This window comes from Rhinolophus sinicus, linkage group LG10, assembly GCF_036562045.2.
Source record: "Rhinolophus sinicus isolate RSC01 linkage group LG10, ASM3656204v1, whole genome shotgun sequence".
Classification (NCBI taxonomy): Eukaryota; Metazoa; Chordata; class Mammalia; order Chiroptera; family Rhinolophidae; genus Rhinolophus; species Rhinolophus sinicus.
Window position 1 is genome coordinate 47,556,730 of NC_133759.1, and position 1,098,779 is coordinate 48,655,508.

Below are 1,098,779 nucleotides of genomic sequence, written 5' to 3' on the forward strand. Positions count from 1 at the left end.
GAATCTTTCATAGCTTTTGTAAGGGCAAAAAGGAAGCTTTCTTTTCCTTTAACCTAGTGATGTAACTTAGGATGTGGGACACAGGGAACTCCAGGTCCTCAATAGATGCGAGGGCATCAGTAAGGGTTTCCATACCTGAAACCTCATTTCTTAGCAAACTGCTCAGGCCGAGGAAGTTATGGTGTAAAACCAGTAAGAAGAGAGCCACAGCCAGGGCCAGGATGACGAGGTTCACTGAAACAGAGGGGAGAAGCCTGCGTTACACTTCTGCACCTTTCGAGCAGGAATAAAAACAACGTAACTTGTAGAAAGAGCATACCTTTACGGAATGACATCTTTTTCTTCTGTCTTACATAAATATTAGTTATTCACCCTACAAAACAAAAACAAGCCCCCAACGTCAGTAGGCACATGAGAATGACCATCAAAATGCCTAACACTTTTATTCAGGTAGAACCAAGAAATGCATACTTTCTCCCAGAAACTCATTTTGAATGAACAATTTCCAAGAAACCAATTTGGGATCTGAATTTTTTTATGGTAGCAATAATAAAATACTTCTAAATAACTTGGAAAAATAGATAGCCTTGTATATTAAACGTCATTAGATGAAAAGCAAAAGAAATTCTCCCAAGAGGAAGGAATACGTGGAAATGTTTTCTGAATTTCTACTTAAAATTCCTTGTTAGACAAGGACTCAGTCGTTTATAATCAAGTAACCCGAGGTCAGCTTCACTGGTACCAAACATCCCTGTTCTGAGTTGTATCCCATTCACCATTAGTTGGAATTAAAGGGGGAGGGGGGGAAGAATATTTTCCACATTCATTTAAAACTATAGCAGGAAAAAAAAACTATAGCAGAGAAACACAATTACAAAAATTTACAAAATCCAATCTTGTTATCAAAAGTTTAGAGTGCTGTTCTCAAAAAATTATAATCTGCTAAGAAAAAAAAAGAAAGAAAGCTTCTTTCCAGGGAGGGTTTCATCTCTATTGGTTAATTACCCATCTCTTAAGAAAGTCACGTCTAATACTGTCACTCTGCCTGTGGCTTATGCTCCCCAGCTCATCTGATACCTTCACTTTCCAAACAAATAATTCAATGGAAACAAAATTGTAGGTAGAACTAAATTAAACGATTAGATTTCTCTAACAACCTCTGGGGAATGTTTCCTTAAAAACAGATTTTAAACAACCATAATATTGTGATCCTACATTCGAGACATTTATCCTTTTCTGCTTCATCTTCTTCCATGGGAGTACCAAACACAAAAGGCTATTAATTTTACAAAGCATTTTCAAATACAGCATATTTTTAAAATCAAAGTAACTTTGAATTAATTTCATCTTAAGTAAAGTGTCTGCATATCAGGCACTTGATTTCTCAAGGCCTTTGAAAAGAGGAGAAATACATCACAGGCAAGATTACAAATTTGGGAGAAAATAATTCAGACTACCAAAGAACAACAAAATATTCTCCTTCTCTTTCTCTTTTTCTCTCTCTCTCCCTCTCTCTGCCCCCGGACCCCTTTTCCTTCTAAAGCAGTATACATAAAGCACATTATACCAGTGAACTTCCTGTCTAAAGAATACACATCACTATATAATCTAAGCCATGTGCTTCTATCACATTGTGGTCTGAGCCTTACCAATAGAAGCTAGAAGACTGGGAGCTGCTCAGACAAAGCTCTAACATCTGCCTGCTTGGAGCCAACTTCCAGTGAGACTGGAGAAAACCATCTCAGTCAAATAAATCTCATTTAGTTAATGGTACAATGGACAGAGTTTTAGTTCAACAATGTCCAGTTACTTACAGGTAGTACATGCATCTAGAGGCACTTGTATTTGTGCTATTCTGTTTAGCTAGACACAAGAAAAACACACAATCCAAGCAGGTGTTTGATGTACGTACTTCAGTAGATTAGCATGGCAGAAACCACTTGTTCCTAAAACTCTTCCAGTCATCTATATGCAAATGTCAGTTATTATGGAGTATGTCTGAACCACAGCTCCTTTCCTTGCGCTATTCCTGGTAATGGACTCGTTGATTTGCTTAGAATTTGCAAAACAAAATTGCATGTAGACCCTGGGATATCTAATAGTGACTTATACTTTTAGAGTATAAGAGTACACAACAGTGTACAATTTGATCAGCAATATTCAAATTGTTCACTATGAAAATTAGTATTTTTTATTTAGAAACTTTAAAAGCTTCACCTTCCCAATTCACTCACAAAACCCATTCACACATTCATCCAGGGCAGGTATACCTAGAAACATGGGTGAAGAAACCCTCGGGGGAAAGACATTTTTTTTAACTTGTTAACTGCATTAGTTCCCACATTCTCAGAAGCTGTACTCACCTTTTCTGCTTTTCCCCATTACTGTGTACATGAAAGGCCATTCCACTGATGCTTTGCAACCTATCCTATAATTGTTTCCTTGGGGCACCATCAGCACTCTCCCTGTGCTGGATCACACCCATCAGCATATTATCATGCTCCAGTAACTTCCAGTTAACTTAAAAAAGACACTACTCCCCCACCCCAGTTGACGCACAAATCTATTTCTCTGCATCCCCTCTAAAAGCTTGAAGGATTTAACTCTCTAGCTCCACTTCCTCTCGTTCTCTTTAGCCTCCAACCAGACTTCTGTCCCTATTGCTCCATTCAAACTGGTCTTGTCGAAGTCACCAAATACCAAGGTCATTTTTCTGTCCTCCTCTTATCCACCCCTCAGAGGCCATCATGGAAGTTCACCATTCCCCCTCTTCATGAAATCATCTTATTTGTTTCATTTCTTCTCTGATTAGTATGTCAGCTCTATGAGAACAATGACCTCAATGTAAGTGTTTACGGATGTATCTATCCTCTTTACCTAAAACCAATGGTAGTAGGCATGTGACATTTGTTGAATGATCTTGTCAGCTCAGAAAAGAGAACACAATCTTTGATGATAATCATGAAAACAAATTTCTACATGAGGGTATGGATTCCAATGGAGAGCTTTCTCAAATGGAGCCTGACAGGCAATTTCCTTTTCCCATCATCTCTTCATAGCTCAAATACCGTAAAGTCTCTATAACTGCCACTCTGTTAAGTACATTCAGAGGACTAACACAGTGGGGACATGTCTGTTTCTACATTCAAAAAAATACGTTTAGTATCTTCCAGTCTGAAGGTGGAAAGGCACTAAGGATATTCATCCACTCTCTCCTACCTCTTCACCTGACTAGCTCCTACTTGGCTTTCAAGAGAAGGGAGCCTCCCCCCAAAACCTACCTTCAACTGCACCTCCCCTGATTTCCCACATCTCTGGGACTTCTATCTCTGAGTAAATCCAGCTGTCATACACCTCTGGGGTTATGTGGCTGTCTCCCTTGACACACTCTGGGCTCTAGGAAGGCAAAAGCCTGGTGTTGGTGACAACCCTATCCTCGGCCCACTGCCTGGCACAAAAAAGGATGCCGTGAATGTTTGCCAACTGCATGAATGAGGGTGGCAGCCACACACCAACCTGCCCTGGAAGTGCCTAGAATCCCACCGTCTGTGACCATTACGTTCAACACAGCATAGAGACTAGAGAGCCAGCTGGGACGCACAGGCCCGGGCTCCCCAAAACGGTTTCTCTCCGAAACATGGGCAACCTCGCTTAGCTCAGAGTAACGCGGGTGGGGTTGGGGGGAAACGAAGTGTTTCAGACAGACACCGGCCTTGAGAAAGAGGCAGAGCGAACCCTTGGCTGGGCTCTACCGGCAGGGCCCACTGAAGCCGGCGAACATGCTGGTAGGCCAACTGGAGACTCCGGGGTGGGAGCTCTTTCCAAACGGATGCAAGGAACGGTCAAGAACCGGGTCCCCTCTCCGAGGGGCTTCCCTTTCTTTTGAGGATAGGCTTGGGGTAATTCCCTGTAAATTCTAGGGGTCAATAGGACCCCGTTACGCTTAGGGGTGATAGGGAGTGTGACGTTCCGAGGCTTCCCCCCAGGCCGAGAGACTATGGGTTTGGGTTCGGGCAAGCGGTTAGCCTCGGACGCTCCCTACGGCCGCCCTTACCTGCAGCGGGAGGAGGAGGAGGAGGAGGAAGAAGAGGAGGAGGAGCCGCCGCCTGCGCCCCGTCCCACCCCGCCAGCTCAGCTCCCACGCCGCAGGGCCCGGGGCCCAGTCCGCCGCCGGGCCGCCCGCGTTCCCTGTACTCCGGACCGAACCCGCTCACCCGCTAGCTCCCAGGCGGCCGTTCAGGCCCGCAAACCCAAGCCCGCCCGCAGAACCGACAGCAAGAGCATCAAGCCAAGCAGGCGCCGCGGGGCAGCCCCACTGCTGGGGCCCTCGCCGAGATAAGCCCGTCGCCATGGAGACGGGGCGCGCGCAGGCGGCCGTTAGGCCGCAGAGGCTCAGTCCAGGACAGTTTGGGGGGCCGGGGCCGCGGCTCCCAGCACCCAACAGCACCGACGGCGAACCCTTCACGGGTACGCGATGCCTCGACTCGGCCGCCACGGTCATCACCTCAGCCATCGCGGGCAGTGCGGCGGCCTCCAGCCGGCTCCGACAGCGCAGGGCGGCTAGCCAAGGCGCGGGGCGGGGCTTCGGGCCGCCCGGGTCTGTTTGAGACTTCCGCTTCCGGGGCTGCGGCCATCGCACTGCCGGGCTCGGCGGGCACTTGTGGCTGTACCCGGCACAAGACCTCATCCCCCACGGTCCCTGAGTCGCGGCCGCCCTCGCTTCGCTGTCCCCTTCCAGCACTCCGCTGCCCGCCTCCTCGGCTAGTCATGCTGCAGCAACTGAGCTCGCTGCCCACACAAATGGTGAGGGTGCGGCCCACCTCGGCCCCAAGGTCCTCGCACGCTCCTCGCCAGTCTGGCAGCTTCGCAGCTCTGGTCCGAGACCCACCCGCTGCATCGCTGTTCCTGGCCGGGACGGCTACCTTACACTCTCTTCCCCGAATCGTGCTTCCTGGGTTCCCTCCTTTCTTCCTCCGCGGGGATATCCCTGTCCGTGCTTCGTTAAGAGTGCTTCAGTTCCCCCGGGAAACCCAGCATTTCATTCCTTGCCAAGTCCCTGGGGGAGTCCGTGATGCTGGGGACGCCCTGTGCTAAAGCTGTGAGGCCAAAGCAGGAATTGTATAACATCTCTTCGGTGGTAGAACCAATTCCTGCTTTGCTCTTCACCTCTAGGATTACAAGGGCCAGAAGCTAGCTGAACAGATGTTTCAGGGAATTATTCTTTTCTCAGCAGTAAGTATTGGTTTTGCATAACGTTTTCTTTTGTTCTTCTCCCCCCAACCCCCAGTCTGACTGTATTCAATATATTTTGTCTCTAGATAGTTGGATTTATCTATGGGTACGTGGCGGAACAGTTCGGGTGGACTGTCTATATAGTTATGGCTGGATTTGCTTTTTCGTGTTTGGTAAGAAATTTGTGGGGGCCTGGATGTTAGTGACAACTTGGGTTTTCTGAATTGGGTTGGTTTGGGCGGACCTATTAGTGAGAACCGGCACCAACTTTTCCCTCATCCTTTTCCATCGACGTTTCCCGTTGCTATCAATGGAAAACTAGAATGCCAAATAGTGTCAGATGAGGGACCGAAGCTGCATAAAAGGATACAGCTCATTTATTTTGGCAGCTGCTTCAAGCAATAATCTTAAAGTCAAAGCTAGCAGGAATTTCTACGGTCTTCACATTGCTCCCTCCTCACCTTTCTTTTAGCTCTTAGAACCATTTGTATAAAGGGTGAAGCATGTTCCCATCACTCAAAGTATTTGCAGAGGAGAGGGCACAGTTTTCATAGGAATGTCAGTTTTGTTGTTTTTATCTTTAGGAGTCATTTGTGAACTGGGCATTATAGAATGCTCTTCAATGACTATTAATTGATGCATTTTCTGTGTTCTGGCCCAGCTGACACTTCCTCCATGGCCCATTTATCGTCGGCACCCCCTCAAGTGGTTACCTGTTCAAGACTCAGGCACAGAAGACAAGAAACCAGGGGAAAGAAGAATTAAGAGGCATGCTAAAAATAATTGATTGGGGTTTTCATAATTCAGGTTTACTCTTGCACCTGCTTTTGTTTCGTGTGAGATGAGCTAAATATTTACACCCAAAACATGAGCTAAAACCACCTATGCTCTTACGGTACAGCTGTGTGTAGATTTTGTTCTCTTCATATTTCACTTCTAACTCAGTTGGGCTTTCATTTATACATACTTTAGCTCTTTTCTTCATAATCTTCCTCTGAAATGGAGAACAGAAAACAAGTATGCAAAGTTTTTTTCAGGTCTATAAAAATAAGGAATATATGCCTCATAAAGCACAGTACAATTTAATTGTCAAAGTTTTATAATTATTAAATTGTTTTAATATTTTCAATTAAAACTCATAGTGCAAGTCTGTGGCTAAAGAGTCTTTTGTTCATTGTTCTGCAAGCAGAAATACTAGTAAAAGCCAGTGTTAGAAGTTTGTGGTTCTGAAAGGCAGCACCATTTCTATTTTCTGTAGTTCCAAGTTCCTAATATAATTCTTTCTTAACAACAGCAACCACTGAATGAAAAAATACACTGTTGTGAATTTGTGGTAAAGTAATATTTTAGTACCACTAACATAAGGCTGTTGTTAAGCAGAAAACAGTTAATTATATTTTACCTGAGGTGGACCAAAGTGAAAATTTGAGAAGCTGTAAATTTCTTTTAAATTTTCTAGAGGGCCGAAGAGAAAATATTCTAATGGTCTTGTGTGAGGGATGGGAGTGGGAGGATTATTACAGATAATATTCTGTTTCTCAATACCAGGGTATAGGACTTCCAAATTACGAGTTTAAAAAAAAAAGGAGTAAAGACCTTAATACAGCAAAAGTCAGGAAAGGTTTAACAAAATAAGTAAGAAAAATTAAGAAGGCAGAAATAAGACCAAGTATATCAATAAGTATAATAAATGTGATTTAAAAGTTAGGAGCGGGTCCAGCCCGGTGGCTCAGGTGGTTGGAGCTCCGTGCTCCTAACTCCAAAGGCTGCCAGTTCGATTTCCACATGGGCCAGTGGGCTCTCAACCACAAGGTTGCTGGTTCGACTCCCGCAAGGGATGGTGGGCAGCGCCCCCTTGCAACTAACAACGGCAACTGGACCTGGAGCTGAGCTGCGCCCTCCACAACTAACATTGAAAGAACAACAACTTAACTTGGAAAAAACCCTGGAAATACACACTGTTCCCCAATAAAGTCCTGTTCCCCTTCCCCAATAAAATCTTTTAAAAAAAATAAAAGAAGCTCCCAACTAGGGTTAAAAATTCAAATTACTTCATGTTCACAAATGATACCCAAAGGTCAAAAACAGGACAAGGATAATATGAGGCAGGTGCAAGCAGAAAGGAGGGATAATAGTGAAAATTATTAGTCAGATACTTAATATCAGAAAGCACTAAATGGGGGCAAAGAAGGGCATTTCATAGGTGCCAAGATGTCACTGTTGTGAATCATGCATTGAATAAGACACGAAATACGTAAAGCAAAGAATGTTAGCGATAGAAGTTTAGCAAAGCTACATTGGTAGGAGACCAACATTCTACCTTTCAGATTTTGACAGATCAAATGGACAGGCGATTGGTAACTGTGTTTCCCTGAAAATAAGACCTAGCCGGACCATCAGCTCTAATGCGTCTTTTGGAGCAAAAATTAATATAAGACCCAGTCTTACATAAGACTTGGTATAATATTATTATATGACCTGGACTTACATTAAAATAAGACCAGGTCTTAACATTTTTGCTCCAAAAGATACATTAGAGCTGATGGTCCGGCTAGGTCTTATTTTTGGGGAAACACGGTAAGAACTTTTGTACATGTTCCCTGTACAGGGGTACCTCGGTTTTCGAACGTCCCCGCTGACGAACATTTCGGTTTATGAACACCGTAAATTTTATGGATCTATGGTATCATTAAATTCATGCTAAATTTGCAATTTTAGGGGTTGATTTTAAAGGTTTGGAACGGATTAATCGATTTTGCATTACTTTCTATGGGAAAACCCCGCCTCATTTTTCGAATGTTTCAGAACTCGAAACGGTCTTCTAGAATGGATTATGTTCAAAAACCGAGGTACCACTGTACTGGAATATTTTCCCTCAGATATATACGACTTGTTCATTCCTTTCAAATCTCTACCCAGATGCCACTATAATGAAACATTTCCTATACCCTATCAAAATAAAGTGGTATGCCCTATCATTCTATATCCATTTAGCATGCTTTATTTTTCATGACATTTAGTATATCTCACAGTAGGTATTTGTTAATTGTCCTCTGTAGAATGTAAGCTCCATGGGAACAGGCACTTTGTTTTGCTCACTGCTGTTTGCCCAGTACCTACAAAGTATGTGACGTATTGTAGGTGTTTAGTATTTACTGAGTGAATGATACAGAGCTGCACTGTCCAATATGGTGCTACTAGTCACATGTTTACTTATATTTAATTAAAATAAAAAAATTCGAGTTCCTCAAACTAGCCACATTTCAAGGGCTATGTATGACTGGTGGCTAATATATAAGAGTACAGATACAGAACATTTCCATCACAGAATCTATTGATCAGGTCATTAATAGGCTTGAATAATATTTAATAGACAAGTGATTCTGTGCATAACATAATTAACCTTTATTGAATGCCCATATTATTGGCTATTCCAATAATGGGTCATGTACTGAGCCACAGGGAAAAACAATTCTAAGAAACAGTTTGTGCAACAACACTGCAATGTCGCTGGAGCAAGGAGAGAATTTCCCTGGCTTTCTAAATATATGGAAATTAAGAAACTTATAAAAAAAAATCGAAACCAGAATTATTGACTTCAGAAACTAAAGTTAAAAAGAGTATCATATCAAAGTCTGAAATATGGCCAAAAGTATCTTAAATTTATAGTCTTAAAAATATGTTTTATAATTAAATACAAGAAATGATTAGGTGTTCAAGAAAAAAACCACAAAATAACCAAGATAGTAGGATAAAAACTGAATGAATATTTAAACAAAAATATATAGAATGGGAATAATAAAGTATGAGAGATTTTTTAATTCTAAGAATATGTACAACTTTATATCAACAAATTAGGAAACTTAAGTAAAATAAATGACTTTCCAGAAAGATGTAGAGTTCTGAAACATGCAAGAAATGGTGAATAAGTAGCTCAGGAAGACCAACAGTTTGCCAAAGATTTGCCCTCAACTGGGCACTAGGACTCGACGATTTTGTAGTTGAGTTCTAACAGACGCTTCAAAGTAAACATAAGAGGTCTTAGGAACCAAGCTATGAGCCTTATAAGGGCAGGAAGTATTGTTGTATTCACTATATCCCCAGAACCTGGCACACAAAATAAATAAAGGTCTGTTAAATGACTGGAAAGGGAACATTTCATTAGAGTATTTTATGTGTGTGTGTATTTTCAAAGAAGACATTTTTAATGATAAAAAACTAAAAGCATTTCTGGAGCAGAATTCATTTGTAGAGTCCCTTCAATACAGAAGTGAAAATTTAATAATCAAGACTTTTATTTTATAAAAACTATTGCCCAAGTGGGCATTACCCCTTATTAAACAACTAATAAAATATACATAAGCATACATTTAAAACATGGGAAGACAACCAATATCTTGATATATAAGAAGCCAAACTTCAGGAGACAAATATGTCCAACATAACTAAAAGGAGCTGGATTCCACTGGACTCCATTTACAGATTACTTAACTGTAAAAAGAATTAGTGTTTAAGAAACGTTTTCACTGATGGAAAAATAAATCTAAAAAGCCAGCATGTAAAAACATTGATTTACAAAGCCAAAATAGCTCTTAATTTCAATTCTTGAATACCCTAAATGAGGTGTATCTTAACATGAAAATAAAATGTTAAATGCCCATCAGTATGTAAAGAAGGAATTCAATAGCTCAAGTATTAGATACAACTTTACATTCTTTGAATCTACTCCCAGAATTGTGACTTGACTTTAAAAAAAATAATTTATTAACTACTACCTAAGGTTATTAACAATGACAAATAGTATCAGTGGGCATACTATGTCATTTATTTCTCCTAGTGCTTTTATCACTATAGTATACTATAAAACTTCCAATCCAATATTATTTGGCTCTGTATTCAAGCTAATTAGTACCTTAAAAAAATAAAGTTCTAGATATAAAGTGGGTGGTTTAAGGCTCAGTAAACAGTAACCAAACAAAGTCTTAGATTTTTCCTCTTCAAGAGAATAAGATAGCGCCAAAGGTTTTTTTCTTTCGTTAACTTGCTTCATGTTACTCTGTTCTGTTTTTTTTCCAGTAAAAAAACCGAAAGGAGTTAAAAGGATGGTGAAGGGCGTCCTGTCCTCATTATAGGTTTGTTTCTGTGTAAGCCAAAAGCTTTTGAATATAGGTCTTTAGTTCTGGCAGCAGATAAGAATAAATTCTCAAAAATTCACATTTTCTTCAAAAAATTTCAACTGGCGAGCTTTTATACTGTAACTTGTATACTTTTCACCCATGTGCTCCCGCAAATGTACCTATTTGGAAAACATAAAAAGGAAATCAGTATGTAGTAGACAAAATATTTCTGTAATCTTAGAAGAAGGGTTTTTCTAAGCATGATACCAAAGGTGGAAAACCATATGGGAACATATTAATAGTTATGTTTACATAAAAATTTGAACTTCAAGATACAAAAAGTCATACGAAATTAAAGAGCAAATAAACTAGGGAAAATATTTCTAAAATACATACCAAAGAATTAATACCATTAATATATAAAGAACTCTTAGAATCAATAAAACAATAATACTAGAATATTAGAATTGATAAAAAAACAAAATCAGTCCCACAGACTATTCAGTAACGGTATTTACAAAATAATGCAAATGACCATTAATATAGAAAATTCAATCTGACTAGAAACAAAAACATTTACTATGTGACACTCAATGTATGTGGGTTGAAAGAAAAGCCTGCAACTAACACCTAATAATGTGTTTAACAAATGTCATGCACCTCCTGATACAATGCACTGAGAAGGACACGACATCACTTCTAAGGTATTCCTGCCCAAAATGCATAATCTGAATCTATTCATGAAGCCAGACAAATCCAAACCAAGGGGCATTTTATAAAACACTGTGCCCATACTCTTCAAAAATGTTAAGGTCATGAAAAACAAAGACTGAGTAACTTCCAGATTAAGGGATATATAACAAATAAATATAAAATGTAATCCTAATTGGTTGCACATTTGGCACGACAGCATGAGGAGCTCTGCAGACCCGTCCTTAGTGAAACAGGAATTATTTTATAAACCAACCATTTTAAAGTCTCTGGAAATGGTCCTAAAGACATACAGCAAATAAAGACATTTTTTCAAGAAAATCTAAAATTCAAGAACAGTGAGAGTCTGTGGTATTTAAACTAAGATCAACTGCCTCCCTCCCCACTCCCAGGCTCAGACAAAAATGACACCAGACTGGTGAAGCCAACAAAACAGGTGATTTCAACAAAATTAAAATGTTTTATGCTGTAAACAATGCCACTAAAAAGTGAAAAAACAACCACAGAATAGGACAATTTTTTGTAAATCATCTATCTGATAAAGGACTTCTATCCAGAATATATAAAGAACTCATACAAGTCAACAATAAAAAAGATAAATAATTTTAAAACGTGTAAAAGATCAAAATAGACATGTCTCCAAAAAAGATACACAATGGCCAATAGGCACATGAAAGATGTTCCACATTCATTACCCATTAGGGAAAAGCAAATCAAAACCATAATGAGAAATCACTGCCCACCCACTAGGATGGCTATAATAAAAATAAAGACAATAACAAGTGTTGACAAGGACGTGAAAAAATAAGAACCCTCACCCATCACTGGTGGGAATGTAAAATTGTGCAGCCACTTTGGAAGATAGTCTGGCCATTCTTCAAAATGTTAAACATAGACTTTCCATATAATTCAGCAATTTCCACCTCTAGGTACACACCCAAGAAAAATGAAAATATATGTCCACACAAAAACTTGTACATAAATATTCATAGCAGCATTATTCATAATAGCAAAAAAGGGGAAACAATCTAAATTTCCATCAGCTGATGAACAGATAAACAAAATGTGGTATAGCCATACAATGGGCTGTTATTTGGCCATATAAAGGAATGAAGCAGGTGATACATGCTACAACACGGATGAATCTTGAAAACATTACGCTTAGTGAAGGAAGCTAATCACAAAAGACCACATATTTTGTATGATTCCATTTAAATGAAATATCCAGAATAGGCAAATCTACAGAGACAGAAATATTAGTGTTTGCTTAAGGATGGGGGGCTTCAGGAATAATGAGGGACTGCCAATGGGTTCACGGTTCCTTTAGGAGGTAATTAAACATTCTAACATTAATTGTGGTGATAGTGGTACAACTATAAACGTACTGAAAACCACTGAACTATACACATTAAATGGGTAAAATGTATAGCATGTTAATTATATTTCAAAAGGCTGTTAAAAATATTCGATAGCATAAGCAGCTGACACAGCTAATAGGACACTCACCTCTCTCTCCAATTCATCCTCCTCTTCCAAAAGATCATACACCTGCTCTAAAAGCTGAATTCCCAGGCCCTGTATTACATCAGCTCTCAAGACTTCAACTATTCTTCTGATCTTTTCAGAACCTGGTATGATAACTAAAAAGCAATAACAAAGGCATGAAAAAATAAACACTTCACCACTGCAGCAAGAAGAATGCAGTGTTTAAAAAAAAAATCTTGTCATGTTAAAATTCTTTTCACTTTGACAAGAGTCTAGTTTAATGACTTCATATATTTTTAATGACCAAAAATGTATACAGGCATACCTCAGAGATATTGCAGGTTTGAGTCTACCTCAATAAGGTGAGTCACATGAATTTTTTGGTTTCCCAGTGCATATAAAAGTTATGTTTATACTATACTATAGTCTAATAAGTGTGCAATAGCATTATATATTTTTAATTAATTAATTTTCACTTACAATTGACAGTCAATATATATTAGTTTTAGATGTACAGCATAGTGATTAGACATTTATAGCATTACGTTTTAAAAAACAATGTATATACTTTAGTTAAAAAATACTTTATTGCTAAAATATGCTAGCCATCATCTAAGCACATTGGAAAAATGGAGCCAATAGATTTGTTCAATGCAGGGTTGCCACAAACCTTCAATTTGTAAAAATTTCATGCAACTTCTCAGTAACGCAACTTACATAAAACAAGATACACCTTTCATGGATATATCCAAGAGAAAAAATAAAAAGACAAAAAGAAATTGTAAGCATTAGCTCCTTGGTTTGACACATTTCTCCAATAAACATATGCTCTCCAGTTTGCTGTAAAAGAATAAACTGATCACCTAAGGGTAGCTTTTTAAAATGGAGGTCTTCTGTCTCTTCTGCAACTTTCCCATGAAGTATCAGCGTGTCCCGATACTTTCGATGAAGTTTAAATTCTGACACTGGATCTGGCACTGGGGGATCTTCACAGCTCTCTTTAGAGTCCAATTTTAGGGTCTGAGTCATCAATTGTACCAAATCAGTCATTTCATTTGTATGACCTTTCCTGGAAAAAAAAAAAAACAATTTCCCTTGTTAGACAGACCCTTCCACAGATAACAAGCATAAACTTTGGACAAAACACAAAAATCAGCTATGTGAAGGCAATGGAGAATATACAAAATCTGCAAGCATATTCTGGAGGAGAATCAACACCTTTTAGCCTAAGAGCAGGCCATAGGCAGCTATAAAGTACAACAGAAAACTCACAGTCTTTCTGGCCTGCAGAACCAAAGGACACAGTTCGAGACAACCACTACCATTAGAAAATGAGAGGAATACTGGAAAGGAGAGAGCCAGAAAGAGGAAGTCCAAGATTCTATGTATAAATTCTGCCCACTATTTCTAAGTTACTTAATTACATCCAAGTACAAAGCTAAGGATATTTAAAGAAATATAAAAATACCAGCCCCTAATGAGAGAATATTGACAATGTCTAGAATCCAGTCAAAAATACCAAACATGCGAAGATGCAGGAAAATAGCATACCTTTGTAAAGAGAAAAAAAGCAGGTAATAGAGACAGATCCCGAAGTGATGCAAGTGATATAATTAATGGATAAGGACATTAAAGCTATCATAATAATAATTATAAAGTTACTATAAATACATTCCATATGCCCAAAGTAGAGAAAAGCATTAAACATTAAAGAGAGGCATGGGAGACAAAAAAGACCCAAGTTGAACTCCTAGAAATGAAAAGTGCAAGTTAAATACATGAAATATGATTAACAATTAGACACTGCAGAAGATATAAGTGAATTCAAAGATATAACAATAGAATCTATGAAAAATAAAACAGAGAAAAAAGTCTAAAAAAATGAACACCATCAATGAGATGTGAAACACCTTTAAACAATTAATATATATATTATTAGAATCCTGAAGGAGGCAGGAGGAGGTCCAAAAAAATATTTGAAGAAATAATGGCCAAAAAATTTCCAAATCTGATGAAAACTATAAGCCCACAGATATAAGAAGACATTCATAAGAATGCTGAATGAAAATCAGATGTGTTCATTAGAAGAGATATTTTTAGACCTAGCATATACCAAAAAGCATTTATAATGTTATCAGTAACAATACTACAGGTCTGAATACTACTATAAACATACATTTAGGATGAATTCAAACAGAAACAGTTTATGAAGGGAGACAGAAAAATAAGAACTTACCCTTCCCTGGAATCCCCATCTGATTTATCTGTTGAACTTGTAGAAGAACTTAACTCCTCCTCAGAGAAACAGTGGGTGAGTTTCTTTTCCTATTAATGTTTGAAAAAACAAAATTCCACATGACATGACAACACAACCGGAATGCTACACATGAAACTGTCTTAAACGCAATGTCTAGATATAATGTGCACCTAGGACCAATTTAACAGGAGAAACTAATGGATATAAAAATTGAAGTTACTTTACCCAATGATGTCCCAGTTCACCCATGAAGTTCACAAGTGAAGCCTGAGGAACATCAAGGTGAAGTCTTTCAAGGCCCTGGAAAGGCTGAGCTATGAAGAAATTTCCTTTCCAGAGGAGAGTGGACAAACAGTTCTGGTGTTCCAACTCCTAAGCAGAGGGTTGGTACCATAAGGAATAGTGGTGTTTTAAACTAGATAGAATGCCACCTAAATAAAAGCAACCTTAGTTTGCTCATATGTGAGACTCTGTTAGGGTAACTTGATATAATTACACACAAATCTTACACCTTTGGAAAATGGAGAGGACCTTCTTAATTAGTGAAATGACTAAATCATAGAATACTGTTAAAGAAACAAATCTTCATTTCTTTCAAGGGCAGGGAGTTTCTATTTTTTAAAATAATAATTTGCTCTTAGAAATGTCAGTAACTGGAATACATGGTTGGAAACCTTGCAATTACCCATTTAGCCACCAGATGGTGCCCCTACATCATCCCTAGCTAAGAAGGTAAGGGATTTCGGCACAAACAGAAAACTGAGAAAACTGAGCACATGAGACTAAAATCTGCCCAGGTAGGTGGGTACATTGGTAATACAGCAGAATAAGCAAAGTGTTGCCTAGTGGAAGCCCTTTGGAAGTCTTAATGAAGCAAACACAATCCTTTTAATTATTATTGATCAGTTGTTTTTTTTTCTTATCAAGAGTGAAAAAGTGTAACTTAAGTCAGCGTTGTCCCAGAAATAAATGGAGCTGGCATTTATGAGGTTTCCTGTATTAGGCTTGCCAGATGTAGATATGTCCACCTTTTCGCTTAGAACTAAGTAATGTACCTGAGCAAAGCTTCGGCCAGAAGACAACCATCGGGCAGGGGTGGGCTGGCCTTCCTCTTGTGGCTTTCCTGGCCCTGCTGCACTCAGAGAAGCTCTCCTCATTGAAGGGTCTGAAAAAGTGACCACCCCCAGTGGTTGTTTGTGGTGGGCTGGCCTCAACAGAAAAGGGCTTTGCACTGGGTATGGAAGATACCCCAGCAAGGGCTGGCTAAGAAGTAACTCGGAGAGCATATTAATTATCACTCTGGTATCTGACACTTTAGTTCAAAGCTTGGCTCTAGGTCTTCCAGCTCTGTGATCTTGGGCAGGATACTTAACCTCTCTGAGCCTCAGTTTCCTCAGCTGCAAAATGGGGATAATGCTGCCTGCCTTTGACAGTAAATATGAAACGAGATAAGGCCCTTAACATGCTTACCATAATGCATGAGACATAGCTAGCATTCAATGAACGGAAACTGCTAGTGCTGTCTTTAGATAATAGTAATAGGAACGATCACAGCCCTCAGCCCTGGGCAGCATCATTCTTCTGGCTTCCTCTCTCTGTTCCTGAGAAGACAGCACTTCTTTGACCATCAAACTCTGAACATGGACACAAACTAAACACCCATTTTCTTGTCTGAAGTCTCCCAAGAGTTATTGACACTCAAAGCCCTCTTGCTCTCTTCTTAATATTCTCTTCCCCTGATAATACAAGTTCCAGATCCAACAGCCTATGCTGATTTGTTTTTAAAGGCTAGACTAAGAAATTTCTAAATTTCTTCCACATCAGTCTCCCAAATGTATTATTGATGCTTAAAAATTCTTAGCACCTCACAATCAGAACCAATGCTTACATACATGAGGGATACTAACAACCTCCAATAGATGAAGGAAACAGAACAACTTTACCTGAGGGGAGTATCTCTTCCTGTGACTGCTTTAGTCGCCTCCTCTCTCTTGCTGATAAAGGTCGATCCTTTTGAAGAAAGTCAGAGTTATTTCCACTTCTACTCACTATTCTTGTAACACCTACAATGCATGATGAGTCATCCAGCACTAGAGGAAAAGGCCTTGCACAGACTTTTAAAGGAGTGTCCGTTTGAAACCAGTCTGCAACAGGGTCACAACTACTAGCAAGGACTGATCACAGCCCTCATTTCTGGGAAGTACTGTACTCATTTTTAAAAGGGCAATTAGGGAATTTTGCATTTTCTCCATTCAGAATCTGCTTGGTCTCCTTAGTTAACCACAAGTGACCATCTCTGGTACTATAGAATCTGTTCGTTTCAATCAACGCTTCTGCTGAGAATCACAAATTTATCCCTTCCAGTGTTTGGCAAAAAGCAGGGCTAAAATATTTTAATATAAAACATCACAACATATGCAGGATTTTATAATAAAAAAAAACTCTATAAGAAGGTTTAAAAAAATCCAACATAACTCCCCACAAACCTTTGATGATGACATCTCACTGCTCCTCAAACTGCTCATGCACCCAGTGACCATTCTACTTTGGTTTTCAGGATTCTTTTGGGTTGATGTGACATCCACTTTTCCAACAGTGGGAAGAGAAGGCAAAAGGTGAGGAGGAGCCTCTTGGAACTTAGATAATTAAAAAGGGAGGAGATGATCAGTTTTATATGATAATAACCCACCTCCAAAGTTCTCCCATCAGTATGTCTCCTAGGTATTTGACTGTGATTTACTCTCAAAAACTTCAAAACACTGCATTTTTGGGGAAAGAAACTCTGCCAAAAGTGAATGACCATCTAAGAAGCTTATGAGAGGGTGCCTGTGAAAGCTACTTCAAGAAATGAGGTGTAAAAAAAAAATTAAAAAATAAATGAGGTGTAATATCTCAAAGAAAAAAAGAAATGAGGTATCAACATGATTTTATGCAGAAGATGAAGGAGAAACTTTTCTTCCATATAACAAGAAGGATCAGAGATTTACCGTTATCCTATTTCTCTAACTCTCCAAATGATCCCCATCTCTGCTGAGGAAAATAAAATTCTTACTTTGCTTCCAACTCACTGACATTTGAAAACTAATATTTAGCATCTTGCCATCATCACCCTTCTCATGTTCCTTGGATTTCTTGTGTGCCTTTTTGGCAACTGTTAATCATTCTAAATAGAAATTGAGATTCCTAAAGTCCACTTCCCAAGCAACAGCACAATGAGTTAGTTCAAAGAGGTCTCAGCCAACCTGTTTCTCTTCCCCACTGTGCTCAGTCTGCTCTCTTTTCTTCTGCCGTCTCTGTCGAGATAGGGAAGGCTCAGACCCAGATCGCTGTGGCTGTAAACATGGGTGGATTCTGTCCTCTTTTTCTGTAATACATTCACCAGCAACTTCATCCTTACAAAAAACAAAACAAAGAAAAAAACAAAATAATGATATAGCCTTTTGAATTTCTAAATGGTCGAACCCTCCATACCTACTTTTAAAATTCAAAATGAAAATGAGAAGGAGGAGTTGTCTTTCTCAAAATACATGCGTATTTGCAGTGGTGACAGGCAAAGACAAATGCTAACATCAGTTATTCATATGTTCTGGCTTTTTATCTTTTCCCAAATTAGGAAAAATATTTTAATTAAATTATTCATATTGTTATTAACCTGAAACTACTGATATTTGATTTAGTTTTTTTTAAAAAAATACCTTTTCATAACTTTTAATAGGTTTTCTATTCCAGAAAAATAAATATTTTAAATGAAATCCAATTTGATATATACATACTTCCAAGAAAAACATCAGTAATTTGGGTGCATCATGAAAAATGCTTTTTAAAGCAACATGAAAAGAGCACTGAGTTTGGAGTTAGATGGCGTTATATCTGAGAAACTTAATCTTCCTGAACCTCAGTTTATTTGTCTATAAACAGGTATAAGGCTTCACACATTTGTATGACTATTGGAGGATTAGTGAAGATGGTGCACTAAAGTACTTAGGACTATCTCTAGCACATATTAGATACTAGATATATTAGATGCTTAAAAATAACAGAGCTATTACTACCGTGTTTCCCCAAAAATAAGACCTAGCCAGACAATCAGCTCTAATGTGACTTTTGGAGGATTAATATTAATATAAGACCTGGTCTTATTTTACTATAAGACCTGGTATAATATATAATATAATATAATATAATATAATATAATATAATATAATATAATATAATATAATATGTAATATAATATAATACCCGGTCTTATTTTACTATAATATAAGACCCGGTCTTTAATATAATATAATGTAATGTAATATAATATAATAACCATTCTTATTTTACTATAAGACCCAGTCTTATAGTAAAATAAGAACGGTTATTAATTTTTGCTCCAAAAGATGCATTACAGCTGATTGTCCAGCTAGATCTTATTTTCGGGGAAACAGGGTAGCAGTAGTAATAATAAAATAAATTACCTATTAAGTTATAAAGATCACCAAGGATGTAGTATTTGATTGGGATAGCTGGTTTTAGAAACTAATTCATACCAAACATTAAAATAAAATAGATTCTTAAATTTTTGAAACAATTTTTAACTATTAGAATATCTAGGTTTTCAAGTAGATGGACACTGGTAATTGAATATGATTCAATCAACAATTTTTACCAAGAGCCCACTATGTGGTACATTTTACTAAGAAAAAAAGAACAATGTGATATTAATACAAGGTGAAATTGTTTCTAAGAGCCATTATCATTAAGACACTATCATCTGTCATTTAGATCCTCTGGCAAACACAAAACAATGACTCCCATAGGTAAGATAATTTGTTAAATTTATTCTTTCAAGAGTACACCTAACATTATATATAAAATGTAGCAAATGATTAAATTTTATAATATTATCACATAATAAGCAAGCTGAGCAAGAAGACCAAAATAATAAACAATGATTGATATAATTCTGAAGAGTGAAGTACATGTTTCTCTTCTGGTAATAAGCATATAGGCTGCTTAAAATGAAGCTTATACAAGTACAAGAGTGACAGAACAAATGACTCAGGGGATTTCTCCATGAAATCCAATTGTGCTGAAAAAAGTTCTTCCACTTTTAAAAACAATAACAACATAAAAAGAGGAACTGCTAGACATAAAATTCTATCAAACAAAAAAGCTGCTCTAAAAGTCTGATGTAATAAATGAATCTGACCAGGAACAAGATAAGGATGTTTACTCTCAGCACTTCTATCCAACATGTACTAGAGGTTCTAACCAGGGTGATTAGGCAAGAAAAATAAATAAAGATTGGAAAGGAAGAAGGAAAACTACCTCTATTCATAGATGACAGGATCTTATATTCAGAAAATCCTAAGGAGTCCAGTAAAAAAAATTGTTAGAACCAATAAATGAGCTCAGCAAGGCTGTAGGATATAAGATCAATATATAAAAATCAACTGTATTTCTATACACAAGCAATGAACACTATGAAAATGAAATTAAGAACACAATTCCATTTACAATAGTATCAAAAGGAATAAAATACTTAAAATTTCACAAAAGAAGTACAAGACTTGTACACTAAACACAATGAAATATCATTATAAGAAATTAAAGAAGACATAAATAAATTGAAAGACACCCTATGTTCATGGGTTGGAAGACATATTAAGATAGCAATATTCTGCAAATGATCTACAGATTCAATGCAATCCTTATCAAATCGCAGTTCCCCCCTTTTTTTCCCCAGAAATTGGCAGGCTGATATTAAAATTCATAGGGAAATTCAAAGGATCCAAAATAGCCAAAACATTGAAAAATAAGAATATAGATGGAAGACAAACTTCCCCATTTCAAAACTTACTACAAAACTACAATAATTAAGACAGTGTCTTACTGACATAAGGATAGACATATAAATCAGTGGGACAGAATTGAGAGTCTAGAAATAAACCATTATATATATGGTCTACTGATTTTTAACCAAGAGTGACAAGACAATTCAATGGGGGAAAGAATAATTTTTTAATAAATGGTCCTGGGATAACTGAATATTCACATACAAAAGAGTGAAGTCTTCACACCATACACAAAAATTAACTCAAAGTGAATCATAGACCTAAATATCAGAACTAAAACTATAAACTCTTAGAATACAACACAGGAGTAAATCTTCAAGCAACAACAACAAAAAATTGGATTTCATCAAAAGTAAAAACTTTTGTGCTTGAAAGGACACCATCAAGAAAGTAAAAGACAATCCACAGAATGAGAGACAATAATTTCAAACCTTTTATCTGATAAGAGACTGACATCTAGAATAAAGAATTCTTCCAACTCAACAATAAAGAGATAAACCAACTAAAAAATGGGCATAGCATCTGAACAGATATTTCTCCAAAGTAAGTACACCAAAGGCCAACAAGCACATGAAAAGATGCTCAGCATTGTTCATCAGTCATTAGGGAAATGCAAATCAAAATCACAATAAGATACCACTTCACACTTACTAGGATAGCTAGAATTTAGAAAAAACAGAAAACAAGAAGTGTTGGTGAAGATGTGGAGAAATTGCAACTCATATATTGCTGGTGGGAAGTAAAACATTGTAGTTGCTTTGGAAAACAATTCAAAAAGTTAAACAGAGTTACCATATGACCCAGCAATTTCACTCCCAGGTATATACCTTACAGAACTGAAAACATGTCCACACAAAAATTTGTACAAGATATTCACAGCACCATTATCCATAGTAGCCAAAAAGTGAAAACAACCCAAATGTTCATCAACTGATTAATGGATAAATAAAATATGGTATATACATACAGTAAAATTTATTTGGCAATAAACAGAAATGAAATACCGGTACATGCTACAACATGCATAAACCTTGAAAACATTATGCTAAGTAAGAGAAGCCATACACAAAAGGCCATATATTGTACGATTCTACTTGTATGAAATGCTCAGAATAGGCAAATCCATATAGACAATTGGGTGCTGGCAGCTAGGAGCAAGGAGAAATAGAGAGAGACATTGAGGTGATGTAAATGTTCTGGAATTAGACAGTAGTGATGATTGCAGAACTTTGTGAATATGCTAAAAACCACCGATTCAGTACTTTAAAAATTAAAAAATGGAAAAAATTAAAGAAGTGAATTTGATAGCCAAAGCAGAACAAATATAGTTTTATCTATAAGGTACTAAGATTCCAGTGTTCAGAGAACACTTAAGACTATATATTGGTTTCAATCCAATGACTTAAAATGACAAGAGCATTATACATGCATTTCTCCACAAAAACAAAACTTCATTAAAAACATTCAAATATAAACATATAAAATAGTTTTACTATGTTTATATAAAGTATGATGTTAAATAAAACATGCAATATATCAAATTCAAATATATATACAGCATAGATTATAAAATATAATCAATATACCTATTAAATATATTTTAAAATATTTTACACATAAAAAAGTAAAGTTAATCAAATGTTCTGGCTTTCTCTCCAATCCTCAGTTATTACCATTCTGTGTCTAATTTAGGCTTCTTTCCAAGTTCAAGTAGAAGATAGCCATTAAATTTGCTCAGAATAGTCTCTCAGTATCAAAATTTTGTTCCTTTCCTTTTCTTCTCTTCTTCCTTCCCCTTTGGTTCCAACACATAAATATTTTTTTATTCCTGAACTTAAGAAATCAAGATCAATCCACTAACTTTTCAAAAGCAAGAAGGAATGTGACACTATCTGTTGGAACTATCCATCAATTGGAGGACTAAGGAAGAGTGATACAGAAATAGGAAAAAACATACAAACAGTATGCTTCCATCAAGTACCCCATGCCAGGGCAAGAAGGGATCTAAATCCCTCAGGTCTCATCCTTTGGTTTCTATTATGTTTAAACTGGTACACAGAACAGCTGATTTTCCTAAAACAACAACTAGAGCACAACCAAACAACACAACCAACACCTTTATAACTGCAATTTCCAGTCTTCTCTCTGAAACCAGTACCTCATGCATATCACTCACCTGGTCCTTTGGCTTTTGGTCTTTGTTCAGGGACTGCAGAGTCTTCACTGGGTCATTCCTTTCCCCAGTGACATCATCAGAGGACCCTATAGGAATTAGGTTTCCAGGTCGAGTGCTGGACTTAGTGTTGTCCTGTAGCCTCTCTTTCACTTGAGAAATATTGCATTTACCTTCTAGCTCCTTAGAGTCAGCTAAGTGTCTTGGCTCATTTTCTTGAGTTAAGCCACCACTCAAGTCCCCTTCTGTAGGTAAGATGTCAATATTCACTCTACTGATTGTGGCTAGTGATTCTGTGGTGCTGCTCATGTCTGGTTTACAGGGGTGGCCTTTCAGATTTGCAGGTGTCTTCAAGGGGCCGATGACTATGTGTTTCTCTTGGGATAAACCTTTGTCTTTATCCTGAGTGAAAACATGCTTCCAAGTTATTACAGCACTCCTCACACAATATACAAATTTTAACTCAAAAGAGAACAAAATTTTAACTCAGAAAGTTAAAACATAGAATTACCATATGACCCGGAAATCCCACTCCTACCCCAAAGAGCTGAAATTTGGGACTTAAACAGATACTTGTGCACCAATGTTTATAGCAGCATTATTCACAATGGCCAAAAAGTGGAAACCACCCAAATGTTTATTAGCAGATAAATGAATAAAACAAATTGCGGTATACATAGTGGGACATATAAAGCCATAGAAAGGAATGAAGTTCTGAAACATGCTACAAGTATTATATAGTTCCACTTATATAAGATGCCTAGAACAGTCAAATTCATAGAGATGAAAGTAGATCAGAGGTTACCAAGGCTGGGAGTAGGAAAAATGGAGAGTTGTTGCTCAATGGGTACAGAGTTTTTGTTTGGAATGATCAAAGGGTTTTGGAAGATAGAGCTGATGGTTGTGCAACACTTAATATAATTAAGGTCACTAAACTGTACACTTAAAAATGATTCAAAATGGCAAATTTTATGTTATATCTTACCATAATAAAAAAAATTTAAAAGTGGGCCAACAACCTAAATATAAGAGCTAAAATTATAAAACTCCGAGAAGAAAACACAGGCATACATCGTCATGACTTTGGATTTGGCAAGCAATTCTTAGATGTGGCACCAAAAGCACAAAAAAAGAGATAAACTGGGTTTCATCAAAATCAAAAACTTTTGTGCATAAAAGGACATTAGCAAGAAAATGAAAAAATAACCTACAGAATGAGACGAAATGTTTGTAAATCATAAGGGCCTAATATTCAGAATACAGAAAGAACTCTTAGAACTCAATGACAAAAAACAAATTTTGTTTTAAATTGGCAAAGGATTAGTAGACATTTTTCAAGGAAGGCATACAAATGGCCAATAATTTTGTGAAAAGATGCTCTGTCATTAGTCATTAGGGAAATGCAAATCAAAACTACAATGAGATACCATTTCACATCCCCTAGGATGGCTAAAATCAGAAAAACAGAAATAACGAGAGTTGGCAAGGTTATGAAACTTGGAACTCTCGTGGACTGCTAGTAATGTAAAATAGTCTAACTGGTATGGAAAACAGTGTGGTGGTTCCTCAAAAAGTTAAAGATAGAATTACCATATGACCCAGCAATTCCACTCCTAGGTATACACCCCAAAGAATTGAGAACAGGTACTCAAACAAATACTTGTATATATATGATCACAGCAATAGCCAAAAGGTGAGAATAAGCCAAGGTCCACCAAAGAATGAATGCATAAACAAAGTATAGTATATACATACAATGGGATATTATGCATATATAAAAATAAGTGAAGTATTGATACATGCTACATGGATGAACCTCAAAAACATTATGCTAAGTGAAAGAAGCCAAGACATAAAAGGTCACATACTCTTTGATTCCATTTATATGAAATATCTAGAATAGGAAAAACCATAGAGACAGAAACACATCGGTGGTTCCCAGGGGCTGGATGGGAATGAGGATGACTACCTAAGGGGTATGGGGTTTCCTCTTGGGGTGACGTAAAAATGTTTTGGAACGAGATAGAGGATGGTTGCACAACACTGTATATGTACTAAATGCAATTAATTATTCACTTTAAAATGGTTAACTTTACGTTATATAAATTTCACCTCAATAAAAAAATTTGTTAGAATAAAGTTATTATAGCACTGACTTCTTGGGCAGTTTGGATAAAGTGGGCTAAATGAATCACCCTCACCTGTACTTTCTTTATAATACCATTTAATTACACAACAGAATCTCCAGTAAAGCCTAACTAAGCATTTCACATAAAATAACTTGCTCTTTTTTATTCAGGTGCCTGTGAACATGGCAGACATTCAGACTGAGCGTGCCTACCAAAAGCAGCCAACCATCTTTCAAAATAAGAAGAGGGTCCTGCTTGGAGAAACTGGCAAAGAGAAGCTTTCGCGGTACTACAAGAACATTGGTCTGGGCTTTAAGACACCCAAGGAGGCCACTGAGGGCACCTACATTGACAAGAAATGCCCGTTTACTGGTAATGTCTCCATCCGAGGGCACATCCTATCTGGCGTAGTGACCAAGATGAAGATGCAGAGGGCCACTGTCATCCGCCGAAACTACCTCCACTACATTCGAAAGTACAACCGCTTTGAGAAGCGTCACAGGAACATGTCTGTGCACCTATCCCCCTGCTTCAGAGATGTCCAGATTGGTGACATTGTCACAGTGGGTGAGCACCAGCCCCTGAGCAAGACTGAGCACTTTAACGTGCTCAAGGTCACCAAGGCTGCAGGCACCAAGAAGCAATTCCAGAAATTCTGAGACTGGATACCTGCTCATTCCACTGAACAAAATAAAGTTATTTTCTCAGTAAAAAAAAAAAAAAAAAAAAATCACTTGCATAGATAGCCTATTATTTTAATAGTTTCTAAAACACGTACTCTTTAAAAAGAAACAGGGGCGGCCAGATGGCTCAGTTGGTTAGAGTGCAAGCTCTTACCAACAGGGTTGCTAGTTCAATTCCCACATGGGCCAGTAAGCTGCACCCTCCACAACTAGATTGAAGACAACGAGCTGCCACTGAGCTTCCAGAGGGGCGGCCGGATGGCTCAGCTGGTTACAGCGCGAGCTCTCAACAACAAGGTTGCCGGTTCAATTCCCACATGGTATGGTGGGTTGTGCCCCCTACAACTAAAGATTGAAAATGGCAACCGGACTTGGAGCTGAGCTGCGCCCTCCACAACTAGAGTGAAGGACAACGATCTGGAACTGATGGGCACTGGAGAAACACACTGTTCCCCAATAAAAACTTTTTAAAAAATTATTTAAAAAAAAAAGAAAGAAACGTACCATTACATATGTCTTGGAGCCCTGAGAAGAGTGTGGTTGAGGGGGAACTACTTCATGACTTGATTCAGCCTTTTCAGAAACCGTGGAAGCAATGGGCTTGGATTTAGGGTCACCATTTTTAATATTATTTTTGGAGGTTTTTCTTTATGAGGAAGAAAAGAAGAAAAAGTTATTATCAATATAGTAAAGATTAAAGGTGTATATACATACGAGGAAATGTGTGTATGCATTACAGTCCCTTATAAAACTACTCAATTTGTAGAGAACAGTCTTCTAAAAACCAGGGGTACTCCACAGAACACTTGACCAGTACTATTCAAAAACAATCAAGGTCATGAAACATAAAGAAAATGAAAACTGTCACAGACCCAAGTTCACTAAGGAGACATGAGGACTAAATGTAATATAATCTTCTAGACTGGATCCTGGAACAGAAAAAGTGTATTAGTGGAAAAACTGGGAAAAGCCGAATAAGTCTGGAGTTTAGTCAACAGTACGGTGCTGATGTTGGGTTCTCAGTACGAACAAATGTACCATTGTAATACAAGCTGTTAATGATAGGAGACACTGGGTGGTGGGCATGCAGCAAGTCTCTGCACTATCTCTGTAACTTTTCTGTAAGTACAAAATCATTCCGAAATAAAAAAATCTCTCAGAAATTGCCTCACATACTACAGAAGTACCAGCATAATTTTCATCTTCAAGTTTCACATGTTTTTAATACTACCACAACTGCTTTGCCACGTTCGAGAGTAAAAATGATTGGCATACTCAGCCTTGACTTGCACAGTAAATGTATGCAGAAATAATATCCCCAACTGTTTTAGTGTGACGTTTCTACAACTGGGCTAAACCTCTGGAAAAGTAAAAGGAAGCATAAAGACCAGCACTGCAGATGGAATGCCAAAGGTCTGTTTGGTGGGAAATTATAGACAAATAAACAAAAAGATGGTCTTTCTTTATCCCCTGGGGCCTTTCTAGCATTGCCTCCCAAATTTAACCTGTCACGAGGCAGAAATTGTGAAGGTCTTGTCCAGCCCTAAGTCTTAGCTCCTGAAGAGCTGTTTAGTGAAGGCAGGACCTACAAGCCCAAGAAATAAATTATTTTTCTCTTGAGAAAAATTATTTTCTCGTGAGAAGTTATGAGTAAAGAAGGAACTTTACGAAAGCTCTCAGAAATTTCCGCACTATATTTTAGATGTGACTATTGTCTCACATAGTAAATAATGTATTATAATAGGTTTCTTAGATAATCTCTCATTTTAACATGGTTTCTAAAACATGTCTCTTTACAAGACAAATTCTGTATGTCTTAGAACCCCCTGAGGAAGGGTAAAATGGTTCTCTAAATTTCTGACTTTAGCAATTAAACAAATCTTACCACGATTACCACATAATCATGCAATTTAATTTTATGTTTAAAAGAAACTCACCATAAATTCTTGCACATGAAAATTATAGAAGCCACCCTCTTTTATTCCATCTATATAGCCCAGCTATTTGCAAGGGAAATATCTTACGCCTTTGTGGCCTCCAAAAACAAGGAGATTTGGCGCTTTATGTAAGGCTGCCTCAGGATGCTCCTCACAGAGGGTCTTTCTTCAGGCCTTTTGCTCAGCATTGTTCTTATCAGTTCTGCCAGCTCTGGGCTATAATCTTTCGGCATTGGTGGCAGCTACAAAGAGAAATAATACTGCAATTATGACTAATGGTATTGTAAAGTAAATGAAGGTAAAAGTTTTCTAATATTTATTTTAAGTCCTTATACACATAAGCACAAAATAACCACTGTACTGATTGGTCTACAGAAAGTGTACTGGTGTCCTGGTTATACTAGCAGGCTGTAAGATTATAAAACTATATCCTTCAAACCAACAATCCCATTTGAGGACTCTCTCCTTCAGAAATAAGGGAATGAGTACCGAAAGATTTACGTACTGGGATAGTCACTGCAGTATCGTGCTTGCGGTAGTAAACAACTGGAAACAGTTGAACAACTGACAACTTCAATGTCCATAATGGACTTGTGGAATAGACTATGGTACATCCTTCTAATAAAATACTAGGCAGCCTCTTATAAAATGAGTACAGGTACTACCCTGGAAAGATGTCCCTCAGATATTAAGTCAAAAAATCAAGTTGTGTACCAATGTGTACAATCTGCTTCCATTTCAGTTACTTTTTTAAAGTATCTGTGTGTATAGGGTGCTAGAGTTATGTCTGTATAATACAGGGAAAGGGAAGAAGGCCATGCATCAATTGTTAGCAATGGTTATCTCCAGAGGATAAAAATGGATAAGAGAGGAAAATTTCTTTCCTTTTTTTTAAAAAGATTTTATTGGGGAAGGGGAACAGGACTTTACTGGGGAACAGTGTGTACTTTCAGGACTTTTTTTTTTTTCTTTCTGAGTCAAGTTGTTGTCCTTGCAATCTTAGTTGTGGAGGGTGCCATTCAGCTTCAAGCTGTTGTCCTTTCAGTCTTAGTTGTGGAGGGCGCAGCTCAGCTCCTCAGCTCCAGGTCCAGTTGCCGTTGCTAGTTGCAGGGGGCGCAGCCCACCATCCCTTGCGGGAGTCAAACCAGCAAACTTGTGGTTGAGAGGACGCGCTCCAACCAACTGAGCCATCTGGGAGCTCAGCGGCAGCTCAGCTCAAGGTGCCATGTTCAATCTTTAGTTGCAGGGGGCTCTGACCACCATCCCTTACGGGACTCGAGGAATCGAACTGGCAACCTTGTGGTTGAGAGCTCACGCTCCAACCATCTGAGCCATCCGGGAGGCAGCTCAGCTCAAGGTGCCATGTTCAATCTTAGTTGCAGGGGGCGGAGCCCACCATCCCTTGCGGGACTCGAGAAGTTGAACTGGCAACCTTGTGGTTGAGAGCCCACTGGCCCATGTGGGAATCGAACCGGCAGCCTTCAGAGTTAGGAGCACAGAGCTCCAACTGCCTGAGCCACCGGGCCGACCCCTCTCTCCTTTCTTGTTTGATTCTTTAACTAATAGAATTATGGGCAAATTTTACTTTTTCTTTTTCAATATTTCTCAAATTAAAAAATTAAATGAAAGATCCCTGGTCAGAATGGCAGAGTAAATAAATACTGTGCTTGCCTCCTCTCACAACCACATCAAAATTACAACTAAACTACAGAACAATCATCGTTGAGAATTGCCTGGAGTCTAACTGAACAGAAGTCCCATATTAAGGATATACAGCACAAGCCACCTCAAGACTGGTAGGAGGGGCAGACGTGGAATGGGCTAGTCCCACACACATGTGTGTGACTGTTAAAAATTGGGAAGGATATCTCAGCTGTGGAGATCCCCCCACACAGCCCCGGAGGAGCAAGTGGGTCCCAGCCACACACCAGGCTCCCCAGCCTAGGGTTCCAGTGCTGGGGAGAAAAGTCCCCATAACTTTTGGCTGTAAAAACCAGTGGAGATCGTGGCTGGGTGAGACAGAAGGCAGCTGCAGTCCTAGGCACTCTTCTGAAAGGGCCTGTGCATGGACTTACTCGTTGATGGACTCACTTACTCTGAGCGCCAGTGATGGGGCAATAGCTAGAAAGGTATGAGGGACATACGGCAAGTACTGAGTTGTCTGGTTTCAGGGCAAGGGCTAGACTGGCAGCTTTCTTCCAGACAGAAGTGCTACAAGAATCCATTGTTTCTCTGTTGAGCCCTCCCCAGCCCGGCATGGAAACACAGTCAGCTGCCATATCTGAATCACCATCAACCTGGCTAACACCATTCATCCACATCGCCCTGGTGATTCCCTGAGACCCCACCCCACCCAACTTCTGGACACACTCAAGCCTCTTCCAGTGGCTTTTCCATACAAACGCCTATCTTGACTCATGCTGTGGAGTTTCCTAAAATCTCTCAAAGGTTCACAAAAGCCCAACAAGCAATGGAGGGTTGTGTGCAACTGCTCCAGCTTCCTGACCAAAAGGAACAAGCAGACTTATAACACCAAGACCAATAATCTGAAGGCCCACAACTCCTTCTGCTACAATGGGCTGATTCACTGCAAGATGGTGGGTGTGGAGCCAGCAGCCAATGGCAAAGGTGTCGTGGTTGTCATTAAGCAGAGATCAAGCCAGCGAAAGCCAGCCACCTTCTATGTGTGGACCACCATCAACGAGAATGCCCGGACCACCTTCAGCAGCATCTGGCACATGATCCACAAGAACAAATACTGCCTGGACTTGCACATGGCCACCATCTGCAGAGCCAGTGCCATCCTGTGTAGCCAGAAGTCTGTGACGTTGATGAGGAAGTGGGCTCACCCCACCAACAGCTCCTGAGCACCTCCACCACAAAGCAATAAAGCATAAAGTGTCAGCTGACTTTCTCCAAAAAAGAAAAAAAAGAAAAGAAACATGTCCTAAATTAAAGAACAGAACAAATCTCCAAAAAAAGAACTAAACAAAATAGAGACAAGCAATCTATCCAATGCAGGGTTCAAAACACTGGTTATAAGGATACTCAATGATCTCCGTGGGAACTTCAACAAAGAGATAGGAAACATAAAAATAGAGATAGGAAACATAAAAAAAGAACCAGTCAGAAATAAAGAATACAATAACTGAAATGAAGAATACATTAGAGAGAATCAAGAGTAGTTTTGATGAAGCAGAGAACTGAATCAATGATTTAGAAGGTAGCAGAACACACCTAATCAGAACTGCAAAAAGAACACCAAAAAATAAGGATAGTTTAAGGGGCCTCTGGGACAATATCAAGCCTACCAATATTTTCATCTTAGGTGTACAGAAGGAGAAGATAGAAAGCAAGCAACTGAAAATCTATTTAAAGAAATAATAATGGAAAACTTCCCTAACCTGGAGAAAGAAAGAGATATACAGGCTCAGGAAGCACAGAGAGTCCCAAACAAGATAAACCCAAAGAGGCCCACACTAAGACACATCATAATTAAAATGCCAAAGATTAAAGACAAAGAAAGAATCTTAAAGCAGTGAGAGAAAAGCAGTTAGTTACCTACAAGGGAGCTCTCATAAGACTGTCAGCTGATTTCTCAACAGAAACTTTGCAGGTCAGAAGGGATTGCCACAAAATATTCAAAGTGATGAAACGCAAGGACCTATAACCAAGATTATTCTACCCAACAAAGCTATCATTTAGAATCAAAAGAGACAGAAAGAACTTCCCAGACAAGAAAAAGCTAAAGGAGTTCATTCACCACCAAACCATTACTAAAAGGAATCTTAAAGGGACTTAAGACAAAAAAAAAGATAAAAGATAAAAAATATGAATAATAAAATGGCAATAACTACATATCTATCAATAATTACCTTAAATGTAAATGGATTAAATGCTCCAATCAAAAGACACAGGAGGGCTGAATGGATAAGAACACAAGACCCTTACATATGCTGCCTACAAGAGACTCACTTCAGATCAAAAGACACACACAGACCGAAAGTGAAGGGAAGAAAAAAGATATTTTATGAAAATAGAAATGGAAAAAAAATAGCTAGGGTAGCAATACTTATACCAAACAAAATAAATATTCAAACAAAGGCTATAACAAAAACAAAGAAAGACCCAGTAATCCCACTTCCTGGTATTTATCTGAAGAAACCCAAAACGATAATTCAAGGAGAAGTGGGCATCCATACATTCATTATACCATTGTTTACAATTGCCATGATGTGGAGGCAGCCTGGATGCCCATCGATGGATGAATGGATAAAGAGGAGGGGGTACATATATACAGTGGAATATTGCTTGGCCATGGAACACAATGGGTTCTTGCCATCTGCAGCAGCAGATAACCAGGAGAATATTATGCTGAGTGGAATATGTCAGATAGAGAAAGACATATGCAAAGTGATTTTGCTTATATGTGGAATCTACAGAACAAAATAAACAAACAGAACAGAAACAAACTCATAGATACAGAGAACATTTTGATGGTTGCCAGATGGGAAGGGGTCTGGGGGGTTGGGGAGGGTGAAAAAGGGGACGGGATTAAGAAGTACAAACTGGTTGTTACAAAGTAGTCGTGGGGTTGTAAAGTAAAGCATAGAGAATATAGTCAATAATATAGTAATAACTATGTATAGTGCCAGGTGGGTACTAGACTAGTTAGGGGGATTACATTTTAAGTTATATAAATGTCTAACCACTATGCTACACACCTGAAATTAATATAAAATAATAATGAATTTCAACTATAATTGAAAAATTAAAAAAGGGGGGTTAAGGTGAAGGGAATAAGAGGTCCAAATTTTGAGGTATAAAACAATTAAGTCATGTACAGCATAGGGAATATATAGTCAATAATATTGTGATAGTGTGGTACGGTGTCAGATGGTTGCTGGACTTATCCTGTGATCACTGCTTTAGGTACATAAGTGTTGAATAACCATGTTGTACCCCTGAAACTAATATAATAATGTATGTTAGCTATATTTTAATAAAACTTTTTTACAAAATTTAAATGAGCCTTGGTGCGATAATAAAATCAGTGGGTAATTTATAGCCTTAAATTTAATGTTATGTGGAAGCTTGACACTGCAGAAAGCAACTAGCCTCATGGAACTAATATATAAAGTTGGTCACTTTGGCATCTGTATCATACACAATGCTTTCTGCAATTCTTAACTGGTTACTGGTGACGGTGACGATTATCAAAGGAGCAACAAGTTCAAAGAGAGTGGACTCATTTTAAATGGGGCGCATTTAACTATAAGTGGCGTAGAAGAAGCTATCCATAGTATCTCAGGGTACCTGCAAGTCCTATGGCTACAGGTCGTGGATTTCAACAAGCCAATTTCTCAGAGCCATTAAGCCACTTTTACAAATTCATACTAAGAAATGATCCATTCTTTCTCCTCTAGTTCAACCTTCCCCACGGAAAGGACCCACAATTCTTAACTATCCACCCAACATCAATGATTACTCACTTTTGCCAGTACCTACTTACAAAGCTGTATTAAATTAACCTTGCTCCAAATATTAAACACAATTAGTTCCAGAATATACTTTACCTTTCCTTCAATAATCCGATAAACTAAAGAATTCATGTCTTTTGCATTGAAAGCATGCTTCAGGGTGGCCATTTCATAAACACAGCATCCCAGAGCCCAAACATCAGACTAGAAAAGAAAAATAGTAAATGGTTATATGTCAGGATGCCTTATTTATATTTTTCCTCTTAAAAAAAGAAAAGACATTTTCCTTAAACCAATTCACAGAGAATTCTTTGACTTTCAGTATTCTGATGGGCTTTGAAATTATGAATACTGTCCTAGAGACAAGGTAAGCTGGTATACACAGCCCAATCCTACCTTATAGTTATAGGGTTTGTTTGAGAACAATTCAGGGCTCATGTAATAGGGTGTGCCAATGAGAGTGCTAGCCATATCACAGTGGTTCTCTAACACTCGGGCAATTCCTAGGTCACCCACTTTGATGATGTTTGTTCTTGTTAGGAAGACATTTTGAGTTTTCAGATCTCGGTGAAGGATGTGTTTTTCATGCAAATACTGAAAAGAGAAATAAAATTTCATTAAGGTGAATGTACTTATCTACTTATTTATTCCTGACTTCTTACATGTCGTCAATAATTGCATGAGTTAAAGAGCCTTAGTTACCTATCTATCAAAATACTGTTATTTTACAGTCTCTAAATAAAAAGTATAATTTACAACTTTCCAAAGTAAAAAAAAGTTCAATGCATTAATTTGCCCAGTAGCATTCACAATTGTTTCCTGGCGCCTTGACTATTATACCGTTTATTGTTATATGCATCCAGTTAAAAAAAAAACACATGCTTACAAACTCCCACTGAAGGTAGAAAAACAACTTATACAAGGTCAGATGCAATTTCCTCTCAGACTCATAAAATCTGCAGCTTTAAATATTTTCAAATATAACAGGACCACTTTTATTTAGAGAGAGTATCTTAGAATTTAAACGACAAGATCAATTAATACTGGAGAAATCTGCCCAGTTCCAGAGTGGTATTTCATAAACAGTCTCACTTTTGAATATGTGTATATTAAAACACAAACATGTTTTGCATTTCCACTCACTCTGCCACAGAGTTAAAGCCCAAATCCCCACAGTTTAGACATATTAATTAGCCCAACCACCTTTCAGTATGACACAGCTGACCAGCTGGTAACAAACATGGTCATTCCTTGCTCTTTGTCAACTCAGGGCACTTAAAATGGACTTTGCTATAAATATTAAATGAATAGAGCACTGGCTTCCCCTCCAATTAGACATGAAATCCATGCCTACTTCAATATGGATATCACTCATTCAGAAACATTCCAACGCTGCAACACGAGCAACTGGGTCCACTTCAAAAAACATACATTTTTTTGCATGTACGCATTTGGGGAAGAATTTTCCTAAAATACACCTGTTATCCCCGTCCCCTTGAAGCAAGTGGGATGCTGTGAGTCTGGACAGTACCTGCAGAGCCATGGCGATCTGAACAAACCACTCCACTACCTGACTCTCAGGCAGAAGCTGCCCTTTCTGCTCCTTAAGCTTTCGGTACAGATCACCTCCTTCACAGAAGCCCATGACGATGTATAGCAGACCGTCCCCTCCCTCCCATGACTCCTTGTAGGTGACAATATTGGGGTGCTTCAGCTGAGACAACAGCTGGGCTTCCTGTTCAGCAGCTCGCCGCTCTCGGCTGGAGGCATTTCGGAGGTTCAATTTTTTGATAACATACTACAAAGAAAACACGTGTGTTTACAATGTGCAAATAAACATACAACTTTATAGGTTCAGAAGCATTTAAGGGTTCTCCTGAATGTCCTTAAAACCAATCTTCTGGAGCCTGTCCAACAACCTAGTCATTTTGTTATTCACAAAGCACAAAATTGAGAAAAACATTTGCTATCACTAACAGTACTTTTTACGTTAGACTTACAGCAGGCTGCGGTCACAAAAAATTTTTGCAGATAGAATGGGTCCATTGGTTGCATTAGATACTCAAGGGGATCGATAGCCCAATAACATTATAAATCACTGATCCTCAACATACAAAATTATTCCCACTTAAAAAAAATCAATATTCTCTAGCACTTAAAACATTGCCCTCAATCAATTGAAAGATCATACAATTCGTTATTCAACAAACACATACATAAATGTGCTTTGTAAAATGTAAACTACTGCTCAAATGTGAGGGGCTATTATTACAGCTAGACCCCACCCTCGACTCAAAAAATCCAGTGACCATCTCTCCCTCTTTGTCTACTGAATCAATTTCTTACGCCTGAGCTTTTGTTCCAGGCAGAGCAACCATCGCCTGAGACAAGGCAGAATAGGCGAGAGGGACTTATACTTAGGTGGACATCTCTAAGCTTCTCTGGGGCAGTTCTGTTGTCTTGGTATAATTATTAATAGTGTCTCCTTTCAGTTTCAAAATTGTCCCAGATTGTACAATATGGTCACCCTACTTATAAACCACAATAAAGAATTGGCTTGTTATCCTGAGGGTAATGGGATAAAGTGCTTTAAGCAAATGCGTGACATTAGATGTAAGTTTAAAACAATCACCAAGACTGCAATGAAAGTGATGGATTGGAGAAGAGCAAGTCATGTGGCAGGGAAGACCAATGAGAGGCCTTGACAATAGTTTACAATGATGTCCTGGATTGGGGTGGTACTAGTGGAGATGGAGAAGAGGTCTGTTGTCTCAGTGGACAGATGAATGGGGGTGGGGAGGAGTGGGGAGTCAAGAATGACTCCCTGGTGTCCAGCTTGGGCAACTGGCTGGTTGGTGGTGCTATTCACTGAAATGTGGATCATGAGAGAAGGTGTGGTAGGAAGGTGACGAGTTGAGTTTTAAGTGAGTCAGGTCAGACATATGGGGCCTGTCAGTCAAGGAGTAACGCTTGCCAGGCACTGTGCTAGGTCCTGGGAATGCATGATCTCACAGGGTTGTGGAGAGTGGGGGAAAGTGCACAGATGGACACCAATTAATTCCAAAGGAGAACTACAGGGTGTTTGCTCGGAGTGCATATTACAGAAAGGTATGCCCTAGTCTTCGTGGTATGGGACATTTGCCCTGAGGGCGTGCCATCCGAGGTGAGTTCCCTTCAGACCACCCCTGGGGCCTAACCTTTGGATGGTGCCCTCGGGGAACCCCTGCGTGCCCCCCGCCCCCTGTAGGGCCCAACTTCGCAGACCTGCCTGCCGTCCCGCCGGTGTCTCACGAGCGTCACCTCCCCGTAGCTGCCCCTGCCCACGACACGCAGGTAGCAGTAGGCGGCCAAGGGCATTTTCCCGGCGCCGGCCCACAGTCGGGATGCGGCGGAAGCGGCAGTAGCGGAAGGCAGGGCAGCAGGCCACGGCGGGAGGCCCCGCTCATGCCCGAAAGGCTGCGGTGCCCGCGGCTGCGAAGGCAGCCCGGCCCCGGCGCGAACGCGCAGGCCGAGCCCACAGCGACACCGCTGCCATAGCGATCCCAGCCAGCACAGCCACGCGCATGCGCCGGCGGCCTGGGCGGATCCACAGAGCGGAGGTACCAATTGGCCAGAGCGGCTCCGCCTTCCCCGGAGGACCCGCCATAGAGCCGAGGCGCCAGGCAGCCAGAGCGACTCCGCCGGGCCCTGCGCGGACCCTCTATCTCATCTCCACCGCCGGGGACTTCCGGGTTGCCAGCGACAATAAACTCCAGGAAGCTTCTGCTTATTGAGCACTTGTTCTAAGCACGCTACAAGTGTTGTTCATACATTGTACAAATATTTATTGGCCGCCTACTATGTGCCAGGCCGACAGAGTCCCAGCCCTCCTGGAGCTCACATTCTAATGGGGGTGGATGGTGGTGACAGACTCTAGTAACATTTCTTCCCCTTTGTCACATGTCTATCTATGCATTCAGCAATCCATCTTATTTTTTATTCATGTCAAAGTAAAGTGGCTATAGCAGTATACTTCACGCCTAAGCACTTAACTTTATGTATTGAGAAGTGCAAAGAACTCTCATAAGGACTCCATCCTCCTGCACCAAGTGACTTGACCAAACTGGCATGGCTTCTAACACCTTAAGGCAGTGTCCCTAGGAAGACCCCAGCCCCCCTTAAAAGACCTGCCCCTGAAAGTTCAGAGCTGCCAAAGAATTGATTGTTTGTTACAGCCAACACCTACCTCCGTTTCCTAGAGCATTTACTAAAAAAAAAAAAAAAAAAAGCTTAAACTATAAAGCCTTCCTGTGTCCCTTTGAGGGGATAGCTATATATCTTCTACAACCAAGGAGTGTCTCTCAAGGACCTGAAATTCATGCCTTTGAAATGTAAGATTTCTTTTGTCCACATCCAAGAACGAATTTTTGCCCAGTTGGGGGCAATATGGCTCCTGCTGAGAATGCATCACATGGAGCATACTATTTCCCTGGAAAGTGAATTCATGCCCCTTCTCAGTTAATCCCCAGCTCCCTCCCAGAACCAAGTACATTAATTTATTTAATCCCGACATCGACCCCGTGAGGCTGGTACTATTATCATCCTTATTTTACAGTTAAGGAAACTCAAAACAGTATTCTTGAAGACTCAGGGCTTGCTCCCTCATAAACCTCCCTGTAGTCCCTTGGCCTCACCTGCCCCCAAGAAAGCTTCCTGGAAAATGACTCAAATTCCCTAGATGCTTTTCTCAGTCTTTATCCATCCCTCTTCCTCTCAGCAGGCTTTGTCCCTCTGGGGAATCCTCATTACTTGGTTTCTAGAACTTTCTTGGTTCTCTTGCTACTCCTGTCCACTCCTGTTTTCTTTTGACTTCTCATGCTCCCCTCAGCCTTGAGGCTTCCCAACGTTCTGTGCTCTGCCCTTTGCTTTTTACCTCCCCCAGCTTGCTGTTTGTCAAACCTATCACTCATTCCACAGATATTTCATGTGTGCTATCTGTTGCCCCACCGTGGAAGCACAAAGTGAACAAAACAAAGTTCTGGCCCTGTGGGGCTTACAGTCAAAGAGGGAGTTGGCTATTAATCAATGAAGCATACTAACAAGTTATCTTTGCTGTGCAGAAAGGTCACTGGGCACAGCCTAGGCACCCAGGGGAGGTTGCCCCAAGCAATCATTGCTTGGGCTTAAGTTTGAAGGAAAACCCTTACAGGCAGAAGGAGCCTCATATGCTAAGGCCCAATGGACTTGTTTCGTGACTCCACCTCCACATCTCAGTGTGAACTTCCTGAGCACTGAGCTGGGTCTGCCTGCTTTAACACCTCAAACTCAGCAGTTGGCATGGGGTGGCACCCAGCAGGTGTGAATGGATGGGAGTTGATAAATGAATGAGTGGGAAAATACCCACCTACATGTATCTGGGAAAAGTCTCTATGGTTGAAGCTGAGAGACCTAGATGGGTCATGGCTGGATGAGACGGAGAGGTCAGCAAGAGACAGACCACTCAGGACCTAGATGTGTGTTAGACAGGGAAAGGCCTAGAGCACATTGGCCTTTTTAAATGAGGACTCTGATTGCTGCCAGAGAATAGTCTGTGGGAATAGAGTGGATGTGGGGGAAGCAGCCATCTAGGTAAGAGCTGATGGTGGCTTAGACTCAGTGGTTCCTGGGGATTTGGAGAGAAGTAAATGGATTAGAAATATATTTTGAAGGTTGGAGGTGGGGGTAAGGGTGGGTGGTCTAGGGTAGAGAGGTATCCAGGATGCCACCCAGCTTTCTGGCTTGGATGCCTGAATGGATGGTGGTGGCCTTCATTGGGGTAGACAACAAGAGGGCGAGAACCAGTGCTGGTGATGGGGACTAGGAGGGGGAGAGAAAGGTCATGAATTCAGTTTGGACATGTCAGATTGAGGGGCTCTGAGAAAATCAAGCAGGCAGCTGGCTGTGTGGGGGGAGTTGAGGGCAGGTCTGGGCCTATGTGCTGTCCTGTTGCACCAGCAGCACAGCCACCCACTCAGGCCCCCAGCTTCCATCCTCAGCAACCTCAGCTGCTTTCTGTCCACCCATCTCCTCACCTACCACATCCACAGGGTGAGTCCACCTGTCCTCTGACATGGGAACAATAAATAACAGTATCCATCTCTTGAGGGTAGTTGTGAGCAATAAATGAATTAGGACACAAAAGATGCTGAGAAGTGGGCCACTAGTCACTGTTGGCTCTCTTCATACTCTCTCTCCTTCCCAGGTCACACAAACATGGCTTCCCAGACTTGGTCCATGAAAAGTCCAGGCTAGCTATCTCCCAACAGCCTAGTCTTGATCTTGCCACACCCCTGCTCAAAAAGTATTTCCCACCCAAAAGAGTGGCCACTTTCAGAGTCCTGCACTAGCTGGTCTCAAACCACTTCCCACCCTCCTTCCCCACCCTCTCCATCAGTTTCTTCTCCCATCACACAGACATCTGCACCTTCCCCAAGCATGCTTTTCTCTCTCTCCCCTTCCCACTTCCCTGTTCCTGAGTTCTCTGTTTCCCAGGCACTTCCTCCAGGAGCCTTCTCCTAAGCCCTGTGGGAGATGAACTCCACACCTTCCAGATTTCTACAGCTCCTTTACGTTCCTCTTTAGCTTCTGACCACTCCTGGGATTCACTGGGTTTCCTTCGACTTGTCTGACCCCTTTTCCTGGGCATCAGCTCACGGAACACAGTGGGGCATTCAAGTTTCATCACTGTGGTGTCCCAATGCCTGGCTGGCACTGTGCCCAACCCACCATGGGGCTCGGTCCATACCAGTGTGGGAAAACAGCCGCATATGCACAGGTTCATGTTGATCCAGCTCATCTTTCACAAAGGCCAGAAAACAGGGCAGGAGGTCATCTGGCCTAGGGACAATAAACCCTTTCCCAGAAGCTGCTCTGTGAGACAAAGTCCACGACAAGCAAACAGAAATCAAAGAGGCCTCTGGGCCCCCTCACTGTATCAGGGTCACAGCAGTACATTGTACCCAGGGCCATGGAGTGGATCGACCAGGGACCACATCTGCCCAGTGTGCTGTGGCTTATGGGGGACAGGGAGGGTTTGGGCATACAGATTAAAAAATTGCAGGTACAAGAGTGGTCTCTTGGGTCATTGACTCTGCTTCTCCTTTCTTCCTGATATGTGATCAGCTTAGCTTGGGAGTCTGAAAGATCTGGGTTTGCAAACCTTCTCTGTCAATTGCTGGCCCCTTGCATCAGAGCTAGGGGCTGAGCCCCAGGAGGACACAGAAGCCTCTCACAGGCTCAGATGCCACCATCCCAGGAACATCCAGGGACACCATGAGGATAAAATTAGACAATATAGAAATTAGAGCAATGCATGGCACATAATCAGCCCTCTATTACGAAAAGGTAGCTTTCATTTTCATCTGCACTTTACATGCCAGGCATCCCTGCGCAGGTGGAGGAACCATGGGGCTACTTCTGTTCTTCTTTCCAAGGTCTAGAGAGATAAAGCAACTGTCCCAAAGCATGGGTCACCCATTATGTATCCCCAGGACCGCCCAGACTGCCTCTGGCAGAACTACTATCAGAAACAGGGCATGGGCAGACACTTCCTAGGCCACATTGTCTCCCTCCCTGGCCAAAGTGTGACTGTCTGAAAAGTATGTTGATACTTAAAGAATTTTGCAAGTAACACTTAACAGAGTTTAGAAATCCACTTTTAACTATGGCTTCTTGACATACGTCACCATATCACTGGGATTGCCCTGTGCCAGACCAGGGATGGCATAAGCAGCCGGGGTCTTCACAATTCCCATTGGTTGTGTGTAGTTCTAGACAGGGGGGCACAGTCTGAGTCTGGTCAGGAGTTTATATACCTGGGAATCCCCCCAGGGATAAAGCTTTCACTGTCAATTTTTGATTCCCCAAACTGTAATATTTGCCTTTATCTTGTCTAATGTTTAATCCATGTTTATCCAACACTTTATTGATTAATGGTCTGAGTTAAGTGACAAGGCAGAGGGAGCCTTGAGACCATGGACGGTGCCATGCGGCTACGGTTGCTGCTGTGCGTGTCCCTCCTCACCCTCCAGGCCATGCCTGCCCGGGGTTCACCCAAAAGGCCCAAAGGCAACGAGGTATGTGGGTAAACCCTCAGGGCAGAAACCAACAGCTGGGCCTGGATGGGGCCCTGAAGGGACACAGACCCTCACCCCAGGGGCTGGGGCCACCCTCACTCACCTTGACCAGCTCTGACTGGCGAGGTGAGGCCAAGGGGAAGAAGCTACGAGCTGCGTCCCATTCCTATCCCTTAACAAACAGTCACACTTACATTGACCCTGGTTTGTTTTACAGAAGCGACAGGCTGTGGACACAGTGAGTGAGAGTCTCCGCAAAGGAGTCTGTGGTGGGCTATTAGTACAGCCTTGGTTTTCCTGCCCCCTGGGGGTGTGCCCCTCTGTTACTATCCTGGGCAGAGGGACTCCCGTGTCCTGGAAATGGGGGCTCCCCCACCCTGACTGCACGGTCTTGGGCAGAGAGAACGAAAGGGTCTCCCTGGGAGGTCTGTTCTGTTCTTCAGGTGCCCTTGTGTCCGTCAGAACCGGGTGCTGAGCCCCAATATGACATGAGGTCTCTCACTGGCTCAGAGGCCCCCAGCCAAGGCCCCAGCGCCCTCACATCTCACTGTCAATGGTGTGATCATCCGGAGTTTGAAAGTCAACTGCAAAGTCACCTCACGCTTCGCCCACTACGTCATCACCAGCCAAGTGGCCAACACTGCTGACACAGCGAAGGAAGTGGCCTTTGACGTGGAGATCCCCAAGACGGCTTTCATCAGCGACTTTGCCATGTGTGTGTCCTTGACAAGGGGTCCCTGAGGAACTCTGTGGACTGTGGGAGGCCCACAGGAGACACCCTCCCATGAGTGCTCACTGGACAGGGCCTTCTCAGGGGCTGGGCTGGGAGCACCTTTAGTAAGAAGGACCCGTGTGGTCAGGAAGGGGAACCTCCCCTGAGTACTTCTTCCCCCTGCAGCACAGCAAATGGAAAAGCATTCATCGGGGACATAAAGGACAAAGTGACTGCGTGGAAACAGTACCGGAAAGCAGCCATCTCAGGAGAGAATGCTGGCCTTGTCAGGTGAGTCCTGTGCTCTGCAGGCCCAGTCTCTGAGGCTTCTGTCCCCAGCCAGGACAAATCTGATGACTGCGAGGTAGCCATAGGTGGAGAGCAGCCCCAGGTTAAGGGGAAGTGAGCAAAGTGCCCAAACCCAAACGCCAGCACAGGTGCACTGGACAAGGCTGGTGCTGACTGGCCCATCTGCCAGACCAGCCATCAGGGCAAGTGGGGCCCTGTCCTTTGGCCCTGACCCTGACCAGCTAGTTAAGACAGGGAAAGGGTTAAGGACACCTGGGAGCAGTACTAAAATAAGAGAAATTGATTCTGAGACCCATGCTTTAGGTGACAAGGAACCACATGTCACCATTTGTATGTCTTGTTGCCTCTGGTGGCATGTCCAGGGCCTCGGGGAGAACGATGGAGCAGTTCACTATCCGCCTCATCATTGGTCCCCGGAGCAAGGTCATGTTCCGGCTGACCTACGAGGAGGTGCTGAAGCGAATACTTACGCAGTACAACATTGTCATCAAGGTCAAGCCCAGGCAGCTGGTGCAGCATTTTGAGGTAGATTGAAGGTGACTGCACACCCAGGGGTGTGTTCTCAGGAGAAGGGCTCCTGCCTCTCCCTTGCTGTGGTTCCAAGCATTGGCTTGGTACCCATCGTGTGCCATCCCGGGCCTGAGCACACAGGGAAGGGACTGACTCCTCAGGGTGGGCTCCAATGGGCTCTCTGTGGGCAGGGAGCTCCCTGAACCCTCCAACCTCCTTCTCTTCTCTGAGCATCAGCTTGCTCATCTGTTAAATGGGGGTTTCTGTGTGTCCCAGGACTGCCCCAAGGATTGATTACAAGAGATACCGAAAGTCCAGGTAGCTTGTAAACCAGAAAGTCCTGGGCAGCTTAAGGACTCTGGCACCTCAGTGATGGCCAAGTTGAGGGGTACAGGCATCCGTATCTTCATTTGGCCAATATTTTTGGAGTTCCTATGGCTTGCCAGGCCCTTTGCTGAGGGCTGAGTGAGTGCTGCACACAGTAGGCGGTCAGGACACATGTGGGCTCTTGGCTGAGACTTGATGACGGCCCAAATGTGAGCCTTAGAGCAGGAATCGCTTCAATGATGCAGATCGACGTGGACATCTTTGAGCCCCAGGGGATCAGCAAGCTGGATGCTGAGATGTCCTTCCTCTCCAAGGAACAGGCAACCAAACTTATCAAGAAGTCATTCTCAGGCAAAGAGGTGCGTGGGATGGCTGGGGTGCTGGGAGGCCCTCTGAGAGTTCTCAATCTGGCTCAATCCTTATGGAGTGTCCAAGCTTGGCATGGGAACCAGGCAGGGGCTGCAGGCTTCCCTACGGGTGAGAGAGGCAGGCGATTCATGGTTGATATCCCAGGGGTATTTGGCACTCCTGGTTCTCAGAGCAACTTAGCAAAAGCCTAATGCTGAGGTTGGGGAAGGCGCTCACACTGGCTGCGTGGTCTGGGGTGAGCTGCTGGCTTTCTTGAACCTCAATTTCTCACACCTATGGGAAGCATATGAGCAAAGGCCATATGCTATTGAAGTTAGGATTCCAAACTCCAGGGTGCTTGGAAACATGTTAAGTTTGGAAAGGCCTTTGGCCTACCCAGCCACTTGCCACTTATCACGGGCCACCCATTTACTGGAATCCCAGAAGCGCACTGCTTGCTCCCTCCCCAGGCCCTGGAAGAGTTTGGCATATGGGTGGGTGATACCCAGCTAGTGCCCTGCTTCCTAACTCACCCTTAATTGGAGCTAGGAGCAAACCCTTTAGTGCTCACCTAGCTTTGGGAGTGACTCCATCACAATTCATTTAAAAGAAATGTTTCTTACAGTTTTGGAATGGTTCCTTTTAAACAAAATATGACACCCCCAAGTGTTAGCAAACATGCTTGCGTTCAGTAGCAGACCAAGGGGATGGTTCTTCGTCTTCCTATCAATTCTTTTCAAGTTTCTTTTTCTTTTTTTATAAGCATGTCTTACTTTTATAACAAACAAAAACTAAAACAGTCTTTAAAGAAAATTTGGAAAGTACAGAAGTATAGAAAAGTACCGAGTAAAACCCACGCCTCATTTCCCTGAGCACCCACACCAGGTCAGTGCGTACTTCAGCTCCCACTCTGGGACTTTCCTTCCAGCCTCTGCTCTTTATCCAGGTGGGTTCTGTTTTCCAGCACAGTGTGGTTGTCTTGCTTTTTTACTCCACAGTTTGAGTTGACAGATGTTCTCATATTGCTATTATTTTGTTTTCATTTTGTACCCGAAGTGGTGATGCTTATTGTACCATGTTTCCCCAAAAATAACACGGTACGATATTAACCATTAATATAAGACCAGGGGTCTTATATTAATTTTTGCTCCAAAAGATGCATTAGGGCTTATGTTCAAGGGGTGTCATCCTGAAAAATCATGCTAGGGTTTATTTTCTGGTTAAGTCTTATTTTCGGGGAAACACGGTAGAAAATCCCAGTGATTCAGAAGCATATAAGCAAAGAAACAGGTCTTCTCTCCTACCACCTACAACCGTGTACTCTCAGCAGCTGTGTGAGGGGCCCACCTGACTCATTTCTGTGCCTGTGCAACACACACACACACACTCACACACACACCCCTTATGTCGTCTTTGCAAATATCCTACTTACAGCTACACAACCCAGTAATGAATGCCTCATGTCTTTGATGGTTCCAGGGTCATGTGCTTTTCCGCCCTACCGTGGGTCAGCAGCAATCCTGTCCCACATGCTCCACTACCTTGCTGAATGGGGACTTCAAGGTGACCTATGATGTCAAACGCGAAAAGCCCTGTGACCTCCTGGTGAGCTGGAAGCTTCAGGCCCAAGACCCCAAGGATGGGCGGGGGTGCTTGTGAGAGTCCTCGCTCGTTCTTTTGTATTTCAGGTCTCCGGTAACCACTTTGCCCACTTCTTTGCACCCAAAAACTTAACTCATCTAAACAAGAACCTGGTTTTTGTGATTGACGTCAGCACCTCCATGGAAGGCCAGAAAGTGAAGCAGGTAAACCGTGCCTTTAACAGTTCACCTAACGGAAGCTCCTTCGGTCCCATCACCCACACAGTATTGGTTTGCCACCAGAGCCTGGGTTTGGGATTTCTCCCTCTTCCTCATCCACCCCCAGGGCCCTGCAGGAACCCCTCTCCTGGCACCGCCTGGCCAGCCCCTCCTGCTTGTCCGCCATGTCCCTCTGCCCTGTGGAGCTCTGAAATGGGTATCTGGAGCTGACAGAAGGCGCTGTCCTGGGGCTCTGCCTCTCCACTGACTGTCCTGTCTGTCCTTACAGACCAAGGAGGCGCTCCTTAAAATCCTGGGGGACATGCGGCCAGGGGACTACTTTGACCTGGTCCTCTTTGGGACTGAAGTGCAATCGTGGAGGGGCTCGCTGGTGCAGGCATCTACCGCCAATGTGCTAGCGGCTCAGGACTTCATTCGGCGCTTCTCCCTGGCTGGGGGTAAGGGCGGGCATCTCGGGCCACCTTGCTGCTGCCTCTGTCCTCTCAGAATGAAGGCATACATGGGTCTGCTTTCTCTCCTCTGCAGCCACGAACATGAATGGAGGTTTGCTACGGGGAATTGAGATCTTAAACAAAGCTCGGGAAAGTGTCCCAGGAGTCAGCAACCATGCCCCAATTCTCATCATGTTGACAGATGGCGAGCCCACAGAGGGTAAGCACCTGGAGGGATACCTCAGAAGGTACTCTTCTCTTCATTCCTGAAGGCATTCAAGCTGCACTTGGAAACCTAACCACTGGGGGAGGGAGGTGAAAGGTTTAGGATGAAGGCAAGCACTGATCTAAAAACAGCGTTTAGACTGTAACGTCTGCATGGGCTCCAAGGCATACTTCTGTCCTGAGCTGGGGAATTGGGGACGTTTCTGCCTGCCAAGGAGGATGGGCAGGATTCTTGGTTGAGTTTAATGAACTAGGTATTCAGCACTGTCTGTGTGCCAAGCACAGGACTAGGGACCAAGAAGAGATACCAAGAGAACAAGACATGTCTATCCTTAAGGAGGCCAGGGCCCATGAGAGAGGCAGACGCAGGAGCAGAAGCTCTGTTGGGTACCCGGAAAGAAAAGGGTGCCAGGAGGCTGCAGGACCACGGACAAGGGGCACCTCGCCCAGGAAAGGTCCCAGAAATCTTCCTGGAGGAGGTGACCCATGAGTTCAGTCTCGAAGGAGGAGAGGAAAAGCAGGAAGAGATCCCTGGCAGAGGGGGTAGCTTGAGCCTGCACGTGCAGCATAGGTGAAACAAGGGTGGACAGGTCAGCAGGGCCTTGCAAGCCACAGCAAGGAGCCATGGGAGGCTTTAGAGCAGAATCAGATCTGCTTGTGCTGGACCCGTATGCATGGGCAAGGCTTATGAGAGGTTAGCAACTGTTGCAATGCCTCCTGCGGGCCCAGGTGAGCCAGCAGGAGGCATTGCCTCAAGATGTAGGTGGGGCCTGGAGATGGACTAAGACGGGAGGCGTGGCTCCCAGGGAGTGTGCCTCAGAACACCCCCCCACCCCCACCCCCGTGCTCCACGTGCCCTTGAGCTGGGATTCAGTCACTGCCTGGGTATGTGGCTACAGGAGTGACGGACTATTACCAAATCCTCAAGAACGTCCGCAATGCCATCGGGGGCAAGTTCCCGCTCTACAACTTGGGCTTTGGCCATGATGTGAACTTGAACTTCCTGGAAATCATGTCCATGGAGAACAATGGACGGGCCCAGAGAATCTACCAGGACCATGATGCCACCCAGCAGCTGCAGGTCTCCTCCTCGCCCACCCTACCCTGCCCCCCAGTGCACCACCCACAACAGCCCATGAGACGCCCTGCCTTCACAGCCATTTGCCCATCAGCCTAGAGTAGCAGATAAAGCTTTGGCATGGGCTCGAGTTAGCTGTATGACCTCAAGCCAGTTACTTAACATTTCTGAGCCTATGATTCTTTCTATAAAGTGTGGATCCCAACACCCCACTTTGTGAGTGGGTTTCCCATTGGGGGCCCTGGGCGACCTATCAGTTCTGAGGCCACACCCCCCATCCCTGCAGGGTTTCTATGACCAGGTAGCCAACCCCCTGCTGGTGGACGTGGAGTTGCAATACCCCCAGGACATAGTCTCGGCCCTGACCCAGCACAGCCATAAACAGCACTACGCGGGCTCGGAAATCGTGGTGGCCGGGCGCATTGCTGACAACAAACGGAGCAACTTCAAGGCTGACGTGCAGGCCCGTGGGGTAAATTGTGGGCTGAGGACAGTGCAGAGGCTGGGTAGCACCCAGAGGCTCCAAACCCACACTGTCCCCCACCCCTGCCTCCCCCAGGGGGCCTCTCTTTCCCCCAGAAGAGTGCCCCCACCACTGCACGTGCCACACACACACCCCAGGCCTGAATATTCCTACACGCAGATATCCCAGGCTGGAATGGGGTCAACGTGGCCTTGATTAGTTGTAGTCCCTTGGCCCAAAACGGGCCGCGTGCTACCTCTCCCATCATTCCCTCAAGGCATGAGAGAGCAAGAGGCCAGCCTCTTCTTTCTCACTTGACAAGCATTTCCTGAGCACCTACTGTGCACCTGGCTTTGAGCCAGTGTGGCATGTGTGTGCATGTACACACTGGGAGGCAGGGTGTGTGACACCCGGACCCTGCCCTGCTGGGTGTGGACTCGAGCCCCACAGGGTGGTTGAGGGTGCAGAACTCAGGCTTTGAGTGGGGAGAGCTGAGCTGGACCCCAGCTCCACTCTGACCAGCTGGGTGACCTTCAGCAAATGGGTCCAGCTCCTTAGGCCTCAGTTTCCTTTTCTATATCACAGGGGTAACACTGCATTGGAGAGTTGTGTGGAGTAAATGGCATAATCCACATAATTTGCTTTCACAGTGTCTGGTACATGGGACGCCCTTAGGAAATGGTGCCCCCTTGTTGTGGCTGGGGAGATAAGGCACAGCCATGTACTGTGGCAGGTTGAATGGCTCAGCCCGCCAGGGTCATGGTGGGTGTTTGGAGGAGCAGGGCGTGGTGGAAACAGCGACATAGCTGAAACAAATGGGTGCTTGTTGGCATCCCTCAGAGACAGCAATTCCACGAGGGCAGGGCCTGGTTGTGGGGCGAGGTCCTGGGATGCCCGGGGCCTAGGCCAGCTTGGCTCACGGAGGATGCTTAGCAAGCTTTTGTGGAAAGAATGGATGAATGAGGATGAGGAGAGCAGGCTTAGGAAAGGGGGGTTTGCTAAGAAGGAAGCTGCAGAGACCGGACAAGAGTGGGTCCTCTTGGAGCCTCAAGCACCAGCCAGCAGTTGTGTTCCTAATGGCTCACCACCTCTCTCTATCACAACCCTCAGGAGAGACAAGAATTCAAGATAACCTGCCTGGTTGATGAAGAAGAGATGAAGAAACTGCTCCAAGAGCGGGGCCACATGCTGGAGAACCATGTCGAACGCCTCTGGGCCTACCTCACCATCCAGGAGCTGCTGGCCAAGAGGTATGACCCCTGCAGCTGCCTGGTGGGCACCCTCCACCCAAAGGCCTTTGGACTGACAAGGTGAACAGAGAAGAGGCGGTTCTGGGCCTTTGAGGTTGTGAGCAGGTCAGATTTACTGCCCTTCTGCTTTGCTCACTGAGTTAATATCAACCAGTTAGTCAATAGTGTGGGCAGAGTCCCAGGGGCCACAGGCAGCCCCCTCTTTGTCCCCACTGAGCTGCTGCAGAGGAGGCTGTCCTTTACTGTGGGGCTGCCGTGCCCAGACACACTCATTTAATCCTCACAACGTGCAGGGGAAACTTCCTCATTATCCCCACTGAGCAGATGAGCAAGCAAACTGAGCCTCAGAGGGGAGAGCACGTGCACAGAATCTCATAGCTGTTACGTTCTCTGTGCATTTCCGAGGCACAGCCCCCAGCCATGTCAAGTGTCCAGGTTTTCCGTGTAGGAGGTCTTTAAATCATGAGGTCCTTGAAGAACAGCCACTGAATGGGGACACTGCAGGTGCTCAGTACCTGTTTGGTGAATGAGTGAGTGAACAAATGACTGAAAGGATGAGGGACTGCAAGTCCATTGCCCAAGCTGCAGGGCTGGGAGCAGGTGTCTGTCTCATAGGATGAAGATGGAGGGGGAGGAGAAAGCCAAGCTGTCGGCCAAGATCCTGGAGATGTCACTGGCCTATCAGTTCGTGACCCCTCTAACCTCCATGACCATGAGGGGCATGGTGGACGAGGACGGCCTGGAGCCCATCATTGACAAGCCAGAGGAGGGTACGGGCCCTGCAGAAGGGGAGGCTGTGGGCCTTGGGGAGGATTCTGAAGGCCAAAAGTCTCTTGGGCTTTAATTCTCTTCCCTTTCTCTCCCTTCCAGGTTCTCTGCCCTTGGGTGAGTTTTAAAATCATATTGGTTTTCTCAAGGGGTTTCCGGTGGCAGGGCAAGTGGCATTTGCTCCAGCGACCAGGCACACAGTTCCCCACCCCCACAGTTCCCTGCCTCCAGCCCTTCAGGGTTTCTTCTTCCCCAAAATGCCCTTGCCCACTTCACCACAGTCTAGGAGCTCCCTCTTGTGTGCATGGGGACCCTTGCACAGCCAGAACCCACTCCCTCCCGGCCGCCCGCCTGCCTCTATTGGGGCCCTTGTGTGAGCGTGTGTCTGTGAGGAGACCTGGGACCCTGGGGAGAGTTGATTGGCTTCGGGGCCCTGGGTGCACTTGGGGAATGAGGTGTACGTGGGGTGGCAACCGTGACACTGTCCTCTATTGTTGTCCTGTACAGAGATGCTGGGACCGAGAAGGTGTAAGTGGCAGCCATTTGATGATGCAGATCTATACCTCTCTCCTCCAGATGTTACAGTCTCTAGGCTGTCCCTTCAGTCCTGAGCAAAGCCCCTAGGTTATGCCTGATGAGGAAACAACAGCCCAAGGCTTCCTTCCTCTGCTCCAGCTCTCCTCAAGGCCTCTCACTGGGAACCCTCAGACAGTACCCCTGATGTGGGCCTGGCCTCCCCCACCCTTATGCCACCAGCCCCACCTGGTCCCCATGGAAGGAAGCAGAGAGGGTCAGCCCAAACTTCTCTTCCCATCGCCTGAGAGTCATCAAGGGCTCTGTGTCCACTCCTGCTCCTGTGGCCTCAGGGGTGGGAAGGGTCTCGGAAAAAGAGCCAGCAGCTTCAGGGAAGTCCAGCTGCCTTCCTTCTAAATACCATTCACTCTCACCGGTCAGCATTTGTGCTGCCAGCTGAGCAGCAGCCTTCTCCAACTGACCCCGGTGCCCAGAAGTTGCCAATCATAGTAACTGGTGGTGAGTCCTCGGGAGGGTCTGAGGGACACCCCTGCCTGCTGGAACCCTTGCCCGCGGCTGGCTCCATTTGCTCAATACCCAACCTAATGAACTCCATGCTGTGCCCCCAGTGGACACTGACCCCCACTTCATCATCCATGTGCCCCAGAAGGAGGACACCTTGTGCTTCAACATCAATGAAGAACCTGGGGTGGTCCTGAGCCTGGTGCAGGATCCCAACACAGGTATGGTGACATCCACCCTCTGCCAGACAGGTCAGGGCTGGGCGCCTCTGCTCTCAACACTCAGCTGTGGACAGGACAGTAGCCATGGCCTCCGCTTTCTACACTTAGTGTACCTATCACCTGGCTCACCTCAACTTGCCTCCTTCTCGCCCCATCTACCTGTCTGGGCCCTACACAGGGCCTGCTTCATGGGCAGGTGACCTAGGCAGGCACTCAGGACCCAAGATTTAGAAGGGCCCCAGGCTCGGTTTAATGCTCTCTTCTTGCTGTCTTGAAATTCTGTACAATTTTTAAACATGGGGCCTCTCATTTTCCTGTATGCAGCCATCCTGCTGACTTTTCCCTTAGCATGGGTGAGAGAGCCTTGGAGCCCATCTCCCCCGCAGTGCTCGGGTGATGGGAATGACTCCCTCTATCTCTCAGTCACTTCTCCCATCCTCCCAGTCCAGTGGGTCCATCTGTAAATGTTTGCTGAGCACCAACCAGGGCCCAGGGACTCAGTGGGAACTGAGACAAAGTCCCTGCTTTCCCGGAGTTTAGGGAAAGGAGACCAACATGTGAACAAATTCTTAGATGACAATTTCAAAGCATGAGAACTGCTGTGTTAGGATAGTGACGAGGGTGAGGGGGCTTTCTGGCTGCTCAGGTCAGAGGAGTCCTCTCTGAAGAGGCCTCACAAATGTGTCTGCAGCACCTACTGTGATCTGCCCCTGGGTCAGGGACTGGGGCCACAGACAAGGGACAGGCCAAGTCCTGTAAGACCTCCTTCAGGGCCCAGACCAGAGAGCTAAGTACTGGATAGTTAGTGTGGAGTGGGGAGGGGAAGGAGGTAGTGTGTGTGCAGCCGGTACCAATCCTAAAGGTTCCCCTCGGGAGGTAAGACCCTCAAAAATGGCGTGGCAGGGGTGGGGTGTGGGGATCTCCCAGAAAGGGGGCATGAGCTAAGGCAGGCTGGGTGAGGGTCTCACAAGAGCTGGCCCCTCCCTGACCTGGATGGCTCCTCGCCTCACTGCAGGTTTCTCAGTGAATGGGCAGCTCATTGGCAACAAGGCCAGGAGCCCCGGGCAGCATGAGGGCACGTACTTCGGGCGGCTGGGGATCGCAAACCCTGTGACGGGCTTTCAGCTGGAAGTGACTCCACAGAACATCACGCTGAACCCTGGCTCAGGAGGGCCCGTGTTCTCCTGGAGAGACCAGGCTTCCCTGCGGCAGGACGAGTAATGGGGCTGGGCCTGGGGCCTGGGCAGGGAGGCAGGGGACCAAGGCAGAAGCCCCAGAGCTGGCTCTGCTGCCTGCGCCTGCCAGGCCCTCGTTGTCCCCTGAGCTGTGTCAGTGAATGACATTCACGTGGCTTCTATGTAGGCCGTGCAGACATGTAGACCCTGTGGAACCCCCGCCCCCATTTCCTTTGGTTTCTGGACGTGTGTTCTGGACCCAGCTGCCTAGATGCCTATGCTCCCATGGCATCTTCACCCTGCAGTCCACACCCATCTCTACCACATGACACCGGCCCATCCCCTCAGGCTCAGCACAAAGGCCACCTCTTCTGTGAAGTCCTCCTAGTCTCTTTCTCTGCTGAATGTCTCTGGGCTTCTCTTTCAACACCTGTCTTAGTATGCCTTGTCCCATGTTTGCTCCTTCATTCACTCCTGCATTCATTCAACAAATTCTGCTGAGCACCAGAGCCTAATGCCAGGCAGCAGAGCTATAGGAAGATGTAGGCAGAGTCTGGTGTGGAGGACATAGGCGATGAGCAGGAGTCAAAGAACAGACTCTGATATTAGACAGGCTGGAGGCCAAGCTGTGTGACCTTAGGCAAGTTATTTAACCTCTCTGAGCCTTAGTCCTCATAGGAGCAGAGTGATACTTGAATGATGCAGTTCACATGGAGGGCTTGGCCTAGGGACTAGCACATTGTAAGGGCCCCATATACAATAGCAACATGTGGGAAGAAGTGTGGAACAGGTAACACACAACCATCTGGGGGTGAGGGTGGGGGTCGTCATAAGAGCTGGGTCCCAGGACAAGTGTGGTGGAATGGAGAGGGTACAGTGCAGCCACACCTGTCCTCATGGCCACCTGGCCCTGCAGGGTGGTGGTGACCATCAACAGGAAGAGGAACCTGGTGGTATCCGTGGAGGACGGGGGCACCTTCGAGGTCGTCCTGCATCGAGTGTGGAAGGGGAGTGCCATCCCCCAGGACTTCCTGGGCTTCTACGTGCTGGATAGTCACAGGATGTCGGCGCGGACACACGGGCTGCTGGGTACGGCTGATGAGGCAGGCAGAGCTGTGGGCTGCGGGGGGTGAAGCCAGTGGACTGGTCAGCTCTGCAGCTGGGTGTCAGGACAGCCCTCCTCCAACACGGCCTCCAAGGCTCAGCACTCCAAAGAGAGCTTGTGCGGTGAGGGTCTGGTCCCTCTAAAAGGCTGTGATCAAACACACAGTGAAACTAAAGTGTAGGTAAGCCTGGGAGTGATAGGGGAGAGGCCCAGTGAACAGACACAAAGGTTAGTGTGCTCCCAGAGACCTCCAGGGTGGGATGGGTCATCAGCCACACTGCTTCTCCTTGTGGCTTTGCTGTAGACTCTGCTCTCTATGGGCCCCTACCCATCAAACTTCTCTCCCAGCCAGATTCATCTGGAATTGGTCCAAAAAGATACAACCATCTGACACTGCATCCGCTTCTCTATAGCAGGTGAACTAAAAGAGTGGGTTTGATACCAAAATTTATCAGAGTCAAGCCCTTAAAACAAACAAAGGGCAAACAACAACAAAAACAAAAAATAGTGCAAGCAACTCTCTAAACTTCCAGTGAGCACCCACTGAGTGCAAAGCAAGTCTCCCTGACGATAACTGCTGCTTCCCATGTGCTTTTCCAGGACAATTCTTTCACCCTTTTGATTATAAAGTGTCTGACCTCCGCCCGGGCTCGGGCCCCACAAAGACAGATGCCACAATGGTGGTGAAGAACCACCAGCTGACGGTCACCAGGTGGGTGGGCTGCCCTGCCGGCATCTCTGGCCTTGCTGTTGCCATTGTTTGTCCAGGCCTTCCTCCAGGTGTCACATGGGTGGGGTAGGCTCCCTGGGAAGCCCTGCTGGCTCCAAAAGGTGGCCCCAGCTGACTTCTCTCTCCCCAGAGGCTTGCAAAAAGACTACAGCAATGACCCCCGGCATGGGACCGAGGTGACCTGCTGGTTCGTCCACAACAACGGGGCCGGGCTGATCGATGGCATTCACACCGACTATATTGTCCCTGACATCTTCTGATCCCCTGCCAGCACACCTGTCCTGCCTTGGAACCATGGCAGAGGAGGAGGACAGCATCCTGACCTGGGGCCCAGACCACACCTCCGCATCCAACCTGGTCCTGTGTCAAAGCACCGATGACTTTCATTAAAGAGAGGCTATGCCCAGCCCAGCCTGGCTGCTCTTTGGGAGGGTGGATGGCAGGGAGACAACCCAAGATGCTGCCCCTCAGAAGGGCTCAGGAGTCACAGCAGACCTGGAGGCCTGGAGGAATCCCACACCAATTCACCCCACCGCACCCTGTGCTGCCACTGCCTGGCTCCATGCCTCCTGAATGCCCTGAGTGTCCTCCACACAGAGCTCTCCCCACAGGTCCAGGGACCAAATGACACTCTGGCAGCAAGTGCAGGAATGACCAGCAACAGCAACAGCCATAGCTAACACTGCTTCTTGTAGCCAGGCACTGTTCTAAGTACGTTAGTTGAATTAACTAAATATATGCTCCCAGCAGCCGTAGGGGAAACTTTTATCAGGCCCATTTACAGCTTAGAAAACTGAGGTTAGGTGATTTGTCCAACATCACTCATCTGGTAAATGGCAGAGCTGGGATTTGAACACATGCTGTGTGGCATCAGCATCTGTGTGCTTAACTACCCCCATGTAAATATTCCACTCAGGCTGTGTGGCTGATGGCCAAAGCCAGCTGGGATTTAATGTCAGATATTCCAAAGTATGGCTTAAAATGAATGTATGAAAGAAACATGTAATACCTATATATGGACTTGGGGTCCTGAAGAAGCCCTACCAGGAGCTGGAGGTTATATCCACTCGGGTAAGAGTCTCAGGAGGCAGTTCCCAGGTCCCCACCCTCAGCTCAATGTCCCAGCTGGGAGTTTATTTCCCAAAGATAGATAGCCACTGCTCAGAAGCTGTGATTTCAGGAGCCAGAATGGCAGCCCACCTGGTGGCTCCTTACATTGATTCCTGAAATACCCCAACAGGGTTTCTTCCTTTCCTTGGCTTTGCCTCAGGTCCAGATAAGTGCAATGTCACAGGGTGCAGGGAGGTGAAACTACACTTTGGGGAGCTGCTGGCCCTTCAGGTGAAAGTTGATGGGCCTCCACCCACTTCTTTCCAAAGGGTTTCTGCTTGTTCTCTGCTGGCTTCTGTTCAGTTCCCACTCCAAACAAGGCCCATGAGCGCCCAGATCAATAACACAAATGCTGAGCTGCATGGCTGCCCCAGGGCCTGGGGGACACAGAGCTCTCAGTGGCAGGCTGGGGGGCGGTCAGTAGGGTCTCAGAGACCAACCTGTTGTCTGGAGTAGCCTGGCCTCTCAAGGGAGAGCTGTGGGCTGCCGGCTGGATGGTCACTCTGAGCAAGGTCACTCTGAGCCCATTTCAGGACTCATTTTTCCCTCCTGTATAGAGAGAAAATGGGGTGAACATGAAGATTTCTTAGATTCCATTTAATTCTAAATTCTGCATGATGACTCTGGCTCCCTCCAAGTCCCCAGGTGTCCCTCAGGGGCCTCTTGAGCAGCCTTAGAATTCTTATTTCAAGTTGTCCCTCTTATAAAATTCCAAGTATTTGGAGATGAGGCAGTTTCTCACTGCCTCTTTGTTCCTAGCAGTCAGTTCTCTCTGTACATCTCACAGTCAGGTGCAGAGCTTTCAGCCACGGCCATGACAGAATCCATACATTAGCTTCCTCACCAACTCCACTGAGTAGTGGCTGATTCAGAGGTCACTTTGCTCAGAAGGGCATGGGTATGGCAGGTACATGGTTACCACTCTGGGAGGTTCAGGGGCTGGCAGGGTCCTGGTGGGACCCAGGAGTTCCCAGTCCTGAGGAGAAGGGGACCAGACCCTGCCGCTGCAGCTCCCATTGTCCTGGAGGCCAGCCCTCCAGCCTCACTGGAGACTTTTGGAGAATGACTCTTTAAGAGGTCGAGGCTGCTGAGTCCTTGGCCAGGCCTTGGGAATGCAAGGATGAATGTGACATGGCCTGGCCCTGCAGAAGTCTGGAGTCTAGAAGTGGTTTGCACAGTCGTGAATGTGCAAACTTCAACACTGGGTAACGATGGAGCAGGGCTACCTGTGGTGAGCTAGGGGATGAAAGAGGAAGGAGGGTACTGGAGCTGGCAGAGATGAGAGATGCAAGGTGCAGAGAAGGGGAGGGCACGCCAGTGGGAAGAGAGGAAATTCAGAAAAGCAAGTTGGAGCCAGATTGCAGAGAGAGCTGGATCACAGGACTTGGGGTTTGTCCTTTCCCTGGGGCCACGAGATCCATAGAAGGATAATGAGCAAGGGCTTCAGCCATGGAGGTCAGAGCCTTAAGAGTGATGGATCTGGTTCTGTGCCCTGGCTGCCTGGAGAAGGGGGTGGCTGCGATCCAGAGGCCATGTCAGTGGTGTGGGGAAGAGGCAATGATGCTGAACGATGCCATTTGCTTTAAATGTGACTCCACATCCTGTCACTATCGCCCCCACCCAGGGAGTCCCAGGGCTCCTTTGCCAGCACAGTTTCTGCTCTCTCCATGTCCCCCAGCCACTGGGAGTAAAGTCCCAACACTGTTGACAATACCCACTGGGCCCCCTTGGTCCAGGCAGATCCAAGTCCCGTTATTCCACCCACGCCCCAGCTTCCCAGACAGCCTCCGCCCCTGATCCTCCCACCCTGCACTGCAGGTCACTGACCCAACTGGTCAGCTGGCTCATATAAAGACAGCAAGTCAGGCCTGCGTGCTCAGTGATGGCGTCTGTTCAATGGCCCTGCATCATCTTGGCCCTGCTCTCCGGCTTGGTGGTCCCTGGCTTTCCAAGAAGTCCCTCCCGGCTGCTTGAGGTAAATCTGTCCCCTATTCACCATCCGGGTCGTCACACCAGCAGAGGTACCAGCCTGGGCGGTCCTCTACAGGGTGAGGGGGAGGGAGAGGGTTGGGCAGTAGTGAGCTGCAGGGGACAGGGCTGGGTGTTAGGAGAACTGGGCTCCAAAGCTGCCATCTAACCCTGAGCAAGGCTCTTAAATCTCCCTGCACCTCTGCTTCCCCACCTGTGAAATGGGTGATATATCAGGAAATGCTCACCTCACTGAAAACCTATGAAGGTCCACGTCTGAGTAAAGGGCAGAAGCCTCTAAGAAGGGCTGAGCTGAGCCCTGTGGGGTGCAGTGGTGGCGAGGTGTTCTGAGAGGAGGCCTCAGGGGCCTGGAGTGCAGGGTAAGGCAGAGTGAGTCGGGGTATGTGGGGCAGGGAGGGTACCCAGAGTTGCTCCCCTGGGTAGTCTGGAGACCTGCCCTCCAGACCTTAGTTTCCCCTTCCTACTCTGGCATGTGGCTCCGGGTGGGTCCTATGTCCAAAGGCCCCTCAAGGTGTGGGGGTCACCCTGGCCTCACTCTGGCCCCGACTAAGTGGCCTTTGCCTCAGCCTGACCTCTATGTTTGTCTTTGTTTTTGCAGAAACGGAGCCTCCCGGAAGGGGTGAGGACTTTCACCAGGGATGGGGCAGGGTGGGGTAGAGCAGGATGGAGACGGTTGCACAACCGCAGGTCCCTCACAGCTGGCAAACAGCTCACGGTCCCCTGCCCTGGCAGACTCCCATGCGACTCAAGATGCCCGGGAAAAAGTGCCCTAGAACCATGCCCCTCGGAACCTCACCAGATGCCACTCAGGACGACAGCCATTCCACCAGGCCTTCCTTCCACAAACACCAGGCACTTGCCAGTACCAAGCTGGGCTGGGGACACACGTGAATGGTCCCATCACACCCTCATGAAGCATCTTTATATATCCATATTTAAGCCAGACATCTCCCTAGAGCCTCCCTTGGTCCACCCCCACCCCATGGGAAAGAGGGTATCGAGGGCATGAAGGCCCGCCCCACACACCCCTTCGACACAGGAAATGAGTACCTATTTGGGAGACAGAATCGGGAAATTACCAAACGACACAACTGGGTAGAGTGCGTGAATGTGATCATTCTAAGTGGAGGTGTGAAAGGTGAGCAGGACAGGCCGCTGACCCTGGTGGGTCCTGGCTTGGCTGGAGCAGGTGGAGTGGAGGAGGTAGAGCCTGCCTGGAGGCTCTCAGAGCCATGGGAACACTACCCTGAGGGTGATGGGGAGTATGGGAAGGCTTTAGTGGGAGGGAGGCAGGGTCAGATTTGGGGTTTTACAAAATGTCACTGGCTACAGCTGCATGGAAAGATTACAGGGTTAAGGAGGCAGAGCAGGGTCCCCTCCCCCCCTTCCTCTGCTCCCTCCCGCCTCCCGCTCCTCTTGGCATAACATGAAGTTCCTTTTCATGGTTTAAAACTCCGCTCCCTAAATGACTTCTTGCTGCTGAGCAACGAGGTAGGCTGAGCTCAGGAACTTGTGGGCCCAGTGAACAGGGAGAAACAAAGGCCTGCATCAGACAAAGCCCCTACCCCCCAAGAAACCCCTGATCTCCTAGGGGAGAGAGGTGCTCAGAAAGGTCGGCACATGCCCGAAGGCAGAAGGACTGCCCAGGTGCCCACCATCAGAACCGTGGTGGGCGCCTGGATATGGGGATGGAGGACTCCACCCAGGCTTCCAACACGGGTGACTGGGACAGTGGAGGGGTCACTTACCAGGCAGGGGCTTTGGAATCTGGAAAGGGACCTTGGGAGGGGAATGGCCAGGTGGCAGACCTGGCTTCCCAGTGGCACAGCTGGCAGGTCAGCACTGTTATCTCCACTCCCACTTCTGCTTCCACAGGCTGATGACATTGAGATCCATAGCACCAAGATCAGCTGCAAGGTGACCTCCCGCTTTGCTCACAATGTCGTCACCACGAAGGCCATCAACCGGGCAAACACCGCCAAGGAGGTTTCCTTTGATGTAGAGCTTCCCAAGACAGCCTTCATCACCAACTTCACCTTGTGGGTGTCCTCATGGCTGCTGGCTCTGGGCTGGGTTGGGGGGCGGAGTCTGGCCCAGCTTGAGCCCCGCCCAACTTCCTTTCCCTGCAGGACCATCGACGGTGTTACCTACCCTGGGAATGTCAAGGAGAAGGAAGTCGCCAAGAAGCAATATGAAAAGGCTGTGTCCCAGGGCAAGACCGCTGGCTTGGTCAAGTGAGTATGGACCCCAGGCTTTGGGGAGAACATCTGGGCTTCAAAGGATGCGAAAACAATTATAGCAGCAATGGTTATTATTGTTGTTATTACTATGATTATTGCAAAATGTGCCTGTAATTCTCACTATATTCTCCCATTTTCAACTGAGGCTTAGAGTGGGACAGTGTCTTCCCCAAGGGGCTGGGACTCGAATCCAAGGCCTGGGACTTGAGGGGCTGTGCCGTCTGTGGGGGCAGACATTGTCTTGCACCCCCATTCAGGGCTTCCGGGAGGAAGCTGGAGAAATTCACAGTCTCGGTCAACGTAGCTGCGGGCAGCAGGGTCACCTTTGAGCTCACCTATGAGGAGCTGCTGAAGAGACACAAGGGCCAGTATGAGATGTACCTCAAGGTCCAGCCCAAGCAACTGGTGGAGCACTTTGAGGTAATGAAGCGCCCCTGCAGCTCCCGCTGAAACTGTGGACGAGGGTGTGAGCTGGGGGAAGGTCACTGGGGCAGAGCCCAGAGCAGGGGCCAGAACGCAGAAGTCCAGGCCCCACCACTCGGCTGAGGAAGCTTGGGAGAGTTACAGTGGTTCTGGCCACAGCACCTGGGCCAAGGGAAGGGGGCTGGGCTGGACTCACTGCCATCCTTAGGTGCTGGGCCCTTGGGACAACATGACAAAGCGTCTCTGGAGAGCTTATAACTGGTTATGTGGGTATTTTACCCACGTCAGAGCTGAAAGCCAAAGGAAACTCTTTGGTGGTGGAATTTGGACACCATTTATGGGAGAGATGTGGGGTCAGAGTACCACTGACAGCCCTTTTGGTCATTTTCTTGGTGAGAGACACCAGGTGTGGCCATCACAGAGCTGTCGCTGGACCATGGCTGCTGGCTCTGGACCCGGGAGGGGAGTTTGGCAAACTCTGGTCCCTGCACTGACCCATCTCCTTCCCTCGGCCTGTCCTGGATGCTGGCCTCTGCACCACTGAGTGACACCTCCTTACCTTTGGACATTTCAGATCGAGGCAGACATCTTTGAGCCCCAGGGCATCAGTACACTGGACGCTAAGGCCTCGTTCATCACCAATGACGTCCTGGGCAGTGCCCTCACCAAGTCTTTCTCGGGGAAAAAGGTGGTGTAGATGCCTCTCAGGCCTGGGGGGCAGGGGCAGGAACACAGACCCTAGCAGGACCACACTGAGCCCCAGGGCTTGGCTGATGCAAGTGTGTGTGTGTATGTGTATGAGGGGCAGGGGGATAAATCTGCAACCATCACTGCCTCCCTGGCCACCTGGGTCAGGAGTGAGGATGCTGAAGGCAGAGGGCTGCTTGCTGGTGATGACCCACCAGAGAAACTGGGGTGTCAACTGTACGGGAGGGACAGGGGAACCATTTAAAAAGCCGGGTCTCATTCTACCTAAGCAGGGCAGGTTACTTACTGTCCCTGCTTTACAGATAAGGAGATTGAGGCCAGAGGGACCATTTAGATCTACTGACTCTACACTGAGGAGCAGAAGATGAAAGGGAACTTCCTTCTTGGTGCTGGTGGTTGGCTCTAATCCCCAAAGCCCCCAGCTATTCCACGGTCTTGCTGGTTGTGGGCAGTGGATGCATAAATGTTTACATGGACAGCAAACCTCAGTTAATCAGGGCTTCCAGTGTGGTCCGGTCCGAGGAGCACACTCAGAGGGCTGCTGGCTTCTGCAGGGCCACGCCCCTGCCCTGGACCCTCTCCCACTTCCCTGCTCTGCTTCCTTCCCCAACCCCTCCTCTTGGCACCAACACATGCACTACCACCCAACATGAAGTTCCCTTTCATAGTGCAAAACTCCCCTCCCTGACTTCTCAGTGCTAAGTGCCAAGTAGGCTGAGCTACAGGACTTGTGGGGCCCACTGAACAGGGACAGAGAAAGGCTGAATCAGACAATGCCCTTGCCCTTCAGGGCACCCTGATCTCCCCGGGGAGAGAGGTATTCAGAAAGGCCCGTGTAAGCCAGATGGTGGCAGGACTGCCCAGGTGCCCACCTCCGGGCTCCTCCCTATGAGGGCAGCTCCTGGCTCACCACGACATCCCCTGGCCTGAGGTCTGCAACAGGCAGGCCCTGGCCAAGCTAAGCAAGTCCCTTAATCTCCCTCCCTCAGGGCCATGTGTCTTTCAAGCCCAGCTTGGATCAACAGCGTTCATGCCCTACCTGTTCAGACTCCCTCATCAACGGAGAGTTCACCATCACCTACGACGTGAACAGAGAGTCTCCAGCCAACGTGCAGGTACCTCCCAACTGGCTCCATCAGGCTGTGATTCCCAATCAAGGTGGAGTAAGGGCTGGTGTGGGAGGGGCTACAATTGCCCAGTGTTGTCACCCTAGAGCCTCAGCCCAAGGCCAAGTTTCCTGCAGAGCATGGGCATGGCAGGCAGCCCAGAGCCTGTGTGGCCTCCCCTGGAGGGTGGAAACAGACATCTTCTTGGGCTGCGAAGTCTGCTTCTATTTGTAAGAGTAACCAACGTGAGGTTGCTAAAAGGATACGGGCCTCCAGTCTCTCTTGCCCCTTTCCAGGTCGTCAATGGCTACTTTGTGCACTTCTTTGCACCTCAAGGCCTTCCCGTGGTGCCTAAGAACATAGTCTTCGTGATTGACGTCAGCGGCTCCATGCAGGGTCGGAAAATGGAGCAGGTACTCTCCTCCTCTGTGCAAGTCGGGGTGACGGATGCGAGGGGGAGAGAGATTTTTTTTTTTTAAGTGGACAGAGCTGATACTTCCAGGGAAAGAGGAGGGTGGGGAAAGGATTTTAAAAATGGCACAAAGCATCTGCCACCTTTTTTTGCAGACAGCATAGGCCCCACCACCCACAGGGCTGGGAAGACACAGGGCTGTCTGCTGCTCCCTCTCCCAGCTTCTTGACTGTTTGTCTTTCTCTTTCCCAGACAAAGGATGCCCTCCTCAAAATCTTGGATGATGTGAAAGAGGATGACTTCCTGAATTTCATCCTGTTCAGTGGAGATGTGACCACTTGGAAAGAGAATTTAGTTCAAGCGACACCTGAGAACATCCAGGAGGCCAGAGTGTTTGTGAGGAATATTCAAGTTCAAGGAAGTAAGAACAGAGGGGAGAGCAGGGGCTCCCACTGTTCCCTCTGTGCCTGTGCAGCCTGTTTCCCTCTTCCTTGGGGCACAGACTGCTGGCCCAGGCCCTGCAGACCCTGCCTGGGGTAGAGGCGGGAGTTGGGGTATGGGGGTCCTTAGGCTTGATATCAGGGTGTTTTCTCTGTGGTTTAGGAAAACCCAGTTTCTGTTTCCAAGCCATGATCCTAGTGCCCCACAAATCCCACCAAGATCAGGCAACAGAGAACCCATATCGCTGGCTGTTTCTTATGAAAAATCACAAATGATGTCTTTACTGCCGTTCTCCTCCCAGTGAGGTGCTGGGTGTGCATCTGACTGTTTTCCAAATTGCTTTTACAGTCACCATGTGCTCCTATCCTTCCGGCAACCCTGAGAGTTCAGTCTTTGTATCCCCTTTTGAAAGACTGAATCGTTCATTCTTCACTCACTAGTCAGTATTGAGCAAGTCCCACTGCGTCCCGGGGCACATGAGCAGGGCCTGCTGTCCCAACCTCCTTCATCCCGGCCCCTGCCGGCCCCCTCCCACGGTGCTGTCTGTCTGTGTGCCAGTGACCAACATCAACGACGGGCTGCTGAGAGGCATCAGCATGCTGAACAAAGCCCGGGAGGAGCACAGAGTCCCGGAGAGGAGCACCTCCATCGTCATCATGCTGACCGACGGGGATGCCAACGTTGGTGAGGCGGCGCCCGTGCTGACGCAGCGCCGGAGTGCCCGGCTGCCGCTCCGGGCTCTGTAGCCTGTTTGCTGCAAGACCTTGGGCAGCTCTCCCCAGGGACCCCACAGCCTGTGAGCCCCAGGGGCAGGGCCCTGCCTCCCCCTGCCAGGGCTCCCCACCCTCTGCCACCACAAGGGCTCGTGGCCATGAGCTCTGCTCGTGCAGGAGTCAAATCTCTTCAGACAGAGCTGCTCCAGACAGGTGTCAGGGCTGTGGCTAGAGTGTGACCACCGCTTTCTCCTGCAGGTGAAAGCAGCCCCCCCAAAATCCAGGAGAATGTACGGAACGCCATTGGGGGCAAGTTCCCCTTATATAACCTGGGCTTTGGGAACAACCTGAATTATAACTTCCTGGAAAGCATGGCCCTGGAGAATCATGGGTTTGCCCGGCGCATTTATGAGGATTCTGATGCCAACTTGCAGTTGCAGGTATGCCTTGTCTTGCATGCCTCCAGGGATGACGAGCTCACTCCTTCCTCAGGAAGCTGTTCCATCGTGTGACAATTTCACTTATTAGAAAGAATTTATTTTCCTCTAAGGTTGAAATCTACATCTGGTTAGTTCTTTCCCATCACTAACGGTTCTGATTTTGTCCTCAGACTACACAGAACACACCTGCTTCCTTCATAGGATTGCCAGATCAAATAAAGGACATCGGTTAAATAGGAATTTCTGATTAAAAAAACTAGTAATTTTTTACTATAAGAATGACCTAAATATTGCATAGGACACTGAATTAGTTTGCTAGGGCTGCCATAACAAAGTGCTACGAACTGAGTGGCTTAAACAACAGACATTGACTGTCCCCCAGTTCTGGAGGCTCGAAGTCCAAGATCAAGGTGCTGACTGGCGTGGTTCCTTCTGAGGGTTGTGAAGGAAGCCTCTTTCAGGCCTCTCTCCTTTGCTTGTAGATGGCCGTCTTCTCCCCGTTTCCTCACATCATCTTCCCTGTGTGTCTGTCTCTGGGTCCAAATTTCCCCTTTTCATAAGGACACCAGTCATATTGGATTGGGGCCCACCCCAATGACCTCACTTTAATTTGGTGACCTCTGTAAAGACCCTACCCCCAAATTTGGTCATACCTTGAGGTACTGAGGGTAAGGAATTTCACCTAAGTATTTTAGGGTACACAATTCATCCCATAACAGACGTACTTATAATAAAAATGAACTTCTTGTTTACCTGACATTCTAATTTAGCGACATGTCCTGTCTTTTCATTTGCTAAATCAGGCAACCCCACTCTTCCCATCACAGGTGTGTGTTCTAATGTGTTTCCACCTCTGCCGTGGACCTCCTGTGCCTTCATTCCCGGCTGTTCCCCCCCATATCTCCTTTTCTAGTCAGACTTCCCTTCTCTCCTTCTTCCTTTCATTCAAACAAACATTGCTTGAGAACTCTCTATGTGCCAAGATTCTGTCCTTACCTCTTTTATTCTTCCGAGTCTCTGCCTAGGGGGACAGGGAGGGCTCCCACATACTGAAGGGCACAGACAGGCAGGGACGTGTAGCAGTGGAGACCAGGACCCAGGCCTGGCCCAGCCTGCGGGACTCATCAACCTTTGGAAGTGTCAGTGGGAGCGCACCCACTCTGTCCTCTCCATGCCCACCTGCCCTGGTGGCCTGAGATGACCAGGGCACTCATTTGGACTCCAGGGCTTCTATGAGGAGGTGGCCAACCCGCTGCTGACAGGTGTGGAGGTGGAATACCCCGAGAATGCCATCTTGGACCTCACCCAGAACGCTTACAAGCACTTCTATGATGGCTCTGAGATCGTGGTGGCCGGGCGTCTGGTGGATGAGGACATGAACAACTTTAAGGCAGATGTGAAGGGTCATGGGGTAAGCGGGCCAGCGTCTGGATGTATGCGGGCGTGTGGGGTAGGCACCGACGGGGCTCTGGCCACCTGGCGGATGGTCCAGCAGTGCAGCCCTGAACCGGGCCCACGGGCTCCAGGCCTGCAGCCCTCAAGCCTCGCATATTCTCCTACCCCTGCCCAGGCCGTCAACGACCTGACCTTCACAGAGGAGGTGGACATGAAGGAGATGGAAAAGGCCCTGAAGGAGCAGGACTACATTTTTGGGAACTACATCGAGCGGCTCTGGGCCTATCTCACCATTGAGCAGCTGCTGGAGAAACGGTGACCCTGGCCCACCCCTCACACAGCTGGGTCCCATCCCAGGCTCCTGGCACTGCCCCAAAACCTCCCTGTGCTGGCTCTGCTCTGGGGGTTGCCCAAGAGGAGCAAGTCTAGGCCACACCCCGGGAAGTGCACCCACGCACACCCCCAGCTGCCCTGCCCAGTTTTCCACCAAGCCCTTCCGAATGTTTTTCCAGGGGCGGAGCCCAGTCTGACATTTGGGGGCAGTGATGATGAGGCTGAACACAACTGAAGGCTGGTCATACCTCAGCCCCACAGGGCAGAGGCTGGGCCCATTTGAGAGGACCACATCAGCCTTCTTTTAGATGGAATTAGCCCCTGCTGCAGGGTCTGGCATGTGCTGGGTACTCGTCATGAGTGATTGTTGTAGTAGCCATTTGAAGCCCCTTATATTTTATACATAGAGAAACTGAGGCTCCCTCAGAGAGGAAGCACATCCAATCCATCTGTCCCAGGGAGCCGGTGAACCAGTTTTTTCTGAGTGCTAATGGGCTCCCGCCTGGGGAAAGGGGACCTGAACTGCCTCTGGGGCTCTGGGCCTGGTGCTGGGAGTCAGAGCAGCAAAGTAGGCAGGGAGCTGTTCTCCAGGCTGACCTCCTGCCCTGCCGCTCCTCACAGCAAGAACGCCCAGGGTGACGAGAAGGAGAACCTCACAGCCCAGGCCCTAGACTTGTCCCTCAAGTACCACTTTGTTACTCCTCTGACCTCCATGGTGGTGACCAAGCCTGAGGACAATAAGAACCAGATGGCCATTGCTGACAAACCTGGGGAAGGTGGGCACAGAGAGTGGAGGCCTTCCTCCAACACCTGGGCCTCGGGCACCCAGAAGAGGGGTGGGCCACGCTGGGGATACTCAAACCTATGAAAGAGAAGCAAGTCCAGGGAAATTGGCCAGGCACTGGGGAGGGCATTATGGAGGGAGTAAAGCTGCCTGCATATACAGTGGGGTGTGGGGTGCATAGGATCCTCTGAGTCTCTAAAGGGATATGAATATAGGGGCCCTCTGCCCAGGGTCATTTCCAACAAAGGAACATAGACTGCAACATGGAAAGAGTAAGCACTTCCAGCCTTTAAGTTAGGCCTGGAGCATTCTCCTAGGGACTTTGACAGGAAAAAGACCTGAGAGCTGGAGGCTGGGACCCTGAGTATCCCTGCAACTGGGCTTGGGGTGGGGTTTGGGGGTTGGCATTGGGAGGCATGGGAGGCAAAGAGCTGGTCCAGACCAGGCCTCTGGCCTCCAGGAGCTCCTGGTTCCAGGGGTATCCAGTGGGAGTATAGCTGGCTGCTAGGAGGCCATTAGCCTAGGGCTGGCTGGACAGGCAGCAAGCTGGTCACATCAGTCCTGCCACCAGCAGTCTGTGGCTTCTAACACATTTTCCCTCTTCCTCCCTCACAGGGCCTGCGGAAACAGGTGAGCTTCAGTCAGCAGCTGGGAGGGTGTCCCAGGAAGGCGTCAAGAGAGAAACAGGGTCACCTTGACAATTGCACTGGGGATGCCCAGACTAGGAAGGGCCCCGCAGGACACCTGGGCTCAGGTTTCGGCTCTGCTGTCAACTCATGAGCAACCCTGGGCCAAGCCGTGCCCCTCTCTGAGCCTCATGGTCCTTGTTGCTTGGATGGGGGTGGCTTCCCCTGCCCAAGGAGGGAAAACCAATATGAGAATATTCTGTGACTTGCAAAATGAGCAGTTTCCCATATCAGACACTTACCCTCGAGGGAGTGCTCTTAAGTTCCCATTTTACTGTGAGAAGACAGCCACAGAGGTTATGTATTTGCTTCAGGGCTCAGTCAGCAGGTGGCCAAGCCAGGATTTCGGCCCAGGCAGCCTGTTTCCAGTGCCTGAGCAGGAATTCACAGCACTCTATACTATTAGGCTGGTGCAAAAGTAATTGCAGTTCAAAAAGTTAAAAATAACTGCAATAACCACAATTACTTTTGCACCAACTTAATACCACCAGCCCTAGAAAGAAGTTCCCTGGGCATGCCCCCATCTCTACAGCCTAAACCCAAGGGTCACTTTCCTACCCTCTGTCAGGGTTGGGGTTTCACTGGGAACCAGTAGCCCCAAGACAGGCAGAAGGCATGGGGTTGGGGCAGAGGGAACCCTAGACCCCTCTCATGACTGCCCTTTGGCTTCTTTTTTCAGTGATCCCCTCCATGGCTTACCTGAGTGAGTATATGCTACTGCCGCTGCCCCCGGCCCACTGGCCAGATCACGGCCCTGTGCGGTTCCCCACTGGAGTCTCTTCTGAATCGGCTCTCTGGGACAGGCGGATGGTTGGATCCTGAGGAGATAGGGGGCGTACGTTGAGAACATTAAGGAGCAGGAAGGGGAGGAACAAGAACCAAACTCTAAACAGGCCTGCTTGTTTAGCTGTTTAGCTCAGCCCTCTCTCCCTTTGCGTCCACAGACAGCTACCAGGCTCCTGCAAACCCCTACTACTATGGTGAGTTCCCCGGCTGCTCCCAGGGCGAGGCTCAGGGCCCAGGGCCTCCTACCTCTCTAGGAGGAGCCTATCCCCCAGGGGCCAGGAGGCGAGGGGAGGCTCCTGGAACAACGAGAGGTTCTGGGAGCCAGCCCCTTCTCTGATGTGCCCTCAGTGGACGGAGACCCCCACTTCATCATCCAAGTCGCGGAGAAAGATGACGCCATCTGCTTCAACATTGACGAGGAACCAGGCACAGTGCTGCGCCTCATTCAGGACCCTGTTACAGGTGGGGGCCATGAGCTCTTCCTGCGAAGGCCTGGAGCCCCCAGGGAAGGCCCACGGACCAGGCCCTCACTCAGCCTGACCATAACACACCCATCTTCATATGCAGATTACATCCTAGAGGGGGCTGTCTGGAACCATGGGCTCACCACGTCCCCCAAGGGCCAGTGTGTTGGTGCAATGGTTAGAGTTAAGGGTGGCCTGGCCCTGAGGGCAGATCACAGCCTATATCTGGGGAATAGTTTTTCTCTACTATAGTATTTACAACACTCCCTGGCCCAGGTAAGGGGAAGACCTACAATGTGGGCCCTTAGCCACCAGGGTGTCTAGGAACAAGTAGGGTTAGCTCTGAATTTCTGGTCTCTACTGGGGGCCCCAGTCTGCTACTTCTCAGCACGTCTGGCTAAGGGGGCAGGCACATCCTTACAGGCCAACTGGATGCAGAAGGTCTAGCTGGTCTCTCACTGCTCCGTGCCTCTGGCAGGCTTCACAGTCAATGGGCAGATCATCGGTGACAAGACAGGAAGCCCTAACTCCGAGACCAGAAAGACTTACTTTGGCAAACTGGGCATTGCCAACACTCAGATGGACTTCCGGATTGAGGTAACGCCGGAGAAGATTACTCTGTGGAATGGGGCTGCAAAGAGCACTTTCAGCTGGCTGGACACAGTCAAGGTCACGCAGGATGGGTAAGGACCTTCTACTGGATCTCTGAGGAGTGCTACAGTCTGGGGATCTAAGGAGGGCTGAGCAATTTGGAAAAATCTCAGGACAGAAGATCCATACAGTTCACAGGAGAAACTGGTGGCCTTGGCGTTCAGCCCCTGCCTTCCCAGGGAAGGTGACCATGGTGGACCCCACCTAACCTCTGGTGCCCCTGTCAGAAGCAGAATTGGTAGCTGGACAGTTCATAGGGCTGCCCTTGAAGGAAAGACTGCGTGGACGAAAGCATTAGTGGGACCTGGCAATCTGATCATAAAAATAATCCTATTTGTATCTTCTCAAAGTACTCAGCTTCTCCTATGTCTTTAGATGGCTCAGAGCCTGGTAGGCAGGGCATAAGTTTTACTCACACTGAGGCTCAGAGAGGAAATTCACACAGGAAGCCAGTGGCTGAGCTGGGGCTCGATCCCAGGCCTCCAGATTCCCAGGACAGCCCCCTTTCCTGCTTACAGAGGAGCAAGGATCCACTCAGGGAGGGCATAGTCAGCACGCACGAGGTGTCTTTTCTCCGTCACTCCTGAGACCGTCTCTGGAGTCTGTGTGCTCTCAGGTGCCATGCACAAGCAAGGCCCTGCCAAGCTGCCCTTGATTCAGGTGCCACTGGGCTCCTTGCTGCCTTCTTCTCTCCTAGGCTGTCCGTGATGATCAACAGGAGGAAGAACATGGTGGTCACCTTTGGAGACGGGATTACTTTTGTGGTTGTCCTGCACCAGGTGTGGAAGAAACACCCCGTCCACCAGGACTTCCTGGGCTTCTATGTGGTGGACAGTCACCGGATGTCAGCACAGACACATGGGCTGCTGGGTACGGAATGTTCAAGCTTTAGGCTGTTTTCATGGCAGAAGGGGAAATCCATGTGAAAGGCCGTCCTAGTCACCGCGGACCCAGCACACAGTACCCCATTCAGCCTTTGCCTTAACCCTGGAAGGCCAGTGGCTCTGTCATCTAGGGTGATGGCAGGGTCTGACAGTGAATATTTTTATTCCCAGGACAATTCTTCCACCCCTTTGACTTTCAAGTGTCTGACATCCACCCAGGATCCGACCCCACAAAGCCACAAGCCACAATGGTGGTGAAGAACCATCGGCTGACAGTCACCAGGTGAGGGGACTCCTCTGATGGCCCCATCCTGCCCAGTAACAAGCCAGGAGGAAAGAACTCTCTCCCATGCACATCGGCCCAGCAGGCTCTTGTCTTTTGTGGGGACCCTCATTTCCCTCTGTTATTTTGGCCCCCTCTAGACCCTTCCTAATCAGGTAAAGGCCAAACTTGGCTCTCTAGAAGGAGTAATTATGCAATTTCATTCTTGACCAAAGAGTTCTGGACTCCTAGAATTGGCAACTTCACACCCTCTTTCAACCTTGGGTCCATGAGCACAGCAGCCATCTTGCCTATCCTGTCTATCACAGCATCTCTCTCCTTTCTCCAGGGGCTCCCAGAAAGACTACAGGAAGGATGTCAGCATCGGCACAAAAGTGGCCTGCTGGTTCGTCCACAATAATGGCCAAGGGCTGATTGACGGTGTCCACAGTGACTACATCGTCCCTGACCTGTTCTGAGTAGACATACCAGCTCCTGCTGAGATGGCTGGTTCAGCTCACCTGACACCTGGAACGGGGGCACAGAGCGGGACCTAAGGGAGGGCTGCGATAATAAAGGCCAAGGTGGAAGCCAGACCGCCGCCAGCCTCTGCATGCCTCTCTGAGCCCCTGCTCCAGGGCACACTAGCTGGGACCCCAGGTAGCTCAAAGGAGGGACTGGATGCAAGGGAGGCAACTTCCTGAAATGCAACTGAAAGACAGGGTTGTTTGGGGTGGCACTTTGGGGAGTCAAATGTATGATAATGAGGGAAGGAAAAAAATCAAGAATTGACTCTGGAGCAAAGAGGCTCTGAGAAGTTGGGAAGGGCTGAGTGTATTTCAGAGTCCAAGAGGGTCATGAGAAGAGTCAGTGGTCCTGGCTCAAGAGCTCCTACCAGGACCTTCAGGCCTGAAGATCCCTCTATGACTCAGAAGCAGAGGGTGCTCCAGGGCAGACACAGCCTGCAGCTAATTGTGGATGTCACTCATCCCTCCATCCCTCCAATCATCCGGTCATCCACCCACCCGCCCACTATCCACCCATCCATCCACCAACCATTCATCCATTCAGCAGATAAACCTAACATTCTGGGCCAGGATATGGGGCACACAGCTTAAACTACGTCCTGTTTTCATGGGTGTCTCAAGTTTACCTTCAGCTGGGCTGGAGATCCCGGGGATCCTCCAATCACACCCCATGGTGACCACCTGCTCCACCCTAAGTCCTCGGGGTGGGTCCGACAGGTTCCTGGAGACGGAGCTCTGAGAGCCTCTCCCACCTGGACAATCGCAACTGGCCCTTTGTGGGTCTCCCACTTCCAGGGGGAGCTTCCAGAACAGAATTGTTCATCCCTCCCTGCATAAAACCCTATAAATGACATCTCCCACCCTTTGCTCTTGGGACAAAGACAAAAATCCTTCCCATGGCTTCTCAACTTCATCAACCCCACACACAAGGCCCTTTCCCTCTTTCTGGATTCCAGACACACTGACTACTTCCAGTTCTGCAAACGTAACCCCTCCTGTCCCAGAATCCTTTGCCTCTGCTGCTCTCTCTGCCTGAGGGGCTGAGTGCATGCCGGGGAGAGGGTACCCCATTGAAGGAAACAGTGGGCAGCTCTGCTCGATGTCACGGCAAGAGACACAACAAGGCTAGAGAAGGTTGGAGTCCGATTGGGAAGGGTCACGAACGCCAGTAGGGGTGGGATCTGGCCGTGGGTCACGAGGACGTGCTCTGAACTCAGTGCACAAAACCCTGGCTCTCGGCCTGGTGACCTGTCCTCCTGGTCCACTGGGCTGACCCCAATCATGCCACTTCCAGGAAGCCTTACCCGATATTCCCCAGGTTGGGCAAGACGACTCCTTGTGGCACCTGGTCATTCTCTGGGTGGCAGCTGTCACAAAGGCACTGTGTCTGTCACGATGCCCAATGTACCCACCCCTCACGGGCCAGGGCTGGGAAGTGAAGCACATGGCCCTACTTCCAATTGTTCACAGAGGACACCCGTCCTGCTGCCTGGGCCAGAAAGTCCCCCGTGACCCCTGTGCTGTTGTACAAATTCCATAGCCCAGCCCAGGTAGTGGTGTCCAGGACGGGGGAGGCACCCCTCTCTCATCTCGGTACTCGAGGTAGCCCCACAACAAGTATGACAGAGCCCCCAAGGCTGCTCCCTTGTCTCACAGCAACTCAGCCTCAGCCAGCCAGGCTTGATGGAGGCAGCAGCGCAGGAAAGAGTGTGCCCATATGTTTGGCAAGCCTGCAGCTGGAGCCCCCTCCCACTAGCTTCTCCTCTGACCCTTTCAGAAAGACTCACTCAGTAAACGCCCTGTAGAGTCCAAAAGCTGGGGAAAGAATCACTGATGATCTGATTTGCTTCCTGTTAGCAAGCAAATGAGCTCATTTTCTGCTTTACCCTGGCTGCCAGGAAGTTCAGAGCCAAGCTTTGTGCTGCTGCAGCTTCCCCTACCTTGCTGTCATTGATTTAACTCTCCTCCTGCTTGACTTTTTCCCTCTTATTCTCATTCTCATGGTTTTTGGTTTTATTCTTTATGCTTTTTATTTGTAAGCCAAAGACTTGTGTCATTTTTTTTTTAAGAAGAACCATGTTTCCCCCAAAATAACACCCAGTTGGACCATCAGTTCTAATGCGTTTTTTGGAGCAAAAAAATGGTCTTATTTTAATATAAGACCAGGTCTTGTGATACGATATGATATGATATGATATATAATATAATATACTATAATGTAATATAATGTAATACCAGGTCTTATATTAATTTTTGCTCCAAAAGACACATTACAGCTGATGGTCCGGCTAGTTCTTATTTTCAGGGAAACACAGTAGGTGGAGTAATTATATGTGTTTTTATTTTTATTTTTAAAAAGATTTTATTGGGGATGGGGAACAGGACTTTATTGGGGAACAGTGTGTACTTCCAGGACTGTTTACAAGTCAAGTTGTTGTCCTTTCAATCTTAGTTGTGGAGGGCGCAGCTCAGCTCCAGGTCCAGTTGCCGTTGTTAGTTGCCGTTGTTAGTTGCCGTTGTTAGTTGCCGTTGTTAGTTGCCGTTGTTAGTTGCAGGGGGCGGAGCCCACCATCCCTTGTGGGAGTTGAACCAGCAACCTTGTGGTTGAGAGCCTACTGGCCCATGTGGGAATCGAACCGGCAGCCTTTGGTGTTAGGAGCACGGAGCTCCAACCGCCTGAGCCACTGGGCCGGCCCAATTATATGTGTTTTTAAAGTATGCTTTTCTTGTGCAGGAATTGGTGGAATCTTTGGGATGCCTAACCCTGGGGCATGGATAGGAGAGGAGACACTCAACAGCCCAGGATTTAGAGTTGGGGGCCTGGGTCACCACCAGGAGACTGGGCTCTTGGGAATAGACACGTGCTTCCCTCCTGGGACAGGGGCCTCATCTCTGCCTCCTTTGTCTTCCAGTTTTAGCTTCTTTACAGGCTGGAGAGCAGACAGGCCTGTTCCTGAGCACAGGTGTGAAAACAAACTGTCATGCAAATCCCATTGCAAAGGGGACCAAAAGGTTGCTGAGAATGGGGAGCTGGCCTACAAAGAACTTCTACCCAGTTCACTCTCTGTTAGCATCAAAGCTGGTTTTCACGGACCGAGACTGAACCTTTGCTCCCAGAGAATGTTCTCTTGCCCTAGGTCCCCAGCTGAGGGCTGGAGTGACAATTTAAATGGGTGATTTAATCTCTCTAAATCTTAGTTTCCCTCCTTGTAAATCAAAGGGACTGAAAGTTCTCCATGGTCCTACTGGCTACAAGTGGAGTATTCTAGTGTTACACAGAGCTAAGTGTCTAAGATGCGATTCTGAGACCCTGGGACTGGCCTGATGGAATCAGAGACGCCCACTCCTTGGGCTGACACCACCTTTCTTTATTTGTAATGAGTGGAACTCCTCTCCCCATCACAGTCCAGGCTCCACAGGATGACAGCCATCTGTACACACTGGGGTTGCACGGCGGGTGGAGTGGGCATAACTCCTCACGTGAGAACTACAGCTCCACAGACCAGCAGGAAATCTCTGTTCCCGGGGCCTCCTCTTGGTAGTCCAGCTTGAGCTCTCTGGGGTGGATAGATGTACAGACAGACAGGTGGTCAGCAAATCTCAAGTGTGGTGGGAAGAGAGGGAGAGAACTGGGGACAGGAACATGGAGGGTAGAGTTTCGGGGCCCCTTAGGACTCCCTGTAGCACAGGCCGACAAGGCCCGCTCACCCAGGGGAACTCAGTTGTGTGTGTTCTCCAGGGTCCAGGGCTTTGAGAGTTCAGGGAGAGTTTCCTATTGTCCTCAACTTACCCTAGTGATCTCTGGGCTGGTGTGTTTTCTGTGGGTCTGAGTTGACCGTCCTTTGTGGGGTCACTGAGAGCTGGGTCAAACATGTCTAAGGCGTCAACCTTTCACCTGGCTATCTCTAGTTCCCCATAAGGACAGGGGAGTGGTGGCCCCCAAAGACCAGCTCTCAGCCTCCCAGCCCCCACTCCTGGCCAGGCTCAGGGGTCTGTTTGCGCTGAGTCACCTGGTGGCAGAGTGGTCAAGCCCCTGAACCCTCAGTGTTCGCTTGCTGTCATCTGCTGCTGCTGGGGGCGCCCAGAGTATGTCCTGGTAAAACTGGCCTGGGAGACAAAGGGCGAGTCAGCCAAGGATACAGACAGGAGGCTGGGAGACATACAGAAGAGCAGGGCACTGCCTATTTGAAGGCAGAGGTGGCTTCTGAGGACGCCAAGCCTGGGGCCCTGGGCAGCATACCAAGGGTCCCGCTGACATGGCTGGAGAAGCGGTCAGTGTCCCGCAGAAGGAGCCGGAGTCCCTGCCCAGGGCCATCCCAGAACAGCAGGCCAATGGTCACTCTGTCTGGGTTGCTGAGCAGCAGGAGTCCTGCTTTGTCCATGGTCATCTTGAGGCTGTGGAGAAATCCAGGGTCCTGAGAGGACGGCAGGCGTGGAGACGCCTGCAGGGGGCCTTGGCAGCAAAGGTGGGAGTGGGTGGGCGCTGGCCTCTTGTCCTCAGGAATTCCTGCTGTGGCCTTAGCTGGGAAGTCCATGACATAGTCTGGGTTTCAGATTGCTCACTAGTAAGCTGGGACCAAAGTTAATCTAATGATACCTGGTAATCCCAGCACTTATGAAACAAAACAATGGTTCCTTTCCTTCTGGTTTTCTTAGATTTGATTTCTCATGAATTCTTTTCATATGATTCAAGGGGGTATCTAATAGGTTTACTCCGTCCCTTTTGCTTTTATGGCTAGTGCTTTCTTTTGATTAGTGTTTAATTGTGTGTTTTAATTTCTAGAAGGGCAAGTGTCTTCTTATTCTATCCCCTTCTTTTCACTTCAAATAATCTTTGAAATTCTTGCCGTTTGGTTTTCTGAGGAATGTTAGGTCCTTCGAGCATGTTGAATAAGACCGTGATGTTATTCTGAGGTTATTTTAAATGGACTTACACTAAACTTGTGCTGCCTTGAGTTTGACCGTAGGAGGTGTGGTCTGTTTTTCTTCACACGTATCTTCTGTAGCTCATGAAAGGATGTGGACTCTGTGTCACTACGATTAGTAGGAATTCTTTATTCCATCGTCTGGTGTGTATGTCCAAGGCATAAAAATGCTATCGATCTTTGTGTATTTATCAGATAACAAGAAACTTGAAGATCTTTTATGAAATTGGGAGGTTTTCAGGTGAGCCTCTCTAATTTGCTAGGTGTTCACTCATTTGTCAAGTGGAAACCAGTCTCTGCTGAGGGGCTCAGTGAGAGGGAACAGATAAGGTTCTTTGTACTCAGCACCGGCTGGGAAACAGGGCAATGCTCAAACAGGGCCGGGGTCCTTGGCCTCTCTCCCAGGCCCCTTGTAACTTCCAGAGCTGGAGAGCTGTCTCTGGAAGGCTCTATGGGGCAGCAGCCCCTCCCAGAAGAGGTCAACATCCCTCTCCATTACCCACCAGCTGCCCAGTGTTTGAGGCCAGATAGACTCGTCTGTCCTCATCAGAGCTTCAAGAGCATGCGCAGGACAGTGCCCTCCAACTTCTCACTATTGTCCTCATTATCTCAGCACGTGGAGAGCTGCCCTCCAGCGTGCCCAGCGGGCACCACTCCTTCTAATGATCAGAGTGCTCCCCAGCCACGTTCCCTCATTGGGTCTCCCTTTAGCTTCTAATTCAGGGCTGGGGTGATTATCCCCCGTTACGAATGAGAAAACTGAGGCTCAGAGGGGCTAAGCATCCTCCCCAGAGTCACACAGGATTAGCAGCAGAGCTAGTTCCAAACCACACTGTCTCCCTGCACTGGAGAATGACCTGGGTTAGGTGTGAGGGCAGCCAGGCCCCCAAGGCAACCCCCTGGGGCCCCCCAGAGCAGGACGGGTATGGTGCAGGGCTGTCCGCACCTCTGCTCATCTTGCGGGTACAGCCCACTACAGAGGACACATGCCCAGCCCAGGCACTCCCCCCCACCCCCCACACCAGTGGCCTCAGGCAACCTGTCAGCGCTGTCACCAGCTAAGAGGTCACTGCTGCTCCCCAGCCTGACGCTCACCCGGGCATCACCGAGAAGAGCGTTTCCTTCCACTTGTACACAGAGCTTCTTCGGTTCCGAGTCACTACCACGTACTCAGGGGACGCGCGGACTTGCAGCTGGAGGTTCTTGAAGGTCACCTCGATCCATGAGAACTGGGCCTTCTCCATCTCATACTGGCCAGTCACCTCAACCCCTGAGGGCCAGGAGCAGAGCGGTCAGAGCAATGGCCCCAGCTGGGCATTGGCCTGAGCAGGTCTTCCCTGATTACGTCCCCCAGAACCGTCCTTCACCAAGCCCCTCCTCAGTGCCCCTTCCCCAGGATTCCCTCACACTGGAGCATGGTTTCCACAACCTTTCCACTCATCCTTTGGCTCCACATGGCTATGGAAGGGCCCCCAAATCCTCCGTGATTGCCACCTTCAGATGAGCCCTCTGAGAAGGGGGATCTTTGTCTGAAGTCAGCTGCCATTTCTAGAGCCGCTGTCGTGGGCCTGGGCCTGAGCTAGGTGCCATGGCCAAGAGCGAGGTGGAAAATCGCTGGTCCCCACCTTCAGGGAGCAAACAGACTGGGCCTGGCTTGCTGAAGTGGGAGACCGTGCTGGGGTGAGCATCCCGAGTGCTGGATCCCCGTGTCTGCCCTGACACCTTCACTCACCCAGTAAGACCCTTCTGGGGGTTGGCGGACAGGTCTGGCCAGCGCACCTCCCTCCTCCTACCACTCGCCTCCTCCATAATCTCTGTAGTCCCATGAGTATCTTTCGGGGCTCTGGCTTCTGCCTGGTGGACCCCCACTATCTGCCAGGTCCCTGTCACTCCCGTGTGACCCTGTGCAGCCTCCCTGGCCCTCAGACAGCCCTTGCTTTCTCCTCTGGGCTCATCTCCACGTCACTCTGGCACTGACTACGGGCCACTGTCTTATCTGCACCCAGGTATGTCTCCCCACCCCTGAAGCAAGGCAGTGCCTGGAGGCAAGCCCACATCTTTCACCCTGGAGTGCCAGGCCCTCCACACCTGAATATGTGGTGCCCAGTGAAAGGTCTGTGGGGCGGTGTATGGGTGCAAGTGTCAGCGCTCAGGGGCGTGACCATGCTGTGACACAGGACAGGCTCCATGGGCAGGTCACCCACTGTTGCCTACAGGGTGGTTGGTTGGGGGTGAGCAGGGTCTGGGTCTCTGAATGGCTGGCTGGAGGTGCACTTCTCACCTTGGTCAGGGTCTGAGAGCAGGTTCATTGGCCCCTGAGAGTGCTTGATGTCCACACAGAGCCGGTCCACGCTCTGCCCGGGCAGCGGCAGGATGACAGGAGGAGCCTGGATGGGGGCTGGGACGGCAGGTGAGCTTCCTGGGGCAGGGAGAGCAGACTGGAGGGCAAGGATGGGGAGGAGGGCTGAGGGGGGCTGGCTGCTTACCTAGGGGTGGGGCTGTCGTGGTTGTTTCTGAAAGAAGAAAAAGTCTGGGTTCAGGCAGCCCCTTCCCAGGGGATGTTGAAGGATGGAGTAGTGACGGGTGTGGCCAGGGCTCCTTCTCCCCTTCAACATTGAGAAACCCACACGACAGGTTCCTAGAGCTCCCTGGGGGCTCTCCCATCCCCGGGTCTCCCTGCTATAGGGGCGCAGTCTACTGCAGGGGCTCTGGTCTGGCTACCTCTGATTCCTAAATCCATGTCATGAAACCGTCCATCGGGACCTGGGCGGGCGGAAAACTCCAAATCAGGCACTGGGCAGAATCAGCCAGAAACAGAAAGGGAGAAGGCAGTCAGGATTCAGGGCAATCAGCACGCCCTCTCGCCATCACTGCACCCCCTGCCACACATACACCTAACCTAGGAGACCCTGCACGAAGACATTTTTCAAGCAGAAGAGCACTCTATTAGGAAAAAACACTGAGGAGACAGGCGCCAGCCTGGCTCTGCGGCTGTGTCTAAGTCCCGATTTGGAGATCAGAAACAGCTTGCGAGACCACGGCTGGCTTTGGGAATGGAGAAGGCCTTCCCTTTCTAAAAGGTTTCATCCTGAGCTAGCCTTCAGAGTGTGATGAATCTGATTCAGTGAAAATAAAGGACACATTACTTTAATGTCATGCCCCACAGAAACGCTCCTGTGTCTGTGCCCACCTCTGTGCTTGGTGCTTCCTCATCCAACTCTACGGGCAGGTTTAATTATCACCTTGGGTTAACAAGACGCTCTGAGGTCAGAAAGTGGCTTACTTGGGAAGTTTGACAGCCTCAGATCTGACGTCGTATCGTAGAGAAGAGGAGAATGATGATGATGAGGAGGAGGATGAAGAGGTCCGGGTGCTCCCAATTTCGGGAAGAATCCAGCAACTCCAGCTTTAGAAAAGTCGACACCTGCTCTTCTTTTGAGCAGTGTCATGGGTCCCCCCAGGCCTCTGAGACCCACTTGAGGAATGCTATACGGAGAGGGCAAATGGCTCCCCTCCCCACAACTGCCATTCTTAGAGCCTCTCGCCCCAGGGCCAGGAGAAATTCCAAGCTGAAACAATGGACCCTTCTTGAACTCCTCTCTGCTGGGATATTGGCCACCCCTTTCCCAGCAATGCTCTTTACGTTACCTTGTCCTCTGAAGCCTCCTCTGGTAGCGAACAAAGGGTCTGCAGAGTTGCCTGTTAATCAGACACACACGAACTTGAGTCCCAGCCCTGTTACCAGCCAGGAGAGCCAAGCAAGTCATTGCCCCTACAGCCGGGGCAGAGTCTAGTCTGTGGCCAGGGTCAAGGTTGTCAATCTGCCCTCCCCTCCTTCGCCTCCTTTGCTACCTTTTATTCTGAACCTTCTGTTTCCTATGGACTGAGATCTGAAGATACCACGACCTGGAAATCAGAGAAGCCTAAGTGTACATCCAGCCAGATGGGAATTGTGTCCCTAGGGCCCAGGACAGCCAATATCTGAATGAACAGGTGACAAAACATTGTGTGCTTGGGCAGACAACTCCCCCTCCTGGCAGCAGGACTGAGATGGAGAGGCCCTTGTCAGCAACCTTGTGGGACTGGTGTCCTAGGCCCTGTGCCAGCCAACTGTCACCCAGGCCAGTCTTTAAAGGTATTAGGCCCTTACCTGCGGCAAGGATCATGTGTCTGTCTTCTGGATAAAACAAAAGAGAGAAAGAAAGAGACAGAGACACATGGTTGGAGTGGTTTTGATAAGCCTGCAGTTCTTATATGTAACCTTGCTTCCCAACCCCAGCACTACACAGGTGCAGTGAACTTGGGGAGAGGAAGTGTTGGGAGATCTGGTCTCAGTTTCCACATCAACGAAATGGGATGCATCACCTGGGGATCCTGAGAGTCTGAGTGGCAGGGTTAGCATCTTGGTCGGGAACTGGGAGAACACTGGGTTAAAACTCTGCCACCATGGAGGCTGGGACCCACTCTCACACCCACCATTTTCCACAGGCTTCTCAGCAACTTGAGACTCTTCTTGGCCCTCAGGTTTGGTGACTACCATGGATGTGAGGGGGGTGACAAAGCTGTAGTTGAGTGACAAGCCCAGAGCTCGAGCTTCAAGGGCCTGTTTTTCAGCATCTGACGCGGAAACTCTGCAGGTTGAGAAGCATCAGAGGCTCAGCAGGTCCCTGGGGGCCCAGTTCGATTCGCCCTCTCTTCCAGACCCGTGTGTGTGTGTGTGTGTGTGTGTGTGTGTGTGTGTGTGTGTGTGGTGGGGGGGGGAGCAGATTCCTGCTGGGAGAGTCTGGAGCTCAGACAGGATACCACGACTCTCTCCATGCCACATGCCAACTGTGCCTGCCCCACCAGTGAGGAGCTCGGGGAGGCCCTGAGGCTGAGTGTGGCTGCCCCAGTGGGCCCTCGAGGGCACGGGACTCACATTTGCTCCAGCAGTTGCTGGATGGTCAGGTACGCCCAGAGTCTCTCCATGAAGCCATGGAAGATGTACTTGGGGCTCTGGAACTCCTTCTCCTGCTCCGCCACCCCGGCCTCCGTTTGGAAGGTGATGTTCTGCATGAGCTGGAAAGACAGGAGCAGTGAGGGCTGACGCCCACACCGGGCCTGGCAACTCCGAGCACGTCCATGATAACCCTGGTAGGAGCTGGGAAGGTCCCATACACTGGCTGTGAGTAGAGTGGGGGATAGGGAGGAGGTTTAGCGGTGCGAGGGGCTCAGTCTCAGAGCCCCCAAGGACGAGAAGGAGGTGGAGAGAAAAGGTAGAAACTAACCCAGGTGGAACACAGCAGGCACGGAGCCAGGAGCTCGGATCACATGGAGTCTTTGGGAGAAAGGGAAATGCGGATGGAATCTGAGCCCCAGGCTGTAGAAACAGCAGCACGAAGGACACGCAAGTGCAGTGGAGCAAGTGGGGTCCCCAGACACAGCCCACCCCACCTAAAAGATGGAGACTCTGAGGACAGAGAGGGAAGCGCGTTCCTCAGCAGTCAGTGGCAGAGCTGAGAAGAGAATTCAGGTGTCATGTCCCTGCTTGGATTTGGGGCCCCAACAAACTGCCCCTGCCCACGTTGCTGCCCTCTGCTGGGCACTGTGCAGTGTGACAGAGCAGCCTGTACCCACCTTCTGGGTGGACTGCTGCACCCTTCCCGGGGGGGGGGGGGGGGGGGGTTATGGTCCCGGGCTGGCCTGGCCAGCAGCCTGGGAAGTGGGTGCAGGGGCAGAGGAACCCCAGTCTTCTCTCGTCACAAATCCCACAACAACCAAAGACCTTTTCTGTGTGGATCAGATCCTGCCTCCCTTGCTGAAACCACCCTCCTCAGTCTCTCACCCAGAGCCGGGCCTCCCAAAGCTTTGTCCCACTCAGGTCACCTGCAGAAATTTTGCCCTATCCACAGGTACAGCTAGCTGTTTGATGGTTTTCCTTAAATGAACTTTCCTTAAATGAACTTTAAGTAGACTAACACTCTTCACTCAGCCTTGATCCATGCCAAAATACCTATGAAACCTTAGGTTTGGGATTTGAGTTATATTTTTCAGAAGACATATTAAAATAAATACATAACTACTAAAACAAAGACATGTTTGTTTGTGAATTACTCTGCGTCCCCTTGGGTTCTGCACTTTGGGGACTCCTGGCCTCCAGGATAATACCAGCAGTGAACATGTATGGAGTATTTACACCAAGCCAGACGTTAATCCCCACAGCAGCCTTACAGGGCGGGTAAGGTGACCGATTCTTGTTTTTACACAGGAGGAAACTGAGGCACAGCGAGATCAGGTGACTTCCCCAGGCCTCACTCCCAGAAGGTAGCAGAGTGTTGAAGCTAAGCAAGCGCCACTCGGCATGCACTGCCCACCGTGACACATTGTGACACTTGGCTACTTCTTCCAAGCTTGGCCCTGGGCCCCTCACAGCCACCTGCCTTGCCCACCTGCCGTTCTCCCTACACATCCTGCCCACCTGCCATGAAAGCCTGAACATTCTTCCATCACTCCACCATCTGGCCTCTGCCACCTCCCGCTCAGCCCGTTGTCTCAGCTCCAGTAGGCCTTCCCTGAACCCCAGGCCAGGCTGGGGCTCCTGGTGCTGTTCCTCCGAGTCCCCGGGCTTATCCAGTCAGGAACACCCCAGCCTGCAGCTCCTTATTTGTGTGATGCTTCAGTTTCTCTTTGTGGAATGAGAGGGCCCCCTGTGGCACAGAGGCAGGGAGGGCTGGGCCAGGACAGGGCACCACGTAGTGAGCCGAGCTCCTGACCCAGCTGCAGTGGGGCCCAGGGCAGCTTGCCTGCCCTGCTTGGACCTCAGTCTGATGATCTGTGAAGTGGGGGCAGCCCTCCCTGCCCGAGTGCATCCTCAGAGGGCTGGCATGAGGACAGGAGGGGATGCCAAGCGCCTGGCCCCTCAGGCACAGCAGCCCAGACTGGCCACTGAGTGCTCACCCCATGTCAACACAGCACGGGTGCTCCCCGGAGAGTCACGACATCATCTCATTGAATCCCCATCATGAGCCCATGCAGTAGGGACCAATGTCATCCACAAGTGGCAAGGGGCACTGTGTCACTTGCTCATGGTCAATCGGCTGGAGTGTGGCAAAGCTGGGGTTTGAACCCAGCCCCTGTGAATGCCTGCTCCAGCTGCCCTTCCTCTCCAGGACGGCTGGCCACACTCACCAGCTGCCCTTCCTCTCCAGGACGGCTGGCCACACTCACCAGCTGCCCTTCTCTCAAGGACGGCTGGCCACACTCACCAGCTGCCCGCTCACTTTGGCTGAGAGCACATCAGGGCTCTGGTCCCGAAGCTTCCCGGCCACCACCATCTCAGAGCCCTTGAAGAGCAGGTGGAAGTTGTCCTGCGTGACCTCCTCCACGGCGTTGCTTGGGTACTCGAAGGCCACCGCTGTCAGCAGTGGGTTGGCCACCTCCTGGTAGAAGTCCTGCAGGGTGGGGGGTGTCACGCGGGCTGGGCGGGGGTCTTCCCAACTCTTTGAGCCACCCCTCGCTCAGGCAGCCCACGGGGCAGGCTGGCACCTGGAGCTGCACGGCGGAGTCCGAATCCTCGTAGATGCGCCGAGCCAGGCCACCGTTGTCCAGTGCCAGCTTTTCCAAGAAGGCGTAGCTGACGTCAAAGCCAAAGCCCAGGCAGAAGAGACTATACTGGCCGCCTATGGCATCCTGCACATTCTTCTGGATATTCTTAGGGTTGGTCTCCCCTGGACCCAGCGGTTTGGGAATGGGGAGAGAAAACAGTGATTTGCTCAAGGGATATTTCTGGAATCTCAGAGCCAGACGGACCTTAGGGACCGCCCTCCCTGCCCCAGGTCCCACAGCAAGCCAGGGTCACTCTGGGCAGTGTGCCCAGGAATTGCTGGCAGTGCACTTACCCACGGTGGGGTCACCATCGGTGAGGAGGATGATAAGGGAGACGCTCCCAACGGGCAGCTGCTCCTTCCGGTTGGCTTCGTCCAGCAGCTGCACGGCCATCAGCATCGCACTGTTGATGTTGGTCCCTGAGACGCACACATTCTCAGGATGGCTCCCAGGCAGGGCTCAGTGCCCGGGAACCCTCCACCCTGCAGGGCTGCAGAGGCACTCACCTCCTCGGGCTTGGATGTCGGAAGCATAGCTCCTGGCCTTCTCCACGTTCTCTGCTGAAGCTGGCATCAGTGATGGCATCCACTGGGTTGCTACCCCACTGAAGCTGACTAGGTTGAACTGGTCTTTGGGGCTGAGGTCATCTAGGATCTTGATTAGGGCTTCCCGGGTCTGGTCAGGGGAAGGAAAGATGAAGTGGGTGTCTTAATGGGGCCTCACTGGGGGCTCCTGGGCCTGCATCTGGAGTGGGGACATGGTAGATATTCTAGGGGCGGGACTTGCCCCGTACTCTGACCAACCTCGGCCCCTGGAAGCCCCCTACCCAGGAAGATGGAGAAGGGAGGGTCTGCCTGCTGGGCCAGAGCAGATGGTGTGAGGCGTCTGCTGGTGTGACCCACCTGCTGGATTTTCTTGCCCTGCATGGAGCCACTCTTATCAATGACGAAGATCACATTCTTGGGTATCGTGGGCAGGCCCTCGGGGGCAAAGTAGTGCACAAAGTAGCCATTCTCGATCTATGACCAAAGTGAGATGCACCACAGGTGATGAGAGCTGCAGCCCTGCCCTGCCCCCAGGGTCTCTTCATTCCAGCCCCTCTACCTCTGTCCAGCCCCTCTACCTCTAACCTCCCTAAATCCCCGCCATCTTTTGTTTCAGACTTCCCTGCTCATGCGTGCCCCACTAGAACCCTACACACTCTTTACCTCCTGTTTGTTAGAGCATTTGGGTCAGCTTATACTAAAAGGTAAAGACTTAATAAACTTAAATCAATCAAAAGAATGAAGACTCTAAAAACAAGATCCATCAAAAGAATAAAGGGGAAGTACAATGAAGCCAGCACAGAAGCTACTGCAATTGAGCATAAAACTGAGCTATGAGTTTCCTGGCAGCCAAGGCAATGAGGGAAACCCTGCAGGTTTAGCAGAGATGAAACATTTTTGCCTCTGAAAGGAAATTCTTTCGGGGACAACGTAACTAAACTGATTGTTTTCTGTCTGTGCTGTCCTGGTGCACATTGATAAGTAGGAGCAGTTACTTTGCCTTTTCTTCTAGAATACCCAGGCTTAGGTTCTTGAGATGGATGGATTTCCGGGTTGCCCTGCTCTCGCCCAGAGCCCACGCACCTGAATGGACCCCCCAGAGAGCGTCCGGTTCACATCATAGCGCACGATGAAGTTTCCATCCACGACTGTGTCCTCTTGCTCTGGAGACTTCTGCTGCTGGGAGAGCGTCGGCTTGAATCGGATGTGAGCCTGAAGAAACGACAAGGCTGAAGTTGGGAGGAGCAGCAAGGCCATGCCAACAAGCCCCTCATTCCATCTGAAAGGAGAATTCCAGGTGCAACCTTGGATCAAATCCTAGGGAACTTTCTCTCTGGCTGAACTATCAGATAACTGTCTCCATACATGGGCGGGGGGGTGAGCATGGAGCTGTGCAAGCAGAGGCTGGGGTCAGGATCTGTTCAATCCAGGTATTTTCTTCTCTCCCCCTGGTCGTGGGACCCTCACCTCAGTGTGCTTTCCAAGTCCCTTTCCCCTGATGTCAGGGTTCAAACCAGGAGGACCCTGTTCTCCTTTAGGCCTTGCACTCCCCGGCTGCCAAATGACAGCATGGGCACAGACCTCAGAAGTCCATCCAGCTTAGCGATCCTGCCCCACTGTCCCACTCTCTGGAAATCCAGGCTCACAGGGCGGGCCTGAAGCCAGGCCCCCTTGGTATCCTCGCCCGCTGACCATGGCAGACCTACCTTGGTCTCGTTCTGTGAGGTGGTGAGGGCGCTTGCCAGTTCGTTGGTCAGGAAGGTGCTCTCTGTCTCCAGAAAGCGGATGCCCTGAGGCTCGAAGATGTGAATGTCCATCTGGAGGCAAGAATTGGGTCACTGGGTTAGCCAGGAGCCAGGCCTGGGCCTCCTAGGAGGCAGAGGGGAAGGAGAGGCCGTCCTCTACAAAGCAGGGGTCATCTAGGAGGCCTCCTGGGAGGGGACAGCACCAGGTACCTGCAGGTGCTTGACTAGCTGCTGGGGCCGGACTCGCAGCAGCAACTCATACAGTCCCAGATGCCGCTTGAGCAACTCCTCGTACACCAGCTCAAAGGTGACCTTGGCAGCGGGGGCCACACTCACTGACACCTGGAACTGCTCCAGTTTTCTCCCGGTGGCCCTGGGGGAGGAGGGCATCAGGTTTGCCCCTCCAGACCAGGGCTAAAGGGCTGAAGGTAGGGGCACCGTGCCCCCCCGTGCAGGGCCTCCCCCCCCCGGGGCTCACTTGACGAGGCCAGCGCTCTCTCCCCTGGCCACGGCGTCAGCGTACTGCTCCTGGGCTGCAGCCTTATCCCTGATGTTCCCTGGGTAGGTCACTCCGTCGATGATCCTGAGGCAGAAGGCGAGTGCTGCTGAGAGCCTGGTGGGGCAGCCACTCCAACCCCACCTCCTCCTGGGAACCTCTCCTTAGAGTGACTCCTACCTTCGCCAGAGCCCATTCCTATTTATCATGCACCTACTGGGTACAAGACTCTGCAGGACACTGGGTAAGGGCAGGGAGCCTCTGCAAGGTACGCCAGGACTCCATCTACCCTGAGGCATGCACACTGTAAGCGAACAGGCAGGGGAGGGAGGGTGCAGAGGAGGCAGGGCTAAGCTAAGTCCCGGCCTCTCTTCTCCCTTCCAGTCTGGCCCCACATTCCAGTTACCCCTTCCACCTCATAGACTGTTCCCAGAGGAACCGGTCAATGACCAGTGAGAGCTTTCTGAGCCGTGTTCGCACCCAGCCCTCTGTCCAGGCAGACTGAGAGAAGGGAGAGGCCAGGCTTCCAGGCCAGTGGGAGACACAGGCTGCAAGGCTCTGAACTCTCTCCCCCATGGCTGTCTCCACTTCCCACCAACACAGGGCAGGACACTCTACAGGGAAGGTGGCCTCTGGGAAAGCGGGTTTTGGACAACTGTTGGACGGGGCTCCTAGGGGCACCTATACAATCCTAGTGGCCATTCTTTGGGACTGAGAAAACTGCCTCGGCTGTTTCCTGAAGGAAAAAGATGACCCTAGAACCTCCACGTGGGGTGAATAGGGATGTGGCAAGCAAACATAAGCCTGCCCCCTCTGGGGGTGTTGTGGAAGGGTGGGCGTTTGCAGGGGTAAGTGGGGGAGAGGGCAGCCAGGATGTCAGGACCAAGTGTTCCTTCTTCCCACCGTCCTGAGCTTCCGGCTCATAATCTAACCCTGGGCTTGGGATGGGGCTGGTGCGGGGCTGCAGGGCTCCAAGTCCCAGAGGCCCAGCCAGGTCAGGGAGGAGGGCACCCTGCCCCCACGTCCCTATTTCATGCAGCAACAGGATCTGAGTCCAGAGAGTGATGCAAGTCCTGGGCTCTCAGCAGATGTGCTGGGCCTGGAACCTTGCAATCTGGCAGGCTTGGCATCCATGTGGGGGGCTGAGTGCAGCCTGCAAAACCCATGCTGTGAGATACGCAGCACAGACCTGACTCCGGGGTCAGGAGACGTAGGAACTGCTGGAGGGGCATGGGCAAGGCTAGAGGGAGGAGGCAACCACAAGGAACCAGCCCCCATGCAGCTTTTTAGAGGGCCCAGGGGGCCCTGGGGACCCTGCCTGAGAGACACTCGCTCTCTGCTTTACCCATCACCCTCCCTGAGTTTCTGGGATCCGCCTCTCTCTGGCATGTCAATCACTGCTTCTCCTGTGGGGCCAGGGACGGACAGAGAGTTCTCTTGCGTTTACCAAACATTGCAAAACTGAGTTGGGGAAGAGTACGGGAGGATAGTAGAGGACAACGTGAGTATCATCACCAGCTCACAGAGTCCACAGACACCCCAGGGGCCTCCCAGTGTGGCCTCTGACCCAGAGCAGAACCGCCCTTTCTGTGGTATCCCAGTTGGGGGTGGGGGGCTAGCCTGGCTTCGAACTTCCAGTGACAAGGAGGTTCCCCTCCTCATGGCATCATTCCATGTGGGGTAGCCCGGGGATTAGGACGTTTTCTGTATTCTGAGCTGGAATCTGCCCTTTGGTGTCTCCCTCCTGCCTGCGATTGGCTTCAGGCTGCCCCAAATCTGTACTCCTCAAAGGCAAAGACACAAAGATGCCGTGCTTTTCCACCTGCTACCTGGACAGTACTTAGGGATCACGGAAGGACAGACGGAGGGAGGGATAGAGGGAGAGAGGAAGGGAAAGAAGGGAGGGAGGGGCAGAGGGATAGAGGGATGGAGAGAGAGAGGGATGAAGGGAAGAGGAATGGAGGGAAGGAGGGCTAGCGAGCTGGATGGAGGGATGGAACCACCTGAGAATGCACGAGGTTCCTGGGTAAAGCTCTGGTTCCCTGTATTGCCCACAGGTGGAGCAGACACACCTTCCATCAGGAAGTGGGTGTTCACAGTGCAGCGTTGGGAGGAGGGAGGAGGGGGAGGGCAGGAAGGCACCTACATGGAGAAGTTGGTGATGAAGGCTTTCTTGGGCAGCTCCATCTGGAAGGTGACCTCCTGCAGAGTATCTGCTCTGTTGACCACCCGGCTGGTGATGACCGTGTGGGCAAATCGGGATGAGACCTTGGAGTCCACCGTGAGGCTGTAGATGTCGATGTCATTCTGGACCAGTGAAGGAGGCGGGGTGGGATTGTTTCAATGCCCATCCAGCTTGGGACATCACTCTTCAAGAGTGGGTCCCGACCTAGGTCCCACACCAAGCCCTGACTCCCAACCCCGACTGAACCGTCCAGGCCCAGGCTAAACCCCAGGAGGCCTGTCACATGTGAACCGTCCTCTCGAATAAGAGGCAGCCGTGTTCTTCATTCCCCACCTTACAGCGCCACACTGGGCAGGGGTCCAGGCTGCCAAGCACACGGCAGGTGGTGGAACCTGGGAGGGCATCTCGTTTGTCCTGGCCCTGGCAGGATCAGGAAGCTTATGGTCTTAGCTCTGCCCAGTGAAAGGGCAGCAAACAAGTCCTCTGATTTCTGGCAACCTTGGCCTCTGCAGAAATCAGGGAGAACAGCTCCTGCCAGTCTCCCGCCAGGAGCCTACAGGAGCTGGGAAAATCTGGAGGTAATGGGGGTCAGGTCTCTAAGAACTGGGAATCTTCTTTGCCCCCTTTCTGTAGCCATCGATTCTCCCCAGTTGCCCTGCCTATCCCCATGGGTCACTGACCCAGGCATATGCTCTGCACCCCAGGTCTAAGGTCCCCATGCCCACACACACGGAGCCTTACACATGTCCTGTATACGGCACTCTTGTGTACATACCAGCTCTATTCAGCTGCACACACGGCTTAGCACAGAGGTGGGTGACTGGCCAGTGGCTTGTATATATATGTGAGTGTCTGCTTTATGCTAGGCGCCGTACTGAGCACTTTATAGTATTACAGATTTCACCGTCACAACAAACCTCCGAAGAGGTTCTATTATTACTGTTTTACAGATGAGGGAAGTGAGACAGAGAAAGCATAATAACTTCCTCAAGGTCACTCAGCCAGGGAGAGGTAGAGCTGGGCTCACAAAGCCCATCCACACCCACCCACACCCACTGCTGGCCTCCAGGGGCAACTTGCTAAGCTGCATTTCCTCACCTGCAATATGGGAATGGGCTCAGCCCTTCTGTAAAATGGGACAGTGTCCACAAAGCCCTCGGGGCAGTGCCTGCTGGATCAGCACGGCTTCTTTTGCATACACACTGATCCATGCTCCCTTGTACTTACACGCTTGCACACACACAGGCTCTCCTCTACTTCAATCATTCATTCACCAGCTCACACCATTCAGACTCAGGTGCCCATGGTACCCATTACCTTTTGGGCAGTGGTGGTCTGGAGGACAGCCAGCAGCGAGAGCAGGACCAGCATGATGCCACAGGTAGGGGCTAGGGCTGGAGTATTCATTTTGGCTCCAGTGTCTGCTTCTGAAGCTGAGAGAAAGTGGGGAATGAATTAGTAACTTGCTCACTGCCCCGCCCCCTGCGGGGGCAGTTTCTGAGAAATTGGGAGCTACAGGCCAAAAATTGCAGTGGTGTCAGATAAGCGGGCAAACTGCAAATGTCCCATGGACCTTGGCTGGGGACAGGAACATGTACAGTAAGTCCTCAATGTCATCATTGCTAGGTTCTTGGAAATGCAACCTTAAGTGAAATGACATAAGCCTGGTCGGACAATTAAGTTTGCGAACTTTCCACTGTGTAAGAGCATGGTGGAAAGTTTGTGAACTTAACTGTCCAACATTTTACCCTAGGCTAATTGATATAAATGAGTTTAGTTCCTACAGCATATTTCTGATCACAAAAACATCACCAAACTTCTAAATAAAAACGCAAAACACTTCTAATATTAAACATTGAAATAAACGTGAGCTATACACACATTTAAGAAAGATGAATAAAAACAAGGAAGATGATGCTTTTCCAACCCACTTATTTCAGTTCAGGGTTGCGGGTGGCCAAAGCCTCTCCCGACAGCTCAGGGCACAAAGCAGGACCCCACCCCAGACAGGCCGCCCTTGCATCGCAGGGCCACTCACACACACCCATACTTACTCAGGCTGGAGCAATGTATGCACACAGGCCAGTTCACCCCATGTGCACATCTTTGGCAAGTGAGAGGAAATCGGAGTACCTGGAGAAAACCCACACAGACATGGGGAGAACGTGCGAACTCCACACAGACAGTGGCCCCTGCTGGGAATTGAATTTTTTCCCTCATCAACATTATGACCGAACAAGATTGAATGAAACGACATTATTCGAGGACCTGCTATACTGAGGAAAGGCAGGCTCAGATGGCAGTCAGGTATTGGCGTCGTTTCTGAAAGGTCTAGAACCTTCCCAGGTCACTACCACCCCTCACACCAGTTGCTCCAACAAGCTCCCTAGGACTGGGAGTTACAACAGTGAGCCAGCCCCACTTTCCATTAGCTCAGTCGGGGGGCAAACAGAGGGATGGCTGGGAAGAGGAAGGCTTGGGGGCAGCTTCTGGGAGGAAAGAGACAGCAGGTTAGGCCAGTGTGACTGGGCAAGATCTGATGGGGCCAAGGCAGGATGGAGCCATCTTATTTCTGGGGTGAGAGAGGCTGGGCCCAGGGCCCCCCTTCTCTCTTGGGGTCCCAGGCTGCTGTTCAGGCCCCTTTAATGTAGCCAGGACTCTTGGTTCAACTCCAGCAAGGCCGCCAACACCAGACCTGCACTTTGGCAATACAAACCAAGCCATAAAAATGTCCCCACGCTGTGGCCCAGAGGCCTCCCTCAGGGGATTTACTGAGAGGAAAGCAAGGGACAGAAGAGGAAGGACAGAGCTCCCGAGGGGGCCAGTTCAGGGTGGTGGTGCACACTCAGGGGGCCGACGTGGATGAGTCAGGCCCAGGAGCCCGTGAATCACAGCTTGAGGGAAAGGGCCAACGGCTAACCCATCAGCACACCAAGGCAGAGCCCTTGTCAAGAGCATCCATGGGGCGGTGACCCCAGGGCCTAAGGTAGGGTTATCGATGACTTTGTTCAATTCTCCTTTAATAAAGTTGAAGTGTCGCTTTTGTAACAAATAGCAATAAAGTGAATAAATAGGGGATCTGGACACAGCTGGTATTTGTGTCCCTGGTAGCTGTGGGAAAACCCAGCTCCTGAGTCAGTGGCCACAGATGGGGTAAAGATGTTTCAGAAAAATGCAGCCAGGTGCCAAATCCTGGTTTGGGGAAGGAGGACTTGGGGGCACTAGTTATGGGGGGAGGGACAGCCATTTGGGGCCCACTCGAGGTCCCGAGGCAGTGACTGGCTTGCAGAGGGCTGGGAACGGGTCTCCTCCATTAGCCCTGCCTTGGTCCCCACAAGTAGCATGTGGCCCTGGGGGAGGCATCATGGACTTGGGCGCTGTGTCTGTGGCTGCAGTAATGCAGTAAAAGTTCCTTCTCCGAGACACTCCAGCCAGAAGGCTCAGGTCTGTGCGCAGCTCCACTGCTCGCCCTCTGGCTGATATAACTGGGATCACACAGGGGAACGTACCCTGTCAGCAATCTGGGGGAAGAGCCTCCCCAAGGAGCCCACTGAGCAGGCCCAGGCCCTGTCCCCACAGGTCCGCTCCCTTGGGGCACAGAGCGTGGGCCCAGCCTGGAATAGCTATGTAAGCAGGCCAAGTTGGCCGGGAACATGGGAAAAGCTGAGCAGCCAGATCCACCTGCCCGGGGGACAGGCTGGGCTTCCCTGTAGGCACAGCCCCGAGCCAGGCACTGTGAGCCCAGCCCCCACTGTGGTCTTGCTGTCACAGCTGGACAGGCCTCTGTAGTGCCCAGAGGCTAACAGCTGTATGCACACAGGGGACAGTGAGGCCTGAAGAAGGAAGATCTCACATGAGCCGAGCACCCGGTGTTTCCCTGGCTCAGGGGATCTGTGGGAGTGGCAATGGGGACATTCACCCTGAGCTCAGGAAACACACTGCCACTGGCCAGAAGGAGCGTCAATCGAGGGATTCAAGCTGGCGAGGAGGCAGTACAAGCAAGGGGATGGGGGCGGGGAAGGGGCTGTGAGATCCCTGGCTCCTGCAGAGCCGTGGGGTCCTAGGAAGCATCTTGAGGACTTCTGCAGAAGGCAGGGGAGGGACAGCCTCACGCTCCCATGTGCTTCACTCTGAGCAGCGTCACTGTGGCCTGCTTTATGCAGCAGGCTCCCGCTCTACTCCCTTGTCATACACAAGGAGAAACTGAGCTTTAGAAGAGAAATGGTCTGAAGTCACACAGAGGGTCAGTGCCAGGTCTCCACGTCCAAGGCTCTGTCTAGTATGCAGCCGTGGCCGTAACAGTACGTGCATTATCCTCTGAGACCCTCCCAAAAGCCATGAAGGGTACAGAACATGTGCCACACTCGCAACCTGCCCTCCCCTCCACTTAGGGGTCATGACCAGTGACCAACCAACACCCTCCAAATGCTGGGGCCACTTGGGCATCCTCTTTATTGGTGTTTCCCAGGTTCTGGTGCAGAGGTCCTGGGCTGAGGGGCCAGGGCTGTGGGGGAGGGGTGGCAGTCCCAGGGGTGACAGGTAAGCGGGTGAGTTCAGGCATAAAAAAGTTCTTGGGAAAGACTCCTGCGTCAGTGTTGGCCGTGGCGAGGGGAGTGGCGTGCACTTCTCAGCCAAAGACACTCTTGGCGGGATCGGCTTTGGGCTTGTCAAACACAGTCTCACTGCCAGTCCGGGTCCGGCTGAACACAGACGGGGCGGTGGTGCCAGCTTGCTCTGCAGAGAGGATGGGAAGGAGGTGTGCTTAGGGGCTCAGCCCGGCTTCCCAAGGAGGGAAGGCCCTTTTTGTGCAGAGCAATCCCGAGCCCGGGAGCTCTAGACTCTTAGAAAGGACCCATGGGACCCCCCATGCAGCACCCACCCCCTCCTATTGACACACAGGTGCACCGCCCACCGCCATCACCCCCAAAATACTCACCACACTCCCGCATGACCTGGTACGTCTTGGACTTGATCTCCTGGTTCTTGCTCAGGTTCCCTCGGGCCCCCTTCAAATCCTCCTCCTTCACAGGGGGGCGCTTCTTCTTGATGGGGGCTTCCTGAGTGCCAGCCTTGGAGAGCCCAGACTGTCATCTTACAACCTGAGGCCTGGAGGCTGAGACCCCTTTCTTGCTTCCTGAACTCAAGCCAATTCAAGGCCCATTCCTCTTCCAGCAAGCCTTTCCAACTATACTTCATCTGCCCGCCTTCCCCCCCAACCCCCCCACTTTGAGTTTCTCTGCCCTTCTCCACAGGTTGGGAGCTCTGCGGCTGTGGCCGCTGTAGCCTCACACCATCTGCCTGCCTGGCCAAGCTCAGGTCTGGGCACAATAGACAGAGGGGAAAGGGAATGGCTTTCAAGCTGAATTCCAAGGCTTTTGGTGAATTCCAAGACCTGCTAACCTGTGGCAGGGGTTCCCTTAAGGATTGCCAGTGTCCCCCCAAATTACCAGTATTTGCCTTGTGCGTTTTGGGGTGGGACTGGGATAGACGAATCAAATTGCCCATGAAGTCAGTCTAAAGTCAGCCTCCACCATGGAGCAGGCAGCAAAGATAACTGTCTGCTTAGCAGGCTGGTCTGTCTGTCCCCCCAGGGCTGGAATCAATCCCCAGACTCAGTGCCTCCTCACCCCTCAGTCCCAGCTGCCCTTGAGTCTGAGGCCTGCCCTCCCCTCAGCCCTGGGGGCAGGTACAAGGACTCCCTGGTCCATGAAGGAACACACTGCACCTCTGTACAGACACCTGGGCATCGGGTAGTACACCAACAGATTCAGCCTCACGTGTGTACACACACACACACACACCCACAAACATGCCCAACTCCACACACCAAGTCACACAGCGTCCTCACACACAAAGGCACACAGAGACCTGGAAGGACCACACATATTTTCCTATCCCTTCTAACCATGGCGTACCACCAAACTAGCTAAACAGGGATTCTCTCAGGATAAGCTGGGCCAGGATCTCTCCTACCTGAGCCCCAGCCTCCCAGGGGCTACAGAGCTGCCTGTGTTTATGCCCAGAACTCAGCGCAAGACACAGCTGCCGGGGATGAGTGTCCAGTTCCCCACCCTCCCAGCCCCCACACCCACTGCACCGACTGCCTGTGCTGGGCCCTCCTACCTGGGACATGGTGGGTGCTGTACGAGGGCTGCTCCGAAGGCCTCTCAGGCAGGCAGTAGCTGTGGGAGAGATGTGAGCAGTGCCCAGCCCTCTGGAACTTATATAGTCCGCTTGCCTGTCCTGGGAAGTCACTCCCCCTGCTCCGACAGGCTCCCCGATGATTCAGGACCACACAGCCACTGGCTTCAGAGTTTATTCTCAGAGATGAGAGGGGCGCGCTGAGCACAGCTGCCCGGGAGGCTGCAGCCTGGTGACAGCAGACAGCTGGGGAGACCCTGTACCCTCGGGAACAGCTGCTCTGTTTTCCAGCGGGAGGTGCTGGGACTGGCAGCGACGTCCCAGCTTGTTTATGAATGTAGGTCCTGGAATGTGTGGCAGCAGGAGCTGTCCGCCTGCGACAATCCATCCCAGTGTGGGGTGTCCCTGAGGAAGGGAGGGCTTGAGCCAGGCTGGACCTCTTTGAACTTGCTTTCTTCCTCTCTACGCCTTCCCTGGATTCCAGAGAGACTTTCCCTCCCTGCACGGCAGCTGAGTGGATGCTTCCTGCGTCTGCCTCTCATGAGCTCTGCTCAATGAGAGCTCACTGGGCCCTCACAGTGGACTCAGCACAGGTGGACTCGGCCAGGGGAAGCCCGGGGAACTCTGCACCTATGGTCTTGTTCATGGCCCCCATCCTTTGTCGGGCAAAGGGATGAAAAAGGTGGGGTAAGGCACTCAGGAAGGACCAGGAGGAAATCGTGCTTTGTGGAAAGGGTGAGCTGAGGGCAGGAAACACTGAGCCTCTGAGTGAGATGAGGTTCGAAAGGCGCCTGGCCTGAGGACATTTAGACTGATGAAAGAGGGTAGGCGAGAGTGAAGCCCATTCTAGGTATTGAGCTGTGAGAGAGAAACAGGCCCAAGGGCTCCCCTGAAGGTCACTGAGTTCTCCTCTGCTAGCTGCTAATACCCCCATCCTTGAAGGGAAGACCCCCGGGGCACATGGTAGGACTCTAAGCCTGGGCTGGGTATGGGGAGTGGACGTGGATCGGAGGCCAGGGCTTCCCCACTGGGTCAGACACACCCAAGCTCCTTGTCAGTGTGTGATGGAGATAATTTTTATGCCTGAAGGCCCCAGGCAGATGGAACCTAACTGGGCACTGACATTTGTTTATCCTGAATGCCACTCCACTGCTGTCATACCTCAGCCCCCCCCAACCCCCCCACACCCACCCCGCGCCTGGTCCTGACCCTAGGAGGCCAATGCGAGGACTGCCAGGCTCCATCTGAGACAAGTGCTGACATGAGGAATGCCTTCCGACAGCCATGGGCATAAACCCAGGACTCCGAATAGGGGCCAGAGGCACGGAGGGCAGGCCCGGCTTGAGAGCCCAGCTCCCTGGGTGAGCGCTTCGGCACTGCCCCCACAGCCGGCTCTGCCCAGGGAGGCACGTGCCTTCCAATACTGTGGCTTCAGGGGCAAGGATACGTATGTTCAGTCATCACGGCACCGCTCACTCCTCCGGGAGGCAGAGAAGCTTTTACTCATATGAACAGGGAAGTGGAAATGGCAAGAGTATGTTTGGTATTTTTCCTCAGCAAATTTTGGTTCCTGCATCTACTAGGAGGCGATGTAAGGTTCATTCTCACTGTTTCCTAGGGAGAACCTTTCAACCCACTGGGGAAATTTCCTTGACCCCACTAAGCTGTTTCAACTCCAGAGAATACACAGCCAACAACCACAAAGTAATGGTTTCTTTTTTTAAAAAAACCGTAATAAGATGTCAAACTTTATTGTAAACCATTTTACAATGTAAGTACATCGTCTTCCCTTTCATTTCAAGAATGTGTTTCTGTGAATTGTAACGCCACACATTAAGCAGCCTCACTAGGCAGACAGTGGAAGCAGGCCATGGTTTGCTCACATAGGTCTGACTTCCAACAAACTTCATGAAAAGAAATCAAATTAACCCAATTCACCCACCCACCCAGGAGCTCGAGGAGCTGACAACAGTTGGACCAGAAGTCCCTCACCGAGAGCAAAGCCCTTCAGAGCTACCAGTTTCACAGGGTAAAACAGAGAGCTCTCCCCTCCTAGTTGGAAGCCTGTGAAACTCCTAGAGCCAGCCCTGCACACCACAGGTACGTGCTCTGGCCCATGGGAAGCTCCCAGTGCCACCTGTGTTGGCTGGGCTGCAAAAAGGCCAGTGAATTGCAGTCTTCAGGGCAGAGTGGGCTGCCAACCAGATGCTGCCTCTTCAGACGGACTCTGGGTGGCAGCCTATAGGCCTACACCGCCTGGGGAAAGATACAGCTTGGATTTCCCTTCAGAGGCATGACAGGTCAACATTAACCCAGGACTTCTTGCTGCCAGGAAGGGGCACAAGTTAAAGCTGGAGGCAGGAGGCCACCAGTGTGCCCAAGGGCTAACTGATAGACCACAGACCTTCATCTCGTAGGTCTTCGGGCTGAGTGGACCAAGAAGTCACTGCTACCCGGGATCTCACCAGCATCCTTCCTTGCTATTGTCAACATCCCACTGACAACAAAAGGACATAAGGGCCACAGCGATCTCTTCCAGATATGACAGTTATACCTCATCAGGTTATTTCCATTAGTTACAAGAAACTTATTCATGACCTTGACTTACAAGTTTTCGTCACGAGTGGCTGGGCCAAGGTTCAGATTTATACAAATGAGATGGACAGTGCATAAAATCCGTCGGTGTCCCATGGTTTCTCAAGCACAGTGATACTTGCCATATAGCTGAGTGAAGAGCTGCACCTTGTAAGGCACCTTGGAGCAGGTGGTGAGGGAATTCGCCTGGGGAGGGAGGACAGCTTGGGAGCAAGCCCTGACACAGCTCTCTGCATCCATTCTCTCGGAACAGTGTTCCACAGAAAAAACCCCCGTGATGGCAGGAGGCACTCCCAGCGAATACAAAGCATGCACACATGTGTGAGTGCATGTACACAGGACGATGGTGAGGCCAAACACGTGAGGCTATGCTGTCCAGGCCCACACAGCGCAAGGCTCTCTACGGTTAGATACCATCTCCTAGTTAGCCAGCTACACAGCTGTAGCTCAGAGACTGAAGCCCTTACTGAAAATCAGGATACAGGGAGAAACCACCACTTCCTCGCTACCTCTGTCCTCCAAATGCACTGCCCAGTAGGGGCCGGGACGAGCCTCGAGATGAGCAGGTCACCTGAGAGCTATGTAACCCAGTGTCCATCTGTCACAGACTGTGGCTCCTCTACTCCCTGTCTCCCGTGTGGAAACATCAGGAGCTCAAGACTGAAAGTGAAGCTCTGATTCTGAGCTCAGGAAGGTACAGGAAACAGCTGTGGACACAGGTTGTTCAAATCAAACTGAAACAGGAGGGAAAATTAAGGAGAGTCAGCAATGCCACGAGGGGGTGATGTCTAACAGAATGACGTCAGTCCTGGTCTTCCCAAATGCCGGTTCTCTAGTAGGGAGACACCCACTAACACAGCTAAGAGGTGACGGGGGTGGGGGTGAGGGTGGGGGGAAGGGCACGAAATGAGAGCAGAAGGGATGTGAGCATGGAGATAAGACTCCAATCTCACACAGGCATCGCCCATAGATGCCCACACTGGCAGAACTACCTCTTACTGTAGTTATAGGTCCTGGCTCCTCTCGGCTCTCTAGCTTCTGGACTCCTAGAGAAGATGGGCTGAGAAGGCCTCCCCAAGGCTTGTCCCCCATGTCCCAGGGGGCTGTATGAGGCAGAGGATAGCCTCAGGATGCCTGGTTTAACAGTTTGGCTCACGTACCACAATTCAGACCCAATCTGCTTAAGTGAAACACGTTTTTCTGTAAGACTGAAAAGAAAGTTCTGGGTGGTGTGGCCTCCCTTGCACCCGTCTCACTCACTTCCAGTTCACACCTTAGCAGTGTGGTATTCTGTTCCTAACGTTCTATGGCTGCTTCTGGCTATGACAAAACACTGGGCTGCCCCCCTTGCTGCTGCCACTGCAGGGCAAGTACCCAGGTCAACCCATTCCAATGCGAGTCAGCAGATTCCCAAAGCCATAGTGGCCTGTGCCCAGACTGTGTGGGTGCCACTCCCCAAGGAGGGGACACCGCTTAGAAACACCTCATCCTGCCTGTGGATACAGAGAGCGAGCTCTCTCACCTTGACCTGTCTCACCGCAGGCACCCCACAGCACATGAAAAACAGGATCATTTGGTCAGGCAGGCATTCTCCAGACTCTTGTGCAAAATAAGTGGATGAGATAACAGGCCTGGGGCAGCCTGATCTGGAGCTGGGTCCAGAGGCTGGTTCTGAAGGCTGCACCAATGGGAGAGGAAGGAGGCTGAGACGACATTTTAAACTTCAAACATGGAGGCTCTGCAGAGAGGCAGGGAACAAACAGGAGCAGCCTCACAGTCTCCATTTCTTGGGACACAGAGACCTCTTAGCCTCCTTTCTTGGTTACAGGTAACTAAGACCTGTGATCTGCCAGCAGTAATGCCAGGAGCTGGTGGGCCCTAGGCCTGCACTGGGGCCTGGGATCCATGTTTGGACCAGCTGCCTCCTGCTCAGGCCTGACCTTTACAGAACCACTGGGTTTGTGGATTTCACACAAGGGCCCATCTCCCTTCCTACTGGCTTCACTGCCTACTCTTACCATTCCAAATAAAAAACTCCTGACTTTTTCCTCCCACCAGTTCACATCCCACGAAAGGCAAATAAACCCATTTCTTTGGGGATTAAAAACAGTTTTTAAATACAACAGTATGAAAATATAACTTAAAAATATAAAAGTCAACAGCATACGGAAGACTTAAAAATCTATGTTTTGCCCATTAGTCCCATAGGAAATTAACACATACTCAAAAAACATTAACACTGTGACAGCTCATAAAACTGGCTTTAGAAATCAATAGTTATAAAAGCCATTTCGAGTAAGAAAGCACTGCAGTTCCAACTTCGTCAATGAGTGACTTTTAGCCCCAAACATGTTATGTCTTCACTCTCCAAGCTTTGGGGAAAGCCTCGACCCACAGTTTGGGTGTGCAAGAGTGTTTTCCTCAATGCCACCCAGCCAGACACAGGATAGGGCTTCTGGGCCCCTCACAACGCCATCGGGACAACAAGAAACAAACAAACGCCTTGCTTGCATATTTGGTCAGTGTTTGTAGTGCAACTGAGTGGGGACCTCCAACTGCCACGGCTCCCTCAGCACTGGCTCGTCCTGCCTCTCTCAAGTCCCAGCAGTCTGGGAGTGGACAGAGACAGCAAGAGGATGGAGGTAGAAGAGGAGGGGCAGAGAGAGGAGGGAAGGAATGATGCGGCAGAGCAACTGTCTGCTGACGCAGCAGCAGGCTGGGCCCCACCCGACCCCTGGCCCGGGAACGTCATACAGGCAGCCCGAATCGGTGCTTCTTCTTCTTCACAGGCTTCAGGGGGGTCAGTCTGTGGAGGTCCTCCTCCACGTCGGACTCCTCCATCTCGTCATCGGCCGAGATCAGGATCTGAGGCAATGGAGAGGCGTGGCCCTGAGTCACCACCAGCAGTGCCAGCCCCTCCAGGAGGCCTGCTCTCATCTTCCCTTAGAAGTGCGACGGGGAAGCCCCCTTTACAGGATGACACAAGCTGGTCCACCCCAACCCTATCCATGGGCTCCTGAAACCAGTGCTGAGTCAACATGCCCTCCCCTCTGCTAATGCTCCCACTTCTCCACCCAACCTCGAGCTGGGACCGAATCCCAGTTAGAGCAGACTCAGCAGGGACCTGCGGCCTAAGGTCATCCTGGCAAAAAAGACCAAGCTTAACAAATGGAGTGCCAGGCCCTTGAAACTGCCTCAAATATAGCAAAATGAAAAGTCCCTTTCAAAAGGAAAAGAAAACATTTGTAGGGCACACACAATGCAGAGGGATTTCAGAGTTTTGAACCAACTTTGTAACTTCTGAAGACAAATAGGAGTCCCTTGCTTTTGTGAGCCCCTGGAACGACTTGGCCATGCAGCCAGGGCACCTGGGGCATCCACACTCATTCGCTGCCCACCTGCTTGGCTCCTCAGACCTCTGAGAACCAGGGCAGGACTGGACAGCCCCGGTCCGGATGGAGAGGCCCAAAAGGCATCCGTGCAGGGGAAACTCATTCTACTCCAGATCAGGGCAGCCTCACCACCACGCCCTGGAGCACTCCCTTGCAGGGCTTCTTGCCTCCAATCTCGGCTCCCTGATCAAACACTCTCTCTGGCTCTCTACCACTTGTATAAACATGTCCCAGTTCCTCAGCCTAGATCACAAAGCACTTTGCCCATCTAACTCAGACTTTTGCTTCTAGCTTATTTCTTATCATCCCATCCTGTCCTCTGGAAGACATGCTGATCTGGCCATAATGAATTTCACAGGATTCCCCAAATGCCAAACCACGTGACCACGACTGCCCGTGAGTGGCTGCTTGTGCCTGTAATGCTGTTTGTCATCCACTTAATGTTCACCGAGCTCTCACAACACAACAGGCCGGTGCCAGATTCCAGGGCTCACCCTCTATCCCGCCATCTCCTCAGCTTTCAAACCACCCTCCAGGACGCCCCAGAAGTTAGAGCCTGTCCCAGCGTCCTCACAGGTTTCTGTTAACGCCTCAATCTCAGAACTTAGAGCAGACTGTCATGAGGAACTTCAGGCATTCGCCTTCACCTCACCCACAAGTCTGAAGGCCTCTTGGGGAAGACACTCAGCCGTTTCTGTAGCCCCTGTGCAGCGCAGGGCTCGGCACACCACGGGGCTGAACAAGGGCTCTCAGAAGGCGGCCCCGCCTCACCTGCAGCACGCAGAGGTGTGGCGTGAGTGCTGCTGGCTGCCCGGGACACACGATCTGGCCTCCATGCCCATTTATGACCAGCAATCTCCCTCAAGTCCAAACCTTTAACTTAGGAAACTTGAAAGTAAGAGGATAGGTTTGCCCTGATGGTCTGGTTACCCCTCCACTGCAGAAGTTCCCAGCTGGTTCAGCCAACACTTCCCTTGCTTAGTAGTGGTGAGCCGGGATTCAAACACCTTAATGCTTAAAGGTCAACGGTCAGGCCCATGAAAGTCCTTGCCAGCTTCCCTGGAACAAGGCAGCTCCATCCTGTCCTGTATTTCTCCACTGGTGGAGGGAATGTGGAGGGAGTCCACCCCCCACAGGTAATCTACCTGCCTGTCCTGGAATGGCCCACGGGACAGCAGACATGAATCCCGGCTAGATGGGACCCGCCAGCCTCTTCCCCCTCCCTCGGGCTGGTGTGAGACACGGTACCAGAGACTCCCTCAGGTGAGCAGCACGCGGGCTTGGCCCTACCTCAGACTCGGACTCCTCATGGGACGCGGCCCTTCGGTAGCGGACCTTGCTCCCATTCCTCGGGTCCTGGTTGGCTCCCCTTTCTTCCAGTTTAGCTTTCGTCCTGCCCTTTCTCATGAGGAAATTGTCCACTACCCAAAACATCAAAGACTGTGGGGAGGAAAAGTACAGATTACTCTGGGATAAGCCATTTGTGAAAGCAAAGCACAGCAGCCCCTACCCCCAGCCTTCCCACCCCATTCCAGATTACAACATCCTGAACTAGGGAAAGAAAATCCTCATCCAGTCCCCCTGCTATCGCTCAGAAGCTTAAAAAGAGATCCTCGTCTCTATTTCCTTTGATTTTTTATCAGAAAAAATCATGCCCTATTTACCCCAAGGGTTTTGTGGTGGAACCGATGGGGACAGCCTGCCTTGGGCCTTGCCCCAGCTGTTGGCAGAGCGGGGCCTGGAACCAAGGTCTCCAGGCTCCTGGTCTGGCTCCATCCTGGGCTGAGCGGTCGGCCAGCACACTCTGCCACGTCTATCAGCCCCAGGTTCCTTTATTGTTTCTTCTTGTATTTCCTAACTTCTAGACAGGGTGCTTGTAAGTTTCTCTTGGAGCTGCACAGTCAGGAATACACGGCGAGGGGTGAATTCCTAATAATGCTGATCTAGAAGTTGCTGTTACACAAGGGGTGGGACTCCTTGGCAGGAGGTCTCCTGGGAGAAAGGGCAAGACAAAGTTCCCAGGACCCTCCATCTTTTGCAGAGGCCCTAGAGCAGGGGTCTGCCTGGTGAGGAAGCAATCCTGCCATTTCCAGGTCTGGGGTGGCAATGGGAGGGGGTGAATGCGCACACAGAGGAACCTGGGGGCTATAAGGTGTTTTCTCTGTCAGACTCAGAACTCTGAACAGGAACACTGGAAAGCAAGGAGCAAATGGGTAAACATGCAACACGGCACTGACATTGACAAAGAAGGGGACGATCAGCATGACGATGGCGAGTTTCAGGTCTGGGTTTTCAATGGGATTCAATAGGGCCACCTGTAAAGAGAAGCAGACTCAGTGAGGTGGGGGAAGAGCACAGAGAAACCGCTTGGGGTGGGGCAGGGAAAACCACCCATGAGGCCCGGAGACAGGAGCTTAGCTCAGACACACACCCAGAGCCCTGAGAACAGCACCTCACACCCAGGGATATAGTCCTAGGTGTGACGGCCAACGAGAGCCCCCCTTAAAGACCACTTGGAGCCGTTAGTGATTTAGCGGCTTTCCCTGTGGTGTGGACTTGGGGAGTGAGGCTGGTGGACGCTCGTTGCAGATCCCAGCAATGAGGCACCAAGCCACTTTCTATCAGAAATCCTGCACCTCAGGGATCTCCTGAAGGACAACAGTTCTGAAAAGCCCTGGCTTAATTTCTTAAAAAGTAAAACTCAGCCACAAATAAAACCAAAGAATGGCCAAGCTATTTATTTCCAAAGGCTCTTTGGCTGATTTAATGTGGGCATGTAGGGAAATGGGCAGTGGAGGCATATCTGAACGGTCCTGGGGCAGAGGGCAAGGGCCAAGGGAACCATGTGTGACCAGCCACTGCCTGGGGCACCTGAAGGCTCAGTTAAACCACTGGCCAAGAGAGGTACATTAGCACCATGTTTCCCCGAAAATAAGACCGGGTCTTATATTAATTTTTGCTCCAAAAGACGCATTAGGGCTTCTGTTCAGGGGATGTCCTCTGAAAAATCATGCTAGGGCTTCTTTTCCGGTTAGGTCTTATTTTCGGGGAAACACAGTAAGACATATGCAAATGTACAGAACACCTGCCTTACATTTACAGTGGTGAGGCCTGAAGACTAACGTCAGACAGTAAGCAACACGAGGGCAGGGGCTGTATTTTCATTGGCTTTATATATTCCATTGGCTTAATCTAGAGCAGACGTTTGTGTAACTGACGTGGATGGATGCTACATAAAAAAAAAATGACCAGTCACTGCTTTTGACAGGTAGCCAATAACTGCCATATCAGACCAAATCCAGGGTGTATTCATGGGGTTTTGAAAAAAAAGAAACAACAGATTTGGTTTTCCAGTAAAGTTGAGGCAGGAAGGTGGTGAGGGGAGGAAGTACTATCCTGCTTAGCATCTCAAGGAGCTGCTACAGAACAGACAAGAGACAAACCTTTTTCCACTGAAGTATTAGGAGGACGATGAAGACAACAGTTTTTTCAAAAATCATGATCACTATGTACAGAGCACACTGCCCGACCCAGGCTCCGCACTGCAGAGGGTCTCCTGCAGGGAGAGGGGACGCTGAGTCACATGCAGCCCAGGACAGGGGTGGCAGCCGGGTGAGGCCCTGCCCCACTCCCCACAGCTCCCGGAGCCCTCACACCCCCACCCCACACCCCTGGCTCTAGAGCTACTTAATGAGCCCCCAGGGCACCAAGAATCACCTCAGCACAACATACAAATGTGGGTGATTGAAACAGAATCAGAGAATTCCTAATTTGGAGATACCAGAGTAGCTTTTCCTTCAAGAGATTCTAAGATATAATTAAAAAGCACTAAAGTTACTCAGGACCCATTGCTGGAGGTTAGAAGAGCTAGTTCTTTTCGTCCGCTGGCAGCACAAGCTGTGTTAAGCAAGACTGCTATTATTATCCACTGTTGATTTTTCCATTGACTGTGGTGCTCTCTACCCTCTCCTCCCCCCATGGGCAGGCCAAGGCTTTTGAATTATGGAGGCAGCAAACAACCCCCTTGTTCATCTTCCCCTCCTATCCCCACTCCCCCGGTGTTCCTGCTGCCCTTAGCCCCGAAAGCAGAAATCTGACTTTGGAGGAATTCAGCGTCTGTCTAGATGGGGCACCCCAAAATACCTTGGGCTGGGGACAGGAAGAAAAGAGAAGCCCTCAAGGCAAGGAGTGATGGGCTGTGCCTCAGGGCTGTGACAAAGGTCCATCTGCAATCCCATCAGTCACTACGCTTGAGAAATGGAGGAACCCAACAGTTCACGTTGTGGGACACTCAGGCTGTCAAGTGTCTCGAGAATGTTTCAAAAGGGACCTGGGGAAGGGTGAAGGCTCAGCCCTTCCAGGGGACAAAATATATCCTCAGGGACAGGCAGGACCCATGCACGAGCCTCTGGGGAGCGATACATGCCTCCCCAATTGGACACCCAGGAGAACGGGGTTGGTGGGGGGAGACCAGGGGCCTGCTCTGGAAGCTGTGCCAGGGCTGCCTGACCACAGCTGGCCAGAAGAGGGTCTGGAGAGTTACATTTCAGGGGAGGCAAAGGCTCCAAGCCAGGCTGAGAAGAGAATGGCCCAGAGAGAAATCTCCAGCTTTGATTCTACAGTTTTTGAAGCAATCTCTGTCTGGGCACCAGTGCCGGAGGCCCCCAGCCCTGCCCGAGCCTGCCAATTGTACACGATGGAAGCGCAGTGAATACCTTCATGCAATTGTAATGGACACAACACCAGGCCATTCCCTTTTCTGGAAAACCTCAGGAGAAGCATGCAGAAAGACATCACTGCCTCTCCTGAGGTCATCCTATCTACTTTCACTTCTGGGATAAAACACATTTGAGCCAAAAAGCCATTTCAGAAGCACAATCTCTCCTAGTTAGACTTTCAATGGAGTTTTGTAATCCTTTCAGTAAACTACCTGACCTTACTGAGAAAAATTCTCAAAAACAACAGATCAAAGTATTTGTTTAAAACTGTCCAGTAAGATTGGGGACAGTCAGGCAGAAAGCACTAGTGGGAAATATCTCTGAACTGGGACAAGTGTGTTTAAAAGTCAACAGAACAAGTGGCAACACTTATTTAAATACTGTTCATAGTGTGTTTACTCCATGTGCTCTTAGGCTTTAAGTGATGTCAAAAGAGGAAAATGTTTTCTTCCCATATGCCTGCCCCTCACGCTGCTGAGTTTCAGAGCCAAAACTTAGCTGCAGCTGCCTCTTTTTTCATTTAGATGCTTTAATAAGTTAAAAAATATGGTGAAAAAAGAAAAGAATCATGTGTAACGCCATCTCACACATCATTTTCTCCTGCGTATCCAGAGCACACAAAGCAACAGTCAGAACGAGCACATGTGTTGGTTTTTCTGATTTGTTCCATTTGAGAGTCTTTCTAACGTTTCCCTGGTCTCGTCTTTCAAAGACAGACAAACCAGGCATCCTTGCTGTGTCCTGCTTTTTACCACACTGGACCCCATCAGGTATGTGGGTGTTTTGTTTTGTTGAAGTATTTCCTTCAACAACAGGATAAATCACAGGAATTTATCTATATCTAGAGAGGCTTCCGGAAGGGACCATTAGGACAGAGACGGGCAGCAAAGCCCACAAACCACTGGTGCCCATGGGACACAGACCTTGTTTTCAGGACTTCTTCATGGCAGAAGGGCAGCGTGGTCATCAAACTGCAGATACCATGTGTCACCTGGATCCTGTCTTGCCCCTCAGGGCTGTGTGGCATTCTCCAAGTCCCATGTTCTTGTTAGCAAGTTCACCTTTTCTTCTAGAGACCATGGAAGCACCTAGCGAACAAGCCCCTCTTCTTCATTTACCTGAGAAGGGAGCTATGGAGCCTCCATGGAATTATTCCCTCACGTGGACGGGCCAGTTAACAGGTGTGGTAGGTAGAATACTGGCCCCACAGAGATGCCACGTCTTAATCCCCAGAACCTGTAAATATGTTAGGTAACATGGCACAGGGGAATTAGGCTGCAAATGGAATTAAGGTGGCTAGTCAGCTGCCTCTAAGACAGGCTGCGTGCCCTGGAGTATCCAAGGCAAGGCCCAATGTCATCGTAAGGGCACGTCGAAGTGGGAGGAGGTGGCAGAAAGTCAGAACAATATGAGGTGAACGGAACTCGACCTGCTGTTGCTGGCTCTGAAGATGGAGGGCCACAAGCCAAGGAATGTGGGCAGCCTGTAGAAGCTGGAAAAGGCCAGGAAATGGATTTTGCTCTTAGAAACTCCAGAAGGAACCAGTCCTGCTGACACCTTGATTTTAGTCCAAGAGACCCATGTTGGATTTCTGAGCTACAGAACTATAAGACAATATAGTCTGTGCTGTTTTAAGCCACTAATTTTGTGGTAATTTGTTATAGCAGCAATAGAAAACAGTAGAAATTGACAGAAATAGAAATTGGGTAACTGAGGACATACACGATCTTTCTTTCTCAGCCTGGGGCGAGAAGACTTGAGATGGTCCTTGATAAAGGGCAGCTGCACTTGGAGACACCCTAGTTTGAAGACTCAGTTCCCAAAGGCAGTGCTGACCCAAGGGCAGAGGCGGAGACAGGCCAACTAGGTAGAGGAGGGCGGCATGGAAGCAAGAGGTTCAAACAACCTGCCTTCTTCCTTTCAATCTACTCTTGGGGACGCAGAGAAAACATGCCAGGAGCAGGTGTATCAGGACCAGACCTCATCTCCATTCCCATGTCACTGAGTGGCTATGGGTGAATCTCCACCCATATGGGTAACTGGCTATGGGTGGATCTCCCGTGGCACTGACCATTTACAGTTGAGAGCCCTGCCTTCTAGAAGGGACTTTAACAGCAAAGAAGTAGTCATAAGCACTGTTCTTAGAGGTGATGTGAGGATTAGGTACCCAGTGTGGCAGCATAAACCCCCGACCCCACCCTGGCTGTGTACTGGCTATGTGGGCTGCCGGCATCACTCAACCCAGCTGCTGATACCCTTAACCCTGGGCCCTAAATCCCGGGGGTGGAACAAGGCCTGAAGAAGGCACCTGACCAACAGTCCTGCTGAGACACATCCAGCCTATCCTATAAGTGAGGACAGTGCTGCTTTGGTCCGTGTGCGCTGTGGTCCATTTCCATCCTCCAAGCTGAGGAGTTTTACTTGGAGCTTCTCAGAAGCCTTCCTTGGAGCCACGGGAGCACATGCTGTGTGTCAGCCACTATCTTAACTTAGTGACTCATTGGGCATCAAGTAACGGGGCTAAGAAAAGCCCTCCCCTGAGCTCATCTCCCCTCAATGGAGACAAACAATTACTAAGATTTCTAGAAATACCCCAGGCACTCACAGCCAGCTCCACGAATCGGCTCCCTTTGTAAATGTCAGTCCCTTGTGAGTCTTCAGTCATACAGGAGTGAGCAGCCCTCTGACCCAGGAAAGGAGAGTGGGATGCAGAACGCCACCTGTATTCCCTCCCTCTGGACGCGTGTGACCCTTTCGTGGCAAAGGTCCCCGCTGAGAACAGGAGCTCCTGCCTCCTGATTGCAGGGCCAGCTGTGAAGGTGGGAGAGCGCTCTGTTACCCCTTAACCCTGGGTCCTAAATCCCGGAGGTAGAGCAAGGCCTGAGGAAGCCACCTCTCACTAGCAGCCTATTAAGATCACATCCAGCCGTTTCTGAGGGGAGTACAGAGTAAAAGGCACTGCTCTGTGCTCAGAACCAGCATGGAGGCGGCTTCCTACCAACTATATCCCGCGGGGTCTGATGAGATGCGATGGGGCTCAATGCCAGGCCGGCATCCGTAGGTCACTTGTTTTAAGCTGTGTCTCTGAGTGAGAACGGAGCTGGTGTCCTTGGTGACTGTATGTGCCAGATGCTGGGCAGCTGGGCCAGCCCACAATCAGGGGATGGAGGCAACTTGGTCCCAGTGGGGACACACCCTCCAGTCCTGACCTTGTGAGCCCCAGTGGTGGAAAAGCCCAGTGACAGGACAAGCACAGACATGCAGCAGAAAGAGGAGCAGCTCCCTACTGAGCATCTCCCAAACCAAGAGCCACCCCCATCTCTCTAATGAGGTGGGCAGGTGCTGTGAGCTCGGAGGGCAGCTTGGCAGAGGGCTTTACGGCTCTGTAGGTGGGGTCACCAGTGCCCTCTAGTGGAAGAGGCAAACGTTGTACTCCTTCTGCATCTAGGGTGTCTCCTGGATCCTGCCACCAAAGAGGGAGCCTAAGCAGGGAAGCGCACCCACATGCCACAGACATACAGACATGGGGCACTCCAACACTGGCAAGAGGAGGGTGCTCTGGCCCCAGAACCAGCCTCTCCACCACAGAAGAGACAGCCACCAGCTCCTCTCCAAATCCACTGGCTGGAGCAGAGCCCCCGCTAGGCGGCCCCCTTCATGCCTGGTCTGTGCCCCTGGTGTGTTACCATATTCGCCAAAGCGCAGCGACTCCCACTGCTGCCACTCCACCAGGACGCTGACCGCACGCACGCCCACGTAGATGAGCAGCATGCCCACAGTGGCGTCCAGCAGGAAGTTGATGAGGTACCTGTGCGGGGAGGGAACAGTGGCACCATCAGGAAGCAGCACCAGGGAGCAAGAGCCCGGCCCTGCGGCTTCCCAGGGCCAAGGTCAAGGCTGGTGACCCAGAACTTCGGCCTTTTTCGGGGGCGGGGGCGGGGGGAGCCTTCAATGTGCCTGTGCAAGAGGCTGAGGGCTCACTTCTGGGAGCCCCAGTGAAGCCTCCCTATGCAGTGTGTGGACCCTTCAGGCGTGGAACAGCTTGAGGGAGGCGTGGAAGAGCGACAAAGGCTTGAAAGACCACAAGTGTTCCTGCCAAACGCAGACTGGACAGAGTGCCTGGAAGCAGCCAAGGAAGTCAACAGGAAAACACAACTTATTGATTAAAACAAATCTGCTCAATGACTGTTTCCTCCCTGACAGTCCGGCCCCACCAACGCCCGAGTCAGTGCCACTGCACAGAGCAGCTCAGGAAATGGCCTCAGGGGTATTTTTAGACCAAAGAGGGCAGCGCCACGTGGCCCTCGCTCATCCCCGTGCTTCCAAACCTGCCATGTAGATGAGTGCAAGGAAATATTTCTAAAAAGGAAGTTTTACTTCCCATGGAAAAGGCAGGATGATGGAGGAAGGAAGGAGGCGGGACAGAGGAGCGTGTCTACCTTGCCCACGTGTTCTTGTCAAGTCTGTTTCTGTCTGTCTGACAGACACCTTTTCCCTTGCCAAGGGACGGTCCCTTGCCCACTGGCCCTCCCTCAAGGACCTGTATCCAGACCTCTTGCTGGGTACCTGTAGAGAGGCCTGGCTCTCTAGACAGCAGGAAACACGCAGTCAGGTTCTAGGCCACTGGGATGCCACAGGGCTCGGAAACCCCCAGAGAAGCTCCAGGTACCACAGACCAACTGCAATGCTTCCGAGTTACTGAGGCTTGAGTCCTTTAAAGATGACTCAGCCACCACCCCAAGGCCTGGACGACATTCACAGCCCTCTGAGATCAGAGGGTACACACACTGCTCTGTGCTCAGGACCCTGCCGGCGCCCTGCAGAGGTGAGAAAACCAGAGGGAGCGGCAGCATTTTCTCCTGCCTGCCCTTCCGCTTTAACATCACAAGGGGTCACTCTCAGACCAGACATGGAAGGAATAGTGACTACTTCCACGGCAATTTCTTCAAACTCACACACAGCTGCGCTCTGGCCCTGCGCTATGCCGCTCTCAGATGCTTACATCTAACTGGTTTCAAGTGGTTCTCACACGTGAGACCCATCCTGAAAATAGCAAGAACACCTGATACACATACAGGCACACTTCGTCTTACTGTGTTTCACTTTACTGCGCTTCATAGATGTTGCATTTTTTTTTTTTTTTTTTACAAATTGAAGGCAAGACCCTCTACCAGCAAAAAGATTACCACTCACTTTATTGTGTACTTGCTTTACTGCGGTGGTCTGGAACTGAACCCACAGTATCTCTGAGGTACGCCTGAACATACATTAGTTCATTCATTCCCTCACCCAAGTTACTTGAGTCTACAGTGTTCCAGGTCTTGGGAACAGGCAGAAAGCACTATACTCTGAACCCAGCACAGGTGAGAGCGGCAGACAGCACAGTTTTATGTGGGCCACAGAGCCAGACTGGCTGGGTTCAAGTCCTAGCTCCATCACTTTTGAGCTCTGTGAACTTGATTAACAACTCTCTGCCTTAGTTCCCCGACTGTAAAACGAAGATAATCAAAGTGTCGATATTGCAGGGCTGTTATGAGGATCAAATGAGTCAATATATGTAAACACTACCTACCACACTGCAAATGCCACACCAACGCACTCTTAGAATCATAGCCCCTCAGTCACGGAGCCCTGGGTGTCACAAAAGCTTAACTCCCATCCAAGCAGCATCCTCAGCACAGGGAACCCGAGGCCACAGGAAGCAGCTTGTCCCTGTTTGTTTCTCCTCTCTCTGAGCTGAAACTGTCCAGGTTTGTAGACGCCCAAGATACCCCAGGTCTAGCCCAACCCTACCCCATCTGTAAAAAGTCACAGGGTGCAGCCTGGAATAAATCCCAGTACAGCACCTGCTCTTCCACAAGTTTCCCAAGTTTTAACGACAATATCCTCCAACTGAACTATTAACATCTTCATTGATAAATGCCCTATGGTTCCCCGTGGCGCTTACACTCATCATCTCAGGACACCCTCACGGTGACCCGGGGATCTGGTAGGAGACACAGGACAGATGAGGAAACTGAGGCTCAGGAAAGTCTCACCACGTCCCACAGTCCGGCCTCTCAGCCAAGTGCTCTCTTCACCACCCCAAGCTCCATCTTGGGCCTTTTCTCCTCCAGGCTGAGCACCTGAGATTGGTCACCCTTCTCCGTCTTGGCTGTGATGCAGTCTGTCAATGTCCCCCTTTAAAGTTGTATCATCTTTTTGCTGATGGGCAAGGGAGGCACCGTAAGGGACAGTGATATGGCCACAGCTGCGCCAGGAGTTAGGTTTCCTTGCCCCAGTGCCTCTGGCATATGTGGCTGACTCTCAGATGATCTCAGCCAACGACAGCAAGATGATTAGCAGAGGAGCCATGAGCTTGCTGCTAGGCTCAAGGATTGCAACGACAAAGCCCTTCCCTGACTGTTTTCCCTAGGGAGGACCACCTTCCCAGTCCCGTGCTTTGAGACTACACCCAAACAGATCACAACCTATCCAGGCCTTAAGGAAAGACCCTGGGAAGGAACACTTCACAACTTCCTTCTAGAAATCTGGGCCTGACTAAATCTCAAAACTGTACAGTGTCACCAAAAAAGAGAAGCTGAAAAGAATCTTCCAGTCCAAATGATCTTAAATACACAAGGAACCTCTTGGTAAGGGAGTCACCAGCCCTCCAGGCAGAGGGCAGCATGACAAAGGCACAGAAGCAGGAGACAGCAGGTAGGGTTGGGAGCCACGAGGAGTAGCCCAGGATGGCTGGAGCACCAAGTCGGAGCCCGGAAGGTAGGAGATGGAGCCAGCACTAGGCAGGTGAGCCCCCTTTTCCCCTCCAGCTGCTAAGGAGGCACCAGGCCGGGGCTGTCTATACAAGCAGGACAGCGTATCATGGCCCAAGTGGGATTTCAGGCAGATGGCTCTGGGCTGTGTGGAAAGCACACTGTATTGTCAAGGACAAACAACCCATGGTCTTCAGGTCAAAGAGGTCAACGAAGGTTAACAACGGCTTTGGTCCTGAGTGGCTGACACCACAGAGAAGCCCTGTGTGTCCTGTTCCAGCACAGAGACACCCCTTTGGGGAACTGTGCTTCCATGCCAGGGGCTGCCTGGAAACTGGGAGACTTGGGGTACTAGGAAGCCAAGAAACAGAATTCAGATTGATTGGCAGGAATCCAGCGCACAATGTCACCAGGCAAAGCCCTAACATTCAACTAATAGGTGTGTGTCTGAGCTCACAGGCAGCACACACAGGATGACCTCTCAGAGGTCACAGAGGGCACAGGCGAGCCGCCCTCTCCCCCAGCTAGAGGGAACATGACTGGCTGCAGAAAGCAAGGCCAGCCGGCATTTTAAGTGGAGGGGCGGGTAATGTTTATACTCAAATACAGGCCACTTACAGTGAACAAGGGTCCTCTTCGGTGAGATCTGCTAGGTATACATTTGCGAAGTGGATGAAGAGCATTCCTATGGCTTGTTTGGAAGTGTCTAAAAACCTGTACAAAATAGGACCAGCACTTGTTATCACTCCGACAAGAGGGTAATATCCAATCCGGGGAAAATGCTAAGGCTGAAGTAGGAGAAAAGCCACTGGGAGACCCCAACTTCTAATTACGAGTCACCTCTTCCTGGGGCATCAGTACTAACTCAGGGTTGGTGCTTCAGCTGCCTTTCAAAACCTTCAATAACAGTGCATGGAAATTCCTAAAAGGCCACCGATGAATAACACATATTTAAATACATTAAACACATATTTAAAATAGGTGTCTTTACTTTTACATGTTTTGTTACTTCAGAATGAAATGCTGGATCACAACTTTGCGATGAAGTCCAAGTTGTCTCCTTTCTTAGCGAGCTCCCACTCAGCCTCACTGAGGCAGCGAATGACGTGCGAGTAAGGACACTTGCACACAGCTAGTCCTGCAGGTGAAACCCCCAACAACTTTCCGCTGCTGCCATTTCAACACTGGGCTAGATCAGGGATAGGCAACCTTTTCTGTAAAGGGTCCAAGAGTAAATATTTTAGGCTTTGTGGGCCATTGTCCTCCATAGCAATTACGTACTCTGCCATTGTAGCCTCAAAGCAGACATCGGCACTACTGTTCCTGTAACACTTTATCTATGAAAACAGACAGTGGGCCAGATTGGGCCTGCGGGCTACAGTCTGCCAACCCCTGGGCTACTTGAGGAGAATTTCAAAAAAGGAAACAACAAAGTTGTTCGTCTTTGGGACACCCTGTGCTGTCCCTCCCCCCTAGTCCACAGGGCAGGAGCAAGGTGGAGATGACGTGGGGCCTTTAGTCGCTTCTCTGCCACAAACACCTGGAGACTACTGTGGTTTGTGGCTGGGGAACCTTTGAACTGAGGCCATCTCTCTCGGCCCCCCAGGCTGGGCATCCAGAATGGGCTGGGCCACTGAACGGGGGTGATAAAGGGGCACACAGAAGTGCATGGAACTTCAGCCATGGGATCTCAGGACTAGAACAGACCTTAGAGATGATCCAGACCAACCCTGTGACCGAGGCTTGAAAATCAGTTCCTAAAATTACGGCAAAGTAGGAGTTACCAAAGGGCAGTGTGTGTAAACACAGCACCCCAACTCTCCTCCCTAGGTACCCCCAGCCCAAGCTGGATACTCAAATTTGAGAAACCAATTGGGGGGAAACAAAAATAATTATCAACATCCAGAACTAAGGCATTGGAGATCAATCAAGTATGTACTGAACCTTTTATAGGGGTCTTTACCACACTGATTTATCAGTTTTCTCTGAAGGAGAAAAATGCCTATTTTGTTAGGATAGGTGGCAGTCTGAGACAGCCCGAAAAAGGTAAGTTTCTTGTGGCATCATGCTGTCCTGAAGAGCTGGCTGTCTCCTTCCACGTGATTTAGTTTTCTAAGTTTGTCTATAGAAGCTATGTCTGAAGCTTTACTACCATTTTTTATGAAGGAAAAACTGCCCCCACAGCGTCATCCTAGAACCAAGAAAAACTAGTTTTGGGGAGAGGAACATTTACATGGTATATATGACAAATCTCCAAATTTAGATTATTTTTTGCTTATGCATACAGACTATAGAATCCAAGGATTTAACATAATCTAACAACAGAGAGACATAACTGAAGGAGCCGGTGGCACAGATTGGTATCTGTATTATCTTCCCTCTTCTAAAACTGGACAGCAGAGTGTGACAGACTCAAGGTAGGGCTCAACAGTTACCGGGAGGAATCGGAGTGCTTTCATTATACACAGTTCCTGATGACTAATTCAGTTAAGGGAGTCCAACACTTAGTTATGTGTAATTGCTCACATTCCATCCCTCCATCCCCCCCCCCCCAAAAAAAAAAAAAAACACCCTGAAAATGGTCAAAAACATTCTAGGCATGAGTTAATATTTAAATACCTACCATATCCTCCATGGACGTCTTTCATGCTTTGGTTCTCTGAAGCGTTTGACTGAAAGAAAAGACAGACATTCAGTAGCTTTCCACAGCAATAACAAAGCAAAATGCAAATAATAAGTTGGGTTATCAGTACACTCAGTGCTTATCATGCCAAATTAAGGTACTTGCTCTTTTAATATGTGACAATGTACGATGAGCCGTGAAGGTCACAGAGGCCCGGTATTGCTACCAACCAGCACAGATTCTTCAGAACTGGACACTAGGAAGAATGACTCCTCACACTGTGGTAAATTGTACTTTCTTCTTCTTTGTGACAAGGCTCTCTCAGATATGGAATGGAAACCACAAAGTGGAATGTAGCTACTTCTAACTTCAGGATATGTTCTACCCAATGAAAAATCCATCCACCCACCCATACACCCAAAGGTTCGCTGAGGGCCTGCTCCCACCTAGGCACTGAAGAGACAAAGGCAGTAGTCTGTCAGGAAGGCAGACATATAGCCATGTGTGCAGCAAGTGCTAGAGAAGAGGTAAGTCTGAGGCAGAGTGAAGGGTTGGGGGAAGGATGACCAGCCCTGCCTGCTTGGAGGAAGGGTGCTAGTCAGCAGGGGCTTCAGCAGTGAGAGGTGGCCAAGCCATGTCCTGAAGGCTGGGGAGGAGTTTAGCAAATGGGTAAGGGAGGGGAGAGAGGTACATTCTGGACAGAGCACACACCACGAACTCATAGGCACAGGGACATAATGTAGCAGAGTGTGTTTGGCATAATTTGATTTGGATTTGATACAGCAGGTACCAAGGCAGACAAACTGAGCAGGGGCCACATGAGGGAGGGTCTTGAATGCCAAGCTAAGAAGTCTGGACTGAATCCTGTAGAGAAGAAAAAGCCAGGGAAGATGCTAAGCCGAGTGGAAGACATGCCAGGAAGTGTGTTTTAGAAAGCAGTTCTGAATCAGGCAGAGGGTGGATTTCTGGGGGCAGAGAGGACAGAGGAAGGACACTGGCTATGTCACAGCCCCAGGCAGTGGTACTGTCCCAGCTACAGCACAGCCAGCAGGGTGGGGTGCTCTCTCAACAACAGCCTGACTGACCTCAGACGGCAAAGGACTCCCCAGATTGACACCTTCACCTCTGGTCTACAGACACAACCGTTTTGAACAGAAGTAAACATAAAGTTTCTAAGAGTCCTGCCCTCCAGTGAAGCTCCAGGCAGACTATTTCCACAAGGATTCTATCTACTAAAACAAACACGGAAAGTGCCACATGTGTGATGTTTCCCACACAACAGTACTGAGGAAGGAACAGAGAGGGACGCAAGCCCACGGAGGAGGCCGCATTACCACTGGTAGCAGGCAAGGGCCAACTTCTGGCAGAGCCCTAATCTGCCAAAGAGGGTGCAGGCAGAGGAGACGGGAGACAGGGAGGGAGAAAACGGTGCCTGAATCAATACACCCACCTTCTCTAAATGAATACACGCAGTCCACAGTTTGCAAAGCAAGGACAGTCTGTATACAGAAATGAAGTCTAGTGTTTAGACAGACAGTTTGATGGAGACCAAAAAGCAGGTGAAATTGTAAGGTGGCCTGTCATTCTGTTGACATATCATAGATCCAAAACATCAACGACACTAAAGAATCCAGAGTTGAGGGCAAGAGGTTCTGCTCGCCCGATTGGCTCTTGAAGGCAGGAGGCCACCTTCTCATGAGCACCCAAGTCTTGCCGAGGGGCTGAGGACTCAGAAAGGAGATACGGAGGAAACTGGGCCAGGACAAAACCATCTGGAGGGAAGCCCCTAGTCAGGGCTGGAGCCACGACGCTCCTTTGTTCTTTTGCTTCAGCGGAATCTGTCTCCATCAGTATAAAATAAGGACATCACAACATACCGCAAGGAGAACTTCCTCATTCATAGAAGGTATGTGCCGAAGCATCAGAATGGCTGCAATTTACTTTCAAAAGATTTAGGAGAAAAATCATATATGACGTAGTATAATTACATAATAAACACGCTATTATAAATGGTATAATTCTAATGCATTATTATTATAAATAATAAATACAACAAATATAATTATATAATACATCCATTACTTATATTAATATGATATGTACTGTATAAAAAGACGCAAACGTGGTGTCATGGGCCAAACTGTGTCTCCCCTCCCAATTCTTATGTTGAAGTCCTAACCCTCAGTACCTCAGAATGTGACTATCTGAAGACAGGACCTTAAAAGAGGTAATTAAGGTAAAATGAGGTCATACGGGTGGGCCCTAATCCAACATGACTGGTATCCTTATAAGAAAAGGAGATTAGGACACTCACATAGACCGAGGGGGTGACCATGTGAGGACACAGTGAGGTGGTGGCCGTCTGCAAGCCAAGGAGAGAGGCCTTGGAAGAAACCAAACCTGCCGACACCTTGACCTGAGACTTGCAGCCTCCAGAACCGTGAGAAAATAAATTTCTGTTGTTTAAGCCACTCATTTTGCAGTATTTTGTTATGGCGACCCTAGCAAACTAATGCATGTGGCAACAGAGTAACAGGTGAACTCAGATGAAGGATAGTCGGGGATTCATTAAATTATTATTTCTATTTTCCTGTAGGTTTAACACTTTGAAATAAAAAGTTGGGAGGAAAACATACTCTAGAAGAATGAACCAATGCAACCATTCAGAGGTCGTTTGGTAATATCTATCAAAATTTTACATGACCGTGCCCCTTTAGCCTGCAATGCACTGCCAGATACGGGTTCTACAGGTAGTACCATAACATGTGCCAAGATGTATAGGGATAGTCACTGGACTATTGTTGTAACAAAAACCCAGAAAGCATCCAATGCCTGTCAAGATGGAGTTGGGTGTATACATCATGGTACAATGCAACATTAGGCGGTTACTGAAAACAAGGTAGATCTGTATGGATTAATACGGAAAGACTTCCAAATTTTATTAATTACAGAATAACATGTCCATGATTCTGTTCACAGCCATTTTAAGATATATCTGTATCTATATCTATATCTATCTATCTATCTATCTATCTATCTATCTATCTATCTATATCCAAAAAAATGTATACACATTTTAAGGAAAAAACTATTAAAGTTGTAATACTCAGTATATACCAATAACAAGAGATGAATACGAGTGATGTGTACACATTTTTTTGGCACCCCCGGTGTATATGCTGGGATTATTTTATGCATGTGTTTTTTTCCTAGAGGGATAGTGACTATTAACCAGGGCTACCTTTCATGAAAGGATTACAGGTCACGAGAGCAGACTTTTTATATCATTCTGAATGGTTTACAACATTCTTCCATATTCACATTGCTTTTATTTCAAAAATTTAAAAATAAAAGACAAACCTGTCAGAGACTTGCGCTAACGCAGAAAAGCGGACGTGGGAGAAGCGGTGCAAGTCAGAGTTGGGCTCTGGGACAAGGAAGGGAGAAGAGGGTGTGTGCCTGCCGGCCCGCTAGGGAGCAGCCTCACACAGAGCAGCGCCTCCGACGGTTCGGATGGATGCAGGCTCTGCTCAAGAGCAGAGGGGTGGCCCCTGCTCTCCACCTCCCATCTCCTTTCCCAAGAATATTTCAGAGTCTAAAATCTTTTTTATTTTAATCAAGGAAGAAGAAAACATTAAGGGAGGTACTCCACATCTAATCTGCCAGGAAAACAACAGAAAAGTTCATCCGGCCAGTCATGTCTGAGGGGCCTGCTGTCGGACAGGCCATTTGGCAGGAGATGAAAGACCAAATCCTCATCTTCCTTACATTCTAGCGGGGGAAGGGACGGGAGTAAACCTGTAGCATGCAAGACTGTGACAAGTGACACTAGGCAAGGAAGGCGAGAGGAGGGCTGAGGAGTGGGGTTTGTAACTGTAGGTGACGTCCAGAAGGTGAACAAGGAGGAGGGAAAGGGCGCGGCGCTGTCAGGCAGAGGCTGAGGCAGCGAATGGCAGGGAGTGCAGGACATGAGGTGAGACCTCCCCGGCCTTGTGGCCCAGGGTGAGGGCTCCACCTTTGCTTACAGTGAACAGACTCACTCTAGCTGTGCTGCGAGTGGCCTGAAGGGGCAATGGTGGCAACAGTGAGACCAGTTAGAGACCATCACACTAACCCAGGGCGAAACAACGGTGGCTTGGCCAGGGGTGGTAGCAGAAGTTGACAAGAAGTTGGATCCTGGTCGCATCTTAAACACTAAACTGACAGGACTTGCTGATAGTGTGGATGTGGGTGAGAGAGAAAGAGAAGGCAAGCCTGATTACTCCAGAGGTGAGAATTTACAATGTTCCATTGCATTCCTGGTTTTGTTTTGGTGGTGGTGGTGGTGGTGGTATTAAGTTGGGGAGACACAAGATTTCTCTGCAGGGAAGAAATGAGGAGCTGCCTCTGAATTCCTCCTGGACTGCGAGCAGCTACCCAGTCCCATGGAAACAAGCCCATTCTCGGGGGTCTGGCAGCTGCTCCCCTAGAAGCCACAAACAAAAAGGCTCACAGAGAGTTGCGCAGGCATAGCCTTAGGACAAGTGATCTTTTCTCAATGAATGGAGCTTCTATAGGATGGAAAGAACTGAGATGGAGCGAGGCCAAAGCTAAGCGTGATCTTCTAACATTGCCACCACACGTCCCCGGAGGCAGGAGGGCTGGTGGAGGAACAACAGGCAACCTCAAGTATAGGTCAGGTCTCAGACAGGGCGTCAGCAGAGCTGGAATCCAATGCTGATGGAGCAGTGCCTGAAAGAAGCCCAAGTGGGAAAAGGAAGGAGAGTGGGGGATTGAGAATGGGGACAGAGCAGGGGCCTGTGGGGACGTGCAACACACCGGCCTCGTTTCACTGCTTTAGTGACGCTCTGCGCCATTGCCTCCACACCGGGTGGGCTCCTACGCAGGCTCTCTCCCTTTATGTACACGCGTCCTGAAGACAGGCATGGGGTCCTGTCACTCCTGAAAAGGTGTAGTGGCCAAAAGCCAGACACACAGAGTCCTGCCTCTGCTACTACCAAGCTATGTGACTTTGTATAAAAAAAGAGGGGCTGGGGATGTGCTTGACCTACCAGGCTGGCGTCAGGATTAAATGAAGTAAACAGGTGAAGGGGCAAACAGAACCTATGCTCAGGAGAGGGAACCACATTCTGCGTCCCTGCCCAGGACCCTGGCTTCCCGCTCCTCTCTGCGCCCATTCTCCCCCGTCCTAGGCTGAGGCACTCCATCCCCATCTCCAGTCTCCAAGAAGCGTGTGACCTTGGGTCTGTCAGCTGCAGCCTGACTCTCCACTCCAGCCTCCTTCCTCCTATCGCTGCGGGCAGCTCAGGGGCCGGAATGCTACGAGGGTCCTAGGATCCTCCTGGGCTGCCCCCGAGGCTCTGAGGACTCCTCTTCTGGAAGAGGTGAATATAGAGAGGGTATAAAATACATTCTCTTGGTTAGTGTTTGTATGGTATCTTTTAAAATCCCTTTTCTTTCAACTTTATATTTGAGATGGTTCTATCATAAGCAGCACATAAGTGAGTCCCCCCCCCAAAATCTGGTTGGCAATTGTAGGGGGTTAAATGGTGGTTCCCCCGAAAGATATGTCCAAATCTTGACCCTCCCCAATACCTGTGAATGAGACCTTATTTGGAAAAGTGGTCTTTACAGATATAATTAAAGATCTTGAGAAGAGATCATCCTGGATTAACCAGGACAGCCCTAATCTAATTAATAACTATCCTTAGGAGAGAAGAGTAGAAGACACCAGGGGAAAGGAGAAAGCCTTATGAAGACAGAGACAGAGGCTGGACAAGCCGGGGAATCCCTGACGTGGAGAGACGAGGAAGCCCTCTCCCCTAGAGCTGCTGGAAGGAGCGTGGCCCTACCAACACCTCGATTCTGGATTTCCAAAGCTGTAAAGAATCAATTTCTGTTAAGTCACGAAGTTTGTGATTATTTGTTATGACATCCCTATAAAACTAGTAAGGCAATTTTTTTCTTTTCCTTAAAAAAAAAATTCACAGAGTATAAAACATACTTGGTGAAAAGTCTCCCTTCCCTCTGAAATCCCAAGAAAGCATCACCTGATTATCATTTGTGGACCCAGGGCCTCCTTCAAGTCTTTCTTTTATCTTTTCAATCATAAATCATTGTAAGTTTGGAAACTAGAGAAACAGGAAAGTTATCTAGAATGTCACCTTCTGAATACAACCTAGATCACTGGTAGTTCTATCACTGTAGTCCTGGTCCCAAATCTCCTGGCCTGCACTTCCCATGTGGGACCAGGGCAAAGCTAGCCCCCCTGAGCTCTCTAGCCCCTGGGCTGTCAGCCTCCATCATCCCCAAATGCCGGCGCTGAGAGGTGAGCCCAGAAGAGCGGTGAGCGGAACAACCTGGGCAGAGTGGCTGGGCATTCACTCCAGGGCTAGCACAGCCCATGGCAGGCAGGTCGAGCCCTGCTGCCTCACCCCATCAGGGCAGGACGTATGGATGTGCTCAGGAAGGACTGGCTGGAAAGAGCGCTCAAGACTCTGATGGCTCAGAAAAATCACTGGTGGAAAAGGGCTGGTTTTTGTCAAGAGCCTTCACTTCACACTGTCTTAGCTGCTCTTAGCTGATGATAGGAGACACACCATGAAATCAAGTGGGGAACGCTGCAGAATTTCTTCTATAATCAGAGTGAGGAAAAAAGTCTATGACATGTCATCAATTCATGAAACACCATGAAATGAGACACCCTGTCATCACACTCCAATCCAGTGAGAAAAGCAGGGTGTGTGCTGCTGCCCACAGGAGCTGGCTGCCTGGGCGCCGGCCGTAGCATGCAGAATTCAGCTAAGGGTGCCTGGCCCTCTGATTAACCACGTCAGGACTGGTGAAGACTGGAGGTGCTTAGGACTCGAGCCCCTTTGCATCACTCCCCTGGTGCTGCTCCTTCCCACTGCAGGCTTCCCAGGCTCCCGTGCCAGCCCCTCCCTCGGACCTGTCCACTCAGGACAGAGGCCTCGGCCTGGATCTCTCTCAGTCCCTGAGCAACCTTCCAGACCTACCTGTCCCGAGTCCTGATCCCTTCCACTCTTCCACTGGGAGCAATTCGACCAACTACTGCCGCCTCCCGAGGTTAGTGACTCATGGTAGCTTCACACACTCAAAATCAAAACGTTTTGTAATTTTGGCACCAAAAAAAGGTTGACGAAAAAGCTATCTTTGAAGAGAGACCTTTTTAACAACGCTCAAAATTGCACCGAGTGAGTGACTGCCATTCTACCCTTTTGATCACAACTCACATTTCTCCTGGGCAGAGAGAAGACCGAGTCAGCTGGGTCCAGTCAGAGCACAACAAGGCTGGATCTGCTCACTACAATCAACAAGTCCCCCCACATGCACACAAACAGCTGCACATATGACTGGGAAGTGCAGCGCCTGCACAGGACTGGGGTCCACTCACATCTCCTGCCCCACCTTAGCCTTTTCCTGGGGCAGGGAAGGCAGAGGGATGGTTTCGCAGGCCACCTGCAACGACTTTTCCACAAACCATCCCGCTCAGAGTTACATTATATTTTACATAATGAGACTATTGTTTGTCCATTCGTCCGTCCATCCATCTGTCTGGCCATCCATCCATCCATCCTCCACACAGTTGTTGTTGGAGGTCTCAAAATATAAATAAAACTGTCACCCTTCACTCCACTTTAACTCCCATGACACATAAATTTGTCAAAAGTCAAACTTTACACTTAAGATCTGTGCATTTTACTTTACGTAAATGATACCTCTATAAAAAATGTGAAAACAATAAAACAAACAGAACCCTCCCATGCCTTTCCACAGCAGTTAGAACACAATGCAGGCTCCTTCCCATGGCCGAGGTACCACGTGACTGAGGCCTGTGCCTACTTCTCTGACCTTACGCCCTCTGGCCAGTGCTGCACTTTCTCTCTGGAACTCTCCTCCCAGCTGGCCAGGTGGTGGCTCCTCTTTTTCATTCTTGTCTCAGCTCCCAGGTCACCTCCTCGGAAGCCTCTCTAGAGCACCTCACCTATAGGTTTGCACATCCTGCCTGGCCCCATTCCTCAATGGCATTCCCCTGTTTAATGCCATTGCGGAATGGCATAACCCCTCTCATGTCAGAAATTCTTATGTGTTTTCTTACTACTGTCTTTTTTCTCTTCACTGGAATGTACAGAACTTCTGTTCTGTATTCCTAGCGCCTAGAGAGTGCCTGCTCTTAACAAGTAGCTAAACAATATTTGTTGAAGAAAGGAAGTCATTCAGTCTGTCACTTAAGATGTATTTATTGAGTACGGCCCAGGTATTTATTGTTAATTCAGTCAGTTTCATGAATCTGTACAATGGGTTCTACCAGAAGCTTAGTTTGCAAGCCATTATTGCTGCAACAGGACTAAAATTGCTCAGCTCTTGCTTTGGTTTTGGAGAAAGTAATTTGCCAGCAAGATTGTCAGAGGGCAACTACATGCAACCTTTCTCCCTCTTAACTAACCACTAGGCAGGTGGACGGGCCTATCAAGGTCGCTCTCCCTCACCACATCGGGTCTTAGATGCAAGAACCAGACAATATGGGTTTGCAGTCAGTTTAAGTGCTCAAGACCATTTTTTCGTAAATACTTGGCTATTTCTGAACCAGAGGAAGCCACGGTTCTAAGTTAGCCAGCTGTAATTCTACGTGGAGATTTTGCTAAAGTCAGAGAGGAGCAAGAAAAAAAGCTAAAGTGTCTAGCAAATAAATACGCTTAGCTCTCTAAACACGGGGCCTCCGTAGAACCACAGCTCCCCCAGGAGCAGGCAGCAGTGCCATCTGCTAAGGGTGATGACAGCGGGGGTGAGGGGCATTGTCACTGTGGGAGTGTCCCACCGGGCCGGTTTGATGGCTAACACACACACAAGATGTGCTGCCTCAATCATGTAGATTTAAAAAATGCAAGTTAGTAATTTTTCTTGCCCTAGCAAAGATGAAAACATTGGGTGAGGACATTAGGAAATGGGCACTTTTAAACTGCTGGTGGGAAAGTAACCGGTACAACCCTGTGACCCCAGTCTCAGGGCCCCCCAGGTAAAAGGGGCGCATTAAGCTGGTGTCGGGTGGTCAGTGAACAGCGCCTCTGGGACCCAGGGACGCCGCTGGAGGTAGGACAAGTGAGGCCACCAAGAGGCAGAGCTTGACCTAAGAAACCAGAAGGAGCTGGAGAACTGTGAGTACTCCTGATGAGCGCGTGACTGTGGGTGGAAATTCATGGACACTGACGGAAGCCCCAAGTACAAACGGGCTGTCCTGGAAGACCCCACCCTGCAAGTGGCCCTGGGCAGCCGGAGACCCTCTAGGTCTGGGGAACTCACAGTGACAGGCTCCATCTACTCCTGCTCTGTGTCGCCACTGCATGGCTAACCCATATTCCCTGGCCAAGGAAATGTAGGAATTTCATTTCATCTCACAGTGGACGGGGATGTGTGGGTTTTTCCCCTATCAACCTATATATCACTTGCAAAGTTTCAGCAGGAATTGTGGCACTATCTATCTCTCATGATGTTAAATGTTTATACATGGTGACTCAGAAACTCCATCTCTAGGATTTTCTTCTATAGTTGCACTTATACAAGTGCCCAGAAGTCTGTAAACAAAGAGTATATTGCAGCACTATCTATAAGAATGCAAGGTTTAAAAACCACCTAAATGTCCATCGATAGGAAAGGGGTTAAATGTAAGTTATCACACAACGGAATTCAACTGTTAAAAAGTTAGGTAGAGATGGCACACCTGCAACGCGTGAATTTTACGGTTTGTAAATTACGTCTCAATAAAGTTGTTTAAAAAGTGAGGTAAATCTATCTGTATTGATATGAAAAAAAATGCCCATGTTAAAAGAGAAAAAAAGCAAGTCACCAAAATAGTAATGTGACATGTGGACGTATTTTTAAAAATGATATATATACACACAGAAATTTGGAGACATACATAATAAACTGTTAGCCATGGTTAGCTCTCTAGCGAATGGAATTATAGGGAACTTTCACTTTTTATGCTATTTCCATGTTCCAGTTGTTTACAAAGAGCATGTGTTACTTTTTGTAGTAAGAAAAAAAGGTCTGAAAAAGATTATCTGGGGAAAAAGCTTCTGCTGCAAATAATTAAAAAATGACAAAATTACAATTTAATTAGGTAATTAATAGCCTTCCTCAAACCTAACTCGTTTAGAAATTTTCCTTCTGAGAGACAAGATTCCAGCAGGCAAAACTCACTAAGGATGTCGCTTCAGCTCACCTAGTCCACACTCCTTCCTGCACTATTTGTTATCTCTGGTGGACAACGCGACCCATCGTGCTGCCGTCGGCCAGCCCGGGGGCTCCCCTCACACCTGATGCTACAAGGCATAAGTTAAAATAAAACACTTATTGCATATGTTCGCATTTTGTAGGGTTCCCCAGTTTTCCTGCCTTTTAAAACAACCAAGCAACAACCAATCCTGACTGCGGGATAAGAGGCCCTTGACTGTAAAAAGTGAAAAGGACTACTCATCACCGCAACCTCACGGCTTATCAAACAGAAACAGGCACGGCCCGAGTTTGCGTTTCTCAGAGGTAAAATCTGCAGCCCCTGGCCCACCCACCACGGAAGATGATCCCCAGCTCAGGCAGCACAAAAACTTGTCTCGCCACCGCTTCCTCTGGTCAGAGGAAACACCCACGAGCCCCGGTGCACAGTGATGAGCTGCAAATCGCAGGACGGATTTTCATCCTTGTAACCCGAGGCTCCGACATGATTCCAGCTACTTAGTGTGATTCAAACTCAGCAGAGAACAGAACATATAGTGGGTATAGGAAGGACTCTTGTCTTCACACCTCGAACCTGGAAAGAAAGGGTGGAGATCCAGCTGTATATCCGACTACCAAGAGTTAAACACAAGCCAAACGACTGAACACAAAACTGTCAACTCACTTAACTGGGTCAATCAACTCCAAGAATTTCACTAGGAGAAAAACACCCAATGTTCTGTGTTTCATTTATAAAGGTGGCTCTACTTGCCCTCTGACCTTCTGCAGGTCTGTACTTCAAGTGCCATTCCCTGGCAGTGGTGAAGGGGCCACCAGCCACCCACCGCCCCCATCTGGCAGCCCTTGTGAACACTTTGGGAAACAGTGTGAGGGAGACTGGCCAAAGACAGGTTCACACCCAAAAGGCTTCACTTCCTCTACTATCTAAACCCAATATGCATGACTACTCACCTGAGTTCCTAGAAGGATTTCTGAGAAATCCTAATCAGATAAATCATCAGCAGCAGCAGGAGAACTGAAGGCTCTAGGCCAGGGGTGTCCAAACTGCGGTCTACAGGCCAACTGCGGCCCATGATCCATTGTTAATTGGCCCGCAGCAAATTCAAAAAATATATTTAGTTTACTTAAATAAACCAGGAGAGGCAATACGTACTTCACCTCGAGTGAGTGGCCCAGCTGTTTGGGTCTTTTACTGCATATGGCCCTTGGTGAAAAACATTGAAAAAACTTTGGACACCCCTGCTCTAGGCACTCAAGATAAATCCACTCAATCAACCCGGGGGCAGGGGGTAGTTTCTTCCCAGTTTCCAGATGAAGCAACTGATGCGCAGTGCAGTTAAGGAACTTGCCAAAGTCCCACAGGCAGCAGGTGATAGGCAGTTAGGACTAGAACCCAGGCCACTGCTGACCCTCACCCTCCAATAAATAAGTTCCAGCACCGGGACTGATGAAACTTGGCCTCTTGGTACAAAACGTAAAGCTCATGAAACACAAACCTCTATGTGCAATCCAAAAGCATTATCAAAAGTCAAGAATAGCCTCAAAAGATAATTAGCTCAGAAAATTAAATATATATAGATAGAAAAACAATATTACCCAAAGCAATATACAGGTTTAATCCAATCCCCACCAAAATCCCAATGTCATTTTTTCAAGAAACAGAACAAAAAAAATCATCAGATCTGTACAGAATCACAAAAAAACAAACAAACAAAGAAAAACCACCCGAACTGCCAAAGAAATTCAAAGAAAAAAGAATAAGGCTGGAGGAACCACATTCCCTGATTTCAGCTTGTACTACAAAGTGACAGTAATCAAAACAGCATGGTACTGGCAGAAAACAGACACACAGACCAATGGAATAGAACTGAAGACACAGAAATAAACCCACATACTCAGGCACAGATAATTTTCGACAAAGGAGCCAAAAACATACAATGAAAAAAAAGTCCCCTTCAATAAATGGTGCTGGGATAACTGGAAAGCCACATGCAAAACAATAAAACTGGACTGCTATCTGTCACCATGTACCAAAATGAACTCAAAGTGGATCAAAGACCTAAACATAAGACCTGAAACAATAAACTGCATAGAAGAAAGCACAGGTACTAAACATATGGACCTTGGGTTCAAAGAGCATTTTATGAATTTGACTCCAAAGGCAATGGAAGTAAAAGCTAAAATAAATGAATGAGACTATATCAAACTAAACAGCTTCTGCACAGCAAAAGGAACCATCAACAAAACAAAGAGGCAACCAATCGAATGGGAGAAGATATTTGCAAACAACACCTGCGATAAGGGGCTAGTATCCAAAATATATAAAGAACTCGTACAACTCAACAACAAACAAAACAAACAATCCAATTGAAAAACAAGCGGAGGATCTGAACAGACACTTCTCCCCAGAGGACATACAAATGGCCAACAGGTATATGAAAAAACGCTCAACTTCAATAGCTATTAGGGAAATGCAAATCAAAACCACCATGAGATACCACCTCACACCTGTTAGAATGGCTATCATCAACAAGACAAATAATAACAAATATTGGAGAGGCTGTGGAGAAAAAGGATCCCTCATGCACTGCTTGGAGGAATGTAAATTGGTACAGCCACTAAGGAAAACAGTATGGAGGTTCCTCAAAAAATTAAGAATAGAATTACCGTATGACCCAGCAATCCCTCTCCTGGGTATCTACCCAAAAAAATCTGAAAACATTTATCTGTAAAGATACATATACCCTGATGTTCACTGCAACGTTCATGACATGAAAACAACTAAAGTGTCCTTCAATAGATTATTGGATAAAGAAGATGTAGTACATACACACAATGGAATATTACTCAGCCATAAGATGAAATAGTGCCATTTGCGACAACGTGGATGGATCTTGAGATTATTATACTAAGCGAAATAAGTCAGAAAAAGTCAAGAATCATGTGACTTCACGCATATGTGGGATATAAAACTGAAAGCAACAAAGTATCAAAACGAACAAACAAAGAAACAAAAAACTCAGAGACACAGACAAGTTTAATGGTTACCAGAGGGTAAGGGGGAGGTGGGGGGTGGTAGAAGACGGAACAGGGGGTCAAATACATGGTGACAGAAGAACTGACTCCGGGTGGTGAACACACCATGCAATATATAGATGATTACTATAGAAATGTATACTTGAAATCTTACTAAATAATTTTACTAACCAATCCTACCCCAATAAATTTAATACATAATTAAAATAGAATAATAAATTAAAAAAAGAGAAAATTCAAGAACTTTATTTTATACTGAAAGTAGCTAGTAGTGAGGATAGATACAATACATGCGTGGCCCAAAATTTCAAGGCTTGTGGTAAGAGGTCAATTCAAATGTTAATACAGGTTCAAACTGAGAATATTTGGCCGCTGACGCTCATCAGAACAGGGAAGAGGTCACACTGGCCGAGGCTATCCCAGGTCTCCTCTGAGAAGCCCTGCCTGCGACTCCTGCCACCACTCAGCCTCCCTGAGTACAGCTCAGGCTCTTGGGCCACCCTGCACCTGCGTCAGGCCAGGCCAAGCAGCTGGGAGCCGGGAGGAGGAAAGCCCACACAAGAGTGCAATATCATTCCAGTCTCACCATCTCCCACTGGCTGCCGCTCCAGGCTCTGTGCTCTTGGGCTGTCGTGGCACAGTTCGTTAGGGAGGTTGCTTCATAGGAGGGAAGAGTTCCCTTTCTCATGACATAGTCTAGAACACTCCCTGGACAAACCAATGAGCATCAGTAAATGTGTTGTGGGGGGGCGGCAAAGATAAAGTAGCTAGGCTGGGTGGTGGTGGGAAAGAACAGAGGCCTCAGAGGCGGACACAATTTTCAGGCAAGCCCTTCAATCCCTCCAGTTCCACTTGTACATAGTCGTGGATTAAGTTACCTGTATTTTTCTAATTCTAATAATCGATGATACGGTGTGAACTGTCCTACCTCTCCAGTGAGCCAAGGTGGGTCTCAACTCGCTTCCATTTACTCAGCACCCACCATGCACCAGGCTAAGTACCTTATCTTTTTAATTCTCATACTGACCTATTTAGACAGGTAATCACCTCTCTCATTTTAAGGACAAGAAATAATCTGAGGAATAGAGTCCCTTGGATGAAGTCACACAGCACTGGAAAAATGTGGCATGGTGGTGACGAGAGGCTAGGGCTCAAACTCAGACAGTTTGATGCGGAGCCCGTGCACTTGACCACTGGGCAATACCACCACTGTTCCCTGGCCCGGGAGCCCTCCGTTTGGATGACACTTATCTGCCAGGTTGGCCTTGAAACCAAGGGTCCTTATGATGTTGATTAAATTTAGTTTTAAATCCTAGCTCTAGAAATCATTCTCTCTCTCTCTCTCTCTCTCCACACACACACACACACACACACCCTCAGAGACCCAGCCTTTCCCCCAGATAATCAGCAATCCCTGAGGCAGCAGAAGACGGTAATACTGGACCTGGACCTCTGGCAGACTAAAGATAACACCTTGACCTAAGTTATGTCAATTCCCCAGCCCTAAGGTGGAAAAACCGTCTGGCTCTTTTTCCATGAGACCAGACAGAACTCTGGAAAAGACCTCAGAACTGTCAAGACCTGAAGAAATGATTCATTACCTTTACCTTACCTCCGACCAATCAGCTCCCAACATGACCCACAGTGTCCTGTGATTTTGCCTTATATAACCTGTAACCTACACGCCATCGGGGAGCCAGGTCTTTGAGTGCTAGCTCGCCTGTGTCTCCGGGCTTGGCGCCATTTCCTTAAATAAACCTCTACTTTCTTTGCTGCAAACTCCTGTTCATGTCTCCATTGGCTTTGATGTGTGCAGGCAAAACGAACCCTTTAAGTTCAATAACAGCCTGAGAGCCTCCCGAAATCCACTTTTGTACTGAAAGCACCGGACAGAAACATTTCCACTGATGTTCCAAGGGCACATACCTAAAACCAAGAGAAACTGGCTTGTTACAACGCTACATAAAGAGGTCCAAAGTTGGGGTCCAAAGGACGAGTGCCCTGGTGTTTCAGAAGGCCTCATTTAACCTTCTCAGCAGACAAGAGCCAATGTGGCATTGTACCTTCCGAGGGAGCTGATGGGACAGCCAACCGCATGGTGACGGCCAGTCTTTAGAGTACCAAGCATTTATCCAGCAGAATACTCTTCCTTTGGGAATACATTGTAGCTTCACCTATGAATTTTATTGATGAAGTGAATTAATAAGCACGCTTAGAAGAAAAATTAATAGAAGATTAGCTCTTCTCTTGATACCAGAGTTATAAAACAACATTTCAGACCTTTCCCCTAACTTCTCATTCCAGTGAAGTTGGCACCCAGTGTCTTCTCTTTTCAAACAATACAAGTTGTGTAACCAACCAGAATCTGAGCAGAAGAGAAGCAACAGCGTTCATTTCCTCAGTCCCAAAACCTGGGAATCAGGAGGCAGGACAGCAAAGGAAGCCTTAACTTTACAGTAATAACCTGACCCCAAAGAGGCTTGAGACCTTAAGTGAAGAACTCATCAGCCACCTATGAGATAAAATACCTGAGGTCCCTAGCCGGCAATGGGAAGCCCCTCCAGAATGGTCTGAGGGGTATTTCAGGCACCTTCGGGTTCTTCTCACATCTATTTTCACCTCTTCTTCACTTAGAAACAGGAGTATTGGTGAGAGGAAGAAGTGATAAATGAGAAACGTGAACACCGGTACAGGTGAGAGACACTAAATAAACCACGACCCTCAGGGCTGGGCGCACGAGGCTGTCCTGGAAAGGGTTCCTGGACTCCCAGTGCTCACGTCGTTCATCTACCTGTGGGGCTCACTCCAGTTTTCCTGCCGTGAAGGCACTGGGGACACCATCGTGTGGCATGGCGGTCAGGGGAAGCACTACCACGTTTTTCTGCAGCCTTGTCCTATTACGCAGCATGTAGAGTGGCCTTGGGGAAGAAGGCTAGGCAGACAGCTTGGTTGAAGAGCAAGTTGAAAGGGAGGTCTGCCTCCATCTCTTTCCTTGAGGATTACAATCCACAGCTATAGGTAGAGAGGGGACGCGCCTGAGCATCTTGGGTTTGGGAGCAGGGCTTGCTCGGTGATGCTTTGGGATTATCTCACAATTGTGTTCTCTTTAGTTCCAGCCTTAACCCTGGGAATCAGCGTGCCCTGGCTTTGCCAGTTCTCATTTGAGACAGGCCCGCCTATGCCAGCTCCTGATGAAAAAGGCCAGGCAAAATTCACAAGACCCTGGCAACAAAGGAGGTGTAACACGGCCCAGGGAGGACCCGCCGATGTTCCCAGGGAGCCTGCTTCCTTTGGGCTTCTTCGTCCACCAAGCTACTTTCAGGAGACTTACCTAAGCATCTTACCACACCTGATGCTGTGCAACAGGAGCCAGAGGCTGCACCACTGATGTGGGGAGGCAAGTACAGAACCCAAAGAAAGCAAAGTTAAAGCACTGTCAGGAAATGACCAAACAAACTGACATGAGAATCAGGAGAGTAGAGATTATGCCTAAGTCCACTCTCGGGGCAAGGGAATGTACTCTTTAGGAAGGTGGCTAGGGAGAGACTTACGAAATGCTCAGGGCAGAGAACAAAGACTCTACACAAAGACGATATACAACAAAGCTCTATACTGTATGCAAGCTAAAACTTTAGCGTTTCCTCTCCCTTAGCACTGAGAGATGAGCTCTATGGCCTGCTGGTATCTTTTAAAAGGGGGAGGTGGGGGAAGAAGATCCATTAACTGCCTCCTTACAAAAACGGTATCGAGAAGGCTGAAAATGTATAAAAAGTCACCATGTACAGAATGAACGGGCTCCCTTTCAATTATTAGCTTGTTTGACGCCCACACGTAACTCAGTCTCCTTATACAACAACTTAGTCTGAAATTTATCTTGTTCAACAATCCAGTGTGGATTGCAGAAACTCTGATTTCCTACCAGTTAAAACACAAGCAGTGAGCAACCAGGCTGGCTTTCCAAGGGCAAAGCAAATATAGGAATATAACAAACTGCTTCTCTGAGGCCCTTAAGGCAGAAGCAGCAGCCAAATGCCATCAGGGGTGAGATGTTCACTGGCATCTCTGAGCCAGTTTCTACCACCTTCGAGAGCTCAGGCGGAATAGTGACGCTATCTATACCCCACTCTGTGGGGTTCTAGCAGCCCTATTTACCAAATGAAATCCGGTCAATAAGCTCTCACTTGTCTACCCAGTATGTCGATACACCTGAACCGACCTTCTGTGGCCTCTGAGTGTATGAGCCTGGAACATTGTTAGTTACTGGTTCAAGGAATCTGTCTTCCTGAACAGACTGCAGATTCTCGGAGAACAGGGATCAAGTCTCCTAACTTTTCTGGCACTCGCCTTCGCGGTGTTAGTTATGTACCACTATGTAACAAATCACTCCACAATTTAGTGGCTTACAACAATAAATACAGAAGGTGCCAAAAAATGTATACACATTTTAAGAAAGGAAAACTGTATTAAAATTGTAATACTCAACATATACTGATAACAAAAGATGAGTACAAGTCACGTTTGACTTCTGCAATTAGAAGAGGTGCTCAAAACCATCAGCGCCCAGTCACTTCTGATTATGGCAAACTACTGCTTGAGCAACGTTGACCAAAGTGTCCATTTGTGTGCATTTTTTTGGCACCCCCGGTATTTATTATCGGCTTAGCTGGGTAATTCTGGCTCATGGTCTCTTGTAAAGTTATAAACTACAAACCACCGGAGGCCCTGACTGGGCCTGGAAGATCCCCTGCTGAGAAGGTTCGCAGACATGGCTGCCGGCAGGAGTCCACCGCTCCTCAGCACGCGAGTCTCTCCACAGGACTGCCGAGTGTCCTGAAAACATGGCAGCTGGCTTTTCCCAGAGCAAGGGATCCAAGAGGGAGCAAACAAGAGAGCAGACACGAGACAAAGCTGCAGTCTTTTTAATAACTTACTCTGAGAAGTGACATACCATTACTTCTGCCACATAGACCAACCCTGATCCACTGTGGGAAAGGACTACATAGGGTGTGAATATCAGGAGTGGGGTCACTAGGGTCCATCATGGAGGTTGGCGGCCATATTTGCCATTTTAAGTGTTCAGGAAATTTTTACTGAACATGAATGGATGGCCTTTCAAGGGGGAACTTGAAGCTATTGCTTTCCTTTTCAACTCAATCTTAGCTGACAGTCTCATGCTCTCTGCTGACCTAGCCCTCCACAGTAGGGAAAAAGAGCAAAAAGCACTAGAAGCGTCACCAGTACGTCTGTCCATCCCTACAGGAGCTTTCCCTTCCCCAATTCTACTTCAACAACGAAAAAGGCATTTTAAGCTAAATTCAGTTTCTCACTCACCCAAACAAAGGGTGTCCTACCAGTACAATGAGGTCTATTGTCAAGGGCAGAATGGACCCAAATGACGCACAGAGGCGTATCACGAACTGCGCAGGGCCTGCCACTATAGCATGCATCAACAGAGCAGAGGAGGGGGGCGGAACTGACAATAAAGAGGAGGTACTGAGAACATGACATTTCCCAGCATGGCCTCCAGGAGCCCAAAGCCACACTGCTGCACTGCTTTTTGTTAAGATGGTGGCAGTAATTTTTAAAGTTTAAGAAAGCCACTCAATTTCTCTCCAACTTACATAATTTGCTACCATCAAACTTAACTCTTGACATTATAACGAAGGATGACAAAACTTGAAAAGGGCCCAGAAGATGAGCTGGTATGGCAGTATATAAGGACTGAAGCCCCTTGCTTTGAGTAAGGATCAAAGTGCCTTCACCCATTTTTTCCCTGCCTTCATTTATGAAAGATATTTCACACTGGATATAGAATCCTAGACTGACAAGTTTTTACTTTCAGCACTTTCAAGATGTTGTTCCATTGTCTTCTGGCTTGATCTGATGAGAAATCTGTATTAGTTCTTGTGTTTATTTCCCTGTAAATAATATCTTTTTTCCTTGCATTTCTTTTACAATTTTCTTTTTTATCATTGCTTTCCAGCAATTAGATTATGTCGCTTAGTGTGATTTTATTTGTGTTTATCCTACTTGGAATTTATTAAGCTTCTTGGTTCTCTGTGTTTATAGTTTTCATCAACTTTGGAAAATGTTCAGCCATTGGTCTTCAAACATGTTTCCTGCCCTTTTTTCTCCCATATCTTCTAGAAATCCAATTACATGTTGGACTGTTGCTATTTTCCCATGGACCATTGAGACTCTGTTCAGTTTTTCTTGCTCTTCTCACTGCTTCAATTTGAGGCTTCTGTTGTTGTATTTTCAAGCTTGCTAATCTATTTTTTCGTAGAGACTTCTTTTCTGTTAAGACCATCCAGTGAATTTTTCAGAAACTGTATTTTCGGTTATAGGTATTCTATTTTTATAGACATTCACTTTTATACCTTCCATTGGGCTCCTCATTATGCTCCAGTTTTTCTTTAAAACCTTCAGCATAGTTATTGTCACTGTTGTAAAGTCCTTTTCTGGTGATTCTATCATCTCTGTAATTTCTCAGTCTATTTATATTCATTGACTTTTCCCGATTGTAGGTCACAATTTCCTGCTTCTTCACAGTCTAGTAATTTTTTATTAGAAGCTATACATTATGATTGCTACATTGTTAAGTATTTGGATTTTATTGTCTTCCTATATAAAGAGTATTGAAGTTTGTTTGCGTAAGCAGTTAAGTTTGTAGAACAGCTTGGTCAGTTCAGGGTTTTCTTCCTTTTCTCTTTAAATCAATTTTGAGGCATAATTTGCATACCAAAAATGCACCCATATTAAACATACAATTCACTGAATTTTGAGAAATGTGTATACTGATGTAACCCTCACTACAATCAAGATACAGCAATTTGCATCACCTCAAAAAGTTTTCTTATGTCCCTTTGCAGTTAGTCCCAAGGCTACTACCTCAAGGCAACCACTAATCTACTTTCACTAGATTAGATTTCAAGTTTCTAAAATGTCACATAAATGGAATAATATAGTATGTATTCTTTTTACCTGGATTCTTTTTTTTAAATTGTCTTTTTTTTTTTTTTTTTTAGATTTTTTAAAATTAAAACACAGCTAACATACAATGTTATATTAGTTTCAGGGGTACATCATAGTTATTCAAAAGTACCCACCTGACACTATACAGTGTTATTGCCACCTTATTGATTTTATTCCCTTTGCTAAAGAAGTGATCACCATGATCAGTCCAGCAACCAGCTGACCCTGTACCACGCTATCTGCCAACTTTTCCCCCCACTTTTTAAATTTTCCAATTAGAGTTGATATACACTATTATTTTATATTAGTTTCAGGTGTATAGATAGTGGTTATTTATATAATTTAGGAAGTGATCCCCCTGACTAGTACCACCTGGCACTATACATAGTTATTACCATATTATTGATTATATTCCCTATACTTTACATCCCCATGACTATTTTGTAACTACCGATTTGTATTTCTTAATCCCTTCACCTTTTTCACCCTGTCCCCAACCCCATTCCCATCTATCACCCTGATAAATCTAGTACCCATCTGGCACCATACATAGTTATTACAACGTTATTGACTCTATTCCTTATGCAATATCCTACATCCCATGACTACTGTGTAACAATCAATTTGTACTTCTTAATCCCTTCCCCTTTTCACCCACCTGTAATGCCCCCTCCCATTATCTGGATTCTTTTGCTCAGCATAGTCAACATTATCATATGTATCAGTTCATTCCTTTTTTGTTGCAGACATGTATTCAATTGTACGGATATAACACAATTTATTTATCCATTCATCTGTTGACAGACATTTGGTTTGTTTCTAGCTTGGGGCAATTATGAATAAAGTTGCTATGAATATTCATATACAATTCCTTTTGTGGCCATATGTTTTCTTTTATCTTAAGTAAATATCTAGAGATGAAATTGCTGGGTTGTTCAGCACACGTACTTTTCTTTGCAAGAAACTTTCAAACTGTTTTCCATAGTGGTTGTACCATTTTACATTTCTGCTAGCAATTTATAAGAGTTTCAAATTTCACATTCTCTACAGCTCTTGGTATTGTCAATTTTTTAAATTTTAGCCATTCTTGTGGGCACACAGAAGTATCTAATCATTATTTAATTTGCATTTCCCTGACGACTAATGGTATTGAACATTTTTTCATGTGCTTATCGGCCATTTGTATATCTTCAGAGAAATGTCTATGAAGATGAAGATCCTTTGCCTATGCTTAAATTGCATTGTTTGTCTTTTTATTGAGCTGCAAGAATTCTTTACATATTCTGGATACAAGCACTTGGTCAGATACCATATTCCAAATATTTTTTCCCAGGCTGTGGCTGGAACACCTTTTCATTTTTCTTTACAGTATGTTTTGAAGGTCAGAAATGCTTAATTTAGATGAAGTCCAATTTATCTTTCCTTTTTTAATGGTTCAAGCTTTTTGTGTCCTAAGAAATCTTTGTCTATCCCAAAGTCACAAAGCTTTTATCCGTTTTCTTCTGAAAGTGCTCACTTCTACATTTAGCTCTCTGAGGTACTTCTCCTTAATTTTTGTGTGTGGTATCAAGGCTTGTTATTTAAGCTGTGCGCCCTTCCCTCTGGGGTGAGATGAGGCATGATTCTTTTGAGGTATCTACTGAATGCCTCTGGTGTTCAACAGTCTCTTACTCTAACTGGAAAGAAAAACATCTACCAGTCCTAGAAAGAGTTCAGCTTATAGCTTCCCAGCAGCTGTTCTTTGCTTTGCCTCATAAGTTTTACCCTATGCACGTGCAGATTAATGTTTAGAAAAAGACTTGAGGAGACCCCTAAAAGCAGATGTCTAGAGCCTTTCTTCTATGTAGCTCTTTTTTATCCATATTGTCCCTGAAAATTGCCACTGCCTTGGTTGGCCTCCTCAACTTTTGTCTTCTCAACTCAGCAAGGCTGCTGGGCTCTGCTTGGGCTCCTCCTCACCGCTCTGAGATCTGGAAATTGTCTCCAGCAGAAAGTTAGGGGGAGGACCACAGGGCTCACCTCATTACTTTCTTTCCCTCAGGCATCACTATCCTAAGCTGCCTGTTGTCCAATATCTGCAAATAGCTGTTTTATGTATTTTGGTCTATTTTATGGCTGCTTACAGAAGAAGGACAAGTTCTATACTGGTGACTCCTTTATTGACAAAAGCCTCTTCATCCACGCTGGCATAGGCTCCAATGTTAAATTTATCCATATCGGAAAGATTCCTCTGACTTCAATGACAAGCCCTACTGGATTCCAATCTCAAAATGGAAAGCCTGTGGCTTTTTCCCGGTCCACTTAATCGTGCCTAGAAAAATGATGGCAATGATGCTCTCAGTGAAAAGCCAAGCAGATGAGGGGCAGTGGGAACCAAATGGTATTGAAGAACTTCCTACGCAGGGGAGACAGAAAGCCCAGAGGTTAGAGAAGCCGGGTCCCTGTGTCATGAATGGCGCACGGACACTGCACACAGCAGGCAGACAGAGCTGTGGGAGTCCCAGCAGTACAGTGAGACCCACCAGGGTTGAATTCCAGTGTTCCACTTAGTGGCTGCCACAACCTTACATAGTTTCTGTGGCTCAGTTTCCCCAGGTACAAAATCGGATAATCTGAGTGCCCACTTCATGTGGCTAATGTGAGACATAAGAGTTAACATATGCAAGGCGCTTACATGACTGGAAACATAATTAGCACTGTATAAATGTGCCTCAGTATTGTCACCAGATCAAAAACTGGCCAAAGCACCTTCAACCAAAGTACCTTCAGAGCCTGTAGCTCTGACCTCCCAACCAGGGGAGGCCTTACAAAGAAGACTAAAAACAGATCGTACATTTACATGGTCTCAAAATATCTCCTCACAAGTTAACTTATTACAACGGGAAAAACTGTAACTTCACCTTGGAGAGACCTGGAGGAACCAACTTACCCAAGTCATCAAAGAGAACCTTAGTGAAACAGGGTAAGTCAAGATCAGGGGCCTCTGGTTCTGACATATTAAGGAGGTCACAACACCACTTATGCAGCATTCCTGCCCCAAACACATAACCTGAATGTAATCACAAGAAAACGTCAGACAAACTCAATCTGGGACATAGTACCAAATCATTAGCCTGTACTCTTCAAAAGCAAAAAGGCTAAGAAAGGAACTGTTCCAGACTAAAGGAGACTAAAGAGATGTGGCACCAGAATGCAAAGTATGACTCTGGACCAGGAAAAAATAGCAGTGAAGGCAGTATTTAGGCAACTGATGAAATCTGAATCTGGAGCATGGATCGATAACATTATTAACGTGACACTTCCTGAGTTTTGATAGTTGTACTGTTGTTACAAAAGAGAACACCTGTGCCCTTAGAAAATGCACGCTGAACTATTTAGTGATTAGAAAAGTGAAAGATCAGTCTGCTCGCATCTCCTAAGTCTCACTGTTTTCTTTATGGTACTTTCCGGTAGGGACCAAACTGCCACCTTGGGCTTCCGCACCCAGCAGAGCACCAGGACGTGCCAGCACCAGCTGGCAGGCAAGCAAACCAGGCCCAATGAGAGGCAGAGCTACACCGAGACCTAACCTGCACAGTCCAGACTGAGTCCTACAGACTTCAAAGGAGAACAGTATGGGCTAAGGTCATTACGGAGTTTCCTGGAAGATGGGGAGGAGGCAGGAACGGGTTTGGCAGGTGCAGGGGCTGGGAGAAGAGCAGCCCTGTGGCATCAGGCTGCACTCCAGTGCCTGATAACACGGCCATTCTCCTTGGCCCAGGCTACAGGGCAGTGACTGCAGTGTCCATGGCACAGAAAGCGCTCAGAAAAGGAGGACGGGGCAGGAGCAGGTCCAGGAGTCTGGCTGTTGGGCAAGATGCCAGGATGCCACCTCAGTCCCAGGCAAAGAAGGATCCACTACATCACACTACTGGCAGCTACGGCCAGTGGGCACAGGACTGCGAAACTCCCTCGTAGGATTCAGTGGTCCACATGCTATGAACACCTCAGACAGCACTGTCCCTCATGCTTCCCATCACCGCAAACTACAGCCCGAAAGTTACAAACAGTAGATGCTCCTCACGGGGAGGACCCCATGAGATGCGAAAGCGATGTGATAAAACTGCTTTAAAAGAAAGGTTCTTAAAGAAATAATCCAAATGGAGCATGAGGTAAATGCAGAGCCTGACTTGCCACCCAATAATTTAATCCACCATCCTTTCTAAGCGCACGCTGTGTAAGGACAGCTCTCTGGACCCCCCTCCAAGCACACTGCCTCCCTTTCTGAAAGCCTCTGCCTGCATGCTCTCCAGCCCCCAGCACTGCCAGCCATGCGAGGTCTCCTCAGCGCTCACCACCCAGTGTTCAGAGCCCCGCGCACCTCTTCTACCTCCAGTGTTGTGCGCTCAGGGCTTCCTCGGGGACACTTTCCATCTCCTGGCAGAATCCCTCATCCCTCTCCCTCTCTCCGTAAGTGTGTTTCAACTGCCCCAGTCCTCTTCACACTGCCAGCATACCCACAGCCCACACCTCCAGGACAGGGGATGGGTCTCAGCTCTTTTTTGTCAAGGCAGCACCCAGCACCAGGCTTGGCACCCAGGGTCTTACCAAACCTCGACAATCCACTGTCCTCATCCTTCACAGCAACACGCTGACCTTCTAATCTGTTCTGTTAGAGCTCGTCTGAGAGTCTGCTGACTAATCCACAAACTGAATAAATGTAGTTCTCAACGGGGCGATTCTGATCCCCAGGAGACATTTGGCAATGTCTGGAGATATTTTGGTCACAAGGGGAAGTGGGGTGGGGAGGAGTGGGGGTGGTGCAGAGCTACTGGTATCCAATGGGTAGAAGCCAGGTTTGCTGCTAAACACCCTACAATGCATAGGACAGCACCCCCCACCCCACACACACAATAAGGAATTATCTGGTCCAAAGTGTCAATAGTTGGAAATGCCAAGTTGAAAAATCCTGAGCTGGATGGATAACTTCCTAGTAGTGGAATAACCTAAAGGAGACTCACAGATCACTTCTACACATATATGAAGAACAGGGTGACTCTTAAGGGTTACCCCTGACTCTTAATATTAACTATTCTCCTTACAGTCATATAGCACCAAAAAGAAATTCTGTGAAAACCTGCAGGTAACCTGAAACCACACTGGGCCCTGGAAATCCCACATCACCAACTGCTGAGTGGACTCATGTACTCTACTCCCTCCATCCCTGCTGCTCTAGGAGAGGCTCTGCCTCTTGGACACTGGACCAGTCCCAGGGGAGGATTGCCACCCCTGCACAGTCAAGGGAAACCTTCACAAAGGCCCAGGCCAGAAAAGCAAACCTAACATGTAACTCATACAGGCACTAAATGATTGGCGAGTCATGTCAAATGTATATTTTTCATGCTATCAATAGCCAGAAAACAATCTGAAGCTCCAGATAATACTTTGTACATAAAAAATAAGTATTAAGAAAGAAAATTGCCATATGACCCAGCAATCCCTCTCCTGGGTATCTACCCAAAAAATCTGAAAACATTTAGAGATAAAGACACGTGTGCTCCAATGTTCATTGCAGCTTTGTTTATGGTGGCCAAGACATGGAAACAACCAAAATGCCCTTCGACAGATGAATGGATAAAGAAGTTGTGGTATATATACACAATGGAATACTATTCGGCGGTAAGAAAAGATGATATAGGAACATTTGTGACAACATGGATGGATCTTGAGAGTGTAATGCTGAGCGAAACAAGTCAGACAGAAAAAGCAGAGAACCATGTGATTTCACTGATATGTGGTATATAAACCAAAAGCAACAAAAGAACAAGACAAACAAATGAGAAACAGAAACTCATAGACACAGACGATGGTTTGGTGGTTGCCAGAGGGTAAGGGGGGTGGGGGGTGGGAGATGAGGGTAAGGGGGATCGAATATATGGTGATGGAAGGAGAACTGACTCTGGGTGATGAACACACAATGGGATTTATAGATGATGTAATCCAGAATTGTACACCTGAAATCTATGTAATTTTACTAACAATTATCACCCCAATAAATTTAATAAAATAAAATTTAAAAAAAAAAGAAAGAAAATCAGAATTATTCAAAGAGGAAAAAATGAGATGAAGTAGCCAAGGCTACAGAGTTATCGGAGAGTACACTGTGTAAACGAGCGGTGAAAAAGGCAGGCCGAGAAGGGGAAGTGGCTAAGGGTGTTTGGAGTTTACATTTCAGCTCTGTACCTACTAACCAGGACTCTGAGCGGGACACTTCTGCTCATTGGCCCTGTTTATAAAATGAAAGCAACTCCTCCTTCCAGGATCGTATGAAGTACATCACGGGCTGAGCACCAGAGCAGCTGCAGGAGAGAAGCCGATGCAGTGGCCAGCCCCCCACCTGCTACCACATACCACAGCACCTGGGGCCGATGAAGCCAGAAACGCAGACGCAGCCCTGTAAGTGGGCTGCCCCCGTCCACCCACTGCCCTCTCATGGCCCATGGGAGGCTCTGTCGGTGAAAACACAAGAACACATTAGGAGAAGAAAGGAGGTTACTACATATATACTAACACCACCTGGTTTGGGGACATGGTAATTTGGAATTCACAATCACCATGACGGTTGGGTTAAAGGTTTTTACTACTATGCAGTCTATGAAAAGAGGTCTAAAGGTAAAGGTGCTGTGCAAACAAGATGGAAAGGGAAATGTTTAACCTAATTCAGAAAACAAGTTCCTCAAGCACTTGTGAAATGTTCTTCAACAGGACTTATGAATGCAAATATTTTAATAACAATGCAGATGGTGACATCACCTCCAACCCCCTCCCCGCCCCCCCCTTACAGAGAGCATAACAAGTGCCTGACACTCATCCAACTTCCCCACAGACATTCTTTCTAATCCCCACGTTCCCAGAAAAAGTATCATCCCCATCTTGCTGGGGAGGAAACTGAAGCTTTGAGAAACACGTAGGTTGCCCAAGGGCACCACACGGCAGGAGCAGAAATGGAAGCCAGGTTGACTGGTTCCAGAGCCAGGGATCTGCTATTTTTAACCACGTGTAAAACTTCCAAAACGACTTCATCTTCATGAAAACAGTATATGAATTGCAAGGGATTTTAAACAGATCATTAAAACAGTAGAAGCTTGATAGGCCCCTATAGGGCAACACTTGACAGACAGACATTTAAAAGGCTAAAAAATGCATTTCATTAAATTATTCTACAATTCAGATTGTCCCCTAATTCAGACAACTCTCTCTCTTGCCTTGATTTTATTCCAAGTTAATGAAGTTTTACGACAAATAAAGGAGTAGATCACCATTATGAATAAATGCTATGAGGTAAATCAGCTTTAGAAAACTTGCAGTTTCTAAGAATAAAGACACCTAACCAGCCCCCATGCTAATGTTGGCCATTCCCCTTTCCTCCATGGGCATAGTACCAGCCTGGGTCAGAAAAAGGGATGTTCTCTCTTTGCCTTGGCTGGCATTCTGGAGGGAGGAAAGGAAATTGACATTTATGAGCATGTGGGGTGCCAGACCCAGAGATGGGCGCCTTCACTCAAGAGCTCCAGCTCCAATTCAGCCATCACTAGGTTTCATTATTTTACCAGGACGAGGTGGTCACTGAGTGAAAATTTACCGGGGAACAGGACATTCACAGGATCTCAACATATCACCACCACAGAGAGAACTTATTAACTGTGAAGGAGAAATGTACCTTTATAACGGAGAGATCTGGAGACCTCCCCACTCTGCCCAATAATCGGCCCTATTATCACTAACAGTGGGGCTGCCTGCTGGCACGTGCGTCCTGGTGTGACGGCATATGAAGCACACAGCACTGCTTAGGGATTGTTCTCGCTGTAAAAAAGTTATCCAAATCTAATAGCTCCTGCAGACCAAACGCAGGAAACACAGGGGTCAGCAAAACAGAGCAAACATCACTAGGAAACACCCGACAACTCCAAAATATGAGACACTGTACATGACAACCGGTGAGGACTCTTCAAAAAGACGTCATTTAAAAAAAAGGTGTGTGTGTGTGTGTGTGTAGTGTGTGCAGGGGGAGATTCTTCTACAGTAAAAGTGACTTAAAAACATAACCAAATGCAATGTGTGGACCTTGACTGGACTATAGTTCTTCAAAACTCGAGTTCTTAGAGACCTGTGACACTACGGATGTGGCCTGGATAGTGGATGACGTTGTGGAGTTATTTATTTATTTTCTTAATAGGTGTGATCATGAAACTGTGGGTATGAGTACACGGTCCTTATTCTTAGGAGACTCAACTGCAGTTTTTAGGGGTAACGTGGTGGGTATGATGTTGGCTGCAACGTACCTTCAAATGGCTCAGCCAAAACAAAGCATAAAGAGATAAAGTGAATGTGGCAAAATGTGAACAATTTCTGAATCTGGGTGGAGGGCAGAGAGTTGTTCACTCTATTATTGTTATCTTTTCCATATGTTTCACATTTTTTAAAATAAACATTGGGGTACGGTGGGAAGAAGTGATTCCAGGAGACTGTCCTGACCTGAGTATGTCTGTACGGAACACACCGGGAGGCCAGTTCACCATGCGACAAAACACCAGGGACTCTTATTGGAGATTAAGATTTCAAAGCTGGGTGGACTGGTCTGTGATGTCACTTTGGGCCTCAGGAAAAAAGCTATCATTTCTCAATGCCAGAGCGTTTCTGTAAAACACTGACACCTTCTCCCAGCTGGCTAGTCCCCATATCTGTAACATGAAAATAGGCAGGTTGATGTATCCAAACTCCCAAAATGCTTGTTTTTGTGAGAAACCAATTCTGTCTCCACTTCAGCTCAGAACTCTGTGCACAGCGAAGGCGGCAGGAGTTTGCTTTGCATTTCCATGTCCTGAGAGTAAAAACCCCCAAATGCTAACACACTCATTGGCCGGTACTGACTCTGGCTGACAGCAGGAGCAGTTTGCTGAGCTCCAGGACTGCTCAGCTCTATTTGGCTGTGACTCTAGCAAGTCACAGACTAGAGATAAAGCCACCAAAACAAGAGGAACTATCAGGCAGGCAGATCAGGACAAAGCCCCCCTCGTTTAAAGCATTTCTTTCTATTCAGACACCCAATTTCGGTGACATCCCAGAAAACCCTGAGTGAGAAGTCCCTTCAGAAGCTTGCCCCTGAGTTTGTTCAGCTTTCCTCGCTGGACCCTCTGGAATGCTTACCAACTTAACAAGGTGATGCTGACCCTGGGACATGCCCGCAGGCAGTGGCTCGTAACAGTCTTGTAATACGTTCAGGTAGCTTGAAGAATCAGCCTCATGTATCACCTGGCACAGACTCTCAGCTGCCTGGACGGAGACTGTCTGAAAAGCCCCCATAGGGTGAGCCAAGTGCCTGGATGAGAAATCCTTGTGAGAATCAAAATTCTCCCCCGAGACATTAATACATTTGAGAAGTCTTCCTCTAGGACAAAAACCTCCCGGGTGAAAAACACAGCGAGTTGTTAAACGGAGAAAATAAAGTGATTTTCTGGATAGAAAAAGAAACATAATAAAGACAGTGGGCTGAGGACGCACTGAAATTGGGTATGTAAAGTAATGAAATCTACCTCACAGCCTGTCTGGCAGAGAAGTGGGTCCATCTCACAGAACAGAGCTGGTCCAACAGGAAAACGGAAGAGTACCTTCCCTCAGCTGGGGGAAGTGTCAGAGAAGAGAGGCCCTGAGCCCACTGCCTACAGGGATGAAAGCAGATTGAAGGGAAAAGACTGTGATCCCAGAGAGGATAGGGACTGTTAGCTTAAACCGCAGGAGCGACCACTGGTATTTAAAATATGCTTGAAGAAGATAATGACGGAACTAATGAAGGATGGAGTAGTCTCATCTTAACAAACAAGACCTCCCGGGGCGGCTAGATGGCTCAGCTGGTTAGAGCGCGAGCTCTCAACAACAAGGTTGCCGGTTCAATTCCCTCCATGGGATGGTGGCTGCGCCCCCTGCAACTAAAGATTGAAAACGGCAACTGGACTTGGAGCTGAGCTGCACCCTCCACAACTAGGTTAAAGGACAACGACTTGGAGCTGATGGGCCCTGGAGAAACACACTGTCTTCCAATATTCCCCACTAAATTTATTTAAAAAAAAACAAAAAACCAAACCAGACCTCCCGCAGGGGCTGCACAGTGGACCCTCTTCTCACGGGAGCCTGGCACTTGTGACAGCAGTTCTGCCAGACTGAGGACACTGAAAGCCCAGACAAAGCCAAACCTCACAGATGTACTTTCTTGAGACCACCTTCACCCCAGTTTGTTTTCCCCAGTAAAGTCATTCCAAATGTAAACCAGCACCTCGATTTCCTCCCCTTCCCAGCAGTGCAAAATGGAAAACCCCCACAGTTCTGTTTCAACAGAACCAAGTTTAAGAGCTAAGCAAGGAACTTCCCTGAATGGGTCCCAGTCAGTGGGATTCTCCTTGGCCTGCTACCTGCTTCTAAGTGGGGGACTAAGGCTCTCATTCTTATCTCCATTTCTGTGTCCAGGGCAGACAGTTCTAGCCTTTCCATCTCTTCTCCCCATCACTCCATTCATCATTGTCCCAAGACCTACGACCCCTCTCCACAAGCTCCCTCCATGTCTGACCTTACACCGAGCAAGAGCCCACTTTCTAGTCGGATCTTTACATGAAGTACCAACCACAGTGGGAGCTGCACATGTGCTCACACTGAAGATGAGGTACAGAAGTGAGCGTGCGCCTGAAGACGCGCAGGGCCAGTGCCGTCACTCTGAACATTCAACCAGGCACATTTCTCAGCTGCCAGCCACTCTGCCCCCTCACGATCATATTTCCCTCTCTGAATCCTAAGTATCAAACCCTAGGGAGTAAGTCAGGCCATCAGCATCAATCAAACCCACGAAAATAGCCAGAGCGAGGCTAAGAACTCTTAGGAAACAAAAACGAAGACTGCACTTCCTTCAGAGAGAAAGGAAGGCCATCTGGAGGAGAGAAGTGGGAAGGGAGGGAAGTCCCACACACCGTGTCTTGAAAACACATAGTTCATGCACCCGAGTCAGCAGCTGATTTTGGCTAAGTAGTCACAAATTACTACTGTGGGAACAAGTGGGTATTTGTTCTTCAGGGAACCTATACAGTCGCGCACTTGTTGCAAGACTTATCAAGGCCAGGCAACCAGAAGAAAGTGGTCCAAGAACAGCCTCTTCAGGGTTACCTGCATCCTGGAGGAATTCACCCAAATAAGGCCCGTTTTACAAACAAGCAAAGCTGCAACTCCAGCACCTGGACCCCTACAAAACATACACACACTGCTGCAGGATCCTTCCCCTGTGCCAAGGCGAGTACCTTCTGCAGGAACTTCCCACTCTGCCCATGTGAGCACAGTGGGGAAGTCCTGAGAACAAGTCATTTTGGAATTAACTCCTCTGTAGACAATCATAACCCTCCCCTCCCCCAAAATGCAATCACAGGGGCACTCCTAGGTCTACAAGCCAACTGAAGCTTTTGTTAAACAAAGAAAGGAGGCGGACTAAGAAAAACTCATAACCTTCCACCTCACGCACACATAACAACAGGGTGGAACTTCTGGTTTTCCAGAAGGGCCATCTGGGGCTTTCTTCTCCGTCATGCAACTCTCCAGGAAGGGTCCCTGGTGACTTAGCAAAGGGATTTGGGGACCTCCCGGACCCTCTGGGCCTCCTTCGCCATTAAGCCACTAAGTTGCCCAAGTCTCATGGAAAGGAAGGAAATTTGAAATATAAATAATAAAAGTGGGCTGGGAGAGGGAACCGCCAGGAGAAGCTTGAGAGACAACTTAATTAGGAAAGCTTGGGACAGAGACGGAACAGGTGTTCAGGAAGACAGGAAAGAGGAAATGTGCAGAAAAAGGTGGGTGGGTCCTGTTCCGACCAAAACAGAAAATAAAACAGGGAGAAGGTGCCCGGGTGGGAGAAGATGTAGGGAGAGGGCAGTACTGGGAACGGAACGCATGGCCTAACAATCCAGGTACCGCAGAGTAGCGGCATTTAAATGCGAACGCGAGATAGTAAATCTTTGAGAAGTGTAGGTACAGAAAACAGCTCAGCATCAAACTGGGGATTTAGGGATGCGCGTTCAAAGGGCGGAGGGCAGGCTAAGAAGAGCCTCTAAGAGACGGTAATGACCCCAGGCTGAAAGTGGGGTAGCCTTAATTCGCGATGACAAGGTGGGAGGGGAGCGAGTTTTAGGCGGGTATCTCGGAAATGGTGTGTGCGTGTTGTAGGAGAGGAGCAGGGCTGACCCGTGGCTAGAGGGGCTCAGGAACCTGCGTCGGGGTCCGAAGCTCCCTTAGTCTGGGAATGCCCAGCCTGAGCTCGCGGGACGAAGGCACCTCCGCCAAAGGACCGTGGTCCTCAGGCATGAGGGTCCCTGAGACGGGGCCTGGCCACGCGACTCGTGATGCAGGGCCTCAGGAGGGGCAGGGGTCTCGGACTCACGCATCAAAGTGCTGAAGGCCACGACGCCGAGCAGCCCCTGCAGGAAGATGCCAAAACTGTGCATGAGCGCGCCGCTCTCGCAGCGGCCCGCCCCGGACGCGACGGTGGAGGGCGGCCCGCCCGGCAGTCCGCGGCTCGCGTTCCCAGCGGGGCCCTGCATGGCGGGCCTGGCGGAGCGACGCGGGGCGCCGCGGACCGCACGGCCTCGCTGCCTGCGGGCGCCGCGCCACGGACCCGGGAGCCCGGAGCCGGGAACCCGGAGTCCAAGCCGGGAGCCGGTACCTCCACCCCGCGGCCCCCACGGCGCTGCGCGTAACCCGACGTCTGAGATTGCAGCGCCTGATTGGCCCTTCCCGGCGCGGGGGCGGGCCTCTGCCGCTCCTGCAACCCCCCCATCCAGGGGCGGGGCTCCGGCCGGGCGAGGGGGTGGGGTTGTGGGTCCCAACTACAGGTAAGACAGGCCCGCTGAGCCCTGTGAGCAGACCGGAGAGCGGAGATCTGACAGCGATCCCTGGGACCCCGAACTTGAGGGCAGGAGCAGGGACAGTCTGTGACTAAATTCTTTTACCCAACAAGATAAATCCCTCATACGCTGCAGAATTTATTAGAAATACGCCTGATTCTACCCTCAGATTCCAATTCAGTAGTTCTGAGACAGGGCTGAATAACCTGCATTTTCAGCAAGCAGTCCGGATTATTCTGAAGCAGATGGTTGAGGAAAACAATCCAAGACTCTACACATAGGCATAAACTTTCCACTCCATACATTCAGCGTCCTCTTTTCCTTTTTAGTACCAATATCCTGACCAGAGTCTATCTTAGCGTCCCAATCAGGCCCTAATCAACATCTTTCTTCGCTAAATGGAATTTAAATGATCATTTCAATCTAATCGCCTTCACTTAGAAATATACAAGGTTTATATCGAAAATATGTGAATATATCTGTATCTTTATTTGAACGTGATTCAAAAAAGCAAGTCAACTTGTTGATATTTGCGTCCCAACGCCTCCCTCCACACATGTATATTTACTCCCACCTAACCCTGACTCCTGGGAACCTTTTTACCTCTAGGAGGGTCTCTAGTCTCTCATCTACCCTACCAAGGCCCCTCTGGCTTCTCCCCAGACACCTCTTGATGGTGCTCTAGAGTCTCTGACCTTCCTGCTGCACCCACTTAATGCCAGTGTACACATAGTGTATTCCAGTAGACAAAGGGCTACATTTGTGGGGCAATAAATACCCTATCTGGGAAATTTAAAAGATAGCCACTGAGATATTCCAATTACATAAAAGGGTTAAATGCTATACAAAAGGTTTCTTGGTTAATTGGGGTATTAACTTGATTATCCAGACAACAAAAATGCTATTGGCTCCCTAGAGCCAATTCTCCAGCCCTTCTCTTAAAATTCACTTTCACACCTGTGCCTTTTTACACAGCATTTTTGCCGCATGGGATACTATTCCCTTTTCCCTGCTCCATGAACTGCTACTCATGTTTCAAAGCAAGCCTGACCACCCCTCCACACTGCGCCGCCACATTACCTTGTGTGTACTGTTCCACTAGAACTTTTCAGACTGTTAAGATGGACGGCAGTACACAGGCCTCTCACACCTGAGCGTGAGCCTCCTGAGCGCAACAACTGGTTTTTATTTAACGCTGAAGCCAACACGGTGCCTGGCACAGAGAACATGCAACAAAATGCTTTTTAAACTGAATTTTAATTTATAAAATTTAAAACTCTCCACAAGTATTGACGATGGGAACATACAGAAAATCAGGTGAAGAAAATAAATAGGTAAGGGAAATTTGCATTAGTCTTTAAAAAGGTCTCGCATGGGGATGCTCAACAGTTACAGTCCATGTTCAGACAGAACCCAACAAGATGTGTACTTAAAGCAGAAGAGACTGTGGTTGGGCATAAGGGGACTATTAATTGCTGGAAGACACAGACAGATCAAGAAAAAATTGCACATCGAGCTGAAAAATGAAGTTTTTGACAGAGCACTGCTCTGCACATCCAGATGCGGAAGAGCACTGCTCTGCACATCCAGATGCGGAGGAATCCTTAAGCCCATTTCTGCTGTTACAACAGCAAACATAGTGGAACAAGCAGCAGTCTTCAGAGGTCAGGAGCGGAGTCCCTCCAATGTCGGCAGCAAAGTCACCATGGGGACATTCTGCCCGCCCTACCTTTCCTGAACTGCAATAAAACAGTACCTAAATGTGGAGAGGGGAAAAAAAAGAATCAGACAGCAGGAGAGGGGAGAGAATTCTGGAAAGGTTCCTTTTTATTAAAGTAAGAAGGAATTTTCTCCTCCATTCACAGATAATTCACTGAGGCCCCACTGCAAGTTTTTTGAAGGATTTATTCCAGCCAAGATGCCTTCTTGCTGTCAAATGAAGTTAAACACAGCTTAAGACCTGTTTTAATTTTCTCACAATCACCTAAAACTGCCATAATATACAAGTTTATATACACTCTTATTTACAAAAAAAAAAAAAAAAAAAAACAAAAAAAAAACCCACGCAAAATATTCATCCAAAATAGTTACTTTTTAATCCCTTGAAATATCATCAAACTTGGTGGAAGTTTTTTTAATAGGTATTCTTGTGCATATTTCTCCTTAAGTATACTTTATCCTCAATGCATAACTTTTAAAATTAAGAGAAAAACAGCAAGCAGGAAGGATACAATGCAATATGCATTTCATTTTGTTCCAAAAACAAGCAGCTTAAAAAAAAAAAAAAAAAAAGGACAACATACGTTAAACAAAGTGCATCAGTTCCAATGAGTTAGTATTAGAAAGAGGCCCAAGGACAGTGCTGGAACCAGCCAGAAATCCCACCCTGGCAGGCCTCTGATTGTCGTTAGAAAATACTCAACCCAAAAAACGAAGAAAGGGAAAGAAACGAGCACTTTAAAATCTCAAGAGAAACACACAAACTATACTTCCCTAGAGACTTCTTGCAAAACCACCCTCAATCATCTGCTTTGGGACTTGATTTGCCCCCAAAGCCTACTCTTATCCTTTCAACATTGTTTGCCATCTCGATTCTGCCAAGCTAGGCATGCAGTTAGACTGAAAAAACCACGTAGAAGCCCTTAGGACTGAGCTCCCACAGACCTGAGAATAGGCACTCCCCCATCAGCAATGGTGGCTTCATTTCTCATCAGTATCATCCTTTGTCTCCCATGGCTCAGGACTGCACTTTACTGCTGGTGTTGAAGACTTGTCCGGCAAGGCTGTGGCTTCCCTTTTAAAACAGTCCTTTATGATGGGCCATAGCACCAGGACAGACCCAAAAGGTGTATTGTCAGAAAAGATGTAAGGGGAAGGAGTTTTAGGCCCACCTCTCCATTCCCCCACCCCCCACTCCTGGTTTTGCTGGTTCTTGTGGAAATTATAAGACTTCTGCAACATCGCAACCAAAAAAAATAAATCTCCAGTGTACTTCACACCTTCTGTACCTTTACCCCTAAGGCAACCCTCAGAAACAAAACTACCTGTGCGGTCTGGAACAAGCACTGAGGAAACTCCAAGAGAGCAGGTTTGGAACCAGACCCCTTCAGACTGTGCTTTGAGTTTAGAACTCTTTTGCCCAAACTCCAAGTCCACAGATGGCTTATTTGGATAAATTCAAATTTCCAAAGTATGCACATTCTCACACAATGGGTGAGAATCATCAAAATTCATTAGCAAAACATTGTAAAGTGAATAAAGGAAGAATTATAATTGCATGAATAGAACTGATTTCTTTTTGGTTGTGCAGGAGGCTTTGTCCTACAGTTTCTGAGTCTGCACCATGAACACGACACGTGGTTCCTCACAGTGGACCCAGGATCAGACATTCAAATTTTAAAAGGGGGTACCCTGTCCCCACCAAGATTTATACTTCATTTGTTAGTGACAGCTTCTCCTTCGTCTTCATAAAGCCAACCATTAACACAGAGCACTTTTGAACTTACACACACGAAACATCCCCAATATACAGGACCAGAGTTCAAACCCAGTGTGTGTTTCCACTATTGAGGCTAAGCTCCTAAGAACTCTCTCAGAGCTTCTGTGGGCATCAATCAAATCAGTAAATGATGTCTTAAATGTAACAGTCTTTGGTGAGAGGTGCCAAGTAACAGTAAGTGCCTGTGAGTTTTCCTAACGTCCCCATCTAGATCAATCTTACCTACTGTTAACAATTCCCTGACGTTCTCTGTATTCCCTAGAATGGTTTTTTTGGTTTGAGACAGAGGAATGATTCTGAGTCCTATGCTACCTAAAGCCTCCTAAAGCTTTTAATCTGTATTGAGATACCACATTAGTGACTGAACTGGTACAAGAGAGTGAGTAAAATGTATTCAAGTTCTTGGGAAGCTTTGGTCCTTTTTCTTACATTGAGAATAATTTTACTTTGAGGAGAAGAGGCATATAAAAGCCAAATTATGAGCTGGTTTTCTATGTTTGCCTCTATCATATTCTATAAATAGAGGGTGCCAAAAAAATGTACACACATTTTAAGAAAGGGAAACTGTATTAAAATTGTAATACTCAATATATACCACTAACAAAAGACGACTACAAGTCACGTTTGACTTCTGCAATTACAAGAGGTGCTCAAAGTGGTTACCATCAGCGTCCAGACACTTCTGATTACGGCGAACTACTGCTTGAGCAGCGTTGACCAAAGTGGCCACTTGTATACATTTTTGGCACCCCTGTATTTATCAAGAAGCCCATCTTTTCCCGAGATTGGTCACTATCCTTCCTTGACTTCATAAATCTGTAATGTAGATGCTAGAAGCCACCTACATTGCTAACGAAAGGCAGATATGGTAAAAGCCCCCATTAATGCATTCCCTGCATTAGCCACTTCAACTCTGCTTCAATTGAGAAGGATGAAGATAGTTTACAAAGGAAAACAGCATAGTTCCCAGAAGCCAACAAAATAGTCAAATTGTCACAGCAAATCTTTGTGTGCAGTGAAAGGTTTCCCTAATCCATTAACACAGCAGTAATAGGTTAATACTGGTCAGCCAACTTCAAGGTCCAAAAGGGTGATACAGTCCATTCATCTGTTTCCAAGCTGTCAATTCAGGATCAAAAATGGATCATGGAAAACTTTCTGACTTCAGGCAGGCTGTAGGGCCAGCTGCAGGTAAAATTCAGACAAATGCAGTGCTCCACAATGCACGTCTCATAAATTTAAGAGATTGGTACCTTTAAAAAACAAAGTTCAGAGGGCGGCTGGTTGGCTCAGTTGGTTAGAGCGCAGTGCTCGTAATACCCAGGTCGCTGGTTTGATTCCCACATGGGCCAGTGAGCTGCGCCCTCCACAACTAGATTGAAAACAACTATTTGACTTGGAGCTGAGCTGTGCCCTCCACAACTAGATTGAAAACAATGACTTGACTAGAAGCTTATGGGTCCTGGAAAAAGACACTGTTTCCCAATATTCCACAATAATAAAAAAAGTTTAGCACCTATGTGCAATATACAAACATTTTGCCCCAACATGGTGAGCTAGTAACAGGCTTAAAATCTGGTTCAGAATCATAGGAATCAGACTGTCAGTGCTGTTTTCAGCCCAGCCCCGCAGCTTGATGAGGCAAATGGAGTCTAAATTTTACACTCAAAAAACAACAACAACAACAACAACAAAAACAATGCCTGGCATCAAATTCCCAAACAAGTATTCTTATGTGATATCTGGGAGTGGGGGCTGGCAGCTGCCTGATAAACTCTATCTCAGTATGAGAAGGCCCCGATTCTTCTATCTGAGTCTATCCAGACCAGAGACTACTTAGCGCCATTTGTTTAATCTTTTAGGCACTTTCACCCTTTACTTGTGAAGGGAGGTGTTCTAAATTCTATGGTTTCTAGAGAAGTCAAAAGAGAGGCAATATAATATATTCATTGTTGCATTTGGTAAATTCCCTCTTATAGAAAATAAATCTCATTTTCCTAAATAAGACAACAATGTTCATTAATTCCAGACATTTTTTTATTCCATTGACCTTGAAGGAACCCTCTTTGCCTTGGTGCCTTGCATGCTGAGCTCTCAGGAACTTTTATTATCCAAGATACATACCCCTCTAACGTCTATCTGCTTAATGCTAATTGTTCCCACGCATCTTATATATGCTTCTCTTCTATGGGCATAGAATTAATCAAATTTTTAAAAATTGAGTCCCTGGATAAGTTCAAACATATTATCTTTTACTTAAATGAAGCTTCTTTCCAGTTATATCTGGCAGTAGCCTAAGCAAAGAGTTGATGTTTCAATGGTTTGGCTGGAGGACCTGAGTTAAGGTGGTTCATAATTACCCAAGGAAAAGAGGATCCAGACTACAGGGTATTTGTCAATGTCCATAAAAACAGGTGGGGGTGAGGGGACAAAAAGGAAAAAAGTCACCATCAGTTTACACTTGAAATAATATTACCTTATATTTATATAGCTGTCTAGAATTTACCCAGTTTGCAGTTTTAAAACATTTTCAAATCTTGAAGAGGAAGGATTCTATTATAAATTTGCAGGTGACTAAGATAATTAAAAAAAATACACTCAGCAAAGCAAATCACTTAAAAGAAGCCATCTATGCATCTTTCCTCATCCCTCAAGGCTGGAATAGCACAGCATATGCTATTCTGTAATAGCTAGCAGCACAAGCCTAAGTGAAAATCACCTGTTGTTTCATGTCAACTTGAGCTGGGTCAAAAGAAACACCTAAAAGAAAACCGAATTACTGAGTGGGAATGCTCAGACTGTAGATTACATTCAATTTAAAGGTTTAACCAACGAAAACTACAAACATGACTAGGCAAAGTGGTTTTCAGAATCCCTAACCACCTCTTAATCTTTATCCAGCCACTGAGGACACAGTTACAGAAACTCCATGCTCTGCCTCAACTCCCAAACACGTTTTCTCCATTGTGGTTCTACACTACCTACCTGGAGACACTGAGAAAGAAAGGAAAATGGACTTAACTGTGAGTCCAAGTAACACCTCCTGATTTTTACCCAAAGTGAGGACTCTAGAGATGAAACAGTTAGACAAACAAATGTAAACACAAACTAAAAGCCACTGAAGCCCCTCTGAAAAACTAATGGGGAGAGAGCAACTAAACTGAAACACCAACAATCTTTGAGATACTTCTTAAAACAGGTAGCCCAAGCTGGGTCAAGATGGAAAATGATGACAGTAGTACTTAGATCAGGTAGGTCAGTTAAGGAATTGGTGTAAGTGCTCACACAATGTTTTTAAGAAAGATAACAGTGTTTTTTCCCCTCCAACTTCTGTCATAGTTTTAGTGTTCATGTAGCTTAAAAATGGCATCATACAGAAAAACCTCATACATGGCTGTAAGCTCAATTATCAACAGAGGTAGTAAACAAAGGAACTCTTAAGAATAGATTTTGAACTGGATCAAAGTGTGACTGTACATTCAAAACCCTAGAGCCATGTCATCATCCCCAAAATGAACTGTTTTAATTTAAAAAGCTCAAAAACACAATGATAAGAAGCACTGATGTGCCTTAGGCACAGTCCCAAATCCGCACTGACTTAAAGCTATGTCCTCTCTTTCCAAGAAAGAGAAAGCAGAGAACAAAGTTCATTCTACAATGGGAAGGGACAGAACAAAAAGAAAACAAAAAGGGTGCTTTCCAGCAGTCTAGATCATTCTTCGTTTTTTGGCCATGCCACTGGAAATGTTTATTCTTCTGATATCATCAGTCTTTTCTTCACAACCTTTATTTTGTAAAAACTGCAATCTGCTGAACAAGAGATGCCCACATTTCCACTGGCAGGAGAGCCACTTCTGTGCAGTTTTTGCTTCCTCCGTGTGGGTCCTCCTTCCCTGAAAGTGCAAAGAGAGCAAGCCTACACCTGCAGGGCCCAGAGCCCCAGGACGGTTTCAGCTCCATATGTAGAGCAGGCGAAGGATTTGCTGCATTTGTGCTTCATAGATACAGCTCACTTTGGTTGCCGTCCTCAGTTGGCAAACTGCTCATAAAAAGCAAACTTGATCCTCTCTATGTGATGGCAAAGCTTGATGGCAGGGCCCAATTTTAAGTCCATGCACTCTTGAACAGTGGGAAGGGTGAGGAGCAACAAGGCCTGCCCGTCGATTTCCTGTTAAAGCACAAAATGCAGATGATCTCTGAAGTGCACATGAATGGCAGCTGGATCACGACAGTCCCCACTAACGTTGGCTTTGTCAAAATCAGAATCCCTGTGCTTTTCTTCCATTACTTTCCCCCTTTGAGTATCACATATTTCCTTTTAAATGCCTCTCATTGTCCTCCATACTAACTAATTTTCAGAATTAATAACAGAGTTTTACCAAGGGTAAGAATCCATTCTACAGTTTCTAATCTGCAGAAATTCAGTAAACTAGCCTTGTAGTCGATCAAATGTGCCAAAAGAAACATCTTTTTAGAGGACTCTTTCTAAATCTGAAAGAAAATACTAACTATAAACTTCAATGTTTCCTACTCTGTTAACATTCATAAAAGTCTATAAGCTCTTCAAAGATGTTCAGTTTTGAATCTCCCCAAGTATCAAAACAAAATTTATTTCAATGATTATTTTTGCCACAGATATTTGTTTCAGAAAAACCTGCCTTAAAATTGATCATGACTTTAGAGCCTAATGTTAAGTATTTTTTTAAAACAGGTAAATCGTTATTTTGGAAAAGAGGAGGACAATTCAGCATGGTTCACTTGATTTTAAGCCATTTAAATATTTGGGGGATGGAAACAAATTCTTAGGAAAAATGGGAATGCAATGGTAACCTGCTTCAACTATAGGGGAAGTCAGATAAGTAACTGTTTGACATATTTGTGTTCCTAAAAAGGGAACTAAAATAATTTTTTTCTTTTGCATAGAAATATTCTTCCTAAGACTTACAAATAAACTGCGATTGCTACATCCACAGTCCTTTGCTAAAGACACATATTACTGAAAAGGAAAGATCTTGGTGATTACCTGGTCTAGGAATATTCTTGCTAATGGAGCACAGTCCGTGGATCTGATGAACCGCACGACATCTGCCACGCTCCACTTCAGGGGGTTACTGTCCAGGTGAAGCCTTTCAGCAACTTCGATCCTTAGTTCCTTCATTCCCCACAACAAAATCAAACCAAATGGTCTATGAGCTATTTTATTCCAAAAAAGTCACTCTATATAAATTCATAACCCCTCTAGGCAGCATTTAAAGTGGTTTTATGACATGATTTCTCCAGCAAGGATGGCCAAGGCCCATACATACTAGGTACTCAGGGAATGGTTGTCTTATAATAAGAAATATCAATGGGGAAGAATTTATGTCATAGTTTCAGCAGAAATAATTTGGACAATTTAACAGAGGAAAAATCGTTTTTAAATCTCTCATTTGTTCCTTGGTCTATTTCAACTCACTCTCCGTTAGGGTGCTAAAGTGAATGGGATGATATTTCCAATGAGAGAAGGCTTAAATTATCAGGAGAAATCATTTATTGCTTCTGTTCATAGATTGTATTTAAAAAGCAACCCAGTTTTAAAACACTAACTGCCATTCTTTAGTGCGTAGATATGTTATATAACATGCATATAGATATATGTTAAATATACTAAACAAATGGCTTAACCAGAATCAAAAGGATACTTATTTCTATAAAATCATACATTTTTATAAAATCATACATATTTTAGAAAATATTAAAAAGGCAGTTTTCCCTAAACTAAATGACAGTCTACAAAACTCACAATGAAACATTCTTTAAATTAAAACAAGCAGCCACTCTGAGACCTTCCTCCTGATAAGTAGTTGACCTCCAAACAATCCTTGAAACACAAGTAAATCACGAATTAGGAATCATTTAAAAAGAGATCCAGGAAATTCAACTGAAGCCTGTATTAAAATAAGTGGAATGCCAACAGCATTAACAATTAGATTCTAGAGGGAAATGAGAGAGAGCGAGAGAGCGAGAGAGAGAGAGAGAGAGAGAGAGAGAGAGAGAGAGAGAAAGTGTATTTTTTAAATGGGTACCTTTGGTGAAGGAGGTTTATTCTCATCATCTGAAAAGGAAAACGTGCGAAGCTCTCTCTTTCTCCTCTGTCTGTCTGGAGGCAGCGACGTGGATATCTCACTTTGGGTGGGAGAGGAGGAGCATGACTTTTTCTCTGACATTTCTGACTCTTCCTGTAGTTCGTCCTGCTGCTCAGACGTACTGTCTTCACTTAGGGAATCGTCATCTCCTTCATCGGGGTCATCCTCATCTTCACCCCCACTTCCCTAGAGGAAAAGGAGAGGTCTCATTGAAACTCAGGACAAACCAGTCTGGGGCCACAAAACTATCTTCTACTGGCCAGAGATGTAAATTAGAACACCTGCAGGCATTATTTCTGTGTCTGTATTTTAAAGCAGTGATCTCTTGGCTTCTAGACATTATAGGCACATCAGGTCTCGTACCTGGGGAGAGCCTGCCGGGGTATTATCAACAGATGCAGAAGAGCGCTTCTTCTTATGAACGAAAACATTTTTCCGCCTCTTTCTCCTCTTACTGGCTTTTTTCAGAGCACACGCTAAGTTACTATGCCCACCAGGTGGCCTCCCAATTCTTTTACTTTTCTTCTTTCCATAGTAGTGTGCTAAATGTGAATGATAAAGAAAAACGAAATAATTTCATTATTTTTGTGCACCTCAAACTACAAGAGATTCTATTATTAGCACAGAAGAAAACAGGTGCACTGTACTTGATTCAAGTTTAAATTACGGACAGTGGCATAATCTTAATTGTACAGACTTCAAATATACCGTTTGATTGTACTGACAATGGCATAAACCTGAATCACCCTTCCACATCAGAACACAGAATATCTCCCTCCACCCAGAAGGTCCCTAGTGTCCTTTCCTAGTCACTCCTCTTCATCCGAAGCAGCCCTTATTCCATTTTTCATCACTATGGGTTAGTTTTGCCTCATTTATGGAACCATGCAGTAGGTACTTTATGTGCAAGGCTTCTTCCACTCAGCATGCTTTTGGCTTCATCTTTGCTGTTGTATGCTTAAGTGGCTCATTCCGTCGCATTGGTGAATAGCACGCCACGGTATGACTATGCCAGTTTATCCGTTCTCCTGTTGATGGGCACCTGGGCTGTTGACAGGTTTGGGCCATTATTAAGTTGCAATGAACATTCTTATACCAGGCTTTTAGGGGGCATATTTTCATTTTCCTTTGATAAATATCTAGGAAGGGAACTGCCAGTTCATATAATAGATGTATGATTAACTTTTAAAGAAACTCAGTTTCCCAAAAGAGTTGTATAATTTTACACTCCCACTAGCAATGTATGAAAAATGTAGGTGCCCTACGCCTTTGCCAGCATGTGAGATTGTCAGTCTTTTTCATTTTAGCCAATATAGTAATTTTTCATTGTACTTTCAATTTGCATTTCCTGGTTCTTCCTGTGCCACTGGGGTTGTCGCCATGGTGAAGCTGAGCAAAGAGGCCAACAGGCTGCAGCAGCTCTTCCAGGAAAGCCAGTTTGCCCTTCACTGGGGCTTTATTCCTCTCATGATTTACCTGGGATTTAAGAGGGGTGCAGATCTTGGAATGCCTGAACCAACTGTTCTGAGCTTTCTTTGGGGATAAAGGACTATTTAGTCATCTGGATTTGGAAGCAATCTAATCAGTGGACAGTAATATGGAAGGTGTGCGCTCTGGCTGGGCTAAGAGATGGGACATGGTTCAGACATTCACCAACTGAATGGCACAGGACTCTTCTCACATGCATCTGCGCCACTCACGTTCATACTGGAACCTCTCCTGACTTAGTCATGAATAGACTGTATCAAAGTAAGTGTTTTCAGCAATGTTAAAAAGAATTTGCATTTCCCTGATGACTAATGATATTGAGCACGTTTCCATGTGCTTATTGGCCATTTGCATATCTTGTCCTGTGAACTGTTGGAAAAGTTCACATCTCTCATCAAGTCTTACTCATTTTTTATTTCATTTTTTTATTGAAACATATAATTTACATAGCATAAAATTCATCATTTAAAGTGTACACATTCAGGGGTTTTTAGTATACTCACTGTGTTGTACAACCATCACCACTATCTAATTCCAGAACATCTTGTTCCTCTTTTTGTTTTTTTAAATTGAGGTAACAGTCACATAACATACAATTAACCATTTAACAATGGAAGACTCAGTGGTATTTTGTGTATTCACAATATTATACAATTAACAGCTTTCTCTATTTGCAAAACAACTTTTTTTATTGAGTTGTAAGAGTTTTTAATATATTCTGGAGATGTTCTTTGTTAGATATATATATTTAGACTATTTTCTCCAAGACTGTACCCTGTCTTTTCCTTTTTATAAATGGTGTTAAGAGATGTTTTCAATTTTGATATTTACTCATTTTTTTCCTTTATGTTAGTGCGTTCTGTGTCCTCTCCAAGAAAGCTTTGCCTACCCCAAGACCTTCAGGATATCCTCCCTATTTTCTTCTAGAAGCTATATAGGTTTAGCTTTTACATTAAGTCTATGATATATCTTGAATTACTTTTCATATTTAGTGAGGTAGGAGCAAAGGAGTTTTGTTTTTATTTTTTCAATTTGAATATCCAATTGCATCAGTGCAATTTATTGAAAGAATTTTCATTTCCCATTAAATTTGTCATCTTTATTGAAAATCATTTAACTACACAAGTTTGGCTCTATTTCTGGACCCTCTATTTGGTCCCATTATTCTATCTGACTATTCTCTCATCAATACCCAACTCTTGATTACTATAGCTTTGTGGCAAAACTTGAAGTCAGACAAAGTCCTCCAACTTTCTTCTTTTTCAGGAATATTTTGGCTCTTCTAGATCCTTTGCATTTTCATACAAATTTTAGAATATAGAGATAATTCCAAAAATGAAACATATACACATTCTAGTTCTGAGTTATAAAGTAGTATCAAAATATAATGTAATTTTTTTGCAAAAAATGAATTCTAAAGGATATGCATTCATTTGCTATCACTCACATTGCTAATTGGAAAAAATTATAGACTCTTTCCTAACATCTAAGCTAATTTCAACTATATCACTGTGAAAAATAAATTCCGACAAAAAGCATTATAAAGTCCACATATCTTCCAAAGGCTCAAAGTGGTGTAGTTATATATACACTTATATGAATAGTATATTTCACTTACCTACTAATAATTGCAACTTTGTTTTGGCAATTTGCTAAACTAAGAATCTAACACAATAATAAGCTAAGACAATTCCTGCCCTTAAGGAGTTTACAATCCAATAAATATAAATAGAAACAAGGTTAGACTCTCATGATTTTGTGATTTGAAAGCTCATCATGCTAAATGTGGACCTTCAACAGCAACATCAGCAGCATCTGGGAACTTTCTGGAAATGTAGACACTTGGGCCCCAGATCTGACGAATCACAACCTCCATTTAATAGGATCCTCAGATGATTTGCATGCATATAAAGTTTAAGAGGCACAGAATTAGAGCTCCCTAAAAGCAATCTTCAAACTTAACAAGGGAAAATCCTCCTCTGTATTAATTTTCCCAAGTGACAATTTTGTGTTTGGATAATAATGGCTTGGCAAAGTTCTATATTGGAAATTTCATCCTGTATGACTTGTTTTTTGTTGCAGTTTCACACCAGAGGAGATGAGCAATGAGAAGGAATAGGGGACTGGTGTTGTTATGACAATTCACAGTGAGGTCCACAACTACCCCCGCCTACTATTTGCACCTCTCAACCAAGGTGGCTCCTTTGCTGGCTCCCAGACACTGAGCATGTTCCTGCCTCAGACCTGGAGTGTACTCTCGTGGAGCCCTATCCAGAACATTTTTACCCCATGTCTGCACAGCTGGCTTCTGGCTTCCTTCAGGAAGCCTACCCTGACTACCTGACTGTGAAGAGCACCCCACCTCTTAGACTTCCTCACTCTCCTATTTTGCTTGCTCATCTTGCCTCATTTGTATCTACAGTACTTATCTCTCTCCACTTGTTCACTTGTTTACTACCTGTCTCCCACATTAAAATGTAAACTCAGTGAGGACAGGAATTTTTTTCTTTACTATTATATTCCAGTACTACAATAGTGGCAGCACACAGTACACACATAATAAATACTTGCAGATTGTATGAATGAATGGTGTATCCTAAGAGATGCAATACCTAATTTATATACATGTTATATACAAAAGTTGGCAAAATCTGGCCCATGACCTGTTTTGGTACGGCCCTCAAGCTAAGAATGGTTTTAGATTTTTTAAAGTATTTTTTAAAAAGTGAAAATAAAACAAAACAAAAAAGAATATGCAACAGAGATCACATGACCCACTGCCAAAGACATTTATTATCTGGACCTTCACAGAAGTAGTTTGCATACTTCTGCTATATGTGATTGTCTGCAAAATAAAAACTTTCCAGGATATAAAGTATGGTCAGCTGCTATAGTGAACAAATTTGAAAAAGATGACTCACTATATTTGGTCTTTGTAAGTACAGAGCAGTTCTCAGAACATTTATCCAGAACCATCCGTGGACCGAAAAGGTTGGGACAGCACTCCAGTTTGATACAGGTCTGTCGACAGAATTCAGTCACCCGATCTGCTGTTTTCACTATCTCAACAGTAGCCCGGTAGCTCTTCCCTTTGTATCTGCCATTGGAAGACATCAGATACCAAGTTTATTGGACTAATGATTACCCAGAGGAAAATCAAGTATATTAACAGACCTAAAAAATATTTTTGCCTGTTAGAATATTCTATATCTTTTATATTTTGAGGATTCTAAAAACAATATAGAGTTCATATATTTTGTACTTAAATCAAATCTATAATCTCGTAAGCTATGACAACTAAAATAAGGTTCCTGTTTTCTGTTCCTAAGTTTAAGGTTTTCAAACAGCAACTTCTACACTAACTACTAAAAGGAAAGTGACTTTCATTAAGTCTTTCTTTACCCTAGGCAGTGATCCTCCGCGTGTGGTCCGAAGACCAATATAACCTGCCAACTAGTACCCATCCTTGACAAGATCAGGTCAGAAAACAAGAGTAAATGTTCATAAACTGTCACGGCAATTTGAAAAAGTAATTTTATGTCTCTTAAATCTTAATTTAAAAACTGTTCTTATATTTTATGCCTTTTAAATTTCCTATTTCTTGTAATTCATTTTTACCATATCTTATAAAGGTATTGGAAACTTAAAAAAGAAAACAAACTAGGTATTTCAGCACCAACACTGAAGAAGCACTGCCTGAGGAAACATAAGTGTTCTATTATTACCCATGGAAGAACTGATTCTGTGATTTGCTGAGGATGAATATGCATCAGGGGCAGAGGAGCCTACTCACTTGGCTTTTAGGACTTCCCCACATCCATGCCACACAGAGTCTTTGTCCAGCTGCAGCTCCCGAAGGACACGGCTGGGTTTATAGGCTGCGTTGATAAGTAAAGTGAGGACCTACGCTCCATGTTTAAAGCACAAACAGGAGTTGGGAAGGAGAAAAACAGACCATTAGAACCTTGCTATCCCCTAGCACATCATTTAGGAGATTAATTCTAGTCATATTAATTAACAAATGTTAACAAAATAATACTACTGAAATCTGACAGCTGACCAAAGTTGCAAATAAGAGAGTAACCAGGCCCTCTTAAATATTCAAAACATTATTGTCAGATCGAAATAGGCACCACTAGTTTAAAATTACTCTAGCATATGCTTCCAAATCCTCTCCCAGTCACAGTACATGCAGAGAACTGTATTTGTTTGGGACACTGTGTAGACAGCTGAGTCTTCTTGTGGCTGCAAGAGTCTGGCCCAGAAGCTCCAGCCTCCCCAGACCCTGCCTTGCCAGCCTAGGGGCTGAAAAGTTCAGTACTCCTCACATCTGTTACTTGCAGTGTGGCACCCTGGCTGGGAAGCTCGGCAGGTCCAGCAGATGTGTAGCTTTCTCACGGTCCTTGGTTACAGCCTCTCGGTCACAGACTGACTGTTCTCAAATTCAATGAGGAATCTAAGAATAGTCCGTCTATGCTCTATTCACAGTTCTCATGTGGTCTCTGATAGAAGACCTTTCTACACTGATGGAGATGAGCCTGTTATATAGAGAACTGCTTAGGTGAATGTTCCCTGGGGGGCAGAAATAATTATGTGCCCAGTTCATTATCCAACATGATTCAAGTTAATCACTTCTGATAAAACCTAGAGTTGTCACATCAATGGCATGCAGACAGATCCTTGTATGAGTAAGTCTACGAGACTGCTGTGAAATTCTTTTGCTCTAGGCCAGAACCTTACCTCTCTGAGGACCAGAACACAGTTTCCGGGTCCTACACACTGAGGCAGCTCAGCGATTCTTCCTTTGTTAAGATATGGCCCTGAGAAGCAACGGTGGTTGAAGTATATCTTTGGACAGCAATATTTTCCATTAATCATAACTGGGAAATGAGGAGAAACAAATAATCAGAACAGAGTCATTTTCCACTCCATTTCCAAAGTTGGAGTACCTGGGGGGTGAGGGTGGGGGTGGGAAACAAGCATACCTACCATCACATAAAGTTAGGAATTACATCTTTTGAAGCTTAACACGTTGTCTGAGAATGCCCTTGAAATACTCACATAAACTCTATTATAAAGCTTATCACTCTGCTGAAATCAAAAGATGTCCTGAATTACGTGAAAATTAACTCCTGACTTAATGTGACACTGTTCCAGAGCCTTATACTTCTATAAATAAAGTGGAGGACTTACTTCAAGAACTTATGATGATTCCTGACAACTATTTAAATAGTCTATTTTGGAATATTTCTAGGGAATGATAATATTATCCAGAACTACAGTTTATCTCCTGAAACCACCAAACCACAATGATGGTAGCCTTCGATGGTGTGACAGCCCTCCCATTTCTGGGATTCCTTGGAGAGCTGAAAACATGTTGTGATCACATCTCTAAATTCTTTGAGTACTGTGGGGTATAACTGGGCCTAGAGACCCCTCTCCAACTGCTTTTCTGTATAAATACTGTACTCCAACATAGGGGTTTTTTTAAACCCCTTCACATAGCGGTTGGCAATCTAGCTACTGAATGTAACAAATTCACAGATACTAAAACATTTCGTATTCATATCAAGCAGGGAGAAAGTCTTCTGATGGATACTGCCCTGTTAATCCAACATTAAGTGAAGGAGATGTGTGTGTACACTGCCCACTGCTGATAGGACCTGAAGTACATAATGTTTACTCTATTAAGAATGTACTCTTAGCACAGTGGTTAAGCATGTTGGCACCCACTTCTCTATTTGAACTGTACCACCCAGATCGCCCTCTTAAGGCACTTACGTTCCCTGCTGTTGGCAATGTTGGCAGTTTATAGCTCTCAGTTGTAAGTCCATCCTGGAATTACCCTCAGCCCAGGAGTGCCCTCAGTAGGAGAGCCACCCTACTGAAGGTCCCACCCTTTGTGAGGTGGAGGGAGCAGCAGCCTACTTCCAGGAACGACCAATGAAAGAGTACAAGGGTGTGGACACCACACCTCAATTAGGGATGACTCTGAGTAGCTATGCCAGTTCCAAGGCTCCCTGGAAGAAACTTCTGTTACAATTGCACTATGGCTCAACTTTTCCCTCTGCCCAGTCCTGTTTCCTTTACCCCTCCCAGGAGCTGTTCCCAAAAGCACTCCCCAATGAGACTCCTACATATAAATATCAGTCTCAGTTCTGTTTCCAAGGTAACGTGACCTATTACAAAACCCAAACCAAAAAGAACATGGCTGTGGTCATACGGGAGGTATTAATGTCTTAATTCTTTAGTTTCAGTAGGTATTAGAATGGCCAGTAATACATCAAAAATAAGGAGTTATACAGTCTTGATCCTCTATACGTAAGTGACATAATGAAAATACACTGGGTAGAAGAGACTAAAATGCAGGTTTTGAATTTGAGAAAGATTTAAGTTCCATTTCTGACCCTTCTACTCGTAAGCTGTGTGACCTCTCTAAGCTTTGGTTTCTTTTCTTTTCTAGGCATTTACTAAATACCATTGAAATGCCTAACCTGTGATAGAATACACACAGCCAAGATGCTAAGCATTATACAACCAGCAAAGGGGGCCCAGGTAGTTCCAGGAAAGAGATCGCTGGACAAAAGGCTTGGGCCTCCAGAAAGGATCCTTGTCTCCCTTATCAGGCAGTGACTCTGGGACAATCTGTTTTTCCAGCAGTTTATTTTTTAAATTGTGAAATATACATAGGGTGCCAAAAAATGCATACACATTTTTTAAAAAGGAAAAAACTGTATTAAAATTGTAAAAATAGATACTGATAACAAAAGATGAATATAAGTCATTGTATACATTTTTTGGCATCCCCCAGTATATACGAAGTATGTATATAATAAAAAGGGTGTAAAGAAGAATAAACATCTACCGCTCAACCACCCCCACCTAAGAAAGAGCTGCCTGGAAAGCGCCAGGTTCTTTTATTCCCCCTTCTTCCATCCCTACCCCACTCCACGCGACCCCACTCCACCCCACCACACCCCCAGTTCAAGCCGTTGTTTCTCAGTCTTAGTTGTGTAAGACATAGCTCCCTGGCTCATGCTGGTATCATGAGCCTTGTGCTCCCCTGCCCCAGCTCAGGCAGCCGGCGGCCACCGGCCGCTCATGGCAGCATGTGGCAGCCCATGGCAGCCCGTGGTAGCCCGTGGCAGCCCAGCTCCAGGCAGAGGTGTTGTTTACAATCTTAGCTGTAGAGGACGCAGCTCACTGGCCCATATGGGAATCGAACTGGCAACCTCGGTGCTAGGAGTATGGCGCTCCAACCACCTGGGCCACCGGGGCTGCCCCAGGTTCTTTACCTAAACTAGGGGATAATATTGACTTCCAGAGATTTTGCCACCCAGTAAGTGATCAGTAAAGAATAGCTACAATTATTACAAATGCACAGAGGTATCAGCTTAAAGATAATTATTAAACTAAACTTATTACTAAACTTAGACAATTATAACTCTTTAAAATCACAATTAAGAGACCCCTCTATAAAGCTACATCCTATAAGTCAAATGTATTGTTTTAAGTTATTTTTAGATATAGTCCATTAAAGAAAACTACAGGTCCTCTTTTCCCTAAGATTGCATGAACTTATACCTGAGTCTGTGGAGTTCAGCTCCTGATTCTTCAGGCCCTCATGGACAGTCCTTGAGGATGGTATTCTGGGTCAAGAAAATGCAACAACATAGTGAGATAATCCTTAAAGCAAGTAAAGTGTGAGGGTTAGTTTCCTTCAAATCTAAGAAGAAAGCAAATACAGCAGATTGCAAAGTCTGTAACAGAAGGTCCTTCCTTAATCATACTTTCTTTTTCCTTTTTTTTTTTTTTTTTAAGGAGGGCGCATCTCACAGTGGCTAATGCAGGGACTGAACCGGCAACCCTGGTGTTATTAGCACCACGCTCTAACCAACTGAGCTAACCGGCCACCCCTACTTTTTTTTTTTTAAACAATTGTTTTTAAAACTATGTACACAGTCTAAGGAGCCAACAATATGTAGACAGTGCTGTGCTATTGCATGTTCAAATGAACTTTCATTCAAGTGAGCAATAACTATAGAATTTCTTCTGGGATTCTTAAACCACAAGTAGACTTCTTTTTTTTTATAGTCAAAGAAAGAAACATTTCTTATATAGGATCAGTTTTCTTCTTCCATCAGTTTCAAAATTAAAGACACAGTATATCATATAAAAAAGAGAATCACTCTCTTTCCAGCAATCACTGTAAAAGGCTAATTTATCTTCTTAGAATACTTCCTGACTAAAACTTTGGATCACTCTTGACAACACAGACAAGGTAAAATCCAAGGCCAGACTTTTGTCATTACTATCTCATTTTGCTACCTGGTAGAGAACTCTGTGGCCTTTCTCACTACTTCTATTATCAGCTTCATTACTCACACAGCCACAAAAGCAGCTACAAATTATACAGAATTGCTATAAACTGAATTGTGTCCCCTTAAAACTCATATGTCCCCCAACATGACTGTGGTTGGAGATAAGGGCTTTTAGGAGGTAAATAAGGGTTGAGCTCTAATCCAGTAGGATTGGTGGGCTTATAAGAAGAAGAAAGATCTTCCAATGTTTAAAAGAACACATGTACACACACAGAAACCCTTATATTTTTAAGGCACCACTAATCAATTGCTTCTCAAACACTACGTATGAAGATATGCTACAAAGGGTTTCCTGATGGGTATTCCTTTCAGTGTGCCTCTTTTTTTTCTTAGAGTTGTCTTCTAGCTGAAGTTTTTTTTTCACTGTGACAAATCATATCCTAATTTACAATTTTTGCTCTCCCTTAACAAATCCCAGCATAGAGACTCTATTTCCTCTTTTATTCAAATGCCTTCAGGCTCTAACAGCCAAAGAAAACTCAATTTGGGGAACATCTTGAGAATGCATTTTACCCTTTTGTATATAATGCCATTTTAGGAAATGCGTATACTGTAAGAAGTATGTAAACTATCAAAAGCAGAATTAAACGATTATGCTTCCATGTGAGAAAATAAATATAAGGAGATATACTCTCTTAAATAGTTATTTCTTTTTCTAGATATTTTAACTTTCAAATGTCAACCATTCAAACATACTATTATATTACTTACTGTTTTTCTGGCTGAACCACTGCAATCTTCCTTTGTTTGTGTACTATAAGAAGAAAACAAAAATATAAATGTCAAGAAATATTAATAGAAATAAGTTACATACATATATACACACACACACACACACACACACACACACACACACATATATATATATATATATATATATATATAAAGATAATAGCATATTTAACCCTGGTCATAACTAACAAGTACTATAAATAAGTGCTGATATGTCTGAAAACTAGACTAAAGCACATTTTCTGGCTAGGAGTCTTTAAACAAAGACCAAAAATAATATTTTCAAGGCTCTCTGGGTCAGTAAACTCCTATAAATATTTTCTAAGCAGAAACAGATATTCAAAAGAAAAAGTGGTTTTGACATGGGTACCAACACATTCTATAAAGAAAGCACTGTCTTTTCAACAAATGGTGCTGGGGAAACTGAATATCCACATTAATGAAACTAGATCTTTATCTTACATCATATACAAAAAGTAACTCAAAATGGATCAAAAACCTAAAATTAAGAGCTAAAACTATAAAACTCTTAGAAGAAAACATAGGGGAAAATCTTCATGACATTGGATTTGGTAATGATTTCTTGCTTATGACACCAAAAGCACAGGCAACCAAAGAAAAAATAAACTACACTACATCAAAATAAAAACTTTTGTGGATCAAAGGACACTATCAAGAGAGGTAAAGGCAACCCACAGAATGGAAAAAAATTATCTGCAAATCATACATATGATAAGGAATTAACACCTAGAATATGTAACAAAATCCTACAACTCAACAAGGACAAAAAAAAAATTTAAAAACGGGCAAATGACTTGAATAGACATTTCTCTAAGAAGATATACTAATGGCCAATAAATGCAAATCAAGACCACAGTAAGATACAACCCCACACACACCCAGATTACTATTATAAAAAACAAATGAAAACCCCAGAAAATAGTAAGTGTTGGGCAGAATGTGAAGAAAGTGGAACCTTCATACATTGCTGGTGGGGAGGTAAAATGGTGCAGCTGTTTTGGAAAACAGCCTAGCAGTGTTAAACATAGTTATAAAAAAACCTGTACACAAATGTTCACAGCAGCATTATTCATAACAGCTAAATGGAAACAATCCAAATGTCTATCAACTGATGCATGGAAAAACAAAACGTACTATACCTATACAATGGAATATTATTCAGAAATATAAAGGAATGAAGTATTGATACATACTACAACAATAAATAAACTCTGAAAACATTATGCTAAGTAAAAGCAGTCACAAAGACCACATATTGTATGATTCCATTTATAAGAAATGTCCAGAACAGGCAAATCTATAGAGATGGAAATTAGATTATTGTTGCCTGGGACTGGAGGTCAGGAGGTAAAGAGGTGACTGATTGCTAAGGAGTACGGGTTTCTTCTGAGATGATGAAATGTTCTCATATTGACTCTGATGTTAGTTCCACAACTCTGAATATACTAAAAACCACTGAAATGTATACAGTAAGTCCTCAACACTGTAGATAGGCTCTGCAACTTTAAGTGAAACAATGTATAATGAAACCAATTTTACCACAGGAATACTAATATAAACAAGAGTTAAAAGTTCCTATGATAGCTCATGAATATTATAATGAAACAGCATTGAACAAATTGATGTTATTTGAGAACCTGCTGTACTTTAACAAAGCAAATTTTATGTTATATAAATGGTATCTAAATAAAACTTTTTAAAAGGGCATTGGATGTCACTTTGAACATTAGGTTACAGAAATACTCTGGCTTGCATCTTGCTCAACCTCTCTTACTTTCTCACTTGCTGGCTGATGGAAGCCAACTGTCCTATGAAGAGGCCTACGTGGCAAGAAATTGAGGGAAGCCTCCAACCAATAGCCAGCAAGGAATGGAGGCCCTCAGTCCAACAGCCCAAGAGGAAATGTACTGTTGCCAACAATCATCTGCGTAAACTTGGGAGCAGATCCTCCCCCAGTTGGGCCTTGAAATGACTAGGGTGCTGGCTGACAGCTTGATCACAGCCTTGTGAGAGACTCAGAGCCAGAGGACCCGGCTAAGTTGTGCCTGGATTCTCAACCCACAGAAACTGTAAGATAATAAATGTTTGCTGTGAAAAATAATTTCCTATGCAGAATAGATAACCAGAACATCACTTTGTTTTTCTCTGAAATATCCCGATTCAGGCTAATTGTCAGCTGTCACACAACAGATTATTGAACAATCAACCCGCTGACCCAGAAATAGATGACAAGTACCTCGTGCTCGGCGAGGAGCACTGAGGGGATGGCCATTGGTTTCACACCAGCCCAGAGGAAATATATCCATGGATTCCACACTCACAATACATTCAGGTATGGGCTTCTTAGAACCTGTTTAAATTAAAAAAAAAAAAAATTTTAGACCATTAAATAGCCTTCTTCATAAACTACTTCATAGATAATCATGTCTACTGTTGTAGTAACACAAAGTCTCTTGAACAAGTTCCTTTTACACAGAAGCCATAACTTATTTACGTGTGACAAACAGTAAGAAAAAAAGTAAACTTTCTCCCATGCATAACTGTATAAAGACCAAAATGGATAGTAAACATACAGTGTGACCCTTTAGTTAGGGAACAGCAAATAAGCAACTGGAAGTACCAGTAGTATCATTCAGATGGTTGACAATATCATAGTCAACTCCATGAAATAACTGGAAAACAAAGACAAAAGTGACAGTTCTACTCAATGAGAACATCAGTTGTAATACTTGGGGACAAGCCAAAAGGTAGACTAGTGAATTTAAATCAGGAAGTGAAGTAGGCAAGTTGTTCAACAGGGGCTGCACAAACATCTATATTTAATACTGTCTTTGACATCTGTATTAAATGCCAATTCTACAAACTGGAAACAGTAGGTACTGAGTCTATTTGGCAGCTGAATAAAAATGAAACCCAGGGCATACAACAGTAACTGCAGCACTGAGTACTCACACAGTGCTTTCTGTACACAAAGCTGTCCAATTGTTGAATATTACACTTTCAGTATAATGTGTCTTTTTTATTTTACATATTTTTTTGGTTCTAATGGTTAGGGGCAACCAAAATATTATCTCTGAAATAGCTAGTTATTAATGCTCATATTTTGGTCACATCAAAATATATGCTATTTGACTTAATTATTTCCCCTTCAAGAAAATAGGGGACTCTGTACTGAAGGCTTTTTATTCACATTCATTTCCTAAAATTTGGAAGTCAAGGACAGGAAAATAAATTTTTAGCTTAGAATCTTGCATTATAAATTAGAAGACTCTGAACAAGACCCCTATTCAGCTACTCGATGAAGTTTAGCAAGTCCCATTACAGGGGTGGGCAGGAAAGGCAAAGAAGAGTGGCCTCAGGAAGGCTTCTCCGGGGCCCTGGCACTTACCCTCCAGCTGGAGCCACAGGTAAGAGCCCCTCACTGCAGTAATGGTAGCAATGCATACTTCTTCGGGGAGAAGAGGGTTCACTGCCTCTAGCTTCATGTTCTCCTTAAATTCATGCTCAGAAATTGTCTAGAAAATAAATGAATCAAATCCAAATACATACTAAGTATACCTCATGTGTTCATCTGAGACACCTTTTTCAAGTAATATTTAATCCTAGAGTAACACTTTAAGGCTATACATTTATTTTGCTTTATTTCTTAATGAACCAAAGGAAAAATGTCTGTCTCTCTTGATGTTATAGGCAGTCTGTGAAGTCAGATATCCCTGCACACAGGTAGCAATCTGTGTGACCTACCTTCTGTGTACCTTTCAAGCTGTGTAACTTCTTTTTGCCTCAGTTTCACCATCCATCAGCTGACACTGAGAACACCTATCTCACTGGGTTATTATGAGGTTTCAATAAAATTAAGTACCTAAGGCTCTGTGTTCTGAACCAAATGGCTCTTCAACCACTGCTGGTTTTGCTTCCCCACCCATACAGGGTCCTGTCATACAATAAACTGCCTGGTTCCTATTTCTATGTGTATCATAAAAGGCAGTCAGGATAAATAATGCTTATTAACAAGAGAAAGGGGTCATTTAAAATATATTTTTAAAATTTGCACCTTCTGGGTCAAAATAAAGAACTGACTTTCTGTATTTCATTGTTCTCTCTTCCGAAAACTCACTAAAAATATATTGTGTTTTTTTAAAGACATAAACGTACTAGGGTGGATATAATGGGAGAGGAGAAATTTTATAAGCTAAACGTGAGAATAGCGTTTAGAACTTAGCTGATTAAAGAAATGTGAATCCAGGCTGGCAGTGAAGAAAGCTAAGAACTGGCAGCACCGAGTACTAGACAATAAGAAGTGGAAAATAAATAGTCAAAATAAAAAGATTTGTTGAAAACATTTAAGAAGCACTTAGGTTATGCTGTTGGTTCCTTCACTTCACATCCAGGGCAACTTTCCCTGCCTCTCCCCTACAGAAGATGAGATTTGTCTTCCAGAGAGGTTAACACACAAGATCCCTGGGCAGCAGGACACAGGAACAGCTGAGGGCATGTATGCAGTGCCCCAAACAGGGGTTTGCAGGTGGAATGTGAGAGGTCCAGCCCTTGCCTCTATTCTCCAAGCAAGCGACTGGAAGAGACTTCTTGTAGTAACGTAAGCCCATAAAGAAACACATCAAGATATGGATTTAGTTGTCCCCAACAAATGACCACCCAGATTCTACCCGATAGAGAAGTTCACGGTTGACAAGCCCCACCAACATACTCAGAACTTCCAATTAGCTTCTTCTTTTAGTCTCCCATTCTTAAATATAAGCAAACAATCAAGAATTACCAGACATCTTAAGATGTGAAAGTTAGAGACAAAAACAGACAAAAAAAGCAACTTGGAGAAAACCGATTATGCAAGAAAACTTCCAAAAGGCAGGGGTAATTAATATCTGCTACGTGATAAGAAAAACTATTACATCCTTAATACAGAATAATATGTTATTAAAAGCAAATATTCAGAGTATAGTAATAGTCCTGGAAAATCAAAAACGTGATATTAAAAATCAAAAGAAAGGTTGAAAGATAAAGTTCAGGAAACCTTCCAGCAAGCAAAGCCAAAAGACTAAGAAACAGGAAACAGGACAAAAAAGATAAGAAAAGCAGAGGTCTGATCCAAATAAAATTCATACAAATAAAATTCTAGAAAAAGAGAAGAGAGAAAATAGAAGGAAGGAAATCCAAGAAGAGATTCAAGAGAACGTCCTAGCACAGATAGACATGAGTGTCCCCAGAGAATGTGCTCACTGAGAACACAGTATGTGGACATGCCACAGCGCCTCACTGTGAAACCTGGTGAGAAAGAGATTCTATAACCCTCCAGAAAGGGAGTAAAAGGCAGATCGTCTACTCAAGGTCAAGAATAAGAATGGCTTTCAACTTCTGGACAGCAACATTGGAAGACAGAAAACAACTGAGTAGTGTCAATTCTCAAGTAAAATAACCTCTGACCAAAAATTCCACATTGAGCCAAATAATCAAGTTAGTAGAATGAAGACATTTTCAAATATGCAAAGTCTACAAAATGTACCTCCTTTGCATCCCATTTCAGAAAGCTACTGAGACAGGCTCCATCAAAACGAGGGAGGAAACCAAGTCAAGAAAGAGGAGACCATGAGATACACAAAACAGGTACACCAAAAAACAAACAAACAAACAAACAAAAACAGATATAAAATAATCCCAAATCTTAAGAAAGGGGGGAGTCAATTTCTTCGGTGCAGTGAAGAGCAGGTTCTAGGATTAAAACTACACAGTAAGCCTAGAGAGCAGCCCACCGAGGGAGAGAGAGAACGGCAGTTGCTAAGAAGGATGTCTGTAAGAAAATATTAGAAATGACAGATTTCCTACATCAGGGTTATCTGAGTGGCCATGGATGTGAGGAAAAGAAAACATGACTAGAGAACATATTGCAGTTTAACCTTTCTACCCTAAAATACAAAATAAATAAATAAATAAATAAATAAATAAATAAATAAATAAATAAATAACTTTAACTAGGAAAAAAAATACACAGGTCTAGTTGGACCAAAGAGACTTCTGGGAAATGCTACAGGGAGGCTATTTGAGTCTTTAGCCCTAGACAAGGGACTATGACCCAGGCACAGGGGCAATGGTGCTTGTGTTCTGCACAATCATCTCACTCAGGGCCCATTTCCCAGGTAGATGGAGCCAAAGCAACACGTGCTAACTGCAGAACTTGAGACACCTGCAGAAGTGATTAGTTGCATAAGGAATCTGCATTCATATTGTTTCAAAGTATCAAAGTTGTCATTCTACTGAAAATCATAGGGTATATGTTAAATGTAATTTATGTAAGAAAAGACTCAAGGGAACAGTAGTTGACAATCTATACTCAAAGGAAAAGCCTTACAAAATGATTAGCAAATGAATGCATATTTATACATCTTAAATTAAAATAGACTGTTTCATCAAAAGATGATTCCTTGATTTATCTGACTTTCAATTAACCCACTAATTATCTGTCTGACAGTCAGATAAGGGAACTTCTGCATATATTATTCACATCTCTCCCACCTCTCAAATAAATTCAATTTCATAAAGGTGTGTGGGGGGATGACAGATTTCCTAATGTGACTGCCTTTGTGGAAATAGACATGAAAGCCTACTGGGCTGCCGGTTAGCTCAGTTGGTTAGAGCACGTTGCTACTAACACCAGGTTGCTGGTTTGATCCCCGCATGAGCCACTTTGAGCTGCGCCCTCCTTTAAAAAAAAAAAAAAAAGGCTATTGGAAGATGTGGGAAGAACCAGCAATAAAACAAAGAAATCTTACCATTTGCAACAACATGGATGGACCTAGAGAACATTATGTTAAGTGAAATAAGTCAGAAAGAGAAAGACAAATACCATATGATCTCACTTATATGCAGAATCTAAAGAAAAGAATAAGTGAATGAACTAATCAGAGACAGTTTTGGAAACATGGAGGAAAAACAGAGGGTTGCTAGAGGGGCGGGGGGGTGGGGATAAGGGGAAGGTGAGAGGTTTTGAAAAATAGTCGGTAACCACAAGATGGTCATGGGGGTTTGAAAATTAATTTGGGGAACCTACAGAGGGATAGTGGATGGGGGAGGGGGGTTCACACAGTGTGAGGGATATAAATGATAAACGTCTAAGTTTTGCTTTGTCTTGTGCACCTGAAACTAATAAAAATAAATAAATAAAAATAAAAAAGACAAACTGAAAAAAAAAAAATCCATACTCAGTAATCATTAAACTGTGAAAAAAAAAAAAAGAAAGAAAATTAAGCTATCAAAAACAGGCAATGATTAACTTGAGGACAAATAAAAAAAGGAAACAATTGTAAAATACTACAGTGCTCAGCTGTGAATAATAACCCAATTCAGATTTAACCCAAAATTGTAATATAACTTTAATAGAAAGAAGAGGTTGGGGTAAGAGAGAGAAGAAAAGTAATATAAAATAGCTAAATACTCATTTACCATAATGTAGAACCAACAGACATGTTCACAATTAATGACTCAAAAGATAGCGTATTATTTTGAAAATAAGGAGTATAACTATCAGAACAACAGAAGACTAGGAAGTGAATACTTGTGGGAAGGGAGACTGTGGAAAAGGGTACGACAGGGAACTGTTGTCTTATGTCCTGACTTTTTACTGCTGTTTCACTTGTAAACCATGTGCATGCATTATTTTAATAGAAGTATTTTTAAGTAAGTTTAACAATTTTCCTCCACTTAATATTTAAACCTTTTTTCATATTATTAAACCATTAAAAATAATTGTGAACTAAAACTTTAAATTCATATGATTTCAGCTAATAAAAAATAAAATTGACACACTTTACTAAGCAAATTAACAAATTAACTTCTGCAGTGAATGAATTTTTTCCTTGAACCATTTTATTACAATCAACAAGAAGCTTATTTGGGTTGAGTGAGGATTGACTTCAGAGTAATACTCATGGGAAGCACAGGCGACAGCCCTGAATAGTGGCCATGGGGCGGGGGCTTCTCACCGGCGGGAAGCACCTCTGGGGAGCAGCTTCAGCACCACACTGTTTGAGGTAGTCAGCCCAATCAAAGTCCTGGCCTGGGTAGCCTAGGGAAGGACAAAAGAACCATGATTCATACTACACATGCCTGCCTTGCTTCACCGCACCGTCAGGTATCCACCACTTCTAATTTCGCTCATATGAGGACTATGATCATTTTAGAGAGGGGAAAAACACCTTATAAATCCAAAGCATTGTTAATTTTATAAAACAGAGCAAATGTGGTCAAACTATATAACAAGACAATAAAATTCCTTGGCTAAATTTTAAAACTTTCACGTTTCAAACGATGCATGTATTTTGAGCAATATTTTATATGATTATTTGCTGGCAATTGACCAAAAGAATTTAAGACAGTTATGACTGGATTTAATTTGTACCAATAAATCCAATCTTATTATGAATACTATTATGACTTAGGCTCTAAAAGAAAAGAGACAGCAAATAATCTTCAGTACTATTTAACCAGTGAAAACTTTTTTCTTTCTTTCATAAAGCTATTTCCTTAAACATATCTTAGTTCCTACAGATACAACATTCTCGGCACTGTTGTCAGATTCGTGTTCTACAGAATCTCAGTGCTCTTATAACTTGAATCATAAATTCATTTCAGAAAAATGTTGAGCTTAAATCCCCTCTTAAATCTACCAAGGATCTTGGTAAAAGCCTGTATATCTGTGTGCGAGGAGCTGGACTGGGCCTGTTGCGTCTGACCTGCTCTCTGCTCTGCAGAGCTCAGTGTTTCACGGGCACCAAGTGGCTTACTCAAGACTATGCCATCCTACAGCCAAACAGCCCCTGCAATCACCTCTTCTGCCCAACTGAGATTGGCATCATGCTCTCCCTCTGCCTCTACCTCAATTCCTCACAGTAAATTATCTGACATTTTCAATTACATAATCTGCTACTTTCCTTTATTTACAAACAATTAGGTCATCTATGACAATGCTGAAAGCTCCAGTATCTTTAATAATTGTTTTTTTCTTTTCACACAAAGGCAACAGGCAGGATAAAGAACTTGGGATATCCAGAGCCTTCCTGCAAAACAAGACCTTCCTCCTGTAGATGTGTCCCCCACCACCATCACCATCAGGCAGGCTCTTCCTACTCTCTGTTCACTGATGGAGAAAAACATGTGAGACTCTGTTACTCTTTTTCCTTATTTGCTCCTTGAAAAAACTGTGTCATACTCACTTGTCTCCCCAGAGACAAGCCCAATGCCTGGCTCATAAGCAAATATTTCATAAATGTTTGTTGGATGAATGAAGGCTGAATGGAAGGCAAAGGTTCTGAGTTTGTGACTCCTGCTAACACAAAACAGCACTTTCAGCCCCGATTCCAGCAGTCACCATTTGAAAGTAAAACTGTGCTTTACCAAAAGGCTACTAACAAAGGATACATAGACTACCAATCAAATAATCTGGTTTTCTGATATAAAAATCAGATAAACCCTGACATTCCAAATACTCCAATTTAAAAAATATTAAAAATTTCAGTCAAGCTCAACTAAGTCATATTTATGAGCCTTGACTAACGGGTCAAAGGCTGTATTTTGCAAAGTTACAAACATCAGAAAAAGAGCTGCTACTTTCCTACCTTAGCCTTTCTGTATCCTACTCTTGACCACAAACCTCTCTCTGGAGTCCAAAAAGTATCCCTCCAAGATGAGTCCCAGAAACCTAAAAATCACCAAAAATCTACCTCCTGTTTCTGGCTCTAAGGTCCCTTCTCATAAGCCAGCTCCCAACACTCACTGTACATCCTACTCCCACCCCTCTGTGACCTCCCAACAGATACCAGAGGGAATGAACTAAGGAACCTGCATGGAACCAGGCTGTTATGAGGATACATTTGTCAAGGTAGATAGATCAAACATACTTTACTTAATAGCTTAGCTTAATTTATAACTTTCAAATTTGTAAATATATGGAACCTAGGCCTTCATTTACACTTGTCTTAGGTCCCCAAAATGTTAAGCATGGGCTGGGGCATGAGGAGAAAGAGGGACAAAATGCCCAGGTGATGCCATCTAATGAATCTCATTTCAAAGGTAAGTTCCCAGTGAACAACGCACTATACGAATGCATACCAGGAGGGGGGCTGATGTGTAAACCATTCTTCAGACTCCACTGCGCAGGGAAAATGCCAGGACTGTCAGCATGACACACAAAAGATCGCCTCGCACGTCTCTCCGGTCTCAAGTCATCCATTTCTACCAGAAAGTACCTCTCATCGAAAACCTGTGTACAATTTAACAGGTGAAACAGACGAATGGTTTGATGGGTGTGTGTGTGTGTGTGTGAGTGTGTATACATACAATTCATACCATTTAACATATAAAACAGACAAATGGTTTTATGTGTGTGTGTGTGTCTGTGTACATACAATTTAACAGATAAAATAGATGAATGGTTTTATGGGTGCGTGTGTGGGTATGTATGTGTGTACACACATATATATGTCATTTCCTTGGCATAGCCAAACATGTTACAAAAGTTCACAGCTACAATGGGTATTAATAATAATACCATGCACTCAATAAATATTATCTCTGTGTCAGGCACTGTCTTTCAAGGCTTTTAAAGTATTAATTCAATTTTAATCTTCCTAACAATCTAATGAGGTTGGTACCATTATCAACCGTATTTTATAGATAAAGAAACTAAATTTTAAAAGAGGTTAAATAACTTGCCCAATGTTATGCAGCCAGGAAGCGGCAGAATCTGGATTCAAATCCAAGTGTTTTGGCTCCAAACAAAATTTAGTTTAGGCTTAATGAAGAGTCAAGTATACCACTACATTAAGATTTTCAGATCCTAGTCTAGTTTTAAATGTCAAAGAAAAGGTTTTATGTGCCTCCTCTGGCTCCTTCCCCCCGCCACTGCCCTTCATACTCCAGATAGGGCCGTCTTACGCCGCTGTAGGATCAGAACTCCTCCTTATTCTAAGAATAATCTTCTTCCAAGACAAGGAAAATTTATATCTTAACGGGTCAGACAATTCAGCATCCAAGCAACTATTCCTCTAGTCATACTTGATTTTTGGCTCCACTTTCAGTCAATGGGCTTTTAACTGAAATCCTTTACCTTACGCTTCAGTTCTAGTAACTAAGTAACTGGGCCTTGACAACCTGCCCAGTTCTTGTGGTTACTCCTAACAAGAGCAGTACTATTGTCAGTCTTCCAAAAGATTAAAATCTGAATCTGAATCCATGGCTAGAGCAATTCTACTGTCAGATTTCGTGACCCTAATCACCTGCTCGGCACACACCTCCTCACCTCAAGAAGCCTTTCACCTGGCCGGACACTGATGACACTGCCTGCCTCCATACTGTTCAGATATCATGGCCCACCTGCTGGTGAAACCTCCTCTACTCATGTACAGCTAGGTCTGCCCCCAAAACATGCCCCCCATTACTATGGTGTTCAGGCTTTGGTTGGCTGGGGAGACCAAGATCAGAAGAATGAATGGAGAACTGGACCATACAAATTCAAAATGTGCACAGAAGTAATTCTAGCCTCACAGCTTAGGAGAAAACAATGGGTTGGATTAGTAGAGCCTGAAGTTCAAAATACTATCGATTTCTTAATCCAGTCAGCCTGAGAGGAATTCTTATCAAGAGAGTTGCCCCTGTTTTACCTTAACAACTGTAGCAGGAAAGATCCCAAAAGGAGACCAGGGGTCCACAGCTTCTAATTTCATATTTACAGAGAATGAATGTGTGCCAGTCACTTGTTTGTCCTGAAATGCAAACACCAAGAGGAAATAAAAATATAGTATTTTCACATTAATTTTATACTTATATATAGCTGAATAATACTCTAATTAAAATAATGCTTCTGGTAAATAACCTAATCCTGTAATTTTCTTCCCTGGAAAAAAATTATTGAGGAATAAAACCTCAGGAAGCACTCCTACTCTCTACATTTGGAATACAAGGGCCAACGGAGGAAAACCAAGTTTATGTGATAACAAGTCAGGGCTATGTATCACGTTTCCCCGAAAACAGGACCCAACCGGAAAATAAGCCCTAGCATGATTTTTCAGGATGACATCCCCCGAACATAAGCCCTAATGTGTCTTTTGGAGTGAAAATTAATATAAAACCCAGTCTTATTTTCGGGGAAACACGATAGTTAAGACTGCAAACACTTTAAGAGAATTGTGGGAGAAAACCTGGACTACTTTTAGAAGAAGAAAAGGATGACCATCACTCTAGCCTTCAAACTGCTCCCCTCCTGCAGAGGCCACAACACTCTCACTGACTCCAGGGGTTATTTTATGCTTTGCACCTCCTGCAAATTGCTTTACTTGTTTTTGTTTTTACCTTAAATAAGTAAGATGGTAATGGCTCTTCCTCCTCCTCTTTGACTTTGGCCAAGATCTCTTGCCACTCAGCCTCATTTTTCAGATGTCTGATGGCTTTAATAAAACAAAACAAGATGCTTTAAATGATGGCAGAACTGACACACTTTATAACTATTCTGAAAGCATTCACATAAACAAAACAGTCACTTTCCACTGGGAAAAGAAAAAGCCCACTTATACCATCTTCACTCAAAGAACCTGCGCCTTAACTTCAGTACTTGTCTCCTCCGTTCAGAGTCTGAGTAGTTAAGCATGGGAAAAAAAACTTATACTGCGAGCAGAAGGATTGCTGTAATCAAAAACTAACATAAAACAACATCCAAACTGGGGCACGTAATAATAAATGCAAACTGATTTAACCAGTAACTCTAGTTTTAATATTATTGGAATTTCTTTTAATCGACAATTTACTTTGAACCCAAGACTTGTCTTCTCCTGTACCTTTATGAATGTTACCTAGGGAATTTTTCTTTAATTTTGGTAAGAAGTCAGTATGAGTTGGGGCAGAAGTCTATGAGGTACATATATTAATATGTGCAGCAAATTATAAACGCAATAAAACCAAAAGAAAAATAGGCATTTAACAACTCCATATACATTTTTGCAATATCTCTATTATGCAAAGTAACAAAGGGTTTTGTAATACACAAAATAATGCATTTTTCAGTCTCATAGATATTAATAAAAATAATAACAATAATGTAATAGTTAAAAGAAAAATGTTGTATTATTCTTCACCTAATGGGGGCTGAAGTTCATATCCCTGTTGAGCTGCCCAACCAACATGATGAAGAAACGGATGCAAGTAATACAACCAATGTTCAAAATTGTCAGAACTTTCAAGTCCTTCATAACGCAGTTTCAGCCTTCCCCCAATGTTTTCGACTACAGTAACAATCCAAGTGCTTAAAGAGTCCTGGAAAGCTTGACATTCTAGCCTGGAACCTGGAGCAATGAGATCTAAAGGATTCTTCCCATTACGGAGCTGTAGGTAAAAAAAAAAAAGTGAAATGATTAAATATAAGACTTAACATGATATTTTAAAAAGTCAAGTTTTAAATGATCTCAAACTAGCCTTTACATTTTTACCCAAAGTCAGTGACACTGAATTGCCTACTATCACACAAAATACTACAGTATAATTTATAGGTGATATAAAAATGTTTGTCTTAAAGAAAATCTACCTATAATGCAATAAAACTATCCTAACAGATCTCTATCTCTAGGACTGTGTTATATAGTTTCATCTAGTAAGAAGTTTTAAAATATCATTGTAAAAGCAAATATGATCATTATTAAAGAAAAAATCAAATCAAACATGATTATAAAGTCAAAATCCCCCACAATCCCACCGCCAAGAAAGAAATACAATAAACACTTTAGCATACACTCTGAGACTGGGTTTTTTACACACAAGTCAACATCCACACCTCTCTCTCTCATATTTTTTTGAAAAATAGGAGCACTGTATACTGTTTTTCAATTTGTCACTTAATATATCAGAGCTCTCTTTCTATTGTAGCACATATAAATCTTCCTCATTCTTTTAAACTGTTTTATTGATATTCTTGATTTATTGATTATTACAATGGGCAGTAATTTATCCACTTATCTACTGATGGCATTTCAGTTTCTGATTTTTCACTCATTTCACAACAATGTTCTTATGAACACAGTAGGCATCTTGATTACAATGATGGGAGGGGGGAGTTTAATTTTCACTCTGTAGATATATATTAAAAGCTATAATAAAGAATAAAAAGGGATCCTGATTCCAACATCATCACTTAACCATTTCTTAATTTTTTTTCCTAATAAGAACTGCTCTGTGACACCTACATATTCATATATATGCAAAAGAACACGAACAAATAGAGGAACACGTTCACAGCTAAAGATTAGGATGGCAGAATCAAGGTCAATGTGGAGTAGGATATTTATTAATTCATTTGTTCATGATTCATTCATTAATTCAAATTTCACTGAGTGTTTAGTATGTGCCAAGCCCTGACTAAACAGAATACAATGAGTCTAAAACATAAAGATCAGCTTGAAATAAGAGTGTTCACCAATCAAGTTTTACAGGCAAATATAAGCAGATCAGAGAATTAAATATAAAAGCTAAAACTATAAAACATTTAGAAGAAAATATAGGAGTATGTCTTCATGACCTTGAGTTAAGCAAAGCCTTCTTGGATATGACATCAAAAGCACAAGCAACTAATTCAGAACACTACAGCAAGCCACAGCGTGCAACCTCAGAGGGTAAGTTTAAACCTCCCAAAACCCTTGCCTATGTCTGTAGTAATAATGCTTATTTGCCTTGGGGTAATAAAGGAGTAACCAATTTTAAGATTCCTTGGACAGGAAGTAAGTATCACTAAGGATTAGAAGGGTTTCCACTGATTCTGCAAGTAGCATGACTCACGCCGTCGAGCAGCGGGACAGGAGGACTGCACGCTCCTGTCAGGCTCTGCCGCAGGAACGCTTCCCAGTCGGACACCTTATCTCTGATGCCTGGGTCAGGGGATAAAAGGAGTGGTTACTCGTGTCAGCCCCGGAACACAGAGAAACTCAACTCAACTCAACAGAATACAGTGAAAATGGTTTAGAGATGCACTTGTGATTTTAGTATCTAACAGTCCAACATATTGCTTCCTTGAAAGCTTAAAACAAAAATCCTCCTCTAGATAGAACTACCGTATTTCCTCAAAAATAAGATCAAACCAAAAAATAAGCCCTAGCATGATTTTTCAGGACGACATCCCCTGAACATAAGCCCTAGTGTGTCTTTTGGAGCAAAACTTTATAAGACCCGGTCTTATTTTCGGGGAAACACAGGACTTCCTGGTTAGTTAAATAAGAGTTATATGCAAAACAAAGAGAATAATAGGTCCAACTCCCTGTTGCTATAATTTATCTAAGAGGTACCTACTTTATTTTTTATTATGGGAATTTTCAAATATATATGTAGAGAAAAATAGTATAATGTATCCTCATGTACCCTTGCTTTAACAACTGTCGCTTCATGGTCAATTTTTCCATGTAGACCAGGAGCTGTTAGCAAACTATAACCTGTGGGCTAAATCCAGCCTATCTGTTTTTGTAAATAAAGTTTTATTGGAACATAGCCATGCCTGTTTACATACTGTTTGTGGGTACTTTCATACTACAAAGGTAGAGTTGGGCAGCTGTTCCAGGGACCACATGGCCCTGTAAAGTCTAAAATATTTACTATATCTGGTCTTTTACAGATACTTTGCCAACATCTCATCTATACCCTCACACACTCCACACCCCACCCAACCATAGATTATTTAGAAGCCAATTCCTGATATCATATGATTTCATCCAATGTAATCTCAGTATATATTTCTAAAACAAAATAATTTTTTACATAACTACACCTTAAAAATTAACAATGATTCCTTAACATCAAATATCTTAGTCCATGTTAAAATTTCTCCAAATATCTCATAAATGGTTTTTTTCAATTTGCTCAATCAAATCAAGATGCAAATGAGACCCATTTATCACAAATGGTTGATATATCGCCTAAAACTCCTTTAATCTGTATGTTCCTTATCTTCCCTCAGCCTACATTCTCTTTTTCTTGTAGCATATTTGTTGAGAGACTCAGCCTTTTGTCCTCTATGTAGTTTTCCTCAGTCTGGTTTTACTGGCTGCCTCCCGGTAACCAGTGTTTCACTGACCTCAATATTTTCTATAAATCAGTATTTAGAGCTAGAGGGTTGATCAAATTCAGGTTTGACTCTTGGGGAAAAGAGGAGCAAGACTACTTCATAAGTGGAATTGCAATCCTATCAAGAGGCACATGCAGTCTGGTTGTCTCTCCTTTTGTGATGTAGCTTTTAATGGTCACTACACAGATACAATCATTCATTAAGGGCTAAAAATGGTAATTTTCTATCATCCCTTGTTCATTTACTAACCAAAATACTTCTACAAAGAAAAATTTCTCTTCTTCAACTATTTGATTACTACCCTAAGGTATAGATCAGAAAGAGAGGCAGGATATATGCTTAATTCTCTTTATTCTTTCCCCGTATTTACTAGCCTTCAAAATTATCAGCTGGTTCCCTAGCATTCTCCAAAAGCAACCAATGACAGTTTTGTTTAAAAATTTCATTATGGAATTACAGACTAAGTCACACATGGTATGTTTCAGGCCACTGCAGTTCTTGTCGTATTGATGGTCAAACTGTCCCATCTTTAACCAGAGGGAGTCTCTTCAGGTTGGCTCCTCAGTCCTTTTGACATGACCCTAGTAAATAGTCACTGATATCTTTTTCACATGGTATAAAAGGATGTATCAAGCTCATCTTGTACATTTCCTACTCCGGTCCAGGAATTGGCTATGTCTCCAAGGAGCCCTAATTTGTTTTGGTGTAAATGGTATTTAGAGATCATAATTAGAGTGCTGAGGGTGCTCATTGTTACAGAGTTTGTGTTCCTCGGCCTTATCAGTGTCTAGAACTAATAAATATCTTCTTTTTATATTTTAAGATAAATCACATAAGGAGTTCATATTGACACTTTCAATACAAATTCATGAAGACAGCATTTTTACTTAACTTTATTCATCTAAGCTGTGTCCTTTCTCTCATACTGAAAATTCTATTTCTCAATTACACATTTAATTATTAATTTCCTTTATCTCACAATACACACATAATTATTCCAAAATAACATCAACTCTACCATCAACAATGATTAATAAAAACACTATACATTTTTTTTGCAATTTTTTTTGTACTAGGGATATATGTTCAAATTATTGTATAAAAAGCCACTGACCCTGGGTGGTAAACACACAATATGATATATAGATGTACTGCCGAAGTGTACACCTGAAACCTATGTACCTTTACTAATAATTGTCACCCCAATAAACTTTAATTAAAAAAAAAAAGTCACTGAAATGGTTCATCTCTGGGTAGTTAGTTCACAAGCTCCATTCATAGTTACATTTCTTTGATTATGCTTTTGTTTTTTAGGAAACGCTTTTTAAAACTTCATTTTGTTTTACAGCTATATAACATATTTACATTGTTCAAAATTCAACTCTAGCTTCTATCCATGTCCCCTTCATTCTATTCCCTTCTTTCCCCACAGGTGACTTTTTAAACTGATTCACTTTTACTTAAAAAAAAAAAAAATGTTTATTTATGTTAAAAAATAAAGTTCATGCACACACATTCATTTTGAGAAAATTGGCCTGCACCTTTAAAAAATGTCAGCGTCATGAAAGACAAAGAAAGACTGAGGAATTTTTCCACATTAAAAGAATCTTACAAGACATGACAACTGAATGCAAAATACGAACTAGGATTTTATTTTACTATAAAAAACATTTCACTGAATAAGGTTTATAGATTAAATAATAGTATATCACAGTTAATTTCCTGATTTTGTTATTTTACTGTGCTCATGAATGTCCTTGTTTTTAGGAGTACATTAAAATACTTAGGAGAAAAGGGTATTATATGTACAACTGACTCTCAAATGGTTCATTAAAAAAACGTGTGTGTGTGTGTGTGTGTGTGTGTGTGTGTGTGTGTAAGAGAGGCAGGGAGGAAAAAGGGAGGGTTGGAAGGGGGAAGGTTAAAGTAAAATGTCAACATTTAGGAAAACTTGGCAAAAAGTCTCCAAGAATTTTCTATACTATTTTTGCAACTTTTATGCATATCTGAAATTATATCAAAATAAGAAGTTGAAAGAAAAACATTTAAGGTCTGGTATTTTCTTAAATCTGCAGTCTCTCGCCCCTTTCTCTACCTTTATATGAGCCTTCTCTTTCTTTTGTCCTATTGTCTCTGTCCTGCTGAATATGGATTCCACCCCCAAAGGGGCTCTTTCCTGAAAGAAAGCTTCAGTCGGTTCATTTTAAGAGTTTATAGGTTCCAGATCGCTTGTGGATGAGAGGAGAAAGGACAATAAAGTCAAAACGAGAATCAACCTGGCCCAACATACTTTAAGATAAACAGAAATACATGTCTCAAATTCAGAGAGCCTCACAGTCTTACAGGATTTTAAGCAACTGATGTTTGTTCCCTGTGTCATAAAAACCTGAGGCTTTATGGAGCACAGAAAATAATTTTTAAAAATAGGACATGTGCATTATTCCTTATAAATATTTTCCTTCAAAACACTAACTTCCAAAAGTTAGGAAAACCTATGTGTGTGGGAGACTGAAAACCTCAAGATTGTGGATAGCCCTGATTTTCCTATTGCAATATCCTATTATGTCTTGATAGGCAGTATTTTATTACCTTCTGGGGCTTTGAGGGTCTTCTTATTCTGCTCACACCACCCAATGGGGTAGAGGTCAGCCTTCCTGATGTCACACCAGAAGTCCGCTCGGCGGTCCTCCCCGTAGCCATCGTAACGGAGGAGGAGTAACTGCTCGCAGGTGGTAATGATGGTTGCAACCCAGTAAGTTTCAGGATCTGTCTTCACAACCACCTCCAGTTTCATCCCAGGAGCAAATCCATTTTGCAAACGTGTGTCCACCTGAACAGGGAAATGTTATCAATCACCAGACAGGTAGCTCAAATGAGTATTTCTTTGGCAGACATTCTTTTTTAAGACTTACAATTCTGAAACACTAAATGCAATAAAATCTTCTCAAGGGAAACCGGAGAAATTCCAATTCTAACTCATAGGAGTGATCCAAACAAAACAGGGAATAGCAATACTGCTCTGCTCTGTTCCATCTGACTCGGAAGAAATTTTAATAGAACTCAATATTTTCACCAAAGCAGTCTATTATGATCAGAAAATGTTTTCTATTAAGTATATAAATCGCTAAATGTTCAACATTTTAACAGCTTTCAACACATTAAGTTTTCAAGAGTGATTTCTAGATCATTCAAAAGAAAATTTATGAAACTAGAAAAGGTAAAGGACAAAAATAAGCTATAATAATAAATTAGTATAATATTACCATATGCACGGAGCCACACCTCTCAGTCTCCCTGAAACAGTCTGTTTACACCTGTTGTCTTTGAATAATAATTAATAATGTCCCTTTTGTCTCTCAAAAGTGTCCTAATTTACATGACAAATTATATAATCACAAAGGTATGGGTTAGCAATTCTGGAACTACTGTATGTGTATACTAAGAATAAATAAATAAACATGTTGTTGATAATGAAAGGTTTCTCATTGTAGGAAAAAGAAGTAAAAACAAGGAAGGGGAAGAAGAGAATGAATCTGTGGTGCTGAATTGGAATCAAGGTATCAGAATGAGGTCATGATTACAGACAGATACAGAAAAAAGTATAGATGTGTATATATGTATATGTTAATGTATAAGTATTTCCTAGCTCTGTGAATTGACAGGAACTATAAGTAATGATACTCAGTAGCAATAGCAAATATAGTGTCCAAATCTTGATTTCTAAATAAATAAGAACGGCTCCATGGAGAAAAAACTGAATCCAATTCTGAGGCAGGGAAAACACACTAAGAGTCTGGAGTATCTTGTGATGCCAGAAAGTAAGGAAATGCTCCAAAAATGATGGAGACGTTTGGAAAAGACATGGGAGTCAACTAGAAGTATCTCCCAATGGTCACATGTGGGACAATTTGCGCAATAAGATAAATAATAAGAGTAATGAATCATAATCCATAGATTTAAATAGATATCCATGAGTCCATACTGTTAAAAATAATTGAGAGAGATGAGGGGACAGTTCTTCCTTAGAGTAGAAGACCAATTAACAAAAATTGAAAAAAGTGAAGGAAATAGAAAACCACCCTTAGACAACCACAGAAATAAACCTGCAGGCAGGACTCACGGGTCAGTGCTAACATGACTCCAATGACTATGGTATTTGCATCATCCCAAAGGTTCTCCTTGCAAGATTCTTACTAATTGCAAAGGGGAAAACAGTAACATTACAATGAAGAAATCTGGCAGAAACCACACTAATTGATCAAAGTTAATTAGTTAATAATACCACCAGTCTGAAAACATCAATATCATACACCCTTGATATACAATAAAAGCACAAAATCATTTTTACGTTTTTTGCCAAGTCTGCATAAACCCAAGCTAATCATCAGAAAAACTAAATCCAAATTGAAGAATATTCTACAAACTAACCAAAAAGTAATACGCTCTTCAAAAGTGTCAAGACCGTGAAAGACAAAGAAAGAATGAGGAACTCTCAGACACTGGAGGAGACTATGGAGACCTGACCACTAAAAGCAATGTGGCAATCACAACTATAGGAAAGTGAGGGGAATCCTGGAAAGGAGGGAGCCAGGGAGGGAAAGTCCTGCATTCCGTGTAAAAATTGCTCCTCTTTCTAATCTCTATACCCTGTTGTACTCCTCAAAGGTAATCATTACCCTGAATGCATTTATGGTTTAATATTGCCTGTGTTTTCACACTTGGTTAATAAAATTATGCATCATGAATGTTTTTCTTTGTGCAGTTTCTCTTATGCAACATTGCTTATGAGATTCATAAATGCTGTTGCATGTAACAGTAGTTTCTTTCCATTGCTATATAGTATTATATTATACAAATATGCCACAATTTATCCTTTCTAATACTACTAATAATAGGCATTTTGAGTACTTCCCAGTTTTGGAAGGCTATAAATAATACTGCCATGATTATATGAGTATTTTTGTATGTCTCTTGGTGCATACATACATGGATTTCTATAACAGTCAAACTGGTTTCCAAAGTGGTTACACCAATTTACTCTCCCAGTAGCCAAAATCCTTTTGCTCCAGCATTCTAACCAACACTTTAGTATTTTCTTTTTCATTTTACCCATTTTAGAAGGTGTGTAATATATAACATCATGATTTAAATTTGCATTTTCTGATTAATGAAGTTGAGAACCTTTATATTTATTAACTATTTAGATTTCTTCTTTTGGGAAATGTCTAAGTTTCTTGCCAATGTTTTATTGAGTCTATATTTTCGGTATCAGTCCTTTGTCAGTTACTTGTTAAAAACATTTTCTAACTTTCTTGATGGTGTTAAGGAACATAAGTTCATAATTCTAATAGAAGTCTGATTTATCAATGTTTCTCCTTTTAAAAATTAGTGCTTTTTCTGTATTTTTAAGCAAATGTCCCCCTGTTCCTAAAGGTCAGAAAAAATATTGTACTATATTATTTTCTACAAGCCTTTCATATTTAGGACTAGTATCCACCTTAAATTAATCTCTAGATATGATATTAGGGAGGGGTCAGGTTTTGTTTGAAAATGCATATACAATTTTCCCACCACCTTTCATCACCACTGTAAATTGCCACCTTTGTTATAAATTAAGTGTCCCTACAAAAGTGGATCTGTTTCTGATTTGTATATCCTTAGAGTAGCATTACAACTGCCTCAATTAAGTTTGATATCTAGTACATCAAGTCTTCTCATTTTATCTTATTCTTTAGTTGTGTCTGGCTATCCTTGCTCCTTTATATTCCACATGAACTATAGAATCAGCTTGCCAATTTCTACCTAGAAAAAAAATTTTTTGTTTGTTTGTTATTTGACTTAGGTTGCAGTAAATCTACCAATCTATTTAGAGAAAATTGACATCTTTACAATAGTGAGTCTTCCATTACATAAACAAGGTACAGTCCTTCATTTTAACATATATCAATGACAGTGTGAAATTTCTTTGCAAATTTTTATTACATTTATTCCTAGCCATTTTATGTTTTTATACTATTATAAATCACATCTTTCAGTTTCAATTTTTGTTTGTTGCTGGTATATAGAACTAGATTTTTTAATGCTACCTTGTATCTAATAATCTTGCTGAAATTACTCATTAACATACCTGCAAATTATGTTATTCATCTGCAAACAGTATTTTTTTCCTTCCTTCCTAATCTTTATACATTTTATTGTTCTTCTTACCTAATTGTATTGGCTAGAACCTCCAGCACAATATCAAACAGAAGTCATGTTAGCCATCATCTTTGTCTTGCTCCATATTAAAAGGAAAGCATGCATCATATTACCATTAATAAAATTTCCTGTAGCTTTTTTATAGATATCCTTTATCAAGCTAAGAAAATCCCCACCTATAGTTTGCTAAGAGTTTTACCATGGTAGGTGTGGAACTTTATCAAAAATTTTTCTTTACGTATTGAGATGATGTGATTTTTCTCCCTTATTCTGCTACTGCGGTGAATTATGCTAATTTTCAAATGTTAAACCACTTTGCATTCCTAGAAAAAATACACTCGTTATTAATATATCATCTTTTCTAAATATAGCTACATGCAGTTTGCTATTATTTTGTATGCAAGTATTTATGCATCAGTATTCATGAGTGACACTATTCTGCAACTTTCCTTTCCTAAAATATTCATATTAGGTTTAATATTAAAATTATGATGATCTCTAAACAAATTGGTACCCTACAATCAAAAATGGATAGAACAACCAGACAGAAAAGAAACTGAGGACTTGAACATAACAATAAACCAATTAGACCTGACAGACATTGACAGAATACTCAACAACAGCAGAATACACATTCTCAAGTGCACACGGAACATTCTCTAGAACAGACCATAATGTTCGGCCAAAACACCAGTCTCAAATTTTAAAAGACTGAAATCATATTAAGTGTCTTTTCTGATCACACTGCAATTAACCTGGAATGCAATAACAGAACGAAAACTAGGAAATTCAAATATATAAAAATTAAGCACACTCTTAACCAATACAGTAGTCCCTTCTTATCCACGGGGACTATGCTCCAACACCCCCAGTGGATGCCTGAAACCGCTGATAGTACCAAACCCGATACTATGTTTTTTCCTATACACATATACCTATGATAAAGTTTAATTTACAAATTAGGCATAGTAAAAAATTAACAATAATAAAAAAGAACAACTATAAAAATCTACTGTAATAAAAGTTGTATGAATGTGGCATTATTAAGTAAAATAAAAGTTACTTGAACACAAGCACTGCAATACTGTGATAGTCAATCTGATAACAAGCATGGCTACCAAGTGACTAATGGGCAGGAAACATATACTGCTGGAGAAAGGGATGGTTCATGTCCTGGGCAGGATGAAATGGAATGGTGCAGGATGGCAATGGCACAAGATTTTATCACCCTGCCCAGAATGGCGTGCAATTTAAAACTTATGAATTATGTTTCTGGAATTTTCAGTTTAATGTTTTAGGACCACAGTTGATTACAGGTAACTAAAACCATGGAAAGTGAAACCACAGATACGAGGGAACTACTGTAGGTCAAAGAAGAGATCACAAGGGAATCTAGAAAATACCTTGAGACAAATAAAAATTTATCAAAATTTAGGAGAGGCACTGATAGTGGTAAAAGGGAAATTTATAGCTACAAATGATTATATTAAAAAAGAAACATCTCAAATTGAAACAGAGGGCATTCAAAAACAGGAAAAAAAAAAAAAAGCAGATAAATAGAAACTCTAAGAAACAATCAACAGGAAAAGCTAGAAACCAGAAACGTAAGAGACTGTGTTCAGACAAGGAAACAATCAGTGAGGTAGAAAAAAAATGTCAATAAAAACTTACAAAACTGGAAAGGAATAAAAAAGATGAAACAATACCAAAGAACAATGGAACAATTACAAAAGGTGTAACATGTGTAATGGGAATACTAGGCGAAGAGAAAAAGGAATAAAAGAAAAATTCGAAGCAATAATAACTGAGATTTCCCAAAATCAGTGTTAGATACCAAATCACAGATCCAAGAAGCCCAGAGATCAAGCAGGATAAAAACAACAACAAAAAATTTATACCTAGGCATATCATATTCAAATGGAACAAAATACACACACACACACACACACACATATAAAGAAAACAAAGAAAAAACAACACTCTATCTATACAGAAGCAAACATAAAAATTATATCAGACTTCTCTTCAGAAACCACATGAGCAAGAAGAGAGTGGAGTAAAATATTTAAATTACAGAAAGAAAAAAGCTACTAACTTAGAATTTTGCATCCAGCGAAATCAATAAAGACTTTCTCATACAAATAAAAATTGAAGGATTCTATCATCAGTAGACCTGCCTTGCAAGAAGTGTTAAATTCTTCAGAAATAATGAAAATGATATAGGTCAGAAACTCAAATGTACATAAATAAAGGAAGAGGATTAGAAAAGGAATAAATGTACATTAAGATTTTTCTTATCCTTAATTTATCTAATAGACAACAGGTAGTTCAAAATAATAATAGCAACTAGGTATTTGGTGATTGTAGCTTATGTACTCGTATAAGTGAAATGAACGACAGCAATGCTATAAGGGATGGGAGTAATTGGGAACACTCTTTTATGAGGTACTGGCACTACTCATGAAGTGGTATTGTATTACTTGAAAGGGGACTTAAATTAGTTGTAAATGTATGCATATACTGCAAACTCAAGGGCAACCACTACAAAAAGTTTAAAAAAAGAAGTACAACTGACCCTTGAACAACACAGGTTTCAACTGCATGGGCCCACTTAGTATATGCAGATATTTTTCACCTAATACTGTATTTTTTTTTTAATTGGGGAATCCTGGGGAACAGTGTGTTTTTCCAGGATGTCAAATTGTTGTTTTTCAATCTAGTTGTGGGAGGCGCAGCTCAGCTCCAAGTCAAGTCATTGTTTTCAATCTAGTTGTGGAGGGTGCAGCTCACTGGCCCATGTGGGACTCAAACCGGTGACCTTGGTGTTATGAGCACCTCACTGTAACCACTGGAGCAAACCGGCCACCCACCAGCAGCCCAGCTCCAAGCTCAAGCAGTTGCTTTTCACTGGCCCATGTGGGACTCAAACCGGCGACCTTGGTGTTATGAACACCTCACTGTAACCACTGGAGCAAACCGGCCACCCATCAGCAGCCCAGCTCCAAGCTCAAGCAGTTGCTTTTCACTGGTCCATGTGGGACTCAAACCAGCGACCTTGGTGTTATGAGCACTGCGCTCTAACCACTGAACAAACCAGCTGCCCACTGGTGGCTCAACTCCAAGATCAAGCCGTTGTTTTCCATCCATTTATGGAGAGCGCAGCTCACGGGCCCATGTAGGAATCAAACCGGCAAGCTTGTTAAGAGCTTGCGCTCTAACCAACTGAGCCATCCGGCTGCCCATGATTTTCTTAATAACATTTTCTTTTCTCTAGCTTACTTTATTGTAAGAATACAGTATATAATACATATAGCACATAAAATATGTGTTAATAGACTGCTTATGTTATTGGTAAGGCTTCTGGTCAACATTAGGCTATTAGCAGTTAAGTTTTTAGGGAGTCAAAAGTTACATGCAGATTTTCAACTGTGCAGAGGGTCAGTGCCTGCACAGTTCAAAGGTCAACTATATAATGATATGCTAAGAGCATTGTGCGAAGTGAAATAAGCCAGATATGAAAGAGATAAATATTGTATGATACCACTTGTGTGATATAGGTTAATAATTCATAAAAACAGAAAATATAATAGGGGTTTCTAGGGGCTAGAGAAAGGAGAAAGTGGGGAGCTATTGTTTTACGGATACAGGATTTCTGTTTGAGATAAAAAAAACCAAACCTCTGGAAATGGAGAGTGGTAGTGGTTGTACAACACTGAAGAAGTACTTAATGCCACTGAATTGTACACTTAAAATTGTTAAAATGGTAACTTTTATGTATATTTTAACACAATATTTTTTAATTCACTGGTCGCTGAAGTGTTTTCAATATGTATCTTTAATTAACTGTAGTCTACTTACAAATACACCACTTCATGTGTTGCATAAAGATCTTAGAACCATATACTCCCAAATCCTTCCTCCCATTCCTTTGTGCTATTGTAGGGTTAGCTATAAACACACAATATATTGCTACCATTTTTGTTTCAGGTATCTTTTAGACATAGTAAAAATAAGAAAAACAAACTTTGTACCTATTTACATTTATGCGATTTCAATTGTTCTTTATTTCTCTGTGTAGATCTAAGTTTCTGCCTTACATCAAATTCCTTCTGCCTTAAAAACTTCCTTTAATATTTTTTCGCAGGTAATGAATTCTCTCAATTTTTGTTTTCCTAAGTCTTTATTTCTACTTTACTTTTGGAGTAAGTTTCTGCTTGGTATAGAATTCTGGGTTGACAAGTTTACTTATTTCAACACTTTAAAGATCTTACTCCATTGTCTTCTGGTTTGGATAGTTTCTGAAAAGAATTTTGTTGTAATTCTGTATTCTGTATTTGTTCCTCTCTATGTAATGAGTCTATTTTCCTCTGGTTGCCGTCAAGATTCTCTCTTTCTATTTGGTTTTCAGTAGTTTGTTTATCATGTGTTTGAATGGGTTTAGTTTGTTGTTTATTATTTATTCTGTTTTGCATTCCCTAAGCTTCTTCAATCTGTGGTATGGTATCTTTCTTTGCTTTAGAAAATTGTTTGCCATTATCTCTTCAAATATCTCTTCCTCACTTTCTCTCCTTTCTCCTTTTGAGATTCCAATTATACATACATTAGACTTTTTTATATTGTCCACAGCTGTTCGGTGTGTGATCTGGTTTCTTCCCACTCTTTTTTCTCTTTGCGTTTCACTCTGAGCAATTTCTGTTGACTTATCTTCAAGTATACTGATTCTTTCCTCATCTGTGTCAAGTCTAATAATGAGCTTGTAAAAGGCATTCCTCATTTGTTACTAAGTTTTTAATTTTCTATGATTCCTATTTTATTCTTTCTAATAGTTTCCATCTCTGTGAAATCCCTTTTGTGTTCATACATGTCATACACCTTTTTTGTTAGAGCCTTTAACTTACTGATCATGGTTATTTAAAATTCTGTCTGACAGTTCTATCATCTGGTTCATATGAGTCTAGTTCTGTTGAGTGCTTTGTCTCTTGACAGTTTGCTGTTTTTTTTCCCTTGCTTCTTTATGTGTCCCATAATATTTGGTTGAAAGCTAGACAACCTGCATAGAACAGTCGAGACTGAGGCAAATAGTACTTATGCCTGGAATAAGCATGTTTGTTCCTACGCCTTAAGTTTGAGGGAGAAAGTTAAGTCAATCTAGTTAGGAGTAAAGCTGGGTTGGGGTTTTGCTGTCACTAGAGTTATTCACAGTGCACCACAGGCTTCCAATTCCAGCAGTTTTTTTCTGGTATATAGGGTGCAGGCTCATTTGCCAGAGGGTTTTTTCCCTTAATCTTTGCTGCTTCACGCTCAGATTTAGGTCTTCTCTTCATGACTGCATCTCACAGACCATTATCCATACTCTTACCTCTCTCCCACAGATAAACCTGTTACCCAATATTTCTAACTAGTGGTCGGAGACAGGCAGGAAAAGGCATTCTCACAGATTCAGCCTCAGTTTTAGGTTCTGAGTTTCTGGGTCTTGGGGGGTGAGAACTTCTCAGATATCCTACCCCTCCCCCAACAGCAGGGAACCTCTAATGCTTCAGTATGTATATTTACCCATCTCCCAAAGACAGAGGGCTTTTATTTCTTCTGTTCTAGTTCCAGGCTGCAAAGGATCTTCACCAGTACCCCGGGGTTAATAGAGTTTGTATCCCTTTCCCTAGCAGCTTGAAGCTTTTGTTCTAGAAGATCCTGGTAAAGCTTAGTACCTTTCCCATCATGGGTACTCTTCTGTCCATCAGACATGTACAGTACGGAAGGCTTTTTCACTACCTTAGACTCGTCCTCCTTGCAAATGTGGTTTATTTCTAATTCTTTCCTCACTCCTTTATTCCAAACTGTGTCCTATAAAACTCTTGCCTGTGGCTTGTACATCCACCTCCATTGGAGATCTGAGTTGTATCAGCTTTGCCTGCAATCTTCTAGCCATGGGCATCCCTTCTCAGCATCTTCCTACACCCATTCTTGATTTTCAGTATATTTGGCAGCGCTTCTCATATACTGATTGAGGCTTACAAATATTTCCTAATTTGACAGTGAGAGAATATGCATTTATTTTTCATTCTCCTTGTTGCTTTGTCAAATAGAAGATGGAATCTGACTCTGGAAAGTGACACTTTTTTTAGACCAGAATTTTGATCAGAAATTTGTCCTCTATTTGCATTTTAGTATAAATAAGCTTGTGTAAATATAAGGTCTGACTATTAAATTCACGAACTCATTCTAGAAAAAGTGCTACATATCTCATTGCTGAATATCACTATGGTCACCTTCGAAGTACTCCACTTGGGAAGCTAGGCACTGACACCAGCGCCTAGTCCACCTTTCAAAGCAATTCTGGAACTCTTTTTCTGGAATGGCCATCAGAGCTGTCATCGTATTACCCTTGATGTCCTGAATGACATCAAAATGTCTTCCTTTCAATATTTCCTTTATCTTCGGGTACAGAAAGAAGTCACTGGGGGCCAGATCAGATGAGTAGGAAGGGTGTTCCAAAACAGTTTTTTGTTTACTGGCTAAAAACTCCCTCACAGACAGTGCCGTGTGAGCTGCTGCATTGTCGTGATGCAAGAGCCATGAATTGTTGGCGAAAAGTTCAGGTCGTCTAACTTTTTCACGCAGCCTTTTCAGCACTTCCAAACAGCAAACTTGGTTAGCTGTTTGTCCAGTTGGTACAAATTCATGTGAGTAATCCCTCTGATATCAAAAAAAGGTTAGCAACATTGTTGCAACAAGGTTGCGAACTTAATTCTCATACCTCGTACATATCAGATTAGTAATAACATTGAAAACAAGAATTCAAAGGTATTACAGACTCACTAACAGACTTGCCATGTTAAAACAGTATTGAAAACAATTACAAAAGATTAGCCAAAGCAATACAAAATAAAATTCTTATCTAAAACATGTAAGGCTCAGCACTTCAACTGAAGAAATAAATGAACAAAGAAATAATCAAAAAGGACAACTGTTATGACTGAATTTTTACTTGATGACAAACTGAAAGCACTAGCACTCTTTAGCTTATAAAAAACACCTACAAGAAGAATCCAACTTCACAAAATCATAGACAATATGATTTTGAGTGTCTTTGCAAATCCTAAAACAAAGGAATGATGTCCTATTGAACATTCACATAGACTGAATTGTGTTCCCCCAAAATTCGTCTGTTGAAATCCTAACTCCCAATATGACAATATTTGGAGACAGAACATTTACGGAAACAGTAAAGGTTAAATGAGGCCATAAGGCCGTAAGAGTGGAGCCATGATTCAACAGGATTAGTGTCCTTATAAGAAGAAACACCAGAGAGCCTGCTTTCTCACATTCTGTCACTTGAGGATACAGCAAGAAGGCAGCCATCTGCAAATCAGGAAGAGAGCCCTCACCAGAAACTGACCATGCTGGCACCCTGATCTGACTTCCAATCTCCAATACTGTAGAAAAATAAGCTTCAGTTGTTTAAGCCACCCAGTCTATGTTATTTTGTTATGCTGTACAGGCCACTACTATGACCCACTGTATGACATTACTTATGTTTATGTTCAGTTTGATATGAAAGCAAATGTTACTGAAATTACTTTCAATGAGCAAACCATCAGTCACAAAATGTTATAATGTAAAGTGAAAGAAAATAAATCATTTTCTTCAATTTATTAGGTTTTTTGACAAAAATAAAGGAATATTCATGACCAGTCAAAAAGACAATTCCTGCATTAAGTGGCAGAAAATGCACAAAACCAAAAATAATTTTAAGACTATGTCAAGTTTTCTTAATGAGGGTAGCAGGGGGAGGGAAAAGCAAAAAACACTGAAATTCTTTCAAGTGTCCCAACTTGAAATAACTCTAAACTCTCTAATGATAGTACAATCAGTCAAAGGAAACAGATATAAACAGTAAAGCAAATACAATTACTGCTTACATGTTTAAAAGATCCATAGGGAACTGCTGTGGACCCTGTCTCTTCTAGATAATCTTCCCAGCTTAATTCCACTTCTTCCACACCAGATCCAGCATCTAGAATTAAAAACAAAACAAAAACTGGTGAACCCCAAGTAAAGAAAACTCAAGGTACAAAAACATAAACTTGGTAATAAACCTAACTTACAATTTACTTCATAACAAGTTAATTGGTTTTACTTCACTGATTATCAATGAATTTCAAGAGCAAAGATGTGTGACATGCTGTCTCCTGTTGGGATCCATCTGGGATTCACCCAAATGTATCAGACAAAACTGGTTAGAGTGTAACTATTACAATCACTTTAGATTATATTTAGTATCTAATACCAAATATTTGAGATACTTAACAGGCATTTCAAACTTGAATTTTCAGTCTGATTCTTCCTTAATATTCTACTCTCCAACTGAGTAAAAGATACCACTAGTTGGTATTTTGGCTCAATCCAAAAAATGTGGGATTATCCTTGCTTTCCTCCCTTTCTTTCACATCTTACTTCCAAACCATCAGAATATGTTCTAGGTACCACCCTTAAAACATATCCCAAATCTAATCATTTCCTACCATTTCTATTGCTATGTCTCTAGCCCAAGGCCTAACCATGACACTGCTCACCTTTTAAACACATTTATAATAAAATCTAAACTCTTTGGGAGACTGCAAGGCCCTACATGACTTGACACTCTGGCTACCTACCCGGCCACTTCATTCTCAAACAGCCTCTTGTTTGGTCACTGCACTCAAGTGGCACTGAGTGTCTTCCCCTTTTTCTCTAATCATGCTTTCTTTCCTCAAAACCTCTGCCTTTGCTATTTCCTCAGCTCAGAGATTCATTCCCCAGTGCCACTCACAGCTTCACTGCATTCCAGTTCTACTCAATTGTTGTCTCTCCAGAGAAGCCTTCTCCCAGTCAGCCCCCATCTAAACTAGAAACCCCCAGGCTCTGCTTCCGTTATCTGCAAGGCATTCAATTCCATTTGACAGTGTACCACGTATCTTTTTCTCTTCTCTATTAGTAAACTCTATGAAGACAGAAACTTTGTTTTGGTCACTCCTATATCTCTGTCACAGCAGAGACTCAATAAACTTTTTATTGAATGAGCAAAGATTCAAACATTCCATAATCTAATAATCACAATTCACATTAGCTCCCTAAGAGCAGGGTTTTGTTCACTGATATATCCCCACTGCCCAAAACAATGCCTGGCACTAGCAAGTTTGCAATAAATAGTTGCTGAATAAGTACATCCTAGGGGATCCCATGCTTCACACAAACACAAGGAGGCAAACACAAGGATGCTCACACCAAAGTACTGTCTGTACGGGCAACAGACAGAAACAATCGGTAGGAGAAGAGATCAATGACGGCAATCCTACAATGGAGTACTACTATATAGCAGTTGAAATGAATGAACTAATTATTTACATAGGTAAATCTCAAAAGAACACATCAAGTAAAAAGGGAAGGAACAGAATGATAAACACAAGGATACAATTTAGGCTTCAAAACAAAACTTTACAGTATAATGTTTATAAATACATGCATACTAGTAAGAGTATAAAAACAAGGATGGGAAGAATACACATCAATTTCAACAGTGCTATGTTTGTGGATGGAGAGAAGAAAACAGGATTAGGAGGGGAGCACAAAAGAAGGTTAAACTGTATCATAATTTTTTTAAAAAAAATGAAAACAATACATGCAAACGTGTTGAACATCATTTGGGAAATGCAAATCAAAACCACAATGAGCTCCCACCTCACACCCAGAGGATGACTGTGATAAAAAAAAAAAAAAAAAAAAAAAGCCAAAAATAAATGTTAGCACGGACGTAAGAAATTTGAATCTTTGTGCACTGCTGGTCTGGGAACGTAAAATGGTACAGCCACAGTGGAAAACTATATGATGGTTCCTCAAACAATTAAAAATACAATTACCATATGATCCACCAATTTCACTTCTGGGTATATACCCAAAGAACTGAAGGCAGAGGCTCAAACAGATATTTGTACACAAATGTTCATAGCAGCAATATTCACAATAGCCAAAAGGTGGAAGCAACCCAAGTGTACATTGACAAATGAATAGATTAAACAAAATGTGGTACATTCATACAGTGGAGTATTATTCAGCCTTTAAAAAGAAGGAAATTCTGGCACATATTACAACATGGATGAACCTTGAGGACATCATGCTAAGTGAAATAAGCCACTCACAAAAGGACAAATACTGTATGATTCCACTCATAAGAGGTAGCTAGAGCAGTTAAATTCATAGAGACAGAAAGTAGAATGGTGGTTTCCAAGAACTGTGGGGAGAGGGGGATGGGAGCTAGTGTCTAATGGGTACAGAGCTTCAGTTTGGGAACACGGAAGAAGTTCTAGAGATGGACTGTGGTGATGGCTGCACAACAGTGTGAATGTACTTAATGCCACTGAACAGTACACTTTAAAAAAAATGGTCAAAATGGTAAACTTTGTATAATGGATATTTTACCACAGTAAAAAAATGGAAACAAGTATTAGACAATATTAACATTAATTCTTTATGATAGGTATGTGGGTATTTTTATATTGCTTTTTGTATGTATTTGCAATGTATGTATTTGAAATTTTTCATTAGAAATACAAGCCAACAAAGACTGCCTTGGGAGCCTCATAGAAGCATGGGCCAGTGGAAAGTCCATTTCCTTACTGAAACGTGACAGGGCTGGACAGTCACGGTTCTTAACAAGGACCCTAGGCCCAGACACAGCATGAGAATTTAAAAATAAGAAATAAACAACAATAAAAATAATAAATTAATGGACTAAAATCTCTAATATATTAAAAACTACTAAAAAACTGAGAAAAAACAAGACTAATATCTGATAGAAAAATGAGCAAAATACAGGAAGAGGATTTCAAAAAGAAAATGCTCCTTAAACATACAGAAAGATGTGCAAATTTACTCATTTGAAGGGAAATGCAAATTAAAACAACAGTGAGATACCAGATGAGAAAAAATTCCAAAGTTTGACAACATACTCTATAGTGAGGCCGTAAGTGAAGAAGGTAAAGATTAATGACATAACCCTGGTGAAAATAAAGTTGACAATATCTAGCAAAATTACATATGTATTTACCTTTTGATCCAGCAATCCCACTTCTAGGAATTTATCCCAAAGATATGCTGGCAAAAATACAAAAAGACATATATACGAAGCTATTGATTGCAGCACTACTTGTAATACCAACACTGGAAACACCCAGTGTCCATCCATCAATAAGGAACTGGAGGAATAATCTATGGTTTATATATCCAGTACTATACAGTTGTAGAAAGGAATAAAAACAATTTCTATATACTGATGTGGAATAACCTCCAGTATATATTAAATGAAACTATAAACACAGAGCAGTTTTTACTGTATCTCTACTTTTTGTGTAAGGTGAGAGAGGTATGAATATAAATATATATATATATGTACATACACATGTTTATTTTTTAAATGAATAATAGAAGAATAAACATAATAAAATTAGTTAGTATATGGAGAAGAAGAAAAGGATTAATAGCATCAGGTTGAAAGTGGGAATGTTGTTATATATAATTTTGACTTTATAACTATGTAGATACTTTATACAATTTAGAAAAATATTGAAATCAAAAGAAAAACATTTCTAAAACTTGAAAATGCTCTGAAACAAATATGCCTAACTGTTGGTAGAAAAACCACAGGAAATCAGGATTCCTATAAATCATATTAAAATACAGTATTTTGACTGCAAACCTGAGTGGAATATATTTAAAGACAAAAACCATAAAATATCTTAAACTACACACTGTTGTCTTATTGATATTTGGAATTTGGTATTGTTATTTTGAAAAAGTTATAGAAGTATTATAGGGTAAAAGTCAATAAGTAATGATATGAACATCATTACAAAAAAACACATTTCCAAAAGAAAAGACACAAGCATAAAATCAAAGTAATAAAAATCCTGTAATTTTAAACTAAAGTTATAAATATCAGATGAAGCCATCTGATTATCTTCATTCTTCAAAATATTGTGTATTTTCTAACTATGTCTATGGGATAAGGCCTAAAAGAACTGACAACCTAGTATCAATGAGCATTCCAGCACCAGACTGTGGTCTCTAAATATCATAGCCACTTAAAAGGAAAAAAAAAAAAAAAAAAAAGCTCCTTAGAGATATGGCAGATTGTAAATTTAGATGCCTGGGAATCTTACTACACCAAAAAGCTAGGACTAGAACTATCAAAGACACATGACATTACATCAAAAGAACACAGGAACCAAAGTGAAAGAACTCTCATTGCTCTAAAAGGGGGCAATTGGATCATCAAGTGAATTATAATACCAATGGATTCAAACTCAACACATACGTATATATATTAAACCCATGAGTTAACAATAACATTTAAAACAAGAAAATAAATCAACTTGCTAAATAGCAGAGTGAGTACATCAGTGTACCCAATCTCCCAGAAAAGCAGCAAAAATATTGGCTAAACAATGAAAATCAATCATTTCAAAGTTCTGAAATTAACTGAAGGCACAGAACAAACTGGAAAGCATCTACTCAAGATAAGCTACTGAACCACAGTTACAGCAGCAGAGTTGGAGCTATTCCCATCCCCTTGCCCCTCCTCAGCTCGAAATAGAAATTTTTGAAATGAAAATACAATAACTAAAAGAAAACTCCATAGATAAGCTCCACAGTAGAATGGGGAGGACAGAGGAAAGAACCACTAAAATTAAAGACAGAACAAGAGAAAACACCCAATCTAAACAACAGAGAAAACACTGAATAAAACAAATGAAAAGATCCTCATAAAGCTGTGGGACAACAACAAAAGACCTAACTTTAGTGTCATCAGAGTTCTAAAAGAGAAAGAACATGGCTGAAAAAGTATTTGAAGAAATAATGGGTGAAAAATTTCCAAATTTGGCAAGAATCTAAGAAAACCCCAAACAAGATAAACCCATGAAAATCTGTGCAAAGATAGAGTGAAGTCAAACTTCTGAAAACTAAAGGCAAAGAAAATATTTTGAAAGCATCGAGAAAAAAATACCTCTCTTAAGGGAGGTGGGAGGAGACAGGATTCCAATGACAGCAGATTTCTCATCAGAAACCACTGAGGCCACAAGGCATAGTCTTTTTCAGTAGATCAAAAAAAAACAACTTTCAACCCAGAGTTCTATATCCAGCAAAAATATCTTTCAATAATAAATGGGGAAATCAAACCATACGGTGGTATAATAGCTATGTATGATGTCAGAGGGGTGGTAGACTTCGAGGAGTTATCACTTTGTGAGGGGTGTAAATCACCTGAAACTAATTAAAAATATATATAAATAAATAAAAAGATGAAGGGAAACCAAGAAATTTTATCACCAGCAGACCTATTCTAAAAAGATGTCTAAAAGGAATTCTATAAACAGAAATGAAATGACAGAAGAAGGGCATCTTGGAAAATCAGGAAGGAGTAATGGACAATGGAAAGAGTAAAAATATTTTAAAATATAATACATTTTCCTTCTCCTCTTGAGTTTTCTACATTAGTTTGACAAAGCAAAAATTTTAATATCTGATGTGGCATGTAGTCTAAGTATGTAGAAGAAATATTTATGACAATTGCATTATAAATAAGAGAAGGTAAAGAGATATAAAAGTACATAAAGTTTCTATACTTCGTTCAAACTAATAAAATGATGATACCAGCATACTGTGATAAATTATGTACTTATATTGTAATACCTAGAGCAACCATTAAAAAGCTATACAAAGAGATACACTCAAAAACACTATAGACAAATCAAAATGGAAGTCTGAAAACTGGAAGGAAGAGGGGGAAAAAGAAACAAAAAATTAAAGAAAACAAATGAACAAAAACAGCAGACTTGAGCCATAACTTGTCAATAATTACATTAAATTTAAATGGTCTAAATACACAATTATATGACTGAATTTTTTAAAATGACTATATGCCATTATAAGAAGATTACTTCAAATATAACGACATGGTTAGGTTGAAAGTGCAAGAATGAAAAAGATATACTATGTAAACATTAATCAGAAAAAAGCAGAAACAGGTAAATCCATAGAGATAGAAAGTAGATTAATGAAATGGTTGCCAGAGGTTGGATGGAACAAGAAATGATTGCTAATGGTTTCCTTTTGGGGGTGATGAAAATGTTCTAGAATTGGATTGTAGTGATGGTCACACAACTTTGTGACTATACTAAAAACCACTGAATTGTTGAGGTATTTTCTTTGAGATACAGTTCACATACCATAAAATTCACTTTAAAGGGTGAATTTTATGGTATGTGAACTGTATCTCAAAGAAAACACCTCGATAAAGTTGTTTTTTAAAAACCTCAATAGTAAAAAAAAATCATTAATTAAAAACAAACAATATAATTAATAAATGAGCCAAAGACATGACGACACTGTGTTAAAGAGGATACGAGGATGGCAAATAAGCACATGTTCTATATCATTAGCCATTAGGGAAATGCAAATTAAGACCAGGATAAGCTGTTGTTACATGCCTATCATAATGACTTAAGTAAAAAAATAGTGACAATACCAAAAGGTGGTAAGGATGTGAATTGCTGATGAGAATGTAAAATGGTACAGGCTACCTAGAAAGTAGTTTGGCATTACTAAACATATGATCCAACAATTGTGTTCCTGGGCATTGTTCCCAGAAAAGTGAAATTTTACAAGGTCTGATCAAACAATACAGTGAATGTTTAAATAAAACAAAAAAACTTATTACAGTAAAAGATACATTGCCATTAATCCCCCTCAAAATACTCCCCTCGCTTCGAACACACTTATCCCATCATTCTTGCCACTTTCTGAAGCAGTTCTGGAAGTCCTCTTTTGTGAGTGTCTATATTTGCACTATCACGGCTGCCTCAACGTCCTGAATTGATTTAAAACATTTACCTTTCATGGTCATTTTGACTTTGGGGAAGAACCAGAAGTCATACGGTGCCAGATCTGGTGAATAGGTGGATGAGGACAGTAATGTTTTTATTTGACAGAAATTGCCGTACCAGAAGCGATGTGTGACATGGAGCCTTTCCGTTGTGATCACAAATGTGGTGAATGCTGCTGCCAAGTTCCCTCCAACAGAAAGGCAGGGATCCTTCAATACAGGAAGCGTTGTGTGACAAGTTTCAACTTGTTTGGTGCAGTCAGTCGAGTGTGAGCTACGGTTGAGAGAAGGTGTGTTTTAAAGTGTGCCGTAAATCATCTTCCATCATGACAATGCTCCGTGTCACACACTGCTTCTGGTACACGGCAATTTCTGTCAAATAAAAACATTACAGTGTGTCCTCATCCACCTTACTCACCAGATCTGGGACCATGCAATTTCTTCCCAAAGTCAAAAGGATTTAGGACATTGAGGCAGCCATTACAGCACACTGAAGACACTCAAGAAAGAGGACTTCCAGAACTGCTTCAGAAAGTGGCAAGAACGATGGGATAAGTGTGTTTGAAATGAGGGGGAGTATTTTGAGCAGGATTAATAGCAATGTGTCTTTTACAGTAATAAATTTTTTTATTTCAACATTCACTGTATTGTTTGATCGCACCTCATATGTATACAATGGCTCACAGCAGCTTTAGCCAAAAACTGGAAGCAACCAAATGTACTACAATAGATGAATGGTTAACCAAACTGTAATACATCCATTGTCTGCTACTCAGCAATAAAAGGGAGTAACTATTGATATATGTAAGAATTTGGATGGATATCAAGGGCATTATTTTGAGTGAAAAAAGTCAATCTCAGAAAGTCACATCCTATGTATTCTATGTACATGATTCTATGTAATCATACACATATGATTCTATGTATGTAACATTCTTGAGATGATAATATTAGGGAGATGAGGAACATACCTGGTGTTAGGGAAGGTTGGGGGAAAGAGAATAGGTTTTAACTATGAAGGGGTAGTACAGAGGAGCTCTTTGGGGAAGTTCTGTATCTTGACTGAGGTGGTGGTTACAGGAATCTATACGTGATAAAATCACATAGAACATACACTTTATACGTATGCCAATAGCTTCTATACTGTACTATACTTATATGAGATATAACTAATTGTAGAAACTGGTGAAAGCTACTTGGGGCCTGTCAGTACTATCTTTACAACTTCCTATAAATCTATTACTTCAAAAGTAACTATCAAAATTAAATTTTTGTTTTTTAAAAAAGAAGCCTTCATAAAGTTATTTACTTTCTCAGTAAACACTGAGTACCCCCAAGTGCCAGGTTGTCTGCCAGGTAACTCATATTTTCAAAGAGCTTCCTATTTAGTGTTAGAAAGACAAGTCAGACAGTGTAACACACATAGGTAATATAATTCTGCCCTCTAAAGAATGAATTCTGCTCGCAAAAACCAATACCTGCATCAAGCTGCTGCTCCCCGTTCATTTCCACAGCACATGGACTATCTCCTCTCCACACAAAGGACAGGCCTTACAGTTCTGTTATGATCTGAAGATTACTTGCAGGTCTCAAGCATCTGTCAGTGGGCATCCAAGGGTTCAGATGAAAGTGCTGAAAAATCAAAAGGAACACATAAATAGCTCAAAGTCCAAGCATGTTTTCTCATTCATAAGCCATGGCACTACAGTGTGCTGAGAGGGCAGATAAAACAAAAACATAATGGCAGAATAGATGGGATTAGTGAAAAAACTCACACTTTATCTAAATTTGAAGATTGGGCTGAGTGTTTGTGTGTGTGTGTGTGTGTGTGTGTGTATATGTGTATGTGAGAGAGAAAGAGAGAAGTATATATCAAGATCTTGATATCTACAAATCACAAGAAATCAACATGTATATGAATCATTACCTTTTAAACTTTTGATTATAGTACTTAGAACCCTGATTCCAATCCAATAAAACTCTAATTCGTAATGAATTCCTGGGGGGGGGGGCCGGTGGTAATTACCTTTCAATGCTCTGTCTTACCCAATGAATAAAATTCAGGATATAGTATATTACTTTGTCTAGTTTTCCATTCAATTTATCTAAAATATTATGCAGAACAAACAGTATCAATTATATTAGTCTACAATTATTATATTAGTCTACACTTATAAAGAGAACCCCTGCAAAATACGCTCTGAACTTATTTATTCTTTTTTTAAAAACTGCTTTACTGGGATATAATTCACATACAAAAAGTTACCATTTTAAGTGTACAGTTCAATAACTTTTAGTAAATTTTCAGAGTTGTGTAACCATCACTGTAATCCCATTTTAGAATATTTCCATTACCCTGAAACTTCATTCCCACTTGTAGTTGCTCCCCATTCTATCCCTAGCCTCAGGCAACCACTAATCTGCTTTCTGTCTCTAGAGATTTTGCCTTTGTTGGACATTTCACATAAATGGAATCACACAATATGTGGCCTTTTGCTTCTGGCTTCTTTCACTTAGTGTGTGTGTGTGTGTGTGTGTGTGTGTGTGTGTGTTTTGAAGTTCACACAAGTTGTTGCAGCATTGATGAATCTATTTATTCTTGCTTTACATACGTAAAACAATCTAAGATATTGCCTTTGTATGTATAAAGAGTAAATGAAAGGGGGAAAAGGAGCTGTTACAGGAAGGCATGACGTAAACTAACTCTAACCACAAGGGCAACAACACAGAAAATGGTAAGAGTGGAATAGGTGCTACTCAACAGCCACAGCTGTAGGGGGTGACAGTCCACAGGATCAAGCAACTCTATTACCTTTGAAAAAGATTCTGAGTATGTATTAGAGCCCCAGTAATCAATCTCATAAAAGAACTTTAAACATTAAGAAAAACTTAGTTTAATTTTTTTAATTAAAGTTTATTGGGGTGACAAGTGTTAGTAAAGTTACACAGATTTCAGGTGAACAATTCTGTATTATAATATATCTATAAATTATAATATATCTATAAATCGCATTGTGTGTTCCCTACCCCGAGTCAGTTCTCCTTCCATCACCATATATTGGATCCCCTTTACCCTCATCCACAACCCGCCCCCCTTACCCTCTGGTAACCACTAAACTATTGTCTATGAGTTTTTGTTTCTCATTTGTTTGTCTTGTTCTTTTGTTGTTTTGGGTTTATATACCACATATCAGTGAAATCATATGGTTCTCTGCTTTTTCTGTCTGACTTATTTCGCTTAGCACTATAATCTCAAGAGCCATCCATGTTGCCCCAAATGGTCCTATTTCATCTTTTCTTACTGCCGAATAGTATTCCTTAGTTTAAATTTTGATAACTCTGCAATCTTATACAGACCATATTATGTCAATTTTTTAATCTGTAAAGTAAGTATAAGAACTTTTTCAGATTTTAAAATTCCATTTCATAACGAGCATAGAGAAAGTCTTAATAACTATTAAAATTATGAATATCCTATTTGAGATAATTGCTACTTATCCCCATCATATCATACAACATAAGGACTGAAACCCATAGTTTCTGATAGGAACACTAAATAGAAACTTGGTAGTAAGATTTAAATCCCCTAAATATGCTCTCTTCTCTCAGTTTACTTTTCTACCCCAAGCCCAAAACATTCAAATTTTACTATTCCACCTACCAATTAATTCACCCTCCATATTTAGCAAACACCAGCTCATGACCACCCACTATTCTATGGGATAAGGGTAAGGTGAGACATGGTTCCTGCTTGTTTTCAACCGGGGGCAGACTAATGAAGCCAACAATTTAAAATACTTACATAGTAAAACATAACGGCAGACCTACCCTAAACTGAGAGGTTACTGACAGACAGCGTCCCTGAAAAAAATGGTACGTAAGCTGAGACTAAAGGGGAAATAGCAGTCAGGCAAAAGGGGGAGAAGGGATGGAATACTCCAGGCACAGGGAACAGCACATACAAAGGCTCTAAGGTGGGAAGAACGGAGAGAAAGCCCTTGTGGCTGGAGCAAGAGAACCAATAGGGTAAGCGGCACACAATAAAACTGGACAGCAAGAGAAGGAACAGCAGCAGCTAATAGTTACTCGGGATGTACTATATGCTCAGTACGGTCCTAAACACTTAAACATATTAAAACCCTTTCAACGTGACAGTAGAATATAGTTGAATGAACAGCTCTATATTTTTTTGTGTTTTTCAAGAATGAATAACAATAGGAAATTTTTCTACATAAAAATAATGTCATTATATACAAAGCAGCTCAAATTGTTATTAAATGTGTAAAAGAGTCAAAATATCAACTTTTTGTTTTTTGTGCATTTCTGACTCATTTTGAAACCAAACTTGAAATCAACTAACGCAGTGAGAGTTAACCCATTTAATACTCCCAACAACTCCACAAAGTGCGGTTGTCACGAGGAAGCAGGCACAGCACAGGTGCTTGACCTGGCAGCGTTCCACAGCTAGGAAGGAGCGGAACCAGGCTTCAAATCGAGCAAAATGTCCATATTCCATGTTCCCAAACACTATATTATACTGTCTTTCAATAGGAAGAAATCAAAGGTGGGTTTTGTTTATTTTTAAGCAAGGAAAGGAAATGATCAAATCTGTTTGTTTTTTTTAAAAAAGAAACCATAAAGGAATGACAGCAAAGAGAACATAAAGGCATAAAACGTCCCCATGGCAAAAGACCCCATAAATAAAATTCAAAGATAACAGAGGAGATCTTAAAAGTTTTCATCACAAGAAAACAATATTTTTGTTAACTATGTATAGTAACAGATGTTAACTAGACTTATTGTAGTGATCACCTAGCAATGTACACAAATATCAAATTATGTTGTACACTGAAAACTAATGTAATATGTTAATTATCCTTCCATAAATATAAATAAATAAAGACAAATGAGATGGGTGAAAATAGCAAAACATAAAATAATGGGTTAATTTCCATATATGAGCTCATATAATTCGATAAGAAAATTGGGCAAAATATGTAATTAATCCACATTAAAAAGTCAGAGTTAGTACTTATAAAAATGTGCTCAATCTCATTGCTAGTAAGGAAAATAACAAATTTTAAATACATACTATTTTTTTACCTTTCAGGTTTGTGAAAATTTTAAAACTATCTGGTGGTGGCAAGGAAGGTGGATAAATGGAAGAACCTGAGATTATAGATTGGTGGCACCTTTTTGAAGAGGAACTTAATGATAAATAATTTAACCTTTAAATTTTTAAAACTCTCAGAGCAGTAATTCTACTATTAAGAATCTTTCATCTAAAACAAATGTGTGGAAGGCTTCCTAACCAATGATGTTTGCCACAGTATTATCTATAATAGTGAGAAAGCAGAAACAACCTATATATCAACCAAATGGGAATGAGACAGCCACATACGTTATGATACACCCATACTAGGAAACATCCTATGATTAGAAGAATTTAGGTGGGTCCATAGAAACACATGGGAATATTGTCTATATTGCTGAGTGAATAAAGCAAGTAAAGGACAACATTATTCATGTTAACTTTTAAAAATCCTGTGTCCATTGTTTACTTGGCTATGTGACTTTTTAACAACTGACTTATTTGTGCTAATGGCATCATCTGTAAAAGGGGGATAAAAGTACTGTACCTACCTCACAGGATGCTATGAGGATAAGTGAGATGATCCATGAAGCGCACTTACCATAGAGCTGGCTACATAGTAAATGCTGAGGAAATGGTAACTGTTGTGCATTGTTGACAGATTCAAGTTCCTATGGCACTAACTTAGTGCATCATCTCTGTATGACGTCCTTACACTTCATCATGGGTTTGATATAACAAAGCTAGTGCTAAATAAATATCTGTAGGTTCACTAGGCTTTGAAGATGTCATCCCCTGCTAATGTTCATAAACTCTCGGAGGATGCCAGCACATTTTGTGCAGAGCCACATAACACAAATAATAATAATAATAATAATAATAACTAATAGCAACAAATTAATCTTGAAAGCCAAAAAGACAAGAGTTGGGAAATGTGTAAGTCTTATGTAGCTGAAAGCTAATGCTGTGATATTTTTTCAATTTTACACCACCACTTAGATTTTAACCAATGAACAATCAGTTCATCATCTTAAAAAGATCATGAGAAATGAACTGATGAAGCCTCTGGCAGTGGAACATCTGTTAGAGCTCTCTCTTTATTGCTAGTCTGCTTTTTATGCAGTGAGGGAGGAAAAAAACAGTAAAATATCCAGGAGCTTTGGATATGGAAATTTAATTTACTTTTCATTTATTTCCTTTTATTTCATTTATTTCCTATTCATATTAAATTGTTTTACTGTCTTTATCGTTGATTTTAGTATTATAAATACCTCTTGTGGTGACCAGACTACATCAAGAGTTATTTATTTAAATAAGGTCTCATGAACTAACTGATCTGGATCTGGCTCATCTTATTTAGAATATTTTAGCAAACTAAATAGATGCCTAGACATTTATAGGGGGTTCTAATAAAATATACTAAAGCCAGTATGAGCCATACTAAAATTTGAAACACTTCTAAGAAACAGAAAATTTAAAAAGCAAAGCTAAGTGTACAAAACAAGTTTTGATGTCAAACACACACACACACACACACACACACACACACACACGAAAATGGAACCCAAGCAGAATAAAACTAAATTGAATTCACTATTTCATTTTTAGTGATATATCAATATAAAATAAAACAATCACGGAATACATTTTAACCGATCTTTTAAAAGGTCTAAAAGTCAATGAAATAACGCACACCAACACAATGCCTTCCCCCCCCCATCTTCTTTACTTTACACACGCACTCCCCACTGTAAGCTATACTACTTGGCTTCATGTTAATGTACTTCGTTTCTAAAGCTAAAATGAAACACTGAGTAAGAGTGTTTATTATACAGAAAAGTTACAATAATGCAAGAAAGGTTTCTGTAGGATGGATTCTCAGCCAAATTATTGAACATTTCTGACACAACTTGTAAAGCACTTAGGAAGAAGGACAGGAACTCAGTGTGGCTCTAAAGAAATATGTATCCAGTATGTATGGTGATTGCAACAAAATACTTTAATTCAATAAATATTTACCTGGCAGTTAAAAGGAAAATTCTCACTGAAGTGTTTGAATTTGCACTCCTACACCTCTACTCAACAGATGGAAGTCCAATGATAACTTCAAGTATGCTGCTAAATATGGTAAATGCAAACAATTCAGCAAATCAGATGCTCCATTTTTGGCAGATGTGCAAAGTTAGCCCTGTCCTTGACAGTAAATGGCTAGTTGTAGAGTCACTACATTTTTTTGTTCCCCAACAGGTATAGACTTCTGTTGGCCTTTCACTCTCTGTAAGTCAATCATCACTCCGTGACCCTCTACACATCCTATCTGACAGGCTATCTAAATTAAATGTTTTGCTTCTATTTGTCAAATATCAAAGTAACTTGATTATTAGGGGTAGAAATCTAGTGTTTCATTAAGCTGTTTGTTACTGTTGTTTTCAACCCACCACTACATGTCTAACTAAAGAGATTAAAAAAATAAAGTCTGATAAAGCCATTCTTAGCTACTAAGATTGACAGATCTTAGCCACTTATATCATCTAAATTAAATCTCATCTTTGACCCTAATTTTACATTTTCATGATTATGTAAACCCAACACAGGGCATACCATGTTTCCCTGAAAATAAGACCTAACCAGACAATCAGCTCTAATGCGTCTTTTGGAGAAAAAATTAATATAAGACCCGGTCTTATTTTATTATAATATAGAACTGGGTCTAATATAGTATAGTATAACATAATATAATACAATGCAATACAATACAATATAATATATAATACCGGGTCTTATATTAGTTTTTGCTCCAAAAGACGCATTAGAGCTGATTGTCCAACTAGGTCTTATTTTTGGGGAAACACAGTATCTATCTCAGTTGAACAAATCAGTACTAATGATTTATAAAACCAATACAGTTTTGGGGAGGATGGGTGGCTCAGTTGGTTCGAGTGCGAGCTCTGGGCAACGGGGCTGCTGGTTCGATTCCCACATGGGCCAGCGAGCTGCGCCCTCCGCAACTACAATGAAGTCAATGAGCTGCCGCTCGGCTCCCAGGTCACCAGATGGCTCAGCTGGTTGGAGCGTGGACTCTCAACCACAAGGTTGCCGGTTGGACTCCTGGACTCCTGCAAGGGATGGTGGGCTATGCCCTCTGCAACTAGCAATGGCAACTGGACCTGGAGCTGAGCTGTGCCCTCCACAACTAAGACTGAAAGGACAACAACTTGACTTGGATAAGTCCCGGAAGTACACACTGTTCCCCAATAAAGTCCTGTTCCCCTTCCCCAACAATAAAAAAAAATAAAGATTTAAACACCATCCAGAACTCAAGAATACCCTACATTTTTTAAAAGGTGCTCAACATCACTAATTATCAGAGAAATGCAAATCAAAACCACAATAGAATAGCTCGCATCTGTTAGAATGGCTATTACGAAAAAGACAAGAGATAACAAGTGTGCTCGGATGTGCTCTTGTGCACTGTTGGAGGTAAACTGGTGCAGCCACTATGGAAAACAGTATGGAGGTTCCTCAAAATATTGAAAATGGAACTACCATATAATCCAGCAATTCCACTTCTGGGTATTTATCCAAAGGAAACAAAGTCATTAACTCAAAAAGATATCCACACCTCCATGTTCACTGCAGCATTATTTACAATAGCCAAGATATGGAAACAACCTAACTGTTCATCAATGGATGAATGGATAAAGAAAATGCACCACACACACACACACACACACCATAAAAAAAAAGAAAAGCCCGCCATTTGTGACAACATGGATGAACCTTGAAGGCATTATGCTAAGTGAAATAAGCCAAACAGAGAAAGACAAATGCCATATGATCTCACTTATATGTAGACTCTGAATAAAACAAAAATCAACAACCCAAACTCATAGACACAGAGAACAGACCGGTGGTTGCCAGAGATGAGGGTGAGGGATGGGCAGAACAGGTGACGGTATCAGAAGGTTCCAGTCCTGCAGATGTAATGCACAGCATCGTGACTAGTTAACAGTACTGTACTGCATTCTTGAAAGCCACCAGGAATAAATCTTAAAAGTTCTCAACACAAGGATGTTAACTAAACTTATTGTGGTAATCATTTTGCAATATAGACATGTATCAAATCATTATGTAGTACACCTTGGGCTAATGCAATGATATATGTCAATAATATCTCAATTTTTTAAAAGCCAAATTATGAGGCATATTTTAAAAGGGTTATTTTGCACTAAGAATGAGAACTTTTAAGTAAAATATGGCACAAGCATACAATGTAAATACTACATAACCATTAAAAACTGAGAAATGTTTTTCTTCCCAATCAAAATCCCAAGAGTATTTTATTCACCTTGATGAGCTAATTTTAAAATGCATCTAAAAGATAAAATATACAATCCAGTTATATTTTTGCAAAAGATGGTATGAAGCTAGTTCCTTCTATCAAAATATTAAAATAGTGTGGTCTTCATATAAGAAAAGACAAACACATCAAAAAAGTGGAAGGAGGTTGAAAAATAGATCCATTTATATGAAGGTATAATTTGTAATAAAATGACATCCCATATCAATTGTGAAAGCAGGAACAAACAAATAGTGTATAAGAACTGGCTATCCATTCTGAAAGAACAAAATCCTTACTTCATGCTGCCACAAAAATAAATTCTAGGTGAATTGAAAGAAAAAAAACAAACATGAAAAACAAGACTCCAAACAAATGAAAAGAAAACATTAGAGAATATAATTATAACCATAACCTTGGGAAAGCATAGACTTATTTAAACAAGGAACCCATAAAATAGATACACTTGACTACATAAACATTAAAAAACTTCTGATTGGCAAAAAGACACCATAAACAACTTTAAGAGCCAAGCTGTAGACTAGAAGAAAATTATTTCCAGCATATACAAAGGGTGCAAAAAATGTATACACATTTTAAGGAAGGGAAAAACTATTAAAATTGTAGTACTCAATATATACCGATAACAAAAGATGAATACAAGTCACGTTTGACCTCTGCAATTACAAGAGGTGCTCAAAGTGGTTACCATCAGCATCCAGACACTTCTGATTACGCCGAACACTGTTTGGTGGACTTCTGTGGTGAGCTGTAAACTGCTCCAACACCACAGCAGAAGCAGCAGGACTTGTTGCTGTGCGAGGCCTCCCGGGTCTTCCCTTGTGCACATCACACACGGTACCATGCATCTCAGACTTATCATGAACGCATGCAATTGTTAGGAGTGTTGGAGGTTCTGTTGCATACTCACGCCTCCATTGTCGTACTTCAACGACATTCTTGAAGTTCAAATACCACTTCAAAATGGTCTCGCGCTCCTCAAACGACAATCGTGCTTCCATCATTTTCTCTGACTGTCCTGCCTGTCGCATGGTGATGCTAGCCTCATTTGATTAACATCATCTTTTGAGCAAATGTCATACTACACATTGCTACTGTAATTCAATTCAACTTTGAAAAGTACTACATAGATAACATCTCTTAAAATATGTATACATTTTTTTGACACCCCCAGTATAACAAAGGATTAATAGCCATAATCAGAGAAAGCATCTATAAGTCAATAAAGAAAAAATATCAAACCTAATAGGGGGAAAAAAAAGTATGAACATGAATTTTAAGAAATGCAAATGACCAATAAGCATATGATAGTATGTTCAACGCCAACGGATACAATTATTTTTCAATCAGATTGGCAAAAATAAAAGATTAACAACATCAAATATGGGTGAAGTTATAGAGAAATGGATGCTGTCATTACCAGTTGAAGAATAAATTTTATTCTGTCAAAAAATTTTACTTGCATTCTCTACAACCCAGGAATTCCATTTCCAATCTCTATTTCAGAAAAATACCAAAAGAAAATAAAGAAATAAGTAGCATAACAATTTCAAAGGAAGAGATTAAATTGTTCTCACTTCCAGGGCACACACAGAGAAACATCCCCATGTAAACAAAGCCCAAGAGCCTAAATGTGAGCCTGAACAATGTCTGTACTAGGGAAAAATCGAAAACCTCAATATCAATCAATAAATTATGCCACATCCATTAGATGAAAGTTAAAAAGAATGAGACAGTTTAATGGGTACAGATTTTAGATGTAAATAAAGACAAAAAAAGTTTACATATTTTAAAAAAGGAAAAAACTGTACTAAAATTGTAATACTCAATATATACCGATAACAAAAGATGAATACAAGTCATGTGTATACATTTCTTTGGCCACTCCAGTATATGTGTGCATAAAATATACTCAAACATAGACAAAACTACATATTTCTGTATTTCTATAGGTACACATATATATGTGCAGATAGATACCTTTAAAATGGTCTAGAAGAATATATCCAAATCACTACCAGAAGAGTGAAATTCCAGGACAAGGTAAAAGGGAGTTTGCTTTATCTGCATTGGATAAACTTTTATGATGAGAATGTATTCATATGTGGACTTCTGTGATTTAAATTTTCATTTTAAGAAAAAGCATTTATTGACACAGAAAGTTATTCATTCATTCTTAACAAATATTTACCAGAAACCTACTATCTGTCAGGCCTACCAAAATATTAGAGGTATATCAGTGAACAAAACTGGCCAAAATCTCTGCCTTCATGAAGCTTACATTTTAGTGGGATAGAGAAAAAGTACAGAACTTCTAAAAGTGGTAAGTGACAGTACAGGGCAAGGATGATGGCTTGGGTTGAAAGTTTAATAGGGTGAAGAGGGAGAGGCTTCACTGAGTAGGTAACATTTGGACAAAGACTTGAAAGAGATATGGAAGGCGAGAACATGCCCGGCAGAGGGAAAAGCCAGCACAAAGGCCCTAAAGTGAGAACATGTGAGCTGTGTTCTAAGAATAGCAAGGAGGTCAGGGGAGAAGAGGCCACATAAGCAAGCAAGGGAGAGAAAGTAGGAGATGAGGCAAGAGAGATGCCTACCTCACACTGCTTGCGACATTCTGAGGCCCCTTAGTGAGCACCCCCACACCTACAGCCCTTAAGGAACTATGATAATTACCCAGCTACCCTACTCCTCTAGCAGTGATAAAACATAAAGACAATGCTGGTGGGAATGTAAAATGGTGCGATTACTTTGGAAAACAATCTAGCAGTTCCTCAAACAGTTAAACATAGTTACCATATGACCCAGCAATCCCACTCCTTGAAACATACCCAAGAGAAATGTAAACATATGTCCACACGAAAACGAGTACATGAATGGTCACAGCAGCATTATTCGTAATAGCCCAAAGGTAGAAACAACCCCAATATCCATCAACTGATAAATGGATAAATAAAATGTGGTGTATCAAATACATGGAATATTATGCTGCAATAAAAAGAAACGAAGTACTGATACATGGTACAACTTAGATAACCTTGAAAGCAATATGCCAAGTCAAAGAAGTCAAACACAAAAGGCCACATATTGTATGATTCCATTTATATGATATGCCCAGAATGGGGAAATTTATAGAGACAGAGGGTAGATTGGTGTGGCTGCCAATGGCTAGTCTAAGGAATGCCTACTAATGTATTACAGGGTTTCTTTCGGGGGTGTTCAAACATTCTAAAATTAGATTGTCATGGCAGCTGTACAACTCTGAATGAAAACCACAGAACTGTACACTTCAAATAGATGAATTTTATGGTATGTGAAATATATCTTTATAAAGCTGCAATAAAATAAAGGCATTTATATTAAGGACACACCTGTGCTTTTAAAATAACATTATTTCCATTTTCAAATACAGAAGCCAAAGACAAAAAAGAGAGAAGAAACCTGGGTTACCACTACAATACACAACAGAACAAGAAAAAATTTAGCTATTCTTGGCTTGTGTTGGTTAAGGTAATGCTATGCTTTAGCAGATAAATTCCAAATTTCAATTGTTTAATCCAACAGATATAATCAAGAATGGGTCATATGACTATAATTTGGACATCTGGTTAAGGGTAGTATAAAATTCCCAGACACTTGATCAAATTTACATTAAACAACAAGGGAATCTGGCAATGGGACACATTAATACTTAAAAGGGATCACTGAGAGACCAGATACTAATACAGTTTAACTGTAAGAGCTCAGCTAGACAGACTAAATACAACATTGAAATGAAGGCCTTCAAATGTTTTTTGAGGTTCTTAGCTCAAGGTTAAGAAACTGACCACAAACCAAAAAGATCCAGAAACTCAAATCAGGCCTAAAAAATTACTTCATTGTCTTTACCTTCCAAATAGCTACCTATGTGCTCATCTCATATAGGCAGCCCCCCAAAAAGGAAGACCACTGGAAGAGGAAGTAGGGAGGTGGTGCATATTGGTTTAATATGACTTCAAATCCACCTGTGTATGACTTAAGTGAAGTTTGTTAATCCACTTGCTTATGACCAAAACAAAAGTTGCTTTTATAAGTTGTTTTGATATAAGAATGAAGTAAGTTGTGTCAGGATGTCATCATGTCATCTGTTGTCATTGATAAGCAGTCAGGAGCTCAGCTACTAGGGACTTATCGATAAGAACATATAGAGAAGCAACTATGGCCAGGGGACATTCGTGAGGACCATTCTAGAGTTTCTGTCTGGGCATGGCAACACCTTGCTGACCTAAAGAGCTTTCAGAAGACCTTGAGACACTTGCTCCTCTGCAGCCAAGGCAACTCTCTGGTTGGCAGTGGTGCTAATCTGTGCGATGGTCCCTGGAGTGATAACCCTTGGAAAGCCCAGCCAGTCTACCAACACTGGCATCTTCATTCCCTAGCAGCAGTGCTCTAGCAACAAGGGACTTTTATTTTGCACTAGCTGAACATCAACTTTTGGTTGGTCAAGCCGTCTCTCCAGGGTGCTTACTCACATAAAGAAGTACAGTATTAATTTGGACTTTATTCATCTTCCCTTGCCTAGAACAATAGTGTGATTAATCTGTCATTTGTTTGGAATATGTTATTTCTTTATTGGCTTATTAAGAGATATTATCCTGTATGTTACTGGCTTGTGAAATTATTATATTTCCCACAGCAAACCTCTGCTAAATATAAATTGCCAGCAAAGACTGAATCAGTCTTTGAGCATAACTTTCCACTTCCCCCAAACAAAACAAAACAGAAGGTGTGAAAACTTCCTGATAACTATACGAGTATTAGAAATCAGAAAGGCAGGTCAATTAAAGGAGATACCAAGTGCACACACACGCCAGGAATAAAAGACACAGAGGGGACCAAAACAAACCTCTGTTTGATAGTCCACATTTTTTTCTCCCTCTAAATTCTTAGTTGTCTTAGATGTGATATTATATTTGCAAATTCTCTGGCACATGAACTGATGGAAGTAACATAAAAGCCAATTATATTTCATTAAAAGCAGACTTCTCTTGAAGAGAATGAAAAATCCACTGAAGTGAATAAATTTAACTAAATTTGTTCTACCCAAAGTTTAGCACAGTAAATATCTTGAAAAAGATCACTCAGCAAAACCAGCAGAAGTGCCTAGAAGAGAACTCAGGTCTTTGACTTTCTGCTTTTATCTTCATTAGTTGGGCAAATGTTTCTCCAAATAGTGAAAAACAACAAAACTCACATGATGGGGAATAGCAAATAGTGAGATAATTGACTAAACTAATCGTAAAAGTTAAGACCCAGCTTAGATTCCTCAGGCCACCATTTACTAGATCAGTTTCCTTATCTGTTAAGTAGGGAATATACATATGGTAAAGGGCTGTTGTGAAGATTAGATAATTTACATAAAATATAGCACCATACAAACAACAAGTACCTAATAAATCCTATTCATTAGAATATTAGAAGTATGTCTCAAACCCTCCCATTCCCACACAACTATGTCTTCCCAGCTAAGGAAATCAGGGGTCATAAATTCTAGAGGCTACTACTAAACCTACACTACAACTTTCAAAAGTACAGGAAGTTTAATAAAAAATTTTAAATGGTTAACTTAGCCCCCTAAAGGGGAGAAAATCAAGGTGTATGAATGATGATTACCTTATCAAAAGTAACTGGCCAGTAACTAGTAAGAAAGCCTGTGGCCCCAGGAGCCAAACCTGGTAGGTTTGAGTCCCAGGTGCACAGCCTAGCTGGCTTACTGTGCGGCCTTGGGCAAATTACATAAGCAACTTATGCCTCAGTGTCTTCATCTGTAAAATGGAGATGTTAGCCGAAAGTTACTCATCAAGTTACTTGATTATTCAATCAATTAATGCATGTAAAAGTTTATAGCCCAGAGAATATCGCTATTATTATTTTAACAAGCCTCTTACTAGAATATACTTATTGTTTCAAAGGTGATTCCCAGCCTATAAGCAGTTGAAATTCCCTCTTTATTTTTCTTACCAAATATCCTTCTAACCCTTCCTAAGCATATAAAGTACACATTTTTAAAGTTAAAGTACATTTCTTTATTAATTTTTTGATGGAATGGAATGACATTGAGTTTAGAGAACAGGCAAAAGGCTAAAAAAAAAAAAAAAATCAGTGTCACAAACAGCCATCATCAAAATCCACAGAATCAGGAGGAAAGCATATAAACAAAGCCTTTGCACCAAGGGAGCAAGAGGCTTCTGCCTCCCCTCAGCCACGCAGAACAGAGACAGTGGAGGGCAGGCTGTAGTGATTAATGTGTCCAGCTCCTGGGAGGCCGTCTCCTGTCAATCATTCACAAAACTTTAACTCCCATTCTTTCTCCTCACAGCTTTCAACAAAGAAGGTGATTTTAAGGCAGGAAGCTTTGAGGTTTTGCTGTTTTGTTTTGTTACATTAAGCACACAGGTATTTTTAAAAGCTTTATGTCAGACTTTAAAGACTTGGATATAATCACATGTGCTATATAATTAATTCACTGGAATTTTTTAAAAGAATTTAAGGCCCAAAAAGAAGAAGATTATCAGCTGTTAACGTCCTGGACCTTTGGATGGGCTGCTACCCCCCAAAACCACTATACACATGCTCAGATAAAACCCAGTCCCTCAGGAACCCAGGGCAATGCTGCTGCCCCCTGGGGCATCCCTGGGGCAACAGCGAGATGGCCACCGGCTGCTGCAAAACACTGGGCCACCAGCCCACGTCCACAATCTAAGCAGCACGCTGAACATTTAATAACAATGACACAAGGAACGAGCATATGTTATTAAACACACACACACACACACACACACACACACACACACACACACACACACACCCCCTCTTCAGTACCTTTTAAAATAAGTGCTTCCAGGAAAGGAGTAAAACCTCTGCTTATTACTAGAGGTATGTTGCAATACATGCTAAATCTGTAAATAATTCAGTGCAAAAAGTTAAATATGTATAAGAAAAAAAGCCTAAATTATGCTAACTAATTAGGAATCTAATTAAACTCATATGCAAGATGTAAAACCAAAACCATAACTGGCAGAACAAGTCTACTTAATCTGTTATTCTAGAGCTCAGCAGGATGCCTGGCAGCCCTTTGTTTGGTCAGTATTAAAACTTAGTTGCAGCTTTTTATTTGCTTTTGTAGATTTCAATACCCTCATTTATTACTATATACAGTAAATATCCTCTGAAAACTAGAAGTGCCTACGTTAAATACACAGGAATTCTTGGTTAAATCTCCATACCTTTTAAACACCTAAAAAAACCCTGATGCCTCCTCTTCCACTTTTCTATTCTTTCCCTAAAAACTGCTTTTTCTTACCATTAATTATTTAAGTAAACTTAAATACAACACAAAGGTTGCCAATTTTGTAAGATTAGCACTTACCAATTCCACTTTCTAGTGTGCAGTACAAAATTATCTACATAATTTTCAATCCTTTATAATACTGACTATGCTATATTAGTTTTCATGTGTGTTTTTTTAAATCACTTTTACAAAATATAAAACTTTCAGTCTTGGACATAACTATAATTGAAACAGAGAGGTGCCTTAAATCATCAAAACAAGCTGACACGAATTCAAAGCTTTCTTATTTGCAAATTAACAAAAGGTAGGCTTTGGGGCAAGTAACTGGTTATTAATGTCTCAGAGGGAAAAAATTTCCAGCACCTTCTATGAAAACTGGTCTGACTTACATTCCAAAAGCTGTGTCTTTTAGGATGGAGGTGGGTAGAGAAAACAAAGGTTATTTTAATTGTATTTAAGCTGTTCAGAAAATAAATGAGATAGTTGGTCAAAATAGCCACTCACCAAGATAACAACTCTAAATCATTAACATGTTTTTCTTCAGTATTTCTCAAAGGATGTGATACTATAAATATAGTATTATTCTCTATTAAAGTATAAAAAAGAGAACTCGACTCAGTTGTTTAAATTCATTCAATTCCTCCAAAATGATAATGTAAAGATTATCACAAGCTTAGCCACATCTAGTTTGGAATTTCATGGCTTACAGTCAGATGACAGGACACAGTCAGTCCTTGCTAACCTGGGAACCCAAACCCAATGCTTGAAGATGCCTAATGTCAAATCTATCAAAACGTCATAAGTTTACTACATATTCCTCTCAAAACAACCTTTTAAGAAAAAAAAAACCTCAATAAGCCATTCAAACACCAGAATACTACTCTTGCCTGAATCTTGAACAAAATGTCAAACAAACTGAGACTGCCAAGTAGACTTCAAAGAAAAAGTCTTGTCAAATTGTCAAGAAAGGGAGTGAAAGTTTTTCAGACTTTTAACAAACACTATGGTGAGAACTAAACATCACGGATTTTTGGCCTTGGGAATTTAGACATTAGCATACTTTGTAAAACAAGTGAATCAATCTAATAAATAAACATTACTGTGGGGTTGCCATTGCAATTGTGGAGGGATATTGCACACTCCAGCCACTGGTGTTCAGGAGTTCAAGCCACCAACTTAATCATTACGACTGGGGAAAACGACAAGGATCCAGTTTATTGGGATCCCTATTACCAAGGTTAAAAAGACTCAATTGTGGGCCGGCCCAGTGGCTCAAGCGGTGAGAGCTCCGTGCTCCTTACTCCAAAGGCTTCCGGTTCGATTCCCACATGGGCCAGTGGGCTCTCAACCACAAGGTTGCCAGTTCGATTCCTCGAGTCCAGCAAGGGATGGTACCACATGCAACTAAGATTGAACATGGCACCTTGAGCTGAGCTGCCGCTGAGCTCCGAGATGGCTCAGTTGGTTGGAGCACATCCTCTCAACCACAAGGTTGCTGGTTCGACTCCCGCAAGGGATGGTGGGCTGTGCCCCCTGCAACTAGCAACAGCAACTGGACCTGGAGCTGGGCTGCACCCTCCACAACTAGGATTGAAAGGACAACAACTTGACTTGGAAAACTTGGAAAAAAAAAAAAAGACTCAATTGTAAGACAGATCTGAACTTGAGGTGCACTCAAGGCCACACATAAGCACCACATATATGCGTATACCTTCATATACGTGTATATATCTCTTTTGGGGTGAAGATTAATCTGAGTTGGGTACTAGAAGCTGGCTATCTTGGCAGGATTTCACGAGGTATATTGAGGTTATAAATGTAGAAGTGGAAAGCTGAATGGAAATGACAAGGGCCTGAAAAGGAAAGGAGCCCATTTCTCAAATGACCTAGGTTGGTTGCAGTTTGGTTTGTGATTTTTTAACTTTCCAGATTTCCAAGTGTGAGCTCTGCCTTTCAAAAAACAAAACAAAAAACAAAGACCAGAAAAGAAAAATTTACCCATTGTTTCATAAAAGAAGAGCACCTTTCAGAAGGAAAAACTAAAGGAAATCACAGGTCCATCAGTACACCCTACAACATGAAGGGAAAAATAAGTGAGTACACATTTCCAAGCAGAATTAAATTCTTCCTCTTTGAAATTACCACAGCATTTTGTGGGACCTTCTAGAAGGGCACTCTGACCTACCTGTGCCTCTGGGCCTGGCCATGCCTTACTCTTTCTCTATGATTTGGCTCCGTGCCTGACAGCAGTAAACATGCAACTTACGTCTGCTGAATGAAATTAATTGGAGGTAATTTGGTCATCTGTTTGGATAGAATTTGAGCCTCAACTCTCAATACTTCTCATAATCATCCTTTAATTTAAAAGACTGCCAAGAAACTAAAATAGTTATTGAAAAGTATCCCAACTCTGAAAATCTGATGCCTTACTAGTTTAAAAACACAAAGAATTTTAAAATATCACATAAGGAAAATAAAGAGACCCAAAAAATTTTTTTCTGAACAAAAGGCTTAACATTTATAAACTCCAAATATAAACCCATTAAGAACCTGTGGTTTTTGCACTTCAATCCATAGGCTAATAGACATGTATAATTATAGGATTTGTGGGGAGTTTTTATTTGTAGCATAACTATTGCATCTAATACATTATATTACACATGAAAGTCCATTTTAAAACAGATTCCTTTAAAATCTGACCTATTATACATCTGCTACACTATTTAAATGCCTGCTACATTCACAGTGGTTCCTTACAGAACACATGATCTTTATGTGTTGACACTAAATTTCCACACATTCAAGGACTAATTCTAGGCTGGTCAATTAGATACAAACCGTCTCCACCGCTGGCCCCATCCACTAGCTCTGACCATTATAGGCACCTGCCACATACAGCTCCTATTAGGAGGTACATCGACTTACAAAACACTACAAAGTTATTGTGACATTAGATTGGTGTTTAAAACAGATGCCCTGACAGCAAAAAAAGAAAAAAATTCATCCTATTTGGGAAGAATTCTGAAAAGAGTTAACAACTAAAATACAAAAAAAAAAAAAAAAATGAGAAGAAACAAAGCAAAAAGCTCAAGAGAATTTATGTCAACTTTATAAGTTTTCTTAGTTACACTTAAGACCAAGGAAAGAATAGAAAACCTTTCACAACAAAAAAAGCAGCATAAGAGACAGTAGCAACACAAATCAAAGCTGATAAAAAAGGCAAATAATTACTATATTCTCATTACAAAATACTATGCTATGAAAAAATGAAGTTGAGATTGCAATTTGCTCTTACAATAGTCCCCACAAGGGATCTGTTCCAAGACCCCCACTGGGTGCCTGAAACTGCAGGAAGTACTGAACCCTACATGCACCATGTTTTTTTCCCTATACATACTACCTATGATAAAGTCTAATTTATAAATTTAATTTATATATTAAAATATTAACAATAAGTAACAATAAAATGGAGCAATTATACACTATAATAAAAGTAATATGAATGTGGTGTCTGTACAATACCTTACTGTACTGTACTCACCTTTTCACTTAGAGGAAGCACTTTAAGCTTCTCTTTGGCATTATCTGAATTGCCAGCATCACTACCCTTGCACTACGGGGACATTATTAAGTAACATAAGGGTGATTTGAACATAACTACTGCAATACCGCAACAATTGATCTGATAACTGAGGCTGCTACTAAATGACTAACGGGAGGGTAGCATACATGGCATGGATACACCAGACAAAGGGATGTTTCCCGCAGGATGAAGCCGGATGGTGTGAGAGTTCATCATGCTACTCAGAATGGCACGCAATTTAAAACTTATGAATTGTTTGTTTCTGGATTTTCCATTTAATATTTTTGGACTGCAGTTGACCATGGGTAACAAACTGCGGAAAGCAAAACCGTGGGTAAGGGGGGACTACTGTATGTGTGTCAGAAAGGAAAGAATAGATGAAATAAACCAGCCACATGTTGATAATTGTGAAAACCAAGTAACAGGATTTTCTGTTTTTGTGTATGTTTGAATTTTGTGATACTAAATAGTAAACCATAAAATAAAAGTATAGTAATAAATCAGCCTTCTCAGAGGTTTCAAAGAAGCAGTAGCATCATTGTTTTAATCACAAAAATTAAAAGGCTGCATGGTAACTGGCATCATGATATTCATGGACACTATTACTGTGTTGAAGGAACTGCTGCATTTGAAGTTATAGACATAATATGGGACTTTAACACAAAAAGAACATCATCAACTGGTAGATCTCACTTGGTTACTGAAACGTAAAATTATGGTTCCTCCTGTTTTATGTTTTCATAGCATATTTTCCCTTCATAGCACTCAGGATCACTCCCCCCCCCCCTTTTAAGAGTAAAATGCTTTTAATGACTAGTTTCATTCTGATTTTCATTTTTAACTATGGTAGAAAATCAAGTAGCAGATTCCTGAGAATCTGAGACACAACTTCTTTATCATCCGTGTGCAGAAGAGAAATGCTGGGTCTTGTCTTAAGCCCCTCTAGCCTTTGGCAGCACCATCACTCACTCACATCAGCCTGGGCATCCAACCTGACCCCAGCAAATACACACACTTGCTGAGCTGTAGCAGTCCATCCCTGGAGCCAAAACGGGTCAAAGGGAGGGACAAAAGGTGTCACACTGTCTCAGTTTGAAACCTCCTTCTTGACAACAGTGTACTCACCGTGCAAAGGTGTTCATCTTTGCTGAGAGAAAGAGCAGTTAAGTCAGATGTGCTGTAACGTTTAACAAAATGCAAAATTGGTACAGAGTAATAATTTTTTTTCAGTGTAAATTCAGTTTGTGTTTTAGAAAAGACAAGATTTTTTGTTTTGGGAGTTGGGTTGAATGTAGTCAGGTCACTTTTCTTATTACCATCCGCCCCCGCCCCCCCCCGCCCCCAAAGAACTTAGTGAACACTACATAAATATGGGCAATATCAACACAAATTAAATATGGTCTCTGCACTTTGAGAGCAGTGTAATGCCAGTTGGGAAATCTGACAGCAACATAAGAAGGTAGAAGATGATGACCAAATGCTCTGGATGGAGTGTACACATGACGGGAGTAAAATGAAGGAAGGAGGACTCACTTTAACCAGTCCAGAATGAGGATGTCACTTTGAAAAACAGAGAAGATGAAGATAATTCCAGGCAGAAGGATAAGAGCAACAGGAAGTGCAAGGTGTGTTTCAGACACAGAGATCTGACCAACATGGTTTGGGTTGAGAGCTTCAAGACAAGAAACAAGACAAGTCTGGAAAGCTAGGTTGGGCTAACCTGGAGCCTTATTTATCAAAGGTTTGAATTTCAACCCACAGGAAATATGGAAACAAAGATTTCTGAACAGGATTAAGTGACATGCAAGTAAGTGGTAATGTACATACAGAGACGGGCAGCGGTATTCAGGACGGAGCGGGGAGGAAGAGCCTGGAAGCTAGTTCAGGGGATGCTTACGTTAGTACCTCTAAACATTAGACCAGAAATACCAGCAGATGGAGTGACAGCAAATACATACTTCATTTGTATTATATGTCTACAGTTTACAAAAGATTTTCACTTAAATTATCTCCTTTTACCCTCAGAACAATTTGTAAAGTAGAACATTTGTTACATTTCACAAGTAAGGAACTGCTGCTCAGGCATTACCTTTCATGACTGTTTGCCATTCGCGTTACGTTGTACGACTACTTGACTCTTAACCACTACACTGTAAGCTCCATGAAGGTATGTAGGGACCGTGTTCATTCTTGTTTGCCCTGGTGTCCCAGCTGCCTTGCAAAGAGCCCTGCTCGGTGCCTGACTCTGGTAGATATTCATTAAACATGTGATAGATGAGGGACAAATGAAGAGCACATTTCCTCTTCCACTCTTGTTCCAATGATACTGAAATGCTTTTTCAACCAAAAATGTTTTTATTTTGTTATGCTTTGTTGTAAATGATTGCTGACAATGGAAGAGCTTTTACAATTACAATACCTCTTTTTGGCACGTCCTAGACAAGACCTCTTTTTTCCCCTAGGTAGGAGAAAGGAAAAATGCACAAAAAGGAACATCAGCTTCTCTGCCACCTTCACAGTATTATCAGAAAGTTACTCTAAGTGATACACTAAGGATACAAAAAAGATTAACATTTGATAATTTTTTTAAATGTTCAACTTCCTTGCAAAATGGAACAGACACGTACTAAGATAAATAACCACGCAGGTGAGCACTTATAGTGCTGAAGGTGAGAAACCCTGGCCTAGAACACTTGCGTCAGGAAGCAAGAAAATGTTTTGAAGAATAATGGAGACATAGCAAAAGGACATTGGCCGAATCTGGGACAATCTATACATCAATAAAAATAATAAAAGTTAATAAGATTAGAGCTAATTGAATAAAACAGGAAACTAGGAGTCCATAATGATATAAATTAATAAATCTAAAGTTTGATGAGGAATGAGATAGTTTCAAAATACTTATTCACAAAATACTAATTAATCACAAATGGAAAAAGAGTAAATTATCAATGAAGAAGATTGGCAGATGTCATCTGCAGCAGCTGCTCATCAGAAATAGGACAAACTGAAATTTATGCCACCTGATAGGATCCAATGACACAGCATCATTTCTGTGATATTCCTGCCAAAGATGTATAATCTGAATTTAACCTTGAGACATCAGACAAACCCCAATTAAGGGGCATTCTACAAAATAACAGGCCTGTAATCTCCAAACACATCAAGACCATCAAAACCATGAAAATCAAGGTTGAAGAATACAACTAAATACAAAGCATGATTATGAACTGGGTACTTTTGCTCTTACCAAAAAAAGGGATGGGGAGGACTTTATTGGTCAAACTTGAATGGAGTCTGAGGAGTATTAATTGGTAATAATGTGTCAATATTAATGTCCTGATTTTGATGGTTGTATTGTACTTACGTAGGAGAATGGCCTTACCGTAGGAAATACACACTAGGCTATTCCAGAGTGGTGGAGCATCAAACAGACAACTTATTGCCAAAGGTTCTGAGGGGAAAAAAAGTTTTATCTACTGCACTTACAACTTTTCTGTTTTTTCTGTTTCAAAAACTTTTTAATTTTATAAATGCTTAGATCTCTTCAAAACGAAAGTAATAAATACAATCTTAATATAAACATATGTATTCTTTCCAACAAGAGTGTTCTCTTTGTAGGAAGAATATTAAATGAGTCTAGCATTTGATCACTAGGGAGGTAGTGTGAAACAGTATTGCATAACAAAAAAATAAAGTGAAAAACAGGCTTTGTGCATAGTAACCTTGACTTCAAATGCCAGTTCATCACATACAAATTCATGACCTTGGAAGATTTTTCATTTTTCTGGGTCTCAATATCCTTATCTATAAAGTGGAAAACCCATCTTTCCCACAGAGTGGTTCTGAGGATGAAATAAGATGGTATGTTTGAGAATGCCTTCCAGATTATAAGCACTCAAAACTAATTGTCTCCCACTGCTAAGCAATCTAGTTACAGCTTGCATCTAGTTAATAAGTTTACATCTTAGTAAGCCTAAGAAGTAGGCTTCCTAAAGTCAAACTTTCCTGGTTAAAAGGATGTGAAAGCTCTTTACTCTGATCCCCTTTGCTTTGCAGATACGGAAATGAGACCCTGGACTTATGCAAAGCAAAGGCAAACCATCTCCCATCACAGAGAAACCAGCGTTGGTCTGGAGCTCCAGGCTCTTGGACAAGCTCTCCTTGCTTCACAGAACTTCTGAAGTAAGCATTAGAATGATTTTACACGTGAGGAAACCGAGGCTCAAACAAGATTAAAAAACTTAGAATTCAGGCCTCTCTGACTCCAAAATTCATGAATTTCCTACTAAGTGTTATCTCTATCAATTCCAAATGTGAATAAGAAAGACAATACACATGTATGTTTAAAGGGTTTTTCTGTACCCTGGTCACTCAAGAAGTTATTCCCTCACGTCCACAGTTCCCAAAATGTTATCACTGTAAAACAGAATCCATTTAACCCCTACGGCTTTGTGCATCAGCATACTTAGCTGTTTACAATAATCTTGTCCACTCTCCTATCCCAAACCTGTTTACTGAAAATCAGCAACAGTGCTAAATAATATAAATTTCTTAACATATCTTCCTTCCTTAAGCTGTTTCTCTTATTCCTACTGTTTAGAGCAATTCTTGACCTGTAATCCTAGAGTCCATGAAGAGAACTCAGGGGTCCATGAATTTGAATGAAAGTTTTTACATCTGTTTTCACTAACCTCAAATAGAAATTAAAGGTTTCCTTCAAATATGAGTATAGGCAACAAATCACAGCAGCACTACCAGTAACTTTGTCACCACAAAAGAACAGATATTTTCATATCAGATTACAGATGATACATGATACAGACATACAGAGAGAGATATCTAAATAGACAGATAGATGGAACTGAGTTCCTTTTTAATCCTATGTATTTTCTTTATTTAAAACCATTAAGGTGAGAACAGGTCTACACACATACCAACAGCTCTAGCATACCAAAGGGATACATAAATACCAAAAAGCTTAAGAACCCTTGGTTTTGAACAACAAAATTGTTAATCTGCTGAGAATTTGAGAGAATAGAGAAAAAAATGTTTGGTTTTTAAATACATGAATCACACATTCAATAAATATGTACTTGGTTCCTATACTGTGCTCTCCTATGTAGCAGCTACAAAGATAAAACATTATCCCTTTCCTCAAACTAGTAGGAGACAAAAGCAAGTAACAAGGTAGACTGTCCTAGGAGGAGAAGGAAGGAAAGAAACAAACTGTGAACTGAAACAATGAAGAGATTCTCTCCTTTTCACCAAACACACACCTTTGGGTAATGGGAGAAGAACAGGAAAACGATTCTAGCACTTAGTTGCTCCTGCATGCGGGAACTCAGGGGGTACAGGTAGCTCTTCAAGGCCTAGACCAGGGTGGGCATAGAGGGACAGACATAAAGGGGGAGCGGCTGGGCAGTGACTGGACACTACTGCCAAGCCAGGGGAAAGTAGCTCCTGGGTCCTGATTTAACCCTTTGTAGAGCTAGGAAGCCTTTTCTATTCCAAAGATGCTTTTGTGAAAGGAAATTACATAAGAAATTTTCTTAATTTTCTTTACATAATGTAGATGGGAAAATGCACAAGGGAGTAAGTGGAGCCATATTTCAAAGCAAGATGACATTCACTTAATTTGTACAAAACGTATGTTTAATGACATTTCATTTATAGTATAGTATTGGTTTTACAGTAGCTGACTAAGAAAGTGGCAAATGAACCTCTCTATATACAGAACTTAACTTATGAAACAAAATGTTTAAGTAATTTGCTCAAAGCTTTCCCCACTGAATTTAAACTCCACAATATTTGTTATATCAACAAAACAACACCAGGTAAAAGATAAAACCACCCTAAGAAAAGACCACAAACCTTATAAACATCAATTTTGTATTTTTGTCTTTAGAACTGTCTTCCAATATTTACCAAAACAATTAGAAACCCACTTTATAATGTTTTCTTGACCATTCCCCCAATTACCTCCATCCACCGCTGAGCACTTCTTTTGTTCCTGCCACTGCCCAAGGGACAGCTGAGCATGAAACAAAGCTCAGTCTTGCCCTAAAGGATTTTACGGTTAGGGATAGAACCATTGGGGGAATTTTTGAAATGCAGGCATTAGAACATTAGCTGTACAGAGGAGGAAGAGTTAACCATGAGTCAGGATAGCTGCAAACAGCTTCACCAAAAGCAAAGCATGAACTTCATCCTGAAGAATGGACAAAACCTTGGAAAGAGTGGAAGACATTTCAGGCCGGGAAAGCAGCATGCAACAGGCAGCAAGGCGGGCATCAGCTGTGTGTGTATTAGGGTAGGTGCGGATGCTTTCATGTAAGGTGGCAGGAGAGATCAAGCTGCCGGTACACAGCATAACAAGACCACACAGAAGAGTGTACATACCACGCGAAAGTTATATAACACTACACAAAAGACACCAAACAGGAAAGATCTGGAATATACTACGTTTTGAAGTTTATCTGTCAGCTGACCCATACACAGTTAAAGGACAGTTAGGACTAGAGGCAAATCAGCAGGAAGGTGCTGGACTAGCCCAGGGATGAAAGGCTGAGGGTTTGGTTGAAAGACAAAGCAGCAGCAATCAGAATGGTTAGGAAAGTCTGAACCTAAGAGACATTTCAAAGTAGAAAGTAATAGAAAAATCAGATATGACTCTAAATTCTATCATGTGAAAGGCTAAATAGTTAAGAACTGAGGTGTGGGAGTGGGAAGCATGGCAAAGACTGGGACATTCCGTTGTGACTTATATGGATTCTGGGGTTAAGAGTGAGCCATTCAAGTGAGGAGTCCCAGAAGCAGCTGAAAACGAGGCTGCTGTCAGATGACAAAATATAAGATCAGCTGAGCTGTAGATTTACAAGTCCACCTGCAGGTAGCTACGTATCAGAAAAACCCAATGAGAAATTAATAGAGAACAAAGAAAAGGGGTGACAAGGGAGAAAGGAATTTAACACTTTTGCCAGCCACTAGGAGAGTCACTTTGTATACATTAGAGAAGAAATCCAGAGGTAGGAAGCCAAGGAACTTCCTCTCACAAAGAGCGCACCATCAACAAACCAAATACGAAAGGAAGTGCAGAGGAGAATGAAGACTGAGAAAAGGGCACTGGACTTGCCAATGCAAAGGTGACTGGCCACCTGTGGGACAGCTTTCCAGCTGTGTGGCAGGAGCAGAGGCCGTGCTGCGAGCGGCTGAGCAGAGAATGGGGAGACACAGAGTGAACGCACTGAGAGGTAAGTAGATGCAGATGCAGATACAGATGCAGATAGAGAGAGAGAGAGAGAAATAGGTATAGATGTAGACATGTAAATATGTAGATATGCATATATATATAGATATAAATATAGATATCTATCTATAGATTATATATATATTTAGATATCTGGGCAGCAAATGAACAGGATTTAAAGGCCACTTTAAAAAGGCAGCAATGTCACGCAGTTTTCATCTTTTTTTCTTTTTTTTTTAATAATTAGGAAAACACTGACAAATAAACCCAAACATCTAAGGTTAGGGCTCATACTTCATATTATTCAAGGTGCTAGAAATAAAGGAAAACGACATTTTAGTTTTTGCAGGCTCAATTCCATGACCAACAGATAGAGTTCAGTTATAAATGTAACAAATTAACATATATTGATTAAAGCATATTCTACCTGCTTTACAGTTGAAAAGCTAACGTTTCTCAAAACTGAGTTGTTAAAGAGACTAACGAAAATACAGATTGCTATGCTATAAAAAAAATTACGAATATTTCATACTACCTTTCCCAAATCCTAAACCATGTTTTTATAAATAAAACATCTGAGAGACCAATAACGATTATCTATTAATTGTACTGCTACAGGATTTGATTATAATGTTGGCAAAAACACTCACTGGTTCAATGGAAAACATTTTTCCATCTGCATCCAGTGCTGAGCCTTAAATGGAGATAGTCCAGCCCATTCATAAAACTTGCTAAGTTATATAACTTGTGCTTTAGTTTGTACTCAAAATAATAAAAGTAGGCATTCTTCAATCCTTTGCATGAAGAGTAAACTCTTTAACAGATAAACCTAGCATGGGCAGAATGCGACAACATGAGTACAACTCTTAGTGGTACATGTGGCTGAGTTGTTCAAAGCTGACCAGAGGCAAGCATTCTGCTAAATTCATGTTTCTATCCACTACTGCTTCAGAAATTTCTTAACACTGAATACAATGCAGGAACTATGACACCAGATAAAAGAACTCCAGACAACAGGTTCCTTATGGATCCTTAAATTCATTCAAAATGTAGCAGACATTTACTATACTTACTGAGTCATTAACTCAGGACGCAAACCTCACTTGTTACAAAGCATGACCTGACACCATCTTACCACATATAAAAAAAGAGCAGTTTTCTCAGGTAAGGATATATTAGTGATTTTCAATAGAAGGATAGAAACTAAAATGTTGAATTTATGATCATTTTCCTCTGCCTTTTATCAGAAACATTCTTAACAAATTACTATTGCAAAAAAAGGACATTTTGCTTTAGAATATAATCATGACTCCTAAAAATCTCCTGTAAAGAATTTTTAATTACTTATACCTTGAAGTAGCAGAAGAATCTAGAATTGATTAAAAAAACAAACAAACAAAAAACAGTGTAACTCCTAAGAATTAAGAATGACTCAAAATTGCATCAATTCTGTCACATTCTAGCAAATTATACTACATTTACTTTTGTTTTTTTCTTTCACCAAAATGCTCTCATAATTTTGTTACTATTAGATAATAATCAGTTAATTAGTAGCTTTAATTACTTCAAGAGGAAACATGGCTTACTTATGAAGGATCGTTTTTGTTTTTTTTTGCTGGAGGTCAGGGAGGAAGAGAGCTGACACTTGAACGCTCAGTATGCCAGGCACTGTGCGATATGCTACCTCATCCACTCCTATGAAATATTCCTATTTTAAAGGTCAGGAAATGAGGAGATAAAGAAGTTATTTAACTTGCCCAAGGTTACACAACTAGTAAATGACAGCCCAATCCAAAATATAAGTTCTTTTTCCATCATACCAAACTGCAATTTCAAAACAAAATCTTCACATGCAAACTTTTTCCAAAATGGATTTCCTCATCTTCTATACATTTTCTCCTAGACATTTTACTACACATTTTGAAGCTTCAATTCAGGAAATAAGACAGACCATTTCTTAGAAAGTTTTTAAAATTACCACCTAATCAGCTAACAATAAATAGGAAATATATCTAACAGCTGTCACTGGTAATAGGAATTCCTTTGTTAAAAAACTCTAGGGAACAATAACACATCTAGTCTACCTTATAATTTTATAGCTATTTTACAACACTCTTTATTCCCACATCACAAAATCAGATTTCCTAGTCCTGGTAGGACTGTCCTAGGCTCTCTCAGGACAGGACTTTTGAGTAGAGAGAAAGGCCCTCAATGAGTGTTGATGTAGTGAATGAATAAAGACACAGCTAGCATAAACTTCAATACAACAGAGATAAATTATGAAGCTGGAGGACCCCCAAAATGAAAGCGGAAAGCAACTTCACATCAGCAAAAGTCATTTTAAAAAGCCAAAATAATCTCTGAATAATATAAAAAAAAATAACAGACCTCCACACACTCACTTCCTACAATCAGATTGTTAAATATGTGCATATCTCCTGAATGTGTAATGGCTGTGTTTTAATGTCTAATTCCCGAATTAAAACCACAAGAATGGCCTCAATAAAAGAGAGAAAGACAAAGAATAACAAGTGTTGGCAAAAAGTGGGAAAACCAGGAACCCTCATACATTGCTGATGGTAGATGTAAAATGGTGCAACCGCTTTGGAAAACAGTTTGGCAGTTTTTTCAAAAAGTTAAACATAGTCTAACCACTGTTCTGTACACCTGAAACTAACACAAAATAATACTTAGTATCAACTGTAACTGGAAAAATAATTTTTAAAATAAACACAGTTACCATATGACCCAGCAATTCTACCCCTTGGTACATAACCAATAAAAATGAAAATATCACACAGTAAAACTTGTACACAAATGTCCATAATCACATTATTTATAACAGCCCAAAAATGACAACAACCCAAATGTCCATCAAATGATAAATGGATAAATAAAATGTGATATATCCAGACAGTAGAATATTATCTAGCAATAGAAATGAAACACTGATACATGCTACAACATGGACAAACCTCAAAAACTTTATCCTACTAAGTTAAAGAAGCAAATCACGAAAGATCACATATCTCCTTGATGCAAAATGTCCAGAATAGGCCATCAAGAGAGACAGAAAGTGGGTTAGTGGTTACCTTGGGCTGAGGAGGCAGGGGGCGGAGGGATAGGGCGTTAACAGCTGACGGGGACAAAGTTTCTTTTTGGAATAATGAAAATGTTCTAAAATTAAGACTACGATGGTTGCACAACTCAGTAAATATACTAAAAACCACTGAATTGTATACTGTAAGTAGATGAGCTTTATGATATGCAAATCATTTCAATAAAGCTCTTTAAAGAAATAAGAGAAAAAAATAAGCCTACAATTTTTTTTTTTTAATTTTTTGCCTCAAATGGCAAGGTATGCAGTGGGGAAGACTTAATTCATCAAAAACAATTGTTAAAAAAAACTGTTTTTCTTTTATTTAGACTGCTATCTTTTTAGAACCCTACTTTTAGTTTTAAAAGAGAATATGGGCTTTCTAAGACCCGGAACAGACATTAATAAACTAAAGGACAAAGGAAGAAAAATCATTAGAACTTTAAGTTCACACTCCTAACTCCACATGGGAGCAGATAACTTGCTCACAAGCGGTAACACCCAGGGCCCCTCCGAACTCTATAACCTTTGGGTAACAGCCCTGACCACCACGCCAGCCTAGGGCCACAGGCATGTCAGGCTCGCTGAGGTCAGGATAAGCATATCTCCAACTTCTAAAACAATGTCCAACTTTCCTGGGAGGGCTGTACCATCCCACACCCCACCTGAAGTGAAGAGAGGTCCCGCGCTCCACATACTCGCTTGCTACAATGAGATTTTTTTGACTTTTGCAAATCGAGTGAGTGTGTAATGGTATCTCACTGTGTTCTAATTTGTATTTCTCCAATTAAAGTGAGGTTGAACACCTTTTCTTATGTTCACTGACCACTGGATTTCCTCTTTTGGGAAATGCCTGCTCCAGTCATTTTTACTAATTGATTTGAAAGAGCTCTTTATATATTCTGACAGTTACATGTAATTAAAATTTATTTTCCTCTGTGGTTCATTTTTTCATCCTTTTTATGGTGTCTGTTGATAATGGCTTTAATTTTAATGTAGTCATATTCATCAATATTTTTCTTTTGATTAGTGTTTTGCATCTGGTTTTGAAGAAATTCTTCCTCACCCTGAAGTCACAAAGATCTCTTCTGTTATCACCTAAAAGTTTTCTAATTATGCCTTTTAAATTCAGTTCTTTAATCCATCTGATATAAGGAAAAGCTCCAATTTCATTTTTTTTCCCTGACATGGAAAACTAATTATTGGGAACTAGATCTGACTCCAATATCTAGCTAGACTCAACCACCAAACAAAATACGAAACTAATGAGGTCCTCCTTTGTTGAGGATCTACTATGCCAGATAGTATGTTGAATATTTTGTATGTATACAAATATACAATAACTCTGTACATAATTAATATTCCCATCTTACAGATAAAGAAATTGAGGCTAAGAAATATGCCCAAGGTGTTAAAAGATAACGATGGGATCCATAGCTGTCTAATCTAATGCCCATGTTCTTTCTACCATACCACATTGTTTTATGTAAAAATTTGATCTCTGGATAAAAGAGGAAACATTTTCATTTTGAGGATGCTGCAATCACTTTACTCTCAAGTTCTACTAATATAGTGATGCTTACTCATCAACAGGTATTTATTGAGTGCCTATTACTTGCCAGGTATTGTTCCATGTTCTGATGATCAAGTGGTGAAGAAAAGAAAGTCCCTCTCCTCTTGGGGACTTACAGTCTAAACTGATCACAAATAGTCTCCCAGGTCCCTTCTACATGATTCAGTCTTACACACTTAATAAAACCTTCCTCAAAGAGCAGAATGAAAGGACTGCAACATGAATTACAGCAACTTAGAGAAACAGCAACTTGGAGAAATTCCAGCATTCATGCTGAGAGAACCTCACAAAATAAAGCATCCCCATGTCTTTCCTTCTGCATCTTAAACTTTTCGCTTTTCAAAAAATATTTCAAAAGTAATTACCTTAACAAAATGTGACTTCTTGTAAGCCCCTGTAAACATCCTGTGCTATTTCTAAACTCCTTTCCTTCTCTCCTTAAAAAGATGCACTTCAATGTACAATAAGTAGTAATAAACTTCTGCTTTAAATACACCAATCTTACGAAGCTTACTCCCTGAGCTCTAGACACGTGTCCAACTACTCGTTTGGAATCTCCATTTTAACATTGCACAGCCAACCAAAACTGAACTCTAATTTGCTTCCAAACCCAACTCTCCCCAGACTTCCACATCTCAGTACTACATAACCAGAGCCAAGCCAAAAACTTAGAAACTATCACTGACGGCTCCCTCACCCTCACCTGTCCATTAGCAAATACTATTGAGTCTACTGTCACTGTATATCGTGAAATCAATCACTTCTCTCCATTTTCACTGCCCTCATCCTAATCCAAACCACCCGGACTATTAGCCTCCCAACTGCCTCCCTTTCACACTTGAAAGTCCATTCTCCACCAAACAGCTAGATATCTTTTTAAAAGGCAAAGCAGATCTTGTCACATCCTATGTAAAACCTTTGACTGGCTTCCTAAATAATAAACTCCAAATTCCTTACGAGAGTCCACAAAGCTGTGCAAAGTCTGGTCCCTACTTACCATTCCATCTTCTTTTCATTCACACTCCCTTTACTGGTTCCTAATTCAGCACAAACTCGCTCCTACCTCAGGGCCTTTGCAAGCGCTATCCCCTTGCCCAACGTGCTCTTCATGCAGCTGTTTCTCATCCTTCATGTCTTAGTCTGAAACTCACCAGCTTATAAAGGTTTTTTCTAATCACCCTATTGGGGATGTCCCCATCTTATTCTTTCACATACCACTCAGTCTACCTGTCAAATACTTACACAAATACTAGATTCTATTTATTTCCTTACTGGTTTATCTTCCTCCTTTACTACAATATAAGCTTCTGTCTTGTTTAGGTTTATATGCAGTGCCAACAAATATTTGTTGAATAAGTGGCAGAAAAAAGAAACACAAATGGAGGATGGAGAAAGAAGAAAGAAAACATTTCCAATCTACATCTAGGTTTCTACCAGCGTCTTGTAAGACAGATTTGTCCATACTATAAGTGAAACTAGAGGTTCCCCATGGGCTAAGTTGAGCCTAACAGTTATATTCTATATATAACTTAACCTATTTGTTAAGTGCAGCTCTAGCAGCAATCTGTTTATTTTACTCAGTGCCATTCTATTGAAAGATCAAATTCAATTATTGCTTCTCTATAACTAGTCTTGTGTGTTACTATGCACACCTAAATATGCCAATGTAAATTAGGAGAAAAATCTGCTTAAGACATAATGCCAAGAGGAGGAAAAGATAATATAAAATACAAATGATTTATGCCTAAATTCATTAGAAAATGCCCCTAAAGTAGGAAAATGTAATGCAGGATGATCGGTAAATAGGGATACATGGTATTATTATCTCTTTGTATATGTTTAAAATTTCCCATAATAAAAAGTTCAATACATAAAAGTAAATGACTCTAAGAAGTCAAAAGTAAATAAGTATCTCTAAGTCATAGAAATTCTCCTGGCTCAAGTGTACTCTGTTGCCATTTGGAGATTTAAGTGAGTTGATAATTTCTAAGGGTGTTTTCGTAAGACATCAGCTTCTTGGGAGCATCTGAGGACACAGGAAGGCGAGACCATCCTCCCACCTGCTCTGTGTCACCACCTTCCAGCCCCAGCACAATCAGCCCAGCACCTCTCTATGAGTCTCCAATAACCACAGCTCAAACACAGAGCAACTCCAGGGAAAGAATAAAATCACTGAAAGGGGAAATAGTGGACACATGCAGAAGGGGAAAATAAATGCTTTTTTGCTTAAATTCAAATACAACATTTTTCTCCTAGACTTTTGATGAGGTAATATTTCCCTTTAAAGTGGCACTTCAGATTCAGAAAGGGACTTACAGAAGACGGACGGCAAACATACTAAAGGCCAGCATTCCTGCCTAACACAGTCCGTCCTCTTAAGGATTCCTGCTCTGCAGCATTAAATAAAATGTTATGCCTGTCGGTGGTAAAAATGCAAATATCAAGTCCTCAATTATTCGGCTGCACAAAGAACAGAAGAATCTAAGCTGTTCTGGCAATTGTTAACTTTTTTACTACAGAAATACTTTGGTCTATGGGAAAACAAAAACAATAGAAGTTTATTTTTAGTTTGGATTGAAGAAAATAATTTTTTAATTCCTATTAAGAAATTAAGGGACTGCAGCAAGGTACGACTTTAAAAAACCAATTATATCCTTACAAGTCAATCAATAAACATAATGAGATGGATCCACACCAGCATGTGAAAAATCATGTATGTTTACAAGTCGCACAGGATCATCCTTAAATAAAAATAATTAGTGACAGAAATCCAAAACAACCTGATGAATGAAATAAGCTAGCACGTGAACATAAATTGCTTAATTCATCTAAAACATAGTAAGTTACTCTCTGAAGACTTTTTTTTTTTAATTAAAAACCCCTACAATTTCAATTTTTGAGGAAAAAAGGATGTGAATTTCATAAAAAATAAATTATGGTAGAACTGGAAATCTGTAAATGTAATCATTGCATAGGATTTCATTTTGTCTTTCTTTTTGAGGGTGAGGGGGTGGGTGGAGGAGGTACTTGGTCTATCAATGACAGAATTCACATCCAAGAAACCCACACTCAACCTAAATCCCTGAGCCAATCTTAACTGGGGCTTAGGGAGGTGGGGAAAAGGGCAAGGGACACAGAGGTCCCACCCATTCTTACTATTTCCACTATTGCCTCTCTCCACATCTAGAGAGAGAAAAAATGTTGCCATCCCTGATCAAAAATAAGCTTATCAGTGATAGATTCATATCATAAATACTGACGAACACTGAATATGAATGTAGTTAGCGAGAAAGTATATTTAGACTTCGGTGTCCTTGTTCACAAAGTCAGAAGAGAAAGAAAGGGAGGAGAGGAGCAAGGAGATCCTGAGATCCTGGCAGTGCCTCCTGGGGGAGTGGGGAACAAAGCTTGACTTGAGTAGCAAAGGGAGGAGCACTTAGTCAGAGGTGCCACAAACACAAGCCTGTCACATCTGAGACCTGCAAATGACAGCAGGGCTCTGAGTAATGACTGTGTAATCAGATTAGGGGAGGCCAGTATGATCCTTCAGGTGACAGAGATCTAATCTGGGACACAATTGGGCCAACACACAGATTCACTGAAGTCACGGAAATGAGCAATTAATCACACTAAGAGATCACGGCCACGGTGAAGATCATGTTTCCTGTCATGTTCCATTTCTAGACTGAGTTCAGTTTTGTGGTTCAACACATGGATGTGAGTAGGCTAAGCTGGGATTTAATTCTTAGCTTTCTAATGTTTCACTCACAATCTTAAGATCTTACCCTGTGCTATTAATTTGGAATCACAGCCCAAACTACTGAATTTAGTTCGTCCTACATCTAAGTTTATCTCCACACATGAATTGAATAAATACCACCTGTGCTGGATAGTTTCTGTTGCTACTTCGCCCCACACATACCCCCCTAGACTCTCCCTGAATCATCAGGCCTGAAATCTACATTCCCACACACCCCTTGTCAGCTGTGCTCCCATCAGGCTCTGGCAGCAGCACTGGCAGGAATACAGGTTCCTCCTCGGTGGCAGTGACCTCCTGCTGGAGGGAGCAGCAAGGGGGACAAATGGAGGGATGTGGGCTTTGGATAATGGTTTTAATTTTGTTCCTTTCGTATCCAATTCCTAGAATTGGACCTTTTGACTGAAGCACCTAGGGTGGTTTCCTGACTAGACACTGACTAATAGCCCACCAAATTCAGAATTTATATAATCCACAGACTAAGACAGGGACCTATGCTATGAAACATTCATTCAACAATTTCTTACTGAGCACCTACTACAGGCCAGTCCCTGTTCTAGGTGCTGGAGGTTTAGTTGGAAAGAACACAGACAAAAATCCCTATCCTCAAAGACCTTATGTTCTAGTGGAGGAGAGAGACAATGCACAGGACAGATAAGTAAAATACACAGTGTGAGATAATAAATGCTAAGGAGAGGGCCGGCCCGGTGGCTCAGGCGCTTGGAGCTCCATGCTCCTAACTCCAAAGGCTGCCGGTTCGATTCCCACATGGGCCACGGGGCTCTCAACCACAAGGTTGCTAGTTCGACTCCTCAAGTCCCACAATGGATGGTGGGCTCCGCCCCCTGCAACTAAGATGGAACACGGCACCTTGAGCTGAGCTGCCGCTGAGCTCCCGGATGGCTCAGTTGGTTGAAGCGCGTCCTCTCAACCACAAGGTTGCAGCAACTAGCAACGGCAACTGGACCTGGAGCTGAGCTGAGCTGCGCCCTCCACAACTAAGACTGAAAGGACAACAACTTGACTTGGAAAAAAAGTCCTGGAAGTACACACTCTTCCCCAATAAAGTCCTGTTCCCCTTCCTCAATAAATAACAAAACAAAACAAAACAAAAAATACTTTAAATAAATAAATAAATAAATGCTAAGGAGAAAAAAAAATAAGCAGGGGCAGGGATATGAAATGTTGGAGGAGGGTTGAAGTTTTAAATACACCACAGGTCACTGAGGTGATTTCTGGAAAAAGACCCCAAGGAAGTGAAGGAGCTAGTCATGCACATATCATAGGAAGAGCATCCCAGGCAGAGGGAACAATATGTGCGAAGGCCCTAAGGAGGAAGCCCCACTAGCATGTGAAAGAACCGCAGGAATCCTATGTGGCCAGAACAGGTAACAAGGAGGAAGGCTGGGAGTGGGGAGCGAGGCCATGGGAGACTGTGGGACACAATAAAGGCTTCAGCTATAGCAGCAGACTCTGAGCAGAGGAGTAACACTCATCTAACTTACCTGTTAACAGGATCCCTGGGTCAAGGGTAGACTAATGGGGGCCAGGTCAGCAGAACGGGAATCAGGAGGCTACTGCAATCATCTAAATGAGACCGGGTGACAGCTCGGTCACAGTGAGGACACAGAGTAACTTCTGAATATTTATTTTGAACTCCTAAATGATCCTTAAAAAGTCAGGGGCTGGTCCCTGAATCTTGTTGGAACTCATACTAATAGAAATTTCTATAGGATTCCTACCAGGTGAGAATATAATGCCTTTAGCCAAAGAATATTTAATAATTGCAAATTAACATGCTGCAGTAGTCAATATAGGGAAAAACGAATGTATAACATGCCAGGTTTACAAAAATTTTAATATTTTATAGAAATATTAAGGAAATAGTATAGAAATATACAAGCATCTATAAATTCAGTTTTTATTTAATTGTTCAAATCAGGGATAGAGTATTACCTTATTAACTATTTCTAAGTAGACAATCTTATGTAAATTTTCTAGAGTAAAGAGCAATTTTAAAACTAGAAAGAATCTGGAAGTCCCATTCCCTTCATTTTTGGACCAAGGTAATAAAGTCCAGATATAAATGAAGCTAGTCCCTTCTTCAAGCATCAAAACATTTTAAAGTTGATGGAAGCATTTCTAAAATATATTTTTACTTCCTTATCTTCTTAAGATGGAGAGTCTTGAACATACTAAGTTTTCCTCTCGAAGGAACCCTCATGTTCAGCCCAGATGTAATGCTGGGCCTCTAACTGCTGCTGCTGCTATGCAACCTAACAGTCTCTACTCATCTCCCTCCCAGTTGACGGCGCCTGATCAACAGAAGGTTGGAAAATACCACAGGGAAGAATCACACATAAACGAAAGTGAGACTGGGTAAGTACCAAAGAATAAAAAAGATCAGCTTTGAAACAGGGGCTCTATAACAACTATTTCCAGGACTTGGAAACCTCGCTTTTTCAAGGTGTCGGACTGTGCTCTGAAGGGCTAAGACTGCCCCCCCAAGTGGATGGCTGCCAAGGTGATGTATGTGCAGTCCTTCAGAAAAAGGTGTACCCCCAAATGCAGTTCAGCACTTGGGAGAAAGCGTGCAATTTAAAATAAATTAACTTCCTGACCATTACACTACATACATCACTACATTAAAAAGCAAATTGTCAAGGGTAATATGCACATGTCAAACAACAACTTCAAAGTATAAATAGAAAAGTAATAAGCTGTAATAAAAGGGCACTTCATTTCTTCTAAAACCTCCTACTCCACCACCAAAATTCTCCAGCAGGCTGACATGAACTCAATTTTCTGGTCCCTTTCCTACCATTCTACCAAAACTAGCTTATTTTTTAAATTAGTAATGAAAAGAAAGAAGTTTAAGGTGAATCTGTATTGGAAAGCGAAAATTCACAAAAAAACAAAATTATAAATCAAAAAATAGCAAATGACATATATAACAAGCTCTCAGCATAATACCCTCCCCTCAGCAATTAAAGAGCAAATAAGGGAGCTGAACAGGTAATACCGAAGCAAAAACTTGGGACCCATTTAAGATACACTATAATTCTTGCCAAGCTGCAGGCTCATGACACAAGGTAACAGTTTCCCCTCCATCCCGTGCCCTGACTGCTGCTCACTCCAGGTCCAGGAGGGTCCCTGTGGGGCTGCCTCCAGTTTCAAGTATCACAGCACGGGGATCACTGTAGCCAGCTAGTTCTGGGCTTCCTCCACTGCTCTCAAAGAGGAAGAGTGGGCAGGAACCTCACCAAAGTTAAGCAGCTTTAGGAGGAAGCAGCACTAAAGACAAAGGCTTGGAAAGGGATTTGAAGGAAAAGTTCAGGGTTAGTTTTTATTTTACACTGGGCCTTTTCTCCATTAAAAACAAATATTTTAGCTTATTAGAAATTCTTACACTAACAATATATGAATAAGTATTCACAGACCACTTATTCCCTAACATTTACTCCCACAAAAATTATTTCTCAAAACAGCACCTTACAGAGAGGTTAGCCCCTTCCCACACCCGTCAAAATATCTTCCATAGTAGGCACTTTGTACCTTCTGACAGCACTTAAACACAAGCTGTTCTGTATCATGTCTCATTCCAGTACTGCAAGCTTCTCCAGGGCAGGGAACTTACTCAATTCTGCATTCCCTAAACCCTTGGCACCACTGCTTCCCCTCACACTTATTTAGCATTTACTAAATGAATTTCTATGGTATCGGGTCATGGTGACTCCAATTCACTAATGAGAAAAAAATACAACTTTCCAACACAGCAATTTCATTCCTGCCTCCAGGGAGGGGTACTGTCATTTTCACAGGAGAAGGAAATTCAGTGCCTGACATCTGCTTTGAGGCCAGTACTTCTGACTATTCTTAGTATGCACACTAGCCAAGCAGGAGTGCCCTTTTCACTAAGAATGAACAGAAGAATCTGAGAGGTTGTGAAAGCAAAGTCCCTGTGTAAATTTATTAGGCGTTATCCACCGGTAATTTGCTTGATCGTCAGTCTTCTTCAAATCCTCTGGTCAAAACATGCCTTTAAGCCACGGTTTCTTTTACCTGTTCTTTAAACACTAGATGGCCCAACTTGCGAGGCTGTCCTTTTATTCAAAAAGCCTTTCACAATATAAAGAACTTGACTAACCCTAATCGCCTGCTGATTTCTATACAGCACCCCCCTTTTATCTATAAGGTATATGTTCCAAGACCCCCAGTGGATGCCTGAAACCACAGATAGTACCGAACTCTACATACACTATGTTTTTATCTGTACATACATAACTTTTCATTTAAAGGAAGCGCTTTATAGCTTCTCTTTGGCATTCTCCAAGCTGCCAGCATCATTACTCTTGCACTTTGGAGCCATTAAGAGTTACTTGAACATTACTAAGGGTTACTTCTGGGACCAAAATAAGGGTTATTTGAAAATTCGCACTGAGATACCATGAGTTGATGTGACAGCCAAGATAGCTATTAAGTGACTATTGGGCTGGCAGCATATATAACGTGGATAACCTCGACGAAGGGATGAATCATTTCCCAGGCAGGACAAAGCAAGACGGTGCGAAGATTTCATCCCGCAAATTAGTCAGTGCACAATTTAAAACTTATGAATTATTTCTGGAATTTTCCATTTAATATTTTCAGACCACGGTTGACTACAGGTAACTGAAACCGCGGAAAGCAAAACCACAGATAAGGAGGGACTACTACACTTTTTTTTCTCGGATAACTTCTTGAAGGAAGTTAATGTGATACTGTTTCTTTGCCATAATTCCAACTCTACAAGTCTGTAAATTGCAACTTTTTGTTTCTAGACCAACAAAGAACTTGAGACTTACTGAAGAGTCCAAATTTCCTAAGCTCTCCCCAGCTAAAACTCAGTTCAGTAAAAAACTAGAGTACTTTTTCCCCCATAGCTTCAAAATTTACAAAACTTCTCCATTTCTAAGCAGGACTGGCTCGTGGAAGGGGGGCAGAGATTGTAGACAAAGCCCAAGCCCATCCAACTCTCTTCTACCTGTACAGATGCCTCACCCCATCTCGGACCCCCAGGTCCTCATCCAGATATGCCCATCATCAGTGTTCTCACCATGGTAACAGCACTGATTCAGTAACAGTGGATCCACTGGATTCGATTCTAAAGCTCAACCTGTGGCTCATGCACCTGTGAACAACAGGCTCTCATCAGTCACACCAGAGCAAGAGAGAACCAGACTGCTGATTGCCTCTTTGTAATTACTACCACGAAAAGTAAAGCAAATGACGATGCCCTTCAATTTGATTTTTACTAATGAAAATGTATTTGTCAAAGATCTAAAGATATGCAGTTATCTTGGAAAAGTGATGTTATAAATTAATATAAAGAAAATGAAGTTGAGGAAAGGAATTTTGCTAACCTAAAACATTAATCAAAATAGACACTCCAAGTAGCAAAATATGACAAAAGACTGATTTCTCATTTTAAAAAATTTCTAAACGTTCAGAACTAAACTATAACACTGTACAAACATCTCTGGAGTTAGAAAAACATATTTCCTAGCTCAATCACAGGCTGGTTGTTTATTCAGACCTCCATTTGACATACATGTATTTGCCATACATGTATTTGCCACGCACTATCCTCAGTACCAGGGACGCCATGCTGGTTACGAGAGACCCAATTCCTGTCTTCATGGAGTTACAGCGGTAAATAGAAGGAACAACGCATTAGTGTACTGTCTGGTTCTCCCACAAGGAACAATAACGAAAAACATCCCTCGAGGAGGTTTTAATATTCTCTACAGTATGGCTTCAAAGCATTTTATAATAAATTAAAATTTGAAAATTAATATATTAAGATGAATTAAAAGATAATTTTATATAGAGATAAGCACATGAAGAAAACCAAACAGTAATGAGTGCCTGGGGAGTAGAGGTAAAGATGTGTAGGGAAGGCTTCATCACTGGCCTGAACCCTCTATGATGAAAGGAACTGGGTAGAACAAAACTTGGCGCACTTCGAGGGACAGAAAAAACATACTGATGGGTTTCAGGACAGACAGAAAAGTGAGGTGGGCAGGAAGAAATCACAAAGGGCATTTCATTACAGGTCACAAAAGGAGTTTTTGGATTTTATTCTAATTACTATGGAAAGCCACTGGCAGGCTCTAAGCCTGGGAGTGACAAGATGGGATCTGATTAAACATAACAGTTTCTCATTTAGAACACAATACATTTTCAAGTAGAAATAAAGTTATAAGTGGTGGTGCTGTAGTATTGCTTCTGTGCCTTCATTCAGCTACAATTTATCTACTGTCTACTTACTGTCTGCAAGGTTGTCTGTAAAGTACTGATGAGGAATAAAACAGGGTCTCTGACCTTGAGCTCACAGTCTGGTAGAGATGAGAAACATTAAACAAATAATTACAATTGTAATATTTATAAGAGTGGAATATGTAGAGTGCCCAGGACAAAAGGTAGTTAATCCTGCCTGTGGTGTCCAGGAAGGAAGACTTCACAGAAGACATGAGTTGTATAGAACAGGCAGGGATCTTAGTGCATTCCTCTAAATACAACATCCAAACCTCCTGAGGAACACAAGAAAATTTATGGACTACCAAAGACACTTTTAAAGTATTTATGTACGATTATTAAGGTGGAATGGGGGGTGTGGGGGGGCAGGGGGAACGAGTTAACATAAAACTTGCAACTGCAATTTCACAGGTATTGGTGAAATAATGTTTTTTAATTAAATTTTATTGGGGTGACAATTGTTAGTAAAGTTATATAGGTTTCAGGTGTACAATTCTGTAATACATCATCTATATATCACATTGTATGTTCACCTCCCAGAGTCAGTTCTCCTTCCATCAGAAATAAGGCTTATTAAGAACTTCAATTATTAGGTTTTCCTACAACAATGAAATGCAATAGTCTAAATGTCACTTTAACAAGTGGGTCTGTGACTCTGTTCATGTGTGTCTGTTTGTGTGTTATCCATTATGAATTGGGGTTAAAACTTCAAATATATCAAAACTTCAAACATAGAGATTTTGAAAAAATTCCAAATACTCTTCACTAGATTCAAAAATTGTTAAAAATTTCCTTATTTGCTTTACCTTTCTATGAATGCGCATGTCATTTGAAAAGTGTTGAAGACATCACAATACCTCACCTCACAACTCTTCAACTTGCATCTCCCAAGAATAAGAGCATTCTCCTACATAATCACAATGCCATTATCACACCTAAAAGAAAAAAAAATCAACAATTCTTTAATATCACCTATTATCAGGTACATTTTTAAAAATTTTTAGTACAAAGGGCTTTGCTGAGAACCTTACAGAAGGAATGTATTTTAATAAACTGATTAGATTTATTACTTGTATTTCATTATTTTTACCATTTTTTAATTCAATTTATTTAAACTAAAAACAAAAACAAATCACCCATTTCTTCCCACCTACATCCCCCACTTCTGGCAACCACCAACCTGTTCTCTGTATCTATGAGCTTGGCTGTTTTTCGGGTTTTTTTTTTTTTTTTTTTTTTAAGATTCTACATATAAGTGAGATCATACAGTGTATGTCTTTCTCTAGCTGACTTATTTCACTTGGCAGAATGCCCTCGAGATCCATCCGTGTTGTCACAAACAGCAAGATTTCGTTCTTATCTATGGCTGAATAATATTCCACTGGAGACATATACTACGAGCTCTTTCTTGATTCATCCACTGATGAACACTTAAGTTGTTTCCATATTTTGGCTACTGAAAATAATGCTGCAATGAACATGGGGGTGCAGGTATCTTTTCAAGTTAGTGTTTTCGTTTCCTTCAGATAAATACCCAGAAGTGCAACTGCTGGAGCATATGATAGCTGTTTTTAATTCTTTGAGAAACTTCCACACTGACTTCCATAGTGGCTGCACCAATTTACATCCCCACCAACAGTGCACAAGGGTTCCCTTTTTTTCACATCCTAACCAACACTTGTTAGTTCTTGTCTTTTTGATGACAGTTATTCTGACAGGTGTGAGGTGATAGCTCATTGTGTTTTTTATTCGCATTTCCCTGATGGTTAGCGATCTTGATCATCTTTTCACATACCTGTAGGCCATCCTTATGGCTTCCTTGGAAAAATGTCTATGAAGATCATCTGCCCATTTTTAAATCAGATTATTTGGGGTCATTTGTGTGTGTGTGATTGAGTTCTATGAGTTCTTTATACAGTTTGGATATTAGTCCCTTATCAGATATACGATTTGCAGATATTTTCTCCCATTCAGTAGGTTGCCTTTTCATTCTTTTGGTAGTTTCCTTTGCTATGCAGGAGCTTTTTAATTTGATATAGTCCTACTTGTTTATTTTGGCTTTTGTTGCTTTTGCTTTTGATATCAGAATAAAAAAAAAATCATTGCCTAAACTGATTAATTTATTATTAATTGCATTTCATTATTTTTATTTTTAAAATGTAATAATACTTTATAAAATTTAAGTTAAAAGTCAGATTTTTCAAAGTTAATTTTTAAAATATTAAAATAATTGTAATCAAACATGGCAAAAAGTATGCAAGTAGTACATGCCCAAGTGATATTTTGGGAACACTGCATTAGTGGAAGGACACTCTAGGAAGAGGGACAGCCACAGGAAAGGATTTACAGAGGCGTGTGGTCTCGGCGCTGGAGTGAGGGCACATGTTGGGGGAGATGAGCTGGGTATGTGACTGGAGAGGAGCTCTTCGAGGATTCTGTGCGCCTTCCTCAGGAGTTTGGATTTTACCCTGCTAGTAGTGGGATTCTTTATGTGATAAAATCAAGTTTGTTTTTTAAAAATCTATCTGGTCACAGTATGTTGGAAGGACTGAAGAGGAGAAGAGATGGGGGACAATTGGAGGCAACAGAACAAGGTTTATATTTTTCATTGCAAATATATAACATTTTAGTTATATCATGGGTTGAATAAACCTGCTATACTGGTAAATGAACAAAACAAAAACAGTAAATCCTAACTAAGTTTATCTAGAATATTCATGTTGTGGAAATGCAGCATTAAAGAGAGAAAGATAAAGTCAGTAGAGACATAAATTTTGAAAGGAATCCTTGAGCACTTTAAAGCATTTAATAGAGCTGGCTCTTTTTAATGCCCAGTTTCACTTTCTATAGTGGCTTTCCTTTTCCTTGGCAGGATTTATCACTGGTACTAACATTATGTTTATCAGTCACAATAAAAATAAATATTTCCAAAGAAAACCAATGGGGAAGGGGTGGGGCACGACCATGCAAAGTGCCCGCAGGGCACTGACAGCAACTCCAGGGAGCTCCATTTGGAGTCCAAGGGGAAGGTTGTAAGGAGCCTTGGGTGGTCTACCTGGCAGGACAGGATGCTGGCCCTTCACTCCTCTTCCACCAGGAGAACTCTAGTTTTATTTATTTTACATATTGGGCTTCTTAGAAAGATTCCATTTGAAGAAAGAGTTCCACAGTTTCAAAATATTTGAAAGCCAAGGAGTCAGAACTGCACGTTCTTAAGTTAAGAAGTTGGTAATTCAAGAATATGATTGCGAGTTCCAGGGGAAAGCTGCCAGGGGACAAAACAAACACCATCACTGAGGAGGAATGTAAAGAAAGAGATCCAGGCAGATAGGCCTACTAGAGGAATAGCAGCTTTAGGGTAAAGGGTTGTTAGGGACCTGCAGATTTTGAGGGGCCAGTGAGGCATCCAAAGTGGACAGGTTCAAACAGCAGAGAACATAAGCATCTGAAGTTCAGCAGAAAGGTGTAGGAGGGCAGCAGGGCTAGGTGAAGTCTAAATATGGATGAGCCCACGGAGAGAGATGTAAAGAGAAATAAGAGAGGGTTTGAAAGGTCACAGAAAGCAAAAAGAAGGACCGTGTGGAGCTATCGAGGGCCACTTCAAGAGGAGACCCTGAATTTGGGGTAGTCTGTGTCCAGGAGCAGAGAGAGCACAGGCTGGACTGGTTGGGGGTGGTGTTCTACAGAGGAGAGGCCAAAGAAGGGCAAGAGGGCCAGAGTAAAGGGTATTGGCCAGGAAGCAAACGAAAGATTAGACAATGGTTCCGGCTTGAGGGGCTGGAACTCTGAGAGGAAAAGGAGGTCACAAGGAGGTCAAGGATGAGACAGGGAAAATCCAGCACCAGAACCTAAGATTTCACTAGTAGAGATGTTCTGGAAAGAGCTTCTTTCAGATAAAGTTAATAGGAAGCCAAAATCAGGGTAAAGGTCAATGGCTGAGGAAGGAGGACAGGGACCAGTGTCTTCAGATCCCTGTTGTGTCTCAGGCCCTGGGTGCAGCTATAGGAGCCCAGGAGCTCTCCTCAAGCACTCACTGCACAGACGGGAGACCCACTCAAAAAGGGGAGGCCAGGAGCGCCCTCTGTTTCCCTTGTCACAGCCACTATTCCCAACGGGGTCTGGCAACAGAGTCATTTAAAGCTTCTCTCGGTTTATACCCAGGAGCCCCCCTGTGCCCTAAAAGTAAACCAGGTATAGTTAATGCCTAGGGAAGATCTAAGTGTACTTCCCAGTATGTACAGTGTTGCTTGTATTAACAACAATAAAAACTATGTATACTTTAAATGCAAACATAACTCATGATTGAGGACTGGAAAACCAACTTTTAAAGCGAAACACAACAAAAATAATAAGTATTAATTACGTTAAGAGGTCAAGAGGCTCAGATGCCATAAATGACCATAACAACAAAACACCCAGTTTTTCACATTTCTAACTTTAGCTACTAGATAGACCAGCTACTGCTACCCATTTTGCTCAATAAAAATGAAAAAACCAAAAGGAAACCATATTCCTGGAAAGAACACCAACCTATCAGTTTGTTTTTTTTAAAAAAGGAAAGGATGTCTGTTACAACAATTTACTTAGAATTTCCGTATTTTACAAATTAACAAACTCAACTTTTCAAAATATTTGTCAATTCAGGAGTATAATGATAATAATAAGGATAGAATGATGTAAAACAAGGTCTCACTGGTACTCTGAGGACAGCATATTGCATAAGAAACATATTTTCAGAAAAGCCTTACTAACTCTAGAGAACAATTAACCACTCTGATTTTCTTAAGAACTAATCAGTAATTTAAGGCCCACACAAATCAGGCCTGCTTCATGACACTGTCACTTCTTCAAGGGTTTCAAGATAGTCAAAAGCACCGTAATCAAGATGGAAGCAGGGAGGTGCGCAAGAGGTACTCTAAGGTGTCTACACTAATACAGGTAATTAGAAATAACAGTAAGAGAAAATAATGAAAGAACTTAACCTCTTAAGCCATTCTCAAAGTGATTAACTGCTCAATTCATAATCCTTAATTTTGTCAAACGTGCCTTCTCTCCATCTATGACTGGACATCCATATTTCACAAATAGAGTTAAAGTAATATAATAAATCTAAAATATAAAGCATTAGTTGTATGGTATCATTATTATATTATTATGTAGGCTACTCAGCCTCTTTAAATACTCACTAGTTTTCCATTAACACAGAAAAGAGAGTGAAATACAGCAAAACCTCTACTAACCGGAACAGCTGGGGAATGAGTCATTGAATAATCATGCCTCTCAGATAGCTGAAGGCTTATTTACAATTCTGAACACACACACTTTTTTGGTTAACTGTCCTGGATAGAGTGACCATCAGTGATTATACAGTAAGATGGTATCCCAAGACCCACAAGACTCTCTGTCCCTATCCAAAAGAGATCAGACTGTAAAGACCTTTGCTTTTACACTTTCCCTGTCTTCCACCCTGTGGTCATATTCTGCTTCCATCTCTCTCGTTCCAATAACCAAGTGTGTCGAAACCGCATCTAAGGAAAGGTAGCTGGTCCTCACAGCTCTGCCGGCTGCCTACAGAGCTCTTCCAAGGGAGATGAATGAGTCCCAGTGTACAGGGTGCTGTGACCTCATTTTACCAGCTGTGGAAATCTTTTTAAAAATGTATTTCCTCAAAAGGAAATTCTGACACACATGCTATAACATGGATGAACCGTGAGGACATTATGCTAAGTGAAATAAGCCACTCACAAGAAGACAAATACTGTATGATTCTTATACGAGGTAGACAGAGCAGTCAAATTCATAAGAGTCATAAAGTAGAACGGTGCTTGCCAGGGGCTGGGGAGAGAGGTGAATGGGGAGTTACCGTCAATAGATACGGAATTTCAGTTCGGGAAGATGAAAGAAAAAGTTCTGAAAATGGATAGTGGTGACAACTGCACAATATTGTGAACATACTTAATGCCACTGAATTGTACACTTTATAATGGTAAATTTTATGTTATGTATATTTTGCCACACCTAAAAAAATTTTTAATTTTAAAAATAATGAAAAGTTACTTCCTCATTATTCACTATGTTCTAGACAGGCAGTATGTTAAGTGTGTCTGTGCTATCATCATCTAATCACTCCAAGGTTATTTTATAATGACACAAGTAAAAATGAGCCAAAATGGTTTCTTGTAATTATGATTCCAAATTACCATATACTATTTTTAACATGGAAAATGCATGTTTTATAGGAACTGATCCACAAGAAAGAACACTAGCAAAAACTCGGGAGACAAGCAAGGACCCTAGTCTGGGTAGCAAATTAAAGAGAAAAAAAATGAAAAACTGTGGTAATTCACTAGTAGTCTTACCACTCAGCATATATTACATAGCAGCCATCTCAAACACTTTTCTTAAAACTATTCAGGATTGTGAAAAACTGAAGCCCTTCGCTCTACGTTCAGGAACACGACAGGGCTGTCCCCTATCACCTCTGCTTTTCAACATAGTGTTGGAAGTCCTTGCCAGAGCAATCAGGCAAGAGAAACAAATAAAAGGCATCCAAATTGGGAAGGAAGAAGTTAAATTATCACTCTTTGCAGATGACATGATGCTATATATAGAAAACCCTAAAGACTCCACCAAAAAGCTATTAGAAACAATCAACGAATGCAGTAAAGTTGCTGGCTACAAAATCAACGTACAAAAGTCCATTGCTTTCCTATATACTAACAATGAAATCTCAGAAAAAGAAATACAAAAAACAACTCCTTTTCCAATTGCAGCAAAAAGAATAAAATACCTAGGAATAACCTTAACCAAGGATGGGAAGGACCTATATGCTGAAAACTATAAGACATTTTTGAAAGAAATTGAAGAAGACACAAAGAAATGGAAAGACATTCCGTGCTCATGGACTGGAAGAATCAACATAGTTAAAATGGCCATATTACCCAAAGCAATATATAGATTTAATGCAATCCCCATCAAAATCCCAGTGGCATTTTTTAAAGAAATACAACAAAAAATCATCAGATTTGTTTGGAACCACAAAAGACCCCGAATAGCCAAAGCAATCCTAAGAAAAAAGAACAATGCTGGAGGCATCACACTCCCTAACTTTAGCTTGTACTACAGGGCTACAATAATCAAAACGGCATGGTATTGGCAGAAAAACAGACACATAGACCAATGGAATAGAATTGAGAACCCAGAAATAAAACCACATAAATATGGACAGATAATTTTTGACAAAGAAGCTAAAAACATACAATGGAGGAAAGACAGCCTCTTCAATAAATGGTGCTGGGAGAATTGGATAGCCACATGCAAAAGAATGAAACTGGACTGCTATCTGTCACCATGTACCAAAATTAATTCAAAATGGATCAAAGACTTAAGCATAAGACCTGACACAATAAACTGCATAGAAGAAAGCATAGGTACTAAACTTACAGACTTGGGTTCAAAGAGCATTTTATGAATTTGACTCCAAAGGCAAGGGAAGTAAAAACTAAAATAAACGAATGGGACTATATGAAACTTAAAAGCTTCTGCACGGCAAAAGAAACCATCGACAAAATAAAGAGGAAACCAACTGAATGGGAGAAGATTTTGCAAACAGTTCCTCCGACAAGGGGCTAATATCCAAAATATACAAGGAACTCATGAAACTTAACAACAAAAAAACAAACAACCCAATTGAAAAATGGGCAGAGGACCTGAAGAGACATTTCTCCAAAGAGGACATACACATGGCAAATAGACATATGAAAAAATGCTCAACATCACTAATCATCAGAGAAATGCAAATCAAAACCACAATGAGGTATCACCTCACCCCAGTCAGAATGGCTATCATCAACAAGACAAATTGTAACACGTGTTGGAGAGGCTGTGGAGAAAAAGGAACCCTCATACACTGTTGGTGGGAATGCAGACTGGTGCAGCCGTTATGGAAGGCAGTGTGGAGGTTCCTCAGAAAATTACGAATATAATTACCATATGAACCAGCAATCCCTCTCCTGGGTATCCACCCAAATAATCTGAAAACATTTATACATAAAGACATATGTGCTCCAATGTTCATTGCATCTTTGTTTACAGTGGCCAAGACATGGAAACAACAAAATGTCCTTCGATAGATGAATGGATAAAGAAGTTGTGGTATATATACGCAATGGAATACTATTTGGCGGTAAGAAAAGATGATATAGGAACATTTGTGACAACATGGATGGATCTTGAGAGTATGATGCTAAGCGAAATAAGTCAGACAGAAAAAGCAGAGAACCATATGATTTTACTGATATGTGGTATATAAACCACAAAACAACAAAAGAACAAGACAAACAAACAAGAAACAAAAACTCATAGACACAGACAATAGTTTAATGGTTACCAGAGGGTAACGGGGGTGGGGGGTGGGAGATGAGGGTAAGGGGGATCAAATATATGGTGATGGAAGGAGAACTGACTCTGGGTGGTAAACACACAATGGGATTTATAGATGATGTAATACAGAATTGTACACCTGAAATCTATGTAATTTTACTAACAATTGTCACCCCAATAAATAAATAAAAAACTATTCAGGGTAAAAAAAAAATTAATAATAATTTGGAATTCTAATCAAAGTGCTTGTTGACAGACACTTTAAATTGAATTACAGCAGGAGAAACTCTTGAGGTATTTTAATAACTGCTAAATTTCTCAGTCCATCTCATGTTGTCATTCCAAATACGTGACTGTCTTGCACCTCCAAGTGACAACAAACCACCTTCCATCTTTCATCTAAGACTCTCCAAATGTCATCTCAAACCAGAACCAACTTTCCTAGACCAACCAGATACTCTCAACTACCCTATGCGCCCCGAATCAGTCCTGTAATTAACCTCTCTCTAGATTAAGCAAAAGCATCCAAAGGAACCTGCATGCAGCACAGACAGAAATGCCACCGTATCGCCTCTTCATGTACAGCCAAGTGCGTGGCTCTGAAGCTACACAGCTATCAGACCACAAAGTTCAGAAGGGATTTAACATAATCATTTAGCACAATATATAGATTAGATTGCTTGTTTTTCAATTATGTCCTTGAGTGATCATCTAAAGATAAAGAGAGCTGAATAAGGTTATAAACATCTTCTTGAATAAAAGAAACTAGAAAATAATTGTATAGTAATCTTCAGGTACCTCTGAGTTACATATAGCCAAAGGTTTACAATCAAATTTGCTAAAACTTCTGTAGTGAAGTCATAATTGTTCTATTAATAACTTATCTTTGTTCTTATCCTCTCTCCCACTTTTGTAAAGTTTAAAAATGAACTTGCAACAACCTGACCACATCCTTTCTATTTTAAATCATTTTCCAATGGGGCTAGTACCACTTGAAGCAGCATACAGTCATATCAAAATCCCACTCCCCAAAGTCTAATGGTTCAAAATCTCCCAGGTTACCAAAATCCCCAGAGACTTTCATCCAATTTAACGACTATGTATAAGGAAAAATATTTTTTTCAATTATAAAACGTCACAGTCAGATAACAAATGTAATTTACTGAAAGAAAAATTTCCTGCCATAACAAAGAGGTACCATTTACTGATTACATGTTCCTTTATTTTCACTTAAATTATCCTGAAATATTGGCTACCCGCCAAATAATTACAGAAAGTAAAGTTTCAGGAAATTGTAAGACAGAAAATTTTTAATATAAAAACATTTAGCATTCAAATTACCTACCTACAGAATTGTCTTCTGCTTTTTGGATTGTATCCATTTATTTAATGTGAACATAACATGACATCATCAAAAAAACCAATGAAGTTTAGAAAGTTCACCTTTTCTACAGACTTCAGAGTCAAACAATATCTGCTTCTACACCATCATTCTATAGCTAAGTCCAGTCTAGTTACCACTGTTAAAACAAAAATACCCTACAGAAGCAGCAAGATTATGGATAGGCAAAGTATTTTGAAAGAGAAAAATCAGAGTTTACAAGGAAACAAATACCAAAAGAGGAAATTCTCTTTTATATGTATTTTGTTTCTCATTGTACATCTCTTTAGTTGCATTCATAAATTTTTAATCTGTTTTAAATTAAATACCTAATAACGCAAAAACTAAGAAATCTACAAAGAGCCACATACAAAACAAGGAGGATCAATAACTCAATAATCAATTACTCTCTTGAATCTTGGGGTAGAATGACCAAATTCAGTTTAGTTGTTAGCCAGTTGGCTAGCTAACTTAGTCACAGAAAAACAAAATTATGTCACAAAAAGAAAATCTTTGAACTTTGTGGACTATGCCCCGTACATTCCTACTACAGGCCTTACACTGTTCCCAATTTTCACAGATATCCTCACAGTGAAAAACACACAGCCTCTAACACCTCTCCTTCAGCAGCAGAACAAGAAAAGGTACAAGAATGTTTTTTAAAAAGGATAAGAAAATTGTTGAAGTACTTGCTTCAGTGGAGAATATAAAAAACCTAACTTCCTAGAGATCTAATACAAAAAGCTATCTTTATTATGTTGAATTTTTTTTTAAATTACACCTGACAATTTAGTTACCTTTTGTTTTTGCTTTCATTGCTAGAGTTTTAATTATGTCAAAAGCCAACTGAATATCCTGCATATATAAATCAAGTTAATTGCTGTCATTTAAAAGGTTGTTGAAAGCTTTATACCCACATTCTTTAATTCACTGAACTTTTAAAAAATCAATTTTCATTCAATTTTCTCAGCAAATTCCTGGCTTTAAGGAACTGATTCACCTACTGACACCTAAACTCTGACTTGTTGGGAAAGTTCATGTCAGCAAATATAATACCTGTATTCCAAAAATGGGAAGTAATAGATTAATACTGGGCCTGTGACCACAAGGCCTCCCCAGAAGGACAGGTTCAAACCTGCAAAATACTGCCTCAGCTAAAAAGTGACCTCTGATTAAGAAGTCTCCAGGGTCAGAATTTTGTTATTCTAGATAGTGAAAACTATAACAATTGTTATAAAAGTATTTAGGGTCACAGAGCAATGACTGTAACTCCAGGTTTATACACCTGTTGTCCTTCAGCTTAATTATTAATATTGGCCCCTTTCACCCTCAAAAGGGTCCTGTTTTGAAGCAATCCTGATCAGTAATGATAGGAGTCAAAACAGTGGTGCCTTGTGGAGGCAGGAAGCGTTTACTTAATGGGAGGAATATAAAGGGAGCCCCTTGGGAAGCTGAAAATGTTCTATACCTTGATCTGAGTGTGGTTATCAGGACACACACACACGTAAAAAGTCGTTGAACTGTATTCTTAAAGCTCTTATTGCAAAGTAGACCTCAATAAAAAAAACTTAAGATAATTTTAAAAACACTAAAAAATATTTTTAAATGTCTTACGCAGGTAATGACATAAAATATAAAATCATCCTAGCTATAGCTACCAAGATGTTTTTCCTAAATGTATTTTAATAAAGATGCATACTGTGAATCCTTTTAGGTAGGACCTTTCAAATGTGATTTTTTTAATGTTTCATTTTAAAAAGTCGCCAAGTTTTAGAACCAAAGCACACAGAAAGATGATCCATTCAATCCTCTAATTTTGCAAATAAGTAAAACCAAACCTATTAAGGGTAAGAGACTACCCATAATAATGTGGCTAGTAAATGACAACGGTAGTAACAGAACTGTTTCCTGATCTTGGGCCACTCCCGTTTCCACCAGGCCGTTACTTTTCTGACATTGTAAACAAATGTGAACTCTGAATCTACCTGTGGCCTAGAATGATTCAACATACCCCTCAAACCACGGGGCCAAAAGGCCCCAAAGAGCACACACGAAGACACACTCATCTTCCTCCTCTCAAGACAGCTGGCAAATGAAAATTACATTTTCATGCATTTTACTTCCGATGCAATAAAGTAAATATAACACCTTAAAAATACAGTTTAAAGAGAAGACAATGCAGGGATTGACAAAATCCATCTTGTTTCCTTTCACATTTCTTTGATGTTTACTTGGTTATCAAACTATGTCACTGCTAAGTAGGACTCACGAAACATGACGTGGGACGGGTCACCAGCACTGCTTTGAGTGGCCTGCAGAGAATAACCCCCACTAAACAAAAACCCGGTCTCTGGCAGGAGTGACCTACCCCCAACTCCCAGCAACTCACAAGCCCTGTAGGTGACCCGTGTTTTACAGCTTAGTTTTAGACCGCAGCGAACAGTTGACATCTTGTGAAAAACTTAACATACATCCTTTCCGCGGGAATTTGTTCTCAGAAGGCGTTTCTGCCCCCTTCAGAGCAGGCCTTGCTTCTCAGAACACTCTGTTCGCCTCTCCCCAGGCTCCTCTCGATGTCCAAAACCAGACTTCGAGAACAGAAATCGAAACGGTCACGGACTCCCAAGTGGCAGCTCGGGGCCCGGCGAGCCCCAGAACGCTCGCACGCAGCCCGGGAAGGCCCGGCGCACTCCACCACGCTGGCCCGAAGCAACCGGTTGCGGCAGCCGCTAGACGCTCCGCCACCGCGCAGCGGCCACCTCGGCCCTCCGAAGTTCGGACCAGCGCGCCCCCGGACGCTGCTGCGGGTTCGCGCCCCGGCCCCAGAGCGAGCCCGGGGGGCGGGTCCGCGGGGGCTCGGCGGGCGGGAGCTCGGGACGCGCCGGGAGGGGCGCGCAGCAGCGGGCCCAGCGCTCCGGGAACTTGGGAGCTTGCCGGTGCCGCCGTCCGGCCACTTTCCTTTCACGCCCGCGAGACTCGCGCGCCGCGCTGTCCGCCTGGGGCTGCTGGCCGCCGCAGCCGCTCGCCGCCGCGGCGAGGCGCCCAGGCGCGCTCCTGCAGCCCGGCCGGCCGGCGCGCGGGCCGCGCGAGGCCGCGCGCGGGCGCCGCGCTCCCCCCCCCCCGCCCCCGCCCCCAACGTGCCGCCGCCGCCCGTTGGCGCCTCAGCCTGCGCGCCCGCTGCCCTTCGGCTCCCGGCGGTTTTTCGTTGGCAAAGTTGCGCGGCCGCGTCGAGCGGGGCACCGCGCGGTCCCCCGCCCCAGCGCCGCCGCCGCCCCTTCAGGCCGCGGCGCGGGAAGGCCCAGCCGGCAGCCCCGCTTTTTTACCTGCCGGGAGTTTTCGCGCGCGCGCTCCTCAATCGCTCGCTTTTCCCTCTCTCGCGCTCGTTTTCTTTCTTTCTTTCCTTCTTTTCGCTCCCTTGCACGGGCGCTTTTTTCGCTCGCGCCGCCTGCGCTCGCCCGCTCGCGCCCTCCTTCCTGCTGGGCTCGGCGGAGCGGGGCGGCAGGCAGCTCTCCCCGCCCCCCTCCACCCGCGCTCCGGCGGAGGCGGCGGCGGCGGCGCTCCGCGCTCCGACTCATTCCAATATGGCACGGGCTCAGGGCGCATGCGCCCGCGCCCCCCCCCACCCCATCCGCGCTCCTCCCGGCAGCCCGCGCCCCTCGCGCCGCGCGCGTGGCGCCCCCCGGCCCGGCCTCCCCAACCCGCCCTCGAGCCGTCCCTCCCAGCTGGGGCCTCGCTGGTTGCGAGGCATCCGCTGACTGAGGTGCTGGGGGTCCAGCACCGCCAGCCACCCCCGCCCCTCGTGGCACGAGCCCACAACTTGCCGCGGACACCCCCAAGGCCGTAGCGCAGGGCACGCGGCGGCGCCTCGGGCCCAGACGGCGCTGCGGCCCCGCGCTGACGTGCCCCGACTGGCAGACGCGCCCCCAGGGACCCTGCGCCCACCCCGTCCCTACTCCGACCTACGAGGGAAGGGCCCGCGCACCTCACTTCGGGTTGTGGACGGAGCCCAGGGAACCCAGTGGCGTCTTCGTGTCGGTCCTGGCGTCTGGGCCCGGGCAAAGCTCGCCGCTGGTTTCCGCACGTGACCGCCTCTGGCAAGATGGCATTAGCAAAGGAACGGACGGAGCGGCGGCGGGATCCCAGATGGGCGCGTGTCTCTGTTAGAGAGAGCTGCGTCCACCCGCTTGGCCCACGTCGGGGAATCTGGCGCGTCCTTTGAGACCTAAATTGGCACCCAAGTGCCCCCTGTCTGCGAAGTCAGACTCCGGCCCCGCTGGCGCACCCGATGTCTCCAGGCTTCCGCAGGAGGCGTCCTGTAAATCCGAGTTTTCCTGTCGCTCGGGGCCCCAGTGAGGGGGCACAAGACGGCTGCCGAATTCCGGCAGGAGAGCCGGGGCCGGGGGTCGGGACAGAAGCTCGAAGGTGGCTGCAACAGGCCCCGAAACGGGCGGTTATGTTCCCTGAGCTCGCCCTCTACCCAGCGAGCGCAGGTGCCGGTGGGACACCCCCCTCCCCACCTGCTCTGGAAATTTCCCTCCAGTAGGGAGCCCCCGCGCCTCTGAGACCCAGGAGAGTGCTGATGGCTTCTGGCTTTCAGGAAGGAGGAGGCGCCCCCACCGCAAGGAGGTCTGTGGTTCCAGATGCGGGCTCAGGCCACTTCCCACTGACCTCACCACTGCCCTGGGAAATACTACCGCACTTTACAAACTTGCTCAAAATCACGCTGCTGGCTGGATTTGAATCCAGATTTTTTTAAAAAAATTTGCCACCACTGAAAAGACAATATGACAACCAGAGAGAAAGAAAAATGTAAAAAAATGTAGCCATAGCTACGGAGTGCAACTTTTCACGCAGTAAAACCTCCCTCCTTATATACATGTTTTTACATAGTTGCTACTACACATTCTCATTTGTTTGCTACTCACATTTTTCTTTTGTTCACGTGATTCATTTTTGAGGGGTGCGGGTATCCTCATCCTTTCAGTTTCCTAATAGGGCATATTTGGGTTCTTTACAATTATTTGCTAATATAGCCTTTAATTGCCCACTTGGGACAAATTCCTGGCAGCCACACATCTAGGTGGAAGGATAAGGAACGGCAGAGTGGTCTTGCTCCACAGTGCGGAAGGACTTTTCCCAAAGAGTTGGGCCACTCATTCTGCCACCTCCCAGGAACAAGTGTAAGAAGCTTAATATACATTTGTAAGCATTGGGTACCATCTCTTTTTTTCTTCTAATTTAGTAATGTCTATTGGTAGTTCAAGATTACTTTAGCATCTCTTAGACGTCTTTAAAAATGAATGTTTTTCCATGCATTTACCACCTGTATTCCTCTTTCTGTGAATAATGTGTACATATTCATCCATCTGTTGGGGACTTGAACCTCTTCTGACTTTGAGTAAGCATTATTTATATGATAAATACTATTCTTGTATCATCAATGATGCAAATATTTCCCAGCCCAGTGTTCTTTTTTGCTTTAATGTTTAATGTGTCATTATAGTCCTTTGTGATTATTTTTATTGCTTCAATGCTGACAAAGTGAGCTTTCTTCTACCCATCTGATAGTTTATTTTCTGCTAGCTTTCTACAATATCATTTTATAGTTTATATTTTGATGATTATCTTTCCCAAGTTTATTTTGCTGTGTGAAGTAAAATATGGGTTTAACTCACCACCACCATCACCAGTTTTTATTGCTTATGCAGTCATCATTTATTAAATAATTCTTCCCTTAGCCTTTGTTTAGTAAAATCTACTTTTATGCTAAGCTTTTGATGTTGGTTGATCTATCTGTGGTGTTTTTTTTTTGTTTTTTTTTTACATTCAATATTATTTTATATTAGTTTCAGGTTACAGCATAGTGGTTAGGCATTAATATAATTTATGAAGTGATCCCCCGATAAGTCTAGTACCCCCCTGGCACTATACATAGTTATTACAATATTATTGACTATATTCCCTATGCTGTACTTTACAGCTCTGTGACTATTTTATAACTACCAATTTGTACTTCTTAATCCCTTCACCTTTTTCACCCATCCACCCAAACCCCCTTCCATCTGGCAACCATCAGTTTGTTCTCTGTATCTATGAGTCTGTTTGTTTTGTTCATTTATTTTGCTCTGTAGATTCCACATGTAAGTGAAATCTTATGGCATTTGTTTGTCTCTGGCTTATTTCACTCAGCATAATACCCTCTAGGTCCATCCATGTTGTTGCAAAGGGCAAGATTTCATTCATTTTCATGGCCAAGTAATATTCCATTGTATATATGTAGCACATCTTTATCTGATCGTCTATTGAGGGGCACTTAGGTTGCTTCCATATCCCATATCTCAGGTTGATCTATTTCTGAAGTCTCCATTTCCTTTCATAAGCCTCAGTTTAAGCAGATCAAATATTCTATATTTCATTTTCCCAGCCAGGACATGTGCTATCTTTCAATTTATCCAAATATTTTAGAATTGAGACATCTTGACTCCAGCCTCTCTCCATTGTTCACCTTTGTGACCTGAGGAAGAGGAAGAACAGAGAGCCACAGGGAACAAGTGAAAAACGATCACTTGAGAGTCTTCTTGTGATGGGCCTTGTGTGGGTGTGAGTGTGTGTACACATGCACAAAATCTTTTTAGCCCTTGCAACATCCTTCAGGGTAATTATGCCATTCTCTAGAGACAGAGAACAAGCTGGGAGCTTCCAGGTCACCCTTAGAGAGGCAGAGCTAGGTCACAGACCAGGAATGCCAGCTCCTTCATCGACTATGCTGCTTGGAAATTCAGGATGGGAGTTATTCACAGAAGAGGCAGCCCCTAGAGGAGCATGGAGAAAACTGACTTTGGTCATGGCCACCCGTTCTTAAAAGGCTGCCAGCGTTTCCTGTTGCATTTTGAATAAAACCAGAAAACTTATTCTGGCATGAGATCGGCCCCGCTCACCCTCCAAACTCACCCTGTTACCACTCACCTGCCTCGTTTACTGCAGTTCAGCTTCACCTGTCTCCTTTCCATCCATAAGTGTACCAAGGTCCTCCCTACCGCAGGGCCCTTGCACACACTGTGCCTACTGCCTGGCACCCTATCCATCCCACCTTCATATAGTTGGTATCCTCTCACTGTTCCAGTATCTGTTTAACAAGGTGGTCTCCTCAGAGAGCCCTCCCTGTCCACCCCATCGAAACAGGACCTCTCTCTCTCTCCCTTCGTTGTTTCCTTCACAATTGTATTTAAAATTCATATCTGTGTGTGTTACTTGTTTGGGTTCTGTTACCCTTTCAAACCCCACAGACAGACATCAGTCCCCCTGAGGGCAGAGATGTGGCTGTCTCATTCACTAAGAGGCTGGCCCTTTTCCTGACAGGCAGTGGGTAGATGAGAGGGTGGGTATTGGGTCAGTTAGTGGCATCCACAACCAGAGGTTGGCATACCCATGAGGCACCCTGGCCATTCCCATTTCTGCCTCCACTTTTTATTGGCTCTGTGGAGTAAGGGTTATAACTCCCTCTCCTCACCACCAAGAGGTCAGTGTTTGAGCATCCCATGTGAATCCCCGATCCTCTTAAGCCTTGCCTGCTGTTTCCACGCAGGCCTGTTCTCTGAATGAGAACACAAGGGCCAGGCCTGGACTCTGAGGACCGGTAGAGCCTTTAGCCAGAGCACGGGGCTGTTTTCAACCCAAGATGATCTTAAGATCTGCAGCGTGCCAGGCCCTACTGTGAGCAATTAGTGGCCCTTTTGCCACTGACCAGCCAGCTCCCTTCAATCAGCTCAAGTGAGGTGAGTCATATGATTCCCTATGGCTGATCATCCAAGTAATCAAGTGATCACCACCAAAGAGTCACTGCTCACACCATGCCACTCTCCACTGAGGGCCGGTCCACTCTGCAGGCCCTCCTTCCCTCGGGGTACTGGCCACTGCCACATGTCTCCCAAACACCTGCCCTGATCCACCTTCATAACTTTCCTCCTGCAATTCTCCCCACCAGGCATCCCTCTCTTCTGTGCTGTGTTGTAAGGGAAAAAGTGAACATTGAGGCAGACAGCTTGGGGTCAAGTCCAGATTTAGTCATTGCTTCTTTATGAGAACTTTATAGGACCCTTCCCCTCTCTGGGCCTCAGTTTTCTCATCTCTGTAAAATGGACATGAAGCCATCTATCTTGCCTCAAAATCCAAGGACATAATGTTTATAAGCACTGTTTGCAAACTGTAAAGCGCAACAGAATTTTGAGAAATAATTGGCCTTGCCCCAAAGCCACCTCCTCCAGGAGGCCTCCCAAGAGCTCTCCACTTCCTTTTTAGTCTACTTAAGGCACTTAGCTTGTTTTTCCCCAGTCACCTACCTTGGGGAAGGCATATGCATCGGGACCCCATTTCCATTCTTGAATGCTACAAGCCCAGGGCTATGCCCCATTCATTCCCAAGAAGCCATCTCTGCCTCCACAGCACTCTTTTCTCGATTCATGGAGGAAAAAAACGAATTAATCGGCAGAGTGTTCTCAATTTTATATTACTGGGCCATGCCTTTTTAAACCTTTTTGCACCTTCAACTTCTTATCTGCTGACAAGAGCTCTCAGGCACCACACAGGTGACCAAGGACACTCAACTCAGCAACGCAGGGGAAACAGAGCTGTAGGGTTCTCTTTGGGGTGGTGAAATGTTCTAAAATTAGATACGGTGATGGTTGCATAACTTCGTAATATACTAAATACCACAAAATTGTACACTTTAAAAGGGTGAATTTTTATGGTGTGTGAATATCTCCATTAAAAAACTGTATGAGAAAAGAAAAGTCTATAGAGACTGGTACAAGAACACAAACTTATAGCCCTTGGTCAAATGTGGCTCATATTGGACTTTGCTTGACCAGCACAATGAGGGTTTTTACAACACTCTTTTTGAAGGTATAATTTGCATACAATAAAATGCACCCATTTTATAAGTGTACAGTTCTCTAAGTGCCAACAGAGGTAACTACCACCACAATCAAGATACAAAGCTTTCCTTCAGCCCAGAAAGTTCCTCCCATTCCCTTCCAGTGCCTGCCCACAGGCAACCACTGATCTGGTTTTTATCTCTATAGATTAGTTTTGTCTGTTTTTTTAAAATTCATCATAGAGTAATACTCTTCTATGTCTGTGTTTGAAATTCATCCACATTGTTCCATGCATCTGAAGATTATTTCTTTTTTTCTTTTCTTTAATGTTTGACCACTCCTTTATTTCAGGTTAAAAAATATTACTTTGATCACACAGAATGCCCAAGGAATAGAGATTCAGCAGCTCTGTATTCTACTGGTCTTCAAAATATTGTACCCACATCCGTGAAGTTTTGAGCATATGCCCTCCGATATGTTTATGTATGTCTAAATCATATTATTTTATACATATATTCTAGAAAAAATTACAGGCATTATAAAACATGCACAAAGTATAGAAATTTGAAAAGGAAGACTTAAAGATGAGATAAACTATTTTAAAATAAATTTTATTTTATTCATTAAAGGAGTATGATCACTTTGCCCTTCACAAAGTATTATGTTAAATGATTATTGTTAAATGATATTAAATTACAACATTAAAATATTAATAATATTGTTAAAGGAATGTGATTGAAAATACTTCTTTTTAAAAATTACTGAAATATAATTGAAATACAATAAATTACACATGTTTAAACTATACAATCTTTATATACAATCTTTGACAAAGATTTGATATATGAATATACCCTTGAAACCATCACCACCACAATAAAGAAAACAATTATTTTCATCATCCCAGAAAGTTTCTTCATGTTTTTTTGCAATCCATCCCTCCCTCTGCCACCAGGCCAGGCAACACTGGTCTGATTTTTGTCACTACAAGTTAGTTTGCATTTTCCAGAATTTTATATAAATGCAATTATATAGTATGTTCTCTTTTTTGATTGTCTCTTCTCATGCCGCATAATGATTTTGAGATTCTTCCATGTTGTTACATGCAGCAGTAGCTCGCTTCTTTTCCTTGTTGGGTAGTGTTCCATTGTATGGATGTCCCACAATTGTTTATCCATTCCCTTGTTGATGGGCATTTGGGTTGTTGTTTCCACTTTGGGGCTATTATGAATAACACTGATATGAGCATTCATATACAAATCTTTCTGTGAACATGGGTTTTCATTCCTTTTAATTAATATATATATGTTAAATATTAAACATAATATATTAATAATATACATGTATATGTTATATTATTGTATGAAATTGTATGAATAATATAACATATGTATGTATGAAAATGTAATATATAATAAAATGTAATATGTAAATGAAGCATGAAATATATGTAATATGAAATTTTAAATGTATATGAAAATATAATAAAATGTAACTAATATAACATGTATTAAGATGTACATGAATACATATAATAAATCCCCCATCAACAGTGATACACATTAAAAAGTATATATATACATACATGTATACATGCACACACTCACATATATATGTAAATATATGAATACACACACACTTTTATTTAATGTATATGCCTTTGATAGGCATTTAGTTCCTATTCGCTGGGGGCCTCTACCTACCTGCTCTGGACACCACATTGTAAAGAAGCAGTCCCCCAGGCTTCACCCCCAGAGAAGCCAGATTCCAAGAGCTGGAGGAGGTTTTGGAACCTCCAAGGTTGGGGTTCCAGGTTGTGTTCAGGCTGAGATTGGTCGGGGTTGAGGGACTGGCATTTAGAGCCAGGGCACCGAGGCTTGCTGTGCTGGCCAAGGGCTCCTGTTTCTGGCTGCTTGCAGCCTAGGAGCCAGGAAGGAGTAGGGAAGAGGGCCAGCTCAGGCATAGAACATTCTTCAAGCCCATTATGACCCTCCTGGAGGGTTAGGGGTGGGAAATTCATGAAGAGGGCTGAGCATCAGCCCCTTGGAAGGGAGGTGACAGGGCAAGCCCACCCAGAGAGGAAAGGGTAAAAGGAGATATGAGCATGGACCCTCTCAGTTTCTCCCACAAGCCACCTGCTGGGCTTGGACAAGCACAGCCTGCATCCCTCTGATGCTCCCGAGTCCTGTCTCCACACCCTGCCTGCTTGCCATGATGGGAGACCACAGTCCCTTCCTGTCCCATGCCATCCATCCCACCCCCTGCTTCTCCCCATGCTGTCATTTTTCCTTTTTCATTAAGGTGTAGCTTACATACAATAACTGTCAGGATATTGGTGTGAATCTATACATCATTAACAAGGATATTTAATATGTTTGTTTGATCCCTGTTATAGCAACAGGGCAGCTTAATCTCCCTGATGAAAAAGAGCCTCACAGATACCTGTCTGGCCTTACAGCCAAATGCATGGTGCCACCTCTGGGCCCCCAATGTGGTTACCACATGTCAGCACTGGGTGAATTTGGGAAAAAAGAAATTTCTGCATAGTACAGACAAAATCAGGGCAAATGTCAATGGAACTTGCTTTCCCCAGTAGCTTTGTACAAAATGAAGTGTGGTCAATTGAATCCTAATTTTCTCATTACTTACTTTATAATTGCTGAGATGTATGATCTTCATTTCTATTGGGTCTTGCTCCTAAAGCCTCCAGTTTCCATTCTCCACTGTCTTTATCCAGTCATTCTGTCAGGTCTGGAGTACAAAACTTGAGGCAGCCACTTAATTTCCTGGTATCAATTACTTTATCCTCAAAATTCGGCTAGTAACATGTGGGCTGTTAAAATCAGAGCACTGCATTCGAAGCTATCTAGAAGTTCTTTCCACTCTAAGATTTGGGATTGAGCTATGAACACACTGCTGAATATTTCAGAGAAGGAGTCTGCTAGCGTTTTCCCGAGCGGCAGAGCCAGACTCAATCATTCATCCATCCTTCTTCTCATTGATGCCTGCTGTATGCCTGTCCCAGGGACTGGGTCTCACAGACAGGACTGTGACATGGCCCACCCAGAGGGGCTCCCAGCTGAGTGAAGCCCTCCGTAGGGTTGGTTTGATTAAAGGGGGGCATAGAAAGGGCCTCTGTCCAAGGGAGGAGGCCTGATTTCCTCTCCTGAGCTGGGAGCAGGAAACCTGAGTCATAGCCCAGCTGAGCTTATAACTATGGGGCAGAGTCCTCCTCTCCTGGGGCCTTGCTCTTCCTTTCTGTGCATTGGGGACTTTGAGAGGCTTTACAGACCTTCCCAGAGCCTTTGTACTGGGTCATGTGCTAGATCCAGCATGGTGGCCAGAGAGCAGCTGCTAGGGACAAACACCCTTTGTAGGTTGGGGCAGGGCTCTCTGCAGACAGCAAATGTCTTGTCTGCCATTCCTGGCAGGATCCCAGCACCCAGGGGACTGTATAAAAGGCACATATGTAAGGCCTGAGTAGTAGATGGTGCTCACCAAGTGTGGGTTTCCTTCTCCCCTGCTAGCTCCCCGATGGCGTGACCCACATTAGCCACACCCCTCCTTGCAATAGGACTTCAGGTTCCTGGACGATGCCTGCCACTCAAGCAGCCAGGTCCACCTTTAGATAGGGCAATGGGTATGCCCTTTGAGGCAATGAAGGGTCTGGAACAGAGGGACCTCCAGGGATGGGAACAACAGAATTCACATACATTGCTATTGGCAGCTTCTTATTAAGGTAAACACACACTTACTCTGTGATCCAGCTTCTCCACTCTTAGGTGTTTACTCAAGAGAAAAAAATACACATCCCACACACAGACTTGCACAAGAATATTCATTGCAGCTTTATTCATAATAGCCAAAAAGTAGAAACAACCCCAATACCCAGAAGAACAGATAAATAAAGAGTAGGCTATCCATACAGTAGGGTACTACTCAGTGATAAAAAGGAATGTACAAACATTACACACAACATGGGTGAATCTAGAAGCCAGTCACAAAACAAGAACACACTGTATGATGACATTTACTTGACGTCCTGAGACAGCAAAACTCATCTCTGATGACAGAGGTCAGAACCATGGTTACTTCTGGGGTAGGAGATTTTGACTGAGAAGGGACATGAGGGAATTTTCTGGGGTGACAAACCTTGTTTGGGGTCATGGTTACATGGATGTCCATTTGTGTGAAAGTCATTGAGTTGTACCGTCACAATCATGGCACTTTACTAAATGTGAGCTATTCCTCAATAGGAAAAATAAGGCTCCAGGGTGAGCTCCAAAATGAGGAGTAGGCAGGGCCGGGGCAGCTGCAGAGGGAAGCATGCGTGGCCTATGCCTGCACGTTAGCGCTCCCTTCATCCAACCATCCTGCAGGACCCTGGCTGGGAATTGGCCCCCCGGTTCTCGTATCAGTGACAACCGAATGTCTAGTCCACTGGCTGGTGAATGAGGTCATAGACATATAAGTAGCAGTTTGTATCATGGTGACTTTGGAGGCTTTACCGCAAGTGTGCCAGCAGATCACAGCCTGACAGGCCATGTCACGCCCTCGAGTGAGCTGGACCACCTGTCACCACGGGACCCTGGGCTGTTCTGAGGCCCCAGGACTACATGGCTGAGGTGGGGCATGAGGGTCAGCTGCAAGCAACCTTGCTGGGGGGAGTGGCTCAGCCCAACCCTCTCCTGAGGGGCAGCCCTGGTGCAGGAGGTGACAGGCCTTGACCTTAATAGAACTCAGCCACTGTACCCAATATGGACTTACCTCGACTCTGTTTGTTCTTGCCCTGTCTCCTCCCCAAGTTCAGCCTGTCCACTCCTGCCTGCATCCAAGCACCAGCCTTTTCTCAGACTACTCCATATCTGTTACGTTCTGAGCACTGGTTCTGTAGGAGAAATTACTCCAATGGACCCACACCCACACCTGTGCCAAGACATGGTTGTCCACATGTGGAAACGCAGCACACATGTACACACACATCCCAGGAGGACGCACAGCAACGGGCATGGACTTACAGCTGTGCAATTTCTGATTAGTGATTGCTCGTGGCCCACTTCACATGTGTGCGGCACTGCATCAGATAGTCTGTCCAGGCGTGGACTCATTCAGTTCTCACCACAGCCCTGTATTCTGATGATGAAACAGCTCAGAGAAAAGTCACCTGCCCATGAGCTGTTCACCCAGACATTTTCCAACATAAGACCCAAAGTGCTGCAGCCAGGCAGAAAGCCCAGTCCTGTGCCTGCTCCTGTACCCCTCCCTACCCCCACTTTCCCAGGTGGGGACTTCTTTGGTCAAAGGGAAGGGAGCCCAGGGCCTCCCAAAGTTGTCTTTTTTGAAAGCCCATTTCCATCATCAACTGGGTTTGCCCTCTATTTCCTTGGAACGTTGGTGCCTACTGGCCAGAAAACCCTCAGTGCAATTTGTGGAAGGACAGGGAAGGGGGACAGTGAGCTCAGGGAGGGCCAGGAGACACATCTGAAACAGGTCCAGGAGAGCCGCAAAACTCAACACTTCAGCCTCTCCAGAAACTGGCCTGGCAGATTCTGGAATCTGCCACTGAGCTCCCAGGACCTGGGACTAAATTTCCACCTGCCCAAAGCACCCACCTGCCCATCCCCTTTTAATCTCCTGTCCCAGATCCTTCTACACCCATTTTATGGAGTCAGAAAGTAGAATCAGAGAGAGACTAGGATTTGCTTCTTCCAGAGTCAGAGGTCCTGGAAAAGTCAACCTTTTCCAAGAGGGTCACTTTGGGGAAGTTCCCTCCTAATCACATTTAGCCCAAACAGGGCCTGGGACAGCCACACCTTCAGCCAGCCCTGCTGACTACATGGGGGCAGGGTGTAGTCCAGGTCTAGCCTGGAGGAGAGGGCCCAGCAGGCAGCTGACCTCAATCTCTAGGGTCTCTCGGGCGTGGGGAAGGAGCTGGGCTCAGGAGATGGCAGCTCTGCTTCAGAAGAGGCCTCACCAGTCAGCTCCTGCCTCTGTCCACACGAAGACCTTTGGGAGGGACCAAGTCCCTCCCACCTCTGTAATATGGGCACTGGGATTGGGCAGAGGTCAGGCCCTTGGGTGATCTTCCCAGCTCTGCCCCTGCCCCTCCATGTGACCTGAGTGTGGGAGGTGTCTCCTTACTTCCTTAATTCAGACAGGAGAGCAGGTATGAACCCCAGGCCCCAGTGAGATCCTCAGCATGAGCTGGGGGGCGGGTATTAAAGATGAGCAAGACCCAGCTTCCCTCCCTGAGGAGACCACTGCCAATGGGGAGACCAGCCATGCCCCAACTCACAGTGGCTCAGGGGCAAGAGCGGGGGGTGAGCATCAGAAGCGGAGAGAAGACAGAGGAATCCCAAAGTGTGAGTGTGTGTGAAAGGAGCCAAGTCTCAACCAGTGGGAGGGATGGAAATTTAGTGGGGAGAGACTAAAGAATTTTGAAAGGCTTGGGGAGGGGAGGGGAACAGAGAGGAAGGAAGGGACATGCAGAAGGAAAGAATTGAGTGTGCAAAGGTCTGAAGGAGGGAATACGGGCAAGCGTGGGAAATCATGAGCAGTTCCTTTGGCTGGAGTGTGGGAGATGAGACTGGAAAGGGTTTGGGGCTTTGATCACAAAGGGCCCTGATGCCAGGAATGGTGATAATACTGACACTGACAGGACCAAGGGCTCACTCCTGCGACGCATTTCCATAGCAATGGCATGAAGTGAGGACTAGCAGCCCCACTTACGGCCATAACACAGAGGTTCTGAGAGGCAGTGGATCAGTGCTGGAGCCCAGCCGTCAGTCCTTGCCCTCCCCTGACAGGTCACTGGCCTGGATTGTAATCTGTGGCCCCTTTCTGACCTCAGTCCTAGCCTCAGCCCACAGTTCAGAAAGACAAGGAAAGATTTGCTTTACCTGACTGGATACACACTCGTCTTCCCTTGAGGGACGGAGTGTGGACACCCTCCCTAAAGAGCTGGCACTTCCCCTCAGTTTCCCCTCCTCCCTCAGGTCCCCCGCCTCCTTTCACTTGGGGCAGCGACAGGGGTGTGCAGAGGCAAAGCACCTTTTGTATCAACACCTAGATCAAGTTCTCAACTCCTGTGGTGCCCCCCCCCCACCCATGGGCACTGTCACAGCCTGATGACAGAGGCTAGCAAGGGGGCAGCATAGTATGGGCGTGAGGGGAGGCCCCACCAGGCCTGGGCAGAAGCACGTCCCCACTCCGCAGCTGAGGCTCTCCCTGTCCCCTGTCGTGCTTGTGTTGGCATCCTCTGTGAGTGCCCTCATCCTGGGCATGGTCAGGCCTCCCTCTTAGTGGACTCAGACCCTGTCACCCCAGGACCACCCAGAGCCTCAGCTTGGGGGGCTCACGTCTGGAAGCAGGGCCTTCAGGGCTCAAAAGTGCTCAGAGATTAAGATTCCTGGGTGGCATTGTTGGGACCAGCCTCAGATTCCGCCCCTGTGAAATGGGCTTGTTCCTGTGCAGCAGGCACCAGAGAAAGTAGAAGAGAAGAGCCAGTGGGCTCCCCTGAGGCCCACGAGCCAAGAGGAGAGACCCAGCTGCCTGTGGCCACTAGAGGGCAGAACCCTCTCGTGTGTTTCCTCCAGAGAGCTGGTGAGCAGTAAGCTGGTGAGCAAGGAGGACGGTATGAGGTGGTATCTCGTTGTGGTTTTGATCTGCGTTTCCCTGATGATTAGTGACATTGAGCATCTTTTTATGTACTTGTTGGCCATTCGTAGGTCTTCTGTGGAGAAATGTCTATTCCAGTCTTCTGCTCATTTTTTAATTAGATTGTTTGCTTTTGGCGATTGAGTTACACGAGTTACTTAAATATTTTGGATGTTAACCCCTTATCAGACATATGGTTTGCAAATATTTTCTCCCATTCCATAGGTTGCTTTTTCATTTTGTTGATTCATCTTTTATTATTTAGTGATAATTTTTATTTTCTCTTCTATAAAGAGTCTCTTTAGATCCTTTGTCCATTTTCCGACTGTTTTAATCTATTTTTCGTATTGGTTTATAGCAATTATTTATGTATCCTGGATTTTACTTCTTTGTTGTCTGTGTGGCAAATATTTTTTCTAGTCTTCCACTTGTATTTTAACTTTGTTTATGTATCACCTGTCACATAGACATATACTTTCTTTCTAGAATGCAAGCCTGTCATTTGTCATTTCCTCACTAAAATTCTTTGCTGTATTAGATTTGCTGTATTAGGCAGAGACACCCCCATCGCTGCCCCAAGAGAAAGGAGGTGGGGGAGGAGGGGAAACTGAGGGGAAGTCCCAGCTCTTTAGGGAGGGCGTCCACAACCCCTGTCCCTCAAGGGAAGACCAGTGTGTACCCAGTCAGGTAAAGCAAATCTTTCCTTGTCTTTACTGAGCTGTGGGCTGAGGTTCCGCGAGGGGCTCAGGAGCCCCCCAGCCCCTCCCTGCCTCGTTTGTCAGGCCCTGAGCCCTTCTTCCCTTCATTCCCAGAGTCTGAAACTGTGAAAAGCTGTGGCTTTGTGCCAGACCTGAGGATTCAGCATGAACAACGGGGGCCTGCTTGGCCCTGGGGGCAGCTGGCACCCGGGGTAGGAGGTGGCCAGTGACAGCACAAGCCCTCTGAAGAGAAGGACTTAGTGCACCCAGTACTCAGAGGGAGACCCCGAGGCTCTGGGAAAGGGCCTGTCCCAGCATCACTCTAGGTCCCGACAAGGACACCAGAGCTCCAGGCCCACCCGCACACATGCACACACTTCCTGCTCCCAGTTAGCACTAATTGGACCACTGGGAGAAACTACAGACTGTATAGCGAAAGCAGTCAGCTCTGAAGAGTCCTGGGGAGGCAGCCCCGTCAGTGGCCACGTAAGTCAGGCTCTGGGGGATGGGCCCTGGGGTCCCTATCTCTCTGAGGGGGGATCAAGTGACAGGGCCACATCTGCCAGGGACGCCAATGGTCCCTCTAGGAGAGCTGCCCCAGGGCCAGGGGAGAAGCTGGGGGATGGGGAGCCTGACAAACACCCCCCTCGCAGCCTGGCATCTGAGGCCTTGCCACCAGCTCCTCACCCACCCTGGCCTCTCTCATTCCCTCTGCTCTCAATCCTCACTCTCCATGTCACCATTTATTCATTCTTTTATTCACTCATTTGTTCATGCATAAGTGTCCGTGGACCCCTCCCATGGCCAGGCTCTGGGTCCACAGAGATGGACGGACGTGCCGTTGGTCAGCAGGGCCTTGGAGGCCAACTGAGGAGCTAGGACCTCATCCTAGGGGCACTGGATGGTCAAAAGCAGAGCAGTGACAAGGCAGGTCTGAGGGTGGGAGAGCTTGTTGGTGCTTAACTCCTCCACTTGGGCAGCCGAGGTTGGCACAGACCTGGGGGGCAACTCATTGGGCTGGCTCCATTTAATTCTTGGCTGGGAGAAGGGAGCCAGGTAGACAGCGTGGTATGCTTGTGAGTGGAAGGATCGGCCCCACACCCTCCTCCGTGCGGCTTTGGTTGGCACTCTGGGTGAGACTCTGTGTCCCTGGATCCTTCCGACTAGACTCAGAAGATATGCCAGGCTGTGCCCATGTCCATGACCAGGCTTGTGGGCATAAACCCCAACAGGAAGGCCTAGGACTGGGGACAGGAGGAGCAGTGGGCATCCAGTCCAAGCTGCTCCGGGGTGGCGCTGGCCCTGGGGGGAAGGAGGAACTGGCCCTCAGCAAGGGGCTGACGCTGGAGCACGCATGCCTGAGCATCCTGGGCTGCGGGCCCCCTGAGTGAGAGCCCTCAGCCAGCCAGCCCTCGTGGCTCATGCCCTTGGCCCTAAGGGAGGGTGGTGGGAAGAATGCAGGTGTGTCCAGCCTGCCACCCCAAACCCCAGAACATCCCCACCAGAGAGACAAGGCTTGGTTCTGCTTCACTCCCTCCCCTACCTTAGAGACTAACATGGTCCTAGGCAATTTGGTGTTGCTATGACAACCACACACTTTCTTCTTCCCTACTTAGCAGATTGAATCTGAGTTGCAGATTAAATCCTGGTGAAAGCATGTTGCCGCTTGGAGAGATCTATGCATCTTCCATTTCCCAAGTGCCTCTGACGCCCACTCCTTGTTTCTTGGTGGCTAAAGCAGGGGAGATGTGCCCTGCCTCACTTTATGAGCCTTTGGGATGGTTCTGGCCAATGGCAGAACTCCCCTGGGGTCTGGCCTCCTGCCTGCAAGAACACATGCAGGCCAACACTCTAGCATGCAGCCTCTGAAGTGAGCTGGATGGTGGTCTTCAGAGGCCCCAAACAATGCACAGCCCTCTTCAGTGTGAAGCACAGGGGTTTCCGGCAAGGCCCTGGACTCAGGAGGCTTGCTCTACCCTTTTATGAGTGTGTGCTGCCCTTAGGGAGTTGCCTGTGTATGAACTGGGTGACTGGGCCTTCAGGCCCTGGGACTCCCAGAACCACATCAACCTCCACACTTTCCCCAGAACTGACCTTAGCCAACTCTGACCAGCAAAGAAGAGTCGCCTCCAGTGCAGAGCTCACTGAGAGTGGTGGCAGATGAAGGAGACCTGAGGTGGTGGTGAAGAGTGGCCCTTTCTGTGATGAGGGGGTTACGGGTGGCCCTGGGAGGCACTCGTCAGCCTGGCAGGTGGGTGGGTGCTGGTTTAGCATGTTTAAGGGGTGGTAGCCATGGGGTGGTCAGAGAAAAGTATGGATTCGGCTGTTGGGCAGATTTGTGGCCCAGCTCGTTCTCAGATCTGCCCAGGATACGGATGGAAATGGGCATAAATGGACTTACCAGGAAGGGTCACTCAGGGTGGGCAGGGAGACCTGCCTTTGCACTCTGCAATCAGGGCTGGAGGCTTCTGCACTGTGTGCAATCTACTGCAGGTGTGAAAACCACCATGTGGTCCTGTTTACACGGCTGCTGCCCCCTGGGCTGCAGCATCCTCCGGCGAGGGGCTGGTCCCTGACCATTGCGGCATCTCCTGGGCTAAGCCCCACATCTCCACCCTGATCTGACTACCTTTACAACATTGGGAAAATTTCGTTACCCTCTCTGAGCCTCAGTATTTTTGCTCCGGGAAAGGGAGGGTGCCAATGAAGGGGACAGTGAGAGTTGAACAGGAGGATGAGGGCCTCCTGGGTCAACGTCTCCAGGGAAAATACAGAACCCACGATACCTGCTGGAGTTAGTCATGTTGAAAAGAGCTCTATGGTATTTACGATTTTGTAGGGGAGAGCATAAAGTAAAAAACAAAAAAAAAGCAAATGAAAAAATATGCGATAATAGCTGAGGAAAAACAACGAATTGTAGCAGTGAAGAAATAGGATACTACTACTTGGTTTAGCAGAGAACAATGTTTATATCGTTTTAAACATGTCAACACTGAAGATCAATCTTATCAACACCCCAAATCATGACATTGGGAGGATGGGGAGAGAAGCGTGTGGAGAGCTGGCTATCAGAACTCATTTTTCCATACTAGGAGGTGAATATTCAAAAGCGGAAAATAATCACAAAATAGCAATATAAAAAAATTTATTTAGAAATATGAAGGGAAATGGAAGAAGAAATGTCCTAAAGAACTAACAGTCTTGGGCCAAGGAGGGTGGGGAGCAGAGCCTGCAGTTTTTGGGTTATCAGTCGTGTAGTATTGTTCAACTTAAAAAACTACATACATGTCTTATTTTGATCAAAATAAAAATTGAAAATAAAAACAGGTAGGGTTTAGATGGAGAGCAGGCTGAGTCTTGAGAGGTGGAGTAAATTGTCCAGGGTCTCAGGGTCGGGAGACAGCTTAGGCAGGATCCACGCTTGGGTCCGCTGCCCAAAGGTGCGGGAGCTTGTAGTGACGTCGTCAAGAGCATGGACTCCATCTATGGGCTGGCGCCCATGAAGGCTACAAAAATGGGCCTTGAGCTTAAGAGGCTGCACCCCATTCCTCTGGGCAGGGAAACAAGGCCAGAGCCACTTGCGCATGGTGGCCACATCACCCTGAGAAGGAGCAGGAGCAGAGGGCAGAGACTCCCGCGTGGGTTGTCCCACTTCCTTTCTGTTTACTGGTGGCTTTTAGTCCATGTTCCCCATCCGACCCAGCTGGTTAATGAGATTCTCTACGAGGACGGCTGGAGCATCAGTGACTTTACTGACACTTCTCGGGAAGCAATTCTTTGTGACAGACACACACTCTTCAGGCTGAGCCTGCCGCTCCCTTCTATCTGTGGCTGAGGAGGTGGCGTGAGCCTGTAGGGTCAGGTCTTTGTGGTTGGCGTGTACTCACAGGGGCATCAAGGCCACTGTTCCTCCTGCAATGGGAAAGAGCGCCATTGAGGGACCATGTGACGCGTTGCCATGATATCACGACTAATGCTATTGCCTGGGTGCCTGGCATTATGCAAAGCCCTTTTCAGATGAAGAGCCCAAGCAAAAGGAGAGGTTGAGCCACTGGCCAGCATGTCTTGAGTCTAGGACTCCAGGCTGGCTGGTCGTTAAAAACAGAGTGACCCATGCAGACTTCTTTCCATCCTGGGCTCCCTGAAGGGCAAGGTTGGGGCTGAGCGGCAGTAACCTGTTCTCATACCGCAGGTGTGTTCTCAGGGTTGATCAGCACGTCCCATACTCAGGGGCCTCTGTCAGGATATTCACTACCATGTAGTTTACAACGTAGCAAGAAACCGGAGACGACTTTGAATGGCACACCATGTAGTAAAAAGAACATGCAGAGGGCAGTACAGGCAGAGCAAGACATGTGCACTACATGTAAAGTGAAAAGAGACCATGGGCAAGATGTGGCATTGCAGTAATTGTCTGCAGGCACTGGCTGTCCCAGGATAATTTATAATTTAATATTAAGACACACGTCAAATACATAATACTATCAGGAGATAAGATCATTTGTTATCAGGAAAAATAACACATGGGGCTTGTTATGCAGGGTGACATGAGGGGTCTCTGCTCCCGCTCCCCATATAAGAACATAGGACATGATGAGGCCCAAAAGGAACACCCACGGAGCCATAGATAGGGGAGTCATACCACTATAGTCTCGCTGGCGGCTGGGTTGGAGACACAGGAAGCAGGAGCCACACGATCTGTAACCTGCCGTCCACTTCTCTCTGCCAAGCAACCCTACTTGCTAGCTGCAACCCACTCTTGCTAGCCCATCCACCATCTTCTTGCTAGCCACGGCAGTTATATTAGTGGAGAATGGCTCACTGGTTACAGCTGACAACCAACTGGCCACAGCTGATGGCCATGCAATCACAGTTGATGGCCATTTACTACCTGAGCCAGCACCTTTCCACATGAGGCCAAGAGCCTGGAAACTGCTCTCTGGGGCTCTGTCCCCACAGAGCTATTTTAGACTCCATGATAACTTCTGCTCTGGTCTAGCTCCCCTGCCTGAATAGGAGCCCCAGGCTCAGCCTCAGAGCACACAGGCTCGTGGCACGCCTCTCTCCACTCCAGCCTCAAACCTGCGGCACAGTGACTTATCCTTGGCCCCCACGATGGCCCTGGGGCAACAGTGGGCAGGGATTAGAACCTTTTGTAGATGGACAAGTGATAAAGCCACCCCCAGGATCTCATGAAGAGACAAAGGTGGGGCTGGAATTCGAATGTGATTCCCAGGCTCTCGAGCTCTGTCGATTACCTACACCAACAGCTGGTCCCAAGGCCAAAACGTCATCTCCCAAGCTCTGAAGGCCACCAGAGTCCTGGCTGAGGTGGGGGCAGTGGCGCACAGAGGCTGATGAGAGTGGGAGAGGCCTGGAGTGGCGGGTGTGCGGATCAGAACCGGGCACACCCAGGTCAGGAGCAGCAGGAGGAAGAGGAACAAGAGGAAGGCCTGATGTGTGGGCTCCCACCACTCAGATCGGACACAGACACCAAACGTCAACGGCCAACTCCTACCCCAAGGATTAGTGTCAGGCCCAGCCGTGTCTGATGTCTTCCTACTGTCCGTGAATCCTAACCATGGGCAGAGGCTACTTCTCTTCTTAGCAAAACTCCACCCTGAACACTGCACCCTCTGGTCACCCTAAGTTCTGGCCTTTGCCTTCCTCCCAGCTGCTTCTGAAATGAGAAAGCCAGTAATCAGAACCTGGCCTCCTTCATCTCAGCCCAGAGAAGGGAAAACAGCAAACAAAAACAGTTTGCAGAAGTTAAGTCGGAGAGGCTAAGTGCAGAGACAGTGGCTGTTTGTCCTTTTTTAGGGGGAGACTGAAGCACTCAAAAGTGTCCAGATCAGTTTTGATGAGTGGGTGCAAGGTGAGGACACCGGTAAATTGGTGAGTGAGTCTGTGCGGGGGTGCAGAAGTGTCCTTGTGGCCCACCATGGCCCAGGCCGAAAGCTGAAGCCTTGCCCACGGCCTCCCGCCCGCATGGTGGGACCCACTCAGGCCCTCTGTTTTCTTCAGAAGCTGCCTACAGCCGCTGGCCCTCCTTGGACAAAGCCACATTCTTTTCCATCACCAGGGGCTTTTTTTCTTTCTGCTTTAATCTAAGGCTGCCAAGAAACCGAAACAATCAGCTGAGGCAATTTCTGAAATCGCTGAAAATCATGTTAACAAGCTTCTGATGCATTCCCTCTTGCTCTGGGGAGCCTCTCAGGCTGAGCCTAGAAGAGAGCATTTGCCAGAAGATGCAGCTTTGCTTCCCCAGGCCTGGCCAAGGAGTTTTGCCAAGATTCTGGAGGCTGTGGGCAGCTCTGCAGCGTCTCCCTGACCATGTCCTCACCTCTGGATAAACTGGGCTGAAAAGGTGCTTTCATTTCTTCTTCGCCTGAAGCTTTGCCTTCAAGGAACGGGGGGGGGGAAAAAGGTTGCTACAGAAGGGAAAAAAGACTCTCAACCACACACACAGTTTCTGTGGACCGGGATTAGGTTGGTGGGGAGGAGGGAGCAGGTAGGGGTGAAACAAATACTCCTCTCTCTTTGGCAGATTTATAATTCCACTCAAGAGCAAATACTGGGCTGGCATGAGGCACCCTTTGCTCAGTGCTTTACCTACACCCCCTCATTTATTCCTTGCCACACCCTATGCGGCAAGTGTTCTTATGCCCATTTTCAGATGAGTAAACTGAGGCTCTAAGGGATTAACTACCTTGCTCAAGGTCACGCAACTTAAAGTGGGGCTGGATCTGAGTTCTGCCTCCAAGCCCTTTCTCAAGGGAGAAGGCAAGTGAGGCGGCTGGAAGAAGGGACAGGAGTATGATGAGGCTAGAGCAGCCGGGGAGGTAAGGAATAAAGACAACTGAGGGTAACAGGTGAGGTGTGAGAGTTGCAGGGCGGACAGCAGGTGGTGCTGTGTGAGGGCACCGTTGGAACCAGCCCAGGCAGAAGCTGAGGAAAAAGAATTGAGGAACTGTATTTACCAAAGCCATGTGTTCTGGGTTCAGTGCCTTCAGTGGGTGACAAGGCTAAAGGAGAAGTAGTTAAATCACGAGTATTTGTAATGTCCTCGCTTCTCTCCTTTACTAGCTCAGCCATAAACAGGCTTTTGAATCGGGTCAGTAGGGGTGCGGATGGGGAGAACAGAGCCTGGGAATGGAGGTGGGGTGGAGAATGTCAGAAGACTGGCTGAGGAATGGGGAGCAGAAGAGAAAGCAAGCAGGGAGGTGACAAACGGGATGTTTAGGAAGCCTTGCTATGGGTTGTGTTTTCCAAGGCTTTCAAAGCCAAATTTGCTTGTCCCACCTCTAGTCTCCTTTCATCCTCCCTGGACCATGCAAGGTCGGTTAGAGACAGATGAGGAAACTAAGGCACAGAGAGATGAGATCTCCTGCTTCTGGTTACAAGGTAAGGAAGTGGCCTAAGAGGCCCACAGTGAGCTGCCTTCCCACTCTCGTGGTGCCACTTGGGGGGCTGTGGAGTACAAAGAACTTTTTCTTTGTGATGCAACATAATTTTTTGACCAGATTTATTTGTCTCAAATATTTCTTATTCCTGCTAGTGATAATGCCTGTACAAAACAATTACATTAATTTTTTAAAGATGGGATGAAGATTGAGGCAGGGGAGAAACTGCAGGAGAAAATGAGTCACAGAAGGTCAAGGAGAAGATTTAAAAGATTCAAATTCTGTGGATTTCAAACTTTCAAAATTTTTGTAAAGAACCCCTCTTTCAAGCAAAGTCTTAAACTAACCCCTAAATTTCAAAACAGGTAAAAATGGCACTATTGCAGTTAGAGTAGGAGCAGGGTGGCGCTTCCGTCCTCTCGGGGACACAGTGTTAATTTCACACCACAGATCAAGTCCGGCCCCTTGTTGAATCAAGGAGGAAGGAACCTGGAGTAAAGTGGGGGGAGGTCAAGAATCAGGTAGACCGGGGGTTGATCCCAGTTCTGCCACTTTCTTCCTAGCTGTGTGGCTCAGAGCAAATCAAGTCATTTCACTGTGCCTCAGTTTCCTCACCTGTAACATATAAACAACAGATGGGGCTGCGGTGAAGATTTAACAGTTAACACATGTCAAGTGTGTCATTACATAGGACCTGGCACATGCTCAGTGCTCCATAATTGGTAGAGTGAGAAAGACTTGTTCAAGGTCACCCAGTGAGTTAGAAAAGGGCAGCTAGGCTGGGGCATAACCAATGGCATATCTGCACCATGTGCCATTTAGAAAATGAAACCGGGCAGGCTGGGAGGCTCAGGTGGTTGGAGCGCGGAGCTCCACCGGTTCGATTCCCACATGGGCCGGTGAGCTGCGCCCTCTATGGCTAAGATTGTGAACAACAGCTCTCCGTGGAGCTGGGCTGTGGTGAGCAGCGGGAGGTTGGCGTAAGCTGCTGAGTGCTGCTGTGGGCTACAGTGCGCTGCCATGAGAAACGGTGCCCATAGTGAGCGGCACGCAGCTGGCGAGAGCTGTGGTGAGCTCCTGCGAGTGGCCGACGGGCAGCCTGGGGGAGCTCAAGGCTCATTATAGCAGCCTGGGCCAGGGAGCTGAGTCTTACACAACCAGATTGAGAAACAACGGCTTGAACCGGAGTGGGAAGAAGGGGGGCGGGGAGGAAAGAAAACGAAACTCTGCTCATGTACTTTAAAAGGCAGACATGGACGTGAGTGGATTTCCCATTGATGGTGCAGATGGAAGAAACACTGCGGGCAGGACACCTCTGGGGCTTTTACCCAGCGCCTGGCTCTCGGCCCTGTATTTGCAGGTTTGCTGCAGGAGCGCTGAGAGGAGGCGAGGACAAGTCGCCAGTGTGCTTGGGCATCGTGCCATCAGCCCCGCTGGCGAGCTGGAGCTCCACATGATTTCACTCACCGTTACAAAAGGAAAAGGTCCAAGTAACTCTGTCCCTTCTAATGCCCCCCACAGCCTGACATCTGCACACCTGCTACATTCTCTCATCCTTGGAGAGATGCCACGTAGGGATCTCACAAGCCACTGTGAGGAAGAAAGGAATCTTCAGCTCTAGTTCAGAAACATAAAATGCACTGAGCTAATCTGGTTAGTTCATAAAATTGTTGTGTTAATGCCCTAGGGGAAACAAAAGGGAAAGCTATTTTAGCAACATTCCCTAGTTTGGTTGGGATTATGTGTGGAGAGAAATATTCTTTTTTTCCTCCTGGTCTTTATGGTTCTCCCTGCAGGGCCCATGCTGTGTGCTACCAGATGACCGTGTGCTCCGAGACTAGAGACGCTGGGGTTTTCGACACACACCACTGAAAGGACTGAGCCTCCTAAGTCACCCTCTTGGGGGTTCTCATAATTCTCCTGGGAACAGGCGGGAACCAAAAGTCCTTCTCCAAGAGGCCCTGTGGTACCCCTTAAGCCATTGGCCCTGCTATCACTCTTGGTGATTTTGCAAAGGAGGCAGGGAGGAGGAGGTGAGCTGGGAAGAAAACCAGTGCTGCCCAGTGAATCACGCCTTCAGTGAAGATTCCCCCTTCTCTCCCACCCAACATCACTACGTGGAAGCCACGTACTATTAGTTCCACATAATCGAAAAGTGTGTCAGGCTCTCCCCAACAAGAACCGGAAACATGCTTCTCAGTTGTCACCTCCAATGTGACGAATGTAGTCGTGTCTTAATTAATCACTGCTCACTGACTGTGCTGACAGAATCAGAGCCCCGTACCAAGACCCAAATTTGTGACAGGGTGGTGCAGATGAGATTAAAGGACCTGGGAGTGCCAGTTTTTTGGGTTGCTTTTCACTGAGCACTGTGAACCCAGATGGCGTCCGCCAATTGCATTTTCAGGACAGGGCAACGCTGTGACAGAAGTCAGCAGGGTCAGGTCCTGGATGAGCCAGGCCACCCTGCCCAGCCCCTCCCCAGAGGGAGCTGAATGAGCCAGCAGGCTCATCTGACCCAAAGGCAGACCCACTGGCTCACTTATGACCCCTGGCCCAAGGTAGCTGTCCGATAAAGATCACCATTTCTCCTTCAGGGGCTTTACATTCAGAACAGAGCTTAACGCTGAGAGGAAGGACAGATTGGGGGCTAAAGACAAAAGGTGGTGAAAAAGAATGTCTCATCAGTGGAAAAAGCTGGGCCTGTACTCTGAGAACAGCATCTGGTTCTGGGAACTCCTCCTCTCACTGCCCACCAGCCTGCCCACCAGCTGCCTGGGCCCCAGGAAAGGGGAGAATCACCCCAGCAGAAAGCCACGAGGAGTCGGAAGGTCCAGGAGCTGCCCCAGCGCCCGGGTACCAGCCAGCCTCACAGTGAGGCAGCCTCACAGGCCCAATCCCTGCTTCCCCAGCTCCCAGGCCCTTTATTCACTTGGTCAGTGTCCAGGGCCCTTCAGCTCGTCAGGAATCTACAGAAATGACTGAGATGGAAACAAAATTTGGCTCCAAAGTACAAACAAAGCTTCAAAACTGATGTTTTAAATGTCTATCGAACATAACATCATGCAAGTTAGCCAGGCACAACTCTTGTATTCTCACGTGATCGGTATGTCCAATGTGGGGTACAGTGTACTGACATAGGCTGGACAAGCTGTGGGGAGCAGTCTCCAAAAGCAAGTGTGCTGGAGCCTGCAGGCTGGGACAGAGCTCCAGGGGCACCTGCTCCGCTGAGGACCTAGCTTGTGAAGAGAAAAGACCTATTCTCTCCATCTCACCTCTAGCACTTTCCATTCAAGCCGTGCTGCCCAAGGATGGAGAAGTTGCAGACAAAGAATCAACTGCTCTTTGGGACTGGGGTACCCAGCAACTTCTGCTAACTCATCTGGAGGATAATTAAGAAGTTTTATAAGACTTCCTTCATTAGGCTCCTAAAGGAGGCTGAACTACATTAGGAACCCATTTTTCCTATTTTACTTTGATATGCCTAGCCGGTCTGGTTAAAAATGAATGGCACTAAATAATGAGATGGATTATGCCACAGTAATTGGGGTCGGATTGATGATGCAAATCAATGAGTCTTCCCCCCAAATTCTTCAAGTAAAATATATTTTCTGTTACCCTTAAAAGTTAATTAGCAAATGAAATAGTTACAGCATTAGGGCTAATTCACCCAGGTACAGTAAGTAATAGTAAAACAAATCATTTTCCATCTGCATCTGATTGGCTCAGAAGTCTCACTTCTAAATTAACTACCTGAGTCTCAGTCCCTTCCTGGAGACTCATAGAATAGTCAGCAAATGAAGTGATATTTCACATTAAAATTCTTGTTCAGTTGCTCTGTCCAGTTCTGTTTACTGTCTTCAAGAAATTTCTACAGGATCCCTGACGATTAGGCCTTAGCTCTTCTTTCCAAAACTGGTCCTTTCCAACAAGCTCCACAAGACTCCTGGTTTCTGGTTTGCCTTCCCGAAGGCTTCCTTGGGGTCACTGAGAACCTTGAGCTACCTAAGCCCGGGGTTCAGCTCTCAAAGTTTCTCTAGACTGAACTCCTGGTGGGAGATCCCCTCACTTTGTCATCGATGCCAAAGGCTCACCCGCTCTGCTTCTGGCCTGGCCTCCCCTAGGAGCAGGGGTTTGCAGGTATGTGAAAGGGCTCCCCAGCCTCTTTCCCTACTCTAGTCCCCTCCCAGGCCCACTCCATTTTCAATCATGGCTTGTCCGAGACTGGGCCAGGGATCATATTCTCCCAGGTTTCCCCCATAACTGAATTCTATCCATCCCAAAGGCCACCCCGCAGCACTCAGAGCAACTGCCTTCTGGGGCCTGCACAGCCTCTCACCCGACCGCCTTCTCCTTCAGGACCTGGATGCTCTCAGCTCCTATCTCCTCAATACCCAAAGCTTCTCAGGAAAGAATCCTGATGAGGTCATTTTACATCTTAGTGTGAGTGAGTCAAGGAGTCCTTCTCTGGGGGAATGGAAATTCCAGCACCAATTAAGAAAAATATTAAGGGTCGATGGGTACCCTAGGCTCCTAAAAATTACGTTGCCTAAAATCATACACTTGCCCTTCCTGCCAAGTATTAGTCCTGATCCATCAAAGAATGGCTGCTTAATTTTAAAACGTGACCAATACAAAGACCAGGCCAGAGAGAAGACAGGAGAGAGACAATCGTACAATCAACAAAGGGAAACACTGCTTCGGGAGAGAAAGGAAGAGTAGTGAATAAACTGCCAGATCTTTCAGTAGAAGGCTCCATCACAGAGGCCGGGAAAGCATCACCGCTTTCAGTCAGGAATCACAGTCCTTGCAAGGAGAAATGTTCTGATGCGGAAAAAAATGGTTCACATACTCAAAGCTATTTGCGCACCTTCGTTTTGAAATTTAAGACACCCCCCCCCCCTTTTTGGAAAGAGGAAGGGTATGAAAGAAAGATCTGAAGATGTAAAGAAAACCATTTATTCATTTTAAAATCAGGAATTGGCATGCAATTAGCAACTTGAATACATGATTAAAGAAACAAGACAGGAGGAAGTGCCCCGTTGGAATGAGGCCGGTAAGTGGCTGGGAGGGGGACAGAGACCCCGCACCTGCAGAACTAGGAATCTAAGCAGCACAGCAGCATCCCCTCGCTGAGCGATCTGACAGGCCCAATCTGAAGACACCAACACACGTGTGGTCAGAGCAGCACAGAAAGAGGGAATACTGTTACTCTCACCACCAAAGGCTTCTTCGTTTCAAAAAAGGATATGCTTTAGACTGGTTTCCATGGAGAAGTAACTTCACTATATTTTAAGTGGTACTTCAAGGCAAAAGTGTGACTCCCTCCAAAAGTTGTTTTTGGGTAAAGGCAGACTACGCAGGGATGAGAGATGAGAGGACAAGCACTCGCTGTCACGGGAGGGCAGAGCAGAAACCTCGGAGGTCCTGCTCAAGAGCTGGGAAGCCAGCCATCTGCTCAGGCCCCAGCAGCTCTCTTCCCGGGCAGAGAGGGGCCGCCGTGAACATGTTGCCAACTGGTCCTGGGCCCTGATGCTGATGAGGATGGTGCGAGTGCCAACCTTGGTTTGCCAAAAACAGCTGATCCCAGGGCTCAGCCCCCAGAGACACAGATTCCAAAGGTCTGGAGTGGGTCCTGGGAACCCAGTTACAGTGCAATCCAGGGGATTCTGAGGTAGGTAGTTCAAGGACCATGCTTTGAGTCTGGGGTCAAGTGGGCATGGATTGGGTGACAAGGTCCTAGGGGACGGAGGGGTGGTCAGTGGCAGCAGGCCCAAAAGCCCATTTCCACACACTCAGGAGCAAAAAAGTACATGGGAAGGAGGGCTGCCTTCCGTGTGTGCCGCTTACCAGCTCTTCTGAGCTAGCCTGACCCTACCTTACAAAAGCATAACCAAGACCATGCTTTTGGAGGGCCTCTGATTGCTCAGTGACACCTTATGTTTAGCTACTTTTCCTCTAATTGGTGCAAAGCATTCTTCCTTTGAATAGTTAACAAGGGCCCTAGACTCAGTGTGCTGCTCGTCTTGGTTCTTGGCCCCTGGGCTATGGCTCCGGGCCAGTGGATCCACGTACATGCATCTCAGCCAAGCCACTGCCTGATACAAGTTGTCCTGACTGGCACAGGTGAACTGCTCTCTTAATATAAATATAGAAAGTTTGGGGACATTGGGGCCAGATGATAACTACTATCATTCAGGATACATTTGTGCATGTGGTTCCAAAAGTCAATCATATGCAAATGAAGTTAATACATTAATGTAAGAAGCAAAATGCTTTGCTGTCGAGGACCAATGCTCAGCAATCTCACCTGCTGGGTGCAGGGTGTAGGGTGCAGGGAGGTGAGTCTTAGCGGGAGGCCCAGACCCCCAGGCCTGCCACTCTTGTCCTGGGGCTGGAATTCAGTGATGGAAGTAATGCGTCAGTGGGAAGGTCTTGACTCAGTGATACTTGCCACATGGCATTTACCCTATTTTATTCTGAGGAAATAAAGATACATCTATTTAACTTTAGTTGGCATCTGTGCAATCTCCACATGAGAAGTTACAGCCAGCTGCAAAACAGCGTTGCCTTCAGCAGACAAGGGAGCTCTCATTAGATCCCAGTCTCCTTCAAAACCCCCCATTTCCTGTGGCCAGGCTAGGGTCTTGAGCCAGCTTGCCCCTACTCTGGGAAGGCAGCATGTGTTGGCCTGGGGGACAACGCAGTGAAGATGAGACGTCACCCCTTAGTTAACTTTGGGAAATGTGACCACAAAGACTTCGTGTTTTCATTTCTTGGATTTTTTATTGAGTAACGTCTTTATTCCTCTAACAACTCAGACCACAGTGTTGACATGGGAAAAGCCCTAATTCCAGGGCCATCTATGTTCTTGTTTGGTGCCTAAAAGCAGCTCTCCTTCCTTTTTTTATAGAATAAGTCAAATATTCCTATGAAGAGTAAAATGACTACCTCTTTTTCTGGGCCAGATGATTATTAATTATTAACATCCAAGATATAGTTTGCTGGAGCATCATATCCAAGAGGAATTAATATATTAATCAAAAGAATTATGCTGATTAGAACAAAATGGTGAAAAAAATAATTATATCTATTTTAAAAGACCTTTTTGCTCCCTTAAAAATGAAATACCTTTTTCCTGGTTGAGACTTCAAATGCATGGTGTTTGGTCTGTTGGTTTTCTCGGACATCTCACCTCCTGGGTTGGTCTCATTCTACTGCAGACCCCTCTGCAGGGCTCTTCTGCACAGGAAATGTGTTCCTCCCACAAAACCACTGTAAGCTGGTCCAGGCACACAGGTGCCAGTGAATTCCCTAAGGTCACGTCATTTTGCCAGTGAGTCTGGGCACACCTAACTGAGTCCTAAGAAAGTGGATCAGCTTGGTCTCAGTGAGGAATGCTGTCCCGAGAGTCGCTCCCAAGCAGAAGGCCCCGACAGCAACATGTGCCAGCCTGGCTGGCCAGCCCTGCTCACAGCAGAGGAACACCTGCAGAAAGAAACCATTGTCACTGCCCCGGCCACCCCCGCCCCCATCTGTACCTCCTTCCTCTAGGGTAAGCCAGGGAAAGCAGGGCCTCTATTGTTCCAGCTTTGAGTCAGATGAAAGGCATGACAACCCAGTGGGGTCTATTCCATCCCCGCTGGTAACATGGTCTGGTTATATCTATCATAAGACGCTGTCCTAGAGGCTTAGGGGAAGGGAGAAGAGGAGGCAAGTACTTGTCCAGCTGCGTTAGGCAGAGCGGGAAGGGGAAGCCTACGGTGAGGGACAGCGGGCAGCCCACTGAAGCATGTGGTGTGAAGACGGCAGGGAGTCTCACCTCTGAAACAGCAGTAATCCCCCCACTGAGGACAAATGCTCCAAGGAGGACTGGCGACAGGTACAGGCCGGCCAGGGGCCTGTAGGGGCTGTTTCTGTAGTAGCGGTGGATGAAGCAAAGGCTCTGTGTGATCCGAATGCCCATGTTAAAGCAGTTGGCCACGATGAAGCCCACGCTGCCACACCAACGGGTCAGGAGGTAGGATAACACCAGGAATGAAGACGACAAGGCCAGCATTGTGAGATTGTACCTGGGGAGAGGGCAGCAAGCAATGCAGGGCAGTGGGTGCCTTGTCCCAACACAAGACTGCTGTGAAAAAAAAGTGGCTGTGAACATAAAGGCACAGAGAGCACCTCCGAGTTCCCATAATCCAGCTGGTTTTCACAACACTGAATGCTATATAGATAACATGGAAATGTCCCCCTCACCCCTGAATAGAGGAGTAAGAAAATGAGCAACTCAGAATATTTGTGGTTTTTAAGGATAATAATTGGTTAGTTTAAGTGAAACTTTGTGATCAAAACACATAAAAGTCCCTTTCAGCCCAAGTTTTCAAAGTGAGGCACGAGAATAGGACACAGCTAATAATTATATACGAATGCAAACTCTGTGGCAGGCACTGTGAGAGGTGCTGGCAACAAATATCTATCGCCCTTGCCCAGTGGAGTTTACATTCATTTTATAGACAAGGAAACTGGGTACAGAGAGCCAAGTAGTTTGCCTAAGGAGTGAGTCAGCACTCCCACCTGACCCCTGGCTCCTAACCTTTAGCACCTCACACCACTTCCCTTGGAAAATGCAGAAGCCCCGTAACCTTGGCCAGTGGACCTCACTCAAAGCAAATGAATGACCGGTCTCCAAAACAAAATGTAAACAGGGAGTAAGGCCTGGATCACCTTCAGTGCTTTCCAGACTCTCACTACACATCCTTCCTTCTCTCTCTACATCTCTAGAGCTCTTTAGAGTCCATGATTAGATGGACTGTACCGCTCCTTTAACGTCTTTGATTTCAAAGCAGCATGCCAGTCAGTTACCGTCAGTTCTCAGCAAGGGAAATGGAGTCACGGCAAAGGTAAAATAGCCTCCAAGAGGCATGTGGTAGAGTCATGAACAAAATTCTCCAGCATCTGGCTTCCTAGTGCACAGCAGGCATTCTAAGTACACAGTTGATGAGGGAATCAAACCCAGTAGGTTCGCCCCTCCCCCCAAGCTGTGTCTGCTGGGTTAGGAAACCTCAGAGGCCACCAGTCAGGCTCCACACATGAGGGATGGTAAGAAATCCACTGTGTCCTCCAAGTGCCCAGGTACTGGTCACCTGGCTGCCCAAGTAAGCCCAAGGTGCTACGGAAACATACTTTGTCAGAATGGGTGGTAAGAATACCACCCCCAACACACACACGACTATACTCCCAAGGGGAGGTGTGCTTTTCATCGACTTCCAAAGAGGGGGTTTGTTTGCTTCTTAGTTGAGAGAGGTCTCTTTTAATGAGCAATGGAAGTACCTGAGCTTGCACCTTCACGGGGGAAGTTTCTTCACTACTAATCAATGATCAGAGTGGCCAACGTCATAACAAGTCACTGGGTGGGGCCCATGATAGACCAGCACTCTGACCTCTTTTCCAAAAGAAGCAGAGATGCATATCTGGTGTTTTTTTCTTTCCAGAAACTATCTCAGGAAGGTCTACACCAATCCTTGAACTTGAAGCCATAGAGTCACAAACTTTCAAAGTCATCCTCACCCAACTCCAAGTAAAATGTCAACAGTGAATGAAACCAATGGCTAATTCAAGCAGGGACAATTCAACAGTGTGGCTTCTTTGGTGTGGCCATTTGGGAGGAGCTGTTGATGATGATGGGGGTCCACTGTTTTTCACTAGAATAGCACTCTGAAGCTGTCGAACTTTCCAGAACTCACAAACATATAGCCTTAAAGGCAAAATCCAAGAAAAAAATGAGAATTTTAAAGATGCAATTACAACACCACTTTTTAAATCAATGTAAAATTAGTGACAATAATGACCATTCTATGAGGTTTGGTTAACATAAATAGTAAATGATTTTTGAATGCTTATTTTCCCATCACCCTAAGAAGACGCTGGTTTAGAATCATGCTTATCAGAAGATGGACGGTCAAAGCTGTTGACTGCAGCAACCAGTGTCCCCCAGTAGGTGCTGGTTGAATACAGCCCTAGCGCAGCCTCCACAGCCATGGAACGGATGGCACCAGCCTGTTACGTACACTGTGAAAAGACTGCATTCACCCTTCATTCAATAGTCATGGAGTCCCACTCTAAGCCGGCCACTCAGAGTCAACAAATCATACAAAGAAGCTGTCAATCTTGGGCCTTTGCATCACTGTCCCCTCTGTCTGGAAGGCTCTGCCCCATCTTTGCATAGCAGACTCTTCTTGGTCATTCAGGCTTCAGCTTAAATGCAACCTCCTCAGAGGGGCCTCCAAAGTAAAAGGGCCCCCACTCTCACCACATAACCCTGTTTTAGTTCTCTGGGCAGCACAATCTTTTTTTATTTATTTACTTGCTTGCTATCTGTTTCTCGGACTGTCAGCTCCAGGAGAGCAGGGATCTCATCCGTCTTACCCACTGCTGTATTCCTGGAGCTTAAAACAATGCCTGTTAGACTAGATGCTCAAAAAGCATTTGTCAAATGAACAAAAGAAAGTGAGATATCCTTAAAAAATAGAATGGGGCATAATGAAAACCTTCAATGGGGCATAATGAAAACCTATCCATCATATTCTGCGTACATTATGAGGTCATTAACAAAAAAGCAACTTACAATTCAAAGGACGTCCCAATATTGCACATCCAACCAAACGCCCTGTTTTTAATTAGAAAAACACTAATTAACCTGAAGCTGGTTAAGTAAAAGCCCATGATTTTATCAATATTTTTTAAAATTCAGAATCTGAAACATCCAATGTAAATCAATCATAACACTTAAGCTGCCCAATTCTATTATAAAAATCCTTACTAGACTTTCATGTCTGGTTAAATTCAGAGTGAAAAAAATGCCTGTGGTCTGTGATGAGCTCAGAAGCTCCTTGTGCTCAGACCAGGGCCAGGGGGGTGGGGCCAGGGCCTGCTATGTTTAATACATATCTTGTTTTTTAAAAAAATACACATCTTAAGATTACACTTAAAGTCACTTTTACTCTTAAGGGAAGTGAGCTACTTCAGATGAGAACTACATTAGAAAGCACTCTGCTCTCTTTTCTCTATATTGACTGCTAATACCATGAAAATAATTTTCCAGATGTTTATATACTGTCCAAATCCCATTACAACTCACTTATAAGTTGTTTCGTTTGGTTTAATGCAATTTAAGAAGCCAGGCTCGATCGATATTTCCTCATGATTTAGTTGTAACATATATTTTTTAACATTTTAAGCAGGTATAGTGTTGATTCTTCCCCTCAACACTAATGCTGAAATTACTGTAACAAAATTCTCTTCAAAGAGATAGATTTCTGGTCCAGAGCTCTTTCCACTATGCCTCAGTGCCTCATTTAGTATGTGTTAAGTGCATTTAAAAATTATTTCATATTACAAGCACCTTTCAAATAAAAACATAGTGTTTTCAAAATTAAACTTAAATAGAACTTTCCATTCATGGAAAAAGGGAGCGGATGGATTCAAAGCAGTTTTATAGCTATAAATTTAACTATCTGAAGTAAACACCATGTCTAGACCACAGTTTGAAACCATGTGTTGTGACCTAAAACGAGGCTGGAAAATCAATTCAGTAGGTCATAATATGGCAGTTTAAAAAATGAAATGGAACGGAATAAAAAACCATCAATGTGGGGCAGCCAGTTAGCTCAATTGGTTGGAGCACGGTGCTCTTAAGAACAAGGTTGCCAGTTCAATCCCCGCATGGGCCACTGTGAGCTGCGCCCTCCACAACTAGATTGAAACTGGACTTGGAGCTTATGGATCCTGGCAAAACACACTAAAAAAAAAAAAAAAAAAAAAAAACAGAAAAAAATCCATCAGTGTGTCCTGAGCATAACTGGGGTACTTACTGCTTCATGAAAGCAGAAAGTTTCAGTCATATCCACCCCAACATGTACTGGGCCACAGTGTCAATGTGAAAGCTGGTTTGGGCCAGCGGTTCCTAAGACTCAATTATTATAAGAAATCTCCTGGGGCTGTGTAATAGAAGATTCTTTGTCTGAGGCCCCTGCAGTTCTAGCTCAGTTGGTCTGGGAGGAGTCTAGAACTTCCTAGGGGAATCTGATCGGTCTGGGTTGTGACTACCGCTCTCCACTCTAGTTCTAAACTATGGTGCAGCAAACAAAGTCACCAAGCTTCTTTGTGAGACAGTCTGAAACGGGAAGAAGAGAGAGGCTGCTCTGGTGAGAGGAAGGGGTCCCCAACTGTGTGGACGACCCTTTCCCTGGGCCTCTGAGGGTATTCAGCAGCCCTCGAGGCATCACAGAGGCAGCAGGGACACCCCAGAGGGACCCAGGCCTCAAGGAGGAAAGGGATAACGAGGGCCACAGGCCCACTACCTACACCCACTGCGCCTATGCTCTCTTCTCCCCTATTCCTTTTATCCTTCTCCTCAAACTCACCCTGTAGTGACCTCGTAAGATACTACCTTGCTACTTTTGGCATTTGGGACACAAAAAATGAGTGATCTTGGGTGTGAGTCTCCTAACCAGCAGTTCATGTTAGGATCACTGAGGAGCTTTTAAAACACACACACAGGGTCAGGGGCCTGCTGATTCTGTTGGTGTGGCAGGAGACAGTGGTGGAAGTCGGTGGGCAGGAACCTGCCTTTCTAACGAGCTCCTTGGGGCGATTTTAACTCATAACCAGAGGCTCTGATCTGGAGTTAATGGATGGGAAAAAATTGTGGCAAAAGGTGTATATGCCTTCTTCTGAGGAGAGAGAGATGTCACAGATCCCTAAGATTTTCAAAGACCTAAAAATCAGATTCTCAGGAGTTGGACTCTGCATCTTGAAGAAGCTCCTTAGGAGCCCACTGAGCACTGAGTAAGGGGGTGGAGGAGAGGGGCTTGTCTCATGCCTGTCTCTGCAAACCTGGACTAACATAACCGTTCGGGGTCCAGATTTCTTCCTGCACAAAAGGAGGTGAAGAACAACTGCTGCCCCCCAGCCCTGCCGTGGGGAGGACTCACTGAATGTGCCTGTGCCATGTCGGGCCCGGAGAAGCAGTGGTCTAGGTGCTACCGCTAAAAGTGCCTTCTATAAAGGCGTGTCCAGGACGAAAAGAAAGAAGATTGGCAAGTTACTTCACTTTGGCTAAAGGCCAGGATTACAGACGTGTCTTTAAGGTTGCTTACCTGTCGACCTGTTCTTTGCTCATGGCAGCAAATGTGAAGCATTCGGTTACTCCATTGATGGCGAGCAGGAGGACATAGAGACAATAGGAACGTAGTAAAACAGGACCTATAAGGAAACAACCAATGAGACACCAGAGCCCACTCGGGAGGCCCACATCCAGCCTCAGGTTGGCTGGGTGGTCAGAGAACACCAGAACTGGTCACGAACTCTGCTGGTATCATCAGTGGGCACACACATGCTCAAGCCTACAGTCTTAATTATCCGGAAGGACTCCCAGCATTCCCATAGCACTCACTAAAATAAACAGCTAAGAACAAAAGGACAATTATGAATAAATGTACAGATCTCTTGCATATTAAGAGAACCTCAGTTAAAAAGGTCCTAACGAAAAGACCTTGGAGAGAAGCCCAAGCTCAGGAGCAGCTGGAAGCTACAGAAGCAGAACACCCACAAATCTGCAGGGAGAATTGGAGCCCATAGTGTTATTTTCTTTTATAACAAAGTAATGTGATTCTACAGCTAACTAAGAAGCTTTGGCGAAATCTGCTAACAAAAGATCAGAAGCCTTAAAAATGGGATTGATCCCGTCTTTTAAGAGGGCCATTATCAAGAGGCAGCCAAGCAACTGCAAATAAAATAAACATATACCCAACCTACGACCCAGCAATTCTACTCCTAGGTATACCTCCAACAGAAATAAAAGCACATATTCACAAAAACACTTGTACATAAAGGTCCATAGCAGTTTTACTCATAATAGCCCAAAGTGACGTTAACAGGAGAAAGGATAAACAAACTACGGGCTGTCCATACAAAGAAATACCCAGCAATCAAAGAGAAAGAAACTACTGATTCATGGAAAAACATAGATGAATCTCAAAAACTTTATATTGAGGGAAAGAAGCCAAACACACAAAAAAAATTAAAAAAAAAAAATTTTAAAGCCTAACACAAATGTGTCCATGTTGCAATATTTCATTTATATGAAATTCTTTCTAGAAGGAATACTAACCTATGACAGAAATCAGAACAATGGTTACCTCCGAGGTGAAGGGGGATAGTTGACTGGAAAGGGTCCTGAGAGAACTTTCTGGAGTAATGGAATATTTTATATGTTAATCTGAATGGTGGTAACATGGTTGTCATTTATTTGTCAATATTCATCAAACTGTACATTCAAGAGTATAGCATTTTACTTTATGTAAATTAGACCTCAATAAAGCAGAAACCTAAAAAGAAAAGGTGTGTGTGGGGGTGGGGGGGAGGTGGAATTGAAGTTCTAGAGTCTCAGAATCTGGAACTTATTCATAGTTTACAAAAGCTGCTTAATATGAAAGATCCCTGTGCCGTGGGGACCGTAAACAGTTTTATGGAAGTCAAAAATTACAAAAGGAATACAGGGCAGCCCTGATGCCCAACCCACAACTATTTTCCATGGCTCTCTCTTGGGTTCCACATTTTATCATGTCTTGTTGCACTTCATTCCCCAAGCTGCTGCAGAAAGTAGCCTGGCCCCCACAGCAGCTGAGGGACAACTCCAACAGAAGAGGCAGGGACCTAGTTCTTCCCTGGGATAGCTCAAGGCTATGCTCAGCATGCTTCTTGCTTCTCTCCATCCTCTTCTCTCTGGCAGACAGACATTGGGCTCTTTTCGTAACATGCGACTCTCACTTGGTAACTGAAAGCTAATGGCATGTGTGGCTCCATCTGCAGGTGGACAGTGAACTGCTTTGCGACATGGAGAACACAAATTCTTGCAAAACACAGTCATTCAAGTAGAAGGGCTTTGAATCAATTCTGGGGAAAGGTTGAACTGGGAAATTCGTGAATGGAACTATGGATTGAAATTGAGGGGTATTATAGGTCGAATTACAGCCCTCACCCCACACAAAAAAAAGTATGTTGAAGTCCTATCCCCAGTATCTTAGAATATGACCTCATTTGGAAATAGAGTCTTTCGAAAGAGAATAAAGTTAAAATGAGGTCATTAGGCTGGGCCCTAATCCATTATGACTGGTGTCCTTATAAAAAGGGGAAATTGGAACACAGAGAGAAGATGGTGTGAGCCACATACAGGGAGAAGACGGCCACGTGACTGGAGTAATGCACCTATAAGCCAAGGACAGTTGACAAACACTAGAAGCGAGAAGAGGCAAGGGAGGATTCCTCCTCTAGAGCGATCAGAGAGAGCGCAGCCCTGCTGACACCGTGATTTTGAACTTCTGGCCTCCAGAATTGTGAGACAATAAATTTCCGTTGTTTTAAGCCATCCAGTTTGTGGTACATTGTTACTGCAGCCCTAGGCAGTCAATAGAAGGGGCTAGAGAAGAAAAAAACAGATTTTAAAAAGGGCAAAAGAGAAGCACCTAAGAGATAAATGTGAAAAATCTCAGGGAAGTTCGTCAAATGTTTGTGTTTTCCTTGGTTGGAAAAGCTAGGAATGAGGAAGATTTCTGAGAATAGTCTCCAGACTATTACAAAGCCCCTGATTACGTACAGTGCTAATCCCAAACACTGCAAAGCAAAACCAGTGCCCCACATGGAAGCCTGTCTGTGCTGTGTCCTAGTCCCACACTTGGAGATGGCAGCACAGAGGATGGCAGGTCTAAGAGGCCAATTCAGGTCACAGGCGAGGGCAAAGGGCAACCGAGGACATCAGTGTTGCAAGTTCCACTTTCAAAACTACGGTGGTTAGACTGAGCCACGGAAAGTTGCAATCTTTTCTGATTAATTCAGGAAGACTTTCTGGGAAAAGGTCAGTTTTGTGATTTAAGTGACCCAAAAATACTGTGTGGCAGGGAGAGCAGCAGTGTTAATATTTTCTGGCACCGAAAAGGCATTCAGATACGCATCTTCGGCTCCAAGAGTCAGCAGTAGGGCAAGGAGATGAGGGTCCCATAGAGACGAGGGCAGAAAAGCCAGTAGGCACCCTAGGGAGACCCACTGACCCTATCAAAAGCCACGATGGGCTTTACGGAGAGTTGGAAGTTGGTCAAAATGAGAGGTAGCTACAATGAGGAGACAAATGCTAGAAGACCCTGCTCGGACAGTGACACGGATGCAGCCCTGGGCCAGACAAGAGATGACGATGGTCCGAAAGACCCTCAGGGGTGCACCAACATTCTCCTCACATACTAAGAAACCAGACCATTCTCAAGATTCTACTCTCTCTGTAGATGATACTGAGAGAATCTCTTTTTGAGTCTAAAGTTATTAATGACTCTGACATAAACCATTAAGAGACAGAATTTATTGCTTTAGAAATAAACTAACACTGACCCTTGTAATTAATAAATCCATTACCAGTGCTCAAAACTGGCACCAGCATCTTACTGGAGTAAAAGGACTACACAATTACAGTCATTTGTTTATATGTATCTTCTAAGATTAACTACTCCAGCAGGTGAACATTATATTGATGGGACAGCCCTCTCCTCATGGCAGCATCGTGTGACTGCATTACATTAAAGGCTGTTCCTTGGTGATTAGCTTTGTAAAGGGGCAGAGCTGCTGGGAAATTGCTGAGTCCCCAGTCTCTGCACGCTGACTCACTAATGGCTTCCTACTGAGGCCTCCCTGCAGTCGTCTGATAGAAATGTTCTTCTCACAGCACCAGCCCCACGAGCTGCAAACCACGTCACTGATTTCATAGCAGGTGTTCCTCCAAACTTAATGACCTTCGCTCTAGAGTGGAAACGTGGCTCTTCTCCTAATACCAAAGTGTGGGCCCATTACAGTGGAAACTAAAGCATGCCAGGGAACTTGTAAAATGGCAACTGACAAAGCTCATTACATTGAGATGGGGCAGCGGAAGGAAGTCTTCAGGGTTCTTGCCTAGTGACCTGAGGAATTAAAAACACCTTTGCTAAACCCCAGATGAAACACTGCAAATGGACTGCCAGCCTGCGGCCCAGCACGTTTGGAAATTGGTGACATCCCCGGGGCTGAGCAAGTGCTGTGAGACACTAGGGCCTGGGGAGCAGGTGTTTCAAAGCTGGACACATTCAATACTTCTCTCCTTCGAAAACCGAGTTGCTGGATTATATGTACCATTTTGTTTGCTGAGATCACTTTTATTCTCTGCAAATGGCTCTGGGTTATCTTTCAGAGGCTTTTATACATCAGGCTGTGAGACATATGTGATATTTACTATCTTCAGATGTGTTCAGTACCCAGTGGAGGTTCATTAGAGAGTGCTCTCTGCCTCCCTCCCTCACCCCAGAGGGAGCCCAGAGAAGTGCTTGTAAAAACACAGTTTAGGCCTGAGAAGAAAGCCAAGGATTCATGACAACTTCTCCAAGTAAGGTTGGGAAACTAATCGACCTGGTACCAAAGCCCCCGACTGCACCCTGAGCTGGTTCTGACCTCGTGTGAGGAGAACAACTGCACACAGCTCCAGACACTGACAACTTTCCCTACATGACCCAGATACTAACTGTGTGCACATAAGTTCTTGAATTTCATAAAACTCTATTGCTTTTCAGAAATGAGAACAAATCTGGCAAAACTCTGGTGCATACCTGATCCTGAGCTAAGCATGGCTCCTCCATAGATATCCAAAGCCAGCTGAGAATAGGCAAAGCCAAAAAAGGTGATGGTCAGGCCAGCCAGCAGGGCCAGCTTGAGCAGGGACTCCAAAACCGCAGCGGCCACAGCAACGTCCTCCTGGTGCCGGGGGAGGGAAGGAAGTCAGATGAATCATGAGTTCAAGAAAAACTTCCCTCTGGCCTTCCCTCTTTGCTGTTCTACAGATCACTCTTCCAACTGGTGAGGGGCATCACTGCTCTTCTGTAGCCTGTGTTTGTTTCTGTCAATTAGCAAAAGAAGGAAAAAAGACAACGTATGCTTCCCTCGGTAGTGCAGGGAAGGTTTCGTTTTTAACTCACTTAGGATAAATTATTTCAAAAGTTGTTTAGGAAACACTCACTTTCCCCTTTGATATTTATTCTTAAATGGATAGCAAATTTTCACATTTTTAGCTAGGTTGGCCAGTGTGCTTCTCCTGACAAACATCTCCAAATCCTGAGGTTCCTGTCAATGTACACTTAGGAAAATGTTCCTAAAATCAAACTGAGAACCAGATTATCTCATTTTGAGATACTGTGCATAAGCTATATTTTGCAAAATGTCTTCTAAGACTTGTAAGAGGCCAGCTTAGCTTGCTTTTCATTCTGAAATAAGCCAAACATTTTCAATGGTTTTAGAAAAAAAGTTGTGACAACCAAATAGTCCTGGATTAAAATCTCTTCTGTATTTTATTTACCAACGACACTCTACAGTCCTGAAGAAGCTCAAACAACTGCTGTGGTGAGAGAAACTGAATGACCGGCCCTTTCCCCACCAGCCTCTAGGTCAGCCTTGCCCCAGTCTCCACATCTCTAGGCTCACCTTTGCTTCTTACACCTAAGACCAGACCAAGGGAAGGGGTCTGCGGGACACTGGGACAACCATCGAGAGTTCTTAGAGAGCTGAGTCACAAATAAGGTCACAACGAAGGACAAAGGGTGAGAAGAAAGGGTCAGCCAGTGAGAAAGGGAGGCCGTGAAGGAAGTGAGCTCAGGGTCCTGCCATTATTCAGAATGTGACAGAAGAATGAAATCTAGAGGAAAACTTCAGATCAGATAGAAGGGAAACAGACTGTTCCGCATTACTATTTATCTTGCAATTAGAGAGAGAATCACTTGAGACAGTGACATAAAAACCAAGAGTACCTGCTTCTGAAGTGTGGCATCCTTTTCTCTCTCCAGCACCTTTGCAAAGAATATATAAAAACTCTCCTCTACCGGCTGGAAAATTAATCGGGCCACAAGGGAGCCAAGATTATTCACTGTATCATATACACCTACGAAACAAAAAGGAAGAAACAACAATCCTACTAGTTTTCCTATTTGAATTTTCACAGCACTATTCAATTTTTTTTCTAATTTAATTTTTTAAACGAAACTTTTCAGAAACTTTTAGATAACTAGAGACTCACATGTAGTTGTAAAATATAATAGAGACTAAAATATAATAGAAACTTTTAGATAACTATAGACTCACAATGTAGTTGTGAAATATAATAGAGACCTGCGCTCCCTCTGCCCAGTTTCCCTGAATACTCACGTCCTGCAAACCTGTGGTACAATGTCACAACTCCGATACTGACATTTACACTGTCAAGATACATAACACCTCCTTCACCAGCACTTTTTGATAAAAGTCATTAATGCTAAGTTGATTTTTTTTCTATTTGCATGTCCACTACTTTGGGGTTATATTAAAAAATAAGTATGAAAAAAATATTGAAACCTATCTAGCCACACAAACATGGGGCGAATCTTTGTGACTGTGATGGCGAGCTGCCTTTTCTCTTCTCTTACCACCTCCCCACCCCCAAAATGAGCACCAGCGCACTGCAGAAAACCAAGTAAGGGCAGGGGATCTCAACAGACAACTGCCACCCAAGTCATATGCGAGGGGAGAGTCGTACACTGTATATATTTATAAAGGCCTATAATTTTCAATCTTCAGGATTCATTTTTTTTACAGTCTTCATTTTTTTATAATCTTCAGGTTCATTTTTCATTAAATGTATCAAACTGCAGAGAAAAATATCAGCAAGTATCTAATAGTATTCACCTTTAATTAAAACACTAGAGTTTCACCTTACCCTGATCGCCAAAATTTAACACGTTCAAGAATGTCATCACATATCGCTCGCCTACAAATAGAAAAGCAAAATTATTAGCGTTTCAAATATACCTTATTTTTTTGTTTCCTTTTCTCTTATCATCTATCAAATTTTCTAATTGGCGAATATTCTCAATGGAGAAAAATTAGATAATCATTTAAAGATAGTTCCTTGTCCTAATGTTGATTTCAAATAATCTCAAAATCGTAACAATTTGGAAAGTGCTAGAGGATGTACTGATAGCAAATCTCCCAACCAGTTAAAGACAAAACAAATCAAAATTAATAAAACCAGTCTAATATGTTTTTAAGAAGTATGGGGAGAATACTAAAATATTAATAAAGAAAATGATAGTCCCAAGTTTTAAGGGAGGTCAGATAATCTGAATGTGAATTCTGTGACATGAAAGGTCCATGGTTATGCGCACAGACTCATCGAAAATTTCCTCTCCAGCTGGAGAAAGCTCCAAGGAGGCTGGCAAGGCTCTGGAACCCAAGTACATGATTCAAATCTAAGACAGTCTAATGAATTCAAGGTGAAGACACCAGCCCAGAGCCCCAGCCCCCACACCCAGCTTCCATGAACTTTCCTATTATCTGTGAATGGAAAGCATTGACCACTATGGAGATAGAGCACTGAACAGTGCCCACAGCCCTAAAGAGCACAGTCTCACCTCCTAGCAACTTGTGCAAAAAGGAAAGCAACATTAAGAGAGTAGAAGTAGTGATCGTCTCTAAGTCTCTCTGGTCCTTGCCTCCTGCAATCTCCCAGCCACCGCATCTGCGGCAGGGACCTCTGTGGGTCCTCTCAGGCACTGGCCCACATGGCTGCACTCACTCCCATCTGCATCTCTGCACTGCTCCTATCCGTCCTCACTGCTAACAGCTCCAGCGTTGGCAAATCCAGTTCCTAAGTCAACTCCTGCCTTCACACCTTTGAATGGCTCTTTAGCGTTTGCAAAAAGTCCAGGCTCCTTAATTCTGTGTTTGAGGCCTTTTATAAACTGTTCCCAAGCTATCTTTTTGGCCCCCAACCTCCTCCCCTCCTCCCACCATCACATGGTCACCCTGTGCTACACCAGGTTTTAGCCCCTCCAGGTAGGTGCTGAGTCAGACTTTCTCAGCACCTAGAATCGCTTTTCCACAGGGAACGCCCTGTGTTCTGGCACAATAGGCCTCTCCTTCCTAAACTCTGTAAGCTCCCTGAGGGCAGGAACCACCTCTCAGTCATCTCTATGTCCCTGGCTTCTAGAAGAGCTCCAGGAAACGAGAGGGCACTCAAAAGATGTCTGGTGAATGAGCTCACGTTTCCAAGTATAACCCTCACAGCCCCACAGCCCTGTATCAGAGTTAACCACACAAATGTCTGTGTCTTTGATGAGAGAATGAGCTCCTTGAGGCCTATTACTCATTCATCTGTGTATTCTCAGCACTTGGCACGCAGTGTTTGGGAAATGCAGGGGCAGAAGGTAACAGCATATACATTTTTGCTATTACAAGGAATGATTTAAACATTTTTAGAGCTGCAGTTTTTAGATAAAAAGAATATGGGGGTCCTTGTCAAGCCATTTCCTTATTTCACAGCCACAGAGATGGGGGCCCTGAGACATTTCAAACGGCCCTCTGCCAGTCAGGCCAGGATGGTCCAACTGCGGAGCAACGAGCAATGGGCACCACTTTCAGGCCTAGCTCAGGAGGGTGTGACTAACACCCTGCTGCTGCAAACGCATGTCTAGCCACTGCGACACAGACAACCGACTTAGGGCCATTGCGTGGACTAGATCCATTCTTCAACTCATTTAAGCTGCTCTTAAAACTCTGGGAAGAGAAAAGGTGCTTACAAGCAACTGTTCTTTCCAAAACTCTAACAATAAGGTGAACTATCACAATACACCGTTTCACTACAGTTACCTTTCTTTATTAGCAAATACTTGCTGAATACCTATCATGTGCCAGGCCCAGCAGGGTGCTGGGGAGACAGTGGTGAACAGCACACTCCCTGCTCTCAAGAAACATAATTAAGGGGGCAGTCGGATGGCTCAGTTGGTTAGCGCACGAGCTCTGAACAACAAGTTTGCCGGTTCGATTCCCACATGGGCCAATGAGCTGCGCCCTCCACAACTACATTAAAGGACAACGACTTGGAGTTGATGGGCCCTGGAGAAACACTCTGTTCCCCAATATTCCCCCAATAAAACTTATTTAAAAAAAGCATAATTAAGACACCTCCTCTCAGTTCTCTGAAGACTTCTGACCTTTACTTCCCCCAGAAGTTCTGTGAACAGTTTCACTTTTGTAATGACAATGTTATAGACTCAGGCTAGAAGCACACATTCTCAAAGCTCAGCTGCTGCCTGGTCCTGCCCCTTAACTCACAGGGGAAGTGAGGTTATGGGGAGTTACTTTCCTTGGGAAGTATAAGTAGCAAAAAAGATAGATGGCAAAAAAGAAAAACAAGATAAGAATAATGTATTAAAATGTTAAAATTATAGGGAAGTTTTTTTCTATTTTCCAAAATTTTTGTAATGCTGTTATATGATTTTATAATTAAAAGAAAAATTTTAAAAAGCTTTAGAACTATGTTTAGTAATAGATATATAGATGTAGAGACATGTGAAATTTATATAGAGAAACTACTACCTCCAGCAGTTTATAACTGCCTCATATCTCATTCTTTGAACAAAAGCTGGGTATAAATAAATCAATACACAAACACAGAAAAATTAGATTTACTTTCAGCTCCTTGCTGGCCCTCTGAATCGAGAACTCTGTCACTGATAAACTGCAAAGCTTTAAGAAGTTGGAAGGCTGACCAAACTATCACACAGGTGACTCTTACTGTTTAAGAAAATAAAATGATGAAAACCTGGTTCTTAAAGAAGTTCAAAAAAAGAAGTATATAAAAAGTTAGGCTAGGATAACGAGATTACAGATAGTTTTGTTTTCCAATTTTTCCTGTAATTGATACAATATTTTATAATATGCTGATTTGAATGATAACATGCAGTTTGGAGTTAGACTTGGATTCACATTAAGTTGTTCCCCAATACTGTAGGACCCTGCAGAAGTGATGCAACTTCATGGACCCTCGGTTTCCTCATCCATAAGAAATAATGACAGTATCTTTCTTAGAAGGCTGTGGAGAGATTGAAATTAAACAACTGAAATGTCAAACTAAATAAATGTTAGTTTCTCTCTCCTTGTATAGGAAGCTCCTGTTTCTGAGGTTCCCCTCCCAGGCCCTGTAAACAGCAAGTAGTCTGGATGGAGCTGAGCAGCAGTTCTGTGGAATCCCCTTTCTTATACGATGGTTTTCTAACTGCTTACAGTGATCTTTGACTTACCTTCTGTCAAAATCTGTTTCAAAAAAGACTGTTTGAAAAAACTCCAAGTCAATTTAGCCTCTGTCCAATTTACAAAAGCCTAAAAGAGAAAACAAAACAAACAAAATTCCAGGCACTGACAGTCTAAGAGTAGAATAATGCTACATGAGAGGAAAACTGACTTTAGTTCCTAAATCCCAACGTGGACGGTTCCCACTACTTTTTCATTTAATGCTAAGCACACAGAGACATCCAACAAATACTGGTGAAGAATTTACAATCCTAAACACAAAGTTTCTAGGTGGAACTGCCTCCCTATAAAGGGCCTGCTCAAGATTTGTTAACGAGACCCCTAAAGAACAGTGCTGTCCCCTTGCTGCTGTCCAGATAGTAAGCTGACCTCATCTAACACATACAGCTCACAGTCAGTTCTTTCCTTGAAAACTGTCTGAAGCATGCCAAGCTGCAGAACAAATTCTGCTCCATATACTCCACATCTTAATGCTACATTTAGCCATCCAGGATCCCTTTACACAAAATATATGAGTTTTGCTTGTATATTTCAAAAGAAAGCCAGGCTTCCCAGGTCAGTTAAACCACTAAGAATTGGTATGACAGAGGAAAGAAAAAAACCAAAAACAAAGCTTCTGACATGGCTCTTCCAAAACTCCGGGGTGGGGGGAGGGCACCAAACTGCCCATTTCCTAAAGGCAAGATAAGTAAGGAAGCAAATTCTTAGGAAGGGCAGAGGTCAACCTGTAAGAGACAGGCAGCCTCAAAGCCAGAGAGCTGACCACAAAAAGGAGAATTGGGGCAGCTAACCAGACATGACTTCTTTTTTTTCTACCTCCCTCTACTTCCCTCTGGGGGCCCTTCCTCTAACAGGAAGGCATCCTGGATCCCAAAATGTTCAGTTGTGGTGTTAGGTTCTTAATCTCAGGGTTCCTGCATTTTAAAAAGTTCTTATTAACTCAAAGTGATGACTTTTGAAAGGTAGGATTTCAGGGGGGGCTCTTTGGGGAAAAAGGGGTGAATCACAAAGGCCAAGGCCACTCCACCTCTCCAAAAGGTCAGTTTCAGCTACGGAAGTTGGCCCAAGGGCAGGCCTGGAACCTGTTCCAATCACATGGGCCCCTGTTCTTGGCCCAAAGGCCATCTGTATAGAGCAATGCTATCCAGTAGAAATATAATGCAGGCCACATATATAATTTTACATTTTCTAGCAGCTACGGTGAACAGTGAAACAGGTAAAATTAATTTTAATATATTTAACCCAAAATCTTATCATCTAAACATATAAAGAAATATTTGAGGCATTTCACATTATGTTTTTCATAGCAAGTCTTTGAAATCCAGTGTGTGTTTTGCACTTAAACAGCTCATCTCAATTCCAAATACTCTACGGCCACATGTGGCTGGTGACTACCATTTAGGACACTCCCAAGTCTAGTGTAATCCGTGAAAAGCAGGGTCATTTCCAGGCCTCAAATCTCATCCCTTGGACTCAGAGCCTTTCTTCCAGACACGGAGGACAGGCCTGAATCCTCCCAAACTACACTTCCTTCAGAGCATTACTGAACTTGGACCAGATGCCAGGGGTAGCTCTAGTTGCTAAATCTTCCCCAGTGAGAAGGAAACTGGCCATCTCCTTTCCCCAGAACAAAGAGCATCAGGCTACCTCCCACCACCAGGGGGCACTGTGGACCACGTCATGATTGGGATGCTGCTCCTGCCCAGGGATCTGTCTCACTTTTCCCCCACTCCAATGCCAGGTCCTCCTCTGCGAGGGGGAGGGGAGGAGTTCTGCACGGCACCACCTGTACTTTTTAAAGGAAATGAACAGTTCCAGCTGGCCCAGGAGCTCTTCTGAAGCCGACTTGCTGGTAGGTTGTGAATAGGTTTGGGAAGATGACTGAGCTCTAAAAAAAAAGTCCTTTAGGAGAGTGACATCATGTCTCTGATCTGATACCTCATACTTGAGCATGTCTTTCTCCTAATGCCTTCCATTTAAATGGACCCATAGTCCAGAAGAAATGGCCACATCACTTATTATGTCCAAAATGTTCATTAAAGACAGAGAGGCACAAGTCCAATCAGAGATTGGGTTTCTTCTCAGAGGCATCTGATAAGTGGTAGAAAAGCAGCAGCACATTGTTTGGGGCTTTTACCACTCTGTTCAGAATAGATGTATCACTTAGAACAGTCAGAAGAGGCCTGTTCCACAAGGAGTAGGTTGGTACTGCTGAGCTGGATCCACAGGCTGTGAATTTCTCTGGAATCCCCTGACCAACAAGCCATTCCACTGCCTTGCTGTACTGATGGAGAAACTGATGCGAGGATGGTAAAAGGTGACGGGCAGTGCCTCCAGGGAAGGTCTGGAGTCAGAACTCTGGGGCACACTGTGCTTTAGCCTGAGTCACTCTCCCACTTCCCAAACTCTTCCGACTCAGCGTGGTCCAACCAGCTGCATCCTTACCACACTGACAAGAGTCCCCTGCCCTCCATTGCCTCTAAACCCCACAAGCATTCCTGTCTCTCCCTCTTGCTCCAGCGCTATGGACTCTGCCCTGGCTTTGTCCATGCTCCCATTTCCACCCACCCTCCCACTGTCATCATCACTTCTCATCGGCCACTGCCTTCTTGTGAGCTTTTTCACTTCCAACCTTTTCTCTAACCCATCTTTCTCATGGTGGTTTCGGGTTTTGAAGTCTAGCTCAGAGACTCGGTCTCAAACTACAGCTCCCAACTTCTAAGTATTAATACAAAGGCCATGGGCAAGATATTTAACTTTGCTAAGCCTCAGTTTTCTCATCTGCAAAATGGGCTAAGAAGTCCTAGCTGCTGGAGCTGGTATGAGGACTGGATGAGAGAAAACAAGACACTCAGTAAGCCTGTAACAGATGGTAAGATCATCCACACAGGACATTAGACCATGGCACTGTTCAAAACCTTTCACTAGGTTCCAGGGCATTGAGGCCACCACTACCTGGTCCTCGCCCGCAGGCTATAACCTCTTTCCACCATTTGCTTTCTCTCCCCTCCCCAACTGTGCAGCCATCGTACATACCCCAGTCATCTCTGCGATCCCAATTCCAACACAGTGATGGGCATATAATAGGCCCTGAGCAAACGTTCCTTCCTGCAGCCACAAAGGCATAATTCCCCACCCATGTGTCAAGGCCCAGCTCAAAAGCAGCTTCCTCCATGAAGCCTTCCTTGATGCTCCCCGATGGAACTCATCAGTCCATTCTCTGTGCTGTTGTGTTGTTAACACTACACACACACACTGTTTTGCAGTGCAGTTAGCTGAGTACACATCTTATCTCCCCACCACACTGAGAGTTCTGAGGGCAGGGACCCCACTCAGGGTCCTGGAACCCCAGCTGGAACAGGGCTAAACACAGAATATTGCTCAATACTTGCGTGCTATATTAAATTCCTCAGCTTTACTTAAATATTAGCAGATCCCTCATAGTAAAGCACTCAGAAGTGTCAAGAATATAAAAGATACAAAGATATGATTATTTAAGTGGTCATTATTTTAAGGCTAAGTATTTTTAAAGAAGATAGAATTCTATAAGAATAGGAAATAAACCCCCCAATTTGGTCAGATTGATTTGGGGTGTAACTGTTTGACCAGTTTCATCTGAGAGAGCACCCAGGGCAGACTGCTGCTCAGAGAGTCAGGTTGGGCATGTTGGCGGTGGTAGGTTATCCACTGCATTCATTTCTCTTTTAAAAAAAATAAACTTGAATAACGAATTGTTCTATCTGGAACTTCCCAATCTTTAAGTAAGTAAATAATTACTTGGGATAATATGTCAATTCCTTTTGGAAGACTACATAGCATAGAGGTTAAACACACAAACTGAGATTAGTCCTTAGACAGAAGTTTGAGAAATGGGTTCAGCTATGTGATTCTGGGTCAGTCACTTAATACTTCTGAACCTCAGTTTTCTCATCTGTAAACTGAAAACAATCTATTTATCTCATAGGGTACTATGAGGATTAAACACAAAAGTCCATGTGAAGTGCTTAGCATAGCGTCAGGTGGAGAGTAAGCATGCAGTCAATGGTCGTTACTATAAATGGCCCTTTGCCAAAGTTGAAATACTTTCACAGAACTCCTTAAATCCTTAGAGGGGACTTCCAGTTCATGCAGACTAACAACTTCACCTTAAACATGAGGACCCTGAGGTCTGGAGAGGGTTCTGCAGGCTTCACATCCACACCTACTGCCCCCCAAATGCACAGGAAGCCCCTGAGGCCCAGCAATCACTTTCTTGCACGTCTGTATCCCGGACAGCACCCCGAATGAAGCAGTGCTCTGCCTGTCAGCAGGAAAGGTGCCACTGTGTGTGACAGGTGCACCACATCCTTCTCACGGTCAGGCTTCTGTCCCGACAGTGCGAGCTCCTTTCGGCACAGACTGCCAGATGAACCGCTGAGCTCTCTCACCAGGGCTGTCAGTGTTTGCCTTGCTGGGACGTTTCCGTGGAGCTATTCCTGCTCTCAGAGCATCAGCGTGATGGTGGTGACGGTCTCAGCCGTCACTATGGACACCAGTTAGGCTAGGCCACGGTGTTAAAGCACAGGACATGCCCCATCTTATCTGGTTCTCACAACCACATTAGGAGGGAGGGACTCTTATTATCCCCATTTGAAGATGAGGAAATGAAGCTCAGAGTTCTGAGCCCATCACAGGGTTAAATACACACGTGACAGACTTTTTACATTACCCTCTCCCTCCTTGCCTGTATTAAGGGTCCAAATGTGCCTTTCTAGAATACCGCTGGGGTGCAGAGGCCGACTGGCTCAGGCCGGTAGAGGGAGGCCATGGGCAGCACTCAGGGAAGGGGACTTTCCCACACTCCCAGTCCCTCTGTGTGGGCAGGTGACAGAAGCTCTAGGCAAGAGAAGCAATCCCGACTCCTAATCCTCTAAGCCTGCAGATGAGGCACCGTGATATCCCGACATCATCGTGTTGATTTAGGCTAAAGGTAAGACCTAGTTGATCAGAATGGAGGACTCTTATCTAACAACTCAGAACGTATCTGGCTTTGTTACATAATATCTGATTTTGCTTGAAAAGCTGTAGAGTAGGATTCCATATGTTCTGAGCCTAAAGTCTCACATATTTTACAGCTTTTTAAAGTAATCACAAAAGAGTCCAGTCACAGCCTTCCCTCCACTAAGTGCACCACACCGAGCAGGCAAACAAGTGCGGGCAAAGGGAAAGTAGGTCAGCCCAGCATGGAGCAGTGCACGAAGCCGGGGAGGGGACACAGTGGGATATCACCTGTGCCACTCCAGGGCCACAGACGGCAGCACCGACCCCACAAGAGTCAGGAAATAAAAGCCAAGTGGGCTGAGAGCGGAAGGGCTGAGGAGAAAAAGATTATGCCTCACTCCCACATGTCAGCATCTAGACTCCTCAGTGGTCTATTATACGTGGGAAAGTGGGTCGCCTGAGGGAGGCCGGACACTAGATGCAGGAACTATGCAGGATTCATCCCTGCTTTGTCAGCACCCTGGAATGTCTGTGCCGGAGGTCAATCCTGGGCAAAACCAAGACTCACAGCAGAACAGAGAGAGGGAAGCACGGTGGTTTCAGCCTGTATTATGCTGGGTTCAAGCCACTCCAGGCTCCTGCCCTCGCTCTAACCCTCACCTTGGGCAGGTACGTAGTCACTAAGCCTCAGATCTTCAACCCTAAAATACAAACAATAGTGTCAGCCTCCCAGAGGTGTTATAAGCCTTAAATAGTGCCTTGTAAAGTACTCAGCATAGGGTCTAGCACAGTGGTTCCCAACTGGGGGCAACTCTGTCCCCCAGGGGATATCTGGCAGCGTTACAAGAGACAAAATGCATTACTTACTCCACTTCTCGGTTGTTATAACTGGGGGGTGGCAGCTACTGGCATCTAGTCAGTAAAAATTGAGATGCTGCTAAACGTCCCAGAATGCACAGGGCAGCCCCCACAACAAAGAATTATCCAGCCCCATATGTCAATAGTGCCAAGGTTTAGAAACCCTGGCCAAGCACATAGCAAGCACTCGATAAATAGGAGCTATCAAATTATCTTTACTATTATAATAATAAACAATCAAGTTGTAGTTTCTTTCCCTGAAGGATGAACCAGCATCTGTGATTAAAATAAGAGACAAAATGCATTACTTACTCCACTTCTCGGAATATTGGGTAACAGATCTGTCATTCTAGAGACAGGAAGAGTGTGTTTGATTGATTCTGGGGAACCCAGTAACTTCTTGAAATAAATAACATAGCAGAGCACCAGAACTGCAGTATAGAAAAGCTGAAAAAGAAAATAATAGGTTTAAGTTACACTGTTTTAATATAGGCATAATTAAGATATGCCTATAAGTGTGACCTCAAAAGCCGATCAAGAAATAGAACTTAATTAACGAATTAACTGCACCTTCTATAGAGCAATGCCTCACCCTCTGGAAAACAGCACTGTTCACTAAGCCCCAGCCCCACTGCAGCATCTCTGGGGGAGGTGTTCCAAACACTGCACCTGACTGAGAGAACAGAAGTTCTTCGGGGCAAGCAAAACATAATTTCCACGGCAGACATCCACTGGTGCACCTTCCACATGTTCTCAAGACTCCCATTTGGCCAAAGGAAGAGTTCTCCCGCCTAGCCAGCACATGAGGACTCGTGTGTCCTGGCTGTGCTAAGATCCAGGGACATGCTGGCGTCTGGGACTGGGAATTTTCCATAAACCCGGGAAACCTGTGACATGATGATTACAAAGCAGAGCTGAGCTGCTGGCTCTCTCCTCTGCCGAGTGCCATGGGCAGGGCAAGAACTACTACAGGATGGGGGAGGGAAAGGTGGAATGATAAGAGGGCCCCCACTCTCCACCCATCTGGGACAAAAGGATGGCTTTTAGCCAGGAGCAGCAGCCTGGAGTTTTGTTTGCAGGTCGGGGAGGAGTATTCAAAGAGCCCCTTTTCACAAGCACGCTCTCCCCTGAGAATAGCAGTGCACACTAGCTCAACAAGGAACGGGCTCTCCAGGCTGCGCTTTCAATCTGGAAACACCAAGGCTGCTCTGCAGGAAAGGCACAGAGCAAGGAGAAAGGAATCTCAGTTTAGCAGGTCTAGGCTCCCCTGCTCTATAAGCCTATCTCATCCAGGCCTGAGGACAAAGCCCACCGTCCACCATTTTTCTTTTTTTTTTTTCCAGTTTTATTGAGAATAATTGACATACATCACTGAACAACTTTAAGGCATATAGCATGTTGGTCAGATTTATACACATTGCAAAAGTTACACAAAGGGCTCAGCTAGCATCCATCTTCTCATATAGACACAATAAAAAGAAAAAATAAGGAAAAAAATTTTCTCCTTGGTGATGAGAACTCCTAAAATTTACTATCTTAATAAACTTTCCTATAAAAAATAAGTAACTTTCCTATATATCATACAGCAGTGTTAGCTATAGTCATCATGTTGTATGTTACATCCCTAATACTTATCTATCTGATAACTGGAAGTTTGTACTTTTTGACCACTTTCCTCCAATTTCTCCTCCCCAGCTCCTTCTTTCATGCCTCGAGCCCTTTAAGACACAAGCGGCACTGCTGTGAGCCACACTACCTGCTGCCAACATCCTGTGAGAAGTACCCTTTCTCCAGCTCCTTTCCACACCTCTTCATCTTCCCACTCACCAGAGCCTGGAGAAACAGTAACAACCTAATGGGCAGTCTTCACGGAGCATATCCTAACTACATGATCCCTCTCCCTTTTCCTAATTGAGGAAAAATCCATGTAACATAACACTGACTGTTTTAACCATTTTAAAACATACAATTTGGTGGCTTTTAGTACATTCACAATGTTGTGCAACCATCACTATATAATTCCAGAACATTTCCATCACTCCAAAAGGAAATTCTGTACCCATTAAGGAGTCACTTTCCATTCCCCCATCTCCTGGCAACCACTAATCTGCATTCTGTCTCTCTGGACTTTACATATTAATGGAATCATATGTAATCATAATTCTATCATTCGTGTCCGACTTTTTTTTCCACTTAGTATGTTTTCAAGGTGCTGTAACATGTTATCAGTGCTATAACATGTATCAGTATTTCATTTTTATGGCTGAACAATATTCCATTGTATGGATACATCACATTTTGCTTATCCATTCATCAGTGGGACATTTTGGTTGTTTCCACCTTTTGTCTATTGTGAATAGTGTTGCTATGAACATCCATGTACAAATTGTTTGAACACCTATTTCCAATTATTTTGGGTATACATCTAGGAGTGGACTTGCTGGGTAATTAGGCAGTTTGTATTTAGTTTTTTGAGGAACTGCCAAACTGTTTTCCACAGCAGCTCTACTATTTTACATTCCCACCAGCAATGTATGAGGGTTCCAATTTCTTCATATCCTCTCCAACACGTTATTTTCTGGGTTTTTGATAATAGCCATCCTAATGGGTGTAAAGTGGTATCTCACTGTGCTTTTGATTTACATTTGCCTAATGACTAATGATATTGAGCATCTTCTCATGGGCTTATTGGCCATTTATTTGTATGCTTTCTTTGAAGAAATGTCTATTCAAGTCCTTCACTCACTTTTGGGTTGGTTTGTCTTTTTGTTGCTGAATTGTAAGAATTCTTTATATTCCGGAGATGCCAAAAAAATGTTTCTAAGTGGACACTTTGGTCGGCGTTGCTCAAGCAGTAGTTCACCCTATCAGCAGTGTCTGGATGCTGATGGTAACCACTTTAAGTACCTTCTGTAATTGCAGAAGTCAAACGGGACTTGTATTCATCTTTTGATATTGGTATATATTGAATATTACAATTTCAATACCGTTTTTTTCTTTCTTAAAATATGTATACATTTTTTTGGCACCCTCTGTATTCTGGAGTGACCCTTTTATTTGACATTTGAATCCATGGGGTGAGGGGTTATTTGAGGAGGAACCTGGAGGTGAGCTGGACAGAGGGGAATCCCAGGGCCTTGGGTGTGGCTCGCCTGTTAATATGAGGTGTTGTTGGTCTCAGACCTCTAACACAGACACTGACAGAGAAGAGCTCTCAGAAGTCTTATGATAAGGAGGCAAATAAACCCAAAACTGGACATATGACCTTATATGACCTATCCTAGGTGGGAGCCATGATAATCAGAAAGTCACAATGCAAGAGCCTTTCCCAAGAGTTGGCCAATAACTGTGTGTCTCCATGACCCTCCTGTCCTATTGGGGAAAACACATTAAAAGTATGATGAATGCTGAGAACTATAGATCCAGATCTAACAAAACATGGCAAAAATAATTACAAATTACTTCTCTAAAATATGCAACTGTTTGCAAATTGCCTTTAGGAGGCAATTCTCATTGTTATTCTATTAATTTTAAATCTAGGTCTTCTGTGTTTCAAAAAAATATCTGTAGCTTTTGCCTAGGACATGGGAAAGATTTTCATATAAGTCACTACTAAAAATTTTAACTTATCTTCCTACGCATACATCAGGGGAAAATTACAAACTGCTTTGTACTATAAGATGTTCTGATAACTACCTGATCTTTGGTTTCATTTTTAAAATTAGCACCTGTACTCTAGTTATATTTTTATTAGAACGACAAATATGAACCAGAACTATAAAATGGTAAGATAGAAATGAAGCCAAAACTGCTAAAACTGAAAATGTACTTGCTAAGATTTGATTCATGCCTTCGAATTACGTGAGATTTCAAAGTTTAAAACAGGCTTGGCAGAGTTTCCTGCTATTCTGAAAACAATTGATTGAAATCCAGGGAAAATATGCAATTTGATTCCCACCCTATCCCTCACTACTTTTTTTCTCCTTCATAAGAGTCAGACAGTCAAAGATCAGTTTCATACTGCTTGCACACAGAACGTCTAAAAGAGTTTTTATGTTTGACAATGAGGCTCAGTGTGTGGCCCTCACCAGGTCCCTGAGGACACCGGTGGTGTCAGTGCATGTAGCAGGATGAACATGGCAGCCAGGGGAGCAGGGTCAAGACCATCTTTCTAGAGTTTCCAGCCTTCCTCACGTGCATGAGTTCTGCAAATGCAAACCATGCAGTAACGGGAACAAGAAGGAAAAAACCAGATGGAAAAAGAGATTATACAAAAGTTAAAAGCCAAACTATTACCTGGGCTGAAGAGAAAATGTACAGTCCCCAGTGAGGCAACCACAGCACGAGGAAAGCTATCAGGACACTCTTGAGGATTACCGACAGGCTCTCAGCAATCACCTGCAAACACGTGGTAAAGGGTGCACTTTACAACCATTATTAAAAATTATGCAAAAGCATTATTAAAAACTATAAATAAAGATGCAAAGGAATGACAAATAGAAAATCTGGAATAATGGTTACTCTGGCAGTGGTGGGGGGGCATGTGGCTGGACATAAATAATACTGGTTATGTTCTACTCGGTTTGGTGGAAGGCTCATGGATATTATCATGCTTTAAGATTTACATGTATGTATATTCTTTTGTACATATCAAGTTATGTATTTTAAAAGATAAATAAAAAAGTTAATGTTAGTGTACAACTAAAAATAGAATCACTAGAAAAATCTGAAAAACCTTGACAGTCCTCTTAAATTCTTATTTAAACAATAACTTCCCGCTGAGCAAACCTGCTTTCTCATTAATAGCAGAAGTAAACTTTAGCCCAGCCCATCTGTCAAATTTCAAGTGAATGAACGAAACTGACCATGTTACGTTTTTCCAAAAACCTTTTTAGATGCAAGTCTGAAAAAAATCATTCTCTCCTACAAAGGCATTTTTTAAAAACACTCCTTCCCTCATGCTTTGCATTTCCCATTCACAGCAGAAGGCATACTGACCTTGAGCTTGACAAACATGTGTGCTTGTGCCAACACCCAGAAGGGCTCTCCCACAAGTTCCACAACAGCTGAGAGGCCAAACAGCACCACTCCCATTCCATAATGGGGGACAACATTAGGATCAGGCACTTCCAGCAACTGTAACCAGACCCAGCCCAGGAACAAGGCCCAAAGCACACCCAGGGGGACCCTAGAAATGGGAAAAAGAATGTTTGATATGCTAACAATAAAAATGAATATATGTATATGTTAAAACAGTAACACTGAACAGAAAGGAGATACAATTATGATCATAAAAATAGCCAACGCTTATTAGGGCACTTACTATGTGCCAGTCACTATGACTGACCCCCTTTTATCTCACTGACACTTCACAATAATCCTGGCATGATCCCCATTTAAATGATGAGAAAACGAAAGCTGACAGGCACTAGGTAATTTGGCCAAGGTCATGAATAGCGCTACTCAAGAGCAGAAGTAGGACCCAATCCATATCTAATGCCAGCCTACACTCCTATCCACTGTGTTACACTGACTCGATAAGCAAAATTCCCAGAAAGTATGTGCCTGCTGTTTGCACTTAGAATGACTAAAAGACAGTACACAGCTTGTACTTACACCCAAATGACCAATAGTCCAGTGCACAGTATCCCTTCACATGTGCACCGTGGAGCATTTAAATACAGCTGGGTAGTTAACAGTCATTCCTCTAATAAAATGAAAACCTACCAGCCCTTATGACAGTCATTTCCATGAGGTGATAAGGAGTTATGCAAGGGCAGCATTGGGAAACAACCTCAACCACCAGCCTTCCCTGCAGGGATCTAACTGCAGAAAAGCTATTACAATTTTTAGCTGGTGTACTTGGTTTTCCAGAATATTCTAAAAGGTTCAGAACTGAAATCAACATAAAATTAAAGAAAGATATAATGAAATCCCTAAAAGGCTTTCAAAAAATACTAAGACTAAGCAGTCGTTAAAAGCTCAGAAAATACCACAGGGGGGAAAGGTTAGAAATAAAAAAGATGGTACAGGCCCAGTGTGGCTCAGAGTGGGGATTAGGAACAGTAGAAACAACCTCCCAAAGGGTAGAAATAGGGCTAGAAATCTGGCCCAGAAACCCCCATCTAGAGCCTCTTCCCGGAGAGAAAACAGCCAAGAAGCTCTTTCCACATAGATGCTCTCCCTTACCCGTCCCAACGCCAAGTTCCCAGAAAACCACCACAAAACCAAAGCTGGAGACAATTCAGCTTTAGGCAAGTGCTGCTGTTGAACTTTTGTTACACTTGCCTTTGTGAAAACGTCTCCTGACAAGCACAACTCACGTTAGCCACAGAAGGTTGAGGGTCTGGCTCCAGTCTCGCTGGGCGCCCCCACTCAGGCATGCTCTACGGAAGGCCTCTCTGGCCAGGAAGGTGGTGGTGGAGTAAAGCAATGTTAACCTATAAAGGAAAAACAGAAATCAGTAAGGTCTCTAACTTTTTCATAGAGAAAATTTTGGAGATTTTTCCAGCAACGGAGGAAAAAGTCTTGGTCAGAAATCACTGGTGGGGATGTAGAGGGCATTGAGTTCTTATAGAACCCCTCACTAGTCCGATCCATTTGGATTAAAGGGTTAGGAACCAAACAAGATACTTGAGTGTGAGCCTACAGAGAGTTATGCCTAGGATAGAAATTGCCACAGTGGCCCCCAAGCCTGCAGGCTCTGTGGCTATAGGCAGAGAAGAGGCTCTGACCATAAGGAAAAGAAAAGGATAAGATATGACCCCACACAGCAAGGGACCTCTAGGTCACCCTGAGCCTGGTGACCCAAGGGCCCGTGTGAGAGAAGCTGAGGCTCTACTGAGTGGAGGCAATGGCCGAAAGAATCTCAGGACAGGCAGAAAGGCTGGCAGCCATTACAGGCTGCTGCAACCCAGGGCAGCAAGGCTTGCCTCTGTACCTCCTAGATGGGCAGCACCTAGGCAGACCCTCCTGCACCTTCGTGAGGAGTAGCTGAGGTTTCCCTTCCTCAACAGGCTGAGGCCCTAATGAAGCCAGAGTTGGGGTGGCCCAGGACTAAGCTTTCTGAGGTTGTCCAAGGATTATCCTGCTATCCAACATTGCAGATGAGGAGACTGAACCACAAGCTAAGCAGGGGCTGGGCCAGACAAGGGCTATCAAAGCAGGGACCTGTCAATGTAGAGGAGACTAGATGAGTAGAGGCCCAAGCTGCTTTCAAGTCTGAGCACCTAAGAGGATTTGGCCCTCTTCCTTCCTGCTTTTAAAACAGTATTTCTCCAAGTATGGTCCCTACTTCAGAATCACCCAAGGAGCCTGTCAAAATGCAGGTTCCTGAGTCCTTCCTCAGCCCTACCTAGGGCCAAGCTCCCCAGATGATTCCTTTGCCCATCAATGTTTGAGAGCCTTCACTAAGCTCGGAGGACAGAGCCAAGAGAATATGTTTGGCAGGTATTAGACAAGAAATGCGATCTGGAACACACTGTCTTATTTATCAGGACATGAAGATACACCTGAGAAGCGGAGCTATTCTGAGCACTCACATCACTTCATATACTTGTGTGTCACTTGTGAATACAGATTATATGTGGGTGTCCTTGAACACACAAGAAGAGAGTAGAAGAAACAAACTGAGTCTAAAAGACAAAGCAAGTCAGCTGAGAGCCTCCGGGGAACGAATGACAGGACTCAAGCCCTCATCCCAGCTACCATTTTCCAATTACAAAATTCATGGAGGGAACGAAGGTAGCTATTCCGGCCCTGCAAGTACAACGCACATCCCCATGCACGGGAGAGCTCTGCTTCCTTTGCTGTCAGCAGGGCAAGAACAGAGAATTATACCTGAGATGTGGTTTGCAGTGAATTACTCCCACTCCTCTCCTGGGTTCTAAGAACAGGCAAACTAGAACAGCTGGCAGAGAAATGGGCATGTGGAGGCTGCTAATGGAAAACGCTCCCTGGGCCCATTAAAAGCAACATTGCCTGTTCATTCCCCCACTCCAGCATGCTCCTCCTCAGCCCGCTGCTAAAACACTCTGGATTCTAGTAAAGGTACATGCTTCTAAAATCCGAGAGCAACACACAGACACTGAGTTTAAAGAAAACCTTACTAGGGATGTGAGATGTGGACAGCGCCAAGGCACATCCTTTCTTACCTGACATTCACTATGCCAACGATTTCCTTTGACAGGAAGCGAAGAATAAATGCATTCAAGACAAAGGTGATCAAGCGAAACAACACCTACAGAAAAAGAGGAAAACTACATAAGAATAAATTATGTTGGGAGTGTTTGACTTTGCTGAAATGAAAATACTGCAGCTGCTCTTCCTAATGTAGTAACATACAACAGCTCTGCCATAGACACTCTATCTAAAATGCTAAACCTGTCTGCATTTCTTCCAAAATGTCATTCCTTGGGGCCTCTTGCAACGCCTGGGCAATGGTCAAAGAACACATTAGTAAACCCTAATTTGCTGATGAGAAGAGGGAGGCAGTGACAGATTCAGGGAATTTCTCTGGTTTTAAAGTCAGGCACTCCGGAAGTCAGAAAGAGAATTTTAGTGCTTCACGTTGCCCCTCCCTCCAGCCTGTTTAGAAATAGCGCACACTCAGCGAGTGGGAGGCTGCAGGGTACAGCACACTCACTAGGAATCATGGGGGCTAATTTCTGTCTCTTCTCTGCCTAGTAATATCTGGGGATTCTGATAATGACATTTAATCCCTTTGAACTTCAGTTTTGTCAATTAGAAAACAGAAAAAGCTGTGTTTATTTACTGAATATTTGCTACTTTCCAGAGAGGAGTTGAAATGCCTTTTAAATGGGAACTGCAATAAGATAATATAAAACGGAGGGTGGGGGGAGACAGAGTCCACCTACTATTGCCATTTGAAAGGACTATATTCTGAGACTTTCAAACCTGTCAATTCAAGAAAACCACCATAGCAAAGAATTCTTCTCATGAGACACAGAACAACAGGTTGCAATTAAATGGGGTTGTTAAGTGGGGATGCTGGCTGGAGTGCAAGCCCCACTTAGGGAGAGTGACTCTCCCTCTGCATCCTGGCAGTGACAGAGGTGTAACTCAAGTGTACTCGAAAGCAAATGACAAATCACTTCTATGTCAAGCACTCTCAAAGTTACCCATGAACAGCTGCAATCTGGAAGAGTCAATCAAAAAATGCCGATGAACCACTAAGGTCTGAAAAATTTCCGGGGAAAGATGTGACCAGGGTCAGTGCAGTGTAACACTGTCCCTGAGGTGTCACAGAGCAACAAGTTCTCCAAAGCCAAGAGATCACAATCATCACCCCTTTGGAGTCAAAAGTGACCTTGTGACCTTCTGAAAGTCTGTTGAAAGCTCTGTATCTCTCCTTAGAAACATGCAGGTACATACACACACACAAACCAAATTCTGTACTCAATTTTAGAGGTTTGAAGCCAATTCATAGAGCCATTAATGGAAAACACATTCAACTGGGTCTCAACTCACCATTTAACTGTTAGCCCCATCATCCTCTAATGTTCATAAGCCTCAATTTCCTCCTCTGTCAGATGAGGCTGCCTATCTCATAGGGTTGATAACAAGGATCAAACAAGATTGTTTATCAGTCAAAGCATTTTTGAAAAATGCTTACAAATGAAAGGCATTAATGCTTTCACCATGGCTGGCTCAAAGAGAGAATAAACTCTTAAATTCTTACGGATTACAATGCAACTGCAAAGCTACTACAAGAGTCTGCATTATAATTTGAGAAAGCATACTAGACTGAATTAACACACTCAAAAAACCTAAACATTATAGGTATTTTTAAAAAACCACATACATATATTTATGTTAACTTTAAAGTCCAAGTTATCCTTGACTAAGAAATTTAATGTTTCAGGCTTCTCCCTATCTCCTAATTGGCTTGAATAAAAGTTTGAGCTAATGAAGCTCTGAGATTGGTCATGCTGCCCAGTGTTTGCTCCACATAGGAAGACAAAGACAGACAACTAAATCCTCGAACTTCTTGCAACAATGTTGCTACCCTTTTTTGATATCAGAGGGGTATCATTCATTAAGAATTTGTACCAACTGGACAAACAGTTAACCAAGTTCACTATTTGGAAGTACTGAAAAGGCTGTGTGAAAAAGTTAGACAACCTGAACTTTTTGCCAACGATTCATGGCTCTTGCATCACGACAATGCACCAGCTCACACGGCACTGTATGTGAGGGAGTTTTTAGCCAGTAAACAAATAACTGTATTGGAACACCCTCCCTACTCACCTGATCTTGCCCCCAATGATTTCTTTCTTTACCCAAAGATACAGGAAATATTGAAAGGAAGACATTTTGATGACATTCAGGACATCAAGGGTAATACGACAGCTCTGATGGCCATTCCAGAAAAAGAGTTCCAGAATTGCTTTGAAGGGTAGACTAGGTGCTGGTGTCAGTGCATAGCTTCCCAAGGGGGAGTACTTCGAAGGTGACCATGGTGATATTCAGCAATGAGGTATGGGGCACTTTTTCTAGGATGAGTTCTCGAACTTAATTGTCCGACCTCACGGTGGCCCTTATTAACAACAGTTTTCACTTAACTTTGTACAGCAATTTAGTTTAAAAAAAAACCTCATTCACATCTGTTAATTATTTAACCCTTAAAAGCAATCATGTAAATGTACATGAAGCAAGTTAAGACTCAGAGCAAAGTGAGTTACCCAATGTCATACAGCAAGCAAATGACACAGCTTGACCTTACAGGAAGGCCACCTGACTTTTAGTCCTGTCCATTTTCTGCTATGAGTTTTCTTTTTATGAAGCCAGTCTAGGTGGTATCATCAAAGGCTGAACAATCAACACTGTGGATAGAGCAGTGAATGCAAAAGTTATTTATGTTGTGAAATAGAAAATAAAACAACCTAGGTAAACTTAGGACTCACCTAATTTAGGGTTAGGTAATTAAGTAATTAGGGTTAGCTAATGTTTATTAAGGACGTATCTTGTGCAAGGCACTCTTCTACATGCTTTATGTAGATTACCTCATTTCATCCCTATAATGACCACTTAAAAAACTCTAATGATCATAATAAAAAACAGTTAACATTTATTAAGTACTTATAATGTGCCAAGCACATAAAAAGCATTTCATCTATTTTCCTTAATGACACCATCAGGTTGCATTATTGTTCTCATCTAAGATGAGGAAAATTATGCTTCCAGAAGTCAAGAGATTTTCCAAGGATAAGCATCTAGCAAGTGACAAGGCCCAAACTTGAACCCAAGTTCACCTGGTTCTTCTCCTAACCTCCATGTGAAACGCTGCCTCTCTAAAATGTGGAGGAAGGTGGATTCAGGACTTTTGTAAGGAAGAATTGAATGGCTCGAGAGTGAGACATAGAGAAACTGAGCTACTTGGTTTAGAATGACCAGATCCAAGGGTTAAGAGAATGTTTAGATATCATTAGACCAACTGTCAAGTACCATATCTGACAAATGATGAAAATTAAAGCCAAAAGGGGGAAGTACCTGACCCAAGGTCACAACCAGAAGGAAGGCACAGCCAACATTTACTAAGTGTATACTAAGAGCCAGGTACCATGTTAAGTGCAATTATCTAAATAACCCCAATGTAGCCTAACAGCAACCCTATGAGCTAAGTAGTACTATTATTAAGCCCGTTTATTCCATGAGGAGCTGAGGCTTAGCAGAAGTCACTCGTCCTGGGTCATGCAGCAAGAACATGGCAGGACCAGGATTTCAATTCAGGTCTGCCTGAGCCCAGGTCTCTGTTCTTAGCTATGCCATGCTGTCTCTCTGAATTCAGTGGGAGTCAGAGAGTTTGAGGAATGTGTTTAAGGGTAAGGGGTGGGGCATGGAGAAAAGGAACCCCTTGCCTTAAAATAATATATCAGATTCTAGAGCACCACAGGCGCCCTGACACCTGATCTAACTCTCTCCTACTGCCATATGGGAACGATAATTCTCAAAAGGAAGTGGCTTGTTTGCAATCTCCCAACCAGGATTGAACCCAGGCTCCCAACTCCGGGCCCAGGTGCCCGACTCCGGCGCCACCGCCTCCTGTAGAACCCCTCGGTGGAGGTATCCACACTGACAGCGTCTGCCCCATGCGGGATCCCCGCGAACCCCAGCTGCGGGGCGGCCTGGGGCGGGCCGAGAAGAGAGTACCTGCAGGAGCAGACCGGAGGAGGCCAGCCGCGCCGCCTGGCCCAGTACCTCCCGGCTGCCCATAGACTCCGCGACCCAGCTGGGTCACCAGGAAACGCCGCCGCCAGACGGCTTCGTCGCGAGAAGATAGCGTCACGGAGCAGCGCGCTCGCTGATTGGTGATTTGGGGACGGGAGGCGGGGCACGAGAAGTCATGGTCCTTTAAGCGGGCCGAGTTGTGACACGTAGGTGTTCCTGCGCCATGTTTCCTCTACCTTCTTGTATAGTTTGTTCTTTTTCTTGTGCCTCTGCCTACCTGTCCCAAAGAAGAGAAATAGTGACCGGTACGAAAAACGTTGAAGTAGCCAAAACCCCTTCTTTGAGACTCTCAGCCTACCACCCTCAAAATACTAACTTCCCTGACTTCATTAATAAGGTGCTTGCCATTAGGCCTTTGCCTACAAAATCGCATCCACAACCCCCCAAATTGGGCTGGCCAGGTATTGACCTAACTTGACAGAGAAAGAACTGAGGACCAGAAGTTAAATACAGCCTTTTAACATGAGTGGTTTTGTGTAATGCTGAGACTTGAGCCCAGTTGTCATAGATGAGTAAGGTGAGACTTGCAGATGTGAAGTGACCTGTTCATATCTACACATCTTGTACCTGAGTGGAGCAGATCCCAGGCTCCTGATGGGAAACTTCTCTTGCCTGCATGCTACCAGTTGTGAGGACAAAGCAGAAGAATGGACAGGAAGTGCTTTGTAAAATGTAAAGCACCCAACACACCCAGTCAGCTGTTCTTATTATCTGCTATGCAGATCTGCTTTGCAGAATCTTCCCGAATCTCTTAGGCCTTTTGTGATTTGACTCCAACCTACCTTCTCCAACACCTTTTTTATACAATCACTGTCCTTTCCCAGCACATTCTAGGCTCTAGCCGTTCAGAGCCCTTACCATTCCTCAATAGGCTCTGTCTCTTTGGGCTTTGCTCCTGCTGCCCTCTCTGGCCAAAGTACCTTCCCTGATGGCACATCCACCTGTACACCCACCCTCACTGTCATGAGTACCACAGTCAGCTCCTGCTGTGGTCTGAATGCTTATGTCTTCCCAAAATTCATATGTTGAAGCTCTAATCCCCAGTGTGTTGGTATTTGAAGGTAGGGCCTTTGGGAGGTAATTATATTATGAGAGTGGAGCCCTCAATGATTGGGGTTAGTGCCCTTATAAGAAGAGAAAAAAGAGAGATGAACTCTCTCCACCATGTGAGGGTGGCAACAAGAAGACAGCCCTCTTCAAACCAGGAAGAGGACTTTTACCAGAAACTGAATTAGCCAGCACTTTATCTTAGAATCCCCAGCCTCCAGAACTGCAAGAAATAAGTTCCTGTTGCTTAAGCCACCCAGTCTGTGGTATTCTGCTACAACTGCCTGCACAAACCAAGACTGCACCGGTATAGTACTTTGTAACCCTTTATAGCTCTTAGCACAGTCTGCTTTGCATTGAAGAGACTAAAATAGGTGACTGTCTAAACAGCTTATGAGCTCCAAGAAGGCAGGAGTGAAGCCCATCTAGCTTTGCTTCGTGTGATAGTGGCAGAGAAAGTTCCTAAGACTCCCATAAATTCCTCCTGACCTGTTACTGCTGCTACTGTTGCTGGAAACAAATGATGGGGCTCAAGAACTAGATACTCCCCTACCCCCACCTTGCCAGATTAATCAAGCTCTGTCTTGCGGTGGAGGTTCAGAATATGAGCTTTTGACTATCAGAAACCTCATTCATTACTAACCTGGTGACCTCAGTACGCTTAACTATTAAATAGGGGCTATTATCTGTCCTGTGAGGGTAATCATAAGGGTTAAAGCAGACAAAAGTCTGGCCCTTGAGGAGTTTAAATTCTAGTGGAAGGGAGACTGAAAAAAAATCCTAGCAAACAAACAATAAAATGTCACATAGTGATAAGTGCTATGAAAGAATGAAACCAGAGAAGGTAATAGGGACTCTTGGAGGGGGACAGAGGGGTGCTGTTCTGAAAGGCAGAGCCAACTGGGCGCCCACCTGGGTGAGAAATGTATCTCGAGAGGAGAGCAAAGCATTCAGCCTCAGGGCTTAGATGCCCAAGGCCGTGGACCTTGGGCTGGCAGGTGAGGTAGGCTCTTGCTTCCTTTATCCCCAGCCAAGCAACTGCCTCTTCCACAGTTCATACCTGGAGCAGAACCAGCCAAGAGCTTTTCATGTACATACACTCCTAACCCTGGGCATCCAGGTGAGCTGGTCTGGGAGAGACAAGGGGATCATTTCACTGGGGACAAGGAAGCCAAAAGGAAATGCTCCAAGCTAAGTACAGAGGGCATCGCCTCCCGGAGTCCAGGGTACAGACACTGAAGGGCTCCTGAGCAAGGAGTCATGGGTCTTTTTCTCTCATTTTGAAAGTTAGTATTTAGCAAGGAGAGACTGAGAAGGCACTTTATGCCCAGAACCCTGCTGGGTGCTGGGGTGGGCAGGAGAGGAGGAATTGTGACAGAGTCAGCGAGCACTGACCAATGACTCTATGTCAGACACCTGTCTGAGCACTGTATTTCTTCATCCTCTCAAGAGCCCATGAGGTAAGTATTGCAGATAAGGAAACTGAGGCACAAAGATGTTATGTAACTCACCCAAGGCCATTCAGCTAGGGAGTGGTCAAGCTGGTATTTGAACCCAGTTGCTTTTTGACTCCAAATGCTAAAAGAGTGATGTTCCTGCCCTCAAAAAGCTTCTGGTCCTGAGGGAACCCTAAGAGTTCCCATTTCTAAACCACAGAGAATATATGTGGCACTTAAGGGAGTGGACTCTGGGAGGGCTGCAGTGGCTGAGTTGCAGTGGGTGTGGAGGCTTCCTCCGCCCCCTTGCCGAGCCTCTCCAAAGGCCTTGCCTCTGTGGCGGGATTGGCACCAACAGGGCATGGCACACTCCACAGTCTTTGTGTGGAGGCCCAAGTTCAGGACTGGTGAGCCGTAGCCCACTGGTTGTGGGCTGCTCTGAATAGCCTGCAAACTAAGAATAGTTTTTCCATTTTTATATGGTTGGGGGAAAAGTCAAAAGAAGACTATTTCATGACACATGAAAATTCTATGAAATTCAAATTTCAGTAAATTTGAAATTCAAATTTCAAATTTCAATAAAGTTTTATCAGAACCTAGCCACATCTACCCATTTGTTTATATACTGTCTACAAGTACTGTCTTGCCACAATATCAGAGTAATGTAGCCCCCAAAGCTGAAAATATTTATTAATGGCCTTTTACAGAAAACGTTTTCCAATCATCATGATCACCATTGAGCCCCAGTACCTGACACGCAGTAGACACTTCAATATTGAATGACTAAATGCATGGATAAATGAATAATGAAGGACTGGGAAAGGAAGAAAAACAAATAAGAAGGGCCGTTTCCTGGGGGTCACCTGGTTCGGGGAGCAAGTGATCCTGGGAGAAAACCAGACCGTAACTGGTGGTCACTGAAGGACCTGTTTCTCCAGGCTTCCCCCCTCCCTCCTACCTTTGTGCCAGGTGGCTTCCTTGCCAAGGAAAACTGACCTGAGCTGGCTATTTTATTACAAAGCTGGAGGGAGTGCCAGGGCTGACACCAAGCCATTTAGGCTCCCAGGGCAGCGGGGCAGGGAGGGAGGCTGCCAGCAGACCAGGAGGCAGTGTGGAAGCAATGGCAAGCAGGGCGTTGGACCTCAGCTGGCTGGAGGCAGGAGAGCTGGGCACAGTCCCGTACACCAGCTACTAGGTGGCGGGGCATATTGGGGGAGGGTCCCACCCTGCCAAGTCTGCCCACCTGGAGGACCTTTAACAGGGTCCCTCCCTGTGAGAGAACCTCAAGGCTCTGCCCACTCAGAAGTTGCTGGGCATGAGAACATGGCTGTGCTTATAGTCCACGTTTGTTGAGCTTGCATAGACACTTCACTTACCTGATTTCATTTTACTCCAATAGCTGGCCCACGAGGTCTGCACTATTATTATCCCCATTTTACAGACCAGGAAACTGAGGCTCAGTGAGGTTAAAGGACTTGCCTAAGGGCTAATAAATGGTGGTGCCAGAATTTCTGCTGGGTAGTGTGACTGTCAGACCCTTAACCAGGACTGAACCAGAGTGTTCATTGGTAATGCTGATTCCTTGGCTCCACCTCAGCAGTTCTGATTCAGGAAGGCTGGGCTGGGCCTAGGAATCTACATTAACCCATACCTTGGGGGGGTTCTAATACCTGGACCAAGATATGAAAAGCACTGCCTGAGGGCAGATCTTCAGGCACATTGGAAAATCTGCCTCCTTCTGTGGGCTGGAAGAGTCTGCGTAAAGCAGGCAAAGTAAGTCCTGAGGTCTGCCCCCAGGCCTGTTTAGCCTGCAAGGGGTCTTGTTTTCAGGATTGGGGTGTGGATCAGCGGTCAGGGCAGCAGGGGCTGGAGGCAGGGCCTGTGTGACGGCCTTATGGAAGTTCTGTGGCAGGAAGGGTGTACCGTGCAGCCCTCGGGTCCCAGGGTTTGTCCATGGGTCGGGGGTGAGGAACCACAGGGGCCTGGCTTTGCTGACTCCTCTGGGCATTGATTTGTGCAGAGCCATGAGAGTAAGCTGCAATCCCCTCCCATCAGCCTGGTTCATTTCACTGCAGCCTCTATTCTAGAGCCACCATCCTGTGCTGGGCAGAGGATGAGCAAATGAGCCACACCACTGCCCCCTCAGAGCTTGGGGTCCCTCTCAGAGAGAACATGAGAGTGATACCAGGACAACTGAGGTGGAGAAAAATGGTTAAGGGGAATTCAGGGGTGGGGGACAGATTTTTCTGGCTGGGGCATTAGGGGAGCTTTCCTGAAGGGGCTGTTTTTGAGTCACACATTGAAGGGCAGAAGGCTTGGCCAAACAGAAGGACACGCCGGGCAGAAAGAACAGAGAAGGGAACTTGCTGAGCCTGTTGGAGGCCCCAAGAATTGGCTTTGACTACCCTGGAGTGCAGAAGTTCTTCCATCTGTCCGTGGCCAGTGCCAGGCTGGTGGAGTGGCCCTGAAAAGAACAGCAAGTTCATGGACGTGGACATGTGTGTGTGAATGAATACAAATTCAGGAACATGTGTTCACATGCATGGGGAAAGTGAGTGTGCATTTGCACATGTGTGCAGGCCTGTTTGCCAGGGTCTGCCTTCAGATTTATAAAGTCTATGGATGGGTGCCTGTGTACATGCATGTGCGTGGATACGTGCTTGTGAGTTCATTTGTATGGATGGGAAAGTGGAGATGTCAAATCGCATGCAAAGCATGCAATGTGTGAACATGTAGGGGTATGAAGGTGTGCATCCATGCAAGTACACAGATATGTGTGCTGCTCTGGGCGTCAGCCTTCAGGCTTTCTGATTCTGGGTCCATGGCCCCCATAGTGTAATAATGGTTGATATTGTAGTGTCAGGCCTCCACTTTCCATGCATCACCTTAATTATTAATAATTCTCTCCTCAGTCTTATGAGGTGGGTTTATAATACTTATATAATAATCTTATGAGTTATTATCCCCATTTTACAGATGAAGAAACTTAGGCTCAGAAAAGTAAAGTGACTTGCTCAAGGTTAATAAGGAGCAGAGCTGGGACTGAGCCCAGCTGTCAGACCTCAGAAGCCCCCCTTTACCATGTCCCACAAGCTGCTTCTTCTCAGCAATTCAAAAAGCTCCTGGTGAAGAAATGCACACTCACGGCTGGCCTGGACCTCGCACTGACACCCAGAGCTTCTCACATGCTAGAGAGGAAGGGACTCTCCTTGGGGCCTGGCTCTCAGGATCCAAGGCTACACATGTGGAAAGGTCACACAGAAGTGAAATGGAGCAGCCCTCGTTTATCCAAAACCCCAAAGAATTTGGGCCAGAGCCCACAGAGGCCTCTAGCCTGAGCACATGTGGTGCTTCCTGCCTTTGGAACAGCAGCCCTGCATGGAGAATTGCCCCAGACTCTCCTGGGCCAGCTTCTTGATCCCAGCCTGGGGACCAGAGTGGAGCTGGGAACAGAGCAGGTCCTCGCTGGGCGCTGACAGCCCGTTAGCTGCTGCAGCACCACCAACTTGCATTCCTGTCTTTCTTCTTCTTTTTTTTTTTTCTTTTTAAAATTTATTGGGGTGACAATTGTTAGTAAAATTACATAGATTTCAAGTGCACAATTCTGTAATACATCATCTATAAATCCCATTGTGTGTTCACCACCCAGAGTCAGTTCTCCTTCCATCACCATATATTTGATCCCCCTTACCCTCATCTCCCTGTCTTTCTTCTTTCATTGAGAGCTCAAGTGTCATGTAAAAAAGTCAAAACAAACAATGATGATCACAACCGCAACAACAAAACGGGTCTCATGGAATTATTTTCCTCAGCATTTAGAGATGGACTGATCTAAGTTCAAATGCCTTTTGGAATCTGATGTCTTTTGCATCTGGATTTTTTCGCTTAGCATAATGTTTTTGAGAGTCATCCATGTCGTGGCATGTATTATATAGTCCTTTTTATGATTAAAGAGTGTTTCGTTTTATGGGTCTACCACATTGTGTTCATCGGTTGATGGACATTTGAGTTGTTTCCATTTTTTGGGTCACTATGAATAATGCTGCTAGAACATTTGAGTACAGATTTTTGTGTGGACGTATGTTTTCAACTCTCTCGGGTATGTACCTAAGAGTGGGATGGCTGGGTCTTGTGGTAACTCTCTGGTAAATCATTTGAGGAATTGCCAGTGTTTTCACAGTAGCTGCACCATTTTGCACTCCCACCAGCATGGTATGAGGGTTCCAATTTCTCCACATCCTCTCCAATAGTAATCATTGTCCATATGTTTTATCATAACCATCTTAGTGGGTATGAAATGATATCTCATTGTGGTTTTGACTTATTTCCCTAATGACTAATGATGCTGATGCTGAACATCTTTTCATGTGCTTATTGACCATTTGTATATCTTTTTGGTGGCATGGCTATTCAAATCCTTTGCCCATTTAAAAATTCTTTTATTTTAGCCAACATTTACTGAGCACCTACTGACATACTGAGGGATGGGGAGTTGGCACACAGAGCCAGGGACTGTGCTTGAGACATGAAGGCTTGCCCTCCTCTGCCTCCCTGGGCTGTTACACAGGAGCATGTGTGTGAAGGAAGAGACCCTGCTCCAAAAGGGGACAAGGCACAGACTGAATAAGGGCCTCAGGATTCAGAGGCTCTGTCTGTACAATGCAGCCTCTCAGGGGCCTGCCCTGCCTATTGGCTGCCCTGCCACACCTGACACAATTGGAATCAATATCTGGCAGCCAGAAGCTGACTGGGCATGGCAGCCACCCAGGTCATCAACCAGGCAGATACCCCCTAGATAAGCACCCTCAGAGAGTCCCAATTTAAACCTGCCCCCCAACCAGGGCCAGCCACACAGTCCCTAGTCATCTCCAGGCAGCTTTGGAGGGTGAGTGCTGGAGACAGTGAGGCTGCTGGGGCTTGAGCAACAGGGAGACAGAAGGACCCTGCCCTACCCCAACTGCTGTGTGTCTTATGCATGTTCCTTGACCTCTCTGAACCTCAGTTCTCTTATCTGTGAAATGGGAGAGTAATAGTAAAATGTCTTGAGGTGGTTATAAAGCTGAAATGTAATGATGCATACAGAGGACCTTATACAGGTTGGAGCAGAGGAAACGTTCACCAAATATGATTCATATTTTTTTTTTTTTTTGTCATCTGAAAACTGAGAGGGACAGGATGATCTATAAAGGACTGACTCCCTTATAGAAAAGAAAGGTGATAGGAGCAGGGCATCCTTAGGTCAGGTGAAAGGAGCAAAGAGGGGTGCCAGAATCCTTCAGCTCCAGCTACCTTTATGTGGAGCAGCCACCCTGAGTTCAGGGTTACCCAAAAAGGACTTCAGAGACAGCATCCCTGGCTTGAGCAACTAGACCATCCCAGGAAGCCCTCTGGCCTCTGTGGCTCTCCCGTCACCATCCTGGCTTTGCTTCAGCCCTCCCAGCTCATGTCACAGCGGCCAGGAGCCTTCTCACTGATGTGCCGAGCTCATGGCTGAGGGGAAATATGTTTCCAGATAGGGTGAAAATAGATCCTTCTCCAAATATGCTCATCGTGGCGAAGCAAAATAAATAGAACCAAAAGGGAAAAGACAGCAGGGAACAGCCATCAGATGAGGCCAGCCCTGGGCGGTTCTGGAGGGACAAGCTGCTGGATAGGCGGGGGTTGGGCTTGTGCAACAGAAGGGTGTGTGTGAATGTGTGTGTGAGTGTGTGCATATGTGTGTGACTGAATGAGTTTATGCATGAGTGAGCATGAGTGACAATAAATGTGTACATGTGTATGAGTGTCAGGTATAAATGTGTGAGTGACTATGTGTGAGTGTGAGTATATGCCTGTATGAGTGTGTGTGAGCATGTGTATGAGAGACTGTGTAGCACCCATGTGTGAGCATGAGTGGTGCAAGTGAGTGCATGTATGACAGTGTGCAAATGAGTGTGTAAGCATATATGAGTGTGTTCATTCGAGTGTGTACGTGTGAATGTGTGAGTAAGCATCTGTGTCAGAGTGGGTATGAGTGTGAGTGTATCTAAGAATCTATGAGTACATATATTTGCGAGTGTTCACCTATATTGTGTGATGTATGCATGTGAGCAAATGTACACGAGTGTGTACATAAAGGTGTAATAGTGTGTGTGTGTGCAGATTGCATGTGTGAGTGCACACATGAGTGTGTGTGAGATTGTGTGTGTGTGAATGTGTGTGTACACATGCTCCTGTGCCAGGGGTGCTGTAAGTCATGTGCTGTGAGAGACAGCCCCAAGGGAAGGGAGAATTCTCTGGGCTTAGTCACTCATGGCCCAGACAGCCAATGCAAGAACATATTTCAAAATAGACCGAGTTGCATTTGTCATGGTGACTTCCTGCTACCTGGTGGCTGAGGAGGCTTCTGATTGTCACAGGGTAGCAGAGACGTCTCAGAGGCATAGAATGTTGGAACTTAGAAGAGTCTTGGAGCTCCTCTCCCCAAAGACTTCAGGATACCTATGGGGAGACTCAGACCCAGGATCACACAACTGCTGAGGGCAGAAATGGGTTTGGAACTCAGGCTTTCTGAATCTCTGTCCAGTATTGTTCTTGTACGTCTCACAAAGATACACCTTCTGCCTCCCTGGTGATTCTTTCAGCACATGTTTGCCGAGTACCTATAAGTGTTAGGCACCAAACTCGGTACTGAGACACAAACAAGGACCTTGCCTCAAAGAACGTTCCTCTCAGTATGGAGAGGTAGACTGTAAGCCAATAACCAAGTTGCTAAGATAATTCCAGGTCCTGTTAAGTGCCTTGAAGTCAGGAAGGCAAGGTGATGTGATCTGGAGGCGTACTTCAAAATGGCGGTCAGGGAGGGCCTCTGCAGAGTGGCCGGGGCTGAGGCCAGGTTAGGAGAACCAGCTCCTCATACCTGGGTGTCCAGACCTATTTCTTAATTGACCTTGTAGGGGCAGGTGGAGCTGTCAGAGTGTCACAGGTCATGAAGCCTCAGCCTCTCCCCTAATCCAATTCTGACAGGAAGTGATGGAGAAAACCCTGCTTCCCGTGGGGACTACAGGAAACCTTTCTCAGGGAAGGCCAAATTGGGAAGATGCTGGGGCCTTCGGGAACCCTCACCCACCACTCATGCCCTGAAGCTCTGGTCCAACCCTCACAAAAATAATAGTTACTGTTAAATAACAGTAACTCCTGATGTTAGTTAGGCACTTAGCACGTACCAGGCACATACCAGGCGCTTCAGGTGTATAATTGCATTTAACCTCTTCAACATACCTTAGGAAATGGGCACTGATGTCACTCCCATTTTATAGGTGAGGAAAGGGAGGACCTGTTGAAGTAAATTGCACAAGGTCATACCAACAGGAAGGGACAGAAGTTCCAATTACAGCCAGGTCTTTGTGACCCCAAAGGCCACAGCCGCTGAGGACCCCAGCCCTCCTGCCTGCCTGACCTTCACATCTCACTGATATGGGAGCTACTAGCTGTCCTGGTCCCCAGGGAACACCCTGCCTGCCCTAGGAGCTCCTACTGACTCAAGCCTCGTGACCTGCCATGTAGCCCAGCATTATACCGTCATTTGCAAGGCCGTGCAAGGCCAATATCATTGTCCTAATAGCCCCTACTGTGTGCCAGGAACACTGGCACCTTTACATGTGTGACCACAGTCTTCACAAGAACTCTTCAAGGTCAGGATTATGTATCTCATCTTACAGCTGAGAAGATAAAGAGACTGGCTCAAGGTCAGGCAACTGTAGAACGGGGGTGGGTAACCTGACCCCAGAGCCTGATAGCTCCCATGCCTTCCCACAGGGTGCTGGTGAAGAGCTCAGCCTGCTTCAAGATCAGTGACTCCCTCCCACCACCAGCCTTGACCTATGCAGAGTTCAAGTTCACGCCTCAGTAATGCTGCAAATGACAGAAAATCCCCAAGCTCTGTGGTCACTGAAACACTTGAAACACTTAATGTTGAAATGGTGAATGCCAACAGTTCTCCACATCTATACCTCAGAGCTGTGAGGGAAGAAATGTAAAATAATACAGCTCCGTCTTACTGTAGGGACCCTGGGCAAGTGACTTAACCCTTTAGGGCCTCGAGTTTCCCATCTGTAAAATGGGGTTATATAATATTGTAATACCCACCTCACATGTTTGGGATTAGGTAAAAGAGGTTTTGATTTAAGAAAGATTTGTAGGTCACTTGGTTGATTGAGCATTGGCCTCAAGACTCTGAGGGGCTGGTGCTATTTGGAGTCTAGATGGTGGGGTGGAGATTTCAACTTCTCGGGTTTTCAGGGACTTGCCCGTAGGGCCTCAGTTCTCAGTTCTCTTCCCAGATCCCTTGTGTTTGGGCCCAGCAGGGCCTAGCTCTCCCTCTGGACACTGTAGGGGGAATGCACACACCCCAGCCTCTTCAGTGCACAATCTCAGCAGAAGAAACAGTAGGTTTTCCAGCTGTGCGCCCCATAGCTGCAGCCCAGGAAGGGAAGTGTATGCTCAATGGGGAAGTTGCTGCTGCAAACACCCAGCTGAGAAACATGGTGGGGGAAATCCACCAGGCTGCTGGGCTCTGGGAAGGAGGATCTCCAGGGGTGGCACATGTATACCACTCCCTCCTTCTTTGTCCCTTTAGCCTGGGAGGGGGGTGGGCTTCCTGCTGGTGCTACTCTCTGGGCTGCCTTTCCATTCTCTATATAGCCTCTCCACTTTTCTATTACCTGTGTAATGCATTTCCTAGATTCAATTCCCTCTACTTTAAATACCTTCCTTTTTGAAATACCTTCTTTTCCCCTCTATTTTAAATTCTTCTTTTTTCCTGTTGGACTCTGAAGTCCAGAGAGGTGAGTCCACTTGTCCAGGATCAAAGGGCTTGCCTGTGACACCCATCCTCTACTCCCTCAGCCTCTTTTCCCTAGGGTGAGATCTGCCTTCCTCACCCTAGTTTTGTGCCAGCTTCCCTCTGCTTCTGTGGAAGGCTGTCTGGGAATACAGTACTTAAGGAACCTCTTCAGTTGATTCTCACTAAAGTATTACTGACTGAAACTTGGGTCATCCAGAAGAAGCTAGAACCATTGCGTCTGTCCAGGGGGATCTGAGGCCACAGAGGAGGTACAACCAAAGCTGGAAACATTGCCTAAGTTGTCTCTCTTTTCTCCCTCCACCTTCTCCCACAGGCTAAACCAAGTCACAGAGAAGTGTGGGGAATGCAGCCTGAAAAGGTTGGTCTCTCTTTCATAATCAAAGATCAGAACAAGGGGAAAGGTGAGGAATGCTTCAAAGCAAACAGGCCCAGGATGGCTACCCTGATGTGTACCTTGACAGGTGGTCAGACACATGGTCCCTGAGGATACTTCTCTCTGAAAGTCCACAGATCTGTAGCTCTTAGAGCAAGGGCAGTGATTTCCCTGGGTTCTGGTCCCAATTCTGATCCTGTGTGGCTTTATGATCCCTCCTCTCTCTGGCCTTAATGTGCCCATCTGCTCAATGGAAAGGTTGGTCAGGCTGGTCCAGGAGGGCCCTGGAAGAAGACCCTGGATGTGGGCTGTTTTCTCATCCACGTCAAAGCCATAATTCTCCCAAAGCTCCTCTCAGGAATCTGCTGACCTCACCATCCCTGCCCATTGAATGTCCTGTCCATCCTGCTGTCCCAGGCTGGAGGGACCCAGTCCTCTGTCCACTTTTCCCTTTAGTCTAATCTTCATGAGCTTAAGAGCCCATCAGCCATGGGCCCAGACTTCCCACTCCCCAGACCAGGAGTGATTCCAGCTGTTGGGGCCTCCACCTTCTGCTTGGCTGAGGGCCATTCCTCCTCGGAAGGATCGGGGGCACCACCTGGTCTCGTCGTAAGTCCGCTTGAGCCCTTACCCCACCTCCCTCCCTCCCTTTGTCCAGGGCTGTTCCTTTCTTCTTTTCCAGAAACAGACAGGAAACTGGGTCAGTTTCTGGAAAGATTACAAGAAAGATTTCTAGAAAGACTCCGAGAGAGTATGACTAACCTCCCTCCCATGGAGACTGAGGTCAGGCCCTTCTAAGGTTTCTTGGCTCTCAACCTGAGCAGGTTAAAACGCACCCACTTCCCACATAAAACACTTTTGAATCACTTTGTAAGAGCTGAGGTGTGCTACAGTCGATAGAGTGTCTTAATTTTATACTTTGCAGACATTGAATGAAACATGTAGGAATTTCAAGCTCCCTGTCATTGAGCTCACTCACACCCTGTGCGGTCTCATCTCAATCTGCTCCTCAAAACACTGTATTACTGTTACCCCATTTCACAGGGGAGAAAATGGGGTGGAGGGGGTTCAGCACCTTGTCTCAGACTACATAGCCAGTGAGCACTGGGTCTGCCTCTCCCCATAGCCTGGCCCTCTCTCACCCTGGATTCCTGGCTCTGTCCTGGACTCTGGGGCGGGGCCTCCAGGCCATTGGGCTCACGCCTCATTAGAGGAGCTCAGAGCTGCCAAAGGGCCTGGCCTACTGGACCAGAGCCCTCCTCCTGGCCCAGTTAGGTGCTTGGCGCCAGTGCCCTGGGACTCCTCCCAGGGGTGAGCTGCAGGGCACATGTTTTACCTGCCAGGAGCCCGGAGGTAGGAAAGCAAACACCATAAATCATCAGGAAGCCTGTGTAAATATTTTATAACTGGGACAGTAAATAATGCAACTCCCTGGACAGACCCGACCCAGTTTATTTGTCCCACATCCAGCACCTAGGCCAGTCTGTCTGGGTCCCTCTCCTGCCTTGTACTTTTAAAACAAATGCTGAGGCCCTGTGCTGTGCACTTTCATATACATCACCTTCCCTGTAGAGCCTTTGCTCAGGCTGCTTCCTCTGCCTGGAATGCCTTTTTTCCCTAAGCCTGGCTAATTTATCCTCCTCCTCTGAGGGTCACTTCTTCCAAGAAGCCTTCTTTGATTTCTTGGATGGGGTTAGGTGTTTTCTAGCTCTCGCAGTGCCTGGGTTTCCTGCATCTGGGCTCTCTGCTCACGTTGTGTGGCCATTTCCTGGTGACTTGTCTGCTCTCCCTTTGACTGTCAGCTCCTAGAGAGTAATCATACCCCTGGAGCTGAGTGCAGAGCTTATCATATAGTAGGTGGTCAATAATGTTGAAGGATGCAATAAATTATCTTGTCTAATCCTTAATTACTTAAGGAGTAAATAATTAATTAATCCTCTGTGAGGCAGGTGTTCTCGTGTATTACCGTTATCCTTATTTTATAGACAAAAACAACTGTCTGTAAGACAGTACTGGGATTAATCTCCCTCCTGTCTGATTCTGACTCTAACGCTTTCTCAATAACCCATTTGAGAACATGCTTCGTTCTTCTGCTCAAGCTTCTTGAGTCAGGGACCCTCTGTTTCTGCTCAGGGAGGCCCTTGATCCCTGACATAGGCTCTAGCACCCAACAGATGCTAATCCATGTGTTTAAATGGCTGCAAAAGGCAAGGCTGAGGCCAGGATCTTGTCCTCAACCCGGGAAGGTATGCACAGTGAGCACCTTGGAAGCAGGAGGCTGGGAAAAGGGACCTATGATCCCTGGGCCCTAGAGCAAGACATGTGTCTTGGGAGGGTCTCAGGTCCCAGGTGGAAGCAGCTGTGGAAGGTGCTCGAATGCAGCAACTCAGATGCCTTTCATTCAAAGGCACGGTGCCACTTTGGGGCCACGTCCCTAACCGGGCCATTGCAGCCTCCCAGGAACCTGAGACACGAAGACAGACGATCCTGTCTGCCTTCTCCCCATCCTGTGTCAGGCGCTGAGAACAAGGACAAAGAAATCAGGGCAGAGACAGTGTGAGGTGAGACAGGACAAAGACAGCTTTGCACAGGAAGCCCTGGACTGACCCTGGCCTCTGTCCTCTGCAGGAGGTGGGCTGCAGAAGGGAGCATAACTGGGTTTCAACTTATGTGTCAATTCCAGCTGGTTGCCAGTGGCTCCCTGGAGCTGTGTTGAGAAGAATTTTGAGCTGTATCCCTCCAGGCTCAGCAGGAAGTGCTATGATCAGTTAGCAACATCTGCCATATGCACAGAGGTGGGCATAGTAGCCCACCTCTGAATTTACCACCCTCTCCTTTCACCTCTTCTCGGCTCTCAGCACAGAGTAGAGACTAAAGGAAGGTTGGCGGGTTCTTTGTTCATTACTAACCAGGTCAGTGCCGAAGTCAGTTGGAGTTGCCATTTATAGAGATGAAAAATATGAACACATCGTCTCTTTAGTATGGTATCTGCAAGAGCTAGAAAGGGAATTGGGAGAAGAGAATGGGAGAGAACGACAGACAGCAAGTGAGAAGTGAAATACCCATAAGAACCTCCTGGCAGTATGGACTGAGACCCTGAGCCCAGGGACAAGGGCAGTCACAGTTCTGCCCTCACCAGTCAGCAGGAACCAAGATCTTTCCAAGGCAAATTCCACAGATAAATCTTGGCAAGGGCCCAGGCGGTAGGGCCTTGTGGGCACAAGCCTTCTATGCCCAGCAGACTCAGACATCCTCCCTGGGCCCAGGGCAGTGCGAGCACAGAGGAGCCCTGGGTGGAGCTCCTATGGAGCCCCCGCCTCACACAGCTTCTATGGGGGGAGAGTCTTGTGAGGGTCAGAGCAGGCAGGGACAGGCGAGATGCTCCCTCGGGGCTGAGAAAATCTAGGCAGGCCACAGGGGAGGTGGCAGAGCTGGGAGGCCCCACTGTGAGGCAGCCAGACAATATCTCTCCCCAGTCTCTCCCTGCCCCTTGGACACCCACCTGGGGAGGCCACACAGGTAGGATCTGCGCAAACATTCACAATTAGGGGACCAGCATCCAGAAAGGGAGTCCTGTCCTTTCCCTGCCAGTTGCCGACACCTCATACCCATCACTTGTCTGACTCTACCCAGGCCAGCTACCAATTGTTCTACCCTTGCTTCTGTGGCTTTAGGGTCAGCCTGGCCGAGTGGCTGTGAACACTGGCCTGGAATTCATAGTAGTCTAAGGTATAAGGCTCAGTTTGTCTACTTCCCAGCCATGTGACAATGGGCATGTCATTTAGCTCCCCATAGGGTGACTGATGGTACCCACACTGTTAGGGCTTTTTTGGAAGCTTGTGAGTTAATGAAGCTCGGGGCCTGTTAGGTAGTGAGTGCTTGATTATGAGGGGGCTGGAATTACTGTCCTTATTATGATTCTAATCTGAGACCAAGTTCATGCTCTCTACATCCTCTGTCGAGTCCAGATTTCACCCAGACTCCCAAGGGACCCCTTCTAAGATTGGTAGGCAAATAGGATGCTGGAGGGCCCTGGAGCTGGGGATTTGAGATGCTCTGATCCTGAAGGCTTGGGGCAGAGCAAGATGGGGAGGGCAGCAGCTTCCTGCAGCCGTGTGGACCCTGGACCTCCCGAGCTCTGGGCTGTGGGCAGATCTGGCCATCTCAGGCCACTTATAATTACCTTCCGGCAGAGCTCTGTGGCACTGGGCGGAGGCAGCAATTGTAGGTTTTATTTTGATACCCAGACAGTACCCTTGGGCAGCCCCACACCAGCTGGCCACTGTCAGCCATGGATGAAGGTTGAGTTCTTTAGGAAGGAGGCCCTGCCCAGGAAGTTGACCTCTGCCAGGCCTCGGGGGCAGAGGCTCCTCTGGGGAACCTGGGCAGCCAGGAGAACCAATGGGGAGCACTCCAGAGCCTCTTGGACACAGCATGGAGCCAGAGTGTGAAGAAGGCAGGAGGACCCAGGAGACCCAAAGTGGGCTCTCTATCCCTGTCTACCTCCCCTCTGTCTCCCTTCCCTCCTCCCCTCAGCTACCTAGGCCTTGATCTTATATGGGAAAATGCTGGCATGACTTCCATTGTGGTGGCTTGGAGCAAGGGTTCCTCAGCGGCAGACCCTGAGCCTGAGCCACCTCTGGAGGCCATGCAGCCTTGCATTCTCAAACCTGCCCCTCCTCTCACCCTCGCAGTGCACTTGTACACTCGTGCTGTCCCACCCTGCTGCCGCCACTCCAGGCCTCTCACACACAGGAATGTACGCAATACACATCCTTGCTCACTCATTCACGTCAGGGTGATCACGGCCAGGGTGATGAGGAAGGAAGTGATGGTTATTTCCCACCCCAAACTCCCTAATCCTGAAGCAGCTAGAAGGGGGTACTCCAGGAGTCAGTCTCCAGATCGGGGAGAGAATCCTGTATGCAACTGTGTGCTTACGACACGCTCAGGCATTAGCGCAGGTGGGTCTGCCCCCCACTGCTAATCCCGATTTGGGCACAGCCCCACCTACTGCATCTGATTCCCCAGAGCAGAGCTAGGTGTCTCTGGATCCCCAGTGAGCTTCCAGGGCAGTGTCTGCCAGTGCCACAATGCAGTGCAGTGCAGGAGGCCCAGGCCAACCCCAGCCCACTTGACCCTCATGGAGCAGGCTCTCCCCAGACTTCGTTGCCAAGTGAAGGCCCAGGGTGCTGGGGAAGCCAATACATGTATAGTTGGCAAATGTTGTTGAACTTTGTGTCTGGGCACAGGGATGCCACCATGGGAAAGCCTTCTTTACTGAGTGCCTACAGGGTAACTGGCCCTCACAGGGTGGGGGCCATGTGTATGGTGGCACAGGGATTGATCAGGAGAGAACATGGCCCTTAAGGGGGTAACACTACAGCTAGGGAAGGAAGAAAGACCCACAGAGTCTAAGGCTCAAGCCTACAGGCTCCAAGAAAATCACAGAGCTATGGCACCAGAGAGCCCAGAGATCCAGTGGCAGAAGTTCCAGAATCTACAGTGAGGAAAAGGAAGGGTCTTTAAAGGGGTCCAGGAGCCCCCCTGCACTTACCCACACTCTCACCCATGAGTCTGCTGGCCATAGTCCCAGCAGACTCATGCAGCGCATCATTAAGGGCTGAACCACCAAGCTCACAGAGCAAAGATCAGAAGGGCAAAGATGAGTGAAGTCGCCCTGGACTCACGCCCATGTATACCCTTGTGCTCCCGGAGCAGGCTGTAATCAGCCCTGGCCACAGCCTTGGAGCAGGAAGTTGGGCATGTGGGCAGGTGGAGATGTCTAGTTCTGCATCTCTACCCCTGCACTGCCTGCCCTATTGGCCCCAGGAGACCCAGGCAGCATTCATATGAATCATAAAGGCCGTGCCTTCATTTATCCATTCATTTAAAGGTGCTTGTGGCAGTTATTCCTGCCTCCAGGCCTCTGCCCTTGCTGTTTCCTCTGCCTAGAATGCCTATTCTCCTGATCTTTTCCCCTCCAGTCTCTGCCTGGAAAAAAACCCTTTACAAGGCTTCAAACCCCCTTTCCTACCTTCATCACAGGTCCAAATGCAGGCCCAGGCCTTTGCATGACATCCAAGTCCACTGAGACTGTGAATCCCCCGCTAGTCTCTGGGGTCCCCTGTGTACCCCATGCCTTGGCCCCACAGGCTTACCTTCGCCTTCCCTAGAATTGGTCTTGGACATAGTGCGTTTATTAGCTCTGAATCTTTGCTTTGGCTGTTCCTTCTGCGTGGAGTACCTTCTCCGCCTTCCTACCACTACCCAAGAAGGACTTCCTTCTTGTCCTTCCAGCCCAATCCAGGGGCACCGATGCAGTGGAAGCGTGCTTCCTCAGCTCTAGGACGGGGCTAAGCACACAGTAGGTGCTGGTTAAATGATTGCAGGGCTGAAAGAACAATGAATTCATTTCTATTCTTGGCTCTGTGGGAGTCTTTTGCTGGTAACCTGGGCAAGTCACTTTGCCTCTTGGGACCTTAGTCTCCCACCTATACAATGGGGAATTAGGTGAGATGGTTTGAACCTTAGATTTTACACAGAGGGCTTCAGGCCATGTAAGTTTCCTTGTCCCACCCCAAAACACAACTTGATGATAACAAGGTTAAATCATATAACAGACATAGCAGCAATTTATTGAGAGCTCATTCTGATTCAGGCACTGTGCTAGACATTCTTCTTGTCTGCATTCCCTGAGCCTCTGAGGGGCTACAAATAGCCCATTTATAGACAAGGAAGTTGAAGCCAGAGAGGGGAGATGACTTGCCCAAGGTCACACAGCTGAGTGGTTGAGCTCCCTGCAAGAAGGCCAGCCCCCAATGACCCCTGACCTCAGGCCAAGGCCTCTGACATTGGCCACTGTTGCCCAACACAACCCGTAAAAATCGGCTCTTTCACTAATGTTTGCTCCTGACTCAGGTGGCTCAGGCTCAGGGGCCCAGGCTATCCTGCAGGCCGGGAACCCCATAGGCATGTGTAAGGCAAGACGGGGCCCTGGAGGGCAAGCACCCAGGCATGTGGCAGTAGGGAGGCTCCCCTCCAGTATCCTTGTCAGGCAGAGGAAAACAGGTGCCTGGTCTCGCAAATCATGCTGGACTCTAACCCCTCCTCTGGTAGGTACACAGGCAAAATCCAGACTGCCATCTGGGCCTGGCCCAAGCAGGGCTGGCAAAACATCTGCCCCTGTTCTGTTTTTCTCAGTTATCCTGGCCACGGCCCTGTCAGAAGTGAGTGTCAGGCAGCCAAGCCAACCCCCACCAAGGCATCCATCCTTTGTCTCGGGAAAGATCCAGGGGACCCTCTATAGGACATGTGGACAAGCCAGGCCCTGGGCTCCTGCCTCAATCTCCAAAGATTTGTGTGGCCTCAGTCAGGGCTCCACCTGAGCCTCAGTTTCCTAATCTGTGAGATAAGATCAGAATACCTGTTCTATCCAGATACAGGCAATTAGACAGCAACTGGGGAGGGGGGGGGCTCTCCATGGTACCTGGGGGAGGCTCCTAGCTAGGAGGTAAAGAGAAGAGTGTGTCTAGGTGTCAATGTAGGACCTAATCCCTGCACCCATTAGAGCGACCCACTCCCATCAGATCCAGATACCTGGGAAGGAGGGACAGATGGGATAAGGAAGGCAGTAATCCTCTTCCTCGCCCTTAGTCAGTCAATCCTTGTGACCAGAGAGAGTTGGGTCTCATCATTTTTCCATCCTGTTTCAGAGAACCTGAGCTACCTGCCTGAGGTCACACAGCCAGTGAGACTGAGTTGGGAGGGGAATCCTGCAATCTGGGGCCCAGGCTTAATCACTAGATGCCCTTCTTTTGAAGCTATCAGGTCTTTCTCTTAACCTGGAGGCTGTGATCTCACACAGACCTGGGGGCCTGGTCCTTCCACCTGAGCTGCTGAGTGGCCTTGGGCAGTAGCCTTGCATCTCTGAGCCTCAGGGTTTTTTTTCACCTATTAATTGAGGTTGCCTTTACTTTGCAGGTTGCCCTCAGCATTAAACGAGAGGCTCAGCCTGTCCCTGGCAGGAACCAGTATCATCTTAGTGATAACTTAATATATACCATCCTGTTACCTCCCTTGTGTAGCTGGAGCCGTCGAAACCCAGAGGGGCAGGGTCCTGCTAGGATCCTGCAGCAAGTCAGAAGCATGGCAGGGTGAGACCCCAGCCTCGTGGTGCTGACCCAGGCATCTCCTCAGGCATGTCTGTTGGGGGCTTGTGTAAGCAACTCTGCCACAGCCCCTACCCCTGACACTCACTGGTATGCAGTTAGGCCCAGTCCAGCCCAGTGGTTAGGACTTCTCCAGCAGCTTCACCTCATGACTCCCTCACGTCAGACGAGTCCCAGGATACTGGGCCTATCCTCAGCTGCTAGGGTTCCTTTCAAGCCAGGGCTCAGCTAGGGGACCTGGATCAATGGGGGAGCCCAAGGGAACAGGAACTCAAGCCCGGTAAGTCCTAGGGGAGATAGATTTGGGGGACAGTTGGTGGTACCAGCTCCAGGCGAGGCCCTACAGGCAGGTGGAACAGGGCTACAGGAGGCATCCTGAGGCCCCCCTGGTTGTCCCCTGCCCTTACTTCTCCCTGGTCACCCTGGGTGTTTTTTTTCAGAGACCTAGAGGCTGAGGTGGGGTATTGGGCTGGGGCTTGGCAGCTGGACAGGGATGGGTGAGGAGGCAGAAGGGCCATCCCCCAAATTCTGGGCCTGGGTGGTATTGTTTCCCAGGGATAGAGGACACACTCTGCCCTGGGGTCTACCTAACCTGGTACAAGGGGTGAGGGAAGACTTCCTGGAGGAGGTGGTAACTAAGCTAGGACCCACCTGAAGACTGAGGAGTTAGCTAGGCGTGATGTTCCAAGCAAAGAGAACAGCATGTGCACAGGCTCAGATGTGAGAAATTGCAGGATATTGTCTGGTAGGAACTGAAAGATGTTCCTCTTCCTGGAGCTGGGGGACTGGCAGGTCAGGGGCTAAGCCACACTGGGCCTCATGGCTGTCTCCGGACTTTATCCTGAGAGACCCAGCTTCAGGGCTGGGAGTGACTAGTCCTTGACACTTTAGAGGATTGTGTGGCTGCTGTGAGGAGAAAGAATTGTTAGGGGTGGGGAGATGGAGTCCTGAGTAGACGAGACTGCAGATGGCCAGACAAGAGACACCAGTGGCCCAGGCCAGGGTGGTAGCAGTGGGGACAAACGAATGAAGTCAGAATGGGGGTACTGAAGCACCAAAGGGACAAAGACCTGTACAAGCTTCCAGCGTCCTGGGGCCTGCCTGGCGTGGTGACCATTATGTATGTGGGAGGTTGAACATGGCAGACAGGGCAGAAGGCTGCCCAGTGCAGGCTCACTTGGACCAGTCCAGGGGCTGGGAATTCTTTCTCCCCTCCACCCCACTCTTGGAACAAAGCTTCTGCCTGAGGGAAGTAAAGTTCATTTTTCTTCCTTCATGCTGTGGCTGTGCCTTGCATACTCACACCACAACCCCCACACTGGCTGTGGTTGGGCAGCTATCCACCTTCTTGAAAACCTGAGAGTGGTGGAGGCTTCCTTGGGGGCTTCTCCTCTAGATATCAGTGAGGAGGGGGCTTGAGGAACAGGAGGGAAAACTGGGCCTTTCTACCACCCCCTTCACTCCCACCAACCCCCCTCCACACCCACACGCATATATACCAGCTGACACCTTGGTATACACACAAGCGCCCAAAGTCAGATTCCACAGAATGCTCCCATTGCAGCCCCTACAGCCTAGCACTCAAACCCACTCACACCTCCCCCAAGTTCCTTCTTCAGCCTTCTAGCTTTCACTCCAGAGAGATGCCCCCAAGGGTAGGAGTGGCCCACACACAAGGAGCTACCCCTCTATCACAGAGAACAGATGAGAATGGTTGCACTGCAACACAGTGGAGCTACAGCAGACATTGGATGAAATTTCCAGGCTTCCAGCTTATGAAACCTGAGGCAGAGTTGAAAGTCTAGTTCATTTTTGCAAAGTCCCCAAGCAGGGTCCCAAATCTCTGCCATACCTGGAAGCTCCTGTGATCAGTTTCAGTGCCTACCCTGGGGAAGCCTCATGCAGCTAGATTCAGCTGGCCTGAGTCCTCCCCCCACTGGCCTAGAGTGGGGGTGTAAAGTACCCCACATGTGGCCACCTGAGGGCTTAGATTGTGTACACCAGTGCTTGACCCAAATGCTACCGTCTATCCAGAAATTCCAGCCTTCTTCCTCTCCTCCCTCCATTGCCTTGGCACGACTACCCACAGGCCTTGAGGGGCTGGCCTGGGAACTGGCTGTGTTTCTGGCCCCAAGTGCTCACTATTCCTGCTCTCCAGATCTGCCCAGAAGACTGGCTGTCTGCCTAGCCACTGTGGCTGTCTCGGCCACAGCCTGTGCCTGCAGAAGCCTGTGGGCAGAGGCAGGGCCCAGGCGTGTGAAGGTGGTGAGGTGGGCAGTAGCCTGAGGGTGAGACTTGGCTCCCTGGGGAGACTCCTCCCCTTCCAACTTCTGCCTCTGCCCACCGCAGAATGCTGGGCATTGGGGATGAGGCGTATCTCTGGCCAGGCAGTTCACAGTCTGGGTGAGATGGACATGAACAGCCCAGCTGCCTGTTTCTAGTGCTGGATACAGGGCTTGGCCCAACGCACCCAACATTTCAATCCATCCTCAAAGGAGCCCCAAAGTGTGGGGATTCTACAGAGGAGGAAACTGAGGATCAGAGAGGGCTGGCACTTGCTGAAGATCACACAGCCAGTTAGTGTGGAGGCTGCCAGCGAGGTCTTGCCACTCTGGAGCCTCTGTACCATGTGGTTAGTGCCTCAGGAGAGGCCCTGGACAGTGTGAGTTGAAGTGGGGAGAGCTCAGAAGAAGCAGAGAGCCCCTTGGTTAGGAGCAAGGACCTGGGAGCCTCTGTTGAGGAGGACCTCTGGCCTGGGGCCTTGTTGGCTGGCTAAGAGCTTTATGGAAAGGCATTCCAGGAGCAAACCTCAGCCTGAGTAGTGGCAGGGACCTTGATGAGCAGTGTGTGTGGGAATGGGAGGTGGGTTGGCAGGGGGGGTCCTGGTGCTCTAGAACCTCTCATACCCCTGGGGCATCTGGGACAGAGGGTACTGGCTATGCAGGAACCTTGGTCAGGCTCTGCTGGTCCAACTGGCCCAACCACTTCTCTCGGGGCACTGCCCACTGCCCCTGCTCACAGCCCTGCCAAGAGTTGTTGGCAAACCCTGGGTGAAGTCTAGGTCAGGAGCCTAGGATCCCTCCATTCCAGTCTCAAGACAAAATGATTCAGGGGTCCTGAACCCCACACTGCCTTGCCACCTCCTCACAGCCACCTGCTTCAGAAAGCATGCCCTAAGTGTGCCATCCGACAGAAGAATTTCTAAGATACATCGACAGTGTGAAGAGGTGTGTCTGGAAAGATGAAATTATCTGTACAATTATAGGAGATTCTGCTTTCCTCTGTAAACTTGTCTTTATTTTCCTTATTTGTTCTGTTTTTCCTCAGAACAGCTAATGTGGGTCATCACTTGTCTAGGTGTCTGTGACTCTCCCTCTTCGTCTCTCATCCCTCATTTGGCCCCGTCCTCACAGTCTTCTCAGCGGTTCCCAGCTAGGGGACAGGCTGCTGTGCCTTGGACAACACACACCCAGAACCTCGGTGGCGCCATCCATGAAACGGGCGTGCTCAATTCTCCCCGACATTCCTGGAGGGAGTCTGCGGCGAGGAGGGGCGAGGAGTAGGCGTCGCCTGGCGCCCCAGCCGAGGCACCAGCGCCAGGGAAGCCTCCAGGTGGCTGTCCGACCCTTGAATAGAGCCGGGTCTTTTATAGCCCGGCCTGCATCACGTGGGTGGGCGGGGCCTCCGCTCCTAGCTGAGACGGCGTCGCTGGGCGGGGCGGGGCCCAGGGTCTGCTGTACCACTGCGCAGAGGACTGGCCTGCGGGGGCGGGCATGGGTGTGTTGAGCAAAGGTGGGCGCTGGTGCGCTGTCTTCTTCCCCGCCCTCCCCGCATCGAGGAGCCACCCTCCAGCTCAGCCACTTGTCCCCCTGCACCAGTTCCCATGAGCCAAGCTGGGTTGGGTGAGCTGCCAGCTCTGGAGGAAGACGGAGGCAAGCAAAGGCGAGATGGAGAAGGGGCTGCTGAGGCCCGCCGCCCTCCCCGCCCTGTGGGTGACTGAACCCCTCGGCTCACAGGTGTCAGACCGAGTGTGAGACCTGGCAGATCAGAGCAGAGGGGGTGCTGTTTCGTGGGGAATCCCTTGAGTCTGTGTGCGTCAGGATAGCTGTCGCTCCGTGACTGCCCCTTGGCACACCACCAACGCCCAAACTGCCTCTCCTTCAAACCTCTTTGCAGGACAGCGGGTTAGGCGAGCCAGAACAGAGGACTCAGACGGGCAGGGGCGGTGCGGTGGCCAGTGTAGGACTGGGGCAGTCTGGGGGCTGCACACTTCTGTGGGAGCCCCAGGAAAGATCTGTGCCCTGCACTCACAGAAAGCACCTTCCCTTTGTCTACCCCAAGTATTTCTCAAGCTTCACTCAAACACAAATGTACCCAGGACAGAACTTGGGTAGGACCAACTCTTTGGCAGTTACACCAACATAGATTGAGCCTTGCACCAGAGCTTCATGAGCTCGATCTCTTCCATCCTCTCAACAAACCCTCAGGACAACACAGTAGTACGTCGGTTTTTTAATGTCTCCGTTGAACATTTCGGTTTACGAAGGCCATAAACCCGGAAGTAAATGCTTCGGTTTTGAAACACGCCTCAGAAGTCGTACATGTCATGCAGCTTCTGCAGAGTGCAAGATCCTGAAGCCTAGCTGTCGGCTGTTTTCGAACATTTCAGAACTCGAACGTTCTTCCAGAACGGATTATGTTCGAAAACCGAGGTACCACTGTATTACTACTATTATCTCCAACCCACAGATGAGGAAGGTGAGGCACAGTTAAGTCACAGGTCCACAGCAGAGCCGGGATGTGAACCTGGACCCTGCAGCCCCTTGGCCTGGCATTTCCCTACCATGTGGCACTGCCCCCAAGGCCACTGCCCTCATTTGCCCCCTATCCAGTGCCCAAAGCCGAAATCCTTGCTTGTGACCATCTTGGTGGCCTGAGGCATGGCCACTGACTGGTTGGACCATGTCCCAAGTGCCCTTCTCACCTGCTCTATCCCCAATGGGACCTTCCAAGGCTCTGCTACCCCAGCAGTTGTTCAGGCACACCATCCCTGCTGACCTACGCCTCCTGCTCCAAAAACATGAGTTCTCTCTCCCTTGGCCAGGCCAGTGCTCTGTGTGTGATGGGGATGGTGCTGGCAGCCAAAGCTTCAGGGACAAGGATGGTAATACAGAGAAGCACAAACAGAGAGTAAGAGGCAGAGAGGCCAGGACAAGGACCAACTCTACACAGGGATCAAGTGGGGGAACCCTATCCTGCCCATAGTCGGGTGGCCCCAGCGATAGAAGGAGGTCCAGGCCTTTTCCAGGTTGCTTGGCTGAATCTGGAACTACTTGTAGAGGGGCTTGGTGCGGGGGAGGCCCGCAGGTTCATGGCTCTGGGTGGAGTAGGGGTTACAGGGATCAGGTTGGCCCTCCTCTGAACAAACCCTCCAGGGAGCCCCAGAGGAACAGCTCTGGGTGGATGCTGGGGTAGGAGTCTGAACACTACCCAGTGCTACCCCTGATGGGCCCATTTCCTTGGCAGCAAACCTGGAGGAGGAGAAAGGGAAAGTACCACTTCTGGGTGGCTGCTATGGGCCCAGCCCTACTTGGAGATTTATGCCCCGTGTCACAAGAGGCTATCGAGGGCTCTTCCAAGGCTGACAGCCTGTGACTCAGCAAAGTGACCATACCTGACCAATGTGAGCTGAGCCCTTACTGGGTGTCCACACATATGGTCTCACCTCACCTTTTACTCAACCCCTGATATGGGTCTGTCACCAGTCCCTTTCACAGTTGAGGACTCAAGATCAAAGAGGTGTTGTCACCTGCTCAAGATCATACAATTAGCATGCTGTCACACAGCTAAGGCTTGCTCCCAGGCCTCAGCGGGCCCTTCTAAGGTTGGGTCCAGGTAGGTTATTGGGGCACCGAGGCAAGTTTATCTGGATCCTGCACTGGCCCACCCAGTGTGGCACCCAAGAGCAGTTCCAGCATGCAGAGTGGCTCCAGCTGAGCTTGGCCTGGATTCCTGGACCCCACAAATGCCTGTTCTCCCTGGGACTGTTGGTCCCACAGTGTGATTCTGGAGGGAAGCCCACCTGCATCCCTCCTCTGCTCTCATCATAGTGTGGGCTCTGTAATCCTGAGGGCCAGGAAAGTGCTACCTGGTGTCTAATTTAAATCGTTCTTGCTCCTGTAACACCAGCCCCACTGTAAAGCAGTGGTTCTGAACAAGGGGTGATTTTTGGCGCCGAGGGGTATTTGGCAGTATCTGGAGACATTTTTACCTGTCACAACTTGAGGATGTGCTACTGGCATCTAGTGCAGAGGCCAAGGATGCAGCTAAACATCCTACGATGCACAGGACGGTTCCCACAACATACAGTTATCTGGCCCGAAAGTCAGTAATGCTGAGATTGAGAACTCCTGAACTAAAACACGGGTTTTGGAGCCAGTTGGAATTCTGCCTTTGCCATTTACTAGCTGTGTAACCTTCACCAAGGGGCTTTATCTCTCTTTGAAAGACTCAATTTGCCCATCACCAAAAGTGGCACTCACTAATAGTGGCCCTCATCTTAAAGGGTCTCGAGGACCAAACAGATTCACACATTCAGTATCCAGCAAAGGGCCTGGCACCAGGGAAGCTCCGTCAGTAATAGCCATTATTCTTACTTTCCATTTTCCAAGGTGAACCTAAGGTGTGGGAATAAAAGTCTGGTGGCAGAACCTGGAGCTCCCCATAGGTCAGCCCTCCCCTTCAGTGGTCTCTGGCACTGGGTCAGCCTATTGTTGATGTTGTGGGAGAGGCTGGGTTGGCCACTGGATCTAGAGGGAGGAGCCAGAAAGGAAACTTGATCCCAGGTGGGCAAAAGTCACCCAGAGTCACCTTGACTCACCTTTTTCTCCAGCCCAAGCCCTGGGAAGTCATGGGATGGGGCGGGGAGACCAGGACACAAAACACGCTAATGAATACACAGGAATACAGTTCCTTAGCTCAGGGAAGTGCCATGGATTCACAGCTGGGCTCAGGGAGAGTAGCATTTGAGTGATCACAACCCAGACAGGTAGAGATATGGGGGTGGGTGGGAAATGGCATCTTGGCCCAGGGAACAGCATGTTCAAAGGTCTGGTTGTGAGGTAAGGCACAATGCCTATTTCCCAAATGACAGTCCAGTGTGGTGAGAGCAGTCCAGCTTGGTGGAAAGAGCCCACCTAGGTCCTCCCTCCCAGGTGTAGGGCACCAGGGCCCCCCTCTCTCTGTGGTGGGAAGAGTCATTGCAGTTTTTCTCTTTACAGTCCAGACACTTCCCTTTGCCTCCGCCTGCACACACTTTAAAAAGAATTTCAGGATCCACCTCTCCCACGGTTCTCAACATCCCCATCCCCCATTCACACAACCCTGTAAGGGACCCATCTTACCCAACCCAGGGTCTTCCCACCTAAACAATGCGACAGCCCTTCTGCCCCATCCAGCCCCCTCCTTTCTCCTGCCCCTCTGCCCTATGATCCCCCCAGGAGCCCAATCCGTTGTAATAGCTGCCACCACCTGCTCCTTGAGAAGACTAAAGTCAGCTCAGTCCTCCTCAGGATTGCCCCACCCCCACCCCGATTTTCATCCCTTACTCTTCAGCTGGGAAGAGCAGTCTGGACTCTCCTCATCCCCTCTAGCGGTTTCCGCAGGAGGCCTGAGACCCGAAACCCTCTTCTATGCCTCGGAAAGTGGCATTTCTTTGGAGTACAAAGCCAGCGGCTTGATTTTCTGAGTTTTGGAGGCAGAGCGAATGGACTCCCTGGACCCCACTCCGTCTCCAGACTTCAGCCCAGGGAATACTCAGTGAATGAATGAATACACGAACGAATGAATGAGTTATGCCTGACAGCCAAGTTCCAAGTCTGGAAAGGAAGCTTAGGCGCCTGCCAGGGGCGATGGAGAGCTCTGGAAAGCCCGGCCGGGAGAGCGGACCACTGGGGGGTCGGGGTAGGGATCGCTCTCAGAAGCGTCTGACCAGCAGCAGACCAGCTAGAGCCTCCCGCCCTGGAGTCTTCCCAGCTCGTCTAGGGGCAGGGCCGGGACCAGCCGGCCTGGCGGCGGGCACCGAGCCCCGCCGCGTCTGCACTCCAGTCAACAGGAAGAGAAAGAGAGAGGCCTGGCGTGACTGGCCAGCAGGCTGGTGGGGAGTCCCGGGCGTGGGCGCCGGGATCTGGGGAACCCCCGCGGGCGCCTCCCGGCTTGCGTGTTTCGGGGTGGGGGCGGAGGTAACGCCCCCTCCGTCGGGCCTCAGCGTCCTCTGTAAAATGCGGCCCCCTCTAAGGGCTGGTACGTGAGCTGATGGGGGACGGGGGTCGAGGTGTGAGAGGAGGGCAGAGAGGCCCAGACACTGAGTGACTCGAGCAGAGGCAGAGATGCTGGACTCCGGCTCCCAGCGCGCGGAGGCGGGGCCTTCGAGGGGCAGGCCCTGATCCGGGGGCGGGCCGGGGCCGGCACCTGGGTGAGGTCGCCCCGCCCCGCCCCCTTGCACTTCCGTGTGCAGCGGCGCGGGAGGCGGCGGCCCTGGGATCCCGGAGCGACCCCCGGCACCCGCCGGTCGCGCTGAGGCGGGGACGGTACTTCACCCGCCGCCGGGCCCGTCCGGGTCTGGCCCCACCAAGACCCACGTCTGAGCGCACGCCCAGGAGCCGCGCCGGGAACCGGACCCCAGCTGCCGCGACCCCTGGCGCCTGGCCCTGCGCCTGGAGGTGAGTGAGGGCCGGGTCCAAACGTGGGATCCGAGCTACCCCGAGGGCGCGCTGCCCCTCCCTTCCCCCTCCCCTCTCTGGTTCCCGTTTCCGAAACTGAGAAACTGATCCGCCGCCAGCGAAAGTGTCGCCGCGCCCCGGGACCCGCCGGTGCCTCCGTACCCCCGTCTGTCTGTCCCTCGGTTCAACGGTAGGGGCCGAGGCCCTCTTGTCCGTCTGCTTCCAGCCCCTCTACCCGCCTGTGTCCCCATCTCCTTCGAAAGTCCACCCGTCCCTCCCGAATCTCTGGGGCCCTCTGTCCGTCCATCTGTCCCCACCCCCTCCCCCCGTCCGCCTCTCCCTGATCTCTGTCAGTCCTTCACCCTTCGCTTGCCCCTTCGCCCCACCCCCATCCCCCGCCGCCCCCTAGATCTCGTCCTCCGGGAGCCGCGCCCCCGGCCAGCGCTCGCCGCCCCTAGCCTGTCCCGCCACCTCTCCTTTTCTACAGCGCGGCCCAAACCAGGCGGTCCGCCGGGCCTCGCCTCCCGGCCCTGGATCCCAGCCCCGCCCGCGCGGTGCCTCCTCCTCGCTCTATCTCCTTTCAGTCTCTGTGTCTCTCGGTCTGTCTCTCCATCTGTCTCCCGGCTGGGCGTGGCTCGTCTCCATCACCCTCCCCTTCCCGTCTCGCCCTTTAGCTCCTTTGAGCCCCCTACCCTGGTGGCCTGTTCAAGGACTTGTGTGCCCCAGACCCCTCCGCAATCCAGACACCACGCCTTTGGGGCCCCAGACCGGTGAGGGGAGACGGTGGAGGAAAGCGGGGTGAAGAAGGAGGTGGGCACCTTCAGAAGTGCCCCACTTTCCCACCTCCCCCACTGAGTCCCCCACTTAAACCTGATCAGAAGGATTTGCTGTGAGTGGAGGGTTGACCCCCTTCTCCTCTGGCCCCTGCCCTGTATGTATGGATCCTGTCTTCGTGAGCTGAGTTGCTTGTATGTCTAAGCGTGTAGGTATGTTGTGTGTCTGTGTCGGCTTGGGTGTCCTTTGTCATTGTGTTTGGAGCTTGCCCCTGTGAGTCCTTTTTCCTTTTTCTCATGTGTGATTTGCCTCTATGTTTGTGTGTGTGTGTGTGTGTGTGTGTGTGTGTGTGTGTATCTGTTTGGGTGTTCTGAAGCTCTGTGTGCCCTTTGCAACTATGTGTGTACATCCCTGTGTGTTTGGAGGGTCCTATGTTGCACTGGGTGTGTTGTGGTGACCCACTGGCCCATGAGTATATTCAAGCTGTTAATTGTGGGAGCCCCTGGTATTAGGGTTCTAGCCCACCAGGTTCACGTGTGTGTCTTTATCAGTGTGTGTGTGTGTGTGTGTGTGCGCGCGCACGCACGCACATGCACACACACTCACATGTTCTTCCTCTCCCTCTGCTACTGAGCCGCTGTGATCAGGCTGACCAAGTCACCAAGAGAGGGGACTGTTCCATCAGGTTTCCTTGTTCCTGCTGTGAACTGAGTTGGGGTGTGGTGGACAGGCCAGCAGAGGGCAGCTGTGAAGAGAGTGAGTGTGAGTGTGTGTGTGTGTGTGTGTGTGTGTGTGTGTGTGTGTGATGTGGAGGTGTTAGGACAGCTATACCTGGCTGTAGGGTGTTGTAAGGGATCTGGTGTGTGACAGGACTGGGGCAGGGGGCGAGACGTGGTGTGGGCCTGTGACTGGTGGGACACTCACAGTCTGACTGTATGAAACTGTGAGTGTGTGCTACGGGAGTAACTGTGCTTGTGGGGAACTGAGAGTGCTTGGGCGTGGGTGTCAGGAGCAAGAGGGGATGAAACAAGGTGTGTGGTGCCTGTGCCCTGGGGTGACAGTGCTGGGAGGAAAGGTGAGAGCCCCAGTGTGTGGGTGTGCACGCATCATGCTCTAGCCCTGCCCTGGCTCCTGGGGAATGTGGGGAGACCTTCATTTCTCACCTTCCTCTACCCCCCAAGTTGCCAGGCACCAGAGGACAAGTCTTGGGGTTTGTAGTGTTGTGACCAAGACCTTGGACTCTGAACCCAGAGAAGACCTGGGCTTAAAAGAGCAAGAGACCAGAGCTAGGCCTCTCTAAATCTCTTGCCTTATCTGCAGAATGGAGAGAGTTGATGACTAGAGGTCCTGTGTCAAAGGTTCTTTAGCACAGCCTTAGCCCATAGTGAGAGCTCAGCACATGCTAAGTCTTATTTGGTGACCACCTCCCCCCCAACTGTATGGTCCCTATTCTCCTGGGAGCTGGGGCTAATAAAAGCCCAGATAGTCCCCCAACCCAGTTTCCTCCCGGGGAATCTGTCTGTTGTCTGCCTCCCATCCCTTTGACCAGGCTGCTTGTGGGAGGGAAGACGACTGACAGAAACCCTCCCAGCATCCAGCCCTGTTCATCCCACATGACACCCCTCCCCCCAGTCTCAGCAGCAGTGGTGGGGAGAGCGGTGAGGGGTGATTTGGAGCTGTGACTGCAGGGCACTGACACCGTTTAGCTGGCACAGCTAATTGGAGTTTAAATTAAAATTAGAAGTAACTTAAAGTACAGACAAAAAGATAAAGCCTGAGGATGTCTTGGTCCCCAGGGAATGGTGATGGGAATCTTCAGCTGGAGGAGGGGCTCACATCTGAAGAGGGGCATGTTTTGTGGAGGCCTGGCATGCAGAAAAAGTGCTCAGGTCTTTCAACCAGGACACCCAGGGCACCTTGCTGCCTTTGCTATTCCTTCCTTCCAGGAGCTCCGTGGGCCTCAGTTTCTTTTAGCTGTATAATGGGCACAACAGTAATGTGAGAATCACTTCTACTAGAAGATGCAAAACAAGGAACAAAAAAGTATCACTATTCACTTGGCACTCCCAGTAGGAATCCAGCACAGGAACTGGCATGTCACATTATTGGAGCCTGGAAACCACCTGGGAAGGTGTATTCTCCCCATTTTAAGATGAGACAAACTTGAGGAATTGCCCCAGGCCACAAGGCAATGGTACCTGATTGCACCCTAGGTCTCCTAAGCCCACAGGACAATCTTTTGTAGACAGGAGGATTAGGAATAGCTTTCTTCTGTGTCTGTAGCTTGGAAGGGTTCTGAGGGCTGAGACAGTATTCCAGCCCCTAGCATGGAGTGGATCTATAGCCAGTGCCCTGGAAAAGCTGGGCCCAACACCCCATTTCACAGAAGAGAAAGCCAAGTTCAAAGACGCCTAAGGTCAGTCAGATGAGGCTGAGCCCGGCCTGTGTAAGTCATGCTGGGGCTGAATGATGAGGAGAGCCTGTTTGGTGATGCCTCCTGCTCAGCTGTTTTCTCTTGTTCCTGCAGATCTGTTGGGAACTGACTCAGGTGAGGGTTGCAGGTCTATTTCCTCTGGTGATTGTTATGTGGTGGCGGTGGCAGCAGGAGCCAGGACTAAAGGCAAGGGGGAGCCAGGAGCCCCGAGTAAAACTAGGTCCTCTTAGACAGATGGCCAGTGGACAGGGTAGACTTCCTCTCTGGGCTCCTCCCCTTCCATCCTGGGACTCAGTTGTGGGTGGGGACAGTGCACCGACTCCTCCATCTAGGCATGGGGCCTGGGTGCCCAGAGAGGGGTGCAGTTTGTCCTGAGTATGAGTGCGTCCTGCCTGGAACTGGCATCTGGCCCAGGAAAAACTTTGGCCTTGGAGCTTAGAAGCCTGGGGCCCACCAGTGGTTTTGGGCGAGGAGTGGTGACACTTTGCTGGTCAGAGAGAGAAGGTGGTGTGTGAGCCAAAGGTTGAGAGTGGATATCTCAGCTTTTCAGGTTTCTGTTCTCTGCCTCAGGCTATCCTCATCATCACACAGGGAAACTGAGGTTTGTGCTGGGCCCTACAGTGGGTTGGATACCGAGCTAGGAATGCAACGAAATCTTCCAGCTCTTGGCATTACTGAGCTCCCTTACAGACCCCCGTTCCCCCATTTCCCCAGCCTCTCTGGAGCCAGAGGAGGGACTCTAAATCCCCCTCCCCAGCCCCCAGATTCAGGGTGAACTGGGCTGAGTCCCTAAGGAATGTTGGGGAAGGCTAGTCTCTGAGGCCCCTCATAAAGCTAGAAATTCCTTCCTTTGGGGCCAGCCTTTCCTCCTCCAGCCCCCATTGCGATGAACGCAGCCTGGGGTTACCCATTGCATGTCCAGAGCCCAGTGAGCAGGATTCAGGGGGGATGGCAGGGGATGCTGAGGGTCTTTGGGACCAGATAGAGACAGCGGGGAGGGATGGCAAAGGTCTTTTCTCCAGGAGTCCTCCCTGATCAACTCCCGACTTGCAGCCCTTACTGACTTTCAAGCATCTACAGGTCTTGGGGGTGATTAGACAAGTGGGCCTAATTGGGGCAGAGGGGTGCAGGAAGGCAAGGCCCTCACTCCTAGGGTGAGGGTGAGAGTTGGGGATGAACAAACGCAGGGTATCCATTGGGTCTTCTGTTATTCAATCTCCCGCAAATCTGGTGGGGAGGAGATGATGTGCCCTTGGCTGGCTGAGGTCAGGGGCCCATCCCCTCCCAGCACTGAGCCGCATTCCCTAAGAGGTTCCATTAATTAGCCTTGGAGCCAGCCCCCTTTCAGTTCTCAAGCGTCACCTACTTGGCCGCATAGACATATATACTGTGCTCTCACGGGGATACAGAAACTGAGGCAACACTCGGCACCCATGGTCACAGACCCGTGAGTGTGTACACATGCTCATGTGCACACACCTACACAGGTGTTCGTATGCACTCACCCACAGGCACGCCCAAACATGCACGTAGGTGCTCACCAGTCATCCTTGTACTCAGACGCCTGCCCACATACACCACACTCTGCCCACTTTGGGTCAGGAAGGGGGCCGTCCTTGGTCAGGGTCACAGCCCAGCCTGTGTCTGGCACTGAGAGTGAGGTTTGAGGTGTAGCTGTGACCACAGGTGCTCAAGGGGGCTGGGCCACACTGGGAGGTGGGCTCTGCCCAGGCACTCACTGGCTAGCCTGCCCACCTGGCCTTGGCCCCCAGGATGACCAGGGCTTGGCTTTGAAATGGGGAGCATGGGTGGGGGGAGGGGCCATGTCAGCTGTGCTGGCACCGGTTATGGCTGCTGCCACAGAGAAGGAAGTGGGCTGCCTGTGGTCATGGGCCAAGGTGCTCCCAGGCGAGTGGGGATCCTGTCAGCTCTTCAGTCCCCACACAGTGTCTATGCCTGGTAGAAATGGTGTTGCTGGGCTCTGAGGACTGGAAGGCAGAAAGGGTACTTCTCCTGGGTCATCTGTGTACTTTCCAAGGCCTAGGCCCAGGGGAGAGGCCCGTCCATCCGAGGTGTTTCCGGAGGCTCACTTCCTCTGGGCTGCCCAGGAAGTGGTTTCAGAATGGGACTGACCAGCCCTCTGTCTGTGGCTTGCCCCGCCCTGGCCTTGCCTGTGAGGGGAGCAGTGTTTGGCCAGTGGATTAGGCCGACTGGCCAGGCCTGGATGGAGACTCAGGGAGAGGGTCTGAGGCCATGAAGTTCCCTCCCAGGCCCCACAATCCCTGCTCCTCCTTTGCTCCAGGCCTGTAAGCTAAGGCTTAGAGCATTAGCTCTGGCCGGCATGGCCCCTTGCATATGAGTGGCCATGGCTGGGCTGCATCTCTGGGATGAGGCAGCTCCAAGCCACTGTCTGAATGAACCTGGGCAAGTGGCTTTGAGGTCCAGTGCCTGTTTCCCCCTCTGACAAATGAGACAATGATAGCATCCACCTATATTGGGTTGTGCCAGAAACAACAGAAAATGTATGCAAAGTAGCTAGCACTGGGCCTGACACATTGTTAGTGTTTAAGGAGTAGCAACTGTAGTTATGTAAATCACTTAGCACCCGGCTCATGGTAACTGTTCAAAAAACAGCAAGTGGTACCGATGATGGGGTTATTATGTCTGATGGCCCCGGCATTGGCCCAGTGTCACAGGGCCAGATGGCTGCAGAGCCTGGCTGAGAAGCCAGGTCTCTGGTTCCCTCATCCCCCCTTGAGTCTCCCTCCACAGGCAATTTTGCAGGGTGGGGAGGGTTCCGTGGGTTCAATAGGTTCCATGTCCTCTGAGGAGAGGAGGTCCAGGGTGGAGCAGCTGTGCCCACTCAGCGCCCAGCCCCTTCCTGCTCTTCTCCCCCTCACTCCCTTTCAAAGGGAGAAAAATAGATCTCATGACAAATAGAAGGGAAAGGCAGTCTGCAGCTGCCTGCTGCCCCCTCAGGCCTCCCCCGAGCCCCTTCCCGTGCTCTGGCCCCCCACAGGACATTGGGCTTGGAGCAGCTGAGGCTGGTGATGAGGGGTGGATAGTGAGCCATCCTGCCAGCCTGCCTTACCCTTCAGACCCCTGGAGTCAGCCTTTGGGCTGGGGCTGATGAAGGCTGGAGGAGTGGTGGGAGCTAGAAATGCCCCCTACACACACATCTTTGACAAATGGCAGCTGATGGCAGGTACCTGCCTGTCCCAGGGACATGCAGAAGGTCAGTGAGGGTTGAGCTGAGCTTTGGCCTTTGCTATCCGGAGCCAAGAGGCTTGGAGCCTCGGGTGTTAGCATGGTAAAGATGGTGGGGTAGTTGGCAGGGGCCAGGAGGCTGAAGGGCTAGAGATTGGCAGGGGCCTGGGCCAAGAGGGTGAATAAGGGCATCCTGAAGGTTTAGGAGCAAGGCCTCTGCAGGCAGTAGACAGACTTGGGTTCAAATTCTTTCTGGACATTTACTGGCGGTGTACTCTTAAGCCAGGGACTGGACTGATTTGAGCCTCAGTTGCCTCATCTGTGAAATGGGCAGATCAGGGAGTGTCCATCTGAGACCTGAATAAGAAGAAGGAACCAGTGTGTATTTTGAGGAAGGGGCCCAGGAGATAGAACAGCAAGCGCAGAAGCTCCTAAGCAGGATGGGACTTGGTTGTTCAGGGAACTAAAAGGGGTCCTTGTGGCAAGGGCAGAGGAGTGAGGGAGGACAGTGGCTTGAGGAGGTCAGGGAGCTAATGGGAGCTGGTTGGGTGAGGCAGGCCAGGGAGAGGTGTCTGGGCTTATCAGGGCAAACAGGCAACACTGGGGGCTTGGGCAGGGAGTGATGAGATCTGCTTTATTGTTTTAAGAGTCCCACCTAGTCCTGGGGCAGAGGGACGCAGGGGCTGGAGCAGAGGATGGAGAGCAGTGAGCAGGCAGGTGCAGCGCTGGGGAAGATGACGGTGCCAGCAAGGGGGTAACAGACTGAAGAGAAGAGGGGACTTCAGGACAGACCACAGAGGCAGAAATGATAGTGTTGCTGGGTGGGGAGGAGGGGGGAGGACAAGGACCCCCAGTCTCTGGTCTGAACAACGGGGCAGGCACTGGTGCTGCTAGGAGATGGAGGCGCTGGACTGGGAGAACATCAGCTGGTCTGTTTTGGATGTGTTGGTGCACCTCTAGAGTGTGATGAGGTTGGGGAGGCAGGTGGGTTCCAGAGGGTCTGGGCTGAAAGTGACCTGAGAGTTCAAGGTAGCATGCACAGAGCAGAATGGAGAGGGTTCTGTGGGCCTTTGTTGGGAAGTTTGAGAGGCTCTGGGTACAGGTCCAGGATGGCTGTCCCTCGAAGGTTCCTGCCAAGGTGCCCAGGAGGGCAGGTTTGTGGTGGCTGAACTGCTGTTTTCACAACAGCCCCGGAAGCTTTGGATCATGTCTACGGCTGTGTTGGGTAAACAGGTGCAGTGGAGCAGCCAGTTGCCAAGGCCCGAGACCGGATCAGATGTCTGCTTGGTATGGGCTGTGGGTTCTGGGGGCGGGTGGGCGTGGCTGGAGACAGGAGGAAGATTGTAGGGTCTTCTAGTATCAGGGCTGGAGAAAGCTTAGACGTGTCTATTGTCAAGACGGGACTAGGCCCTGAGAAGGATAACGGCTGACCTGGAGTCTGCCGGTGGACTCAGGCTGTCTTTGCCCAGGCCTGTCTCTTCCCAGAGCAGCAGACCAGAGCAGGGCACTGCAGGGCTGAGTGGAAATGGGCAGTGGGGTGGATTGGGAGAGGGCCGGGTTATAAGGATGACAGTGGTGATAACGCTGATGGTGACAGCTGCCTCAGCGCCAGGAGCTGCACTCAGCACAACCTCCTCGGCAAGCAAGACCAGTCCCTTTTACATATGACGCTGCAGCACTGTGGCCAAGCTTGCAGGGCACGCAGGGAAGACGCGATCTGAGCTAGACCTGTCCAGCCCACACCTAGGCCCTCTCTCCAGTTCCTCTGTTCATTGCCTGCCGTGGGATGCACGCTACAGCCCTGCCTCTCCCCGGCTTTCTCCTGATCCCTGAAGTGAAGAGGCTTCATCTGGGCCCTTTCCCCTTGTGGGGATGGATGGATGGCAAAAGTGGCCTTAGGTGGCCATCTCACCTTTCCCCAAAGATGATTGTCCACCATCAGGAAAATCATGGGAACTCTAGGAGATGACCGCAGTGGGTGCACGGAGAGAAAGAAGAGCTGAGGAGCAGACGTGGGGCCCACCTCTGTGGGGGCTGTGGAGGAGCCGTTCCCACCCCCAGTCACATGCACAGGCCCTTGCACCCCTGGAGGCCAGATGGGCATGGCCGGTGTGAGAGCCAGAGGGTCCCTCTCCGCTTTTGAAGGGGGCTGCCCCACTGAGTTTGTGGCTTCGGGTGAACTGCTCCACCTCTCTGTGGCAGTTTCTGCCTAGTCAGTCTGGAGCTCCATGGAGGTCATGTGTGGGGAGCCTGACGTAGTTGTCCCACCCTCACAGGTGCCAGCCCTCTGCTTGTGTGTGCCAGGCCTGTGACTGCCACCTGTGACCCCCGGCCTCATCGTCAGCCTCCGTTGACTTCCCGTCAGGCAGGCGGGCAGAGGAGGCCTGCCCAGCTGTGAGCCTGACCTGGCTGCTCCTTCCCTGGCGCACTTTGGACTTTGCTCTGGGCCAGGAGGGACTTTTTCCACATCCCTCAGTTGGGAGGCATAGCCCGCCTGGCACTCAGATGCCCTTCCCTCCACCTCATCTCCCCAGCCCTTGTGCCTGAGGGTCTGCCGTAGACCCTCGTCAGGCGTGTGTGGGTTCTTCCTGGCTTGTGTGTGTGTATTTTGTGCCCATGTGTACATTATGTGCTGTGTCACTCTGTGTGTACATGGATCTCTGCTGGTGAATGCACAGGGGTGTTAATGTCCTCTGTGGTCTGCGTGGGCCTGTTGTGGGATGTCTGTCGACACGTGAGAGCCAGTGAATGAGGGGGTGTTTCTCAGTGTGGGTGTCACTGAGTTGTCATAGGAGTGTGTGTGTGCCTGTGGCCACAGCTGTCTGTGTGTGTGTCCCCAACTGCAAGCAGGGCTCCCCATGTGTAACTGTGGGTTGGTGGGTGTGCCGTGGGTGCACGTGTGTGGTTATTCTGGGAGAGGCCCTCACGTACCCCCCGGCCTCTCACAGAGGCCCCTTGTCCTCAGTCCTGCCATGAAGGGGCCTTTGTCTTTCCCTCAGGTACTCGGCTTCCTCTCTCTGGCTGAGCCAAGGGCTTCCCCAATCCTAGGGCTAACTGAGTGACTCGAGGCCTGTGCCTGGTGTGAGCTATGCCCCCAAGGAGGTCCTACTCCCCACACCTGCTGGCAGGGCTGGGTGTGAGCCGATGCCAGCCAGGGTCCCAAGTCTTGCTTCTCAGACCCTTCCAGACCCTCTGGCTGGGTGGGCCCATAACACCTCTGCTCATCCCTCAAACTGAAGCCCTCCTGGCCCCCCAGCCAACAGACTCTCCGGGCCTCAGCTCCTGTCACTCTTTTCCTTCTGCTCACTGCCTGAGCGAGTCATAGCCTCCTCTGCAATTACATATTTACGTGACTGCCCCCACCATACTGTGAGTTGCATGGGCTTGGGGTGTCTTGTCACTGTGAGGCCTGCTTGCTGGGCCTGAGGAGGTCTGGGGGTGACCTGGGGCTGGGCCGGGCGTTTGGAACCTGCAGCCCCCAACCTGTCATGTGCAGATGTCACATGCATGTGTTTCCTGGGAAGAGGGCCCAGGTCTTTCTTTGATTCCTAAGGTATTGTTACCCCTTTCACAATTGCGGAAGTTTTAATCATACTGCTCATCTCACCGCTGATTACCATCTGATTCCAGGGGTCTGGGCTGAACCAAGCAGTGGACATTTTGAATATCCCCTGGACAGTCAGGTGTGTGGCCAGGGCTGAGAAGGCTGAGCTAGAGGCAGACATGGCCCAGACAACAGGCCCAAGTCCTCAGCAGGAGCAGGACCCCAGACACCTGCACCGGGTACCTGAGGGAGGGCATGGGGTCGGGGAACAGCTGGCTTCCTGGCGAGTGGGGGAGGATCCCCCAGGTCTGACCTTTAGAACTGTATGGAAGGTACATAGGAATGGAGGAGGACAGTCTGGCTGAGGGAACTGCGTATGCAAAAACAGGGAGACTTACCAGAGGGTAAGGGGGGAGGGGGATGGGTGATGAGGGTAAGGGGGATCAAATATATGGTGATGGAAGGAGAACTGACTCTGGGTGGTGAACACACAATGGGATTTATAGATGATGTAATACAGAATTGTATACCTGAAATCTATGTAATTTTACTAACAATTGTCACCCCAATAAATTTAAAAAATAAATTATAAAAAAACAAAACAAAATAGGGAGACTTGAAAGTGGACATTTAGGAGTATTCACAGAATAGCCAAAGGTGAGAGTTGAGATGGAGCACAGGCCAGGGCCAGGCTGAGGCGTGGGCTTTCTCCAAGGGCTGTGGGAGCCCAGGAAGTTCCAAGCTGTGGGAAGAATGAATGGGGAGGGGCCAGGAGTGGTAACAGATGGGAGAGGTCCCTAGGGAAAGGGAAGATAGTCGAGGCAGTGGTTGGTGTGTGGGGGGGTGAGGGCGAGAAGGAGCTAGTTCTGGGGAGGAGCAGGTGTGGGGAGGGAGTTGCCCCCGTTCTGGGACATGACCATGACCTCAGACCACAGCTGCTGCTCCTCCCAGGACAGGGCTAGGGACGTGGTGGCTAGGCCCTGGTGGGGGCCCTGGGAGGGTCTTGCTAGCCCTTCCCTTCCCCTGCCTCCTGCTCTTCTTGCTGAGCCGATTTCCTGGGTTGTGAAACTCCTGTGGCCTCCTTAACTTGCTTCCGTCTGGGAAGGCTGCCTGGGGAGGCCAGCCTCCTAGCCAAGCTGCTACCCGCCTACCTGCCCAGCCCAGCAGCTTCCACCACACCCAGCCCCCTTGCCCTGTTGCAACTCTGCCAGGGACAGTCCTGCTTCCTCCTGCTCATCACACTCCCTGTCGATCTCCTTCCCTCCCACTGCCTGGGCCTCATGTGCCTCCTCCCTCCTTCACTCATCCTTCAAGGCCTATGTGGGCTGGACCTTGGCAGGGTCCAGGCAGGAGCTGCATCTCAAGGAGGGCCTGGGCCAACACCACCCCCACCCAGTCTTGACGGGGCCGGTGGTGCCTTCCATAGGCGGGCAGCCGGGGCTGCGCCAAGGTGTGTGAGGAGAGGGTTGCATGGGAGCAGCGTCCTCTGCTCCTCAGGGGTCTGTTTAAGGGAGCAGAAACCTGACCCACCAGAGGCCTCAGCTGATCTCTACTTACCCTTGCTTTCCTGGACCTCAGCCTGCCACCTCCTGATTTCGGGTACACTTTGTGAAGGAGCCTCCCACCACATTCCCGTACGCTCCAAGAGCCTGGCCACGGCCTTTCGTTTCAGGTCCCACTTTGCTCCTCTGTCCAGTGGGCATGCCCCTGTGGCCTGTGAGACAGAATCAAATGCCAGGGAAGTGCTGGAGTGGAGGCAACAGGCCGGCTCTGCAGACCAAGGGGCCCTCGTCGTCCTCACTTTCCCCCTCTGTACAAAAATATGGGCACATCAGTCTCTGAAAGGCTGAAATTTTGGCTTGCTGAGTTTTATTTTTCACCTTCAACAAAATTATTATCAAACTTAATGTGGTTGTAGAAAAATTAGAAAATGTATTCCTGTTCCTGGTGGTACCCTCCTCACGTCATGTTCCCCACCCTGCCTCCTTTGCTGGGACACACTCACGTGCACACATGTGGCTGTGCAACATGCATACTTGTCCTCTGTGTCCCAAGAGCTCCAACCAGTGCGGTCACGCTGATCAGCTCGAGGGCAGCCTTGCCCACTGCCCTGGACTGGCTGGGAACAGGTTGCCATCGCCCTGAGGAGATGACATGCCTGCTCTGTCCTGGCCCAGCACTACCTTTCCTTCCCTCTGGGCTGCTCATCTAGGGCAGGGTGGGGAGCAGGCCTAGTGGGCCCTCACCCCCTGGGGCTGGAATCCAGTGCGGCCAAGCCTTGCTCAGGTTTTGAGAACTGGAGGCTGGCCCAAGCGGCTGGGACAGGACGGAAGGCAGCAGCTCCTCGGTGTATAGAAGGGGTGTGGTCCTCAAGGGCAGGGCAGGGCCAGTCTAGACGCGTCAAGCACAGGGTACCGTCTCCTGGTGTCCTCACCTCCCTATTTGTCCTCAGGAGAGTGTCGTCTGTGCTGCTCCTGGCACACTTATTTCTACTTCTGCCCCCTCTTTCCCTTCATCTCTTCTTCCTGACATGGTGCACTGGAAAGTTTGTGGGCTGAAACGTCAGGCAGGCCTGGATTGAAATCCTTCCACCACCTACGGGCTGTGTGATCTTGGGCAAGTCACTTAGCCTTCCTGAGCCTGTTTCTTCATCAGTAAAATACTCATCTCCTGGACTTGCATAGGGATAAAGTATGTTAATGCCCTTACAAGGCTAGTCTGGTGTGTTGTTGGCATCAGAGAAGGATGGTCCTTCTTGTAAGTGGGGGCTCTGGGATTCACACCCAGACCTTTCGATTCCAAGTCCAGTGCTCTCTGCGTCATTGGGCTGCCTCCACTGTGTGCTCCAGAAGCAGGAGGACAGAGACTAGGAGCCCACAGCTGGCTGGGAAAGGCCTGGCTGGCCTCAGCCGGCTTCAAGGAGCTGGTCCCTACGGAGCCCTGTGTGGGGTCAAGTCCCTGCCACCCCTATGGTGATGGGGCTGAGACAGTGGCCTTCCTCTGGGGCCTGTGGGCCTGGGCCTATTTGCATGGGGCTATAAATAGTCGGCACACCTTGCTTTTCTGCCGTTTCTGTACCCTGTGGCCTTCCCACCGGTGTTCAGACCCTCTGCGACGTAGGTGGGTGACTGGTGCCACTGTGAAGGGCATACTCAGTGTGCAGGGGCCCAAAACCTCTCTCAGAGTCACACGGTGATGGGGGAAGATGCCAGCTCATGGTGTCTGTCTCCTTCCTGGGGTCCCAGCAGTGCAACTGGGGTGGAGGAGGTGGTAGAACCTGGCAGGACCCATGCTCTAGTTTTAGTCTTAGGAAGTTGGCACTAGGTGACCTAACCCTAGGGTTACTGCCAAGGAGCCCCAGGAGGTCTCCCTCCTTGTGGCACTGTGGCCTGGCAGTGCAGGTTTGGGGTCAGGGCCTGCTGTGGTTGTGGTTTTCCCTCCTGTGGCTTCTAGCTAACTGTGAACAGCAGCTGCTCTGAGTGACTGCAGAGAGCTGGAGGGTAGGCCTAATGGGCCGCCTGCCGGGCTGGGTTGTGCCTCACCCTTCTGGGGCTTCTCTCACACCCTCCACTCACCCCTCCTCCATGCAGCCCTGGGGCAGTCCCCATGCCACCTGGAGGCAGGGGAGGTCATAGCTGGGCCCCAAGGGGAGGCGGTGGGGAGGAGGAGCTGCCAGCAGGTGTTTGCCGTGCCCACAGCTTCAGGATGAGCAGCTCCGTGGGACTTGGTTCCCTATCTGAGAGGTGGGCCCAGTTATCAGGACTGTCATCCTGGGCTGATGGGAAGGTGGAATGGATGCTGTGGGGAATGTGAGTGTACTTCGGAAACTGGGAAGGAACGTGCAAAGGTGAGAGATGGGTGCTGCAAGCAAGAAGGGGTGATAGCATTAGAAAGAGCCCACCCCGGGGCCTGTGGGGTTGATGTTGGCTCTCGTCCCTACACAAGTTCTCATCATGACAACCCTACACCAAGGACCATTCCTCATCTGGAAGGTGGGAGGGTGGGGCTGAGACTCCGAGAGGCCAAGTGCCCTGCACAGAGTTGCACAGCCAAGGCAGCATTGGTATCAGGGTCTTGTACCCAGGCAGCTTGACCGTCATCATTTGGCCACCTGAGGCTGCCCTGACCCAGTCTCCCCTGGGAGCCAAGCCCCTGCGGCACAACTACTTCTCTTATCCCTGTCCACCTGCCCATTCAACCCTCATCCTCTGAGACACTCAGAAAGCCTGTCATTTCCCCACCTGGAGATCTCGAGGTTATCTTGTCAGGAAGCATGGGGCTGAGCCATGTCTGCTGGGCTCAGGCCCTGGGAGTGGACGCAGACGTGTGGCAAGTTTGTGCTGTGCAGTGGCCCCCCCACCCCCCAGTCATTCTGGATCCCCAGGGAGCATGATCTGGATGCTGCACACCTTGGACCCCCAGGCCAGGCAGGGTGACGGGAAAGGGCATGATGTCTTCTTGGCCTGGGAGTTTGGGACACTCACCCAGACTCCTACACCCACTCCCAGCCAGGCCCGTGCAACTCGCTCTTCACTTCAACATTACCTGAGTGCCTACCACGTGTCACCCACTCACATGTCCTTGCAGACACACATCTCCACAGCTGCGCTGTCACCTACATGCAGCCTCACACACCACCTCGCACACTCACGCATGCTCCAGCCCACAGCTGGCTCTCCCTCCCTTCTACCGAGAGGTCATGGCGCCTGGCCTGGCTGGGCTCAGGCTGAAGGCTTTGGGGCCTGATCTCAGACACGAGTTCGCACACCCACTGTCACTCCCTCTGAGTAGGAGCCAGGCCTAGGCAGGGGACATGGTGGTGTCTGCCCCTCCTGTCCTCTGCTCTCTGCTCTGGCTGCTGGCCTCAGGACTGGCCAGGCCCCCGGGCTGGGATGCAGTCTGAGGTCAGTTTCCTGTGAGCTCATCTGGGCTGAGAGCTCCCAGCAGACCTGGTTGCGGCTCTGGCTGCCTGTGGGGGAGCCAGGGAGCCATCCCAGGGCTGGGTAGCTGCTGCATGTGCTCTCGTCCATGTGTGTGGGTCGGGGTGCATGTCTGAGTGTGCTTCTCTGCTGGCCTATGCTCCGCATGGAGTACAAGTGCATAGTTACGTGCAATAGATGAGTGAGAGTTCCTTCAGCCGAGGTTGTGCAGGACCCTTCTGTGTGGGGCCCAGGCCTGGAGCCAGTGTTCGAGTAGGTGTATGAGTGTGCCGGCGTGGGCTTGCACATGTGAGCTTCCTCCACGAATGGCAGCCCACAGACCCTTGGCGTCACTGCCTGTAGTGACCCCTCCATTTGAAGAATGGTGAGGAATGGAGGAATGTGGGACCAACGTGTGGTTTCAAAAAGCAAACTCAGCATTACATGGAACATTAAAATAGTTTTATATTTGGAAACAAGTTTGTTTGAAAGAGCTGGCAACCTTCTGGGTAGGCGAGAGTCCCCTGACCCCAAGGGGCTCGGGTTCAGAAGGGTCAGGCCACTGATGTGGGCGGACCCTGCACTGCCCTGGCCTCTGAATGAAGGGGGTGCTTCATTAGTGGAATCCCAGCTTTAGGTTCTGGCGTGGCCTCAGGGTGTCAGTTTTCCTGTCTGAAAAGTAGGGGTGGTCCTCTTGGCCCTGCTTGTCTGTCTGGGTAGTTAGGAGCAAAATATTTTGAAAACCAAGAAGGGCTGAGTGGGTAAGGTGTGGGGAGGAAGAGGCACTCTCCTGCCCATCTTGGGCAGCACATGCTGGGTACCTGGCACTTAGTAGGTGTGCACAGTTGGATATTAGAGGCATTGAATGACTCTCCAAAGGAATGGAGTCACAGACCCAAAGGTCCACAGGATCCACATAGGTTTTGGAGAGGAGTGAAAAGGAGTCCCTGCCTGGAGTAGACTGGCAGGGGTGGCCGACCAAGGGAGCAGTGCCAGCCAACTCTTGCCTGATGTCCCATCTTCTAGTTTTACCAGGGATGCCACAAATCTAGACTTACATAAAACGTCTCAATTTTAACATTGGCAACTAGGATTAGTGCATTTTAAGAACTGTGTAGGCCAGACTCAATGCTGTGAGAGCCTGCGGGGAGCGGATACCTGACCCCTCCCAGGGCTGTTCTGCTGGCCTGCCCTGCTGCCTCGCCTCAGCCTTTCTGTCCACACAACCCCCCTGCAGGCTCCATCATGGCACCGTTCCTGCGCATTGCCTTCAACTCCTACGAGCTGGGCTCCCTGCAGGCCGCGGATGAGGCAAACCCGCCCTTCTGTGCCGTGAAGATGAAGGAGGCGCTCAGCACAGGTAGGCCTGGAGGCTGGACCCCGGAGAAGGGGCAGCAGCACTCGGGAGTCGGCACAGCGGGAGGTCCTGGCGGGGTCCAGGCCTTGTTCCCCCAGAACCACTGAGGGACACTACTTTTCCTCATCCTCATCTCCCTGCCCCTCCCCGCTGTGGGTGCAGGACAGCAGAGGCCACCACGTGCCTATAGGGCCTCCAGCACTGGCTGCGTGGAGCCCTCACTAGAGCTTGGGGCTTCTGGCTCCTTCCTCATGGGTGGTTTCACCGAACAGCTTCCCCGTGTCCATCTACTATGCCAGGCCCTATGCTGGGCACTTAGGACACTGCTGTGTCCCAGAGCTGGTCCTGCCTTCGTGGGGTTCACAGTCAGGTGGGGGAGCCAGACAATAAGTCCTGTGACTGGGAAGCTGAGAGGAGGCACCCTCCCAGGCTGAGAGGTTTGGGGTGTCTTCCTGGAAGAGGCGAACATCTCACGGCATTCCTTCTCGCTTCTGCCCTCATCCGGTGAACCCTGGCTCATCCTTTAGGTCTCAGCTGAACTGTCCCTTCCTCCAGGAAGCCTTCCCAAACCTTAAGCTGGGGCAGGCCCCCTGACATGGGTGGGTCTAGAACCACCTGCCTTGCCTGCTTCAATTTCATTACAGCCATGATGTAACATTTACTTGAGGGAAGAACTGGTTCATGTCTCTACCTGGGACTCAAGCTCTCGGAGGGCAGACACCAAGTTCAACTTTTCTTTCTGCCATGTTCCTTGCCTCCAGTACAGGGGGCTGGCATGTGGGAGCGCTCAGCCGTGTTTACTGAGTGAAAGCATAGGGAAGGGGACATGTAAGTGGGGCTAGAGGAAGACGGTCACAGAAAGATGGAAGAGCAGGAGCAAAGGCCGGGAGGTGGGACCTGGCAGGTCGCCCAAGACGAACTGCCAACAGTTCTGTGTTCCGGAGCGCGCTGTGTTGAGATGAGGCTGGTGAGGTGAGCAGGGCACAGTCGTGCTGGCTGAGGAGTAGAGACTCCGTCCCAAGGACACTAGGAAGCCATGGTGGGCCCTCGGGGAGAAAGAGCCAGGCAGATGCTCTCAGGGCTGAAGGCTGTGGGACGTCCGGGAAGGGAGGGACAGAGGGGCCCTCACCTGATCTGGCCAGCTTGGCCTCTTTTGCAGAGCGTGGGAAAACGCTGGTGCAGAAGAAGCCCACCATGTACCCGGAGTGGAAGTCCACGTTTGATGCCCACATATACGAGGGCCGCGTCATCCAGATTGTGCTGATGCGGGCAGCTGAGGAGCCGATGTCCGAGGTGACAGTGGGCGTGTCAGTGCTGGCCGAGCGCTGCAAGAAGAACAATGGCAAGGCCGAGTTCTGGGTGAGGGGCACTGAGCTGCGGTTGTGCACGCGTGTGCGTGTGTGTGTGTGCGTGTGTGTGTGTTGAGTGAGGATGGCTGAGTGCAGCTTTGCAGCCGACATAGCCTGAGTTTGAATCCGGGCTCTGCGATTTATCAAATCCCCAACTTCTCTGAGCCCGTTTCCAAATCTGTAAAAAGGAAAAGCTGTTAAAGACCCTACCTCAGGTCAGCTGTTCAGATGAAATGAGCAGCTAGATGTAAAGGGCTAATTGTAGAACTGGACACAGGATAGGTGCTAAAGAAAGCCATCCTTGTTACTGTGACTACTGTTTTCCCTTTTAATTTTGTAAAGGCAAGACGTACACGTAGTAAAACATTTCAAACTGAATGTAAGGGTGTGTCCTGCCTAACCACAGACACCAGGCCCCTTTCTCAGAGGCACCCATTGTTCCCAGTTCTGTTTAGAATCTGTGCAGGTATTCTAGGCCCAGGCAGGCGTTGGGGAACAGCATTATCATCTCTAGCATCCAGGAGGTAGATGAAGGGAAGGCTGATGGCCCACCACTCACCTGCCAAACCGCATGTGGCCATGTGGCCCTTGTGGCCACAGATGCCAGCGCTGGCAGAGAGTCCCCCACCCCTGCAGCTAAGATATCCCCACTGAAAAAGACCCTGTGGCCATCGGGGACTCTGGTCATCCTCCAGGGAGGGCTGAAGGGTTTGGGCTAAGAGTGAAGTTGACCCAGGGCTGGACCAACTGTCGGCCAGTCAGGCAGAGACACTTGCTGAGCTCTCTGTCCTCTGCCCCAAGGGACATTGTTAATCAAAGGTGAGGGTCCTGCCCTCAGAATCAGCCAGTCTGTGTGAAGAGACGACATGTAGAACCCCTGACACAGAGAGGACCAGCATGAATGAGTATGTGTGTGTCTGTGTTGCATGTTCAGGGGGACAGGGGCCCTCCATTCTAAGATCCTTGTTAAGGGGGCAGCAGGGTTGAGGGTGGGGAGTTTCCCTTCCCACTCTGTTCCCGGGCCATGGGGCCAGGCTGGGTGTGGGCTGGATCCTTTCACTTCCCCAAATGTAATAATACCCCTAAGTAGGAGGTTGTGGGCGGGGCTCAGGGGCGGGGCCCTGGCCTTCCCACACCAGGCAGACAGGTGTCTGGCTAGGTTGCCAGGACTCCCTTGGCCTTGGGGGACCAACCATGGGGGCAGGTTCTGAGTCTGGCTTGGCCTGGGCCCTCATTGACCCCCTCCACCCTCACCCCTGCAGCTGGACCTCCAACCCCAGGCCAAGTTGTTGATGTCTGTACAGTATTTCCTGGAAGACGGAGGTAAGACCCTCCCCACCTGGGCTAGGGACGTAGGTTCAGAGGCCAGAGCCAGGGTAGAGGTTTAGAAAAGCAGCCCCCATCAATCAGCGATCTGTCCAGGGCCACCCTGGGAGGGACTGCAGGAGTGTTGCCCCCCCTGCGGCTGCAGCTGACCTCACCACTCCGCGGTCCCCAGATTGTAAGCAGTCTCTTCGGGTTGAAGACGAGGCCAAGTTCCCAACAATGATCCGCCGTGGAGCCATCAAACAGGCCAAAATTCACTACATTAAGAACCACGAGTTTATCGCCACCTTCTTTAGGCAGCCCACCTTCTGTTCTGTGTGCAAAGATTTTGTTTGGTAAGGGCTGGCTGTGCCCATTGGGGGTGGGGTGGGGGTAGGGAGGGCCACACTCAGTGCTTCCCCACACTCACCCTGCCTGGGGATTTGCCTTTCAGGGGTCTCAACAAGCAAGGCTACAAATGCAGGCGTAAGTGTCTCTACAATCTGGTTTGTACTTACGTGTGTACATGTGTGCCTGCCAGTGCCTGCGTGTGTTCACAGGAGAGCCGGTGTCCCTGTGTTGGGACTGCATGTCTAGACCAAGACTCTATGTGCTTGAGTGTGTGCACGTGAGATTTTCCACGTCACAGTGCATGTGTATATGATAGCTGCGCTTAGAGAGTGCTGCAGCTGACTTGCTCCAGCTCATGGAAGCCAGTTCTGCATGTCTCTTCCCAACTCTGCATTCAGTGACATCACATTGGTAGCCTACAATAGGCCACCAGGGAGTATTTACCCGGAAATCAGCGGTGCTACACATCAGGGCTCTTTTCTCCCAGAGAGGCTGTCACACCTTGACTGGACCGTCCCTGGCTGCCTGTGTGCTTCTGTTAGATATGTGTGCACGCGTATGAGCACATCTGTCCCCATAAGGGTACATGCACCAGGCAGTGTGGGCCGGCCCTATGAGCACAGGCTCTGGAGTCAGACTACCTGGGTTTGAATCCCAGCTCTACCACTTCCTAGCTGTAGGGCCTAAGGCAAAGTTACTTAACCTCTCTGTGCCTCAGTTTCCTTATCTAAAACAGGGATAATAGAGTCATTGTGGAGGTCAAATGGGATAAAATATATAAGCTGTTTCTAGGTGTGCCTGGCACATGTAAACATCCTATATAAGAAGACTTGTCGTTATTACACATGCTGTGTATGTATGTCCAGGTGTCTCTGAGTTAGGGTGTATCTGTGTGTGCATGTGTGTGAGAGAGAGTTTAGGAGCTGTTTGCTGTCCTGGGGCGTAGAAGGGGGGCTCCCCTGACTCCATTTCTCACTGCAACACCCACGCCCCTCACTTCTGTCCCCCACCCTGCCCCAATCTCTGAGCGTTTCCTAATCTCTGAGATCCACCAGATTGGCCTGTCCTCCCTGTCCCATCCTTTCTAGGCCCCTCCTTCAGGGGCTGGCCAGAGGAGAGAAAACTCAAGCTCTGAGGGTGTGGGTGGCTGGGAGAATGGTGCCTTTGTGGAGGGGCTGGACTGGGCCAGCTCACCGATTCTGCCCCCCTGCTGCCTTCCCATCCCCCTCCTGGCCTGCGCCTCCTCAAGAATGCAACGCTGCCATCCACAAGAAATGCATCGACAAGATCATCGGCCGGTGCACCGGCACAGCCACCAACAGCCGGGACACCTTAGTGAGGCTGGGCCAGGGCAGGGCCCTGGGGTGTGGGGGGCTCGGCCAGCTGGGCGGGATTCGGGCTCGCCCTCCCCTTCCCCCGTGTTTCTTAGTCCTTCCTTGGACCTCTGGATTTCCCAGTTCCCAGGGGAGCCCTGTTCACATCTTGCCCTGCATGGGGTTGGGGGAGAGCTAGGGGTTAAGGAAGGGGCTAGAGCTGATATGTGACTCTTGACCTGTGACCTTCTCCCACCCCAGTTCCAGAAAGAACGTTTCAACATTGACATGCCGCACCGGTTCAAGGTGTACAACTACATGAGCCCCACCTTCTGTGACCACTGTGGCAGCCTGCTCTGGGGGCTGGTGAAGCAGGGATTGAAGTGTGAAGGTGCGTGGTACCTACCTCCGGGCTGGGGCCGAGGGGGGGTTCCCAGCTGTGCCTACCTGCCCAGACCTCATAAACGCGTGCTGCCTGTGCCCCCTTGCTGGGGGATTTCACGTGGGGTGGCCTTGGTGACCCCTCCCTACTGGCCCAACTGGCTCTACTATGAACGTGCACCATAAGTGCCAGAAGAAGGTTGCCAACCTCTGCGGCATCAACCAGAAGCTCTTGGCCGAGGCGTTGAACCAAGTCAGCCAGGTGGGTAGCACCGTGGGAACCCCAGACAGAGGGTGGCAGGGTCGGGGGGTAATCAGGGCTCATACCCACTCCTGGGGAACCACAATGGTGGGGGGTGCTTTATACCCAAGACTCTACTTCTGGACGATTTAGTTCAAGAATTAGGCAGCAGAGGGTGGTGGGCTTATTCTCATGAGAAATTAGTTTTCAAGCAGTTCTTTACTTGAGGGTTGAACCTGGGGGCCTCAAGGTTGGAACACTGGGAATTAAAAGCCTTGTGGGTATGTTTTGTGTATGTGTTGGGTGTGGGTGGGGCTTGAGGGATGCCACAAAACCTGAAGGTAAAATTCTAGAACCAATCACAAGTGAAGGCAACATAAACAAAAATATATTGAGTAAGTGATTGGGAAGGTGGAATCCAGTTTACAAAACTTTTGTTTATAATCACTGCTTTGCAGTCCACCGAGGCGTCCCTGTGCTGCTGGAAGAGTGGGAGGGGGGTCAGGGGGGGTAGCGGGCTTTGCTCCTGCTGTCCCCCACTGGTATCAAGGGTGGAGTTATGGATGGTGGGGGTCCGCCCTCTGGGCTGGGAGTTCCAACCATTGTATGCCCACCTGTGCCCCCAACCACCACACCCTCCTGCAGAGATCCAGCCGGAAGTCAGACACAGAGTCTGCAGAGCCTGTTGGGATCTACCAGCATTTCGAGAAGAAGCCAGGAGTCTCTGGAGATGATGCCCCAGGTAAAGCTGGGCCCATTGCCCCCAGGAAAGTTCCCACGCCCCACTAGGGCCCAGGACAGGGTCTGGCCTCCCTCTGCTATCAAGTGACACCTGAGAGGAGGCACCACCATAGGGAAGCAGCCCCTTCCTCTCTGAGGCCCTTACCCCAGCCAACCCCTGGCCCCAGGGGAGGAGACTCGGCAGCCAGAGACCTGAGTCTGAAATGCCATCTCTCTAGCAGACAATGGCACTTACGGCAAGATCTGGGAGGGCAGCACCAGGTGCAACATTGAGAACTTCATCTTCCACAAGGTCCTGGGCAAAGGCAGCTTTGGGAAGGTAAGGAGCCACATAGCCCTGGGGCAGCCCAAGGGACCCAGACCCAGCAGCTCAGTGGCACCTGCTTCTCACCCTACCTGGCTTCTTCCTGGTTGGGTGGCGCTGTGGTGCCCAGGCCTCTCCTGCTCAGCATTGCCGTCCACCGGTCAGGTGCTGCTTGCCGAGCTGAAGGGCAAAAAGGAGTTCTTCGCTATCAAGGCCCTCAAGAAGGATGTGGTTCTGATTGATGATGACGTGGAGTGCACCATGGTGGAGAAGCGGGTGCTGGCGCTCGCCTGGGAGAATCCCTTTCTCACCCACCTCTTCTGCACCTTCCAGACCAAGGTGCTTGACCCTCCCACTGTCATTGCCCCTGGAGCTGCAGCCCCCCACACCCCACGCAGGGCCATGTCTCCTACCCAGACCACTTCAGGCAGTGCTGTCCCCCTCCTCATACTCCCGAGGGTGGCGCCATGTCTCCTCCCCTCACATCCCCCAGGGCAGAGTTGTCCCCCACTTCGGTGGCCTTCAGCAAGGGAGCCTCCCACCCATTTCTGTGCCTCTGCTAACCCCCCTCCCCACCCCAGGACCACCTGTTCTTCGTGATGGAGTTCCTCAACGGGGGGGACCTGATGTATCACATCCAGGACAAAGGCCGCTTCGAGCTGTACCGCGCCACGTACGTGAAGGCCCTGTTGGGGGAAGAGCCCACTGCCGGGCTGCCCTCCAGTCCTTCTTCCTTTCCCCGGACAAGCCAGCCTGGGCTAGAGCTGAGGTTGGAGAGACTTGGGGTAGCCGGGCTGCCCCCACTGTATGGAGAACCTGGGCAGTGGGTGAGCTCTGGCTGGCAGCACAGCACGGCCATGTGGGGCCTGTCCCTTCCCTGGGTCTCAGCCAGTGCAGCCTCACAGATGGTGATCCTGCACGACACAGGACGCTGGCGTGTGACCTCCAGTCTGGCGTGCACCCCACCCCACACTCTGTGTGTGTGGTCATATGTGTATCAATATAAATGCATACACTCTTAGGACAGAATTGTCTTATTTGGAGCTCTTCCTTCATCAGTTTCTTTTCTGCCTTGGCTGCCAGCCCCCACTTGCCTGATAAAAGATGTGCTTGATCAGGCCCAGGTTGTCCATGGAGTTATTTGCAGCATTTCCTGCCCCAGGGGGTAGGGATGAGGGACCAGGGAGAAGCAAGGGCTGGCGAGCAGAAATTCCAGAACACTTTGTCTCTCTGTCTCTCTTATATCCAGGTTTTATGCAGCTGAGATAGTCTGTGGACTACAGTTTCTACACAGCAAAGGGATCATTTACAGGTACAGGGATTGGGGTTTGGGGTTTACGGGAGCTTTTAGGAGGAGAAGTTCCTACTGCATCATATCCTCTGAAATGCTCTGAGTGGGGCCCGGCCCAGCTGTGGCCCCGTCTCCATTTGGAATCGGTTTTGGTTGGGTATTTGCCTAAACCTCCTACTTCATTGCTAGAATTCCTTGTGGCCCCTCAGCTGAGGCTGGCATGGGTCCAGGGACTGGGAACTCACTGCCCATACTTGGTGACCTTGGCTGGAGAGCAGCACTGACTGGTACAGTGTCTCCCTTCCTCAGAGCCATCAGTCTCGCTCTGAAGCCCCATCTGAGCAATCTAAGCCTCCACCAGTAGGGACTGGCTTCTATAAATTCTCTCCCAATAAATGACGGTCCCATCCTACAGTAGATTAGTATGCACCCATCAAAAAGGCTGGAGCCACGCTCTGTGTCCTGAAGTCGGATGATGCCAAGAAAGTGGAAAACCAACTCAGGGCGACAATGTGTATTGAATACTAGGGTTCAGGTTTTAAAAGGTGAGGGTAAGAGACGTAGTGTAACGTGCTTGTCTGTGCCTAGACTCACTCTCGGGAGGGTCTGGCAACTGAGGTTAGTGGAAGGTAGACTTCATTCGTGCTGTTTGTCATGCTGTTTGTGATCACATGTATAAGTTATCTATTTAACTAACCAGCTACATAAAAATACACATGGTCCTTGCCCTTCTGGAGGCAGACAAACTTGAGCTCAGGGCCACCGCTGACTGTCTAGGTGACCCTGGGCAAGTGACATCACCTCTCTGAGCCTCGTTTGGAGCTTCAGAAAGTAGGACGGACATGTGTCCAGTGTGTAGCACCAAGTGGGTGCCTTGCAGGAAGCATCTGTGTTAGTACCTCTTTCCCTTCTGCTTCCTTTTTTCTTCCTCATTCCCTCGTCCCCTTGGGGAGAGTCCTAGGCCTGCAGAGCTGAAAATGAGAACGTGGGGGCGGGGGGCAAGAGGAGAATTGGCTCTCATGACCCCCTCCTGCCCTCCCCTCAGGGACCTCAAGCTGGATAACGTGATGCTGGACCGGGAGGGCCACATTAAGATTGCCGACTTCGGGATGTGCAAGGAGAACATCCTGGCGGAGAAGCAGGCCAGCACCTTCTGTGGCACCCCTGACTACATCGCCCCCGAGGTGAGCTGGCACCCGCCCGGTCACCACCCTAGTCAGACATCATGTCTCGGCGGGGTAGAGCCAGGAAGGTTTCCCTGAAACAGTGATGTCCACGCCACAGCAGGAGGGTGAGGAGGCCTGGCCAGGGCGCGTGCTCTGGGCCTTCTCAGCGCCAACACCTCTTCTCCTGCCCCAGATCCTGCAGGGCCAGAAGTACTCGTTCTCTGTGGACTGGTGGTCCTTCGGAGTCCTTCTCTACGAGATGCTCATTGGTCAGTCCCCCTTCCATGGTGACGACGAGGACGAACTCTTCGAGTCTATCCGTGTAGACACACCGCATTACCCCCGCTGGATCACCAAGGAGTCCAAGGACATCCTGGAGAAGGTGGGAGGCCCCGTTAGGCTGACTGGGGCAGGGGCCGGTACACGTGGGGTCACAGGAATGCCAGAAGCCTCCAAGTCTGGAATGGCAGCCTCACTGATGGTCCAGTCCTAATACGTTGGGGGTATTGTTCCCTTGACACGTTCGCAGGCGCTCCTGTCTGTGTGTAGCCTGCACTGAATTGGCCTGGCATGTGATTATGAGCTTAGGTCAAGAGACAGACAAGCCTGAGGCTCAACACTGAGTCTGTCTACTTATCTGCAAAATGGAGGCTAGGAAAGAACCTGCCTCACAAAAGTTGTTGAGAAGAAAACATAAGTGTATGTTGCTCAGGTCTATGTCAGACAGAGAGCAAACCCTCAGTAAACAGCCACTGCCTTTCCTCACGAGTCCTTGCAGTCCCCGCCCACAGGCTGTTGTCTCTAGGGGACCCGGGAGCACAGCAGGCCAGAGAAGATCCATCCCCTCAGCCCAGAGGCCCTGAGCTATACCACTGGGCTAGGCCACGCCTGCCTGGGTACCTTGGATCTGCTTGGGGGTTTGCTGAGGCTCCAATTTCCTACAGCCCTCGGGTGCTAACCGGGGCCCCTGCTGGGTTGCAGCTGCTTGAAAGAGATCCAACCAAGAGGCTGGGAGTGACTGGGAATATCAAAACCCACCCCTTCTTCAAGACCATTAACTGGACGCTGCTGGAGAAACGTCAGGTGGAGCCACCCTTCAAGCCCAAAGTGGTATGTGATCCAACTCCAGTAGGCCACGCACTCGATGCTGTCCCTGCTGCCTTCTGGGGTGGGCACCCCCTTCTTTGCCCTTCCTCTCTTGTGCATCATTTACATGCTTTCCTCCTCTCCTTTCTCCTGGCAAACCTGCTTCCCTGACCTCCCTGGTACATTCAGTCACAGCCTCTACTCTGATATTCTTACCCTCTCTCTCCTCACTCAGTCATTCAACAAACACTGGGAACTGTGGGTCCAGCCAGCCTTTAACATACGTTCTTTAGTGCCCGCTATATGCAGGGGACTGTGCTTTGGGAATCACTTCCTCCCTCCATACATCCAATCCATTTTCCAATAAATATTGGAAATGCTGAGTGCCTGTTGGGTGCAGAGCTCTGTGCTGAGCTGCTCGGCAAAGGGGGAGGCCCAGTCCCAGAGATGGAGGAGCCCACGGAGAGATAAGAAACTTGAACACAGATGACCATTCATGATATAACACAACAGCATGAAAGATGTCACAAGACCACACATGATCAGTTGTTATTGGGCAGGTCTCAGCAGGAGCCCAGAATGCATAGCACTGGGTGGGTCTGAGAGGAAGTGGGACATGGGCAGGGCTGGGGGCCACTGGGAGGCGGTCCGGGTAGAGGAGGGATGGTTCACACTAAGGCCCAGAATCCACAGAGGCCTCCAAGGAGCCAGCAGGAGAGCAGAGGTAGGTTGGGGCCAAAATTCGAAGCACCCCAAACACCTCAGAAGTTGGACTCTGTGGCCCTTCTCTGATCACAGTTCCTCCCACTCCTTTTCTCTCCTCTGCTTCCCCTCCTCCGACAGGACATGCTGTCTCCCTGGGCAGCCTGTGTGATGTGCCCCACGATTATGCCTGGAGGTTGCAGAGCATTTTCCCTGCTCCAGGGACCTCCTGGGCTGGGCACGTCACTGCCAGGCCAGGCCAGTGCAGGAAAATTATGCAGCCTGCCTGGAGTATTTTGCTTATGATAGAAAGAGGGATAGATTGATGTGTCTGCACTAAGAAACACAAGGTGGGAGTGCTGATCAACAGCCCGTTAGTGGGAAGTGGTGGGGCCTGTGGCGAGTGACCCAAGGGGCCGTCAGTACCAGGAGAGGACTTGCCAGGATATGGGTCCAAGGCTGCTCTGCTCTGCCTGTTTCCAAAAGAAACCAAAAATCTGGGGGTTTATGTCAAATTGCCCGATATAAAAATGTTGGCTCAAATTCCATTAAAACCCGCTGCTAGTCAAAATGATTGTACTTGCCAGCTCAGCTTTGCCAGAGGGCCACCAGCCTGAGATCTCTATTACCATCTCACTGTATTCTCAGAAGCAGTGCTGGCACATTTCCTGTGAACAACCCGGTAGTAAGTAGTTTAGGCTTTGAAGGCCTCCCGGTCTTAAAGCAGCCATAAATGATATGTCAATGAATGGGTGTGGTCATGTACTAATAAAACTTTATTTATGAACACTGAAATGTGAATTTCATGTAACTGTCATGTCATGACATACTCTCCTTTTGATTTTTTTCTTAAACATTTAAAAACGTAAAAGCCATTCTTAGCTTGTGGGACTTACAAAAACAAGCAGTGGGTGGGGTTTGGCCCATGGACTGTAGTTTGCCAGAACCCTGCTCAGGGCCTGCCCACCTCTCCTTAAGCAGACCGAGAGCTCCCTGCTGGCTTCTTTCATCCCCCTTGGGGAAACGGCATCTGCCTTCCTGCTGGGCTCCTCTCAGGCTATTGGGAGAGATTCCTTTTTCTGTTCTTAAGGACAGCTCTGGCCTGGCCCAGCCCCAAAGTGATTCTGAGGTGTTTAGAAGGCCACCGCTTGGGTCCCGCTCACCTACCCCTGCCCTCTGCCCACAGAAATCCCCTGGAGACTACAGCAACTTTGACCAGGAGTTCCTGAGTGAGAAGGCACGCCTCTCCTACAGTGACAAGAACCTCATCGACTCCATGGACCAGACAGCATTTGCTGGCTTCTCCTTCGTGAATCCCAAATTTGAGAGGCTCCTGGAGAAGTGAGGTTCCCAGATATGCCCCCCAACTCGTCCCAGCCAAGGAGCACCCACCCCCAGCCCAGGGAGAGCAGGCTTGCCCCCCTCCCCCGCATTGTCACCTGCCCGCCCCCCACAATAAGCAACAGTGTGACTGTGGTGATTTCTGCTGCTGCCCCACCTCCTCCCCAACGAGGGGCCTTGGCTCCTGTCTGGCTGGTCTCTTAATGGTACTTCCTCTGTGAACTGTGTGAATTTGCTTTTCCTCTGCCCTCAGAGGGAAACTGTAAATCCTGTGTTTCATTACTTGAATGTAGTTATCTATTGAAAAAATATATATATATATATGCATATATATAATAGGCTGTACATATTGCTCAGTAGAGAAAAAACATGGACAGGTAATGTGTTGATCTTTTAAAAAATTATATATATATATATATATATATATATATATATATATATATATATATATATATGAGCATAAGCTGTTTGAACCACCGGGTTCTTTTATTTGTATGTCTAAATAAACACCAAATGGTACTGACTTGGCCATCGGGATGTGTTTGTCCCAGGAAGCTGGTGGCTGCTGCTCCCACTTTTGGCAGCTGTGTCCTGGAAGCTAACTGAGCTGTTAGCTGCAGACACAGACCCTTGTGTTTTCATGCAAATGTGTTTGTATTTATGGGTTTCCTCTGACTCTAGGGCCCAGGGCCTAAAGCAGAAGGTTTTTCTGGGTGGCTTAAACCGAGCCCCAGATGTCTCTGTGGGGAGATGGGAGGAGGTGGGACCAGCTGCAGTCTGTCTCAGGAGAGTGAGGCACCATTCTGCAAGAGCAGAAAGGTGAAGAGCCTGGCCGGAAAGCATGAGTGAAGGCCTAGAGGCTGGCCCAGACTGGAATGAAAGACAGGGAAGAAAAAGTTAATACATCTCAGGCTTCAGGCAGATCTGGATTCAAACTGCAGAGTGGCCAAGAGACATAGGCATGGCACTTAATCATTTTAAGCCTCAGTTTCCTCATCTGTAAAATGGGGACAAGGCAAGGCGATGATAGATTTAATTCTACATGTCATTACTATTTATGCCCCAAAGGAGTCTGTGTCTGAGTTCTAGAATCTATTTCTCTACCTGGGGAAGGAAAGGGGAGCAGGGCAGAAAGGTGAGAAAATGCCAAGTGGTTGGGTCGAGGTTGGCGGCCATGTTCCAGTGTGCCTGTTGTCCAGTAAAGAACGTGGCTCCAAGGTGGTGGCCAATGTCCCCCAAGCGTGCAGCTCTCCCTCCCACCACCTCAATGTCTCCTTCTCTCCCACTTCCTATTTCTTCCTCTCTGCCTCTCTCCCTTCTGCTTCCTTTTTCTGTCTCTGGGGCACAGGCCTTGAGGCAGGGCCCGCCTTCCAGCCCCTCTGGTCCAGCCCCCAGCCCTTTGTCCTTAGATGTGGGTGAGGTGCCCCCAGCGCCTGATTGGCTGCTCCTGGCAGCCAAGCAGCTGACTTCCAGCAAGTTCATTTTTCTGGGCTGAGGTACAAGTTTCCATAGCTGGAGAGGAGCAGGATGGGGCTGGTGCTGGCCAGGGGAGGGGGCTGAGGGGGCCCGAACTCTCCCCTGAGAGACCAAATGTCTCCCTCTGCTCTCCACCCACCATCCTGTCAGGGAACACTTGTTGAATCCCGGCTCTTCACAGAGCAGTGCAAACCCTGAAGTGGGGCTTTGTCTCTTGGGATCAGTCAGGGAAGACAGCATGGCCTGGGCTGTGCTGGGGCTGTGAAAGCCCCAAGGTGGTGCGTGGGGACTCCTGTTCCCTGCCTATGCTGCAACACGCACAGGCCCCAAGGAACCTCCCACACCCCAGTGCTGTCCAGAGTAGGTTTAGAACAAAAATATGGTTGGTGTTTGAATTCAGAGCCTCTTGTCATCCTCTGGCCGCGCCAAGGCAGAGGTTTGCACCCAGAGCCCCAGTTTCCTACTGTACGGAATGGGGAAATTAATAGTTTATCAGCCAGAGGTTGGGGGGAAGAACATGGTACCTGGCATCAGGAGACTGGGGTTTGAATTCCACTGTTACGTACACACTGTGGAACCTCCATGAGTTTCTTCATATTCCTCAGTTCCCTCATCTGTAAAATGGGATCATTAATCCCTGCTGCCTTGTGGAGCTCCTGGCTCTGGGGAACCCCTTAAGGGCTGATGCTGGTACGCCAGTATGCCAGGCAAGCCCAGGAAAGGACAGAAGCTGGGCTTGAGGGGCCCACTTCAAGCAGCCTTGGATGGGGAAGTAGCTGTCGGCAACGCTGCCAAACTGTCTGGGAGGCTGTGCAGCTCCAGGCGTTTCCAGAGTTGGGTAAGCGCCAGGCCTGACCCATTGGCCTCAGGAAATGCCTCTCCTGGCTGGGCCCAGAGCCACACTTTCACTGGGACCTAGGAGTCCGGAAGCAGGCATGCTACCCCACCCTACCTGCCAAGAAGGTGTGCGAAAAGAGCACTGAGCTTGGCCCCCACTGGAGGGCCAGCGGGAGTAACACACCCCACCTGAAATGTATGCCAGGTTTTGTGCTTAGGGCTGAGCCAGAGTTACACAGAAGCCGGCAGCAGGGAGGGGGGCGGGGGAAGGGGGGGACGGGGACGGGGGTGGGGGGGTGGGGGGTGGGACGGAGTATGGGCTCTGTCAGATGGCCCTGGGTTCAAATCCTGTATGTCCCTAGTTGTATGACCTCAGTGAGTGACGACCTCCTGGAACTTCAATGTCCTTTTCTACAAAATAGGGATAACAACGCTGGTGATTGCGGACGAGGATCTCTATAAGCACATCCCATGGGCTCACGCCACAGTAGATGCTTAGTAAACAGCATCCATTATGATACTTTCTCCTCAATGGGATGAAACACGGCAGGATGGTGGGCTTGCCAGCTGCACATTTGAATCCTGGGTCTTCTGACTGGACTGCAGGAGGGCAACTTGGCAGTTTTGATTAAAACCTAAAATGCACCCACCCCATGCCCAGCAATCCCCCTTCTCAGGCACAGCTACCCAAAGGAATCTCCACAGGCCCAGGAGTCCCACTGCATGGATTAATTGGGAAAAACCAGCAGCAAGCAGAACACCCAGCAGTTGGAGAGCTGGTTAAATACTTTTCTGACGTGGGAAGTGGGAAGGGCCAAGATCAAAAAGAGCGAGTGAGAGAACCAAAGGTTCAGAGTGACTTTGCCCTGTGCTTCCATGTGCCAGCTTGTGAAGGCACCCAAAGGTCTAGGAGCTCAGGGTGGGGATACAGAGGTGGAGAACCACAAATCCTTTAAAGCAGTGACTCTCAAATTCAGTGTGCAACACATACTGGTTAGACGTGCTTTGTGCCAAATTCTAACCAGCAGGTCTCAGCCCTCACTGTACATTGGAACCCCATGCCTGTGCTCCCCAGGACCAATAAAATGGTGATCTCTGGAGGGAACCCAGGCATCACTATTTTTAAAGCTCCCGGGAGGGTCCCACCTGCGCCACGATTGGAAACCCGCTGGGTGAGACCTGGGAATCCACTGCATTTTTTCTAGTAGCCCAGGTGAAGCCAGGAAATGCTGCTCTGAACAGGTCACACCCTGGAAGGCAAAGTCACCGCCCAAGCCCAGTGTTGGGCAGGATCCGACGCCAGAGGACCCCTGCTGGACCGCCCACCACTAGTCAGATTGGTGAGTGGGGTGGGAGGCCGCCGCCCGGGCCGGGCTGCAGCGCCCTCTGGTGGTCGGCTGGCGCAGACCCGGGAGGACCCGCTTTGTGCTAGGTGCTGTGCTGGGTTCTTAACCCATCTGGTGTCATTAGTCCCTGGGGAAATGTTCATGCAAGGAATTGCTGGAGGACCATTTGGCAGAGACCCAGAGACACGAAGGTTACACATCTAGACAGCTCCCCTAACATTTAAGAGGCTCTCTTGGCTAGTCCATATCTCAACCCCATTCTCTGGCATTCATCCCAATATTATAATCACATTTCCTCAATTTATTCGTTATCAAAGTGTGCTTAACTGATATGAGCTGGGAAGTCCCTGTTTTCTGCAGGTTTAAATGGCAGGAAATAACGGGTGTGCAGCGTTTGCCAGGGCGGGAGGTGCTAGTGGGCTTCAGGACTTCCCACTAATGCTCTTGGCCTCATTCCAGCAGGCTGGGCGTTCGCACTTCTGCAGCCCACCGTGCACTTGCCTCCTCCTCGCCCCCCTCCAAGCTGGATGAGACCTTTGGCTCCCTCCTGCACCTTGATTGTGCCCCCGCGGTGACCTCAGAATGCCCTGGGTGAGGCTGGAGAGCTGGTTTTGGTTCCTCTGAATCCTGACCTCTCTCCCAGGCACCTTCTTATCTCCTTGGGGCCAGGGAGGGGGAAATGCACAAAACACAGAACCTGGTAGCAAGGAAGGGGAAGAGGGACAAAGAAAGGGTCCCAAAACTGTGAGCCAGGCCTGAGTCAGTGTGGCCCAGGTTAGGCCCGACCTGTGAGGTTTGGGGCACTGGGGCCCTCACTCCCTGGGTCTTCATATGATTGAATTCAACCCTCGCCAGCTGTGGCCTCAGTGATTTAAGTCTTTCGAACTTTAATATTGGTTCTCAAATCGGGCTCCTAGGTGGCCTTAGAAGACCCTCTTCTCCTTTCTTTCCCTGCTGTGAAATGCATACTCTGAGGGCCCTCACATTTGCTGCTTAGCCCACATTAAGGATTGTACAAAGCCCAGAGCCTTTCTGGGAAGGCATTTTTCCTTTTCTTCTGAGAGGGGATTTTACCTTGCTATTGGTTTCTCCTGTGGTGTAGACACAGGCACTGTGGGTAGAGCAGCAGTGTTGGGCTCTCTTCCTGACTTCATGCATTCCCTCACGGCACAGGTGCCTGCCTGCTTTGTTCCAGGAGCTTGACGGGCATCACTTGTTCGTCACCCAACGGGCATGACCAAGCACTCACTGTGTGTGGCTCAAGAGCTCATGACAGTGACACGCTGGATCCAGCACTGTACTTGACACTTCCCCTGCATCACTGACAGCAATTAAATCTTCACAACAACCCCACTAGGAAACGACTGTTAGTCTTCTCATTTTACAAATCAGCAAACTGCTCTGAGAGGTTAAGGAATTTGTCCAGTGGCTCTGCATTTGGGGCTCCACTGTGTTGCTTCCTGCAGCTGAGCACAGTCTCCCACAGTCTCTTGGGCTTGCTCAGGAGCTATCAGGGAGAGCACATGGGTCTCCTGTCCTTTGTCATGCAGGGTCTCAGCTCCCCGCTCCCCTCCACAGGACAAAAAGGAACACCCACGGAGCTATAGATAGGGCAGTCATACCACTATATTCTCGCAGGCGGCTGGGTTGGAGACACAGGAAGCAGGAGCCACAGAATCTGCAAGCCACACTCCGCCGCTTGCCAGCCCAGCCACCATCTTCTTGCTAGCCCCCATTTTCTGCTAGTGTAGCCACAGCAGTTATATTAGTGGCCAATCGCTCACTGGTTACAGCTGACGGCCAACTAGCCACAGCTGATGGCCATCCAATCACAGTTGATGGCCATTTACTACCCAAGTGAGCACCTCTCCACGCGAGGCCGAGAGCCTGAAAATTGAACTCTTGGCTCTGTCCCCACACTCCACCCTTACAGGGTCTTGTCTCACAATCTACATGACAAGCGTCTTCCGCAAAGGGCCCTGTGTGACGAGCCTGGAGGTGAATGCACTATCCTGGACACAGCCAGGCTCTGGGCACAGCCAGGGTTTCTCAGGCCACCACCAATCTAGGGCACAGCCAGACTTCCTGGGCTTCTTAGGGTACCACCAGTCTCCCTGGATACAGCCAGTGCCTCTCAGCGCACTGCCACTCTCTCTGGGCACAGCCAGACTTCCTGGGCACAGCCAGGGTTCTCAGGGCACCGTGCTAGAACAATAGTGGCTCACAGTCAAGGTGCTTACATATTCTCGATGGCGGCTGGTCGAGACACAGGAAACAAACATCCACCGGTTCCACTGCATGGTGGTACGTTCCCAAACAAACAGTCAAGCGGTCTATCAAACCAGGGTTGGAAGGCAATTCCCCATAGTCCAGTCATTTGCCAGGGCTCCAAGTCCTCCCCAACCTGGGGGTGGGGGTGACCTTTACCTCACCCGCATCTCCCGCGGAGGACTCAGCAAGCGTTTCCTCCTGAGACTACAAGTCCCGCATCCGGGCTGCCTCAGCAAGCACTTCCCAGCCCACAGGGCCGCAACGACCTTCGCTTTCTCCGGCCTGTGCTGGTTGGGGAAACTTCCACGTCTTCCCACCCCTCCACGGGGGTCCAGCTCTCCTGCAGCTGCTCCTCCTGGTCTTCCTGAGACTGAGTGTCCACATGCACAAACTGCTCCTCTGCCCTTCAGAGAGCTTTGGCCGGCACCGTACCCTGCTTGCTGCGCCATGTGTCGTGCGGGAGACCCTGCTCGCTGCGCCATGTGTCATGCAGGATGGCATGCGGGGTCTCAGCTCCCACTCCCCACATAAGAACACAGGACATGGTGAGGCCAAAAAGGAACACCCATGGAGCCATAGATAGGGGAGTCATACCACTATATTCTCACTGGCGGCTGGGTTGGAGAAACGAAACAGGAGCCACACAATTCTCAACCCTCATTGCGCCTTCTTGCTAGCCCCCATTTTCTGCTAGCGTAGCCACAGCAGTTATATTAGTGGCCAATGGCTCACTGGTTGCAGCTGACGGCCAACTAGCCACAGCTGATGGCCATCCAATCACAGTTGATGGCCATTTACTACCTGAGCCAGCACCTTTCTATATGAGGCCGAGAGCCTGGAAACTGCTTTCTGGGGCTCTGTCCCCACACAGGGACAGCAGAGGACAGCTAGGACGAGGTGCAGGCAGGCTGATTTGGAGCTGGAAGGACTCTTGGAAATTATGGATCTCCAGTAGGGATGTCCATGGATCACAGTGGAAAACTGATGCTCGAGAGACGGAGGGGCTAGGCCATGGTCACAAAGGAAGGCTTTTGGAGGGAGCAGCCAGGTGTGTCCCCAACCTTCTCCCTTTTATAGGGTAGAAACCTGGTTCCTCCTCCTGTCTGCAAACTCACACTGAGCCCAGCACACTGGGCGGTTAGTAAATATTGATGGATGAGCAAAGGTGAGTGAGTGAACAGGAAGTGCCCTCTGAGAGCTTACTACATCCCCGGCACAGCCCTCACCTCACTCTGCTCCCCTCCCCCTGCTCTGGTATGGGGAGGGGGCAAAGGTAAAGAGTAGGTACAAGCAGGGATGGCTCCCAGTCCCGCCTTGGGGCATGAGCAGCAGCAGATGACCAAAGCCCACGACCTCAGTAGTCCGTGTCCACCAGCTGACAGGTGGTGGAGGCCCACAGCCCCAGCTGAGGGTTGGGACCCAGTTCAAGAGCAAGGCAGCTGTGGCTGGCCACAGCCCATTAGAAATTGGCCATCAATAGAGTATTGGCAAGGCCTCTCCCAACCACTTCCTGTGTTTTAAATCATGAGTTCAGAAACAGTTAAGCCAATAAGACACACTTTACAAAATGCTTGCGTTGAATTAAAAATAGATCTTGTTAGCTTAATTGTCCTTGGCTGTTTGGAAACGAGGTGTAGTTTAAAAAAAAAAAAAAAAGATTGTTTTTAACCCCTAGCTCGGGTTTGTTATAGCTGGATATCTAATGCCCCCATGTATACTGGACTTATTTATACTCAGCCTAGTATGTGCCAAGGGTGGCAGTTCTCATGGCCGAACAGCAGGATACAGGCTTGGAGACGGACCTGGGCCTACAGCTGCCTGTCCTGTCCCCAGCTGCTACTCAGCCTGTCTGAGCCTCGGTTCCCTCACCTGTAGCTCGTGCATGATAATACCTGCTTTATAGGGTTGTTCTGACGCCGATGTGTGGCAAACTCTTCGTGCAGTAGTTACTCAGAAAATCTAAGATTATTATTCTTACCCTTAACTTCATGAACATTTTATATGTCTTCATGCATATTTGCCTTAACAATGCTGTAAGTATAAGGCATGGCTGGGCCCAGGCTAGGAGTGTCCAAGCATCCTGTAGAAAGGGGACACGATTTTCCTGGGATGGGAGTGAAGTGAAGAGCCCTGGATTGTGAGTCAGGAGTGGGTTCCAGACCTGGCAGCAGGGCCCTTGCTCCCTCCCTCTATGTGGGCTTTGGGCCATCAGACAGCTCGACAGCAAGAAAATGAGTGTCTAAAGCTGATATGAATGGCAAGGGGTTTTAAATTGTGAAAAAGAACATTAGAATGTCAAATGTCCCAGTTATTGGCACAAATTAAAACCAAATGATATGAAAGGCAATAATTACCACTGTCATGAAATTCTGTTGAAAGTTGTGGCAGCAGCAGAAAGAGCAACTGATGAATGGAATGTGGCCCCTTCTCTGCCCCCTCTTGTTTGATCTTACAGCCCACACTGAAATCTCTCCCTCGACCCTCATGACCTTTCACTGCATGTTCCAGAGGTAGAGCTGCAGACCTGCCGCAGGCCCGCAAATGTATCCCTTACTGGTAGCACCAGGGAGCAGATATGCTGGCTGGGCTGATGTTTCTTGAGCAATTGCTAAGGTCAGATCCTGCGCTGCAGGCTTTTCTAGTAAATTTGTGGCCATGACCCTGAAATGAAGGCTGTACTTCTTAATTCAATCTGTGAGCATTTAGTGAGCACTAATTGCATGTCAGGGACTCTGCAGGAGGTTGAGAAACTGGTACAAACGAGGAACAGGTCTCATGGTCTCAGGGGGATCTGTAAACAGACAATTACAGTGCAGGGGATGGTGGGTGCACAGAGGAGGTGCTGGCTCTTCCTGGGAGGGCAGCAGGGACCAAGGCCTCCTGGAAGAGGAGATGGCTAATCCTGACATCCAAACAATGAGGAGAAACCATCATCAGACCTGCAACACTTTTGAAGTACAATATCAAGCATAGCTTCGAGGCAAAGCAGTGGGGCCCTCTTAGCAAGGGCAGGAATGTAAATTGGCCCCCTTTTCCCTGGAAGACAATTTGGCACCCTTTGGGAGTGCTGAAAACCCAGTGTTTTCACTGCTGGAGAACATTGAGAGTGGCACACATGACAACGTTCATTGCAGTGTTTGTAAAGTGCAAAGTTGGAAAAAACCCGAATGTCTTCAGAGTAGATCAAGAGCTGGAGGTGAATTCCTGTAGCGGGAGGCTGGTTCACCCACTTTCACTGTGGGAGAGAGCTCCCTGCTTTAACACCAATAAAATCTCAAAGCCACGTGAAGGGGGAGAGCATAATGCAGAAGGACATGTGCGGGTGAGGGGTGGGGATGAAACAGTGCAGAGCAGAGCAGTTCGGATGGAGCTCAGGGATGCAAACGTCAGGGAATGGCACAGACCGGCAGGGGTGACAACTTCCTGCCAGGACACTGGTTACCGCTGGGGGTCCACAGGGTAGCTGATGGGCTTGACTTTCATCTGTGATGTTTTGTCTCTTTTTAAAAATCTGGGAGAGATTTCAGTGTGGGCTGTAAGATCAAGCAAGAGGGGGCAGAGAAAGGGCCACACTCCATTCGTCAGTTGCTCTTTCTGCTGCTGCCACAACTTTCAACAGAATTTCGTGACAGTGGTAATTATTGCCTTTCATATCATGTGTGTCTTTTTAAAAAGCACATAAGGAAAATCATTAGAGGTTCGTAGGGCTTGAGGGAGGGTCTGTGGATGCTTATTTTAATCTGCTTTATAAAAACATTTCATGTTTTAAAAAGTGGGGTTTTTTTTGTTTTTTTTTTAAATTTTATTTTATTAAATTTATTGGGGTGACAATTGTTAGTAAAATTACATAGATTTCAGGTGTACAATTCTGTATTACATCATCTATAAATCCCATTGTGTGTTCATCACCCAGAGTCAGTTCTCCTTCCATCACCATATATTTGATACCCTTTACCCTCATCTCCCACCCCCAACCCCCCGCCCCCCTTACCCTCTGGCAACCACTAAACTATTGTCTGTGTCTATGAGTTTCTGTTTCTCATTTGTTTGTCTTGTTCTTTTGTTGTAAAAAGTGGTTTTTTGAAGAACACTAAGGTATTCTGTCTCTTGACCTGACTGCTGGGTACCCAGGCACCCCTTTAAAATGGTTTGTTACACTGCCCATTTGTTCTATGTACTTTTCTTTATGAAGGTGACATTTCATAGTTTTTAAATTTTAAATGGAATGAGTGGGTGGTAGGCTGGGGTCAGGGAAGCAGTGCCAGGCTTAGGAACCAGGGGGAGCCAAAGCCTGGGAGCCAAGCAGAGCCCTGGGAGTCCAGGACCAAGGATGGTGGTCCCCTGAACGTCACGCCTGTGTGGGGTCGTGCCCCCCAACACACACACACATCTGGCACCTCGGGGCTAGGCCTGACCCAGTCTCTGGCCTTCGTGGGGCTGTGTTCCCACCACCACCACCACCACCACCACACACACACACACACACACACACACACACACACCTGGCACCCTGAGGTTAGGCCTGACCCAGTCTCTGGCCTTCGTGGGGCTGTGTTCCCACCACCACACACACACACACACACACACACACACACACACACACACACACACACACACACACACCTGGCACCCCGGGGTTAGGCCTGACCCAGTTTCTGGCCTTTGTGAGGCTGGATGGGCACCAGTGGGAGCTGAGAGGAATGGGTAATGAAGTGCTTTCACCAGCTTCTGGTGCGGTAGGAGGTAGTTGTGTGGCCTGCAGGTGGGGGTTATTATGAGCCTGGCATTTCTCGTTGTAGGCGGCAGGGGCAGCTGTGCTAATGGGGGAACTTGCAGTCCTGGTAGTGGCCGCGTGACAACCTGACACGCGGGCCAGGGGGAGAGAGCAGAGCCACCCTGGGCCCAGGCGCAGAGAAGCAGCTGCCTTCATGAGGTTGGTTGGCTTTTCTGGGGCTTTTGGAAGATTGGGGGAGGCACAGCATGGGCAAGGCTGATGGGAAAGTTCCGTTTTGCTGGGGAAGCTGCAAATCAGCTGTGCAGGCTCAGAAAAGGAGGGGCCCCCGACATCAGGGGGAAGGCTGAGTGATTTAGCTGACAAGTAATCTTATTAAGAAAACTCTTAGACATAAAGAAAAGCACAGAGATTGATTTTGCCCCAGACTAAGAAATAAATCATTAGCGATAAAATTACTGCCCTTTATACCCCACTCCCCAACACACACTCCTCATTTCCTCTGCGTTCTTCCAGAGAGAAGCACCTGCTTTTAGTGCGTGGAACGCTGTTCTCTGGAATTGCAAAGGCAGGCAAGTAACTTCCAGAGGCATCCCTGAATGTATCTAGAGAATTGTTTCTCATGTTTTGAAGCTTCGTGTAAACAGTCATCTTGGCTGAGAGGATTCTTTTGCCACCAGATTTCTTCCTGGCATGCTTTTGAAATCCTTGGAGTTCAAGTGCCTTTCTTTTCTTTTTCACCCATTTAAAGTGTACAATTCAATGGTTTTTAGTATATTCATAGAGTTGTGCGACCATTGCCACAATTTTAGAACTGTTTCATCACCCAAAAGAGAAACCTCACGCTCTACCCATCATCCCCTAAATCTCCCATAGCCTCAGCTCTAGGCAACCACTAATCTGCTTTCTGACTGTATACATTTGCCTATTCAGGACATTTTAAATAAATAGAATCATACAATATGTAGTCTTTTGTGACTGGTGAAGGCATTCTTTTTCATGATTGTATTAGGTTGATGCAAAAGTAATTGTGGTTTTTGCAATTATTTTTAATCTTTTAAACTGCAATTACTTTTGCACCAACCTAATATGATATTCAGTCACATAAACATATCACAATTTATTGACCCAAATGAATGGTGTGGAATCCTGCTTTCAGCCAAGCTGAAGTAAAAGGGACTGTATTTAGTTTCCTGCCTGAGAAAACTAAAAAAAACAAGATAAAATCGATAAGACAACAGTTCTGAAGATGCTGGGTATCAGGTGACAAAGGGCAGTATTCTCTGAGATGAGAAACTAAGGAGGTGACCCCTATGATTGCACCAGCTTTACTGCCTGGAGACTCCAGGCTGAGACACAGGGAGGGGAACCCAGATGGTGTCTAGTGGACTCCCCAAGTTGAAAAGACAAAGTTGTGAGAGTCCAGGAAGCCCAGTTCGCTAGATCCACAATGCGGCCTATTGGAGATGAGAGAGCTGCAGAAAGGAAAAAGCTTAGAGGTCTGCAGAGGCTCCTCGTCGAGTACTCAGCTGAGGAATCATTAGTGCATGTGTATAAGGAAACATCCCAAAGTGGGGAAAGAACCATCTGAATGGATGAGCAGCAACAATCTTCAGAACTTACACAGGGTTGGGAACGGTGCCTGTTCCCAGCAGCCAGACTGGAAAACCTCATAATTCAGAGTCCTCAGGCCAGGGGGTGCTGCATTCTAGAATAAAGCTCAAGAATATTTATGGGAATACAAAAAATATCCAGCACCCAATCAGGCAAAATTCATAATGTCTGGTATCCAATCAAAAATGACCAGGTACGAAAAGAAACTGGAGAAATATCAATCAATTGAAACTGACCCAGAACCAACATTAGTATTATTAGAACTATTAGAATTAGCACACAAAGACATAAAACAGTTATTATAACTGTATTCCATGTGTTCAAAAGTCAAGTAGAGGATGACTAAGTGGAGCACAGGCGTTTTAGGGCAGTGAAACTATCCTATATCATACAGAATATATAATTCTGTACCTTCTAGGGGTATATAATGATGGATACATGTCATTATACGTTTGTCCAAACCCACAGAATGTACAACACCAGGAGTCGACCCTAATGTAAACTATGGGCTTTGGGTGATAATGATGCGTCAGTGTAGGTTCCTCAGTTGTGACAAATGTACCCTCTGGTGATGACTGGTAATGGGGGGGGTGTTATGCATGTGTGGGGGCAGGGGGAACATGGGAACTCTACCTTCCACTCAGTTTTGCTGTGAACCGAAAACTGCTCTAAAAAATAGAGCCCATTTTTAAAAAAAAGTTAAGCAGAGATATGAAGATCTAAAAAAAATCCCAATCACGCTTCTAGAGATGCAAACTATGATGTCTGACATGAAAAATATGCTGGATGGGATTAACAGTAGATTAGACATTGCAGATAAAAACATTAGTAAACTTGAAGACATACCGTGTTTCCCCGAAAATAAGACCTAGCTGTACCATCAGCTCTAATGCATCTTTTGGAGCAAAAATTAATGTAAGACCCGGTCTTATTTTACTACAATATAAGACCGGGTATAATATAATGTAATGTAATATAATATAATATAATATAATATAATATAATATAATTTAATTTAATACCGGGTCTTATATTAATTTTTGCTCCAAAAGACGCATTAGAGCTGATGGTCCAGTAGGTCTTATTTTAAGGGAAACATGGTAGCAATACATGGTATTCAAAATGAAACCCAGAGGGAAAATAAATTTTTTTTTTAAATGAACAGAGCACCAGTGAGTTGTAGTACAAGCAGTCTAATACATATGTAAGCGGAATGTCTGAAGAAGAAGGGGATGATGGTACAGAAAAAATACTGGAAGAAAAAATGTCAGAAAATTTCCAGATTTGAGGAAATCTACAAATCTATAGTATAGATCCAAGATGCTCAATGAGCCCCAAACACAATACACACAAGGAAAACTACACCAAAGCATATCCTAAATAAATTGCTAAAAAAAAAAAAAAAAATGGATAAAGAGAAAACCTTTAAAGAACCAAAGAAAAATATGTTACAGACAGAGGAACGAAAAATAAGGATGACAACATCTTCCTGTTTTGAAGCAATGCAAGTGACCCAATGGGGGCAAATCTTTAAAATACCATATTTTGCTGTGTATAATGCACACATTTTTGCCCAAATTTGTCAGGGAAACATAAGGATGTACATTATACATGGGTAGTACTAATTCTGTATGTATATAAATGTTTTTAATTCTTTTATTTATGCTTATGAGTTAAAAGTGTAATCTAGCAATCAATAACTATATTTGTAAGCAAAATACTACCCAGGAATACAATAATCGGTTTTGTTGAACTTATGACGAACTTGCAACAATGAAAAGTTCTTGGCCTTCTATGATGGGTAAATATTGTAAATTGGTTACCAGTACATAAAATTTCTTGTACCTTGTATCTGTTCTTGTGTTTTTGTAATTATTTGTTACATAAAATTTCTTGTACCATATGTTAAAAAATAAATGCTAAAATTCTTTTATAATACAAAAAACAAGTATCTAAATATAAACAAATAAAAATTTGAATTAAAATGAAAAGTTTTTTCCCTGAAAATTTGGGCCAAAAACGTGGGTGCACATTATACATGGGAGTGCATTAAACACGGCAAAATACGGTACTGAAAGAAAAAACACACAGTTAATCTAGAATTCTATGGCCAATGGTGTCATAGAGAGTTTTTCAGACATCCAAAGCTGAAATAAGTCATCTCCAGCATCTATAGAAAATGTTAAAGAAAGTCCTTCAGGAAGAAGGAAAATTATTCTAGATGGAAACGTGAATCTATCCTAAGAAACAAAGAACAACTGTTACCTATCTGGTATTGCAAAAGCAGGCACGTAACTTCCAGAGGTCACGTGATTTTAACATTCCATTATAAAAGTAAATGTCCGTGCATCTTCTACCCGGTATCATGGCTGCCCTCAGACCACTCGTGAAGCCCAAGATGGTCAAAAAGAGGACCAAGAACTTTATCCGGCACCAGTCAGACCGATATGTCAAAAGTAAGTGTAACTGTTGGAAACTCAGCGGCGTTGATAACAGGGTGTGCAGAAGATTCAAGGGCCAGATCGTGATGCCCACCGTTGGCTGTGGAAGTAACAAGAAAACAAAGCACATGCTGCCCAGTGGCTTTCGGAAGTTCCTGGTCCACAATGTCAAGGAGTTGGAAGTGCTGCTGATGGGCAACACATCTTACTGTACTGAGATTGCTCACAACGTCTCCTGAAAGAATGAACCGCAAAGCCATTGTAGAAAGAGCAGCCCAGCTGGCCATCAGAGTCATCAATCCCAATGCCCGGCTGCACAGTGAAGAAAATGAATAGACAGCTTGTGTGCAAACTGTGTTTTAATAAAACCATAAAATTCTTCCAAAACAAACAAACAAAAAGTAAATGTCATGACAGTTATAGGGGTGGGCACATGGCAGGAAAACTGTTTCTGTGTAGATAATGAAATACAGGAAATTTTCAGCAATGCATCTGTGCAAGGAACGTTCTCAACCACCAAAATGAAGTATTCTCAGGTAGGTGTATTATTTTGCTACTTGCTTCTCAATTACCCACTTGGTTGGACAGCCATTCATGTGGCATGTGCCCCATACGAAACACTGCACCTGGCTATGTGGAGAAAATCAAGATGCACCAGAAAGTTACCTGGGTTTGAAGGATTTCACAATCTCGAACAAATCACCACACTAGAAGGTAATAGATACAATTGCCTTATGAGAGAAAGAAACACAAAGGAGGGAGATTGAGATTTAAGGAAAGCCATTTCCTAGGTCACCCTCCAAAGCTTGAGGATTTAGAAATATTTAGTGAAGGAAGGCTCCATCTTATTTGTGGTTTGTTGGTGACTTCTGATTCGAATATTAAATTTCTGATTCAAATATTTAAATTTCTCCTTTTGCTTCTCTCCCTCCACTTCTGTTACTCTACTGTGTTTGAAACTGGAGAGAGAGGGAGAGGGAACACAGAACACGGGCACTGGGATTTGAAGCAGCAGCCTGGAGGGAGGTCATTTACTCCACCGAGGTGTCTACATGAACTCTCTCCAGGAGTAGCTGGTGAGACGGTGCGTGGCCTTGGAAATTATGACTGCATGTTGGGCTGCATGCAGATTTCTCACATGTGTGGGGGAGGAGAACAGAAAGACTGCATTTTGGTTTGGGAGGCCTTAAGGAACCAGCGGAAAGTCTGATTCATTTTGTACTTCAAGTAGTCGAGGAGTTTATTTCCTTTCGGTTTGCTCTTGGTTTAGAAAACTCTTTTTTGAGAATTTTAGCCTGTCTTGTCTTGACTCAGGAAAGCCACAGAAAGGTGGTGTTTTGGGCCTGGGACTTGATATATGTGGGGATCTGTCATTCTGTTCCACACCTACGTTTGGGAAATCACTGGCCTGGCGGACATGAATTAGGGCTGGTTAGTCTTTGAATTCCTCTTTGCACAGGACCTGGGCAGTGAAAAGCATTTCATAAAATATTGGAGAAAGAAAAAGAAAAGTTCCTCTTCTGGCAAAAGTAAAAATGGAAGTCTTTTCTGGCACAGTTAGGGCCTAAATTGATGAAGTTAGCATTCAAGGTCACATCATCCCACCCCCTACACGTGCCCTCTAGTCAAACTAGATGTGTGCTGTTGCCCCAGTAGGCTGTGCCCTCCTCCTGGAGGCCCTTGCCCACTGCCCAGGCACAAGCAGCTCACTCAGTCAAAACGCAGTCTACACCCAAAGACTTGGCTTATACACCATCTCTTCCCAGTCTCTTCTAATCCCCTCCCCCGCTGCTACCATCAAGCTCTTTCTTCCTCCTCTTTGGTCCCCATTTCCTTCCTATTGCCAAACTGACTTGTGTTTTCCTCTGCCCTAAATATTCAAGCACCAACCCAGACTGGGGAGGGATAGGAGGCAGAAGAGGAAGTGGGAGAGACAGAGAAGGAACTGAGAGAAGCTGGGTCAGGGCCTGTAGAGCAAGAGGCAGTCGGTTTGAGGTGAAACTAGAGGGGGGCAGGTGAGCCCATTCAGGGCCTCAGTAGAGGCTGGGCTTAATCCAGTGAGAGTCACGGGGGAGGGGATATGTTTGAACAGGAGAGTGCTTGTGTCAGGTTCTAGAAGGTTCCTTTGGGCTGCTGTGTAGAGAATGATCTGGGGGAGGGGCAGAGGCCAAGAGGCAGCTGCAGGCCATTAACTATTGCTCTGTGCAGGAAGAGATGATGGGGGTCTGGACCAGGATGAAGGCAGACAGTGGCACGTTTGGGATCATTTAGGAAATAAAGTCAATGGGACCTGGAGTTATTGGGAGAGAGCCCTGTCCAGTCTCTCACGGGGGTATTGCCTGGAAGGTTCCTCTTTCTCCCCATATGTATCTTGCAATTTTGGTGTTGTGTGACCACCAGGAATCACTGCTGTAGCCCAGGGTCTCTGCTGCATGAGTCCACCCCTCCCCAGCCCTACAGGTAGGAGTGCAAGGTCCTCTCCCACATGGGCCACTGCTTATTGCAAAAGGATGCAACTTGGGGATGAGGGAGAGACTGGCTAGTTGTTGAGGTCTATGTCCCTGAGATCAGCGAAAATGAAATTTTTGGTGGGGTCTAAACATATAACGTACACTTATAATAGGTGAATTTAAAATACAACAGCTGTTGGGATGCCCGGTTAGCTCAGTTGGTTAGAGCGTGGTGCTGGTAGCACCAAGGTTGCCGGTTCGATCCCTGCATGGGCCACTGTGAGCTGTGCCTCCTTTAAAACAAAATAAAACAAAGCGAAAAACAACACAGCTGTTAAAAAGCATCCTGGGGGTGGCCGGTTAGCTCAGTTCGTTAGAGCACGGTGCTCTTAACAATAAGGTTGACGGTTCAATCCCCACATGGGCCACTGTGAGCTGTGCTCTCCACAACTAGATTGAAACTACTTGACTTGGAGCTGATGGGTCCTGGAAAAACACACTTAAAATAAGTAAAAGTTTAAAAAAAAGAAAAAAAAAAGGGCATCCTGAGCTGCTGCAGGTACAGCCGGCGCTTGCCAGTATTGAAGTCACACAGAGCCCAGTGCTAAACTCCACTAGCCCTACGAGGTGCCCTTGCCTATGACTTGCTAGGCATTGCAACGGTCTTCTGAGCCTTCATCTCCCTGGCACTGTGCCGACATCACTACATCTCTTATTTCATTCTCACGGCAGCCTCATGACGTGCCTGTCAGTCTCATTCAACAGGTGAGGAAACTGAGGCCTGGGGAGATGACTCTCCCAATGGCACAGAATGAGAGCAGGGGAGGGGGGGATCAGAACCCACATGTTACTCCACAGTGTTTTGGTCTGTGAAGCTTTGTGAGGTTCCTCCAGCCCTGCCTGTCCCTGGTCAGACTCAGCTGTCTGCAGCCTCCCTTGAGGGGCTGAGAAATGACCAGGGCACCCACACCCCCACCGTACCCATAGCCACGTCACATGTACAGTTGTGTGGCAGTGTGAAGAAAAGTGGTCTCTGGCCTCCCTCTCTGCCAGCTAGGACGGGGGGGGGGGGGCTTCTTCAGTAGCGGGAAAGCTTGTCCTGAAGCTATGGTGGGGCTCAGCTGACCTGCAGCCGTGACCCTCCTCAGGCTACATTGACACCCTCTCAGCTGCTTAAACCATGAGGCCTGGCCAAGCCTTTCTGGCTGAGAGGTCCGGCCGTGGACCTGGCTTCTCATCTTCCCTGGCCGGGGGCTGAGGGAGAAATGACAGGTTCCTCAGACTCCCAGAAGGGACCAGCTGACCATCTTCTAGCCCATTTTGCACCAAGTACATTCTGCACCAAGTCATCTCAGCAAAGTAACAGGAGGCAGTTTTAGGGGCTCACCATAACCTCTGGATCCCTAAACGTCCATTTCCTGTGTTCTTGCTGTCCCAGAACTGGGTCTGGGGACAGGCTCAGGGACCTTGGTATAGTATTGCCAGCCCCCTACCCCATCCTGCCCAAGCTCCAAGCACCTGCCCGCCCCGGCTTTATCTTCTCCTCCACAAGCTGTGGTCGTGAGAGGCTGGCAGGCTGGGGTGAAGACAGCCGCCTCTCCTGATGGGTTAGCCAGGGCTGCTGCGGTCCGGGGGTCCATGGCTACCCCGTGGAGATAGGCCCAGTGGGCCCACCTCAGTCTTCCTGCAGGCCTGGGCCTGTACTCACAATTCGGGTGTTCTTGTCCCACCACTTGCTTCTAGAAACTTCCTTGTGTGAGCCTGTAGGCTCCAAGGATTACAGGTGACTTTGGTGACAGACCTATAGGATCTGAAGTCCTTCCACACCCCCCATGGTCATTGTCCTATAGGATTCAGGGCCCTTCTCCAGGGGGCCTGCTGCATAACCCCTTCTCCCGGAGGCCCCAAGAGCAATAGGGTGCAGAGACTGGGATCTCTGGAGTAACAGAGACCCGAGTTCCAATCCCACCTCTGCCCCTTACTGTGCTGCCCCTTACTGGTGTGTCCTCCGAGCCTCAGTTCTAGCTCACCTGTAACATGGGGATAACCCTGTTATTAGGACTAAGATGTGTATACATAAAGCACTGGCTTGCAGGTGTTCGGTAATGTCATCTTTACCTCCCACTCCTGCTGCTCACTGTTCCCTGCAGGCTGCAACCCAGTCCTGACAACAGCCCCTCCCCACTCCTGTCTCAGCTCCAAATGGGGGGAGACGGGACAGGCGAAGTGTTCCAGGCATTGCAGTACCAGGGAAGACCACCAGGTGGCACCCACCCCAGCAACCTGGTCCCAGGCCTCCTGCTTCAGACCTTTGTGGATTTCCTTACTTTTTTTTAAATTAGGGAATATTGTCTCTCTCCAGGGTCCATCAGCTCCAAGTGGTTGTCCCTCAATCTAGTTGTGGAGGGCGCAGCTCACTGGCCCATGTGGCAATCTAACTGGCAACTCTGTTGTTCAGAGTTCGCACTCTAACCAACTGAGCCATCCGGCCACCCCGATTTCCTTACTCTTTTCTGGTTTACTGCTGTTATTTTGGATTTCAGTCATGCGCAGCTTAAGGAAAGGGTGCATTCTAAGAAATGCATCCTTAGATGACTTCATCGTTGTGAGAACATCGTAGGGGGCATAATTGTGTCAGGACCCAGAGCTCTGGCTGAGAACTGTCTCCCTTATCCTACCCCAGTTGTCCATGTAGGAGAGACGGCTCGCCTGCTCCCCTTCCACCCCAGGTAGACTTGCTCCCGCAGGCCCTGGTGTCTACAGGCTCCCGGGGGCCGCTCAGAACCCCAAGTCTAGTTCAACAGTCACTGCCAGCTACTGCTTGCAGGCTGAGGAGCTCTGGCCCAGAGGTGGAGAATGGCTAAGCCAGCCCAGGTCTCCTCCCCTGCTCTGCCTCCTCCCTCGGGAACTGTGAGTTGAATGCAGGCACACAGCCCCTGGTACAGCCAAACCTGGATAAGTAGCTAAGTGGGCATTGGTTTGCTATCTGTGGGTTTGACTGGTTCATTCTGTCCCGATTGTCAGGTGGACAAGCAGACACATCTGCAATGTGTCTCGTCCTCCCCAAGGGCTCTGAGGATTTCCTGGGGACCCCACCACTGGCCAGGGGCAGCCAGCCCGCTTTCCTGGGCATTAGTTTGTCCTAGGCCAGTACAAAGGTCTCTGCAGGTCGCCATAAACACAGCTAACTCTCACTGCGCCCAGGCAGCAGGGGGAGAAATAAACTGTCGCCATGTAGCGAGGGAACAACAGCAGGTAGAGGCTGGAGCTGGGTTCTGCACTGCTAAGTGTGACACCAAAAGCTTCTGGGCCAGCTGTCAGAGGCAGAGTCCCAGGCTCAAGAAGCAAGGCCCAGGGACCTGCATTTTAACAAGTAGAGGGGAGGGAGTGCTGTACACTCAGGTTTGAGGATCCCTGGTATGTGGTGCAGGGTGGCAGCTGAACCTTCCTGTTTAAACTACCACTTGTAGCTCTGATGCCAACCTGAGGGTCACCTTCTTCCCTAGGACATGAGCTGCCCTGTACCCTCTGAGTCTCTGAGATTTAAGAGGACATGGCAAGCAGTGGGGACAATAAGCAAATGCAGCACCTCCCACCCTGGGAGATGTCTGACTGCAGAGTCTTGGGGGCGGTGAGGAGGCCGAGGGGCCCTGGACAGCTCCTGGCAGCGCCCAGCCTCCCTGGGGCCGGCGGCGGAGATGTGGGCTGCAGCCTGAGCTGAAGGTAGAGTGTAGCCCACTGTCGCCTAGCAGAGCTCGGGAGGCAGCAGCAGTTGAGGCGATAGGCAGATGCTGGGCCCGGGGGAGGGGACTTCAGGGGACTTTGGGACACCCAGGTCCTGACCCAGAGCCAAAGGCGCTAACCCCCTCCCTCCCACTCCCTCCACCCTTCTTCCCCAGAACCAGCACCGGCTGCATCCACAAAGAAAAATCACTTCAGGGCCCATTTCATTTTTTCTCAAAACATATATTTACTACTCTTTTCAGTACATCTTTGAGCACCTCTGCCAGGATCTCTCCGGAATGTGTAGACCCCTATCCCGCACCTCAGCCTCCCTAGGCCTTGGTGACGAGGCCCCTCACAGCTTGTGCAATGGCGTCCTTGTCAATGCCAAACATCTTCAGCAGTTCAGCTGGCTTCCCGCTTCTTGGTACCTGGCCAACAGCCAGGCGGGTGACAGTGATGCCAGGCTCTCCCACTACTGCAGAGGACACTGCCTCACCTATGCCACCTGGGCAAAGGAAAGGAGGTGAGTCAAGTGATTTAGTCTCAGCAGTGGGTGTCCCCTGGCCCTTTGCCAGTCTCCAAGTTTATTTCCTAACCCAAGGATGGCAGAAATGGCACACATACCACCCCTTCCCCACAAGTATAGCCACAGCAGGCATCACTAATCAATCACCATACTTTATTTTTTTCATGAGCACAAATGTGGCCTCTGAATCGTATTTAACACCATCCTCTGGGCAACTGTCATCAGTGGACTAGCCCCTGCGTTTGCCCGGAGTCTAGGCCCCTCTCCTCTCCTGTGAGAAGGTGGTGTGTGGTTATAGAGGGCCGTTTTGTGAATTCTGTTGCTTTCTCAGTTCGATTCTCAACAATAGCCTTAACTTTGAGGTCACAAGCCACATTTCCCACTCTTAGCATGAGATCGGAATCCCCACTGGCTTCCTGGGGGGCAGGGGCTGCATGAAGCAATTGCAGCACCTGAGAGTTCGCTGGGTCCCGGGCCCAGCCAGACGCCTAATACGCAAGTCCCAGCTGCTCCAAGGGACACGTCTGGGTTTCTGGGCCATAACTGCCATTGTGGGGCTGGGATACAGAAGGGACATCCAGCCCGATGCCCCCGGGCCCTCCCCTGACCACCTGGTTCTCTGGCCCAGGCCCTGTTACCTTCATAGTAGTGGTCCTCCACCGTGAGGATCCGGCCCTTGGTGGCACGGGCACTGTCCAGAATGAGTTTCCGGTCCAGGGGCTTGATAGTGAAAGGGTCCAACACTCGAATGTTGATCTTCTCTGAGGGGAGAAGATGCGGAGGCATAGTTGAGGGGAATGGGCTGGGTGCTGTGGGTCTGCCCTTTGGTGGCCGTTGACGGGTCCCCAGGGAGGGGCCAGCCTGGGGTGTCCTGAGAGCTGTCACGCAGCTCAAAGCTCAGTCTGCAGCCTGTCCCTGTCCTGGGGAGGACCAGCTGTCCCCTTGTTTCCACTAATGAGCTCGTGCTTGCCAATCCCCAAGTGCTTGCCCCCTTCCTCTGCTTCTCTGTGGTGCCCATGTCTTCTGGCACTCTGCACCCACCCATCTCCTCCCAGGAGCCCTCCGTGGCCTGTTCTAGGAGCACCTGGTCTTACGGTAGAGAGAGGAACGCCCGTCTCTCTTCCCTCACGCCCTGGGCCAGAGGATCTCTCGGCCTTCAGACTGTCACACAACACTGAGCGCCATGTGTGGGCCTCAGTGGCTTCCCTTCATCCTCCCCGAAGGGGAAGCCAGAGGGACAGCTCCAGGTGTCTGATCTAAGCCACATGTTCGTGGAGTGATGGGGAGGGAAGCTGTGGCCATAGGCAAGCACAAGGGTGTCAGGCCAGGTGACGACCCAGCAGAATGATCAGAAGGACAAGTCCAACTCTGCCACACCTGCTCCACACCCTCTCCCGATTTACACCCTAGCTTCTCCCGCCCATCTTTCTTCTGCTGTGGCCTCTCTCCAGCTCCTCAGCTCTGTACATGCCATTCCTTTTGCCTGGGCCTCTTCACTTCCCCCTGTGCTTATCAGTCCCATGCACATCTGAGGTCGTTTTCCTAAGGACGTTCACGTCCGCCCTCCTTTCTGCTCAGCATAGCTGCGACATGCCATCTACTGTGACTACATTGCAGGGAGGGCTCATGCCTACCTTCCACAACAGTATCGGCAGTGAACATTTGTGAGCTCGCAATAATGACGCCAGCATTTACTGAATCCCTAGGACAGCCCCATGCAGAATGTGACAGTCCATTTTATGGATGGGGAAACTGTGGCACGGTGATGCTGAATAACTCAAGTAGTGCCCAGCTCAGTGGCGATTCGACCCTATCAGCAGGCACCCAGGGCTTCTGATCTGACCAGCAGACTGGGGCACCTCAACTCTAGGGCCATGGAGAAGGGACTGTGGCCACTGCAGCCCCAGAACTTAGTATCACAGGAAGTGCTCCAAGGGTGGCTTTTATCAATATCATCATTTCATTAGATGAAATCCTTTCCCACCCCCAAGACCTAGGAGGCAGTCAGCGCCGAAACTGTTTGGGTCCCTCCCTCCTTACCTTTTTTCAGCAGGTCAGCAGCAGCCAAGGCCTCGTGAAGGGTCACTCCGGCCCCGATCACCGTCACCTGGTCATCCTTGCTCTTCAGGACCACCTGGGGTGACGCAAGGGGCCAGTGAGGCTCAGAGACTGGTGGCCTGGGTTGGCCCTGACTTCAGGCTCACTCTGTGTGGTGTCACGGGGGCAGGAAGCACACTGACCTTGGCTTGTCCGACTTGGAAATCCTCGTTGCTGTTATAGATGATGGCGTTTTCCGGGCGGCTGGTGCGGATGAAGCAGATGCCCTGGAACAGAACAGAAAAACTGAGGGTTATGGGATGTGACACATCCAACCTCAGAGAGCAGTCTTTCGGGAAAGGCATCACTTCCCACTTGCAAACCTCCTCCACCCTACTGTCCCCATGGAGGTGTCTGTATTCACCTCATGCTGGCTGCTCCTCGAGCAGGAAAAAGGATTCTTATCCTCTGCAGTGCACATTTCTCTAAACACTCTTCCTGAGTGAGTGTCCCAATGGCATTGCCAACCCTAAGCCCCACTTTTCCATCAGAGAGATTGGCCTGCAAGTGGGGCCGCTCACACAGAGTGCACCGGCATGCCCCTGGCCCTGAGGATGAGGAACGGGAACCACAGGGCAATCTGATCTATGGCAGCACGGCTCTTCGGTCAGGACCACGTTGCTCAGCTCATATCTTAGTGAATCCAAGTCAAGGAGGTGAGATAGGCATACTGCCAGGATTCTTAGTGGAGCAAGTGCGATGCTCAATTAGCAATGTCTGCCACGAGGCAGGAAGGGTGGTGTGCATTTCATTGTTCCTAGTGTAACTTCTACAAGCCACAAACACCAGGGACAAGGTCAGGAGACACTACTCTGAAGCATTAAGTGGCCAGCTCTATGCCTGCATGCTGGCCTCCCCGCCTGTCCCAGGGAAGAGCTAGTTATTAGCAGAAAAAAGAACAGCCATGTGACCAACCTTCGTATTGGCTGCTAATTCCACCGCCTTCTCTGTAGCCACCCCATCGCTTGGGTAAAAGACAGTTGACATGGGAATTGATCGAAACATGGCCAGATCTTCCAGCGCCATCTGTGAGGGTCCATCTTCCCCTGGGGTGTGGGAAAGGATGGGTAGAAGCAAGACTCTATGTGTGGAATGGAATCCTGGCCCCACCGGGTCCAGAAATCCAGGGAAGTGACAGGTATAAGCACCTTGGCCCCGGTTCAACTCACCAATGGACACGCCGCAGTGGGAGCCGCAGAGGTTGATGTTGCTCTCAGAGATGGCCGCCATGCGAATCTGGTCGAAAGCCCGCGTGTAGAAAGCTGCAAAAGTGCTGCAGAAGGGTACGGTCCTGTTGCGTGTGGCACAGCCCAGGGCAATGACACGGTCGCTAGCGTGGCCCAGCTTGGCCAGGGCCTGCCCGTAGGCCTTGCGGGTAGCGATCTGTGGAGAGGAGAGTAGGAAGGCATATGTGAGGTCTGGCCTGGAGCCCGGCACACCGTCTGGTGGACTACATCTTTTAGGGAGGAAGATAAAAGCTGGGGCAGAAAAGGAAACCCAACAACACAACCCTGTGGAAACTTAAGGTTGTAAGGTTGCCACTGAGAACTTCTACAATGAACCTGGGAGTCCCTACAGGCCCTTGTCCCCGGGATAGCCGCGGGCCATCTGAGCTGCAAAAGATGTCCTAACACCCCCAATTTCCCCTCCTGTGACAGAGGTCTGTAAACTCACCCCACTCTGCACAGAAATACAGAGAGCCTGGGAATCAGAAAGCCCATGGACAGGTTCAGCCAGGGGAGGGCCCTGGAGCAGGGCAGGCCTGCTAACCTCTACCAGGCCAGACACGGAGCTTAGGCCGAGGCCCTGATGAACCAAGGCTGGGGACTCAGGAGTCATGGGCTTTGATCCCAGAGCTGCCAGGAGCTTGCTGTGTGACTATGCCCTCTGAGCTTCTGCAGGCAATTAATTCCAGAGCGGGCTGTCTCCATCAGGGAACTGGCAGGAACAAAACCTTAGGGCTCCTCCTCACCCTGAACCAATCCATCTCTTGCCTTTCCCAGCCTTCCAGAGTCACATCTCGCCCCGGCCTCAGGGAGCCAGACAGCCAGAGCCACCCCACCCAGCTCGTCCAGAAAAGGGAGGCCTGACTCTACCTTGTCCCCGATTTTGTAGCTGGGAGGCGTGGGCATGCGGATGTTGGTGATGTCCACCGAGGGGGCGTCCTCCTGCGGGGGAGTCGCCAGGATCTTCTTTTTGCTCTGGATTTGGCTGTGGATTTCCTGGATGACCTGATCAGCCATGTTTTTGGGGAGGGGCTTCCCATGCCAAGATTCTTTATCTTCTATCCCTGTAGGTCCAACATAGGAGGACAGAGGGCCAGGTAAGATGGAAGCTCCGAGAGGGTGAGGAAGCTACTCCAGGGAGCCTGGCCCACCATCCCATCAAGGGCAGGCCAGGGCGAAGGGAGGGGTGGGATTGCCACAGTCAAGCCGAGCCCTGCACTGGGTACCATGGGGGTGGGGAAAGGAGGGGCGTGGTGACCAGGACTCCACACGCCTGGCCCCCACTGAATACCGTGTTTCCCCGAAAATAAGACCTAACTGGACAATCAGCTCTAATGTGTCTTTTGGAGCAAAAATTAATACAAGACCCGGTCTTATATTACATAAGAGCGGGTCTAACAGTACAATAAGACCAGGTCTTACATTAATTTTTGCTCTAAAAGACGCATTAGAGCTGATTGTCTGGCTAGGTCTTATTTTCGGGGAAACACGGCAGACACTTAATCCTCCAGCAGCTCACAGCCAGAGTGGGGAGGGGAGCAGGCATGAGCAGATCGCCCCGCCCCATTCTCTTCTGTGTTTTGCTCCCCAGCCTGAGCCTGCAGAGGGGACTGCTATAGCAATCACAGTGTGTTAAACAGATTGGAATCCTGGCCGTAAGAGGGAAAGCTGAGACCTAGCACAGCGCGAGCACTGCCCAGGTACCTGATGCCACAGAGTGGGCCCCCCCCACCACATGGCGCCTTGCTGTGCAGAGACGCGCAAGGCTTAATGACCCTCTCCTCCAAGGTCACCTCAGCTTGGGCAGAGTCAAGGAATGACCCTTCTAGGCAGCACCCAGCAGCCTTGTAGACCCCCAAAAACTCCCAGAAGCAGCGAGCTTTCCAGATCCTGCCTGGTGGGGACACCTGAGGGGTGTGTCAGGCAGCAGCACTGGGGCCGTGACAACATCCCAGAGGCCTCCATGTCCATCCCTCCCAGGAGGCTCCCACAGCCGGCACCTCCTCCTAGATGGCAATGAATGTCTTCAGTGACCCCGAGTCTACACAGGCAGAGGGAGCCATGACCCCTGGGCAAGCAGGGGGACAGCCAGGACACGCGCCACAGTGAAGCCGACCTAGTGCCACAGACTCCATGTCCCTGGGAAGGTGTCCCATTTGAGCCCCATTTTCCCATCTTTAAAATGGGCGAGGGGCGGAGGCCAGCCCAGCCTCAAGGTCCGGAGCCCACACCTGCATGCTAGGGAGCAACATGCTGGCACCACTCATGCCTAGCTCAGGAACCTTCTTCCAGACCCTCCCAGGCTCTCCACCCACACAGGACACCTCTGTGAAGTACTTTTCTAGTTAGCTTGAGAGGTGTCCCGCTCCCTCACCTCGAGAGAAAACCCCAGGTCTTTCTGGGTTCTCCAGGGGCTCTCTGTCAGCCCTTCAGCTCAGGGCAGATGACTGGAGCCGTCAAGCCTGCTCTGTAGATGCCAGCCAGGGAGGGGCTGTGCAGGACGTTCCCACACCAGTGTCCTCTCTGCACCCACAGGCCCTCCCCAAGCCCCTCCTCTCCTTCCTACACAGGCCCTTCAGCCACGGCCAGCCTGAGCAGGTTCGAGTCCTGGCTCAGCCACACTGACAGCGGAGTCACCTCAGGGAGCACAGTCTCCTGCTCCCCCTTCCCCAGCGCAGGTGCACTTGTTACGGCAGCAAAGGGCTGCTGCTTCCCCAGACACAAGACCTCAGAGACGTGCCTCCCCTGTTGAAACCCCCACCCTCGCAGTGAGGCCCAGGGCTCAGCCCCGGGCCCAGCCCCAGGGGTGGCAGTGGGGAAGGAGGCTCCTGCTTACGGACCGGAGATCCCTCGGCCCTTGAAGGTCTTGGCAATGATGGCTGTTGGCTGGTGCTTGGCCTGGCCGAAGGCCTTGCACAGCTCCTCCACACTGTGTCCGTCCACGATGATGGAGTGCCAGCTGGGGACAGAGAGCAGGGAGTGAGGGGCGAGGGCCAGGTGCCCGAGGACCCTGAATGGGGTCCCCAGGGAAAGCCTGTCCTCGTTCCACTGCACAACTGCAACTGGAAAAGAGCTGGAGGAGTCGGGAAATCTAAAGAAACATTCCTGTTTCCAATCTAGGTTTATTTTCCCTTTTCACATTATTTTACTTTCTCTTGTTTGCTTTGAACAGATTTTCCTCCTCTCTCCTCAATAATTCAAAGCTTAGTCCATTTATTGCCTCTTTTGTTCCCAACCTATTCATTTCCTACTGAAAGCTGCTTTTGGGATGACGCACTAGGTTTGGAATCTGCTATCAGATTCTTGATGAATTTTTTTGGCCCAATTTTTATTTAGGGGACACATCTAATCACTCCACAGATGCTGGATGTGGTTGCTAGAAACTTTAAAATGAGCCACGTTGTCAAATATCTAGGGGAAGGAGAGGAACCAGGGCAGGGCGACGGTTCTCTTTAAGGCAATCCCTTTGAGACTCTTTACGGCATATTAATAATGAAAATAGCAGCTATCACACACCGAGTGCACACTCTGTGTAGGTACTGGGCCAAGCACTACACACATTAACCCATGTCAGTCTCACCACACACACCCGCCCAGGTGGTAGGGACGCTGTTGCCACCCCCATTTTACAGATTACGTAAACTGAGACACTGAAGGTAGAGTAACCTTGCCCAAGGTCACGAAGCAAGTTAGTGATAGAGCCAGGACGTAAGAAATCTGGCTTCAGAGCCATAAGGTTACAGACACAGGCCTGGCTGCCAGGGTTATACTGAAGTCCCCAGCCTGATGTGGCCTTGGCCAGGCCCTTCAGGCACTTCGGAGCTCAGTTTCCTCTTCTGCCCAACAGGGAATACTTGCTTTCTTCACTTCCTCCCTCTACCAGGTCAGTCTGCGTAATTGGTACTGCAAGTCCACCTCGACCTTCCCCGTCACTGATTCGTCTGCAAAGGGCCCTCAGAGGCCCGCATGTCCTTCCTTGGCCCAGAGTCCTCCAGTGTCCTCAGCTGACGCTGAGCCTAGGACCTGGCTGCAGAGCACCTGGTACTTGGGGGAGGGGAGGGACATTGAAGTGAGGGTCCCTCTGGCGGATACCCACCCAGATGGACCTCCATGCTGCTTTGCAACGTGACTGAATTCACAACTTTTCAAAGTCCATGGAAGTCTGAAAACTATTTCTTCCATTTCACTAGGAGAGGGGGACTGTTGCTGTTCAACACGCTGACTGGGGCCGGGCACAGGAAACTAATGTTCAAACCCCTACGTGTCCCTTAGCCTCGCAGAGCAAGCCTGGTTCATACTGCGCACCTCCTCCCCCTCCCTCACCCAAGAACAAAGGACGTGTGAGAGAATGTTGTGTGGGAGCTCTGACAACTAGCGTGTCACACAACCACACAAACAATGGCGCTCACTCAGAACTGGGCCTTGGACTGCAAAACATGAGGTGGCCTGGGCGCCACTTTAAATCCAAACGCCCAAAGTCTGAAATTGTGAGTCAAGCCCTGAAAAACTGAGACTCATCAGCCCCTGGCTTCAGCCTCCACACGTGCAAACCTTCTAGCACAAATGGCTCCCGAGCTGTGCGGGTGCTCAGGCCGCAGCCGCCCACATACCCAAATGCCTCGCAGCGCTTCTGGTAGACGTCCAGCTGGTGCTGCAGCGGGGTGGGTTCACTCTGGCCCAGGCGGTTGATGTCAAGAATGGCGACGAGGTTGTCCAGCTTGTAAATGCCAGCGAAGGCCATGGCTTCCCACACAGAGCCCTCCGACAGCTCTCCGTCTCCCAGCATGCAATAGACTCGGTAGCTGCAGATGGGGGTGGGTATGAGACAGGTGCCTCTCACCTGAGACAGTGCTCCTGGCCTGTCCCTCCCGAGGAGCTTGCCCTCTGAGTAAAGGAGCAGCTACACAGGACGTGCAGTGGTACTGTCTGCTCTCTAATCCCCACCCCAAGTCCACACTGTGAGGAACTGGCTGTGAGGGAGCTGTCAGGAGCTCCAGAAAGTACTGGCTGCCACGAAACAGAGATCCAAAGTGACAGCTGCCTGGTCGTAAGGCCCAGAGAATGGGGGGTTGTCAGGGCATGAGGAAAATGATCGTTCATCGGGACTCACTACTCAGGAGGGTGGGGGTGGGGGTGGGGTAAACTCCCCACTGTAGGGGAGCACCCATTTCTCTCCACAGACCAGGAGTGCTGGGGAAGCCCTGGGACTTGCTGCGTGGGACAGAGGGGAAGGGGACCTTTCTGCTCAAAGGAGCTGAGCTGGGCAGGCCGTGACAGCACCAGGCAGCACCCTAGAAGGAGAGACCTCAGGTGAGGAATGAGCACTAATGAGGGGACTCAAGGACCAGGCTCATGGCGGGGACATGTGCCTCACAGGATGGGCTCTCCCCAAGGCTCCAAGGCTGGTTCTTGCCTAAGACTGCAGCTGGGCCTGGGCTTTCTCCATCCTAGAGGCCTTCTCCCGCCCTCAACACGGCAACTGTGATTGTTTCAAAGGCAGTGTGATGTGGGAAAAAGAGCAACGAACTTGGGACAAGTTACCCAATAAGAAGAACCTTCCCTTGCCCCGGGGAAGGGCGAACCCAAGGGGTGAGGCTAGAGGCAAGGAGACCAGTTTAGGGACTCTGACACCCCCACACACACTCCCATCCCCCCAGCACTCCCCAGATGTGAGTGGATGGCTGAGGGGCAGAGGTCACAGACATAGAAACAAGAACCCCACGCATGGGCTGCATGTGGCATTTAGGGGCTCCTAGGGCTCTGGCAGGGTGCTGGGCCCTGGGCTAGGTAACCCTCTGGGGGGTGTTAAGTGCAGTTGTTAATCCCAAAACACACAGACATGGAAACAGGCTCACAGGTCAAGGAACTTTTCTGAAGGTCATGCAGCTGGGGAGTAGCTGAGCAGGGATGCAAAGGGAGCCAGAGAAGGGATGGGGACAGAAACCACGGCACTGTCAGCATGACTCAGCACCTCACCAGGCCAGCAAGTCAAGGAGGGCTCCACCACCCTTCCCTTCTGTGGCCACCAGCAGGCCAGGCCACTGGTGTCCTGGCCAGGAGCAGAAGGTCCCAGGGCCCCACTAACAGACGCTTCCCGAAGCTAATCCTGCAGGTGCAAGGGGGCCCAGAGACCCCGGAGGGGAGTGGGTCTAGCACAGAAGTTCCTGGAAGTCACCAGCCCAATGGGGAGGAGACTGAGGCCTGTAGGGAATCAACTTGCCCAGAAAGGGATTCCAGGGAAGCAGACTGGCTACTTTCCCAACCCCACACCAACTTCCAAGGGAGCTGGACTGGCCTTCTCAGGCTACCAGGCTCAGGCCAGGAGGGCATCCTGGGGTCCTGGGGAGACACTGGAGAGGCTCGTAACGAGGGGGCCCCACAGAAGCCGGGGCCTACCCTGAGGCTCCGAGTTATCATAAAGGGAAGGAACCCTACACAGAAGGCCAGTGTTTGTTGCAGAGGTGTTTGGAAACCGCCTCAAATGTCCAACTGCAGAGGACTGCCTGCACGGGTTTCAGCAGATCCATAAAACGGAACTCATGCAATCCTGACAACTAGCCCATGACATTTACAAGGTGAGAAAAATGTTCTAAAAGGCAGAATGTAAAAGTATAAGGATTACACATTTCTAAATTTCTTCTCACGATAATATGAAGGAAATATGATACATTGAGATTTAAATGGGGGGATGGTTAAGAATAAAGAAAATGTTCATGTTTTTTAATGCTTTTCTGTACTTTTCAAATGAGTAGGTATTTCATAATGGGAAAAAAACAGTTAAGAGAAATGAAGAGCCAATTTGATGCATGCTCCATGTTGGTGGACAGGAGATGTGCCTGGAGGCTGGGTCTGCTCTATCAGGACCTTCCTCTTGGATCCTGGCAGGACCTGATAATTCCCTTGACGCCCCTGCCACTCTGCCCACCCCAGGTACAGTCCCAGGCCCTGAGCCTTAGCCAACCTTGGCAGCTGGGAACCCAGTTAAACCCCTTCTCCCTACACTGGCTTATTCCATTATGTTAGGGTCAGCAAATGACCCTTTGCAGGGAATTATTTCAAGCAACTGTAAGGACTAATTAACTCACATCTCCAGTTCTGTGCCAAATAAGATCCTCTTAAACACACATCCCATTCTGTGCGCGTTTCTTCACTTCATGGAGCATCACCCTGGGTATAGCTGAGCCTGGCCCCAAAGCCCAGCCAGGGACTGAAGACAAACTCTGTGCTGCCAGGTGACACTGGCCTGAGGGGCTCTGGGATGCCTCACGGCGCCAGCCTACCTCCTGGACAGCAGTCTCAGGAGCCCCTTCCCCTGCACATAGTAGGTGCTCATTGCGGTGTATAGCTTCTAGTCAGGCTCCCTGCAGCTATCTGTCCTCAGTGGGGCTGTAGTCACCACCATACCCCCATGACTACCCTGGCCGTGGCCCTTCTCTGTCAGTGGGGTGGACTGGGGACATTGGGGAAGCCACCTCTGCGGGCCATAGGGCACTGGGGAAGCCACCACTGCACAGCTGGACCCTTCCCGCCACCTGTAGGCCCGGCTCCATTGGCCCCTCCTCTAGGAAGCTTCCTCCCCACAGAGCTTCCCAAACCTCCTGTGCTTCCCTCAGGCCCCCCAGAGCAGCCTGGAGACTGAATATAGACTCCGGATGCAAGCCCTGGGTTCAAGTCCTACCTCCCACCACTAGGCAAGCATCTTAGCGCAGTTTCCCCATTTGTGGGAGGGGTAACTGTACTCATGCCGCCACTTAGCCCAAAGAGGGCTTATCAAGGTGAAAGCCTATAAAGCCCTGAGAACCACGTATAGGGCCCCAAAGGGCAAAGGCATGAAGAAACCACGTAGCAAGTGCTTTCCTTAAAGCTTGCAGCTAACGCTCCTGCCCTCTCCCCAGCAGAGACCTGTCTGCAGGCCAAATGGGGCCATAGTAGACAGCCTTGTGGTTGAAATCTGCCTCAGGGGGTTCTTCTCCAAACCACCTGGCGCTGGAGCAGCAAATCTCTACGATCAGGTCAATTTCTCCAATGTTTGTTTCTTCCCTGGTTGGTAGGTGGGGCTCAGGGATGCCCAGAATCCTCCAGAACACACACTCTTCCTTTCCCAAGACAAAGGCAAGCAGCTCAGCCTAGATTTGTGGCACTTAGTCTGACACCAGTGGGTGGAGCCTGCTGAGACTTCTGGGTCCAAGAACCAGGCTTGGGGGTGACACAGGAACTCGTCAGCCAAAGCACTCTGGCCAAAGAGCATCTGGTCAGGAGCATGGGCTCTGGGTTCAAACCTGGCCCTGCCAGACACTACCAAGGGGCTCTGGGCAGTTCCCTTCACTTTTCTGAGCCTATTTCCTTATCTGAAAAGGGAACTGGCCATGGTACCAGCCTCAGGCCACACATGCACATATGTACTGTTAACTCAGCTCCTACTCAGGCAAGAGGATGTGCCTGGGGGCAGTGATTAAGGCTGAACCCCTCCCTCCAAACTCCAGGTGGGGGTGAGGAGTGGGAGTGTTACCTGGCTTTGTCGAAGTATTTGCCTGTGTAGGCCATCCCGCAAGCGGCCCCAAGGCCCTGGCCCAGGGAGCCAGTGGCCACATCGGTGAAAGCTTGTTTCTGTCATAACAGAGGACCACAGTTACTCACAGAGGAGAGAAGGAAGCAGCTCACCTCCCAGGATCCAGGACTCGAGGGCCGGCCTCATCCCCACTCAGACATAGCAGTACAGGCTGGGCCCCCGGGCAGCCTCCACCCAGAGTGTGACTTCTCACTCTCATGTGGCAGTAACTGTAGGTGTGGTTCAACTCCCAGCTCTGCCCACCAAGGAGCTGTGTGACCTCAGGCCGGGGGCTGAACCGCTTTGGGCCTCAGTTCCCTCATCTGTAAAGGGAGCCCACATCATCTACCTCACACAGTGGCCGGGAGAATTCATGACAAAACTGACAGATCGTTTGGCCCTAGTGGGTACCCAGATGGGGGAGGGTGTGTGTGTTTCCATGGCAACCCATGAACTCCAAACACCTGCTGGGATCAGCACCCTGAGGAGCAAACTGGACCTCTCCCCTGGAGCGTCACCAGTATCCTGCGACCCCTTACTGACACCCTGGTAAATGTCTTCTCCTGAGCTGTGTGTCTATGGCCAGGGAGGCCCCGCGGGGAAGGGAAGCTGGGTGTTTGGTGGTTGGGGAGAGGCTGTGTCCGCAGCTGACTCAGCATCTTGGGCTGGTGCCTCGAAAGGCTTGCCCTTCAGCACCAGCTTGGGGTGAAGAGAGCGAGCCCCCCAGACACCCACCTCTTCCTTGCTTACTTCAATGCCCTTTTCCACCATGAGCACCCTTGGCTTCTCAAAGGGCACCCCTGCAGCCCCTTCCAGCACGTCTTGGGACACAGGAAGTGGAGGCGGAGCCTGTGCGGCTCCTAGAGGAGCACTTACCGGGACAGGATGCCCGTCCAAGTCGGAGCTGATCTTCCGCAAGTTCAGCAGCTCCGCCTCAGGGAGGAAGCCAGCTTCAGCCCAGACCGCATACAGGATGGGAGCGGCGTGGCCCTGCCAAGGGATGGACATGGACGGAGAGGTCAGACAGGGAGCCGACACTAGCGGGCTCTTCCCATCACACACTGAAACCTGGGGCCTGGCCAAGCCTCTGGCCAAGTATCCATTTCAGAGGAGGAAGCCAGTAAAGGCCACTTTCTTCCTTTCATGCTTCTCCAGCCTGCAGTGCTCATAGCCAAGGCCAAGCGGGCCCTAGGACAGGTGCAGAGGGAGCACAGCTGTGAAGCCGGCTGAAGCCAAAACCCCAGCAGGCAGCTGGCCCCCATAATCCCTGGTTTGTGGCATGCGAATGTCTTGGACAGACTTCTAAGCTCTCACGCCTGCCTGGAAAGACCAGAGGCCATGGAGCCAGGCCTGGGTACAGGTGGATTTCAGGGGTTCGTAACATGGTTTGTGGCTGTGATTCTCGTGTGCGAGGGGCAGGGCAGGATGCCCCATCCCAAGCCCCGCTGCAATGCACTACCACTCCCGAGGGAGCAAGCTACGGCCTGGGGTGTTGGCAGAGCACAAAGACAGGCGTAGAAAGCGACAAAGCTGTGCCCAGACCTGGACTGGAGTCCTGCACGTCAGACCAAACAGGCACAACACCTGGCAGATCACCGCTGCTGTCCCCTATTAATCTGCTCATTGATTCCCTCACAGGTTCAATTTACCAGCTGGGTCAGCACAGAGCAAGACACTGAGGGAGGGGCTGGGCCTGGCAGGTGGAGAAGGAGCCTGGGGGAGAAGGGTGGGCCAGGCCTGGACTTACACCGGGGGGTGGGTCCCCTTGGAGGTGGCTTACTGCCAGCACCTTCTCACCTGTCCAGGGCCCGCATGACCCCGGCCCCAGGTGAAGGGTGGAAGGCTGGGTTCCTACCTTGGAGAGCACAAAGCGGTCATTGTGAGGGTTGCGGGGGTCCTGGGACTTGTAGCGCATGGTGTGGAAAAAGAGGACAGCCATGATCTCCGCGGCGCTGCAGCATGACGTGGGGTGGCTGTGGCCCGAGAGAGAGACAGACATGCATTATGGTCCTGGACCCCTGACCTACATGACCTACAGGGCTCACCCCAGCCCATGCACAGGGCCCTGGGGGTGGGGGGGGTGTCTCAAGCAGTCAGAGAGACATGTGCTCCTGCTTCCTGGGAGGGTTACATGGATCTCAAGGAAGACACTGCTGGTGGCATGGGGGGTTGTACCCTCCCAGGGACCAACCGTCCAGACCCTTAGAGTCACACAGCTGAAAAATTCTGCTGCTGGACTAGAGTAAGGAAGGAGGGCCGCTGAGACTGCACAGCGGCACCCAGTGCAAGGCAGCACTGCACCTAGCGGGTGGCTGGTGCCAGGTGGAGCCCAGCTCCGGGCTGGGGGCTCCCAGCAGGAACTACAAGGAGTCAGCAGCTGAGGAGCGGTGGCCTCTGTGACTGACCAGGGAGCTACATCCCGGTGGGACCACCAAGGACTCTGACTATTTGTGAGGGGCGCCCTGCCCGCCCAGGCCCCAGGGGAGCTGGTCCTGAGGCCATGGGCAGGGGGTAAGGGACCGAGGCTCATGGAATCACCACAAACCTCCCAGCCTTGTGGGGCTGTTAGTCTGAAAACGTGGGCTTCAGGCTGCCCAACAGCATCATTAGGCTACGTGGCCGCTTTTTAAAGGGGCATTTTGAGGGCTAGTGTAACCACTAGAAACCATACTTTTGCGCAGAATTTAAAAGGCAAAACACACAATCTCATCTTCTACGAAGGCTATAATCACGAAAAGATAAAAATCCCTTTTGCCTATGACAAGGGCTGAGGTGGGGCTGACCAAAGCCAAGAGCTTGCGCTTCTAGCCCCGCAGTGGTGGGGTCAAGGGGCCCCTGTTTCTAGTCTCCTGCATTCTATTAACTGCAGTTATTTGAATGGCTACTGGGCAAAAGTATTAATAATACAAAGCACAAGCATTACATCCTAGAGATGAGACTTGTTCAGGTCTCTTAGGACCCACTTGACTAATCCAGGCCCTGCCCCCGGGAATAGACTGGAGGTTGGGGTTCCTGCTGGGACATGCTGTAATTCCTGCCTGACGTGGCCTGAGCCCTCTGGCCCAGTTTTCTTACGATGTCAGCCTCAGGGAATGTGCCTCCCTGCCACCCCTCCATGCAGCTCAGCGCAGCTCTCTGATGCTGCTCTTTTAGGGCCCTTCACGCTAAAACATGCCCAACGCCAAACCCAAGGGCACATGCAACACCTGGAGTTCCCACGCCTCCCCCCCCCCACCGGGTTAGGGGTAAGTCACTCCCAGCACAGACACATTAGTAGAGAAATCCAGAACTGTCCATGCTGGTTTAGTAACCCCATTCCCAGCACACAACCATCTTATACTTAACCATTTCTACGAGCTCCTGGTCATGGGGAAAAGACACTAGACCTGAAAGAGGGAGGTGAGGAAATGTAAACGAGAAACTTTCTCTGCTTGAGGGACCCAAGTGCCCTGTCCCCAGAGCCAAACTTTAGCTGGAGGACATCCAGTCCACACCAGTTAGGTCGACCTCCTGCCCTTCCTGCTTCCAAGGGCAGCCCCGCCCCTGAGGAATCTTGTTTCAAAAGTCTTGACCCTGTAGCGAGAGGAATGGGGGGAAATGCTGCTCTGAGGAAAAAGGAAGGTGCAGGGGCTCTGCCTGCCCTGTCTACCTTGTGAACCTAGGGTGACATTCCCACCTGGCTACCGCAAAGGGGCATGACAGATAAATGGCACGGCACCAGCACATTCTGCATGTGGTAGAAGCGTGCCCAGGCCCAGCGTGGATGTGGAGGGAGGGAGCTCGGCCACCAAGAGACACCAGAAGTTGAAAATTAGTTGATTTTAACTCTTCCTTTCTAGGCCCATGAGGGGTGAGCCTGCAATATTTTATCCCTTCCAAAGCCTGCATCCAGCCACACTGCTGGAACTGTCTCCACACTCACCAAGGAAAAACATACAGGTCCTTAGGGGCCAGGTACCCACTTTCAGGGATCTCCCTCTGCAAAGTTTCCCAGGTGGCGATATAGCTGTGTGACTTGTGCAAGTGTTTCACCTCCCTGAGGCTCAGCTTCTCACTTGTATGTAAACTGGGATGCTATGTGGGGGGTTCCAAGAGTCCCAATGAGATAATGCATTCGAAAAGCCCAGGTCACCATCAGCCACCATTTGCTGGAGGACCAGACGCCTAACCTGTCAGTGCCGACACCTCCTCATCTGTGGTCTGGGGCTGTGACATCCCCCACCCAACCCCGACCACAGGGGATGGAATGAAGAAACGAGCCAAGGTCCACAAAAGGGAAGTGACTTGCCCAAAGTCATACAGTCTGCCATCAGAAGAGCTGGGACAAAAGTAAAATGCTATGAGAAACTGATGAATAGATAAACAATATGTAAATCCATACAACAGAATATTCAGCAAGTAAAAGAAATGAAGTACTGATTCATGCTAGACATGGGTGACCTTCCAAACATTATGCTAAGTGAAAGAAGCCAGACCCCAAAGATCTCATTCTGCATGATTCCATTTACACGAAATGTCAGAAGAGTTAAATTTATAGAGACAGAGAAGAGATTAGTGGTTGCCTGGGGGCTGGGAGTAGAGGTGGAAATGGACAGCAAATGAGCACAACAAGGGGTCATTTCGGGGTGATGAAGCGTCCTTAAAATTCTATATGGTAGATTCATTAAAACTTATTGTAAATCATTGTTAATTTACTAAAAGCCACTGAACCGTACACTTAAAATGTCATGATTTGCAAATTACACCTCAACAGAGTTAGTCAAGATCTGTTTTTAAAAGGAAGACAAAGGTGCTGAGAGCCCAGCAGAGGAAGTTCTAGAGTGTGCACAGCCCCTGCCCAGCTGTGAAGCCCTGAGGTGCAATGCCTTCTGAACAAGATGCCCAACACAGTGCAGCCAGCTCAGCCAGACCCACCTGCTGGTGGCAGCACTCCAGCCCCACAAGCCCACCCCTCAGAGTGGACTCCGCCTCACAGTTCAGGCCAAGAGTAGAGTCCGCCAAAGGACCCAGCTCTGGACAGGTCGTGCCCTCAGAGCATTCCAGCACGCAGGGCAAATGGCTCTGGTCTGTGGCAATGAGGGAGCTCCTGATTTTGAAGGACCAGGTTCAAGTGACAAAGGGCAGCCTAAAGAAGCCGAGTCCAGGGAGCAGAGCTGCTTCAGAACCAGAGTCGTCAGCTCACAGGACGCCACGAGCACGTCTCAGCCAGACCCTACGCAGGGGATTGCACCTAGTTTCCAGCTTCAAGAAACACAAACTGAGTCAGTCCAGGGAAGTCAGGTGTCTTCACACCCGGTTGGGAAACGCTGCCGCTGGGGCAATCTCAACGGGCTTCGCTCTTGCCTCAGTCAGGGCCGAGAAGCAGGCCCTGGGCGTGGTTTTCTGCCCAGAGAGGCCAGACCTGAAGGGGCCCTCTGGGCACTCAGCCAAAACATCCTGGAATGCCAGAGCTGGGGACAGGGACACACTTCCAGCCACTTCAAAGTCACATGGACCACCAGGATGTGAAACCTGCAACAGCAGGGGGTAGGACCCCAGAGCTTGCTCACTCTGCTCCCCCGTCACACTCCTGAGGGACCTAGTTTAGAAACAACTATCTATGAATTTCTTCTTTAAAGATGGGAAACCAAGGCCCTGGGTGGGGAGGGCCTTTCTGCCAAGGGCACAGCTGCTCTGAACGGAGCCCGGCTTCACTAGATTCCTGTGCCCTTGTGCCCACTAGCCAGACCCGGCTAGACATTGGCTCCCAAGTATCCTCTCCAACGCTGTGGGTCAGAGCCCTGGGGACATGTTAAAAGCACAGTCTGCGCTTCCCCAATTTAGGCCTAATTCTGTCCTCAGATGACACTTAGCACTGTTTGGATAAGGCCACAGTCTAGCCCTGGTCAGTGAGAACTACGAAACCAGGACCACCAGCCTCAGCAGCAAAGCCCCTTCTCGGTAAGGCCAGTGGGTTTCCTTTATTTAAAACCTGGATGAGCTGGACCCTTGCCATAGTTCTCTCCGCACGTGGAAGGAGATGACCCCGGAGACGCTCTGGCCACTGTGGGTGCTGCCTCCACAAAGAGCCCTCTGTCCCTCAGCTCCCCTGACACAGAAGCCAGTGTCCTTACTCCCTGGGGCCTGGTGAGGTCCACTGACAAGGGGTCAGCGATGGCAAAGGAATGGGAAAGCTACTGAGAAATCAGGACCCCATGGAATTCTGAACCCGACAGCCTGTGTCCTCAATGAAACAATGTGTGAGTCCAGCAGGGGTGGGTGAGTGACAATGAAAAGATTTGATCTAGGTGCTGTTTCACCACCAGGGATGTAAGCTCGCCCAGAAAGGGGGCACCTTGACAGATGGTCACTTTGGCTGTGACTGCTGCCCAGACTGGGCCAAGGAGTCAGGACTCAGTCTTCACTTGATGGAACTCACCCACTGTGGTGAGGAAACAGGGAGCCTCAAAACAAACATCCAGGGACCGGAACCCTGCCCTGAACTCAAGTCTTCCAAAACTAGTTTTGCGCACACATATAGCTCTTGGCACACACCTTTCAAAGTCTCTTGTGACAGGGATTGCATAGCAGGGTTACTTCCTCCTGAAAAATAAATTTTCTCTAAGTGTTTCTTTCCTGTATCTTTTACACACTCACAAACATGCAGAAATCACTATATTTTACACTGTTTCTTTTCGCAAATGGACACTTGGAGTTCAGTGAGTTCCTCCTAAGACATCACAAAGTAAACCCGGTGTAAAGCCTCAGTTGCTATATACTCATACAGTATTTTCCCCGTAGGAATCAGTTTAACTAGGCAGTAAAGACCCAGGAGACCCATTGGACACACCCGCCCTCTGGGATCTCCCAACAGCTGTACATGTTTCATTTCTCTCCAAGTGCCTTCAAGCTGACTGACACCTGCCATCACTGCACCTGATCTCCCCATTTCCAATTTCTCTCCATTCTCGTATCTGCCCAAGAAGTCTTTCTGAAAACGCAAGAAGCCCCGCACTGGGCAGCATGGAACCACCACCAACGACCAGCGTGGGCAAGTCACTTAATGCACTAAGCTTAGCTTCCTCATCTATAAAATATGTATGTATTAACATCTATCTCCTAGGGTTTTTCTCAGAATGCATGAGAATACTAGCAACAAAGGATGCTGTGTCACACCAGAGATACCTATTTGGCTCAGTAACCCTGTAACTGTCCGCAGGTCTCACCTGGCCCTACAAGATGCTCAGAGGTATAACACCACTTAGTTGGGTAACTGCTGTCCCTCCAGCTAGACCCCCAAGAGCCTGGCTAGATAGCAGCTCCTAGCACACAGTAGGGCTCAACAAGGCCCTGCAGGGCGAGTCACCCCCAGAAATGGTCAAAGGAAGGGGACCTGTAGTACTCAAGAATCATTACAGGGTGTGCAGACCTCCTGTGTGTCAGGCTGGGGAAGGGAGCATGGCAAGTAAGCTGGGTCCCTGCCAGGACAGGGGCCCCCACACAATGAGTAGGACTGATACAAACCCAATAGAGATAAGAGGTCCAAAGTGTGCATGGGGGTGGGGTGGAAGGGAAAAGGCCTGCCAAGAGAGGTCTAATCCCTTCTGAGCACTGGATGTCTTAAAGGCACAAAGGGTTAGAACATACCCACCCTGGAGGTAAAAAAAAAAATTTTACTTAGTAATACAGACCGTATATACTTGTCCGGAAGCTAGCATCTTGTCTTTTTTCTAAGCACACAGCTTGGTTGGGAAGGTTCTTGGAAATCACCCCCCACCCAGCCCCCAAATTCATTTCATGAACCCAACGTATTCCTGTTTGTGCAGCCTCATGCGGGCTCTAAGGGAGAGGCTTGCATCCTTGAAACAGCCCAGTGAGTAGGAGCTACCATTGTTCTCATTTCAGAGCAGGACAGACTCTGACCTTAACTACCCCGCCGGTGGCCTCCAGTTGTATGGTGGCCCCTGTGATTATCATTGTCCCGGCCACCAGTCGTCTTCAAGGGAGGCTTCTGGGGATCAGCATCAGCCTTTCTCCACCTTCTCGGCCAGAGGGCTGGCCCCAAAAGATTATTGGGAGATGGGTGCCCCAGCCTCTGACCTGGGGAAAGTGCACCTGGCTGCTGGCCCTGCCCGCAGGACTGCATTCCTACTGCTGGAGCCGTGGGGCTTGGTCCTCGGATCTCTCAGCCTTCCAAGTATCCGCTCTCTAACCCCTCCCCCCACCTCCGGCCCCAGGTCAGATCTAAGACCTCCCTTTCGCACCGGGGCCAGGGTTCTGTATCCACGTGGCTGCCTTCCTCCGCACTCCCCCCACCCCACTCCCTAGCTCGGAGTCCCAGCAATCCCCGGCGGCAAACTCGGACTCCAACCCAAGGGTGGCACGAATGTGGGATGGCACAAGGGAGGGGCAGTGTAAGGTGGGGAGAAGGCCAGGCCGAGTCTCCCGGCAAGATGAGGAGTTAAAACAGGCGCTTTCAAGTTGGGCAGTTTGGGTTCAAATTCCAGCTCTCGCCGTGAGTGACCTTGGGCAACTGACTTAAACTCGGAGCCTCGGTTTCCCCACACAGGGCGTGGACAGGGTCCAGAGGGCCGCGCGTGTAGGGTGCACGGTACAGGGTCTGGCTCCGCACGAGCGCAATACTGGTGGCCTTTCCCTCAGGGCCGCAGATGGGCTGCACGGTTTGCGAGCCGCGTCTTCCGCACTTTAGCGCAGCCGGAATCTTACTACTAGAGCAGAGACGGCCTGGGGCGCACAAGGCGCCGAGGCCAACAGGGCGGAAGCCCGGCCGAGACGGCGCGGCGCAGCGGAAGGCGGCTTGGGCCCGGGCCCTGCGATGCGCGCGCCTCCGCCACCTGACCCGTCCCTCGCCGCCACTCCCGTGGTGGCACCGTGCTGCACCACAGGTAGCCGGCGTGCTGGCGGCGACCGCGGCCTCCGAATCGGCTCCCCCACCCCAGCCTGAGCTCTGCCGGGGCCGGCGCCCCTCCCCAGGTCCGCGCTCACCCAGAGCCGGCCGCCGTGGTGGCCTGGATGGAACTGATGCGCAGGCGGTTGGCGGTGTCCTTCAGGGCTTGCAGCTTCTGCTGGTCAGGCTTATGGTAGCCCTCCATAGCGCGGCCGGCGAGCAGGGGGCTGGAGGACGCGGAGACACAGAAGTAAGGTGGTGGCTCCGGCAAAAACCGGCAGTGGCCGAGGCCCGGTACCGCGCGGGGGCGCGTTAAGACTCCCGGGCCCGCCCGTGGAGGCGGGGCGACCGCATCACCCCAGGCCGCCGCGCGGCTGACAGCCCCGCCCCGCCCCGCCCCGCCCCCTTGCCCTGGGCGGCGGGTTCTCTAGTCTTTCCGCGCTGATCAGGAAACTGAGGCAGCCGCTAAGTCCGGCGTCTCGGGGACCAGCCGGATGCTGTTCACCTGCCCAAACTCCCCTTGCTTTCCTTTCCCTCCCCCAACATTTGCCGGCAGCTACGGACTGCCATGCTACTGTGTGTCAGGCAGCACTGCCCCGCGGTAACTACCAAACACACAAATAAAAATAATTACTCCAGGTTCTAGGCTTGGCTCAGAGTTTGCCTTTTGACTTGCACCTTCACTGCAGACTGGTCTGTCTCCTTCCTCCGCCAAGGTCCTGGGTGGAATTGAGAGGGGAGGCTTCATTGGAATTCCATTTTACAGATGAGCAAATTGAGACTGGCAAGGTCAACAAGGTCACAGGGCTGGTGAGTGTGGGGCTCTGTCCTAGCAGACCAGCCCCATCCTCAAGCCCCAGCTCCAAGAGAGCGCCCACCTCTGTTGTTAACAGACTTCCTTGTCCCCCAGGGGGATGGGAGTCCCCAGAGTGGGGGTACCATCATCAAAGTGACTGTCTACAGAATCCACCCACCCTACATGCCCCATGAGGTCAATGCCACTTACCATATCTTCCACAGGTGGAAGCTCCATGTTAAAAAGGAGAGATAAAGGCAGGCCTCTGCAACTGGTGGCTGAGCAGGGGCCTGCACCAGAGCTGTCTGATGCTGAGCCCCTGAGAGAACTGTGGGAGGCACCAGTCGCCAGGTGCTGCCTGTGTCCACTTGGTGTCCTTTGCAGAGCCCACATTCAGAGCTCTGGGTCATGTGGGACGATGGACTGGATGTGAGTGAGTCCCCCACATCACCCCCAAGTGTTCCTTGGCTGCTCCTCTGCTGGCCTGGCTCCCACATACCAGCCTGAGACCCTCAAGCACTTGGCTCCTGCTGGCTCAGTCCACAGAAGCCTGCCCACCTGAGGCTGGCCCGCAGTTAGCCAGCACTGCAGACTGGATAGAGTGAGGTAACCCTGGGGTATGCCAGCTCTGTCCTCAGGCTGCTCAAGGGGTGATAAAAGGACACACCGTTGAAACCATTTGGAAGCTCTGTGCCTTGCAACTCTGGCCTTTAGAGCAGTGGCCTCATATTACAAACCCTAATTTCCCCACCTGCCCAATGGGACTAATCCTTGATCCCCTATACCCACCCTGGTCACTGATGGTGGCATGGGATTCACTGGATCTAGGGATCCCATAGTGATGGAAAGAAAATGCCCCTCCATCTAGAGACCCCTGATTCTAGCTTCTTCTCGTCTCGGGGTTCCAGGTGAGTGAGACCCAATTCACCCTGGGCTTCAGCTACATTTCAGGAGCTCTTGGCCTTCGCCAAGGTCAGCTTCAGAACCAGAATCCTGGGCTGGCTGGAGGTATTGTCAACACCCTATTCGTCCAAGGCACTACTCCTGTCCCCAGGTCTTGAGTCTTTATTCAGCCACATGCTCCTTATAAATCACATGTCACTTGGGAAGGAGACCTCGGGTCCTGCTGGCCACAGCTTTCTGCCTGGCTTCAAACTGCCATCTTGCTACTCTGCTCCCCTTCCCCCATCCTTTTTCAGCCTCCCTGAGAGAGAGCCTCTCTCTCCATGGCTGCCAGAGAGAACCCCTATTCCTGCCTAGCTAACCCCCCATTGATCTCCCTCCACCCTAGAATATCAGGCCCCTCCATGGTAGCATGCTCTATCCCTCCTCCCCCAACCTCTTTCCCATTTCTCTCTATTTATGTCTACTCCCTCAACCCCATTCCAGCCACACGGGCCTTCTTGCTTTCCTTGAAAAACACTAAGCTCGCTTTGCCTAGAGGCTTTTGCACAGGCTGTTCCCTGTGCCAGTAAGGCCCTTCTTGAAATCTTCACACCGCCTGGATCTAGTGGAAGAAAAAGAGGTGCTGCAATAAATCCTAGATTCCTAACTGGGAAGGTCATGGAGGGTAGTCACGCCCCATGCCTATAATTTCTTTAGTGAAAGGTTTTTGAACAAGCCCTGTCCATTGTTCTTATGCGTCTAGGCTAACACACCTTTGAAATGCCAGAAGTAATACCCCTCGAAGGGATAACCACCCTCAAGAGAGCGCATAATCTTAACTATCCTGTAATCCAATCCCTGCTTTGCTTTTTCCCAATTTAATGTAATCTTCCTTAAATTCTCCCACCTAGGGCACAGGGCAGAGCCAAGGTCCAGTTCCTCCTGCTGCTCAGCCCTGGGCACCCAGCCGGACCCTCAGATGTGAAGGTCCCCACAATGCTCATGCCCTTAGACTGGGAAGTCTGTGCCTGGGAAATGGTCCTGAGGGAAGTTCCACCAGCAAAATGTCTATGACAGCAGAGGACAGGGCCTGGTGGGGGCCTGAGCAGTAATTTTACCTGATCAGCGTGATGACCAAACCTCCTGAGAAATGATCTTACTCTTGGGGATGAAATTAGATGGGCCTGTGGGGAAATGTAATTCCTTAATGGTCCCAAAGACCAGACATGACAGTCTCCTAGCTGACTAGGTCACAAGAGCTGCCTGAGCAGTTAGTAAATACACAGATCCCTGGGTACCACACTTAACCTTCTGAATCAGAATTTTTGGGGTGAAGCCTAGGACTCTGCATTTCTCAGGCAATTCTGTTGTGGGTGCTGAGAACTCTCCAGGGAAAAATACTGGGGAGAGAGACCCTTAGGACTTGAGTTCAATAACTTGCTGTGTGTCCCACAGGGCTGAGTGCGCTGCGGCAGGTAAAGCACTGAAAGCCCCGTGTGGGGTGGGAAGATGTGATACACTGTTAATGGAGTAAAAGCAAGGGATGAAACAGCAGGTAGTGTGATCCTGTTTCTGTCAAAAATAAATAAAAGCAGGTGTGTGCACGTGTGTTTGCCAGAGTATGTGCGTGTTTATCAGTTTGCATGGGCAAAGCAGCAAGGCTGCAGGGACACACTCCAAGCTGTGGGGGACTTTAGATGGTGGGACTGAGGGGGACTTTTAATTTCTATTTTACACGTTTCTCTTTTGTTGGAATTTAATGCCAGTGAACAGTGTTGACTTTTATAATTCAAAAAAAAAGCAAAACAAAATTCTATCTTGAAAAAAATACTGCTGAGATTGGGGGATGGGGTGCATTTTTATGCATGCATTTTCTTCTCTTGATTTCTGGTGGTTATGTTAAGCTACCCCTGTGTTTCATAAGCCAGGCTACTGACCTGGATGTGTTTGGGTTGGGAGTAAACCCTTAGGTGGTGGGTGCTCGTGGGTGGGGTCTCCTCCTGCTCTTGCTTTGCTGTCCGCAAGAAACTCAGGGCAGAGCTATCCTGCTGTGCTCCTTCACGTCCCTGGAGCGGCCCCATGAGGCATGAATGGCCCTGAGCAGCTGTGTTCCTAACTGACAGTGCTGGGCATTGCTTTGGCAGGGCCAGCCTACGTGTGTGCCCTTGGGGCAGGCTTGGGCTGGGTGCTGGGGGCCCCAAGCCAGTACAGGGCTTGCACTGGAGCCAACATGCCAGTCTGGGTTCTCAGGGCACTTTCCTTCACTCAGATCCAGGGCTTACAGCCTGCAGGGTCTGGGATGACTCCTGTGCGAGGGTGTCTCCAGCCTTGTGCCCACTTTTGACCACTCTATATGGACTTGTAGGTTGGTTAATTGAGTTTTCTTTTTTTTTTTAAGGAGGGCACAGCTCATAGTGGCCCATGCGGGGACCGAACAGCAACCTTGGTGTTATTAGCACCATGCTCTAAACAACTGAGCTAACTGGCCACCTCTGATTAATTGAGTTTTAATAAGTCCATCTCTCCTCTCAATGCCCAAAATTTCCTTCAGGAGGCATTTTTCAGGAAATGCTTCTTTTGACAATGTTACAGCAGCCTCCCATTGGCTGAGCTATTACTGGGCTAGAAGGAATCTTTTCTTCCTCCTCCTGTAATAGTAGAGTAGGATCACTTCCTGTCAGAGATGCAAGGTATGTCTCTTCCTGTTGGGCTCAGCACTGTGCCTGAAAGTTCTCTCTTCTAGCCTCCTGACTACATCTTAAATGAAGTTTCTGTTTATTAACTTTCACAGTACTTTATTCCTTTGTATGAATGATAATTTTCCATTGTATAGATATCCCATATTTTGCTTATCCATTTATGGGTTGATGGACATTTGGGTTTTTTCCATTTTTTTTTTTTTACTGTAATGAATAATGCTGCTCTGAATGTTGATATAAAAACTGTGTATGGATATTTGTTTCTGGTTCTATTGGGTATATACCTAGGAGTGGAATTGTTGGACCATATGGCAATTCCATGTTTAACTATTTGAGGAACCATCAAACTGTTTTTCAAAGTGGCTACACTATTTTACAATTTTAACAGTAATGGATGATGGTTCCAATTTCTCCACATCCTTTTCAATACTTGTTATCATCTGTCTTTTAAATTTTAACCATCATAGTAGTTGCAAAGTGGTGTCTCATGGTGGTTTTGTCATTTACTAGTTAAAAAAAAAATTATGTAAGTAACACATGTTCCTTGTAGAAAATTTGGAAATTTAGCAAAAATATTGTGATGGTTCATTTTGTGTCAATTCTGCTGTGTTAGAGTCCCCAGTTATTCAATGAAACACTAACCTAGGTTAGTTGCTGTGAAGATATCTTGCAGATGTGGTTGAAGTTGTAAGCAGATTTTTTTTTTTAATTTTTATTGGGGAATATTGGGGAACAGTGTGTTTTTCCAGGACCCATCAGCTCCAAGTCAAGTCGTTGTTTTCAATCTAGTTGTGGAGGGCACAGCTCACTGGCCCATGTGAGAATCGAACAGGCGACCTTGGTGTTATGAGCATTGAGCTCTAACCAACTGAGTGCACTGGCCACCCTGTAATCAAATTTTAAGTGAAAGAGATTATCCTGGATATCCTGGGTGGACCTGATTCAATTGGTTGAAAGACGGAAGAAAAGCAATTCCACCTGTGCTGAGAGCCCAGCCTGCCCTTCCCAGCTCCCGCAATGGAGCAAGCGAATTCCTTGCAACAAATCTCTTAATGTAGATCTTTGATAGATTCTACCTCTCTGGTTGGATCCTGGCTGATACACACACAAAGGAGAAAACGTCAATCCCCTATAGCCCTGCCATTCAGAGATCACCATGGACGACTTTCTGGTGGTCTCCTTCCAGTCTTTTTTTCTCCCTTTCTATCTCCCTTTCTATTCAACATAAATATATTAAATAGAGTCATGAGCTCTCTGCACGTCTCGCTTTTGATTACATCGCTGTGTATCTTAAACCCTTTCCCACAGAGTGTATATGCTTTTCTCCCTCAGGATTATTACTGGTGCAGAGGAAGGTCAACCGCTGTCTCCCTTTGGCTGGACATTTGCACTGCCTTTGAGTTTATACTGTAACAAATAATACTTGTGCTTCCACTCCAGCCAGCACTGTGCTTCCAGGAGAGAGGGCTTTTTTCGGGTTGATGCTGTGTGTCCTTGGCCAATCCCACGACCTGACTGGGTGGTTGATGCTTTGAGTCATCCCAGGCCTGGGGCTGGAGAGCCCTGGTGCTCCTGAAAGGTAAGCACCCGTATGGAGCCCAGCCAAGTTCTGCCAGGCCTGATTTCCTTGTGCATAAAGGAAAGGTGCCTAGTCATTGTAGCTTGCAATTTGAGTAGTGGAGCCTGGGCACCTCCCTGGGCGGTGACCAGGGAGCCGCCTCAACAGCCCGTAAGCTCCTTTCCAGGGGCTCTGTGCCAGGTTGGGCTAGGGCAGTGCTGTTGACAGGGCACTTTTAGGGCAGTTGGGCCCCACCTTGCAAGGGCTGGAGGATGGGGTGGGGAGAGATCTTCACCCTTGTTTTGTTTCTTGTAGCTCCTTTGTTTCCCTGAGCAAGCCAGGCAGGTAGAGGTGGCTATTTTGTTCCTGTGAATGCACGTGTTTGTTTTATTGTGGGAGATGAATGGAGTGAATTTTCTCCTGGGTGGTTTTTTTTTTTTAATTTTTATTGGGGAATATTGGGGAGCCGTGTGTTTTTCCAGGACCCATCAGCTCCAAATCAAGTCGTTGTTTTTTTTTTTTTTCTTTCAATCTAGTATGGAGGGCACAGCTCACTGGCCCATGTGGGAATCAAACCGGCAACCTGGGTGTTGTGAGCACTGCTCTCTAACAAACTGAGCCAACTGGCCACCCCTTCAGGGTGGTTGTTGAATAGCTGAAGTGAATGGTTACTGAGAGTAGGGGTAAAGCACTCTGGAGAAAGGCATGTGGAGGGGTTGTTTCACTGTCCGAGCTACAGCTCCTCTTGGGAAACACAAAGCCATTAATGGTGCCTCCCTCACACAGCTGGGTGGGAGGGTTAGTGAGGAGACACAGAAAGCCCCAAACCCAGGTTAGTTGCCTTCCAAGCACAATGGCTTTTACTATCTCTCTCCCCTCCCCTGTCCCCGGGATTAGCAAGGGCATCCAGCTGGCCTCCCGTTCTGGTGACTCAGACGAGGCCTCGGGAAAGCACTGCTCTGTGCTACTGTGTAAGACAGACAAGTACTGCTGCTGGTGTCATCCAGTCAGGACAGGAAAATGGTTTTCCATTATCGTCCCTTTGATTCACTCATCCGTTCATTTGTTCCTTCCATTTACTGAGGCCTATGTGCCAATGCTATGTGAGATGCTGGGGAAGGAAGACGATCCTGTCTCTGTTCTTGGTTCTGAGGAGGTGACAGGTCAGTCACAGGCTGGCAGGGGCTATGTGCACATGTTTCACTGTCCTGTGATCTGTGCGAAAGCATTACCTGCTGTGGCTGCAGATCAGGGAAGGCTCCAAGGAGGAGGTGACCACAGACCTCAGTATTGAAATAATGGTATTTCCTGCAACAAAACTGTACTGGTGCCAAGTTGGCATGGGTAAGGGGGATTGAGACAATAAACCCATTTCAAATAAAAAAAAATTGAATTGGAAAGCAGTCACGGCTATGGAGGGGAAAAGCAGGCTGGGTCTACACCCACCTCCTGTCCTGGACCTCAGTTTCCTTGCTTGGCAGGATGCCTCTGAGCCTCCCTCCCCTCCTCTGGCCTAGGCCTGAGAAAGCCCTCTGAGAGCCACATCTGTGAGGGGTAATGGGGAATAATCACAATAGGCAAAGCCGTCCCTTATCTGATCAATTGCCCATCAAGGGGAGCAATGCTGCTGTCATTTCAAAATGCTCCTCAAAATTTTCCAGGGACCCAGAGTCTTTCTCCACATTCCACAAGCCCAGAGGGAGGTGGCATGGACAACTCTTGCCTCTGCCTCGCTCTAGCTGGGTGAAATTGGACTGATTGCTTTAGGCAAATCACTCAATCGCCAGTTTCCTCATCTGAACAATGAGGTAACAGCTTGTGGAGTAGGTGAAATTCACTCTATTTCTCAAATAGTGACATGCACCTACCTCTGCTCTGTGCCACACTGTGGGTACAAAGCAGCTCAAGCTGTCCTGGTTCTCCACATGGGTGTGGAAGTGTGTGTGTGCATGTGTGCTCACGTGTGTACATGTGGTGTCAAGCATGGTTTCTGGGACAGAATAGCTGTCACCCTCCGCCCCAAGGGTCAGATGAAGACTAACAAGTAGCATCTGCGTGTGTCTCCTCCCACCTGCCAGCACACAGGCCCCTCATTGAAGGACTCCAAAGTCCTCTGGGAGCATTAATTAATAACCTTGCTTCTTGGGCTGAGTGCAAACAGCTCTTCAGTCTCCTTTTGGGAAGGAGCCCAGGTGAGTCAGGGCATTGAATGCTGAGAGCCAGGGCTGCGGGTGATGGAGGCGTGGGGGAAGCTGCCTCCCTGGACAGGCCCTTTATGGGACAGCAGCCATTGTTTGGATAGGGTGGGGACAAGTGTCAGAGTGAAGAGCAGGGCTTCTGTATGGGGTCATTTTGAGAATTTGTGTAGTCATGCCAAGTGTTTATATACTTAATATAGAGCATGTTATTATAAAATTCTATCACACCTTTGCACAATGGCAGTATCGTAGCCAATGAGGTTTACCCGAGGCGCGATTATTGCTAATAAAATTCTATCACGATTAGAGTATTATTTTAAAATTGTGTGTATAGGCAGAGGTCACATGCTCTCTGAATTCCAGGTCAGGACAGTAAAAGTGGAATTACAAAATATTTAAAAAGGGGGCAAGGTGTCCACTGGGGTGGAGTCCCCTGGTGCAGACCGTAATTGGTAAATGGGGGCCACTATTGCCTCACATACCACTGTTGGAATCCCCTTTCCCATTGGGGGTCTGGTAGGTGCAGGGTCAAACCGAAATCAGGGACCCTCTCAGTGCTAGCAGGGCAGCGAAAGGATGTTAGCCAGCTCTATTTAGGGGAAAGACCCCTCCCTGCCTGGGAGAGGCAATCTCTGGGGGACGGGACACATCAGAGATGGAAACAACAAAATGGAGCTTGGGTAGCAAATGTAGGGGTTGAGGTGTTGTGCTTGCTTCAGAAGGCACGGCATTGTTGAGATTCCATAGAAAATGGGGGTGGTTTGCTTAGGGTGCCTTCTAGAGCTTTGCCAGGGCTCAGGCAGCACCAGACCCATCTTTCTGCAGTGAGGGGGACCTGGTAAGACTATGTTGGACTGTGCCCGCTTTCCTGGCTCCACATTCTGGGGCCCTTTTCAGACTGATGGACTGACATCAGTCCAACCACAGCCAGTGTCTCTGCCACTTCCCAGGATGACAGGAAGTTGGGGTCATGTGTGGCCCTTTCCCTCCACCACTCAGGGGTGTGGAGAAGGTTTAACGAGAATGCATAGAAAGCATGCAGCACATGACAAATGTCAGTTATGATTACTTGTGGAATTCCACTGCAAATTTATTCAAAGTCATCTGAAAGAAATGTTTGTCGAACATGATGTGACTCAAAATGACTTTGAATTCCCTCCTTTCAAGCCATTCTACTTCTGTTGGTTACATGAAACCTCTAACTAGTCATCGTTACTTCTAGCTAAGTTACCTGGCGAACCTGAAGGGATATGGGCTCACTTGGGGCTTGGTGCTTGATGCTTCGGCCCGTGTTTCGACAGCACAGGTTCACCGTGGGTTGTCTGTGTGTGTGGCAGTTGCCTTCTCCATTTAGCAAACGCTGAGAGGTTTAGAACCTAGAACTGATCGCACCCTTTCAGAAACCAGTCAGGCCTCTTCACATTGCACGTAACAGATAACTCATTATGCACTGAAAGGTGGAAATGTAGACTGAGCTTCAGGGTTTGACTGTTTCTGCGCTTCCAGGACCTGGCTTCATCTGAAGGTGGCTTCCCTCACAGTGACCACCAGCGGTCCAATTTCTAGCTTATCTCGTAGGAGACTGGCTGGTTCTTGATACCGTGTTTCCCCGAAAATAAGACCTAGCGGACCATCAGCTCTAATGCGTCTTTTGGAGCAAAAATTAATATAAGAACCGGTCTTATTTTACTGCCATATAAGACCGGGTCTCAAATATTAATTTTTGCTCCAAAAGATGCATTAGAGCTGATGGTCTGGCTAGGTCTTGTTTTCGGGGAAACACGGTAGTTCTCTGAGACAAACACTACTTCCCAGAAACCTCAATAATCTCATTCACATTCTCCTGACTTAAAGATCAGGCTTTTAGCAACATCTAATCTATGAACCAGGATCCCTAAACAGTGAGTGAAAACATCAATAGAAACAACTCAGAAACCTAAAACCCCATCCTCTACAGCTTATTCAGTACCCACTAACCTTAGTTTTTCACCAAATTCCAGGTAACCTAGTTACCTCGTTTCCTAGATCAGGACAGATGAAAAGCAGCAGGTGAGCAGACCACTCTAGCTTTTAATAAATAGTGGTAACAAGTGACCTAAGAAACTATAAAAAGCAATCTAGAATAATTTATCATGGAGGCAATGGATTCAAAAAAGGAATTCTAGACCAGCTCTCTGGTCTGCTTGACTTCAGGTGCTTGGCCCACCACGGGCTTAATAAGCAACCTTTGGCACAGACCTCAGTCACTCTCAGCTGCAACTTCCTTCGCCCTAAAACGGGTTATTGTGAAGATCAAGAAAAGCAATCCTGGAGTGTTGAATGAGCACGCGGCATTAATGATGGCCGGTGTGTGTATACATAGAAATGGTCCTAAAATAAGAGTTAGCATAGCCTCTACGAAAGCAGGTGGGTGTAGCAAACATTTCAGGGAGAATTTTGTTTGGAAACATACTAAAACGTTAATTATGAGGAAGACACATGATTCACCCTTTTTTCAAGCTTTCTCTAGTTCCCATAATGATCACATTTTACTGTCCTTTCTTTCCTTCCTTATCATTCTAGATGCCTGGCACATGACAGCTCAATACACGTGAATTTAGTGAATTTTGGAAATGACCCAGAGTATAAGGTCCCCTATAACTAGTGTTTTGGCCATCACTAAAACTGTGCCCTCCACCTGGGGAAACCGTAAAGGAGGAAATGCAGTTCTTTTGATGTCCACTCCTGTTAGGCTTCGGACCTAAAACTCTGTGTGGCCTGCGACTCAGCTGGAACAGGTTGAAAACAGGTAGACAAGCGTTTTCTCTGCTGGTTTTGTTCTCTCAACCCACCCCATCTCACCAGGATGAGGCTCTGGCAACGTGGAGCCACTCCTTTAAAATCTACAAATTACATAAAAACACAATTAAAACTTAGTAGGTGCTAAAACTTGGTTTTGAACTTTTATTAAAAAAATATATTTGCAAACATATAAAATTTAGGATGAAAAATGCTCATTTGAAAACATGTAATAACTTAATATTTGCAAACATACGCAGATGGTATAAAATTCATACCATTAAAAATGTTAACAATGCAGTATTGCGCTCATGGAACAAAAATCTTGCTGTAATTCCAGAGCTTCTCATCCCCACATTTCAGGGAGCTGAGAATCTGGTACACTGAAAGTCACGAGAGCCACATGGCCAAAGCAGTAATACAGAATAAAAAACCTTTCAGAATACATTTTAAAAACACGTTTAAGAAATCACACAGATAAAAGGGAAACACAGTTTTGCATTTTCCCCACTCAAAGTGAAACATATTGCATCTTAGCGTTTCAAATGAAGATATCAAATCAAATACGAAACTGAGTGAAAACATTGCACACACCTCTCCTGCCGAATTTGCGGAAAAAAAAAACAGGCTCCGTGAGGCCCCAGTCCACTCAGGGAAATGGTCTCAAGCACAGCTTTTAAAAAGCCCAGTATAAATTGCTTTACTTGGTACAGATCTTAAAATTTTAGACACCTGAGCACTACTGGTTCCAGAAGGTACTTTGAATACAACAGAAAAAAACCAGATAAGAAACACGTGCTCAGCAGCAAATGTGCAGCAAGAATGCAGGACACACGTCCCTGTGACTCTCTGTCTTCGCTCACGTGGACTGGGCCCACTCGTGCCTGTGCCACCTCTCACTCCTCTGTGTTTCCACATTTTGCCCAGTTACAATATGATGGCTGATTTTGTTTTTCTTTAAAGCAGTTAGGCACCTTCAATTTCATGTTGCATTATTAGTAATACAATGGCAGTTATGGCCTCTACTACCAAAACGAGAATATTTCAAACTACATTCTTTGGGGAGGAGAGTAATAAAGCTGCATGGCTTAAAAATATTTACCTAGTAGAGTATCTGATGGGGTTTAAAATTTTTACAAGGAAAAAACGCAGAAAAGGAACAAAGACTTGACATGCAAAATTGGGTCAGACATATCCTAAACTAAGCCTGTGCATCCTCTGGTAGAGAAGGATCCAGGTCAACTTGGGCTCTTAAACCACCACTAGGACAGTGGTCCCAAAGCCTTCGAAGGTAAGCTGTGGACACTCGCATGCAGATAGCATGAAACGCTTCTTCTGAAAACTTAGGATTCAAAGTCACGCTTTACAAATCTCGGGAGAGATGCACAGTGAGGAGGAGCCTTTGCCTTAAAGGAACAGGCCGTTCGGGAGGTGCAGGAGTCCTTTCAGACATCACATTAACCACAACAGAAGGGCAGTGCCACCCTCGGGTTGGGGGTGGGCGCACAGATAGACAGGGTGGCCTAAACGCAGGTCACCTGGAGTTCTGCAAAACCTAGGAAGAAGCATCTCTGTTTTGGTGTCCATTTCGATTCAACTAAGGTTTAAAATGAAGGATCCATAAAGACACTGCAGCAATGCAAACATGCAACATAAGCTAGCATGAGGTTCTGGTTAGTGAGCCTGAACGAGGAGTAAGGCAACTGAACTGTGACTTCGGGGCCAGGGTCATCCAACTGCAACTACCCAGGCTCGGCCTTGGCTTGATTTTATTCTAGAGACTCATTCTGGCCTGAGCTTCCTGGTAATCATAACGGTGAACCTCTGGCTTCTGAATTTTCAATAAATGCTTTGAATATATAAATTTGGGAGTTGAAACAGGCTTACCCTTTTCAAGTCTCCATAAATTGGGCACTTAAAAGTTTATTTTTCACATTAAGGAAACTTTATCACAGATTCTCTTTACCATCTATCATATTCATTCCTTTGGATTAAAGGGTGAAAATTAGCAGATTTGATTATAGACCCTCTTTAGGATATTCTCTCTGAACTCCCTCATAATATCATACATACTCAAATCATCATTTCAATTCAAGTGTCTATTATAACAAGAATCCCTTGATTCTTCTGTTTACCAAAGCCCACTGAGACTCGATTTGGGGTGTGATAAAACCTGCGGGTGCAACTGTTTTCTGAGAACAGTCATGGCTCCCTGGGCACCATCTCCTGGGGTCAGTAACACTCCTATCTTACTCTAACTTTCTCTTTTCTGGTGATGCATGATTGATTCATTTTGGGTTGCTGAATTTACATACTACCTTTGAAAACAAACTATTCCTGATTGAGTATGAGAATTTATAAGCTTCCCCGACTTCTGCACAATTCACAAGTAACTAGGTAGGTAGCAATAGAAGACACTAAATTGAGAAGCAGAAAAGTTGCCCAGGAAGCATGTATAGAGTAATAAAAAAGCCAATCAAACAAAGCATTCTTTATGCTAAAAAAATCTAAGATTAAACTAAAACAAGTATGTAATTCACAAGTGATTTTCTAAAATCTCAGTTAGAAAAAAATCTATGGACTTATGATTGAGTTACCATTAAAGCTTAAATGATTGTTCCCGAGGAACCATCACATCTGTCAGCATTATTCACAGCTAATCCTTATATGCTAGCTGGTTGAGCCATTTGGGTTTTCACCCAATCATTAAATAGTGCTCAGAAAAGTAAGCAGTGCATCTTAATTGGTTAAATACTACAAAATGACCTGTATCGTAGAAATGAAGACACTTTCATTCAAAGAATTATCTTAAAATTACTATTGCTGAAATAAATCAAAATCTACATTAAAATATTACTAATCACCATTACATGCCATAAAAGAATAAATATAAATCATGGCAGATTAATAGCAGCATAACAAAGCATCTTTACATATTATCACACTTTGGGCTGCAAAAGTACTCGCAGCCTAGGAATACATTGGTAAAGTTCTGAATTTCACTTTGTTTTTTACTCCATATTCTACAATAAAGTAAGGGCAGTGTGAATAACAGCTCCCTTTTCTGCATAGTTTTAAAACTATTCTCAGTAGACTGAGGAATGGAACCAGAATGGCTTTGTCGGATTGGTCCACTGGTCCTTTTGTCAGAGTTAAGGAAAACAACCAACGACTTCTAACTGTGTTTACACAGAAAAGGGAAATAAGGCGAAACATAACATTTTTAAAACCACTGGACAATTTAACTTAAAGCGAAATTTCTGATAGAATTTGAGCGTTACTAGCCCCAGCCTTTGTGTCAAAGGTATAACATGCCTCCTCGCACACCACCACAGGGCCTGACAGGGTCCTAATTCAAATGGTATCACCATCTTGGGAGCCTGTTGCTGGCAGCACTGGGGACACTTAAAAACAAAATACAAGTAAGAAATTTTCAGAACTTTAAAGGCCCTAATGAGGTGTTCATATAAAATATAATTCACTTGAACAAATCAGTCCTAATTTGCCAACTTAAACTCTGATCTATAAAACTCAAAGCTACTGCACACAGAGCTCTGCTCGCTTCAGAACAGGACTATCGCCTAATGCTCAGTTTCTAGGGGGGAGGGGAGGCAGAAAGGATAAGAGCTGGGCTGGACTCTGACTGCTGCAAGGCTGGTGACACGTCCTCCCTTTAAGACCTTGAAAGTGAAAGCAGCTAAAAAATCAGATTCCTTATTTCACATACTTGCTTACAGCTGATACAAACACCCACACAACATAACATAACGCTTTTTTTCCCCCCCCAAAACAAAGGTCTGCTGGTGATGCTTCACAGTGAAACCTCAATTATCACTGAGAACGTCACTTGGAAAACATTCTTAAGGAATGAGTCTCTTTCTCATAGGCTCAATTTCAGGATTCTCCAAACTCAATGTTCTGTTTAGAACTTTCCATGATGAGGACTATTTGTTTGTGAGGCTGACATTCTGTGCTCAGAATGGTTTCTGCTCCAGTCATAGGTTGTGGTTGTCTTTGTTCTTGGTCAGAACCTGCAAGTAGACTTCATGAAGTGTACTGAGGAAGCCGGAGTCATTCTGGAAGAGATGGTAACATCAGTCACTGCATCAGAACTTACGTCCTTGGTAACAGCTTAGGAAAAAGGCCATATAAATGCTTTGTAAAACTACCCAAAGAACCCCACCTCCCAGAAACAACCATGATTAACATTTTGGAATTCACTCAGATATTTTTCCAGCACGAGTGTATGCTCAGGAAGAAACACTAGTCCTGGCTCACCCTGAATTTACTTTATGAACTAATTTCTAAAAAGAACTTACAATTTTTTTTTTAAATTAAAGAACGAAAATTCAAAGACTAAACTGATATTCTACATACCTTTATTAGATGTATTAACGTATCTTGGAGCTGAGACTTGCTGAGAATAATGGAAGGCTTTCGCTGACTTTCTGATGTTCCAACGGTTAGAGGAGAAGGGGAGCTTGCTTTCCTCTCAGGGTCTGTGGACCTTGTAACTGTCTGCTGGAAAACACTTGGGGACAGCAGGACTGAAGACACGGCTGTGGTTGTTGCAGTAACCAGTGGGGGGCCTGCAACCTGCAGGGGAACAATGCTCATTTTGTACCAAGTGCAGAAGCCAGCAGCCAGGCCCAAAGTAGGAAAACCTGATAACCTGATAAGCAGTAGGAGACTGGAGCACAGAGTCCAACGCTAACTATTTGGGGTTCAGATAAACGTTCAGCAGAAGCACTTGAGCATTTTAAGTCTGGTTAGGAAGCTTGTTAGCTAAAGGATGACAAGCCCATTTCTGTGGTAAGAATGCCCTACAGTGGTTATAGGAAGCCAAGTCCGATCATCATAGAAGGGGAATATGATAAAAATTATTGTGCATAGTATGTACAATAAGAACAATTCTACAATGAATTAAAAATGTAAAGTTTTTATATGGGTGGCAGGGAAATGACTGGAAGAGGGCACGAAGGAACTTTCTGGGGTGATGGAAATGTTACATATCTTGGATAGCTACTCAAGGGACATATGTGTATGGAAAACTCATAAAAATCTGATTTTATCATATGTAAATTTTACTTAAATAAAAAGAGAATGAAAAGAATCCAATTATATGAAGCATTCGTTTCTTTTGTAGTGTTCAATATATTTACTATACCACTGAAGGTATCAAAGACACACTTTCTTAAAAATAAAACTAACATCTACCTCCTTCCCCCATTTAGATGTGCTTCTAGGCTAATGGCTATCAGAACACACAAACCAGTAATAATCAGTATTTTTAATAAATCTCACATTTTATACAATCCACAGACAATCTCCTATCTGTCACCTTCCTCATTTACAAATAGCAAAGATCCTGCCATAGTTTTACGGGTGTAGTTTTGGTGTCTGGGCCATATGGCTTCTTTTTTGGTGCAAGCAGGCTGAGAACTGCCGATCACCATGTAGCAGGACAAACTACAGAGAAGACTGGTTCACAAGACCAGTCAGAAGTTGGCTTTAGTTTAAATTTTAGGAAATGAAAAAATTACGTGTGCATTCAAAGGCTGTAGGTGATGGAGGGTGGGGACAAGTTTTTATAAACGGGGCAGGAGACAAGGAAGGGACAGAACGTGCTGGCCTGGGAGGCTTGCTGTCAGGCAGTGAGAGCACTGCAGCAGGGCGGACGCTTCCCTCTGTTAACCGGAACATCACAGCCCTTTCAGGCCAAAGAGTATTTCCGATTCCGAGAAGCAGGCTGGCCCGCTCTCACAGTCACGCCCTCACAAGCACAGAGTGAGTTCCTGCGCTGAGGCTGCTGCTGCCCTCGTATGCACAGTCGGGGAAGAAATCCATATAGAGAGATGACTCAAGGTCTACAGAGGTCATGGCAATGAACTCTGTCTGGGGGATCAGGGGGGAGCCAGCCCTAGGAGAGGGTACATCTAAACTTTTCACTCAAGTAACAGTTTTATTTTACACCCAGCAGAACTTAAACACTATGTGTTCTTCAGAAAAAGGGCGTTCTTACCGTGATGGCACTAGGTAACACCTTAGGCTGGGCAAAGACTTCAGGATCCTGGTTTTGCTGCATAGACTGCAATGTTTAAAAAAAAAAGATGAACAGATGTTGCAAGTTTCAATTAAGATTTCCTAGTTACAGGGGAAAAAACTAGGTAACCAGTAAGGAATAGTTCAGACATTAACCAGTTCCTAGATTCCGAAAGGAAGAGGCTGACAGAAACGTGTGACGATGCAGCTGGTGACTCGACTGCAGGATGACAGCTTCGGAATAGACGCTGACCCCGTTTAGTTCCTCTGAGAAGAGAAGTGTGTGCAAAGCCTTTAAGTGCCTCTAGGAAGAAGCTGAAACCCTGTGTCCTATAAGAGCTGGGGACAGCCCACGCCTATTTTTGCTGTTGCGTCTGCACAGATGCAAGATCCTGGTAGTATACCTCTTAACAAGGCGATTTAAACTTTGGACAGGTGGCAATAAGCAGTCTTCATCCAGAGTGACACACATGCTAAATTTTGTCCTCATTTATTGAGAGAGAAAGAACTTCTTGTTGTAGAGCAAAATACATTAGAACTCTGTGAAACCCTGGTCCTAAAATCCGATACTGTCATGTAAATGAACATGTACACATATGCAAGCTTCCTTGAAAGGTGGCATGCCAGACAGCAGGGTGCTGTCCCAGAGGTCAACCTCTGGAGGGGTGGCATTCAAGACTGGTGGCTGCAGAGCAACAGGAACAGGGGCAGCAGGCACATTTTAGGGGCATATACTTAAACAGAACACTCTCTCCTCATACTGCAGACAACCTCAGCAGAAATGGCCCTAAATGACAACTTAAAGAAGTAACCAAAATACAGTTCTTCTTTCTATACAAGATTTCAAAGGAATGAAACAAAATATCCTGTTAACTTAAGAAATAATATACAATTATTATGATAAGATCTTCTATACAATATTATTTGGTACAATGTTAAGATTGGGGGTTAATAATAAGGGCATGAGACTGAAATGCTGAAAAAGCAACCAATACATTTTAGAGTAGAAAGTTCTACCGCCTTTCAGTTCAGTGATCTTGCAATTCACCAACTGCATAAATTACTGAGGGACAAACTTCTTCAGCCCCTATAATCAATTTCCCACCAAGTGCCACTAATCACACTTCTTAATAAATCCACTTGTCCACACTCCCAAATTCAGGCCCCCATCAGCTCAAGCATGGGTGATAGCCACTGCTTCCTTCCTAATGTGTCATCCTACTTCTGTCTTCTCCTTTCCCAGCAAGCCACCCTCTGCTCAAAGCACGTGAAAGATTCCCTATGGCTCTGACGACAAACCTGTAACTCCATAACACAATTTACAGTACCTGCTTCCCCGCAAGTTTCTTTCCACAGTAGATCCAGTCACAGTACAGTTCAGCAAGTGCCTTCTCATCTCCAGGCCTCTGCATGTGCTAGTCTTGCCTCAAACACGTTTTCAACCTTGTCTGGCTAACTTCTAAGTCTTCAGATCTCAGCTGAACATGAGTTTCACCAGGAAGATTTATTTGACCTCATACCTCCAAACCTGGCATGCTCATAGGGCACCCTAGTGTGCCTGGCACAAGGCAGGAGGCACTCAATGAGTACAGAGGACGTTACAAATGGAACAGAGTTGGGGATCATTTGGATCTGAGTCAAATAAACTCAGTCTGGGACGATCAGGCAAAAGCAAGCAAAAACCCTAAAATGCATACCCTCATAGGAAAATAAAAATACTGTTTCTTAGCTTTCTCAGCTGAAATAATTTTGGGAAGTGGAATTGAGTTACACCACCATTTGCCAATTACTTGGTTGTTCACTACAGGACTTCTGACCTCCCCTTTCTTCTAGCCCCTGACGTACTCAACCATTGTTTCTTTAAAAAACTACTCTGTCTTGTGTCAATTAAAGTCAGTCCTTGCAGTTCTGTCCCACTCAATTATAGCCACCCCCCTGCCAGTACCTGAAGGGGAGCAAGCACCATGTTGCTCAGGGTGGTGGAGGCTCTCGCTGCTGCTGTCTTAGGGGGAGGCTCTATAAAGCTCTCAGGCGTGGCCAGCTGGCCGGCTGCTGGAGAAAAGCTGGGTGCCACTGCACCTTTCCCAAGCGACTGTGTCTGTATTTGGTCATGCTGTGGGGTCAACTTGAGTTTCTGGAGAAGCTCAACGCCCGGGAGGGATGTCCCAGCGGTGCCTGTCATGCTCAGTGGGGTCCTGAAGGGGCTCTGGCTGGCGGTCAGACTGGCGTGGCTCAGCTCAGGGACTGGCTGATTCAGGAGTGGAGATCTTTGTCTAGGTGTGGTCTTCACCGCCTGCATCATGGTGCTGTTTCGGGGCAAGCTGGGGGGAACCTGTACAGTAGGAGCTTCTGCTGGTAAAGTGGGACTGAGCCCAGGGCGCAGCGGGATTGCATAGCTTGGGGCCTGCTTTTCACTGGACTGTGTGATGGAGGCAGGCGTGATCAGCACCGGGGTGGTGGCTTCAGGCTGAACTGAGTGGTGGGCAGCAGGATGGACACCCAGGTTTTCTGACTGCGGGGCCCCTCCTGAATGCTCAAAGGAAAATGGTAGGAATGAGCTGGGCTCTTTCTGGGAGGCATCTCCTGGCAGCTTCTCCACTTCTTCTGAATCCAGACCCACGACTGCTGGCTGTTCCTTTGGCAAAGAGGTTCCAAATAATTCTTCCACTGTCAGATGTTTGTGTCCAGATGGAGCAGACTGAAAAACAAATCAAGCCACACAATGAAAGAAATCTCCTGCAAACCAATGTAACTAAACTTCTCTTCCATCAAATTTCTTTGCCAAAATTGTTTGCAGGATGGATGGATGGATGGAGTCTGAAAAGAAGGAAATGGAACAAACTGAAGATGTACTAGTGATTACGGCCAAGGTGCGTACATTTAGTCTCCCCAAGTTGGTGGACAGAAATTAGTAACAAAGTTCAAATTTTAGGGACTCCAGGTGATAGTATTAGAATTCAGTTTTTGCCTACGCAAATGAATATCAGATGAGGGGGCAATTACGTTATTACAAAATAAATTGTGCCAGTAACACATGTAGGAAAATAACACTCAGGAGGACAGTGGGACCAAATGCTGATCAAGTAATCCTACCTTTATTTGTACTGTTCTTGATAAAAAGCTGGGCACTGAACTTTGAGGACTGGGTCTCAGATACCAGAAAATAAATGTAACTTTTTTTTTTTTTTAAATGGCAGGCCATTCCTCCTTCCTACTCCCAAATCCCAGAATCCTTAGCAAAAAGCAAAGCATTTAAGCCTGAAAATATTAAATTTACATATATTTTACTGATCTGGCTTACTGATACCATTGCAATGATTTAAAGGAGAAATAGTCATGCTTTCCACTCGTGAGCTTTCTTGTTCGTCCACACAATATTGCCTATTCATTTAACCTTTATTTACTGAGTACCCACAGGATGTCAGGTCCTGCCCTGACCTGGGCCCCGAGGGATACAGCAGGAAGTAACAAAAATGCCCTCCCTGACAGGGTTTACTTTCTAGTGGGAGACAAACCTAAGTACTTTGAAAACATAGGCAGCCTCAATTTATGGTTTTATTCCTAAAGTGTATGGACTACTTAGTTGTTTAGATACATGTTTATATGAAAAGAAATAATTCACTGAAGCATGATTTTCAGGACCTCAGAAAGTCTACAAAGTCCATCAAATACATTGCATCTGAAGTATAATCAGGATAGTACTAAGTTATGATCACATTTATACAGGAAAATGAGCTCAGTTTTTCCCAGGCAAATGTTTGATTCACCCATCTGATAAATAATTATCGAGTATGCCCGCTGTCAGGGGCATTGTGCTGTGATAGGTGGGTGTGGGGAAGAGAGGAGGGAGGGCGCTTACTGGCAGCGGGCTCTTAAGGGCAGAGGCACCGGGATTCCCTTGGCCAAGGAGAGATGAGGGGAGAGGAGGCCGGCACCGAGGACGGTTTACACGTGAGGGACAGGCAGTAAGGGAGTGCCACAGTGTATTGCTGCGCTGGTGAGGACGGCATCGTTTGCGGGTGAGAGGTGGCAGCACAGAGGTGAGGTGAACGTTGGCGGTGCGAAATAACGTGCGAAGGCAGAAGCCTCCTCCAGTTGTAAAAAACTGATTTCACACCAAACTCTTTTCTCTTAGAAAATATTCAACAGAGACCTCTATGACTATTTAAAAGCTATCATATCTTGGCAAATCAATGTGACACGAGGTTTGTTTAAGTGAAGGAATTCTCATATGGCAAATTTAGGCCCCACTAATAATGCCGTAGTGAGACTAACCAGATTATTCTGTCATAATGCTTTCTAGTACTTTAAGTGATCTTCCAGATTCAGAATCTCACTTCAAATATAAGGCAAGCACTAACATCTAATTATAAACTGCAGATGTAAAAAACCGCAAAAGATTTTATATGGTTTCATTTCCTCCTATTTTTACTTCTGAAAAATAACTGTAGAGCTTAGAGTCTGAAGTCAAAGATATCTAGGTTCAATTCCCAGCTGTTAACTGGGAAAATGGTATAATCTTTCTGTTTAGTTTCCTCACATGAAAAACGGGGGCAATTGTGGTAATTATCTCATAGAGCTGCTGTGAAAATTAAATTCTCAATATAATGTCTGGTGCCCAACAAGCATTAAGTAAGTGGAAGTTGGCTATTATTATCATCATATGAACACCATATAGTTTTAAAAGCAATCATGATAAATCTGTGTTTGGATATATTTTAAGAAACACAAATAATATTAAAAATTATACATACACCCATGTCACACACCCATAATGCAAAGTAACAAAACCACCTGATGGGATATCGAGGCTGTGCTATTAGAAACCACCTTGATGTTCCCTGACCCTAGGAGTCATTAGAGACACAGCTGTTTGTCTAAAATTCACTGGTAACATTTCAAATTCATTCAATATAGTAATTCAAAACGGACAATGAATTCTCTTTGGGGACAGATTTCTCTTTCTCTCTGTCTAGGCTGCACAGGAGAAAGCATTTCCCAAGCTGAACACTGATTTATTCACTTTTGGATCCCTGTCGTCGTAAAGGTCTACTGATGAGCATAGAGATAATCCCCCACCCCGATTTCTAAAAATTATGGTAAAATATACATAAAAATTACCATTTTAACCATATTTACATGTAAGACGCAGTGGTATTCAGTACATTCATAATGTTGTATAACTACCACTACTATTTCTAGAAATTTTTTGTCAACCAAAACAGAAACTATGTATACATTAAATAATAGCTCCCCATCTTTTCTCCTCTCCCCACCCACCCACCCACCCACCCACCCATAGTCCCTGGTAGTCTCAATTCTGCTTTCTATTTCTATGAATTTGCCTATTCTAGGTACCTCGTATAAGTTCAATCATATAATACTTGTCCTTTTATGACTGGCTTATTTCACTTAGCATGTTTTCAAGATTCATCCATGTTGTAGCATGTGTCAGAATTTTATTCCTTTTTAAGGCTGAATAACATTCCACTGTATGCAGATTACCACATCTCGTTTATCTATTTATCTAATTGACACTTAGTTGTTTCTGCCTTTTGGCTATTGTGAATAATGCTGCTATGAACATTACGGTAAAAGTATTTGTTTTAGTCCTTGCTTTCAATTCTTTTGGGTATATGTCCAGGAATAGAACTGCTAGATCATATGGTAATTCTACATTTAACTTTTTGAGGAACTGCCATACTGTTTTCCACAGCTGTTGCACCATTTTACATTTCTACTAGCAATGCAAGAGAGTTCCAATTTCTCCATATTCTTGCCAATACTTGTTGGCCATTTGTATATCTTATTTGGAGAAATATCTATTCAAGTCTTTTGCCCGTTTTTGAGTTGGGTTAATTCCGTTTCATACACATGATGTTTAGAACAAAATGATCAAGATAGCTTGGCAAAGAAAGTACTGGAAAATGACACTAATTTTTATTCATTAATGCAAATTTTATAAATTTTAACCATCACATTCTGTTTTATATATATGTATGTGTACATATGTACACACACACACACACACACACACACACACAGGAAACATTTAAATATAACTGCTTTAAAAAATGCAGACCACATGGGGCCATTTTGCAGAAACTTAAAGAGTCCTCCCAGACAAGAATACTATTTTTAAGTTATAAGAAAAGGAGCAATCAAACAATAGGACATGGAGTGGCCTCACCATGAAATACACCTTAGGCTTCAAGAATGGCAGGATCCAGGTAGCAATTTTTATCTGTGTAGAACATCAATCAACTTTTGAACAATTAAAATTACCTGCATTTATATTTGGAATGTTTCCATACTTACAGTTAGAAATAGGTATTTCTAATGGTTTAAAATCTACTTCGTATTAAAAATGAAACCATATGGTGGAACCCTGAACCTGGATGCAGAAGCACAGAAAGTTTCCCGATTTCTCAATGCTGCCTCCCTACAACTCTGCCAGGCCAGAAACGATTCTTGTACATTCTCTGGAATAGAGTGTGTGGTAAAGCCTTAGGGCTTCAGAGGTATCTACCACAGGAAGGAATAAATGAAATTGTGATAGCAACGAGTTAATTCCCTGATTATTACTGACAGTTCACAGATGCCCCAATACAACAATGGAACCAGACTCTAATCTAGTTCTGACAATACAGGCCACATTTGTACCCTTATGCCACCACACTGAGACGTCAACTAAGCAGATTATAGGTCACCTAACCAGCTGAATGGTGAGACGGACCTCTGGAAAACTGAGGTACAGCTAAGGCTTAAATAACTAACAGGTGGCTACAGGTCAAAATGTACCAACTTTTGGAAATATGTAACTGGCTGAAGCAGTCACAAGAGGTTGAATAAGTAGAGCACACATCTCCATAAAAGCTCCCCAAAGCTTTACAGTCTCGGCATCTGAAAGGACCTTACAACTGGTTACATTCCTCTAGTAGTTGGACTTATTTATTCATGGAGTCATCTTCCATCATCCACAGAAAAGGTGAAATTTTATTCTTCCTTCATGTCCAAATATGCTTAAAGTTTGGATCCTGAATTTTATAACGCTTCACCTAAATCGAGTGTTAGTCTGACCATTTCCCTTGGGAAACAGAATTCAGTGAGCAACAGCATATATTGCGCACAACAAAATTCTAATATACTGCTTCAGGTTTTACAGTGTTCCTTCCTCACCCCACAGCTTTGCTGTTTAGAAAATTTATTTGTCTTTGGACCTATTATGTCCATGTCAGATTTCCTACCTGGTCAGTGCATTGAGCACACTATAAAGGTACGCATTATTCTTAACCATAGGAATAAAAAAGAATACAAAACAAACTAGGGAAATAGTCCCAAGGGAATTCTAATATGTGAATTACGAAACTGAAATGGAATTCAATATTATTAAGCCTTGACAGCATTATTTGCTCTTCAGCACTAGATGGCAGTGTTACTAAACAAATGTACTATCTGTATGTAGGGACTAATTATGGATTGAAGCTAATTTTAGTTAATCACATGGCTTCTGACAATATTCAGATCTCAGTATTTTATAAAATTTTGTCATTTTGGTCTATAAAATGGCATTTTAAATGTCTGTGAGAAATGAAGGAATAATATCAGCACTACTCACAATAGAGGGCACAATTCTCTGAATGCTCACCACATCACTTCTGTGCGTCACAGATCCATCACTAGTGCTTTTGTTGAAAGGCTGAGCACCTATGGTTTGTCACACTCTTTGATCTTTTTTCCCCCCAAGTTTATTGGGCTGACAATTGTTAGTAAAATTACATAGCTTTCAGGTGTACAATTCTGTATTACATCATCTATAAATCCCATTGTGTGTTCACCACCCAGAGTCAGTTCTCCTTCCATCACCATATATTTGGTCCCCCTTACCCTTGTCTCCCACCCCCCTACCCCCTTACCCTCTGGTAACCACTGAACTATTGTCTGTGTCTATGAGTTTTTACTCTTTGATCTTTTGTTGGACAGTGCTTTATGGTTCTGCAGGTATTTTTGGGGGTCCAATTCTTCATTTGGGTCTCACAATAACTCTGTGAGTTAGACAATGTAAGACCCCATAGTTCAGAAAGAAATGGGAAGCGACTAGCCCACTGAACACTCACGGCTGATAAACCAGACCAGAAGGAATCTAGCGACCCTGCTCCTTCCTTCACTGCCTCTCTCAACATACATTTTTTAAAAATTAAATTTTACATAGCACCACTTATGTTTGTCCTTCAGGATCCTAAATGCAAATATAGTAAAAATGGAGCATAAGAACGTAGTATACAAAATCTGGCTTAATTATAATCTAAATACCTAAAAACAATATGGACCTATTGCTGATGGGAAGGTAAAATGGTACAGCCTCTTTGGCAAACAGCATGGCAGTTTCTTATAAAACTAAAACATATCATTATCAAGTGACCCAACATTTGCACTCCTGGGCATTTCCCCCAGAGAAACAGAAATTTATGTACAAACATCTGCACATAAATACTCATAGAAGCTTTATTTGTATTACCCCCAAACTAAAGCCCCAGATGTCCTTCAACAAGTGAATGGTTACAAGTGTTACCACTACTCAGCAATGAAAGGGAACAAACTATTCATACACATAACAATGAATCTCTGGGAATTATACTGAGTAAAGAAAGACAATCTCAAAAAGTTACATATGGTATGATACCATTTATATAACATTCTTAAAAAGACAACATTATAGAACTGGAGACAGATAAGTGGTTGTTGGGGGGGGGGGGGGAGCCTGAAAGGTACGACAGGGAAGTCAGCGTGGTAATAAAAGGGAAACACACAGGATCCTTGTGGCAATGGAAGTCTTCTGCATCTTGACTGTGTCAGTGGATACAAAGCTATATACCTGAGATAAAATTGCACAGAACTAAATACATACACACAAATGAATATGAATAACATTGAGGAAATGTGAACTGGATGGGTAGATTGTGTCAATATCCTGGTTGTGATACTGTATTGTATTTTGCAAGCTGTTACCAATGAGGAAATAGGTAAAGGGTACTAAGATCTTTCTGTATATTTCTTACAACTGCATGTGAACCTATAATTATCTGAAAACAAAAAGTTCAATTAAAAAACTATGGGCTTTACTTGGTAACTGTTCATTCATCAAGCTATCAGTTATAAAGAAAACTCATTCAGTCAACAAATACCGTGTTTCCCTGAAAATAAGACCTACCTGGACAATCAGGTCTAATGCGTCTTTTGGAGCAAAAATGAATACAAGACCTGGTATTATATTAATTATATTATATTATAGTAAAATAAGACTGGGTCTTATATTCAGTTTTGCTCCAAAAGATGCATTAGAGCTGATTGTCTGGCTAGGTCTTATTTTCGGGGAAACACGGTATTTACAATGCTAGATGCTGAGAATACAGCTATGAACAAGGCAGACAAAACTGCCTGCCCTCCAGAAGTTTGCATTTTGGTGGGGAGGAAACACAATGTATCGATAAGAAAACCACAAACCATGTTAGCTGGGCAGAAGGCTTAGGGAGAAAAGAAAGCACAGTAGGACAGGGGTAGAGAAGTGTTATTTAAAACAGGGTGGTCATGAAGGCCTCACCTCTATGGAGGATACGAGACCTGAAGGAAGAAAGGGAGCAAGCCACATATGGGAGGAAAGTATTCTAGGCCAAGGGAACAAGTGCAAAGGCCTGTCCCAAGGCAGGAGCAAGTCTGCCACGTTTGTGGAAAGGCTAAGGAGCCAGTGAGGCTGGGGAAAACAGACCAAGGCAGAGAAGTAGAAGATGAGACCAGGGGTAGGGGGCCAGGTAGGGCCTTGTGGGCCACTGCCATGACCTTGGTTTTTATTTGTGTTAGATGGGACACCACTGGAGAGTTTTAAGCAGAGGAATGCCATGATCTAACTTATGTTTTACCAAGATTACTCTGACTTCTGAGTTAAGAACAGGCAAAGGAGTGGCAAGGGGAAAAGCTGGAAATCAGGAGGCTATTACAAATCCAGATGAAAGACAGTTACATGGACCAGGGGAAAAAAACATGAGTGGATGTCATTATTTTGCTACCCATGTGTACCTTGACAGATACATGACAAATCAAACTTGTCCTGCATTAAAATCCTTACAAAATGTTACTCTGTGTTTGCTTATCTTGGACAAAGCCAGGGCTTCAGCTGTACAAACCTTATCTTGGGACCCGGACGGCGTCTCTTCTAGAGTCTCGGTGCTTCCCAGATTGGAGAGCTGAGTACTTGGCTGTAACCCAGGGCTGGAGATATTTGAGTCACCCATCTGATTCTTAAATTAAAAGGAAAAGTACATCACGTGAAAAGGTTTGCTGTGTATTATTTGGCTTACAAGACAGCATCTGAGGTTATCAGAAATGCTACTTTAAAAACCAACCAAAAAAACCGCTAAAATGTTTTTCTTTGGACCCTCATGTAAGTAACTTACACAATAAAACTTCTAACAAGTTGAGCACTTGATTTTAGACAGTACTGTTAGCAACAATTGTTATTTTAATAACCCTTTTAAGGAAAAGTCAATAGAATTACTTTATCACATATTCTTTTCTGTTAAAAATATTTTTCCCTACACTTTTATTGGGAAATAATTGACATACACATACATGATATATAAGTTTAAGGCATATAACACAATGGTTTGATTTACATACATAATTGTGAAATTACAATACGTTCAGCTTCTCATATAGCTACAATAAAAAGGAAAGAAAAATGGTCTTTTTTTATTTTATTTTTTAAGTTAACATATAGTAAAATTAACCTTTTTGGGGTATACGGATCTATCTGTGCACCCATCACCGTAATCAGGATAGAAAATGGCTCTATCACCCTAAAACTCCCCTGTGCTGCCTCACTGCAGTCATGTCCTCCCCTCCATTCCTGAAAACTAGTGATGGTTTCTGTCACTACAGTTTTGTCTTTTTGAGAATGTTGTACAAAACGGAATGCTGGCTTCTTTCACTTAGCATAACGCCTTTGAGATTCATCTAAGCTGCTGTGTGGTACTGATGTTCCTTCCTTCTTACTGCTGAGTAGTGTTCCACTGCATGACCGCATTACAGTTTGTTAACCATTCACCCATAGGAAGACATCTGTGTTGTTTCCAGTTTTTGGTGATTATGAATACAACTTCTATAAACGAATATATCATGTACAGGTTTTCTGTGTGGACAAAACCTTCATTTCTCTAGAGTAAATACCCAGGAATGGTATTCCTGGGTCATATAGTGAAAATATTTTTCTTCTAAATTTTTACAGTCTTATGTTTTCCGTTTAGCTCTCTGATCCATTTTGAGCTGATTTTTGTGTAAGGTTGTTACATTTAGGTTGGGATTCTTTTTTTTTCTTTCTGTTTTTTGAATATGGATGGCCAAAACCATTTGTTGAAATTACATATATTCTTAAAAATTAAACTAAATTTTAGATCTCTAAATATCACAATCACAGATAATGAAAGTCACAAAATGTTTTAAAACTGTCAACACGTATAGAACACTAAAAGTGAAAATACTTTTGTTCTTAGAAAGAATACTAAAAACAAATGATCACTAGATGGAGACAGAATTATGACTTTTTAGAAACTTAAGCTCTATTTGGGCTATCTGATCCAGCATCTGGTAAGCACTATTCATGTCAAAATGGACCAAAACCTGTTTAGAGCACTCAAGGGTAAAATAAAAGGCCCAAACTGCAGTCTGGAGACAGATTCATTTTCTTGATACTATACTATAAATACATGTGCTTAGCATAGGAGAAGGTACCTGAATGTTAAATGAACGAACGATACGCACTTTCTCTATTCAAATGCCTTAATGCTTGTATTATTTCAGAACACTATTAACATCGTGCTACCCATTTAGATAGAGGTAAAGTAGTGTGTGAAAGCCTATGAAACATCTTCTCTTCTAACCTACTTCTTTGTATAGTATCACCATCAATCTGTATCAACACATTATGGAGAATGCTTGGAATTGAATTGTATTAGAGAAAATATAACTCAAAACACTGTTCGTAACAAATTCTGAAAAGAGAGGTATAAAATGTTCTGGAACATTTTCAAAATTGGGAGTTTTCACATAAAAACCCCAGTTTGTCATTTTCAGAGAGAAGCTGGATGATTTGGTAACAACTGGCTGGAGCCGAGTTGCAACTGCCCCTCTGACACAGTGACAGGCTGTCTGTATCCATTGCACCCTGACCCGCTGTAGGCACTACCATGGCCCACATGGTTTTGGAGGCATCTGAGTCTGCAATACTTAATACTTAATTCAGCTACGAGACGGGGCTGCATTTTAAAAGGTCTCCAGAACTTCAAATACTTTTTTATATGTGTGCAAGGCCATTCTTGTAAGGTTTCGTCTGATTTTGTTTGTTAATGAGCTTCCAGTACTTGTAAGGATCGGGGGAAATGGACAATCACAGACAAACTTCCTGAAGGGAAATTTTATAATATCTGGTAAAAATCTTAAAAATGTCAAAATCCTTTTATCTATCATTCTATTTAAAGTAACTTATCTTAAGAGAAAATGCTGTACATGATGACTTAGCTACAAGGATATATTCTGAGTTCTTAATAGAAAGAATCAGAAAAATCTAGAGTTTTGTTTATACAAGGCACAAAAGGAAACATACTCATACACAGCTATTAATATCACAACTGTTAAAAAAAATTTTTTTTCATCCTACCAAATGAAATCTCCTTGTGTAGTTACTGTTATAAAAAGATATTGTTCTTTGGGGAAAAACAGGTTACAGAAGAGTTAATAAAAACTGCTTTTAAAACTAGTTAATAAAACTACTGTACACAAATATACCACACACACTGGTACATATTTATATATATTTCTGGAAGGATATATAACAAGGCATCAGCAGTAATATTTTTAGGTGGCGGAATTATGTTCTTTTTTTTTTATTGTAATTTTTAAATATAAAGTTTTCTATATTTAATATGTATTGCTTTCATAATGAGAAAAATAATGGTGCTCGTATTTTTAAGAACCCAAAAAGTCTGCGTTTAACAACATTTTTTTGCAAATAAACTAAAACAAAACAAAACAATAATAAGACCCTATCAAAATCCAGGATTACATCCCATGGCTAAAAGCAACTCAGAAGGGGCCTATGTAAAGGACTGTGGTTTCAGCTATCTTTGTTCACATTAAAAAATAGGAAAGTTGGATAAAACTAACTATAAAACTGGGGGAGAAAATGTTTATTAGAGTTTTTATGTACAGTCTCTATTGTAAACCCCTCACTCAAAAGTCTGGAATTTCATTCATTGTATTACATATCCTGGAAAGAGGAGATTTAGCATTGGGATTAAATCCCATCATTGAGGCCTAGCTTCCCCCCTGCCCCGGACTCTGTCAATCTCCCAAGTCTCTACCTTGAATACAGATAAACAAAGGAGCCACCTGGAGCCATGCGGCAACTGAGGAGGCCCATTCAAACACTAAGATAGGAAGTCATGGGTCACTGCTACTACCAACTTCATTTGGTTAGACTTGGCTGCCAAGTGCAGACCAGAAATAAAACTGTTGTTTAAGGAAGCTCAACCCATTTACGGACAGTTTTCAAACACAGAAAGAATACATTATAAAGTAAATACCAAAGATTTAACTAAATTCCTGAAGGTTAGTTTTCATCTAAGCATAGAAAACATTTTTATTCTATACCATAGAAGAATTTTCTTTACAACAGTAATTACTGTGTTCTCCATATTCTTATTTTTTTGCAATGTGTATGAACTAGAAATTATGTCCGATTTTGAGATTGCCCACTTGACCGAGAGTTCCTTTATAGCTTTGTGCACAGAAACCAGTCTTTAGTTCCTTCTTTCATTTTGTGGCCATTCCACCTCCTGGAGTGTGTGCTCTAGTGTGCAGCTTCTACACTTTGTCTCGTGTGATACCTGGATCTCGTCATCACTAGGAACAGGTGACAGAATCATGGACTTATTAGTTACCTGTTATCAGAACACAGAAAGGCCTCTATAAAAACAGAACAAGATACATATGTAGATCTCATTAAGGATGAGAGGGAATTTTGGGAATATACGATAATCTAAAAATTCAGAAAATGATTCTTGAAATTTATTCTCATCGTTTCTTAATAATTAATGAATTTATTACAGAGGAGACTGTTTTCCTTGTATTAATTTTTACAGGTCCCTAAATTCCTCCTAATTCTCTATGAGACTATGAGACACTGAGGAATTTGGTACAACTTGAAACTTCTCACGGGCTCTCCTGTGCACTTTTCTACCCAGGAAGTGGGACTTCCTTTGGTGTTTGAAAGTAGAAGGTTTATTGTAGTTTATGGTGAATATGACTATTTTTAGTCAGAGGAAACTACTTTCCAGAATGCTGTTTCAAAAGTTTGTTCCTTGAACTTTAGATTCTTAAAGGGTAGCATGTGAAAAATGGTCCTGTCGTCAAATCAATCTGGGAATTGGTTACTGTTTTCCTTATTCCGTGGGACTTCTCAGAGCCTTGAGCACTAAGCACGGGGGAGGAGGAGCTACGCTAACAGTGACTTTGACCAACTGGAACCTGTTTTCTCAAGGATCACCTGTTAACAACCCAGAGGCTAGTGTTAGAGTAGCACTGCATGGGAAACACGGTCTTAGAGAGTGTGGTTCACACCTTGCTCCTTGATCTTTCTGTAAGGTGAGGATTAAACAAGAAACAAAAGATGTACTTAACTCAGTGTTAGTAAAGATTAAGGGGATCATTTCATTTCTGCTGAAACAAAGTGCAGCAGTGGAAACCTTAGTCTCACTCCAATGAAGTGTGGGCTTTGAAATGCTGACGTCAAGTGCAAAGCCAGGACAGTTCCAAAGCTACAAGAGTTGAGGACCACTCAGGAAATGTCCACTGCTTGGCATACAGTGAACCGTTCACAAGTATGCACTGAATAAACTAATGAATGTTCACAGCTTCCATTTTATTCAACTTTGGGGAGAAAATGTTATCAGTTAACATAAACTAAAATACAAAACAGAAAGGACAAAGTGAATTCTAGAAAAGCCTCTCATTTGGGTAAGATTCCAAATGATGCTTAATGAAGGCTGTGCAATTACCACCAATTACAGACTGTAAATATACCCTTTAGTATTACAGGGTGCATATTATCAGAATACTTCTCAAAGACTACATAAATTCCTAAGACCTAACAGAGACTGCAGAAGGTGAAGAAGAGGCATGAAGCTTTTCCATAACTACCTGTTGCAGGCTAACTTTTGCACATCAAAACCATTTTCTCCTATAATAATTTGACAGGAATAGAAAAAGAGCATTTCCAATTTTCATGCCAAGCTAAGGACTCTATAGTAAGAAAATTTCTTTCCTTATTGTTTAGGCTTAAAACTGTAAAGGATGTGATCTTCTTAAAGCAATTATTTCAGCTGGCGCTGAAGGGGACGTCCCCGTCCACAAGCCCCTGAAGGTCTCCCCCCTGTGGCCCTCCGGGTCAGCACGCAGCCTCACCCTTTCATACTCATCCTTGGCTCTGCTCAGCATCTCCAGAATGTCGATGGGCCTGTGGTCATTGCAGCCATTGGCCTGGCTGGGACTCTGCTTATCCCGGGCAGCTTGCTGGGACCGCCGTGTCTCTTCCTCTACCACCCTAGGGGCGGAGAACCAGATTTTAGAAAAACCTGTTTAGATACAGTCTGACCCAAGAACTCTCTTGGTGTCCATTTTCCAAGGATAAAGGGAAAATGTCACATGATAACACTGTCCTCACAATACAGAACAGAGACTTGGTTACCTCACCCGGGGAATATGTGACTAACTTACCACCTTATTAACAACTGTGCCAACCAATGTATTTCACTGTTAGAAGGACAAAAATACAGAATTCCATTCTAGAGTTGGTGGAAGTAGGTACATTAAAAACTTGACTAAATTCTCTCTTTTTTGAAGTATCTCAAAGTCAGTCAAACTAACTGGTAAAGTAAATTTGAAAATGGACAATTACACCAAGTCAAAGGAAGCCTGCATAGCTGAACAACCCACTATGGAAAGTTTGTCATGACACTGGGCTGGCAGGAGAAAGATTGATTAGCTTCTTGAAACTAGAGGTCTTGGTGAATCTTCAAAAGTGAATGATGGCATCACAAGCAAACAAAAGGTTTCCCTTATTCTCCCCTTAAAAAGCACTAAGTAGGTAACTGAGGTGAGGTGATTGTGGCATGCTCTTTATTTTTATTGGTGCTGCTTAAGCTAATTCTGTACTTGAAGATACATACAGCAAGCAAAGTTGAGGGTTAAGAATGTCACTGATAGGGTTAGGGTATTTAAGTCTATCTGTGGGGTTTCATTTCTTAAGAATACCCTCTCTCCCACACATAAAGGTCTGAAGCAAAATGTCAGGAACTGAAAGCTAGGTGGTGAGCACCTGGATATTTTATTGTTTCTTATACTGTTCTTCAAACTTGGAATAAAAATGAAAAATCTTGGGGCCGGCCCGGTGGCTCAGGCGGTTGGAGCCCCATGCTCCTAGCTCAGAAGGCTGCTGGTTTGATTCCCACATGGGCCAGTGCGCTCTCAACCACAAGGTTGCCGGTTCAACTCCTCAAGTCCTGCAAGGGATGATGGGCTCCGCCCCCTGCAACTAAGATTGAACACAGCACCTTGAGCTGAGCTGCCGCTGAGCTCCCGGATGGCTCAGTTGGTTGGAGCGCATCCTCTCAACCACAAGGTTGCCGGTTGGACTCCGCAAGGGATGGTGCGCTGTGCCCCCTGCAACTAGAAAACGGCAACTGGACCTGGAGCTGAGCTGCGCCCTTCACAACTAAGACTGAAAGGACAACAGCTTGAAGCTGAACGGCACCCTCCACAACTAAGATTGAAAGGACAACAACTTGACTTGGAAAAAAGGCCTGGAAGTACACACTGTTCCCCAATAAAATCCTGTTCCCAGTCCCCAATTAAAAAAAAAAAAAATCTTAAAAAGGCAACTAATTTTTTTTTCATTTTAAGAGTTACACAGGTTTCATTCCCAAGTGTAGTGAACATGCCTACCTGCCACGAGATGTCACGGGCACAGTCACAACTTGATCATTGTATTAATTGAGAATTTTTATGACAGTGATGATGACAGGCAGTAAAACAATTCAGCAGTAAAAGGTTTGTTTTTATGGAATTAGAGAAATAGGACAATAATAGGCCCCTCAGTGTCAGTTCATTGCTTTGAAATAGCCTGCCCAGGAATTCTCGTTAGTGTGTTTGGGATGACTCTTTTTTTGAAAACATTGGGTTAAACAATGTTTAACAGATTTTTTTTTTTTTCAAACAGCAGAATCATTCTGAGTTTTTAACATGTTAAAATTTATTATCAATCTCCAAGAAAAGAGGGCTTATACATTTTCCCAAATTTATTTGGCCATAGAATCTTTTCCTGAGGCAGGATTCCTGTTTGGAAAATGCTGCTTTAAGGTAATGATGTCAGTTCTTTAGATTATCTAGAGTTTTATAGCTCTTAACAGGATTATTTCTAAAATGAAGGTAGAACCACAGACATTATCATAGACTGAAAGAAGACTGACATGTGATATGAATAAATATTGTTTCTTTTATATCCATACTGGTAATCATCTCTTGGAAAAGAAGTACTATATTAGCATAACTGAGAGGCCTGTTTCAAAGGATAAAAAGACTGGAGAGACATATGTGCACTGGTTATTTCCTGATGGTGGATACAAGCAATTTTACTTTTTTGTACTTTTATTTTCCATAATTAACAGGCACTCCTTTAATAGTCAGAAGAAAAGGACTATTTAAAATGACATTATTATTTAATACTCAGTTATAGGCCACACCAGCCTCAAACCATCTTTATTGAGGACTCTGGTACAGTCCATTTCTACCTACCTCCTGCCATGCTGCCTGGCTTGCTCATGCTGGTATTTACCTCTCCCCTGACCTGGACTGGATCTGTGATTTTGGTTCAAAAGAAGTACATTTCTAATAATCACCACTGTTCACCGTGGTCCAGGACACCTTATAAAGCTCACCACTGCTGAAAGCAGCAGTTGTCAGGTGGCGTGGAAGGGGCCCTCACACGAATGAGAACTGGACCTAAAGCCTCTTCCAATTCAAACTCTGTGAGGAGCACCGTTGCTTCTTGCCCTCTCAAATCCTCAAATATGCCCTTCAGACTACCTGTAAGATCACGAATAAAGCTCACTTCCACAAGTTCTCCAAATTTTATAGTCTAGGTAGGCAAACACTGAAACGAGCTTTATTGTTCAACGGTTTCTGGCAGACTGATTTCCTCTTTAGGAGTCAACACTTTTCAAGTTTAGTGGATTTTCAACTTTGCCCCTGACCAAAGAGAATTTCAAATTTAATACAGTAGGTCTAGAAGTTTACTTGCTCTCCTACATAGCTTCTCTTTTTATAAACATCTTTTGGAATAAATCAATTTTTTACTTGGAGAATTTTTATTACATTGCAGCTGTCAAAACAGTGATGGGAAGAACTAAATTAGATAGAATGGGCCCTGACAGGCACATTTACATAGACACATACGTAATATGCTAAAAAGAATTTTACCTGTATTTCTGGTTAGCAGACGTGACATTCTGAAATATGTAGCAAATAGAGGCTGTATAAGCAAAGTTAGAGCAAAGAAAGATCAAGTAGTCTTTTTATCTTTGGTGTCCAGTATGCCATTTATCACAAAGTTAACGTTAACATATAAGGTATTCCCTTCAGCCATAAATAGGCCAGACACTTGAAAACTCACTATCAACAGTTTCATGAGGACATTCTCTAATTGCTTTCAATACCTCCCCGGCTTCAAGTAAAAACAAAGCTTAAGCAAATGCCCCTCTTTTGGGAATTTCTAGTGAAAGAATCCTGTACGCTCTTCTTTTCCCACTCTGTTTCCTATTTCTACTTCCTCATCCTATTTTTGGGTTCAATACAATATTTTCAGGTAGGTCGTTAGTCTTCAGTTTCATTTACCATCTGAAGTTTTGCATATTAGGGGCACCATTTGCACTGACAGAGAAAAAAAGTTCAAAATGGTTTCCTGCGAATAGCTGTTAGAGCTAAAAAGGCCAGATTCTCTCACTCAGGCCCCAAAGCTCTCAATCTGCAGGAGAAAGTGTATATACAGTGAGCTTGGAACAACATGGGACTTACGGGTGCTAATCCCCCAGGAAGTTGAAAGTCTGCATATACCTTTTGACTCCCCCAAACTTGACTACTAATAGTTTATTGTTGGCCGGAAGCCTTACCGATAACATAAACAGTTGATTGACACATATTTTGTACGTTGGAAGACCAGAGAAAAGAAAATGTTATTAAAATCATAAGGAAAATACATTTACAGTACTGAAGTATTCATTGAAAAAAATCCACGCACAAGTGGACCCGTGCAGTACAAACCTGTGTCACTCAACTGTATTAATATATTCCCAAGTTCAGATACTTGTTGCCTTTGCCACCACTTTTAAAAACTACAAAAAAGCAGTCATCAGATAAATGGCTTTGTAGAAAAGCAATTTTTATCTTTTTTTTTTTTTCTCACAGAAAAGGTGTTTTAAACAGAGAGTGTGGTTCTAGAGAGCCCAAACACATTTTCAAATATGAGTGACACAACTTTGTAAGGAACCATGTCCTCAGGGGTGCACCCAGAAATAAACATGGCCTGCACTAGGAGCTCACAGCCAGAGCAAGCAGAGCAGAGGGTTGATAAACATCCCATCAGGACACATTAGCAGTCCTGGATTAAAGCCTTAGCCATGTGTGCTTCTTCTAAAGTGCAAACATACCTGGAACTGAGGTTTTGGGGTTATTTACATTTTTATAAGAATTAGTTTTCTGCCAAACATGGAGATACAAACTTTGCAGAAGAGCAAAGGGAATCTTGATCTGACAGAGGGGAAGAGAGGTCCACATTTCTGAGGCAGAGCAGGCAAAAACTGAAAAGGAAATGTAAGTGTACCAGAATACACTACGCACTGCAGCGTTCTGCCCACAGCTCTGGACCACCTCAAGCCCCTCTAGCACCAGTGTCTTGGGCTCCCAGAATCCAGACTGGCAGTACCAGCAATACAGATAGGCCACAGGAGGGGCGGCTTCTGCCGGCTCGCTTAAGAAAAGACAATGAGGCACGCTTTGGGACATTATGTCAATGAAAATTATTTTCCAAATTCCAAGATTCTGACTTATAAAAAAATCTCCTGGAACACAATCCATTAATGGATCGGGGACTACTAAACCTAGAATCTGTGTCAAAAATAGCATGGATGTGTGTAGGGAGTTCTCTACTGGCTGCTGAACACAGGACCACTTGTTAGAGAGCAAATCTGGACAGAACCGAAATCAGATCCACTGATGGTGGTTAGGTGGCTCCCTGCTCATAGATGACATCCTCAGGAGCTCTGCGGTTTGACAGCACTAAGCACATGTTTAACAGTAAGGTTCTGGTTAAATTACAATCTGATTGCAGAACTGGATTCAATGCACGCATTAGAAATACTACAGGGGACTATTTAATGTGCTGGAAAAATGCTGTTGACATGAAAAGTAGGATGTATAGTATGATCCTGTTTTTTTAAGAAACAATCGAACACATCAACCTAATGTACTATAAAAACAACTAATATGTAACCTAAAGAAAAAGACCGGAAGGAAACAGACTAAGATGCTAACAGACCCTGGGAGTGGTAGTAGGATTATAAGTAACTTTAGCTTTCTTTAGGCTTTCCTGCCTTTTCCATTTTTTTTTTTAACAATAAACAGGAAATTAGGGGGGAAATACATGAGTTAGTACACTCTAGTAACAAAGAGAAGACATACAATCATTTTTCATCTCTCATATATCATTAATGAAATAAATCTACGGAGTAATACAAATACTTACTGGGCCATGAGTCTGGCTATGCGATGACAGTCATTCTTGTCATAAAACCAGATACTGTATATTGACACTTGAAAAACAAAGGAAAAAAAAGATGAGGGGAAAGGAGGTTTCAACATATATGTAAATATATTATTACCATGGAATGTCACAGAGTTTATCATCAGACTCTCAAATTGTTAACAGTACCTTTTAAGAAAAAAAAATGCCTTTGCCCAAAAATGTTTTATAAAATTATTAACAGAATTAGATAAAATATTCAGATGAAAACTGCAGAAACAGTTGGTTTTAGACATTACCAGATGCCACTAGCCTAAGATGCTGCTAATTATAAGATGAACCACTATTTTACGTATTATCAAGAAAGAAAAATGATTCCAATTAAATTAAGGATCCCTGGTGCCCTTTTAGAGCCACATCCACCTCCTGTGGTCCCCCTCCCTGGTCTCAGACCTCTGGCAAACACACTAATCTGTTCTCTATTTCTATAATGTTGTAATTTCAAGATAGAATCAAACAGTATGCAACACTCCGAGATTGGCTTTTCTGACTCAACATAACTCTTTCAATATTCATCCAAGTTGTTGCTTGTATCAATAGCTCATTCCCCTTTTTTTGCCGAGTAGTATTTCATGGTAGACATGAAATATATACCAGCTTGTTTAACCATTTATCTCTTGAAGGACATCTGGAATGTTTCCAGGTTTGGTTATTATGAATAAGCTGTTATAAATGCTCGTGTACAAGTTTTTGTGTGAACCTAAGTTTTAATTTCTTTGGCCTAAATGCCCAAAATACAGTTACTGAGTCACGGCAGTTGCATGTTTAATTTAATAAGAAACTATTAAACTGCTTCGCAGAATGGTTGTGCTATTTTATATTCCTACTAGCAATATATGAGCGATTCAGTTTCTCTGCATCCTTGCCAGCATTTGTTGTTCTCACTATTTTTAACTTCATCCATTCTGATAGGTGTACAACGGTATCTCACTATGGTTTATATTTACACTTCCCTAATAGCTAATGATGTTGAACATATTTTCATGTGCTTCTTTATCATCTATATATTGTATCCTCTTTAGTCAAATGTCTATTTATGTCTTTTGCCTCTTTTAACTGGATTTTTTTTTAAACTGTTGAGTTTTAGAGTTCTTCATATATTTAAGATACTAGTCCTTTGTCAGGTATGTTTTGAAAGTGTTTTCTCCCTGTCTGTAGCTTGATTTTTCATTCTCTTAATAAGGTCTTTCCAGAGCAAAAGTGTTTTTTCTTAAATGTTGACCAGGTCCAATTTACCAATTTTTCCTTTTATGGATCATGCTTTTGGTGTCAAGTCCGAGAATTCTTTGCTGACCCCTAATTCCAAAATTTTCTCCCTTTTTTCCCCTAAAAGGTTTATAGTTTTACATTTAAGTTGGTGACCCATTTTGGGTCAATTTTTGTATAAAAAGGTTTCAAGGGTTTTTTTTTGGTCCAAATGTTCCAACATAATTTGTTGAAAACACTCTCCTCTCTCTATTGAGGAATCTTCTGTACCTCTGTCAAATACCAGTTGGGCATATTTGTATGGTTCTATTTCTGGATTCTCTATTCTGTCCCATTTATTTATGTTTATTCCTCTAACAATACCCCACTGTCTTGATTACCACAGCTATATAGTAGGCCTTCATATTGGGTTGAATAATTCCTCCCATTTTATGCTTCTTTTTCAAGATTGTTTTAGCTTCTAGGGCCTGTGCCTTTCTATATAAATTTTACAATAAGTTTGTCTATTCCTACAAAAAACCTTGCTGGGATTTTTGATAGGAAGTGCTTTAAACCTATAGATCAATTTGGGAAGAGTTGACATTTTTACTATGTCAAGTCCTTCAATACATGAATACGGTGTCTCTGTCCATTTATTTAGATCTTCTTTGATTTCTTTCACCAGTAATTTTCAGCACACAGATCCTGTACATATTTTGGTAAGTTTATACCTAAGTATTTAATTTTCTTTGTAGAGATTATAAACGGCATTATTTTAAATTTGGGCTTCCACAAGTTCATCGTATGTAGAAATGTGACTGATTTTTTTGTGTTGATCTTGTATCTTCAGACCTTACTAAACTCACTGTTTAGTTCCAAGAATGTATACGTAGACAATCAGGTCATCTGTGAATAGGGACACTTATTTCTTCTTTTCCATTCTATAGATCTCCTGTTTTTCCCTCCTTGCCTTATTGCAGTGCTAGAACTTCTAGTGCTATGCAGAATAACAGTGATGACAGTGGACATCCTTGCCTTGTTCTTGATCTTAGAGGAAAAACTTTCAGCCTTTCATCATAAATATATTAGCTGTAAGTTTGTTGTAGATGCTCTCAATGAGACAGTTCTAGTTCTAACTTGAGAGTTTTTATCATGAATGGACATTGGATTTTGTCAAACAATTTTTTTGTGTGTCAAAAAACACAAAATATGATCACATTATATTTCTTCTATTTTTTCTTTAGCCTGTTGACATGGATTACATTGATTGATTTTCAATATTGAACCAGCTTTGCATATCTGAAATAAAGCCCATCTGGGCATTTTTTTGTGTTTCTGCATACTGTTGGATTTGCTAATATTTGGTTGAAGATTTTTTCATTTAAGTTCATGAGAGAGAATGGTTTGTAGTTTCCATTTCTTTCTTTGTCTTGTTTGGGTATCAGGCCTTATAAAATTGGTTGAGAAGTGCTTCCTCTTTTTTTTTTTTTTCTGGAAGAAACTATAAAATTAGTGTTAATTCTTTGAATTCTCTAGTAAAACCATCTGGGCCTGGAGATTTGTTTTTTCAGAAGCTTTTCAATTGTGAATTCAATTTCTTTAATGGGTATAGAACTATTCGTGTAATCTATTTTATCTTGGTTGAGTTTTATAGATTGTGGTTTTCAAGGAATTGGCCCATTTCTTCTAAGTTGTCAAGTTTATGAGTGTAAAGTTGTTCATAGCATTCTCCTATTACTCTTTTGATGTCTGGAGGATCTGTAGTGATGTCCACTACTTCATTCCTGATACTGGTAATTAGTTTCTTCTTTTTGTTAGTCTTGCTGTGGTTTATTATTTTCATTGACTTTTTTCAAAGACCTAAAGGTTTATCAATTTTATTGACTTTTTTCAAAGAACCAGCTTTTTGTTTCATTGATTTTTTCCTCTATTTTCAATTCCACCAATTTCTGCTGTCACCTTTATTCTTCCTTACTTCCGTATGCTTTGAGTTAATTTTGCTTTTCTGTTTCTAATTTCTTGAGGTGGGAATTTAGTAGGCTCTCAGCCAGCATTGCTTGAAGGGGAGGGAAGAATTTCCCATGACTAGGCCACCAGGTGTGCCTCTGATGGGGAAAGAAGCCTCTGACCTTTACAGATGAAGACTGCTTCCCAGGCCAGGCTGTGATGTGACTCCTCCTGTGACCCTACCTTTCCTTCATGGAAGGGAGGAAAAGCACCTCGCTGGTGGCCACTTATGGTCTGTCAGTAGGGCTTCTCATCCTTTCTGCCAGTTTCGCTGGATTCATCTGGTACTGTTGGCAGAAGTCCCACTTGATCTAGCGGAAGAATGAGCCTACATGGGCCACACTGTGTTAACCAGGTTGGAAGCTGAGAAACACCAGGTGTGGGTCCCCTTATTCTGCGAGTGGGAGGGTTGTAACACACCCTGCTGCTGTGCTGTTCTGTTAGCTCTGGATCCTACAACGATCGTCTTCCTCTTTCTACCCTTCAGAGTTCCTCTGACTGTCTCCTGTGTTATTTCTGGGTTTTGTAGTTGTTCTTAACAGGGAGAAACAAGGAGAAACAAGTCTATGCCATTTTGTTTGGATCAGAAGTATCATTATGCACTTTTATGGCTGGAAAACTGAGGCTCATGGAAAGAGTAAGTGACTTATTAACAAATCAGAGAAAAATATTCTCAGAACTAGAACTCAGATCTTCTCATTCCTAGGCCAATAATCTTGCCACTACACATCTATTGCTTCATTAGTTTAAGTAACATAAATTTTTAAAGAAACAAAAAGTTAATGAGCTTCAATTATGCTTGAAGATTAAAGCAACACATAAAAGAAGCATAAATTACTGAGTAATTTAAAAATTATACACTAAAAGGATGACAGAATATAGTAAACATAAATGCTAGTACAAGAAACTAACTAAATTAAAAATCCCCCCGCCCTTTTCAAGTGTGTTTTTCCAGGACCCATTGGCTCCAAGTGAAGTAGTTGTTTCAATCTAGTTGTGGAGGGCACAGCTCACAGTGGCCCATGTGGGGACTGAACCAGCAACCTTGTTGTTAAGAGCACTGTGCTCCAACCAACTGAGCCAACCAGCCGCCCCCAAATCCCTTTTTAATAGCTATTATTTGAACTCTATAAAAATAGTACCTATATATTAATTTAGAAAGCCATTATTAATAAAAGCTATTTTAATGGCGAATTCTTTTGTTTTACCGTGAATTAAGATAATTATACTTCTATAAAAGACTTCATGGCCAATCACAATTTTAAAAATTCCCTTTTCAATTAAAATAAAAACTTAATTGGATTTTTCTATTGTCATTGTAGAGTGAATTAAAACATTATTGATATACACAGTGAGTGAATGGCTTCATTTTCATGAATCAAGAGCATGAACAGGAATTTTTTCCTACCCCGTTCACAAGGGGGCTTCTCTGGCAGGAAACCCTCCAGCTACCCTAAAACTCTCCCAAACTGTCAGACTCAAGCCTGGCCACCTGTCTTGCAGATGACTGACTGCACTACGATGAGACAGCAGAGGGTTTTGTTTTCAGCCTGCTGTGAATAGTTTCCATGTTTGGAACCCATTTTCATAGTCTTTCTAGTTTACAGAACTTCAAAACACTACCGATGCTTCAACAGAAGCAATGTCCAAGGAATAGCAACTAATCCTGGAATATTTTGCGTGATCTAAGTCAACAGATTCATGTAGCTTTGACATCCCAACGGACGAGCACAGAAGCAGCCTTGTTACAGAGGACTTACTTATTAAGTATTATCTACTGCAGTCTTAGCTATGTTCTTAGCAGCTAAAGATTGCTCCAACATAGAGTAAATCAGATTAGGCTTTGAAAAGACTACACATATGGCAATTACACACACCTACCTTTCTCTAAATATGCCTCTTCCAACCTTGGCCACAGAACACCCAAAACACAAAAGTTCAAATACAAACGATCCTGGTTTTCCTCTAATGCACACACCCATACAACTTATGGTGATGAGAAAAAGTTTATGATATGCATCGGGCTCAGGGAGGAACCCACATTTTTTTTGGCTAACCAGAGGCATTTAAGTACGTTTTCATAGGGAGTTGTAAACCAAACTCTAAGGAAAGAATTCAGTATTCTTTCAGTATTACCAAAATAAGTCAGAGTGTCAATTTATTACGACAGATCTTCACTTAGGGCCCCCCTTTTTCCTTTGAAGAAATACACTAAAATTTAGAAATAAGACACATACCTTCTGTTCTTGTACATTATCAAGTAAACTACCAAAAAAGAGCCAAATGCTTTCAAAGGCACGTCTGCAGAAGAAATAAAGATAAGAAAGCCATAATGATAGCTTAATGGGTAAAGGATAACAGTCACACTCGATTCTGCCAAAAGCAGACCTGTAGAGGTTCAGACACGCATCCAAGAATCAGCTCTGTCTGCCAACATATCAAATGCTCAGTGCATGCAATTGGCAAGAAGGCCCAAAGACCTGCCACTAAGCCTGTCACTGTCACTGGTGAGGAAAGACAGACAAGTTCCCCAGATAGCTAAAACTGCGGAGGACCTTGTCTCTAAACCAAAGCTAAGTATTCATCCCTCAAGAGAACTTACGCTATCAGCAATTCACTTCCTGAAACAACCTAAAATGATTTTCCTTGATTAACTATACCACAGAGGATGTAGGGATTTGGCAACACAGTATTACTTGGCTTTGGCAAATAATGATGGCATCCTGTATTATAAACGGCTTTTCTCAAGATGGAAGCAAACTATTTAATTATTGGAAACCCACTATATACCATAGCTGTTAATAACTATCCCAAGTAAGTCACGCTGTATAGGCAAGTCACTGAAGAGTAAGGGAGTGTGACAGGACATTTAACTGTCTTTAGGTTGTACTTCCATGAAAAATAACAAGATGCAGAAAAGAATATTCAAAATTAAATGTTTCCTTTTCTTTTCAAATGACAGTCCTTTTCTTCTGAAAGTGTAAAACAGAAGACTGACAAAGATTAAAGGTATTTAGATTACTTAATATTGAGAAATTCTAAAAAGCTGGGGGGTAAAAGTTTTCCATTTCCCCAGAGAACCTGTTTGAAGATCCAGTAGCCTATTTTGATGTGATGTGATGCTTCACTCTGCTTCTCACTTGGAGTGGTATATGGCATACATGAGATCAAGAAAATTCAAATTAATTTGGAGCCTTTGTAAAATCCCTTGAGATTTCTAGAGATTTTGCGAAATGTCACAAAAACAGAGCTGGGAATCACTCTCCAGTACATGTCTTTTTGATTCATTTATTATTTAGATCTGACCTACTTTCTAAAAGGATTTAAGGAGGCTGGAGATTTTCTCAGTGTGGTGCCAAGCAGAAAAGGGGGTTTGATAAAAGCTTTCTGGTAATGGTGTTCAGAGTTATAAATTTTCTAAAGATAATACTGACAAAGATCCCCTATACCAGGAAACAAAAACAAGAAAATGGGCTCTGAACATAGTCAAAAACATTTTCTCTAGACATAAGGAAGACCCTTCTGATTATAAAAATAATATAAGAATGGAATAGATTACATAACCACAAGCCTGTCTTGGCAAGTGAAAAAGCAAATGCCTCTGCCTTGACAGATCATTTCAAATAAGAAAAAAACCTGGTGGCACCACATCAACATCAAAAAGTTGGGAAAGGGAGAAGAGAAAGGCTCTGAGGTAGGTGGGTGTAAGTATACACACTTAGACAGAAAGAAGGGTATGGACTCAAAGACTGACCTACCTGGGATATTTTTTTTTTTTTCCTTTTAAAAGAAGTTCAATAATTTATTTTTATTTAAAAAATTTTTTTTAAAACTACAGTTGGTATCATAGTATATTATATTAATTAATTTCAGGTGTACAATATGATTTGACATTTATATACCTTACAATGTGATCAATACAATGAGTGTAGTAATCATCTGTCACCGTGCAAACTTATCACCTACCTGGGATTTTGACAGGAGATTGTGCTAGGTGGCAAACAGGCACGCGAGGAAATGCCATTTATCTATAAGTAAGGCTGGTAGATATGATTCAATTACCTCAGCAGCTTACTCCTTTTGACCAAAAGAACACACATCTTAAAACATCACTGAACATTAACATGGTAGAGATAGAGCCCACTTCTAAAAATTTAAATTATAAATATCTATTTATAGAAAACTGACTAAAAGACCTGGGCCAGGTAATTTTAAAATGCTATTCTGCAAGCTCTTTTGGTTTATGATTTTAAAATTTGGCACCCACTCTAAATTAAATCAAGACTGAAACTATTTACCAGCAATACTGCTTCCACGGTCTGTCAACATCATCTTAGTTTAGGATCCAGACACATGGAATGACCACTGAACTTTTTTAGGGATCACGAAAATAAACCCAAGAATATCACAACTGATTATTCTTCTTTATAAACTTTTTATTCTTAAATGATAGGCAAGCCCAAATAAAACAGTGAATCACACGAGGGTTTATCTCTACTGTTAAGATTTATTGCTATTATTGCCACACACTACTCCCCACACACTATCACAGAAATTCCCCTAAGTGTGTGCTGCAAGTGACAATGGGTGTGACAAAATGTAGGACCTGTCCAACCCCCACTGGTCATCTATTCACCCCGGTGACCCACACAAATACTGTCATTTTTATGTGTCATAAAGGACAATAAAGGGTGGGAAATAAGGCCCTTGGCTTCCATGAAGTTGAATTCCTGTTTTCTGGGCTTCCCAAAATCTACATTAGGGGCTTTGGAAAATAGGTCAGATAACGGTGTAAGAAACGGGGAACTTCTTTTCTCTCCTTTCCCTAACCTCTCCTACATATTTTTCTGTCAATTTACTAAGAGATCTTCCAAACCAGGGTTGTAAGGCAAATGCCCACAGGGGTGTAAGAAACCCCAGGATTCAGTGGGATCAGTGAGGCCGTGGCGGGCAGCTCCCCCCAGAGCTCTGGCTGACTATTAGTGCTGGCAGAAATGCGGGTACTGAGTGAACACACGCCATTATCTCACAAGAATGGTAGAAATCCACGTGTGTGTGTGTAAAATATCCTAATTCTTAAATGCTTATCCTCTGTCTTTCTTTCAGTAAAAAGAAACAGCTGAGAATGCCTGGAAGCAGTGACTTTGTGAGGAGCTCAGCTCTGCCTGGATTCTCCGGGTACTGAACTTGAACAGCTCAGTCTGGAGGTTTATTCGGCTTGCAAATAAAGATCTGGCTTCAAATCTTCTTGGACTAGTGGTTACTCTGTGTTTCTATTTTTACTTCCACAATGAACTTCACTATGTAAACACAAGGTGAAAACCTATACACATACATATTACTAAGAACACATTTCTGCCCTTAGCTACTAGTAATTATTGCTTTCCTTTACTGAGTTCCCAAAAGAGAAAACATTACGTAATTATTTGCGAGAGATAAATGGTGCATGCATGGTTCACTTTTAAAATCTTTTACACTTAAGGTAACACCACAATAACAAAAAAAAAATTAAAATTGTTTTTTACTTGACATCACTAGCTTATGGGGAAAAAGCCAGTAATTAGCTAGACATAATGAAAAGAACCTGCTTTGTAAATTCGAAAATATTCAAGGACTCACAAAGTTAAGAAGAAGATACCTGGCAGAGAGTCTCCACTAGAATATGAAGCAGTGGCCTACAACAGATATAAAGTAATAGATTTCTGAAATGTCTCATCTAACAGTGTCCCTGGGTCAGCCTTGGAGTCTAAGTCACTTTATGTTTTCATGGTGTTTTTACCTCTTCAATCTACAAATGTGGCAACAGCAGGGCTCTTTCCTTATCTTGGTTCAGAAGGCCAGACTAATGCAGTTGCCACAGACAGATCCTTTCTCCTTCACCGATTACAGAATCATACCCACCACAGCAGGGCTGCTGCTGATGGCGGAAAGACTGAATATTCAGCCTTTCTTCAGGCTAAGTAAGAAACACCGAATTTAAAGATCACAAAGAATGACCTGTGGAACTTTTAAAATTGTTTATAAATTCTGCGTGCAGTTTGGAGGTAGAATTCACATTTTTTGACTTGACAAATTATAAACTTTTTTTGCAAGGAAATATCCTGCACTGTGCTTTAAAGTCTGAAGATTAACGCCAAGTGCCAACAGCCACCTACCACCTCTACTGTTCTGAATCTTGCCCTTGAACTGAGAAAGGACAAACAGAGACCAAAAAAAAGAAAGAATAAAGAACACGCTACAGTATTTCCTCTACTAAAACTTTCCATTTGGCAGCTGCATTTTCAACACTATGGAAATGAATCTCCCTGCTTTTTCTAGTGACCTAATTTTAATTAAAAATGCTCTGTATCAAGAGACTGATGCCCGATATAAAGGAAAAGTTGTAAGTGAAGCAGAAACGAAGGGGTACTTCTCACAGGCTTTTGGAGGTAAGTTCTTAAAAATATTAAATAGCACTAATATTTTTATTTTCAATTGTTCTTGTTATGGAATTTTTTTATTTTATTTTTTTTGCTAAGCAGGTTATGGAGCAACAAATTTTGTTCATTTTTCCCAAAGTACTTTTGAATTACAGAAAACATTTTGAAATGTGAAAAATGGCATTTAGTGGGAGATCCAGGCCTTAAGGTGTTGGGTGGAGGAAACATGAAGAGTTGTCTTTGTCTCTCTAGAGGATCAGATTTTCACTATTACTAGCCTAATCGTTCAGATTTACAACTGATACAAATCACAGACTTTAAATAATTAATTTTTACCATTAATTACAGGGTTGTTTTAGAAATAAATAAGCATAGCACTGGGATTAATATAGTAGCATATTTCATTAAGAACCTTGACTCTTACCAGAAAGTCAGAGTTCTGACACTAAAAGTTCTCACCCAATTTAATGACCTCTGCTTATCATTTCCTTAGAAAATACAATAGAACCCAAGGACTAAGAAAATAAAATTATTTGTAAATACACAATAGTGTTAATCACAATGGCATATAGCACTTACTTGGTAAAGTGCTTGGCAAAGGACAGATATTCAATAAATATCACTGAATTAAGGTGTGCATCTGAATTAAATAATCACCTTGTTGTTTAAAAACAAAGTAAAAGACAATACCGAAATAGTTTTTGCAAAAGAAAATCATTACGTGCTAGAATCAATTTTGCAGTGCTTAATGGTACCACAAAACTTTATGTGAACATTTTCAGTTAACCAGGTTATACTGTTGTAACAAAGAGAAGAACCGGTTTTGCTTGCTTTTACTTTTTTGTTGATTCAAATACCAAATTTTGGATTAAAAAAAATAGTTCAGAACCCACCTTACAAAATATTCTTGCGGCATTTCATAATTAAGTCACAAGTAAGCATATACTATACACAAAAACAGATTCCAGGTTACCACTTTCCCCTCTGAGATGTGCGTGAGGGAGTAGAAATCAAAGGACCCCTGACACTGGTCTTGGGGAAAAGCACCTTTTAAGAGAAACATACTTAGTGAGGTAGGTTGCTTATAGCAGGTGCTCGCCAAATCCTTACTGAAGGAACAGTGAATAACAGAAGCATGATTTCCAAAGTGGCCTGTGAAGATTAAGTTTCCTGTGATAAGATCAGAAATGTATAGATCTCATATTTGCGTTTTCAGAAGCTGGTCTCTATATGGAGAACTAACTGTCCTAGTACCATTTCCTGAATAGAACATTTCCTCTCAGCAGTTTCTTTTGATGTGATTGATGGGAGAGATTTAAAATTACTGACCCAATTATTTTATTGTGAGTCCATTCGAATGTATTTATTCCTGAGTAAGTTTTATTACACCATATTTTTTCCAGGAAACTGTCTGCACAGTCTAAGTTTTAAACTTTTAGGCAAAAAGTTCTTTATAGTGGTTTCTGGTTTTTAAAAAAATGTGTTCTCAACCTTCAGTTGCAATATATACATAATACATAATTTCTAATATTGCCTATTATGTCTCCTCTTACTCCTTTTGTTGTTGGATCAGTTATGTTATAGGGAGAGTTTTATGATAATTTTGTGGATTTGTTCTATTCCAATTTCTACTTTCTGCAATTAATTTCTATTCATCTGTATTTTCCTTCAATTTAACTCAGATTTCTCTTTTTCCTAAGTTCTTAGATTAGGTGGCCTACATGTGGTAATTTTTATAAAATTTTAATATGTACTTGAAAAAAATACAAATTTTCAAATTTCTGGAAGCGGGGTTCTTTATATGTTCATTAGCTCAAGCTTGACTATATTGTTTAAGTATCCGACAACCTTAATGAAATGTCTGCTTTGTCAATTACTGAGGTGGCCTGTTAAAGTCTCCCACTATAATTACGGATTTTTAACATTCTATGTATATCTGACATATACTAGGTACAAACCACTTTGGAATTGTTTTATCTCTAGATAATTTACTCCTTTTATCATTGTGTGGTAGCTTTTATCCCTGATGATGTTTTTCTACCTTAGAACCTATCATGTCTGATTAACAAAGCTACATCATCCCTGTTTGGTTGGTTAATAGTTGCCTGATATATTTCATTCTATCCCAACTTTCAACCTTTCTAGGTTTTCCAGTTTTAAGTTTTTTGAAAACAGCATTATTGGCATATTGTGTCTTTAGCCAATCTCAGTATCTGTCTTTTAACTGGCAGGTTTAGTTCACTTAACATTTGTTTTAAATACTGATTTATTTATGTCTGCCATTTTATTTTGGGCTTTCTATTTCCCATGGTTTCTATTTACTTTTTTCCAATCCTGGTTCGTACTGGTTTAAAAGTTAGGACATCCTATTTTTGTTCTGCAATGGTTTCCCTGAATCTTTTGAACACGCATAGCTTAATTGAAAAGTCTATGGTGAATCAGTTTCTCTTCTCAGTTTTGGGATGCTTTAGGTGTGAAGAACTTCTGTGTCATTGCTGTCTAGTATTTTTGCTTTACCTTTTTAATACCGCTTCTCAAACTAGTCATTTCATTGTTTTATACAGTCAATATTTATTTTGATTTCCCTCCTTTTCTTTGCTCATTATTGTTTCTTAAAACTCAGTTGTACGAGGCACATTTCAAATGTTCAATAGCCACATGTGGCTAGAGGCTACTTTATTGGACAGTGCTGCTTCAAAAGCGCATACAGCAAGGGGCTGTTGGAGACAAAAAGTCCTATTTTTGTTGAGAAAGTCTTTATTTTGTTCTCTTGAATTACTGAATTGTTGGCTGTTCTTTCCTCAGTACTCTGAAATTTTATTCTACACTCAGTAGCCGCAACTAAGTATGTTGTTGTTGGTCCAGCTGGTGCTCTTTGCAAGCAATCAAACAGCGTTTGGTTGTTGCTGTCTCTTTGCTTTTGATGATTTACCATAATGTGTTCAGGTGTGTATTTGTTTCTATTTATTATGTTTGGGGACTTATTCTACTGCTAAATCTGAGAATTATCTGGGAAATTCTCAGTCATAATCATAATCTCTTCAAAAAACTGCCTCTCTCTAAATCTATTTTATCATTCTGAAATTCTTTTCTGTCATATGTTAGACTTTCCAGTTTTATCCTCTGTCATATTTTTCATTTCTTTCCTATTCTGGGATGCATTCTGGATACTTTCCTCAGATGTTTCTTCCAGTTTCCCAATATACTTTCCAGTTGCTGAGTCCAGGTAGAGAGTTTATTTCAATAATTAAAAATTTAACTTCTAGAAGTTCTGCTTGGTTATTTTTCATACCTGTCATTTTATTTTATAATCTATACCTGGCTAACCCTTCCGTTGTTTTGTATACTACCTTCACTGACTATGAATTATTTCCTTGTACAGTTAGTACTTTTGGACTTATTACTGAGGCTTGTCACTGAGATCCTGGGGTAATTTGGGTTAAGGATGTCTGGCAAAAGTTCAGGATTGATTTTAAGTTAATTTTTTGGCCTGGGTAAGAAATTATACCAAACGAATGGTAGAACTTGAACTCCAAATATGAATGAGGGAAGGCTCCCGGTTATCATTTTAGGGGAGACATCTTCCCTCTAACTCACAGCCCGGAGTGAGACAGATTGGCTTGCCTGTCATTTCCCTCGGTTGCTGGATCTGTATCTTTCTAATTTATTAATATGTAACTCCGTAGGGGACCTGGCTGTATGCTGGTATGTGTGTCTCAGCTTCAACTATGCATCTCATGAAGGTTCAAGTTTTTGTCTTCGGATCCCACGTGAATATAATAGAGTCCTTACATTAAGGAGAGCTCCCCATCCCCAAAACCCCTAACAGCGGCAGCCAGTGTCAACTCACAAGCTTTCCACTGTAGCTTTTGGTCTTCACTTTGATGCTGGCCCACCACAATGTCCGCTATTCCCTTTTGGACTAAACTATTCATTTAATATTTTATATGGCATTTCTAAATGTTTGTAGGAAGATTTTCGGTCATGATATTGCTGGATAGAAGGTGAAGGATATTTTCCTTGACATACCTATGTCATAGAACTCCTAGAAGTTCAGAGTCTACAAAGAACAGTTTAATAATCCAGTTTGTAAAGTGGATTCTATTTACAAATGAAAAGAGAAGATCAGCAGATTGGTGGTAATGCATACATTTACACAGCAAAAGAATTATGTTTTGTCAACTAATCACAGATAAAATTAATGCTCTTATTAATGTTTTTTAAGGAGACTAAAACATTACATTAATACAAAGTTTTAGCCAGGAGGGTACTATGTATTCCAGTATTCTGACAAAAATGAACACCATGCAGATGGGTACTCGACTTATCGGAGTGATCACTGTGTAAGTTATATAAATGTTTAATCACTATGTTATACACCTGAAACTAATACAATATTGTATGTCAACTATAATTTTAAAATTATTTAAAAAAAACGAACACCATAACCTACTGATCAGAATTGCTTACACTGAGTTTTAAAAAATTTGTACCCTCTAAGATTTCCCATTTTAACATATATATTTTTTCAACTTGTTATACCTCCGGCTGCCTGATAATGTCCCTACATCTGCAAATAATATCTGTAAAGATAAACAGAGTCCCTAGTTTGTCACGGTGCTAGTCAGAAAGGATGGGAAGAAGCATCACGCTGTGGGCTTTGGGTGGGAGAAAACCTGGTGAACATCAAAGTCCTTATGACTCACTAAGATCATGTGGCTTAAGTCCAAGATAGAGACACTCTATAATGTTTTATATTTGTAAGTGTTTGACAAGATATCTTCACATACATGATGCCCTTTTACCGTAAGACAAGCAGGTCCCATCAATGGTTTAAGTGATTTAGCCAATGTTACAGTCAGTAAAATGGACTGGAACAGAATTCTTGTCTGCAAAGTGAATTCCATGCCAAGAGTGTCATCGTGGCAAAGCCACCCTCAGGGGTATCTTCTGCAGCCTTTCTATCTAGAAATCATTTATAAATTTTAAAAAGGAATGACTAAATGGCAGGCATAGAAATCTAACCCAAAGCTTCCCAAGTGCTTGTTCGATTCAGGTATGGCACAACCAAAGGGTGTGTTTGAGCATGGAGTCATGCTTTAGACCGGAAACGTTCAATATGGTAGTCACCAGCATCATGTGACTATTTAAATGCAAACTGATTCAATTAAATAAACTAAAAGAAAGAAATTTCCTTGGTTGCAATAGTCACATTTCAAGTGCTCAACAGTCACATGTGGCTGGTGGCTGCTATGTATGGGACAGTATGAATACAGAACATTTCCATCATCAGAGATCTGTGGGACAACTATGCTCTGGAATGGGGATAGACAAAGCGATTTTACTGTTGCAGCGGAGGAGGAAGAACAACGACTTTGAAGCTCAGCAGATCTAGATTTAAATTCTGGTTATAACCTTTGCGACTCGAGCCAGTTTATTACCTTCTCTGGCACTTCTGTTTCCTCATCCGTAAGTCGGAAATCAGAAATAAGGTGCTGGGAATATCACTTCTGCTCAGTAACTACAGAATCTGCAGTCTCTCCAACCTTCACTGCAGCCCCACTGGGGTCCTGTGGCTGCCAAAGGCCCTTGCACAGTATATAGAAATATACTCCTTCCGAAAGAGTCAAGAAATCACCAAATCTAAGCCTTTGGCTAGAGTAAGCATTTTCTCTATAAGATTTTACCTTTTCTTGGGGGTGGGGGAAGAAATAAGTATTTTGTATAAATAAAAAATAATAAAACAAAATAAACAATTTAGAACTGAAAAAAGTTATAGTTCAATTTTCTATTGTAATAACTCTAAAACCTGATTTGAGTGAAAGAAGCTGGATCTGAAGGTTTAACTTGAGTAAAATGGGTCAGGTGTCTTGGTGGTATTTCCCACAAGAAAATGACAGAAGAGCAGCTACAGAATCAGGTATAATTACCTATATACACAATCAGACACTAATTAACTTTTTATTTAAAGAACAAACCCCTAAACAACTCAATAGCGTGCTGACCTGACAAGACTGCTTTCTACTCTTAAGACGAGACAGACTAAACATATCATTTCTCAAGAAAGGCCTTAACACTTCCAGAATCATTTTATGCTGTCTTGTTACTTCTCCCCGATATGGCTATTCCTTTAACTATTTTCTCCAAGCTCTTCTTCTAGACTGTTTCTAATATAACCATAGTGTTGCACTTGACCTCTTTGGGCCTTCCTCTGTCTGAAAACAAGCTGACGTGCTCTTGCATTTCTAATTAGCAATATCAGAAACTTTAAGGCCCGTAGGAGGTGATTCAGAGCCTCCATTAACCAGGGAATGGAATGACCTGGTTAAGTGAGTTTTCTGTTTCACCAAGAAAACCTTTGTTTCAACCTCTTGTTGGAAATCTCTTGAAAATAATATGTTAGTATACTTTTCTACTCAAGAATATTCTAATTAAGATAATAAACACTCCTGATGATTTAAAGTCTCACCATTACAATCAATTAACCTATGCTACTACAGTGGGGTTAAAGTTGTAGAATGCTGACATTTTTATGCTGACCCCAGATTACACTCAAATTATGTGCTAAATTTTCACAAACTAAAACGTTAGCTTGTTTTCCTATAATTTGCTTTTTCTTCTATACATGGAATACAGAACTATTTCCAGGTAATTGAGGCTCTGATTAAATTTTGGTTAATTATGGTTCGATTATGTTTGTGTTATGTTGCACTTTCAACTTTCTAAGAAACTTTACTTGTGAAAGAAATACAGTATGATTCACTTCAGGCTTTTGTTAAATGGTAATTACATCTATGGGCCTCTGATAATTTTCTCTACTATTTTAATTATGAAAACTTTTCTTAGAATCAATACCTACATTAAGTTTCCAGGTAGGAAAGAGCACAGTTAAGCCAATTTCTCTTAAAAAAAAAAAAATTGAATCTGTGTTCCTTTGCAGAATTTCCCCTTTAACAGGACGTTCAGCACACAGAAAACAGCCACCTGAATAATTCTACTGTTAACATTAGTTTAAATAAATCCATCTGAACTCACAGATATTAAAGAGCATTTCCAATATGTCCACAGAAATGAAAATCTCTGAGAGGTACTCATCTGGACAAATAGTTTACTGAAACGTCAAGAGACAGATTCTATTTCACTCTGATACTTAAAAGTGAGCTAGGGAGAAGAATTTGGGGCTTCTAGCTTCAAAACAGACCTTGGCATTTTTCATTCAGGGAATTAAAAGATGCATATTTCTAGTAGCTTTTTGTATTTTATACTTAAGACATTCCTTCAATACTAGTTACCTCCTAGTGAAGTGAAATTCCAACAGTCACTTTTACTATTTAAGTCAGAAGCAACATTTCTCTCCAGTAATGTCCTTAGATGAGTTACAGCAGCCTTCGGTCCTCACTCATACCTTCACTACCCATATCAAAATACAGGAACCAAATACCGAATATGTTTTAGTACATTACATCTTGAAAGGGCCGCTCTAGCTTTGCTGACGGCAGCCAGACATTCTTAGAGTCTGTAAAATGCCTGAAAGGACCCTACACTAAGCAGCAGGAAAAAAGTTATCCTCACTCTCCAATGGAGTAGCTGCCACTCAACTCTGAGTCTCAGTTGACTTAAATGCCTGCTTACCCCACATAAGTTATTGTGCCATGAACACTAAAGTACAGTATCTCTTCGCCCAGTGCTTTACCTAACAGACACTCAACAGGTGGAAAAATACCACTACGAGGGCAAAGATAATACTTTCTTGTGGACAGAAATATCAGTGTCTGTCCGCATCCTGTCTCTCTCAAACTAAGTCCTGTCTCAGGGGCATGGGCAGCCAATAACTGTCACAAGAAAACAAAGGGTGAAATGTACCTTCATAAAACAAACAACAGGAATATAATGTAATGCTATTATGGAATAATATAGTTAACTAAAATAATATAAGTTACTGTATACAAAAGTGTGTTTCAATTTTAGAAGCCCAATTTAAAAGATTTGCTCTCACTGAGAGACTCATTTATAACTGTAAGAGTATAGACCGAAATTTTTTTGTAACTCCAAAAATAATGTGCAGATAGAAACTAAGTCGATTTTAATTGTAAATATATGAACTGTAATAAAACAGATATACTCACAGCTTGCATTTCTATATAGAAGAAATGGTTCATGGAGCTGAAATTCCAAATCTTTATTCACTGGTTCAACTAGATTGTGCATATTCAATCGATTCACAATGGTAAAACCATGGTAAGGAGAAGCTGACCTTAGAGTTAATAGAAGAAAAAAATCTGTAGTTACTGTTTGCAGAAATGTTATTTCTTTATTTCCACTTCAAAAAGTACATTATTGCATTACACATATTATTAGCACTTAAAAGTGTAAACAAAAAATTTAAGTCCAATAACCCTTCTCCTCTCAGAAGCTTCCAAGAACTCAGTCCCTTAGCAAAAAGGCCCAAGTCCTTGTTAAGGCCACAGGCTTTAGCTGATGCCCCCTCACCCCCTTCATCTTACCTCCTACACATCCTCCCTTGCTCCTCCTGCTCCAGCCACACTGAGAGCATCTTGCCACTCTCTACAGACACGCTTCCACCTAAATAGCTCTGCCCAGAATCTAGTTACCTCATTTCGCACAAGCCTTTGTTCAAATGTCATTTTCTCAATGAGGTCTACCTGAGAACTCCTCTTTTTAATGCTCCCAACCTGCTCCCAAGTTCAATACCGCTAACCCTCCTCTTTCTTTTTCCATACTCTTTACTTATTAGTTTTTATACTTACTGTCTTTCTCCACTAGAATTTAAGCTCCATGCAAATCGGGTTTTGCCTTTTTCCCCCAGATGCATCCCAAGATAGACACATGGATGTTTAATAAACATTTGCTCAATAAAAATGTAATTTATCTTAAATATGATACAGGATTGGTTATAATGACCGTCTGTCACTACAATAATGATTTTTCCTGCACCCAATATATCTTTCCATAGTTCTCTTGAGTTAGAGAGAAAATGCTCAAATCCTACAATAAGAATTGTCCTTGGTTCCCGTATCAGGATGGTTTAGTACATGATCCTTTAGACATTCTTCACATGTATGTAACACTCCTTTTTTTTATAAGAGTTTATTGGAGCCAAAATGAGTACATATGCCAGGAAGCAATATTGCAAATGCTCCCCTGTAACATGTTCGTCTGTGTACATGGGAGAGATTTTATAATCCTGTTCTACAGATTAGGAAATAAACTCAGAATGATTAAAGCCTGTGTCTACACAAATAACACAACTAGGATTTAGCTTTAGGTTTTCTGACCCCTAAATCCACGTTTCTTTTATGCTAAGGTCTCTGCAAAGTGATATTCAGACATCGTGATATACCTTTATCCAAAGTATATAAAATGTTCTCACATTTCCTAATTAGAGTTTCTTTGATCTCCTTTTATTAGAATCAAGACCTAACAAGCGTTCATAAATTTTATTAAGTCAAGTCACTCGCTACACTAAATTTCACATTTTCTATAATTAGTGGATCTGTACTATAACAATAAGGCCAGGAAAGTACTTTCCAAGTATTACAGATACCAAAGTTCTAACAACAGTTGAAAAGTCTCTAGTGATTTATAATGTTATGAAGAACAATGAAGGAGGTGAAGGGATAAAGGCATCCCCCCCCCAAATTTAGAGAATATTTGACAAATTCTTATTAACATCAATGGAGAAAGGCAATCATTAAAAGGTAACGCACAATACAAAAAATAAAATAAAAATAAACTAAAAAAAAAGGAAAAGAACCAGATGTCAGTAATAATTCCTGTTGAGTCCCTAAGCTTTAGAAACCAAGGAAAGGAACGTGCCCCAGTCAGAGCAAGACTTAAAAGGGATCCAGGAAAATAAGGAACTCGTGACTATCATATCCTGCAGCTCCTAGGGGCCACACAACTTGCAATTAGCAAACCAATCATGTTTTAAGATAATTAATTCTCAGAAAAATTGAAAATAAAAAAATGTGCAATTATGCAGGCTTTCTAAAGGAATCTCAAACTAAAAATACACATTATTAAAGACAATGTACACAAACCAGAACTTTTGGGGGAGGGTAGGAAAGGGAACAGAACCAGAGTCATAGAAGATAACCTCTCATTTCATAACCATAGGAACAGTGGGACTGACCTTTCAACTATATTGTTTTATAGAGTAGTCCATGTATTATATTTTTCTCAACTATGTATCTTCTTTTCTTTTTTTAAAAATATGGTTTGAAAGGAGGAAGGCATCTGTTTTAGACTCATTCATTAACAGAAAATGTTTTCTATTTCAAGATGGCTCTGCTATGTTCCTAAGTAAGTTCTCGTTCTGTCTATCAGGAATCACAAGAAAGCTCACAGAGGATGCTTGGTTAGGAGCTCAGCCAGGATGAAAGAATACCTGAAGGGTCAAGCTGGAAGGTTCCAAAGACAAATGTACAATAGGGCTGAACCACTTCACATGACATTGTCACCATTAGATTAAAATATATATATATATATATATAAAAAATTTCTTATAGAAAGCTTACCTTCGATATACAAATAAGGTCCCTTCTATATCAGTCTTCTCCTACAATAGACAATGAGTCAATTAGTTTCTCCCCCCCATAATCCAACCCCAAATATTTCCAAAAGAGAAGAAATACTTCATGTTTAAGAACAATTTATTTACACGGGACATGAAGTAGTACAGCATAGGAAATATAGTCAATAATATTATAATAACTATGTATGGTGCCAGGTGTGTACTAGACTTATCAGGGGGATCACTTTGTAAACTACATAAATGTCGGACCACTATGCTGTAAACCTGAAACTAATATAAAATAATACTAAATGTCAACTGTACTTGAAAAAAATAAGGCCAGCTCAATGCTGTTTCCAAAACAAAACAAAACAAAACAGAAAAGATCAACTTATTTATTCTAAAATTAATCACTTTTGAACAGGTCAAGTAAGTCTCTCTCACCACAACTACTGTTACCAGATTTTTTGGTATGCTTTCCATGCTATTGATGCATATTAATGTACATGCAATGTTCAATCCAGCAACATGCCTGTATCTGCAGCATTTTTCTTTTACAAATTTTAAAGGAGAAAAACCTAGACTTAGCTTTCACTTTTTAAAGCAAAAACGTTTTAGCCAGATTTTTAATTTTTAAAAAAATAAATTTTATTGGGGAATATTGGGGAACAGTGTGTTTCTCCAGGGTCCATCGGCTCCAAGTCTTTGCCCTTCAATCTAGTTGTGGAGGGCGCAGCTCAGCTCCAAGTCGGGTTGCTGTTTTCAATCTTTAATTGAACCGGCAACCTTGTTGTTGTGAGCTGGTGCTCTAACCAACTGAGCAATCCAGCCGCCCCTCCGGAAGCTCAGCGGCAGCTCATTGTCTTCAATCTAGTTGTGGAGGGTGCAGCTCACTGGCCCATGTGGGAATCGAACCGGCAGCCCTGTTGCCCAGAGCTTGGGCTCTCACCAACTGAGCCATACGGCCTCCCAGATTTTTAAATTTTAAAGCAAGATCCTTGGTTCAGCAATTTCTTCACTTGTAAAGTTTCTCAATTTTAGTAGGGGAAAAAAAGGAAATTTTATCGTATGGGATACTTTGTTTCATCATTGGGGGATTTGGGTATACCTTCACTGAGTATCAAATGTGGTCAGCTAAGAATTACTGTCAAACACAACTAGTTTGTTATTTTTAGAACTTTGTTGAAGCATTATGAATACTGAAACAATACTCTGGCTTAATGTAATTATTGTAGGTTTTACAAACAATTAAAAAAAACTTTTTAGCTTAAAGTGAAATGTTTTGATTAAGAAAGTACAACTCACAACCTTCTTTAATTTGCTGTGACAAGAGTGTATTTAGGTCTTAAATATAGTGACAATATCTTAAAAAACAAAAACAAATAACCATATTAGTCTGCATTTCAGTCCAGATAGGGCCCAAATATTTTAATGTAATCAACAAATTGTTAGAAAACTTTATCAAATTGAATTTGTTGGGATAAAAAATTAAAAAAAAATTATCTTGATTTCTTCTAGGAGTATTGCCCTAGTTTATGTATCATCATGGAACTTTTCCTTCCTAAGGATTCAGAGGCTTTTTCTTGACTTTCAGTTTTGTTAAGTTATTAGTATAAGAAATTGGTAATCAACTGTCTCACAGTGAAAGAAAACATGCCCAAACGAAACACTGTGCAGTCACAACTCACTGTAAAATAACAGAGAAAAGATTTTAGTTATGCTCTATGTGCCATAATCCAAATGAACAAACAATGGCAGCTTATTTTTCAATTTAGGTTATTATGGCTTGTATTTCTATTTTTAAAGAACTCCACAATTAACATTCCAAAAAATTCAAAGTCTGTGAAAAATTAGAAAAACTGGTTAGTAAATCAATCCTTGCCCCAAGTCTTCAACATTTGTCTGCAATCCATATTTCACAAATTTGTGTGTAGATCAAGAAAAGAAAAACGATTCAGAACAATTCAAACTAAGGCAATGTCTAAAACGGCTACACTTAAAAAAAAAAAGAAATCTGTAATTTTGTTCTTTGTGGCTTCTCATACCTCTTCCAGGAGATCAAGGAAAGAAGAATATAAAGCAAGATATTTTGACAACTGTTTTCATCTGAATTAAAAATGCCAAATGATTTTCACAAAGTTACTGTATAAATATAACTTATATCTGTATTATGTTGTAAAGGACATACTATGATGATCATCTTTCAGAGTTTTGTTAGTATAAGAATTTTGTTTCTTACTGAAAAGTGAACATCAATAGTTTATGAATTCACTCCATCAAATATTTACTGATTATTTTCTAAGTGTAAATATAAAGCCTATAGCCGAATGAGCTAATTAAGAGTCAATCACTAGAAAACAGGAAATTGTGTTTTGAAATAACGAACGAAGCTTCAAACGGGTCAACAAATCAGTTCAGTGAACAGATTGTAACTTTTCGGATCCCCTCCCGTGCAAAAGAAAGCTTAAAAGTATTTAGTCTGATGTGAGACTTTGGAGGTGACCATCACCAGCAGCATAAGTGGAATGAGACACATTTACAGGGTCTCTTTTCCAAAGGTTTCAAGGGAATCCAACTAATGTGAGAGCCCTTTTTCTAAGTGCCTTGAATTCTTTCCCAAAACTCTGGAAATACAGTGTAGTTCGATAAAAGACGGACTTATCCCCACTTCGTCTTTTCCAAGAATTGAAACTAATTGGATCTCAAGCTTTAAGTCCAAATGACTTGTGCGAAAGGGGCTCTTATTTACGTGTTTGGGGAGGGGGGAAGGAGGAACGTTTACTTTATAGATTATGTATATGTAATTTAATTAATGACCCTCAAACCCTCCATCTTTCAGGCATCTTTCTGACCCCACCGGTCTCATATCCTCTAACACACCTGCGAAGAAGGCAGGTCGCCCACATCCCCGGACCCGACCCCAAGGGGAGACTGACCCTCCTCCAATCCTCCCCTCTATCGGCTTTTCCCCCGGATGTTTTGGGCCTACTTCTCTAGCACCTCTCTCCCAATCCCGTGCCCCCAACACCCTTCAGGCGCCGGCCAGGCTCTCCTCCAGCCCCTGGAGGCGTCTACGCCGCCTTGGCCTCCAGCATCGCCCCCAGCCCAGGGTGGTCCGCGCGGCCCCTTTAAGAGGCGGCAGCCCGGAGGGCGACCTCAGTGTCCTAGCGGCACTCACCCACTGGTTGGCCTTGGGACAGAAGGTGTATAGAGCGACCTGACCAGTAAGGTCTGCGATGCTGGTGATGTAGGGGTCGTGCTGCTTCAGGGCCGCTAAGCTCATCTCCTGCCCAGCTCGACTCAGCGACTCCATCTTGATTTCCGGAGCCGAGCCCCTCTGAGGGGGCGGAGTCGCGGACAGGAAGGTGCCTTCGAGGCAAAATTCCCCCAGTGCGTCAGGGCCTGCAACTTCCGCCTCTCCGCTGGGCCTTGCAGCGGAGCGCTACGTTAGCTATTATGCTCCGCTGCGTTCATCCCCCGGGCACCAGGTTCCGGCGTCGTTGGGTCCTAGGTCCCCAGCCATCTGTCTCCGCGTACACCTGGCAGGCGGGTGTCCAGGCGCTTCCTTTCCGCGGACTAAACTGTCCCGACGTCCGGAACAAGGTTGCCCGCCAGTTTTCTCCGAGCTCCTGCCGGACGAAGCTGGAGACTGACGCGGGCCTGCTTCGGCTGGCTCATGGGAAGGGCCCGGGGCGGTAGAACGAAAACCTCGTCGTGGCAATGCGAGGCTCCCCGGGCCGTTTGGAAAGCACAGAGAAGCGGGGAGGTAGGAGGGAGAGACCCAGAAACTTACCCCAGATCTAAGATCCCACCTGATCACTACCGTTAGCAATTTGGTATTTTTCTGAAAGAAAATTTTGGAAAAAGCCAAACTAATAATCATGTAACTGCACAGGAGTGTCTTGCTATCCATTTTTGCTCCTTATTTTCCACGTCTGAATCCCAGGTAAATCTTTACATCCAGTCTTGGGAAGAGCCTGGGAAGGCTTGAGTTTGTCGTGCATCATTTAAAGCTTTAAAAAAATAGCTCATTCTTTTAGTAAACATTTCTTGGACATTTTAAGGCATTTTAAAGAGCTAGGTACTAGCTAGAGAAGAACAAGGTGTAGGGACGTGTAGGGAGCTCTGTGTCCCCCCCTTAAAAATTTTTTTTAAATCGAAAAAATACTCCAATGGAATAATTTTTCGAAATGAAAACCCCCCATAACATATGTATTGTTTATGATTTTACATCCCAGGATGATTTCTTAATGGAAAGAGGATTCATGTCTTACATTCTTTTCAGAATCACATAAGAAGCATGTACACAAATGCAAACAAGGAAACAGGTATTATTCATTAAGCAAGTATTTATTGAACTCCTAACTACATATGAACTGGTAACCCTTTGGAAGCCTCAAAGACTGCTTAAGACAACTACTTGGCTCTGGGAGAAACCCCAAGCAGTAGGACAATACAAGGAAATTGGGACAATGTTAGAGATGGTTCTCTTGAACCTAGAGGATGGAACCACCGACTCCATCTGATCAAGAAAGTCTAGGAAGGCTTCATGGAGGAGGTGATGTTTGAATTAGTGCTTCAGGAATGAGTAGTAGCTCCTTTCATTTCACAATCCAATGGTGAGGTAGAGAAAGTGTGGTCATCCTCATTGGACAGATGATTTAATTGAAGCCTGGTGGGGAAATCACTGGCTTAAAGATCCACATGAGTCAGGGGATCTGGTATAAGAATCCTGGGACTCCTCCCTTCTACCCCACAGTCCTTTTCTCTACAGCATGGCTGCCTTTCTTCCTCCTGAAGACACAGCTGTATACCTACTTTCAGACAAACATTTGAACAATCTGTACCCTAATTAAAACAACAACAACATCCATTTATGATTAAAACACTTAATAAAATAGATATAGAAGGAAAATACCTTAACATAATAAAGGCCATATATGACAAGCCCTCAGCTAATATCATAATTAATGGTGAAAAACTGAAGCCCTTTGCTCTATGTTCAGGAACACGACAGGGCTGTCCCCTATCACCTCTGCTTTTCAACATAGTATTGGAAGTCCTTGCCAGAGCAATCAGGCAAGAGAAACAAATAAAAGGCATCCAAATTGGGAAGGAAGAAGTTAAATTATCACTCTTTGCAGATGACATGATGCCATATATAGAAAACCCTAAAGACTCCACGAAAAAGCTATTAGAAACAACGAATACAGTAATGTTGCTGGCTATAAAATCAACGTACAAAAGTCCATTGCATTCCTATATACAAACAGTGAAATCTCAGAAAAAGAAATACAAAAAACAATTCCTTTTGCAATTGCAGCAAAAAGAATAAAATACCTAGGAATAAACTTAACCAAGGATGTGAAGGACCCATATGCTGAAAACTATAAGACATTTTTGAAAGAAATTGAAGAAGACACAAAGAAATGGAAAGACATTCTATGCCCATGGATTGGAAGAATCAACATAGTTAAAATGGCCATATTACCCAAAGCAATATACAGATTTAATGCAGTCTCCATCAAAATCCCAATGGACTTTTTAAAAAAGAAATATAACAAAAAATCATCAGATTTGTTTGGAACCACAAAAGACCCCGAATAGCCAAAGCAATCTTAAGAAAAAAGAACAATACTGGAGGTAGCACACTCCCTGACTTTAGCTTGTACTACAGGGCTACAATAATCAAAACAGCATGGTATTGGCAGAAAAACAGACACATAGACCAATGGAATAGAATTGAGAACCCAGAAATAAAACCACATAAATACGGACAGATAATTTTTGACAAAGAATCTAAAAACATACAATGGAGAAAAGACAGCCTCTTCAATAAATGGTGCTGGGAGAATTGGATAGCCACGTGCAAAAGAGTGAAACTGGACAGCTATCTGTCACCATGTACCAAAATTAATTCAAAATGGATCAAAGACTTAAGCATAAGACCTGACACAATAAACTGCACAGAAGAAAACATAGGTACTAAACTTATGGACCTTGGGTTCAAAGAGCATTTTATGAATTTGACTCCAAAGACAAGGGAAGTAAAAGCTAAAATAAATGAATGGGACTATATGAAACTTAAAAGCTTCTGCACGGCAAAAGAAACCATTGACAAAATAAAGAGGCAACCAACTGAATGGGAGAAGATTTTTGCAAACAGTGCCTCTGATAAGGGGCTAATACCCAAAATATACAAGGAACTCATGAAACTCAACAACAAAAAAACAACCCAATTGAAAAATGGGCAGATGACCTGAAGAGACATTTCTCCAAAGAGGACATACAAATGGCAAATAGACATATGAAAAAATGCTCAACATCACTAATCGTCAGAGAAATGCAAATAAAAACCACAATGAGATATCACCTCACCCCAGTCAGAATGGCTATCATCAACAAGACAAATAGTAACAAGTGTTGGAGAGGCTGTGGAGAAAAAGGAACCCTCATACACTGTTGGTGGGAATGCAGACTGGTGCAGCCGTTATGGAAGGCAGTGTGGAGGTTCCTCAAAAAATTATGAATAGAATTACCATATGACCCAGCAATCCCTCTCCTGGGTATCTACCCAAAAAATCTGAAAACATTTATACATAAAGACAAGTGTGCTCCAGTGTTCATTGCAGCTTTATTTACAGTGGTCAAGATATGGAAACAACCAAAATGTCCTTCGCTAGATGAATGGATAAAGATGTTGTGGTATATATACACAATAGAATACTATTCGGTGGTAAGAAAAGATGATATAGGAACATTTGTGACAACATGGATGGATCTTGAGAGCATAATGCTAAGTGAAATAAGTCAGAAAAAGCAGAGAACCATATGATTTCACTGATATGTGGTATATAACCCAAGAACAACAAAAAAACAAGACAGACAAATGAGAAACAGAAACTCATAGACACAGACAATAGTTTAGTGGTTACCAGAGGGTAGGGGGGTGGGGGGTCGGAGATGAGGGTAAGGGGGATCAAATATATGGTGATGGAAGGAGAACTGACTCTGGGTGGTGAACACACAATGGGATTTGTATATGATGTAATACAGAATTGTACACCTGAAATCTATGTAATTTTACTAACAATTGTCACCCCAATAAATTTAAAAATAAATGAATAAATAAATAAATAAACAAAAACAAACAAACAAAAACAAAAAAACCCATACAGTATAGGTACTTTTTGAATAGGTACAAAATTCAAAGGTGCACCTGAAACTGAATTTGGTTTTTTCTTTCTAAAAATTATTATTTTTTTATTGAGGTATAATTGACATATATTAGTTTCAGGTGTACAATATAATGATTTGATATTTGTATATATTGCAAAATGATCACCATGATAGTCCGGATAACATCGGTCACTATAATAGTTACAGTTTTTTTTCTCATGATGAGAACTTTTAAGATCCACTCTCCTAGCTACATTCAAATATGCAATACAGTATTATTAACTATAGTCACCATACTGTACATTACATCCCTGACTTATTCATTAGTTGTTTTTTTGTACATAGATTTCCTAAGATAATGTAAGACATCTTTTATTTATTATTTTTGATTGAGCGGGGCTAGACTAATGAAGAACACCAAGCTATTTTAGAGAGTTTTCATATTCAGAATAGAAAATCCCTTCAAAATGCACGTTTCCGTGCCCCAAAACATGTTAATGTCTTTAATGCCCTATATAGCTCATAAAATTTTTAAAGAGAATGTGATAATTTGGAATTTGAAAATCATCGTCGCTTACTATGAGGTCTGATTTTGCCTTACATTTGTCAATCAAACGTTAAGTCATTTCTTTTTATTTATTTATTTATTTGTTTGTTTATTTGTTTGTTTATTTATTTATTGGGGAACAGTATGTTTTTCCAGGACCATCAACTCCAAGTCAAGTTGTTTTCAATCTAGTTGTGGAGGCCTCAGCTCACTGGCCCACAACTGGGCCCATGTGGGAATCGAACCTGTGACCTTGGTGTTGTGAGCACTGCGCTCTAACCAACTGAGCCAACTGGCCACCCTGTTAAGTCATTTCTTGTGTCTTGCAGGTAATAGGCTCTGAGAGAGCAGAGATTCACCTTAGTCTATCAGGTCCCCAGTACCTAGCACAGCCCCTGGCAGAGTAGACTCAGTGTTAGTGAATGAATGTCCTTTTAAAACCCAGCACCTTTAAGAACATAGAAGAGACTAAAAAGAGGTGGGTGCCTGGGATCAGAGGTGGGAAGGAGTCTTAACTCTGCACTGGAAAACCTTTGGTCACTTTTGACTTGTGTTTCATGTCAATTATTTTTTTTAAAATACAAATAATTTAACATATGAAAAGGTAAACTTCAATCATCCAAACCCCACATCTCTCTGACGGGGTGGCTTTGTAAAAAAAGAAAACTTTCCATTTAAAATCATGGAGTCTAAGGTAGAACGCTAGAATCCTAGTCAGAAGGTCAGTGTTTTAGTTCCAAATCTGCCAGCTGTGTAACTTTGTCAGTCACAGACTTCTCATTTCTCCAGTGTAAAATCCAAAGTCCTTGCCAGGGCCTGGGAGACATTCCTCTGTCCGGCCTCCTGTTGCCTTTCCATCTCCATTTTTCCATGAATTGCGCTTTCAGTTATTCCACCCTAGGCTTCCTAGCCTCCAACCTCCTTGCTATTCCCATACATACCCCAAATGAGTCATGCCTCAGGGTGTTTGTACTTGTTATTCTCCTTTCTGGAACATTCTTCTCTCTGATATTGCTGATATCCTGTGGTCCCTTTCCTCACTTTCTCATCAACATAAGAATGTCCAAACCTGTAGAGAATTTTTGTAAGAGTTTACTCAAGCCAAACTGACGACATGCTGGGAAGCAACATCTTAAATGCTCTGGAGAATGACAGTTTTGCAGTTTCTTTTATACATTTAGAATTAAGGAGGGGATGGAAAAAAGCTTACAAGAAGGTGGGAGAAAGCAAGTTACAGAATACCGTGTTTTCCCGAAATTAAGATCTAACCAGACCATCAGCTCTAATGCGTCTTTTGGAACAAAACTTAATATAAGACCCGGTCTTACTTAGAATAGGATAGAATAGAATAGAATAGAATACTGGGTAGTATATTAATTTTTGCTCCAAAAATGCGTTAGAGCTGATGGTCCAGCTAGGTCTTATTTTTTGGGAAACACAGTAGTTAACAAAATTAAGTGCTCCCTTGAAGGGTCGGGGGGGAAAAGAAGATTACTTCTGGCATTTCAAAGGTGTGTTAACGCAGATGCACAAGAACAATGGACAGGGCTGGCTTGAAAACTTTTTACTAAAGAAGTTACAGGCCTGGGGCGTGACTACGCACACTGACCTGCCCAGTTAGAAATTTATGATCAGATCACTCAGGTTACTTTCGGTTAGATTTATTACAGCACCTCTTTTTCGTCCACATTCTTCATAGCACTTATCTACAAGTTGCAATTTTTAAATTTACTTACGTTTTGTCTGTCTTGTCAGTTCAATGCAGTATGAACCGTGTCTGTCTTGTTTACCATCACATTCTTAGTGCCTGGCTGGAGGCAAGATCTAATACCTGTTTGTTGGATTAATTGGAATGTTACGATGTTTTTTTTTCTTTATTGCATAAACCTGAGAGAAGGGATGGTTGTTTCAACTTCACATCTAACAAAGCATTTGTTTGTTATAAGTGCTAAACAAGTAATAATGCCTGATTTGCTCATATTAATATATTTTGATTCTTAGGCTCTATGCCTCCTGAAGCAAATACAGTTTTAATATAGTCCAGAACAATCATTCAGCACGTTTTCAACCTTGTAGATTTCCCCATGTTTAGTTTTTCTCCGTCCCCATCTCCCTTCTCTTCCTCTTTTCCCTCTCCCTCTCTGATTTTAAAGATCTTTCTAGAAGTATCTGCTTATTACTGTTTGTCATTTTAGGCAGAGAAACCAAGCTAGCTAATTTTCCCAAGGTCATATAATGATTCATTTGCTGAGTTGGGATTAGCATCTTCTAGCCTTGGCTTCCAGGTAGATCATGTATCTTGCTGCCATTCTGCCTGGCACACTCTTAAATTACACCGACCGCACGTGAGTGAAACTGGCTATTCTAGTGCTGCTGTCTCACTACTGATATTTGTTTTACATGATCGACATCCAAAAGGTTGTGGACGTACCATAAAATCCATTACCTGGTCCTTAGCAGATGCTTAGGATGGTAGTTCTTTTCTTCAGTTTCTCTAGAAAGGTCTCAGACCTCTGTATTTAAAATGTTACTTTATGGAAGTATTTTAAAAGGTGCTAGATGTTTTCTAGAATCACATGTATGATTGTGAACTAGTTTAGTCTGTCACTTCTGGTGCAGAAGTACTAATGCTTTCAATCAGGAAGAAATAAATAGCTGTTCCATTTGGAGTAATGTAACTAGAATAAAAGAATGTGGGATTAGGACACCATTTAGTTTATCCCTTTATTGCCAGGAAAGATTGCATTTAACATAGAGTTCTTGATAATGCTCTTTGGTGGAAAGTTCTATGTTTTTTACTGTTATTTAACCCAATGTAATTTTTCAAATTAACAATAGCATAGCAATGGCATAAACAATAGTATATTCAACTGACACACTGCTTACCCGTGGAACTCAAATGCTTCATCGGTATACATATTCACAAACTCAATATTGGTGTATGGATGTAGATAATAGTTACCCATTTGTAAATGAAGGAGCCCAGAGGTACAAGGTTAGTTGCCTTGCCAATAGCGGAAATTGTTTGCTGTTCACCAGCAGTCCTTTAATATGTTTCCATCGTCTTAGGCACACAGCTAGGCTTCCCAAGCTCCTTTGGGTTATGTTACCAAATTGAACAAGAGTTCATCTGCCCATGTGCACAAACTGAAAGCAATGTATCAGCAGGAGTTTACAGTGGAGAAAAGAACTAGTTCATTAAGATTGGCGCCAATCTGGAGAACATGTGAGCTCATGCTCCAAAATCCCCGACTCTCCAATGGCTCACAGACAAGAGGCTTCATAGAGCAAAAATCATAAGTCATCATGAGTAAGAGGTTTGGGGTTGTGAAACTGATTGGTCAAGAGTGAGGTATGGGCAGTGAATCCTGATTTCAGGCCTTGAGGTCAGCTTCTGGAGCCCCTCAGCTTGGTTTCAGGGTGTCATTCTGCTTTAGGGCTCAGGGCTGAAACACAACTTAGGACATGATGTTTATCTTTAGCTTAAACCCATACCTGTGACCAATAGTCAGGGCATGGCCATTGTTTCTTGCTGCCTCAGGAGTTAATCAATGTAAGGGAAAGGGCTGAGGCTTGTAGGGCACGCTGTGAAGAAACTAAATTGAGTGCTGGGGCTACATGTTAAATCCACATCATGTGTTAAGTCAAGACCCTCGGTTTCAGGTATGGCTCTATAACCCAATTCTGGCCAGTGGAATATTAGCAGAAACGCTAGGTGCCTTCTCCAGGCCAAGGTTTATAGGAGCCCTTTGCCCCTCGACACTTTCTTTCCCCCTTCTGCTGGGTGGGTGCAGGCAGCTGAGAGGCCAGGAGCAATGGCAGAGCCACACGATGGAAAGCACTGGGACCTCGAATCACCACACAGAGGAGAGCTGCCAGCTGACCAGGGCACCATTCTCAGCAGACGGACGTGAATGAGAGGTGGACTGTGTCAGGTTTGAGGGAGTACGTATTTTGGAGTCTTTCTGTTACCTCAGTCCAGCCTATCCCAACTAATTACACTGCTCCAGATTGTTTAGAAAGTCAGCAGTAAAAGCCGAGTCTCCTGAAGTAGAATTAAAATTAGGCATGTGATTTACCAGAACACTGCTTAGTGCTTTGACAATAAGTCAAGATTTTAAAAGAACTTCAGCCAGAGCTTTGCATTTACAATCAGTTCTAGGCAAACAAATTTGCAGAGTCACAAAGTGGCTAAAGACCAAACATATTTTTGCCTACGCCAGTAGGCAATTGATTTTGTGATTGCATCATAAGGTAACCTGCTGAGCCAAAATGGGAGGCTGTCATTCAAAATGCACTTTTCCATAAACATTTCCACGTACACGCTCAGACTTTTTAAAATTCTGCCTGTTTTTTACCCCCGGCTTATTAAAATACAAGTTATTTCTTAAGCCAACACAACAAGGAGAGTTTGAGTAAAGGAATCTACCTGCTGCGTCAATTCTGAAACCTGAAAGCTTCTTGGTTGACTACAGATTAATATGAAAACATAAGAAGTGCTGATAACAGAACCTATACACTCTGTTTCTGAATTCTTTTCTGTAGCTTCCCAGGTTCAGTTCTTACATTATCATTATTCATTTACTAACATTTATTTATCTGGGAAAATGAACATCATAATCATTTTTACGTCATAATGCATTTAATTCATTTAATGACTTTTAGTTTTCCTGAACCTGAAATTTGATTGTTCAGTGGCTAGGGCATAGTAATAAGTTGTTGAACTCCAATGAATTGAATTTGCACAGAACTATCCTTAAGAATGAATTATTTATTGTCATTGTACCTTCCACTGTGAGGTAAAAACATACGTAAGTTTATGCTTTTTGTTTTTTTGGTTTACATATTGTCTTAATTTGGGTCTTCAACATGTGGTCTACTTGAGGCAAAACTGACAAAATTCATGGGGAGTCTTTCTTGTGTAAACCACTCATTATATAATTTGTGGAATAATAAAGGTGGTCCACATATATATAGTTTGTTATTTTGGTAAACTTGAATTCATTTATCCTGAAAGCTCATTTATGAGGAAATTCTATTCTTTTCCCCTCCTACTCTATTGTACTTATAACAGAAATTGATGTAGAACAGGATACATTCAAAATCACTCTGAATTACTGATATATTATAATTGAATGGAGATTAACCATCACACTATGAAAACCCATTCACTCATCTGTATGTTGCCTGCAGCCTTGAATTTAAGGAGTATTACCTGCTCTGAACCTTGAAGGAGATCTTACTATTCATTATCTAAAGAGAAGAGTATAAATTACACTTTGCCATTCAAACGACATTAACCCAAAGATAATAGAATAACCATTTCGCAATAAAATTGCACTAATTGCACAATAAAATTATTGCCCTTACTGTGATAAAAGAGGTTGAACTAGGTCAGGAGCAGTCCTTTTTACATTGCTCAAGAACACTCGAAGGATTAAAAATTTATGGATTACCTCCTAGAAACAATGATCTGGTACAGAAATGTAATAAAACACCCGCTCTCCTATATCTTCCTAAGCTGCTCTGTGCCATTTCATTTTGTGATTGTGTTAGCGTGACAACTTTCCAAAGCTCTAGAAACGGTCTTTTGGTGAAGATGAAGATTTTCAAACCAAAAGATATTTCATTGAAAATCCAGAGGCAGATGGTGTAGAAAGGTAATGTTAAAATGTGAACCAAATAGAGTCTCATTTTGTATGTTCTGTATATTTATAATTTTATTTTACTTAGATTGCTGGTAAGTACAAGCAAAAAAAAAAAAAAGAAAGAAAAAGATAGGTATTAAAAATGTCATATGACATAAATGTCTCTCTGGATAAAATTATATGAAAATATTATATAGTTGTTTTTCTGTGAAATCTTCCAGCAGCAAAATCTGGCAAAGTTACTTCTTAAAAAAGCTACATCTAGTTTTGAAAAGTTATTTTTAATGTTTATTTAACCTTTCAGATGCTTCTTAGTCTTTGTTGTTGCTTTTACAAAGTATTTTAAAAGTGTGTTTGTATAATGATTAATACCGGAAAACAATCGAAGGGGGACTGTTGGTGATAGATATAACTGAGTTTTGAGGAATTTGGGGGGAAGTTGGAGCTTTTGATTTGTAAATGTCTAAAACTCATGTATTTTCTAAGTATTGATAGATGCTTTCATATAGAAAAATTTTTATTTTCTTATTCAGCAACCCCTTTCCTATTTTTGTTTTCCAATGAACGGTGGCCTTTTATTTTTCAATAATGAAAAACCTGAGGATATACACAGTTTCAAACTTTCCATTTGTGTGTTTTTGAGCTAAATTGCCTTGTGGTTTAGTAATGGAAATATGATTACTCAGGTGAAACATTACCGTACGGGCATTTTCTGCTTTCTACAGTTTCCTGCATTTAAAGGATTGTACTGAAAACAGGCTTTGGAGGAAAAAAGGTCCATCCACAATCTATATAATGGAATATGTGTGAATAAAAAATCTCAAATTCTTTAGTCAGTGAATTCCTGAGGATTGTGGTATATCATCTATAGGAAACAGCCAAGAGATCTATTGAAAGACATATCACACGAAAGAAGCTGTGTAGCTTGCTATTGCTAGAAATACATCAGCTGAACCAAACTGACAGGTAATCTTAATGTCATATTTTGGCGTGTCTTCGCAGAATAAGCAAGAAATCTTTTCTTTCCCTCAACAAAGTCAACTGATTTTTAAAGTTTCGAATAGCATAGATCTTTCCTGATGTAAGCTAGAAAGGTCTTTTTAAAAAGTAAAATTGACTATAAAAATGGAGTAGTTTTTTTGGATTTTTATCCTGGAGACTGGTAGTGTAAAATAGGTTTCAGAGGCAAAGCCAATGAGTTTATATCATTCTTCTTAGGTCTGGCAGAGGGTAAATGTACTAACACTGGGAAACAAAAGAGAACTGACCTTTATGAAAGTGTGGACTAGGCCTATATCTATTAGACCTATTAGTATTTCATTAGCTCTATTAGTGTTGGATCTATTAGTAGTTCACAGGACTGAGCAGAGCAAAGCAAACTGCTGACTGTGTGATCTCATGGTGGCCATGCCTTCTGCTTTATGGTCACCTGTTCTCCAAGATGCAGATGGGGACAAAATATCATTTTAAAAGCTGAGAAAAAAACACAGACCTTGCTTTCTTTTCATCTACCTAGCTTTTAAATTCAGTTTTATTTAAAACCATCACCATCAGATATATGTATACTAAAACACTTTACTTTTAACTTTAAACCAAAAACATAAACAACAAACCTTTGAGGACTCAGTAGCATTTCTTCCAATAGATATTCAGGCAGTTCAATTTTGTGTAGAATAAATTGATCGAATAATCTTTGCTGGACATTTCCATGGTAAGAACACTGATAAAGTACATCTAAGCTCTGTTAAGATGACATAGCACCACATTTCTGGTGCTTTGGTTTTTTTTTTTGCATGCTCATTTTATTTTTTTAAAAGACTTTTGTTAAAAATATAGTTAGCATACAATATTACGTTAGTTTCAGGTGTACACCATAGTTACCTAACATTTATATACCTAAAGAAGTGATCACCATGGTAAGACCAGCAACTAAATAACACCATACCACGCGATCACAATATTATTGACTATATTCCTTATGCTGTACTTTACATCCCCATGATGTATTTATTATATATCTGGAAATTTGGATCACTTATTGCTCTTCACCCTCCCCCCCTTTTCCCCTTTTTAATTTTTCAGTTACAGTTGACATTCAATATTATTTTATATTAATTTCAGCTGTACGGCATATGGTTAGACATTTATATATTTTAAGAAGTGATCCCCTGACAAGTCTATGCATAGTTATTACCATATTATTGACTCTATTCCCAATGCTTTACATCCCCACGATTATTTTGTAACTACCAATTTGTACTTCTTAATCCCGTCCTCTTTTTCATCCGCTCCCTCAACCCTCCTCCCATCAGGCAGCCATCAAAATGTTCTCCATATCTATGAGTCTGTTTCTGTTTTGTTTATTTTGTTATTTAGATTCCACATATAAGCAAAATCACATCGCATCTGTCTTTCTCTATTTGACATACTCCACTCAGCACAATACCCTCCAGGTCCATTCATGTCACCGCAGATGGCAAGAACCCATTCCCTTCCCTGGCTGAGCAATATTTCACTTAATATATGTACCACTTCCTCTTTTTTTTTTTTTAAATTTATTTTAAAAATTTATTGGGGTGACAAATTTTTTTTAAATATATCTTTTTATTTTTAATTTACTTTTTAAATTTATTGGGGTACTTCCTCTTTATTCTTCTATCGACAGACACCCAGGCTGCCTCATCTGGGCTATTGTAAACAATGCTGCAATGAATATATGGAAGCACATGTTCCCTTCAAGTATCATTTTGGGTTTCTTCGGATAAATACCGGGAAGTGGGATTACTGGGTCCTTCTTTGTCTCTTGTTATAGCCTTTGTTTTAAAGTCTCTTTTGTTTGGTATAAGTATTGCAACCCCAGTTTTTCTGTTTTGTTTTGTTTTCATTTTCATGAAATAACTTTTTCTATCCCTTTTTCAGTCTGTGTGTGCCTTTCAATCTGAAGTGAGTTTCTCGTAGGCTGCATATGTAAGGGTTTTGTTTTCTTATCCAGTCAGCCACCCTATGTTTTTGATCAGAGCACTTAATTCACTTACATTGAAAGTAATTGTTGATAGATGTGTAATTATTGCCATTTTATTATTTACATTTTTTATCTTTTTTTTTTCATCTTAAAGATGTACCTCTAACATTCCCTGTAATACTGGTTTGGTGGTGATGAATTCCTTTAGCTTTTTCTTGTCTGGGAAGCTCTTTTATCTGTCCTTAGATTTTAAATGATAGCCTTGCAGGGTAGAGTACCCTTGGTTGTAGGTCCTTGTTTTTCATCACTTTGAATATTTTGTGCCAATCCCTTCTGACTGCAAAGTTTCTGTTGAGAAATCAGCTGACAGTCTTAATGGAACTCCCTTGAACCATAAGGTTCAGCTGCTGATAAAACCTCCTGCTGCAGGCAAGTTGGGTGAGGCAGGATCCCAAGTGAGTCAGCAGGGTGGAGCTCACCAGACCAATCAAATTCAGATTTGGCCTGTGGGGCAGGCTCAACATGCAGAAGGTGGTGCCCGCCTGCCAGGAGAAGGAACCCACACAGGGAAAATGGGGACTGTCCCTCTAGTCCTCACTCCTAAGTTACACAATTCAGTCTCTCCCCATATGTCTCTGACTCCCCCCAGTCAACGTCCCTCCACCGGAGCCCAGGGTGAGTGCCTGCATGGGCCCTTTAAGAGAATGTCTGGGTTCCCCACAGCCTTCCAGCCCACCCCCACAGTCGGAATTCCCACTGTTTTTCACAGCCAGAAGTTGTGGGGGCTCCTCTTCCCAGCCCCAGTACTCTGGGCTGTGGAGCCTGGTGTGCGGGGCTGGGGTCCCTCACTCCTTCATGGGGAACCTCTGTGGTTGAGATATCCCTGTTTTCAACCGCCACACGTGGGTGTGGGACCAGCCCATTTCTCATCTTCGCCTCCCTACCAGTCTTGATGTGGCTTTTTCTTTATATCCTTAGTTGTAAAACTTCTGTTTAGCTAGACTGCAGATGGTTCTCTGGATTGATTGTTCTATAATTTAGTTGTAATTTTGATGTGTTCATGGGATGAGGCAATCACAGCATTTATCTACTCTACCATCTTGGGTCTCCTTTCTACTTTGATTTTTTAATATACTCCTTGCTGTGGGGGAGGAAAATGTTTCCCTCAATTCTCTAGGGTTCATGGCTGGGTCTGAAAATTAAACTGACAAAGTTTAACAGGAGAAAAACATATAAGTTTATTTAATATAAGTTTTATGTGACACAAGAGCCTTTGTGAGAAAATTAAGACCCAAAGGAACAGTTAAACATGAGTGTTTTTATGTTAGGTTTGATGAAGAATGGGAAGTCATGGAAAGATATGATTGGACAGAGTATGACCTAAGTATAGTTAACTGTGGGGATGCAGCAGGGTCTGTTTATTCTAATTCCTCTCAGTGTCCCTTTGTCTTCTGAGATAAAGAAGCTCCTTTCACTAAATATAGAAAGGGCACCCATATGAGGGTTTTATGACCTGCTTCAGAGGAATGTCAGAAAGTCCTTTCTGCACATTGCATTTCTCAAGTTCCTTCAGCTTAAAATATTCAATGTGCCAAGGTAGCATATTTTGGGGTAGCATGTCCTGAACTCCATCACTGCTATAGAAATATTTATCACTTATGAGTACATCAAACATCCATACATATTATCTTCTTTAATACTCAACCCAGGACAGGACAAGGATGTTTATCTTTGTTTTCTTCAGGGGAAAATGGGCATTTCAATAAATGAAGTAACAGAGCTTGCCTCCATAGAGGTAGATCTCGTACCCACGACCACAGTGCCCATCCCACAAAACCACCCTGTCTCATTATACTGGGACTCATCTGGGATCTCAACCCTTTGGCATCCAAAGAATCATGTAGCAAAACGGATAAAAAATGCTAATGTACCAACGGTGGTCTAGAGGGACATTCCTAGGTAATATGTATTTTACCTAAGCTACACTACCAGCAGCTTTCATGGTGGATGATTCAGGAAGGTATGAAAGATGGTTTTATGCTAGTAAGATAATGATTATCTGGGTTATGAAGCAAGAAAGGAAAAACACAAATTCTGGTGCCCATAAAATATTTTTAGGTAGCATAAAAACCTTGGGAACTATTTTTGGAAGACACTCATAGTTGACTTAACTCTTAATTTTGTGACTGAACTCTCTCTGCCTTGGAGTTGGCCACAAGCTTCCTTGTTTCTTGCTCCTTTACTGCCAAACAACTCACTACATTCACTCCCTCAGGACTGGACTTTGGAAAATCTGTTCCTGGCTTCCCCTCCTTCTCTATAGGTGGGACAAACAAGGCCATGATGATATGATGCAATCTATGATACTCCAGCTATAATAGAGTCAATTCTGAATATCGGGCTGGTGATCCAATCTGTGGAATGTTCAGGATCTTTACTTTTTCTTTTTGTAACTTTTGAAAAAATTGAGATATAATTGATACATAATATTATGTTAGTGTCAGGTATGCAACATAATGATTTCATATTTGTATATATTATGAAATTATTACCACAGTAAGTCTAGTTGCCACACAGAGTTACAATTTTTTTTCTTATAGTGAGAACTTTTAAGATTGATTCTCTTAGCAACTTTCAAATATACTATACAATGTTATAAACTATAGTCAACATGCAGTACATTATATCTCCATGACTTATTTATTTTATAACTGGAAGTTTTGACCACCTTCACCTGTTTCACTCACCTCCCACCCTCTCCCTACCTCTGGCAACCACCAATCTGCTCCCTGTCTCTATCTATGAGTTCATTTTCTTTAGATTCCACATGTAAGTGAGATCATACAGTATTTGTCTTTTTCTGTCTGACTTATTTTATTTTACATAATGCCCACAAGTTCCATCTGTGTTGTTGCAAATCACAAGATTTCCTTCCTTTTTATGGCTGAATTTTATTTCATTGTATTTCTATACCACATTTTCTTTATCCATTCATCCATTGATAGATACTTAGGTTGCTTCCTTTATTATTTTCTTCCTTAGCATTTCTCTGCTTATTAGAGTTTCCATCAGGTAGTTAGGAATTGGGAATGGAATTGGGAAACTAACAACATAAGGCAGTATATGGTACCGTTAGCCAGGGCTGAGTTCCAGGTGAAAGGTACTCAGAGAAGCCATTATGGAGGAGGCAGAACTGAATTGAACATTGTTGAAGGATAGGGTTAGGATAGGCTGAGAGGCTAAGAGAAGATGCCCATTCCTTTTTCTATATATTTTGTTACAGAGAAAAGCTGTATGGATTTTCTTTGGGGTTACATTCTTAAGTAATATTTCTTGGAACATTCTTGGAAAGAATATTCTCCTTTCCTCGCGTTTGCTGATATGCTAATGCTGTATCTCACCAATAGCTTTAAGACTCCCACCATCTGAGCATTCTAAATCAGAAAGTCAAACAAGAAGTATAATTTTGGCTCCACCACTTGATGGCTGGTATCTCAGGAGAACTTGTTTAACTTCTCTGGATCTGTTTTCTCATCTGAAAAAATAAGGTTAACAATACCTACCTCCCAGGCTTGTAGAAATTGGGAACTTACCCACATTGAGAAAATGTGGGAACATTAACTAACAGTGCCTCACATATAGTAAAGGCTCAGTGAAAAACAGGATTCTATTCCCTCCTCATAGGTCATAAATTATAGATTCGTTTTATGAGTGGGGGACAATCAGCCTGACTCCTGGCAGCCTGTGAAGAATGTGGTACCTCTGCTGAAATACTTGTCTCTGGAATCTGGGTCAGACTTCTTGGAAACCCAACCTGACCTCTCGCTGGTAGCCACCCAAAGACCCTCTTCCCTTTTTGAGAAATGGACGGTGGTACCACAGTTTATACTTCCCGGTCCATTGCCATCCACAGCCCTCAAGAGCCCTGGGACACATACTAGCTGTCAAGAGATTAAAAGACAGCAGAATTTAGTACTGAAAAGTGCTGAGGCCAGGCATATATGTTAAAAACTAAGGACATTTGTTAGCCAAGGGCAAAAGCATACTGCTAGGTAATCAGAAATTTCCCAGTGAGCTAGTCCAACAGAGAACGACAGTAATTTTTCTTGCATATATTTCCCTGGGTGGCTTTCTCTATAATCCTAGAGCAGTGCAATCAGATGGGGCAGACACGCTGGTTAAACCTGCTCTTTACTAGCAGATAGAGAGGGAGACGTGACCTCTGTGCTCTATTAATTAAAATATCTTACTGGGAAAGTGGCCATGATGAGGGGAGAATCTAGTTTTGGAGATGGTTCTAAGCCTGGACATTGAAGAAAAGGGGAGATTGCATAATCACAGGCCTTTTAGCAAGCTAAATAACATCCCTTTAAAAGCAAAATGTAATTTCAGAGTGAATCAGGTACACACCTATCAGTCCTTATGCTCCAGGGTTGCTGTTTAATAATAATAACAAGAATGGTAACAAAAGACAAATATTTCGTCAGAGAAACAAATCCAAGGCAAAAATCCCCCCAAACCCCAAAAGGTAAAACCATTTGTTTTACCATTTGCTACTAACACTGGAAGGGAAGGACTTTTGTGGCTCTGAGGAATTGCTTCTACTGGGTAATCATCTCCTGTGGAGCAAAGTCACCATCTTCCAGTCCACAGGGGGCCCTCTGTTCTCTAGTTCTTGCTTGAACACTCAGTGAGTCAGGAGAGAGGGGCTACATTCACGCTGAAGAAAGAGTCTGTTCTTTGGGAGATGAGGTTAGGGTTGGTGTTGGGAACAGAGCCTTGGAGAGACTCTTGGAGGTGAGAAGATGATGTTATTGATACTATCCTCTTCCTCCTTTTCTCAGCTTATCATTAAATAGTGTAAAAACTGGGTCACTTTTTTGAACTATTTGAAAATAAGCTTTTAATGTTTTTAGGCAGCTGACTAAATTCTTGTTCAGAATGGGCTTTGGACGGGAAAGTTGGATAGTCACCTGGTAGAAAAGTGAAGTGAAAGGTTTTAACTATGTGAAGAAAAGATTGCAGCAGTCCTTTGTTTAATGATGGTGTTAAATGCAGACTGCATGTCAATGAGGACCCCAGCCTGGGAAAGGGACTGTCCTAAGACGGCTCAGAAAAGGAAACCCTGATTAGAGTAGAGAATTGTAAGGTGGCAAAAGAAAGGATTTTCTTTAGGGAGCATTTTTGCCTGTCCAAAAGCCAAGGGATAAACTTTCTCTGCCCCTGAGGTTCATTATATTTCTGAAGTTCATGATTAATTGACATTGTGATGAATCCTCTATCCCCTTGACCCCTCTCCTCCACATCCATACCCTGGATTTTGTTTTGTTTGGTTTTGTTTTCAGTGTAAGTAAAGACTGAGCATCAAGTTATCACTGTATAATTGAGGTCAAATTTTAATTTCAATATCTTTTTTTTGAATGACTTTTTTCAATGGAAATTTAAATTTAATTTCAGTTGTTTTAAAAACATTGAAAACAAAATACTTCAGGGTTTTGAAATTGCCTGTTAGTTGCACTTATAGTGAGATAACTCTAAACCAGTCAGGCTGAGAAGATTTGGCATATATATTAAAAATTAGAGTGAATTAAAAGCATGTAATACCACTGATTAAAATGTTGTAGATACACCTGGGTGTAGCAAAATCAGGAGATGAAATCGTGATGGAAATGGTTTTTTCTTTTTTCTTGTTTGGATCTTTTTTTTGTTTAAATTAAAGTTTATTGGGGCAACAATTGTTAGTAAAGTTACATAGATTTCAGGTGTACAATTCTGTAATACATTATCTATATCTCACATTGTGTGTTCACCACCCAGAGTCAGTTCTCTTTCCATCATCGTATATTAGACCCCATTTACCTTCTTCTAGCGCCCTGTTCCCTCTTCCTCCTGTACCTTCTGGTAACCCCTAAACTATTGTCTACGTCTATGAGTTTTTGTTCTTTCAGTTGTTTGTCTTGTTCTTTTGTTGTTTTCAGTTTATATACCACATATTAGTGAAATCATATGGTTCTCTACTTTTTCTGACTTATTTCGCTTAGCATTGTAATCTCAAGATCCATCCATGTTGTCACAAATGGTCCTATTTCATCTTTTCTTACCACTGAATAGTATTCCATTGTGTATATATAACACAACTTCTTTTTCCATTCATCTATAGAAGGACACTTTGGTTGTTTCCATGTCTTGGCCACTGTAAACAAAGCTGCAATGAACACTGGAGCACACTTGTCTTTATGGATAAATGTTTTCAGATTTTTTGGGTAGATACCCAGGAGAGGGATTGCTGGGTCATATGGTAATTCTATTCTTAATTTTTGAGGAACCTCCACGCTGCCTTCCATAGCAGCTGTACAAATCTGCATTCCCACCAACAGTGTATGAGGGTTCCTTTTTCTCCACAGCCTCTCCAACACTTGTTACTATTTGTCTTGTTGATGATAGCCATTGTGACTGGGGTGAGGTGATATCTCATTGTGGTTTTTATTTGCATTTCCCTGATGATTAGTGATGTTGAACATTTTTTCATATGTCTATTATGGCAATGGTTTTTAACCTGGGACCTGTGGATGGCCTTTAGAAATTGCGTGGATGCCCTGGGATTAAAAAGCAAAATTTTGTGTGTTTCCGCTTTTGTCTCAGGGGAGGATTGTGGCTTTTGCCAGATTCTCAAAAGGGACCCTGTCCTCCCCAAAGATCAAGAACCCCCAACAACTGAAAATGCTAAGTACATTGGACTAAATTTTAAAAAATTGATAAAAAGAAACTTTTCTGGGCATCTATACTTTATCTTTCCACAGGCTTAGAATGTTGTAGGTATTATAGGATATACAACTTAACATTCTATTAAGAATTTTGAATCTCAATGCAATGGTTATAGAAGTCATTTCACAAATAGAGAAGTTAGATTAAAAAAGAGATACTTTGTCCTAGGGTGTGGGATGGTCTTAATAATTCAAACAAAAAATTTCCTGAGAACTGGTGGGCTCTAAGGATGGAAGCCATGGTGCTGTTGGCGGAAAATGTCACCTAAATGCCACTGGGAGGCGCTGTGGCACAGGGAGTAGAAGGAACCCAGCATCTATTATAATATTACTCAGCTTCCAACTCCCAGGAGACCTTGGACAGGTCATTTAATCCGACTCCAGGTCGGTTTTGATATCTGCAAAATGAGATTTGTTCTCGATGTGTTTCAATGAGACAAAGATATGATAAACAGCAATGCACTTTTTAAAAAGTGTGTGGTTGCAATTCAAATAAATATGTTGATAAAGATTGCCGCGATATTAAGTATAAAGAATGAGGTGCAGAATAGCAGTTACAGTATGATGCTTTCTGTGTATGAATTTTTATTCAAACACGCACATGCCGATAATATATGGGGTTATTTTTTTTACTAGAAAAAGGAACAAAACACTGGTTATTGTTAGGGAGTAGAACTAGGAGTGGGGACGCAGGCTTCTATTTTTCATTTTATTACTTCCATTAAAAATGTTAATGGGGGTGGGTTGGTGGAGGGGGAGGGGGGGTGTCGGTTAGCTCAGTTGGTTAGAGCGCGATGCTCTAACACCAGGGTTGCCAGTTGGATCCTCGCATGGGCCACTGTGAGCTGTGCTCTCCACAACTAGGTTGAAACAACTACTTGATTTGGAGCTGATGGGTCCTGGAAAAACACACTTAAAATACATTTTAAAAAGTTAAAAAGAAAGTTAACAGGGATATCTGGGCAGTGGGATTATAGGATGATTTTGTTTTTATTATTTCCTTTTAACAACTAAAAGTAATTGTTTAAATAAAAATAAAAGATACTTGGGAAAGGGTGCTGTGTAATTGTTAGGTGGGATTATTATGAATGAAGAATAATCATGGCTGATTTCAGGCCTGATCATAGAAAAGAGAGAGTTTTCAGGAAAATTCTTCTCAAGAATGAGGAAGTACGCCAACTTCACTTCTGCCGCTCCCTTAGAGAGAACAAATTCGGAGACAGTTTTATTCTTTAAGAAACCTATGTCCCTGGCATAATGTGGCTGTAAAAATTGTGCTGGAATTATTTGCAGGTAACTGCCTAATGCCTGCACTTGAACATCATTCCAGCAACTGTCCCCTCTCCCAAATGTTTTTGTTTTCTATTAGATTGTGTTTTCATCAGAATACAAACCTCTAATGTCTGCCCTTTTCAGAAAACCCTCCATTGACCTGCCCCATTTCTCTGCTTCCCTTTACTGGCTTCTGTAAAGAGTAGTACTTGTCTGTACTTGTTCTCTCCAGGTCCTCCCCTCCCATTCTCTATTTCAACGTTTTTTTTTGTTTTGTTTTGTTTTTGATGATGAGTTTTAAACTGATATAACAGTAGAGAGAATAGTAGAACGAACCACCAGATACTTCTCACCCAGCTCTCACAATGCTCAATCATGGCTAATTTTCTTTCACCTATATCTTTGTACTTCTCCTTTTTCATATTTTGAAGCAAATTTCACACCATATCACTTCATCTGTAAATATTTCAGTGTGTATTACTAAAAGATAAGAACCCTTGTGCCATAACCAATACCTTAAAAAATAATTAATTTAAAAAATATAATTAAATATCCAGTTGGTCTTGAAATTTCCAATTATTTCATCTATGTCATATTTTTTTCTAACAGTGTTTGAAACAGGATTCAAATAATGTCCATTTGTTGCATTTGTTCTCTCTCTCTCTCTCCCCTTCTCTCCCTTATCTCTCTCCATCTTTCCCTCACTTGTAATTTGTGTATTGAGGAAACCATGAGGCTTATCCTTCAGAGTTTTTCATAGTTTGGATTTTGTCAATTGAATCCCTGTTGTGTAGAGTCACATGCTTCTTTATCCTCTGTATTTCCTAAAAATTGGTAGCTGAATCTATTAATAGAGGGTTGATCAGATACAGGCTAGATTTTGGGGTGTGGGGCCAGGACTACTTTAAAGGTGGTGGTACATTCTTCTCCCAGGACACCTACAAAGTCTGTTTCTCTTTTTGAGATGCTAGTAGCTGTTGATGATCAATGCTTATTTCCATGAATTCATTAGGGTTCCAAAATGGTGAGATTTGAATTTTATCATTCCTTTTCCCTTTAGTAGCTGGAATACCTTTTCAAAGAGCAATTTACCCCCATCTACTATTTGGATACCTAATGGTACAATTTATACAGAAAGGCAGGATAAATTCTTGAGTATTTTGTTTATTAGTCTCAAAATAATGAGTTGGTTCCCTAGCATGTCCAAATCTGAATTTGGGTTCTTTTTGATTTTTTTTTAAGTATCATTATGAGCTCACGTATTTAAACATATTAGATGTGTTTTAATCCATTGCAGTTGTTAACCATATCAATACTCAGATTTTCCCATTCCCACTGTCTCTTAAACTCAATTTAGTAACACCCACCACTCTCGTTAATGTCACCATTAGCCTCCATGTCACAAAATCCAATAATCAATTCTGAATTTTCATTAAAAAAGTTTTTTAATTGATATATAATTCACACACCATGATATTCATTGTTCTTTTTGTGTTTTTTTTTAAATTTTATTTTATTAAATTTATTGGGGTGACAATTGTTAGTAAAATTACATAGATTTCTATTCGGCAGTAAGAAAAGATGATATAGGAACATTTGTGACAACATGGATGGATCTTGAGAGAGTAATGCTGAGCGAAACAAGTCAGACAGTAAAAGCAGAGAACCATGTGATTTCACTGATATGTAATATTCATTGTTTTAAAGTATACAATTCAGTGGGGTTTTTAGTCTATTCACAGACTTATACAGTCATCCCCACTCTCTAATTCTACATTTTCATCACCTCCCAAAAAGAAACCTCATACCCATTAGCAGTTACTCCCCATTTCTCCCTCCCCCAGCTTCTGGTAACCACTAATCTACTTTCTGTCTCTATGGATTCGTGTATTCTGGGCATTTTATATAAATGGAATTGTATAATACATGGCCTTTTGCAATTGGCTTCTTTTACTTAACATAATGTTTTCAAGGTTCATCCATGTTGTAGCATGAATTACCGAGTCCTCATCCATCAGGGGCATTTGATGCTATTTATCACTTTTCTTTGTTCTTTTGACTTTTGGAGCACCTTCTCGCTTATGTTCCTCCTGCTTCGCTGGCTGCTTCTCTCATTCTTCTCAGATGCTTCCTCCTTATCTATTTATTTTTATTTTTTCCTCCTTATCTTTCAGTCCTCTTAATGTTGGTGAGCTCCAGGGCTCAGACCTCAGACCTCTTCCTTTTTTTTTACACTCATGTCCCAGGGGCCCTTATCCAGTCTCATGGGTTTTCATTCCATATATATGTCATCAACTCCTACATTGTATCCCCAGCCCAGAACTTTCTTCTGGATTCCAGAGCTATATCTTCATTCTTCTTGAATGTCTAATATGCACTGCAAAAGCAGCATGTCCAAAATGACCTCCTGAGACCCCACACCCTCCTGCCTTTCAATGCGGTCCTCCCGCAGCCTTCCCGCTAGTCGCTCAGACCAAAAACCTTGTCGTCCTCCTTGACTCTATTTTTCTCACCCCCACATCACATCTATCAGCAAATCCTGCTGCCCTTTCCTTCACAATACATCCAGAATCCAGTTTCTTCTCATAACCTTCATAGCTAAGCCCCCTTGTCTAAGCCCCACTTGCCTCTTGTTGGATAATTGCAATAAACCCCTGACTGGTGGGGGTCCCTGCCGTCACCCTCTCTGCAGAATATTCTTAGCAGCTTGAGAAATCATTTGAGAACATAAGTCAGATCATATGTCTCTTCTGCTTAAAATTGTTCAATGGATCCCTGTATTGGTCAGAATAAAAGCCAAAGTTTTTACAGTGTCTTAGAAACCCCACGTTTTGAGCCCTCCCCTCCCCCATCACTCTCACCTCCTACTGCTCTCTACCTTGATTTCCACACTGGCTTTCTCACTGTTCCTTACATACAACACACATGTTCTCATCTCAAGGCCTTTTTGCATTTACTGTTCTTTCTGCCTAGAATGCTCTTCCTCCAGGTATCTCAATTCCTCCTCTTTCAGTTCTGTGTTTATATGTCACCTAATCAATGAAGCCCACACTGACCATGCTGTTTAAATAGCAACTTGCACCCCACCCTTTCCTCACATTCCCTATGTCACTTTTTCCATTTTTCTTTTTTCCAAAGCACTTACCTACCAATACATACATACACACATAAGTATATGCATCCACATGTGCACACATTTTTCACCTGTGCATACATGTATGCACACATGTACACCTACTTGTTTACTTGATTGTGCATTGCCTGTCTTCTTCACTAGAATGTAAGCTGTATGTGTGCAGGAACTTAATTTTGTTCTCTGCTGTACTTCCAGCACCTAGAATAGCGCCTCGTTCATCATAAGCTCTTCATATATTTTCATTGAATGAGTGAAAGAACTGTCTAAATACTTCTTTCTCCCTCAGAGGCAAGTGGCAAGAGCAGAAATTTTAAAGCATTATTTTGGTTGCCTTCTGCTTGATGTGAAATGGTAGGGGCCTTCTGTTTTCTTTTCCAAACTTAGGATGGTCAGGGATGACACAGTACCTCTGAGTTCTGGGCTCACACTGATTCCTACTGGACATTTAGTCAGCGTATTTGCCCCTTTGATCTCCCACAGCATCCTTGGGGAGCTCCCTGGGGGCCCAGCACAGAGCCTTCTTCCGTCCAGATGTTTGGATGCTTGGTTTTTGGATAGAGATGCCAAACAAGAAAGGAAGATTATTTTTCAGGCTAGGGATTACATACAAAAGCCAAATGTGATAGAAGTGTCACCCCAAAGGTTAGCACACACAAATAGCTTGAAAACTGGCTTGAACAATTCTGCTTGCTACAAATAGAGATGAAACTAAATTTTAAACAATTAGACTTTCAGAATCAGAAAGGCAATTCCCTCCCTCCCTCCCTTTCTCTTTCCCTCTTTCTTTCTTTCCTTCCTTCCTTCCTTCCTTTTCCTTGTTTCCTTCCTTCCTTCCTCAAAAAGGGCCAGAGAAATGAGGCAAATCTCCAGGGTCACATAGTTAGTGACAGAGTCAGATCCCAAACTCAGGTTTTCTAATTCTCACTCTTTGGAATACATTATGCTGTCCCAGTAAACAAGAAAATAGAAAAGTACTTGATTAAATATCTTGAGGAAGTTAACTGCTTAGCTCTCAAAAAGCTCAGTGCCAGTGGACAAGTAGCTAGAGTATCACCCAAGAGATAGAAAAAGAAACATTTTTGGTCTCTAACCACTCTAAAATTTCCTGTTCATCTCTCTCATCCTGTAGATTTCTCCCACGGCTATTTATCTTTAGCTCAAATCATTATCTGCTCACTTGCTTGCATAGAGCTTATATTCTTCTATGGGAAAGAGGGAACAGAGGGTCCCAAGGAAAATGTGTTATTTTAAAAATTATTACAAAGCAATTTTAATGTACATTAAACATGATAAATTAATAACAGTTGACATTTGTTGAACATATTATGTGTGACAAACACTATTATTATGTTTCATACATTGTCATATCTAATCCTCATAAACTATGAGGTACTATTATCATCCCCATATTATAGAGGCAAGAACTCAGTGCTAGTGGACAAGTAGCTAGAGTAACTGGAGATTAGATATGACAATGTATGAAACATAATAATAGTGGAGATTAGGCTTGGAGATTAGGTAACTGGGATTGGTTTATTTTCAGTCTTAAAATATATTTTTAATATTATATCAATAGACAGCTCGTTTGCTACTCATATGCCCTTTGTCTCTCTGTGGGTTAGTGGATACGGGATTCTATCAGTCTACACAAATTTTTTAGTTTTTCTTCACATTAACGTTTATAATGGTAGGACAGTATATTATATTTATATAGATTTGGGTATATATATGTATCACATATATAATTGGAACACTCATTCTTTTTTCTTTTTTTAAAATTTATTTTCAATTGCAGTTGGCATTAAATAATATTTTATATTAATTTCAGCTGTACAGCACAGTGGTTAGACATTTATATAATTTATGAAGTGATCCCCCCGATTAGTTTAGTACCCACCTGGCACTACACGTAGTTATTACACTATTATTGACTATATTCCCTGTACTGTACTTTACATCCCCATGACTATTTTGTAACTATCAATTTGTACTTCTCAATCCCTTTACCTTTTTCACTCAGCCTCTCAATCCCCCTCCCATCCAGCAACCATCAGTTTGTTCTCTGTATTAATGAGTCTGCTTCTGTTTTGTTTGTTTATTTTGTTCTTTAAATTCCACATACAAGTGAAATCATATGGTATTTGTCTTTCTTATTTCACTTAGCATCATACCCTCTAGGTCCATTCATGTTGTTGCAAATGGTAATATTTCATTCTTTTTTATGGCCAAGTAATATTCCATTGTATATATGTACAACATCCTCTTTATCTAATTCTATTGATAGACACTTATGTTGCTTCCATATCTTGGCTATAGTAAATAATGCTGCAATGAACATAGGGGTGCATATACGTTTTTGTATCAGTGTTTTGGGTTTCTTCAGACAAATACCCAGAAGGAAAATTGCTGAGTCATAAGGTAGTTCTACTTTTACTTGTTTTGAGGAACCTTAGTACTGTTTTCCATAGTGGCTGCACCAATTTGCAATTCCACCAACAGTGCACAAGGGTTCCCTTTTCTTCATATCCTTGCCAACCCTTGTTGTTTGTTGATTTATTGATTATAGCCATTCTGACAGGTGTGAGGTGACATCTCGCTGTGCATTTCTCTGATGATTAGTGGAACACTCATTCTTAATCAGGACACACTGATTTTCCAAAGCAGCTCCTTATACATGTTGAATCTAAGATTTTACTCCAGTGACTACATTCTGAACTGTTGTGCTACAGAAGATAAAACAAAAATATAGGTTTGTTTTTCTTTTTAATGTTTTTGTAACCCTTATAATAAGAGAGCTTTGGCATGATAGTTGTCTTACATAAATCAAAACGTGATTTAATAAAATGGTATTCTACAAGCTATAAAACTCTTAGCAGGAAATATGGGGTAAATCTTCATGATGGTGAAGTAGGCAATGGTTTCTTAAATATGACATCAAAAGCATAAGCAACAAAAGAAAAAATAGATAAATTGAACTTTTTCAAAATTAAATGCTTCTGTGCATCAAAGGACACCATCAAGAAAGTGAGAAGACAACCCACAGGATGGGAGGAAACATCTGCAAATCTTACATGTGATAAGAGTCTAATATCTAGAATATATAAAGAAACTTTAGAATCCAATAATAAAAGGACATACAATCCAATTTAAAAATTAACAAAGGATTTGAATAGACATTTCTCCAAAGTAGATATACAAATGGCCAATAAGAACACGAAAAGATGCTCAACATCATTAGCCATTAGAGAAATAAGTCAAAACCACAATGAGATATCATTTCATACCCACTAGGGTGGCTATAATAATAATTTAAAAAATGGAAACTAAGTGTTGGTGACGATGTGGAGAAATGAGAACCATCATACATTACTGGTAGGGATGTAAAATGCTGCAGCCACTTTGGAAGTTTCTCGAAATATTAGAGTTACTATGTGACCAGGCAATTCCATTTCCAGATATATGCCCAAGAGAATTGAAAGCTATGTTGTCATATGACAGCAAGTACACAAAAACCATACGTGGATGCTCATATCAGCCTTGTTAATAGCTAAGAGGCAACAACTCAAATGTCCATCAACTGATCAGTGGATAAACAAAGTATGGCGAATCCATGTATTGCAATAGTATTCAGCCATAATAAGGAATGGAATACTGGTCCATGCTACAATAGGGATGAACCTTGAAAACATTATGCTAAGGGACAGAAGCCAGACAGAAATGATTCTGTCTAGATTGTATGATTTTATTTTGGTGAAATATCCAGAATAGGAAATTCTGTATAGACTGAAAGTACATTGGTGGTTGCCAGGGGATGGGGGAGTGGGGGAATTAGGAGTAACTGTTAACAGGGAAGGGGTTTCTCTTTGGTGTGATTGAAATGTTCTGTCCTTAGTGATGCTGATTGTATAAGTCTGTGAATATGCCACTGAATTCTACATGTAGTGGTTAAAATGGTGGATTGTATCTCAATTAAAAAATGGCATTTTACAGGCCCTAAGTGATACATATATTTGAATCATCTTATTTGAATTAAGTTTCTGTGCTCTTTATTGCAAGCAAGCTTTGCTTCTTTTTATATTCTGTTAGGGTTTGATTTTGAGGCAATGCCAGTTTGGGACTGGGCATGTGATTTCTGAGTTCTATTGGGACCTGAACTGTGATTGTTTGCCTAAGCTCCCGCCCAGCTAATTTTATAGTTCCACCTACAGAAGGTAGGGAGGAAACCTGGTCATCACCAAGACTGTGTATACCTCATGGCAAAATATTTGATGAATTTAATAAAGAAATCAAGCTGGAACAATGGACTCTTAGAAGTTAGGATTATGGTTGCCTTTGCTGGAGAGAGGGGATGATGCTTTATGACTTGGAAGGAAACACAAGGGAGGTTTCTGCGGTGCTAGGGATGTTCTTGTTTTAAAATCTGGATCCTGTTGCATGGGTGTGTTCAATTTGTGAAAATTCATCCGGTGGTACGCTTACGATATGTGCATCGTTCTGTGTGCTTGTTATGCTTCAATAACAAGTAAACAATTCAGTTCAGCCTCCACATATGTGTGTATGATGTCAACAAACTGCTGTGATTGCATGGAGACCAGAATTCACTGAACTCACCTGCTGCCTTAGAGATGACAGCCAGCCATGGCCACTCTAAAGGTTTCTGTCTCAGTACATTGCAGGTGCTCTCTGAGCGCTGCATCACAGCCCCGTCGCTGAGGCAGCGAGTACTTCCTCACCATCTCCTAACAATTGTTTTCCAGAGCAAGGTCATGGCTAACCTATGGCTCCTGTGCATTGGGGCTGCTGGAATGTGGCCCCCTGGATGAGATGATGCTCTGAGTCGGGGATAGCGCTGCCAGGCAGGTGTGCCCCACTCCCTACTCTGTCATCAATGTCAGACACCTGGAAGCTACCTACTATGATGTTAGCTTTTTCCACCTATACCCAGAAACATGCTTGTGGGCACTCCACCTGACCTTCTAGTGGTTCCCATATCTAAAATATTTGGTGCTGATGTACTTTGGCATCCAGATGTTTTGGATTTTAGAAAGGTGATACGTTGTACATGCTGTATGTAATATTGCCAACACGGCCTTGGGCAGCCCTCGGTAATCAGACAATGAAGTATATTTACACTAAGTAGGGTGAAGACTACAAATGGTGTCACGTCAGTTCAGGCCAGGGCGTGCTGTCAAATGAGTTTGCATCCAACTTCAAAAAGTGTTCTGGTTTTCAGAGTTTTGGGGTTTGGAATTGCTCGTGAGAGAACATGGATCTATATCAGTCAATGTTGCCATTGAGTGAATGAGTCTCAGGCCTTTCTTGATAGAGGTTTTAAAGGATGGAGGTGCTGAGTGGGAAAGGGAGTGGGGGGAAGAGTCAGATAGGCAGGAATGCCACAATGTGCTAGGCTGAGGCAGTGTGCCGGGTCAGTGCCTGTAGGGGGAAGAGCGGCGAGAAGGTAACCTTGCGGAGGTGGGACAGGGATGCCTGGTGCAGCACAATCCTTTCTGGGATTCTGCTCCTCTGTGGCTCCTGCTGAGCTGTCAATGCTTGTTAACATTTCATCGATTCCTGTAGCATATTAGGGACTTCTTGGAGCATTCAGCCATAGCCAAGTCCATAATGTAAACATTTCTGGAGACTAATATTTATCTAAATTAAGTTAATTATGAGGATGAGAAAGCTGACTTAGACATGTGTTTTGAGGAGATTAGAGTTGAATTCCCTCAACAAGGAGCTGGGAAGCCTTTCCTGGAAAATGGATTTGCCGTCATTCCTGCTCATCGTTCAACACGATGTCAGTTCACTGTGGGAACGGCTTCTAAATGTCTCCAGGATCATCTATAGGGATTGAAGGGGGAATAAACAGACAAATCTCACATCACATTGGGAAGGTGTCCCCCTGGGACCCCAGACATGTTAAGTTTGGTATAAACTACCATGTTTCCCTGAAAATCAGGCCTAGCCGGACCATCAGCTCTAATGCGTCTTTTGGAGCAAAAAATTAATATAAGACCCGGTCTTATTTTACTATAATATAAGACCGGGTAATATATAATATAATATAATATAATATAATATAATATAATATAATATAATATAATATAATAATATAATATAATAATATAATACTGGGGCTTATATTAATTTTTGCTCCAAAAGACACATTAGAGCTGATTGTCCGGCTAGGTCTTATTTTCGGGGAAACAGGGTATTTGAAAGGAACAGTAAAGAAAGTGACGGTATGGGGTTGTTTATGTGTGTCTGCAAGACAAAGATGGTAGCCATGGTGGGGGTTGTTTGTAAGATGATTCTATTTGTAGTTGGTGTGGTTCAAGATTATTATAGAGTGTTATGGGGGCACAGAGGAGAGGTATCTAAATCAGCCTGTGGTAGAAGTGGGGCTCAGGGAAAATTTATAGGAAAAGATGCTTTGAATTGATTCTTTTTCTTGTTGCTTATTATTATTAAAAACTTAAGTAAAATGCTCAGGTTATAATATAGTTCAGTGAACTTTGACAAATGAATACATCCATGTAAATACCACCCCAGTCAAGATATAAATCATTTTAATCATCACAGAAAGTTCCTCTGTGATTCTTTCCAGCCAGTGCCCTACCACCACCCATAACCCCAGAAACACCTGGATGAACTGCCTTTGGTCTAGGTATTTACAATAGGAAGAAGGGGAGGAAAGGCAATTCCATGGAGGGAACAATGTGCAAATGCAAGAACATTGGAGAAATTGTGACATACAAAAGGGACCTCCAGTTCTCTGGTATTATCATATCTCTGGGGCTGAGAGCATGTCCTCTCTGTTGGATGAAAGTTTGACAGAGGTGAGGCTAGGAGCCAGGTCACCAAAGGATGTGAAGTCAAGAAACTTGACTTTCATCCTATAAGACAAAGGGGGCATAGAAGGGTTTCAGGCAAGTATTGGTACTGATATTAAGACCAGTGTACTTAAGGATTTTTTTCTAATTTAAAAATGCAAAAAAAAATTAAAAATCTTTTTGTTGTAGTAAAATAAACACAGCAGAAAATTTACCATTTGAATCTTTTATAAGTGCACAGTTCGGTGGTATTAAACGCATAGATATTGTCGTACAGTTATTACCATCATCCATCCCTAGAACTCTTTTTATCTTACAAAACTGAAACTCTACCCATTAAACCATACTTGCCCATTCCTGCCTGCCTCCAGCCCCTGGCAACCACCGTTCCACGTTCAGTCTGTATGTTTTTGACTACTTTAGATATCTCACATCAGTGGAACCAGGCAGTATTTGCCTTTTTGTGGCTGGTTTATTTCACTCAGTGTAATGTCCTCAAGATCCATCCATGTTGTAGCATATGTCAAAATTTCCTTCCTATTTAAGGCTGAATCCTTTGTATGCATATACACACATTTTGCTTATCCATTCATCTGTCAATGGACACTTGGCTTACTGCCATGTGTTAGCTATTGTGAATAATGCTGCCATTACCTTGGGTATACAAACACTCTGCTTTCAGTTCTTTTGGGTATATACCTAGAAGTGAAATGGCTGGATTATATGGTAATTCTATGTTTCATTTTTTGAAGAACCACCAAAAGTTCACAAGTGTTCCATTTTTCCACATCACAAATACTTGGTGTTTTCTTGTCCTTTTTTTTTTGATAGTAGTCACCCTAATGGGTGTGAAGTGGTATCCCACTGTAGTTTTGATTTGCATTTCCCTAATGATTAAGACCTTAATTTTAAAGAGATCACTCTGGCAGCAGTGTGGTTGGGGAAATGGAAGGGGACACAGAGTAGAAGCAGAGCAATCCTGTTAGGACTGATTACAGTAATCTAGAACTGATGGAAGCCTGAGTTAAGACAGTGGGTGGTGAAAACGGAGAAAGGAAATGGATGGGAGAGGAGTTAAGGAGCTAGACTCTCTCATACTTGGTGATAAATTAGAGGTTGAAGGAAAGGGAAAACTTTACAAACTAAGGCAGCTACAAAGCAGTAAGTACATGGTATTTTCTTCAATAACACCGGATTTTGTGCCTCCCCAGATTTCAAGGTTTTGCTTACTCAAAGTAACCAGCTATTTAGTGTAAAACATTAGGACTCAGACCCCTGGCTCCCAGACCAGGTGGGGAAACGTTTTTTTCTAATGTAATTTTAGAACCCCTTAAATGTCTCAGAAATGGGCCAATTGTTATGCTTAACAAATAAATCTCGGGTTCTTTTCCTTAAGGAGTGACTGGTATATTCAATGTATGATTTTTTAATAACAGTTTTATTAAGATATGATTCACATACTATGCAAGTCACCCATTTAAAGTGTATAATTTAATGGTTTTAATATACAAGTATGTACAGATTGTGCAGCCATCACAATATGAAAATGTTTTTTATCACCCTCCAAAAAACCCTGTACCCATTAGCAGTCACTCCCTAATTCTCTCCCCATCCCCATCACTAGGCAATGACTAATTTACTTTCTGTTTCTATAGAGTTGCCTATTCTGGAATGTTCACATAAATGGCATCATACAATATGTGGTCTTTTGTAACTGGCTTCTTTCACTTAGCATAAAGTTTTCAAGGTCCATCCATACTGTAGCTTGTATTTGTACTTTCTTTTTATTACTGAATAATACTCGGTTGTATGGATATATCAAATTTTGTTTGTCAATTCATCAGTTAATGCACATTTGGGTTGTTTCCACTTTTTGGCTAGTATGAATAATGCTGCTATGAACACTTGTGTACAAATCAATCTATGATTTTAAATGGGAATGGCTACCTTATGGGGTTGTTGGAAGAATAAAGCAAAAAGATTCAGTAAGGCATCAAATACAGTGCTTGGTATACAATAAGTGCAAAATAAATGGTGATTCAATATGATGGGGACAGTGACCATAGTGGGAATATATTTTTGGAGCTGGTGGTGATTGTTGATAGCCCCCAAACATTTTTTTTCTTTCCTTTTGTCCTATTCTATGGCACCACTTCCATCTTTCCCTTTTAGTATCTTCTTATTTTTCTGTATTTCTTTCTTTTTCCTCCCCAACTCATATATTAACATTATCAGGGAGTCTTCTATGTGTTGCTTAGTGCCTGGTAGCCTGAGGACAGGGCCACAGCCTTTGTTACTCTTTGGGAAGTAACGTGACTAAGCCTAGGGAGCAAGTAGGGCAGTGTACAGCAAATTATTGCTGAGAAGAGTCTATAAGGATTTTTCTGGACTTTAGAGGCTTATTAGGCAAGAACTAATGGAAGGTTTTTAACCATAATTATCCAAAACTAACAATTTCCTTTTTTATGTGGAAATGCTCAGAGATTTTTGTCCTTTAATCAAAGGAGTGCTTGGGTATTTTGTTAATACTGCTACGCAAGATAGTTATTTTTACAGACATTTATCTTAATATTAAATAAATTATTTTTATCAGTCCAAAGGAAATAGAAAATAACTGTGGAGACAAGTTGCATTTTGAAGTTCAAGTGTTTAAACCATTTTGAGGGCAAAGTTTTATTTTATTGGTAGGAAATTGTTAAATTTATTCCTCTGTAAAATACAGTGATCTGTCCTTTTGTGTGAAGGGAGACAAATATCTAATTCAATAAAATGTTGCTTGACATCAAATAATTGATCAAATATTTCAATGAAGACAGTTTTATGCTCGGTGTTGGTGTTGTATGGTGTCTGCATTTGAAAATCCCTTTCATATTAATTTAGTATGCTATTGATGTCTCTCTTTGATTCACATAAAGGAACAAAGATGATTCTTTTCTGTAGGGAGGACCTCAAAAGGAGAAGCTGAACTGACACGGCAGAAGAAATGAAAATTCATTAAGCATTTTTGAAAGTGGGGTCAAGATGGTGGAGTAGATAACCACTGTGCTTACCTTCTCTCACTACCACATCAATTACAACTAAACTATAGAACAACCATCACTGAGAATAGCCTGAAGTCTAGCTGAACTGAAGTCCTACAACTATGGACATACAGAAGAAGTCACCTTGAGAATGGAAGGAGGGGCAGAGACAAGGAATAGGCTGTTCCCACACCCGCGTGTGACCATTAAAAATCAGGAGGGATATCTTGGCTGTAGAGGTCACCTCCAGAGGAGAGAGAGGTTCCAGCCCCTCACCAAGCTCTCCAGCCCAGGGTTCCAGAGCCAGGGAGAAAAGTTTCCATAACTTCTGGCTGTGAAAAAAGTGAAAATTGTGGCTGAGTGACATAGGGTGGCTGCAGTCCCATGTTTTCCTCTCTTAAAGAGCCAGCGCTCAGACTTGCTCACTGACAGACTCACTCACTCTGAGCTCCAGTGCTGGGGCAGCAGCTTGAAAGGTGCCAGGGACGTATGGGGAGGAACTGAGTTGTCTAGCTTCAGGGCAAGGGCTGGAGGGGCAGCCTTCTCTTGCAGGGAGGAGCTGGCAGAAGCCATTGTTTCTTTGTTGAGCCCTCCCCAATCCCTACATGCAGAGGCAGGCTGAGGCCATATCTGAGTCTCCATCAAACTGGCTATCACCTTTCATCTGCATGTCCCTAGTGATTCCTTGACACCATGCCCCACCCAACTTTCCAGCACACCCAGGCCGCTTCCACTGGGTTTTCTGTACAAACAACCTGTCTTAGCTCATGCTGCGGACTTTCCTAAAATCTCTCCAAGGGTCACAAAACCCAGACAAGCAACATCTGGCTTTGGCATGTCGTGTACCTCTCACTGAGCACCCCTAAGCCCAGAACTAGTGACAGCCAACCTTGGTTTGCATATTGGCCTCTCAAGTCACCTTCAAGCCCCGTGCAGGTAGTAGCCATCTGCAGATCACTTTGTGGCTCATTCCAGGTGGCCTGGGCAAGGCACAGGCTGTGGCTGAACTTGGCCTGCAGCGAGTCACCTTCCAGGAGGCCCCAGGGCTGGCATGCCTGGTGGCTAGCTTTAGACCAAGATGGAGCATCATCCATCTGCCTCCAAGGATGACACACCCAAAGGGAAGACTGGGCAGGCACCAGAGCCCTGATAAAGCACATCCTGCTCCTTATGGTCAGCCCCTGCACAATAACTCCTCCACCGTAGTCATGGCCAGTCCTCAAAGCCAATCAGCCTGAGAACCAATCTGTCCAATTGATGAGCCAACAACAATCAAGGCTCAACTATAGTGCGAGGGCACACACAGCCAACACAAGGGACACATCTGGAGCACCCGGCTCTGGTGGCCATGGAGACTGAACCACTGGGTCTCACAGTACACCAAAGGCTACTCTACTAAGACAAGGATGTGTAGCAGCCCTACCTAATATATAGAACACAACAAACATAGGAAGGCATCCAAAATGGGGAGACAAAGAAACGTGTTCCAAATAAAAAAACAGAACAGAGCTCCAGGAAGAAAAACAAACAAAATGGAGACAAGGGATCTACCAGATGTAGAGTTCAAAACAGTGGTTTTAAAGATGCTCAGTGATCTCAGGGAGAACTTCAACAAAGAGATAGAAAACATAAAAATGGAGCTAGAGGGGCCGGCCTGGTGGCTCAGGCGGTTAGAGCTCCATGCTCCTAACTCCGAAGGTTGCCAGTTCGATTCCCACATGGGCCAGTAGGCTCTCAACCACAAGGTTGCCAGTTCAACTCCTCGACTCCTGCAAGGGATGGTGGGCTCCGCCCCCTGGAACTAAGATTGAACACGGCATCTTGAGCTGAGCTGCCTCTGGAATGACTCAGTTGGTTGGAGCAGGGGCTCTCAACCACAAGGTTGCCGGTTCGATTCCTCGACTCCTGAAAGGGATGGTGGGCAGCGCCCCCTGCAACTGAAATTGAACACGGCACCTGAGCTGAGCTGCCGCTAAGCTCTCGGATGGCTCAGTTGGTTGTAGCGTGTCCTCTCAACCACAAGGTTGCCAGTTCGACTCTCTCAAGGGATGGTGGGCTGTGCCCCCTGCAACTAGAAAACGGCAACTGGACCTGGAGCTGAGCTGCGCCCTCCACAACTAAGACTGAAAGGACAACAACTTGAAGCTGAATGGCACCCTCCACAACTAAGATTGAAAAGACAACAACTTGACTTGAAAGAAAAAAAGTCCTGGAAGTACACACTGTTCCCCCAATAAAGTCCTGTTCCCCTTCCCCAATAAAAAAAAAAAAAAATGGAGATAGAAAACATAACAAAGAACCAGTCAGAAATAAGAATACAATAACTGAAATGAAGAATACATTAGAGAGAACCAATAATAGAGTAAATGAAGCAGATGATTGAAGCAGTAATTTAAAAGATAAGGTAGCAGAAAAACACACATTCAGAACAGCAAAAAGAAAAATAAATCCAAAGAAATGAGGATAGTTTAAAGAGTCTCTGGGACAACATCAAGCATACCAACATTTACATCAATGGGGTACCTGAAATAGAAGAGAGAGAGCAAGGAGTTGAAAACCTATTTGAAGAAATAATGACAGAAAACTTCCTTAATCTGATGAAGTAAGTATACATACAAGCCCAGGAAGCACAGAGAGTCCCAAACAAGATGACCCCAAAGAGGCCCACACCAAGACACATCATAATTCAAATGCCAAAGGTTAAAAACAAAGAGAGAATCTTAAAAGCAGCAAGAGAAAAGCAGTTAGTTAGAAAAGCAGGAGCTCTGATAAGGCTGTCAGCTGATTTCTCAACAGAAACTTTGTAGGCCAGAAGGGATTGGCACAAAATATTCAGTCATTAAAAACAAGGACCTACAACCAAGATTCTACCCAGCAAAGCTATCATTTAGAATATGACAGAAAAAGAGCTTCCCAGGCAAGAAAAAGCTAAGGAAGTTCATCACCACCAGACCAGTATTATGAAGAATCTTACAGGGACTTCTTTAAGATGAAAAAAAAAAGATAAAAAAATACCAATAATAAAATAGCAATAACTACATACTTATCAACAGTTACTTTAAATGTAAATGGATTAAACGCTCCAATCAAAAGGCAGGGTGGTTGAATAGATAAGAAAACAATCCCTTACATATGCTGTCTGCAAGAAGCTCACTTCAGATTGAAAGACACACACAGACTGAAAATAAAGTCATGGGAAAAAGGTATTTCATGAAACTGGAAACAAACAAACATACAAAAAAGAAAAAAAAAAAGAAAAAAAATCTGAGGTAGCAATACTTATACCAGACAAAATAGACTTTAAAACAAAGGCTACAATAAGAGACAAAGAAGGACCCAGTAATCCCACTTCTAGGTATTTATTTGAAGAAACCCAAAACGTTACCTGGAGAGGATGAGTGCATCCATATTTTCATTACAGCATTGTCTACAATGACCAAGATGTGGAGGCAGTATGGGTGTCCATCAATGGATGAATGGATAAAGAGTAAGTGATACATGTATACAATGGAATATTGCTCAGCCAGGGAAGGGAATATGTTCTTGCCAAGTGCGGTGACATGAATGCACCTGGAGGATATTGTGCTGAGTGGAGTATGTCAGACAGAGAAAGACAGATGCAATGTGACTTCGCTTATATGTGGAATCTGAAAAACAAAATAAACATGGGGTGGCCGGTTAGCTCAATTGGTTAGAGTGTGGTGCTAATAACACCAAGGTTGCAGGTTTGATTCCCGCATGGACCACTGTGAGCTGTGCCCTCCTTAAAAAAAAAAAAAAAAAGAACAAAATAAACAAACAAAACAGAAACAAACATAGATACAGAGAATATCTTGGTGGTTGCCAGATGGGAGGGGGGTTGGGGATGAATGAAAAAGGGGAAGGGATTAAGAAGTACAAAGTGGTAGTTACACAGTAGTCATGGGGATGTAGGGTATAGCATAAGGATTATAGTCAATATATTGTAATAACTACATATGGTGTCAGATGGGTACTAGATTTATTGGGGTGATAGATGGGAGGGGGATTGGAGAGGAGGGTGAAAAGGTGAAGGGATTAAAAAGTACAAAGTGGTAGTTACAAAATAATCATGTGGATATAAAGCATAGGGAATATAGTCAATAATATGGTAATAACTATGTATAGACGTGTCAGGGGATCACTTTTTAAATTGTATAAATGTCTAACCATATGCTGTATAGCTGAAATTAATATAAAATAATATTGAATGTCAATAAATAAATAGAAACATTAAAAAAAAGAAAAAGAAAGTGTGCTAAGTGGGTGAACTTTCTTCTGGCTAAATTGATAGGTTACTTACTTTTGAAGTGTGAAAGGGAAAAACAGTTACCTGAAAGAAACTCTGATCTCTGGAGCTAGCATGGCATGTCTTTGGGATTTTTCATTCTCTTACTGACTGCTTGGTTTTGTGAACTGCTTCTCTTTACTCTTCTCCAAAGAAAACACAAGAATGCAAATTCGTTTTTAAAATTAAGTTGTTTTTCATGTTTCAAAAAGCGAACTTGTGTTAGTAACCATTCTCTGGGCCTCATTGTTTTTATGCAAAAATTAAGGGAGTATAGACAATGAAAGCATGCCAGAAAGATATGCTGGAAAACAGTTAAATACAGTAATACACTATTTCAAAAGAAGTAAAAGGCATTAAGAAAATGATAAAAAACATAAAAGAACATCATTCATCAGAATTAGAAAAACTTACTAATGAGATAACAGAATTTGAGAAAGAAGTAGAAATAAAAGGAACAAAAAATAATTTTGGAAAATACTACTATATCAGAAGGAACAACAAAACAGACAGAAGGCAAAAAAAAAAAAAATAATAATAATTTAAAAATCAGAAAGAAATGAAGAGAGAAATAAAAAGGACTTGAGAGAAGTGACAAATACAGACTATAAGAAAGGTCCAGAATATGGCTAGTAGGAGGCCCTGGAGAGGAAGAAACCAAAGAACGAGAACAGAACAAGTGCTAAAGCTGAAAGCCAAGAAAACTTTCCTGAAATATTTCCTGGAATGTTTTGCACTAGAGGTTGGAAGAGCACACCATTTCCCTAAGGAAACCGACCCAGAACTACCAACACCAGGACATTTTCTAGGACAATTTCTGGACTTTAGAGAACAGTGAAAAATATCTTTGAGCACTTAAGGCACAAATAGCATGTGACTTATGAAAAAAAAAGAAATACATTGTTATCAGACTTTTGACAGCAAAGATTTATGCCAGAAGAAAATGGGGTAACATTCTTAAGATACACAAGGAAAGAAAATGTGAACAAAAAGTTTTATATCCAGTAAATTTACACAAATTGTGATCAATATGCAGGAACTTGGGGAATATTGTTCTCATGGGTCTTTATTAAAGTGTCTACTAGAGATCAAGTCCACCACAAAGATTAGAGAAACATTGACACAGGAACTGGTGGTAACATGAAATATATGGTGCTCGTAGAGCTAAGACTTAATGAGGGTTAAAAGAGGGAGCTTATAACATGTAAAGGTTATACGATCTGTCAACATAGATCTAGTACAACCATTAAAAAAGAAGAGAGAATACGATTAGCTTAAGGAAAAAAGATTAACTGTTTTCTCTAATAATAATTTGTGGTGGTAGTATTATTACTGTCATTCTGAGATTGTTGTACAATTATTATAGGTTAGAGCAAATGATGGCATATTCTATCATCCCCTGGGAGCTTGGGAACGAGGATTCTCAGTATGGAAGAAAGGAAATGCAGTCCTCTAGTAACAATCCTCCAGTGCCCAGATTGTGGTCTTGAAATACTATGTTCCATGAAAAGAAATGAGGGTTTCTTGGAGAAATGCCTGATTCTAGGTCTGGAGTAGGAAATATACAAGATGAACTGGACCATTTTTGACCTACCACAAGGCAGCGAGGCTATCAAAGACCATTAGAGTGGTGGACAAAAGGCTCAGGGGTCATCTTGAAGAGGCTCCCACAGGTCAAAAGTGAAACAATTTGAACCTTAATGAGGATATTGTTTAAATATGTTTAAATCCATGATTTCATAATAATAACTAAAAAAACCCCTAACTGGTCATCTTCTGAGGATAACAGATAACTTCATTAGTGTGAAAACTGTGTGACTGAAAACCAAGAATTGACTTTCTTTTGCCTTTCCTTTATACACTGTGCAAGTGGGTAACCAAATAGTAGATGAAGGGAAACATCTCTTTCTAAAATTATTCCACCCAATAAATAAAAATAATGAGATAAAATATCACCATCTTAATTATCTCAAATGAATTAACGAACCTAGGCATTCAGCACAAATAACTGTCCACATTAAAAAAAGTGAAAAGCAGACGTTATGTATCTCCAGGTGAAAGAACACACTACCACTTCATCTTGCCAAAGGCATAGAATGAGTCTCATCCATCCTCTGTATCTAGTGGCTGATTAGCAGGAAATACAGAGGGTAGAGGAACTTGCTGACCTGCACTGTGACTAAGCAGCCATCACAGTCTAGACTGCAGGAAACTTCAAAGGTGAAACAGCCTCAGTCCTTCAACAGATACATTGTTAGGGAAAGAAAGGGACAGGAGGGGATATACCACGTTAAAAAAAGGGAGCAAACTAAACTACTGTGCACACCTGGGTGATAAAACCATACAATAACACAAGAAAGTGATTATATTTTAGAGGGAGAGAGGAAGGCTGTGATTAGTATGGAGAATAGTTCATCAAGTGTTTTATCATTAACATATTACTATACTTGCTTTATCACATATGTAGCCAACTATCTATTCATCCATCCATTTTATTTTTGGATGCATTTCAAAGTAAATTACAGATACTTGTATACTTCCCCTTAAGTACTGTAATACAATTAACTAAAGTTCAATATTTACTTACAGTTTTTACGTAAAATTTACATAAAATAAAACAAAAGTTGAAGCGTAACTTCACTGAGTTTTGATAAATGCATAAGCCCTGTAACTCAAATTCCTATCAAGGTATACATTGTTACCCTGGAATGTCCCTCATGTTCTTTCCAATTCTCTAAAATCTCAATGTATTTTTCCTCAAATAATCAAATTCAAGAATGAAATTGATTTCCTTTTGAGTGAAATGAAAAAAAGTTTTTGCATGCTTTACATCCTCTCTACGCCCCTGACATTGCCAATTTTTGTAGATATACTCCAGGATTATTGTTAATAGTAGCACTGAGAGGCAGTAGAGAATGGTAGTTAAGATTCTGGAGCCAGGCTGCCTGAGTTTGAATCTCACCTCTGTCCCTCATCAACAGTGTGATATTGCTTACTTAATTCCTCTGCCTCAGTTTCCTCCTTTGAAAGATGGAGATAATAATACCTTCATCAAAGGGTGGTTGTGAGGATTAAGTGAGGTAATACGTGCAAAGCACTTACAACAGTATGCCACACATAGTAAACAAGATATAATTACTTGCTTTTATTGTTATTAAATTACCATTTTACATTGTGTATTATTTCTTTCAAGAACTATTTGGACAATTGCCTTCAGATTTAAAATTACATTAACGTAAATTATATTAACAAGAATTATTTAGACTTAACTAGATTTGAGGGTCGATTAGAGGCATCCAATGACTTAACTATGGGTCATCCATGTAATCTAGAGCCATTTGTTCTAGTATCCTCCAGAGACCATGCATTTAACATAGATCCCATGTGGCCTGGAGGAAGCCACGTACCTTCCTTTTCTCTTTAGTTTCCTCTGCTATGAGATGTGAGGAATACCATAGATTCATATAGGAGATTCATCAGACTCATTGCAGGAACTGCTTGGTTGTACATTAGATTACTCATGTGAAAACCTGTGGAGGTCTCCTGGAAATCAATACTCTATAAATGCCCAGGATTGTTGCCACTTATCATTCTCCAAGTGAGTTGGTCCTTTTCATTACCCAGGCACATGAACTTTAGCAGCTGGGGTCAGCCTGCAGATGACCCGTTACTGGTGTCTGCATTTCTCTTCTTCCTTGAGTCATCCTTCCCACGGATTCCCCCATCTCCACCACCATCTCCCAGCCATTTCTCCTGTTTGATATGGTCAGCAGCCGTTACCACCGGTCCAGCCCACCCAGGACTCTTACAGGGCTGGATCTCCCTTTTCTCTGTGAGACAGCAGGACGACTTATACCATTTCTTTGAAATAGTTAGCTTTACAGCTATGGAATTTAGCAAAGTCATTTGGAATTCTGTTTGATTTTTATCTTGTGCATGTTTACTCCAATGTGATCAGACTCTGAGGTTTACTGACAGAACGTGCAGCAGATACTTTATTCCATCAAATGGATTTCTTGATAAAGTTAAAATAACTCATTTTCGAGGCTCCTTAATCTCTCCTTTCTCTCTGACAAGAGACTCTACCTTTAAAGTAGAAAAACACATCAAAGCTGTCAATATTTACTGTCTTATTAAGTCAGAGTGAATATTAACTTTTATTTTATAGTCCATATGTTCTCTGCATATATGATAAAGACCTATCAAAATCATGTTAAAATTTTCAAAGATTCAGTAGAATCTTATACACACTTGACATTAAATTTTAAGAATGTTTAATGTATGAAAATACGAATTCATAGTAATTCTAGCAAACTGGAAGAAAACAAGCCTAAGAAGGGGCTCCAAAATACATCTATGATCTTCTTCAATCGACAGAAACTCCAGTTAAGTCATCTCTGCAGAAGGTTTACACTTGTCCCTCCCTCTCTGTTGTTTCTCTCCTGATAGTCTGCCCTTTGTCTCTACTGGGCTCCTTATTATTGTCTATACCCAGGAGACACTCCAGGTTATATTCTCACGGCTGACCATGCTATACAATAAAGAAGCAGCTATATTGTCAGGTATGCCTCTTTATCTTCCACTTGCATGAGCTCACACATCACAGACATGTATGTTTCTTACAGGCAAGGGTATCTTATCCTTAGAGATAAACAGAAAACTAACCTTACCTCCTATCTCCCATCTGGTCTGTGAAATTCTGGGTGTTTATGTTCTCATTGTCACCTCTAGATCTAACTTACTGTTCCTCTGAACTCTAGATTTCAGCCGAATCTCACCTATCGGGTCTCTTTCCTTGATGTTTGCCTAGACATGGAACACAACACCTTTGCTTTGTACGTCTCAAAATGCCACGCACAAAAAGCATTGTGTGTAACAGTTTTAGAACCACACGGTAAACATTTTAAAAACGTAGTTATCAGAGACTCCTATCATTCATCCACACTTCTCCACGGGTGTCCCCTCCTTCCTGTCACATTGCTCTGCTCTTATCTCTGCCACTTCTCTTTTCTTACTTTTCCACCCAATCTTATCACCAAGTTTCTCTTTATTTCTTGGACAGAGGAGTTTAGCTATCTCTCGGTTTCCCAGTTTTCTTTCAAGTCATGACTGAAGCCTCACTTTTGGGCACCCAAATCAATTATATTGCTATGCAAAGTCCATGTTTCTGGAGAGAATTGTGTCACTTTCTTCAGGTCAGAAGAGATTACAGTCACAAATATTTTTAAATAGTAATGTTTATTTTTTCCCCTCTACCACTTAACATAGCAGCCAGAAGTTGACTAAGATTGTGTTGTAATTTTGCTAGCAACTGATTTTTTCTTAGTTGATTCTCTTTTTTCAATTCTAAAGTGAAGCACTGTAGAAGGCCTTGTTTCTACCTTACGGCAATCAGAATTGACAATCTGAAAACACTAGATTGACTTTATGGCGTTATTGCTTTTTATTATACATAGTGCGTCTGTGGAGATTTTTCTGCATATAACCTAATCACTTCTTTATATAATTGAGTGGTAATATCTTGATTTAATAATACAAATTTATTAAAATTGATTTGGGCTGCTGGTTCTGGAACAAGATGGAGTATATGCAGTTTTCCCTGATTCTTTCCTCTAAACATAAATAAACACACTCGGAATTATTGAACAGACAATGATAAAGGGACTCTGAGAGCGAGAAAGAAGCAGCAGACTGGTAGGAAACCGTAGGATGCAAGGAATGACACCGTGGTGAGTTTCCTGGGTTTTCTATTTGTCTCCCATACACCCTTGGCCTGGCTGCCAGAGATGCTTGCGATCTGGAACCACCAACAAGCATAAATAAAAGAACCCAAGAAAAGCCTGCTCTCTCTTGTCAAAGGACCAGGAGAGGGAAGCCCAACAGAGACCCAGTGGGGAGCTACAACCCATTTTACATCCCAGACCAGTAGGCAGTCCTGTCTGTTGGCAACAGTGGCACCAGAATCCCAGGCCATCTGGCACTGGCAGGCAGTCTGATATGAACACAGCGTCAGGAGCAATAAAGCCTGTGTGTCCCTGCCCTCTACCTAGTGGCACAAGGAGACCCAAACCCAGTGGTTTCTGCTCTGCCCCCTCCTTCTAGAAGGACACCCAATGACAGCACGTGGCCGAAGGAAGTGCCTTCTGCCCCTGCAGACTGCACCAGCAGGAATTGTGCAGGAATCCTACGCAGCACAGGAAGAACAAATGGCACTGCGTTAGCATTGTAAGGGCTCTCAAACTAAACTGTCACTGGAACTAAAGCCCACAAAGTAGGCCAGAACTTACAGGCTAAACCTAAACAGAGTCACAGTCTGATAAAAGAGGTTCTTGTAACAGGTTTAAATGGGATCAAGAGTCTCCTAACATTATAACCAAAATATCCAGTGATAAAAGAAATCACTCATCATACCATGAACCAGGAAAACCACAATTTGAATGAGAAAAGACAATCAACTGATGCCAGTATTCTGATGAATCAGACATTGGAATTTATGACCTGGATTTTAAAGCAACCATCCTAAAAATGCTTCGACAATGAATTACAGATTCTCTCGAAATGAGTGAAAAGATAGAAAATGTCAGCAAAGAAAAAACTTACAAAAAAAGAACCAAGTGGAAATCACAGAATTGAAAAATCCAATAATTGAAATAACTCACTGAATATACTTAATAATGGAATGGAAATAACCGAGGATAGAATCAGTGAACGTGAAGACAGAGCAATAGAATCTATTCAATCTGAACAACAGAAAGAAAATAGACCGAAAAGAAATGAACAGAGTTTCAGAGATCTGTGGGACATGGATGGAAGAGCAAACATTTGTATTATCAGAGTCCTAGAAGGAGGGGAGGAAATCGACGGTGCTGAAAGAGTATTATTATTATTATTATTATTATTATTTTTAAAGATTTTATTGGGGAAGGGGAACAGGACTTTATTGGGGAACAGTGTGTACTTCCAGGCTTTTTTCCAAGTCAAGTTGTTGTCCTTTCAATCTTAGTTGTGGAGGGCGCAGCTCAGCTCCAGGTCCAGTTGCTGTTTTCTAGTTGCAGGGGGCGCAGCCCAGCATACCTTGCGGGAGTCGAACCAGCAACCTTGTGGTTGAGAGGATGCCCTCCAACCAACTGAGCCATCTGGGAGCTCAGCAGCAGCTCAGCTCAAGGTGCCGTGTTCAATCTTAGTTGCAGGGGGCAGAGCCCACCATCCCTTGCGGGACTCAAGGAGTTGAACCGGCAACCTTGTGGTTGAGAGCCCATAGCCCATGTGGGAATCGAACCGGCAGCCTTCGGAGTTAGGAGCCCGGAGCTCCAACGGCCTGAGCCACCGGGCCGGCCCCATTGTTATTTTTTTATACACCCACATAACCACCACCCAGATCTATTTTTTTAAAAATTGGAGGACAGTGTGTTTCTCCAGGGCCCATCAACTCCAGTCATTGTGCTTCAATCTGGTTGTGGAGGGTGCAGCTCAGCTCCAAGTCCAGTCACCATTTTCAATCTTTAGTTGTAGGGGACGCAGCCCACCATCCCATGCGGGAATTGAACCGGCAACCCTGTTGTTGAGAGCTCGTGCTCTAGCTGAGCCATCTGGCCGCCCCAAGAATATTATTAATAGAAGAAAAGATGGTTGAAAACTTCCTAAATTTAGTAAAAGACTTAAACTTACATATTCAAGAAGTGAGTTAACCCCAAATAGGATAAACAAAGAAATCTATACCAACTTCTGAAATCTACCAACTTAAAAAAATTATTTAAGTATAGTTGCCTTATAATAGATTAGTTTCAGAGGCACAACACAGTGATTTAACATTTATAATCCTTACGTTATGATCACCACAATAAGTCTAGTAACCGTCTGTCACCCTACAAAGTTATTATAATATCGATTATTGGCCCTGTGCCATACATTACATACCCACGACTTTATTATTATTATTATTATTATTATTATTATTATTATTTCTTGAGGTTTGTACCTCTTATTTTCCTATAGCCTTTCACTCATTCCTCCAACCCCTCCCCTCTGGCAACAATAAGTTTGTTTTATGTACCTATGAGTCTGTTTCTGTTTTGTTTTATTTGCTTGTTTCTTTTGCTTTTTCAGATTCCACATATATGTGAAATCATGTGGTATTTGTCTTTCTCTGACTTATTTCACTTGGTATAATATCTTTTAGCTCCATCCATATTGTCACAAATGGCAAGATGAAATCTACCAGCTTCTGGAAACCAAAAAAGAACAAAATCTTAAAAATATCCAAAGAGAAGTAACACATTACCTATAGAAGAACACCAATTTAAATGACAGCAGATTTCTCTTCTGAAACCATGGGGTCCTGGGTGAAGTGGCTCAGCATTTTTCAGGTGCTGAGAGAAAAGAATTGCCAACCCCAAATCCTATATTCTGACAGATTTTCCTTCAGGAATGAGGGGGAAATAATGACATTCTCAAACAAAGGAAAATTAAAAAGAATTTGTTGCTAGCAAACCTACCTTTAAAGAAAGCTCTACAAACACACACAACAAATAATAACAGAAGGAGGCTGGGACCTTCAGAAAGGACAGAAAAAACAATGGAATGGGTAAAAATATATGTAAACAAAATATGTTATAACATCATCTGATGTGGTGCCCAATATATGTAGAGGAAATACCTAATATTTAAAAATGGGGAGAATAAAGCAACCTAAATGAAAGTAAGTTTTCTACATGTCACTTGACTTGAAAACGTTAACACCAGGAGGCTGTGATAAGTTTTGTGTGTGTGTGTGTGTGTGTGTGTGTGTGTGTAGTAATACCTAAAGCAACAAACAAAAAACTATAAAATGATACACTAAAAACATTATAAACAAAAAAAATGGAACTCTAAAATATTTACCCAAAAGAATTGAATAAATGCCCCAAAGAATTGAAAGCAGGGACTCGAACAGATAGATATTTGTACACCAATGTTCACAGCAGCATTATTCACAATAGACAAAGGTGAGAACACTGCAAGTGTCCATCAATGACTGCATGGATAAAAAATGTGGTATCTGCATACAATGGAATATTATTCAGCCATTAAAAAGGAAGGAAATTCTGACACATACTACGACATGGATGAAACTTGAAGACATGCTAAGTGATATAAGTCAAACACAAAAGAACAAGTATTGTATGATTCTACTTATATGAGGTATGTAGAATAGTCGAGTTCATAGAGACAGAAAGTAGAACAGTGCTTACCGGGGGTTGGGAGAAGGGGGAAAATTGGAGGTTATTGCTTAATGGTGACAGAGGGGTTTTTTTTGAGCAATGAAAGGGTTTTGGAAATAGATAGTGGTGATGGTTGTGCAAGATAATGAATGTAATTAATATTAATGCCACTGAATTATGCACTTAAAATGATAAAAATGGCAATATATATATATATATATATATATATATATATATATATATATATATATATATATCTCACAATAAAAAGAATGTAGTTGGAATATGCAGACCCTATATAGCCCACTGGCAGGAGTTGGTAAGGGGGAAGAAACAGATTAGTCATTACTGTCCTTTACTGGCCTGTAGTAGAGGTTCTGTACTCAGGTAGGTCTCCTGAGCAGCCTGTGTTTAACGGGACCTTAAACAATTAAGAAAAGGCAGGGAAAGAAAAGCTGCTTTCTGAACTGTCAGACTGGAGGATTTTTAAGTCGAACTTCAGTTCTCAGCCGCCAAGTCGGCTGAACCTGTTGTAAGCTGGTGAGTGGGGAGAGCTCTGCATCACTTCTTTTCCCTCCTGTGTTTTTCAGGTACAAATCTGATTATCAGCTGTGGAGTGATAAAGTAGATGTACTGATCTAGGAAAGAGAGAAAGAGCTCAGTGTGTTCAGCCAGGGCTGCTGGAACCCCTCACGTTGACCTTATCTGACTCCAATCCCTTTGTGCTCATTCATTTAGTAAGTCGATGTCCTTGAGCTATCTGCCATCTCAGTAAAGTGAGGTGTTCAGTGTTCACTTCACCAGGGGGTCAGTGTGTCAAACCCTAGGTGACTGGGGACACTGGAGAAGTGGTCTAACACAGGAAGTGCATTCCTTCACCCAGACCCAGATTCCCAGCGCCCCTTAGATTGCACAAAGAAGGCTATTTTGATGGACTTTTGAGCTGAATTATCCCTGACGTTCAGCTGGTGAAAGATTAATTTGACCTTAGCCAAATAAAAAAAACAGGAGAACATTAACATAACTTGTGAGGCATCAAATATACCATTTTCAAGAACAAGATCCCTTATATATAAACATTATGCACATGTTTATGTTGAACTATTAAATGTGTTAGTTATGTACTTAGACATTATGTATGGTTTTAATATATCCGAGTGTGTTGAATCCCATGCAATTTGTACCAAAGAAAACATTTAATATTATGCATTGCTAGCTGGGAGATCACTCATTCATTCATTAAGCCTCTAATCTGTCAGTATGTGCAAGGTTCTCTGCTATGCCTTGAATCCAGATCTGAAAGCACTCTCCCTCTCATCTCATCCTTACTGCTATCAGGATGTCAGAAACGGGACTAACCTGGGAGGCCTTGGCAGGATGCCTTACACTGCACAAAAGCTGCTTGCTGTTCTCGAGCAAAGTCTAAGATTGCTTTACTGACCTCCCAGGAATTTAGAGAACAAAGTAACAAGATGTTGGTGTTTCGTATTTGATGTTCTTTAAATTATATCAGTAAAGGGTTTTAATAATTTTCCACATCACCAAGCATTTTCTCTTAAACGTCCCTTGAAAGCAGATGGGCTTTATCTTCTGCCATAGAGTGGAACCTGAGATACCGATATGAATTGGCTTGCTCAAATTATCAACAGAATTGGAGATCCCAGGTGCCGAGAAGAAGGCATCTCATTCATTCTTCAAGGACCTGACCGTCTCCTCTCTTGTGAGAAGCCTTCCTTCATCTCCCGGTCACTCCTGTTCTCTCCTACCTCTTTCCCACAGAACCAACTCTCCATGCTCTTGTGTCACACTGGTTTGTACTGTCTCATTTCCACTAGATGTAGGCTCTGGGAGTGTGTAACACATAGTGGCCTCCTATGGCAATGCTTTTCTACCAGTTTGCTCTCTTCCCCCTTCCAAAATGTATCTGTGCTTTTTTATGTCTCATCTTGTGAGGGAGAGTGACTTTCCCAAAACACATTTTGTTGATATTAAGATTAGGATTGGCTGTTCTTGGGACAAAGACTCCTGTTTGTGTCCTGTAACCTAAAGAAGCAATTCTCCTTTTGCAGAGGCCTTGAAACACTTGAGAGAAAGACAGAGAATTAATGTCTAGCAAGAAAACATGGTTTTCTTTTAAAATATTTATTATAAAAATCTGATACATACCTAAATATGTGTATATGTAAACACACAAACGTGCATGTAAATTATGAAGTTTCATAATAAAATGAATACCAACGAAGCTGATACACAACTTAATAACAAAACATAACGAATACTGTTGAAACTATCTTTGAATGTCTCCTTAATTTTATTCCTCTGCTTCCCAATCTCCTCCACAGTGAACCACTGTCCTGAATTTTGTGTTTATCGTTTCCTTACTCTTCTTTATAATACATTTCACAAAACAATGCATTGTTCAGTTTTACATTTTTGAACAGCATTTTTTTTGTATCTTAATTTCTTTTTATTCAGCATTTTATTTTTTAGATTTAAATGTTGTGGGTAGTTGTACTGTAATTAATTTGTCACTGCTGTGTCATATTCCATTATGTGAATATTCTGCAGTGGTTTTAACTTAACCATACTCTTGTTGAGGGACACTTTCGTTATTTCCAGGTTTTACTAATACTGCTGCTAGAACATTCTTGTCAATGTCTCTTGGTGACCAAGAGTTTCTCTAAGGTATTTGGCATTCTTGGTTTGATTTACTCTGAAATCTAGTTCTTGCCATTCCGCTGATCTGCTTTGTACTGGAGGAGGCTGACTCCTGCCGGCTGTGTGTTTCAGGCTTTTCTGTCAGCTGGGTTTAGCAAGTGGAAGGTATTGTGGGGAGATTGAAGTTCACAAGGAAGAGAGAAGCCACGTGTTTCTCCCCTTTTCTGGAAGTGACAGTGGCTGAGTCTTCTCTCGGCTCTAGGTTCTGGACAGACCACTGTGGTCCTAGCTTCTGCCAGGTGACTGGTGTCCACGTGTTTCTATAACATTGCTCTCTTCCTTTATCCCTCTGCCTAGGAGGCATCAAGCTTTTCCTGTAAAGGACAAGAGAGTAAATATTTTAGGCTTTGCAGATCATACAGTCTCTGTTGGAATTACTCAACTCTGTGAATGGTGTGGCTGTGTTCCAGTAAGACTTTATTTCCAAAAGCTGGAAAACAATTATATGAGACTGATAATTGTTCTACAAATTCCTGGGGCTCAGTTCACTTTTCTTGAGTTCTGTTCTTTTCTCTTTTTAAGCTTGGATTACTTTTATTGATCTGTCTTCAAGTTTGCTAATATTTTCTTCTTGTATCAAGCCTATCCAGTGAACTTTTCATTTCAGTTATTGTTCTCTTCAATTCTACAGTTTCCATTTGGATCTTTAAAACAATTTTGTTCTATTGACGAGATTTCCCATCTGTTCACTCAGTAAGACCATCCTGGAACATACTCATAGCTGCTTAACCTTGTCTGCTAAATCCAACATCTGTGCCATCTCAGGGTCACATTCTCCAGTTTCTTCGCATGTCTAATACTTTTGAATTGCATCGTGGAAATTGTTGCTGATACTGGATTTCGTTATCTTCATCTGCAGAGTGATTTTTTGTTCCACCAGGTAGTTCAATTACTGGGGGGTCACCTTGAATTGTGCAGAATTAGTTTTATGCTTTGTTAGGATAGATTTCTGCAAAGCCCATATCACGGCAAGCCCACTCCCAACCCCTTGACCTCGGCAGGGCTCGAATTCCAAAACTATGTCTCCCCCACAGATCTTGTCAGGCCACTGAGCTACCTTTTTCTTGTTATTGTTTATATATTCTAGATACAAATCCTTTGTTCCTCAGATGTGTTGCAAATACATCCTCTCAGATTATGGCTTGCCTTTTCATTTTCTTTATGATATCTTTGAGTATAGGAGTTATTAATTTTAATGTAGTAAAATTTTTCAATTTTTTTGAAGATTAGCACTTTCCCCATATTCTTTAGGACATTTTTCCCTATTCCAAAGCCATAAAGATAATCTCTTCTAAAAATTTCAGTTTGTCTTTCCCAGTTAAATATTTAAAGCATCTGGAATTGATTTTTATACCTGGTGTGAGGTAGGAATCCAATTTAATTTTTCCATGTGGATAATCAGGGATCTCAGCACCGTTCAGAGTCCATCTTTTCCCCCCGTGAGATAGTGTCACTTTGAGATATACTACATGTCTACACCTGCATGTCAGTGTTTCCAGTTGTCTTTATTCTGTTCCACTGGTCGCTTTGTTAATCTGAGTGCCCATAAACATTGCCTTAATTATTATAATTTTATAAGTATTGATAGCTGGTGAAAAAGTCTCCACATATTATTGTTCCCTGTCAGGAGTGTTTTGGCTATACTTTGATCTTTGCTCTTCCATAAGTATTGCTCTTCCATAAGCTTGTCAAATTCCTGTTTATTAGAGATCTATCACGTTTCTAAGCTAAAGAAGAGTAGTTAGAATATGTGACATGGTTTTTGTTTATAATGAGCTTACGTTCAAATAGCAGAAAGGACTAACAGACATGACCAGTGAATAGCATATGATGGCATGTAAAGCGCAGAATTGTGTGGAATATATTAGACATATAGAAGACACCCAGACGACAGTTGGATACAGAAGGTAGAAGAAATCAGAGCTATCTCAGAAGGGCTGGTAGGCCTTGAAGGGTGAGATGAAGAGGAGAAGGAGGAAGAAGAGAGTTATGCTCAGAGGTGACAGAAATAAAACTTACCTGAGTGTTAATGCATCCAGTTTGCAAACTGCTTCCACATATATTATCACATTTCATCTACAAAGAATACTATTGGGTAGGACGGGTAATATTCTTATTTTAGATGACACGGGTAAAGTGATTTGCCTAAGAATCCCATTTGTAAATGCTAGGCTGGAACTTCAAACCAGATCTTCTGCTTCTAGTCCAGAAGTCTCTCGATTGCAGCCCCTTATCTCTCCATATGTAAGAATGTTTCCTGAAGAAAGCCAGGACGCCTGGAACTGAGGTCTGTGTTATGCACATGCCTTCCACTTACCCAGAGCAGGTCAGAAATCAGGCCACGCTGCTTAATCTGAGGCCCTGTGTAAGGTTTTTAGCCTCTAGGCTCACTCAGCTAGGGGCCTGAAGAGGAGATCCGGAGGAGCAAATACAATGACAGGGCAGATAAGAATCACACGGTCTCAAAAAGATCTTGCATACCTCTTAGGAAATTAAATTTAATACAGAATCAGCTGTGTTCATACTGTGGCTCTATTATAACAGGCTTGTTGTTTTCCCTGAAAAAAAAAATAGCACAAAGTAATTATGTATTTTTATCAGACAAAATTTGAAGTTACCATAATTTGCTCTGAGCTTACATTTGGCGCGACGTCATTTTGAGTGCAGAACTAGTCCTCCAGTGCAAACCAGCGGAAGCCGATAAAGTTGATGCTCATTTCCAGCCATTTCCCTTTCTTCATCCATCCCCAGCCCTTCAATTGTTCAGTCCATCTGGTATCCAGTACCCTCTTGATGACTCTCCCTCACTTCTAAGTAACACCAGTGTTCACGGGCGAAAGTAAACTGATTCATGCTAGGGTAAACTGATTTATGGTAAGTTATTTTGCTATCTTTCAGGAGCATCTTTATTTAATGGGAGCAAAGCTTGAAGTGCCGTGGTGGGCTTTCTGGGAGTCACCGCTGTTGGGTGGGAGAGGGGGGCACAGTCAGAGAAAGAAAATTTTACTTTTAGTCCATCACCTTGTATCTGAAATCACACCAAACCAGCAAGCATTTATTGAATTCTTACAAAATGCAAATCGGCAAACTTTTACTGAATGCCAATAATATGTCTCATTGTGGGAAATATGATTTAATCTCAAGAAATTTAGGGGCTATTAGAGATGATGTAAATTGGGAATTCTTAATAGGGGTCTGTAGGTATTCCATGCACTACTGAAATCTATGCAATATTTGATATATATGTGTATTTTGTGGGGAGGGGAGAGTCCAGAACGTTCATCAAAATCTCAAAGGAGCTTGTAGTCTCACCCCCCCCTCCAAATTACTGGCAAGTGTTCTCTATGCTGTCTGCTTATAGACTCCGGGACGATGGTGGGATAGGCTCATTTCCTTCTCAAATAATTATGTCACGGTCAAGATTTAGAATCACTACTCAAGGCTTGTTCCAGGTTTGTCTTTCCTGTTTCACGTTAGGTTGGGAAGCAGACTCTACAACCGAGATTAGTATTCATGAAGTTTATTAGGCAGTGCCTTTTGGATTTAACACTCTTAAAAGGGAAGGGAAGAAAGCAGGATTGGACAGAGGGAGAGGATGAGCTTTGATGCCATCTCAGAGGATGCCACAGCTGATCACACAGGGAATTCTGAAGCTGGTGTCCTGAGCTGAGGCGAGGAGAGTGGCCTTTACATTTCATATTGAACAGTCACTGGATGCGGACTGCCCCAGGAAGAAAATGTGACCTTTGGTGAGGTGGCTATCTTCATCTAAGGCAGTCTCAGGGGCAGGGGTGGTGTGGGGACTGGCAGCTGAGGGCATTCTGCTGGGAGTCTGCTCAGCAGTGTAATTCCTTTCCTTTCAGGGTTCACAAGAGTCTAGCCCTGTGATGCCCAGATCCACTTTTTTGTGTGTGTGTAGGTTCCGGGAGAAGCTCCTCCAGGATTGCCATCGGCCTGTCCTTCTGAGTACACTGATTTTCCTGACGTGGAGTAAATCTTTTCAGGCTTTATCTCCCACCCTCTGGAGAGCAGATGTCTCAACAAGTCCTCCAGTGTACTTGTCCATCTGGTTCCTATTAGCATAATCACCGTCGATATAGAGAATCAGTGTGATACTCTGTGGGGTTTCCAGCCAGGCCACCAGGTTAATATGGCTCTGGGGCAAGACTGTGCGTGTATACTGTAGATAAGACTATAAATGCAGACTATTTGTTATGAATGAATATGAACTGTTTTAAATCATGTTTTCTTTGAGAGACAGAAAAGAATGCAGTTTCCAGATTACACCACATACCTGAGGCCACCTTAATCTGCTCTGCCAAAGACAGCACATCTGGCACAGCAGCTGCATTTGGGAATACGCTTGGTTGAATTGGCAGTAGTCTACTTTCTTCCTCCAGAATTTGTCTCTTTTTTTTTGCTGGAGCCAGACTGGTGAATTAAATGAAGACGTGATGGGCACCATCCTCTCTGCATCCTTTAGATCTTTAAGGGAGGCACTAATTTTTGCCATTTCCCCTGGATGCAATACAGATTTGGATTTACTATCTTGGCTTGTTTGTAAGCCAAGGGGTGGGGGTCAGTTTCAGATGTTTTCGCTGGGCTTTCCCTATTATGAGAGCTCTTACCCCACAGGCCAGGGAACTGATATGGAAGTTCTACCAAATACTGTTATGCGCTTCCAGTTGCACATTTGAGGATCAGAGACATGACTGCTATGTGGGTTGCTGACCCAGTGGACTTCCTGTGAATAGGACCCATGTGAACCCACTGTAATGGAGGAGGGATGCAAGGCAGTGGCGGATGGACTTGGTACTGTTTTAGGTCTCTGGAAATTAGTGTCAATCCGGACCCTATGCCCAACTTTCCTTCTGGGTAGTCCCCTTTCCTCATGCGTAGTTACCTGAGTAATGGCTATAGGTCCATTTGGGGAGGAAACATGGGGAAACACTGCCATATACACTTGCGGTGATGTTATAGGATCCTTCCACTTGGGAGTCTGGCTTCTCCTTCAGGCAATTATTTCTGCGTCTAAAAAGTGGCTCAGGTTCAGAAACTGGGCAAGGGACCATGACATTTTACTGGGGCAATAGCCCTCAACTTCCTGAGTGTCCATCCTTGATGTCTTTTGATTTTTATAGTTTGCGTTATACCCTGTTGGCTTCCCACTTATTTTCTCCCTAAGGATCCTGTGTTCTATTAATCGTCTCCACAACTCTGTCTCAGGCCTCCTGGCTGCCCCTCCGACCTTGCTACTCACTGTGATAATTACATCCTCCCGTCCTCTGACAGTTATGCATTACCACCTGGACTCTTTAGGGTGAGGGCAGTATCAGATGGTGAGGGTAGGTCCCATCCTCATTGCTATAATGAGTTCACGGTTGTAATGGCAGCTGTACCATCAGCCCTGGCCCACAGAAGGCAGCCACATTGAACTTGTTAGCTTTGGTAAGTGGTGCCTCCTTTGGTGGGTTTTCTGGCCTTGCATGATATATCCATGCTAGTACCTCCCACCCTGGCCATTTAATCCTTCTTCCATCATCTGCCACAGCAGTTCTGGTGTTTCTACTTCACTTAGTGTGGTTCATTACCTTTTCTATGTTTCTAGGAGTCATCCTAGTAATGTGTTTGCACCATCTCCTGGGATCCTTGCCAGGGTGTGATATCATGTATCCTAAGGGAATGCTCCCAAAACGATCAGTTCTCCATTATTCAACCTTATGTCCTGCCCTCCTTGATGGACCACCCTCAGGACAAGGCCAGGTGTACCCTCTTCACTCTTGCTGCTGCATGCTGGCCTGGTCCTGAAGCTCCTCTGTGGCGTGGTCTCCTTTCTCCCTACCAGGAGAGAGGGCCAGATCCCCTTCTCACTTCCCTACTAGCTTGTCTAAATGTAAAGAGATTTATTATTTACGATTACACAGCGGGGTTATGTGTGACTGAAACCTCATTATTGGCCTAGTGGCCGGAAGTGAAGGTGAGGGTGAATCATCTGTCGTTTTGCTGAAGCCTCTGCATCATCTTCAAGCAAGAGGGGAGTAGAGCCTCTCACAGGGAGGTGTGGGCCACTTCTGCAGGCTCAGACATTTTGGGGGAAACATAGAGATTTAACGTTTTCAGGTGGGTCAACCCAGAAGCCTCCATCCCATGTGTCATGGTCCCGTTCTTCCTGAACCAGGACTCTGTCCTTGGCTTAACAAATCCGTGCTGGTGAGGTATTTACTCTACTTGGAGCTGAGCTGCTCTTATTATTAAGTCCTAGGAATGATCAGCCTTTTCTGCCCTCCCAGTAGAGATGAAGAGAGCCTCTTCATATGTCATGAAAGAGGCCATCTGCCTTTCACACTTAGCTTTTAATTGATGATTAATCACTCTCATTATTTCATTATCTTTTCCCACAGTGTCAATTTTGTTTAGCAATAGTCATTTAATTTCATTATCCTCATTGTTACTATTTCGCCTATGTTTCTTCAATGCACGATACATCATGCTAGCCAAGGCTTTCTTCCCCCCCGTGTATCGTCCCCGTTCACCACAGGTAAACATTTTAACACTTTTACTGCTATCTTCTGCTGCCTACTATCGTATAGTCCCACCAGTGGTGGGATCCTCGTTGCTAACTCGGTAATCCAGCTCCAAAATACCCAAACTCATGTCTGTGTTTTCAGACTACACCTGGTACACCAGTTGAAGATTAGCATGCAAGAGACTTATTAGGAGTTGCTCTTAAAATCGAAACCTGTGGAAGAGAAGGAAAGTTGAACTGCGATGTCGTCTCGGTGAAAGCTCCAGCCGACTCCAGAGGGAGTTCAGAAGCTGAGGCGTCATGACCCTTCAGGATTGTCCCGAGCTGGGACAAAGGGATTTAATCTTTAAACCTCCATGTCAAAGAGTATTGGGTGCAGGATGCCCTGATAAGGGGCCATGACCTTGGCAGTGTGCTGTCTTCCGCGTGTAGGGGTGATTTGTGTAGGGGTGACAGCTGAGAGCTTTTTTCTGACAGCATTCCTAGGAGCTGAAGTGACTTTCATCCCTGGGGGGAGCAGGGTGGAAGCTCAGTATTCAATACAGTCACTCATTATGATTCCTAAAATTTTGATTGTGACATTTCCTGACCTCATCTGCCTTTGTTAAGGACCTAGATATGATTGTCTTAAAAGTAAAGAGTAAATAGTAAACTTGACGACAAAGTGTTCTTTGAGGTTAGGCAAGTTAAGTGAGAAGAGCAGGATCTGACCCTGTTTCTTGAGGAAACCTTTCCTTCTCTGTAAACTAGAATGCCAATCCCTGCCCTGCTTGCCTTCTGGGGATTGAGGATCTCATCAGCCGTTAGGCAATGTATTTGAAAGTAATCTTTGGTTTTAAAGCTTCAGCCAATCTAGTGTGGTTTCCTGTGCACAGTAGGACCTGTTACAAGTGATAGATGGTAGACGGATCCCCCTTTTCCCAAGTTTTCCTACACTTGAAAACTTCATTTCACTGGAAGTCCTTTCAGAGAGCTAAACACTTGAGAAAGAAAGCACAGTAAGTTGCTATTGCTTATTCACACTCAGATGTGAAGAAAGGGGTCTCAGGAAGGAGCTACAGTAGTCCCCTTTATCCACAGTTTCACATTCTGTAGTTTCATTTACCCATGGTCAACCATAGTCCAAAAATATTTAATGAAAAATTCCAGAAATTAGCAATCCATAAGTTTTAAACTGCACGCCATTCTGAGTAGCACGATGAAATCTCACACTGTCCCATGCAGTCCTGCCTAGGATGTGAATCATCCTTTGTCCAGAATATCCCCTCGGTATGTGCTCTGTCCCCATTCGTCACTTAGTGGCCATCTGGGTCATCAGACTGTTCTCAGAGGGAGAGAGAGGAAGAGACCCCATTAATATAACTTTTATTACAGTATATTGTTATAATTATTCATTTTATTATTAGTTATTGTTGTTAATCTCTTACCATGATTAATGTATAAGTTAAACTTTATCATAGGTATGTATGTATTGGAAAAAACACAGTATATATAGGGTTCGGTACTATCCGTGGTTTCAGGCATCTACTGGGGGTCTTGGAGTGTATCCCCCATGGATAAGAGGGGACTATTATATGTGAGAGTCTTGAAAATATACTCACCAGCCCTGGCCCTACGGAGACACTTGCATCACTGGCTAGGTGAGCTAGGATGAGTGGGCTGTCACTCACTGGTTTGTTCTGGTGGGAAGCTTGGAGCGCTCCTATAGCAATGAAGGGGCTTGCCTATTTTTCTCATTAGATTCTAAATCACCTATGTTTTTGTTCAAGTCTACTGAATTCCACGGAAACCCTGAGTCCCTCTGTGGTTTCCAAATCCTAACACTACCAGGATTAACACTGCTCACTGTCTATTCGGTAGAAATTGAGTGGATAAAGAGAACTGATAAAATGCAGTTTTGAAATTTACCTCATTCATCATTTCTAGTGTTTTCGATTACAGTTAGTGCACTCCACTCAATCACCCCTCAACTCCTGGCAGGAGGTAACAATGACACCTATTTTTGGCAGAGTGGATAATGATAAAAATTCTGCATCCGCAAAGCTCCTGTTCTCAATGTTATTCTTTGCTCACAGAGCCCATCAAAAGGCAGCCTAGTTTGAGTCCATGGAGAAGTAGACTCCAAGATGGCATTGGACATGCAAGAGATGTCTTGGGGCAGGGAGCAGGAGAAGGCAGGCACGGTGATGCAGGTCGGAGAGTTGAGGACGGAGGAAGGGAAGGAAGCAGGATTTGGTGAGAAGAGTCTTGGGCGGCAGCACAGTTCCAAAACAGCTTCAGCCAGGCCAACATGGAGTCCTCAAACTGGTTACACATTGGAGGAGCCCCATGTCTTGCTGGGATGAACCTAACTTAATCTCTCCACTGAGCTTAATCATTGGCTGGGGCTACTGGTTTATTGCACACCCCACAGCAGGAGATCTGAGTTGGGCATTTTCATGGCTTCTGATGTCCACCTCTTTGTGGACATTTGTGCAATGTCCAAATCTCTGCAATCTACTCTCTGTCCAATCTGTCCAAATCTCTGTCCAATCTACTGCACAAATCTCTACACAGCTCAGGGATCTGCTTCTCCATAGTTCCCATCAGCCTCTCTTCCTGAGGGGAAACCTAGAAGAAGTTAATGAAATGAACAGTGGCCCATTGTTGCGGTTGGTATCAGGACCACAACAGGTGTTTATCCTTTCCCTCCTCCACCATCCATTCGAAATTCCCCTCACCCTCAGCCATCACCTTGGTAGGTCATGGAAACTTGCTGGTATTGTGACTCAAACCTTCATCTCAAGGGGGCTGAGCCTTGGTAAGCCTTCTCAGGCTGGTATTGCTACATGTACCTGTTTAAGTTACAACAAGCCGAGGGAGTACCAGCAGGCTCCCCCACTACCCTCCCAGGCCTCTGAGTAAAGGGCCATCCACTGGCCACAGATTCAGAATATTTACATATTCCCACTTCAGGCCACTTCTACACATGTGCATGGCCAAGAGCATAACTCCACCCACTGGGAAGATTTTCTTTCTCTGCTGTCTTTCAAGGCCAACTCTGAAAGTGGCTATAATGCAGCTATTGTCCATTTTCAGCTTATACCCACATACCGCTTGTGCCCCACATTAAAAAAATTGAGATATAATTCACACACCATATGGATTTATAAGGGGGACTTGGGCCTTTTCCTGGTCTTTCATTCAGCTGGTTGTGTAGGATTTCCTGTCTGGCCATAGGTGCCAACTGGGAAAGAGGCACTGGTGCAGCTCTGGTGGGTGATCTGGCTCTGGGCTACCTGCTCATGCAGCTTTCTTATGCCCTCTGTCCCGGCTCAGGCTTGATTGCAGATGTACCATTTCCATCTTAGCAGCCTGTCCCACTTTATGACTTGCAGGTCCAAGAGAATGCAGCTCTTAGTGGACATATGTATGGTCACTTGGTTACCCCAGGGTCAACCATTCTGTCTCTATCAGAGCCTAGTAAGACATCAGCAACTGATTTTTGGAAAGCATAAAATCCTCCACTGCAGATGGCATGGCCTTGCTCCAGAATCCCTGGGGCCTGCATTGAGATTCTCCCACGGGCTTGCCACAGGCTCCACAATGCATCTTTCCCCACAACTAACACCCCTCCATGATAGGGTCTGATGGATTGCATGGCCCAAGTAGCAGAAAGGTCTGCTGTACTTGCCACATAGCCCTTTCCTGCTTTGGCAACATTCCATGTCACCTGGTATAGATTAGAACAGTATTCCAAGGTGTGGAATGTGTTGCCTCCAGAACCCAGGGCACTGTGTATTCTTTGTGGCAGAGAATAGAAGATACAGCAATTTGTCTTTTACTTTGGAAGGGAAAGTTTGGCATGCCCCTCACCATTAGACCCCTAAAAACCACTGGAATGACAGGTCCCTGATACTTCACAGGGTTTATCGTCCACCTTCTGCAGCACATGTGTTTCACCAAGGCCCACAGCACACTAGCTACTTTTTGCTCATCCTTTCGTTCATAGAATGGATCAGTGTGACGTTCTGTGGGAGGTCCAGGTGACCAGATCTCTTCAGACTGTATCATGACAAAGAGCAGGAGAATTGACATAACCCTGAGACATTATATTGATGAATATTGATTGTCATCGGTCCTATGTGAATGCAGAATGGAAAAGAATGCATTGGCCAAATCATTGATCACATATCCTGTACTTGTGGCCTCATCAGTTTGCTCTAGCAGTAACACTATGCCCAGCACAGCAGCTACAATCAGGACTACTATTGGCTTGAGCTTTAATCTAGAGGCATCCTCTGGATTCATGCAGTTTCTGCAGGGGCCAGACTGCCGAATCAAGTGGAAATATGCCAGGTCTTGCATCCTGTAGGTCTTTAATGATGGCACTAATCTCCAGCCTCCCAATTCGTAATCATTTTTTATTTATTATTTTGGCTTGTGGGGGTTCGGTTTCAGAGTTTCCGCGTGGCCTTCTCCACTATGATAGCTCTTACTGAACAGGCCAAGGATTCAGTGTGGGGGCTATTTTCACTGCCAAGTATATCAATTCCAATTATACATTCAGGGACTGGGGGAAGGATCACTGGGGAGACCCGCAGACCCAGTGGGTCCACTGTGAGACAGACTCCAGCCAGAACTCTGTTACATGGCGCCGCCTAAATAATAACAGCGAGGCCATGATGATCCTTTGGGTCTCTAGGTATCAATGTTAACTCAGAATCTCTGTCCAGTAGTTGTCTGGAAATTTCTGGAAGTTTCCATACATCACTATGCAATCAATGAGTAAATGGCTCTAGGTCCTTTGGAGAAGGACTGGGGGAATCATTGTAGTATATTCTTGCTGTGCTGTTGTGGGTGAAGGGACCTGGACACTTCACCTCTTTTAGGCAGTGGATTCCAGATCTAAAAGTTGCCTTGGGTCTAGGAACTAAGAAGGGAAAGTGACTTTTTATTGAGGGGACCACACTGAGCCTCTTGTCCCTCCACTCTTGCCCTCCTCCCCTTTATTTTTGGCATACAGATGTTAAATTAAGTAGCACCCTTCATGGCTACCTATCTATTTTACCTGTAGGGATGCTATGCTCTATTATACTTCTCTAAACTCTGTGTGTCAAGGCAATCACCCTTTTTTTTTTAATTGGGGAAGGGGAACAGGACTTTATTGGGGAACAGTGTGCACTTCCAGGACTTTTTCCAAGTCAAGTTTTTGTCCTTTCAATCTTAGCTGTGGAGGGTGCAGCTCAGCTCCTGGTCCAGTTGCCATTGTTAGTTACAGGGGGCGCTGCCCACCATCCCTTGCGGGAGTTGAGGAATCAAACCAGCAACCTTGTGGTTGAGAGTCCACTGGCCCATGTGGGAATCGAACCAGCAGCCTTCGGCATTAGGAGCTCAGAGCTCCAACCTCCTGAGCCACCGGGCCAGCCCCAAGGCAATCACCGTTGATGGTCCCCTTGCCTTTATTATTTTGGGCTTGCTCACCCCCATATATATTAACAAGCCTTGCTCTGTGATTGTCTTTCCTATAATGAGCTCCAGCCTGCAGAGGAGAGCCACCACTCAACTTAGTGATGCCAGGTAGGTAGGGAGTCCTTGAGCCAAAGTCGTCTGAAGTCTGTGTCTTGCTGGAATGAGCCTGCCTTAGTAACCTTGCTGTCTGTGCTTGGTCATTGATTGGGAGAAGCCAGTGGAAGCTTGGTACAAATGTAATGGCAAATCTAGAGGAGGAGCAGCTGGGGCCACCGGTCAGTTACGCTCTCTGAAGCAAGAGACCTGAGCAGTATTTTCCCGCTGCTGCTGCACAGCCTGTCTCAGGGAGGCATCCAGGGGTGGAGAAGGCATGTAGCTCATGAAATGGTAACGGGAAGGAACAATTGCACCAAGGTCACTAGGCATAGTTTCTTTTTTTCCCCCCTAAAATATTTCTGGAAACTTCACTTTCAAACACTAATCCTTCTATGTGCTCAACATTTAAAACAATTGACATATAATTCACATAGCGTAAAACTTACCTCCTAAACTGTACAATTCAGTGGTTTTCACTATATTCACAAAGTTGTGCAAGCATCATCACTACACAATTTCAGAACATATTTATCACCACAAAAGAAACCTATACCAATTAGCACTGACTTCCTACTCTTCCCTCCCATCTTGTTCCTGGCAACCACTAATCTATTTTCTGTTTCCATGACTTGCCTATTTTGGATATTTTATATAAATGGAATCATACAACATGTGGCCTTTTGTGGCTAGCTAAATAATATTCACTGAGCTAAATATTTTTAAGCGTTATTCATGTCATAGTATGTATTGGTACTTCATTCCTTTTTATGGTTAAATAGTATTCGATTGTGTAGAGACACTACATTTGGTTTATCTATTTGCCAGTTGATGGACACATGGGTTGTTTCCACTTTTTGGCAATAACAAATAATATTGCTCTGACCATTCGTGTACATGTTATTGTTTTAATGTATGTTTTCAGTTCTCTTGGGTATAAGAGTAGATTGCTGGGTCAGAGGGTAACTATGTTTAGCTTTTCATTATTACTATTGTTTTTTAGAATAGCTATTTTGTTTTTCAATTACAGTTCACATACAATATTATATTAGTTTCAGGTGTACAACATAGTGATTAGACATCTATATAACATACAAAGTGATCACCCTGATAAATCTAGTACCCATCTGACACCATATGTAGTTATTACAATATCATTGACTATATTCCTTATGCTATACTTTTCATCCCTATGACTATTTCATAACTATCAGTTTGTACTTCTTAATCCCTTCACCTTTTTCACCCATTCCCTAAACCCCTCCTATCTGGCAACCATCAAAATGTATCTATGTCTGTTTCTGTTTTGTTTGTTCATTTATTTTGTTCTTTAGATTCCACATATAAAATCATGTGGCATTTGTCTTTCTCTGTCTGACTTACTCCACTTAGCACAATACCCTCTAGGTTCACCCATGTTGTTACAGATGGCAAGATTTCATTCTTTGTTATGGCTGAGTAACATTCCATTGTATATAGGTATCTCCTCCTCTTTATCCATTCATCCATTTATAGACACCGAGGCTGCCTCCAAATCTTGGCCATTGTAAACAATGCTTCAATGAACAAATGGATGCACATGTCCCCTTGAAGTAGTATTTTGGGTTTTGTTGGATAAATTCCCAGAAGTGGGATTACTGGGTCCTTCTTTGTCTGTTGTTATAGCCTTTGTTTTAAAGTCTGTTTTGTCTGGTATAAGTATTGCTACATCAGCTTTTTTTCCTTCCATTTTCATTGTCATGAAATATATTTTCCAATGTTTTACTTTCAGTCTGCATGTGTCTTTTGACATGAAGTGAGTCTCTTGTAGGCAGCATTTGTAAGGATCTTATTTTCTTAACCATTCAGCCTCCCTGTCTTTTGATTGGGGCATTTAACCCATTTATATTTAAAGTTATTGTTGATAGATATGTAATTATTGTCATTTTATTATTCATATTTTTGATCTTTTTTTCTTCTCTTCTTAAAGAAGTTTCTTTAACATTTCTTGTGATATTGGTTGGTGGTTACAAACTCCTTTAGATTTTTTGTCTGGGAAACTCTTTATCTCGCTTTCAATTATAAATGATAGCTTTTCTGGGTAGAGTAATCTTGGTTGTAGGTCCTTGCTTTTTATCACTTTGAATATTTTGCGCCAATCCCTCTAGGCTGCAAAGTTTCTGTTGAGAAATCAGCTGACAGTCTTATGGGAGCTCACTTGTAGGCAATTAGCTGCATTTCTCTTGCTGCTTTTGAGATTCTCTCTTTGTCTTTAACCTTTGGCGTTTGAATTATGATGTGTCTTGTTGTGGGCCTCTCTGGGTTCATCTTATTTGGGACTCTGTGCTTCCTGGGCTTGTATATTTATTTCCTTTGCCAGGTTAGGAAAGTTTTCCATCTATTTCTTCAAGTAGGATTTCAATTCCTTGCTCTCTCTCTTCTCCTCCTGGTATCCCAATGATGTGAATGTTGGTATGCTTTGTGTTGTCCTACAGGCCCCTTAAATGCTCCTCATTTTTTTTGGATTCTTTTTTGTTTATGCTGTCCTTATTGGGTGTTTTCTGCTACCTTATCTTCTAAATCACTGATTGGATCCTTTGCTTCATTGAATCTACTGTCGATTCCCTGTACCGTACTCTACATTTCAGTTATTGTATTCTTTATTTATGACTGGTTATTTTTTATTTTTCCTATCTCTGTTTTTATGTTTCTTATCTCTTTGTTGAAGTTCTCTCTGAGATCACTGAGCATCTTTATAACCTGCATTTGGAACTCTGCATCTTGTAGATTGCTTGTTTCTGTTTTGTTTAGTTCTTTTTCTGGAGCTTTGTTCTGTTTTTTATTTGGGACATGTTTCTTTGTCTCCCCATTTTGGCTGCCTCCTTGTGTTTGTTTGTATGTGTTAGATCAAGCTGCTATGTCTCCTGGTATTCATAGAAGGGTCTTATGTAGTAGGTGTCCTATGGGGCCCTGGTCACCTAAGCTGGTGCTGCAGGTATGTCCCTTCTGTGTCTTGTATTTGCTTTCCTGTTATAGTTGAGTCTTGGTTGTTGTTTGCATGTCAATGGGAGAGATGAACCTGTAGGCTAATTGGTTGTGAGGACTGGCCAGGAGTGCAATGGAGGAAATTTCGTGCAGGTACTGACCCTACAGAGCAGGATTTGCTTTAGCAGGACTCTGGTGCTGTGATCTGTGGAGGTGGCCTGGTGGTTCTCTGGCATGTTCTGGGGCTGGCCACGAGGTATGCTGGCCCCTGGGCCACCTGGGAGGGACCCTATCACAAGCCACATTCAGCCTCCACTTGTGCCCTGCCTGATGACACCTGGCATGAGCCACAAAGTGATCCACAGATGTTTTCCACCCATGCTGGGCTTGGAGGTACCTGGGAGAGGCTAAGCCATGAACCCGGGACAGCTGCCACCAATGCCAGACTTGGGACTACTTAGCAAGAAGTACGGGGCATGCCAAGGCCAGATGCTGCTTGTTGTGGGTTTGTGAACATTTGAGAGATTTTAGGCAAGTCTTCAGCTTGAGACAAGACAGGTTGTTTGTATGGAAAAGCCACTGTAAGTGGCTTGGGTGTGCCCACAAATTGGGTGAGGCAGGATCTCAGGGAATTTCCAGAAAGAGGCTAACAAAAGGTGTTAGCCAGGTCGATGGAGATTCAGATATGGCGCCCACCTGCATCTGCACACTGGGCTGGATGAGGGCTCAACAATAGAACAATGCCTTCTGCTAGCACTGCTGTCTGGAAGAAAGCTCCATTTCTAGTCCTTTCCCTGAATCTAGACAATTCAATTCCTTCCTGTATTTCCCTGGCATTTTTCGAGCTGCTGCCCAGTGCTGGAGCTCAGAACGAGTGAGTCTGTCAGTGAATAAGTTCATGTGTGGGCCTTGTAAGAGGAACACCTGGGACTCCAGCAGTCCTCCGTCTCACTCAGCCACAATCTTCACTGGTTTTCACAGCTAGAAGTTATGGGAGTTTCTCTTCCTGGCACTGGAGCACAGGGTAGAGGAGCCTGGTGTGGGCCTGGGACCCCTTGCTCCTTAGGGGGTACCTCCACAGCCAAGATAGCCCTCCCAATTTTTAACCACCACACATGGGTATGGGGACCAGGCCATTCTGCATCTTTGCATCTCCTATGAGTCTCAATGTGACTTCTTCTGTATGTCCTTAGTTATAGGACTTCTGTTGAGCTAGACTTCAGGCAATTCTCAGTGATGGCTGTTTTGTAGTTTAGTTGTAATTTTGATGTGGTGGTGAGAAGATGCAAGCACAGTGTTTACTTACTCTGCCATCTTGGTTGGAAAAACTCGGTTTAACTTTTTGAAGAACTGCTAAAGTCTGTGCCCCAAATTTTTATAGGCATTTTAGAAGACACAAAAGTGAAGATAATCTCTCATTCCAAACAGCTTATAATTTACGGTAGATGGGGAGATGAGATTAACGTGGCTACATAAACGTATACTTACAACATAACTTATAATTAAGAGTCAAACCATGTTAACTCTAAATTAAAAGTGGAACTACAGCCAAACATTCTTAGAGCTGGAAGGGGAGAGAAGAGGAGGACTGCATATTAAAAAGTCAGGGCCATGCTCCTCAAAGCCTGCATTTCCACAATCCTCTTCATCACAATTAGGATTGGACTACTTGAGACAAAGAAGTAGCAATTGCTTGAAACTGTGGAAAGCCTGCCCTGTGTCAGGGATGTTTTCTGCTTTCTTCATTGTACATTATATTTTAAGATAAGAATCTGACATGATGGCCATAGTTTGAACCTATGTTTTACATATTTTCTGCAGAAGTAGACATAAATTTGGGTAGAGTTACTCCCATTTTCTGATTTGGTCTCCGTTGTGACATATGATACAAATTTGCTGACTGACTTGTAGGACTTATAGTTAAAATCTGTGGCTAGGAGCAGAGGGAAAGCAACTAGTTCACAGAGAAAATGAATTCTGAACTATGTACTCCTGAAAATGAATCCTGAACAGACCCATGGAAAGAAATATCTTGGGGTATTTTCTATTTCATGATAAAAGAATATTGTAGCATTAGTATTTGGCCACTGCTCCTCTCTGGTGGTCTTCTTAATGGATGGAGTCAAATACTTTCCATTTTTCATTTGTTTATCTTTCAGATACTATATAAGTGGTAGAATGGACATTATTCCCACCGAATTATTCTGAGATACTTGTTAAGTAAAACTGGCATCACCTTTGATCCGTTTCACTTTGATGTTTGCAGGTGATTTTCCACTTTCTGAATTTCATAACTCCTCCTCTCAGTTTCTGGACCTTGTTGTCCTCCTTGGAGAAATCAGCAGCCACTGGCAGCCTTGGAGGACTGTACTCACTGCACAACCTCACCTGAAATTACTCACAGTTTTTCCTTCAGAAAGAGATTTGTTTTGAGCTTTATACACCCTCCTTTCTGAGATTCCTCATTTTCTTACAAGGCCAGCAGTCACCCTGAATTTTAAATAAGAAAATATGAGGAGTGGGGGAGAAGGAAACTTTTCCTCTTTGTGCACTAAGGAGCATGTCCTGTTTTCCTTTTTGAAGCAGCAGACACTTGATAATGGACTGGCTCCCTCCGTTGTTAAAATTCTCATCTCTTAGTATTCAAAAAACAAAAATCAAATTGCATGGTGAATCTATCTTTATTTTCTCCATGACTAAATACTGCATTTTTCAGCACTTAACAAGTCATTGTTCTGAAAAATTGGTCTCAGATCAGACCCTGCTTCCTAATGAGGCAATGACTTAGTTGGTAATATAGTTTTCTCTGGACTGTAAACAGCAGCAGACATGAAAAAAGGCACAAAAAATAGATGGGAAAGAAAATGTACTCAACTGCCCCTTTCCAGTGGGGTCTGTGAGTGATAAAGGATTGACGAAAGACCCAGGTTTTTTATTGAAATTCTATGAATCAGGAGTGCTAATTGAACAACTATTGTATGACCAACTCTAATCATTGTTTGTTGAGAACCCGAGAGGAGAATTGCTGCCATTTAATCTGGGAGGCAAGCTTTTAATCTTGTTATTTCTGGGCTTCCTATTTCCATAACATCTAGTCTAAACCCTTCTTGTTTCTTGGAGCTCTTCCACAATCTCTGAGTCACCTGCCCTTACAACTTTACTTCCCATTTTCTTGACCAAAATGAGCTCTCAAGTCTGTCTGGTCTTCTGTGCCATTTTCATTGGCCTTTGCTCATTGCTTTCCATCACCCTCATTCCAAACCCCAAGCTTTCCATCTTTTAGAGTCTGATTCAGGTTCACTTCTTTTGGAAGTTTCTCCAATCACTATAGCATTTACTGATCATTTTATTCCATTTTCTCAACTTTACAGCATGAATCTGTGTTAAATAATTTGATTCTTGCTTATACATTAGTCTGTCTTATTCAGTAGTTCCAAGTATCCCATGAAAATTTCCTTCAGAGTTGAGAAAATGTCTTATGTTTGTCTCTCTCAGAACATTTAACATCCATCCATCAGAATAGCAATATTCATTAAGTACTTATTCTGTATCAGGCCTATTTCAAGTTACTGGAGACAGAAAGAGTAAGATGAGGCAAAATTTTTGATCCCATGGATCTTACACTTACTGGGGGAGGCAGACAATAAACAGGTGTTCTAAGACCCGATAGTGGTAAGTGATGAGTATAGTCTTGAATACATGTAAATTCTTAATAAATCATTTATCTGGAGGACAAGCAGGGACCAATTAGAGAATAACATAATAAACAATCTCATAGTATTAATAACAAAAAGTCTCAGGTAAACAATTATTTATCACTTTATACTGTATCTATGGTGTCATCTTGGGCATTTAACTTTGTAATGCTTAAGTTTCTTCATCAAATGTCGATCATGTTAGTCTTTCCCAAACCAACAACCCAGCTTTTGGGAAGCTGAGCCAGTTCACGTCTATAGGCTGTGCTGATTCTTGCAGATAACCACAATGCTCATGTTTTATAATGTGTACACAATCATGTCAAAAACAATGTCATTATCCATTTCCACACTCCAGTGATCGTACTTAGTTGCTTGCATAATTCACTGGTCTATCAATTGACCAAAACCAAACCTTTGATAATTATTCTCAGGTTTGATTCATATCGGATTAAAGGGATTTTAGAATCACCTGATATACCCCCTCACATTATAAGTGGGGAATTGAGACTCAAAATGTATACATGTCATGCCCTACAACCATACAGTGACTTATTGGCATAATCAGTGCTAGAACCTGGACTTCGGATACTTTTTTTTTGCCCCCTACCGTGCTATGATTTCACCATCTAATCTGAAATGGCTCCTCCTGACCCCTACAGACTGCCAAGGCCAGTGTTAGAACCTAATATATTTTCTGGTGTAAGGCTATTTTCCCACCAAATAGGTCGCTCTGAAAGCCCATTTTATTCAAGGCTCTATCCCCACTGTGTACTGTACCTCCTGGCACATGGATGTATCTGGTAAATGGTTGAATGAAGGTATTGGTGAATCATTTAAGTGCATCTTGCTTTTGCAAGAAATACATTTCTAAAAAGTAATGTGTAAGATGAATTTCAGTAAGTTGAATCTGACTTTTTTCTTGAGTCCCATTCAGAGAAGGAAGATGACTATCTTAATTTTGAATTTGCCTTTGACTCCCAGCTTAGGGACTTGGCAAGGCAGTTCATAGTGTATAAACTAACACTACAGTATCCGAAAGGAATCACTATTTAAAATCACTGTGATTAAGTTTTTGTTTGTTGAAAAATAGTTTATTCTGTCTCTTTCCTCAATGAATTATATATCTATTTACCGCTCCTGGATTTCACATATTGAATTTTCTTAAAGTGAGGCCCAACTTGGGTGTGTGTGTGTCTGTGTGTTAAGAACCAATGCCAAGGGTAGAGTGGCCCAGGAATGAGAAAGATGGAAGAAGTATGAGTCATATCATACAACAGTAACTGTTAACATAAAAGACTAGCAAGTGAGAGAGAGAGAAAGGCATAGGAGGTAGACTGAGTCACGCTGGATAGAGCCTTTAGTGCCAGAATTAGGAAACAGCATTTAATTTAGTAAGTCTTTGAAGGGTTTTAGCAGAGTTTATAATACCCTTGATCTATTTTCTACTGGTCCTTCTATGCTCATTCATTATACATCCCGAATCGCAGGAACAGACCAACTAAAATGATGAGCTACTTGCAATTTACTAAGCACCCCCTGTTCTCTTGCCTTTGTGTCTTTACCTTCCCTCCCATCCCTTTATTTATTATGAGCTCCAATTTATCCTGAGGTTTCCCCTATCATTTCTTGCAGAACTCTTCCCTGTCCCTACTAACTGAGTCGGACCCCGGTCCTGTGTGTGCCCCTCCCCCATGATTACCCTGTCATATCAGCCATTGCTCTGAATTCTAATGCTCGCTGAGTTTTCTGTACCCGTCTCCAGATAGTAAGGCCCTTGACGAGGGCCTGTGACATGCTCACCCCTGTATTCCCATTGCCTGGCATATAATGGCATAAGATTAGTATTTGATTCATGAATGAAAGAACAAATGAGCAAATAAATACATGAATGGGATGACATATTGATGTTCTCTTTAGGAACATAACCTGGCAAGATGAATGAAGAAAAGAGAGAGAAGTTAGGTAGTTCCTATGGCAATCTGGTTAAAAAAAAGGTGATGCTTAAACTAGTATCAGAGAGTGCAAAATGGGGACATAAGAAAATTTTAGAAGAAATCTAGCAACTGATTGAATGTACAGAATGAGGAACCAAGAATAGTCTAAATGCTGAGGTTTTGAGCATATAGGAATAGTGGCACCCGGAGTGGAAACAGGGAAGTCAGAAGAAAAAGCTGGTTTTGGGTAGTAGTGAGTGGTAGGGGGACTAATTTTGGCTTTAGACACATGCATGTTTAATGTTATCTACAAAAGCTAATTTTGTGATTAATTTTCCTGATTCGTGAAAATGTGTCAGAATTTAGCTACTCATGCTTGAATTAATCTGGTCTCTTCTTTATCCTCATTGTAAATCCTTGGACTCTTCCTTTATTGGGGGGATTTTTAGGTTACTTGGGAAAACCAGTTGCTTTCCTGCATTTCAATCCAGGCAAGATCCTGTATGCCTAGGAAATTAAAGTTTTAAGCCTGACTCAAGGAATTCTGTTAGAATTAAGCCCATCTACATGAGAGGCCTCTCAAATGTCATGGCAATGGCGACTCTTTGAGGACAGTGCCTGTGACTGGTGATACCACCTCCCTTTGGTGTGTCCTGGGTCAAACGTGCCGAGACTCTGCACAGGGGAAATGCAGTGGTCATGGCAATGATGGTGCCAGATCAGGCAGCAAATGGAATGTCCTCTCTGGGAGGATTACTCTCAGGATTCACATTAGGCAGAAGAGGAAGGCTGAGGAAGTTCGCCTTTGGCATTTTTTGGTCACTGTTTCTCTCCATGTCCTTTTCTAATAACCTTCCCCACTATAACACTCTTCTCAGTGTCTGATCCAGGCAGGAAACATCCCTAAAATTCTGAGCCACTTGAAAAGAACACGATCATATCATTCAAACTGTTGGAAAGTTGCTTGGTCCAGTAGCATGGCCCCTGAAGGCAGAGAGGGGGTCCTGGGTTCTAGTTCAAGCACTGGTATTATTGACAGACTTTGTGACCTGGGCAAATTGAATGGATTCTCAGCTTCTTTAGTTGTGAAATGAGGCTGTTGAACTTAATCAGTGGTTTTTAGCCATAACAATGTCTTCACTTTAAGCTCCGCTTTTACTGTTTTGAAATGAAATTCAGAGATACTTATATACATAATTTAAAATCAATATAGTACCTTAACTGTCATATAGAAGAGAAATAATAGGAAAGTATTTTATACAAAACAACCTGTATTTCAGTATGTGAATGCTTAGGCCACCTACACCGGATGACATATTAAAGTAGTGGAATGTTTGCATCTACTAGAATCACCGTAAATGTGATAGCTACAAATGCTACAACTGTGAGTGTGTGATATGGGCTTTCATTTATCATTTTTATTGGCCATCAAATACAGCTGTGGCACTGCTGTCAGTAATGTGATTTTCCGAAATGGTGAATATTTCTTGGTAAAGTTCCAAACAAAATAAAGCATGAGCTTCCCTTCTTGGTTGCTTTCCTAAAAAAAAAAAAATCAGTATATATTTAAACTGTGCAAAAGCCCAAAACCAAATCATGTGCTTATATGTAGAAAGGAGTCTTGTTCTAGGCCCAGGTCATTAAATACCCCCCTTTCACCTATGTAATTGACTGGCTGGATGTCCGAAAGTCAAAGAGGAAGTGAGACAATTCTGTGTGGGTGGGACTCTTCTCCACCCACCAAACGCTAGTAGGTTCTCTCCAAATTATTAGAGAACAACAAAAACACCCACTGCAATTTCTAAAACATATTTGTGGGGGGCAGGGCAGTCAGTACTACCTCTCTTGAAAATTGCTGAAGATAATATTCTGTAGAGGCTTTATCAAGGGCAGATCCAGTTATTGTGGAGTACAAAGCTCATTCGGTTTGGAAGCCGCTTCTTTAAACAAAGAATAAAAATTAAAAATACAAAATTACATATGAACATGGGCATTTATTTATAATAAGAAAAGAAATTGCAACAAAATACAAAAATTTGTAAAGCCGATAAGTACCACAAACTAATACGTATCACAAACACCTAGTACTTTTTAAAAAGCAATTAACTGCCTGACATACCTTCTATAATGCATTTTCCCCTACATTTTTGGCAGCATATTCTGGTCATCTCTTCACATGACAATGAATGTCATTTTCTGTAGAGACAAGGAAGGATAATTCAGTCTTTCTTTTAATATGGTTGATCAAATTTTGTTTCTGTCATTGATAATTTGGAAAAGTTCCTTTAGCTTCATTCCTCCTTATTGGTTATTATGTAAATTTTTAAGATCGTTATCAAATTTGTAAAAACTTCTAGTTTCTTTTATATGTAAGCTGTAAGATAAAAAGCATTTTTGTACAGTGACCAATCGTAAATATTCCTTGAATTGATAATACTCATTAACTGGTGTGTCATTGAGGTTCTCATTTTAGAGCTTAATATGAATTTATATTATCTTCACTGAAGTCAGTATTTCATGTCAAGACAAAAATTCTGATAAATTCCATTTTGTATGATTCTCGCCAAAAGAGAAAAAAGTAATGGTGTTTTTATAATTGTATTGGTTTTATTATCAATTATATTCCTTTTAGGAGAGAAATTCTCTTTTGACTTGGCATTAATGAAAACTTGATCCTTCATTCACAATTTTACATGTCTGATGATGGGAAGAATTTTCTATAGACTAGCTTCTAGTTATGCACATTTCAAACCTTGTTTGTCCTCCACTGCTCACATGCTTCTGGGGCTGGGGGCCATAGGACATGTTCATGCTATGACATGACCTTAGTGCTTACTTTCTTTTTATGTTTAATTAAAGTTTATTGGGGTGACAATCATTAGCAAAGTTACATAGATTTCAGGTGTACAATTCTGTATTACATCATCTATATATCACATTGTGTGTTCACCACCCAGCGTCAAATGAAAGAGTGCCATTATCGACAACATCAATGGATCTTGAGTTCTCACCATGATAGAGTTCATGCCATGATAGATACCAGGTGAGTCAGCAGTGTGGGTAGTAGGATCCTTCCTAGAAGTCTTTCTTATACTGAAAGTGAAAGCAAAAACTTAACTCAGTATATCCACAATTCAGCTTCCCTTTATTGAGATTCCCCAAATGACCTCTACTTCCATGGTACCCATCTCTAGAAGTGTGATAGATGGGAAGTCACAGTGGAAAGACTAAATTCTTAACAATTGTGGTTTAAGTGTTTTACTTCTGGAAATGATTTATTTAATATATATTTATGGTACATCATCTATATATCACATTGTGTGTTCGCCACCCAGAGTCAGTTCTCCTTCCATCACCATGTATTGGATCCCTTTTACCCTCATCTATCACCCTCTCCCCCCTGACCCTCTGGTAACCACTGAACTTGTCTGTGTCTATGAGTTTTTGTTTCTTCATTTGTTTGTCTTGTTCCTTTGTAGTTTTCAGTTTTTATATACCACATATCAGTGAAATGGTACTCCAAACTCAGTTTAAATAAATAAGCTTGACCTAATTACACACACACACACACACACACACACACACACACACACAGATAGGTAGATAGTGTGTGTGTGTGTGTGTGTGTCTGTGTGTGTGTGTTTATGAACACATTGCTTAGAGCCCCTTCCAGGGCTTTGAAAGGGGCCTGTGCGTACTTAAGCTGCATTAGTCTCATGATAATCTGACTCTAACACTGTGATTCTATGAATTAGTCCCTAATTTTGAGGATGAGAGGATTTGGAGTAGGAGCCTTCCCAGGACCTCTCACATTATGTAACACGTAGTGCTTCCTCTATTTATGGTAAGACAGGGTTTTCTCTTCTAATTACATGGCCTATTGCACTTTTTTTCTTATGATGTTGCCAAATTCTGGGTGATAAACCACTTACATTTTTTTAAAACAAATTTTTACTACTGGCAAAATAATACATTAATATATTTAAAAAATTTAAGTAAGCTAATGACAAAAATCAGTGGTCCCATGGACTCTCAATCCAAGAGGCAACCATCTTTAATGTTTTAAGCCATTTTTTCCCCAGTTTTCTAAAAACAAAACTATATACTATGTCTCTTGGGTCATCTTTTTTAGACATTGTTTATTGTTTCTGTTATAATAGATGTAAAATTTAGCTTTCAGTTTCATATTTTCTTTTCTGGAGACATCCCCGTGGAAGTCCTAGCCTTCCTTTCCAATCTGACCCTATCCTGCTCTAGGACTGCAGCTCAGGGTTTTCCTAGGACTTCTCTTTGTCATCATCCTGAGAAATCCTTTGATCCCATCTATCTCCTGTTCTAGCCCAATTCCTGACCTTCGCATCTTTTTCTTTGTTCTTTGTTTACTCCTCTATTTTGGTGAAATACATCTTCTGGTAGGTTTCTGGAAAAGAGTATATGGGAGATAAATCTTTAGAAACTGTAAATTCTAAAATACTTATTTTCCACCCATGGTTGTCTGGGTGTAGAATTCTAGATGAAAACAAATAATTTCACATCAAAATTCTGAAGGCATTGTTCCAGTGTTTTCTAGCTCAGTGTTTCTATTGATAAGTCTGATACCATTTGACTTCTGGTTCTTAGTAGGTAAGCTGTTTCCTTTCTCTGGATGTTTTAGGATCTCTTATTTGAAAATTTATAATAATTTGATTGGTCTGTGTTGTTTCTCAGTCATTGTGTTGGGTACTTGGTGAATGGGCCCTTTCAGCCTAGAGGATCATGTCCTTTAATTCTTGGAAATTTGGTTGGTTGATATATTTATTTAATTTTTGGGGGGATAATTTGTTTGGATAGTTTCCTTCCCACTATTTTCTTCGTTTTCTCTCTGGAATTATTTAGAAACTGGACCTCAAGGATTGTTTCTTTTTTCCTTTCCTTTTCATTATTATTGTCCACTTGTTTTTCATTTGTTTGTTTTACTTCTATTTTTAAGGAGATTTTCCTAGGTTTAAAAATTTCACATGTCTCTTATTTGAAGAGCTCTTTTTTTGTGCTTGGATTATGACTTTAAAACTTTTATATATAGTAATTTCATTATTTCAAGGATGGAAACTATTTTATCTTTCTGAAATTATTAATACATTTTCTTCCGCTTCCTGTGTTGTATCTGTTTTTCTGAGTTTTTATTTTTGTTTGTTTTATTTATTTTCTCCTACCATATTAGAAATATTTCTAATATGTCTCAAATGTTTGATGAGTCTAGGCTGTCTATTCATATTTCAGGCTGAGTTCTAAGGAGCTGTTTGTGTATCTCAAAGTGTATCTGGAATCCTACCACTTCTCACCACTTTTACCTGTGCCATCTTGGTCCAAACCATTATCATCTCTTGCCTAGATTATTGCAATAACTTCCTAATTGGTGTCCTTGCTTCCATTCCTGTGCCTTATAGACTATTCCTAATAGGATAGAATGATCTTTAAAAATATAAGTCACATTACACCATTTCTGCTCCAAATGCTCCAATGGCTTCCCATATTAGTCAAAATGAAAACCATAGATGTATTAGTTTTCTATGCTGTGTAACAAGTTGCACAAATTTACTAGCTTAAAATTATACATATTTATTATTTCAGTTTCTGTGGTTCTGAAGTCCTGGCGTGTCTTAGCTGAGTCCTGTGCTTAGTCTCACAGGCTGCAATCCAGGTGCTGGCTGGAGTTAGATTCTCACCTGGAGTCTCAAGTAGGGAAGCACCTGATTTCTAATTTGTGTGACTGTTGGTAGCATTCAGTTCCTGCAGTTGTAGGATTCACAGAAGCTTGCTTCTTCAAGCCACCAAGGGGGGTGGGGGAGAGAGAGAGAGAGAGAGAGAGAGAGAGAGAGAGAGAGAGAGAGAGCACTAGGGGCAGTCTTCTATCAAGACAACCTTACGTAATGTAACATAACCATGAGAGTGACATCCTCTCATCTTTACCATAATCTTTTGCTTTGAATCAAGTCACAGGTCCTATCGGGCATGAGCATCCAAAGTTGGGGATGGGGGGGGCCACCTTGAGTCTGTCTTTCTCAAATAGCCTACAAGGCCATATATGGTCTGGCTCCCTATTACCTCTCTGATGTTATTTCCTACAACTGTCATTCTTATTCACTCGGTCACAGCCACAGAAATCGTAGGGCTTTTGTACTTTCTCTTCCCTCTACCTGGAACTCTTCTTCTAGGTACCACATGGCTCATTTCTCACCTCCTTCTCATCTGTGTCAAAGTGTCACCTTCTCAGAGGGTCCTTCTTTGACCACCTTATTTAGAATTACTGGCACTCTCTATCCCCATTTACTGTTTTATTTTCCTCTATACACACACACATATATAATACCATGTCATCTACTTAATTGTTGTGTTTATTGCCTGTTATCTTCTACTAGAATGGAAGCTCTATGAAGAGAGGGATTTCTGTTTTGTTTGCTACCAAATCGCTTGTGCTTAAAACATACTAGTCACTCCACAAATGTTTTTCAAGCGAATGAATGTGTATGTGCAAGTTGTCTGATGGACTTAACAATAAGACAATTAGATGGGTGACCGGCTAGCTTTTTTGTTGGGGACCCCCAAATGTCAGCATCTGTAGGTCTTTGCTCAGATGCCATTCAGATTCTCCAAGAAAGGATCATCCAATCTCCCATTCAAGGGATTAGAAGAATCTTGGCTGCTATCATTTTATAGCTATGCAGTGGGAGAGGCTGAGGTTCTCATATCCATTACGCAGACGTGCACTTTATCTCCCAGTTTGTAGTTCTTCTCCTTACTGAAAACCCTCTACTGTCCCAGGCCTGATGTCCACTGAGTTGATTTCCTGTGTCAATTTCTCCAGAGACTTCACCTTTTTTCTCTGGTGGGAAGGGGAATTAATTGAATATGCCAGGTAGAGGTTGGGATCTTACTTGCTGCCTCTGGCTCACCCCTGCCTTCCACGTGGTACTTAACATTTCATGAGTTTGTCCAGAGTTCTTGAGAGTGAATTCGCTTTTCTTTCACTGGCACCTTCTTTTGTATGTCCTCAGGTTTGACCTTTCTCTGTTCTGTTAAGTCATTCATCCTTCCACTATTCATTTTCTGACTTTATATGGAGTTTGTCTTTCTGTTTTTTAATTGTTTTTCCTCCTCATTTTGGAGAGTTCTGAGAGGAAAAGAAGGCTGTATTGATACAGAAAATCCTAAAAAAACATTTTCATTCAGATGTTTAACATCTCCTTGGGGATAGGCTTAAAGTCTAAAAATATTGATGGCAAATGGAAAATCTTATCAGAGACAGCTTGATTCTGTACTGAAGGTGAACATTAGCATAGATAATCCAAGTGTTAAATGGGATTGGAGGAGGAGGTGAGAAGTACCGTCTACAGTCAACACTTCAGATAATTCATACCTTTTGACCCTGTAATTCTAGGACACTGTCTCAAAGGAATAATCAGAAACTTGGGCAAAAATAAAAGCGCAATCATGTTCATCACAATTCTACTCAAATGGTCAAAACTGAAGACACCATAACAAAATAAAATATGGTACATTAATTAGAATATTATGCTGACATTAAAAGAGAGCTTTTTGAAGGTACTTTTGAAAAGTCAAAGAAACCCAGAGATTTTTAAGACCATTTAATGACACGAGAAAGCTCGCAATATATTAAATCATGAGTTCATATTATTTTTCTTGTCAGAAATTTTTTTTAAAGGCACAATGAAATTAGAAGACTTATAATTCAGTTTAAGCCATTTAAATATTCTTAAGCATACAAAATGAACATTATGTATACCAGAAAGTACAAAATTATAGTTTATAAATTAGCTCAAAAGAAAGTCTGTTTCCTTACTTAGGTACCTATTGCTCCCGTAGGTAGATGTGAAAAGGGATAAAGCAGTTACTCCTTTTCAAGGAAGCCAATTCCCTTCCCTTCAGATTGTTTGGTAAACTGATAAAAGCCTTCACTTTCCAGCTTTCCAAAATAATCTTTGTATGTGCTTTAAAAGAATGGCTTTTCCAATCGTCTGCCAAGCTTTTTAAAAAAGAACTATTCTTGACCAAGTTTGGAAAAGAGCATAAGTATTCACTGCACATAAAATCAGTGTGTTCATTTCATAGGAAAATTCTCCAGCATGTAGGACAAATTTAGCGCATGCAGATAACAAATAAGCTAATGTTAATTATTGATGCTTGAAGAGTTTAATTCAGGGAAAAATTATTTACTTAATGAAGATGCCAGTTCTCGTCGCTAAACTCTTCACTATATAACAGATGCTGAGAAATGTCACAGCTCAGGAAACAATCATCACAATGAACTTTCATGCTTAGCCTGCATTTCTCTACCTAAGGCATAGTAACTATGAAACTAGTTATTATGGAACATAGTAACTATTCACAGGCATAGTTACTATGAAAGCTCTAGGAGTGTAACTCTAGCCCTTGGGGAAAGTAAGAGCAAGGATGATAAGCAAAAGTTACATTCGAGTTTGCTTTTTGTCCCTGTTTGTTTTCCTGTCTCTTATTCTTTTGGTTCTTTCTCTGTTCTCAACCCTGCTCCTTCCCTCCATTAGAAATGGAGAAGATAAGTGCTATCTCTTTGTATTTGCTGTTCTAGCTCCAGAGGAACTTCTCAAACACTCACAACCTGCCACTGGCTGCACAGTTATCTATTTCCATCCTTCATCTCTCATATACATTTACCGAGCAACTTATTATGCGAGACATTATATGAGATGTGGGGCCCCAAGGAGCGTATGCTGAAACTCAGGAGTCAAGGTAGTTCAGTATACACTCTATGGTGTGGGTAGACAGGGAGAGAGAGAGGTTGTATGGGTAGATGCCACAGAAACTAGCTTCTGCTCTGGGTGCTTAGCTTTTTGGCCTAGGGGCATTCTCCTCTTTTGTTAGCTTGCATTTTATTGTTACAGCCATGCTTTTGTATATACTTGTGAAACTGTGTCTATTGGACCAGGTTTAGCAAACAGACTTCTCCTCCCAGGAAAGTTGGAAGCTGACTGCTGCAAACTTAGAGAGGTAAACTTGCCCTGCACTTCTAAAGAATGGGAGGATTTGTTTGGTAGAAATGTTAGATACAGGTACTTTAAAAATAAAGGAGCTGGACTAATTACAATAGGTTGAGAATCTTAGTTTTTATACATTTCCAACACTTGAAGTGTCATTGTTGAGAAAATTGTACTGATCAGGATAAAATATCTGAATCGGTAACATTAGTGCTTCCATAGTCTATCCAGATCTTTTAATTCTCTGACTTGCCTTTGGAGGATTCAGCCTCTCTTTAATATTCGTGGCAGAGGTTGCGGGTTTTCAGTTAACTTTAAACGAGAGATTTGGGATGACAGTAGCATTTCCATAGTTCCATGATGAAATTTTGTTCACAGGTCTCTATAAACAACAGAGCCTTCTAGAAGCCCACTGCAGTTCTCTTAGTTGTAGAGATGAATTCAGTATTAACTCAGTCTGTCTTGGACTTGTACAAGGAGATTTAGTTACTGAGAGGCAGTTACCACAATAGGAGTTTACTACATAGTGATTCCTCACATGATGAGTCTTTGGGGAGCGATGCTGTTATAGTTTTAAAGAAATCCTGTGTGTTATATAAAGCAGTGATCTTTTTGAACAACTTGTTTGTACAACTATATGGGACCAAAAAGCTACCACTGAAAATAAAGGGGATCTACCCTATTCTACTCAGAGAAAGAAGGGAAATTTAGATGCTTTTCAGAACCCAGCTTAACCCCCTGAAGACTGCTCTGTCCACTTGGGTGCTCATTGCTTTCCCGCGGCTTTTGGATCTTATAGCCTCTGCACACAGTTTATAACTCCATTCATATGTACAAGAGCTACAACTATTTTTGGTAACTGCTTTGTGCCAGCATTTTACCAGTGGCTAGACGGGCAAAGCAGACATAGTGATTCTTACAAATGGAGTGGGAAAGACAGACGATGAACAGGGAACAAGAATAAGCAGTTCATTGAGGATTCTCAGTTCATTTGGATGTAAACTTGAGACAGCTCTTTTTTTTCCCCCAGTGATGGCTTTCAACCGAGTTCACCTAATTTCCTACCTGTTAGTGAAAGTTTGGCAGACCCTATAACTTTCCAGTCAATTTGAATGGTTAAAATGCAGTCCAGGCAAGTTTAAAACTCAACCTGTCTTCTGATTCAAAGCAAACCTTTCCCCCATTACATGCTGTACTTCTGTTCAGCCCATCTGGGAAGAGAGTCTCAGGGATTCTGGTTGGTCGCTTCTTGGGAAAACTTACAAGAGCAAAGTTAGTGGGATGCAATATCTTTCTATCTCAGCTGGTCTCGAGGCTGCAAATGAATACTCTTTCCTTCCTCTGTACTCGTTCTAAATTCCCCTCACCCTTGGCTAGCACAGCTGCGGGCTTGCCTCATGTGGTGAGGTGGAACCCCTGGTCATTCCTGAAATATTTGAGATCCAAGTATGCTGTAATTGTCCTTTATCATCAAAAAAGGCAGGGGATACCAAGAAACCTACCAGTGGGTCACCTGGGTGCCAAATGCACTCTTCCCTGTCTCTTTTATGTAGTAGCAGCCCTACCTCCTGCTGACGAGCAAGATCAATTGTCTCTGCCAGTATGATGACGCCTTTCCTTGCCTGATGGCCTTTTGGAACGAGAAGCTCAAAGTGACTAGGTGGCAGCTATAGCTTAAAGTTTAATGCAACTCTCGTATCTCCTCTGGTAGACATGTTACTCCTATGTGGAATAGGACCTCTAGACCCCTGGTCTGATTTTGCAGGGAGAAGCAGCACAGATACTCTTAGTAGGTCACTGGGGGTGATAGTAAGTGGGGACACTCCTACTTTTACCCTTCGGTTCCTAGACCCGTGCATTCTTCCTCTTGGGACACAGTACAATGTAATAGTCATTGCTTTTGGTGTAAGCTATGTGGGTAACCTGTGGGTATCTGCTCTAAGCTGGCATCTCAGCTGCACCTTCAACACGCTGTTCTATCACTCTGTGAATGAGGCAGCTTCTAAGAGATGGACAATATGCTAGGACTGGTGCAGCTCATGCTTATGTGCCACCCTGCTTTACCTCCTTTGCCATAAAATGAGTCCTTTGGTCTGATGTGCTGTTGGGCAGGGTCCTGTGTAGGTGGACCAAACACTCTGTAAGCCCTTGGATAATGGTGCTGGCTGAGGCCATGTAGACATGAATGACAAAGGTAAACTGTCAAATCCCAGTGATAAATTGCTGTCCCTTCCAGGTAGAAGGGGTCCAGTGCAATCAACTTGCTACCAGGTGGCTTGTTGGGCTCCTCAGAGAGTGATGCTCTATTGGGCATCCACGTTGGTCTCTGTTGCTATCAGGTTAGACAGTTGACAGCAGCTGTAGCAAGATCAGCCTTGGTGAATGAGAACTCATGCTGTGGGGTCCATGCATATCTTCCTTCCCTGAACCATGGCTAGTCCATTCATGAGCCCATTGTGTCAGCACTGGAGCAGCCAATGACAGAGGCTGGCTGATGTCAGCTGGCTACATCATTCTGTCTACTTGATTGTTTAATGCTTTTTCTGTGGTGGGTGCTACCTGGTGAGCTTTAACATTAGATGGGAATGCCTTCATACTGTGTCTCTCCCCATAGTTCCATGCATATGCCTCTTCCCTAAACCTCCTTGTCCTTGACCTTCCATTTTCCTTCCATGCCCTTGACCAATCAGGCAAGTCATTCACTTCTGCCCATAAGTATATTCTTACTTCAGGCCACTTCTCTTCCCACAGACAGTGGATGACTAGATACAATACACATAACTGCTGCCTTTTGGTGTCACCCTAGAGCGAAATAGTGTTTCATTTTTGGCTTTTACCTGCACATCAAGTTACACTATCTATGATCTATGCTCTGCCTTCTCCCTCCTCTGTCAGCTATTCATAAAGGATAGCTGTAGGTAAGAATTGCAACAGTGGTGGAGGACACGGGAATCTGGGATGCTTGCTTCATGCATGTTCTTTGTGCCCTTTTTCTCTACACATGTTTAACCCTAGGTGTACTACTTCAGTCTTATTATGTATCACTGCTGGGCCCATCCTATCTCATGACTTGTGGGTCTGACAGACCCTGTTCATAATGGGCAACTCAGCCACATGGTCGCTTGATGTTTTATGATCAAACACTCCATCTCTACCATAGCCCAGTAGCATACTTGAAGACGTTTTAAAAATGGTTTATAGTTCCTTGCTGCACATATCATGGCCTTGCTCCAGAACCGTTGGGACTTACGTTGTGGTTCTCCTGCAGGAGTTTATCATAAACTACTCAAGGCATTCATCCCTCCACACCCCCACCAAATCTACCTCTAGAATCATAGATTCTACCAGGTCAGATGGTCCAAGTTACAGAGCTGAATGTATCAGTGCTTGGACTCTGTAGAGTCCTTCCCTACTCTGGACCTACTTAGAATGTGCAGTCTTCCATGCTACTTGGTACATGAGTTTGAACAGGATTCCCAAATGTGCTTCCAGAGCTCATGGGCAGACATGGTCAAGGAAGATGCCTGAATATATCCAAGCAGGGAGATTTTGCCAGGAGAGTAAAACAATAGAAGGAGAGGAACAAGAATGTTGAGGATATTTACAAAGAAGTGATGAAAAAGATGGAACATGGAATCCAAAAACTATAGGAGGGAAGTGGCGGGGGCTATAGACTAATGGATGGATGTGAGCAAGTGCACTGCAGTTCCAAAGTGGTGTCGAAGAATTGCTGCAGTTGGGAAACTTGAGTAAGCAGATCCAAAGAATAAGAGGCTGGAGTTTGAATTTGGAAAAACAGAAGTGACACGTGTGTGCATGTGTGTGGATGTGTGTGCAAACACACTTGTGCTTTGTGTGTTTGGTAAGGTCGAGGGTGTCAGCATGAGGGTAGGAAGGTTGCTGCAATGGAATGGAGGAAAGAGTTATTTGAAATTAGAACACAAAGCGGCCAATACACTCTGTTTTATTCATTAATTTCATTGCAGTGTGTGTCTCCCTGATGGTACCTAACACAGTGCTGAGCCCGGGGTAGGGATTCAAATATACATGAGAGGAACAGCCTTAAGATCTCATGTTACACACACATGGAAAGAACAATATGAGATTCTAGACCAAGAGCTAGAGCTATTTAAACTGAGCTACAGTGATGGTTCACCTGTTAGCAGATACAGAGTTACAGTTTGTAAGGAGGCCAGACTAGTAGCTATGGAGAGTAGATTTAACTTTTTTTTCTCCAGTTTCAGGTGTACAAAACAATGTAATAGTTAGACATTTACACCCCTCACAAAGTGATAACCCTCCTCCCCCAATCTACTACTCCTCTGACATCGAATACAGCTGTCACAATTCCATCGACTATATTCCCTATGCTGTACTCCACATCCCGTGTTAATTATAGTTGACGTTCAATATTATTCAGCTTCAGCTTCAGGTGTACAGAGCAGTGGTCAGGCATCTCCACATTCTATGAAGTGGTCTCCCTAATAAGTTCAGTGCTTGTCTGGCACGCTACTTTATTTTTACAACATTATTGATTATCTCCCCCAAACTGTATTTCATATCCCTGTGGCTATATTGTGACTACTAATTTATACTTTCTACTCCCTTTACCTTCTTCCCCATCCCTATTTGCAATGACATGGATGGACCTAGAGAATATTATTCTAAGTGAATTGTCAGATAGAGAAAGGCAAATACCATATGATCTCGCTTATATGTGGAATCTGAAGAGCAGAAAAAACAAACAAACAAAACAGAAATCAACTCAGAGATATAGGCAAAAAACAAAACAAAACTGATTTAACTACTTTGGATGTTTGCATTTGGCAGGGTGATGGGGGACCAGGAGACGTGACCAGAACACAAACTCAGTACAGAGGTTTTGTTGTTATTTCCAAATCTACTCGTATACAGTTGTCCTTATTATTTTTAATGCCAAGGAGAGCTTGTGCAGATATGTCTTTTTCCTGATGTTACACATATGTGTTCCTTTTCCTCTCTTCTTCCCAAGAAAACTGGGGATGGCTTTGATTTTAGGGACACCAAGAAGCTTTTTAGGTGACGTGTATTTCCATTGGGGAAGCAGATTTCCCTTGAAGTGGTTGGCTAATGCTGAAAATCCCTTCCACTAATGTGGTGTTTTTCTTCCATTAAAGAAAAGGCTTAAAATGCAAACTCCTGGGGGAAAGATAAAATAAAGCTTTAAATACATATTAAGGTGCAAATGGCTGAAGGTAGCGTCTTTTCTAAGAAAAAGGTGTATATATTTTTCTGAAAGAAAGAGGAGGTGGGTCAAAAGACCGGGATGAGGTGGGTATAGGGAGAAATTGCTCTAAAAGAAGCTGAGACACAGGAACTAAGCTTTTTGCCGGGTGCGGGCGCTGCCTCCATGAGCTTCTGGGTTGCAATATTGTTGCATGAATATTGTTGATGAGCTCCAAAATCATGATTGTGCTCTTGGAATGATGTTGAGGCCAGCGGAAATGTTTACCTCCCTAAAGTGCAGTGCTCACTTTCTCTCGCTCCTCTAGGAATTCAGCTGGTTTATCAAATTTACATTTCCTCAAATGCCTGAAAATTCTGTGTCCATCTAATTTTCCTCTCTATGTATTATTCTAAATCACTCTTTTAACTATTTCTTACGGCCCACGCAGGTAGAAATGAGTCAGTTTACACAGGTATTCATCAGTCATCAAACTAAAATGGGACCTGTCCCAATGCTTAGAACAGTTCAATTGGGAGCTTTAAAACAAGTAAAATCTTTTCAGAAACTCTTTTCAAGCTAAAGTCAACTGAGATTCCAAAGATCTGAGTTTTGTTTGTGGTTCTACCACTAAGTAGTCCTATGACCTTTGGTGAGTTATTTTACTATTTTGGGCCTCAGTTTCCTCATCAAATAGGAGAAAGGTGGCATGAATACAATTAAAGTGTAAAAGTGCTTGGTAAACGCTAAACAGCCATGTGACTGTTAGATGGCATTGCTAATGGTGACTGTTGGTAAATACCCCACGGTTCATAACTGTTTTAGGAATGTGGTCATGCTTTTTCTGCTTTTGTTTGGTTTTTGCGCTTGTTTTAGGCGATTGAGGGCAATGTTAGAAATCATTGAGCTGTTTTTCTGGTACACTTTCCTCCTGAAAGCTAGTTCCCGGGCTGAAAAGATCTGAGTCAGATCTCCTCCCCAGATCTCTCCCAGAAGTAGTGTTGATGCTTCTGGCTTTTTACTTCTGCTCTCCCTTGGGGCCTCTTAAGTTCCAGAACTCATTTAATTCCCTCTCCAGTGGGGAGTGTTCTTGAGTTCTGTTTTCCCTCCAAGATCTGTAAGGAGACTGCTTGCTCATTCCTCGACAATCTTTCCCTTGTGTTGTCAGAATTAAGCACACGACTGGACTTCCATTTTCTGAAATTTTCTTTTCTTTTCTGTTAGTCTATTTTCTAACCGTTGTTGCTGCCATTGAGAATCCCTTTCGTCTTTCGTTATATTCAGTGAGTACTGGACACGTGGTTCTTCCAATATGTGTTATTTATAGCCCAACTCCTCTACTACAGTTCAGACACCCTTGATGATGTAAATATTTAAGAGTTTCCCCTTATCTTTCTATTTCTAACCCTATGGCTCCAGCTTGACTAAGGAGCCTGGCAGCATGCATAGAATTCTACCAGTTTGTGTCTGGGATGGATTGAATTTATCTACCAACCTTGGAGTCACAGGATCTGAATTTCTACCCCAATTTGCCACCTACTTGCTGGGGGATATCAGGGGGTTCATTGAGTCTCGATTCCTTATCTGTACAATGGGTGTCCTAATTTCTTGCCTACTACACCCTGGTGATGATGTAATGAAACAAGCTTTGTGATCTGTGAAGTACCATATACCCGTAAGCAGTCTTTGGCATTGTTCTTGTTACGGCCGATTGTCCAGGAGTTTACCATCAATATTTCCAGGGATGGGGCTCTGAGATTGGCTGGCTCCCTGGGACACAGGAAAGGGTACTGTGAGAGTATGGGAGGGTGAGCAGAGTAGTAACGGGGAACTGAGATTCCAAAGAATGTGCGGATTCTAATGAATGAGACCAGGACACTAGATCTGATCAGTAGCCCCAAGATAGGGGCCTTCTGTCCTCCTCTACAAGGCCTGCTCCAGTCTCTTCCATTTTTAGAGCTCACTACCAGCTTCTGACTTCGGTCATCCATACCATTTATCTGATTAAATCAGGGTAATCTATGCTATTTATCTTTTTAACTTCAATATTCTTTCTTCTCCACCAACATACAAGTGTTTCCAAGTCTAGAACCATGTGTATTCATATCTTTTATCCCATAGTGATAGCACATCACACTGATTTATGTCTGGTAGGCACTAGAAATATGTGGTATTCATGCAAACCTGGGTCATGTTTTCCTTTATTAGAAATTGGAGAGAAGAAAGTCTTATGTGTGTGTTCTGATATTCTTTACATTTTAAAATTTTTAACAAAGTCATACATGAATGCACATTGAAAATTTAAATAGTGGTGAGAGGTTTATAAAAACAGTAGTCCCTGCCAACCACATATTCTAATCTGTTTTCCAAAATTAATCACTTCTTAATACTTTAACTGTTTTCCCCTCCATGGTATTGTCCTCCATATTTATGTTACATACAAATTTATATGTAATAAATTTATATATATATATACACCATGTTTCCTGGAAAATAAGACCTAGCCAATCAGCTCTAATGCGTCTTTTGGAGCAAAAATTATTATAAGACTCCGTCTTATTTTACTATATAATACAAGACCCAGTATAATATAATATAATATAATATAATATAATATAATATAATATAATATAATATAATATAATACAATACAATATAATACTGGTCTTATATTAATTTTTGCTCCAAAAGACACATTAGAGCTGATTGTCCAGCTAGGTCTTATTTTCAGGGAAACACGATATATATTCCTCCATATTTGTATATTATATATGTATATATATTCCTCCATTTTATATATATATATATACACACACACACACACACACACACACACACAGAGGGTGCCAAAAATGTATACACATTTTAAGAAAGGAGAAAAACTTTATTAATTGTAATACTCAATATATACTGATAACAGAAGATGAGCACTAGTCATGTTTGACTCCTGCAATTACAAGAGGTGCTCAAAGTGGTTACCATCAGTGCCCAGACACTTCTGTTTATGGCGAACTACTGCTTGAACATAGATAACATCTCTTAAAATGTGTATACATTTCTTTCATACTCCCAGTATATATATGCCAAATAATATTCCATTGTCTGGATTGCTATAGTTCATTTGTCCATTTACCTACTGAAGGATATTTCAGTTACTACCAGGTTTTGGCAAATATACTGGGGGTGTCAAAAAAATGTATACAAGTGGACACTTTGGTCAACGTTGCTCAAGCAGTAGTTTGAAGAAACTGTATTTGCTCCATTTTGTTTATATATTTGCACCTTTGTCAAAGATCTGTTGATTGTATTTATGTGGATCTATTTCTGGGCTTTCTATCCTGTTCCATTGATCTATTTGTCTATTCTTTTGCCAATACCACACTTTATTATTGTAGTTTTTTAGTAAGTCTTAAGTCAGATAGAGTCAGTACTCTTACTTTGTCCTCCTTTAATATTGTGTTGGCTGTGTTGGTTCTGTTCGTCTCCTCATAAACTATAGAATCTGTTTGTTGATATTCACAAAATAACTTGCTGGGATTTTGACTGAGATTGCATTGAATCTATAGATCAAGTTGTGAAGGACTGACATCTTGGCAATCTTAAATCTTCCTATCATGAACATGGACTATCTCTCCATTTCTTTTGTTCTTTGATTTCTTTTATCAGAGTTTTTGGACATATATTTTCTTTTGAGTAAGTATCTAGACTGCAATTGCTGGATAAAAGAGTAGGTATATGTTTATCATTATAAGAAACTGCCAGAGTTTTTTCAAAGTGATTATACCATTTTACACTCTTACCAGTATTATATGAGAGTTCTGATTACTTGACATCCTTGCTAACATTTGGTGTTGACAGTCTTTTCAACCATTGTGGAGTTGTAGACATTCTTCATTCTAGATATGAGCCCTTTGTCAGTTATGCTTTGTTATTATTTTTTCCCAATCTGTGGCTTGCCTATTCATTTTCTTAATGGTGTTTTTTGATGAGCAAAAGTTTTTAATTTGATGAAGCCTAATCTGTCATTTTTTTTCTTTTTATGGATGTTGTTTTTTGTACCCTGTCTAAGAAATCTCTGCCTACCTTCAGTTTACGGAGATATAAGCTTGTTTATTTCTAAAATAATTACAGTTTTAACTTATATTTTGGTCTATGATCTATTTTGAATCTCTCTCTTTTTTTTTTTTTTTTTTTTGTATAGCGTGAGCTTGGGGGTTAAGGTTCTTATTTCCTACATGGACATGATTCCAGCACCACTTGTTAAAAAGACTTTCCCTTTACAGTTGAATTGCTTTGGCAAATTTGTCAAAAGTCTATTGACTGTATAAGTGTGGCTCTGTTTCTGGACTTCCTTTCCTCTTTTCCACTGGTCTATTTATTTATTCTTATGCCAGTATCTTATTGTCTTGATTATTCTAGCTTTATGATAGGTCTTAAAGTTAGGTAGAGTAAGTCCTCCCAATTTGTATATCTTTAAAACCAACTTTTTGTTTTGACTATTCTAAATCCTTTGCACTTCCATATAAATTTTTGAATCGGTTTGTCAATTTTAAATATAAATAAATACATACATACATAAATAAATAACCTACTGAGATTATGATTGTACTGCCTTGAATAGATCTGTTTGGGGTGAATTGACATCTTAATTCAATTCCTCTCAGGAATGTTTTATAGTCTCTTATAGACAACGTGTAGTTGGGTCATGCTTTTTTAATCTAATCTGAAAAATCTATTTCTTTTAATTGTGGTATTTAGTCAACCTACATTTAAAGTAATTATTGATATGGTTGGTTTAAGTTTCTCATTTCTATTTGTTTTCTATTTGTCTGATATGATTTTTGTTCCTCAGTTCCTTCTTTCTTATCATTTTTTGGGGTTGACAATATGTTTTAGCATTCCATTCTGTTCTTCTTAGCTATATGTCCTTGCATATTTTTAGTAGTTGCTCTAGGGATTAGAATTCACATTTTAATTTATCCCAGTCAGTTTCTGATTGATATTGCAGCGTTTCATATAAAATACAGGAAACTTGCAAGAATACAGTCTAATTAGCTCCCTATTCTTTTCTGCTGTTCTTTTCATATATTTTCTATCTATATGCATTATAAAATCGACAATATAGTTTTATAACCTAAGCTTTAAATAGTCATACATCTTTTAAATAAATTAAGAGAAGAAAAGAAAAAGTATAGTAGTCTACATTTGCATACATATTTACCATTTCTGGTAAATGTTAATCTAATATCCATGTAGTGTCTGAGGAACTTCTCATTTGCATTTCTTGTAGCAATGTTACAATTCTCTAAATTTTCATTTATCTGAAAACTTAATTTCACCTTCCTTTTTAAAAGTTGAATTATTTTTTTTCTTTTAACACTTTAAAAGAAACATTTCCACTGTTTTCTGTACTTAATTTTCCCTATTAAAAGTCATGTGCCATTTGTTTTGCTGTTCTTCAGTCAATATGTAATGTGTTGTTTTTCTTCGGCAGTTTTTGAGATTTTATTTTGGCTCTTAACAGTTTGATTATAATGTGCTTAGGTGTATTTTTTCTTTGTATTTATCCTGCTTGCATTTTTATGAATTTTTTGGATATTTTGCACCAACTTTTGGAAAATTTCAGCCATCATTTCTTCAAACATTATTTGTTACCTCACTCTTTCTGTCTCTTTTTTGTTTGGCAGTTATGTTAGACTGTTTCATATTGGACCACAAGTCCCTCAATTTCTTCCATTTTTCTTTAGTATTTTTTTTATTTTTTATTTTAAATTCTCTGTACTTTAGATTGGATAAATTACTACCAACCAATCTTAAAGTTCATGGAGTCTTTCTTTTTTCTGCCACCTCCATTTTTTAAAAAAAAGCCAGCGAGTGAATAACATTTCTGTTATAATAGTTTTTAATTCTAGAATTTTTTTCATTTTTCATAGTGTCAGTTTCTTTGCTGAGACCCTGCTTCCTTGCATTCATTATGCATGTTTTTATTTAAGTCATCAGATATAATGAAAAGCATTGTTTATTAATTCCAATGTCCATGTTACCTTGGGATTGCTTTCTATTAATTCATTTTTCCTTTTTCATCCCCTTGACTATGTATCACTTATTTCTTTTCTTCGTATTTAATAACTTTTAATTGTATACAAGACATTGTGAACAATGTGCTTTAGAGACTCTGGGTTCAGGTATTTTCATTTAAAAAATGTTAATTTTTTGTTTTGAAATAAGTTAACTTAGCTGGACTCAGACTCCAAACTCTGTCTCTGAGGAGGGCAATAGCGGAAATCACTAAGTTCTTCCAGCTCATAGCTGCCAGTTTTGTTAGGTCTCTTGGAGACTTCCTCATGAAAGAATAGTATGGTGGGCATCAAAGGATTTGGGTAGAATTTATACTCATATTTTTGGGATCCTACCCTCTGTGGAGCCCTCTTTTCTGGGATTTCTCTTATAATTTTCCAAACTCTCTAAACTCTGTCCTCTAACACCTCTAGGCAGTAAGACTACAGCTTTTTGCCAATCCACACTAGACAGATAAGGAGGGCCCTCAGGCAAAAAAGCCTCAAACATCAAATCTCAGTGCAGTTCCCACCTTTCAAGGGTTAATTTCCCTCCAGTTTCTCTCTCTTTTGGGTCACTCTCCAATATTTTCATAGTTAAAAAAAAAAGTTTGTCCTGATTCTATAATTGTTATCTGTAGGTAGAACATTTTGATCAAGCTGTTCTACTGTTATCAGATTACAACCTCCACTGCACGTTTTTACAGTACCCGGTGCCTCAATTCCTGGGACTTTGTTCTTTTTTTGGCGGGTGGGGGTTTTGAATTGGTCTGCTTCCTGTTGGAATCTCTCTTGGAGATATTAAGTTTTATCTTCTTCTGCGCTGCTAAGCCATTTACCTTTCTTCACGTGATTTCTCTCTTCATGTATTGAGGTTTGGGGTTACAAATATCTTTAAATTTCATCAAAGATGGATTATTTTCCTATTATTTTTTATGTCATTTCTGGCAGGAGAATGGGGGTGGAAATATTTTCACTCTGCCTCTTCGAATCTGAAGTTTCTTGAGTTATTCTTATTTAGATTGTAAATTCTTCCTGGACTAGGATAGTGTCTCTTTTGTATTCTTTCAACACCACGAATTTACAGGAGCTACATTAACAGAATGCACGTTGAAATACAGGTACTTTGGGCACACAAAGCTCTCCAAAAAGCGTTTGCATTTCTGGCTGGTTTGGCTCGGTTGCTGACTAAGAAACAAATTTGAATATTTCTGTCTTCTGTGAGCCAATGCTCCTGGTGTCCACTTAGCCAGTTTTCTTACAGGGCTATCACTGCTCGGCATGCTTTCTCAGTGATGTTCAGATCATTCCGAGAGAAAGGTGAAAGTCTTTTCACAGGTGAGGCTGAAAGGCTGGATGCTGTCCTAGGTTTCAGGAAAAGTGTCATCCCCCAAGCTTTTAACAATGGTGTGTGTGGGGTGGCATTAGGAAAATATGTGTCTGCTCAAGGTTTTCTCCTAAGATGTTTCTGAGAAAAATGTGAAAAAATCACTTCCCATATCCAGCGCCAGATCTGGCCTGTCAGAGCCCTGTTCATCTGGAAGATGAATCTAGCAGTCGGGGTTCATGGCCACACTGTATCCCTCTGTCTCAGAGGAGCATCCACGAGTTCTCCTTAGCCATTAGCTTCCTCAGGGACCGATAAACTCCTCTGTGCTTGGAAGCGACAGAGCACACAGCCGTCCTCGCTTGCGTGCTCTGGATAGGCCTGTGTTTCTGCATAAAGTCTCTGTCAATCCGAGGATGGAGAGTGTATGTGGGAACCCCCTTTTTTAAATTAGCCTTCAGGGCACAGCCTGCTCTCCATGCACTGTCACAACAAAGGGATCTTTATTTCTTTGGGGAATAGTATTAAGACGCAGGAGTTGGAATTGTATACTTGCCATGTCTGAAACTGCTTTTATCTACTGGTTCCCCAGTGATTGCTGACAACTCATCTCCAGTTCTGGCTTAACCATTTACTAGTTGTATAACCTTGGGCAAACTCATGTCTCAGCTTACTTAATCTGCTTTACTCCTTTAGAAACTGGGGGTGATAATATTTTTCACTGACCACCTACCTTAGAGGTTTACCGGTAGTGAGGCCTGAAGGGTAACATGGAAATAGAGTTATTAAAAATATAAAAATAAATTATTGATTTTATGGCTCAGAGACTTTTTTCTTATGAGGAGGGTAAGTTAAAAAGGGAAGTCTTGGTTGCCTCTGGAGAGAGTTCACTTCTTGGGGTAAAAACAGAATATAAGACAATTTGACACTCAGTTTGTGGAAGGCTTTGTTGCCACTGCTACATTCCCAACCCCCCTTCTCGTCAGGCCCTCCCCGTTCTCCAGGTAGAACACTAAACTGCACTGGGCAGGCTTCTCCTCTATGCTGCCAGGCCACCCATGTCTCTTGGCCTTGGCAGAGTGCTGACAATCAGCTCCCTGCTGCTTTCTCATCTTTTAAAATCCAATTAAACATCTCTGGCCACAGCGTGAGCATTGTCTGGTCCCCCGCACAGTGGAACTTCACCTGGGGTGGCATTAGGAAGCCAAAAGAGAAAAGCTCCTTTATCTTGGAAAGATCATGCCCACCGTTCCTGAAAGGATGGGACCATTGTGAGGTCTGGACCCATGTTCCGACTGAGCAGTCGCCCAGCTCACTTCCAAACTCCAAGATGTTAAAGGTCATGTAGCACATTTAACCATGTCCACATGGGCTCCTGTGCGTAGAAGTGAGCTGGTGGTTTAAAAATCAGCCATGGCCATAAAGTATGTGTGAGACACAGCAAGTCTGAGTGGCATGTTCTAGCAGGGAGGGTGCTGGAAAGTTAAGGTGGGGCCGATTGTGTGGGGACCTTGCAGGCAGATCATCAGAAGTCAGACACGGCGCTGGTGGAAGGCAGGAGGGTTCTGCTACAGGTACGGTGTCCTACCTGTAGATTGCCATCTTGCCATCACACGTTTCCTGAGGTTTCTCCAGCCCAGCTCATCACAGTGCCTTGGCAGGTCATTTGCTTAATATAGTAGTGGCTCCCTTTCAACACTTCGAAAGATGCTTCATCTGGAAGAATCAAAAGCTTCTTGTTCTGAAATGAATGCTATGTGGTTACTGGATCAAAACAAAACAAAACAACAGGGAATCTGGACTCTGGTTCTGAATCTGATGCTCACCAATTGGGCATGTGAAGAAGCTCATCTGTTCTTGGGACTTTAGCTTCCTTATCAATAAAATGATGGGGAGACAATGAGATGAAGATCTCTAAAGTTCCTCTTAACTTGAATGTTCTGAGGAATGGCTTCAACTGCTGAAATGCCTCCATTTTTTGTCACCATTGGTCTTACATGTCCATCGGACCATTCTGTTGAATCAAGTTTCTGAAGATGTTTTAAAGATAAATTAAGCGGCTTAAAAAAAAAGTCCACTGATCTAATTTGGCTCTTACCAGGTGGACTTTCAGCATTTGGGGCATTTTGCAGAAAGGAGAAATGGCTTGCCAGCCATGAGTGTGTCGACAGTGATGCCCAGGTTCCATCTCTTTCTCCGTTCAGTTTTCTTCCTGCTGTTGACAGCAGAGCTTATTATATGATGCAATAATCAACACATTTTCTATAGTTTTGGGAGATTAGATTAGAAAAAAAGGATTACTAAACCATGGAGTGACTGGGGAAGACTAAATGATAGAAGAGGGTCTAGGCTGGATCTTGACAGGGGAGTAAGATTAACTGTACAGAGAGAAGGGATTTGGGCATTCTAAGTGACCCAGGAGGGCAAAGCAGGGCTGGTGGGTCGGGAGGAGTCAGGAGCTGGCCTGGGGACAGCAGGAAGCAGTGGGAAATGAAGAGGGGTTTATAACCACGAGAACTCCCGGGGAACGCCCCTGCGCCTATGTTTGGTGCTCTCGCACCCCGAGAATCACAGTGTGGTCTGGGAACTTGCAGCATGGCATGGGCTGGGCCTGTTAGAAATGCAGCCTCTCAGGCTCACCCCAGCCCTAGTGAATTCAAATCTCCACTTTTACAAGATCCAAAGATGATTCCTGTGTACCTTCACGTCTGAAAAGTACAGTTCAGGACAATGATTCTCAGTAATGCTGACAACTGGGTCCCACTCCAGGCCCCCTGAATCAGAATTTTCTAGGGATGGCCTTGGACATTGCGAGTTTTAAGAAGATCTACCTTTCAGCCAGCGTTGAGAAATACTGTTTTCATGGCTGTTAAGTCAAGAATGAAAATGTTGGACCAGAGGATAGCACGATGAAAGAAGATTTAATAACGATCAGTCAGGCAGCAGTATCCACAGTGTGCTCAGGAGAAAGTGTTAGTGGTGAGGAATCAAAGTGAAGGAGAAGACAACTCCACCACCTTTGGTCTTGGTGGGTGAGAAAATGGTTGTGCTAGAAGTTGCTCTGGGGAGCTGGCTTACCGACGATGATAATGTTAGTTTGGTTTAAGACATTCCCACTTAGATTTGATGGTGACTACATCTGGCAGGTGTTAGGTAGTGTGGCAAACTTAGGTTAAATGGTAGGAGCAGAAGTATGGGTTTATAATCCATTATCTCAGAGGTGGGAGCTTGAGGCATACAAATGGTACAAGGAGAGCAGATAACAGAATAAAGGCTTTTGTTGTGTATAAACTAGAATGGTAGGCTTGGAAGAATTTTAGTAAACTTTAGGCCAAACTTCTATGCATGAGCCAAGTGTCCTCACCTCAGTGATAATGCAAGGAAAGTCTTTCCAGCTTGGCCTCAGCAACCCTCTGCCTAGAGTCAGGGAAGGACCATGCCCTGGGCTACCTTGCAGAGCCCGGTGGAGTTCATCACCACAAGGGCCCGGCCTGTGTGAAGTTCCCCTGCCAACTCTGTGACTCAGCTACATACTTCCACAGTGATATTTTCAGAGTACAATTATGTGTAGTGGAATCTCTTTTCCACAGCTGACAGTGTTGCCCATCTGTGGAGTCATTAAGCTCCGTACTCTACAAGCAGGGAGGAGGTACACAGTGGGAGCACACGGGGCACCGGCTCGGATGATGGGAGCCTGGGATTCATGCTCTGCACCCGGCTTCCGGAGCCCTAGCGTCCCTCCCCACAGAGGAGTGTGGGAATTGAGCAGTAATGCACAGAGCAGCTCAGCAGTAGAGTGCAAACCAGGTTCAAGATACATACTGAGATGAAAGAAGTAGGCTTGGGGTCAGAAAACCAGGGTTCGAATCTAAGTCAGCTGTATGACGTACTGGCAGCAGCCTTGTGTAAGGTTCCTGCTCAGTAAAATGAGGAATTTTCTCTTCTTTGTCGGCTGTAGTGAGCAAATGAAGTATTACATGTGAGAGTGCTTTGCAAACTATAAGGCACAATATAATAACACTTTTTAAGAAAGGGACACCAGAATGTCAGTGTCTAGACAGGTAAGGAAGAAGAGGACCCAATGAAATTGGAAGACCCATTTCCATGGTAGTTAGGGAGGTTTTCTATCTTTCTTAGTGCACCAAAAAGTAGGAACCTACCCATTTGGTTCTATGTCTGCTGTGATCTCCTTTAGCCCGAGACTTCCCAGGTCAACCCTTCGGGTTTTAATGCACCTACGATGTACACCTGGTTCTGTGTGTATTCCTGGTCTTTGGTAAAATTGTGAAGGAAGCAAAATTGCCTACAGTAACCCTAGTTACCCTCTTTTGGGCATGCTCCCCGAAGCAGGTATGCGCATCCCACTTCCAGAAAACAAGGTGTTCATGTTCTCTCCATTCCTCTCCCCTACCTGAGAAGTAAAGGACTCACTGTGATACTTCCAAGGATATTGGCATTTTAGGGGGAAGAGTAAAGCTTTAAGCTGTGATGATGGAATTTCTGGCGTCATTGAACTGGATGGAAACATGTAGACTTTGATGTTTCAGATATACTTGGAACTTTCGTATACAGGCTCCTGTCAAGTTGTTGGGATGGCCTTGTGCTAGAATATTCTCCAGCCCTCAAAGGTGTCACAAATTCTATGATCCACATTCCAAGTGCTCCAGCATTCTGTGAAATGGGTCCAGTTGCATTACTTTGTCAGGATTTTGTGAGAATCAAGAAGAGAACAGAAGATAATAAGCTATTGTGCTGCTCACACAATAAGTACCATTGTAATACAAGGGCATTAACATTCCCGACACTGGCAGCGTCTATTCAGAACCACAGCAAGCTACAACCAAAAGACAGCTCATAAAAAGCAGCTTATCTGTATAGTGCCACATCTTCAGCCTTGAGCATGTATCAGAAGCATTGGACGCCGCATTACACACAGCTTGCTGGGCCCCACCTCCAGAGTTTCGGGTTCCGTAGGTCTGGGTGTGTTGGAGAAAGTGCATTTCCCAGTTCTCAGGTAATGCTGCTGCTGCTGTCTGGGAACTACACTTTGGAAACCGTGGGTGTCGTGCTTTATAATTTAGAAAATGCTCTCCCATACCCATCGCCTACGATCCTCTTATACTTTGTGACCTTGTGAGGCTGGGGCTTCATAGACGAAGAAGCAAGCTCAGAAAGACTGTGATTGCTGAAGCCGCCCAGCCAGTGACAAGCACATCTGGGAATCCGGGCCTCTCACTCCTACTGCCTCAATCTTCTGATTCTTTCTATAGAAGTCTTTTTATTCATTTTGCCTTGAGCGGTTACAATAAACTATAATAACTGGGGCATTTTGGAGATTCATGGAGAAACATATAGAGAAGGAAGTAAAGGGACTGGAGGGAAAAAACTTCTAAGAAGAAAGGTGTATGGTTAATGCAAGGAACCCAGTTAGGCAGGAGCTGGGAAAGGAAGCCGAGGAGAGGCCAGCTGAAGGGAAGAGAAAGGGGAACAGCTGTGTATAGAAAGTTAAGAATCCTGAGAGACCTTCTTATACCACTTAAGCATTTAGCCTCATGGGACAAGATGTCCTGTCAGCTACTTGGTTCCTCTGAGGCTAGGGGCTTCCCCTAGCCTCCAAGGCCTAGGCTGTTTCTGATGTAGTGTGTTTGCAAAACCCTCCCGCCCACACTGGCATTCTTTGTTATTTACCATTAAAGTAGTATCAGTCTTTGAAAAATTATGAAGCTCTTGATATGTTTCTCTTTCAGCCCCATGTGTTCCTTGTATTTATCAAAATGGAACACTAACAAATATTTATTCAGTTTTACAGACATGTTGACAATAAAGACTACCATGTGTGTCTCCCTGCCATGGTGATTATTTTGCTCAATACATGATTGACTGAGATGTCTTCAGTGTATTATAAACACACATTAAAAATAGCAACCTAAAAAAGATAAAACTGACAAATAGAAAGTTCCATAATTTTGGATGCAATGCAGTGCCACCCTGGTTATTAGAACATGAAACAGATAATTCTCAGTGAGTTATCTAAGATTGTGTAATTATTCTCCCTCAAAGAAGTGTTGTTTTGGCTCCCACAATGTTCCTCTCATTTATAAAAGTTTCTCAGATTGGAACCTTTTTAAAAGTTGCATTTTTTCCTGTGTGGGTATTCTAATAACCTAGGCTATATAAGGACCTGCTTATTTTATCAAATTTTCAAACCAATGGTCCGATTCCAATTTTTAGCATCCATTTATCACCATAACTGTGAAACTAAGAGAGGTTACTGCGTTTTCATACTACGTTTTTGTCAAACAGAAAGTAAATGTTCTTAAGCTGGTTAAGTACTCTCTACTTTGTTAATCAAAGGGGACTAAAGGTGTACAAAGCACTCAAGATTTGTGCTGCTTATTTCTAAGGGTTTTATTAGTAAAACTGATGACATGAAGATTTTTAATATCTTTAGTATTTCCTACTTAATGCTCCCCCAAAGCACTGATTTAAGAGTTGAAAAGGCTTATGTTGGTATCGAGGATTTGTGACTTAGATTTTATTTAAAATTTATTTTTTAAATTTATTGGGGTGACAATTGTTATTAAAATTACATAGATTTCAGGTGAACAATTCTGTATTACATCATCTATAAATCCCATTGTGTGTTCATCACCCAGAGTCAGTTCTCCTTCCATCATATATTTGAACCCCCTTACCCTCCTCTCCCACCCCCCACCCCCCTTACCCTCTGGTGAGATTTTTTTTTAAAGTAGTAAGAAAAGGGAGCAGGTCTGCGTGCATGGTAGGTGACAGGTCGGACAGACACCATTGAAATGGGTGCCATTTAAACATCAGTTTTTGTTTTGTGACTTGAATATTTAAACTGTTCTGAAGAAACAGAAAGGAAACTATAATGTTGGAATCATAAAACTTCTGACGTTTACTGAGTCTCTGGGTCTCCCAAACAACTTCCTGTTCTTATAAATTTGCTCCTGTGCTTGATCACATGCAGACTGTGTGATTTTTCCATTACAGTGTGTGAATGTATCAGTTTTATTTCCAGTGGTTACTTAATGCTTTTCACCTGGAGGTGTCTGTGCAATAGTATTGACTGAACCCAGTGTTGGGGGTGCTGTGTATGTGTGTGTGTGTGTGTGTGTGTGTGTGTGTGTGTATGTGTGTGCGTGTCCACTTTCACATTAGCATGTACCGTGGAACTGTACTTACGTGTATGTACATAAATACCTATTTTACTATTATTTCTGTCCTTCTACTGTATCTTCTTTGGAGGTTATCAGTATTGATTGTTGAATCTTAAATATTAAAGTGTGTACCAGAAATTAAAATTAACCAAAATACAAAGATTAAAAAAAAACCACAACCAACTGTGTTCTATTGCTTTGGGGCTATACAGAATGACAGAATGCTGTTAATGAAAGAGAGCCACTACAGTGGGTTGATTTTAATGGGGGCAGGGAGTTACATTCCAAAGTCAGGGCATAAAGGCAAGAACTAAAAACCAAACAAAGAAAGGGCAGACTCCTGTCAGCACTATTTAGGTGGTGCCTACCCTTCTTTTCTCCCTCCCGTTCTCTCTCTGTAACTGTGTGCAAACCCCATAAGCTATATGATTCAACTTGATAGTATACGTCAGAGGCTCTACATTATTTTCAATCTTTGCGATAAATCAATGATGGGTGGTGTTACCCATGAGGGTTACCCAAAGCAACATAGCTAGTAGCCGGCAAGACCTGGATTTGAGCCCAGATCTACCTGACGCCAAAGTCTAGGCTCTCCAATACACCATATTAGAACGGTAAGAACCCTTAGGGATCATGTTTTATAACAAATTTATTTCACAGGTGGAAAACTTAAGACTTGTTCCCTTCACAGTTTCCCTCAGTCAGCGTGGAAAGTGGGGTAGTTGACTGTATTACTAGACTCTGCCAGGATTTCCCAACTGGGGAAATGGAGAGGATTTGCTATACCAGAGAATGATGGGTAAGATTTAAAAATTAGGTCAAGGGGGGTGGGAATAAACCAGTTAAAGGAACTGGAATTACTTAGTCTGATGGGAAATGAAAACTCTGCTCTTCAAGTGAATAGTTAGTTGATGAAGGACAAAGACCAGCTGGGCTCTACTTTCCATGCAGCCAAGGCAAAACGAAAGGCCTTTACATTTTGCTGGGTGGTGTATAAGTCTGTTGTCACCAAGAAATCCTGATGTTGGTGGTGGGTGTGGGATAGGAGGAGGGTGGCTAATTAGCATCACAGGATAGGGGACCCCACTAGGCTGGGAGCTGTCTTTGGCAGGTCTTTCTGCTTTCCTTTTCCAAGCTTAGGATAGCATTGCCCCTTTCAATTACTACAGTTAAAAAGTAATATCTTCTTAACTGACTCATCAGAACTTCCTGCACTCACAAATCTTTCCATTCTCTGACCCATCCTGCCTACTGGGGTTAGAGCTATTTTTATGAAGCACAACTCTGATACTACTTTTTGGCTCAACAATAGCCCCAGAAGAGCTGTTTTCAAAGTGTGGTCTATGGGCCCTCAAAGGTAAGGTTGCCAGCTATAGCAAATAAAAATATAGGATGCCCAATTATGTTTGAATTTTAAATAAACAACAAATAATTTTTTAGTATAAACATGTCCCATGCAATATTTGAGCGTTCTGTATTTTATCTAGGAACCCCATCTGGGGATCTTAAGACACTTTCAAGGGGTCTTTGAGGTCAAAACTATTTTCGTAACATTAAGACTTCATTTGTCTCTTCTACTGTGTTGACATTTATTTGCACTGATGGTACATATCAAAAATAATTAGAACCACTAGTGTATTAGAAATGAATCAAGGCAGTGACACTAAAGTGGACATCGTGTTATGGACAATCTCTGTCATGTGCTCACAGTAAACAAAAAAAATTGCCATTTTTACTTAAGAATCTCCTTGATGGGGCAGTAAAAATCATTATTTTTTAAATTAACTCTCAACCCTTGTGTAGATGTCTTCTTAATATTCTGGGTGACAAATTGGGATGTATGCGTAAAACATTTCTGCTGCATACAATGGTTGTCTCACTTGTATGATGGTTTGAGATATGAAGATGAATGGATTGCTTTTTCATAGAACACCATTTTTTACTGACAAATTCTGGTTTTCAGACCTAACTATTTGGCAGGCATTTTCTTGAAAATTGATGAAGTGAGCCGGTCACTTCAAAGAAAAAAAACTTGTCAGTATTTGTGTCAATTATAAAATTTGAGCTTTCAGGTGAAAATTAGAATTTTGAAAAACTTCTGTCTACCACTGAGAGCTTGGTGGTTACACCACTGAATGTGGTTTTTTGATACTATATAATGAAATGTGTCAATATTTGGAAAATCTGTGTAACTCAGTGAACCAATATTTTTCAAATGACCAATGTATGATGTTAGCAAATTATGTATGGATACAAAAGATCCATTCAAAGTGCAATACAAACTGCTAAATTTTAATGTAATAGAATATGAAAAGTTCCACTGATACAGTTTCAAATTCCACATTTCAACTAAACTTTAAAAGTTTCATTCTGGGGTCATACTAAAGAATATCCACAATTATCTGAAAAGGCTATTAAAACAGTCCACCCTTTTCCAAATATGTGAGGCTGGATATTCTTCATTTATTTAACCCAAACATTCTATCACTACAGATTGTATGTTAAAGAATATTTGAGAATCTAGCTGCTTTCCTTACAGCCAGATATTAAAAAGATTGGCGGAGATGTAAAAGAATGTCATTCTCACTATTTTGTTTTGGAAAATATAGTTACTTTTCTTTAAAAAATTATGTTAACATATATCGGGCTTATTCCTATTTTAAAGTGAATTACAAATGATTTTTAAAATGTTCTTATTTGGATTTTGAATATGGTAAATATCAGTTGATAAAACATACATAGCAAAAGCTCTTAGGGGTCTACCATAATTTTTAAGAGAGTAAAAGGATCCTGAGACCAAAAAGCTTGAGAATGGCTGGCCTACAGGACAATACCCAGACTGGTGAGCCAGATATTTGGGACTTTCCACCATCCCATGCCATCCTGCCTTTGCAAACTCACTTCTATCTCTGAAGTACCCCCTGGGTCCTAGCCTAGCCACCTACTTACTGATTTCTGTACATGTTCTGGACTTTTCTGCCTGACTTTGTGAATGCCACTCCCCTGCCTGGAACACACCTTCCCACCCCCTTTTATCCTCCTGTCTCATCAGGAGGATAGTGGGTCAGGGCTATCTTCTGAGAACAGGTCCTGAGGATGGAGAGACTCATTCAACCCAAACTTCAGTTTGTTTATGGGAATTTTCTGCATATATCCTTCAGGATCTGTTTATTTGTCTTCCTTAATTAGAATTCCTGGAGTGCAAAAGACCCAATTTTCCCTTTGTTTATATTTTTTACCATCTTATGGCCAAGTGTCCTACCATAAACTTTATGGGATTTTTGTAAATATTAACTATTTCTAGTGATATCGGTGGACTTTTATGATCCTGTGCAGATTATTCAGAGTATTTAGCGCCTGCTGTGAGAACACTTGGCAGTGGAGGGAGCGGCTAAGGAGGTGATCTTTGCTTAAGCCCCTGCACTGTGGTTGGGGGTCAGGGTTTACAGCCAAGAAGCAATCAGACAAGACAGGAAGCAATCAGACGAGAAGGTATGTGATCCAAGGAATAACTGGGTGATGTAGGCGTTTGGGGAAGGGGAGGTGGGGGTGGGCATGCATGTGTGTTTGCAGTGGCTGGGGAAATCAGGGATGGCTTCTGGGAGGAGGCAGAGACTTGCCAGGGAATGGTTAAATAGGGAGGGTTTAGTTAGAGGTCAGCAAGGCAGGATTTCAGGTCAGCAAACAAACATGAGCCAGGGCAGAGAGTCAGAAATGAGCACAGCATGTTCACAGCCTAACGAGTAGGCTGCTGACCACAATGAAGGTGAATGGTGTGAAATGATAAGGTTGAAAGCTAGTTAGAGGAGTTCAGATTGGACATGGAAGGAAGGAGTAACCAGCGTTTTTGTGTTTTTTTTTTTTGGTTGGGGAAATGACATGATGTTTTCTGAGTACAAGGCAGGTTATTTGTGGAAGGAGGAAAGAAGATGGGGTATTCAGTTAATGATCCAGGGGTGTGAGGTGGTGAGGCTCTGAACTGGGGTATCAGCAGGTTTTTTGCAATGACATACATGCAGGTAACCACATCTAGAATGCCAGCTGGGTGCCTTTAAATAGATGTGTCTTATATATCAAGGCATGGGGATTAAAACGCCACAATAATGTGTTAGTGACATAACTGGGCGGCTGACTTAGAGCCAGAATCTTTTATTCCAGCCTTTCCTCATGTCTTATTGTTTCAGCCACTAAATTACTGTGTGTGGTTTTGGGCAAGTGGCTTAACTCCATGATGTCTTGGTTTTGTTATTTGTAAAATGAGGATCTCAATAGCATCTGTCTTACTGCCTCATTTTGAGAATTTTGACTTACGGCATGTAAAGTGCCTATACTAGTGCCTGGCACATAGGAAGCCTTTACCATATTAGCTTTTCTTTATTCAGTAATTCACATTATTATGGGAACATAAATATTTAAATTACCCAATGGGCCAAAGCATTCAAAGCTGTGCTGAATCAAGGGCCTCAAAAAAAGCTCACTGGAGACATTGCAAAGATGAAACTCAGAAGCTGGGATGAAAAATGTTAAATATTCTAATGCCATAAACTCATTAAAATCTAAAGTGTAAAACCCAGAAACCCAAATCACAATTTAATCATGTCACTTCTCAGCTTAAACACCTTTATTGGTTCCCACAGCAGAGAAGATAAATCTGGTCTTCTTAGCAAGCCAGCAAGTCTCCCATTGGCTTTTCACGGCTATCCTGGCCTTCCTCCCCTAGCCCAGGTGGCCTGCCCCTTATACCCCATTTATGCACTATGAAATTGGTCACCTGTTTTTAATAGACTATTTTTTAGAGGAGTTTTAGGTTTACAGAGAAATTGCACAGAAATAATATTGATATTATTACCATCAACTAAAGTCCGTAGTTTACATGAGAGTTCATTCTTCGTGTTATATACCTCTATGGGTTTTGACAAATGCATAATGTCCTACCTCCACTATTATAGTATCATACAGAATAGCTTCACTGCCCTAAAATTGCCCAGTCCTCCATCTATTAATCCCGCCCTCTTCCCCTCCCCATCAGTTTTTAAGAATCCACAAAATTGTTCCCTCTTCTGTGAAATGTCCCAGATTTCCCCAATTATAACCTTCTTGATGCTTGCATAGCACTTTCTTCATACTTGTTACACCTCCTATATTCTGCATAGCATTAGAAATGTAGACACACTTTTCTTCCTTCACTAGGTTGTATGTCCTTTCAGGAGTAGCTATGCCATAGATTTGTCCTGACAACATCTGGCTGAGACCCTGTTCTTAGTAGGTGCCTTATGAATGTGGGCCCAATGTAACTGAATTGTGAGCAAATATTAGTGGGCAGGGGGAAGCGGGGAATTTGGCAGACTAGGTCTCAAGAGGCAAAGCTTTAGATCTAGAGTTCTGAAAATGACAGGTGTACTTGAGAACTGTATACGTGCTTCAGGACTCAGGGGTCCGCGGATGGGAAAGTCTTTTAAAGGGAACCGGCTTCTATCACTTCAGGTTTGGGCTCAGAAGCAGCTTTGGGTGAGGTAGCTCAGGTCAGCCTTCTGTTACTACTAAGCCAAAGGGCTCTTCCCCACCTCTCCTTCAAAATCAAAGAAAGAAAAAAGGAAAAAGAAAAGAAAAAGGACCAGGAGCCTGGTTGTTTCCACCCTTCCATTCCACATACCCCTCTCAAGAAGGCTCCTGGAGAGTCTTTTGTGTGGTCCCCACTCTCCCCTCAGGTGGCCCCCAACAATTGAGGAGCCCCAGTGTGCCTTCTTTGGTCAAGGAGCACTTTCCCTTAATTTCTTATTTTATTTCACGCTGAGCTTTTTACTTTCAAGACGCTATTCTCAAACGTCCTGAAACGCTGTAGGATCATGCAGATCGGAACAAAAGCAAATAAATCGAATCTTTCGAAGCAACAAAGAAGACGCCCGTCTCCAACACCAGCCCAACGTTAAATGAGAAATATCAGTCATCCACTAGATACAGTATTTCCCCGTTAGACAGGAGCTGCTGTTTGCAAAACCCTCCACCCCAACTATGATACAGTGAAGGTACCATAAAACAAACTACTCTTCTCAGCTCCCACACGGGATTCAGCAGTTGTAGCAGCATTACCTATTCCGTTAAGCAACACGAGCTGTTTGGAAGACCTTGGTTTTCACTTCCCTGTACCTGCCTCCAAACGCACATGGTGGGGGGAGACATCACCCCCTGACCCCCGCCAGCGTCTTAGAGCTCACTGCCGCGCCAGACCCAGCACAGGGCAGGGGTGGGAGGGGCGACATTCTGGAAACCTGGTTAGATCAAAAGGTGCTGTTACCTGGGGCACTAAGTGCTCTCCAGAGAGCCCGGCTCCCTTATCCCTCCCACAACCTGAAAGAGTCGGAGGAAAGGTCTGTGTGTCTGTCTGTGCGTTTGCCGGGCTCTGGAACAGTAAGAAAGCCAGGCAGAGCCCTTCCACACCCGAGCGACTACCGCCCGCTCGCACCTGTGCTTCCAGGGGGCGGGGCCTCCTCCAGGTGTGCAGAGGGGAGGACGCACGCCGAGAGCAGAGGCCGGCCGCGGGAGGCTCAGCGTCCCCTCCCCCGCACCCCCCGCCCTGCAGAAATGCAGAGGGAGGAGCGGTTAATCCGCACACCGCATCTGCTGTGGCTGCAGGAGCCACCCGCTTCTTTCGGGGAAAAGGGGGCGAGCACACTGCGGCGCGGAGGGGGTTAAGCGGGAGGCCGGCGGCTGGAGCGCGCTTTACCCCTTGGCGCCCGTCGGTCAGCTGAACCAGGCTGGGGAGGCAGCACCCCGAGTCTCACGCGGCGGCCACCCAGACCGCGCGGCCAGTGGGGGGAGAGCTCGGGGCCCGGCAGCCGACCGCTGGGGCGCGGCGTGGCCCGTGGGAGGCTCGGGGCGGGCGGGGGGAGGGAGGGGGACGGCGGTGGCGGGCGCGCAGCGTCGCCAGGGCGAACCGGCGTGCGGCGCGGCGCGGCGGGCGCGGAGCGAGCGAGCGAGCGCCTCCGTCCCCGGATGTGAGCTGGAGCTGCCCGCGGTCTCGAGCCAGCGGCGGCGCGGGCGGCAGCGGCGGCGGCGGGCACCGGGCTCCGGGCACCGCGGCGGGCGGCGGGCATGGGGGGCGCTCGGAGCGACCCCGGAGGCCGGGCTAGCATCCCCGCGGCGTCCCTCCGCTAGAGGAGGGGACCAAGCCAATTCTCCTTTGCAGCAAAAAATTTTACATGTATATATTATTAAGATAATATATACATCTGATCTTATTTTTTAAAAAAGTTTATTTTGCTCCATTTTTTTTTTTGAAAAAGAGGGAGCGTGGGAGGCGAGCGGTTTTTATAAATTATCCTTATTTTCTGTTATCTGTCCCCGTCCCTCCCCACCCCCTGCTGAAGCGAGAATAAGGGCAGGGATCGCGGCTCCTACCTACCCGTAATCCCCTTACCCGCTCCTCCCCCGCCCCACGCCCAGCACAGTGCCCTGCACACGTTAGGCGCTCAATAAATGTTCGTGGATGATGATGATGATGATGATGAAAAAAATGCAGCATCAACGGCAGCAGCAAGCGGACCACGCGAACGGTGAGCAGCCAGCGCCTGGGCACCGCTGCCAAATCTAATGCTTGTCATGGTCCTCCTCCCACCCCCTCTTGGTTCTCACCTCCCTCCCGTCTCTGATGCGCTGGGTGGGTTGAGGGGGTTGGAGAGGATGCTTCTAGCTCGGTGTCATCTATAGAAAGGGAGATGCGTGACAGCCATTCGGTTCTCCTCTTCAGGCCTTGAATGTCAGAGTTAATTCTGCGTTTGTGGGGTGGGGGCGACTGTGAAGTCCGTAGAGTACTGTGCAGCTGGAGGAGCGTGAGCCGAGGTGATTCGGGTTCAGTGTCCTCGGGCTCAACTTTCCTCCAACGCTCCCAAGCTATGGAAGGGGGGTGGCTGTTAGTCTTCAGCCCGAGCCCTCTTTCCATCCACTTCTCGCCTTCTCCTCCTTCTCCGCCCCTGGTTGACAAGGAAGAAAGATTCTGGTGGCATTGTGAAAATCCTAGGGTTGCCGGGTTTCACCCTTCTAGTCGGTGGGTGAAGCACACCCCTCCCCTCCAGAGGGAGGTCTGGTCTCAGAATCGCCGACCAGGGGTGGATTGGAGGGCGTATTCCCGCTCCCAGTGCCGCTGTGCACACGTCGGTAACCTAGCAATGCCAGGGGAGTCGCTGCCGCTGTGGGGCTCCCCTCCCCGGCTCTGGCCGGGTCACCACGTGCAGCTACCACACCGGCCCCGGGCTGGGTCGAGGGAGGCTGGAGCAGCTCCTGGCCAGCCCTCCTTGCCCTCCCTGGAGGTCGCTGGCACCCCCCACAACTCTCGCGGGCTTGCAGCTTTCCCAGGTGAGCTCTCCCCAAGGGAAAGCTTGGCACGACTCTTCCCAGGACGGGACTGTCTGCGGTTGGCCCCAGTGGCCCCCTTCTCAGGCTGCTGGGCAGGCGGACCTGTGCTTGCTTTGGCTCTCCGTTGTTCTTTACTTAGCAAGAACTGGTTTTGCAATGCCCATCCCTCTACCTGTGCCCCCACTCTCACTTTGACTTGTCTCATTAAGGAGGTTGTGACCCAAGGCAGGCAGGTGCCTGGGAGAGCAGCTTGGGTGGTGGCCTAATCCAAAGCCAGAGGGGGCTTTGCCTATCTCCTTGGGCTTCTGCCCTTGTGCATCAGGATGCCAGCCTTCACTGATGTGATTCCTGCTTGGGCCTGGCAGGCCCCTAGCATAATCCAGCCTGTCTATCCTAGGTGTAGAGGTGCAGGCTGCTTCTCTTGTCTGTTCCTCTGGATGCTGGCTTGGCTGCTTCAGCTGCAATTTAAAATGCAAAAAAGCCCTAAAGATGTTTTCTGTTTTCGGAAGCCTGTGGAGGAAATGAGTCCCAAGCATCATGAATTTTCATTTGCAGGAAGTGTCAGTGCATAATCTCGATATTTGTTATAGGGCTTTTGGTATTGCTCTGGTGCCAGTGGAGGATTTTTTTTTCCATGCTGAAAAAAATGCATTTATGGCTATGGAAAGATGTTGGAGTAACACTCTGAAAATGATTAAGACTATTGAATTATTGGCACTGCCTTTTTTTGGTGATGATGGTAATTATTTTGGAGAAAAGCTGTTAACTCATTAGCGATATGTGGGTTTTAAAAGTCAGAAAAGAATGTGGAATAAAATGTGGGCATGACCTCCATTTATCTAAAGAAATGCACTAAAAGACATCTTGTGAAGACATAGGTGTAAGGAGGTATTAACCCCATTGGGTGTCATGCAGCAAGGAGGTCCTCTGTGACTGACACTTAGGGCAGAGCACGGGGACTTTTCTTGCTGCTCTGGCTGACCAAACTCCTGCTTCTGAAAAATAGGACATGAGCTTCAAAATAGAAACATGGGGATGATTCCCCCTGGTTATTGCTGGAGTCAACCTTTGCTTTTCTCTGACACTGGATTTTCATTGTTTTTTAAAAAACATTTCTTTTTCTTTTTCTTTTTTCCCAGAAGCAAACTATGCAAGAGGCACCAGACTCTCTTTTTCTGGTGAAGGACCAACTCAGCCGAATAGCTCCAAGCAAACTGTCCTGTCTTGGCAAGCTGCAATCGATGCTGCGAGACAGGCCAAGGCTGCCCAAACTATGAGCACCTCCGCCCCCCCACCTGTAGGCTCTCTCTCCCAAAGAAAACGTCAGCAATATGCCAAGAGCAAAAAACAGGGTAACTCCTCTAACAGCCGACCTGCCCGTGCCCTTTTCTGTTTATCACTCAATAACCCCATCCGAAGAGCCTGCATTAGTATCGTGGAATGGAAGTATCCTTTTTTGGGGGAAGTCTTTCTCATTTTCCCTTTTACCATCTGTTCTTTAAAAGGATTTGTGTTCTGAAATGGCACTTACAAAGTGGTAGCAGTCTGGAATGTGCGCAATAGAAGAAGCTGTGTGTAAAGGGTTTCATTGTCTATACCTTCCTGTCTCCTTAGGGTGCAGATGGGTGGCTCTCTGGGTATATTTAGCATACTCTGTGTGTGTGTGTGTGTGTGTGTGTGTGTAGTGATGGTGGTGGCGGGAGGGAGTGATAACCTGAAACTTCAAAGTGGTAGGTAATTAAAATATGAAACTAACCTTTGGTCCTTTGACATTAGATGGTTAGTTGAAATCCACCACTGTTTTGGGGCAGTGATATTCATTGAACCTATTGTAAATAAGGTATACTGATTAAAAAAGAAGACTGTATGAGACTCCACCAGAAATAAATACATTTTTTACATTTAGTGGAATCTTCTCATTCTGATGTTTGAATTTGCTTCTGAAACTCCAATTAATGCTAAGGTTGCTTCCCCCTCTGACATTTGGTGATTCTAATTGTTCAGGTAGCTATAATACAAATATGAACACTTGCTTCATAGGGAGGGAGCAATTTGCTCATCAATGCTATGACTTCTTGGAATTTCCTTTTGACAAGTTCCAAAAAGGCATCTGAAATGTGAGCAGGAGGGAACATGCAAAGGGAGCGGTTTGTGTGTGCCTCTTCCCCCCCACCCCAACCCTTATGAGTTACAGAACAACCCTCTCAGTGGAGGAATTTGCAGTTGCTGCCTTTATAAAAAATCCTGTCTATGTCCTGGGACTGGAGTTACATTTCTGGGTGTCTTCTTTGTATTTTAAAAATTGAACTCCAAATGCCCAAGGATGGTTGTTATGTCCCAGATCTTGGAAAACTAGGGTGCTCTGTCTATTCACCCCCTTCCCCAAATCTGGAGGCCAGATGGAATCCAGTTAATGCCACTCTTCAGAAAAGGTTGACTGAGGCCTTCTTTCTGTGCAAATGGCTTTCTAATTAGTCAGATGATTCATTGGTCTGGGTAAAACAAAGCATTTCCTTTTTCCAGAAGTATATTTGGGGCCTACGAGGAGCCTTAGAAAAGGGAGGCTGTTGGTGACTTGCTCCAAAGTGGAGCAGAAACTCCCTTATAATGTGAGTACCTAGCCCGGCAGCTGTTTTCATGCCCTCTGTCTTAGCTGGCTATATTCTGTGCTCACGGACGCGAGTTAAAATGAGGCAACTGTCTAGAAAGGTTTTAGAGAGAGCAGCCAAATGCAAGGGTAAGATTTGAGGGGTTTTCACGTGCTTTTCCTTTTTAGAACAGATGTCTTTTCTCTAGGAGGAGTTATGGTGTCTCTCACATAGCTGGGATTGTGTGGATGTGTTTTCTCTTGAAGTTCTTTTCTAGTCTGAGGATGAACACTAGTGTCGGCCCAGGAGGCAGCTAGGTAAAAACCACTGCCTCTGACTCCTCAGTGGCATTGCTGGAGTCAGAAGCAGTGGATATGCTTAGCCAGAAAGATCTCCTTTTCAATATGCTGGTTTGACGAGACTGAGTAAGCAGGGACCTCTCGGTGGGGTTATTAATTTCATGTGGAGTGAGGTGGGAGGCCTGGTGCTGTTTCTCTTTGTGCACAGTAATTTGTATATAGCAATTTATGTGCGCAGAGTACCTTCCTGGACCATGCTGCCGACTCCCTTTCCTGCATTGCCAGACTCGTGTGTTCAAGAATTAGGGGATGTGGCTGCCAATGCAGGGAGGACCTGCCTGCAAATGGAACAGTTGGGAGAAGAGAGCCTTAAACCATATAGGATTTGTTTGTTTGCTTTTTTCAAATGACAGTTTTCTTCTAGTTCAGGGAGCAGGTTATAGAAACCCTCTAAAGCCGCTGTGCCAATCTGTCAACCCAGACCGGGATGGTGAGAGCCTGGTTTGTTTTTGCACACAGGAAAGGCAGAGTAGCCTGCATCTTGGAGGCATGAGGAGTGCTCAGCTTTACAGAAGGAATTTTTAGGATCAGACCCATCTATTTCTCTATTGCTCTGTTTCGCTTGCCTTGTAAAAGTCTTGTGGCAGTGAGAGAACATCCACCAATACCTGGAGACTGAAACTGGACTTACGTTTGGCCTTCCTGAACAGTGTTAGTATTTCTCAGATTTGTTGGTTTATCATTTAGGTATCGGGAAGTTAAAAAGAAAGAATGGTAGTGTGGAGGGGGGAGAGACAGTAAGTGTGTTTCTATATAGAATAACATTGGGGCGATTGGCTTTTTAAATTTCAGTAGGAACTGCTAACAAGAAAAATGAAAAGGAGATTTTGAAGTCTTAGGGTGGACTGTTTTAAAGTTGGGTCCCTAGATAAGAGATTTTGTGATACTAGGTGGGTTAAAAGAATCTATATGAATGAAAGCTAACTGGCTTTAAAAATAAATCCATAAACATCAGTAAAGGAACAATGTTGTTCACATCCTTATTTCAGTGAGTGGCGAAGCTCTTTAAGGAGCTGAGGTTTCACGAAACTCAAGGTGTCCCCCAGAGAGACAAGGGGTCTTTGTTTCCTCCAGCATTTTTGGGTTTCCCAGAATATCAGGATGAATGGAGAAGGGTCTGTTTGTACTCACATTGTCAAAGCTTTAGTATTCGAAGTGTTTAGTTAGACCAGTGGCCTTTTGTGGGTAGAGTGTGGGAGTAACACAGTTATAAAATCAAGCCCTGGAGTTCCAGATTAGGTTGATATTCACGAAACCTTGCATTTGGAAAGGCTGAAAACCAAAGGAAGAAAAACAGTTGTTTTGGCAGATGTCAAATGTTGTATTGCCAGTTTTGACAATGACTCTTAATAACACCAGAATGTTTTAGTGAGGATCTGTTGAGCTGATTTCAAAGCGATTCTTCCAGACAGACCCCCAAGATTTAGAATTGGTAAATTGTACTTTGAAAGTGTCTGGTGCGGGTTTCTTAGGGCTTTTTATTTAATTTGTTTATAAATTGAATGCAACAACACATTATAAGCTGAGCTCCAGTCCAGCTCTGGTCTGAAGCAGTGGTTACCATTGATTAGTAAAGGAAGGAGAGGAGGGAGCTCAAGCCTGGCTTGCTTATTACAGTGTGTGAGGTATTGGAACAAGCCGCAAGATAGTCACCGGGAAAATGGAGAAAGTCCTGGTGACTTGGCCTGCCCCCGTCCAGACTGACCAAGCCAAGAATAGTGCCCGAGAAAATGACTCTAGCACATGGAGGCAAGGATTTGTGGAAGAGGTTTATCTCGTGATGACTTCTCTTTCTGTCAGGAAAGAAAACAAATAGCCAGGAATTTAGCTTTCTAAATCCCTTGTTGCTTTTAAAACTACAAGAAGCAGAAACCTGGTTCACACAGTGCCCTAATTGGGTATGCTTTTAGGTTTTAATATAAAACGTACAGCGGAAGAATGAGTGTAACATGATCCTTGCAACAGAAGAAAAGCACATGGAGAGGTCACTTGATAGGAAGATCTGCTGTGAGACTATCACTTAGGGTTACTTCTGCTGGGAACCTACTCATCACAGGAGTCAGTTAAAAGATTTGTGTATGTAATTTTCATTTGGAAAGAGATTCAAAAGTGGTGTGATTCGGAGTGTGGTGAGCGACATGGTTTATGTTTGTATAATACACATGCGTATATACCTTAACAACATTTTTCAGACCATTTGACATATTTATATTATTGGCTATTTTTGCCAATTGTGTGGCCTTAGCTATTTACATCCCATTCCCTGAAGATGATTCTAATTCAACAAATCATAACTTGGTAAGTGTCCTTAGATTCCTGCTTGTCTTGATATGTGATTATCATTTGCCTCCATGTTTAAACTGGTTGAAGTTTATAGCTACGCATGTGATGTTTCCTGGAGTTTTGCAACAATGTCTTTTTTTTTTTGACCTGTATGCTCAAATTTATACTGAATGAAATTGTTTAAAGTCATGAATCTTGTATAAATAGGTGTGCAACTTTTTATGGAAGAGGTTTGTAGCAGATTGTAAAATAACTTTTTTTCTCCATATAGGCTTTTGTTGTCTACCGTTCTTTTCCTGATAATGTTAGCTTTTTTTTTTTTTTTAAATCCAGTGTTATTTGGGAGTGGTGGGTACTTTGGTTAATTTTTCTGGTAAGTAAAAAATTATCATGGATTTTGTATATGAACTATTAATTTTCAGAGAAGTAGAATACTTCCTATGAAATGCCCCAAGATAAAATGATTCTGTGGTTAAATAAATTGGGATACTTCCACATACTTCATTGCCCTCTTAAAGATTTATAGTGCATGTTTGCTCAGTATAAGCTCTGGGAAGGTCTGTAGTTAAAAAACCAGTTTTATTTTGTTTAACTCAGCTAGTCCCTAAAAGTAATTGGTCAAGGATTCTTTAAACATTTTTTTGGCAGAACACATTACAGAACCAGCATTTCATGGAACTTCCTTTGGGAAAGGTTGATACAATTAAAAAAAAAAAAGTCACTGAAGTGCACTAGAGTGGGACTAGGAGCTTGTCCCATTCAGCTGTCAACTAGCTGTATTTTGGGGCATTCCCATGCCCTTTCTGCGTTGCCATTCACCCACTTGTCAATCAAGAGGATTGGATGAGAAGATAACTAGGATTGTTTTTACTTCTGACGTTCTGTAATCGTTCCTTGATGATTCAGAAGCCATGTCAGTATTTTTCTGGAGCTGCAGTTTCCTTGCCTGGATCAATCCTTTATAGGAGGCCAGGCAAACAGACTGAAGGAAAAGGGGGCCAGTGCTGGATAACAGGACACTCTCTCCATTGTTTTGCTTTCTCCTCTTTTAGCTAGTTCCATCTGTTTTGGTTTCTCATGGTGAAGCTGTCTTATTTAATAAATAGGGCTGGATGTTCCTAACTGAGTGTTGTGAAGGCAGAACTAGGGTGGGGAATGCTCTGCTGAGTTCTTAAGATATTGAAATTATGCTCTTTTTTTAAAAATTAAAGTTTATTGGGGTGACAATTGTTAGTAAAGTTACATAGATTTTAGGTGGACACTTCTGTATTGCATCATCTATAAATCACATTGTGTGTTCACCACCCAGAGTCAGTTCTTCTTCCATGACCATATATTTGGTCCCCTTTACCCTCATCTACCATTTCACTGATATGTGGTATGTAAACCAAAAACAACATAAGAACAAGACAAACAAATGAGAAACAAAAACTCATAGACACAGATAATAGTTTTGTGGTTATCAGAGGGTAAGAGGGGAGGAGGGTGGTAGATGAGGGTGGGAAATTATGCTCTTGATGTTAGCCTGAATGGTTTACCTACATGATTTCATGTTACATATAAAATGTGTGGCATATTTCAGATGTAGCGGCATATTTCAGATGAAGAGATGTCTGTTCATCTTTGGGGTTTTCTGGTCTGATTTCTAGGTAATTACAAAAAAATTGGACATTGCTACTGAAAATGCACTGGTAAACGGGAGTTGGCTATACATACAAACACTTGCTGTTAGTACATACTTATACTATGCTAGAGATGATTTGTGTAACTTTGGATGTTTTAAATAGCTTCTGCTTTGGTTGTAGACAAGTGACATTGGATGATCATTTTAAAGGAGAAGCAGAAGTAGTGAAAAGCCCTCATCAATGGGGATAGATCATCATAGTCTAGGCCACAGATGGTGTCAGCCTTGTTACCAAATTTAACAACGTGGATGGTGACCCAGTTTGTTGTTTTTTGTGGCTCAAGAGAACATGATTAAACAAACTTAGAAAATAAATACCTTTCAGAAAGGCAGGTTAATTCTAATCAATGGAACAATTACTATAGCTGCATGTATAGCCAATTAATATTCGGATTTTTTCCCAGTGAAATTAGGGACACTGATATAAGTTGTCTGATCATTTGGCTTTCTCTGCTATAAGGTTGGGGATAAAATACAGGAGATGGATACATCTTCTTCCTCTTGGCAGCTCCCTCCCTACTGTATCCTTTCTTGACAATTCCTAAATAGTGGTCTGTCTTTTGGGAAAGGGGGCAGGGTGTTATTTTGGCAGGCCTTTCTAAAAATCAACATGTATTCCTTTGACCTCTTAGTATTCTGAAACTCGTAGCATTCGAGTTTGTCTTGTGTTCATCCGGATGGTCACATGGCCAGATGAGTTTATTCTCTGCCTGACTCTTTAAATACTTCCTTTCCCACTGTGGGAAGGGAAGAGCTTTGTGGATTTTCCCCCTGACTCTTAGCAAAGTCCCATGCCATGTCAGTCCTCCCACCAGGGAGCTGGGTTTTTTTATACATTTGACCCAATTTGTACCCAAGTGATTGCTCTATTTTTGGGATCTGTTTAGAGGCAGCTGAACGAGGCTTATTTTTCATCTGTAGTAAATACCTTTCAGTTAATGTGAATGGCAAAACAAAGGGCAGAGACTGATATGGGTTGCAAAGCTGTACGAATCTGTGAGCTCATGATTTTCTTTGCTTCATAGCTCTGTGGGAAATATGTACATCGAGCTCGTAGTGTAAGATTCAGGGCCAGCTTTGTGGAAGATGTTTCTGCCTGTTACGGGTTGTTTGTAGTGAAATTACTACTTTTCTTGGATGAGAAACTGGCCATCCCCATTGCTCCAATGCATGTTTGGTCTGGGTTGTGTGTAACTCAGCCAGCTTTGGGAATTTAGAAACTACCTTGGGGGCAGCATGTTTTCCCAGGGTTAGATTTAAAAAAAAAAATTATAAACAATCTCAAGTTTCTATGCAGCTTACATTTGTGGACTTGCAGGGACTAGTGGAGGCTGCAGCCATGGCAACGGTGCAACTCAGTTCCCACAGTAACATTCCTCTTAGTTCAGTCAGTAGCAGTATTTCCTCAGTTCCACTTATTGAAAACGTATATCATTTACTTAATTTTCTTCTTAGCAGGAGGGTGCGGGAGAGCTCGTTTTTATGGAGTGTCAGAGTGGAGCTGATTACAATATTGTACTTCATTGTGTTGAAAAACGCTTTATTTTGCTTCCCAAACTTGAGTCTCATAAGCAAACTGACGTGGTTGAACAGTTTTCAGTCTATGCAACCTGTTCCTGGGGCTCCCCACACCCCCAGGCTGCTGCCTGCTTCTCTGTAGTACTGAACTGCCTTCGATTGGAACTCCAAAGTAGGGGTGCTCATCTGCCGCTTCAGACCTTCCTGGAGGCCAGCTAATGACTGCACCCACACAGGGCAAGGCCCACGGCCCATATCAGGCAAAGAGCCTTGCTCCTACCAAGTGCTCAGCAAAGGCTTCTTAAACTCAACGAGAAGTTTCACTAAGTCAGTCTCTGACCCCTTTGCTGCCCCTTTCTCATCTTGCTGTGGCCAGTGTGTGTTTTCAGCCTGGTGACATTTTGCCTCTACAGCACCCCTCATGTCTTCCCTTTCTTCTGTGTTCACACCACTGTTGGATGACTTTTGCTGGGTAAGTGAAATTGAGGCTTCAGTGGCTGCTCACCAAGGAAAGGCCAGATTCCTGGGGCCAGTTCCTCCTGGGTCTGTGTGGCCTTTTTTGGTTTATCCTCCGTTCCTCTCCTTTACAGCCCCACCCATGCATCCACCGTAAGTTCCTAAACACCCCTCCTGATTTTTCTTCCACGACTTTTTCCATCTGAAATACCTCTTCTGTCATACCACCCTTTCTTCACCTGGCACCGTCCTCATAGCTGCTCAGGAAAAAATAATCCCAAATTGTGTGTCTCCCATGAGGCCTTCTCTGATCCTGGTCTGAAGTAACACTCTTACCTGAACCTCTCTCATGGCACTTCACATATAAAATGCCCTCTTTTTTAGTTATTTATATGCATATCTTTCTGTTATCAAGTGTCCTCAGAATACAATTCATAGTGACTCATTTTCAATCCCCAACAATGCCTGGCCTGGTGGTGCGTAGTAGATGTTCAGTAAATATGTATGGTTGATGACCGCCAAATGAATGGCTCTCTCAGGAGAAGCACTGCCCATTCTTTCCCCTGAGCCATGTTCAGGCTTTTCTTGGGTAGCTGGGCCCTCTGTGGATTCCTTGGAGGTCCTTGTCTGGAGGTGGGTGGGAGGTGACAAGCATTTATCCCTGAAAAGCTTAGGGTCTTGTGACCCTTCTCGTGTACCTCTGGATGCACAAGCCCTCGGACTATGCAGTGTCAGAGCTGAGCCGTCTAGCACATTTTGTGCTCTGGCACCAGGGCTCAGAGTAGCAGAGTGCAGGGGCATCTTTGGGAAGCAGTGCTGGCTGTGGACAATTGTCAGTGGGATCAGATGTTGCACAATGGCCAGGAATGCTGTGGGTCAGTCTACTTGGATTACATTCTGTCCTCCATGGCTGAGATCCCAGTGTACAGTGTCTCCTGGGCTCAAAAAGTGATTTCATTGGATCTGCATGGTCACCTAGTTCAACATCTCACTGGTTTTGCACATAGGGAGTGGTGCGCATTGTAATACTGGAAACAGTTTCATTACCTTGTTCATTGGGCTTAGCCTATAAGGTGTGTGTTAGTTCTGTACCTCATCTGCACCATGTCTTTTTTTTTTTTTAAAGATTTTTATTGAAATATAGCTAACATACAATATATTAGTTTTAGGTGTACACAATAGTTATTCAACATTTATATAGCTACAGTGATCACCATGATAAGTCCAGCAACCATCTGACACTACCACGTTATCACAATATTATTGACTGTATTCCCTATGCTGTATGTTACATCCCTGTGACTTATTTATTTTATGCTTGGAGATTTGAACCTCTTATTCCCCTTCCTTTTCCCCCCCTCCACTTTAAAAAATTTTCAGTTACACTTGAAATTCAGTATTATTTTGTGTTAATTTAAGGTGTACAGCATAGTGGTGAGACATTCATAAAATTTAAGAAGTGATGCCCCTGACTAGTCTAGTACCCACCTGGCACCATACGTAGTTATTAGCACATTATTGACTATATTCCCTAAGCTGTACTTTACATTCCCCGTGACTATTTTGTAACTACTGATTGGTACTTAATCCCTTCAGCTTTTTCACCTTGGCTCCCAATCCCCCTCCCATCTATCACCCCAGTAAATCTAGTACCCATCTGACACCACACATAGTTTTTACAATATTATTGAGTATGTTTCTTATACTACACCCTACAACCCCATGACTACTTTGTAGCAACCAATTTGTACTTCCTAATCCCTTTGTCCCCCCACCCTCCTCCCATCTGGCAACCATCAAAATGTTCCCTGTATTTATGAGTTGGTTTCCCTTTGTTTATTTTGTTCTTTAGATTTCATATATAAGCTAAATCACAATGCATCTGTCTTTCTCTGTCTGACACTCCACTCAGCACAGTACCCTCCAGGTCCATCCATGCTGCTGCAGATGGCAAGAACCCATTCCCTTCCCTGGCCGAGCAATATTCCGTTGTATATATGTACCACCTCCTCTTTATCCATTCATCCATTCATGGGCACCCAGGCTGCCTCCATATCTTGGCCATTGTAAACAATGCTGCAGTGAACATATGGATACACATGTCCCCTCTAAGTAGTGTTTTAGGTTTCTTTGCATAAATACCCAGAAGTGGGATTACTGGGTCCTTCTTTGTCTCGTGTTATAGCCTTTGTTTCAAAGTCTATTTTGTTTGGTATAAGAATTGCTTGCCTAGCTTTTTTTTTGTTTAATTCCATTTTCATGAAATATCTTTTCCCTGTCCCTTAACTTTCACTCTGTGTGTGCCTTTTGATCTGAAGTGAGTCTCTTATAAGCAGCATTTGTAAGGGTCTTGTTTTCTTACCATTCATCCACCCTATCTTTTTTTTTTTTATTAGTTTCAGGTGTACAAAACAATGTAATAGACATTTACACCCCTCGCAAATTAATAACCCCTCCTCCCCCAAACTCCTACCCCTCTGACATTGTATAAAGCTGTTACAATTCCATTGACTCTGTTCTCTACGCTGTACTCCACATCCTATATTTGCACTGCATATATATTAAATTATAGTTGACATTCAGTATTATTCAGCTTCAGCTTCAGGTGTACACCGGAGTGGTCGGGCATCTACACCGTCCATGAAGTGGTCTCCCTAAAAAGACAAGTGCCTGTCTGGTACCCTATAAAATCTTTACAGCATTACTGATTATATCCCCCAAACTGTGTTTCGTATCCCCGTGGCAATCTTGTCAGCCACCCTATCTTTTGATTGAGGCATTTAATCCATTTACATTTAAAGTAATTGTTGATAGATATGTAGTTATTGCTATTTTATTATTCACATTTTTGTTCTTTTTTTCTTCTTCTTAAAGAAGTCCCTTTACCATTTGTTGTAATACTGGTCTGGTGTTGATGAACTCCTCTAGCTTTTTATTGTCTGGGAAGCTCTTTTTCTGTCCTTTGAGTCTAAATGATAGCTTTTCTGGGTAGAGTAATCTTGGTGGTAGGTCCTTGTTTTTCATCACTTTCAATATTTCTTGCCAATCCCTTCTGGCCTGCAATGTTTCTGTTAAGAAATCAGCTGACAGTCTTAATGGAGCTCCTTTATAGGTAACTAATTGCTTTTCTCTTGCTGCTTTTAAGATTCTGTCTTTGTCTTTAACCTTTGGCATTTGAATTATGATGTGTCTTGGTGTGGGCCTGTTTGGATTTATCTTGTTTGGGACTCTCTGTGCTTAGTGGGCTTGTATATTTATTTTCTTTGCTAGGTTAGAAAAGTTCTCTGTCTGTTTCTTCAAGTAGCATTTCAATTCCTTTCTCTCTTCTCCTTCTGGTACCCCAATGATGCGAATGATGTTGTCCTAGAGGCCCCTTAAATGCTCCTCATTTTTTTGGATTCTTTTTTCTTTATGCTGTCCTGATTGGGTGTTTTCTGCTGCCTTATCTTCTACAGCACTGATTGGATCCTCTGCTGCATGGAATCTATTGTTGATTCTCTGTAACGTACTGTACATTTCAGTTATTGTATTCTTTATTTCTGACTGATTCTTTTTTAAAATTTTTTCTATCTCTGTTTTTATGTTTCTTATCTCTTTGTTGAAGTTCTCCCTGAGATCATTGAGCATCTTTATAACCAGTGTTTGGAACTCTGCATCTGGTAGATTGCTTGTCTCCATTTTGTTTAGTTCTTTTTCTGGAGCTTTGTTCTGTTTTTTCATTTGGGACATGTTTCTTTGTCTCCCCATTTTGGCTGCCTCCCTGTGTTTGTTTCTATGTATTAGGTAGGGCTTCTAAGTCTCCCGGTCTTTGTAGAGTGGCCTTATGTAGTAGGTGTGCTGTGGGGCTCAGTGGTGCAATCTCCCTGGTCACCTGAGCTGTGCACTTCAGGTATGTCCCTTGTGTGGGTTATGTGCCCTCCTGTTATAGTTGAGTGTTGGTTTCTGCTTGCATGTCAGTTGGCGAGATTGATCTTCAGGCTGATTGGCTATGAGGACGAGATGTAACTACAGTGGAGGAGCTGTGGTGCAGGGCTGACCACATGGAGTGGGTTGTGTCTTAGAGGACTCTGGTGCCTGCACATTGTGTCCCCTGGGTGTGTTGTCCTCATTGGTGCCTGGGTGATGCTTCAGCTGTGTCCGAAAGAGTCACCTGGGCATGCCAGCCCTGGGACCTCCTGGGAGGAAAACATCTGCAGGCCAAGTTCAGCCGAAGCCTGTGCCCTGCCTGGGGCTGCCTGGCATAAGCCACAAAGCAATCCACAGATGGCCACCCCCCATGCTGGCTTGGAGATGCTTCAGAGGCCAAGCTGTGAACTGAAGCTGGCTGTCACTAGTGCCTTTGTGAACCTCTGAGAGATTTTAGGAATGCACATAGCATGAGCCAAGACAGGCAGTTTGTTCAGAAAAACCACTGGAAGTGGTTTGGGTATGCCCGAAAGTTGGTGGGGCAGGGTCTGAGGGAAATACCAGGGTGGGGTGCATGAACGGTATTAGCCAGGTTGATGGAGACTCAGATATAGTGGCTACCTACATCTGCATGCCTGGAGGGGGAGGGCTCTTTGTAGAAACAATGGCTTTAGGTGGCTTCTCCATTCAGGAGAAAGCTGCCCCTCCAGCCATTCTCCTGAATCCAGACAATTCAGTTCCTCTCTCTATGTCCCTGGTGCCTTTCAAGCTGCTGCCCTAGTGCTGGAGCTCAAAGTAAATGAGTCCATCAGCAAGTGAGTATGTGCATGGGCCCTTTAAGAACAGTGCCTGGGACTGCAGCCACCCTCTGTCTCACCCAGCCACAATCTGTGCTGTTTTTCACAGCCAGAAGTTATGGGGACTTCTCTCCCTGGCACTGGTACCCTGGGCTGTGGAGCCTGATGTGGGGCTAGGACCCCCACATTCCTCTGGCAGGGACCTCTGCAGCTGAACTATACATCCTGATTTTTAATGGTTATATGCAGGTGTGGGACCAGCCTCTTCCATGTCTCTGCCCCTCCTATCAGTCTTGAGGTGGCTTCTTCTGTATGTCCTTATTTGTAGGGCTTCGGTTCAGCTAGACTTCAGGTGATTCTCAATGATGGTTGTTCTGTAGTTTAGTTGTAGTTTTGATGTGGTTGTGAAAGGAGGTAAGCACAGCATTTAACTACTCTGCCATCTTGTACACCATGTCTTTGCCCTGCTGTCTTTCTGTTGGAGTTGCGTGCTCTGCTTTCTGCATGCTGAGCTCTGTTCTACTAGGACAGCTCATATGCTGCCTCAATCAGCCTTCTCTGATCCCTGTCCCCTTCCCGCCTCCCACCCCACCTGCTAAATGTAAGTACTTGCTTTTTCTCTGCACTCCATTAAGCGTGGTGAACCCTCCTCTTTCCAGATATTAGTCCCTTTCTGCCTGATTTTATAACTTCCGTGGGAAGTGACTTGGTGTGCAGTGGTTCTGCACATGGGCTTTGGCTCTTTGGCTGAATAGCTAAGTGACTTTGGATGAAACTAGCATATGACTTCCTAGAGGCTGAGGCAGGAGACTGATTTCGTCTCTTTAACATTGTGACTGGTGTACAGTAGGCACACCAGGAAATGCATGTGGAATAAGTGAATGTATAAATTAATGACCATACAAGAGCTCCACAGTATGTCCTTATAGAGCAGTAGTTAATTTTCAACAATTGGCTAATGATTAATGTTTGCCTAAGAGACTGACTTTCGTTGACCAATATTAACGAGAATCCCAGGAAACACCTGTCAGAGTTTGCCTTTAATTTCAGGACTGTATCTTTCTCGGTAGATTTAACTCTTTACATGTGAAATAGGAGAGAAGAAAGACAGTATTTGATGCTTTTGGTATCCCTCAGTCATAAGCTGACTTCTGTGTCCAGTGTTGTACGCAAGACAGTGGTGAGTGACTGCACGTGGGTGGATGTGTGAGTGTCACATTTCATGTAAGGACTGGTGGAGGGAGAGCAGCAAAATGACCAGAGGAGATGGATTTGTGCAATGGCACTTGACCCAGAGCTAGTTTCCTAATCATGAAATGTGAACCAGTTTATGTGCTACTCGGATAATCGTACCTCTTTTGTAGTCTTACCTCGGTTTGATCAAAGTAGCTTGATCTTTAATTGAACAGACTTCGATCGAGTATTGACAGTGTTTCAACTTTTACAGAATTCAGGTTTGCTACTATTCACATTCCTTAAGAAGAATTCCCAAAGGGTCCTCACTCTTTTGTTTGTTAAAAAGCAAATCTCAGTTTTATCATCATGTCTTACACACTGGAACTTCCCTGATCAGACCCTTTAAAAAAATAAGCCTATCTTAAAGTGAAGATATTTGGATATATTGCGGTATTAGCCAGAACTCATTGGATTACAGGTTTCAGAAACACAACTCAAATTGGCTTAGTTGAAAAAAAAGTATATGCGTGTGTAATTTATTAGCTCAGCTAATGAAAAGTCCAAGGGGTAGAAATATTATCAGACATAGCTGGAAATGGCGCTTACAGAGGGCCTCAGGACCCCACCGGACACCCAGGTCTCAGTGGCAGAGTTCCACTGGCCTTCAGCAGGAACGCCTCACACACCGTGGAGGGTCTGTGGGGGAGATGCATTCCTTTCTTAACCTCAGCTCATGTTCCATATTTAAAAAATAACCGTGAGAAATGAGAGACCCCTGTAGAAGATTTGTTGGTAGTTTACTGTTTTAACCTTCCCAGTTGGTATTTGTTTCATTTTTTTTTTACTGTCTGCAAAATGTGAGAAGCACCTGATACAGAGGGGATCATTTGCCTAGCAGTAGAGACATTTAACTCGTATGTGGTAGGGGAGACTCCAGAACAGACCCCAGCAGCTCCTCACCAAAGGAAGTCCCTAAATAAATTGAAGAGACTCTGGAATCCTGGTGGTTAAACTGTGGGGAAGGACTGCATAGGGTGTTACTTTTGCATGGATGGTGCTCAGAGGGGAGGGATGTTGGTGGGTGTCCCTGTCCTGTGGGGTGTGGGCAGAGGGTTGGCAGGTCGTCCAGGAATAGATGTTAACATTCCTACCTCTGCCTTCTACCATACTCAGATTCCTGGGGCTCTCTGCCCTCAGTAGGGTAGGAAGTGTTGCCTAAGTCCTCTTCTGTCCGTATGATTGAAATCAAGAAAGTGGCAGAAGGTGTCTTCTCTTTTTAATTGAAATGAGATTGGTATTCATACAGTTGGGGTTCTTGCAGGGAGTAAGGCTGGGCAGGCAAAGCTGGCAGTGGGAGGTGGGCAGGAGGACACAGTGAGAACAACTGAAGATGGGGAGGAAGGAGGAACTAACTGCCTGAGGGGATCAGTTTGGTCTGTTTGTTTGCGTGTGTGTGTGTGTGTGTGTGTGTGTGTGTGTGTAAGAGCCTTGGAAGTGAGGGTGGGTGGATGGTTGGATGGATGTTTTTGACACATACCTTATAGGATGAATTCTTCCTCTAGTGATTTTAACTAAACAAGGCTCCAGACACTGCCCAGGCTGGGAAAAGTGACTTTCTTTTCCAGAACCTCAATGCAGTTATTTCTGCTAATTTTTTTTTCTTCCTTTCTACTGGCTGAGTGGTAATTTTAGAATTCACAGGACATCTGTTGAAATTATTGAATGAATGAATGAACGAGAGGTCAGGTTGGAGGGAATTGGGGGGCTGACCTGAGGGAGGGAAGGCAGGCTGCAGACTGTTCAGGGAAAATGTGGGTGGCAGTTGGCTTCAGCCTGGGAAGAAGGCAGGCGGTCTCCTTGGTCAGCTGTGCCTGGGGACTCGAAGCAGGCTGGGTGAGGGACTCACGCCGTTCCTTGCCTGTCATCTTCTGAAGGGCCCACATTGCCTCCTTTTCCTGTGTCCATGGGGAAGCCGAGCACTGTGTAGACTCCCAGATATTTTTGTAGAGCTTTAAGCTTGTTTATAAGAAAGGAAGTCCAGGCACCATTATTCCACAAATATTTATTGAGACCTGCTATGCAGAGCACGCCGGGCTCCTGTGTCCCTGACTTCCAGCTAGTGCTGCTACGGCTCGTGGGGCACAGCTGCCCTTTCATTAAGGAAAACCCACACATGGGGTCAGAGACAGCCTTCTTTGTTTTCCATATTTTGCATTCTTATAATAAATCATTATCCAAAATTTACACAAGTGCCACACGAATACATTCTTGTAAACAATTAAAACAATCCAGATAAAGTGACAATCCCCTTTTACTTAGCCGGCTCATATGGTCCCTTCAGAATTGTTTTTCACTGTGTGTGTGTGTGTGTGTGTGTGTGTGTGTGTGTGTGTGTGTATGTATGTGTGTACATCTGTGCATTTTGAAACATATAGCTATGCAGTGTGGGTATTTTCAATTTGACACAAGTGAGAACATAATGCATGTATTATATAGTCTCCTTTTCCCCACTTAATGTGTCTTCCAGATCTTTCCGTATCTCTATGTAGCGATCTAACAACTTCTTAGTGGCTGTAAAATTTTGCACGTGTGAATGGACCATGGTTTAATCTTTTTCTGATGAGCATTTAGGTTAGTTCCTAAAGTTTTCCTATTTCAAACAATGCTACATCGAATACCCTTGTATGTGTTTCTCTGTGCATACAAGGAAACACTTTCTTCTGGGATAAGCACTTAGAAGTAAACTCTCTGGGCAGGAGGATAGTGCAGTTTTCATTTCCGTACGCACTGCTCTTCACGAAGCCCGTGTGGACTTAGGCTCTCCTCCCCACATCTCCTTGAGATCACCATCATTTAACTCTAATGAACGACTCGTTTGCTCTTTTTTTTTTTTTAAACTTTTATTCATTTTAAGTGTGCTTTTCCAGGACCCATAATCTCCAAGTCAAGTAGTTGTTTCAATCTAGTTGTGGAAGGCTCAGCTCACAGTGGCCCATGCGGGGATCGCACCGGCGACCTTGTTGTGAAGAGCACGTGCTCTAACTGAGCTAACCAGCTGCCCCTCATTTGCTCTTTATGTTAGGTTATGGGAAAGGACATCTTGAGGGTAGGTACGGCCCCTCTCTTGGGGGTTTGGTAGGCATCTGGAGCATCTGGTTAGAGCAGAAGGTCCACGAACCCTGAGCACTGAGTTTGTAATCTCAAGCTTTGTAATCTTGAACCATAGACCCAGATGAAAGACACCGAAGATGATTATTCTATCCCTGGCTTTGAGTGCCACCCACTTGGGTACTGTTATTCTTTCAAAGTGAAACATTCATTCTTGGTAGCTAGTAGGTAAATAAGTTCCAGTTACAAAAAAAATTGACTCTTAGTTTTGGAGTGGTTGCTTGCTACAATCTTGCTAGTTCCAAGATGAGTACTGCCTTTATGTTTCTTCTAGTCGGGGAAGAAAAATATCTTGTCTGGTATGTTTCTGCTGTTCTTTGGTAATTATTTTATTTTCATACACAGTAAAATCTCGCTATTATTATAGTATTTATTTTCGGGTTTCCTACTTCCAAAAGGTGGCTTAGAAATGGAAGTTGATGAAAGATGGGGCACTTGGGAATCAAAGCAAAGTAGGTGCTCTAGGTGAATGGATGGCTAACACTTGGGCACTGAATAGGAGGTTAGGTTTTCCAGCAGTGGCCGCAAAAGGGAGCATATCCTAACTTACATGATTTTTATGCTCTCAACAATGGGAAGCAGCTGCCTTCATTCAAAAACTCACTTTGCAGGAACCAAATTCAAGAAGGAATCTACAGCGTGGGTCCTTGTACGAAGTACAGTGTTGGGGCACGGTGAGCCCAGTCTTTGCTGTGCTTTTGTTAAAGCTGGAAATGCCCTGCAAGCAGATGGTCCCTGGATCCATGGTTTCTATAGGGTTAGGGCACAACGTTACACTGAGGCACAATGAAGGCACTTCTCTGTAAGAGCTTCGTGTTTTAATTCTATAACTTCTATGTTATAACTTATAATAGTATAGGACTAAAGCTGGGAAGACTAAAAAATTATTGAACACGGCTATCACTGAATCATACATAAAGTAATTTTTTAAGTGTGTGTTTGTAAAATAAAGTCCATTAAACACATTCGCTTACTGTCCTTACTTGGTTTAAATCATAATGCAAAAGGATAGTGTGAATTAATTACAAAGAACCCCTTCAAAAACCCTCATTTTTGAAGATAGGTGGTTTTATTATTTTATTCTAATGTAAACTAAGGAAGTAAGCAATCTTTTGAAAAGAAGACATTCTTGAATGTTCTTCAGTACATAGATTAACAATGAGGTATAATGAAGCTATTTATGTTTAAATGATTGCTTTTAAATTGTACAAAAACAGCTTGAATGGGTAAATGGGTAAAATGCTGCCCTTTTGCACCAGTAATTATCACCTTAGTCCTTTTTTCATGATGATGCAAAAGTGAACTTCTCTTTAGGGTTTCCTGAATTCTGAATTGTTGACATGTAAATCAATGGTGACTATCTAAAGCTCTTTTCGGAATATTTATCTAATGGGGGTGAAACTAAAACATCTCAAGTTCTAAATTAGAATGTGGGAAAGAGGCAACAACCTGCAGCAATTTGGTAAAAGAGAGGTGTTAAACCTTTTCCTAGAAAGCCATGTGGGGTGGAGCTAGTATGGTAAGGTTAGAGGAAGCTTTGGTAGATTTTAGGTTGGTCAACTGAAGGAGCTAAGTGATATCATTAGAGCCTGCTGGGGCCGTAGTAGGCTGATGGTCTGTTCTGATTTACTCTGAATGGTGTCGAATGGGACTCAGGCCCAGTGAGCTGTGACCTTCAGATGGACATGTTCCTTTTTCAGATCCTGCAGGTGACTTGCCCAGGGTCATATAGCGAGAGAGGAGCCAAATGGGGACTTAGGCTTCTGTCTCCCAGTCTGTTTTCTTTCCATTCACTCCAGTCATAGCTGTGAATCTGGGTTGAAGCGAGGTACTTCCCATATGGCCGGGGCAGGGCTGAGAATACCAGGGACAGTCATGATCTAGAAAATCAGATGACCAAATAATGATTTTCAAAGCTGGGTATTTAGTCGGCTTTAAATTATCCTCCATTTTTTTTTTTTTTTCCTAAATCTTCCAAAAGATAGTTTTGATCACTCTTCCCTCCTCTGTTGAACTTCACAAATTATTCTCTTACTTTCTTTGTGCATACCAACATACAGAAGTCCTTTGGCCATGGATGGCCTCATTATTTTACAGAAGGAGTCGGGCACTAGCCAGTGGAGGTGTAGGGCAGGAGAGAATCAGCAGAGCTAGTTGACAAATACAGAGGGTCTCTTGTTTTAGTTATCTTGTTTTAGTGTGGTTGGCATACCCTGTCTTTTTGACTGTAACTGGAGGCAGAGATAATTGCCTTTGTTACAAGCTCATGGCTGACATCTACTGAGCTAGGTGGGCTTTGTATATATAATCGCCTTTAATCCTCATTTAATCTTGCCATAAACTCCCGAGGAAGATACTACAACGTCCTCCCTTTTACAGATGAGGAAACAAGGCTGGGAATAGCTAAATTGCTTACACGAGGTTATGAGGCCTGCAATTGGTAGGGCCAGGATTCCCAGCTGGGCTTTCTGATTTAAGAGCCCACACTCCACTACTAGGCAGTGAAGGGAGGTCAAAGGTCATCTGAGCTGAGCAGAGGAAGGCAAGGCCACGGGGCAGAGAGCCCTGAGTGCCTACGGCAGAACCTCAGGTGGGTCTCTGGACAGGCTTTATATTTATGATTTTGGTGAGGTCTTGGGACCTCGGTTTTGGGACTGGAGTAGGAACAGTTTCCATATGTTCTCATCCCACCCCACCCAGAGGCATTTCCAGGCTCTGAGTGGGGGCCATGGCTGGACAGAATCAGGATGAAGGTTTTTAGCAACCTGCAGCCCTCTGCTGACCTTCTGAAACGCCTTCTGCATCATCCAGTTAAAATGGGAATGAGTAGAGGAGTTGAAATTTGTGCATTATGTGGATTTTATTGCGTTTTAATTCCTTGAAAAATGTTGACTTGGGAAGGGAAAGTGCGGGTGCCTTGCTGTGTGGGTCAGAGGTTTGTGCCAAGCACCGGTTGGTGGTTAGGAGTAAACAGTTGGGGTTATGGGCATGGGCTCAGTCCCCAGCTTTGCCATTCACTGCCTGGCCCTTTTCTGTAAAAGAGGAAATCAAGCAGCTAAAGGGGTTCGCCCAGGCCCCGGCTCCTAGGAAATAAGGAGTCAGTGTGGACTGTCGCTATCACTGTGATCCAGGGTGCCATGTCCTTGAGTCTCAGCATGGTCCTGTGAGGTGGGAATTGCTGTCTTCAGCTTTACAGATAAAGAAACTGAGGCTTGGAAGGCTGACTGGCTACTGACCCAGTGACGGACTGGCAGAATGGGGATTGGATGAGGCGTGGACCCATCCAGCCACATCAGAAAAGTTTCTTGGATGGTTTGCTGGATTAGGGGTTTGCTTTCCAAAGCCTTTTTGTGGAATATGTTTTTGCCAGACTGAGCTATTCCATTCATCCTGCTGAATAGATTAAGATGTTAATAGTCATAGGGTGTTGGGTGGACCTGGTGATGAAGTGACTGAAAGTTATCCTGCTGGTCGTAGAGGACCTGGGCCACACCCCCTCTTCACTTAGACAACAATAAAGGGTTTCTTTCCCTCAGAGCATGGGGCCTGGTTTAATGGTCAGGAACTGATTCTATCGTAGCTGGGAAGACTGAAGCCTGCTTCTATATGAAGGTAAGTTATCCTTGAGGCAGGGAGGAAAAATCCAGAACTCAACACCCTCTCATGAGTGGTGTTTCTGCAGACTACTGTCTCAGGTACCTGGGAATCCCCTTGATAAGCTGTGTCTCATTTCTGTCTGGCCGGGGTGGGAGACTCCTGACAGCCCCTTGATTTAAATATTACTCAGAAGAGGAAAGAAAATAAATGCTAAGGAGCAAAACAGGTGTTAGGGGACGTCTGGCCTGATTGCTGTGTTCTCAGAAAGGAAGATTGGACGGTTCTTAGAATTGGAATAATGACAATAATTACTAGCAGCCATGTGGTGCTTCCTTCATTGTGTCCGATTTCATTCTCGCAAATACCTTGTGAATGCTGCTCACGTTTTATAGAGCAGGTAGCTGAGCTCGGGCTGTTACATGACTCACCCAAGATCAAACAGCCAGGAGCAGGCTGAGTTGGGACACAGACCTTGGGATTCCTGGGCCTCACTGCATCTTCCCTGCCTGTTGTTTGGGTGGGAGACTGAGGCTCACAGATGGGATGTGACTTTCCAAAACTAAGCTCCCTAGAAACCAGTTCATCATAGGTTCTTCTCTGCCATGTGGCCCAGACCTCAGTTTCCTAACCTGTGAGATGGGAATAATGATGGTAATATTTGCCTTCCATTGCTGAGAGGATTAAAAGTGGTTTTGTAAGGGAACTCTCTGTGAACCCCAAGTGCTGTACCGTTAATTTCTGTACACATCTAGTTTCACTTTTTTCCAGGCTTTTTGGGCCTGCCCTGATCTGACTCCCTCCTTCGCTCCCTCCCTCTTTTTCTGCCTGTACTATCCTATTTTTAGGAGAGACTTTGGAGGGAATAGATCTGGATTTGGGTCCCAGGTTTGCTGCTAACTGGCTTTGTGACTGAACAAATGATCTTACCTCCCTTGGCCTTAGTTTCCTCATATGTAAAGTAGGGATAATAATGCTTGTCTCATCTTTAGCATGGAGTCTTTGTGAGGAGTCAATAAAATAATGTGTGAAGCCCCAGTTTACCAAAAGACATCATTTAATTGATCAGGAATGGTTCCAGGGAGAGTCTTACCTCCTAGTGACGTTCTGGGTCCAGCAGCAGCTGAGTGTTGGGGGAACTTCCTCCTGTTTCCCCCATAGGGTGCTATAGGGTTTGTGAAGTCACAGTCACAGGCCTGTTCAATCCCTGTGTTCTCTTATGTGTGTTTGCCTTTCTTGGCCTGCTGATTTTCCCCCCCTTTTCCTTATTGTGGCCCAGTCCATGGGGGTGGGAAGAGGAGCGTGCCCCTTCCCTTTTCTTCAACAGGGGCCCTGTTACTGCTCCCAGCTCAGGGCGTGTGGCATCCGAAAGGGCTGTGTGGGAGCCTGGTCGGGTGGCTCCAAGTGGCACTGCCACAGAGAGGTTTCCTGCTGAGGTTGCTGAGGTGCTGAGGTCAGCATTTTCAGCAGCAGGGAGCCGTGTGTTCATATTCTTCAGAAAGACCTAGCACAGTTTAGGGGTTCTGGGATTGGTATTCCTGACCACACTGTGTTTCAGTGTGGGAGTGCGTACCCCTCAGGGCAGTGAACTATTAGGGCCTGTGTCTTGAGCCATGCGGCCTTAATTTCAAGGGACTGGTTCAGCCCTTCAACCAAGGATTTGAAGTGCTTGTCAGGCTGAAATTTCCAGGCTGAAATTTTAATACCTTTTTCTTGTCTGGTTTTTACAATAAGTCACGTCATAATGACTGGCACCCTCATTTTGCGGGTGAAGCAGTTGAAGCTCAGAGGAGTTAACTGAATGACTCTTTGCTGAGGTGAAAAACCCATAAGATTATAAGTGTGGTCTGTGATCCCACTCTGCACTGTTTAAGCGCTGTGCCTGCAGAGTGTGTGTGTGTGTGTGTGTGTGTGTGTGTGTGTGTGTGTGATGTCATGGAAAGAATGCAGAATGGGTGTCAACTGACCTGGCTTTGTGTTCCTGCTCTCTAACCACACTTCTGTGTGATCCTGCTCTTGATTGGTCATACAGCAGGGAGTAAACAGTCAAATGGGATATGTGTAAAAGTGTTTTATAATCTAGAAAGCAGTATATACATGTAAGGCAGTATCCGTATTTGTCTGCTGAAGAGTGACTTCCGAGGAGAGGACTCAGGTCTCACCTTTCCCTTGGATTCCTTTAGAAAGCAGCTCAAGGCTGAGTCCCAAATCCACTCTTGTGTTCCCATGATGCCGGTGCCACATGTGTCCCCATGAAGAAGAAAAGTCACACCCACCAATACGGCCACAGCACGGATGCTTGGAGTGTTGTGGCGACGCCGAGGTGGGGGTAGAGAAGGACTGAAAAAGCCGGTCAGATCTGAACTACCTTTCCCACCTTCATGATTTTTCAAAGACCAGCCCTTATTTGAAGTCCTGACTGTTCTTGAGCTCCTTGCGATTTGTGGAATTCACAGTGGTTGTGGAATGGAAACTGCAAACGAGTTTGCTTGATAATGGAGAGGCTGGCGACTCAGCCAGCCCTCCAGGTCGGCAAGTGCTACTTCCTGGTTTTAAGTGTGAACAGAGCATAGTTAACATCATATCTTCACTCTCTGCTAAGTCTCTCTGCGATGAAAAATGGATGTAATAAACGTAGTCCCAGCCTGAAACTAGGGAGCCATCCGAGGCTGGAGATGCTGATATATGGGTGTTGCCTCCTTCCCCTGCACGGTGGTGTGTATGTGATGTGCTAAGCTGGGGCAGTGGTGAAATCAGCTGGTGTGTGCTCTGTGTGACTCCTCAGACTAGCCCCCTGGGCTGGAAGCAACCCTGCCATCTAAACCACTGACTTGCTTATGTTGATCTTATGCCATTTTCTTATTTCTAACAAGAGTGTGATGTCTTAAATCTCCACTGCTTCTGGCAGCAGGTGTTAGCTACACGACTGACCCTGTGATGAAGCATCACTCCATCTACAACAGGCACCCTGAGCTTGCTTTAACTGCTCTGACTATTTGCTTAATAAAAGCCTGATGATGTCTCTTTCCATCCTGGGAGCAGAATACTGGAGAGAGAGAGAGAGAGAGAGAGAGAGAGAGAGAGAGAGAGAGAGAGAGAGAACGAGAACTCGTTTTTGGGAGACACTGTGATTGCTTAATGAAAACATCAGAACTTATGCAACCAAAACATAGTGTCCCCTTCAAAGTAGTAGTTGTGGGGGCTGCATGCTCACCCCAGTGATGCTGGAACACTTGTCTTCAGATTGCTTTCAGAGCCAATTCCTACTTTTCATTTTGCTTTGTTTCTGGCTAAGAATGGGGTGATCTGGGGTGATCCAGGTTACTGGCTTTCTTCACCAGTCTTTTCTTAAAGAAAATCTTGGGTATTTGTTAAGAAAATAAAGTCTATCTTCAAAGAACCAAATTTTCTTATCTTTGAGAATCTGGAGAGGAAGGTGTCATGGGCTCTGAAGAAGGTCTTAAACTGGCATTTTGGAAATGTTCTGAGGAATGGCAGTATTATCAGAATTACGTGTCCAGTGTCCAAGCCTACTAGTTTGAAGGGAACAACACTTATTTATATGATTCTTGTGTGTTTATGAAACGAAACAGCCTAACTACTTTGCAGTCACACTTCGGTAAGTCTGCAGTCTCATCTGGTCTGACTCTCTTCTTGTGCCAAGAATTCTTTCATCTAGTCTTTTCTGTTTAGCTGCTGGCCCCAGGAAAATGGTCAAGTGAGATGTTTTACTCCCAGTCGTAGCCTGGTTTTTAAAGGCCTTCCTCATCCCTGCCAAGGCAAATTTTCACGTTACCCCCGAGTCAGGGAACTCAATTGTGGGTTCTGGGGAGTGATGATACATGCCTGACCCTTGCCAAGGCTTGGGGGTCCTTGAAACAGACGTAATTGTACTGTTCACAGCTGTTCGGTGATTTACACAAGTCGACAGAATCACTTCAGGTCCCGGTAGGGCTCCTTGGGCTTGATTTAGAAGAATATGTAAGTTTCTGCATTTCTGTTTTCCTTGCCTTTTAAAAAAGTGCGCTTTTGATACCAGTTAAGTTAGCCATTTTCATCTTAGCTACAGCAATGAGAGCTACACCCTTGCTGTGTATGAAGCTGTGTGAGACAACAAAGCCAGCTTTAAAAATAGTCTTCTTGTTTATAAGTGGAGCATCTTTCACTTAAGTCAGTGTTCTGTAGCTAGGTTCAGACCACAACTGGTCACTGGTAGCGGGCATTGAACCTGGGGACAATAAATAACAGAATTAATTGGTGTCCACTAACTACATGGGATGAAGGCATGTACGTGGTTTAACAGCCTTTTGAGGTATAATTTGCACACCATACAATTCACCATTTTAAATTATACAGTTGAGTGGTTTGTTTTTTTTTTTTTTTTACTGTATTCAGAGTTCTGCCACCATCATCAAAATCAATTCAAGTACATTTTCATCATTCGGAAAGAAACCTCGTACTCATTAGTCATCCTTCCCTGTTTCCTTCCAATCTCCTCCTCACACCCTCAGCTGTAGGTAACCTCAAATTTACTTTCTGTTTCTCTGGGTTTTCCTATTCTGCACATTTTATACCAGTTAAATTATACAGTATGTGACCCATTGTGCCTAGTCTTTCACTTAGCATGATGTTTTCAAGATTCATCTGTGTTGTGGCATGAGTCAGTACTTCCTTTTTATGGCTGAGTAATATTCCATTGTAGTTTGCTTACCCTTTCGTCGACTGCTGGACACTTGGGGTTGTTTCTATTTTTTGGGATATTATGAATGATGTTGCTCTGAACATTCGTCTACAAATTTTTATGTGAACTTAGGTTTTAATTTTCTTGGATGTTATGTACCTGGGAATAGAATTTGCTGGGTCCTATGGTAACCAGCATTTTGAGGAATGCCAAACTTTTCCAAAGCAGCTGTACCGTTTTATATTCCTACTCGCAATGTATGAGGTTTCCAGTTTCTCCATATCCTTGCTAACACTATTGTCTGTCTTTTAGGTTCCAGCCACCCTAGTGGGCGTGGAGTAGTACCATCTCAGGGTAGATTTGCATTTCGTTGATGACTAATGATACCGACCATCTTTTCATGTGCTTATTAGCCATTTATATATATATCCTTTGGAGAAATGTGTATTCAGATCCTTTGCCCGTTTAAAAATTGGGTTATTGTAGCAAATACTTGTTTTTATTATATTTGATCTAGAAGATATAACAATTCCACATAATGGTAAAGTATCAAAATTCAGATAAGAGGTCATGCCGTTATGCAAAAATGGGTGGACTTTAGAAGCCTTTAAGCAGATCTCTCTCCCACTTAGAATGAGCTCATTTTAACAACCTCTGGTTAGTGTTCTTTGTCTGAAAAAGGAATTTCTACTTGTTTGGAATGAAACAAATATATCTAGGGCATACTTTGGTAGGTAGAAACAAAACGGAAAACTCCAGAGTCTTAGTGTTTACTTGACATTTTTCTAATTAGAATCTCATTTAACTGCACATATTCCCAAACTTGCAATTTACAAAAGCTATAAAAATCATACATTAGAGAACATGAATTCTGAAGATGAGTCTTGAGAAGGAAATAAGAGTTTTGTGACCTTTACCTCATAAGACTTACCTGCAACTCAGTGGTGAAGAAGAGCATCACGGAACGGCTATGACGGTGAAATCATCCTGACCGGGGTTTGGATTTTTTCATTGTTTACTAGCAGTGTGACCTTGAACCTTCATTTCCTTATCCAGAAAATCTTTGTTATAAGGGTAAGAAGACTTTTAAATAAAATTCCCAGCACCTAGTATTTGATCATTTACTGGTGACTATTATTAATATGCATGTTTTTTGTTCACTAATTGTGCTTTTATGTGTATACATTCAGGTTCTTAAAATTTGTGAGAATCTAAAAAATATTATCATCTTGTTCAGAAATAGCATGCACTGGTTTTTATTATTGAGTAGTAAGAATTCTTTGTGTATTCTGGATACCAGTCCCTTATCAGATATATGATTTGCACACATTTTCTTCCTATCTGTGGGCTGTCTCTTCATTGTCTTGATGGTGCCATTCGGGCACAAACGTTTTTAATTTTGATGAAGTGACACGTACATTCTTAGAATCTCATAGCTGAAGAAGGCCTTTGAAGTTGTCTATTCCAAATGCCCCAGTGATGTGAGGCTCTGTACCTTCCTCTGGGTCACAGGCCAAAAAGGTCAGGACTGGAGTTTAGGTCCCTTGACTTTCACCTTGGGGCATCTTTAGTTTTTTCCCCACGGTTTCTGAAGGTGGGAAGTTTATGTTACATGTGTAGGGAAAGAGAGTTCGTAGCTCTGAACCATTCTCATCTCCTTTGAAGCACGCAAACTCCAAATTCTGCTCTGCTTATAGATGGGACTAACCCTAAGGTACCTCCCCTTAGTTCATTTGCTGCCCCCCCAGCTTTATTTACACAGTTCATTTGTTTTTAAGTAGAGAAGGGTCCTTTCTTTCAGAGGGTGCACTGTATGAGAGAATTGCTTAGAGCAGAGCTGTCCAGAATGGTAGTCACTAGTCACATGTGGTTATAAGAACTTAAGTTTTATTTCATTTTAATTAATTTAAAATTCAGTTTCTCAGTCATGCAAGTCACATTTCCATTGTGCAGTACCCACGTATGGCTACCATATTAGACAGCATACATAGGGAATGTTTCCATCATTGCACCAAGTGCTTTTGGACAGTGCTGGCCTACAGATTTGTATCCCTTGCCCACTGGCATTCTGTCTATGCCCCTGACCTAGGCTGGTGCGCTGGACTCAGCTTTGATCTGTCTTCTTCTGCATGTTCCTCATCTACCTGCCACAAGGACTTTCTATTTATGTAGCTGCCTCTGGGTTTCTTGGCAAATGCCCTACTCAGATAGGTGGTCTGTGGGCCCTGCTGGCAGAATACTTCTTTTTCGTTGTTTCTGGACTTGGTTGTCAGTAAACAGACCGGTGCTTTCCTTCACCTCAGCCAATCGATGTGACTTGCAGAAAGAGAGCTGAAAGGTGCTTGAAAGGAGTGTGTTCTTTCTTGGGAAGGCTAAACCCTAAAAATGAGTTGATCTGTTTGGATGAGAGGAAGAGGGTGAAGAACTTTTGAGTTTCATTCTTTTAGCTTCATTGGTTGGCGGCCTTACGGGTGGGTCCTCCCCTTTAGAGACAGTTGGTACCAAGAATTTGCAAGATTGCAAACTGACGTGGGGAGGGAGGCAGGAGGAGTTGGAACCCCAGTGTCCTGAGACAGTGACATGGCAGGTTTTGGCCTTGTCCCGCTTAGCGCCCATGTTGGGGTTCACCTTTATTTCAGGTGCCTATCATCCTGAGGGTCATGGGAGCCGCTGGTCCCAAGGTCACCAGGGTTGTACAAAGAATCTCACAGGAAGTGCTCATGTAAAAGGATGGGAGGCACTGTGGTTGCACCGCGCTGGAGGATGAGAGCAGAGATGAGCCTAGAGAATATCTGAGCGAGGAGAAGGGATTCACTCAGGCTCACAGCAAGCTCGTGGTGGCAAAACTGAGATTAGGACCCAGGTCCTGTCACACCTCACCTTAGTCACAGTCCACATCCCCTCTTGTCTATCTTCATTTATGCAAGGGACAGGTACTTCAAACACACTAACAAACAAAAAGACTTCTTGGAGACATTGCCTGGGTTAGACCTTAATTTAACCCACGTTACACACTAGGTCTTGCCTTCAAGTGTACCTTTGCCACTCTTATCGTGAGAAAGTATTAAGAAACCTTTCAGTTAAGGCAGGATCACCCAGCGTTCTCATTCCTTCTCTGCAGCCTGTCTCCAAGATCTATTTCATCAGGGAGGTCTGTCCTTGACTTTAAAGACAGAGTTGGGAAATAGACTTGTTATTTTTGAAGTCTGCCTCGTCTACCAGACTGCGAGAGCCTTGAGGGCAAGGACAGTGTTATCTGTCACCACTCAGGGACTGGCACAGTGTGTTCATTTAGTGAATATCTAGTGGCATTTCTTTTTCAGAAAAACTCCCTTTTTTATGGGTTTCTGAGGTATGAGGTCCCTTATGATCCTGAAACTTCATCAATTCTGATTTGGAAATAGTGACCAGAAGAAAGAATTTTTCTGTCTGTAGCAGGGAGAGTTGCCCAGTTGCGTTTGAACATTATAAGAGCTGGGCACTTTTACATTTGTCCTGAGAAGGGTTACTTGTTGCTGAACTGGGCAGTGGGTGGACATAACCCAACAGGACGTCCTGGGAAGGATTCCCAGGGCAGTGAGCAGGCAAGCAGGGAATTGGGAAAGGAATTCTATGCCACAAACACAGAATATGTTGCTTAATAGTGGAACTTTTCTGCTTTCTCCTTCAGAGGTGGAAAACAGTTCTTTTCAAAGATAAGCTTAATGACTGCTGTGCCACACATGAAACTATAAGATAAATTTATACACTAGTTTAGCATGAAAAATGCAGTTTACAAAAGATCTGCATGAAACTCTTAGAGATTGAAACACCTGAGGCTGAGCTGGTGTACTTTTAGTTTAGTTATTAGAGACAGGGCTCTGGGATCAAGATTCTGGAGCAGGGATGGGACCCAAGTCAGGGTACATATCTGCCTGGCCTTTGAAGACTCTTTTTGGGTTCATTTTAATTAATTCCTTGCTCAGCTTTTACTAGGGCCTAAGTGTCTTTGGTGGGAGCAGTGTGACTTTTCAGGCTGAATTACTTGGATCATTGCCTTTGTTTTCTTTTTCACATAGCCTGTGGATATCTGGCCTTTTCAGCCAAGCAAAATGGAAATGGTTTTAAAAACTCACTTGAGCCATGAATTTCAACCATGCATTAATGTGCGCCTTGTTCCTTGATTTTCATATCTTCTGAGAAGTAAGGAAAGGGTACTGAGGCAGGCCTCGAGTGTCATTTGGAAGTACCTCAGGGACCTTGGAGCTGGGGGGAGAGGCCAGGGAGAATGACATTATGCCCTCTCACTTGTGTTACCCACAGAACAGCACCCCTCCCCTCCATCCTTCGTGTGTGCGTGTGTGTGTGTGTTTGCCCTTAGGATTTCATCTGGGGAGAAGGTTTGCAACTCCTTATGTAGGCAGCAGAGGAGGGATTGTCTGTGTCATCTTCCCTTGAGTCAGCAAGGACTCGGGGCTGAACGTTTAGGGCTCAGCTGTTGTTCTTTTTCCCTGAATGAACCACAGATTCTGTACTTAGGTCTCAGTTTGGCTTCTAGCTCATAGCTATTGCTTAGTTTTTCGGGGCAGCAGAAGTAAGAAACGTGGTATCATAAGTGAGCAGAGGTCCTATAGTAAGTGATTTCTGTGTAGGGTGGACATCTTAAAAAGAATTCAGTGTTATCCCATCTTTTTATATGAAATAAAGGGCTATATTGGGGTATAGGCTCATTCTTCTTCCAAAACTGTTTTCCTAAAGAAAAAATCCGGGGATGAAGAGTAGGTAGTAGGCCGTATGAAACATGACAGCTTTGTAATGGCGGAGGTGGAGAACAAACTAGAACTAATGAGTAAATGATCTAATATGGGCTTTGCAGGTTTCTGTTATTTTCTGCTTTGGGTATAGGTTTTGCTCTGTAAAGCCCAGAGGTGACCTATTTAATTCCTATATATTTGGAGCTCTCAGATTGTGCCAAAGATCAGCCTAATTCACTGAATGTTAACGGAGAAGAATCAGGAGTCTAACTGCAAGGAGCTCCCAATTCAATGGGGGACAGATGGCCCTTCCTGAGCTAGTGTGTTAGGACTCCTCTGGTCCAAGTAATGGGTCCAAACCCGGTGCAGACTGGATTAAGTCAAAGAGGAATTTGTTGGCTCACATAATTGACCAGTCCAGAGAGAAACCTGGAGTTAGCTCAGTGGCTCAAATGATGTCATCAGGATCCGGTTTCTCTCTCCCCCTCCCGACTCCCCTTCTGGTGTGTTGACCCCATTCTCAGTCATGCCCTCCCCTTGTAATTGCAGGATGGCTGTCAGCAGTTCTCAGGCCTGCCCCCTTCCACCTTCCTTCCAGCACAAGAGAGTGAGAGAGTCTTCGTCTCAGCCATACCAGACAGTCTTATTTCCTCTCATTGGCTCAGGCTGGGCCATGTGCACATCCTGACCTTGTCATGTGGCCAGGGACTGATTTAAGCCCTAGTCCTGTGCTTGACCTCTGAACCCAGGGTAGAGCCATATCTACCCTAAGATTGGAGAACAACTGAAGCACTGATTGCTGGGGAAAGGTAATGGTGTCAGGCTTGAACTCTGGTTCGACCCAGAGCCTGGGGCTGTATTCACACCTGACATACCCCAAATTTATTCCATTGTGGGTGTAGCATCTTGTTACCAAATGGCTTTAGGTATGCCATAGATTTAGACACCAAATCTTTTTTTTTTAATTAAAGTTTATCGGGGTGACAATTGTTAGTAAAGTTACATAGATTTCAGGTGTACAATTCTGTATTACATCATTTATAAATCCCATTGTGTGTTCACCACCCAGAGTCAGTTCTCCTTCCATCACCATATATTTGATCCCCTTTACCCTTGTCTACCACCCCCCCACCCCCACTTAACCTCTGGTAACCGCTAAACTATTGTCTGTGTCTATGAGTTTTTGTTTCTCATTTGTTTGTCTTGTTCTTTGTTGTTTTTGGTTTATATACCACGTATCAGTGAAATCACATGGTTCTCTGCTTTTTCTGTCTGACTTATTTTGCTCAGCATCCTACTCTCAAGATCCATCCATGTTGTCACAAATGTTCCTATATCATCTTTTCTTACCGCCAAATAGTATTCCATTGTGTATATATACCACAACTTCTTTATCCATTCATCTATTGAAGGACATTTTGGTTGTTTCCATGTCTTGGCCACCGTAAATAAAGCTGCAATGAGCATCGGAACACACGAAGACACCAAATCTTGTCCCTGCGAATATGGTTCTTACCAGGGTGGTCGGGAGATTTATTTCAGATGAGGATTAGGATGTTGACTCTAATATTATATATCTTCCTAGTGAATGCTATTTGAGGTGCTCAAACGATAAGGCTGAATAAGGATAGTTGGTGCAATGACATTCTGCCAATTAGCCACGTTAGTTTTCATCTTTCTGGGGTTTGTATAGCAGAGTGGGAAATGGTACAGACTTTAGAGATTTTGGAGAAAGACCCAGGTGTACATCTTGACTTTGTAACTGAGCTTCAGGTTCCTCGTCTGTAAAATGGTAACCACCTCATAGAGTTGTGAGAAATAAATGGAGTGAAATGAGTAAAGCACGGTGCCTGCAACATAGTGAAATGTCCTTAATAGGCGGCTATTGTTATTTCCTATTTTTTCCAATAAGCAGGCTGTACTGCCAGATAATCTCTTTGAAATTTGTTTCAGTGTTACCACCCTGTACATCTACGAACATCTTTCTTTTGCTGCCCATAGCTGCTCAGAGTTTGAGAGATGCATCTTCTTTGAGGGTGGGAATTTAGAAAAATCTCAAAAATCATTGGCCCTCACAGAGTATATAGCACTTTATAGTTTACTGAGTACTTTTGTGTTCATTCTCCCATTTGATTCTTAGAACAGCTTGTGATGAAACAAAGCAGGAATCACAATTCCCATTTTATAGCTAAGGAAGCTTATCAATGACTTACCCAAGGGCATAGTGAGAATTGTGGGGCAAGTCCTTTTATGGTCAGGAACCTTCTCAGCTATCCCATGTCCATTGTAGCATTCTGCAACTCCATTGTGGGTTTGCCTTTCTAATGTAATTTATTGAATCTGTTAGATACATACCATGGTTTCAGATGGATTTGACTGGAGAGCCATAGTTCTTCAAGAGGAGAAGCCTTGAGTTCATTTAGTGAAAAATAAGATTGTCCTTTTACTTCTGTCTTTGTTTATTGGTCTGGCTTATCAGGATTGTATTGCAGACCTCTCCTGCCATTAAAGCAAATTAGCTCAATTTGTGTTGTATGAAATAAGTCAAATCTATAACATTTCAAAGTTATAGTCAGTAGCTTTTTAATTAGACCCTGAAAAGCTTGCCTAGCTGAGGTCCAAGTCATTTCTCTTGGTAAAGATAAAGATTTCTCAGGGGATTGGACTCCTGTGAAAGAGAGCTAAAGGCTAAATTCTTGGTCTGTTAACACTTAGCTCATTTCTTCCTAGCCACACGCCTCAAAGCATTATGCACTAGTATTACAATACTGGATAATAAATATAATGGCATTAATTGAGAAAAATTGAGTGTGCACAGCAGCCAACAGACTATTGTTAGAACATTATTAATATTATTATATAGGTCTTTTGGATAAGCTTCTGTTTCAAGACATTTGAAAATGTCGACTAGATTAATCGAATGCATTGTGCACGATAGTGTCTGTGTTGCCCTCTTCTTTATGGTACGTGAAATGGTCACAAGAACCAACAAAAGCAAGATCAACCGGGGTAGGTTTATCAGCTGTTAGGGGGTATTAGGATGAGTAACGTCTATTTTACTGAGGGTTGAGACTAAAGCCAGACTACTAAGGTCATGATACACCAGGACCGGGTATTGTGTGAAGACACACAAGGCCTTAACCCAGACTTCTAGTCTAAAGGTACACAGATGTCTCTGTGAAGACATCTCCTGCACAAATCTGAAACGTGCAGCTCAGTGAGGTTTTTACACATATGCACTCATGTAACCACCACTCAGATCAAGATATAGAACGTTTCCATCACTTCATGCCTTTGCCAACCCCCACTCCCTCAGACCCCTGCCCAAGAAGTCACTATTTTGATATCTACCAGTGTCATTTAAGGTTTGCCTAATCATGAGCTGCATTATAAATGGGGTGTTTGGCTTCGTTCATACAATATAATGCCCAAAGTACAGGTTTTCTGCAGTCAAGGCTGGCTTGAAAACTCACTGATTAAAAAAGTTTCGAGAAACATTGGTTTACGCTGGTGGGCAGCGTGCATTCTGAGGTAAGAGATGCCCTGGAACCATCATGAAATTAAATACTATAAAGGCCAAGGAAAGCAGACATCATTTGAAAAAGGACTTTCATGGAAGTGGAAGCTTCTGGTATTGTACATCTTTTCTTTACCTGGTGACGGGAATTCTCCCCACCCTCCCACATCTTCCATGCAACACTGCAGAGTCCTAGCTACGTATGTGTAACAAGTATATAACATCAGGTGTGGTTGATAACATTTGAATGAGAGTGTGGTGGAGTCAGTGAATGTGTTAGCCGGTATTCTGTATCAACTATTTCTTCCTGATTTTGGAATAATACCCTCATATATAATGTGAATGGTTGTAAAAGACCTTATAGAGAGAGACCGCTCTGTTTGTTTTTTATTACTTATACTCCTTGTCTTAGAAATTCCCTCTCTTCTCTTGATGTTTCCCTTTTCTTCGACTCTGAATAAATCCCGAAGAACCAGTCTCTGTTTTGTCCCACTGTAGTTTAATGTGAAGATAGAGTTTAAGCTATATTTGGAAGTATTTTTCAGTAATGTTAAATACTAGTATAACCTATGCAACAATTTTGTTTCTTTCCAAAGGTCTTAGAACATTCTGGAAATGTTCTCAAATATACGCAACCAGACCATACTAAATAATACTGATAGCTAAAAGGCAAGACTTGTGTTTGAATTACACATATTTGAAGATAAATCTAGTTTTATTACTTCTAATTTTAAGTCAATTTTTAATTTTTTCCTTAATGTTAGTATTTCTTAGGTCCTAAGAAAGGTCATAAAGATATTGTTATCCTCCAGAAGCTGTATCATTTCAGCTTTTACATTTGGGTCTGTGGTCCCATTTCAAAGTAATATTTTTCCCTTTGGTGTGAGGTAGGGATCAAGGTTCATCCCCTCGAGTGGATATCCAGTTTTTCCAGCAACGTATGTTGAAAACACTTTCCTATCTCCATTGAATTGCTTTGGTACCTTTGTTAAAAATCAGTGGACCATATAAATTTGGTTCTATTTATACTTTTATTTTCCATCAATCTATTTCTACACTGTTTTGATTACACTGATTTGAAGCTTTATTGTTGTAAGTCCTAAAATCAGGTAGTTTAAGTTCTCCAATTTTTGTTCTCCTTCCTTGACTCCACGAATCTATTGGCTATTCTAAGTCATTTGCATGTCCATGTAATTTTAGAATCAACCTATCAATTTCTACAAAACAGCTTTCTGGGATTTTGATTAAGATGAAACTGAATCTATAGATCAATTTGGAGAGAAGGACAGTTTAACAATATTGCATCTTTCAATCACTGTATATAGAATATCTCTCCATTTATGTAGATTTTTCTCTAATTTCTCTCAGCAATACTAGTATAGAGATGTTATACATATTTTATTACACTTATCTGTAATATTTTACTTTTTGATGCTGTTGTCAATGGAATTTAAAAAAATCTTCCAGTTAATTTCTATTATGTAGAAACATGCTTTATTTTAATATATTGGCTTTGTACCTGTCACCTTGTCAATTTTATTAGTTCTAGTAGTTGTTTTGAAGATTCTTTAGGATTGTCTATGAATGCAATCATTCTGTGAATAAAGACAGTTTTATTTATCACTTTCCAATGTGTGTGTGTGTGTGTGTGTGTGTGTGTGTGTATTGCATGGCTGGGACTCTGGTACAATGTTGAAATGGAAGTGGTAAGAGTGGACATGCTTGTCTTATTCTTGAACTCAAAGGAAAAGTGTTTAGTCTTTCATTATTGACTACAATGTTAATTATAGGTTTTGCATAAATGTCCTTTATCAGTTGAGAAAATTTCCTTCTGTTTCTAAGTTTGCTGAGAGTTTTTGTTATGAAAGGGTGTTGTATTTTGTCAAATGCCTTTTCTGCATGTACTAAAGTAATCATATGGTTTTTCTGTTATTGCAGTAATGTGGTAAATTCCATTGAATGTTAAACCAAATGTCATTCCCAGGATAGGCCCCACTTGGTCCTGATATATTACCCACCCCCTTTTTTTATTGCTGGATTTAATTTTCTAATATTTTGTTAAGGATTTTTGCATGTGTGTTCTTGAAGGATATTGGGTCTTGATTTTATTTTTGTAATGTCTCTGTCTGGTTTTGGTGTTAAGGTTATGCTGGGCTCATAAAATGAGGAGTAGTCTCGTATCAGTACTCTACCATGACCGGTAGCAGAGTTCTAGTTTTCTTACTTGTAAGTGCATAGAGTGATGGCTGTTAGGTGAAAAAAGATGGAATTGTTTTAATAATCCGCTAAGAATTTCTGCCTATTAACACATGAATGAAATGTCTATAGAATTGTGTATTTGTTGTGTATGAAGTAATGCATCAAAGATGCTAGAAAATAAGTGGGATGAACAATTTAAACCTTCCTTTATGCTAAAATTTATATTTTATTAGCAAAATTTCTTTTATCACTGAGGGAACGAATTATTTATTTGATTTTCATTCCTTTGCAATTTATTCAATTCAATTAAAATTCAATTAATACGGTTTTATTGTATGTTAATATTTGAGTGTCATTTTTTTTCTTTCTACTCTCTTTTGGTTGTATTTTTCCCAAATAAAAGCTTATATTCACAAGTCAGCTAGTGTTTTTACCTGTTACTTTTCATGAAGCTGGTCACGTGGCCTTACATAAAATAAAAATATTTTTTCATCTGTATTTGTGGCATTGTAGGTTGCCATTACTGCTATGGTTTCTGTTTTGAGGAGGCTTTCTTTTCAAAAGGAAGGATTGTAAATTCAGTCTAACTCAGCAGTGGTTCAGTATAGAAAGGAGTTAGAAGAAAACAAACCATCAATTTTGGTGAAGTAGAAATCTTGTGTGAAGTAAGCAGTGAGTGAGAGGGCATTGGAAGCAACCATCCCAGTTCCCTTCGTGATAGTGCATCCAGGAAAAGGACAGGGAAAAGGGAATTGTCATGGAAGAGTTCTGGGTATGTGTTGTGATGCTTTAGGAAGCACGCCAACTTCTGTACTTCTGTCTTCAGAATGACGTGTTTAGACAAATATCCTACACGATGTCTTCAGCAGTACTTACTGTTCTTCTCTTTAGTCCCTTTAATCTAGAGGATGGCACCTCTGGGGGAACATGTCCCCATGTGATTTAGCAGGATCTTTTCCCCTATTTTCTTTCCAAGAGACCAGGGAAGGTGAGTGAGCTATGGTACCTATATAAGCAGGGACCCACAACATTGCTTGGAGTATCTGCTGACCTTTGATTGACAGGTGTCCCCATCCTCCTGCCGTTGTCTCCAGTTCCTAGATGGCGGCACAATGCCCGTGGGGTGGAGTGCTCATTCTTGGACGCCACAGGCCTGGCTCGGGTGCTGCCTCCTTAGCAGCTTCACTTGTATCTCTGGGTGATCCTTATAAAAGGGTTTTGGGATTGGGGACCATTTCCACATTTGCATAAAGTGTTCCCCAGGCATGAAATGTCCCTCCTTTCTCTCTGTCCATCCATATCCTACTCCTTCTTGAAGGCTTATTTCAAGTCCAGCCTCCTTGAAGAAGGCTTCCCTAACTAACTGCTCAACGCCCCCTTTTTCTTCCTTTTGGATCTACTTTTTGCATGTATATTGTTTAATGTAGCCTTAAGAATAATGCATTTTGAATTGAATTGAGAAGACAAGATTATCTCAGCAGATACAGTCCAGGTCTGATTTAAAAAGGTAGCACAGAATGGAGGCATTTATTTACTTGACATTCTCAGGTAGTGTTTAGTTATTTGGAGACAGGAATAAAAAAATGTTCCTATACTATACAATGGGAAACGAAGAGTTGGCAACAAGCAGGAAATTTAGGTTATGGTGAGTGTCAGAGCAGAGAATTTAGGCTAAAAGAATCAAAGTGAAATTATTGGACATCTTGATTTCTCTGGTTTGACCCACCTGGATTATATTGCCTTATTTTCAGACTCTATGGTAAGATTTTTCTGTAAAGGTACCTTCTCATCATTGATTTTTTTCCACTATACCAACTCTGCTTGGATTTTGAATAATTTTCCCCTCTTAGTTTCTGTATTTCTGCTCCTCTGCCTGCTGTTTTTAGGGTACCGGTGTCAGTCAGACATGCCCAGGACCGGATCCCGGGCTGTATAATATTCAGCTTGTCAATCCTGCCGGTCTTTGTTTTATTCCCTTCTAAAAGAAGAATGAGGAAGCTTCCTTGCAGGATGGTGGCAGAGTTTGAGAGAAGATATGTCCCATGCTTGGCACGTGGCAGGAGCTCTGATGGTAGCTAAACAGATGCCCCATAAGTAACCCATTGTGAGAGCACTTACAGACATCATAGATGCTCGTAAAGGGTCTCGCAATGGGTTACTTACATTATAGTAGGTGACCTTGATAGTTGATAGCCAAGGGGAGGTCAGTGTCATCCGGCTCAGGTTTGTACACTGAAGTTTGCTGAATTGTTGCAAAGGCATGTTTCATGATGTCACACCTGCCACTGGGTAAACATTAATAAAACATGAGTCCTCTGATAACAAAACACATTGTATGTCACTGAGGAAGCCGGTAAGGCCACAGAGGTCAGTGGGTGTCTTAATTCGTGTCCCATGTGGAGATCTGGGAATGAATAATCAGCGAGGAGAGAGAACATGGAGCAGACAGAAGATGCTTCCTGAGGACGTGGAACTTTAACCACAATAATAATTGCCACTTACGGGAGCAGCTGCTCTGTTTCAGGCATTGTCCCAAGTAGTCACGTAGGGCCGAGAAGTGAACTGAAGCTCCAGGAGGCTGTATTGAGGTGGGTGTGTAAAATCTGGAGAGAAATGTAAAGTAGGTGTTTCAGGGTAGGGGAAGATAATGAAGAGATCTATCAGGATAAGAAATTTAAGCACTTGGTCGGCATCACTAGAATTTTATCACATCTCTTGATTTTTAAGTTAAGCATTGGCTAGAGTAGAGATGATGCTATTGAATTGACTTTTCCATGTATGTTGCTTTTATGTTATTTTTATGCTTGCTTCTTAAAAAAACCTTTAAATTTTGTTGGATTTTATATTCTTAAGTTTGTTGAGGCAGGTACTTTTATAGCTGGGAGGACTGGCAAGGTGGTGAGTGTGCTGAATAGATGGAAGCAAACTTAGATTCTGCTCATTTTCCTGCTATCACCTGGCTGTGGAGCTTTGTGCCTGATGTGCCATATCGTAGAAATGGGAAGTGCTGACACTGAGTCAGGCTCAGGCGTCAGGCCCCGTGGCCTTTTCTCTGATCCCTTGACTGAACTTCTATGGTTCCGAGGAGGTTTTTTGTTCTAGTGGCATTTGAACAGCTGCACCGCCAGTTAGCGAGGGTGGTTGACATGTAGACTGAGGACTTTGCCCTCTTACCCGTTCTCTTTACTAGATCAACTTCTTTTGATGTCTTAGCCCTGAAACTGAGATATCTGAGTTGTTACTGTATCTGTGTTTCCCATCATGTTTCCCTTTTTGTCTTGGCTTCAAAGAAGCTCAGAGCTAAATTTATTGCTTGATTATAGTTGCTGGGTTGGCCAAGGTTTTAAATACATATATGTATATTTTTTTAATTTTTATTTTTTATGTGATTTTTTTATTTTGCTAATATTATTGTTTCTGTGTTATAGCATATTACCTTAAGTCATTTTGAGAAGTATGCCAGATACACATTTAAAAATTCTTTCTGTGGAAGGAGGCTCCATCAGAGAAATGGAAAACAGATTTGGGTGACTTTGCCTAAAAAATATCTGGGGTAGATTTTTGTATTTAAACCCCCTTTTAATGTCATTCCCTATCAAATGGTCTGTACAGCTCCTTTGCCTGTCCTCTCATGTGCAGTAAGCATCAGGGGAAAGTTTTTCTTTATAAAAATTGTTTGTTTTCCTGATTATGCAAGTACAGGTGTTGTCGGTAACCTTCACTTCTGACCTTGTAGGCAGACCTGTGATTCCCTGAGGTTGTGGGGACCACACCTCTCCCTCTTTCTTGTGAGGGGCCTGTGGCTCCCCTGGAGTCCCTAGGGTGCTGTGGGGGTGGGGGCACTGATCTTGTGCAGCTGCTGGCTAATCCTCCTTGAATGTGGAAGGAAAAGATTTTGGGCATAGTTGTTAGGTGGCACTGCCACCTCCCCTCCCGACCCCCATCCCTGCCCCCAACTCCAACCTCCCAGCCTGGCTTTTAGAAGTAGCTTTTATTCAGACAATTATTTGGCAGCAACTATATACTGGGCACTGAGATGGCTGCTGTATTTTTAAACACTTAATGATGACAGCAGAGTTGTTCATTACAAATATGATAGAATCATCACTGGTAACCCCCGTCAGAAGAAGAATATTGAAAAAACTCAGTGGCAGATGTGTGCAGCTCTTGTAGAAGAAATGAGGCCCCTGTAGAAAGTGAAGACATCGATTACCCTGGGACAATGGGGACAGTTCCCTTTTCTGGGTTGAGAGCCTATTTGAACACCTATTCACAACAACTCTAGATATTTGGGTTTACACAGAAAGTATCTGGGATTCCTCAGCCCTTTTGGTGTGGCCCCCAGAGATGCCTGCATCATTTCCAGAAGTTACGTGGGGGTGGAGTATGTAGGCTGGTCCGCTTACCTTCTCCCCCCTTTGTGACTGTTCCTTTCCCTAATTCAACTGATTGCTTTTCTTGTCCAAATTGCTGGCTTAAGCTTTATTTTATCTAATTTTATCTCCTCCTCTCACATCCAGAACACCATTAAGGCCTGTACTCATTCTGTCCCTTCCACTTCTCCTGTGCTCTGTCCATGTCCCTAGGGGATAGGGACTGTATTTGCATAATCTCTGCATTTTCTGGCACCAGGAGGTAGCTGGTCTGGTGCTTTTCAACCTCTAGGACCTCTGCTTTTTGGGTCCCCCTGCTAGTCGCATGTCATTGACATAATCTGCTTCTTCCAGGACCCAGTCTTGTTTCCTCTTTCCCCGTCTCTCTCCACCCACTTGTTTCTTTTGACCCTTGTCTTTCCCACCCCCATTCTGCCGTTTTTTTTTGGTTTGTTTTTTTTTTTTTTTTTTTTTTTTTGCCTGTTTGCTGGCTTTTCTTACCTTCTGTCACATTTACATGCTCACTATTTCTTTTTACTCCAAGCATCTGTTCATCTAACTCATGAACTGCAGTTGGTATAATTAAATATGTAACATGTTTATTTTAATATCAATATGTCGCTTCGTGGACATATTAGTAAGAGCCTTGGCTGTCAACACTGGGTTGGATCACTATTTGAAATGTCCACTCCTGCCAGCTCCCCCTCATAACGTTTAGTAAGCACCTCGTCAGTTCTCTCTCTGTCTCTCTCTCTCTCTGTCTCTTTGCTCTGTATATGTCTCTCTGTGTTCCTGTCTTTCTTTCTGGCACAAATCACTCATACAGGCTGGTACGTTTTCCTCTCCGTAAATCCCTGATTGTCGGCACACAGACACCTTGGTGAAGAGGAGGGAAAAAGAAGTGTTCAGTCAAGAGGCTGCTTGCAAGAACCAGTAGAGAACCAGAATTTCAGGCCACATCTTTATTATCCTTTTTGCTAGCTCCTCTAACAGGGCAGCACTATAATAGTTTGGAACTTGAAGCCTGGGCACCCTCCCTTGAGTACATTGCTGATGCAAAGGAAGGAAGGCAGGAGCAATCAGCCTTGCCTTGCAACGGCCTGTGGTCCCAAGTGATACCCCTCCCCAAATGAATGGTAGACAGATCAGTTCATCTGTGAGGCTTCTGAGTGGAGTGACAGGAAATAAAGGATCCAGTATTAGAATAGATTACGTGGTGTTTGCTTGTCACTTCTGTTTAAAGATAAATAAAAATCTATCTTTGGTTTAGAATTCTAGCCTCCTGGCCTGTGGGTGAATATTGACCGACAAGCATTACCTCCCATGTAGAAAACACTTGCATGCAGGGCTATAAATTCGGACTCGGCATTGCATGTATCTTCTTAATGTTTTTGGCTGAGTCGAATTAGAACATGTTGTTTCTTTTGAGGTTATGAAAAAACAAGCAAGGATCCCCTTCCTCCCAGACTAGCAGAAAGTAAACTAATACTTGAAATCCTCTTTCATTAGCCATAAATTAGATGAAAGCTAGGGCAGATACATTAGAGGACTGTGATGTATCTTGGACGACAAATTTCTGTTCCTTTTCTGGAAGAGAAAAAACTGCATTTTAGATTTTAGATAGTTTGGTTAAATTTTGTAGGTTATCAAATACAACGAACACTGAATTAAGTTTCTAGAATTTTGAGTTTTTGTGCAAAGATGGGCAAGTCACTAAACCTCCCTGGGCTTTGGTTTCCTTGGCTCTCTAAGAGGAATGAAAATCCCTGCCTCACAGGTGATAGTAGCAACCAAATGAGAAAGTTGTACCAAGCACATAGTATGTGTTCAATAAATATTAGTAACTGATAAGCCCTTTGATAAGCCTACTGAAAGCCTGGGTGGTTCTTTTGTTTGTTTGTTTTTGTTGTTTGTTCTAATGCCTGGCTGGACCTAACATAACACATGCTGTTTGTGCTTCTGTGGACACTAGTGCTTTCAGGGTCTTAACTATATTGTTTCACGGAAATTTTGAAAGAACGCATGGCTCCAAAAAAAGGCCGAAAAGTTTTGAATTTCCTTTTTTCTTTCTTTGCAAAATATTTTGAAGCTTAAGTTATGTAATTAATAACAGGGGAGGTTAAGAGTCAAAGCCTTTTCTCTTACTCTGGTCTTTTTTTAAGCTGAACTTGGCATGGGTTGAAGCAAATCCATGTCTTCTTGACCATTCACTTTCTTTCTTTTTTATAACAGAAAATAGATTCTATCTCTAATGAAATAATTGCGAACAGTCTTTTTACCATATGGTACTAATTTTTCACAGAAGCATTGTTGAAATGCATGGGAACTACCAGGTTAAAAGACATAAAAATAGCCAACACTCCATACATTCCAGATGGTATCTCCAGACTAGAGGGTCCAAGTAGCATGAGAAATGTCTAGAACAGGGGCCAGCAAACTGTGGCCCTCAGGCCAAACCTAGGCCGCTGCCTGCTTTTGCATGGCCTGTGAACTAAGGATGGGGAGTGACATTTCTAAATGGTTAAAAAAAATCCAAAGAATAATACTGTCTTATGACATGTAAAAATTACATGAAACGCACATTTCTGTGTCCCATAAGTAAAGTTTTTTGGAACACAGCCACACCCACTATGTCGGTTTACATATTGTCTATGGCTACTTTTGTACTCTAATGGCAAAATTGAGAAGGTGCCTAAAATATTTACTGGCTATCATTTTACAGAAAAAGTTTGCCAATCCTAAGTCTAGATGGTAAAGAATTTTAGTTCTAATATGTATTAATTGATACGTGGCTTCTTTTTTCAAATTCAGCCTTTAACTTTTATTTTTTATTAAAAAAAGTATAAAGAAGAACAAACTCCCATTAATCCCACTACTCAGATCACCTTTTTTTTTGTTTTTAACATTCTTGATGATTAAAAGTGCTCATGGTAAAATTGTTTTCAGTTTAAGAAAGGTGTAAAATAAAGTAAAAACCTATCCCATACATTTTTTTCTATCCCAATTCCTGTACCCAAAGGTAACACTGTTAATAATTCAATATTTAACATAGTAAAAATTTTCTTGTGGTCGTACCAGAATATATATACTGTGGTTACCCGAAAATAAGACCTAGCCAGATAAGACCGGGTCTTATATTAATTTTTGCTCCAAAAGACTCATTAGAGCTGATTATCCAGCTAGGTCTTATTTTTGGGGAAACACAGTATATATATATATATATATATATATATATATATATATATATATATATATATATAATATATATGTATACATATAATATATATATGTATATGTGTACATAAATACATATATATTTATATAATGTATCCTTTTATAAAAGCTTTTCATAGCATGCTTAATTTACTAGTAAAATACCTCTTTACTATGAAGAATTTCTAATGTATATAGCATGAGACAGAAAAACATAATAAACCTATCATTCAGCTTCAACACTTCTCAACTTGTGGTCAAATCTTGTTTCATCTGTGGAATCCAATTCCTGTATTACTTTGAGCAAATCCCAGGTACATCATTTCGTCTGTAAATATTTCTTTAATATCTTTAAAAGATAATGAGTGTTTTTAAAGTAACAAAATTACAAAAAATAACAAAAATTCCTTAATGTAAATTTGGGCACTGGGTATTACCTAAAGTTGGCTTTTTTTTTCTTCTCACAGTTGTTTTTCAAATGCATAGTTTCTTTTACTCATTGCTTGAATCAGGATCTGGAAAAGGCTCACTCAGTGTGATTGGTTGTTGTCCTTTAAGTCTGTTTTAATCTATAACTTCCTTTTATACCTTTTGTTTTCTCCTTGCCACTTATTTTTTGAAGAAAGGAGATTATTTCTCATTCACATCCCTGTGTATTATTTGACAAGTTACTCAGTCCTCTGATTTACTAGTTGGAGCTAGAGGCTCGAGCACCTTGAAGTATAATAATAATAATAATAATAATAATAATTATTATTATGTTTAGCTAGGATAATTCAGAGGTGAGGTGGTGTTTGGTTCTTCCAACAGGAGACACTGAAAATCTGGTCGTCTCTTTTTGTGATGTTAGCACTTGGTATTTAATGGCGACATCCAGCCCTTCATTATGGTTTGTAAAATGGTGATGCTCTAATTCTGTCATTCCTTTGCCATTTATCAGCTGAAATATTTGACTTCCCCCTATATTTACCAGTTTTGATAGTATTGAATTGGCTTATTAACATCCTTTAACAGTGACTAGTTTGGTTTTTTGTTTTTGTAATTTAAACAAATATTGTGGATTTAAACATATTTAGTGTGTTTTACTGAAGATACTGATGCTCAAGTTGCCTGTTTTTGGCTGGTGTGAGCCTTTCCAGGTTGGTCCCTGAGCCCTGTATGTCTTCTATGGAGAAATGTCTCTTCAGGTCCTCTGCCCATTTTTTAAATTGGATTGTATCTATGTATCTTATTTTTGTTGTTGAGTTGTATGAGTTGTTGAGTTGTGTATTTTGGATATTAGCCCCTTATTGGAGGTGTTGTTTGCAAAAATCTTCTCCCATTTGGTTGGTTGCCTCTTTATTTTGTCGACGGTTTCTTTTGCTGTGCAATAGCTTTTTAATTTGATATAGTCCCATTCATTTATTTTAGCTTTTACTTCCCTTGCCTTTGAGGTGAAATTCATAAAATGCTCTTTGAACCCAAGGTCCATAAGTTTAGTACCTATGTTTTCTTCTATGCAGTTTATTGTTTCAGGTCTTATGTTTAGGTCTTTGATCCATTTTGAATTAACTTTGGTACATGGTGACAGATAGCAGTCCAGTTTCATTCTTTTGCACGTGGTTTTCCAATTCTGCCAGCACCATTTATTGAAGAGGCTGTCTTTTCTCCATTGTATGTTTTTGGCCTCTTTGTCAAAAATTATCTGTCCATATTTATGTGGGTTTATTTCTGGGTTCTCAATTCTATTCCATTGGTCTGTGTGTCTATTTTTCTGCCAATACCATGCTGCTTTTATTATTTTTGCCCTATAGTACAAGCTGAAGTCAGGGAGTGTGATACCTTCAGTATTGTTCTTTTTTCTTAGGATTGCTTTGGCTATTCGGGGTCTTCTGTGGTTCCATACAAATCTGATGATTTTTTTGTTCTATTTCTTTAAAAACTGCCATTGGGATTTTGATGGGGATTGTATTAAATCTGTATATTGCTTTGGGTAATATGGCCATTTTAACTATGTTGATTCTTCCAATCCATGAACATGGAATGTCTTTCCATTTCTTTGTGTCTTCTTCAATGTCTTTTAAAAATGTCTTAATAGTGTTCAGTATATAGGTCTTTCACATCCTTGGTTAAGTTTATTCCTAGGGATTTTATTCTTTTTGTTGCAATTGCAAAATGAATTTTTTTTTTTTTTTAGATTTCATTGTTAGTATATAGGAATACAGTGGACTTTTGTATGTTGATTTTGTAGCCAGCAACTTTATTTGTTTATTGTTTCTAATAGCTTTTTGGTAGATTCTTTAGTGTTTTCTATATATAGCATCATGTCATCTGCAAAGAGTGACAATTTAACTTCTTCATTCCCAATTTGGATGCCTTTTATTGTTTTCTCTTGCCTGATTGCTCTGGCTAGGACTTCCAATACTATGTTGAAAAGAGGTGATAGGGGATAGCCCTGTCGTGTTCCTGAATGTAGAGTAAAGGGCTTCGGTTTTTCACCATTAATTATATTAGCTGAGGGTTTATCATATATGGCCTTTATTATGTTAAGGTATTTTCCTTCTATGTCTATTTTATTAAGTTTTAATCATAAATGGATGTTGTATCTTGTCAAACACTTTTTGTGCATCTATTGATATAATCATATGCTTTTTGTCCTTTATTTTGTTTATGTGGTATATCACATTGATGGATTTGTATATGTTGAACCATATTGTGCCCCTGCGATAAACCCCACTTGGTCATGATGTATAATCTTTTTAAAGCATTGTTGCATTCGATTTGCTAGAATTTTGTTTAGGATTTTTGCATCTGTGTTCATCAGAGATATTGGTCCATAATTTTCTTTTTTTGTGTTATCCTTACTAGGCTTTGATATCAGGGTAATGTTGGCCTCATAAATTGAGTTAGGGAGCATTGTCTCTTCTTCAGTTTTTTGGAAGAGTTTGAGAAGGAAAGGTATTAGATCCTCTTTGAAGGTTTGGTAGAATTCACTAGTAAAGCCATCTGGTCCCTGACTTGCTTTTGGGAAGGTTTTGGATGACTGATTCAATTTCCTTACTAGTGATCAGTCTATTTAGATTTTCCAATTCTTCGTGATTCAGCCTAGGAAGGCTATATGTTTCTAAGAACATGTCCATTTCTTCTAGGCTATTGAATTTGGTGCATATAGTCCTTCATAGTTTTTTTGGATGATCCTTTGTATTTCTGTGGTGTCCATGATAAATTCTCCTCTTTCATTTCTGATTTTGTTTATTTGTGTCTTTTCTCTTTTTATCTTAGTGAGTCTAGCCAAGGGTTTGTCAATTTTATTACTCTTTTTAAAGAACCAGCTCTTTGTTGCATTAATTTTTTCTATTGTCTTTTCTCTATTTCATTTAGTTCTGCTCTGATTTTTATTATTTCCTTGCTACTGCTGACTTTGGGTTTCATTTGTTCTTCTTTTTCTAGTTTTTTAAGGTGTACCATGAGGTTATTTATCTGGGATTTTTCTTGTTTCTTGAGATAGGCCTGTAATGATTTAAATTTTCCTCTTAAAACTGCTTTCGCTGCATCTCAAAAATTTTGATAGGATGTATTTTCATTCTCATTTGTTTCTATGTATCTTTTGATCTCTCCTCTTAGTTCTTTCTTGACCCAGTTGTTCTTTAAAAGTATGTTGTTTAATCTCCACATATTTGTGTTTTTTCCTTTCTTCTTGCAGTTGATATCCAATTTCAAAGCCTTGTGATCAGAGAATATGCTTGTTATGATTTCAGTCTTCTTAAATTTGCTGAGGCTAGTTTTATGTACCAATATGTGGTCTATCCTTGAGAATGTTCCATGTACACTAGAAAAGAATGTATAGTCTGATGTTCTAGGATGAACTGCTCTATAAATGTCAATTTTGTCCATTTCATTGAATGTGTCATTTAGGGCTGATATTTCTTTATTTTCTGTTTGGATGATCCATCCATAGCTGTCAATGGTGTATTTAGATCCCCTTCTATAATTGTGTTTTGGTGAATTTCTCCTGTTAGTTCTGTTAGTGGTTGCTTGGCATATTTCGGTGCTCCCTGATTGAGGGCATACACATTGATCACTGTTATGTCTTCTTGTTGTATAGTCCCCTTTAATCATTATGAAATGTCAATCTTTGTCTCTTGTTACCTTTTTTATCCTGAAGTCTCTTCCATCTGATATCAGTATGGCTACACCTGATTTTCTCTGGATACCATTTGCTTGGAGTGTCAATTTCCACTGTTTCTCTGAGTCTATATTTGTTCTTGTAGCTGAGATGTGTCTCTTGGAGGCAACATATGGTTGGGTTTAGTTTTTTGATCCAATTTGCTACTCTGTGCCTTTTTATTGGTGAGTTCAGTCCATTTACATTTAGGGTGATTATTGATATATGAGGATTTCCTATCATTCTGTCTTTGGTTTTCTGGTAAGACTGTGTCTCCATTGTTTCTTTGCCTTTTTGTTGCTGTCTTATTTTAGTGTGGTTGTATTCTATGATGTTTCCCTCTGTTTCTTCTTTTTTTACAGTATATATTTCAGTTCTGGATTTTTTTTGAGTGGTTACCCTTAAGTTTATGTAAAAGAAAGTTTGATATTTAGAGTATTCCATTTTTTTCAGCACACTTACTTTCTCCTTTCCCATATTCCAGTTCAGGCCTTTACTCTCCCCCCTTTTATGGTTTTGTTGTCACAAATTACCCTATTTATGTTTGTCGAATAGCATCCTACAGTATTTATTGTAGTGCAGGTCGTGCGTTAGAAAATTCCCTCAGCTTCTGTCATTTTTCTTTCTTTGCTTTTTTTTTTTGCAATATGATATTCCATTGGATGAATAGACCACAATTTATCCACTCTATTATTGATATACATTTGAGTTATTTCTACATATTCATGTACATTTTGAGTTGCTAAAAATTGCTGCTAAGACTATCCTTGTGCCTGTCTCGGTGCTTATGTGCATACATTAATGAAGGGTATGTGCATACGCATAGGAGTAGAACTTCTAGGTCGAAACATATGTTTGTCTTCATAACAAATGTCGTACCAGGTGATACTCTCACCAACAGCATGTGAGTGTTCTGAGAGTCTTGTTGCTTCACATCCTTGGCCACACCTGGAAGTATCAGACTTGACCATTTTTGCCAGTTTGTTGATTTGAAGTAGTATCTCATTGTGACTTTAATTTGGTGTTTCCCTGATTACCAGTGAGGTTAAACACCTTTTAATATGTTTAATTGACTATTTGGGTTTATTTCTTTGTGAAGTTTCTGTTCAAGTCTTTGGTCATTTTTCCATTGAATTGTCTTTTTCTTATTCATTTGTAGGCGTTTTTCTATGCATTGGATACAGGTTCTCGTTAGTTGTGTGTGTTGTGAATATCTTCTCCCATTCTGTGGCTTATCTTTTCACTTTCTTATTAACACTAGTTCTTGTGCTTTTTATGTCTTGTTTTAGAAATTCTTCCTCAACCCTTAAATAGGCTAGGACATGTAATAAAGATATAAAATATTATGTAGTAAAATTACATAATAAGATCTGATCTTTGTAGCTTCTTTTTTTTCTGTGCATGTTCCCTTTTTAAAAATTTGCACAAAAGGAATAATACTGTCACATTGTTCTGTACCCTACTTTTCCACATAAAGTTTTATTTTGGAGATCTTTCCACGTTATCTATATGACGATCAACTTTTGTTTCCAGTTTTATTTCCTATTAAAATGGTGCTGCAGAAAAGTTGTGCATAATCTTGACATAATTTTGTGAGTATTTCTTTAAAGCACATTCTAAACAGTAGAATTTCTGGCTCTAACAATTTGGTTGTTTTAAATAGTAACAGATATGAATATTTGCTTTCAGTTAATACATGTAAAATAGTCAGCAGTTCCTACAGTCTAAATTAGAAGGTCCAAATGGCCACATTCAGAGAAATTATCTGGATGTGAAGTGATTTTTTAGACCCAATCTGTATTAATTGCGAGATACTTATTTAAAAAAGATCGACACCTACCATTCTCCATTGTTTCAAAGGAAGAAATTGCTAATTTAGCCAAGTTATAGTTTGGAGCAAATTTCATGGGAGAGTCTATGTTTGTGTAGAGTACATATCACAAAGAACAGGCAGGCAAGCCAGTGCTTAACTGTGCTGTAAAATCACAGAGAAGCCTCTCGTGATGACTGTGATTCATTGTGACAATTAACGAGAGTTCTTGGTTTCCTGAGTAATATTCCTCCCCAAAGTAGGGACTCTCATCAATCTTTTGGATTTTCCACTTTATTCAAATTGAAGTGCTTTCTTTCCCCCACTTGTTTTATTAATTCTTGGAGTGTAACTGTTTTTCTCCAACATTTCCTGAGCACCTAACTGTTCTGGGGAATAGTAGATGCTGTGGGGAAGATAGAGGATTGATAAGGACATTTACTGTTTGTCTTCAAGCAGATTACCATTGTGTGGTGGAGTTTAGTTAGTATATCATTTGTATAATGCACTTTTACCATTAGTTGGGTATTGTTTCAAGGCATCATTTAAATCAAAGCAGCTGAGGCAGTCACAAAAAAACTACGTATTATATGATTCCATTAATGTGAAAGTCCAGAATAGGGAAGTTTATAGAGATAGAAACTAGATTGATTAGTGGTTGCCGAGGGCTTGGGGCTGGGGAGCTGGGGAGATAGGGAGGTGATAGCTAAATGGTACAGGATTTCTTTTTAAGGTGATGAAAATGTTCTAAAATTGACAGTGGTGATGGTTGCACATATATGTGACTGTACTAAAAACCATGGAATTGTGCACTTTAAATAGATGAATTGTATGGTATGTGAATTACATCTCAATGATGCTGTTAAAAAATGTAGGGGAAAATCAATGCTGCTGTTTTTCTTCAGCTGGCTCAGTGATGTTTTCTCTCTGAGTTCATTGGTTGCGTTAAGGATTGATCATACAGAACTCCCAGGTCTGGAGGAAGGGTTCTAAAACAGACGCCAGTTTGATGTAAGTGAAATAGCCAGGTTTCTTACCAACTGACAGGAAAATACTTTGTGTGAAAGTGTGATTTCCTTCACTCAATATGAGTCAGCGCTGTTCAGAGGCTCCTTAAAGAAAGGGTCAACATTATTTTTGTTTTAGGGGGGGAAAAAGACTGAAACAAAATACCCCCTACAAACCAACTCTCTCCATCCCCTTTAACTCAAAGCTGTGTAACTTTTCTGAATTTATCATTAATACAGATTATAAATGGTACTTTCCCTCATCCCCCATTTCTGAGTAAACCTTTTCTGATACTGGAGTGAAGAGAGGTGTAAAGAACTTGAGTGTGTACAGTTGAGATAATATTCGTTGTTCCTCAAATGTGCAGGATTCAGGGCCCTCTCCTTGGGTAGGTGTATGGGATATATTTAGGCATCGATGGGAATTTACTGAGTTCTTAATGCCTGCCTGTCCTTGTGTAAGAGACTGATGTTACCCAGGAATGTAGCACCTGACTGAGATAAACGTATGAATAGTAATTATTCTAATAATAAATGCATGTATTGATTGCTTACTATGTAGTAGGCCTATACATTTTAAAGTTGTTACAGAAGCAGGAAGAAACTCTGCAGTCAGAGGTGTCATATTGTTTAGTACTCACAACTGAAATGGTGGAGGCACTTATTACCCTTTTATAGGTGAGGAGACTGAGATTCAGAGAGGTTAGGTATATTGCCCAAGGTCACATGGCCAGTAAGTGGAAAGTTCATACCCAGATCTGTTTAGTACCAGAATCTGAACATTTTCCTGTCAGGGGAGAGGAGGCATGCAATAGGTAACATTTTTATTGTAAAAATAATACAAATTAAAAGACAAGGAAAAGCACGAAGAAAAAAGTAAGTCTTCCATAACTCTAACACGTAGGCATGCCTATCTTTAATGTATCTATGTATTTCCTTCCAGTCTGTTTTTATGCCTTCTGATTTGTTTTTATATCCGTCCAACCTCTGTCAGCCCATTGGTGAAGGCCATTGCTAATTCATTAAAGGACCTTGGGACTGAGGACATATAAATCATAAATCAGGATATTTCATGGGCTGAGGGCGGGGGAGGACACAGACCTGAGAAGTTCATACATGGTGCAGCACAGGGAAGGTCTTACTTTTCCCAAAGTGTCCCCTGAATCTTTCTCCACTCTCCCAACTGTAACAATGGTCTCTCCTATGAAGCATTTAAAGAAAAATATCTATAAAGGGGCACATTCTGAAGCATGTGCAACTATAGAAAGTGCGGGTATGTGGTAGCTATAGAAGATTACAGGGCTAACAATGTCTGCTTGGGGGTTTCATAGATGAGCGAGGTGGGGGGTGGGAGGGTAAGGGGTGGCTGGAGGCTTCCTGAGACAGATGGGCTGGGGCTGGCTCGCAGCCAGGCGAACACCTGCAAATCTGGGAGAGAAAGTTCCATGTGCTATGAAAAGGTCGTGAGAACCTCCAGTCCTGGGAGGATCTAGGCGAGGGAAAATCAAATGGGACTTTACCCGGTGAGTCACCAGTCATTTGCCTGGTGATTGGTGGGGGTCACCTGCAGTTGTGCCTGTTTCCAGGGGGTGAAGGGGGTGTTAGAGCTTCCTCTGTGAAGTAATATCAAAAGAAGAGCTGTATTTATGAACCGAGCTGCACCTCACATGTGCATGGCATTTTCAGGTGGAGAGGCTGGAGCAGTGGATGAGAGAAGCAGCTTTGAGAGAAGTGAGCTGTGGCGTTTAAAGGCTCAGGTCCTACAGTTCTGATCTCAGCAGTGCTGCTTTTTAGCCATGTGACCTGACAGATGGCCTAGCCTCTCCTTTGTGGAATGTGGGGCCACTCCCTGCACCTGCCTCTAGGCTCCCAAGTTGTTGGGAAGGTTAACTGAGATAAGGCACAAAAAGCATTTAGCACAGTGCCCGGCCCAAAGTACGTGCTCAAAGACGAGCTAATGCATTCAAATCCTGGAGAGGGGACGAGGTGGCTGTTAATGTCGGACAACTCTGGGTTCTTCTTTGTGCTCCCAAAGAAAACCATGCTTCCGAGTCCTTGAGCAGGTCACTTTTAACACGGCAGGTTCCTCAACAGTGAGATGATGAATGATTCTAACTAATCTCCTAGATTCTACCCATGACTGTAATTCTATATATATTTTTAACTATACATAATGACAAAAACTTTTTCCTTGTGATAACTTTTTAGATCTATTTTCTTAGCAGCCTTTAGTATGCAGTGCAGTGTTATTATAGTCACTGTACTGGACAGTACGTGTCCATGACTTACTTTGTAATGGAAATTTGTACCCTTTGAGCCCCTGTACCTACCCTACGTAGGAGTATGTAGTTTTAAAGAGTGTCTTATTAAATGCCAAGTACTTCTCAGAATATTTCCTGGTTTGAGGCTTCCTACAACAGTGACAGAGCAATGACTCTTCCTGCTGTTTTCCCACATGAGGAAGCAGACTTGCAGATATTTACCGACTTGTCTTCCCAAGGCCCCAGAGCTTGTGGGAAAGCACATTACAGAAAATTAAAGCCAGGTTCCCTTTAAAATGAACGTGTGAAATATGGATGTAACTCGATCGGCCTTTTGCCCTTGTCTTGAAACAGAACCAGAATGGCGTTCTTGGGGAGCTGGGTGAGGATTTCAGGAGAGGCAATTCCCAGGGGAGCTTCAGGCTAGGACTGTCACAGCAGAGCAGTGGTTTCAGGACTTCTGACAGCTGGAAACGGTCATGGTGTTCTTGATTTATAAATGCAAACAAAAAGTAAGTGGGGATTCAGGGAAAAACGTAAGGGCTTGTAAAGATTGTGCTCAAACTCTCTGGTTTTCATGTATACATTTGATTGTTCTATGCAGTTAGCCAAATCTGACACTTTCTTATTCTAAAAGCTCTTGGGATAAGCCGTTGTGATTCAGGGCATTGGGCATGGGGCAGAGAGGAGGCCCTCTGGCAACAGTGGAAAGGCTGGATTGTTTCTATTGTGTGTCCTGAAGTAATTCTTTTTCTGCATGCCCTCTGTGGTTTATTACTTTCCATTTCACGCACCCTTCTTGTAAAGCAATTACAGAAAGCGGGGGTGGCGGGGGGGGGGGGGAATGCTCGGCAGCAGCAGTGTGAATCGGTGCCTTTGAGGATGGATAATTGATGTAAACTGGGCTTCCGCTGGTCATGGGTGAGGAGTGTGGAAGGATGGGGAAAGGAGAGCTGCTTTCTTAGAGGCCTGGTGGTGGTCACAAGGAGTCACATATACTGCACAGTGGGGGTCTTCGGTCAGGCCCTCCATCACCTGAGTTCCTTCTAAGCTGCTTATTGGCTGCATGAGGGCTGTGGCTGCAGTGTTGGCCACAGCGGAGGAGCTTATAATTTAGAAGTTACCACTGCTCTACTGTGAAAGGTCAGCTCAAGGCTGCTCTGTCATAGCGCTGGGAGGGTGATGTGGTCCCCAGGGAAGCTGGCTGCTGGATTTGGAGTGTGGCTGATTCCAGCAACCCACAGAGTAGTGCTTGGACCCTCACCTCAGTGGATTAGAATTTGGAGTGGGGGTTCCCCAAGCCAAACTGTGTTTGTACCTTTTCATATAAGCATTGAGTATATAGCTCCGTAGTGGTCAGGGTTCAGAGGAATCTCTGTCCTTGGTTTTGTTATTTTAGAATGGCTTTTGGCTTAGGCTTCTGGTGACCAACTGCTCACAGCTGTAATTTAGTCCTTGCAAGGGCCTGTGAGCCAGGATTTGGCTAACAGGGATGAGAAGCTAACTCCAAACAGATTCTGATTCCTTTAGGATTGGGCGTTTCTTCTGCATTTATTTTTTCCCTGGTCTCCTACACCAACCCCCCTCCCCCCCCAATCTTTGAATGCTGAAAGTTTTGCATTATAGGATTCAACTCACCAGCCTGGCCCCGTCATCATGATTACTACTAAGTACGCTGCATCCCACAAAGACACAGCTAATTCACTGGCAGGCAAGCTGGACTTTTCTGAGTCTCAGGGGTTTTTTTGTTTTTTAATTTTTATGATGGGGTTATAATAGCAGTATACAACATGGTTATGAAGAAACACATGCAAAAGTTATTCAAATGATGACACATTTGCAAACATATGATGACATCATATGTAAAGTGAGACTTTCTGTAGAAAAGGTGTTTGTAGTATATTGCATCATTGCATATTATATGTATAGAATACTTAACATTTGCCCAAAGAGCTTTAATTTTGTTACTCCTTTTCGATTCCATCAACAATCCTGTGCAAGAAGGAGGCAGGAATTGTTACTCTCCCCACCATTTTACAAATGAGGGAACTGAGGCTCCCGGCTGTTGCGTGACTTATTCAGGATTATTTACAAAATCATTAGATGTCCTGAGTTTTAGTACCGTGCTCTTTCCATCCCTGTGTACTGATGCACAGCATTAAGGCTCATTGGTCAGGGCTCTGGCTGCTTACCTACCTCGGCCTGCCTGCCCCCATTCATTTGTCAGGAGCTCCTGACAGAGGGCAGCTGACAGCCAGGTCCTCTGCTTGGCCTGAAATCTCATTAACAAGGGAAGCATGACTCTTGATCTCAGAGCCTACAGTCTGGTAGGGAAGGCAGGCTTTACTAATTATGGTGTCAGTCGATCCTCTTTCTTTTCTGTGTCCTATGGACATGCCAGGGCGGTCAGGATGTGATTGGTCCCATCACATAGATTCAGTCTTTCTCTCTCCTGTGAAAGTCCTGAGCTGGCGCCTCAGATGGGTGCCTTGGTCAGGGTTCCACCTTCCTCCACCAGAGACTGTGCTAAACATCTGGAGACTAGAGGTATAGAGGTTGCATAGTGTGGGCTGGAGGGCTTTGAAAACGAGAAGAGACAGGGAGGTTTCTCCAAGGGGGCACATTTTGAACCAATTCTTAAAGATGATGACAGTGGTCCCTCGGGGGTAGTGCCTCTCCTGCTTGCTGTCATGACCCATGGTGGGTCGTTGGCAGCTCTCACTGAGACCTCTCATCTTACTTGTGAAATTTTAGTACTGGTTCACTTGCTCTGAGTAGGGCTGGAAATGACAAAGCAGTCAAGTTCTACCTTTGTGCCTCCAGCATCTCCCTACCAAAGCTTTCCTCAGGGGTGCAGTGAAATTCGAACACTTCCTTGGTACTGCTGGGCAGACTTTCCAGGATGAGCAAGAGGGGCAGACACAGAAAAGAGGCTCATCAGGCTGAGGAGGATTAGCCCAGATTCCACTGGGCTCATTAAATAGTGAAGGTTTTTCCCCTTCCATCATGGAACGGTGGTTTGCAAATTTCTCTGTGGTTTGGTTTTCTGCTTCCTCTCGTGGTCCTTTGATTCATTCTGCCTTATGTCTTGTCTTTGATCTTCCTCTTTGTATCTCTCATTCCTGAAAGGTGATTTGGCAGAATGATTAGAAAGGATCATGTTAAATACACTAGTTTTGTGGCTTAGTTGATGGTGCACAATGTACTTGAAGAAGGAGACACACCTTGGCTCTGTTCCTCCAGACTGTATCCTTCCAGAGAGCTGAACTTTTGCAGAGGACTGAAGCGGATTTTATCCGTTGTAAGCAAGAAAGCATTTATTTTGTAAAGTCCGTTTTGGAAGGAAATTCACTGAAACGTATCACACATACACTTCCTACTTCAGGCCGCTCACAACCTAGCCTGACGTTTTCTCTATCACATGGGGTCACTGTTAGGAACGGCGAAGTTTATGAGTGATGGCTTCAGGTTATTTTCGCCTGCGGGAAATGGCTCCAGGGCCTCATACTTTCCAGTATCTGTGTTTCTCCCCCTCCTCTATCTGTTAGGTGTCACTTTTGCTTTCAGTTTCTCTCCCATTCTAATATGTGTGTTCAGGAACAAGAGGGCAATTGACTTAGAACCATAAGAACAATCTCTACCATGTAGTAGGTTCTTGTTGCAGGCATTGTAGTGCTGCTTTACACGCATGCTCCCCTTAATGCCCACATAGCACTAGGAAGTAGGTGTCATTAGCACCCCTACTTTACAGACAAGGGAGCTGAGCAGCCCAAGGGTGGCCACGTAGGAGGCCTGGCAGTTAAGTTCGCAAACATGTTGCAACGATGTTGCTAACCTTTTTTTGATACCAGAGGGATTATTCATTATGAATTTGTACCAACTGGACAAACAGTTAACCAAGTTTACTATTTGGAAGTGCTGAAAGGCCGCGTGAAAAAGTTAGATGAACTGAACTTTTTGCCAACAATTCATGGCTCTATCAACATGACAATGCACCAGCTCATGTGACACTGTCTGTGAGAGAGTTTTTAGCCAGTAAACAAATAACTATATTGGAACACCCTCCCCATTCACCTGATCTGGACCCCAATGACTTCTTTCTTTACCCGAAGATAAAGGAAATATTGAAAGGAAGACATTTTAATGACATTCAGGACATCAAGGGTAATACAACGACAGCTCTGATGGCCATTCCAGAAAAAGAGTTCCAAAATTGCTTTGAAGAGTGGACTAGGTGCTGGGGTCAGTGCATTTCTTCCCAAGGGGAGTACTATGGAGGTGACCATAGTTATATTCAGCAATGAGGTATGTAGAATTCATTCCTAAGATGAATTCACGAACTTAGTTTTCTGACCTTGTATCTTTCTTGCCTGAAATACAGGAAATTTATTCAGTGGGCATTCATGGGGGTTTCTTTTGTATTTGTTAAGCATCATTAATTAAAACTAATTGGTGGTGAGGGGCTGTTGAGCAGTAATGGTAAAAGAGTTTGTGTAATAGAATATTATTAAATTAATAGTCTGGTTATTTACAGGGCTTCATACATTTTTGTACTGTTTTAGAACACTTACAGGGCTTTAAGGATGATACATACAGTTTGTAAATTAAATTAAAATGCAAATGTAGTCTTCTTTCTGCTGCTTGGGGTTTAGCTTTGCAGCCCAGAGGACAGCTGAGCAAAGTAGTCATTTTTTGTTTGTCACATATACTGATGTCACAATAATTTGTGTTCATTTCTGCAGTCTAATTGTCCTAAACTTGAATGTGCTGTCATTTAAATCCACTTACATCGCTTCTGTCAGGTGGAAATGGCACGCACTGTGCACTTGAACCTACATATGCAGAGGCCCTGGAAACCCTGTGCATAGAGCAAACCCCACTCTAGGTGGTGAATCAGTAGACTTATGCTCCTGTTTTGTTTCTACTCCCAACTCATGGGGCCTTGAGCAGAAGTGATTACTTTTCTGAGCTGTAAGCTCCTTAACTTTATTTTTCCCCCCAATCAAATGGAAATTTTTATTGCACATAGATATAGGGTTATTCTCTTTACAACAACTGGTAGAAAAAGTGAAAATAAGCTAAATGTATTTTCCTTTCTTTAATATACATTCAGATTCGTTGAATTTCTAGTTGGTGAATTTCTAGCATGGTGTCAGAGGTCTAAAAGGTGGAAAACCCTTCACAGTGAATTGACTCCAAAAGTGTCTGCTAGTTGCTGTGTCTCTATCTTGGAAAGATCTGAAAAATACCCTTTAGTATCCAAAAATCCTTAAAAAAAGAGAAAAAACCAACTAGCCACAATTAATGTTTTATCCAGACCACTGGTTCTCAATTAACCCTCTTATGGAAAACTGGTATGCTTCCAATTGCGCAGTACCGAGCATATCATAGGTGCATGATCAGTGTTGAATGCATGAATGAACTTTTCAATCTCTCAACGAGAGTTCTTGTTCTAAGTTAATAAATTAAAAAAAATTCTCACTGCAGAACAATGCACACCAAAATGACATAGGCTTAGTGTTTTAGTATTAGTTCCTGTTATTTTTTTCCTGTGTTACCAAAGTACGTAGTTTTATTCATTTTCAATTGCTACATAGTATTGCATCAAATGCTTATAAGCCATAACTGATGTAACCATAGTCTTACTGTTAGATATTCAGCCTGTTTCAATGTAGTCTAAATTAAAGTCAAAAGTACAGAAATGAACATTACATGTATTTTAAGTTACTCTACAAGGATGATCTTGGCACAACAGAAACTAATATATATCATTAAAACCAACAACAAGAATCCAGCCAGTTCCCATTCAGGTATCCATATCATGAATGGAAACTGTATGTAAAATAATTTAAGAAATGTTGGGAATTAGCACCATCATTAGAAAAAGTCCCATATTCTATGCAAACACTAGAGGAGGGTAACTACGTTAAGACCTCATGATGCCGCTCACTAGGGTGATTGACAAGAGCATCTTTTTAGGTAAACACTCCTCCTTGTACTCCAAAGATTTGGGGCGTATATCTGACGATTAATGTTTTAGAAAAATGCTACTGAAATAAGTTATTGCATAGTATTTTAATTAGGACGAGGAGACGAATACCCAGCTCAGCACTTCTATGAAAACTTGCGCTCTGAATTTTGAAATTAGAAATAAAAAATAATTTTTAAAAGACACTAGTTGCCTCTAAGAAACATTAAATGGAACACAGGTCACTATAAAAATACATCACTTTTCCAGTTTGCTTAATAAGCTACTTAAAAAAGTTGTGTAGTTTTCATTACAAGTGACTCATACAGATTTCTTAATAAGCATTTTTAAATGTTTAAATGCAATTCTAAAACCTAATAGAGTCTTTTAATTTTTATAAAGCTTTTAGCCTTGTTGTTACATTTACTGTTACATTTACTGTATCAGAGTAAGAGACTGAGTTTGTGTGAAGGATACAAAATTTTGAGCTCTTCAACTTTAAAATGAGGAGGTAAGGAATCTGGTGGCATTTCTATTCAGGGACATTCTATGCAGAAAAGTCTGTATTCTGTTTCAAATGATTTCGACCAGATATACAGACCTCTAGGAAGTTGCTCTAAAGAGGGCTATAGTAAGCAGTGGTATTTAGATGTAAACCACTACCTTATACAATTCTTTAAAAGTTGATTCTTTTAAGGATATTATACTTGCCCTTGGAGTCTTGCCTATTTAAAAAAAGATTCTTTCCTTCATGTTCTGCATTGACTTACCAAGCATTTTCTTTGTAGCTAGCACAGACATGATTTTCAGACCTGTTTCAGATTCATTTATCATAAATTCTAAATTGATAGACTTTCCATTAATGATGTTTTTGTACTCCGTCCACCTTGGTCCTTTACCTTTGAGTAAATTAGAGAGCATGAGGGAGAGGTCTTCTTGCCTTCAAATACTCAAAGGATTATTTTTCCTACTGAGCAGTTCTGCTTATCTAAATAGGATGGAAGTAGACTACAGCAAGTTAAAGTAGGGGAGCTTTCAGCTGGTTACACGGAAGGGCGAAAGCCACGCGATCATTGCGCGCAATCCTCTGCAGAGCTGCTGGGAGGACGAGGTGGTGTGTGGTGTTCCGGATGGCCCCTCGTAAAAAAGGAGCGTTCTCATTGGCCCCTGTGGGAGGGCCTGCTGGAGGAGAGGAGAGCCAGGAATGGCTTTCTAAGGGTGCTGGTGAGGGCAGGTGGGAGCAGTGGAGTTGGCTGGCCTTCAAGATTCCTTTCTGCGCTTAGTGGGGCCGGGGGAGGACTCTTGTCCGGAAATAGTGAGATACAGCACCTGGATGAGGCAATGCAGAGAAGCGGTCTAGTTCTCCTTTGTGTTTTTAACGTTCCCTGGTTACCAAGATGTTGAAGGGAAGTGAGTAATGGTGCTCAGTTCCCCTGGAATGATGGTGTAGGGCTGACAGCCTAGGTTGCTGCCTTCAGCCACCCCAGGTCCAGGTCTTTCTCCCTTAGCCGCAGGTGTGGCACCAGAGGTGGGTGAGTCTCCCACTCTGCGTTCGGTGACGCTTAATGAACTCCCAGGCTTTCCCCCACAACTGGGTCAGGCAGCCTTGCGACCTGCTCCCTGCCAATTCCCTTTTTGAAAAGACGTTTATTTCATGGATCATTTTGATGATTCTCGGTGGATATGCAACATGGTTTTAGAAGGTTGGATAGTTTTTCATTTGTTCTTTGTAGTTGGTGGTTTTGGAGTCTTCTTTGCAGTCAGTCACTATAGACTTTTTAAGAGTCTCTTTCTTGATGTCTTCATTTTACTACTTCTTGTCTGAGGAAAACCACATGAGAAGTCCTGAGACCCCTATGAGCCTAACCCACTTGTGAAGTGGCAAGAGAGAATACTTAGGGAAATACATAGATTTTTGAGTTAATGTATATTTTAATAGGGGGAGAGAGAGTCAGAGATCCAGAGTGTTCTTTGTTTTTTGTTTTTACTTAAATGAGCAATTATATCCTGAATTTGGGGATGGAAATATATTCTGAAATTTGTTTTGTCAGCTCCTTCTGAAATAAATAAAATTACAGTGATGATATCATTCCTGTTTAAAATTTTTGAATAGGTATCAAGGCAAAGTGACTAGGGCCAAATTGTTTGCCAGATTTTCTTTAAAGCTACATTTTTTGGGGGGCTGGATTTCTATGCCAAAAAACATCTTAAACTGATGAACATATAGTTCTCCTCACTTATTTTGGTTGGTTTTTAATTAGATGACTGTTTTCATAGTTGAGGAAATCCATTTGCATTCGGCCCAAGCCCCAGAGTGCCAGATTTTGATCCCAGAAACAAATGTTCTCCCTCAGTGTAGTGCTGATGTATACTTAAATAGCACAGGAGTGAGTGCTTTTCCTCTGCCAAGGTCACACGGCGACTTTCCAGAGGGTTGATTGGTTTCAGAGTTGGGCAGGTTTAAGGTGGAGGAGCCCAGCCTGCCCTTCGTCTGGAGGAGCTGTGGCTTGCTCAGGCTCCTGTACGTGCGGCTTTCAGAGGAAGTTGTCCAGGTTCCCCCAGCCTCTGCCGCGCAGGCTAGACTGCCCTGAGCAGAGGGCGAGTGGGCACAGAAGCACGAGTTCCTGCCTGGTATGGTCAGCCTCCCCCTTTGCCCACTCTGTCGTGGCCACTGCCAGCTCCCACATTTATGTGCTTGCTTGTACGAAGTGCTTGTAATGAACTGTAAGGTGTTTACTACTTGCCACCTACTGGGAAATTTCCCTAAAACCACATTTTAAGGCTTGCGATGATAACATTCCATGGTTCTTGGTTGGCAGTCTGCTCAGGCATCTTCGCTGCTTCTCTTTTTACCCAGGACATGAAAACTGGATGACTAGCTAATGCTCTGTCCACTCTAGACAAGCTGGTCCAGCCTCCTCCCCTCCAACCACCTCTGCACATTTACTGGGCTGCTCCCTTTCCCTGTGCAGTGGCTGGCAGGGGAGGCTTGACCGTGGCTTCGATGTTCGCTGGGTGTATTCTCCCAGAGACCCTGTCTTATCTGGAGCAGTTTGTCTCCTCCTGGGGCTACAGGAGGAGGGCAGGATAATTATCAGTTTTCTTTTCTGCCCCCGAGGGTGCAGAGGTGGGATGTGAGGTCTTGCTGGGGCCTGGTTCGTGCTTGCTCTTCTGCTGTCGGGTTCCGCACCGGTACTGGGGCTCACTCTCCCACCTGGGAGGGATCCCACTCCCCAGTGCAGCTCAGCGAGGTGCCCTAAGATGACAGACCCCAGGCACTTCTTGCCTCTGCCTGTGTCTCTCCGTGTTGTATGTGTGTGGTTCCAAACCTGAGGGCTTGATTTTAGTTTTTGAAGACTGTGGGCTTACCTCCTCAGTCTGCTGCTCTCCAGCCTGGAACCTGTAAGTGAGACTGCTCAGGATTTTGTCGACTCCCCTTCTCTCAGATGTGCCCTGAGGAGTAGGGGCAGGGGCAGGAGCTCTGCCGCACTGCTTTTCCCCCCGAGATTCTTCTGTTTCTGTTCTTGACACACACAGCCTAAGGTTGATTTCCTTTTCCTGTGTGATTGCTCCTGGTGTATATACGCTTTTTGACCTTTTTTTTCCCACTATCTTATGTTCAGTTTGTTTGACTTCATAGTGGAAAAGGTAACTTGTTAACCACTTTACCCGCTTCTGAAGTTGGAACGGCCATGATACACTTTAAAAGGATTTACTCTTCCTGTGAGTTTTCTTCCTTCCTAAACCATAAACTTGTTCAGGTCAGATGAGGAACTACCTTTATTCATCTGTGTGTCCTCCACCTGCCGAGTGCTTAATGAACACAAGACAGAATGATGCAATGCTGAACCTGTGTAAGAGCTAAGAGCAGGTACTTTCAAGTTACGTTAACAACTGCCAGGCACACTGAAAAATTACTTGCAGATACAAATCAAGCTGCTGCATTAAAGCTGGCACCATAAGCACTGCTATGAGGCAAAGAGCTTAGCTTAGGACACAAAGTTTACTTTAAAGTAATGCTGTTTTATATATGTTAACATGTTCCAGTTGACACACTGATTCAGAATGACCTTGCTACCAATTAGTGGAGCATTTTAGTGAAGCTGTTTTTAATAAATTCCTAATTTCTGTGACTTGACTAATTAGGCTTGGTTTGTGTTCACCACAATCCCTGCTTCTCCGTTATGGAGTCATACAGAAATGTCTTTACACTGTTGCTGCAGCAGCCTGTCTGTCTGCTTTACCACCTGGCTACGCAGTCCGGGGCACCTCCGCTCTCCTCCTGCTCCCCCCACATGCTGCAAACAAGTCCCTGCCATTCATCAGGGTGTGCACTGGTGGTGGTGGTGGGACTACTGCTAGTACTGCGGCTGCAATCGCTCCCCCCACCAGCCCCCTACACTCCTACCGTCTTTTCCCGAAAATAAGACCTAGCCGGACCATCAGCTCTAACACGTCTTTTGGAACAAAAATTATAGTAAAATAAAACCAGGTCTTATATTAATTTTTGCTCCAAAAGACGCGTTAGAGCTGATGGTCCGTCTGGGTCTTATTTTTGGGGAAACAGGGTCCTGCTAAGGGGAGCTAGCGTTTGATGAGCCCTCTTATGCTGAGCCCTATGCTAAGCGCTTTATGTGTATTTTCCCATTGAAACCTTTTAAGAATCTTATGAGGCAGGTGCCATTCTTACTCCTAGTTTCAGGGAGGTTTAGCGAGGTCAAGTCACTTGCTGAGATCACACAGCTTGAAAGAGTGGGGCAGGGAGAGGGGGAGAACAGGACTTTTTTCCTCAAGGCTGCATTCAGTGAACTGAAAAGTGAATAGAGCCTACTGATATGAAAGACATTCCCCCAGGATGAGGGCACTAGCTCAACATCACCATCTTGTTGGTGAATAAGATCCAGAGGACTGGGGGCGGGGGGAGGAGTCAGGGACGATCATCCGCTGAGAGTGACCTGTGGTTCAGGTAGAAAGTGCAGGTGTCAGAATTAGATCAAAAAGTATAACGTTGAAATGTTATCCGCACAGGAATGACAAAGCACAAATACAGAGCAGAGAAGAGGAAGTACTGTCAAGGTTAATACTCTCCTAGGTAGTTACAGCTTGTGTGTGATAGGCGTATGAGCATCTTTAGACTGTTCACCACAGAGACCCCAAGGACTTGCCCATGTATCTCTTTAAAACATAGAAAGATGTATATGCTTGGGTTATTGCCAAAATTTCTACAAAGAATACTTTATGATTAGAAAAAAGAAATAGTTGTTACATTAAAAATTTGTAACAAAGACCATTTTCCTCTGGAAACAATTGAAACAGTGTAACACTAAATAGGGTCTTTTTTCCAGCTATGTTACAAGTCCCGGGTCTCCACACCATGCAGTCAGCCTCTACATTGGAAGAGAAGGTCAATATTAGCACTGTTGACATTAACTTCAGAGGTTTTTCTAGGGACTGTGATAAGCCTTTGCCATAGGAGCTGTCTGTACTCCATACAAGTTTATGTTACCTACAAACTTGTGTTAAAGTAGGAAATTATGGTACAAAAAACAACCGTGTAAATACTTTTTGAAAGCTTTTCTTTGTGGGAAGTTTCTGATTATTAATTCAATCTCCTTGCTTATCATAGGCCTGTTCAGGTTTTCTATTTCTTCTTGAATCAGTTTAAGTAGTTTGTTTTTTCCTAAGAAGTTGTCCATTTCATCTAGGTTATCTAATTTGTTGGCAGGATTTCTTTCATAGTAGGTCTCCTGGAAATGAATTCTCTTAGTTTTTGTTTTTCTGAGACTGTCATTTACCTTCATTTCCAAAGGATGTTTATTGCTGGATATAGAATATAGAATTGCCTCATTTCCAAAGGATGTCTATTGATGGATATAGTTATTTTCCTTCAGTACTTTACAAATGTTATTCCACTTCTTTCTGATCTCCATTGTTTCTTAGAAATTCATATTCATTCAAATCATTGTTTCCTATACAAGGTCTGACAATTAAGTTCATGGACTTGTAGTGATGTTGCTAACCTTTTCTGGTATCAGAGGGATTATTCATTATGAATTTGTACCAACTGGACAAACAGTTAACCAAGTTTACTATTTGGAAGTGCTGAAAAGGCTGCGTGAAAGTTAGACAACCTGAACTTTTCTCCAACAATTCATGGCTCTTGCATCACGACAGTGCACCAGCTCACACGGCACTGTCTGTGAGGGAGTTTTTAGCCAGTAAACAAATAACTGTATTGGAACACCCTCTCTACTCACCTGATCTGGCCCCCAGTGACTTCTTTCTTTACCCAAAGATACAGGAAATATTGAAAGGAAGACATTTTGATGACATTCAGGACATCAAGGATAATACAATGACAGCTCTGATGGCCATTCCAGAAAAAGAGTTCCAAAATTGCTTTGAAGGGTGGACTAGGCGCTAGCTTTGGTGCATAACTTCCCAGGGGGAGTACTTTGAAGGTGATATTCAGCAATGACATATGTAGCACTTTTTCTAGGATAAGTTCACAAACTTAATTGGCAGACCTCATGTGTGTTATTTTCCTCTGTCTGTTTTCACAATATTTTTCTTTGCCTTTAGTTTTCACCAAATTGATTATGATGTGTTTAGGTATGGATTTCTTTGAGATTATCCTTTTTGGGGTTTGCTGAGTTTCTTGAAACTGTCAGTTTAGGTCTTTTGCCAAATATAGGAAGTTTTCAGCCAGTATTTCTTCAAATATTTTTCTTACATAACACTCTTTCTTTTTTACGTCCAAGACTCTGATGACATGAATGTTGGCCCCTTTAGTTTTTTTCCTACAGGTCCCTGAGGCTCCTTTTATTTTTGCAATTCTTTTTCTTTTTTGTTTTACATTGAATAATCTCTATTAATCTATCTTTAAATTCATTCACTATTTCGTCTATCACTTCCACTTTGCTATTGAATCCAGCTAGTGACATGTAAAGTTTTTGTTACTGTACTTTCAGTTCTAAAATTTCCATTTGGTTCTTTACATTATTTTGTGGTTGAGATTTTTATCATTTTATTAGTTTCAACAGTGTTCAGCCTTACTTCTTAGAGTATGATTATAATAGCTACTTTAAATTATTTATTTGATAATTCCAATACCTATGTTATGTTAAGGTTGGTGTTTTCCCATGTAAGTTGAGCATTTCCTGGTTTTTCATACATTGAGTAATTTTGGATTGTGTTTTAGACATTTTGGATATTATGATTAACTGGATCCTGTTTATATCCTATGGAGACTGTTTATTTTAATTTTTTTCTTTTTTTAAGCAGATGATTGATCTGGTTGCAAGTTCTGACTTCTGTGGGCTGTATTTCTAACATCAGTTCAGTTTTCAAAGTCTTTGCGGTGTCATTTGAATCTGTCCTGCATGTGTACAGTCCATTGTTGAGTCTGGGATCTGGGCAATGATCTCTTTCAAAGTGCACATCTCAGAGCTGTGGGCACGCTGTTTCGGGTCAGATCCACAATGAGCAGTTCGGAGGTGAGCCCGGATGTTAACCCACCACTTTGCAGTGAACCTCCTGTGTGCTTCCCTTTCTCTGCAATCCCTTTGACAGTTTCTGATTCTCTGAGGCCCTCTTTTGCTGTCCCAAGCCACAGATCCAAGATTTGGTTCTCCTTCTCTGCTGCAGACTTTTTGTGACTGTTCAGACCCAAGCAGTGGAAGTCTAGAGAGAAAAAGAAGCAATAGGGTTTCACCTCTTGTTCTTGGAAGGACAGCCCTTCTTAGAGGGATCATTCCTTTTAGAATTTCAGGTGTCTGCTCAGCTGCTGTGCTGTGGTTCTGTGGGATTCCCTGGGGCTGAGGTGGGAAGAGATCAGAAAAAAGCAATAAAATGCAGGGGATTTCTCTGATCATCATAGTTCCTTTTTTTTTTTTTTTTCCCCTCTTAGGCTAGAAAACAGTAAACTTGAGCTTTCTCTTCAAGTTCATTCTGTCCATTCATAATGAGTGCTTCTGGGTGCTGGGCTGTCTTTGAATCCAGGCTGGGTGATACTGGAAGGAACAAAACAACAGAAAATTCACCACTGGTTCGGTGGTACTCTGATGAGTTCTCGTTTCCTTCTCTAATCTTTCTGCTACCATTTACTTTTCAGAGTCCTCAGATGATTCATATTTTCTGTGTAGCTTTTATGTTTACATTTAGTGAGAGAGGAAAGGTAGGTGTTCTGAATCCATCTTGCCAGAACTGGAATGTCCATATTAATCTTAATATCATTGTTTCTAAGCCAAACCCTGAATAGGGTGTGATTTACAAAGCCTGGTTTTCTGAGTCCCTAGGATGTGTTCGTAACATGTATCATGGAATTCTTATATAATGCTCAGATTAAATAAGTTTACATTTTCTTTAATTTAGAGTGTGGGGTGGGGTGGAATACTATTTATGTAAAGGGCCAAATAAATCTTTTAGTCTTGTGGCCATGCAATCTGCCACAACTTCTTAACTCTGCTGTTGTTGTGTAAAAGCAGTCATAAACATTACATAAACCAGAGTATGGCTGTGTTCCAATAAAACTTTATTGACACTGAAATTTGAATTTCTTATACTTTTATGTGTCATAAAACATTATTCTTTTTATTACTAATATTTACTACCATTTTGTAGATAGTGGACCAGATTTGTCTCACAGGCCAAAGTTTGCCAACGCGTTTTATTGTTGTGGATGGCTATACGGTCCTAACCAACAACTCTTCTCGATCATAAGTGTTATTTTCTACTTGTTACAGAGCAACATAGATAGGAAAGCAATAGCATTTCCGGAAATCTTAAAGTATTAGCAGATAAGACCCGTAAACCAAAGTAGCTTCATAATCTTCTTTTGTATTTCTGAGGTTGCATAGAGAAGGGGCCTTTTACGTGTTTTGTTTCCATTTAGCGCCGTATTACTCTGTAAAGTAAATACTTTCATCCTTTTATGTATGAAGAAACTGAGGTGCAGAGAGGATTACTAACATGTCCCAAATCATGACTAGACTGGGGTTTGTATCCAGGCCAGTCCTGTGCCACAGCTGTTGCTCTTTCCATTGGAGGGCAGTGCTGCTCTTCTTCCTCCATTTTGACTTGTACCGGTACAAAAAGGCCTTGTTGATAACTGTATAAGTCATTGAAAGACCTAATACTCAGAACCTCCATGTTCTGATCCAGACTAGTTTATGCATTATTGCATGAATCTGGGCAAGTCTCTTCCTTTTTCTGGGTCTTAGTTTCTCTGCCTCTAAAATAGGGGATCAGAGCAGCCGATGTCTGTTTCTCTGTCATTGTGGTTTCATGGGTTTGGGCAGTGAGCATCATCACAGAAAGGGACCCTGGGAAGAAGGTGTGGCATACCTCATCCCTGGGGAGAGTTGAAGAGAACATCCTGGTCCGGGGACCACTCTATGATGGCTGTTGACTTAAAGCTCTGTAGCTATAAAGGAAAATAGAGTAAACATATTACTTCCTTTGATCTTCAGTTTGTCACAGTGTACTCCTAGATTATACTTGGCTTGATTTGATGTTTGCCACAGAAGTTAGTGTCATTTGTTTTGAACTCTTATTAGTGGAAGTCAGCGATAAATGCCTAAGAAACTGTGGGCCTTGATAAAGTACTGGTATACCTTATTTGAAATCTGTTGAGTGAATAGTAAAGCATTTCTTAAAGACTTTACGGGATAGTATGAAAATGTTCATTGCTTTCTTTGTTCATTCTAGCATTTGAAAAATCACTTTCACATTGCATGTCTTAATTATGTAGTTGATATAATGTTCTTTCAAATGTGATTTAACAAATGTAAACAGGGATGAAAATCAAAAGGAGAAGGAAGGAAGTCACATTTTGAGCGCTGCTGTGTGCTAGAGATTTTTGCACATACTCTTCTACAAAGCATTCTCATTTTATAACAATGAGTAAGACTCAGACTCTACCTTTAAAGAATTTAGAGTTTAATAGGCTTAATGGTTCTCAGCTGGCATTCCCCTCCCTTACTATTCAGAAATGTGTGGGGCAGTTGTAATTGTCACAAATCCTGAGAGGTGCTATTGGAATGTCGTATGTAGGATTACACTACAGTGAAGAACAGTCCCACCCAAAATTCTCGTAGACCCCTGTTGAGAAACACTGGGCTGAGTAAAATAATAGTCATAATAATAATAAACACTTGCATGTTGAGCACTTCCTATGTGATCTGTGAGCTCTGCAAATATACGTCCATATTCTCTGAGCTGCAGCTGTAAATTAAAAAAAATCTCTAAATCTGGATTGGAATTTTTTATAAACCCATTTGGTGGTAAAACATTACATGAGTTGATGTAAGACTTTTTTTTTTAAAGCTGAAAACTGTATTTTTTTTTTTTTTTGAGCTTTGAGGTACAGTTTACATATCGTACAATACACCTGCTTCAGTTGTACCATTCAGTAGTTTTATTTTATTTAATAAATTTGTAGAGTTGTATAACTATTATCACAACCCAGTTTTATAACATTTTCTTTACCTCCCCAAGTCTCTTGAGCCTGTGTGAGACTTTTGATAGGTTTCATCTCTTTTAGTGTCAATTTTCAGATGTTCACTGAAGAAGGAAGAAAAGTGTTTGATTATAGGGTGCTGCTCCAGATCCTTCTGGGATGTCAGGTATTCATTTTCTGGAATCTGAAAAATTCTCAATACTGAAACACACCTGGACCCAGCAGTTGCTGATAAAGGATTGTGGACTGTATGAACACATCTACCCCCTACAGTGACCCTATGAAGTGGATACCATTATTTCTTCTCATTTTACAGTTGAGGAAACTGAGGCATGGAGAGGTTAAGCAGTCGGCCTAAGATGATGCAGTTATGTGAGTGGTAAAGCCACAATTAGATATGCTCTTGGTCACTTTGCTTTTGTTAGGTTGGTGAAAAAGTCGTTGCAATTTAAAAGGTTAAAAATCATTGCAAAAACCGCAAAGACTTTTGCACCAACCTCATACCACTGCTCTGTTTATCTATGGCTGAATGGAATCCCACTAGGCAATCCAGTGAGAGTCTAGAAGAGAAAACAACAAAAATGGCATGTCAGCAGGGCCTGTAATAGAATTTGCCTGTGCTTAGAGATGGAGGAAATCATGTTCTTTGTTTATTTTTGAGTTGATACTAAGAATATTTATAAAATGCTTTAAAATTCAACTCAAGATGAAAACCAGTGGATCCACCCGCCCCATTAAATAAATCAGCATTACCTTTCACTCCTCTGTTCACCCCTCCTCCTCCCTTTTCTCCCCACACAGAGGAGATCACTATCCAGAATTTCATGCATATCCTTCTTTACTTTTCTTGATGGTTTTATTCACATACGTTTTAATAACCTCAGCAACCTATCTTTAGTTGTGCACATTTTAAAAATTACGTAAATGGAATTATATTGAATGTATTCTTCTGTAACTTGTAGTTTTCACTCAATTATTTTTCTGAAATTTATTTGTAATTCATTTGTTTTCATTGCTGTATATTAGAATATACCACCATCTATTTATACACTTACTATTGGAAATTTGGGATGTTCCCATTTTTTTCTAGTTCAACTGGCACTGTGAAGTCTTCAGAATTTCTCTTGGTGCACATGTGCAAAGGATTGCTTAGTAATGGAGTTGCAAAGTCATAGTGTGTGTGTCTCCAACTTTACTGGATGATATTCAGTTGTTTTCCAAAGGGTTATATAAACTCCCCTGCAGTAATCTATAGTGTTGCATTTGCTTTCCTATCCTTGCTAACACTTGATATCACCCTTTTTAATTTTTCTAATCAAATGGTTCCAAAATGGTATATCTTTGTGGTTTTAATATGTATTTTGCCGATGACTAATGAGATTGAGAATCTTTTTATGTAGCCATTTGGTTTTCCTCTTTTGTGAAGTATCTGTCTAGTCTTATGACCATTTTTCTAGTGAATTATTTTTTTTTCTAATTCATTTACTGAAATGTTTTGTTTTTAAATCTGTTCTGGATTATAATTCTTTGTTGATCATATGTTATACAAAAATGTTGCTAGTTTGTGGCTTGTCCTTTGGGTCTCTTTGTGGTATCTTTTGATTAATAGAGTTCTTAATTTTATTATTGTTTTTTAACCAAGGAAAAAAGGACATGGAACCTCTAAAGTGTTTTAGTAGGCCTTGTACTTTTTTTTTTAAAGACTTTTTTTTTTTTATTGGGGAAGGGGAACAGGACTTTATTGGGGAACAGTGTGTACTTCCAGGCCTTTTTTTCCAAGTCAAGTTGTTGTCCTTTCAGTCTTAGTTGTGGAGGGCGCAGCTCAGCTCCAGGTCCAGTTGCCATTTTTCTAGTTGCAGGGGGCACAGCCCACCATCCCTTGAGGGAGTCAAACCGGCAACCTTGTGGTTGAGAGGACGCATTCCAACCAACTGAGCGATCCGGGAGCTCAGTGGCAGCTCAGCTCAAAGTGCTGTGTTCAATCTTAGTTGAAGGGGGTGCTGCCCACCATCCCTTGCGGGACTCGAGGAATTGAACTGGCAACCTTGTGGTTGAGAGCCCACTGACCCATGTGGGAATGGAACCAGCAGCCTTCGGAGTTAGGAGCATGGAGCTCTAACCACCTGAGCCACCGGGCCGGCTGCCCTTGTACTTTTTTTTAAAATATTTTTTTATTTTTGAATTACAGTTGACATACAATATTTATTAGCTACAAGTGTACAACATAGTGATTCGGTATCTATATAACTTAGTGATCACCCTGATAAATCTAGTGCCCATCTGACACCACACATAGTTATTACAATATCATTGGGTGTATCCCCTATGCTATACTTTACATCCTCATGTCTATTTTGTAACTGCCAATTTGTACTTAATCCCTTTGCCTTTTTTCAATAATCTCCCCAACCTTCCTCCCATTTGGCAACCATCAAAATCTTAGTGTTTGTTTCTGTTTTGTTTGTTCATTTATTTTGTTCTTTAGATTCCACATATAAGTGAAATCATATGGCATTTGTCTTTATCTGACTTACTCCAATCAGCACAATACCCTCTAGGTCCTTCTGTATTGTTACATATGGCAAGACTTTTTTTTCTTTTTTATGGCTGAGTAATATTCCATTGTATGTACCGGAGGTGCCATGGGAGTGCCAAAAAAATGTACACAACTGGACACTTTGGTCAATGTTGCTCAAGCAGTAGTTTGCCGTAATCAGAAGGGTCTGGATGCTGATAGTAACCACTTTGAGCACCTCTTGTAATTGCAGAAATAAAAAGTGACTTGTATTCATCTTTTGTTATTGATATATATTGAGTATTACAATTTTAATTCAATTTTCCTTTCTTAAAATGTGTATACTTTTTTTTGGCACCCTCTGTATGTACCACCTCTTCTTTATCTGTTTATCCCTTGATGGGCACCTGGGCTGCCTCCACATCTTGGCCATTGTAAACAAGGCTGCAATGAACATATGGATGCACTCGTCCCCTCCAGATAGTGTTTTGGGTTTCTTTGGATAAATACCCAGAAGTGGAATTACTGGGTCCTTTATCTCTTGTTATAGCCTTTGTTTTAAAGTCTATTTTGTCTGGTATAAATTTTGCTACCCCAGCTTTTTTTTTTTTTTTTCCATTTGCATGAAATATCTTTTTCCATTCCTTTACTTTCAGTCTGTGTGTGTCTTTCAATCTGAAGTGAGTCTCTTGTAGATAGCATATGTAGGGGTCTTGTTTCCTTATCCATTCCGCCATGCTATGCCTCTTGATTGGAGTATTTAATCTATTTACATTGAAAGTAATTGTTGACAGATGTGTAGTTATTGCCATTTTATTACTCATATGTTTGATCTTTTTTAAGAAGTCTACCATTTCTTGTAATACTGGATTGGTGGTGATGAACTCCTTTAGCTTTTTATAGTCTGGGAAGCTGTTTATCTGTCCTTTGATTCTAAATGGTAGCTTTGCTGGGTAGAATAATCTTGATTATAGGTTCTTGCTTTACATCCCTTTGAATATTTCCTGCCAATCCCTTCTAGCCTGCAGTCTCTGCTGAGAAATCAGCTGACAGTCTAATGGCAGCTTCCTTGTAGGTAACTAACTGTTTTTTTCTTGCTGCTTTTAAGATTCCTTGTCTTTAACCTTTAGTATTTTAATTATGATGTGTTTTGGTGTGGGGGTATTCATCTTGGTGTTCATCTTGTTTGGGACTCTCTGTGCTTCCTGGGTTTGTATATTTATTTCCTTTGCCAGGTTAGGGAAGTTTTCCTTCATTATTTCTTCAAGTAGGATTTCATTTCCTTGCTCTCTCTTCTCTTTCTTGTACCACTATGATATGAATATTGGTAACACTTGATGTTGTCCCAGAGGCCCCTTAAACTATCCTCATTTTGGGGGATTTGTTTTTCTTTATAGTGTTCTGACTGGGTGTTTTCTGCTACCTTATCTTCCAAATCACTGATTTGACTCTGCTTCATCTATTCTATTGTTGATTCCCTCTAATGTAGTCTTAATTTCTGTTACTGTATTTGTTATTTCTGACTGGTTCCTTTTTATGTTTTCTATTTCCATTTTTATGTTTCCTATGTCTTTGTTGAAGTTTTCCCTGAGATCATCAAGCATCCTAATTACCAGTGTTTTGAACTCTGTGTCAGGTACATTGCTTGTCTCCATTTTACTTAGTTCTTTTTCTGGAGTTTTTTTTTCCCTTTTATTTGCAACATGTTTCTTTGTCTCCCCATTTTGGCTGCCTCCCTATATTTGTTTCCATGTATTAGGTAGAGCTGCTATGCCTCCCAGTCTTCGTAGAGTGGCCTTATGTAACAGGTGTCATGTGGGGCCCAGTGGTGCTGTCTCTCTGATCATCAGACCTGGGTGCTCCAGGTGTGTCCCTTGTGTGGGTTATGTGTGACCTCCTGTTGTAGTTGAGCTTTGGCTGCTGTTTACATGTCATGGGGAGGAATTGACCCTCAGGCTGATTGGTTGTGAGGACTGGTGGAGGAGCTGTTTGGACTTTAGTGGAGGAGCTGCTGTGCAGGGGCTGACCCTAAGGAGCAGGGTTTGCTTTAGCAGGGCTCTGGTGCCTGGCCAGTCTGCCCTCTGGGTGTGTCACTTGTGGAGGCAGCCATGTGGTGCTCTGGGTCAGTTGAAGCTGGCCACCAGACGTGCGGTCCCTGGGCCCCTGGAAGGGTCCCTGCCACAGGCCAAGTTGAACTGTAGCCTGTGCCCTGCCTGTGGCCACTTGGAATGAGGCACAAAGCCATCTGCAGATGGCTGCCACCCGCGCTGGGCTTGCAGGTGCCTTGAGAGGCCAAGCCTTGAATCAAGGCCAGCTGCTTCCAATGCTGGGCTTGGAGATGCTCAGCAAAGGTTATGGGGCATGCCAAGGCCAGATGCTTCTTGTTTAGGGTTTGTGAATCTTTGAGAGATTTTAGGGAAGTCCACACCATGAGCCAAGACAGGCTGCTGGTATGGAAAAGCCACTTGAAGTGGCTTGGTTGTGGTTGAAAGTTGAGGGTGGGGTGGGGTGGGATCTTAGGGAATCACCATGGTGGTTTGAACTGTGTGAGCTAGTTTGAGGGAGACTCAGATATGGTGCCTACCTGTTTCTGTTCGCTGGATGATGGGAATGCTCAACAAAGGAACAATGGCTTCTGCCAGCACTTTGGCCTGAGAGAAAGCTACCCCTCCAGCCCTTGCCCTGAAGCCAGACAATTTAGTTCCTTCCTGTATGTTCCTGGCACTTTTCGAATTCTTGCCCCAGTGCTGGAGCTCAGAGTGAGTGTGTCCATCAATGAGTAAGTTCATGCACTGGCCCTTTAAGAGAAACGCTGGATTCTAGCAGTCCTGTCTCACTCAGCCACAATCTCTGCTGGTTTTCACAGCCAGAAGTTTTGGGAACTTCTCTTCCTCCCCTGAAACTCTGGACTGGAGAGCCAGGTGTGGAGTTGGGACCTCTCGCTCCTCAGGGGTAACCTCCACAACCAAGATATCCCTCCTGACTTTTAACCACCACACATGGGTGTGGGATCAGCCTGTTCTGTTTCTCAGCCCCTTCTACCAGTCTTGATGTGGTTTCTTCTTTATATCCTTAGTTATAGGATTTCTGTTCAGCTAGACTTCAGGTGATTCTCAGTGGTGGTTGTTCTGTAGTTTAGTTGTTGTTTTGATGTGGTCGTGAGAGGGAGGCAAGCACAGTGTTAACCTACTCCTCCATCTTGACCGGACCAGAATTCTTAGTTTTAACTTAGCTAATTTATCCGTCTTTTCTTTATAAATTTTGTTCTTTATTTAACAAGTACTCATAGAGCACTTTCTATGTGCTAGACACTTTCTAAGCACTTTACAAGTATTTACTATTTAATCCTCTTCACAACATTAGAGGTGAGTACTGTTATCATCCCCATTTTATAGATGAGGAGGCACAGATGGTTAAGTGACTTGTCAAGGTTACCCAGCTAGTAAGTTGTAGAGCCAGGACTTGAACCGAGGCAGTTTAAGAAACTTGTTTAAGAAATCATTTCCTACCATGACATGCTGATGGCAAAAATCTCAAATCCATTCCATGAAGTGACCTATAGAAGACTTTGAATCTTGTGAAGTGGAGGGGTAGGGGAAAAGAAAAGAAAAACTGTGTGATGAATTAATATTATCTGTGTTGAAGCTCAGTTTTATTGGTAGTTTCAGAACACATGCTGAGGAACTTCAAAAGGTATGTGTAGTGTGATTCTATAAGTTGAAAAATAACATGTTGAATCTTAAGATTAAGTTGGCTTATTCAGCAAGGAAGAGGTAGCAGCACCCAATTGGTCTTAAATGCAACTGATGTATAGTTTGGTACTTAATGTTGTCTTGATTTTGCTGAAGGAATTGAAGTAGAATGCCTAGAGTCTCCATTGGGACTATTTCTGTTCCCCAAATGTTACATCAGAGTAATATCAAATAGGATGTCTGTTGTACCTATTCTGGCAGAAACTGCTCTTTCCTGTGACCCTTCTGTTTGTAGAAAGTATTGCTTATGCTGCAAATAGCAGTCAACTTTCAAATAACACTGGTGCTCTAAGTCATAGCCTTTCCCAACCTGGCTGGTCAAAGTGAAGCATGATAAGGCTTTGTGAAAATTGTAATTACTGTTTCTTTTTGACAGAGGGCTGTGAATTCCTAGACAATGGGGAGCCTTTTCCCTAAGTAAAACCTGACAGTCGGAAGTCTTTCCAGGCTGTAGACTGTATCAAGGTCTTACCATGGACCAAAGAAATACGTCATTTGCCAAATGCTGCTCCCCCTTCATTTCCTACTAACGTCCCCTTTCCACTTTGTTTCAGCCATGATAGCTTCTTTGTTGTTCTTCAAAATGCCAAGCACGCTTTCACCTCAGACTTTGGCCCTTCCCTTCCTTCTGCCTGGAATGTGCTTCTCCAGATATATGTTTGGTTCACTCCTAATCACCAGGGTATCTGCTCATATGTCATCTTCTCAGAGAGATCTTCCCTGACCAACCTCTAAAATAACAGCTTCCACACCATCTCCCACCCCGTGTTTCCCTGCCTGATTTTCTACGGGGCACCTGACACACTGTATTGTCTGCTCCACCCCCTACCCCCATCCCAGGAAGTCATCTAGAGGCCAGGGACTTTGTCTTTTTCATTGCTGTATCTTCAGTGCCTAGAACAGTGCCTGCCACACGGAGGCCAGTTAATTGCTCTTTGTTGAGTGAATGAAGCTGCTTGCCAAAAGGGGAGGGGCAGAGAGAGGCACTCTGGAGCAGGCTTGTGCCCCATCACCAGCCAGTTCGCCCCTTCCCTAGGGCTTCTTCAGCATGCTGCTTGCCTCTCTGTTAGAAGCTTGCACTGTTTAGGTAGCTCTTTCCTTGGGTATTTCTTTCTTTGCACGTGAAGCTCCTTGAGGCAAGGGTCTGTCTTAAATTTTTTCCCTTCTGTCATCCTGCTGTCTTCCTTGAGAGCTTAGGACTGAGCCTTGCATGCTCCATTGCTCTCCTGGTAGACTCTTCAGTGAGCTGTCACAGAGGACACAGGTAGGAGGAGCCAAGGAGGAGAGCAGTAAATTAGGCAACCCTCTAATTTTTCATGCAAACTTTTGGTTGAAGGAGCATTTTCATTCAGAATTCTCGTATGTACTTTTCTTGAGTCTCATGTAAGAAAATTCCAGTGACTATAATCTTGATGAGAGAAGGGCCAGCCTGTCTTGTTCATGACAGTATCTCCAGAGTGTAGCACAGCGCCTGACGCATGGCACCCATACATGGTACATGTTTACTAATAATGCCTTGCTGAAGTTCACTTGGGCTTTCGTGAATTTTATTGATGTCAAAAATGATACTTCAAAATTACAAAAATTATACTATCTCTATAGGATCCGTAGGGAACCACAGTTTCTCACTGTGAAAGAGCCTTTGTTGCTCACGGGACCTCGTATGATGTTGGACAAAAGGGACTAGAGAGACATGCGCCCCGTTTTCTAGTTGGGGTATTCACAAATGTTCAGGCCCCGAAGTCTGCTCTGAGGAATTTACTGCTTTTCCTTCATTTAATAGTGCCCTTACACAAGCCACATACCTCCCAAAATAGAGCCGTGTTCCTGCTCCTCCCTCACTAGACAGTTTAAGCCTCAAGTGTTTGATTACTGAGGCATGAGAACCTCCAGTCTAGGACTTAATATATGAGATGAAGGGTAGACAGCACAGCTACTGATAGAAAACTCTGTAGTCATAGAAAATAAGTAAAGCCAAATGTTTACAGTTCAGATCACCTTCATAATACACAGTTGATTGTGATGAAGAGCACACACATGTCTCTTCGTACGAAAAGCTCTCCGTAGTCACAGACATGTCTTTACATTGCTAAGGGTGTGGCTGCGTGGTGCTTAGGCAGAAGCAAGGGCCAGAGCTTTTGCCAGTTTTGCCAGGCAGGATGTACCAGGAATTCCTGGGGAATGAGGAATTCTGGTTTATGGGCTTGTTTCTGACTGGAAGGAGTGTGGCCTGGGCAGAGCACTGGTGTCAGAAGACCGAGTCTTGTGCTCTAAGAAGTCGTTTAAACTATTGAGCCTCAGTAGGCTCCGTAGCTCGGGCGTTAGAGCACTGGCCTTGGAAACTGCTTGAGGCGCAGCGTGCTCCCTTCATGCCAGCAGAAGCATCATGGGGCTGATGTTTGGATCGAGTGAGAGGAGGGGATTCTGTGGACGGTGACGTTCTGTGGAAATAAGATGGTAAGGTACTATTGCATATTTGCTTGCAAGACCCCAAACTTGAATAACTGCAACTCTTTATCCTCTGATGTAATGGCACCCATGCAGCTAAGCATGGTGACAAACATCCGTTAGCTAAGATGACTGGTAGTCTTTCAAATGATCGCTGACCTCCAGTGAGAACTTAATGCTATGGCATCAGTACTATCTTTAATGAAGCCTGTTGTCTCTTTCTCATTTGTTGACACCACTTTCGTATATTCTCCTCTCTCCTTAAATCACCAACACCTCCTTCTCATCCTCACTCTCTGCTTATGGCCTTGCTTCTCGTTTCCCTGAGAAAGTTGAAGCCACCAGAAGAAAATGTCTCCAAGCTCCCACGGCCACCTCCACCCATCTGTCTACATTTCTGCCCTGAGCCAGGGTCAGCGCTGCCCTCGCACTCCAGGTTGCATCCAGCCTTGCCTGTTCAAGTTCATGGCACTGCGGTTCTCTTCCTCTCTCCTGCTTTATCGGTTTATTCTTCTGTACTGGATCTCTCCCGTCAGTACATAAACATGCTAGTATTATTTCTCCCATTTAGATATAAAACCCCTGTTGATCCCTTTTCACCCATCAGCTGCCCCATTTTCTCATTTCCTCTGTAGCTAAACTTCTCAAATTATTTTCTGTATTGCCTATTGCATGTTTATCTCCTCACATTCCTCTTTGAACTCATGAGGCTTTTGCTGCCACCACTCCACCAAAACTGCTCTCAATATCACTACTGATCTTCCTGTTGCTAAATCCAGTGGTCAGTTTTCAGCCCTCTCTGTGCTCCTCGATTCACCTGAAGTATTTGTCACATGTAATACCCTTCCTCCGTGGTGTACTGTCTTCTGTGGCTTCCAGGATGCCGCACTCTCTGGGTTTCCCCCGCCTCACCTGTTGCTCCCTCTCAGTTTCCTTTGCTGATTCTTCCCAGTCCTGTTCATGTTGGGGTGCTCCAGCACACAGTCAGGGAACCTCCTCTTGCTTCCGTCAGCAGTCCCTCCCTCAGTGACCTTACGCAGTCTGTGACTTTAAATATATTCAGAAACTGGTATCCCGCGTACCTCCAGCTCAGGCCTTGCTTCTGCAGTCCAGGCTCATATGTCTGCCGGCCCTTGGAGAGGCAAGCCCTGTCCTGCTCACCCTGCATGTTCTCCTGCAAAACAGTTGGAACCACTGACGAGTTGTTGCTGTATTTGCTGGTTGGTGGTTGTCATCTTTGTGCCTTCCGTTAGGATGGAAACTCCACAAGGGAGGTTTTTTGTTTGTTTTAGCCACAGCACCTAGAAGGGTAAATAATGTGTTAGGTTGTAATATTCAGCAAAGACTAATAATGCACTGTTCTCATGCCCTGCCTCAGCTCTCCTTGTGTCCAGTGGTGCTTTAGCCTTTCATCGATGATCTGAGTCTTGGAATCTTTTAATAAATCCATTTGGCAAATTGATATCATTGATCTGTATAACCCTCTTTAATTGATATCAGACATTTTAGTATGCAGTATTAAGTATATTCTTCATGATTGATTTAGTGAGACCATTCAGAGTAGCAGAAAGATCTTTGTCTTTGCAGCCACACACGCCTGAGTTTAAAGTCTTGCTCTGCCACTACATAGCTACAAAGCCTTAGTCAAAACATAGGCCTTAGTTTTCTCATTTGTGACAGGAAATGATATTTGTTTCTTAGGGCTGTTGGGAGAAATTAAATGCTGAATATATGAAATACATCTAGCAAATTCTTGGCACATAATAGGATTACTGCCCTTAGCTACACAGAGGATCTTTAGGATTGTTTGCAATTCTAATGTTTTTGAAATGAAAATATGCCCCTTTTTTTTCTTTTAAATGTTGGCAATTAGTTTTTGGTTAAAAACAATTGTCTAATATAACATTGTTACTGTGGTAAAAATTAGATTTAATTTACATTATTAGTTCAAATTACAGAGTCTTTTTCAGGAATTTATTCTTCTCCAGAGTTCAAGGACTGCCTTTCAGTAAAATTTACTTAACTGGAGTGCTTAGGAATGGAATGTTCTGGAGGAACTGAATCTCCTAATTAATGAGAAAGGAACTCATTTCGTGGGGGAGGCTCTTTCTAAAATGCCTTTATATGTACACTGAGCATAATTCCCAAGTGTACGGCGAGTGCTCAGTAAACACTTGGTTACTTGTGTTTGACCTAGAGACACTTACCTGAGCTCTTTTATATTGATGGCTCAGACATATAGAAAGTGTAGGTGATGCTACGAAATACAAACTCAACAGAGGCTTAAAAATATCTGAAAGGAGCTTTTTGGCTTTGAACCCTAAATGTCAACAGTAGCCACATTCCTGACAATTATTGATTGACTGTACCTACTTAAAGGAAGGATTGCACATGGCCTCAGTTCAAAGGAAGCTAAGCAAAGAAGTTTAGAGAGTGCATGCAAACACACCTATGCAAGTTCACATGCACACATGGACTCTCACACACACTGTTAAATGATTATGTTAGAGCAGACTATTGAGGGCAAGGTACAGTCCAATATAGATCACTGGGCAATATGTGGCAAGTGCCAAATAAACAGGATAAATTTAAGTCCTGTGATTTCAAAAGAAGGAATGATTAGCAAAGTCTAAAAATAGTCAGAGAAGTTTTCCTGGAAGAAATGAGATTGGAGCTGGACATTGAAGGATGAGTCATATTGTGTCTTATGATGTGGTTTACGAGGGGGGTCCAGCCAGGGACAAGTGGATGGTTCTCTCAGTCCATCTTCATCTCTGGTTGGACAGGGGCAAGTCTGGTGATTGCCTCACAGCTTTGCTGGGAACACAGCTCATGATCCCGAGGTCACATCCTTGTTTGCTACTGTGATTTTGGGTGTTTTGTGGACTTTGGGTCAAGACTGAAGGTGGTTCTCAAGCTGGAAGGGAAGGAGAGGGAGTTCAGGATCAAGATTGTTGTGGGGAAGTGTTTGAACCATTAGTTTCCTGTGTGTGTCTGACTCTTGGAGGTGGATCCACGAGGGTAACCTTTGGCTGTGGGTTTCTCTCTGGTGTTGGGATGGATAATTCTAGAAGGAAAAGGAGCTTTAGGCTTTAGACAGAATGAAACATGGCACCATCCACTGAAAACTGAACATATATAATAGATTACGTCATGTGGCAGGGATGGGAACCGAGGGGTGGCTGAGAGAGCTGGTATATATTGATGCACTTGCCCAACTCTTTGAATTATTTACTAGGAAACTGTAGCTGTCGATAGTTGGTTGCACTAGCTGGGGTGTGCGGCCAAGAGCCCACAGTCTTACCCCAGCCCTTATGTGAGTCACGAGGGACTCTGTTGGCAGAGAGGCTGAGATGGAGGTGGGAGAGCTGGAAAAGGAAGGGTCAGGATTGTCACAGGGTGACAACCACACTTGTCCAGAGCAACTGCAGCTGCAGATGTGTGCTTAGGTTAAACATGAATCCTAAACAGGAAAATAACCTTGTCTGTTTTAAAATTGAAGTATAATTGACTTACAATATTACTGCCAGGTGTACAACATAGTGATTCTGTATTTATGTACATTATGAAGGGATCACCGTAAGTCCAGTGACGTTCTGTCACCATACAAAGGTATTACAGTGTTATCGATTATATTCTCTATGCTGTTTATTATATCACTGTGACTTATTTATTTTATAACTGGAGGTTTATACGCCTTAATCCCCTTCACCCGTTTCACTCATTCCCCCCAGCATCCCACTGGCAGTCCCCAGTTTGTTCTCTGTATCTGTGAGTTTGTTTCTGTTTTGTAGATTCCACATATAAGTGAAATCATACAGTATTTATCATGTTCTGTCTCATTTCACTGAGCATAATACCCTCCAGGTCCAACCATGGTGTTGCAAATGACAAGATTTCATTCCTTTTTTATGGTTGAGTAATAGTCCTCTCTCTCTCTCTCTCTCTCTCTCTCTGTGTGTGTGTGTGTGTGTGTGTGTGTAAGTAACATCTCCTTTATCCATTCATCTATCAGTGGGTACTAGGTTGCTTCCATATCTTAGCTACTGTAAATAATGCTGCAGTGAATATAAAGGTGCATATTATTCTTTTGAATTAGTGTTTGGTTTTCTTTGGATAAATACCCAGAAATGGATTTTCTAGATCATATGGTAGTTCTATTCTTAATTTTTTGAGGAATCTACATACTGTTTTCCATAGTGGCTGCACCAGTTTACATTCCCACCAACAGTGTTTGAGTAAAATAACCTTGTCTTTTTAGGACCTCCCAGTTTAAGTGCTGCTCTGTATAAGACAACGACCTTTATTGCAAAGGCTTACTTATGAAAAAGTGTGATCCGTGTGACAATGATCTTACATCCCAGCTGCTGTGCTATGATGGGTGCTCTAGACCATCCCTGGTGCCTGGCTTGCTTGGTAAATACTCTCTAAATAATAGATGGTGGGAACTTCTGGCCCTGAGCAATTGGGACTCATAAAATTTCCAGCAAGTGCCTTAGACATCACCCCTGTTTTACAAATGAGAAAACTACCGCACAGCCCGTGGGCTGATTTGTTTGAAATCAGCAATGTCTTTTTGTCTGCCTTTCTCTCCCATTTTCATTTGCTGTCTCTTTGCTGTCGATGCCTAACTTTTTATGTCTACCTCTACCTACTGGTCATCTTGACTTGTATGTTTCAAAGGCTCAAACTCGACACATCCAAAATGGAACTCAGCACTTCCTTCAGGACGGGCCACCCCCAGACTTCTCTGTCCCAGCAGCTGGCATTTCATCCACCTCAGTGCTGACACTACAAGTCTGAGAATTTCTTGGATTCTTTCTTATTCCTCATCCTGCCATCAGAATCAATCAGTCCTGTTCTCTAGGCCTCTGGATTTATTTGGAACTGCTCTCCGTCTCTTTATCTCTACTACCTACCTATGCTAAATCATCATCTTTTGCACTTCCAGTCTCTTCTCCACACAGTGGTTAGATGGCCTTTTATAAACAAATCTGTGTTACTTTCCTTTATAGATCGTTCTTATATGAATCAAACTTGGGCTTCATGTTGGGGTGTGTGAGGCTATGCATGATCCCTGCCTTGCCTCCCACGTCCCTGTTCTCTCTCCTTTGCCTGTGATGCTTCAGCCATATCAGCATCATTTCAGGTTCTTAAAATAATAAACCCTGGTTTCCACAGAGCTTTTAAATGTATGCCTTCCACCTACAAACTCCTTTTTATCTATTAGTTCCTGGCTTAAATGTTACCACCTTTAGTCCTTAGCTAATTTCTCTACCTAAAAAGTTTTCTCATATTTTTTTCGTATCCCCGTGGTGATCTTGTGGTTCCCGATTGTGTTTGGCATAGTTTTGAGGAAGCGATATTAAGGCCCTAGATGAGGGGGTGTCTACTGAGGATGGAGGGGAGATGCGTCTGGCACCTGTGGCCAGGCCTGAGCAATAGGCTGAATGTGAAGGGTGAGGGGAGGGCGGAGGGGAGTTGGCTTCAGCTCTGGACTCAGGGATGTCTCCCGTTCAGTGCTGTCCTCTGAGCCAGGGGACTTCCAGTAGATAAGGCTGGTTTTTCCAAATCGAAATTGAGAAGACTGTCTTAATATTTTTACTCTCAATCGTAAGCGAAAGCTGACATTGGCAGGCTCATTCAATGAATGTAAAATAACCAGAAAAGACATTCTGAGGCATTCTGGAGTCAAACAGATGGACCAAGCACTCATGTTAAAAACATCAAAGCACAACTTGAACTTCCATTAATCATAATCACATTTCTCCTTATTTAATTTGGAAACATCTTCCTCAGTGGTTTCCTACTTTGGTTTCTTTTACTTGAAAGACCTTGTTATTATTAAAGCACCCCCGTTAAAGATGCCTGACATATGACATCTGAACCAAAAAACTGTCATTTAGGACATGGTATTCTTTCTGAGGGTTCGGAAGTGATTATTTCCTCTTACAAAGATTCATGACGTAATTTATTTCCCCTTGTTCAGTTAACATAGAAATGGACACAACTGTGAATTTACTTATTGATTTTCAAAAATACTCTTCAAGTAAATCAAAAGGTTGCCCTGAACTTGACTTATGGTCCTGACCAGCTGTTGACTGGTCACGTCCCAGCAAGCAGGGCTCGAGCAGAGGGGTGGGCAGGGCGTGTTGTTTAATACTGTACTCTGTTTCCTGGCACAGACATAGACAAAGCACATTTGTTGCAGAGCACAGGGTCAAGGCAGTACTGTCGAGGCCTGGATGCCGTGCTGGGGCATCTGGAAATCGAGGAAGCAGCTCAGGGCCAGAAGGAACCAGTGTGAGGCTTATGAAAGATTAAAGGGCTTCACTCCAGTCATGTAGACAGGTTGGTACACCTTTTCATGTGTTTATCAAAATCAGGCTCCAGGCGGTTACAAAGGCCACTGCAGCTCTTCCTGCCCTCGCAGTGTTACCCTACATCTACTCATCCAAAATGGCCTTTTCTGACTGGTGTATCTTTTCTGTGAAAGTAGTAATTTGGTACCATCTAGATGTGCCGTGCTCTAAAAATGGAAATCATACATGCTCGTTTTTAAGGGGGTTGTGGAAGAATACATGGTGTCATAAGTGGGAGCCCATCATGTTTGGTGAGTAATGAAGAGTTCCCTTGCGTTGCTCTTTTGCCCTCAGCGATTACAATGTATTTGATTTCATCTTGATTCTGTTGTACTGTTGGTGTGCAGATGCTGTGATCCTGATGGTGAGTACTGCTCAGTTGGTACTCAGCACTGTGTTTTTGGAGCATCCGATGATGTCTGTAACAGGAATAGAGAAAGTGCTTGTAGACACTTGGCCAGTTCCTTGGTGTCTCCCATGGCACCAAGTATCTTGCTCTGCACAGAGTAGGCACTTGTTGAGTGAATAACTAAAGGTGCAGTTGAATTAATCCTGTTTTACTTGTCTGAAGAAAGAGGGGTTTGCCATCTGTAGAGTGTGACTCGTGACTTCTAGGTGCAGGGACAGCTTTGTGCTAAAACATCCTTGTCACCTCACTTGGCCCCTTTTGGCACCGCGAGCTGTGAAGGCAGAGGCCATTTCTATTTTGCTCAACATCTGTTCCCCAGTGCCTAGCGCAGGGCTTGGCACATACCGTAGCAGGTACTTGCTAAATATTAGAGTGAATGAATGAATGAATGAATGAATACAGCTGTCTTTCTTACATTATAGTAGAAGTTCATTTCTAAAATTGTCATGTGTGAGTGTCTCCAAGTTCTTCTGGTCCTCAAGATCTTTTTTTACTCTTTCACTTCCTCCTCCTTCCCCCCTCCCCCTCTCCTCTCTCCATGCTCAACACAGTGATTGACACATAGCAGTCATTTGGCATTCAGGAAGTGAAGTGAGTGGCAGGAGGTAAAGGAAAGCGCACTGACTAGGAGTTAGAAGGTCTGGATTCAAGTCCAGGTTTGGCTATGAACCAGTGACCTTGATTGAGTAGGCTGGGTATCTGGGCCCAGCAGAATCCTGCTTTGTAAAATGGGTCTACCAGTTATTGCTCTGCTTGTTTGAGTGTTGTTTATGCAGCTCCGAAGGAAGAAGGGATGTGAAATGCTGGGAAAAGCTATGTCTTGTACCATGGAGGATTTGTTGTTACCAAAACATGATGGAATCCCATTATGCAGGAGGTGTGGCTAACGCGTATGCACCAGTATGCTCCTTCCCAGTCTGCCCTGAGAACTGGCGGCTTTATTTTACCTAAATAAGTAGAGAAATAAATCAGATGCACTGTCAGCATAGAAAATTTGGAAATCACAGAAAAGTGTAAATATGAAAACAATAATTATTCATAAGAGGTAGCTGAGAGATAATGACTATTAACCTTGTGGAATATTTGTAGAACCTTTCCTAAGTAGATGCACACACACACACACACACACACACACACACAGACACACACACACACAGACACACACATGCACACACACACACACTCACACAGACACACACACACTCACACAGACACACACACACACACACAGACACACACATGCACACACACACAGAGACACACACACACACACACACACTCACACACACGGTATGATTTCAGTCATCTAACAGTTATTTTGTAGCTCAGAGCAGGTATTTACTAAATGCCTTGTAGATTTCTAGAACTTCAGGGTGGGGAAGATTCTGAGCTATAATTTAACATTCTTATTTTAAATACAGGGGAAACTAAGGTCCGAGGAGGAAAACAGGCCCAGGGCCCTAAGGCCGGATGATAGCAGAGCTGAACTCCAAACCTTGCCTGCTCACTTCCACTCCCTGATGATGAGTTAAACTGCAGATGCCAGGAGTTCTTTTGGGTTGGCACTGTTAGCAGATAAGCCAGTGCCGGGCTAATTTGCCTGCATCTCTAGGTCTGTGGGTACTTCTCTGTCTCAGGATAGCATCTGGGTATCTCGAAGCAATGAGGCAACTGTCTCTAGTGGTGCTTTTGGGCTGTTCTCACATTATGCTGATTTCTCTGTCAGTCAACATCTGGGGCTCGCTCCTGGTTGTCATCATTTGTCCCATATGTGGATTCTACATGCGTGACCTAACATTCTAGTCTCGGTGGGAATATGTCCTCATGTGTTTTTCACTTAAATATCCTCACATTTCTCTTTCCTTTGCCTTTCAAGCCCAATGGAAAGGGGTCCTACTTTCTGTAGGTGGCCCTTCCCATACTGTCTCACAAGGGTGTAACTCTGCCCTCTCCTTTCTGTGGCTCTCTTACTGAGCAATCTTTCCTTTACCAGCAAACATTTCATATTTAAGGTTCCCTGTGAGGCTTTACTGGAAGATTCTGCTCCTGTGAACCCCCTGCCTTTAAGGATCTGAGTCTGAAGAAAGAGGTGACCTGTATCTAGGAAAATTATAGCTCAATGTATATAGTGGTTGGAGACCCAAGAGAGGGTCAGAGGAAGTGCTCTGGATGCTCAGTGGCAGGAGGCCTTCCTCTTGGTTGCCAAGGGTTGGGAGACTGGCAGGCAAGGCTTTTAAAGGATTTGGAAAGGATGATTAGGGTTTGAACATTTGGAGGTTGCAGGGAAAAGCATTCCAGGTAGAGAACACAGTAGGAAAGGAGAAGGGTCAGGGGTGAATCCCTAGGTGGGGCAGCTAAGAAGGAACTCCAGGAATCCTGGGATGGGGACTCAGTAGTAGCAAGTTGAGTCTTCCCTTCACTGGCTGGGCTTTGGGCACCTCATCGCCACCTCCCTCCTGCTCCCGTGATATTGGTGCAAATAGTCTGGCGAGCAGGTGCAGCTAGCTTTCCTTTGGGACTGGGCCCCTGACCAGGGGTCTATGGACTGCTTAGGAACCTTCCAGTGGGTTTTGGGTCATCTGGGAACTATCTGGAATTGTATGCCTGACTTTGTACCTATGTGCACCTTTCCCCCTCCAATTTTTAGGTCTCTGTTACCCTTGAAAGGACATGCTCCTCATAGTCCAGGAATAAGAAAGTTGGCGTGTGAATTAATTTTAACAACTAATACATAAAACTCCCAGGTCATGTAAAGTTTACTGGGGAAGGTTTCGTTTAGTCTGAAAGCCTTCACTCTTCTCGGGCGCAGTTCACGGATCTCCTCAGACTGAACCCCTGATGAGCAGGACTGTGTTATGTTCTTTTCTTTGTCATCTCCCACCCCCCACTACCCTGCCCAGAACTTGGCCTTGGATACATGGTTATTTGTAATGTCCAGGGAATAAAAGAGTTTTAGTGTGTATATGTCTACACGTACACTGACCTGTGATAGACTGGACTTTTTAGACCAATTAGCCACCTCTAGGATCCTGAGGCTGGTCTTGTGGGGAACAGACCCTTCAGTGACAGCCCTGCCTGGTCCCTCCTGACTCAGCACAGGGACAGGCCTTAGCACATCCTGCCAGCAAGCTGAGAACCAGGGCTGTCTGCCCAGTACCAGCCAAATGCAGTCTCAGCCATCTTCTCTCAAAAAGGCTCTTTTGCCCCATGACCCCCAGCTGTAAGGCGGAACCCAGATGTGCCTGTTCACCTGTTACTGGGCGGTGGGTTGGGGATGCTTGGATGCTTGGGAACCTCATCTCACCCCTCCTTGACTTGAGAATGGCTTGTCCACCTGCAGCTCATGCTCGTCTTAGGCAGTATAAGGATGTCCATGATGGCATATCCACCAGTTGGGGCTCTCCTCAGGGACTTCTGCTTGGTGACTCTATACTGTTTCTAATCAGTCGCTCTGCTAGGTGGATGTGAAGTACCCTGCAGAAGGCGGGGCCACTGGCAGCTGCCTTGGCATTCTATTAAGTAGGTCTGTAAGTTGTGGCACATATAGGAGTTGCAAGGTGCAGGCTTGGCAGGGTCATTTGTTTTCCCATCTGACTTAGACTGCTTTAGAGTACCATGGGTGAGATCAGGGGAGAACAGTGGGCCTCTTCAGAGTTTTTCAAAGTTGTTTTATTTCTTTTTAGAAAAGCACAAAGAAAGCATTTGGTTTCCACTGTTAAGGGCTTTGGCCTGGCTTAGAAAGATAGCAACTGCAGCATGTAGAGTTTTAAGGTGACAAGCCAAATCAGGCAAGTCCTCGTCCAGGTGGGATTTGGAACCTCTGGAACCTCATGCTCACTCCCACAGCCCCTGTCCTCGGTTTCATTCATTCACCAGCTCACTGCTTGTCTAACATGTTTCGAGGGGGAGCCAGTGAACAGATACCTATGCATAGATCCTACTTCAGGAAGTTTCCTATAATGCAAGGTAGTTCCTGAGATCCTAAGAAATTTTGAGATGTGTGTGGTAGGGGATTGAGAGGTCATTGGATTGATGCTCTTGCTTTTTCAGAGATGCCCGTGTTGTTTCTGTTATCCCAAAACTGCCTAATCATTTCCACTTGATCCCATCTTTAACATCTTAATGCATTTCTATCCCTTCATTCTGTCCATTTGCCTGCCAGTCTGTCCGTCCATCCGTCCATCCGTCCATCCATCCATCCATCCATCCATCCATCCATCCATCCATCCATCCATCCATCCACCATCCCTTCACCACCAGCACTTATAGGCCCTAAGACAGGAATACAGAAAGGAAGAAGACTCGGTCCCAGCTCTCAGGGAGCTCATCTTTGCTTTCTCATTGTTCAAATTGCATTGGGGGCCCTGTTCCCCAGCATAACCATAAGCTCCTTGAAGGTCACAGGCGATCTCTTCGTAGATAGTCTTGGGCTACTCAAAGGTTTGTTGGTCAGTGGACTGATGGAGCTGTAGTCTTCGTGTATTTGCTAAATGAAAGGATTAAAAAATGTGTGTCTGCACAGCATGCCTGCCTTCCTGCTCGCCGTGTTGCATAGATGTCTCTATGAGAGGCTCTTAGTTCTGGTGTGGAAATCCAGAGTGGTGGGAGGGGCTTGGGGAAAAATATAATGTCTCAGTCGGTGAAGGTCCCCAAAGTGTATCTGTGCTTGAGCCTTTCCTGAAGAATGGAAAGCTTAATTCATGACATTTTTATAATGCTTCCACTTCTTTTTTCTGGTTTTTAAAGTAACGGATATGTCAATTTAAGCCACCAAATTCATTTTTAATGTGGGTCAGAGCTGTCATCTCCACGCACCTTGTCTAATCACACCTTAGACTTCTGCTGAAATGCTTGCTTCATAAATTAAGTTTAATTAATAGAAAGAGAAAGGTGAAACGCAGGGCTGCTGACTGGTGAGCACAGCAGCCTGCCTGCCCAGAGAGGACTCTGGGGTGGCCCTCCTCCCTCGCCTGTCATCGGAGGTGGACTTTCGCTTGGGGAGCCAGGCTCCTGAGGGTCGGGCTGGGATATCCATCCACAGTGTGTAGCCCAGATTTACTTCTTAGCAGATGCGACTCGACCCTTTAGTCCTAATGCCAGAAGAGTTGTCATTGTCTTAAAATAAAAAAGTCTTATATGAAAAAAAAAAGGTCAGACTGGGTTGGAGCCAGGTTTGATCTTAAAGCAGGTTGACCTATTTTCATCCCAGGCTTATCAAAGCCTGCTTTGTGATTCTACCTCCCGAACATGCTTTTATTGGTGTCACATGAATTGAACACCTGATTTGAGCAGGAGAGAGAGTGAAGCCCTCTTCTGGGAGAGCACGGTTTCCCACTGGGCTTGGGGCTGAGCCTCACAGCGTAACGTCTCCTCAGAGCCAGCCTGTTAGAGCTCCGTGCCTGGGGGAGGGCCTCCTGGGAGAGGATGGCAGCTACCTAGTGCAAGCGTATGGGGCTTTACCTTTTACAAAGTGTTTAACATCTTCCTATTTGGCCTTGACAACTGCCTGGGGAGGGAGGCCTGGCAGGCAGTGGTATCCTTGCTCCACAGAAGAGCCTACTGAAGCTTACACAGGCAGGTGGTGAGAGGCCTAGATGAAACCATTCGGCACTGGCTGTCCGTGGGGACCTGTCAGCACTGACCTAGCGTCCCTGCCTCTGGGAGCTTCCACTTCTTTTCAGATCCTTGTTATCATTCTCATTTGGTTTAAGCAGTTCCAGCTATGGTTCAGGAACAAAGCAATCCCCAAAGCCTGGGGAAAAGGCAGCTTTCGGGAAGGAGGGCAGGATCATGCTCTGTTTGAGCCATGCTGAGTTTGAGATGTCTGTAAAATATCCGCGTGGAGACAGTGGTAGGAACTTAGATAAGTGGGCTGGAGTTCTGCAGAGAGAGCTAGGCTTGTAGTGTGAATTTTAGATTCATTGACCCAGAGTGGGTCCTTGAAATAGTGGGCATGTATCAGGCCACCAAATCTGTGTTCTCTCATCTTTAATACACTTCTTGAGATAATGTTTGACTTAAGGCCTGGATTAGGAACCCGGAGCTTGGGGAGAGTGAGTACCATGTTTGGAGTTTAATAAAGGCTATTTAATTGTTTAATAGTTAAATTTAATTATTTAATAAAGGGTATTTGTTTAATAAAGGCTATTCGTCAGGTTCCAGAAAATACCCTGTGATGCAAAAGGAAAATAAGTAGGTGAGTGGAACCAACAAATGAATTTAGTATTATATGTGAGTGTTGTTAATTTAACAACTACCGGTTGGTTGGCTGAAGAAATGCTGGTACATGGTCTCTGTGGTGACACTTTTAAAAAATATCTTGCAATTTTGTCAGTTATAGTTCAGTAAAGCAGTCTCAACGTGACTTCTTTTGTACATTCTTAGTTGTAGGACTTCTGTTCTATAGCTAGACTTGAGGCGATTCTCAGTGATGGTTGGTCGGTAGTTTAGTTGTAATTTTGATATGGTCATGACAGGAGGTGAGCACAGCATTTTCCTACTCTGCTATCTTGACCAGAACACCCATGGTGACACTTTTTATGGCTGTAAATTCCACCAAGTTGTTCTACCTAAGTTTACTTAATTAGATCCTTGTGGTATAATGCACAGTTAGAAATAATTCTGAATTCCTTTCGTAGTGTCTTCAAATTTTGTGTAATTCTTTGAATAAATACTCAGCAGTTGGCTTCTTTAGTTACAGAGTATACCCATTTTTATGACTGTTACTACTGAGGCAACTGATTGTTTTTTGCCAACAAAAACTCTAGACTTGCTGAGGTAAGAGCTTCGTGATCTCTCTCACCTAAGCCCTCAAAGGGTGACCCTCCCTGGGTTTCCACGGACCCCATCTGTGGGTACTCCGAAGACTCTGGAAAGAATCTCTCACTCATTGACTCACTCCTCAATGCCGGCCAAGCAGCCTCTGTTGCCTGTTTCTTTGGGAACACAAACATGACTCAGACCCAGCCCTGCTGATAACCTGGGGCTGGTAGCCTAATAGCTGGGTAGATATTGCACAGGTAATTGCAACGACTTTGAGTTCTGCTTTATTTGACTCCTATGTGAGGTGGGGGGAGTTTAGAGAAGGGAAATTCTCCTTCTGCTTGGGGGATAGAGAAGGGCTTCACAGAGGTTGTGACAATAATTGAATTAATGGAGATGACTAATGGCTCTGTGCCCCTCCTTTCATGTTCCACTGTCTCTTTGGCAGAGTCAGAGAACTCTAGCCGAGAGGGGACACAGAAGTCAGCCAGTCGAGCCACGTTTACCCACGAGCAGGCAAAGGCCCATGCGAGGACCAGTGTCACGCTTAGCCTGCTCTTTTTTACCCTCTAGTTTTCGAGGTATGACTTTTTAACCTGGTATTTTCTAAGTTTAATGTTATTTAATACTCCTGAGAAATCATTCTAAAAATTGGAAATTTTAAGTTGCTTATGATTTAGTGAGTGGATCTTTCTATCTATAGTTAGATGTGTGTAATATAATATATAGTATTTATAGCAAACTATAACAGATGAAGATCTCCTTTGTGAAAAAAGTAAAGCTCTCTTCTAGTAGAACATGAGAGAAAAGGTCTTGATTAATATTCAGTCATAGTCACATTTTTGGAGCGCACCTTTAATTTCTTAGCTGCTCCATGTACATTTCCATTTCACATGTGCCACTGATATTACTGAAGCTTCCGAATGGTGACAGATGTGTGATTCTTTCATTCTTCAAATCTGTAAGGTTTTCCCTAAAGCAGAAATCAGTGTCTTTTTTTTTCAACTTAATTAAACCTTTAATGAATATTTTATCAAATGATCTCCATGTCTTGTATTTTATTATTAATGTTGTTTATGAGGCCTTTTCCTCATTAGCCTAATTTATAACTAAGAGATTACTAAGGGAGAAATGGTATTTCAGAGACAATGCATGGGAGTTGGAGAGAGAACATCTGCACTTCTAAATGGGTGCAGAAACGGGCATTTAACGAAGCTGTAGGAGAAACTGGGCTGCTGACGTGTGCGTTTCACCTGGGGTGACAAATTATGTGTATTCTGTGAGAATGAAGTTGTCCTAAATGTGTGACTGTTCCTTCCGCATTGTGGGTGGAATGTAGCAGGGCTGTGGGCGCAGCAGGGCTGAGTGAAGGTCAAGGTCAGTCCCGTCCCAGCTCCGTGACGTTAGCCAAGCTCACTGCCCCCATTCAGGGTCACTTTGCTGTGCACACTGCCGAGGTGATCCACCTAGTTCACCAGTGACGGTGGCACTAGTTCATAATCATCCTCTCTACCTGTTTGGTCTCAATTTTATGGATGTCCCATCCAACACTCTTTCCTCTTGTTGTAAAGCGCTTTTCCTTCTCCCCTTCGTCACCACTCCCAATCTTGTACCTTGGATCTTGTCGTAGGTCACGTTCCAGCTCCTAAGCCTCTGCGTCAGCACCCCCTTCCGGTCCTGGCCCCGCCTTGCAGCTCAGCTGCTCAGCATTGCCCAGAGACCCCTTGTCCCCTCTCTGTAACCCCTGCATGAGAGTCAGCATGAGAGTCTGATTCTTGCTTTCCCAAATCACTGAGGTCCACATAGTTTTCATCCCTGTTGTCTGGAGATGTGGTACAGAGTCATTAGTGAAGGGCACGGGCTTTGAGCAGAGCTCTCGTGTGAAATCCTGACCTCACCACTTATAACTGAATGACCATGGGCCAGGTGACAGCTCAGAGTCTGTTTTATCCCCTAGGAAATGCTAACAGTACCCACCTCCTGGTATTGTTGAGAGGATTTGATTAGATACAGGTATGGAGCATGTACGGGTGTTCGGGGCAGGTGAACACCTGGGACGTGCTGGCTGCTGTCATTGTGAGCTGTTCTCTTCCACTGTGGGGAACATAAGGCTCTACCTCCTTGTGCTGCGTGTGTTTCTCTCACATGTAGGCTTCCAGTAAACATTTGTAGATGGAAATAAACAATTTGAGAGGGCATAGAACTAAGACTTTGGAGCCTAAAATGCAAAACCCTTTCCACCTGTGTGAAAGCTTCGTCCTCCCTTCTAGGGATCTCTGTGCTATCGTCTTCTCGCCGTTGCTCACCAAACAGGTGGCTCTCCGTGTCCTTCCTCCTGTCGTTCTGTCTGCTTGGAATACTCTCTCTGTGTCTTTCCTTGAGTCCAGTATTGTGCCCACCACCCCCTTTAACACCAGCTTCACAACTGTCCCTCCGTGTGTGTCCATGGATGGTGCCGACCTCATGGATTGTTATGTCCACTCAAGGCTGTGTTGATTCACCCTCGTTTGTTGCTTTCTAACTCTAAAATTATCACTGACTCAAGGCAGGAGTGATGTTTCCTCTTTTTCTGGGAACTGCACAAACCATATGAAAGAACTTCATTCCTCCTAGGCATTTAGGAAGAGCTTGCTGGCTGAAGGAAATAAGTAGTGGACTTAGTTTTTGTGTTAGTTTATGAATAGTTGGATGTTGGGGATACCCTGTGATGCTTATTAAATTACCATGCCACTCAGCATATTTTTGTCTCCAACTTTTGGCAAAACTGGGTGACAGGACCTTGCCCCCTTCCCTCTTCCTCTCCCCCGCCCCCCGCCTTTCCAGGAATGCCTGATCCTCTTTGGTACTAAGGCATCACTGCTCTCATTTATTCATTCAGCAGTTCAACGGGAGTTACTGAGCATGTACCTACTGTGTGACAGGCAGGCACATCTGAGCACCAAGAAGCAGCAGCAAACCAAATAGGCAGGATTCCTGTTCTCATGGAGATACCTTCTGGTGGGGAGAGACAGATAGTAGACTCACACACGTCATAGATGGAGCTTACAGTGGGGTGGGGGAGATACCAGATGAAGGAGTGAGAAGAGGGGAAGAAGGGTGATGCTATTGCACATTTTGGGTGACCAGGAAAGGCATCTTTGATGAGGTGATAAGTGAGCAGGGACCTGAGTGAAGTGAAGGGAGCCAGGCTGACAGAGAGCCATGGCAAGAATGTTTGAGGCAGAAGAGACAGCAAGTGTCAAAGCCCTGAGGAGATGGGAGTGGATGTGACGTCTTGGGAAGAGAGCAAGGAGGTGCATTGGGTAGGAACGGAGGGAGGGAGGGAGAGTGGACGGGGCTGGGAGAGGGAATGATGGGAGACCAGATGTATAGGTCCCTCTCAGCCCTGTAAGGGCTTTGACTTTTATTGTGAATTAGGTGGGGAGCCATTTAAAGGTTTTGAGGAGCAGAGGGACACAACTTAATTTAGGTAATGTCACTTTAGATCTCTCATGAACTTAAGGAAATTGAACTAACTCAGTGGTAGGAGGAGGGAAGTTACTTGTATTTTAACAACGGCACCTGCCTAATTATTTTGTGGGTAAGACCCATAAGCCAAAGGAATATAGCATAAGTGGAATTAAGTGACTCCAGATATCTCCTGCTTCTCTCTTACAGCAGATATGTAAATTGTAAACAGTTTGGATGAAATACACCCAAGCCCAGTGAGCTACATACTCCCACAGGGACCTTCACATTTAATGGTGCTGAGACTGTTGTTGATTGTGGCTCTATACGTAACAGGAATCTCTCTCTCTCTGTCTCTCTGTCTCTGTCTCTCTCTGTCTCTCTGTCTCTCTCGATTGTAAAAGTATCTAGAATATCCCATTGGTGTTGAAGTGATGAGCAAGTGAGGGAAAGGAGAGGGAGGAAAAGGCAGTTGGCTGCTCTTCACCCTTGAAGTATGAGAAAGGAGGTACTCCAAGGCCGGCCAGGTAGCTGGAAGTCTTTCCTTCTAAGCCTGACCTCTCCTTCCCTGACCCTCACTCACCAGCAGGTGGGCAGAAGGCAGTGCCTTGCCTGCCCCTGGCCTGAGAAGTGCCTGGTGTCCTGCCTGCACACCTGGGTTACCAGCAGAGATGGCTGCAATCCCAGCCAGGTTTGCAAGAACTTCAGTCAGAAATGATGATGTTAGAATCTGTTCTTCAGGGAGCTGCTGCTTTTCTTAGAAGGTGTAAAAAAAGAAAGATGTGAGTAAGGTGGAATCGTATAAGAAGGAAGAACAGAAATTCTCTTCAGCAACAGAACCTACTAAGTCTTGCAAAGTCTGACTCAGAAGTGGGAGGGGGAGTGGGAGGGGGAGGCAAAAGAAGTGGGAGGTGCCCTTGGACAGAAGGCCCCTCACCCATAGCTGTGAGGTCTGGTTCATACCAGTGACCAAACTTACAGAACAACTTTAAGACATGTACTGGTATTACTTTAAAGCATTTGAAATAACCTAACTTCAAAGTATTTGAAATAAAAGGTGACTTTCTCAAGCCTTACTTTAGGCTGGAGACAAAGTCACTCACATGTTCTCAGCTTACCGAGATTCAAGCTGAGAGGTTGGAGCCCAGGACCCTCAGGCCGTGTTTTCCCAATTCAACCCCTTCAACAAATGTTTATTGAGCCCTTATTGTTCTTGGTACTGGGGATATTTGGTGAACAGGCTCCAATGGAGCTTGCATTCTACTGGGGGAACAGGCAATAAACAGGTAAACAGAGAAGGTAACTTCAGAGCAGCCACTCTCTGAAGGAAATAAAGTGAAGTGACACGATAAATGCCTGATCGGGTGGCCATGGTAGGCTGCATCCTGGGGATCTGGGACAGAGTTTTCAAAGCACGAGGAAGATACAAAGGTTTTGAGGCAGAAAGAAGTATTTTTATGGAGCAAATGGAAGGTGAGTGGATGCCACTCTCTGCGTGCAGAAGAGAACTGCAGTCTCGTCGAACTCTTTTCTCGCGTTCTAGTGCGACTCCACAGACTTGATGGTCACAGGCATTGGGGAGCCTCTTTTTCTTCCCCTTGGTCAAGACGTAAAGGTTTCTGGTCCAAGCACGGGATCCCTAGAGACTTGGAGATTGTTCTCCTGTCATTTCCCGCCAATCAGCCAAATATGAAGAGGAGATCTTCCTTGGTTGCCCTGCTGATGTGGAGTTGTGTGCTGACAGGAGTTTCGTCCCTTGTAGCTTTCGTGACCTGTTTTTGCTTTCCTATCAATGTCTTCCCTCAGGTTTCAGTTTGTATTTTCGCCATGTTGTCTGTCCGCTGGTTGCCTCTTTTAGTGAGGCTAATTATGTAACCACTAAAATGGTTCATTACTTCAACAGCTATTATACACTGGTGTTTAGTTGGGAGTTTCACCTTTTTAGTTTCAGCCTGTCTTTGAGTTACGTAGCAGTTATGTTGTGATGGTCAGCTCCTCCCCAGACAGTGTGCTGTTTCCCACTGAAGAAGGCAGGGATCGCAGCCATGAGACACTGGTGGGGACACTTGGAAGGAGTTGAGGCAGATACTGAGAACACTTTCATTTGGAAGAAAACGATAAACACCAGAGGTTAAACCAGGGAGTAAAGGAATCAGCACCTCCCCTGCCATCCCACCCCTAAAACCCGCGCACACATAGAGCTGTCTCTGAAGCCCCAGGTCACAGCCGAGATCCCCCAGGGCCAGGACGGACTTTCCGTTTGTTCTCTGGCCCAGAGCTACTCAGCATCTGAGACTGCTTCGCCGGTGCTTCCTGACCCAGCTCAGCAGCCTGTTCAGGCTGGACCTGTGGTCATCCTGGGCCCTTGCCTGCCTGTGGCCTTTCATCAGCCACTCCAGTGTGACCCCAGCATCTAGTGACACCTGCCTGACTCGACTGTTTCTCTAGAATGCAGTTGAACTTGTAGTGAGAGAGATGCCAGGTAAGCGTTCAAGGAAAAAAAAAGGTCTTTAAAAGTGTGTTCATCATTCTTTAAGGAGTTGACAGTCTGGTGCTCAGGAGGACAGGAACGATAAAGGCGGTTGTGACATGTGCCCAGATGGCGGTGCAGACAGACTGGCGGCCAGGAGGGGACGTGGGGTGTGTGTGATAAAATGCATGACTAGATGGTGGCATCTGTTGTCGGCAAACAATGCAGGCTGGTATCACGGTAGACTTTCTTGATCTCCTGGGGTTTCTTTTCAGTTGTGGAATTCTGTCATCATTAAAGAAACAAAGCTTAACCACTTGCTACTTTAAATGCCAAAAAGAGATGGAGAATGAGGTCGAGATTCATGGGCACTGAAAGCCTCATAGCATGTACACTGCGGAAACACTCCTTCTGGCTGTCATTAGCTGAGATGAGATCCGGGGGGAGAGGGCTGGACCAGGGAACCTGGCTTCCAGGCCCAGACACCCACAGGCTTCCTGTGTGACCTGGCGCTCCATCCTTTGGGTGCCCCTGCTTTCTTTTCTCACTCTGTGGTAATAACCTCTGCCATGGATGTGTACATGCACCTGTACCCACGAGTTTGAGGATTGGTGACCCCAGTGTTGGGAGGGATTCTGCTAGGAGGGAAGAACCCTGGGTGGAGGTCCTCACTTTGCCCTGTACTAACTGTGTCATTTTAGGTAAAAGTCCAGCAGAGTAATGACCTTCCAAAGGTGTTTACATCCTTATCCCTGGAACCTCTGTATGTCACCTTACGTGGCAAAAGGAACTTGGCAGATGTGATTGTTAAGGATCTTGAGATAGAGAGACTGTCCTGGATTTTTCAGGTGGGCCCACCCCAATCCTTCTAAGAGGGTCAGAGCCAGAGAAGGTGTGATAATAGAAACAGAGGTCAGAGTGATGTGGCTGCAAGCCAAGGAACGCAGGCAGCCTATAGAAGCTGGAAAACACAAAAAACAAATTCTTTCTACAGTCTCCAGAGGGAATGTGGTCTGAGACCCATTCTGACATCCAACCTCCAGAACTATAAGATAATACATTTGTGTTGTTTTAAGCTACTACATTTATGGTAATTGGTTACAGCAGTAATAGGAAATGAATATGTCATTTATTCCTCTAGATTTTAGTTGCCTCAACTCCAAAATTGGGACCAAAAACTGTTATCAGCCTGAAAGCTGAGAATTGGACCATGTGATTTTTTTCAAGTTCCTTTCAGTTCTGAGGTCGATGAAATGAAGATACAAACCTGAAAGTGCATTGAAAAGTTTAAAAGGAGAGGGAAGAAGTGTACAATTATTGAATATCTATGTGTGTCAGGTGTTTTCTAGTGTTAGGTCATTTAATTCTTACAACCATCTGAGAAACACTTTAGAATTCTCATTTTTCTTTTATTCTTTCTACAAGTGTTTGAGTGCCTACTATGTGCCAGGCACTGTCCTGGGTGTTGGCAATGCAACAGTAAACAAGTCAGATAAAAATTAAAAATCTTCCCTTTTGAAGGTTATACTCTTCAGGGAGGCAGATGATAAGCCTTCAACATAATAGCTAAGACAATTATCAATGCTGATGAAGTTGACGCTTAGTATGGTAAACAAAATAGAACAGGTTGAGGGGACAGTCATACCCGTGTTAGAGATGAGTGTGGATGCTTCGAGGGCTGAGCATTGCCTGGAAGTGGTGGGGCTGGGACGAAACCAGATCTATTGGGACCCAGAGGCCTGGTGCAGTCCTCCTCTCAGGCCAGTAGAAGGCTCTGCTCCACTTTGCTTATTTGGATCCCCTCACTTTTTGGACAGAGAGGAGTCCCCACTGCCAGCTGTTGCTAAAAAAGTTGCTGTCATTCTGGGTTTTGTATTTTTAACTCCTTCTCATCTCATCAATAAAAAATGCCAGAAAGCTGAGGTCAATTCTGATGCTGGTGACAAGCCAAGGACTGGGGACCCTGGAAGGTGTGTGCACAGGGCACATGGGCCACTGTTTTTTCCCCCTGACGGAGATGGAACACCAGCATCTCATCTCAGCTAAGACTGAGAAGCAAGGCTGTCACTTGGGGGAAAATGGCTGTCAGTAAACAACAATTACAGTTACTTTTCTTCAGCATGGTCTTTTTCTTGAAGTTTGAGATTTATCATTAATTTTTTTTTGTCATTTAGGAATATGTTTTTCTAGGGAGCTATGGAGTCTTTAGAGGGAAACTCTAAAATTGTTCCTGAGAGCTCCTCTCTCCATCAGCTTCTCTTCTCTGTCCAATTCTGGTTTGGAAATGAAAGGTGCTTGTCAGTAAGACACATGGAAGTAAAGTGGGTAATGGAAGTAAAATGTTTTGGTATTAAATACTAATAAATCCTAATTAATAAGTAATTAAGGTTTATTATAAGCCTTCACAGGCTCAAACAGTAGATTTTACAGATTGTTTTTGGATTGTGTTCTACTGAAGGGGGTTTAAGGAAAAGCCTTATAGTCCTTTTGTTCTCAGTTTGAGGCGATGTTTCCTTTTTGTTTCTTCTTTTTTTTTTTAAATTTAATTTTATTAAATTTATTGGGGTAAGGGGGATCGAATATATGGTGATGGAAGGAGAACTTTTTATTTCTTCTTACTGCTACTTCTACGCGATGCAAAACGAAAGGCTGGCTTACTTCAGAAGAATTATAGAATCAGTCCCTGTGGCTAGCTGCTGTGAAAGGAATTGAACATTTGGTTACTCAGTGAAGGCTGGCATGTACCTGCTGGAGAGAGATGTGCCCAGACCTGGGTGTTGAGAGACTGGGTCTTGGTATAACTCTGCAACTGACATCTGTGCCATCTTGTGAGACCTTTCTGAGCCCTGGGACAGCTGAGAAACTTGATGCCATTTGAAAATGTTCTTGGGAACACTATCCGATTAGCCAGTCATGGAAGTGAATAAGTTTTAGGTGGCCAAATTTGGATATGTTATCAGTGTTCCTTTTTTTTTTTTAAAGACCACAAGTATGTTCCTGGTAAAAGCTGTATGTAAATCAAATTTTATTTAGTTTTCCAATGGAAGGATTTAAAAAAAAAACTTTTTTATGTATTAGGGTCTCCTGAAAGGGAGAGCTCTGCCTGCATTTCTTTTTTCATATTAGCTTAAACATGTTTTAAAGTGAAACATGTTCATTTCAGAACATATAGGAAACATAGGTTAACAAAAATACAAAGTAATATATCTTTTTTTAAAGGGTATTATTTAAAATATAGAGGGTGCCAAAAAACATACACACATTTTAAGATAACATCTCTTTTAAAATGTGTATTTGTTTTTTTGGCACTCTCTATATATTCTCTTGAAACTGAACACATGTTGTGAATGTCTCTTGGCATGTCATGTGGTCTTCTGAACCAGTCCTTGCTGACGGCATAATATTTCATTAAAGTGGTTGTTCCATTACACCCATGTTCCGTTGTTGGAAATTTAGGTTATTTTCCTCTTTTCACCTCTATAAACCATCTTGCATTAACTATCTTGGTGGCAAAATCACCATACACATTTATGATTATTTCCTTAGAATCAGATTTTAGACATGAAATTGCTGCAATAAAGCGTATGCAGAATTTTATGGCTTTTGATGTGAGTTGTAAAGTATTTGCTTTGTTGTTGATTTTTAAAAGGGGTGACAACTGAGAAATTTTGATGTTAAAATAATTGACCGTTCAAGACTCCAGACTTGCACGTCCAATACAAGTTATTCCACATCTCCAAACCTGAGTTTCCTCCTTTATAAAATAGGCATAATGATATCCTTAAACTAAATGTGAGCATTAATTGAACCACATAAGTAAAACACGATAGAAGTTCTTCTTAGGTTGTACCTGAACCTCTCCTTATTCACCAGAGAAGGAAGGGATCTTACACAGTCTCCTCTCCACTCCATGCAGGCTTCCCAACCAGTCATCATAGGCACAGGGCAGCCCACCGCCATTTTGTCTGCGGTGACCAAGGTTAAGATGTCTGCCCTAATTCAGAGAGCCTGACTTCAGACATTTATACGTTCAGACAGACTAATCAGGCTGAAATTTCTCATGCTTATTTGCAGCCAGATCAAGCAGTCTATTTAGTTGCTTTGGAATTACCCAAGCGTGGAAGAAATTGATTTCTCAGCCTTGAGCTATTCTGCAGATACTGAGGTACTGACAGGTACCAGGGCCGGCTTGGTGAAATCAGAAACAAGGGGGTCCGGTGGCCCTGGGTCAGAACCTCTATCCTTGGCGAAATTGGAGATTCCACCGAAGATTTAACATAAGCTTCAGTTCTCCATTCAGCCAGCATATATCATAAAGTTCCTCCTTGTGCCATCCTCTAAGGAGCTCTGAGCTTCTCACTGAGAAAGCAGAGCTTTTGTTTCCTTTTCCTGTCAGTTTCCTCATTGGTTGACAGAGTTGAGACATTTGCTGATTGTTTCTCTTTTTCCTGTATGAGAGACTCAGAGGTCCTTAAATAGTTGCTTTCTGTTAAAACCCTACTGATCCAGTATTTGGGCCGTCACCAGGGCCGAAGGGCAGGAGAGCTCGAGTTAAGTTTTGGGACTCCAGATTCCAAAGTGTGCAATACCTCCTTTATCAATCTTCACATTCCATGAGATAGGAACAGACAGGAAGACTGAAGTACCCAGAATAATGTGACCAGACACATGCAGCTAGTAAAGGTTAGAGTGGAGATTTGGTATGGTTCCATTGCTGGTGCTTTTAACCGCTACATGATATCACCTGTCAACAAATATTTGTTCATCCGAATGTCTTTGTGCCTGTCTACACCACGGGATTTATCATCCATTCTCCAGTTACACAGTAGATGTACGGGAGTGTGCAAAGACAAACAGATATGTCCTTGTTCTTAGAGAATTTTCATATAACAGCAGAAACAGCAAAATAGTTATAAATGATTATATGAAAATATCTCACCTGTTCGGTATATAACCTTAAACTCCAAAATCTCTGAAGAATTTTGTTCTAAATGGTCAAAATAGATAACCCGTACACAATACACACACACACATCCTTTATGTCCACCCTCACCCAGCTCTCTCTTAGCATCTATATTCTTTCCTTTATTGGCAATCCTAACGTGGGTTATCTGCTCTGTAACTCCACAGTACACTCTAAGTTGGATGTGAGGAGAGAAACCATCTCAGGCACACACTGCATAGGGATGTCCTGTCCCCCTTTTTAAGATCATGCCCTCTTGTCGTGAATGTAAAACCTCCGGCCCGTGTCGAAGATCTTGATGGTGCTTTGCAGGGGGACGTGCATGCTCCCTGCCCCTCCCTGCATCCTCCACAGGCTCATTAATGTGCAGAGAGGGTGGTGTTTCTTCTCTGTACATCCCATCAGCCAAGGTTTGATCGAGCTTTGCTTCCTGCCATACGTATTAAGATTTTAAATCTTAAAATACGAAATTGCATTCTAATCCTGAATACCCTCCCTTCATTCACCAGCACCCACTGCTGTGAGCCTATGCGCTCCACCAAAATCTGTCTCTTCTCTGGGGTGTGCCCCCTGGTGAAGAACCACTGCTTTAGTAGCAAGGGAGAAGGCAGGAGAGTGATTAAAACAAACCCTAAGATTCTAAAAATAGCCGGCATGCTTTTGAGTGGGGGAAAAGAGTGCCGCAAAATGCAGTCATCCCTGAGAAAACCTTTGTTATAGCTTAGTCACCAATTTTCCTGACTCCATATAGAAAATGTTAAGTTACGCTGTTAGTACTGATGGTGATGATAATGATAATGGCGGTAGCTACCATTTAGTCTGTGCTAAGCATTTTGGGAGGCACTTTTCATACACATGTATCATTGCAATGACCTCCTGTTATAGATATTTCACCCCTATTTTAGATATGAGAGACCTGGCTCATGGAGGTCAACTTTTTCAGTGTCCCACAACTAAGTAGTAGAGATGCTGGGGTTTAATCTCTGTCACCTGAGACCAAAGGCTTGTATTTCTAACCACGACACCCCACTGCAGCTTTCAAAGCACTTGTATAAAGTCAGGCATGCTACCATCCCTTACCACTTCTGCATCACAAAGGTTTTACTTATTGAATTGCACTGTAGGGTCTTTGCTGTTGCAAAACCTTTCTGGAATCAGGGTTGGGTGTAAGTGAATACATGTAGTCTTATTCACTACGTGGCAAGCTGTTTTATGGTCAGAGCTGACAGCTTTTAGCTTTGTAGCAGCAGTTAATAGAAGTTAATACCAGCCTAGAGTGCATATTTAGGGGGATGATTGCTGGACCCTGGTGCAGGAGCCAAGACCTGAGTTCTGGGTCTTCCCGGTCATTAAGTGGTTTTGGGACTTTGGGAAGCTCCCTTCTCCTCCATCATTAATTGGTCTGCTTCCCTTCCCTTCCCTTCCCTTCCTTTCTTCCCTTTTTCTTTTGCGAAGCTTCACAACCTCTGCCCGTTGATCAGAGCTGGCATGTAAGATAGAACCTGTTTTCTATTTCTTGACTTGGTCTCTGCAGTCCCTTCCATTTCTAGAATTCTCATCTGATTAGGTAGCTGATACAGCTGTGACAGGCTCTTTCTCACAAGGTGACCAAGTCATCCCTCTTGGACAGTGAGGTGCAGCATGTTGTGTCCTATGCTGTGCACGTGGGGGGCTGACGAGGGAGCCCGGGCTTACAGGGAAGGAAACTGTGTTCTTGATTGTGGTTTTGCATCTGCAGTTTTCTGAGAGGCCTGGGCTGACACATAGAACAGATGTCCTCTCCCTTGACAAATTGTTCCAGATATTTTGATGAACTTGAGGCAGTCCTGTAACTCTTTAAAGTGGGGGTCATGCTCATGCTTGTTCTGAAAGGCAGCAGAGCAGAGTGGTTGGTTGAAAGGATGGGCGTGAAAGACTTGAAAGTGATTGAAAGGCTGGTGGGGTTTAAATCCCAGCTCTGATATTACTGGAAGACCTTGAGCAGATTCCTTAACCTCTCTGTGCCTCAGGTTCCTCATCTATAAAACCAGAAAGAATAATAAACCTACTTCATGGGGTTGTTGTGAGGATTCAATGACTTTCTACAGTTCACTCAGAACAGTTCCTGGGAAATAGTATGTGGTAGATGATATCATATTGTCACATCATTTGACTCGCTGAATCAAATGAGAAGGTTCTGTAAATTGCAAAATACCATTCAAATACTCTTAGTGATAAAGGTGAAGAAATGGAACATTCCAGCCTAAACTCCAGCTGGTAATCCCGATTTATGAAGCAGCAAGAAGATTGACCAGTCGGAGGCGATCAGGGGCCCCCGGAGTTGACAAGCCTCCCTGAGTGGTGATGCCCTAAGTTAGCTGTATATTAAAATCCCCAGGGAACTTGAAAAGATGTTGCCCTTGGATCCTTTCTAGACCAGTGGAATCAGAATTTTGCAGGACAGGGAGAAGGGTGGACCCAAGAAGTCATTGTTGTGGTGGTTGTTTTTGTTGTTATTTTATAAAAACCTCTCCAGGTAATCCTGGTACTGCTGGTCTGTGGACTGGTGTTTGGGAACCTCTGACTTGCATAGTCTAACAGAATTAGTTGGTTATATTTAATAGCGTGCAAGAGGATTTCGTGCAGGCTCTGACAGCAGGTATCTACATTTACATAATTTTTCCTGAGGTAATGGGCGCGGGGCAGGTTTGTCGGAAAGAAATTCTAGACAGTTAAAGACACCTGAAGCCTGGGGCTGAGAGTCTGGCTCTGTTTCTTATTGAGGTCAGTTTTTACTGGCTGACTGGTTCCCTTGCCGTGGGGTAAAGTGTGATGGAAACTGTTAACTGGGTGAGGAGTGAGAAGGGAGTGTAATTGAAAAGGGATTTGGAAGTGGGCAGTTTTTGGATCCTCGTTCATAGCTGGCACACTGGATTCTCATGGTTGGCTGTACAGAGGAAATGGCTCTGGGGGCCAGGATTTTGCAGAAGTGGGAGCTTCAGGTGGAGGGGACAGTGCAGAAAATTCAAAGAGCAGGCATTTGGGTGACTGGCCAGCAGATGGGGAGTAGAGCTTAGAGTAAAGTCAGTCCAAACTCATTAGTCTGGGAGAAAGTTACAAGGTGGGGGCTACGTGCTAAATAAAAAAAGGAGTTGGCATTTCCTTGAGGAGGAGAATTACAGATGGAGGGCTGTTTGTAGGGTCATTGAGTACTTCCTCACCCTGCTACTCTGCTCTTCCAGTAGCTGAAATGTCTTTAAAAAACTTTTTTATTTTTAAATTTTTATTGGGGAATATTGGGCAACAGTGTTTTTCCAGGACCCTTCAGCTCCAATTCAAGTCATTGTTTTCAATCTAGGTGTGGAGGGCGCAGCTCAGTGGCCTGTGGCCCACATGGGAATCGAACCAGCAACGCTGGTGTTATGAGCACTGCACTCTAACTAACTGAGCCAACTGGCCTCCCCTGAAAAACTCTTAATGAAAAAATTGTAAAAGCTAAGTGAGATGCCAGGATGGGTCAGTGATAGCCCTTGGACCAGTGTCTAGCAGCTGGTTTGGTTTTGCTGGTCCTGGCTATAAAATTAGAGGTAAATATCCTTACTTTACAGAGCTGCTATAGAGGTGGATGAAATGGTGGGTCTGATTGCTGGCTTTAACTGTAAAGTGCTATTCACACATATGGGAGCGTTGCCTGTGATGTGGGCATAGCATGCCGCTTGGTACTGCTAGGAGAGAGCAGGCTCTCCCCGTAGATGGAGATGGGGGTGCTTGCTGCCAGGGCTAGAACTCCATATCTAAAGATCTAGAAACGCTTATCATCATCTCCACTTCATGGTCTGAAATGTAGGAGTGTGAGCCTTCCTAAGATCTATTGCAGGGCAAAGCATTGTGCTAACTCCTGGCAGTCACAGCTGTAATGGCACATCTGTAAAGGCTTCTCACCGTGGGCTATTGCTGTTAGACCTCTGCTTATGCCCAGTAGCCAGAGTTCTGCTGTGACTCCATTCCTTTCTTTTCTGTGCTATTATTGCATGTAACCAAGAATGACGTCATTAAAGAGGTAACCCCAAACCCACATAACTGATTAAAGAACATAACAAAATTAAGTTTTTTGGTTTTTAACACTATGCTATTAGAAATAAGTGACATACGATATCCCGCACGGCAGTTGTTAAGGTAAGAACCCTGACTCTGGTAGGAAGATCCTTCTGACATCAACAACTGTCATGCAGTTGAGATTACCATGGAGGCCTCCCCATATGCCTGGCACAAGTTCTCAGGGAGACAGATGCGGTATCTTTCTCTGGCCCCTCCACGTACTTTACTTTTTCTCAGAACACAATAAATGATCGTGTGCCCAAATGAATGGTAAGCGCCTAGGTTCTGTTGGAGTTGTTCAGAGAGAAAAAGAGACTCAAGTTAATTGAAGTGAGCTGGCTGATCAGCCCATGGAGGATAGCTAGCTAGGTGGCTGTTGATAATATGAATCAGAGTAATAACTTCTGTGCAGAGTATTTTGCATAGTAAAGTTTTCCACAGGGATCTTGAACTCCGATGTCTGCAGAAGCCAGAAAAGTAACAAAAATTGGGGAAGCAGTTAGAGTGGTGGTGATTGCCACCTTAAAACATGGCAATCCAAAATTGAAAACAGAAGCATAACATACTACTACTGATTTTCAAAGAACGTTTACCAAGAAGATCCCATTTATCATTCATGGCATCCTTATGAGGCAGGACTATTCTCTTCCAAAGATAAGAAAAAGTCAAATACAATCAAAGGCAGAGATAGCCTTGGTGTGGCCTAGAGTCTGCAGCTAATTTCCAGAGCTGTGCATGTTTCCCCTAGAGGCCCTGGCCCTCGGGACTGAGCCATTTGGGAAGAAGGTGTTGTGCTCTTCTTACATGTCCGCCCTCTACCCAGAGCTGCTGCAATCATTCTTTGAGCACTGCTCTGGGGAGATGGGCCCTGGGCCTGTTTGTTTCTACTCTTAACCCGTTTCTTAAATGGACCCAGGAGGAAAAGGCTGGGAGACACGAGCAACCCTGCACGGGAGTCAGAGAAAGCCATCAACCGAGTCAGTATTCAGGTCCCTTTGGACTTAATAATAGGCCCAAAGTGCTGAAATCAGCTTTGTTACAACATCTAATTGGCTGGCTTGAGATTTCCCAACTGTCTCTTCCTTTTTACCTTTTGACCATTTTAATCATTTTTTCACTGAAAGGAAAAAAAGAGAGAGATTGAGAGATCCAGTTGGGGTTACTTGAACCCAAAGTGAAGAATCCCCTGCACCAGGATTTGCCTGAAAGAGGGCAGGAAGTGTCAGTTACAATTAATGTGAGTGGCCTCTCTGGCTCCCGAGACCTCTGGTTACAGCGAATGTGACAGCTTGAATTACCTTCAATTATGATCAAGTGCATTTAACTGCGTTATTGCCCGCACACCTTGGTGGGAGCTGGCTGCTTTGATATCCTTGACCATGGAAGAGAGAGACAGGAGGAAAGACGTGGAGATGTTGGGTGCCTAGGGTCTGGGTGTGGGGCACAGAGGCAGGCCAGGGCTTAAGGACTTTCTGTACCATCACCAGAGGTTAGGTATGGTTTGGGGTCTGATTTCTATAAGTGCTTCAGAAAGAAGCAGTTATCCCCTGTATTGAGGTACAATTTACACCTGATAAAATGTACGTCTTAAAGTGTTGAGATTGATGAGTCTTGATAAACGTATGCACCCCTGTAACCATCACGCCAATGAAATCACAGAACATGTCCCTCACTACGTGAAGTTCCCTTGTGCAGCATCTAGTCAGTCCCACTCCCCGTTCTTGACCCATGGCAAACGCTGATCTGCTTTATACTGTTGCAGATTAGGTTAGACTTTCCTAGAGTTGCATAGCAATGAAATGATACAGAATGTACTCTTGTGTGTATTGAAGGGTTATCCGTTTAATTGCTGGATGATATTCTTTTGTATGGATACACCACAATTTGTTTATTCCCTTAGCTCCTGTTGGACATTTGGGTCCAAACATTGGAAACATTGTTTTGGTTATTACAAATAAATAGCCAGGTTTTGGCTATTACAAATAAAGCTGCTGTGAATATTTTTATGCAAGGTTTTTGTGTGGACATGTGTTTTCATCACTCTCAGGAAACATAGCAAAGACTGGCTTGCTGTATGGTATGGTAGGTGGGATTTTGGCCTCCCATGATCTGCCCTGGTAATAAATCTGTGAATATGTTATGTTACATGGCAAAAGGGACTTGGCAGATGGAATTAAGGTTGCTAATCAAGTGACCTTAAGATAGGGAGGTTACCTGGGGTTCAGTGGATGGACCGAGTGTAATCACATGGCGGTATCAGAAGAGGAGGGCAGAAGAGCTGGTTAGAGTGATGTGGTAGAAGGAGAGGTCAGAGAGATTCAGAGAGTGAGGACTCAACCCACCATTGCTGGCTTTGAATGTGGAAAGAGGAGGACGTGAGCCAGGCGGTGTAGACAGTTTCTAGAAGATGAAAATGACCCTCGACTGACAGCCAGTGAGGAAAGAAGGACCTCCGTCCTACAGCTGGGTATAACTGAATTCCACCAACAACCTGAATAAACCCAGCAGATCCTTTCCCCAGAGCCTGTGGATAAGAGCCCAGGCTGGCTGACACCCTGATTTTGGCCTAATGGGATCCAGAGTACAGAAACCAGACAAGCTTACTGGAATTTGGACCTATGTTGTCAGAAGTGAGGTAATATAATAAATTTGTGTTGTTTAAGCCACTAAATTTGTGGTAATTTGTTATAGTAGCAATAGAAAGTGAATACATATGCTAAGTGTTTTTTTTAACTTTATAAGAAGCTGCCAAACTGTCTTCCAAATCAGTTGTATAATTTTCTATTGCCATCAACAACACATCTGAGTTTTAGCATCTCCATATCCTCACCAACACTTGTTATTATGAGTCTTTTTTTTTTTTCATTCTAGTCATTCTGGTGGGTGTGTAGTGTGGTATTTCATTATGGCTTTAATTTATATTTCATTTGTAGACATTCTGTTGTGATATGTCTGTTGATATCTTTTGTGCATTTTTTATTGGATTGTTTGTCATCTTACTGAGTTGTAAGAGATCGTTGTATACTCTGGATACAAGTTCTTGGACATGCGTTGTGAATATTTTTTCACAGGTTTTCACTTGCCTTTTCATGTCTTTAATGGTGTCTCTGGGAGAACAGTTGCAGATGACATCAATTTTAATTAATCTTTTGTGGTTCATTCTAAGTCCTAAGGAAATTTTTGCTTACCTATGATTGTAAAAGTTTTCTCACATATTTTCTTCCTAGAAGTTTTATTTTAAATTTAAGTTAATGATCCATTTTGAAGTAATTTTTATATAATGTGTATGTGAGGTAAGCTTTGAAGTTCTTTTTTTACGTGAATATCCAGTTGTTCCAGCACCATTTGTTGGGGGAAAAAAACAACAACTATTCTTTATCTGTTGAATTACCTTGGCCCCTTTGTCAAACCAATTGACTATAATATGTGTGGATTTATTTCTGGACTTTCAAAAAAATCTTATTTTTCAGTTAGTTGACATACAACATTACAAGGTGTGATCAAAACATAAGGTGAATGTTTAAATAAAAAAAAAATTATAGTAATAGACACATTGCTATTAACCCCCCTCAAAACATTCCCCCTTGCTTTGAACACACTTATCCTATTGTTCTTGCCACTTTCTGAAGCAGTTCTGAAGTCCTCTATCATGCGTGTCTTTAGTTGAGCTGTCGTGGCTGCCTCGATGTCCTGAATCAATTCAAAACATTTAGTTTTCATGGTCATTTTGACTTTGGGGAAGAGCTGGAAGTTGCATGGTGCCAGATCTGGTGCATAAGGTAGATGAGGACACACTGTAATGTTTTTATTTGACAGAAATTGCTGTACCACAAGCGATGTGTGACACGGAACCTTTCCATTGTGATCACAAAATGCAGTGAATGCTGCTGCCAAGTGCCATCCAACGGAAAGGCAGGGCTTTTCAATATGGGAAGTGGCACGTCAAACCTTAGTAACAGTGTGTGACAAGTTTCCACTTGTTTGGTGCAGTCAGTCAGATGTGAGCTACGGTTGAGAGAAGGTGTGTTTAAAGTGTGCCGTAAATTATCTTCCATCATGACAACACTCTGTGTCCTACATGGCTTCTGGTATATGGCCATTTCTGTCAAATAAAAACATTGCAGTGTGTCCTTATCCACTTGATTCACTGAATCTGGCTCTGTGCAACTTCTGGCTCTCCCCCAAAGTCAGAGTAATTCAGGACATCAAGGCAGCCATGACAGCACAACCAAAGACACTCACAAAAGAGGATTTCCAGAGCTGCTTCAGAAAGTGGCAAGAACGATGGGATAAGTGTGTTTGAAGTGAGGAGGAGTATTTTGAGAGGGATTAATGGCAACATGTCTTTTACTGTAACACATTTTTAAAAATTTAAACATTTACCATATTGTTTGATCATACCTCGTATATTAGGTTCAGTTCTATAACACAGTGATTAGACATTTATATAACTTACGAGGTGATCATCCTGATAAATCTAGTACACATCTGACACCATACATAGTTATTACAATACTACTATGTTCCTTATGCTATACTTCACATTCCCATGACTATTTTGTAACTATTAAATTGTACTTCTTAATCCTTTCCCCCTTTTCACCCAACCCCCCTAACCTCTCTTTTATCTGTCAACCCTCAAAATGTTCTCTGTATCTATGACTTTGTTTCTGTTTTGTTTGTTTGTTTATTTTGTTCTTTAGATTCCACGTATATCATATGGCATTTGTCTTCTATGTCTGACTTACTCGACTTAGTGCAATACCCTTTAGGTCCATCCATGTTGTTGTAAATGGAAAGATTTCATACTTTTTTATGACCAAATAATATTCCATTGTGTGTATGTAGTACCTTTTCTTTATCCATTCATCCCTTGATGGACATTCAGGCTGCCTCCAAATCTTGGCCATTGTAAACAATGCTGCAATGAACATATGTGTGTCCCTTCAAAGTAGTGTTTTGGGTTTCTTAATAAATACTCAGAAGTGGGATTACTGGGTCCTTCTTTGTCTCTTGTTATAGCTTTTGTTTTCAAGTCTATTTTGTCTGGTATAAATATTGCTACCCCAACTTTTTTTGATTGTTTCCATTTTCATGAAATATCTTTTTCCATCCCTTTACTTTCAGGTTGTGTGTGTCTTTCAATCTGAAGTGAGTCTCTTGTAGGTAGCATTCAGAAGGGTCTTGTTTCCTTATCCATTCAGCCACCCTATGTCTTTTGATTGGAGCCGTGTATCCATTTACATTTAATTGTTGATAGATATGTAGTATTGCCATTTTACTATTCATATTTTTTATCTTTTTTTCTTCTTCTTTTTAAAGAAGTCTCTTTACCATTTCTTGTAATACTGGTTTGGTGGTGATGAACTCCTTTAGCTTGTTCTTGTCTGGAAAGCTCTTTATTTGTCCTTTGATTCTAACTGATAGCTTTTGTGGGTAGAGTAATCTTGACTGTAGGTCCTTGCTTTTCATCACTTTGAATATTGTGTCTCAATTCCTTCTGGCCTGCAAAGTTTCTGGTGAGAAATCAGCTGACAAACTTATGGGAGCTCCCTTATAGGTACCTAACTGCTTTTCTCTTGATGCTTTTAAGATTCTTTGTCTTTAACCTTTGACATTTTAAGTATGATGTGTCTTAGTGTGGGCCTCTTTGGGTTCATCTTGATTGGGACTCTGTGCTTCCTGGGCTTGTATGTCTATTTCTTGTACCACGTCAGGAAGTTTTCTGTCATTATTTCTTCAAATAGATTTTTCAATTCCTTGTTCTTTCTCTTCTTCTGGTACCCCTATGATGTGAATATTTGTATGCTTGATGTTATCCCAGAGGCCCTTTAAACTATCCTCATTTTTGGTCATTCTCTTTTGTTTTTCTTATTTTGATTGGGTGTTGTCTGCTACCTTATCTTCCAATTTGCTAATTCAATCTTCTGCTTCATTGACTCTACTGTTGACTCCCTCTAATGTATTCTTTGTATCAGTTATTGTAGTCTTCATTTATGACTAGTTCTTTTTTTATGTTTTCTGTCACCATTTTTATGTTTCTTATCTCTTTGTTGAAATTCTCTCTGAGATCATTAGGCATCCTTATAACCAGTGTTCTGAGCTCTGCATCTGGTAGATTGCATGTCTCCATTTTATTTAGTTCTTTTTTTTTTTTTTTTTTTGGAGCTTTGTTCTTTCATTTGGGACAGGTTTCTTTGTCTCCCCATTTTGGCTATCTCCCTGTGCTTGTTTCTATGTATAAGGAGTTGCTGCTATATCTCCCAGTCATGGTAGAGTGGCCTTATGTAGTACGTGCCCTGTGGGGCCCAGTGGCACAATCTCCTTGGTTACCTGAGAGAGATGCTCCAGGTGTGTCCCTTGTGTGTGTTGTGTGTGCCCTCCTATTGTAGTTGAGCCTTGGTTGCTGTTTGCATATCACTGGGAGGGACTGACCCTCTGGCTGATTGGTTGTGAGGACAGGCTGTGACTACAGTGGAGGAGCTGTTGGGTAGAGGCTGACCCTATGGAAAAGAATTTGCTTTAGCAGGGCTCTGGTGCCTGTCCAGTCTGCCTATTGGGTGTGTCATCTTTGGAGGTCGCTGGGTGGTGCTGTGGCTCAGTCTGAAGCTGGGTGTGCTGGTCCAAGGCCTCCTGGAAGGACCCTGCTACAGGCCAGGTTCAGCCACAGCCTGTGCCCTGTCCAGGATTACCTGGAATGATCCCCAAAGCAATCTGCAGATGGCTATCATCCACGCTGGACATGGAGGTGCCTGGGAGAGGCCAAGCTCAGACGGAGGCTGGCTGCCACCAATGCCAGTCTTTGGGTGGCTCAGCAAAAGGTGCCAGGGCATGCCAAGACCAGCTGCTGCTTGTTTGGGGTTTGTGAACCTTTGAGAAATTTTAGGAAAGTCCACAGCATGATCCAAGACTGGCCATTTGTATGGAAAAGCCACTGGCAGTGGCTTGGGTTGGTCTGCAGGTTGGGTAGGGCAGATCTCAGGGAATCACCTGGGCAGGGCAAACAGTATTGGCTAGGTTGATGGAGACTCAGATATGGCACCTGTCTAAGTCTGCATGCTGGAAAAGGTGGAGGGCTCTGCAACAAAACAGTGGATTCTGCCAGTACTTCTGTCTGGGAGAAAGCTGGCCCTCTAGCCCTTGCCTTGAAGTCAGACAATTCAGTTCCTCCCTCGATATCTCTGGTGCCTTTCAAACTGGTGCTCCAGGTCTGAAGCTTAGAGTGAGTGAGTTCCTCAGTGAGTAAGTCTGTGCATAGGCCCCTTAAGAGGAACACCTAGGACTCCAGGTGCCATCATCTCAGCCACAGTCTCTGCTGGTTTTTACAGCCAGAAGTTATGGGGACTTCTCTTCCTGGTCCTGGAACTCTGGGTTGGGGAGTCTGGTTTTGGCTGGGACCCCTCACTCTTCAAGGGGGACCTCCACAGCTGAGTTATCCCTTCCAATTTTTAATGGTCACACATGGGTATGGAACCAGCCTGTTCTGCATCTCAACCCCTCCTACCAATCTCAATGTCGCCTCTTCTGTATGTCTTTAATTGTATGAGTTCTGTTCAGCTAGATGTCAGGCAGTTCTCAATCATGTATTTTCTTTAGTTGTAATTTTGATGTGCTCATGAGAGGATGCAAGCACAGAGTTTACCTACTCCGCCGTTTTGACCGGAAATTTATTTCTGGACTTTGTATTCTTTTTCATTGACAATGTATGTCTATTCTTATGCAAATCCCACTCTATCTTGATTAATGAAACTTTATAATATGTCTGGAACCTAGGTAATATAAGTTCTCCAGCTTTATACTAGGTCCTTTGTATGTCTATATAAATTTAATAACTAGCTTGTCAGTTTCTACAAAAAAAGTCTTGTAGGGATTTTGATTTGGATTGCATTGACTCTGTAGATCTGTGTAGGGAGAATTGAGGTTGGAACAGAAAAAGATGCTTAAAAAAATTAATGGTAGAAAACTTGGGATTTGACAATTATAATCCACATATCAAAGAAGCTCAATAAATCCAAAGGGGAATAACCAACCAAGAAAACCTCATATTATAATCAAATATCCAAAAACTTATATAAAGAGAAAAATCTTAAAAATGGGGGTGGGTTGGGTAAAAGGCATTATAAACACAGATTCAAAGGAAAGTTCCTATCAGAAACAGTGAACACCAGAAACAAATAACATCTTTAAAATGCAAAGAAAACCATCAGCCTAAAATTCTATATCCAAAGAAAGTATCTTTCCAAATGATGGTAAAATAAAGAGATTTTTCAGACAAACAAGTCAAGGGGATTCATTGTCAGCAGAAATGCATTACAAAAACATTAAAGGAAAGTCTTCATATGGAAGGAAAATGATATCAAATGGAAACTTGAATCCACACAAAGAAACAAACAGTCCTGGAAATGGTCAATGTGTGTTAAACGTAAAAACCTATTATATAGGAAAGATACATAAAGTAGGTATAGTTAATATGACAAGAGGAGGGATAAAATGGATTACCAAAGAATGCTCAGTTGTACTAAAAGGTCAGAAAAAGAGGGAAAAGGAAAAAGTGATAGATACTAAAATAGAAAACAAATAGCAAGATTGTAGACAAAACCAAACCAAAAATAATCCACACAATTCAATTAACGGACAGAGTTGCATTGGGATTCCACGTGGATCTGAGAGGCAGTTAATGTATAACTGGCACTGTCCCTTCCTTCAGCTACTCAGCTTTCACATGCAGTCTTCTCACACTTGAACTCCTGTACCGCAACGACTATTTTTACCTACAAGATACAGCTAACTTCGTTATGAGTGAAGTTCTTACACTTCCTCCAAGATGAGGAGATACACAGTTCCAGGAACCATTGTGTTCCTCTCTGGCTTCTATTATTTGCTTCTCAAATTTAGTCACAGTCCCATTGATTATTCTGTTACTAAAGACTAAATTGTACTTTAGCAAGTTAATTAAGTTAGCTTTCAACAACTTGTATATAAAATAAAAATGGGAGGGAGAAGGAAGAAGAAAATGATTAACATATACAAATAAAAATACACCTAATAGACAAACAGAAAATATGCAAAGCTGCTATAAGTCCTTAATTCTGTAATTGGTCATATGACTACAGAAAAAGGAATCCATCTATGGATTCCTTTTTCCACTACTCATTCTGTTTTCCCTCCACTCTCAGCCACATCATCAGCTGGTTGGGATTCTTAACCTAGTGAAGTGACCTGAACCTCCCTTCCTGAAAGTCTGAGTCTTTAATTTCCCTCCTGGTTTGGATTGCTGGAGTTTTCTATTAATCTTAACTATAGGGCATGGAAGTACTAAAGGTGCCCCAGAAGATCACTTGGTTTCCAGACTTTGCCTTTTTGCCTGCATTGGGTAAAAGCAACCCAAGTTCCACTTGCTAATCAGAATCAGTGACTATAGCCAGTAGATCTTCCCCCTTTTCCCTGTCTGCTGGTTCGGTGGCATAAAGGATAAAAATACCCAGGTGGCAATCTCATATTCAAACTCAGGGGAACTATGGTTGTATCCCGTGGTGGAAGCATTCTTCCCTTAGGGACTAAGAGCTCCAAACCAGCAGGTTTAGTGTTGCTGAGATGGGAATCAAATATTCTGCGAGTTGGATATTACCATGTTTCCCCAAAAATAAGACCGGGTGTTAATACCGTATTTTCCTGAAGATAAGACCGGGTCTTATGCTAATTTTTGCTCCAAAAGACACATTAGGGCGTATTTTCAGGGGATGTCTTATTTTTTCATGTACAACAATCTACATTTATTCAAATACAGTCATGTCATCTTCTTCTGGAACATCGTCATAACGTACTAAATGTGTCTGTCTGGCTGGCGATCGTTAACTGGGGCTGATTTTCGGGGAAACATGGCAGGCGTTATAGTGAGCGGAGCTGTCCTCATTTCCACCCCTGGAGTTTTGGATCCATGTAATTGGCTATAGGAGAAACCATATATTGGCTTCTGATTCAAAGCGTATGCTGTCTCCTATAAAACAGAATCCCATCCTTTCAGAGTATTTTGTTCCAAATGATGACATAACTGAGTCTTTAGGAAACTGTTTCACCTTTCACTTAGGCCAGTCACTTCCAGGTGGCAGGGCACTGACAGTTCTTGACATTATATTGATACCAGGTTCCCTGCAGTTTCTATATTTTTGTTACAGCTGGCTTGTTGATTCTCACAGTTACTCCTCTCACCTGCTTTCTTCCATGACTTGATTTGCACCCTTAGATAAATCCTTTCTTTAGCTCTTTGAATCTCCATCTGAAGAGTCGGGGGTTTGGCCTTGATGATCCTTTGAAAATTTCCACTTCTAATGTGTTCTTGCTCCAGTGACCTTGAAGAATTGTTGTGAGACCATTGGGACCGTGTGGGTAAAAGTGAATTGTTAATGCGAGGGTTAGTACACATGGGAGGGTTGAGACATGATACATTCTCGTTGTCATTATTGATGTCCAGGGCTTGACTTCCATGCTGTCTGGAGCTAAGGAAAGCGTACTGGCCCTCCAGTTTCATGCCATCATGTCTCTGCCCCAGGACACTTAGGATCAGTTCTCATTTCTGTGCATGTGAATTGAGACGTGTTGGTCAGGATGGGGAAGGGGTGACATTGTGAAGAGAAGGGCGGAACAGGAATGTGGAGGAGTCTGACATTTCCAGTCTGTATATTCCTGCCTCCCTCTCCTCATTACCCCGACACAGAGGCATCCATGCACACACGCGTATGCACATTCTGTCTCTCCTTTCCAAACAGATGCAGTCTGCTCTGGAGTCACCCAGACTTAATGAGGAGACAGCCATTCCAGTTTCTTCTTCCTACCCACTCCCTGGCCTAATGCTGTGCTTGGCAGTTGTAGCAGGCCTACGAGGAAATACACTGTGCTCTCCCTGGTGGTTTTTTTTTTGAGATGAAGACCTAAAATTATTCCACTCTATAATTGGTTATTCAATCAGCCATGCAAATAAGCACTGTGCCAGAGCCTATAGGAAACGAGGAAAGAGGCCTAAAACTCAGAAGTATTCTAGCTTTGCCTTTCCTTTCCATTTCTAAAAATGTGCTTGGGATCTGAGTTTGAAGGTCGAGGGAAGAGGATGTGCTGGGTGGGTTTCCAGGGAGGCAGACACTGGACACTGATTTTAATGTCTACCTGGTGGGTAGAGGGCAAAGTGGGTAGGATTTAACATCACGGGAGTTTGGAGGCGGTATTGCTGAATATAGTTGGGACAGTTTGACTTGCTGTGTCTTGAAGATCTATTCCAGCCTCTGGGCCTTTCTTCCATATGACGCCGCCCTCCCCCAGTATAGTTGCCTAGAATGTCCCCATCCTTTCTGCTTATCTGAATCCTGAATATCCATCAATGATAACACTTACCTGATGCTGTCAGGACCAACCATGCATAGTGACCGTCGCCTCACCATACTCTTTGTCTGCAACAGCCAGTCCCCTCCTCATCCCTCTGTCCAGTGGTTGTGTGCACAGAGTTCACTGCATGCTCTGTCATGTCCCCTGATTGTCCCGGAGGCCTCTGCTATACGTGAGGGAGGCAGAGAGCGGCAGTTCAGTGTTTGGGCTAAGAGCACAGGCATTGGAGTGCCATACTTGTCACTTGTGTGTGACCTTGGTTAAGTTGGTTTGCCTTCTAAGCCTCAGTTTCCTCATCTATAAAATACCGAGGATAATATTTCAGTTTCATAGGTTTCAGGTTACGACAGTGGAAGAACACATTACCTGTAAAGTACTTAGCATAATGGCTGGCTCAGAGTCAGTGCTCAATAAATGCTAGGTGTTACTATTATAGTTAAGGAAAAGGAATTGTGGGGAGGAGGCGACTTCGTCCAGTTGCACAGTCAGTTGTGGCCACCCAGCTAGGGCTGGATTATTCAGTGCCGGCTCTGAGCCCGTGCTAGACATTGTGCTGGAATAGTGACTAGTACTGAGTGATGGGTACAGCCGAGGAGAAAGGATATTTGCATTTGAGCACCCACGGTGCTGGGACAGGTAGATGGAGGCATCTCTGTGGGAGTTTGTTATTTTCATGCTTTGCCCCAGCAACCAGGACTGGGCCAGGTACATAGAAGTGCTCTGTCCTTCTCTGGAGAAGAATGCTCAGAAGCCCTGAGCCACAGCTCTGGCTTTGCCTGTCACCTGGGTAACCCTGACCGGTATCTGTGGCATCCGAGTCACGGGGATCACTCTGGACGGGTAGGAGGCCCTGGGCCTCTGGGGATTGGCTGGTTCTTGTGGGCGTCCATACTGGGGTCCCCGGGAAGCTGCTCTCCACCCAGCGCATGTCTTGCCTCAGTTGTGCTTTTGGAGAACTGGGTGGAGAGGCAAGAGCATGAACGCTCCAACGGGGCTGACCGGCAACGAGGGTGCCAGGTGCTAGCAGCGCTGCAGGCAGCGTGTGGCTGTCCTCAGATGGCCGGGCTGGCTGGGCTGTGCAGGAACACTCAGCTTACGGACAGCTTTGATTTGTGCTGACGCCGAAGGACTTCCTTGGCAGCCAGATTTGCTGCTGTTGCTACTGCCTAGTCAAAGTCAAGAGACAGTTCTGATAACAGGCGCCATACTTCTGTGTGTCTCTGCTGGTCAGAAGCTTCTCAAATCCATGCTGCAGCTACCTCGACTGTTTGCTCGTCCCCAACGATACGCAGAAACCTGATTGTTCACAGAGGCCGTTCATTGCCACTGTCCCTCTCCTGTGCACACTATTGCTCTTTGGGATTCCACTCATTCCTGCACAGATGTCTTCCTTCATAAGGAGTCTCCTCTCCTTCTGTGTATAGCCTATAGCAGCACCTGGAGTGTACGTGCTTCCATCAGTCAGGTAGTACACTCTGGTGGTTCAGATGTTGCCTTTGCTGGCTGTGCCATACACTAGCCACACTGGCCATGTGACCTTAGGAGAGTCACTTCACCCATTGGCCTTAGTATCATTACTGCTGAAATGGGATTAACAATTCTGCAGTCATAGGGTTTTGTGACATAGTGTATTTGTAGCCATTTGTAAGTGGCAACTAGTAGGTCCCCACAAGGTAGCTCCCACCAGCACCATCTCTCCTGTGTTGGTTCAAGCCTCTTTTACCAGCCAACTTCTCCTTCCCTGCAGAAACAGTGCCTGAGTAGTAGTAGCACAATGGCAGGTCCCGTCAGGACACAGGAACCACACCAGCAAACCAGGCCCCTCACTCTGTGGCTCTCATTTCCATTCCCTTTCCAAACCCACAGCCCCCACGCCTTGTACAGGGCTGTTCACACACCCTGTCCTGGTAGAAAGGGGTTAAATTGGATTTTGACTTTGCTCATGCCTTATCTCTCTGGCCCTCAGAAAATTAATGTTCAGAATTGGAATGGGTCATGGGAAATTCACTATTCTCTCCCCTTTTGTTTCTCTGTGAAGACTATAGTTTCAGGGTATTCCCTTGAATTCATTCATTTGGCAGACCTTGTGAAGCACAGGGACTGGGCCTGAGACTGTGAGGTCCTGGAAATGATAACTGGGATCTTAGAGGGATGTGTGTTCTCCAAGTACCTTTGCTGCTGCTGACTGCTTTGGCTAATGGGCATCATTTTACTGAGGACGGGGTCCAGCCCTCCTCTTCTAAGTCGAGTAGCGTTCCCCTACCCAGCTCAACATTTCTTGTTCATTGGAGGGTCAGTGGCGGATCCTTCTCTGGAGCTTACCTAGCCCATCGGTCTAGAGTGGAAGGCTTCCTTTTGATGTCTTTCTCTCCTTGATGTGCAAAGCACTGGGCAGGTACAGAAGAAGGGGAAGATGTGATTTCTTTCTGCCAGAAATTTAAACTAGTCACAGTGGGTAGGCCACACATATCTTTATTGAACAAGTAGTTATTGTCTGCTTTGTGTCTGGCACTGTGCTAGGAGGTGGTAATACATAGGGGGCAAACTCGATGGAAGAAAGCGTCTCTTAGGCTTCTAGCTGTGGGCACTGGGAAAGAGACAAATAATCAAAGTAGTTACAGATTATTGTAAGTGCTGTGAAGAAAAGGGATGAAAACTTAAATAGAACACAATAAAATAAGGACACACATAGGCAAATTATAGGCTCATCATGCATCAGGTCTGGAAAGGCCCTCGTCCCGCCCCTCACTCTTTAAAGCAGAGAAATCCAGGCTGGGGGTGGGGGGTCTTCTAGCGAGTGGGCTTCCCAGGGGCGGTATATGTGGAGCGGCCTGGAGGAGGGGAGTGGGCTTTTCTGAGAAGGGTGTTAAGATCTGTAATTTCTTGAATTTGAACTCACTTCTGGTCCCTCTTTTAAAGTAGAAGAAAAACCCCCAAAACAATATTTGGACTTTCGTGCTATAGGAACATTTCTTCTGAGAACTGCCCCCAAGCATTTGTAACCATAGATTTGTTTAAGAACTTAGCTTGCATCCTGCGTTTGGGGGATAAGCAGATAAACCTGGATTTGCGCAACAGAAAGAACTAGTTCGGAGTGGCTTCCAAAAGATTCCACTGCTGCTTGAAAGACACTAGGAAGTTTAATATCAGGTGAGGACTGGGGATAACAGAGGAGGGAGGTGGGGGCGGGGTGCAGGTTCTGCGGCCTGAGGAAGAAGAAATACTCCCATCCTGCAAGGACTAGCCACGGCTCTGCTATCGGAGCACAGGCCCCAGAACACCGAGAAAGGAGCAGGACAAGCACTTCCTAAGTGAGGAAGAGAATATATACAGTTGACCCTTGAAGAACGCAGGGGTTAGGGGTGCCGACTCTCCGTTTAGTCGAAAATTCACGTATAACTTTTGACAGTGACAGATTGGTTCTGGGACCCCCCATGGATACCACGGATGCTCCAGTGCCTTATATAAAATGGCGTAGAACAATGTATACAGTCGGTCCTTCACATTCACAGATTCTCAACTGCAGATGGAAAATTTCTGACCCAGAACTAAACCAGAGAGAGCTCCAAAGAGATCACCTGAGTATGTCCAGAGCCAGTCCCGCTTGTTTTTCCTGCTCTTCCACAGCTGAGGTCTGTGGGGTGGGGAGGAGAGGAATGGTGGTGATGAAGAAAGCCAAATGTGTGAGGCCCAACAATGCCTTGGGAGGGGAGGGTGATGAAACAAACCAAGGTAATAACACAGTTAAATATACTCATGTGAAGAAAAGAAAGGACTTGGGCGTAAGCAAGGTTTCTAAGACAGAGTACAGAAGGCAATAACCATAAAGGGAAAAACGGATGCAGTAGATTTCATCAAAATGACAAACTTGTTCTCATCAAAAGATGCTATAAAGAAAATAAGGAAACCATCAATTGGGAGAAAATATTTGCAAAATACATAACTAATGAAGGACTTGTATTCAGGACATAAAATGTCAATAATAAAAAGACAGACATTTCAGTTTTAAAAATTGGCAAAAGATATAACAGAGGTTTTTTAATAGAAGATACAAATGGCCAAAAGGCCCCTGAAAAGATGTTCAACATTATTGTCATCAGACAAATGCAAGTTAAATCCATAACAACACGCCACTACATACTCACCAGAGTGACTAAAATGAGGAAAAGGAGGCAATGCCAAACGTTGGTGAGGTTGTAGAACAACCAGGAACATATACACATTGTTGGTGGGACTGTGCAATGGTCCAACACTTGGAAAAACCTCAAGTGGTTTTTTTATAAGGCCTATACCACAGCAATTTTATTCCTGGATGTTTACCCCAAAGAAATGAAAACATGCCCACAAAAAGATTTATATACCAATCATTATAGCAGCTTTAATCCGAAGAGAAAAAATCCTAGACACTGCATAGGTGTCCATCTGTAGGGGAACGATAAACGGACTGTGGTATAGTCATACAGTAGAATACTACTCAGCAGTAAAAAGGCACGAACTACTGGTATGTGTAGTGTTATTATACTGAGTGAAATAAATCTTTCATAAAAGTAAATACTGTATGAGTCCATTTGTATAGTTTCTTGGACAGGCAAAGCTAACCTATGATGGTAAGAGTCAAAATAATGGTTGCCTCTGGAGAATGTGATGTGGGAACTGGGTGGAAAGAGGCTGAGCAGAGCTTTCAAGGTGCTGATAAAACTCCATATCTTGATTGGGGGGAGAGAGGGGATGCATTTGCCAAAACTCATTAAATAGCACATTCAAGATGAATGCATTTCTCAAAGTATAAATTTTACTTTATAAACCTGTAAATAAATATGGGATTCTAGAAAATGATAAGCATGCTTAAGCGTTTAGAGATAAAAGGTTTAGATACAGAGTGAATCTAAAAATAAGATGCATTGATGGGTGAATTGAGGGGTTAGGCTAGACGTGATAAAACACACATGGCAAACTCTTAATTGTAGAATTTAGGTAGTGGATATGTGGGTACTTACTGTAAAATTTTTTCACCCTGTCTATGTGTTTGGAAAGGTTCATAATAAATGCTAGACTGAATGTTAGACATAAATAAATGTTAAGCTCAAGTGGAGGATGCAGTAATATGAATGAAAAATAATTGTGATTTATTGCCTTTTGTTACACAGGGCTATTTTGCTATCTTCTTCAAAATTCCATTAAAACCCGCCACAGGAGCCTCTGCAATATAGCTGCTTTATCAAATTCAGAAGAATCCTTCTATTTTCTCTGACTCATTTGTACCACCTGATACTTTTGAGTTAATTTTCTCACTATGATTCCTCCCTCTCCTCCTTGAATGCGATCATCCCTAATGCATGTTTCCCTAAGTGCCGAGAGCTTCGAGTAGCTTTAGAATTGTTGTTTTCACTGTATGTTAATTTGGAGAACAAAAAACCAACAAGTAGAAGTAGACTGGGAAACAGTGATGGGGGAGACTCAGAGTTTACAAAGTCATTTGAAGTATACTCAGGGAGCGAAACAAAATTCTAGCGTTTGAACAAAGATTTAAATAACAGATGAGGTAGGACATCTTTTTCCCTCTGACCACTGTTACCCACCTGCAGTGGTGGATGTCGTGTCCAAGAGCTGAAATGGCTGTTCATTTTAACTTTCAGGGCCTTTGACTGAAATACTGGAGACGTTGTTCAAAGCAGTGATGTGAGGCCAGCCTCTGAGTGGGCAGGGCGAGTTATAAACCATTGTGGGTCGTCACAGAGTGAACTGAGGACAGAGATTAGATCAACACTCATTCCTTTTTGTTTTCCTGGAATTAAGTCAGAACAACATTTGTTCTCTTTTCTATTTGCAACGAACCTAATTTTCGAACTGATCTATGTAATAAATACAGGAATGGTAAACTAAAGGAAAGGAGAGTCCGTGCATGGGCTAGTTCGTTCGTGCTTGATAATGAAAACAAAGAAAAGAAAGCGAGCCTCTGCCGTTCTGGCTGGTGAAGTTCACTCTGCCTTTCTTCCATGGCCCCATCTCCTTCTGCCATGCTGAGCCTTCCCTGACCCCAGGGAGTATTTTGGGGGACCTTTAGTATTCTTCTCCCTGTCATCCTAAGCCCAGCTGTAATCACCACCTGCAAGATGTATTCTCCTGGCATTTACCTCCCATTATACGGCGTTTTATTTGGGAAGGACTCCAATGGAGGCACTGTATCCCCACAATCCCTTCTTCTGTATTACGGTTATTTCCGTTAAGCAACACACCCCTCAATCCTGGAGCTGTGGCCTCTTGGGATCAGTCATGGGAAATACAAATTCTGTAAGGGACAAAAGGTTTCCCAGGTGAGAGTCCTGAGATTAGACTTGTCCAGGTGGTGCCAGTGAGACTGTATGGGGGCGTCATAGAGATAGACGCCCTGTTGCTACACTGAGAAACTCTTAGAAACCCAAAGCAACCTGGGGACAGTAAAAATTGCATTGGTAGGGTATGGGTGTAAGACAGCTGATCAATTTTTATATTTTTATAAAGGAATGGAGAGGCAAGGGGAGAAAAGAGAACGTGTCAGTCTGCAAAGGACTCACAGTGGCTCTTGTGTTTCTTCCATTGTGCTTAGCCCTGAATAAAGAGAGCTTAATATGTCTCAGAATCACTGGCAGTTGACAGGACGCAGTACAGTGGACTCTACTGAATGCAGAGCAGTTAGAGGAAAGACCGTATTTCATTCATGTCTGGGTCTCAAGGTCCCAGCATCGAGAGAGTGCCCTGGAAGGACCCCAGAAGGGCAGGGAGGGCAGCTGGGTCCCAGCACTGGTGCTGGCGCTGCTGAGATAGACTGAAGGTCTGCCCTCCCTAGACTTTGCAGAGCCATCTGGCTCTAAATGAGTTCTTGGCCATGTCCTCACTGTGTCTCTGCACTTCCCTCCTGGAGGGTTAGATGTGCTGCTTCGCTGCTTCCCAGCACCCCCACACGTGCCTCTTGTCTCCAGCACTTCTCTTGAAGACAGTTGTTTCCCTTTTCTTCTCGCTCTTTAGCTGTGTGATTGAGTGGCACGAGGGCCGTGGTGGGACCAGTCACCCTTTCAGGAAGGTTTGCTGCTCTGGCATTTGGAGTGTTCTCTGCACTCCCCTCCCCCAGCACTCCCTGTCTCTCAAGGTTTGTGCCCTGCTTCCTAATCGTAGTCAATGTTAGAAGGGTGGGCACTTTTGTTCATTTATTTGTTCACTATTAAGTGTCCATGTTGTGCTAGGTGTAGACAAAAGGAATCAGCTGAAACTCGTAGATACTTTGCAACCACCCAGATTTCTATGTGACCTTCAAATCTCTTTATGAGTTTGCAACAAATTAAGAAAATAAGTTATATGGGGGGGGAGGTTAAGGACACCCAAAGCAGAGAAAAGTGGGGGACACATGAAATTACCTGGTCCAGTTCCCTGCCTTCAGAGCAGGAGGGGAGTCAAGTGAGAAAATTCACAGATGGGCGGTTGTGGAAAGAAAGGAAGACTTTTGTTTCTAGTTCTGCTGCTTTGGGTTTTTCTAGATTAGCTTAGAAGTTGGAAACTGACCAATGAGATGCACAGAATTGGTGGAATTCTGGAGCAGAAGGGTCTGAAGCTCAGTGTATTTCTCCTAATTAAAAGCGGGGCTCATGGCAGATGTTTCCAAGTCTGGACTCTCACTGGCTCAGTGTGGGGTTGGTGTTGCCCCATGGATACTGCTTCATGGTCAGAGAGGTGAAGGGAAGGTGGAAGCTGACGGCTGGGTTCCAGAAAGTCCTGCTCTGCAGTCATTTCTTGGTGGTGCTGATCTGGAAATAGCTTAGAACCGTGATCAAGCCTGAGTATTTGGGGACCACCTGGCCACACAGTAAGGTCCTGATTGTTACAGCCAATTAGAGGAGGGGAAAAGTAGTGCAGGCATGGCAGGTAATAGAGGCAATCTACATGGATCAGGGAGGAAGGCAGAAAGAAGAGGAGGAAAGGCTGAGTGGTGAAATGAGGAGAGGGAAGGAGGCTCTTAGGAAAAGCCCCCAGTGAGGGAAGATCTGTAACCTGACCCAAGGCCCTGAGCCAATTCTGATTTTTTTAAGTCAGACATGGTTAAAGTCACACTCAAGTGTCATTGTGCAGGGGAACGTTTCAGTGTAGCTACTGTCTTGATTTATGTGATGGATAAGTTCTTCTCTCTGAGTTTCAATTTACCCATGCACATTTCACTGAGGAATCTCACCTTTTAACATGAAATGGTTTGATGTTTCCAGTCATTGCTTTCACCTGTGCTGTGGTGACTCTTTCCCCGCGACTTCCTGGCAGACACCATACCTGCCCAGTTAGGTTTCGTTCCTAAACTTCAGTGTTGTAACCGGATTTAGGGCTCCGCTCCCCCTCTGCCATTGTATGAAAGGGAGCAGGAGTTCTCTGCCCTCCACGTCCTGTCCTCCCACATCCCTCTGTACCACATCAGCTCTAACGCCTCCATTTTGAGGAAGGGGGAGAGAAATCACAGTAAAAGGACAAATACCTTTTTACCCAACTGAGCATGACTGACGGTTCCTTCCTAGTTGGTTTTGCTGCTTCTCTGTCTAAACACTGACCAGGTGACAGACCCTCTATCTGACAGGTGTCCACGTGCAGACCCTCCATGGGGTCTCCGTGGGGTTCTGTGGAGGGCCTGTCCTGACTTGGGAAATGCGGCTCTGTCTCAACCACTCTAATCCCTAATGCATAGCCTGTCACTAGGGTGACTGACCTCTTGTGGTCACCAGTCCTTGTGGATGAGGTCCCAGCTCAAGCCTTGTGCCCTGTGGTGTCCACTTGGCTCATGAGAAGCTCCTGGGTCCTTTCTAGGCCAGTGGGCAGCATGATGACTTCCCTGCCACGTTGCTTTTCCCTGTTCAGGGAAGGGAAGTGGTGCTGCAGGACTGTGGCCAAAGCAGAGAGCCCCGGGGGGATGAGGTACTATTTTTCCTTCTTGCAAGCATGGCCATCTTTATGAGTCTCTTGCATCTCTGCCACTTGGATTTAGGAAGTGGGGGCTCCTTCTAGCTTCTCTTCCTCCCTGATCCTTCAGTCTCCACAAGGATGACAGCCCGATAACTCTCTGTCCCTTACTCAAGCCTCACTAGACTATGGCCGTAGGGGGCGGGGGTGTCAGGCCATTGATGGTGGTGGGCTGCCTTAGTGAGCCTTGGGTGGGAACGTGTCTAATCCTGATTGTTGGTTACTTAGAAAATGAGGTTCTCAGTCCTTGCTGTTTTCAGCAGGGAGCCCTGTCCTCTAGTATCTGGGTAACAAGACACATCTCACTCAACTCCTTAAGTGCAAAATGAATTTTATCCTCACCCACACTGACATGCTTTTGTCTACACACATGTACACATGCCCTGTACTTGGAGCTGTCTTTTCGTGGTTCTGGTGTATTCTCTGGGATGGTCTTATTTGTCAAAGCCTGAGGATAATTTCTTGCAGAAAGATAGGTATTAAGGCTTATTTAAGGCTATTATAATCTCCCCATCCTCCAGACCTCGGCGAGTCAACGTACACTGTGCTGGGTCTGCTGTACGCTTACATGGGTGCTGACAGACCAAATTATCGTACTCCCCAACCCAGTGTAAGTGCCAGGCACTTGAAGTATTTTGCAGAAACTATCATTTTAACTCATTTTCACAGTGGCTATGGTTTTTTGTTGTTTATTTTTTTAATAGTCTTGTAGGAACTTTGGTTAAATACAGAGTAAAAACTGAAAGCTTCTTTGGGGATAATGGGGACTTAGGTCCTTTAAGTTCTTTTAAAGTTCTCTAAATAGCAGTTGCTTTCGTGCCCACCATTCTGAATTGTAGTGTGTCCCTGCAAACCAAGGTGAGCCTCAGTGGTCACTGGATTTTAGTGCTTGTATGTTTTCATAGGAAGCAGTAAGGAAGGACTGTCAAAACCTGTGTTTAGAAATGTGTTTGCAAGGATTTGTTAGTATTCCACACATAGCTATCAAGCAAAAACGTTACACCATTCATCTTAGGAGGATCAGGGCTAGATAATCATTAGCATTTGCCTTTTCTTTTTCTGGCAGAGAAGCAAAAGCCAAGAGCATTCTATCTCATAGACTCCAAGGGTCCAGAGCAGGGGTCAGCAAGCTTTTTCTGTGAAGAACCAGATAGTAATATTTTAGGCTTTGCCGGCTGTGAAGCTTTTGTCACAGCTACTCAGCTCTGCTGTTGTAGTGCAAAAGCAGCCATGGTAGTACATAAACAAATGAGCACGGCTGTGTTGCAATAAAACTTTAGTTACAAAAATCGACTGGAGGACCAGATTTGGCCTGTGGGCCATGATTTGCCAAGTCCTGGTCTAGTGAGAAGTAAGTTTTGCATTGTCATTGACAGTCTAATGGAGCCCAAGAAGGGAGCACTGCTTGCCGGTCGCCTGCATTCACAGATGTGCTCCAGCTGATCATTCGCTCGGAAGTGAGGTTAGGCCGGTCTTCAGTCTTCTCCTCAGAAAGTGTTCCTATGTGTGGAAATGTAGACTCCCGAGAGAGCCTCATTTCCCTTCTTCATTCTACCGCACACACAGCAGGTGCTCAGCAACTATGTGTCAACCAGGATAAAATGTAGAATGAAAGAATTCTTGACAATTTAAAGGACATCCTGGTTTAGGTCAGGAGTTAGCAGTTGGGCCCTGGGTGATTTTCTGGGGAACCAGTTGTGAATTTCCACCAGTGGCTGCCATTCTCCTTTCCCAGGTGAAGGGCTTTCTTGCTCAAATGCTTATTGCCTTCCTCATTTTTTTTTCCTCACCCCAGAACGTAAGGCTGCTTGTTGCTACTAACACACACACACACACACACACACACGCATGCACATTTCCCCCTACTCTGTCACACTATAAGGGCAGAGGTGGTGACATAGTATTCAGCTTTGGAAAGTTTGCTAACATCAAATCTGAGTACCTAGGTAGGAGTACTTGGTACTCTACCAGTGTGCCACAAGTTGTCATACGAGCAATATGATATTTATTTAAATACATAGTCACTGCTGACTGACAATACATTTGCACTCTGTTGTTCAGTGTCTAGAGACAAACCCATGGTGAGCGTAGTCAGATGCTACACCCAGATGGGAGCTGAGGGCAGAGTGAGCCCTGGTTCATCTTTCTGGCCTCGTGCTGTACCTCCCCTTATAAGTGACCTGCTAAGTTTGTTACTCTAAAAAGTCACTTATAGGCAGACTCATTAAAAATGACAGAAACGTATTGTACAGTTTATTTTGACCTAGAATATGTAATTAGACATTTATTTGCCAGTTTTTGGGAAGTAGGGCCAAAGGCCTTTTTGGGAGGGGCATTATGCATCTACTGGTCAGAGCACCTATTTTCTTTCTTACATAAACTACATCTATCATGTACCTACACTTTCCAGTTGTATTTTATTTAAAAATAAAGATACATGAGAAAACAGCTGAGAGCAATTCTAAAAGTTTATGGTTTTTCCTTTATCGCTTGCTGTCATCTTGCCCATATCCATTCAACAACAAAACCTTTAACATTCCTTACCCAATACTTCCAAAGGATGCAGCACAGTTTCTGTGGACGCAGCAACTCTTTGCACTCATGTCTCATCATTTCAAGCAGTATTCGATTAAGTTAGATAGTTACAGTAACAAATCTGCCTGACATAAACTTGGGAACAAACTTAGCCAATTCTTGGTGAGCATACGACTCAACTGTTGGGAACAAAAATGTATAAGCTTTCTATTATAGAAATTAAGCTAGGAGCTACATGCACCCAGTAGGGCATGAGCATTAATCACCTTTTACCCGGAAGGAACAAAGAATGTCAGTTCTTTTGACAGGTTGGTTAAAAGGATATCAATTGAGACAGCTTCCCCTGTATTAGCAAAGAGGTCAAGACCTAAACTTCTACCCTCCATTCCCAGTGTCATAATAGCAACCATTTAGTATGTGCATACGTTGTGTCTGTGTGCCAGACATAGCGCATTATCTCATTTATACCTTCAACAGCGCTTTCACTGATTAGGAGCCCAAGGTTAGAAGGGTGTAGTGTGTGTGCAAGGTTACGTAGCTGGGCCAAGAGGGAACTTTGAACCCAAATTGACTCCAAATCCACTGTGTTACCCAGCTCAGGACTGGTAGCCAGAAGTCATCCAGCTAGATTTCAGTTTTCCTTATTCTGGCTTAACGAATGTGTGGTTGTTTAAAGGTCAGTGGCAAACTAGTGGAGTGGAGGCCCTACGGAAGTGACAGAATTGCTCGTTTTCAGAATCCTTCTCCATCTCTTTATCTTTTACTGGCCGTGGTGAGGGTGAGTCTTATCTCACATCTCTGTCTCCTTGTACTCTCATATATCTGGGCTGAAAAACATGCAAGACTGGATGTGAAAGTTGAACTGTTCTGGATTTGGATTTTTTTTAAGATTGGCATTTGAGCAGAATCACAAGTTGTAGAAGTAGTGATTTCTAGACATTTGAGGTCTGATTCACCAGCATAATACTATCATTAAAGGAAAACCTGTATTTGTTTGCTCCATTTTATCTTAACTCGCTAGGATGTTTTATAAATAATGAACCTAGATATTTGGAAAATAGCAACTATTTAACTGTTTCATCTTTCATGGGTTCTTTGTTTTCAGATGTCGGAGAGTTTGCCTGAACAGTGAATTCCTAGGGAAGTGGCTGTGGAAAATGAACTTTACTGACATATAAAGTCAGTTTTAAAATACAGAGCATAGAAATTAAGCAGCTTGCCAATTCCCTTAGGAGGTACATTTATGAAGTATAGCGCTCCAGTGTAATGATTTCATTTGGTCACAGGGTTTTAATGAATTTTGAATTGAGGCACTTATGATTAAGCCTGTTGCCTTTCTCAACACTAATCATTATTAAAATGGTGATTGATCTTAGCAATCATGAAACCATTAAAAAGGCATCTGCCTGTGCCAGAATTAACAGGATGGATGAAGTTTTGAGCTTTCAGCTAGCCACGCAGGACTTCAGTGGCTGTGATTTCAAGGTGCTTATTTATTTATGATCTTTCCTGTGTTTCTCTGAGCTTTCAGTATACTATTTTTTGTCATGGGATAGAAATGTTTGCTGGGAGAGGGGTGTGGCCCCTTGGGCTTCAGCATTGTGGCAACGTGAAGTGAAGCAGAGTAGGATGATTTCTCAATGTTCCAGAACCCCTGCCTTGGGGATTGGTAAGAGGTCACTCCCACCCCAGAGCTTGGGGAAACTCTTCTGTGTACCAGTCACAACACAACCACCATGGTGACAGCAGCCACTGTATTGAGTGCAAACCATGTGCGAGGCATTTCCCGCCATCACTGTGAATCCTTAATTCCCTGAGGTTGGCGGTGGTCTCCCCATTGAGAGGATGAGGAAACAGCTATTTGAGAATTTCACTGCTTTCCCTAGGGCTCCACAGCTGGTCAGGGGCAGGACCAGGATTTGAACATGGTCTTCATGCCCCACATTCTGTGCTTCCTTAAAAGATGGTTGTGTTGGGAGATTGCTTCACACTCTGAAGAAAGCTGGGGGAAGAATCCACCTGATTCTGTGAAGGAAGACACAAAAACATGCTTTAAAATGATAGCCCAGGCTCTGTAAAGTCTGCCCAACTGAGAGCCTTTATCCTCCTGACCACCTCGCCCATAAAGCAGCTAGATACGAGGAGTCCCTTCTCCCCGTCAGGGCTCCTTGTGAATTAGATGTCCTTTACTCTGACAGCTCTGTTCCCAGCCAGCTAAGAGGTGTTTGTGCCTGGCTGCAAGCAGCCCCATGCCTGCCAGAGGACACACGCAGTTTCTGTGGCCCCTCCTTGGCGTGCAAGTGGGGACCTCTGGCCCCGGCCTTTGGATGCCCCATGCTTCCTGCCCTGCTTCTCTCTGACCTGCTAGCCCAGTAGGGATGTCGTTTTGCTTCCGGAATGTTTTGAGCCATTTCCCATGTGGACTCGAGATGGATCGGGGAAAATGGGCAGGCTGTGAGGTAGATCAAGGCTGCTGGGCTCCTTCTGTGTTTTTCAGGTCCAGCTCCCAAGGGTCTGATGCTGTGCCTGCCTCCAGGTGCTCGGAGCACCCATTCTGCCCTTCCCCTCTCTGGATTTCAGTTTCTCCATCTGCTAGAGGATACTGCTGCTGGGTCTCTGCAGTGAGTGCCTTCCATGTGGGCACTCTGGCTCTGAGATTCAAAGCCTTCAGTTTGGTGCCGCCCCACCCCATCCTGCCTTCTGCCTTCGGTGCTCATAGCATATTTCTTCTTCCTTCCCATAAAAACTCCCATCCTGGTCTCACCCATTTTCCTCTCCTCCCTGTCCTGATGACGCTAGACAGAGCTGACACCCAGGATGGCCCTACTTGATCTCCTAGGATGGGCATGGACCTCACTGCCCAACGCTGGCTTGAGTCACTGTTTCCTTACCTGGAGCTCCAGTTCTTCCTCTAGAAACCAACAGCAGGAAATGAACCTACGTCCCGGTCACTTCCTGGGTTGGCTCTTTCTGACTGTTAAGTGTGTGTTTGGGGTATTCAGCTGTGCACGCAGTTAAGGGTTCTTTACCTCCTAACTTTAGGTGTTCTGTGAGTGTGTGTGTGTGTGTGTGTGTGTGTGTGTGTGTGTGTGTGTGGAGGGGAGGAGGGGGGGAGAGTGTGTGTGAGCAAGCATGAGAGAAGAGAATGGGTATTTATCCCAGTGGTGTCCAGATGATTGATTCTTAGAGCTATGTGTTTCAATTTTCTTTTTTCACCTTGGCCAGCAGTCACATTTTACATTGTAACTCCCAAACATATGTATGTATCCTCTGAAACATGAGTTTGATGAAAAAATACTTTTACTGAATTCTGATATTTTCTATGCATTCTGATATTTTCTGCTGTATTTCATTTTTTCAAAAATCTCTGGATGTAAACTACACAATTTCATGTGTATTCCATTTTAAAAGTCCTCTCTCTTCCATTACAGTATAAATTCCGTGAAGACAGGCAAATATTATTCTACTTCCTATAATTGGTGCTCAATTCATATTGTCAGCTGATTCTACTCTCTATGCAAATCCTCTGGAGAAATATTTTTCTGTGCTGAGAAATAATTTTATTCCAAAGATAAGGTCACTTGTGTCACTGATCTGATTTCCTTCTTTCACATTAGCTATTAGAAATCTTAGAGACATGTTAATAAAAATATGTCTTAACAGTATACATCTTTGTAATGATCTTATTCCTGTTACATTTTATCTTTCTTTTCCTTGTTAATTAGTTTGGTTTTTTCTCACCTTATTCTTTTGTTCTAAATATTTCGAGTTTTAGCTGATTTTAATAAAAGATGCTCAGTGATAAAAGCAAAAGAGGTACCTAAAAGTAGCGATAGAAAGTCTCCCTTGACCTTGCTCTCAGAGACCAGCCCCCTCACTTTTGGGTGTCTGTGAAGCAGACTGGCTTAGTAAGAGATCTTTTCAGACATCATGGAAGTTGTAGTGTTCATTTTTTCATATTATTCATGTTATTCCTTTAGTAGGATATCAGGGACATCCTTCCTTGTTCTTAATATAGACCTGCCATCTTTTTAACAGCCATATAGCATTTCCTTTCTCAGCTACTTCAATTTTTTATATTCTTGCTGCCTAGAGTTCTTTTATGGCACAAGGTAGGTATTAAATAAAAATTTACTTCAAAAGAACAGTAGAGATTATTAACTAGTCCATGCCACCTGACCAAATAGAATCCTCTGTTACAGTTTCTGAAGCCACCAGTTTTCCAGGGAATGGAACTGCTGAGCTGGTGGGTGGTAACAGAGGAAGGAAAGGTTTAACTGCAGGACCGAATCAATGCAAATGACGCTCCCAGCTCAGAGTGAGTTTGCAGAGACTCACTTCTGCTCAGTCATTGACTTGTGTATTGATTTCCACTTCAGGGCCACAATTGGGTGGTGCCTGGTTTTTAAGCTAACTTAATTTTACTTTCTAGTACTAAAGCAATGGTGAATTATAGACATGAAGTTAATAATCTTCACTTTATCCTAATTATGGACTTTATACTTTATTTTAAAACTCTGATTCATAAATTTATTTAGGAATAAATGACCTATGTTCCTATGATCTCAGCCCATTCACTGGAAATAAGTGACTATGAATTAGGGTTGTTCGTCCCCCAAAGTGGTTTTTATGGTGTGAGTAATGACTGGTGAGCTGAATGTGCCTGTTCCCGCTGACCCATAGATGTCCCTTTTTTTGTTTTCACAGTGAAGAGGTGGGTTATTGGGGTCTGGGAGTCGGGCCCTGGTTCATCTCAGACAGACTTTGCTGGACAGTCCAGGGAGGTGTAAGAGCAGGTTTAGATGAGGCACCTGTCTCCCTCAAAGTGCAGCCAGTGCAGGCCCGCCTGAGGGACACGTCTGCCCTGTGGGGGTGTAGACCTGCAGGGTGGGCAGTAGGTCAGCCACGGTCCCAGTGCTAACTTACTGAGCAGTTAGTAGTTGCTCTGTACAGGCTGTGCTGGTTCTGGATGGCAGCCAGTGCAGGGCATGTTAGGAACACACAACAATAAAATGAGCCACCGTCCATGGGAGCATGCTATACGCAGACCCTGGCTTATGTGTTTTACCTGGGCTGCCTCATTTACACTCAACAACAAATCGGGGCATTTCCTGCCTTTCTTACTCTCATTTATGATGAAGAAGCTGCGGTGAGGAGGGCTAAATTCACTTGCCTCAGTCCACAAAGCGAATAATTGGTAGAAAAATCCAGGCTCTTTGCCTCCCCCGTAGGCGGTGAAAGTGCTTCTGAGCACGTGACTGCAGTCGTTCTTAAATGGGAGCAGCCCCACCCACCTGGTGCCAACACTTGTACAGTTAGCAGGTGTGACCTCCAAGGTGCATCTCAGGTTGCTCAGTGAAAGTTGCCTAGGTGACCCCAGGCTGAGATGAGTGTGGTGGGCGTGGGACCGGCCTGGAAATGTGGTTCTCCATCAGGTGGGTGTGGGCAGGTGACTTTAAACCTGAGGGTATGATTGCTGCTGCTGTTCCTGTTGACTGTGGCCAGAAGTAACTTTGTGTCTGGGACCCTCATATGTGAATGTAAATGATGATCCCTTCTCTACCTGTCTTACTGTGTCACTTGTAGAATCAGCTAAGAGATTTGGAAAGTGTTTCTTTCACCCAAGTGCTGTGTCCAAGTGTGCAAGTGGTATGTTTATAGGGGGATGAGATGAGATTGTGTTTATAATTCTCATGTCAGGGAATTTAACCATATGCAGATTGGAAAGGCTTTTCTTTAGCTCTGTTACTGGAGAAGAGGGATGACTGCTTTCTTGTCAAAATGAAATGTTTAGTTTTAAACTTACTCAGTTCCTGCCATTTTGAAATGCTTGCTCATGCCTTGCTTTTCAGCCAGGAGGTAGATGTGTCGGAGCATTTGGCTCATATTATGTGAACTAACCAATGCTAAGAAAAGACTTTTTTCCTAAAACAATGGGTGTGTGTCAGTTGTCACATGAGCCAGGCCCCACAGATCGCAGGGAGGCAGTGGATGCTTTGATGAGTCCCACGCAGGGCACATACTCCCACTGCCATCTATCTTGACCTGAGCTGTCAGACATGGTTTAGAAAGAAAGCATAACTGTAATTCCAACTGGGGAGAGTGAATGGGACTCTGGCCTGTGTGTTAGAAGTGCTGTTAGGGTTCCCTGATGGTGACAGAAAGTCTCAGCCCAGTACTTAGAAATGCAGCCTTGGAATTGTGGCTGTTTTTCCTTTTTTGTAGACAATGCCATCTTGGTATTTATTGAGGCTAAGTGCTCTGCTTGGTAGAGTTCTCTGCTTAGTACAGTGGGAGGATTCTTCAGAGGTAGATGGAATGGTTCTTGCCCGTAAGAAAGTGACAATCGACAAATAATACATGCCAGCACATCCAGTAGGTTTACCTTCCCAACTAGACCAGGAGCTCCTGGAAACAGGCCAGTACCTTGCCTTTCTCTGATGTCTTTCCTGGCCTTGTACTTAGTTGGTGCTCAAGTGTTTGTTGTTATGATTTACCTTCATGATTAAATGCCATACATGTGGTGCAACTTTTAACTCTGGGGCAGCAAATTGTTTTGACTCAAGTGTCCACTGGGGTCCATGGTGATGCCTGACTGGGCACCTCGTGAAGCTGCATTAGGGGGCAGTGCAAGGAGTGCCAGCTGATGACTGGCAAGTGATGTCTGCTGCAGGGGTGCCTAGGGAGCAGAGGCAGCAGGCACGTGGCAGTCACTTATCAGGCAAGCCTGATAAGTACGTCAGGCTGGCAAAAGAGGGGGCAGAATGGTCTTGGGAAATAAGAGTCCCTAGTCTTCCCTGGAAGCGTGAGGAGGATTTAGATAAACAAGAGGAATGCTTTCAGTCATGGAGGAGACCAAGGTTCCAGTGAGTATGACATGTTTGCAGGACGTTATGGGAACTGACGGACTGAAACAGAAGGAGACGTGGAGAAGAAAGGGAATCAGGTACCATGTTTCCCCGGAAATAAGACCGAGCTGGACAATCAGCTCTAATGTGTCTTTTGGAGCAAAAATTAATATAAAACCCAGTCTTATTTTACTATAAGACAAGGTATAATATAATATAATATAATATAATGTAATATAATATAATATAATATATATAACATATATATTACATATATTTTATATGTTAATATGTATCATATAATATAAGATATATAATATATATAATATAATATATTATATATATTATATAACACATAAGATAGAAGATATATATTTTACATATATAATGTATATGATATACATCATATATATATATATATTATATAAGACCCGGTCTTATTTTACTATAAGACCGGGTCTTATATTAGTTTTTACACCAAAAGATGCATTAGAGCTGATTGTCCGGCTCTGTCTTGTTTTCGGGGAAACACAGTAGGGTGGGGGCCTGTACCTGGTGGGGTTACTGGTAGGTAGAACACAGATTGTAGAGGTCCTTGGGGAGGCCAGATGGAGGACTTGAGATGTGTTAAAGTCCTGTGCTTTTTAGGAAGTTTTAGCAAGTGCTCCAGACACGTTGCTCTATCCCCCCTCTCCCCACTGGAGATCCCCAGTACTCTTCTTTAGCTTTGATTGTTGTCTGCTGTGCCTTGAAACTTTTATGTATGCATCTGATGTCTTCCGGACATGGACAATGTCTTAACCATCTTTGAATCTCCAGTGCTCAGGATTACGCCTGGTACGGAATAAATGCCCAGTTAATGTTAGGGAATTAAAGTAGGGTGCCTGAACTGCCAGGCAAGGTGGGGAGGAGGTGGGCAGTGCCTTAGCATTGAAGCTGGGGAGGAAGTGCATGGCTGCCAACTGCAGAATGTACCTATAGCCATGTTTCCTGTCTTATATTAAGGTTTCCTCTGAAAGACACATTAGGGCTTATGTTCAGGGGATGTCATCCTGAAAAATCATGCTAGGGCTTATTTTCCAGTTAGGGTAACATGGTACCAAGGGAACTCAGAGTCCCATGTCTGAGGATGGGTGGAATGGGAAGATAGGCAAGTTTGAGGCATCAAATTTACAGGAATGTTTAGAGTTCAGGAATCCAGTTGGAATTGAAGACAGCAACAGAGAATGGATGCAATTAAAAGAGACAATTTGGAAAGCTGGGTCTAGATGAATTCCCAGAGGTGATGACTTGCCTGGCTCATGGGTACTATGCATAGAGAACTATCCCCAAGCCTCAGCTCGTGGGTCAAACTGAATCATCAAAGGAATTGAATCTCTTGAGAAATGAGGAGCTGCTGAAGATTTTCTTAGATGCTTCAACTTTCAGAGAAGCAGAGTGAGCCTGTAGGCTCCATGATTTACTTAGGACTCTCTTGTTTGCAATTGACCAAAAACCCAAACCAAAGTGGCTCAGTTCGTTGGATGTTGTAATGGAACAGCCCAAGGTAGTGGGGAGGGGGGACATTTTGCCTTCAGGTTTAGTTTGATCCAGGTGTTCATACAAAGGCATTAGAGCCAGAGGCTTACCTCTTTCTGAATTTCTCTTTCTGTACGACACACTCTCCCCATTTCTTGGCTTGGCTTCCCTTGGTGTTGGCTCTTCATGTCAGAGCTGAGTTCAGCTAGTGACAGAACGTCTTGCCCAGCTGGCTGAGGTGAAAATCCTAGTATTAGCTCTAATTGGACTGGGTTGGCATACCCTGGGTCACATACCTGTCATAGAACCAGTAGCTTGGGCCACATGCTGGCCCCTATAGCTCTGGACTAAGATAGAAAGGGAACAATTTGTGGAGGAAACTTGGGATGCTGTTATCCTGGGAGTTTTGCTGGGGGGCACCAACCATAATTAGCCACCCTCTCTCCGAGCTGCCTGTTTTACCCTCAGCAGCAAAGCAGCAGCTGCCTCTGCTCTGTGGGTGAGTTAGGAGGCCACATCCAGAGAGAGTGCCCTGTCAGCCTCCTCTGCCCCAGATGTGATGCCGCCCTCTTTCCACAGACCAGATGTCTCTGAAGCCGGTCTCTGTAGAGTGGTCAGCCAGGCTACCCTGCTGGCCTCTTGCATTTGTCATCTCTGGGTACATTTGTGGACGGCATCCTGCACAGTGCCCCCCCCCCCACCTCGGTGGTCATGGCGTCACTGGACTGTCCTGGAGTCTCGGGAGAAACCTCTTCAGAGAGTTTCCTTCTTCAGACAGGGAGCAGATCCAGGCTCCCTTTCCTGGGGCTGGGAGAGCTGTTGCTTCTCTGCCCAGTTCCGGGCAGCCTTTGATTGTAAAGTGTTTGACAGTTGGCAGAGCTCTTTCCCACCTTTCACTTAATCTGATTTCACTGTAACCTGGGTGGGTAGGGTGATTGTCCTTGTTTTATAGATGATGAAACTGAGCAGCACCAGGGGTAAATGACAACAAGGGTGACCCAGCTGTTCAGACTAGAACTAGAGTTGGGACACAAGTGTCATCTAAAATTCGTACTTTTAAATCAAAGGTGAAGAAAAACAAAGGCAAACTGACTATTCTAGCCAGTTTCTTCTTGTAAATATGGCATTAAACTACCCATTGGAGGCCCGCTAAGTACATACTTTATTATTACCTGCAGAGAGAAAAACGACCTCTACTTACCTCTAAGCAGCTCTGAGCCAAGGCTCACCTGCTGGCCAGCCTCCTGTGGTTCACCCACCAGAGTTTTACTAGAGATAGAAGCCCTGTAATAGTAGCTCTGGGCCTCACCTCCTGAAAGGTGGGAGGCTCTCAGCAAGCCTGGCCTGAATATGCTGGCAACCTCGGGTGACCCAGCCACTTCACAAAACAGCTGCTGCTCTTGTTTGGCTGTCTTTCTGGGGGTCTCTGGCCTCACAGAACCTCCCTCTGAAGACTGTGTCTGGACTTTGCTTATCAGAACACAGAGAATTATAGTTTTACCGCTGGAAGCACTCATCTGATTCAGTCTGCTCACTTTACAGAGGCCAAGCCCCACGGCCTGGCACACGAGGCCCTTCATGGATTCCGTCGAGCTGCCCTGTGCCGTCCCGCCTGCCCCCACTCGAGTGCTCCCACTGCTCTGGTGTGCTCCTAACCCTTGACTGATTTGCCCGTGGGTGTGGGTGCTCTCCTGACTCTGACTGGATATGACTGCTCCCTTACCCCCATCGTGAGCAGGGAGTCTGTAGTTAGGAAGCATGATGGCTATGCTGAGAGCCTTTCCCCTGACATTTAGTCAGGGATGGCTTCCTGGGACAGGGCAAAGCCAAGGGGCCCTTGTATTATTGCTATGGACTGAATGTTTGCGTCCCCCCAAAATTTATATGTTGAAGCCCCACCCCCAACATGATAGCATTTAGAAATGGGGACTTGAGGAGGAAATTAGGGTGGGGCCTGCATGATGGGGTTAGTGCCCTGACAAGAAGAGGAAGAGAGATCTCTCTACACATACATGTACCAGGGAAAGGCCAGAGGAGGACATAACGAGAAGTCAGTCCTCTGCAAGCCAGGGAGCGCTCTCACGAGACACCAAATCAGCCAGCACCTTGATCTTGAACTTCCCAGCCTTCAAAACTGTGAAAAATAAATCTCTGTTGTTTAAGCCACCCAATCTATGGTATTTTGTTATGGCAACCTGAGCTGACTAAAACAGTTATGGAATTTCTTAGCAGGAAGGGACATTGAATAATATGCGGTCAGAACCTCTCATTTTGCCCATTTATTTATTCATTTATAAATATCGAATATTTTTGTGACAGGCCTTGGGAATACAATGGTGCATGAAACAGAAATGGTCTCTAATCTTAGAGAAATTATCATTTATCGGAGAGACAAATATTAAAGAGAGGATTTAAAAAACAATTTAAACTTCCATTGCAAAAAAGGCTAAGAAGAAGTATAATGAGTTTGTTCAACATCTAGCAGCACGCCCTAATTTTGTCTGGGAGGTCAGCAAAGGTTTCACTGAGACAGTGACATTTAAGCTGAGCCTTGAAGGAAAAGTAGAAGTTAGCTTGATGAGCAAGAGGGATGGGGGAAACCATTCTAGAAAGAGGGAACAACAGGATGAGGGCCTGAATCACGTCTGAGTCAGGGCCAGCAGAAAACGGGTATCATGTACGGCTCCAAGCCCGGTGTCCTTCCACTGAAGTGTGCTGGGCTTGTTTTCTCACTCTAAAGAGGGGCGTTTCCATCTGTGGGTGCAGGCACACTGTGGGTGAAGCAGTATGAGCCAAAGGCGTGGAGGAGGGAAAGCATTTGGCATGTGGGCCGAGGAGCACATTGACCCCTGACTTGGAGCGGAGGCTCTCCTGGGAGAGGAGTGAGGAAGTTGGAAGCGGAAGCTAGAGGAGGGTGGAGGACGTTACCAAGGTGCCTCAGGTTGGGCTTGAAAGGGAGAGTCAGGTGAGAAGTTGAAGTCAGCTCTTATCTCAGCAGTCTGACTGACCGTTTATTCCAGGCTTGTTCTAGGAAGGGTTTATGGTAACTTAGATTCCTCCCTAGTTGTTTTGCTTTTTGATACATATGGTAAGATCACGAAACCTCATGTTTCTATAGCTCCCCTTTAAGTCCAGCTTTATTGCTTTATTCCGTCCTCTTTCTTCTTTCCTACTTCCTATCAGCACCTAGGAGTGCTTTATGTATGTCCAATGTGCTAGATGGTGGGGTTACAGGCAGTACGAGCTGATCCCGGCCAGTGGGGAGCCTAGGTCTGCAGGGCACTGAAGGGACGGGTGTGTGTGTACGGGAGGGAGCAGCTCCTGCCAGGTTGTAAGCCAGGGCAGTGAAAAGACTTGGGCCGTGTGCGTGGATGAGCAAAGCATAGAGGTGAATCATCCTTGGCTCATCAAGCCTTTGGTGCCCTTTTGAGAGCAAGGTGGGAGCTTTGTCAGGAATCAGGGTTTCTGAGGAGGACCCAGCTGCTCAGGGATGGCTGGCTGGATGTTAGTCCCACAGCGCTAGTGAAAGGATCCCTGAGAACAGGAGAGCTGACAGTCAAGTACAAGGATCAAACATCTCCCACTCCTGCTAGTTGCAGTTTCTGTTTCTTTCTAAAGGTTCTGTGCAGAGTTAATTGGTTTAGAGACTGCTGGTTTAGAGCCTCTGCTGTTTGGTGAAACTTCACTGTTTAAAAAAGATAAATCAGATTTCAGAATTAGATTTTGAGGCTTTATTTCTCTGGTGGCTTGAAGTATTATGGGGGACTTGCATCCATATAATTAGTGGTTTCTTCACCCAGCCACCAGCCCTGCCCACCCAGGACCCCTCAGTGAGGGGAATCCCTGCTGGTGGCTGGGTGAGGGCACAAGCCTGTGACGCTGCCTGGCAAATGCAGGGATATTGGGGTACAGGAATCATTTACTCCTTTTGTTTAGTTTGGAGTAGGGCTTTCAGGGGCTGCCCCTGCCCAGGGGACACCTCATTTCCTGTCCAGCTCTGGAGAGTTCTTGCTTGCTTCTTTTCAGCTATCCCATTGCTTCATCCTTGCTGTTGTGTCTTCCTCTGTGCTCTCCTCCACCCTGGACACAAACTCTGTATCTTCTCTGTGTGACAACTCACAGGCTCCTTCACCTGGGTGCCCATTCCCACCTCACCCAGTTAGGAACCTAACTTTCCTGATGGCTTCCTTTTCAAATTACTAACTCAACATTCTGTTTCTCAACGGACCAATTCTTTTGTGAAGTAAATAATTACCTCCCCTTCCCGTCATTGTTGTTTTGCAAGTTTTTTTTTTTTTTTTTTTTTACACTACATTTGCTTAATGTGGAGGTATATTTGTTTTATAGAAGTCCTTTTTAACAGCAGGATTGGGGACCAGGGTGACACTGGCTTCTAGGCAAACTGGTCTGTCATGCTCTCCAGGTGGTGATTGTTCAGCTGGCATTGTGGTAGAGCCTCTGTAATAAAGAATCCCATTAAAGCAAGGTTGCATTTCTTATAATCAATTCCATCAAGTAATGCACTAAGGACTTTGGAAAGAGAAGCCAAATTCTTTAAAAAGGAGAGAAAGGAGGACAAAAGAAGGGGATAAAAGAACCCTAAACAATTCAGTTAATACTAATGGCCCTTGTATTATAAATAAAAGCCAAGAGGATAAACAAGCTGTGTTTGGTAGGTGTACTCTCTGTTCCTTGCCTTGTTTTTCTGCTCTAAAGTATAGCGCTGTGTTGACATAGGGATGTAACTGCTATGAATATTGATGGCAGCAAAAGCCTTTCCCCCCACTATCTGGCCTAGTAAATAAAGCAGAAAGGATTAAATGGAAAGTGGAATTATAAAACCAGCATGCTGTTTTCAGCTTATCTTGTTCCCTTAGAACTCTAAGTCTCCAAAACCTATTGACGATCTACATTTGGTGGTAAGGGTCTAATTTCAGTCCAGTGGATTGGCATTTTCAGGGATGTTGTTCTGCTTAAAGCAACAGAATTGCTCTTCCTTTTAGCTCTCAAAGTTAACGTCACTGCCTCCTGGAAGCCCGCCCTCCTCCATCTCTCCTCCCTACCCAGTAGCAAGGTCGGTGCCTGTTCCTCAGATCATACACAGTGTGTGAAAGCACCTCCCCTGGGAGCACCCCACTCGGGGCCATGGCAGTGAATGGGAAGAGGAGCCCTTGTTTGTGAGGTTACAGGGAGAGTAAACAGAGTCGTTGGAGGTCTGTGTGTGGCAGAAGGCGTCATGCACACTGCTGCCCTGGGAGCGTTTTACAAGCTTGCTCACCCCAGCCTGGAGTGCTCGGCTCTGGGGGAGAGGGTGAGACCGTGGTTGAGGAGGGTCTCTGCAGCCTGGCGGAGGGGCTAGGGTGCATGGGATGGGCTGGCCCCAGGAAAGCAGCTTTTTGTTGTGAGGTCTGGAGGAAGCATGGGTGTGGAGGTTGGGAAGGAGCTAGGATCCTTTTTTTCTTATTAAAGTATAATTGGCCATACAATATTATATTAGTTCCAGGTGTGCAGCATTGTGATTTGGCATTTATGCGTATATGCCTTACACAGTGTGATCACCATAAATCTAGCAACTACCTGTCACTGTGCAAAGTTATTATGATATTACTGACTATATTCCCTGTGCTGTAAATTACATCTCAGGGCTTATTTATTTTATATCTGAAAGTTTGTACCTCTTATTCCTCTTCACCTTTTCTGCCTATGCCTCTATCCCTCTCTCCTCTGGCAACCATCGGTTTGTTCTTGCTTTCTATGAATCTATTTTTGTTTTGTTTTATTCTTTTCAGTTGTTTTTTAGATTCCACATATAAGTGAAACCATATGGTATTTGTCTTTCTCTGCCTGATTTATTTCATTTAGCACAACACCCTCTAGGTCCATCGATGTTGTTGCAAATGGCAAGATTTTATTCCTTTTTTGATGCTGAGTAATATTCCATTGTAGATATGTACCACCTCTACTTTATCCATTCATCTATGTTGTGGACATCTAAGTTGCTTCTATTGTAAATAAGGCTGCAATGAACATACAGGTGCATATCAAGCAGGCTTTTAAAACTGAAAACACACGGACTCTGGCTAACTCACACCACAGAAGAATTTATTGGACTGCTGTGACGGTGTACTGAGACCAAAGAGTGCTCTGGAGGGCAGGTTAAAAGTGACAGGGACCCGGGAAGGAACAACCGATAAACTGGCTTTCTGACATGACTATTGAGGAGTTGAGAATGGGGGTGAAGGCTGAGGTACAGCAGTGGTTATGTGGTTCCCCTGGTGGTAAAAGGAAGGATGCAGTGACAAGACATGTGCAAATTCAGCTGGGGACTGCAACGGGCCAACAATAGAAGGGTAGCACTCGGGTGGCAGAAGGCTTGAGCCCAGGGCGGCTTAGGCAAACTAGCAGTCACATGTAACACAGCAAAGTCCTTGCAGGGGAGAAGTGGACTGACCTTCTGATGTTATCAGAGGGCCAAAGAAGCAGACTTGCTGTTTGTCACTTACCTCTCTTGGGACTTTCTCTGTGTACATGTTAGAAACCCATACCCTCCCCTACCAGACTAAGTCTTTTGAGGCTAGGGACCACGGTGGAGACATTTTTCTAATCCTGGCTCCTAGTATAGGGCCTGTCACGCAGAAGAGGCTCACTAAGTGTTTCCTGGGCCACATTTATTTGACCTCTTGCACAAGGCATCTTAATAAGTGAATTCTTTGATTTCCATTTTCCTAATATTGGTAACTTGCCTCAGGTCCCACAGAGTACAATTAATATTAGTGGAGGATGTTATGGCCTCTATGGAAGAGTTTAATTACTGATGATTTTTAATTTAGTTATTATTTAAGTAGCTTCTTGCCAGGGAATGCCTCTTGGAAAACTAATCACACACATCCCAATTGGTCCATATTTCTATTAAAACAAGCTGTATAAAGAAAACCTTTATAAAAGAGGAAAGAATAAAAAAAAAGAGAAGAGTCAAAAATGTTCAATGGTGATGGATGTGTTTTCTACACACATGGAGTCGCGTGAGTTGCAACTGGAAAGGTTCTAAAAGTCACCTAGCCTAAGGGCGAAGTCTTGGAGGTCAGTGGCAATCAGATGGAATGACTGCTGGGCCTGGGAGAAGAGAAGGTTTGGAGGCTGAGCCCAGGCTCCCGGGGAACGTGTATGGTGGCCACTCAGCAGTGTCATCCAGGAGATGTGGCATGCCAATTAGCAGGCAATGGGTTTACCATCCTGAATTCATCTCCCCTCCCCCTTACTGTGTGCATGAGAAAACTTAGGTCCAGAGGAAAGGGGAGCCTTGCCAAGGTCACCTTGCTGCTCCAGTGACAAGCAGACCCTGACTTAGAAGTCACATGTAAACCCAAGAGCAAGAGAGGGTCAAAGCAGACACATCTTCTTTTCTTCCAGAGGACATTCTGTTCAAAGCTGCCGTTTGGAAGCTTTATTGCACACTCGTGCTTTTCTGGGCCTGATTTGGCAATCTCAGGAGGAAAACATGCTGCGTTTTGCAAATGTGTGCAAATAACAAACATGCCCGTTATGTCCTAGGCAGACTCATTGCACATGCATCAGGGCAGGTGGCAAAATGCAGTCATGCAGTCCAGAATGAGAAATGTTTTACACTTATTTGCTTATGAGAAATTCAGTGTTAGAATTAAAACGCCTTCCTGGCCCAGGTGCAGTGTTAATTGTCTCATTTCTCATAATAAAACTTTGCTTGAAGAAAAATGCTTGGATATGAGATGTTGATTCTAATCCCTGTTTCTTTATCTTTTCTTCTTCCCCTCCCATCCTTTTTCTTTGTCTCTTTGTTTTTCTTCACAGGAAAAAGTAGAATATGCCTTCCTGATTATTTTTACAATCGAGACATTTTTGAAGATTATAGCATATGGATTATTGCTGCATCCTAATGCTTATGTTAGGAATGGGTGGAATTTACTGGATTTTGTTATAGTAATAGTAGGGTAAGTCTCTTTTATTTTTGGGGAAATATTTGTTTGGAAAATGGGAGGTGGGGAGTAACAGAAAAACAATGTCTTTTGGGGGACTATGATTTCTATGCCAGTGATTGCAGCCAGAAACTGTCAGAGTTCTTTGAAGAATGGTGACGCTGCTGTCCATCTCTGGACAGAACTGGTTTGAAATTCTCTCAGGAGTTTTACACTCCCCCCTTGCAGTTGCATGTTCTAGAAGAAGGAAGTCTAAGCTCTGAATGTGAGAGGGCTCATCCTCCAAGGCCTCTGGTTTCCACAAATAGGCCAGCCCTGCTGGCAATGTGAGTCAAATGTGTAGAGCTCTTATATTTAGCACCCTGTTAAGTTAAAAAAAAAAAAAAAGTAATAAATTCTTATAGCAGTGAGGTACTCTGCTATTTAACATCCCTTGAGCAAAGCTATTAATTCTTTCTGCTGACTTGTGGGAAAATACTTTGGCATGCTACTATCCCATTTTAAATAACAAAACAAGTGTCTGAATAATGTCAGATATCTGGCATGAAATGAAATAAGCCAGAAAATGCAGAGAAGCAGGCATTTTCCCGAAATCCTGTCACAGGAAGAAGTACCAACAGTTTAAGTTAAAGGAAAATGTTCAAATGAAAAACAGTGGCCTGTGTTATTCTGGTCCTTCCACACCTAGAAATATTGCTAGCAAGAGTAAAATGAATCAGTGTCAGGGGAATGCCATTTCTTTGGACCAAATACCCACATAGGACAATAAGGTATATCCCATTGTGAGTCTTAGTTACCCAGCTATAAAATGGGTTGCTTCTAAAATTATATTTGGTCCAATACAGAGGGATTGTTAAATAGTTTCTCTGTTTTCATCTCCATGACTTTATTGAATTGCCTTTTAGAGTTGAGTAGGGTAATTTTTCTTTTGGATTATTCTTTTATCATGACTCCTTTGGCTTTTCATGGGAGACTAATACAGCTGGATATTGGTAGAATGGGATCAATTTTGAGCTTGTCATTTCAAACCTAGGAAGTTAAAATGGGAAATGGTGGCCCAGCAGGATAATTATACTTAGGGGAAAAAAATTAGCTTTTGCAGAAACCAGCATAGTACATCGGCATCTACGGTATTACTGCAGAGGTAATGAACAGCTGGTAGATATGTATCACACCTTCCTGTATTTGGTGAACTCTAACAAGGAATGGCTAGCAGGAGCCTTCCAGGTCTCTTGGTTCTGAAATAATCTTGCTATGCCTCTCCTGACCCTGGACTTTCTGTTCAGCTAGAGGATGGAGCTGCTTAGCTCCATTTCTTTTGTCCCTACCCTACATTCACCTTGGCTTTCTGTCTGGAGACATTTTTCAGATGATAGTATGGCAGAAAGACAGGGAATCAAACAGAGTGTGGTGGTCTCATTGAGACAGAAACAAGAGTTCAGGAAGGCTGAGGTGGCTGCAATTTGAGAGGCAGAGCGTGGGAGAGGAGAGAGCTAGTCAGAGAAAGAACTCTATAAATATGTCTTGGGCATCCTCACGAGCTTTGGCTGAAGACTAAGCCACAGTTTCATAGGGTGTGATTCCATGAGGCCAGGCAAAGAACACTATTAGGGAACACAAACCAGAATGGAAAGATGTCACTGAACACCGTTGATTGTCAGAAGGGCCATTAGTAGGGACAAACTAACTCTAGGGCAGGAGTTGGCAAACTATGGCTAGCAGGCAAAATCCAGCTTGCTACCAATTTTTGTAAATAATGTTTTATTGTAAAAGAGTTACATATTGTTGAGTTGAGTAGTTTAGGTCCACAAAGCCTAAAATATTTTGTGCCTGTCCCTTTACAAAAATTTTTGCCAACCCCTACTCTAGAGTAAGGACTACCTGAAATCGTTACTAATAATGTTTGAAAAAGGGCCTAAAAAGGAACAAACTGATACAAAAGTAACTTAACTGCCTGATAAAACTCCATACTCTTTAAAGGAAGAAAACAAAACCCAGACACTTAACAATGTGTCCAGCATCCATTTGAATATCTCTAGACATACGAAGAAACGTGGCCCATAACTGGGAGGAAATTCCATCAATAGAAACAGACCTAGAAATGACAGAGATGATGGAATTAGTAGAGAATTACTTTACAGAACTTTAAATACAGCTATTATAAATATGTTTATGGACTTCAAGGAGTGCATGACTACAATGATGAAAGATAGGACAATATAAAAAAATCAAATGGGACTTCAAGAGCTGGAAAATACATCTGAAATGAAAAGTTTTCTGGATTGGCTTAAGAGCAGATTTGACACAATAGAAGAAAAAATTAAGGAACTTGAAGACATAGCAATAATGTAAAGAATAATGATGATGATCTATAGGGCAATATCAAGTGGTCTAGCATACATATATTTGGAGCCCTAGAAGAGAGGAGATGGAGGGGAGACAGAAAAAATATTGATTCCAAATATTCTAAATGTGATGAAAATTATGAACTCACAAGTCCAAGAAGCTCAACAAAGCCCAAGCAAAATAAACACAAAGAAAGCTATAATCATAATTATATTGCTCAAAACTGAAGAGAAAGAGAACATCTTAAAAGCAGTCTGAGAAAAAAGACATTACAGACTTCTTGTGAGCAAGTATACAAGCCAGAAGACACTAGACAGACATCTTTGAAGTTCTAGGGAACCTAGAATTCTTATGCAGTGAAGATATGTTTCAAAATTGGAGTAAAAGAAACTTTTTCAGACAAACCAAAACTGAGAATTCATCACCAGAAGACCTGCACCTCAACAAATATTAAAGGAATTTTTTCACACTGAAGGAAAAGGATACCAGATAGAAATATGGATCTACACACACACACAAATGAGGAATGCCAGAAATGGTAAATGCATGGGTACATATTAAAATATTTTTCTCATTTTAAAATCTCTTTAAAATTGACTATTTAAAGCAAAGACAATAACAGTGTATTGTGAGCTTTATAGCTTCTATAAAATTAAAATATATGACAGCAGTAGCACACAGGACAGGAACAAGGAAAAAGAGCCATGTACCATTGCAAAGTGCTTATACAGTAGGTGGAGTGATAAAATATTATTTGAAGGTAGACTGTGATAAGTTAAAGATATATATATTGTAAATCCTGGAGCACAGGTTGGCAAACTTCAGCCCATAGACCAAGTCTGGTTTACTGTTTTTTCCCCCCCTACATTGACAAAGGAGCAAAAAGTATTTTGCTGTCTGCTTTGGTAGGTTAAAATTTTATTGAAAGACAGTCCCCCTCACTCATGTCTATAGCTATTTGGTGTTAAGATGTCAAAGTTGAATAGTTGTGACAGAGACTCTATGGCCTGCAAATCCTAAAATAGTTACTATCTGGCACTTTCCAGAAAATTTTTGCTGACATTTGCTCTAAAGGGGCCCCTAGAAAAATAAAGAGGTATAGCTAACAAGCCTATATTGGAGATTAAATTGAATTTTTTTTGAAAAGCTCCATCCAAAAAAGACAGGGAAAAAGAAAAAGGGAACAATGGACAGAGCAAATAGAAAAGAAACAGCAAGATGATAGATTTAAACCCATCTAAACCCTCATTAAAATCCAGAGTTTATCAGATTTTATATGTAAAAAAAACAAAAAAACAAAAACACCCCCAAATCTCCAGTCTATAGTGTCTATAAGAAGCCTATATATAAAGACACAAACAATTGGAATGTCAAAGGACAGAAAAATACCATGCAAAAATGAATCAAAATAAAGCTAGAGTGGCTGTATTAATATTCAACAATGTAGACTTTGGAACAAGGAATATTATCAAGGATAAAGAGAGACATGTCACAATGATCAAGGTGTTATTTCATCAAGACGATGTAATAATCCTAAATATATATATGCCTAATAATAAAACTTCAAAATACACAAAGCCAAAACTTACAGAACTGAAATGAAGAATAGATAACTCTATAATTGTAGTTGTAAATTTTGACTCTTGGAGTGTTGGTAGAACATGTAGACAGAAAATCACTAAGGATACAGGGAAATTTGAACAGTACCATGAACAACGCCAGCTTGACTTCATTGACATTTTTGGAATATTCCACCAGCAAGAACCGGTGGATTGAAATCATACAAAGTTGTTTTCTGAATATCAGTTCTTTTCAAATTAAGCTAAAGATGGAATCCTAATCTAAATCCCAGCAAGATTGTCTTAGAGATTGGCAAATTTATTTGAAAATTTATATGGAAATTAGAGAGGCTCTAGACTAGCCAAAGAAATCTTTAGGAACAAAGTTAGAATCTGGTTTTAAGGCTTGCTATAAAGTTACAGTAGCTAAGACTGTGATATTGGCGTAAGGAGTAGACACAAAGATCGGTTACACAGAACAGGGAGTCTAGAAATAGACCCATAAAATTGATTTTCGACAAAGGTATCTTGAAAATTCAATGGGTTGAGGAAACTGTTTTCAGCAAATGGTGCCAAAACAATTATTTACCCATATGAAAAAAGGAGACTCTTGATTTTTACCTCATACTATATACAAATGTTACCTTAATGGGTCCTAGACCTATATGTGAAAGCTCAAACTATAAAATTTTTAGGAGAAAACCTTTATGACATTGGAGTAGGCAGAGATTTCTTAGCACACAAAAAGCACTTGCCATAAAAAAAAATGAAATTTTGGACCTTATCAAAATTTAAAACTTCTCTGCAAAAGACAGTGTGAAGAAAATGAAAAAGTAATAAACAGATTGTGAAAAAATTATTCACACTACATATAAAGGATTTGTATTTAGAATATATAAAGCAATAAAGAACTCTTACAACTCAGTAGTAAGAAGACAACCCAGTACATAAGTGGGCAAAACACTTGAAGAGATCTTCACAAAAGATGGTGTGTCAATGGTCAACAAGCACCTGAATAGATGTTCATCATTGGTAATTAGAAAATGCAAATCAAAGCCACAAAGGCAGCAGTTACATAACCACTAGTATTACTCAATGTGAAAAGACTGACAATACCAAATGTTAACCGAGATACAGAGTGACTGGGACTGTCATACACTGCTTGTAGAAATGTAAAACGGTGTAGTCATTTTGAAAACAATTCATCAGTTTCTTACAGTATTATTCATACACTAACCATGTTACCAGTACTCCTGTTAGGTACTTATCCAAGATAAGGGAAAATACATGTTCACAAAGAGACTTTATTTCATAGCAGAGAAAAACTGGAAACAACCCAAATATCAACAGGTAAATAGATTAACTCATTGTGGTATATCCCAACAATTTAATACCAATCAACAATAAAAAGAAATGTACTGCAGATAAATGTAACAACTTGGATGACCCTTAAAAATATGGAGAGCAAACGAAGGTAAACAGAAGGGAGAACATGTGACTCGATCCTGATTATATAAGATTCAAGAAAAGGGAGAAAAACAACCCAAGTGATAATCAGCCAATCAACCAATGGGCACCTAAGGCTGTGCTTGGAGGGAGGAAACCAAGGGGTGTGAGAGAACTGTTGGAGATACTGGAAACCTTCTATATCTTGACTGTGGTGTTTGTTACTTGGGCTTGTAGACTTTTGTCAAAACTCATCTCATTGTACACTTTCAGCGGCTGTTATAGATGAATCAGCAGCAATAACATTGATTTAAAAAGTACAAAAAAATCATCTAGGAAACTAAAGTAGAACTGGACTCAATGCTCTTTTTCTCTCATTAAATATGAAAAACTTTAGAACATCAGGTTATTCTTAATCTAAAATATGCACTAAATTGTAGTCAGATGGGAAAAAAGTTCAAAAGAGTAAAAAATAAAATTATGTCTTCATTTGAATCAAATTCCTACTCAGTAAAGTTTCCAGCTGCAGACTGTATCTCAATCCAGTGGATTTTCCGTTCCAAGTCAACTGTGACCAAGACAACTACTTTTGTTAAGATTCCTAATAACAGGGACATTAAGAAAGTAGGTGATATTTGTAAAATATTAGCTGTTAATATTGTGGCCACAGGAGGACTCGGTGTGCCTACCAGAGCTGATATTATTCCCTGTCTAGAAAAGTTTGATCTGAGCCAACTTTTATCCCACACTTCTAAGTTTTCAGTAAACATACATTTTAAGCGTTCAGACTCATCACTTAAGCTTTTGTGAAGAAGAACACGGGGTGTTTATTCTATTCTGGTGCTTCTAACTTGTGTCAGGTTAGGCAGATCCTTGCTCTTTCCCCGTCTTGGGGTTAACTTTTAATAACAATCTAGGATCAAACACTTTCTCATGTCCTGATCTCCAGGCATATGGTACTTTTTTTGGTTGGGGGTGGTGATAAAAGGAGTAGAATCACAGAATATTAGAATGTGGGGGGGCGGGTCTCTGGATTATTAAATTCAGTTTTCTCATTTTACAGAGAGGGAAACTGAGGCCCAGAGAAGGAGAGGGACTTCCCTAATGCCTCCTAACGCTTAGGAGTGGAAGCCGGCCCTGACCCCTTCCACTTCTGGCTATCTGGAAACTGCAGCCAGCTTTCCTCTCTGGCTCAGGCTCCTCTTTAGTGGGAAAGAGACATTATTCACCTGTTTTCAAGGACATTGCTGAAGAACAGGATAAAGGACCATAAAGTATACACTGCAAAACACTGAGACTTGAAAGCAATCTTAAGTCACCACCTGTATAAATTACTTTCCTAACCCTTTGGTATGAAAATTGCTGTGGCTGCCACATTTCAGAAAAGTTTGAGGTTTTCTTTCTTCCTTTTTCTTTGTTTTTGTGAAGCTATGAACTTGTTTTGGAGGGAGACTTTTAACTTTAGCCTTGCTGCAGGAGGTTACAGTAATTAAACTATACCAGTGAGAGAAGTCTGTTATCTGAAGCTTTGAAAAGGTGGAGACCTGACTTATTCTCCCCCCTCCACCCCCCCAACTGGGTTCGTTGTTAATTGCTGTACTGTTATTAAAACACATGACTAGTCTTTAAATGGCCCAGAATGGCAGGACTGCCTGATCAGGACAGCAAATCAGACCACCCTGTATTTTATGGACTTCGTGTCTTGGCAATCCAGAGGCATGCCAGTGGGGACAGAGTTTCTGCTTTTGGCTGCTAATTAAACTTTAGAAACCTTTTCTTTGTTGCAGGGCCAATCAGTCCCACAATCTGATTGGCCAGAGTTGATTCTGTTTGAAATGGGCAAATTTATATTTATTGTGAAAAACAAGCAGCAATTCCAAAGAATAAATGCTTATTTGAAAGAGCAAAAGTAACTGTCAAATGAGCAGATTGCCTGAAACTAGCTTTATCTGAGAAACCTGAGAGGAGGAAAAACATTTGTCGTGGCTGCCAGATACAATGTTATTCACATTTCAAAGGAGAAAATGGCGGTATTAATACCTTACCTTTGGTTATTGCTTTCGGTCTTTGCACAGCTTCTTGGCGTCTGTGATTTACATCATTCCCTGAACATCCCGATGAGGGTAGGGATGGTATATAACATATCAATTAAAATTTGGGACTTTGAAGTCAGTATTCATTCACTGATTCTTATCAAATATTTTTTGAGTGCCTCTTACATATCAGGAACTGTTCTAGGCAGTAGGCTAGAAGGCACTAAATGAACACATGAACAAAGCAGACTAAAATTCCCTGCCCTTGTGGAACCTACATCCTAGTGGGGCCAACATACCTGGACTCAGGTTACTTCTGCCTCTAGTTGTGTGAACTTGGGCAAGTTACTTGTTCCCATGAAGTTTGTTTCCTCATGTGTAAGATGGTGTTAATAATAATTCCTACTGCATAACATTTTGGGAGGATTCATGAGCTAATGTGAATGCTCATAAATGGTAGCTCTTATGATAACTGTTGTCGTTCCTTCTGTTGGGGCAATTCCACTTATCGTCACTGGATCCCAGTAAGTCCCTTCTTCTTGGGGGCTGACTTGCTTGATGCCGCTTGGGAAACAGCTTGATTGGCAGGGAAACAGAGCAGATCAATCCCTGTCCCCATGCATGTTAGTTGTAGGGAGCCCGTTCAGGATTCACAGCCCAGTTCTTGCCTTGACCTTGCTTTCCCTTTATTTAAGCAACAGCCACACAGAATTAGCTCTTGTTCAAAAATAACTACTATTATCATCCTGTTTCACTTCTGTGGGTGACAGACTAACATTTCTTTCTCTCTTCTTCTTTCAGATTGTTTAGTGTAATTTTGGAACAATTAACCAAAGAAACAGAAGGCGGTAACCACTCTAGTGGCAAATCAGGAGGCTTTGATGTCAAAGCCCTTCGCGCCTTTCGAGTGTTACGACCACTTCGACTAGTATCAGGAGTGCCCAGTAAGCATGTTTTGTTTCCTGAAGCCAGGATTTTGTTGATTGTTTTCCTTCTGGGTGGGTCTCAGTATTCTGAAACAAACCGAGTTGCTGTGTACCAGCTGAGGGCTCCATAGACGACCACGGAGGCCTTCACAGTTTGCAGTACACTTTGGCTTATGCTGTGACTTTGGGTCCCTGAGAGGCGCAGGTAGTGATGTGCCTTCCTGATTTGAAAGAAGACAGAATCTTCTCTTGTGAGAGATGAAGTGAGTGGTGGCATGAGACCCTGAGTATAGGCTTCCTGATTCCAGTCTGGTTTTCCTTAGGTGACACCACACTGGCCATCACTTCCTCCCCAGCCCAGGCCTCCCCCTCAGAAAGTGATGAGGTTTCTAGATGAGGGCTCAACTCACTGCCTTTTATCAAAGCGAGGAGCAAAGTGAGGGGATTGGACTCCTGAAAACTCTGCTCGGCTTTCCACTATTAGGGCCTATGCCTGTCCTGCTCTGGGGGAAGAGGTGAATGCTTCCATGTCCTTCCTATACGTGGGGCATCATAGTGCCTGCTTGAAAGTGGTGCTGAGGACTGAATGAGAATGCAGGGAGAGCCCCAATCCAAGGTCTGGCCCCCAGAGGAGACCCTCAGGGGTGAGAGGTGCTGTTATCGTCCACTCAGTTATGATGCCTCTCTGGGCCAGGCCCCAGTGTGCTTCTTGCTGCAGACCTTCAAGCCAGGTTGGGTACCATCTGAGTGGTAACATATGCCCTGTCTGTGCCCTGCCCAGGAGCTTCAGGCTGCTGCTTCTTCCACAGGAGTGTGAGGTGTGCCCCTGACAGGACGCCTCTGTTGGGGACTTCCAAGGGTAGAAGTCCTAGCACCTTTCCAAGGACTGTGGTTGTGAGGTGGCTGCCTGCTCCCAGCTACGGGAAGAGTTTGGGACTGTAGGGCATGCCTGGTTTCCACAACTTGGAAAGCCATCAGAAGAGCACAGATCATGATTTGCTTCTCCCGAAATTCTTGGTGAATTTTTATTAAACCTGTTGGCGCTCAGAAGGCACCCGAAATTCTCTGGAAGAACACAGATTTCCAAATTTAACATTTTAAAATGTAGGAAGTGGTGTTTTATGTGTACTTGTTTTTGCAGATGGTTCATTTATTTTCATTGAAAATGATCAGCACAAGTCAAAACCACAGAACTGTCTGGAAGCAATTGAGAAAAATAGAAATACCTTGGAAATGACTGGCTCTGTTACGCGTAACATGGTTAGATGAGAAAGTCCGTGAGCAAACATGTTCTTTCAGATTTAGTTGTTACAGCTTAATCTAATTTCAAAGTAACCATGACAACTTTTTTTCCCCCAAAGAGCAAATGACAGGGCAGCTTGCCTGCGTTGTGTGCTGCGAGCAGACATGCGGCTGCTGTGGCTTTATGTGTGTGTCTGGCCGGTGAAAACTCTCAGAACTCACGTAGCATTGGTTTGGCTCCCATGTCTGATGAGGTGTTCACTAAATGACAAGTCCAGTGCTCCTGGGTCCTTTTGAGAACCAGTTTTAAATTCTGTTTCTTCCTTTCCCCCCAAAATATCACTGTTTGGAACTTGATGTGGATCTGTATCACATTCTTCCATGGGTCCATGGGGAGAAATGGGAATCCGAGTCCTGTGCGAGGACTTTTCAGCCCCTATTTTAACTGCCCTGGCTGGGGGAACACCCAGGTCTCTCATCAGACCCAGATGGGCTTTGGGGAGAGGGGTCGGTGGCTCGGGTCATGCTCTTTCCAGTGCTGGCTGGCAACTGTGGCCTAGCGATTTCTTCTCATATACCTACCTGAAATTGTTAAAAATGCCTGGGCAAGTTTGACTGTTTATACTGATCTGAAATTTGGTCATTTCTAAAGAGAATTCAGACTGTCCTAGAAGAGGATTTTGTGTGTATGTGACTATAGATTCATTCAGTGGAAGGCAAACACATATTTCCAAAGATTATAGTTGAGATATTTGCGGAGTTCTTAACCACCCACACTCAACTGATAAGTATTTATTGGAATCCTAGAGCATGAAAGTGGGAAAGAACTCTGGAGGTCATCCCCTCTAAGAGCATCATCTTTTAGATGAGGAAGCAGGAGCCTGTTAAAGAGGTATGACTCATGCAGGCTCTCACAGCTAGTGGGTGGCCACACAGGGCCAGATCCACATGGAGTCTCCTAGTTCCTGGCCCGGTGTTCTTTCCACTTCATCCCACTGCCTCCTTTATTATAGTCCTGTGAGATCTGTACACCTCAATTGTATACAAAGGAGCTTAAAGTCATGAAAGTACACATACACATTAAGATACAACTTCATTATCTCACAAATTTGGCCAATCTGAAATACAGTAGTTACTTACATATACTTATATATATATTCATGAGACACATGGCTCACTGCCATAGAATTTAGAAGGGCTAACTGCTGAACGACGGGCTATCCATGTCTAAAAACAATAAAAATAAAAAGCAAAAAAACACCCTATCCAGGTAGACTAAAGCAGATGTTTCCTTTTCTTCTCCACCTGTTCTTTCTAGAAGGTGAAAACATTAACAATCATCTTATTGATCACTTTTTCCAAAATGAACTATTTGGACATGAAATATCGGAAGGCAGTACCTAATATTTTGGTCATAATGAGGGTCTTGGGAAGATGGGCTTTTTGTGAGTCTGAAATTCTCTTATTGGTCTTCTTTCTCCATCCCATCCCCCACCTCTTCCCTGTATTTCTTATCATGGTGAAGTTTTGTTATTATTGCTGATAAATAGTCACTAATAAGTGTTTTCGGATTTTTAACTTATTTAATTCTAGCATCTTAGCTTCTTAAATTCTTTCATTCTTTCAATATCCTTTCACTCTTCTCACTTAGAAAAGTGAGAATATACTAGAAAAGAGCAGTTTGAGGGAGAGACAGTGGGGAGGAGAAGGGAAAGAGAAGAAGGGGGAAGAGTGAACTACACAGAACAGAAGCTGTGGTCCTGGGGTTGTGGAAAGAATGCAGGACACTAGCCACGGGCTTCAGGAAGCCTGCGTCTGGTTTCCTGCTGACGCTGTCCCTCAGTCTTCTGCTTCCTGCCCCCTGGTCCTCATCCTGAGTGTTGTCTCCCGCCCCTCTTTTCATGATCTCCTTTTCTCTTCCTGTACCATGGCTCGGAGTATCACTCTGTGGAGAGCCTCTAGGTTTTCATGTGCCTCCCTCATCTCTTGAGCCCACAGTTCGGCTGCAGGACACGTCCCTCTTAATGACATGCCAGTGATCAAACTCACCAGGTCTCCTTCCTTTGCCCCTCTACTCATTCCAAGAGAGCCCCTTTTGGACATGCGTAGTTTTGTTTAAGCGCTAGGATGTGCCCATGACTCTCTCTCCGTGGGTACCTTCTTCTCCTTCACTGCTGAGGTCTGGCCTCATCCTGATCCTTACCCCATTCTACCTGGAGAGCCCAGCACTTTCCAGCGACGTCTGCACTGGTCTTATATACTGCTGCCCCATTCACCTTTCTAACGAGGCTGCCTTTGGCAGATGGACTCAAGTCTGGCCCTGTGCTATCTAGCTGCAGTCTGCTTTTCTTTCCTGATATTTTTTTCCCCACCGTGTGCCCAGCAGCCAAGACTCACCCCTGCCTGCCCCAGCCTGCATTGCACTGGATCACAGCAGTGCTCTTGGTGCTCTCTTCCCTCTGCCTGGCGTAGCCTCTCCCCTGCCCACCTGTGGAAACCCACCCTCTTCAGCCTCAGGCTGTGCCTCGAGGGAAGATGCCCAGTCCCCTTTCTTCTCCCCAGTGAGAAATGATGGTTTTATCCCTCTTTAATTGTAACTGATATTACTCATACAGCACCTGTGTGCTACCTTAAATTTGTATTTAATTCTCATGTCTCCTTCTAGAATACAATCTCTTTGAGAGAAGACACTTTATGTAATACACCCTCACATCTCCCAAAGCACTAAACCTTATGCTTGCCACACAGTAGATGTTTAAGGAATTTTGTTGAATGGATGAACAAATGACTGACTTTGATGTTGGACAGTCCCCTCTCTAGCTTTAATTATTCCATTTGTCAATTGAGTACGTTGGATTAGGTGATCTTGAAGATTCCTTTTTAACTTATGTCACCTCCAGGTTTAATGTTAATTAAAAGCTTTGAAAATGTCTCTGAGTTTTATTACTATGTGTCATATATATCTCATCAGGAATTATATATATATATATATATATATATATATATATATATATATATATATATATATATATATATCATTGAAGTGTCTTCCTGGCTCACAAACTTATTTCTCTCTCTCCTAGGTTTACAAGTTGTCCTGAACTCCATTATAAAAGCCATGGTTCCCCTCCTTCACATAGCCCTTTTGGTATTATTTGTAATCATAATCTATGCTATTATAGGATTGGAACTTTTTATTGGGAAAATGCACAAAACATGTTTTTTTGCTGACTCAGGTGAGTAACTGAAATGGTAGCTAACCTAACTTCAAAAAAATTTGATTTTCCCCCAAACAACTTGTGCAGTTTTGGGAAAATCTAAAACAAAATGGGGGGCTGGAATAGCCAAGTGTATCAGTAAATTTACTGAGCCAGTTTTTAGTGTGAATTTTGTTCAGAATAAATGAGAATTTAATCTCCTTTCCTATGCTGATTTTCTGTGTAATGTGTCCTGGCAAACACGATGGGGGCCCCCAAAACTAGAACATGAGGTGAATCAATATAGGCTTAAGAAAGGTGCTATGCGTGAGGAAAGAACAATGGATGCTGAGTATAGGAAATGGGGACTATTTGAAGTGGACCTTGGAGGACAAGTAGGGTTCTAAGGTAGCTTAGATGGGAGGCAGGGCATCCCAGGCTCTGGCAAGGAGACTCAGCTTCCACAGGCTTCGGTTTCCTGATGGTCATCTCTTGAGTGGTGAAGCCTTGTTGCTCTGTTTGCAGATATCGTAGCTGAAGAGGATCCAGCACCGTGTGCGTTCTCAGGGAATGGACGCCAGTGCACCGCCAACGGCACGGAGTGTAGGAGTGGCTGGGTTGGCCCCAATGGAGGCATCACCAACTTTGATAACTTTGCCTTTGCCATGCTCACCGTGTTTCAGTGCATCACCATGGAGGGCTGGACAGACGTGCTCTACTGGGTGAGCAGCTTGAGAGAGTGGATCGTGTGCTCTTTCTTTGGATAAGAGTGTTTCATTAGCTAGAGCCATTGGAGAGTAGGCTGAACAAGAAACCCTGGCGGTCAGTTCTTTGAGGAGGGAAGCAGACCCTCGTTTCACTCAGCAAGACTCATCATCACCTTTCTTCCTCGAGGCTTTAGTTACCATTCTGGGAAGCATGATGCACAGTGTTGGCTTCCTCCACTTCCCACTGCTGCCTGGGGAACTGTTGCTGAGTAGGCCTCGTAGTCCCTTTTGGGAGGAACCCCAGAAGCTGTCCCGATTAAACTCTTAGAGGGCCAGGGGACCAGTTCCCAGGTTAACAGGCTCCTGGACTTCTGTGGCCTGAAGTTAATCTTTTATACATAAATGCAACTTGCTCTCCTAGAATCCTAAACAGAAGATAGTAGCATAAATTTGATTCCTTTCATGCTGTCTACAACTTAGCACAGCCCTAAAGCCAAAATGGGAAATAATAATATTTCCCTTGCATCTTCAGTATTACTATAAGTCAGCCCAGCACAAGCCCTTAGCTCTGTCTTCCTTTCCCTTGGGAGCTATAGAACTCTGGCAGAGAGGGTAGAACTGGAGTGGGGACCCATCCAACCTGTTGTGAAAACAGATGGACACCCTTTTGATGACGAAGATCTGGCTCTTGTTCCTGACAGAGCCAGAGGGTTTGCTATAAATGAAGAGCAGTAGTATTTTAACAGCCATTTCCCAGAGCTGAGTTTATTTGTTTGGTAGAATTTGAAAAAGCTCACAGAAGTTTAGAAATTACTTTCCGTGCCAGAGTTGCTGGGAAAAACAGCTGACGTGGATTTTGAGCCTAAACCCGAGTCCCAATGGGATTAACTAGGACTCCAATAATGAGTTGTTAAAAGGCAATTATTAATAAAATAATTCTTGAATGGGCATTCTCTCGTTAGGAGGCCTATAAATTGAGAAGTAGCTCCTGACAGTATCTAAATTTTAGACACTTTATAGGATTTCATGTTACTCTATAACTTCAGAGAACATAGCACACATATAATGGTTAAAATAGATTTTTGCTTCCCTTCACCCGTGAATGTCATGCTTACAGGACTGTAGAAGTTCCTATATATTCAGTGTTAGGCAAAGAGGGTATGGTTTTGTTTTCATCCCCAATGTGTGTGTCTAGTTTGGTAATAAGCTTTAAGTATCACCCACATGTTGTATCTTGTTTCTCCCTTTTCCTTTCCTTTTTCTTATTGTCATGGGTGTGTGTGTGTGTGTGTGTGTGTGTGTGTGTGCGCATTTGTTATTTATATCTGTAAGACAATGCCTTTCATGAAGAGGGAGATTATATTGGATGAATCAAGACCATAGCCGTGCAAGGGGACCCTCAAATTAGGTAAAGGGTTCATTTTCACTATTATCCTCTTCTAAATTCATCTCCTAGTTAGATTAGTTGAGGTCTCAATCCCAGTCTTCCCTTGAAATTTCTGAAAAATGAAAAAGCATCATCCAAATTGCCCAAACTCTGATCCTTCTGCCCAAACAGTACAGAAAACAGCATTTTGGTTTTTTAAAAACATAAAAATCTGTGACTCTCAACTCTGTTGTTCTCTCTACCATCATGGTGAATTGTTCAGTGCTGATCCAACATGCCTTGACTAATGGAAAATTTTATACTTTATGTTGTGTTTCTACCCATTGATTTTCTTATGGCAATTTCCTATTGTTAAGCAAATGAAACCTCTGGAAGTGTGCGATTAGAGGTTGGAGAGAGAACTCCAAGTACCCAGAAACAAGTTTCCACTTGCTTTGCTGAAAATCTTTAAGTACCACCCAAGATCATGTAATTATTATCTCTATTGTTAATATGACAGTGTTAATAATTTGACAATATAATGATTATATTCTCTATGACTGACATAATATCTTTATTCCAGTGAGGGAACTCAAGTAATTTATCAACATTAACCCAGTGTATAGCCCTTCATATAAAGTCTGGGATTTTGGAGATGGAAACAGTGGAATATAGAGAGAGCACTGAAATATCCCCAGGATCCTACAGTAACTGGTTGTGGTCCTTGATCTAGAACAGGGGTCTATAGATGTTTTTATAAGAGGCCAGATAGTAAATATATTTGGCCTTGCAGACCATAACGTCTCTGTCACAACTACTTAATTCTGCCCTCAACCTATGACACTCAGAGGCATCCATATATAACATGTAGGCAAATGGGTGACTCTGTTCCAATAGAACTTGATATGTGGACACTGAAGTTTGAGTTTTGTATTACATTCATCTGTTGTGATATATTCTTTTAATTTTTTCAACATTTAAACATGTTTGAAAAAACATTTAAAGCCATTTTTAGCTGAAAAACAGGTGGCAGGCTGGGTTTGGCCTGCAGGTCATAGTTTGTTGACCCCTGGTCTAGACTAGAACCCCACACTCTTCTTGGCATCCTTCCACTCTTCTAGAACACTAGGGGGGCATATAAGTAATGTCTTCTAGAGTGTTCACTAAGACCTTAGTCTCCAAAACATATCAGGATGTTTTAAATTACTTGTTGTTTACATTTAGTAACTCATCATAGAGAGAGGCAGGAGCCAAGCTAACCAAACCTTCTTAGTATTTTATGGGTCACGGTCATGTGGAAGCCACACAGCTGTGTTCCAGAACAGAACAGGGCTCAACAAACACTAATTACTATTACTCTTCAAGTGTATAATCCCAGTGCCTCTGTGTAGATGGACCATGTTTAAATATCAACTGTTATCCACAACTAGAGTGTCAAGGAAACATCTGGAGAGATAACTGAGGAGATTAGAATTTAAATATTGATGCAAGCAAATTTTTCAGTCCTTTAGGTGTTTGTATATGGTGGACAAAGTCTTTGCTAGGGATTATGTTGCATCCTGTCAAGTTTATATTCAGTCAGTGTTCTCAAGTTCATTGATACCTCTGTTCTCAACAGTGTCTGGCAAATGGCTGGCAGGGTCTTGAGAAGGGAAATACAGTTGGGCCCAATATTCAGAAAGACACATTTAGAACAGAAACATATGGATGTGTAGGGAGTGGGATTATTAACTTCTGGTGGAAAAAAGTTATTGTAGAGCTCTTTTATAAATTGAGTTGCATAAACATAATTATGCTGTCATCTGACTCACACATATTTGTTTATCTACAGAGGCAGAAGGGGTGTAGTGCAAGGAAAGAGCATTGAGGCTGGGACAGGGCTGGGTGTATATAGGTAGATCACCAAAACTTTGGGCTTTCATTTTGTTGTCTACAAGATGCAGAATAAGACTACATGATCCAGTTTTTTCCAACTCAGAGGAAATGTTTTTAAATATAAAAAGATTAATTAAAATAGTATTGGTTTCAGGAGAGAGCTATTCATATACATCATTTATGGTCTCTTGCCTTAGTGTTCAGCTTTTTACTCAGAGAATACTCCTATGGAAATGCTGGCTGTTAGACTCTAATGGGAAGTTCTCATGGTCAAGCTGACCATCTCCTTCATGCAAGGTACCTGGGAAATTCCTGTCTAGTTACCAAGGGGTTTGCCTTTCTGTACCCTTCTCTTATTCCATGCTCAGAGGAGCTACAACCAGTACACAAAGTTTCTAGTAGTGTTTTCAACAGTTAGAAAAGACAGAAAGCCTTAGCTTGGCCTTTAGTTGGAGACATGAATGTGCATTTAATCTCATTCCCCAAAGCACACCTTTGAAGGGAGGGAAAACTGAAACTCAGTAGAACATTATTTCCTGGGCACCAGGTAACCCCACATGATGACTTTGATATATAAATCAGCTCATGCCAATTTCTCCATTGTTGATCAAGACCATGCAGACAAAATCCCAAGCAGAGTCTCTATTTTCAAATGGAGAGCATTTGAAATTTTGGGGAGCAGCATAGCAGTTCTGACTTGTCCTAGGTATATGGTATATGGTAAGGTCTAAGAAATACTAACCTCTTAAAACAGACCTAGGTCGAGAAAGTTTAGTTCAGAGAAAGACCTGCCTTTAAAGCTCAAGTTCTGTTTCTCTTCCCCAACTTCTGGAAATTTAGAGAGTCTCCTGTGGCTTTTGTTTAGCTCCAGCCTATCCCCAGCCCCCAGCTGTCATTCCAGGTGCTATTTCTGACTTGAACAAATGTGAATCTGCCAAACACTCCTAAGAAATTAAAAGGATCTTTAATTGAAAAAAAATTTTTTTCCCTCCCAAGTGGAGCAGACAGCTGTTACTAGAGCCATTCTCTGGAACACAAGACTGAGGCCTGAATGAGGATTGGTGAAGCAGATGGCTCAACCGACTGACTTTGCCCAAGTTGTAGAAAAGTGAGGTCTCCTGGTGGGAGTGCTGGACTTGAACACCTTTCCCTGTGAGCAGGCTCTCCCCTGTCATATGCACTTCTGTTCCAAAAAAGAAAAAGAAAAAGGCCCAGAGAGGTCTTGGTGGAAAGTCCTGACTCCAGGCTGGGCTCTGGCCACTACACCAGGCGGCCTTTTTCTTCTCCTCTACACATGGATTTTTAAATAAGTTTGCTGGTGTAGCTGCTTTGGAAGAATTACCCTGTGCCTTCCTGCTGAAATTAGTTTATCCAACTTAATTAGATCAACAATTGCAGTTTCGGCCTTGGCTCATTCATTACTCTAATTGCCAATGTAAGATGTGCAGACTGATATGAGTTCTATTAAGCACATCAGTTTTCATGTGGCCAAACAGGTGTTTCATAAGGGATTTGATGCCCTCTCCCTAGACTTCAGCAACAGATGGTAGGCAGTTTTTTTTTTTTTTTTATAATGTTCTGTTTTCCTGTTTGGCTTCTGCATGAGGCAAACACAGTGAAATGTATGAGCCTCATTCTATAAGGCTAAAACCTGGGGCCAGATAATGTGGAGGAAAGCACATGCTTAAATGTCTAGGCTTACTTGTAAGATAAGGGCCATGAATGGGCCCAGACTATAATGCAGTTCTGTTGGCTGAAGATTCTTGGTGTTCCAGTCAAGTCAGGCCTACAGTCGGTCATTCATTCGCTCCCCTGACTGGTCCTTAACACCTCCTTCCAAGGAGAAGCCTTTGCCCAATTTAATGCTGACTTGAGTTGCTGTAAAGTTCCATCCAGCTGTGAACCTTTAATGCCTGTTTGCTCCAGCATGAAAACTGCTTGTGACCGAACCTTCCCTGGGAGGGTCTGTCAGGGAAGTCAAGTCTGACAGTTCTGCGTGAGCTGGTCCCACAAGCAGGGGCATGGGTTCCTCCGGATGAGCCAGCCAACTCACAGCTGGAGCCGGCTCTCCCAGGGTGAGTCATTGAGGTCCAAGCTGGGTGTGGGGGATAATGGCTTTTTCCTTCTTCTAGGTCCTGCCTGTGTGTGCAGTTGGAAAAATCTCATTCCCAAAAGCACCCTTTAATATGGGTCAGCTAGTTGACTTCTGAACTCTTTCCTACTTGGCATTAGTGTAGCTGTGCTTAAACTCACTGTTTGCAGATAATCTAGATTTAAGGTGGATTAGATTTCCTTGGGTAGGTTGGCTTCCAATGCAAAGTTTTTATTTTAGGATGTTTTAAAAAGAAAATAATTTATAGAGTCAAATGTTGCCTGTTTGTCTCTATAAGTAAGACTTTTCCACCATCACAAATTTTAAAGGCAAAAAAAGTACTGACAACTTGGGCAGAGTAGAAAATAATTTCCAGCTAAGCACTAGTTTTGTCCTCTACCAAGATCTATTCTGAAAATCCGTTATCAAGTCAGTCTCCTGTGGGGAAGAGCCAAATCCCAGCTGATTAACTTATCGGTAGCCAAAGTCTGCTCTTAATTGCCCTGAAAGCTTTGATGATTGTGTGTGTGTGTGTGTGTGTGTGTGTGTGTGTGTGTGTGTGTGTGTGTGTGTACGTGTGTTGGGACTATATAATAAATGTGCATTGGCTATTGTCTCTGATTTGAATCTAAGCAAATGTTTCATTAAATGTATAGAATGCTGTCTCTAATGTAACCCTCTCTCTTTACTAAATTCTTTTATTAACACACTTCTATGAGACCATCTTATTTCTTACAGATGAATGATGCTATGGGATTTGAATTGCCCTGGGTGTATTTTGTCAGTCTCGTCATCTTTGGGTCATTTTTCGTACTAAATCTTGTACTTGGTGTATTGAGCGGGTAAGCTACACCTCTTTCATCTTGAAAGCAGAGTCCTGAGGACAGTTGCCAAGACCACACAGGCTTTGCTAGATGGGGGCCGCTGGGGTGGGTGCCAAGTGCTTTCTATGTCCTCCAAAGATGCTTTCTTTTCTGCTGAGGCTTCCCAAATCACAACGTTTCCTGGAACCTCACCAGCCTTCACAAAGGAAAACTATAGAATAGAATAGTTATTGACCAGAAATTAATCAGCGGTGTTGCTTGGGATTTAAATAGTTTCCATTGCTTGCCTTTTTGTCTGTCCTAAAATGAGATACATTAACAATTGCTTTATTGGTCTGGATCCAAATGTAATACAGATTAATTGGTACAAAACAGTAGCTAAATGAGCCTATCCTAGCCCCCTTTCGATAGGCCACATTTGCAGATTTCCACAGCAGAACCTGTCCTTATTTGAAGACAAAAAAAATGGAAGGCCCCTAGCCGGGGTGCCTGTCCTAGGAGCACTAATCTTCCATCAAAGCCCCGAGTGGTCTGGCAGCTGCTCCTAGGGTTCCGCTGTTTAGTAAATAGATAACTGATAACTGATCTCCTTACATTTTACAGGTAAATGATGCGATAGGATGGGAATGGCCATGGGTGTATTTTGTTAGTCTGATCATCCTTGGCTCATTTTTCGTCCTTAACCTGGTTCTTGGTGTCCTTAGTGGGTAAGCAGTTGGATCCATGTTGCACATTCTGCTGCTGCCACGTGTGAGGTGGCTCTGCGTGTCTCCCAGCTGCTCCCCTGCGGCTCCTCTGCATGTGTGTGGACTCTGATGTCCCCTTCGTGGTGTGTTGCTTTTGGATTGAACTGTGATTCTTTCTGCCTGTATCTGTCTGTGAGGTTCTGTGTTTCTGACGCTTGCCAAACACTATTAATTTAATGAAGACGTTTCCCTGAAGCCAGCAGCCGCATTAACTTGCCGATGTGTAGAAGTGGATTACCAGTGAGTAAAAGGAGTCCCAGCCTTGGTCTCCCCCAGGAAAGGGCGTCTTGTGCTTTTATTCCCGTGGGTACATAACTTGGCCCTTTGAAGTTACCCGCAGTGTATCATGAATATTTCCAGGGTGTTTCACATTTCATTGTGAAGGAGAGATAAGCCTAGATTAGCACACGAATGCCGAACAAACTTCAAAATCTGATATCCTTCTGATCAGGATCGTTATTAGCTTGGTTTTCTGCTGCTGTCACTGAGAATTTTCCCTCTGATTCATTTTTAATCGTAACTGGTAGGACCCCTCTTTAATGCAGAGTAATTGTCAGCACATACATGTCCTTTGGTCTTATAGTCCTCGTCACTCAGTCACCATTTTGGGAATTTCATTTTGTTTACCTCAGCTCTGTGATTAACCCTCTATAAAGAGGGAACTTGATAGAGGGTGTTTCTGGGCTCTGCCCTGCCTGTAGTTGCTGCCCTGGAGACCCCTGGGGCAGCTCGACATCCACACCATCCCGCAGACACCCCACAAAGGGGAGAACCCCTGGAAAGGAGCCAGGATTATCGAAGCTATCTCAGAAGCAGCTCCGGCTGGGGGCATAGAGCTATTACTGGGGAGCTGGGGGTACAACTGGAGGCTCAAGGAGTGCCCATCTCCCCAGAGGAGGCTCTGTCACTCACTGAGCCCAGACATCCTCAGGAAACACTGTTGATGGACTTGATTCCAAGTGAGCTTATCTTTTCCTCACTCACCTTATCTTCCTCTTTCCATGCTTGTGTCTCAGGGAAGTGATGTCTTCATGTAATGCTGAGTCAGTGAAGAGACCTTTATCTCATTTTTCTCAGCACTGCCTTTTCCAGAGCAGAAAGCCGAGTTAGTTATCCTTCTCTGCTTTCTTTCCTCATTTTCCCTAGAACCTCCCTGCCTGTTTTCAGGGGATAACGATTTGGGAATTCTCCTTGACCGGATGTGGTCAGTTTTACACCATGGACACACACTGTCACGTGAAGGCCCTATTGAGAAATGGCCCAGGACTTGGAGCCCCCCAGGGAGAGGAGTGGCGTGGGGGAGCTGGGATTGAGTGGGGGGTGTGGCAGCATACTCCCTGCCCCGCATCCCTACCAAAGCTTCCTCTGCAGAGAAGTGGCTCCTTAAGCCTCATGTACTTTCACTTAAAATTTTAAAGTTCCTTCCTCTTAATGAACCTCTGTGTCCTTAGGTTAGTGTGGGGATTGTAAGAGTGGAATTTATTCCTGGAGAAACAGCATAGTACTTGATTTTGCCACAGGAACAGTCTGTACAAGGTTAAAGCAATTCTGTTATGAATTCCTTGGCACCCCATGTCTCCTAAACCCAACTAAGCTGACTGGGGCCATGGAAACCACTAATTTTAACAGTACCAGTGACATGCCTTATCTCTGAGCTTTCCAGAGCAGGAACCATCGCCCTGCATGATGAAGCAGCTTAAAAAAGAAAAAAGAAAAAGATGGGAGGAGGGGCTCCTATTATAATGGTGGCTATTAAATAGTCACCCTCATGGGGGAGGGTACCAAATTCGAAGGATAAAAAAAGTCACACACCCTCAGGGAACAACCAGTTTACTGAAATAAATTTGGGGAAAAATAATAAATAATTTAGAAAATATTTTTGTATCAAAACAGAACAAGAGCCCTTACAAAGAATACAAATGATGCGTGAATTTTAAAAATAAAATCCAAGACTTCCCAGTGATTTTTCACTGTCAGTTCATGCTGTGCCCCAACTTCCAAGACCTGCATACTGACTCTACCCTTAAAGCCCCTTTGTAGGAAATGCTGAGGAGCAGTTTGTGTAAAGTAAGAATCACGCCTGCAAAGCAGAGCCTCTCCGCCGTGTTAGCTAATTTGCCCAGCACTTGTTGAGTTCTGTTGAATGTCCGGCTCTGGGGCAGAGGCCGGGGGTGCCAATATGTTTTAAGATATAGACGGAGGTCTTGTGCTGAGACATTCATTGTCTAGTGGGGGAGACTGTTATTAAGCAGTGAAGGATGGCAAAGCTAGAGGAGAGGTGTAGACTGGGGCTATGAGCTGCATCTTGAAAGATGGCAAAGTGTCTGTGAGGAAACCGATGAGCTGGCATGCTCCCACCTCCCCTAACAATTACCTGGGCTTTTCTGCCCAGCTACTCCTCCTTGACTTTCTCCTGAGCAACAAAAAATCAAAATGGGTCATTTGTATTTATTTTCTTGTTAAGGCAAATTTAAAATATTTTTATTTTAATCTTAGGCTACTTCACGAGTTTTTTTAGGGAACACTAGAGGGATTACAAAACTAGAAGGATATAAATGTTCAAAGGAAGATGACTTACGTTGCAAAGCCCTTTGGGGACCATCAGGCCAACACACATGTAATCCCAAAAGCACTGAATTAAAAGGCTCCCAGTTTATAAACTTAAACCAAGCTTTTGCTTTCTGATGAAGCATCGTGAAATGATGCCGTGTGTCTTTAAGTCTGTTAACCATTTGGGCATAGTTTGTTTCTGCTCCTTGGTTCCTTCTCTTTTTGTGTGGCCATGCCATCCTATTGTATTCTTGAACTGATTTTAATCTGCCCCTTGATTTGTTGTTGATACGTTTTTAAAGCATTCTAAGGTTGGTGCTTTAGAAAAATCTTTGGTTTTCCAACAGACCATTTTTCTCAAGGTGAGTCGGAAGTTTATGAACTGCCCATCTTGAGTAGCCAAGCATGCTCATAGATGAAGACTTTTATCTCTGATGATAGTGTTCTGTGAGAGGAGCCGAGAATGTCTGTAACTCGTATTGCAGTTTTCCATTAAGTTGTCACTGAGGAGGTGGTCCCGTTATGACCAGGGATTGGAAAGAATGTCTCATTTAAATCTACAGTTCCGACCGATTACATCTCCTCTCCTGCTGGCTTTTTAGAAGCTTGGTGATTTTTCACTTTCAAAATTGTTCATTGAACTCCTTCCTTGTCCCTTTTGACGTTTTTGTCAGTAAATAGGCAAACTAATAGAACACATTGGTGTTATCAGTGGTTTGCTTCTGTAGAATCACTGCCAGATTCCCAGGGGAAAGGGGGGCATGGGCAGTCGGTTCGCTTCCTCACCTGCAGGACCCACCTGATGCCAGGCACACTTGCAGTAAGACAAAGGTCCCTCTAGTGTCCCATGGGTTCAGACCCCAAAGAAGGGACTGGGAGATGAAAAGGGAGCCTGGGTTCTGGTCCTGACAGTGTCACACACTAACTGTGGGACTTCACTTAGTAACCCAAGCCTCAGTCTCCTGGTTGCTCAAACAGGGATGATCTCATTGTATGGCCTCCTCCCACAGGGGGCGGGCTTTAAATCAGCTAATGAATGTAGACATGCCTTGAAAAATATACAAAGGGTTTCACTCATTTAATGTATCTTTCTACTAAATCCATGGACCTCCTCCCTGGGTAAAGTGGGAACAGCCAGAAAGGCTCTTTGGAAATGATTTAAAGTATACCATTTTCTGGCTTTCCCAGGAAGTGACGGAGAGAAACATGGTTGGTACACACGGTAATACTGTCTTCTGTGCCCTCCAGGAGGAGGCTGTGGAGGTTCTTTGCCAGCCATGAAGTATTTATGTACCACTGAATCACTGGGATCGAGGTTATTTCTGACAGTGATTTTTTTGCACAGACAGAGGGTAAATGACATTTCTGTAACAGTGGTTAAGCACACCGGCTTTAGAGTTGGATGACTAAGACTTGCATCTTTGCCATACCTTTTACCAATTGATATTTAGAGCACATAACTTACCTCTTGGAGCCTCACTTTCCTCATCTGTGAAATGGAGCTAATAATGCCAACCATGTGGTATTATTATTTAGCTATTATTATAGCTAAAGAGTGTAGGGTGCTTGGTCATTGTTACTATAATAGCTCAAGAAAGAGTGTATAAAAAAGGATTTGACTCAAGAAAAACTAATCAACTCAGTCCTTTTAGTACAATTAATAATAATTGGCCAAGATAGGCCTGAATCAATGAAAAGTCAGTTATATAAGTTTTTTAAATGTCTTCTTACATAGAAATGTGATATATATATATATAATGACGTAAGCCAGTGATTACTAAAGGTTATGACTACATAAAACACCTCCTGGGCTGGCTTTAAAGAATAGATTAAAATCATTTATAATTTGCCTGTGAATTCAAAACTTTGGTTTTGCCAACATTTTATGAAAAATATTTGAAACCCTTTTTAAGCAGTCCTTGTATATTGTAGAAGATAAATGTTCTCTGTAAACCAGATTTTATAGCATAAGATTCAATGGAAACCCAGTTCGTGTCTGTAAATTTGAAGTCATTCTGTTCTAAATTAATTTGTGTTCTTTGTGTTCCAATAAGTTCCAGATCTACCAGGCCACAGGTTATCTTTTTAAATAATTAATCCAATTTTATATCACTAGAGGCCTGTTTATTTTAACTTGAGAAGTTTTGAGAGAACATGGGTAAAGGGAGGCATTATAGAATACACATTTTCAAATCAGTTGATCTTTCTGAATTTCACTATTGCGCTTTTCCTATGCCCCGTTCTAGTTACATCAGATTCTAGGGTCTAGACAGAGACCCAGGTGTGGCTACTTTCCCTGAGTAACTGCTGGTGTAAGGAGAGTGGAGAGGGAAGGTGGTAGGGGTGGGACTGTCCACTGTATTGTATCAGAATTTTGTAGACGAGAATCAGGTTTAGGGCATCATAATTTGAACCCTGGTCCATTTAAATTCACACTATTAAAAGCCATGATAAATCAGAGATTGCCTCTGATTTCTTCCCCTTGAATGTTGGCATAGTGGACAAAACATGTCAGGGTAGATGGTGGTTGTGTTGTCTGTGAATATTTTCTAAGTGGACATGTATCCTCTGGGAATAGTCACTCTTATAAATTATTCATGACTGGGATTAGATTTTGCTCTCATTCAACACTCTACCAGCATCTGCCAATAGAAAAGGAACAACAGAATTTCTTGCTATACACAATCCTCTGACATACCTGCATCTTAGTAGAGTGGCCAAATTGCTTACAACATTGAAAGGGACATTGTTAGGTAATGGGACTGCCAAGCTATCCGTATGTTTGGTTATCACTATATTACAGAATAAAGTTATACTGAGCTCATGAGTTAATTTCATATATTGATCAACAGACTAAGAAGGCACATAGAGGTTTAGTCTAAAAACAAAGAAATGGTAGAGGGTTCTTTGTAGATAGTTCTTACAATTAAAAAGAAAAGATTTTCCTGTGTGTAACTAGAGGTGATCAGGCTGCCAGATTTCCAGAAAGAGGCACCCCTACTGATCACTTTTTGCAAAATATTAATACTTTCCAACAGTTAGCTGGATTTGCCTTTGGTTTGTCTAGGTGAATATGTGAAAGATTTGTCCACAGAGTTGCAGGTCTCTTTTCTTGGAAGTAATGTTGTGAGTGGCATTGAATACTGAGGTAGAGATCCAGGTCCTTCAGTAACTTCACATGGTTTGGCTTTAGTAGAACAAGACATTAAGCCCCACTTGAGCTTCAAATGGAAGAATGCTAAATGTTCTTTTTCTAATAAAGAACCAAGATAACACATTTATATATACTTTTAAACACTGAACTTTCTTGTTGCAGAGTTAAAAGGCTGTCGGGGGTAGCTGACAGCTGGATCCTGGTGCTGTTGGTACCTTGGTACCTGAAGTGCACAGGCTGGTAGCCACACCTGACATTAACAAGTGAGTGGTAACCTCTCTGCCGCTGGCTCGCAGCTACTGTTTCCATAGAAATGGCTGTTGGGATCAGTGGAAACGAGGTAAGTGAAAGTTTTCGCTGATCCTTGTTTCCATCAAGCTGACATCTGTTTCCCTGGCAACAGCAGTGGACAGCAGCCAGGCACTAGCAACAGATTCAGTAGTGCTCTCTCACTTGTCAGCTGTGGCTATCATCTGTCCCTGACCGAGTTCTTCTTTGTAGCATATAGCAAAGCCCTCTAAGGACCCAGGAGGCACCTCTGGCCACATGTGCCCTCCTGGGCACCCATTTTGTTGATGGAGAGCTCTGTCCTAAGCAGCTGCCCCATCAGCAGCCTTCCCCCCGCTGTGCTCTGGTTGGTTGATGTACAGTCCAGGAAAAGAGGGGAGGTAGTTGAGGGCATCCATGTTGCAGGGCAGGGTGATTAGTCTGTTGCTCCCAAATCTTGGGGGAAGAGAATTCATCGCAGTGATTTCATGCACAGACCCAGCTCTTCATAAAGTCGCTGGTACCTAATGGTTGAAATTAAAGCCATAATTTTTCCGTGTTCCCTATTCGATTGGTGGCATTAACCATTGCTATCTGTTTTACAATGGAAGGGATATTTATGAATTTAATAATTTGACTTCTTGTGAGAAACACATTGATGATTACCTCTAAGATGCTATGCTAGTTTCAACTTTATGCCAGTCTGTATTTTTCTTTCTGTGTAATAGTGTTTTACAGGCTGGTAAAATCGCTTACAGAGATCAAATATTGGTATAGCAAAGCAGCTCTGTATACAAAGACCAGTATGTCCGTATTATGGGAAACTCTTCTTTATTAAAGTTCAGCAGTTGCTCCTGTCCTGGAGTTTTATGGTACTATTTCAGCAAATGTATGCACCAAGGCAAAAGTATCCCTCTCCCTTATGAGAGAGCACTCACAGGTCCCTCAGGGCTAAGGAGAGCCATCATTATTGCCCTGGTATGTGAGATGAATGCACATAGGGAGAGGCATGGAAGGAGTTGGGGGGCACTGTCTAGTTTTAAACACTTAAAAATATTGTGAAAAAATATTTTCTCTGAAACAAAACAGAACTCAGATTTAGAACTGTATCTCTGAGAATCAAAGGAAGATACGGATCCACGGTGTTATGAGAATTTAGGTTGGCTGTCTAGAAGAACACTGAAAAATTGTGGATTTTCTGTCTTTGGAGATCTTTCTTAATGACTTTGTTCCGTAATGTGGACTAGGTCCACCGTGCTTGGCCTGGAGGCAGTATTTAGGGCTGACCCTGTACCACCTGGTTGGGTTCAATATAACAGACTGATAAGAAGCAGAAAATCTCACTAGATACTTTTTTCTTTGTCTTAGACTTCTTAAGAAAAAAATGGCTTGAATTCATTCATTTAATTTTTGTTTTGAGTGCCTACACAGTAGTAGATGTATTTGTCAAGCACCTTGCATTGGAGTCACAATGGTGAAGAAAAACAGATTTCTTGTCTTAATGAAGCTTATATTTATTGGGAGAGACAAAAATTATAATTGCAAACTTCTATAAATTCTTGAGAAGAAAGTTACATGGTGCTGTGTTTAACAGGTACAACTGATATCTAGGGCTGTGGGGAAGCATCCTGGAAAAGGAAAAAATGAAGGAATAGCCAGGAAAGATGGGAGAAGAGTCTTCCAGTGAATGGAAAAACTCATGCAAAGGCCATTCCGTAGGCAGGAGCGGAGGATGTTGGAGGAACTGTACAAAGCGAGGCTGGCAGGCATCCGGGGAGCAGGGAAAGGAGGGTAGAGAAAAGACGGCTGATCAGCAGAGCACAAATCACAGTGGTCCTTCTAAACCATATTACAGATTTGGGTCATTAGCTAAAGGGTAAAGGAACACACTGATGAATTTTAAGCAGGAAGTAATGTGATTTATATTCATGTTTTATTAAAATCGTTCTGATGCCTTCAGCCTACCTTAAAATGCTTTAAAAATAAGATGAATTTGTAGATGGATAGAAGGTTGGATAGATAGGTGATAAAGAAAATGCAGAAAATGTTAATTGTGGAATCTAGGTTGTAGGCATATGGGTGTTCATAGTTTAATTCTTTCTACTTTTATGGATGTTTGAACATTTTCTTGATAAAATGTTGGAAAAAAATCTCCGTATAAAAATCACTCTGGCTGCAGCAATATGAATAGACTAGATGGATACTACAAGACTGGATATGGGAGGGGACCAATTTAAGAAAATTGCAATCCACTTTCAGCCACAACATAGTAACAGTGCCAGAGTGAACCTTTTACCATAAAGAACTATAAAATTGCCCAAAATATATAAAGCACTTTTTTTGTTGTTGTTTTCTTTTTTCTTTTTAGAAGATGGAAATAGGCAGCATAGGCTTGAGATCCCTAAGAGAAGAGAAACACATGAAGTAAACTCCACAACTGTGCTGTCTTTCTTCCTAGAGATACTTTTAGAATTGTGGCACAGGGAGGAATAGCCAAGCAGAGGACAGCAGTCTTTTTGCTGAAGAGGTAAAGAACAGAGTCTGGGCTGCCGCGACAGCTGGAATTTTCAGGGCAGAGTACTGGAGAGAGGTGTGCGGAGAATGGGCTCCAGAAGTCTGAATAGGAATTCTCTTAAATATTTGACTATATACCAAGTTGCTATGTGCCAGGGGAGAGTATTGAGGCATGGTGAACAACAGCTACTAGAAAGCTGTGAGCTGCTGAAAATGTCACAATGCTAGCAGACAAAAAGGTTCTGACTAGCAGGAGTGGAGTGACCTTGATAAATACATTGGAAATTCATTTGAGACCTCAGAAAAGCCAGGCATTAACGGTGTGGCTACTTTAGCCCTGGAGTAAGAATCACTGTAGACCTGCCCTAACAAATTTGTATAAATAAGCTTGAAAAGAATCAGGCCAAATGACCAATTAATTAAACACCTGCCAAAACAAAAGTCAGGCTCATTAAAGGAAGACACCAAAATCTAGTCATTCCCCAAATGTTTCCCCACATCATTGAAACGATGGGACATGAAAAAAAGCAGGAAAACATCAATAATCAAGGCAGGGGGAGTCAATAGAAACACACTGAGAGATGAAAGAGTGTTGTACTTAGCAAAGACTGAAATTGCTACTATAAACCTGTTCAAGAATAGAAGGAAAGGATGGACATAATAAAGGAACAGATGGTAATTCTCAGTAGAGAAATGGAAACAATACAATATCTGAAATAAATGAATAGCAGTTTGGACAGTGAAGGAAAAAGATCAGTGAAGATTTCATGATCTCCAGGACAATAAAAAGCAATCTGATATATGTGAAATTGGAGTCCCACAAACAGAAGAAAAACATTGGGGAAGAAAACAGTTTTTAAAGACATAATGGCTGCAAATGCTACAAATTTAATGAAAACTATAAATTTACAAATCCAGGAAGCTTAAAAAGCCCAACCAGTATAAACACAAAGAGAAGCACACCTAAATACATCAAATTCAAATTGTCAAAAAAAAAAAAAAAAAAACATTTTAAAAGAAACCAGAAGAGAAAAGGCAACTAAGTATATACGGTGGGAAAATAAGGTTATTCACTGACTTATTTTCAGAAATACTGCAAACCATAGGACAGTGTAATGGAATCTTTAAAGAACTGACAGGAAAAAAAAAGCAAAACACACACACACAAAAACAACCCTATAATTCTGTATTCAGCAAAAAAAAAAAAAAAAATCTCTTTAAAAAGTAAGATAAATAATTTTTCAGACGAAAACCAAAGGATTGATCACCAGTAAATCTGCACTACAAGAAGTGTTAAAGGAAGTTCTTCAACATTGAATGTTTTGTTCAATGTTGTTTCATTATAATGATGAGATACCATAGGAACTTAACTCTTGTTTATTTCAATTAGCCTGTGGTAAAATTGATTTCATTATACATAGTTTTGCTGCAATTCCAAGAATCTATCGAAGATGTTAAGTGAGGACTTACTATAATAACATAGTATTATGGGGACTGTAACATGTTAAAGTAAACTACATAACAATAGTACAAAAGGTAGGAGGGAGTTAAATGGAGCTTTATTATTGTAAAGTTCTTACATTATATGTGAAATAATATCAATTAAGGGTAGACTAATAAATTAAAGATGCATATGATAATCTCTAGAACAATGGTTAAAAAATAAAACAAAGTGGTATCTTAAAAGCCAAAAGAAGAGATAACATGGAATCCTAAATAGTAATGGTACTCAATTATCCAAAATAAGGCAGGTAAGGAACAAAGAACATAGGGGACAAACAAAAAACCAATAGCAAGATGGTAAACATAAACACAACTACATCAATAATTGCATTAAATGAAAATGGGCACAACATTTTAATTAAAAGACAGACATTTTCAGACTGAATAAAAATACAAGATCTATAAATACAAAACGCAGATTAAAAATTAAACAATGGGGTAACTATATTAATACCAAATATACAAAGTGGACTTCCATACAAGGGGTATTACCAGAGATAGAGGAGATATTTCAGAGATAGAGACATTTCATAATCATAAATGGGTCAATTCATCAAGAAGACACAATGATTCTAAATATACCTAATAAGTTTAAAATACATGAAGGAAAAACTATCAAAATTAAGTGAAGAAATCAGTCTATATAGATAAAATTTTTTACATTCCTCTTTCAATAATTGATAGAGCAAGGAGTTGAAAAACTCTAAGTATAGATAATATCCAAACACTATCAACCAAATTACCTAATTGATACTTATAGAGCATTACATCAAATAACTGTAGAATACACATTCTGTTCAAGAGTACATGGGACATTCACCAAGATAGACCACATCTAAGCTGTAAAAAAGTCTCACTAAATCTCAAAAGATTGACATCTTACAAAGTATGTTTTTTCTAACAACAATAGATTTAAAATAGAAATCAACAACAATAAGCTGTCTAGAAAGTCCTCCAAATATTTGAAAATTAAATAATACATCTCTCAATAATTTATAATTCAAAGAAAAATATTCTAATAAAAAATTAGAAAATATTTTAAACTGAATGATAATGAAAATACAGCATTTCGGAATTTGCATTAATCCATCTAAAGCAGTACTTAGAGGGAAATTTATAGCTTTAAATACCTATATTAGTAAAGAAGAAAGGTTTAAATTCAGTGATCTATATTCTCATCCAAAAATCTAGAAAAAGAAGAGTGAATTAAATCCAAGGAAAGTAGAAAAAAGAAATACTGAAGAACAGAAATCAATAAAATAAAATTCAAATAATAGGTAAAGACGAAAGTGGACTCTGAAAAGCTTAATAAAAATTGATAAATCTCTAGCAAAACTAATAAAAAAAATAGCAAATTATAAATTGTCAGTATTAGAAATGAAAGAGGACATCAACAGAGATACAGACATTAAAATAACAAGAGAGAATAAATAATTTTGACAAATTCAGTAACAGAAGAAATAGGCACATTCCTTGAAAAACATAACCTTATCAGAACTGACTCAAGAAGAAATAAAAGACTGAAGAAACCTATACTTGCTTTTTAAATGGTGTTAAGAATCATAAACCTTCTCTCCAAGAAAACTGAAAGCTTAAATGATGTCAAAAGAATTCTGGCAAACAATTTAGAAAGAAATACCATTTCTAGAAAAAGTTCTTTTCAGATAATAGAGGTGGAGGGGACATTTCCTAACTCATTTTATGAGGCTAGAATAACTTCAGTACCAAAACTTAAGATGTAATAGAGAAAGAACAATATCCTTCATTAATATAAATGCAAAAATTCTCAAATATTAGCAAATCATATCTAGCAATATTAAATGAATAATACCTCATGACCAAGTGGGGTTTGTACTAGAAATATAAGGTTGTTTCGCTATTGGAAAAATCTAACATAATTTACCACATTAACAGAATGGAGGCGAAAAATCACATGATCATCTCAATAACTACAGAATATGCCAGTGACAATATTCTACACCATTTACTATAAAAACTCTCTGCAAACTAGAAATATATGAGAACGCCCTTAACCTGAAAAGGGCCCTCTACAAAGAAACTATAACTGACATCATACTTAATGATGAAAGACTGAATTTTTTTCCTAAGATTAGAAGCAACGTAATCATTCCTCTCTCACTCCTTTTATTCAACATTATATTTGGAAGTACTGACCAGTACATTAAAGGCAAGAAAAAGATATAAAAGGCAGAAAGATTAGAAAGAAAGCAAAAACTATTTCTAGTCACAGAAAACATAATTGTCTACATAGAAAATCCTAATGAATTAACCTATACCTATTAGAATGAATAAGGGAATATAGCAAGGTCATAGGATACACGATTAGTAAGCAAAAGTCGATTTTATTCCCATATACAAACTACAAGCATGTATAAAAATTTCAGAAAATATCATTTACAGTAGCATCAATAAATTAAAAGATATGAAAGACTTACACTGAAAATGACAAAACACTGAATAAAATTAAAGATGATTTAAATAAATAATGCTCCAGAATTATGGATTGGAAGACTCAGTATTGCTAAGAGGTCGAATTTATTTGTGCATTCCTCAAATTTATGTATCCAGTGCTGTCCCATTCATAAATCTTGATAGACATTTTTAGAAACTTATAAGATGATTGTTATATTTATATATAATTTCAAAGGACCTATAATAACTAAAATAATCTTGACAAAGAACAAAGTTGGGGGACTTACACTACCTGATTTCAAGACTTATCATAAGCTACAGTAAATACAGTGTTGCTTTGACATAAAGATAGAACAGTTGAATCGAAGAGAAAATTCAGATATAAATGTATATGTTCAATTGCTTTTTAACAAAGGTGATAAATAATTCAATGGAGCAAGGATGATTTTTTTCAGTAAAATACTGGAAAAATTGGATATCTGCAAAAAAACCAAAACCAAACCAAAAACCTTAAACATTAGGACATATAAACACAAACACTGACTTGAAATGGATCATAGATATAATTAAAAAGCTAAAAGAATGTATTTTCTAAAAGATTTCTGCCCTTCAGAAATAACAAATTGAAAGGAAACCACACAATGGAAGAAAATATTCACAATACATAACATCTGACAAAGAGTTGGTATCTAGGATATACAAAGAACTTTTAACAAATAAGATGAGCAACAAAATTAAAAATTGGCAATGACTTGATTGGATACTTCACGAAAGAATATATAGAAATATCCAATATACGTAAAGATGTTCAGTATCACTAGTCATCTAGAAAGTGAAAGTTAAAACTGCAGTGCTATTCTACATACGTAGAATATGTACATTCTACATAAATAGTGGAGTAACGTAAAGATTGGCAGTCTCAAGTGTTGACAAGAGTATGGACTGACTGTTACACGCATCAGTTACTCATAGAAACATAAAATGATAAAACCACTTTGGAAAAGTTTGTCAGTTTCTCATACAGTTCAACAAAAACTTGCTATATGGCTCAGCAGTTCTATTTTTAGAGAAATGAAAACCTATGTCCACAAAATGACTTGTGTGTGAATATTCATAGAGCTTTGTTTAGTAGCTCCAAATTGGAAAAACCCAGATGTCTATCAATAGGAAAATAGACCAGCAAATTGTGGCATATTCAGACATTAGAATACTATTCAGCAGTAAAAAGGAATGAAGTATGAATACAACATTATCAATGAAGCTCAAAAGCATTTGGCTGAAGGAAAGCCAGATATGACAGACAGCATATGGTGAAGTTCTGGAAGAGGCAAAGTTGATCATTAAGACAGAAATCAAGTCATTGATTTTCTAGGGTGGGAAGAGGAAGAGAAGACTGGGAAAAGGAATGAAAACTTTCTGGGAGGTTTTATATCTTGGTTGGGGGGATGTTTACCTGGTGTCAACATTAGTCAAACTGGAAACTTAAATTATGTACATTTGATTGTTCATGACTTGTATCTCGATAAAATTGACTTAAAAATACCATTAAAATAGAATTAAAAGAGACTTCTACTTCTGGTTAAGATGTGGTAACAGATACCAGATTTACCCTCCCACCTGAAACAACGACAAAACCAAAAACAGAAAATGCATGTAAAACAATGGTTTTCAAGACACTGGACATCAAGCAATGAAGGACAATGATCCCTGAGAATCAGGAAATAAACTAAATGAGCTTCATGACTGTCACAGCTTATTGGCCTAAGACAGAGTTCCTGGGCCATGGCACGAGGAGGGGGGTACAGGCAGAGCCCTGAGTGGAGAAGATGAAGCTAAGAGTCTGCAGAAACCAAGGTGGCTAAAGTAGCAGGACAGAGTACTGGAGAGGAGAGAATTTCATAGAGAGAGAACTCTAGAGATAAGGAGAAGGTGTTCCCCTTAAGTATTGAGCAGAGTACTTTTCCACACATGAGTATGAGGAAACTACGTCAGGCTGGGGAAAGAACATTCGAATGGATTAGAAAGGATGGTATTCAGTGCTCACATAGGGCCAGGAATATTGCTTATTCTCACCAGTTAGACTGGGAAAACTCATAAGTCACAGGGCATTGGGCAGAGTAAGGATCAGAAAGGATTTGCCTCAGTAGTGAGGAACTATTAGCCCTAGACGGAGCAGTGCTCCAGCTTGACCTAACAAATCATTAAACAAGACCTGAAAGGATCAAACAGTTTGAACGAGCTTACTTAATTGTAGTTGTCCCAGAATAAAGCACTAGAATATTTAAGCACTAGAATACAAAAATACTAGAAACCAACAAGTTGAGATTTACAATGTCTGGCATTCAATCTAAAGTTACTAGGGATACAGAAAAAAAAAAAAAAGGCAGAAAAACATGACATAAAGTGTAAGATTTAATCAATTGAGACCAATGCAGAACTCATACAGATATTAGCAGGAAAGGACATAAAAAGAACCATTATAACCGTATTACGTATATTCAAAATATTAGGCAAAGACTTGGAAGATACCAAAAAAGCCTAAAATACCAAGAATTCTAGGAATAAATCTAATAAAAGATGTACAAGACCTCTTCTATAGAAAACTTTGCTGAAGCAAATGAAAGACCTCAAAAAGAAGGATATCTGTTATTCATGGATTGGAAAACTCAAATTATTAAGATGTCAGAAGACAGGCAGTATTAAGAGAAGGTGCTGTTCTTTGTAGTGAGACGAAAGGAAGAGAAAATAGGGCAGATATAAGTTTAGTTTGATAGTGGGAAGCTGGGAGCATTCCTGCCTAATTCCTAGTTTTTCTGAGGCAGGAGGCAAGGTTAACTGCTGAGGGTGAGGGGGTAGGTTATTGTGTCAGGTCTTATGCTTAAGTCTTTGATCCATTTTGAATTAATTTTGGTACATGGTGACAGATAGCAGTCCAGTTTCATTCTTTTGCACATGGCTATCCAATTCTCCCAGCACCGTTTATTGAAGAGGCTGTCTTTCCTCCATTGTATGTTTTTAGCTGCTTTGTCAAAAATTATCTGTCCATATTTAGAGTCGTATGTCTGAAGAGAGTGACGAAGGCCCCAAATAATCATTGCAGAGAGGGAGTGAGTGGACCAGAGAACCAAGGTCCTATTGAGGCTGGCAATGATGAATCTATATTGACGTCAGCCTACCCCATTGTCTGACTTTCTGTAGCCATGCTTGACTGCTCTTACCCGGGTATGCAGAAAAGGAGTATTTGAGTTCATCTAGGGTGAAGTTTTTCTGTCTGTGTCTAGTAAAAAGATGGAAGAGGGTTTAGAATTTTGGCAAGAATATTACTGAATTGATCACTGGTGGATCATGAAATCTAAGGTAGATTAAGAGGGAAAGAATCCTAACAGACTGAAAGAAAAAGGAGGGGTCAGTGAATTGAACATTCCAAAGAGGTTAAATGTTTATAGTGAGAGTAGTTGAACAAGTCAGCTGGTATGCGAGGAGGTTGTGGTCGGAGAGCAAAAAGCTTGAATATGTGATTTGGGGAGGTAAAATTTGGGGTTTGACAGTGGGATTGGGTGGCTGAAATGTCACAGAGGAGATGGTCATTGGAGATTACTACCTCAGGGAGCTGAAAAGCTAGGGGTTGTCAGGAGTCGTGGAGGCCCCCAGAATGATGGCAGAACTTGGGATGGAAAGGAATGCTAGAGCCAGGAGCCTAAGTCTTCAGTTTGGAGGTAGAAGGCAACCCAGAGGAAGGGGAAAAGGTCACATAGCCCACCGGCACTATCCTCAAAGGAACAGGGTTTTCTGTTTGTTTGATTTTTGTAGCAGGATGAGGGAGTATTAGTCTAGGTGTAAAGAGGAACAGAAAAGCAAAGAGTCTGTCTACTCCATCGTGAGACTCCAAGGTAAGTGACATCTGGAAGGACTGCAAGGGAAGCAAAGCAGTAAGGTTGAGGGTGACCCAGGTTTCCGTCAAAGCAAGGAGAATAGGGGTCCCTTTGAAGATGTTGAGGGTACAGGAGAACATGCCCTCTGGAGCAGCAATTCCAAAGGGCACAAGGAAGGGTTGATGAGTGAGGGAAGGCCGAGGGAATGACAAGGAAGTTCAGAGGAAGGTGGGGACGATGGTGCCCTGGGCGATGAGGGATTGGCCATTAGACATGTGTGCCTTGTACTTTGGCCAGGTGTTTGCTGAAGTCATCAGCGAAGAGGCAGAGGCTCAGTGGTGGGAGGTCTTCTGATGGGGGAGGGTCCTCAGCTAATGGAGACCCTGGCTCAGTGGGTCTGGGGTGATGTGGTCCAGCCCCTGTGTGTTTGAGCTGTGTGCTAGAAGCTTCCGTCTCTACAGAGTCTCTCTGTAGCAGCAGTGTGGGACCTTGGCTGAGGGTTGTGGCGGTGCTGTGGCTGGCATCTCTGAGTGCTGCCCGGGCCTGTGGTGGCTCCATCGGCTGAGGGGATTACTAGTTGCTGGGGTGATTGGTTTCCACATGTTGTAGTGAGAAGAGCATAAGTTCAGAGGTCAGAGTGTTGGCTCTTGTCCTGTTTCAGTACTTCCTAGAATTGTGACTTTCGTCAATATACTTCACTTCTTCAAGTCAAGGTCTTCTCAGCCCTGAAGTTGGGTAGCTCCACTTGTCATGTAATTTTTCTTACAGAGCTGAGCTGTCCTAAGAACCAAGGAGAGAAACGGATGGGAAGGGACTTTGTAAACTGAAGACCGTTTCGAAGGTGGGGTGTGCTGAGCATTGGCCAACTTGCTGTTTTCTAGGAGGCAGTTCTTGTGAGTTGGAAAAGCCGATTTGCAGTCTGAACACTCACTTGCCAGCTCTTCTCTCCAGGGCCCCACACCTTTCCAGGACCTGGAGTGGCACTTGAAGCACGAACCTAATTTCTCTAAGTCTGAATGTCACACAGTTTGGTTTGGATTCAGGGATAAAATATTAATCCACTCAGAACTAGATCATTCCCTTGAAATTCTGCTTTCAAATAAATATTGGTTTAAGTTATCTGCTGGCACCTTTGGAGCCTGCAAGCTTTTGGGGCTTTTCAGCTTCTGAGGCAGAGCAGTTTTTGCTGCATCTGAAGAATTCAGTGCAGTGGGCGACAGCACATGGCCTACTCAGAGATGTCCTGGTCCCTCCCTCTTTGGCTCTCAGTCAAGTATATTTAGCACCGTCTGTTCCTAGCAGTGTGCCCTAGGAGTATAATGGAGGGTTGGCAGGTCAGAGAGGGCTCTCCGGAGGAAGCCACACTCAGGTTGGGCATTGGAGGAAGGGCATTTGTAAGGATATAAAAAAGGAGGGCACATTCCAGATCCCAGAAAGTGGTAGGGAAAGCAGGATCTGGTGCCTCACTTGTGTCAGGAGCCAGTGAGTTGGCCAGTGAGCCTGCCAGGTGCTCCATCCTGGCGGGAGTGTAGTTGGGAATGCCCAATGTGGGAGGTGGGTTTTTTCCTTTAATTTTTGGAGCTGTTGAGGTGTTTGAAAATAAGGCGATGAAGGAGAGCTGGGCCTCGTTAAAGCTGGTGCCTCATGGGGTTCAATGGAGCAAGGAGAGCTCTGGGGCTGGGGGCTGTGGCAGTGAGGTGGGTATGGGAGATGATGTGAGGGAATGGGCTGGAGAGCAGTGGTGGAGACGGAAATGAAGGCGTTGACACAGAAGACAGCTGTGGGTCTGTGCCTCTGTCACATGAGAAGGAGAGATCTGTGAGCTTGATTGTCAATTCTGGGGAATGGACTGTGTGAGAGAATTTTTCTTTATTGCCATAATTGGTAATATAGCAGCTAAGATATATTCCAGGCGCTGGGCTAGGTACTTTATATAGTTTATTTCATTTAATCTTCTCTGTTACTTTAGTGAAGTGTTTTTGCTTCAGTTTTACGAGTGAGGAAAGCAAAGCTCAGAGAAGTTTATCTTTTTTCTCATAGTCACACAGCTAGTAAGTAAGGAATTCCTAGAAGCTAGGAATTAAATGTAGATGTTCTTGTCTCCAGAGCCCATGCTGCTTTTCTCATTAGTTGGAAGTTCTTTCTGTGTCTGGTGAGGGGGAACCCCCTGTGGGATCCCGTCTACTCAGACTGGGTCTGTGCTTATACATCCTGAGCTGTTCTGTTCTTCATGCTTTGTCAGTTTCTTTCTCTTCTCAGAATGTATGACCCAAAGTGGCATATGGAGGCTTTGGAGAAATTGGTTTCTTTTTCCTCTTAAAACTGCATGTGAACAAGTCCCATTGTAGCTCAAGGGGTCCTTTTGGGTCCTATTACTAGGGTGGGGGGTGGATCTCTCTGAATCCCTGAGCTGCCCCTATAATATGATGCTTATTCTCAACTAAGTCTGATGATTCAGAGAGGGCACTTGCCACCCACTGTGCCCTTCAAGGAGGAGCTCCTGCCGGGAGGGAGAGACCCCATCTCTTCTCAGTGCCTTGCATCAGATGATTTGCCTTTGACCTGGCCAGTGAGTGGGATTGGGGCTGAAATTGCTATGGATATTGCTTTGAGGATATGCCAACAGGTGAGCTCAGCTCCAGCTTCTTCCCTGGGCCAGTATTGCTCATCTGCGGCCACACGCCACCAGGAGACTTTTGTACAGGCAGGTCCAGCCATCAGTCCATGTCAGGCGGTTTCACCAGGCCCTTCACACAGCAAACTGTGTCCGTGCAAAGACAGAAATGCCCTGGATTGCTGGTACCTTCAGACATGTTTATTTTTAATGGTTCTACTCCCTCCAACCCCAGTCAGACTTCAGGTACATATTTTCTTTAAAAACTGGAATCTGACAAGTTCAGCGAGGTGTGTTTCTCAAGTGACTTCTTAAGTAGCAGTATTTGAAGCCTTTCATGAAAAAATATGATCTTGGCTTGTCTCATTTGATTAAGTGATGAATTCATTCAGAGAAAAGTGATGGCAGGCAAGAGAAGCCCATGTTTTTGAAGGATACCTCTTAAAACATGTTTTTTTTTAAAAAAACAATAAAACAAGAAGTCTGTAACTTTTAGCATGCAATCTGCATGGATTCTTATCATTGGGGGAAATTTTCTGCTGGAAGCATTGGAATGTCTTTGGTAGCCATGGAAACCAAGTCTTCAAAAAGAGCTGCTCTTCCGTCCTCAGACAAGGAGATGTGGTGAAATAGAGGTATACTTCAGACTAAGAAGCCTGTGATACTTATTTCCATGGGTGACTTTTTTAGACTTGTATAGGACTCTGGCTGTCTTTGTTTTTGTTTTTTAATGACAACAACGGGTACAGTTTTAGGCCGTAGAAAGTTACATGGGCATTTGTGATCCAATACATCCAATGCAGAGCCCACAATCTATGTTTTTGACAGGATCATGAGCCTATAAAACTATTTATTACATTTACTTAGCCTGTTCTTATTGAGCAACTACTAACGGCCAGGGTTTGTGATAAGGAACTGATATACAAAGAGAAGACAGACACGTCCCCTCCTTTACGGAGCTTACAGTGTAGTGTGTAACAGAATATTAAATAACAATTGCAGGGCTATGGAATAAATTCTATGCAAGTGAGACTCTTATCGAGGAGACTCTAAGGACATTGGAGAAATGTCCTCATAGACTGGCCCAGCCGAGTGGGGTGGTATCTGGAAGCGCAGCTGAGGCTTACTTAGGGAACAGTACACGCAGTGGCCTAGAGCTGAGAGAGGTCTCTGTGCCTTGGAGAACATGAGTGAACTTTAGGATGCCTGGAATACAGAGTGCAAGGAGCAAGTGGTCAGAAAGGACCAGGGGAGATCCAAGAAGACCAGACAAATGATGCATTCGCTCACTGCGGCCCTCTCCCCATTTCTCTTGTGCAGGGGAAGTGCCACATGTACCCAGGCCCTGAGGTTTGATGTGTACAGGCTTGCTCATCTGCTGTTCACAGCAGATACTCAACCTAGTCATTAAAATCTAGGAAACACCCACTTTAAAATGGTTCATCTTCCCAAAAGATGGAAACTTCTATTTAAAGCATCTTCACAGACTTGCTGTGTCAATAAAGGCAGTCAAGGGCATGAAAAAAGGAGGATAGCTTTGAGAAAAAAAATCTCTTAATACATCTAAACCTTTGCAAGTTGGAAAAACAGGAGGCACCCAATCTGTTTATGAAAGGATTCATCATGGGGTTTATTTCAGTAATGACTTCCCAAAGAATAGTCATAATGTGATCTGAGATTAGAAATGTGATTGTTCAATGTGTTCCTAACGTATTTGCTGTGTAAACAAGGGTCCTCCCTTTTTTCTTGTCCCTTTTGCCAGCCTGCGACTTCCCTCCACTTCTCAGTGGCTAGTCCTAACTTGCTGTTGCAAAATGCTGTCATAGGTTAGCTGTCTTCCCCTCCCTGGATCTTCTTTGCAGAGGAGTGAATCTCATTGATTGGGGGATGCGTCCCGAGGCCTACCGCCCCCATTCTGACCTATTTGTCTCATGCGCAGAAAATATTCCTTGACTAATCCTGGCTTTTTGTGGTTGAATGCAGCAAAACTGGAACAAAACCAATGATTTTGATCAACTTTGAACTGAACCAGTGCCACTAATTTAAATTTATTTTCATTGTGAAACATCATACATTATTGTTGATTTTTTTGTTTTTACCAAACACCTAGTTTCCTTGGACAAAAACTAAACTTATATGCTTTCCAAAAAGTTAGATTTAAATACAAAAATATTTTTTGGCCCAAACTGCTTCTTCATTTCCTTTATGTCTGTGTAGGGTAAACAAAGCAGGTCTAAGGACGACTGTCCTCTGCTGATAAAAATCAGTGGGTTACTTCAACTTCCCCCCTATTTTTTGCCTTTTTATAAATGCTGCTTCTTTTTTTTTGGTTTCTGAGGGGTGAATTCATGAGTCATTTGTTTTATTACAAATATCAGTCCTAGTGATTCTGTTGGCCTTGCTCACAGATTTTTCTGCTTGTTTGTGATTGTTTTCTGTGTATGTGTGTGCACGCGTGCACACATACACAGGTGTGAAAATGTCAAAGCATTTAATTTGTCTAACTTTATTTGTGTGGGTCTGGTTAAAACAAATAGCATTACAACCCGGGGGGTTGGGGGAACCCTATATCTAAATCAACATGATTTTCAGTGGCCCATTTATTTTATGGGGCATTTGAAAAATAACAGGTTCCAGAGCAAACTGTGTGTCTTCCTTTTGCATTTGTGGCAGTCATGTTTGACCTGCACAGCCATTTGAATGCAATGGCTTGCTTCAGGCTAAGTCTTCTCTCTCTCCAGCCGTGTTGACTGAGTCGGGACTTCCAGAGTGCCAGATGTCAGGGCCTGTAAAGCCTAGGAAATATCAGGGTTTGAGGAGCTCTCCACAGAGTGTGGGACATGTGCCTAGCTCCTGGGGGTGCATGGGGGCTCCTGGGAGTGAGGCTGGCTGGTTCCAGACAGAGAGAATCTCTGCCTGGAGTGGTGCTTCCAGGGGAGTGAGGGACAGACAGCATGTGGGGAGATGAACAGAAAGGGTGCTATCACCTTCCTGTAAACCTGAATTGGGGCACTGGAAGAAAATTAGAATGTGGGGGTAAGCAGTGCATTCTGGGAGGTACAGGTACCTACCTTCCTGATCCTGACCAATATGTGACCTCTCTGTACCCCTCCTGAGCCAGGAGGCAAAGGAATTAGGCATTCCATGGAAAGCGCAGTTGGTTAGGAGCCTGGTTGTCCTGTGTACAGGGCACATGGTGTGGGGCCAGTGTGTCACCTTTTCAATTTTAGCCTTTGTGAGGTGGGAGTGACACTTTTCGTCCTGCTTGTCCCACACTGAGGTAGTGAGGGGCCCGGGGGACTGAATGTAAAGCCCCTTTGAGGACTCCAGTTAAAACCCAAATACATTAGAGGTCTGTTTCTGTTATTGCTGGAGAGCGGGGTCGTGGCTTAGATGGACTCTTCCTTCAGGAAGCGAAATCAGCTCCCTCAGCTGTGCAGGCCCAGATGCTGCTGGAGCTGCCGGTTGAGGGTGGGACCCAGGGCTGGCAGTCACAGGTGAAGGACTGCTTAAGGTGGGGTCAGGCTGTGTGTGTCCAGCCTCCCACTTGTTCTCCTCCATTTATGTCTCCCATCTAAAGGGCCCTGTGAGTATTGTGGGGTGAAAGGGTGTGTGGCTGTACAATTGCTCTATAGTCAGAACCCCTCCTGGCCATTTCTTTTGAACTCGTTCAGCTCTTATGTTTCCTGGTGTTGATGTCACCAGACTTCTTGGCTTCCATGTCCAAAAGATGGTGCCAGGCTGCTGCCCAGGTGAGCAGAACGTAAGGAAGGGTTCACTTCTCAGCAGTCAGGGGTCCTGCCATCCCTTTAAGTCATAGAGGCGTCCTGGGAGGCTCGAGTTATAGCATCATTGAACACAGCGCAGGGCAGTGTTGCTAAGTGCTGGCCTGAGTGGGACTGGGCCTGTGGTGTGGCCCTATGGAGACTGATGACACGGTCTTTACAACATCCTGTACTGCAGCTTCCCTGCTGAGTGAGGGGTTAGTACTTTCCACCAAAAGCCCTTGTCTGTACCCCTCCGGGGAAGTTGCAATTTTTTGGTGGACTTGTATCGTTAGAAGTTTCTTCCTTGTATTGTGCTGAAACAAATCTACAACTCCCACCCACTCCCCGGGCATACAGCGGGGTGTGCCTCCTCTTTTCCACGGCAGCTAGAGGACCGGGAACGTGGCTCCTCAGAGGCATCTCTTCTTCATCTAACCTCCTGCTCACCTTTCCTCTGCCCCCCTGCCCACCCTGCCTTTCTTTCCCGAACACTTAGGCAAGGGATGTTTACATGATGGGGCAGGGGCATCATCTGGCCTTTCAGGAATGCCCACATTAGCTGAGAAGATGGCACAGGGTGTGCCAGACCTAGCGTACCAGCATGAAAGGGGTGGAGTTGAAAGTGGCCACAGAGTGGGGATAGTTGGGGGGTCCGCAATGACAGGCCTCATAGTTGCTTCTCCAAATTGTGGTGTAAGAAGGTTGGGCATTGTATCAGAACCATGTTACTTTCAACTCGCATTTTTATTGAGGTTGAATCAACCCAGTCTCACTCATTGTTGACTGAATGCCTTCTGGCCTCCTTGCCACCGTTTTCTCCTGATTTTCGTCTTGTCTTCATACATAACTCCGACAAAACAAAACTGAGATAAACTCTCTCCCAGCAAACGTCTGTTGGTTCCCCATTGTCACTATAAGCTGGGTTTTGATCCTCACCCCTTCACACTTTTACCCTGTCTTCCTCTGCCTCCTATGTGGCCATGTTGAGGTCCTCAGGAGGGTCTGCTCAGGAGCTCGATGGGCTGGTGTGGCCAACCTCCCAGGGCCTCAGTAATAACAGCTCCTCCCTCACAATCAATACTCTCCAGTGAGGGTAGGGGTAAGGCATCACTCCTCTGGACACCGCGTTGAGGAGGCTCGCTGGGATAGGGCACACGTATGTCTGCATCTTGGTGTTCAGTGAGCAGAGTGCCCTGGTGATTCAGAGGAGGGCAGAACGCTTTGGAGGGGGAAAGCTGGGTCCTGGAAGGTGAGCTGCCTTTCAAAGGTGGGCTGAGAAGGCTGTGGACCAAGGCTCAGAGGGTTGAAGAGTTGAAAGTGTAGCCAGAATACAAAGTGTACATTTATAACAAGGGGAAATAAAGCTGGGATAACATGTGGGAGAAGGTTGGAAGGCCCTGAGTGCTAGGCTGAAGCATTTAACCTTGATTCTTGAGGGCAGCAATGAAGAGCCATGAGGCATTCTAAGCAGAACACCAGGGTGAAGTCCAGGTCTGCAGTAGGAACCTGGTGAAACGCTCTGGGTACAATTTCTGCTGCCTCGGTGGACGAGGTATGTACAGACCAGCCAGCGTAAGACACTTGGTAGTTGTCCAGCTGGCAGGGAGATTCCTCACTGAGAAATTGCTCTTTACAGAGGACAGAGATCTGGAGGGAAGATTTTCTAACACCCTGGAGACAGCCAGTCTACCCCATGAGGCCTGTAAATAAGGGAAAATGGCACGCTGGTGGTAGAGGCTGCTCCAGACGGTGTGTCTGGGCTCAGACACACTCGTTTCATATTTCTGGGAGATCCCAGGAACTGTGGGCTTTCTGTCTTGATGCATTCTGGCCTCTTAAGGAGTAGGGTTTGTTTTGTTGTGTGCATACATGGTTGCTTAAAGGGAGGCATCCTGGGGGAGACAGAGACATGGGAAAAAACAACAACAACAACAACATACGAAGTGGACAACATTCTCCATTCCTTCAAGGAGCCTACAATGTAGCTCGTAAACAGACATGAATATATAAAACATAAATTTGCATTTGATTTCTATGGTGACAGTTTCCAAACACTTAAAATCTTTTTCTTTTTGGAAGTGATTTCAAACCACAGAAAAGTTACCAGAATAAGAATAGCATAGTGAACAAATCCGTTTACCTTTTACTTCAATTCACTTATTGTTTTATCTCATTCGCTTTTCATTAGTTATCTATCTATAAGGGTGTGGACTGACTTTAAAAATATTGTATAATTTATTACTGTCCTTTGTTATTTTGGGGCTCAATCTACAACAGATTTGGCAAGTCAGAGGCACTGCTCTGGCTTCTTTGTTGTTACGGCATGCCCTCGTCGTGCTTTTGTTTTCAAAAAAGAATTTTTTTTAGCACTTCCTTACTTGTTTCATCTTGTACCTATTTTGCCCAAGCCTTGGAATCAGCCATTTCCTTAAAGACTACTGCTTCCTTTTAATGGACCAAGATCTGGGTACCAGGTGTGCTCATAACTACTGGGTATGTTTGCTTTTAGGTCCTTTCAGCAGAGCGAGGAAACAAATATTTACACATACATACACATGCACGTATTTACATTTATACATATACTCATGTATATACATCTTTTAGAAATCATGAATTCATACCAATACCTCCAGTTGCAGTCCACCCCCACAGAATTCTTTCTAGCCTTCCTCCCTTCCACATTTCTATAGCTCTCCTTCTACAGTAGAACTCTAGCTCCCAACAACATTGATACATTTACTCCTTTGTCAATTCCTGTAGTACGTCTGAAATAATTTCAGCACTGTTTCATCCATATCCCTACAGAAAAATCCAACAAACCTTTTAGAAAGAATTCAGCGCTTAATTTGCAGTTCTTCCCTCACCCCCGTCCTGCCCAAGACTGAAAGTATCAGTGGAATGTTCACAAGCTACTTGAATTATTTTTGTCTTTCTCTTGCAGGATGGTTATGGTTTCGTTGGCCAGCCCTTCAGATTCATTTGTCTTAATTCACTTCTGCTTTGGGGGTATTTTTCCTCCATCCTGTCCCTGCTGATTGGATTTGAACATTTGAATGTGTAGAACATTAATATGACTCCGAAAGTCAAAACTGTACACCAAGGGATACCTAGCAGTGTCACTCCTGCTTTATCTCCTCTGCTCCATTTGTCCCCATCCCTTAATTTCTGCGTTATCCTTCAGATACATCCTTCAGGAACATATGCATGTTTTCTTATTCCCTCTTTTTTTTCATATTCAAAGGGTAGCAGACTGTCCTTTTTTGTCCAAGCCCTTCTGATATCTTTTTTTCATTTGGCTGAAAGCACCACAAACAGAATTCTGCTGTGGAACAAGTAGGCTTCTAGCCCATGTGAATTGTCAGACTTCTAGTCACTTGTAAAAGTCTGATGGTTTCTACTAACAGCTTTGTTAAATCAACTTTTGTAATAGTGACTATTATTTTATCCTTTAGTAACAGGCTTCTCAAATCATGAATTCTTACACAAAAACGGAAAACTGTTTTTTCATTATCCACTAATGTTGATACGAGATTCAGTGGCCTCAGGAGAGATTTTTCTGGAATGGAAGGTTTGTTGTAATGGGAATAAGTTGTTGTCAACTGAGTGACAGCAGTACAGGATTGATAGAGCATTTGCTGGCTCATCCAGGTCACTCTGAGTTCTAGGATCTTATGTGTCTTTTTGTGCTTCTCTCAGAGCTGCTGGGATCATGCGGCTTAGAGCCCATTCAGAGCTGTTTGCAATTTTTCTCCCTTTGGTATTTGAGAAAGCTCCTCCAATTTCCTTTTTTTTATGCGCAGACTTAACAACTAAATATTGTACACTGGAACTTCACATTTGCACAATGTTCTGTGATTTTCATCGTATCATCTTAGTGAATGTTTTATTTAATCCCTGTGACACAGAACAGGTAGTATATGTGTTTTGCGCATCAGGAGACCGAAACTCAGAAAAGAAACGTGACAGAGCTGGGACTAGAATCCAGGCCCTCGGATTGAAAGACCAGTGTGGTCTAGGAGGACCAAGGGGACCACTGGATTTATCATAAAGATCTTACCTCCCTGCACCTTCTCCAACCTGTCTCGTAGCTGCCAGGCCACGATGTATGTCTCATAAATCTGAGTTCTGTCCAAATCACTTAATGTTCCATGCCTCTGAAGTACTAGGCCTTTCAGAATGGTCTAAAATCTGTTCAGAGGGTTTACATGAACAAGTTTTTTGTAATGGTGACTATTATTTAAAATAAATGGGCCATAAGCCAGGACCTGGCAGCGTTTTTTATTCTCAGAAATTTTAGTCAGCAGGATTTACCTATGCGTGCTTCACTGTGTCCCAACAACCAAGAATTTGCAACAGTGATGCCTCTTGTTAGAGGATAGGTATTTCTAATGTAAAAAACAAACAAACAAAAACAACAACAACAACAACAACAACAAAAAAGCTTCATAAAATATAATATTAAAGCAAAACTCCCTTTTATAAAATCTTAAATTTTCTAGGGTAACTCTTTTACGGTATTTGTAATTTAGTTTTCAAGAACGCAGTTCAGATATGTAGCCAAAATAAGAATACCCTGTTTGTATGTAGTCACATACATTGAGTACTCTTAAGTTCAGACTCAAAGCATGTGAAAAGATTTGTACTGGGATATTTTTGGTAAACAATAGAATTGAATGTCCCCTTACTTGTTCTTTACAATGTGTTTAAGAAAATAGATTACAGAATGCATTTTCATGTTGACATGTGACATTCCAGGGCCTCCAGTTGTTGTTCAGGGATGTGATTCTGGATTGGGTGTGGCTTTTTCAAAGTTCAGATTAATTTGTTCAGCCTCCCCAGGACTTATGCATATCCTGTATCCCAGGAACCCTAGGAGGCCTAGAAGCCTCAGATCGTTCTCAGGGTATGGTTTGCATACCTTCTTTTTGGAGATAGAAGATATTCTCCCGCAGGCGGAAAGGTCCCTGGGCTGGGAGTGCAGAAAACACCTCTGGGTCTCCACCAACTTTGGCTCAAGCTGCAAGTCCCTGGAGTCAGCTCCTCTGTGAGCTGCGCCCAGGATGCACTGCAGACTTGCCCCTCCTCACTTCCCAGAGGGTGAAGGTGGGGATGGACCAGGCCTAACAGAGCCAAGGACCGGTTCTGGAGCATCAGAAGAGTGGGTGATTTAGGAGCAGTGAGTGTTGTCCTTTGTAACAGTGGGCAGAGGGAGAAACCTTGGCAAGGACTCCAGTTTCTTATCTGAAGCATCAGCATCACTGGGTGTTCAAGTATCTCTTCAGCCCTTGGACAGCCCAAAGTTGAGAGGAGGGAGGTAAGAGGGAGAATAGGGGTTGAATTGACGTAGGCAGGTAATTTCCCCCTTTTTCAGTTGGGTTGGGTTAATGAAGTAGGGGCTTTCAGGGAAAGAGGGAATGTGCTGGCTTTGGAAGGCAGAAGGAAGACAGATGTAATCTCCGTCGGAATCCAGGGGGTCTGTGTGCAGAAGCTCTACTGCCTGTAACCTCACCTGCTTCCTTAGCAGCTCTTTAATCTTACTTACTAAATCTGCAACTTGCATAACTTGGCTCCTGTAACAATTCACGGCTGGAAATGCAGATGGTTCCTTGTATATGAAAACTGGGTAATCATCTACCTGACTCTCAGACTTGCTGAGCAAATGTGGGGTTGTGTATGTGAGCATAGATATAGGATTGCAGACACGAAAGGTAAACAGTGACCAGTTGGGAACATTTACATGTCTGCCAAAGCCTTTCCAGGGCAGGTGTTCCCATAAAGGGGCAACAAATCATGCTGCCTCTTCACCTCCTACAGGGAAGACTTTTGGGGGGAAGATCATGGAAGGAAGCAAGGGTTAAAAAAAAAACAGTCGTGTTTCACCAATGCTCCTATTTGGGGTGGGAGACCGGGGCTGTGAGGAGGGTCTGTACTGACCCTCTCCACTGCTTTGCCCAGAACCTGCAGGTGGTGGGGAGGGGAGCCTGGTGTGGGCACCATGTATGGCCATTCCACCTCTCTGGGCTCTTGTTTTGGACAAAGGGGTCAGCACGTATCAGGAATACTGTTTCTGATGGTATTGCAGAAGCACTGAGCTTGGTGGTCTCTTGGACCACAGCTTGGGCCCTCCTGAGTCCTTTCTCTTTGAAGTGTGATGCCTGCTATCTGAGGAGGCGCTGGGGGAGGTGGGACGTCTCTGAGTTCTGGCCCCTGGTGGGGGGGTGTCAAGAGGCCTGCCGGGATAGCACATGGTGCTTTGGGCCTGGCTCCTTGGGATCCCGGAAGTCCTGACAGGAGTTTATTTTCTAAGAGATGGTGCATGTGTGTTGGTGTGGTCTTTGCAGCTCTGGCACCCACAGTCTTGCTTGGGAAGACACTGTCCTCTGTCTGTCCACGTGTGTGGCCCCTGTTGCTGTGCTCGTGTGGCTGTACTCAGTGCTGTGTGTCCTGCCACAAGACTGTTGTGCCGCAGGGCAGATGGCTCCTGCTGCGGGTCCCTGGGGATGCCCTGACATGGACTTGTTCTTTTTGCCTCCCTCAGAGAATTCTCAAAGGAAAGGGAGAAAGCTAAAGCAAGGGGAGATTTCCAGAAGCTCCGGGAGAAGCAGCAGCTGGAAGAGGATCTAAAGGGCTACTTGGATTGGATTACCCAAGCAGAAGATATTGATCCTGAGAATGAGGAAGAAGGAGGAGAGGAAAGCAAACGAAATAGTATGTAGCCCCCTTCCTACTCTTGACCACACAGAGCTTGTGTGTGATGCAGACACGCTCCCAGCAGCCGTGTGTCTTCCCTCTGACCCAGCCTGTGAGGTGGATGGCCTCCTTCTCGGCCATCTGGTTCCTTCTGCCTGCACATTAGAGATGCCAAGGGCATTTACCTGCCTCTGAATTTCTGCCTGAAGTTTGGAGTTTAGATTTGTATCTAGTCACATGGCTTTATGGTGGAGAAGGGGCAGCCAGACTCACTGATCACCTCTGGAACTCAGTAAGCCCTTTCTCTTTGGCGCAGGGTGTGGCCAGAGACATATTCACCTTACCTCACAGGAGACAAAGTCATGATTCCTTCCCTTCAGAGTGAGCAGTGTTATTGGACGGGAACATGAAGAGCAGGGGCCCTCTCCACCCTTCTGCTATGTGTGCCAGCCATGGGAAGCCAAATGCTTACCCATCAAGGTCTGGGGAAAAACCAGTTCTGGGCAGAGGCATGTGAATCAGTGTGTCTGCTTTGGAGCTCACCCACCTGGTACCCCATGCTGACACTAGGCACCACAGAGCACTTTCTGCAATAGGAAGGCCCAATGCTCTGTCACCCACTGGCACTAATTGACAGTGTCAACCAAGATATGTGTCTTACCATATACTTTTTCCACAGACATGCTCATACTCTTCCTGGGGCAATTGGTACCTCAGGTAAAAGTGGGAATTGAAATTAAGCAGTAGATTTGACTAAGGTGTTTTGATTTGTTTCAAATCTAGAATAGCTGATAGTAAAGACCGACAACATATTTCACAGTTGCACGCCATTGGGAGGGTTGGAACCCAAGTTAGGCTCTCCGTCATGGAAGATGGCTGAGCAAGCCCCCCTTGAGCAGAACCTCTCAGATAGCATGCAGCCACTCCTTCAATCCGTAAGACGGGGTGCTGGATGCTGGGAGGACGCCCTGGATGAAGCGGACATGTTTGCTCCTTCCGGGAAGGCAGGCCTGCATGCACAGAGATGCAGCACAAAGAGGCAGAGATGGAGGTTGCAAGGGAGGCAGGCAGTGTGCTGGGGCACAGAGGAGGAAGGGCTGGCTGCAGGCCTCTAAGAGAGACCTGTGGGGGAATTGGGCCTGGGCCTTGAAGGACGGATGGATCTGAGATGGCTCAGCTCAGTGTCAGGAAAACCATTCGGAGTCAAGGCAGTGGCATGAGGAGGACATGGGCAAATGCAGGTTCAGGGAGGAATTGGTGTGTCAGTTTAGCTGGAGCACAGAGGGTGTGTAGGTCAGGGAGGAATGAAGCAGGGAGGGTGGGCAAGACCAACAGGTGTCGCTTCTGTAGGCAGGGGAGTGTGGAAGCTGAGCTGAGGCCCATGCTGGAGGGGATTCTTGACTGAGATGACCTTGGCAGGTCTTCTAGCCTGGCACTCGGAGTCTGTACTTCCATGGGAAGTGAGGGTTTCTTGTTATCATGGATGCAAACAATTGACTCAGGCCTGGGTGCTAGTGGGGGAGCCAGCAGAGTGCAGGCTTCCCCTCCACCCCACTTCTTCCCAGGCCTCCACCCACTGCTGCCTCAAGGAAGAGCTCAGAGTTCACCACCTGACGATTAGGAAACAAACTACAGAAGGATTTCTAGAGCTGACTGTGTTTGTCAAATATTTCTAGAGTTTATAAGTGGATGTTCCTTTGAGTTCCAAAATCAGTGATGTCCTCTAGGTGATTAGGTGTGTACACGTTTTTGGCACCGCTCTCCCAGGGGCATTTGAGCCAGCCCGAATCCCCAGGACCTTCACAAAGATTCTACGCTTGCAGTGTGGCCAGCAACAAGCCACTTGCGTGTGCAGCTGGGGGAATGTCTGCCACTCTCTTTTCCTCTTCATTTCCAAACCCCAGCCTTGATGCTGACCTGTGGAGGCCTGCCAGCTGTGTGCCATATTGTGTGTAAATCAGAGAAAGTCCTGGCCCTTCTTCTGAGCAGAGTTCCTTTCTTTGCTAGTTGTGGTGTGTCCTGTAGGGAGCTGAGTGAGACCCTCTTGCAGTCTGATGTCTTTTCATGTCTTTATTGTTCCACCGCTAGGAACAGATAGGGACCCATGTTAGTGTTGCTAACCTCAGGTGTGGTGGGACTGTTTTTATGACCTGTGATTTGAGAATTAGGAATTTTCTTTGGATTTGAGGCAAGTATGTCTTCTGATCGTCCTGAGGGCCCATTCTTACATCTCAGCCCAGCATTTCTGGTGTCCTGCTGCTGTCTGTAAAGAGCCTGACCATGTGATGACAAAATCAGTGCCTCTGCCTTAGGAGACCCTCCCACGGAGGGAAGATGGAGAGGTGGTGCCTTAGTGTGAGACAGTGGACAAGCTGACACCGTCATCAGGAGCCAGCGGTCTGCTGTGGGATCCCAGAGGGCGCAGTGGTGCCGGCGGGTGGGAGTGCAGGGAAGGCTCCATGGAAGAGGTGGTGGTCCTGCTGGGCTCCGAGGGAGGAGCCCTGGGGCTGCAGAAGGTGCAGATTGCTTTTCAGGCTGAGGAAATGGCATGAACAAGGTACACAAGGCTACAAAAGTTCAAAGCCCTGAAGTGCATTACTTAGTAATATAATCAAGGAAAGAAATCCCCTTTAAAAGTTGTAGATTCCCAGAATTCACGTTGTAACCGGGGCTCCAAACCCAATAAAGCTGCACTGTATCTCTGGAACGTCAGCGCTGTGGTTTCTGCTCCCTGGTGCTGTGCAACGCAACCTGCGTAACCCGCTTGGCGTTTGATCCAGAATAGCACATACTTCTGAGGTGCTCCCTGGTTCTTTCTTGAGTTCATTTTGCCAGGTGCTGGGGTCCCCTGTGGAGCAAGGCTCACAGTATTTCCCAAGACATCAGAGTCCTAGAGCCCTGATGATTAGGGCTGCAAATAGAGACCCAGCTCCCAGGCTGTGGGAACCGTGTTGGGATGTAACTGACTTAACAGGAGAGCCCTAGGTCTCCTCCAGACGAGGATGTGTGCCTCCCTGAATACATTCCTAGCGGCCCAGACCTTCTGGAGAAGCAGAGCTATTGGGGTTTCCCTAGGGCCTCCCGTGGCTGCCAGCTGTTTTCTTCTTTTCCCAGCCAGAAACCATAGGGGAGAGGGTTTCAGTGAGGCCCACGTGGTCTCCCTCACCAACAAAGAGTGGTTGATTCACCACCTGCGTACATTAGGCCTGGTTTCTGCCATCTGTTAGCAGGCAGTAAAGTGTGGGCATTGCCAGTGCCAGCGTCCTCCCTGGACACGTCAGAGCCGTGCCCACACACCTCACACCCCATCCGTGTTCCTGCAGAATCTCTGGGAAGGGAATGGGGTGCCGCCTGGGACTCCTAACTTGGTCCACATGTCCTCAGGGTGCTAACTCCACTGACTGCCTCTTTCACCTGGGCCCTGGATGGGATTGAGGCAGCTTCCTCCCAGACACTAGAATGAAGTGACAGTGTGAAAAGAAGCCCTTCCTGATGGCCAAGCCTTGGCTGATGGAAGGTTCAAGCCCCTCAGAGGTGGGGACTGCGCTGGAGGGTGTTCACTGGAGCTGGCTGCAGTTGAGTTTTGTGACTTGGAATTTGGACTTGAGTGTAAGGCATAATACCCAACATCTCTGAGTCTCAGTTTCCTTGTCTGCAAGAAGGGTATAAAGGTATTTGCCTGTGGTATTGTCATGAGGATTAAGTGTTCGATAACTGGCTGTGGTCATCAGGCTTCAGGAAAACTTGACCTAAGCAGAATTGTTTTTGCAGGTTCTCTTAGACCTCCACCCAAATTTGTGTGAAGACCCTTTTAGGACCATGTCCCTGTACTTTCCTGTTTAGAAACTATAAGGTTCCCAAATATTGATGGAAGACAAACTTGTGGACCCAGTCGCTTTTGAGATAAGGTAGTGCAGCTTTCTGGGTCTTGAAGTCCATTTCTAGTTTGTTGACGCTTGCTGTTTGCAAACCGATGTCAAATCAGGTGCTTGGAGATCTGCACACATTATCTGTTCTCTCTGATCTACTAAATGTGACTGTCTGCATCTGTACCCAACTCTTGCTGTATGTGACAGTCACCTGGGGAGTGCAAATGCATCCTGATGCCATCCCCCACCCCTACCCTGATTAATCGGTCTGGGGTGGGACTCGGGCATGGCTTTATTTACAGCTCCCTGGAGGTTCCCGTGTAAAGCCAGGGTTGGGAACTCTTGAATGGCATCACACTGAATAGCACAGTGTTCCATGCTTTCACTTGGAAGAAAACAAAAGGAAAGGCATTCAGCTCCCTCACTGGGCTGTCTGGTGGCTGCAGTGACTGGTAGCTCTAGTTTGGTGCATTCACAGACTATTTAAAATGTCAGTTCCATAAATGTGCTGTTAGAAAGCTGGTGCTACACAATTAATTGAATGGACAAAATTCCCTTGGAAGTTAGTTCCTAAGCATTTGGGATAATTTCAAGGATAATTTATTTAACTTTTTGCTGAGCTTCAAGTTTCTTAAGAAACCCTGCCAAATCGCAAAGTGATTTTTTAGACGTGTGCAGCTGCATCTGAGTTAACAATGGAGTTTTTCTAGGGCCATTAAAATCTGAAAGCCTGAAATTCTATTTTAAACTCTTCTCATTGTCAGTGATTAGTCTTAAAAAATAGCATTAAAAGTAATGAAATGGTTTTAAAGGGAGCTCATTCTAAAATTCTGGCCAGAAAAGCAGGGCAGTTTCGCTGTGGGAACTATGAATGATCGATGGTCCGTCCCTGTAAGCGGGGATATTAATGCCTGAAGAAAGGGAGGGCCTACCTGCAACTCCAGCTCTGACCACAAGGAGAGCCTGTCTGTGTCCTGGTCATCAGTGGTCCTAGAGGCTGTGAGCACTGCCCCCGCCTGCCTCCCACTGGGACTCTGCCCTTCCAGGTCTCAGTACACAAGGTTGCTATAGATGTCAATTTCCTTCCTCATGTGCCACCTGGATGATTTTACTGCGATGTCTGGTTGGAGGGTGGGCAGAAAAATAAGTGATGGGACAGCTGTTTGCAAGCGCAAGGCATGGACATTTGCTGGTCTTATTTCAAAAGGTTATGTCTTCAAAATTTGATTTATAAAACTGCTTTCATCACAATTAAACTACCTCAGAGTGCAAGTTCAACATAGAAAACATTCAGTTAGAAGCTGGAAAGCAAAGCACAGCCGTTAGGGTTGCAGGTAGATACCATGCATCCAGGACAGCTGCCTGCTCTGAAGAAGCTGCTGAAAGCCCAGGACTGGGAAGGCTGACTGGGGAGGCCCCAAGACTGTCTGGGAGACACCAGCTCCACTGGGGTGGTACTGGGAGCAGTCCTGGGTAGGCCTCAAAAGAGCTGGAAGGAGATGAACTTGGGGATGGTTACCCCACTGTGGAGACGGGAAGGAGGAGGTACTCCAGCCGGGTTTGTGGAGTCCCAAATCAGGGTTGTTTTGTTTGCTTTTAATATATTTTAATTCTAAAACTAATATTTATCCACTGTAAAGAATTCATATACTATCAAAGTATGCATATATAAAGTAAGAAATAACATTGTCTCATCCTTCTCTGAAAGAGAACCAGACTTCACAGTTTGGGGCTTCTCCTTTCTGACCTCATCTGTGCACGTAAGAACATACGACTTTGCACAGACGGAATGCTCATGGGTCTCCACCATGAAATCGCCCAGCACAAATGGTTCTGCTCCTTCAGTTTTTCGCTGAACTGTAGACATCTTTCCATATTTTTAAAACAACACTTGGGCTATTTTCAGTAATTTGCCAATATAGAAGCTGTGGCAATGGACTGTCTACTCTGTATAGCACATGGACCTCTGAGTTACGGCAGTGGTCAGAGTCGCAGTTTTATCCTTGGTGTGATTGTCTGACTAATGTTTTCCTCTGCCATGAGACTGTGCTCCCTGGGGGCAGGAACAGGGCCTGTTTCTGCTGTCCATTGTGTGGCTGGCATCCAGTGCAGTATTTGTCACACACATTCTTATTTGTTGAAGGAATAATAATAATAATATCTCACATTCATCAAGCGCCTCCTATGTGTCACACTGTGGGTGCATTAGTCCATTATTCCTCACACAATTCTCTGAGACAAGGACTTGACAGATGAGGAAACTAAAGCGCCGAGAGGTTAAGTCGCTTCCCAGGGCCACATGTTAAGTGGCGAGGCTTGGATTTGAACCTGCGTTCTGCCACAGTCTGCACCTTAGCCATCATTAATCCCCACGAAGGCCTGCACCTGCGTCTCCATCCTCATGTGCACATTCTCGTGGGAGAGATGACCAGGAGGGGTTTTGCTGGGTCACAGAGTGTGCCCATTTTAGAAATGTGTTATCCCAGGTGACACCAGTTTACATTCCCAGTGATTGTGCGTGCACGTGCCATTTCCCTCAGGCCCTTGCACACTTGGCATTCCTTCTGCTGCCTCTGCAGTTCCCTTCCCCAGAGTGTGTGGCCTCCACAGCAAGGATTAGCCAGCCTGCGTGACCCCCATGTCACAGAGCTAGAAGGAGGTGGAGACCCTAGACCGTTTTTCTTATGATGTAGTAGCCAGAGGGGAGTTATAGTTGTAACAGTTGATCACACCTTGCCAAAGCTGAACGTGTTGCCTCTATTACCTTATTTACTAGTTTCCTCTTACAACAACCCTATGAAATGCCGGTCCGACTATTATTAACATTGTAGGAGTGAGGAAACTAAGGCTTAACAAAATCAGGTAACTTGTCCAGAGTCCTCCAGCCAGTAACTGGCAGGGCTGGGATTAGACCTGGTCTGTCCAAGTCCAGAGCCCACCTTTTTAACACCCATGTGTCCTGCCCCATGTAGTGATACTGGCTGGACTCGCACAGCCAGTCAGCACCCAGGACTCCTGACTCCTGCTGACGTGCCCTCTCCCTAATGCCCTTCTTACCTAGCTTAGAGTGGAGGCCAAACACTGGAAACCTTTGTCTAGAGTGGGTTGGTTGTTTATTGTTAGTGGGTTGGTTATTTATTGTGTTTATAATAGTTGGTGTTTATTTAGGGCAGGTTCATAAAGTATATAGGCATTTTATATACTAGCTACAACACGTGCATTGCCACTCTACTGGTCACATCCCGAGCTGTCGATTTCTACGTAGGACAGCTTGGGTTTTGCATATCAGAGCCCGTGGATGTGGCACCTCTTGGGTCCTGGGGCTCTGTTTGTGTTGCTCTTGCTGCCCTCTGCTGAATCGTAATGAAATTGCTTATGTTCAACCCGAAGGGGTCACATTGGCCGACTTGCTAAAAGAGGATAAGAAGAAGAGGAAGTTTTGCTGCTTCCGCCAACGCAGGGCTAAAGATCACGGTAAAGAGCTGAGCTTGAACTCTGTCGTCAGGAGATTCTTCTCCCAAGACCTCTGACGTCTTCTGCTCACACGCAGGCATGGGGTGACGTGCATGTACCTGTGTGCTGTGTCTTTGAGATGCCTATGTTTTAATTGCTTGATTTCTTTGAAATTGGGTCCTGTGGTTTTCTTCTTGTCTTTCCCCAAAATGTGTGTCTTTGCCAAGACAGCATTGCAATTTCCTTTCTGTGTGAACTGTACCTTTTAAAGAAGCAGCTGAACCAACTCATAAAATTTATTTAATTCAGCATGAATATTCTTAGACTGGAAGACAAACTTTTTAAACACTTTTTCCCAAAGGATGCTTTTTCATCTGTTCCAGTTTAGATGAAATTCCAATATTATTTGATTGATTTTTTTCCCCCCCATGTTAAATTTTTCAAATGGCCTTTTGGTTTTCTACTCTCCAGCAGGCTTGCTCAGGACCAGGCTAAAGCTAATGGTGCCTGTTTGAAGAATGAAGTTAAACATATACTTGTAGGATGCAAACATTTTGGGGTACCTGTGAGTGGGAATGAGGAAAGGGCTCGTGTGGCAAATAATGAAGTTCCCACCTATGCTCTGAAATAATGCTAAATACAGCCCCTCCTTGGAAACCCTGGGGTTCTCATGCAGGGCAGTTTTGCAAACAACTGGCGCCCTGCCTTGCCTGCCAATTCATCACCATGGTCCCAACAGCAGCACGAAGCTTTGCCTGTATATCCTGCACAGTCCACTTAGTTGCCACCATCAAGATGAGCCCTAGTCAGACAACTCTGCAGGAAGAGTCTGTCTGAGAGGATACAAAGCCAGCTGCTAAGACAGCAGAGGGGACATGTTGCACTGTTTTCTCGGGAGTGGCCTCTGCCACCCATGGGAATGTGGATCCCAGAGGTTATGGGAATGGGACTTGAACAGACGCGGGTGGTCTGACTGAAGGTTGTATGAGCGTCCTCCTCTCATCTGAAGGCCTGAAAGGAAGAAGGAGCAGAGAGACTGTTGGATAAAAGCTCCTCCTTTTTCCAAGAGCGTGTTGTGGCCCCAAAAGGAAGACGACAAGGAGGAGGGACTTGCCTGTGAGTGAGCGATGAGTTGGGGGCAGAGACAGGGCTGATTTGTTCAGCTTTAGGGTTTTCCAAGAAGAGACTGGGCGTGATACAGCTCCTGGAGGCCTGTGCAGGCAAAATGGGCTTCAGCTAAGTAGGGAATATTGCCATGGACGTAAGAAAAAAATGCTGTCAAACACTGATTTAGGATGCCAGCTCTAGGTGGGTTAGTGTAAGAAGATGAGTGGTTTCTGTGCCCGGAAGACAAGAGACCCCTCCTTGGGCATGTAGATAACTACCCCTCTCAGCTGGGGCATGAGCCTTGTGACTTTTCAAGGATTCTTGAGGCTTCTCTGTTAGCTTTCTGAGATCTGCAAGGAGAGGAAGCAGCCTGGATTTTCAGGAAACTTGCTGTATTTTCAGTAGGGAAAGTCTTTTGTTAACTGAGATACTTGGGGTCCCTGAGATTGCTGCTGACGAGTGGGGTCAAGGCCATTGTGTGGATGCTGTGCTCCCCATGTCACTGGTCATACAGAAATAGTTATTGTCAGAGCATAATTCTTGCTTTAGACACAGAAACCTTTGTCTGGCCTTGACCCACATTCTCCAAGAAGAGTCTGGCTTCTTTACAGCAACAAGAGTCTGTTACCCTATGAGGGTTCAAGCATGTCGCCACTAGCAAGCACAGGCAAATTCCTTCAGGGGATGTCACAGCACTGCTTTTGCTTGTCACGAAAATAAGATAAAAACACAAGCTCTTGGCTTCAGACCACCTGTCTCCAAGGAAAGCAGCCACGACTCTGCCACTGCTCAGTTGTCTAACCTCGCCCCTCACCCTTCCTTTAAAAGGAAAGAGTAAGAAGCTTCAGGCTGCTGGGGGAAGGAGGGGAATGCTAAAAGACATTCTCAGGTGTGTAAGAAAGCCTGTCCTATGGTGGCAAATAAAGGAGTGAGGCTCCTAGAGGCCCAGGATAGCTGTGAATGAGGTTGTTGGTGTGACAGGCTCCAGATGAAGGCTGGGGAGCTCTGGGCTCAGTTTGGCGTGGGTCCCAGTCTCTTGTGTCTGGCTGAGGGCTCTTGGGGCTGCTCCTTCCTGTGCTGCACCAGTCCCCAGGGTGGTCTGTAGGAGGTGACTTTGAATCAGTCTCCTGGGCAGGCTGTTTGACTCCTGGCGACCACCCTGAGGGGTGGGTTTCACAGTCCTGCCCATTCCCTGCTATCCTTGCAGAGCTAGGGGAGCAAAAGGGAAAATCCCTTTGGTGCTGGGAGTAAAACCATATAGCTTGTGGGTATTTCCTCTTTACACAGTTCTACCAGGTCAGAGGTAAATGGGTCTTAGAGATGATATTACCCAACAGCTCATTTTCTAGATTAGGTAACTAAGCCCAGGAGGAAAAGGGACTTATCCCCCTATCACCAATGACAAAGACCAATCTTCTCTGACATTCTTCTAGAGTCTTGGCCTCAGCAACCTCCATCACGGAAAGAAGTTGGTTTGAGGTTTAGCTGTGCCTGTTAAAGGTGAACATAATTTTGGGGCTGCCTTTTTGGACTCACATACAGACTCATCCTTGGTGTGTGTGTATTTGTGTGTTAATTTCCCTCTGAATTCACAAGCCTGGCTGATTTGGTTGAGCATTATATTGTCCTTTCAGAGTGAGGGTAGAGAGCGCAATGTTTGTACATTGGTGAAAATGCCCACTGTTGTGCCGGCCTGAGAAACAGTGGATTTCCCTGGTTTATTTTGTGTGGCATTGGCCATGATGACACCCCAGCCCAGTACAAGGTCTTAAAGAGCAATCACATGACTTACCCTTCACAGAGAATACCCAGGCTGCCCAGGAAGGCCCTGGAAACTCTCACTTACAGTCCAAGGTGAACTAAGCTGCTGTCTGGCTGTATGTCCTCACCAACAGCAGCTCTTAGGACCCCTTCTCAGTGCACCCACACTCGAAGCCTAAGTGTCTATCCTGGAGCTCTCCCCAGAAATCCCAGTGCCTGGAATGGGTCACAAAGCACAGGCCCTGAGCTTCCCCAGATTTCCCGCCGGGCAAATTGCCGTGCAAGTGAGCATCGCGTTACAGGCTACAGGCTTGTCCTAATGCCTGGTTTCACCCAGATTCACTGAAAATAGTTTTAAATTTATGTATTTTTAAAAAACAAAACCTTCCTCTACAAAGCTCTAAAGTTCCCTGGGATGCATGAGGGGAAAGGACTTACGGCTTCTGGTGCAGGCAGGTGACATGGTGGGGTCTGTGCATCTCTCTGCATGCCTCTCTCATGAAGCCTGGTCACTTGTCAGCAGTTAACACTGACTCCCTGCAGAAGGGGACCAAGGAGTCAGCCTGAATGGGGCAGTCGTGATGGTTTGGCATCCGGTTAAGGAGCAGGGCCTGTGTTCCAATAATTTTCCTGTAAGTTTACTTAACTTGGGTTTTTATAATTGTTTCTGTTTTGATTTTTATAAAGTCTCAATAATCAACTTAGTAGCTTGAATTTTGTACTATCCCCATTTGCTGTGTAGATGTCCGGTAAGTGGTCTGGCTAGATGTCAGGTTTCTAGGGGTTAATAAAGGTCATCAGGACAGCAAACCAGTGCCAATAGAGAAGAGCCTTGCCTGACTTTTGGAACTTTCTGATTTGTGGTGTTTTAAATACACTGTATACACCAGCATACACCAATACCTAAGTGTATGCCAGTATATTCTGGTATATACCAACACCACAGAGTGGTGCGGCATGGTGGGAAGGGTGCTGAGCGGAAAGCAGGAGAGCTTTTCCACGTCTGCGCTGTGTGTCCCGCAGCAAGTCGGTCACTTCTCTCATCTGTGAAGTCACAGAGTTTGTTTATGTAATCTCAGGCACTCCTTCCAGTTCTAACAGACTGGGATTCTCCTGTCTTGTTTTTTCAAAGTGTACATGAGATCGTACTGGGGCTAAGTGTAGTGAAACTCATAGCAATTTATTAACATTAAAAAAATGAATGCCTAGTGCAAGCGAAGGGTGACACGTTTTAAGGTACATACAAGCTCCTTGGCTATGCCCACTGGGCCTGATGTTTTCTATAGTTTTTAGAAAAGGAAATGGTATCCTGTGGCAGGGAGTGAGAGGCTGGAGTGGACAGAGTGGCTGCCTGGGCTTCAGTCAGAACCTGGTTCCTCTGCTCAGATGTAGGGACTGGATCAATCAAGGTCAATTTCGGAGACCAAATGAGGTCACCAAATTCTAGCATAGCCACTGTCCTATCTGTCCCCTCCCCCAGCACTCTTCCTCCTTAGCCCTGGTAACATTATTCTGGAATAGATTTATTTATTATGGGCTCTATAGGTGTCAAATAATTAGAAAAGTTGCTATCCCCACCACAGGCCAAGTTAGACAGAAATAAGTCAGTTTGGGACAGGAGAGATGCAACCCAAGAGTGATGGCCAGAGCTGATTCAGAAGTGTGGAAGGAGGGTCACACCAGATGCCTCTGTGCAGTAATAGAAGTGGTCTGGGCAGAGTGACACTGGACCATATAGACAGTGCCGCTGGCTTCCAGGGAGCTCCAGGAGAACTTTTCCAAGGTGATAGAGTTACCACGTGAGCCTCGCTGATTGCCCGACACTGTGGCTCCACTCTGGGATAACCCACTGTAGTGTGACCCACTCGGTGTTTTATTTCATTTAGTTCTGACAAGAGCCCTTAGAGGTAGGTACTTCCTATTTTACAGATGAGAACATGGAGCCTTGGAGAAATTTGGTCACAAACGTGGGGTTAAATTTAGATCTGACCAATCTGAGAGCCTGTTCTTAGCCATCGTCTTGCTCCCCCGCCCCCACAGAGTCAGCAGGAGGACTTATCTCTGTCAGTGAAGCCCTGAAGCTGTGCCACACAATTAGCTTATCTTAGTTGCTTTTTGGGGAGTTTGGCTTTGTTTCTTATCTTCCCCCCACTTAATTTAGAGAGCAACTTGTACATTTCATTCACTAATAGCTGGCACACAGCCAGAGATGCAACATGATGTCCCCCCCCCTTTGCCCCAGGTATATGTACTTAATTTGTTTCAATCAGATTGTTTGAAAAATGAAGCTTAAGGAATGAAATGCAGCAACTGTATTGTTGTCATCATGGGACATGGCCCCAGAGAGTAAAAAGCCACAAAGAAGTGTGCTCTTTCTGAAATAATAACTAAAGTTACGATATGATTAATATTAGAGCCATGAAGTAATATACTGTTAGAGATGGAAGTGACACTCAACAGTGTGGAGTTTACACGACCACTTTACAGACACTAAAGCCTGGGGAGAGGTGGGACTCTGTCTGGGGCAGAGTAAGGACCTAACTGGGGCCTGAGGATACCCCCCCACCCCAGCCCATGTCATGCTACTGTCAATTTCTGTCTTCTTAGTAGTGGCAATAACCACCAAAATAATGTTCCACAGACATGACTCATGCTCATATTTATAAGGGTCTCCCATTGTGACTTTCTTTGTCCTGCTCCTGAAGAGAAGGGTGACCCTATAGGAGGAACCCGTAACAATGAACTTCGTTGGATTTTAAACCTTTTTAGTCTTTCTGCTGAAGTCAAAGCATGGAACAGTCATGGGGAACAGAACTGCACCAGCGTGTGTGTGTGTGTGTGTGTGTGTGTGTGTGTGTGTGTGTGTGTGTCTTTATGGAGCTTTCTGTTAAAGGTTTTTCCATAATTGGATTGTTGGGGGTTTGTTTTGTTTTGTTTCATTTTTTGTTTTTTGTTTGGTTTGTTTTTGTTTCTGTTTTTGCATGGAGTTGTGAAAAAGTGAATCAAAGTTTGTGGTTGGTTTCTTTTGACTTAACTAAGGACGAAGAAGGTTATTCCACGAGATTACCACTTGTGTGATATGGGTCTATCCTTCTAATCATTTTTCCTTTGCCTTTGAAACCTTTGTCTGCGTGTTCCTGGACAAGGCTATTGAGACTCCCACCAGGCAGGCTCAGTTCACTGGGTGCTCAAAAATGAAAGGGACCTTGTCTGTTCCCCCTCAGATTTCTGGGCCCTTTGACTCAGGTCCACCTTCATCCTTGCCATTCACACCACGTCTGTCGCCAGAGCAGGGTGAGCAGACATGCGGTTGCGTGGGTAGAGTGCATTGACCCAGCTCCTTCACCCTCCGTGCTTGGTCTGGGCTCCGGAGCTCCACCACCACAGCGCTCAGACACCAACACCAGTTTTTGTAGATGAAACTGAGGCATCCTTGCTCAGAGTAGCCATATAGGCAGAGCCCACAGGGGGAAGGTCTTCCTGTTGACACAATAAGGTCTATAAAAACAGTTGCTACAGTTCAAAATTATGCATCAGGGAAAAGAAGTGCATGTGTTTGGGTGATTCTCCCATGTTTCGCTCTTGGGTGACTTCTATCCCCAGAGCCAAATTAGCCATTCCTTAGTATGTGTTTCTAGAACTCCTTGCCCACACCCCTGAGGGTGTCTATATTTCTGTATTTCACAGTCAATTCCAATGCATCCGGGGCTTGCCCTTCCCACTAGTCCTCCAGGGCTGCTGCAATGCCAGCTCCCTCTCTGTCTTGCACCTCCACCGCCTGGTCTCCAGCACATGCTCGTGGTGTTTATAGGGTTGACTCAAGTGGATGAGAAAAGTGCCAGGTGGTGGCCCTGGATGGATCCCTGGGCCTCCCAACAGTAGCAGGCGCATGTCGGCATTTCCTCCAGTTCTCCTGCTGAGGCTCCTGCTGTGAGGAGTGGGACGTGCCCAGAGACCCTGGTGGCCCTGGGGCCACGGTCAGCTTTGCACTCTGATCAGTGGCGGGGAAACCTTCCTCAATGCTCTGGTCCTGGCTTCTTTGGTAAGAGCCTTCTGCAGACTGGCTTCACAAGCTCGGCAGAACGTAGACGTCAGATAAATTAGCTGAAAATGAGTAGAGATCTTAAATTTTTAAAAAGATTTTGTGCTTGGTACCTTCATGCGCTGTTCCACCCCTCATTTCTCCTCTCCTTCAGTATATTTAAATATAAGAATTTGTTTGTGAAGTATTGGCCTATTCGCAGAGTTTCTAGAGCAACTGTTGGGACAAGCCAAGGTGTAGCTGTAACAGGTGTTTTGGAGGCTTCTCAGTACAAACCTGGAAACCAGGAGAATAAACTGGTACCAGGTGCAGTGACAGGGTTCAGTTTGGTCCCTAGGCTGCTTTTCTTGGGAAACATCTGGACGGAGAGAATTTCCTCCTGATGGGTTTCCTCCATAGGTTTTCTTGACAGGTCATGGACGCAGAGGCTGTCCTGCGGTGGAGGGGCCTGATTTCTCAGCACTTCCTTTTGCTGGTCAAGTCCCTGAGGGCCCTTCATCACCCTCGTCTCACGTTCCCAGAGGGTCTGCCTCGTGGCAGAGATCTGCGTCCCGCCCACTCCTGGGCATGCAGCGCTTCCAGCACGCCATCTAAAACGTTTTCTTCTCCCCACAGCCAGCATGCCAACCAGCGAGACGGAGTCTGTGAACACAGAGAACGTAAGTGGTGAAGGCGAGAACCAAGGCTGCTGTGGAAATCTCTGGTGAGTGTGGAGGCCACTTGCCCTTTTGGCTCCTCCTGTTATCATAGAGAAGCAAATGTGAGGAAGAAGCCCAGATTTCAGTGGAGCCTTGGGGCCATAGCCTCAGGGGCAAGCAGGGAGGTGGGCTCACTCTGGACCCCTTGGTCCCCCTCCTGTCCTAGGCCCCGAGCACTTCCCATGCCTCTGCCTCCAGAGCAGTCCGTCCTGCTGCAGGGTGTGCCGGGTAACCCGCCGTTCCACTGTGTCCACTAGGTGCTGGTGGAAAAGAAGAGGTGCCGCCAAGGCTGGGCCTTCTGGGTGTCGGCGGTGGGGGTAAAGCCCAATTCTCCTCCGAGTCTGGTGCTGGCATCAGTGCTTTGAAGAAGAGCTTGTATGGCAGAGTGGCTGATAGAATGTGCTACATATTTAAGTTTCCCTTCACTCACGGGTTCTCCCAACCTCATGCATAGTGGCCGGATGTTGGGACCCTGCTCTGCTCTGCTCACAGCACTTTTTCTTTGGAGCCCTGCACCACCCTCTCCTAACAATGGAAGACACCATCACATTAACCCTCATGGCCTTTTTTCTAGAGGATTTGGGCTGCAGCAGCAGAGTGGAATGTACAGAGTACTGCCTGCTTTGGGGACGGAGGGCATGCAATTTTGTTTTGTTTGCTTCCTGCTGATATCTTTTAGGTCTTATCTCTGCCAAGTACAGGTGTTGTTTTTAAGATAATTCAATCTCCTAGGCAGAGATGCATAGAAATGATGCATTATGGGCAGGATATGCAACAGTTTCCAAAGTGTACTTGCCTCCTTTCTCTTGCTCTGCCCTCCCTACAACATGGTGAAGTGGGCAGGGAGTAGGTTTGTCCTCCCCATTTTACAGATGAGAACATTGAGGCTCAAAAAGGTGTGCTGCTCACCCAGGCTCAGACACTTAGTGAATCGTGGAGCCAGGACTCCTAGTCCAGTGCTTTTTTTGCTATAGGAGCAGCACATGTTGCTGTTGAGATGAGTGGCTGAGTGGTAGGCAGGAGAGGCCCTACTGACTTCAGTTTGGGGAATGTGGGGTAACGGGAGAAGAAGCCATGGTGTCACTGCCTGTGCCAGGGCTGCTCAGGGCATCAGGCTGAGTCTTCTCTTGCCTGGGCCCTGGAGCGTGCTTAGCCTGGCCCGCCTGGCGCCAGCAGCACCTCGCTACTGCTCCACTCTTACCCCAGCTGGCCTGCTGTGGGAATGGGGGGTGCCGAGTCCAGGCTGCCATGCATGGCTTTTCTGATAGCTCAGCTGAAGTAATGGGGGGAGTGTATGATCACGCCTTCTAACAGGAATCATATCCTTTTTGTCTTTCAGTCAAGCCATCTCAAAGTCGAAACTCAGGTTAGTATCTTCTATTTTGTCTTAAGTATATGTGCTTGTTTGTTATCTTCTGACTTCAGAATTTTACATGGAGTTGCTTTAGGGTTGAATTTTACTTTATGGGCTGCATTATTCATATTGAAGATCAATCTGCCCAGTAAACATTAAGCACCCATCTTGGAGAGTAGTGTAATAGGTGCCGAAGATCTCACCCCAAAACAAATGAACCAATAGGATGCAACAATGAACAATTTTTTCTGCCACTAATCCACCCTTTGTATTCCCTCCCAGAGTCATTTCTCTATGAGAGATACATCTTGTCACTTTTCTCTTTCAAAGTTTTCCAGAGAAGTAGGTTCAGCAGGTTTTCTGAGGTGCTGGTGATGCTCTGTGTCTTGCTCTGGTTGCAGGTTCCATGGTCGGTTGGCAACTACTCATTTCACTATATATGCCTATGATTCGTGTACATTCCCATATACTTGTTCTTTTTGAATTAAAAATATCATTTTACCACTATATATAAAAATTAGCTTGAAACGAGCATAGAACTAAATGTAAAACCTAAAACTTTAAACATTCTAGAAGAAAACATAGGAGAAAATCTTTGTGACTTTTGGTTAGGCAAAGATTTTCTTGGCTACAACACCCAAAGCATTGGCCATAACAGAAGAAGCTGATAAATAAGACTTCATCAAAATTAAAACCCCTGCTCTTCAATAAAAAATAAAAAAATAAGCTCCAGACTGGAAGAAAAAATATTTGCAAAGCATATTTGATAAAGGACTAGTATCCAGTATATATAAAGAATAACATACAAAGAATGGTGTCAATAATAAGAAAACAACCCAATAAAAAATGATCAATAGATTTTGATAAGCATGTCACCAAAAAAAAAAAAAAAAAAAAAAAAAAAAGATATGGATGGGAGAATGAGCTCATGAAATGCCCATTGGTCATTAGGAAAATGCAAATCAGAGTACCACTATCTACCTATTAGAATTTTTTTTTTTTACACCTATGGATCAAATTTAAAAATCTCACAATACTAAGTTTTGACAAGGATGCAGATCAATGGGAATTCTCATACATTCCTACTTGTCAAATGACACAGCCATTTAAAAAAGAAATTGGCTGTTTCCTAAAAAGTTAAACATACATTTATCACATGACCCAGCAATCCTACTTCTAAGATATTTATATAAGAGAAATGCTTGCACAAATTTTTTTTTACGTGTTTATAGCAGTTTTATTCATAATTGCCAGAAACTGTAAGTAACTCATGTCTAGTAAATGGTCAATAGGTAGACAAAGTGTAGTCCATCCATATGATAGCATACTGCTCAGTAGTAAGAAGGAAAAAATTACTGATAGAGGCAACAACACAAATGAATCTCAGAAGTATTTTTGCTAAGCAAAAGAAGCCGGTCTCAGAAAGGTATATATTGTATAATTCAATGTATAGGGCATTCTGGATAAAGCAAAACATTAGGGACAGAAAACAGATCAGTAGTTCTCTTGGGGGGCGTGGAGGGGATTAACAACAAGGGGGCCACAAAGGCACTTCTTTGAGTGATGAGAATATTCTACATCGTGATTGTGGTGGTGCTTTCAAACTGTGTACCTAAAAGGAGTAGATTTTGTCATATGTAAATTATATCTCGATAAATCTGAATTTAAAAATAAAATTAAAAGCCCTTCCATGACTCCCTGTTGCCAGAGGGCATAAAAATTCCTTCATAATTTGGTGGCCCGCTCACCCTCGGGCCTCATCTTTTGACACCCTCCTGTACTCCCCACTTTGTAATACTGGACTGCTCTGTTTGCAAACGTACCAAACACTGTTTCTGCCCACCCAAGTCCCATTAGTCACAGTTTCCTCTAAGTGGAGTGCTCTTCCCTCTGCCCCCTGGCTAACTCCTACTCAATGATGGAGAGCCAGCCCAAATCACAGGTTTTCGAAGACTTCCTGACTCTCCCAAAGAATATTTGCAGCTCTCCTCTCCTTACTCCTGTACCCGGAACCCTGGGAATGGCACTTGATGTGGATTTATGACTGATAACCCTACATGCTTTACAGTGACAGGGGCCATGGGACCCTGCCTTCTTCAGCTCCATATGCTCAGTGCCTGGCACAGGGCCTGGGCACTCAGTACCTAGTAAAGGGCAAATGTGGAGTGCTGCAGGATTTCAGGGCTGTGACAGATAAGGTCTCCTGGATTTGGGAGACCCCTGTGACTTGTCACTGCAGCCGAAATAGGCCCACCAAGGCTGGATCTTATTAAGACTGGTACACACCTTGCTTGTACATACTAAATTATGCATCACAGGGGGCATTCAGCCTGGAAGGGGACAGTCTTTAGTGTCCTCTATAGAATTTTTATTTACTGGATATCATGTTTCCAGCTGCTATTAAACCACTGAAAACCATATAGCAAGAGCAATAGCAAAGTGTGCCCTACTTGTTGGAGAGTTAGCACAACTCTTTCTTTGCCTGATCCCTGGGTTACGGTGTTTTTAGCACAGCAGCACAGCTGAGTCAGCCAGGGCTGCAGCTCAGAGGACAGTCCTCTGACTCAGTCCCCCAGAGGAAGTGCCCCCCCGCCCCTCCCCCGCCTTTCCACTTGTCAGTGAGCACAGCCCTGGGATCCACTTCACCAAACCATCCTGTGGCCAGGAATGTTTCCACAGCGAGACAGACTTAGGGAGAATATACTTGCCCTAATTATAAACTGGAACTGAAAGTCAGGAGAGGACATGCTACTTGTCTGTTTGGCTCAGCTCATTTTATTTGTATGAAAACACGATTCAATATTGGCTCTTCTCCTAAAGGTATATTCTGAGCATCACTAGTTAGAAAGGGCACCTGATGACTAAGTATGAAGACTCATGTCCTACTCAGCTTTGACAACTCTGCCAGGCTCCTGAGGAATCTCCCAGATTTAAGAAAGGACTGAAAGGTTCCCTAAAACGAAAGCTGTGGTTTTTGGAGCACTCCGTTGCCTGATAAATTCTGTACGATGATTGAGATGCTGTGAGAGATGTAGCGATAAGCTAAGTGGCTCTCTGCACCAATAGCACAGACATCCGTGTACCATATGGTGGGAATAAGAACTGCATATGTGTGATAGCTCAGTTTTGCGTGTGCACATGAATCTATGAATATCTAGATTTTCTAACTGGTTTGAGGACTGTGTATGACAGATTATGGAGTTTCAGCCATAGGAAGGAACTGACAGCATGATGAGGTCATGATACAGTACTTTAAAAAGTTATATTTCATGACCAACATAATTTGTATCATGAAGTCTGGTAATTTCTATGTTATTTGTTCTTGTCTTTCCTTGCTGCACCCTCACCCCAATCAGGACCTCCAGAGTGAAAGAAAAATATTTCCTCACTGATGTTTATTGGCCACTCAGATGCTGTATCTGTCCTTCAGGGAGTAACGTCTGCTTCTCTTTCAGCCGACGCTGGCGTCGCTGGAACCGATTCAGTCGCAGAAGATGTAGGGCTGCTGTGAAGTCTGTCACGTTTTACTGGCTGGTTATTGTCCTGGTTTTTCTCAACACCTTAACCATTTCCTCCGAGCACTACAACCAGCCTGACTGGTTGACGCAGATTCAAGGTACAAGCAGAGGCTGTTCTCTATTTTGTCCTGAATGAGGGATTCCTGAGTCTGTCCAGCTGCAGTGCAGTCTTACCTGCTTGGTGTGTAACAGTGCATAGCAACACTTCTAGTGAGCACTGACTTAGAAGAGAGCAGAACTGTCCAAACACAGGGTGTACCTGAAGTGGAGGTGCCGTCTGCTGTGGCGAATGAAGCACCTGGTTGCTGATTAATGCCAGGACTTCCCATTGTCTTAGCCCTGTCACAACCTGGGATTAAGGAGTCTTCCATCTGGAAGGGACCTCAGATACCTTCTCCCTGCTATCACCGAAAGGGAGCTTTATTTTCCCCTATAGCGCCCTTGGCAGGTGATGTTGTCCCCTGCCTTGGATGTCCCAGCAGTGTGATCCGGGAGCTTGTCACCAGACAGCTCATTCTGAGTTTGACAGTTTTGCGCCATTGAGAAGGCCTGCCTTCCATCAAGTCAATTCTGTTTCTGTCCTGCTCTCCAGCTGCTGGGAGGTGTTTTTTCTATTAGAAATGACTTTGATAGGCAGCTGCTTCTTATATCGTGGTGCTGTAAGCAAGACCAGACAGGTCTTTTTGTAACTGATGGAAACAGAAAATATAATGCAATGGCCAAAATGGAGAATCATAGGCTTTTAGGGCTAGAAAGCATCAGAGATTATGTGGTAAACTGCCCCTCCCCATTTTATTGTCAGTGAAACTGAGGCCCAGAGAGATTGAGGAACTTCTCCAGAGTCACACGTCTAGGTATTAGCAGCAGTAGGACTAGAACCTGACAGACAAACAGACTGTTAGTGTTTGTGCCACGTTTCTGTAAGGGGACAAGATAAAAAAGGGGGACATTTCCGGCAGGGAATGGGGGTAGGGAACGTGAGGAGAGAAGAGGACTCTGAGCCAGCCCTATGATGAGATCCCAAGGACATGTACCCCTTTGTCTTTCCAGATATTGCCAACAAAGTCCTTTTGGCTCTGTTCACCTGTGAAATGCTGGTAAAAATGTACAGCTTGGGTCTCCAGGCATATTTCGTCTCTCTCTTTAATCGGTTTGACTGCTTCGTGGTGTGTGGCGGAATTACGGAAACGATCTTGGTGGAACTGGAAATCATGTCTCCCCTGGGGATCTCTGTGTTTCGGTGTGTGCGCCTCTTACGAATTTTCAAAGTTACCAGGTAAGGACATGTACATCTCGCTGCAGGTGTTTTCTGAAAGGAGGTGGGGATGCTCCGCGTTCCGGGCCAGGGGATGTTTTGCATTCTGGGCTCACACCTTCACCTTGCCTTGCAGGCACTGGACATCCCTGAGCAACTTAGTGGCATCCTTGTTAAACTCCATGAAGTCCATCGCTTCGCTGTTGCTTCTGCTTTTTCTCTTCATCATCATCTTTTCCTTGCTCGGGATGCAGCTGTTTGGTGGCAAGTTTAATTTTGACGAAACGCAGACCAAGCGGAGTACCTTTGACAATTTCCCTCAGGCACTGCTGACAGTGTTCCAGGTGAGTCTCTCCCTGAGAAGCGTGTCACGAGCCGCCTGCTGCTCTGTCCACAACTCAGGAAGACAGAGGGAGTCCATTTTTATTACCGTGTTTCCCCGGAAATAAGACCTAACCGGAAAATAAGCCCTAGCGTGATTTTTCAGGAGGACATCCCCTGAACAGAAACCCTAATGCATCTTTTGGAGCAAACCTTAATATAAGACCCGGTCTTATTTTTGGGGAAACACGGTAGTAGCCTCTGTTTCAATACTGCTCTGATACATTTTGTGCCACTTAAGCCATTTGTTTTGCGTCTGAATCCAGCTATGTGATGTAATTGAACGTTTCTGTAAGATCACTGGATATACTACTTAATAATTAACCAAACTTTCTGTTGGATTTTGGGAGGTTTCTGGGGGTTTCTGTGAGATAGGCTCTAAAATCCTCTTCTGGTTCTGTGCTAATTTTTGATCGCAGGCAAGTTTCCTAATCCTGGCGATAATGGATTTAGGCAGAGAAGTGAGAGGAAGCAGGGTGATAAAAGGGTTGTGACAGCCTTCTGTCCCTTTGGTGTTCTCCCTCCTGTGGTGTGACAAGGGCACAGAGACTCTGAGGGTGTCTGTGCTGTCTGTTGGGGCCTTTGTGGGCAGTGAGGTTGGGAAAGGAGTGACGGTGTGACGGGCACTCAGGGGGCTCGGCCCTCAGAGCAGTGGCCTGTCCAGCCCGCCTGGCTCTGAGCTGAGGTGTTCTAACCTCCTCTTCATCTTCCTATGTTGTGAGCCGAAGCCCTTCCTTGGGCAGAGCCTGGCAGGTAAATTTAAAAGACCCATCTGCCCTTGTTGCGCTTCACATGTGTCGCTCTTCACATGACCTCCTGCTGGAGAGGCAGGAAGGACTGGTGGGAGGGCCGTGGGCGCCGAGGTCCCATGGTGGCTCTTACAATGCTCAGCTCCGTGACCTTGGAAAGTCATTATCCTTTTATGGAAAAAAAAAGAGAGAGAGACTAGAGGGAATGAATGGTCTCTAAGATTCTTACCCACTTGGTCATTTTGAGGTGAATGGAATTTTTGTCACTGCAATAGGCTGCAGTTTTAATTTTTTGAATTATGTTTAATTTGGGGCCAGTGATTAGTCCTTCGTTTTTCTGACTTCTTTCAGAGAAACCTGTGTGGTGGTGATGGTTTTTGTCATGCGTGTATATGACACAAAATTCAAACATTACAAAAGGCTATAAAGTAAAACAGTCTCCCACCCACCCACCCACCAATTCCCCCTTCTAGGAGGCAAACACCGTTAAATAGCTTTTTGTGTATTCTTTAAGATATATTTGCTCAGATATAAATCAACCTACCTCCCTAGCTACAGATGAATTTACACAGCTGGTAGCTCATTCTACATGCTGTTTTCCATCTTGCTTTTTTATCACTTAAAGTGTCCTTAAGAACCTTCCTTACTGGTCCATAAAAGGTTGCCTCCTCCTTTTCAATGCTGCATAAAGTCTGTGGTGTGGATGTGCCATAATTCATAGAGCCAGCCCCCTGCTGATGGATATTTCATTGTGTCTAGTCTTGCCTCGGTGGATGACCTTGAACAGACACCATGGGGCACATGTGTGAGAGTAGATCTGTCGGATAAATTCCCTGAAGTGGAACTGCTGGTTTAAAGGGTGTGCATCCATTTTCTGATGCTGTTGCCCAAGTATTCTCCTTGAAGTTGTGTTAATTCATCCTCCGGGCGTAGTGTGTGGAGACTGCCCATTGCCTCACTCCTTTTCACCACAGCAGGTGTTCAGACTTTTTGATCGTTGCCTATCTGATAGGTGAAAATGGTATCTTGTTGTAGTTTTAATTCATATTTCTTTTATCAGGAGTGAACCTGAATGTCTTCATGTGACTAAGAGCCTTTTCTGTGAATTACTTCATCATTTCAAATCATTTGCCCATTTTTTTCTGTTTGGTTGTGATCTGTGGCAGTTTTAATTTTTATAGTATCTGGTCCAGATAGGAGATAAAGGAGCATGATCTCTCTCACTCTCACTCTCTGTCTCTGGAAGGTAGGGTGTTTTTAAATTACTGTTCATGTTCATCTGATTCTATTTCATGAGTATCATCAGTAGAGAAGATTATATATGAAATTTTAGGGCATTATTAGTATATACCCATGAAGTAATTTGTAAATTTATATAAGATATTTAGAATTCCCTTCTCTTCTAAAAATTCATAGGTATAATTCTCCATTTCCACAGATGATTAACTATGTGGAATTCTAGGCAGGAGTTTAAAAGAGAATCTCCAGAGTATATTGTTGAGCGAAAAAAAGCAAATTGCAGACAATTCATATAGTCTGATACCTTTTATGTCTAATGAAATCAGAGAGACACCAACCGCCTGTTTTCTCTGCATGTGTATGTATGTGTTTTAATCCACAAGGGTCCTAGAGAGAGAGATACACCAATAGTATGCTCTCTGGGGAGGGGACTCAAACTGGGCTGGGGTGTCATCCAAGAGCACAGAAGTCTTATATGTAATGTTCCTTTATTTTCACTAGAAGCACTAACTCATCTACTTGTGTAATTAAAAACAATGTTTTGAAAACTCTATGGGATAACAGATGGGTTTGTTAAATGCAAACTGGACTGTGAAAGGCGGCTCAAACCAGATTTAGGAGCCGCCAAGGAGCGCTGGGAGGACAACTGGGGCGTGTTTGTCCACCTGCGAGCTGATCCGAGTTTTGGCTTCTTAGATTCTGACCGGTGAAGACTGGAACGCTGTGATGTACGATGGCATCATGGCGTACGGGGGCCCGTCCTCCTCGGGAATGATCGTCTGCATCTACTTCATCATCCTCTTCATTTGTGGTAACTGTATCCTTTAAGCTGACCAAGGCTTTGTTGTTATCATTGTCTTCATAAGGAAGTGACTGTGCTTACCTTGTTTTGTCTGCTCTCCTTCACTGTTGCTAGGCACAGCGTCGTACAGGCAGAGCCCCAGTTGGGCTTTGAGGGATGAGAGCAGGCTGAGGGGAGGGAGCCTGCAACAATGCATGGGCTGCCTGGTCACCCAGCTTGGTTTCACGTCTCCTGTACACGTCCCATGGGATAGCTTAGGGCAAAGCCAGGTGGTTCTTCGTGCCATCATCCTTGGGATGGGATGGGATGGGAGGTTAGGGGCACATTTATGTCTTCTTAAAAGCCTTCATAACCAATGGGGACCCATCTTCAGTGGATTGACCTAAGCTCCCCTGAACCTAATTTGGCTTTGCTGCTCTGTACAGCTTTGAAGGTCAGATATCCGTGGGCTAGTTGTATCACGTTGTGTAACTTCTTTCCAATGCGTTTATTCCTTTTCCCTGCCAAGAGGTATTCTGTAATCCTAGACTTCCGAAAATTCAGATCTCTCTTTACCTCTATCGGAGCCTTCGCGAGCCCATAACCTTTGGTTGTGTCTGATTTATCTCTGTCTTCCCTGCCTAGCACAAGACCTGGCATACGGAAGCCCTCAATAAATGTTTGGTGGAAGAACAATTGCACAAACATACGAATACCGCCTCAAGCTCACTGAGGCTCTGTTTAAAAAATAGTCTAGCACATCAAAGGCATTTTGAAAGTCTTAATGTAATTCACTCACGTCCTGTCCTCTTTAAATACTTGAATAGCTTAGTCAAGCGTGAAATCCCCTGGAAGCTATCTCATCATCAGTCTCTTGTTAGGTTATGTTTGTTTACATGTTCAGCAACCCACCTGAGATTTCAGACTGCACAGGGCATGTGGGACAGTGGTGTGCCTCTCCTGTCTCGGGTCCCGGGGTTCCCATGGTCGTGCATACTGATGGCTGTGCATCAGCCCGAGAGAGGCCTTAGAGTAAGGAGCCATCTTGACTTCCTGCCCATTGATTCCTGTGCTTCTCAAAAATGTATTTAACGGTCAGCGAATAAGAAACAGGCATCTTCTGATTTGGGAACCTCATTTAGAATTTGTTTCAATCCATGGAAACTACACATCACAACATTATAGTAAAAGACAAAAACCTAATAACTTGTTCAATCACCTAACTTCTTACAATTTGAAAAAAGTAAAATTCAACCACAGTCATCAAAGATTTAGCCACAGTGGGACTATTCAAAAGAATAGTCTGGCACCATTTGGCAGTAAGTCAGGCATGCTGTAGTCAGCCAGTGTGAATGAATGAATGAATGAATGAATGAATGAATGAATGAGGTATCTGCACATTCTGAAGGCCGCTTCAGACTCTTGTGCAATGGAGTCATCATTTGAATAATGTGTAGCCTTTACAGGGGTCCATTTTAGCAAGCATGCCCCAAATATATGTTTTATGGGTATGTGTGTTTTAAAAGAAAGAAAACAAAATGCATAAAGCAAAATGCAAAATGCATAAAAGCACCATGTTTATGTTATAGATTGTTTTATGGAATGTGTATCATAGCTATAGATACCTAGGTGTGTAGAGACATACGTACACACATGCACGCACAGTACACACATATGCACATACATGAAGGAAATGTTGGCATTTGTAGGTTTTCATGGGTTTTGGTGAATCTTAATTTTGCTTCTTTCCGGATTGTCTTCTCCAGGTTTCTAGTTAAACAAGCAAACAAACAAACAAGAAACAGGGCTCTTGTCCTCTGGCTTTACCAAGTGAATATAGCACTAGGGGACAGTCACCGGTTATCAGCCTCCCAGAACACAGAGGGATGTGACGTTGCTGTTGTTGACAATATGTAGTTGCATTAGAAAGGTGTTGTACCCTTAAAATGTTCAAATTAGATATCCTACTGAATGTCTTCTTGGCCATCGCTGTAGACAATTTGGCTGATGCTGAAAGTTTGAATACTGCTCAGAAAGAGGAAGCCGAAGAAAAGGAAAGGAAAAAGATTGCCAGGTAACCCCCTTTGCACAGAGGTGTTTGCTCAGGGGGCTGCCTGAGGAGCCAGCTGCAGGTGAGGCCTGGAGGAGCCACTCGGACTCCACAGCAGCTGCGCCCCCATGTTGCTGCTTTGTGGTGATTGTGGGTGGCCACGTGGGGCTGACCAACAGGAATGGAATCTGGGGCAGAACCCAGGCCCTTGGCTCTCATTCCCTCAGAGCTGAGAGTGGGAGTCACACGTTCCCATGCTTAAAGAATCACTGTGGTTAATTTTGGCATCATAAAATAAATGATGCATTCAATGCTGATTAGCTCTTGAAGGAGCCTTTTAATAAGATGATCCATGAAACGAATCCAGTGCCCTGAATGAACGGGAGGCCCTGAGTATGGGTTGTGCTATGTTCTTGCTGTTGGGGTTGTTTCCAATTAAATTCTGTCCTTCATCAGGCCACTGTTGATTCAGAATCCGGATTAGTGTCTTTATTAGTGTTGGTTTCTTATGTTCTGTTCTCTCCTCTGTAGAAAAGAAAGCCTGGAAAATAAAAAGAACAACAAACCGGAAGTCAATCAGATAGCCAACAGTGACAACAAGGTATATTGTCTGAAACACCCCTTTTTGTATCAAAATGCTTCTGTTGATACCACCATAAATGTACCGTTTACACAAGGAAAGTGTCCTGTGTGATATTTTGGTGTGTGAGGATGGCACACCATTATAGATTCTGGTTTCCCAGGGAATTCGGAGTGAATTTAGGCATTTAGCTGGTGGCAAGCCCATATTTTACCAGAGAACCAGTATATTCAATATTTGACGGTTTTGACCACTTATATTTTCTTTGTTGGACTTCTGTGGTCAGACCTGATCTGTGTTAGTGACTTCTCAGTGGGGATCAAAATCAAGGCTTGTTAGCAGACGTGTGTCCCCAGAGGGGGTCTCAGGATTGGGGCTGTGTGCTCAGGGCTGTACTGTCAAACTTCATCCCATGTAGGACAGCTCTGAGTTTTTCACTCTTTTGTTCACTGAGTCAGTAAATACTTTTTGCACGGTTATTGTGTGTCCGATACTGAGGATCAGGAATGAATGAGACCAACAAGGTCCCTACCTGCGTGGGGCACACTGTCTAGTAGGGAGGCCGGAATCTTCACTGCAGTTATACAGGGGGTGTGACAGTGCTAGGACAGGAAGAGGTATGGATGGTGCTAGCTCACCGTGGCTCGGTTGAAGTCACACCAGTTTTCTCCTCATCTGCCCTCAGACCTGAGGTCTCCAGCAGAAACATCATCGGAGCTTCTGCTGCCCCTATGCACTCACTCACATACAGCACCCACTTTGTAGAGAACGTCTCTGTCCTGTGCTGACTGGCAGGGTCGAGTCTTCCCTGTGGCCCTCTGACGTGCCCTCCTCCCAAGACCTCTCTGTCATCCTAGGTTACAATTGATGACTACCGAGAAGAGGACGAGGACAAGGACCCCTACCCACCTTGTGATGTGCCAGGTATGGTCGTGGAGCCCAGAGGCAGACTTTCTGCTTATGAGTGATGGGGCTTTGCAACCACTCTGTGATCAGCGGCTGAGTCTGGCTGGCTGGCCTAGCTGGGGCACACGCTGGGCTGCTGAGATCAAGGCCATGGGTCCAGTGTCCTTGGAGGCCACTTACCTCTGTTTTTTCTCTCGGTCACAGGCAGCTTGCATAACCCAAATTCCAGGTGGTGAGGAGAGAAAGTGTAGGTGAATCAGGACAAGCCCAACCTTTGCTGGGGAATCTCTCTAGGAGGTGACCAGTTCTTACTAGTCCCCTGACACTTTCACATTTGACCAGGTGCCTTGAATGGCAGATGTGGGAGGGACTGTGGGGTTAGAGGAACATGGGAGACTGATCGTGTGTGATGTGAAGTCCCACACAGTTTTTAGGCTGAAGCTGAGCAAGGAGGTTACTGGGATGGCAGTGAGAATCCCACTGCTGCCACCTTTGACCTGTGCTCAGATCTTCAACTGCTGGGACTTCATTCCACAACTCTACATGTTCACCAAACAGCCCAGCTTCCCAACCCCCTGCCTCACCACACACCCTCCGTCCGTGTTCTGAAGGGTTTTGATTAATGTAAGCTGATAGAGGTCGTTAAAGTTTAAGATAAATTTTCATGTGAAATTGAGACGAATTCAAACCCAAATGCAGTCTTTGTTTCATGCCTATTAAAGAAAGTGCCTCGTTTAAAGTAGGTGAAGAGGAAGAGGAACAGGAGGAGGAGGAAGATGAACCTGAGGTTCCCGCTGGCCCCCGTCCTCGCAGGATCTCCGAGTTGAACATGAAAGAGAAAATCGTCCCCATTCCTGAAGGGAGCGCTTTCTTCATTCTTAGCAAGACCAACCCGTAAATACCCCCTTTCTAGCCACTTCACGGCTGCGGCTCTGTGACCCTCCAGGTTGCTTGAGTGTACCTGGGGCCAGAGTGAGGGAAGGTCACTCCGAGCCGCTCCTGCACCGGAGCGCCAGAGGCTCCCAAGTGCCCCCGACCTCTCCCCTGCTTCAGCTTTGCCCTTGTCCATCCGTTCATCATGTCCTAGCCTGAACCAATGGGGCGCTAGCAGTGAGGCCAGGTGCTGGTGGAGGGCCATTCCAGATTCTCGTCACCCTTAACCCCTGTGCTGGGGTCAGCAGTGGTGACATAACTGCTGCTGGATCGGAGTCCACGACTCTGGTGTCCCGTGGGTTGTCACCTGTGAGGTGTTTTCTATCCAGAGGATCCTTCTTTCATGAGTGGGCCTTACGTTAACATGCTTAGGGGGGCGTGGGAATTTTGCGGCCAGCTTCTGTGCAGCATCTTTATCCTGAGGTCTCGTTTAGTTGATCTGTTTTCCCTACTGAGTTTTATGGCAAGAAATAGTTTTGCTCAATGATATCTCATAGGTTGAGCTCTTCAGTTCAGCTCCATGATGTCCTGCTGAAAATAGAATTTCTCCTGTTAAAATGATAGGTGCTCACCAGGAGCGTGGTGATTACTCACAAATGCTGTGAGCGGAAGACACTTATTTACTAGCTGGTTTCTAGGTTTTAAATCATCTGGGATTGAGTGAAATGCCAGAGGGAATAAACGACTCCTGGAAGGGTTTCTAGGCTTGCAGAAGTAGTTCTTGGCTGGCAGAGAAGAGCTCTGTATAATTCACAGGCCCCAGGGAGACACAGGTGGGAGGCAAGTCCTCACGCGGCAGTCCTTAGAGATTTAAAGATTGGAGCATGATTTATACAGCTCCTCAGGATTGAGAGTTTGGGTGTCCCTTTAAAAAATAGTTATTCAACCGACGATGTTCCTGATACCTATAGCTCACATATATGGAAGGAATGGATTGATTCCCCTCCCCCAACATACACACAAAGCTGTGAGCTCTTCTGGCCTCACAGTCCTGGAAGGCCCTCCCCAGACTCAGTTGCTTAGAGCTTTGAGAGGGAACATCCCAGCCTGAAGCAGTCCCAAAATGGAGGATTTGAAGTAAGGGGTCACCTTCCTATAAAGTTGACTCCACTTTTGAAAGTGAAAAAAACCCTTTCAAAGGAAAACCTGCATGTGTTCTGTACCCTCCACCCCACCCCCCAAATCTTTACATTCTAAAGTCGAATATTGAGGTTGAAGGTAGCAGACACGAACTAGCCTCTGGGACATCGGGGGCAGCAGGAGAGGCTCTGATGGCCCACTGAGCCGTCATGAGGGCCGGGACTGGGGGAGCTGGGCATGTGCTGCCCTGCCTGGCTTCCCAGGATTACAGGACTCTGTGACGGCCCTGCCACATGGTGCAGTAAGATCCTCATGAAATTCTTGCACGGCAATGTAACTCTCTCTTCACTCTCTCTCGCAGGCGTGCTCGTTGTGGATCAGCTCCCCCCCATCCCCCGCCCCGCACAAAATAGCACTTGAGGCAGAATCTCCACATAACAGGAGATTCACCAAGCCTTACTTACTGCAGTCATATTTTAATACAGCCCAACTGCAGTACAAGAAAGGGATAGTTCTTATTCTCTGTGAGCATCTACGATCAGCTTTGGCCCCAACCTCCCTTCTAGGCAGGAAAAGTGAGCACTAGGCTTCATGCTGTAGTGGGAAAACGTCATAGTCACCCCTGCATGGGAAACCTGCCTCTGGTCCTTGCTAGCTGTGTCATCTTAAGAAAGATTTTTCACATCCTTCAGCCTCAGTTTCCCCACCTTTAGGAGGATCATCCCCACATTTAAAGACTCAGTGAATGGTCCAACATGGTGCACCGACACAGAGCTGTTGCACCGAGGGCCCTCAGGGTGTGCAGTCTGAGGGTTTCGGGGGGCTAATTGTCAGGTGGTTCTGGTTTGCTGGGTGGGGGCATGGGTGGCACAGCCGATAGCTGTCCTCTGTCTGACCTGTCACCACTGAGTAGCCCCAGCATGCTGAAGGGGCTGGCCCGTCTGCTTGGGCCTTGCCTGGGGCTGTGTACATGTAGTGGTGTTTCCCACAGGATCCGCGTGGGCTGCCACAAGCTCATCAACCACCACATCTTCACCAACCTCATCCTCGTCTTCATCATGCTGAGCAGTGCCTCCCTCGCAGCCGAGGACCCCATCCGCAGCCACTCCTTCCGGAATACTGTAAGCCCCTGAGCAAGGACAAGAGGGTGGGGCTCCCTCTAGGGTCACACTGGCCTCTGCTGTCATCCAGGCAGGGCCTACATAGACCCAAGATGTTAAAGCTAGAGTAGGCTGCTCCTTCACCTGTAAGCATTGTATGTTTCAGGTTTGTGAGTACCAGAGGTGTTTTATTTTATTGGGACAACCTTTATTGAATCATATATTTTCAACTTAATTTTAAATAGTCTGCAGTAACTTATAGTGTATTCAGGGACCTCTCCATTCCTTTCTGCCAATATTTTGGTCCCTCTTTTCTCCTTGGTCAAATTAACATCCACACCTGTTTTGAGATTTCTGCCTAGTGGGAAGCATCCAGCAGGAGAGAAAGTAAAATTGAATCCGGGTATGTCACATGCCTAGGAACTCTTATTTAGGGTTGGAGGGGACGATGTATCTTACCTGGATGTAATTCACAAAGCTACTTGGCTCCATTATCGAGGAGAAATACAAGTCGGGGAGATGATGAGATGTGAGGTTGAGTGGTTCAGTGAAAAGGAAGAGCTGTTTTGGTATTGCAGGAGATGGTTTTATGAAGAAAACAAGTAGAGGGTTAAGTTTTGTTTTTAATCAGTTTCATATCTGAGGCATATCACCCTTCCACTGAATCTGTGGTGGACAGAAATGATACCTAGATTAGTTCTGGCCTAAGCAGGCGTAGCCTATTGCCTCTGTGGCCTTGACAGTGTAGTGAGTTTCAGATGAAAACTTAGAAACCCTCCCAGGAGAGGGAGGCCCGCAAATGTGTGAGGCCAACAGGCGACGCTGCCTTGCCTGGTTGGCACCTCTCTCTGTACATGAGATTTTCAGAGATTTGAGGAGTAAGACAAATCACTAGATCAGTGCCCCAGGATTTGGGTTGTGATAGCCAAGCCTCGTGCTGTGTCTTTCCATTTCCAGTCTCTTGGTTTGCAGCTTGGCAAACCCAACCTATCAATCAGATTGATAAAGCACACACTCTGACATGAAGATAAAAAGAACTTTCCCTCAAGGCACATGTTGGTGTTGATGTAAAGATGAAGGGCCTGAGCCTGTCTTTATACTCACAGATTAGGGTGTTTGTTAGAGGTTCTGAGGCTGTCTCTATCTAAACGTTCAAATGGAATAAAGACCGAGGTGTCATTGAGTTCCATCATAAAAATGAGACACGGTAAAAAGCTGTATGGAAAAAGACATTACATGGTAGACGAGGTCAGGAGCTAGTCTAGAACACCGATTGACAGGTAATTTACCCTGGGGCTTCTCTTATTTTTTATTGTAATTACTTCCCCATGAGTTTATTTCCCTGCTGCTTTTCCCAAGAATGTTATTGTTGTTTTTAAATATGTGTATTGTTTTTACAATACTACAGTTGTTGTTTTTTTAAATTGTGGTAAGAACACTTAACATGAGATCTACCCTCTTAACAAATTTTCAAGTGTATAACACAGTATTCCTAATGATAGGTACCGTGTTGTATGGCAGATCTCCAGAGCTTATTTATCTGGTGTGACTGAAACTTTATATCCCTTGAACTCCCCCTTGCCCCTCCCTCAGCCCCAACCGCCTCCGTTCCCCTTTATGTCTGTGGGTTCGACTACATGTCACTGGAATAATGCAGTGTGTTCTTTTGCGTTTTGCTTTTTTTTTTCTTTTTCTTTAATCTTAGCTGAGTTATTAGTGAAAAACAAGATGGATGCTGAATGAGGAAAAACAACTTGAATCTAAGAGCTTTGACCCCCACCCCAGGTTGAGTTGTTGGCTTGTGTCCTTCTTGGCCACCCAGGTACTTTCAACAGTACCTGTCCTGCTGTGACCATGGAGGAAATGAGGACGGGCAGAGGCCTGTAGTGTACTGGAAACACCTTGCAGTGCCTGGCCAGAAACAGGTTCAGCAAAGGTTCAGCAAAGTTTATAAATCCAAAAATGGAAACAGTTTGGATAACGAATACCTTCTGAAGAGGGAACTTCAGCTGAGGAGAGCTGGCCTTTGAAGCAGAGCTTCTCACCTTGGAATAGAGCAGTGAGGGACCCCTGGGGTGGACCCCACACTTAAACAGCAAGGCCCATGGCTCCTGACTAGCAGTCCACTGCCTAGCTCCTTGCTCAGCAGTGCCATCACTGGCTCTGTGACCTGAGCAGGTGCCTCCTACATGCTTCCCAGCATCTCCTCATCTGCTAATGAAAGGAGTCGGTCCGGTGGTCTCCACTGTCCCTTCTGCTCTGATTTCTTCAGTTCTTTCAAACTATAAAGCACAGTTGTAATGACAATAAGCAGCCAAGATGGCTTCTTCTATTGGCAGTCTCGGCTGCCATCTTTGTGGGGGAGGGTCCTTGTAAGCAGCCTTAGTTGAGTGGTGGTCAGACTTCTTGCTCTTGGCCCTCCTGCCTCTATGGCTCTGAGAAAAGGCAGAGACCCCAGAGGGGGTGAGCAGGACTCAGTTGGAGAGTAGACAGTATTGTCAGGAATACAGACAAAGTAGTCTGATCTGATAATTCAAAGGCCAGGTCAGTCTGTTCTTTTAGTGAGGTTAAAAAAAAGAAAAGAAACAAAAAACACAGAGTTGGGAGTGAGCGGTGTTAGATACAGAGCAAGATGGTAAGTGAAACTCTTCCTTAAGGACTTATCCAGCCCCACACATTAGTGGGGCAAAGGTGTTTACTCCCTGATTACATGGGCTAGAATTAGAGGGGACATGTGAAAGCTTCTGGCCCCGTTTAATGGCACTTACGTCATTATTTACATTTCTCCACCACTCTGAAGTTCAGCTGGATGGCAACATATTTCATTCAGCCAAAAATGCAGTTAAAAATTCAAAATGTGTGTAAGACTCTAATTTATCTGATGCCACAAGTAATTTGTCAGTGTGGTGCTCTGATGAGAAAAGGTTATCAATAAAGCACTTTCAGAAATGAGTCTCTGTCCAAGACATGAGACTGGAAAGAGTCAGCATGAGTGGTTAAAGCAGGTAAGTATTTCCAAGTGCTCTTTGTTGATCATAAAGAGGAGCTGTCATTAGACTAGGCGGTGCATTTATGAACATCTCTGCGCTTACCTCCAGGGTGGCAAGCGTATCCCGGGAGACTGGGTCTCTGACTGCATGGGGGGGATGGGGTGTTCAACCCATGGGCGTGTGGCTTTGGAGCTTGTCCAGATGCCTTTTCTCATTTCATTGTTGTACCTTTCAGATACTGGGTTACTTTGACTATGCTTTCACAGCCATCTTTACTGTTGAAATCCTGTTAAAGGTAATGGCTTTTTCATTGATCCTCACATACTCTAAAGCAGCTGTAGCAATAATAGTTGCAATTCTTTGTTTGCGTTCCAGATGCTAGGTTATGCAGATTATGTCTTCACTGCTGTTTTTGCATTTGAGATCGGTTTGAAGGTAACAGGTTCCACAGCGGTGTGTTTAAGGGGCCTGCTCCTGCATGTAACACACAGCAAAGCAGCGTGAAGTGCTTTTGATGATTTTTCTTTTTTGTCTTCTGTGATCAAGCTTACACTTTTTTCTTTTTTAAACCAAAGGATTTTTTTCTGAGACTGTTCAACTTGTTTTTGCTGTTTCTTTTTAACCTTTGATGCATGGAGGAGCTACTTTGGCTTCATGATAGTGGTTGGAAATTGTTTTGCTCTTTTTTATATGTCCTCTGAAATATGTCAACTGATAACAGATACATCACTGTGTGAACTTTCTTCCACCCTTCCTGACATCAAAGTCAGGGGGAAAGCGTTTATCCTATGAAGGGAATGTATCGCTTCTCATTTCTTTGACTAAACTATGTTTCAGGAGCCTAAAAGGGTAGCGCACTATTCTCTTCCAACAGGATTTTCAAGATAATTTGGATCTATTTGTGCTAAAGTATTTTATATCCGTTTTACTGGATGGGCTTACATTTACACAAACAAAAAGAACACCCTTTAAACAGGGCACCCCAAATCTATTGCCCGTGCTTGAGCTCACAGGGACCGTCGCTGCCTGCGGTTTGTGTACTGATGATGAAGGTAAAGGCCACTCTGGGGTGAGCTCATTCTTTATGTACCCAGAGGTCTGGAGACCAACAGCACAAACCAAGAACCCCCCGACTTGCTAAGTGGTGTGGGTTATTGTCATACTGGACACAATCCCTGTGACAACTGTCAGAACAACCGTCTCCTAGTGAGGAGATCAGCTGGGAAATGAGGACTTTTAACCATCATTTTCTTTAAACCATTTTGAGTTTTTTATGTGTGCATCTCAAGGAAAAAAAATGTATTTTATGTTAGGCTACTGTGTCACGGGCTCTTTACAAAATCTTCTATAAAATGAAACCTCAGTTACCATTGCTAGGGAATGGGGTATTTATTTTCTTTCAGTGATGATGACGACACGACGATGTAATGAACACCTTAGCATAACACCAACTAACCAACCCACCTCTGTGTAAACATTTGTTAAAAATCTTCTGAAAATTTGAGTTCATTTTCCTGCCTTGAAGCCAGTGAATTTGATTGACAGTTCTGTCCTACGTCAGATCTGTGCCGGGTAGTGAGCAGATTCTAACAATGGTCTCCATGGTGAGGCGCACAGATGCAGAAGGCCCTGGGCGTGGGGGGCAAGGACAGACACCAGCCTCTGCTTGATCCCGAGCTGTTTGCATGTAATTTTCCTTCTCTTCCTCAAACTGAACGGAGAAATGTTCTACTTAATCTGTTCACCTGGTTAATTGAGGTTTTATTTTACTTTCCACGTTTTAGTTGTTGAATATACCATGTTTCCCCGAAAATAAGACCTAGCCAGACAATCAGCTCCAATACGTCTTTTGGAGCAAAAGTTAATATAAGACCTGGTATTATATTATATTGTATTGTATTGTATTACATTATATTATACCCAGTATTATACTATATTATACCCTGTATTATATTGTGTTATGTTATATAAAAACCGGTCTTATAATATAGTAAAATAAGACTGGGTCTTATATTAATTTTTGATCCAGAGGACACATTAGAGCTGATTATCCAGCTAGGTCTTATTTTTGGGCAAACATGGTAGTTACTTTCAGGCTTTGGGGCAAATAAGATACAGGTTTATTTAAAAGAAAAAAAATTATTGCTTTTTTTCAATTTCTGTATATTCAGTGACTTAAATCTTCCAAGTCCTTCTTCATTTTGAAAGAATTTTAGAAAGTGGAAAATAAGCTAAAACAAGAGGATTCAGGAAATGGAGATTCGCCAAGAAGCATGGGACATTTGAAATGGTGGTTCCTCGTGGCCCTTGGAAGATTTGGAAGGCTTTTTGGTTATTTGGTACATGTGAAATTGCCAGTTTTGTAGGTCATAAAAGGTTGAGTACTGGCAATTTCATATGATCTAATTTTATTAGTTCCCCATTCTGCCTTTCCTCTCCTATTTTTATCTGAGCTTTCCTCCACTTTTTTTTTTTTTTTAATGTTAACAGTGAATTCTGTGTATTTTACTGTTTTCCATTTGGGGAAATTCCTCACTAAACTCCTTTCCCATCGTCAGTGGGAAACTCACTGGGGCACCCACAGAGTGGGCTCTGGGTACACATGGATGGCACTAGAGAGCAGTGAGACTGAGCCAGGCGAGACAGACGCATGGGACAGCTTCCTAGCCACACCTCGCCTGCACTAGAGTAACTGGACTTGGAAGAGTTCGTTAAAATGGATGTATGGCTAAGGACCATCAGGAGCAGTAAGGAGCCTACCTAGGAAAATGCCATTTAGACAGAGCCCATGAGCATTAGCTCCATCACTTTTCCTAGCTCCCTGGACTGGGACAATGCAGGCTCTCCTGGGGCCTCAGACGGGCCAGAGCCAGCATTTTTAGGGGAAGCTAAGTTGTCTGGGCAGTTTCTGCCTGACGAGGATGGTCCATGTGGACTCTCTCCTGAGACAGGCTCTGTGGACATGCCAGCAGTGTGTTCATGTTTGCAATTTGTTGTCGCTGTACTAAAGACTGAATTGTTCTCTTCTTTTTAAACGTGCCCCAAATCAGCTGCCCTTTATCAATTTTTGAGCAAATTATGCAGTTGCTCAGCCCTGTTGGTTTACATTTCTGGTTTCCTAACACACTTGTTAATAATAGTCATACTTTCCTCAAGATTTTGTAAAGAGCCCAGGTTTCTGTTCTTCTGGAGAGAAATCACAGTAAATTCACCCTTGCTTCTGCTTATAGATGACGACTTTTGGAGCTTTCCTCCACAAAGGGGCCTTCTGCAGGAACTACTTCAACCTGCTGGATATGCTGGTTGTTGGGGTGTCGCTGGTGTCATTTGGGATCCAGTAAGTCTGCTGGGGTACGGGTGTGTGTACACACAGGACTGTGGGGCAGGGTGGCTCACATGAGGGATTTTACATAATTCGTAAAGGCTAGACATCATCTAATGATTACATTTAGTTAATGTGGAAAAGCTTCATTTATGCCCATGCCAGAAAGCACTGGGATAATTAATGTGTTTCTTGTGTTTCTCTTTCTTTTCTTGCCCGTTACTAGGCTGGGCTTATTACTTTCTGTGATACTTGCTTTCAACAGAGGGTGAAAGAAGCCAGATTCTAGTACTGCTTCCCCCAGGGGCTGGTCCCAGGGCCTTGAGGGTCTCCTCTCCTAGGGCCTCCGTTCCCCATCAGTACAGGAGCCGGTAGGAACAGCTGGCCTCTTGGGGCCCTTCCAGTTTAGACAGTGAAGGCTTCCCTTGATCACCAGGATATACCAGCTCTATGACCCCTTTCTTTGGGCCTTTACATCTTTCATCTGGAAGAGAGCTTAGACTACACGTCAGGGCCCTAGATCCTTTCCATGGCACTTAGGGATTTCTGGTGGGGAATAGCTCAAGCTGCACACTGCCTGCCTGCTGTACCCAGGGGTCTGAGGCTCCAGTGGGAGCATCCAGGGGTGGCCTTGCTTTCCTGCTGACTTACAAGTACCACTGCTCAGGTGCTGGCCATCAGTACCCCCATATGAATGCATGCACGCACACCTCTGCACTAAAGGTGAATGGAGAAGCTCTGTCTCCCTCAGAAGACCAAAGACTGCTGCGTGTAACAGCCCCCTGTGGTAGCGGTCCCCTTCATCTCCCACCACCACCTAGGGGCGAGGGGGGAAGCCATGTAGCGTCAGCTTGGAAGGACATTCCCACCAGTATCTTTGCAACTCCTATAAACTCCAAGCTGCGCCTGACCTCTGCAGCTGCAGCCCTTGCCCACTGTTTCCAAGACTGTGCTCAGCCACACCCAACTACCTGCTGTGCTAAATGAGCTGTACTCTCATCCAGGACCTGCCTACTTGCTGCTCCCTGGGCCTGCAGCCCCTTCCCTGTTGTTTAGCTAACTCCCACTCCCCCCAGACTCAGCTGGATATCACTTCCCTGGGGGTCCTTCCCAGGATCCCCATGGTGGTGCTCCCCCAGCTGCATCACCTCTCTGTCATACCTGCCACACAGGGTTGTGATTGCCCACCAAACAGTGGACTTGTTGAAGGCCAGGGAAGGCCAGTGCCAAAGCACTGCAGCAGGGCTCCAAATTTAGAAAACAAAGCCAAACAAATGAAACCGAAGCCTAACAGCCAAGTCTACCTAGTGTATACGTCAAGTGAACAGAACAAAGTCAATTCCTAAATCTCATCTCTGCCGTGGTTAGCTGTGCACCGAAGTCGGCCTCAGTGAGTGCCGGTAGGCCTGGCCGAGAAGGTGCATGGGAGTGGCCTGGACAGAGAAGACCCATGAGTCTGTGCATCTCGGGGAGAGGTTAGCTCAGCTCACATGGGTCCCACCACGTTGCGTAGTGGCAATAAAGGGAGAGCCAAATGAAATAATCTCCAAAGTACTTTATCCAAGTGTAATACACTCTGCTTTCTTTCCTCCCTCTGCTCTTTCCCTTAGATCCAGTGCCATCTCTGTTGTGAAGATTCTGAGGGTCTTAAGGGTCCTGAGGCCGCTTAGGGCAATCAACAGAGCGAAAGGACTTAAGGTTTGGGCTTCTCTCCTCCACGCTGGGCTTGCTTTGCTGTGGTTCACTGTAATTACTGACTTTTCTGGGCCAGAGCTAGGCTGACGTCTGACGGATTTTAAAGTGGGGTATATGTTTGAAAAAGACATTTCTACCTATTTTCTATGTATCTACCTCTGCCAAGTGCTGATAGCATTTTTAACTATTATCGTTTTCTTTATTTTTGTTCATTTAAGGTATTTTCTTTAATGTGATTACTGTTCATTTATTACTTTTTTTCATTATTAATAGTGTTTACTTTAGTCTTTAAATCCATTTTCATGCAGGTTATGTAAAAGGCGAGAGGGTTTGCATTTTCCTAAATCCTTTTATGGGATGCGAGGCCCTGTAAGCCTGTGTGCCAGGCAGTGCTGCATTCTGTGGCATTTCTTCTAACTAAACTAACTGCTTTGGAGGAAACTGAGGAGGGGCCCACTTGCAGGGTACCCCTCCCAGGCAGCCATGATTTACTAAGGGTAACACCCTGCACATAAGTACCTGAAAAAAAAGCACCACAAAGTTGAAAAATCATATTGAAATGAAGAAAATCTTGGTTTGTATTAGCTCTCTCTGTGGCTAAGACAGCAAAGGCAAGTAATAACCCTCCATCCTTTCCCTGCTGCCCTCTCCCCAGCACGTCGTCCAGTGCGTCTTTGTGGCCATCCGGACAATTGGCAACATCATGATCGTCACCACCCTTCTCCAGTTCATGTTTGCCTGCATCGGGGTCCAGTTGTTCAAGGTACAGGAACGTGCCTTGGAGCACGAGGCCCAGCGGATCTCTTCCGGGGGAAGCCTGCATTTGACTGTCTGTCTGTTTTGTACCCAGGGCAAGTTCTATCGCTGCACAGATGAAGCCAAAAGTAACCCTGAAGAATGCAGGTAAGTGTCCTGAACACAGGAGTGGGCACTTTGGAAGAACAAATAGAAGACTTCAAGGATTTACTTGGGCTGGCATCTCAGAAGCCTCAGACCACAAGAGGCTCATGTGCTCAGCTCACGGCTGAGAGATTGAGGGTGTTTGTCCTGCTTTCATTGGAGGGGAAAGTCACATAACAGAAAATGAACCATTTTAAACTATACAATTCAGTGGCATTTAGTACAGTCATCGGGTGGGGGCAAGACCCACCTCTATCGAGTTCCAAAGCTTTTCATCACCCCCAAAGAATAGATACATGATTTTTGATGTTTGGGATAGAATCTGTAAACTGGAGGGGAAAAAAACCACTAAATCCTAAAATAACAAATATGAAATGCCCCAGAAAGCTCACCCTACAGCCACGGATGATTTTTCCCCAAACCAGAACTCGAACCTCAGCTCTCGTGTTCAGGTGCTGGCTCCCCTCTTCTGACAGGTTTTTCAGACTGCTTCTCTCCTCTGGCTCCTGTCACCCACATTTTGGCCATGTTTCCATTCACAAGAACGGGCAGAGGAGAGAGAAGGTGGGAAATACTCATGCCTCTTATCCCAAGCTGTCCAGAAGAATGCAAAGGCAGACCTGGAGCCATTGCCTACAGTTCTAAGACTGCAGAAGTCCGTGTTTCCCCATCCGTTTGAGATGTCACTGAGGTCTGGCTGCTGGCGCCAGCGCTGCTTATGTGTGTTTGGGGTTTGTTTTCAGCAAAAGGTGTGGTCATAGAGCACTGTCTGCAATGTGACTGTGGCTCTGCACCTCCAGGGGCACCATGCAGGTGGGCTGTGGGGTAGAGGGCGCCCCCTGGAGTGGAGAAGCACAGTAGCAGCATGAAAATACCTCCTCTGCCATCTTTAAGCCTCTGCTTCCTCATCTGTGAAATAAAGACATTGGGCGCCTTCCAAAAATAAAGTTCTATGAGAAATATTATGTGCCAGAAATTACAGAATTCTCTGGAAAGAAAACTAGGTATATTGTTAGTATAAAGGGAAGGAATTTGATTAAAACTAAAGTGCAGATAAGAGGACACCTTGGCTTATTTCCCAGAACTTACGGAATTCTCCGCGGCCAAAATGTTTGATTCTTCAATGTATACTTTGAGCCCATTGTATATGAGAGATGTTAATTATTTGGTATTTTCATTTGCTATCAGGCATATGCCGGGTGTCTGCCTAGTTGCTCTGGAGAATACTCATTATGCTGTAGTTGTTCAATGGTTATTTGAACTGGAGAATAGATTAAATGCAGGACAAGAAAAAGAGAAACACTGACTATGCAGTGCTCAGATCTGTGACCTGGCCGAGCGTGACTGTGCCTAGAGGTGTGGGATGGGGCAGCCATGGCAGCCATCATCAAGCCATGATGACTCGCATTTCTTTTCCTCTCTAGGGGGCTTTTCATTCTCTACAAGGATGGGGATGTTGATAACCCTGTAGTCCGTGAGAGGATCTGGCAAAACAGCGATTTCAACTTTGACAATGTCCTTTCTGCTATGATGGCGCTTTTCACGGTCTCCACTTTTGAAGGCTGGCCTGAGTAAGTATAAAGGGCAGACGGCTTCAGGGAGGCTCCTCCTTGCTTCGGGGCACTGGAGGCTGAGCCATCTCTTCCGAAGTGAGTCCTGCTTTTTTTCTCCACCGAGTCAGGCTTTTCCAAAGATGTTTAAACTTGGGCCACTTATCAATCACTTCTTGGCCCACAGGGCTCCTCTGTCTGATTAGGCAAATGATTAACCTCTGTGGCCAGCTGACAGGACTCTCGGATTTGGGAAGCAGGGATGGCATAGATCCCAGGGGGTTCTGAGATGCTTCTGGGGAGTATCTCTGGATGGGAACAGGGAGTCCTCAGAGCCATTTGTCGTGCCAACTCCCATTGGTAGCCATGTCAGTAAAGCTGCCATTACATTAAAGAGGGTCTTGACAGTGTCCCAAACCAGCCAGCCAGCCAGCCACTCATTCCTAGTACTAGTATGTTCCAGGCACGATGGCTGTTATTGTGCCCTGTCTTTCACTGACACACACACTTGCTCATTCATAAAATGTGCTTTTCATACCAGCTCCCAGCAACATGCTGTGTTAGGCACTGTGGAAGAAACAGTTATCTCAACATACTTCCTCCGTTCAGAGCCCAAATCTAATTAGAGCGTCAGGCAGTGAAACCAGAGGGGAGGGTCTGGTGTGTCAGAGATGGGCAGAATAGGATCCTGGCTTGAATTTTGACCGGTAAAGTAAGAAAAATGGAAAGAAGGAAGGAGGTAGAATACAAAAGGAGGGTCTGTTGTACCTTTGCTATTCTCCGGTGCTCCACCACTTTTAGCTCCTGCCACCAGAGCACATATATGTAGATCGGGTCCGGCATGTCAAGTTCCCATGCCCAGAGGATCTGTAAAAGGTGGATAGGCTGGCCTTCTCAGGCTGGCAGAACCCTCTGGATGCATGGGAGAGTCGTAGATCTTTACAGGAGTTCCTGTTGGGTAAAAGATGGTTGGGTGGGGCTTGTTCATTAGGGAATTGTTTCTGGCGGGGAAAGAGGCATGGAGTTAGATCCTTCACGCTACAGAAGTTTTGAGTCTCAGGTTTTGAACACTGTGCCTTAGCAAATCAGGGTGGCATCTGAGGGGAAAGGAACAAACTTGGGGCTTGGGGCTCAGAGGAGCCGGCCTCAGCTCCTGGCTCTGGCCCTGAGCAGGGTGACCTTGGGCACTTAGATCCCTCTCTGAGGATGACAGTGATGTCTGCCTTTCCAGATGACAGTGATGTCTGCCTTTCCAGATGTGAAAGTGTGTGGCACAGTGCATGCAGGGGGTGGGTGCCTTGGATGTGATGAATCTGCCTCAGAATGAGGGTGAATTTTACTTGGGGGTTTTACAGTAATTTCTCCTCTTCCTGTTGAGTTTTGCTGGGCATATATTTAATTTCAGTGCATATTTGAATTTGGAGAAGCTCTCTGAGTTCTTTGGAAATCCCTGCTTGCTTGTTGCTGTCTTTGTTGTCGTGTATACAGTTTTCAGTTCTGCCGGTATCTAACATGAGACGTTCTTCCTCTTTTCTGTTTGTTGAGTATTTGTGAAATCTTTTGCTTCTTCAGTTGTCAAAACATCAATCAACACATATATCCCAGTTGCTCCCTACATAGGTTCTGGGCTGCCTCTAGCCCTGCTATGTCCAGGGGCCTTGGGTTGGGCTCCAGTGAGAGATCTGATAGGCAGTGCCCACAGTGGCATTCAGAAGAGGGACATGCCGGGAGGCAGTGGGGCTGGGCGGCCTGGGCTGAGAGGGATGGGCAGTGCTCACTTGGTACTTCTGCTCTCCAGGTTGCTGTACAAAGCCATCGACTCAAACGGAGAGAACGTCGGCCCCATCTACAACTACCGCGTGGAGATCTCCATCTTTTTCATCATCTACATTATCATCGTCGCTTTCTTCATGATGAATATCTTCGTGGGTTTCGTCATTGTCACCTTCCAGGAGCAGGGAGAGAAAGAGTATAAGAACTGTGAGCTGGACAAAAATCAGGTTAAAGTCACACACTGTTTGGGCTTCCGTCCCTCAAGCAGGAGGAGAATGGCTTCTCTTTTGATGGCTTCCCCATGCACAGAGAAGGGCGACACCTGTGTCTGGCCCTGGGGCTCAGGCCCTGTTCAGAGCATACCTATGGCCAATTTGAGTCATCGCTATTGAAAGTTAGGTTCCAAGATACAGATTTGACTTTGTCATTGTGGAACCCACCCCCAGACCTGTGGGTGAGAAGTCAGAGAGGTGCTTGGGCCGCCTTCTGTGGTCATGACCCATGACAACTCAGAATCTTGTAGAGTGGTGTGCCCAAGGGCCAGAGGGCACCCAGTGAGGCTCCCAGAGTTCCTAATGACAGGTGTTCTTTTATCTCCTCAACCTCAGCACTCTTGACACTTCAGCCTGGGTAATTCTTGTGGTGTTTTGTAGGATGTTTAGCAGCGTCCCAGGCCTCTTCTCACTAGATTCCAGTAGCGCTCCCCTTATCCCCTTATCCCCAACTCATTTTTGGTGACAACTGAAAGCATCTCCAGTCACTGCCAAATGTCCCCTGGTTGAGGACCGCTGACTTAGGAGGAAGTACGCTCTCACACCACAGGGAAAGTCACTAACTTTAAACTTGGGACTAAGATTGCACTGGCATCACTCTCTCTTTATCTAGCATCCAGACTGTTTCATCCAGTCTGATAGAAGCTGGGGCTTTGGTTCTATTGTGTGATGATGCGAGGGAGCCAGGAGACCTGTGTTTGGCCCTGTCCTCCCTGCACCAGCTGTGGCTATGGGTGTGTCCCCGCTCCTGTCTGGGCTTGTTCCCTTGTCTCTAAATTGAGGGCATTAAGGAGTTGCTTCTAGAGGTCCTTTTCAGCCCTAAAAGATTGTGAGAGCGAGATTCTGCTCTGGGAGTTTCCCCCAGGTCCTCTATCGGTAGCATCTGTTTGATGATGAGTGAGCAAGAGTCATCTGCCAGCCTGGGCTTCCTGGGGGAAGTGGCTGTGGTGAGGCAGTCTGTCTTGGGCTGCAGCCATACCACTGTGGGGGAAATGAAAGCAGTCCTGGCTTGGTTTGTTAGGAAGACGTTGCTTTGAGTTCTCAGGGAATCCCTTCAGATTCCACCAGTGATGGTCAGAGGGAGGCCTGGCCCAGCTGTTCACCCCTACCAAGGAAGAAGAGTGTCAGGACAAGGCCCAGGCTAGCCAGGCAGCACCAGAGCTTAACTTGGGTCTCCACCTGAGGTACAGAAAAGGTTCAGAACAGGGGTCCCTGCGGTCTGTGTGTGAGGTCACAGCAGGACCAGCTCCTAGACAGAGAGAACGTGTCTGAAGTCAGAACCGAGAGTCTGGGCAGAAGAATGGGTGTAGGTCTGGGCCTAAGAGCAAGCAGGGCTTGATGCTGAGCTCTCAGGGCAGGAGGCTCCCTCGGGGCTTCTTGCAAAGGGTGGAACAGTCTCAGCTCCAGAGTGAATGGGAAGGACAGTGCTCTGGCTATCATTACCGGCCCAGAGGTCACAGAACACAGCAAGCTCCCAAGTCTCAGAAGCTCCCAGATGGACACATAGCTAGCTAACCATTAGACACTTAGAGTTAACACACTCTGGCTGCTGAGAGGTGTCTTGAGAGGGTCCATCCTGCAGCAGCCACGGGGCTCCAGTCTTGGGCAGTGAACACAGCCCCCCTGGTTCTTGAGGATTTCTGTGCCTCTCATTATGTGGTTTCCTTTCCTGCAGGACGGCATGCGTAGTACAGATATAATCCACCAGTATAGAGGGAAGGCAGGAAGAAGACTTGGGGCAAGGCCTCCTGACTCTGCTTGTGGACTATGGAAACTCAGGTGTGCAGTGCACAGCTCTGCACTCAGTTTTGTAAGGAGTAAAAGAGGGGATCGGCTTACCCCCCAGGTTGCTGTGAGGGTCAGAAGAGGTGATGGAGCTAAGGCCCCTTTGTCAGTGATTCAGAGCAGTGTCCATGGGGGTTGTCCAGTAGTTTTCCCGAGTGTCCTGGTCCCTCCCAGCAGGTGCTGTGTCGGCTCTTTCAGGACAGGTGAGAACTGCATCCTCCTTCTGTAGACGTGCTCAGGACCCCTCGTTGCTCTTTTCTGCCGTTGCAGCGTCAGTGTGTTGAATACGCCTTGAAAGCACGTCCTTTGCGGAGATACATCCCCAAAAACCCCTACCAGTACAAGTTCTGGTACGTGGTGAACTCCTCGCCTTTCGAATACATGATGTTTGTCCTCATCATGCTCAACACACTCTGCTTGGCCATGCAGGTAAACACGGAGACACGTGGAGATGGGGATCATGCCTAGGCCTTCTATGCAGTCCCAGGCCCCAAATTCTGAGGGTGGAGGGCCACCCTTCCCAAGAGGATGGGCTTGGTTTTCTTTTTTTCATATTTATTTTGTAATTTATTCATTTTCTTCTAATTTTTTTTTCAAGTGTGCAAAACGACATGATTAGACATTTACACCCCTCACAAAGTGATAACCCTAGGCTTGGTTTTCTTATGAGTCTGAGCTGTAGTTTGGCCAGCGTCCCATTCTTAGCTAACAGCTGTCATGGTAGGAGTTTAAGATCACTCTTTTGATTAAGAGACTGTCTGTACAGTGTGACCATAGGTAACATTTTTATAGAGCCTAAGCATGGCATTCAATTCTATAAGCCTTCGCTGTGGGCCTTCTGTGGGCAGTGAGTGGTTGAGGACCAAAGCCCTGTCTGTGTAGAGTTAGACAGATAGAGGTTTCAATCCTGACTTTACTCCTTAGCAGCGGGCGACCTTGGGGAAGTTATTTAAATCCCCTGAGCCTTCTTTCTTTATTGATAAAATGGAAAATCTCGCATATCTACCTCAGAAACAAAGTTTATGCTGGATAATTCATGTCAGGCCCTTTCTTCTAGGTCTGTCCCAGAGTAAACACCCAATGTTGAAAAACAACATGAAAGTCACATTCCTGTCCTCAGGGAGCTCTCAGTATGACAGTGGGGAATCTTCCAGTTCATGGAGGACTGAGTTTGACCTGCGTGACAGCTATTCCTTGCTCACGCTGGAGGCAAGAAGTGCAACTCACTTCCGTTGGCCAAGTTGGATTACAGTGTATTAACAGTGTTAATGGTATTTATAACATAATATAATGTAGCATAATTAACAGTATTAACAGTGAGCCTTTCCAGCAATTATGTTATCGAGTTGCACTAAGACAAAAAGCAAAGATCAAGGACTAGATTCAGTTTTCACACGAACTTTAAGAACTTGAACAAATCAAACCACCTCCCATGCTGTCCGGAAAATGGGTCTAAGGACAGCCAAGGATACATGTTCTGGCACTTTAATCCTTAAATTTAAGGATTCTTTATGCATGGGAAAGACCGTAAGCTGATGTAGGGAAAAGGGTGAAGTCAAGGTCATGCTGCCTATAATTGAACATAGAACTAAATGGCATGAAGTTCATCCCTAAGCAAATCCTACCTTTGTACATAGACGTTTGGGTGGGTTCTACATTGTGCCTGGGTCAAGGCCCTGCCGGAAGAAGGGGTGGGTTCCTTTTATCCTGAGCAGAGGAAATGGATGTCTTTCCCCTTCATCATCCAGTCACACTCGTCTTGTCAAGGCCTTATGACCTTGTAGTGCCAGTGGAGTCCCTGGGAGAGGGTGCGGGATGGTGGGGGTTGCTCTGTGCCCAATACGGGGTGGACCTGCAGGGAGTAGAGGGCTGGGGCCTCATTTTGCGGGCCTGGGATGGGCCTCTGAGAATGGCGCGTCTGTCTCCACCCACAGCACTATGAGCAGTCCAAGATGTTTAACGATGCTATGGACATTCTGAACATGGTCTTCACCGGGGTCTTCACTGTCGAGATGGTGTTGAAAGTCATTGCGTTTAAACCTAAGGTGAGTTGCTGAATCCACTTTTCAAAGGCTGTTGCTGAATCACCCCAGAGAAGCACCCGCTTCCTGTCAGTCTTGTGTTACTGAATTATGCCGAATCGTTCTGGCCGCTAACTGGGTTATCACCTGAGAACATTAAAATCTGATTAGGGCATCTGTGTACATATGGGAAAAGAAACCTTCAAAAACAAAACCTCATAAAAACAATTCTGAGAAAAAGAAGAAGGGAGGAGAGAATCGGGAATTTGTAGAATGGAGATTGTTTTGAAACCTGGTTTTCTGTTTCTAGAATAGCATCGATCATGCTGTCTCAGGGAAATTTGCTTATTACTTGAGCATTAGAGACATTGTTTTAACATAATGCATCAGAAAGAATTTGGGCCTCATTTTATGTTTAAATTTCCAGAATAAAGACACGGGTTTTATTGTTATTGGTCAGCGGCATCCTTTTTCCACCTTCTGTGGAAAGTTCAACCCGCTGCAGACCTCTCGTAGCCATACCAGTTTTTAAATTTAATTTAGACAAATTTCACTTTAGGACAAAACAAGACAGGAAATGCATTCAACTCTGTTGGACTACTCAGCATATTGTGTCTCCTCCGGAAGGGAGGGAGTCCATTTCCACAATTGTCAATGTCTGTAGTGTAAGAGGCAGATAGTGGAGTGTTGACGAGCACGCACGGTTCTGGGTTCAGATTCCCCCCTCTTCTCTAGCTAATCAAGCAAGTGCTTAATTGCTCTGTGCCTCAGTTTCCTCATCCATAAAATGAGGACTCTAATAGTCCTGTTTCATAGGGTACTTGTGAGGAGGAAGAATCACTATATGTGCCATGCTTAACGAGTGCCTGGCAAGTACTACCATGCTGTAGACGTGTCAGTTCTGCTACTATGACCACGCCCCCCGCCCCCACCGCCATCTTCAACTAACGATGTCCCCTTGTTCTGAAACCCTAGACAGAGGAAATTCTGGCTGAGCTGTGGGACATTTGACCCTTAGTTTCTTCTCCAGTTGCTAGTTCTTTTCCAGCAACTATCAGAGTTAGAGAATCACCGAGTTCAGTGACCCAGTTAATGTGTTCATCTGTGTGTGTGGTATCTGACAACACTAATGTAAAACTTGAATTATGAAATGATGATTTCACATACACCATACTTACGTGGAATTCTAATTCAAAACTGTTCCTTTCTTCAATTTAAATAAATTTCTGTGCAATTTCTACCAGCTCTTTGTGGACCCAAAAGAAAGGACACTTGTAAGTGACCAATTGGGGTGATTGCAGTGGCGTCAAATTTGGCACTGTATGCATGGCCAGATATTATCTACTGTGACTTGTCCATATCTACATATATAAACATTTCCTCTTCCAAATTCATCTTAATTTCCTTTGGAGATTTTGGTTTGCTTCCCACTCACCTTTACTTCTTTGAATAGTATTTGTCTGGACTGATGGAAAAGTTTGCAAAGAAGATCAAAAGTACTTGAGAAAGGGAATGCGGAACGTATCTACGTAGCATTTCCTAGATCCCCTTGCCATGTCTTCCCTTGCCTGGTGATTAAGCTCTGAAGTTTTTGAAAGCTTGTTCTAGGCTGAAGAGAAGGCCCACTTGCCCATGGCATGTGTGTTTGAGAGAGAGAGAGAGAGAGAGAGAGAGAGAGAGAGAGAGGTGAGTGCACCCTCTGGTAGCAGGCCATTGCACCAATGGCTTGTTGCATGCTACTCTGCCCAGTAAACCACTGATACCGAACTCAGGAGGAGAGTTGAGTGGTGTGTGAACAGACTAGAGATACCAAGGAACAATGAGTAGCTAATTTATAATCAGTACTGATTGATCAGAGTTTTAAAATGAGTGATTTCCGCTAGAAATTGTGCTGCTTTGTAATTTTACTCAGCAAGATATTTCCTTAGCATCAAACAACCTCAGATTACAACTGAGAGACGTTTTATAACAGCAATTGCAGCCTCTCGGTGCTTGGGGAGCACTTTCGCGTGTTCACTGAAGCCGGGAAGAGAGAGCTTATGCTGCTGTGTGCCTAGAGGTGCAGGGGAGTGGGTTTGCCAAGAAGCAAAGCTCGTCTGAGAACACTCCCTAACACTTCTTGTCTCCTCTTCATTGTTAACCATCAGCGAGTGGGCTTTCTCTGACAAGTCAGTGAGGGCCCTCCTTCCCAGTGAGAGGGGGAGACGGGCTGAGGAACCATGTTGTAAAGGCTACGGAGGGAAGAATCTTTGAGGAGATGGCCACAAGGGACAGAGGATTGGGACACCTAGCCCAGCGGTCTCATCACAGAAAAGTCCTTGTCTTCTGTGAGGAGCTTTATCACAGGGTCCCTTGGGGCTACAGTCTCTGCAGTGAGGGACACACCTTCTAGGAGAAAGTGTCAGCATCTCTGTCAGGAGAGAGGGGGTTGCAGCTGTTTAGTAATACAAATACAGAAAGTGAAGCTGCACAAAATTCTTCCCGACAGGCCAGAAGGTGCTGTAGGAGGAAGGGTTAAAGCAAGTTGCAAAACCTGCCCCTGGGGGCTTATTTTATATAAAAGGGCCTGACTGAAAAATGGGGCCTCCTGAGAGGGAGCGTATGAGGAGGGACACGGTCCCAGGACCCACGAGGTGAGACCACTCAGCCTCTATAAGCAGGAAAGGCTGAGGTGGGCAGACAAAAGTAGGAAATGCACAGCCGGGAGCTTCCTGGTGGGGGAGCCAGGCTCACTGTGTCGGAGGAGTGGTTTTGAGCACGGGTTAGGTCGGAGTGGAAGGTGGGGAGAAGCCCAAGAGCCAAAGGATTAGAGCAAAGCAAACAAGGTGTTTAGTGTGTCGTATCAGCTCCCGAGGGAAAAGCCACCTGTCAGCCATGTCCCTCATGCACTCTAGGTTGTGCTTTCGACTTAGAGTTGACTGTGCTGCCCTAGGGTTTGGAGAGATAGGCCATAATTTAGGTAAGAGACAAGTCCTGTTCCCCTGGTCTGTCCCTCCAGTACTCCCAGGCGAAGCCACTGGGATTCTCCAATGAATTCTCTTGTTCTAAGGAGGGAGATGAGGAGGAAGAGCCTTTTCCAAAGTACTGGCTCTTGCAGGTAGGAAGGGCACGTATTTGTCTGAGGTTCACCCCTTTGTGCTTTTAGATGTCAGCTGTCTGCTGTTTGGTCTAGCACATGTTTGAGACAGGTTCCCTGCCCTGGCTGTGGGCTTATCCACAGAGAGCCACACTCTTCTCAAGTTTCAGGTCATACAGTATTTTGATCTTGGGTCTATCTCAAAAATGGCTAATTTACATGCCTAGCCATTTGAGCTTGGAAAAAGTAAAGAGTAGTAAAGTTTGAGGAAAGAAGAGTTTTAGTCTGTCCACATGCTTCTGTACAGAGCAGTTGCACAGTGGATGCTGGGTCACCTGGTTCCATCAGCTCCCGGGACAGCATTCCCTGCCAGGGCCCTGACTGAAGTCCGGCTTATTACTAAGGCTGTAGCAGTCTACCGAGAGGACATTGTCTACCTCCTGGAAAGAAAATTTGGTACTGTCTTTCCAGTTCTTCAGTGATCACATATAATGTAGGTGATTTATTTGAATGCCAAATAACACTGGGGACCAGGTATTCCTCTCTTTAACGAGAACTTCATGTCAGACTTCTTCATGGGTTTGGTCTGTCTCTTCAATGTTGGGGTTTCCCAGAAATCTCTCCTTGTCCCCTTCTCACCTGGTAAAATGGGTAGATGCCCAGGGCTTCAGTGGCCACTTCTATCTCATCCAGATCTCGACTGCCCTCCTCCTTTCTGAGTTACTCTCACTGCTAAACCAATTGCCTGCCTCTGGCCTTGGCCCCTCTCCATTCATCTTCCACATGTTCCCTTTGTAAACACAAACTTGACTGTGCTACTCTTCCAGTGAAATTCTGGTACTGGACACCTATTGCATGAGAAACAAATATATTTTCTTTAGTTGAATTTCAAAGTCTTCCACCAAACCTTGGTCCATTTACATTTCTGCCTCATTTCCAGCTGTTCTCTCTTTATCATTCCTTCTTCCCACCCCATCCTCAGCTGTTAACATGCTAGACCTTTCCATGGCACATGCTTCTGTCTGGAAGGTCTTCTCTGTCCTTGTTATCTTTGAAGGCCTGTCTGAAATGTTGGCTTCTCTGTGACACCATCCCTACCGACCCAGCACATGTGTGTCTGTTAGATGCTTCTAGTACATCAGCATCATCATTACTACTCCGTGTCTCTCTGCTAGCTGATGGGTAGCTCAAGGTCACAGGCTGGGTCTTCTGTGTCTCACCCAGTTCTTGCTATATGCTGGTTACTCGGTGAAGATTGGGGGAATGAAGAGAGGAATGAACAGATGAGTCTGGAGCTGCAGCCTCTTGGCATAAGACCTGCTTTTCTATCACAGACTATTTGGGCAGAGTGGCCAAAGTGAATGTTATCCTTTAAGCCCCCACTTGACCTTTGGAAAGGCTTATGTGCATTAGAAAGCTTACAGTTACAGTTTTTACCAAAAGTTGGCACTATGGGCCACCTCTTGAGTCAAATACTGCCCAAACAAGCCCTGGCAGAAACTGGTAAGTGATCCAGCTGCCATGGTCAACAGTAAAAGATGCTCATTTGTATAGACTTCTGCAGACCTTCAGATGAGAGAGACTGCAGGCAGCAAAAAGAACCTGGACTAGGGCTGCTTTTCTTACTTCCTGTTTGTAGCCATTCCACAAACATTGCCCCCTACGTGTGCCAAGCCTATGATATATTTTGGCTGGAGATCCAGTCTCTGCTTCCAGGAACCCGCAGCCGAGTGGGAGAGAGACATCAATAGACAAATAGAATAGAGTTCTTGGAAACAATGGAGCTGGCTGGCCCCAAGGCCCACATTAGCCTGGTTTATGATTTTAAATTTCTGGAGTCAGATTGTTTCTGGGTAATTTAAATAGTTTCTGGGTCTGATGTTACTATTGCATGTGGCTGACTTGCTTGGTCTTTTCAAGCAAGTGGGGCTGGACAAAATATAAGGACAGACTGTGGCTGGGCTGGTGGGGACTGATGGTTCCACTCGAGGGGCCATGGCCTCAGAATTCAGCTGCAGGAGAATGTTCTTAATGGCCGAGAGAGAGAGAGATGAGCCCTCTGTTGGAGCGCATGTCTAATCTGTTGGTTACACTAGACTTTGGTGTGGAAGGGGTGGGGACTGAGTCATGCTCACTTGACAGTGATTTTATTGCAAAGGAGGCTACTAAACAGGGAAACAGGATGTGGGAAGAAAAGGCGGGCTATCATTTTTTGCCTGCTTTGGACCTAGGAGAGCCACGTGGTTAGAGCCTGTGATTCCAGCCACCTGTACCAACTCAAGCCTCCTGTTGCCTGGGTTAGGGGTGTCAGGCTTCAGTGCAAAACTCTCTAGGATTTTCTGACTGTGAGGGATCCTCTGGAGAGAGAGTTCATGAGATTGCCCAAAAGTTCCAGGACCCCAAATGTCTAGCCCCTATTGTGTTGGTTTAAAGTGATTTTATACAGCGCCATGGGCCAGAATGGCCCAGTTGGACAACAGTTTGTTAGCTGATGGGAATGACCCAAAGGCGAATACTGATAATTCCAGAGAGGAGCTCTTCAGGAGTAAAGTCCGCAGTAGGTGGGAGGGGCTGGTAGCCAGTGCACAGGTGGTGGGCGTGGCCTTAGGTAAATGGTGTAATGGGAGCAGCAGAGCACACCGGGGCAGCGTGGCCAGAACTGGAGAGGAGGGGGAGCGTTGGGTCTTCCGCCGGATGTGATGTGTGTGCTAGAGGCCCGGCTGTCACTGCTGACCACGGGTGTTATTAAGGCATCAGCTCCTCGCTAGAGCAGAGCGGAGGGCTCACCACCCACTTTAGCTTTTGAGTTGCTGTTAAATCCACGAAGGAAAGGGCAGGCCCTGCCCCTCAGAGCACAGCCTGTGCAGGACTGCTAGTCAGCCACTCTCTGTCACCCATTCGTGACAGTGCAAATCATTCAAAGAGAACCTGTATTCTTACAATCCCAGCAGCACTCCATGCACCGCTTGGTCCAGCAGACTTCTTGGTTCGGTGACTTCCTCCGGGAAGGAAGCAGTATGTTCCTTTATGTCCTGTTCTAAGCTCTTTCTCTCATCTCCGAAAAGCGTGACTGGCGTATTAGTAGCACTAGTCCTCTGAGTGGCCCATCTTTCCTCAGTTTTGCCAGCCCAGAATCATACATCATGAGGGGAAAAAAGCTGGGTGTAGGATGCGATATTTTTTAAGTAGACCATCCCGTTAGACTTGGATACACAGGTCATGAGAGTTGGTGCAGGTGAACTCCTCTTGTAGACGCCTTAGAGGACTGCAATAGGGGTCTGGGAGGCTGGCAGTCGAAGAGAATAACGTGTGATTGAGGCACTGTGACTGTGGGAGGGGTGGAGAGAGGTAAAGAATGGGTCAGAAGTCATGGCAGTTGAGTGGGAAAATCTTACATTATTTAAGATGAAATTTTGTAAAAACCCAAGGCATCAGTCAGTGTCATAGCTCCCGGTACATGCACCCAGAGTGACTAGCAGTAACTAGAATACACATCCCTACACCAGCTGTTGGGACAACCAACATGACATTTTGTGTCATGTCATCAAAGGCGGGGGCTCTGCCCTGGCTTCCTCTGATCACAAGTTCAGGAACCGACGCTCCAAAGTACCTTCTGTTCCGGTTTTCATGAGTCAGCATGAAACATATGGAGTTGTAAGCACACTGGACCCCTTTTTTATATTATTCAGATCTGAATTTTTATTTCTAAACACGTTCTGACTTTCTGAAAAGACACAGTGGATTGACAGACAGAGTCGTCGGCCTTGCCGCCGGAAGCCTCTGTGAACAGTGCTGCTCACCACCCCCTCTGAATCAGGCTTCACGGGGGTGCGGGGAAACAAGCACTAATTTAGCAGTGACTGTGCTGAATCCAGAAGAGGAAGTAAAATGTACAGCACGTACATGTGGATTTGTAAATCACACTTCTAGGGACGCTGTGCCTTGAGAATTGTCATGAGATATGAGGACCTGGAAAAACAAGAACTGGGGTATGTAACTGACAGGGTACAAGATGGCAGAAGATACTTTGCAACGTGTCAAGCACTAACTGGGTCCAAGGCTCTGGACTTGATATGGGGGTTAATGGAGGAGGGGACAGAATCACCAGCACAGTCCGCCTTCTCGGAGGCTCCAGCCTGGTGGACTGGCAAAGACCCCAGATTCAGTGATCAAGACATGAGAGAGATGCACAGTCAACACGACGGGGTGGGAGTCAGTAGGATCTGAAGAGGTCCCCTCAGGGAGGTAGCATTTGATCTGACCTTGAAGGAGGAAGAGGATGTGGGCAGATAGAGTTGGGGTGGGGAGACCAGGATGACAGAGGCATCAGGAGGTGGGGAAGAACCCAATGGCTGTTTTGAGGGATGGGAAGGAGTCCTCTTAGCCTGGAGGGTGAAAGGCAGGAGGAGAGAGCAAGGGCCGGGCGGCAAGGAGGAGCCTGTTGTTGACATGGGGCTCCTTCAGGGACAGTGGGAGCCCTGGAGCATGCCCGTCATCCTTCAGTGCTCTGTGCCTCTGTAGCAGCTGCCTGGCTTCCCTACATGAGCCCCCGTCCCCACAGCCCAGAGTGAGCTTCTCTGCCTCGACTCCGTGCCTTGGACCTGTGTGCGTTGCTGTGCCTGCCTCCCTATCAGCCATTGCCACATACTCCTGTCCCTGTTAGACCTAGACTTTGTGAGGACAGGGACTTATCTTGGGCACACACTTTGTAATTCTTGTTGGACTGGCGAGGAAGGAGAAGGTTGCTGGTTTGTTTTAAGGGCACAGAGACGAGAACGTGTGAAATGCCTGGTCACAGTGCTCTTTAAGTGGAGAAGGGAAGTGGGGTGATTAGGGGCCCTATGGAAGGAGTGGAAGGGCCTTGCTCTTCCCTCAGCATGTGAGGGTTTGGGCTTGTCACCCTGAGTGTCAGGGCAGGGTTGCCAAATGCCTCCGTCTGTCCTACTCTCTTTGGTGCTGCTCAGGGCCATAGGTCTGCATTGTGTGTGCGCGCGCGTGTGCACGTGTGTGTGTGTGCACTGTGTGTGCGCACGTGCGTGCGTGTGTGTGTGTGTGTGTGTGTGTGCACGCACATGGGCAACCTCTCACACATGCCGGTGCACACCACCATCCTCTGTCCCTTTGCACCAGTGGACAGGATTGTTGCCTCCGTGTGGCTCTCCCACCCCACTCCCCACCTGGTTGCTATGGGTGCTGCGGGGCCTCGGAGGTGTCCCCATATGGTCCGTGTGGCATTTCGTTCCTACATGCTCATAAATGTCTGCCCCCTGCCTGCTCTGTCCAGGGGTATTTTAGTGACGCCTGGAATACGTTTGACTCCCTCATCGTAATCGGCAGCATTATAGACGTGGCCCTCAGCGAAGCTGACGTGAGTATGACCTGCCCGTGGCCGCCCGCCTCTTGTCCTCTGTCTGTGCACATTCCGCTCCCTGCCCCACACTGGCGTCACCTGGACAAGTCACAGATCCCAATTTCGCTTGATCTAAAACCAGCAATTGCCTAACGAGAGCTGTGGAAAAGAGGCCTTTCAGGATAGAGCATTATCCCGGGCCTTTTTAAGCACAAATCACCCTGTGGAGGAGTATTTTGCAGCATTACCCAAGTCACGGTAGGCAGGGTAAGATAGGTGTCTCTAATTGTTTTTATTTTCTGTGTCTGCAGTGATACCCAAAGTGACGTATCTATAACATGTTTGTTTTAGGGCAAGTTTTCAAGTATCTGGGTGACATAATGTTAGAATGTTCCCCTTTTGTAACACTGTCCTTTTCTTCTTTTTTCCTGTTGTGCTTCCTCTCCTCTGTGGCTTCTGAATGCTTGCCCTAACAGCACTATTTCACTGATGCATGGAACACTTTTGATGCCTTAATTGTTGTTGGTAGCGTCGTTGATATTGCTATAACTGAAGTGAATGTAAGTAGCAAACTTTGTGTCCTACAACGTAATTGTTTTCATTAAGTCTAACATAGAGGAGCCTAGAAACCCTACCCAGGGATCTCTGTACATTTTAGAAATTCAGGCACGCATTTCTTTTGAAAGACTAAGAACATATTGTGGTCTCCTCCACCCTCTTCCTCCGAAAGAGAGTAGGGAAGTAAATGCAGAATTACTGTTTGGGGAACTAAGACATTATTTTAAAAGAAGATCTTGTTAGAATGTTACAGGCCAGGAGTTAAATTATGTGAGGAACGTGCACATTGTCACTCAGTAGCCGTGTGACCTTTGCACGTCACCTGACTGCTCTGTGCCTGTTTTCCAGCTATACAATGGCGTTCATAACATGTACCCTGGTACCTACAGTGGTTCTGTGAGGACACAGGAGGGATATCTGTGCCCTGAGCACGTGGCCGCTGCTGCTGCTGTTCTCACTTATGCTTTGTGACTGCTGAGTCCGACTGGTGACACCGGGGAACATCCCCCATCCTAGCTCCCCAGACGGTGGTACAGACTGAAGGCTGCCCAGTACCAGGGGAAGGAGGGGTTAGTGCCTCCCAGGAGGAATCAGTACTTCTTTGTTGCACTCAGTTGAATCCTTTGATGAGGGAACAAGCACAGTAGCGGCATGGTAGGTGGAGCAACACCCCGCCCCTTCTAGAAGCATCCTGAGAACCCTCCAAAATTAAGAGGCTTGAGAAAGAGGAGTACCCCCTCTGGGTGGTTCCTCTTAGGTCTGACCCAGGCCTAGACTGGATAGACCAGAGGGAAGCAGAAAGGGCCCTGCCCAGCTGGTCTGTCCCAATTCATAGTGGGTGTGCAATGTGTGCGTGCCCAGGTTGTGTAGAGTTCTTCTCGGGGACAGTGAAGCATGGGGTGGAACCATTGTGCGGTGTTGGCTTTCTGCTCCACGTGGCCAGCCCAGTCCCCTCCTGCACGCTTGTTGGGAAGGGGCCCCCATGCTCTGCTTGGCTGATATCTGCACGATTGTACAGTCCATCCTGGTGCCCAGACAACCTGTGTTAAATAATGATGGTGAAATCCTTTTATGCAACTGGTTTTGAGGCCACGCTGACTCTGGAGTATAGAGTAGTGGGATGGCCACCGGCCTGGCAAGTCCCAGGAAGTTCCTGGAAGTTCTAGTCCGTGTTCAAAAAGACTGGTTGGATCTGGGCCTCACTTCTCTCGTGGATCAACTGGGGTGGGTACTATCTGCCCTCCTGCTTCGTAGCTATGTTATGGTGATAAAAACGATATGAATATTTGTGAAAATACTTGCTAAAAAAAAACAAGTGTTAGGAGGTACAAGGGCATTGTCAGTGTAGATTTTTTTGGGTAATAATAGATGAAATGGGCTGCAAGACACTAGCATGTCCATGAAGGGCTGATTTAAGCCTCCTGACACTCAAATTCATGCCATGACTAGGTAGTAAAATGGTATTTTACTAGACCCAGGCACATACATCCCCTAACCTCCATAAGCCCAGGCTTATGAAAATTTCACTTCATGTAAAATATTCCATAAGTCAGCTATAAAATTGCCATTCAAAATGTGTAAGTCATTCTTGGTTATGAAATAATCTGACACTAATGGGAGGACAGCAGGTCGCTAACTGGGTTGTGATGGCCTGTCTCCTGGGTTTATGACTAGATATCTGTCTGCTTGATCATCTTACAATATAAAGGGCTTATAACTGACATCAAAGTCTACTTACATAAAAATTTTGGAGGACCCTTATGTAAGTCAGCGATGGTCTATAATGGAAATAAAACTACAATTTCAGCAGGTCTTCCTAGAGCAGTTAGTACTTAAAGCGTTGTGCAGTTGTTGGGTGTAAATGCTTAGTCTCTGGGTACCAGGATGTGGCCAGGGTTTGTTCCCTGAGTGAATAAGCCAGCTGTCTAATGCCGCTCCCACCTGCTGGCTGGGGGGGTGTGGCGCTGGTACTCAGCTATACACACCCTGCTTCCTGGCTGCCTTGCCCTATGCTGGGGCCAGGAGCCCACTGTGCCTGTCCCCTCTGGCCCAGCCTTGCTCAGCAGTGTCTCAGTGTTGTCTACCTTTATGTCTCGTTATTCAGGAAAGCCGCAGGTCTACAAAAGCCCATACTAACTTCTCTAGTTAGCATTTGACACTTGGGCGTCTGTACAAAAGAGGCTGTAACTGGGCCAATTCCTGGCATTCAGTCGACTTTCAAAATCTGGTACTTGTTCCCATACTGCTCTTTCAGTCAGTGACCTTTCCCTGGTCAGATATTCCTTGAGGCCAAGCCTTCCTCAGCTGATGGCATTGCCACTTCTCCGCCTGGGTCCGTAGAGTACCGCTGGGGAGACGTCAGCTCTGTGGTGCTGGCCTCAGTGCACAGCAAAGGCTCAGGGCCACCTTCTCATTTACTCAGTTTTTCAACACATGCTTAGTGGACGTCGACACTTCTCAGGCCTTGGGCTAAGCTTGGGGGAGGCACAGAGATAAAAGAGACTGGGTGTCCTTAACCTCTGACGGTGTAACTATCTGAGTGGAGCTGTGGACTCCTACACCCCCTCACCCGCACGTGCTGAGTCCCCCAGGGGAGTCGCACACATCATGCCCCTTAGTGGCCTTGTCCCCTGGGTTCCTGGGTCAGCTGAGCACGAACACTTTTGGTCCATTGTTGGCTGTTTGTAGCTGCCATCAGTCATCATGATTTGCAATATTAACTTGCCATGCTCTCTCCCCTACCTCTGTTGATCTTTCTTTTCTGTTGCCTAATTGATTTTCATGTTGGTTTTATTTTTAGAAAATTGTAGCGGCAAGTATATATAAACATATATACGGTGAAGTCATTAAAGCAAAAGCACTTTAAAGACTGTATACTTGTTTTTGGCTTCCCCACCTTTGGTTTTCACTGAGTTTCACAGGACATGCTCTTGGTCACGGTCATCTAAATTGTTTCCCATCCCATCGTTCATTGTCTCCAGCCTGGGGCCTGAGCCAGGGCCATCTCAGTCAGTCATACTTGGCTCTGTGACTTGCCAGCATAATATTTAAAAATGAGTGATCTGGCTTGGAAACGGAAAAATCGAGCTTGCATTCGTATTCTTTGCAAAAAACATTTTGGATGGCCCTTTCCACTGTCCTGCTTGCATGCTCACCCGGCCCTCTCCATCCTGCTGCCCCTTCCCACGTCCCCCGCCTGCTGTGATCATGGTTTGATAGCTCTCATGGACGTGTCTTCGTCACTTTTGGTCACATCACCAAGCTGCTAAAATGTCAGATGATGACTGGTGGGCTCACCTTTGCTCCCTCTTTGATGCCTGTTTGCTCCATGAATGGTGACATGACCCAGCAACATATTCCCCCTAACCCAGGGAATGAATGCTGCAGTATCATTATTGCCGGGGACGCAAAACACTTGTTTAGAAGCCGTGTCTGCCTTGTTATTACTTACTGAAGAGCCTATCAAAAGTCAATAGGGAATTCACTCCCCGGAACCCAAGAATTGCCCCTGACTTGTCAGGTACCCAGTTTGGGCCAGGTGTCCAAAAGCTGCACCCAGCTTCTTCTTCTGAACCCACGGTCGTCAGGTTGTTCAGTCCTCCAGTCCATATGCTCACCCTTTTCTAGGGACCAGGTTGCTGGTTTCTGGACACAGACTCAGTAATCCCAAATACAGAAGCCTGCCCTCTCAGAGGTGTTATATGCCAGGTCAGAAGTTGTCAGAGAGAGGCTTCCTCTAAAAACTGGGTTCTCCAGGATGCCTCACGTTAACTGGTTCTGGGAAGTTGGTGTGCTTCCTGTCTGAATTGAAAAGCTGCATCCTCTCAGCTTTTCCAGAACAAGATGGGAATTATTCAGAAACGTGCAGAGTGATTCTTTTGACTGCACTTGGGAAACTCAGGGTGGTTTGGCTTCAGTAGTTGCAGGGGCCTGGCCCTGAGCCTGCATCTCCTGAGGCTGCTTGAGCCCCTGTGGGAAGGGGCTGAAGGGACCATCAGGAGAGCTTTCCTAACCCCGGCACGTAGTTTAGTCTCCTGAGGCTGAAGGCCCTCTCCCTGTCGGTTTCCCAGCATCTCAGGGTTGGAAGGAGCTACTGAGGTCATCTGGCCCAAGCCCTGAGATGACACTGGCATTCCCTCTGTTGAAAACTGATCACATAGCCCCTACCGAGTGAGTCCTTTCCCAATCTCATGTCCTCTAGGAGTGGTTGTGGTCCATCCCAGGATCCAGCAGAACGTCAGCTCACTCATGTTCCATTTCTGCCCTTCACCAGCTCCCTTCGTTTCCACAACCTTCTCTATCCCTTGTAAAGAAGGTGGGGATGGAGGCTAATCTCTTTGCGTCCAAGTACTGAACCCTCATCAACCCCAAAAGAACTCACTACTCAGCTGTTACAGCCTGAGTGGACTTTACCAATGGTCCCACTCTGTGAGGCCAATCCAGACCTAAAAGGAATTAGCTGATGTGGGTGACCAGCTGAAGATGTGGCCCAGCTTTACCCTGGCTTAGGACAGCAGTTCTCAACTCTGGCAGCACATTTGAGTCACCTGGGTGCTTTTAAACCTCCCAAAGCTCAAGCACAACCTCCATCAATTAAATAAGATTCTTTGGGGTGGGACCTACGGCATCCAATTTTGTTAAAGATCTCTAGGCAGTTCTAATGTTCTGCCTAGGATGAGAGCTGGCCCGCCCTTTTTACCAGGCTGATGTTTGTGGTTAGAGCAAAGACATCCTCAGGGTCCTTCCAATTTGTAAGATATTTTGGCAACTTGCACTGTCTCCCAATGCTGCCAGTGACATCTCTCCTGCAGCCGTCCTCCTGCCCAGTGTGGCAAGTGGGGCACGGGGAGGGTGCCGCAGGCTGCACAGGGGGTGCACACAGCTTGAGGTGCTGTTTGTTCTTTCCTTCCATTCCTGCATGTCGTGCTGCCTTGTCCCTCCACAACTGCTGTCTCCTCCTCCTCCTCCTTGTGTTTTTAAACAAAAGAATATTCATGGTTTCAAGTTCATAGCCCAAGATTTGTCAGACTTCAAAGACATCAGTTGAAAAAGAGATGTGCACTTGAAAAGTCAGTTTGGCTGCTAACTTTCCCATTTCATAAAGAAGGGCGTCATGCAAGGTCTGTCAGACTTAGGGTAGGATACGCAGCAGGGAGCAGAAGGGCTTGGGCCGGATCGTGGGGCCAAAAAGAGTGTCTTTTCCAACCACCGGCTCCTCACTCTCTTGCAGGACCAACTCACAGGTTCTGGACTTTTCAGAAGTTTAGTGTAGAGGGCTCTGTCTTATGCACACTCTGATCCCCTTGAGCCTAGGCAAACAGAGGCACGCATGCACGCACGCACGCACGCACCAGCTGCATGGACAAGACAGAAGCCCTCCTTCACACAGCCCCTGAGAGACAGTGGGAGACAGTGAGAACTCTGGAAAACGAATTCCATCATTTGTTAAAGTCTTATGTTAAAAACCACCATCGGTCCCTTTCAGGAGATGTTTTTGTTTTGAGGTGAGATAATAGAGGAGGAAAATGAAAATAGGGACCTGGACTTGGGCAAACCATTGCAGAGTTCACCTTCTGAGCATCCCAAGTGATACAGGAACCCATCCGTCACCCTGTCAGGACCCGTCAGTCCTGAGTTTGTAGGCACGTTGCTGAATTTCAGTTGTGATGTGATGTGCCCAAACTCCTTGTTTTCTATGAATTTTATAGAATTTTATGTGTGGTCTCAGGAGGCAGCTGTTGATGAGAGTGAGACTTTGGAACAGAGACCTTATTTCCCTATATCCCGAGGGAGGAGAGCCCATCAGATGAGTGTGTGCATCCACGTGTGCACACACATGCCTTAGCTGTACAGAAAGGCTACCTAGCAGCCCCGAGTGCACACAGCAGTGCTGGGCCCCGACCGGGAGAGCCTCATTGCTTTGTCAGTCACCAGGTAGACCAGCTGCTTCAGTGGAGAAAGAGAGAGTCCATCGTGTCCAGACTCTTGTTCAGCCCTCGCTGTTTAATTTTAAGATGCCTCCTGATACTTGTTAGAGGTTGCTTACAACCTCTGCATTTTCTGAAGCACTTATTGAACATGTAATAAGTGCCAGGTACTGTACTGGGCACTGAGTGGAGTGAGGCGAGGTCCTTGCCCTCTGAGGGCTTCCAGCCTGAAGAAGGAGGCAGGTGCACACAGGGTGACGAGTGCTGTCCTTTTGCACCCTGGGGCCCGAGCAACGGGGCCACACCAGACCTCAGATGAGATGTAACCACTGAAGCTCAGGGCCAGCTGGTCCCAAGCTGTTTATCCCCAACAGCCACACACAGCTGGGCTTTGTCTCCTTTGACAGCAGTCTGAGCTGTCATTTGGGCAGTGAAGCCTTGGGTAGGGAAACCAGCCCCTTTCCTGCTCCCATTGACTCAGTCTGTCCAGCTCGCCAGCAGCCCCGCTAGAGAGGGCAACAAAGGGACACTGCCCAGGTGTGTGGGCCCAGGAACAGAGTGTGGTCCAGGTCTGTGGGCCACAGGTAGCTGCCTCACTGTTTGCCCCCTTTGGTGGAGTCACTCTGTTTCTCAGGGTGTGGAATGGCCTGCTACAGAGCAGTGCATTCCTGAGACCCACAACCCTGATACAACAAAGAGAACCAGTCTCCCCAGGAGAAGCAGAGTCCTACTCTGCATTTCTGTCGTGAGGGACAGTCGTGGTCTGGCAGCATTATCTTTCCTGGGAACCTCACGTCTTGGGATGTGTCTGAGCCTGTGTCCAGGGCTGCCCGCCCTCAAGCCCACTTGCAAGCAGTGACCCTGGCATTTTCTCAGAGAGGGGGCAGGTGTGTTGTCCTAAGACGTTAACCACACATTTTTAAAAGGGGGGAGGGGATGTCCTCTGGAACCACTGCTTCTTTCCCAATTCATTAATATGTTTTCAATCTTTGATTTCTTAAAGCCAACTGAAAGTGAAAATGTCCCTGTCCCAACTGCTACACCTGGGGTAAGATCAGTGACTAGTCCCCAGGGGCTGGGCCTTTTCCTTGAGTTTATTTGACCATGTCGAGTTTTCCACTAGTTTTTCTGTATTCTCCATGATTGTCCTTCCAGAACAGTGTCTGCAGTGGTTTGCGTTCATCATCAGTGTCCAGTACTCTTGAGCAGCCCAGAGTCCTCCTCTTACTACACTAGGCCACGTGGACATGCATGTGCCGTGTGGACCAGTGTCCCAAGCCCTGTGTTGTTAGCATGTAACGTTTTCTTTCATATCATGCTTTTTAAGGTGAAAAGGCCCTAGAAACACATCTTCAGTTCTTGGCTCTGTCACCTTTGTTTGCATCTGTTGCTGTTTTTCTGAAAGTGTTGCATGTTCTACTTTCCATTGGGTTTGACCTCTCCATGATAACCCTTCAGAACTCTGAAGAGAGCAATAGAATCTCCATCACCTTTTTCCGTCTTTTCCGAGTGATGCGATTGGTGAAGCTTCTCAGCAGGGGGGAAGGCATCCGGACATTGCTGTGGACTTTTATTAAATCCTTTCAGGTAAGAACCACGCCAAGGGCGTCTCTTTGTCTTTGAAGATCATATGTAAGTCAATGATTGTCCCCTGTTGTGGAGGATCCAGACTCCCTTCTGCATGACCACTGTGACTACCTAAGCCACGTGACTGCTCAGGTCACATGACTACCTGGGTCATATGACCACCTAGGTCAATAGAGAATATGAAATGCTGGAGAGACCTGACCCACATTCCTTGGGTAAATCAAACAGGATTACTTGCTTAAAAGAAACAGAAAAGAAAGCAGTAAGGACCTGTAGCTGAGACATCTGCAACATTTCCAAGACTGACAGAGACATGGAGCCTCTGAGCCCCCTCAGTCTGTTCCTGCCCAGGATGCCATTTAGTGAGGGGTGATGTGTGAGAGTGTGCTGGGTTCCCTGAGTCCCCCAGAAGCCTAACAACCTCTCGCTAGGATGGCTTCTCCTCATAAGGCTGCAACAGTCTGTCAGCTAGTCTGTCTAGACTTGAGTCAGAGTCCACTTTGCCCCGGGCCAGCTCGCCATCCCAGTCTCTGTGTTTTCCAATACCTGGAAGGATTACAATGTTGAGGACATTTAGGCATAAGCCAGATCTCATTCTTCATCTGTGATTCTCCAGGCTGGTGCAACTTGGTTCTAGTCTATTCCTGAATAGACCTGGCTTCTCCTGTACCTTCCAGTACTTACTCCTGTACCTACCCAGATATTCTAGTCTTCTGGACTGAATCCATGGGGAAAGGGGTATAGATTCTTGTTTAAAAGAAGCATCAATGGAGGGAATTTGGAGATATGCACAAACATTAGAAAGTGAATAATGAATCTTTGTTTTTTAATTATTTGACTACTTTTAATTCAAAAGTAATAAATGGTCACATTAACAAGTGAAGCTATCCAAAGATATATAAGGAAAAAGTTCAAACTGACTCCCACCACCTCTGACGGAACAAGTGTTAACATCCAAGGAAGCATTTTTCTGCAGTGGGTGGGATTTTAACAGGTAAAGAGGAGAAAGGATGGGATTTGGGGAAGGGGGTAAATTAAAAAACTCCAAGAAGGAAAATCATACATCCTGGTGGGGAGAATGAGGTTGTAGGAACCAAGAATGCAGCTCTGAGAGAGGCAGGGCAGAGCAGGGGGTCTGAGGCAGGTGAACCTTGGTCTTGGTGAGGGATGAAATCCTACACAATTGTTATCAACATGAAGTCCCAAAGTTTGTGAGTGGACTGCTATAAAAATAGAATGAATTCATGTGATGGGATCATTCTTATTCACTGTAAAAGAAATCACTAAACGCTTTTATAAAAAAAAACGATTTGGTCACTATAGTAAATAGAGTAGTGGTTCATAAAAACTGAGAAACAGCGCCAACAGAATTCGTAAATGTTCTATAATCTAGGTAGGAAGACATTGCCTATAGGTGTGGTGAGGAAAGCCCAAAGCTAACCCTTGGAGGCTCTGTCAGGATGGTGTCGCTGCACCGGGCCAGGCTGGCAGGTGCAGACCCAGAGCTGACACACATTGGAAAGTGTTTTAGCCACTGGCTTTTTGATGACCTTTCTTGGATAGGAGAGAAAGTGGATGCTTTAAGCATGTATTCCTGGCATTAGGTTTAACAATCTGGGTACCCCCTGGAGGGGTGCCCCGCACATGGACACCTTCTGCCACATGATGAGAGAGAAAAATTGAGGAACATTGGATTAAAGGACCAGGGGTTTGGCCTAACATATACTTGTATTTGATGTTCCTAAGGAGAACCCGGACTTTGCGATCACCCACATAGCTCCTTTTCTTTCCTGGCCCAAACCCCCACCTCTGTGCCTCTTTCAGAGAGTGTGCCTTTTAAGCAAGGTGTCTTGCTTTCTACAGCGATGGCCAGAAAGTGTTTCTTCCCCTCTGACCCAGTAATTCCCCTCCTAACACTTCGCCCTAAGGAAATACTTTAGCAGATGGCAAGGTCATTGTGCATAAAGATAACCCCTTTGTAAGGGGATGTACAATAGCCCCTCACCCCCACCCCAAACATACCCACAAACAAGAATGGGAGCCATCTAAATGCTGGTGTTCTGGAATGATTTGATCAGTTATGATACGTTCACACAGGAATCCAATGATGAATTTCAACATTATGACGAGAAGGGAGTGTGTGCGTTGACGCTGCTGAGGGTTAGGGTACACGGTTTAATGACTTTGGAAGCACATCCTGCCTGCAGCTTCGTAGCACGAGGTGTGCACGTGGCTGGTATACTCAGGACTGAACTCATCGTACTGGGCTGAGGTTTAGAAAGTCCTGCCTCGCTGTGGGTGTCCTTTCACTGTAACACGGGAGAGAAAACCATGTGGCCTCGTGTGGGTCGTCAGTTTGCGCCTGAGCAGGCACCAGGGCAAGCGGCCAGCACTGAGCTGTGTGCTTCCTGTCTTCCAGGCGCTCCCATACGTCGCCCTTCTCATAGCCATGTTGTTCTTCATCTATGCGGTGATTGGCATGCAGGTAAGCTCCGGCTCCCTTGGTGTCCCTTTTGCCAGGTAGTCCCAAATCTGTGGCACGATGGCCCTTGGCCACGTGGAACGGAAAGACAAGATCGTGATTTTGCAGCCAGACACCTTGGCTGCTGAAGAGATATGAAGATGAGCTGCGTGTGGCTCCAAAGGGAAGAGCCTGTGCCAAAGAGCCCGGCTCAGAAGAGCGAGGAGGGGTTGGAATGTGCCATGGAAAGCTGCGTTTAGTGGTACTCCTCACCCCCAATATGCATCTTGGGAGAGCCAGCTGATGGAGAAAACCCATACTTGATTTTAGAAACAGGAACTGCCATACTAAAGGAGCCATAAATGTCTTAGTTTCTGCACCAATGTTGCTAGAAGATATTTAATTCTACAAAAGTCTGTTTATATTGTGGAAAATTGTTTTGTTATAGCCCAGTGAGAGGCTCACTTGAAACAAACTATTTTGGATACGTGGCTGGGGCTGAACGGGAACCATTATCTTGCCTCGGTCGCCCTCCTTTAAGAAGAAGCATGAAACCAGGGCTTTCTGTGAGCCTGGCTGAAAGGCTGCAGGATATTTTCCAGTTCCTCCTGGGGTGGGTAAAGGCGTTGGGGCTTCATTAACAGCTGAGCCCTAACAAGAAGGGGCAGTGGGCAGAGCCTCCAGGAGGGAGAGGCAGGTGAAGAGCAGCCTGTGGCACTGGACCTCCCTGGGTGGTCTCCGCCACACTCTCCACAAGTTCAGATGCCCTCTTTCAGATAAAGGAGGGATGTGAGTCTAAAAGACATGGAGTGATTCCAGAGGCAGAGAAGCGGTTGTGCGTATCTTTTTTATTCTGAAGGCATAGGACTCACAAGTCTCTAAGAGTCGTGAACCAAGAATCAACAGACTTGAGCCCCTGTAACTGAGCAGCGTGTGATGATCTGGGCCCCAAAACGTCCTTTATGACGTGCTGCTCTCATGTAAACCAGAGCTATCTCAGAGCTCTGCAGCTGCATTGTACTCAGGAGGCTTAGGCAGGCGTCAGGCTCTTCTGAAATGTCAATGTGCTCCTATAAGTCCCACAAGTAAAGTATTTCTGAACTTGTCTTTGCCCTGGAGGTAAAGCCCACTGGCCCCACAGTTGTCTCCAGCCTGACCGTTGTCTGTCTGCACCCTCGTTCTCTTCATGTCCTGGAGCACCTACTTGCCTGTGTCCCTTTGCAGGCAGTGCTCCCTCTGCCTGGAGCATTCATCTCTCTTCCTGTCACGTGACTGGCTTTACTTATCCTCCAGTTCTGGGCCTTCATCTTACTCCCCCGGAGGCCTCTCTGACCCAAGTCCCCAACCTCGGATATGTGAGCCTGTTCTGTGTTTTCTGTGCCTCTGGGTCAGCCCAGCTCTCAGCAGGCGGGGCTGCCTGTCTGCCTGCTTTTCTGTCCCTCCCCCAGGATAGGGGCTCCTGGAGGGGAGACCGTTCCTGACTGCCCCGTGTTCCCAGCAGTTAGCACAGAGCCCAGCACATCTGTGGGAATCAATGAAGTGCCCAGCACCATGAGAAAGCCCTAGTGGGTGTGGATGCAACCTGAGGTAGTGCTTAATTCGCAAATGGAGGGTTTTATTTTCATCTGCCAAAATCTGTTCTTTTTTCCCCCTCATAATTTCTCTACCTAGATGTTTGGGAAAGTCGCCATGAGGGACAACAACCAGATCAATAGGAACAACAATTTCCAGACCTTTCCCCAGGCAGTGCTGCTGCTCTTCAGGTACCTGAGTCTGGCACGGGGCGTGTCTCTCTCTAGCTTTGGGCTCCAGAGTGACAGAGGACGCGTGCTATGACCGCAGCCTGGGCTTTCCCAGTTGATCATGGTAGCTTTTCATATTTGTTCTTTATTCTTAAACAGAAACACTAGCCTCATCTCAGCTACAGAGGAATTTTGCTGGCTTGTTGAAATGGCTGTGGCGGTTCACATTGTGGCTGGCTTAAGGTTTATCCATTTAGGAGTCAGGCGGTCTACTAAGGCCACCAGGAAAATTACGGGGTGTATGCTTACGCATGGAAGTATGCACTGAAACAACCAGGAACACGGCAATTTAGCAGAACACGGAACATAGAGGCCTTTTGCATAGCCAATCGGGACAGTTTCTGAGATGTGGAATTTGAAATTTTATGGGATCGTTTTTAACCCCAGTTAAATAACTTTGTGAACAAGTTACCTCAAAGTGAGAGAACCTGGTAGAAATCATAGAAGTAATTTGTAAGGACTCTAGTAACTGGATAGCAAGTCATTTGCAAGTTAGGTAGTTTCTTTGCTTTCAACAAAATTGAACTGGGATCTAATCAAATTGTCAGATGTTAGATCATTAAAAGATAATAAGTAATCATTAAAAAATTGTAACATAAGGGTTTAAAGAAGAGCGGATGTAAAAATAAACATCCATTTTTACAAAAAGAATTGACATGCTTCCGTTGATTGATCTAAATCAGTCCAAATAAATAGGAATTTCATATTTTAAGTAATTCAAACTGGCTCTCCCCCAAATTACTTAAGTTTTGCTCTCGTTCAGAAGTTTTTTTCTTAAAATTTCTTAGAGGTCTAAGCTTCAAATCCCTTCTTTCCCCCACTAAAGCCCTTTCTTTGCTTAATCTCAAAAAGATGTGCGACAGGTGAGGCGTGGCAGGAGATCATGCTGGCCTGCCTCCCAGGGAAACTCTGCGACCCTGAGTCCGATTACAACCCAGGGGAGGAAAACTCGTGTGGGAGCAACTTCGCCATTGTGTATTTCATCAGTTTTTACATGCTCTGCGCATTTCTGGTACGTGATCAGAAGGACTCCCTCTGTGAATTGATAGATGCTTCTGTAGCTTTGGGATTCAGACCAATGGTGTGGCCCGTCAGCTTGTTTTAGGGCTATTTTATGTTGAGCCCTCTAGACTTGGCAGTTGGAGGTTTTTGCTGAAATCAGGAGTGTTACTAGCTCCTTTGTTATGAGCAGTGGTTTGATGCTTCATCCCAGGCTTGGGGCAGCCACTACCCCGCTTCTCAGGGCTGCTGGTTCCTTTATAAAATTTTCAAAGCCGCTGCACATAGCAGCCACTTAAGGGTATGAGTTATTTGGTGGCGATGAAATGATAAAACTGCAGTGTGCTTCGTACGTCCAGCACATCCTCCTGCCCTCCCCTGGGACTAGACCAAAGCCATTTCAGGAAGGTATGAGCCTATTTTTTCTGAAACATTCCCCGGAAGGAACGTTTATACAGCCTCTGGAGAAATGGGTTGAAATGTTTCACGACCCTACAGTTAGGAAGCACTTACCGGGGTCTGGCCTCATCCGTTCCACTACAGCTGAAGCTGCCTCTCCCTGATTTGCTTTCACAGATCATCAACCTGTTTGTGGCTGTCATCATGGACAATTTTGATTATCTGACCCGGGACTGGTCTATTCTGGGGCCTCACCATTTAGACGAATTCAAAAGAATATGGTCAGAATACGACCCCGAGGCAAAGTAGGTTGGAAAGGATTCCATGGGGCTTGTGTGGACTGTTTCTGGAATGTTGGCTGTGGTTTCTGTGGAAGGTGGAATGGGCTGAGCGCTCAGGCCAGCAGTGCTGCCCTTGACCTCACGTTGTCCTTTGTCTCCAGGGGAAGGATCAAGCACCTCGACGTGGTCACTCTGCTCCGCCGCATCCAGCCTCCCCTGGGGTTTGGGAAATTATGCCCACACAGAGTAGCCTGTAAGGTAAGTGTCCCATTTGGGTGTTTGATGGCCTCTCTTACAGGGACTCATTCAACAGACACTTCCTAAGTGACATTCTGCCAAACCTTCTGTCAGGCCCTGGGGATGCATCGATGAAAAATACAATATGTGGTTCCTGTCCTGAGGGACTCCCAGATTATAACTCAGCTACCAATAAGAATAGGAAGGGAATTATGTAATTTGTCATTGGGTGAATGGAGGAGAGCGTGACATTTGCGACAGGTCCAGAAGGAGAAAATTAGGAGTTTGCAAGAGTGGGAAGGGCATTGCAGAAAGGGAGCACAGAGAAACCAGATGCAGAGGCAGGAGAATCGATGTCATCTGTGCAAATGGGGAGTCACTGGTGTGGCTAGAACATACAGGAAAGGGCAAAAAGCCACAGGCACAAACTCAGTATAGCTGTGAGGACCCTTCTCTGCCATGCTGAGTTCCAAGAAAGACACGAGTGGCCTTCCATGTTAGAAGGTAAACTCTGGCTATGAAGATGTAAACTGGGGACAGGAGAACACCCAGGGGAGCTGCTGGGGTTACCTAAGTGTGAAGCAACAAGAGCCAAAGTGAGGGCAGTGGAAGTGGGGATAGAGAGGAGGGCATGGTTAAAAGATCGACGTAGGAAGTAGAACGGATACGACTTGTTCCCCTGGACATTTCTATCTTGTGTGACGGTGGACATGGCGATGTGCCCTCTGCTGACAGAGCTCCTTTGCTGGTGAGCCATGGCAGGCTGCGGCCTTTCACACAGGGATCCATCTCCCACCCACCCCATTTCTGTAGTTTTCACATCAGACCATGCTCTCTGGGAGCCCTAGTTGAGACTTGTTCTTTCCACAGAACTCACAGAACCTTGAATCAGGTGTAGCAACAGAGAAGGATTCCCATTTTTAAAGGAGAAATGGAAGATTTGCCTGTTGAAACTCTACCCTATAGAAATCCAGCCAGTTTGCACAACAGGTGGTCCCCTCCCACATGGATCTGAGGGATTTTGGGGTCAGGGGTTTTACCACTCCAGGGTTGCTGGGCCAGCTCTAGACAGACCCAAGGTAACAAAGTAGAGTCTACAATATACATATTTCAGTCTTTCAAAGACATCTCCTAAGCCAAACTCATTGTTCCCTGCCCTGAAAATCCAGAAAGCCCCATTGGCAAGTCCTCGGGGACCTTGCTAAGGTCGTTGCTTCTCCTCGGCCAGGACTCTGGATGTAAGTATGGAGAATAAGCCATAGAAGTTGACTTTCCCAGGACTAGCCTCTTTTCTGTTTTCTAAGAACAAGATTGGTTCCAGTTCACGGCTGTCATCTGGTGTTTACATTTTTAGACCCTTTTATGTAAAGGACCTAAGTGTCCTCGAGGCACAAAGTGGTACATTTTGCTGACTCAGGAACTTGCCAGGAAACCTGACTGAGTGCCCAGGGCATCCTGGCTGCCTGCGCTGGTTTTGGACATAGGGATGGTTGGTAATAGGACTGGGAATTTAGGTGGGATGCATCATGCAAACACAGATTTCCAGTCCATTAATAGGGAGGGAAAAAACAAAACAAAGCACTTTTTTTTTTTTTTTTTTAACTCTTTCTCTTGGGACACACTGTCAGCCAAAAATAAGAGCTTTGAAACTATTAATAATTATAATTACCATTAGTTTAGCACTTACCTGGTTGCAGGCCCTGGGCTGAAATCTGTGTCCATGATCTTTAATCCTTACATGGCCGTTTCAGGGTGGGCATGTCGTCTTATTTACAGATGAGATAACTGGGAGCTGGAGAGGGTGTTATTCACCCGGTGCTCTCCGTGCTGGTGTTAGAGGGACCAGGAGAGAGAAAAGAGAGGCAGGAAGTGGAGCTCTTGTTCTGAAAGACCAAACACTTGGAGAAACCATGTGGACTCCACAGTGGTCTCATCAGGGCAGGGTCCTTGAAGGACACGCCCCGTTTGAAGACTAGTAACAAACCCTGTTGCCTGGGGACCTAAGTCCCGGGACCTGTGCCTGGCTCATTCTATCTGGTGCGTCCTGGCTCATTCTATCTGGTGCATCCTCTTACCCTCACAACTGCCTTAATGATGTGCCCAGAATGGAGGCCTGATCCCAAGACACAGGGACTGCTGCTTAATGAGAAAGGGAGAAGAATGCTGGCACAGTGAGGTGATTAAACAATTAAGGTAAAAAAACAACAACAATTCAAGTGGCAGCATGTGCATTTTGCATTTATGACTAAAGCTTTGATCTTTGTCATGTCAGAGCCCCACAGATGGTAGGTGCTCCTCAAATGGCTGTTGAAGTAAATTGAGAGTTCACTGGAAAAGAGATGAGGGGTAAACAGAATACACGTGGAAAAGGGATATGGCCATCATAAATCATTCACATTTTATTAAGAAACTTTTATTTCTGTTTACAGAGATTAGTTGCCATGAACATGCCTCTCAACAGTGACGGGACAGTCATGTTTAATGCAACCCTGTTTGCGTTGGTTCGAACAGCTCTGAAAATCAAGACCGAAGGTGAGAGTTCCCTGGAAGCAGGACAGGTGGCAGAACTGGGAGGGGATGCCATCTCCCACCTGCGTTCTTCCTTCTGGCCTGTCCGTGTCATGGGGAGGCCTTGGGGAAGGGGGTGGTGAGTGCAATGAGGACATTTGTGCTGATCAGCTGGCTGTCCCTGAATCTCTCATCCCTTCTTTCTTTCCTTTATGCTTCCCTTTGTCCCAGAAACTTTTGAGGTGACTCATGCCACTGCTTACTACAGAGCAGGAGAAATAGGTGGGAGACCTGGTAGAGACAGAACTGTCACACGAGTTCATTCCAGCTGGCCTTTACTTGTCATACTTCTATGACCTTCAGTGAGGAATTTAGCTGTTCTGGGCTGTAGTTTCTTTCTCTATGGAAAGGAAATACACACACCTACGTTATGGGAAGTCCTGGGGATAAGATGAGGTGATGTCTGCAGCCAGCCCAGAGTGTTTGCACGTGCTTTATGTATCAGCTAGCGCGCTGAGCCTACAGCTAAAGGAAGGCCTTTGGCCTTTTTGCTGTAATTCTTTGTGATAATATGAAGACCATTCCAGACAAAGGAGAGGTTTTAATGGGAAGGATATGCAGTGCTAGCATGTAGTTGGAACTTGGAAAATATTATTAAGACCCGTGGAGACCAAACCAGAGTGGTCTTTGTGGCCACACTCAGCCCTGGTAGCAAAAGCCCTGGAGAATGGCTATTGAGATTGGCTTGGTGACAACTTCAGAGGTGGAATGGAAATCAGACTGCAGCAGATTGAGACGTGACCAAGAGGTGAAGAAGCTGAGACCATGAGGGGAGAGAGGGAAGAGGGGCCAGCAAGGGACGCGTGTGGAGTCAGTGGATAGCTGTTTCCTCGCAACCCCAGAGATCAGGGTGAATCTATCCAGCAAAGCCAGTCCCTTCAAGCTAATATACACTGCTTACAGTATGCACCTCTGTACCTGGCCCCCAGCTGGCATCAGTGAGGGATGCAGTGAGGGAGGGTTTTTATATACTGGCATGTCAAGGAGACAAACATCAGCCTGTCTGATAAAAGACCACGACGGTGTGATGCAGATGAGCCCATATAACAGGAATCGAGAGAGTCTTATCTGGGGGAAATTTAGTGTGAGTCTTCAAGGATGGAGGCAAGATTTGGCATTCTAGGCTGGGAGCAGTGGGAAGGAATAGGTGTTGGCTTGGGAGGGTAGGACAGGTTCAGGTTATGACAGGCCTTGGATTCCAGAGTAACATGGTTGTTCCCACAGTAGAGTGGAGTGGCTGCCCATTGGGCGGCTCGCTACCTATGTGCTGAATACAGGAAGTGTGTATGACCCTGACGGGGAGAGCCTGGTGGGAGGGGAGACCCTTCTGAGGTCCACATGCCCATCCAGGTTCCGCTGGGAGGGCAGCAGCCATGGTGAGAACAGAGAGACATTGCTGGGTAAAAGAAACAAGGCTTGTTTTCCCCTCTTGCTTTTGGAACCCAGGGAACCTGGAGCAAGCTAATGAAGAACTTCGAGCTGTGATAAAGAAAATCTGGAAGAAAACCAGCATGAAACTCCTTGACCAAGTAGTCCCTCCAGCTGGTGGTCAGTGTGATCTATTTCCTAAGTAGCTCTTGGCCAACACGTTGGTTTCAATGCTAGTGTCTCCAGTCAGCCCAGAGCATTTGCACATGCTTTATGTATCAGCCAGCGCACTGAGCAACAGCTAAGGAAGGCCTTTCGGCCTTTTTTGCTGTAATTCTTTGGGGGAATTATGAAGAGAGGTTTCAGTGGGAGGGATATCCAGACTCAGATGGCTGGAGCAGGGGTTTTCTTGTTGGTGGAGGAATTAATGTCAGAGAACAAGCTTGCTGCCTCAAAACGAAAAAGCTTGTATTTTTCGGTCCAAAATGAAATACTTAAGACTAGTTTCCATTTATTCAACGATTAACATATCGTTGAAAGCTTCTCCCCCCGCCAAAAAAAAAGATAGCTGTCAGAAAGTGGTATTTGCAAAATATTCTTAGTCAAGACTGAGTTTATGACCATAATTACCCAAATGTCCCTTTATTTAGAATTTAGAGTAGGGACAGGACTAACAGGCATGCTTCTTTCTTTTCGTATTGATCATAAAATAACTGACTAAACTTTTTTCAGATTTATATATATATAACATACATATATATATAATATAGACACTGTTTTTCCGTTTTTGTTTAAGTGCACATGGACTTAGAAGTTGAAGTGGTTGTTTTTTGACTATTTTATTTTCAAGTTTTAAAGGCGCAGAATCCGTTTACTCGGTGCCATCACCCAGCGTTCTAGAATCCCTAGCCCTGGGCACATGATAAGCCTTTGGTGTATTTTGTAGCCAAACTAACTTTCATAGTGTCACGGCCCCTGCTGCTTTCGAGGTTAGTCCGGCTCAGGTCTGGATGCCGACTCCAGACCCCCAGGCCAGGATGGTGGTCAGGCCTCACCATCTGAGAAGGTGACAACCGCTGCCTCTTGAGGGCGGAGAGAGCAGCATACTGGCCAGCTCTGTTCCTCAGCATGAAGTGAGAAACCATATGAGCTTGTGTCACTGCAGGGAAGCCACCCATACCTGGTATGGCCACCAGCTGAAAGCTGGGAAAGATGGCCCCCAAAGAAATGATAGGAAGAACAAAAGCACCCCAAACCAAAACGAAAAAATCCCCAAACTTCCACCCAGAGAACCCTGGCTTTCCCCAGGAGAACTGATACTGCACCTTTAAAACAACTCTTTGGTTTCATTCTGTTCTTTCTAGCTGCACACCCAAGTGCTCGCATGGCTTAGGTAAATTGCTTTTCTAAATTGTTGTAACAATGTGCTTGAGCTTTTTCTGCAGCCTCCATTCTTTTCAACTCTCAGTCTTTCAGAATATTCTGAAGCAATTCTGTTTTAGGGTGGTGGCATGGAATCAGAGTTATCTCTTGCCAACTATATTCCCCTACAATGTTTCTCGACATACAGATGCATGCTTCAGAATAGTGGGCTGTGCCTGTCTGAGTAAACCTTCCTCACGGGGGGCGGGAGCCCTGCTACCCACCACACCCCCTGACACCTCTCCTGAAATGCCACCTTCATTACAAACCAGTGTCACTCACGTGTCAGTGCCATTCTGGCTAGACTCACTTGGATGGTGTCATTCACATTACTGTGAAACCTCATTTCTTTTCATTTTACCAGCACAAAAAGTCCAGAATTTGGGTCACTCTCTAAGCTCCCTTCCTTTTTTAGTTAGTTCTACTAGATTTCTAATAAAGGCTAAATGTTCTTCTGCTTTCTTGGCCCAGTAACGGGCTCTGGCTTTTTCTCCATATTTCTTAAAATGGATTGAGGTTTAGGATGACAAGTGTTAATCTGTGACGACATGACCTCAAGAGGCACTGTGCAACCTGAGAAGGAGGCAATGGGGCTTTAGGAGGAGATGGAATGTTCTAGAAATTTCACGTCAGGGTTTGTGTATCTGCCTAGGATAGTGCTTATCAGCTTGAATCTCAGATTAGTGCCGTTGCCACTGAAGAAGTTCAAGAAACCATGACTTTCTGTCCTCGGTGAACAGACCCCAAATGAGTTGCTGGGCAGGGTTTTAGAATCTATCCCTTTGTTTTTCCGCTTTTATCTTCCAGTCAGCCAATGGTTCCAGGCTTTCCCACATCTTGGTACACTTAGAAAATGAGAAGATTTGTACAGTCTCTGGGCCAGCAGATGGGTAGCGCCCTGAGGCTGAGAGGCTCAGTGGCCCGCATGAATAACCCGGTCAGAGAGCAACAGACTGAGCCAGGCCAGCTGCCCCTATCACACAGGAGGCCCCTTACAGAATAGAGTAGGTGCCCATGTTAGGAGGCGTTGCTGGCATGAGTGTGATGTGAGTTGCCCCTGGGTTGTCATGAGCTCGATAATAGGGTGTCACTCACGACTGAGCCCAGGAATACTAGTAGGGAACTTTCCTTCTGCACTTTCAGCAATGCAGGGGCCTGTGGCTGTGGGGACAGCCTGCCTGCTGCCTCTGTCATAAGGCTGAGCTCTCTCATTGCCCATCTCTGACTGTCGCTCAGGTTCTCACCTCCACTCTTCAGTCTTGTCATGCCATTTAATGGGCCCTCCCCCTTTCTTTAGAAGTCCTCTCTCCTCCCAGATGCTCTCCTTGCCTTGGGACCTCACCCCTTGATGTGGATCTTTAGCTCCTTTCCCTGAAGAGCTCTCAGAGCTGACCCCATCTATTGCTGTCCAGTCCTGAGCCAGACAGCCTGACTGCATTCATTCCTTCTCTTCCTTCCTTTTCTGTCCTGCTATAGCTTTGACTTTTTCCGTTTTTAAGAATTCTTCCTGGGCCCAGTCTCAATTAGCTCAGTGTCTCAGTGGAGCAGTCCAAGTGGTCCTTGGATCCTTCCTGCAGAGCCCTGGTGGCTGTTCCTCTGCCCTGGAGTCAGCCCTCAGGTGGAAACACGGTCAGTCCTCTGCACTGAGTGTACTGCCACCCCAGGTTCTGGGCCAGGGACAGCCACGATGCTCCTGCAGAAGCTCCTTTGGCCCCTCCAGGCTAGCACAGTTCAGGATAAAGGGAGATAAGGGTAGGTACGTGTGCTGGAAGCCTCCCAGTGAAGAATGCAATGGGCCTTCTGTGTATAGTGTTGTTTTTCTGGGAGCCCACAGAGCAGACTTGAAACCCCGGCCTGAAGAGGCTGGCTATGGCACAGCAGGCGGAGAATCCCCACTAGGTCCCCAGGATTCTCTACTCTGTTGGCAGTCAGCCCACCCCCTGCATGCAGCCCAGTAGAGAGAGACTTGTACTCTGGGAGAGGCAGCCTCAGAGAAGGCAGCCTGTGTGGCCGGAGCTGGGCCATCCTTAGGGAGGTGATGCAGAGGAGAAGAGCCCAGGCTTTCGGGCTCATGTCCTAACCCACTGGCCTGGGCAAGTCCTTTCACCTCTCCCACCTCTCAGAGGTGAGAAGATCCCCTATGTCAGAGCTGTTGTTGAAGAGGCCATGAGACCCATGGGAACTCCTCTGACACAGGACCTGGCATCTGTAGATGCCCAACAGTAGAGCTGTTGGAACTTGTATTCCAAACACACCCTGGCAAAATGGGGAGTGGCTTGAGGGCAAAACAGGGGCTGAAATGTTAAGACCTGCATGGTCTTTCTTCACCTCTCACCTCTTTGCCTATGGTCAGTGCATTATTAGAGCAGCCTGAGACCGATGAGAGACCATGGTTTCACGTGCTATGCAAAGCCTTAGGTTCACTTTGGTGGCCTCTATACCACCCCAGGACTAGCCCAGCTTGGGTTTAGAAGGAATATAACATGTTCTCAGAGCCAGACCACTTCAAGCATCTCCTCTCACAGTAACATAAGCATCTTCCTTTGACAAGGAAATTTGGGGAGATAGCCCAGAGTGGCTCAGTAGCCAGACAGGTACACCTCCCACGTGGGCACTAAATGAACCCCATCCATCAGTGAATAGGGTAGGCCCCAGTGTTCCCCAATCTGTGGTGCTCTATAATCCACTTCAGTGGATGCCACTGTTGGTGGGTAGTAAAAGAACAGTGACTCTGATGGCTCACAGTCACCCAATCCCCGGCCTTTATCCGAGTGCTCTACATACCACTTCCCATGTTATCCTCATAACCCCCTTTACACACGAGGACACAAGCCCCATGAGGTTGAGCTCCTTACCCCAGATCACATGTAACTCTTACAAGGGGGACCTGTGCTAAAGCCTGAGGGCCAGCAACCTTTGGTCCTCGTAGCCTCTGCGAGTCGTGGCCAGCGGTCCATAGCCCCATGTGGGATGGGCGGCTAAGGGGGCCTTAAGCTTTCCCCCCAGGAGCCCTTGACACACTGCAGATCTGGTAGCAAGCACCCTTGGGAGAGCAGGGCTTGTGGAGACCCCGGGGCACACTCACACTGCCAAGGTGGTTTACTGGGAGACAGCCAGAGCCTCTGTTCTGCCTCATGCATCACCTGTGACATGCTCAGCGGAGCTCCAGTTCCCAGCGATACATGTTGGGGCGATTCTGGACAAAGCAGAAATAAGTCAGCTCAACTGTGAGGTTATCTGGTGCTGTCACTTACAGCACAAAAAAACAAGCAGTTCTGAATTACAAACCAAGAAATGGCATATGGAGGCTATTCGCAGAGAGTCAAAGGACACATGGAAATCTGGGTTTGCAGTCACTTTTCTGAACCTCCTTCTTCCGAGCTTGTCTGTCACCTTTCCAAGGTCTCTATCTTTATCTCCAGGCATTGGGATTTGGATGGTTAGTTGCCCTTGGTGTTCATGGTAATTACACATGCAAATCCCTGTGCACAGGGGTGAAAATATGACCTATGAAGCCTTTTTTTGTTTTGTAATTTTTATTTCAAGTAAAGTAACCAAGACAGCACTTCATAGTGTTACTAATACACTGCTCTGTTAGCGTCATGACAAATACATTGTTTTCTGCAATTTTGAGTATCAGTTCATTGAACTGACTCTCATTTAGAGCCTTAACTGCTTTGCCAAACCTTGCTTTTCGCTAGATTTAGTGTCCCTCCTGCGTTGTAAGCTGAGAGCTCAGTGCCTTCTGCACTGTCCACCCCCTGCCCCGGCCCCTGCCCCAGCCAGAAGCCAGTGTTTAGGCTCTTGGTGCAAATGTGCGGATTCGGGAGAGCTCTGTCTGGTCTCTCCGTCTAGATGATGAGGTAACCGTGGGGAAGTTCTATGCCACTTTCCTGATACAGGACTACTTTAGGAAATTCAAGAAACGGAAAGAACAAGGACTGGTGGGAAAATACCCTGCGAAGAACACTACAATTGCCCTACAGGTGAATTGTTGTTTTGTTGTTTCCTCTTTTCACTAACGATTTTACAAGCTTATTTGAAATACTAGAGAGCTGACAGTTCATGCTTGAGCAGTACCACAAGGATTTTGTTTAAACTGAGATACTGCACACTCCCCAAATTGTGGACTAGCTATTTCTGGGCCACAAGGTAAGTGCCTCCCTCTCCTTGCTTTCTCTGTCCTGAGGGATCTGCTGCAACCCGGGGGATGGGGCCCCAGGCTAGCGGTGAAGGCACGTCCCTGGTGGGAGGGGAGCAAGCGCAGCCCTTGCACCCTGTCTCCTCCAGGCTTCTCCCAGGGCAGTGCGCTCCGAGCAGCGACCCACCTTCCCTGCCCCTGGGCTTAGGCCCTAGCTGCCCAGTAAACAGCTTTCCATCTGAACACAAGTGCTTTGTTTTGTTTCTGTTTGTTTCTTACCCCACTGCTTGTTGGTTTTTGGTCCATTTCAGTAACATCCATCACTTCCTGGTATGTGTGAGTGTACGTGTGTGTGTGTGTGTGTGTGTGTGTGTGTGTGTGTGTGTGTGTGTCGAGTCTGTCTCTGTATGTCTCCTGATGGCCGTGAGGTTTGCTGTGCAAATGCTGCTCTGTCACACCCAGGCCAGCCTCTGGTCCCTGTCCTTCCCCCTAAGCCAGCCCTGGCCCTGTCCTCCAGTGTGGAGGTAGCTTTCAGGAACCTCTGGTTCCAACCCGGGTCTATGTAGTCAAGAATATAGGATCCTAGGTAAGCCCAAATCTCTGGGTTGGGATGCAGGCGTGCAGGGGAAGGGAGTCACAGTGGAGACGTGCACAGAAGGGCCAGGAAGGGGAGTTTGTTAGTGCTGGTGACTGAGAAAGCAGGGTGGAGGGGGAACTAGAAAAAGATGCTAAGACCTGAAAGAAGGGAACTACAAAGATTGGCAAGCTGCCAGAAACAGCTGTCCAAATTAATCAAAAGCCCGGTCATCTCTGCTACCCAGAGTGCTTTAACTCCATCGTGAATAGGATCAAGCTTTTTTCCTTTTTAATCGGTTTACTCTAAAATTACTTTTATGTCCCTATCATCACCACGTGTCTTAAATTAGGCCTTGTAGGTATTGGTAAGGGTCAATGTGGAATAATCCTTCACTTTTTTTCTGGAGAAAAATGCCCCGTATTGTTTTGTGTTAAAGTGATGGTCAATGCCAAACTGAAGGCTTGTCTGTGATCTGGCTGCAAGAGAGAATGTGAACACGAATGACAGTGAATGAGTGAATGAAGGAATGTGGGCTACATGCATATGTGTTGTGTTAGGAGATGACCTTGTGTGACAGTGACCTGCTGATTCACTGTGCTGACAGTGACCTGACAAGTGACCTCTGCTCTACCCAGACAGCTGCAGGGTAGGGGGGAAGGATGGATGCTGAGTTCAGCTGAAGACAATTCTGATCTTTCTTCCTCTGCTGACATGTCCTAAAGGTAGCTCAGTGAATCACAGGCTCAGTCAAATAGCTCAGTGCTGTCTCAGGTTGTGGAATTTATGAGTAAAGTTCTTTCACCTCCGGCCGATCCAGTTTGCAAAAATGACAGCTCTTCTGATCACGGTTCACAAGTAGCCCTGAAAAGTGTTTGTAAATTTGAACAGGACTCTGGTCCATGCATTCCTGAGGGCAGGGTGGCCACGTCGGGTGCAAGGAGGAGTAAGGAACGTGTTTCTGATGGCTCTTCCTGAAAGTAGCCTTGGACCTGGCGGATAGGCTGGCAGGGTTTCAGCCCTCTGCGGTGCCCTCTGCTTGTAGAGAGGGAAGTGCTTTCTGTTCTCGGATTCTAGTAGGTGGGATCGGTGGTACTTAATGACCTTTCTGGAGGGGGAAACATACTCTTTCATGCACGGCTATGTCATAATTTACAGTAATCAGGGTAGCTCTGTGATGAGACCCTTCTGTTCTCTGTGGAAGACACATTTGATGACCATCTGGATACGAGTTACACCTTTTCTGAATCCCCAAGACTTCCCAATAAGGTGGCTTCAGTGCTTGCTCTAGTGGCTGGATATAGTCTTTCGATGTTTTAAAATCTGAAAAACAACGTGGCTAAGTAATTAATGACCACATTTCATGAATGGGCTTTACTGAGTCTTCAAGTTGAAGGTTGCTAAAACTACATTTTTAAGTCATTGGGTTAAAAGACTGTTACATTGTATTACAATAATGCTGAGGCTTTTTTCCTCCCGAACATTTTCCATTTTGTTGTTTATAGAAAGGGTTTCATTTCCTTGGTGAAATTCAAATATTTCCAGTTAGGTGGTAATATTAACACATTTTCACACGGTTCCATTGGGAGTTGAGGCTATGACTATAATTTATGTTGAGTATATAGCCTAGAAAATTAAGTTGTATTCATAATCTTGACAGATAAATTCTGAAAATGCATTTGATTCTGAAGCACACATTAAAAAACAGAAAAATTTTGTCTCCTTGAAGGATAATTCTAATTACATTTTTGGCTTCTTCGGCTCCAGAAATGGCTTTAAATGTGATTTGTCACTCTACGTTTAATTAGCATGAGGAGGCTCTTCCTTTCAGCATGATGAAATATTACATGAGGGTGTAGCAGTTAGGGACATGGGGTTAAATGACAATGGGAGCAATGCACCAACAGTGTCACCAGGACAAGTATCCAGATCCTCAAGGAAGCCCCTGAAAGTGGGCATGGGCTATTGAGAAGTGGGGTGAGTTGCTTCTCCCCGTGTCAGAGGTGCCATATGGCTGATGGATTGCTAATGGAAAGTGGAGTGTGGGCATCACGGTGTGAGCGCAGAAGTCAAGATATAGGCATATGCGTGCTTGTGCTACGTAGCGTGCAGTCTGTCTGAACAGGATCAGAACTGGTCCACATTCTTTGCCCCGTTTTCAAGGGCACACAGATGTACTACGGTTTTCAACCCTGTGGGCTTCATCTGGTCTCCCTGTGTTCAGACCAACTGCAGTGTCCCCTTCTATATGAAGGGGGATGGCTTGAGGAGCTCCTGGATCCATGTGTGGGTAGGAGCTTGGCACCCAGTGTCCTCTGGCCTCTGTGGTCTGAATGAGTGTGCAGTTTCCATCTGTCCATCCATTGTCATCATTGAAGCCAGCCTTCTCTCCAGCACCTCTACAGAGGGAATCAGAGAGAAGCTGCATTAAGCCTTTTTTTTCCTCACTCATCCCCTACATGCCATATTCACTTTAGTTGGACTCAGCCTTTGCTCTTCATCCATTGTTGCTGCATCTGAGTTTCCAGGAGGAGGTTGAATAAATAAAGAAACACAGCTCTGCAGCCATGAAAACTCTGCCCCCTTCCCAGCAACTAGTAATGCCCCCCTAGACCTTCCACGTGAGGACTCCTGTGCAAGAGACAGATGCTAATTTGTCCAGTATCTCATGGATAAGGGGGGAAAAAAATCCCAACGTGGGAAAAGTTTTGTTCATTTCTTTTTCTTTCAACATTCAAGAATTTCCTTTATGCAAAAGACGTGCTGGTGGCATCCAAGGAGACTCTGTCCTCATTCATCCCAGATGGGAGCTTGCCCATCTTAATGACAGGAAAACTTTAGAGGGATAATTTTCTTTTCGTTTCTTTTCTTTTTTTTTTTACCTGTTTGGAAGTTGGGTTTAAGGAGGAGACCCTTATTTCCAGCTTGTAAATTAGGTTGTTAGGTTTTATAATGTTAAAGCCTGTGCCCTAACCAACAGATGGTGATGTAGGTGGTCAAGTGGAAAGATGGGTGGTATCAAAGAAGCAAATGACATTTAGTCCCTGATATGCCTTGATGTGGCTTTCTGAGGGAGGCTCGGTGCGTAAAGACAGAGGAAAACGGGATATTCCACAGACATTTCATCTGTGGAGTATCAGACACCTGTTATCTAGTCCCTGTAGTCTAGAAAAAGTAGCAAGATTGTCTTTCTTTTTTTTAAAGCATGCCTTCATCCAAAGCCACGGAAAGGCTTTCTTTGTTCTTTTTTAATCTAATAGGAGAACAAATGCTAACAGATGAGATTTCACTGGCTGATTCATTTGTTTCAGATGCTTGAACGGATGCTTTAGAATTTTCTGCCTGAGCTACAGCACCAAGCTCGTTAGTCGGAAGGCGTTTGTGGCTAAGGCCTTGAAAGGGAAAAGTCTCAAGTGGGCTTATTTCTACTGAAACAGCATTTCGGGAGAAATGCAGGAAAAAGCAAACCCAAGGCCCCAGGGAGACCCCTTCCAAGCAAAGCACTCCTCCGGAAGGTGGAAGCAGGGCCGTGGCCCATCTGCGGAGCCATGGCCTCCTGTCGCGGACACTGCTCTCGGTGGCTCTGTTTCATGAAAGGGAACATGCAAGGCTTAACCGGTTTCCCTCCCAAGCAGAGACTCAGAGAAAGGGAAAGAGTGAGAGAGAGCAAAGGAGGGGGGCAGCCGCCCCACAGAGAAATGAAATGAACACAACTTCCTGATGATGGCCAGTAAAAAAAAAAATTAAACTAAAATAATAAAAAGATTAAGCAGATCTGCCTAAGGTGGGCAGCTGACTCCGTTCCAAAGTCCTGCATCCCTAGTTTGCCCAAACTCCCAAAGACTGGCAGGCCCCTTGGCGCTGAGCTGACAGAGTTCCTTTTCTATGCCAGTCCGTCCTGACCTCCTGACCATCCGGCTCCGCTCTCTGCAGAGACCCAGTTCAGAATGCAGTGAGAAGCGGGCAGAACAGGAAGCTCAGACACACCCATTTAAACTAACACATACACCCGCATGCCAAAACCAACCCAGGCAGCACCTCAGGTTTCATCTTAACGTGTCCACGGGAAGTACCACCACACCCAAACCTCATTCAGCATTGTCTGTCTTTAATCCGTGCTCAAAGCCAGTCCGGGGATGCCTCTTTGGAAGCAGTATGGTCTAGTTTCAAGGACACTGGGAGTCAGGAACCTGGGTTCTAGTCCCAGCTCCAGCGTTTAGTTGCTGCGTGACCTTGGGCAAGACACTTAACCTCTCTGTGCCTCAGTTTCCCCATCTGTAAAATGGGGATAATAATGTCGACCTACCTCACAGGGCTGTTGTGAGGAATAGCTAAGTGATTGTAAAGCACTTTGAACGTATAATTGCTTATTATTAAGACTACAACAATAATAATACCATATGCCTGTTTACTACCAGACCTTTAAGAAATTCCTGTTTTTCTTTTATCTCTTTTCTGTTCTGTACCATGGTGATCCATTGAGAAAGAGAATTCTCCCCTTTTTAAGATAGCATGGAAATGTGTAAAGCTGTAAACAGAGGTAACTCTTACAGGTGGGGTTTTCACATCTTAAGAACAAGTGATTTTTCCTCAAGAAGTTGCTTCATGAGGGCCTCCCTCCTGAAATTCTCAGCCAATTCCAGCCAATGTTGAGGAGTCTGTACATCCGATGCTGAGCCCAAGATGCCCAAAGGAGCCAATCTAAGTTGTAAAGTCACTATTCAAAAGTAACCTTAGTGCAAAAAGTTGACATTTCTGAAGTGAATAGAGGAAAGGTTTATCAGTCCCTTTTGCCTGCCCTGGTCTCTGCAGACTGGCGAGTGTTTGTGTGCGGGGGGCATGGAGAATGAGGTGGAGAGAGCCAGCTGAATGTGGGGAAACCCTTTTCCTGGCTGCACTCATCCAAGACCAGGCGGAGTGGGGCAGCATTGTCACCAGTGGGAAGAGCAGCACTAGTGGAAGCCCTGCAGGCCCAGCGTAGCTATGGTTGGCTGGGCACCTCCCAGCCTGAGGTCTAGTCCAGTGATGTCTTTTGTGCTGTGACCTTTGCCCTTGGCCACAGTGACTCATGATACTAAGTGGTCTAACCTGCCTGGACTTAAGCGGACTCCCTGGCCTCACTATGGAAATGGGCCCAGTCCCCAATTCTGCTCCCACATGTACAGACTAGTGAGTCTGGGAGCTAGTAAGTGGGTTTTATGGGTACTCACAGCAGAGTCCGTGGAGCTGGACAGCAGGTTTGACTTCTTCACACAGTATCATGGGCAGTGATGCGGGGATGGGGTTGAAAGATGGCCAGCAAACTCCAGTATGGCTGGGCCCCTTGAGAGGATGTTGAGTCTGTACCTGCTAGTTAATAGCTGTGGCCCCCAGCACCTTGAGTCTCCCCACCCCCTGCCAGCATCCCAGCTCCTCTCCAGACCCTTCTGTGATCAGGCAAGTGAAGGGCTAAGGCCTGGTGTAGTGGGTTCCTCTGGGACCCTGCTCTTGTCTCACCACTTCTGTTCCGATAGGGTCATGCCTGTGATGTACCAGTTATTAAGAATTTGGTATATCATCCCTGAAAAGAAAGCTGGTCAACTCTGTGGGCACAGACAAAGAGCTAGTCCATCACCGGACCAATGATCCCTGTTTGTCTCTGACTCACCCTGATGTCAGGTTTATTCAACACTAAAAGGACAGTATGCCCTCACCCCACAGTCTCAGTTGCCCTGTCTCAGAGGGCCAGTGTGAACAGCTCTCTTCTACATCTAAGTCTCCATATGCCAAAGCCTCAGCAGAACAGTCCCAAGCAGTTCACGTAGCTGGTATTTCCACATGCCTTTCTCCATAGTCCTTCCAAATTAGTGAAAACTGGAAAAGGGTAGCTTTCTAGTTGGTACTTAAGGAATGGTTTAAATGAAACAGGAGAATCTTGCCCCCTGTGGGCCTGGCTGTATTTGCTGAGTAGTGGCACTGGCTGTGGTCTATAGCCAAGGCCAGTCTGTGAAAGACAGCCAGAAATCGTGGAGGCTGCCTCTGGCCTCAACTCAAAAGGGAAACACGGTTTCCCTGAAACTTGGTTTACAGTCAAACTGCAGTCTGTCCTTTCTCCTGAAATCCCAGTGGAAGAGTGTAGCTTTAAATGTAGGAAAGTTGTAGGAGACGACCCAAGTTTATTATTCTGGAATCTTCACAGACTCACTCAGCAAACTTGGTACCCAACACCACAAATAATGGTGCTAAATTCTAAAGCTCCTGAAGGGAAGACACGACACAGGCCAGCATCCATTATGGGAAGCAGATGTAAGATCAGACTCTTCTTCATAGCTTACACTTTGGTGTGACCCAATTCAAAATTAAATCCACAGGATTGTTGGGTACTAGGTTCTATACTCTTTCTGAAAAGCAGGACATCTTTCCCCTCTGACAATAGTAATTATTATTTTCAAAAGTCTTTGAGAAGATAAATTACTGAAAAGGAGTTAAGACAAGTTACATTATGTAGTAACAAGAGGTCTTAATTATTGCAGTGTGTTACTGAATAATACCCACCTAGTACCCCTCAGCCCAAATGTGTCATGACTCAATTACCCATGGGAAGGAGCTTGCTAACACTTATTAATGGTTCCAAAGTTGGGTAGATACCTGCACAAGTTTGTTCTTCCTGGCACACAGTAGACCTAAGAGAGATGGCTGTTTGATTAATGGGAGAGCATGTCATTCCAAGGCACAGTGAGGGCAACCAGTTAAAAAGTGCCAAAGGCTAGTTCAGAGAAACCCTAGGAAGGACATTTCTTCCCAACGTGGAGAAAAGTCAGTGGAATAGCGGGAATCCTAAAGGGGATGAAGAGTCTGTTGCTTGAGGAAAAGATGGTATTTCCAGTCTGAGGACAGGTTATCAGCAGTTCTCAAACTCTTTGGTCTCTCTTAAAAATTAATGAGGACCCTTTGTATCAATATTTACTGCATTAGAAATTAAAACTGAGAAATTTTTAAAACAGAATATGAAAGCACAAAGATGCCAGAAGATGACATCATCACGTCATACAGCCTTTGAGAAACCCACTGTGCTCTCATAAGAGAATGAGAGCCTACAAGGCAAAGAACATCCTAGTATTATCATGCCGATGGCAGGGACCTCATAGACCCCTGAAGGTGTCTCAGGGAGCCCCAGGGTACCTGGACCACACTTTGAGAACTGCTGCTCTAGGGGAATGATCCCAAGTTTCCCCTAAAGGAAAAGGGTGATGGAGCCTTTTCATGATCTCCCTGGTTAAAGAGCCTTTTGTGTATAACAGTATCCCTAACTCGAACCTTTCTCTCCTTCCCAGCCCTGGCCCCCAACTGCAATCTATTCACCTAGACATGGAGCTGCCTGTGCCCCCAGCATCCAGCTAAGTTCAGACTGAGGGTTGTAGCCTGCATGGCCACGTCTCACTGTCTGTGCTGATGTAGAGAAATGATGTTCTGAATGAGTGCAGGATAGACAGTATTTTTAAAGATATCAGCTCCTCGAAGCTGCATAACTGAGACAAAGAAGTGTGCTGAGCAGAGGATCAGTTTTTGTGACACCTACTGATCGTTTGTCATTGCCACGTTGACTTAGTGATATAAAAGCTCTGCTATGTTAGTTGAGAGGTTACCCTTCATTGAGTGGTACCCACGGTCATGACCATGAGCGAGCATATGATTGAGACTTGACCCCAACACACTTTTCTGTGGACCCAATGACTATGTGTTGGTGTGGTTGAGGTGGGGCCAGCAGAGTGTCATGGGAACCACAGGCCTGGGATCAGGAGTTCTGGAGCTTTTGCTAATCTGGGCAAGTCACTTAACCAAATGGGAATATCTTGGCCCGGATGTAGTAGGATAAAGTATGTGAGATCACAATGACAGGTACAAAGATGGATCAGAATAGTAGTCACAATTTGCGGTGTCTGCTAAGGCTAAATTTTAAATAATTCTGTTATGAGGAAACTGGCAAGAATTTTGATTCTGATGTTAAAACTACAACCGAGAATCAAGGTGGACCTAAAACTGATAGCTCTGTCAGATCATTTGCAGGGAAATGTCATAGATCGAAAGTTGAGGTAATTTTCTAGAACATTTCCTTAATTTTTCAAAGTGATGATAATAAATGTGATGTACAGCTGATGGCAACCCCGAGTGTAACTTACGGGTAATGTTACAGCTGACTTTTCAATGAGGGTTGGAATCACCACGGATGACTCATGGAGCATTGTGCGTGTGATTCTAACCCTTTATATTTAACTCAAGGACTGTTTGTAATGGATGCAAAGGCCACACCATCACATTTTCCCTAGAGGAAAACAATGACAAAAGAAGGGGTGTGCCCATGTGTGATGTGTGTGCATGTGTGTATGCTGAGGAGGTGGGGCACCGCTTGTAGATGAGCAGGTTTCTTCTATTAGAATTTCATCTCCAGTTCTTTCTTCTAAGGGAGCTAGTCTAAAACCCAGCCAATTGGGTGGGGGCTGAATCCTGCTGAAAGCTTAGCCAGAACTGGCCTGAGCAGGGCCAGCCAGCCCTGGCTGAGTGAAAGCTGCCTGTGATGGAAAACAGCCTCTGCCAGGCAAGGGCTCTTTGGCTGGAGTCTGAAAGCTGGGCACTCACTTCTGAAGATGAACGACCTGGCCCAGTTCCGACTAGAGACTCGCATCTCTTATCTCCACTGTTACAATGTAGGTTCAGGAGAGGGGTTTGTACGTGCTTGCTGTGGTTCTGAGAGCTGGCAGCTGACTGGTGTATCTGATGCAGCTAGCTTAGGGAGACAGGCATCAAAATGATTGCGAATGCACCCAGGTAGGAAAAAGTTAACCCTAGAAAAGGGGAAGAGAAAGGAAGGTAATTGGATGTTTATAGTTGATGTTAAAATATCATAATTTTATGCTATTGCTTCAGAAATATTTAGAGAGATTTTATAGTTTAGGCTTTTTTTTTCTTTTGGTGACTTAATCACTCAATAGATAAATATCTCTAAAATTCCAATTAAATGGTGTCTAAAATTTAAAGCAGCAGTCTACAGGCAAAGCGCCATTTCATTTTTTAAAAAATATTTATGATAATGTCTAGCGTTCAAAATTCAACCAGAAACTAGGCTTGATTCTGTTTAATATTTTCTATGATTGGACATCTTAAATCAATAATGTTTATATTTTATAGCAATTCTGTGTTTATTCAAAAACATAATTCTGTGATGTTAATGGAATGACTTTATATGGCTTTAATTGTGTTGGTTTAAGTGCTATGACCACATTTCAAATTAAAGTAGTATTTTGCTGATAGAGGTAGACACAGATATGAAATACGAAAGAAGAGATAATATTATTGATTGTAAGGTGTTTGTTTCAGGAAAAAAATGTTCTTTTTTTTTTTAGGGCTGTGAAAAATGATTTTTTTTCAAGGATTTAAGATAGTTTTCTGAATTTTTTGGGATTGGAACTTGTGCCTATGGAGTTTTTGGAGCAGCCTAAGCTACCTTTTAGCTTGATATGTGTGCTAGAAAATTTTCATTATCATGTTTTGTGATATGTAATAAATTCAGGGTGCTGTGCTTAAGCTTCATTTCAATTCAAGTTTGGGAATATCTGTTTCTCTTATTCCCAACTCTGGCAGACACTCCTATACCTTGTGGCCCACCCCCCTTCCCATCCTTCCCCAGATCCCACATGAAAGGGTAAAGTCAGTCCCTGACTCTTAGAAGGTGTGTTTCTTCCTGTGTGGAGCAAGCAAAATATAATAATGATTTCTAAGCCTCTGCTTTCCTGTCTGGGAAGGGTGATGCTTTCTTTCCTCCTTTGATGTCTCTTTAATAAATATGTTGTCATTATTTGTCTTTGGAAATGGCCTCTTTGGCCACCTCTCAATTTTCTCCATGATTTATGTTGCAAACAAACTCTCTGTCCTGTATCTGTTCACTGCATTCTCCTACTCCTCTGTATCATTGACAACGTGCTGAAGACAGTTTTTGTTTTTATGCAATTATGTCATGTGTGTATTTCAGTGAAATGTCAACCCATCAACAGAGGATGATGTTAAAAATTATCCAAATAAATAGTTTTCTATTTCTTTTAATAAGACCTAATCCAATCAGTTGAATCACAGTGAACAGGATTATCTGTTGTTATTTAAACTCAGTGTTTCTGGCCCATACTGCTTTATAACATGGATGGATTCATGTACATCATTTACCTGGGGATACTGACTTGATGTATTGTCACCTATGTTTATTTTGTGGGGACAGCAGCAGGTGTCTCAAACCTGGTCTCTTCTTGTTGGGGAGTCTCGCTAGGTAACAGTCCTCTCTCCCCAGTGTTCCAAAATCAGCCTTGAACTCTGGTTTAGCTTATCTTCCCCTGATAATCATGCCCTAGAAAACGCTGAATGAGTGAACTGCAGGCTGTTTAATACCACTGGGCTCGACCTTTCCGCACATGCCTGTGGCTCTACTGTCTAAGAGCGTTCACCCCTTTGACATTAGACGTGTCTTCTCAATGTTTCCATGAGAATGGGAAGTGGGTTCACCTCTGAGCCAGATGATTCCTGGGCTCGGATGTGCTGGACTCGGGGATCCTGAGAGAGGGAGGGAAACTGTGTGTGTGTGTGTGTGTGTGTGTGTGTGTGTGTGTACATGCATGTGTGTGTACATGTGAATCTTGTGCCTGTGATCAGAGGGACAGGCAGCCTCACTGACACACCACGAGCTGTCCTGCGTGTGGCCCTGGGGCATGTGTGTCCTTCCCTACAAGACTGGGGGAGACAGCATTCCTAGCTAGGAACCTTAACGCTTTGATTCTGGGTGTCTCTCACCCCCACAATTCATGAAATGGAAAGAACTGCTGATCCTCTATTCAAAGACTGGTTCGAAGCAGTCCCGAAGCAAAGCCATCTTGCCCAGGCTCGTCTCACATAGGCTGGGTGCTATTATGGAGGAGGCCATTTTCAAGTGAGCCTATTGGGAAGTTCCCATACAACTTTACATTCTAAATTAATGTCACCACCACCGGCGTCTGCAGACCAATTTGCATATTCCCACACTAGTAGGCCCAGCCCTGCTGGAGCTGGCCAGACTGTGGCCACCATCCTCTCCCCTCCCTGCTCAGCATTGCTGGGCGTGTCTCAAGCATGGTCATCATGCTTTGTCCGTCTCCTGTGTCCACCCACTGCTACGGTTATGGAGGAAGAACAGGGAAGTGGTCCCCTCCCCTGACAACCCACACTTGCCCTGTTCTCCCCTGCAGACTGTTCTGCCCTGGAGTATTAGCTGCAGATCGAGACCTCCAAGGCCAGGTCCCAGACGTTCTCCAAGTCTTCAGTGGCTGCTTCATTTGCAGACAGAATAGCAGCAAATGAGGGGTGCCACCCAGACAGGTGGCCTTAGACCTGGGACAGGGAAGAAATGCCTCTTTCAGATGTCTTTGTGTGGAAAAGGATAAAGTACTGTATTTCCCCAAAAATAAGACCTAGTCAGACCGTCAATTGTAATGCGCCTTTTGGAGCAAAAATTAATATAAGACCAAGATATTATATTATATTATATTATATTATATTATATTATATTATATTATATTATAGTAGATATAGTATATAGTGCATAAGATATATTACTATAGTATATCTTATAGTAAAATAAAACTGGTCTTAAATTAATTTTTACTCCAAGCGATACATTAGAGCTGATGGTCTGGCTAGGTCTTATTTTCGGGGAAACATGGTAGCTGTACTGTCTCAATTAGCCTGAGTCAGCATGCTATTTTCCTTCAAATTGATGGTCAAAACATCATAATTTTCTCACAGCCAGTGACTACACCTTCCCCATGTAGCATCCATAAGCATCTCAAATGTTTCTCTAAAGTAGCTGGGAACATCAGAAAGCCTCCTCCTGGGCCCTGTCACAGTGAAATCTGAGGCCCTGGGTATGGAAGGCCAGCTGTGAGGGCCTCGGGGAAATGCCAAATGTCTTTAAGGGACATGGGAGTTCAGCTGGCGGGTCTTGCACTGCCTCCAGAGACTGGCGAGCCCTTTTTAATGTGTTGTGGTTTTCAAGAGGACGACCCGACTTTTGGCGCGTTCTCAGCCTGAGCACAGGCTGTAGGCCAAGGTACCACGGATGGCCACGGAGGCTGGCACTGCACAGCGGCCCAGGTCTGTGTGCATGTCAGTCCATTCTGTCACGGTCCTGAGTGTGCTGGTGGTTGCAGTGTGTTGTGTCGCTCGCTTGTTCCCATGGCTTCAGCAGAATCAGAGGCCCTGCCAGCTACTTGGTCTGCTTGCCCTCTGGCACTTGCACCTAGCCTTCCTCATCCTGGATGTAGCCAGAGAGTTCTTGTCACCCTCCCTGTAGAACAGCCATGCTGTACTTCCAGCCCTGTGTGGGGCTCTGGGAGATGGGGCTTTGTAGGACATCTTTCCTTCAGATTTTCATTTAGACATGGGCATGGGCTGTTGGCCATGGCAGACCTAGTACGAGTAACCAGGCAGTGTTCCCTGCAAGTGGGGGTATTTGAAAAGGAGCTTTCTGGGTTGAAGGCCTCAAGCATCCCATCTTGAACCCCTTGACCACACCCTACAACCCCAAGGCTACAGGGACTTGTTCAGTTACATTCAAACAAGCAATCAGTTCCCCAAGCTGTCCTTTGGAGAAACCTTCCCCTCCCACAGCTGAATTAGGCAGGAGCAAAGCCCGAACCCAGACCGGGCCCAGCGCACCTGTGTTGTCTAATCTGTTTTGCCGTTTTCATTGATCTAGGCGGGATTAAGGACACTGCATGACATCGGGCCAGAAATCCGGCGTGCTATATCATGTGATTTGCAAGATGACGAGCCTGAGGAAACAAAAGGAGAAGAAGAAGAAGATGTATACAAAGTAATTATTCCACATACAGCTGCACACTGGCCACTTTGAAATAGTGGGGTAGGACTCCAGTTTGGGCGGTTACTGATCCACAAAAGAGCCTGGAGAATGCAAACCATTCCCAGAACCTAGAGGGGCTTGCAGACCATGCTCTCCCCACAGCAAGCCCTCCTCATTCACCAACACCTCTTCTAGGGCCAGGCCTACCCTTCCCAAACTTGCTCCTCTCCAAGGAGCTTGGCCATAGTCTCTGGCTGGTATGGATGAGCATCCTGGCTGCTTCTGGCAGCTGCCTGCCCGCACCACCCCTTCTTCCCTGGCCAGCTCTTTGATCTGCCAGCGGGCCCTCAGCCTCCTAGCCCCTCAGCCCAGAGAGCATACTACTGCCCCACCTCAACTTCTGGGGCTGCCAACCAGCCCTGCTGGGTCTAAGTCACCTCAACTTGGCACAGCTGGAAGAGCGCACTTGAGTGACAGCCAAGAGCTTGCTCCCAGCTTAGGAATTGGTGGTAACCTTCCTCATTTCAGGGGGACCAGCTGCCACACAGACACATTCACCCTGATCACTGAGACCCTCAGATTGTTTTCCAGGGATCCTACGGAGCTTACCTAGAATTAGTTTTTCATGTAGAAAAAATTACCTAACATAGCTAGCCTGCATCAAATACTTGTTAAATTACCTGGTGTTGTCTCCCATTATTTTGCAGAGAAATGGTGCCCTGCTTGGAAACCATGTCAATCATGTTAATAGTGATAGGAGAGATTCCCTTCAGCAGACCAATACCACCCACCGTCCCCTGCATGTCCAAAGGCCTTCAGTTCCATCTGCAAGTGATACTGAGAAACCGCTGTTTCCTCCAGCAGGAAATTCGGTGTGTCATAACCATCATAACCATAATTCCATAGGAAAGCAAGTTCCCAGCTCAACAAATGCCAATCTCAATAATGCCAATATGTCCAAAGCTGCCCCTGGAAAGCGGCCCAGCCTTGGGAACCTTGAGCATGTGTCTGAAAATGGGCATCATTCCTCCCACAAGCATGACCGTGAGCCTCAAAGAAGGTCCAGTATTAAAAGGTAACCTTGAAAATGTGTTTGCACTTGGTAATGTTGTGTCTGCCGCCCCCCCCACCTCCATGCTCTGACACCTGCAGGAGATTCCCGGTAGGCATTTGCAATGGAACCTGTGAGTGACACAAGGTCATGGCCTCCTCAGGCCCTCTAGCCCCATGATGACCCTGAAAGAGAAAGGGTCACCTGCCACCCTGTGTCCCGCTATGTGAGATGCCCCTTAAAATGGCAGCAGCTGCAAACTCTACCCTCCCCAGTTGTGCCAACATACTTTGGGACAGGAGTTGACAAACCTTTTCTGTAAAGGGCTAGATGGTAGACATTTTAGGCTTTGAGCACCATACAATCTGTTGTAGCTACTCAACTCTGCTGCCATAGTGAGAAAGTAGCCAGAGACAATATATAATAAACGCATGGGTATGGCTGTGTCCCAGTAAAATTTTAGTTTTAGACACTGAAATTGGAACTTCCTCTAGCCATAGGTGATGAAATACTTTTTTTCCTTTGCTTTTTTTTTTTTTCAATCCTTTAAAAATGTCAAAAGCATTCATAGCTCATGGGCCATACAAAACTAGGCGGCCGCTGGTGTTTGGCCTGCAACCCATATTTTTGCTGTCCTCTGTTCTAGGAAGTAGCCTGATAACTGCATTTTAAATTTTGTTGGAAATATTTAACTTTTATCTTCTCCCTCCCTCCCACATTATGCCTTTCCTGGATAGAACCCGCTATTATGAAACTTATATTAGGTATGTGCTTATTGCCTGTGTTTATATGTTAAATACTGTGTGTTACAAGTGCGACCAATTGGCCTCTCTGAATGCTGAGTGATGAGACGTTCCTTTGAACCAACTGTGATATTATAGCTCAGGGCTCTGGACTTAGGAGTTGGAGGTAGTGGCTTTCTGCATAGGTGGTTATCACCGAGGACTGATATGCACATGCCAGGTGCCCACGGATGAGCCCCTGCAGGGAGAGCTGCTGTGCACTCCTGGTGCCCAGGCCTGTGAAGCAGGGCAATGCCTGCTGCTTTCTGGGGTCAAGTCTCTTGTGAGGCCTTGGTAAAAGCATGATCCCAGCCCCCTAAAGACCAGGGGCCAGGCTGTCTTCTTTGCCTCCCATGTAGTCCTCAACACGTGTGCTAAACCGGATTGAACGGTGGACAGGTTATTTTGTTGGTGATGGGGACGATAGGTCTGAGGGTTTAATTGTATCAAGTGAAATCGTGAGCCAGAGGAGGGTAGGGAAAGAAGGAAGAACGTAGAGGGAGTTCAGTCCTCTCTGGAGCAAGGCGATGTCACAGAGCCTGGCTGGTTTTCCTGAGGACCAAGGCCAGGACAGCAGGGTTTCAGGGGACATTACAGCAGTCCTGGGCAGGGAGCAGTCTTTGGAAACTTGGCAGATGCCATCCATGAGAGTCTCTCCTGGGACACTATCTGAAATGTCTGTCACCCTTCCTGGGTCAGATGCAGTGGAGTGTTGGTGATAAGGGAACCTCTTTGTTCCAGGCTCTGGAATCACACAGGGCCTAGGTAGGAAGGAGCGGGGATCAGAGTAGATGGGCTGGGAGCCCCAGGACTGCCAATCACTGCAGGTCACTGGGTCCATTTTCTTGTTCTGTTCCCCAAATTACCTCTATCCTTTGGCTCCAAGGCCCCTGAGCACAGTGGTTCGGCACCATCATTGTGCAAGGGACTGAGAAGCCCCTCCTAGCATGTACACACACGCGCACACACCCACACTCTCTGGCTCCCTCCCTCTTCCCCGCCCCCTCTACACACACTGTTGCCAGAGGCCTTGACAGTCCAGTCTTGCTTGAGGCAGGTGCATCCTGGGAGAAGCCGGGAGCACATTGGGCAGGGATGCTGGCTGCCTGCAGAGGCACAGCTACAGGAATTGCCTGCCGCCTGCTGAGGTACTCAGGTCCTCTCTCCCAACTGCAGGTCCGACTCAGGAGATGAGCAGTTCCCAACTATTTGCCGGGAAGACCCAGAGATACACGGCTACTTCAGGGACCCCTACTGCTTGGGGGAGCAGGAGTACTTCAGTGGTGAGGAGGGCTATGAGGACGACAGCTCACCTACAGAGAGCAGGTGAGGAGCTCCGTGGTGCCGGCTGACATTAGGGGGCCTGGCTGGTTCTTGTCCCTTGTGCGCTGCCTGCTCATGAAGCCACGGGTTCCCTGTAGCTGCACTCGCGACTGTCCTGAAAATAAAACAGGAGCACAGGCTCCAGGCCAGAGGAGAAGTCGGAGAACAAAAATATAGGGTCTGGAAGAGGCAGAGTGGATGGAGGCTGTTCTCTCAGGCCTGTTGACTCATTTCCACTAGGGGCCTGTGAGGCCTTTTAGTAAAGGTTCCAGAAATGAGAAAGACTCCATGGGCCTGCCTTATGCAGCGTTAGCAATCCCCTTTCCACCAATCCCTTGTCTTCTGAGAGATCTGTTTTTATTTCATGAATGCTGTGAGCTGGGGGCTCTGTCTGCATAGCAGCTCAGCCAGCCCATAGCTTGCTTGGGTGGGGTCGTAATGAACAGCACCTGTTTCCCACTGCCATCAAGGGATCTCTCCTGGAGATGGGGCACAAGAGGCCAGAGTAGCATCTCTCAGCAGAGCTGCCTCTTCAGGCTTCTGTCTCAAAGAAAGGATGTTTGAGGGTAAAAGGGGCACTTTGCTTTAAGACACATAGCGGGCAGTGCAAGGGAGCAAAGGCCACCTACTGCCCTCTTCTCTGTAAATTGCATATCACCATGACAGGGCGCCCATTGACGTGGATGTGGTACTGCCATGAGGTCCCTTTTGGCATCTGAGTTATTACATCTTAGCCTCATATTCCAAGCCAGTGGGGCCCTCCCTCTCCCTGTCCTCCACCAATTCCTTCCCTCAGACTTTGCTTCTTCGGGGCCGTTGGGCACACCATGGCTACCACTTGGACACCCTCTCCCATCTCTGCTGGCCTAATTGACCCTCTCTTCATGGGCCTGCTTCAGGGCTTTGCTTCTCATTCCCTGACTGAAATTGAAATGCCCACCCTCTAAAAACTCCCAGAACCCACTCTGAGCTCCTCTCTTCTGGCGCTGACTTTTTCCAGCTGCGTTAGATGTCCCTGTGCAGGTGGTATTTGCTAAGCTCCTGGAGGGTGGGGACCGTGATTCATGCATCTTTGTGTTCTTGCTGCCAGCCCAGCACCTTGCCGAGGGCAGGCACTCAGGAGAGGGCTTCTAAGGAGAAAGTGAACGGGTGACAGTCGAGCTTGCAGGAAATCTACACTGCACACCGGACCCAGGTCTGAGGCTGCCCCAGTGGGTAGGAAACCACTAGCACCTCACTCGTTTTAGGCCTGATGTCCTTCCTGGAACAGTCCTTGTCTTCCATCTAGAATCTTCCATGAAGCTGAGGCCTGCCTGGTTCTCAGTTAGTCCTACTGTGCCCAAGGAGGTGGGGCGAGATCTGTAGACATGAGTCTGTCTGAGCTAAGGGACAGGGCTTGTTAACTAGGAGCTCACGTGCCCCTTTCTCTCTATTGGTCTTTTTGACCACCAGGCAAAACTACAGCTACTACAACCGATACCTAGGCAGCAACTTGGACTTCGAGCGGCCCCGAGGCTACCATCACCCCCAAGGCTTCTTGGAGGATGATGACTCGCCCATTTGCTACGATTCCCGGAGATCTCCAAGAAGACGCCTGCTACCTCCCACCCCAACATGTGAGGCCAGATTTTTTGTTTGGGCTGGAGCCTCCCCAAGAACAGTGTGACTCTCCCACCAGCCCCAGCGGTTGAGGGGAAGGTGGTGATGGATGTGGTCCTTCCGTGTCCGGGACGTTTAGCCCTCAAGACCAAACCCCTGCTTGGAGACTATCAGCTTTCCTTTGTTTCTCACCCATATCCTGTGTGGTAGAACTCAAACCCCTGCGGCACTGTTCTGGACTGAGAACAGAGAAAGACAGTGTATGGCCCTAAAGTTGCACAGCATAGAGCATCTAATGAGGGGCTTTTTGTGCACATTATCACTGCTGTTGAGCCTGGGATCAACCCTGAGAGATAGGCAAGACATGCACCATTGTCAGACCTCCTTTGTGGCCGGGCTGGCTGACCCTCAGGGCAGAAGGGACTTAGCCCAGGTCTGTTTTGCCAAGGCCCAGGCCTCTGAGCCTGGGGTACCTGGGGATTCTTGGTGTCCATGTCTCCTCAGTCCCCACCAGGGTGTTCCCTTCCTTTCTCACCTCTCTACCCTCCTCTCTCTCATCTTTGCCTCCAGTCTGCTAGTGCCTTCTGCTCATGGGGCAGGTTTTGGCCTTGGTGGTGACCTCCAGGGTAGACGCTCTCATCCTGACGCTGGGGGGATCCTATCCTGCTGAGAAGGAGCGGGGGCTGGCTGCTCCCCCCTCCACCTGGTTTTCTTGTGCAGGTGGCATACCTAGTGCTGCCATGACGTCTGGGTCACCCCCAGTGAGGAATTCAGGCCAGGAAAGAAATGCAGCAGTGACCGCTGCCAGCTCCTGGCTGGGCAGTTTGATTCTGGATATGTAGGCATTTGGATGATAGTTAAAGAATATCCACTTCTGGTGTTTCTAAGGAATGAAGCATATTTTTTGAGCAGTACTCAGATCAGTAACCAAAAATAGCCAAGACACATCGGCTCCGAGTCCGCCGACAACAGGCACAATAACAAGTGTGGTTGGGTGGCGCCTGGGGCCCTCTGTCTCTCTCCAGCTGTCACAGCCCTGCTGGGAAGTGTAATCAGATCCATTGCCATGGTTAATATTTAATTTCGCAGCTCCAAACACAGAGCAATTCTGGTCTCCATAAATACCAGATGACACATATATAGGTGAGGCCAGATGGAGGTCCTTTGCCCATACGAGTCCACTGCCCTCCTCACACCTCCCTTAATGGCCACCATTCACAGGTGCCACCTCAAGGAGGAAGCGAGGAACCCGAGCAGGCAAGAGCAGCTGCCCTCTTTATGTGTAAGGGCACATAACTAAAATATACTTTATTTGCTTTGCTGAGCATTGGTTCAGCCCTTGGGCAGGGAGAACATGGAACTCCTCAGCCTGTGTCCTCAGCTTCGGTAGGAATACCATATTTTGCTGTGTATAATGCACTCCTGTGTATAATGCACACCCATGTTTTTGGCCCAAACTTTCAGGGGAAAAAAATCTTTTGTTTTAATTTCTTATTCAAAATTTTATTTGTTTACATTTAGGTGCTTGTTTTTTGTATTATAAAGGAATTTTAGCACTTATTTTTTTAAAATTTATTGGGGTGACAATTGTTAGTAAAATTACATAGACTTCAGGTGTACAATTCTGTATTACATCATCTATAAATCCCATTGTGTGTTCACCACCCAGAGTCAGTTCTCCTTCCATCACCATATATTTGATCCCCCGTACCCTCATCTCCCACCCCCGTCCCCCCCTTACCCTCTGGTAACCACTAAACTATTGTCTGTGTCTATGAGTTTTTGTTTCTCATTTGTTTGTCTTGTTCTTTTGTTGTTTTTGGTTTATATACCACATATCAGTGAAATCACATGGTTCTCTGCTTTTTCTGTCTGACTTATTTCGCTTAGCATTATACTCTCAAGATCCATCCATGTTGTCACAAATGTTCCTATTTCATCTTTTCTTACCGCCAAATAGTATTCCATTGTGTATATATACCACAACTTCTTTATCCATTCATCTATCGAAGGACATTTTGGTTGTTTCCATGTCTTGGCCACCGTAAACAAAGCTGCAGTGAACATTGGAGCACACGTGTCTTTATGTATAAATGTTTTCAGATTATTTGGGTGGATACCCAGGAGAGGGGTTGCTGGGTCATATGGCAATTCTATTCGTAATTCTTTGAGGAACCTCCACACTGCCTTCCATAGCAGCTGCACCAATCTGCATTCCCTCCAACAGTGTATGAGGGTTCCTTTTTCTCCACAGCCTCTCCAACACTTGTTACTATTTGTCTTGTTGATGATAGCCATTCTGAATGGGGTGAGGTGATATCTCATTGTGGTTTTTATTTGCATTTCTCTGATGATTATTGATGTTGAGCATTTTTTCATGTTTGTTTGCCATTTGTATGTCCTCTTTGGAGAAATGTCTCTTCAGGTCGTCTGCCCATTTTTCAATTGGGTTGTTTGTTTGTTTTTTTGTTGAGTTTCATGAGTTCCTTGTATATTTTGGATATCAACCCCTTATCGGAGGCACTGTTTGCAAAAATCTTCTCCCATTCAGTTGGTTGCCTCTTTATTTTGTCGATGGTTTCTTTTGCTGTGCAGAGCTTTTAGGTTTCATATAGTCCCATTCGTTTATTTTAGCTTTTACTTCCCTTGCCTTTGGAGACAAATTCATAAAATGCTCTTTGAACCCAAGTCCATAAGTTTAGTACCTATGTTTTCTTCTATGCAGTTTATTGTGTCAGATCTTATGCTTAAGTCTTTGATCCATTTTGAATTAATTTTGGTACATAGTGACAGGTAGCAGTCCAGTTTCATTCTTTTGCACGTGGCTATCCAATTCTCCCCGCACCATTTATTGAAGAGGCTGTCTTTTCTCCATTGTATGTTTTTGGCCTCTTTGTCAAAAATTATCTGTCCATATTTATGTGTTTTATTTCTGGGTTCTCAGTTCTATTTCATTGGTCTATGTGTCTGTTTTTCTGCCAATACCATGCTGTTTTGATTATTGTAGCCCTGTAGTGCAAGCTAAAGTCAGGGAGTGTGATACCTCCAGCATTGTTCTTTTTCTTAAGATTGCTTTGGCTATTCGGGGTCTTTTGTGGTTCCAAACAAATCTGATGATTTTTTTTCTATTTCTTTAAAAAAATGCCATTGGGATTTTGATGGGGATTGCATTAAATCTGTATATTGCTTTGGGTAATATGCATTTTTTAACTATGTTTTTTTTTCCAATCCATGAGCGGAATGTCTTTTTTTTTTTTTGTGTCTCTTTTTTTTTTTTTAAAAATGTCTTATAGTTTTTAGCATATAGGTCCTTCACATCCTTGGTTAAGTTTATTCCTAGGTATTATTTTTTTTTTGCTGCAATTGCAAAAGGAATTTTTTTTTTTTTTTTTTTTCTTTCATTCATTGTTATATATATAGAAAATGGAATTTTTTTTGTTGATTTTTTTTAGCCAGCAACTTTACTGTATTTTTTTTTTGTTTCTAATATTTTTTTTGTGGAGTCTTTTTTTTTTTTTATATATATAGCATCATCATCTGCAGAAAGAGTGATAATTTCTTTTTTTCATTCCCAATTTGATTTTTTTTTTTTCTTCTCTCCCTTTGCTCTCTCAAGGACTTCCAACACTATGTTGAAAAAAAGAGGTGACAGGGGGGGGACAGCCTGTGTTCCTTCCTGAAAAGCAAAGGGCTTCAGTTTTTTTTCACCATTTATTATGAGATTAGCTGAGGGTTTGTCATATATGGCCTTTATTTTGTTAAGGTTTTTTTCTTCTATACCTTTTTTATTAAGTTTTTTAATCATAAATGGATGTTGTATCTTGTCAAATTTTTTTGCATCAAATTGATATAAATCATGATTTTTTTGTCTTTTTTTTTTTTATGATGATGTATCACATTGATGGATTGCAGATGTTGAACCATCCTTGTGCCCTGGGATGAACCCCACTTGGTCGTGATGAATAATCTTTTAATGCATTGTTTTATTCGATTTGCTAGAATGTTGTTTAGGAATTTTGCATCTATATTCATCAGAGATATTGGTCTGTAATTTTCTTGTGTTGTCCTTACCAGGTTTTGGTATCAAGGTAATGTTGGCCTCATAAAATGAGTTAGGGAGTACTGTCTCTTCTTCAATTTTTTGGAAGAGTTTGAGCAGGATTGGTATTAGATCCTCTTTGAAGGTTTGGTAGAATTCACTAGTGAAGCCATCTGGTCCCGGACTTTTGCTTTTGGGAAGGTTTTGGATGACTGATTCAATTTCATTACTGGTGATAGGTCTGTTTAGATTTTCCAGTTCTTCATGGTTCAGCCTAGGAAGGCTATGTGTTTCTAAGAACTTGTCCATTTCTTCTAGGTTATTGAATTTGGTGGCATATAGTACTTCATAGTATTCTTGGATGATCCTTTGTATTTCTGTGGTGTCCATGATAACTTCCTGTTTCATTTCTGATTTTGTTAATTAGTGTCTTCTCTCTTTTTATCTTAGTGAGTCTAGCCAAGGGTTTATCGATTTTGTTAATCTTTTCAAAGAACCAGCTCTTTGTCACATTAATTTTTTCTATCGTCTTTTTGTTCTCTGTTTCATTTAGTTCTGCTCTAATTTTTGTTATTTCCTTTCTTCTGCTGACCTTGGGTTTCATTTGTTCTTCTTTTCTAGTTCTTTAAGGTGTAACATGAGGTTATTTATTTGGGATTTTTCTTGTTTCTTGAGATAGGCCTGTAATGATAGAAATTTCCCTCTTAAAACTGCTTTCACTGCGTCCCAAAAATTTTGGTAGGATGTATTTTCATTGTCATTTGTTTCTATGTATCTTTTGATCTCTCCCCTAATTTCTTCTTTGACCTGGTCGTTCTTTAAAAGTATGTTGTTTAATCTCCATGTATTTGTGTTTTTTCCTGCTTTCTTTTTGCAGTTGATATCCAATTTCAAAGCCTTGTGATCAGAGAATATGCTTGGTATGATTTCAATCTTCTTAAATTTGCTGAGGCTGATTTTATGTCCCAATATATGGTTTAGCATTTATTTTTAAACATATTATGGTACAAGAAATTTTATGTCACAAATAATTACAACACACAAGAACACATACAAAGTACAGGAAATTTTATGTACTGGTAACAAATTTACGATATTTACACATCATACATAGAAGGCCAAGAACTCTTCGTCCTTGCAAGTTCATTGTAAATTCAACAAAACCGATGATTATATTCCAGGGTATTATTTTGCATACGGATATCGTTATTGATTTCTAGAGTTACACTCTTAACTCATAAGCATAATTTAAAAAGTTAAAAACATTTATATAGATACGGAATTAGTACTACCCATGTATCATGCGCATCCTTATTTTTCCTTCACAAATTTGGGTAGAAAAGTGTGCATTATACACGGCAAAATACAGTATTTCCTCCATCAGAGATGGTGGTACAGAGCAAATGCGATGATGCGCTGTGTATGTGGACCCTCTCAAAACTGAAAGGCATTATGCGAATGAGAGGAACAGTGACTTTCTTTCCTGGCTCTGAGCCTCATGCCCCTGCCATCCGATCCTGAGAGGGTCCTAGAGGTTGTGCTGATGAGGGAGACTTGTCCTTCTTGGAACGCTGTTAAATTCCACCCCTGCATGGGGTATGGAGGGAAGGCCGCCTGATTAGGACAGCAGGCATTGCACAGATACCTGTGTCCCAGGTCGGCAACTCAACGAGGAGGCTCCAGTCTACCCCACCATGCACTCTGGGCCTGTGAGACCAGGATTGTCTGTCTTGTTCCTCCCCATTGGGCAGTGGCTGGCCTGGTCTTCATGTGCTTTGGGAACTGGGCCTTCATAGAACTGGTTCCTGTAGCTTCGTGTGCCATAACAGGATGCCTGGGAGGGCTCCCCAGGCTGGTGTCTACAGTTTTCAATACAGGAATTGAGGGGTTTTAAGCATATCCTGTGAACTTCGAAAGCACAGGTCAAGAAAGGAGCTGTTGAAGTGTCTTGGGCACTCACTGCCTTGTAAACATTGGTAGGGCTCCTGAAACACCTCCTCCTTCCCGTGGAGGTGTTTCCAGGGGGACACTTCTGGCCTGTGCTTGGGGACCCAGAATTCAGACTGATATCCAGTGCCTGGTGCCCTGAGAAGCCACAAGCTCTGGATCTGGTGTCATCACTCAACCTGTGTAGAAGTCCCTATTCAAAGTGGCTATTAACAAGACAACTGCATACTTTAAAGTCAGAGGTGTTCCTTTTTGTTTTGTCTTCAATGCTAGAGAAGCTGAGTCTTTCCCAACAATAGAATGTGCTTATTACCTGGTGGAGATGGTAGGGCAGGTAGCAAGTCACTCCCTTTAAAACAGGGAAACACTGGAGTACCCTGGAGACACCTAGTCCCCACAGACACTTAGCATGTCTGGACGGTGAGAATGGGGCAGTCAGCAAGCATCTGTGGGATTCTAGAATGAGGTTGTGTCATTGTCTGAAATGCTGTGTTCCCCACAATGTGTGAGCCACGGGCTTTGAGTCAGCTGCGCTCTGGCTGCCTTTAGCTCCTCCCCCTGAGAACAGGCACGGCATTTATAAGAAATCTACTTACACTTAAAAAAAAAATATCCCTCAGTTGGGCTTCTTCTTCATTCTCCCTCCAAGAATTCTGAGACCTCACTGCCTAATGCTTTCTTTTGGACATACCTCTGCTTCCTCCTGGGCTCTCTGCTGAACGTTTGGTGGGCCACCCTGACAGAGAGCCCTGGGGTCCTGACAGAAATTGTTTCACAGCTGCCGGTGTGCTTTTCCTCCTCAGCCCACCGGAGGTCCTCCTTCAACTTTGAGTGCCTGCGCCGTCAGAGCAGCCAGGAGGACGGCCCGCCATCCCCTGCCTTCCCCCACCGCACCGCCCTACCTCTGCACCTGATGCAGCAACAGGTAAGCAGGCCCCCCTGGCCTTGCCACCAAGGGTCTGGGGGGCACCCTGTATAGGACCCATCCTCAGGACACCCTCTTCCCCTTAGCTTCCAATACCAAGAGGGAAAGAGAGAACCTTCACATACACTCAGGTTCAGTCTTAACAACCTGCAAATAGATAACTGTCACAAGCCCCATTGTATGGATGAGCAAACATCAGAGGGTAGGGGATGTGCCCTAGCTCACATAAGGAGGTGATTGATCAAGTTGGCATTTGAATCCAAGGCTGCCAGCTTCCGAAGCTGGCTGTCAGCCTCGATGCAGTCTCCTCTCCTACATCTCTCCTCAGCATTGAAGACAGGGCCTGGTACAATCCATGACCCAGGGAGTGGTGGCCGCTTGACTGAGCCTGAACAATCAGCGCTGCCCTTTATTTGCTCTTAGAGGTTGTTGCTTCATTGAAACACATTTATAGAGCCCTCTGTGGGCAGGGCCCTGTAATCATGGGGATGTGCGAGCCTCCGACCCAGCCTGCAGCGGGAGGGGTTCAGGGAGAAGGTCCTGCCCAGTGAGGGTGGCTGGACAGGAGGGAGTGGGGGCCAGGGCCCACTCACCTGGGCTTCGCCTCAAGGACACAAATAGGGTACATTTCCTTTCTGAAAAGAGCACATCTCTGCCAACTTTTTACTTTTCTACCTTCAGTTGTTAAATTAATTTTGTGTCCTTCTTTATTAGGACACAACTTGGGAAGGCCCAGGCCATCAAATGCCATGACCAAGTAGGCATGGCAATCTCTCCATGGGCATGGGCATGAAAATGCCGTCCCTTTGCTGCCCCGCCCTGAGCAGACCCAGATCCTGTCAGCCCTGCCTCCCTCGGGAGAGCATGGCTTCCCCTTTGGCCTTGGGCCTGCGCTGTTCACAAAACTGGGCCTCAGGGTCCCCCTGAGCAGAGTGGGAATGCCGGGGGCGGATGTGCTGTGGTGTCACTGTAGGCGGGGGAAACAGGGCTTGGACCTAGGGCTTCAGAACAGATACTGGCCTTGTGACGTGTTGCATAATGAGAGCCAGCGGTGTTTCCCTTTGAGTGCTGGGAACCATTAGTTTGCCCTGAATGTACTTCCCACATTTAAATCACAGTACACTGGGTGGCAGGTTCATAGCCCCAGCTTGTACGTCATCCCTGATGCTTGATCATTCGGAAGTAACTTCATGAATTAGCAACTGATTCCTACTGGGGAACAGTCATAAGAAATGCTTGTGGATTTGGGAAAAAAGAAAATGCAGTCCGCTAGAAAGCCAAATTTTTACTGCCAGCTCACTTAATTTACTCAGTGTACTCATGTCCTTTTGAGGTCCTTGTCCGAGGCTGCCCCACATGCTTAGTCCGTCTTGAGGAGGCCTGAGGCCTGTCCCTCTGAGGGCCTCTGGTCTCCCCATGTCCCCTTTCTCCTCAGATCATGGCAGTTGCAGGCCTAGATCCAAGTAAAGCCCAGAAGTACTCCCCGAGCCACTCAACCCGGTCGTGGGCCACCCCTCCAGCCACCCCTCCATATCAGGACTGGACGCCGTGCTACACACCCCTGATCCAGGTGGAGCAGTCGGAGGCACTGGACCAGGTCAATGGGAGCCTGCCATCCCTGCACCGCAGCTCGTGGTACACGGACGAGCCTGGCATCTCCTATCGGACTTTCACACCAGCCAGCCTGACTGTCCCCAGCAGCTTCCACAACAAAAACAGCGACAAGCAGAGGAGTGCAGACAGCTTGGTGGAGGCAGTGAGTATGGCTCATCGAGAAACTGAGCCACCTGAGTGCGGGCTGCAGGCACAGCAGGGGGAGAGTCATGAGAACCACACAGGGCAGGAGTGGGGGTGACTCTGAGGGCAGGGCGTCCGCTCACCTCTTAGAAGCAAGGATGGTACTTAAAGCATGAATGTGAAACCACCATCACTGCTGAGTCTCATAAATTAGCTGTACCTAGGATTATGTATGCTCTTCCTGCAACTATTACCAGTTTATACCGTGTTTCCCCGAAAATAAGACCTATCCAGACCATCAGCTCTAATGCGTCTTTTGGAGCAAAAATTAATATAAGACCTGGTCTTATTTTAATATAATAGACCAGGTCTTATATAATATAAGACTGGGTCTTAATTTTTGCTCCAAAAGACTCATTAGAGCTGATGGTCCAGATAGGTCTTATTTTCGGGGAAACATGGTAGTAAAATCTTCTTCCTCAGTGGGTTGCACCCTTGTGGGGTCATGTATAGTTCTGAGCTCCATGACATTTGAAAGCCAAAGCCATTTACAGTCGCATTTAGCTACCATGTATGAGGTCTAGTGAATATGACTGGCTGAGTCCCAGAAGCACAGCATGCAGTTAGTGTGGAGGTGGGTTTTGTGTCACTGGCCCCCCTCAACGCCTTATAATGCATTCGCGCCATTGATCCTCTTTCCATTGATCACCATACCTGTGCAGGTCCTGATATCTGAAGGCTTAGGACGGTATGCAAGGGATCCCAAATTTGTGTCGGCGACAAAACATGAAATTGCTGATGCCTGTGACCTAACCATCGACGAAATGGAGAGTGCAGCCAGCAACCTGCTTAATGGGAACGTGCATTCCCGGGCTAATGGGGACGTGGGCTCCATCTCAAACCGGCAGGACTATGACCTCCAGGACTTTGGGCCAGGCTACAGCGACGAAGAGCCAGACCCCGGGAGAGAGGAGGAGGAGGACCTGGCAGATGAGATGATATGCATCACCACGCTGTAGCCCCCAGGGAGGGGCAGACTGGCGCTGGCCCCTCAGGTGGGGTGCTGGAGGGCCAGGGAAAAAGTGCCTCATAGTTAGGAAAGTTTAGGCACTAGTGTGACGTCCACATTCAATTAGACTTTTGTACAAGTGATGTCATGCCTCAAGGAAGCCATACACCTGGTAGGGAACAGCTGTGCACACATGCTCAGCCCCCATTATGAGAAACCGCAGGTCCAACCCTCTCTCAGAGGACTGACCGGTGTAGAGGGCGGACAAGCCCTGCCCTCTTGTTCAGAGTGCATCTGGGGCACTCACCCGTGCCCACCGACCTGCCTGCAGGCACGGTGGGGAAGGTTAAAGGTGATGACGATCACCATACCTGTGTCATTACCTCAGCCATTGGTCTAGCATATCAGACATTCACTGGGCCCAGCATATCCAGTTTTAAACCCTTTCCCACCCAAAAATATACTGCTTCCTGGTTTCTGTTTAGCTGTTATGAAATTCAGTGTGTAAGTCAGGACCTACCTACCAGCTGTCATCCTGAGAGGAAAGCAGGACCTTGTAAAAGAGGTTTTCTGTTATATGACACGAGTTTACATGAGAGAGCGTCACTCAGATGGTCGGTTTCTGACTGTCAGGATAAGGGCAACTGTAAACTGGAATCATCACTCGCAACCAGGTCAACTTAGATACACTAATTTGGTTAAAAATTATAGATTTACTGTACATGACTTGTAATATATTATAATTTGTATTTGTAAAGAGATGGTCTATATTTTGTAATTATTGTACCGTATTTGAACTGCAGCAATATCCATGGGTCCTAATAATTATAGTTCCCCACTGAAATCTAGAAATTCTTAGTATTTTTACTCAGACTAAACAGAAGTAGAAGAAATAGAGCCAATTCTCCTTTATTCAGTGAAAATCTTTTGGGGGTAAAATTTTAAGTTCAAAAGAACCTGACACTACAGAGATTTTTCTAAAATATTTTGAGTCACTATAAATCTGTCTTTACATTAAGATATACCGTATGATTATTTGCAGTCTTTTCTTTGGGCAAGAGTTCTGTGAGTTGATCGTGTACCTTTTGATCCGCCATGGGTTGCCACTGTCTTGTTTCACTTTACCTCTCCCCTGCTAAGTTGATGGCAGTAGGTCAAGCTGGTTGCTCTGACCCTGTGGCATTCCTAGTTGTTGGTTTCTCACCTGCCTACAGGACATTTCTGCATCTCTAGTGCAGGAATAATTGCGTGGGTAGATGAAGTCCCGCTTCTCATGTCCCCGGGGAAATGGTGATGCTGCTTGTCGTAAGAAATAAGGACCGCTGGGGAAAGGGGGAAAGGGAGCAAAGTGACGATCTACAGGATTAGAAGCTTGGGTTCTGGAGAAATCGTATTATTGCCTTTTTACAAAATATTGCTGTACTGTGTGTTCTCTGAGGGCTTTTATATGCAATTGAATGAGGGCTGACGTTTGCATTAGCTGCACTCCCACTCCGATTGCACTTCCTGAAGAAAACCCACTTTTGGATCATGAGACCTGTCAAGGCTTCCTTTTCTGTTCACAGAATTATGCCGACTTTGTCAAGTTACCTTGGCGGGGATTCTTTGCAGTCCAAAAACAAACAAACAAACAAACAAACAAACAAAAAACAGGTAGCAATTTTTGGTTCAAAATTTTTAAATATTACATAGACAACCTGTTAATCAGTGGGTTTTTTTTTTTTTTTGGTTGTTGTAAATAACAATACTTTGTTATGAAGACCTTACAAACCTCTTCTTAAGACATTCTTACTCCAAATCCAGGCAAAAACACTTCAAGGTTTGTAAATGACTGTTTCCTGACGTAAATTCTTTTTTATTAAAATGCAAAATGTTCTTCATAATAAAACTGTGTAATAATTTTATTATGTTTGGGAGCTCTCCTTGCAAACACCTGGTGTTTGCCAGTGAGAGCTTCAGAAGGGGCGAACACTCTGTGCGGGCAGTTCTGTAACTGTAATTCTGTAAATAGATATTTTTCTTATCCTTGTGGCTCCTTCAATGCCTATGGTAACTTAATACCAGCTGCGGAGAGCACTGTTTCTCCTAAAGGGCTAAACCACTGTTACTACGGTCTGGGACTCTGTTTCTCTTTTAGGTATTGGTCTTACTGTGTGGCTTACCATCACCAGTCCAATGCTGCCTACCAGCTGACTTTTCTGGTATAGGCAATGATGTTTTCCAGTCAGTACCTAAAAACCGGCATTTTTATAGGTTGCACCACTCCGAATATCTGTCTACTTTACGCCTGGTTCAACCTCTCACCTAACATTAAATTTTTCTTTGTAAGAAAAATTTGAAGTTGTAGAGCATGGTTTTTTTTCCTTTGTTTTAGGTAAGTTTTAAAATTAAATGTCTTTCCTTTCAGTTTCCCTTCCATCCCCTGAGAAAAGGTCATTTTGTTGCGTCCCCAGGGATAGTACATTTAATTTCTTTAATATGTGTTTTTCATAATATCACAAAATGGAAATGGCAGTTCTGATTTCACTATCATTGAGCAAGAACCTTGTTAAGAACTGTCTCTGTGATTTCCATCCAGACTTGGCCAGGCGGTGCTTCCATTCCAAGATGTTTCAGAATCAGCCCAAGGCCAGAAAGGGTGGGTTGTGAAGACCTGGAAGCGTCTCGGTGCAGTGGGGGCTGGATCTGCCTGAGGAACCCACTTTACCGCTGACGCCATCCATGTATGTGAGAGAAAACAGGGCACTTGATGTTTTTTTCCTTTTTCTTTTTAATAGGCTGCTCCACGGCCGTGTCTTTGCCTGCTTTCCTGCAAAGGTTTTTGTTAGGATGGACAGTCAGTGTGTTCTAAAAACTGGTTAGCAATAGAACTATTGTCACGCAGCGCTCCAACTCATTTGCTAGACTACCCCGACTCGAAACAGACTCCAGCTACACTTTCAATTGTTGGAAAAGTTTTTATTTCTCTAAAATGATATTTCTTTTCTACTGGGAACTTAGGAGGTCAGGCGAGTATGAGGAGCAGGTCTGGGGCCCCTGCTTCCAACAGGGGAGCAACAGTGAGAGTGTCTCGAGGAGGCACTGTGGGGACAGTGGCAGATGATAGGGGAGGCTGCCTGGGTCTCAAGACAGGGCCAGTTGAGAGGGTGTGTTTTTTCTTTTTTTTTTTTTTTCTGATTTTTAAGAGAAAAGGATCTAGGTATTAGTTCTGCTGTTACATTGATCAGTGGAACTATGAAATGACCTTTGTGTGGAGGTCAATGTGGTTTGGCTGGAGAAAATTATCTATTTGAATTTATGGAAATGCTGCTGCTTGCACTGGAAGCTGACAGGGTAGAGTTAAGGCACCAGACTTCCCACTTCCAGGACCCGCCATTTCCTGGTCACACTGCAGGTAGGCTGCTCCTATACCTGCATGTTTTGTCCCTTATTCTGTCAGGGAGAACTTTCTGCTGATGTAGCAGCCTTCTACACCGGTTTCTGCCAAGGGGTCAGTACTCCTCAGAGCCTGATCGCTAGGCAGTCACAGTTTTGTGTTCCAATTTGAAACTATTTTTTGAAAAGCGCATTCTTTCATGTTTTTATGCAGGCTTTTTGCTCAGGGGTGTAACTGACAAAGTTTGCCCGACTCCTTGAGAGGCTGAGTGCAGCCTGGTGTCTGGGCGGGCAGCATTATGTGGCTCTTCTCCCCCAACTCCAGGCGGCACTTGCTCCCTTCTCTGGCTTCCCCAGCCGCCAACTTTTTTTCTGAAGTGGAGGGTTCCCTCATGGCAGTGGAATGTTCACACAGTGCCATTGTTATGACATGGGCCACTGCTGCACTCTGCCCAGACGGTGACAGCACTCCAGCTGCTGGGCTCGAGTGAGGAACCCCTTCAAGGCAGAGTATTCTGGCCTGTGTCTGAACCCCAACAGCACAGTTTTCCACTTGGACGTCTGTGAGTCCTGGGTATAGGACCCTCATGGTCTTCCCCTTTGAAACTTATTTCTGCGTGTGATCACAGAAACAAAGACGCGTAAGCAAGAGTGAGCGAGGCACCCGGATGTAATGAAGCAGTACAGGGTCACGTTATTTTCCTTAACTTACAGTACAGCCACAGTAGCAAATCAGCCATTGTCTCGGAGGCCAACACCACCACAGAATGCAGAGATGGCAGGACTAAATGGCTATGTCACCTGCCATATCCATACCAAGAAGGTCGGTACAGTCACAGTCGCCTGAGATCCCCCTCCACACCTAAGTTGTCACTTCTTGGCCCTCAGAGCGGTGGCTGGTACCTGCACTCCTGTGCTGTTCCTTCGCCCCTGCAGGTGGCTCCAAGACCCACAGGATGACGGCTATGGACCAAGGCTGTGGGGCAGGTGGCAAACGTCTCTTACCATAGGAGAAAGAAATCTTTGGGCAGATTTAGAATTTTCTTTCTCGAGCCTCCCTTGGAACAAGGTAAAGCAGGACACAGGTAAGATTTAAACAGGAGCTGCTTAAAATTTTTAAAGAAGAGGTATGATGGTTTTCTTCTTTCCACCTTTCTGGAAGGTCTTTCTCAGAAACATAAGTTGTGGCTGCCAGGATTCCAAGCCCCCTCAGTCCAGTCTGGTCCTGGGAGGAGCATGGAATGCCCCCATTTCTCTCCCGTCTGTATTCTGGACCCAGCATGGCAGGTTTCCACATAGCAATTCTTTTCTGCCATGCCACCAATGGTGGCTTTGAATAGCTTCAGAAAAATCAATCCAGAATGCATTTAGTTTTCATTACCTTGTAAGAACCATCTGAATAACGCATCTCAGTTAAAAAATAAATTATTGGATTACATTTTTGAGTTGTAAGAAGTTTAAAGATCAAAGAACTGTTTTAAATGCTACTTGTGTCTGTCATTTTTCTCCCAAACTCAAATCTTTGACAATTTATTTTTCTCTCAATTGCATTTTTACAGGATCAGGGAGCATAGTTTTACTTGACTACTTTTTCCATCAGTCTCGGCTCCATTCTGGTCTGTTCCCATGGACATCTGGAGAATAAGAATTAGCTGGCTTTGTTCAGTGCTGAGTCATTTCCCCAGGCTGAGGGGAAAGCGTCCTCTCGGGCTAGCTGCTTTGACATGGAGCAGTGGTCTGGTATGTGGGTTTGCTTTGGGTTCTAGGTTTCCCAGTAATAGGAAAACCTTTTAAAATGCTTAATTGTGAAACCTCTGGTAGTGAAGAGTCTCTCCAGACTCTTCTCTCCCTGAACAAGGTCCACAAATCCTCTTGTCGGGCTGTGTTTAGTAAGAACTAGAGCATTAGACAGGTGGGCTGCAAGACCCTCAGTGACTCAACTGAGCACCGGTTCCTGCCTCACTCCAAGAGTGAAATCGGGAAGCAGAAGAAAAAGAAAAAGGGGAAGCCTGCGTTTCCTCCAGCAGGCAGTTCTCCTAGCTGACCAGGGATGCTGGAGACTTATGCATGCACCCCGGGTGAGCTCCTTTGCTCCCTAACTATCGAGTGACTCCTGGCCTCAGTTACAGCTTGAGGTGGAGGGTGCCCCCTAGACAAGGCAGTGAAGGTCTGGTGGACACCCAGTCTCTGCACAGCACCCTCTTTGAGGGGCGTGTCTTCAGAGGGAGGCCTGGGAGAGAACCACTTTCCTCAAGTCCAGCCAGGACGGAGGGAGGCAGCGGGACCCTGGGTTGGAGAGCACCATGGACTACAAGACGAGGACAATAGTTACCCATCTGCACGAGGCAGGGAGGAGGGGCCCAGCCGGAAATCTGACCTTCCCCAGTGGGCCCACAGGAAAATGCTGGGAACAGGGAGCCTGCTTCACTGATCAGTACTGGTCTCATTTCGTAAATTATCCGCTTCTTTGCCATTGAATCCTAACAGTCTAGACAGTTTCAGAAAAGGGCTGTGCCGGCCCTTTTGGCTTGTCCAGGGCCTTCTCAGGCAGTGACTGCCTCAACGCTGGGTGGCCAGGGTCCTGGGCTTGTACACAGGGACATCCTGGTCCCAGAGTGGCGGCTGCCCCTTAATGATGTCGGCTGCTTTCTCTGCGATCATGATTGTGGGGGCATTCAGATTGCCGCTGACCACACTGGGCATGATGGAGGCGTCGACCACCCTGAGGTTTTCCACCCCAATCACCCTGGTCTGTGGATCCACCACGGCAGTGGGATCGGAGGGCTGGCCCATCTTACAGGTGCACGACGGGTGGTAGGCACTGTCCGCTTTTGCCCGCACAAAGGCCTCTATCTCTTTGTCTGACTGGACATGGCTTCCTGGCTGGAGCTCCTTCCCCCGGAATGGTGCCAGGGCTTCCTGTGCAAAAATTTCTCTGGTCAGCTTCACACACCGAAGGAAGTCATCGATATCGGTTTCTGTTGAGAAGAAACAGGTGAGACTTCTCCTCTTACCGTGCTGGCCTTGCTGGGAGATTCTAGGCATGGAGACCCTCAGTAAGTTCAGGACATGGAGGTCTGAGCCACCAGGTTGCTTGTCTCCTAGCCACAGGCGGTGACGTGGCCACCAAGCAGAGTCTCAATAAGCCCAAACAGACAGCATCCTAGATGGACACAGCTTGCCCCACGGTTAAACTGGGGATCTGAATTTTCTTATCTGTAAAATGGGGATAAGAATGCATGCTCTGCCAGCGTGGCTGTGAGCGCCCTGCGAGTCAGCAGGGCGACACCTGATGGGGAGTGCTCCTTTTTGCTGCACGCAAAGAGGCTGGCCCAGGAATGTGATTCCCTTTTAGAGAATGCTCGAGTAACAGCAGGAAAACGTCTCTGTGAGCTGTGTGTACACAGCCAGTTCTCTTTGTCTCTCCTGGTAGTTGTTCTGAAGGCTGCACATCTCTTCTACTTGTAAAATGACATCCCAGGGCACTACACAGCAGAGTGTGTGAGGGTACAGCCTAGACTGACAGGGTGGAGGGAGGGCAGAGGGTGACTTGTATCTCAGAAAACATGGGCCAGGGGTAGGAGTCAGGGACAAATATGAACCCCATAAAAGCATTCACTCAATGACCCAGCAAGCCCTGGCCTGGGGGAGACAAAGGCGGCTGGAGAATCACCTGTTGACAAGTAGTTCGGTTGGATCACAGGGTGGTCCCGGGGGTTGGCACTCCTCAGTTTGAGCCAGCCCACACTCGTGCCCCGCATGGTCCCCACATGCACCTGGAAGAACCCAGAGGAAGCAGTGACCTCCATCAACCCCAAACTCAGTAGCTTAGAGAGGTCCCGGGTTTCCTGTGGGTGGGACTCTACATCCAAAGGCAATTAAGAGCAAATACATTTCAGCATTTGCCTGAAACTTACCTGCCCCCCCAACCCTTCCACGAGTGATCAAAAACCACCTCAATGAATCATTCCTGGCTTTACCTAATTGTCCAAAACTTTCAAGGAATGGCAATCCCCAGGCAGACTCCACCTGACTGGTCCATTGCTAGTACTCAGGGCCTGGAGTATGTGCCCTGATGTGGGTGCCGGTCTCGCCTTTCCATGCACCATGCAGACTGCCTCTCCCCACTCAGGTACACTGAGCAGCTGGAGGGCACAGGCTTCTACCCCCCACGCCTCACACCCTGAAAGCCCTGCTGCAGTGGGGAAGATGAGACTAAGTGCTCACCTGGTAAGCCTCCTGCTGGGTGGGGACCCGGCCGTGGTCGATCACTTGGGAGGGCAGGAAGTGGAACTGGATGTCCGGGTGGGGGACCCCAGGCTGGCTCCGGATGAAGCCACCTGTTTCCAGATGGGCTGTGGCTCCATCCCCTGAGAATCCGAAGAGCAGTAAGTCACGGTGTGGCAGGAGGGCCACAGTCTCCTGGGCAGCTCTTCCTGCCCCCCAGCCTTCCTCTCTGTCCTCTTTCTCCCAGGTGGACTTACCTAGCACCAAAGCTTTCAGTGTCAGCTACATGCTGAGGGTCTGCAGCTTTGCCCGTCCCCCGCCTCAACTGTGAGGCCTGATATCCAGTGGGCATCCGTAACCTGGCCCAGCCTGGACTCCTGGTGGGCCTCCATCCATGAAAGGTCCTTTCATGCAAGGCTAAGGGCAGAAACGAGAGCTGTCCCTGCCTCTTCCCTCTTCCTCATCACCTACCAGACAGCCCATCAGAAAAAAGCTCATCGACTTCAGTTTCAAAAACTACTTGAAGCCATCTCCTTGGCAATGCCACTCACACTCCTGGCTCGGTCCAAGCCCAGATCAGATCACCTTTTAACTGGTTGCTCCAGTGGCCTCCTTGCTGGTGCCCTGGCCTACCTCAGTGCCTCCTGCAGCTCACCCTTCACACACAGCCAGCTCTCTCTCTACCACTGCTTCCTCCTAAATGTGCTCCAGTGTCCCTGGCCCAACTAGTTTTCTAGTCCCAGGGCCTTTACATATTCTTCCTACCTTTCAGATTCCCTGCCCCCATTCTCTAATTAATATCCTGATCTTTCTTTCACTCTGCTTAAAATTTAGCATATTTACTTGGTTCTTTCCGTTGTTCCCATTAAAGTGTAAACGGCCCAAGGATAGCTGCCTTACTGGCACTTCTCAACCTCTAGCACACAGCATATGTCATAGGTGTGCAAGAAACACATTCTGAGTGAATGAGTAGGATTTCAAAGCAGCATTTCCTTACCAAACTCCGTATCCTGAGACTCAGCTAAAGCACAAATGGAAAATGCTAAGAAATGGATGCTAATTCTGTAGTCCAGCATCAAGTAACTTTCTGTGCCTTTTCTCCTAGCTCCTCGGACCCCTGATGGTGTCGAGCACAAGGCCATCCCCATCCGTCTTCCAGGAAGAACAGCACCTAACCCTTGAGGAGTCTCACCTTGTGCTATCGCATCTGGTCCTCACAAAGCCCATCAGACAGAAACTGTGTATCCCCATTTTGCAGATGGGAAAGCTGAGTCTCAAAGAGCTAAAGTAAATGGCATAGCTCAGCTTCAAACCAACAATCATGGTCCAGAGCCACTGCTTGGCAGCTCAGGAAGAAAGCTGTACTGCCCACAGACCATTCTTAACAAGGTCATGGATGATCGCACCCACCTGTGAACTTCCAGAGCCACTCCAGACCAATCAGGACCTTCCTCAAGGGCTTCTGTGCTGAATGAAGGGTGATGGGGCGGGTGCACGCCTGTTGAATGTATATCTCTAGGTGGTCTTGCAGGTTCTGGCCAACTCCTGAAATGGGAGGGAGTGGTTAGGAAAAATGACTACCAAGAGGGGCTTAGCTGGCCTCCCAACAATGCCTTGGTTTTGAAAACTTCTCTTCTATCCACTTATCTGCCAGGCTAGCTCCTGCTCATTGCCCAGGTCAACTTCCAAGGCCACCATTCTTGCACTCGCTGCCAAGTCTGGCCCTCTCAGATGCTGCGCTTGTCACTCACTGCAGTAGCTGTAACTGTCCAGGTGCTTTCCTGCTGAGCAGTACCCTCCAGGAGGGCAGGGCCCATGCCTGTAGCAGGCACCGCTCAGCAAGCTGACAGCCACATGGACGTTACAGCTGCACACGCACCCCTAGCCTGGGGAACGAGACCCTGTCATGTTGTGCAGACCCTGTTTGAGCTCATCCAAGCTCAAGGGCATGCTGGGTAGGTCACTGCCATGGACCAGAACTTTCACAGACTTCTCATGATGAAGCCTCAATGCGAAATGTCCCAGGCCCCTGGGAGCTTGGGGTATAAGAGAGGGCAAGAAGGACGGGCATCAAATACAGTTTATAAAATAAATTTCAGGCCTGGAGAACTGTCTTAACATGAAAAGCATGCTCAGGAGCACTGAGTTGGCATCTTTAACATCAGAGCAACTGGTGAGTCCTGAGGATGGAAAACACAAAAGCCTGAAGCCCTCTCACCACAGACCTGCCCTCGTGACCTGCCCGAGCCTGGCCCAGCACCCTTCATGGACAGATGCTCCTTGCTAGAGGGGCCTCATGTCTCCGTGGGATACGATGGTCAGGGAAGGGAGGGAAACACGAAGTCTCAGGGTCCCTGGTGGGTAGGAGTGTCCTGAAGGGTACGGGGAACCTTCAGGCTCATGGGACAAATGTGACAGTTCTGAGGAATACTGAGTCCTGTCCCCTCCCCACTTCATGCTAATAGAATACAATAAACCATTTTATTTAGCAGAGACAGCCTCTGGGAGCAGTGGAGAAGGGGCTCACCTGGGAGGTGGCACACCACCGGGATGCCTAACTTTTTGAGGTCATCTGCATTGCCGACCCCTGAGAGCATGAGCAGCTGCGGAGAGTTGATGGCACCTCCACTCAGAATCACCTCCTTGCTGGCATAAGCCTGGAAGAGGCAGAGGGCCATGCAGGTCACACTTCCCTCCCCAAAAGGCAGACGGAACCCTGAGAACATGGCCTAAGCCATGCCATGCCCAAGGGCGAGGGAAAGGCTGCTTAGGGTGCCGCGATGGGAAGGCATCTCACATGTGCAGCTACAATCAAAAACAAAGCATGGCTCATACTCCGATATGTTCTGCAATGGCCAGAAGACAGTAATGAGGGTCTTCAAAAAAAGGTTTGTAGAGCTTAAATGAGATGAATTAAAGCAGGCACCCAAATGAGTGGTTTCAGTCAAGCAAGCAGTGATGCAGAACCATCCTGCCACACTGCGAAGTGGAAAACAGCAGTGTAGAAATATGGAGTATGATCACAGTTGTGGTTTTTCAAGCCTCTCCTAAAACCCACCAATTTATGAAAAGACACGGAACGTACTGGGGACAGCTCTGAGGTAGAGGGGCAGGCAGAGGCTCACAGGGGTCACTCATGCCAGGGCACCACGGGCTCTTTGGAGGTGGCTGGACTGGGGACTTCCTCACCCCCTGCAAGGCCCTGGGGATAATCTTTCATGCCATTGCCACCAGCTGCTCCTCACCACGGTTCTGGTGGAGACGAGTATGACTACTGCCCACTCCCTTCCTGCCGTCTGAGCTGCCCAGGCTGGCTGGTAACTGTCTCACCCTGTGGCTCTGGCCATTCTTGACGTACTCCACGCCCACTGCACGGGTGCCTTCAAACAGCACCCTGCTCACGAATGTCTGGGCCTCGGCCCTGAGGTTGGAGTGGTTCAGTGCTGGGTGCAGGTATGCACAGGCCGTGCTCCAGCGCTTGCCTGCAGGACAGAGCAAGGAGATCAGGTACAGCCCCTGCCATTTCCCCTGGCACCTCCACAAGGTGGAGAAGGAGGGCATCTGTCCTTCCCCTGACCAAGCAAGCTCTGCCTTCAAAGGAAGGCCGAGACCAAAAGACCCTGCCCAAGTGAAATCTACATCTACCTGGGGTCCCCTGGATGTTCTGTGCCTCAGATTCCCCTTCTGTAAATATCTAGAGCTTTTGGGCTGTTTGGCCAGAGAACTGACTCCCCATTATCCACACCCCCAGCCAGAGGCCCAGAGAATGCCCAAGGTGTCATCATCTGTGGCCAGCAGGGGCTGCAATGGCACATCCCCTCCACCTCATACCAACCTCACTTTGTCCACACTTACTGACCATGATGGGAGCAGGAGGGATGGGGCTGTGACAGAGGAGGTATTGTTTCTCTTAAAGGAAGAACCAGGGCTGGGGGGCTGGGGGCCTTACACTACCTTCGTGGATGGTCATGTCCATCCAGCCGAAGCCTTCTTGCTGGTAGCCGTTCATGTCCTCGGTGAAGGGATAGCCGGCCTGCTGTGCTGCCTCCAGGAATGCCTGGTGCAGCGGGTGCTTGGTCTTGCCCCGCGACACATGCAGCGGGCCTTCGCCGCCTCGGTACCTGCTGGCACCCAGCTCGTGGTGCTGTGCCTTGCGGAAGTAGGGCAGGCAATGCTCGTAATCCCAGCCTGTGGCACCCGCTCGGTGCCAGCGGTTGTAGTCCTCAGCATGCCCGCGGATGTAGACCATGGCATTGAGGGACGAGGAGCCGCCCCACACCCGGCCACGCGGCCAGTACAGCACACGGCCGTCCAGGCCCGTCTGCGGCTCCGTGTGGTAGTACCAGTTGTACCTGTCGTCGCACAGGTTGGCTACGAGGGCCGCGGGCATGTGGATCTTCCACAGGAGCCTCTTGCTCCCTGCATACGTGTCCTTAGGTCCAGCCTCCAGCAGCAGCACACGTGTATCAGTGTCCTCCGTGAGCCGTCTGGCCAGCACACAGCCCGCGGAGCCTGCACCCACCACCACATGAGTGTATTCGTCCCCACTCCTGGAGGCCGTACTGGCCAGAGCACGGATGCCGGGCGGCCACTCCTGCCCCAGGACTCCCCGGGGGCTCACGTGCCCTCGACTCCAGCCTCGCAGGATGCACCACATACTTCCAGCCCCAGTCGTCTCACATTCACGGAGAGGATATGTGAGGATTTACTTCTCCTAAAACAGGGAAAGAGGACTTAAATTTTTTAACTCAGTATACTGAATCATCCCAAAGGTGGAGCAGCCAGCTGGTGCAGCAAAGGACCCCTGCAGGCTCAACGAGTTGTTGGCCTAGGGCTGTGTGTGGCAGGCCTGGCTGGCATGGTCCTGTCCTGGGGACCTAGAAAGAGGGCACAGAGGCACAAACAGTTATAATCTGCAAGATCTGTGTTATGACTGACAAACCCAGGATTGTGGGCACAGTTTGAGACCCTGCCCCAAACTTGGGGAATCCTCAGAAAGGCTTCTCTGTGACATCTATGCGTGACGTTGGAGGCTGGGCAGGAGTCTATCTACTGGACATAGGGAGGTAAGGGCTTTCCAAGCTTGCACTCATTTCTCATCCATTCAAGCCATCCATTCAAGACAGTTGCTGAGCCCATACCACATGCCGGCACCATTTATCTGTAGCATGCACAGAGAACAAGACATCTGCCCTCAAAACTGATGGCCTGGGGCCAGGGAGACAGACAAGACTTAAATAAATAGCTGATGGAAGGTCAGGGTGAGAAGCTAGAGACTGCAAAGCTCAAAGCCTTTGATTGAGGGTCATGCTGTGCACTAGAGGGCTATTCAGCAGGGTATGGAGTCAAAGCTACAGTCTTCAAAGATCACTCTGCAGAGGGCTGAAGTTTTACCAAAGAAATGCCAGTAGCTTTGGAGGGTCCGTTCCCAACAATGTTCAAATCAATCCCAACATGCTCAGTGCACAGAGGTGGAAAAAAATACCCCATCAAGACCTCCACTGACCAAGAACATCTGAGAGACCCCCACCCATGAGGCTAAGGTACACAAGGCCTGCCCAAGACTGAGGCTGCAACAAGAGAACTGAGGAACCTCAAGAAAACCCTGATAAATCCCCCCACCCTCTCCGTGAGCCTGCACCAAGTAACACTGGCAGCCTATACTGAAGGCAGGCTGAGGTAAGAGTGCGGAGAGAGATTCCTGCCCCCCACCACCCCAAACCCCATTCATGCAGGCACAAGAGAAGGAGGCAGCAGGGCCTCCTGAAAGCTAAATCTGAAGCAGGAACACTTATAAGAACCTTCTAGCACTCCAGGCCCCATACTAGCCCGAGGTGCCAGCAGCCCACTGCTCAGCTCATCACTAGGTTACTCAACACTCCACATTAATGACCTGATAGAATAAAAGGCATGCCCTCTTCCAGGCGTAAATACTATCTACCTCAGTTTCTACTATCCTGTTACACACAAGCTCTAGCCTTCAATAAAAAAACTGAGACACAAAAAAAGCAAGAAAAAGAAATGATACATTATCAAGAGATAATGTGTCAGAACCAGACCACGGGATGGCCCATCCAGATGTTAGAACTATCAAAGACTTTAACCAAGTTAAACATCTTAAAAGATTTAATTGAAAAGGTGGACTATATGTTGAACAGACAGGCTATTCCAGCAAAAAGTTGAAAACTATTTTAAAAAAGGGGGACAAATGCTAAAAAAAAAAAAAAAGAAAAAGTAATTTGACTGAACACAGCAGAAAAAGAATAAGTGAAATTAGAAATTGGGTAAATAGAAATTATGAAAATGAAAATATGAAGAGACGAGTGAAAGAGAGAGAGAGAAAGAGAACAGAACAACTGAGAGCTACGGGATGATACCAGACTAAAGTATTCATAATTGGAGTCCCAGAGGAAGAGAGAGATAAAGGGAAAAAGGGAGATGGGGAGGAAGGAGAGCCAGAGGGAGGAGGAGGAAAGAGGAAGAAAAGGACAGAGAGCAAACAAGAGAGAAAAGATATTTGAAGAGATAATTGCTGAGACTTTTCTAAAATCAATGTAAGACAAAACATTACAGATTCAAGAAGCTCAGAGCATCCCAAGCAGGATTAATACAGAGAAAAACACATCTAGGTACACTAGACTCAAATTGCTTAACTCCCATGAGAAAATCATCAAGGCAGCCAGCCAAAAAATGCAACATTATGTATAGAGGATTAAGCATAAGAGTGACAGCAAACTTTTTATCAGAAAACATGCAGTCCCGAAGATAATGGAGTGACAACTTTAAAGTACTGTGAGGGGAATAAAACAAAAAACAGTAAATTTAGAACTCTGTACTCAACTATAAAGGAGAAATAAAGACATCTTCTGAGAAACAAAAGCTGAGAGAATTTATTGCCAATGGATGTTAAAAGAAGTTATTTTAAAAGAAGTTCTTAATGCAAAAGGAGTATACTATCAGATGGAAATTTCAATCTATACGAAGAAATGAAGAACTTGGAAATGGGAAAAATTGTGGCTTTATTAGTTTCTTATGGCTGCCGTAACAAAATACCATAAACTTGGTGGCTTAAAACAACGCAAATTTATCCTCTTACAGTTCTGGAGGCCAGAAGTCTGAAATCAGTTTCACAGGGCTAAACTCAAGATGTCAGCAAGGCTGGTTCCTACCTAGAGGAGAATCCATTTCCTTGCCTTTTCTAGATTCTGGGAGCCATCTGCATTACTTGGATAGTAACCCTTTCCTCATATCACTCCAACTTCTCCCTTGCTCCTATCATCACATCTACTTCTGTAGTAGTGTCTCCCTCTTATCAGGACACTGATGTCACTGGGACCACCTGGATAGTCCAGGATAATCCCTTCATCTCAAAATTCTTAATCTCATCTACAAAGTCTCTTGCCATACAAGGTATCATATTTATCGGCTCTAGGGTTAGGACCTGGATATCATGCGGGGGGGCATTGGTCATCCTACCATATGATACATTTTGGGGTAAATATGATACATTTCCCCTTATTTGTAATCTCTTTAGAATATAATTGACTGTCTAAAGCAAAAGTAGTGAAATAGGGTTCATAATATATGTAGCATCAAAATGTACATAAAAACAATAGCACAAAGGATGGGATGGGGAGAAATAGAAGTATGCTTTTTATAAGGATTTTATACCATACATTAAATGGTATAATAGTATTTGAATGTATGCTGTGATAAGTTGAAGATTTTTATTGTAAACCCTAGCACAACCACTAAAAATTTTAAATAAAACAAAGGATGTTAGCTAATAAGTCAATAGTGGAGAAAAATAAAATAATATAATCAAAAGAGGTAGAAAGATTAAAAGGAAATGGGCAAAGAACAACGTGGTAGATTTAAATCCAACCATATCAATAACTGCATTAAGTGTGAATAGTCTAAATACTCCCATTAAAATGCAGAAATTGTCAGATGGGATAAAAAAGCCAGATTCACATAGGTAATAAATAAGAAAATGGAAAAAAGATCCATCACATAATCACTAAACAAATAAGAGAATGACAATATTAACTCTAGACTTCAGTACAAAATATATTACAAAGATTAGAAGACATTTCAAAATGGTAAAGGGGTCAATTTATCATAAGATAAAACAATTCTAAATGTGCATGTGCCTAATAGAGCTCCAAAATCATGAAGCAAAAATCAGACAAAACTAAGAGGAGAAATGAATAAATACATAATTGCCCTTGGAAACTTCAACACTCTCCTTTCAATCATAGATAAAACATCTAGATAAAAAAATCAGTAAGAATATAGAAGACCTGGACAAATTATGAACTAACTTGACCTAATTAATACTTATTATTGAACACCAAAACAACAGCAGAATACATATTTTTTTTACAAATGCACATAGACTTTATCCTGGGCCATAATAAATATCTGAACAAATTTAAAAGGATTGCAATGAAACAAAATGTGTTCTCTGACCACCAAAAATTGATTTAGAAATGAATAAAAATATATATGAAAAATTCCTGAATGTTAAAAAATTAAACCACACCCCTCTAAATAATCCATGCATCAAAGACTAAATCACCAGAGAAATTAACAAATTTTTGAACTGAATGAAAATGAAAACACAACAGACCAAAATGTTGGGATGCAGGTAAAGCAGTGCTTTGAGAGAAATATAAAGCATTAAAATGCTTATAGTTAGAAAAGGCAGATCTCAAATTGATATATACTTTCACCTTTAAAAATTGAAAAAAAAAAATTAATCCCATAGTAATCAGAAAAAAATGAACATTACCACAAAAATCAATATGTCTTGGCCATCGTGAATAATGATGCAATGAACATAGGAATACATATATCTTTACAGATAAATGTTTTCAAGTTTTGGGGGTAGATAAAACATAGAAACTAAAATGTCCTTTGATAGATGACTGGATAAAGGAGATGTAGTACATATATTTACAATGGAATAGTACTCAGCCATAAGAAAAGATGAAATACTGCTCTTTGTGACAACATGGATACATCTTGAGATTATCGTGTTAAGCAAAATAAGTCAGAAATAGTTGAAAACCATGATTTCATTCATATGTGGGATTTAAAACTGAAAGCAACAAATGAACAACACAAACAAACAAAAACTCATAGACACAGACAATAGTTTAATGGTTACCAGAGGATACGGGGGGAGGAAGAAGGTAAAAGATATTAAAGAGGGTCAAATTCTCATATATAGTGATGGAAGGAGATTTGACAGGTGGTGAACCACAATGCACTCTATAGAAATATATAGATGATGTACTATAGAATTATACACTTGGAACCTATATAATTTTATTAACCAATGTCATCCCAACAAATTTAATTAAAAAGAGACAATGGGAAGAGAATGCTTAAAAAAATCAATAAAATTGAAAGTAAATTTAAAAATAGAAAAAAAATAATAAAACCAAAATGTGGTTCTTTAAAAAAATCAATAAAATTAATAAACCTCTACCCAAAGAAAAGAAGTGAGATAACACAAATTACCAACATCAGCAATGACAGAGGGGATATCATTCCATATTATATGAACAATAAAAGGACAATATAGAAATATTATGACAACTTTACCCCGATAAGTTTGACAATTAAGATAATACAGATACATTTCTTGAAACATAGATTATCAGAGCTCACTTAAGAAGAACTATATAACCTAAGTAGCTGTGTGTGTGTGTGTGTTGTGTGTGTATACAATTATAATTTAAATTCTTTCCACAAAGAAAACTCTAGACTTCATTGGTAAAATCTAACAAACATTCAAGATGGAATAATAACAATTCTTTTATTTTGTTTTTTGTTTTTTGTTTTTTTATATTAAAGTTTATTGGGGTGACAACTGTTAGTAAAGTTACATAGATTTCAGGTGTACAATTATGTAATACATCACCTACAAATCACATTGTGTGTTCACCACCCAGAGTCAGTTCTCCATCCATCACCATATATTTGATCCTCTTTACCCTGATCTACCACCCTCCTTCTCCCTTACCCTCTGGTAACCACAAAACTATTGTCTGTGTCTATGAGTTTTTGTTTCTTCATTTGTTTGTCTTGGTCTTTTGTAGTTTTTGGTTTATATACCACATACCAGTGTAATCATATGGTTCTCTACTTTTTCTGTCTGATTTATTTTGCTTAGCATAATAATCTCCATGTTGTTGCAAATGGTACTATTTCATCTTTTCTTATGGCAGAATAGTATTCCATTGTGTATATATACCACATCGTCTTTATCCAATCATCTATTGAAGGATACTCTGGTTGTTTCCATGATTTGACCACCGTAAATAAAGCTGCAATGAACATTGGAGCTCATATATCTTTACGGATAATTGTTTCAAGATTTTTTTTGGGTAGATACCCAGGAGAGGGATTGCTGGGTCATATGGTAATTCTATTCTTAATTTTTTGAGGACCCTCTCCACACTGCCTCCATAGTGGCTGCACCAATCTGCATTGAATAATAACAATTCTATAGAAAACAGAGGAGTAGAGAACACTCCCAAACTCATTTTATAAACCCGGCATTATCCTATTACCCAAATCAGACAAAGATATTGCAAGAAAAATGAACTATAGACATATACCCACCATGAACAAAGATGCAAAAATCTTTAACAAAATTTTAACAGATCAAATCCAGCCACATAACAAAAAGCATACATCATTAACCAACTAGAGTTTATCCCAGGAATGCAAGGTTGGTTCTACATTTGAAAATCAATCAATGTATTTCATTATATTCACAAACCAAAAAAGAAAAACCATATGATCATCTTAATACAGAAATCATTTGGCAATATTCAAAATCCATAAAATCTCTGTGTACTTAAGGAATGGAAGAAAACTTCCTGATAAAGGTCACCTATGAAATACCTACAACTAACTTTGTAGTATATGGTGAAACAGTGAAAGCTTTCTCCCTGAGATCAGGAACAAGACAAGGATGTTCCCTCTCACTGCTTTTATTCAACATTGTATAAAGGTTCTAACCAGGAATTTAAGGTTGATTAATTAATTAGTTAAAATAAAAGTAAAAAGTAAAAGGCATACAGATCAGAAAGAAAGAACTATATATACCCTTATTTGCAGACAACATGATCATCTACATAGAAATTGCCAAAAAATTTACAAAAAAACCTACTGGAATTAATAAGTGAATTTAGCAAGATCATAGCCTACAAGTTAAACGCAAAAGTCAATTGTATTTTTATATACTATTAATGAACAACTGAAAATTTAAATGTAAATAAATGTAATAAAGAGTCTGAGTTCATTTTTGATGTTTGATCACTGACAGCACTCAAACCCCATTCCCCTACCACTTGCCCCATATCTGGACAAGTCAAAAAGAAAGCCCTGGCTTCTTGCCCTCGCTGTCAGTGGGGAAGTATAAATCATGCAAATCCAATCCATATATGGGAATCCTCACCTTGTTCCCACTACCTAACAATAATAAAAATCAGAGCCACCAGCCACTCCCTTCATTCAAGCTATCTTGGACCAGCATGAGTACCTGTCCTGTTCTTCCCAAAAAGCCCCATTATGTGAGTAATATACCTCTTCATAGCCTCTTAGTATGTGTGGGGTGTCATCTGTCTCAACATTCAAATATATTTTGGGTGATGGTGGGGTTGATCCCACCATTTGTGGGGCAACCACGAACAACACAATATCAATTACAAGAGCATCAGGAAATATGAAATGCTTAGGAATAAATTTAACAAAATATGTGCAAGACCTATATACCGAAAACTACAAACATGGTTGACAGAAATTAAAGATGACCTAAATAGAGAGTGATACCACGAATAGGAAGACCTAACATTGTTATGATGTCAAAATCCCCCCAAATTGATTTATAGATTTGATGCAGTGCCAATCAAATCTTAGCCATATTTTTTGTAGAAAGTGACATGCTGATTTCAAAATGTATGTGGAGATAGAAAGGACACAGAAAAAGTTGTAGTCCATCCAGTCAAGCGAGGAAACCCCACAAAGCGGTGAAAATGAAGGAACCACAGCACTTCACATCAACATAGATGAATTCTAAAAGTATATTCTAAATATCAAAAGCAAATTACAGGATGGTATTACCTGAATCAGACCTTTATATAAATAAACTTTTAATACATGCAATTCATGTATGTGCCCCACATCAGAGCCCCAATATATATGAAGCAAACATTGACAAATTTAAAGGAAGAAATAGACAAGACAGTTCTACAGTAATGGCGACTTCTATACTCAAATTTCAATAATGTATTGAATAACCAAAGAGAAAATCAATAAAGAAATAGAGGACTTGAATAACACTATAAACCAATTATACCCAACAGACGTATACAAAACATTCCACTCAACAGCAGCAAAAGACACATTTTTTTTTTTCTCAAGTGCACATGGAACATTCTCTAGGACATACCATATGGTAGGCCACAAAACATATATTGAATTTTAAAAGATTGATATCATAAAAAGTATTATTTCTAATCACAATGGAATGAAACTAGAAATAAATATCAGAAGGAAAACTGGAAAATTCACAAATGTGGAAATTAAACAAAACATTCTTAAACAACCAATGTGTCAAAGAAAAAAATCACAGGAAAATTAGAAAATACCTTGACACAAATGAAAATGAAAACACAACGTACCAAAATGTATGAGATGTAGTGAAAGCAGTGCTAAGAGTGAAAGTTATAGCTATAAATAAACACATTAAAAATATCTCAAATAATAACTTAATTTTACATCTTAAGAAAATAGAAATGAAAAGCAAACTAAACCCAAAAGAAGCAGAAGGGAGGAAATAATAAAGATTAGAACACAGATAAATGAAATTGAGAACAGAAAAGCAATTTAGAAAGTCAAGCCAAAAATTGGTTCTTTAAAAACAAACAAACAAAAAACTGACAAACATTTAGGCAGAGTGGGAAAAAAGGAGAGAAGACTCAAACTAGTAAAATAAGAAATGAAAGTAGAAACATCATTACAGAAAATACAAAGGATTATAAGAGTACTATCAACATTTTGTATCAACAAATTGGATAACCTAGATAAAATGGACAAATTCTCAGAAATACACGACCTACCAAAACTGAATCATGAAGAAACAGAAAGTATAACTAAACCTATAACTAGTAACTAGGACATAGAATCAGTAATCAAAAACCTCTCAACAAGGAAATGCCCTGGATAAGATGGGTTCACCCATGAATTTTCCCAAACATTTAAGGAATTAACATCCTTCTCAAATTTTTCCCAAAAATTGAAGAGGAGGAAAAATATCCTAACTCATTATATGAGGACATCATTACCCAGATACCAAAGCCAGACAAAGACACTAACAAGAAAAGTAGAAACCAGTATCTCTTACGAATATTGATGCCAAAATTCATCAGCATATTAAGAAAGATTATACACCATGACCAAGTGAGATTTATTCTGGGATAGCAAAAATGGTTCAACATATGAAAATCAATCAATACACTACACATTAACAGAATGAAGGAATAAAAACCACATAAACTCAATTGATGCAGAAAAGGCATTTGACAAAATTCAACACCCTTTCATGATAAAAAACAAACAAACAAACAAACAAACAAACAAAAAACCCTCGTAAACTAGGACTAGAAAGAAACTTCCTCAACGTGATAAAGGCCATATGTGAAAAACCCTGAGTTAACATCATGCTCAATGGTGAAAGACTGAAATCTTTACTCTTAAGATCAGGAATACGACAATGGCGTGCCCACTTTTGCGACTTCTATTCAACACAGTACTGGAAGTTCTAGCCAGAGCAATAGACAAGAAAAAGACACAAAGGCATCAAAAATGTAAAGAAGTAAAATTATTTCTGTTTGCAGATGACATGATCTAATATTTATAAAACCTTCAAGATTGCATAGACACACAAAAACGATTACAGCTAATAAACAAATGCAGTAAAGCTGCAGGATACAAAATCAGCTGCATTTCTATACACTAACAATGGACAATAAAAGAAGGAAATTAAGGAAACACTTCCATTTATAATAGCATCAAAAGAATAAAATACTTAGAAATAAATTTAACCCAGCAGTTGAAAGTCTTGACACTGAAAACTATAAAACATCGCTGAAAGAAATTAAAGAAGACATAAAGAAATGGAAAATCATCCTGCGTTCATAGATTGGAAGACTTAATAGTGTTAAAATGACAATACTACCCAAAGCAATCTGCAGATTCAATGTAGTAATCCCTAACATAATTCTAACAGTGTTTTTTTGTTTGTTTATTTGTTTTTTTGCAGAAATAGAGAAACTCATCCTAAAATTCATATGGAATCTCAAGGGACCCTAAATAGCCAAAACAATCTTGGAAAAGAACAAAGTTGGAGAACTCAACTTTCTAATTTCAAAACTTACTACAAAGCTACAGTAGTCAACAAAGCATGGTGGTGGCATAAGGACAGACATATGGACCAACAAAATAGAGAACTCGGAAATAAGCCCTTGCATAGATGGTTCATGGGTTTTTGACAAGATTGCCAAGACTATTTAAGAGAAAAGATAATCTTTTAAGCAAATGGTGCTGGGAAAACTGGATATCTATGTGCAAAGCATAAACTTGGACCCTTACCTTATGCAATATACAAAAATTAAAACAGATCAAAGATCTGAAGGTAAGAATTAACATTATAAAACCTTTAGATGAAAAAAGTACGGGAAAATCTTCATGACATTAAATTTGGCGATAATTTATTGAATGAATACCCAAAGCAGAGGCAACGAGAGAAAAAACAGATAAATTAGACATTATCAAAATAAAAACTTTTGTGCATCAAAGGACCTGATCAAAGGAGTGAAATGACAACCCAAAGAATGGGAGAAAATATCTGTAAATCATATATCTGATAAGACATTAATATCTAGACTATATAAAGAATTCCTACGACTCAACTATAACAGAAAGCAAACAACCCAACACAGAAAATGATCAAAGGACTGGAATAGACATTTCTCCAAAGATATACAATGGGTCAATAAGCATACGAAAAGAAGGTCAACATCACTAATACAAATTACAACCACAATGAGATATGGCCTCACACCCAATAAGATGGCTATAATTAAAAACAAAAAAGGAAAATAACAAGTGTTGACAAGGAAGTGGAGAAAGTGGAACCCTTGTGCACTGTTGATGGGAATGTAAAATGGCACAGTCACTGTGGTAAACAGTATGGTGGTGCCTCAAAAAGTTAAACATAGCATTACCATGTGATCCAGAGATTCCACTCCTAGGTATACACCCAAAAGAACTGAAAGCAGGGATTCAAACAAATACTTATACACCAACATTTTTATCAGCATTATTCACAATAGCCAAAAGGCAGAAACAATGCAAATGTCCATCAACAGATGCTACAATGGAATATGATTTAGCCTGAAACAGGAATAAAATTCCAACATGCGCTACAACATGGGTGAACCTTGAAAACACTATGCTAAGTGAAATAAGCCAATCACAAAAGGACAACTGTATGATTCCACCTATACAAGGTAAATTCAGAGACAGAGAGTAGATTAGAGGTTACCAGGGGCTGGGGGGAGAGGGAATGGGGAGTTACTGTTTAATGGGTACAGAACTTCTGCTTGGGGTGATCAAAAAGTTTGGAAATTGATAGTGTGATGCTTGCACAACACTGTGAATGTATATAATGTCACTGAATTGTACAGTTAAAAGTGGTTACGATGGTAAATTTTATGTTTTTATATTTTACCACAATGAAAAAAAAAAACTGCAAAAACCCCCATCGTATACAATACAATTTTGGGTATTGTTAAGTGATTCAATAATGTGCGTGAGAAAAGTATAAAGAGATTCCAAATAGGAGTCACCTCTGAGCAGGGAAGGATACGCACGTATTTTCACTTGCACCAGCCATGTTTTAATTCTTACTCTAGGTGAAAAACACATGTATGCTTGTTGTCTAGTTTTATTAAGGGTCTGAAATAATTGGTGATAATTAAAGTCCACAGGATTGGGAAGCAACATGGACAGCTTCAGCAGGAGGCACCGAGCCTACTGAGGAGAAGTAAAGACACCCCTTCTTCATGGGGTGGCGCCAGGTCAGTTACTCTCCTTGGTCCCAGTCACCCCCAATCCTCACCTCTTATCAGAGCTCTTCCTCCAATGCCCCTCGCCGGTATGCCCCAACATGGAGGAGACCCTTAATTGTTCTCAAAGGACTGGGTCTGGTCTGAACTAGGCACAAATCTCTCTGGACCCTGGGCAGAGGTGGGGCTGGGTAGGGGTGGACTAAGTTGGGGCATTTCTGCCTGGCTCCCTCCCCTGGAGAGAAGAAACTTCCTCAGGTGCCTCTGCCATCTCCCCACCCTGCCCCAAGAATCCTCAGCCCAGGGTTTGCTGAGTAATGGAGACAGGAGCACTTGCCCACTCTCACTTCCCTTTCTCGGGGGTGCATGTGACCCAGCTCTCCACCCCACACCATGGCGGTGGATGTGGTGAGCTTTCTTCTTCTCCTTGCAGCAGTCTTGGTGCCAGGCTCAGGGGAAGCTCCAGCCTCAGAGCAACATTTCCTTCTTCTTGAGACCCATCGGAGGGGGCTGCCTGCCCTCAGAAGCCAGGCCTTGGGCCGCAGGGAGCCGATGAGTCACTCAGGCTTCCAGCTCACTGGGCTGCTACTGTCGGAAAGTGGTAGGATCTATAGACATTCACTTTGTGCGTTGGCAATAAGGGGAGGGTGGGGCTAAAGAGGGCGGGGCCTGCTACCCAAAGGGAACTCCTTGGGGGCATCAACCCCTTAGCCCCTAGCACAGTGTCCCCTCAGGCCCCCAGCCGCAGTGGGTGGGCAGACTGACTGACCAGGGAAAGCGTGGGGCGTAATCACAGGGGAGCAGCCCTTTCCACTTCTCCGGGCTGCCTGGGTGGGGAAGGAGTTCCTTGGCACTAGCGATGTGGAAAGTGAGGGGTGGGGTGAGAGGTATGGACCCGAGAAAGACGGATAGCAGTGTGTGTTCATGGGAGAGGGAGGAAGAGGAAGGGAGAGGGTGAAAGGGAGAGGGAGGGGGAATGACTTGGAAAGGGGAGTCCTATCACAAGTAAGGGCTGAAGTGGGTGGGGAGGCATCCAAGGCTTTGTTTTGACTCTGGGTGCCCGTACCCCTGACCACCCCATTTCCTGGGACCATCCTTGGCTCTGGAAAGTGAGGAAGAGGCTCAATCAATCACCATGCATGGGAGAGAAGAGACTTGCCCTGCCTCCCAGTCAAGGGGAAAAGACCCTCATGCCACACATGTCTTCCTGGGGCACAGCTTCACCCAGCCACACCTTCCATCTGGCCTGTCAGCTTGGAGCTGGGCAAGTGGTCCTTGTGGCACTTCTGTCTGGGAAGTAAGTCTTTTAAAGCTTTGGTCAATGAAAGGCTACTGCCCTCAGTTCCAGTGATGGACACAGCAGATGGGCCAAGTGCAGGGAGGACCTTAAGTGAGGGGTAACAAATGTAGGGGCCGCCACCCCCTACTGAATATTTCCAGTGACTTTCATCACCATAGTACTTTGTAGAAACTAATAATTCCCATTTAAAATTCTAAAATCAATAGGTGAAGGTTTATATCGAAAAATTTACCAAAGCTCATGGTCAAAATTTCTCGTATGACAAGACAGATTTCCATGTAATTGTGAGCTTGTGACCAATTGTACAACAAGTTTGATAATTCTAGTTGACTCAAATTGCAGAAGAATTGTGACCAGAATAAAACGCTAACCCACCATTTCAGGAGGATCTGTACTTGGCACATAGTCTGTCTCCAGCTGGAGAACTGACAAAACTTTCTGAAACAACCCTTTGAACAAGGGTTTTTGCAATTTCTTGGCATACACGTGTGTGTGTGTGTGTGCATGTACACACATGTATCGGTGTGTGTGCATGTGTTTCCTTTGCAGCTTTTGGCCAGTGCAGTGTACTGGGCTAGGGTCAGATCCTTTGGGCCACTGAAGTCCTGGCTTTTGCTGGTCACCCAAGAAGAGATGACAGAACTCTGGAGAGGGATCGAGCAGTCCCAGCTAGGCCTGCATGTAAAAGGAGGCAGAGACGGACTTCCACCTTTGAGAAGCTCCGCCGGGGCCACGCCAGTGACACACAGTGATTCTGCTTTGGGCACAGCTGAGGGATATGTGAACCTTTCCAGAAGGTCATGGATACATCAGGATTTTAAAGGGGCAGCGCTTTGTCTCAGCAATCCCACTTCTAGGAATTTAACCAACAGAGAGCTCTATACAACTGTGAAAAAACAAGCACAACAGGTCTGTCCTGAGTTGTTTATGATGGCAAATAATGACAAAAAACAAACTGTCCACCAATAGGGGATGGTGCAGTAAAAAGTGGGACCATCCACAAAAAGGACCCTCTTAGGAGACCCAGACACAAAGCCCAGCTACTAATGAGCACTGAGGCCCTTGGTGCCCTGAGGCCGGTGCTATCCCCAGAGGTACCTGGCTTTCACACCTGTCTTTGTGCCCACTGCTCAGGGTGATGACGATCATCCTGAAAGAGAGCTGCAGAAACTGTGGTGGGGGCCACAGCCATCCTGGCCTGTTTGCAGGTCTCTGGGGGTTGTTCTCAAATGGAAGATTTGGGGCAGGACACCTGCCTTTGACCTTGCCTTGTAGTCTTGGCTTTGACCTGCTCTTCCTGTGAGACCTCTGTCAAGGTTCTCAACCTTCTAGGCTGGGCTTCGTGTGGGTAAAATGAACAAGCTCTGTAGCTGCCTTTGTCCGATCATTAAGCCATAGAAGCTACACTGTACTGAGCCCGTCACATGGGTTATCACATTTAATCCCCCAAAGACACTGGGTGAAGGGTCTTCATCATCATCATTGCCATCACCATTGGCCCCATGTCACAGAAAGGGAAATAAACCTGAGAGGGGGAGCCCCTGACTCATTTAAGTCCGAGGCCAGGACCCACCCCACCACAGGCCTGATCAACAAAGCACATCGTGGGAGCCAAAGTCATGGTCAGCATGTGAAAAGGGTGCAAGACACCATGTGACCACACCAGGGCCGGAAGCTGAGAAGGTGGTGAAGGTTTGGCTGCTTCCTGACAGCCTGGCAAAGCCTTCTCAATGGCACAAGAATCAAATCGCCCAGCCCTGCAGTGGCCCAGGGACTTGGTCAGAGGTGATCCTGGATGGGTGGTGATGGTCCAGTGAATAACCCTGGGCAGCTGCCTCCTCCTCCCACAGGAACCTCACTGCTCCCTCTAATCTAGGCCACCCACTCTCCCCAAGATGAGCTTCCACCCAGCCTATGGCCCCTCTTGTCCCAAGAGCCCCTCCTAGCCTGCCCCCTGCCCCACCCATCACCTCTCACTCCATCACGAGCCTCTGAGTTCCAGGCACACAGACCGCCTTCCCTTCCTCCCCAAGGCTTTGCATGTGCTACTCCTTCTTCTAGATACAGGTCCCCACCTCCTTCCCCCTGGGTCATTCCTCACCTTCTCTCAGGCCCTGCTCAGCTGTCATTTCCTCTGGGGAACCTTCCTTGGCCACTGGCCACATCCATCCTGGAACTTCCCTTTGGACCACTTACTGGGACCTCAACAAACTAAGAGTAGTAATGATGCAAGACAAGAAAGCCATTGCTCTTTCCTCTCCAGGGCTGCTGAAGGTCCTCCTTGGACCAGGCAAGTGTGGGGCTCAGAGATCACCAGAAGCCTAGTGGCTGCGAGTTACCAAAATTTCCACCTGGCAGGGCCTGTCCACAGATCTGCGATCATGTTTGTTTACTTATAGTCAGCAGTGAGGTGGGGGACACTCTCAGCTCCCAGAGCCAAGCACACAGCAGGCACTCAGGAAATGCTTGTTATGTGACTAGCATATAAAAATACCTTGTTCACTTCAGGAGAGGAGACAGACATGGAAACCGATGCAAAAAGGGGCAATGACCTCTCTTAAAAGGGGTGGGGCTGGAAGTGCTGAATCTGCCGAGTTTCGTCCACCCCGTGGGCACCTGCGTGGATCAGGTTCCGTCATCACTTGCTGGGACCCTTCCATTGGCTTCTTACCTGTGTCCCTCATACCACAACCCCTTCCCATGCCACCTCACAATGTGCTCTCCACAATCTGCTCTCAGAATGAAGCGGAGCCCAGAAATAGCTTGGGCCTCACCAAAGTAGTTTCATACACAGGAGACAATTAACAAAACAAACGTTTAAGTTCTCCTTCAAGTTGAGACAGGTCTGAATGGGAGAATGCCTAGGAAATATCCTTGCCAAAAAAATGCAAACCTGGATTTGCTCACACTTTTTGATCCACCCACCGATTCAGAGGAAATTCAAAGGTCAGAGGAACATGTGACAGAACGCCCAGGGGCCCCACCAACAGAATCCAGGCTAAGGAAAATGCCATGCATTTCTTTATTTCTTCAACAACAAATTCAAGTGAAAAAAAAAAGAAAAGAAGAAGACAGAGATGGAGGAAGATCTATAGATTACGAGAGAATAATGTGTGGGTCTTATTTAGATCCTGGGAATTCGAACACTGACCGGATATTTGAGGATGTTAAGAAATCATTACTTGTTTGTCAGGTGTGACAAAGGTTTAAAACGCCTCTTTCAGAAATATGTACTGAACAAACTGACATTAAAAAAGAGGATATTTGGAATTTGGTTTAAAATAACCCCAAGGATTAGGAAATTAGGAGAGCTGACACAGGATCATCCATGAGGTGATGGGAATATGGAGTTCAGTAATTTCTTCTGGCTAATTTTGTACATGTTTCAAATGTTCCATAACAAAAAGGATTTGCTTTTTTTTCTCTTTGTTTTATTTTAAATCTTACATATCCCTATTAAAAAGTGAGGGAAAGAAACTAAGGCGGGAGAACCTCCCAGGCAGCGAGCCAGGTAGAGGTTGAGGGATTTCAGACAATTCCACAGAAGTTTGGGGTGTTCTGCAAATGCTTGAAACCAGCTTCCTCTTTCAAGTACACTTTTACCCAGTTTTCATAATCTCAATTAAAAAACACCCACCTTACACCCAGAAGTGACGGGATTTGGAGTAGTCTGCGGCCAGTGTCAGCCTACTCACTATTTTCAATTGTCTGTGAAAGATAAGTACAGAATCGAAAGTTAGAATTTAGAAACTTTTGTGGCAGCTTGACACAGTGACTTTGTCTCTTCAGTCTTATATTAAGATAATGGGCTTAAATTTTCTATACATACTATTTTTAAAAAAATTAGTTTCAGGTGTGCAAAGCAATGTACAAAGCATCTCACCCCTCGCAAAGTGATAACCCCTCTCCCCCAATCTATTGCCCCTCTGGCATCATATATATCTATTACAATTTATTACCTCTATTCCCTATGCTGTACTCCATATCCCGTGACTGTATATATATATATAAAATTATAGTTGACATACAATATTATTGAGCTTCAGCTTCAGGTGTACCGTGCAGTGGTCACTAAGTCCATGAAGTGGTCTCCCTAATAAGACATGTGCCCATCTGACACCCTACAAAATGTTTGTAACATAATTGATTATATTCCCCAAACTGTCTTTCATATCCCCGTGGCAATACTGTAGTTACCAATTGGTGCTGTCTAATCCCCTCCCCTTCTCCTTCATCCCTATCCCCCTCCCATCTAGCACCCATCAGTTTTTCCTCTATATCTCTGAGACTGCTTTTGTTTACTTTGCTCACTTATTCAGTTCTTTAGATTCCAGGTATCAGTGAAATCATATGGGGTTTCTCTTTCTCTGTCTGACTTATTTCACTTAGCGTAATGTTCTCTAGGTCCATCCATATCGTTGCAAATGGTAAGATTTCATTCTTCTTTATAGCTGAGTAATACTCCATTGTATAAATGTATGTACGTTTTTATTATAATAACTTTTAGTGTATTTTTAAATTGGCCTATGAGAGATTGAAATTTAACAAATTTCAACTGAAATTGAAACCAAACAAATGACTGGACGCTCCCCACAAAAAATTTGAGAAGCACTATTATGGACCAGATGTTAATCCCCTGGAAACCCAAACCCACCCACTTCGGTGTCCTGCCAAAGAACCCAGGACAAAGCCTCCCTTCCCATCATCGGCGGAGCTGACTCTAGCACTTCCTATAAATGCAGCACTGACTAGAGAGCCACAGTACTGCTAGATTTTAATCCATGTTCATTTGTGTGCCACCACAGGATTGGAGCCACACTTCACCAAAGGCCAGCAAAGCCCAGGAGGTGCTGAGTGCCCAGCCCGTCTAGGTGCCATAGCCAGCCATGGTGTGGCAGTGCCACCAAATCACATCCCAGAACAGCCTAGTGGGTAGTGCACACACTTCCGTTTATAAACCGCTGACCAAGTGGAATATATTAGTCAGCCAGCTTTCACACACGTGACCACCACTGCTTACTTTTCAAACTTCTGGATGGGTTTAACTGTGGAGGGTCCTAAGACTGCAAGGTGAGTAGCTTTAAAATCTCCCACCGCTTCCTTGTGTCAGTTACCAATTACTCTATCACAGGAATTAATCAGGCATTGGGGCTAGTGTAAGACACCAACCAGTACCTGTGGCCCCTGGTTTCAACAGTGTGCTCAGGAAGATAGTGTCACTGTTCTCATTATAATATGCAAAGAAAAAAAAATCACAAATGTGAACTTACAAATTCACACTAATAAGCAACGTCACCCGCATATGTTTTATATATTAGGGTTCCATGTTCAAGTTTCATGACTTAAACAAAAAAGTGAAAGGAGTTGGTGGTCAAGATCCTTGGGTTGCAGTCCTAACTGCCACCACTCATGGGTTAGCAACTCTGGGCCTCAGGTTGCTCATCTATAAAATGGGAACAGAGCCATCCATTTAGTAGGTTCGTTAGGGAAGCAAAAGAAAATAAGAGCCAAAAACACACTTCAAAGAATTAAACGTGCAAAGCCAAAAGCACATGGCAATTTTATCAAGTTCACACCATGGCCTGGGTCCCATCTCACTCTACCCCTTGCATAGCCTCACTCATCCCATTTCCTCATCCATAAAGTGGACAGGGAGGGTACAATTATGACGAACAATAATATTACAAACAGAAGATTACTTAAAATATCATTGATCAAAAAATAGATCACCAGCCCTGCCAGGTGCGCCTTACGTGGTGCTCCTTGCTCCACCCACGGAATTTCCAGTAATCCTCCCTACGGTCCTATGTGGCCAGCTTCATCACCCCATAAACAGATGGGGCTTTGAAAGTACAGTGCCTGCCTCCTCTGCATTCTGGACTTTCTTTTGAGACCCCAATGTGCCAACATGTGAAAATCAAGGTAAGTACACCTGGGCTGTGACTTCACGAGGTTTCTGCAGGAAGAGGAGTATTAAGGTGGAGTTCACCCCGTGGCCTGCGCCTGTGTGCTTTCCTGGGCCAGCCCCTCCTCATGGGAGCAGAGAAAATGTTTGAGTGGTGTGGCCCTGCTGGGAACCATGGGTGCGAGCCCTCAGTGGCTTCAGGGTCCCTGGCTCAAAGCTGGCATTACTGTTGACTCTGTGAAGCTCAATCAGCTGAAGTAGAACATGGGCCGGGGGAGTCCCGGGCGCCCAATGGCCCCCTCTCCCAGCTGAGGCAGGCCGCTGGGGCCCTGGAAGGCAGCCAGTATGTGCCAGAAACAGCTTGCTCTTCACGAGACAATGAGTCCACTGTTAACGGGCAGAGCCTTGATTAATATTTGCAAAAGGAACGAAGTGGAAAATTCCACCTGTGTGGGTGGAGGCAGGGCCTGGGACATGTCAACAACCCCAATGGCCTTGTTCTCTCAGGATGGATCAGCAAAGGTCTGATAACAGTGACAGAAAATAAGGGTGTCATTGTACTTCGGTCCAAAGGAATTTCCCTATTTGGATGATAGAGATATTAATTTGCTTTTTATTGTCCTGCCTCCCCTTCCCCTAAGTTTACACAGCACCTCTAAATCTTTCAACTTTCTTCCCGTCTCTTCAGAGTCTCCCAGAAGTCCTGATAGGGCTGATGTCAACCCCATCTTATAGATGAGGATAACTGAGGCTCCAAGATTACCCGGAGCCTCACCCAAGGCTAGCAGTTGGTGAGTACCTCAGCCAGGGGATCTGGAATCCTGGCATCTCCCCCCCAGCAGTGGCACAAAGCCTGTCCCAGAGGGCCTGGGGTCAGGGACCATGGGTATTAGACAGTCATTTTCCAGTTCCAGTAGAAGCTCTGACCTTCACCCTCCCTGAGGAGGGAGGGGAGAAAAAGGAAGCAGCCCAAACCAGCTCTCCCAGGTTGGTAGGCATAGGCGCCAGCTTTGGAGTAAGGTATGCATTCACTTGTCCATTGAAGCATTTAACGAGAGTGCCTACTAAATAATCTGGACATGAAGGCACACTGAGTGTTGGCTCTTTCAGACATTCAGACCTGGCAGAATTCATGACTTGACTAAAGGGGGAAAGTCAGAGCATCTCCAAAGGTCATTTCCCTCCCGAATTTGAGTCACCTCAATTAGCCATTGCTAATGTACTCTCATCTGCCCATTTTACAGAACAGGAAAATGAAGTTCTGAGAAGGGTAGTGACTTGCCAAAGGTCACGGAAAGAGAGGACGCTGAGACCTCCTGACCCACAGTGGACTTGCCTCCAGTTTATAAAGCCATAACATTATTGGGCTTCGGTATTTAAACACATGGTGTCTCTTCCAGCAGGCCACCCTAGAGGCTGCACACTTAATCAAGGACCTCTCGTGGAGGGACCCTTTTTGGAAAGATCTTCCAAGCCAGTGCAGAACCTCCCGAGAAGACAGGCAGGTACATCTTGTTTGCCCACAGAGAACCCAGGTGTGGCTGCAGGGCTCTCCTCTAGACTCCCCACTCCGCAGTCAGGGCCAGGGTCAGGGCACACACTCAATCCGGGACCCAGAGTAGTGGATGGGGGACTCAGTGTGTGTCCCAAGTCAATGCCCGAACCCCTCCTTCCACACCTACCCACATGTTCAGAGATCTCTACACAACCCCCATTCACCTCACCCTGCCTCTCTCCTTTGCCCACCAGCTTCTTTCCCTGGAGAAAGAACCTCAGTCTCTCCCTTTCTTAAAACAAAGCCGTCCCTACCACACTCTGAACCCACTCACTCCCATGCTTCTGTCATCCTATCCTGCCAAAGCCACACCTGATTGCCAGTGACCTAAGCCAGGGGACCCCTCAGGTGAGGTGCTGCCACTGAAGGCAGGGCCACTGTGGGTCAGGAGGTCACAACCTCTTCTCTCTGTGACCTCTGCCCTATCTGACCCCATGGGCTGCCCCCTCATTCCAGGGGCAGCGCCTCCTAGCCCTCACCTCCACAAAGCTCTCCTCCCCCAGGGCCCTATCCTCCTTCCCGCTCCAGTCCCTGTAAATGTCTGCCTCACAAATCCTATCTCCAGGCTTGACATCTGCATCCCTGGTTGTCCCCAAAGCCCTCGCACTCAACATTCCCAAGCAGGCCCCCACAACAGGGCCTGCTTTGACGCACAGTTGAAAAGCCAGTACAGCTCCTAGCCTGGCCTGTGGCAGGGACTCAGCTTCACTCACTGACTGAAGTATTTTGGTTGGTAGCTGCCTCCTTGCTGGTCTCAGAGGAGCTTGCCTCCCACTGTCCTGCACAGCCTCCCAGGTGGCCTTTCTAAAACTGAAAATTGACCACCACCTAAACCTCTGCGGGGTTCCTTGGCACCATAGGACAAAGTTCATGATCTCAAGCTGGCAGACAAGGCTGTTTCCATCTGCGCTTCCACAGCAGGGCAGGCACATGTGCCCTTGAACATACTGTCACCTTACTCATTCTCAGTCCAAGAGGGCCCATCAGCCAGCACCCATGTGTCATTCACCTTTGCACCCCAGTACTGGCACCCTGCAAGTGTTTGACGAAGAAAGACAACTATTAGAACTGGAAATGATCTTGGGAACCACAGGACTCAAAGCAACTCAGAGAGGTTGAGCAAGGGGCCCAGAGTGACCAGCCCAGGCAAGCATGAGTTGCTCTCCTTGGTCAGGAACCAGACCAGTCCTCTGGAAACATCACCTAGAACCCCACATGCATGCATACCAGAGCACCCAGCTGACTGTGAGGCTGGACCCACTTCATGCAGGCCCAAAGCTGAATCCAGCCTGTGGGTTTGGCCTGGCACATACCGTGTTTCCCCAAAAAGAAGACCTAGCAGAACAATCAGCTCTAATACATCTTTTGGAGCAAAAATTAATATAAGACCTGGTCTTACTTTACTATAAGACGGAGTCTTATATAATACAATAAATACAATATAATACAATATAATATAAGATCGGGTCTTATATTAACTTTTGCTCCAAAAGACGCATTAGAGCTGATTGTCCTGCTAGGTCTTATTTTCGGGGAACAAGGTAGTAAGACCCCACTCTGCAAAACCAACCTTCGGAGACCCAAGTATTAGTGTTAGACCTCATTTTGGGGAAAATCTACATGTACCAGAAAAATCTCTAATAATCTATAACTTAGTTCCTACAAACAACTACCGGTAGCTCCCGGAAGAACTCAATTAGGCTTCGGTTGCCCGCATCCCACCGCTTTTGCTTCCAGGGGCTCGCCCTTGGGTAAAGTGAGGCCCCAGTCAGCGTACAGACTGGGTCCTCCCGACTGAACAAACCTCCGGCCGGAGGCCGCCCGAGGCTCCGGGGCTGCAGCCAGGATCGTGCAGAGCGGGAGCTGGGGCGCGGACCCCGCCGCTAGGAGCCGGGTCGGCCTGAGGTAGGGGTGCGTAACCCACTACTCACCCTCAGCAGCTGGGGCCGCGTGCCGGGACAGTCGGCTGCAGGACAGACAGAGCGGCAGTAGCAAGGACAGGCGGAACGGGCGGGGGCGGCGGCGGCAGCCCGGCCCCTGCCCCGTTGCACTTTAACTGGCGGCGCCCGCGCACCGCGCGCTCTCCGCGGCCAGGACGGGAACCGCGGGCTGCTCAGACTCGGTTGGCTCGGGGCGGGGACCACAGCGCCAGGCTGGCGGGCTGCCTGCGGCGGGCGGAGCGCGCGTAGCCCGAGGGCGTGAATGCAATCGTGCACCTGGCTTACTGCACGCACGTGTGTGCGGGGACGGCGCGCGCCGTGGCTGCTCGTGCCCTGCCCGCGAAGGGCCCCGAGCCGCTTAGACCTGGCCCATCCCTCCGAATCCTGGCAGACGAGGACTCTTCCATGTTCCCCACCCGGGGAAGGGGCGGCGGGGCCAGGGCGGCGCTGTGGGAGGCGGAGCCCGGAGGGGTGGCCCGGGGCGCCCGGATAAGAGCGCGGCGGGAGGTTGGCCGGGGCCCCGCGCTGTGGGGAGCAGTGGCCCCGCGATGTCGCTAGTGTTGCTGAGCTTGGCCGTGCTGTGCTGGGGTGCCGTGACCCCGGAGCCGGTAAGTCCTCGTCCGCGCCCCTTTCCTGCATTCCCGTCCCTCGAGCCCGACCCCTGACGGTGGCCGACCCGCCTGCTCATGCCTCTCCAAGGCGTTGGTGAAGGTCCGTCTAGAGGGGTACCTGCTCGGGCAGCCCAGCTGGAACCAGCCAAGATGTACCGAGCTTCAGGCTGTTTGAGTCGGGGGCGTGGTAATCAGACAGACCCAGGCTTGAGCCTCCGTGTGTTCTTATTTCAGTCATTTATGCTCACTGGGCCTCCGTGTTCTCATCTGTAAAAGGAAGCCTGATACCTAACTCTCCAGTGTCTAGTACTGAACAGGGAGCGACAGGGCCTGCAGAGCAGCAGCAAAGAGCCTGGCACATAGTAGGTGCTCAATATTGTTACTGTTTGGGTTTCTTGAGGTCTGCCCACCTTTTGGAGCACAAGAACTGCTTCTCCATTACCACTCTCCTTTTTTTTTTGCCATGTTGATTCGCACTGTGCTGGGGCATCCTGCCCTCAGAGCTGGTAAGCTCCAGAACTCTCCTGCATGAGTTTCCTTTCTTCCCCAGTGCCTAGAAGGCCTGAGGGAACCCTCTGGGTCACCCAAGAAAAAAAACGTGCATCCACAAAATAGCATTTGAAATTATATCCTCACGCTTTTAGCACAGCATATAACATAAAAGCATGGTGGCTCCTTGTTGATGGTTATGGAAAGACAAACCTCATTCATGTGTTGTGATGTCTTCAGCTACAATCCTTGCTGTCTGTCTCAGTTCGTGGCCCCCTTGGCCTTTTCTACTAAGGGAAGAATTGCTTTTGCAGTAGTTGCCATCAGACCAACAGTGAACTCTGTAAAATTCAGAGCTGTTGCTTTACTTCTTCCTCAAACTCGTCTCACCAGCCCTTTGACAGAACTCAGCTCCCAATATGGTGGCTTATTTGTTTAAAATAATGTCTGATATGTCATGGAGTTCAGCTTTAAAAAGACAAAGATGAGTGACTGACACTTTCACTTAAATCCAGATTACTCAAACCATGAAAAGTCTTGCCTTCTGTCTTACAAGGTGTTTAGAAATGTCGAGGCGGAGAGGGATCAGCCTCTAGAACTGGTGGACTTGTCACTAGTACTTGCTGCTGCCTAAGAGTTAATATTTTAGGTCCAGTATTTTATTCCAAAACCAAAGTACTAATTGTTTTTTCTTATAAAAAGACATGAGCAGTAAACTCCAAAGGATTTAGTACTGGCCTTTCTTGGACAGTGATGATGCGTATTTATTTTTTTAAAATGCTTTTAAAAGGATAACATGAAGTTACAGTTGCTTTATGATTTTAGGTGGTTCAGATAAATTAGTCTTTTTGTATTAGAAGACGAGCATTTTAAAGAGCCTGGGGATGGTACCATGAACTGCATTCACAGCTTTCTTCTGTTCATCTTAGCACAGCCAGACCTTAGCCTGGGGAAAATAAAAATATACTGTCGACAGTCCTGAAAACCTACAGTTAAACACTGGAGGATGAAGGGGTCTTCATGCTGATGCAGTCATCCCCTGCTTGTAGCAGGGAAAGCCAAGGCCCAGCGACAGGTGGAGACCCACTGCTGGTCTTTAAGTGGGGCAATAAGCCAGCTTGAAGACTTATTATACTGATAGCCGATCTATGGTTCATCATAGCCTACAATGAGGCCGCTTAGTCGCCCCCAAACTGTGAAGTAACCAGCTCAGCTTTTCTTTGAGCATTTGTTACCTTTATATGCGTTTAAGGAAAAAGATGGTCTTTTGATTAATTTGGCTTGTGGTTTGCTGGCATTCAGCATGACACTTGGTTTCTTTCTCTCTTGCAGACGATTCGGTGCGGCTCTGAAATGGGTAGGTACGCTAGGGAATGGGTATTTGGGGCTTGACATTGAAATTGAAAGCACAGTTGGATTTTTACACAGCATCTGAATCCAAGCAGTGGGTCATTGGAGACCAGGCTCAGTGTTAACCATTAGTTAGCTGATGCACGCGAAGCCTCTCTGCCCAATGCAGAGAGCCTGGTCTTTCAGATGGGCTGGCTTTCTGGCCAGTAAGAGGGGCATAGGCAGGGTGGGAACCACTGTGCAAGGAAGAAAGTGAAGTCGGCTACTCCTCAGAGGGAGATCAAGTGCTGTGGGAGGAATGTCACTTACAGTTAAGAATAGAAAGCAAATTAGAAAGAGTTTTTGAGATTGTAGCATTTGAAGAATGGCTGGACTTCTGCTCAAGAAATGTGGATGAAAAGGGATGAGCTGGTGGAGAGATGGTACCAGCAAAGATTAGGAGGTAGGAAGTAGGAGTTGTGTGGGCCAGCTGGCTGGAGTCCAGGCTGAGGCATGGGGAAGGCAGGACTGATCCGAATAAACAGGTCAACTACACTAAATACATACATATATACATACGCAGGCACCTGGAGTGGTCCCAAGTGCTCTGTAGGTTGGGGCCAGAAGGTTGAGCATCACCTCGGCTACAAATCAGTCAGAACTGAGAAATGTCTGTCCTGCCTTGGCAGGAAGAAGAGATGAATTGTGAATGAGGGTTGGATCAGGGTGGGTCCCTTAGAGGAGATAGCATCGAACTGGGCAAGGGAGGGGTATATCACGGACAGTCTCGCCTTCTCCCAGGACCGTCTCCAGAGTGGACAGTCCGACACACACTGACCCCAGGAGACTTGAGAGATCTTCGAGTGGTGCCTGTTATAAGCAGTGTTGCAATGGAGGAAAATTCAATTTTAATGAACATAAGCTGGGTACTCCGGGCAGATGGTAAGTTTGCATCAGTTAAAGTTAAGACCTAAAGTATCTACTTATGCAGAAATGTGCCGACTATATGGCCCATTAATTTCACTCCTAGCTATATACCCAGCAGAATATATACAAACATGCACCCAAAACCACATAGTGGTACTAGAATGTTCATAGTAACGTTATCCATTAACAATCAAAAGTAGAAAACATTCAAATGCCTGACAGAATTGGAATCACAAAATGGAATCCAGTGCAGCAATGATCATAAACAGTCTGTAACTATACACAATATGGATGAATCTCACAAATGTAAGAAGCCAGACTCAAGAGTTATACATTCGTATCTGCATGAATGCTTACAGTTGTACATACATATGATTCCATTAATAACAAATATAAAACTAAGCGGTTCGGAGTCAGGATAGTAGTTACTCTGCGGTGAGTGACTGAAAGAAAACATGAGGGGTCCTCCTGGGGTGTTTCTCCACCGGGGTACCTGAGTGAGAACAGTCACCAGGTGGTACACTTCTCATCTGTGTACGTCTCTGCATGTAACGTTATACCTCATTGACGAAGACAGGGAAGGCCAGAGATGATTCCCCCAAGTTTAGCAAAAGTGATGGCTTAGGCAAATGACTTTTCCACTTCCCAAATGGCATTGTGAAAGTCCTGGCATTCCCCCAATGCTGCTTGTGAGTTCTTTTAATGAACCAATCCTGGGGTTGTAAGGCCCTCGTCTGTGGTTTCCACCCACTAAATTCAGTTAAATTCCCTCAGTCAGGAATCCAGCAGTGCCAGGCACAGAGAAGTGAGTCGGCTACAGACCAAGGGCCAGTGTCAGGGAATCCGGGAAGAGGCTATGCTTCATGTGAGGGGGGTGGAAGCAGGAGGAGCAGGAGAGGACCCTGTTGAGACCGCTTGAAATTAGGTTATGCAGTAAGGCATTTGGCCCCACACCTAGCAGAGAGTGAGCTCTCGTATTTATTAGCGGTTGTTATAGATGTAAGTTGGGCCTTGAAGGAGAAAGCCCTGGAGAGGCAGAGAATAGGAGGAAAGGGCATTCCAGGGAGAAGAATCAACGTGGATAAAAGTACAGTCGGAACAGGCACGATTTGGGGAATGACACTGGAGGGCTTTTTCTTTTGAAGAGACCCAGGATAGTGCAGAGCTGGAGTTACCTTTGCAGGTATCCTGTGAAATGCAGGCTCACCTGTGAGGAGGAAAGAACTTGGGCTTTGGAATTTGAATCCATATCCTGCCCCTGATGAGCTTTGTAAGCTCCCTGCAATTCCCTAAGCCTCGCTCACGCCATGGGTCACCTGGGGACAATCGTGGTACGTAGCTGATAGGGCTGTTGTGAATATGAAATGAGATAAGACATGTAAACTCTCCAGCATCAAGTCGGCCACACAGCAGGTACTGAACAAATAACTGCTCTCTTGTCTGTCTCGGTAGCCAGCATCCGCTTGCTGACGGCCACCAAGATCTGTGTGACCGGCAAAAGCAACTTCCAGTCGTACAGCTGTGTGAGGTGTAATTACACAGAGGCCTTCCAGACTCAGACCAGACCCTCTGGTGGCAAAGTAAGCATTTTGAGGAACTTGGCTAATTAGTTATTTAAACTAGCCAGGCCCTCTGCATAGCGAGTGTGGATTGTGTGCTGCACACACAGGCTGGTGAGCAGCTACAGCTTCAAACTTAGAGCATGACGGTTGGGTTCAAAGCCCATTTTTGGCCACTTCTTTACAGTGTGTCTTGGGCAAGTCAGCATCTCTGGGCCTCAGTTTCCCCATCAGCAAAGTGACAGGAGCTGAACTTGAATTATATCCTGGCTCTAAAATTTTACTTCTCTGATTCCGTGAGTTAGGCTGAAAAATTGTGTGGGGGCCCATTCCCTACATAGACATTGGCTAGAGACATACATTTCAGCAGTAGGTTGAGGAATGAAATTATAAATGAAAAGGGCAACACAAAGGTAATATGTTTCTGCATTGCAGTGTTTCAGAAATTCAGGGGTTCCTTGCTTTGCCTTTCAGTGGACGTTTTCCTACATCGGCTTTCCTGTAGAGCTGAACACAGTCTATTTCATTGGGGCCCATAATATCCCCAACGCAAATATGAATGATGACAGCCCCTCCATGTCTGTGAATTTCACCTCACCAGGTAAACTTCCTCACTCTCCTGTTATTCTCTGTCTTGCTGGGCTGTTTGCTTTGGGGTATGTGGTTTGGTACAGAGAGGCCTGGGCAGCGTGGACATGGCATTTGGCCTTGCCAAGTCTTGGTTTCCTCATCTGGAATACGGACACAATAGTCACTGCACTTCACTCACAGGGTGGAAAAAGGGTCAAGTCGGAAAAAGCCCATTTCTGTGTGGCAGGCCCTGTGCTGGGCACCTGACATGCACCATCTCACTTAAGCCTCCAACCACCCTGAGGCTGGGGTAGCCCTGTTTTACCGATGGAGAAATCGAGAGCTTAAGGAACTTGGCCTGGGTTTTACACGCAGTAAAAGTAAAGCTGCTGTTCAAACTCTGGTCCTTATTGGTCAACATATGTTCGCCACTCTGTCATGGATACAAGACGTTTGTTCCAGTCGTGGCTTCCTAACACGCTATATTGTTTGACAATGTGCTGCTGGGTCTTCGAGGCTGTGTAGACACCAGTGAGCTCGTCCCCGGAGTTGTCGTTGAGAGCCAGAGTAGCACTGAGTTGAAAGCTGGGTTCTCTCCCCTGCTCCATGGCATACGATCAGCTCTCCAGAATCACACCTGCAATGTCACACACACGGCTGTGGTGACGATGAGACAGGACCACGTGTGAAGCGTCCAGCATGATGCCTGGCTGCAGCAGCGTCCGCACTACTCCATCTGGGATGGGTCACCTGTTTTGTGCCCCACTTCTGTCCGCTGTCTCAGGCAAAGCTTTGAAGACAAATGAGGGCATTTCCAATAGTTGTTCTTTGAGGTTGTGGTCCAGGCTATTCTCGGTGCCATACCACTTACTACACAGTCATTTCCAGTTTTCTGGATGAGACTAAACCTCGTTTTTAAAAATGTAAACATTTTTATTTTGGAATAACATTAGATTTATAGAAAAGTTGTAAAGATAGTATGAAGAGTTTCCATATACCTTTCACCCAGTTTCCCTTTTTCATTAAAATATTGCATTACCACGGCACATTTGTCACAACTAAGAAACCAACATTTGTACATTTCTATTAACTAAGCTTTAGACTATATTTGGATTTCACCTGCATTTCCATTAATGTCCTCTTTCTGTCCCAGTTGCATTTTGTCCCTTGTGTTGGGTTTGTGACAGTTTCTTAGTCTTTCTTTGTTCTTCATGACCTTGACAGTCTTGAGGGGTACTGGCCAGGCATCTTGTAAAATGTCCCCCAATCTGGGTGGAGAGAATACTGCAGGGGTGAAGCACCCTTCTCATCCCATGCTGTCAGGGGTGGGTGACATCACACATCATTGGTCATGCTGACCTTCATCATTTGGTTAAGTGTCATCTGCCAGGCTTCCCCACGTAAATTGATTATTTTTCCCCTTCCCAAGTTTAGTTTTTGGAAACAAGTCACTAAGTCTGCCCTGCCCTGGGGTGGGAGTGTGTGTGTGTGGGGGGGGGGGGATTAAGCTCCACCTCCTGGAAGGGGAAGTAATTTACACATATTATCAAACCCTATTTTTAAAAGATGGTTTGAATCTTCTCCTGGTGAATCATAGATACTGTTTTGATAAAAGCTGTACTTAAGTTAGACTTTGGTGATCACTTCATGGGTAGATAATCTGTTTAACAACAAAATGCTAGTGTCCCATTTAAATTTGCTATCGTACCTCACATCTTGAATGTTCAGGCACTTTGTTACGGGTGTGGCAAGCATATGTGTGTGTGTACTTGTTGGCAAGGGAGTGGAGCAGAGATACCTTTTCTAAAATGTAAAAACTTTCATTCAAATTTCCAGGCTGCCTAGACCATGTAATGAAATACAAAAAAAAGTGCATTGAGGCGGGTAAGTAAACACAGCATTTGCTTTTGTTGTTAGAAGAAACTCCTAACTTGAGCAGCCACAGCTCAACCCATCTTCTTTGAAGAAACTGAGGCTGGGGGCGGGGGTTATGTATCCACGTTGTTCAGGCTTATCCCCGGCCAGTGCTGTGCCCACTGAACCAGGCAGCCTGTCCAGGGAAGGACAGACTCTTAGGAGGTTTATGTAGTGAGCAGCAGTCACAGGAAAACACCCTACCCCTGTGGTTAAACTAACAGTTTTAGCCCCAGCTGCATTTACAGTGGCATCGGTTGAAAGCCCTTCACGATCGGAGGGGAATCTGTACGTCCTTCCACCTGCTCAGACACCAGTACCACTGATCTGTGGCCACAGGGACCCTGAGAACCTTGTTTGGATTAGCAGAGATTCAAAGTGGGAGTGTTAGCTAAAGTAATGCCCTAGAAGCATGTTCTCAACCTGGGTCCTACAGGGCTCGTCTCTCACACTCCAGACTAGAACCTGCCCCTACCCTTTGAATTTTGAACTCAGCCCCTTTACGATAAACAGTCCCAACTGTCCAATTTCCAAGGACTTTACAAAGACTTGTGTAAATTTCTGGGTAATATGAGAGTAGTATTGGGATACCTAAGAGGCTAGTAGCATTTGGGGAAATTGGTCCCTGTCTTTTAGGCACCCCTATCCCGTGGGACATCCCTGTACCCTGTCAGACTGAGCTGCACATGGTCTCCTTGTTGGAAGGCAGACTTGGAGCATTGTGCCTCTTGCCTCCCGCCGAGAAGGATCTGGAGTATGGAAGACGCTGGGGGTGTGAGGAGGTCTGAGGGCCTTTAGTCAGTCCGAGAGCTGAACTCCTAAAGACTAGGGTCTGAAATGGTTTCCTAGACCGGGAAAATAATGCATGCTATTATATATATCATGTTCCTGGAAATCAGCTTAGTGCTCCTTTGCAAGTCATATGAATGAAACAACTGGCGTTTTCTCTGAGTAGACCCGTCAGGATATTCTCTGAGCTATGAGGCATTTCCTTATTTCTTCATATCCAGTAAAGCTGGCAGAATGGTCTGCTGGATGAAGCTCCTGGAACCCAGAATGTCCTATTAGTTGTAGCCCGGATCCTGGATTCACTTGCTCTATAATCTTAGACATGCCTCCGTCCTGGAAAGGACAAAATATTGGCCCCAGCCCTTAGCTCAGAATGGATGTTGAAAACAGAAGTGAGTAGTAGAACCCATTCTGTTCTGTGCCTCCCACTACCCTCAGCTCAGGAAGCTATTTGAGCAAAGCAGTAGCTTGGGGTCCTTAAACTTTCTTGGGCAGCAGCTACTTTGAGATTCCAGGAGCAGTGATAGATACAAAGTACATTGTGTGGTAGGGTCCATATCGCTTGGATGTGTGCCTGAGAACTTGTATTTGTTTTTGTCAAGCCCTTTTGGAGACTTAAATGAGGGAAAGAGTTTGCAACTTCATCCGTGTGATTCTCTCTCGACTAATAGGAAGTCTGTGGGATCCAAACATCACTGCTTGTAAGAAGGACGAGAAGATAGTAGAAGTGAATTTTACAACCAGTCCCCTTGGAAACAGATACATGGCTTTTATCCAAAGTAACATTGTAATTGGGATGTCTCATGTGTCGGAGGTACACTTTTCCTTCATTTCCTTAAGACCAACCCCACCCTCAACCTCCAGAATAGTGTGGACACTCTAGGATTCCCTGGGCACGTTCTCTTTTGAGAGAACACAGGCAGCACTGTCTGTTGTCCACATGTGCTGGGCTATTTTGATTAATTCAGCAAGGAAAAAAGCAAGTTGCTGGGGGCATCCCTGGAAATGTCCCTGAGAATCTAAAACCAAGCAAAGGTAAAGTTTGGAAGTAAATGAACCCTATTCCTACAGCCTAATGAACTGAAAGTCAGTTTGGGAGGAGTGGTTCCTTCATTGGCAGTCTTTGATCTACGCACTCATCTGGCTTCTTGATTTTGTTTCTCTGCAGCAGAATCAAGGAACTCGAACTTCTGTCCTCGTCCCAGTGACTGGGGAAAGCGAAGGTGCTGTGGTCCAGGTAATTTCAGTGTTGAGCTCTGGGGAGGGGAAGGGTACTGAGAACTGATTTCTCCCCCGCTCATGGCTTTTGATGAATCCTTTCCAAGTTGAAGTAGGTAAGTTCTCTCTTCCAGTTTGTTTCTGCCAGCAACTTCGCATTAAGTGACGTTAGTGGGGAATCCTTGTCTCGGTCTTTACAGTAGTGAGGTCAGGAAGCTGAACATACAGTTATGGTCCTTTTTGATTTTATTAGTGGCCTTTGACTTTCCAAAGTGCTTTCATTTCCATTTTCTGTCACAGAGCCTCGGAGTAATTCTGAGTCAGGAGTACCATTTCATTTTCCCAAGCCTCAGTTTTAACTGCAAGATGAAATAACAAAGGATGTAAAATGCGAAGGCTGCCTTTCCTGATTAGTGTAGGAACTTTGAAGGGCAACTAACTGCCTGTCCTCTCAGGGCCTAGCAGATGCTGTCAGATCCCTTTCAAATCTGAGTGTATGGAGGGGGGCATCCAGGGTCCCAATAGGACACAGCCATCCCTAAGATATAAGGAGCTTTTGTTTTATTCCCTGGAACAGAAAGGCCGTGCTTAGCCCAAGGGCACAGATACCTGTCAGCATATTATGACGGCACCACCCCTTTCCAGGGAACCAGATTTTCCTAGTCTCCAAGGACTTCCATGTCATAAAGCATAACTTAATAGCAGCTCAACTGCTGAGTTGCTTTTTTTTTTTTTAATATTTGCATATAAGGATGTGATCTAACCCATTTAGAAAATGGAAACTAACATGTTAGCAACATGTATAAAGTTTAGGTTCAGACCCCAGGAAACTCAGGGGGTTTCAGTCTTGGGTCACTGGTTGGGATTTTAGGGCTTTGTTACGTTAGTGTGACCAAGGGGGAAAAAAAAGAAGTCCTATTACAAGGTGGGGGTGGGAGGGGCAGGGTGGAAACCGGAAAAAAAGGGAAGTTTTGGTGGGAAGAGGAATCATACTGAGATTTTACTCTGAAGCATGGTGGAAACTCTCTGAGCCTCTCATTTTTCTTCAGTTGACTCCATATTTCCATACTTGTGGCAATGACTGCATCCGACGCAAGGGGATTGTTGTGCTTTGCCCACAAACGGGTGCCCCCTTTCCTCTGGATCATAGTAAGTGCCCAGTCATTTTCACAGGATAATCAAGGACGCACTGTCACCACCCCCCATTCAATATGTGACAGGGTTATATGTGGGGGAGTGTGAGGGAGAGTCCCTGCCTGCGTATGCTGAGCTGCGGTGCAGGGAAAGATGTCATATCTGTCTCAAGGAACCTGTAATCTGAATAAGAATCAAAGTTTTATTTCTACAATCACTTCGAGATCCTTTACAAAGCAGGATCTACACAAGAAGGGGCAAATATAAATAGTGCAAAATGGATGTCCAAAGTGCCACAAGGATTTGCTGAAAAAGGTCAAGAGCATAAAAGGACTGAGTATATAAAAGAACAACACTCACCTCACTGCATTTTGATTTTCTTACCAGTCTCAGTGGCCCAGGCCTACCTGTTACTGTAACCTGATGGGGTCACGTGGGCACATTTGGATAACAAATTAGGAATATTGCCACCAAAAGACACGCCTCACTGGTGTCTGAGGGCAGCATGTTCTGGAAACATGTCTCTGGGCTTAGAGATGTTAGTGTTTTCATTACAGATGAACAAATAAAATATTCCGGAACCAGCCCATGGGTGGGGTCCAGACTTGGAACGTGTTCTTCTTAGAAATTCAGCCAAATCAACTGCAGACAACCCTGGTGCCTGAGAGTCCTGACTCTATGTGCTCTGGGTCCTGAGCGTGTCTGTGCGCCTGAGCTTACCCAGTCGTCAAGATTCCTGTGAGGCGGTGGTATCACCGCCATATTTTCAGTCTTAACAGCCTTTAAAAATGCCATCTATACATACTATGTATTAAGCAGTTGCACTCAGGATAGCATTAATTCGTCAAAGAACAAAAAAAGAGAACATAAACTCTGGTTACCACAGTGAAAATGCCTGTGTAAATATGGAGTAAGAAGCCAAAGTGACTATAGAGGACTGTTCTTAACCTTCTGCATCTCGTATCCCTTTTGAGAATCTAATGGAAGATCTGGACACTCTAGAAAAACACACTATTCGGCAGACCTCTTAGAGACCTACTGACCCTTGGTTTAAAGGGATCTAAACAAAGTATAGAGTGAAAATCTTAGTTTCCAAAAAGGAGGTAATTTGGTTTTGTTTTGCTGAAGATGAATAAGCTTTGTTTTCTCCAGACAGGAGTGTGTTGAGTGGCTGGATACCTCTTCTCCTCCCAGCTCTGCTGGTGGCCACATGTGTGCTGGCGATTGGCATCTGTCTAAAGAGGAGGCATGGTAAGGGTTATAATGCAGTTCTTTAAAGAAACCTGAATGGGGGAATAATACTTTGGATTTTTTTTAAAGGAGATTCCTAGGTAATCACATTTTGGCATTAGACAGGAGTCAGATAGCATTTATTTAATGCCTTAGAGCCCTCCCCAAAAGACTAATATAATTAATGACTGGATCACATCTGCTAAGGTAAAGCAGGGACTAGGACTCCCAGATTTGGTGACTGTCATCTTTTATTTTTACCATTGAGGCATCTACAAGTACTAAACAGGCAAAAGATAGCTAATAACAAAGTGCATCTACCTGTGAGAGGTGCTCTGTGCTAGTTCCTACGTTTTAAAAATAATTCTTCCAAGGGCGTAAGAACAAGTCACTTGGATTCACATACTCTAAGGAGCTCCCCAACTCTAAAACAGGATTTGAACATAGAAACCAGAGTATTTATACAGATCCACAGCTAGAGGGCAGCATACTGAAAAACCTCTGCTTCCCTTCTCCACATGGAGAAAAGGAAATAGAAATGCAGCCTTTGGGTTGTCTGTGATGTTGATGCAACAAGAGTAATCTCTAAGCTGAGAAAGGCATGTGGAACTCTGACCACAGGAATACTTATATTTAGAAGATGCTGTTTGGCCTGTGTTAATTACAGTACATTTAAAGGTACTTTCTGCACATACAGGACAGTATTCCAGTTAATGGGGCACCACTTAACCTTATGGAACTAAAAAGAAACTACCACTTGCAGGTAGCAGATGGAACAACTACTGAGTTGCCCCAATTCAAAACATGGCAGAGGTCAGGTTGTTCCTGTTTATACACGGCACTAAAAATACTAAAGTTACAACAACCCACCTAAAGCAGAGTACTTTAAGCCTAAGTGGTTTCTATAAATTTACTTGAAAAGATATGGCTTGATTAGGAGAACTGATTTAGTGATAAGGACTTACAAAATAAAGCGTTTACAACATCTTTTGAGTGAAAGCCTGCCATGTGCTGTTCGTAGATAACAAATGCTTTTCTGCCCCACAGAAAAGATGAAGAAGACTTCCTTCCCTTCTGCCATGCTACTGCCCCCCATTAAGATTCTTGTGGTTTATCCATCTGAAATATGTTTCCATCACACAGTTTGTTACTTCACTGAATTTCTTCAAAATCATTGCAGAAGTGAGGTTATCCTTGACAAGTGGCAGAAAAAGAAAATAGCCGAGATGGGTCCTGTGCAGTGGCTTACCACTCAGAAGAAAGCGGCGGATAAAGTCATTTTCCTTCTTTCCAATGAAGTCAATGCCACGTGCGATGGTACCTGTGGCAAGAGCGAGGGCAGCCCCCGTGAGAACTCCCAAGACCTGTTCCCCCTGGCTTTTAACCTCTATTGCAGCGATCTGAGAAGCCAGACCCATCTGCACAAATACATGGTAGTCTATTTTAGGGAGGCTGATACGAAAGACGATTACAGCGCACTCCACGTCTGCCCCATGTACCACCTCATGAAGGACGCTGCCACTTTCTGCACAGAACTCTTCCATGTCGAGCAGCAGGTGTCAGTGGGAAAAAGGTTTCAAGCTTGCCACAACAGCTGCTCCTGCCTGTAGCCCACCCATGAGAAGGAGAGAACTTGAAGCTGTCCTACTCCAGTTCCCCGGGGAGGGGGAGGAGGGAGCATCTGTGATGAGTCTGAAGTTTACTTGTAGGGAAGATTGTATGTATATACCTGCTTTAGCAATAGGATTCGTAACTGAACACGTATGCCTTAGTCCAGTCATTAAAATTTTTATACCAATAAAACTGTTACAAATATTACTAACTACTGCTGTATTAACTAAAGAATAGAAACTAAATTTATAATTACAAAGCTAAATCAATTTCATACCTAAAAATCAAGAATCGTTATAATGGAAAACCATGACCATTCTGACAATGCAATGATAATGCATTTTCCAGCTAACACCCAGTCTTGCAGAGTCCGTGCCCTGCACTGTAGGTAGAATTGTTTAGCACTGTAACATTCTGGTGAATTAACGAATGCCAAATTTAAGCCCTCATTAATTCACTAACTTTTTAGGTAACAAAACATCCCTCTATAATACAGCATTTATTTTTAAGATAACAAAAATAGGGAATAACAAGCTGAACCTATGTGTGTAACCACTTGTAGTAGTTGGTATTTTCATAGGACCTTCCCTCTCTGAACTAGATTCATGTCCTATGTGCCTCTTGTACAGATGATTTTCATGAACACAATACATGACTTGGACCACTGATGTCTACTTTTTCCCAGTTACCTATTAGAATCACTGTCAGAGTTCAGTTTCTTGGTTATTACGTAACTTTTTCATGTACAAAAATAAAAATAATTCATGTTATGTTTGAAGTTAGCCCTCTTGAAGAAGTCTTTTTATAAATGAGTTATAATAATGGTTTACTTAAGAAAACAGTTATGTGGTATTTTAAGCCTTCCAACTTTTTATTTTCTGAAAAGCATCTTTTTTTTCCCCACAGCAGAGGTCATCAAAAGGTAATTTACATGAGCGTATGTGCTGCTCTAAATATGCTTACTTCTTTCACACGGTGCAACAGACTCTGCTCTGCACTGTGGGTCAGTGTCAGGGGGATGACTGCTAACATGTACGTGTAGCTGACCCATTAAGGGCCGTGCCTCTCCCTCTAATACATGTCCTAAGGATAAAATAAAAACAAAAATATAGAAGCAGAGTGAAAACTCACCATGTCCAGCTTCGTAAGCAGATACTTAGGAATGGCTGAGGCAATGTGTTTAATGTGGTAAAGCTCATGTATTTGTCATAATCAGGATTCGTGCTTAGAAGTGCCGGTAATAGAAGACGGACACAGCTTATGTCAGAACTTAGACCAGAAGCCACCTTTCTCTGAATCAGCAACATGCTGATGTGAAAAACTGTTATAAACTGAAATACATTATGCTTTTAGAAGTAGGTAGCCAATACTAAATTGTTGAAACAGCTCAGAAACAAATAAAATGAACACTATAAATTTATTTTGGTAAAAATTTTCAAGGAACATACAATTTTCAAATTGAAGGCACACATCCCAAATAGCACTAGCGAGCTAAAATCCTGTTATGCTGGTGGGGTCTCCTTTGTTCCTAACTTACTGGGCAGATGGGATTCTTTTATTTATGCGATATGCTCCGGTACCAGCATTTCTCCATGTCCTTCTTCCCATCCTATTCTTTCTATATGCCACTCTTCACCCTTAACCGACCCTATTTTTCTTTTCCCCAGTCTGACCCACATCTGCAGTTCTCGACAAGTGAGATTGTGGAAGCAAGTGCAGCAGGGACTGGCAGGAATTGGGCATTCTTCCGACCTCTGAGCGTCCTCTCTGCTCACTGGCTCCTAGCTCCCGACAAAGCCTCCTCTTCTTTGGCCAAGGGTTCATCAGGCTTCATTAAGGACTGGACCACTGGTGGTAACGGCTGTCTGTATTGTTTAGACTTTGCTTCAGATTGTTCACAGATTAAGGTCAACTGATCGTACTGAACACAAAGAACTCCAAATGCTTTCAGTGGGTTCTTCAGGTACAGGGAAACAGGCTTGCTGATTAAGCTAGTAGTAATTACAGCAGTTACCCTGTTCATTTGTACAACACAAGCTAACAACTCTAAATTATACCTGAATCATTTCTATTTAGTTTTAGGAAGGAAACAAATTTTTCTTTTGTTCTGTTTTGCTCAAATAATGATTGTTTTCTTTTCCCAAGCCCACCCTAGAGCATGTCGGGTAACAAAAGCCAGCCAGACCAGCCTTAAATCTTTGCCTCTGCAAATCTAGATCCAAATGGGCCCCAATCTTTTTTGTAATTCAACAGAAAATGAAAAAAACAAAACTTTTTATTCATTTGGAATTCCAAGAGCACGCGAGTCACATCCTGTGTGCTCACTGTTGTAGACAATAAGGAAAATTTCATGATCATACAGTTCTCATAATTCAGGTCCATACGTCACACATCCAATCCTCATAACCTGATGACACTCAGAAATCAATGTAAACGAAGGGCATCACCACTTGAGAACTGCTCTACAGCACCTTTCACATCCTTGGGGAGTTCCTGAGACGCTGAGAAAGGATCTTTCATGCTCAAATGTCTTGACTACAAAAGCAGCTTATAATTTCACACCAATGTCATGTCCTCAACATAAAAGTTAAAATTCATTTATTTTCCACGAAACTTAAGCCTCTAGCTCAATAAATTAAAACACATATATTCTGTAAGAGTCTTTTATACATGAGGCTGGTTGTGGGCCTTTAACAGTGACTTTGCTCATTTCACCACACAAAGGCAGCTCGCTCTCGCAGCATACGGACACCAAAGCGCTGCCATTCTCGCTGATAGATCCACAGTTCCTGGGTTGTATCCAGACAAGCCAGCACTGCCCCCCCTTTCCATGCAATCAGCCGAGGATCCATGTCCTAGAGAAGTGATAAAGACATGTCAGCACAAGCAGACAAGATATACACTTAATCATTTACTTGAATTTGGGGGTGGAAAAAAACCTTGCTGAGTCAATACCTAATAAGCCAGATTTTCAACCTGAATTAACGACCCATACAGGACACATGCACTACAGGTGTCTGTTTCAACTGACCAGAAAACTTTTTATTTCTGAAGCTGCTACTATCCACTATTATTCCACATTCAGCCCGTAAGGCAGAACATATATAATAGGAAATAACTGATTTTGATATTTGAGTAGACTAAATATATCCCACAATCCCTCCCTCAGGATTAAAATTAAATAAGTACATTCCCAGGAATTGTCAGTGAGATATCATGAAATATAGGCACACTCTGTTTCTAAATTCCTAGGTTTATATTTCTGTTCAAGAAAGTTCAAGCCTAAAAGATCCTTCAAGATCACCTGGTCCAGGGACCAGCAGCAGATGCTTAACGTGAAAGAGAGAAAAATGGAGCTGTGTGGCCGATGGCGTGAGACCCGTCTGTCTTCTCCTTGCCCCACTGTCCCTTTACAAAGGCAGAAGTCAGTCCTGCTGGTTCTGGAGAGCACAGCAGGGCCTAAAACCCAGGAATGCAATCGCCTAATCCAGAGCTCCTTTCACGACATCTGTGACTTGCTCGAATTATTCCACTTGCCCCAAACCCTCCAGAACTCCCCAAACACAAGTCCATGGCTCCTAGGATTTCACCTCTTTTATATACAACATTATAATTTCAAATAATTAGTGCTGGTTTCACTTGCATACAGTCCAACTTGCATCATGAATATACCTTGGGCCTTGTGATCACTTCCACATTTTCAATAATTCGCCTGAATGAAGGTGGCATTTTGTTGAGAATTCTGTGCTGCAGAAATTCTTGAGCTTTATGAAACATCAAACCACCTCCCACCACCAGGATGGAGCTGTACATCTTCTTTTTGGTATCGTCAGATGCTGAAACGACAGTAATAGCCCTTCCACGTTTTTCCCCATATCCACCCTAGGCCAAGCCACCACCACCTTTTGCTTGGACGACTGCAAGAGCAGCCTTTTTCAGGATCTCTCTCCAGCCCACCCTCAACAATGCAGAGGAACTTCACAAAATACAAATGTGAGAATGTTGCTGCCCCCATCCCCACACTCACTACTCACAGCATCAGGACCAAAATCTCTCAGGGGGCCTAAAAAGTCCAACGTGGCGTGGACTCACTTCTCTTGCCTCATCCTCACACCCTGTGTCTTAGCCATACTGGCCCTCACACAGGCTTCTTTCTCTGCCTGGAATGCCACTCCACCTGTAACCCCTACCCACCGCCCAGATATCTCTCAAGTGGCTTTTCCTTGAGGGAGCCTTCCCTGACTTCTATGGAGTAAAAATCCCTTATTAAATCCTGCAGTCAGAAGCGCCCAGTCAGTACCCCTCAGTTTAATTTTGTTGCACCTGTCACAGTTGCAAATTCACATTTGTGTGATAGTTTGACTTATTGTGGTTTCCTCCAACAGGGCCAGGAACCAGCCCGACACCTGACAAGTGAAGCACAAGGTAGGCTCGCTTGCTTCTGCGTGAACGTGCTTGACCCCTGCACAGCCACAGCCCTGCTTGAACCCGTTCACTTAACTGTGATCTCCCCGCCTCCCCCACGTGCTTACAGCAGCAGTCTATGCTGTGCAGGATGGCTTTGTCCAGGCCCAGGGCTTTCCCTTCAAACAGCGAGATGGCGGTCTTCCTGGACATCAGAGCCGTCAGGGCCTCCTCAGAGTCGTTGCCAGCCATCAGACAGTCTCCCTGGGAGGGTCCCAAATCTACCTCCTGGGAATGCAGTCTTTCTGGAAGATCAGAGGACGGGCCACGGAGATCCCCTTCAAATCCAATGGGTTTGGATGCAGACTTGCGGTCAGCAGTAGCTTTGGCAGACTTTAAATCAATGAAAAGGACACTCAGGTAGGTGGTATGACCAGGACACAACAAGGCTGATGTTCTCCAGCTAACCCCCCCCCCGCCCCCCCCCCCCCCACACACACACACACTATACACTATAAAACAGGCCTGGCACTGTGGTGCAGAAAGGAAATGCACTACAGTACACAGCCAACCACCTGGGACCCATTCCCAGATAACCTGGCGTGAGACGGGGTGTGCAGAAGATGAGGCTGCGCTGACAAGCCAAAGCGTCACTGGCAGGCAGGGCTGGTCTAGGACCTTACTGTTAGTGGTTGGGTTTTAAAATTGAGATGTCAGTGTAGACGCGCCTTGCCCCACTTGAACTGAGTTTTTAAGTGGAGTATTTCAGTGGAACTCTTGGGCCAGTGACTGTTATGGAACCCTCATTTTCAGACCTAAACTAACCACCTCATGCTCACCTTTAGGAGAGGAAGGAAGACTAGAAAAGGTTTACAGCCCTCTTCTCTCCACTATGAGCTGCTATTTCATTAGCAGATAATAGTTTTAATCGTTGGCCCTGCAACAGACGTCCTGTTACTGGGATCAGCTTTGAACAGAGGAATTCCGCTCTTTGCCTATGCCTCACACTTCTCACGCAGTATGATTAAAAAAATAGGTGAGATTTTACTGAAAATATTTACTATGGATAAATACTCCAAAGTAGATAATGCAACATATACAAGGGAAGTAGTTTCATTAAATTAACTTTTAAATGTGCGGCCTGGTATTGTGAAAATTGGATTAATGTCTGCTGAACAAAAAAAATCTGTCATCCACATTTTAAATTTAGACTTCACTTCATCTACAGTTCTAAAAACAGTGTTAGCTTTAGTATGCTGTCAGACTGTAGTGACTGCAGTGATCCATTAACTATGGGCAAAACTGCCTCCTTTCACACCGGAATCACCCAGACCTGTTCTTGTTTGCTCTGTGTGGCCAGCAGGTAATGTTCATCATGAGGGTCCTCAGGGTCACCCTGGGACCTGTGCTGCAGAGTTGTCATTTTTTGTCCAACGATTCCAAAAGTTGCTGGGTAAAACAAAGCCATTGGAGCCTGTGCATGGAAGGAAAAGAATGATCAAAACACTGCCTCTTGAAAATAACTGATCCATTAAATTTTGTTCTTCTAAAAACGAAACTGGCAGACTAGATCCTAGAAGTTAGACTGGGTAGTGTTCTTTTTTAGGAAGTAGCATTATTTCTTCAGTGTAATATAAGCCAGAAAACTCACTTCTCCAACTGAATGGGTAACATGACACCGCAAAATCTCAAAGCAATTGTAAAGTACCTAGTAATCTACTTTATAATTACCTAATAAGAAGGGTGCCTCTCCCTCTAAATAACTAATCACAGAGTGGTTAATTAACAAGAGTCCTCAGACCTATTCTAATTTGGTTTAGTGAATAATCTTGAAGCAGCCGACATTCTGACCTCATGAGGTTCCCAGAGAGTACATGTTCTCTCAGGCTGATTGAGCTTGGCTGGCTTTCTTTCTACCCACGAAAATATACACCCGCATGTTACCTGGAGTTTTTCATCTCCTAATCGAAACTGGTAAAGTAGGGCAGGGGAATCCGGATGTCGAATCTGAAATTCATGGTCCTGAAGCCCAGAGATGTCCTGATTCCAGGAAAAGATGCTGTCAGTGAATCAGTAAAAGTGCACGTAAACTCCTCCAAATACAATTAAGCCTGCCTTCCATCTACACCTCACCTATAAAAAGGCTGCCCTACGACTACCACTTGCAGTAGAACTGAATAAAACAAGAGTTCAATGATAACTTGCTTCCCTTTTAACATCTGTGAAATTTCCATCGTCTGCATTTATTATCAAGAATCACTAATACAATGACCCAAATCAATAAGCAAATGTCCTCAATAACTAAGGAATGTTACCTAGTCTTATGTTTCTCAAAAATGTTTTTGATTCAGAATTATGTTACTTGAAAAAGGTGAAAACAGGGTCTAAAACAGAGTATAAAAAGGTAGCAATCCATATGTAGTAATGATTAAATGCTGACTGTTCACAATACTAATAAATTGCTTCAAATGGTACCATTTTATTAAATGACTGTACCTATATCTTTACCTGCTACTACTCATCACACCTAAAGGTTTATCTTCATCCTTTATCAGAATCATTACAGAGCCTATAGAGAGAGTTATATACTAAACTCTCTTTCTCCAAAAAAACAAGCTGTTTTCCAGAACCCGAGACATATCCTCATAGCTCTGACGTTACCAAGAAACTCTCACTCCTTACGTGTTTCAGCTTCAAGGGTTTATTAACTTAAATTGAAAGAGGCGTATGATATTGTTAAAATTTTAATTGCCTTTTAAGTGTCTTAAATTTTTCCTGAAAACAAAAATAATCATCAATTTTAACTTTGCTCCCACCTGATCTAAATGACAAAACGTTTCTTTAAGGTGCTGCAGAAGAAGGCAATCCATTTTATTTGTTAACTGGCATTCTCTGTAAGGGAACCCAGCTCGCTGCATCAGCCAGTAGAAACATCTTGATACATCAGATCCCCCGTATGCCAGACAGAGCCTAGAGGGAAAAGGGCAGATGGGTAACCTGTCAGTGAAGAAGGTGCAGTGGGTGATTCAAGAACTCAAGTTGGCACAGTGGAACACACCGAGTTTCAAGCAATGTTTGTGGTAGGAATACGTAATTAAAGAATGAAAGGACAGTTGGATGGATGAGAGGGAGAAAAGGAACTCTAGAAAAAAAAACAGTGGTAGGGCACCTAGAAGCAGTCATGCTTTTTGCAAAAAGTATCCAAGAAACAGAAAAGAGTATTAAATCCAACTCATTTCCAAACCAACTGTTTACCATTTGCCTATGCACAATCACCAGCATATAAAAGAGGCAGGCACTGACACCCTAAGACAAACTTATGAGAGAAATCCTAGCGAATACTATCCACTAACTGAACGTGTCTATGATTTGGAAAGACCACATCTACATTATTTTAGTGGTTGGAGATTTGAAGCCAGTGTTTTCTCCATACCTGGAGAACCACTGGCATCAGACAATACAAACGATGGATGAGCGAAAAAAACTCACACTGAGTTTTAGAATGCATCGCACCTTGGGATGGGAGGCAGCAGGTAACCTTTCTCATGGACTGCTGGGCCCTCTTTGAAACTTGTTTCTATACCTTGAGATTCAAACTACCTACTGTAAGGGACAAGAAGAATTAAAGCATCCTGAAGGAGCCATCCTGAGAGCAAAATGCTGCAGAGAACACATATGTGCACTATCTGAGTGTGCTCACCTGTGTTGGGCTTGTCTCAGGAAGGACAAGCAGCAATCTGCTCCTGATGTTTATTTTATAATATTAACGCTTGTCTCAGTGATTACACCATGAAGGGACTTGACCACCATAAAGTAACTCATCACTCACTGAACACCATTTACGACAAGAAAAGCAAATACTCAAAATGCTAGCTAGTTAGAGAACTCGGACCTGAAAACTTATTTTCTCCTACACGACTTGCCTAAATAAAACTTTGCTGTGAGTGTGACTGGTATCTCTAGGCCAGACCACAGCACCAGACACAGAGCTAACCACAGGCTTCCTCCGTGGAAAGCATACAACACACAGCTGCTGATGTGAACTCGTATTAGAGAGTTCCAAAGGGAAGGGTAGAGTCAGTTGTTTGCAGCCTTGTTAGAATTTGCACTTCTACAATCTTGCTGGTTTCCTACGCAAACTTTGAATATATAATTCCTTATAAGTAATTTCTTTCTTCCTGGTGATGCTTTATAGTTGAACATTAAGCATACGGTGAGGGAAGAAGTGGGGCATGCCCACTCCCAAGTTCCTCACCGAGTGTTCCGATGAGAGACCCCATCCTCCACACAGCACACACTGGTCTTCTGGTCCCCAACATCCACAATGCAGGTGCTGCTTAAACCACTGCCAAAGGTGGCGCACACAGACTCCTGATGGACCACAATCCCTGAAAAACCAAAGGCAGAGGAGCGATCAGCTGGGAAGCAAGAACACTCCCAGACACATTATCAACTGAAGTCTAGGAACCTCTGGGTAAATGTTCAAGCATTGCTGGTTCTCTCAAATAAGCATTTCCATAAAGCAGTGAATTGAATTAACTTTGTCAGTAAAAATGAGAATGAGTCTCATTTCAAGTAGGTTTCACTGGACTATCACACATACCTGAAAAACCCATCTTCATTAGGATCATATTCACTAATTCTTTCACATGCTGTTTATTATAGATATCAGGAATTAACAAGATACATCTGTAATACTAAAAAGAAGAACAAAGAAAGAAAAGATTAAATGGTTAACGTAACGCCGGGTGAAAATGAATTTCACCACACTTGTCTTCAAAGAGGATTCTCTCTAAAGTAGCAGCAATGGTTAAAAACCCAAAATTAAAGCTCAGACCTCTCTGCTATCTTTTGGGTTTTCTGAAAAACAGAAAATGTGGAAGTTTTTTTCCCCTTGGAATTACTTAAAGATTGTGAAATAAAAAGTAAAACAACTGATATATCTAAAAAAGTTCCAGGACAAGGCATAAACATAAATAAGCTTGCTGCCTGCAGAGCAGTAGAGAGACACCAAAGAAACCAACAGAATAATAAAGAGAAAGCACTAAAGGGGAATTCAGTGAAGAAGATATGCTCAACACCTTAAGGCCGAGAGTGCTTCCAGGGCATGGTATAACAAACAACTCAGTAATGCATACTTCTACTGACCAAGAATCTTAAAGACAATCCAAGTAACTGGAAAATTTGAGCTCACCTTTAAATCTTTCAGAGGAATTTCCAAGTATTTTTGTATTGCATGAGACCATATTACTTCAATATCTGCCAGAACAGCTGTAAGGGAGCCCCCAGGTCCTGGGTGAATATTTAACTGACCTCTTCTAATAGGCCAGTGAATATTGTAACAGTCCAGTGGATTAACATACAAGGCCTAGAAAAGACGAAGATGAACACATTGTTAAAACTCTTCTCTCAGGGTTTTCTGAATTCACGTTCAAAATTCTAAGGCCAGAAATTATTTGCTGATTAGTATTTTGCTGAGCGTTCTAAATGTTGAGAGCAGAGTATCTAACATTTCAGGAGCCAGTGTGACTATATGGTCCTCAAAGTAGGATTATGGAATGCTAGAAAACTACAACTGGATTGCAAAGTAAGTGAACTTTAGCACTAGGATCAGGTTTTCTTCTTCCATTTCAGCGCAAATAAGTTTCTTACCTCTTCTCCTACCAAAAACTCAGGGTGATGAGTTGTGTTTGTCCACTTATTTCCAGAACAGTGATCTAAAATTGCAGGTCGCATCTGCTTATTGTAGGAGCGTGCCTGAAACAAAAGCACATCAGACAATTCTCTGAATTCATGCAAGGGGAAAAAAAAGGGTGGGTGTAGTGTGAGTCCTTTTTTCTCCTCTCTCACAGACCAGATACAATGGCAAATTTTAATCACAAATCCAAGATATTTGGTAAAATATTGACTGGTAATAAAAGGATTCTCTTGCCCTTTTCCACAATCTTTATTTTTCCTGTGATTTTTTTAATACCTAGGCCGTGACTCACAGCCAGTCCAAAATTAATAATGCACTCTGCCTAAAGTTGAATACAAATTTACATATCATACTGACTCATAGCCGTTCCTAATAGTATTGGTTTATCATTTTAAAATAACAAATGTGGTTAAGAATATAGCTTCCCACCAAGATCCTGGAATTATACACTTAAGACTCTCAGGTAAACTGTAAATTTTCATCGACTTACAGTAAAAAACACCACCTTATCAATTATTTGGCTTGCCTAAGCATCTGTGACACTGATTCAAGTATTCCTTAGGTGGTTAACTGGTTTTTTTTCTTTTTAAAGGAAATCACATCTTGCATTTGCAATGAAATAGGGAGAACACACAAATGGCATTATGATATAATAGCTGCACTAAAAGAATAAATCTGAGAATAATGCAGTTGAGACTGAACCTGTTCAGGGGACACAGGAATCCGTCTGGTACCATTTGACATCTTTTTAGACCATATGGCTTGATCCACCATTTTAAGACCATTTTGTCTTTGTTCATTACTTTCAGGTTTCTGGGGAAGAAAGAACAAAGTATGAGCAGTACAAAGGATTTAGTGAAAAGGGAATACAATCTCGCAAACTACTAATTTAATGCAGCACTGGGAAATGCTCCTTTGTCAACAAGTAGCATTTCCTTAATCTCTGTCATATGTATTCAAAGTAATCTTTTTGTTATTTATAAATTAAAAAATCATAAAAGAACCATCACTATAAACCAACTATCTGCAAAAATCTATTAACTTCAAGTGACTTTGGGTTGATAGAAAATTTTATGGCAAATCAGTTTCACTACTTTACACTTACAAAGTATTTCAGAGACTTCCATCTGAGTATTTATATAATTCTCCTGTTTGCAATGTTGTAACAATTTTGTAATATTCCTTCATGTTATTTTGCTCAACCAACAAGTATTCAAGTTATTGTGATATTATAAAGAATATATCCATAAATTTTGTAGAAATGTTTTGTTTTCTTTCAATTTTTATTCCTGAGATTTATTTCCTAAAGTAGAATTATAGGATACAAAGATATAAGTGAATATTAGACTCTTACATTGTCAAATTATATTTACGCTTAGAAATTGGACTTGAGTATAGTCTGCTAGTTATGCTACAAAGACTTATCATACCCTAAGACTTATCGTATTTTGCTGTGTATGATGCACTCTCATGTATAACGTGCACCCACGATTTTGGCCCAAACTTTCAGGGAAAAAATATTTCATTTTAATTTCTTAATTCAAATTTTTATTTGCTTATATTTAGGTACTTGTTTTTTGTATCATGAAGGAATTTTAGCATTTATTATTATTACACTTTTAACTCATAAGCATAAATAAAAGAATTAAAAACATTTATATAGATACGGAATTAGTACCACCCATGTATAATGTGCATCCTTACTTTTTCCTCACAAATTTGGGCAAAAAAGTGTGCATTATACATGGCAAAATACAGTACTATCAGAATTACAGAAACTACAAGTTCCTAAAACTATCCTTGATTTAAATCTTAAAAGTGAACTACAATGTAATATATATATTTAACATCTACTACCACAAAAATTTTTCCGATAATTACCATTTGCAAACTAGGATAAAATAAATGTTTACTGTAAGGAAACACATTTTTTTACCTTTAAGTTATGATATGACCTAAGATTATAATAAGTGTTTACTGTAACAATTCAATTTGCTTATGAATTGAAAATATAAGCTCAACTTAAACTGTAAGTATCCAGAAGAGAAAATATGGCAGTCAGTTAACAGAGACCTGAATACATCATTTTCAGTGCATGACAATTCTGTATCTTCCATTAAAGATCACCTTCATCAATATGCAATTTGTCCTCACGGGTTAAAAAAAAGTTGGATTTACTTTTGTTATAATTATTTCTTTACAATCTAAAATCGCTAGCTCAGATGAAAAATGTATTTGTAACCCTGAATGATGCTATTATTTTAAAACACATTAAAGCCATGAGGAACGTTTATTCAAGATTACTGTGTACACTTGAATGTCTAAACCCTCCCAAAGAAAAAACTGTGGGCTTTCTCTCCAGGTCCTCCATTTCTGACTTACATTTAGTCCCTCCCTTAGGAGCCAGTTGTCCTTGTATAGGGGCTGCCCTTGTTGCTTGTGTCTTCGTGCAATGACGTGAGGAATGCTGGCAGGAAGTGTGTCTGTGGCTCGACCGATCCTTAAAGTTGTTGAACCTGGATGTATGACGACAATGAAGTTGCTCTGGATTTGCTGCAAACATGAAACATAGGCGTGTGGTCTTAGTAAGTAATATGCAGGTAACAAGGTAAATAACATGTAGGTAACAGACCAGACGAAGAAGTTAGTTTCCTAAAATGACTATCAGGTATTAAATGACTCAAAGGTATTAAAATAATTCTGTAAAGGGAGGTCTTTGAGAGGCATTAAACTACTGCTCCCTGCCTGAATACAAACTCATTTTGTATGTGTTCCCAGGATCTGACTCACATAGTCCAAAAAATACTTGTTTAAATGAACGGAACCATAATTATCCAATGCAAATTAACCTCTTGGGCATTTGTCGCAGGCACAGTAGGTATAATGGTGACCAAGACGAAGTCCCAACCATCAGAGAATTTTACTAGGGAAGACAGTTAAACAAGGAATGAGAGTGTGGGGAATACTATGACTAGTGAAGTGCTGGCTTCCCTAAGTCGAAACCACCTAAAGATGCTTGTAAAAATAAACAAGCAAAAGGTTGACCCTAAACTTTCATTACCAATTTTCTAAATCAGAATCTCCAGGGAGAGAGCCTAGGAATCTGCAATTTTCAAAAGCTCCTGAGGTGATTAATATGACAACTCAGGTTTAAACCCACTGGTTGAACAGGTGAGGAAAGAAGTTAATGTAAGGATAAAATTATTATTTTGTAATGCTGGAAAATAAGGCTTTATATATATCAACCACTTCCAGTGTATGTGTGCATACACTGTATTTTGGTTATTGTTTCTAAAAATACTTTACCCTTTTTGGTTCTTTGCTATTTATCTAATGTGGCAAGAATCTGGTGTGGAAAAGCCAGAGTTCACAATTCTATCCTCGTAAGTCAGAAAACGTTGCTGCAATTCACAATCCATTGTTGGGTGACGGTGAACAAGGACTGACAAAGTAGCACAAATCAGGACAGTGGAGCGATGACTGGACTTTACTTTCAGATGGTAATTTTTTTAGATCTCATGGGGGCAGAACGTAACCTCAATCCCTTGGATACCTTTACCATGTAGACTTGTTGAGGGACTCATAGTTTCTGTGGGGAGTGGGAGAAGGTAAAAGAGACTCTGACAATCCCTTTGACAACAGGATCCCTGTGTTAAGAACCACGACTCCAGCCTGACTCATTAGCTAGCACCTACTCTGTCCTGCCCTTGAAGCTACAGTTGTGTCTTGACATTTCCATACCTGGCCAATAAGATCACATACAGACTTCCAAGATGAAGACCCTGCCTACTTCTCTAGCCTTACTCTAGAGCCACTTCTTTTGTGGTCAGTACATTCCACTACCGTTTCCTGGATATTACTGCTTAAGGTAAGATAGGGTAAAAAAGTTATTAAGCAAATAATAATACAGGTACCACAGAGCTATGGAAAAACCAAAGGGTGTTATACAACGGACTGAAGTTAAAGAAATGCTGTTAAAGCAGTTAAGGACCCAGGCTCTGATTTCACAGAGCTGGCTTCAAGTTCAGATTGTGCCATTTCCTTGCTCTGGAATAAGTTCCTACCTCATAGAGGATTAAATGAGTTGATCACATAGCTCAGAGTCTGGCTAGCTCTTCCAAAGTGCTCCATGGCCTTCCGAGGAGGCCAGACTCTTGGGTTTTTATGATCCTCACGAGTCTGCTAAGATCTCTAGTCTCATCTCTTGCTCCCTCTTCCTCAATTCCAGACATCCTGCTCTCCAACACTACATATCCTCTTAGCCCAGGTGTCTTCTATGCTGTTCTCTCCCTCCCTGAGATTCCACCTTACCCCTGGCTAACCCTTAATCATCTTTCAGGTCTTAGTCCAGATGTCAGCTCCTTTGAAGAAACCATCCAGACCATCAGGAATGGAGGAGGTACCTGCTGTGCCCAACACTTCCTAATGGTCCTCTGCACCAACCCATCGCACACCACGCTGTTATCTGTGGCCCCACCCCCAAACGTCAGCTCTCACTCCTACGTCCCGCCCCCTCAGAGTGGGAGAATCCTCCATCCAATCTGCCCCCTCAACTAGGTAAGTGGAAATACTGAGCTCTATGCAACAGTAATAACCACCTTGAGGCCTTACCATGTGCCAGGCACTGCTATGTATTTTACAGCTGCCTGGCCAGTTGGGTATTATCCTTAACACATCCACCCGTAAGAAACCTGCCTCAGAGATATCCAATATGAAATTCTAAGCATTTAAATGCCTCCTGATTTCTGCTGTGAATTGTACAGTGCCTTTGTCCATTTTCTTATGGGAATGTTGGTGTTTTCTTCACTATTAAGAATATATATATATCCTTCGCCTGTCATGCTACTGCAATTCCTCTGGTTAGTATAACTTAATCCTGTCCAGTTTTTGACATACCAGTTCCAAATGTATATTCAGACAAATGTGTCTACCATTTCACTGCTTTTAAGCTTGAAATGACCTATACTACCTGAGATTTCCTAAGAAAGAAAAAAGCCTAAACCTCTATCCCTTACCCCTAAGGACACGCAAATTCTCCATGTGAGCCAGACCCGGTGCTAAACTTTACCTGCCACCACTAAAACCTCACGAGCTCGGGAAGTAGGTGATAGCCCTGTCCTTGCTTCGTGGCCAGGGAGCTGGGGCTCTTGCAGCGGCTGATGGGGGTGGGCGGTGGGGACGTGGTAAGGGCCTCGGAGCGAGCCCTCCTGGCCCCGCAGCGCGCCGGGCTTCCTCGCCGGGCGTCCCCGTGTGCAACGATCCGGGAGGGGAACGAGCAACCTCTGCACCACGCACGAGGGTGAGGGCCCGAAGCCTTCCGTAGGGCGCCAGCCTCCCCTCCCCAGCCCCGGCAGACAAGATCTGAGGCTAAAGTGCGGGGCCCTCACTGAGACCCGCCCGCGGCGCCTAACCTCCTGCAGCGACTCCGGCACCAGTGCCGGCACGATGGGCCGCTTCACGCCGCGCTGCTCCTTTTCTTTCTCCCCGCCCTTCTCCTTCCCGTTCTCCGCATCCCCCTTCTCTGCCTGGGTCATCGCAGCTGGCGACCACCGCGAACCTCCAGACCCAGGGCGGCACCTAGACCGCCAGAAGTCCCCTCCGCGCAGGCGCAGTTTCCCGGCCGGCAGCCCACAGCCAAGATGGCCGCCGGGGACTCGCAGCAGAGAATTCCAGGAAACGGAAGGGCCCACCTGTCCGCTGGGGAACCGACTGCAGGTTGGCGGGGCTCTGTTGCTAAATGGATGTTGCTGCGATTGATTCTGGATGTAGCGTGATAGCAAGGTGCTGTACTTGCTTTTTGTTTTGACAGCTTACCATGGACTAGCCAATAATCGGCATCTCATTTCGTCCTCACACCTGTCTTTTCTCCTGGATTTCCAGACACCATACATAGGACTCCTAGTTCTCATACTTCTCTGGTTGTGCTCAGTCCAGACTCTGATGTTAGGGTTCTCTGGAGCTAGGTCTCCTCTCTACACATTCCTTGGATGACTATCCAGTTTCATGGCTTTAAACATGAGGATAATTCCCGAATATGTAATTCCCGTGTGGACCTCTCCCTGAGATCCGGACTGATGAATTTGGTATCTTTATTTGGATGTCGAAGGCATTGCAAACTTAAACATGTCCAAAATGGAACCAAACCTCCCCCCCCCAAAAAAAAACCCCAAAAAAACAAAAAAACACCTACTCCCACTTTAACCCTCTCAGTAATTATCACTGATTACATCCCCACTTCCTGGCAATTAGGGTTGAATAAATACTTATAAATGGATATAAAAATGCTTTTACCTGAACACTTTGTTTTCAAAGCCTATGAAACACTGTCAGTAGAATTATCTGTACTACTCATTCTTCCAGTCATTATTTCAGTGCCTATTACATGTTGTCACTTCAAAATACCGGGATAAAGACAAAATCTCTAACCTCATAGAGCTCCATCCTGGTAAAAGAATGTGAGTTACCAGGATTCATTCAGATAGGGGCTAAGACCTAAGCAACAGTTTACGATAATTTCTCAAGATATCTTTGAAGTTCATGAATCTAAAGACCACCTAGCCAATGTTCATTTTGTAGCTCACTTTTGTTGATTATGGCTTTATAAATACCCTGATAATTATATCTGGTAGCAAATCAAACATTTTATTAAAGATTCATGGAACAAATACATTTCAATATATTATTATACGCATACTACTGAAATAAATACAATGTGACTTATTTATAAATGAAAACAAATTAACAATGAACACTTTCAGAAGTTGAAAAAGGTGACACTAATAGTACTAAATACACAGCCTTTTATTTTTCTTCAAATTGGAGTTTTTGTGTTTCAATTATATAAAGATGAGTCAGTTTTGTAACCTAAAAATATTTACTTATTAAAACTGTATTAATACTTTCATAAACTATACAAAATGATAATGAGACAAACATGTGCATTTATAGAACTGCATCAGTCATGCCAGATCCCTGCGAGGGAATTCCCAGCACAACCTCATTCGTCTGTGAGGACACAGAGCAATCCCTGTTTAGACGTACACATTCATCTACTCGTCCAGCACGGTCAGCTCTCCACTGCTTGATGGTTTCCTTCTGCTATGAATGTGCACGTCCAGTTGTCTGCTTCTTACAGCAGACATTTACCTAAAAAAAAAAAAAAAAAAGGTCATAATAATTAGTTGCTAATTATTAGTCTGTATGAGAAATCCATCATTACATGTTATGAAACCTATTTCAAAAGACATTTGGGTAATAAAGCCAATGGATTTTTCAAGGGTTAAGACAGAAGTATTTTTCCAAATAATGATGTCTGAGTAATTACAGAATGTTGGACTTGTTTTCCTAAAGACCTTCCTAAGGAGGCATTTTCAAAATGAAATCCCTACAGAATAATTTCAGATTTGAAGTTACCTTCCTCATCCACCAGCCATTGGAGGAGGATTAGGACCACGCAGATGATTAATTCGACCCATTCTTCTGGGGGGATTTCCTGGGGGCCTAATAAAAGAAAAAGTTAATTTCTACTGTTTAGTAGACATTACTTCAATTGGTTCCTTTTAAACACACAAATAGACCCTTTATTTAAAATAGGCACTACCATTTAGGTCAAAACTTCAAACCCTTTTAGGGACCAGATACATGAAGCGCATGAGGAAAGTGAGTCCTCCTGTGCTTCATGTATCTGGTCCCTATAAGGATGAACCCACCAGCAAGCACCGTCTGTAAATGCCTAACTGAAACCCAGCTCCAGCTGATTTTTACATGGAAACACAAGCCTAACCCATCGCTACTTGATCTTTTGAATTTTTAATTATCAGCTGGAAATCCAGATTCTAAAATGAAACCTCTAGGTTTTAATGTTGGCTCTCAGTTTTTAACCTCTAATTTAGATATTTCCTATAGGATATTTGATGTACATATTAACTTTGCCAAATTAACTTTGCCAGATTATCAAATCACAGGCATCTTGACTTAATTTACAACAATGCATTAATTTTGTGAAATAGAATTTAAACTTTTAATTTCCATGTGTCTATCTATCATAACTAATTTAGTTAAAATATACAGAGGGGTGAAAACATCTATTATCAATTTAAAAAGCTATACCCTTTTCCATCATCATATCTGGAATCAGATGAGTTTCCATAGCCTCTTTGCTTTTTCACATCTTGCTGAAGCAGAGTTTTGAAGCTGAAACAAGGGGCAGAAAACAACAGATCACTTCCAACATTATAAAATATAACGGTTTCGTGGTTTCAACTATCATCTCTGTGAGACGACGACTGAACTAACTTAGCTCCAAACCCACTTTTCAAAGCTGTCTGTACAATACCATCTAATAATGCAAGCACGTCTCTAAACAGAATGTGCTATGTTCTGTGCCAAAGCCACCCTTCCTTGTCTTTCACCCCAACTTTCTTCCTCTACTCTACATCAGCTGTCAGGTCCCAGAGTCTGTTTTTACAGTACTGCACACATTAATTGCTCCTGCATTTCCCCTGCCGATAGCCTACCTAATGTTACCTTGGAGAGGGAGGGACTGAGGGTAGTGTGCCAGAGGCACAGATGCTCTGGGAATCCATTTAAAAGAAGTTTTCTTTATTTGTGAAAGGGGAAAAATTGAACTAAATTAAAACCACATTTTTAATAAACAATAGGGAGTAGGTAAATTTGTAAGAGACTAAAGAAGTTTTGCACTGGGGAACTTAACTTTGAGCCTCTCTTGTCCCAGTTTTTTCCTTTGGAACTGATTCTTTCATTTAACCCTTCCTAATTTATGCTACATGCAGCCAAAAGATTAATCTTTCTAAACCAAAACAACAATCAAATTAAGTATAAAGATCACAGACTGACTTTCAAACTTTTCTGCCACCTTTGTGTTGCTTCCACCTCCCACAATCATGCCCGCCTCAGTGCCCCTTGTAATATGAAGATATTGACTGCTAGTAAGTCAATAAAGAGACTGTCTCCCACATCTTTGCATCCCCACAGTTCTCTACCCATAAGACGCTCAAATATATATGCAAACTTAGGATAAGTAAAACTTGTTAGTTGATGAACAATTTTCATAAAACAGCATGTGAAAGACGAAAAAATGCATTTAACTAAGAATTGCTTGAAATTATAGTGAAGTTTAAATTGTTGTCTCCTCTGAATGATTCTAATCCTTCATTACAAAAAAAAAAACTTGATTACTTACTTGGGAGCTTTTTTTTTAAATTAAGATCTAATTTCCCTTGTTTACTTGTTGTGTAATATTGAATACAATTTGCACATATACACGAAAGCCATGAGTAGCAGAGTGAAAGTGAGGTGCTGTCATTTGGCATTAAAATAGGCTGGCTCCATAGCTGCAGATTGAAATGGTCACCAAGGCTAAGATATTGTCAAGCTTACTAACTCAACCAACAGATTCATAACCATAAGATGTCCTGTGGCAGCTTGACCACTACACAAGTATTCACTTCCCTTAGTATAGCTATTAACAAAAAAAGAATTAAAAACTGCTTTAAGAAAGCGGAGCCCATTTAAGATACGCAACAAAATGTACTTAATGTACTTCTGGCGACTTAGCTGGACTATTAAGAGCATTACTATACTTACAACAAAACCACGAACTCAGCTATCCCCCAGAAGAAATCTGTTATAAAAGATAATCTCCACGGGGACTGACTCCTGCTGTCCAACACTTGTCCTACAGACAAGAATAAAGAAACTTGAGTTAGTGCTACAAAGCCCTGACACAAGATGCATTACACTAGGTAACAATCATAGACTCAGTTTTCAACTTGTGTATTGTTCCAAATGGTCGACAAATGGAGAGGTCTGTTATAGGCACATCATTCTAAGGAAGGGTTCAGGGAAATAAAGCTCTGTGATATAGGGGTCATTCCTTAAATTTGTCAAATGCTTTCCTATAGTTTGTAATTTTGATGGGTGACAATTCATTCAAGTATTTTTCCTTTTTCCTTTTTTTACTGTGTAAAATATACACAAGATTTTTACCATTTTGACCATTTTTAAGTGTACAGTTCTATGACATTAAGTATATTCATATTGTTGTACAAGTGTCACCACCATCCATCTTCAGAACTTTTTCATCTTCCCCGACTGAAATCCTGTACCCATTAAATACTATTTCCCATTTCTCCCTTCCCCTAACCCCTGGCAACACCATGATTCTACTTTCTGTCTCTATGAATTTGACTTCTCTAGAAACTTCATATGAAGAATCATACAATGTTTGTACTCTGGTGACCAGCTATTCCACTTAGCATAATGTCTTCAAGGTTCATCTATGTTGTGGCATGTGTCAAATTTTCCTTTTTCTTTTTAAGGTTGATTAACATTCCTTTGTATGTTTGTACTACATTTTGTTTATCCATTCATCTGTTGATGGACACTTGGGTTGCTTCCACCTTTTGGTTATTGTGAAAATGCTCTATGCTTATGGGTGTACAAACATCTGTTTATTCAAGTATTTTGAGGAAACAAGTGGGTAAATATAAAACAATGCTCACAACACTTCCACTTTCGTAAATGTGTTCAAAGTATTTCTTTCACTTGCAAAGCCTCTTGCCTGTATAAAAAGATTGTTTACACATACTTTTAAAAGTCTTTAGAATCAGTTATTATGATAAAATTTTTATAAAACAAAGAATCTGTGTGCTCTAAGTAGTTAAGAGAATTTGGCTTGTTCATTAAAATGACTATTATTTTTCCGTAAAAGGATACTGTTGATTCTGATTATAGACTTCATTTTTATATTAAGCAAAAATTGATTTATTTTTGAAACCACTTTAAATAGAAGATACAACATAAAAAGTTAGTGCTCTAGAGTTTCAGCCTTGCAAATCTAAAGATCAGAATATTTTGGGAGAAGACCTGTCAGCTACCTCTCTCCATTTTCCTAAGAACTTCTCCACGCTCACTTTCATCCCTGTGGCCAGGGTTTACTTTCAGGTATATCCATTCATAGAGACATTGAAGAAAAAAGGACTACATATAAAGACAGAACATGGGTGATAGGTTTGGTTCTACCTCTTACTAGCTCTGCTTCCTTGTCTGATGTGACATTTTCCTTCTCTGAGAAAAAGTATTCCAGGACTAATCATATAGGATTGATTGTTGGGGGATAAAAAAGTCATTTGACAGTAAGAGAAATGTTTTGTCAACCATGAAGTGCTGGTAAATACAGTCCTTCTAATAAGACTGATCTGATTGGAACCCGTCAATACTTCCTTTGATTCTAAAGCACGTATTGCATCATTCTGTCTTGCTGTTTGCACTTGCCCTCCTAGTTTCTGAAGGCAGAACCGCCCCCCACCCCTGCCACCCCCAATATCCTTAGAGGGAAATAAGTTCTTTGAATGCAATTGGCATTTCTCACCTATGAAATTGAAATAAAAGGCCCTAATAAATCCTTTGTTATTTATGTGGATCAAATATGATAATGCATATACAATAAGACATATTACAAAGAATTACTCAATAAAGCATAAATAGAAGCTGCGAGCCTTAACCACAAAGGATAAAACACAAAGTCTGCAAGTGCCCAAAACGGAGATAAAATTTTGATTTTATTTTAGTGTGTGTATGTGTGTGTGTCCATCAACATACCTGTTTCAAAGATTTTTAAGTGGGAGACGAGAGAGATTTTGAAGAGCAAAGAAATGCAAAGTGCACTCAGCCAAAAGACTTTCCAGTATCTTAACTATCTCCGAAGATAAACAGATGACTCTAATAGAACCAGCACCTAGTCCCAGTGAGCTATGCACCACTGGCTAAGATTGCACCAAGACATTTATTTCACCTGAGTCAAACAGGTGGTCAGGCAGTTCTAGCCCTGTCATATTGTGTCTTTTCTTCCCAGTCATTTTCTTTGTGGAGTCACTGAATTAAGTCTCTCTGATTCTCCATTCCAGGAATAATTAACTTGCTTTAGAGGGAGTGGTGCTTCTTCCTGTGCCCCTTGAAATTAGGACAAAAGACTACATGTGTGACTAGCTATCCTCTCCTGGGGGGAAAAGCTCACAAAGGCCATATATAATTGATAACAGCTAAGACGCTAACGTCAGCCTACCTCGATTCAAACCCGGACTGTGCCATTAACCACCTCTGTGATCCTGGAGAAGCTATTTAATCTATATGCGCCACGGTCCATCCGTAATACGGGGAGAATAAAATCTTACCTGAATAGGGCTGTTCTAAAGACTGAATGAGTTGATAAGCGAGTAACGCTAAAACAGTGGCCGAGGCGTAAATGCTACGCAGCTGGTGTTCATGTTGTTATTACTAGTTAAGGACACAGACGCCCGAGAGGAGACACCACTTTTCGCGAGACCCACAACCAGAAGCTCTAGGAGAACGAGGACGCTGGGCTCCCGGCACAGTCTTCACCATGGGGACCTCGGCCCTTGCCCACCCGCTTACGGACCATCGGCTGACGCGCCGCAGGCCCGGTCCCCTTCGCCTGGGGATCCGCCTGGCTGCGCGGCGCCAAGTCCAGGGAAGCCGCCAAGGGGGCCCAGCCCAGCGGGCGAAGACGGAAGACACCCGAGATCCGGCCCCCCAGGCCAGCGGCCGCCCCCGGAGCTCCCCTCGCCCCCCAAACTCACCATTCGAGATGTAAACCATCTTGCTTCCCGTCCCCCGCCTCCGGGGCGACTGAGGAGCCCGGTTCTGTCTCTTCCACCACGCCCGCCCTTTAACGTCATAGATCCCGACGAGACAACACGGAAACGGAAGCGGGAGGTGGACGGAGCCCATTGGCTGGGGAGACACGCCCCCGACGGGCGCTGTGGCTCGTCACGCCGGCGACTACCGGTGAAGCGGAGGCTGACGGGTAGGTGGCCGGATGTGATGTTAGCGGCTTAGCCTGTGTGCGGGTGCTCGTCCGTCTCCTTTATGGTTTGATTTTGCGGAGCTTGCTTGCACCGCCCGTGAAAAGACGCTGCTTTCTAGTTGTTTGATAGGCCCAGGGACGGGAGGAGGAGGCTGCCACGCGTGCCGTGGAGGAGGGCACCGCCGGCATAAGGACGTTCCTTAGCGTTTTCGGGAAGTGTTGGTATTTGAGGGTGTGGAGGAAAGTGCCTTTCGTGCTGAGGCGGTGACCAAGCGGTACGGAGGTTTATTGTCAAGCCTTTGGGATTGATTACACAGGCACCTGCTGGATGCATTTTTTCTCTTTTAAGCCATTGTTTCTGCTCTTGGTTCACCAGAAGTGACTGGCGATTTTTAATCGGGTCTTGCTTGTGAGGCAACTGAAAACTACTGTAGCACGCGCGCGGCCTGTCGCTGCTTGTTTCTTGATGGCCGCTGCAGGCCGGCAGTGCAGCGGGACAGACAAATAAGATACTTCTCGGTCGTTGATTTAATAAGGACGTACTATGTGCTGATGTATATTTACTCTGCTCCATCCACTGGGTTACTTTATGTTCCTTGAACATGGAAAACTTGTTGTTTCAAGGCTTTTGTACTTGGCTGTGCTCATGGGGAGTCCTAATGGCTGCTTCCTTTTTCTTTTCTTTTTTTTAAGTTCTCAAGTCGTATCATCTCATTAGGTTACTAAAATGAAACAAAATTACATTTAGAAATAATTACATTTTTCATTTAACAGTGTTGGTTAAGATTGTAAATATGTTCTAATAGCTGAATAATTGAAGATTTAACTCCATGTTGACTCTTTTGGGAGCATTGTCCCCGCAAAAGTGCTTAATAGGACAAGACAACATTCTTTATTTCATTTGAAATTTTTGCAGCACAAGCATAGAGGATCTTTTTTGCAAAAATATTGGAGGCGGGGGCCATTAAATTCCCCAAAGACCTTTCTTAATCTGGGTCATGCTGCCATCATCTCTTACCCTGCGCTACTCTAGTTGCCTTCTAACTGAAATCCCGGCTGCCACCTTTGCTAGACTCCGTGAGCAGTTTTTCACACTGCGTTCAGAGTGATCTTCAAATGGAAATCATCTCAGTTTACAACAATAAAATCTCCATGATTACTTTCTTTATAGTACTTACCACATTGTGAAAATATCTTATTTATCTGATTATTGTTTTAATCGCTCTTAAGATACTATAAGATCTAAGTGATCAGAGGCCGTACCAACCTTGTTCCCTTTTATATCTTCAAGGTTTATCATAGTCCTTGACAGGTAGTAGGTGCTCTGTATTTGGTAGGGCGGGGTTGGGGATGAGAAAGAAATAGCTTTCTAAAAGTTCCCTAAAAAACTCCCCAATCACCAAAGGAGGAATAGAAGTAATACTGAGATCTCCTGAGTACTAGATACTGATAGGCTATCCTTTCCTCTCCATTTCTGAGATTTAATGCCGTCATTTCCTAATGAACCACCTCTAGTCTCTCCCTCTTTATTTCATGCTATATTGAGCTGCCTGGTTAATCTGATCTTGCCTGTTTCCTGCTCACAGTGTTTCCTTTCTCCCCACTACCTGACAAATAACACCCAGCCTCCCTGGTCTGGAGACTGTTGAGGGCTTCCCTGATACGTTTTCTTAGGTTTCTCTCCCTGACTTCTAATTTCCTAATAGACCCCCTTGTTTTCCTTCCTTATTGCTTCTGCTCATGTGTTTCCTCTGATGGGAATTTTCCCTACCTCCTAAAATCTCATCCATCCTTCAAGGTGAGGCAAGTGCCTATCAAATGAAATAATGAATGTGAAAGGACTTTGAAACACTTAAAAAAGTTATGTAATTAGTAACAACATGGGGTTGGGAACAAAGATAACATTTCCCCTCTTGCCCTAATCTTTAATGTAGAGAAATGCATGTTAGCTACTATGTAGTCATGTGTTGCTATGGAATAGTTGAAATGTGGCTAGTCAATTGAAATATGCTCTATGTGCAAAATACATACTAGATTACAAAGATTTAGAATGAGGAAAGTAAAATATCTCAATTTTTAATATTGATTACATATTAAAATAATATTTTGGATTAAAATATTTTATTAAAAATAAGTTTGCTCGTTTTTATTTTTTTAATGTGACTGCTAGAAAAATTTAAATGACATACTTGGTTCACATTAATGCTTTACATTACATTTCTGTTGGACACCACATGTGTAGAATGAAGACATTATTGGCCTGGCACAGAAAAGGCACTCAGTAAATATTTATTGAATAGATGAATGAATGAATGTTCTCAATAATAGATAATATTTATACAGGGTTTACTCTATGTTAGGCACTATTCTAAACACTGTGTATTTATTACTTCATTTATTCCTCATAACAGCAATAATAGCTAACATTTATGTAGCATTTACCTTGTACCAGGAAATGTCCTAAGTGTTTTCCATGTGTTGATTAATTTAAACCTCAACCATGTTAACTAGGTTCTACTGTTATTTTATAGATGAGAAAAATGAGTCATAAAGAGCACAAGTGACTTGCCCAAGATCATATAGCTAGTAAGAAGCAGAGCTGAGATTAAGACCAAGAGTTTGGATGTATAGTTTGTGCTGTTAACGCCTGTGCTATGCTTTCCACACATGAGCAGAGTTATTGAAATAGGAGGATATAATGTGTGGTACTCAGTATAGAATGGGAGGTGGTTACTGGAGACTGAATGTATCTTAGTGTTCTCAAAGTTGCAAAATAGATTCCCCCAGTTTTTCTTTTGGAAACACCCTAAGCATAAAATTCCCTTAAGCATCTAGTTAAAAAGAAATAACAGACCTAGAAATAATAGACCTAAAAATGGAGTCACTTTTGCTAATCCGAATCAAGTCTTTATACTTAATTGTAGTTTCAGCCTCTCCCAAGAGGGGGATTTTAAACCAATCAGTCTGGAATTTCCTGGTCAGCACTAGTGAGGTAATCTGCCTGAAAAGATCCCTGCCTTCCCTTAAGCATCCTTCTAGCTGCTACATGGGATGCTGCCCGATTCATGAATCACTTGATAAAGGCAATTAGGTCTTTAAATTTACTTGGTTGAATTTTTTTTTCTTTTTTTTTTCTTTTTTTTCTTTTTACATTCTCTAAGTCAATTACTTGCCCATCTCTGCACCAATTCCTTGGCCAAAGGGATGGGCAATTCTGAATGACAGCTACCTCTGGGGTTGGAGTCAATCCTGTTTACGTAAGCCACATGGGAGGCCAAGAGGGACAGTGTGTAACACAAGATAGTGAAGGAATAAAGGATCACATCAAAACAGTAAGATGCCTTCAATACTGTCTTTAGGGGATATTAAAAAAAACAAAACAATAAAACAGATGGTGTTTGTATTCATTAACCTTATATGTTCTTGTTCTTACAGTTATTGGTTTTGTATTCCTTATTTCATCTGGGCTCAGAAACCATAGCTCTTCAATTGTCTTTTTTCTACCTTACACTCTTTATTGTTGCTTTTCACAGTTTCTTCTTCTCCTTCTACTTCTTTTCCTCTTCCTCTTCTTCTCTTTAAAGTTATGTAGCCTCAGACTGGACATGCTGTGCAAATAGGGCTTTTTTGAGCCAATAAGTACTTTATCCCTTCAGCTGAACTGATGGTTGTATTTCTGTACAAGTCACTTTCTTAAACTACTTGAATTCGTTTTCTGCATCAAAATGAGACAATGTTCATAAAAATTCACAGTGGATTAAAATTCTTCCTTGGAGAATTTAGTTGACTAAAAAGTTTGGGATTTCATCTATAGTCTCAAAGTATATCACCAAGTTAATTACACCAGGCTCCAGGTCCAGAAGTAGCTTTCAGTTTCATTAGTGAGCCTGTGTGATTCAGTAGTCTGTTGTTAAATGAGAAAGGAGTATCTAGATTCAACCTTGTAGTTCCATTACAGGAAGAGAGATACTATTCCAATTATAATTTCTAATCTTTTAAATTCATGATCCAGTTTTAGCAATCTTGGCAACTGTAATGGAAACCTTTATAGTGATAAATGGAAGGGAATACTTGTCCAGATTTGTAAAATAAAACCATAAGAGATTTAGGTGTTGGTTGCCTTCTATCCTACGGTCTTTGACCATTAGCAGGAAATTTTTAATATTTTTAGAATTGTATTCTATAGTACAAAAAAAAGTATTTTTCTAAGCCTTATCTCTAGATCCCTCAAATGGAGTCAAGAAATATAACAAGTGTACAGTCTATTACTATCTGTATAAGTCTCAAGATAACATTGATTTTTATATTTAAAAAAATTAGAGTATAGATATATGCCCATTGATTTTAAGAAACATCATTTATTATTCTTATTCACTAAATGGTTTGGAGCAGAGCCTCTGATAGTCCTTAGATATTGTTTCTTTTAAGGTGATACCTGTATATAATATAAAAATCAAAAGATAAAAATGGATATTCCATGAAGATCAAGTCTCCCATCTTCCCCTGTTGCAGATTCTAAATTTCGATCCCATAGCTTAGAGAGGCTGATAGCAGAACTGCTTGGCCAATAGTAACCACCGTGACAGGCTCACCTCTGCAGTTCCATCTTCTCTTGGATCTTGGCCAAGCAATTCCTCATTCACTAGCTCTTTAATGTTTTTAAAACATTCCCACCCATTATTTTGTCCAGATTTTTTTTAGTTGTCCTCAGAAGGAGAGTTAGTACAAGTTAGTAATCCTTGGTAACAGAAGTGGAAGTTGATGTATTTAACCAAATGAAAATGACAATTTAGTTTAGGTCTCGGATTAAGCACTGTTTTGCCCTTGCCTTTAAAAATTCTGTTACTTATATATGAATAAAATTTCTAGAACAACTACTATTTTCCTAATATAGTCAAAATATATTACTACTTATAAACAGTTATATATAGTAAACTAAAATGCAAAATAAGAAAAGTATTTTGCTGATAAACATTCAGCTTTTAATTTTTCTACAGCCAAACAGATCAATAAAACCTTACTTTGGTTTGACATTTCAGTCCTTTTAATGGCAAGTTCAATGAAAATAGGTTTATTTTATACTCTCCTAGGGAAAAGTTATTTATGGCCCAGTGATGACTTTCCTTTGAAAGATTGTTAGGTAACCTCGAAAGGATACTTTTAGGGTGGTTGCTCTGGCCTCAACTAGGTGGCTAAGCAGTCTGTTGCTAATGCCTCAATATCACTTTATTTTTTTTTATTACTAATTATATAAGCAGGTTAATATCATCCAAGGTCAACTTCAAAAAAGTCATTTTCCCCTTTTTCACAATTATCAGTAATTCATCTCGTCTGCTATGACACTTGAACTTATTTTTGATGGGAAATATGAAACAGTACTCCGAAAGTGGAATCTGGCAACCGAAGAAGTGTTCTTGATATTATTTCCTCTTTTCGTTTTGAATGCATTTAGCTACTCCTTAGTGGTACCCAGTCTTTCACATTCAAACTGAGACATTTCACAAGTGTGTTGGAAACCATATGTGCAGAAAAGGGGAAAACTAAATGGAAATAGATATAGTTACCTTGGGTTGCTGACCTGTTTGGTCTCTTTAGTTCCTGTGCCATAGTCAGCTGCCTGTCAAGGAAGGGAAGCAGATGTAGAGGCTTCCAACAGGGCTGGCACACAAGGCAGAGAGCAGCTGCTCAGGCTTACTGCTGTAGCAGGGGTGGCAGCATAAACAGTTCACACTGGATTTAATAGGCTATCTGGGTATTGGAGAGCTAAGCTTAGGACTGTTCCTCCATGAGGAAGCCACCCAGAATCGAACCATTTCAATCCAGTCACTATTTTTAGAATTGTAAATTCCAAAGAAACCTTGCTAAATTACACTTTCCACCATAAACCTTGAAAATGTTCATATCTTAACCCAGCATTTCCATTTCTAGAATTGATTCTAAAGAAACAATGAGAGGTGTTCAAACAGATTTATGTGCAAGGATGTTTATCTCAGTGTTACTTGGAATGAAAAAAATGAAAGCCATTTAACTGCAACAGTGGGGGATTGGCTAAATTTTGGAATGCAATAGCATACTGTACACCAAAATAATGGGAAACCATGATATATTAAGTGAAAAAGGATTATAAAACAGCATGTGCACTATGATATCAATGCAAAAATTGATGTATTTATATGGGCGTACACTAAAAATGGGGTTATGGAAGCTAATTTTTTTCTTTGTCCTTTTCTATATAGTTCTCAAACTTTGTACAATAAACATTCTTTTGGTAATTAGAAATAATTTTTTAAAATTACATTTGTTAGAAACAGGGTTTATTTCTAGTTTCATTTTAATGGCTTGGACAATTCTTAAAAGTATTTTTTTCTAGCTAAAATGTAGAAAATTAATAACCAGTGAGTTTACTCAAGTATTTGTTAACTTTTGTAGACATTTAAAAGGCCATTTTGTTTAACAAAGTTGTCTTTGCTTTTCCTGGTTGTTCTTATACACACAAGTGTACACATGGACACCCCACTCAAGTGAGTTAGTATTTTTTCTTATTTTTCCTAAGTGTGAATAGAGTCTAGTAAGAACCAAGTAAATATACTTGTAAGTCCCTTGCTAGTTAGCTCAAAATAATCCTGACTGTTGATCAAATCGAAGACTTACATGTTCAAATTTTGTGAATGATCTATCTATTGGTAAGGTTAGTGAATAAAAACATCTGTTTAAAACGTGCTTTTCCAGAGAGTTCTATCATACTTCTAAATAAAAAATTTTAAGAAGAGTTCAAATAGGTGCTATGGGCCTCTGTAGATCCTTAATCCTTCTTTGGGTAGCTGTCTATAGATATTAGAATCATTTTACCAGTATTTTGACTGTGCTGAAAAAAAAATGGCCTGTGAAACACGGAAGCTTAAGGAGTTTGGTATGATGACAAAAAAAAACTTGAAACAAACAAATCCTCAAAATAAATGAACACAAACAAACCCAAAAGGTTGCTGTATGAGTGATCTAATCTGCCTTCCTTTAATAGAATTTAGAGGGTATAAAAAATACACTGTGGCAACTGAGTCTTATTTTCAGGGGACGAAGTCAGAGCTCAACTCACTGATTTTTGCCTCCCAGCTGGAAGGCGTTCTCTGGAAATAGCATGCTGGGAACTGATGCTGAAAATAAGTAATTTTTAAAAGAATGGATACAGAGAAATGCAAGACTTGAGTTGCCTTCAAAAACTAAGTAGAAAAGGGCTGCCGAGACCCTGGTTTATGCCTAGGCCCACAAGGACCAAGCAAATTTGGGGAGATCTGTCTGCATAGTGCTCCCTCTCCCCCCACAGTGTGTTCCAGAATATCCTTTATGGATGGTTTGTATTCTTCAGCTCTCCCAATAAGCAGTATTTCAACTTTTAAGGATAAAGAGATGATTTTTAAAATCAAGACTACAGAAGGAAATGGTTTTCTTTGATCCTCTGGGTAACATGAGGCCTATTTAAGAGCTTGCCTGGTTTTTATGATATCACACACACACACACACACACACACACACACAACCCTCTGGATTCTTCACGGTATTCCCTTTTCTGATAAGCTGTAGATTTCAGGAGAGAGCTTCAAAAAAAATTGGGACATTTTATTTTGTTCTGGATCTTAAAGGTCCATTAAAGTATTCAATCACCCCTCCTATTAATGCAGTTAAACTTGGCATTCTTCAGGCTGTCACTGTATATGAGTCTAGGCAATGGCACAGATAATAATAGCTAATATTTATTTAATATTTCATACCAGGTACTGGTCTAAGCATTTTCCATATGTAAACATTGTGTTGAATTAGCAATACTTATGGCTTGTGATTAATTATTTTTGTCTCCCACCACTCCTTTACATTTACGAAAACTTGGACTTTTCCTAGGGGCATTTGTTGAAAATTATTAAAAGCTATTGATTAACTTTGTGACTGCCTGAGGTAGTGAGTAACTTTTGTTAGGACAAACAACACACTAACCAGAAAGCTTAACAGAAAAAAATCTGGGCAATGAGACATCCATCGGGAGCTGTGAAAGGCTCTGGAATGTTTTTGGGAACCTAGAAGTCCACCTGTATGAGTAGGGCTATGCGCATGCCAATGACTGACTGCATGTTCAAGAAAGGTCTAAGAAGGCCCCAAGCTCTCACCCCTAGATTATCATGGGACTTTGCACGAGCAGGAAGTGAAGGATAAGGCAGAATTACCAACTGTTTGACTGAAAATTGAAGGCATGACCCAACACACACAGGGTGCTTCAACAAATAGTAGGAAGCAGATTGTTTCCAGACACTTAAGGAAATCTGTGAGCTGATCAATAAGCTAACTGAGCAGAGACTTCAGTGGCTACACGTGACGAAGAATGCTGCCTGTACAGAATTAATTTGGAAAAGGCATTAAAACAACAAGCAGCAACAATTGGAGGGGGGGAAGACTCTTTTTTGTGGAGTTGCTACATTATATTATTTTAAGTGTCCAGTTTTCAACAAAAAATTATAAGACATGCAAAGAAACAAGAAAGTATGACTTGCAGACAGGGGAAAAAAACAGTAGAAATTATCCCTGAGAAAGCCCAGACATTACATTTACTAGACAGAGATTGTAAATCAGTTATTTTAAATATGTTCAAATAGCTTAAAGTAACAATATTCAAAGGACTAAAGGAAATTATTAATATGATGTCTCAACAAATAGAAATATTAATAAAGGTAAATTAGTTAAAAAAAGAACCAAATAGAAATCTGAGGAGAAAATTACACTCACTGAAATAATTCACTAGAATGAGTGCTCGATAGGAGAGTTAAGCAGGCAGGAGAAAGAGTGAACTTGAAGATATATTAATTGATATTGTCCAATCTGAGGAACAGAAAGAAAAAAGAATGAAGAAAAGTGAACGGTTTCAGAGATGTGTGGGATGCCATCAAGCATACTAATATTTGCAAAATGAAAGTCACAGAAGGACAGGAGAGAAACAGAAGATTTGAAGAAATAATGGCCCCAAACTCCCGAAATTTGATGACAAATATTAATCTATTCAAGAACTAAAATAACTCCAAGTAAGATAAAATCAAAGAAATCACACCTGGACATATGATAATCAATCTGAGTTTAAAAGACAAAGACAAAGAGAGAATCTTGAAAGCAGCAATAAAGAAGTGGCCATTCACAACAAGGAATCCTCATTACGATTTATACTCGGTTTCTCATTGGAAACCATGGGGGCCAGAAGGCAATGGGATGACCGAGTCAAAGTGTTAAAAGAAAAAGATTGTCAATCAAGAATTGTATGTCCAACAAAACTGTTTCAAAAATGAAAGAGAAATTAAGACATTTTTAGATAAACAGAAACAGAGAATTTACTGCTATAAAATCTTCCCTACAACAAATACTAAACATCATTTAGTCAAACAAGAAGACATTAGACAGTAAATCAAATCCGCATGAAGAAATAAAGTGTATTGATTTCCTAGGGCTGCTGTAACAAATTACCATAAACTGTGTGACTTAAAACAATAGAAATGTATTCTCTTACATTTTTGGAGGCCAGAAAGCCAAAATCTGGCAGGCCACATTCCCTCTGGAGGCTTTAGGGGAGAACCATTCTTTACCTCTTCCAATTTCTGATGGCTGCCCAGAATTCCTGGGCTTGTAGCCACATCACTCCAATCTCTGCCTCTGTCTTTATGTTGCCTTCTCCTCTTTGTCTGTCTTATTCTCTATGTATATCATTAGATATAGGGCATAGCTGGAAAATCCAAGATGATCTCATGTCATGACCCTTAATTACATGTATAAGGTAACAATCAAACGATTCCAAATAAGGTAACATTAAAAGTTCTGGGATTAGGACATGGACATATCTTTTGGGGGGCACAATTCACTTTTCCACAATCAATAAATGTAACTACATAGGTAAACATAAAAGAAAATATAAGTGTATTTTTGTTGGTAACTCTTTTTTCCTAGTTATTTGATTTAAAAGATAACTGCATTAAGTAATAATTATAAAATCTGTATTGATGGGCAAATAATATATAAATATTTAATTTATAGGACAATAAAAGCACAAAGTGGGGAGAGGGAATGGAACTATATGGGAGCAGACATTATATACTAATGAAATTAAGTTGGTATGAATTCAAATTAGATTATTAAAAGTTAAGATATTAATTATGATACCCAGGGCAAAGACTGAGAAAATAATTTAAAGTATATGGTAAATGAAGCAATAAGGGAATTAAAGGGGCACACTATTAAGTTTCTATTTAACATGAGAAGTCAGTAATGGAGGAATAAAAAAACCAAAAGAATCAGACATATAGAAAGCAAATAGCAAAAAGGTAGACATAAATTTGAGTACTCTAGTTAAAAAGCAGGTATTGGCAGAATGATTTAAAAAAATAACAAATGATATATGCTGTCTACAAAAGTCACATTTAGATTTAAATACACAAAAAAGTGAAAGGATATAGGAAAAAAAACACAAAAAACCATGCAATCAGCAACCAAAAGAGAGTTGGAATGTCTATACTAATACCAGACACAATAGATTTTAAGACAAAAAAATGTCATTAGCGATAAAGAAAAATATTTTACAATGATAGTCAATCCAGCAAGAAGCCATAACAATTATAAACATATGCTCCAAAGAGTTCTAACATACATTAAGCAAAAACTGCCAAAAATGAAGGAAAAAATAGACAATTAATGATAGTAGTTGGACACTTCAATTTCCCACTTCCAGTACTGGCAAAAAGAATTGGACAGAAGATCAACAAGGGGATAGAAGACTTGACCAACACCATAAACCAACTAGACCTGACACCTCTAGAATACTCCACCGCAACACATCAGGATACATATTCTTTCGCAGTGCACATGGGACATTCTCCAGTATAGATAATATATTAAGCCATAGCAAATATCAATATATTTAAAATGATTGAAATCATACAAAGTGTCTTCTCTAACTACAATGGAATGAAATTATAAATCAATAACACAAACAATTTTGGAAATTCACAAATCTGTGGAAATTAAATGACACATTCCTAAATACCAGTGAGTTGAAGAAGAAATCACAGGGGAAAATTAGAAAATGGTTTGAGATAAATGAACATGAAAACACAACATACTAAAATTTATGATATACAGTGAAGGCAATGCTTAGAGGAAAATTTATAACTTCAAATGCCTATATCAAAAAAGAAGAAAGATTTCAAATGAATAACTTAACCTTTCAATTGAAGAGCAAACTAAACCAAAAACAAGGAAAAAGAAGGAAATAGTAAAAATAAGTATGGAAATAAAAAGAGCATAGAAAAAAAAAATAAAACTTACAGTTGGTTCTTTGAAAAGATCAACAAATTAATAAACCTTTATCTAGACTGAGAAAAAAAGAGAGGAGACTCAAGTTACTAAAATCAGGAACGAAGGAGGAAACATTATTACTGACCTTACAGAAATAAAAAGGATTATAAGAAAACTGTATCGACAATTGTATGCCAACAAATTAGATAACCTAGATGAAATGAACAAATTTCTAAAACGGCACAAACTACCAAAACTGACTCAAGAAAAGGAAAGTGATTGCATTAGTAATAAAAAAAATCTGCCTGCAAATAAAAGCCCAGAACCAGGCAGTTTTTCTGGTGAAATCTGCCAAACATTTAAAGAATCAATACCAATCCTTTACAAATTCTCCCCAAAAATAGAGAGAAAGGAGCATGTCCAGCTTATTCTATGAGACCACTGCTACCCTGACACCAAAACCAAATAAAGACATCAAAAGGAAAGAAAATTACAGACTAACATGCCTGATGAATAGGTATGGAAATATTCTCAGCAAATATGCTAACAAACTGAATCCAGCAACAGATTAAAAGGATTATATATACCATGACCAGTGGGATTTATCCCAGGCATGCAAGTTTGGTTTAACATCTAAAATAAGTCAGTGTGCCACTCCATGTATTAATGGAGTAAAGGCAAAGCCACATGATCGTCTTAATAATTTCAGAAAATGCATTTGACAAAATATAAAACCTTTCATGATAAAAACAGTCAACAAATGAAAAATAAATGTGAACTTTGTAGCTAAAGGTCTCTACCAAAAAACAAAACACAGTTAAGGTCTTATTTAGTGGGTGAAAGAATGCAGGCTTTCCCCCAAGATCAGGAACAAGACAAGGATGTTTACTTTCACCATTTCTATTTAAACTGTACTGGAAGATCTAGCCACGGCAATTAGGCAAGGATAAAAAAGACATTCAGATTGAAAAAGAAGATAAAACTATCTCAATTTGCAAATGACATGATCTTGTATACAGAAAACCCTAAGGAATACACACTTGCACGTGTGTGTGTGCACTCACACACACATTAGAAATAATAAATGAATTCAGCAAGGTTGCAAGATTCAAGATTAGTATACAAAAATTCATTGTATTTCTTTAACTGCAATGAACAATCCAAAAATGAGGTTAAGAAAACAATTCCATTTACAATAGCATTAGAAATAATAAAATAGAAATAAACTTAAAAGAAAGGAAAAACTTGTACACTTAAAACTTTAAGAAGTTGGAACTTTAAGGTGATTGGAAAAATTAAATTAAAACTTTAAGATTGTTGGAAGAAATTTTAAAAACCTAAAAAAACAAACACATTCCATTTTCACAGATAATAAGACTATTAATGGCAACACTTCCTAAAGTGATCTAGAGATTCAACAAAATCCCTACCAAATCCCAACTGAAATTTTTGAAGAAATAGACTGTTTAATCCCAAGATTCATATGGAAATTCAAGGAACCCAAAATAGCCAAAACAATCTTGAAAAACAACAAAGTTGGAGGACTCACACTTCCTGTTTCAAATTTTACTACAAAGCAACAGTAATCAAGATAATCTAGAACTTGCATAAGGATAGACATAGAGATCAATGTAATAGGATTTAGAGTCCCAAAATAAACCCATACATCTGTGGTCAATTTATTTTGACAGGAGTGCCAAAACAATTCAATGAGGGGAGAGAATAGTATTTTCAATAATAGTGCTTGATACTCACATGTGAAAGAATGAAGTTGGACCCACAACATATACCATATACAAAAATTAAAATGAATCAAAGATCTAAATATCTAAGAGCTAAAACTATAAAACTCTTAGAGGAAAATATAGGTGTAAATCTCTGTGACCTTGGATTTGGCAATGGCGTCTTCAGATATAACACTTAGGGCACGGACAACCAAAGAACAAATAGGTACACTGGGCTTCATCAAAATTAAAAACTTTCATGCATCAAAGGACACTATCAAGAAAATGAAAAAACTCACAGAATGGGAGAAAATTTTTGTAAATAATATATCTGATAGAACTATCCAGAATATATAAAGAACTGAACAATAAAAAGAGAAATAGCCCAATTTAAAAATGGGCAAATGATCTGAGTAGACCTTTCTTCAAAGATATACAAATGGTCAATAAGCACATGAAAAGATGCTCAACATTGTTAGTAATCAGGGAAATGCAAACTAAAACCACAATGAAATATCTCATTGTGACATCACACACCAAGGGATAATAACAAGTGTTGATGAGGGTGTGGAGAAATTGGAACACTTATCATTGCTGACAGGAATGTAGTATGGTGCAGCCACTTTGGCGATTTCTCTAACAGTTAAACATAGAGTTACCATATGACCCAGCAGTTCCATTCCTAGGTATATATCTAGGTATATAGGTAAAAGAATTGAAAACATATGTCCATACAAAAACTTGTACACACATGTCCATAGCAGCACTATTCATAATAACCAAAAAGTAAAAACAACTCAAATGTCCATCAACTGATGTACGGATAAACAAATTGTGGTATGTCTATACAATGGAGTGAACTCCCTCAGCTTTTGTTTGTCTAGAAATGCCTTAATTTCTCCCTCACTTTTGAAGGGCAGTTTTGCCAGATATAGGATTCTTAGTTGACATTTTATTTCTTTTAGTTTTTTGAATATAGCTCACTGCATTCTGACCTCTGAAAAGTTTTTTGTGAGAAATCTGCTGATAATCTTTTTGAGAATTCCTTTTGCATGACATGTCACTTGTCTTTTGCTGCTTGCAAGATTCTCACTTTGTCTTTGCCTTTCAATAGTTAGATTGTAATGTTTTTTGGTGTGGGTTTCTTTAAGTTCATCCTACTTCTCCAAGTAGAATGAGCTTTTTGGATGCTTATATTAATGTTTTCATCAAATTCAGAAATTTTTTAGCCATTGCATAAACTTTTGCAGCTCAATTAATTAGTACTCTCCCTTTCTTCTCTCCTTTTCGTTTTTCCTTTCTTGATGACTGATCACCAGAAACTCCTTTGTGACCTAATTTATTGCAGGCCCTCCCATCTCCTCCCCCACCTTCTTGGTAAACCCAGCTTAAGTCTCGTGGTTTAAGTGGCACCGTGTATATTCAGTGTCAGTTAAAAGAAATGCATCTCTTATCTGGTCTCATTTAATTGTCCTGGTAAAAAAAAAAGTTGTTGATTTGTGACCATATTTAACCCTAAGACTCTACAAAATAAAGATTCACAGGCCAATGCATTCAAACAATTCATGTTGTGTCTGAACAGTTGGAAATAAAAAGTGTTTTGAAGTCAGTTAGAACCTGCTCAGGTCTGTGGGATCCAATTGCTCTTTGGAAGAGTCATTATTAAGGCTCTGATAGAAAACAATTCAAATTGGCACATTTATTATACATCTACTGTATATGAGTCACTGTGACCTAGCTCAAAACTGTGATTTTGCTGAATGTAATTATGCTTATAAATAGATTCCAAAGGGAAAAAGAGTACAGTGAAAATTTGGGATGTCTTATCTTAAAATGCATTATATCACTAAAGATAATTTTAGAAATTTTAAGTTACTTGCTGTATGTTGAATTGTATATGCCCCCTAATTCATATCTTTAAGTCCTAACCCCCAGTACCTCAGAATATGACCTTATTTGGAGACAGTCTTTACAGAGGTAATGATGTTAAAGGGAGGTCATTAGGGTGGGTCCTAATCCAATATGGCTGGTGTCCTTATAAAGGGAAATTTGGGCATAGAGATGATAGAAGGAAGATGATGTGAAAAGACATAGGAAGAAGATGGCTATCGACAAGTCAGGGAGGAAGGCGTGGAACAGATCCGTCTCTCATAGCCCTCAGAAGGAATCAACCCTGCTGATACTTCCATTTTGAACTTTTACCTTCCAAAACTGTGAGGCAATAAAATCCTATTGTTTAAGCTAACCAGCTTGTGGTACTTTGTTACAGCAGCCTCAGCAAACTAATATATTACTTGTATGATTTTTTTTGAAGCCAACAACTATTTAACAAAGCTATAGGAGACTATAGACATGGAAATATTTTGTGACTTTTTATTTTTCCATTTCTAAAGTTCACAAGAATTTATAGATTATTTCTCTGCCGTGCATCGTTTCTTCATGGAGATCTGATTTTAAGCAATGAAGAACTAAATATTACATTTGCCTCGTTTCTTCCCATTATTTAAAAAGAGTCCCATGACATGCTGTTGTCAACTCAGTTTTCACTTTTGTGTATCTTGCTCAAAGGGAAGCTCACCTTTGATGTTGTTCTACTTATGAGTCATCAGAGGTTTCAGCATCTTCTTCACGGTTCTGGGCAGAATCACCTTCGACATAGCCGAGGAAGCCACCATCCTCCCAGTGCCTCGCAGACTGATTTGGAGGTTGCTGAATATCACTACATTGAAAACTGTTCTACCTGAAAGGAAATGGATGTCATCAATCCTTCCAGAATATCAAAAGCTACAGGGCAGATAGCTTATAAAATCTAATGATTGCCTAGAAAACCACCTGTAGAAAGACAGCAAGTGTAACCTGCTGAATTTTAATCACCCATGAGGCATATTTCCTATGGAATCATTTAATTTTGAAAGTCTCTTTCTACATTTCACTGCCTGTGTGGTAACTTCCATAGACCAAAAAAAAAAAAAAAAAAGGAAAAGATGTTGCCCAGCTTTGGAATCTCTCTATTTTATTAAGTTGTGATTGTGGCCCATCTTTTATTATATTCCTCAGATATTCTTCAGAGTAGAATGGATACAGACAGCAGGCCCAGAAGAAATTCGCTGGGTCCAACTGATTACATGATTCACTTAGTTGGCTGCGGCAGTGATATTTCAAATCTCCTATTTCCAGTTTTTTTGTTTTTGTTTTTGTTTTGTCATTGTTGTTGCTATTGTTGATAGAATCAGGACCTCCAAAATCTTTTGGTATAGCTGAGCCTTCTGAATTCCTAAATTAACGCAGAGATATGTGTTTATAAGGATGGGGGTAGGTGGGCTTATGAGATCCTTACAGAGTTACCAAGATTATTATCAAAGTTCCAGAGGGAACTTTAGTTGTGGGAGGACTTGAAGTTTTTATGCCGTGACTAAGAGAACTAAACGTAGGTCATGGAATGTGAATGTTGTTTCGTATGTTGATGAACGACTGGAGGGATACAGATACAGCTTGGTATCTCCTAGGCCTACGTGGAGCAGGATTAGGAGGCAGATAGGGGAGCGTTCACATTTTATCCTACATGCTTCAATTAGATTTGATTTTTTTAAAATTAACATATTTGTATTATGTCATTTAAAACTGATGAAGATAAAAATATAAATCTTGAACTAAAAAGAAAATAAAATCCCAAATACTTGGATAATTAACACCAACCATTTTGGAAAATGGAAAGTGGGAGTGAACTGATGAATGGAACCATAATTTTCTTGTTTTCTCCTTCCTGACACTCATGTTACACTTTTTAAAATGCCGTCCCCATAATGCATAAAAAAATAACAGTAACCTGCACTTACAGAGCATTAACCTAATGTGCCGGGCACTGTGTTAAGTCTGTTACAAATGTCTTCCTCTTTAATCCTCACCAGAATCCAAGGGAGCTAGAAAGGGTGAATGTTAGAGAGAGTTGGGCAGTAATGGTGGGACAGTGACTAGGGGATATCTGGGGGAAACTAATGGAAAATAAGTGTTATTTTAGTAGGTTTTTTGGACAGGTTCATTCCCATGTCAGTGTTACTGAACATAGTTGGTGGGCTCATTGCCTGTTGTGCACAGAAAGCCAAAGCCTGAGGCAATAGGTTTTCTTTCTTTCCTGCTTTTTTCCTTTTCTTTCTTTTTTTCTTTTCTTTCTTTCTTTCTTTCTTTCTTTCTTTCTTTCTTTCTTTCTTTCTTTCTTTCTTTCTTTCTTTCTTTCTTTCTTTCTTTCTTTTCTTTCTTTCTTTTCCCTCCCTCCCTCCCTCCCTCCCTCCCTCCCTCCCTCTCTCTCTCTCTCCACAGAAAGGGTGTATTTGTCAGGCAGCAAGACAAAGAGACTGGAGACAAAACTCAGATCAGTCTCCTTGAACAAAGGCTTGAAATAAATTTAAATAGCGATAAGAAGGGGCTATACATATTTATTAATTCTAATTCAGGGGACCTGATTGGACAGTCTTGAATTAAGCCGTCTAAGGGTAAGGAATGTGAAAGGGGCAAGAGGGAACAAAGAAATTCCAATCCGGTGGAGTTTCATTGCTCAGTCCTGTATTTGTCCGTATTTATAAAGTCTGCGCATGGGATCTTCCTTACTGACAGACCTCTTGCTTTTTAAAGGGCTCTGGAGGCAACAGTAGCATCATTGTTACTTGAGTTCCATGAATCGTGGTTCTGCTGCGATCTGGAGGTCAGCTTAGGTTCATTTAGCTGCTGACTGTGCCGACTCCAACCAGCTGAGCGGCTCGTGGTCAGTCTGTGCAGGTTTTGAGTGGTTTTGTGACTTGACAAATGGCGGGGATTTCCTGCAAGAAAAGCTAGAGCATTGTTATCAGTCTGTAGTCTTTTAGATCTGAGGGCGGTTTCATCAGCTCCCAGTGTCTAGCGATAGGAATATTCTCTTCCTGGTGCAGGGAAGGCACCTTTCTCATGGGAAATTTTATGTCCTGCTTTCAGGTAGAGAGGGGAAGATCAGAGAGCCCTTCCTGCACCTGCTATTTCTCAAGTGCCTTCTGCTGAAAATAGCCAGCATACCAACGTGACATTTGTGGGGTGGCATGTTCTGAACGCCTTCATAAACAAGCATGTCATGTGTAAATAGGGACAGTTGAGTTTTTCCTTTTCAATCTATGCCTTTTAGTTTCTTTTCCCTTGCCTCGTTACACTGGCTAGGACCTCCAGTACATTGGCAAATAGATGAGGGGAGAGGGGACATCTGTACTTTGTTCACAGTCTAGCATTCAGTATTTCACCATTAGGTCACCGTGATGTTAGCTGTAAGTTTTTCATAGATACTCTCTATGAGATTAAGAAAGTTTCTTTGTATTCCCAATTTTCTGAATTTTTTTTTTTTTAAAAATCATGAATTGGATTTTGTCGAGTGCTTTTTCAATTACTGTATGGACTTCCTCCTTTATTATCTTTATATGTTGAATTACACTGAATACTTTTTATATGTTAACACTGTTGACGTAAGAAGGTCCAAACCTGTAGAGAATTTTCATAAGAGTTTATCTGAGCCAAACTGACATATGACAGGGAGCAAGATCTCAAATCCTCAGGGAATAACAGTTTTGCAGCTTTTATGCATTTGAAATGAAGGAGGGTAAGTAAGGAAGATTACCTGGAAGTGGGCGAAAACAAGGTGGGGAGTGGATTACAGGAAGCCTAACAAGATTATGTGCTCTCTTGCGGGTGGTTACAGTTTATTTCAAAGGTGTCTGTTTAACCAAGACACCAAAACAATGAACAGAGCTTGCTTAAGGCAAAAATAAACCTTTTACTAAAAAGTTACAGGCTTGGGGCATGACTACCTACCATGACCTGTCTGTCCATTTAGCAATTTATGATCAGATCACCCTGGGAGGTTATTTTGTATAGAACCCCTTTTTTGTCCACAAGACTACCTTGCATCTTGAGATGAACCACTCTTGATCATGATATATTATTCTTTTATCTATTTCCTTATTCAAATATTTCATATAATACACAAGTCCGTTTTTCAGCATCTGAGGGTGATTTCTCTGTTTGTATAGAAAATTAGAAGGCTCAGTTGAGTAGTTTGGACCTGGCAAAATTTACTGAGGGAGATTTAAAAAAAAAAAAATTATCCTGGATTACCTAAAGTCAGAAACTGAGCAAGACTATGAGAATGTGTGATATGATATGTATGTATGTATATATACACACACACACACATATATACATATATATGTACATATATACATATATGTATATGTATATATAAAATTGACCTTAGTCCCTAATTCCTGGCACACAGCTCCTAAAACCCTCGGAAACTCCGGAGTGGTAAGGGTGTCTTTTGTAGCTAAAGAGATGACTGATGGCTGGGGGCTCCTAGGTAGTTTCCGGATGGGGCTGTCACCGCACAGTAAGAAGGACCACAGCATAATTAGAGGGTTGGAACTTTCAGCCCACTCCCCGACATCTGGGGAAGTAAAAGGGGCTGGAGACTGAGTTCAATCACGAATGGCCCATGATTTAATCAATTATGCCTATGTGATGGAACTTCCATAAAACTCCCTAATTAATGGGGTTCAGAAAACCTATGGATTCGTTAATGCAGCCATGTGCCGGGAGGGTGACACACCCCAACTCTGTGGGACAGAAGCTCACGTGTTCCAGACCCTTTCAGACCTTGTCCTATGTACCTCTTCATCTGTCTGTTCATTTGTATCTTTTATAATATCCTTTTGTAGAGGAGGAACAAACTTTACCCTCAAGGTTCTTCTGGCTGGTCTAAAAAATCAAATAGAGGTGAGGCAGATTAGCAAGAGAAAATAACCAAATTTAACACATACATATGTATGGGAACCCCAGCTACAAGAGAGAGTCAGGGACCTCACGTGCAGGAGAGGTTCAGAGACAGAAAGGGACCATGGGTATATAAGACACCCTGAGATAGGGATGAGGCAAGGTGTCTTGGGGGGCTTCAGAGGGTCATTGCAGGATGATAAGAAGAACAGATTTTCAGTACATAGAAGTTTGCCCTGTCCTGTAGATAGGTCAACATAAGTTACCTCTGATCAGCTCTTATGGGCAAGCCCATAATTTAAATTCTTCTAGGTAGTTAAAGGGAGGGGCAGAAGTTTCTCTTGAACCTGAAGCTAAAATTGCCTTTTGCTCAAAGTGATCTGCATACCACTGAGGCACATCTTGGGGTGGCTTGTTCTGGACCCCCACACTTTATAATAAACTAGTAATAGTAAGTAAAGTGCTTTCCTGAGCTCTCTAAGTCATTCTAGTGAATTATTGAAACTGAGCAAATTGTGAGAACCGCCTGAATGTATAACTGGTCAGCAAGCAGTGACAGACTGGAACTTGCAAGTGGCATCTGAGGTAGGGGCAGAAGCTCCAGTGGCGCAGTGGGTTAGCGCGTGTTCCTTGTATGACGTAGGGGGCGGTCTCGTAGGATTGAGCCCTGAAGCTGTGGAATCTGATGTTAACCCCAGGTACAGGGTGTTAGAACTGAATGGAATTACAGGATATTAGCTGGTTTCACAGAGTTGGAGAAGTGGTCTTGGAAAACACCGCATACATTTGGTGTCAGAAGTGTTGTGAGTAAAAGCAGCTCATAGTGTAGACATAAGGAGCGTCCAAATCTGAAGAGAATTTTCGGGAGTTTATTTAAGTCAAACTGATGACAATCACCAGGAAGCAAAAATCTCAACAGAATGAGAAAATGCTCCTGAGAAGGGCAGCTTTGCGGCTTGTTGTGTGTATTAGACTAAAAGGAGGCACCATTACAGGAAACCTATTGTAGTAGATTAAAGGGTGGAGAACGTGAAGCGGGGGCCGGGGTGGGGAGGTGGGTGGTGGGAAGGTGGTGGGAGTGGGAGGGATCTCTGGGGTTGGATAAGAAGTACAATGGAGAGACACATACTTCTTTTACATTGGTGGGCACAGGATAGCTAATAATTAACATTTACAGCACGTGGAGATTGTATTTGGGGAACAACGATGAGGGGTGCTGTGGTCTCCCGCTCTGGTGTGGGTAGTTGTTGTGCCCTGAGGGGTCTGGAAAGGAAATTACTCTGACATTTTAAAGGTACACGTATGTTATTTTTAGATGCAACAATACAATACACAGGCTCACGTAAGCTACAGATTTACCTCTGTCCAGGAAGCTACAGGCCTGGGACATGACCACCTGCCATGACCCACTTTGACTTAGGAATTTTTATGTTCAGACCATCCTGTTTGCTTTCCGTCTTTGAGTTTGTAAGGCAGGTCTCCCCTGAACTTGTTAGTATGTGCATCCACAGTAGGGTGACAAAAGTGTCTTGGCTTCCTCCTACTTTTCCTCTCATTTCAGTTCCCATCTCTCCCCAGGCTCTATCCTTCTCACAGCTGCATTTCCTCCATTTCCATTAGGGCCTACATCCCAGCTACCAGTTGCTATAACCATAAAGGAACTCTTGAGGTCATTTAGTGTGATCCAATATATACATTCCCCTTCCAGCTTCTTTAATAGTCAGTTGGTCTCAGCTTTAATTTACCTTCCTCAGAATGTTAGCAAGGCTGAAACTATTACCCGTGTCAGGGTCATTTGCGGTTACTATTTATTATCAAGGGCTGCAGAAAGTTCCCCAGTGCCGGAGGAATGAGCCTCAAAGTTGTGGAAATCCAGGCGTTGATAAGGAACTACTTGAGAGGCAAAGAAGTCTTTTTAGCTTCCCTGGTATAGACTACAGAGGCTATTTCCTAGTTAACACATTCTTAAGCCACCCTAGGCAACCATCTGGCTACTTGCTTTAAATGACATAGTCATTCCAATCTTTGAGTGGCTATCTTTAGGCTTCTCTTAGGTCTAAAACAGGTGTCATTCCTGTGGGAGAATTGTTTTGGACAGAGCAGTGTTAATTAACTTCTTATCTCTCTGCCTTATTCAGCTCACAAAGGTTTTAAAAGGAGGTAAGGCTACACTTGTTATCAGCAATGGAGGAAACACAAAAGAGCTTTAAAATGATTGGAACTGGTGGCTCTGCCCACCCCAAGGCTCAATTTCTATAACCTTCATGAAAATGGAGTCATCAAAAATGCAATTGTTTTCGGCTCCTGCTTGGGTGCTCCCCTTCTTTCTCCCACTAGGTGTCACCACACTACACAGTTGAAAGGAAATGACAGAAGCAGAGTGTGACAAGCTTCTAGACTTGAGAGAAAAGGTGTTTAGATTAACAGCCCATTGGGCATAATTAGTTAATTTAATAAACTATCTTTAAGGTATGAATATCACGTATAATCAGGCCGCAAAGTGAGTTACTTCATTCATTCACTCTTAAAATGCTGTCCATCTTGGAAACCCCAAGCAGAGAGTTGCTCACAGTCACTTACTCGATCTGTAAAGAGCGTGGCTGGATTAAATCGGCTGATGACCCTGCACGGCTGAGTAGATCTCACCCTCAGGATATTAAATCTCTTTGTTGAGAGGTTGGATTACTGCTAGATCCCTTTATCACCAGAGCTGAGCTCTTTCAGCTGCAGGGGATTAGACATGAGCCTTCTCCATCCACTGTGCTTTAACATCCTTCCTCCTACCGCCTCCTTTGTGGTCACTCTTCTGTGAAGGCGAAGATAAGATGCCAGAGATGAGGGAGGAGGGAACGTGGCAGCCGCTGCAGCATTTCATTTCTAACACCCCAGTTGCCAAGCTGTCCCACTGGTAGAATAAAAGAGGCTTCCTGTTCCCTGAGCATCCAGCCTCTGCAGGCCCTGCCCATGAGTATCAGCTTGATCTCAAATGTAATTTAGGATAAGGGGATGTTAGGTGGAAAGCAAAGCACAGCTAATTCTACATATCTCACAGGGTGAGTGATAAACACTGTGAATGTATCTAACTCTAATGAAGCTTAGCTCCGCCAGGCTGACCCCTTCCAGTCTGAGACCAATCTCCCCGCGTGCCACCATCTAACTTCCTGTGGATAATAATTTAACATCCAGGGGTCAGGAAGTGGGTGGGTAGTGATGACTCGGTGTTCTCCTCTTTGACAAGGTGAAGATGCCATTGACATCGGGCCTTCCTTTTGGTGTAAGGTTTAAAGCTTCTTTTCATCTGGGTCATCTGAAACTGCTGTAAAAATATCCTGGGAGTTTGTCAGCTCTCAGAAGGAGAATTGAGATTCAGCCGCCATTGTTAGCATCAAGCAGCATTTAGATAGTGACTATCTGTGTCTAACTTGGGAGGATGGGGTATCAAAAGTGTTTTACCCTAAACAACACCTCTCCCTACACATGTCTAAGTGGAATCTGCCATATACAGCTGCGCACAACTCTAGGGTGTGCTGTTTGCATCATTGTCTGCACAACCATAGGTGGTATCTGGGCAGCTCCCCAACACGTGAAGCAGATAAAAAGCAGTGTTTTATTGACATAAAATTGTATATTCCAATTTTGAACCTTTATTTAACAGCCAATTGGTTGGAAATACTATTTTGGATGAAAATAAAAAAATTAAATTGTGAGTTATGGTTGAATCTTGCCCTTTTGTCAGCATCAGCGTTTCAGATTATGCAGATGAAAGTTGAAATCTCGGGGACACTTTAATTAAACTAACCCAGACACCCATAAATAAGAGTGGCAGGGATCACACATTTTGAATTTGGGTAATCTCTGTGGAGGCGAAGAAGGAAATATTTATCAAATGCACATACTGTTTAACCCAGCAATTCGACTTCTAGGATGTTATCAGATGTACTTTCAACTGTGAAAAATGATCTATAGACAGAGTTATTCATTGCTTCATTGTTGGTCACAGCAAAAGACTGGAAACAACCTAAATGTCCACTAGAGGAGAAATTACACAATGAAATAGTTGGCAGCTCTCACAAGGAGTGAGGAAGCTCTGTGTATGAAATAGCCTCCAGGTACAGGGTCCCAGGAAAAGAGGGCGGTGCAGCAAAGTGTGCATAATATGTTACCCCGAGTGTGTGTATTTATTTATCTGCTTGTATGTGCATAAGAAATTTCTGGAAAGAAACCTAAGAAACGCATAGCACTGTTTGCTTCCAGGGCAAGGTACTAACTGTGTGGGCAGGGATAGAGGACACTTATTAGATACCTTCCGTATCTTCTGAATTTTGAACCACATTGAATATATTAACTAATCAAATGATGGTAGTAATAGTAATGGTAATAAAAGCCAGATTCTCCCATCCATCTCCCCTCCCCCCCAAAAAATGATAATTATAGCAATCTAAGATGCAATATTCTCACAGTGTAGCCCAGCCCATTGCTAATTCACTTCACACCAGGCTCAGCTGCTACTAATCTGACAGTGTCATTTATTGCTGGGGTTTAAATTCTGCCTCTAGGACTTACAAGTTGTGTGACCTAAGGCAGATCTACTTAACTTCTCTGTGCCTCAGTTCCCTTTTTAATAAATAATGATAAATCCTACTTTGAAGGGTTATGGAGAGGACTTGACAAGTTAGTATTTGTTCAGTTTTCAATGCAATGTTTAAAAAGAACAGAACAAAGAAACTCTGCACTGTGCCTGGCATTAGTTGCAATGTACATGGTGACAGTGGTATGACTGACAAATGAGAGAATATAAGTGTAGCCCTTGACACATTGTAGATACTTAACAAACATTAATTCCCTCCTCACTTATATTTAATTGGGCTGCCAGGGGCTTTATAGACTCTCTTTCTGAGCAGACTGAGCAGTAATTTTCTGCTGGATATACTTCTGATCTCTCCATTTTAGTCTGCAGATGGACCCTTTGAGCTGTCTTATACTGGGGTCAGGGTGCTTTTAAAATGAAGAAATTGTTTGGCTTTATTATTTCCATGTCAGTTTCTTAGTTTTATCTAAGTAAACATTTCCATATTTTTTGCCCAAGTTTTTATATGGATTAAATTGTCGCAGTGGAAATGTGCCGTGCTGTGAAATATAAAATGTGGCTATGACTTCAAGCATCAATTGAAGGAATTATATATGTATGAGGCAATTATATGAATAATTTTTAGAAAAACGGAACCAAAATAAATAGCCAACGTTTTTAGAATGGTAGGGGTCGTGGCAAGTACTTTACAAGCTTTATCCTTAACTCCTTCGAGTCAGTTATTATGATTATTTCCAGTTTAGACTTGAGGAAACTGAGGCAACTTGTTCAAGGTTACAAAGGTAGTAAATGGCGGAGATAGGATTTAAACCCATGTGAGGATAATTTCACTTTCTAAATGTTGTGTAGATGCCTTTTCCTCTGAGGGAAATCATCATGAAACTAAGTTATAAGCCTTCAACGGAAATTGCTGATTGATTTTCGGACGTGGCTTCCTAAGGAGGTGAGGGACTCTCACCTGTTGGGTTTCAGTGTGTTCAGTGTGTGCTCAGGTCCTTACCTGCATTGTTTTGTGTAATTCTTACACTGACCCTGTGAGTTAGGGATTAGCTTCACCTTTCAAGTAAGAAAACCAAGACTCAGAGATGTTAGGTAACTTGCCCAAGATTACATGGCAAGTGGGAAAGAAGGTATTTAAACCAAGGTCTGTCCACTTTCATAGCACTCAGACTTAACAGTTTTTAAGAGCTTCTAGTCATATTTCATCTTGTCTTGTTTTTTTCTCAACGCCCCTGCTGAGACACAAGTTCAAAGGGAGTTGTATGCAAGATTCTTGAAATTTGTCTCATGGAGTTCTCTTTCTCCTGGTTAAATACCCATGTGACTCAAAGTGAAAACAAACAAACAAACAAAGAGAAAAAAAACACCAAAAAAAACCCCACCCAAAACACTTTCACATTGAGATGAGTTCAGTCTCTGTCTCACTGCATCTAGATTCTGTCTACTTTCTGTCTAATATTTCTTTTTAAAACATACAGTTGTGACATGATTCTTACAACAATGCAATAGTTTATTCAATTCTTTATAGTCTGAGTTCTCAGTGCCTTAAATTAGGTGAAACAGAATTCTTTTCAAATTAGGAGTATCTCACAGGGCTTGTTTGGATTTCCTTGACACAGCTGTTTACAGCCAGATTTCCCTAAGTGCATAGAACCTGAGGGGACTGACAAGTGATAATGGGAGACCCCCTAAGGGACCTTCATTTAGAAAATGCTCCAGGGAGAGGACCCTGAAGGGGTGGAGAGAGGCTGGACTGGTGAGTGGAGCCCTGGGCTCTGGATTGAGCCGCCATTGCCGGCTCTGTGATTCCTTATCTATAGAAGGAGGTCGGGTCAGGTGGTCTGTACAGTAGACTGGAAACCAGGAAGCTGCATTATGGCCTCTGGCAGCAGGTGGAGGTATTCCCCACATATGATGCCCGAGAGCTTGCCATGTGCTAAGCACTGTGCTGATGCTCAGTTCAGGGACGATTTGCTATAATCCTCACACAGCCCAGTGAGGCGGAGTCTGCTAGTCCCCTTATTTCACAGATGAAAAATCTGATACTCTGACAGGTTCAGTCATTTCACGCAAAGTCCCGTAGCCAGTAAGTGGCAGAGTGTGGATTCAGGAACTTGTGCTTTAACCACTTAACTCTGCGACCTTGAAGCTAATAGAATTGCCCATCCTTCTGCTACCCAGAGAGAGCCCATACTTTGTGCAGATGTGTTCACATGCATATAGTGGACAAAATTGGATCCTACTGTGTGCAATCTTTGGTAATTTTTTTTCTCCTAACAGTATACTTGAGAGTTTATCCTCATCTTTAAAGTAAAGCCCTCACTTCCCTCTTGGTGGGGTTCTCCCTGTACAGCTAGTCAGGCTGAAGGGTGAGACGCTAAGAAGGGCATGAGAGTAAAAGGGGGTTCACTGTTAAAAATATGTGCCAGGGCCTTTAAATGACCCCCAAACAGCCAGGTCCTATTCAGCAAAGGAAGAAAAAAAAAGAATTTTCTTGGCTGTGTTTTGTAGTTTCCATTAGCTTAACTGTCATCAAGAACAATGCTGAGTCAGGGCCTGAATTATCTTTTTCTTTGCTTGGGTTCTTACCTTTGGCTTGCTGCCATTCTTTGCATGCTACAAGGCATGAAGACAGGTCTCCGCCTCATCCATCTCTCAAGAAAGGTGCTGGGTATAATATATATATTTTAATGAGAGCAATATACCGCATGAGTTAGGAGGATGCATTCAAGTCCTGGCTCCAACACTGGTGAGCGGTATGTCCTTGAGCATGTTATTTAATTCCAAGCCTTGGTTTCTTCATCTGTAAAGTACAGATTCTGAGACTGCCTCTCTCCTATGGCTGCTGTTGTCAGCTGGAATGAGGTGGGCATGGGAAGTGCTCAGCACACCAGCTCCAGCTAGGCTGGGGACTTCCACTTCTGTGCTCTTCAGGCCCTGTGGGTTCCTAGTGCTGTTCCCAAGCCTCTCGGTGAGGCTACCTAAGACCTCTCTGCCCAGACAAACCTCAACACACAGGGCCTGTGGAACTTGGTCTTGCTGCCTCCTGGGCTCCCTGGGGACAAGGGCACAGCTCCCCCTTTTTCAAATGCCCAGAATTATCTGGGGGAGATCTGTCTTCCTCTTTAACAGGAATTTGGCTCCGAGAGACAGGGTGCAGGGCCCCTTCTCAGGGATGATGCATGATATTTTTCCTCCCACTTCTTTCTTTCCCACTTGCTCTTTCCTACCAAGCTGATGGAATTTTGACCCAGCCTGAGGTGGGGTAGGGGAGCTGTTAGACATGAAAGCCACCTCCTACCATGCATTCTTGCAAATCTTTTTTTTCTTTTTTTCTTTTTTAAAAGATTTTATTGGGGAAAGAGAACAGGACTTTATTGGGGAACAGTGTGTACTTCCAGGACTTTTTTTTTTTTCTAAGTCAAGTTGTTGTCCTTTCAATCTTAGTTCAGTTTCAAGTTGTTGTCCTTTCAGTCTTAGTTGTGGAGGGCACAGCTCAGCTCCAGGTCCAGTTGCCGTTTTTCTAGTTGCAGGGGGCGCAGCCCACCATCCCTTGTGGGAGTCAAACCGGCAACCTTGTGGTTGAGAGGATGCACTCCAACCAACTGAGCCATCCGGGAGCTCAGCGGCAGCTCAGCTCAAGGTGCCGTGTTCAATCTTTAGTTGCAGGGGGTGCTGCCCACCATCCTTGCGGGACTCGAGGAATTGAACTGGCAACCTTGTGGTTGAGAGCCCACTGGGCTATGTGGGAATTGAACCGACAGCCTTCGGAGTTAGGAGCACGGAGCTCTAATCGCCTGAGCCACTGTGCCAGCCTCCTTGCAAATCTTTCAGGAGAGGCTTTTGAAACTCAAAAGCCAACCATTGATATCTATATTTGTTGTGTTGTATTTCAAAATAGTATCCTGCTATAGGAGCATGGCTTTATTTTGTAGAGAATGCTAAGCAACGCAATACTTTTGGTTGCCTGGCTAATATCTGTACAGGAGTCTGTGAGCTCCTCAGTCTTTGGTGCCCGGCACAGTTTGTCTGTCTGATACACAGTAAGCACTTCATATATGCCTGTTAAATGACAGTCTTTCTTATCCCAGAGATATTCTGCTCCAACTTGTCAAATGTGATTTTCAAGGTCCTTGATGGTAGTTTTTGTGCACAAAAGAGATTACTCATAAGTAAATTTGATTTTTAAATTAGGCTTTGATTGACTAAAGTTAGAATTAAAAAAAAAACCACCTGTATTACTTAAGCTTTTATGTTTAGATTACAAATTTTATTACAGTCATGTGTCACGTAACGCTGGGGGTACGTTCTGAGAAATGCATCCTTAGGTAATTTTGTCATTGTGGGAACGTCACAGAGTGCACTTACACAAACCTGGAGGGTATAACCTACTACTTTAATTGTACGTGCTGTACTTTTGTACGACTGGCAATGCAGTAGGTTTGTTTACACCAGCATCACAGTGCAAACATGTGAGTAATACATTGTGCTTTATGATGGCTACCATGTCACTAGGCAATACAAAATTTTCAGCTCTATTAAAATCTTATGGGACCAGAGTCACATATGCGGTCTGTTGTTGACCAAAACATCCTTATTTGATGCATGGGTCTATGTGCCATAATGAGCATTCTCTGTGATGGTGGCTTTGCATGAGCAGTAGATGCTTTGCTTTTTAGTAATTTTGATCATTCCCATTTGCCTGAATGGAAAACCAGAGCCATGAACAAACAAAAATATGAATTAAAGAATTTTATGGATAAGACCTTAGAGATCATCTAACCTAACCCCATCCATTTTTTTTTTTAATAAGTAAAGAAAATAGGAACCCTATGAGGGCAGTAGCTTTAGCCAAGGTCACAGAGGCAGGTGATAGCAAGGCCTTCATTGAGATGTAGTCAGGTTGGATGGGGAGCAAATGTACAGAAGAGAAAAAAGAAAAGAGAGGGATGGTTGTCTGGGATGGCATAGTTATTTTATTGGTGCTTCAGCATCTTCTGATTCTGGGACGATTTAAAAATAAGTATAGTAATGTTTAAGACTTTCAGATGTGTAGTATTCATATTTCCAGGTTAAGGAGACTGTACATTTTTAGCATTTTATATTTTGGCATTTTTAAACATATAATGTTGAAGAGAATTTGCCTTAATGGAACAAGAGATCATCCTTGTAACTCTAATTTTAAATGTGAACTTGATTTAGAATTGTGATTTTAAGTTCAAATTTTAATTTCGACTGAATAATAGAACTAAAGATTTGCCATATTTATAAGTTCAATGTATTAAATTTATAAGAGTTATTTAAGTACTCAGGCAGGTTTTGTTAAGCCAGATAATTATAGTACTTAAAAGGAAATGGAATACATTAAATTTATAAAAGCAGTTTGAAAGTTGTATAACCAAGTTTGTAAATGAGACCAAACATTTATCAAAGGCCCCTTAAAAGTGACTTTTATAACTTGCTGGGCTTCTGAACAAAATATGTATTATAAAATATTCTAAGGAACACACACCCAGAGACACACAAAACTGTTAGAACTAATAAACAAGTGCAAGGTTGCAGGATACAAGATCAATATACCAAAATCAATTGTTTTTATGTATACAAGCAATGAACAATCCACAAATGAAATTAAGAATATAGTCCATTCACAATAGTATCAAAAATAATGAAATACTTAGGAATACATTTTTAAAAAGAAATTCAGGACTTGTGCACTGAAAGTTACAAAACTTTGCTAAAGGAAATGAAAGAAGATTTAAGCAAATGGATAGACATTCCACATCCATGGATTGGAAGACACAGTATTGTTGATATGTCAATCATCTCCAGATTGATCGATAGATACAATGCAATTACTGTAAAATTCCAGCATGCTTCTTTTGGGCAGAACTGACAAGCAGATCTTAAAATTTCTGTGGAAATGCAAATACCAAGACTAGACCAAACAATTTTGCGAAAGAAGGATGAAATTAGAGGATTGTCATCTCCCAATTTCAAAATTTACTAAGTTCCAGATAACACAGTGTGATATTGGCATAAAGATAGATACATAAATAAAAGGAACAGAATTTAGAATTCAGAACTAAATCCTTGTATCTATAGTCAATTGATTTTTTTACAATATGCCAAGGTAATTAACTAGGGAATTAAACAATTTTTGTCAATTCAACAGTGGTGCTGGGGTAATTAGATATCCATAATGCAAAAAGGTAAACTTAGACTCTTCCTTCGTACTGTACACAAAAATTAACTTAAAATGGGTGGCTCTGGTGGAGGCAGCCAGCGTGAGGCCACGGAGCTCTGAGTTACTGGTGGTGCCCTGCGCTGCCCAGACTAGAGAACAACACAATCAAGATGGCTAAAGGTCATCCCAAGAAACCCAAGGGCAAGATGTTGGCTTTTGCCTTCTTTGGGCAGACACGCAGAGAGAAACATAAAAAGAAAAACCCAGAGGTCCATGTCAATTTCACAGAATTTTCCAAGAAGTGCTCTGAGAGGTGGAAGACAATGTCTGAGGAAGTCTAAATTTGACAAAATGGCAAAGGCAGATAAAGTATGCTATGATCGGGAAATGAAGGGCGATGGACCAGCTAAGGGAGGCAAGAAGAAGGACTTTAATGTCCCCCAAAAGCCACCGTCTGGATTCTTCCTGCTCCATTCAGAATTCCGCCCCAATATCAAATCCACAAACCCTGACATCTCTATTGGAGATGTGACAAAGAAGCTGGGAGAGGTGTGGAATAACAAGTGCCAGTGAAAAGCAGTACTTACAACAATAAGGCAACAAAGCTGAAGGGGAGGTCTGAGAAGGATATCGCAGACTGTAAGGCTAAAGGAAAGTTTGATGGCGCAGAGGGTCCTCCTAAAGTTTAGGGACAGCGGTGGGGGTGGGGCTGGTGGGTGGGGGGTAAGGTGGAAGCCCAGGAGGAAGAAGACAAACAGGAAGAAGAGGAGGAGGAGAAAGGGGAGGATGAATAACCAAACTGTTTATCTGTCAAAAAATTAAAATGTATCGCAGACTTAAATGTAAGAGTTAAAACAATAAAACTCTTGGAAAAAAACATGTAAGACAATATTCAAGACCATTAGGCAAAGCTTCCTTAAGTACAATACAAAAAAGCATAGCCAGTGAAAGGAAAAATTGGTAAGTTAGAGCTCATCAAAATTCAAAACTTTTGCACTCCAAAGGACACCATTAGGAGAATTAAAAGACAAGAAACAGACTGGGAGAAAATATTTGCAAAACACATAACCAATTAAGGACTCCTATTAAGAATTAACAAACACATAATAAATACAATTGAATTATAAGATAAATAACCCAATCAAAAAATTGGCAAAAGATATAAACTGACATTACACACACACACACACACACACACACACACACACACTGCCTAAGAAGTACATGAAAAAATGCTCAACATTATTAGTCTTTAGGGAAATGCAAATTAAAACCACAGTGATATACCATTTCACACTCACTAGAATGGCTGTAAGACAGATCATAACAAATGTTGAAGAGGATGTGGAGAAATGGGAACCCTCATACACTACTGATGGCAATGGAAAATGGTGCAGCCACTTTGGAAACACTTTGGCAATTTCTCAAAAGGATAAACATAAAACTACTATATAATATGCAGTTCCACTCTTAGGTAGAGAGAAATGAAAGAGAAATGAAAACATAAGTCCACAGGAAGATTTTCACACAAATGTCCATAACTGTTATTTATAATAGCCCCAAATTGAAACAACCTAAATGTCCAATCAACTGGTAAACGGATAGACAAAATATGGTACATTCATACAATGAATACTATTTAGCAATTAAAAAGCAATGAAGTACTGACACATGCTAATCATAAGGGAACTCCAGAAACATGATGCTAAGTGAAAGAAGCCAGACAAAAGAGGCCACGCATACAGTATGATTTCATTTATATGAAATGACCAGAAATATAGAGACAGAAAGTAGATTAGTGATTGCCTGAGGCTCAGGATTAACTGTAAATGGGCAGGAAGGACCTTATTGGATGGATGAAAATGTTCTGGAACTGATTTATGGTGATGGTGTACCACTTGGTAAAGTCACCAAAAATTATTGAATTGCACACTTGAGAGAATTTTATGATATGTAAAATACACCTCAATAAAGTTGTTAAAGAAAAAGCATGTGACTTTGGGCGTGTAGCTAACTTCTCTGTGCTTTAGCTTTTCATCTGTAAAATGGGGATAATGAAAGTATTTACTTCATCGGGTCATTGAGCAGATCAAGTGAAAAAAATGTGTGTACTAAATTTAGAGTGCCTATCCTATAGCAAACACGAAATGAAATGCTAGTTTCTATGATTATTTCAAAGGATCAGAACAAAGTTCTGAAGGGCTAAGAGTTTGTTTCTTTCATGGAAGATACTGATATATTAAAAAACCACTTGAAAAGACCTGGGAGAATGCATTTTACTAAGTGAAAGAAACCAATCTGACAAGGCTACATCCTGTATCATTCCAAGTATATGACATTCTAGAAAAGGCAAAATTATGGAGACAATAAAAAGATCACTGGTTGTCGGGCTGGCAGGGGGTGTGGGGTGGGGTCAAATGAACAGGTGGAGCACAGAGGACTTTTAGGGCAATGAAAATACTTTGTATGTTACCATAATGATGGACACATGTCATTACACATTTGTCAAGCTCATAGAATGTACAACACTAAGTATGAACTGTAATGGAAAGTATGGATCTTGGGTGGTAATGACTTGTCAGTGTGGGTCCATCAGTTGTAATGAATGTGCCCCTCTTGATAATGGGATAGGCCGTCCCTGTGTGGGGGGCAGGGTGTGTGTGGGAATTCTTTGTGCCTTCTACCCAGTTCTGCTGTGAACCTAAAACTATTTTGAAAAAGTAAAGGCTTTATAATAATAATTAAAAACAAAGAAACAAAAAACCCAAAACCTATTTACCTCTTTTCCAACCTGAAATTGTCTATCTATAGCATGGAACGACTGGTAGGAAAGAAAAATCTTGTGGGAAACAGATAAAATTTGGCTTAACATGTCAAATAGGCAAAAAAAATTCATTTTAAGGGATAATGAAACTAGAAAGACTTATCATTTCTATTTATAAAATTCCAGCCCAGTAGAAATGAAAGATTTTGTTAGCCAAATTAAACTTCAATCAAGATGCAATACGTAAATGTTATTTTAAATTTAACATGTTTAAGTATATAAAAGTTTATACGATTCCAAAGTCAAAACTACACAGTAAAGTACATCAAGAAGTCTAGCCTCTAGCCTCATTCCCTCTACCTGTCTCCTTCTTCCCTTTCTTGGTAATAAGTTTTTCAGTTTTTGGATTATCCGTCATTTTTTTTCAAGTATAAACAAACATGCATATTTTATTTCTCCCCTTCCCTTTTCTCGCCAAAAGATACCACACAGTAAACCTTGGCCCTCTGCTCCTTTTTTTCCCCCTGATTTGACAATAGGTCCTAGCGATTATGCCATGGTGATTGAGATGTTTCCCCTCCTTTGTTTCGGTGGCATGGTATTCTACGGTGTAGTGCCCATGGTTTATGCAGCCAGTTTCTTGGTGATGATCATTTGGATTATTTCCATCTTTTGCTATTACGCTTAATGCTGCAATGCATTGCCTTCAAGTTGCAGTAAATTTAAGGTGCAAACGCTGAACATTCCTTGGCATCTGAATAAGTTTGTCCTTTGGCAAGCAAGCCGAGTTAACTATGGCTTATATAACTGATCCAGTACTGTTTGTGAGGCAATTCCATTTGGACTACTTGTTGGTTTGAATCCCTTTGTACTTGTTCATTTTTCCAAGCTCCTAAAATGTTTTGGAAACAAGTCCTTAATAGTAAATGTCATTTCCTATAACCATCTTATGTAAACATTGAATTAATACCTACAACCAAATTGTTTGACTATCTTTAGTTAGTATTTCTGGGACTTTCCATTTTATCGTATCAATTCTGGACAGTCTGTCCCTTGTTGAAGTGTGGGAATTTGGGGTCTAAGAAAATTTATGAAGTCAAGTGTCAGGTGTTTGGAGTTTGACAGAGCCTTTAGATATATTTTGTAGACTTTTAAATGTCTTGAGTATTTTACAAACATTTATATTTTTAACTTTTATCGATTTATTTTATGTAAGTTATTTGTGTTTACTGGAGAAAAATTAAGTTCAGACAAGCAGAATGAAAAAAAAACTGCCTATACTCCCAACCCCCAGAGATAACCAGTATTAGTATTTGGATGCCCGGGCTTCTAAACTTTTTCAGTGAATATAAACAGCCTCCTTCCCCCAACACACATGCATATATAATTTTTTCCTCTCTTATCCTGAATGTAGTTCCAGGGATTTCCTATTTATTTAGGATTTATTAGGATTTATCCTTTTATTAGGATTTATTAGTATTTATCCTTTAACTTTGTTGTTTACACCTACAGATATTTTTCTGTTTCCCCATCAAAATTAGGTCTTTGTATTTCTCTCTATAGTGTTTACCTTAGAAATAGAAAATCAAATATTTTTGTTTTATTTTCTGGATGAATTAATTGAAAGCCCTCAAAATTTGTTTTCCATGGTCTTCTAAGTCCTTGAACTGCCCTTTGTGTGTTCGCCCAGGTGCAGGGGTGTCCAAACTTTTTCAAGGGTTTTCACCAAGGGCCATATGCAGTAAAATACACAAACAGCCGGGCCACTCACGAGGTGAAGTATGTATTGTGTCACCTGGTTTATTTAAGTAAACTAAATATATTTTTGGAATTTGCTGCAGGCCAATTAAAAATGGATTGCGGGCTGCAGTTGGCCCGTGGGCTGCAGTTTGGACACCCCTGGCCCTGGGGCAGGCAGTTTACTGACTCTGAAAGGGAAATAAGTATACGAGGTCAGACAATTAAGTTCCTGAACTCATCCTAAAAAAAGTGCTACATGTCTCATTGCTGAATATCTCTACGGTCACCTTCAAAGTACTCCCCTTGGGAAGGTATGCACCAACACCAGTGCCTAGTCCACCCTTCAAAGCAATTTTGGAACTCTTTTTCTGGAATGGCCATCATAGCTGCCATCGTATTACTCTTGATGTCCTGAATGTCATCAGAATGTCTCCCTTTCAGTATTTCCTTTATCTTTGGGTAAAGAAAGAAGTCATTGGGAGCCAGATCAGGTGAGTAGGGAGGGTGTTCCAATACAGTTATTTGTTTACTGGCTAAACACTCCCTCATAGACAGTGCCGTGTGAGCTGGTGCATTGTCGTGATGCAAGAGGCAGGAATTGTTGGCGAAAAGTTCAAGTCGTCTAACTTTTTCATGCAGCCTTTTCAGCACTTCCAAATAGTAAACTTGGTTACTGTTTGTCCAGTTAGTACAAATTCATAATGAATAATCCTTCTGATATCAAGAGAGTTAGCAACATTGTTGCAACAAGTTTGTGAACTTAATTGTCAGACCTCCTGTGAGGCCATGTGTGCTTGGAGACATTGGTTATGCAGAAATGAAAGTGAAGCAGATTCTCCCTGATCATTATTCTCCTATTCTGGAAAAAACTAATTCTTGCAAATACTTTCTGTGATTATGATTGTCTATATCTTATTCTAACTCCTAACACTGAATATCTAATTAAAACCTTAAAAGTTTAAATATCTGCCATGTTTCAGCATCATGTACCCAAAAGAATTCCTGATAATGAACTGAATTTTAAACTTTCTATATGGATGGATTTTGACACTTTGCACAGTAGAGTTGTGTGTATGGGGTGGAACTGGGGCATTTTCCCCTGCCATGGGTCACTAGAATCAAGGGCCACATTAAAGTAACTTAATTATTGTGTTTTATTACCACTTTTTTTTTCAGAGAGACAGATGAAAGATAGAACTACCTGGTTATTTAACAAGTGGAAACAGAAAACATCATTTGTAATAAGTTATAATTTAAAATATGCTTTTATGTCATTTTATAGTCAGTTAAACAGGGCAGTGAGAGGATGGTGGGATGTAAGTAGATAGAAGTGGAGAGTAGACCAGAAAAATGAAGAGGACAGGCGAGAAGGGCAAAGGGGCGACATAGTCTAGACACCAACCCCCAAAGCAAGAGAGGAACGCGTGCAAAGAAAAAGAAGTTGGTGAAGAAAGTCATTTGGAGAACAATTTGACAGCATCTATCAAATATTTAACTTCATAACTCTCTAAACCAGCAATAACTTTCTACAGTAGTACTTCTGGGTATCTATACTACAGAAAAATTCATGTAGGCACGCAGAGATGTCTGTTGTAGCATGTTTAAAACTATAGACAATTTAAATGTTGAACAGTAGCAAAATGGTTAAATAGATAAAAGTGCGTTCATTCAGTGAGTACGAGGTGGAAAAACATACGCATATAGGATAAAATGAAAGAAGCGTGTTGCAGAACATTATGTGTAATATGATTACAATTTTGTAAAACACAAAAAGGGTGTGTATGTGTACTTGTCTATAAGTAAAAAAACAGTCTAGATCAGGGGTGTCCAAACTTTTTTCAACGGTTTTCACCAAGAGCCATATGCGGTAAAATACACAAACAGCCGGGCCACTCACTCGAGGTGAAGTACGTATTGCCTCACCTGGTTTATTTAAGTAAACTAAATATATTTTTGGAATTTGCTGCGGGCCAATTAACAATGGATCTCGGGCTGCAGTTTGGACACCCCTGGACTCTAGATGGATACATGCTAAACTGTTGAGAGTTTTGGATGGGAAAAATTTGAATTGTTACAATGGAATTTATTAGTTTTTGAGAAGATGAAAATAAGAGAATAATTAATGTCTGACTGCATTGAGAATAACGGATTGAGTGGTTCTCTGAGTTCCAGTAGAAGCCCAAACAAATTCAGTTTCGGGCTGAGCCAGGCCTGCAGCCTTCTGTAGCCCATTTCTGGTGGATACCGTACAGTCCTGACCTATGTGTTAATAATTTTGTTCTTGGATATTAACAGCCAATTTTTGTTATAACTGTGGAATTTTGGGTTAAACCTCTGAACGAAAGAAGATTTCCTCATCTATAATTTGGGGATAATGATAATTCTTGCCTTAAAAGATTGTTTTGACTGTTAAATGTAGTAATAGAAAATGCCAACCTCGGTGTCTGGCACATGGTCAGGATTCATAAATGGAAGTCATTATTGTTGTTACTATTTTGGAGAGGTTCAGGGTGAAATACCCATTTTCTGGGCCTTCATTTTCTTTATATATGCTTCCTACCCTTGTAGCATTGAAAGCAATTTGATATATGAAATTGGAAGTAGACAAAATTACCTAACATTTCTTACTCAGCCATCACAGCTTATGTTCTATGTCTGTATGAAGACGAATCTTTTGTTCATTTTGATTCCTCTCTCATCAAGGCTGTTACTTATCTGACAATTGGTATTAGTCATTAAGGCAGCCCCCAAAAGTATCTGTTCATTTCCTGAGTATAGACATTTAATTTTAAAATGCTTTACATAATTTTTGAACCTTTTAATTCTTTTTAAATGAAGCAACTTTTGACACATGAAATTCATTCCGAGAGATGACATTAGGCTGTGTTCTTGTGCCTGTTCTCTTGAGTAGATTTAATGTACTTCCACATTCCTAAAATGTTTTTATAATAGCTTCATAATTACAAGTGATGCTTTTTAAATGTATTGCCTTCTCAAAAAAGAGTCACTCTGACTTGCAGTTTTGATGAATTTTCCTGGTTTTCTTAATGCTTCACTTCCACCAGCTTGTAGAGAGAAAAAAGGTCAAGCTACAGAAACACCCAGTTCAGCTATGGAAGCTCTGAAAGCCAGGCAGAATTTACACATGGTTATCATGCACGCCAGGCTTGAGGCTGTTGTGTTCTTGGTCATAGCTATTTAATAATTTAATTTAATAATTGAGAAACCTATTTACTTAGAAAAAAATTGCTCTTCAGTGGAGAAATGTCATTTATGAATAGTACATTTGCATTTGTGAAACAATTGTTTTTAAAGGACCAAAGATTCTCTTATGTGTAATAATAATTCAGTACACTCTCTCCAATATGAACCTCAGATGTTTTATCATTGGTTCAGTGTCCGTAACAGGGCAATAGGACACCATATAGCTTACAAGTCCTGGTCTTTACCCCCTCAAATTCCACTCCCACCCACTCCTAACCCACATCTCTCCCATCCCCCACCCCCCGCCACATGTCCATGACGGGCCTCAATAATCGTTTAACAAATGTTTTAACATTGAATCTGTGGGTGATCTCAGAATCCCTTGAAATACTGAACCCCAGGTAGCCATTTCCAGTCAACTGTTACAGAGGAGGAAACCTATCAAAGTTCTAAGATTTATCAGATATTGACAACACATCTAGCCAGGTTAGGCAATTCAGCTCCCAAAGCAGTTTAATTTTTTAAAACCTGTCAAATTATTTTGGGACATAATGTAAATAAAAATAGTTATTATGGGCCGGCCCGGTGGCTCAGGCGGTTAGAGCTCCGTGCTCCTAACTCCGAAGGCTGCGGGTTCGATTCCCACATGGGCCAGTGGGCTCTCAACCACAGGGTTGCCAGTTCGGTTCCTCGAGTCCCGCAAGGGATGGTGGGCTCTGCCCCCTGCAACTAAGATTGAACACGGCACCTTGAGCTGAGCTGCCTCCCGGATGGCTCAGTTGATGGTTGGAGCACGGGCTCTCAACCACAAGGTTGCCAGTTCAATTCCTCGACTCCTGCAAGGGATGGTGGGCTGTGCCCCTGCAACTAAGATTGAACACGGCACCTTGAGCTGAGCTGTCCCGCAAGGGATGGTGGGCTGTGCCCCCTGCAACTAGCAACGGCAACTGTACCTGGAGCTGAGCTGCGCCCTCCACAACTAAGACTGAAAGAACAACAACTTGAAGCTGAACAGAACCCTCCACAACTAAGACTGAAAGGACAACAATTTGACCATTGGTCCCCAATAAAGTCCTGTTCCCCTTCCCCCAATAAAAAAAATCTTTAAAAAAAAAAAAAAAAAAAAAGTTATTATTTGGCCCATATTTTAACTTTTCAAACCACTCTTTTTTGCACGACGTTGGCAAAGTTTGAACCGCGAACTCTATGATTAAATACAATGTGCAAGTAGCATTACACAAAGTAAAGCGAATTGTGAAAAAGCAGACACTTAGGCCGGATCTTATCAGCTAAGTGTGAATGTATCCCAAACTTCTCTTGCTTTGAAAGCAGAGTTCTCACTGACCTTCATTCTTTGCTGTCCTCCTGGCACGCAGTATACAGTGGACTGTATATAGTATACTGTCTCTCCTTTGCTGTGCCCTCCTTGGTCTCCATGAATAGGTGCAGTTACAGAACTGGGGAGGAACAGGGGGGAGACTGTTCCCCCAAGCACAGTCTCTAAGACTCTAGACTATTGGGAAAGGCATGAAAAGAAACAGTACGAAATAAATACATGAAATGCAGAGACAAGATGTACAAACATGGGTTCCATGTTTAGATGCTTCATTACCAACACCAGGCCCCTGTGTCTGTCCCTGTGGGGCCCCACCCTCTGGTAGTCACCTTGGTCTGACCCCTCGCCAGGCCTCTGGTTGGCCTGTCTGTGTGCCTGTGCATGCCCCTCCCTCGTCATGAACTTGAGACAGGCGGCAGGGATGTATGTGGCCCCGCAGGTGTGTGTGAGTGCTCTCTGTGTGCTTCTGCTGCAGCTGCCAGCTCCTTCTCTCTTGTTTATTGGCTCCTAAGATGCACTGGCAGCCGGAGGCTTGAAGCAGGCACCCCAGTTTGCAGTTTCCAGGACAGCTCAATTCCTCAGGCAATAAAGATCATGTAATGACTAATTCATTCTCTTTTATTTTGAAAATTAAAGAAGTTTTTATTAAAGTAAATTCCTTACAACAGGACTTTTGATCTAAACTGTCTCTTAATCTTGTGTTTGATAAATAATTAATGGCTCACTGCTCACACTAGTCAATGATTACTAATGAGTCATTTGCATGTGAAATTAATATTCCATATGGTTGATCTGATCATTTAAGCCTGAGCCAACAGGAGGAGGCATGTTGATTTGAGCAGAAGTTTGGGTTGCGGTGGAAAAAGTATCAGTACTTTGATGCTCTCATGGCCAGTGCTAGAGGCATGCAACGGGCAACTTTTTCACTTTTTGGTGGTGGCTTTGCAGTAACGGGTTTGTTCTGAGTATCAGGTGCCATGAAGATTATTCTGTCATTCAACAAATATTTTTTAGATTCCTAGTGTGTACATACCACTGTGCCCAGAGCACCAGCCATTCTAATGGTCGTTAGGAAAGCAGTAAAGAAAAAAATTAGCACCATTTTAATATGGAATTAGTTTCTATGTCCCAAGAACAGGCTATTGTCAATGCTGTGAAACCGCCTGGTTGGTGGACATTTGTCAGTATTTGGCAGTGAACCATCTAACCAAAAGATCTTTCCCCTGAGTCTTTGGTTCATCATCAGTTATAATGATCATTTATGACTAACTTCATCATCATTATTCTGTTAACAAGCAAAGACTATTTTGTTATGTAATGGGAATTCCGAAGCTCATTTTCATTAATATAAGAATAATAAGATTGATATTTCTTACCATATTTTTTTTTGTAGTGGACTTTCATAAATATTTTAACAGTAGAATCTGATGGCTTAGGAAGTCTGTCAAATAAGCTCCACCTTGAGTGTTATGCCAATAATGTCCTTAAATGATAATGTTTCTATTTCTCTTCTTTTGGTGGTTGTATTGAGGAGGACACTTCTAGTTCATTGATGGGCCGCGTACCAATCAAGGTAGGCAAAATTATGTTATGATAACTATAGGAATACGTTTCCCTCTACCCTTCTGAGTTCTTGGCTGAGACCCCTGTAGTAAAAGACAAGTTACCAAGAGAAAACCAAACAAGTTTATTAACATGTGTACTATACATGGGAGATACCCAGGGAAAAGGAGTAACTCTCTAGGTGGCTTAGAATTAGGGATTAGATACCATGTTAATAGGGAAAGAGGAGGAAGATGTAAGCCTCTTAGGGGAGAGTAAATGATTTTTAGGAAAGATGAATGGGCCCTTAGAAGAATAAATGGGAGGTAACAAAGTTTGTCTGGGTGTGGTGTCAAATTTTGTTTCTTCTCCTGTGATAAGAGTCAATCTTCCAAGGTTGATGAAACCCCTGGAAGTGGAATTACGATAATTGGGTTCCTTTTGGAGGATCTGTCTTCAGGTAGATAAAGGGAGACTGGAAAAAGACTCTCCCTGCGTATACTGTTTTCAAATGCTTACAGCTCAAAATAATCAATATGCCAAAGTGGCATATTTTGGTGTGGTATGTTCTAAACACCTACAGTCATATATTGGGCCAATATATTCTGCTACCCCACATAACAATAGCACCAAATATTACTGGCTCAACACAACAAAAGTTGATTTCTCATTCATGCAAAGTCTACTGTAAATCAGAGCAACTCTCCAAAGCAGCTGCGGTCTATGTATTGACTCATCATTTCAGGATGTGTCATTCTTATGCCACATCCATGCTAACATGCTCTTTTGTGATCACTGTGTCAAGGGAAGGGAGGTCTGGAGGGCAGAGCAATGACAATTAAATACTTCCACCAATGAAATGTAGCAAGGAGATGTGTGCCACTTCCAGGTTCGTGGAAGGATCGCAGGTCACGTGGACATGTTCAATTTTAAGGGAGTAAGATGCTATCCTTCCACAAGCCTGAAAATAGAGGCTATGTAGACATTGATAAAAAAAGGATGCTTGTTGCATGGCCTACAACAGACCATTAGAAAATCCAGGAGGACTTTAGTCTCTCCTTTGATTAGTGAACTAGAAAAACAAATAAATGTCCCTGAATGAGATTTTCTTTAGTGTAATGGTGATTAAATAAATGTGGGGAAAGCTTCTAGATTATTGAAATGACTATGCCACAAAAAGTAAAAGTAACTACTGAATACATATATATAGATCTATATCTATATCTATATCTATATCTATATCTATATCTATATCTATATCTATATCTATATCTGTATATCTTCAGAAACATGAGCGTCTTCAGTGCCTTAAGGGAGACTAGCTTTAGACTTCTTCTTGGAGGACTCATGTACTGTGGTGGGCAGAACGATGGCTTCGCCAAAATGTCCACGTCTTAATCCCTGGAACCTGTGAATATATCGTGTTACATGGCAAAAAGGAATTAAGATAGCAGATAGAACCTAACCACCTGACTTCAAGATAAAGAGATTACCCTGGATTACCCGGATGGACCCAAGTAATCACATGGGTGGAAGAGGGAGGTGGAAGAGGAGGTCAGAACCAGAGAGATAGCAGCATGAGGAAGATTTGGGCTGATATTGCTGGCTTTGAAGATGGAGGAAGGGGCCATAAGCCAAACTATGTGGGAAGGCTCTAGAAGTCGGCGAAAGGCAAGGAAATGGATTCTCCCTTAGAGCTGTCAGAAGGAATGCAGTCCTTCTGACACCTTAATTTAGCCCAGTGAGACCCATTTCAGACTTCTCACCTTCAGAACTATAAGATAATAAACTTGTGTTGTTTTAAGCCACTAAGTTTGTGGTAATTTGTTATATCAACAGTAGGAAACTAATATATGTTCCGTGACTTCTCTAGAAGAAAGATTAGGGCAGAAGGTTGGCATTTCCTGGAAGGCTGTGCATGAAAAATATGGAATTATCTATCAATATCATTCCAAATAGCCTCAGATATTCCTGAAGGAAAGAAGAAGCTGGAAAAGCATATTTTCTGGGAAAATAGTAAAGATGCATCTTTTCTATTCTACTTATAAGGAATCGTGTCAATCTGTTGAGAAACTTATGCAGAGTAATGGGAGAAGAAGAAAATAGAAAGCACCACTTTTATCAGAATTTCACATGGCCTTGGAAGAACTAAGAGTTTATGGCTAAAACTTAGCAAGAATTCACAGGAGTGACTGATGGATGACTTTGGAACAGATGAGGTTGGGGTTGATATGCTGGAAAATGACTTTGTGTGTGATGCTTTATTTGGTTAGGAAAAAATAATGTTAGGGTTATGGATAATGTGTGCAACCTATCTATCTTGAATCTAGGGTATAACCAAGGTGAATAGCGAAATTCCTAGTTTCTATGGAAGACTGTGTATGCCATTACAAAGCTATCTTTGCATGAATGCATGACTAGTCTCTGTATGTGAATATATATGTGAACATGTATGAATATATACATATATATATATATATATATATATATATATATATATATATATATACACATACACATCTTTCAGTCCCTTGAAAAGATTCCCAAAGAATGTGAAATACAGAAAAGTTGTTATTTAGAATAGCCAGCTGCTGAAACATGTACGGAGACAAGAATTTGGCTCCGAATAAAAACTGTAGAAGACTGTTAAATGAGCATCCCCAAAGATCACCAATGATAGACACCCAGCTAGACTGGTGGTAACAATCATTTATCTTTTATCAAATTCCGATAGACAAGCATCCTTTTTTATTTGCTAAAATGTTTTGCATTGAACAGAATTAGAAATACTCTAAAAGCTCCTTTCTGCTGCTGCTAACCTATGCCCCCTGTCATTATTCTCCTCCCTGCTTCCTGTTCTAATTACCAGGAGCCATGTTCTACTTAAGAGTGTTATATTTTGGTCATTAGTAGCTGCTTTACAATCATGATGGCAAAAAATAGCTAATAGTTTGATTATTTATTTATTTTCACTTCCACCTTGTTCCAAAAAGGATTTAAGATGGATTGCAAAAATGCATGCATTTACAACAAGGTAAAACAAAAATTAGCAAAGTGAGAAAATTAGGGCAAAAGGAAGATAAAGTTAGGAAAAATAAGAAACTGGGAGTACAAAAGGTGCTGCATGAGGCTCTGAGCCCTTGTCGGGAGTTGACCCCAAATTTGGCCCTGGCTTTCTAGCAACCAGCTCAAAAGGGGGGAAATGACCAGTCCTATGAGTCACAGGTCAGTTGGTCAGACACAGCACAATAATTCCTGGAACTTAGACCAGATGAAAATTTCACCCATGGGCTCTGTAAAGAGGACCCTCATGGAATTCAGTGAGCAGAGTCCTACATAGCATCCTCCTGGAAGAAACAACACATTCTTCAGGGCTGTGTCTTATCACATCTTTCAGTATTCGCCTGCCACGTCATACCCCAGCAGAATGCAGCAAATTCCCTCTAATGAGGATCAAAGGGAGGACTCTAGGTTCTCTATGCGTGTCTGGTTTAGCCAAGGCAGAGACTGAGTTTCTAGAGGAATGGAGGGGTGAGCCATCTTACATAAACACTGTTTCTGCTCAGTTGAGCCCTGCATAAGTTAAAGGTGTATGCATGTTCTTCCTGGCGCTTCAGTGAAAGCGTGAACATTTGCAGAGTTTCAGGGTCTGGGAAAGAGCTTCAGTCTCCCTTTTGTGGTTCAGAAGGAGAACCCGTCAGGCCCAGCAGAGGCGCTGGGAGGAAGGAAGGATGCACGGGCATGTGTGATGTGTTACAAGGGGTTGGGGGCAAAGTAGTGGTGGGGTTGGGTCTCAGGCTTCTCCAGGGTGGGGACAGTCTTCTCCCAGCAGCACATGAAGTTTACCTCTTTACCCTATTGCTTTCAAGGTTGCCTGGGTCTTGTGAGACGGAGCAGAGCAAATTCCCCTCTGTGTGCTGAGGATTCTAAGGGGTGCCTGATGAGCTCAGTTGGCTGGGGCCCCTCAGCCACCAGTGAGGATTGGTGGTCTTCATCTCTGGCTCCCTCTCACATGCAGGCCTCTTCCAAGGCCCTGGGTGTTTATATGGTGCCTTGACATGTAAACAAAGATCACTGATGCTGTCCTCCTGAAGCCCATCATCTGCTTCTCAAAAACTCTTGAGGCCTCGTTGGGGTTTGGGAAGCTCTCCAGGCTCCAGCAGTATGCCACTCACATTTTACCAGCAGCATTGTCCTCGTTTGCTTTTGGCAGAAAGAGGAAGTAATGAACATGTGCCCTTCTGAGAACATTCCAATTCGTTCTCCACACTACAGTCACTGTGATCTTTCTGCAACATCATTTCATCCTGTCGCCCTGATGAAATCCCGTCCATAGCTTCCCCTGCCCCTCAGGATCAAGCTGTGGGTTCGTAGTATGGTTAACACGACTCTCAGCTGATCTCTACAGCCCTGACCCTCCCCATTTCTCCTCCTTCCCTCTCCTCACCACTGCTGCTCCACACTTGTTCACACCCTTCAGTTCCTTGAGCTTCCCATATTCTTTTTCTTACCCCAGGCCCAGGCACATGCTATTCCTTCCTTTTGGAAAACTGTTTTTACCTGTTACCCATTAGGCTGGCCTACGCCTACTTATATTTCAGGTTATAGCCCAGAAACGAATCCCTCCCAGGACTGGTCCTGGAGGTGCTTCTGCTGGCTGCCCCATAGCATCCTTTGCTTTCTCCAACTGTAGCACTGTAGCAGTTAGGAAAATGCCAGCTTCAGAGGCAAACCCCAGCATCTCAGTGGCTTACTGCAATAGAATTTTATTTCTCTCTCATCTAATCACCCCATGCAGGTGCTCTAGCTGTTCGGCTGTTCTCTCCAGGGTGATTCAAAGCCCCAAGCTCTTTCTGTATTGTAGCTCTGTCATCCTCGAGGGCCTTCAGTCCTCAGCCTGCAGCAGGGGCAGGAGCACGGAGAGCAGCTGAAAGGCACATCTGCCCCTTATTGCCTTGATGTGGAGGCGTCCTGTGTGCCTTCTGCTCCCATTCCATTGGCATGCACATGGTGCTGCCTAGTTGCCAGGGGCAGCTGCTGTCCAGTGACAGTGTTATAATATGGAAGGAGGAGCATGAATTTTGGTGGGCACACAAGCTCCTGAGGTACCTTATTGTAATTCCCTGTGACTCGACTGGACCCTGAGCTCAGTGAGGGGAGAGAAGGTGATGGCACTGCTCACTGTTACATCCCTTTGCCAGCACCATACCTGGCCCTGGGGTGCAGGGATTGCCCTATGAGCAGGAGCAGTCAGAGCTGACCAGAGGAGGGAGTGGTCCTCTCGAAGCTCCTCCCCCACATTGTGTGAGTGCAGGAGAGAGAGCCCACAAGCAGACGGGCCTTCCTTGCTGCTGCTGGCAGACAAGCCCCTCTGCAAAGCATCAGTTCCCTTCACAGAAAGCCATTCATTGTGAACAGAGAGGTTCCGTGATCACAGGTGCCCAGGAAGGCGTCAACCTCCTCTTGGATGATGAGACCTTCTGATTAAAGACTTGTTTGGGTACTTTATGGGGCAGAGAGAAGATATGCTGCTGTTAGTACTGGCACTGCAGCTCCACAGCACATCTGGCACCTGCTACTGAGTCCAAGGAGATGGGTGCTGAATGCATTTCCCCCTCTTTATAAGCCAGCTACATCTTTAAAGTGTCTCTTCACAAGTCATTTCCTGCGCATGGGTTGGTGTGAGCATATAAGAGTAAGAAGGCAATCATGTATCAGATTGTCTGGGTAGAAAAGAAGGAATGAATAGTCATGTCTATTCATTGACTTATGAAATTGGGGAAATATAATTCACTATCTGAAGCAGCGTCGTTCTAGCTCTGAAAATCCTCCCGTAGGATAGTGGTGCCTTGACTTGTGAAATTGGGGCCTTCCTTCTGCTTTATAATTTGAGGCCCCCAAAATGACCCAAGGTAATGACACAAATGAAAACACTCAAGGGTGCCATCCTCACAGGCCTATGTTGGGAGGAAGTCTCCTCTCCCCAAAGCCCCCCTCCTCTGTTAAGTCCAAGAACCCCAGGGCTGACTCGTCCCACTGGGGTCAGTATTCATTGCTTTGGGTGTCACTGCAGGAAACGGAGTCCAGTGGTCCTGGCCGTCCCCTGTCCACTGCAGGGACATGGTGGAGGCTGAGGTGCCAGTTCCTGTCTCTGGTCTTACTGATTTTCTCTGGGTTTGGGGGAAGGAGGAGGCCGCCTTTCTTCTTCCTAGTGGTCCACTCCGCTGTGGGCACTGCAGGCCAAGCGGAAGGTGGCGAGGTTACAGCCCTCTCGTGAGACTTGGGTTCTTGGTGGTGAGGTTTCCATCTCCAGGAGAGCCAGGGCAAGGCGGAATGGCCTCATCGGATGCCCACTCTGCTTGTGGCCCAAGAGCCAGCCCCTGGACTGGGTCCGTGGAAACCCAGGGTGAAGCTGATGGTAATGTCACTGCCCCTCCCTCGCCCCCAGCTTTGGTTATGGCCACCCTAAGCCTTCACGGGTACCTGTGACTTTGAACCTCAGAACCTGTTCTTGGTTTTTTTCCTTTAGAAAAACCCAGATACCCCACCCCTTCTCAGGGACCACCCTTCTCTGAACAATGGGTTCCTATATGCCTTCCCACTAATAACAATCACCGACGTTTATGGGTGCTTACTATGTGTAGGCCTTGTTTTAAGTCTTTTATGTGGATTAGCTCAATTAATCTTCACACACACTCTATAAGGTAGGCCTAACTATCATCCACATTTTATGTACCGTGTTTCCCCGAAAATGACACCGGGTCTTATATTAATTTTTGCTCCAAAAGACACATTAGGGCTTATGTTCAGGGGATATCACCCTAAAAAATCGTAGTATGGCTTATTTTCCAGTTAGGTTTTATTTTCGGGGAAACATGGCAGGAGGAAATTAAGCCACAGAGAAAGTAACTGCCAGAATTACACATATCCAGTTTGAGCCAGCACTCTACAGGGCTCGGAGCCTGCTCCTTGCTGCTTTATTTACACAAAGGTGGAGTCTCCTCAGAGCACAGATGGGCCCTAAGGCCGCCGGACTTTACTGTTATCTTTATTAAAAAGGTAAACAATGAGGAAGTTTAAAACCTATGGAGGAAATCTTTCCAAACCCTCATCAGAGGTGACCCCTGATAACAGCTTGGTATATGTCCTTTCAAACCTTTTTCAGCCTTTACAAACATACCATGTGTTTCTATAAAACCGGAATCATTTCTACAAAATAAGAAGTAGAATAGCTGGCAGCATCTTTTGCAGAAAAGTATTTTGCAAGAAAGTTGAATCTCTCTGAACCAAGCCCCTCACTGCGTTTACAATTCAGAGAGGTTTTCCCGGACCACCTTAGTGAAAGTGGCATCTCTGCTATAGACTGAAAATTTTGTCCCCCCAAATTCATGTGTTGGAATCCTAACCTCCAAGGTGATGGTTATAAGTGGGACCTTTGGGAGGCAATTGGGTCAGAAGAGGGAGCCCTCAGTAATGGGGTTAGTGCCCTTGTAACAGGTCTGAGAGAGGTGCCTAACCTCCCTTCCACCATGTGTGGATGCAGGAAGACAGCTGTCTACGAACCAGAAAGCCAGTCCGCCCCAGATGGAACGTGCCTGGGTCTGGAGCTTGGACTTCCCAGCCTCCAGAACTGTGAGGAATACATGTTCATTGTTTACGCCACGTAGCCTGTGGTATTTCTGTTACAGCAGCTCTGAGGAACTACGACAACCCCCTCCATCTTTACCCTCACTCGAGCCCCTGTGTGTTTCCTTGCTTATAGAGGATTGGTCAGTGTTTGGCTTTGAGATGGATGTGAGTACCCACAAATTAATTCCAGTTTGACACTCTGGGGGTGGCTAATTAGCATACGAGGAGTCCTAATCTGGATCAACTCCTCAGGCCTGGTGAATAAGCACAGGAAAATTAGAAGTAATTTCTGACTGGTGAAATTAGTGGTGGTTTGGGCATGCAGGATGGGCTACATAATTTTCTGGATTCAGTGAAAAATGAAAATATGGCCCTTTGTTCAAAAAGCAGGAAATAGTGTCGTGAAAGATACTAAAACATAACACTTTTTCCTTTCTCCTATGGTCTGTCTCTTGACCTATGATGACATTTAAAAATTTTCATGTTTAATTCAACCATAGCATACATGTGGAGAAGGGCGAACCCTCACGGCACCCATGGCGTCCTCCTCTGGGACTCAGTTTGCTCACAGGACCTCCTGACTTCCAGGTTCTCTTCCTGCCAACCTGTGGCCCAATACACTGCGCCTCGTGGAGAGCAGGCATCTCCTCACTGCCCACAGGGGGAGTGACACTCTAGAGTATCACATCTTCTGGCCTGGACGTGCCCCGTACCTGACTGGGCTGAACAAGAAGTTTATCTTTGCTAAGTCACCAGCTGCGGCACTGCCAACTTGGGATGGGGACAGTCACCTCCGTGTTCCACCCAGACAGGGCACCTGCACTGACCTGACAGTTCCCACACTCATGCCCTGGTCACCAATGGGGATCAAAGGGGGCAGCAGTCTGCAGTGGAACAGGGCAGGGAAGGGGAGGCCAGCTGGGGTCCAAGACACCAGGGGGTGAGGGAGTAGACATCAGGTATATTAAGATACCAGTACAGCTCCTGTTACACGTAGGCAATCGGTATACAGAGTAGCTAATATCCTCTTCTATATTAAGTGTCATTTGATTTGGTATTTTCCAGTAGTTGCTCTCTGCTACCATTACTCAGATATTAGCATCATAAATGTAGAACAGGCAAATAACCCTAAACTCTAAGCAGCTTAAGTGAAGTTATTTTTCTTTCTTATCCTAATGTCCCTGGCAGGTGGACTGGGTACTCTGCTCTGTATCACCGTCATACTCACTTTGAGACCAGGCCGATTGAGCTTTGCTGTGGCAGAGGGAGCTCCGGAGGGTCTCATCAGCCACTAAATGCTTGGCCTGACAGTGACATACATCATTTCTGCTCGCAGCTCATTGGCTAGTGCCGGTCATGTGTTTCCACCCAACTGCAGGGGACCAAGGAGTATAATCTTACCATGTGCCAGAATATTCAGTGAGCAGCATTAATGATGAGTAATAATAGCCACCATTTATTAAGCACCTCTGCTATGAACTGAATGTTTGTGTCTATCCTTAAATTCATATGTAGAAACTTAATCCCCAAGGTGATGGTATTAGGAGATGGGGCCTTTGGGAGGTGATTAGGTAATTAGGAATTAAGGTGGAGCCCTCATGAATGGCCTTAATGCCCTTAGAAGAGACCCCTGAGAGCTCTCATGCCTCTGAGAACACAGTGAGAAAATGGCCATCTATGAACATGGAAGCAGATTCTCGTCTGACATCGAGTCTGCTGGTGCCTATCTTGGAATTCCCAGCCTCCCCAACGGGTTGTTTAAGCCACCCAGGCTATGTAGTATATTATGGCATTCCGAACTGACAAAGGTGCTGGGCACTGTACTATGTCATTTGCACACATGTCAGCACAGGTCCCCCATGAGTCCCTGCATTTATTGAACCTCAGAGAATGGTTTTGCTTTGGCTTCATTGTTTGTGCTCTGCATGCCAGTAGAACGACACCCGTGCTCTGTAAGGTGCCTGTCACACCAGTGTCCTGCTCGCCTCTCTGTGCCCTGTTATCCCATCTGAAGTAGGGCACAGCTTCCTTGCTTGTGTCTGGCCAGAGTGGCTTACGTCTTAAGGATAACTTGTCTCCAGTCATGTTCTTTCCCCTGTGAGATGCCCCAGTGAGACCTAAAATCCAGAAGGCTGGAGTCTAAGACCATTTGCTTCCTGGTTGCAGGACCTTCAAACCCTAGGAAGGATTAGCCCTTGCCTCTGAAAATAGCTTTTTGGATTTTGATCCTCCCTTGGAGGTGTAATGGGGCACCTCCTTTGTGCTTGGAAGACTTTGTGGTTGACAGAGAGAGCTGTCTCACAGGCATTCAGATTCCCAGCAGCCCTGGGAGGGAGGCCATGTCAGGAGTGGCACAAGCTTTGCTCAAGGTGACTGAGCCAGTCGGCCAGAGCTGGCACCAAGAGGGCAGGCATTGAGCTCTGAGACTGAGTTTTCTTCCTCCCTCTTTGCACAAATCCACCCTACAGCCTTTTCTCATGGGGTATTTTTTAAATGCAGCTAGGGAAGCTCCCAAGGGAAAATTCCTTGTCTTAAAATTTACTGTGTTCCCCCACATATGGTCTTCTGGTTCCTTAGACTGTAATACAATTGTGATCTGCTTTTCGGAAAAAGATTCTTCTATTTAAGTGTCAAATTTACAAAAAAATCAAATTAGGAATTGATTTTAAGAAGACTCACCACAAGCTTTCTTTAAACAGAAAGGTACCTTGGAGGCATTCAAATGATTTGATTTGCGAACACTTGAGGAAAATACAATGTGTAAAGAGGAAGGTAGATCTGTGTGATTTGTGGGCACGTGTGCTGCTTCTAAACCGTGTACATATGTCTATGATTCGAACTATCATGCTCTATATACTGTGATCACTCATTTTCATGTCTATTGTTACCATTATCGTGTGAGTCTCGTGCAGGCAGGGAAGGCGTCCTAGTCATCTGTGTATCTCCAGTATCCAGCAGGGCTGTTGACAGCTGGATTCATGTCTTCTTTTCTTTCTATCCTTGGCACCTGGTTTAGGAACTGGCATTTGGGGGCACTCAGAAAATGTTTGTGAATTGAGATAGCTAAATATAAGTTTTTCTCTTTGGAAATACTGTAGATCTTTTTAAATAAAAATTCTGTCATTAGTGTAGTTCACTAAAACAATTATTGAATGTTCCTGGCCATGGGCCATCTGTAGGAACTCTGGCTTCCCACCAATGAGTTCATTGACTGAATGCCTGGCATGTTCCAGGCACCGAGCTGGTAGCTGGGGATACAGTGAACGAGGCAGAGAGGGTTTCTGACCCTGTGGAGCTCACAGTCCAGGGCAAAGCAGAGGAATAAGAAATAGCAGTGTGGTAAGTGCTGACAGGGTGGAGCGCACGGCAGGAGCAGAACTGACGTTTGAGCTGAGATACCAAGGACCAGGAGGGGTGAGTGAGGCAATGTGGGTGGGCAAGGGGCTGTGGGTATGAAGAACTGAAAGAAGCATGGCAGAGCCAGGGTCTAGAGAGGAAGGCACAGGGAGGGGGCAGGCAGCGATGGAGGTTGGCCCAGGTGGGGCGGGGATGGGAGGGACATGCGGGAGAGGCCTTGGTACCTTGGGAAGAGTTTGCAGTGGGGTGGGGGCGGGGGTGGGGGTGGGAAGGGAAGTGTGAAAGGTGGTTCTGGCTGCGGTGTGGAGGATGAGTCAGAGAGACCATGGGTCAGTTTGGATTTTTCATATCCAAGGGAGCATTTTATTGTGGAAATAAATGAAGACCAACCAAATGGGAACGAGCAAAGACTATTTAGACCTTGCTCTACAAGGGAGTCAACCACTGTCACTTGCGTTTTTTGGTGGAGAGTCACAGGCAGGCTGAGGAGTGGGAAAACTTTGTAGTGGGAAAAAGGGAAGGCCTCACGTGTGCCCTGAGTGCCAGCAGGTGGCATCGGGAAGCTGTAGGCAGTCTAGAAGGGGGACATCCTATGTAATTGATTAGGGGAGCATAGCTGGCTTGTTCTGGTTGGTCCTACTTTGGAAGCAAGGACAAAAATAGGAAAGCTATCAGTGATTCATAAATCGACCTAAGATTGTTACAGAAGTTATTGTTTGCCTCCTGGACTGTCCCTAGAAATAGCAGTCTGGCTTCCTTTAAGTCTGACACACAGCAGGCTGGCTTCCTGGGCTGGTTACTGTAGATAAGGGGTTGGTTTCCTGGGCAGGTTGCTGCAAATTGTGGGTCAGACATCTATTTTTATATATGGTCTGGCCATTGTATATTCAATCTCTCATTATAATCAGAGAGAATTATTTACAGTTGCAGATATTTAGAGTCACAAATGAAAGCAATCACTTTCATTAATGTGTATTAAATTCCCCTAAACAATCATCCCTAATTATACAATTAGCCATTAAATTATCTTAAACACATCATACTACATTATGGATGTCTTTAATATATTGGACTTCTTTTAAGTGCTCTAAATGCGTGATTGGGAAGATTTACAACCCTAACGGGAAACTTCCTAAGCACTGAAGCATTTCTTGAAAATATAATAAATCAAAATCTTAAATATCCCAAACCATATATTTTTTAAAATTGAGGTATAATTGACGTATGGCATTATATTAGTTTCAGATGTACCATCTGATAATTTGATATTTGTATACATTGCGAACCATTCAAAAAACCTTTACCAACTTGATCAAATTTTAGTATACCTTTACAAACTTTCAAAAAAATCCCAAATCTGAAATAAATCACAGATTCCCCAATATACCAGATTAGCTATTGCATTTTAAATGACAAAGAAACACAGAGTGTCCTGAAGATTACAAAAGTTGATCCTCTAGGGAAACAGTATTAAATTATAGGTTTAAGGTATCTTTAAAAAACACACAAAAAAACACCATTTCAGTTTGTAAAGTCACTTACCCAAGTAACAGGAGCAGTTTTACCACCTCAGGTAGGCTAAGGTTACTGGGTCAAACATTTCGGATCACCGTATTATTCCTTATCAGTTATATTCGAGACTGGAACCTGGTCTTGGTACTATGTACCTACCTCCTGGACGTTTCTACCCATCCCCCTGGGAAACACGCTGGGCCCTGTTAGTAATCTGCCTTCCATTATTGGCGGGTGCCTTCCTGGGTCATACCTTTCACTGAGATTTATTGCAACTCAGTACATTCCATTTCTCTTGGCCATCTTTCACCATTGCTCATTATTTTCCTTAACTTCCTTCAACTCTTATTAGCTGCACAGTGGCTAATTTACCATCGCCTGATTGGATTAAACTAATCTCTTTACCTTCTCATTGGAGTTTGAATTCCTTACCTATTTTGCTTGACAACCTCTCCAGACAATCCGGTTAGGTGGCTGTCATGGTCAGAGGTAGAGGTGGTGGTGGCCTGGACGTGGGGATGGAGACACTTTCAGAGCTCCTTGGGGCAGAGCACAGGGAAGGCTTAATGACTAGATGTTGGGGAAGAGGGTGGGAGGAGGAGAGATGCTGTCCGCTGAGTAGAAATATGTTTTATGTAAACATCACTGACCATTTATTGAAAATTAACTCCTGATGTATGAGTGATTTAATTAGTTAAACGTGTGGTAATTTGTAAACAGGCAGGATGCTAGAGACCAAGGACTGGGAGTCCAGAAACCAGGTTCTTTTTCCTGATCTGCCTCTGACTTTCTAGTTGTTCAGGTTGGACAAATGTTATCTCCTCCCCGGGCCTCCCTTTCCTCTGGTAAAGAAAAACGTACACTGAAAGTCTGAGTCCTACGTATTAGCTCTAAAATGCACGAATCTGCCAAATGAGAGAGTTGGATTAGACAATGGTTGGATTATATAAACTGCCTTGACAATTTGATGAACACCAAGGATCCTCTCCCTAGGAAAATGCATGAAGCATTTACATACTCTTTCATGGAGCGTGTGCCTTCTTCCTCCCACTCTCAACACTCACGGATTAGACGGTCTCCAAAGCTCTTTCATGCTCTTAAATTCTCTGATGCTATGGGCACAAAGACATACCCTCTTCAGCATTTTAAATCACCTTATCTCTTCCAGAGAAACAAGGATAAAAATGGTGCTGCCTTTCTTAGCTGCTATGTCTTTCTTTTCCCTTTGAATTACCCTGGTCATCTATTTAGAGTGGGGTCTTTGGGGCAAAGGCTGTCTCTGTCTTTGTGTTTGTTCCAGTGGCTAGAATGCAGTTGGATGCCTAATTATAATGATATGGATTATGGTATAATGCCATGTGTAAACTTTGATAAGTTTAGGATAGATTCATAATATTTTAAAAACCTGTACAAAATAGATGGGCAATATTTCAGGGAATATACAGTGGAACTTGTGCTTTCGTGTTACAGTATTGGGTTAATAATCCTCAGTTTGTAAGAACCCATATCTCACAGACTATCAGAATATATATATATATAACATATAAATAATATATATATATATAATAAAGAATTATACATATATTATATATGAATTATTTGAAGTTGTCAAGATTGATCACTACACCTACCTGTATTCAAAATAGTAACCTGATATTCAAGCTTATCTTTCTCTATACTACCTGGAACTCTGATGGTGAGCTTTGGCTTAGATAGTAATGTTTTCTAGTTAGCTAAGGACTGACCCCTTGAAGTACTAAATCTTTTGTTTTTGTGTAACCATTTTGGAGCGATATCTTTTTGAAATGAGCTAACTGTATTCTTGAACAGATTATCTGAAACATGGCCCCCCCATGAGCATTGATTATTATATTGTATTATGTGGTAGTCTTTAATAATCCTTAGGCCTAGGTAATCTTATTGCCTACTGAGCTATCTGCAGAACTGTTTGCCCCTGGACAACAGATTTTCAGTTTTATTAGAGTTACGTATATAGGCACATAGTTCAAAGGCACAACAAATTCTTCAAGGTCTATTAAGACAAACAGTAGTCCCTAGTGTGCCTTGTTCCTATGTCCCCTTCCCCACAGGGAACCACTTTTTTATTTTTTAGCAGACTTAAAAATTTCCTTTCATTTCTATAAATAACATGGCTGGGTTGCTACCTGTTTATTTTTCTCTTTTTGACTTTATTGACTTCCCACTATAGAAGATGAGGATTTAACTCTTGCCTTTCCCATCCCTACCATACATATTCACTTCCACCTCCTAGGATAATTTTAGTGAAATCAATATTCAGTGTTTATATTATTATGACTCTATATGCTATTCAGAACTTAACTGTGTAGATAATGATAATTACTTTCTTTCCTGCACAATTTTGATTTCTCTCAAGTTAATTATTGTCTTTTTTATATAATTTGCTTCAGTTTTCTGTGTATTTATTTCTGATTAACTCATTGTCTAAATTTGTGCTGCTCAAACTATCTGTGATGAAGGACTAGGTCTTTAAAAAAAATTCTAATCTGCTACAAATAGATACTTTCATAAAACACAATAAAAGTACATTTCTAGAACAGTTCATGGAAAGCAGCAGTGGACCGACCATACTTTGAGTAGCACAGTCAAATCTCCTGTAAATACATCTAAACACACTGAGTATTCTGTCAGTTTCGTCTTTTTGAAGAAGACTTTTTGGAGCCTTCTGACATTCCACTGTGGATTGGTTGCCTTCTGTATACCAGGTATAAAGTTGTTTTATGGGCCTGGGTTCTCCACCTTCAGCCTCAGGTTTCTCTTTGCCTATCTCTTATTCTGGTTCCCATGCCTTCCTCATTCTTGACTTACTCCTTTGTTTTTAATGGAGCATATCCTCCAATAGCTTCCTGGAAAAGGGTGTGTGGAACATAAATTTTTTGAGATCCTGAATGTCAAAAAATGAAAATGCTTTCATTTTACTCTCTTGACTGCTTATTTAGCTGAGTATAGAATTCTTGGTTGGAATTCATTTTTCTTTAGAAAACTTTTTTTGTCTTCCAGCTTCCAATGCTGTTGTTGACAAGTCTAAGACCATTCTGCTTCTAGAATCTTTTTATGTGACCTGTTTTATTTCTGGAAGCTTATAAGCTTTTCCCCTAGACCCCAATATTCTGACATTTTACATGATGTGGATTTATTTTCAAACAGTATGCTGGGCACTTGGGGTGAGCCCTTTTCATTCTAGAAAATGTTCTTGAATGGTTTCTTTCATTATCCATCCTTTGTTATCTCTTCCTGTAGTAATAAATATGGCCATTTTGATGTTGTATCTGTAGCATAGGTCCTTTGCTGACTGAGGAATCAATATTCTCTATGCTGCTAAATTTCCTGTTCTTCTGGCTTCCAAAATTGTGCTATTGCCTCCTCTCCCATTCTGAAAATCCTGGTAGTTATAGGCCTTTTTATAGTAATTTTGGTGGGGTCTCAGGAGGGAACAAATGAGATAGGTATGTTCAGTCTCTCCTCTTTACCAAGTACCTGGTGTCTACTGTCTAAATACTGGTGTGTGCTTTTCACCATGCTCTACTGTCTCTTCCCTTCAGCTGAGTTGAGGATCTAGCTGTTGATTTCCAAAGGCTTTGGTGCCAGCCTCACTGACATCACGTACTAGCTGTGGGACCTTGAACAAATCACTTGACCTCTCAGAAATTCATTTTCTTCATCTATGTGATAGGGAGAATACTAATATGTACTTCATGTAATTATGGTGAGAAGTGAAGGAGGTAGCACTCAGTACAAGATCGCTGTTCCATAAATGGCAGCTGGTACTACTACCACTGCGGACGCTTCATCCTTCCCCCTTCTTCCTCCCTATCATAAATAGTCTTTGGACTAGAAAATTGAATTGCCATGCATGTTAGACTGAAGTAAGTCTCCTGGAGGAAGGGGGGTGGCTCTCCTAAGGTGTAATGGGTAAACGTTATGTCATGGACTTGGTGGCATCTATTTGGCTGCCTAGAGGCTCAGTTATTGGTTTTACCAGTCAGGGGTCTCTCTCCAAAATGCAGATCTTAGCACTGAATTTCCTGAGCCTTCATGATGCAGACCAAGTCTTTGCAAGATGTCCAGGTGTCTTCCTGCATCTGCGGCCACATGCCACCACGCACTTGTGGCTCAAAGGCCCCAAGCTCTTACATCTTTTTCCCTCAAGTTCTTTCTCTGCCAGCCCTGCAGAGCTCAGAACCAATCCTGCTCTTCCCGCAGACCTCAGTTCAGCTTTCACCCTTTTCTGGACCTTTTTCCTGCCCTGCTACTCCTTGATCCCTATCTCTTAGTCCCCACCCTGGGATGCGAGTCTTCTTTGCTGCATCAAATCCTGAATGTGCACAGCGCTGTCACAGACACTTTACTGTAGCCGGTTTCTTATCTTTGTCATCCACAAAATGTTATGTGCTCTGTGGATACAGCACATGACCTTCTTATTCTATTCTTATTCCAGTGTGATGCCCGGTGCATCATAAGTGTGTATAATTTTTGAAGTAAAATAATATTTATTGAGTGAATGAATGAAAAGATTTCAAATAACAGTTTGGTTCACACATCCTTGCAGAATGAAATCCTTGAATCAAAGAGCTTAAAAATGCAATTCTCTTTGCAAATCTTTAGAGTCCAAAACTTCACCCCAAGTAACAATATTTACTTGGCATTGCCCTTAAAGGTCTGTTTGTTTTGGGAAATTATGATTTAGGTGTTCTAAATGCTCTGATTCTCTTCTTCATGCTGACTAGCTGCCCAATGCTTCTAGCATGAGAGCAATCACCATATTACGTAAAATTGTCCAAAGCAGGCACAGGCGGCTTTATAACTTTTCTCATCAGCCCAACATTATATTTCAGTCACATTCCTGGGTTCATTGCCCTTCCTAAAATACAAACTATCTGCATGCTGTTTCCAGCCAAATGAAGACAGGGCGAGCTTTACATGTCTAATGAAGGAACAGCTCAAAAGATTAGGAACAAAGCATTTTGATCACGCCAATGTGCACTGCAGACATGTGAGGGCAGGGACTCCTGTTCATCCACCAATAAGTTCTGTCAACCCCAGCTTTTATCCTGATCTCTCCTGAAGGAATCTGGATTAACATAATGAGGGTGCTTATGAACCAGCTCATTATTATTTTAGAAAACTTCACGGCCGAATAGAACACCAGACTTTATGTTCAAGCTGTACTACCGGCAGACATTTATTTAATGAACTATTTTCTGCTTACAGATGGAGGTTGAAGTTGTATTCACATGCTCTAAATGTCAGCCCACATCTCTAGACTTAGATGCAGGAAGAAATGACAAAACATGACGCACTGAACCTTGTTATGTTATGCCAAGCAGGGGTATACATTCGGCTCTGGTAGCATCCCTTTATCCCTCTCTAGGCCTCATTGATGGAGTATCCAAGATAGGGATTGTGCATACAGAGGAAGTTACTGAAACAGTTCACCAGTCAGAGTTTCTGGTTAGAGTAGTGCCCCCCTTATCTCCACTTTTACGTTCCATGGTTTCAGATACCTGAGGTCAACTGCCATCTGAAAATGTTAAATGGAGAATTCCAGAAATAAACATAAGTTTTAAATTGCATGCTATTCTAAATAGCGTGAAATCTCATGCTGTCTGCTCTGTCTTGCCTGGCACATGACTCAACCTATTGTCCAGTGTATCCACACACTGCGTGATGCTACCTGTTAATCACTCAGTAGCCATGCTGGTTGTCAGACAGACTGTCGCAGTGTCACAGTGCTTTGTTCAGGGAACCCCTATTTTACTTAATAATGGCTCCAATGCACAAGAGTAGTGATGTTGGCAATTCCGACATGCCAAAGAGAAGCCATAAAGTGCTTCCTTAAGTGAAAAGGTGAAAGTTCTCAACATAATAAGGAAAGAAAAATATCATATGCTGAGGTTGCTGAGATCTATGGTAAGCACGAGTCTTTTATCCATGAAATTGTGAAGAAGGAAAAAGAAATTCTTGCTAGTTTTGCTGTTGCATCTCAAACTACAAACATTGTAGCGACAGTGTGTGATAAGTGCTTAGTTAAGATGGAAAAGACATTAAATTTGTGGGTGAAAGACAGGAACAGAAAAGGTATTCTGATTGACAACAACACATTGCACCAGAAAGCACTGAGCCTCCATGATGATTTTAGCAAGGGATCCCCTGAAACGAGTGACACCAAGCCATTTTCTGCAAGTAAGGGATGGTTACCCAGATTTAGGTATAGGTTTGGCATTTTATCATCTCATATCATCACAAGAAGAAGGGTGACTACAGTACAGTAAGATATTTTGAGAGAGAGAGAGAGAGAGAGAGAGAAAGAGATAGAGACCACATTCACATAACTTTTACTACAGTATATTGTTATAATTGTTCTATTATTATTCTTGTTAATCTCTTACTGTCCCTAATTTATAAATTAACTTTATCATAGGTATGTATAGGAGAAAGCCTAGTATATGTCGGGTACTATCTGAGGTTTCAGGCATCCACTGGGGGTCTTGGACCATATCCTCCTTGGTTAAAGGGGACTGCTATAGTGCTGTAATTTCAAATGTAAACAATAACACACAACCTTTGAGATTTCAGGTGAGAACCGGACTCTTCAAAGAAGGTTGCTATCTGTGGCTGTAGTTAGTGACTTGGACACTCTTGAATTGCAGTCAGTTTTATATCCTAAGTATATTTTTGGTCTCTGAATGTGCATTCACATGTTCCCAAAAGAAAGTAGACCCATCCATAGCAGTTTTTTAGGAAGGTCAGAGGAAACTGACAAAGCAAGATCAAAATTGCAAAGCTGACATTGAGGAACAAGTGATGGTGTTAAGTAGCCTTATCATTATTAAATGGAATAAAAAGTCATTAAATGCATATGAACCCACAGCACAGCTGATCAGAAGAGTTAATCACCCTCATCAAGTCACATTTCTGGAAGTTCCCTCTGGTGTGAGTTATCTCTGCTCTCAGACACTGGCTCTTCATTTCTTCAAGGGCAACGGACTCAGAGCTGGGAGCAGCCCGGGTCTTTGATTCGGGCTGAGGAGGAGGAGGAGGAAGAACAGGATTCTTGACCACATAGATTCCATTTATGTTGCTCAAGACATCAGTGCTTCCACTGACTCCAGTCAGTGGGTTTGGACCCACGGATCTATTAAAACATAATCTCTGTACTTAAATGGGCTTTCATTCTCATCTGGGGAGATGTAACATGTCTTTGTATTCCAGGTAAATTGGATTTACTTGTTTAGCGCTTCGAGCCACGTGCAGTCAGGAAGCTTTATCGAATAACTGTGTTGATTGATTCACAAACCCTTGGCGGTAGGAAAGGCACAGGGAGAGCTAATGACGGCCAGCCAAGTGTGTCGACCCAGTCATCGCCCAGTCATCGCCGCCCTGGGCAGGAACCGGCGGACTATGGATCTTACTCTCCCCGAGGTATCCAAAGTCCCCAGACTTGTCCTGATGTGGCTTTGCTTTTGCTCATCACCTGTAAACTTGGCCTAAAGAGGTATTGTGTTTTATACATTAAAAATACAGACTTCTTCTGTTTCGTAAAACTGAGAAGAATAGTTACAATGTATCCACTGCCCATTCTGTCCAGGCCCACGCTAGTCATTTTGCCTATTTGAAATTAAATCTTCATATTCTCAAGATAGATTTTATTATTTCCATGTTACAGATGAAGAAACTAAATCTCAAAGAGGTGAAGTGATGTTCCCAAGGCCTAGTAAGTGGTGCAAACAGGGTTGCTTGATTCAAAGGGCATTCTCTTTTCACTCTGAATCAACAAAAGATTGTGTGTGTGTGTGTGTGTGTGTGTGTGCGATATTCAATATTTATATCTATATGACATTGGGGCCATACTTTATATATGGAGAAAGTCTGGATTCCTCTAAAAGTTAAACAAAGAGTTACTTGCTATATGACCTGACAACTCTACTCCTAGGCATACATCCCAAAGAATTGAAAACAGGAACTCAGATACTTGTATATCAATGTTCATTGCAGCATTATTCACAGTGGTCAAAATGTGGAAACAACCCAAATGTCTATTGAAGGATGAATGGATAAACAAAATGTAGCATATACATGCAATGGAATATCATCCAGCCATAAAAAGGAATGAAATTCTGATACTGCACATGTTACTACGTGGATGAACCTTAAAGACATTATTCGAAGTGAGAGAAGCCAGTCACAAAATGACAAATATTGTATGATTCCATTTCTATGAGGTACCCGGAATAGGCAATTTCATAGAGAAAGAAAGTAGAAAAGAGGTTACCAGGGGCTGGGGGAAGGAGAAGAGGAGTTACTGGGTTACAAAATTTCTGTTTTGAGTAATAAAAAAGGTTTGGAAATAGATAGTGGTAATGGTTATACAACATTGTGAATTTACTAAATGACACTGAATTGTACACTTAAAAGTGGTTAAAATGGTCAATATCATGTCATGTATAGTTTACTACAATTAAAAAAAAGTTTGGGATAATGAAAAGAATTAAGCAGATGTAGGAGTGAATCCCAGATCTGTCGCCTACCTGTATGAACAGGGCAAGTGACTTAACATTTCTGAATTTCTGTTTTCTCACTTTAAAAATGAAGGATAATGCCTAACTCACTAGGTAGGTAGGATGTAAATTATCTAGCCAGTACTTGGAACAATATATGTGTGGAGGTGACAGCAGTGGTAGTAAGTTATTATTATGTTAGCTCTGAAGTCCCATACCCAATGCTTAAACACATGGGTGGAGTATTACTCACCATACACACTGATGAACGGTTAAATGATAACTGAGATTTTGTTCTTGTTTTGGAAGAACTTTTTTCAACAGAATGCCAGTGAAGAACCAGGTGTTTGAAAAATGTGGCTGTGTTAAGTTAAATGAGCCTTTTTTGGGATGCCAGATGGGAACATAAAGCTGTTTGAAACCCCAATGGTCTTTTCTTGTTGATTTTCACATGACTGACAAATGATCTGACCACAGCACAGAGGAGCTGCTGATACATTCTTGTTGCCAGCCCCATTTCTGCTGTTTAGGAAAAGAAGAGATGTTAGAGCACAAACTCATAACCCTTGACAATGGGAGGCTTGCAGTAGATGCCTCTGAGGGGGCCTCCAATTGTGGCATTGCTGAGGTGACATACTAATTGTAGGGTTCTCTGACAATTCCCTCCAGCTGAGTAGACTCATCCGTTGTCTCATGTATCAGGAAATTGAGTTCCATGGTGAGAGAAGTGGAAGATACCTATCAAGCTGGAAAAGACCCACAGAAAGCATTTAAATGCATCAATTAGACCATCTGACTTCTGCATTCCATAAAGTAGATGACCAATCCCCCTTCCCCATTCACATTAAATCTGCTTTCAATGCACGGTAACATTTTCTCAAATAAGTTTATGCCAAATTCTTATGGATATTGACTGTAGCTCCCTAATAAAGCCCAGCTGTAGACCTGGAAACTTATCCTTTGAACATTTGGGAGCAACTCTGCAGGCTCCTTTATTTGCTTGAGACACATATGGCCACTGAAAAATAATGTGCCTTTGCATTTAACCCTTTGGGTCTTTGCGGGAACTATTTTGTAGAGTCGAGCTTTAATTTAGTGGTTCCCTAATGACCTGCAAGAGTGAATACACCTCCAAAAGTCACCCTTAGCTCCCATCACGTCCCCCATGTGCCATGTGGCATAATGCCTTGAGTAGTGATTAAATATTTCTTTCTTTTTCTTTCTGTTCAACTGGAAGTAAATGGGTTTTCAGGTGGTACTTAGTGTCTCCCAGAGGTCTAATGCATAATACCTGTTTATGATATGAAATTAGTTAAGACAGTTTGCATGAAAACAAACTAATCATTATAGTCCAACTACTCATAGATAGCTCTTTTGGAGTATAACTCTCTAGACTTTTTTCAATACATGAAAATCAAGTTTAATCTTTTAGAAAAGTGAGATTATACTGTACATATACTGTTTTTAAACTTGCCTTTTTCAAGTACCTTTTTCAAGTACCAATATTTGTGAATGTCTATCCATATAGTGTCCTTATACGTTACTTAGGTTTTATAATGTGAATTCCATATATTTTATTTAACTCGTTTTCTACTGTTGGACTTTTAGGTTTTAATTTCATGTATACGCTAGAATTAGGTTCAGCTTTATTTACAAAAAACTCTAAAGATTAGTGGCTTAAACAAGATGGATATTCACTTCTCCTTAATGTAAGGTAGTCCAGAGGTGGGCTGGTCTGGCAGTTACCCAGAGAATCAGGCTTCTTCTACCTTTTTTGCTCTATCATTTTTCTGGAAAGGTTCCATCCTCAGGGTCACTTCTTGGTCCAAAATGACTGCAGGAGCTCTGAATATCACGTCCAAGTTCTAGGTAGTTCAAAGGAGAAAGGAAGGAAGTCAGCTCCCTGAAAAAGCCTCCCTGGAAGTCCTCTACCACACCTCCGCTTTCCCACCGCTGGGCATACTCAGCTGTGAGGGTGACTGTGACCAGAAGTCAAAGAGTTCTATTGCTAGGGAAAAAAGGGAAGAATGGCTCTTGTGTGGCAACTACCAGTTTCTGCCACACCATATTTTGCCCATATAATCAATGCTGTAATGTATGTCTTCTAGCTATTTTTACACATCCATGATTATTTCCTTAGAATTTATGCCGAGGAAATAATTGTGCCAGGTCAAGGATGAGCCCATTAAAAAATATTATCTATTTCTTTTTGTTATTGCAAAAGCAATGTGTGTTTGTTGGGAAAAAAAAATCCAAGCATAGTAGAAACATAAACTGTTTTAATACATATCACCACTCTGAAACGTGACAGTCCTGATTAATGAGCAGTGTACAAAGGGGTCAGTTTCCCTGTATTCTTAGCAGTACCCTCTTGCCCTGTTGTCTTATCAACCAATCTGATGATTAAAAAAACATTAATTTGTACTTCTTTGATTACTCACCAATTGCTTATTGAGATCCTTTGCCCGTTTTTCTAGGTGCTGATTTCAAAATCATTTAAAAGGTTCTTTATAGATTTAATATTTACTTGATGAGTATCATGATTCTCATATTTTTTTCAAGTTGTCACTTTCCTTTAACTTTATTTACAGTGTTTTTGTCATGTAAAAATTTTAAACTTTGTTCACACAAGTCTATCTTTTCCTTTGAAGCTTCTTCCATGGTGTTAAGTGCTAACACTTAAAAGAAAAAAATAATAATTTGTATTTTCTTGGGGGAAAGTGAAAAAGCTCTGTGTTGGATCTGGAATTAAAGTCTAGGTGTTGAGAGCCAGCCATGTTACAGAGGCAGTTGGTGAGGAAGTTATCTCCCTCCCTTTGTCCTAGCGCAGAGCCTGTACCCATTGCCTCAGACAAAACCAGAGTATGTTTCATCAGTAAAGAAATACAGGTGAGCCTCACCTTCTTCAGGGGTTAGCTTTCTGAGGACTGATATGTAACAATGTATTTGTTTTACTGGAATTCTGTTTTTTCTTTAACTTACATTATGCCTAATTTTAGGGAAACGTTTCACTAACTGGACACCTCAATATTTATTAATTCAAACCGAGCCTCTCTGTGCCTGAGAAACAGTATGGGATTGTGGGAAGAACATGAGCCTTGAATTCAAACAACCTGAGTTGAAATCCTTCCAGCATTTATTGCTTACGGAACTCTAGGCAGCTTATGTGACCTGGATGGACCTAAGTTTATCTGGGCAGTTAAAAGGATTAAAGAACATCAAGTGAAAGCCCCTAGCACCATAATTAGCTCATGGAGATGGATATGTGCCATCAATAGATGGTTCCCTAATCTGCCCAGAAACGAAAGTGTTTCAGTGCATTGGTGCTTGATATTATCTTTGATATTAAGAATTCCTTTACAACACAAATAACCACCTGCTATTTTTTTTCTGTTTAGTGGTTTGCATTTTTAAGTATTAGGGTATCTGAACTATAACAGGACCTCCTGGCTTTCCCTACTCTTACCCTTCTGCCATGAGGCCAGTCTTATATGTCCTAGAATGTCCTGTCTCTTCTCCCCACCCCCTAAATCACCTCCAGTTAATGGGAAGTGAGGTGAGGTGGGGCAGATGGGTTAATCCACATTACCTAAGGCCAGACGGTCAGCAAGTTACTGAGCCAGCAATCAGCCCCACATCTGATTCCTTCTCTTGATTTTTAAGAATTCAAATTGTTCAGATCTTTTAGACCAAACAGCATATTAACATCCTTGAGGAGGGGAAGGCCAGGAGTTTTTGTTTATGCTCTGGCTGGACCTGGAGAAACTGAAGCCCAAAGAAAGGACTTGTGGCGAATGCACAGTTACTGGTGGAGCTGAAACCAGGGCTGACGCCCCAAGTGCCCCTTTCCGCCTGCAAATCCTCCTGTGCAGACGACCTGACATAGTGAGTCGCTCACAAGTTTTAGCATCAGAGGTCAAGACATCCATTAGCTGTAGCCTTGCGAAGAGCCATTTCACATCCAAGGGGAATAATATGCCAGATGAATAGGAACATTAGTGATTTTCATTTGCTGTGCACTAATTTCTCTTGAGAAAGGTGAGCGGACTTTTTAAAGCCACAAGCTGGCAGATTTCATTCTGTGCTATTTCTGAGGTCTTGGCAGGAGAGTTGCCTCTCCATCAGATCTCTGAGAACTCCAAAGATCTGGTGCAGGGTGTTCCTGTGAATTAAGACTTGGACGAGCATCAACATATCTGGGTGATATGGAGGGGAACGGGAACGCATGGTGAGCTGCTCAGGCCCGAGTCCACATCTGCTGCCAGCAAATGGGCAGAGCAACAGCCAAAGGACTCAGGAAAATCGTTCATGGTGTCTTACCGCTGAGGTGGGTGTGGAGGGAGCAGGGAAGTGAGGCCGGCTGGCAGTGGGTGACCTACCATGTACCAGCCCGGTTCTCCCAGCTGTGGAGAGTATTGTTCATAAATATCAATTACCGATTATCCATCTGGGCCTGGCGGGTCCTATAACTTTACAAGCAAAATAGCTTTAATAATTTCATCTGTGGAATTGACTGATCAGGAGCATTTGTGTCCTCCCCAGGAAGTTCACGTAATGCACATTTGTGTGATAAGTGGGTGAGTTGCGGTACATATGGGAAAACTGATTTGACCCAAAATTTTGTTAGTCAATGTAGAATTGAAAAAAATTACTCTGGCACTAGCAAAATTTGCTCTGGCTCTTTCACCCTTTTGGAATGCCCAAGCAGTTTAGTTGCTTGAATTCATCCTGACTCTAAGCCCCCCATCGCTAGCCCTTGCTACTTGGGGGCATATAGGGTGAAAAGCTCTTGGAAACAATCCAGGGTTCGTGTTCATTCTGTGTGTTTCTCAGAGGAGCCTTCTGACCCCCTCTCTCCTTGTATGTCCCCCATATCTTATGAAAGTGCCTGGCCTCAGTGGTGGTTGTTAATGGAGGAGCAGGAGCCCAAGCTGGGCCGGTGGTTGGAATTCTGACATTTCAGGGAACGTATGTCTGATGAATTGGTGGGGCACGTGTCCAGTCTTTGTCTCTCTGAATGAGTTAATTTAAAAGGGCAAAAGAGACTTGCTCAGAGAGGAAGTTGTATACCTGGGAAAAGATAGGGACACAGGAGGACAGGAGAGCCGCTTGTTGCATGTTTTAAGCGTGAGTCCTCCCACCAGGCCCCTGAACCTCATCTGAGCCCTTCGGAGAGGGCGGCAGGCTCCAGCCAAGCAGCCGTTTTCATTAGGACCATGGCCTGTGGCAACATAAGCAGTGCCACTTCAGGGCCTGGGCGGCTCAGGACAGGACAGAGTGGGACAGAGCAGTACCACACAGCGCTGCTCTGATGCACTGAAAACTCCAGGGAACCGGGCTGTGTCTTGGTACCCAGAGAGGTCTCGCTTTGGGACTGTCTGCAGCCAGCACCACGGACGGTGGCCGGCAGTAATGATAGGAATGAGCCCGGCCCTTGGCTTAGTAGAGAACTGACCTCAACGAAGGGCTCGAATAGAACCAACGGGCTGTTTGTGACTCAGGCAAGACAGACACTTCAAGATCTCTCTGGAGTAACTAGCTAGGACTTTGTGTGGGCGAAGAGCCAGCGAATTGGGGACCCTGTTAATGATGTGACTTGCATAGTGCCTGGGGAAGCTCAAGGCGTTTTGAATTCTCTTTCTTCCTCAAGAAGAGCAAGCAAGGAGTGTGGGGTGCAGTGGCAAAGATAACAGTCTTTGGCTTTGAGTTCCCATCCACTGTCCTCTTAGGAATCCAACACCCTCACACTCTGTCCTTCCTTTCCCTTCCCCAGGCTCTGGAATTCTCTTCAAGTTGTCCTTAAAATTTTAAATTTTCCACCTGCCCCTGCAGGGCTTTTCTCTCTTTCTCACTGCCCTTCCCCCTCCTTCTGCACGGGCTGTTTGATGTTGCTACTGAGATTCCTCCTAATAGTTCTTTCCCACTGCACTGACTCCAACTTTTCACACCCATGCTGTGCTTCTCCACTGTTGTAGATCCTGGTGCCAAGCCCATCCCTGCCATAGTGGGGAGCCCTCTCTCCCTCAGAGTTAAACTTTTATTAGGCTCCTCAAAATAGTATCTTTTGCTCCCTAATCTTCTTATAGTCTCTCCATTCAATGAACTTAAGACCAAACTACTGCTAAGCATGGTAGCAGGACATGAAAACAGCTTTGCAAAGTGTCTCATGGAAAAGTTCTCTGCTCACTAATAATCAGAGGGTCATTTCAATTCCTTCTCTATAGGAAAATTCTCTACTCCGTACTCCTCTGCTTATTGCTAATTTTTCACATTCATTTAAAAATTTCACATTCCTAACTCTTTAGCGTTGCTCCTTCCAGACTGGAATGCCATGAAACAATCTAATACTCTCTTTCAGAAGGTTTTCCTTATGAAATATCTGGCAGTTGCTTCTGTTTGTTTAAACTTAGAAAAATCAATGATTCCAAATTGCAAATTCAGTTAAAATTTACTTTGCGATGATGTTGTAGTATAATGTTGCCAGAGTTTGGAAGCAGAAAGCAAATGAGGCAGGAAAACAAGATAATCGGGAGGATGATAGAACAGGATCTCTGATTAGTGAAGCACAATTACACGGAATAAATACAATATCAATTTTTATGTAAAAATCATCCACTGAAGGGGGAAAACAGGAGGGTGCTTTGTCCTCTTTCTTTTTCAGTTCTGTTTTTCAACATATTGTCAAGTTCTCTGAACTGTATTCTTTTTTTTTTAAATACAATTCTGATTTAGATGATTGATACTGCTTTAAATGCCTCTTGTATTTCTTCTTTGGAAATATATTTCTTCTGAACCTCCATAGCTCTGTGTCAGGCCCACTGTTTGGCCATTCCTCACTTTCTACATGATGCTGTAGGTATTTGTTGTGTTCATGTCTTCACATCCTTGCTAGATTGTGAATTTATTGAGAATAGACACATCCTTGTATATGCTTTATCAACAGTGAATTCCCTAGTGGCATGAGTAGGCGGAGTTCTTATTTTAGGAATAAGATTTTTAAATTGAGTTATAAAATAATTTTATAATGAGAATTTTTCACATGGAATGCATGTGTTGTTCACTGTTAGATGGAGAATGTATACTCCATTTATATCTTTAATAATTTGTAGGAGGAAAAGATGAATGTTTCAGCTGTAAACCAGGTTTTTTTTTCCAGTTACTTATGTTGGTTTATGGCTCCCAGTGAATATATAAAATTTACACACACACACACACACACACACACACACACACACACCCTTGAAAAGAGTGGGGAATCCCACTGTGCTCTTGTGGGAGGGAAACAGATGTGTCCCCAGTGCTAGCGCTGAATAGAAGGTTTACTGTTCCCAGAGGGCTGGGGATCATAGCTCTCAAGGGATGAGTTTGGTGACAGGGGCCTGTAGGTACTTAAAGGCGAAACCACCTGGGAGAAAGTGGTTCTGGATGTGACCCGGGTTGACCAGCAAGCCCTCCCAGATATTCTTTTTCAAATGAAAGCACGAGGGAATGCAGAAATGAGTCTATTTTTATCTTTATTTTTGGTGTTTGATGAATTTGAATTTGAGGACTTTTCACCTGGTTTATAGCCTTTTGAATTCAAGGATTCTCTGGAAATTTTATGGTATATGAACTTACAGAAAGAATCTTAGATATTCCTTTGGCACTTCATGAAAGACCATTGCTAGAGGAAGAATTTCTACCTGCACTGGAGTTGCACACTCTTGTTTGTTAATTTTTTAGACAGGTAGTATGTAGAACCAAGGTCAGGTGTGCAAGGCCTGGAACCTGGTCAGTTTTGGATTCGGGCTTCACCACACACTTGCTAGGCAGAGGCCAGTTTACCATGAAGCTACTAACAGTTCAATTCTTGAGTGCGTCCCTTTCCAGAGGAAGGGAGTGCCTCCCTAGCCATCTGGCCAATATGGTTAATTAGTTAAGACTACTCTTTCCACTCTGATTCCTCTTGGTCTCCCTTTACCTTGTATAGATGGCACTGAATGGCCAAGGGTGTTTTCGGAATCTGGCTAAAGAGCAGTTAAGTGGAGACTATGCCATTTAACTGCAATTTGAAAAGTCATTTTGGAATGTGTCAATAAAACAAGTGAGAAATTACAGACTTCTGATTTGAACATAGGTGAACGGTCTTTTTTGGTGTGGCCATCGTTCAAGTTATTAAAGAACTGAAAGAAAATTCATGTAAAGACCCAAATGTGAAATAGAAGTGACAAAGATGAATGATACAATCGATAGACACTGAGAAGCAAATTATAACAAGAATTTTCAGATCATTTTAAACTCACTCATTAATTAACGGAAAGAGTAATTCTATTCATTCATTTAGCAAGAAAGAATTATTGACTAGACGTGATGAACAGCACTTGGAGTTTTGAGAATCCAGTTAGTGAAGAGGAGTGAATATGAGGATATTGGGAAAAGATTTAAATGACTTGCTGATCTCACACAGAACAAAGATAATATGAAATTCGTAAGTCACTATAGTAAGGATGTCTGTCGACAGCAAACAGATTAGTGAGTATTGTCAGCTCAGTTGATTGAAGATTAGTCATTGACAAGGAAACCTGAAATGCCTTGAAATCTTAGGGCTCAGATATGAAAGAACCTTGATGGAGCTTTTACCCTATTTTGACAACAACCCTAAGGCCTTACCCGGCAGCATCTATAGTGAGTTGTGAAGCTGATAGGTATTTCCTCAACTCTCAGTAGTAAAAGTGAATTTTGATCAACCACAATACAGGAAAGAGAAATTATCTTTCTGTTCTTTTTATATAAAAAATATGTAGCCAAAAAAATGTAAGAAAAAACATGATGGAGTTATGTTATGCAGATGGCAAAAATTCCTGTTATTGTTCCAGATACTGTATTTGTAATACTGTTACATTTGTAATTTCTTTCCTCATTCTAACTAAATATTCACATATGTGCCTTCATTTTTATTTGGAGTTTTGTGTTCTTTTCCTTAAAGCAGGCATTCTTGAATTGTGTAAGTTTTAGGCTCCACGAAACTTGGATCGCCCTACAGCTCGATGACCCTGAGGAAATGGTGTGGATGTTCTGAGTCTCTGTTTCCTCGTGACAGACTGGGGGTTTTACAAGTGACTGGTTATTAGATCAAGAGCTTTAAATGAGATGATGAGGATGAAGTATTTAGCTCAGAATCTGGGATGTGGTAAACACTCCTTGCTAGTATTAGCCATTCATTCATTTGGCGGACACGTATTAAGCTCCTGAATGTTCAGGCACTATGTATTCAGCAGGCAACAAGGTGGAAAAAGTCTCAGCTCTTCAGAAGCTTATTTTCTAGTTTATTCTATTTACTGTTGTTTACTACTGTTATTATCACGTCTCTCTGTGCTCCTACTCCTCCTAAAAGGGTTGCTGGCTCCTGACCATTTTCAAATTAAATAAATTAAAGTGAATTTGTTTTAAAAATGATGTGCCACCGTTTAGATATGTGGTGCCCCCCCACCCACCGCCATGATGTTGCAAAACCAGAGTTGGAAACTGATGACCCCTCTGCATTAGGGTGAGGTTGGCATTCACAGTTTGTGATTTGGCATTCTGTGTGTTCAGTGACAGAGATGGGACAGCTCAGTCTGGAGCTCATCATAGAATCTTTTTTTTTTTTTTTCATCATAGTATCTTGAAAGAGACCTGTCTAGTGGGTCTCACTCATAACTTCCCTTGGAACCTGAGGGTAGAAGAACATTTTGGAACTAGGGCACAGAGCTCACTCACTTCTCGAAGGGTCTACCTATTTTCATAGGGTTTTCTGGGGTAACCTGTCATTTTGGAAATACTGTTTTCTGCACTAATCGCTTCCCAAAGCACAGCTTTCTGAAGCTGTAGAGAGGTCAGGAAAGGAGGCAGCACACGAGTCTGAGGACAAGGGGGTTGGTTTTCTACTTGGATTCTTTGAGTCCCAGCATCTGCTGAAATGTATTTATAGGTTTACAGAAAGGGTCTTGGTTGTTCTATAGCAGAAGCCCAGTGTACTGGCTTTAGTCCAGTCTTTGAAAGCTGAAATGTTTGACTCTTTTTGTTTTATTTTAGGAGTGTGCTATACTGGTAGAATCAAATGAGGAAGCAGTGAGTTGTGAGAACAGTGCTTTTTTTTTTTTTTTTAATATGAATGACTTGGTCAGAAGTCTGGTAATCATTTGGTCATTTAGTGGCAGCTACATTCAGTTATTAAGATCCCAGAATTTCTTCTGGTGCTGTGAATTTGTTTCTGACACCTAACATCCCACTGTTAGACTGAGTTCTGGATGCCTCATCTTGAACAAACCCAGAATCAGGCTGTGAGAGCCCCTTCAGGGCAGGGACTTCATCTGCTAAGTTCTAGGAATCATCAGGGGGCCTGGTACCTAGTAGGTGCTCATTAAATATTTATTGAGTGAATGAATGAATGGTGAATGAACAAAGGACCATATAAGTTAACAGCATTTCCAAGATGGAGGAGGCCTCTCTACCAAGTTAGTTCATAGAGTATTCATTGAAGGCATACTAAGGAAGACTCTGTTAAATAAAGTTTACTTCAAAAACAAATGTTGTGCTGTGAGAAAAACTATTTCCCATGTTGATAGAGAATAAAGTGCTTTGCAGCTCTAGATGCATTTCCCCAAATGGGAAATATGTAAATATGTGTCAAGGTAATTGAGCTGTTGGTTAGGAGTCAGTATAGGCCCTCAGTTTAGCCCATGGGATTTAAATCAGAGAGCCTGCGTTCTAAACCCAGCTCAGACACATACTGGCTCAGTGGTCTTGCCTAAGTTACCTAAGCTCTCTGAGTTTTCTCATCGATATCATGGGAATAATAATGACTTCGTAGGGTTGTTGGGAAGACTGAATGAGATAATGCTTGGCATAAAATAAGTGCTCAATAAAAATGTCTCCACTGTCCTTCTGCCACCCTTCCCCTCCTCTTCCTCCTCCCTTCCTCCCTACTAACTAACCTTGGCATTGATGATGTTTCCTGCCCACATCCTCAGCTGAGCTCCCCCAGGAAGCAAGTGAGAGTCTGGGGAAACTTTCTGGAGGCCACTGTTCAGCCCCACCTGGCAGTCACGTTTTTTGCCCAATCTTTGGATATTCAGGGAGGAAACGCGTAAAGATTTCTATCCCTAGATTTTTTTTACAAAAGGGTTCAGCACTTACATTTTTGCTCATTGAATTGGTGGCCATCCCCTTCCCACACCCCCCATTCCCCCTGGGTGGATTTCACCAGCGTTCCAAATCCTCTGGGATTGCTTGGTGCTCGTTGTTCATGGAATGTAAGCCTACTTTTGTTTTCCTTTTCAGAGATTTTACTGGGTGAGACATTGGCATTGAAGACTGTTTACTAAGGGCTTGGGCCTTGAAGGTGACTGACTTTTTAAAAGCTATTAGCGACTTAGAGAAGCCAAGCAAAAGTCACGCTTCTGCAGAGAGCCCACAACGCGCTAAAGTAGCCCTTTCTTCCTGGCTCCTCCATGACAATCCAAGGTCAGGCTTGTCCGTGGCAGTGGCTCCATTTTGCTCATTTTGTACGTTATTTATGTAACATGAGGGTTGTGAGGGAGTGTAGATGATTCATCGGCCCAGGCAGTGGGAAACAGATTGCAGAAGCCCAGCCCCTTTACTTGGGTGTTTCCCACGCTCTGCCCCCTAAGCTGCTCAGATGCTTCTTCCTGCATGCCCTGCAGTGCTACTGCGGCTAAATGCAGCCCTTGCCCCCAACCCCCACCCCCCCATACCCCTATGGAACAGGAGGCACACTGACCCTTTAAGAGGCTCAAAACCTGCAACAGATTCTGGAGATACACCCACCTCCCAAGATGGAATTCTCATTAAAAAAAAAAAACCTAAACCATAAAATAGCATAAGGAATTCTGAAAAAGTTATGATGACTACTTCAGTGCCTATTTTTTGAAATATCAAGTTTCCTAAAAAAAAAAAAAAAAAAAAAAAAAGTGTCTCATTTTGTGTGGTTGCCCTTGCTTTTCTAGGCTGTGCCTGGCACCTGTGCTTAGCCTGCCTCTCGGGCAGCCGATGCTTGGTAGGCATGCTGTTTTCTATGGCTAAACTGCAAAGGAACTTCTTCTCAACTCCTTAAAAGTTTTGTTTCACCTGAGCGGTCTGCCTTCAGGTGGCATCCAGCTCTGTCTGATGCACTGGGGACACACTGTGGAGTTAGACAGTCTTGGTCAGGGAACGTGTTAACTCCATGTATCGGTTATCTATTCTGAGAATCATACGATGGAACAAAGCCCACCAAAACCTCCAGGACGTAGAAAACGTAGAAAGCATTTATTACTCACGCTTCAGTGATGGTCAGCTAAGCAGCTCTATTGGTCTTAAACAAGCTTATTTAACATACCTGGGGGCTAGCTGACTGCTGATCTAGGATGGCCTGGGCTGGGCCTTGACTCTGTGCCATGTATCTCCCATTGCCCAGCAGGCTAGCCTGGGCATGCTCTCTTGCCCATGGCAGAACAAGAGTGAGAATAGGTTTAGTCACACAAGTGCTTTTTAAGCCTTTGATATTGCATCACATTTGTTAACATCTCATTGGCCAAAGCAAGTAATCTGGCTGAACCCAGAGTCGGAGTAGAGGGACATTACAAAGTTGTATATGGCAGAGGGCTTGGAAACAGGAAAAGGTAAAGAATTAGGGTCATTTGTACAGTCTACACTGTGTGACCTTGGGAAAGTTAACTGACCTCTCTGAGCCTAACTTTCCCTTTCTTTTGAAATAGAGCTCATGATCCCTAGCCATTACGCCTATGTGAGAATCAAATGAGAGAACAGGTTGAATGGGTATGATTCATGGCTATTTAAGCTTATAAAAATTCTATGAAACTGGTATAAACCATATTTCTAGGCTAAGGAGGGTAAATGCATATCTCTATGGCTAATTTCTCTATTAGCAGATTAAGTACTGTATTAGTCAGGATTCTCCGGAGAAATAGAACCAACAGGATGTATGTCTAGATCTCTATCTGTATCTATGTACAGAGCTTTATTTTAAGGAATTGGCTCACTTGATTTTGGAGGTCTGGTGGGTCCAAAATCTGTTGGGGGGGCTGGCAGGCTGGAGACTCAGGGAAGCGTTGCAGTTCAAGTCCGAAGGCAGTCAGTTGGCAGAATTCCATATTGCTCAGAGTAGTCTTGGTTCTATTAAGGCCTTCAACTGATTGAATGCGACCCAACCACTTTATGGAGGGCAATCTGCTGTACTCAGAGTCCACTGATTTAAATGTTAATCTCATTTAAAAACAAACAAACAAACAACCAAACAAACCTTCAAAGAGATATTCGGAATAATGCTTGACCAAATATCTGGGCACCATGACCCAGCCAAGTTGGCAGATAAAATTCATCATCACAAGTACTGTGGATGTGGGTCTATAATTAATTATGAATTCAACAAATTCAATGAGTATTTAATGACGGTTTACTGTGTGCCTGAAACTATGCTTATGCTTATCCATTGGAATAGCGCAGTTAATAAGCAATTAATCCTGCCTTCAAAGGACTGACACTGTAGTAAGCAATAAATAAGCAGGTAAGACGACCAAACATGCCATATGCTGAGAGAGCTACCATTGGTGGAGAGTGCTTGCACAGTGCTTTTTGCATGCATTATCTCATTCAATCCCCAGGACAAACCTGGTAGGCAGGCATTGTTGGCCCTGTTGTACAAGTGAGGAAAATGAGGTTTGCAGAGATGAAGTGAGCCGTTCACATAGCTAGTAGATGCAGAGCTCAAATTGAGTTCATCTCTGTATGATACCCAAGCCCAGGCTGTTGGTGGCTTCGCCATCTCACTCATGCCCTTGTACTGTGGCTTCTTCCAGATGGGAGCGCAAAGGAGGAGCAGGACAGTGTGAGCCTGGGGTCAGCCTAGAAGGCAGACAGCAGAAGTTGGGGAGAGCGCTGCTGCTCGGAGACACATGCGCCCTCTGGCTCCTGCTGGCTGGTTTGTGCTGCCATTTCCTGATCCTCTGGGATATAGGTGGCACACAGGCCACTGGGAATAACCCTCTCAGCACCCTCATCTTTTAAAGGGACAAATGAGTGTGTGTAGGTAGGTAGAGAGAGGGAAGACATGAGCCCTTTCCAGTAAAGCCGACTCTCATTCATTCTGCTCAGGGACACGCTCGGGGTGACTGTGTGTACAGACATACATGTGTAATATTTTCAGACTTTATCTACATCCAAACTGCCGACAGCAGGGGTACAGATGAAGCTATGTGCCAATGGACGTGGGGAAAGTGTGCTCCCCACATTAGGACTGCACTATGTATGTTTAGAGCAAGCTGTCTGCTAAGGGGCTTCTCTCCTAGCCGCTAGCTCTGGGCTGTACGTGGCTGTGCACACGTTAGCCATTAGCCTGGTGTATGCGGCTAGGAGCCTGACCTGGCCCACAGATGAAGTACCTGCGGAGGCGAGAGAGAAGGGGGTGCTTTATGTAAGTGGTTTTTAGACAGATGGAAGATTCATTTTAATTGCATAAGAAGCAATCTTTCTTGAGTAGAGATAATAGGTCCTTTTGCAAACCTGCGCTAGACAAATCTTTGCTGCTGCTTTTCTAAATGCCCCTCTGTTTCCATGATAATTGCTCATTGGTGTGTCGAGTTGCATCTGGGCCATTTGCTGCTTATACAGAAGCCTCAGCAATTCTCAGCGTACCTCCCCCCACCCCACTCGGTGCAAGTTCACCCCAGATGATGCCACCTCAAGGGTCTTGAGCCAGGTTGCAACTGGTACAGTGGTTTTGCAAATGGACAGGTGGGTGATCACCATATGGGGCGGTGGGGAGACTGAACAAAGCAAGTTCAAAGCAGAGGTTTTCGAGTCACTCCATGGATGGTCCAGCTTGGGGAACCCACGAACTCTGCATCTTTGTCTCATTCGAGTCCATTGAGACAACCATCTCAGTGGCCTTCAGCTCAGGGACCTGGAGGGAGGAGAGGTTGGCTTCCTGGATATGCTTTGGACTGAAGAACTCTGAGAGTAACAAGAAAAACATCAGTTTGGATCATCTGGTTCTTATGCAGCTATCATCAAGGTGAATTATTAATGCTGGCTGTTTATCAGCGATGAGTGAGGAAAACCTAATCTTCTCCAGCAGGAAACAGGTTATACGAGCTCACCGCTCTGTAGGATGAGATTTTCCCAAGAAAGAACAAAGAGGTTTAACGTACTATATAGGGAGATCCTTTGCCCAAGCTAGTGAGTGCTGAGTGGAAGGAAGTTCCCTCAGGTATGGGTTTTTGTAGGCGTTGTGCCAACTTTGTTAATCTTGGTATAGCCAGTGCGCTACACTGAGCGGCACACAATAAATGTTTGTTAGGTGGATGAATGACTATAATGAGACCAATTAGACTAGAGGCCGCCTCAACCAAAATAATCCTTACCAATTAAACAATAGAGTATGTGAAACCAAGTTCCTATGTCGGTTTTGGGGACAACTATCTCAGGGAACAGGAGGGACACGTAGCTTCTCGGCCTTTGTCACTGGACCCCTCACACTGCTAGTCACAGAAATTTGAAGTAGAGACCCTCTCTGGCCTGTGTGCATCCTTGGAACTTTTGCCTTCCCCCAGAAGTCCCACGTTGTTTTTCATCTCTGTGCTTTGCATGTGTTGTCACCTCTTCCTGGAATGACTCCCCCACCCACCTGGTGGCCTCCCCCCTGGCCTCTAGGTACAGGTGTCCTGCGTCTGCACAGGAAGCCTGGGCTGGAGGGGGCCTTCAGGCTTCCAAGCCAGTTTGCTTGGATTTCCTTGATGGGGCTTCCACTTATTACTTGTGACCTGGGCAAGTTACTCAAGCACCTAATAATTCTGGGCCTCCAGTTTTTATCTGGAAAACAGAAATTATGTTAGTATCCAAATCAGGGGATCGTTATAAAATTGAATTAGTGAGCACATATAAAGTGCACAGAACAGAGCCTGGAACACAGCACTTAGTACCCGTCAGCCACCACCTCTCTCTTCGTTCCTTTCCTCCCGTACCCCGGTCAGACTTGTTTTCTCCTTTGCCTGTACCACTTTGTCCTAATCTCTTTCCAAGCAGCACCTTGCTTGCCCTCTTCCTTATCCAACAAGTCTCAGGGGCTCCCCAGTATCCACCCAAATACATTCTAAGCTCCTTAGCAGAATTTAAGGCTTTCCATTTCCAGGCCAACCAGTTTCAACAACAAATTTTGCCCACTCTTTCCTGACCCCCACCTGATCTTCCGGCCTAAATGCCCTCTCTCCTTGTTCCTGAGCACATTCTGTGCTCGCTTGCCTTCTTGCTCTGGCTGGCCCTGTCTTTCCCCCATCTCCACCTGTCCAGACTTTTGCACATGGGGGAGGGAGAGCAGCAGCCTGCATGCCAGGGTTGGCCTTCCTTGATCTGCAGCTTCACATACTCTTGGCCTGGTTCTGGAGGACAGACTAAGGCAGTACATCCTCGGATCATATTCCTAGGTACATTTGTGCATTGTAGCAAATGGAAAGCCATCAGCTTTCAAGCTTATAAAAGGTTAATGCTCTCTCATCACCTAATGTGCCCTGATTTGCTTGCCTCCTTGTGACATTGGTTTTATTACACCGAATTTAGTTACTTTAAGGGCCAGCATCGGTCATTGTGAGGGATTTTAATTTAGAAAATATGAAGGAGACTGCTTATGCTCTAGAGAGGGTCACTGCATCCTATTGTCCCTGAATATGCTTTTAAATTCACCATTTCATAATTTGTACGTAGCAGAAAATGCTTCTCATATAATGTTAGCTGAAAGAAATCAGAATGCAGAGTTGTGTTTACAATATGGTTATAACTATGTATGGCTCATGGGGGTCAGGACCACAAGAGGCTGTGGGCACATGACAATAGCTTGGTTTGTTGCGGAAATGAGATTAGAGACAAGTTTTCCTTCTTTTTTTTCTCTTGTGTTAATGTTTCTGCTATCATGCAAAATAAAAATGTCAAATACTGATGTGAATAGCTACCATTTGTGATATTATATTAATAATATAATAATAAGTGCATGCTCAGTCTGAGCCACAGAACTCAGCATGATCTCATTTCATTCTCCCAGCACGTCTGTGAGGTGGCGAAGTGTAATCTCTGGTGTATGAGTGAAGGGGTACAGGGGGCTCCCCACTGTGGTTCCTCTCACTTTAAACCTGTTTTCTCAACCACTGCTTCTTGTTAAAATGAAACCAAACAACTTTTCATGAGTCAATAATACAAGTAGAGAATACTGAAAAGGAAAAAAAAACACACAAACCCTTCAAAATAAACAATAATCTATAATATCTACACCGAGGAAATCCATAGTTGACCTTTTGGTCAGACCTTCCAGGGTATTTCTTCCCATAGCTGCCACTGTGATTCTCCTGCGAATCTCTCACTAGGAACTTTTAGTGTGTTTTCCTTATCTGGGGAATGGAGAAGGAGGAGAAATACTTGTTCTTAAGTCTTAGTCTTGAAGCTAGACTACTGTCGGGTGGCAGAATTTCCTCTCTTGAAATCTAATATAAGAAGGACTGAGGAATTGGAGTTTTGGATGGGACGAGTCAACTACACCAACAGAATCAGGCAGGGGAAGGGTCAGCATTGTGACCATGTGGCTATTCTGACTCCTATTTCCATGGTCTAGGGAGTAGATAGATTTCAATAACTCTTGAAAACCTTTTTAACTAAAAATGGAACCTGAAACAACATAAGCATATCTGGAATGAAGAATGGAGACCACTTCATCCTGAAGACTCCACAAAATTATAAGGCAATTAGGCAGTACTCAGAGACTCATGCTTGTCCTGTATGGTTAGTGCTATCAGGAGGGAACCCAGACTTTCCTACTATTTTCATTTGATTAAAATTGTTACTATCTTCCATACAGTTTAGGTTTATTTAAAAATAATTTCTTTATTAGTTTAGCAATGATTGCAGCCCTCACCGGGCACTTATTAATAGTTCTCTCGTACGGACAAATTTATGAAGGGTTTGTGTGATGAGAGTGCAACAGAGCTAATAGAGATTTATCTTTTATTCATTCATTTAGTCATTTACTTATTAATTCATCTAGTAAGTATTAATATTTATTGAAAAACAACCATCTGAAAATCCTTCCTTGTGCATTTGTTATAAAATTATAGTCAATTATTAATATTATGTATGTTGATGTTCTATGTATGAAATCCACATGAAAACTTTCTTTTAGAGTTAAGTTCTAGAAAAACACTTTCGCTCACTTGAGTTATACCGAACTGTCTCCTTTCTGGTAATAACCATTTATCTTTGTGTTTCCCATTTTTCTCTGGCTGCCAGAAAGTTCAGAGACACTCTTGATGCTTAATCACAAGCATTGTATTAACCTCTTAGTTGTTATATTTATCCCTTTCTCCTTTTTATGGCCCTGAGTTTTTGCTTTATTAACCTTAGTATGTATTGATTCCTTTGACAGCACATTTCAATTCTTTTTGGAGAAAGGCGGGGGTGGGCGTAAATCCGAGGCCCAGTGCTAGACGTCCTCATCGAATGCCTATCAGTTAAACTGGATAGAGGCGGTGGTGCACAGCACTGTGAAGGAGGGAAGTGCCAATGAATTGTGTACTTTAAAATGGTCAATTTTATGTTAGGTGAATTTCACCTCAAAAACATTGAAGGAGAAAAGCATATCGGTAACCAACTAGCTTTGATGATGATGATGGTGGTGGTGGTGGTGGTGGTGGTGGTGGTGGTGGTGGTGGTGATGGTGGTGGTGGCTCGGTTCTAGATGAAAACAGTGTTTTCCGTGATGGCTAATGGGAGCTATGGGAAAGTTATCTAGGGAATCTGTCTCATTGCTTTAGAGGAGCAATAATTAACATCGGTGTGTGTACAAGGCAGTCACACAGCTGGCTTTGAGAACGAGAACTCCTCCCCATCTCCATTTCTTCTCCAAACAACTTAAAAAAAAAATAAAACAGTAACAAAATGGCTTTGTTATTTTAAAATTTCATGAACAGAAATGTTCATTGTGGGAAAGTCACAAGATAATAATAATACACCTGTAAAGTCAGCCATATTTCTAATAACCAGGTAGAATCACTGTTCACATTTTGTGTGTACCTTCTCGACTTCTGTATGGATCCGTCAGTGCACACATTCAATCATCGATCTATCTGTTTTTTCCAAAGTGTGGTCCCCAGGACACCAGTCTCATGATTAAACACATTTAGAAAATGGGCGACCCTAGCACCTCCTGTTGGAGATTCATGACATGCATTAGCATATTCAAAGATCTGAGAAATTTAGTAGCAAAGTTCATTTCACTGATTAATCGAGAGCATGGAATCTACTTGAGCATGGAATCTTTATTTTCTGTAACTTAAGGAACTAATGCAGTGTCTCATGGAAACACGTGAAGCTGAGGAATACTTGATCTGAAGTCCTAGATCATATTTATTTATACAGTCATACTAGAGAGATTGTCTGAATGGATTCTATGATGTAACTATCTCTCCATGTCAGTCACATAGCCTAAAACAATTTTTAATGGCTGCATGTAATTCTATTGTATGGGTGTCCCATGGCTTGTAGAAACAATATCCTATTGCTAGGAGGCTAAATTTTTCCCACTTTTGGCTCTCATAATGATATTATTGCTGCTAACAAAGGCCCACCTCCTAAAACATCCCATCATATGAAACTTTTTCATTGGAGTAGTATTTGCCCAGATTGTCCATGAGTGTTTTTTGTTGTTGTTGTTGTTGTTTGTTTGTTTTACCTCTAGTTTCAGGGACCTGTTAGTGAAGCACTCTGGAAAAAGAAAAAAGGATAAATAGTAAGAGTAGAAGGGTAGAAAGAAGGGGTGGTTTTGCTGCTGAATTGGATTTTTTCCAATTAAAACTTTTTTTTTTTTTTTTTTTAAATCTTGTGTGTCTGTGGCCATAATTCTGGCCTTGCTCCTGGCCACTCCAGGAGAGGCGAGATATTCTGGGATTGCTGAACTTAGATTTTCTAGGGTTGGTAGGTCTGGAGCCTGGAGCAAGTGTTAGGAAACTCACGGAATATGGAGCAATTCATGAGTAGCATGGAGTCGACCTTTCATTGAGCACTGACCTCATTCTTCAAGTGTGGGATAAGCCCCGCTGGTTTTGGTGTATGGAGGGTTTTCAGATGGTGCGGGAGATGTTTTTTAGTGGCTATCTATGGGAATGGATCCCAAGGTGAGAAAGTCATTCCCTTTTTAATTCTTGTTCAGGCCTCCTGGTATTTTTTAAGGAGCCAGTCTCATTTTGATGCTGGGATATCCTCAACACTTAACATTTTCTGACTTCCCTTTTTGACAAGGTGAGAGCAGCCCTCAGGCTCAGAGTCCTGGCAGGCTAGAATGTAGTGCCACTGTTTTGTTTGCACTGTATTAATTTTTAAAATTTATCTGATTACCTCCTTGTTATGGCAAGAGATCCTGCTAAGGTTTCTTTTAAAAATAAATGTAAGTAAAGAAACTGGAAAAAGCAAGTAGATATTAAGAAAAATTATAAACAATTAAGGGTGTAAGTGACACTTAGATATGGCAAAGAAATCATGACATGATGTACAAGTAACTGAAATTTTGGGGACAAGTGAGTTAACCCAGGTCTCACATTCACTGACCAGTGTGAGCTCTTTATAACTGTATCTTTGTATGCTTTCCATTCATGGATCCATTTTGGGCCTTCCTTCTGTTTTTCTTTCTTCTTTCTCATCTGCTTTCAACTGCCTGGGAAGGCAAGGAAAACGTCATACAGTAGAGAAATTTATTTGGGTCTTATAAGGTGAGTGAGAGCATTTGCCACATAACAGAGAGTGGGTATAGAGACCCTCAAGGTGGCGGACCCCCATCATAGGTCACAGTCGGCCTTTCCTTCATCCTAAGGGAAATTGCTTCAAATGGGAAGAAATAACACTTGGAGCCAATAGAGAAGAATTCATTGAAAAACAGTTTGGCCAGTGAAACTATCTGGGAATTGGGGAAATATTTCTCCTTCCCTCTCTGGTATCTGGGACAGAAAATAGCCCTAACAGAGACCAGCAAATAACAGCAATAAAAACTAAAGCCTGTGCACAAGAGTAAGAGGAGATGTCAGCTTAGAGAAGGGAAAGAGAAAGGACTAGAAATGGGGTAGAGCAAAAAAATAAAAAAAATAAAAAAAATAAAGATAGCTTAAGCCCGTGAGGCACAGGTGGGATTTTTATATTAAGCAAGCGAAAGACTTTAGGGGGAAAACAGGCCGATTTTATTTTTTATGACAGAATCAATAGAATCTAATCAAGTTTTGAATGCAGAGTAAGATGAGAAATACCAAGTAGGTCCTTGTAGGCAGTAACCAGAACAGAATCGTGTCCCGAAGCGATTACCAGAGCGATGTTCCACATTTCTCTCCAAGACCCGCTGGGGAGGGAGACTCTGAAATTAAGGAGGGGTGATGTGGTTTCAGGTTCATGTCCCCAGAGTTTTGATGCCCCGTTTTATGTTGATTTTCTCTTTTCTGTAGAGCTCCCCTGGAACTAGACTTTCAGCTAAGAAAGGAAATGAAAGAAAGATGTCCTTTTGGAGGAAGGTAGTGAGGACTGTCACAGGTCACTGTGTGGGATGCACAGACTCAGATAACAGATGCTCAGCTGGAAGGTGATGAGAACTGTGGACTTCAAAGCGGGTTGGGGGTCAAGCTCCTTCATAATCTCCAGGCACACTCTGCCCTAGTCACCCCATATGCAAATATTCCAAGCAAAAAAACTGCTTCCCATGCTAGTGCACCTTCAAGCTCCCCCAAACGATCACGCCGACATAGCCTATTTAAAACCTGAGTGCTGCTCATCACGTGTTGCTCTAGCCCCCAATCAGGTGTCTCTCTTAAGCACCCCCCCACCCCCGTAGGAATTTTGGAGCCACCACTGGAAGGTGATTATGATTTGAATTCATTGATTACACAAGAAAAAGTGCAAAACCACTTGCTGGACACTAACAACTACTTTGATTATACAGAGTCTGGCTTACGATGATTTGGTGCCAGGTCCCCAGGAGACAGGGCTGGGTTGGAAGCTGCTTGTCCCCCTTGAGAGTCTAAGTCATATAGTCAGTAATGCAACCCAATGAACTTGGGTGGTGCTGGGGGCCCGGCCTGGTGCTGTGGAAGTCGGAGGAGGCTGTTACTAGTTTTGGTTGGGGCATGGTTTGGGGAAAGGAAGTAAAGAGAACAAGTGGGTATGATTTCTACAATGATTTTAACCCTTAATGGGGGTCTCAGGTCACACAATCCCCAAGAGAGGTGTTATTACTTCAGGCACATAATAATTGCTCAAAAAAACACAACCATTTGTGAATGGTTGGATAAATGAATAAACGAATGACTCCAGTTAAGAAACTGGGCCTCAGGGAAAAATAGCTTGCTAAGATCCCACAGCTCATAAATAGCAAAGCTGGAATTCAAACCTAAGAACATCATTCTCTTTCTATCACACACAGAGAATTTGCTGGGTGGGGGAGTAGAAAGAACTAGAAAACCCAGGCGGCCATGAGGAAAACTTGCTAGGAACCAGCCAAGGCTGGGATTTTCAAAAGAGAGAGTAGATGTCTGCTTTCTTCTTGTACCGTCAAGTTCAAGTTAGCCAGCGAGTACACTGCTACTTTGTAATAATATATGTCTTTAAGAAAACAAAAACAAAAGCTATGGTACTCTATCTTATGGCTTTGATTTCTCAACGGAAAGCCCTGGTGCTACCATCTGAATTATCCCTTTAAAAGCATTCTCTTTTCGGCCCACCTTGTTTGGGTATTTGATTTAGAAACAACCAATGATGTCCATTTGCCATATGGGTAAGTGAACTTTTTTTAAGTAGGTGTTTTGCATCCCTGCAGCTCCAGGAGCTGTTGTCATAGTAACATTGCCCCCCTCGACTTGCAGAACACACAGTCCATGAAACCAATGGTAATATAGGTCACAAGTGAAAAGGGGTTTGGTGGCTTCGCCTCAGTGCCCAGTTTGACATAGCCGTGGGTTGTTAATTCTGGGGGGCTCCAGAAGGGCTCACACTTCTCAGAATGTTCTGGCTACCATTGCATTGGAAGAGGAGATGCAGAGGAGGCGGCAGGGGAGATAGAAAACACGGAAACGGCAAGGCGAGGCTGGCAGGGGCTGTGCCCCTGCGTGGAGACGCAGAATGCGGGAGAACACAGGATGACCGTCCCAGGTCAGAACTCACTGTCTTTGCTGCCGGGTGGGAATTGGCAGCCCCTGCAGTCCAGACCCATTCAGAGTTGGGTCAGGAAGGCCCATGTCAACTAACAATATGAAAGTTTTGGCTGCAGGTGACATCAGCTTTAAATACTCACACAGCCTGGAAATGTGTTCAGAGAGCCTTTATTGATTCATCCATTTGTGTGGCAGGCATTTGCTAGGTCCCTTCTCTGCCCCAGATACTGCGCTGACCAGTGCCTGCTTCATGGATGCAGCCTGGGCACCTGCACAGGACCCTGTGCCTGGAAGGACCGCGGGCTTGGTTTAATGCTGTACTGTTATCATCTTGAAGTTCTTAATCATTTTTGAACCAGGGTCCCACATTTTCGTTTTGGACTCTGCACTGAGGGTACAGTGTTCAGCAAAGCCAGACACAATCCCTGCCTTTCGGAAGGTTACAGTACCGGGGGAGGGACACACATGAACCCAAAGATGACACAAATCAGTGTAGAATTACAGCTGGGAGCTGTGCCGTCAGGGACAGGAATGTAATGCCAGGCGAGAAGATCACTTTGCAGCTGTATGGCTTCACCTGACTATATTCAGGATAGACGTGGTGCAAATAATAGTAGAGAGGATTTAAGTTAGTGTTACCAAGAGAGTGTGATATGCAAGGCCAATGTAGGCTTCCAAGAGAGGGACACAAGTTTCCCCCTCAAAATTATAAAGATTTGGAGGATGATACCCACCTGTCAGGGCAGGTGCTTTTTGGGTGCGAAACTTATCATTCTCTTTCCAAGTGTTTTTCTTTTAACTTTTTACTTTGACTGAATTTCAGACTTACAGAAAAGTTAAAAGAATTGTGTAAAGTATTCCCGTATACGTTCGTCCAAACCCTTCAGATGTTACATTTTACCATGTTATCTCTCTCTCTCTCTCTCTCTCTGTCTGTCTGTATCTGTCTGTCTGTCTGTCTGTCTATCTATCTATCTATTTATCTATCTACTGCCAAAAGGAAATTCAGAGAGCTTTAGTACATGTGAATATTTTATTGAGCAAGAAACAAAATGTTCATGAAGACGAACAAACTCAAAAGTGATATGAAGCTCAGAGGCATGACATTATAGGATGGCTTATATGTGAAAATGAGGAAATTGTTTAACCTTTAAAATGATTGGTTGTTTCAGTGGAGTTTTCCAGATGGCAGGGCATTGGTTAAAAGTGATTATCTTATATCATTTTAGGAAGGTAGCTTCATTTTTGTTTATGATTATCAGAGGCATTTACAAGAAATAACCTAAGTTTTGTTTACATTCATGAAATAAGCTAGAATGAGTTTTGCTTATGGGGCTTAACTTGTGGGGTTTTTTTGTTTGTTTGTTTTTGGTTTTGGTTTTTCTACTAGGAGGATCTTCAAGCCTTGTCTCTATTATATTTTAACACCATCCATCTATCCCATTCATCCTTCCCTTCCTCCCTCCTTCCGTCCATCCTGTCTGTCAATTTTTTGATCTTAAGTTGTAGACATGATATAATGCCTTTTTGCTGATAAATACTAAAGAGTCTATTTCTTAAAAAACAAGATAATTCTCTTACATAACCATAGTACAGTTATTAAAATCAGGAAATAACATTTGCACAATGTTATTGTCTATATAGAAATCTTATTTGGGTTTTGCCCATTATCCCAACAATGTTCTTTATAATAAAAGGAAGTCCTTATAACATGTTGCATTTACTTGGCTTGTCTATTCACTCTGTTATAATCTGGAATGTTCCTAGTTTCTTTGTGTTTTCCCTGACAATTGTATTTTTGAGGAGTGCAGATGAGTAGTTTTTAAAAATCAGGTGTATTGAGGTATAGTCTTCATACAGCAAAATTCACCCATTTTAGATGTGCGGTTCTCAGGCTGGTTATCTTATAGAATGGCTCTTACCTTAGATCTGTCTGATGTTTCCCCATGATTCGATTCAGACTATGATCCTTTAGCAGAACTACCACAGAATGGGTATTGCATTTTTCTCAGTGCATCGTATCAGGAAGCACGTGGTATGATTCCCTGCATTACTGCTGATGCTATTGGAGATGTGTTATTCCTCAAACTTTCACCCAGCAGTGTTGTCATCTTTGATGAATCTTGCTGGAAAGTTATTAATATGGTGGTTGTTAATTGAGATTTTTTTAATTCCAGCATTCCTTTTACATTTGCTCTTTGCCTTTCTACTGTAAGGAAGACAATGTCTCCCTCAACTAACTAATAAATTAATTGAGTGTAGGCTTAGTCATTCTTACTTTATTCAGTGGGTTATACCCTTTTACTGTGATTATTTATTGTGATATTCACATTGTCTCAGACTTGGCTCCTTTGAGATGGGCTATATTTTGACATACACCACCTTTCGTTGAGCACTTCCTTGCTTTCTGCCACAAATGTTTCAAGTTCATCTTGTATTCTCTATATCTCCACCCTGGAGTCCACCACTTCTCCAGTAAAGGGTACATTTTTCAGAAGGTAGACATGTTGCCTGAAGTCATTTCAATCTTGAGATTTTTTCCAAATTCATGCAGTAGAACAGAAAGTGGAAACTTTAGATGAAAATTTTATTCAGGATACTTATTTGCCTCCTTTTCTCCCTTGAATGGATTTGAAGCAACTTGCCAAAAAAAAATTCATACAGTAAAATTTATGAAATAAGAATTTTCATGGGAAAAAATGGTGCATAAGAGGAGGAAAACAGATATGTCAGCCACAAAAGTTGTTGGGCTTGCCTAGAAAAACTTGGCATTCTACATTCTGGCAGCCAAGTTAAAGAAGGAATTGCACGGAAAGAAAATGCCTGGTGCTCACAAAACACCTTCAGGAGCCTGACCTGCTGGCAAAGGCAGGCCTGGCAGCAAGGGCCCAGGCTCGCATTGCACTGTGGGAATAAAGAGCCTTTCGGGGTGGAATTCTGACTAGACGAACAGGGAATGAGATGCAGAGGAAGCAGCAGGGCCAGGATTTTTTTTTTTTTTTTCTCTTGAAAGCACTTTGGGTTATGTTCTAGCTTTCGGACCAGCACTCAGCAATACCCCACCAGTTAGCGAATTGGTATTTAAGTGTCCTACAATCACTCCTGTACTCATTCATTGTCTCACTCAGTGATGTGGTATTGAATATTTACTAGGAGATGTGCAGCCCTCGTGCCCAGGGGAGGCAGGGCCAACTGAGATCCAGACTCTCACCAGTGGATCCAACAGCCAAGGAGGCATGACCCTGAGTGACAGTATACCAGATTAAACGCTGACCATCTCTGAGAGGTGCTGTAGGAATCAAGAGGCAATTGGGAGGCATGTCTTTTAGCGGGAGGAGTGTTTCATAAAGTTGCTGCTGTGTTGTTAAAACACAGAGCTTCAGATCTGCAAAAGGGCCTTGAAAGGAATCCTGGCCAGAGGCCCCACTGGGTGCTCAAATTTCTTCTATCATCAGATTCTGTGGGTGAACTGGTATTTGATAGAAGTAGGAGGTCAAGTGAAAATGTGCAAATGAAGGAAGTTGTCTATATGTGAATAGGCATTCCATAGTTCCTTCACTTATTGATTCATTTATTCAACAACTGTTTTTTAAAACCCTGTTGTGTTCTTGGCATTGTGGTAGATGCTGGGTGAGCAAAAGTTCCCTCAATTTCTGCCCTCACAGTGCTTGAGATCCAATGAGAAAGTCAGACATTAATCAGATAATCAAAAAAGGCATGTATTATAAAAAATTGTTCCAAGTGCTATCATGAGAAGTCACTGAGCACTTCCAGAGTGGGAAGTCAGGGATGGCTGCCTTAAGGAAGCGACAATCTGGGTCATTAGATGGGGCAGGACAGCAGCGTTCCAGGCAGAGGGAACAGTGAGTGTAAAGCACTGGAGAGGTCGAGAATATCCAAAGAGAACATGCCCATGTGCCTGGAGGGCAATGATCAGGGACCACAAGGAGGGGCCAGAGGGTACAGGTCCATGCAAGGGGTCTTCCAGCGTAGGGGAGGATAGAGAGCCCAGCTGATGGGATCACAAAGCTGGGGATAGAGATATGAGCCAGACAAACAATTCTAAAGAAGAAGGAGGTGGGAGGTGAGCTGGAGACAAAATTATGAAATAATAGGAATACAGGTAATAACAATAAGAATGGCATCTGCCATTTGTTGAGCACCCTTTTGATGGAGGACGAAACAAAGCTCTGAGAACTTAGTGATAGAAAACGGGGTACAGGGATGACAGGCATAGTATCTAGTAACACAGAGCTGAAAATAATCTAGGCCTTAATTCCATGTCTTACCATCTGCCCTACAGAAACACTGTCTCATGTATAAGGAGACACATCCAAGGATAATTATTGGAACAATGAATGTAGTCACAAAAAATTAGAAACTATATAAATGCCCACCATTAGGGGAATGATAAATAATCTGTACTACACTCTCCCCATGCTGTGCTGTGCAACAGTGGAAGAACAGAACAGGTTTCTGTGTGCTACATGGACGCTCTCTAAGTTATGTGGCTGGGAGAAAGCATGAGGCAGGACCATACGTCAGGATGATATCATTACCGTAATGGAAAAAAGCAGCCCTTGAAAAAATACTATCCCTTATCCCTTGTGAATACACATATAGTACTTAAATGCCTAGAAAATTGGAAGGCTTAAGAGTAAGCTGAAAGCAGTAGTTAGCTGGGGCTGGGGAAGGTCCTAGGATTAGATGGCATCACGGGGGATTTTAGCTTTATCTGTAGTGTCTTAGTTTTTATTATGGAAACATTTAAACATATATAAAAATAGGACACTGCAATAAACTCCCAAGTACCTGTCACCCACACATTCCCTCTTCATGGATTATTTTTAAGCACATCCCAGACATTGTATTTCACTCATAAGTATTTCAGAAAGTATCTCTAACAGATAAGGACCCTTTAAGAAAAACATAATCATAATACCATGATCATACCTAAAAGTATTAATAATGATTCCATTGAATCATCAAATAGCAAATCAGTGTTCACATTTCCCTGTCTTGTAATTACAATTTGTTTGTTCAAATCTGGACCCAAATAAGGTCCATACATTGCAATTGGTCGATATGTGTCTTATGTCTCTTTGTGCATTTTGGCCAGTATATCTCTGGGATAGGTCGGTAGAAGTGACTTAGTTGGGTCAAAGGATAAGGGCATGTGTCATTTTGCTAGATGTCATCCAATTCCCCTGCCCAGAGCTGAAGCAGTTTGCATTCTCACTGGCAATGAATGGGAGTTTCCATTTCCCCAGAGCCTCACCAACAGACTATATTGTCAAACTTCTGTATTTCTGCCAATCTGATAGATGAGAAGTGGTATCTCACTGTAGTTTTCATTTCTTTAAATTAAGTTTCAAAAGAAAATGGGCTCTGGGAGAACTCTGAGTCTGTAGAGGAAAGAAGCAATTTGCATAGCAATAATATTGCCAACTACCATTCAGCACATATTATTTTATTTTACTTAATCCTCAAAATCCTGCAAGAGAAGGGGAGTCCTATCGCTTTTCAGAGGGAGGAAACCGAGGCACATGAGGGGTGAGTACATGTGTCTAGGGTGTATGGCCAGGAAGCAGAGGCAGGTTTGAGGCGCGGTCTGCCCCAGGGCTGCTCTGCTCACCTAGCGTGCCTAACCGCAGGCCAGCGCAATCCCAGTATGTGAGCACCCCTGAGATCTGAGGTCCGTTCCTTCTTTCCTGTTTGGAGACACTTACAGGCCTCTGGCAATGCAATCATCTTGGCGCAGTGGCTGGAAGGGCAAAGAGAAGGACATCACAGGCTGCTCCTTGACAGCAGCTGCGGTCCCACGGCAGCCTGGGCCCGCTCGTGGTGAGGAGGGCTCAGGGCAGGAGGCTGTGACCTGGGCAAGGGAAGATTAGCTTTTGAGGAGCCACACCTGCAAACTGTTCTGGTGCTGACTTGGAACCCCCATTATTATAATATTAGAAAGCATGTTTTTTCCTTTGTTTTTTTTTCTGTTTTTTGTTTTTGTTTTGAAGAAGAGATGAACATAACACAAGAATGGACTTCAGAAAAGATGAACCAGTCAGAAACCCGAACCTATCAAATCCAGACTTGTAAAGGAGCGTTCTTCTGTCCAACACCTTGGATTTGCACACTTTACGACCCACATGAAATCCATAGTTTTAGCCTTGCATCATTACTCCAATGTGTGCGTGTGGCTACTCTCATTCTAGCCATTCTTCAGAGGGGGAGACTGAATTGCAGGTGGTCTCAGGGATTCTTCCAGGCTGCAGAAGAAGCCTGGGCAAGATGCAAAACCTTTAGGGAATGTTAGCCAGGAACCTTCACAAAATGGGTTTTGGTCCGAGTTTGAGTATTAGAGGGAAAAAGTCCTTTCCTTCATCATCTGTCCTCACTGCTGAGCACCAGGCGAGGCACTGGGGATGCAAGGAGATGGACACACAGGGCCAGCCCCCACGTTGCTGAGGGAAGGGGAGAGGGAGACATTCAACTGGGTGACTAAAATGAAAGGAAGTCACAAACCAAGTTCTCCTCCGTTAACACATGCCTACACATGAATACCTGCCTCATGCAGTGCAAAAATGCTGGACTGAGCCCCAAAGCAGGTGGGCTTCAGCTCTGCTACTGTCACTTCATGGCTGTGTGGGTTGGGGAAGTCACTTTCTCTCTTTAAGGCTCAGTTTCCCTCTCTGGAATGTGGGGCCAGTAATCCTTCTGTCATGGACATGCTGTGAAGATGAAATGACATGCGTACAGAAGGGCCAGATGATGGGTGAGGGCCGTGCCTGGCACATAGCAGGTGCGCAGGAAAAGCTGCTAGTATCTGATCCAGTATGCCTCAGGAACTGCTAGAAGTGATCTTGGAGGTCCAGCATTCATTCTTCTCATTATCTCAGGGAGGTGTGAGTGGGGAGGAGCCCTGTGCTTTGCGTTTCTCTGATTAGGGGCAAGTCTGGCCCTAGAACCCAGCCTCTGACCCCCATTTCTGGCCCTCATGCCACACTGAACCAGAACAGCCCTGGGCCTTTTAAACACACATGACATTTTGTACTTGTGTCTGCTCAGCTCACTCCTATTTCCTTTCCACATACAACACACAAATCTTTCAGAAAAAGGAACAAAGAACTGCTTCTATGCCTTTGTCTTTGACATATGTTTTGAATTCTTTGCTTTTCTTTGCTAGGTGGGTTTGGTGTTTCATCCACCTCCCACATCCCATTAATCATGAATGCCTGCAAAAATTTATTTCAGGGTTATAAAGAGAGAGGTCAGCTTAGTAGAGAATTCTCAACCCCCTTATGCACCACCAACACCCACCCCCCCAAAAGAAAAAACCTCAACAACAACGACAATGACCCTCCTTTCCCCCAATTTAAAAACCTGCCCTCATCCCTCTCTAAGGGCTCTAAGAGAAAGAACTGGAGAATTTCTCTGGGCTCTGGCAGGACTTCATATTTTTTCTTTCTTTTTCTTTTTCTTTTCTTTTTTTTTTTCAGGAGAAGCTCAATAATTCTTGAGATCCAAATTTAGAAGCTTGTATGGAGAGCCCTGAGAAATCAGTAGTACGACAGCCAGGCTTTCTAACTTTTTTTTTTCCTCCAAGCAATCTGATAAAGCTACTGTACAGTCATTTCCCAAGGTCAATTTTCAGTTTTAATAGTTTTAATGAGCTGTTTAAAAGGCTCCTCAACTTGTGCTCATCCAAGCTTGCACACGTTTGGGAGCAGGGAGGAAAGGAAAGGAAGAAGGACGGAAGGTGAGGAGTAGACGGGACAGGTGGGTTCAGGCTGCTAACTCCGGCACAGGAAGGGGGCCAACTCCGGGTTAGTGCCTCTCCAGGATGCCCCAAGGTTGCTAACAGGATCATGGTGTCACCCTTGAGATCAGATTTAAGTAACTCAGGGACCTGAGAGTTAGTCACCACTTCTACCTCCCAGCAGGACTCCTGAGTGCCCACTAAACCGTGGGCAACTGCAAGGAGGTGACAGAAAAGGCAGATTTAGAGAATGATTATTAAGGCAGTGGGAGAGATGAGAGAGAGGGGCCTCGAGTGTTTAATGAGTACATGAATTTGTTGAAGGGGCTGGAGAGAAGGAGAGAGAAGAAAGAGAAGGAAGCAGCTCATGGGGAGTGATGCCTCAAACACAACCAGGGCCTGGGTGTTAGGTGGCCTGAAGCTGATAATAAACATCATAATTATGGCAATGCTAATGGTACCCAGTACAATTTACCCACAGTCACTGTGGCCAACCATGTTGTAGGTCTTCACTTCTTCAATTCTCACAACTGCCCAGGAGGTAGGTTCTACTACTGTTCCTGTGATACCGTCGAGGAAAATGTAGGGTCATGGAGGGGAAGTCATTGGTTCCAGGTTACCCAGTTAGTAAGGCTGATTTGCCTCCAGGCAGTCTGACTCCAGGAACCCAAGATTATAACCATCACTGTTATTTTGTACACTCCCCGAGGGCAATACGAAAATGTCAGAAAAATCCAGATACCTATGTAAAGAAGAAAATAAAAGTACTCGTAATCCCGCTTTGCAATCATAGCCATGTGAGCATTTTGGTGTATGTGGCAGAGACCGTGGGCTGTCCAACAAAGGCCATTCTTTCTTTTTCCATAGAAGTAGAGTTATAGCCAGGCCTCGGCTGCCTACTTGGACGACCTTTCCCAGCCTCCCTGGCAGTTAGATGTGAACAGGTGATGTGGTTGTCATCCGTGCAACATGAGTGAAGCCATCTGGACCATCCCTGGGCCCAGGGTGCCTGTGGAGGCGAGTCCTCCGCCCTCTTACCCCTTCTTGCTGTGCGTCCACCCAGCGTCAGTCAGCCATATTTGTGATGACAGGTCGGGAGGTGGGAGAGCGTAATGGGAGGAGAGGTGTGCACCTCCTGCCCCAGGTACCTTGACACTGTTAAGTGAGAGAGAAGCATAAATCTTTGTTTTTTAGGTCACTGTATGGTTGCAGCAGCTTTCCCTGACTATTACAGTATATTTTCTTCTGATTTTATTCTTTATGAATATTTCTACCGTCATTTCTCATACACTGGCCTTCTTCGTTCCTTTCCTCATATTTTATGATCCTCTTTTAGGACTTGTTAGTCCAGACTTGCCGTCTAATTCCAGAACAATATTAATTAGAAATGATGATCAAACTACAAACCACCCATTTCCTTACCTCTTCTTTGATCTGCTCACAGGCACTCAGAGGGAAGAATCCCATTCCCACAGTATCATCAAAATATTTGAGGTTCTTAAGATTGTGGGGTAATGCAGCCGTCTCTCTACGAGTGAGCCTGAAAGCTTGCCCTTGTATCTTGTGCTACGATATGCAAGGCTGGCACTCCTTTCCTCATCTTGAGCTTGCTCTCAGTGCTAATGTCTAATTAGGGCCCTGCATTTCCATTTTATAGGTTAGGACACCAAGGCTCAGAGAAGATTTGGTTTTCTGGGCCCTATACCTGGTCAAGAAACCATGCCTGGTCAAGGGTGGACTGTTAGGGCCAGAACTTACACTCAGCTCTTTTGATTTCAAGACTAGTACCTTAAAAAATATTTAAACATTTTTTTGTACATTTTCAATAGAAATTTGTGCTCTTTGTGTACAATATTTCAACACAGCAGTCAGAATAAGCCTTTTAAAGCATAAGCCATAAAAAGACAAATAACCCAATTTTTAAAATGGGCAGGGATTTGAATAGATACTTTTTTCAAAGATGTACAAATGGCCAATAAGTGCATGAAAAGATGCTTAGCATCATTAGTAATTAGAGAAATGCAAATCAAAACCACAATGAGATATCATTTTACATCCACTAGGATGGCTATAATTAAAAAAAAAAAAAAAACCCACAAAAAACCAAAAAACAAAACAGGCAACAGCCAGCGTGGGTGAGGATGTGGAGAAAGTAGAACCCTCATACATTGCTGGTGGGAATGAAAAATGATGCAGCCGCTTTGGAAAACAGTTTGGCAGTTCCTCAGAAAGAATTGAAACATACGTTCACACAAAATCTTATACATGAATATTTACAGCAGCATTATTTATCATAGCCCAAAAGTGTAAAGAACCCAGATAGTCATCAACTGGTGAACAGGTAGACAAAATGTGTCGTATCCTTGCAATGGAATATTATTTGACAATAAAAAGTAACGGAGTACTGATGCAACATGGATGAACCGTGACTGTATGCTGAGGAGAAGAAGCCAGTCACAAAAGGCCCCATATTAAATGATTCCCATTATGTGAAATGCCCAGAACAGGCAAATCCGTAGAGACAGAAAGCAGATTAGTGGTTACTTAGGGCTGGAGGGAGAGGGAATGGGGAGCGACTGCTAATGGATATGTACTTCTTTGGGGTGGCATGAAAATGTTCTAAAATTAGATAGTGGTGATGGTTGTGCAACCCTGTTAATATACTAAAAATCATTGAATTGCATGCTATTAATGGGTGAATTATACCATATGTGAATTCTATCTCAATCAAGCTGTTTAAAAAAATGTAAGTTAAATCATGTCACTCTTTTGCTCCGAATCCTCCAGAGGGCTCCCCGATTTTCTCAGAGTGAGACCCACATTCTGATGACCCACATCCCCCTACAAGGCCCCAGGTGACCCGGCCTCCAGTTTCCTCTGAGCGTATTCTCATCTGCTCAGTTCCACCGGCCTCCTCACTGCCCAAGATGTGCCAGGCATATTCCTGCCCCTGGGCCTTGCCCTGCCCTTCCCTCTGTGGGAGAGGCAGCTCCCCAGGTGCCCCCTGATGAGCCCGCTTATTTCTGTCAAGTCATCTTGTTCTGAGGCTTTCCCTGACCACTGTTTTCAATCACAATCCCTCCCCTCTTGGCATTCCTTACCATGTTTCCTCTTCATTGTTTATCTGACATACTATATGACTCACTATTTTATTACGTTTATTGTTTGGACCTCTCTATTAGAATGGAAGCTCTGTGAGACCCAGAGTTCTGTCTTAATCACTGCTATAGCCCATCACCCAGACAATGCCTGGCATATAGTAGGTACTCAGTAAATATTTGTTGAATGAAAGACTGGGAATATATGGGGCAAATATTGTTGATTATTCTCAACTCCCTTCTTCCTTACCCACCATTGAGAGAGGCTGAAAAACGCAGGTCCTCACTTTCCCAGTTTACCTTCAGTTGTGAGTGCCCAGAGGACCAGCTCAGAAGAGGGTTGCCAGGGAGTTTCTAGTAAAATGTTTACTACTAAATAAAGGGGGAAAGGCCTCTTAGGAGAGGGAACCTCTCTCTCAGTGTCTGGTCTGCACCTACCCTTTGCTTCTCACCTTTGAATGTTGGTGTGTGAGGACAACTTTACAGATTTTTTTTTTCTTTTCATTAATACCTTTTTGTAAAATTTAAAATGCATCATCCCCTTCATGCACCATTTATAATCTGCTGTTTCCCAGTTAATGTGTCAGGGGCGTCTTGTCTGTCATTCTCATCTCCTTGAGGGAGAGCTCACTTGGCCACTTTTATTCACTTATTCTGGCTGATTTAGTGAGCACCTACTATAATGACAATTGGGTAGCACAGTTCAAAAACGGCGCTGTGTCCTGGGTCCAGAGGCACTGGGAAGGAATGATGACAGGCTGGGCCTTGCATTGGGGAAGTCTTGGAATCTGAATGGGGAACACTGCAGGGAAGGGTGTCTGGGATGGCAGCAGGAAGGAGAGGCAGCTCAGCAGTCGTGAGGCTGCAGAGGTCACAGGTGTCCTTTGTGTTCAAAGTCTTAGTATTCTGATTGCAGACGCTGGCTCTAGATTTGCCTCCACTGGAAGCTCTCTTGCTGGCAACAACATATAACTCCGGATTTGGGAGGAGCAATCCATGAGGTGGTTCCATTCTGGTGCTTTGTGCATAATGTAAATGTAATTAGTCACATGTATGGTGATTTATAATTTAGCATCTTTTTTCCATCTTTAGAAGTCTAATTAAATTCATTTAAGCTTTATAAGTAGTTATTTTAGAATTTTTCTTTAGACCCCCCACTGGTGGAGTGCTGAAAACTCACCATTAAATATGTCTCAAGATGGCTACTGCTGTTTTCAAAATGAAGCTTAAAGGCTATTGACGTGAAAAGTATTGTGTTAGTACAACTTAAATTAGCCATAATAAAAACTGGAGGCCTGTTTCTTGTTTCTTTCTTTAAAAAAAAAACTTTACAGTGCTTTCAAGAATTGGGATGAGAGCTCCTATGAGCTGGGGAAGAACTGCTTGGCAAGGTCTTTACCCGGGATGGGTGGGGACATGGAGATAGTATGTGCTTCTAGGACATAATTCTGCTGGCGCTTTCAGCTGTCTGATTTGGAAAAGAAACCACACACACTCTTCTCTGTCTCTTAGACAAAGGCCCATTTCCGGATGCATTATGCAGAGCTCATTTTAATGATGTAGTAATTAAGTTAGAAATATGTGGTGCTTATCTCTTTTATGAATGCTCTACTTGCCGAGTTTACAAAGTTTCTTTTAATGTTAGAGAAAAATGTAAGATTAGGATTTTTAAAAAACTCTTAATAATTTAAAAAATGCAAAGGAAGGCAACAAGATGCCATTTTTCTCCCACCAAATTGTTGAAGATTTATATCAATGATTAATACTCCGGTGGCAGTGGTGCTGGTAGAAGTTTACGTAGGTATAATCTTTCTGTGAATAATTTAAGAGTTAGTAACAAGAACCTGTATTCTGGATAATGTGTGTGTTTCTTTTTAATGGCGATTTTTGTGTAACCTTTGAACTAGAAACCCCACTCCTTTGACTGCATTTTAAGGAAGTACGGAGCATAAGCAAATATGTGGTCAAAGGATTCTCATTCTTTCAGTTATCATATATTTGCTGAAAGTCTTTTAAAGGAGATTTTTAATACTTTCTTCTTCTCTATGTTGTCTTGTATGTAATAATTCACTTTAACTCTCCCAAAGAAGCACTGTTGGAAATGACAGATGAGCCTTATTTGAGGAGAAGAATAACAACACGGGTGTCCATGGGTTGGCCCTGGGAGTCAGACAGCCTGAGTTCTAGGCCTGGCTGTGCCACTTGCTAACTATTGTGTGACCTTGGACAAGGTGGACTAGTCTCTTCCATTTGTTTTTTCCACCTTTCTTATTTGTTCCAGAAAGTATCTGTTTTTTCTCTTGTTTATTTTCTGGCTCCCCACTCTACAAACGTTGGCTCCTCAAGTGTAGGGGCCAATGAGGGCTGTCAACCACCGTGTTGGTGGAGCTCAAACTGTTGACTCCCTGACCTCACTGGACCTCAGTTTCCTGAAACACAAATAGGGACAATAACAATATGTCCTTACCCTGTGTAATATGAATTTAATACATGGAAAGTGCTCAGAACAGTGTCTGTAAGTGTTCAATGAACAATGAATAAGGATTCAATTCTGCAATCTTCCCAGGTCCTGAGAATAACTTGGTAGGGAATCATGTTAACAGAGAGAAAGGAAAGAGGGATGAGATCATTGTTTCTGTAGCCTTAGACACTAAATCCTAGGTGCTGTCTGGCTCTCTGTACTGGTTTAATTCCACCTTGCTGGGAGCTAGGGAGGTGGGGTGTCTTGCTCTCTCTGCCAGTCCATTGGTGATTCAAGTCTTCCAGGAAGCTGGGCCCATTAACAGTCAACTTCATGTAGAATTAGGGCTTTGTGATGTCATTGTGTCTAATGTGATAGCACTGAAGCCTTCACCAGCCTTGCTTAACAGGATTTTTTTCTTCCCCCTCAAAATCTGATATTTGGGCCTGAATAAGGAAGGTCACCACTTGAAGCAAAATCTGGCTTTTTCATTTGGTTTCCACAATTTAAGCAATAAAGTGCTTTCTGACTAAAATCATTGGGTTAGACCTTGGCATTTATGTCCAGTGGAGGAAGGAATAAAGAGGGGACACTTGGCAGCTAGTGCGGCCTTTCATTGAGGCAGGGGTCATTGGTACTGGAGGGGACCCCAGAAATCTCATTAGCTCTTCATTAACATAGCAGGACACTGAGACTACAAAGCAATGTCTTTGGCGGTCAGTTGATTTGGACAGAGAGGGCACTCAGCCCCAGGTCCTCAGAAACCAAGCTACTCCTCTTCCTACCAAGTCCAGCTTCCCCATTTCGCAGATGAGAGAATGACAGCAGGTGAAGAAGCCTATCTGTGTTGTAAGGGCCTTAGCCAGAGAGGGACAGCTAGAAGTACCTCAGCATTTGGCCTCACACACCTGTATCCCTAATGCTGTAAACACACTTAATAATGGCAGTCAGTTTACCAAAACTTTGCCTGCCATGTTATGCCCTGGCTACAACTGAACTTTATCATCATTTTAAAATGAAAATTTCTAGTTGTAGCTAAGAACAATAAAAATTTATTTTGATTTTAGGCTCACATAGTGTCAAAAGTTACCACAAGAATTCAGTATTATACATAAGGTTGAAGTTGATTCATAGTAACTATTATTCTGTTTTCTTTTGTGTGGAAAAAACAAAATCATGCCTATATGAATTCATTAATCTATTCCTTCACCAAATATTTTTTAAATCTAAAAGTGTTCCCTCTTCCACTCTTAGCTTTTCTTTTCTTTACTGTCAGCTATTGTCATTGATGCATCTGTTTGTTTGTTTTCCTTTTCATTCAATAAAATTGAGAACTCCCTGTGTGCCAGGAACTGCTCAAGGCCCTGTGATACAGAGGTGAAGAAGACACTCATAAATAGGCCTTGCTTTCAAGAAGCTTTATTTTAAGGGGGAAAGACAGACAGTAAACAAATAAACAAAAACGACTTCAGAATATCAAGTTCCATGAAGGAAATGAATGTTTCTAACTATCTTTGAGACAAGTCCTCCTGGATGACCCTCTGTAACCTCATATCAGTCAGTCAAAAATAAAACTTATTTTTTTCCTCCAGTCTGATATTCCTTCACCTCTAGGTATTTATTAACAATGTTTGCACTTAAAAGTGATTCTTAATGTTTTAGAAACTGGGACCCCATTGAGAACATACTACATGACTTCCAGTCAAGATGGCAGAGTAGGTACACACTATGCTTGCATCTTCCCACATCAAAATTACAGTGAAACTCCATAATAACCATCACGGAGACTCACCTGGTCTAGCTGAACAGAAGTCCTATAACTAAGGATATACAGAAGAAGCCATGTCAAAACTAGTAGGAGGGGTGGAGATGCTGAATGGGCTGGTCCCACACTCACTTGTGGCAATTAAAAATAGGGAGGGCTATCTGTGCTGCAGAGGTCCTCCCTGAGGAGTGAGGGGTCCCAGCCCCACACCAGGTTCCCCAGAGGAGGGTTCCAGTGCTGGGGTGGGGGGAAGTTTTCATAACTTCTGACTGTGAAAACCAGCAGAGATTGTGGCTGAGTAAGATGGAGGGTAGCTAGAGTCCTAAGCGTTCCTCTTAAAGGGCCTGCACACAGACTTACTCAATGATGGACTCACTTGCTCTGAGCTCCAGAGCTGGGGCAGCAGCTTAAAAAGTGCCAGGGAAATACAGGGAGGAAATGAATTGTCTGGCCTGATGTTGAGGGCTGGAGGGGCAGCTTTCTCCCAGACAGAAGTGCTGGCAGAAGCTGTTGTTCCTTTGTTGAGCTCTCCTCCCACCCAGCGTGCAGATGCAGGCAGGTGCCATATCTGATTCTCCATCAAGTTGGCTAACACGGTTTGTACATGCCACCCTTGTGATTCTATGAGACCCTGCTCCACACAACATATGGCCCCACCCATGCTGCTTCCAGTGGCTTTTCCATACAAATGGCCTGTCTTGGCTCATGCTGCTGGCTTTACTAAAATATCTCAAAGGTTAAAAAACCCCAAACAAGCAGGATCTGGCTTTGGCATGGTCCATACCTCTTGCTGAGCAGCCCCAAGCCTGGCCCTAGGCAATAGATTCATAGTTTAGCCTCCCCCACACACCTCCATGACCAGCACAAGTAGCAACCATCTGCAGGTCATTTTGTAGCTCATTCCAAGTGGCCTCAGGAAGGGCACTGGTGGCAGCTGATCTTGGCCTGCAACAGAGCCCCTCCCAAGTCTCCCCCAAACCAAAACACCCAGTGATCAGCTTCAGACCACACCAGGGCACCACCCAACCACTTCCACAAAAGATACAACCAAAAGGCAGACTGGGCAGGCACAAGAGCCCTGCTAAAGCTAATCCTACTCTGTAGGGTCAAATACTGCACAACAGCTCCTCCACTGTAGTCATGGCCAGTCCTCATGACTAGACATCCTGAGGGTCTATCCCTCCCATTGATGTGTCAACAGAAAACAAGCCTCAACTATAACAGGAGGACACACACAACCCACACAAGGGACACACCTGGAGTGCACGGCTCAGGTGAGCAGGGAGACTGTGCCACTGGGCCCTACAGGACACCACTACATAAGGACACGCTACTAAGATCGGGAGACATAGCAGCTCTACCTAATACATAGAAACAGACACAGGGAGGTAACCAAAATGGGGAGACAAAGAAACATGCCCCAAATGAAAGAACAGAACAAAGCTCCAGGGAAAGAACTAAACAAAATGGAGAGATAAGCAGTCTATCAAACGCAGAGTTCAAAATACTGGTTGAAAGGATGCTCAATGAAGCAGAGGATTGAATTAGCAATTTGGAAGATAAGGCAGCCGAAAAACACCCAATCAGAACAGCAAAAAGAAAAAAAGAATCCAAATAAATGAGAAGAGTTTAAAGGGACTCTGGGACAACATCAAGTGTCCGAACATTCATCATAGGAATACCAGAAGGAGAAGTGAGAGAGTAAGGAATTGAAAATGTATTTGAAGAAATAATGATGGAAAACTTCCCTAACCCGTTGAAGGAAATAGACAAACAAGTCCATGATGTGCAGAAAGTTCCAAATATAATGAACCCAAAGAGACCCACAGCAAGATACATCATAATTAAAAACCAAAGTTTAAAGACAAAGAAATAATTTTTAAAAGCAGCAAGAGAAAAGCAGTTAGTTACCTACAAGGAGCTCCCATAAGACTGTCAGCTGATTTCTTAACAGAAACTTTGTAGGCCAGAGGGATTGGCAGGAAATATTCAAAATGATGAAAAGAAGGACCTACAACCAAGATTACGCTACACAGCAAAGCTATAATTTAGAATCGAAGGAGACATGAAAAGCTTCCCAGACAAGAAAAAAACTAAGAGTCCATCACCACCAAAACAATATTACAAGGACTGTTAAAGGGACTTCTTTAAGAAGAAGAAGAAGCAAATAAAAAGATTAAAAATATGAATAATAAAATAGCAATAACTGCATATCTCAATAATTACTTTAAATGTAAATGGATTAAGTACTCCAACCAAAAGACATAGGGTGGCTGAATGGATAAGAAAACAATACTCTTACATATGCTGCCTACCAGAGACTCACTTAAGATTGAAAAACACACACGGACTGAAAATAAATGGATGGAAAAAGATATTTTATCGAAATGGAAACAAACAAAAAAGCTGAAGTAGTAATACTTATATTAGACAAAATAGACTTTAAAACAAAGGCTATAACAAGAGACAAAGAAGGACCCAGTAATCCCACATCTGGGTATTTATTTGAGGAACTTGAAAACACTACTTTGAGGTGACATGTGCATCCCTATGTTTATTGCAACATTATTTACAATCGCCAAGATATGGAGGCAACCTTGGTGTCCATCAATGGATGAATGGATACGAGGTCTGACAATTAAGTTCGCGAACTTGTTGCAACAATATTGCTAACCTTTGTTGATATCAGAGGGATTATTCATTATGAATTTGTACTAACTTGACAAACAGTTAACCAAGTTTACTATTTGGAAGTGTTGAAAAGCCTGCGTGAAAAAGTTAGATGACCTGAACTTTTCACCAACAATTCATGGCTCTTGCATCACGACAAAGCACCAGCTCACACGGCACTGTCTGTGAGTGAGTTTTCAGCCAGTAAACAAATAACTGTATTGGAACATCCTCCCTACTCACCTGATCTGGCCCCCAAAGACTTCTTTCTTTACCCGAAGGTAAATGAAGTATTGAAAGGAAGACATTTTGATGACATTCAAGACATCAAGGGTAATACAATGACAGCTCTGATGGCCATTCCAGAAAAAGAGTTCCAAAATTGCTTTGAAGGGTGGACTAGGCACTGGTGTTGGTATATAGCTTCCCAAGGGAAGTACTTGAAAGGTGACTGTAGTGATATTTAGCAATGAGATATGTAGCACTTTTTCTAGGATGAGTTTGTAAGCTTAATTCCGCATACAATGGAATATTATTCAGCATGACAAAGAATGAAGCCTTGCAATCTGCAATAACATGGATAGACCTAGAGGGTATTGTACTGAGTGGAATAAGTCAGACAGAGAAAGATAAATGTCATATGATTTCACTTATGTGTGGAATCTAAAGAACAAGATAAAGAAACAAAACAGAAACAAACTCATAGATAGAGAAAACATTTTGATGGTTACCAGATGGGAGTGGTGTTGTGGGGATGGCTGAAAAAGGGGACGAGGTTAAGAAGTACAAATTGGTGGTTATAAAATAGTCATGGGCATGTAAAGTACAGCATAGGGAATATAATCAATAATATTATAGTAACTATGTATGGTGTCAGTGGGGTACTAGATTTGTTGGGTGCTAGATCACTTTGTAAGTTATATAAATGTCTAATCACTGTGTTGTACACCCCTGGAACTAATATAATATTGTATGTGAATTTTAATTGAAAAATAAAATATTTAAAAACACCAATTAACAACCCCGAAAAGCTGGGGGGTGGGAGAGAGAACATACTAAAAGCTATGGGTGCTTTTTGCTGGGACACACCCTTTTCTAAATACAGTTTAAGGGGGCTTCATGCTTCCTGGTTAAGAATTCCTATCCTGGAGGAATAAAGAAACATGGGGAAATGAGTGCCAGCTCAGCCAGAGCCTGTTTCCTGGGGATGAATACTCATGGGAGACTGAATGCTTATGCTGAGTTGCTTCTGTAGCATGTAAGATTTCTTGCACTCTTGATATTGAAAACGTTTTTCATACATCCTACAGATTTCTTAAGCCCTTCATATTTAAAAATTATTTTTATATAGATTGCAGATTACTAACTAAGTACAGGGAGAATAAAGTTACTTTATGATGGAGAAATCTGGTAGGTAGTACTTTTTTTTAGCAGTTTTTTTTTTTTTTTAATTTATTGGTGTGACAATTGTTAGTAAAATTACATGGTAGGTAGCACTTAACCATGTGATCTAACTTGCCGTAGCCAAAGTGAAACAAAATGGTAGGTGCCTCCTGATGTTATGTACTGCAAAGAACATAACATCAGTTAAGCTATCTTCCTGCCAAAAAGTTTAACCTAAATTTAATCCTGAGGAATAACTCAGGAAAATACAAATCGAAGGAGATTATATAAAACAACCAGCTTGGATTCTTTAAAAATATTGATGTTGTGAAAAGCAATGCAAAACAAAGATGGGAGAACTGTTCCAGACTAGAGAAAGAGATAAGTAACTGCCATGTGTGATTAGATACTGGATGAAAACAAAAAACAAAAGCCAACCCTTACATAAAGGACACCGAGGGAAATAATAACTCACAGTTTTCATGGGTAGCATTTACTGCTATCATGTATATAAATTTACTTTGCAACGTTAAGCACTAGAAAAGTATTATGTTAGCTAATAATATAATTTGTATGCTATTTCTGTTGGCCTTAAAAAGAACAGACACAGAATAGGTCTATATAATAGTAGTCTTACGTTCATTCATTCAACATGTATTTATTGATCTGAGATACAAAGAAGTAAAGTGACTTGCCCAAGGTCTATAACTATTACCCAGGTCTCCTTGTCTTCTAGCGGACCTGGGCCATGCTTAGGGAGGATGGTAAATTTTATTCACGGGGATGGTAGTAAGTGAAGTGATAGGGTTGATGATGATTGTGTCAATAACGGTGTTCTCATTGGTGGTAGTTGTGGAGTGACGGCGTTGCTGTTGGTGTTAGTACAGTGCTGGGGTTGGTGGTAATGATCGCAACAGTGGCAGTGTGGAGGGGTGGCAGTGGGTGTTGGAGATGAACTTGAACGTGGTAGGTAAGATAAAAAAAACAGATCTTAGGAAATGCAAAAGCAATTATCCTGGCTGCTTTTCGGAATTTCTTTTTCTTTTCCTTTTTATTTCCTTTTTTTTCTCTCTCTCTTTATCCCCCACATGCTTGGTATCACAGATACCTGTTTTCATCTAGGAGTTCTCTTTACTTCAGATCTGCTTATTATGTCTAGAATACAAATATGTATTATTAGGATGGCAGACAATATGTCTTTGCTGTATAAATCATGACTGTGTTCTATTGTTATGGAACAAATGCCTGCATGCTATAAAACGCAGTCTTTTCAGAGTAAGGCTCTTAAATCTCCAGGACTTCTTTTCAACTTGGGTTTTGTTGCACATGACCTAACAAGCGGCAATTGTAGGCCACTGAGAATGGAGAGACTGATAACGGCCATAATGACCCATGGGATACAGGGACCTCCCTTCACCATTCTTTCTCCAGCACTTTTAGCTCCTGTGGGATGAATTCTGCCTTCTTCCCTGCTGGCATTAATACCAGAAAAGGTTCAATTGAAATGGATATCAAGTTGGTGTATTTTTGGAGATGCTGGTAGGGCTGTTATCATTGTCAGACCAACTGTTAGTATTGTATTTGCATTTAGTCTCTGGTTGCTATCTTATTCAGTGTTTTCTTCTTTTTTTTTTTAGAGCTGTGTGGGTGAGTACATTGGTGGCATGCTGATCACATTACCAGGCTGCTGTGGGGCTGTGAGTAGAGCTAATAGACTGGATGAAAGAATAATGAGCCAAAGCAGTGTTGATAGTCTAGGAAGCAACCTAGCCCAACACAGAGACCAACACAAAATCCAGCACTTGGATCCAAATGAATCATTGCACAGTGATGGCAGGAGGTAAGGCACTTGGGCCTCGCATCTGGGAAAGATTCATGAGTTGTAGTAAACAGTAACCTCAACGTGTGAGAAGGCTGCCAAGAAAGTGAAATTGGGGGGTGGCAGAATGAAGAGGAAACAGCTCTGTTCAGGGGAGCCATCACCGAAGCCTTGGGGTGAGTTTTCTTCACCACACTTGACAAACCCCCGTTTGTGAGGAGAGAGGTAAGGATGGTGGGGCTGAGGTGGGGATTTGAAATATCATTTGAATCTCAGCTGAGAGAGCCTAGAGATCTGAAGCTCTGATGAGCTGTTGCTGGTTAGAACATGTTCCGTTATAACTTACAGAAAGCTTAACTAGCAGTGGTCAGGTGATACAAATGTGATTATGTCATAGAACAAGAATGTTTGGCGGTAGGCCACTCCAGGGTGAGCCGCAGTGGCTTAATGGTATCACCCAAGGCCCAGGCTCCTTCTAGATTTATGTTTTGCATCCTTGACATGTTAGCTTCTCATCCTTAAGTTTGTTACCTTATGGTACTAAGATGATTGCCATTGCTCCAAGCATCACGCTTCATACCAGTGCATTTAAGGCAGGGAAAAGTGGGAAGAGGCAGAGCCAGAGAGCTTTTCTCAAACATATCACACTTCTATGAGGAAGCAAAATCTTTTCTGGAAGTTTCATCCTTTTTCGTGGCTGCTGAGTATTCTGTTGTGTGAATGGACTGTTGGAACTTGATGTCTAGGTCTTTGGAGGCCTGACCACTTCCATTGGAAGTGCATCTTTTCTGGAGGAGTCTCAGGGTGGGCCCAGTTGTGTTGTGTCATCTGTCATTGTGGTAGTATGTGCTCTAAATATAAGCTTTCTCAAAAAATCTTTCAGAGTTTGGTGCTTGTGTATCCCCCAAGGACTCTCACAGCCAAATGGGGCCTCCGAGGTCTTCCATGAACAAGCATGGCTCCTGGAGTGTCTCTGCAGAGATCCTGGGGTCATAGAAGGAAACACAGCCAAGCCTCTGCCATTCCTCTGAGGGCTGAGGAGCTCTGCATGTGACAAGGCACGTGGTTGGTGTCCCTGTAGTAGCTCATCTTCCACCAATGAAAGGAGTGCTAGTTCTTTCCAGCTGCTTCACCTGCCATCCCTACCATTGCTTCTATTCCATGTTCGGCTTGTTCTTTCACTGTGCACACTACCATTAGTGCTGTTTCATGTATGCCACTCATGGAACAGGAGACGGATATTCTTTCATTTCCGCTTTGCTTTATTCAGAGTTTTAATAAATAATCTTTTCCCCCACACGTCTTTTATTTCCTTGCAAAATCCCAGATCATATAATGTGATTTCTGCACATAGCTTAGTTCCTTTTTGTAGCTCTCCTGCTTATTTCAAGTGGTGATAGTTCTGGCTTAATTAATAGTAATAATAGTCATTATTTAGTGAGGCCTTAGTGTGCACCTGGCCCTGTGCTAAATGCTTTGTAAGAGAAAGCACCTTGAAGTATCACCACAGACAGCACTGTGGGATATTTTTGTCATCCCTGTTTTACAGAAGAGGAAACCAAGGCTGAGAGAGGGTCTCACTCAAGGTCACCTGGCTAGAAAGTAGCTGGATATGAAGCTAGCCCTGCTTAGGAAACCCAGACTCTTACATCCTCTGTCATGCAGAGTTATTGCCCCACCTCCTCTGTAGGTCCACAGTGGATCCCACTAAGAACAAGGTTATTCAGCTTCTCGGGAGGACAAAGAGAAATCGGAGAGCCTCCAGGGAAGGTCTCGCAGAGTGATTGAGAGGACAAGAGGAAGACTGGTGAGAAGGCTCAGAGGAACAAGAGGAATTTAATCTGGAGAAATAAATTCTACTGGCTACATTAATGGCATTCCACTGATGTCTTCATGAGTATCAATTAAAATATTTTTAAGACAGGAGCTAGTCTGCTAGTTTTATAACATAATGTCAAAGGGATGATTTAACTATTATTTAATGAATTCAACAAATATACAGTAAGCAGCCACCAGATACGGAGTGAACTATATGCGAAAGGACCTTCCTCTAGTAGGACTTACTTTTGGTCACAGGGGCGGGGCAGGAGGGAAGAGAGACCAATCGCAAACAAGGGAATCCTACACAAACAGGAAACCATACATGATCATTCCGGTCAATGGTAAATGCTTGAAGACGCCAGGACAGGAGGATGGGAAGGCGAGTATCTGCAGATGGGCTTCTCTGAGGAGGGAACGTTTGAGCTGAGTGAGACCTTAAAGTCACGTGAAGCTCTGGGGACAGAGTGGTCCAGGTAGAAGAGACCTTAAGGCCGGGATGCGTTTGGCAAATACAGGAACAGAAAGCAGGAAGGTGTGATTGGGTAGCAGAGAGCAGTCCACTGGGAGATCAAGCTGGAGCTTCAACATTCAGGGCCACGGGAAGCTGCTGGGCAGAGAAGTCCCACGTGTGAAGGAGCCCTCCCAGGCTGTTCATGGACAGTGGATGGTAGGAGGTCAGAGTGAGAGGAATCTGGGTGAGAGATGCTGGGGCAGCTTGGATAGGGTGGAGGTGGGGGAGATAGAAAGCAGTGGACCCTTTGGGTCTGTCTGTGTCAGCGATGACAGGGAATCATGGAAGATGAGATGTGGAGGTGGGGCCGGAGAGGAGAGGGAGAGAAGGCTCAAGCATGAGCATCAGGTTTCGGCAAGAAGAACCAACTATTTATTTTGTTGTCATTTTACCAGGACAAGGAAGTGTTAAGAGTGCCTTGCTTGGAAGTTCTTAAGCTGATACTTCTGGGCCATCAATTCTAGGTAACATTTTGGTTCTCTGTTTATTTTTCTAGCGAGAGGAGCCACACCTCTTACCCATTTCTCGGAAGGAAAATCCTCCCCACCCTCCTCCCAACAGTGAGAAGATTGTGACCTAGGCCAAGCACTCCCCACCCCGCCCCACCTCATTTTGCTAGCAGGAAAACCAAGGCTTAGAGAATAGTTTGCAGAAAGCACACCACGTCTGGTTCTTGGCAGAATCCAAGGTCTCCTGATTCCTCAGCCAGGGCTGTCTGTACTGTGTGAGCTGTCTCATGGCACAAGGAGACAGAGGTTTGAACAAGGATTCCATCCCTCCTGACCTAGTCAAAACAGGGTTCTTGCTATTGAGAGAGCAGTTCTCAGAATTGGTGGCCTCGGCTCCAGCCCTGTCATTGGCTTCTCTTTGTCCAGCCTGACAGCAGTTTAAGTAGGTCTGTTTCTAAGAAATGTTCCCACTACGCAAGTGTCTATGAAATGCAAGTCAAATCAGGTGTGACTGGAACTGAAGTTAGGCAGCAGTGAGGTATGTGTGTCGATCTATTTTGGGGTGCAAATCACCAAGGTTTTGGGTCCATGTGGGAGGGTGGTAAGCTCCTCTGGGAAGTGTTCCCTAAATGCTTTTTTTTTTTTTTTCAGTAAGCCCTGAATTATAGTCTATCAGACAGGATCTTGAACAAAAATTTCTGTTGTAGTAACAATGTGATGTACCTTTTAAAAGCAGAAGTTAGACAGTATTAGAGTCACCCAAGGTAAAGTGAATACATGTTTCTTTGCAGTTTTGGCTCTGCACTTCAGGCATGCTTTTATGGGTCAGTCTCTGAAGGTCAGCTAAAGGAAGCAGAAGAGAAAAAAGGAGTTCCTAAAAAAAGCTTTTATTAGGAAGACAAAATCATAATGTTTCTAAAAGTGTGGACTGATAAAGTGGAGACTTTCCCAGAAATTTTCAAATGAAATCAAAGAAACTTTATAATGACCTTTCATGTAGCCTGGCAAGCAAAGGCACAAAACGATGAAAGTATTGCAATGATAATGCCCCCTACCCAGAAGTTTAATGTATTGCAGTGGGAATTTGGATGGTAACTGCAGCTATGTTCTTTGTGGAATCAAAACTGCCTCAAGACCTGAGGCCAACTTTTATGGTATGGTATGATTTTAGCCAAACCTAAAGTGATAGAATTTCTAGGACAGAGAAATGTCTTCTCAACCAAACTTATTCCACCAAAATTTTTAGATGTACTTTGTGTGTGTGTGTCTGTGTGTGAGTGTGTGTGTGTGTGTGTGTGTGTGTGCGCGCGCGCATGCGTGTGTGTGTGTTGATACAGGTAATTTGTCTCAAAGAAGCCCCTGCTTAAAGGAACACATTATTTGGGAAATGCTATCACAGGCAACCATGGGTTACATGATCACATTGGTTGGCTGATTGAGTGGTTGACCAAGATCTGAGGGAATGAGCCATACAACAGATACATTTTGATGAGTTACAGAAGGGAAGAAAAACCCTGAGTGGGGGTGGGAGCTGTTGTCTGGGGTGGAGAAACTTCTGTAGTGAGGAACACTGGGGGGCTATTTGGGGTATTGGAAACGAAGCTCGTCTCCTAGTCTGGCCCTATTGGGACTGGTCAGAGCTCTGTCTTTGTAAACTGCTTAATTTCATTTGAAAGAACATGGAAGCTTGGAGTTAGATGGTTTGCTTAAAGCTTTGGGCGTGATGTTTACAACCCAAGGAATGTGGGATAGGGTCTTAATGTGTTCAAATGGAGAAGTTGGGGTCTCCTGCTAGGTGGTAGTCTACCAGGCGTGGGCTAGCAGAGCCCCTAGAATTCAGTTACTTCCTAAAATGGAGCCACTTCTTCCCAGAGATTTATCATTCAAGTCCTGGAGAGGAGCTAGTCTATCTCCATTTCTCCATTTTTAGCTTAGCTAGCCAACTTACAGAACTGTGATGACTGAATCAGCAAAGTACATACTGGGAGTAAAATGTTTGCTACATGAAGGCAAATTCACCTCTAAAAAGGGATACTTTCTCTGATTCTCAGAGCTTGTACAGTTTTCATTGGATGTGTGTTTAGTTTTAGTGCCCTAGCCACAAAATGTTGGGAAAATATATTATACTCTTGGGACCCTCAGATGATTAGTTATCGGTTACTCATAGAAAACTCTAGGTATCATTGGTGTTGCAGTAAGAAATAATGAGACTAGGACTCTAATGCTTGTTATATGTTTACTCTAGGGAGGACAGATGAGTAAACTGTGGTTCAGAGAACTTAACTACTTGCCCAATCTAGAAACAAATGGAACTAGGGTTTGAACCCACATCCATCTGACTGTAAAACCAACTGCATTTCTACTATTCCATGCTTGATAAAAACAAACTTCGGCAAGTGGGTAGCTATGGTGGGGGCAGGACAGGAAGATGCTTCTGGCATCTGGGGAGGGAGGAATTCCCCTTCATTCCTTTTTGAGAGATTCAGTAAAATCCAAGATTCACTACATCAGTGGTGAGTGATCTGGGAAAGGCTCGTCCTTTCTTACTTCCTCCATCTATCCAAGTAGATGGTAGAACCAGATCACCTTTGAAGACCCTGCTGGCCCTGACTTAATGTTTGTCTGAGCAGAGGAGAGCCAGTGGGCAGTTCTGGCTAGGTGTTAGGTATGGGTTGGGTTTGCCTTTGGCCAGGTGGCCACCAAATCACTTCCTAGGCACACAGCTGAATTGTATTTTCCAGCTGCCTTGCTTGTGTGTGTGGCCATGTGACTAAGTTCTCCCGAACGCATGGAAGGACAGATTGATGTGTCATTTTGAGGCCAAGGCAGCTGAGAGCAGTTATGCCTTTTCCAGCTCACTCTGTCTGCCCCTTTCGTAACAAACTTGGAGACTGTGTGCTGTGGATAGCAGCATTCCCGAGATGGAAAAAGCCTGGATTTCTGAGTCAGGGCTTGGTGGCGAGCTGCCAAGGGAGCCGCCCAACCAGAACATCTCTGCATTAGACTTGATGTGAGTGAAAAATACAATTTCTTGCTAAGCTACAGATGTTTGGGATTGCTTGTTATAGCAGCTAATGCTAATTTCCCCAACTAATACAGCCATCCAGTGTCCAGTTTCCTTTCTGAGGGAAATGGCATCATTCTCCTTCCTTATGCTCCAGAGGATATATAAGTAATACAATGCCAGTCGGAGCATTGCATCCCCCCCAGTCACAGCAACTCGTTTAGAAATGGGCATTTGAGCCCAGCAGAGCCTTTGGGGAAGGCTCTTTTCTGCTAGATTTGAAGCTGTGATTAGAGTGCAAGCTGTTGAGGTCTGCTGCACACGGAGAGAGGGCTCGTAGAGGAGAGCAGAGCCAGAGCGAGTGAGACGGGGAGGATCTGGGCCCTGTCCTGAGTCTAGTCGCACTTGATCGGCTCCAGGATATTTCAGTTGCCTCAGCTAATAAATGCTCTCCCTCTTTTCATTAAGTCATTTTGGGTTGGGTTTTTTTGTCACTTGTCATTAAAAGAATATTGACTTCTATAGGCAGTAAAGGTGAGGAAGGAACAAATGAAAATAAAACAAAGCAGCTGCAGGTTCAATGGCATGCACAATATCATAGGTTCCTTTTGCAGTCAGTTTTCTATGTTTTCTAAGTCATCAATCTTTATCCACTCAATTTCAGAACAAGTGAATGAATGAATGGCCATGGAGGCTGGAGTCATGGGGAGAGTGAATTATGATTCAGCCAAAACACTTTAGCAGTTGGTGAAAGGTCTTAGGGTTACCACATCACCTGAGTTAGAGCTACGTGTTGTTTTCTATGTAACTTCTGAAAATGTGATGTGTTAGAACAAATGATTATAACTTTAACTTACATAATGAATATGTATTGCAATACAGGATGTACAAATAACTTTCATACCATGTAAATTATTTGATGGGTTTCTTTGACAACCAGCAGTGGTCTAGCTTGAATTCTTCTTGAAGGCTGATGTTCAATTATCATTGCAGGAGTGATGGTACCATTATAGTTAGGCTCAGTTTGGAAGCACTTGTAATTGTGAGAGAAGAAAAATAGTCTTCATAAGGCGGAAAATAATATGTACATTTCAATAAGTATTTTCAGTATTGAGTTTTCCTTGGTCCATTTTCAAATTTGTATGAATTGTTATACTTCCTTACTCAGCCAAATTCAGAATGAATGAATGAATGAATGAATAACAAAGTCACATAATTTGGGACTTAAAACTCAATTCAAATTGGTTGAACTATAAGAGAATAATAGCTCATAAAACTGAGAACTCCAAAAGACCAAATGTGAGGCCAGTATTGACCCAGATGGTAAGATGATATCCTCCAAGATCCATTTCTCCCAGTTCCTCAGATTCTCCTCTTGTAGCAGCATCATCATATAAGGCTTCCCACAACAGTCATGGTGGTCCAGCTTCTCTTGGTCAGCAGCAAGATGGCAATAGGACTCTTTACCAAGAAGATATGTAGAAGGCTGATAAACATATGGAAAGACGCTCCGCATAATATGTCATTGGGGAAATGCAAATTAAAACAATGGGATATCAGTAACACCTATTAAAGTCATCAAAATCCAGAACACTGACAACACCAGATGCTGGGGAGGTTGTGTAACTCTCATTCACTGCCGATGGGAATGTAAAATGGTGCAGCCACTTTGGAAGATGGTTTGGCAGTTTCTTACAAAACTAAACATACTCTTACCATACGATCCAGCAATCATGCTCATTGGTACTTATCCAAAAGAGTTGAAAACACATGTGTTCACAAAAACTTCCACATATGTTTATATCAGTTTTATTCATAACTGCCAAAATGTGGAAGCAACCAAGATGTCCTTCAGTAGGTGATGGATAAACAAACTATGGTACTTCCGGACAATGGAATATTATTCAGCACTGAAAAGAAATGAATTATTAAATCATGAAAAGACATGGAGGAAACTTAAATGCATATTACTAAGTAAAAGAAGTCAATCTGTAAAGGCTTATATGATTCTAACTATTATATGATTATTATATGCTTCTAACTATATTACATTCTGGAAAAGGCAAAACTATAGAGACACTAAAATGTTGAGTTGTTACTGGGAGTTAGCAGGGAACGAGAGGGAATAGGAAGGGTACAGAGGATTTTTAGGGCAGTGGAACTACTCTGTATGATACTATAATAGTGGGTACGTGTCCTTATGCATTTGTTGAAACCCATAGCATGTAGAAGGAGTGAAGTACAAGGTAAACTGTGGACTTAGTGCGATGATGGGCTGTCATTAGGTGCATGGATTGTACAGATAGATGTATGACTCTGGTGTGGGATGTTGCTCGAGGGGGAGGCTGAGCACGTGTGGGGGTATATGGGAAATCTCTGTGCTTTTCACTCAGTTTTGTTGTGAACCTAAAGCTGTTTTTTAAAAAAAATAATCTTAAAAAGAAAGATAGCTGCAGCGTTCCAGGCTATAATGTCATTGCAGTCCACTCCACAGGCGGAGGGAGAGGGACTCTTGCACTGACTTTTGCAGAGGGAGAGAAATCTTTTCTTTGCTGGAAGGATTCAGTGATGCCGCCTCATGCCCTTGTGTTTCACAGACCAACTGCTGTAGCCAGAAGGTCAGGAGTCCTGGCTGGCCTAAGCCAATCTGGGCCCACACTCTGGTGGGGGTTTAAGCCTCACTGAAATCGCACGGCTGGGCATGGAGGAGGGCGGTTTCCCAAAGGAAATATGGAGAGACTATTCTCAGGAAGAGGGTGAATTAGTGATGGGTATCGGATAACAGATGTCATCTATCAACAGGAGCTTTATTTTCTGCAGTGACCCTGAATGTCCCCGTTTCTCAAAATTTTGTAGCATTTCTTTGAAGAGCCATTTATTTTATTTTGATACATTGAACTGGTCTCTAAGGGATGTAGAAAATCCACAGGAATTATTCTTGAAAGAAAAAAAAGTAAAGAAAGAGAGACTATTGGTAAAAATACCACTAGTTGTCATATTAAGTTCCCATATTTCAGTGGCTTAACACAACAGTTAGTTCTTACTCCTCCAAAGGTTCTGGGTTGGCAGGTGATTTTTCACAATCTGATTTAGAGATGCAGGTTTCTTCTGTCTTGTGCCTCAGCCAAAGGCCTCAGAATTCTTCACTTCTAGATAGTAGAAGGGAAAAAGAGGGGAACATAACCTGTAGGAGGTTTTTCTACACATCACTTCTGCTCACATTCTATTGGGCAGAACTTAGCCTTTACTGCAAGGGTGACTGGGAAATGTAGTCAGCTGAGTGTCCAGGAAAAGAAAAGCTAAAAGGATGGAACGGAGGGAAGACAATGAAAGAAATTCCATTAGCCAAGGGCATTTGCTGGTAAAGAAAACATTTATCTAAATTAAAATGTATTACTAGCACAATAAGTGAGAATAGCAGCAGATTACATGGCACAAACATGTTAACACTGTTTAAAAACTTTTGAAAGTTGATCTATATGGAACTGACATGTACAAGTGGCAATTACACAAAGTTTGACTTAATAACAATTTGACGTGAAATCTAGAAATTGACGCCAAAAACATACTGGGAGCACCTCCCATTGAATGTTCTGGAATCTTTATTTTTGAAACAACTTTTTTTTTAGGTATAATTTACATATGATAAAATGCTGGCATTTTAAGTGTGAAGTTTGATGGGCTTTTATAATCCTATTTTATTTTTGATGAGGAAAATGTACAGGGAAGTAGGTCTATGTTTTATCACTATACAAAGGGGAGTATTGAGGGAACGTCTGGAAACTTCTGTAAAACAATTTCTCTTTCTTCGAGTTAATTAATAGTGAAAAGGGAGTTTTGTTCAAAATAGTGAGATTATTGCTTCAGTTTGCTTAATCAGGACAGACGTGATTTCAGCCTTTGAGTAGTTAGAGTAGTTCTAGGCTCCAGAATGAATGTAAGTAACAGGTTCCTGATAAACAATGTCCGCGGTGGTTGAGAGCTTGGGCTGTGGCATCAGGTAGATCTGAGGCTGGATTCTGGCTCTGCTACTTGCAATCCGTGTTGACCTGGGGATTCTGAGCCTCAGTTATTTATTTTTTTCCAAAATGGGACTCAAAATAGCACCTACATGACAGGGGTAGTCTGAAGATTAAAAGAGACGATAATGCATGAAAGCACTTAGTACAACGACGGGCACATAGTAAGTACTCAATTTGCATTAGCTACTATTATGAATTATTTATTAGAAAAATACCCATTCTTGGAAAATCTCTGGTTTTATGCAGTATATGCCACTGAAAGGCTCCTGAAGAAATCATGCTCAACTTGACTTCTGCATCTTTTTTTATTCATCATCCCATTATTTTTTACATTTTGAATTCCCCGTGGAAGCAAGAACCATAGTAACAAGCTTTCAGCTTCATTTTACTTCTGAGATGATCATTAATGGAGTTATTTTGATACTTTTTTTTTAAGTGACAGCCTTAAGCTGTGACTACAAATGCTTTTTCAAAACTTCCTGATTTATTTTTCTGTTCTACTGATCTCTTGTATCTTCATCTTTATATGTTTTTGATGAAGGGATGATGTTGTCTTTAGAAGTTCTCAACCATTGTGGGCACATTAAAATCCACCCGATGGCTCTTATCAAGTGGAACAAGAAAGGGAACTCCCAGAAAAAGACAGCATGGCCTCTGCATCCTGAGGTGACATGCACCTGCTAAGGGATGAGTGTTAGGGGAATTTACAAAGTCAGCCTCTGATTATAAAGATTCTTCTGTAAGGAAAAAAGAAAAAACGCAAAAGAGAAAAACACATTTACTTCAAAGAACTCCTTCTGATTGAGTGAAGAAAAAGTAGCCTCATTGCTTTGATCCTTTCACTGAGAGAAACAACATGAAAAGAAAAGAGAAAACAAGGCTCAAAATATGGGCTTTTGTTGAGAGTGTCATTAGGAGTGTTTATTGGCTGCAGCAAATACACATCGCAGCTCTGGGGCAGTTGGTGAGGCCGCCTCGCCAGCTTCTGCCTCTTGGAAAGCCAGGCGGTTGATTCTGGGCCAAGGGCCTTTTCCAAGTGAGGGAGCAGGCACCTCATGTCGCCAACCCCCTTGACCTCTGGTGAGTTCAGGCTTTAGAAATAAACTTGGATTTTTTTTTTTCTTTTTGAAGGCTTTGGTTTGTTTACCTTTGGTAAACACTGTCTGATTCTTTTTTCCACTTGAAGAGAAAAGCTCTTCCAAAAGCTGATGAAAAGGCTTTTTGCACATCAGCTTCTTCAAAACAACATTGTGATGAGTTAAGTGCAAACAAATCAGGATCAGATGAATTACGTTTTCCTTTTAAAATAGAGTTGAATGGATTTAAGGTGGTGGGGGAAGTGTTTTGCACAAGTGCTCTTCGTATCCAGAATACTGAGTGGCAATCAATAAACTCAGAGCAGGGACAGAATTTGCCTCCCTAGATTTGCTTCTAGGACAGTATTTCTCAACTGGTGTGCCTGGCCCAATTCCTTACAGGTAAGCCATCACATTCTGATGAATGCATGAACTTCGTTTCTTCTCCAATGAGGAAATTCCCAGCAACACTGAGCAGATGGAATATAAAACTGAGTGCACAGCTATTGTCTGCTACAAGGAGGTTAAAGGTACAACTTAATAGTATACTCGCAGCAAAGATAGATTGTGTCATTTGGGGAATGTGTGAGGTTTTTGCTTCATGAGCTTTTAGAAGAGTGTGGTTAGGGCAGGAAGCGGTTCTAATCAAACAGCTGTGCTGTAATTTCCATGAGGCTGAAGCTCAGTGACTCCTCTAGAACTGGGTACCCATTGCCGAGCGTGGGGCTAGCACGACAGCAAATCATTCACTGTTACATGGAAGGAAGGAAGGAAGGACGGTAAGAAGGAGGGAAGGAAGGAAAGAAGGAAGGAAGGAATCAGACACACAGTGGCAAAGGGTGATAATATTAGGTTCCTCCAGAGAAACAGAACCAATAGGATATATTATATATGTATGTATATACACATACGTATATGTATATATACATGCACACATACATATGTGTGTATATACATATGTATGTGTATATACATATATACACATATGTACCTATATACACATACATATATAATGTTACGCATATTATAAAAAGAGATTAATTATGAGGAATTGGCTCATACAATTATGGGGGCTGAGGAGTCCCACCATCTGCCTTCTTCAAGCTGAAGACTCAGGAAAGCTTGTGGCATAATTCAGTCTGAGACTGAAGGCTTGAGAACTAGAGCTCATGGTACAAATCCTAGTCCAAGGGCAGGAGAAGATGAGATGCGATATCCCCACTCAAGCAGTGAGGCTGGGAGGGAAATAACGGGTGGGGGGAGCGAGGAGCGAATTCCTCCTTCTGCTTTTTTTTCTATTCAGGTCCTCATCGGATTGGATCATGCTCCCCCACACGGGAGGGCATCTACTTTACCGAGTCTACCAACTCAAATGCTAATCTCATCCGGAAACACCCCCACAGACACTCTCAGAAATAGTGTTTCATCTGGACGCTCCATGGCCAGTCAATTTGACACATAAAATGAACCATCACAGTGACAAGAGACGAGACTGTCAAGAGGCCTTCTGTGCATTTTCTTGCTTTGCCTTTCCTTTTGGCCTGGAAGTTCCCTGAGGGCAGAGTGCGTGTCTTATGCACTCTTTTCCCTGTAGGGTGACTGGTACATGACATGTGACCCTAAATGACTCTGAAATGAGAGTCCGGTCATCATCATCTTCATCATCATCTTTTTTCTTCTCCTTCATTGATTTCATTTCATGTCAGGACAGTGTTGTGTTGACTTCTAAGTGCTTTTACAGCCGGATCCCGTGGAGGCATGTATTTGTGCTGTCTGTCTGATGTGGTTAGATGTACAGAGTGGTCTGCGTTTGACCCTCTTCTCTAGCATCTGCAACAGGTTCTGTTGGTTCTCCAGGCACGTCTTTAGTCATGGATGGCTTTAGGTGCACTGAGGAAATGTGTCCCATGAAACAAAAACTAGTGTTTATTAGTTAAATCACTTAGCAAAAATAAATAGCTTAGACAAGAGCTAATAAAAAGTGGACTAAAGTAACATTGTGTCTCGTTGGAATACTCTGTGTTGACCTTATTGTGGCCAATGTTTTGAGTGGAGAATGGCCCAAGACATAAGTACCATATTAATCCCTATTGCTCTTAACAAGGTAACAAAGAATTGTGTACATAAAGATAACGAGAGCAGCCTTCCGTCCCACTGATGTCAGTGTGAAGAAAGATATATTTTGCTGCAACAGGTCTTGCCTTTGCAAAGAGCCACAAATACCTTTATTTCATTATTTATGATTCTTTGCTGGTTTTCAGATCTCCTGTCTCTCTTTTTTCTGTCTCTGCCTTCCTCTGTCAGAAGCATGAAGTAGAGATTCATGGAGCTGTAGAGGCAGCTCACTTGTCTTCAGGTAACTCTTGTGGATATTCTTTGGGTGAATAAATTTAAATAACTCAACAGCTACCCAAAGGGAGAGAGCTGCTTTGAGCCTGGTGTGAAGTAAACAAAGTTTGGGGCCTTTTAAAAGAAAAATGATCCTAGAACCATACCCTACCACCACAAAAGTGTGGACTTTTTCTATTTGTATTACAATATTGCTTAAAGATAGATTTTGAAAAAGCATGTATACACTTTTTATCTTTGTAGTTCTTACAAAACTATAAAAGAAAAAAATTATAGGTTACATTAAAACTAAACAACGGAACCAATAAAATTCAAATTAAGAACATTAATATGAAAGATAATGTGGGTTTTTTCTGGAACTGAATCACAGCTCAAAACAAGCTGCGGACCACCTTGGCTTTTTGGGAGCTCCTCTGGCACAAATGCAACACTTCGGTGTTATGTCCACTGCAGTTCTTTATGCCCTGTTCTTTGACAATGTAGTATCATTTGGTGCCAAGATCAATGTAAAGACAGATGCAAACTTGGGTTTTGGCTTTGCCTTGTACAGGTTGGTTATCCAGGTGATGCAGAATATGCTCAAATTAATATTTTTTTTATCAACATGAAAACCAAAATTAAAAACTCCCCTATAGAAAGTTCACAGGTACCCACAAATTTATCCCAGTAACCCAGTCACTATGAGTTTAGAATGAAACCATTTAATTCAAGGCTATAATGCAAATGTTTTGATTATAACACAATGACTTTCCAGCAGTTTTAGGATGATTTTGAGTTCATCAAGATTATTTATAGTTTACCAAATAGAGAATAACTGTTTCAACAGGAGCATAAAAGGCCTTTAAAGGAATTCAAGGTCTCTTTCCTTTTTTGCTTCTTCTTTTCTACAATCAGTATAGGCTTGGTTATGCTCCAGTAACAAACAACCCCAAACTGCAGTGGCCTAACTTAGCAAAGGTGCATTTCTCCAGTGCTGGCTGGGAGTGGACCTCTGCTTGTTGTGGTCACCTAAGGGCTTAGGCTGACGGAGGTTCACCCTGACATGTGTTTCCACCACCTCCATGGCTAGAGAAGGGGGTGTTATGACTCACACTTGGCTCTTTAACCTTCAGCCTAGAAGTGACACTCATCGCTCCCGTACATAAACCATTGGGCATGGAAAGTTGTACGGCCATCCGAATTGTCAAAGACAAGTGTGGTCCTGCCCTGTGCCCACGGAGGGGAGAACTAGAATGTTTGTGACCAGCACTAGTGCCCTGCCAGCTCTTCCTTGATCTTCTCTCACTCATTAGAGATGCAGGACCTGCAGGGGGAGATACTGCCTCTGATGTGTCTGATAGGTTGTCTGGTTTTGTTATCTCTCTAAAAATGCCTCTGCCATCTTAGAGAGAAAAGGGGTAATGAAAAATAACAAGGTCAATTTATTACTTTTAGAAAAAAAGGGAGAGGTGCATAGTTGAGCAAAGATTGAACAAGAGAATGCAACTTTTATGTTTAAAAGTAATTAATAAAAATGATACCATCTTCCTTCCTGGAATAAAGCCTATCTCAAATGACTCTGATAGCAGGAAGAATTAGCTTTACCATTTGAATCCTGTAGTAGCTACTAGCCAGCAAACAAGGCTTACCTTTAGGGGTACATAAACTATTTAGGGGTGCTTGGTAAATATCACGTTTTTTGTGACTGTGGTTACTGAGGAAAAAACCTTCATGACTCTTTAGTATCTTCACTTTTGTATTTTATTTTTAAGCAGCAGTGGGGATCAAGGATAATTATACATGTAGTTTGTATTTAAATAAGGCATGTGAGTGGAAATATCACTTAATTTTCCTCTCAGAAATCAGTTTTCAGTCGTGATGTTGAAATGTGCCATTAAAAGTACCTCATGCTATGATAATTAAATATTATGTTTTCCAAAGATGCTAAATGATATCTCCTGAGGGTCTCAAGATTTGCAAGTGTCGACTTTATATAATAGGACTTTAAAATGAACCAGAGTAACTATGTTATAAGTTGAGGATTTAAAACAAAAATTAGATATGCTCTCAAGATATTTTATTCTATTATATGATCAATGATAAATCTTTAACTGTCTGGATACAGTACATAATGACTAGAACTGTTTCTCTTTTCTAATAGCATATGTTTGCTATGCTACTTATTAGTTTCCTGTTGGCCATTATAGTAAAAAAATAAAAGTAGCCTCTTTTGTGATAATTAGCATAAATTTAGATGGAAAACACAGTTATTGCCTTTGATGTCTAATTATAGAAGTATATCATTGTAGAAAAATCAGGAAGTACTGAGGAACATTAAGAATCAAACCAAAACGAACCAAACCAAATCAAATAAAAAAAGCCTATGAATAATCTCCCTATGTAGGAGCAATCATTTAACATTGTATTTTTCTTACCAGATTTCTTGTGTGTGTGTGTGTGTGTGTGTGTGTGTGTGTACACACATATGTGCATATAACACGGTATCAGGCATAAGGAATTTTACTTTCTACATTTTTCCTTTAACATTAGAATATTTTGGGTGATGGTGGTGAGGCATGTGCCAGGACCCGTTCCATCAACTTTTTCTTAGAATTATCCACTCTACACCCAAATTCCAGAACACTGTTGTGCTTGCTAGGGATAAAGGCAACTGTCCTTACACAGAGCACGTATCCCGTGGGATGTTTTTGGAAGCAAGTATCAGAACACCTGGCTCAAAAAGGCTTGAACCACAAGGAAATTTATTATCTCGCCTTATCAGAAGTCCCGAGATAATTCATGGTTCAGGGTTGCTTGATTTAGTGACTCAACAATGTGGTTAAAAGTTCTTCCCATTTCTCCTCTTTCCTGTCCACCCAATTGGCTTCATCCCATGGCTGACAGCAGCACTTATGTTGACAGGCTTCCTTATTTATGCCTAGAGGGAGAGAGAAAGGCTTCTTCCCCCACCATGGAATGAAATTCCTCCCACCACTTGGCAGTCTGACTGCCAGCTTAGGTTACATTCCTACCCTGGTTCCATTAGCAGTTGTCTCATGCAGGGCTTAAACCCGGGATCTGGAAGCATTGGTTTAGATTTATTGGAATCCATTCCTGGAGCTGAGGGTTGTGTCATCTGCTCCAGCATCTGTAGGATGTAGAGAGTAGGCTGAATACCTAAACAAAATCGGGATTCTATTGGGGAAGGTGGGATGGACGTTGTATAGGCAACCAACATTGTCCAGCAAAAGGGCCCCTTACAGTGTCGCTCCTGCCTGCCCAGTCACATCTCCAGGCTCACTTTGCACCATGTTCCTCTGCCTCTTTCTTGACTCTAGTTTCTATTGAAGTGGTCAGATTCTCCACCTCAAGGCCTTTGCGCATGCTGGTTCCTTTTCTTGGGCTGCTCTTCCCTCCTCTCCTCCTTTTTCTTGGTTAATTGCTACTTATCCTTTAAACATCAGCTCAGCTCCCACTCCCCATAGCTAGGTCAAATCCCTTATTCTACTCGTTTCTAGCCCTTGTTAATGTTCAGTCTTTATTTGATAGTGTCTTTTTTTGACTCTCTGTTGTTTTCTAAATCTAGGCTCCTTCAGGGCAGAGATTACCTTACCCTTTTTATTTCCTGGGCCTAACACAGTGCCTGAAATGTATAAGGTACTCTACAATTTCTAAATTAAAAAAAAACAAAACAGTGATGGAAGCAAATTTTAAAGAGAGGTTAGATATGCACGTTTGTTTCAAATATTTTCTTACAGAGGAATAGAGATGGTATTTTACAGTGGACACTTCTAGAAGAGATACTCAGAATGTGGAGGCAGGAGAGGGGAGGATGTGGTAACAGTTTGTGATCCCATGTGGTTACACGATATCTTACCACACAATTGCGGCAGATCTCAAGGGATTGTTTATGGGGCCAAAAGACAACCCTGTACCCCTTTCCCTTTCTTGCTTTGTGACCTGATAAAGGTAAACCTCCTTTATTCTATGAGAAATGAGGGAATCATGGGTATCGATTATAATGAGAGATGAGAAGGTAGTCAAAGTGTGGAGATTCTCATGAGCAGGATTTTTGGTTTCATTTAATGAAAAAAAGGCAGGTATTATGTTAGGAAAGTAGAGAGTTTGTATGTCTTGAACCTTTAATATATGTGAAGCGTATTGCTTATTAAGATGCTAATAACTCACTAGATTTCAAAGAATTAATATCAAACTTCTATCAATAAAAATACTAATACAAACGGTCATGGGGGAATATATAGAAGAAATCCATGGTATGCAGGAAAACCATTGGGTAATATTTTCCTATACCCTTCAACACTCTTGGTTTATATTATTTTAATGTCTGCCTCTATCTCATTGTCTGGGCATACCATATCTGACCTTAACTTGTTAGGACAGCCCACTTTTCCCTATCTTTTGCTATGATAAGTAGCGTTCAGATGACCATCTCATATACATATGTTGGTATAAATCCACGTTCCAGGTTATGTCCTCCAGATAGATTCCCAGAAATAGAATTACTGGGATCTCCACTTTAAATGTCCAGTTTTGAAAGCCTTCTGTGAATTCAGTATTCTAAAAGTGTGTTTGCTTACCGTGGTTCTGAAATCTGAGAAGACTGAGCAGAGATGAGGTGTTTGGTTCTGGGCGCCGATTCACTGGTGATAGTCCACAAGCAGGATGCTGTACAAGTACCTGGGGTGAGGACATTGGGCTCTGTCTACATGGGTGGGTTGTCAGTGAGATGGTTGCATTCATAAAACATGGGGACATTTTTTGCCCAGATCCTGGTGTCTGAGGGAAACCCAGGTGAGGTGTGTGTCAGCAACTCATCTTTAAATATTGGACTTGGAATGTAATCAATCAGCAAGCCACAAGGGAGGAAGTATAAATAAAACAGATCCCTCTCAAAGAGGGTGAAGCTGCCATGTGCCAAGTGCACTGTAATTGCTCGGTTAATTGTCTCAGTGGTGAGCTGGGAGCACCAAAGGCACGCATTTACATCCACAGTGTGGGTAAAAATAACGCTACTCGTTGAACGATCCTGATTTTGTTGTTGAGATGTGGACAGTACATAGCCAGTTCCCTTGGATAGGAAGAGACGGGTAATGACTTCATATAACTCCACTTTTGGGGTCATCAATTTTATCATCATTTTAAGGACTTATGATAATTATAGTAATATAATTATTAACAATAAGTAATAAGAATTACAATGATACTTAGTAAATGCAGGCACTGGGCTAAGCCCTTCACATGCATTAGCTCACTGAATGCTCACAAGGCAGAGGGAAGATTACTTTCTTAATTTTCAGATTTCTCAGCTGAACTTTAGAGAGGTTAAGTGACTTGCTCAAGGTCACAGAGCTGACATTGAGTCCCAGTTATTATGCTGAGATGCAGAGAATTTTCTCTTAACCACTGCAGCAGATACCTTGGTGCCCCACCTAGATCTCCTGGAACCACTTTTATCAGTCAGTGCACCCATCCCCCAATGCTAGAGGGGCTGCTCTTAATAGCTCCCACCTGAAGCCTTTTGGGGGCGTGTAGCCCTTCCGAGACTAGAGCCACTCTACCTGGGAGCACCTGGGAGTGACCACCCCATCCTGGAACAGCCCAAAGCTAATTACCAGTGGGTGCAGAAGTGGAACAACTCAGCAACCTTGTTTTAAGGTGGTTCAAGTTCTGTGATAAAATTTATGCTCTAGAGTCCCCTCAGGGACTGTCACCTAAACTACATTCTTGCTTTATTTCTTCTCCTTCCCTATCTTACTTCCCTCCCTTCCATACAGATTCTCCTGAGATCATTCCATTAATAAATGCTTTTTACACAAATCCTCTCTCAGCCTCTTCTAGGGGGCCTGACCAAATACAGCCACTAGCTACGTTGGCTCCCCAGTAAGTGTGCTGATTTGCTGAAAGAATCCCTCCCGCTGAAGCAGCTTATCACCTTACCTTGTCTGGATGACTTTGGGCAAGTCTCTTCCTAATGTCGCAGAGCCTAATGTCCCTTCTCTGCAAGATGAGAGGACTAGATTAGAGGGCCCTCAGAGTCTCTTCGAGTCCTGAAATCCACTGATGTTTCCACTTTCTAAAAACCCACTTGTGGCTGTGCCCAAAGAGGGACATTTGACTTGGCAGTTTGCGCCTGGTAGGAAGACTCCCAGAGAATGCAAACTTACTTTTCTCTCCCTCTCTCCATCCCCACCATAGAGGGCTCCTAAAGAGACTTGAGCCCATTAGGGGCTTCTATGTGCAACCCCTTGGGCTGAAGTATTCAGCTCAATCTGAAGTGTTTTTAGAATGAAGTTAGGCCACAAGGGCAGCCTCCTGCAGGACAGGCAAATCACTGGGTGGGGGTAGATGAGCACAGTGAATGGATCGTCACATTTATTAAGGTGGTGGTCACTGGTGACTCTCACAAGAATAGATTCAGTACAAGTCACCCTGACTGGAATGAGTTAAATAGAAAATAATAAAAGGTGAGGAAGTGAAAATAGTTCAGATAGCAGTGGGGACAGACACCCATAGAAGAAGGAATGCAGTGTACATGGTCCAGCTAACAAGGTTGGTGGACCAGATATTGGGGTGACAGGGTCCCTCACTTCTAAATGCTTTGCTAAGCCCAGTCATAAGCTGAGAGGGAGAAAGGTAGGAAATGGGATGACTTACGGGGAAAGGTGAAGTTCTGAAACTAGTCTCAAGGGCTGGGGAGCAGATTTATCAGGAAAATTGCGAGGCAGTGCTAAGGTACAGAGTTACGTAGTTAAAGTGGGACCTGTTAACACGATCTGTTCCTATAGCCAAACTCAGCTGCTCGGATGCAGAGTGGGGTGGGTTGAGTTTAACTAGGATGGAGTTTTGCTAAAATGACTTGATAAAAGGGATACGGAGGTAGGAAGTTGGGACAGAGTAAAGGAAGTAGTGTCGTGATGGCCTGTGGCACCTAATATAATCTGTGAAAACAGAAAGGACATGATGAATAATAAAAGCACTAAAAGGTTAATGGACTGGAGTAGCTGGTGGGGTTGAAGAAGGTGGGTCATTGAGTGATTGAGCTGGAAGCACAGGAAGTGATGTTCGGTGAGTAGGATGCATGAGCTGAGATATAGATATTGGAAATGACAGCGTCTAGGGTAGGCTGAGGGATGGTGGCTGAGCTGGGGCGGAGGAAAAGGACAGCAGAAGTAAAGATGAAGGTGCTAGGGGTTCTTCTGTGTAAGTGTTGAAGTCACCATGAATGATGAAAAGAGTAGACGTGGAGAGGAAGACGAACAAGGTGCTAAAATCTCTAACGAAGAGTCATACTAGTCTAATAAAGTCAAAGGAGTCTTTAGAAAAGTCTCTAAAAATGGAGAGAGAGATGGTCTGGGCTTCATAGGAGTTGGGATTTTTGAGAGGATACCTACCTCATCTTTGGGAGGTAAAGTTGTTCCCACCTGAGAGACCAGAAGGAAAGCTGTGCTCTTGGGGATGGCCAGCTTTCAGAAGCAGGAAGCATTCTGTGGACTCCCTTAGCTCCCAGGACCGGACAGTGATGTCATTAGGGAAAGAGCAATTGAACAGGGAGCCACACTAGAGGATTTCTACCAGAAGAACATTTGTCAGGCTGTTGTGGAAATAAAAGAGTGGTACTTGGCATCAATTCGAACCTCCTTCCAGTGTGCCTTTCTGTACTGCAAAGGCTGGAAAGGTGACAATGTAATTTTCCAGATTCCCTTGCAGCTAGGTTTTCAGATGTGCTCCGACTTCAGTCAAGCATGTACGCTCAAGTGGGATTCGGGAAGTAGAAATGAGGTGGGGGCCATATTTCCACAGCTTCTGCGGACAGCAACAGTGATGGAGCTGTGTGTAGGGGCTGAGGGTGGGAAACGTTATCACTGGCTTTGTGTCTGTTAAGAGGCAGTGTATAGGGCACCTATTTTGGTGATGCAGAGTGTAGTGGGCTGTGAGGTTGTGGAGTTGGCAGCAATAGTGGAGGCTTCCTGACTATTGTAGTTCTCTGATCATGGGAGGGGTTGCATGAATATGGGACCAACAATTGTAATGGAAGTTTCCAGATCTGGCAGTGCTTCCTTGTCATAGAAGAGGCAGCAAGCACTTTTTGGGGTGGTCCACTTCTGCTATTCTGGAAAACTTAAGCTAGAACTATTTTCTTCAAGGCTCTAATGATTCTGTGAGCCATCTCATACCCTGAAATAAACGCCTCTGCTTACAATTGCTAGAGTATATTTTATACTCTACAACTGAATCCTGATGGGTATATGGGCTTAAGTTAGATAGTGGAATTGAAGATGTCCTATAAATATAAAGTAGTGTGCTCATCATAAACCACTGGTGCACGAGGGAATAAGAATTTACCTAGAGCAGCTCTTCTTAAGAACCACTCCGTGGCAGGCATCCTATCAGTTCCTCACATAGGCCTGCAGAGCAGACATGACTCTCCCTTTTGTGTAGATGAGGAAATTACAGTGCAAGCAAGCTGCTTCCATTCTCAGGTCAAAGAGCTGGGAAGTGGCAGAACCAGGTCTGTTAAATTGTTGGTTCGCCACACTGCCTTATTGGGTAGGGACTGCTCTGTCTTGGAAAAGTTCCTAAGTACAAAAAAGTGATTTTTGTGCTAAGAGACATCTCTGGGGGCATTTCCCCCTCTTAAAAACTTGAGTAAGGGCCGGCCCAGTAGCTCAGGCAGTTCGAGCTCCATGCTTCTAACTCCGAAGGCTGCTGGTTCGATTCCCACATGGGCCAGTGGGCTCTCAACCACAAAGTTGCCAGTTCAATTCCTCAAGTCCCGCAAGGGATGGTGGGCAGCGCCCCCTGCAACTAAGATTGAACACGGCACCTTGAGCTGAGCTGCCTCCTGGATGGCTCATTTGGTTGGAGCGCGTCCTCTCAACCACAAGGTTGCCGGTTCGACTCCCGCAAGGGATGGTGGGTTGCGCCCCCTGCAACTAGCAATGGCAACTGGACCTGGAGCTGAGCTGCGCCCTCTACAACTAAGACTGAAAGGACAACTTGAAGCTGAACGGCACCCTTCACAACTAAGATTGAAAGGACAACAACTTGACTTGGAAAAAAGTCCTGGAAGTACACGCTGTTCCCCAATAAAGTCCTGTTCCCCTTCCCCAATAAAAATCTTAAAACAAAACAAACAAACAAACAAACAAAAAACTTGAGTAAAATTGGAGTAACCTTTTAATATGAAAAACGAGACATGATTCTGTTTTGGCCATCATATTAAATGAAAAAGATTCCTAAATGGTTAAGGATGTGAAGATGAGGTGAGAAGAGCTGTTGGAATGAGCTCTCAATGATAAGGATGAGAAGAGAGTGTCATTTTAGCACAAGAAAGAAAGGCCTGGGAGCTGCCATCAAAGGTGCTGAGCTCAGCTATATGGAGGGTGATGTGATGGATGCTCAGCTTAGGAGTTACACTCCAGGACTCCAGGCAGAAGAACAAAGCAGTCGCAGACGGCACAAAGAGACAGGGAAGGGAAAAAGAGCCAGCACCCTAGGAAGGTGCTCCGCACAAGAGGCCACCTTCTCAGCTCAGAAATGAGGAGACCAGCAGATCTGCTGCAGTGTTAGGGGAACGGGAGGCGAGAAGCCATGACAGAAAGCTGATAGGAAAGGAAAGCAAAATCAGGAAGCCGAGGAGAAAGACACCAACAGGAAAGGCACTTGAGAGGTGGTGGAGCTTTAATTGGCTCCTCTCAGCTTTTTTCTAGCTGAGAATAAATGCGATTCTGACCCATCTGGTTTGGTGGAACAGCCTTTTTGGTCCCCAGCCATCCCTGGATTTGATTGTCATTAACCTAATACGACCATAGCCTCCAGGGCCCCCACGCCTTTCTTGAAGGCCGCAACCCTTTGTCGCCCAGCTTTAGCTTTTCCATTGTCCTTACCTGCTAATCGCACAGGGCCTTGGGCCCAGGATATATTAGGCTGGACCAGCTTTGCAACCTTGGGAGAATTACCCAACCTCTCTGAACTTCAGCTTTCCTGTCAGTAAAAAGAATGACAATAATACCTGTTGTATAGCTTAAATGAGATAATGCATGAGAAAGGCCCTGCAAAGGGCTTGGTACTCAGAAAGTTCTCAATAAATGCTAACTTTTATTACCGTTATGTAGCACCGTATAATTTATACTCTTAACTTGTGAGATAGAAAAAAATGAAGACTTAGAGAATCTGGATTCCTACTTGGCTCTATCATTTGCTTGTTATGTGTTTTGGGAAGAGCACAGATTTAAAAAAAGTTGAAATGAATGAAGTCTGTCCTTGACAGGATCGTGTAATCTACATGCCAACGGAGATACTCGTACAAAGTCAGAGCAAATTCCTTCCTTCGGTGCAGGCCGGAGCAGTCTTCATCTGGGGCTTTGCACTGATCCCGAGCGGTTCCACAAATCATTCACTGAGGCTTCTTGTGCCAGGCATGGGGTCACATACTGAGGTGGGAGGAGGCAAGCCAAGCCCTGAACCTTGAGGGGCTCATGTCTAGTGGTAAAAATAGGGAGAAATACAAGGCTAATTCCAACCCACCGTGATGCAGGCAATGACGGCTGATGCACGAGGCAGAGGCAGTGCAGAAGATGGATAGATCCACTTGCTGCGGGGGTGGGAGAAGGTGTTGCAGAGATGAGGGAAAGTCCCTTCTCTGTTCATAAAACTAATACATGTTTAGTAGAGAAAATATAGAAAAAATAGAAAAGCACGCAGGAAAAAAATCCCATTTTCGTGTCTGTATGTTCTTCCTGTCCTATTCATGGTATATGTGAGTACGTACATATCCAATATTGGGATCACAGTTTGCATACTCTGTTGACCCTTGTTTTTCAATTTTAGCAAAATACCCTGAAGGTGAATAAGAGTTGGTTTGAAGGCGAGCAGGGAAGGGAGGAGAACGGGGTGGGCAACGTTCTAAGCAGTGGGGGCAGGATGGGAGGTCGTAACTCCAGCTTTGTACTTGGAAACTGGTGCATTTCTTTCCTACCCACAGTGCAGTGGTGACGGGAAATGAGGCATTTACCTCCACGTGACTAAGTGTCAGAGTATAGGACATCTAGCAGCATCTGGCTGTCTACTTAGCAAATAATAAAAACCTAGTTCTGAAACCATAGAAGCCAGAACCTTCTGAGCGGCCCCCATCGCTCTTCCCAAGTGAGATGAGATGAAGGAGCTTCAGTGTAGCAGGGGGTTTGTGGTCTCCAAGAGCCTGCCATGCCCATAGCCTGTTCTGAGGAAAGAGGCCCCAAGTGGCTCCCTCTGCCTCAAGTTACACTCAGGCTCTGTGTGTCCCAGGGGACCAACCCTGTGATTCTAGGCGCTGCCAGTTGGACCAGGAAGCATGGCCTGAGCTATGGCCATCCAGATGTGGGCTGGTCCCCAGGGAGGCCAGCTCCCCCTGACATGCAAAACTCTCCAGTAGGGGCATTCCCTAATGTTAGGTGTTCAGAGTTGGGTCACAAGGGCTCAGGTTGTTTCCACAACCATGCTAAGCTGCTCGTTCCAATTCTCCACCAGGCCCAGGACCCATCCTGCTCCTAGAAACCCCAGTTTCAGCGCCTGTGGCTGATGTCTGGAGATACCTCCCTTCCTGGAGCATCATTACAGCAAATCCCCATCACTGAGATAATCCATGTCTGACTCTTCCTTGAAATCTCAACGGCTCAAATACAGTTGCCTTTCCCGACCTGTTAGTGCTGTGCTGGACTGGCTCATACGGGCTCGCAAGAGTTGAGTGTCAGATTTTTGGGAATTCCACAAAGCAGTTTTTAAGCACAGCCATCATTAAACATTACATTATATATACCTGCAGTTAAATAAATTCTATTAAAAACCAAGGTTATAAATACTCAAAACTCATCCCTTCGTAGTTATTTTATGCATTTTACTCTTATCTGTGCTCTTGAGGTTACTTACATGTATTTTACATGTATAATTGTGTGCCATGACGCCTTTCTTCCCAGCTCCACTTTCAGTGACTTCGTGTTGGGAGTTAGCAACTGCTACAAATGGAGGCTTTCTGCCCTCAGCTGCTGGTTAGACATTTGCCAGCTCACCACTGCCCTTAGGCACTGGGAGAAGGTGGCCTTTCTGAAGGTGCATGCGGTATCAGAGAATACGTAAGCCGTGCTCAGTTCCACTGGCAAGTCAGCATGGCCTGCAGGCTGGAAGCTGTTCTGTATTTGTCACCCATTTATTAATAAAATTTCCTCACAGAAAAGGTTTTCAGCCTGTTCCTAAGAGGCACATGCACTTGATTCACCCGCAGGCCTATTATCATTACTGTATTCCTGTTTGACTCTTTACAGCTTAATTAATATGAAGCAGCCAGGATCCCCCCGCCCCTCCCCCCTCCCTCCCCCTCCCTCCCTCCCTCCCTCCCTCCTACCTCCTTCTCCTTGCTTGCCTAAAGCACTGTCTAAGCAAAAAGCCTAGACAAGTCCTCAGTGCTTGGGCCACTTGCTGCTCAGTGCAGATGGCATGAGGACCAGACAGCTACATGGGGAAGCAATTCCACATTTCCTCTCACCCCTACGGAGAAGACAGCACCGAGACCCCTTCTCTGCCCTGCCAACTGTGAACAGGAGGGATGCCAGGCATTGCACCTGCTGGCGCCCTCTACCCAGAGGAATAGGATGAAATTACTACTTGCGGTGTCATGGAGAATATTAATTAACTGGCCTATTCCAATCTCCATATCCACACCTGGGCTGCCAGAGCGGGTGGAGGTAGCAAAGTTCCAGGAGGTTTAAAAGAAGACTCCGGTTATTGCAGACCAGTATCCCCCTGAGCAATGAGCAGGGAAGCGTCAGAATGCTGCTATGTGTCCAGCCACCCCTGACCTGGCTGACAAGGTCCCAGGAAGGGTACAGACATGGCCCTGGGTGAAGAGCTGGGAGTGGTGGGAGATACACAGAGATCTTTCTGGTACAGTGGGAAGCAATTTGCTTTTATTTCTGAAATAAACCCACAGATGCCAAGTGACCTTGAGGCTTGGGAGTACCTTTTGCAAACAGATTCTGCAGCGGAAAAGCCCTGGCCCAAGTGGGAGTGGTGGAGGGGATGGGCCGTGGCGGCGGCAGCAGCTAGGGTTGGCATCCCAGCTCTGACCTTATCATCTTAGCCTCAATTTCGTCATCTTAAACAGCGGTAAGAACCATGCTTGCCGCATAGGGTTGTTCTGAGGATTAAATGGGGAATGTAAATGCTTAGCAGAGGGCCTGGAACCTTGTAAGCACTCAATAAATATCGGAGCTGGGAGACAGGGATGGGAGAGGGACATTTCACACTAAACTCTTGTACTGGTTGAGTTTTTTAGGTAATGTGTTTATAGTACCTATTATTTTTAAGGTGAAAAAATAATGCTACACAAGCAGAGTTTGTTTTTTTCCTCCCACTCCCCAGTTTTATTGTGACTCTCCTTTAAAGTACAATCCACACCAACTGGTGCCCGTAGCTAAGTGAACACCCATAACTACTAGACTATGCCCCAAAGATCTTTACAAGCAGAGTTTTAATGGATTGAAAAAAGACTGAGAAAGGTCCGCCCATCTCTCCAACATCAGGGATGTTTGTGAGGATGAGGGCCCAGCCCAGTGCCTGGCTTGTGGCCATTGATCTGTAAACGCCCCACCCTTATAGTGAAAAGCCCGCGTATAGCCTGCTCTTCTAGCCATCGGTCTGCCTTCCTCATACCCACTACTAGGGGGAACTCTAAGGGAGGAGGCCAGTCCTCCCTGGGGGGCCGATAGCTGGTCCTGGCAGGAGCTTCTCAGGGCTCAGTGCTGAGTCTGAGTGGAGCCTCTGGCAGAATGGCTGACATCTCTGGTGTTATCGGTTCTCGGGAGGTGATCAGCAAGCCTGTTCCAGGGGGGCCCCCGCTGGCTTGTCCTGACTGATTTCCTGCAGGCGAGGATGTGAGATTTAGAAAGATTAAGGGAGCTTTGGGCTCTTTTTTTTTTTTTTTTTTTTTTTGGGCTCTTTTTGTGTGGCAGGGTCGAGTGGTCTGGCAGGAAGGTTAGGAGGCGCAGACTAATGGTGTGAGGAAAGACTTGGGCCATTGAAAAGCTCTACATTGCACGTTATGGCAAACTCACCACGACCTGCCTGAGGTAACTGAAAAATCCAGGGCCATGGCAGGTTTAGGTTCAGCTGGATCCAGGAGCTCAAAAAGTGTTACCATTTCTCAGTTCTGTTCTCTGTGTTGGCTACCTTCTTGGGCAGGAGGACTGCCTATGTCTCCAGGTTTGCACCCTGGCAAGTTCAAGCTCAGTGGGAAAAGAAGGGTCTGCTTTTCTCTCAATAATCACCACAGAAGTCCCACCACATCTCTTTGACCTGATTAGATCCCCAACCCGTTCCTGAACCTGTCACCCCTGCCAGCGGAATTTGATCAAAGGTTGATTGGACTCCCCCCAAAACACATAGGCTGCAGTAGGAGAGGTGAGAGTTCACCAGAGGGAAATTGAAGCTCCGTTAGCAGAAGGATACAGAGATGGAAGCACAGCAGTGTCTAGCACACAAGCCAGCCGTTGTTAACGGCGGGCTCTCCATCTATTGGGCTCTGTGATCCGATGGCTTTGGTCTGCGTACTGGCTTCAGAATTGGCCGGAGCCACAAGCAGCGCCCTCCTTCAGTCTGTCACGGCAGCTAGGAACCTCCCCCTCCTTCTAGCCCCTCGGAAATGGCATCTTCACTATTCGTCCCAATGTGTTAGTAGGGGCTTGTGCCCGGTTCCCTGGAGGACAGTAGGGAGGACAGAGCTGCAGAGGGGAATGGCTGCACAGAGGTCCTGCGTGGCTGGTTGCCTCCCTGACCCCCACCAGCCCCAGGCGCTGTGACTCCCCAT

At 44.0% G+C, this 1,098,779-nt stretch overlaps 19 protein-coding genes, 1 long non-coding RNA gene and 5 pseudogenes across 69 annotated transcripts in view; 12 read left to right on the top strand and 13 right to left on the bottom strand.

Annotated features, from left to right (window-relative positions):
* Positions 1-4,602, bottom strand: part of GLT8D1 (glycosyltransferase 8 domain containing 1) — a 12,509-nt gene extending 7,907 nt beyond the window's left edge. Inside the window, exons 1-3 of one of the 2 annotated variants that reach the window (XM_019724315.2) lie at positions 4,505-4,602; positions 320-373; positions 136-234 (exon numbers count right to left, since the gene is read on the bottom strand). In XM_019724315.2, coding sequence (XP_019579874.1) covers positions 136-234; positions 320-335 — 115 coding nt within the window. In that variant the 5' untranslated portion in view covers positions 336-373; positions 4,505-4,602. Of the gene's footprint in view, positions 1-135; positions 235-319; positions 374-4,054; positions 4,364-4,504 lie in introns of those variants that run through there. The other variant, XM_019724314.2, reaches the window with a different exon arrangement.
* SPCS1 (signal peptidase complex subunit 1) lies at positions 4,572-6,379 on the top strand. The gene is made up of 4 exons (XM_019724115.2): positions 4,572-4,803; positions 5,173-5,232; positions 5,319-5,405; positions 5,894-6,379. Exons 1-4 carry the CDS (start codon positions 4,768-4,770, stop codon positions 6,017-6,019), a joined length of 309 nt encoding a protein of 102 aa, XP_019579674.2. The 5' UTR covers positions 4,572-4,767; the 3' UTR covers positions 6,020-6,379.
* Positions 6,380-9,503: 3,124 nt separating this feature from the next.
* On the bottom strand, positions 9,504-36,629 carry NEK4 (NIMA related kinase 4). 5 transcript variants are annotated; one of them, XM_019724296.2, is made up of 16 exons: positions 36,309-36,597; positions 34,576-34,842; positions 33,441-33,638; positions 33,141-33,248; positions 27,652-27,806; positions 26,132-26,273; positions 22,989-23,217; positions 22,819-22,904; positions 18,045-18,194; positions 17,289-17,438; positions 16,746-16,812; positions 15,858-15,967; positions 14,782-14,870; positions 13,409-13,614; positions 12,567-12,700; positions 9,504-10,528 (listed from the first exon to the last, which is right to left on the bottom strand). In XM_019724296.2, the coding sequence occupies exons 1-16, from the start codon at positions 36,399-36,401 to the stop codon at positions 10,436-10,438; spliced, it is 2,277 nt and encodes a 758-aa protein (XP_019579855.1). In that variant the 5' UTR covers positions 36,402-36,597; the 3' UTR covers positions 9,504-10,435. The 5 variants fall into 5 exon arrangements, with proteins under 5 accessions (XP_019579855.1, XP_019579854.2, XP_074169187.1 ...); XM_019724295.2 differs by having other exon boundaries at positions 22,819-23,217; positions 36,309-36,629; XM_074313087.1 differs by lacking the exons at positions 26,132-26,273; positions 27,652-27,806 and having other exon boundaries at positions 10,256-10,528; positions 36,309-36,605.
* Positions 25,125-25,730, top strand: LOC109443640 (small ribosomal subunit protein uS17). Its single transcript, XM_019724297.2, has one exon. It carries the CDS (start codon positions 25,127-25,129, stop codon positions 25,601-25,603), a length of 477 nt encoding a protein of 158 aa, XP_019579856.1. The 5' UTR covers positions 25,125-25,126; the 3' UTR covers positions 25,604-25,730.
* Positions 29,982-30,533, top strand: LOC109443572 (large ribosomal subunit protein eL28; annotated as a pseudogene).
* A 4,358-nt stretch (positions 36,630-40,987) lies between the features above and the next one.
* ITIH1 (inter-alpha-trypsin inhibitor heavy chain 1) lies at positions 40,988-54,050 on the top strand. Its single transcript, XM_019724290.2, has 22 exons — positions 40,988-41,137; positions 41,355-41,375; positions 41,648-41,850; positions 42,036-42,140; positions 42,521-42,683; positions 43,241-43,354; positions 44,823-44,948; positions 45,032-45,148; positions 45,432-45,600; positions 45,689-45,814; positions 46,719-46,900; positions 47,184-47,369; positions 48,471-48,610; positions 49,226-49,380; positions 49,481-49,495; positions 49,886-49,906; positions 50,333-50,410; positions 50,521-50,634; positions 51,650-51,851; positions 52,726-52,898; positions 53,515-53,626; positions 53,775-54,050. Exons 1-22 carry the CDS (start codon positions 41,036-41,038, stop codon positions 53,902-53,904), a joined length of 2,754 nt encoding a protein of 917 aa, XP_019579849.2. The 5' UTR covers positions 40,988-41,035; the 3' UTR covers positions 53,905-54,050.
* Positions 54,051-56,592: 2,542 nt separating this feature from the next.
* Positions 56,593-70,067, top strand: ITIH3 (inter-alpha-trypsin inhibitor heavy chain 3). 2 transcript variants are annotated; one of them, XM_019724293.2, is made up of 22 exons: positions 56,593-56,729; positions 57,342-57,362; positions 58,619-58,782; positions 58,873-58,977; positions 59,241-59,403; positions 59,981-60,094; positions 61,104-61,229; positions 61,517-61,633; positions 61,885-62,053; positions 62,632-62,757; positions 63,045-63,226; positions 64,452-64,637; positions 64,797-64,936; positions 65,576-65,730; positions 66,354-66,368; positions 67,104-67,127; positions 67,369-67,404; positions 67,559-67,672; positions 68,153-68,357; positions 69,023-69,195; positions 69,381-69,492; positions 69,821-70,067. In XM_019724293.2, the coding sequence occupies exons 1-22, from the start codon at positions 56,637-56,639 to the stop codon at positions 69,948-69,950; spliced, it is 2,670 nt and encodes an 889-aa protein (XP_019579852.2). In that variant the 5' UTR covers positions 56,593-56,636; the 3' UTR covers positions 69,951-70,067. The 2 variants fall into 2 exon arrangements, with proteins under 2 accessions (XP_019579852.2, XP_019579853.2); XM_019724294.2 differs by lacking the exon at positions 57,342-57,362 and having other exon boundaries at positions 56,622-56,729.
* A 3,284-nt stretch (positions 70,068-73,351) lies between these two features.
* ITIH4 (inter-alpha-trypsin inhibitor heavy chain 4) lies at positions 73,352-88,953 on the bottom strand. The gene is made up of 24 exons (XM_074313090.1): positions 88,796-88,953; positions 87,440-87,600; positions 85,276-85,380; positions 85,008-85,170; positions 84,759-84,869; positions 84,136-84,264; positions 83,410-83,526; positions 83,014-83,182; positions 82,801-82,926; positions 82,448-82,629; positions 82,168-82,353; positions 79,842-79,981; positions 79,289-79,554; positions 79,074-79,100; positions 78,776-78,829; positions 78,572-78,622; positions 78,207-78,347; positions 77,645-77,716; positions 77,410-77,529; positions 77,205-77,321; positions 76,019-76,193; positions 74,239-74,393; positions 74,009-74,105; positions 73,352-73,555 (listed from the first exon to the last, which is right to left on the bottom strand). Exons 1-24 carry the CDS (start codon positions 88,883-88,885, stop codon positions 73,486-73,488), a joined length of 3,024 nt encoding a protein of 1,007 aa, XP_074169191.1. The 5' UTR covers positions 88,886-88,953; the 3' UTR covers positions 73,352-73,485.
* Positions 88,954-91,904: 2,951 nt separating this feature from the next.
* Positions 91,905-93,939, bottom strand: MUSTN1 (musculoskeletal, embryonic nuclear protein 1). Its single transcript, XM_074313091.1, has 3 exons — positions 93,602-93,939; positions 92,415-92,547; positions 91,905-92,212 (listed from the first exon to the last, which is right to left on the bottom strand). The coding sequence occupies exons 1-3, from the start codon at positions 93,608-93,610 to the stop codon at positions 92,106-92,108; spliced, it is 249 nt and encodes an 82-aa protein (XP_074169192.1). The 5' UTR covers positions 93,611-93,939; the 3' UTR covers positions 91,905-92,105.
* A 4,778-nt stretch (positions 93,940-98,717) lies between these two features.
* Positions 98,718-146,736, bottom strand: STIMATE (STIM activating enhancer). 2 transcript variants are annotated; one of them, XM_019724285.2, is made up of 8 exons: positions 146,416-146,736; positions 113,703-113,751; positions 111,698-111,793; positions 108,011-108,132; positions 103,050-103,162; positions 101,844-101,921; positions 100,897-101,046; positions 98,718-99,079 (listed from the first exon to the last, which is right to left on the bottom strand). In XM_019724285.2, the coding sequence occupies exons 1-8, from the start codon at positions 146,573-146,575 to the stop codon at positions 98,963-98,965; spliced, it is 885 nt and encodes a 294-aa protein (XP_019579844.1). In that variant the 5' UTR covers positions 146,576-146,736; the 3' UTR covers positions 98,718-98,962. The 2 variants fall into 2 exon arrangements, 1 of the variants encoding a protein (XP_019579844.1); XR_012489708.1 differs by lacking the exon at positions 98,718-99,079 and having other exon boundaries at positions 100,939-101,046; positions 101,271-101,921.
* Positions 146,737-148,116: 1,380 nt separating this feature from the next.
* On the bottom strand, positions 148,117-260,803 carry SFMBT1 (Scm like with four mbt domains 1). 9 transcript variants are annotated; one of them, XM_019724278.2, is made up of 22 exons: positions 260,430-260,803; positions 247,542-247,614; positions 205,820-205,973; positions 197,344-197,438; positions 185,816-186,056; positions 181,951-182,039; positions 180,261-180,507; positions 179,482-179,576; positions 178,794-178,895; positions 177,244-177,394; positions 175,119-175,201; positions 170,513-170,639; positions 169,361-169,474; positions 167,083-167,125; positions 165,575-165,639; positions 162,731-162,870; positions 161,784-161,893; positions 160,912-161,087; positions 156,866-157,044; positions 156,443-156,688; positions 155,401-155,529; positions 148,117-154,545 (listed from the first exon to the last, which is right to left on the bottom strand). In XM_019724278.2, exons 3-22 carry the CDS (start codon positions 205,845-205,847, stop codon positions 154,405-154,407), a joined length of 2,601 nt encoding a protein of 866 aa, XP_019579837.1. In that variant the 5' UTR covers positions 205,848-205,973; positions 247,542-247,614; positions 260,430-260,803; the 3' UTR covers positions 148,117-154,404. The 9 variants fall into 9 exon arrangements, with proteins under 9 accessions (XP_019579837.1, XP_019579838.1, XP_019579835.1 ...); XM_019724279.2 differs by having other exon boundaries at positions 260,425-260,803; XM_019724276.2 differs by lacking the exon at positions 260,430-260,803 and adding an exon at positions 259,766-260,022.
* Positions 157,291-158,052, top strand: LOC141567232 (mitochondrial import receptor subunit TOM7 homolog pseudogene; annotated as a pseudogene).
* Positions 260,804-287,838: 27,035 nt separating the features above from the next.
* On the bottom strand, positions 287,839-322,397 carry RFT1 (RFT1 glycolipid translocator homolog). 3 transcript variants are annotated; one of them, XM_074313093.1, is made up of 14 exons: positions 322,260-322,397; positions 318,242-318,327; positions 316,412-316,528; positions 315,087-315,276; positions 314,385-314,486; positions 310,401-310,535; positions 304,241-304,319; positions 300,877-300,927; positions 299,936-300,066; positions 298,745-298,889; positions 294,224-294,329; positions 291,691-291,732; positions 288,895-289,144; positions 287,839-288,560 (listed from the first exon to the last, which is right to left on the bottom strand). In XM_074313093.1, the coding sequence occupies exons 1-14, from the start codon at positions 322,320-322,322 to the stop codon at positions 288,393-288,395; spliced, it is 1,665 nt and encodes a 554-aa protein (XP_074169194.1). In that variant the 5' UTR covers positions 322,323-322,397; the 3' UTR covers positions 287,839-288,392. The 3 variants fall into 3 exon arrangements, with proteins under 3 accessions (XP_074169194.1, XP_019579832.2, XP_019579833.2); XM_019724273.2 differs by lacking the exon at positions 291,691-291,732 and having other exon boundaries at positions 322,260-322,396; XM_019724274.2 differs by lacking the exons at positions 287,839-288,560; positions 291,691-291,732 and having other exon boundaries at positions 288,944-289,203.
* A 28,137-nt stretch (positions 322,398-350,534) lies between these two features.
* Positions 350,535-379,258, top strand: PRKCD (protein kinase C delta). 2 transcript variants are annotated; one of them, XM_074313095.1, is made up of 18 exons: positions 350,535-350,929; positions 367,045-367,167; positions 368,324-368,523; positions 369,776-369,836; positions 370,012-370,174; positions 370,273-370,304; positions 371,419-371,504; positions 371,744-371,879; positions 372,031-372,125; positions 372,750-372,846; positions 373,067-373,164; positions 373,315-373,488; positions 373,731-373,822; positions 374,399-374,461; positions 375,486-375,624; positions 375,800-375,988; positions 376,588-376,716; positions 378,581-379,258. In XM_074313095.1, exons 2-18 carry the CDS (start codon positions 367,053-367,055, stop codon positions 378,737-378,739), a joined length of 2,028 nt encoding a protein of 675 aa, XP_074169196.1. In that variant the 5' UTR covers positions 350,535-350,929; positions 367,045-367,052; the 3' UTR covers positions 378,740-379,258. The 2 variants fall into 2 exon arrangements, with proteins under 2 accessions (XP_074169196.1, XP_074169195.1); XM_074313094.1 differs by lacking the exon at positions 350,535-350,929 and having other exon boundaries at positions 367,047-367,167; positions 373,064-373,164.
* A 14,052-nt stretch (positions 379,259-393,310) lies between these two features.
* LOC109443579 (large ribosomal subunit protein eL32) lies at positions 393,311-393,837 on the top strand (annotated as a pseudogene).
* A 6,010-nt stretch (positions 393,838-399,847) lies between these two features.
* TKT (transketolase) lies at positions 399,848-421,283 on the bottom strand. Its single transcript, XM_074313097.1, has 13 exons — positions 421,011-421,283; positions 413,881-413,998; positions 412,902-413,015; positions 411,987-412,084; positions 408,088-408,279; positions 406,318-406,436; positions 404,348-404,541; positions 403,421-403,634; positions 403,167-403,297; positions 402,395-402,478; positions 402,195-402,288; positions 400,793-400,915; positions 399,848-400,133 (listed from the first exon to the last, which is right to left on the bottom strand). Exons 1-13 carry the CDS (start codon positions 421,115-421,117, stop codon positions 399,958-399,960), a joined length of 1,764 nt encoding a protein of 587 aa, XP_074169198.1. The 5' UTR covers positions 421,118-421,283; the 3' UTR covers positions 399,848-399,957.
* A 7,991-nt stretch (positions 421,284-429,274) lies between these two features.
* On the top strand, positions 429,275-429,382 carry LOC141567391 (U4 spliceosomal RNA; annotated as a pseudogene).
* Positions 429,383-431,964: 2,582 nt separating this feature from the next.
* On the bottom strand, positions 431,965-482,326 carry DCP1A (decapping mRNA 1A). The gene is made up of 10 exons (XM_019724259.2): positions 482,154-482,326; positions 478,980-479,020; positions 476,568-476,695; positions 458,774-458,840; positions 453,382-453,520; positions 448,050-448,163; positions 439,814-440,566; positions 437,849-437,914; positions 436,204-436,422; positions 431,965-435,902 (listed from the first exon to the last, which is right to left on the bottom strand). Exons 1-10 carry the CDS (start codon positions 482,286-482,288, stop codon positions 435,822-435,824), a joined length of 1,743 nt encoding a protein of 580 aa, XP_019579818.2. The 5' UTR covers positions 482,289-482,326; the 3' UTR covers positions 431,965-435,821.
* Positions 468,297-895,584, top strand: CACNA1D (calcium voltage-gated channel subunit alpha1 D). 22 transcript variants are annotated; one of them, XM_074313103.1, is made up of 50 exons: positions 468,297-468,450; positions 591,496-591,802; positions 595,496-595,601; positions 736,530-736,669; positions 744,840-744,982; positions 749,290-749,442; positions 749,929-750,125; positions 756,871-756,974; positions 786,226-786,395; positions 801,225-801,312; positions 801,565-801,624; positions 802,647-802,673; positions 806,117-806,277; positions 807,230-807,455; positions 807,571-807,778; positions 810,500-810,620; positions 812,544-812,658; positions 813,166-813,235; positions 814,072-814,138; positions 814,861-815,014; positions 817,125-817,254; positions 820,459-820,518; positions 823,454-823,560; positions 825,156-825,243; positions 825,896-826,003; positions 826,091-826,143; positions 827,565-827,711; positions 829,489-829,690; positions 831,791-831,949; positions 833,455-833,565; positions 841,902-841,985; positions 842,444-842,527; positions 849,456-849,500; positions 849,911-850,039; positions 852,459-852,524; positions 854,172-854,263; positions 855,155-855,314; positions 855,878-856,005; positions 856,143-856,239; positions 858,648-858,750; positions 860,233-860,334; positions 865,432-865,562; positions 879,043-879,159; positions 879,855-880,222; positions 880,936-880,962; positions 882,157-882,306; positions 883,756-883,919; positions 890,692-890,813; positions 892,249-892,569; positions 893,273-895,584. In XM_074313103.1, exons 1-50 carry the CDS (start codon positions 468,312-468,314, stop codon positions 893,567-893,569), a joined length of 6,708 nt encoding a protein of 2,235 aa, XP_074169204.1. In that variant the 5' UTR covers positions 468,297-468,311; the 3' UTR covers positions 893,570-895,584. The 22 variants fall into 22 exon arrangements, with proteins under 22 accessions (XP_074169204.1, XP_074169212.1, XP_074169213.1 ...); XM_074313112.1 differs by lacking the exon at positions 468,297-468,450 and adding an exon at positions 492,261-492,361; XM_074313110.1 differs by lacking the exon at positions 468,297-468,450 and adding an exon at positions 589,040-589,557.
* LOC109443625 (uncharacterized) lies at positions 575,964-590,270 on the bottom strand. Its single transcript, XR_012489710.1, has 3 exons — positions 589,637-590,270; positions 576,650-577,038; positions 575,964-576,539 (listed from the first exon to the last, which is right to left on the bottom strand). It is a non-coding gene; the product is annotated as an uncharacterized LOC109443625 (long non-coding RNA).
* A 2,002-nt stretch (positions 895,585-897,586) lies between the features above and the next one.
* CHDH (choline dehydrogenase) lies at positions 897,587-928,157 on the bottom strand. 2 transcript variants are annotated; one of them, XM_019724254.2, is made up of 9 exons: positions 928,001-928,139; positions 922,247-922,317; positions 905,116-905,875; positions 904,492-904,643; positions 903,689-903,818; positions 902,572-902,706; positions 901,162-901,304; positions 900,608-900,710; positions 897,587-899,912 (listed from the first exon to the last, which is right to left on the bottom strand). In XM_019724254.2, the coding sequence occupies exons 3-9, from the start codon at positions 905,816-905,818 to the stop codon at positions 899,494-899,496; spliced, it is 1,785 nt and encodes a 594-aa protein (XP_019579813.2). In that variant the 5' UTR covers positions 905,819-905,875; positions 922,247-922,317; positions 928,001-928,139; the 3' UTR covers positions 897,587-899,493. The 2 variants fall into 2 exon arrangements, with proteins under 2 accessions (XP_019579813.2, XP_019579815.2); XM_019724256.2 differs by lacking the exon at positions 922,247-922,317 and having other exon boundaries at positions 928,001-928,157.
* IL17RB (interleukin 17 receptor B) lies at positions 924,343-943,130 on the top strand. Of its 9 annotated transcripts, none has more exons than XM_074313119.1 (13): positions 924,343-924,531; positions 925,203-925,305; positions 925,915-926,019; positions 930,442-930,466; positions 931,240-931,380; positions 932,818-932,945; positions 933,399-933,525; positions 935,331-935,378; positions 936,869-937,011; positions 937,366-937,434; positions 938,465-938,564; positions 939,702-939,800; positions 940,827-943,130. In XM_074313119.1, exons 4-13 carry the CDS (start codon positions 930,463-930,465, stop codon positions 941,387-941,389), a joined length of 1,422 nt encoding a protein of 473 aa, XP_074169220.1. In that variant the 5' UTR covers positions 924,343-924,531; positions 925,203-925,305; positions 925,915-926,019; positions 930,442-930,462; the 3' UTR covers positions 941,390-943,130. The 9 variants fall into 9 exon arrangements, with proteins under 9 accessions (XP_074169220.1, XP_074169222.1, XP_019579820.2 ...); XM_074313121.1 differs by having other exon boundaries at positions 925,918-926,019; XM_019724260.2 differs by lacking the exons at positions 924,343-924,531; positions 925,203-925,305 and adding an exon at positions 928,855-928,982 and having other exon boundaries at positions 925,726-926,019.
* Positions 943,131-943,647: 517 nt separating this feature from the next.
* Positions 943,648-957,112, bottom strand: ACTR8 (actin related protein 8). Its single transcript, XM_019724252.2, has 13 exons — positions 956,904-957,112; positions 953,875-954,045; positions 952,195-952,305; positions 951,447-951,551; positions 950,989-951,162; positions 950,398-950,491; positions 950,050-950,182; positions 948,611-948,764; positions 947,739-947,834; positions 947,128-947,268; positions 945,923-946,187; positions 945,063-945,226; positions 943,648-944,245 (listed from the first exon to the last, which is right to left on the bottom strand). Exons 1-13 carry the CDS (start codon positions 957,024-957,026, stop codon positions 944,102-944,104), a joined length of 1,875 nt encoding a protein of 624 aa, XP_019579811.1. The 5' UTR covers positions 957,027-957,112; the 3' UTR covers positions 943,648-944,101.
* Positions 957,113-958,108: 996 nt separating this feature from the next.
* Positions 958,109-964,267, bottom strand: SELENOK (selenoprotein K). 2 transcript variants are annotated; one of them, XM_019724268.2, is made up of 5 exons: positions 964,113-964,266; positions 961,099-961,189; positions 959,602-959,685; positions 958,906-958,992; positions 958,109-958,638 (listed from the first exon to the last, which is right to left on the bottom strand). In XM_019724268.2, exons 1-5 carry the CDS (start codon positions 964,261-964,263, stop codon positions 958,635-958,637), a joined length of 417 nt encoding a protein of 138 aa, XP_019579827.2. In that variant the 5' UTR covers positions 964,264-964,266; the 3' UTR covers positions 958,109-958,634. The 2 variants fall into 2 exon arrangements, with proteins under 2 accessions (XP_019579827.2, XP_019579826.2); XM_019724267.2 differs by lacking the exon at positions 958,109-958,638 and having other exon boundaries at positions 958,902-958,992; positions 964,113-964,267.
* Positions 964,268-995,040: 30,773 nt separating this feature from the next.
* On the top strand, positions 995,041-995,731 carry LOC109443578 (high mobility group protein B3; annotated as a pseudogene).
* The last annotated feature ends 103,048 nt before the right edge of the window (positions 995,732-1,098,779 follow it).

Bases quoted from the DNA above. Each gene is read 5' to 3' on its own strand.
- ITIH1 (XM_019724290.2), top strand. From the start codon at position 41,036: ATGGACGGTGCCATGCGGCTACGGTTGCTGCTGTGCGTGTCCCTCCTC. The intron at 44,949-45,031 runs GTGAGCTGGAAG...TTTGTATTTCAG, and splicing joins AAAAGCCCTGTGACCTCCTG to GTCTCCGGTAACCACTTTGC. The intron at 48,611-49,225 runs GTATGACCCCTG...TCTGTCTCATAG, and splicing joins CAGGAGCTGCTGGCCAAGAG to GATGAAGATGGAGGGGGAGG.
- CHDH (XM_019724256.2), bottom strand. From the start codon at position 905,818: ATGTGGTGCATCCTGCGAGGCTGGAGTCGAGGGCACGTGAGCCCCCGG. The intron at 900,711-901,161 runs GTGAGCACTTAG...GGGTTCTTCCAG, and splicing joins CCCAGCAGGAGGCTTACCAG to GTGCATGTGGGGACCATGCG. The intron at 899,913-900,607 runs GTGATTCTCCAG...TCTTCTCAACAG, and splicing joins ACCGAACTACTTGTCAACAG to AAACCGATATCGATGACTTC.
- LOC109443640 (XM_019724297.2), top strand. From the start codon at position 25,127: ATGGCAGACATTCAGACTGAGCGTGCCTACCAAAAGCAGCCAACCATC.
- ACTR8 (XM_019724252.2), bottom strand. From the start codon at position 957,026: ATGACCCAGGCAGAGAAGGGGGATGCGGAGAACGGGAAGGAGAAGGGC. The intron at 951,552-952,194 runs GTTCAGTCTCAA...CTTTTGTTTCAG, and splicing joins TTCCTGTGTCCCCTGAACAG to GCACGCTCCTACAATAAGCA. The intron at 946,188-947,127 runs GTCTGGGTGATT...ATTGATTTAAAG, and splicing joins CACAGAGCAAACAAGAACAG to TCTGCCAAAGCTACTGCTGA.
- MUSTN1 (XM_074313091.1), bottom strand. The intron at 92,213-92,414 runs GTGAGTATTTTG...TCCTCTCTGCAG, and splicing joins CCAGGTCATGCGGGAGTGTG to AGCAAGCTGGCACCACCGCC.
- CACNA1D (XM_074313099.1), top strand. From the start codon at position 590,170: ATGCCAGGGGAGTCGCTGCCGCTGTGGGGCTCCCCTCCCCGGCTCTGG. The intron at 786,396-801,224 runs GTATGTAGCCCC...TTCTCCCCACAG, and splicing joins AGAGGAAAGCAAACGAAATA to CCAGCATGCCAACCAGCGAG. The intron at 880,223-880,935 runs GTAACCTTGAAA...TTTCCTGGATAG, and splicing joins AGAAGGTCCAGTATTAAAAG to AACCCGCTATTATGAAACTT.
- RFT1 (XM_074313093.1), bottom strand. From the start codon at position 322,322: ATGGGCAGCCGGGAGGTACTGGGCCAGGCGGCGCGGCTGGCCTCCTCC. The intron at 318,328-322,259 runs GTACTCTCTTCT...CTTTTTCTGTAG, and splicing joins CCTCCGGTCTGCTCCTGCAG to GTGTTGTTTCGCTTGATCAC. The intron at 300,067-300,876 runs GTAAGGTGAAAC...TTTGTTTCGTAG, and splicing joins GTTAAATTTTGGCGATCAGG to GTGTATATGATACAGTGAAT.
- ITIH3 (XM_019724293.2), top strand. From the start codon at position 56,637: ATGGCGTCTGTTCAATGGCCCTGCATCATCTTGGCCCTGCTCTCCGGC. The intron at 59,404-59,980 runs GTAATGAAGCGC...TGGACATTTCAG, and splicing joins AACTGGTGGAGCACTTTGAG to ATCGAGGCAGACATCTTTGA. The intron at 62,054-62,631 runs GTAAGAACAGAG...TCTGTGTGCCAG, and splicing joins GAATATTCAAGTTCAAGGAA to TGACCAACATCAACGACGGG.
- STIMATE (XM_019724285.2), bottom strand. From the start codon at position 146,575: ATGCAGGGCCCCGCTGGGAACGCGAGCCGCGGACTGCCGGGCGGGCCG. The intron at 111,794-113,702 runs GTAGGTATTTAA...TATTTTGTACAG, and splicing joins AGACGTCCATGGAGGATATG to GTTTTTAGACACTTCCAAAC. The intron at 103,163-108,010 runs GTAACACACCAG...CTCTCCCTGCAG, and splicing joins GCTGCGCTTTGGCGAATATG to GAGACCCTCTGCAGTGCGGA.
- PRKCD (XM_074313094.1), top strand. From the start codon at position 367,053: ATGGCACCGTTCCTGCGCATTGCCTTCAACTCCTACGAGCTGGGCTCC. The intron at 373,489-373,730 runs GTGCTTGACCCT...TCCCCACCCCAG, and splicing joins TCTGCACCTTCCAGACCAAG to GACCACCTGTTCTTCGTGAT. The intron at 374,462-375,485 runs GTACAGGGATTG...CCCTCCCCTCAG, and splicing joins AGCAAAGGGATCATTTACAG to GGACCTCAAGCTGGATAACG.
- TKT (XM_074313097.1), bottom strand. From the start codon at position 421,117: ATGGAGGGCTACCATAAGCCTGACCAGCAGAAGCTGCAAGCCCTGAAG. The intron at 402,479-403,166 runs GTTGGTCACATG...GTTCTGTTCCAG, and splicing joins AATTAGCAGCCAATACGAAG to GGCATCTGCTTCATCCGCAC. The intron at 400,134-400,792 runs GTAACAGGGCCT...TCCTTTGCCCAG, and splicing joins GGAGGACCACTACTATGAAG to GTGGCATAGGTGAGGCAGTG.
- IL17RB (XM_019724260.2), top strand. From the start codon at position 925,899: ATGGTGTCTCTTCCAGCAGGCCACCCTAGAGGCTGCACACTTAATCAA. The intron at 931,381-932,817 runs GTAAGTTTGCAT...CTGTCTCGGTAG, and splicing joins CTGGGTACTCCGGGCAGATG to CCAGCATCCGCTTGCTGACG. The intron at 935,379-936,868 runs GTAAGTAAACAC...CTCGACTAATAG, and splicing joins AAAAAAGTGCATTGAGGCGG to GAAGTCTGTGGGATCCAAAC.
- ITIH4 (XM_074313090.1), bottom strand. From the start codon at position 88,885: ATGAATACTCCAGCCCTAGCCCCTACCTGTGGCATCATGCTGGTCCTG. The intron at 83,527-84,135 runs GTGCGTGGGCTC...CTTTGGTCATAG, and splicing joins TCTCTGGGGGGTCCATTCAG to ATCGAGAATGGCTACTTTGT. The intron at 77,717-78,206 runs GTAAGCCACTTT...GATTCTGCCCAG, and splicing joins GAGGCTGTCAAACTTCCCAA to TGCCTGATTTGGAGTTTTCC.
- DCP1A (XM_019724259.2), bottom strand. From the start codon at position 482,288: ATGGAGTCGCTGAGTCGAGCTGGGCAGGAGATGAGCTTAGCGGCCCTG. The intron at 458,841-476,567 runs GTGAGTATATCT...TTGTTTTTCAAG, and splicing joins TCTATATAGAAATGCAAGCT to TGTCAATATACAGTATCTGG. The intron at 436,423-437,848 runs GTAAGAACGCCC...GTTCCCCTGCAG, and splicing joins TGTTACCTAGTGCCATCACG to GTTGCAGGCCCCCCACTGGT.
- SPCS1 (XM_019724115.2), top strand. From the start codon at position 4,768: ATGCTGCAGCAACTGAGCTCGCTGCCCACACAAATG. The intron at 5,233-5,318 runs GTAAGTATTGGT...TTTTGTCTCTAG, and splicing joins GAATTATTCTTTTCTCAGCA to ATAGTTGGATTTATCTATGG. The intron at 5,406-5,893 runs GTAAGAAATTTG...GTTCTGGCCCAG, and splicing joins GATTTGCTTTTTCGTGTTTG to CTGACACTTCCTCCATGGCC.
- NEK4 (XM_019724295.2), bottom strand. From the start codon at position 36,401: ATGCCCTTGGCCGCCTACTGCTACCTGCGTGTCGTGGGCAGGGGCAGC. The intron at 15,968-16,745 runs GTAAAGTTGTTC...TCACTTTTTCAG, and splicing joins GGAAGAGATACTCCCCTCAG to ACCCTTCAATGAGGAGAGCT. The intron at 13,615-14,781 runs GTAAGTTCTTAT...TTTTTTTTCCAG, and splicing joins GATGGGGATTCCAGGGAAGG to GAAAGGTCATACAAATGAAA.
- SFMBT1 (XM_019724283.2), bottom strand. From the start codon at position 205,847: ATGAACGGGGAGCAGCAGCTTGATGCAG. The intron at 179,577-180,260 runs GTGAAGAATAAT...GTTTTATTAAAG, and splicing joins TGAACTTCAGCCCCCATTAG to CCATCAGACATCTGAAAAAT. The intron at 161,894-162,730 runs GTAAGGTTCTGG...CATGGAGCGTAG, and splicing joins GTGTTCTGGTCCTCAGAGAG to GTCCTCACTTTACTTATCAA.